Source organism: Ambystoma mexicanum, chromosome 7p (genome assembly GCF_040938575.1).
Source record: "Ambystoma mexicanum isolate Mex_15411 chromosome 7p, UKY_AmexF1_1, whole genome shotgun sequence".
In the NCBI taxonomy this organism is placed as follows: Eukaryota; Metazoa; Chordata; class Amphibia; order Caudata; family Ambystomatidae; genus Ambystoma; species Ambystoma mexicanum.
The window spans coordinates 185,933,743-187,084,009 of record NC_090939.1 but is presented as its reverse complement, the minus strand read 5'-3'; the positions used below and the strand labels follow the sequence as shown (position 1 = coordinate 187,084,009).

The following is a 1,150,267-nucleotide window of genomic DNA, read 5'->3' as shown; positions in this document are numbered from 1 at the left end:
ATCCTGCCGCGGCCTCTACCTCTCCTGTCCCCTCCCAGGACCTCTGCACGGCACTGGCTTCTCATTTTATCTCTAAAACTCAGGACATCCTGTCCTCTCTCTCCTCCTCTCCCCTTCCTCCCTCTACTCCCTGCTCTTCCTCTGGCCCTTCCTCTGCCACCTCTCCTCCCTCTTTCTCTGCCTTTCCCCTGTTCTCCCCAGACAAGGTTTCTAGACAAGTCCGATCTATGAACATCTCGTCAAAACAGGTTCATCCCTGTTCCTCCAAAACCATCAAGGACCACGTTGACTCCCTGGCTCCTGCTCTGGCCGACTTCTGCAACCACTCCTTCGCCACTGGAGTTTCCACTTCCCCCTGAAGCACTCCCTTGTGCACCCCCTTCTTAAGAAACCCTCTGCCGACCCTTCCTGCCTGGATAACTATCGCCCAATCTCCATCACTCCTTTCCTGGGCAAACTCTTAGAAAAGCTGGCCATCTCCCAGCTCAATCTTCACACTGAATCTGTTGGTTGTCTCCATGATCATCAGTCTGGCTTCAGAGCTGCCAGAAGCATGGAAACTGCTCTCCTGAACATCCGTGAAGACTTGCTCTCCTACCTTGATTCCAACACCCCCATACATGCCAACCCTCCCGATTTAGGCCGGAAACTCCCGACTTTTCGTGAAAAAATATTGCTATTTTTCACATTCTCCCGCCTAAAATACTTCTAGCCCCAATGCATCCCTATGGGGAAATGTGCGACTCCCGATTTGTGGGATTATATCTCCCACCCAGATAAGTCAGAATGTTGGCATGTCTGCACCCCCTGTGTCCTCATCTTACTTGATCTCTCTTCTGCCTTTGACATAGTCATCCATGCCATCCTGCTCAACCGTCTCTGTGATAACCTGGGGATCACCGGTCAGGCCCTAGCATGGCTGACTTCTTTCCTCTCTGATCGACCCTCCCAGGTTCAACTTGGGTCCTTCCTCTCCTCTATCTCTATTTCTTTCGCCACCAATGCCTTGACTAGTGGGGCCATCGCTCTTCTTTTTTGCAAAGTGACCAGAGCCAAGTCTTGGTAGAGTTGAATTTCTTGTCCTTTCATACTGATATGATGCAATACTCTAGCCTTCCTCAGGATCTGCTTTTTTTGTGGGTATGAGGAGAGCGCCACCAGAACATCCCGTGGTCTTTCTCCCAGTGCTCCAGATCTTTTTGGTCTGACCCTGTGGACCCTCTCCACTCCGATTGTGTCTCTGGTGCATCTAGAATATCCCTGAACACCTCCTTCACTGCAGTCATAAGGTCTTTGTCCAGTACTGTTTCCGCCATGTTTTTGATGCGTATGTTAGACCGTCTGGAGCGGTTCTCCAACTCCTCACATTGTATTTCCAGGTTATGGGTGAGTCTCACAAAGTGTTCCTGCGTTTCGCTAACCTGTTGCGTTTCCTCCTCGACCCCCTGGACCGTTCTTTCCAATATGTCTGTTCTCTCCTCCAGTTTGGCCACGTCGAACCTCAAGTCCTGTACTGCCTGTTTCATGTCATTTTTCATCGTCGTGAACTGCTCCTGTACTGAAGACATGAATTTTTCCTGCAGTTCCTGGAACCATGATTGCATGTCATCCCTAGAGGGTGGATGATGGGGGTTCGTCTGTGTCATACCTTCGCCTTGTTGGTTCTCCTGGGACTTCCCTTTAGCTTGCGACGTGGTGTCTGTTGACCACAGTTGTAGGATGTTTGCGTCGTGCTTGGAGGTCTGCAGGGCCTGTTGGGTAGCGTTTTTTGCTTTTTGCCCTTGACATGTTCCATTCGATTTCCTGGGCTGCGCATGGGCTTTCTGTGTTCTCCTATGGGCTAAGTGATCTGCCCCCTGGGGTTCTCTTGGAGATACTGTCGTGGATCACCCGATGCCGCCCCGGTTGTTGAGTTTGTGCCTGTTTGGGCCTTCTTGAGAGGCCCCTTACTTGTTTGTTTGGGTTTCTCTTCCTGGTCAGGGTTTCCTATCTCGACAGCGGGGCCACCCCGCATGGGCCTCGTCGTTCCGATGGGTTCCCCCTTCTCCCTCTTGCAGTGTCCACTCTACACGCTGGGCATATCCCACTGAGCGCCTGTGTTGTAGCTGAGGGACTCCTTCCCCTGTGCCCCTCGTCAGACTGCCGTTGCTGTGTCTCTTCCCTTTGGTATTTAAATAGCCCTGCTTGTGCTATATGGGGGTAGCAGGGATATTCAATTGGCCCGATCTCCGTTTCCCCTCTCTGCTCCGCTCACCTCTGGGAGGATTTAATTCCGGGTGTCCATCTCTCCGTCTCTCCACAGCTATCCGCGGAGTCCGCCCAGGGGCGGGAGCCACTCGGCAGCCTTCGGCGCCGTCGGTGCTCTTCCTTCGGTTAGAGCGTTGCGGTCTCTGACCCCTCGCTCCTTTTACTTCTTACTGGTTGCGCCTCCTGGCCATGTATTGGGGCCCTGCCGCCACCGCTGCTCCCCTGAGTTCCTTGGCTCCGGGCGTCTTCGATGGGGGAGGGGCGGTTCGCCGGCTCCACCGCCTTCCGGCCACCGTCGCACCCTGGTCCGATTCTTTTAGGTTTGTGTGCCTTGGCGGGGCACAGGGGGGGGGGATCCTCCCCAGCCCCTCCGACTCTTTTCTTCTTTGCGAGGCGTTCTCGTCCTGATCCGCTATGGTGTTGCTGCCGGCCGGGCGGCGGGGACCTCCCATTGGGGGAAGGGCAGTCACAGCTTCCCTCGCCACCTCGGTGCTCCCTGCGCCCAGATGATCGTTCTGCCGGACCGGGGGTCTTCGTGGGCGTAGGGGGAGGCGATCCGCTCGCTTGCCGCGTATGTTTTGCTGCTAAATCGTGCTTATTGCGGCGGCCCGGGGAGAGCGCGATTTAGACGCGACTCATCACCCCGGCGGCCATCTTGGAATTATCTATATATTTTTTTTAAACGTAGTTTTGGGTGGGGTGGGTGCGGGTGGGACCACTAGCCACCAGGGATTTTTGCAAGGGGGGGTGGCCCTCTTCCCCCCAACCTAAGTGGATGGGGGCACCTTATGTAGCCCTCCCTGGGGGCAGATTTCTGCCCCTAGGATGGGGTACATGAGATGCCCTCCATCCATTTGGGGTGGGGGGGAGAGGCCACTTCAAATATTGGCAGAGCCACCCCTCCCAAGCCTGGGGAGTAAATTTTGACCCCCCGGGGGCAGATGGCCACACGCATGTGCCCATCTGCCCTTAGGGAAGGTCAAAACAAAAAGATATATATTATAATTTGTTTTGGGTGGGGGCGGGGGGCCCTCTAGACCACCAGGATGTTTTGTATTTGAAAGGGGGGTGGCCCTCACCCCCACCCTAAGTGGATGAGGGGGCACCTTATGTAGCCCTCCCTGGCAGCAGATTTCTGCCCCTAGGAAGGGGTACATGAGATGAACCCATCCATTTGGGGTGAGGGGAGAGGCCACTGAAAATATTGGCAGAGCCACCCCGCCCCCCAAGACTGGGGCAGTACGTTTGGCCACCCACCTGGGGGCAGATGGTCACACACATGTGCCATCTGCCCCTAGAGAAGGGCAAAACAAAAATATATATATTATAACTTGTTTTGGGTGGGGAGCCCACTAGAACACCAAGATTGTTTGTGTTTGAAAGAGGGGGCCATCTCCCCCCATCCTAAGTGGATAGGGGAACCTTATGTAGCCTTCCCTGGGGGCAGATTTCTGCCCCTAGGAAGGGGTACATGAGATGCCCCCATCCATTTGGGGAGGGGGAGGCCACTGCAAATATTGGCAGAGCCACCCCCCAAGCCTGGGGCAGTATGTTTTGCCCCCCCGGGGGGCAGATGGCCACACACATGTGCCCATCTGCCCCTAGGAAAGGGGCAAAACAAAAATAAAACAAATTATAACTTGTTTTGGGTGGGGGCCACTGAACCACCATGGATGTTTTTAGTGGAAAGGGAGGTGGCCCTCTCCCCCCGACCCCAAATGGATGGGGGGCATCTCATGTAGCCCTCCCTGGGGGCAGATTGTGCTAGGAAAGAGGCAAAAGAGGCAAAACATAAACAACAAAAAAATTATAACTTGTTTTGGGTGGGTGTGGGGGTCACTAAACCACCATGGATGTTTTTAGCGAAAAGGGGGGTGCCCACGGGTGTCTTCTTTTTGGAAATGCATGGGGTTCTCAGTTTTCCTTGGTGGCTTTGACACCATAGGCCCAAATACGTAGGTTGTCCACATGAGCAAAATCTGCTTTGCCGAAAGGTTATCAGTGGGTTAGCCTTATCCCTTTGCGCCGAGTTAGGTGCATCCACACGTGTGAGGTACCGTATTCGTCGGAACACCTGTGGGAACGCGGGAAGGTAGGACATCTGTTGTTGGCTGCGTGTTCCGGTGGGTGGGCAGAGGGAAATGTCTCTGAAACACACCGCCAACAACACATGTCCTACCATCCTGCGTTTCCACAGGTGTCCCGACAAAAAAACGGTACCTCACATGTGTGGGTGCACCTACCTGGGCGCAAAGGCAAAAGGCTAACCCACTGGTAACGGCAAGCCTTTCGGCAGAGCAGATTTTGTTCATGTGGACAACATATAGATTTGGGCCTAGGGTGTCGAAGCCACAAAGGAAAACAGGGAACCCCATGCATTTCCAAAAAGAGGACACCCGTGGGAATCCACAGAGGTCTGACTTGCGTGAATCGCCCCAGAATGTATTACCCACAATCCCTGGCAAAGTCTGAAATTTGGTGAAAAAACTATAATTTTCAGACATTTTCCTATTGCCACCCACCGAAACATGCCGCCAACACCACATGCCCTACCTTCCCGCGTTCCCACAGGTGTCCCGACGTAAATGGTACCTCACATGTGTGAGTGAACCTACCTGGGCACAAAGGGGAAAAGGCTAAACCACTGGTAACCCCTAAAGGGTTTGGGGAGACAACCTACAGATTTGGGCCTAGGGTGTCGAAGCCACGAAGGAAAACAGGGTACCCCATGCATTTCCGAAAAGAAGACACCCGTGGGAATCCAGACTCAGGGATGATTGTGGGTCATAAATTATGGGCGATTTGCGCAAGTCAGACCTCTGTGGATTCCCACGGGTGTCTTTTCAGAAATACATGGGGTTCCCTGTTTTCCTTCGTGGCTTCGACACCCTATGCCCAAATCTGTAGGTTGTCCACATGAGCAAAATTCCTGAAAATCTGCTGTGCGAAAAGACTTGGGGTTACAAGTGCTTTAGGCTTTTCCCTTTGCACCCAGGTAGGTGCACCCACACATGTGAGGTACCGTTTTCATCGGGAAACCTGTGGGAAGGTAGGCCATGTGTTGTTGGCTGCGTGTTTTGTGGGTGACCAGAGTGAAATGTGCGGAAATTGTGTTTTTTTTTCTGTCATTTTCCTGATTTCCCTCCAAACTATGGAATCTTTCCCTACATAGTTGTTGCCTGACCTGCGCAAATCACCCCTTCCTAAACTTGGAATATTGTCTTCTTTTCAGAAATGTATGCCTTTCTGGCTTCCCATTCAGCTTTCATACCCTTTTCTTCCATTCCGTCCACGCATGTCCTATTGGACAAAAAAAGCCAAAATCGCCTACCTCTCACAAAACGGCTGATTAGCATATCAAAATATGTTATTTTGGTTTGCACTCAATTTGTTCTTGAAAGCCTGGAAAATGGCGAATCCCGCACAGCAAACCATTTGTTCCCTCTTACAAGGAAAACACCACAGGCTTCTTTGTACAACATTTTATTGCCATTTTCTGAAGAAAAAAAAACAAATGTTCTCCTTTTTGGTTATTTTCTCTCACCCTCCTACAGCAAACTAGGATTCCTGGGTGGTGTTACGACCGCCTACATGTGGGAAAAAAGGGGCCAACTTTGGCCGAGATATCTCACGTAACAAAGAAGTTACAAGGGATTGAATGGCGACATACCGAAATCACCAAAAAAGGCCTTGGCACTGGGGGGAAATACCCATGGCAGTTAAGGGGTTAAGACGGTAAAGCCCCAAAAGAGATATCATTTGTAAGGTAGCTCAGTTAGTTAATTCTCCAAATGCAGATTGTGCCCAGGAATAAGTAACACCTGTGCTCAGCACCTGGCTTAATCTTCCAGTGGGATAATAGTCAGAGTGAACGCATTCAGCTTCCGATGCAACACAGCATTTTCCAGGTCAATTGGTTCAGAAAAAGTGGTGGAAAACACTATGACTGTTGCTTTTTCTAATTGGCCACATTTTCGTGCATTTTCTGGGTGGAGTTCGGGAGCCAAGTGGACAAAACAGGACCCCCTGCATTTCCCACTCCACCAGACAAATGCGGCCTTACTGCCAGCATGGATTCTCATGCTGGAAATAAGGAAAGGGATTCCTCTGGGATCTGCTTGATAATGAAACCTGGTAAAAGCGGGCAGAGTCCAGAGGAAGCCATTGTCAATTCCGCCAGCAATCGCTAATTGCGCGAGTTATTTACACTCTTCCAAAAGGGAAAAGCGATGTGCTTTCACCTGCCTTTTACGCTAAAATCTTCCATTTTGTGGCGGAAAAGTAAAAACGTGCGCCAATGGAAGTTGTCCACTCCATGCAGTTTACTTTGCGCCTTGATGCTTGGGGGTTTTGCGTGATGCTACACATGTAATAAATAAATAAATACATTTAACATGACCCCAGATAAATGCCAATTCGTGATCAGAATGAGTGAGTATGGCATGTCGCTGGTTAAGAGAGTGTCCTGTGCCTCTTGAGTGCGTTAGCAAATGCCCTTAATTGCCATCTCTCGTTAAGCAGGTGCTTAAATCCATCAGTGTGGATTGTGCAATAATAAGTCGACAGAGGTATTTCAAATGGCCAATTTTGCTCTTTGGGTGACATTGTCAAAGTGGGAGAATGTTGCCCAGCATGTGCCACTTTCTCTGCGGAGTCAATTGTGCCCACCCCGAGGAAGATGTGTGAAAAACCCACAAGGGTACTGCGTCCTGCTCTTTCTGTGTGTGTCTTCCCCACAGGGTGACAGATGCCAACTCAGACATGGATAAGTCTCAGGTGGCAAGCCAGTACCCTAGTTGATGTGGCAAAGGATTCCAGACTTCTGGGCCTGATAACATTAGTAGCAGTGAGTTACATGCCACCTGGCAGGTATGTTTGATAAAGTTGCAAAGCAGAGCTGTTAGTGGGCTAAAGCAGGAGGAAATGTCTGCCCACCCTCAAAGGGTACGTACAACCAAAAGTAATAGGCCCCTCCCCCCATCCTGGCTGTTGGGGCCGGCTCCAAACCAGGGCAAAAATGCCCTCCAATCATCCATGCCCACGAGTAGGGTACCCCTCGTGCTCCAGGAACCCTGTTGAGCAACCTCTGTGCTTTCCAGGTAATACTAACATTGTTTAAAGCCAGAAGTCTAAAAGGTAATCGCTTAATTGCAGCTGCAAATTAGCTCCTGGCGTGATCATCAAAATGTCTTAACCAAGTGTGACATCATCCCCTTAATTTATAAGCAATATGTGTGTTCTCACGTTTCTTCATCCACTGAATTACTGTTAGAAACAAAGGCAGGAGTTGTGTCTCTTGTGCAGGCATTAGGAAGGCAGTTGCCAGCCTCTGGCATAATATGCCATGTTCTTCCAATATTGGCTAGCTGTTGCTCTCTTATGGCCAGGTAGAACCATCATGGCAGTGACTGTGAAATGCCTTTCCCCTGCAGACAGAAATCGGAAATAAGAGGCCAATTCAAGACACGGAACAAATAGAAGTTAAAACAGACTGCAGCTGCCATTGCTGTGTTAGGGAGAATATGTTGAGTGTTGAAGCAAGGAGGTATGTATTAAGTGAGACAAGGGAGAGGCAAAGAAAGGCCAGAGGGGCTCTTTAAATAATGTAACAGGGCAGAGGATCCATGCTCTGCCGTCCTAGTAACATATGAGAGAATCAAATACATCAGGCTTTGCAGCAAATGTTAAACGAGAAAGGAACATAGTCCAGCTCTGCATTCAGAATAACATAAACAAAGAAAGGCTAGGCTCTGAAGCCAGCATGAGATGGAACAAGACGGTCCAGACTCATCATGAAAGGCTGGCCCGGCCCTCGCAGGGGCGCTAGAGGGGCAGCCCACATAGCGGGCTGCCCCTCTGGCCACCCCCCTGCGTCCACATACACCCCACCTACTAGGCATCCCCAGGTCTGACACAACCGGCCGCGGACCTGGGGAGTGCTTATAAGGGGGTGGGCTTGCGATCGCTCATACTCCTTGTTTGCTGTACCCCCACTGGAGGACAGTCAAAGCAGCAACATCACACACCTGGTCCCTCTACTCCCATAACAGGGCTTACTCAGAGGAACAAACAAGATTTCCTCTTTCTTTGAAACCCCCATCTTTCCATTCCAAGAGACACACACGTCTCCTTTCCACCACAAAAAAGTAGCAACTTGCAGTTGGTAGAAAAGGCTTCAACTCCTTTATTTGGCAGGAGTCCACTTACAGGTGATCTGCCTCTTAATGAGCTGGCGTCCTAGCTGTGGCCCACTGGAAGTAATTGTTATTTCCTCTCTGTTACCATGAGCTCATAGTCAGATGAAAAATCCAGAAATGCAACATACAAAGACATGTTCTTTGCGGCTGCATCCTTTAATTTTCTTCTGTTTTCTTTTCTTTTCTCTTGTTTTATACAGTGATATTTGTAATTTAATACGTATGCTAATTTAATTCTAATTTTGTGAAAAGTCGAGTTCTTTGACTAAAACACAATAAATAAATAAATAAATAAATAAATAAATAAAGCAAAGACCCCAAGATGTCCTTTGTTCCCCCCAGATTTTATGTGTCTCCTACGCCCCTGTCCTCATCGGCACACCCACTCCCTCCTTTCCTGTCACTCTCTGGCCGGCCTCTCTTGGCCCTCTTCCTACTTGTGAGGCTAAAAACCTTGGGGTCATATTTGACTCCACACTCTCCTTCTCTCCTCACATCTCCGACATCTCTAGGAAGTCACACTGCCAGCTGCACCTCCTCAGAGGTATTCTTCCTTTCCTCTCCTTCCCGCAGAAGCTTGCAACAGCCTCTTTCTAAATCTGCCTGCTTCTACTTTCCGCCCTCTACAACTCATCCAGAACAGGACTGCAAGACTTGTCCTTGGCTTCAAGCCCAGGGATCATATCTCTCCAGGACTGAAATCTCTGCACTGGCTCCCAGTGGCTGCGAGGATTAAGTACAAAACCCTCTGCATTGTCCACAAGGCCTTCTGGGGCTTGGGGCCTCAATACCTTCAACTCTCTCTTCCTAAATATCTTCCTTCTCGAGCTCTTCGCTCATCCGCCTCCAACTCCCTCAGGGTCAGTCACTTCTCCAAGCAACGAGTTGGTGGTAGATCTCTGACTTCAGCTGGGGCCTCCCTCTGGACCAGCCTCCCTGCCTCCCTGAAACTTGAGGAGAACCATCTCCGGTTCCGGAAGCACCTCAAAAACTTTCTCTTTGCTTATGCCTTTTCTCCTCCTCTCCTCTGTTGACTTCCTGGCTGAAACTGAAACTGCACTAGTTACCTGGCCACCCTCTGATCTCAGGCCCAGGTCCGGTCCCCCGCCAGTCGCACACCTGCACTGCCTTCTTGGCAACCCCTGCACTTGGGGACTGTTTTCTGTATCCCTACAGTCCCATTACCAGCACTTGACTCCTGATGCCTGCACTTACCCTTGCACTTGCCACCTGCTGGCCTTCCTTTTACTTATTGTTATTTATTCGATTAGCCCATGTACTGCACTGTCCCCTACCCCTTCCCCCGCACTTTTCCCCTTCCCCCTTTCCATGCACTTGCGCGATCTGAATGACACCTGGCCTAGTAGGATTGGTGTCTCTCTTCCCTCTTCTCCCCCTCCCTTGCCTTGTCGCGCCTTCAAACACTTGTGTATAGGCGTGTTATAAATGCCATATCATATCATATCATATCATACCCTCCTCAGTCTTATAAGCAGATGCTGTGTGATGGTGGTACGCTCTGCCACTTGCCTTCACTGGTGGTTCACCTAAGGCCTGTCCCGGCCAGAGTGCAGGGCAGAGTCAAGTTGCTGTCAGGTCACTGGATTGGTCTGAGCCCATCACTCAAAGTAATCATTTACCCGCCCACCGCACAGACAGACTAACTAATATGTTGCATGCTTTGTCCTGGCCCAGTCCAAGCAGCCTGCCTTAGAATCACATAAATTACCTGCCCCTGTAAAAAGCAGTTGGATCTGTCGGTGGTTGGACTGCATAAAAAGCAGTAGCCTACTGCCTAAAGCAGTAGGGTTGGCAAGTATGAATCTGGTGTTTCACCTGCTCTATGGACACAAAAGGCAGTGAGAGCGATTACATACTTGCCATCATTCTGTGACCAAAGTGATGTAGGATTTTTATGTTTACAAAACATACATTGTTGGCACCATTGAAGCATTCTAAAGTACACAACCAATCAAACAGCACAACATGGAAAGATGTTGACAGTTTAAAAATGTATAATTCTGAATGGTAACTTAACGCCAAATTTAATTACCTGTGTGAGAGTGTCTGGTGTGCCGCAGACTCTCATTCATTTATTGGAGACTTGAAGCTTTGCTTTGCACACATAACCGTGGAAAACAAGTATTACTGTGTGAGGACTGAGAGAGACGAAGTCTCTCTTCACTTGCTGTTGCTGCCCCGCCTCGGCTGAGGCCGCCGCTCGCCCTTCTCAAAAACTGGGCTGGGAGCAAAGCGTAGCTGAGTGTGTGAGAGTGTCCGGTGTGCCGCGGACTCTTATTCATTATTGGCGACTTGAAGCTTTGCTTTGCTCACATAACCGTGGAAAACAAGTATCACTATGTGAGGACTGAGAGAGACAAAGTCTCCCTTCACTTGCTGTTGTGGCCCTGCCTCTGCTGACGCCATGCTCACCCTTCTCAAAAACTTGGCTTGGGGTGAAGCTTAGCGGAGGGTGTCAGAGTGTCCGGTGTCAGGTGGCAGCGGGCACCGGGCAGCTCTCGCTGTACTCGGCTATAACGGGAACCCGAAAGAAGAACCTGCTTTGCTGTAGACTTGCTTCCCCACTTTGCCGCTTGCAGTCTTGCCGAAAATCAAGGTAAAAACTTGAGGGGGGACAAAAGCATACGTGTAAATCGAGCACCATAACCTTTATTGATCGGAAACATGTCTGCCACTGTGCGGGCCGGCACAGCACTTACAGCTGTGACGGCAGGCAGTTTTTCACTACCACCAGTACAATCCTCACCACAATCATTTGACTTTCCAGAAACCCGTCTGGAAATTGATCCAGCAGACCGGGAAGACGAGTTAACGATGGAAACCTCGACACCATCATGGGCGGCGTAACCGTGCACTCCGCGCATAATTTTAGAGGATCAAAGCAGCACGGAAGGCCCGAAAAATTACCCATTCAACATTAACATGAACATAGGAGCCAGTACTGCCTCCTACATTGACACCCTGGAACCAATAACTGATGTAGAATCCAGAATCCAGGGCAGAGACCAAGCTTTATAAGGCAAGGAATTGCGAGCCCTTGCAAATAGTAATGACTTCTTGGCCACAACCCACTTGCACTCGGAAAAAAACCAGCATGCAATCAGCTGACTTATACAAAGACCTCCATGATATATGAAGGAACCATGGACATGCGGGATGTATGTGCGAATATAGGGTTTGAAAGAAATTTGTAATTAAAATCAACTTTAGGCAGTGATGCCGACAAGGGAAGCATCATTATCATCCATTATCATCCAAGAAGCAACTGCAGGGCGGAACTCAACTGACACAAAAACGGTGTAGGACTAGATGTTACACTGAAAAGAAAAGGTGATTGGGCTAATGTCAGCTTTAACAAAGAGGGTCCAGCTGATATTAGGACAAGGGACCCAGGGAAAGACACATTGCAGACAACGAAAGATATGTTTGACACAATGACGAGCCCCACAAGCTTACACCTAGCCAAAAAAATCAAATTCATAGTTTTAGTGGTCGGAATGAAGTAACCCAAGCCCTAAGAATGTGGTTACCCAACAACAAAATGCAAAAGCCACTAATATGCTCACAAAAAGGTAATATAGGGGCTCCCATACAAGGAAGAAACATGTGGAAACCGCCAAACCTGTCAACCGATATGAGTCTTCCCCGTTTTACCTGCAACGGGGCTCAGTCATAAGAAGACCACGAGCATTCAAAACTGAGGTATCATCAAGCAGACTAAAATAGACAGTTGGTCTCGGAGCTGGAAATTTCAGACGAGGTACTCTTGGAAACGTCCAAAACAATAGAAAACGAAGAACAGACAGTGGGACAAACATGTAAGGAGACTTCAACAAATCAAAACAAAAAAGACGTCTTGACGAAAGTCACAAAAGAGAATGGAACCCAGACTGACAAACAACAAGAAGGAAAGCAGGATACACAGAAAAACTTGGAGTTACAAACCACTAATTTAATAAAGACACCAACACCAAGCGACCCGAACAAAGGAGAAGTCAGTGAAGGACCAAACCTACATGGATGCCCAGAAGAAAAATTCTTGTTGGTTTCTACAATGACGGCAATTCTAGCGCCGTTTATGAAACTTTACGAGGATATAGCAAGACTTTACAACACCATACAACATTACTGGCCATGGTTCATTTTAAAGTGATTTTTGTGGAAGGATTTATTTCTTCGGTACAGAATAACCTGCACAACAGCAATGCAAAGGTTGCACAATTACTCCATGACATCCTCGAGCCAATATTAAAGAAAAGAAAAGAAAGAAAACAGGCAGCGAGGAGAGAATCCCTCGTGACCCTATCGGAAGACAACCAAAACAGCCTGTTTATAATGGACCCAAAATGCGGGACAGAATCAGGAAACCAAACTACCCCCCCAACTGGTGATACTGCCACTGGCTCAGAGAAAGATCAGATTCAGACAAGGCCTGTGGTGCCAGAAGAGCAGGTAACCAAAAACCAAAAAGTCACGGAACAGGACCCGCATAGGAATCCATCACCATCAGTGGAGAGGCAAAAACAACCACAAATGTGTAAAGAAGACACAACTGAAAAAACTAAAAAACTAAACAAAAATGAATAAACTGACATGTGTCGAGTTGCAGAGGTAATGGAGGAAGAAACGACCACCTTACAGAACAACGAACCAGCAAAGGAGAACAAAATAAATGGTACAAGCACCCAAAAAATGTCTTCCCAAAGAACTTTGATTCCAGGGAAGATAGGTCCAGATACCCCTAAGGAGATCGAGGAAGCCTCTAAAAGCAACAGAGAGAAAGAAATCTGTGAAATTTTCAGGAATAAGGACGCTCTAAAACAGTCAACGTCCAAGAAGAGCGGAAAAACCTGGGACAAACTGAACAAAGGAACAAAACCATCAAGTATAAACAATCTAAAATGAAAAAAACAAAAAATAAATTACAATCCTCTAAACAAAATTCAAAAACAAGCAGCGCTTTTTTCAAAAAATTAACCCTCCCGATAGATCAAAATAATTCCAAAAGCGGATTGGTGGTGACAAAGTCACATGAGAATAAAGGGCTAATAGAAAAGACAACAGCAGATGAGGAAGGGCTAGATCAAGCCCTAGTGGATCTATCAACTTACTCCATCTCAGATGACGAGGAAAGGGAGGGAGAGGAGGTACAAACTGAATATGAGACAGACACTGAGCAAGAGAATGACCAAAACAGTAAAGGAGGATGAGGACGAGCAGGAAATAAATGAATCAGTAGTAAAACAAAGTAATCAAAACATTTGGCGCAGAACGTTTCCTGATCCAACAAGAGGGAAGATAACCGAATACAAGGACACCAACAGAAAACCTACTGGGCCAAGGAGGATCTCCAAAAGGCACAGTGTAGACAATCAGCTGAGAGAGACTCGACAGGCTGAAGACCAGCGATTGGAGACACACATAACATCGAAACTAAGAATTAGTACACAGCAAAGGAAGAGGAGTCGGTCGACCATGAAACAGTTTGAAACTGCATTTTCTGCTCATTTAGGAACTTTCAAGCTCAAAATGTACCCTTGCGCAGCTTCTACACCTATTCTTACTCATTATCCATTAACAATCAAGCACAGAACACATACTTGGAAGAATATTAGGAAACTGCTATTTATCTTAAAAATGGCATCAGCTATTGCCATCCCTCCTCACCCAAGAGCTAATACCACCACCTCCAGCTGGAAGACATACACAACAAAGAAAGCACAGTACTTCAAAAGACAATGAAGAGGACCAAAAAGATGAGGTAGAGGAAGCGCCTACCTGCAGCACCCAGAGAGAATCATGGATGCAGAAGTTCTTTACCACTGTTGGGAATGTACCAAAGGCTAAAGCTACCAAAGTGAAATTCAACGTTGTACTCAGTCGCGGACTACCTGGACAGTACTCCTACGGGACCACCTCCATGTGCCACCACACCAAAGCAACCACCGAAATGCTCTCAGAAAGGTTATTCCTTTTGCAGCTAGTTGTAGGCTGTCTTCCTCCACCTCATCTTCCTCAACCAATACTGTAACCACACAGACTACTTCTGTGGCACATAAAATCCCACCAGCTACCATTACAAGCAATAAAAGGCTGTTGATCCATATCTTCTGAAGACAACAGTACTCTGTCTATACTGCAACACACCACTGTGCAGGGAGGAGCAATTTATTTCAAAGTGCTTTTGAAGTGCTTTTGAAGCTGTAATCAAAGAGCATGAGTAACACACGTGCAACATCTTCCCCTGTCCACCTGCCCCTCCATTTTTGTGGCTGGTGCCTCTTCCCTCATTTCCCTCCCCACTGTACTTTCTGACCTCTCCTGCAAAAAAAACAAAAAAAACAAAAACCAAAAAAGGTTCCTTTAGGAACATTTCATTGTTATACGCTAATAATGTAGCCAATGGCCAGTGCTCATGGCTTGAAGTCATGGCCAGTCTCCAAATCCATGGAGCATGGGCTTCAGCCAAGCCGCATTCCCCAATAAGCAATTAAGTACACATTTGTATTTGCTGAGGGCCAGGCCCACTGCCCAGACACCAAATGTATATTGATATTTTATTTATATCACGCTCGTACACAAGTGTTTCAGAGCGCGACAAAGCAAGGGAGTGCAACAGGGAGAAAAAAACAGCGATGTTACTAGGCCCAGTGACATTGAGAACGTGCAAGTGCATGGGAGAGGGAGAGGGGAAAGTGCATGGGGGAAGTGGAAAGTGCATATCAAAGGAGAAAACATAAATAATAATACATAAATAAATAAAGACAACAAATCATGGTAGTGCAGGGTTAAGGAAGCAGACAGGGTATGTCTGATAAGGGCAGGAAGAAAACGGGGGGGGGGGCTGTATGGCTACAGATACAGACTCCAGTGCAGGGGGTGGCCCGGAGGTAGTGCGGGAGGGTGAGCAGGTACCTGGGCCCGGAAGACAGAAGGTAGGCCGGGTGCACGGTGCCAAGAGAGAAGAGATCAGCTGGGGAGAGGGGGGGGGGGGTGAAAGCAGAAGCAAGGAGTGTCACAGTTTATTACATGGCACACGCCAGCTAGGGAACTCCTTCCCCTACAATGAATGTGGCGCACAATCAAACACTTTTTATTTTTAATATACGACGGATTCTTTTTGAGTAGGCCACCAACCCGTCTCGCACCCAATCTCCACAAACACCACATGTCCAAAGGACTAGGAACCAAGCCAGTGTGTATCAATAAGATATTTATTAATTTATTATTTAATGAAAAAGGAAAATCAACCAAATGCACAGCCACCAATGTTGTGGCAACACAAAATGCAATAATCTCTACAAAACAACCAGGTTAAGATATCCTATTACAGTTAAGTCTGGTATTTAATGGAATAACAGAAAAAGAACAATTTACCACAAAGTGATAGCACCTACAGTTAAACACTCCCCCCTGCAACACTCACCCCCAAACATCAATTTGGACTTGATTCCCTTGAATGGAAGGCAGTGGAAAGGAGTAGGAATATGGAGGGAAAAACGGTTTTGGGGTAAAGCCCACCACCACAAGATGGGAAGCCAGCAAAGAAAGGGAAACCCCCTTTTTGGAGCAAGATGGAAGAATGGGTTTTTTATTATTTCTCACAACTGCTAGGGGACAGAATAGAAGACAATTTTTATTGCTTACACTTAGGGGATAGGCCAAGTTTTAGAGAATATTAATCAGCACACAAGGGAAGTAGGAAAATCGGTTTTTGGGAGATAGCAAATGCAAAGGGAAAATACAGTGGCAAATGGAATTTGTTTACACTGAGGCTTACAATGACTGGTAAGCTCTGTGAAAGGGATAACTTACATTTTGAAAATCAGTTTTCAGTTACAATGACAGAAGCACATAACAGGTAGACTTCTAGGCAAAGGGATTGCTCACACTAATGAAATTAGTTGGGGTGTTAACTGACAGATGCAGAGAGAAATTAATTTGGTAACACACAAAATACACAGACACATTTGGTTTTCAGCTCACAATGGGAATCATTCTTTGGGGGCAATGCTTTAATGACTATAAGCATTAAATAAAAACACTGGGAACAAGATTTTTGGCTTCAAATTTCAACAATCCCGATCTGTGAAATTCAATGGGAGAATTAATTGATTTACTTACAAAAATACTAAGGATTTACACAGACAAATGCAGGGTTTTTAATGGGGATATGATCAAATATACAGGCAAACAAGAGATTCTTCTATGGGAAGATGACTGAACTACACTGGCAAGGATGCACTGCTACAAAAATGAAGGGCGTATGTAATCTAGGGCCAGGGTTATATGCTACTTACATAGCAAGCCTTGCTTTAGGATTCAGGAAAGCCAGCTGGATCTCGGGACACTCTGGACAGATAGGGCAAGGGGACTGGTCACTCCACTCTCAAAGATGGTAAGGTTCAGCAGCCTTCTCTCCGTCCTCCTTCTCCTGTCTCCCCGATTTGTGTCTGTCCTGAGACCTAGTACAGTCCCCCTTAATGACAATTACATCACTAACTTTACAATCTAGGGGAAGTACCATTCACTAATCCCTGCCACCAGGATTGGACAGTTTCTCTCTCTGCCCACAGTCAGGATTGGTTTATTTTTGGAGCACCATCTGTCTTTTCCCCTTTATTACCATACTTTGTTCTCATTTCAACTTTTTGGCAAAAACTAGTTATGTATCATAATTTCATAATTGTACTAGCAACTGCCATATAAAATATAATTCTGTTTGAGTTGGTCATGGGGAATTAGATAAGCTGACCGCCAAATACGTGCAATGTAGGATGGCCATGTGTCACATTTTTGTCATTTTCATAAAATGTACAACAAATATGAATATGTAAGTTATCAAGCATGTTCCTAATTTCATTTCCCACCTTTTCATCAAATCTCATAATTGTCACAGGTTCCGATCAGCCAGAAACATAATCTAACTGGCCATTACAGTTCCCAGAGTCCCAGGTAAATGCAATTTATAGCCCCAAAACTGCCTGGAAATTACATTAAAAATTGCTGCGCAAAATGCCTAAGAATGAAATAGTCCTTTTATATGAATGATGAGTGTGTCTGTCAGCAAATGGGCTGGCCGCCTCATCCCCCACATGCATCTGTTCCACTGGGTTAGCCTCTGACCAGAGGGTTTTATGAGTCTTTTTGAAATTGGCAGTTTGCTCTTTGAAGTAGGTGCAACAAGGACTCGCACCTTTTAGTCATGCTTTAGCCAAGGATTGCCTTCTTTGAAATCCCTGCGTTCCTGCCCTCATGTCTGCAGAACAGGGAATTATGATGCCTCCAGCAGCATCACATTTTATTGCGGGATTGTTAGAGGAGAGGTGTGATATCCAGCTGGACGTGGGGCTTGTCATTGTGAAGTTCCTGAATCCAGACAAAGCAGGTTTTTCCTGATGTAGTGTCTCCTCACAGGTTACAGGAGTTTTGTGGGTGATACTTAACATTTGCTTTGGTCACCCCCCACATCATGTTTCCCTGACATTTTCTGTATGAGCAGTGATATCTTTTTCCATTATGGCTTTTTAAAGCCGTTTTTATTTGTAAACACCTGTGCAGGCTGTTTTTGCTTTTAATGTTTAAAAATCATGTCTTGCTGGTCACAGGATTCTTTGATTCCTCTTTCTGGGGTGAATTACACTGCTGCTTGTCCACTGATGATGATGGGTAGGCCCCTTTCCACATGGTTCTTTAATTTCACATGAGCTCAAAAGATGAAAACCAAGCCGTTTTTTTGTTGCAGTGTTTAAAGGGCTGCTGTTCACGTGACAGGGAAAGCAAAAGCCAGGCCCTTTTTTGTTGCAGTGTTTAAAGTGCTACTGTTCATGTGAAAGGGACATCTTTTTGAGGCCTTTAAATGCAACCCACAGGAGGAAGGACTTAAGGTGCTTCCGGAACCGGAGAGGGTGCTCCTCAAGTTTCAGAGTGGCAGGGAGGCTGTTCCAGAGGGAGTCACAAGCCGAAGACAGAAATCTACCCCCAGCTCTGTTTCTTTGAAAAATGACTGACTCTGAGGGAGTTAGAGGTAGAGGAACAGATCAGCAGGGGAGAGGGGGGGCGAATAACAGATCAGCAGGGGAGAGAGGGGCGAGTCACTAGTTTTTCTACTTACATTCTTACACTTTGGAAAAATAAAACACAAGACATATTTCCCAAAATATGCTTTCATGTACTTGCTAATGCTCGTCGTGCAAGTTTGTTGTAACCTAGTCCACCACTTCAGGCTGTAATTGCAAGCAGACAGAATATGTTTTCCCATTCAAACCTACCGCTTCGGCCATGCCGCATTCCCCAATAAGCAAATTACAGTACACATTTCTCCTTGCTGACGGCCAGGCCCATTGTCCAGACACCAATGTTATATCGCTGTGTTACAGGACATATTTTCAAAACTATGCTTTGAAGTTCTTGCTGACCCTCCTCGTGCATATATGCTGCAGTCCCATCCAGCACTTCAACCTGTACCCACGAGCAGAGTTTATTTTCCCTTTCAAACCTAACACAATTTCGAAAAACATTACCACATAGCCGGTCCCTGGTGGCCATGCCCACTTAAACCCCATTGCTGGTCGCTCGTGGTCATGATGACCAGTAGCATGATTGCCCGGGTTATGGCCTTTGGCCATGACCCAGGCAATCTGGCCACTGCCCATGGCCACATGCTATACCCATAGTCACCAAAGGTATATCACTATTTTTTGTACCTACATTATGACACTTTTTCAAAAAATAAAACACTTTCAGGTCCTTGCCAATACTCCTTGCACAGGTTTTCTGCAAATCAGACCATGTTTTATTTTTTGAAAAGTGTCAAAATGTACTTACATAAAGTAGTCATATAACTTAACCCCCACTTGGCAAAATCCATTCAGACTTTGAACAAACATTCAAGGTTGGGTCCATAATCTTTCTGAAAGCCTTTGTCCACATTCGTCAAACGGCACCACATTTAACCTTTAAAATATAATCTTATTTTGCCCCCTCTTGACAAAATCCCACCAACCCTTGCAAAAACATTCATATATAGGTCTAAAATCTTTTTGCAAATTTTTGTGCAGATTCGTCAAATGGCACCACATTTATAAGCCTTTAATATATTTTGGGACCATCCCCCTAATTGTGTTTCTCTTGACATAACAGCACCACACTGTGCAGAACCATTCAGAGTCAGGTCTAGAATGCAATTCCATGATCTCATGCAGTTTCATTGAGTGGCACCAAAGCCATCCAAAAACTGCTTTTCACCAACCCTGTAATGCAGAAATAGGCATAGATATCCCTGAACAACTCAGAGGTTCGGGAACATTCCAGGACTGCCCCGGGCATCTGGACTGTTCGCGGGTGTCTGAGTTGAAAATACACCAGTTTATTGGGTTTTTTACGGCCATATCCCATCCCATTCTCATCACCCCTGACCTCCCCAGAGATTCTTTCATTAGTTTGACAATTGCAATGTTGTGTTTTTTAATATGTTTTCACCGCAGTGTTTGCGGACAACAGCATCTGTCCTTGAATCCAACATGGTGGTCATTTCCGAAAATCGGATGCACCTCATGCTTCTCACCATCCAATCAGAGGCCCGTCAGCGGACCGAACAGGGTAGTGAGTCTGCGGACTGAACCCAGATATCACAATTTCTTTTTACCTAATTTTTGGCCGTTTAAAAAAAATATTATTGGACGGATTTAAACCAAATTTACAAAAGCCTGCTTTCAGGACCAAGCCGCTGCTTCTGCCGCAAATTTGGTGAAAATCCATCCAGTAGTTTGGGCTGTAGGCGTGAGCAAAATTATTTTTCCATTGCGTCTATGGGAAAAAACCCACATTTTAGCACCCCTGCTATAACACTGCCCCCCCGCACAAAACCTCACCAAACTCCGCAAAATCAATTTGACAGGGCCATATACTTTTTCTGCAAAGTTTTGTGAGGATTCGTCCAGGGACGGCGAAGTTATAAGCTGCCAAAAAAGTGCTCTTTCTATGGGTTGAGCAACTTAACCATAACTACACGGCCGCGTACATCGAGAATATTTTTTTTTTTTTTTAAAATATGTTTATTTTTGAACAAGGCAGGAAAAATTACATAAATTTGTAATCGACATTTAGAATGCATTAACACACAAGAGTATTGCTTCCCCCTCCCCTCTCAGAGTTCATTTAGTAGATTAGTCTCCCTCCTCTTGTTCTCGCTCCTGCGGGGCGGGCCAACTCTCCAAGACCCTCCTGGCCAGTTGGGGTTTAAATGTTGAGGCTGGAAAGTCACGATCAAATTCGAGGATCGGGTTCCAAATGTTCTGGAAGCGATGGAGAAAGCCTGCCCTGGCCGCAGTCACCTTCTCCGCAATGAGTACATCCCACAGTTTCATCCACCACAAGGACAGGAGCGGGCCCTCCACCGACTTCCATGTACGGGCCACCACTATTCTGCCCGCCAGCAAGCAGTGCGATAAGAGTCTAGCTTTGGGGCCCTTGCGCGGGTAACTCCCCGGAATCGGGGTGCCTAAGAGGATAGGTTCAGGGTGTGATGTGTGTCATTGCTGCAATGGCCGCCAGGCATTCTTTACAGAAAGTTTGGGCCTTGGGGCAGGTCCACCACATGTGGAAGAGGGATCCTACCTGGCCGCATCGTCTCCAGCAGGCCGGGTCCAATGCATGATTCACATGGTGCAGTCTCAAGGGGGGATAGTACAATCTCAGTAGGATTTTGTGGGCGCATTCCCTATTTGTAACACAGGAGGAGGCTGATTGGGTACGGGTCCAAATGTCCACCCAGGACTGGTCCTCTATGGGGTGTCCCAAGTCTGCCTCCCATTGCGCCATGGCCCTGGACTTGAAGGTGAGAAAGTCCTTTTGGAGGAGCTTGTATAGTGTTGCGATCTTACCTCGGAGTGAAAGGTCGTTGAGAGTGAGTTCTATGGGTGTGGGCGGGCGTGTTGCTGCTTGACGAATCTGTGGGTGGGAGCACCAGTGACGCAGTTGGAGGTAAGTGAACCTGTCCGTTTCTTGAAGGTGGAAGCTATCCTTACATTGTTCATAAGAGCGCAGTTGTCCTCCCTCGAAAAGTTGTCCTATGGTCTCCAGGCCACTCGTAATCCAGTTTTTGAAGTTCCTGGGCGCCAAGCACGGGGAAAAGGCAGGATTCATAAAGACCGAGGATGAGGGGCTGAGTCCCCTGGGGACTTTCTTCTGCTTCAGCGTCCTATCCCAAATGGCCACAGTATGTCTGGTGGACAGCAATAGCTCCTGCCATGGCCGTCTGGTCGCCGGTGAGATGTGGGGGAGAAAGCGTAGGGGTAGAGCTAGACGTGACTGTTCCAGGTCCACCCACCTAGGACGATTTGTAATTGTTTGCCATGCCTGGGTGCACGCTAATTGGGCCGCCACCTGGTATTTCTGAAGGCCTGGGACTCCCAGGCCACCAAGTTTTGCGTTCCCCATCATTGAGTCCTTTGGTATTCTGGCTTTTTTCCCCCTCCAGATAAAGTGCAGCATCTTCCTCTGTAGGTTCTGGAGTGCTGAGGTCGGGATCAGCACCGGGAGGGCTGAGCATGCATACAAAAATCTTGGAAGCAGGTTCATTTTACATGCAGTGATCCTTCCCATTAGGGAGATCTCCTGGGAAGCCCAGCGCTTCAAACCCGTCTCCAGTTCTTGAAGAGCGTGGGAAAATTCACACAGTAGACATCCGTTGGTTTAGCAGGGATCTGGACCCCCAGGTAGTTGATAGCCTTCGTCTTCCATTGGATCGGGCATATTGGTATCAACTCTTCTCGCTCTCTCGGTGAGAGTCCGACTCCCAGCGCTGTTGATTTATTAAAGTTGATAGAAAAGCCTGTGACCCTTCCATAGTCGTTCAGTTCGGCCAGGGTGTGGGCTAACGATCTGCGGGGGTCGGTGATCGTTAGCAAGACATCGTCCGCGTAGAGGGCCAGTTTATGGTGCTAAGTCCCTACTTGGAGACCCTTGACTGCGTGGTTCAACCTAATTCCTTGAGCGAAGGGTTCCATGATCAGGGCAAATAGGAGTGGGGACAGCGGGCATCCCTGTCTCGTTCCGCAGGTCAGCGAGATGGGGGTCGAGAGATTGCCGTTGATTCGGAGTAGGGTCCTGGGGGATTCATAATTGGCTAGAATCATTGTGCGGAATTCTGGGCCAAATCCAAATGACTCCAGGTTGAGCCTCATAAATGTCCAGTCCACTTTGTCGAATGCCTTGGTTGCATCTAGCGCTATAAGCGCCATCTTTTGGTCTCCACGTGTGGCTAGTTCCACCAAGTTCAGAGCTCTGCGGATGTTGTCTGCCGTAGATCGGTTCTTCAGGAAGCCGCATTGGTCGGGCTGAATTATGTCTGGGAGGATGCGGGCTAGGCGAGTCGCCAGGATCTTAGAGTAAATATTGGCATCAATGTTGAGGAGAGCGATGGGCCTATACGAGGCTGGGCATCTCGGGTCGCCTCTGGGTTTGGGAAGCAGAATGGTGATGGACTCTTGCATAGATGGAGTTATTGCACTGGTCTCTCTAAAGGAATTGAATAGCTGTACCAGTGGGGCTAGTAGCTGGAGCTTGAAGAATCTGTAGAACCTAGTTGTGTAGCCATCCGGGCCTGGCGCATTGGATTTCAGTGATTTTATAGCTTCATCCACCTCCTCTGAGGAGATTGGTGCCTCTAGGAGGTCCCGCGTCGCGTCCGAGTGCTGCTCCATGAAGGTATTACCTTTGTTCTTTCAGATCCCGTGGTGGAGCAGTCATTATCTGTCTCAGGTGTTCAGCTGCCAGGCGTTGTTTGTCCTGCTCTGCATAGTGGATTCGGCCTTGTGTGTCCCAAAGCCCAACGATTGTATTGTTTCGTTTTGCTTTGGCTAGTTTGGCCACCAGTAGCCTGTTAGCTTTATTGTTTTTGGCGTAATAAAATTGCTTCGCTTTGGCCATTTGATGTGCTGTATGTTCGGCGTAGTGGGCCTCAATCTTCTGCCGTGCCGTGCGTAGGGCTCGTTGGGTCTTCGGGGACCACCCTTTTTCTTTGTGGGTCCGCTCCGCTTTCCGGAGGTCATCCTCGAGAGTCAAGCGGGTCTGACGTCTAGCTTTATGGAAGGCAACACCTCGTGTTATCAGCTCCCCCCTCACAACGGCCTTCATCATGTCCCATGTGTTGGCAGGCGATGTGTCTGTTACAGGGTTCTCCAGAAAAAAGTTCTTGATTGTGGTGGCAATTGAGTCCCTAAGCGGCATATCATTGAGAATAGGATCATAGAGCGTCCATCTGCGTCTGGCTGGGTGAGGAGGGACCAGAGCTTGGATTTCCAAGGACACTGGCCCATGGTCCGACAGAATCCGTGGGCCTATGGAGACCTCGTTGGTGAACGAAAGCAGTTGGGGAGAAACCAGAAGGAGGTCGATCCTTGAAAATGTTCTGTGGACGTGGGAATAGAATGAGTAGTCTCTTTCAAAGGGGTGTAAGACCCTCCATGCATCCACCACTTCCAGGGTTCTGAATAGGCGTAGCAGCGCCAGGGCCAAGGTGAGGTCCCCGGATGATGGGGGATGGGACTTGTCGACTGTAGGACCCGGCACACCATTGAAGTCGCCGCCGATAATGACTTGGCCTTCCAGGAAGGCGGGGAGAGTGTTGCATAGGGCCTCGTAGAAGGCGGCTTGAGCTGAGTTGGGAGCATATATCGACACAAAGGAGTATAGTTCCCCAAGCAGCAGGCACTTGACGGCAACAAACCGGCCCTCCGGACAAACTTTTGTATCGAGAATCTGAGGATCCACCCCTTCCCTGAAGAGAATAGCTGTACCACCTTTTTTGGCATTTCCAGATGCGCCAAATTGTTTCGGGAAGAGACGGGAGCGCAGATGTCCGAAGTCGGCTGGTAATAGGTGTGTTTCCTGCAGCATGGCCACCGTGGCCCCTTCATTGTGAAGTTTCTGTAATATAGATTTGCGTTTAGCTGGGGAATTTAGGCCTCTGACATTCAGTGAGATGAAATTCAAAGTGGAATGGTCTGGGCCCCCGGGTCGCGGGGTTTGGCACGACTTGTGGGGGAACGGGGAAAGGGGTTGTATCAGCCAACATCTCTAGTATCTTGCATCTGCGTGTTTCCATGCCATTGAGTTTTTTGCTCCAACCTTCAACGGGGAGGTGGCAAATTAACTGGAGGGGGGGCAGGTTTGTGTGTCCAGCACCCCCTCTTGGCCAACGTGGCCATGTAACTGTCCGTAGCCAACATGGCTAAACTTGTGGGTATCGTCTTCCAAGGACGCAGATGGATTAGTCCTCAGAAGCAGGCATGGGCCGTGGGGTGGGGCCCGTTGCCACGATCAGCGGGGTCATTTTGTTCCTTAAAGATGGTAGGATTCTTTGTGTAGCTATTCCTTCTTCCTGAATCTCGGGACTCTGGACCATGAGTTTACTTTGGTGGTGGGCGATTTCGGGAGGTCTGGGTCGGAGGCCCTCTCTACGTTCACGGGTGATTGCGCTTCAGCAGGGGTCGGGTTCATGATCTGCTCAGCATCTTCCAAGTGGCTGATTCTTCTCTGGGTGCCTTTGTAGGCAAACAGGAGAGCCGTGGGGAAGAGCCACCGGTAGCGAATTTGTTGATCTTGTAGGAAGGCTGCTAAAGGTTGGAGAGCTTGTCGCCTCTGGAGTGTGAGAACGGACAAGTCTTGATAAATTTGAATTGGGGTGCCTTGGAAAGTTATTAGATCACGGGATCGGCTGATTGCGGAGATAGCTTCCTTCGTCGTGAAGAAATGAACCCTGGTAATGACATCGGGTGGGGGGTCTGTATCCACTCCCCGGCGAGGGCGCATCCTATGAGTGCGGTCCAGGAGGAGCTGTGACTTCTCGAAGTCCGGGAGAAGAGCTTGAAAGAGGTCCCCCACGTATTCTGCCAGGTTTTTATCTGGGATAGAGGTCGGGACCCCTCGGATGCAGAGGTTTTTACGTCGGGCCCAGTTTTCTAGGTCCTCCTGTTTAAATTCCATTGTTTCACATTTGTCCTGGAGGAATCTGATTGAGGGTTGAATCTCCGTCAGGGTAGATGCTTGGTCCTGGGTCCGGTCTTCCACTTCTCCTAGTCTCTGTTCAGCAGTTGGTACCCTTTGGTCAATGTTCTCTAGTTTGGTAGAGAGCTCCAGCATGCATGATCTGAATTCCGATTTACTGTCCGCCATGAAAGCTTTGATGTCATTTTTCGTGGCGAGGGAGCCCTTGTCTTCTGGAGTCCCCATGGAGGGTGGCTCGGGGGGGTCTTGTCTTTTGGGCTTCTCAGACACCAACAGCATCGTTGCAATATCTGCATTTTTGCCGGCTTTGGGTTGTCTGGACATGTTGTTCCCCCGGGCGAAGCAGGGGATCAATGTGCCCCGGAGCCGGGAGGGAGGAATGTTGCAGCGTTAGCACTCAGAGAGTCACAGCAGGCGGGGGGGGGCTGGAGAGGGTGGCCCGGGGCCCCCCAGGAAGATCTTCTCGTGTGTCCGGTGAACGGGGAAGGGGCAAATGGGCCCAGCTGGGACCTCCAAGTTGTTGAGGGGGGGGGGGGTAGGCCTCGATGATCCCGCAAGTGAAGGCACCCGGTCGGCGCCGCCAAAGCTCGCCCTCCTCCCCCGGCTCACCTCCACCCCGGGCCGGGGCCTCGTCACTCGTCGACAACACTGCGCGAAGTCCCCACCACTACCGTCCGTGGCGCGTGCGAGGCTGCAGATAAGGTCGCTGGGATGTCCGTAGGAGCTCCCCCTCGCCAGCTCCCAATGCTACCCCACCGGTCCCTCGCAGCTGGGATCGGCTGGGATCGGAGGAGCCGTTATGTCGCGGCTTCAACGCTGGCTGTAGGGATTGGGAGGAGGGAGCTGCAAGTGCGCTGGAAAGAAGACCCTCGGTGGGCTCCCAAGGGTAGGAGCTCCTCCCCCTCCTCTACGCCAGGCCACGGCTTCTGCTGTTTCCTAGGCCCTCGTCCGCCATCTTGGAGGGAGGAGCGGGCGGGGAACTCAAAGACTCGTAATTTCGTAATTTCGCGGCAAAGCCCTGGAAAGCTCCCGGAGCACGGCCACCACTGCCACAGGCTTTCATCGAGCCCTGGTTAGAGCGGGGTCCATCGTCTTAGCCTATTCGTGGCCCCAAAATGTCACTGCAACGGGCACCCCACGGAGGCCATCAAGGGAGCAACTGCATCGTCGGCGCTCCAGGCCACGCCCCCATCGAGAATATTTCTAATTCACCCATGTGCACTTTGCACAATCCAAGCAAGAAATGTCAAGAACCTTGGCCTCAAGCATGCCACCCTCAATTGAATGCAGTTCTACTTAGATATGTATGAATGGTGACGTGTTTACATCTCTACCCATTTGCAGCTACTGTATTTATATCAGCTTTGCACATTCATATCTATTTTGCTCATTTTTAGGGAACAAGTGAAGCCTACGTAGAAATTGGTGGTAAAGGAAAAGAAATGCCCTGATTGCAGCAGGTAGTTTCTTTTCAAGATTCCAGGCTGGTCTCCTCCCCCACCCTGGCATCCATAAGACGTGCGCACACGCCCTGCTCTACCCATAGGTACCCAAGCCCACAGACCATTTATTTACCCCAGGCATGGGTGGGAGAGGCAAGATATGAAGGTGACGAGGAAGAGGACGTCTGTGAGTAATGAAGATTTCCTCCTGTAATCATGGCATTACCCCCGCGTCACTCTACCCTGTCACCTTCATTACATCATTAAAAGCACACCAAAGCAACCCCAAATGAGACACTGAATTATAGAGAGAAGGACCACTTCAAAGATTGACACAAAAACACCACACTTTTTTTTGCAAACCTTTGACTGATAAAAAAGTTTAAGAGTCGGACTGCCAAGGAGAGACACCCTACACTGCTACTTACAGAATCACTTTCCCAAAGGATGAATCACGGTCAACCTTCACCCTGAGGTGACAATGGGAAACAAATGTGTGAGCCGACGCTCATGTAGCAGATACGCAGACATCCCGTAAAGTGAACCCTTTGGCCTCTGCCATAACACTGCCACACCCCTGGTGGACATATTTGGTAGTATCGGCACCCTAGTCCTGGAGTGGACCTCACTGTGGCGTTGCCCCGTGAGGGCCTGCGCATGCGGCGGCGTGACGTTGCACGTCGCCGCGTGCGGCTTAAATAAACGGGGCGTTCCCGGCCGCCGGGGAGCGACCGGGGAGCCCGAACTGCACAGACGTGTGCCGAGTGAAGTCTGTGGGTTGGGGGGCTCACGGGCACGCATGGGGGTGCTGACCGACCCTCAACAGTGGCGACGAGTGGTACTGGATGCCCGGGCCCGGCGGTGAGAGCCATCCCGGAATTTTTCTTCATACGTCGGAACATCCGCGGATGTTTTCGTCTCACGCCGTGGCCGCGGACCATACACGCGGCTGGCGGCCATTTTGCACACGGGGTTGCGGAACTTCCAAGAGCTCCGGTTTGGAGTCGGAAGGTGATCCAAGCCCAATTTTTGGACATGCTGACTGCGGGCAGCTTAACCTGCAGGCCCATGCCTGGGTTTTGACGTTTTGACCAGTTGTGGATCTCTGATGTCGTGTGATAGCTGGGAGAAGGGCTGAGGTGGCTGGGCCTTCTCAGCCCACTCCAACTTTTCGAGCTCAATTTTTGGAACATCCTTATCAAGGAGGTCTGCGGCGGTTCTTGTCTGTCGCATTTTTCTTCAACCCCTTCATCATCACGAGGGTGGTGGCAGTAAAGGATCTGGTGGGTCCACGTGGCACGGTCTGCTGACTTTTCTTAGTGTGGGGAGGGGACTGAGTTGCGGCCCTCAGAACTGGAAGGAGGGTGCCTGTGCGCTCGGTCCTATGAGTGACATCGGCGCCCTGGAGGGTGCGCCGGCCACGACCTCAGAGGATTCACAGGACGAAGGCTTGGCGGATCTATTTCGGCAGAATCCCCAGCAGCCACCACTACCTGCGACATCTGGACTGCCGAGACCCGCGGTAGGTGCCACCGCTCCCCCGAATCAGCCAGGACCTGGGGTTTTGCAGGGCGCTCAACCAACTCCTCTGGCCATGGCCGAAGCCAGGGCGCAGGCAGCCCTGCAGCCCTGCAGCCCATTCCAGAATTTGACACCACGGGTCCCCCGTCCAGCCTGGGCCCCCAGTGGAGAAGATGGATCGGACGCCTGGACATGTATTTCAGGGCCGCCCAAGTGACGGACAATGACAGTATGACAGCCACTATGTTATACTCAGCGGGAGCCTCTGTCCAGGAGATATTTGAATCGTTGACTCCGGTGGACAACTCCTACGACCAAGCCAAAGCCGCTCTCCTCGCACACTTCCTTCCACTTGCCAACGTGGACTATGAGAGATTCGTCATGCTGTCGGCCAGGCAAAAGGATGATGAAACTCTGGACACCTTTTATGGTCGCCTGCGCCGCCTATCCCAAGGGTGTGCGTGGGGGGATGCTGAGGACATGATGCGGACCATGCTAATCCTGGCTTGCTCATCTGGCAAGTTGAGGCGACAGGTCCTGAGAGAGCCCGGACTCACTCTACCCCGCATTCTTGAGCTGGGGCGGTGTCATGAGGTAGCCGAGGCCCGAGCCAACAAAATGGAAGCCGGATCCCGCGCCGCGCGGCCTGAAGAGGTGTGCGCCGTCTGGCGGGGCGGCAGAGGGGTGCGAAGGCCCGGTGGAACAGTCAGAGACAGAGCGGGAAGACCCGTGGAGTCATGCCAAAAGTGCGGCTATGACCTCCCCCACTCATCTGAATGCATGGCAATGGGGAAGATCTGTGGCCGCTGTGGGTTACCCGACCATTTCTCGAGGGTATGTCGGGCGGCCCTACCGGTACTGACTCCGAGAGGACAACCCCGGCCTTGGACTCCTCGCCAGAATCGGCCGCCCAATGTGGCTCAAGTGGAGCAAGCGGAAGAGGATGCTCCGGCGGAGGACGCTGGGGAGGAGGACGAGGAAAACATCTTCTTCGTCTCCAGCATGGAAGTCCTAAAAGGGAAGAGCAGGAGACAACCGAGATGTGTCGTGGAAGTGAACTGCTCGCCTGTCCCGGTGCTGGTCGACACTGGGGCATCAGTCAACGTAATGGCGAGAGGACACTATGCCGCGCTTAAACCACCACCGAGTCTGGCGACGCCGAGGGCCCGCATCTTTGCATTTGGTGGGCGGGAGCCCTTACCGCTGGACGGTGCATTCGTTGCAAAGGTAGAGCATGACGGGTCCATGATCAAGGCCCGTTTCTACGTGACTCCAGTGAGCAGCAACACCCTGTTGAGTTGTGCGGCGGCGGAGGCTCTTGGCATCGTGAGTTTCGCATACTCAGTTTACTTAGAAGACATAAACGACCTGTTGGACAAGTATGCTTCCATCTTTAAGGGCATTGGAAGGATGAATGGCGACCCGGTGAGGCTCCATATTGATGAGTCGGTGCAGCCGGTGGCTCTGAAGCACAGGAGGATCCCTTTCCACCTGAGGGACCAGGTTGACAAGGAATTAGACAACCTGGTGAACCTGGACATAATCGAGAAGGTGGAGGGCCCAACACCCTGGGTGTCCCCCATCGTGGTTGCGAGGAAACCGAAACAGCCAGATTCTGTCCGGATCTGTGTGGACATGAGGCTGCCCAACAAGGCCATCAGGAGGGAACGGCACCTGACCCCGACCATCGATGACATAATTGCAGAAGTTCAGGGGGCAAGGTTCTTCTCCAAATTGGACCTACGAGCAGGATACCATCAAGTTGTCCTCCACCCGGAGTCCCGCTATATCACGACCTTCACCACTCACCGGGGACTCTATCGGTACAAGCGGCTGAGCTTCGGAGTATCATCAGCAGCCGAAGTGTTTCAGAACATAATTCGAGGCGCCCTCGCAGATCTGGAGGGTGTCCTCAATATTAGTGACGATATCCTGGTCTTCGCTAAGACTGAGCTGGAACATCTAAAACGCCTTGCCAGGACCCTCGAGAGGCTACAGTCGCTGGGACTCACTCTCCACAAGGACAAATGCGAGTTCCTGCGCCCGACCATTGAGTTTTTTGGGTTCGTGTTCAAGGAGGGCGGTGTGTCACCGGACCCGAGGAAAGTCCGTGACATCAAGACGGCACAACCGCCTGAATCGGCATCGGACGTGCGAAGCTTCCTGGGTATGGTGACATACTGCGGGCGCTTCATACAGAACCTGGCCTCAAGGTCGGAGCCACTCTGGGCCCTGACAAAGAAGGAAACAGCTTGGCAGTGGGGTCCGTTGGAGCAGTCGGCATTTGAGGACATTAAGGGTGCCCTGACGGCAGAGGACACCATGGCTTTCTTCGACCCGGCTCTTGAGTCGGAAATTGTTGTGGACGCAAGCCCATTCGGTCTGGGAGCTGTGCTCACTCAGGTGGGCCGAGATGGAAGGATCAGACCAGTGGCCTACGCCAGCAAAGGCCTCTCCGAAACAGAACAGAGGTATTCCCAGATAGAACGCGAAGCCCTGGCTGTCCTCTGGGGCTGTAGGCACTTTCGTCTATACGTGCTGGGAAGACCTGTAACAGTGGAGAAGATCTTTGCCACCCATGGTTTTCCAGTGACTCTCTGCTCGGACAATGGGTCCCCCCTCCAGAGTGCACGGTTCTCGGAGTTCCTGGAGAGCTGCGGAGTGATACATAGGAAGGTTTCCCCGCTGTGGCCCCGTGCGAACGGGGACGCGGAACGGCTGATGAGGACACTGAATAAAACATTCCGGATAGCCCAAGGGCAGGGCCAGCCCCTCCAGCGGGCACTATATCAATTCCTGAGGGTATACCGCACCACCCCACACGCCTCGACTGGGGTTGCCCCAGCTGAAGTCATATTCAGACGATGCCCCCGAGGCCTCCTGCCGGAGGTACAAGAAAAGGAGCCAGGCGCGATAGATGATCAACGGGTGGAGGCTGAGCGACAGACACAGACAAATCAGGAGAATCTGCGGCGGGGTCTCCGCCCGCAGCGGCTAGAGCCGGGTGACGAGGTACTGATCCGGAATCGACATCCTCACGGCAAGCTCTCGCTCCCGTACGAACCGGAGCCACTGGACGTGGTAGCCGTAAAAGGGTCTATGGTGACGGCCTCGGATGGGAAATCGGCCGTCACTCGGAATGTGAGTTTCTTTAAGAAGCTGGGTGACTCTCGAGCTGAGCTCCCGCCGGACCCGGATGAGGTGGACCTCCCGGATGAAGGCACACCCCGGGGTGTAATCCCGGTGTCGCCAGATCGAGGGACTGGAACGATGGGAAGCCCTGCGGTGGAGGTACGTGGGAGGTACCCCCAGAGGGCTGGGCGAGGGAAACCTGCCTACCTCGGGGACTATGTGCTAGGACCGATTGTGTACATTCCGGAGTGAGGGGACCCGGGTGGCTGCTATTAAAGGGGCATGGGCTCTGAGTTGTCAGTTGTTGTTTTGTGTGCAGTGCAATATTTAGAAGTGTGTGTTATTGTTGTTCCTCCCGAAAAAGGAGGAGTGTGGCGTTGCCCCGTGAGGGCCTGCGCACGCGGCGGCGTGACGTTGCACGTCGCCGCGTGCGGCTTAAATAAACGGGGCGTTCCCGGCCGCCGGGGAGCGACCGGGGAGCCCGAACTGCACAGACGTGTGCCGAGTGAAGTCTGTGGGTTGGGGGGCTCACGGGCACGCATGGGGGTGCTGACCGACCCTCAACACTCACCCATTTGCTTATGGTGGCCGCAGAAGGGCACCCGCCTTTGCCATCTGTAACCAAGGTGGGTCCAGCCACATGGGCAAGGGGAGATCCGGGTCACGTGATGTGGGTGTAAATAGATGTCAGCTGGAAGATCGTCATTTCGGACAGAGTAAACATGCGAGTCGTAGTGTTTATTGCGCTCTGCATGTATGAGGCCCGAGCGGGTCTGCAAATGTACCCTGGCCTCCTAATCAGCCACCGGAGGTCAGATTTAACAACAGAACACTGGTGATGAGGAAACTCGATACTGTGCGCGTGTCTTAGTTCTTCCTGAAAGAATGCGAACATTATAACGGATGATCGTAATGTTCCACACACATGTTCTACATGCCGGAGAAGCAAACGAACGTTGCAACGTTCCACGCGCCACTCTGCCTGCCTAACACTCGATTCACACGACATCAGAAAGACCCAGTCCAGCCTCTTTGAAACAGCGCATCAACAACAGAATACTTGCTTGTCCAACATCAGGGCTATACAGGCTTGACAGATACAGGCTAATCTGGGGAAAAAGAAAACCCCCACAGCACAAACACACCCACACAAGGGGAAGCCAGAGTGAGGCCTAACTACGACTCCCACTGCGCCAAAAAGGAGTAATTATAGGAAAAGCACATGTGCCACAATGGACAAAAGTGCGCGAAAAGCATGCATAACGCGTAGCCAGCAAGTCTAGAACATCAAACAAGCATGACAAGCCCACACGCCAGCCCATCAAGAGCTGGGGGCAGCAGCACCGAAAGAAGAGGGAACATTTTCACACCAGATGGCCAGGAAACCTCACACACCACGCTCATGGGGCCATTTGACCCCTACACCACAGGGGCAGTGCGCCAGTGGGGCATATGACTCCAGCAATTTGAACTACACTTGCTAGCAAGAGACATCACTGAGGAGAAAAGAAAACGCACGCTCATGCTACTGAACATTGGCGCTGCAGCACTACGCCTGCTCAACACGCTCCCCAACAACAGGGCAGCGGACGATTAGAACACAGCTGCGGACGATTATAACGCAGCCAAAGTGGCACTAACCAACAAATTTAAGCCGAAACTCAACCCAGACTATGAAAGGTTCAATTTCTGCATGACCCATCAAAGGGATGAAGAGACAATCAACGATTTTCACACCAGGCTGAGAGAATTGGCTGTCAGGTGTGAATTCCACTATGAGGCCTGCGGCTACATTATTATGCCTGACGGCAATTGAGGTCATGCCAGAATGTAACAAGAGGAGGGGGTGAAGGGGGCCCACGACCATCGCAGGGGCAGGGGGAGGGAGTGGGGAACACTTGACCATCATGGGGGCCAAGGGGAGGGAGGGGGGCACAATTGACCCTCACGGGGGGCAGGGGGAGGGAGAGGGGCACACTTGACCATCATGGGGGTCAGGGGGAGGGAGGGGGGCACACCTGATCATCACTGGGGCAGGGGGAAGGAGGGGGTCACACTTCACCTTCATGGGGGCCGGGGGAAGGAGAGGGGCACACTTGACCATCACATGGGCCAGGGGGAGGGAGAGGGGCACACGTAACCATCACAGGGGTAGGGGGACACACAGGGGATAAGCGTGGAAGTGTACCGGTGCAGACAGGGGCAGACAGGGCCTTTTTTGTGGGCCTTCGGTAGTGGTGGCTGGCTTCCACCTCTCGGTTGCTTCGATTGGCTTAAGTGCCAAGTGCAACCAATGAGAGGGGGGGAGCAGGGCCAGGCCACAACAGAAGTAGTGGGGATCAAAGAGGCCATTTTGTAATGGCTAAAGTACATGAGGCAAGGCTGCAAGATGTCCAAAGAACGGAGAAACAAAGGCATCACAGAAAAAACACTTGTGGATTAAAGGATTTCTCCGCGAGCAGCATTGGAAAAGCATATTTGAATGGATTTTTGAATGAGAAGGAAAGCCAAACATGCCACGCTCAATACAGGGAGCTGCAGCCAGGGGATACCGTACTGGTAAAGAACAGGGCACCTCAAAAGAAAATGACGCTGACTTACGAGTCCCACTCCTGGACAATCCAAGGTACCAACCATAGCATGGTGACAGCTGCCCGAGGGACCGAAGTAGTGTCGCAGAATGTGTCCCTCTTCTCGAAAGTTCCAGAGATAATGTGGAAAGAACGAACAGGGCCCGAAGCGAGTGGTAGGGCTCCCTAAACAAGATCCGAGATGCCAACAAGAGCAGAGGAGGACACCTCATCGCAAGCGGATCATGAGCCAATCCCGGCCCCCAGCACGACAATACTGCCCCAAACTCTCCCAGGGTAGTAGAACCTGAGAGGGCTCATCCGAGATACCAGCTGAGAGAGAGAGGCCAAAGCCGTCACCCTGACTCCATGGATATGTACTCCAAGGGATCTACCACTGAAGAGGCAAGACAGAAGAGAAGCAGTAAGAGACTATTATTAAAATGTTATGTTTGTTCAGCATTCTAAGTTTGGGCGGAATGTGGTGTAACCAAGGTGGGACCAGTCACATGGGCAAGGGGAGACCCAGGCCATGTGATGTGGGTGTAAATAAAGGTCGCCGGAAGATCGTCATTCCATACCGAGTGAGCAAGCAAGTGAGTCGTAGTGTTTATTGCTCTCTCCATGTATTACACCCGAGCGGGTCTGCAAATGTAGCCTGGCCTCCTAGTCAGCCACTGGAGGTCAGGCTTAACAACAGAACACCATCCACACTGCCAGCCACACCAAAATACTATTTAGGTAGATCAGCACTGTGTGCTGTGTATGTCCAATGTATGATATATGATATGACATTTGTAATGCACCTATACACACGTGTTTCAAGGCGTGACGAGGCAAGGAAGGGGAAACAGAGGGAGGACAGAGACAACGATCTTACTAGGCCAAGTGACATTGAGATTGTGCAAGTGCAGGGGAGGGGGGAGAAAGGAGGGGAAAAGTGCCAGGCGAAAGGGGAAGGTGCAGTGCTATATATGGGATCAAACCAATAACAAGAAGTGCTGCCATCAGGTGGCAGGTACAAGGGTAAGTGCAGAGAGCAGGTGTCCAAAAGTGCAGGTAGGGGGACTGTAGGGTTACAGATACAAACACAAATGCAAGGGTTGCAACTGGGCGGGCAGAGAACTGGGCCCAAAATCAGAGGGTAGCCAGGTGACCAGTGCAGTATCAGACAGGAAATCAGCAGGGGAGAGGAAGAGAGAAGGCAGAAGCAAAGAGGAAGGTCTTGAGGTGCTTCCGGAACCGGATATGGTTCTCCTCAATTTTCAGACGAAACACTCCCTCTGATGATGGACTTAAAAAAAGGCTGGCAGGAAGATCTTCCAATTAACATGAAAAGCACACAACACTTAGGTAAGAAGGAATGCCTAATGTGTGGGATTACTCTATCAGGGAAGACCTGTAAATAAGAGTGGGAAGCTAAGAGTCCAAATCTCCCTTAGGTGGCGTGCCGATGTTATGGCAATCAAAAAGATTACCTTCCATGACAGAAATTTAGGAGGAACGTCTTCAAGAGGTTCAAACAGGTCTTCCTGAACAGCCCTGAGAACAAGAAGCAGTACAAATCAGGGTCAGAATTGACCTAATTGGATTACCGATGAGTTCAAATCTATGGAGAAGCCACAAGGCATAGAAACCGATAGGGAAGAAATTGACTCATGGCGCATGGAATCCCTGAGTGGCTGTCTATTGAAGCTTGAGTATGGACATAGAAAGACCTAATAGGAAGCACTCATGCAGTGTGGCTACAAGATGGAAGCGATCACCCTTCAACTGGCACATTAACATCTTCTCACACCAGGTGTGGAATTACTGCCAGGGCCTCAAATAATTGTTGAGGGTCGCTGAGAATTTTGAATTGCCATTGCTGAAGCTTGAGACAACGCTTTTTTTGAGCAAGCCCTCCCTTCAGACTGAGAGACGCATCCTTATGAGCAACCCCTGCTCTCGAGGGGGAAAGTACAATGGGCAAGGGTCCAGTGGGATAATCCATTTTAGTCCCTGGGCTAGCCCTTTCAGTAACAGGAACCAAGCCATTCTTTCCCAGGGTGGGAACTGACTGAATCCTATTGGCCTCCTCTTGTTGGATTTGCGTCAAAACTGGAGAATGCATATAGAGGTCAGGGGCCAGGCTTTGACATGGCATTGAAAGTTGGCTCAAAGAGTCAGCTAGCTAGTTTGTTACTACCCAGGATGTGCACGGAGCACCGTGCTTAGAGGTCAACCTCGGCCTACATACCAAATTGCAAGGCAAACCTGTTCAATGTTGGCGAATCAGACCCCCCACCTCAATTTACATAGGACATGGCCACAATGCTGTCTGTTTGGACCCTCACCCTCTGACCCTGCAAGGAGTACTGGAAGACCCCAAGGGCCTGAAGGAACTCTGCTAGTAGTTCCTCCCAATGACCTGCCTAAACACCATGGGCCCATCGGCCCTGGGACCTCTGGTTCTCCACGATAGCTCAGCATCACCTTGCACTGGTTTTCATGGTTACCACCCTGAACTGGGAAAGGTTAGAACTCCCTTTTGGAGATCGTCATAGTCTGTGTTAAACCACCACATTAGAGCCTCGCTGATTGCGTGGTGGATAGAAATGGAGACTCAAGATGGCCCTTCCGGGGAAACCGGTGCCTGAGTATGTGAGAAAGGACTGGCCTGAGGTGCAAGCATTCACACAGAACCACAAATATGGACACTGCCATGGCCCCCTCTGTCCTCAATCAAGACCTTTCTGTTGCCTTTGGTTGAGCTACAGAGATGCAGGTGGAGATTGCAAATCCTGTTCTCTGGTAGATAGACTATCCCCATGTCTGTTTGAAATCTTGCACCTATTAAATGGAGGTCCCAATTCAACAGGATACTCAATTTCTGAACAGTCAAAATCACTTCCAGAATGTTGGCAGCCGCTTTCCTGTGGCTCAGTGCGTGCACATATCTAGTTGTGCGGGATGGGAGGCAGAATGTGCCCTTTGCATGGGTCCGAGCCATCACTGGGGCTAGAGTCTTCGTAAACACCTGTGGGTCAGCTTTCAGCTCAAAGGGAAGCACTCAAAACTTGAAACTACTCTCCTGAAGTGAAAATCGTAGAAAGGGACGATGCATAGGACATATTTTAATCTGAAGATATGAGTCTTGCATAGCTACGGAGAACAGATAATCTCCCCTACTCACCATGGGGATGGTTTGCTGCAGGGTTGTCACCTTGAACCGAATGTTCCTAAATAATTGGTTGAAATCATTCAGATGTAAAACAGGAGGCCATTTTCTCATAGGTTTTCGCACCACGAAGTGGATTGAAAAGAAACCTTCCTGGCTTGACTTCCGGAGCAACTTTCTCTATGGCCTGCTTTTGGAGTAGGTCGTGGATACCAGAAAACATGGCTTCCCTTCTTTTCTGGGTGTCTGGGTAGAGGCCTCTCTCTAAATCTTGAATTTGTCAGGATAGAATCGAAGTCTATCTTGCAACCTTCCCAGACCATGGAGACTGCCCACGCGTCCAGGACATCTGCCTCCCAGGCATCCACAAAATGTGACAAGCAACCGCCTACCGGGATGTCTGACCCTGACATATAGGCCCTCATTACACGGATGGCGGAGAACCATGGCGCTATTAGCGCCATGGTTCATGCCGGTAAAATACCGGCACCGCTTTGGCGGAAAGGGGAATTACCGCCCCATTCCAAGGTTGGCGGGGCGGTAATTCCCCCTTCCACCATTGCCCTTCCCCATTCCCATTTTTGCCCCATAGGGCTCAATGGGAATGGGGAAGGTGCTAATTACGGTACCGCAAATTGCGGTACTGTAATTAGCTCCCTGGGTCCCTTTGCGGGTTGGTTTTTAACGCCTGCAAAAAGCAGGCGTTAAATCCCCCAACCCGCAAAGGGACCTCGTAGTAAGGCGGTAAGGATTTACCGGTACCGGTATTTTACCGGTACCGGTAAATCCTTACCGCCATCCGTGTAATGAGGCCCATAGTCAGGAGTGAGAAGTGGAAGAAAGCACTGTCGTGCAGGGAGCCAGCTTCTGGGCTTGTCTGTACTGACTGGTTTAGGCTTATCCTGTGGCTTGCCTGACTGATGAAATAGGTGCCGAAAACTCCTTCTGGATGAATGTGTTTTTGGTGCCGGAGGCTAAGGCCTTGCCTGAGAGATCGTGAGCCTTTGTTTGTTTGTTTGTTTGTTTGTTTTATTATTTGTAATGCGCGAGCATACCCTCAGGTAACAGGGCGCAACATTTACATGAATTTGCGAGGCTTAATTACAACACCAGTAAAATATACATAAACATAGTAAAAATCAATAGCAGGATTATATACATATGTACAAGTAGGCACAAGTGGTTACAGAATGTGCCAATGGCGGGAGTATGAGGACTTGGAGCCTGGGTGTGTTTTGAGGCTTATGTTTTCAACCATAAAATGACCTTGGATCAGAAGTTTTGTTAGGGCAAGTCCATTCTGAGAGTTAGGGGTAGAGAGTTCCACAGTTTAGCTGCTTTCACTGGGAAGCTGTTGCCCCCTATAGTGGAGCGTTTGAAGTTGGGGACAGAAAGGCAGTCTTTATAGGCTATTCTAGTAGGTCGCAGGGAGGATTGTCTATGAAATCTGTCGATCAAATAGATCGGGGCAGCGTTATTGAGGGATTTATGTGTGAGTGACGCAGTTTTTAGGATAATTTTATCTTTGATAGAAAGCCAGTTATTCTGTTGGCTGTGTTGTGTGATATGCTCTCTTCTAGAGATGCCCAGGGCCGCACTAAGAGCGTTGTTCTGAAGAATTTGTAGTTTGCTAGTGGTGACCTTAGAAGATCCCAGATAGAGAGCGTTGCAATAGTCCAGGCAGGACAGTATGAGGGCTCTGGCGAGGGTCAGGCAGCTCGTGTCGGACAGAAAGGGTTTGGCTGCACGGATCAGTTTACACGTGTATGCCGTGGAGGAGGCTAGGGCATTCACCTGTCTGTTGAAAGAGAAGTTAGAATCCAAGTAGAAGCCTAGCGTTTTAACCTCTTGTCCTACTTTGATACTATTGCCATCGATCGTGAAAGAATAGTAGGCAGGGCCTAATTTCTTTAAGCTGGTGGTAGTGCCCAGGATGATAAGTTCAGTTTTATCATCATTCAGGCATAGTCCATGTGTGGCCATCCATGCCTGGATGATGATGTACACTCTATTCACCAAGGCCAAATCCTTCCCATAATCTCCAGAAAGCGGAAGGAGCATCTGGGTATCATCTGCGTAATTGGTGTAGGTGATACCGAGATGATCCAAATCATCGAAAAGGTGCTTCATTAATATATTGTACAGTGTGGGGGGAAACGCAAGAACCCTGTGGCACACCACAAGTGATAGGTATGGGGTCTGCTGCAGCTGTAGTTGAGAAGACCCTCATGGTTCTGCCGTTAAGGAATGATCTGATCCAAGTGATGGCCTCAAGGGAGAAATGGGCTGATGTGTGGAGGTATGTGCATAGGACGGAGTGATCGACCAGGCCGAATGCTGCAGAGAGGTCCAGGAGGAGGAGTAAGGCGGCTTGGCCGTTGTCTCTGAGCTTATCCATCTGTACTTTAAGGTCAATGAGAGCAGTTTCAGTCCCAAGTAGAGGACGGAAGCCTGATTGTCTAGCTCCTAGCAGGTGATGTTCTTCCAGGTACTTCTGTATTTGTACGTAGGCAACCATATCCAAAATGTTTAGATGGAATGGTACGGCCGTTATGGGTCTGTAGTTTGTAGGCGTGGCTGGGTCAAGTGTGTTTTTTTTTAAATAGAGGAAGTACCCAAGATTGTTTTAAATTGGTGGAGAAGGAATCATTAATTCGTTTTGTAATGAAAGGGGAGAGGTCGCGGGCAGCATCTTTAACAAGCTGTGCAGGGCACAGATCTCCCTGACAGTTGGAAGGTTTCAGTGACAGGATAATTTTTTCTACTTCAAGTGTGGTGACTTTAGAGAAGTTGAAGCGAGTGGTTTCTCTTAGGATAGGCTTCTCAGGTAGTTTGGAAGGGAGAGGATTGTTTAAGGAAGCTTTTTTGAGGGAGATTTTATTTTGTTGGGTAGCAATCTTGTTGGCTAAGGCGTTTTGGATTTCTGAGCACCAATTTTTATCTTTAGTACAGTTATCTGGTGGTACTATAGGGGTTTCTATTTCTTTAAGGATGGAAAATAATTCCTTCATATTTGATTTTGCTTGGGATATGCGGGAGTCAAAGGAAGTTCGTTTAGCAAGGTAGATTTCTTTTTTGTAAAGGGCAGCTAGTTTGGTAAGTTTGAGTTTATTGGCTGCTGAAGGAAGTTTTTTCCAAGTGGCCTCACAATTTCTTTTTTGCTGCCTTAAGTTTTTAAGGAATGGTGTATATCATTTGTTCAGGTGTGTTTTAGGTTTGCTGGGTCTGAGTTTGAAGGGGGCAATTAGGACCAGCGAGGTGGACATGATTTTATTATATTCTTCGACCAGAGTCTCTGGATCCGAATTATCGAGGAGTGTATTGAGTGTGGGGAGTAAGTTCGGGATGAGTCTCTCCACTGTAATACTCTTCTTGTTTCTCGTGAATGTGGGAGGGGCCCTGCTAACAGGCAAGGGTGAGGGTCGGGTGGTAGAGAGCATGAACGATACCAGGTGGTGGTCGGTCCAGGCTAAAGGTGAAATCTCAGTGATGTTGGCTAGGCAGTTATGGTCAGCCATCCAATCGAGAATTCTACCTTTAGCATGTGTATGTTCCAAGCTTCTTTGGGTAAAACCTGATTCGGAAAGGGTATTGACTATAGTGCTGGCAATTTGGTCTTCCGGGTCATTGAATCCCATATTAAAGTCCCCAAGGGTAAGTACTTGAGTGGAACTTTTAAGGTTATTGGATAAAATGGTGTTAATGTCCTCATCGAAAGTGCCTATTGGGCCTGGAGGGTGATAGATCAGGTGGATGTTGAGAGTTTGGTCATTGGTGAGAGGGACTTTAACTGAGAGAGTTTCGCAAGAGAGGACGTTGATAGTGGTTGCTAATCTCATGGTAAGACTACATTTGTGGATAATAGCGACACCCCCTCCTCTGGAGTTGGGTCAGTCTTGTCTCAGGATAGAGTAATTATCTGGGACTGCAAGCATGAGCATAGGGCCTGCTGCCGGGTGTAGCCAGGTCTCCGTAATAGCGAGGAAGTCGAGGTCTTCTTTGAGGATCAAGTCTGCAATTTCTGTTGCATGAGCTACTAATGATCTGGCGTTGATCAGGGCTCCCTTGATTTGGGGGCTCGCCGTGGTTTTAGTGGTTATAGTATGAGAGTGGTTGTTTGTTAATTCAGGAATGTCCTGGAAAAAAGGGACTATGTAGAGGAGTGGGGTTACGGTTCTGAGATGAGTTCGGTTTTAGTGAAGATCGGCTGGATCGGACAGTCATGGTTTTTGGTCTCTGTGTAGTAGGCAAAGAGCGGGCGCGGGGCTCATGGATTTTAGCTAATCTGGCTCTGAGTCCTAAATTCCTATCAATAGTGGAGCGAGGGAGGCTGGTAGGTGGCAATGGTTGTAAGTAATTTATACCTGGGGGTGAACTACTAGGTGGCTTAATATTAAGCATGGTTGAATACATGGTGGTAGGTGAGTATGGAGCCATACTAGGCAGTGCTGTGGTATTTATGAGAGGCAGGAGGCATGCGAGCAAGCTTGTGATCAAGGGACACATGCTAAGTGGTTATACCAAGTGTATTTAGATAAGTGGGAGGTGAGCCTGATGTTAGGACAAGTACTAGGGCCTGGGCCGATACAGGGTTGGGCTATCCCTTAGGCAAAGTACGTTGTGGTGAAGCCTTAAAGGTGGAGTGAGACACAAGGGCTCGGGTCACAGAGTAAATGATGCTGGCCAAGAAGCGGTGATTGTTTGACGAGCAGAATCGGGCTGGGCAGTAGCTAGGCAGAGGGTGTAGCACTAGGCAGAGGGGGTGCTAAGCACAGTAAAATAGGTAGCAAAGTAAGGTTCAGTCTCAATATCCTAATGGCCAGGGATACAAGCACAGTCAATAGCAAAGGTCCAGGCAGACATAGAACACTAGCCACACATTAGCCGTACTGTTCTAGAGTAGGAGCTTAAGGATGCATATGGGCGGGACTTAGAGACAAGCAAGAGGTAGGTGGCTGAGGTACAGCTGAGCATGCCTGAAGTGACTTAACTTGTTAAGGCAGGAAAAGAACGTGAAGTAAAGTGAAGGGCAGAACTGCAGATCATCTTTGCTGGCGTAGACAAACCTAAGCATGACATGGCACTAGCGTAAATGCACAAGAATGAAGCAGTAATAAATAAAGTATGTAGGATCATTCACTAAGCATGATTGGTTTGGCAATAGATTGAAACTTGACATACCTTCAGATGTATAGTCTACGAGAAGCACAGTGACAGTGACTCCAGACAAGGTTATGAACATTTACGCGTTGGGAAGCGCAGAGTTCGAGTATAATTGTTCATCCGTGAGTGCTGGATCGAATCTGGATGTCCGCAGGTGTGTGGAAGGGTTGTAGACTCCACGAGTAAGGAAAGTGCAGAGGTTAGTGAACTGAGAGCCAGGTCTGCGGAGCAGTGTCCGGTGCCGTAGCGCAGGTGCGCACAGGGGCAGACAGGAAGGGGCCTTTGGCTCACGGGCCTTCGGCGACTTGGGCTGGCTTCCGCCTCCGGTTGTCTTCTCCTTTGGGCTCTTTTCATTACCATATGAATCTGTTCACAGAACAATTCTCTACTACGAATGAGAACTTGATTAGACGTGTTCTCTGCAAAGCTTCTCCTTTCCAGTCCCTTGCCCATAGGTTCCTCAAACCCTGGATAGAGGCTCTTGCAGCCAGAACTGTAATGGCGGATGTGCAGATTTTCCCATGTACTCAAAACAAACAAACATGTACTAACTGAATGTTTAGTAATGGGCAATGTTTGTATGAGCATTCTGGGGAGATTTGTATATAATTACAAGATCAAGATTGAAAGATTTTGTCGATATTGCTTAAACTTGAGACACTTAGCTCAACACTTAGCACTTTATAGGATTTCGAAAATGGCGTCACCAAAGCTAAAAATAAGGACTTCATTCAGAGTATTGAATTTTGGCGAGACTGCATAATTGTTGATCTGGGCATGGATGAGATGGGGAGATGTTGAATTTATAATAGTATAGTCAATGTATATATACGGTTTTTAATATTAAGGTGAATATGCTAAAGGTTTATAAGTAGTTATCAATAGATGTTTTAATGTATTGTACATTTCATGAATACTTGTTATTATGTATATGTGAAAAGTTCGTATTGAACAAAAGTACATATATATTTATTCCATAGGAAGAGCCCTTTTTGGGTGTATATATATATATATATATATAACAAATTATAATAATTCTTACATTGTGGAATGCAATTCCGGCATCCAGGCCAACTGTCTCAAGATTTTCTCAAACAAACAGGGCATCACAAGTCTTTTAGAACAGAATTGGCTGTGCAAGCAATATACAAGACTGAACACAGAGTCAAACCTAAGCCTATGAAGGGTTTCTTTAGTGCCCTCTCAACTTTGGGGTTAATTGAGTCGGAAGGAGTAGCTTCCTCAGAAGTCACAACAGTGTGACCAATCAAGTCCAAAAGTCCTGGATCCAACTGAACTGCTGTGGCCAGGACCATTTAAACTCCCTTCTAGTCCTATACCTTCATGAGGAACTCAGGAATGGAGGTCTTATCCAATTCTGCTCACTCCTGTAAAATAACGACTCTAATATCATCTAATATCATCAACTAGGAATAGCCAACAAGCAGGCTTCCTACTTCTGCAATAGTGTCTAAACCCAGAGAGAGGATCAGAGGGAGGGCGGAAATCCAGATTTTATATAAGATGTGTAATACTGTTCAAATCCAACACTTTAGTAACATAACCTCCCGAAAATCAATGTCCAGGATTCTTCCAATGAATTGAAAGATGCGGAGGAGAATGGAGACGAAGATGAAGAGAACAATGATCTTCTATGGGACTTCCTCCTCCTCTTTCCTCTCCCCCCTTAGCCAGGGGTTCCATAATTGTATCCTGTTGCCTGGGGACACCTCCTACCCATGGGGCCTGAGGATCCTTTGCATGCACACATGGTCCCTTTGTTCATCCACATGGAAAAACAACAGTAAACAGGCGTGCCATGAAGTGTCATCAACACATGCTGCCCAGTTAGTTCAAAAACAGTCCGAGTTGCAATGATATCCACATCTCTTTTCTGTGGGGCTGCAGATTGTTCATATGATCTACCCTCAAAATATGTTCAAGATAAACCAATCCCTTATGCATCTGTTAAAGGATAGTTCCGGGACTTTTTTTTTATTGTCCCTACGGTTCGGCCATGTGTTTTTAAGCAAAAATCGGTAGATCGTAGAAAACTTTCCTATGGACCTTACCCGACTTTTCGTCCATTAACGCACTAGAAATCAGCCGCCATTTTCTGATAATCCTATCATTTCCCCCCATCGACCTGGCTCACCTGCTTTTGTGGCACTAAATCAAATCCCCCGCCCCTGAAACAGACATCAGCAGACGCGTACCGCCCATTTCCCAACGCCAAAGCACGTTTCGTGTCAACAATCGCTGCGCCTCAGCTAATGAAGTGTCGCCATGGAAATGGCAGGACGCCTCTTTCCTCAATAAGTATAAACACACCGTTTCACAACACACAGCAGCAGATTTTCGATTCCATTCCTCTCTCTGTGTTACTTTGAGTATTCTGTGACTCGTTTCTGTGCTCTGGTCAGCTACCTTCGCCGCTTCTAGGCCTTGTGAACACCTGTACCATCTCTGTAAATTATTTTACTTTCTTTACCACACAATGGCTACAATAATGCCGTATATGTACGAGCCCGAGTACACCGAGGAAGAACTACTGGAAAGGCAAGCACGCGAAAACGATGGGGATTCGGACGGCAGTTGGGAGGACCAGTCAACGGATGAAGAGCCTGGACCATGTCGCATGGACGGCGTCTCCACCTGGTGCACGTGCAATCGGTGAGAGCTAATGCCAACTGAGGAGGAGAACTGCTGCTGCCGTGAAAATTCCGGGTGCTTGGCCTACATTTCGGAAGGCGAGCCAAGTCCGCAATGCATCACCGAGCTGCCAGAGTTCAGGGAAGCCTGCCTCTCACGGACCGTGTTGAGGATGATGATGGTGCTTATGCACGAACTTCGCGGCACTGTTCGTCCGCGTAATCCGAGTAACGAGTAAGTATACTCTGGTTGTGATGTCAGTGATGCCACTACTATTTCATGGTCGTCTCCCACATATAAAATTACATCTACATATCATTCGAATGCATGTAAATTGGTTCCATATTGTGCATTTTCTAGATAGAATTTTTTTTCAAAGCAGAATGACATTTTTTACCTGAATCGACAGTGATAAGAAAGTTTTGTCATATTAATACAGTTTGCATCTTTCTTTTTCACAGGTGGTACAGACTGGTGGCCTATCGTTGCTTCACTTGGTGGCTTCACGGGAGGCTCGGACACCGCGTTCAGAGAGTAATACCTGCCTGTGCGGTACTTGCTATTAGACAACATTTCCCCAGCGACAGTGGACAATACCGCGGATTTTCCCTGGATGTGCTGCAATCGGAACTTTACAATGTGTAATGTTTATTATTTATGTTCAATTGAAATTAAGATCTAAAATAAAACCCAACATATATTTTAACAATGGTTGTTTTGATTTTTTAAATGAATCTAGTGTGTCTCCATTGAATAGTCTTCCTGTGACTTGTCTTGTCACACCACATGTCTCCGGCCAGCATCCTCACTCACTCTGGCCGCCCACCTTCAATCCACATAACCGTTGAACCCATATGCAGCAGACATACATATGTTATTTTGCGGGTTGGCATCAAGCCTCCCGGCCTTGCCTCCTCCCCCAAAAATACTTACCACACCACTTTGTTCAAGCGTTGGCAATAAAAGGCCGTTGGATTTTATTGATACAAAACATGGTTATAGGTAAATAATCAATATGGTTGATCATAATAAATCATCCTTTTGGGCACCGGGTACAGAGATGACCCCCTCTGGCCCGTGCCGCCTTGCCACCACAGGCCAGCCTGCTGCTGACTAACTGCCTAGGCATCCAGAGTGAGTATTTATAAACTCACCCCCCTGCCTTCCATGTACTAGATCCTGCAGCCTGCCTCTTACATGCAGTTAGATGGCCTCTCCTTGGTGAGGCCCTGCGGCAAACGAGTCTTGTCTGCACGACCACCGCCCCAATCCACCCCCCCGCCCTATCAAAGGCAGTTCGCACCGGGGTACTTGCGCTGGCAAGTGGAGCTGTCAGGGAGCGATAAAGGCCAAGAGGTGCCAAAGACCATGTACACTTCAAAGTGGTCTATAGAGCATGGGTTGTTGTTCCCATGTCTACCTCCAGACCCTGTGTCTCCTGCCAAGCATCCCCCCTCACGCTGGACGGCCCCCTGCAAACCGCATAATGCCACGACATATACACGTCATTCATTCACAAACACACCCCTGTTTCGAATTCTTTATAACCCACTTCATATTTCTAATGAGAACTTCTTTGCGCTTTGCTAGTCAACCCGTGAAGGTGCTGGTTATCTGCTCTTCGTCTCTGTGAACTTCCGTGACCACTTCGAGGAAACTCGTCAGTTTGCAACCTGTGAACTGCTCCCTGTTCTACGACAAGAAACTACTCTGATCCCTGCATCTAACTGTTTGTTCGTCAAGGTAAGGCCATGTACCATAATCATTTTGCGTCCAATTTCTTTTCGTTCAAGACAGTACATGCAAGGAACTAGTCACATGTTCTGAGTTTAGTCAAATTATTTTTCTATTTTTTTAAAGTTATTCAAATACTTATCCGCATGTGAATAACGTGTATAGTTCCAAGAACCAAAACGAACCTTGCATTGAACCTTTTATGTGTCATTTAATTTTTTAACACATTGGTATTCATAGAGAATTGTTGATCTTTACTTTTCAGAACTTTCCACAATGCCTGCCTGTTCCATTGGCGGTTGCCCTTCGAAGACCCATAATAAATCTGAAGGTACTATAATGCATGTTTTCCCTAAGACAATAGATCAGATAAGAGAATGGGTCCGATATTGCGGATATCCACCGTCTGAGCTTGAAAGTAGAGTCCTAGAAGTCTTTGCGGACAAGAGGCGTGATCGATACCGCATCTGCAGCAGGCACTTTAGCTCAGACATGTACTCCACATCATTGCTAATAAAGAAGAACACACCGCGAGCGAAGCGAAAATTGCTCTCAACCGCTATTCCCACTCTATTCGTCCACATCCCTCCACTGGTGAGTCAAGTTTACGTATTTATCTCTCGGCCTTGCGGTAGTGTGTAGCATTAGCTAACAATAATTTCCCCATTTATGTATCCACTCAATATGAAGGCGGAAGATTCTCCATCCGTGTCGTTATTGCAGTCATCAGCCACTTGAAGCGCCTATCGGGTAATGTTACTTGGCTATTCTGCCACTGACTTGTTTTAGGCATGTAAATCAATAGTTTTAATTTATCGTGTAATTATTTTACCTAATGGTACACCCTTGTACTCGTCCTCTAGTCTTTGTTTTCAGTTATAATTATTGTTATCCAAAATAATGCAAGTACTGTCTTTCAGGGAGATGCTGAGGAGTCCAACGTATTGACGACAACCGTTGATGTCACTCAGATGCTCGAGGTACGTTTCCGGACAGTTCCATCGATGGAGATCATCAGATCTTGCATTCTTGTAGCGTGATTGTTACACACAATGTTTCTTTCGTTTTTAGCCATTGATATGTCCTTCTGTCGTCGCCCTCCTATGTGTCTTCTTTTTTCAATATTGTGTTCTTTACTAATGAAAGTCCTATGTTTCAGGGAGTCGATGGAGCATTAGTCCAAGAAGAAGGGGGAGCATGCAGTTACGGGTCGGCGCAACAGCTTGCAGAAGTGTGCACCGCAGTTACATCGTCCCTTGATGTTCTTATGCATTTCGAGGTATGGATACTGACAGTTCGATCAAGCGAAATCATATGACGTGATTACATCCGCTATACTTCCTTCTTTATTAACGCAAGTACTATGTTTCAGGGAGATGACGGAGCTTCTTCTACAAGAACATCACCCCTAGTAGTTGATGCAGATCTCTGGGTGGTGACACTTCCAACGATCGAGCAAATCGAATCATATTTACATATCCATTATTTATTTTAGACAACTGATCATTTGTGCAGGTCTATTTAGATGAGCCGTTGACGCCTGCACAAAGTTTATGTTCTTTTTAACAAAATAGAAAACCATACTAATGCAATTACTGTGTTTCAGGGAGTTACTGAAGCATCATCCTCAATAATATCATCAATGGAAGTCTATGAGGAGCCCGAGGTATGGATCTTGACAGTTCCATCTAACTAGATCAACAATGCGTGAATAATTGTCGTTTGAATGTTCTACACAAAGCGTTCATTCGTGTTTTGCTATTGAGATGTACGTGGGTATTGGTCCCCAAGTACATTTTGTGTTTTCAATATTATTATACATACTAATGAAAGTTCTATGTTTCAGGGAGTCGATGGAGCGTCAGTGCGTGATGGATGTGCTTATCATGAAAATATAGTCGTTGCAGCGCAAGAGGAAGTGGAGACATGCACACACGAGTCGGAGCAACGGCGTCATGATGTTGAAGTTCGAGGCAAGAAAGTTTCAAAGAAAAGAAAGCAAAAGAAGTTTAGTGTCCTGGTCACTATATTATGTTGTTTTTCACTGTTAATAGTTCAATACTGTAAGTTGTGTTTAAACTGAACATCCCTTTTCCAATCTGTCCTCTAGTTGCGAGTGGGTGTACGAACTAGATCTACACAGACAGTGAAGCGAACGAGAGATGTTGCTTGTCAAACCTTTTGGCAGGGACTTGAGACTGGAGATGCATCGTGCCAATGGGAAGAATATGAAGTGATTGACAACGGAGCTATACCACCACCAGCCATTGATAGTGAATGTCCTCCTGGTAGTTCGGATGCAGTCGGAGATCAATTCACAGAATCCACACCCGCAAAAACTAAGACCGCGAGAAAGTTGAAGAAATTGTTTTATTCACCCATCGCCGGAGAAGGAACAGATGTTGCAATGGAAGAGAATGAAGTGCACGACAATGAAACACCATCAATATCACTGAACATAGCGGAAGACGATATCAGAGATTCTACCTTTCATGTGAGTGACATGTCCTCAACGTTACAGGCCGAACCAGCTGGGATGCAGAGTGACAGTATAAGGAAAGAGGCCAAATTCATTGTATTCGATAGTTGTTTGATTGATATTATTATTCGGATGAAATGTGGGCATTCGGTTGGTGGGGAAGTATGTGGGGAGCCATTGATTAATGTGACTCGTGCAATTCGAGGCACTAACCTTAAAATACATGCCACCTGTACAAAATATCATCCTTTCTCATTGTCTGCACAACCCATGCTGGGGCAACTGCCAGCAGGCAATCTACTTTGTGCAGCGGCTGCACTTTTTAGTGGTTCAAGTTTTAAAAAGTTAGAGTCTTTCTTTCAGTTTGTGGGAATCCATTTCATTGCGAAAACTCAGTTCTACAAATACCAAACCGATTATCTATTTCCAGCCATCAGCGAAGCTTGGAGAATGGAAAAAATGTCTATTGATAGTACATTCGCGGGCAAACGGTTCAGGCTAGCCGGTGATGGACAGTGCGACAGCCCAGGATTTTCAGCCAAGTACTGCACCTACCACTTTCAGGACATGGAAAGTAAGAAAATTGTGAGTTCGGTGGTCGTGCAGGTGTCACAAAGTACATCCTCAGTGGCCATGGAGAAAGTTGGCTTTGTAGCATCATTGCAAGAACTACAATTGCGGGGAATGGTGATCGACCTGATAGCCACGGACAGACACGTTTTAATTGCCAAGACAATGAGAGAAGAGTATAAAAATATAAATCACCAATTTGACGTTTGGCATCTTGCAAAAACAATCAATAAAAAAATGTCGGCTGCAGGTAAAAAAAAAGATATGCAAGGTATTTCACAGTGGTCCAAGTCAATCAGCAACCATCTTTGGTGGAGCTCAAAAACATGTGGAGGGTCGTTGGAAATTCTACTGGAAAAATGGCGGTCAGTAATGCTACACTGTAGCAACGTTCACCGCTGGACCACAAACCATCATTTCCACAATTGTGAAAATGGCCATTTGTCCACAGAGGAGGCACGGAAGAAGAAGTGGTTGATTCCTTCATCACCCACTCACAAAGCCATTGAAAAGATTGTATTTGATAAAACTATAACAAGAGATTTGAGGGGACTCACGGAATTCTGCCACACAGGAGATTTGGAGGTGTTCCACAATATGTGCCTAAAGTACAGGCCAAAACGATTGCATTTTGGCATGGAGGGCATGATAAATCGGACTCTTCTAGCGGTCTTGGCACATAACCATAATGTTGGCCGTCAACAAAGTAGGACGACCGGAACTTTAGGGACGCTTCGCTACAATAAGGCCTTCACTAAAAGAAGTAAACAATGGGTGATCAAACCAGTGTTTGAGGATATGCAATATGAGTTTATTGAGAGACTTATTGTTGATGTCCTAGATAGGCACATACATGGAGTTGTGAACGAACCTGTGCAGGGGACAACTGCATTGCCACCCAACATTGCCTCTGTTCCATGTCCACCTAAAGCAGAGCTCATTGAGAAATACACATCACGGTTTAAATGATTGTAATTTGATTGTCTGTTCTCTCGAGTCTCCTCATGTCGCAGGCCCATTGAATATGTGTAGCTATGTATTGTGTAAATAAAAGTGATTGCTCAGTGTACATGCAATGTGTCTCTCCACCCTTGTTCATTTGCGCATTAAATTAAACCAAACAGTAATATAAATCATTTTTCTAAAAATATAGAATGTCTCCGTATTTATGGTTCGCTGGGGCTGCAAATGCACGCAGACAAAATGCAAAGATGGAGTGTACATTTCAAGTCCTGTGAGATGGCCTTACACTGAATGTAGCTAACTAGGAATGTGTGCTCGTTCAAAGTGAAGGTCAGCTGCTTTGATTTTTTGCTCGGGTGCCGGAATGGCCCACGACTCAGTATAAGGTTGTATTGTTATTTGACCTTGACAGGCCGGGACCATCCCGAAAGACTTCTTTTTGGGGGTGTGGTGCAATAACGTAAGAAACGATAATGAATAAAATTTCAGAAACGATAGCCATTTAATGTTCGTTCATTAGAAGAAATAACGTCGGCATAGAAGGAGTGGTATTTCGGGGCTGCCCTATGCACAGACACAATGGAAAATGCAAATATAATGTAAGTAACTCTTTAGATGAGTTTATACCGCAATTTAATTACTATACAGTAGCTTTAAAGACGGGTTAAGTTGTACTTGTTCGTTCTATGTGGCATATTGTTTTGTACCGCGCACTATCTTGAGGAGAACCATCTACTTTTACGGAAGCACCTCAAAACCTTCCTCTTTGCTTCTGCTTTCTCTCTCCCTCTCCCCTGCTACAACTGGTCCACTGTCTGCGACCTCGGTCCTGGGCCCTTCCACTCTCCACCTGCACTGCCTCCCTGTCAACCCCTGCACTGGGGGACTGTCTCAGTATCCTACAGCCCCCCCTTGACGTATAATACCCAGTTGCACTGTCCTAGCTATGAAATAATTTCCCGACCTAATATATAAAATGAATAATTTTAATAAAGATCTGATGGTGAGACTAATTTCATTTTTATGTTTTTAAAACAGGTACATCCTTCATTATTGTATGTGTCACGAGTACCAGACACCGGCGGATGGCTTTTACAACCGCCAGTTGCTTCTCCGCGTGAACAACGTTACCACCCTGACCATTTTATGGGACGATCGGCAAGTACCAGTATGCCCTTACGCGATACTAACGGCTAGATGCAACATACAGACCGTTGTGGTGGCCTAGTGCCTCGTTGTTGGAACAGCCATGCGATTATCAGTGCGACCGAAGAGCTTATTTTATCGTAAACCAACACCCTGTGTACTGCACACGAACATCGCTTGCCTCAAGACGAACTATTTTGGATCGAGAGCAAAGAAAAATGCAAATCGCGGAATATTCTCTAAACATTTGATGTCCAATAAATGTACTTTGCCAAATGTACAATCTTGCCATTTGCTTTTAAACCACAGTTTCATATTCCGAATTGTGGCGCTGTATTGTGAGATGATCTAAGTCCCTGTGTACAGCAAAGGAACATCGCGTGCCTCAAAACAAACTTTTTGGAACGTGAGCAAATAAAAATGAAAATCGCTGAATATTCTCTAAACATTTGATGTCAAATAAATGTACTTTACCAAATTTACAATCTTGCGGTTTGATTTAAAAGTACAGTTTCATATTCCGAATTGTGGCGCGCTGTGTTGTGAGCTGATCTGTGTTGGTTTCCGGGTTCTGTGTGGAGTCGCGTAGAAGACGCCTGGGCGCGTTTGCCTACGCAGCACAGTCACGTCACGGATAGAGGCGGGGAATATGAATGTTTTGATAAAGTCTGTTTCAGGGGCGGGGGATTTGATTTAGTGCCGCAAAAGCAGGTGAGCCAGGTCGATGGGGGGAAATGATAGGATTATCAGAAAATGGCGGCTGATTTCTAGTGCGTTAATGGACGAAAAGTCGGGTAAGGTCCATAGGAAAGTTTTCTACGATCTACCGATTTATGCTTAAAAACACATGGCCGAACCGTAGGGACAATAAAAAGAAAGTCCCGGAACTATCCTTTAATATAGTTTATTTGCCTTAAATGTGCATAATAAGAAGCCCCCCTTTTGCACATAAAATGCATACTCTCCCTCACTAAAGTTATGGGTTGAGATTTAGATTCTATTGACAACAGGGGGCCACTGATTATCCCTCTGTATGCCATCCTTAATATCTCTCCTCCTTCAGTTCAATAACCATTTTGATGGTTGATTTTCCTGTGCAGATATCAACAAATTCTCTCTCCCTGTTTCTTCATTCCATTTCCAGTTTGTGGGAACCTTTAGACGAGGAGCAGAGGTGATGGTGGTATATACTATGATACCCTCAGGACGTGAGGCCATGACCTCTAACCCTACTGCTTTGCTGTTGAAAGGCTCGATGTTTATGAAAACGTTTGCCCTTTAATGTCAATGTTCTTCTTTGCTGCTGGTGATTTCGGTAACGATGTATAAAGGGTAATACTCTGTTGTCCATGGATTCGCTCACAATTCACATGAGGCGGGTGATACATTGTTACTCACACACCAGTCATCCGTCTCTGAGTATACGATTCAGCTGGATGTATCCTGAAGCAGTCAACATCTCTCTCATAATGTGGCACTGGACATCCTTTACCCAATGTATTCCAGCGGAGCTAAGCCTGAAAAAGTAATCAGTGCTTTCGTGCATGAAAATAAACTTGGCTTGCAGAACTTGATATTGACATGTATACACTGATAAGCGCTCTACATAACCCCTGTGCATTTTGTTTGAGTCAAGCAGGAATGAACAGGAAATCTGGTACCAAATCTGCAACTCTGAATTCTATTGAGGGAAGTCCGATTCAGAAACTACTCTTTTCTATATGAAAATCAATTTGGGCAAGCAAGTTTTACATTATTACGAAAAAGGCAAGCAAACCCTCTATGAGATCGAAAACAATTGAGTCTGGTCCAAATACTCTATCACACGAAATGTGATGTGTCACCTTTTCCTCAATGTATTCCTATGAGCATTTGTCTGAAAAAGCAATCCCTCCTTTCCTATAGATCCACAGAAGCATTTCACATATTACATACACTTATAATCCCTCCTTTCCTATAGATCCACAGAAGCATTTCACATATTACATACACTTATAATCCCTCCTTTCCTATAGATCCACAGAAGCATTTCACATATTACATACACTTATAATCCCTCCTTTCCTATAGATCCACAGAAGCATTTCACATATTACATACATTTATAATCCCTCCTTTCCTATAGATCCACAGAAGCATTTCACATATTACATACACTTATAATCCCTCCTTTCCTATAGATCCACAGAAGTATTTCACATATTACATACACTTATAATCCCTCCTTTCCTATAGATCCACAGAAGCATTTCACATATTACATACACTTATAATCCCTCCTTTCCTATAGATCCACAGAAGCATTTCACATATTACATACACTTATAATCCCTCCTTTCCTATAGATCCACAGAAGCATTTCACATATTACATACACTTATAATCCCTCCTTTCCTATAGATCCACAGAAGCATTTCACATATTACATACACTTATAATCCCTCCTTTCCTATAGATCCACAGAAGCATTTCACATATTACATACACTTATAATCCCTCCTTTCCTATAGATCCACAGAAGCATTTCACATATTACATACATTTATAATCCCTCCTTTCCTATAGATCCACAGAAGCATTTCACATATTACATACACTTATAATCCCTCCTTTCCTATAGATCCACAGAAGCATTTCACATATTACATACACTTATAATCCCTCCTTTCCTATAGATCCACAGAAGCATTTCACATATTACATACACTTATAATCCCTCCTTTCCTATAGATCCACAGAAGCATTTCACATATTACATACACTTATAATCCCTCCTTTCCTATAGATCCACAGAAGCATTTCACATATTACATACATTTATAATCCCTCCTTTCCTATAGATCCACAGAAGCATTTCACATATTACATACACTTATAATCCCTCCTTTCCTATAGATCCACAGAAGCATTTCACATATTACATACACTTATAATCCCTCCTTTCCTATAGATCCACAGAAGCATTTCACATATTACATACACTTATAATCCCTCCTTTCCTATAGATCCACAGAAGCATTTCACATATTACATACACTTATAAGTACATCAACAATCATATTTCAGCATTATCATTTTAAAACTACAATACACATATTTCCACTGACTAGAACTAGTCATTTCAATAAAACGCATCATTTAATCTCATTGACATTTAAAACTACAATACTGGTAATTCAACTTAATACAAAATGCTCGTTTCGATAAAACGAATCATTTCATGTCATATTGGTTCACCCAGTTTAGCACCCGCCACTTCCCATACATGATACAGTGCAATCATTAACAAAGCATTATTAGAATTAAGGCGATACTTCCAAAATGGCCCCTCGCGTATAGTGTTGATGTAATGAATGAATCAGGCAAGTCATTTTAAGTGCAGGTGCGTCGGTTTCTCGCACGATGTCAGTTGGTGCTGTGTGGTCACAGTTATGTCCGATTTTAAACAAAGACGACAAGGACGCAACTTCCAAGGTATAAGAAGTTTCAGGCCCAGAGTTGTCAATGTAGGGAGTTGGTCAAACCTCAGCAACACATAAAATCTACAGACTCAGCTAGAATGACATTTCTGCATGTAATGCTGCAGAGCCATGTAGCTCAAGAGGCAATGATCCGCGTATCTTTTAAGTGATTCAATATGGGCGTAATTAGCAACCAAGTCCCAGGCGTTTACTTTTTTCTTCTCAAACTCTTATTTTGATTGATAACAGTCAAGTGACCAATCGGGGGTCCAATTAAGTAATTCAAACACATCCAAAGTCAACATTGCCTATGAACACAGTCTATTTCCCTTGAGCTTCTTCCGCCTCAAATGACTCATTCCCATCAGCAAAGGGCACTTGGAATCCTTCCAGGCTTTAATGAGCAATATGCCCCTTCTCCTAAGAACTAGTGAGGAGAGTGAAAGCAGCCCAAACTCAAGGCACACCAACTCAACCGCAAAAGACTTGGGTGGGTTCAATATAGATCTCCAAAATCTGGCCTCAATTACTTTTAGCCACCCCAGGTCAGACCTAGAGAGAGCTTCCAACCCATGCTGTATGGCAGGGCAAAGACTTTGCCTGAATAGCTATATCCAGCCGTGTTATTTGCAAGAAAATGTATTAATGCAGTCTGAGGGTTACCTTACGTTTCTTCTCTGGCATAAGTCCCACAGGCTATCCATTATCAAACTCCAAACCAAGATATCTCTAGCAGGAAGTCAATTCGATCTTGCCCTCAGCAACCATCATGGGCGTTTTCTCACAGCCCTTCCCATAGCACATAAGCTTGGTTTTTCAGATGTTAAGGACCATGTCATGTTGCCCGACATATCTGCAAAGTTTGCTGACTGCCCGAAGCAGACCCACGTAAAAATGGTCAAGCAAAACAATGTCATCAGCGTAGGACAGCCAGCGAAGGTGGTCGCCCATCAACTTTGGTGGGCAGCCTTTCACTTTCCCAAGATAGTCAGGAAGATCAGAAATGTATCAGTTAAACAATAGAGGGGCCAGCACACAGCCCTCCTTAACCCCACAATTTGTGGTTCGAAGTTTTTTTTGCAGAATGTTCTTTTTTTAAACCCTCCCTCCCATATTAGTGTTACTCTATTCCCTACCCCTCCCCTGCCACTTATATACCCCTTACCACCCTCCATATATTTTTCGATGGGTTTTTTTGCGAGAAAAGAATTGGCAAAAAACCTATCGCAAAAATGACAGTCGATGAATGAACGTGAACCCAATCTGTGGGCACAGGGTGGCGCTGATCACTCCACCATCCAACTGGACACAAACATAAGTAAACTCATGCAACTGTCTGACTGCCTCCAGCAAGGAGGCCAAAGCTAACAAGCTTTTGCCCCAATTTTCCACGATTAACCGTGTCAAATGCTGCCCGTAGGTCGACATATAACACGTAAAGAGAGGACCACTGGCGTAACGGGGGCCCTTGCAGTTGGAGAAAAAAAAATGAAAAGATCTTTTTTTCAATTTTTTCTTTTTTTTCTTTTTCTTTTCAAATTCACTCTGTATTCATAAAGAAATTATTTCTGTAACAGAAAGAATTTCTTTATGAAGGCAGAGTGACTACAAAAAGAAACATTTTTTTTTTAAATCCGAGGGCTCCCCCCACCCCATGACATGGAAGGCCCCAGGCTGGAGGTCTCCATGTCATGGGGTAGGGGAGCCCTATGACTTCAAAAAGAAATAGTTTATTTTTGAAGTCACTCTGCCTTCATAAAGAAATTATTTCCATCATGGTTCGGTCCTTAACGGAAATAATTTCTTTATGAAGTCAGAGTGACTTCAAAAAGAAACAATTTATTTTTGAAGTAATAGGGCTCCGCTCACACCCATGACATGTGCGTGTGTGAGTGTATTTTGAAAGCATGTACACTTAAATGTAATGGTGGCTGCATGGGTGTGCCTGCATGGTGAAAGAGTGAACACTTAAATGTATGGATGACTGGGTGTGCATGTGTGTATATGGTGAATTGTGTGTGTGCTTGTGTTCAGGGGCGCAACAAAACTTGCATTTCAGGGGGACTAATCCTTCAAATGTTGGGATAGGCGCTAACTTCATGGGAGGTGGAGGAGGGGCAAACTTATTTGTATGGGGGCATCTAACTTCTTTACACATTTTTATCAGACTATTCTAGTGCTGCTTCAATATTACAAGCAGTGAACTCTCTCCTTTAAGTCTGAAAGCACCCACTTATGGATTGCTGTGAGAATGAGCGGTCTCCTGGTCCCTCTCTACCCTTCCAAACACTCCCCTGGCATGCAAGTACTAAACCCACATTACGATTTAAATTGCCTAAAAAATGTGGCATTTGAATGCAGGTACTAACAGTGAAATGTTTTACGCTAGTAATTGCTGGCCCCTTGTCAACAGCAAAACCCAGGCGCCGTTTAACATCTGTGTCCTGTTCTGTCCGGCAACTGCCCTGAAGGTCAGCCAGTTTGATCAACATAGCCAAAAATTTCAGGGGTGGGGGAGTGCTGAAGCCCAGTCAACTCAATGGTGTTACGTCACTACTTGTGTTTAATGCCTTGATTACTTACTGGTAATTGTCATTACTCCTAGCCCTATTCTTCCTTGTCCCTGTACTTGTGTATGAGGCAGTACTTGTATATGAGGCAATTTGCCTCATACACAAGTACTTGGATGAGATAGAGGTACACAGAGGTAATTCCTGACTTAGCTACCTGTTTTCTTCATTACTCCTAGTCCCAATCTTCCTCATCTCAGTACTTACCTATGAGGCAAGGAGTCTCATACGTAAGCTCTGGGGCAAGCAAGAGGGATGTGAAGGTAATTCTGGGACAAGGAGCTGATTTTGGAGGTTGGGTTAGGGCGTGGGAGGCAGAGGGGATGTGTGGGGGGCAGGATTGTGTGATAAATCCTAATGGTTGTCTATGTCCAGACTAAGCAGGCATTATATGTGGTATTAGTGGCTAGAGAGGCATTTTGGTGCAGCCAGTCTGGTCATTCCTCAGTTTGGTATGACTGTTTTTTAACTGCGCATTACTGATAAAGCAGTCCTGCTAAGTGTAGTTACCTGGCTAGACTGCCATTTGGCTGCTGCCAGTCTAGCCGTTTCTTACTGCTACATTGTATATTTTTCTGGGCATCTGTGACAAAATTATATGATATGATATAAGTAATCTATAACACGCCTGTACACAAGTGTTTCTAGGCGTGACAAGACAAGGGAGGGAAGACAGAGGGAGGACAAGACAAACGATTTTACTAGGCCTTTTGTCATTCAGATTATGCAAGTGCGAGAACGAGAAATGCAAGGTGAAAGGGAGGGGGGAAGTGCAAGGAAGAGGGGAGGGGAAAACAGGGCAGTAATACTCTGAGTAAGTGCAGCCAGGGCAGCACCGCTCTGGGTAGTGCAAGGAGAACAAGGGACTGTAGGGTTACAGTTACAGCCCTAAGTGTGTGGTAGGACCGGAGGCAGTGCAAGGGTGACTGGTCAAGAAAGAGCCTGGACTCAGTGAGACTCTGAGCGTAGCCAAGAAACCAGTCGGTACAGCAGACAGGTAGGTCAGCAGGGGAGGGAGAGAGAGAAAGCAGAGGAGAAGAGGAATGTTTTGAGCTGCTTCCGAAACTTCAGGTGGTCCGCTCAAGTTTTAGAGGGGTAGGGAGGCCATCCCAGAAGGAGGCACCTGTAGAGGAGCGAGCTACCCCTTACTCTCAGCCTGGAGAAGCGTCTATCCCTTAGAGAGTTGGAGGTAGCTGGGGGAAGGGCACGAGAAGGAAGGTATTTTGGAAGAGCGCGTTGGATGTAGTGTGGGCCCCGACCCCAGAAAGCCTTGTGGACAATGCAAAGGGTCTTGAACTTGAACCTTGCAGCCACCTGGAGCCAGTAGAGAGATTTCAGGGCTGGAGAGATATGATTCCTGAGCTTGAGGCCAAGGATAAGTCTCACAGTCCTGTTCTAGATTAGTTGCAGAGGGCGGAGAGTAGAGGAAGGCAAATTGAGAAAGAGGATCTAGTCTGGCCTAGAGAGAAACCGGGCTCTGGAGACAGTGAGCTTCTGGTGGAAAGTGAGAAAAGGAAGAGTCCCTTTGAGGAGGTGCAGCTGATAGTGGGAATTCTTGGCGACGTCTGAGATGTGAGGAGAGAAAGAGAGAGTGGAGTCGAAGATGACACCAAGGTTTTTTGCCTCACAGGAAGGCGAAGGAAGATGGCCCATGGTGGGGTGGCCAGAGTGAGATAGGGAAAGCAGGGGCAGGTAGGACCGGCACATAGATTCTTGAGGAGTGGGTGCACAAGGGAGTGCTTAAGGGAAGAGGGGAAAATTCCAGTGGCAAAAGAGTGATTACAGAAATCGGCCAAGGCTGGTGCAAGGGTGTCAATATGGTCCTTGATGGTTCTTGAGGAGCATGAGAGCACCTGTTTGGACGACACTTTCATAGATCGCACTTCTCTAGAAACTTTGTCAGGTGTTGTCAGAGAGAAAGAGGAGAAAGGAGCAAGAGAGGTAGAGATGGCCAAACGGGGGGCCGAGAGACGAAGAAGGAGAGGAAGAGACTGCAACAGGATTGACAAGTTCTTTGCAGATTTTAAAGAGTTTGGCCGTGTTGTTAGAGGCAGCAGAGACCTGGGCTTGAATATGGGCTCTCTTCTTGATGAGTGTTATTGATTCGACTGGCATTTTGGTGCAACCAGTCTAGGTATTTATCTAAATCTGGCCTGGCATGCTTTACTGTAATGTTATTACGTGTCTACCCTGGTCTACATTGTGCAGCCAGTGGGACATGTTTTCAATGTGGCATGGAGTTTTTAATAGCAAAGCATTCATGTTCCTGTGCACTGTTGGTGACTTGTATGTATTGAATTGGTGTTACCCTACAAAACAATTGCAAGCACTGTGGCTTTTTAGGCAATTTTTCTCAGAAACTGTGCTGTATATTGCATTAAAACACATATTTATATCTTTCTCCTAGTACAGTGTGCGGCATACCCCTTCAGAAGCATGTATGTGCGTATTGTGCAAGCATCATAATCTAGGCCGACCCAGAGTGTGGCACAACCCGTGATTTGTTGCCGAGTTGGGGTGGGGGCCCTTTAGCATGGCTCACAGGGGGCCCATCACATTTTGTGTTACGCCACTGGAGAAGGCGTACCCAAAGCTTGGACGTTTCCAATCATAGCATCCAAGAAAAGTAGGTTATGTATTGTAGAGGATCCACCTCTTAATCCCGTCTGGAAGGTTCTCAGCAGCTGCCTTGAGTCAACCCAGTCCTGCAGAACTCTAAGTAGCAATGTGGCAAACAGCTTACCAGCAGAGTCTAACAGAGGGAACAGTAGTTAGCCGGCAGACTCCTGCTACCATTCTTAAAGATGGAAATTAAAATAGATTGTCCCCACGATAGTGGAATTAGGCTACAAAGGCACACCTTTCGAAACAAGATCACTAAAATGTAGGCCCATAATTCTGCGTTTTGTTTAAAAACAATATTAGCTAAGCCATTAGGGCCAGGTGATTTAGAGCATTTTAACTTTTGCATTAGAATTTCAACATCCACTTTATCAAACGTTCATTAAAAAGGTATGCAAGGGGTAATACGCGTGTGTGTACTGAGCACGTAATCATAACTGAGCAAGGTTTCCACTGCGGTCCAGCCAGGGGAATAAGTGCTGCTGTTGGAGGAAGTGAAAATCACGCTGCATTGTTCCAGTGCGGTCTGACTCAGGAGGAGGAGCGCGACCAAACTGGTGCAGCGGCGGTGAGGGGCGCTGCTTTATAAGACAATTTCTGAATAGTTTAATTGCGGCCCGGCGAGGCGTCAAGAATTAACAAGAACTAACGCATTTGGTTCCCACTGTGGCCCGGCCCATGTGCCGCTTACGGCGTGAAGAACTGCTGTATGAGGTTTTCGCTGTAGTCCGGCACATGAGCTACCTACAGTGCAAACAGGGGCTTGCGGTAACATTTCTTGGAATCTATCGCGGCCAGGCCCATGAAGAGGAGACATTAGGAAGTGCGGTTTTCCCTGTGGTCCGGGCCGAACGGGCGTTTGCATCTGCGCTGGCACAAAGGAAAAGCAGGACATTTCCGTGGTGATACAGCTGAGGTTCACAAGAAGGGACAAGTGCCAAGAGCTTGCTATAAAGCTGCCACGGATACGGCAGCAGCAGCTACCGAGGAAGTTTAACACACGACTGGGGCAAAGTAAAAGGAGGAAGCCAATATCAATGCTAGACCGTACGAAACAGATGCAAGATGCAGGCTAGCATAAAAGTCTATAACCAGCAGCAGTGAGAAGCAAGGGGCTACGAGGACAGAAGCTCGGCGGATACATCACAACTGGGAGCAGTGCCTCCATTGAGTAAAAGGACACAGACAAGCCCTGCAGCGCTAGTGCAGCTGGACTTAACCCAAGCATTGCTAGCAAGGCTGGAGGGAACAGGGACAAGCCTGCTAGGCACATGAGCCCGGAGGGGACCAGTGGAGATGATCACCATTGTGAGCAGACGGGTGCCACCCCTTATAAACCAGGGCTACGCCACTAGGGAGAGTGAACACTGTCGGCTCCCCGGACACACCTGGACATAAAATGGCAGTTGTGCAGTAGCCCGGGGTATAAGTACGCACCCCAGTGGTCAACTGGTCACAGATCCAAATGGCGCCTAGCAGTCATACATAGCTTGTTGGTGGCAAGTGTGGGCGGCATAAATGCAAGCATTGCTCAAGGGCAGAGGGCGCATCAATTCGCAGTGATGAAGTAGCAAGACGATACTACAGCACTAATACAGCATACCAAGCAGCAGTGGGATCACAACACCAGCGGAAATGAGGGTCCACCTGTTGTAGAGCTGTCTAGGTGTGGGGAAGGACTAAGTGAACAAGGCAACGCTATAAAGAACAGTTCCTTGGCGCAGACGGGCAACCATGGCATCCAAGCCCCAGAAAAGCAAGGCTAAGCAACACATTGTTATTGTTGTTATTGTTATTTTGCATTTATATAGCGCCTTATATACCATTGGTATGGTCTGAAGGCGCTGGTAGGTTGAACGCCCTTGGGAACCGAAGTTCGGGTCAGTAGAGAGGGTGAAGAGAGTCAAAAGGTGCGTGTGCGCACAAGGTATGTGTGCAGCTGGTGCGGAGTTAATGTGGTAGCTGCTTCTTAGCGGTAGGTGTGGTGGTTGAGAGGTCAGGAGAATGTGTTCGCTCTGGCAGAATTTATCCAGCTCGAGTGTGGCTGCGTTAGGCCTGAGGAGAAACGCCTGGCTGGGGGTGTAAAACCAGCGGTGGTTACTTAGAGTGATGGGGAGTGAGCGGGAGATGTTGATATGAGAACAGTTATACCGAATGGTGTCATAGTATCCCTGTGTTCTATTTGAGTGGTGGTGTAAAGAGGAGAGTAGGCGTGGGGTGTGGTATGATATATGTTCTTTCAAATGTTCCCGCATACCAATGCATATTATGTACGTCACGCAATTTATGCGATCAGGTACACACTCGCGATTCACAGTTTGTCTTGCGTGCTCTAGTCTATCCCTCATTTTCAGTGTGCTTCATGCATGCTCTCATGTGTTCCATATGCATGCACTCCCGTCCTCCCCGCGCATGCACTCCAGTCTGCCTATGCGCTCATCCGGTCTGCACGCTCATCCGGTCTGCTCTACACAGGCATCGGCTCCACGCAGGCATCCGCTCTATACAGGCATCTGCTCTACACAGGCATCCGCACCACACAGCTATCCGCTCCACACCGGCATCCGCACCACATGTTCTCGTCCGCTCTACATACATTCGTCCGCTACATACAGTCGTCCGCTCCATACATTCGTTCGCATCCACACCCGTCCACACCCTCGTTCAATCCGCATGCTCGTCGGATCCACACACTCATCTGGTCTATCCACTTATCGGCACAACATACTACTCGTCTGCTTGATAAATTACTCGACCGCTCTACGTATTTGTCGGTTTCTTACATTCGTCCGCTCCCCTCATTCATCCGTTCTATGAATTCATCCGCTATACGTACTGATCCGCTCCATGTATTCGTCCGCTCCACTTATTCGTCCGTTCCTCCCATTCGTCCGTTCCACCCATTTGTCCGTTTCACCCCTTCGTCCGTTCCACACACAGACACATACACATCTGTTCTACGTATTGACCCGCTCCACACACTTGTCGGCACCATATTCACTCACTCCAGATATTTATCGGCACCACAGACTCATCCATTCCATACACTCATTTGCTCCACCTTCTCATCTGTTCCACACATTTGTCCGCTCTACATACTCGTCCGTTCTATGTACACCGCTCTCCTCATCGTGCTCGTCCGAACCATTCATTCATCCGTTCTACGTATTCGTCGGCTCTGTTCTACGTGTTCGTCTGTTCCACACACTTTTCTGCTCTGCGTACTCGTACGCTCTGCTCCCCACACTCAGCCATTCCCCACACTCAGCCATTCCCCACACTCAGCCATTCCCCACACTCAGCCATTCCCCACACTCAGCCATTCCCACACTCAGCCATTCCCCACACTCAGCCATTCCCCACACTCACACTTTTGCTAAGCCCACCACGGCGGCTGAAAACACTGGAGCAGGGTCCCCTCGAGGGGAGCTGATGCTCGGGAAAGGAGTTCAACAAATCCTGGTAGCCGTAGCATCCTTGAAGGAATCTCTCGAGGCTAAAATCGATGCCATCAGCATAGATGTAAACTTGTTAAGGCAAGATGTTTGTTCACTTGCCGAATGTACTGGAACACTTGAAAAGGTAGTTATGCAAAATTCAAGTGGCCTAAAGGACACTTCAGGAGAAGTCAGGTTATTGCATCAACAAGTGCGTAATCTGGAAGACAGAGCAGAAGACGCTGAAAGCAGAGCTAGGTGCAATAACGTAAGAATTATTGGGCTCCCTGAAGGCTAGGAAGGAGCGAACCCGACAAATTACGTTGAGTCCCTACTACAGCAAGAAATCGGCCCTGGCGCCCTCAGCCAAGGCTTCACAGCCAAAAGAGCACATAGATCACTGACTAGGAAAACACCACCTGGGGCCCTGCCGAGGCCAATAAAAGCCTGCATACTTGACTACTGGGATAGGGAGAAGATCCTTGAATATTTTTGCAAAGGAGGGACAATCCAACTAGCGTCCGCCACGATTACTGCATACCGGGATAACACCCTACAAGTACAGAAGCAACGGATGAACTACATAGCAGTTACAAGGTGATTGCGAGCTTCTGAATTGAAGTACATGTTGCTGTATCCGGCCAGGCTGAAGGTGATTGACAAAGGTCGTGCCATTTATTTCGAAAGCCCAGAAGATGCAGACAAATGGATGGACATGCAGAATTTGCCAACCGGTACAGATGCTGGTCCGAGCAGCAACGTGTAGCTATATCCAGTAGGTTAGTACAGCAACAGGTAACAGAGGTCTGTAAATATAAAGTGAAGCGACAGGAAGACCCTCCAGACGGGAGCTGCATGAAAACAAGAATGCAAATGCAGGAGTCAAGTATGTGGTGCATAGTTAAGAACGCACTACACAAGAGCACCATTCCCCTAAGACCGGATTTGTTTGTTCAGATACTAGCAGTTATGTATCTGCCCACTGCACACACACTACAGGACAAAACCCTGGAACGAGGGTGAGAGGTGGGTATGCCTAAACACAAGGTATTGAGCTGGGCAATTGTTGGGAGAGGGAGGGTAAGGGAGTTGGGGTAGTTATTTGGGAGTTAACCTATGTGTCCAGACTGTATATACTGAACTTGAACATGAACATTGGTCTGCTGATATGCGTCAAAAGCTATAAGTGCGATGGGGGAACTTAGAATGGTATCCTGGAATGTCAGGGGCCTTAATAGTTATATCAAACGTAACAGAATTCTGACTTATCTAAGTCGGCAGAAAATTGACATTGAGCAACTGCAGGAGACTCACCTCACAAAGAGAGACAGACTGCACTTGCCAAGAAATGGAGAGATATTACGTTAGGTTTGTCATACTCTGCTTATGCGCGGCGGTACTAATATAGGTAGAACTGTCGATACATTTAAAGGTGCTTGAGACTTTCCAAGATAAAGAGGGCAGAATGTTTGTGTTGCGAGGGCGGGGTGAACACAGGGAATCCTGTATAATCAACAAATACGCACCAAACCAGGAGACTGCAGCCTACTTTCCCATGTTATATTCATTAATGAGTCCAAATAGAGATGGCATGGTATATGGGGAGGTGACTTTAATTGTACGCTTCACCCGATACTGGACAGGTCAGACCATAAATTCACACAGCCAAGGCCCTATGCACACTGTTGCAAGCATTCAAGCTCTCAGACATATGGTGGTCTCTACCCATGCAGGTCCGTGGATAATCGTATTAAGCAGCTCCCCAGAACCTGCACACTAGGTTACATTATATTTTTACAGGAGAGGACACCCTTGGGGAATTTGGGTAGGTGGAATATAAAGCTCCAGTGTTATCAGATCATCCCCGCTGGTGGTCACGTGGTGAGTTTCTCCCCCAAGAGCACGTATCCCGACGTGGAGACTGAGAAGTGAGTCCCTGAGAGACAAAGCATTCCGGGAACAGTTAGAAGTAGGGGTGCAAGAGTACTTTACATACAATACAGGAACGGTACAGTGAGCGGGCATGTCATGGGAAGCCTTCAAGGTGGTGATCAGAGGGGCTGCAATCGCCAAAGCGAACAGGGTTCAGTCGCAATAGAGCATGACTTACGTGAGGCGGAAATCAAACTAGAAGCCATAAACTGTCAGAGTGAACTCCTGAGCGGGAGTTTTCATGAGGCTGTTGCCCAGCAGCAGGAGTGTTTAGGACACTCGGATAGATCAGGCAAATCGGGCTATAGGAAATATTTAGAATGGCAGCACGCTGAAGGAGATAAACCCGGGCACTTGCTAGCCTGTACAAAAGCGAAACGGAGCAGAGAGTGATTTGAGCAATAAATGGAAGGAATGGAGAGATTTGTGAGATGCAACAAGACATAAACAAATGTTTTAGTTAGTTCCATAAGCTGTTATATGAGGAGACATCAGTCACCCTGGAGTCAGAGATAGAAGCGGCTTTCGAGCTGATAGTTCTCCCAAAGCTAGATGCAGATGAGGCAGGCAGGCTTGAAGCACACCATTAGAGGACTGCCATCAGGGAAAGCTCCAGGAGCACATGGACAACCTAGCGAGTTCTATAAATAATTCATGGCAGAACTTACACCCCCATTATTGGCATTTTGCTGCTGTCATTTAGAGAGTCAAATATAGTCCAATTACTGAAACGTAACAAACCCCATACTGAATGTGGCCCTTACAGACCCCTCTCGCTGCTTAATCAATATGGGGAGATACTGACGGCCCTGATGGCTAACAGGTTGAAGCCAGTAATTCACAAACCTATACTCTCAGACCAGTCAGGTTATGTCCCAAACAGGAATATCACATGTAACCTAAGATGGTTGCACCACGTCATCAATCATACCCAAGACAGTGCCCAGCTCCTGGCAGTTACCTCGCTAGATGCAGTTAAGACTTTTGATTTGGTCAGGTGGCCATGGCTACTAGCGGTGCCTAAAAGCTTCGGTATTGGCCCAACATATATTAAATGGTTGAAGCTACTATACAGTAACCTGGTGGCTAGAGTTAAGAAGGGCAACACAATATCTGAACAATGTGAGTTAGGCAAGGGCACCAGACAGGGCTGCCCTTGGCCTCCTATGTTATTTATATTGGCCTTAGTTAGTGGTATACTTACGGAAATAATTTCATGAGGCTGGCATCAGAATACAGGGCAATACACATCTGATCTCCTTGTATGCCGGTGATATGCTTCTTTACCTACAACAACATGAAATTAATTTACAGTACATATCAGATGTGTTTGAATGATATGCAGATCTCTCTGGGATTATGATACATGCACAGAAGTCAAGCTTATTCCTCCTAGCTGGGTACAGGGGACAGCCCTGCAGGGCGTTATCTGTGTTGCGGATTAAATGGGGAGTAGATACATTTAGATATCTGGGAGTTGACATCTTTCACAATCCTAAAGTAGAACATATGCAAAACACAGTCAAAGTGGTGACTAAAATAGAGAACTCTATGAAATTTTGGGCCAAGCTGCCGCTATCGCTGATGTGAAGTGCTGAGATGTTAAAGATGGTAGTGCTTCCGAGATTGCTTCATTATTTCACTATTGTCCCATTTAATATACCTAGAGCCTTTTTTAAGACACTGACTACCACTTGTCGGAGTTTCATATGGCACAATTCGAGGTGTAGATTATCGCTGGAGAAATTGCAGAGACCATACGAACAGGATGGTTTAAAAGTGCTGGATTTTGAGGGGTATTTTGTGGCGTACCAGCTACAGTTTGCCACGTACTGGCTATCTGATGAGCAGACCCAAGATACAGAGTTACTACAACTGGCATGCACCCTTTTCTTCTTGAAAGAGATGGTGTGGACCAGGGTACCGCAACACCCCAAGGCCCCTCTGTTGCTGAAGCTAGGCATGACAGTGTGGTGTAGGGCTTGCCGCTTTCTGGGCAAAGATGCACCCTATTCACCCCAGGTCCCATTGGCGACACTTAAGAGTGAGAGTACACTACCTAGACTAAATGTCAGGTAATATTGGGAACCTAGAGGGGTGGTGACATTGGGTGATATATTGAAGGAAGGGCAGCTGAAAACCTTTAGTTGGGTTGTTGCGGAATCAGGAGTACGGATAGTACAACATATAACCCACGCCTCACTTCTACATAGACTGAAATTGAAATGGCCAGAAACAGAGGGAGTATTAGTAGAAGACGAGACAATAGAAACATTCTATGATATCTCAGAAGGGGGACACGCAGATCGAGACTATATGAGATTCTGATGGCGAAGCCAGATAGCAATCTAATACAGTTTAAGCAATGTTGGGAAGCTGATTTGCAAGAAGAGCTGCCAGATGACTCTTGGAGTAGGGCCATGGGGTATCACAAGAAGGTGTCCAGAAACGCGAAATTTCAAATGATCCAATTATATGTTACTCATAGAGCATATTTAATTGCAAAATTTAGTAAGGCGTCAGAACAAGCATGTCCGAAATGTGGCCTGATCAACGCAGACCTAAGATCATGTTTTGAGCCTGTGCGGAAATATGCCTATTTTGGGATGGCGTGGCCCAGACCCTAGACAGGGTCGGCTTATCGGCAGATTTGGTCTCCCCCAAAGTGTGCCTGCCAGGTATCTCTGTGACCAAAGCAGACGAGACTTCTTACTAAATTGAGAGATTTAGCGTACATCTTGGTGAAACACAGTATAGCAATGGGGTGGAAGGCACGTAAAGGCCCAGTTACAAGCGTATGGTTGAGAGACCTCCAGAAATGGTCACTGGCAGAAACTTTTGTGTGGCAATAAGCATCCCGCCATGTACAGGAGGAGCAGAACACAAATGGAATGGCCTGGAAACAAATGATACAAGAACTGACGCCCCCTGCACACGATGACACGTAAACTCAGATACACGCAACATTACAAACGATGGTATAGAGTGAGGGTGAGGGGGGCGTGGCCTGGAGCTCTTGGTGGACAGAGGCTGAGGCGCCGAGCTCCGGCAGAGACACTGCATCTCGATCCTTTTTCGCCGTAAGCAGACATGCCTGCAGGGCCACATCAGACCGCGGTGGTGCGGAAACCGAACCTCATCAAGAGACAGTGCCTCCGATAAGAAATCGGGACAAAGAACGTCCACAATCCCGCCCGTTCTACCCTACCCCCCAGTCCCCCCCAACATTAAGATGGCGGCCGTTCCATGACGCCGCATCAACCCAAGACCAGGCAGCCAGCTATTCCCGCTGCAGCGCCCGCAGAAGGAGAGAGGCGTCACGACCGCGGTCGCGGCACACATGAACCCCGCTGAGGCACTGAAGACAGCTGTGCTTCATGGGCCTCTGTAACCCAGACCACGCTGCAATTGTGTGCCGTCCCCGTGAGGAGGTGAGACTCCACACGCAACGTACAGGGCATCAGACAGCCAGACACAGCTTTTTCCCGCATCCGACTGCAGGAGCCCGAAACACGCTGGAAAGCGCATAGGACTTTGGGAAAGTCCAAATCCACGAGAGACGTGAAGGGGAAACCGCGAGGAGACACAGCATCGGCTCCCTGCCATTTGTGAGATCACTACGTTGCCGAGTCCCGTGGAGAGCGAAGCCAAAGTCACTGAGGTGAGGAGACCTGGGGGGCACGCTACCAGACTAAGGGGGCTATTTGAACCACTGCACTGCCTCGTGCCCTGTGGCACCCTGACCACAAGCCCACGGCGACCCACTTGAGGAAAGAGGACAATAGTCCCAACCTGCTGTGCTAGACCCCAGGCCCCCAACACTGGGTACTCCCCATTAGCAACAAAGAGACGCCAAAATCATTTGGAACACTCATGCTACTGCGCCACAGGCGCCGCAATTTGCATGGAGCCCGCGCCTCTCCAGGCTACTGCAACAGTACATCCCCCACGCTCCTACTGGACCCTGAGACCCAGCATAAGGGCCATAAGCGAGAATAGAGGCACGACTGACACTAGACAGGTCCAGCGCTAAGCGCCAAGACTTTAACATGTCCTCCAGGAGCAAACCGAAACCCCCCACAATGGACACATACGTCACCACCAAGTCAAAAAACCCAGCCACCCACACCCTCACACTCCAGAACCCGCACAAACAAAGGATGCTGACTCCGCCGAGAATCAATCCCAAGAACTAGAAGCCATAGCATCGCTGAGGAACATTTATCGATTCCAGAATAGACAAATTCAGGTCAGACATCCAACTGATGCGCCAAGATGCTAGAAACTTAACAGAAAGGGTGACGAACTCCGAAACAGCCATAAAAGAGACGACAGAAGAAACTGTCAAATTGAAGACCAAGGTCGCAGACCTCGAAAGGCAGGTCGCCATCCTTGAGGCCAGAGTCGAGGAAGCTGAGGGACGTGCTAGACGGGGCAACGCCAGGATACTGGGAGTGCCGGAAGGCGATGAAGACCCGAACCCAACAGCATATTTAGAGGCCTTCCCACAACAAGAAATAGGCTCAGGAAAGCTTACACAAGGCTTTGCAGTTGAAAGGGCACACAGGTCCCTCCAGAAGAACCCCCCCCCCCCAGGATCCCACCCTCACCCGATAATCGCCAAAATACTTAATTTCCAGGACCGAGAAACCATCTTGAGGCACTCCAGGGAAGAGTGCCCCATAGAACGTGGCAACGCCAACATTTCTGTCTACCCAGACTATACTCCAAAGGTGCAAAGGGAGAGAACTCATTCGTACCTATCAAGGACAGACTCCGGCAACTGAACCTAAAATATATGTTACTCTATCCATCGAGACTAAAGGTCATCTACAAGGACCGTGCGATTTTCCTAGAGTCCCCAGCAGCCGCCAATATGTGGATGGAAGACAACAACCTTGCAGAAGACGGGGACACCTATCCCAAGGGCAAATGAGGAAATCCACTTATCCACGCACTTGATATAAACAACGCCTTTGCGGAGTTGTACTGTAAACTATACTGCCACAACAGGCAAATATCCAGAGAAGAAATTAAGAACACCCTGGAAGAGATTGGGTTACCGAGACTATCCGAGGAACAGAGAGAAGCTTTGGAAATGGAGATCACTACAGAAGATGTTAAGGAAGCTATCAGGTCACTGGCCACCTGTAAGACTCCTGGCAGTGACGGCCTTCCGCCCGAATTTTACAAAGCTTACGAAGATATCATCACTCCGATACTGCATGAGGTCTACACGGAAGCATACGAAGTAGGGATACTCCCTAACAATGCCCATGCGCATACCGCACCACAACCCTGCAACAACCATGAGCAACTTACAATCAAGGAGGTAACCTACACCACTATTTACCAAATAGATGCAGCCCTCGTTTGGCCTCACACCAGGCACAGGACCTAGCCCCCACAAACAGACCAGGACAGGCCAGTTGCCTGCCCGACCCCGCTTGAGCCTGATACCGCCGAGAGCGCCTGAGCACCACGAGAAAAATGCAGTCGCTGGGCCACCAGTTCCAGTTTTGTTAAATGTTACTCTAGTTACACAGTCTTCACACTAACGCAACCAACAAGGCAGAGGTTAAGACCACCACAGATCATAAGCAAGACCAGAGCTGAGAACCGAGATCTGGGAACCACCGAGGATAATCAACAACCGCTGAGAAACATAAAAAAGGGCAGACGCACAGAGTCCAAAACTCCATCCCAATGGCGACACAATTGAAAGTGATAACGTGTAATGTACGTGGTATGGGATCATACTTGAGAAGGAATCGGATCCAATCCTATCTCCGCAGAAAGAAGGTATCCATTGCACTACTCCAAGAGACCCACCTGTCGAAGGAGTCTTCGTCCAAGTTAGCGGAGCGATGGAAAGGCACTGCGAAAGGAGCACCCTACTGTAGCTATGCTCGAGGAGTTTTTATGTGGGTGAACCCGAACGTGCCATTCTGCCTACTGGGCTCGGAGGCAGACCCTGAAGGCATGTATCTAATAATATGGGGAACCATTGAACATACGGCGGTCTGTATAGTGAACTCCTACTTTCCACAACACGGAATTCCCTCACACCTCAAAACGCTCTGTGCCGAAATGGCGCATCACAGGGAAGGGACCTTCATATGGGCTGGTGACTTCAACTGCTACAGAAACGGAAACATGGATAGATCCACACCCCCCCAACAACCGCGAAATGCCACCACTCAAGCACTCAACGATGCGCTGGATCACCTCAACTTGGTTGACATTTGGAGGGAACAACACCCCACTTAAAGAAGCTACTCATATTACTCAGCCCCTCACAAGATTCACACAAGGATCGATTATCTGTTTATCAACAGAGAGCAAACCTCAATGGTAGACACAACAGCATACCTAGGGAGATCGATCTCTGATCATTCATCACTAACTATGGAATGGAAATTAAGGGGACCCAGACCACCGTTCCCGACATGGAAAATGCCCATCGCAGCCCTTACGGATCAAGAATTCAGGGAAGCCCTTGCTAACAAACTTGAGGACTACATAGACAATAATAAAGGATCTGTATCAACCTGGAGCACGCTCTGGGAGGCGATGAAGGTAGCGATAAGAGGAGATGTGATATCGGGGGCTGGAGGCATCCGGAAACACCTGACGGCAGCGCTAGAAGAACGAGAAGCTGAAATAACACGCCTCGAGGCATGCACTGTCGCCACCCCGGAAATGGAAGAGACCTTACAAGAAATTCGCGAAGAATGTCGCACAACCTGGGACAGGCTAGCCAAATTCAACTTCACAACAAACACCGCCAAGACCCACAAAGAAGCCGTTAAACCAGGCAGGTTACTAGCCTGGTTATGCAAACGCGAACAACCAAGACACACTCCTACAGAGATCATAACCGAGAACGGGACAACATGCAGGACCCAACAGGATATAAACAACGCCTTTGCAGAGTTGTACTGTAAACTATACTGCCACAACAGGCAAATATCCAGAGAAGAAATTAAGAACACCCTGGAAGAGATTGGGTTACCGAGACTATCCGAGGAACAGAGAGAAGCTTTGGAAATGGAGATCACTACAGAAGATGTTAAGGAAGCTATCAGGTCACTGGCCACCTGTAAGACTCCTGGCAGTGACGGCCTTCCGCCCGAATTTTACAAAGCTTACGAAGATATCATCACTCCGATACTGCATGAGGTCTACACGGAAGCATACGAAGTAGGGATACTCCCTAACAATGCCCATGTTCAAGCCCAACAAACCACCCACGGACTGCGATTCATACCGCCCCTTAGCAATGCTAAACTACGACAGTAAGATCCTAACCACTATCCTAGCCAACAGACTTGCAAAGGTGGTGGGAACCCTGATTCACGACGACCAAAATGGCTTCGTCCCGGGACGCAACACCACGGCCAACCTAAGAAGACTCCAACACACTATGGCGGAAACCACCACTAGAGACGTGGATCTTGCGCTACTCTCACTCGACGCCGTCAAGGCCTTCGACTCCATATTCTGGGAATGGCTGGTCGAGGTGCTGAGGGAGTTTGGATTTGGAGAGGGTTTTGTGAGATGGATCAAGGTGCTCTACAACTCACCGATGGCAAGAGTGAAAACTGGAGGGATGATCTCGAAGCCCTGGGAGATTCAGAGAGGCACTAGGCAAGGATGCCCGCTATCACCGATGCTATACATCTTAGGCTTGGAACCAATTGCCATCTATTTAGACAACAGTTCTTCGACGCAGGCATCAAACTGGGCAACCAACACTCCATAATATCCCAATACGCCGACGATGTACTCTTGTATATGAAAGACCCACAAATAAACGCACAAGTGATACTAGACGTTCTCGACAACTACACACTTTACTCAGGAATCAAGTTTAGCAGATCGAAATCCTGTGCATTCCCGCTGGCACGACTCAGAGGCATGGCAAAAACTGATTTACCAGTAGTGGGGATAAAATGGCAACCCGAAGCATTCCGATACCTTGGAATAAACATCCATCACACCCCGGAGCTCACACACGACCACAACACCGAAATGGCGCTGAAAGGACTCCGCAACTCTATGAAATTCTGGTCAAAATTGCCACTCGCAATGATGGGTCGGGCGGCCATTACAAAAATGATAATTCCCCCCCGCTTCTTATACTTCTTCACGAACATGTGTTACTATATTCGCCCCACCTTCTTCAAGATACTTGAAATATTAATCCGGGACTTCTTATGGGGCCCGTCCAGACACAAACTACCCCTCTCAATTCTCACGCTGTGACACAAAGAAGGAGGAATACAACTCCCCGACTTTCAGATGTACTACTTAGCTGCACAGTTCAGCCACGTGACAAGGTGGCTTCAAGACGAACAGAACAACAAATCTGCGCTACTAAGGCAAATACCCTCCAATCTTTTCCCCAAGGAAGTACTCTGGAACCCACTCAAGCAGACACAGAATGTCCCCATGATTGCAAAATTGGGCAGACAGATCTGGACCAGAACTCGCTCCATCCTACAATCGAGCCATCCATATTCACCCAATTCTCCCATCCTAGCGGATGCATGCAAAACCACGATGGACCTGAAGGTAGCAAGAAGTTTGGAGAGTGCCGGGATCTATGTATGGGGGGACATGTTTGAAGAGGACAAATTCAGAGACTTTGAATCGGTGCAGGAGGTTGAGCGGCCAGTTTCTATGTTATCATCGACTCAAGCAGAAGCAAATGGGACAGCTGGCCAGAGGAACCCACCCCGGATCCATTACTACAGGAGATGTATGAGCTAGCAGATGGATGGAAACCGGTGACCCGGCTCTACAGCCGACTGATGGACAAAACCAACCCCAAAGGCATAGCACTCAAGGAGAGATGGGAAGTGGACCTGGGCATCACACTAACCAACAAAGAATGGGAAAGAATTTTATTGTACCCAAAAGAGGTGTCCCGCAACGCCAGATTCAGGCAGATACCATTGAATACCCTCTACAGGACGTACATGACCCCACAGCGGGTGGCTAACTTCAACAAGAAAGTCTCACCGAATTGCCCCTGGTACGGCAACGACACAGCCGACATGATCCACATGTTTTGGACCTGCAATAAGGCAATGAAACTCTGGTCCAGGGTTAGGCAGACTTGCACAACTGCTGGCATAACCAGATATGAGTGGGACCCAAAAGTCTGCTTATTAGGAGCTCACCCCAGAATAAGCAAATACAGACATGTAGTCAAACTGATGGACCTATCTTGCATCCTTGCGAAAAGATCCATAGCTATGGCCTGGAAGTCCCCAGGAGGCCCGAGATGTGAACGCTGGATTAAGGAAGTAGAAAGATGGACCGAGGCAGAGACCAGAGCATGGCAGGAAGGGGCCAACTATTGAACTGACGAAGCAAACAACACCCTCGAATCATGGAAGGCCCTCCTAAGGGATGTGCACTTTACTGCAGACCACAAACCCCCCTGAAGGGAACCCCAGAAACAACATAATGCCAGGAAGAGGTTTACCTAAACGCCCGACTTGGCCCAACCTCGGCACCCGAACTCACGATCTCACCTACCTCTGCCCCTGTATAGACACTGAAGATATCACAACATCTAATGAAGACTGTTTTGTTTGTTTGTTTAATACCTTATTTCTTGTTAAATGTTACTTATATTTAAAGGCTAACAAAATACATTTAAAAAAAATAGAGTGAGGGTGAGGAGTTCAAGTGGGTTAATACATACCACCAGTAGACATCACAAGTGGAACAGGCTGGGGCGGGGTGTTGGGAGAGTTGAGTAGATGGATAACGTGATATATCACTAATGTTATGTGGTTTATGGTCATAATACCGAATTTACAAAACTCAATTTTTTTTTATGACGTTTTTTATTCGAAATGGAGGGGTTCCCCTCCCCAACCCCACTTTTTTAATGTTTTTTTTTTTTACCATTTTTTTTTAATCCCGGACCCCAAAATAAATATATAATTAAAAAAAGAGAAATTCGACAATTTTTTTTCGAGATTTTTTTTTCGACCTTTTTGTCATTCGAGATTATTTTTTCGATATTTTGACCGACCACCATGTTATATACATGTTTGTTTAGATATCTTGTTTCAAAAACAATTAAAAAAATTGTATTGAAAAAAAGGTATCCAAGGGCATACTAACTCTTCAACAAGAGCCCCCTTTTCTACAAACAACGTTTTTTAAATATTTGTCATCCAAACTGAGGCCGAAATTGTGTTTGTAGTATGTTGTTGCAAATTACGCCTATAGGCATCAATGCCTCCCATATGAGTTTTGTCTTGCCTCCTGCTAAGACTTTTAATATATTCCACCACTGGGTATTGATCAGAGAGAATTTGTGCCTTCTTAACTAATTAGTATGCACGTTTAGCGCATGTTATATCTTTATCATACATTTATTTTGTATCAATTTTCTTAACCTGGAATGCAAACCGTTGAGTGACCATGGCAATTGACCCTGTCAACTTAGCGATCCATTGTTCAATGGCATCGGCGGACTTATTATAAATATCCAGCAAACTCTGATCCATTCTATTTTCCATCTAACAACCTATCCTGTCTAGGTTTCATGCACTCCAACTGATCCGATTACCTCCACCATTGACCGTTCCTCCAGCCTTAAATATAACCTTTCTAATGGTGACAGGCAAAGAAATCTGAAGTACCACCGAAGCGTGATCACCATATTTTCAATCGACAATATACTAAGATTTCTAATGTGGGGAATTAAATCATGCAACGAATAAAAATAGTCAAGAGTGACATGGCTGGCCACACAGCATTAAGTTGAACCACCCGGGACATCTCCCATAGTGTGCCCATTGAACATCACCATATCACAGTCGCCGAGGAAACTGGACCAGCGCTGACCCAGTTGTTTGCATCTAATATGGCTGTAGCTCTACAATAGGACTTCAGGTCCCCTGCTAGTATAATGAAGTCTGAGTTGGTCAAATACCAAGACATTGGGCCTCATTACCCATTCAGCGGTACCACACCGGTGTGACCGGTGGGTTGCCACCAACCTCATAACACTGTTTCCACCGCCTGATATCCCGGCGGCACCCCAGTGCCAGGGGATATCGCAAGTTGTGGCGGAACGGTAACTCCCCATTCCTGTGGAGCTCCATAGGACTCCACAGGAATGGGAACACTAAAGCACAGGCACCGTTAGTAGCAGTGCGAGTGCTTCAGTGAGAAGTCTGTCGGTAGGGGCCTAAATTCTCGGTAGGTCAGGTCTGCTGGGAGTTCCATGGCCCTTTCTGGCAGACTCAGAGTTTGCCGGTCCGGAAAGGGTGCCTGGACGTTGTTACCGGCACCCTTATTTCCAGACTGGCAAACCCGTAATGAGGCCCACTATCACTTCCGTAATACTGGCAAAGATTCCCCCCGTTAAATTGTCCCTGAGCAGGCCAAAAACATTCAGCAAAAGTAACCTTTTTTGCTGGTCATGTGGGTCTAATCACATTTCACTGGCAAGTACATTTTTCTTAGGAATAGATATATTTATGTCTTTCCCTGTTATACCTTGTTTTACTCCAGTTATCAACCCACCAAAGGGGTGCCTATGCAAACCACATTGTGCCATGTTTGGATACACTACATAACCCTCCACTATCAATTCGGAAGATAACCAGCTTTCCTGGAGCATAAAAACACCAGAAAATTTCACCAGGCCCAAGGAACCAGACTGATCAAGTAAGTGTCTAAAACCACGAGTATTCCAAGTCAAAAAACTAAATCAGTCCAGATTTCCTTGGAAGTTAGGCAAAAATTTGGCGAACCAGTTTCAGTCTTGTTGATCGTCAAAGAGTTTGCAGGGGTTCGCCACTTGCACAGGTTTATTCAGGGCTCGCTTTTTTGTTGATGCCCCTTTTCGACTTTGCTGCAAATTAACCCTTGCTACTGTGTCAATATCCAATCTGAATCCCAATTTTAGGAAATGTGTAGAATGGCCTATTATAAAGTCTGCAATTTCTGCCAAAACACAATGCACCCTAGTGTTGTTTATTTTAATTGTATTCATTGAACATTTGTATGGCGCCTATACAGCAGAAAGTGTTTCCAGGCACCACAAGACTAAGGGGGAAGGAAACCGAGGAATATAAAAACAACAATAAACGGTCCTGCTAGGTCTTGTGACATTCGGATAATGCAAGTGCAGCAAATAGGAAGTTCAAGTGGGAGGCGGTGGAGGGGCAGGGAGGGGGGAAGGTCAGGGAAGGAACAGGGGGATGCAAGAGGGAAGGGGCAGGGGCTGGGTAAGTGCTAGGGGGAGCTTGGGGGCATGTGCTAGGTCAGGCCAGAAGAGCAATTGCTATGGGCTGAGGGTCAGGTTGTGTGTTATGGACCAGACGCAGTAGTCATATCAGGAAGGGTGCCCTAAGGCAAGTGCAGGGTGCTGAGGCTGACTGGTCGGGGGCGCCCAGGCCCTTGTATGACTCAGAAGGGACCAGGCAGCAGGTTGCATCAGCGAGGGGGCATTAGCAAGGAAAGGGGAGAGGGAAGGAGGAGGAGAGGGTGAAGTTCTTGAGAAGTTTCCAGAATTTAAGGAGTTCTGGCTCAAGTCTGAGAGGGCAGGGAGGCAGTCCCAGATGGAGGCTCCTGCCGAAGAAAGAGATCTATCCCCCACTCTCTGCTTGGTGAAATGTCTGTCCTGCAGAGAGTTAGAGCTGGAGGATCGAAAGACTCTAGCAGGGTTGTATTTAGTGAGAGAAAGTTTAATATAACATGGTCCCAGGCCCGAGAAAGCCTTGTGGATGATGCAGTGGGTCTTGAATTTGATCCTTGTTGTCACCGGCAGTCAGTGGAGAGCTTATAGGGCTGGAGAGATGCTGTCCCTGGGCTTGAGGCCAAGGATAAGACTTGCAGTCCTATTCTGGATTAATTGAAGAGGGCAAAGGGAGTAAAGTGGCAGATTAAGGAAGAGACTGTTACAGTAGTCCAGCCTGGAGAGAACCAGAGCTCTAGAGACATTGAGTTTCTGAGGAAAGGGAGAATACTTCTGAGGAGGTGAAGCTGAAAGTGAGTCTTTTTGGCAAAGTCAGCAATGTGAGGAGAGAAAGAGAGAGAGGAGTCGAAGATGACCCCCCATGATTTTTGCCTCACAAGAGGGTTAGGGGACGGGGCCCAAGGAGGGGGGCCAGAGAGTAGTGGGGAACGGAGGGGGTTGGCAATTAGATGAATCTCGGTCTTGCCAGCGTCAAGACAGAGATCATTATCAGGGCACCATGCCAGAATTGCAGTCAGACAATCGGGAATGAGAGAGGAAGGAGAGGAGGCAGAGGAGGGAAGCTTAAAGGAGAGCCGAGTGTCATATGCATAACACTGGAAGTGAAGAGAGAAGGTGGAGATCAGGTGGGCATGAGGAGCAAGGTAGAGCGTGAAGTAGCATAGAGAAATGGGCCCATTTGAACCTGTGTGTGCCAATTTGAGAGGAAAGTGGTCAGCCAAGACAGCACCCAATCTGTGATGCCCAGAGTATCACGGAGCCAGTTAAAGAGGGTGGCATTATTGACTGTGTATTGACTGTGTCAAAGGCAGATTTTCCTGTTGGCACCTTCAATTATCTCCACGAAATCAAGATCATCTATGCTTTATACTCTCAAAGGGGGGATTTGGTGCAAAAGGCTGAGGAACACTGACCGATTAATTAGTTGGTCGTTTCTATTAGAATATATGCTAGTTATAACTGTAATTTTGGGGTCAGTGTACATCCCAGGGTTGCTTGTAATTCCGGGGGATGATAAATGATCTTCATTGTTATTATAAGTCCTCCTAATCACTTTAGGATTAGGTTCTGGAGTAGAACACCTGTCTAACATAGTCTTGCTGCTAGATTCCAGTTCAGAAGCGGATTCCTCGAAATCTAAATCAGACATATTTTCCTCATAGTTATTCTTCTTCTGGTCTTTCAGCAACCAGCTAGTCAGTGTGCCAGCTTTATTTGCCCAACGTCTCCTCTTTCTGCTGACCTTTTTCCCTGCCCATTTGCTTAACCATGAGTAAGAACCGCATTATTGTGATCAGTGGCCCCAGGAACTTTATTCCCTGGGGTAGAAGATATCCCAACTTGCTTTTGTTGCAGTTTTAGCTGACGTCACTGTTTGCAACTTAGAGGTGCCTCCGATTTCCCAGAACAGTCCCAGTCAGACACTGGGACCTTAGAGGGTTTTTAACCTTCACCTCAGGTCTGCTATTAACATTTGGGTCGGTGCCGGCTTGCTCTGTCCGTAGGCCCTCAGGTCAGTTAGAGAAGTTTCCTACCGACAGCAGAGAGAGATTCAATCCTGTGCAGAGAAACACGCTGCTGACCAATTTCTTCGTTCAATCTCCCACTTAATTTAAGAAGAATTGTCAGTGCAAATTGTAGTGGAAATAGCCTCCAGAACGTCAAATGAAGAGTTGCAGCTCTTGCTGGTATCTTCTGCACCTGAAGATTCACCAAATAATTGATTGCGAGTAGTACTGAACCTAGTCTTCGGCATCAGAGAAGCCGCAGTCGGCTGTTCTTCAACATGATCCTCGTTAGTAATTGGAGTAATCAGGTCGATATGTGGTGGGGGTATTGCTTGTGCAGCTATCTCGGTCTGCAATGAGTAGCACAAGTTAAGCAGAGAGTTATTGTCAATCACCATGGACTGTAATGAGTCTTGGCAGTTAATGCCCTCTCCGGCTTCTTCCCCCTCCGGCTTCTTCCCCCTCCTGAGATTTGTTAGCCCTTTTACCCGACAATATGAGGTTATTTTACCCGTTTCAAGTACGGGTTTAATCGTTTCTAGATTTTTCAAATTGCCATCAGTGCCATCAGAATGTAACTCGCCATTGTAGTTACGTGGATCATCATTACAGGCTTTCCGTTTATTTTTGTTTCAGAGGTTAAAAGTAGTCATTTTCCCCTTCTGTTCTTTTGTCATTGTAACTGATGATTACAACAGTATTTAACAGAGTACTAGTCAACTCGGATACAGATCCAATAATACTCTGCAAGACTTCACTTATGGGTGGTTAAAAATGTTCAGCTTGCGTTTCAGAAAAGGAATATCTAAATATTGTACCTCTGAGTAGAAGAGCCTTCCTTGGCACTCACCCCGCCACATCGAACCGCCAAACCGGCACAGCACTTGTGTAAGCACTTGCTGTGAGCGCGTGCTGAATACCATCTAGGCTCGGCCATCTGGATACTGAATTATGTGCATTGCTACTGTGCACCCCTTAATTTAATACACTCCTACGCAGATATGTGTAAGTAAGAAACATTCCTTTGCTACGTGAAAATCAATTTGGCTCATCAATTTTTACCTTGTTACTCATACAACAAGTTTCCCTCTATGAGATTTGGACAGATTTAGCTTGAGCCAAAATCCCTAACTCAGACAATATGCCCTGTTTCACTGTTTGATCAATATATCCCTATGAGCAGGTGCCTTTTCCTATGTAAAATAAACTGGACTCAGAAATCCTGATTTGTCTACATTGAGGATTTCGCTACATGATCCATTTTTGTGTTGCCTGTGCTGAGGAGGAATTGTCAAGACATCTGGGTACCCTTAGTGCAGTACAATTCGTATGAGGTCACAATTAACTAACAAACGACCCTTTTCTATATGAAAAATAATTTGGCTCACCACTCGTTACATTGTGACTCACACAATAGGCATTGTTCTGTCGGATTCAGGTGGATTAAGCCTAATGCAAACAATGTGACACTACATGTGGCATATGCCACCAATTACTCAATGTTGTCTGTTAGGGGGTCCCCCTATTTGCTTTTGTTTTTTGTTGTTGCTTTTTGTTTTTGAACCTGTCCTGATGTTTTATAGAGAAGTGAAGTCTTCAGCTTCATCCTCCCCCCCCCCCTGGCATTTTGCTCATTTTGTCATGGGGAAACGGATTAGTTCTTCCGACTATAAGTAGTGGGAAACTATGCTTCCTTTTTGTCTTTTATTTTTTACCTGTTTTGGTAACTTTTCTAACAGTGCACACAGCATCTTATAATGCAGTGCATGGTGATACGTTTGGATCACCCTAGTCTTTTACACTAGGGATTTTTGGTTACATTTATTTGTGCCTAAAGACAAGGGTTCCATGTCATTTCATCGCGGGATGTTTTTTCGCTGGTTTTTTTATTGCAATTTTTTTTAACGAAAAAACCCATCAATTTTTTTTAAAATTATTTTTGGGGGGGGTTCCACCACAACCCCCGCCATTTTCTTTAATTTGTATTTATTCCAAAACACCCACACCCCATATATATAATTTACTAACCCCCCCTAAAAAATTCAATGGGTTTTTGGCAACAAAAAAAAAAAATCGCAGCAAAACACCCAGCGAAAAAACATCCCGCAATGAAAAGACGTCGTACCAAGATAAACTGGTGGCATCAGTTACAAATTGACAATGTTTATAGTGTGCACATTCGTGTTTACTGTGTCTGGCTACTAAACGTGGCTAGTGCCCTAAAATGGCCATGTCACAAGGATTTTCGTGTGATCTTTGGTAATATTGTTTCTTGGCCTTCTTCCTTCCTTCTCAGGTCAGGAAATCCCTAATATGGCAATGCATTTCCCCAGTTGCAGCATTCGTGGGCTTGTGCATGCCATTTGTGTGTGGACCCAGGAAGTTGGTGGGACTGTCTGGTCCCATTCCACAACTGTGGTGCCTGAAAGTCTGGTGTGCATGCATGAGTGAACCACTGCTGGGTGAGTTAGTGGTGTAGATCCATACCATTAGTGGGCTGGTTTATGTCATGAGCCTGGATTTGGGATAAGAAGAGGACTCCTGCAGCCATTCCAGTAGATCAACATTGGAGCCAAGTATCCTGGGTAGCCGTGCAGCCAACTGACGACCCGTGGACGACTCCTGAAGAGGCCTGGAGACCCTTTTCTGCAATTGTCTGTCGCAGTGGAGCCCTGGTGGACTACCTGATCTGAGAAGACCCTCTGCAGCGCTTCAACCCTTGGACTGGTGGAACCAACCAGTCTCGATGCCTTATCGCGCTTCTGCAGTCTTGAGCCCTCGGAATCATCCCTGGCCACCCGGTGGACCGACCAGATCTGAATTGGGATACTGCACCATAAGCGTCACTGTTCTGCGTTTTCGTCAGGAATTACGGTGGTCACTGGCTCGCACCACAAGCCACCATCCTGCCAAGTTTCAGCTTCCCAGCATCAAGGGATCCTGCACGGGAAGGACTTCTTGCGACTGGGGAGATGCTTGCTGTCGGTCATGTGTGGTGGACTGGAACCAGCTTTCCTTCATCTGGTAGAGTGTCCTGAAGAGGCCTGAATCGGTGCCTGCTGCATTTCTTTATTGGAAAGGGTTGCACTCAGCTCCTGGACCAGACCAGAATCTTCCTTGCACCCTCAGCTCCTGGGTTTCCTCTACTGGATCCAAAAGCGGGAACAGCTACCTCCAGTGACTCCTAGTCGGCCTGCCAAGTCACTTGGGAAAATCAGAGTAAGGGTGGTGAGTAATCAGATTACTTACAGCCATCCTCCTCTCCCCTATAATACACTTAGTGAATAACTTTGATTTATTTAATTCCTTCTCTTTTTAAATGTTTGTTTTAAAATCTGTTCTAAGAGATAGAAAAAGTATCTTACTTTTCTGTAAAATCCATGAGAAGTCTTCTTTAACATTTTTCACCACCACACGTACTCTTCCTGCCTATGAAAGGAACTTGGTGACATTTGGGCACAAGGCCCCATTCAACATAGGGATTAGATTTATAAAGTAAGGGTATTATTCTTGTGAACTGGTTTTCCGTACTGCATCATTAATTGCATTCCTTTTAGGTGTTTAAGTGAATTGTATGCATTTCTACAAACCTAAGGTGACTGTATATATGTTTGATAACTGCGTGTTGTGTGATAACATTACCTGCTTGATTCATTTTGGTACTTACCTGTCTGATTGGAATTATTGTGTGCTTAACTGTGTGGACTCATTGAGGACCCCTGACCACACTCACTCACTCCTGAGACTAAGACTTGACCACTCTCCACGCTTTTCTGGACTGGGTTTGGCTAACCTCTCAGTGTTCCCCTGTTCACTTTAACTAGGATGGCCTCCGGAAATCTGTCCTCCAGGCCAGATTTTAGAAATCCATCTTAACCTTGTCCTATGACCATATTTCTGAATAAGTACCCATTACTTAACCACTTTCCAGTATGACAATTGACTTATCTCACACAAGTTTACCTTGTCATGCTTTCACAAAACACTCCTCCATGAGATTCAAGTCAGTTTAAACTGACCCAAACACTATATTTCATGGATTCTGGCACATGGTACACTTTGCTCAATGTATTTCTATGAATATATGTGTGAATTAGTAACTACTCTCTTCATGTATGAAAATCAACTTTGTTCACACGTTACTTGCATTGTAGTTAACACATGAAGCATATTTGTACAGAATTCAGATAATACGTTTAGTCTGAGTCAAATACATTCTCTCTTGGATTGTGACATGTGTTGTCCTTTTCTCAATGTATTCCTGTATGTTTGTATGTCTGAATAAGAAATGTGGCAGGTCAGAAGATGAACAGAGACACGTGTCTTCCATTTCAAGAGTTTTATTTTATAAAATGAAAAGGTGTTAACTCCTAACTGTCCCTAACCTATGGGGTTTCCCTGTCTAACACAAAACTAACTAGAGTGCTCGCCAGTCATCATTGAGTCCAAAAGGAAGAACAGTTCTCTTCCCATATTTAATCTACTCTGTCCCTACCACTATCCAAAAAGAACTAAAGCACAGGAGAATGGCTCCTTTCTCCTGTGTTCTGCTTCTCGGCAAAGTCACTTTAGTAGTTGATTCGCAGGTAGTTCTTAGCAACTACTTTGATCAGTTCCTACAGTTTAGAAATAGAAGTCTTCAGCTTCTCCAACATGTCTTTGACACCTTGTTTTTCCCTTCTGAGGTTCCTTCTCTCTCTGTCTTGGTTTAATGTTTATTGCTCTTTCTTTGCTTAATTGTCCACTCTTTTCCCTGGCTCGGCCAGATAACACTTTTAACATGTTTCTCCCATTATTCCCACTCTCCTCCATTACTGGGACGAGTAGAGAGGTTCCAGTAATGATCCTCACTTGGGTTCCACTCTTCACTCCTACTGGGACCAGTATGATTGTGCCACTACTGATTATCACTTGATTTTCACTATTCACTCTTACTGGGACGAGTATGATTCATATACTCATTATATTCGTTATCCCTCCCGGATCTCCCGCTGTGCCTGTTACCTCCTTACCTTGGGTTAGCATCACTGGGCCTGTCTGTAGGACAGGAAACACTTCTTGCACTGTCAGGTTGGCATCCAGTCTTCTCTCCTATTGGCTTTCTCCATCTGCATCCATGCCACGGTGCAGGAGGCTCTGTGGTCTCAGTGTCGTTACTGGACTGGACAGTCCACCGCATCTTGGTCACACCACCACTCACTGTTCTGTTTCTTTGTTGAGGCTCCTTTTCCCCATTTTCACCTGCTTCTAGCTTCTCTCGCATCAATTTTGCACGCCAGCTGTCTTGTTCGTTTGTTTGCTTATGATTTTTAATGCTTATTACAAAATAAGGACTGGTGCAGGGATAATTACATGGTGCAGGGATAATTACATGGATACTGTCAATGCAGAGAGCATGTTAGGTCATATGGTAGTTACCAGGGTGAAGGCCGATCAGTTACTGGATAGTGGTTATGGGTACTGATTATTGGATTTCAGCCATGTAATGGTGTTGGATCTAAACCTATGGTAAGTTTGGTCTGTTCTTAGACTGGGGGGCAACGTATTCCATAGTTTGGCCGCTTTCACTGGGAAGCTATTGCCTCCAATGGTGGATCGTTTAAAGCTTGGAATGGAGAGTCGATCTCTGTTATAAAGTCTTACTGGTCTGTGGGAAGTTTGCTTATGAAATCTCTCAGCCAGGTAGATGGGTGCAGCATTGTTAAGGGATTTGTGAGTCAGCGATAGAGTTTTAAGGAGGACTTTGTCGTAGGTTGGGAGCCAATTATTCTGTCAACAGGTCTCTGAAATATGGTCTCTTCTGGATATGCCTAAGGCCGCTCTAAGAGCATTATTTTGTAAAGTTTGGATTCTTTTGATGGTGACTTTGGACGACCCTAGGTAAAGGGCATTACAATAGTCCAGACGTGACAAGATAAGGGCTCTGGCCAAAGTAATGCAACTGCTATCTGAGAGGAATGGCTTGCCAGTGCGTATCAATTTGCACGTGTAGGCAGTGGATGATACTAGGGAGTTGACCTGTTTAGTAAATGAGAGGCTTGAATCGAGGTAAAATCCAAGTGTTTTTACCTCATGTTCTACTTTTATTATGTTGCCATCGATTATAAATGATGAGTATTTGGAGCATAGTTTTGTTGGACAGGGTGCCCAGGATGATGAGTTCAGTTTTATCATCATTCAGGCATAGACCATGTGTGGCCATCCATGCCTGGATGATAATATACACTCTGTTCACCAAGGCCAAATCCTTTCCATAATCCCCTGAAAGTGGGAGGAGGATCTGGGTATCATCTGCATAGTTAGTGTGATACTGAGATGATCCAGATCATCGAAAAGGGGCTTAGTGAAAATATTGTGGAGAGTGGGCGAGACGCATGAACCCTGGGGAACACCGCATGTGATGGGTATAGGGTCTGCAGCTGCTTGCGGCGAGAAGACCCTCATTGTTCTGCCATTTAAGAAGGATCTGATCCAAGTAAAAGCGTCATCAGAAAAGTGTGCTGCTGCTGAATTTAGATGGTTGCAGAGGATGGTGTGGTCGACTAGATCGAAAGCAGCTGAGAGATCTAGGAGTAGGAGTAGGAGTAATGCTGATTTACCACTGTCTTTGAGCTCATCGATTTGGGTCTTCAAGTCGATGAGGGCAGTTTCTGTGCCATGCTGGGACGGAAACCTGATTGTCTGGCTCCTAAGAGGTGTTGTTGTTCCAGGTGTTTTTGAATTTGAGTGTACGCTACCTTATCCAGGATTTTTAGAAGGAAGGGCACGGTCGTAATGGGTCTATAGTTAGTTGGTGTTGGTGGGTCAAGGGTCGGTTTTTTTTAAGAGTGGGAGTACCCATGATTATTTCAGGTTAGTAGGAATGATGCCAGTAGTGAATGATTTGGTGATGAATGCGGGCAGCATCCTTGATTAGCTGCGCAGGGCATAGGTCTCCCTGACAATTCGAAGGTTTAAGGGATAGAACAATTCTTTCCATTTCAAGGATGGAGAACTTGGTAAGGTTGAATCGCCTTGCCAGTAGTATTGGAAGCAGGGGGATCATTTAAGGCAGTTCTTTTGCATGCAATTTTATTTTGTAAGGTGGCTATTTCATTGGCTAAGGTGTTTTGGATGTATTCACACCATTTTTTGTCTTTCGTGCATGTGTCGGGTGGTGCTATTGGAGTCTCTATTTCTGAGAATGGTGAAGAGTTCCTTTGTGTTGGATTTGGCGTTAGATATGCGTGTGTCAAAGGATATACGTTTTGCTAGGCATATTTCTTTTTTGTAGAGGGAGGACAGTTTAGTAAGTTTGAGCTTATTGGCTTCGGATGGATGTTTTGTCCATGTAGCCTCGCAATTTCTTTTTTGTTGTCTTACATTTTTTAAGAAAGGTGTAAACTATTCAAATGAATTTTCTGCTTACTTGGTCTTGGTTTTGCAGGGGTGATCTAGTCCAAGGAGGTGGTCATGATTTTGTTGTATTCTTCAACCAATCTCTCAGGATCAGTGTTGTCAGGGAGTGAGTTAAGAGTAGGGAGTAGTATCGGGATAAGCCTATCCACAGTAATACTCTTTTTATTTATGGTTAGTGTAGGTGGAGTCCTAATGGCCGTAGTAGGTGGGGGTCTAATGGTGGAAAGCATGAAGGACACAAGGTAATGGTCCGTCCAAGCTACTGGTGCGATGGATAAGATGTTGGCCTGGCAGTTGTGGTCTGCAACCCAGTCAAATATTGTTCCTTTATTATGGGTGGCGGTGTTACTTCTTTGGGTGAATTCAAGTTCTGATAGGGTGTTAGCTGTGGTTGTGGCAAGCTCGTCTGATTGGTCATTGAAGCCCATATTCATGTCTCCAAGTACAAGTACTTGCGAGGAACTTTTAAGAGTGTTGGTTAGGATAACATTAATGTCATCCACGAAGGTTCCCGGTGGGCCTGGAGGGCGGTATATCAGATGGATGTTCAGGGTTTGAGCATTAGTTAAAGGGACTTTGACTGAGAGTAATTCGCACAACTGGATATCAATCTGGGTAGCTAGTCTCATGGCAAGGCCGCATTTGTAGAAAATGGCGATACCTCCTCCTCTGGAATTAGGTATATCATGTCTCAGGATGGAAAAGCCATCAGGGACTGCTAGCATGATCATAGGGCCTGCAGCAGGATGTAGCCATGTCTCACTAATCGCGAGGAAATCTAAGTCATTTTTCAGGATCAAATCGGCTATTTCTGTGGCATGTGCTACCAGAGATCTGCAGTTTATTAGAGCTCCTTTTATCTGTGGACTCGTAGTAGATAGTGTGGTTGGGGGATGGGTTTGTAGAGGTCTGGGATTACTGTATTTAGCTAAGCTTTTTTTATTTATAAGTTTAGGGCCACAATACGGGGCTAAAGGTATGTTAGGAAACCTAGGTTCTGGGGGGATATTTATCGACCTAGTGAGTGGCTCATATATTTTGCCTAGTCTCGCTCTAAGATGTAGGTTTCTGTCCATGGTTGGGCGGGGCATGCAGGGGAAGGAGTTTATGGCATCTGTCATGTCTGTAGGTGATGTGGTCGACAGATTAGGCAAGGTTGTGGTTGTCAGAGAGGGCATAGTCATGTTAGTAGGAATGGTGCGTGTCATGATGTGGAGCGTGGTGCTTAGAGCAAGGATTATCATGTAGAGAGTCTGGTGAGTTACTAAAGGGGGCATGCTGAAACTTAATGCAGGGAATGCTGTTTGCATAGGGGCTATGTATCACACAAGAGGATTAATAGGCAGTGGTAGTGCTTGGTATTGCTGTCTCACGAATCTGGCAGATAGGATAATTATTTGTGATCAGCAGACAGGAGTATGTAGATTCCGTGTCAATGGTTCACCTAGATTTGAGATTTACTGAATAGGCTGAAATGCAGTGTGCAGACATCAATAGTTCACCTAGTAACAGTTCAGTGTCAATGGTTCACCTAAATTCAAAATTTCCTGAAAGGGCTAAAATGCAATGTGCAGACATCAGTAGTTCACCTAGTAACAGTTCAGTGTCAATGGTTCACCTAAATTCAAAATTTCCTGAAAGGGCTAAAATGCAATGTGCAGACATCAGTAGTTCACCTAATAACAGTTCAGTGTCATCTAAGTTCAAAATGTCCTGAAAGGGCTAAAATGCAATGTGCAGGCATCAGTAGTTCACCTAATAACAGTTCAGTGTCATCTAAGTTCAAAATTTCGTGAAATGGCTAAAATGCAGTGTGCAGACATCAATAGTTCACCTAGTAACAGTTCAATGTCACCTAAATTCAATATTTCCTGAAAGGGCTAAAATGCAGTATGCATACGGGAATATACAGATTCAAAACTAAGGGTTCACCTAAATGCGAGCGTTTGCAATTTACAATATAGGCTAAGATGCATAATGCAGACGGGCGTTGAAAGGTTCATTTGAGGTTCAAAAGTCACAGTTACCGCGGGTGTAATATGTGTAAGTACATATTCAGTTTCCATGAGGTAATTTGCAGGACTGTGCGTGGCGAATTGATTGTGCAGGTAACAAGTTGTAGGAGTGCAATTCCAAGAGAGTGCAGATCATCGTGGTCATATCTGTGCGACGAATACGGCCATAACGGCCATGGTCAAATAGCACATGTAATAATTAGGGCATATCACAAGCAATGTCAGGACGCGTTAGTAGCAACGCGCGGGAAGAGGGCAGGAATTGTGATAACACGGATAACAAACGGAAGATAGGGCGCTCTTAAAGCTAACAAAGTGGTACCTGTTTATGAGGTCCGACATGGGTTCCGCGGCTGCCCGAGGCGAGGCAGGGTTTCTGGCCGACAGCCGGAAAGGCAAGGACAGGCTGGGACAGGAAGAGAGGCCTTAGTGCAGGCCTTCGTGCTGAGGACGGCTATGCCTCCCGGCTTGCAGGATTGGCCGGATAAGCATGCAGGGCAACCAATGAGGATGGCGGATTGGCCTAGGTGTGCCAAGACAGGAATCAGGTGAATAGGGGACATCAAGAGGCCATCTTACAGGCGATTGTGGCAGGGGATGGTGATAGGAAGGATGTGATTTTGGACATTAGGATGAAGATTGATCGGTGTGTGCGTGGGGGTATGGATTTGGAGTTGGCGTGGGTTCCCAGTCACAGTGGCATTTTGGGAAATGAGTTGGTGGATCTGGCGGCGGGTGAGGGTATGAGGAGGGGAGCGATTGATGTGAGGTTGCCTTTGAGTGTGGATGAGGTGAAGGCTGTGTTGATGAGACGGGTCCTGGATGAATGGCAGGAGAGGTGGGTGAATGGGGTGAAGGGCAGGTGGATGTTCGGTATTCGTGGGAAAGTGTCGGTGAAGGTGGATGCAGGGAGTTCAGAATGGAGGAGGGGGGAGGAGGTGATGCTGAATCGGTTGAGGATAGGTCATGTGGGGCTGAACGACTGTCTATTTCGAATAGGGAAGCGTGAATCAAGGGACTGTGCGGTGTGTGGGGTACCTGAAACGGTGGGACATTTTTTGATTAGGTGTGAAAGACATGTTACGGAGAGAGAATTGATGAGGGTTCGGTTGAATGCGTTGGGAGTGGCTGAGCTGAGTGAGAGGATTATACTGGGAGGTGATGGGGAGAGAGGCAGGAGGAGGAGTAGTGTGATGTTGGATTTTGTGAGGCAGACGGGGAGGTGGGAGGAGTTGTGAGCTTAAATGGAGCCAAATAATAATTAGTGGGTACGGTGCACATCATCCTATAGGATGGGGAAGCGCCTGCGTGGGTCCGCCCACGCTTCCGATAATTAAGAAGAAGAAGAAGAAGAAGAAGAGGCCATCTTGGAGGGTCGCCAGTGAGGACCTCTTGAATTGGGTCTCATGGAGAAACGCTGTGAGGTGAGCGTAATGGCGGAGTTGATTATGTTTCCTGCAGGGGTGCGTGCCGTGCGCGTTTTGTAGCGCTTTTTTCAATTTTCCACCTAAGGTTGGCGGATTGGGCAGAGGTAGCGGGACGAGCCCGCTGGCCTACCTCAATGGGGGGGGGGAGCTCCAGCTTCTCACCCACGCGTTACACTGCTCCAGCAGTGTATGGTGGGGCTCCAACTCCTCCGGTGCATAGGCTGTGAGTGTTCTTCCCGGTCTACATGCTGCACTTCCAGTCTTTGCTCATCTTTCACAGCAAAACTGGATTACAATTCTGGGCTTACCTTCCTTCTACAGCTCCTCCTTATCCTTTTATGACATGTAGCTGGGCCTTCCCCATAAGAGCAATGAAGTCCTTTCTCTTGCTTGAGTGTTCTGTATTCCTCGAGCATGTGTCCTCTTCTCAGTATTGACAACATATGTCACTGGTGTTATTACACAATAACAAACAATAGCATGTTATTCTTGGCTTCATTGAAGTTTGGCTGTTATTGGTGGGCTGTGGGTGAGTAACATAGGGAGTTCCTCTTATGTCATGTGGTAGGACCCATTTTGCCCTGCAGAGGGCACAATAGCACATACGATGTCATTTTGTGTCAGCGTTCCCTGCATTCCCCTCAAACCTCAAAGCAAGTAAGAATAACTGGTCTAGGCCTGAACATATACTGTTAGAAAATAATGCCTAGATGTTAGATGTAAGGTGCTTAGAACCATGTGCAGATAAGTGCTTTGAATATGCAGAAAATACAGAAAAGCGCGAGACACTGAAAGGTAACTAACCTCAATATGTTTTCTTTACCTTTGCACATAAGCAACACAACTTCTCAGTGGGGTATGTGCCATTAGAAAATAAATGCTCTTCCTTTATGATTGTGGCTTTGCAAAGTGCTATAACGTATAGAGTGAGCCAGCAACTAGAAGAAAAAAACATTTTGTTTTTATTCCTTCCCAAAGGGATTCTTACAGTAGCTCTGAAGAGAAGTTATGTCACATGTCCTTGGTCCTTATACAGGGAAAAGACAAGTTGTAGATGATAGCAGAATGACAACACTTTAATCGCCAAGAGCAGTTTTCCAGGCACACGATAAGTGCATAGCATGCATGGCCTTAAGAAACGTAAGGCGTCTTGCTGCTTAGCTACAGACAGATAGAGCAGTTTCATTTGTGTCAGAAAGATATGCCATCTAAATTAGGAATTTGTTTGTCGAACCTGAAGTAGCCTACTAAACTTGTAAGATTGAGGGTGTTACAAATAAATGTTGTTATACATCATCTCTTATTGATGACACTCAACTCATTTTCAGGCTTCCCTCGGCCACCTCTTCTCCTTCTCTCATCTCTGATTGCCTGTCTGCTATTCAGGAGTGGTGTGCCGCCACCGATCTCTGCCTGAATGCCAGCAAGACGGAGATCCTCCTCATCGGCACACCTTCACCCTGCATTCCTGTCACTCTCTGGCCTGCCTCCCTTGGCCCTCCACCTACCCCCACCTGCGAGGCCAAGAACAAAGGGGTCATCTTCGACTCCACGCTTTCCTTTAATGCCCACATCTCTTATGTCGCTAAAAAGTCAAACTTCCTACTGCACCCCCTCAGAGGTATTCTGCCTTTCCTCTCCTTCCCCTAGAAGCTCACTGTCTCTCGAGCCCTGGTTCTCTCTAGGTTGGATTATTGCAACAGCCTCTTTCTAAATCTACCTGCTTCTACTCTCTGCCCTTTACAACCAATCCAGAACAGGACTGCAAGACTTGTCCTTGGACTCAAGCCCTGGGATCGTATCTCTCCAGCCCTGGAATCTATTTATTGCCTCCCTTTGGCTGCAAGGATTAAATTCAAGACCCTTTGCATTGTCCACAAGGCTTTCTGGGGCCTGGGTCCAAAATACCTTCAACTGTCCCTCCGTAAATACCTTCCCTCCCGAGCTCTTCACTCCTACACCTCCAACTCCCTCAGGGTCTGTCGTGTCTCAAAGAAACAAGCTGTGGGTAGATCTTTGTCTTCGGGTGGGGCCTCCCTCTGGAACAGCCTCCCTGTCACTCTGAAACTTGAGGAGAACCACCTCTGGTTCCAGAAGCACCTCAATACCTTCTTCTTTGCTTCTGCATTCGCTCCTCCTCTCGCCTGCTGATCTTTTCTGCTTTGGCATCGTGCACCTGGTTACTCTCTTATTTCGGGCCCAGGTACCTGCTCACCCTGCCATGCACCCGCACTGCCTCCTGGTAACCCTTTGCACTTGGGTCTGTGTCTGTATCTGTAACCCTACACCCCCCCTTTTCTGCACTTATCCGTCGCCCCTGTCTGTTGGCTTAAACCTAGCACTTGCCACCTGCTGGCTGCGCTACCATTGTTGTTGTTCTTTTTTATTTTTATATTTTTGCTCAGCATTCCCCCCTGCACTTTGCCCCTTCCCTCTCCCCTGCACTTGCGCATTGTCAATGTCACTGGGCCTAGTAAAATCGTCGTTTTGTTCTCCCTTGCCTCCTCACGCTCTGAAACACTTGTGTATGAGCGCAATACAAATAAAATATCAATATCAATATCAAACTTTTAGGGGCAGGATTTCGAAACTCTTGCTTCATAGGATTGCATTGGGAATACCAGGGATGCCCATTAAGTAACATCTAGTAGATTCCAGAGGGTATTTCCATCAAAAAGGAGGCCCTGGCAAACTGACCGGCTGAGAAGTTGACCAAATGAGAAGCTAGCATTCTGACTGTCCTGATGGGGTGTAGCTGAAGAAGCATTCGGAAGATACTGCACACCTTCACAGGCCCCATCTATTGACATGGAATGCCATGCTTAATTTCAGAGGCTTACATTAAATACGTTCATTTGCTGGGTATTAGCTAACCTTGAATTGAAAATGCAAACGTTTCATTCAGCTTTCAGTTTTCACTATTGCTATTATATTCCATTCTGGAACTGCATTCTAGCATTACATGTTTGAAATTGAATGCTCTGGAATTTCATTCTTATGTTATGCTCTTGCATTTCATTCATGCATTTAGCACTTGCATTGTTGCATTTCTGAAATTGCATTTAGTATTTATCATTGGTTATCACTGCTGTTGCCTTTGGGTTTTTGCAAAAGGAGAATGATTAATTTGTTTTTATTGCATTTCCATTACAAGATTGCATTTCTCTCTAGCATTGCGAGTAGGACACATGTTTTGATTTAGTTCATAATTGGATAACTACCCCAGCATTATCAGGTGTCCAGGTCAACAATAGCCGGAGAACATGAATATGAATGTAGCCTGGTTCTAGGTGTAATCCCCCAATGGGTACACTTGTGGATTTCTACCACAGTCTGTTGATAGGGCACTCCCGAAGCATAATGTGACCCATGGAGGGCATATCAGTAGAGTCATCTAATTCGGTTTGGAATCACCCCAGCGACCCGCATGTATCAGAACCACGGTCGCCATGTTATTATATTTAAATGCAAAAGGCGGCGTGTGACGTCATGCCCATGTTGAGTGATAATGTCACAGCCGCCTATGGCAATATCATGCATGTGGTTAATGTAATGTGACTTGTCCATCCAAGTAGTGATGTGAAAGTAACGGCCATGGTAATTGCTAATACCTGTTAATTGGACTGACATGGATAGACCCTCAGGGTGGATAAATACAGTGGAGCTTCCTAGTCTAAATACCGTCATACTATGGGACAGATTGTTGTTTAGTGAGTGTGCAAAGGCGGCTTTCCCTAGCCGGCCATTGTGTAATGTGTCTTGGTATATGAGGTGTACAATATGTCCTATTATCAATTAGTGTGATAGTACAGGTGTTTGAGGTGCCTCTTCCATTCCACTCTGAGATACATATTAACCCTGAATTTATTTTTGTTGTAAGGTTGTCAGGTTGCAAAACAAAGATACATCATAGCCCCAGTTTTATCATCAGAATAGATCCCTGGTTCAATTGAATATATAGAAATAAGCAAGCTTAAGTGCAGTTAACATTCCTTACGTCAGTGATTGGTATCCTTTTAAGTGGTGACATCCAATTTTCTGTGACAATGTTCTCATGTATATATCAATAGTTCAGCATTAGCATTATTCCAACCATTGATGGTCCTCACAGTGTTCACAGCAATGTGAACCTCCAGTGGAGCAAAATGGTTTGCTGACGTACTGCAAAGGTTGTTTGCTATAAGCAATCCTATTTAAGGTCTTTAGTGTCATTATCCAGTGTGCCTAACTGAATTAGTAGATGTTCCCTTTCTCCAATTTTAAAGGAATACATTCATTTTATGTTCATTTTTCAGGCCCACCGTTGTGATATGTAAATTACAAATGCATTTAAATTCCATGCGTTGTAGTTTTTATTTGACCTCAACCCCCCCTCCCACACCGCTTACCACAATTGGCTTTCATCAGTCCTATACATCTGAGATCACTTTTGTTTTGCATCTGATGACATTCTTGCTAATGATGTGCAAATGGTAATCTGGGGTCCTGGATATTCAGCCTCGCCAGGTGCTCTCTGATATGTATTCTTAGCTGCCTAATAGTGCTGCCTATGTATAGCTTGTTACTGATACATATTATGGGATAAACTACGTGCATGGTTTTGCAATTGATAAAGTCTTTGATATTCATCTCTGAACCTTCTTTTTTACATGAATCGATCACAATCCCTGTGTGCATATCTGCACATGCTGCATGATCCACATGTGTGGAAACCCGTCGATACATTCAGCCAATCTGCACCGGTGTTCTTACAACTAGTATCAAGAAAAGAAGGACAACCTTTATTCCTGAGAGTTGGTGCGCTTGTGAATACAAACTTTGATTTGCTGTCTATGTATGGCGTTAGATATGTGTCCATGCATAGAAGATGCCAATTCTTTTGCATTATCTTACAAAGGGTATCCGGTCATATTTTCGAAAACATATTTTCGAATGGCCATTATGTCGAAAACATTTTGGTGAATGTTTTTTATCGAATGTTTTTTTTAAAATGTTATGTTTTTTTGGGTTTCGTTAGTAAAAAAAAAGTGTAAATTAAAAAAAAACAGGGGTTTGGGGGAGAACCCCCCCATTTTAAAAATTAAATTAAAAAAAACCATTCGAAAAAAAAAATTTCAAATTTGGTGTCGAGAAAATGGCATTCGAAAATATGAGAATCCTTAGAATATTGGGTGATTATGTCAATGCAGTTTCTCTTATCAGATCTAGCCTTAAGTGTAGCAGCTATCATTCCTGATCTGTCCAGGATTTTAATCTTGTCCTGAGACATTCTCACCACTTTTGGCAAATACCCTCGCTTCTGAAATCTGCTCTGTAAGGAGTTTACATTCTTGTTGAAAGCTTATATCCTTGCTACAATTTCTGCGTGCCCAATACAATTCTCCTGCAGTGATGTTATTAACAGTAGATCTTCTAGGGCAAATGCTGCCATGTAACGTGGAATTCACTTCTGTGGTTTTGTGAAATGTCGATGTCTCTACTTTGCCATTAGCAATGTAAATTTGCAAGTCTAGATAATCAATGCTGTTAGCATCACAATGTCCTGTCAAGGTAATCCCAAATTCATTGTTATTCAAACAGTGTGTGAATTTGTTAAATAGCTCTTGTGACACATTCCATATCATGACAATATCGTCTATGTATAGCCTCCATATGACAATATTGTCAACATAGTCACTGTTCTTAAGAGCGGGAGTGTCTTCATAGTGTGCCATGAAAACATTGGCCAATGAGGGGCATATTTGGCCCCATCGCAATTCCCTTAGTCTGTAAGTAATATGTTCCGTCAAATAGAAAAATATTATTTTTTAAGGTGAATTGTAAAAATGCTTTCAGCATTTCCAGATGCTGTAAGTAGGATGCCGAAAAATCTCAGCAACTGTAATCTATAGATCTGATCGCCAATTCATGATCGATTGATGTATAGAGTGCTGTAACATCCAATGTGGCTAATAAATAGCCATCTTTCTAGTCAAATCCTTCAAGAACTGTAGAACATGTGTGCTGTCTCTAATATAGGATGAATAGCCCATATGTAGAGTATCCATGTATGCAATCACTGTGAGAGGCGACTGGGATGCGTCTACTAGTATTTTCAAAAGCTCCTTTTGGCCCTGTCCATCTTTAGAGTTCCTGTTCCAGTAAGGAACTGGAACACAAAAGGTGTGATGACATCAATTAGCACCCTGCTGACTACTGAAGTGCTGCTGAATGCAAACCTTTGGGATGCTAAAGCCATGCGTGTGGATGAGGCATTTGAAAAATGTCTTTTCATTAATATATACAATTTCTTTTCTTTTATGAGTGGGGTATGTTTCTGGTGTTTTGGGGCAGACAGAAATATATATAGGGAATGCTGAGTCCTCCATGGTTCTCGGCTGTCCCTATAGGGAAGTGACAGTGCTGATTTTCTGATCTTTAATATCCTGTGCAAGTTTATTTAACTTTTTTTTTTCACTTCTACATCTATTGTGTCCAATGTTTCTAAATTCTAAACTTGTATCTCCTCCCCCTTTTTACAGAAATACACCTTTTTTTATCTCTCTACTGTTTGGAGGAATATTTCTGTTACCACAGACTAAAATATATATGTCGCCGAAACACGTGTCTCAGAAAGGGCATTTGAATACACTCTTATTTTTTGACAATCACTGTGCGTGGATCTTTATTGAACTTTGGCGCTGCATTTTATGTGGAGAAGGGTTCTTTCGAGCCCTGTGCATGTTTTACTTTTTACCGGAGCAGGGGGATTTACTCCGTTACTCCACTAGACATCCGACACCCACCGTTTAGCGCGGGACACTGAAGGTTGATATTCTTTAGTAACATCTGTAACTTTTCCTGAATTCAAAGGGACTCATTTTGGCAACATAAGAAAGTTGGAGGGCAGGAATTGTAACCTAAATATTATAAGCACATCTCTGCTGCAGGAACACTTCCCAGTGAGCCATCTTATTTGCTTTATAGCGTTGGCCTGCAGGTTGACTACAGTTCTTTGCTGTGACCTCCTGTGCTTTTTTACTTAAGGTTTGGAACTTACTGGGATCTCTGCAATAGCTATATTTGTGCACTTAATTATATTATTTGGTGTGGGAATTGGTGGGATTAGAACCTGTAACTTTCAGATTTCTCACGCAGGTCATCAGCAAATCAATACATGCCTAAAGAAAATATCCTTTTTCAATAGGGACCTCATAAACTATTGCACCAGCTCAATGGTTTTCAACTACAAATTACAGGGGAGACTAGAGATACATTAAAAATATTGACAGGTTTGCTTCAGCTCACCCCTCCCCGGCAAACCACCAGATGAATGTCTGGCTTTTCAGCACATGAAGGGCAGGGGATTGTTTGCAGTTTCTCACCTCTGCTTTGCATACACTCAATCAAAAAGTGACAGCAGCATTTGGTTAATGATCCTTTTAAAGGATAGACATGACATGCCTGAATATTCGAAGCCGAATTCCCATACACCCCTAATTCATTTACATTTCTCTGATCATTGCATTATTTTGCCTCTGTGTACATTTCTGTGCAAATCTAGTGCTGAAATATGCTATGCCATTTATTCTGTTGGATTTTTCTTTTGCTCTGCTCATAACATGCACAGTTTATGTGGTAATACTTCAAGGATCCTGTCAGTCACACACTGACGGTTCCCATTAAGGGTTGAATCAATCTGCTAAAAAGGTCGGTGAAGGAGGGTGCTTACATTGAATTCCATGAGGCACAACTAACTATCTACAAACCCACATTTTCAACGTGCTCTACATCTCTTAATTATATGTAACTTTGTTGCAGTCACAGAAAGGGGATGTACACTTACACACGATGGAGACGTCTTCCCAGCTTCTAAGTGAAAGCCCTGTGCTACTTGTCGCATTAGTTGAGTGCTAGGTTCTTCCTTTTCAATCACAGGTGGAGAATCTCTCTGTTAGAACCAGCATTTCCTAGCTGGCCAGGTAATCCCAAGAGGACATGAAACACTTCAGAATGGCAGTCCCTTTACTTTACTTTTATTAATTTATAACGCGCAGTCCATGGACCCGAAGGCTTGAGGGCGCCAATACAAAGAAACAAACATAAAAAACTCACAGGGCCTCATTACGAGTGTGGAGGTAGCCATGCCGCTATTTGTGGCATGGCTGCCTCCAAACTCGGGTCCGGGTTCCTTGAATAAGGAATTACTGGGCCATTCCAACCTTGGAGGACCCGGTAATTCCTCATTCAATTTACCCATCCCCATTCCCATTTGAGCCCCCATAGGGCTCAATGGGAATGGGGAGGGAGCTAACAACGGGTCCGTTAATAACGGGCCCGTTATTAGCTCCCTGGTCCTTTAGCGGCTCCCACTAAGGGCGCCTGGTAAAACCAGCCGCCCTTTGCGGGACCCGCTAAGGGACCTCGTACTAGGGCAGAATGGGTTTAACGGCACTGGCACCATTAAACCCATTCCGCCAGGGTCATAATGAGGCCCACAGGCATCAAACAGAGAGCAGATGCCACAAGAAGAAGGGACTAGAGTATTGAAGGGAAATTAATTAAAAAGCCATGTTCTTCATTTTTTGTTTTAAACACTTCTGTTGATTTGATGCCCCTCAGTTCTGGGGGTAGTCCATTCCAGACTCTGGGGGCCGCATTCAGGAAAGCTCCTTTGCTAGCCTTAATGGTATTACATTTGGTTAAAGTGAGCTGATCAGTGTTGTTGGACCTGAGACTTCTCGTATGAATTCTTTCTTCAATCAGGGCCTGAGGATAAGCCGGCATCTTACCCAGCTGACACTTGTGCACAATTAACAAAAGGTGATAAAGCAATCTGGATTCAACCGGCAACCAATGTAGGCTGCAACGGGCTTCAGAAATATGATCTCTATGAGCAGTACCTGTTACCACTCTGACTGCGCTGTTTTGAATAACCTACAGGCGATTACACTCCCCTTTATTAATGCCAAATAAGAGACTACAACAGTAGTCAATTTTCGCACCCACTATCGCCCTCGCGATAGTCTCGGCATTCGGTTGGGTAATGAAGGGCCGTAGGTGAGTCAGAAGTTTTATGTAATAGGCAGATTACCACACAAGGCAGCCTCCATACTGAGATGTTGATCCGGCACGACACCCAATTTCTTCACCTTCTTTTGTGCGACAATCTTGGTGTCCTCTATGCTGAAGTTCTCATAAGCCGGACCCAACTTTTTGATCATATTCTAGGTGCCTACTACCAGGAGCTCACTTTTAGCCCTATTCAAGGCAAGATTGTTCTGAACCATCCAGTTTTGGATAATATTGTAAACCTTATTGAGATATAGTTCGTCCTCGTCATGATTACCTGTAAGAGGGATGAGGCACTGTGTATCAACAGCGTAATTGGTAAATATTATACCATTTTGCTCCAGGAGCATGAAGAATGGAACAGTAAAAATATTATAAACACATGGCGATAGACATGCTCCTTGTGGAACGCCAACTTCTAATGTAATGGGCGGGGACTCCGCCTCCCCACAGTAGACCCTATACTCCCGGTTACTTAAAAAAGAGGAGAGCCACTGTGCTGCCTCGTTAGAGAAATATGGCCACCTCCCTCAACCTGCGGATCAGGATGGAATGATCCACCAGGCTGAAGGCTGCCGATAAGTCCAAAAGCATAAGAAGGGATGGCAAACCCTTATCCATGCAATCTACTAATATTGACTTAAGTTCCAGAAGGGCAGACCCGGTTCCGAACCCCTGTCTGAACCCTGATTGAAACAAATGAAGAATCAGGTGAGCATTGAGATTGGCAGAGATCTGCACATAGGCCACATAATCCAAGAACTTTAATAATAATGGAGTATTAGTGATTGGTCTATAACTCAGTGGATTATCATCAGGTAAACCAGGTTTTTTGAGAATAGGTGTAATCCATGCCTTTTTAAGACCCGTCGGCACCGAATTCTCTACAAAAGACACATTGACAAATTTACAGATGCCCTCTAATAGAGTATCAGAGCAGGATTTAATAATCAGTGCTGAGCAAGGATCTCCTTTGCAAGTGGTGGTCTTAAGCTGCTCTACTATAGTGACCAGGTCCTCTCCCTGCCCCCAAGAGGGAGGGGGAGTCTCTCCTGGTGAGGTCCTGCTTGCCTCTACCCTTAGGGAGGGTATTGCGTAGCAGTCTCACCTCCCTAGCCTCACATGGAAAGGCTCCCCCATTGGGAGAAGTGATTGAATCCAACGATTCATCACATACACTTTCCCAAGGAGTGCTTCCTTCTCTTTGTTCAGAGATGGGAAATCACTGAGAACGTCTACATTCCCTTGATCTTGTCCTTTTTGGTGTTCCCTCGTGAAACAAAATGGTTGAAGATCAAGGAACTATCTCATTATCTGGGGCGTTTTGTATTTCCTCATGCTCATCCATTTGAGAGGTGAGTAGTCTGCGACTAGTCAAAACTTGTTTCCTGTGAGATAATATTTCAGGTGGGTTATTGCCCACTTGATGGCAAGGGCCTCCAACTCTACTGTAGCATAGTTTTGCTCCCTTGGGAAGAGTTTTCTACTGGTGTAATGTACAGGATGCTCTACTTCGTCATACTCCTTTGACAACACTGCCCCAAGACCTGTTTTTAACACATCTGTTTAAACAATAAATTCTTTGTTAAAGTCTGGGACTTTTAGGATTGGTTCACTGCAGAGAATCTTTTTCAAACTGTCAAAACTACTTTGAACTTGTGAGTACCACACCCGTTTTTGTGGTTGTGCGTTCTTGAGCTTATCCGTTCATCTTGCAGCTATGAAGGAGTAGTTTGGAATGAACCTCTGATAGAACCCTGTTAGTCCTAAAAACGCACAGAGTTCTCGCTTGGTTTTGGGGGTGGGAGCGTTTGTTGCACAGCTTTCAACTTTTTCGTTTTGAGGCTGTAGTCAACCGTTCCCCCACAAAGAACCCCAAGTACTTGAGGGACGAGTGGGCTATATGAAATATTTTTGGATTGGTCGTTAATCCTGCTTTTCTTAAAGCCCGGACTATTTCGTACGGATGGAATACATAATCCTGCCAGGTCTCACTGTATATTAATATGTCGTCAAGGTAGGCCCTACAGAAATGAGAAAATGGTCTTAAAATTCTATCCATGAAATGCTGGAAAGTGGCAGGAGCACCATGTAAGCCGAATGGCAAAACCTTTAATTGAAATAACCCTTGCAGGGTTATAGAAAGCCATTTATTCCTTGTCTGAAGGGTTAAGAGGGACTTGCCAATAGCCCTTAGTCCGATCGATCATAGAGATAAATGTGGAATTTCACAGTTTATCAATCAAGTCATCTATCCGGGGCATTGGATAATTATCAAATTGCGAGATCAAGATCATCTTCTGGAAGTCAATGCAAAATCTCCACGATTGATTTTGGTTTTGCAACTAGGACTATTTGCGAAGACCAGGGGCTTTGTGAGGGCTCAATGATGTCTGCCGGAATCATATTTTCCACTTCTGCTTCTATAATCTTTATTTTGGCCTCGGGAATCCTATATGGCTTGAGGCTCACAATTTGTCGTTGGGGTGCTCGTATACTGTGAAAGAAGTTCTTAACTCTATAAATATATTATAACATGGAATAACAGAGCCTCAATATCTCTTTGTTGAGATGGGGAGAGCTCAGGGGAGAGCAAGATATTTCCTTGTGCATCCTCTGTGACTAGGTTGGCTGTAGTTACTGTAGAGTCTTTGTTGGAATCTACCCTCCACTCTTTCAAAAGATGTATATGACACATTTGTGTTTTCTATGTCCTATTGGGTTGGGAAAGTAAGTAATCAGAAGGGCCTTTCCTTTCCAGGATCTTATATGGGCCAAACCATTTAGACATAATTCTGTTGTCCAGCATAGGTAACAGTACTAAAACAAGCTGTCCCACTGAAAAAGAACAGGAACATCCTCTATATCAAAATGCGTCTTTTGGATTTCTTGGGCCGGGGGCGGTTCGCAACCTGAGGTGGGCGGGGATTTGCTCCCCATAAGAGAGGAGGTAACCGGGCAGTAGATTGAATTGGAACCCCGCGTGATGAAGTCTCGCTGAAAGGGAGGACGCTCTGCTCCAGACCCTGTTAGCATGTGTGATCTTTCTGCCCACCTGCCTTAGGGCTGGGTAGTGTCGTAGTGGCCAAGATGAAGTTTTCTCTTTCGACTGCACTAACAGTGATGTAACTTGTCTATCTTTATTTATGTATATGTCTATGCATAACCATCCTTATGCATTTACATAGTTGTGGACATGTTTATATTGTATATGAATAAAGGGCCTGTAAAGAGCCGATTATATTCTAACTATTGGTCTAAGTGTGGGTTATTGCCTCCCTGAGTCCAAGAACTTTTGGTCAGTGTAATAAGAAGAGTTGTCTTGAGTCCCTTACACGTGACAGGAAAGCAAAACAAGCAGTAACAGAGAAGATGCAGGGAACAGTTGAAAAGATCAGATCGAGGGATGAGCCAAATAGATGGGAGGGAGGGGTAGGAATGGTTAGAAGATGATAGGAGTCAAGTAAAGTGAGGAGTGGGAGATTCAAGTGGGTAGAAGAAAGATGAAGATTGAATTCAGCAAGAAGAATAAGAGGTGATTCCAACAGAAGAAGAGATGAGAGGAGGGTGTCAAGAACTTCACAAAATTATGTAATAGGTCCAGGGGGTGGTAAATAATCTGAAAAGCAATAGGATGAGAATTAGAAAAGTAGTCAAAGTGGAATTCAAAAGTAGGGAAGGAAGGCAAGTTAGAAGATATAGCGGTAGGAGTGAAGAATGTCAAAGGAATAATGTCAACGCCCCCACCACATCCAGACGGGTTGGGGTATGAGAGAAAGAAGGCCTAGTGAGAGCAGCAGGGGTTGCAGTGTTAAAAGGGGCAAGCCAGGTCTCCATCAGACAGATAAAATGAAACTCATAGCAGAGAAAAATGTCTAAGACTGAAAGGGCTTTAGTACACAGAGAATGGGTGTTCCATAAGGCGTCAGTGATGGAGAGGGAAAGATCAATAGAAAAGGGAAAGGACAGATTAGTTAGGTTATGAGATTGACGGTCTACAAAAAAATGTTGACTAGAGAGGCGGGGAGGAATGCAATAAGACACTGCAGATGGAGAGCAGGAAGAGAGAGTGTAAAAGAACAGGTAGAAGCAAGAAAATTGAAAGAATGGTAATCAAGGATAAGCAGCACCATAGGCTTAGGAGAAAGCAAGAACTCACTGCAGCATGTAGGGTATGGCGCAGAGGGGTAGAAGAGAAACTAGAAGAAGGGGGGCCTACAGTTTGGGAAGGGAAAGAAGGGGCGGCAGAAGGATATACAGAATTACAATATGACTACAATATGGTGAGATAGAACTGTAAAGCGCACCACAAATGCGCCACTAACATCCTCGGACAGCAGAGGGACTTGGCCTGGGCTTTCACCTCAGATGCGATCAGTCCGGGTTCTGGTGGGGTGCGTATCCAAGGAGCAGGGTGTAGCCATAGGAGGCTTGGTTAGCAGAGATGCCGCTAAGAGAGGGAGACCCACCGTTCAGCCCAGATGACACATGGACAGGCATGACCAGGCTCCACCAGATGGTAAGCTTCTCAGGGGACCACATCCCCACACTGATAATGGTCTGTAGCATGACATGCCCAATACCGAAAACTTACAGAGGGTGTTCTTTTGGTTCTCGAAGGCCCTTTGGGCTTTGTTGTCCCACTATACGGGGTTAGGGATGATCTTTGTCACTTTGTCGGTTAAGGAGGTAGCCATATCTGTAAAGTTAGGAATTAACTTCTGGTACTATTACAGAAAGGCTTGAATATCCTTTTTTGTTAAGGGCCTCTGGACACTTTACACATCCTCCCCCTACTATGCTGGGGCAATACCGGTCAATTCCCCACTTGAAATCTGTGGTATTTAATGGATGACTGTGCCACATGACATTTGGCTGGACTGACTGTGGGGTGGGCTTTTCACAGTTGATCAGATTGCTGTCAGAAGTCTCAAGTCATCTTCCCACATCATGCAATAGAGGACAGTGATGTTGTGAGAGGCCCCAGCGAAGATTCAGCAGGGTTCAAGTTGCGGTCTATCAACCATTGAAATGTAGAGGGTGCCCCATTGAGTCCCAACGGTAGGAGGGTGAATTGGAAGAGGCCTTCAGGTGTACAAAAGGCAGTCTTTCGTTTGGCATGTCCATCGTGGGGTAACTGACAATATCCCTTGGTAAGGTAAATCATTTAATAAACTTCCACCCTCCGAATGTTTCCACCAACTTGTCTGTTCTGGGCATGAGGTACACGATGAACTTGGATAGCCTCCGAAGTCCGATACAAAACCTCCAGATATTGTCAGACTTGGGCACCAGGACGATCAAGGACGACCACTCACTGTAGGGCCCTTCAATTACACCTAGGCTCAGCATATTCTTCAGATGTTCCTTAGCATGTTTTACCTGGCCTCTGGTAACCAGTATGGCTTCAGTCCATTGACTCTTCCATGAGATGTTCGGATCTTTTGTACCACGCCATTGTACTCTTCCCATCTGCAGGGGAACAATTTGTGGTGGATAGATGTGGCAAGACCTGGTGACAGGGTGAACCCATGTAATTGAATTGGTAGTGGAGTCTCACGGGTATGGTTTACATAGAGAGTTAGGAGTTGTGTGTTGCTGTTCTCTCTCTACAGCCTTTCAGCCTCAGTGTTGTCATATGGCCCATGCCACCTGCCCAGAAGCATGTTCTGAGTTATGGAGAGTAGGACCATGGCTTTTTACCTGACTTTAAAGGTGCTTAGCTTAGTGTGTTTGTTGTATGGCTTCTTTTGGTGTGCCAGGGTTGCTTGAAGATGAACCCTGACCAGGCTTCGCACCGTCTCCATGTACTCCCCCATGTTGTGTCCCATCTGGTGATCCCTGGTCTGTCTACTTCCAGGTAATATATTACAACTGGAGTCACAGAATCCAGATTGAATAAATCAAGAGAATCTTATTTCCAAAGTTCATGTGGGAGATGATAACAAAATCTCATCGACAGAACCCTGTGACTCCAGTTGTAATATATTACCTTTCGAGCGGTGCAACCCACCGTGAGTCAATGTACTGTCAAGGGCACACATAAAAAGGACAATAGTGATGAGGGGACTATGTAAATGAATCTCTGATACAACATCTAGATTAGGACTACAATATATATAAATACAGATCAATATGGCAGAGGCAAGTTATTTAGCCTATGCAGAGGAATTGGTGGAGGGGATTTTAGCCAACCCCTCAATTTTGGGCACAGACCAACAAGTTGACCCATAGGCCAAGGGTGATGAATGGAACGAACTGGAAATCCTGCAGAAAAAACACATCAGGATGGAGCTCCATGGAGCCATAATGACAGAATATTTTAGATTGTATATCGCTCCCAATGGACTAATCATAAAGACTGAACCTTGTATCTTCCTTGACCAGATCCAGTTCAGGAAGGACTGGAGCTTTATCGCCAACAAGTGTACCAAGGACTGGTTGATTCTTCTTATAAATACAGCTAAGGCAGTTTCAGAAATATTTGTGAAAGAAATCATACAAAAACAAGACACCCTATCAGCTAAAATGATTGTTGGGAGCTACCGGAAAAGTATGGAAGCATTGGATGCAACCATTAAATAATTCAAAGAATTCAAAATAAATAATAAAATAATAAAATTGAAGAAAGATATTGCAACTTTTTCACATGAAAAGAAATACCCATACACTACTGACGAGTAGTATGAAGAAACCGACAAAGATACCAACCAGAATAAACACAATGGACAACAGAATGGGCGACAGTACCAACAGAAAAGCAGACCACGACCCAAGAACTGGAACTTTTCAAGCGGGAGCTCTGATGAAGATTCATCAAGACCTAGAAGAAACTTACGGTTTGTAGATCAGGAGATGAATAGGCGAGGGAATACCCAGGGTTTTCAACAACCCATAGGACGTGGGAGACCAAGAGGATGGTGGCAAGACCAATCACCCAGGATAACGCACAACAGAGGCAGGGGCTGGTACTATGAAAACGCTCAAGGAGTCTTAATTGGAAAAGAGAGAGAAGGAGCATACAAGACCAAATAGCACAATCAATAGTGGTCAATTTGTCTAAAACAGAACTGAATCAATCACAAATGATGGTACTACAAAAAGGACTGTCATTTGTCCCGACCACGAAACACGATCCTTTTCAGACCAGGATTGAGGTAACTCAACTCATGAGAAAGATCCGACTGAAACAACACTTTGCGAACAGTACGTATGAAGGCCCACAAGATGTCACCAACCTACATAACAAATCTACTTCCTATCCCCTGCCAAACTCCATCACAGCAGAATCTATCAGTTTTGAGAAAGCATTGCTTAATAAATTAGAGGAAATAGAGGCAAATATTTGCAATCCTTACTATAACTTAAGAGGATTAGAAGCATATGCATTAAAAGATCTTCAAAACAACAACAGTATTGTGATAAAATCCGCACATAAAGGTGGGGCAATAGTAGTTATGGACAAAGAAGAATATCAGAAAATGGTTAGTACATAAGTTGATGACAGGACCACATACAGGAGATTAGGCATAGACCCACCCACTGCCCTGAAGAATCTAATAAATCCAGTGATTGAGAAAGCATTGGAGAGGGGCACATTAGCCAAAGAGAAGCTGACTTTCTTTGCCCAAAACACCTTAAACACATAAGGGCATTACTCCACCCCCGGGACGCCCTATTGTGTCCGGGATAGGCTCAATACGTGAGTCTCTGTCTCAATTTGTAGACTTCTTTATTAAGAATGAAGTGACCTTAATGAGATCATACAGTAAAGACACAACAGCGGTATTAGTTCACCTCGAGAGTATGATTCTACCTAGTGATAATATCTACTATGGATATAGAATCATTATACTCTAAGATCCCTCAGGGTGAAATCTTGAAAGTAATAGAGAAGGTATTACAAGCAAAAAGACTGGAAATAGAGATGCCCTCTACCTAATAATGCAATTAGCAGAGATAGCACCCACTAAAAACTATTTCATGGTAGAAGACAGATACTATGAACAGATATTGGGTACCGCAAGGGGTGATACATTTGCACCCACCCTAGCAAATCTTTATGTAGCAGACTTTGAGGGGCGCAATATATATCATCAGTCTAACCCCTACTCAAAAAACATCTTGAGTTGGCGTCGCTACATAGACGATGTGCTCATGTTCTTTGAAGGTGATGAGAATACACTGCAAAGTTTCATAGAGTGGCTCAATGTGCAAAATCCTTTCCTGAGATTTACCCATGAATTCAGCAAAGAGGAAGCTACCTTCCTAGATTTAAAGAACAGAAGAAAGGGAACCACCTTGGAAACTACAGTATACCAAAAGGCCACAGATAGAAACTCTGTTAGAATTCAATAGTTTCCATCAACGAACTCTAAAAGAAAACCTGCCTTTCGGGCAATTTCTGAGATTCAGAAGGAATTGTACCAACCGGAATGAATATGACCTCCAGACAGAGAGATTGACCCAAAAATTCAGAGAAAGAAACTATCCCGAGAGAACCATTAAACAGGCTAGGAAAAGAGCGCAGAATATACCCAGAGAAGCAACATTGATGCAACATGGGAAAAAACTACGAGGGGAGAATCAAATAATATCCGTTTTTAGCCACTCACCAGTGGTGAATCGGATCAAAAAAGAGGCGACGAGACTATGGCATAACCTCAATGTAGGGGAGAGTACCCTAGCATTGCCCCTCTTTGCAATCAAGAGCAGGAGAAACATCAGTGATTCATTAGTGCACACATACAAAGAAGAAAGGAAAGAAATTGAGAACCAAACCACACTATGGGGATTACCAAGAGCCACTGGACATACACCATGTGGAACATGTTCGGTATGTTCCTTGACCAAACACACCACCACTATTGATATAGGATGGCCCACACCATGTGAGCAGAGATCCCTCACGAATTGTAATACCACGAATGTGGTATATTTGATTAAGTGCCCATGTGGGAAAAAATACATCGAGATGACAACGAGAGCCATAAGAATTAGAATCTGTGAGCACGATCTAACATCCGAACCAAATGGCTGACAACCCCTTTAGTAGAACACTATGTACAAAATGGTCATTCGGAGAATGATATAACCTGGACCATACTAGAAAAGGTGATGGTCCCAAAAAGAGGAGGGAATATGGGAGCTATCCTCCTGAGAGGAGAACAGCTTTGGATTTTCAGGTTAAAAAGTCACCTTGAAGGGCTCAACGAGGAAATATGTTGGCAAACTCTGGCCACACTGTAGTATATATTCAACATCATCATCGTATGTGATTAAAATTTGGAACATCAGCAATATGACATTATGTATTCTACCACAGAAGTATCATGATCAAACATGATAGGCGTGATATAACCAATTTGGGGTGTCCATAAAACAAACAGATGTGATCTACTCTGTAAATATCAGCAGGAAATTGGACATCACCTTATGTTGGGACAAAAGCAAATTAAGGTGAACCAGAAAGAGGCCATTAACAAGGCCACCTGGTGGACCAAAACTCACACTGAAGAAGTACTTGAACACAGAATGAGTCAGAGACTCAAGCCTTAGTGGCCTCATAAACCCCAAAAAAAACAACGAAACCAAAAAACGACAACTTCCATGATGCAGCGTGTTGGGCAAACATAGAATGGGCTTCCACGTTGCAGTACACATGTGGAAAATCCCTGTAAGACAGGTAGACTATAACAACTATAACACTGTAATGTATTAGAACTTGCTACATTATAACCATATTTCACAGATTATATGCATGGGATCTGAGAGGTGACACAAATATCAGAAGCCGTGTATAATTAGAAGACCAAGAACCACTCAGGGTCAGATAAAATATGCAGTTGCTTTGTGCAAATAGGAGTGTAATTATGAAACTATGAGATAATAAGAACAGAAAGAGGACTAAAATGGGATGAAGTCACGTGATTGCGAGTACTATAAGCGCGATTCCAAGATGGCCGCCGCCATTTGGATAGCGAAACTAGACCAGAGAGCGTCCCACGACAACAGCACGAGGTAAGATAGGACCCGAGCTTGAAAGTAAATTGGAAAATCCCTAGATGTACGCATAGCACATTATGGAATACAAATATGTGGAATCAGAGTCCAAAGTTTAATTTTATAACTTTGAAATCTTTTTGAAAACAGGAGGGTGTATAGCACCGAAGTACATAGTCCCCTGTTAGGGAGAATTCTCTATTTAGGCTGAATTTCCTAACCTAGTGAGTCCCCCAGCAGCTTTGCTGGATTTTTGGGGTTTATTTTTTTCTCCTGCCAAGAGTGAAACTCTTTTACCCTCACTTTTGGACATGACTTGAGAGTGTTTCTGTGACTTGCTATGTGCTTTTGGGCTATGGGGTATTTTATTCCACCGCAATATTTCCCAATGGGATTTCCCATTGTTTTTAATGCACCACTTTTTGGTGCAATGTTAAAGATACCGCCGGTTTATTTATTTAATAGAAATTCACCGGTTGGGATTTTTTGCCAGAACTCGCCGCCAAAATGGCGTCTAGGTTCACTTCAGTAACCCTGAACCCGAGTCGAGCCTTTGTTCCACTTTTGGCGGGCTTCTGCACAGAAGCCCTCCAAAGTGGTGCCATTCTGTCTGGGTACCACAGGGGGTGTGGGAGGGGGTTTAGGCACCCTGGACTGAGTTGCCTTGCCAACTCATGTCGCACTCTGGTGTGATTGGCCCAAGTGGTGAGCCACCCCGCTCACCACTTAGCATGTTTGAGTGACAGCTAGGCTGTATGAATGGGGGTTTGCTGCATAAAAGCAGGGTTTTTGGGACTGGTTCTTGAGAAGTCGCCACAGGACCTAAGAAGCCGAAGAGGGAGAAGCCGAGCCGACCTGCCAAGACGACACCACCGGTGGAGCCCTGCGGAACCGTCTCACCACTTTTCCCGACGACAGAGGAGATCTCCCGCCGGAGAGTCTTCTTCCCTTAACTGGTGGGGACAACCAGTTTCTGCCTTCTTTTTGCCGTCCCGAAGCATCTCGTGGCCGCCTTGCCTGTGCCAAGCACCCCGGCAACCGGGATACCACTTTTTACCTCAACCGCGAAAGAGGGGTAAAATCCTTTGTAACCGGAAAACTCCACGGCTGGTCTCATCCCTGGTATTGCAACGACCTTCAGCTTTCCTCCACGTCGAGATCACCTCTTCCTCTGGACGACACCGCGACTTGCACCCACTACCAGGAACAACTACCACCGCTGGAGGATCCTTTCCACTTTTAAAGGTACTGTGTTCCACCCGGCTTCCCTTGCCACCGATTGTACGGGGTAGATTTAGCCCTCGGCTCTCGAACCTGGGTAAGCCTGGGACACCCTAACTAAACTTTTCTAAACTCAGTAAAACCTTTTCTACTCACCTGCAAAGACTTGTGATATTGTGTAATCTTGGGCATATTTTCGCCTGGCTCTCTCTAAAGTGGGCCTCGAACCAATTCTCCTTGTTCCACAATTGACTGCCTTTCTAACCTTATGTGAAAAGTGTTTTACCTTGCTGCTTTCATTACTTCTGCCTTTTCCCTCCCTTTTTCACTAACTTGTTGGAGTGCCATCTGACGTTAAGCGCTCACCTCTGTTTGGAAATAAGTGGTGTTAACTTAGACTTGTCCAACAAATGACTAGGGACGTACATATAAGTAATAGTGACTGTGTTTTGACTTACTTACCTTTTTCTGTGCTAGTGTAATTTATGAGTGTGCCTTTAAAATAAATAAGTATATACTTTTACACCTAGCTCTGGTCAGTGTTTGCTTGTACTACTGTACCTCTGTACCTATACTGTATCCTCTATATACTGCCTAACTCTTCTTGAGGGAAGTCTGACTGCTCAGCCACAGCTACCACAGTGAATCTGTGTGGTGCAGACTGCTACCAAGTGGGTTTACTGCCAACACCTGTAGTCTTAAATCTTTTGCAGTGGTCCCAGAGGGAACTGCACAGGTTTCTGCCTAACACTGGTGTACAGCGGTGGGATTTGTATTGAGTATACACTTTAGTGTACTTTTGAGATACCTTAGTGCAACTAACCACAAAGCTTAAGCACAAGAAAGAAAAAGTCATTTTCTAAACCTGTCTACTATGGAAAGTTATATTCAAGAATCCCTAGCTACAAAAACTGCTGATTGTCTAAGACTTCTCTGTAAGCATAAGAATCTCATGACTAAAGGAAAGAAAATGGAGCTAATAGAAAGGTTGTTAGAAAACCAAAGTCTGGATGATGGTTCAGAGGAACCTATCACTCCAGCAAATGTAGAGAACAGCAATGAAATTGATATTGAACAAAGTATTGATGATCTTGGGTCAGAACCAGAAGAGGAAGATGAAACTGTTGTAGATGTTCCCTCTAGGCCTCTGTCTGCTCTACCAGCTGTACCTACTGGACCTTTGCCAGGTCCCACATTTAACCCTCAATACTTTGAACTAGAGAAAATGAAACTAGAATTAGAGCATAGAAGAATTAGTGCTCAAACAGAACACAAGCAACAAGAACTAAGGCTAAGGGAAATGGAGCTCAAGCATGAGCTAGAAATGAAGAAATTGTCTGTTGAGAATGCTTCTCTCTCTGGCTCCTCTAGAAGTTCCAGTCCTAAAAGACCCCGGATGCCTAAGGAATTGATTGGTATGTATGAGCCTAAGTTGGATGTGTTAGATTGGTTGTCTATGTTTGAGTATAATTATGGGCTCCAGAACATCACAGGTAATGAGTTACTCACCTGGTTGTTCTCTAGGCTTCCCCCTGTTGCAACTGATGCGGTAATGGAGTTGGGGGAGGAGGATAGGAAAGAGTATGAATGTGTGAAACTAGCTTTGATAGCTAGGTTTGGGAAGACCCCTTCCCAGTATCTTAAGAGGTTTAGAAGCCCCAAAAAGCATGATGGTACCCCTTTGGCTACCTGGGTGTGTGAAGGGTTGAAAACCTTAGAGGGATGGATTAAGGGTTACAAAGTGAACACTTATGAAGGAATGAGGAATCTTGTAATGATGGAGTCAATTTATGATGCCTGCTCTCCTGAGCTCAGACAGCACTTGGCTGATTCACGGGAATTAGATCCTAGGAAGCTAGCTAAGGCTGCTGACTTGTGGGTTGCCAACAGGGCTACTCACAAGGATTCTGGGGTAACTCAGAAGAAGGATGAGGGAAGACAGCCTAAGAAAGACTCCAAAGAGAATTCTAATAATTCTAATTCCAAAGAGGGCCCCAAACCAAACCATAAGGGTAAGCCACCTGGGAAACCACAGCAGAGTAGTATACCTTCTGGTGCTAAACCAGAAGGAGGTCAGAACAAGCCTCCATTCCAAAGGACATTTGGGGCCTGTTATGTTTGTAAGGCTACTGACCATGTGAAAGGAGATCCCAGATGTAAGGGTAAACCTTCAGGGGTCCAGCTTGTCTCCTTAGCCTTCGCTCCAGAGGAGGAAGTCACTATGGCAAGTGGAAACTTTCTACTACTGGCTGATGAAACCACTGGAGTCTCAGCCAGTGTTTCTTTAGTCTCTCTGGGGTTGTGGGAACAACAGAATTTAGATGTGTATAATTCTATCCCAGATAATACTAAAGAGTATTATAAGGACAGTGTCCATGTGAATGGTCAGGAGACTCCTGCCATCAGGGACACTGGGGCCAGCATAACTGTGGTGGATGAATCATTTTTCAAGGCAGAGGATGTTGCTAAGGCACCCAAATGCCTCACCAAGTTAGCTGGAGGGCCTGTGCAGATGTGTCCCCAGTTACCAGTTCTCATCCAGTGTAATGATATGGCTGTGAAGATACCTGTCAGTATACAATGTGAAGTGCCAGGAAGGGTTCTGTTGGGAAATGACCTGAAAGCTCTTGGAGTTGTGTCACATACCCCCAGACCTCCTAGTAAAAGGTTACAGGAGCTCACCAAACCTGCAAGAGAGAAAACCCTGCGAGGTTTATCTCAGGAGATGATGACAGAAATCACTCCTCTCCCACTGGAGCAACTTACTGCAGTAACTACCAGATCAGGAGCAAAGGGGCAACCCAAGACTCCTAGGAAAAAGCCTACAGCAAGCACTCCAGTGCTTCCAACAAGGACTTCCCCGAGGTTGTCCAAAGTTACACCTGTAACTCCACCTCCAGCTGAGGCTGAGAGGGAGGTACAACCCTGTCTGGTTGAACTAGACTCTGAAGAAGACCTAGTAGGAGGCCCAGAACTTATTGGAGACCTGGACCCGGCTGACCATCCTGAGCTGCAGTCTTTACTGGCAGAAGGTGGACCCAGCAGGACAGCTTTTCGTAAGGGACAAAGAGAATGTCCAACTCTGGAGGGTCTCCGCCAACAGGCCGCTTCTCAGGCTGATGGGCAAGAGCCTGAGAAGTATAGGTTACACTGGGAAGATGGCCTCTTCTACAGTGAACCAACTGAATCTGAACCTGGAGCCTACCAACGCCTGGTAGTGCCCCAAGAGAACAGACAACAGTTCTTGCAACTAGCCCACGAGATTCCTTTGGCTGGTCACTTGAGTTTCAAGAAGACCAAGGAAAGGCTCTCCCTCTACTTTTATTGGCCAAAGATGGGGGCTGAAGTAGATAGATATTGCAGGAGCTGCCATACCTGTCAGACTTCTGGTAAGGTTGGTTCCAAGAATGTGGCACATTTAGTGCCTCTCCCAGTTGTGGGAGTCCCATTTGAGAGGGTAGGGATTGACATTGTTGGTCCCCTTGATCCCCCAACCTCCTCAGGCAACAGGTTTATCCTTGTTGTAGTAGACCATGCTACTAGGTACCCTGAGGCAATTCCTATGAGGACTGTTACAGCTCAGGCTGTGGCTAAGGCCCTCCTTGGTATCTTTACCAGGGTTGGGTTTCCTAAGGAGGTGATCTCTGACAGGGGGTCAAATTTTATGTCCAACTACATGAAAGCCATGTGGAAAACCTGCGGAGTCACCTACAAGTTCTCAACCTCATACCACCCTCAGACAAACGGATTGGTAGAAAGGTTTAACAGAACTATGAAGAGCATGATAGGTGCTTTAGAAGAACCCCTTAAGAAGAAGTGGGACCTTCTACTGCCATGCCTTCTCTTTGCTTATAGAGAAGTCCCTCAGGAGGGAGTAGGTTATTCTGCCTTTGAACTTCTCTATGGCCATCCAGTCAGAGGCCCCTTGGCCCTGATTAAGGAGGGGTTGGAGAGTGCTCCTTCCCCCAAGCCAGTCAGAGTGACTGACTATGTGATAGGTCTCCAAAGGAGAATGTCACACATGATGGCAGAAGCAAGTGACAACTTGAAAGCTGGCCAAGCTCTGATCAAACATTGGCATGATCAGAAGGCTAACATGATTGAGTTTACTCAAGACCAGCTAGTTCTAGTTATGCTTCCAACAAGGCAGAGGGCCTTGCAAGACAAATGGATGGGACCCTTCAAGGTTGTGGGAAAACTTGGAGAGGTCAACTATCTGGTGGATCTGGGCAAACCCAGGGAAGCTCCCAGAGTCTTCCACACCAACCGCCTCAAAGCCTATGTCTCTAGACCAGAAGTAGGAGCATTGCTTCTAGCTTCATCAGAAGAGGAGGAGGAGAACGAAGCTCTACCTGACCTCCTGAGAGGCTTACCTTTGGACGAAAAGGTTGAAGGAGTTAATCTCTCTTCAGATCTGACCCCTGAGCAACAGGAGGAGTGCAAAGCTATGTTAAATCAGTTTGCCCCCCTGTTCTCACTTTCACCAGGCTTGACCCCTTGGGGACAGCATGATATACTCACTGGTGACTGTCTGCCAGTCAAAAGCAGAGGATATAGAATGTCAGAACATGTCAGAACCCACATCAAAGGTGAGGTCAAGAAGATGCTTGATCTCGGGGTAATAGAGCCCTCTACTAGTCCATGGTCTAGCCCAGTGGTGTTAGTACCAAAGGCAGGATCCAAAGAGTTGAGATTCTGTGTGGACTATAGAGCTCTTAATGCAGTCACCAAGACTGATGCCCACCCTTTGCCAAGGACAGATGAGTTGGTGGATAAACTTGGTGCAGCCAAGTACCTCAGCACACTGGACCTTACGTCAGGCTATTGGCAAATAGCCCTGACAGACCATGCCAAGGAGAAAACTGCATTGTCTACCCCAATTGGCCTATACCAATTCAAGGTGATGCCTTTTGGACTGAAAAATGCACCTGCAACATTCCAAAGGATGGTGAACCAAGTTCTAGCTGGGATGGAGGACTTCTGCATGGCATACTTGGATGACATTGCAGTCTTCAGCCATTCCTGGGAGGAACATGTGACCCACTTAGGACATGTTTTGCAGGCTCTTGAGCAGGCTAAATTGGACAGAGTAACGTGGTCTACCTTGGACATGAGGTAGGAGGTGGAGAAATAAGGCCTTTGCTCAGCAAGATTGAAGCTGTGCAAAATTGGACAACACCTACTACTCAGACCCAGGTGAGAGCCTTCTTAGGCCTCACTGGGTACTACAGGAATTTCATTGAGAACTATGGGACCATAGCCTCTCCTCTGAATGTAATTTCCTCTCCAAAATTCCCTAAGAAGGTCAAATGGAATGAGGAATGCAATTAGGCCTTTGAAAACCTGAAGAAAGCTCTTTGCCAAGCTCCAGTACTCAGAGCTCCTGACTACCACCAAACTTTCATTGTACAAACTGATGCTTCCAATGTAGGTATAGGTGCAGTTCTTAGCCAACTGGATGAGAAGGGTAGGGAACACCCCATTTGCTTCATCAGTAGAAAACTGAAGGATCCTGAAACAAGGTGGGCAACAATCGAAAGAGAATGCTTTGCTATTGTGTGGGCACTGAAGAAGTTTAGGCCATACTTGTATGGTTCTACTTTTGTCATTCAGACTGACCACCAACCCTTGAGATGGTTAATGCAAATGAAAGGGGAAAATCCAAAACTATTGAGATGGTCAAACTGCCTCCAAGGGTTTGATTTCACCATTGAGCACAGGTCAGGGTGTCACCATCAAAATGCTGATGGACTCTCTAGGATGTATGTCATCGACTAGAGGTATGAGGTTCATCCAGGAGTGCATTAAATCCTCCTGTCCCTTAGTCTGGGGGGGCGAGTGTTAGGGAGAATTCTCTATTTAGGCTGAATTTCCTAACCTAGTGAGTCCCCCAGCAGCTTTGCTGGATTTTTGGGGTTTATTTTTTTCTCCTGCCAAGAGTGAGACTCTTTTACCCTCACTCTTGGACATGACTTGAGAGTGTTTCTGTGACTTGCTATGTGCTTATGGGCTATGGGGTATTTTTTCCCCATAGGCTATCATTGGTTTTTTTAATGTGTGTTACACAGCACCCTCAGTGCAGTAACACAGGGGTGTCATAGAGACCCCCAAACATAGACTCCACACCCTGGGACTGACTACTGTCTCCCTGGGTCTGTAAAGTCACCATTGACTTTACTAGTCTTAACTTAGGAACTTAACCAGTACAAACCATCTTACTGTGGAAGTACTGGTAGGGGCAATTAGATTGCCCCTGGGTCTGTTGTCGAGGGGGTACTGTCCCGTCCCCCCTCGCCGAGTTCTGGCTGGTGGCAGTGGATACCACGGAAATATTCCACCGGAATATTTCCCAATGGGATTTCCCATTGTTTTTAATGCACCACTTTTTAGTGCAATGTTAAAGATACCGCCGGTTTATTTATTTAATAGAAATTCACCGGTTGGGATTTTTTGCCAGAACTCGCCGCCAAAATGGCGTCTAGGTTCACTTCAGTAACCCTGAACCCGAGTCGAGCCTTTGTTCCACTTTTGGCGGGCTTCTGCACAGAAGCCCTCCAAAGTGGTGCCATTCTGTCTGGGTACCACAGGGGGTGTGGGAGGGGGTTTAGGCACCCTGGACTGAGTTGCCTTGCCAACTCATGTCGCACTCTGGTGTGATTGGCCCAAGTGGTGAGCCACCCCGCTCACCACTTAGCATGTTTGAGTGACAGCTAGGCTGTATGAATGGGGGTTTGCTGCATAAAAGCAGGGTTTTTGGGACTGGTTCTTGAGAAGTCGCCACAGGACCTAAGAAGCCGAAGAGGGAGAAGCCGAGCCGACCTGCCAAGACGACACCACCGGTGGAGCCCTGCGTAACCGTCTCACCACTTTTCCCGACGACAGAGGAGATCTCCCGCCGGAGAGTCTTCTTCCCTTAACTGGTGGGGACAACCAGTTTCTGCCTTCTTTTCGCCGTCCCGAAGCATCTTGTGGCCGCCTTGCCTGTGCCAAGCACCCCGGCAACCGGGATACCACTTTTTACCTCAACCGCGAAAGAGGGGTAAAATCCTTTGTAACCGGAAAACTCCACGGCTGGTCTCATCCCTGGTAGTGCAACGACCTTCAGCTTTCCTCCACGTCGAGATCACCTCTTCCTCTGGACGACACCGCTGGAGGATCCTTTCCACTTTTAAAGGTACTGTGTTCCGCCCGGCTTCCCTTGCCACCGATTGTACGGGGTAGATTTAGCCCTCGGCTCTCGAACCTGGGTAAGCCTGGGACACCCTAACTAAACTTTTCTAAACTCAGTAAAACCTTTTCTACTCACCTGCAAAGACTTGTGACATTGTGTGATCTTGGGCATATTTTCGCCTGGCTCTCTCTAAAGCGGGCCTCGAACCAATTCTCCTTGTTCCACAATTGACTGCCTTTCTAACCTTATGTGAAAAGTGTTTTACCTTGCTGCTTTCATTACTTCTGCCTTTTCCCTCCCTTTTTCACTACTTGCTGGAGTGCCATCTGACGTTAAGCGCTCACCTCTGTTTGGAAATAAGTGGTGTTAACTTAGACTTGTCCAACAAATGACTAGGGACGTACATATAAGTAATAGTGACTGTGTTTTGACTTACTTACCTTTTTCTGTGCTAGTGTAATTTATGAGTGTGCCTTTAAAATAAATAAGTATATACTTTTACACCTAGCTCTGGTCAGTGTTTGCTTGTACTACTGTGCCTCTGTACCTATTCTGTATCCTCTATATACTGCCTAACTCTTCTTGAGGGAAGTCTGACTGCTCAGCCACAGCTACCACAGTTAATCTGTGTGGTGCAGACTGCTACCAAGTGGGTTTACTGCCAACACCTGTAGTCTTAAATCTTTTGCAGTGGTCCCAGAGGGAACTGCACAGGTTTCTGCCTAACATCCCCTAGTTTGGGGGCATGATACACAGCATGGTTCCCAAGACTCGAGAATTGTGAAACGGGTGCATCAAGAGACAGGGGGCCTCATTACACGGTAGGCGGTAAACCATGGCACTATTAGCGCCATGGTTCATGGTGGTAATTTACCGGTACCGCCTTGGAGGAAAGGGGAATTACCGCCCCATTCCAAGGTTGGCGGGGCGGTAATTCCCCCTTCCACCATTGCCCTTCCCCATTCCCATTTTTGCCCCATAGGGCTCTATGGGAATGGGGAAGGCGCTAATTACGGTACCGCAAATTGCGGTACCGTAATTAGCTCCACTGGTCCCTTTGCGGGTTGGTTTTTAACGCCTGCAAAAAGCAGTGTACCTAGCAGACCTAGCAACACCCCTGATGAACACAGTTGTTTTTCTTCATGAACATCCCACAAAAGGCATTGGGCCTCATTACGACCCAGGCGGTAAGTTACCGCCTGGGTCGTACCCTTACCACCATGGTGTAAACTACGTTTACGTTTACACCATGGTGGATGGTGGATTTACCGCCCCATTCCAAGGTGAGTGGGGCGGTAAATCCCCATTTCCTATTTTACCCTTCCCCATTCCCATTTTTGCCCCATAGGGCATAATGGGAATGGGGAAAGGCGCTAATTACGCCACCGTAAATTACGGTGGCGTAATAAGCACCAAGGTCCCTTTGCGGCATGGGTTTTAACGCCTGCAAAAAGCAGGCGTTAAAATCACCATCCCGCAAAGGGACCTTGGAATCAGGCGTTAAGGGTCGGCGCCGTTTACGGCGCCGTAAACCCCTTAACACCTGGGTCCTAATGAGGGCCATTGTGTGAAGAGATGCTACTGCTCATATGTCACCGCCCCCTTCCCAGTCCCCTCAATGTCCATCTCTTTCCTGCTGTGTCTGCACTTGAATGGACACTTTCCCGGTATGTATTCAGATTTTCTTTAGCGGGTGGGTGACCACTGTATATACATGAGCCTACTGCTTCTTCTTAGAGTTTTTCCTGGGTGAATGCCGTCATTAATTTTATGATTTGCACCCAAGTCACAAGCTACATTCCCCCTACTTCCCTGTTTCGGACACACATCGCAATATTATCTGGTTCTTAGTTCTTATTCTGTTTGTCACGCCTCTTTTCCCTCACAATGGACCTCATTACACGGAAGGCGGTAAGGGTTAACAGTCACCGGTAATGGTACCGGTGACCGTTAACCCTTACCGCCTGATTACGAGGCCCCTTTGCGGGTTGGTACTTTAACGCCTGCTTTTTAGCAGGCGTTAAAAACCAACCCGCAAAGGGACCAGGGTGCTAATTACGGTACCGCAATTTGCGGTACCGTAATTAGCACCTTCCCCATTCCCATTATGCCCAATGGGGCAAAAATGGGAATGGGGAAGGGCAATGGGGGAAGGGGGAATTACCGCCCCGCCAACCTTGGAATAGGGCGGTAACTCCCCTTTCCTCCAAGGCGGTGCCGGTATTTTACCGGCATGGTGGTCCACCGCCTACCGTGTAATGAGGCCCAATGTCTCTCATATACCTAGCCTGTTTTCTCAGGCTTCTAAGGCTTCCTTGAATTTGCCTTTGACTATCATACTCTGGCCAATCCATGATATAATGCTGATCCGCTTCTGCTTGTCTACACTTGTCACATTCTCCTGATTGCTGGTAGTTTAATTTGGAGTGTGGGGTGTTCCAATCGGAACCTGTTTGAAATGGTTATTTGTTTTCAGGGTACCGACTTCTGTTCCCTATGATTAGTTCTGACCTCTTTGCAAGTCGAAGTGATGTCTCTCTTGGCTACTTTTCTCCCATCTTTCTTTCCACTCTACTAAAACCGTCTTCTTACTTATGCTTTGTATTTCCCCTTCACTAAGAGGAATTCGGATGTCCACATGTTCTCTCTCCATTCTGTCTCTTGTTCGCCATTCCATTTCCTTTCACCCCGGAATGACTTGGTATCCATGTAAATTCGATATTTTTTACTTTCTTTATTCCTCTATTATACCATTGTAATGCAACTGGATTTAGAACACTGCCCAATCTTTCTCCGTGACCTTTCCCCAAGGCAATTAATGCGCTAAGTGAATCTGAGAATATTACTACTTGTGCCTGCGTCATGTCTTCTATTATTTTCTTCATGGCTATAAGAACTACTAACAATTCAGCTGTACATATAGCCAGCCACCCTGTTCATGTGCCTAAGGTGATGGTCCCCATAAACTATATTTATTTAATTGCAGTGTTTGATTTTGTGCACTTACGCAATATAGGCAGAAGTGTGAATTTGTATATGCCGGGTTCATTTAATTGTAAATAACAGATGTAAGTATTTTCATATACGGATTAGGATAAACCAACCTGAATCCTGTGCCTAAACTGATATTTTTGATGAATTCTTAAATGGATTTTCTGTGTGTGCTGTGAAGGTGTCTCACCCGCTAGTCCCTGGGGATCTTTCATCCAGGTGGGCATGATTTGGCCATCGCTTTTGGATCTAGTTCCTGAGGGAGGACCAGTGCGGGAGGTTCACCTGGGTGAGGGGTCTTCGGGGAGTGGGACACCAGATGGCGAGTTGCAGTATCCCCTTCCCTGTAACACCTTTACCCCATCCTACCAGGTAGGATACTTAGGAACTCAACCCCTCTCCTGTTCACAACACAAACACTTTCTCACGGACAGCTCGCTATGAGAGAAAACGGATTAACACCCGAGCCGCATACCTGACAAGTCCCAATACAATGGTCAGGCAGGGCCAGGCAATTACTGAACATCATGCACACCTGATTCCCATTGCACTTCCTCACACGGATAAAAGGCAGAGCGCGGGAGCAGACTCTGAGCGAGGCAAAACACCCGAAGAATCAGCAGTTCCAATATGACAGTTTAACACGAGGAGAAAGATGGCGGAAAAGAAGAGGATCGCAAGGATGGAAGTGCCAGAGGTGTAGACAGGGTAGGGCCTGAGCGGGCCAGGCCCACCCAAAATCTGCAAATGGCCACTCAGCAGCGCTGTGTGGACATTTACAGGTGTGAATGTCACTGTGGTGGGCCCAGCTACATTATCTTCAGGCCCCACATGTTATACAATACTGGCTACACCTCTGGGAAGTGCCCTTGAACTTTTGCACAAAGAACCATTACTTTCATGAAACCTCAAGAATAGAAAGCATAAGACCTAGGAAACCAGGCTGAAGAATCCTGCATTGTGTGTCAGAGGTTCACAAGGCCCTCCTGCATCGATAATCAAGGTGGGGAGAATCGCCTGCTCCCCTGCTGCTGTCCTTGGCGCCTATACCAAAGCAGCACCAGTGAAAACAACACAGCCTGTGAGTTGGGGAGACCGTTACCAGACCAGTCTGTGTTGAAGTCTATGTTGCAAGCGGCAACATTGTAGGAGCGTTGAAGCGAACAGTTTATGAAATGCATGTGATAACCACTTTGAGTAAAATTGAACAACAGATGAGTGATTGAACTTTGAAACCAAGATACAATACCTTTGGCAGAGTGGTCAGGCACTGCATGCATGCTCATTCGAAGGTCTCTGTGAGGTATCAAAAGCGAAAGAGTGGCAAAGGATTGCAAATCGAAGTGGCCCTGCAACGGGTCAAACAAAATCCTGTGCACAATCAAAAGTCTTCACTTTTGATACTGCCAAGAAAGTTGATGACAAATTTGATAAACGTTGGTTCGACCCTGAACGAGGGAGATCAATTGAAAGCCAGTTGTTATGTGGCCGTTATTACCTCCCTCCCCATCCCCATTGAGCCCTATGTGGGCTCAATGGGAATGGGGAATGGTTCCTGCAAGGAGGAATTACCGGGTCCTCCTATGTCAGAATGACCCGGTAAGTCCTCATTGCAGGAACCCGGTAATGGAGCCCGGTTTGGAGGCAGCCATGGTGCTAATAGCACCATGGCTGCCTCCAAACTCGTAATGAGGCCCATGGTTTTAGAAGGCACCAGTGCACAATGTCTATCAAAAGTGACTTGTGAAAAGCTTTTGCATGTGATTCATTCATAAAGCCTAACATAACAATATTACTGTCCATGATGATATGACTGCCTCTGGCAACACATATTTCAACCCTCCAGTGTTTTGCAAGGCATTGGGCCTCATTATAACCCAGGCGGGACGGGGTTAACGGTGCCGGTGAAGGTGCCGGCCCTGTCAACCCCGTTGCGCCTGATTACGAGGTCCCCTCGCGGGATCCGGTCTGCACGTCTGGTTTCATCAGACGTGCAGAGCGGATCGCGCGAGGGGAGGAGGGAGCAAACAACGGGGCGCTCGTAATCGGCCCGTTGTTTGCTCCCTCGCCCATTCCCATTCATTCCTATGGGGGCTGAAATGGGAATGGGGAAGGTCCGGGTCTGGGTTCCTAGAAGGAGGAATTACTGGGCCCTCCGAACTTGGAATGGCCCGGTAATTCCTCATTCTGGGAACCCAGACGCGATTTCGGCAGCAGCCATGCCGCCAATAGCGGCATGGCTACCGCTGAGGTCGTAATGAGGCCCATTGTCATGCAATTTCACCCATTCTGACCTGCGGAGTAGGAGCAACAAGTGAGATACGATTTCATTTCAGAATTTCCCTCATAATAGTAGTGTGACAAGCCTGAGTAGAATGTAATGCCTTGAAGAAAGAGCAGGGAGTGTGATACATGCTTAGAGGGCAGTCTATACTGAATAGCAGCAGTAGTGCTATAAATCAGCAGAAATATTCGAAGCACTTTATGCCCCTACAGGCTTGTATTAGCCTTGTATTGCAAATGTAGCTACATAGCAAGAAGTGTGTGTTTGTATGTGTTACCTTTCATTCATTGATTCATGTAACCATTTATTGTAGCAAAGTGTTTAGCAGTTTAAACAGCTTATTCATATCAATCATGAATGCAAACATGCTGCCATACTTAGTTTTGAGCAGGTCAATGTATGAACCCCATGTGCTTGCCTACTATACTAGTGGACAGTGAAATCAAATCCACTTCATTCTCCATGTTAGGGGACTAGACTAGACTAATAAGCTTAAAAGCCAGGACAAAAACGAGCATGATGTAAAGTCCTTGATTTAGGGCTTAGATAGATATTTCCGCTAGATGCGTCAATACAAGTTGCTAAGAGCTCATAAAATGGCAATTTGTTAAAGGGAGGCACTTCTACATTTATTTACATACATCACACAAATGAAGGGAAGAACTTCCAAGCTATACAGGTTAGAATCAGAAGCTGGGTGTCTGCACAGCGAATGACAGATTTTTATGGTAAGGGGTTTTCTAAGCTTGAGACCCCATAAATACCATGCCAGTACGTACACAAAATCTGGCTAGCTGGCTTGCTGTGGCGGTATTTTGCTGAGATCCTGTCAAAGGCTGCAGTGGGTGCGTGATCTCAGCTGTACCTTAGAGCCCGTTTGCAATGGGGGTTTGCTTCCTTGAATAATGTGCACCAATTCTGGTCCTTTGACTTGATGTAGTGAAATTGTGCTTTGCATTGTATATTATGATGATATATATTGAAATGCAATGATTGCTTTGCTTTATTGATTGTATTATTGCTTTAAGCTTTTTGGTTTAGTTTGGAAACCATTGAGTAGGTTTGCATGTCTTCATATATTGTTGCTCTGAGTGAATAAAGCATTGTTTTTAGACTTTATTTTTCGTGAGCAGAAAGAATAAGGCTGTACAGAGCCTTTGTACCTTTGTCAATAGAAATTTGATTGCAACCCCATGTGGGGTTGGACAGGGCTTTATTTTTTGGACATGTGTTTGAAGCCCTATGATTAGAGTATTGATGTAGATCGATTTGATTACAGAAAGGAAACTTGTTACATACCAAACAAATGTGCTTGAATTCTATGTGAAATTAGAAAGACAAATTGAGAGTCGTTTGAAGATGACAAATATGTTGGAACACTGTATTTATTTAGAAAGAATGCATTTAGGAGAATTATATGTAAATATAAGTATTTCTTTTTCTACAACGTTAGTCATTCTTGACTCTGAGATGTGTTTATACAGTAAAATGCTAATTAACAACACTGTGTTGTGCGATGCATTATGCCCCTATCCCTGAAGTCTTTCTCTTTTGTCAACTCTCTATCCATATATATGTGCATTAGGAGCAACGGGAACTGTGGTGGATGTGTTGCAGATCCAGTGAGTAAGTTATCAGGTGTGAGGGTTGTACATTGATAGAGCTGTGAAAGTGAGTTGGGAAGGGAAATACACTTTGAACCCCCCAAATCCAATTCTAAATAATTGTAGCAAGAGCATGATATCGGCACTGAATAAGATGAGCTGAGACATCCTCTGAGTTGCATTTTTTGGGAGCGCTAGACATTACTCTTAGCTAAACTGGGAGCTCGGGGAAGCCCGCTTAAGGTCAGAGCCCTTTCTAGCCGGGGTGATTCCAAGGGACAAATGACAATAGACAATCCCAACATGGGGATCGTTTGGCCCTATAGTCGCCCATCCGACCTGGGGCTCGATCATAGTACCTATACCCTTTCATTAAGTCACAGCAGATATATGTACCTTGCTGTACCAAGAGTGCAACTGCTTGGTTTAGTTAATAAGTCTTTTCTTTCGCTAGTGAAGAGCAGCGATAGGTTTCTTATTCAGAATGCCTTCTACTTCATTAAAAAAGATATAAAGAGAAGGAGCCAAGAGAGCATACTTATCTCAGCCAAGGACAAGCACTGTTAAATAATACATCTCTCCAGTGCAGAGCCGCATGAGCACATAACTCGTGGGTGTGCTTTGATAGATTTCTTAGTCCTGGCGCCTTTAGACAGAAAGCAGGATGAAACATCGCTTTATAGCTGTTGAGTGTTTCATTACCGTGCACAGATGCAGGTATCCCTTCTAATGGTGTTACAGAAGGGGTTTTTGAAATTATGGCTGATGGGACACACTCGTCATTTCCAGATGACAAGTACTTTCCCTTGCAGTGCATTGACCAGGTGAACGCCTGGTTGTGTGCAAAAAATATTTACAAGATCAATCAAGATTTCATAATCCGGATGCTACAGCCAAGAACGCAGATCTCTTTACCTACAGAGGTCCTGTATACACATGTGAAAACACCCTCAGTGATACTTAGAGGTCAGTTCAGGTGCCTGGTATATCATGCAAATCTGGCTGGCAATATTTACGAGCCCAATACTGACCCAGAAATCTGGCTGTCAAGAGAAAGGTATATAACCTGGTTCCCGAATGAGCTGAAATACCTTCCTGGTAATGCTAGAAATGGAAATTTGCTTCAGGGTTCTAAGACCTATGAAAAACTATGGGCTTTCAACCCATCAGAGTTAGCAGTGCCAAGAGATGCTAGTGAATATCTTCACCTAAAATATCAATATGTTAAGCAGTGCAGGTGGCCACTGAAACAAAAAGCAGAAGTGCAGCATAGTTATATGCTACAATCTCGGGATCTGGCGATAACATATGAATCCATACAAGCAGACAGAGTTACAGACATCGTCATCAGGTGAAATAGTTCCTCCAAAATAGTTTAAATGTGAGCTGGATCGTGCGCAGGGTGCTGTGTCTAGAATCATCTCAATCATGATGAAAGAATCCTCCAAGCAGCAGGTGTTAGATAAAACTCAACAGCAAGCACCTGCAAGCTCCTCTGTCAAAGCAGAGGGTGCAAAAAGTCCTCTGTTTCACTTCAAAAGGTTCCCAAAAGAAGGCCTAAAAGTTCTTTGATGGCTGGTCACATTCAAATTCTGACAATGTACAGTCAAAAACTACACAGCGAAAGCAAGGGAACACCTCCTCTGAATCAGACTGAGGTGCTAGAATATGAAGGCTCCCCTCTAGAAAGTGATAGGCAAATACTTAAAGAAGGGAGGTAACTTTAATTATGTAATAACGTGTGTGCTTTTAGTTAAGCCTCTGTGTGAGCCCCTCTAACCAAGTATACAACTCCCCTCAATACTCTTAAACACATATAACATGTGCACACAAGAGTAAAATAAATAAAGGTCCTCTCCTTTTACTATATGCCAATGTAAATGTATATCAATCTTTGCACCATGCATCTGCATGCACTTGCAATTCAAAACAGCACAGTCTGTTGAGCACTCGCCCCATATCTGTGTGCAGCGCGCAGCAGCAGGTTTGAAACCGATCAGGGTCAACTCAGCCTTTCACCATTCGATATCGATAAAATGAGTACCCCTCTGTGGGATAATAATATCACCTGTTATTTCAGTGCTCTGAGTTCCGCCATACTTTGTAAGAAATAAATAGTACAGTGCAGATGACGATAAAACCTGCAACAGCAACATGTGTATGGTTTAGACAGACAAGCCCTACATATAATGTAAATGATGAAGCAAATATCTTAGTGGGTGAATGCATTCGCCACAACCTTACACTAGTAAGTTCAAGAAAATCACCTAAATTGCTAAAGACTGGTGAACTAGTAGTCCAAGGCATTCTAAAATGCGCACATACCATTTAGTTAATTAGACAAGTGCTGAACGTGATTAAAAAGGATAGGAACCCTTCCTGTTACATATAATAACTGAGACACAAACGTGGTCTGTTTATAGTTACACCTTTGCAGCATGTAGAAATTCCAACCAGTAAGGTGAAGGAAGCGGACGCAGCTACACGTGAATAATTCAAATAGAATTACCCAGGCTCTGAATTCTACAACGGGCAAGTAGCGCATTTGTTAGGTCTGCAGGGATAATGTTTACATGAGACAGATCCATTTTAGACCTTAGGGCTAAAGACAGAAGCAGAGTCTGGGAACTGTTGCGGGAAAAAGGTTAGGACAGCTCTGGGAGTGAAGGAAACATAGCTCACAGGCAATAACACGCAAAAAAAGAGCTCTATTACCCCTCTTTCGTCCACCAAACATATGGATCAGGGACAAGGAGAGAGAACTGATAGATTATCTATTTTGTCTATCTGAAGGTCACATAGAACACATATTATTTTCCAAAGAGTAAGCAAAGTAAAAACACATATTTTAATAGATTTAGATTGAATAACACACAAATATATATGGTGGGTGCTTTCCACAAGTCACCTCACAACGCTCAAAGCAAATTAAAGAACACAAATGTTAAAAAGTCCAGCAAAACACATATTCTACTAGTGGTGTCCTAAAGTTAGGGTTGGAGGGGCACCCTTCCTGTTTTGAAAGTGCTGTGGAAGACAACCCTGCAGTCTTTGTGTTCGAGCGCAAGCCACGGACACAGACAAATACATAATACAAGGCACTATTCACTAACATAAGCTACAAAGCATAAACGTCAGGTGAATTAGGAAACGTACAGTCCAATAATAGAAACGTGAGGCTTACATCCTGCACCCATAGACTAAAACCATCATCCAAGCTCTCATCTCTGGGGCCACCAATAATGAACTTGCCAATCCTACTGCAGTTTCCACCTCTCCTCTTCCATCCTGTACTGCATTGGCCTCCCATTTTACAACCAAAACACAGGACATCCTATCCTCACTCTCCTCTACCCTCTCCACCCCCCTGTTCTCAGGCCTCCCTTAGCCCCCCTCCAAACCCCATACTTACCTCCTTCCCGCCCATAGCACCGGATGAGGTCTCTAAAGTTGTCTGCTCTTTGAAAGCCTGCTCCAAAAAGGTGCTCCCCGGCTCCTCCAGAACTATCAAGGACAACATCTCCTAACTCACTCCTGCCTTGGCCAACTTCTGAAACCATTCCTTTGCCACTGGCTCCTTCCCATTATCTCTCAAGCACTCCCTTGTGCACCCTCTCCTAAAAAAGCCATCTGCTGACCCCTCCTGGCCGGCTAACTACCGTCCTATTTCCACTACCCCTTTCCTGGGAAAACTCTTGGAGAAGTTGGCCATCTCCCAACTGACCCTCCACACAGAATCTGTTGGCTTTCTCTGCCTTTGACACAGTCAATCATGCCACCCTCATAAAGCGGCTCCATGACACCCTTGGTATCACGGACCTGGAACTGGATTGTTTGACCTCCTTCCTTTCTAATTGACCTTCAAAGGTGCAACTGGGCCCTTTCCTCCCATCCATCTCACTCTCTACCAGCGGCGTCCCTTAGGGCTCTATCCTATCGCTGTGGCTCATCAACTTCTACCTTGCCCCTCTGGCCCACCTGATCTTCTCCTTCTCTCATCACTTAGTGTTATGCTGATGACACTCAGCTCTCCTTCAAGCTTCCCTCCTCTACCTCCTCTTCCTCCTCTCTGATTCCTGACTGACTGCTATTCAGGCATGGTGCACGGCTAATGATCTCTGTCTTAATCACCATCCTGTGAGGCAAAAAACCTTGGCATCATCTTTGACTCCTCTCTCTCCTTTACCCCTCACATCACGGACCTTGGCGAGAAGGCCCACTTTGAGCTTCACCTCCTCAGAGGCATTCTCCCCTTCGTTTCATTCTCCCAGAAACTCAGTGTATCCAGAGCTCTGGTCCTCTTTAGGCTTGACTAATGTAATAGCCTCTTCTTCAATCTTCCTCATTTCTCTCTTCACCCCCTTCAACTAATCCAGAATAGGACTGCAAGACTTATCCTTGGCCTCCAGACCAGGGACCACATCTCTCCAGGCGCAGAGTCCCCAAAATACAAATATAACTTTAGTAAATGGACACATCCAGAAGGGAATGAGACCAGGGGAGTGGTTTTGAGAAGTATGAAGGCTTTTATATAAAAGATCAGCGTACAGAGAACTCTGCTGCCATGAGAGCACTCTGTCAAACATCACACTGAATTTACATTATAAAGACATTTTGCGTCATTGATGACGTTGCATATAGGGGGTACACGCTCATTGGGATTGGAGGGTAAGACAAATACTATATAGCCTATGTCTTGCTTCACACGATTGGCTGGTCCCAGGCTGGTGCTTCATGTGGCACGTGGGTCGGCCGGGCTCATCTGGGCGATGTGAAGGTCAGGGCAGCTCTTGCGGTGGGGGTCACTATCTCTAACTAAACTACTTAACATGTCCAGGAACAAAGTGAATAATACATGACATAAACAGCCCCTAGAATGCGGGGATACCTATAAATTGTATATATGCATAAACACATTCCAGTTTCAAGCCTTTGTAGAGATAAGGGGTACAAGGGCCCTGCTCTGCAGGACATTTGTCAGTGAGCTAGATTTAATCCACGCTTTGAGGTTCAGGACATTAGAATTATAGGTGTTAGTACAAGGTGAGATATATGAGGACATGCGGGTGGTTATATTGGGTGCACTCTAGGGTGGTCAACAATTAAGGGTTACACTCCTGCTACATGATAGTGGGAATGGAGGGGCACTGGGGGCAACCATGCAAGAACTGTCAAGGGTGGGGGTAAGAGGAGCAAGAACAGATTTGCAGAGACAGGTGGGTCGCAGCGCGGTCACACACAGGGTGATGAGCTCAGAGGAAGGAAATAAACAATACACTGTTGAGTTGTAACATCTTGCGGTGGAACATCCGTGAGAAATGGGTTTGTCTGACACAGGCGCCGGAGGAAAAAGGTTGGGGCTGTCAGTGTTCGCTGGCCGCGGCGCTGATGGATGGGAGAGGAGACATCACATTAATCGGAACGCGGCCTACTCCAAAATGGAGTTGGAGGTTTACACAAAATGGAGTCTGCCCGGGTCCCACAGCAGGCCCACTTCTAAAGGAAGATGGAAGGGGGGCGTCCCCACCAACTGTCGCAGGAGCAGGGGATCCCTTCTGTGATAAATGAATGGTGGGGCAAAATGACCCCTCCCTCCTTACACCCTTAAATCTCTCCATTGGCTCCCGGTGTCTGCTAGGATCAAATTCAAGACCCTCTGCATCATCCAGAAGGCCGTCTGTTGCCTGGGAGCCAGCTACATCCAACCCTCTCTCCCTAAATTCCTCCCTAGAGCACTCTAGCTCCAACTCTCTGCAGATCAAATGTTTTTCCAAGCAGAGAGTGGGGTAGATCCCTCTCTTCGGCAGGTGACTCCCTCTGCAATGGCCTCCCTGCCCCCCTTAGACTTGAGCTGGACCGCCTTAAGTTCTGGAAGATTTTCAAGGCCCTGCTCTTCTCTACCTCCTTCCCTCTCCGTCTCCCTTGCTAACACCTGCCACTGCGACTGGCGGCCTGGTCACTTAGGAGTCACACAGAGCACCAGTCCCTCCCTGACCAGTCTATATCAGCACACCCCTAACCAATACTGCCCTTCTTGGCCCCCTACCTGACTAGACAGGCGAGACAGGCATCCTTCCTTAGTCCGGTCCACCCCCGTCCTCACACTTAGATGGTGGTCCACCCCTGGCATCCCCTGGCACTTACCCCACCGTCTCCACGGGCTGCTCTCAGCACTTGTCTGGCCCCTGAGCCCTTCCTCCTTCTCCCCCCTGCATTTCATGCCCCCTTCCCTGACTGTTACTACCCCTGTGTCCCCCATCACCACTCCCCCCATGCACCTCTTGTTACTGCACTTGCACGATCCGAATGTCATAAGGCCTAGTAGGACCGTTATTGTTGTTTACAACCCCTGCTCCTCCCACCACCCCCCTCTTTGCCTTGTGGCATTTGGAAACAATGTATGCTTTATAGTGCACCTTATAAATATTATAACCAGCCATAACATAGCAATACATGTTAAAACGTATTGTGACCTAACATAGCATAGCAAAGCAATGCTAATCAGAGATTCATGTGAATCCAAATCTTGCATGCACAAGCATGCATTCAGAGATGCAGTGCAAATGGTTACATCTGAAAGATGTGCCCCCTTCTCGAAGCAACTCTAAAACCCATATCATAGTAAATAACATATGTAAATGGTGTGAAGACAATCCAATAGAGTCCATAGACATATGGAACTGAATAGAACCTGTTAAATAGACATTTGCCATCTGTGAGAAATCTGGCGCTACTCCCAAGCCTACTCCCCGGAGATCCTCTGCTCAGATGGCCAGGGAAGCGCCACCACTTTTGGATCCTGACCTTGGGGGTGGACAAGCGAGGGAGGATCATCTGAGTGGAGAGTTTTCAGAGATTGGGGTTGGAGTGCTGACAGGCGAGACATGGTATCCCCCTTTTCCTGAAACTGACCTTCATCACACCCCCTCTGCCTTTGTGGGCTATTGTGACCCTAGCCCCATGCTGAGACCTACACTTCCCCTGCAGACCAGGAAAAGGAATAAGATAAGATCCAACTCACCCAAAGCTAAAGGACTGGCATATCCAGGTAATTGGGTAATGGAAGGTCAGGCAGGCTCTACACTGACCACACACCTGCAGCATGTTAATCTGCTGCAGGTTTATAGATAGAAGGTGGGGCATTCAGCTGAACAGGGAGCAGCCGTTGGAGACCCAGCAACAGGGAGGCTGCATGGCTGAGTCCCTGACTTGCAAGAAACTGGCATTCTGGAGGTGGGCAGCAAGGAGGTGGAGAGAAGACCATCTGCAGGAGACTAACGAGCCTGCACGCTACCCTGTGGCAGAGCAGAGGCTCTGCGGTGAAGAGGCGAGGGAGCTGCATCTCCAGAGACCCAATATGGTTAAAAAGGGAAGGTCGTTGACAGTTAGTCGGGCGTGCTCGTTCTCCTAGCGTGACCAAGACTGTCTGACGGGCAGGTGGTGAAACCCCGACCTCACATGCAGTGTTCAGAGAAGCGGATAGCCTGAAAGCGCGAGCGAAATCACTGCTGGTGCAGTACAGGGAGACTCGAAATGTGATTAATGCGGCTAAATACTATGTAGCAAGTACAAGCGTGATCCATTAATGCAGTCCTTCATGATTGTGAGACAATTAGATAATGTGGACTGGCAAATAAGTGACACAGGGTATCTGAATGAAGGCACAGGAAGGGAAAACCCATTTTCAAAGCCTTCCGAGTGAAAATATTGTATGCGGCAACTGAACAAATATAACCTTGGGTGATACAAAGTTACTGAATGGTCGCGTATGGAAGATTACGTTGTCGAAAGTCTCAGTGGACTGAAAGAAGGAAATTGACATTCTGAGGGGAGCTTTGTGAAGTACGAAGTGCAAGCAAAGTGGCACTGGCAATTGAGAAACACAGTGAGAGCCGGTAGAAGGCTGTTTATGAAAAAGGAACACTTTTAAAGGACCAGAGCAAGTAAAGCCCAGCCAAGCCTGGTAAACTAAGTGAACTAACAAGAAAGGGGCAGAGCTAGAAGCCCCAGGCCCTGGGTTGCGCGACCTGTAATGCTTGGACTGTGTGGGTGGACTGTGTGGTCCGACAACTGAACCCAGACAAGGGGTAGCCTGTAAGTGGAACAAGATGGTGGGCAAGGGAACCCCAGAGGTGCTTGTGAATAACTGCAACAGCTGAGACTTGGGCAAGGGAAGCCTGAGTCTGAAAGGTACTGTAGACACTAAACGAAACGACAAAGTGCTGTTTTCTGAGTTTAGGCATTAGAAGCCTAAGAAACTAGCTTGAATTTGTCATTTGTGCATCTGAGAAAACCAAACGGGACGATTGTGACGCTGAGCATAACCAGAACTGTGAGCTGTTAAGGGGTACTGTGACATTTATTTGAAGTCAATCCTGAAACCTTGTGGAACTTTACTCCCTGAGTGTCTGGAACTTGGGGAAGGGAGTTGTGGGAGAAGCTCCTGAAAGACATTGCCATGTGATTTTGGGACACTTATTTAGTTTGAACATTCCAACACATTGTTAGTATTAGAAGAAAGGGCAAGTATAGGTTGTGACACAGACACCATTTTACTTTGGACTTTTAGGGCCTCATTACACGGTAGGCGCTAAGGGATAACTGGCACCGGTAAGGTCACCGGTGCCGGTAATCCCTTAGCGCCCTACTACGAGGTCCCTCAGCGGGTCCCGTCCTTAACGCCTGGTCTGACCAGGCGTTAAGGACGGGACCCGCTGAGGGACTTCAGAGCTAATAACGGTACCGCAAACTGCGGTACCGTTATTAGCTCCTTCTCCATTCCCATTGAGCCCTATTGCGGCTCAAATGGGAATGGGGAATGGTATTTGGCATGGGGACTTACCGGGTCCTCCAGGGTCGGAATTACCCGGTAAGTCCCCATACCGCCTACCCAGACCCGGTATGCGGTAAGGGAGTAGCCATGCCGCTAATAGCGGCATGGTTACCACCTACCGTGTAATGAGGCCCTTAGACACAGACTGGCCTTAGATACATCAGTTGAGGAAAGTCCCCTCTTAGAGTTAGGGCAAGTTAGCCGTTACTCCCATCCTGAAGTTTTAATTACAGGTTTCCCAACTATTAGGCCAATTCATGGAATGAATGTGCGCTGAAAAAATCGGCGCACGCGTGCGAAAACGTGCGATTCGCAGTGCTACTGGAAAAATCGCAGTGCAAGTGCGAATATCGCAGGGAAACCAGCGCACATCTATTCATGGAAGTCCGTGCGCGAGTAAAATGTGGGATGTGCGCTGAAAAAGTGCGCGGCGCACGCCGGCGCACAGGTCATCTAACGGCGTGCGCTAAGGCCACAGCGAAAGCGCACATAGTGCGGCGCACATAACAAAAGTAGGCGGAACACGGGGCGTGACACGTGGAATGGGGAACAACTCGTGAAAATGTGGGCGTCACGGGGGAAGTACAGGAGGCAAGTGCGCGGAACGCCCACCCGCTCGCCTACAACACGTATTCATGGAATCGAATAGGGCAAACCAGCGCACCGGCAAGACGCGCACAGGCCCATACACGTCCGCCACACGAAAGCAGGCGGTAGCGTCCCTACGCATGAAAAAAATGTGTGCCAAAATGTGCGCTAACAAAAAGCACGTATACACAGCTCTGATGAATGTCCCATACTGTGGGCCTCTAGGACAAATGACGTGCAAAGGGGTACACGACAAACACGGACACCCGCTGTGTGAATAATAGCGTGTGCGTGTATTCCGTGGGTGCGCAGGAAGTTTTACACGCAATCGGGCCTGGGGGAGCGGGGTACGTGTATTTCAGGGGCTCGCGGGAAGTTTAACACGCGATCGGGCCTGGGGGAGCGGGGTATGTGTATTTCAGGGGTGCGCGAGAAGTTTTACACGCGATTGGCCTGGATACGTGTATTTCAGGGGTGCGCGAGAAGTTTCACATTCGATTGGCCTGGGTACGTGTATTTTAGGAGTGCGCGAGAAGTTTTACACGCGATTGGCCTGGGTACGTGTATTTCAGGGGTGCGCGAGAAGTTTTACACGCGATTGGCCTGGGTACGTGTATTTCAGGGGTGCGCGAGAAGTTTCACAGCGATTGGCCTGGGTACATGTATTTCAGGGGTGCGTGAGAAGTTTTACACGCGATTGGCCTGGGTACGTGTATTTCAGGGGTGCGCGAGAAGTTTTACACACGATTGGCCTGGGTACGTGTATTTCAGGGGTGCGCGTTAAGTTTCACACGCGATTGGCCTGGGTACGTGTATTTCAGGGGTGCGTGTTAAGTTTTACACGCGATTGGCCTGGGTACGTGTATTTCAGGGGTGCGCGAGAAGTTTCACACGCGATTGGCCTGGGTACGTGTATTTCAGGGGTGCGCGTTAAGTTTTACACGCCATTGGCCTGGGTACTTGTATTTCAGGGGTGCGCGAGAAGTTTCACACGCGATTGGCCTGGGTACGTGTATTTCAGGGGTGCAGGTTAAGTTTTACACGCGATCGGGCCTGGGGGAGCGGGTACGTGTATTCCAGGGGCTCGCGGGTGGTTTTACACGCGATCGGGCCTGGGGGAGCAGGGTACCATTCACCGTCTGCCTTGCATGTAGAAGAACGCGTAGCCAACACCCACCCGCTGTGAAGTAATAGCGTGTGAATCCCAACGCCTGGAAAACACACGCACCGCACCCCACGAAAAGCACGTACAGAGCAATGGAAATCCACGTGGGATCTTCAAGCCCTGCCAGGGCAACGCCCATGCGTGATACGTCACAGACGTGCTTACGCGCTAAGGGCCTTTCCTCGAATCACACGCTGACGTGCAGAATTTTCACGTGCAAAATGACTCTGTATCAAGCTGGCCACGCGTATGCACACGGAAGACCACGCTCCTGCCCAGAAGGCCGAATTACTGCCCCCCAGAGCCCCGAGCACGCTCCCACCTGCCATCTGCTGTTGCCTGACTGCCTGCTGCCCACGTGCCCTGCTATTTGCTGCCTGCACATCAGCCAGGGGTGCAGTTGCTGTGACCACCCCTGCTGGAACTGAAGACTCCCGACTGGGATTCCATCGCTCCACAGCCCAGCCCCAGGACCCAGTTGCCCACCCACTCCTGCCTCTGGGGTTGCCATGTCGGGCACAACACCATCTGGCTGCACTGGCAACCCCCAGCCAGAGAGGCAGAGGGCCACCAGCTTCAATGCCACCGAAGTTGGTGTCCTGGTGGAGCTAGTCCTGGGGCAGTATGATGCCCTCTTTGGAAGTATGCGCGCCGACAAGGAAGGACGGACCAGGATCTGGACGGACATTGTGACTGCCATCAACGCAGAGTGGGTGGCAGTCCGCGACTATGAACATGTCAAGAAGCGCTGGGATGACTTCAGGGCCAGGACCCTGAACAAGGCCCGGCACCTAGTGAAGCCAGCGGATGGTAAGGGGCGCCGGGGCCACCTGTCGGAACATCAGATGAGGGTCCTGGAATGCGTATCCCCAGCGCTCCACGGCCAGGTCCTTGAGAGGCAGACCCGTCTGGAGTCGAGCGGTAAGTGTACATGCATGCTGATTGTAAACTGTGCGTGTGGTGGTGTGCCTGTAGTGTGCAGGTTGCACATGTGTCATAGGAGGGCCATGTATGGATGTGTATGTACAGGGCCGTGGGGCTAACACACGCAAGTCCTCTCTTGTGTGAGACACATGGATGGTGCATGTGTGTGTAAGCTTGCATGGCAAATGCAGATGTCTGAGCACACATGTTTGAAACGACTGTGTATGTAAGTTGTCATGGTTGTGGTGTGACACATGGATGTCGGTTCCAGTTGCATGTATCTGCACCGTGTACATGTGCATGTGTGTGTATCTGACAAGGGTGCAACAGTGATGCAACATGGATGCTTGGGACACTGATATGTAGAAGACTGATTGCCCGATGTGACATGGGTGCAAATCTCATCACTGCGACAGTTGGTGGAGGTGTACACATGCATGTAGGTGTGGTGGCGTGAGTGCATGACTAGTGCACTTCCTGTGTTTCATGTGATGTCTGGCTCACCTTTGGCTGCTCATGCTGTTGTATGTGTATGGATGTTGCTGCCTGTTTCCATATGGCTGTGGAATTGCTCAGGTGTGTGAGTTGACATGCCATGTGTATTGGGGATTGTGATGCCATGTCTGAAGTCTGACACTGCCACTCATGTGCAACTGTCATGTGTGTATCAGTCCATTGTACAGTGTCCTGCTGCCTGTCTCCTATCTCTCCCTGTCTGCAGCGTCAACTGATGAAGAGGGCGGAGAGGGTGCTGTGGAGCACAGCGGCGGGGATCACACCACCAGCCGGAGACATTAAGGCCCAGCTCCCCTCCAAGGTTGTCATCTTGTCGGGGAGTGAGGAGTCTGGTGCCGCGTCCCAGGCCGCAGCTGCCGGGGGAAGGTCCAAGAGGCGGAGGTCGGAGTTGGACTCCTCGGCAGCAGAAGGGGCAGCTGAGACCCCACAGGGTCTGACGGCGGAAGATGGCACGGAGTCATCCAGGTTGGTGGGGGGTTTGGGGGAGGAGGAGGCCGTGCAAGGGACAGAGACGGGGTCTGGAGGTGGGGATTCCACTGGTGCTAGTGGTGCAGCGCAGGGGCAGGGACAGGAAGCAGCAGAGACTGCCGCAGAGGTGCCTGTGTGTAATCCTGTCCCCCATCCTGTGACTGCATCATCTCGCACCAGCAGGCATGCCTACGTCCAGACCCGTTTTCAGGGAGGGGATAGCCGCACAACAACTGGCCTTCCTCTCCCTGCAGACGTGGCTATCCGGGACCGGGTTGAGCCTGTCCTGAGTGTGGTGGCGACGCGTCAACGGGCCATGCGAGGTGACCTGCGGTCTTTTCATGAGGAGACTTCAGGTCATCTCGTATGGCTTGTTGACCGCGTCAGCCTACTGGGGCAGGTCACCCATACCGGAATCCTCCGTTTACTTGAACTTGCTACGACCCCCTCCTCACCTGAACCCCCTATGCGCCAGTCGTCCTCCGTGCCATCTTCCCACCCATGTATCAGCTGGGTGCCCTGTGGAGCTGCCTCTGACCGTGCGGCCAGGCTGGTGGAGGACACATCCCTGCCACAGTCGGGAGTCGGACGTCCAGCAGGGGTGGCCACCTCGACAACTGCACCCCAGCCGGAGGAGGATGTGCAGGCAGCAGGAGGCAGGGCACAGGCACAGCAGCAGCAGCAACAAGGTGGGAGCCATGATGCCTCTGGGCCTTCGACATCGGAGGGGCAGGCATCGGCCGGAGGGAAGGAGGACTCAGGACGGGAAGTGGCTTCTGTGTGGCAGCGGTTGGGCCACGCCATAGATGCGGAGCGGCAGCGGGCGGAAGAGGCACGGCTCACGATGGTCAGGGCGGAGAACTCCATGCAGAGGGCCCTGAGGCGGGCCGAGTGCCTCGAGGCGATTCGCAGGGACTTGGGGGTCCGAATGTCATCGTCCCTGCGAACCCTCGGGGACATGGAAGAGGACCGCCTCCGGGACATAGAGCAGGAGTTCGATGATGCCCTGGCCTGGGACATCCAGAAGTGAGCCGTCAGACTAGCCCGCTGCCCTTGTAAATAGTTCTTTAGTGTTAAGTTTCCTTTAGTTTTTTTCTTTATTTTGGGTGCGCTTGGACAATGCACCACGTTTCTGTATATATTTCTTTAGTAGGTAGGATTTTTGTTAGGTTTCATTTCTTCAGTTGGGATCATGGAACCTGGATTGTTCATCTGTATGTAGTTCACCATTGGATTCTTCTCTTTATATATTTTTTTCTCACCATGGAGCAATGGTTTTCACTATCATTTTTTGCCTTGGATTTGATTTGTTGGACTGTGACTTTGGACACCATTTCTTTTGGATTTCTTTGGATTTTGATTTCTTGTTTTTCATTCTTTCACAGACATGCTGCTTTTCTTTTTTTTATTCCCATTGTTGTTTGTTTGATTTTAATTCCATTCATGTTGTGATTAATACATTTGTTTCTTCATACTTCGATGTGTGGTATTATCTCATTGGTTTCATGCATGTCATGATATGGGTTTTGACATTCACTTGCACCCATTGTGTATGTGTGTGTGACGGACATGTGTTCATTTACATACTTGCCATTGGGGTTGTATCATGTAATTGCCTTTTCTATGTGGGTGGATGCAATACTTGGTTGGGTCTTTGTGCTGGGTATGCTGGCCATAAGGGCCATGATTGAGGATCGTCATGACCTGGTGGCAGGGGGACATGATTGGGACATGAGTGAAGGCCTGCTGGCAGGTGCCCCGCACTGCTGGGGGGTGGGGGTGCAAGGGGACATGAGTGGGGGCCTGCTGGCAGGTGTCCCGCACTGCTGGGGGGTGGGGGTGCAAGGGGACATGAGTGGGGGCCTGCTGGCAGGTGCCCAGCACTGCTGGGGGGTGGGGGTCCAAGGGGACATGAGTGGGACATGAGTGGGGGCCTGCTGGCAGGTGCCCCGCACTGCTGGGGGGGTAGGGGTGCTGGGAGACATGAGTTGTTGAGCATATTGAAACGTGACATGTGGCTTGGCTGGGGGGCATGCACATGGTGGATGGGCTGCCTGCGGGACATGACCAGGGGTGCAGGGTAGTCCCCTGAGGTGTGGGCTGGCTGCAGGGCCCGTGGAGGGGACACCTGGGAGGACCCACACTGCCAATTCACGTGTAGGACTTCCCGCGCACATCTGAAATACACGTACCCAGCCCAATCGCTTGTAGAACTTCCCGCGCACCCCTGAAATACACATACCCAGACCAATCGCGTGTGAAAACACCCACGCACCCCTGAAATACACGTACCCAGCCCAATCGCGTGTAGAACTTCCCGCGCACCCCTGAAATACACGTACCCAGGCCAATCGCGTGTGTAAACACCCGCGCACCCCTGAAATAGACGTACCCAGCCCAATCGCGTGTAGAACTTCCCGCGCACCCCTGAAATACACGTACCCAGGCCAATCGCGTGTGAAACCACCCGCGCACCCCTGAAATACATGTACCCAGCCCAATCGCGTGTAGAACTTCACGCGCACCCCTGAAATACACGTATCCAGGCCAATTGCGTGTGAAAACACCCGCGCACCCCTCAAATACACGTACCCAGCCCAATCGCATGTAGAACTTCCCGCGCACCCCTGAAATACACGTACTCAGCCCAATCGCGTGTAGAACTTCCCGCTCACCCCTGAAATACACGTACCCAGGCCAATCGTGTGTGAAAACACCCGCGCACCCATGGAATATATGTACCCAGCCCAATCGCGTGTAGAACTTCCCGCGCACCCCTGAAATACACGTACCCAGGCCAATCGCGTGTGAAAACACCCGCGCACCCCTGAAATACACATACCCAGCCCAATCGCGTGCAGAACTTCTGCGCACCCCTGAAATACACGTACCCAGCACAATCGCGTGTAAAACTTCACGCGCACCCCTGGAATACACGTACACCGCTCCCCCAGGCCCAATCGCGTGTACAACTTCTCGCGCACCCCGGAAATACACGTACCCAGGCCAATCGCGTGTGAAAACACCCGCGCACCCCTGAAATACACGTACCCAGCACAATCGCATGTAGAACTTCCCGCGCACCCCTGAAATACACGTACCCAGCCCAATCGCATGTAGAACTTCCCGCGCACCCCTGAAATACACGTACGCAGCACAATCGCATGTAAAACTTCACGCCCACCCCTGGAATACACGTACACCGCTCCCTCAGGCCCAATCACGTGTAAAACTTCTCGCGCACCCCTGAAATACACGTACCCAGGCCAATCGTGTGTGAAAATACCCGCACACCCCTGAAATACACGTACCCAGCCCAAACACGTGTAGAACTTCCCGAGCACCCCTGAAATACACGTACCCAGGCCAATTGCGTGTAGAACTTCCCGCGCACCCCTGAAATACACGTACCCAGCACAATCACGTGTAAAACTTCACGCGCACCCCTGGAATACACGTGCACCGCTCCCCCAGGCCCAATCGCGTGTAAAACTTCTCGCGCACCCCTGAAATACACGTACCCAGGCCAATCGCGTGTGAAAACACCCGCGCACCCCTGAAATACATGTACCCAGCCCAATCGCGTGTAGAACCTCCCGCAGACCCCTGAAATACACGTACCCAGGCCATTTGCGTGTTACCGCGAAACCCGTAATAAACGTTCCCCGCTTGGTGTTTGCTGTTTGGCAGTCCGGTAAACTGGACCAGGGTTGACGCAGCCCTTTGCGCTGGTTTGGGGATTTTGATGGCTTTTCCTTGCGCGAGGGCGTTCTTGGGGGCGTAACTGGTGCTGCTGCAGGGTCGCTGCGCCACGCTGCGCCACGGCTGGTTTTGGATGCGAAAATCCATCAATACACTGCGCGGAAATCGATTTTAGCGCGCGCGGCAGGCGCAGACATTCGCACGGGCACGCTGTGCGCCAGCCGTGTGCGACACTTTTGATGCGAAATACCATGAATTACCCTGTATATCTCTTGTGTCTGTGGCTAACTGTTGATAACATGTCTGTCTCACACACCATGCACACAGCATAATGCAGGTGGAATAATACATCGCCTATTAAGATAGCTCAGGCAGTTGAGTGCTAGTCTCAGACATCAGCATATTTCTACACAAAACAGATTCAAATTAAAGCACGGCATACTAAGTTTACTAACCTAATGCAGATAAACGCTACAAGCAGGATGCGCTACAAGCAACATGCATAATGGATACTCATAGGAGAACAAACAGAAAGCAGAGGCAGAATGAAGTATGTTGCGCTATGTGAAGAACATAGCTCCTATAGCTACTAGTTTTATGTGTTGCTACAAGGCACTATTAGTACTTCCTAGTGAAGTGTTACAACCTGGTATTAGTGAAGCCAAATGGATTGAGCCAATGTCCTTTTATACTCGAGAGCCTGGTAATGCGATTTAGGGTTAGTAATTGTCCATACTGTGTTCTGTGATGGAATACAGTTTTGTGATGTGGTCCTGGTGTAAAAGATTACACTGGCGACTGGTCACGTCTCGCTAGAATCTTAATTGCTTCAGAGAGCTAAGGCCTGCAGGAATTCTAATCTGTTTGCAGTCCCTGGGGTTTCTCAGTGTTGATTCATTGGTTAGACAAGCTTGTGATATATAAAAATGGTAAATGGCACATATTCACTTAAGTGTACAGGTAGAGCTGTCATATAAATAACAAATTGTCACCACTAGGTACAATATGAAAAACAATTTTTGAAATAGAATTTGCCATTTTAATCAATATCCCTGACAAATCAATAACAGTTTTTTCAATGCAAAACCCTGCAAGCACTAGCTAGCCACATTGGGCATGTATATGACAGACAGCAAAAAAAGAAATAAGTATTGCAACAATTTTATAGCGACTATAACCCATGCACATGGGTGGCGCTATATAAAGACTTTTCAATTGTTGAATCCACTTTCCAGAAATAAAGGGAAGTTCAATGATTCAACTCCTTCATTGAAGGGAGCATTTACATAATATTGTTACATGCACCTTGGGGTGCCAATGCAAACCATGCAATTTTCTGATGAGTAGAGAAAATAGTTGCATGTATAATTTGCCATATGATTATGCCACACAGAAACTTGTGAAGTGAAGCTTTTAAATACACTGAATAGCATTCTGTAGGAAGCAGGTGCATGCCAGGTTAAGTTCACAATATGGCTAGAGCATGTAAAATCTACAATGATTTACATATAAGATGCAGAAGCATTGCAAAGCAGAAACAAACTTATTTACTGTGCCATTTCTGGGAAATCTCTCCTCTCTGTTGCAAATATTCTCATATGAGAAACTATAGTATTATGTTGTACAATAACATGTACGCAATAATAGCATTAAAATGCATTATAAACGTGCATATGGTAGTGAAGGCAGCGCAGACCGTCGTCAATCTTACAGCCATTTTATAGAGGATATGTAAGTATTAGAAAGTTCAAATACAGAGGAGGTAAGAGGGCCATTATAAATCATATGCACGTTTAGAATGAATGCAATTAGCAGTGAATATAATCATCCCTATGAGACAGGTAGGATGTTGAATATTTACATTGTCAGCAATGTGCAAAAGAGTAGTCTAACAGGAAAAGCCTATCCATAAGCAATACATGTGCTATAAACACACTGATGTGTGTAAACAGAGAGTCAATGTTTACAAATGCAGCAGCAAACAGTAGAGAGGCAACACATCTCCAACTATTAAGCTAGTAGTTTAGAACAATCTACAATCAGTAAGATGTGTGATCCTGGGGAAATCCCCCTCTCATGGTTAGATACAGCTCTAACACATACAGGAGACCTAGCAGGAATATAAACCAGTATTAATAATGAACCAGCAAAGTAAGGTAAATGCAAACAACTTACATTTTGTATTTTGCACTGCTCCTAGACAAGCTTTGTTTGCATACAATCCACGTACTCCTTCTCAGCAACCTTGAATCACTTGATCACTGGGAGAAGCAAGGCCTAGAGATCTGCCGTGCTCCTGGGCAACTGCACCTGCCAAGCCCCAGACCAGACGACTGATGTAAAGCGCATACAGCCTCAGACTGAGTACAGCGCCTAGAAGCCAAGACATCGTGGCACAGTTAGTATTACATTCCGCTACTGCTCAGAGCACCTGCCGCCATTGTGAAGGCGACATCACAACTGTGAAAGAAGACGCTCTGGTCAGTGATGGCAGGTGAATTTTTTAACTGGAAGCGCATAAACATTTTTCCCAGATATGACCGAGCGTAGCAAGTGAGCCCACACCACGCAGGGGGGGCCTGGTAGGGTTCTCCCCCCGATAATTTAATTTACAAAATGGGTGAAAATGGTGCATTTTAGAGCACATTTATTATTTTAGAAAAATTGGGTAAAAAGCCTAACCGTTTGCATTTGTTTTTTTGTAGGGTAACTCTTTAAAAAAATCCAATAGATGCAAGTCACCAACAATGCACAGGAGCATTTCGCCAACACGTTTTCATGATGTCTTTTCCCACATTATGTGCCAGTATAAAACATTTCCACACTGGCTGTGCCCATACTTTTCCATGCTGACTGTAACATTATAACCTATTATTGCCATTTAAGAACATAGTGATGTTTGCTTTGTGCATAATGCCAGTAATGATACTATAAGAAAAAAGAAATCCCGACTTGCAGGAAGTGCCACCGAAGAGAGGAGACCATGACGGGTCCTCACCACAGCTCTGGGAGCCCCTCGCAACCCTCGGAGCCTTCCACTACTGTCTTAGCAGCCCGGAATGGCAATAGGGGTATGTTTGCTGATGATCAGAATTTGGAAGCTGTTTTTAAATGTAAACGGATTTTGCATCTCCATAACGAAAATAATGATGGGAAAATGCACGCTGCACTAGTATGATTGCTGTCATCATTCATCGGCCATATCCAGCTTTTTGTTTATACATTTGCTGAGTGCAGCATGCCAACAGCATCTAGGGCTGGATTAGCATTGGCCTGCAGCATTGTTCTCGCACCGCGTGGCCCCTCCATCATAGCCGCCACTTTGTGAGTTTTTCCTGCCCTGCTATCCACCCCTCTGCACCCTGATTGGCTGGCCTGTTGTTTGTACCCAATCAGGGGTCACCGGCAGGCTTCAGCCGGCCCTTACCAAAGGCCCACATCTAAGGCCACTGTCTACTCCCAGTCCGCTGCCGGTTCGTTGGGTGGAGTTCCTCCAGCATCCCTCATGAGCGCATTGATGATGGCGCTCCCACACTCCTCGGTGGAGCCTGAACTACCATGACATTCTCACTTCATCAAGAATGGGTAAGTCGCCTCTACCTACACCTCTGACCTTCTCTCACTTCATCTCACCTGGACTCCCACTCTCATTGCATGTGACTGTACTGTGTTTTCACCTTCTGGTAAACAATTTGCATTTAGCTGTGTTTTCACCTTCTGCTAAGCAATGTGCATTTGGCTGTGTTTTCACCTTCTGCTAAACAATGTGCATTTAGCTGTGCTCTGTGGCTGTATTATGTTCTTACTTTGGCTGCTGGCAGGTGCCCCGCTCACTCCCCCTCTCCACTTCACCCTCCTCCACACCACCTATGGCACTCTCTATTTCTCCTGTTTCTCCATTGACTATCCTCCCCTTCTCACTGGGCCTGGTAGGAAGAAGTTCAAAAAGGATATCCTGGTGTCTAACCCTAGTCTCCCTATCGCTGCCACCTACACAAGCACATCCTCTAAACAGACCCTCACTGACATCCTCTTTGCTGTTCCCTCACCAGACCTTTGGACTCCTCACATGGTCTCTGTGCTCTCTCCTTTCTCTTCCTCACCCATTAATATTGGCACCCTGTGGGAGGCCCTCCCGGACCCCTTCCACTCCTCTAACGTAATCATTAATGTTCACCTGAATGGCACCGTCCTGGTCCAAGGCCCTCTGGCCAACCTTCTCCTGTTTGATAGACGCGTCCCACGCCTCATCAACTTCCTTTCTTCTCCTGCTGTGCTCTCTCTCTCCTCTCTGGTTTCCTTGCCTCCCACCTCTGCCTCCTCCTTGGCAACCTCACCCTCTCCTACTTCCTCCTCCGCTCTCCCTCGGGTTCCTACAACTCCGCAGGGCGTACCTCTGATTTGTACCCTTCACCAGAAGTCTTTCAAGGCTGGCAACCTTCTCCATATTGCCACTCTTAATTCTCGTTCGGCTGTCAAACACTCCTATGACATCTGCCATCTCCTGGATGAACTCGATGTCCTCGGTCTCACCTAGACATGGTTCACGGCCAGCTCTTTCACAAGCTTTGACACTCTCCTCCCTGATGGCTACAAGATCCTCTCCACTCCCAGATCCACCCGTTCAGGTCGGGGTGTAGCCTTGATCTTCCCTGAGTGGATTCCTGCCTCTGTGATTCCTACGCAGGCCTACTCCTCCTTCGAATGCCTTGTCTGTAGGCTTTCTCTCTCTCTCCCGGCCACACTCTCAGCATTGCTACTATCTATCGCCCACCTGGTCAGACTACCTCTTTCCTCTCCAAATGGGCTGACCTCTCCTCCTCCCTCCTGGCCTCGACCACTCAACTCCCCCTCCTTGGTGACCTATCCACCTGGATGCTTCCTGTCCCTCTTCTGTACTCTTTTGTGACCTCTGCTACTTTCTCTCTCTCTTTCTATTTTTTATTTGTATTTTGATTGTGCTTTATACAGCCCCTTTTTCCAAAGCGCTTTACATAGGAGATCAGCGGTACATAAAATCAGCAGTGAAAATCTATAGCCGGTAACAATCAAATTACTGAAGCAAGTGAGTTTTTAAAGTGGAACGGAACAAAGCGTAAGAAGTAATAGAGCAAAGAGACAGAGGGAGTAAGTTCCAGTGAAGAGGAGCGAGGAGCTGAAAATAACAAAAGCAGGATTGAGCGAATGGAGGATGGGGAACGGTCAGTCTAAAAAGACCTGAGGAACAGAGAGAACTAGAAGGAGAGGCAAATGAGATAAGAGATGCAAGATAGTCAGGGGCAAGTCCATAAAGAGATTATAAAACTAGACAAAGAAAATTGTATTTAAGCTGAGAGTAGAAAGACAACCAACCAAGTGAGGTAAGAGAAGAAGAGATCGAGTCACGATAAGAAAGAAGACAGAGTGAACAAATGGATGAATGATAGATTGATTTAAGAGGAGGAAGACGTGACTGAGGAAGACCAAAGAACGTGACAGAACAATTGAGAAGTCGAGAAAAGATTAACGAGGAGATAAGACGTTTTGTGGCGTGGAAAGTGAGAAAAGGGCGGAATCTGCGAATATTGTAGAGATGAAATGCTGTTCGGTCATTTGGTCGACAGAAAATTGGTCGAAAGACAAATGGTCCATTTTTAATTTTTATATATATTTTTCAGGTTTTCGTTTAGGAAAAAAAAGGGTTTTTAAGCAAAAAAAGAGGGTTGGGGGGACCCCCCCAAAAAAAAAAAAAATGTGAAAATACAAAAAAAAAAATCGACCATTTGTCTTTCGACCAAATTGCATCGACCATTTGTCCTGTCAACCTTTTTTTTCGACCAAATGACTGGTAACCGATGAAATCAACAGGCACGAGATTGAAGAAAGATATGATGAGCAAAGAAAAGGTTAGAATCGAAGTAGAGACCAAGATTACGGGCAGTAGACGAGATAGATAGACTGGAGGGAGGAAAAGAAATAGATGGGGTGGAGAGAAAATGGGAGGTCATCCAGGGTTTAATAGCAGAAAGACAAGTTGAGAGAGTATAATGAATGTCAGGCGTAAAAGAGAAAAAGGCTAGAAAGAGCTGAGTATCATCAGCATAGAAGTGATGTGATAGTCCAAAGGAAGAGATTATAGGAGCAAGGAAAGAAGTATATAAAGAGAATAGAAAAGGACCAAGAACTGACCCTTGGGGAACACCATGATCAAGGGGAAAAAGCGAAAAGGTGTTACCACCCCAGGAGACAGCAAAGGTGCATTTGGATAAGTAAGAGGAAAACCATGATAGAACAGAGCCACGAAAGCCACATGAGGAGAGAGAATCCAGAAGCAAAGAGTAATCCACAGTGTCGAAAGCAGCAGATAAGTCAAGAAGAATAAGAACAGAGGAGTGTTTAGAATAACTAACTGTGTGAAGAGAATTAAGCATGCAAGTCAATGCTGTTTCAGTGGAGTGACAGGGACGAAAGCCAGACTGAGTGGGAGGAAGAAGAGATAGACCAGACACGAATGTGGGGATTTGTGAATAAACAAGAGAGATATAGGATGAAAGTTTGAGACAAGAAGGGGATTAGCTGTAGTTTTTTATAATATAGGAATAATGATAGCATGTTTGAAAGCAGAGGGGAAGGTAGAAGTGAAGAGACAGATATTGAAAAAAGAGGTAAGAAAGGGTACCAAAAGCAGATCGATTTTGGGAATGAGTGAAGAAGGAATAGAGTCAGTAGGAGCAGCAGTGGGGTGAGCTTTAGCCAAGAGGAGAGCCACCTCAGAGTCAGAAACAGGGGCGAAGTTAGAGACAGGAGCAGGGAATGGTGAAGGAGAGGAATTATAATAGGGTGACGATAGAATATCCTGACGTAAGGAGTGAACTTTAGAAGAAAAGAAATTTGCAAGATGAGATGCTGAAAATGATGAATTAATAGAAGGATCAGGTAAAGGAGGAGAAAGAAGCCAAGTTAATGATTGAAAGAGACGCAGAGGGTGAGCAGATTGAGTATGAAGAACGTCAGAGAAATATGTGTATTAGGTATTTATCAGAGTTAATACAGTTGACATAGAGAGTGTGATAAGAGAAGTAAGTAGCATGATTAACGGGAGAACAGAGTTTGTGCCAGCGCCTTTCAAGGTGACGATGAAAACTGTGCATAGAACAGAGATGGGGAGAAAGCCAGGTTTGGGCAGGTTTGAGAGTAGGCTGAAAAGAAGAAAGAGGATAAAGTTGATCAAGACTAGAAGCAGAAGATGAAGAAAGAGCAGACGTTGCTTCATCCCCAGAGAGAGCAGAAAAGTTTGTGAGAGATGGGAGAAAGTTAATACAGGTATCATAGAAGAGCGAGGAATTGAAGTTGCGTATGTCACACCTAAAGAATGTATTGGATGAAGAAGAACTAGAGATACTAGGAGAAGTGAGTGGGAGCAGCGAAGCAGAAAGTAAGGAATTGTCGGATAAGTGGACAGGTAGAGCAGATATAGAAGAAACAGAAAATGAGGAAGTAAAAATCAAGTCAAGAGTGGAACCAGAAGTATAAGTGGGATGAGTAGAAAGTGGAGAGAGCAGATGTGAATCAAGTATGGCTAGAAAAGGAGAAGTGGAATGAGTAGAGGAGAGATGGAGATTAAAGTCTCCAGGTAAGACAAGTGGAGTAGGACTGGGTAGGATGTGACCAAGAAGGTCTATTCTTCCCTCTGGCTCAACTCACTCTGCAGGGCACACTCGGGATGTTCTCATCTCCTCTGACCTTGCCCTCTCCAACCTTCTGACCACTCCTCTTTCCTGGAGCGATCACTTTCTAACTTTCCTCCCATCTCTCCCTCTCTACACACAGGCAAAGCCTACTCCAGCACTGCCACCTATCTTCTCTATCTTCCGGCCCATGAAGCGTGTGTCAGTTGAGGCTCGCGCTGCCACTTTCTCTCCCCCTCCACCACCTCTGGCTGATTCTCACCCTGACACTGCCCTTTCCAAGCTCCACTCTGCTATCTCTGATACTCTTGATGCTCTTGCCCCTGTCATGAGGATCCACTTGAAGCCGAAACCCAAGTGCAACTCTTGCTACGACTCTGACCTAGTCACCCTTAAACGCAAGTGTAGGGTGGCTGAGAGGAAATGGCAGGCATCTTGTGCATCCTTTGACAAATTCACCTGCCGCCTGCTCCAAAGGCAATACCGGCTCTCTGTCTACACTAAGAAGAGAGCCCACATCCAAGCCTGCGTCTCTGCTGCATCTAACAACTCGCACAAACTCATCAAAATATTCAAGGAGCTGGCCAATCCTGCTGCAATCTTTACCTCTACTGTCCCTTCCCAGGCCCTCTGTGCGGTCCTGGCCTCTCATTTAATCTCTAAAATCCAGGACATATTGTCCACCGTCTCGTCCTCTTCCCTCTTCTCTCTTCACCATCTCCGGTCCCCCTGCAGCTGCCTCTCCTCCCTCTTTCTCTTCCTTTCCTCTTTTCTCTCCTGACGAGATTTCCAGACAAGTCTGATCTATGAAAGTCTCATCAAAACAGGTTCTTCCCTGTTTGTCCAAAACCATCAAAGACCAGATTGACACCCTCGCTTTTTGCCCTGGCCAACTTCTGAAACCACTCCTTCACCACTGGAGCCTTCACCTACCCTCTGAAGCACTCTCTTCTGAAGAAAGCCACTGCCGACCCCTCCTGCCCGGCTTTTGCCCAATCTCTTATCACACCTTTGCTGGGAAAACTCCTGGAAGAGCTGGCCATCTCCCAGCTTAATCTTCACACTGATTCTGTTGGTTGTCTCCATGACCATCAGTCTGGCTTCAGAGAAGTCAGACGGATGGAAACTCCTCTCCTGAACATCCATGAAGACCTGCTCTCCAACCTTGATTCTAATCTCTCCTCTATCCTCATCCTACTCGATCTCTCTTCTGCCTTTGATACGGTCAACCATGCCATCCCGCTCAATCACCTCCATGATAATCTGGGTATCACTGATCAGGCCCTGACCTGGCTGACCTCCTTTCTCTCCAACCGGCCCTCCCAGGTCCAACTAGGGTCCTTCCTTTCCTCTATCTCATTCTCCACTTGTGGTGTTTCCCAGGGGTCTAACCCTTCTCCCTGGCTTTTCAGCCAATACCTTGTACCCCTCGTCCACCGCTTTGCTGCTCTCTGCTCCAATTTTCAGTGCTATGCAGATGACACTCAGCTCATTTTCAGGCTCCCCTCTGTCACCTCTTCTCCCTCTCTTATCTCTGACTGTCGGTATGCAATCCAGGAATGGTGTGCCGCCAACAACCTCTGCCTTAATGCCAGTAAGACAGAGATCCTCCTCATCGGCACTCCTGCACCTTCCTTTCCTATCACTCTCTGGCTGTCCTTCCTTGGCCCTCTCCTTGCTCCCACCTGTGAGGCTAAGAACCTCGGGTCATCTTTGAATCCACGCTTTCTTTTTCTCCACACATCTTTGATGTCTCTAAGAAGTCAAACTACCAACTGCTCCTCCTCAGAGGTATTCTTCCTTTCCTCTCCTTCCCCCAGAAGCTCACTGTCTCTAGAGATCTAGTTCTCTCTAGGCTGAACAACTGCAATAGCCTCTTCCTAAATCTCCCTGAGACTACTCTCTGCCTTCTGCAACTCATCCAGAAAAGGACTGCAAGACTTGTCCTTGGCCTCAAACCCAGGGATCGTATCTCTCCAGAACTGAAATCTCTTCGCTGGCTCCCTGTGGCTGCAAGGATTAAGTTCAACACCCTTTGCATTGTCAACAAGGCCTTATGGGGCCTAGGTCCGCAATACCTTCAACTCTCCCTTCAGAAATACCTTCCTACTCAAGCTCTTCGCTCCTACACCTCCAACTCCCTTAGGGTAAGTCGCTTCTCCAAGCAACGACTTGGGGGTAGATCTCTTTCTTCGGCTGGATCCTCCCTCTGGAACAGCCTCTCTGCCTCTTTGGTTCCGGAAGTTTCTCAAGACCTTACTTTTTGCTTCTGCCTTCTCTCTTCCTCTCCCCTGCTGATCTGTCTGTTTCGGCACCGGGCACCTGGCTACCCTCTGATTTCGGGCCCAGATCCCGGCCCAACAAGCCCCCGCACTGCCTCCTGGCAACTCCTGCACTTGGGTCTGTGCCTGCAACCCTACAGTCCCTTCGTGCACTTATTAGATACCCATTGTTTGCGCCTTACTCTTGCACTTGCCACCTGCTGGCCTCACTACCTGTTGTTGTTGATCACATGTTCAGCACTTTTCCACTCCTCCCCTGTGCACTTCCCCTACTCCCTCTTCCCTGCACTTGCACGTTCTCAGTGTCACTGGGCCTAGTAAGATTGTTGTTTTTGTTCCTCCCTTGTATGTACCCCTCCCTCGCCTCGTCGCGCCCTGAAACACTTGTGTATGGGCGCAATATAAATAAAATATCATATCATAAGAAAACATGTCCATGTTTGTTCTGCCAATATATGGCAGAATCCCCACATAAGAACATACTCCAGTTGGCTTTACCATTATAAATGCATGCCAAAGTATGAAAACATGTCCAAACTGGCTGCACTAAAATGCCAGTCGAGTTACACAATAACACTTGTCATGCAATCATGCTTTCTTTATCAACAATGTCCAATACAAAATGCCATACCACAATACGAAATGACTGAACTGGCTGAATTGAAATGCCAGTCTAGCTACATAATAACACTTATGCTTGTTTTACCAAAGGTGCCTAATACAAAATGTCATGCCACAGTAAGAATAATACCATTCATCCTGCCTGCTTTATCAAAGATGCCCAATACAAAATGTCATGCCTCAGTAAGAAATGGCTAGACTGATTGCATTACAAATGCCATTCTAGCTACATAATAACACTTATCATGCCTGCTTTATCAGCCAAGCACAGTACTCCATGCCATGCCTGATCCATGGTGTGCCAGTGCCTTGCAGTCAAACATAATCAATGATGAATGTGATTATGTGTGATGGGGAGGCACTGGGGGTTTGGGGGGGGGGGACCGGGGTAAGGCATGTTTTTTATGACACGCCTGTCCCCTGGGTCCCATCACACATGCACACAATCAATGTGGTCATGTTTGCATGCCAGGGACTGGGGGACCAGGGGGCGGGGATTGTATTTTTTTACTGGACATCTACCGTAGATGTCCAGCAAAACGAATACCATGCCTGTCCCCGGGTCTCACAGCACCAAACACACACGCACACAATTAAAGTGATTGTGTGTATGCAAGGCGCTGGGGGGACTAAGGGGGCGGAGATGGGATTTTTTACTAGCCATATATCATAGGTGTCCAGTAAAAAAAATACCATGCCTGCCCCCTGGGCCTCACAGCGCTGAACACAGACAAAACAAAAATAGCATCCCTGTCCCCTGGGACCCATAGCACCTCAGACGAAGAGCTGATTTTGGCTGGTGGGAAATCAGTTTGTGCAACAAAGGTATTTTTAAAATGCCTTTGTTGTACAAACCTCCTAGCTCCACTCTCCAAAATCATCTCGGACTGGCACAAACACACACACTCAGTTACACAACATATACACAGCAAGCACTCGCTGTCTCATTCACAGTCACAAGCACCCATCATGCACTCACTCATAACACAAGCATACACGCATCCATACACATATTTTAAATAAATGAAATAACATACAAACGCACATTTGAACATACGCACTGCAAGCACTCTTTCATTCACACTAGCATCCATCAAGCACTCACTCATCATAACACAAGCCTACACGAATCCATACGCATATTTAAATACTAAATAAATGAACATACAAACACACACATATACACAGCATACACACAGAAAGCACTCTCTCATTCACACCAGCATCCATCATCATACATTCAACTAACAACACAAGCATGCAAGCATCCATAGACATAATTTAAATTTAAAAAATGAACATAAACAAACTTACCTTCTGCCGCGGGTCCGGTGGTTCCAGTGCTCCAGCCCCTTGCAAGCATGAACAGGAATCAGGAAGCTTCCTGGTTCCTGCACATGCGTGCAAGGCGCCTGAGTGTGGGTCCGTAAACGCCCCACTCCAGCCTGCTGTCTGTATGTGCGAGGAGGAGCGTGACCGCCTCCTCGCACATACAGACATGCAGTTGCCCAGCCAGCATTTCCTATGAGCCATGCAAGGCTGGGGAAGCAAACGCCCCAGACTTGCATTGCTCATTGAGATTGTGTGGCTGGGTAAATGTAACTGTGAAAGGTAAACAAAGTTAGTTAAGAGTAGTCCCTCAGCTGAAAAAAACTGCTGAGGGAGTGCTCGTATTTTAGTGGGATGGCTCTTTCATAATGGGTGAGAGGGGGCTGAGACCCGGTGGGTCCATGACCCCTCACCCATTGTGGACGAGCCACCCGTGGTTCCGGTAGACATCCGTGAAAATGCCACTTCACACTTGTCTATGAAGACTTGTGCAGGCCTTGTCTGCCTTCCTACTGCCTGGGAAACAAGAACAGCATTCCAGTTGACTGCAGAAAGCATCTATCCCACATTGGGCCTGTGTCTGCAACTGGAAAGTGACATCACCAGTAAGTGTTGGGCCTTCTCTTATCCACAAAGCTAAAGCAAGATTTGTTTCAACAGAAGGAACTTGGTCTGTTTACAACTTGATTTGAGCCGTGCTTTACAAAACGAGTTGAACGTTTTTATTTTGTATTTGGCACTGCATAGGAGCATTGGTCTCGACACAATTCAAGTTTTGAATGCATAGAGCTGCTCCATGTTACCCTTCTATGGCAGCCCTGAAATCTGCATGCTAGAAGAGATTCCATGCTGAAATAGGCTGGGACCTACTCCACGGAATTGGCACCCATTAAGCCATGGACTTGCAACGTGGAAAGAATGAACGGGAACTTGTGGATGTGGGACTTTGTGATTGGTGCCCCCACAGAGTGATCCTGTTGACAGGACTTCGGAACTGCCGCAATGTGTCATGGAACTATCAGGAACAGCAACTAAACGAGTGAAAAGATAAGCTAGGCATTCACACATTGTTCCACCATGGAGAGCTGCCATACACCAATAGAATGAGGCAAGACATCCTGGAACTTCAAAGAGAGATGCCAGAAGAAGCAGCTGGTGACCGAGGCATACGCCAGCTTGAGTATAGAAAGAGGACTTAATATACTTGAGTCAGAACTGTGTGCAGGAGATTCAGACATTAATGATTCTTTAAATTCAGATTTAAATGCAGATATTGATCTTTTTGCTAATATAAGTACATAGCTAACTGTTACATCTAACTCTGCCAATGAGGTTGAATAAAATGAAAATGTAATCTCAAGTACCCTATGTGTAATCTCCTCTGAGTCAAGGGGAGAGGAAATAAACTCAGACAGTGATACAGAGAATGTGGTACAACGCTCCTCTCCTCTCCTCTCCTCTGCTTTCCTCTCCTCTCCTTTCCTCTCCTCTTCTCTCCTCCTGTTCCGCCTTTTCTAATATCTTCAAATACTGTCTAAACAGTGCATTGTTGGTTTTGAATTTGCTTCTAACTCGTCTTATTTATTTTTAATAGTGGATTTTAAATTTCAGCTAAAGTATTTGTATGCTTGTGAATATTTTTTTGGAAACTTGTGAAAGGTTGTGAAAGGTTATACTTTGTAACCATATACAATACAAAAAAAGAATGTGGTACAACGGGAGTTAGATTATATTTGTGTCATGTTTATACCCGATGTAGTAGAACAGGAGTCGGATGAGTAATACAGAGCAAAATTGAGAATAAAAGCATAATAAACCTATTCTATTTAGCTTCAAGTAAGTCTTTGTACATCCAGTATACGTAATGTGTAAGACATTGCAAGAGAACAAGTGTAGAACACATATGTCAGACAGACACACGTGATGCAGAAGTAAGAAGTGTGCAATGTGTAGAGAGTGTAATACATATTAGAATTCCAAAATGTGGAAACACAAAGTGAGCACTCATTGGTGACTAGGCTAAGTACCGCTGAATACCCCAAAGAGATTGATTTAGGTCTAGATCTACTTAGAAAATAGGTGTCAAACTACAAGGGGGAAATGATAAGAAGTGACAATCTTAACTGTACTTGTACAGAAAGGATTAATTCAATGTTTCCATTAATGGCATCTAGGGGAGAAGTTATGGGACTTCACACATTCTGCCCTGCGGGGTAGGAACAAGTGCGACACCATTTCATGTCAGAATTCCCCTCATAGTAGTGTACCAGCATTAGTGAGACAACAATGTAATGCCTTGAAGAAAGAGCAAGGATTGTGATACATGCTTAAAGGGCAGTCTATACTGAATAGCAGCAGTAGTGCTACAAACCAGCAGAAGTATATTCAAATAGCTTTGTGCACCCAGAGGCTTGTATTAGCCTTGTACTGCAAAAGTAGCTAAATAGCAAGAAGTGTGTGTTTGTATGTGTTACCTTTCATTCATTGATTCATGTAACCATTTATTATAGCAAAGCACTTAGCAGTTTAAATAGCTTATTCATATCATACATGCATGCATGCAAACATGCTTACATATGTAGTTTTGAGCAGGTAAATTCATGAACCCCATATGCATACCTACTATACTAGTAGGCTGTGAAATCAAATCTGCTTTATTCGCCATGTTAAGGGACTAAACAGCAGTCTGTTAAAGAACCAGGCCAAAAACAAGCATGATTTAAAGCCCTTGACTTAGGATTTATATATTTCGTCAAGATGCTTTAGCAAGTTTCTAAGAGCTGAAAAAAGGGAAAGTTGCTAAAGGGAGGCACAGCTACAATTATTTACATATATCACGAAAATGAAGGGAGGAACTTCCAAGTCATACAGGTTAGAATCCGAAGCTGAGGGGGTGGCCCTTTTAGTCTAGTGAGCATTTATAAATCTAAGTCTCGTATTCCAATTCTTTTTTCTTTAGTGATGTGGCTATGTACTTTTGTTGGTACCTCACAGTGGGGAGGCTGGGTTAGAGTAAGATATTCCAGAGACATACACACTGCAGAAAGATAATTGTTGGGTATGATTTGTCTTCTGGGGCTTGTATGATTTGTCTTTTGGGGCTTTTGAATCGTTCATTTTCGCATGATATACAGAGACTAGTGACCAGTGTATTTCTGAGTTGGTAGGTGTGCAAGTGGTACATTTGAAATCAAATGTAGCACTGCTTAACCGATTTGTGAATTTGTTCTGGTTTGAGAATCTAAGCAGTAGTGATGAGTAAATGTGTACACGGAACTCCATGTAGGTGCCTTGCATATTGTGTCTGGCTCTACAGGAACCTCAGGCAAGAAAGTGAGTTTGGTTCCTGCTCCCCATGTGGAATGTGCTCTTGGTATAGAGGGAAACATTTGAAAGGTTGAAACATCCTTGAATGCAGCATAGAGTTCCATTGTGCAGTGCTGTGTTTACTGACTGGTCTTCCTTTATGACCTTGAGCAAACGAGACAGGAATGTGGCTGCTTTTGCCTAAATTATTCCTCCTACCCAGGTAGAACATTTAGGGCCTGATTCGCAGAGAGTTTCACAATGGGGTTGCCCCATTATAAAACACGTCTGTGAATCAGGCCATGAAGCTCTTTGCATAGTGAGCATATGCCAGCTTTTCTCTGTCCTTATTTGGGTTGACTTGAAAAATAAAGCAGGCAAAACTATTGACTGGTTTACAAGAAACTTAAAAATGAATGTTGGGGTAAAACACCACACTGTGTTTGTGTACTACAAGACATGTCTAGTTCACTCACATATTTCGAACCTCACTGATTCTTCTTATCGAAGTGATTGCCACTGAAAAGTGTCTTTTTTAGGTGGGGTGTTTAAATGAGCCCTTTTGAATAGGTTCAAAAGGAAGGCCCCTTTACAAGGGCAACGCCGTTTTTAAATCCCAGAAAACTGGTGAGAATACCCTCTTTACACCCTCCATAGATGCCTTCACCTTTGGGACCTTCCACCATTGCACCTACGAGGATGCTAAATGCCCTTTTAGAAAATCTGTGCACTATCCCTAAATCAATTAGAGCAGATAGGCACCCTCTGCTGCAGAACACTTAACTGGATTGATTGTTTGCCACGCCAAATGACATAACTTGTCAATTATTTAAGTACCATGTTCATGTTTTGAGTTTGCATTCGTACATGCACATTTGTGGCAGGTCAAACTGGTCAAACACTATGAATGCAGGAGCAAGGGTGCACAATTCAGCGACTGTTGGTTTAGTTGTGGGATCTACTGTTTTTGTTGTGTTAGAAGATTGTGAGATGTATGCAATGTAATTGTTATAGATTCAAGTAGCACACTTGCCTCACCCATGTTGGTGCGATTACAGTTAGAGGTTGTTGTTTTGCACTTCGGTGCTGTGCACACCTTTCATTTTAGGGATAGACTCCCCCGTTTTATGGCCCTTGGTTTGTGAGGCCTTGGCACTCACCTTTGGTGATGGCTGGTACAGACTCCCTTCCTAATTCCAAAACCTATTTGAGGGCTTAGCCTCACCCAGCCTTTGGCACATCCTTTGTTGGCCTTCGGGAAATCACATCAGAGATGGGGGCCACTGGTCAGGAACATTCAGAGGTGCCTTGTCTTGCGCATTCTGGGATGACTATCTTATCATGGCCTGAAGCTTCCCATGCTAGCAGCGACTCCGCCTCAATTATGTCCTATTCCTCTACAGTGGACCTGGCTTTTGGGGAATCCATGGCATATGCTGCCCAGTGATGTTCCCTTGGACTTATAAGAATCATAGCTTGACCTTCTTACAGGCTGCACGTGGTGCTTCGGCTTGGCTCCTTGGTAGGTTGTGACTACATACCTTATGGGTATCACACCACAGGAACCTTGAGCTGTATTTAGGGTAGGGGTCTTCTCCATTTGGGCTGCAGAGGCTGAGTGAGTGAGGCAAAAATATTTCATGAACAATGAGTTATTTTTTATGATGTGTTCTTAGTAACATGCTAGGATTTTGCCGGGGTCGCACTCCGAGATGCATGATGCTGTCTGCGTCTTTCAATGATAGGATCGCTGTGCGCACCGAAAAGTTGATCCAACACCATCATTGTATTTTTATCAGTTTGATTCTGTGCCTTACTCCTGCAAACAGACCAATGGTGGAAAAAAGCAATCAACACCTCAGGGTTTGAACGCTTTATAAATGTACATAAACATAATATGAGGGTGTTGACTCAAACAGCATTAAGGGTACATTTATATACAGTCACATATGTTTTGATCATGGGCCATAGGGTAATGTCTTCATCAACATCATACACTTCATTTCGGGAAATCAAATCCCATAAAAGTACATTAAAACAAATCTAAATGAACAGCATAAACAATACATTAAAATCATCAAAATAAGTTTTTCCTCTTTTCCAAGGTGTAATTCATCATTAATTAGTTAAACATAAAAATCAAATTATACATAAATCTACAGTTTATATCAAATTTATTTATGTAAGTTTATAGGTACAATATTACGAATTACTTTTCACCCGTATCTCCATGATTTTCAGCGTCTTATATAGGAATTTCTTCAGCACCCATTTTATTTTCTCCATGTTAGCACTCAAAAGAAAGATGAGGGCCAGTTGACAGGGGCGAAAACCTTCTTTTAACAAAAGTGGCATTTTATGATGTTTCCGGGGGTTTGAAAATATGAGGCAAAGCAGCATAAAATGGCATAATCTATCTTCAGAACTAGTTTTATACCATTCCCCTCTATTTGTATTCAAATTTAAACAGTTAAAACGGGCTCTAATTATTAAAAACCATTGTTTTAAGTAGGAGGAAAGATTAAATAGGGAGCGATGACCACCATTACCATTAACGATTACATTTGTAGATTAGTCGATTTGACCATTTCTCTTTGAAATCTGTCAGTTATGTGTAATGTTATGTGTAAATTGAATAATCGTTTTTTTAGAACAGCTACTTCACTGCTCCCCCAAGAAAAGGCCAAGTTTTCTGCAACATTACTTGAGAGCTTCATCAAGTCTTTTTCCACCTCTCTTAACCACAGGATTTTTAAGAGCCACAACGTTAGTGCAGACATTCACCCAAAATTTGATTGGAGAGAAAGGTTGTAGGGTTATTTCAAATAGATAGGCATAATAGGCTAGGAGCAGATACCAGGGCGTGCCCAATAAAATACACATTTAGTTCTCTATGGAAATTGGGGGCAGACTGAGGTAGACTGAGGGAGACCTACAAGTATTTTAGTAAAGACATTTTCAATACCTTGGAGTTTCTTGCATCACCCAAAGCCAAAAATACCATTGCCATAGATAGCGATTTCTTTAGCATTTGCTTGATACATTTTTGGCATTACATCAATTATATTTCCCCGCAAATATAAAAATAGCACCTGTGGCTTGCCTCATCTTTGTGGCTTGTTTGAAAATATGGGGAGCCAGGTTAAAATTTGAAGAAAAACGAATACTTAAATAATCATAAAATGGAAACATAGGTGTTGACATGATATTTGAATAAAAAAGGTCCTCCCTTTTGCTCTTCCACTCCTGGAAAAACATAAAGTTGCAGATTTTGACACAGTGACAGTTACATCAAGGGACATCATAAATTCAGTTTAAGCGTCTTACTTTGCTGGACATTAATACTAATTGTAGGTTAAACCTCATTCCTCAAGGCAATAAGCCTCACAAATATATTTGCAAAAAAGGTGCGCCAATCCTTTGAGCTTACATGTTTGGTCTATTTAACATTTCAAACACGTTTTTAATATGCAACAGTGAGTTCCCAGAATGTCCTGGATTTACTTCTTTGGCAGCCAATAGTAGATTTTCCCATCCTTTTTTAACCAGTAGATGTTTCCTCTGTTGCGTTAAACACTTACATTCTTTACTCAGTATTGCTACTTGAGTGGGAATTCTGTGTTTTGATTTTAGTTCAAGTAACCTGGCATGCTTTTTTACAATCCTTATCTAGCCAGGAAGTTTGGAAGGTACTGTGAAGTGAATTTGGGGCTTATGTAACATAGGGTTTCATCTTATTAATTAATAAGTTAAAATTAAGCACAATATTTCTTTGGTGTAGCAAACTCATATAGGCTACCTATAATCAGATCTAGTTGTCACCAGTGCTCCAAATAAGATTTTGAGGTGAGGGTATTTTACTCCCTATTTCTAAACTCTGAGAGTAAATGTGATTTCAAGAGAGTAAAAATGACTTTTCTCCTTTGCAAGAGAGTAAAATGTATGCGACATCCAGCCAATGTGTGCAAAAACTGTATGGAAATCATTACCATGCGGCAGCTTTCTGCATTGTGACAATACACATTGCATTATTTCTCTAAGGTCTGGCCATTTGATCTCTTCTGTATATATTTAAATGTTGACACAAAAACCTAGCCAATTACATAGTAAAGCGAACATGAATTGTATTGTGTGTTTTGAGGTTTGATAGCAGAATTGTCTTTTAGTGTAATGAAAGTCCTCATTTCCTGGAGCTATTACTACCTAATGGTATGCCAATGTTATGATACAACAGTGCAAAGAGGCAAGGACTCCTTGCTAAATTCTATACCTAATCTCATGGTCAAATGGCTATTTACATAGTGCTTTTGGCAATGCGCTGTACATAGAACATATTTATCACAATTATCACCAAAATGAAGTTGGTACACCTTTATTGACCTCGAAAGGATGAAAGGCTGAGTTGGCCTTGCACCATAGGGAACCAAGCTGCACCTCACTGAGGAGGCCCAACAAGGCTGAAACATGTCTGGGGTTGCTTGTGTTTCCGTGCAGAGGGTACCTGGCCTAGCAGTTCGGGCTGGGCTGCTACCATTGGTGGCAGTACCTGACTGATTTGCATATGGCTTGGACCCCTTTTGCAATGGCGCAGACGGGCCAAAAAAAGGTGGTGTGGAAGGTTGCCCAGAGCAATGCCAGTGGTACAGATTCATTCAAAACCTTCCACCCATCACTTTTGTGGTCACAGCTTGCCGGGATTTGTACCTGTGACCTACAGATCACGCACAGATCACAGCAACGAACACCCAACCAGCTGAGCTATCTTATTGGCACACATCCTTCAGAGGTCAGTAAACTGAGTATTGACTGAGGTATAATAATCACAGTGCCTAGATTTAAGACGAACCATGTATGAAGCGCCACATAAAGTTAAATACCTATCTGGATTATCACAGGAACAGGTTTGGCTGATTTTCTATTGCAATTACAAATGTAACATTCTTTTTTTTGTTTTTGAACTGTGCTTGCACTTCCTGGTGAGTTAGGTTTTGGATGTTTTAATTGCATTCTTGAAGATTTGAGAGGCTATAACACTTGTGATTGGTGTAATGACAGTCACTCACCCTTGAGCAAAAACTCTGCTGCCACTGACCATTTATACTAATGTACCCCGTTGACTGCAAGGTTCAATGGATGTAAACTAGACTGTGCATAGTCATCATTTTACACACTGTTTTTATAATTAGAGTGTAAATTAAGTGTAAAAATGATCTGCCTCTGCATGATTATGCACGCAGCACAGCAACTCTGAAAAATACTATTTTGCAATACTGGTTTGCTTTCACTGGGGGAAAAAAGCATAATTTGTTACAAAAGATTAATTCTCAATTGCAAGTTAGTTTTCCATTTTATTAATTATACAATCCTAAAATTCTAGGAAAATAAATATGCACAGTGCTTCTGTTTACTCCATGAGCATCTACACACAACACAGCAGAAGCTGAATGGAAAGAACCCATTTCTTTTGTCACAGTGTGCAGTTTCTTTATTTGAGAGGCTTCAGGGAAATAAATTCAGTTTCAGAGGCTTTTCTAAATGGCTTGCAATTACATCCATGTAGATAAAAACCAAAAGAAGCATTCTGGTTTCTGTCAAGTAACCTGGCCTTTGCACTGCCCTCAGCTCTAAACTTGTGCGTAAATGTACCTAGGAAAATAATAAAGCTTTCGTATTTACAAGATTTTCATTCGTAAAAAGGCCTAGTACGAACCTTATCTGGAGGACTGGTTGTCGCCATAAAGAGCTGGTAATAAATGAGTATTTATGACTGTATCGCAGTGAATTTTACAATGGCCAACAGAGGGAAACCCAGGTAGTTTAGGGTTCATAACAGCTTGTGTTTTGTTATGTGGAAGGAAAGCCATTATTAATGTTAAGGTTGAATGATCGCTCTCTAGTATCACCTCAAAATCCTTAATTAAGTGCCAGCCTTTAACAGAAATCAAGAAAAAGTTCATTATTGAATTACTTTTGTGCCCAAAAAAAGTTGGCCTTGCTAGTAGGTCTTTGGGAAATCTTGCATTTGTGGATCGTAAAGACCATTCAAACATTATGTTATCGTAACCTAGCGTTGACATCGCCTAAGAAGTATGATCATAGCAGAGTCAGTCATCTCAGAGAGTATGTACAGAAATTAAGAGAGTCTGTGAAAAAAAACGTTGTTTTGCCTTAACTGCTGGATTATAACAATTGATGATTAACATCCTCAGTCCAGGCTGCACCATCCATTCAGCTACTTGCTACTCAGCATGATTGCACACACACTTATATGTACACTTATATGTAATGTCATTTTCCCTGTGTGAAACTCTTGCCTGCCTCTCCTTTTTTCTGATGCGGTTGGAGAGAGGTGAACAAAGGAAAAAACTCCCTCGAGTTCGGCATCGCTTGGATTCTTTCAGGGTCACACAAATCCAAATTGTTCATGTTTGTTTTTGGAGGCTTGGGGAATGGCTGAGTAACTGAGCCCAAAGCTGGCACCTCTACAGGTAAGTCAGAGCAGTTGAGTTCAGAAGAGCGGAGCGAATAAGAAGATCAGTGTTTGGCCAGCGTACTTGAAAAGAAGATTGGAGAGAGAGCAGATATTGGTTTAAGGAATGTGGGAGAGGAGGAATTCTGCAGGAAATTACACATGCTCTTGGTCTGAGAGTAATGACCAGTAGAAGAAATAGGCTGTGGGAAAACACAGAGCTCATTGAGGCTGGGGTGTCAGCATGATCAGTACCCCTGTTAGTGTATGCATTAACTGAAATGTAAAAGTATTGAACACAAAAATATGAATGACCCGATTCATAGAATCTGGCGCAGAAGCAGCGCAAGTGCCGCGTGCCGAGAGGGTGCGTGCATCATACACACGCGCCAGCCGGGGCTCAAAGCAGCATCTGAGCGCCACGCATATTCATGGATTTCCAGAGCCTCTACAAGCCGTGGCACAGTGAACATCCAGCAGCAACAGTAACGCCCCCAACACCTCCACTTGCGCAGGAAAAAGCCAGTGAAATGTCCAATACGGCACAAGGCCCTGCGCTATCTGTGCCCAGCACACAGCCCCCCTCCATCCTAATTGCGTGAAAAATCGGAGCGTACCCAGCTCGCGGCAGTCAAATCGTGTGAAAATGGCCTTGTGTACCCCCTCGAAATCCCGTACTCCGCTCGCACCATCCAAATCGGGTGGAAAGTGCCTAGCGTAAGCCCGCAAAATCGCGTACCCCTCTCACGGCAGCCAAATCGCGCGAAAAGGGCCTCGCGTACCCCCGTGAAAAGGCATACCCCGCTCGCGCAAGCCAAATCGCGTGAAAAGGGCCTCGCGCACCCCCATGAAATTGCGTACCCCGCTCGCGCCATTCAAATCACGTGAAAAGTGCCAAGCGTAACCCCGCAAAATTGCGTACCCCGCTCGCGCCAGCCAAATCATGCAAAAAGGGCCTTGCATACCCCCGTGAAATGGCGTACCCTGCTTGCACAAGCCAAATTGCGTGAAAAGGGCCTTGCGTACCCCTGTGAAATCGCATACCATGCTCGCGCAAGCCATATCACTTCAAAAGGGCCTCGCGTACCCCTGTGAAATCGTGTACCCCGCTCGCGCCAGCCAAATCGCGAGAAAAGGGCCTAGCATACCCCTGCAAAATCGCATACCCCGCTCGCGCCAGCAAAATCACGTGAAAAGGGCCTAACGTACCCCCGTGAAATCGCGTACACCACTCGCGCAAGCCAAATCACGTAAAAAGGGCCTTGCGTACCCCGTGAAATCGTGAACCCCGCTCGTGCCAGCCAAACCGCGTGAAAAGGGCCTAGCGTACCTGCACAAAATCGTGTACCCCGCACGTGCAGGCCAAATCGCGTGAAAAGGGCCTTGCGTACCCCCATGAAATTGCATACCCAGCTCGCGCCAGCCAAATCGCGTGAAAAGGGCCTAGCGTACCCCCGTGAAATCGCGTACCCTGCTTGCGCCAGCCAAATCGCATGAAAAGGGCCTCACGTACCCCTGTGAAATCACGTACCCCACTCGCGCCAGCCAAATTGCATGAAAAGGGCCTAGCATACCCCCGCAAAATAGCGTACCCAGCTTGCACCAGCCAAATCGTGTGAAAAGGGCCATGTCCCACACCCCCACCACTGACGGCAACCTGCAGGTAGGCCCCGACCCATGTCCCCCCACCAAACACATTGTCCCAACATGCAATCATGTAGCAAATGTCCACTATAAAGCCACCACACGCTGCCCCCCCACAGTGCAACTCAACACCCATCCATAGGTCCTACTTCCCAGTGCATGCCCCATGCCATGGGAATTCCAAATACTCACATGCATCTCTGCAGACACATGACCAACATTTATCAACAGCAGGGACACATAGCAGAGCCAATGAAGAGTGACAGATGCACCAAACACAACTTTGATTATAATTAATACAAATGTATTCAATACTAAAATCCACACTAACTGAAAGACAACCATGAAAAAGAAAAAAGAATGCAATGCAAATGAAAATGAAATTCCAAACAAAAATAAATGTGATGATAAAAAAGGGGAAAATCCAAAGATGGTCCATGTCCAATGAATGTATTAAAATTGCAACCATGCATAAAAAAAAACATTACTCCATGGTTAAAGAAAAATAGCAAATGTGTCAAACTATGTACAGTGTTCGAGGGTCCATGATCCGGAAAAAGATATACACACCCTAAAAAACCCTAAGAATAAATAACTATTTACAAAATGTGGAGCAAAGCCCATGAACTCCAAATCATAAAAAAAATAAAGGAAACCTACCACTAAATAACTATTTACAAAGGCAGTGGGTTAGTCCTACGACCACCAGCCAAATCGTGTGAAAAGGGCCATGTCCCACACCCCCACCAGTGACGGCAACCTGCAGGTAGGCCCCGCCCATGTCCCCCCACCAAACACATTGTCCCAACATGCAATCATGTAGCAAATGTCCACTAAAAAGCCACCACATGCTGCCCCCCTACAGTGCAACTCAACACCCATCCATAGGTCCTACTTCCCAGTGCATGCCCCATGCCATGGGAATTCCAAATACTCACATGCATGTCTGCAGACACATGACCAACATTTATCAACAGCAGGGACACATAACAGAGCCAATGAAGAGTGACAGATGCACCAAACACAACTTTTATTATAATTAATACAAATGTATTAAATACCAAAATCCACACTAACTGAAAGACAACCATGAAAAAGAAAAAAGAATGCAATGCAAATGAAAATGAAATTCCAAACAAAAATAAATGTGATGATAAAAAAGGGGAAAATCCAAAGATGGTCCATGTCCAATGAATGTATTAAAATTGCAACCATACATAAAAAAAAACATTACTCCATGGTTAAAGAAAAATAGCAAATGTGTCAAACTATGTACAGTGTTCGAGGGTCCATGATCCCAAAAAAGATATACACACCCCAAAAAACCCTAAGAATAAATAACTATTTACAAAATGTGGAGCAAAGCCCATGAACTCCAAATCATAAAACAAATAAAGGAAACCTACCACTAAATAACTATTTAAAAAGGCAGTGGGCTAGTCCTACGACTCACCATGTGTCCCGGCTAGGGCATCATCAAACTCTGCATCAATTTCCCAGAGGCGGGCCTCGCTCTACCCTCAAGGGCTTGCAGATACTCCAACGTGCTCCTCTCAAACTCCCTGCGAGTCTCCTCGAGGAACTCTGCCCGCTTCTCTGCCTGACGCAGGGTGTTCTCCGCCCTGGCCATGGGGAGTCGTGCCCCCCGTGCCCGCTGCCGCTCTGCTGGCCTATTCGCTGCAACAGGGAAGACTTCCTTGTGCCAAGGTCCACGTTTCCCTCCTGTCCGATGGCCGATACCGGCCCCTGTAATGTTGAGGGCCCAGAGTCCTGTCCCCTCCTACGTAGAGCCTGCTGCTGCCAATAAGCCCTGTGTCAGCGCCTCCAGGATGATGACAACCCCTGGTGCAGTCATGCATGCGCCCTGCTGCAAGGTGCCTGCACTATCTCCATTGCCACTGGTCCTGTTGCTGGGGTGACCACCTCTGCTGATCCTTCGACTCCCGACTGTGGCAGGGATGTTGTCTCCACCAGACTGGCCGCCTTGGTTGTGAAGGGTCCACAGGGGGCCCTGGTGGTATCTGGGCCGGAAGACGGCAGGGAGGATGACTGGCGCACAGTGGAGGAAGAGGAGGAGGGGGTCGCAGCAGTGGACAGCACACGTAGCAAAGTCGCGACAATGAGCTGAACTAGCCAGTTCATGAGGGCCCAGACCTCTTCGTGATGACGTGCAAGCACCCGACTGGAAGGCTGCACGTCCTCAGGAATGGCTCCAGCCTGTCACGAATTGCATCGTCCGCAGGTAGTGGAAGGTCAGTTTTTGTGGACACATCCGCTGCCTGCAGACGGGTCTGGCCTGAGGCATGGCCGCAGGTGCATACTGATGCAGGCTCAGTGTCAGGGACAGGATTAGGCCCAGGTCCCTCCACGGAGACCTGAACTGCCTCCTGCCCTTGGACTGCACCAGTTGCACCTACCTCATCACCCTCGCCAGGCCCCATGTGCTAGTTTGATGTGGCCTCCTCCTTGCCCACCACCAACCTGGATGACTCCACACCGTCTCCCGCATTGGATTGCCCCTGTGGGGGATAACCTGAATCTCCCGCTGCCGAGGAGCCCACGACCAACTTCACCTTCTTGGGCCTCCCCTCAGCAGCTGCGGCCGTAGTTGCGGACGCGGCACCAGTCCCCTCACTCCCGGAAGATATTGTAACCTGGGAGGATGACTGGGCCTTTCGTCTCCGCCTGGTGGAGGCATCCCCACCGCGGTGCTCCACAGCGCTGTCTCCGCCCTCTTCCTCCATTGCCGCTGTGGATAGGGAGACATTGAACACAAGCATCAGTGTACCAAACAAATGTCTGCTTGACACAAAGCAAATGCACATGAGTGGCACTGTCAAACGTCACAACCATCATCACCCTCCACAACACACAGGTCAGTGCAAGCAACACACATGCACAAACATGCATGGCACATGCAACAAACATTCACATCCTTGTACAAGGCACTGCAGGAACATCAGAAGAGGGGCTGAACCTCACATGCATCATGATATATGCACATCACATACACACACATCACCAGACAGTCATGCATCAGGCCATGTAGACCTCCTGTCACAGTGCACTTGTGGACAACTGGGCTGCATGAGTCAATCACGCATTGAGATGCTCATGTGTCATGCACCCGTGGGGTTGGCCAGTCACACACTCACTACTCAGACACATGCACATGTACACCATGCATGTCCATGAAGGTGATAGAAGCATCCATGTCTCACAGCTCTCGCATGACCAAGTCAAGACACAAGCATGAAAACATGTGCACCTCGTAACATGCCGGTGCGGATCACGCATTGCAACACAGACACCATTGATGCCGAACACGCTTGATTGGACTCACATGCAGCACTCTCATGGACATGCACACAGACATATGTACATGAGGCATGCCAGACATAAGGCCAAGGTGCACACTCCAGCCACACATCAACATGCACTAAGCTGGACAAGAACACATGGACACTTACCAGTAGACTCCAGACGGAGCTCCAACTCTAAGACATGGGTATGCAGCGCTGGGCTGATGTGCTCCAGGACCCTCATCACATCGGTGGTCAACCGGCCCTGGCGCCCCACTCCATCACCAGACTCCACGAGGCGCCGGGCCTTGTTGAGGGTCCTGGACCAGAAGTCTTCCCAGCGGTTATGGACATGTTTGTAGTCGAGGGGTGCCACCCCCTCCGCGTTGATGGCACCCACAATGTCCACCCAGATCTTACTCCGTCCATCCTTGTCGAGTCGCGATGGTCCAGGGAAGAGGGTATCATAATGCCCCACGACTTGCTCCACCAGGATGCCAACTTTGGTGGGAGTGAAGCTGGCAGCCCTCTGCTTCTCTGCCGGGAGGTTGCCACTTGCCCCAGATGGTGTTTGGTCCGACATGGCAACCCCCGAGGCAGGTGTGGGTGGGCAACTTGGTCCTGGGGCTGGGCTGTGGAGCGATGGAATGGCAGTCGGGAGTCTTCTGGGGCCGCAGAGGTGGTCTCAGCAACAGGATCTCTGGCAAGGGCTGATGTGCAGGCACCAAATTGCAGGGCACGTAGGCAGCAGGCACATAGAGTGGGCTGGCAGCAGCAGATGGCTCATAGGAGGCAGCTCGGGGCGTTTGAGGCAGGTAAATGGCCTTGTGGGCAGGAGCGTGGGTCTTCTGTGTTTGTTTGCCTGGCCAGCTGGATGCAGAGTGACTCCGCACATGCGGGAACAGTGCGTTGGTGTGTAATCAGAGGAAAGGCCCTAAGCGTGTAAGTTACGTGACGCGCACGGGACGTTGGGCGTTGCCGTTCAGTATGGGTTAAAGGTCAACGTAGGACACCAGTGCACTGTACGTGCTTTTCGTGGGTACCGACACGTGAGATTCTTCTTTTTGTGGGTTCACACACAATTTGTTCACTACTGTGGCAGTGCGTACTTCTTGTTTTGGTGGGGGAGTTGCCTACGTGCACACGCACATGTGTTTTTCTTAATTTTTCCAGGCAGACGGTGAGTTGCGCACACATTTTTCTCACTGTGGTTGCCCCTGTGTGTCGCATACCCCATTTCCGAAGTCATAGTAGCCTATGTGTTCCACGCGTATGCATTTTTTGTGTTTCTGGGTGCCACGGCATACTGCAGGACGTTAATTCCACGCACGTGGGCTACTGAGGGGTCGCGTGCACATTTTTGTTTGTTTTTGGGGCGCCAGAGCATTGCCTGACCCGTCATTTTTCCCCAGGGGTCACAGACAGCCTTGCAGAAGCACAGGGGTACATTTTCCATCACGTACCCTGCCCCCTTCATCCCAATTGCCCAGGACAATTGCTGTCTGCACCTCCCATTGTACTAGTACATCAGTGCCATGACTGGGAGGGCAGCAAGTGGTAAGGGAGGCAAAGCTGGGTGACCTACCAGAGGTGGCCACGGTGTTGGACGTGGCCAGGGTGGGGGACGTGGTCAGGGTGGTCAGAGAAGCCGTGGTGGGCAATGTGGCCAGGGTGGTCCACGAAGCATGTGTGTCCAGGCCCATGCAAGGACAGCTATGCCCCCCCAAGTGGGTCAGGGAGATGCAGCTGATGCTGCCATCCCCAGCGCCCGTCAGACTAAACAAGCAGTGCCATCTGCTGTCACGAGCAGGCAGGGTGTGGAAACTGCAGGGGCAGCTGACACTACCCCGGCTCAGGGTCAGCCAGCCCAGACCGGATTGGTCCCGGAACAGGCAGAGGACGACTCACAGGCCGACTTCGGTGTCAGGAAGTCCAAGGCACGTGTGGTGAAAGTTGCTGTCACCAGGTCACGTGGATCTGTGGCAGCAGTGTCATCTGCTGGCCCGAGCAGCCAGGGTGTGGAAGCTGCAGGGGCAGTTGCAGCTGACACCACCCCGGCTCTGAGTCACCCAGCCAGGACTGTGTTGGTCCCGGCCCTTGGCACCGAGGCAGTTGTGGCGCTGGGTCCTGGCGACAGCACCCAGCTGCCCATACCTGCTTCCATTGGCCAGTTCACCTGCGCTTCAGCCCCTGCTGACCAGAGCGGCACAAGCCACTCAGGGTCCGGACGATCTCGCAAGAGGAAGAAGCGTGATCCAGCGGAACAGGCTGGGAACCCAGACACGGCTCAGGCCTCCAACACGTCAAGAAAGCAGAGTTTCTGCAAAGTGGAACTGGACGCACTTGTGGACTACGTGTCGGTACACGACCGCGACATTCACTGTATTTCTACTCCCTAGCATCGTTGCAGACTGTGACACATGTGTGTTTCATCAGGGTGATTTCCATGTGCTGTCCAATGACATGCATTTTACATGGCTCATGGACATTAGTATTGAACTTCCATCTGGGGCTGGTTGACAGTTCTGCCATGGCTATGCTACGTGCCATCTGTGTGTTGACATCTGTCATGTTTGTGGAAGGTCCATGCCAGTCATACGCTTGAGTGTGATGCAGGTGCTATGCACCATGCAGCACATGTGTTGTTTTGACATTTTACACTCATCCATGTCTGCTTTCAGGGTCCCCTTCCACTTCTGATTTTTTGCAGGCGATGAGGCACTGGATGCAGTGGAGGAGGAGGAGATTGCAGAGAGGGTGGAGTATTCAGTGCCCCAACCAGGCACCAGTGGAGGCCGTGGTGTGGTTCTCAGGAAAATCCATTTGTGCTACAGACCATCCTGTCCAGGGGTGTCTCTGAGTACACCTCTGAGGAACCCTTTGTGTCTGGTGCGGAATCGGACAATGACCCATCAATGCTGTCGCAGGTGAGTGATTCTGATATGGATGCTGTTCAGTCCGACACACCTGCAGTAGGGGTAGACCCCTCAAGGGGCCAGTCAGTGTTGGTATGTCCGCTTGTGGTGGTTACGGATGCAGTGACACACTCCACACCATCTGCTCCTGTTCCTGGGGCAGCAGATCAAAGGAGGAATGCAGTCCTGCAGCCACATGCAGCGCCAGCACAGCAAGGACCAGGTCTCCTTGGCTGCGACAGGTGTGGTGTCTGGCAACGCGGTGGCCGTGCGCCACCCGGTAATACTGTGTGGGAGAATTCCATGTATGCCATTGCACAGCAACAGGTGGCATCATGTGAGATGATGGCTCAGGGCGTGGAAAGGGTGGCCAATTCCATTCTCCCCCAGAAAGGCAGGTGGAGCTCCAGCTGCAGGCATCGCGGTCCACATGCCGCTCACACAGGCTGGACATGTTGGCCTCCAACAGGGACCAAAGGGCTGAACTGGAGGCTCTGCGCACAGCCATTGCTGTTGAGGCAGAGGCCCACAGGGATGCCCTGAGGGAAGAGAACAACTCCCTCAGATCTACTCCGGGTGCACTTGAGATGCCCTGCAGTAGATGGACGGAACAGCAGATGGAGCAGCCGACACACAACATCTCTGCTGAACTCCAGGCAACCCGTGAGGAGATCTATGTGTCACATGAGGCCTTGCAGGCGGAACTCCGTGCAACACGTGAGACCTTGCAGGCGGAACTCTGTGCTACACGTGAGGTGCTGCATGGGGACCTCCGAACCATCATTCTGCAGAACCAGATCTTTCAGACCTGCATGCTTGCTGCCATGGAGGGGCATGCCAGGGCTATGCGTGGTCAGCCTCCTGTACCACGCACACCTTCTAATGTTGCACCAGAGGGACAGCGACGACAGTACTCCCACTATAGGCTAGCCGTGCAGGCCATGAGCCCATGGAGGTTTTTTTTTATTCTCAACATCCACGCACCCTGCACCTCCTCCCTCCTGGGTGGTCCCCCCCCATGTCAACCATGGCCATTTTTTTCCCCATAATTTTTTGTCTATTGTGCATTCATGTAACAGTGTGTTGCTTTGTTTGTGTTACGGTCACCTTGTCTCCGCGGTGCGTCGAATGCGAGTGGGGTCAGGTGGTCCGTTCCTGCATGGTTGAGCTCCCCTCCCTAGCTGGTTTGCTCAGGTGCCCTTGTCTCAGCTTGAACTGGCCTGGAGTCAGCTCCTGATGGGAAAACAGAATATAAGGGACTGGCGCCTTCCCCGGTGGACCCTTCCCTTGCATCCCCAGATAAGAGTTTTTGTTATTCTGGTTACCCAACGCGGTGTTTGCTCACCTTGGAGATTGTAATGATGTGCTCTTCTTCCTGCTCATCTCGGCAGGGGTGTAATGTTTCTCCTCTGAATTGAGTTGCTGCACTGATTCCGGTGCAATGTTCTTATGGATCGAGTTACTCCACTGATCCAGTACGAGGGCACTTGGATCGGGTTGCTCCACTGATCCAGTGCAAATGGTGAGTCTTCCTTTGTTTGAGTATGCAATAGAACCACTGTTTGTTATTCACTGTTCCCTTGTCAATGTTCTCTAATTCCTATGTCTCTTCTCCCAACAGATTCCGGACGTCGGACAATGTGTGAACAGCAGAAGCACAGATGGAGCTGCCGCGTGAAGCTTTGGACGCTGTTGAGGGTATGTAAGCTGCGGTCGCTAAAGAGAACTGTACTCGCAATCTTTTCTTCTGAACTAACCTTGTTTGTTTTTCTCTTCTTTCTCCACAGATGCCGCGGCTATGCAGAAGATTGAGCGGAGCGTCGGAGATGTGCCGGAGGCTGAATCAGCTGTTGTGCGGAAGGAAGAAGGTCACGGGACCGCTGCGGATGCCGAAGATCACCGGGTAAGTGTCAGGTAAATTGGAATCCTCCCGTGCTTGCAGAATTCTGGAATTTCTTTCCGTGGATCAGATGTCAGCAGAGAGCGTTCTGCTGCCATAGGCAGTTCAACGCGAAGCATCTGACAAGGCCTGGGCAGGGTTTATATAGCCAGGCGCGGCCACACCCAAGATCTTGGAGCACATTCTGCTGGCCACGGCCATACTTGCCACACCCATTCCAGAAGAATGTTCAGGCCTGCAGACAGCCAGTGTTAGTTGTTGAACAGGCTTCATACCATGAGCCTGGTGCCAAAAGCGCCAGGACAGGGTCCAGGTGGGCCTTCCTTGATCTCTCTGGTTTTTAATCCAGACCGGGAGCCTTTTAAGCAGGGTTGCATTGTCTCTCGGACGTACTGGTCATGACAGCACTCCCCCTCAAGGCCCTTCTCAAAGGCCTTCTCTCGGGTCCTGGTTTGGTGGGATTATTAAGATGGAAGCGTTTAAGTAGATGTGGAGCATGGATATGTTCACTAGGTTCCCACGTCCTGTCTTGGGACCCATATCCTTTCCAGTCTACGAGATAGTATAGTTTTGACCTGGTCACTTTAGAGTCCAAGATGTTTTTGACCTCGTACTCGGGTTCACCATCCACTACTACTGGAGTTGGTGCCGCTGTGACCCTTTTTCCTGGCGATACTGGTTTCAGGAGCGAAACGTGGAACACTGGGTGAATGCGCATATTTGCTGGCAGGGCTAATTTCATAGCAACAGGGATGATAATTGCTTGGACGGTATACGGGCCTAGGTACCTTGGACAGAATGCCTTAGATCCCTTCAGGGGAAGATGTCTAGACTCTAACCAAACTGCCACCCGACTTGGTAGGCTAGAGCTTCTTTCCGATGCTGATTGGCAAATCTTTTTTGTCCCTCCTTGGCCCTGGTGAGGTGTTCTGTCGCCCTCTTGAGAGCCTGAGCAATCGTGGAGTGTAAGGTGGTTATTGCGGGCATTTCCAGAACGTCAGGAGGATCGAACGTAGAAGTGCGTGGATGTCGCCCATGTACAGTGTAGAAGGGGGTCTGTCCTGTACTGGTATGTATGGAATTGTTGTAAGCGTACTCCGCTATCCATAACACATCCACCTAGGTGTCCTCTGATTGGTGCAGCATACACCTCAGGTATTGCTCCAAGGTCTGGTTTGTCCATTCCGTCTGACCATCGGTCTCGTGGTTGTGACTTGTAGACAGGAGGATGTCAATTCCTGTTAACTCACCACTTTTTTGCCAGAATTTGGACACAAACTGACTTCCTCGATCAGATATCAGGATAGTTGGAAAGCCGTGGAGACAGACAATTTGTTCCAAGAATACTTTCGCAAGAGTGCAAGCTGTGGGGAGACCCCTCAGTGGGACGAAATGGGCCATCTTAGATAAAATCTAATGACAACGTGTGCCAAGGTTTGGGAGGTATCACTAGAGGGCGAAGCAGGCCTGCAGGTTTTTGCTTCAGAGATTTGTTCTGTGCACAGACTCCACAGCTTGACACATACTGAGCAGCGTCTTTTCGCCAGGTCGGCCACCAGAAATGTCTCTTGATTTTGGCTGCTGTTTTGGTGATTCCAGGGTGTCCTTCAATGCGCGAGTTGTGGTAGTTATTGAGTACTTGATCCTGAAGTTCCTTGCTGGGAAGATCTAGGCGTCCTTGGTAAAAAGGCAGTCCGCTCATGATTGTGTGGTGTTGCCCTCTTGCTGCCCAGGTTTGCAGTTCTTTTTTGCCCATGAGATCCTGGACCTTGGTTTGTAATTCCTCCAGAGATGTTGTTGCGTTCAAAGCGCCCAAGAACCTTTCTTCCGGAATGATAGCAATGGGGTCTGGTGTGACATACGCACGCTCTCCTTCGCCCTTGCCGTTGCACACTTCTGATCGGTATGTGATCACGTAATCATATTCAGCTAAGAAAAGTGCCCAACGAAGCTGGCGGGAAGACTGGGCTTTGGCTGACCCTAGGTATTGCCGATTGCGATGGTCTGTGATTACCGTGATTTTATGTCTGGCTCCTAGGAGGTAGTGTCGCCAAGCCTTGAATGCTGCTTTAATGGCTAAGAGTTCTTTATCGGTAATGGCATAGTTCAGTTCCGGAGCTGAGAACTTACGTGACCAAAATGCCACGGGATGCAGTTGACCTGTCTCAGGATTCCTTTGGCAGAGTATTGCTCCCATGTCAACACTGGAAGCGTCGGTTTCCACCGCGTATGGGAGATCGGGTCGAGGGTGTTGCAAGACAGGGGCCGAGGTGAATTTTTGCTTTAGTTCTTGAAAGGCTTCTTCTGCCTCTGGAGACCAGTTAAACTGTTGATTCTTGCGTAGTAGGGATGTGATCGGATGGACAATCTGAGAGAATCTTGGTATGAATCGACAGTAAAGGTTCGCAAAACCAATGACACTCTGTACTCCTTTCACCGATGTTGGCGATGGCCAGTTGAGAATGGCATCCACCTTGCGTGTGTCCATCCGGATACCTCGTGGGGTGAGAATAAAGCCTAGGAATTCCACTTCCGTGACATGGAACAAGCATTTTTCTAATTTGGCGTACAATCAGTGCTGCCTGTGTTTTTGAAGGACAGCACGCACATGGGTGATATGGTCTTCTCTTGAGGTGGAATAAATCAAGATGTCGTCTATAAAGACCAAGACACACACGTTGAGTAGCTCTCGGAGTACATCGTTCATGAAATATTGGAATGCAGCCGGGGCATTGCACAGTTCAAACGGCATGACCTGGTACTCGTACGAGCCACACTTTGTACGGAAAGCTGTTTTCCATTTGTCCCCCTTTTCGACCCGTACCAGGTGATAGGCCCCTCGGAGGTCAAGTTTAGTGTAAATCTGAGCATCCTTAACCTGGTCCAACAGTTCGGGGATGAGCAGCAAGGGGTATTGGTTCTTCACCGTGATTTGATTCAGCGATCTGTAGTCTATGCATGTTCTTAAGTCCCCTTCCTTCTTTGGTACAAAGAAGAGGGGCGAGGCTGCGGGTGACTTTGACGGGCGGATAAACCCATTGGCGAGGTATTGGTCCAGGTAAGTCTTCAAGTGGTTGTTTTCTTGCTCTGTTAATGCGTAGATCCACCTGCACGGAATTTGGGACCCTGGTATTAGGTCAATTTGACAGTCATATGACAGATGTGGCGGGAGCGTGTTCGCTTTTTCCTTCTGGAACACATCCTGGTAATCCGCCTACTCGGAGGGCAAGGACCCCATTGAGCCCAGCTTAGCCCCTGCCGGTGAGGTGGTCTTCACTTCTTTTTCCAAGAGGGTGCCAAATTCATAACAAGTACTTGCGCAGTCTTCGGAGAAAGTCAACACTCTTGCACGCCAATCAATTTGAGGACTGTGAGCCTCCATCCAGGGTATTCCCAGGATTACCTGGAATTGGGGAGCACAGATGAGGTCAAAAATTATGTTCTCCCAGTGTCCCTCCTGACAAAGTAGGGTAACTTCTTGGGTGTAGTGTGTCACTGGGCTGGAGGACAGTTGAGTTCCATCCACCACTGTTACATTTTCCGCTGTCAGCTTCTGACATAGGGGTACCCCGATCTTTTTTGCTAAATCCTGGTCCATGTAATTGCCGACCGCACCGCTGTCCACATACGCTTCCAATGCGTGCATTCGGGAGGGTTGGTCTGGGCTAATTAAGATGACCGGTATGACTAGGTGCGAGGTCTGTGAAGATTCTTTCTCTCTGCTCGACAAGTGGACCTCTACGCTTGTCGGGCGTTGGAGTTTCGCGCATCGGGCGCAGTGTCCTCTTTATCGGTTGCTCCCACTGTTTTCCTGGACGGTTTCACCAAGCACTCACGAAGCAAATGGCCTGGTTTGCCACAGTACAGGCAAAGCTGTTGTTGCCTCCTCTTCTCTCTTTCAGCTTTAGTGAGAGGGCTCCTCAGTCCTCCTATTTGCATGGGCACTGGGTATGACTCGGTTTGCCGGACTTGGCTCTCTTTGGGTGGCACGTAAATGGCTCGGCTTTCCGACCGGGCTCGGTCAGTTCTTCGGTCCTGCAGTCTGTGATCCAGTTGCACTACCAGATCTATGCACTCTGCACAGGCTTCAGGAGGGTTCACCTCTTGGGCCAGGACGTCTTTCAGCTCTCCTCGCAAGCCTCGGTAAAAGAGCGTAGTTCTCTTCTCCTCGGGCCAATTGGTCTTGGCTACAAGGAGGTTGAAGGTGGCTATTTAAAACAGCAGATCTTGATTGTCCTGTCGGAGGGACAGTAGTTCGTTATCGAAGGCTTGACCTCTGGTATGGTGGGCGAACATTTCATGTTGGAACCCGACAAAATCATGAAGCAAAGGATCGTCTCGATTTATCAAAGGAATCGACCACTCCGCTGCACTGCCACTCAGGTACGAAAGCACGAACGCAAGCCTTGACTGGTCATTGGGGAAAGCTCCGGGTCGACACAAAAAGTGCAGACGGCACTGGTTCATGAAGACTGCGTATTTACCGACGTCCCCTGTAAAGCGTTCGGGCGGGGCCAAGGGTACTGAGCCGGGGAGCACCACTTGCACTGGTGTAGGTTGCGGGATCGAGGAAGAGGAAGCTGAATCAGGTAGCAGGGCCTGGCCCGCCTGCGTCTGCAGGAGCTGTCTAGCTAGGTCATCAGTACGTTCCCGGTTTACTATGAGTTCCCTTCTCAGGGCGTTGGTTTCTTGTCGTGCAGCATGCACCTCAGCCCGCAACTATCCCAACAATTGGGCTAGCTGGTCTGTGAACTCCATGGCGCCCGGGTGGAGGTTCGGGAGTGTCTTCGCGTTCTGTTACGCTCATTTTGTCTCCGCGGGGGCATCGAATGCGAGCGGGGTCAGGTGGTCCGTTCCAGCGTGGTTGAGCTCCACTCCCTAGCTGGTTTGCTCAGGTGCCCTTGTCTCAGCTTAAACTGGCCTGCAGTCAGCTCCTGATGGGAAAACAGATTAAATATAAGGGACTGGCGCCTTCCCTAGTGGACCCTTCCCTTGTCTCCCCAGATAATAGTTTTTGTTGTTCTGGTTACCCAACGCAGTGTTTGCTCACCTTGGAGATTGTAATGATGTGCTCTCCTTCCTGCTCATCTCGGCAGGGGTGCAATGTTGCTCCTCTGAATCAAGTTGCTGCAGTGATTCCTGTGCAAAGTTCTTATGGATCGAAACAAAGGGGGGTCTGGGAATCTCTCTACCAGCACAAACACAGCCCAATGACATGTTCTTGGGTGAATAACCCCTGGGAGAATAACCCCTGGGAGAGACTCTACCAAGTCTTTAGCTCACTGTCCCTTTCACAGAGAAGAAATATCCCCGCATATCAGTGTTTGTCCTGCCCAGGGGCAGTCCAGCACCGAAATGCTAGGCAATTCTCCACTGAACAAGAGTACCAACAGCAACTCCATACACGTGTTTCAGCCTTGTTGGGCATCGTCAGTGAAGTGAAGCTGTGCCTCTCTAAGAACAGTGAGCAAGGGGTCCACGTCTGGATCGTCCTGGTAACTTAGGGTTTGACCCTAAGTTAATTTATGCAAAACAAAGTGGGTTCTGGGAATCTCTCTACCAGCACGAACACAGCCCAATGACCGGTTCTTGGGTGAATAACCCCTGGGAGAGACTCTACCAAGTCTTTAGCTCACTGTCCCTTTCACAGAGAAGAAATATCCCCGCATATCAGTCTTTGTCCTGCCCAGGGGCAGTCCAGCACCAAAATGCTAGGCAATTCTCCTCTGAACAAGAGTACCAACAGCAACTCCATACAAGTGTTTCAGCCTTGTTGGGCATCATCAGTGAAGTGAAGCTGTGCCTCTCTAAGAACAGTGAGCAAGGGGTCCACGTCTGGATCGTCCTGGTAACTTATGGTGGGACCCTAAGTTAATTTATGCAAAACAAAGTGGGTTCTGGGAATCTCTCTACCAGCACGAACACAGCCCAATGACCTGTTCTTGGGTGAATAACCCCTGGGAGAGACTCTACCAAATCTTTAGCTCACTGTCCATTTCACAGCGAAGAAATATCCCCGCATATCAGTCTTTGTCCTTCCCAGGGGCAGTCCAGCACCGAAATGCTAGGCAATTCTCCTCTGAACAAGAGTACCAACAGCAACTCCATACAAGTGTTTCAGCCTTGTTGGGCATCATCAGTGAAGTGAAGCTGTGCCTCTCTAAGAACAGTGAGCAAGGGGTCCACGTCTGGATTGCCCTGGTAACTTAGGGTGAGACCCTAAGTTAATTTATGCAAAACAAAGGGGGGTCTGGGAATCTCTCTACCAGCACAAACACAGCCCAATGACCTGTTCTTCGGTGAATAACCCCTGGGAGAGACTCTACCAAGTCTTTAGCTCACTGTCCCTTCCACAGAGAAGAAATATCCCTGCATATCAGTCTTTGTCATTCCCAGGGGCAGTCCAGCACCAAAATGCTAGGCAATTCTCCTCTGAGCAAGAGTATCAACAGCAACTCCATACACGTGTTTCAGCCTTGTTGGGCATCATCAGTGAAGTGAAGCTGTGATTCTCTAAGAACAGTGAGCAAGGGATCCACGTCTGGATCCCCCTGGTAACTTAGGGTGAGACCCTAAGTTAATTTATGCAAAACAAAGGGGGGTCTGGGAATCTCTCTACCAGCACGAACACAGCCCAGTGACCTGTTCTTGGGTGAATAACCCCTGGGAGAGACTCTACCAAGTCTTTAGCTCACTGTCCCTTTCACAGAGAAGAATATCCCCGCATATCAGTCTTTGTCCTGCCCAGGGGCAGTCCAGCACCGAAATTCTAGGCAATTCTCCTCTGAACAAGAGTACCAACTGCAACTCCGTACACGTGTTTCAGCCTTGTTGGGCATCATCAGTGAAGTGAAGCTGTGCCTCTCTAAGAACAGTGAGCAAGGGGTCCACGTCTGGATCGCCCTGGTAACTTAGGGTGAGACCCTAAGTTAATTTATGCAAAACAAAGGGGGGTCTGGGAATCTCTCTACCAGCACAAACACAGCCCAATGACCTGTTGTTGGGTGAATACCCCTGGGAGAGACTCTATTAAGTCTTTAGCTCACTGTCCCTTTCACAGAGAAGAAATATCCCAGCATATCAGTCTTTGTCCTGCCCAGGGGCAGTCCAGCACCAAAATGCTAGGCAATTCTCCTCTGAACAAGAGTACCAACAGCAACTCCATACACATGTTTCAGCCTTGTTGGGCATCATCAGTGAAGTGAAGCTGTGCTTCTCTAAGAACAGTGATCAAGGGGTCCACGTCTGGATTGCCCTGGTAACTTAGGGTGAGACCCTAAGTTAATTTATGCAAAACAAAGGGGGGTCTGGGAATCTCTCTACCAGCATGAACACAGCCCAGTGACCTGCAGGACCCGATCCCTGGACTGTGAGCCCGCGGTCCAAGTTGGCATCTTGACGAGGGTCCATATATCGAGGCGGGCAGATTGGCCGAAATCACCAACCACGAGGAAATCTCAGTTAGAACTTTGTAATCCGATCGGACCTCCTTAGGATTTGATCAGGTGAGTCGTGACCCGATTCTCAAGTATCCTGATAATTTGTTTTGGGGCATTGCACTCGCGAGTACAATTATTGACCAGGTAACACCAGTATTCTGATATGTCTCCGAAATTGTCGGCTCTGCTTCAGTGCGTTATTGTGCAGTGACAGACAATCTTTGGAATTTGGCCGTCCGGCACCAATGGAGGGGTCGCCGGCGTGTACTATGTACTGTAAGCACGGCATTGGTAGTATAGTGTTTAATGATATTTGGCACAGACAAACTAGACATGCTTCTGAACTTCAGTGGCCAATTAATGGTAGTTTTGAAATTCCTCGTATTGAATACTTAGAATCCATATTGTTAAAGAAAAAGGCTAGACCTGCAGCATTTGATGTAGTACACAATTGGAAGAAAGAAGCTTTGCAGCAGCTTAAGAGTAGAGAAAAGCATACGCGCCGTCATATGACGAACGCCGAAAAGGCGTTGTTGTATGACCAGAATAAACAGTCTGAGTCAGTTAGGAATATGAATAGGGCTTTTTTACTTGGTATCCAGAAAATGTATCCTTCTAAAGACTTTCATGTTTCTGATGAGCTTATCGACAAACTTCTAAATGAGCGAAGGCCTAGTGCCACTGCGCCACCTCCGTATGTTCCTCTTCCTGCTGTTTTGCCTCTTCCTGTTGTTATTCCTCCTCCTGTTGTTATTCCTCCTCCCGTAGTTCCTCTTGCTCCTCCTATTGTTCCTCCTGCTGTTCCTCTTCCTCCGGTTATTGTTCCTCCTCTTGTCGTCGCTCTTCCACCTGCTTCTCCACCTTTACCTGCTGTTGCGGGTCCGGTGGGTTTGCCTGCTGTACCAGTAATAGCACCTCTGTTTCCGAATGTACAAAATGTGCCTACTGTCCCTCTTCCAAGTGGTTCTACACCGCTTGTAGTAGATCGGGGAGCGGGATCGAGGGTTGTAACTCGTAATACCGTATCTTCAGAGAAAAAGTGTGAACTAACTGCGTGGGCTAAGCGTTGCATGGAGAAGGGTGAACATGCTGATGTTTTTGCCACACTTTGTAATCTAGACAATTTTCCTGAGAAAAATGTTTTTATTGAAGGATTAGGAATTCATTTGTGTGTAAGGTGGAACAGACTAAGTGATACAGATCTCCCACAAGGGTTAAGGGATCTGAATACTTTAGCGTTTTCTAGAGATACTGCGGAGAAGGTACAAGAGTATGTCGAGAGGGTTCTTGAGTATAGAAGGTAGTTGGAAGGGTTAAAGAATGAAGATGTAGATGATGATAGTTTAGATGTTATGTTCGTACAGAAACGGTTTTCCCCTTGTCGTAAATCGATAAATGAGGAAGCACTGATTTGCATGAAAGATGCGATTAGATGGATTACAGACATGTCGATAACTCCTGTTGAAGTATATGACACGTATAGACAGTATACGCCAGAAATGCAGAGGAAAGTGATACAGGTAATGGTAGAGTACCTACAGGATGAGTGTGTAAAAAGAAAGATTTGTTGTCCCGCAGAGTTATTGAGTATTTATAAGAGGGCTTTTTCGTCTGGCACTTCTTCGGCTGCTTTAGCGCTCGATTTAGCTCTGTTGCTTAGTAATCGTTCGGGGTCCTGGTAGAGGTCAGTTTTCACAGGATTCACAGCAACCTTTTTCACAGGACAAGCAGACACCAAATGTGGATAATAGAAACATTTTTGATCATCCTTCTGCTGCATATCTTTCTGAAGAACTTACTTCCACCTAAGAACAAGTCAATGGGCTGTGTTCGTGCTGGTAGAGAGTTTCCCAGACCCCCCCCCCTGTTTTGCATACCAAGTAACTTTGGGTCTCACCCTAAGTTACCAGGGGACTCAGGACGTGGTCCCCTCGCTCACTGCTCTTAAAGAGACACAGCTTCACCTCACTGATGATGCCCAACTAGGCTGAAACACGTGTATGGGGTTGCTGTGGTACTCTTGTTCAGTGGAGAATTGCCTAGCATTTCAGTGCTGGACTGCCCCTGGGCAGGACAAAGACTGATATGTGGGGATATTTCTTCTCTGTGAAAAGATCAGTGAGCTAAAGTCTTGGTTGAGACTCTCCCAGGGGCCATCCACCCAAGAACAAGTCAATGGGCTGTGTTCGTGCTGGTAGAGAGTTTCCCAGACCCCCCCCCCCGTTTCTTATGGATCGAGTTACTCCACTGATCCGGTACGAGGGCACTTGGTTCGAGTTGCTCCACTGATCCAGTGCAAATGGGGAGTCTTCCTTTGTTTAAGTATGCAATAGAACCACTGTTCGTTATTCACTGTTCCCTTGTCAATGTTCTCTAATTCCTATGTCTCTTCTCCCAACAGATTCCGGACGTCGGACAATGTGTGAACAGCAGAAGCACAGATGGAGCTGCCGCATGAAGCGTTGGACGCTGTTGAGGGTATGTAAGCTGCGGTCGCGAAAGAGAACTTTACTCGCAAGCTTTTCTTCTGAACTAACCTTGTTTGCTTTTCTCTTCTTTCTCCACAGATGCCGCGGCTATGCAGGAGATTGAGTGGAGCGTCAGAGATGTGCCGGAGGCTGAATCAGCTGTTGTGCAGAAGGAAGAAGGTCGCGGGACCGCTGCGGATGCCGAAGATCACCGGGTAAGTGTCGGGTAAGCTGGAATCCTCGCGTGCTTGCAGAATTCTAGAAAGTCGCGGGACCGCTGCGGATGCCGAAGATCACCAGGTAAGTGTCAGGTAAGCTGGAATCCTTGCATGCTCGCAGAATTCTGATGTCAGCGGAGAGCGTTCTGCTGCCATGGGCAGTTCAACGCGAAGCGTCTGACAAGGCAAGGGCGGGGTTTATATAGCCAGGCCCGGCCACACCCAAGATCTTGGAGCACGTTCTGCTGGCCACGCCCATACTTGCCACACCCATTCCAGAAGAATGTTCAGGCCTGCAGACAGCTAGTGTTAGTTGTTGAACAGGCTTCATACCAAGAGCCTGGTGCCAAAGGTGCCAGGACAGGGTCCAGGTGGGCCTTCCTTGATCTCTCCGGTTTTTAATCTGGACTGAGTGCCTTTTAAGCCCCAAAGTCCCGAGGGCAGGGTTGCATTGTCTCTCGGAGGTACTGGTTGTTAGGCAGAAACCTGTGCAGTTCCCTTGGGGAACACTGCAAAAGATTTAAGACTACAGGTAGAGCAGTAAACCCCTTTGGTAGCAGTCTGTACCACCCAGATTTACCTGGTAGCTGTGGCTGAGCAGTCAGACTTCTCTCAAGAAGAGTTAGGCAGTATGCAAAGTATACACAATATGTACCAAAACACAATAGCACAAGCAAACACTGACCAGAGCTTGGTTTCAAAAGTATATAGTTATTTATTTAAAATACACATAAGTTAAAAACACTCTAGCAAAAATATAGTAAAAGCACTTCAACACAGTTATAATGAAAGTAGATTCAATCCTTTCTCCTATCTAGACAACTCTAGGTAAACACCACTTAATTAAAACAGAGGTGAGTGCTTAACGTTAGATGACACTCTAGTAGTTTCCAAGAAAGGGAGAGAAAAAGCAGAAATAGGTTAGACACACCACTCTAAGGTCCAGAACACTTGCAATAGGCTTAAAGAAGAATAAAGTCACAGGTGAGCAAAAGTCACTAGGCAGGGCCCACTCTTAGAGTAGCCGGAGCGAAAATGTGCCCAAGATCACACTGTTAGTTAGAGATTCAAAGTCTTGCAAAGAGTCAAAAAGAGTTTAGAGTGGCTCAGAAAGTTTAGCCAAAGTGTCCCAGGCACTCCCAGGTTCGAAAGCCGGGGACTAAATCTACCCCGTACAGTCGGTAGCAAGGGAAGCCAGGCGGAACACAGTACCTTAAGCGGAAAGGATCCTCCAGCGGTGGCAGTTGTTCCAGGCAGTGGCAGCAGGGCTCGACGTCGGTCAGGGGAGAAGAAGTTCTCGCTGAAGAGCAGAAGAAGAGGGTCGTTGCACTGCCCGGGAAGAAACCAGCCGCGGAGTCCTCCGGTTAAAGGGTTGGTACCGACTTTCGCGGTATGGGGGTAAAGTGTGGTATTCCGGTTGCCGGGGTGCTTGGCACAGGCAAGGCGACCACGAGATACCTCAAAGAACGGAAAGAAGGCGAAAACTGGTTGTCCCCACCAGTCAAGGGAAGGAGCCACTCCGTTAAGAGTTCTCCTCGGTCGTCGGGAAAAAGTGGTGAGACGGTTCAGCAGGGCTCCACCGGGTGGTGTCGTCGAAGCAGGTCGGCTCAGCTCTTCCCTCGTCGGATTCTTGGTCCTGTGGCGACTTCTGAAGTCCCAGTCCCCAAAGCCCTGCTTTTATGCAGCAAACCCCCATTCACCCAGCCTAGCTGTCACTCAAACATGCTAAGTGGTGAGCCGGGCGGCTCACCACTTGGGCCAATCAGGACGGAGTGCGACTTGAGTTACCAAGGTAACTCAGTCCAGGGTGCCTAAATCCCCCTCCACCCCTCCTAAGTACCCCAGACAGAGTGGCACCACTTTGGAGGGCTTCTGTGGAGAAGCCCGCCAAAAGTGGAACAAAGGGCTCCACTTTGGGTCAGAGTTACAGAGGCGAACACCAACGCCATTTTAGAATCAAGTTTTGGCAAAAAGTCCCAACCGGAGTTATAAAAATAAATATATAAACCGGCGGTATGTTTAAGGCTACCGTAAATAAATAATTAAATGTGTTAGCCTAAAACAATGGGAAATCCCATAGGGAAATATTCGCGGTCGAATATAAAAAGTAGTTTCCACTGCCACCAGCCAAAACTCGATCAGGGGGGACGGAGACGTGCCCCCTCGACTAACAGACCCTGGGGCAATCGAATTGCCCCAGCCAGTACGTCCACAATATGATGGTTTGTACTGGTTCTGTTCAGGATTCAAGACTAGCAAAGTCTTTGGTGACTTTACATGCCCTGGGAGACAGTAGTCAGTCCCAGGGTATGGAGTCTATGTTGGGGAGTCCCTAGGACACCCCTGGGTCACGGCACAGAGGGTGCTGTGTGACCCACATCACAAAAATACATGAGGCCCTATGGAGTAAAAGACCCCATAGCCCATTCAACACAAGGTTTAACCAAGAAAACACACTTCAACATGTCCAAGAGTGAGGGTAAAAGAGTCTCACTCTTGGCAGGAGAAAAAAATTAAACCCCAGAAATCCAGCAAAGCTGCTGGGGGACTCACTAGGTAGGGAAATTCAGCCTAAACAGAGAATTCTCCCTAACACTCGCCCCCCCCAGACTAAGGGACAGGAGGATTTAATCCACTCCTGGATGAACCTCATACCTCTAGTCGATGATATACATCCTAGAGAGTCCATCAGCATTTTGATGGTGACACCTTGACCTATGTTCAATGGAGAACTCAAAGGTTTTCTTTTGCAAGCTAACGGACCTACAGACCCTTTGAGGAACATCAGTCTTTTTGTTATAGGGGATCTGGTTGACCAGTCCCTCAGAAGTTGGTACAACTTCTGAACCTATGTTAGGCTTTTTCAAGGGGTCCTTATAAAGGATTCCCTTAGATCTAGAGGGGCCTCCAAGGTTCCTCACCACCTCTCTTGTGGGAGCAGGTTGGGTCTTAGGCCTCTTGGTTGGAGGGGTTGGGGTTAGGCAATGTACCTGCTTCCCCTTCCTCTTAGATCTACCCTTACCTATTTTAGGAGTTTCCCCCCTAATATTAGGATTTGAGTTGGGGTCTTCAGTAGAAGGTCCAACAGTCTGAAGGTTTTTGGCCTTAGACTTTTCTTTTCTGGTTTTCCACCAGCACTGAGAATTACCAGTTCTCTCAGGTCCAGATAGGGGCCTAGTTGGTCTATCCACCTCTTCCTCAGAAGCAGGGGGAGTCAGAGACTCTGAGACTAGGGGAACAATGATGGAGCTTGGTTGGGGCGCCCATGTTCCTAGCATACTATCCTGAAATGTGCCTGGGTTAGAGGTCAACTTACTAACACCAGGGCTTGTAGTGGGGTTCTCAGTAGAGGGTCCCACAGGCTTAGAAGGGTCCTTCAAGGTAGCCTGTCTAGCCAATTTGGTTAAGTTCTGCTTCTCCATACTGGGAGGCCTGGGGGTATGTGACACTACTCCTAGAGTTCTTAGGTCATTCCCTAACAGGACCTTCCCAGGTACCTCAGTCTGAACACTGACAGGGATCCTCACTGTCATGTTGTTACACTGAATGAGGGCTGGTAGGATAGGAACCATTTGGACAGGGCCTCCAGACATCTTAGTGGGACCTTTGGGTGCTTTGGCCACATCCTCAGGTTGAAAGAAGCTTTCATCCACTACTGTTCTGCTGGCCCCAGTGTCTCTCCTGGCAGGAGTATCCTGGCCATTGACAAGAACACTGTCCACATAATACACCTTAGAGTTAACAGGTAGGGAGTTATACACAACCCTATTCTGGGGACTAACCAGACCCATAGGCTCTAAGTTTACAGTTGCTTGAAGACCCAAGGGTTCTTCAGCAAAGAGTTCAAAGTGGGCACTAGCCATCTGTACTTCATCCTCAGGAGTGAAGGCTAAGGAGACTGTGCTGATCCCTGCAGGTTTACCCTTGCACTTGGGATCTCCTTTGATATGGTCAGTACCCTGACAGACATAGCATTGTCCAAATGCTCTCTGGAAGGGTGGCTTGTTCTGACCTCCTTCTGGCTTGTGGCCAGAAGGTACAGTAGCCTGACTAGGTTTCCCATGTGGCTTACCCTGGTTATTTTGTGGTTTGGGGCCCTCTTTGGGATAGGAATTATTAGAATTCTCTTTGGAGTCTTTTTTTTGCTGTTTCTCCCCATCCTTCTTCTGAGTTACCCCAGAATCCTTGTGAGTGGCCCTGTTGGCAACCCACAAGTCAGCAGCCCTAGCCAGTTTCCGGGAATCTAATTCCTTGGAATCAGCCAAGTGTTGTCTGAGCTCAGGAGAGCAGGCATCATAAATAGTCTCCAACATAAACAAATTCTTCATACCTTCATAAGTGTTCACCTTGTAACCCTTAATCCATCCCTCTAAGTTTTTCAAACATTCATTCACCCAGGTAGCCCAAGGGGTACCATCATGCTTTTTGAGGCTCCTAAACCTCTTAAGATACTGGGAAGGGGTTTTCCCAAACCTAGCTATCAAAGCTAGTTTCACACATTCATAGTCCTTCCTATCCTCCTCCCCCATCTCCATTACCACATCAGTTGCAACAGGGGGAAGCCTAGAGAACAACCAGGTGAGCAAGTCATTTCCTGTGATGTTCTGGAGCCCATGATTATATTCAAACAGAGACAACCAATCCAACACATCCAACTTAGGCTCATACATACCAACCAATTCTTTAGGCATCCGGGGTCTTTTAGGACTGGAACTTCTAGAGGAGCCAGAGAGAGAAGCATTCTCAACAGATAATTTCTTCATTTCTAAGTCATACTTGAGCTCCATTTCCCTTAGCCTTAGTTCTTTGTCAGTTTGAGCATTAAGTTTCTTATACTCCAATTCTAGCTTCATTTTCTCCAGTTCAAAGTACTGAGGACTAAATGTGGGACCTGGTAAAGGTCCAGTAGGCACAGCAGGTAGAGCAGGCAGAGGCCTAGGGGGGACAGTTACAACAGCCTCACCCTCCTCTTCTGACTCTTCCTCAGAAACATCAACATTTTGCTCCATGTTAACTTCAACACTGTCATCTACAGTTGCTGGAGTGGTAGGTTCCTCTGAACCATCACCCAGACTTTGGTTAGCTAACAATCTTTCAATCAGCTCCATTTTCTTGCCCTTAGTCAGGAGATCCTTATGTTTACAGAGTACTCTTAAACAATCAGCAGTTTTGGCTGCAAGGGACTCTTGACTATAGCTTTCTATAACTGACATGTTAGAGGTTTTACTTTTTCAGTGCTAAGCTTTGTGGTTAGTTGCACTAAGGTATCTAAAGCACAATAAAATGTATACTCAATACAAATCCCACCGCTGTACACCAGTGTTAGGCAGAAACCTGTGCAGTTCCCTTGGGGAACACTGCAAAAGATTTAAGACTACAGGTAGAGCAGTAAACCCCTTTGGTAGCAGTCTGTACCACCCAGATTTACCTGGTAGCTGTGGCTGAGCAGTCAGACTTCTCTCAAGAAGAGTTAGGCAGTATGCAAAGTATACACAATATGTACCAAAACACAATAGCACAAGCAAACACTGACCAGAGCTTGGTTTCAAAAGTATATAGTTATTTATTTAAAATACACATAAGTTAAAAACACTCTAGCAAAAATATAGTAAAAGCACTTCAACACAGTTATAATGAAAGTAGATTCAATCCTTTCTCCTATCTAGACAACTCTAGGTAAACACCACTTAATTAAAACAGAGGTGAGTGCTTAACGTTAGATGACACTCTAGTAGTTTCCAAGAAAGGGAGAGAAAAAGCAGAAATAGGTTAGACACACCACTCTAAGGTCCAGAACACTTGCAATAGGCTTAAAGAAGAATAAAGTCACAGGTGAGCAAAAGTCACTAGGCAGGGCCCACTCTTAGAGTAGCCGGAGCGAAAATGTGCCCAAGATCACACTGTTAGTTAGAGATTCAAAGTCTTGCAAAGAGTCAAAAAGAGTTTAGAGTGGCTCAGAAAGTTTAGCCAAAGTGTCCCAGGCACTCCCAGGTTCGAAAGCCGGGGACTAAATCTACCCCGTACAGTCGGTAGCAAGGGAAGCCAGGCGGAACACAGTACCTTAAGCGGAAAGGATCCTCCAGCGGTGGCAGTTGTTCCAGGCAGTGGCAGCAGGGCTCGACGTCGGTCAGGGGAGAAGAAGTTCTCGCTGAAGAGCAGAAGAAGAGGGTCGTTGCACTGCCCGGGAAGAAACCAGCCGCGGAGTCCTCCGGTTAAAGGGTTGGTACCGACTTTCGCGGTATGGGGGTAAAGTGTGGTATTCCGGTTGCCGGGGTGCTTGGCACAGGCAAGGCGACCACGAGATACCTCAAAGAACGGAAAGAAGGCGAAAACTGGTTGTCCCCACCAGTCAAGGGAAGGAGCCACTCCGTTAAGAGTTCTCCTCGGTCGTCGGGAAAAAGTGGTGAGACGGTTCAGCAGGGCTCCACCGGGTGGTGTCGTCGAAGCAGGTCGGCTCAGCTCTTCCCTCGTCGGATTCTTGGTCCTGTGGCGACTTCTGAAGTCCCAGTCCCCAAAGCCCTGCTTTTATGCAGCAAACCCCCATTCACCCAGCCTAGCTGTCACTCAAACATGCTAAGTGGTGAGCCGGGCGGCTCACCACTTGGGCCAATCAGGACGGAGTGCGACTTGAGTTACCAAGGTAACTCAGTCCAGGGTGCCTAAATCCCCCTCCACCCCTCCTAAGTACCCCAGACAGAGTGGCACCACTTTGGAGGGCTTCTGTGGAGAAGCCCGCCAAAAGTGGAACAAAGGGCTCCACTTTGGGTCAGAGTTACAGAGGCGAACACCAACGCCATTTTAGAATCAAGTTTTGGCAAAAAGTCCCAACCGGAGTTATAAAAATAAATATATAAACCGGCGGTATGTTTAAGGCTACCGTAAATAAATAATTAAATGTGTTAGCCTAAAACAATGGGAAATCCCATAGGGAAATATTCGCGGTCGAATATAAAAAGTAGTTTCCACTGCCACCAGCCAAAACTCGATCAGGGGGGACGGAGACGTGCCCCCTCGACTAACAGACCCTGGGGCAATCGAATTGCCCCAGCCAGTACGTCCACAATATGATGGTTTGTACTGGTTCTGTTCAGGATTCAAGACTAGCAAAGTCTTTGGTGACTTTACATGCCCTGGGAGACAGTAGTCAGTCCCAGGGTATGGAGTCTATGTTGGGGAGTCCCTAGGACACCCCTGGGTCACGGCACAGAGGGTGCTGTGTGACCCACATCACAAAAATACATGAGGCCCTATGGAGTAAAAGACCCCATAGCCCATTCAACACAAGGTTTAACCAAGAAAACACACTTCAACATGTCCAAGAGTGAGGGTAAAAGAGTCTCACTCTTGGCAGGAGAAAAAAATTAAACCCCAGAAATCCAGCAAAGCTGCTGGGGGACTCACTAGGTAGGGAAATTCAGCCTAAACAGAGAATTCTCCCTAACACTGGTCATGACAGTGTGGCATCCGAAGGCATCCACTGTGTGTTCCGGCTGGGCCCATACAGGCTTGTCTCGTGTTTGTGTCTGAGGCTTGGGGTCCAGACACATATGCCACTCCTGCTTCCCCTTTCCATGGGCTTGCAAGGAGGGCAGCGTGTGAAAGTAACTTACACAGAGGCATTGGGCCTTTATCATTTCTGTGGCCAGTCTGAAGTCCAACCTGTGTATATACCCCTAGTGGGGATTCATGACTGTTTGGCATGCATTTTGGTTTGTATATTGGTAAATGTGCATATTTTCATGTTACTTATTCATGTATTGCCTTGCCTGTTTACATTGTTGATGCACTTCATACTGTATGCGGTACCCTGCCCCCTTTAGCTGGCAGAGACACACTCAAGTTGGAAGGGGTCCATGTGGTGGCTGTGTCACATTGAGACACTTGTGCTATTGTGATTGGTCACTGTCTGACATGGTCACTGTTGGGTCCTGTGTTCATGATATATTATGCTGGTAAATAGATGTTCCTGTGTACGGTTTGATTTTGATGCGTCATAGGGAATTGTCTCTGTCCTGTTTCCATTTGTCATGGTGCACTTTGTGACAGTTGTGCCATGTGTTGTGCATTTATTTTGGAGTTTTCACATTGCATGCCATGGCATGGTATGTTGGCCGGCTGACATGGGGTTTGGAAGGGTTTAGGTTACATATCAGGATTTGGATGTGCTATTTTGCATGGGGGTGGTGGATTCTGCACCTTGCATGTGTGCCATTTGGTCACACGTGATTGGGTTTCTTTAAGTAGCTAGGGATGCACACAATGTAGCACTTCCAAGCACACATTCTCAGGGTGGTAAGCTTGTGACAGTTGACTGTCCCTTTGTCATCATCGATTGTCACCTGGAATGTGCCAGGCCTGTGTGCACTCAGCAGGGGTGTGATTTTAGGTGAAAAATTGTGCCACAAGATGGGTACGGGCTGCCTCGCCACGTGCCCTTTCCCCTCCCATGCGCAGCGGGCATGCATGTGGTTGGGGATGTGGGGGCACCACCATGTCCACCGGTACGCCCCGCCGTGTTGCAACATTGTGCAGGACACATGCTGCCACAATGATCCTGCACACTATTGGTGGTGCATATAGTAGCTGTCCACCACAGCGGTCAAGGGAGCGGAAACGTAACTTGAGCACTCCGAAAGTGCGCTCCACTATGGCCCTGGTTGCAATATGGGCTGAGTTGTATCTTACCTGGGGTGGTGTGGTGGGGTTCAATATTGGCGTCATCATGTAGGTGCTCAGAGGGTAGGCACTGTCCCCTGGGGAGGTGGGAATGGTTGTCATTTGTTTGGTTTGTCTATTTGTCTGTGTGTGTGACATGCATTCATGTGCACAGGCATTTGTACTTACCAATGAGCCATGTGTTGCCATGCCTCCCAGCTTCCAGGTCCCGGTTTAGGGGTGACATTCTGAATATGAAACTATCATGGGTGGACCCTGGATAGTTTGCATAGATAGAGGTGATGATTCCCTGGCATCGCATACAACCTGCAAGTTGATGGAATGCCAGTGCTTGCGATAGATGTGCATAGTGGCCCTAGGTGGACATAGGGCCACATATGTGCAATCAATGGCACCAAGCACTTTGGGGAAGTGTGCCACCCTGTAGAAGTCCTGGACCACGGCCAGCCGTTCTGCGGGTGTTCTGGGCATGTATATGTGCCTGTGGACTAAGGGGCGTGCAGTCATGATTGCCAACACCTGGTGTAGGCAGCGTGACTGCGTGGGCTGTGAGACGCACCCAACTATGGCAGATGTACGCTGAAATGACCCTGTGGCCAAAAAATGCAGGACATTGAGCACCTTTTCCAAGGGGCTTAGTGCTTGGGAGGACAGGGTGGGTGATGTGAGGTCATCCTCCCACTTGGTGACCAGGTCTAGGATGATATGAGGTGGAAACCTATACCTGCAATAGACCTGGTCATCAGGCATCCCAAAAAGGCTGGTCATGGGTAAAAAATGCAGGGCCTGGCTATCCTCCTCCTCCTCCTGCTGTGTCCCACGATCACTGCTGCGAGAAATGGTACATTCCTCGTAGCTGTATACGTGCATTTGTTGTTTGCGCGCACTTTTATGCTGCGCAGGGGCGCATATGCCAGCTTTCGCGTGGTGTATGTGTTTTCAGGTTTGCGCATCTTTTGCCGCACGCAGGTTGGCCCTGTTCAATTCCATGAATACGTGTTGTTAGCGCACGTGTGGGTGTTACAGGGATTTTGGTATGGTACTTTCACCGTAACGCCAACATTTTCGCTTGTTGTTCCCCATTCCATGTGTTCTGCCGCCTTTTTAGGTGTGTGCGCTGGACGGTGTGCGCCTTCTCTGGGCGTCTCGCGCAAAGCGTTCGTGATGTCACACCAGGTTCCTTACTAAACTCATCGATCAAACCGCATACTCCCAACTAAATGCCTTTGTCGAAGCCAACAATCTCCTAGACCCCACTCAAACAGGCTTCAGACCCCGACACGGAACTGAAACCACTCTGACCTCAATCTGGGACGACCTTAAAAACACTGCAGACTCTGCGGGATGTGCTGCACTAATCCTTCTAGACCTATCCGCCACCTTTGACACAATCAACCACTCAATCCTCCTTGACTGCCTCCACTCCCTAGGAATCCGTGGAAAACGCTCTAAAGTGGACAGCATCCTTCTTCAACAATAGGAACCAAATAGCTCTCCTCTCCTCCTTTACTTCCGCCTCCCGACCAGTCAATACGTGGCTCTTCCCTTAAAGAATCGACGCTTAGGACAAACGGAATAAACAGCCACAATAAACAGAAACCCAAGGTTGTTGAACAAAGATAACAATCGAGCACAGGGACCCGATCGAACAAACAGAAAAACTAAAACGGTTAGTGTAAATAAAACGGAAAGACTGAGTAGAACGAATGAAGTAGTGGATGGAACGGACGAAGTGGATGGAACGGATGAAATGGATGGAATGGATGAAGCAGATGGAACGGATGAAGCAGATGGAACGGATGAAGTGGAAGGAACGGATGGAAGGAACGGATGAAATGGAAGGAACGGATGAAGTGGAGGGAACGGATGAAGTGGAGGCAACAGATGAAGTGGCCGTAACGGATGAAATGGAAGGAACGGATGATGTGGACGGAACGGACGAAGTGTATCGAATGGATGGGAAGGATGGAACGGATGGGAAGGATGGAGTGGATAGATGGAATGGATGGAGTGGATAAAGTGAATGAAGTGGATGGAGGAGATGAATGAATTGAGCGGATGGAACGGATGGAGTGGATGCAACGGATGGAGCTGACGGAACAAATGGAGCAGATGGAACTGATTGAATGGATGGAGTAGATGGAACGGGTGGATTAGATGGAATGGATGGAGTAGATAGAACGGATGGAACGGATGAAAAGGATGGAGTGGATGGAACGGATAGAACAAATGGAATGAATGGAGTGGATGGAACGGATGGAGTGGATGGAATGGATGGAGTGGATGGAACAGATGGAACCGGATGGAACGGAAGAAGTGGATGGATTAGATGGAACGGATGGAGTAGATAGAGCGGATGGAGTTGATGGAACAGATGGAACCGGATGGAACGGAAGAAGTGGATGGAACGGATGGAGTAGATGGAACGGATTGAGTTGATGGAACAGATGAAGGGAATGGAACGGAAGAAGTGGATGAACGGACGAAGTGGATAGAACGGAAGAAGTGGACGAAATGGACGAAACGGATGGAGTAGACAGAACGGAGTGGATGGAATGGAGTCTATGGAGTGTATGGAACGGATGGAACGGACGGAGGGGACGGAACAGATGGAACGAATGGAGCGGACGGAATAGATGGAGCGGGTGGAACAGATGGAACGGATGGACTGGAGGGAACGGATGGAGTGTATGGAACCAGATGAAGTGTACAAAACGGAAGGAGTGGGTGAAACGGATAGAACGGATGGAATAAATGGAGTGGATGGAGCGAATGGAGTGGATGGAACAGATGCAGTGGATGGAACGGATGGGGTGGATGGAACAGATGGAATGGATCGAATGGATGGAACGGATGGAGTAGATTGAACGGATGAAAAGGATGGATTGGACGAAACAGAAGGAGTGGATGGAACGGATAGAACAAATGGAATGAATGGAGTGGATGGAACGGATGCAGTGGATGGAACGGATGGAGTGGATGGAACAGATGGAGTGGATTGAATGGATAGAACGGATGGAACAGATTGAATGAATCGAACGGACGAAAAAAGATGGAGTGGACGGAACGGATAAGTGGATGGAACGGATGGAGTGGCTGGAACGGATAGGAGTGGACAGAGTGGATTGAGTGGATAGAACTGATGGAATGGATGGAGTTTATGGAGTGGACGGAACAGATGGAGTGGATTGAATGGATGGAAAGGATGGAACGGATAGAGCGGATGGAGTGGATGGAATAGATTGAGTGGACGGAACGGATGGAACCGGATGAAGTAGACGGAACGGATGGAGTGGATGGAACAGATGGAGAGAATGGAATGGATAGAACGGATGGAGTGAATGGAAATGGACGGAACTGACGGAGTGAATGGAATTGGATGGAACGGACGAAACAGATAGAACGGATGGAACTGATTGAGTAGATGGAATGGATGGAGTAGATGGAGTGGATGGAACGGATGAATTAGATAGAACCAGACGGAACGGATGAAGTGGATGGAACGGACAAAGTGGATGGAACGGACAAAGTGGATGGAATGGATGAAGTAGATGGAACGGATGAAGCAGATGGAGCGGATGAAGCAGATGGAGCGGATGAAGCAGATGGAACGGATGAAGCAGATGGAACGGATTCATTGGATGGAACGGATTCATTGGATGGAACAGGTGGATGGAATGGATCATGTGGATGGAGGGATGAGTGGATGGAGTGGATGGAAGGGACTAGTGGATAGAATGGTTGAACTGATGAAGTGGATGGAACGGATGAAGTGGATGGAACAAATAGAATGGATGGAACGGATAGAGTAAATAAAATGGATAGAATAGATGGTACAGATGGAGTGCTCGGTCGCAAGCGCTTTACTGATAACCACCATATCACGCTACTACGCTTACTCTCTCCTGTACACCATCACTCAACTAGAACACAGCTATACTATGACACATTCGGTATAGCTGTTCTCATACTAACATGACCCCACAAACTCCTCATCATCCTAAATAAACACAGCTAGCTGAGCAGATACCGCTAGTTTAGGCATCTCCTCAGGCCTAACGCAGCCAGAACTCAGTCTGGGTGTCCACCCTCCAGACTGAACACATCCAACTGACTTCCTCACCACCACACCTACCGCTAAGAAGCAGCTATCATGCAACTGCCACACCAGCTGCACACATATCCGGTGCGCCCACGCATTTTATGACTCTCTCTCTCTCTCTCTCTATCATACCAATGATACATAAGGTGCTATATAAATGCTAAGTAACATAACATAACATAAAAACGTGTAGGACCCGCACGGATTTGGCGCAGGTCGCGCGTAAGCCACACGCAATGTGTTCCATGAATTAGAAAATGGGGGCTTGCACGTGTGCGCCACGTTTTGCATGCATGCAACCCGTTTTTGGCGCGCATTTATTCCTTAAATTACCCTGTAAATGTCTACGTCCAACATCAACAAGAAGGAAAGGTTTATAACAAGACAATATGCATTTACCATGTGCCAGACACTTTTGGGAATGAGATCTCCTTCCTAACATTGGTGAACGTGATAAGAGACCCAAAAGAAAGAAATATATAGTTTATTGACATCAAAAATGAACTTTCATATGCAATTTGAAATGGCACAATAGGTCTACATCTGGCATGAAACTGTTTCAAAAGAACAAGCAAGAAAAACAGGGCAACAGTACTCTTAATAAGTATCCCTTTAATTGAATCGCTATTACTGTACCCCCTTGTTCCACAATGCTCCGTTGCTTCCCAGATAGATTTACATTAGGGAAAACCCAATACATACACACAACATATAAGGAATTTCTTTAACATACATAATTGTTTTTTTCCCTTTATTGTGTTTGGTACAGAATGTGCACACCTGCAACAAAACTGTTCATAAATAAAATCATTCGGTAGATCATACCCAATTTCTATGGTGCTAGTTCTTAAAAATGTGATTTCTAAAATAAGCATGCTACCATAATACATATGCAAAATATATGGAAGTCTGTTTTTTAACTGACAGGTATCCCTCAATAAAAAGGTCAAAAATGATCTACATCACAAGAAAGAAGTTTATCCTTTGCAATGGAGCTGCCATGGTACCTTCTAACAGCAGTCTTTCACTAAATCAACTAATCTGAGTGCTATGGTTCGTTAACCTGGGAATTTCGCTAGGTGGCGGTGGGCCTGGTTGAGGCGTTTAATCCGTTCTTGCAGGGAAGTCCTTTTGCTGGAGAGATCATTATTCTCCTGAAGTACTGTGTCAATGTTATCCTTGTCTTGCAAAAGCTTGAGCATCTCAGTCTGCAGTTTATTTGCATACTCTTGGAGAATGTAGAATCTAATGATCAGAGGAATTTGATTTCCCAGGCGGGTGGCTGTTCCCTGGAAAAGAACATGAAGACAAGATGTTAGCAACCAGTGCTTAAGACCAGAAATAGGTAAGATTCAAGTATACCCTTTAGAGGCACACTGATCATAAGCAATATATTCTGGTTATGCTGTTATGGTGGACCATTTACACCGGACACAAAATTCTACGGATGTATTTTCTATGTTATTTCAGGCTTTTCTATTGACATGCTTTCAGGGTGAAGCAACAGAAGTGCAATGTTTGGATTCTTGCGAAAGAACGTTAATGACTCCGTCTGAGGTACTGAGGGGAGCGCAATAGGGATAAAGGAAGGAAGAGGAACAGTAAAGCAAACGTCACTGAAAAATTGCACTCTTCCCTAGAGTAGGATTTGTTGCTGGTTGTGTTTATTTTCAAGTAGACAGTGTGCATGTGGTTCTTCATCAGAACCTTCCCTGGTGTGTAAGACCATGAAAGTATCAAACAGAAGACTTTCAAAAGAAAACGTAAAGGGGGTGGGAATATTACAAACATGAACTATGTTATCCTAATCTGCGCTCTTAATGATTTATCTTTTGTTGATACTCCAACTAAAAATTGGCATTTTCTAATTACTGAAGGTCATCTATCATTTTGCAAACTGCCTTCAATCACTGCAATAGGATGTGGTTTCAGAGGAGGAGAAGGACTCAGATCCATTACAGCAGCAAAGATGTAAAAGTATGCACTTTCTACTAGCTGGTTTACATTTTCTAGTACTCCTACCACACCAGTATTAGTAATACCAATAGTGGCATTAGTACTACCAACAGTTGTAGTATTAGTAGCAATACTAAGGCCACTACAGCTCTAGTAATATTAATAGTAGTTGAAGTGATTGTAATAGTGGTAGCAGTACTGCTGATAGTGTCAATGGCACTACTGATTATGCTATTATGGTTAGTATCAATGCTAAAACTATAAGTAGAAGGAATAATGGCAATAGCATTAGCAATACAGATGGTAGTAGTACTTGTAGTGCAAGTAGTAGAACACTCAGTATGCCTAGTAGTGCTAGTACTCCTGGTACTACTACCACCACTATGTTGTAGTAACAAATGTAATAGTACTGTCACTAGTAGTAATGCTTGTGTGATATCAATACTACTACTGGCACTATTACTACTGGTATCACAAGTAGTACTAGCACCACTACTATTGAGCATACTAGAACTACTGCACTGTTAGTGGACTAAGGACACACTCCCAATCCTGCATCCACACATTTTACATTTCCTCAATAATCTTACTTCTTTTTCATTTTTGCATTTGTTTAACAATGTTTTTATCATTCATTGTAATGCAGTAATTATTGTATTCCTTTTTAGCTGTGGCTGAAAGTTGGAAGAGCCAACTGGGCAAAATATTCCTGTGTAATGTGGGCTTTTTGGACGTGTGTAAGAATGCACCATTGCTTCGGTTTTCAGTTTCCTTCCTGTAGAACGCTTACCCAATCAAGTTTGTGCCTCATGCTTTATGAAAGTGCTAGGCACACATCAACAACATCCTGTCACTCCATCCACAACACTACCGTTGGTCCTTCCCTCCCTCCCAACATAATCAGGTTGCTTTCCACATTTGGGATATAGCACTAGAAAAATCCGGCATGTGTGAGATGTTGGGTTTTTGGGCATCTCACAGGCTTCTTTTCACTTTATGTCCATTTGTAGAAAAACACAACATGCCTCTCATTTATGTTCTTTCTGATGGATTAGTCCTTCCCCCCACAGCTTCCTCATATTAAGAGAAATCTACTCCAATGCCAGCTGTCTTTAGAAATGTTTTCAGTCACCAGGGGATCCAGTGTGCCTCTGTGTCTGCTGCGTTAGAGTTGTTGGTCACCCATACGACGGATGTGACGGATATGATGTCAGTATATTCCTAATTTTGACTTTTTACCTAGCATTCAGCAGATGAGGAGCTGCAGAACAGCATGAGCTAAACAAGCTACATAGCAAGAGGGGCAGGTTGGGGTGCTGATGTGGAATCTGTAGAAGAAAGGGCCCATCCACCAGAAAGCACTGCAAATCAAATCAGTTTCCCTGGCCTCACAAGTCATCCACTCAACAGTGTTTGGTGAAATGGTGTAGTGAAGCCCACATAGCCACATGACAGGTGCCCTAACAGGTACCCCTCTGCAAGGCAGAGGCAGCTGCCAGGCCTCTGTTAAAATAGTCACAGAGGCTCTCAAGCACTTCAGACTAGACTAACACTCTGAAAGGCAGAGAACGAACCACCTGGCCAGGGTCTGTTTTGTAACAGCCATGCCCCCATGAACCCAGCTAACAAAAGTCTGCTCAAACTTCAGATGTCTGTTGTCCAAGAGGTATTGAAGCTGAGAACCCACCTGTCCGGACAGTGAAACCTCTCCTTCACCTGAGATAAATGAGGCAGCGGGCACAAAATAGAAATATTAATCTTTGGTGAGAGATGGACAAGAAGGGCAGTCTTACCTTCAGAACCTCTTCCTTAGAGAAGAGAACAGTCAGGAGGTTTTAACAGCAGAACCAGGAGCTCACTTACATATCTAGCAGAAATCATGGCAACTGTGAAAGCCCCCTTATTGTGAGCAATACCTAAAGGAATAAGAATGCAGATGCTCAAATGGTGCCACCTTGCGAAACAAGGTTTAGAACCACCGAGGCGCAATGAACTGGCATTGGGGAAACTGCTCAGATAATCCCCACAATAACTGTATATCGCTGGGGATGAAAAAGAATGAGCCATGCTCCGGGGTCATCTAAAAGCCTCAAATATTGCCCAAGTACTCCCTCACCATGCCAATCTAAAGACATACTGAGCCAAGAAGAGCAAACAATCAAGAACCGTTTTCTGACAGGGCATAGTGTCCGTAACCCTGATCTCCTGATGGCATAGATGGACTTGGTAGCAGACTTTCTGATAGAAAGGAGTACATCCAGGATATCATCAAAAAGATTCCAATCCTTATACCTCAGTGCCTCAGCAGCCGAACACGAAGGTTCCGACTGGTAAGGCTTGGGTGGAGGATCATGCCCTCAGACTGGAAAAGCAGGTTCTCACTCTCCGGAAGGGACCAAGGAGGAGAGAGGAAAAATATCCAGATGTTCTGGGTACTGCATCCTCCTGGCCCAGACTGGACTGATCAAGAACACTGTGAACCAGAACCTCTGCAGCCTCCTGAAAGCCAGCAGAATTACAGGGATGGGAAAGAATGCATATAGGGCTAAGAAATTCCAATCGACAATCAATGCATCGCCAAAAGGTATGTGTGGGAAAAAACACCCTGTTGCAGAACAACTCACAGTTCCTGTTCAGACTGGTGGTGAAGAGGCCCACGTGAGGGGTCCACTAAGGACGAAGCTCTCATACAGAACTTACTAGCAGAGCTTCCACTCGGGAGAGGTGAAAGTCTGTTCGCATAATGCATCCACGACAACGTTCTACCCTCTCAGCAAGATGGGCCGCCAACAGAGAAATGTCATTCTCTCGATCCCAGAATCACTGTCACATCGCTTCCCCGCAGAGACAGCAACCCCCATGATTAAGTAAAGCATAGCGATCATGTTTGCTATCAGAATTAGAACATACATACCTGCCCTGTGAGGAAGAAAGAAAAGCCACTAGGCTCATAGTTCCAGCAGATTGAAATGTTCTCTTGCCAAAGCCTGCTCATTTTCCAATTGTTTAGGTGAGCAACCCAGCCTTTCAGTGATGCATCAATCACTGTAAGTTGAGGCCAAGGGTGCCATAGAGCCTCTTCCCTTAGCACATTGTCTCATTAGGCTCAGCATGAGAAGTCTTATGATACTCTGTTTCAGACACACAACAGGCTTGTCATGTTACCCTGAAAGTGAGAACACTGACAAAGCAGCCACGGAAGCAAACTCATGTGCAACCGGGCCTTGGACACCATGAAGATGCTGGGTGCCAGAAGATGCAAAAGGGCTGAGGCTAAGGCTGGTAGCTGACTTTGGGTTTTGAAAAGACCAACCACCTGCAAGATGCATGTCACCAGTTCCTTCTGCAGAACCGCTCAATGAACTGGAGTGACTGAGATGGGGTCATTTGGGGCTTGTTGAAGTTCAGAGAGATGCCCAAACTGTGTAACTGATGATGGATGTGGTGCGGGTGGGCTGACACCAGATCTGGGATGTGATCTCAGATTACCCATTTGACAAGGTAGGAAAAGACCTGCCCCTTTCCCTCCTAGACATGTGGCCAACTTGGGGGATGGGAAAAGGCCAAAGGGCAGGACTCTGACCTGGTAATGGGTCTTCCCACCCATGAACCTTAGGTACCTTCTGTGGTTCAGCTGGATTGACATACAGAAGTATGTGTCCTGAAGGGCCAGTGACACCAGCCAACCAGGAGGGCCTGCAGGATCTGGCCCAATCGGACCCAGTTGAATTTGTTCTAGCAAGGACACACATTCAAGTGCTGTAGATCCATGATGGGATGCAGACCCCCATCTTTCTTCTGGAATAAAAAGTATAGCAAGTATCAGCCTTCCCCTCATGCTGAGGCAAGCAATAGCTTTATGATGCCCTTTGACAGACATTGCCAAACATCTCCCAAAAGGTGGGAGTCTGGAGGAGGCGAAGAGGAGGAAAGAGGGCAGTACGGTGGGCGATGGATGTAAGGGAGGCAGTAGCCCTGATATAGGAACTGTAAGTGCCAAAGCATCAGTTGTGGTATGCTGCCAACCCTGAAGAAAGGCAAAAACCTCCCTCCAACCATAGGAGAAAGCTCAAAGCCCAAATAAAAGTCGTTTTGTACCAGGGGTAGCTAAGTCGAGACTTTAAGCGGCCACACCTACCTCTCTTTGCTTCTCTGCCTTTTCCTTGTTAGGAGGTAAAGCTGCTGGGCCTCTTTTCCCTCTACCACAGTGGGCAACAGAGGTGAAGGACCAAAAGGAATGGGTTCCTTCAGTGCAGAGGTAGCCATCTGTTGGAAAGCTAAACCCAAACACTTTGATGTGGCTTAGTAGGACTTTAACTTCTCCAAGTATCCATTGGCTTTCATCCAAAAAAGGTAGTTTCCTTCAAACGGCATGTTAAGAATCTTTGACTATACGGCCAGATCAAATCAAATGGCTGCATTCAGGAATGCCTATGCAGGACAGACCCAGTGCTCAGTGCACAAGCCAAAATGCTGGCTCTAGGCCGGACTACACTGTCTCATGTTTGGTTCCATACCATCCTCCCCCAGAGAGACAAAACCACCCTTTATCTCCTGGGTAAGCAAGTTCCCTGCCATCTTGGAGACAACCCCCACAAAGTGTGGTTGTAATTGGCCAGGATGTACATGCCATTGACAACCTTTAAACCCAGGCTGCTTGAAACAAAGACCTTGTGTCTCCTGATATCCAATTTACTGCGCTGCCTGTCTGAAGGTAAAGAGGAAAAACTGTCAGACTTCAAACCTGCAGTGAAGGCATGCACCACAAGGCTTTTAGGCAGTGGGAGAGTGGCCAAAAACCTGGGATTCAAGGGAGCCTGATGCTGCTTCTTAGCAAGGTCCTGGTCCACACTTGTAGCAGAAGCTGGTTCCATTCACATGGCCATGACAGGGACTGCAAAGGGAAGAGGATCTCCTTTGGGGGAACTTGTACCAGTATGTCAATGATGCCAAAATGGACTATGGGCTGCACACAACACAAGCGTATCCACAGCCTTTACAATGGTCTTCTGGAATGAATCACAAGTCATGCTTTAGGCTGAACCTTGCATGAAGTCAAGTTCTTGGGAGGTGTCAAACCCACTTGCATCCCTCAAGTCAGAGGCCAGTGTAGCAACAACCTCATACAGGCTGCAGAACTCCTCAGGGAAGTCCCCCCTCACCAGAGACCAAAGGTTCTACCCCAAAATTTAATGGGTCACCCTTACCACCAAAGATATGCCCAGCTAACAAATCAAATGACTCTATGGCAAACCAGGGCATAACCCTGTGACGTATAAGTGCTAGCTACATCCACTGGTGCTGCAGTCAAGGGAACAGGCACCACAGTTCTGATGCCTGAAGCAGGTCCAAGCAGCATGGAAGGGATCAATCTTCATCAGAGGGTCTGCAACTGAGCTAGCAGGACTACAGTTGTGGGCTGAGGACGTGCCTCTGCCAGAATCAAGAAGCACAGTGGGCCTTGGCTCCACCACCGCCACTGAGGCCGAAGCCACTGTCAAGCTCCTGGAGTCCTCTCACTGCTCTGGGGCGGATGAGCTAGTGGGGACTTGTACCTTAATGGCAGATGGTGATGTGCCATCAGTGTCCCTTAACCGGGACTGATGACTCCTCTTTCTGGAAGTAAATGAAGAAGCTACACTTTGAGGTGTCACTTGGGGATTAGGTCCTCTTCCGATGTGCCATCTTGCTCTTATTGGCAGCATCTGATGATTGCTCCACTTCAGTCTGCTCTTCAAGGAACTTGACCTTCTTAAAAGACTCAAAAGGCAATGACTTTGATGTGATCCTCTTTCCTCTTTTGTTGATGAATGTGCAAGATTTTGCAGCATTTTCCCAGAAGGAGTTCGAGTGCATGGGTTGGCAGCAAGGCTGGCCAAATTTCTATTGGTGGAGTGAAATTGGTGAACTTCACCCTTTATTTTGCTTTTGCCATTTCGCAGACAAAAAACATTTCACACAGCAAATTTCACCTGGACAAAACCTGCAAATGTGCATTTCTCACAGTGACATTTCTGTTGCCTCGTAATTTCATGGCAATGTCAACCATGAAATTGCAAAACATTTTGTTCAGAAAACGCACCTTTTCAGGCAGGATGAAATTGGGTCAACCAAAGTTCACAAAAATGACAGAAAGTTCTGTGGCTCGCAGTCATTTTCCGTCTTCAAATAGGCCCAATCTGCAAACCTCAGTGAAATGTTCCTCACCAGGGCTGTAAAGACATACCTTGTGGGGATCTGACACAGATATTTGCCTCTTGCAACCGCTGCAGGGCTTAAAACCCAAGAACTTCAAGGTGCATGACGCAGTATCAAAAAAGGACAAGCTAAGTGGGGTCCCAAAAGAGGCATACAGAGCTCATGTGGCTCTGCTGGCTAAACATATACTGTCCCTGAAACCACATTCAGCGTTATGGTTGCCCAATTGCACCAGGCAGAGCTGACGAACAGCTGCACTGCATCTCCTGGTGGCAGAGACATTTTTCCTAAATCAGCTGGGACTGGAGGAGATATATTTAAAATGAGAAATCAGTGGAATGCATTCGAGATATCCGATAACTTTTGCAGGGGAGGTGAGGGAAGGGTAAAGACATGCAGTTGAGATGTAGTTTTGTGCAGGTTTAATGAAAATGGGTGGAGTAGGCAGACTGGCCATTAAACAGATTAAGCTGCCCTGCAGCATTAAAGCTTTCAGGGCTAGTCTCCTGCTGGCCCGGGACTGCCTCGCTGAATGGGATCTGTGATGTGGTGCAGTAAGGAGCCGGACAAAGGGGTGGCATGTTTCAACAAAGTTATTATATTTAAGAAATAAAGAAAAGTGCCTACCTCTCCCTAGCTCTAAAGGGTTATCCATACCTAAACCAATTTAGTCTTGGTTTTGACTTTTCATTCTCAGACTTGTAGCAGTAGTAGTTTGTCATTTATATAGAGCCTTTATTCCATGAATATGGTCTCAACGCGCTTGTAGTGCTTTATGTGTACTAGTCCCACGATGCACAAAGAGAAGCAGGAAAGAATGGGCCGCCTGTACAAGATATGGGGTACCTTGAGATCTCTGCATGTCATTCTTTTGTGATTGGTTTAGGAATAAAACGTACCTACATATTTGTTTTTGAATACATATGATGGAAATTTACTTTGACTTCTGAGAAAACACTTCATTCAAGTTTCATACATTAAATGTCATGTTTAATTTTCTGCAGTTGAACTTCCTATGTCCTAGCTAGGGAGGACACTGATGCTGATTGGTCCACATACTGTTGGTCTAGATCTGTGGTTTCCATCTGGCAACCCTGTAAGTAATTGTGCTGTATAGTTAAGGCAGCAATACTGGTATGTAAAACAATAATTTATTTGAATATCTGTGTTTGTTAGATTTGCCCCAATCAATACTCAGACACAGAGATATTGCGCAAAAATCCTTCCCTTTATTTCGCAATGCATGTCACCTCCCCCGCCCCACATTTTCATGGCACGCACCTACATTTACTGTTTTCCCCAGTCCTCTTCCCTAACTCTGTCCTTGCCCATATAATGGTGCAGGTGCAGCAGTGTTTCCAGGGAGTACATGGGACCGGGCCCACTTCATCAGGCCGCTCCTCCATTTCCCAGTGTGCCTCCTCTGCCCAGGAGCCTTACTTCAAATCCAAACACATACAACTAAATTGGAGCTGAAGTTCTGTCCATAAACTGAGTCTCACCACAAAGGTTCTGCTTCATCCCGCACACTGATTTGAAGGCAACCAATGTCGGATAATGGCCCGGCCCACACAGGTGTTATTAGTTCTGCTTTTTTGGTTATAGTTTGTCTCCCTGTGTGAGAGAGGGTATGCCCAGACGTGGCTCCCTTGCTCACTGCGCCATAGGGAACAAGCTGCACCTCACTGATGAGGCCCAACAAGGCTGCACACATATTTAAAAGAGTGTGATTAATGGGGTTTTCTGAGTGATTGTGGCTGTGTGTGCCACTTGCATGTGTTTGGTGAGGGAGTGGTACAGCACTGCATCATGAAAATGATCTACAGTGGAAATGCAGACATATATCATGAGCATGGCATAAACATGTACAGTGAGAATATGGGTATATATTGTGAGCGCAGCATCATGAAACAGGTTTACAGTGGGAATGCAGGTTATTGTGGATGATGAATCATTAAAGGAGTTTACAGTGGGAATGCTGGCATATATTGTGGTGCTGAATTGTGAAGGGGGTTTAAAGTGGGAATTCTGGATTATATTGGGAGCATCGCATCATGAAAGGTTTTAGAGTGAGAATTCTGGAACATATTGTTGCGCTGCATTAGGGGTTTTACACCTGGAATGTTGGCATTTGTTGCGGGTGCATTATAATGAAAGGGTTTCACTCTGGCAATGCTGCAATATATTGTGAGTGCAGCATCATGAAAGAGCATTGCAGTAGGAATGCTGGCATAGTTTGTGGGTGCAGCATCATGGAAGGTTTTTCAGTGGACATGCTGGAATGTATTGTGGGTGCATGCACAGTGACAAGAAAGTTTGACAGCGGAAATGATTACGTTTCTCATATGCACCAGTTTCATTGTAAGAAACAACATAATTCAGCATCATTGATGATAATGATTTGTTATTTATATATAGCGCTTTTCCCAGAGTGATTTACATCCAATTATCACCCAACCGAAGTTGTTCTTCATTTATCGACCTCAGAAGAATGAAAGGTTGAGTTGGCATGCTGGGATTCAAACCTGCGACATGCAGATCACAAATAGATTGCAGTAGCGAGTGCTAAACCCACTGAGCTATCTCACCAGATTTCTTGATCCCTTTTAATAACCTTGTTGCAACATCAGCATTTAAGACATACGTTATGTCTGTAAGTGCAATGCGTGCCTTTTGTTTCTAACAATTCCCTTTTTGTCTGAAAGTTTCTTCATTCACTTATAAGTACATCTTGGCAGTTCTTTTGTCAAGAGTGCCATTGCTTTGCCGTTGAAGAACACACCTTTATTTCTAGATGATTTCTTACAAAATTGAAAATGTTAGGTCTACATGTCAATATAAATATTAATGTATTAATTTGGCATCTTCATAACCACACATGCCATCCTTTGGTGTCACATTAATTAGACGAGGAATGTCATTTACTTTACGTTTTTCCACTTCCAATATTTTATCTAAAATAAACTCTTTGATTTTTGTTGACAATTTCATTTCGGCTTAAGAGGAGTTGATTCGTGTAAATATTTACAGTAATTCACTTAGTGTTTCTTGGATGTTGTGAATTGGTGAACAACAAATAATTTGCATCAGTGCTTTTTATATAGCTTTTAAATACAAATGCACTTTGTTAAATGTTGTCTGTCTTATTCAGACATTGTACTAGTTTTTGTCCAATAATGGCTGTACATTTGTTGGTAATACCCAAATTGTAGGGCTTCAGGAGCCAGGGCACGAGGCTCATTGACTCTGTGTTGTGGTGCAGGATTGATCCTTCTTCTCTGGAGAGGAGGTATGGAAATGGAAGGCAGTTGGATGGCCAGAGTAGCAGATCTGCCTTGTTCATGCTGGCATGATGAGGATCATCCTGCAGTGGCAACGTCTGAATGAGTTGATCACATGTAGAAGTAGCGGAATGGAGGTGAAGGTGTACAGGAAGAGGCCCTCCCAAGGGAATGAGAAGGCATTCCCTAGACTCCTCGGCTGAAGATATCTGCTGGCAAACTTCTGACACTTGGACTTGGCAGCTGTTGCAAAGAGGTCGATCTGAAGACTCCGCTCGCTGAAGAGGCGTGTCACTTGTGCTTACTGAAGCTCCCATTTGTGGCCGGACTGCAGCTCCCTGCTGAGAGAGTCTGCAATTGTGCTCTTGACACCTGCCAGGTGAAAGGGGACGAGGAACATGCCTTGAAGAATGGCCCAGCGCCATAGGGACTGGGCTTCTGGAGAGAGAGCGGGGGAGTGCGCCCGTCCTGTTTCCTGATGTAAATCATGGTGGTGGTGTTGTCTACGAAGAAACACACATCTTTCCTGTGTAGCTGAATTACCTGAGCACTCACAAGACTGCCATAGTTCCAGACCGCTTATGTGTAGCTCCTTTTCCTCCAGGAGCTAAAGGCCTCTGGTGTATGTCCTGTGTGGGCTCTCCAACCCTCCAGAGAGGCGTCAGTAGTGACTTTAGCATGGTACGGAGGTATCTGGTAGGGAGCTCTTTGAATGAGGTGTGATCACACTGACCACATTGGAGAGCCTGTTGGAACGCTTGATTGAGGGAGATTATGCCTGTCCATGTGCCCGTGGCTTGCTGCCACCTGGCATCCAGAAATTCCTGGAAGGGTTGCATTTGGAGCCTGCAAAAGGGGACCAGGTGGATGCAGGAAGACATCCTCCCCAACAGGGATTTGATGAACCGAACTATTGCAACGGACGCTACCAACAGCAGTTGGACCTTTCCCAGGTTGACCTTCACCCTCTCCTCTAAGGGAGTTGCCAGACACAAGACTGTGTTGTGCCAGGAACCCAGGAATAGTGCGTTATGTGATGGCGCCATGCAGGACTTCGGATAATTGATTGAGAATCATAGCGAAGTCAGAAGGTGGATGTTCTCCGCTGTGTCCTGGGCTGCTAGTGCATGGTAGCGGGGCCGAATGATCCAATAGTCTAGGTAAGGGTATACGTGGATTCCCTTGCAGCGCAGATTGCTGCTACTGGGGCCAAGCATTTGGTGAACACCCTTTGGGCCAATTTCAGGTCAAAGGGAAGGGCCTTGAATTGATAATGCTGCCCCTGGATGACAAAACGTAGGAACTTCCAGTGTTTGTGATGAATGGGAATGTGGATGTACACGTCCTCCAAGTCGAGAGTCACCAGAAAATCCCCTTCCTCCAGCAGTTCAAGCACGTGATGCAATGTAACCATCCTGAACTTTTGGGATTTTAGGAACTGGTTCCACCCTCCTGACTTTTTCCTTACCAGAAAGTACCTGGAGTACACTCTGGAGTCCTGGAGACGCTGAGTGACTGGTTCTATTGCCCCTTTCTGTAACATGGCTTGCACCTCCTGTAGCAGCTGGGTCATGTGTAGTTATTGTTGCATGATAGGAGGAATACAGGGGCACTTGTCTTTAAACTGTAAAGCGTGCCCCTACAGAAGAAAGTCCAGCACCCATTTGTCCGTGGAGATCATTTGCCACTTATCGCCAAAGTTTGATAGTTGGCCTTGGTAAAGACTGGAGGGGGGTGTCTGTACTCCTGCTCTCTATATGGTAGAGGAGAGGCACAGAGTACCCCAGCCAAGATTCTCTTTTATGGTAGCAATGGATGAGCAATCAAGGCCTAGCTTCTCAGGAGGTGATGCAGGCTGGTTCTTAAGTACATTGCAGTCCCCAAGCACCCACAAAGGAATGTCCGCACACTGTATTAGTTAAAACACAGTCTTTATATAATTGAGGCTTGAGGTTATGCACACAATCACAATAACTCACTTTGTGCTCAGTTAATCTATAATGGCAAATATATACAGTTCTAAGTGGTACCACAATTATTATCAGATTTCATTAAAGTGCATCAACTGTACACTGGTCAAATGTCACACAAAGCAATTAATAAAGGTAACCAACAATAGACATAGGAGGAAAGCAGTTGGTTAGAACAATTGGCAGAATACTGGCCCCGTTACCTAGACACAGTTCTGTGCGGAGATCCCCCCACCTGGGCAATCTGTAAGATAAAGATATACCACAAGCTCAGTCCATATATTGTTCAATGAGTCTTATTTCCTTGTAAAGTCTTCTACAACCCCAATGTACCTGGATTAGTAGGTTTCGACGACGGGTCATCGACAGATCCTTCTTGAGCGGCTCCCTTTAAGGCAGGATCCACGGTTCATTGAGATCCCTCGAAGATAGGTGAACAACGGCGTGGAGGCAGCAGCTTCAGTCCTGACAGTGCTCGTCGACATTCTGCAAGGATGAGGCGTGCGGGGCACCTCGAGGTCGATAGTTCAGGACTGCAAAGAGTTTGTGAAGAACTGTGGCCCAGTGTCATGGCCACAGGCCCCAGAACACAAAAACCACACCATCTAGTGATGGGGGCAATGGGTCACTTGACTCCCTTATGTCCCTTTGGGACCCATAAACACAGGGGCCCTGGCTGCACTCAGTCCCGGCGCCTTTGGCACCAGGCTCATATAGAGATGTGAGCAGGAACACTTTATTTCAGTGCAGGAGTGCTTTTACTTTATTTCAGTGCAGGAGTGCTTTTATTTTACAAGAACTTTCCAGGAGCTGATAGCCTTTATTCCAGAGAACATCCTCATGTGCTGACTCACTGGGTGTGGCTCCCTAGGCCTGGTCTTCATGTGCTGACTCATCGGGTGTGGCAAGGTGTGGCAGGCAGGCTGACCCTGGTGGGCGTGGCTTCAGAAGCTCAGCTATATAAGCTGCTCCATCCTTAAGGCCAGTGCTTCGTGTTACTCTGCACTTGCGTGCAACGTGACGCTCAAAGCTGCTTGGACCAGTTTGCTTACCTTGGAAAACAGGTGTTCTCCTGCATACTCACCTCCAGGAAACCGGTGCTTCATCGCTTCATCTGCAGACTCATCTCCTGACATCCAGTGATCTTGATCCGGACGCCGCAGCACCGCACTCCGCATCCACGAACTCGGACCTCGTGAAGAAGAAAGACAAGGTTAGAGCATCCGTCCCAGGGCCTCGCCGCATTTGAACCCTGCGCGCCCCCTAGTGAACAACTTACCAGCTACTGTACCGCTGCAGCTTCATTCCTCATTCCCTCCGGCTGCCGCCTCGAGCTCTGCAGCTTCTGCCGGGCCAGCAACATCACCTGCAAGGGAAGAAAGCAAAAGAGCAAACATCAAAAGTGGAACGGACAGCAATACAAGACAACAAACTTTACAATACAACAAAAACACACGAGGAAAGACAAAGGCAAATAGGAACACTTACCTGAAGTATAGTGGCTTAGTCGCAGCAGGACTGGACTACCACGTGCAAGGGACCAGTGAAGGAACTCGTTCCAGATCATACAAGCGCCCCTGCCAGAAGCAGCAGGACTCAGTGCTCGCCAAAACCAATCAACAGGTGAGCTTTCCAGGGACAGCGCATCCCACGGGTACCACGGTTTGGGAGAAGGGGTCTGGAAGGGGATCAGGCGCACAAGCTGGCATACTCACGGCCCCTATTCCCCACGCAGGAGCAGTCCCGAGCAGCATTACCTATTACCACCAGTCACCACATAAGCGCAGAGGGTGAAGTCGACCTGAGCGACCTCACCCCCGGGAGGGCTGCAACCGTGCCCCAATGCCTCCGCAGAGACCAGGGGAGCGTAACAGAACACAAAGCCTCTTCAAATCTCTGCCTGGGTGTTATGGAAACTTCTGAAACGGACCAGTTGGCCCGATTACTGGGAGAGTTACGGGCTGAAGTTCATGCCTCAAGACAGGAAACCAAATCCCTAAGGAGGGATCTAATTGTGAACCGGGAGCGGACAGATGAACTAGCAAGGCAAATGCTCCAGGCAAAGGCAGGCCAGGTCCCACTGCCGGGGTATGCCCTTCCTGCCGTGCCTCCACAGCCCACGCCAGTACAGGTGGTTCTTCCAGGGGGGATTCCCCTGCCCCCAACAGAACGCTTCGCAGGTGATCCGAACAAGTATGCCATCTTTATGAATCAATGTCGCCTAAATCTATTGTGCAGACCTGGGGCATTCCCCAACGATCAAGCGAGAGTGGCATTTGTACTCTCATATTTGGGAGGTAGTGCAGCGGACTGGTCAATACCCTTGGTAAACCAGGATGATCCTTTGCTTCGAGACTTCGGAGGTTTCCAGCGTGAAATGGAGAAACTATTTGCCCAGCATACTCAAGGGCGGGCTCTGGACAATTAACTGTTATCACTACAGCAAGGTAATCAAGACCTACTAACATATATTGCTTCCTTCAATCGTCTAATAGCACAAACCAACTGGGCAGAGGAGAAAAGAACTACGCTCTTTTACTAAGGCTTGTGAGGGGAACTTAAGGACGTATTAGCCCAAGTAGTAAATCCCCCGAAAAGATGTGCTGAATACATCGACCTGACAGTGCAGCTCAATCACGGATTGCAGGAACGGAAGATGGATCGGGCCAAGGCCGAGGGGTGGTCGGTCTATGTGCGACCCCGTGCGAATCAAAACAAATCACACGATCAGTCCGAGCCAATGCAAATCGGAGGCTTGCGGAGCCCACTCCCCAAGGCAGAAAGGGAGAAAAGGAGACAGCAGCCGCTTTGTTTATACTGTGATAAGGCAGGTCACTATCTCTGAGAATGCCTAGTGAAACCACCCAGGAAAGCAGTTGGAGCAATTGACAAGGGTGAAGAAGAAGAACAGGACTCGGGAAACTCCAACGCCCAGCAAGCGTAGGGGTCCACATGTCGAGCGGTAAAAAAGGAACCTATACAGACCTCACATCTAGTCATCCCTGTGCTCCTGGTAAACTACAAGCAACCATCGAAAATACATGCCTTGAAGGCATACATTGACAGTGGGGCTGTGGGAAATGACATGGACCAAGATCTGGCTACCCGGATAGGCCTTCCTCTCCGACAGAAGCAGGTTTCGGAAAACGTCACAGCAGTTGCTGGATCTCAGCTATCATCCAGCCCAGTGACGCATTACACCGAGAAGGTCACGCTTCTGTGTCAGGACGGTCACCAAGAGGACATCACCTTTGATTTCATCGGCGCTCCTCAGTTCCACATAATATTGGGAATGCCCTGGCTGGAGACCCACAATCCCAGGATTGACTGGCGTAAACGAGTTCTGTCCTTTCCCCAAGACTGTGCCGACACCTGTTATAGCAAGGGATTCTCATTAAAAGGTCTTACCAACCCAGGTTCGTCGAAGAAAGAAACCATACTGGGCCTCACCAGTTCACTACCACCTGAATACCTGGATTACCAAGATGTCTTTCAAAAAGAGCAAGCAAACACCCTACCTCCGCACAGACCGTATGACTGTCAAATTGATCTGGTACCTGGAGCTCAAGTTCCCTGCAGACAGCCGAATTTACACCCTAACACAACAGGAAAACCAGCATCTAAAAACCTACCTCGATCAGTATCTGGAAAATGGCTTCATTCGTCCGTCCAAGTCCCCTGCATCCCCGCCCCTCTTTTTTGTGCCTAAAAAGGAGGGAGACCTGAGAACTTGCATTGACTACAGAGCACTTAACTAGATCACTGTAAAAAAACGGTACCCGTTACTGCTTATCCCCGAGCTCTTGGATCAAGTCAAAAACGCTCAAATATATACAAAACTAGACTTACTAGGGGCGTACCATCTAGTAAGAGTCAAAAAAGGAGACAAGTGGAAAACGGCCTTTCGCACGAAATATGGCCTTTATGAATATCAGGTTATGCCCTTTGGACTATGTAATGCCCTGGCAGCATTCCACTTTTTCATAAATGATGTGCTCCGCGAACTGTTGGACGTCTGTGCTCTTGTCTATATTGATGACATTATTATCTATTCAACCATCAAGGAGGACCATGTCAACCATGTACGGGCAGTTTTGGAGAAACTGCGGCAACACCGGCTATATGCCAAATTGGAGAAATGCTTCTTTCATGTGACAGAGGTAGAATTCCTCGGCTTTATTCTCACACCACGGGGCATACGCATGGACACGCGCAAGGTAGACGCTATCCTTAACTGGCCCTCACCGACATCCATAAAGGGAGTACAGAGTGTACTCGGGTTCGCCAACTTTTATCGCTGGTTCATTCCCGGGTTCTCCCAGATCGTCCACCCAATCACCTCTTTAATATGGAAAAATAAACAAATTATTTGGTCCGCAGAGGCAGAGAAAGCCTTCCAGGAGCTAAAACAAGCATTTACCACAGCACCAACTCTACCGCATCCTCGACCAGAACTACCATACGTGGTCAAAACTGATGCTTCCAAAATAGCAATGGGAGCAGTCCTGTCACAACGAGACCCCGAAACAGGTCAGTTGCATCCAGTGGCATTCTGGTCTCGAAAGTTTTCGAACCCTGAATTGAATTATGCAATCACTGATAAAGAACTGCTAGCAATTAAGGCAGCGTTCAAAGCCTGGAGACATTGGGGGTCATTCCGAGTTGGGCATTAAGGGAAAAACAATGCCGTTAAAGGATTACCGGCATCGTTTACCTTTACGGGCCATTCTGACCCTCTGGACTGTTATTTACGGTGCCGTAAAGTACGAGCCCGTGAAAAGCAGTCTTGTGGCGCGCACACGACACCCCATGCCGAAATTAGCGGCATGGCGTAAACCGGAGCTGATCCCAAGTCATGCGGACATGCAAAAAACGGCCTCTACAAGGCCGCAAAGTACCTTACCGGCATGGAGTAAATACCGGCATCGCCGAGAAGGTGTTAAGAACCCTGAGCAGTGTTTCCAAGAGGCACAGGTGCACTCAATCAGCACAGGTGGAGGCAATGGAGTCTGGCACAGCACAAAAGGAGCACACCCACTCACCACACCCCCTCCCACACCAAGATGATACCAATTGTAGCAGGATTACTGGAGCTGGAGGCCCTGCTTGCAAGGCAGCAACGACGACAACAACAGCAACAACAACCACAGCCCCCACCACAGAGGATACACAGGAGGAGAAGGAGGGTGAGACAGGCTCAGCATGCCCTACCGGTGCAGCCACCATTACCACGCCGGCAGCCCCCAATCCCTCGCATCAGAGCCAGCCCCTTCAACCTCACACCAGAGCAGATCCACACCCTGTACCGCCTTGACCGGGACACCATCACCACCATAGTGGACCTGACACATGACGACATAGTGAGCCTCATAGAAATCCACACTGCAATCCCCCCTCTACTCAGGGTAGTGTCTGTTCTCCACTTCCTTGCCACAGGCACGTAGCAGCATACAGTGGGCACATGCATGGCATACCACAGGCCATATTTTCACAGATACTCAACCAAGTGCTGGATGCCCTCATCAAACACACAAGGGACTACATATCCCTACCCCGGACACCCCAGGAGATATTGGATACATAAGTTGCCTCCCATGCACTGGCAGGCATGCCAAATTGCATAGGTGCCCTCGACTGCACCCATGTGGAATTGTTCTTTCTACATGCAATGGAGGTGGCGTATCGCAACCGCAAGCAATACCACTCCATTGACGTCAAGATGGTATGAAATGGCAGTAAAGCCATCACACATTGCTGTGCCCGATACCCCCGATCAACACATGACCCCCTGGTCCTGCGGAACTCCACGCTACCACGCTATATGGAGCAACATGCTGGACAACGTGCCTGGCTGCTTGGTGAGTCACCTGATTGGGCCATGGCAGCGCATTGGGGCCATGAGTAGGGTGGATGCATACCCCAACTTGGTGGGAAGGGGGGGGTGCATACTACACCTGTGTGGGAATGTTGACGCTGGTGCACGATGTGCACCCCACAGAACACAGTGCCCCAAGACAATCGATATGGCACATGACTGCCTAACCTCACAGCGATGCTAGAATGTAGAAAATACAACACTACTCATCCGACAGGTAACCTGGCCCAATACCACAACACAAGCACCACTCATCGGCGGACATCACACACCGTAAGGGCATCCTGCACCATGCACTGCATATGCACTATCTCGCAGCCTCCTGCATCCCACCACACAAGACAGACGTCCCTGGGAGTGCATAGAAGTGAGCCCAACAGGGATACAGCAGCGTGTCACTGGTTCCGCACACCCATAGTAGTGGTGCAAGTCAACATGGTACTGATCAATGCAGTAAGACAAGTATGCTACTGACTACAGTCAACACCCCCTGCCACCAAATCTCACAGAACCCAACACATCAATGAATTCAGGCCAACACTGCTGCACGCATATACGGTGCACGTGCAACAAGATGTGAGTGCACACCATAAGCCATCTTGAAGAAGCTACCCCTCCATCATTCGTTGGCACAGGACACATAGCCGGGCCTGTAATGGGGTTGATGCAACCAGGGACATGTGTGTATGGCCAGGAATCACCAGCTGCCCTGCAAGACTGCTACAGTTCGCCACCATCAATGTACAAACACTTACCTTCATTCCCCTTCCATGCAGGTGATGGTGGCTACCCTTCGAAGCTGTGGCTCATGGCCCCTATCCGCAACCCACAGAACAGGCATGAGGAGGACTACAATCGAGCCCATACCCGTACACGGGTGGCCATAGAGCAGACATTTGGCCTGTTGAAGGCACCATTTTGTTGCCACAGCCGTTCGGGTGGAGCACTCATCAACAGCCACGAGAAGGTGGCCAGGATCACCATGGCATGTGTAAAGCTGCACAATATGTGCATCCGTCGGAACGCGCCACTGCCCCCTGACCTTGGACTGCTACCACCAGATGATGATGAGGGGGTGGATGAAGAATTGGCAGGACAGCATCACAGTGCAGATGCACAGGAGGGATGTGCCGTGTGGCAATCATTGATTGGACAATATTTCTGACACTCAAGTCAGCTGAGGGTGTCAGGATGAAAGGGCATCGGGCACTGGTTGTGGGGATACATGTACACCATGCACTGTGAGTGATTAAAAGACACATGCACATTGATCAATGTCCACTCTGATATTTTTTATGCACAACCGGTGTATTGTATTAGTAGGTTCACACGTGAACAACAAAACCTCCACCCTCATCCCCCTCTCCCCAACTCCCATACACACCATCACCCCCCTCCCCCCAACTCCCATACACACCCTCATCCCCCTCCCCCCAACTCCCATACACACCCTCCCCCCCCAACAGTAGTCCCGTGTGGCACATTGAGGCCACATGTGGCAGCATTGTCTATTGATCCATGCTCCCGGTGCCCGGGGGGGCATGTTCCTGCGCCGCTGAGAACGCAGCAAGCGGCACGCTGGGCTTTCCGGGGTGGGGGGACTGGTTGAGGGGGTGTACTCCTGCTGAGTCGCATGAATGGGACGTGCTGCCACAAGGGCGTCTGCAATGCGTCCAAGTGCCTCACACACACGGTTGGTGCTTTCCGTGAACACCTGACGCATTTGCCTGAGCTCCTCGAGTAACTCCAACCTGCCCAAGCGGTTGTCCTCATTGAAGTCAGTGATGAGGGCAGTGAGCTGTCCTACACGTAGTGCTTCCTGGGATGGCGTATGATCCCTGCAGAGGATTGGGTCGACATGCCCTGACAGGGCCTCGAATGGGGTACTGGGCACGGGATCTGCGTCTCCCGGTGCATCGCCACGTGCACTTCGGACTGGTGTGTCACCCTCCCCAGAGTCACTGCATGACACCTGGGGGACATTGCAGGGCTCGGGGGTGTATACTGTGGGGTAGGAGTCCTCCTCTGCCGCCCCACAGATGGACAAGGGGCTGTCCACGATTTGCAGAGGGGCCGTGGCTGCCACCTCCCCAGACATGCTGGACTCCTCTGACCTTGGTGTGGTGATTGTTGCAGGCGCTGATGCAGTGAGGGATGGGGTGGTGCAACCTCAATGGGCCTTGGAGGAGCTGTGGTGGTTTTGTCCTTCCTGGCCGGTACGCGGTGGTCCCTGCCTTTGGCACTGGATGTGGTGGGACGCCTTCTCTCAGGCTCATCGCCCTCATGCTCACTGCCTGTGGGTGTAGAACAAAGGTACAACATGAGTGGTTGTGTGAGACGCTAATGTCATTAATGGCAGCATTCACATTTCAGTCATTTTGGATTGGTGGCATTTTGGCCGTTACTACATCACTGGTTTCTACGGATGTGTCGGATATGTACGCAGGCGTGGGAGTCACTAATCCTGGCCTGGTTATGTGCAGTCTGACTCGCACACTGCCAAGCCTGCTGCACAGTGTGCTTATTGGGATGTGCTAGTTACTGCACTGCGGTTGGTGGGCATTATGTGGTAGCACTTGTCCCTTGGTGGCAGTTGTCTTGCCATTATCAGAATGGGTGGAGGGCAGTATGACAAGGTGCATTGGACGGGGCTTGGAAGTGTATTCAGCATGTATTTGCCATTGGCGGTGTTGACTTTGGACACTCACCTCCATCAGCAGACGACGGAGCCCCACACTCCATTTCACAGATGCCCTCGATTGATTCTGTGCCAATCAATGCAGCGCATGTCTCCTCCCATGGCGCTAGTTTAATTGGTGAACTTGGTCCACCACCAGTCTGCAGTGCCTGGCTGCGGTTGGCTGCGAGGATGCTCCGCACCCTCAACCGCAAGTCGTCCCACCGCTTGCGGCAGTCCCTGGGGGTGCAGGGGGTGGTGCCTACTGCGCTCACCCTTTGGGCAAGTTCTGCCCATATGTTTTTTTTCCGGACCACTGCCTCTCTGCGCATGTCGCTGCTGAACACTACATCTGCGTGCTCCTCCAGGTGGCCCACCATGGCCTGCAGCTCCTCGGGGCTGAAGCGCTGCTTGCGGAGGCGGTCCGCTGACTTCTTCGGTGCTTTGGGCATAGCTGGCGGTTGTGTAGGCCTTTTCCGAGGTTCAGGTTCGTCCCAAGGGTGCTGCCTGGAGAGGATGGCAATGGATTGTGTTTTTAAAGATGGCCACCGCGCTCCTTCCCGTTCCTGTGCGATGATGTAATTTCCGTATCCGTTAATTAGCGGTGACCGTAATTTATGGTGTCCGTAAATTACGGTCACCGCTAATTACGGACGGCGAAGCTTCGATGGCGGTGCTGTTAAGAACGTCTCGCTTCATGCCGGTAAGGGGTTTAACGGGCCCTTTAGAGGTATGCCGCTAGGGGATTTACCAGCATGGCGGAAAGCTTGTGCCCGCGAGGTCGGAATAGCCTGTAAATGAGAAAGTGTGCTCTGCACACTTTATTCTGGTGCACGTGTTAATTACTCCCTTGCAGGGCCTCCACGTGCCCCCAGGCCGGGCGTGGCCATAGGAATACATTGGGCTGCACGTGCAGCATCTTCTGGGAGTGGCAGGGTGGGGCCACAAGGCAGAGCAATAAGGCGTGGCTGGGACCAGGCTATTTAAGACTGCGCCGCCCACATGCATGCGTTTCGCGTTAGTCTGCTTATAGCAGCGTAACGCTCACCGCCGCCTGAAGCGCTTCTTACCTGACTCCAGCAATACCCTCGCCAGAAGCGCATCTTACCTGACCCCAGCAATACCACTGCCGGAAGCGCATCTTACCTGAATCCAGCAATACCATCGCCTGAAGTGCATCTTACCTGACTTCAGCAATAATCATCACCAGCAGCGCATCTTACCCGATTCCAGTAGCCACCGCAGTCGGAGCGCATCCCTACCTGCTCCTAGCATCTAAAAACCTACCTCGATCAGTGTCTGGAAAATGGCTTCATTCGTCCGTCCAAGTCCCCTGCATCCCCGCCCCTCTTTTTTGTGCCTAAAAAGGAGGGAGACCTGAGAACTTGCATTGACTACAGAGCACTTAACCAGATCACTGTAAAAAACGGTACCCGTTACTGCTTATCCCCGAGCTCTTGGATCAAGTCAAAAACGCTCAAATATATACAAAACTAGACTTACTAGGGGCGTACCATCTAGTAAGAGTCAAAAAAGGAGACAAGTGGAAAACGGCCTTTCGCACGAAATATGGCCTTTATGAATATCAGGTTATGCCCTTTGGACTATGTAATGCCCTGGCAGCATTCCACTTTTACATAAATGACGTGCTCCGCGAACTGTTGGACGTCTGTGCTCTTGTCTATATTGATGACATTCTTATCTATTCAACCATCAAGGAGGACCATGTCAACCATGTACGGGCAGTTTTGGAGAAACTGCGGCAACACCGGCTATATGCCAAATTGGAGAAATGCTTCTTTCATGTGACAGAGGTAGAATTCCTCGGCTTTATTCTCACACCACGGGGCATACGCATGGACACACACAAGGTAGACACTATCCTTAACTGGCCCTCACCGACATCCATAAAGGGAGTACAGAGTGTACTCGGGTTCGCCAACTTTTATCGCTGGTTCATTCCCGGGTTCTCCCAGATCGTCCACCCAATCACCTCTTTACTATGGAAAAATAAACAAATTATTTGGTCCGCAGAGGCAGAGAAAGCCTTCCAGGAGCTAAAACAAGCATTTACCACAGCACCAACTCTACCGCATCCTCGACCAGAACTACCATACGTGGTCAAAACTGATGCTTCCAAAATAGCAATGGGAGCAGTCCTGTCACAACGAGACCCCGAAACAGGTCAGTTGCATCCAGTGGCATTCTGGTCTCGAAAGTTTTCGAACCCTGAATTGAATTATGCAATCACTGATAAAGAACTGCTAGCAATTAAGGCAGCGTTCAAAGCCTGGAGACATTGGGGGTCATTCCGAGTTGGGCGTTAAGGGAAAAACAATGCCGTTAAAGGATTACCGGCATCGTTTACCTTTACGGGCCATTCTGACCCTCTGGACTGTTATTTACGGTGCCGTAAAGTACGAGGCCGTGAAAAGCAGTCTTGTGGCGCGCACATGACACCCCATGCCGAAATTAGCGGCATGGCGTAAACCGGAGCTGATCCCAAGTCATGCGGACATGCAAAAAACGGCCTCTACAAGGCCGCAAAGTACCTCACCGGCATGGAGTAAATACCGGCATCGCCGAGAAGGTGTTAAGAACCCAGAGCAGTGTTTCCAAGAGGCACAGGTGCACTCAATCAGCACAGGTGGAGGCAATGGAGTCTGGCACAGCACAAAAGGAGCACACCCACTCACCACACCCCCTCCCACACCAAGATGATACCAATTGTAGCAGGATTACTGGAGCTGGAGGCCCTGCTTGCAAGGCAGCAACGACGACAACAACAGCAACAACAACCACAGCCCCCACCACAGAGGATACACAGGAGGAGAAGGAGGGTGAGACAGGCTCAGCATGCCCTACCGGTGCAGCCACCATTACCACGCCGGCAGCCCCCAATCCCTCGCATCAGAGCCACCCCCTTCAACCTCACACCAGAGCAGATCCACACCCTGTACCGCCTTGACCGGGACACCATCACCACCATAGTGGACCTGACACATAACGACATAGTGAGCCTCATAGAAATCCACACTGCAATCCCCCCTCTACTCAGGGTAGTGTCTGTTCTCCACTTCCTTGCCACAGGCACGTAGCAGCATACAGTGGGCACATGCATGGCATACCACAGGCCATATTTTCACAGATACTCAACCAAGTGCTGGATGCCCTCATCAAACACACAAGGGACTACATATCCCTACCCCGGACACCCCAGGAGATATTGGATACATAAGTTGCCTCCCATGCACTGGCAGGCATGCCAAATTGCATAGGTGCCCTCGACTGCACCCATGTGGAATTGTTCTTTCCACATGCAATGGAGGTGGCGTATCACAACCGCAAGCAATACCACTCCATTGACGTCAAGATGGTATGAAATGGCAGTAAAGCCATCACACATTGCTGTGCCCGATACCCCCGATCAACACATGACCCCCTGGTCCTGCGGAACTCCACGCTACCACGCTATATGGAGCAACATGCTGGACAACGTGCCTGGCTGCTTGGTGAGTCACCTGATTGGGCCATGGCAGCGCATTGGGGCCATGAGTAGGGTGGATGCATACCCCAACTTGGTGGGAAGGGGGGGGTGCATACTACACCTGTGTGGGAATGTTGACGCTGGTGCACGATGTGCACCCCACAGAACACAGTGCCCCAAGACAATCGATATGGCACATGACTGCCTAACCTCACAGCGATGCTAGAATGTAGAAAATACAACACTACTCATCCGACAGGTAACCTGGCCCAATACCACAACACAAGCACCACTCATCGGCGGACCTCACACACCGTAAGGGCATCCTGCACCATGCACTGCATATGCACTATCTCGCAGCCTCCTGCATCCCACCACACAAGACAGACGTCCCTGGGAGTGCATAGAAGTGAGCCCAACAGGGATACAGCAGCGTGTCACTGGTTCCGCACACCCATAGTAGTGGTGCAAGTCAACATGGTACTGATCAATGCAGTAAGACAAGTATGCTACTGACTACAGTCAACACCCCCTGCCACCAAATCTCACAGAACCCAACACATCAATGAATTCAGGCCAACACTGCTGCACGCATATACGGTGCACGTGCAACAAGATGTGAGTGCACACCATAAGCCATCTTGAAGAAGCTACCCCTCCATCATTCGTTGGCACAGGACACATAGCCGGGCCTGTAATGGGGTTGATGCAACCAGGGACATGTGTGTATGGCCAGGAATCACCAGCTGCCATGCAAGACTGCTACAGTTCGCCACCATCAATGTACAAACACTTACCTTCATTCCCCTTCCATGCAGGTGATGGTGGCTACCCTTCGAAGCTGTGGCTCATGGCCCCTATCCGCAACCCACAGAACAGGCATGAGGAGGATTACAATCGAGCCCATACCCGTACACGGGTGGCCATGGAGCAGACATTTGGCCTGTTGAAGGCACCATTTTGTTGCCACAGCCGTTCGGGTGGAGCACTCATCAACAGCCACGAGAAGGTGGCCAGGATCACCATGGCATGTGTAAAGCTGCACAATATGTGCATCCGTCGGAACGCGCCACTGCCCCCTGACCTGGGACTGCTACCACCAGATGATGATGAGGGGGTGGATGAAGAATTGGCAGGACAGCATCACAGTGCAGATGCACAGGAGGGATGTGCCGTGTGGCAATCATTGATTGGACAATATTTCTGACACTCAAGTCAGCTGAGGGTGTCAGGATGAAAGGGCATCGGGCACTGGTTGTGGGGATACATGTACACCATGCACTGTGAGTGATTAAAAGACACATGCACATTGATCAATGTCCACTCTGATATTTTTTATGCACAACCGGTGTATTGTATTAGTAGGTTCACACGTGAACAACAAAACCTCCACCCTCATCCCCCTCCCCCCAACTCCCATACACACCATCACCCCCCTCCCCCCAACTCCCATACACACCCTCATCCCCCTCCCCCCAACTCCCATACACACCCTCCCCCCCCCCAACAGTAGTCCCGTGTGGCACATTGAGGCCACATGTGGCAGCATTGTCTATTGATCCATGCTCCCGGTGCCCGGGGGGGGCATGTTCCTGCGCCGCTGAGAACGCAGCAAGCGGCACGCTGGGCTTTCCGGGGTGGGGGGACTGGTTGAGGGGGTGTACTCCTGCTGAGTCGCATGAATGGGACGTGCTGCCACAAGGGCGTCTGCAATGCGTCCAAGTGCCTCACACACACGGTTGGTGCTTTCCGTGAACACCTGACGCATTTGCCTGAGCTCCTCGAGTAACTCCAACCTGCCCAAGCGGTTGTCCTCATTGAAGTCAGTGATGAGGGCAGTGAGCTGTCCTACACGTAGTGCTTCCTGGGATGGCGTATGATCCCTGCAGGGGATTGGGTCGACATGCCCTGACAGGGCCTCGAATGGGGTACTGGGCACGGGATCTGCGTCTCCCGGTGCATCGCCACGTGCACTTCGGACTGGTGTGTCACCCTCCCCAGAGTCACTGCATGACACCTGGGGGACATTGCAGGGCTCGGGGGTGTATACTGTGGGGTAGGAGTCCTCCTCTGCCGCCCCACAGATGGACAAGGGGCTGTCCACGATTTGCAGAGGGGCCGTGGCTGCCACCTCCCCAGACATGCTGGACTCCTCTGACCTTGGTGTGGTGATTGTTGCAGGCGCTGATGCAGTGAGGGATGGGGGTGGTGCAACCTCAATGGGCCTTGGAGGAGCTGTGGTGGTTTTGTCCTTCCTGGCCGGTACGCGGTGGTCCCTGCCTTTGGCCCTGGATGTGGTGGGACGCCTTCTCTCAGGCTCATCGCCCTCATGCTCACTGCCTGTGGGTGTAGAACAAAGGTACAACATGAGTGGTTGTGTGAGACGCTAATGTCATTAATGGCAGCATTCACATTTCAGTCATTTTGGATTGGTGGCATTTTGGCCGTTACTACATCACTGGTTTCTACGGATGTGTCGGATATGTACGCAGGTGTGGGAGTCACTAATCCTGGCCTGGTTATGTGCAGTCTGACTCGCACACTGCCAAGCCTGCTGCACAGTGTGCTTATTGGGATGTGCTAGTTACTGCACTGTGGTTGGTGGGCATTATGTGGTAGCACTTGTCCCTTGGTGGCAGTTGTCTTGCCATTATCAGAATGGGTGGAGGGCAGTATGACAAGGTGCATTGGACGGGGCTTGGAAGTGTATTCAGCATGTATTTGCCATTGGCGGTGTTGACTTTGGACACTCACCTCCATCAGCAGACGACGGAGCCCCACACTCCATTTCACAGATGCCCTCGATTGATTCTGTGCCAATCAATGCAGCGCATGTCTCCTCCCATGGCGCTAGTTTAATTGGTGAACTTGGTCCACCACCAGTCTGCAGTGCCTGGCTGCGGTTGGCTGCGAGGATGCTCCGCACCCTCAACCGCAAGTCGTCCCACCGCTTGCGGCAGTCCCTGGGGGTGCAGGGGGTGGTGCCTACTGCGCTCACCCTTTGGGCAAGTTCTGCCCATATGTTTTTTTTCCGGACCACTGCCTCTCTGCGCATGTCGCTGCTGAACACTACATCTGCGTGCTCCTCCAGGTGGCCCACCATGGCCTGCAGCTCCTCGGGGCTGAAGCGCTGCTTGCGGAGGCGGTCCGCTGACTTCTTCAGTGCTTTGGGCATAGCTGGCGGTTGTGTAGGCCTTTTCCGAGGTTCAGGTTCGTCCCAAGGGTGCTGCCTGGAGAGGATGGCAATGGATTGTGTTTTTAAAGATGGCCACCGCGCTCCTTCCCGTTCCTGTGCGATGATGTAATTTCCGTATCCGTTAATTAGCGGTGACCGTAATTTATGGTGTCCGTAAATTACGGTCACCGCTAATTACGGACGGCGAAGCTTCGATGGCGGTGCTGTTAAGAACGTCTCGCTTCATGCCGGTAAGGGGTTTAACGGGCCCTTTAGCGGTATGCCGCTAGGGGATTTACCGGCATGGAGGAAAGCTTGTGCCCGCGAGGTCGGAATAGCCTGTAAATAGCGGCGTGGTACCAGATCGGACTTGCTGTTTCCGCCATGCCGGTAAAAACCAATACTTACCTCCAACCTCGGAATGACCTCCATTATCTCCTTGGAGCTAGACATATAGTCACCGTCGTCACAGATCATCGCAATCTACAATATCTGAAGACCGCTAAAGCGCAATCATCACGCCAACTCCGCTGGGCTCTCTTCTTTGCGGAATACGACTTCGTCATCACCTATAGACCCGGAGTATGCAATGGAAAAGCGGACGCCCTGTCGCGCATGAGTGAGGGAGAAGAGGCATTCACTACACCAGATGTCATGGCCACAGAGCAAGAACCACAAATTCCATTACATTAAGGGTCCAGTTGGACCCAGTCCTGGCGCCTATGGCGCCAGGCTCATGAGAAAGTGTGCTCTGCACACTTTATTCTGGTGCACGTGTTAATTACTCCCTTGCAGGGCCTCCACGTGCCCCCAGGCCGGGCGTGGCCATAGGAATACATTGGGCTGCACGTGCAGCATCTTCTGGGAGTGGCAGGGTGGGGCCACAAGGCAGAGCAATAAGGCGTGGCTGGGACCAGGCTATTTAAGACTGCGCCGCCCACATGCATGCGTTTCGCGTTAGTCTGCTTATAGCAGCTAAACGCTCACCGCCGCCTGAAGCGCTTCTTACCTGACTCCAGCAATACCCTCGCCAGAAGCGCATCTTACCTGACCCCAGCAATACCACTGCCTGAAGCGCATCTTACCTGAATCCAGCAATACCATCGCCTGAAGTGCATCTTACCTGACTTCAGCAATAATCATCACCAGCAGCGAATCTTACCCGATTCCAGTAGCCACCGCAGTCGGAGCGCATCCCTACCTGCTCCGAGCTTCCAACACTTACTCAGGAGCTCTTCTCAGCCAGCATCCTCGCGACCCAGCCATCCATCACCTGCCGGCAGATCTTCGGATAGCTCCTTCCCGTTCGACTGCGCCAGGCCATCCCTGCAGGAGAAAAGGACAAACAAGGTTAGCAACAATATAAAGACATTACGCTAAGGTCGCGCGCAACACAATCCTCGCGCTTGACCTTAGTACTAAACTTACCATCTTTTGGGACATCTTAAACCCCTCAGGCCTCCATTGGGGTCCGCTTCCAGCCCCGCGATCCCGCTGGGCCTTTCATCACCTATTGGGGAGAAGGGAAGACATTACAAGGGATACGGACAATAATCATAGAAAAAGACATTGCAAAAGAATACGGTCCATAATAATTGTTGAAGAACACTTACCTTTGAAGTGGATTAGCCACAGCCGGTCTGGGCAGCCACGCACATGGACCAGTGAAGAAACTAGGTCTATCTAAGGTGCCCCTGCAGTTGAGAAGCAGGACGGAGAGCTCATCCTCATAAATAAACAGATGAGACTATATGGGTAGGCGCATGTTCACCGCATTCTGGGAAGGAGGGTTTGAGGGAAACCAAAGCCATATCATAGCATTCTCACGGTCTCTCGTATTCTCGCAGGGGCAGTATCAACAACCAGCGCAGTCCACAACAAAGGACCAGGGGAAGAAGCCTGACCCAGGGGAACCAGTTCCAGGGAGGGCTGCAACCGTGCCCCAACGCCACCGCAGAGACCAGGTGAGCGTAACAGAACGCGAAGTCTCTCCGAATCTCTGCCTGGGCGTTATGGAGACCTCGGAACCTGACCAGTTGGCCCAACTACTGGGGGAACTGCGGGCCGAAGTTCATGCCTCCAGACAAGAAACCAATGCTTTAAGAAGGGACCTTATTGTAGCCCGAGAACAAACTGATGACTTGGCAAGACAGATGCTTCAGACACACGCAGGTCAGGTTCCATTACCTGGAATTGCACAGCCTCCTATGCCGCAGCCATCGTCACTAGTTCAAGTGGTGCTTCCAGGTGAAGTGTCACTGGCCCCGCCCGAACGTTTTGCCAGCGATCCTAATAAGTATGCCATATTTATGAACCAATATCGCCTTCACTTTCTGTGTCGGCCTGGGGCTTTTCCTAACGATAGCACAAGAGTCGCCTTTGTTCTTTCATATTTAGGAGGCAGCGCAGCGGACTGGTCGATACCATTAGTTAACCATGATGATCCTCTACTCCGAAAACGTTGGGGAATTCCAACGGGAAATGGAAAAATTCTTTGCTAGACACACCTATTGTCCCTCAGGCAGGGAAACCAAGATCTGCTGACTTATATCGCTACCTTTAATCGTCTCGTAGCACAGACAAATTGGCCCGAAGAAAAGAGGACCACACTCTTTTTTTCGGGGATTGCGTGGGGAACTAAAGGATGATCTAGCCAAGTGGTCAACCCTCCTGAAGGTTGTGCAAAGTACATCAATCTGACGGTGCAGCTTGACCACAGGTTGCAGAATCGAAAAACGGATCGCATTGGAACTGAAGGGAGGTCGGTCTATCAAATCCCAGGACAATCAAATCAAATCCTCCTATCTCCAAGGTGAAAGAAAAGAGGAGACAACAACAACTCTGTTTATACTGCGGAAGAGCAGGACATTTCCTCTGGGAATGCCTGGTAAAACCCCCCAAGAGGATAGTAGGTGCAACGGACAATGACAACGAAGAAAAGGAACAAACCCCGGAAAACTCCAACGCCCGACAAGTGTAGGGGTCCACTTGTCGAGCGAAAAGAAGGAATCGGTACAGACCTCACATCTGGTCATCCCGGTACTTTTGGTCAACCACCAACAACCATCAAAGGTACATGCCTTGGAGGCATATATTGATAGCGGAGCGTTGGGAAATGATATTGATCAAGATCTGGCTGCACGAATAGGCCTTCCTCTCCAGCAAAAGCTAAAATCGGAAAACGTCACAGCAGTGGATGGTTCTCGGTTGTCATCCGGCGCAGTGACGCACCATACCGACAAAGTCATGCTGATGTGTCAGGATGGTCATTGGGAAGACATCTCTTTTGATTTTATTGGGGCTCCTCAGTTCCAGATGATCTTAGGAATGCCTTGGCTGGAAACCCACAACCCTAGGATCGACTGGCGAACACAAGTGCTGACCTTTCCACAAGAATGGGCTAACATCTGCTACCACAAAAGCATGAAGAGCCAAGAACTCAAGACGAAATCTATCCTGGGGCTCTCTGGTTCCCTACCCACTGAATATCGGGATTACTAGGACGTGTTGCAGAAGGAGCAAGCAAACACCCTGCCTCCACACAGACCTTACAACTGCCAGATCGATCTGGTGTCCGGAGCACAAATCCCCTGCAGTCGAATTTATGCTCTAACAGAGCAGGAAAACCAGCATCTGAAGTCTTACTTGGATCAGTACCTAGCTAACGGATTAATCCACACGTCTAAGTCCCCTGCCTCCTCGGCTCTCTTTTTCGTACCAAAGTAAGAGGGCAACTTAAGAACTTGTATGGATTATAGAGCACTGAACCAAATCACAGTAAAGAACAGAAACCCCCTGCCACTCATCGCGGAGCTGCTAGATCAGGTTAAGAATGCTCATATCTACACTAAACTGGACCTAAGCGGAGCCTATCATCTTGTGAGAGTTAAAAAGGGAGACGAGTGGAAGACGGCATTCCGAACCAAATATGGACTTTTCGAATAACAGGTCATGCCCTTTGGATTATGTAATGCCCCAGCGGCGTTCCGATTTTTCATGAACGACGTGCTTGACGAATTGTTGGACGTTTGTGTAATCGTTTACCTTGATGACATTCTTATTTACTCCACGTCCAAGGAGGATCATGTTGGCCATGTAAGAGCAGTCCTGGAAAAGATTTGTCGGCACTGGTTGTTTGCCAAATTGGAAAAATGTTTCTTTCATGTTACGGAAGTTGAATTTCTGGGCTTCATGCTTACCCCACGGGGAGTTCACATGGACACACGCAAGGTGGATGATATCCTTCAGTAGCTGTCACCAACATCCACAAAAGGAGTACAAAGTGTGCTCGGATTTGCCCATTTTTACCAACGGTTTATTCCGAGGTTTTCACAAATAGTTCATGCAATCACCTCCCTACTGAGAAAAAATAAGAAATTCTTCTGGTCCCCCAAAGCAGAAAACGCCTTCCAGGAGCTGAAACTTGCCTTCACCTCAGCACCAGTTCTTCGCCACCCTCGTCCCGACCTGCCATATGTGGTCGAAACAGACGCATCCAGCATAGCCATGGGAACAGTATTATCACAAAAGGACCCGGACATGGCGCAATTACACCCTATAGAATCTTGGTCCCGTAAGTTTTCTGCACCGGAATTAAACTATGCAATCACTGACAAGGAACTGTTAGCAATCAAAGGAGCCTTCAAGACATGGAGACACTACCTTCTGGGAGCAAGACACACGGTTATGGTTATCACAGATCACCGTAATCTGCAATACTTGAAGACTGCCAGGGCCTAATCTTCACGCCAGTTTCGCTGGGCTCTTTTCTTTCCAGAATACGATTTTGTCATAACTTACAGACCTGGAGTACGCAATGGGAAAGCATACGCCCATTCCTTCCTTTCCTCTCCTTCCCCCAGAAGCTCACTGTCTCCAGAGCCCTGGTTCTCTTGAAGCTGGACTACTGTAACAGTCTGTTTCTAAATCTTCCTGCCTCTACTCTCCGCCCTTTGCAACCCATCCAGAAAAGGACTGCGAGACTTGTCCTTGGTCTCAAGCCTAGGGACCGTATCTCTCCAGGACTGAAATCGCTACACTGGCTCCCAGTGGCTGCGAGGATTAAGTTCAAAACCCTCTGCATTGTCCACAAGCCTTCTGGGGCCTTGGGCCAAAATACATTCAACTCTCTCTTCCTAAATATCTTCCTTCTCGAGCTCTTCGCTCATCCACCTCCAACTACATCAGGGTCAGCCGCTTCTCCAAGCAACGAGCTGGGGGGGTAGATCTCTCTCCGCAGCAGGGGCCTCCCTCTGGAACAGCCTTCCTGCCTCCCTGAAACTTGAGGAGAACCATCTCCGGTTCCAGAAGCACCTCAAAACCTTCCTCTTTGCCTCCGCTTTCTCTCCCTCTCTCCCCTGCTAAAATCACTGAACCTGCACTGAATCTGCAACTGGCCACTCACCAATCTCGGTCCTTGGCCCAGCCACTCTTCCCTGCACTGCCTACCTGCACTACGGGACTGTCTCTGTATCCTACAGCCCCTTCTCCCGACACTTACCTTGCACTTGCCACCAGCTGGCCCTATTATTTATCTTGTTTTCTACTAACCATGTACTGCACTTCCCCTCTCCCCTTCCCCTTGCACTTTTCCCAGTCCCCTTACCCTTGCACTTGCGCGATCTGAATGACAATTGGCCTAGTAGGATTGTTGTCTGTTCTCCCCTTGTTCCCTCCCGCCTCGTCGCGCCTTGAAACACTTGTGTATAGGTGCGTTACAAATGCCATATCGTATCATATCATATCATTACATATCATGCATGGGTGAGGACAAAGAAGCCTTCACAACATCAGAGCCTGTGGCCATCATCCCCGAAGAACGGATCCAACACCAAATCGCTGCAACCACCTGTTTGGATGACTTAAAAACCGATCTCCAATCTCGGATGAACCAAACAGCACAACAGGAGTGTTTAGCTAGGGGAGACCAATACTCCATCAAAAATTATCTACCCTATTTTCAAGGAAAACTATATATTCACGACAAGAAATTGCAAGACCAGATAATAGCAAGCTACCATGAATCATTAGTGGAAGGACATCCAGGGATTGCCAAGACTTGGGCTAAAATTCAAAAGGGCTATTGGTGGCCAACCTGGAGAAAAGACGTTGCCCAATTCATTGCGACCTGTGGTCTCTGCACGCAACACAAATCTTAGAAGTTAAGTCCTGCAGCGGTAATACGTCCCTTGACTGTACCACCAGCACCATGGCATACGCTGTCTATGGACTTTATCACTGATCTTCCTCCCTGCAATGGGTTTAACACGATCCTGGTTATTGTAGACTTATTCTCCAAGATGGCCCATTTAATCCCATTGAAGGGGCTTCCCACTGCTTCCGCCCTTGCCACTGTGTTTTTGGAGCTTATTGTCAAGTTACATGGTTTCCCATCGGTATTGATTTCTGATCGCGGAACACAATTCGTCTCAGCTCTCTGGAGGAGATGCTGCAAAATAGCCAAAATTGACCTCCGGTTATCCACGAGTCATCACCCCCAAACCGATGGCCAAACTGAACGGACCAACCAGACCTTGGAGCAATACCTGAGGTGTATGTTGCAACAAACTGAGGAGTCCTGAAAAAATATCCTCTGGTTGACCGAATTTGCCTATAATAACTCCATCTACACTAGCACCGGACAGACCCCATTTTACACAGTGCACAGTCGGCATCCTCGAACGTCCCCTTTTGATTCACTTGACGAATTGGAAATGCCAGCAGTTACAACATTGCACAATACTATCACTCGAATCCTCAAAGAAGCAGCGGAAAACCTGACCAGAGCCAAAGAACAACAGAAAAAATGTGCAGATCGACATCCAAGGGAGGCTCCGCATTATCAAGTCGGGGATAAGGTTTGGTTGGCGTCCAAGAACATTCCTTTGAAAGGACCCAGAGCCTTCTGTCCCAGGTACCTGGGACCTTACCCCATCAAAGCCATCATTAACCCAGCTGCCATGAAATTGGATTTACCAGCTAATATGCAAATCCCTCCGGTGTTCCATGTTTCTCTCTTGAAACCAATGAAACCAGATACCCGGATTGAATCACCACCCAAGCCCGACATCATAGAAGGGGAACCGGAATACGAAGTCAAAACCATTCTGGATTCCAAGAGTGCGATCAAAACTGTACTACCTTATAGAAGTAATATCTTATGTTTCAAAAATACACTAGGGGCACAGGGTTGTACCCCCACCCATGGGTGCCATAAGGGTATCCCATGGGTCTGTACACCAAACCAAAAGAGAGAGCTGCACCGCCAGGAGTCCCACATGAAGTCTGCGCAGAAAACACCACAGAACACGATAAAAAACAGTAAAGGACAAGGATACGGAGGCCCTGTCCCTCTGATGCATTTCCAGCATCACACCCTCCCACTTGGGTGCGAAAGTGGGGGCCCAGGTCTTGGCCCAATTCGGGCCTGCTTGGGTGTCTGTGCCCTGGTCATGGATGGGAGGCGACGCTGGGTGCCACTGCTGTAGACCTGGGTCTGACCCCTGTAAGCCTCCTGGGTGGTGCAGCGGGAGGGCTGAAGATAGGGGTTGGTGTACACCTTGGATGATCTGGAGACTCTCCCCTCCAGGGAACAAAAGGACACTCTTCTCTGCTGTAGGGTCCCCAGAGAGCACATCTTCTCTGTGTGATGGCCTGGAGGGTGTCATCTACTGAATTCCCAAACCGGGTATCCTAATTGAACGGCATGCAAATGAGTTTGGTCTCCAAGTCCTTGTGGAAATTCAAGGCCTTCAGCCAACTTTGGCATGGGACAGCTACACCATTCCCCATCTGGCAGCAACCTGAGTCCTCTATGTCGAGCATGATAGTGAGGGCCGAAACTACTTCTCCCTCCTGGAATAGGGCCAAGGCTTCGGCATTCTTGTCATCAGGGAGGAAGTCGAGGATGTGCCCCAGCTTGTACCACAGTTCTCTTTTGTACCTTGACAGGGTGACAAGGTGTTAAGAAGGATTTCTGAACTCTGAACTGGAGGGGCAGAGGTTCAGAAGGCCAACCTAGTTTCTTGGAACAGGCTAACCTCTGGACAAGCCAGACCAATCAGGGTAGCTATGGCAGGCGGTCAAGACTGAGTCTCAGGAGGGGTGAGGGTGACTGGAAGACCTCAATGAGCACACAAAGCAAGGACACTTACAAATTACTCCAGACAGGTGTTATATTAAAAATATAGACACATTTATTACAAGGCCTTTGTAACATAGACCATAGCAAAGAATCAAAGTAACACTAGATTAAACCAATACATCACAATCAATACAATATATATACAAGACCAATGGGGCCTAAGGGGTTAAAAGCACGAAATATGTAGACCACCTAGATGGGGAGGAAAACAGGCAGTGCAAGCAATCTTTAGACCCAGTTCCACATCAAGAATACACCTAACTAAGAGGCAGTCCAAGCCCTACGAAGAGAGGAGCCTTATGCGCAATAGTACATGCACGCGCTTGTGCCAATGGACAAAATAGGGTCTCTTCGGTGGGTAAGGCGATGAAGAACAAGTTCCCACTGTTCAAGCAGGACCTCCACTTGAGGGCAGAGGCAGTTTGAGAGTGCGGGATGGAGTTGCTATTTCGCAATAGCTGTGGAAAGGAAAGGGGCCCTCAGGGGCCACTTCATGCATAAAAGTGGGCTCCTGGGCTAGGGGCCACCGGTTGGGGTAAGGACTACTCACCGGCCCCTGACACAGGCAGACCCAAACTTCGCCAGTACAGTCCTCTTCGCTGGAAGGTTCGAATGCGACAATCAGGACGTCTCGACACCGTGTAGTTCCTGAGATCCAGCGAGGATTCCCAAACGGGACAGTGGTGATTTCTCCGCTCCAGGAGGAGGAATCAGCCCAATGCCACTGCAGCAGGCTTCAGGGGCAACGGGGTCACAAATGCAGCAAACTTGCACAGGTCGTTGCCATAGCAGGGCAACACGGTAACCGCGCTTACTCTGGTCCGGGCGCACTCGTCTCACTTCAGACCTGGGAATGCCCAGTGTACGAAATTCGGGGTGAGGGTGCCGTGGACACAGAGCTAGCAGTATACCAAGTTTCGAGGGCCTCCTCGAAACGGCGGCGGTGACAGAGCAAAGGTCCCGCGTAAGCTGGTCAGCCCACTGGTTGGCCCAGGGACACTTCCGAAGAGGCTTACTTGCAGGGTTTGATGAAGGTGCCGAGAATAGTTGATCCCACTATTCCAATGGGTCGAAGCGTCTTTGCAGACCACTATTCCAATGGGTCGAAGCGTCTTTGCAGACCTTGTAGGACGATCAGATGCAGAGGGGTCCCACGGGGCGACAGCGGGCTTAGGGTGCCAAACCTTCCAGCGGGTCACCAGCGGTTCCTCGACTCGGCTTCTTGTTGCAGGATACTTGGCTCCTTATCCCTTGTTCGGTGTGAACTCAGGAGATCGACATGGTAGCAGTGTTTTCAGCCTCCTCTTATCCAAAGTTCCCTTCGCGCCAAAACGGAGAGGACCCAATGGGAGATCTGCTCACAAACACTCACTCCATACGTGGACCAATCATGGACCACGGTGGTCCCAGGCATTCGGGACACTCCAGACTCTCTGGCACCCAGGATGTGTATTGGCAACAGACATTTTTTCTTTCTGGTTCTTTCAGGTGCAGTACCACGGAAGCACCTTCTATAGTGGGTTTGCACCCCAAACTTATAATATTGAATTAACATTAATTACAATTGACTGTAAAAACAAGGAGTGCCCAACTCACCAACACCAATTGTTCGTTTTCACATCCGTGATTTTTTGAGTGGGAGCACCCAGACATGTCGTATGAAGATATAGAATTTCTTACCGACATCAGAGCCACCACACTCGGCTTTTCAGCCGAAGAGGCAGAAGCTATCCTTGGTCTAATTAAAGAAACTGCACATAGTTCAACGGACAAGAATCCACAAAGCAAAATTAAACAATTGGAATACTCTATCAGAAAGATCATTCACCGTAAATTACATGCGGTGACTCTAAGCAGATACTATAAGGCACAACGCATCCCAAGGGGTCTTAGGATACCCTTAAAACCAACCTTGTGTAAAGAGAACAGAGAATTTGTTCAGAAATGGGAACAGATTTTGAACGAGTGTTCACTTGATCTGATATTACTCACAATTAGAGAATTGTCTAGCAATATTGAACAACTTGAGAAGGAAATTGAAGTTCTATCGAAAGACATAACCGAGTTGACGGATGCAGAGTCTTTTGTAGAAATATTGACGGACATTAACGCCAAGCTTGAAAGCTATAAAGAAGATCTGGAAGCAAGAAAGATACGAAAATTTAAAAGAGATACGTACGATTATCTAAACAATGAGGTTTACACGTGGGCAGACAAGAACATGAATCAGCCACGGTCCAATAAACCGACAAGTGATAAGAGTAGCTCGGAATCCGATATATCTGAAACCACCGAAGAACGTGCAGTGGAGGACAGTACAGCAAGCACATCATCAAGCAGTGCAAGACCTAAACAACCAGGAAACGCGCCAAGGAGAGATTTTGTAGGCCAAAGAGGAAGAGGACTAGGAGAGGAAAGAAGAAAAGAGCCAGGAATGAAAACAAGGCTGCAGATGAATTGAAGTTAGTGGTTAATTTATCTTCGAGAACTCTATCAATAAAAGAGGTGAGAACACTCGAGAAAAGCCTTAAATTTGTTCCGACATACAGCAGCGGTATCTTCAACACCAAAATTGAGTTGTACAAACTGGTGCGGAAATTAAAATTGAAGACTTTCTTTGCTGAGACAGGCAAAGGTGAAATGGGGACATTACCGGAAACAGAGTATGAGGAATTTAAATCAAAAAGTACATTTTGTCCACCAATTAATGTTCCATCAATTGATATCTTTCACAGTATGGTGCTCAAAGATCTTAAAAAGATACAGTTTCGGCAACCAAGGAGATACAATCTAAGTAGAGGAGAACTGTCTCTTATCAAAACCCTTTTTTCGGATGAAAGAATAACCATTTGACCGGCCGATAAAGGGGGAGCCCTGGTTATACAGGATACTGAACAATATCAACAAGAATGTCTTAGACAATTAGCTGATCAGACTACATACTGAGAGCTAACGCAAGATCCAACAAAAAGCATGAAGGAAGACCTGGAAAAACTATTGGACACAACTGTTGAAAATGAATGGATCAGTCTCAAGACCAAAGATTATCTATGGACACCGTATCCCAAAATGCAGCATCTGTACACTCTGCCGAAAATACATAAGCGACTTGACAATCCGCCTGGGAGACCTATCATAGCGGCCACTGGGGGCATGCTACAACCCCTAGGGACATACATAGACTACTTTCTACAGCCACTAATAGAACGAACATCTACCTATGTAAAGGACACTTCGCACTTTCTACACATTTTGGATCAAGTCACGCTGACACCTGAAGATATTCTTTTCACTATAGATGTGACAAGCCTCTACACGAGTATTCCACATGACCTAGGGCAAAGGTCGGTAGAAAAGTTGTTGTTACAAACTGAACCAATAAGAGCGAACAAAGAATTCCTAATGTTGTTGTTGGATTTAATTTCCACACATTCATATTTTGAATTACAATGGAGTATATTACAATCAGTTCTCAGGCACGGCCATGGGAGCAACAATGGCACCAGTATATGCTAATAGCTTCATGTTTGACTTCAAAACCACTCATATCATTAATAATCCACAATGGAGTAAACAAATTAAGAAGTGGGTCCGATACCTAGATGACGTCTTTGGAATCTGGACAGGGAGCAGAGATGAGTTAGATAACTTTCTAATCTTCGTAAACAGCATTGACAGTCGTTTGCAGTTTAAAATGGAAATAGGCAATCCTAACGTCCACTATCTGGATGTACAGATCATTGTCACGGATTTGAAGATCTCCACAACGGTATACGTGGCAACTTTACTCCATGTTTCAAAATAATCTCAACAGGCTCAATTTGCAAAACACCGACATCATTATCATCAATTGCCCATAAACACTCCGGAACATCACTGAATTCCGGTGGCAAAGGTGTGGTCAAGAATTGGGAGACAGAAAGTTGCTGCGGTGAAATCGTCAAACGCACTCCATCAGAAGAACAATGAATTACCGCATTTAGTTCCTTCAACAGATTCAACCCCAAAAGATTCTCTCCACAATTCGTAGTCAAAAGGAATGGACAGTGGTCCGTAAATGGACCCAAAGTAATAGGTACCAGCGAAGAAACCGGACAGACAACTGGTGTGCCAGAAAACCCTACAGAAACATTGGTTTGCCCTGACAGTGGAATGTTTGGAACCCATGAATGGTCAATGCCCCTGTATCTATTAAAGGAATGGTTCGCCCAAAAATTTTTATTTCAAAAATAGATAGGCAACATAAAAAAAAAAACGATTGGCATTTTTTTTCTTCGAAGTCCCTATGTAACATTTTGAGCAATTCAAGCTCAAAAATTGAAAAAGCAAGCACATGGGCGCATCCATTTTGTGAAATGGCTGCCCGCCTGTGCTGGCTTTTGCGGCACTAATGAAGGAAAAGCCAGCCAGCTGTAGTAAACAAAAGCTACCACTGGGTGGCTTTTCCTTCATTGGTGCCAGGACTCGGAGGACGCGGACCGGAGACTACAGGCAGAAAAGCTGCAGCTGCATCTCGGTAAGTGCTATTTATTTTTTTAAGAAAATAAGCACTAACTGCGTTTTTTTTTCGAAGTTTTCCGGGCTGGAGGAGCCCTTTAAAAGCCCTTGTGTTTGAAAACGCTGCGGTTTTTCTTTCTAAGTTTCTCAAGAAAAACCGCAGCGTTTTCAAACACAACCGCGTTGTGTTTCTGCCTAAATCTTTTTTCCCATTCGGGGCTCTAGGGCTCCCCAGCGGGAGCCCTAGAGCCCCAAACGGGAAAGCAGATTTAGGCAGAAACACTGCAGCATTTGGCATTGCAGAAAACAACCGCGTAGTGTTTCTGCCTAAATCTGCTTTCCCCTTTGGGGCTCTAGGGCTCTCCACAGGGAGCCCTAGAGCCCCAAATTGGAAAGCAGATTTAGGCAGAAACACTGCGGCATGTAAACACAACCGTGTTGTGTTTCTGCCTGCCTTTGCTTTCACTTTGGGTCTCCGGTGCTCTCCTGGGGGAGCACCGGAGACCCAAAGTGATAGCCACGGCAGGCAGAAACACAACGCGGTTGTGTTTGAAAACGCTGCGGTTTTTCTTTCTGAGTTTCTCAGGCTCCTCCGAGCCGGAGGAGCCTGAGAAACTTAGAAAAAAAAACCGCAGCGTTTTCAAACACAATAACGTTGTATTTATGTTTGCGGTCGCTTCAAAAGCTACCGCAAACATAAATACAACGTTTTTAAAGCTGCGGCTCCCCCAGCCCAGAAAACGTAGAAAAAAACCTGCAGCTAGTGTTTATTTTTATTTAAAAAATAGCACTTATTGAGATGCAGCTGCAGCTTTTCTGCCTGTAGTCTCCGGTCCCCGTCCTCCGCGTACAGCACCAATGAAGGAAAAGCCACCCAGTGGTAGTTTTTGTTTACTACAGCTGGCTGGCTTTTCCTTCATTAGTGCCGCAAAAGCCAAAGCGAGCACAGCGGCGGGCATTCATTTCACAAAATGGATGCCCCCATGTGCTATCTTTGAGCTTGAATTGCTAAATATTTTACATAGGGACTTCGAAAAAAAAAATGCCAATCTTTTTTTTTTATATTGATTATCTATTTTTGAAATAAAAATGTTTGGGCGTACCATTCCTTTAAGAATAGATGTTTCCTATTTCCCACTATCATCTCAACGTAGGGACCTTTCTGATTAACGGGAATAGGCGTTGGTTCCAAACCCTGCTTCGGGCAATCCTAGCGAAACAAAATGTCGTCAAAAGGAAGTTCTTCAGAGAGGTAAGCAGCAGAAGGATGATCAAAAATGTTTCTATTATCCACACTAGATGCATGATTGTCCTGTGAAAAAGGTTGCTGTGAATCCTGTGAAAACTGACTTCTACCAGGACCCCCCACCCCAGGGCGGCCTCTGGATCGTTTACCCATATTCCCAAATGCGTTATTCGACCTCTGCTGCAGGATCAGGCATTGTGCACGCCAATGACCCTCTTGTCTACAATAAGCACACTGGTTTATGTTTACAGGACCCAATGGCGCATTTCCTCGACCGAATATAAGGTCAGACTACAGCCGGGCATAAGAGACCAAGATATACTGTCTCTTTTACTCACACTTTCACAGTGTGTTTGTTCCTTTTCTTTTCATTGACATGGGGCATTGTACTTTTTAGATAGTGTTCACGTGCACAAATTACTAACCCACATCCCAGGTCACAAATACTATTGGCCAGTGAATGTCTAATTATGTACATGATTTTCGGACATTATGGTTTGTAGGTTTGTAATGTAAAAATTATGCAATGTAACCTTTTAACTACTGCATAAAAAAAGTAAACAAACAGCTTACAATAACAAGCTAAATGAAAAATTAAAAAAATGTTTTGTTGTATATACTGTTAGAGTTTTGTGTTTAGTACCAGCTATCATGTTATTTTGCTTAAATGGTCGCCTAGAATGACATGTGCTCCCATTTGGGTTAATAAAAATTAGTGTACTTTTAACTAGCTACGTACACCCCTTAGACTTACAGAGGGGAGGACAACCCCCTTGTTACAGCATTTCCTTGTGGAACATACTGACCCCTAAATTGTGAATTACCCTCTCTAGGGCCTCTAACAATTTGTTGCAATAATACTTTTGTCTTTAAGTCACCTTTCCTCTTTTCAACTCTTTCCTTTTCGTTATTGACACGATTCTCACAGTACTGAGCCATATGCAGTACTTCTGACTGAGACTTCACTTGCCAAGCGCTCTCTGAGGTCATAAATTGTGACTGGATGTCAGGCAGCAACCCACGCACAAATTTGTCCACGAATAGTCGTTTCCGAGACTCTGTGCTTAAGTCTTGCCCACTGAAATCTGAAAATACTTGTTTGAACTGGTTAAAGAACTCGGTAGCACCCTCAGATTTCCCTTGGACACAGGCAGTAAGCTTGTCCCAAATAATCTTTCTTTCAGAAATTATAACTTTCAGTTTTGTAACTATTCTATCAGGCAAAGTTAGTATTACCTGTGGTGGTCTCTCGCCAGCCGGCCTTTCTCTATCTAGCCTAACCATATTATCCCATGTATCCCCTAACCCTGGTACATCATCTACAGTCCTAATCTGCTTCCACAAGTCAACTGGCAGGAGCACGGGAAATAACAAATCAATGTCGCTCAAGGTCAATACTGATGATTGTAAAACAGAATCTATCTCTTTGTAGAACCCTGTCCGATTCTTCCTAATGTCAGGAATAGATTGTTTAATGGTGTTCACTTCCTGTCTCGAGAAAGGGACGTGAACAAACTGTGACACATAATGTGCAGGGATATCCTGGGCAGGTGTACCTGCTGCAGGATTAGCGGGAATCTCTACTTTTGGGACAAATGTTGGAGGAACCTCTCTCGTAGGCAACTGAGAAGTAGGCAACTCCGAACGCTTACTAAGCAACAGAGCTAGATCGAGCGCTAAAGCAGCGGAAGAAGTGTCAAACGAAAAAGCCCTCTTATAAACACTCAATAACTCTGCGAGACAACAAATCTTTCTTTTTACACATTCATCCTGTAGGTACTCTACCATTACCTGTATCACTTTCCTCTGCATTTCTAGCGTATACTGACTATACGTGTCATATACTTCAACATGAGTTATCGACGTGTCTGAGATCCACCTAATCGCATCTTTTGTACGAATTTGTGTTTCCTTATTTATTGTCTTACGACAAGGAAAGAACCGTTTCTGTACTAACATAGCGTCCAAACTATCACCATCTACATCTTCATTCCTTAACCTTTCCAACTCCCTTCTATACACAAAAACCCTCTCAACATGCTCATTTACTTTCTCCGCAGTATGTCTAGAAAAAGCTAAAGTATTCAGATCCCTCAACCCTTGTGGGAGATCTATATCGTTTAGCCTGTTCCACATTATACATAAATGAATTCCTAATCCTTCAATAAAAACGTTTTCTTCAGGAAAATTGTCTAAATTATAAAGTGTGGCAAGAACATCAGCTTGTTCACCCCTCTCCATGCAATGTTTAGCCCATGCAGTCAATTCATGCTTTCTCTCTGAAGACACGGTATTACGAGTTACAACCCCCAATCCCACTCCCCGATCTACTACAAGCGGTGTAGAACCACTTGGAAGGGGGAGAGTAGGCAAGTTTTGAACATCCGGAAACAAAGGTGCTATCACTGGCACGGCAGGTAAGCCCACCCAGCCCACAATAGTTGGCAAGGGTGGAGGAGCAGGTGGAGGAGCAGCAACAAAAGGAGGAACAACGACTGGAGGAAGAGGAGCAACAGGAGGAACAATAGGAGGAACAGGAAGAACTACAGGAGGAGGAATAACAGCAGGGAGAGGCAGAACAGCAGGAAGAGGAACATACAGAGGTGGCACAGTGGCACCAGGCCTTCGTTCATTTAACAGTTTATCGATAAGCTCATCAGAAACATGAAAGTCTTTAGAGGGATACATTTTCTGGGTACTGTCATGATGCCTACCCCCGGGGTCCCAGACCAAGTCCAGCAACCCCGGAAGCAGGCATCAAGTTACCCCAAGCAAGCCCAACAACCCCCGCTAGGGGCTATTTGGGTGCAGTCCTGGCGCCTGTGGCGCCAGGCTCATATGGAGAGTCAGTCCTGGTGCCATAGGCGCCAGGCTCATAGATTAAAACTTACCTGATGCAGACCATGCTGCAAATTTACCTGATGCAGACCATGCTGCAAGAGCTCCAAGCCAAACGAGGATTGGAAGGGACTATTTTACCTAGGGACTAATTTTTTACTCGGGTGGGGCTGGGGAGGAATACTTACCTGGGACTACTTTGGAGGCTATTTAAACCACGCCCGAAGAGCAGCACATGCTTCGCGTTATTCTGCATCCAGCAGCGTAACGCTGAGTGCCTGCAAGTCTGCATCCAGTCTTCTGCCACGCCCGCCTCGAGTTTGGAGCTCCTAGCAAAAGGGAGAAAGAAGGAGAAAAGGTTAGAACAAGAGCAATACCTTTGATCCATACCTAAATTCCCGATCCATCGCGCCTTCGAGCTGGAAGAAAGAAGTTATTTCATGCGCGTCGCCTCGCCTGCTGCAGCGCCGCACTGAACTCACCGGCCTTCGCAGCATCTTCACATTTCACTGCATCCTCCTGCATGTTACCGCCGCACTCCGGCACCTAAGGAGAAGACAAGAACACCAAGGTGAGCCAAGGGAATACACAGAGGAATACCCCCCATAGACTTACCTGATTTTACCACAGGGGGTACTATTCTTCTTCACGGGTCGACGCAGCTTCCACTGCATCCTAGCCGAACCCCGGCCCCTAAGGGGAAACAAAAGGACAGCAAGGTGAAACAAGGGACTAACAAGGGGAACCCTCCTCACCACAAAAGACTTACCTGATTTTACCACCGGAGGCATCATTCCCCGAGACTTCATACTTTCTCTCAGCGCCTGAATAAGGGAGAAAGCAACAGGTTACATATGGACATTATTTTATCGAACTGTGTTGGATAATACAAATCCTTACCAGAACATTAACGGTTGCCACGAGGAACTCTTCAGTAGGGTCAAGCTGCAACCTGCCAGGAATCAGACAAGAGTTAAAGTCAGGCATTTGAACTCTTACGAACTACATACTTACGGCGTCTTGCCGGGAATATCGGAGTCAATATTGTCCTGGAACTCACCAATTCCTTTGAGCCAGTGAAGCAACTGGTTATCTATGCGCCCCTGGGCTCAATGCAGGATGGAGAGCTCATCTTTTCAAATCATCAGGTGAGACTATAAGAGGGAATATCCAAGGTGATCAGTGGGGAGAACAGCGGGGTGGGGGGATTTACGCTCAACTCCACGGGTGGTTAATTCCCTTTCTCCACTTGCAGAAGAATATTCCTATGGGCCAAGCAAATGAAGCTAGGTGGGCCAGTCCAGTCCGTCATCTCGGCCCTACGCGTCACATTGGTGGAGACCACAGCAGTCCAGTCCAGATCGACGCCTCTGTGGGAGCCAGGTGAGCGTAACAGATACCAAGTGAAAAAGCCCTATCCATATTCCTAACTGACTCAGACTGTTTATTCTGGTCATATAACAATGCTTTTTCGGCGTTGGTCATATGACGGCGCGCATGCTTTTCTCTACTCTTAATCTGCTGCATAGCTTCTCTTTCCAATTCTGTAATACATCAAATGCTGCAGGTCTAGCCTTTTTCTTCAATAATATGGATTCTAAATATTCAATACGAGGGATTTCAAAACTACCATTGATTGGCCAGTGAAGTTCGGAAGCATGCCTAGTTTGTCTGTGCCAAATATCATTAAAAACTATACTACCAATGCCGTGTTTACAGTACATAGTACATGCTGGCGACCCCTCCATTGGTGCCGGACGGCCAAATTCCAAAGATTGTCTGTCCTTGCGGAATAATGCCCTGAAGCAGACAGACAATTTCCCAGGAATGTCAGAATACTGGTGTTACCTGGTCAATAATTGTACTCGCGAGTGCAATACTCCAAATTCAAATATCAGGATACTTAAGAATCGGGGCACGACTCACCTGATCAAAGGACAAAGGGAGGTCCGATCGGATTACAAAGATCAACAAAAAGATCCCTGTGGCTGGCGATTCTGGCAAAAACACCCGCCTCGATATGGGGACCCTCGGCAAGATGCCGTCTCAGACCGCGAGCTCACCGTCCAGGGATCGGGCTGTGCAGTACTGTTGAGGTGTCGAGTCTCATCCAAAAGGGGCTACTTTTTTTCTTCACCATCCGATCCCGGTTCGATAGCTGCGTCAACCTTCAATGAGATGGCATCAATCTTGAGGGTGCCTATTCGGGCGCCATCTTGTAAAATCAAGGCTTGGTACCACCAAAAATTGGATCCGCCAGTCACAAAGTTTTCAAAGGTTTATTCTGCGCAGAGTCAAATACCAAGAACAGATAGCTATCTGGATCACAATGCCTCAGAGCGTGCACCAAAAACACTGTGAGGAGAGTGAGTGCTGAAAATCACAAAACAGGCAGTATTTATACTAAATTCTGGCACTATCTCAGCCAATCTTCAAGCAATAGGTTACAGATTTGGGTTTGTGCCCAGTTCACTTATGGCTTTTACTAAAATATGCACATGGATTATCTTTGGTTTGCATACAAACAAGTTACAATGGCAACAGTGTGTTCTTGGACTTAACAGTAAGCCTTTGCACATTCCCTTCACAATGCAGTTCAGCCAGTGTCCATGTCTGACATTTGATTAACATTGTTTTAATGCATGTTCGTGGATCACACTTATTGGTGCAGCTAATCCCAAGACCACAAGTCAGGCATGGGACAAGGTCTCTTTGCTCATACTGACAAACCAGCTGTGTGGGTCATTGGCTTTCAAATATACACAGAATCCCTTCAGAGACCTGCAGCATTAGTTTGCCCTCATTGTATTACACTGTTTGTGGGAAGATGAAGTCTGTAGACACAGATTACACTTTTGAATGGGAGCTCGCTCTGCCTGCAAGGTCTTGTTTACACAGGACAAACAGTCTGCTCTGCCAGCCCTGGTGTTGATAGAGGCTTAAAGGTCATTTCTACTTTGCAGGTGAAAACATGGTTTAATCATTACTGGAGAGTGAGCAGCAACTTGGAACCAAGATGGAAGGCACTTTTCAGGATGGCGCTTGAAAGTCAATTCTAACTCAGAACTTTGCAACACGGTTTTCCCCATAGAGCAACTTGGACTTAGGCCAATAGGAATCAGAAAAAGGAGGCACTAATATGATTTTCCGTCTAACACACCCACTATCCCCAAGAGCTGGAGTGTCTAGTCCATTGATCAGCACACTCTCTTTAAAGTAGTGCTTGGTGTTATCTGGAATCCTAGCATAAGCCTCTGAGACTTTAGGCTCCCAGGAACCCAAGGAAACTAAAACTACCTCAGCCTCTATCCCACTGGGGAAGGAGTCTGAGGAGAAGGATGCTCCTGTAATCTCTTCTTCCTCATAGGAGGAGAAGGCCAGATTAGCAGAGTGGACCCCCAAGGTTTTGACCTTACATGTGGGATCCCACGTGGTCAGTTGCTCCACAAGCAAAACAAGATCCGCTGGGTCTGTTTACATAGGGAGGCTTACTATAACCAGAGTTATGTTTTGGAGGCTGACCTCCACTACCCTGTGAGTTCTCTTGTGTCTTACCCTTATTTTTCTTTTTGTGGCCCTTATGGGAGGAAGATTTATCTTTTTCCCCACCCTCCTTATATTTGGACTTTTTCCCTTCCTCCTGCTTACCAGGATGAGTCTTGTCTTCATGGGACACTCTATGTGACACCCACAAATCTGCTGCAATGGCTAGATTCTCAGGATCTATCTCCTTTGAATTTGCCAAATGCTGCTTAAGCTCAGGGGAAGAAGATGCAAAAATATGTTCCAGCATGACAAGACTTATCATACCTTCAAAGGTAGAGACCTTATAACCTTCAACCCAGCCAGTCAGGTTCTTTAAGGATTCAGTTACATAAGATATCTAAGTACTACCTTCTTTCTTCTTGCACTCTCTGAATCTTTTTAAGTATTGGGCAGGAGTCTTTCCAAACTTTAAGGTGAGAGTTTGCTTCAACATTGCAAAATCTGCTCTCTCAGCTTTTGACATTTCCATAATGGCACTGCAGCCAGAATGGGGCAGTCTGCTAAGTAACCAGGCAATGTTATCAGCATTGTCAACTTGTTGAACTTCACATGCATACTCAAATGTATTCAGCCAGTCCATAATGTCATTCTTTTCCTCATACAAACTGAGCAGATCTTTTGGAAACCTTGAATGAGAGGAGGCCCCAGACCCATGTCCAGGACTCTTGGATCCATTGGCAACTTGAAGCTTGGCCAGTTCAACTGGTGATCCCTGTCTTTTTGTTATTCTGCCTGCTCTAACTTTAGTTTGGCCATATTGAACTCCAGCTCCTTCTGCCTAAACAGCAGTTCCTGTTTCTTGAATTCAAGTATGGCCTCCCCATCAGCACTGGCATAGGAAACATTAGACATTACATCCTCCATGTCCTCATGGTTGCTTTGGATCAGTGCAGCGGCAGAACTATCAGTTCTACCAGTGAGAGCAGCCCCACCTCCTTCTGCACTGTCCTCAGAAGCTATGGCTCTAAGCTGAGCTTCTTGCCAGTCCATGATTCTTTGGATCATTTCTATTTTTGTGCCTTTGCGAGGAAACACCTCTCTCAGCACACATCTTTCTCAATGTTTCGGATTTAGAAGCACTGCTTGTGTTACCTTGGACTCGTGTGTTTTATTTTCAAATTGAACTTTCCCTGCATTGAAGCTGCGAGAGGAGCGTGGAGGAGGGGTTTCTTTAACTCTTATGGGAAAGCCCTGATCAGCTGACTGCACACGTACACTGCGTGCTTCTACAAAAGTGTCACCACACGGCCCTTGCGGCGATAAGCCCTGGATGCGAAAAGGGCTGGCACTGTTTGGCTGTTTTACTGTGCTGCTGTCCTGCCTCGGAACAAAGTACTAATTATTCACGAATGGCGGTCTCAAGACAAAGGTAATTCAATTTATACTCACCTTCTCATTCTTCTTGTGGAAATTTGCCCTCTTTGAACTTTCATAAGCGGAGTACATCAGTTCGAAAAAACAGAAACATAGAAGCCTTCTATTGTTAATAGAACACTGAGGACTGCGGGCTGTAGCCTTTGACTCAGCGTGATTAACTATCTAGTCAGTCCTTTATTATCACCGGCACTGAGGACAGCGGGCTGTAGCCTTTGACTCAGCGTGATTAACTATTTAGTCCTTTATTATCATCGGCAAGAAAAGCTATCCCAAATAACAAAGCCTGATCAGAGGACTAATGATTATACCCACTCCTCTTCAGCTATCCCGACCTTGCAACCACAAGAGAACTTACCACCTGTGTTGCCACACTTAACCTCTAGCGGTTCGAAGGAATCACAAACCCCACCTACTACATCACCTGTAACTACACCAGCAACCATCGATCAAACACCACAAGTCCACATGCAACACGCTAGCTTAACTTCGCCCACAAGATCCGTTCCGATACAAACAAAAGATAGCATGGAAATGCTAAACAAAAAGAAGAGTTCTTCGTATGATCAGATCATCAAAACTCATGAGAGTGATTTGCCCACTTTTATTTTGCCACCCACCGCTGAGCAATCAAAACATGCTGACTCTGAAACTTCGCAAGCCATCCACTACTCCATCCTTCCAACCTGGAACACAGAAGTTGAGTCACAATTCACGCCGGTGATATCACAGTGGGATAAAGCAGTTTTAGTTAAAAGACGGTGGCAATCGCTCTACGAAAGCAAACGTTTGTCACGTGATATAGCAAATTCACCTATAGCTCAACGAAATCCAAAGATAGCTCGTCTCTCCCTGGACATGATTGAGATCGAAACACTCTTGGCAAACCAGGAAAAGTGTAACGAAGTCTTTGGCCATTCAAATTATGATACTTCATCTCCCATGCCAACTATATGTCATCTAGATAGCCTCGGAAAATTTGTTCCATCTAACACAGAAGCAAGCAGAACCTTATGCGCCATATTTCACCATTGACACAATTTAATCCCTTTATTGAAACAAAAGATATTAAACCACAGACTTGTCTGAACAACGCTTCCACGCAAGAAACAGGCAACATGCCATCTATTCCAACCACTATGCAAGATCTTCAAAATATGCTAATTGCGGTGACATCCCAGACAATGATACCATTCCTAAAAATGCAAGAATCATGTGTAGATGCGAGCTAAGATCAAGCAACTCTACTAGCTCTCATTCACGCAAAACAAATCTATATAGAAGCCTTTGTTCATAAGATCCAGGATCTTTTGGACCATGAAGCCGAAATGACTCAAATATGGTAATCTCGGTTGTCAGATTTCGCCAGAAAAGATCGTGAAGACAACACACAGCTCACCACGGCTCTAATCACCATGATGTCATCCATGAATCGACCAAGCAATCCTCCGACAAATGAGTTTTCTCAACGGCCTCTACAAACCACGAATGAGATGGCGACAAAGGGCCAAACCGCCAGAATTGCGGTGGATCTACCTCAAAATCAAATAGATCCTAATCCACCAATTTCCAGTGTACCTGCAAACGCTCAGCCTCAAACTATGGAATACAATGCCAATTCAGGGGCAACTACCTATCCTATTTTTCTGCCCACTGCCCCGCACACCAAATCACAAAATAAACCAAAAACGAAAAAAAGGCAGACTGGATCAAGAGCTTTTCTCCGTAACCTGACAACGCCTAAACCAGTGCCGCAAAAACCTCTAACGAAAAACCTAACTGGGCCATCCATCGTCCCTATACAAACTGAAATTCCGGCAGAAATCAGAACCTTATCACCTCAAGGAGAAAACAGGCCGGAAGAAATCTCTGATGATGCACAAATGAATGCCCTATTAAATCTATCACAACACCTAGATGCTGATCTAGACATCTCAGAAGAAGCACAGATACAGACAAGCGAAGCCTCACTCATCATTATGGATGAATACAAACAAACTAAATCCCAGCAAGACTCACAAATGAGTCTTACATTCTAAGATATCTCAAACACAACATTATGGATTGATGAGGTAGCCAAATCTTCTAACGGCTCAGTTGTACCTCAGACGCAAAGTAGCCCTAACAAAAAAAATCCATTAACCATTATACTAAAACAGCCAATTTTTTCTAATCCAAGGAGACCTAAACCTTCTCGAGCTGTATTCCTGAGACATGTAGAAACTGACACTCAAGAGCTGATAATGAATAGATCAAACGTCCTACGTCTATTCCGCGCTAACACATTGGGATTTGATATACAACATGTTGACTCCAAAAAAGAAGCACAGATGGAACTAACCCTACGTAGAAAAAGATCTTCAAAGAAACAAGTACATCAGATAGACAGCAATCGAAGGAGCCCAGAAGATGTAAACCATAACACACAGGACTGGCAGATACAAAATACTCAGCAAACAGATCCTAAAACCATCCTTAAATACCCAGTTCACACTATGCATCACAATACAGAGAGTAATGGAAGGGTCCCAACTAACAACCTCAGAAAGTGCTGACTCCTCTTTTTAACCACCACTGCAACCTACTAGATCTGAAATTTCATTATGTTCCTGGAACACTCAAGGACATAGCCATCTCTTTCGTGATCAGTCACACGATCTCTCACAGTAAGATATCATCTGCATCCAGGAATCATGGATCACAACACAGACAATCTGTGATGGATACACAACAATGATGGTTCCTGCAATAAAAAAAAAAAGAGGACGCCCATCTACAGGCCTCTTGACCCTCATTAAAATGTCAAGTAATATCAGAATCAATGACTCATTTAAAATAAATGACTGGATCCAAATCACGATACTCCAGTCAATCAAAACAAAAACACCATTAACTCATGACATATTAGGAATACTCAACACCTACTGGAATCCAATGGCCATTACTGATGAGCTATATATTGACACATTCTTTACCTGCATCGATGAAATTACCCTAAAATACCCAGGTATTCAACCAATAGTATGTGGAGATCTAAACATACATCTTTATGACAGCGGAGGGACTGAATTAAAACAGAACAACATGTCCCCAAGAGCTCGACAATGGCAAAAAGAAACATCCACCTGATGCCTCATTAGAGTGCACTTTCTCGACACCCAAACTAACAAGCCGATGAATACATGGACCCGTGGCACATCAAATGCCATCATAGATAACATCTATACATCAAATCAAATTGCACTAAAGCTAATACACAAAAAAAACATAAAAACAAATCTTAGCGATCATGCATTAATGACAATTGGGAAATGCACAACCCCCAGAAAACCAAAATAAACTTACCGGAACTAATCGTCAACTCGAGCCAGAATAGACTGAGGATCTCTGAAAATGCCCTGGTAACATTGGCACATCAAATTACTTCACCAGCTATGGCAGACAAACGGCTAAATTATCCACAACTCTTGGTTCCGTTCAAGCTATCCAGAGCAACAAATACTCACAAGAAACACTGTCATGTACATGCCTATTTACCTATAATTGCGGGAAAAAAAAAACTGAGAAACGATATTAAAAAAATACAAAAGACTTCATATAAGGATCATGACAAAATTCGAGTATTAAAACAACAGTACAAAAATTGATTGAGATCCAAGGGCAAAACGATGCAGAACAAATGCGGCATGCTCTTAAAAACCGCAACACCAGAGACCTGTGGAAACTATTGGCCCCACCAACAGCCAACGTACAAAAGATGACAACCGATGTTGACGAGCAAGGATGGATATTATATTTTCAGAAGCTCTATAACATAAACTCTGATTTACATACCCAAGACCCTTTACAACAACATACCTGGACTGTCTCATGGCAGCGAGAGGATCTAGAAAGAGCCATCATCAACTTGAACCCCTCATGTGCTACGGGACCGGACGACCTCTCAAATTAACTTATCAAAGCTAATAAAACCTTATGGGCACATATTTCCTCCTACATTTATGAAACAATCAACAAAACCAAGACTATTCCACCTTCTTGGAAGAGGGCAATTTTGATACCCATTTATAAAAAGGGAGGCACAAAAGACCCCTCCAAATACAGGCCCATTGCCTTGTTAGATCCCCTAGGAAACATTTTCGCTAATCTTCTGCTGGACAAATTGAACATCTGGGCCAAAGCAAACAATAAATACGCATGTAGACAAACAGGTTTTGTTAAATATGTGGGAACCAACATCAACCTACTCCTACTCAATTTGCTGAAACAAGAGGCCATCCGCAGCCAAAGGCAAATATATGCAGCATTTATAGATTTGAAGCTCGCCTTTGACCTAGTCAACAGATCACTCCTATGGTCGAAATAGCGAAAATGGGGCTGTCCAGATGACATATTGGAACCAATAAAGTTACTATACGGGGAAACATCTATTAGAGTCCGATTATCACAAGACGGTACAGTAACGGAATCCATCCCAATTAATAATGGTCTCAAACAAGGTTGTCCACTCGCGGCAACGCTTTTCAATTTATTTACATCTGACTATGAAGTCGAGACAAACTCGCCATTGTCAAACCCACCGAAACTAAATGCCACAACCTTCGCCTGCATGATGTATGCAGACGATATTGTGCTGTGCTCACAAAATCCAAGAGGGCTCCAAATAGCCTTGTTCAACTTAGAAACCTATATGAAGACAAACCAACTTGAAATAAATACACGAAAAACAAAAATAATGCTCCTGGCTCCATCTCATAGAACAAAACATCTTCCGAAACCATTTCTTCTCAATAATCAACCCCTTGAACAAGTGACAACAGTTAAATACTTGGGGATTTGGATAAATCAATCACCCACTGAAACAAACTGGTCCAGCTATTTACTGGCAAAAACTCTATCCTTAGCCCGTCAGGGACGGTTCCATCACTTGAAGTATGGAAGATTCACATTAAAACCAATCATATAATTCTACAGACAAAAAGTCACAGCAATTCTACTCTATGGAAGCGAATCCATGATTAACATCGACAGATCCATATGGTTGCGTCTTGAACGCATGTTCTGGCGGAAAGTTCTTTCTTCACCTCAATCGTTTCCGATGGACCGTATTCGATACGAACTGGCACTTCAGTCCCTTACCTCACTTCAAACATGGCGAAAACTAGATCTTTACAGGAAAATTGTCTCTGACCTGCATATTCCAGCGCTACATATTTTCCAGCATAAAAAGAACGCACAACTCAGGCAATTGCACTACAAACCTGGAAGAACCATATGGAAAATACTAGAATAACGGCAGACATATCCATGGAACAGCTAACTCAGCGCCCAGGGAAAGCAAAACAAAAACTTGCGCGTGACGATTGGATAGCGACTATCGAAGCCAAAAGACAAGTAAAACGTAACCTGGAATGCAAGATGGACATGCATCCATTAAATTGTCTTCCGTTATATTTACAACGCTTTCCATCTGCCTCTGTCAGAGACACTTTCCTACGGTTCCGATTTAACTTGATGCCAACGAGAGAGCTTCTGCAATCCAGGCAACTTCTATCCAAAGAAAATTCCTTCTGTCGGTTCTGTAAACAACAAACTGAATTAGAAACTTTACAGCACATAGTTATCTCATGCCCGGCATTTGATGAAACCAAATCCCGAATTAGAGACATGCATTTATCATCCACAATCAAACTGTCACCTGAAGATCGATGGGCTAAATTCCTGCATGGTGGCATAAAGAAAGACATTTTCACAATTGTCAGCTTTTTTAATGTATTATTTGAATCTAATTGAGAAAAGAAAATGGACTAAGAAAGATAATTTTTTGTTGGATTGTATAAAAGATGAAAGGTTTAAAATTTGAACCATATCATTTTAAATAAAAAAAATTTTTTTTAAAAAAAAGAAGCATTTCAAGTTAACAAGGTACTTGTTTCCATACTGTTAGATAGGACTATGGCCTTTTAAAAGTTATACCACAACAATTCACTATGTGTCCTGGTAGAAAAAACTTGAAATGCCTTCACTAGTGTGCAACACTGGATACCTTCAGTCCTATCCCCCCGCTGTACACCAATTTGTTAAGTAGGATTTCTGAACTCTGACCTGGAGGGGCAGAGGTTCAGAAGGCCAACCTAGATTCTTGGAACAGGGTAACCTCTGGACAAGCCAGACCAATCAGGGTAGCTATGGCAGGCGGTCAAGACTAAGTCTCAGGAGGGGTGAGGGTGACTGGAAGACCTCAATGAGCACACAAAGCAACGACACTTACAAATTACTCCAGACATTTGTTATATTAAAAATATAGACACATTTATTACAAGGCCTTTGTAACATAGACCATAGCAAAGAATCACAGTAACACTAGATTAAACCAATACATCACAATCAATACAATATATATACAAGACCAATAAGGTCTAAGGGGTTAAAAGCACGAAATATGTAGACCACCTAGATGGGGAGGAAAACAGGCAGTGCAAGCAATCTTTAGACCCAGCTCCACATCAAGAATACACCTAACTAAGAGGCAGTCCAAGCCCTACGAAGCGAGGAGCCTTAGGCTCAATAGTACATGCATGCGCTTGTGCCAATGGACAAAATGGGGTCTCTTCAAGGGTCTCTAGCAGCTCAGGAAGGTGGGTAAGGCGATGAAGAACAAGTTCCCACTATTCAAGCAGGACCTCCACTTGAGGGCAGAGGCAGTTTGAGAGTGCAGGATGGAGTCGCTATTTCGCAATAGCTGTGGAAAGGAAAGTGGCCCTCAGGGGCAACTTCGTGCATAAAAGTGGGCTCCTGCGCTAAGGGCCACTGGTTGGGGTAAGGACTACTCACCGGTCCCCGACGCAGGCAAACCCAAACTTTGCCAGTACAGTCCACTTCGCTGGCAGGTTCGAATGCGACAATCAGGACGTCTCGACACCGTGTAGTTCCCGAGATGCAGCAAGGATTCCCAAATGGGACAGTGGCGATTTCTCCACTCTGGGTGGAGGAATCAGCCCAATTCCACTGCAGCAGGCTTCAGGGCAAGGGGGTCACGAATGCAGCGAACTTGCACAGGTCGTTGCCACAGCAGGGCAACACGGTATCCGTGTTTACTCCGGTCCGGGCGCACTCGTCTCACTACAGACCTGGGAACGCCAAATGTACGAAATTCGGGGTGAGGGTGCTGTGGACACAGAGCTAGCAGTATACCAAGTTTCGAGGGCCTCCTCGAAACGGCATCGGTGACAGAGCAAAGGTCCAACGTAAGCTGGTCAGCCCACTGGGTGGCCCAGGGACACTTCCCAAGAGGCTTACTTGCAGGGTTTGATGAAGGTGCCGAGAATAGTTGATCCCACTATTCCAATGGGTCGAAGCGTCTACGCAGACCTTCTAGGACGATCAGATGCAGAGGGGTCCCACGGGACAACAGCGGGCGCAGGGTGCCAAACCTTCCAGCGGGTCACCAGCGGTTCCTCGACTCGGCTTCTTGTTGCAGGATACTTGGCTCCTTATCCCTTGTTCGGTGTGAACTCAGGAGATCGACATGGTAGCAGTGTTTTCAGCCTCCTCTTATCCAAAGTTCCCTTTGCGCCAAAACGGAGAGGACCCAATGGGAGAACTGCTCACAGACACTCACTACATACGTAGATCAATCATGGACCACGGTGGTCCCAGGCATTCAGGACACTCCAGACTCTCTGGCACCAAGGATGTGTATTGGGAACAGACATCCCAGCCCACATCCTGGAGGCACACACACAAGGCATGCAGAAGCCCGCAAAAGCATTGTGTTTCGCGAGAACGTGCATGACCAAATAAGGACAGACCCGGGTCGACTCGACCTGGGGAAGGTGAAGGGGCAAGATGGCCAAAGAAGAGGACAAAGAACCTATTTGTGCCAAATGCGGTAAACGCGGTTAACATGGCAAGAAAGGGTTAACAATATATGAAAACAATAGCTGCCACCAGTCCTGTCCCTGACACATCTGCACAGTTCATAAAAAGTCCAGCGAGAGTTTCTAGGGCCATTTGAAATGACTAGAGACCCAAGTGTGCTGTAAGGTAAGTTACATTGCACACTTGGTACATGTTGCACAAAAGCTGCAACATGAGGAAAGGACTAAGGGAAACAAAGTCTCCCAGTACTGACTGTTTTAAGGGCATTTCAGTTTCCCGATAAAAAGTGAGCGAAAGCCCAGCGGAGTGCAGCTGAGGGCTGTGCTTCTTTGGCAAAGTCAGTCGATGGTGTTAAAACAGCAGCAAAAAGTTTGGGGGTTGACACATGGAGGGAAAATTACATACAAATATGAAATCCTTCCTAACACAAGGGCGTTCGCGGCCTTGATGGTTGAGGCTGCTGTGATAATGATGCGCTTGCCAGCCACATCGACCTACTTGCCTTTCTTGTCAGGAGGCACCATGGACTGCGATGATGGGTTTGATTACCTCTTTCTGGTGGAGGCCGATGCCACCATGTCTGGAGAAGGCTGAGGCCTGAGACAACTGGGTGCCAAAAACAGAACCCAGTATTTCTTCTCCAGCTTGTCACATTTTTCAGTCGTGGCATTTGGAGTCCACATGACTGCCAATCCATCTTCCCATATTTCATCTAACAAAGGGAACGACACAAGGGTCTTCTTAGCAGACTCACCATTGAAAAAGGCACCTTCTTTCTCCTTATCCTCTGGCACCAGGTTCAAGAGCTTGGATGCCTTTGAGACAATGGAGTGGAAGGAGCCAATTTCATCCAAGGGTGAAGCCCTGGCGGGCTAGTCGATATCCGGCGGTTTCCCATCCGCGGGTACAGAGTCGTCATACTCATTTGTGTGAGTTCCAGTTGTGTTGGTGTCTGAGCCAGTATCTGTGTTAGCTGGCTCCTCTGCCACAGGGGGCAGTAACAGGTGCCCTATGAGGCGGTGTCGGCTGAAGCCGAGGTGGCCTAGGGGGATTCTTGGATGGACAGTACAGGAGCAGTAGGCAGACACTGTTGAATTTTCACAACCAATGTATGCAGGGTGGTTAGGATGTCCAGGGACATGTCCCTTGGTGCAGGAGCAGGTGCAGCTAGCGCAACCAGAGCAGGAGCCGGGCTTGAGCCCCTTGGAGGGCTTAACAGCTGGTAAGGCTCATGGGACGTTGATTCCTCATGAGGCATGGGTCGTTGGCCCCCTTCCTGTGCCAAATAAAAATCTTCAGGCAGGCCCTCCTCGGAACTGGTGTAGATATGTGGTGATCTCCTGGGGGATCCCATGGGAGCCAGATGGAAAAGCGGGACTGCCTTGATGGGCCTTGGCAGGAAGTCCAGAGCTAGAGGCACGTCTTTCACCAGATCAGATCCTATCGGGAAAGAGGCTATGATAGGAGCCTGCATAATAGGAACAGGTGCAGTCGTCAACTGGATCGTAGTCGGGACAGTTGGCTGAGGTCTAGGACCCAGAGAGACCCTGGGCGTGGTGACCATCATGAAGGCAAAGATGACAGTCGTGGACAAGCTCTTCGTCACTGAAGTAAGACTAATTTTTCCAGACTTCGCCAACGGGGCTGTCAACGGGGCGATCATTGACGGAGTGGTCGTCGACGGGGCTCTTGTCGCCGATGGCATAGACGACCGCGGAGTCGGTGACAGGTCCTTAGAAGATCTGCTCTTTGACGATTTGTGCTTGGGCGGCGTCAGTGATTCCCTCAAGGATGGTGGTAACCCACCAGCCGGCAGGCAAACCTTTGACTGAGCCGGCAACTGACCCCTTCCAGAAATTGGTCCTGCAGTCACAGAGACCATTGACGAGGATGCCAATGGAGCATGGGATTTCGCTATATTTTGAATCTTCACAGAGGAAGTATCCTCAAAGGACCTCAACCTCTTCTTTCCAGAGGCAGTATGCTCAGAGGACCTGCTGGCCCTGGACGAGGCATGACTGTGCCTGTAGGCCGCGTCAGAGGCATTCCCTTCCTCAGTCCATGCCACTAACCTCCGGTGGCGATCCTTCTTGGTCTTCGACGAGAAAGATAGGCAGATGGAGCATCTGTTTGCGTCATGTTCCGGATGAAGACAATAAAGGCACTTGAGGTACCAGTCCTCTACAAAGTCCATAAACTGGGTGTCACCACGAAGGTTCTGCTTCATCCAGCAAACTGATTGGAAGGCAACCAATGTCTGATACTGGCCCGGCCCACACAGGTATTATTAGTTCTCCTTTTTTGGTTATAGTTTGTCTCCCTGTGTGAGAGGTGTAGAGATGTAGGCCCAAGCCTGCGTCTGTTGGTGTCACGGGTTGAAGATCTGACGGTGGATTGAAGATCTTTGCCAACAATGGGCCCCCGCTGCCGGCAGTCACCATGTGATGGTTAACGAAGAAGAAATCGAAGATTTCTTCAGAAAATAGCAAAAAAACAATAACCAACGATTCTCGAGGAGCAAAGCACGAGGACTCTCAACACTAGAAACGTGCGGTAGAATCTGAAGATGGCCACCAGGGGTGGGGCTCAGGACGAGTGTCATTGGCTGGGGGCAGTATCACCCAAAGGACACTAATAGGCTATAGAGGAGGGAGAGAAGGGAAAGCAGAGGCTTTCAGGTTCTCTGTCTCTGCCTGAACCACCAAGCTTTCAGGGGAGGACAGAAACGGCAGGGATTTGCCAGAATTTGTTTCCTCGCCGGATCCCTGTCAACTGCCGCAGCAGAGGCGGGTTTCTCCCTAACGTCTGTTACAGGCGAGACGTCTCCTCTGTCACATTGAAGGGCAGCAGCATCTACTACTTCGGGCATCATCCAGGATATCACAAAGCTTGTACTGTATATTAGATCTGGATGGAGCAGATAGCCCCAAGGGCTCAGCAACCTTGACCATCATACACTGAAAAGCCGCCTGAGGCTTGCCTGGAGTGGGAGGTGGCAAGAAACCCATCTCTGGGGACGTGTCTAGGCCACTGGCAACCTGTAGGTCCTCGGCTAACCCCACCACATCCTCCACTTCCCCATAGGGGAAATCTCTCTCTTCCCTGGAAAACATAGGTTCCAACCCAAAGCATACCTGATTGCGATCCTCGTCGTAGATGGAGTACATATTGTATATGAAGGTGTCTCTTGGGAGGAAGCGTATTCCTGGGGAGCTTCGCTGACACTGAAGTTGATCAGTGCTGAGGACGTTGAGACTAGGCACAGAACGGTGGTGCCCTTTGGCAGGGTCATCCAGCGCCTGGGCCCTTCGGTCGTCAGTGGATCCAGGCCCAAGCTCAAAGGCATGCAGGAGTGTACTCCAGCAGGTGCCCTGCTGATTGCAAGAGATGCGATGGGTCCTGTTGGCGCCCTGGCCAAAGCTGGAGGCACCTTCGCCGGCACTGATGGCGCTGAAGCCAGAACTGTCAGCACTGTGAAAAAGATGCCCATCATCTTCAGGCTAACTGCCTCCCATTCCTCTTTACTGGAGGGCTGGGTGGAAAAGGGACTTGTCCTGGCCGTTCTGGGGAATCCCTGGAGCGGTGGCTCTTATTCTTAGAGGATCAAGAAGAGTGACGGTGAGAGGAGCTACTTTTGGAGTGGGACATATTCTGGTGTTTCTTCCTCTTGTCCTTCTTTTCCTCTTCTCTGCGTGGGGCCGGTTTCTGGGGACAGCACTCCACTTCATGTTAACGTGAACGAAACTGGGGTTCCACACTCTTTGCCTTGTGGATGAAGGTAAAGAGTTTCCTGGAGGGCCTTCTGGGGAATGGACTGGAGTTACCCACAATCCTGGGTGCTGTGACACTCGCCCAAACAATAAAGACAGATCTGGTGCGGATCCGAAACCAATATCTGCCAGACACAGTCCACACACGGCTTAAATCCTGTGGCCTTTGTCGGAGTCGGCATGTTAGAGAATTACATCATTTTAGTAAGCGAACACATTCCGATCAGCGAACAGAAAAAAGGAACTGAGATCATGGGGCGCAGAGCCTCAATATATACTGGCCAAAACGTCATGTCCAGCGCAGGGCACATAGACGTCAGACAGAGCCACTGTGGAGCCACACTGCGCCCCCTGGCGGTGGAAGAGTTTCTGAGAACACCTGCGCTAGGGATAGGATCAAAGATGAGGAATCTGTGGGAAGAAAGAATTCAGTATAATGTCAAATCTGGTGAGAGCAGGGATTGCTCGCCCAGAAACTTTCCAAGACATCTGCAGGCCTGTGCATGCACTCAACTGTGAGCAAGCACTCTGGGTGTCATTGGTAGACCGACGGACCTTGGCATTTTGTGCACAGGACATCCTGTCTTCTTTTTAAATTTGCACATTCAGTAGCTTACAACCCCCAGACCTCTGTCGAACCATTATAGCGACCAACTTCCACCAAGTCTCCTTGTGAATGCATTCCAGCAAGACACTCTCAGCTGACCCTGGCTACAGTACCTCCCTGCCATAAACCAATTTCAACATCTAGCGAAAAAAGTCTGTGGTGTAGCAATTGGGAAGTCCCCAAACAGGTAAAGGATTCTAGGAATGACCACCATTTTAATGATGGAAACCCAACCAGCCACTGATAGAGGAAATGTGATCCATTTCTCCGCTCTTGCCCCCGACTGCTCTAATGCTGTATTTCGACTGTTCCCAAATAGAGCCTTGGCAGAGGCGTGTTGGACATGCATCTATTGTCTTTCCGCAGCAGGCATTAAAGAGAGCAATTCAGATGTTACCCAATTGATTTTAAGGCTAGCATATTCCCCAAACCTAATATGTTTCGTAGTGGGATCCACGTTCTTCACAGGCTTTTCTGCAATATTATGTCATTGGCATCCAGCGAGATTAAGGATTTATGGTGTCGCAGTTGGATAATCCTCTATATGTGCTTATGCCAAACAAAACCACTAGTGGATGGATGGCAAGGAGACAAATAGGGATGGCAGTAGACCCCCTTGCCTCGTATCCAATTCTAGTGTGAAAGAACGGTACATCTCACCCTTTGGCAAGCAGATGGCCTGGGAGTAGTATAACATAACTTCATCCAGCTAATGATTTTACCCCAAATGTCAATCTTTTCAACATGTTCTACAAAACCCCCCATTACACAGTATCAAATGCCTTCTTTGCTTTCACTTTTCCCCTTTTCTAAATCAACATTATGGCTTCACATCTTTTCCCGATTTGTACAAAAGCCAAATATCTCCTGTTTGTTTTTACTTCTTGTTTTAACTGAAAGCTGATATGTTTGACGCATATTTTGTGTTCTTGTTATTTCTGTTTGCAACATTTATGTACTTCCAGTTAGTGTTACGTTGAAAACATGGCTCCAAATTCTACAAACAAGCATATATCTCAAGCAGAACTCACCATAAAATAGGCTTCAAGATGATAGGACATCTCCTTAACCGACATTTGTTCAGGTATAATTGCAAGTTGCACCGGATGCATTGGATTAACAAGTGTCTTTTTTTCAGCAACCGCCTTTCTGATTTTCTGCAAGTCAACGCCATACAGTTTGTCCTGAGAATGAACCATCTGTTCCATTTTGAACTGGGTTCTTATTAAAGTCTGAGCTTCCTCTTGTTGTTGTTTTCGCACATCATCAATTGTGGCCTGTTGGAAAAAAAAATCTTAATGGAGTTGTTTTTATTGTGATAAGTTTTATAGTCATGCCATCTCCTTTCTTACATAAGTCCAGCGTGGTGAATTTCAAACCAATGTCAAAGGGGCCATGATATGATATGATAGGTTATTTATAACGTGCTTAATACCCAGAGGTTTCTAAGCGCAGACCGGGGATCGAACCTGTGTTGCTCCGTATCGTCTTGCTTCCAAGGCGAGCACGTTGCCCATGAGCTTTTGCTCTCACCCAATATGCCTTTAATAACAGTCAGTTTCCAGTATAAGTGATATGTTTAAAATGTGCAACATCTTTAGGCTTCGTTTGCCAATTTTCAACATCCAACTGCTGCACAAATTGCAGAGCGAGAGTCAATACCGACTGAAGTATATCTAGGTCAGTGTTGGAATTCATAATCCTTAATATATAATTTCACAAGGGCGTCTGTACACGTGGCTTCTCCTCTCAGCCCCACTCTTCTGCAATTGTGTTCCCAAATTGCCACACAAGTGACAGACGCCACAGCCATTTTATGTCTGAATGTGTAAAGATGGTTCATGGTTACAAATCCTTCAATGTTAGGGTATGTGTTGTGGAAAATGAAATGAACATAAAACCCAGCATGCACTATGTACTTAGGTATTCAAACATGCAACCCTTTTATCATAGACATATTTGTCAAATAATAAGATATGTGGTCATTCTTACATCCCCAAAATGCTCTTTGATTTTAAGCAAAGGATACAGGAACCTTCATTGGTGGGGCGTGCCCCCATCTTCGTAGAGTTATTTTAAAAGAGTACATTAAGAGTGCAGCATATTGATCATCTTAGAATGCTGATTTTGAATCAGAAAATAATGTATGTGGGTTATTCTAGGTATTAATATTAGACTTTGCTCAATAAGACAAGTGTAACGTTTTGCACCCCATCTGAGTCGCCTTTCTTCCTCCTCTGCTGAAGCAGCTCAAGTACCCCGTTCGGCGACCTGTGTGACATTGTGCACTTGATTCGTCTGCACCTGTCTTGCTGCTAGGCCGCCTGGTGAGTTCATCGTGCCTTGTTCAATTTCTCTGTTCTTTTTCTCCCCCGATCCATCTCTCTGCCCTCTCCCTCCACAGTGCTCTCCATCTCCCCTAGTTACTCTAACTGCTACTCTATCACCTATCCTACCCCTCTTTGGAAGCCTGGAAGGAAAAAATTCAAGAAAGATCTCTTGGTCTCCAAACCAGGCCTTCCCATTGCGACACCTATGTCAATGCTTCTTTCAGGCAGACTGTCATTAACATCCTCTTTGTTGCTCTCTCGCCAGACTTATGGACGCCCCATATGGTCTCAGTCCTCTCCCCTTTCACTTGTTTGCCCATTAATGGTGGAACCAGATGGGAAGTACTCTTGGCACCAAATGCATAATTTCACCAAAATGCCAGAGGTTTCGGAAGTGATATCACATGACATTTGACCTCTGATGACATCACAGCAAGTGATGTCATTTGACCCCATCCCAAACTGACATTACGGAAAGCGATGGAACACAACCTTTCACCCCTAGACAAAACACAAAGTGGCATCACATAGCATTGTTCCTAAGTACACTCTGAAAAATATGGTTACGATATCACTGTAATGTGATATACATTTCATTCAAGAATGGATCACCATATGTTTCATTAATATCAGTGTGTATAAGCCCATATTACCAAATTACTGTGAATTCAAGCAGACGTCCAAGGCCAGATGATAAGGATGTGTTATTATATAGCCCTTACGCTTAAGCGCATTAAATATAACTAAATATACATACAATGTTACCCAACCTGTGTTGGTACTCATTTATCGACCTCAGAAGGATGAAAGGCTGAGTTGGCATTGCTGGGATTCTAACCTGCAGATCACACTTACATTGCAGCAGCGAGTGCTCAACCCACTGAGCTATCTTACCGGCTATAGTAAAATGAGCAATTACATGTTCTCAAAGTCAGAAAGCAAATTACACTCTGTAGTGCATACCATTAAACTGGTAACTGAGATTTAACAGCAGGCCAGCTCATCTGCAGGTCTAGTGCAAAGTTGGACAAATGTCAAGCCTGTGTGTATCTATTTTTCAGGCTTCAGAGGTTGGCAAAGTACATACCATTGGGAGAGTTCATAACTGTATGTTAAAGCATTTAGAGTAGCGCAGGGAAAGCAGCACACTCACACTGCATCCCGTACTCTGGGCACTCATTAACCCATACTTGCAAACAAACACCCTGGACAGCATTCCATGGAGGTAGGAAAGATATACACGTTACAACAAAGCATTAATTGTTGCACAATGAAATAAAGGGCTACTTTATGTGCTATGGTCAAACATTTCTAAACTGTACACTAGCTTTTAGGCACAAGAATTTTGTCAAGTGACCGAGGACACTGAAATGGAATGTCATGTCAGCAGAAAAAAACATGCTACAACTGCAACTTGTGAAAAGCAAAATACATAGTCCAAAATGGATGCTTACTCTACTCTAAATGCTTTTTGGAAGTTTTTTGTCTGAAGTGTGAATTTGAGGTGTTTAAGGACAGACTACCCCCTGAAGTGTGCCTGAAATAAACCTTTAATGAGTCTAGCAATTATTGTATAGAATACCAGAAAGACAAATTATTTGTTATTATTATTCTTTTGTATTTAGGGTCACTGCTCAAAGTGTTCCACTTGTGGAACCCTGTTTGTTTTTTTAAGAGGCCTGAACAAGAAAGCCCGTCACGCTAGAATCAATTAGCCACATTGCATTGGCCACAGCCCAGGAGCTTCAATTAATTTTTTTTTTTTAAATCTTTTTTTTCAGGGGTAGCAAGGGAGAACACAGGGGTACCAAAGGGGAGCACAGGGGTCACAGTTGCAACCCCCAAATGATGTCCCTGCTTGGCACACTTCCCATTCTCTAGGTGCATTATAAATGTCTACCAGAATGGCACTGTCATGGCCCAGGACTCTCAGCCCAACCCCCTCCTTCTTGATAGGCGTCTTCCGTCTCTCATCAACTTCCTCCGTTCCCCTGCTACTCCTCTTTCCGCCACCCCCCTGGACCGTACACCACCACCGCGGACGTACCACATCCCTGTACCCATCCTTGGAATATGTTGAAAGGTGGCAATCAACTTCACTTAGCTACCCTCAACTCTCGCTCTGCCGTTAAACACTCCGCTGACATCTGTAGCCTCCTTGAAGACTTTGACCTTGACGTCCTCGCTCTCACTGAGACATGGTTCACTGCCAGCTCTGTCATTGCTTTTGACTCCCTCCTTCCTGAGGGCTACGAGATCCTCTCTAAACCCAGGCCTAACCAGTCTGTAGGCGGAGTGGCCCTGATCTTCCCTGTTTGGGTCCCTGCTACTATCATATCATATCAGTCCTAGTCTTCCTTCGAATGTCTCGTCTGCAGGTTTGATGTCTCTCCTATCCTCTCGCTTACTCTTGCCACCATCTACAGACCCCTGACCCAGTCTCTCTCTTCCTTTCAGAGTGTCCAACCTCACCTCTTCTCTCCTGGCCTCTACCTCCAAGCTTCTCCTCCTTGGAGACTTCAATATTCACCTTGATTCTCCGGATACGGCCGCTGGATTCTTCCGCAGCCTCTGTGACTCTCTTTCCCTTACCATTCTTCCCTCCTGCATGACCTGCTCAGCCGGACATACCTTGGATGTGCTCATATCAGTAGACATCCCCATCTCCAACCCTCTCACTACACCTCTCTACTGGTCTGATCATTCTCTCCTTTAATCTCATCTGGATCTCTTGGGTACCCCGGCTAAGCCTCTGCCCTCACTGCCTGTCTCCTTCTCTGTCATTCGACCGATGAAGCGAGTGTCAGTTGCTGCTTTTGCTGCCACTTTCATTCCCCCTCTCACCCCGGCCACTGATTCTCACACACCAATACAACACTTGCTAACCTTCACCTCTCCATCTCCAAAACCCTGGACATCCTTGCCCTGTCATAAGGATCTGCATGAAGACTGCCTCCAAACGCAACACCTGGTATGACTCGGACCTAGCCTCTCTGAAACGCAAGTGCAGAGTTGCTGAACGGAAGTGGCTGGCTTCAGGCACCTCCACTGACAGACTGGCCTGCCGCCTGCTCCAAAGACGATACAGACTCACCATCCGCTCGAAGAAAAGGACCCATATCCAAGGCTGCATCTCTAGGGCAACCAACAACATGGCTGAACTGTTCAGAATCTGCTAGGAACTCGGCAATCCTGCTGCAGTCTTCACTTCTCCTCTTCTGTCCCAGGCCCTCTGCGCTGCACTGGCCTCCCACTTCACAACCTAAACTCAGGACATCCTGTCGTCACTCTACTCTACTCTACTCCTCTGCCCTCCCTCCTCCCTCACCCGCTCTCAGGCCTCTCATGGCCCCCCTCTCCTCTTCCCTCCTACTCTCCCCCTTCTCGCACATAGTACCGGATGAAAGTCTCCTTCAAACAGTTGCTCCCCTGCTCCTCCAGAACTATCAAGGACAACATTACCTCCCTTGATCCAGCTTTGGCTGACTTCTGCAATCACTCCTTTGCCACTGTCTTCTTCCCTCTACCCCTCAAGCACTCCCTTGTGCACCCTCTCCTTAACAGGCCTTCTGCCGACCATTCCTGCCCTGCTAACTACCGCCCTATCTCCATTACCCCCTTCCTGGGCAAACTCTTGGAGAAGTAGGTCATCTCCCAAATGATCCACCACACTGAATCCGTTGGCTGTGTCCACAACCACCAGTCTGGCTTCAGAGCAGCCACAAGCATGGAAACTGCTCTCCTGGTCACCCGTGAAAAGATGCTCCTAAATCTAGATTCCAACTCTCCTTCCATTCTCATCCTTCTCGATCTTTCCTCTGCATTGGATACAGCCAATCATGCCAACCTTATAAATCGGCTCCATGATACCCCTGGTATCACAGACCAGACAATGGACTGGTTGACCTCCTTCCTATCTGACCGACCTTCCCATGTTCAACTGGGCCCTTTCCTCTCCTCCACTACACTCTCCACCTGTGGCGTCCCTCAGGGCTCTATCCTCTCGCCGTGGCTCTTCAACATCTACCTTGCCCCTCTGGCCCACTTGATCTCCATCTTCTCTCCTTAGTTCGAGTGGTATGCACATGACATGCAGCTCTCCTTCAAGCTTCCCTCCACTGACACAACCTCTTCCTCTCTCATTCCTGACTGTCTGACTGCTATTTAGGCATGGTGCGCTGCTAACGACTGTCTTAATGCCAGTAAGACTGAGATCCTTCTCGGATCACTCCATCCAGCTTACTCTCTGGCTGCCCTCTATGGATCCCCTCCCCTCACCCTCATGTGAGGCTACAAACCTTGGCGTTATCTTCGACTTCTCTCTCTCCTTCTGCAAGAAGGCTAACTTTCAGCTGCACCTCCTCAGAGGCATTCTCCCTTTCCTCACCTTCCCCCAGAAACTCAATGGGCCTCATTACACGGATGGCGGTAAGGGTTTACCGGTACCAGTATTTTACCGGTACCGGTAAATCCTTACCGCCTTACTACGAGGTCCCTTTGCGGGTTGGGGAATTTAACGCCTGCTTTTTGCAGGCGTTAAAAACCAACCCGCAAAGGGACCCAGGGAGCTAATTACGGTACCGCAATTTGCGGTACTGTAATTAGCACCTTCCCCATTCCCATTATGCCCTATGGGGCAAAAATGGGAATGGGGAAGGGCAATGGTGGAAGGGGGAATTACCGCCCCGCCAACCTTGGAATGGGGCGGTAATTCCCCTTTCCACCAAGGCGGTGCTGGTATTTTACCGGCATGAACCATGGCGCTAATAGCGCCATGGTTCCCCTCCATCCGTGTAATGAGGCCCAATGTCTCCAGAGATTTGGTCCTCTCTATGCTGGACTATTGCAACAGCATTTTCCTCAATCTGCCTTCATCCTCCCTTCGCTCCCTTCAACTAATACAGAATAGGACTGCAAGACTCATCCTTGGCCTCAAGCCCTAAAATCTCTTCACTGGCTCCCTGTGGCTGCGAGGATCAAGTTCAAGACCCTCTGCATCATTCACAAGGCTTACTGGGGCCTGGGACCCCACTACATCCAACTCTCGCTCCCTAAATACCTCCCAGTTAGAGCCCTACCATCTTCCAGCTCCAACTCTCTGCAGATCAGCCGCTTCTCCAAGCACAGAGTGGGGGGTTGATCTCTCTCTTCGGCAGGAGTCTCCCGCTGGAATAGCCTCCCTGCCACTCTCAGGCTTGAGCCGGATCTCCTTAAGTTCCGGAAGCTTCACAAGACCCTCCTTTTCTCTTCCTCCTTCCTTCTCCCCTCCCCTGCTAATGCCCCCTCTGCTGCCATGACTGGCTGCCCGGTCCCTTCTGAGTCCTACAGGGCACCAGGCCCACCTCGCCATTCTACCCTAGCACCCCACCTAACCTGCACTTGCCCTTCTGGGCCTCCTTCCCCTGTCTAGCCTGGTGGGGTGTGCTTACCTACTGAGCCTGGTCTACCTCCATCCTCTCACTTAAAATGTGGTCCTCACTCCCTGGACTCCGGCTAACCCTGGCACTTGCCCACATGGCCTTCCTTAGCACTTGCCTAGCCCCATGGGCCCTCTTCTTCCCCTCCTCCTCCCCCCTGCACTTGTAAGCCTCCACTCTTCCCCGTCCTCCCCTCCCACCCTAGCATTATCCATTCCGCCCAACCTGCACTTCCCCCCCTCTCTCATCTTCCCACCCCACTGCACCTCTTGTTACTGCACTTGCACGATCCGAATGACACAAGACCTAGTAGGACCGTTATTGCTGTTTTCTCCCCTGCCCCCCACCCCCTTTTTGTCTTGTGGTGCTTTGAAACACCATTTGTTGTATAAGCGCTTTATGAGTACAAAATAAATAAATTAAATAAATAATGACCACATTATATACTGGAAGTGATCATTAGAAAAGAACGTTGGGCTTTTTTCTTTTTTAATGGCACGTTACAATGTTTAGTAAAAATACATAATTGCCTTTTTTATTGTCTCTTTTGCTTAAAATACACATCGTTTTGGATCAGGGACGTCATTTAGGGGTCGCACCTGCAACCCCTGAGGTCTCCCTTGCTACCCCTAAAAAAAAAATATATATATATGTATTTTTCTTTTTATTAAATTGAGGCTCCTGGGCTGTGGCCAGCAGCATTTGGCTCTTTGTTTCTGGAGTGGCTGGTTTTATGATAGCTACAGCCATTAAGATAGCTCAGTTGTTTGAGCTCTCGCTGCTGCAATGTGTGTGTTATCTGCAGGTTGCAGATTTGACTCCCGGCAAGATCAACTCAGCCTTTCATCCTTCTGAGGTTGATAAATGAGTACCAACACAGGTTGGGTAATAGTGTATGTATATTTGTTCTATATGAAGCGCTTAAGCCTAAGTGCTATATAATAACACATCATTATCGTTTGGCCTTGGACAGCTGCTTGCATTAACAGTAATTGGGTAATATGAGCCTATATGCGCTGATATTAATGATACAGATGGTGATCCATTCTTGTATAAATGTATATCACTTTACAGTGATATAAACATTTTTCGTAATGTTTTGTCAAGGGGTGAAAGGTCGTGTTCAGTCGTTTCCCATGATGTCACTTTGGGGTGGGGTCAAATTACATCACTTCCTGTGATGTCATCAGAGTTCGAGGGTCGTGTGATGTCACTAACATAACCCCTGGCATCTTGGTGAAATGACGTCCCTGTTTTAGATACCAAAATATCCCCCTTTCTTAGAAATGGACATGCTCATATTACATCCAATGTTACTAATTTGCACGGCGGAGTGCAAATGTGCTGGGCAAAAGGCAGTGTAAACGTGTGTACGCCGCCTTTTGCCTTGCCTTGCACATTTGCACTTGCATTTTTTGGTCCTTTATATAGTGACTACAAACTTAAACAAGGGGTGAAAGACTTAATAGGGGTAACATTCTTAATACGCATTGGAAATTCAGAATGGGGATGTGCACTGTGTTTTAGTGGTACAACATAGGACAGGGGAAAAACAAACTGCTACAACATATAACAGAAAGTATTGCACGTGCCTGACAGTCGTTACAAAAAGCAAGAGCTATGCATGAATGAAGGAGAGAGGGGAGTGGGGTTGTATGGTAAAACGAACAACAAAAAATAAGTGCAAGGGACAAGTGGGAGGAAGGGGAGTGAGTGGGAGGCACATAAAGAACATCCCAAGGAAGTGGCTGCAAATGCAATAACTCGTACAATCAGATGTCAAGCAAGGCACACTAAACACATGAAATGAAGTGTCTGCAAAAGTAGAGTCACTGGAGAAAGTCATTGAGCTGCCTACACATGAGAAAAAACGTGCAGGGCTGGCTATGGGTCTGGCGTGCAAGGTGCGAGAAACAAAATTATTCTCCCAAGTCCTGGTGAGGTCATATAGGTGTGCCGCATTGCTCTGCATGGAGGAGAGTTCCATCAGGCCCAGCCAGGCCCAGACAGGGTCAGGCAGGGGCCTTTGATGAGGGCCTTAGGTGGATGGCCCAGCTGACCCGCTTGCCAACTGCTGATTGGCCAGATGCAGTGGAAGTGGGCCAATCAGCACTGGCGCAGTGCGAGGTTAGCAAAGGCACTCCGGTGCCTGGAGAACAAAAGTGCCGGCAGCCCTGTTGGAGCGGGGGGGGGGCGACTGGCATGAACCCATCAGGGCCCACGAGGCAGCACCTCTGCGGGTGTTGCATGATGAAAGATTGCAGCCACACACACGCAAATTTTCAGGAAGGAGCCAGGAGTAAAGGACCCCATTTAAACAAAGAAACATTGTGGCATTGACATGATATGATTGGTTATTTATAACGCGCTTAATACCCAGAGGTTTCTAAGCGCGGACCCGGGATCAAACCTGTGTTGCTCCGTGTCGTCTTGTTTCCAAGGCGAGCACGTTGCCCCTGAGCTATCCTCCTGAGACAAATCACAGCGGAGCCCCACTGGGCTTACCCTGATGTTGGTGGAAGGTCTGCCTGGTCGGGTCGTCTCATGGGAGGGAATGAGGAAGGGGGGAGAGAGTCAGATGAGTGCCCCAAGTGAGAAGGGCAGAGGAAGTCAGTGCCTTGCGCGGCATTTCAGTCACTCTGCCCACAGCAGGCGTTGGAGGCGCATACAAACATTCGAAGGGCTTCATTTCATAACGCTCTTGAATGTATGCGATGGGACTGTGTCCATTTGCACTTACATGCAAAAGGTCCCCTTCGGTAATATTTTGGACCTTTCCAAAAAGGAATGGAACTTTGAAGAGTAAAACATAGGCAAAATCGCCTTATTTCACTTTTCCAATCCGTTCTGGAAAAAATATAAATGATGCTTGCAAATAATGCAAATTACGCTTTGCAGGTAGAATTTATAATGGATTATTGTGGAATATGCCTGCACTAGGTGCGATAGCAAAGCGGATTCCATAGGAAACCTTTGCTTTCCGCCAGAGCATGAACATACATGCTGGCAGAAAACCATGGTGATATTTGAAGGCGGAGCGGGAGAGCAACATGGACATGTATAGCCCGGTCCATGTTCCAACTCCGCCTTCAAATAGAATGAAAATCCACTGGGTTGTTAAAGTAAAGTGTAAAGAGCATACGCCTTGCTTTTACGCTTTACATTAACAAACCAGGGGTTTAGAAAATGACCCCCTAAATGATGATAGTAAGCACTTACTGGAGTAAGATTTATTGATTTGTAAAAAAGAAGATTTAAAGATATGGTACGGCATGGTAACATTCTTGTAAAGCGCAGGATCGCTGGGCGGGGCATCTAAGCGCTAAACTGGAAAACCTCCCAAACCGACTGTCATTAACATGTCCATCTACGTGGGTGCAAGGGAGATTTCAAAAGTGATTTTCTTCATAGGTCTTAATGAAGATGCTGACAGACAAACGTTTATGTCCCTAGGAATTCGCTCGAGTTCCCTGCATGACTACACGTGTACATTTCATATAGCACTTAACTGGTCCATTTGATGTGGTTTTACTTTACCATAAGACAGTGTTGGCTGGTGATTTTTTTAAGTGCAGGGACGTATATTTGACCCAGATTTTGGCGAGCAACCGCGCTTAGCGAGGCAGCCACCAACAACCAAGCGACGTTTTTTTACGTCACTTTTTTGCTGACGCTCAAAACCTGCTATTTGGCTTTTTGCAAGTACATTGTGCTCTGATAAATTAATTCTGGAATGCTATCTGTGTTCACTGTAATACAACTCCTGTAGCAAGATAAAACTCATACCCATTAATATTCGAGTACTTGCATAATTGCCTTGATGATGGTGAACATGAAGCCAAAATCATTCTCCTTTTGCATAGCATGCTTCTATAAAGTTTTGTTTGAAATATTGTCATGTTAGGTTATTATGTTATTGTTCTGTTGTCCAAGACAGTTCTACAAAACATGGTAGTATTTTGGTTCATGAAAGTCAAGCATACCAAATAGTTGCACCTTTCTCTATGATATGAACAGGGAAACAATGCTGTCAGTTGCAGAAATTGCAGAGGGGGCTCTAGTCCTGGCTTCACCTCTTAACCAACACGTGTGAGCTCTTAATATTGTAGTGACTAAGGTGTCAAAATTGCCAGTCTCTAAATCGTTCATAATTTCAGCTGCTTACAGCGATTTAGTTCTCACAGTATGCTGTTCAAAATGATTTATCATTCCACTGGCCATAGAGTTGTTTCCTATGTAATAAATGTGGCCATTGATATATTGTAAACCAAGAGGTTCTTTGTTTTATGTTGCTAATAACACTGCTTGAGAGCCATAGGTCTGCTCTAGTCTCAATATATGCACATGCACCTTTCTGGTAGCTGATTAATTATATCCACAGCCTGTGCACTGGTGTGTGTCCCTTTCTCGTGGCTTCCAATCTGTTTCTATGCCTGAGCGCTTTTATATTCTGTTAGGCTGCTAATGATATGATATGATAGGTTATTTATAACGCTTTATACCGAGAGGTTTCTAAGCGCGGACCCGGGGATCGAACCTGTGTTGCTCCGTGTCGTCTTGTTTCCAAGGCGAGCACGTTGCCCCTGAGCTATCCTCCCGAGAAATAGAGGGGATAAAAGGCTCCCAGAAAAAACAGTGATAAGAGAGCCCCACACAGACAGCGATTTGTACCACTGGATTCTTTATTGCTTATTATGGGAGTTTCTGCATTTCGAAATTGTAATATGGCTTGTTTAACACAACCCCAGTACAGCACGTAGCTGCCATGTGTTAGGGGGCGAGATGCAAAAAGAAACAGTGGCATTCGAGCAGTAATATATCAAGATGACTGGCATGGTGACCCTCTCAGGAAGCAGCAGACTGCAGGAGGTGCTGTGTCCTTTGTGGGGGTAACTAGTGTTGAAAGGAGGTGGGTGTTGTGGCTGGACCGCTGGTCACAAAGGCCAGCCCAATCAGTGCTGGGGGCACCCAGCAGGTACAGACAGTGCCATGGGCACACAGCATGGACAGTTGCAGAGATCACTCTGATTGCCGTGTTCACACGGCAAGACATCCGTTTCCAGGGGCTCCTGGACTGGCAACTGGGCTGTGGTCACACAGCATGAGAGTGGCCTGCGGGGGGCTCCCAGGGTACACATCCTGTTCTAGGGACACCCAGATCAGTGGTGGCTGCAGTACCATGGTCACACGGCGTCAGCCTGCAGGCCTGGTAGCAGGGCTGTGTTTACACGCATCAGCCTGCAGGAACAAATATGAGATACAACAACAGACGTGCCATTCCTGCAGTCTGCTGCCGTTATGGCGCACGTGCTGGCTGAGGCTCCTTTTATTAAGAGTCAGTCACGACGAAGTCATGACACACATTCTTAAAGAGGTAACACCACACTCCTCCTTTTTCATATCAAACAAATCATCAAAACAACATCAATGGACATCAAATAAATCAACAGTCACGAACAGCAATACTTGACCCACTTTGAACCGTGGGGTAAAACAATAACCACATACATCGGGACTCAGTCAGTTACATACATTGTACGCAACCACTCTTTACCTATTTTGCGGGTGACGGTCAGAGCTGGTGGCATATTAGCAGCTCTATCACATTATAAGGAAAACTTTATTCAGCGGGGCGGGGGAGGCAGGGAACTCCAACCAACAGACGACACCATTGTCAGTTACTGGAACCTTATTAAGCATGCCAATAACCTGCGGGATCACAGCTTCACATACATATCTTTGCTGGGACCACTTTAAGCACATCAATAACATGCAGGCTCACATCATCAAACATACATATCTACTGAGTCCTCTTTGAACATTTGCAGGGCTACAGGAAACCAGTTTGACCTCACACCTTTATCAGTACAGGATGGTTGCGAGGACAGTTCATGAGCCGGCAAAGCTGCACCCGGTGGAAACCGGGGCCCACATCGGCTGCAGTCCAGATGATCGGGCAGGCAGCGAGACACTGGTGGCAGTGTCTAGGACCACTCTTTGCTATCACTCCTCCAGGCAGGAGATACTTTACTTGCACAGCAGTAAATGCTGCAGGCCACTGCACTCTCCATGTGTGCCAGCCTGGTGGCATACTGTTCTATCCTGGTGTGTGCCATCATCAAAAATCTGGGGTGCATGGGGGGGCGTGGACAGCATCGGAGCGATGAGGACGTGAGCCCCTGGAGCTCCGGCGGCCGCTGCAAACATCCTGATTGAATAGCCTGCTACGAGAGGCTAATCGACCCAAAACGTTCTCCTCCTGTGGGTAAGCGCCCCGGGCACACATGGACAAAGTTACAGGCCAAAACGCGACATTCTGAGCGGGTTCGGTGTGGCGGAGTAAAGACGACACGAGCGCGGCACAACGCGAACAAAATAGCCGTGCCCTTGGGAATGGGACCGGGAAGAGGAGAACCGCACTGAAAGAGACCCGCGACTGTGCCCACCCTGGACGGTGAGTGGATGGGCCGTCGACTGCGTCCCACTACACCACCCGAACTGTTGCACGGGAGCCCCAACAGTCTCTGGCCGGCGAGACGAAGCAGGCGTGAGCCTCTGCAGGCAATGCGGCGAACCGAAACAGCCTCAGCGCTGGGAGAGGACCGGGCTGTGTGCCGCATCGGAACGACCCTCTTAGACTCCCGAATCCGGGAATAGACGCTGCGGTTTCTGGGAGAACCGCTAGCGAAGCGTCGAAGGTGAGTCGGAGGGGGGCTGCCTGCCCGACAAACACGTATAACCCCAACGCCTGGTGTGGATGGCGCAGCGCCGGGGTGCAGTCCTCCCAGACAGCGGAGGTGTCAGCGGAAGTGAAGGCCCAGCGGACGCGCAACCTGAGGCGCACTGGCCGGATTCGGCCACGATCTAGCCTGGGGAGGCTGCTGCAGACCCCCTGTCAAGTCCACGGCCAACAGCCGACTGTGGCCGGGGGCCCTTCTCCCTCTCCCCTCCCCCCAAAAAAGAGGGGGGAAAACAGACGGTCCTGAGCACGGCACAGTACCACAGGCCCACACTCACGATACGGTCCAGAAGGCTGCCATAAGAGGCCTCGAAGCGGAATCCACCGCATGCACACTTGAATGGTGGGCTGTAAACTGGGGGTGGATTGCCAGTACTTGGAAATTGCCCGCGACTGCAGGTGCAAGAAACAGGATTCCTCTATCTCCCCCCACCACATTGGCACAGCATCCACGCTGAGCGGGAACGATTCACCTCTCAGCCTCGTCAGGAAAGGTGAGACACAGGACTGCTGCACCCTAAATAAATTAGAACACAGTGCAGAATCATCGACAGCTGCATCTGCAAACCTGCAACCCGGCCGCAGTGGAACAAGATAATCAGGACGGATAGTCACTGAGGACAGCGGGCACCCGCATCAGCCAGACCATACGTCCACCACTGACACGTTGAGAGTGTACTAAAAGAGTCACCTTCAATCCTTACAACAACATAGCAACACAGGCAGATATCCAGCATGGGCAAGGACAAATCTAAAAGGCTGATCTCCCAGAGCAGGATAGAACAATTCACCACGCCATCAATGAACAGCCAGCCAGAGCAAGATCAATTAGACACCATGGCAGGCATGGAGAGCACAATATCACTAAAGGACATCATGGCAGCCATAGCGGACTTGCGCGCCTCTATGGAACAGAAAATGGACGGGATCAGCACAGACGTCTCCCTCCTGCGCCACGATCTCCAGAAGTTGACATCACGCACCGGAGAGGCAGAACAACGCATATCTGGCACGGAGGATGGAATAAGAAACATAGAACAACAACTGGCTAGAGTCACAACATGCCTGAAAACCATGGAGGAGCGAGTGGATGAGAGCGAGGGAAGATCTAGGCGCAACAACGTTAGGATCCTGGGATTACCGGAGAAAGCAGAAGGCCCACAGATGGAGCTATTTCTGGAGCAGCTGCTCACAGATATGTTCGAAGCAAACACGTTCTCTAACTTTTTCTCCATTGAACGAGCCCATCGTGTACCAACGGGTCGTCCATTGCCAGGCGCCGCACCCCGTACAGTGATCGCCAAACTATTGAACTATCGTGATCGGGATGCACTAATTCAATCCGCAAGGGCGAAAGGCACTCTTACCTACAATGGATCCAAAATAGCATTCTTCCCGGACTACACCAGAGAAGTGCAGAAGGCTAGACAATCGTTTGACCAACTGAAAAAACAGCGGCAGTCCCTCAAGGTGAAATACGGCGTGATGTTCCCTGCTCAACTCAAAATTTACCATGGAGGCACGACGGTCCACTTCACCGACCCCAAAGAAGCGTGGAAATGGGCAGAACAACACATCGAGGGAGATTGGACGGTGACAAGGGGCAACAGAAACAGAGACAGACCATTCCGTGCTTGACCAGGTCCTGAACCGCCAGACCAACGGCCACCTGCACCGGGACTCGCACTACAGCCGCAGGAATGAGAGCATCGACTCCTAAAATGTATGCGAGAAGGAACACTTGTGACCCTATTATATGGGGTTTAAGGTACTGTATATCAACTCAATGCTGAATATGGGTACAAAACAGCCAGGTAGAACCACACAGCCAAGCGGCCAGCCCAGACGGCAGCCCCCCCTTCCCCTGGGATGTCACTGTGCGACATCGCACCGGGATATGTCTGGAACTTACGCACAGGGACACAGTTCCGAGCAGTTTATTTGTTAGCGGGCTCACTCAGCTGCGGTTAGCTGAGGTTTATAGTTGAATGTTCGGGCGACAGATGCTTCGAGTTGGAAGGAGTATAGGGTGGGGGATGGGAAGTTTGTTAAACGTTAGTTTTGTTAAGAAAGGGGTCCAGGGTCCATATACAGAACGCTTTGCCACAACACCACCAGCAAATGACACGTGTACACGGTGCTATGAACCAGTGTCTAACCCTTACTCCTCGCTAAATGGCCTCCAATAACGTAGACAGCAAAACCCTACGACTCCTAACCTGGAATGTTAACGGGATTGGAGGCGGGATCAAAAGGCGACTCATCACACAGCTCCTAAATCGGCACACACCTGATGTAGCCTTCCTAACTGAGACCCACTTAGCAGGTACTACATGTCATTTGTTCAAACGCACGAACTACAGTGTTGCAATACACGCTGGGTTCACCACAGGCTCTCGTGGGGTACTTATATTAATACACAAACACCTGCCCCTGACCATGACACGGGTGATCCAAGACACTAGTGGCAGGTATACATTCATTTCAGGAACACTATGGAACCAGACGATAGCCTTGCTCGGGATCTACTCGCCACCAGCATTGATTACCACATTGCTACAGGATATTACACCTCTGATATCGGGAGATAACTCAGATCTAATGATAATTGGGGGCGACTTCAATGAAGTCATGGAGGTGGGGATGGACCGCTCACACTTAAGAGGTAGAAACCCCACTGCGCGAACCAAATTAGCAGCGTTCACTGCGGCGATGGGGCTGCGAGACGTGTGGCGTGACCTGCACCCGGGCAAGAGAGAATACTCCTTCCATTCAGAAATACACGCCTCCTTATCGCGACTAGATTACTTCTTTCTGCCAGGGCCAGAGACCCACAGGGCCGCAATGGCAACTCTACTGCCGCGTGGCATATCAGATCACTCCCCTTTGCTAATTGAGCTTAACATGACTAGACCACGTCCGCCTCCCTCCTGGCGCTTAAATAACTACTACTTAGGCCTCCCAGACTTTCTGGAACAAATACAAGAAGCGACTAAAACATACTTTGAGCTAAACACGGGATCGGTGGACGATCCCGGGATCCTGTGGGAGGCGCTCAAACCGGTGCTGAGAGGCGAGATTCTGTCATGGTCTGCTGCACACAAAAAGAAACATCAACAGAAATTAACAGAAGCCGAAGACCAAGTGACACAGGCTGAACTAAACCACTTGGCAGCAGACCAACCGGCAACAAATCGAGCATTAATACTTGCCCAAAAACGTTTACAGAACGTGGCACTAGATAATGCTAGACAAGCGCATAAGACGATGAGAGCCAGAATATATGAGACCGGTGATAAGGCCGGCAAAATGCTGGCTTGGTTAGAAAAACGCGAAACAGGTAGCAGCCAGGTCAGAGAGATAAGATCAGAAAGAGGGGAACCCTTACTGACCGACCGAGATATAGCCGAGGGCTTCGCAGCTTACTACACAGAGCTTTACAGGCCACCCACACTGCCTTTCAACAGTTCGGTACTAAACGACATAACCCTCCCCATGCTCGACACAGAACAGCAGGCTCTACTTGAGAGAGATATTACAGAGGAGGAATTGATAGCGGCCATGTCGGAACTCCAGACAGGGAAAACACCAGGGCCAAACAGCTTCCCGATTGAGATGTGGCGTAAATTGGGTACGAACGAAATTGCCCCCCACCTGCTACGAATGTTCCTACAATCCAAAGAGCGAGGATGCCTACCGGCAGACCTCCGGAAAGCCACGATAATTGTGATCCCCAAAGCAGACAAACCGCCGGACCTCTGTAGTTCATATCGACCAATTTCACTCATAAATAGTGATACCAAAATATTAGCAAAAGTGCTTGGCTTGCAACAGGTCATCACGACATTAATCCACCATGACCAGTGCGGTTTTATGCCAAAACGGTCCACCCGCATGAACATTCACAGGCTACATACAGTAATAGAGGAAGCGCCCGCCACACGAGGTCCCCTGGCTGTACTTGCGATTGACTTTGAAAAGGCTTTCGACTCTGTGTACTGGGAGGCAATCTGGGAAATAATGCGCAGGATGGGGTTTGGCCCCCAGTTCCTGAGCTGGGTACAACTCCTATACAAATCCCCTGAGGCACAAATGATGGTGAATGGGTGGCAGTTGCACACTTTTAAGCTTGGGAAGGGAACCAGACAGGGGTGCCCACTGTCCGCCATGATATTTGCCCTGGCCATAGAACCGCTAGCAGAGGCATTGAGAACGTCACCAGCCTGGCGCGGTATTCGATGGGAAGACGGACGAGAGGATAGAGTCTCCCTGTACGCGGATGACCTGCTTCTTTACTTAAAAGACCCACACCACCCCTGCCATGTGATTGTAGACATACTAGAGGGCTACGGTGTTTTCAGCGGGCTACGAGTAAACTGGTCCAAATCAACTCTGTTCCCAATAGGCACCACAACCTTTATACTACCAGCCAATTGTCCCTTTCGCTTGGAAACTGAGCGGTTTAAATACCTCGGCATTCAGATTACTAACCACTTAAGCAAATATGTGACCAACAACCTCCACCCGATAACAACGAGATTCACAGAAGATACCAGACACTGGGTCTCTCTCCCATTGACCCTACTAGGAAGGGCAGAATTATTCAAAATGATGGCTCTCCCACGTTTTTTATACATACTACAAAACGCCCCATTACACATCCCAGCGAAAGAATTCAAAAAGATAGACAGCGCACTAAGGAAACTCCTCTGGAACAATGGGCATCCACGCATTGCACTGTGCACTCTGCAGCGCTCCATATGGGAGGGAGGAATAGGGCTCCCCCGCCTACAGTCCTACTACTGGGCCAGCCAAATGGCAGTGGTCAATGACTTACTGCACGGGGACACCACGTTGCCACACAATAGACTGGGAAGCATCGGAGGACGCGACAGACCTCGAACTGAACTCCTCTACAGAGTAATAGGTAATTCAACCCCACAGTCTATGCACTCACACATTGCCCGAGTGTGGAAAGACACACACAGGTTCCTGGGATGGGAAGGGAAAATCACCCCACTACAGCCACTGTGGAACAACAGGAATCTGCCTGAGGTGAATAAGCTTCCGAGGTGGCGCACATGGTTACAACATGATATCAATACAGTGGGCGATATAGTGGAGGGGGGTAGACTGGTATCCTTTGAAACCCTTGAATCCAGATTTCACCTCCCAGGCACTGAACGGTTCCAATATGCGCAGATGCGGCATGCCCTGCAAGCACACCTCCCAGCACTAGAAGACATGGCCGAAAGCACTCCCCTAGAAAGGAACATAGTTGAGGCAAACATCAAGAACAAAGTAACGTCCACCATGTACAACGTAATTACTTCCTTTGCCACCACCGAACTAACCAGCCTAAAAAACAAGTGGGAAAGGGATATAGGGCCTATACAACCGGAAGACTGGGTGGGGGCTCTCATGTTCCCTCAGGAGGTGGCCATTTCAGCCAGACTCAGACTAATCCAACTCAAAATACTACATAGGATCTACTACCCAAGGGTGGCGCTATATCGCTGGGGGAAAACAACTGACCCACACTGTCTACGGTGCAAGAGGGAAGAGGGCACCTTCTTCCACATACTGTGGGACTGTAACCATATACAACAGTACTGGCAAAAATGTTGCGATGAACTTTCGCGGGTACTGGGGAGAACAATACACAGAGATCCGAAGCTATTCCTGCTTGGGGTGGAGGAGGAGGGAGAAATGTCTAAATACGAGAGGTTGCTCCTATCGACGACATCAGCAATAATCAAAAGGAACATTGCACAATTGTGGGGCTCGGAAATAACACCGCAGTATGAACAATGGGTGACAGACGTCAACATTTGCATTGCAATGGAACGAAGGGTATATACAGCCAGGGGGTGCCCGAGGAAGGCGGACAAGGTATGGAATAAATGGGAGGAGGCTCAGTGAATGACTGTACCAACATGAATAAAGGACGATAAGGCACAGTGTGCAAAGTAGTTAAAAAGGAATCCAACCTGGCACATAGCGTGAGAAACAATGAACATTGCAAGACCCTTTTCTTCCCTTTCTCTTTTTATTTTTTTTTATTTTCTCCTTTATTTTTCTTTCACCTAACCAAGAATTGTTTTATTGGTTATATAGGAGGAATGTTTATATGAAGAATGTATGTTTAATGATGTTAAGATGAAAAACAATAAAATGTGTTATCAAAAAAAAAAAAATCTGGGGTGCATGAGATGGGTCTTGTTGCTAAGGAGACATGCTGATGAGCGTGATGGGAGTCTCCAGGTATCGCCTCCAAGCACTGTCTGCACTGATAAGTAGCCAAACCGTGGATGCTTGTCGGAAACCCACGCTGGGCACTCTTTGCAGATGGTGCCCTTAGCTTGATGTTTAGCTGTTTCGGCTGCTGCCACACAGTGATGGACAGGCAGGCAGAGTGATTCGGTGAGGGAACCTCAGCATGTAGCTGCATGCACATAGCGTGCCGCGTACAGTGACTTACTCTTCCCCTCTTCTACAGCCCGGGACACGGAGCGCACCAGAAGTCGACTTGCTGTTTTCTCCCTTTCTTTTTTTGTTGTACTCCGTACATGGGGTGCACATCAGGCACCATTTTCCTTTTCTTTTCTCCCCGCTCCGATCTCAGAGCACATATCACTCACCGCCTGCGGCCGGGAAAACCAGGGGGGTTGCCGGCACGACAGAGTGCAGGCAGACACTGCCCCGTGTCACCACTGAGCGTGGGCGACCATGCGACTCGTTTTTCCACTTTTTTTCATTCATTTTATTTTTCAGCTCCGACACGGAGTGCTTCATTATTCACTGCCGGTTGGCCCTGGAACACCAGGGGGTCCGGCTGGCACTTTTATGAAGCTCTGATCACAGAGCCAAACTGAATCTCCCTTTAATTGAACAGCTCCGATCACGGAGCAAGCAGTCTTCTTTATCTCACTTTTTTTTTTCTAAACAAGCTCTGTTTGTAGAGCAGACCAAACTAACCGCACATGCAGCCTGGGTATGCCTCAGGCAGAGCGTTCCCGACCGCAAGAACGAGGCGGGCCAACACTGCCCGGGCCTGCTGCAGGCAGTTTCAAGCTGCGCCTTTTTCCGACCTCCAAAACGAAATTCGGATCACAGAGCATACTGCCAGCAGGACACTGCAGGCAGCCGCACCAGCATCGCAGGGGTACAGGCCCCTTCGTCCCCATTGCTGTGGCTGGACCTGTGATCACACAGTCCAGCCCAATAAGTGTTGGGGGAACCCAGCAGGTAGAGACAGTGCCAGGGAGACCCCACTCTGAGCAATAAGACTTCTCTGCAAAGGACTTATTTTTTTTTTAATTTTAATTATTGGTATATAATTGCATTAACAATTTTTACAAAAAGGTGATGTTGGTCAACTAACAAGAGCCACACGAAGAGCGACAGAAGAAGACAGAAAAGTGCAGCAGTCCCACAGTTGAGAACCAAACCGCCTGGTTTCCTCCTCTTCCCTGTTAGAGTGTCGATTCCAGGTCGGGGGCCTCGTCGTCGGTCAGCGTCGGGACTTTAGAGGCAATTGCTTCTAATGCACATTCCAAAATTTTCACGGTCGCTATCGTCCATTTAGTTTTCTCCCCTGACATCAGCCTATTCCACCATGTTGTATCTGCATCTTCTAGTGTTCTAGAAAGATCTGTAGATAGGGTAGTCAGGTATGTGGCTCTTGTTTTACTTAACTCTGGGCAATATAACAGCAGATGTTTTATCGATTCAATCTCATTTATCTGTTTGCAGAGTCGGCAGGATTTCTCGTTCGTTTGTCTTCTGATCGCCTGGATTTCCCGGGTTGGTAGGAGATTGAAACGTGCCCTCATGAACATTTTTCTTAGTTGCTTATTTGGAAGTTTGCTGCAGTATCTCATTGGTTCTTTTAACTTATTGAAGTTAGGAGGCAGATCTTTAGTCAGTTTGTTCTTCTGCACTTTTTCCAACGTTTCTATCCAGTCTTGGTCTTCCAATTTTGACTTCACTCTTGTAGGGTTATTTATAAGGTCCTCTTCATTGCAGGCAATATGGAACAAGTTACTTACCTGTAACTGTTGTTCTCCAGCATGGGTCTGGCATGGATTCACATGCTCATGAATATTCCCCGTCGTCAGGCTGGGAATCCTCGGTAAAGAAAAAACAGTATCAGTTTCGTTTCCGATCTGTCTTTCGTAGTAGTAACCAATCACTGACCTCTGCGTCATACTGACCACAGCCAATGACTGCCCTCTCCCTAAGCCCCGCCTCTGGCAGCCATCTTCAGATTTGGAAGCACGTGAAGTGGCAGTATGACCAAGTGAAGAGCCGCAGAGGGGTAGGCGGGAGGGTTCGCATGTGAATCCATGCCAGACCCATGCTGGAGAACAACAGTTACAGGTAAGTAACTTGTTCCTTCTCCAGCATGGGGTCTGGCATGGATTCACATGCTCATGAATAAAGAATACATAGCAGTACACACATGCACAACCACGGGAGGTGGCAAAGGCTCAACATTAAGCATTACATCAAACTCAACATTAAGCATCTTACCTCCTCACCAGGCTCACCTCAGGCGCACAGGTTGCGCAGCACTGCTTGGCCGACCCTGGACTCCTCCCTGGAATCCCGATCGACGCAGTAGAATTTCGTGAAGGTGTGCGTCGACCTCCACGTAGCAGCCCTGCATATGTCCAGCAGGGGCACACCAGAAAGGAACGCCGTGGTAGCTGCGATCGCTCTGGTGGAATGGGCTCTCAGACGGCCAGGCAGCGGTCGGTTTGCCAACCGATGACAGTACATGATATAGCCGGAGAGCCATCTGGAAATGGAAGCCTTCGAGAGTGCCTTCCCCTGATTGACAGGTCCAAAATTCACAAAGAGTTGTGACGTCTTCCGAAAACACTTCGTGCGTCCACGTAGAACTTCAGCGCTCTAGCCACATCCAGCGAGTGCAAAGTCCTCTCAGCCGGCGACGAAGGCGACGGGAAGAACACAGGCAACACCAAGGGTTCGTTGAGGTGGAAGTCCGACGGCACCTTGGGCATGAAAGAGGGGTGCGTTCTGAGCACTATCCTCGTGTCGTGAAAAGTCAAGTACGGGGCCTTGCAGGAAAGGGCCTGGATCTCTCCCACTCGTCGTGCGGAAGTGATGGCCACAAGAAACGCTGTTTTCCACGACAGAAACTTCAACGGGGCCGAGTGCAGAGGTTCGAACGGAGGTCCCATGAGCTTGGTCAGCACCACGTTGAGCTCCCACGCCGGGGCCGGAGCCTTCACCGGCGGGAACGATCTGAACAGTCCCTTCATGAACTCTTTCACCAGACGATGAGACCACAAGGACGTCCGCCCCGTGGTTCTGGTGTATCGGGAGATCGCAGCAAGATGAATCTTGATGGACGCGTGTGCCAGTCCAGCTTTGGCCAGCGTCAGCAGGTACGGCAGTACTTGGGGAGCCGTAATCCGTAGAGGGTTAATCTTCTGTGCGTGGCACCAGACAGAGAACCTCTTCCATTTGTGTCCGTAGCATTTCAGAGTCGAGGACGCCCTGGCCTTTGCAAGAACCTCTCTGCAGTCGGCCGGTATGTCGTATCCTCCAAACTCTAGCGCTGCAGGAGCCAGGCCTGCAAGTTCAGCGATTTCGGGTCGTGGTGGAGGATGGCGCCTCTTTCCCTGGAGAGTAGATCCGCGTCCACCGGCAGCTTGATTGACGGGGACGCTGACAAGTCCAGAAGGTCCGGGAACCATATCTGCCTCGGCCACGCAGGTGCGACGAGGATCATCCTGCACCGTGACCTCTTGAGCTGGTTGATGAGCCGGATCAGCAGTGGCAATGGAGGGAACGCGTAAAGGAACAGGCCCTCCCAGGGGAACGAGAAAGCATCGCCCATGCTCCTCGCCTGGGGAAACCTGCTGGCGAACCTCCGGCACTTGGAGTTCGTCGCCGTCGCGAACAGGTCGATCTGGGGTGTGCCCCACCGTCGGAAGAGGCGATCCACTAGATCCTGCCGTAGTTCCCACTCGTGCACGAGCGCAGCTCCCTGCTGAGTGAGTCGGCAATGGTGTTTTTTATCCCTGCCAGATGAAACGGCACCAGAAATATCCTTTGGGCGACGGCCCAATGCCACAGGTCCTGCGCCTCCTTGGACAGTGCTGGGGACCTGGTTCCGCCCTGTTTCCTGATGTAAAACATGGTGGTGGTGTTGTCGGTGAAGATCCTCACCACCTTGCCCTTGAGGGACGGAAGGAAGGACCTGAGGGCCCAAAACACTGCCCGGAGCTCCAGGACGTTGATATGTAGTGATTTCTCCGTCAGGAGCAAAATGCCTCTTGCGTGCAGATTTTCGGTGTGCGCTCCCCACCCTTCCAGGGAGGCATCCTTGGTCACTGTCTCCTGGTGGGCTGGGGTCTGGAAGTCCATGCCCGCCGTCAGATGCGCGCGGGTGCCCCACCACCGGATCGCTCGTCGGAAACTCTCGTCGAGTGTGATCCTTTCCTCGAAGCTGCCCGTCGTTTGGATCCAGCGCGCGCCCAGGAACTCCTGCAACGGGCGCATCCGGAGCCTGCACAGGGGAATGAGGTAGATGCAGGAAGACATCATTCCGAGGAGGGACTTGATGGACCTCACCTTGGCCGCGTCGGCCACCAACATCCGTTGTACCTTGCCCAGGATGGCCCTGGTCCTCTCCTCCGACGGGGAGGCCAGAAGGGACACTGTGTCGAGCCTCGCTCCCAGAAACAGTGCGTCTTGCGCGGGTACCAGGTGGGATTTGGTGTAGTTCACGGAGAATCCCAGGTCCGTGAGAAGCTGGATGGTCCTTGCCGTGTGGTCCACGGCGAGCTCCCTCGTCTTGGCTCGGATGAGCCAGTCGTCCAGGTAGGGGTAGACGTGGATCCCCTCTCGGCGCAGCTGCGCCGCCACCGGTGCAAGGCACTTGGTGAAAACCCGGGGTGCCGACCGTAGTCCGAAGGGGAGGGCTTTGAACTGGTAGTGACGCCCTTGGACCACAAACCTGAGAAATTTTCGGTGCCCCCTTAGGATGGGAATATGGAAGTAGGCATCCTCCAAATCCAATGACGACAGGAAGTCTCCTTCCTCCAGCTGACCCAGGACGTGCTGGAGGGTGACCATCCGGAACTTCTGAGCCTTGATGAACTTGTTCAGACGTCGCAGGTCTAGGATGGGGCGCCATCCTCCCGTCTTCTTCTTCACGAGGAAGTACCTCGAGTAAACTCCGGAGCCCCGAAGCCTCTTTGGGACGAGTTCGATGGTGCCCTTCCTGAGCATCGCCTTTACCTCCAGGAGAAGCTGCGGGACGTGAAGCTCTTTCCTGGCCACGGGGGGGACGCGCGGGCACCTTCTTTGAAACTCGAGCGCGTGGCCCCGGGCTAAGGCGTCCAACACCCAACGGTCGGTGGAGATGGACTCCCACACGCTGACGAAGCTCGCCAGCCAGCCTCCCACCGGGGTGCTTCGGTGGGGGCCCGACCCCACGGCCGGTTCAATCCTGTTTCGACGAGGCTTTGCCGCCTTGACCTCCTTGGCGACGACGGCGGGGTCCGCCCGACTTGCCTCGTCCCCTATAGGCCTCCTGAGACGACGAGCGGGCCGCTTGACGATAGGTGGAGAAACCGCCGCCGGAACCTTTGGAGGCGCCCTTGCCTCCGCTGCTCCGAAAGGGCGGCCGTCGCTGTTGCAGAACCCCAAGGGCCCGGGCCGTCTCCGTGTCCGCTTTAATGGCCTGAAGGGAATCGTCCACTGTTTTCCCAAACAGGTTGTTCCCATCGAACGGCATGTCCAGGACTCTGGTCTGTACGTCTTGACGGAAGTCCGTAGCCTTGAGCCATCCACGCCGCCTAAGGCACACGCCGTTGCCCAACTGGCGAAATCCCGTATCGGCGATGTCCGTCGCAATAGTGATGGCGTGGTCCGACGCTACCTCACCTTCCTGTAGGATCTCCAGGGCATCCGCCCTCTTGTCGTCCGGTAGGAAGTCCAGCAGGGGAGCCAGTTTGTACTATAGCTCCCTGTCGTATCGGGCCACGATAGCCAAGGCGTTGGCCGCCTTAATCGTCGTCGCTGCAGACGAGATGACCCTGCGTCCCATAGAGTCCAATTTCTTTCCCTCGCCGTCCGGCGGGGAAGTCGATGTGGAGGCCGCACCCCCCCCCCGCTTTCTTCCTGGCCGCCGCGGAGACGACGGAGTCCGGGGTAGGCTGCGCCCAGAGGCACAGGGGGGCCGCGTCTGGGACCCAGTACTTCTTTTCGTACCGGTCTCTTCTCACTGGCGGCGTGGAAGGGTTCTTGAGGAGGGCGAGGCCCTCATCCCAAATGTCGTCCAGTAGAGGCACCGCGAGGACCGTCTTCCTCTTGGCCTCGCGCCGTTGATAAAGGAATCCTTCCTTTTTCTTCTCCTCAGGGCAGAGTTGGAAAAGATCGGAAGCCCTGGCGATCATGGAGTGGAACGATCCAATCTCGTCGGGCGGAGAAGCCCTGGTGGGAGGTGACGACGGAAGATCCTCGTCGTAGACCTCGTCGTCCGTACCCGTCGCGGCCGTGTCAGTCCCCGTATCATCCCCTCGAGTCGTGGACGGGGAGGAGGGCTGGACGGGGCGCGACGGCTGAAAAGGAGGTGGAGGGTGAATCCTTCTTTTCTTGGGGGGAGGAATGCCAGAAGGTCCCGGTTCTGGGTCCCCCGACGGGAGTGGTTCCTCCGCTGGCAACGGTAGTCTTGTCCTTATCTCCGTGCATAAGGACTGTATAGCCAACAAAATGGCCGCCGAGTTGTCTTGCGGCGCTGGCAGAGGGGAATCCGACAGGCGAACAGGGGCCCCATCGGCGCCCTCGACGATGTCGTCGTCACCCGCGTCGGGATCCATCCCGACGGGCCGGTCTTCTTCCACGCCGAGGCCGTGGCTTAAGACCTCGATCAGCTCTTCCTCCGAGGTTGAAGCCGAGTCTACGACGACACCCTGCCCCCCCTTTTTCTTCTCCGCCGGAGATTTCACGGGGGTCCTATCGATGGGCATAAAAGAGGACTCCCTCCGAGGTGGCAGGGAGACTCTGAGCCCCGAGGTCGCCACCACTGGCGTAGCCTCCACAGTCTGAGCCAGGGCCGCCGCGACAGTCTCGATACAGGCCTTGGCCGGATGGATTAAGGCCTTGACCACCTTAGGTGCGCTCACCGCCTTATCCTTGAGGGGGGGGACACTGCCTCGCTCCCCCTCCGATGGGGCCTTCGAGCTCGACCGGGGCCTCTCCAGGAGCTTCGCCGTGTGCTCGGCCTTCCTCTTACCCGACCCAGAGCGTTGGCTCGTGGTTGATGGTACCGGGGAGGGTGCGCCCTGCCTGGCGCCCATAGAGCCCGACCGTTCGGCGCTCCCGGTGCCAGCGGACTCGCGGTGCTTGGCCTTGTGTTGGACCCCCGTCGCCGGGGCGTCCTCAAAGGTCTTAGAAGACCGCTCGGATTTCTTCTTCTTCTTCTCGCCGGACGGGCTCTTCCCTTCCAGCCAGTTGGCGAGACGTTGATGGCGGTCCTTCATGGTCCGCTCCGACATGTTGCCGCAAAACGCACAGTCCTTCTCCACGTGCGTCTTGTCCTCATGTAAGCAGTAAAGACAAAAGGAGTGTTCGTCCTCCTTAAAGACGTTCTGCAGCTGGCATCCAGGGCAGACCCTGAACAGCTTTCCGGGCGTCGAGCTTCCCTTCTCCTGGGCCATGTCCGGGACAGGCCTGAGAAAACTTCTGGAGTCCTCCAAAAGCATAGCTCGACGAAATCTTCACCCTTGAGGGGCGCAGACGAATCCGACACTGGTCCCCGTTGATCGGATGGAGAGTCGGTGGAGCTTGAGGCTCTTTTGACCGAAAAAAACGAAGTTTTTGAGAAAAAACGTGAAAAAATAGCACTAACGCTCGAGAGCAATAGCACGAGGATCCCAACACATGAACGTGCGGTAAAAATCTGAAGATGGCTGCCAGAGGCGGGGCTTAGGTAGAGGGCAGTCATTGGCTGTGGTCAGTATGACGCAGAGACCAGTGATTGGTTATTACTACGAAAGACAGATCAGAAACGAAACTGATACTGGTTTTTTCTTTACCGAGGATTCCCAGCCTGACGACGGGGAATATTCATGAGCATGTGAATCCATGCCAGACCCCATGCTGGAGAACAGTGAACTTTTCTCTCAGGTTGTTTGTCCAATTGTTTAAAATAGCCAGGCTATGTTTTGCTATTTCATCGGCCACTATCCTGTAAATAGGCAAGCTGTCCTTAATGAGAGTGTTTCTCCAGAGTTGCATTGCATTTAATTCCACCGTGGCTTCTAGAGAGAGTAGGCCTAAGTCTCTTCTGATAAGTTCCATTGCGGTCGGGTTTGCCAGACCCAGGACCGTTTTCCAGATGTAGCTCTCAAGTTTTCGCCATATGTTCTTAGGAATGCTCAGGGTCGCTCCCATGCCGTATGTCAAGGTTGGCACCACCTTCCCTTTATAGAACTCAATCGTCTGGACCAGGGAGAACTTGCCATATTTTCGGTCTAACATTTTCATTTGGACCGCAAGATATTTTGTTTTTTCCCACAAGATCTTCTGCGTTGTAACTTCTTTTGCCGAATTATCGATGTGAACTCCTAAGTATTTGAAACTTTGGACCACTTCGATTTCTACATTGTCCAATGCACACTTGTAGCCTGCAGATGTTTCCTTAGCCTTTTTTCCAAATATCAATATTTTTGTTTTAGCTTTGTTTATTTTGAGGTTGTTTTGCTCCGTATATTGTGCCAAATTGGCGAGTTGTCGTTGTAAGCCGATTTGGGTTTGATCTAATAATATTAGATCGTCTGCATATAGTAGACGTGGTATATTGGTCTTACCCAGCTTTGGAGGAAATGCTCTTACTGCTTCGTCCGAGTCTTTAAGGTCCCCTAAAAAAGCAATAAACAAGGCCGGGGCCAGAGGGCACCCTTGTTTTACTCCTTGTTCCACCGGTATCTCTTGCGACAGCAGGCCTTGATTGTTTAGGCGCACTCTTAGCTTGGTGTTGGTATATAACGCCTTCACCGGGTCCAGTATTTCCCTAGGGCAGTTCCATTTTTCCAATTTGTTCCACAGTCTCCGTCTGTCCACTCTGTCGAACGCCTGAGACAAATCCACAAAAGCCATGAACACAGTCGGCGCTCCTTGCTTGACCTTGGCTTTTATCAAATTTAGGATGAGGATGTTTACTGTAGTGATTCCCTTCTTTAGGAACCCCATTTGAAACGGGTCATTTGCCGGTGAAGATCTGGCCCAGCTACGAAAATGGGTCAGAAGGAGGGTGGCAAAAATTTTGCCTATTATATCGAGTAGTGCAATTGGTCTATAATTACTCGGTTCTTCTCGATTCCCTCGTTTGAAGATTGGCACCACCACTGCGTTTACCTAAGACGGCGGGAGCGTTTTTGTCAGTCTACACTGTTCGAAGATGGTACTGATTAGGACTGCCCAGATCTCCGGGTTTTGTTTTAAGTCGATGTTACTTAATCCATCTGGCCCCGGGGCCCTGGATTTCTTTAAATTCCTCATGACGTTTTCAATGTCGACCATTGATATAATGTGGATCCAAGCGGTTTGACCAGAGTTCCTGCTTCTTGGAGGGTGTGATGGTTGTGCCTTGAACAGATTTTCAAAGAAGTTCACCCAGGCCACTTCACTCACCGCGTTTACTATTTGGTTTTCCGCCTTCTTGTCAGCTTTGTTAATGAGCGCCCAGAAGTCTCCAGTTTTTTTTGTGTTTAAAGTTCGCAGCATTTCCTCTGCGTCTTTCTGGTACATCTCGTGCCTATGACCACGTATCCAGTTTTTATATTTTGCACTTTCACCCTGCAATTTCGTCCTGTACTGCAATAAGAAGGGAACATAGTCCAGAGTTTTGTTCTTTTTTCCTCGTAGGGCGGCCTTCGTTTTGTACTTTTCAGTTATGCATTCGATGTTAGTTGCAGTCAGCCGAATGCGGGTTTGTTGGCTGTTCGCTTCGATGGAGTTGCTGTATCTCTCGTGTTCCGGCCGTCTTGCTTGCCATTCTATAGCCACAAGATTATGGTCGCTTTCTTTCGTTTTGACCACTGAGTAGTCTTGAATACTTGCCACTAGACTGTTAAAGACAAAGAAGTAGTCAATATCGGCTTTGGATACCTCTCTTTCCCATGTGTGTTTCTTTTCCATCCATGATTTCAGTGCAGCGACATTGTGCAGATTTCTCGCTTTCATAAGCCTCATCCATGCATTTCCTCTTTCTTCTGCTGGGGATTTCAGCTTCTTAGATTGTGTTATTACCTTATCCGTCCTGCAATTTGCTTTTTGATCTCCGCAGATTATCATATGCGCCGTAGGGTGATAACCATGATGTCATCAATTGTTTTTGCTACTAAATTGCAAAAATCTGCTGTCGTAGTTCTTTCTGGGTTCCAATATGCCGTTATTAATGCGATTTTTGCTTTTTCCATTCCCTTTCCTCCAAGTTCTTCCTGCGCCCATGTCGCAAGGATTGCCAATACCCCGTACGATTCGACTATGGTTTTTACTCGGGATACTCCGACCCCCGACTTTATGGCTATCAATAGCCCTGAGGATGGTCGTCCAAACAGGCCCTTTGATGCTGGCGAGAATGTAATATCAAAGCCGTCTAGGGCCAGTTTCCCGGTTAGCCAATGCTCCTGCAGGCATAGGATATCGAATGCCCCTAGATCCTGATTCTCCGGGTTTGTCAGGTGCCGGTGGCCCCTCGTGTTCCAGGAGGCCATGTAAAGAAAATCTCGCTTTATGGTCCCTTTCCTGGCTTCTTCCTTATTTGTTGGAGGCGGTGTTTCTTTTGTCCCACCTCCTGGTGATTGCTATTTCTCGGTGTGTCGATTTAGTGTTGCTTTTAGCCAGTTCCATGGAACTTTTGGTGTTCTGTTTACTTGCGTCTCTCTCCTCGTTGTTTCTCGGTCTTTTTCTTTTCTGCCCTCCCGATCTGGCACTTCTCTCTTTGTTCGGGGTGTCTGTGGCTTACTGGGCGATTCTTCTCTCTGGTACTCCCTTCTGTCACGTGACTGTCCCCCCTTCTCTGTGTGCTTTTCCTTACGATCTTCAGTTCCTTTAATATCTCTGCCTCTGAATCTCTCATTCCTTGGTTCCCGCGTTTCCCACTCCTGTTGGCGACTGCTTTCCTATCCTGTGCGGTACATCGGAAACTGTCTCTTTCTGTTATATAAGTCTCTCGTGCGGGATATGTCAAAGGACTTAATAACAAAATAGTAACCTGCTCTCATCCATTTGCATTAATGATGAATTCAAATTAATGCTTTTACCTCTATGCACAAGCACTGATCTCCTGTGGTGTAGGTGACCAACTTTGGCACGAAATGCAAAACTGTTGAAATACCAGAATTTACACTCTGTATAGAATCATCGTATTTGTTTCTTGATTTCATTAGGAACTGGTTTATATTTCCACCAATACGAATTTAACATTAATTATTGATTGATCATTGATTTCTGGATTACCTACAAAAGTCAACAAGCCAATATTTGAGTGACCTTCTTTGATGAAATATTAATCTTTAACACTTCTGTCTATTTATGTGTTCTTTCTTCCTGAGACCGTTCGGTCTAAACAGACTATTTCTTGGGGTTTCTTTTAACTATGCTTCCCTTTTCTAATCTTTCTATTTTATCTCACAACCTCAATTGAGTTTTTCATCTTTCGCTATGTTTTTTGATGTTGTTGATGTGAAATTTGTGCATCCGACTTCCTTTTGCGTATCAACTTCAATTTTTGCATATAAGATATGCCAATTATTACAACTTGATGAACTGTTATGTGTTTTACGTTCGAGTCTATGGGCCTCATTACGACCATGGCGGAGGACCATGGTGCTATTAGCACCATGGTCCATGGCGCTAAGCTGCCAACTCCGCCATGGTGTTTGGCGGATTTACCGCCCCATCCCGACCTTGGCGGGGCGGTAAATCCCCAATCCCCATTTTACCCTTCCCCATTCCCATTCTTGCCCCATAGGGTATAATGGGAGTGGGGAAGGCGTTAATTACGCCACCGTAAATTACGGTGGCGTAATTAACAACAAGGTCCCTTACCGCCATGGATTTTACCGCCTGCAAAAAGCAGGCGTTAAAATCGCCATGGCGGTAAGGGATCTCGTAGTAGGGCGGAGGGGGTCGGCGATGTTAGCGCCGGCGTAAACCCCCTTCCGCCAGGGTCGTAATGAGGCCCTATGTAATTTAGCATTCATGTTTATTTTTCAATACAACACACGAGCAAAATAAGACAACTCTTTCTGGTCTATGTGTGTTTTTCTGGCATAGAACATAGTGAATAATTTGACTTTGAGCTTCTTACAAATCAGTGGTTGAACCAACTAGGTTTTAAATAATATAACCTCTTTGCAGTCAACCAGGTGTAGCAGTTCCCTTTCCTGTTTTTATTATTGAGACAGTGCCCTGGGCACAGAGCATGGACAGTTGCAGGTATCAGCCAGATTGCCGTGGTCACACAGCGTCAGCCTGCAGGCCAGGGTAACAGGGGCGTGTTCACAGGGCATCAGCCCGCAGACCCAATAATGAGGTACAACAACAGTAGTGACATTCATGGAGCCTGCGCCATTATGGCGCACGTGCTGGCTGAGGCTCCTTTTATTAAGAGTCAGTCATGACGAAGTCATGACACATATTCTTAAAGGGGCAACACCACAGTGGGGATATAGTGAATTATGAGCACATCTAAGAGCGGCCCTTTGTTTTATCTGCCTGTAGACACTCCGCCAGCCTTCTTCACATGGGAAATGGGAACAATGACGTGAAAAAGGGTGCAGTTAGTGGGGCGGTTTGCAGTCAGTTGGCAGAACTATGGGAGGATGTTCATTTTGTTTTTACTGAGCTTCTGTGCTTCCATAAAACCGTAAAGAAAAGATGAAACTTTCCTATATGGATACAATGAATATTCATCACTTAATATTAATGTTATCTACAAAAGGAGGCTTTCATATTTCCTTTGTGGATTCATGAAATCAGACTGACTGTTAAAAAATAAACATGTATTTATTATAAACTGTTATTTGGACAGTTAATATGTTTTAAAAAATCATCAACCTTGCAGGAATTGCCTCTGTCCTCTGCTTGTTCGGTAGCTCTCCGTGGCGCTGTTTGGAATGGATGTGTAGATGACTCCTATCGGTCACCATCTACTCGGTTGCGGGTCTTATCTTCACGTGTGAAGTGCACGTTGCCCAGCCCAGAAAGGAGGAGACTTTCAGTCTTCCTCACTTGACACAATGCTGGAGCCACTCTAAGCTGGGCGCCGTGAAAGGAGCCCAGCTTAGGTTAATAGCAGGGTGATGTCATCAGGCAATCACTGCATGGGTTATTACACTTGCAAAGCTGCTTTTGGCTAAGCAAGTGTGTTTGTTTCCCCAGTGCGCCCCGGCGTGGACATGGCCTGTCCTCTGTCTCTGGAGTGTCTGTCACTCAGATGGACTGATAAGACAGAGGCAAGGTCCCACCCCTGGGCCCTGCCCTGCCCCCAGGTGAAAGAGGAAGCATCTCTTTCCAGTGGAGCCTTGTTGGCGGTGGCGTGGTTAATTTTTGTTATTGTCATCTGCCAGCAGCCTAGAGTGGATCCCTGCCTCAGGCAATAGCAGCAGACTAGCAGTGCTGTAAACAAAATGCAAGAGCGCCTGTCTGACGCTACTATTCTCACGATGGCACACACACATGGCTGGGATCTACTTGTTTCAGAGATCAGCAGGGCGGATCCTCTGTCACGTGTGTGCAATCAATCAATAATGCCCGCATTCAAGTTAATGCTGGGCTCTGCATTGGAGTCTCCCTGCTTATATGGCAGTCCCCGGACACATTTTTCATACACTATTTTAGGTGGGGCTGTGCCGCATACGTCCCTATCCAGGAACCTCTACTGCCATGGTGACCATGCTTTGATTTGCATGTGAGGGTATTATTGGGGTACTGATGCTGCCCTTTGCAATGACAGCAAAACCTATTGTATATACGAATACTTAGCCCAACTTGCATTTAAGAAACTTTTAGGTGGAGCCAATTTTCTGCCACATTTTAGGAAAATAAGGAGCCAGGATTCACCTAGTTCTTCTAGCAGACAACCAAAGTCATATGGTGCACAGCTGCCAGTCATGTGTAATGTTCATTCCTGCAGGAGATCCTTGCCCAACACGTTCTTTTCTGCTCCATACTGTAAGAGTACCTGGTTGTAACAGCGCCTTGATGCCCCTGGGTTTTGTGTGCTTAATAAATGTAAAAACAAATAAATAATTTAATTCAGTGGGAACACATAAATAATGTCAAGTTGGTTCCAAGACTTAAGTGTTACCCCCTCTGCAATATTTGTGTGAGGTGACAAGGCTGTCTGCTGTTTGTTCTGCTTTAATGTCTGGAGTATTTTTCACAGCTCCATTGTTTGAAAGATGTGGTAACAGAGACAACAAGCGATTTGACGAAGATAACACAATTGAATCAAGTGAGGAAGTCACAATTAAAGAGCAATCATAGTGCTGTGTGTAACACTAGCATCTCTACATGGGGAACTGGCATTGCTGGATGAAGTGCAGTAGCAAAGGTACTGTATTGTAATAGCAGATGGTGCCAGGGGCAAGATATAGATGGCAGTGTTGCTCTAACAACATTTGTTGATGCAGTGTGGGTCTGAGGTGTATTGGCAGATAATGTGTAGGTCATGTGCAGGTTTGCCTATTAGACATTATAGGTTTGCAGCTAGCAGCATTGAGGTACATTGGCAGAGCTCAGTGAGATGGAAATTATATTTTTGGAAACTATAAGCATGACTAGGTGTCTCCAACCACAGTTTTACACATGGGATTGCTCAGTCAACAAGTCACCTCCAAGGTAGATGCCCCTTATGCTCAAACAGATTTTTAGTGAATGATGCAATGGAAGGAATTCATGCAGACTGCTAAGAGATAAGAACCTTTGGCTCTGAGTCCAACTAAAGGCAAGGATGTCACCTACCCAACTGAGGATCAACCTGAGCCCTAATCTCACAGCTACACTTCCAATAAACCATAGACAGGACACTTAAAGCACTTTTCTGGGTAAGTTCCCAAATTTGCCCACTTAATATATTTTTTGGTTTCTAATTTACCATTATGTACAGGTACACCAATCAGCGATATTGTTTTCCACAGGTACTCCTTAAACGACCAAAGTAGTCCAACTACATAACGGCATAAAATCTGCTAACATAACAAAGACAGTGTTCCTAACATTTCTAGGATGATATTGGAAGAATACTACTAGTGAACAATAGGTAAGCGCATAAACATGTGTTTACTCATATGTATACCAGTATGTGCTTCTCTTTTTCCTACTTTTATCTAATGAACAAGGCTTGTCCACTACATACGTCCGTTGTTAGACGAGCAAGTTTACAAACAGTGATTTAGTAGAGACTTAGTTCCTCCATTGCTTGTGGACACTATTCGTGGCTATCCCCCAATAATATGACCATTACAAAGACATCTAATACCAGAATATACACCTGGGGACTTAATAGATTAAGATTACGTACAGACAGAATGCTTATTATAAATTGGACATGTATAGTGATTCTTTGGAACTTCTAATGGTTTAACTTGACAATCAATTCAGGTTATGTCTTTGAAAATGTATAAATTGGAATAAGGCTCAGATACAGTCAAGTCAAATTTTTGTAGATTCATGTTGCTTATTTTGAGACATCAAATGGTTATATAAATGTTTTTTTCTCTATAGAAATTGAATGAAAATGAATTCATGCCCCTAATGAAGAGTGATACATACTGGAAACGCGTTGGGCCAGTTGCAACCAATAAAGAAATATATTGTTTTTTACAATTCATAAGTTGTCAAATTGTATATTTGCTATATTTGAAATTGACTTCATGGTATGAGGTAACAAGACAAATTCCTGAATTAATTTTCCACATTGTTTTGAAAACATAAGATGGTCTACACAGTTTCCTCCATTCTTATTGGGGATTCTGACACTAGACTTGACTACACAAACACGAATTTAGGCTTGGGCCATTTAGAATGTGTGCAGGGGACGCAGGTTTCCTAATTAGGAAATCTTACTTTTTGAATTTCCCCCCTAACTTTACCCCCTCCTCCCCCAGAATCCAAGCCTCACTCACCCCTGTAGGGTTTAGGCCAAATGACACTTGCTTACATTTGGAGGTTAGATGCTTTACAGAGTAGGTCTTACTGGGGGTATCTCGACTTTCATTACCACATACATCTACCTGTGTTCAAGTGGGTCAAGGCTCTTCCACGTTAAAACCAGTAAAGGTGGTGTTTCAGAACAGTGTGAATGAGCGAAGAGAAGGAATAAGATTTGAGAGGAAGCAATGAGGGAGGAGTGATAAATGAGGAGTGAGGGCAAAGGGAGGAATGACGGGTGAGGTTGTGGGAGGAGTGAGGTATGTACAGAAGAAGTGGGAAACCTGGAATGAGACATGCGATTTAGGGACGATGAGTGAGAGATTGAAGAGTAAGGGGCGAGGGAAGAGGACTGGTGTAGGTAGGTGGAAAAGTAAAGAGTAATGAAAGACAAAGAGTGACGGATAAGGGATGAAAGATGTGAGAAGAGGAATGAGGGATAAGGAGTGAAGGAAGGCGATTGAGATTTGGCAGTTGGCAGATGTTAAGATGGATTTCTAAAATCTGGCCTGGTAAACATGTTTTTGAGGTCCACCCTAGTTATAGTGAACAGGTGATTCTGGGAGTTTAGCTAAACCCAATCAAGGTAAGGGTGGAGTGTGGTCAAGGCCAAGTCTCAGAAGAGGTGAGTGCGGCCAGAGGTCCACAATGAGTCCATACAGTGAAATATACAATGATTACACTTAGACAGTAAGTACAACAATGCTTTACTTATTCTAGGCTCAAAACATGCTATAAAAATGAATCAAGCAGGTAATGGTATCACACAACACTCTAAATATAAAACATAGATACAGTCAAAGTTAGTTAATACAATGCATTCAGTTCACCATGTACCTGAAAGGAAAGGTAAGTAGATAGGCAATTGTATCAACAGTCCACAGGAATAGAAGCCCAAACTTTATGAGCTCAACCCTTAGTTGAATGGGACACTGTGCCCAAAAGTTCACAAAGTCCCTTTAGAAGTTGGGACAAAGTTAGGAAATGTTCCTGTGGGTGTGAAGATTTTACAGAAGTCTTTCAAAGGGGTTTATAGGTAAGTAAATTGCTTTTCCTAGCTTCTAGAGCAGCGTTTGCAACAAACATGTTCAAAGAAATGGAATGGAATATAAATCAAAGTTCTTCACAAACTTTATAAGGGGGAGATAGGGCACCGGTAAGTAATGCGACCACTCACCACCCTTAGCCCGATTTTCCCAAAGGACTTGGCAGTTCGAATGGGGGTTGCTGGAGGTAGGTTTTTTCCACCGTTGGATCCAGTGGAAGATGCCCAGGAGCTGGTGGTTCAAGCAAGTTTCTAGTCGGCTCTAGGAGCTAAGTGCAACACCTTTCAGCAAAGAAATGCAGCAGGCACTGATGCAGGGCTCTTCAGGACATGCCACCAGATGGGGATGGCTGGTTCCAGTGACAGTCACTGCACATGGGCAACAGCAGGTGTCTCAGTAGTTGTGAACCAAGGAAGCCTTCCAGAACAGGACCCATTGATGCTGGGATTCTAAAACTTGGCAGGAAGGCGAATTGTAGGACTAGCTGGAGACAGCCGAAGTTCCGGGCCAAAACGTGGAACAGAAAAGCTTTTAACATGCACACAGGGATCCAATCGGGGGCAACTGTGGGGCTGACTCATGTATGCACACCAGACATACTGTCACCAGTAGGTGGATTGGGACCAGACAGTTCCAGCACACTTCTTGCGCCCATAGACACACGGCATGTACTAGCCCGTGAAAACAGAAGCTTTCCTTGGCAAACGCAGGACCATAAAATGGAATTCCTGAGAAGGCAGGAAGAAGGCCAAAGAACAAAATGGCCAAACAACAATCGAAAAGCCTTGTAGCACGGCCATCTTAGGTCACTAGCCACTGTTAGTAGCCAAACACGGTAAACACAGATCAGCTAACTAAACACATAGCAAAAATAATACAAATGTAACTGCTGCCACCAGCTTGTCTTTAGGCACATTTAAAAGTAACCAAAAATCCCTTTGGTGTAGGTCTAGGGTGATACAAATGTATCCCCATTGCACTGCATTGAAAGATGCTGTGTACAATATGAAAAAGTTACCCAAACAGGTAACATGGCAAAAGTAAAAAGGGAAACATAGTTTACCAGTACTTGCAGTCTAAAAGACTACTCAGTTTCCCCATAACAGATGAGCAAAGGGCCAGGGCAGTGACCTCTCTACAAAAAGTTAGGTAAAGGTGTAAAACAAAAGCAAAATGTTTGGGGGCCCATAGAATATGGAGGGAGGAGTGAGGCAGAGTAAAAAGAAATCATGAGGAGTGATGTAGGAAGAGTAATGAAAAACCCTTGACCTTGTGAGGTCATGTGATAATGTCGTAAAATATGTATTGCAGATCGTTGTGGAGAAGGGAAGTGGAATATGAATGAACAATGGTGGCTGATAAGTGAGCAGGGGGATTTAAGAGTGAGAAGGAAGTGGGAAACATGAGGAGGTGAAGGGAGAAGAAATTAAAACCCACAAGGACTTATTTGCCCAATAGAAGGTTGGGAAGAAGATGGGCCGTTTGAAAAACTAGATGATTGGTCTGTGACTTGTACCCACTGAATAAGTTTGGTTTTGGCCATGTGGCAGCCTTCTTGTACACAGAAAATTGCTATAGAAAGAAGAGAGAAGCAAAAAAGTGTTGAGAAGCTGAATACTTTGTTGGCATCGCAACTATCAATACTATTGGCATGCATTGACCGGCCACAGATAGTTCATTTTTGTCTCCCATCACTTGACATTCTTTCTTCTAGTTTGGTATCCTAAACATATGTTATAGTCCGTCTCCTTCATCAAAACCCTACACACATTCCTCCTCCTTTTTCCTTCTCCATAGTCCTTCTCCATATAGTTCTTTGCCTTCATACATTTTCTTCTTCACCACAGTCCTTTGTCAGTGTCCTTCATCATAGTTATTACACTTTGACATAGACCTTCCCATTCATCACAGTCCTTTGTTAGTCTTTCCTCATTGTCCTTCAGTCTTGTCCCTCTCCTTCATGTATTACTTCTCCTTCATCATAGTTCTTCATTATTGTCCGTCATCATAGTTTTTCTCCTTTATTGTAGTCCTTCTCCTTTGCCAATCCTCACAGTCTTCCGCCATTGTCTTTTGTATTTGTCCTTCAGCATTGTAATCCCCCTTCAACATAGTCCTTCTTGATAGTCCTTCTCATAGTCATTGTCCTTCATCGTAGTTCTTCTCCTTTGATCTGGTCCTACAACTTCATCATAATCTTTTGTTATAGTCCTTCATCATAGGCCGTCTCCTTGGTCACAGTCCTGCCAAGGTCCTTCTCCTTCATCTTATTCCTTCGTCAGTCTTTCATCACTGTCCATTGTCACAGTACTTCTTCATCATAGTCCTTCTCTTTTGTCAGTCATTCATCAAAGTGTTCCCTTACTATTTTTTATCATAGTCTTTCAGTCTTGTCTTTCTCCTTCATCATGTTCCTTCAACTTCATCATAGTTCTTTGTCACAGTCCTTCTCCTTCATCATATTCCTTTTTATTCATCACATTTCTTCATAGTTTTTTTTTTAATTTGCCAGCCCGTTTCCTTCATCATAGTCATTTTCCTTTGCCCTAGTCCATCTTCTTCATCATAGTCTTTAATAATAGTCTCCTCCTTCATCATAAGTACTTCATCCTAATCCTTCTTCTTCATCACAGTCCTTCTTCATTATACTTCATCATTGTCCTACGAGTTAATTCATCATTATGCTTTGTCCTAGTCCTCCTCTTTTGTCTACTCATTCTTCAGCTCAATTCTGCTCCTTCATCCTATTCCTACTCCTTTGTGCTAGTCCTAGATAGACCATCTCTCAGACATAGTGACCGTCTCCCTCTCCCTCTCTCTGCCTGCCAGTACCACTTCAGTTATTATTTCCAACTTCCTCTGTTCTTATTTGTTTCTTATGCGGTCTCTCTTTTGCTTTTGCTTGTTCACTCTCTCTCTCTTATTCTCCTTCCTCTCACTAGGGATGTGTGGTGCCAGTCTTAGTGGAAACGGCGCAAGAACCACAAAAGTAGTAAATGCTGCATGGCAAATTTGTAAAGGGGCTGGACGATGAAACAATAAAATGCAATCTAATTGTAAGCTAGAAGAATTTAAATCAGTTATGATGAAACATCCAATCCCTCCTACCCCACAAGCCTGAATATGGAACTGTGTTGGGTATTTCTACATTTCTCAACTGGAGGCTTAGCTTGGTTGCAGGGTTCGGGATGTGCATGGGACTAAAAATATGGTATTAAGTATGAAACTAGTAGGCAAGGACATAATAGAGCATCAGCTTCAGTTGTCCCATAGGTAAATGATATGGCATGAATGCTGCTCAAAGGTTACTCAGCCAGAAATGGGCATATGGCTTTCACACTATTGTTTCTTCCATATATTAGTTTGAACAAGCATGTTTACATGAAATTTGATGTTCTTTTTGCATAGGTAAACTGATGATGCATCTTGGTACTACAAATTATTCTTATCTTCCTGAAAATAAAGGTTATCAAGCATTGAATGCCCACTGTAGTAAGAAAGAGTCGGACAAAGGGGTGGCATTTCAACTCAAGGGTTTTATTCATCAAAAAGGAAAAGGACCTTTCTTTCCCTACAACATAAGGGATTGACCTACCTAACTGAATTCTAACTCGTGTGCTCGTCGTCAGGGGGTTATCAACTAAAGAGTCCGTCCTCTGTCCAAAAACGATCCTACTCTGACCCTACCACTAACCCAAGGTAATCAGAAAACTAAAAAAAGGCAACCAGGAGAATGACTACCTTCTTCTGGTCAACTGGTTTAGTCTTAAGGCTGACTTCTAATAGTCTCTGGCAATAACTTTGATAAGTCCTTATAACTCTTCCCACAGACTTCTTTGGGCACGGTTTAATGTCCAACAATTATTCTTCCTCAGTGATATGTACATTCCTGGATTTTCTTCTTCTGGTCTATTGTAGCAAGGGAGATCACTCCCGTAATGTCTCTGGCTTTGGCAGTCAATTCCACCACTGCCATTCTGACTTTTGTTCTTTGTATCCCTTGGGTAATTACTGTAACGCGTAAGATTACTCTAGAGGCACTCTTCAGCCTTGATAGTTTTTCTATAATCACTAACGAGGGAGATTACTCCCGAGGTACTCTTCACTCTTGATGCCTTTTTTGATAATTACTTTGACGAGGGAGATTACTACCGAAGTATTCTTCAGTATTAGTGCTTTCTCTGTAATTATTGTGATGATGAAGATTACTCCAGAGGCGCTCTTCACTCTTTATACCTTCTCTGCAATTACTGTGACAAGAGAGATCACTCCTGAAGCACTCTTTGGTATTACTCAAACCCATACTGGGTCTCCTGTGACTCCCGTTACCTTCTTTCTCATGGGAGCACATCACCGGCTCTTCCTAGGGTGTTGGTCTCGCATCTTCTTGCTGGACGCTCTCTGCATCTCTCTCTCTCTCCCTCTGCTCCCGGCTGCACCACTTTGGCTCAGTTGCTTACTGGGCCTTTCGGTGACGGTGTAGTTGAAGGACCACATGGTCCACCTCAACGAAGTCACGCAACCATTGGCCTTTCTCCAGCTTGTGCACAGGTCGGGTCTTTGCTCCACGACAGAGAGTTCTTCTGGGATTTCCATGACGTCCTCACGACCGAGTACTAGTTTCTCCTGCTCACTTCTTCATATCCTGGGCTTGACAGGCTTCATGCCAAGTTCCCTTTTCACTAAGTCCCTTCTTGCTTTTTATGTCCTGTAGCTGGGTCCTCCCCGGCGGAGTGCCAGAGTCCTTCTCCTGTATCAATTAGGTATTCTTCCTGCTTCCTTGGGGCCACCTCTTCTTGGTACTGTCTAGTCTTGGAAAAGTAGTAGTTTGCAACACTCTTCCAATCTTCCTCTTCTCAGTACTTTTAGGAGATGATTCATGTTCACTCCATGTGTTCTTCCTCATGTTAGTTTTGTGAGGTTGTATATAAGCAAATGAGGCAGTATTATAATAACAGACAGTAGTCTTCTCAGTTTGGTTCTTGGTAGACCTCGAGGATTGCATGGTCTCAAAGGTAAGGGGGTTAGGGAGTCATTGTCCCCATGAGGGGAGTCTCTCCCTGTGAGGTCCCACATTCCACCACCCCTAGGGGGGTTTTGTTGCATAGCAGGCTCCCCTCCCTAGCCTCACAGGGAAGGGCTCCCCTTTGGGGAGAAGTGACGAGATCCCATGACTCGTCACACCTCCTACATATGATCTCATATCATGTATAGCTGTAGTCCTACCTTTTGGCCCTGTAGTAAACAGACTGTTAGGGGTGACACCATTCATTTGGGCATCATTTATGGTCCTGGGTAATTGGGGCTTCAAAGTATGTTCTGAAACTATTGATGTATGTTAAGTGGCTGAAGTAAATTAGCCCCAAAGAGGGGAGGTAGCAAAGCATGGGGGAGCAATTTGGATAATCTGTGTGGGCTCTCCAATGACAAAGGGCAATTTAACAGCAATTTGCCATTTCTTGCACTCCAATGATGATGTAGCTGATCTATTGATACCAATGTTTTCTGTACATGTCCTCTATTTACAAAATAAATTACTAAGGGCCTCCTTACACCCTGGAGATAACACAACAGGGGGCAGGTTTGTCCAGATATTGTTCCAGAGAATGCTTTGACTGGCGTCCCTTGTCTCAACTGACTGTCACTGATGCCACCTAGACAGCAACATATTTAGAGTTGTGGTCTTGTGCAGAAGGCATGTGTCCTACCAGTTCAAGTTACACTGCTCCATTTTGGGGTGAAAAGCCCGATTTGCACATGGTATTTCTTCTTCTGTAATGTCATGCCAGGTTAAGAAATCCTAGCCCAGAGGAATGCCCATATGAATGCCAGTGGTTTTTGATTTATTCAAACACTTGCACTACAACTTGCAGAGCCTTCCTCCCTTCACATCCACTTTCTTTTATTCATCTGTCAACCCTCTTCTTCTCTGTCCATTCCCTCTTCTATTGCCCCTTCCATTCTTTCTCTCATTTTCTCTGCCCCTTAATTATTTTTCTGTTTAACTTTAGCCCACCTTCATATCATTCACTTGCCTACCTCTAGTTTCAGTTGACCTTTGCCCCTGTCTCTGGATGTGCCTAGGCACTCTCTACCCTGTGCCTCTGGTCTCTCATCCTGGTTGGGGGGGGGGGTCCTTTGGCTGCTGCTGGCCCTTTTGCCAGGCTCTACACCGGGGCTGCAGAGCTGCTCCGGGTCAGGATTCCCCTCGGGGATGGCCAGGTGACCAAGGAGAGTCTTGAGACGGACAGCGAGCAGGACTGTGCCATCCTGGAGTTCAGGAAGGCAGACAGGACGCTGATCCCGCTCCCGGCAGACTTCAAACAGGTGAGAGGGTGGGGTCAGCTTGTAAAGGCATGAGCCAATAATATTCTTTACTACAAAGTGCAAGCACTGACAACCCCTTCCTCTGCCGAGCATGAGTAATAAAGACTCTGGTCTGTACACCCCATCCGTGGTACAGTCAGAACAAACACAGTGACTTACCTTGCCAGCTCAAAGTTCAGTGTAGTCCAGGAACTCCACACCAGGGCCATTCTGTTACGTGTCATTTGAATAGTTCATCTGTTATTGGTATAACCTCATATGTAACAGCAAGCATGGGCGCTAGCCACAAAGTCAATATACAAGCACACCATTTAAACTCAACCAGAGTGCCCTAACAGAAACCCAAAGCAGAGCTTGTCCGACCTCTTTGGCATAGTACAGGAACATAAATCCAATGATCGTTTTCTGCACCATTACTTTATGTAGCTCCTTTACTGTGAATATCACCACTGTAATGGTCTTATCGTGATGAGCCTTGACAGCACATCATAATACCAGAAACCCAATACGAGCATGACCACCACCACCCGCTACAAAAAAAGCTCAACAACATAACTCGCCTACCCACCCCCACACATGGGACTTTACCAGATAACCAAGCACTAGCCTTACCCACCAACATTAGGTAGCGTACAAGATCTGGATACCCAAGGGAAAGACCGCCCCACCAACTGTAAGCATGGTATGTCACCAGAAACTCAACAGCATGCCTAGCCTTCAAAGACGGAGCATGGCACAGTCCCACACACCAGCCTTTGCTACCAACCCAAGCATGAAACAACTGAAATGTTTCCACTAAGCATGAAACAGGCTACTGCTAGAGATGCACTGGAAAACATGCCCACCTAATGTCAAGCATGGAACAAGTTACTTACCTGTAACTGTTGTTCTCCAGCATGGGTCTGGCATGGATTCACATGCTCATGAATATTCCCCGTCGTCAGGCTGGGAATCCTCGGTAAAGAAAAAACAGTATCAGTTTCGTTTCCGATCTGTCTTTCGTAGTAGTAACCAATCACTGACCTCTGCGTCATACTGACCACAGCCAATGACTGCCCTCTCCCTAAGCCCCGCCTCTGGCAGCCATCTTCAGATTTGGTAGCACGTACAGTGGCAGTATGACCAAGTGAAGAGCCGCAGAGGGGTAGGCGGGAGGGTTCGCATGTGAATCCATGCCAGACCCATGCTGGAGAACAACAGTTACAGGTAAGTAACTTGTTCCTTCTCCAGCATGGGGTCTGGCATGGATTCACATGCTCATGAATAAAAGAATACAAAGCAGTATACACATGCACAACCACGGGAGGTGGCAACAGGCTCAACATTAAGCAATACAACAACTCAACATTAAGCATCTCTTACCTCCTCACAAGGCTCACCTTTAGGTGAACAGGTTGCGCAGCACTGCTTGGCCGACCCTGGACTCCTCCCTGGAATCCCGATCGACGCAGTAGAATCTCGTGAAGGTGTGCGTCGACCTCCAAGTAGCAGCCCTGCAGATGTCCAGCAGGGGCACACCAGACAGGAACGCCGTGGTAGCAGCGATCGCTCTGGTCGAATGGGCTCTCGGACGGCCTGGCAGCGGTCGGTTTGCCAACCGGTGACAATGCATGATGCAGCCGAAGAGCCATCTGGAAATGGAAGACTCCGAGAGAGCCTTCCGTTGGTTCACAGTCCCAAAATTCACAAACAGCTGTGAAGTCTTCCGGAAACTCTTCGTGCGGTCCACGTAGAACTTCAGCGCTCTAGCCACATCCAGCGAGTGCAAAGTCCTCTCAGCCGGCGACGAAGGGGACGGGAAGAACACTGGCAACACCAAGGGCTCGTTGAGGTGGAAGTCCGACGGCACCTTGGGCATGAAGGAGGGGTGCGTCCGCAGCACCACCCTCGTGTCATGAAAGTTCAAGTATGGTGGCTTGCAGGAGAGGGCCTGGATCTCTCCCACTCGTCGTGCGGAGGTGATGGCCACGAGAAAAGCAGTTTTCCACGACAGGAACTTCAGAGGTGCCGAATGCATAGGTTCAAATGGGGCACCCATGAGCCTAGTCAGCACTACATTAAGCTCCCAGGCCGGGGCAGGCGCCTTCACCGGCGGGAACGATCTGAAAAGTCTTTTCATAAACTCCTTTACCAGACGATGCGACCATAGGGACGCCCGTCCCGTCGTCCTGGTATATCTTGAGATGGCAGCCCGGTGTATTTTGATGGAGGCGTGGGCCAATCCCGCTTTGGCCAACGACAGTAGGTACGGCAGCACTTGAGGGGCCGTAATCCATAGAGGGTCGATCTTCTGTGCACGGCATCAGACGGAGAACCTCTTCCACTTATGTCCGTAGCACTTGAGAGTTGAGGACGCCCTGGCTTTTGCAAGGACCTCTCTGCAGTCCGCCGGGATATCGTACCCCCCAAACTCTAGTGCCGCAGGAGCCAGGCCTGCAAGTTCAGAGACGCCGGGTCGTGGTGGAGGATGGCGCCTCCTTCTCTGGAGAGAAGATCCGGGTCCGCCGACAGCTTGATGGACGGGGACGTTGACAAGTCCAGAAGGTCCGGGAACCAGATCTGCCTCGGCCACGCCGGCGCGACGAGGATCATCCTGCACCGGGGCCTCTTGAGCTGGTTGATTAGTCGAAGCAGCAACGGCAACGGAGGGAACACATACAGGTATAGGCCGTCCCAGGGGAACGAGAACGCATCGCCCATGCTTCTCGGCTGGGGAGACCTGCTGGCGAATCTCTGACACTGAGTTTGTCGCTGTTGCAAACAGGTCGATTTGGGGTTTGCCCCATCGTCGGAAGAGTCGGTCCACCTGATCCTGGCGTAGTTCCCACTCGTGACACGCGCGCAGCTCCCTGCTGAGCGAGTCGGCGATGGTGTTTCTTTCTCCTGCCAGGTGGAAGGGAACCAGGAACATCCCCTGGGCGACCGCCCAGTGCCACAGATCCTGTGCTTCCTTGGAAAGGGCTGGGGATCTGGTGCCTCCCTGCTTCCGTTTATAAAACATCGTCGTGGTGTTATCCGTGAAGATCCTCACCACCTTGCCTTTGAGGGATGGGAGGAATGATCTGAGAGCACAGAACACTGCTCGGAGCTCCAGGATATTGATGTGCAGAGACTTCTCCTCCGGAAGCCAGAGGCCTCTTGCGTGGAGATCTCCTGTGTGGGCGCGCCAGCCTTCCAGTGAGGCGTCCGTAGTCACCGTCACCTGGTATGACGGCGTCTGGAAGTCCGTGCCCGCCGTGAGGTGCGCTCGAGAGCCCCACCTATGAATCGCCCGCCGGAACACTTCGTTGAGAGGGATCCGGTCTTCGAAGGTGCCCGTCGCCTGCATCCAACGGGCGTCGAGGAATTCTTGAAGCGGGCGTATCTGTAGTCTGCAAAGGCGCACGAGATAGATGCAAGAGGACATCATCCCTAGGAGAAACTTCATGGACCTCACCCTGGCTACGTCCGTGGCTAACAGGCGTTGCACCTTGCCCAGAATGGTCTTGGTCCATTTCTCCGACGGTGCCGCCAGGCGCCTCACTGTATGGAGCTTCGCTCCCAGAATCAGGGCCACCTGCGACGGAATCAGGTGAGACTTCGGGTAATTTATGGCGAAACCCAGGTCTGTGAGTAGCCGGACGGTGCTCGCAGTGTGTTCGACGGCGAGTTCCTTTGTCTTTGCGCGGATGAGCCAGTCGTCCAGGTAGGGGTAGACGTGAATCCCCTGCAGGCGCAGCCACGCCGCTACCGGTGCTAGGCACTTGGTAAAGACCCTGGGTGCCGATTTCAATCCGAACGGCAGTGCTCTGAATTGGTAGTGACGTCCCTGGACGACGAACCTGAGGAACTTTCTGTGACTTTTTAGGATGGGGACGTGGAAATACGCATCCTCCAGGTCCAGCGACGATAGGAAGTCGCCTTCCTCCAACTGTCCCAACACGTGCTGGAAGGTGACCATCCTGAACTTCTGAGACCTGATGTTTTTGTTCAAACGACGAAGGTCCAGGATGGGGCGCCAGCCGCCTGTCTTCTTTCTGACGAGAAAATACCTTGAGTACACTCCGGAGCCTCGGAGTCTCTTGGGGACGAGCTCGATGGCGCCTTTTCTGAGCATCGCTCGTACTTCCAACAGGAGTTGCTGAACATGATTCTCCTTCCTGGCCACAGGTGGAAAGTGGGGGCACTTCTTCAGGAATTCGATAGTGTCCTCTTGCCAGGGTATCCAGCACCCAACGGTCGGTGGAGATGGACTTCCACACACCGACGAACTTCGTCAGCCGGCCTCCCACCGGGGTGCTTCGGTGGGGGCCCGAGACCACGGCCGGTTCAGTCCTGCTTGGAGGTGGTGGCCTTGCCGCCCTGGCCACCTTGCTGACGGCGGCGAGGCGCTCCCTGCTTGCCGCGACCCCTGTAGGCCTCCTGATACGAGGAGCGTGCCGCCTGGCGGTAGGACAACGAGCCACCGCTGGATCCCTTGGAGGCCCCTTGTCTGCCTCCGGAGTTCCGAAAGGGCCGTCGTTGCTGGAGGGTTCCTAGGGCTCGGGCCGTCTCCGTGTCCGTCTTTATGGCTTGGAGCGATTCGTCCACAGTCTTACCGAACAAATTGTTGCCGTCGAACGGCATGTCCAAAACCCTCGTCTGGACGTCTTGACGGAAGTCAGTTGCTCGGAGCCAACCTCGTCGTCGAGGGCAAACCCTGTTGCCTAGCTGACGAAAACCGGTATCGGCGATGTCTGTAGCCACCGTTATAGCGTGGTCAGACGCCACCTCGCCTTCCTGAAGTATTTCCAGGGCCTCGGCCCTCTTGTCGTCCGGCAGGAAGTCCAAAATGGGGGCCAGCTTAAACCAAAGTTCTCTGTCGTAACGGGCGACGATAGCAAGGGCGTTGGCCGCCTTGATTGTCGTTGCCGCCGACGAGATAACCCGTCGTCCCATGTCGTCTAATTTCTTTCCCTCCCCGTCCGGTGGGGAATTTGATGTCGAGGCTCCTGAGCCTGCCGCCTTCTTCTTCGCTGCCGCCGAGACAACCGAGTCTGGCGTTGGCTGGGCCCTGAGACACAGGGGAGCCGTGTCGGGGACTCGATACTTTTTCTCGTACCGGTCCCGTTTGGCCGGTGCTGTGGAGCGGTTCTTCAGCACTGACAGACCTTCCTCCCAGATGTCGTCGATCAGGGGCACCGCGATGACTGATTTTCTCTTGGCCTCCCTGCGCTGGTAGAGGAAACCTTCCTTTTTGCGTTCTTCTGGGCATAGTTGGAACAACTCAGAAGCCCTGGATATCATGGCATGGAACGAGCCAATTTCGTCGAGCGGGGAGGCCAGTGGGACTGGAGACGGGAGGCCTGTTCCGTCGTCTGCACCGTCGTCGTCAGAGCCCGTCGTCGTGCCTACCGCATCGTCATCACCCGGTTCGGGAGAGGATGAGGAGGGGACCGTAGGCCTTGAGGGAGCGACGGGAGGAGAGGGATGGATCCGTCGTCGCTTGTTCGGAGGGCTTTCCGACAGGCCAGGTTGGGGTTCCTCCGGCCTGTGCCGTGGTAATCTCGTTCTGATCTCAGAGCATAAGGACTGGATCGCCAACAAGATGGCCGCCGAGCTATCCTGAGGCTCTTGTTCCGGTTGCACTGGGCGGGAGGGCTGATCGTCCTCGTCGTCGTCATCCTCCTCAATTATGTCCCGGGGGTCCTCCTCACGGGATCGAACTTTCTCGAAGCGAGCTCCGAGGTTTTTCACAACCTCAGTCAGTTCCTCCTCCGAGGCTGATTCCGAGCTCGAGATGTCCACTGTGCCCCCCCCCCCTTTTTCGTCACGGGGGTCTTGACGATGGGTTGAAAAGAGGATTCCCTCCTTGGTGGCAGGGAAACTCTAGTTCCGGAGGTGGTCTCCGTCGGCGGGGTCTCTGCCGGCACGGCCAGAGTCGCCGCAATCGCCTCGATAGAGGCCTTTGCTTGATGGGTAGGGGCCTTCACCGCCTTAGGCGCGACTGGGACCTTCTCCTTGGGGGGAGGGTCAACGCCTCGAACCCCCTCTTCCGAGCTCGGACGGGGCTTCTCCCGAAGCTTACCCGGAGCCTCTGACTTTCTCTTCCCCGAACCAGAGCGCTGACTCGTGGTTGATGGTGCCGGGGAAGATGCGCCCTGCTTGGCGACCAAAGAGCCTGACCTTTCGGCGCTCCCGGAGCCCGCGGACTTGCGGTGCTTGGCCTGATGTTGGGCCCCCGTCGCCGGGGCACCCGCACAGGGTTTAGAAGCCCGCTCGGACCCTTTCTTCTTCTCTCCAGCCTTCTCCAACCAGATGGCAAGGCGGGAACGACGGTCTTTCAAGGTCTGTTCTGACATGGTCTTACAGAACTCACAGTCCTTCTCTACATGCGTCTTATCCCCGTGGAGGCAGTAGAGGCACCTTGAATGTTCGTCTTCTTTAAAGACATTTTGCAAGCTGCATACAGGGCAATTCCAAAACAGCTTGGATCCGGGCGACGAACCCTTGTCCTGGGCCATGTCCAGGTAGGCCACAAGTCTTCTGGAATCTTCCAAGAAGTAGATTCGACGAAATCTTCACCCTTGAGGGGCGTAGAAAGTTCCGAATTGGGTCCCCGGAAGTATGAAACGGTGGAGCTTGAGGCTCGAACCGAAAAAAAAAATGAGACAAGTCTCCTGAAAAAAGCGCGAAAAAGCAGCAAAAGCTCGAGAGCTAAGCACGAGGACTCCCAACACAAGAACGTGCGGTAGAAATCTGAAGATGGCTGCCAGAGGCGGGGCTTAGGGAGAGGGCAGTCATTGGCTGTGGTCAGTATGACGCAGAGGTCAGTGATTGGTTACTACTACGAAAGACAGATCAGAAACGAAACTGATACTGTTTTTTCTTTAACGAGGATTCCCAGCCTGACGACAGGGAATATTCATGAGCATGTGAATCCATGCCAGACCCCATACTGGAGAATTTACAGTGCCTTAAACCAACACCCCAAAACTGCCCCAACAACGGTAGGGTACCAGATTCCCAAGTATGAGCATTACCTGTTACTGGTAAAGTAATATATACCTAAGAACAAGCTTGCCCCATCAACCAGGCAGGGTTCAGTACCAGCAACCCAAGAACAAGGATGAGCCGTAAAGTCCCAGACAGAGTACCATTAAACCTGGAGCATGAACGAACTGGCCACACTTGCATTATCGGGCCGAGCTCCCCAGCTGGATTGCACCTCTGAAATCCTCCTCTGGGTGTGGGTCTCACATTGCAATCTGTTGTTGTCCTGCTCTGCCATACATGCAGTCGCCTCCCTTAGGGTCCAGGGTTTGGGCTTCTCACCATGCCTAGTAGTTCCAAGGTTGGAGGCGCGGTGTGGCGCATCAGAAACACTGCTGCCCCCCCATGCAGACCCCACCCTTACATGCGACCTGCACCATCCAAGCGTAGCGCCCACAAGAGGGTAGATTGCGTCCATTTACCATCCGCTGCGTGGAGGATCGCCTTGCCTTCGGGGCGGCCCTCATGGCCTGGCTTTTCCCTTCATCATCCTGACAGGCTTAGTACATCCCCTGGGTGGACTATTACCGCCACCTGACAGAAATGTGGGGGCATCCGATGAGTCAACAAGGTTGAACCACGAAAACCATTTCAGTCAGGCCTTATGTAACATCTAGCTCTCCATCACAATGGAACGATAAGACCATTACAGTGGTGATATTCACAGTAAAGGAGCTACATAAAGTTATGGTGCAGAACATACCTGTACCCTTCCTGGGGCAAAGCCACTCAACCCCATACACCTGAAATAAACACTGCTCGTCTTCACCCACCCAACACACATAACTAAAATGCAGCTAAGTCCCACTAAAAATGTTGGTCCAGCTGAGCACATATTATGTTTCCTTTACTCCCCTTCTGCCTTGACAGTCCGTCACGGCACCCATCCTCTTCCGATTTCTATGGGCTGCCAGTATGGATCTAGCCACTCCCCACTTACCTTCTGGCTGGCTAAATATGCAAACACGCATTTATAATATTAGGGACCTAGCCACTCCCTACCTACCTCCGTGCTGGCTAAAAAGAAAAATCCACACATGCATTTTAGTATCCTTCCTCCACATCCCACAACTCGGACCACGGTCCTCCAAGCGGTGTTCATCCCCACAGTGCTTCAAGGCTATACCAATTGGAGCAGGCACTATACAAATGTCATATATAACATAGCACAACATACCAACTGTGCACTATCCATTTCCACCATCAGGAATAACACTCGAGATAGTGGTAATTACCACTGGCGGTATTCATGCCAAAAATCTTCCCCAGCTGTAATAAGGCCGTACGACCTTTCACTTACCCTTATCTGCATTCCTGTAATGGGAGAGTTATCTTCTAACATTCATGCATGGACGCCATGGTCCACCCTATGGTTAGGGAGATTTGTGCACAACCGTGTGAGGGCTGTGAAATCATCAAATCTAAAGTTGGGACAGGGTTCCCAACAAAAAGGTAAACCAAACGTCTTTGCAATGGTAGTTTGTGGAAGAGCAGTGAGGCTTAACTCAAGGGAGGGAGGAAGGAAGGCAGGTAGTGAAGCCAAGTTATTTCTGCACAGTTAACCAAACAAAACAAACGACACTGGTATCCTGAAAATTATACACTTAATACATCACACAGATAGCTCTATATCAGTTCAAATAAGTAATTAGGTTAGCTATAACACATAGTATAAACACAGTTCATGTCTAAAAAAAAACAGTAAAGATCGGAGGACCCAACCCACTCCTAAACTGCATGTGTTGTTCATTACCTGGTACTAGGCACAAAACAAGGCTAAGGGGTGAGAAGAAAAGGGAATCATAGACACAGTAGAATAATACCCAAAGTCAATTTCCGGACCCAAATTGCCAAAACAGAACCGAACGCCTCATTATGATTTTGGCAGCAATTCTACAAATTCATAATGGTATTACTGATGAACTCATTTACTGTTACGGCCGCTCTGTCCTGCAAATTTACCATGGGATTGCAAGTGTTGGTAACGCAGTGTTAGTCGTCATTTCTGGATCCATATGGCTTCCTGGGAATTTTGGTGGATTTAAAGTTTGGTAAATCTGCTGCCAAATGTTGGCCTTGCATTGGAATATTAACCTTGAGTGTCTTGTTGGAGGTAAAGCCAAACTAAGAATTCAGTAATGAAATTACTGCCAGTTTTTTTAACCATACTGCAAAACTGGGCCCACAGTCACATGTATCACATAACTTCCAGCACATATATCATAAATGGCATAAATAAACATCATACATTGCATACATCATCTGGAGGCAGCTTTGAAACCTAAGGCGCACAACAAAGGCAGAAAGTGTACAAGAAACAATCCCAGCACAGACGTTCTGGTCCAGCCAGCGAGGATGACTAAGGGAGGATGAGAGGAGGAAGAAAGCCCAGGAAAGACATCCAGCAGTCAGAAATCTAAACCGCCACTGTTAGGGAGAATTCTCTGTTAAGGCTAATTTCCCAAACCTAGTGAGTCCCCCAGCAGCTTTGCTGGATTTTTGGGGTTTATTAATTTCTCCTGCTAAGAGTGAGACTCTTTTTCTCCCACTCTTAGGCCTGATTTGAGAATGTCCTTTGACTTTTAATGTGTTTTATGGGCTATGGGGTCTTTTACTCCGTAGGGCTTCATGTGTTTTTGGTAAGTGTGTAACACAGCACCCTCAGTGCAGTGGCACAGGGGTGTCATAGTGACCCCCAAACATAGACTCCATACCCTGGGACTGACTACTGTCTCCCAGGGCATGTAAAGTCACCATTGGCTTTATTAGTCCAAATTTGTGAACAGAACCAGTACAAACCATCATATTGTGGAAGTACTGGAAGGGGTCAATTAGATTACCCCTGGGTCTGTTTTCAAGGGGGCACTGTCCAGTCCCCCCTTGTCGAGTTTCTGGCTGGTGGCAGTGGTTACCACGCAAAATATTCCTTAAGAATATTTACTATGGGATTTCCCATTCATTTTAAACTCACCACTTTTTTTGGTGCAATGTTAAAGATACCGCCGGGTTATTTATTTAATATTTATTCCCCGGTTGGGTCTTTTTGCCAGGACTCAGTTTTAAAATGGCGTTTGTGTTCGCCTCTGTAACTCCAACCCAAGTCGAGCCCTTTGTTCCACTTTTGGTGGGCTTCTGCACAGAAGCCTCCAAAAGTGGTGCCACTCTGTCTGGGTCTACAGGATGTGTGGGAGAGGGGAATAGGCACCCTGGACTGAGTTGCCTTGGCAACTCAAGTCGCACTCTTGTGTGATTGGCCCAATGGTGAGCCGCCCGGCTCACCACTTAGCATGTTTGATTGACAGCTAGGACTGGTGAATGGGGGTTTTCTGTATAAAAGCAGGGCTTTGGGGACTGGAACTTCAGAAGTTGCCACAGGACCTAAAGAATCCGAAGAGGGAGAAGCTGAACCGACCTGCAACGACGACACCACCAGTGGAGCCCTGCTGAACCGTCTCACCACTTCCCAACGACAGAGAAGATCTTCATCCAAGAGAGTCTTCTTCCTCTGAGCTGGTGGGGTTAACCAGTTCGCCTCTTTTTCGCCTCCTGGATCGTCTCGTGGTTGAATCACCCGTGCCAAGCACCCCGGCGGCTGGATAGCCACGCTTCACCACTACCGCAAATAAAAGGATCGTACCTTTTAATCGGGAAACTCCGTGGCTGGTTTCTTCCTTGGCAGTGCAGCGACCTCCAGCTTTCCTCCACGTCGAGATCATCTCTTCCCCTGGACGAAGCACCGACTTGCACCCGCTGCCAGGAACAACTGCCCCCGCTGGAGCTTTCTCACCATTTCAGGTACTGTGTCCCGCCTGGTCTACCTTGCAACAGACTGTTCAAGGTGTCCCGTAAATCCTTGACTCTCTATCCTGGGGTGACCTGGGACCTGTTAACTAACTTTTTCTGAACTAAACCAACTCCTTTTTGAACTATCTGCCAGACTTTTTAAGTTACTTCAACTGTGTGATCTTGGGCACATTTCGCCTTGCTCTCTCCAAGAGTGGGCCTGGTTTATGACTTTCTTTCTCTACAGTAGACTCTGCCTTTCTTGACTTGCTGTGGTTCTTTTAAAAGTGTTGGTATTGTGTGCTTTCCCAATTCTGCCTTTTCCCTCCCTTTTTAAATAATTATTGGAGTGCCATCTTGGTTAAGCGCTCACCCCTGTTTTGATAATAAGTGGTGTTCTTTTCCTAAGACTTGTCGAATAATTAATCAGGGAGGTGTATATATTTCTAGTGACTGTGTTTTGAACTTGCTTGACATATTAGTGCCAGTGTATATTTTACAAGTGTGTTTTTAAATAAATAATTATATACTTTTACACCAAAGCTCTGGTCAGTGTTTGCTTGTGCTACTGTGCTTTTGTACCTGTCTAACTCTTCTTGAGAGAAGTCTGACTGCTCAGCCACAGCTACCAGGTAAATCTGGGTGGTACAGACTGCTACCAATTGGGTTTACTGCCAACACCTGTAGTCTTAAACTTTTTGCACTGGTCCCTAAGGGAACTGCACAGGTTTCTCCCTAACAGCCACTAAGTGTATGAAACACAGCCAGTATGGCTAAGCTTGGTACCAAAACTGCCGCAGCAGCTTCTTGGCAAAAAATCCTCCAGCAGGTAAGAAACCTGCATAATTAAGCACAACTCTAAGAGAAATACGGCAGAACTAGTTAGTGTCTCTCCTAGATAAACCCATACACTCACAGAGCCCTCCAATCACATACAGGGGTACTCGAACAAAGGTTGGCTCACAAAACTGCTGAACACCCAGGTGCACCTGGCCAGTATGCTTATTGGCCTGTTTGGGGCCGGGGACTGGTCTAAACTAATGCAAACTATTTCTGGGGGCGCAGGGTTGAGCTCAGAATGAGCCCATGTGAGCATTTCAGGCATGCCTCATGGGAAGCGCAAAAACAAAATGGCTGAGAGAAGGATTTAGCAAAATACATTAGTATCCCAATTGTGTCCACAAAAGGTACATTGAGCAATAATGCAGTAAACCGCTTTGCACCCCCGGTGAAGCCAAAACTAAATTACATCTACCACTAGCCTGCACTCTAAAACCAATGTAGGGTGATAAAATCACCTTTGTCCTAGGAGTGATAGGACCATATAATAAAATAGATCATGGGCATTGTGCTTGTCTTGAAAACGAGACAACGCCCAGAAACGTTGGTTCGAAACCAGGTCCTGTTCTTAGCGGCTGGGCTCGGCAAGAAGCCTGGTATAAGAACCCAATTTAATTTTAAAAGGGTAGAATTCCCTCAGACCGCAAAAATAAGTGAGGAATCCTAGAAAACAAACGGTAAAAAAGCAAAATGTTAATGGCCCCATAAAATGGGAGCGAAGAACTAAAATGTGATTGTGCCCGAAGTAGCACCTATGCTCCTACATTCTTTAGCTGTGCTACTAGTTCCAAGCTTGCATGGAAGCAGATACAAGTGCTTTTGTGCAACACCGCAATCACAGTAACTGGTGGAGTAATGTAGGGGTCACAAGATGATGTGAAAGAGATGCTTCCGCTCGCCCTTCTGACTTGTTATAGTTTGAAAATATAAAATAAAAAAATATAAGTTTGAAAATACCTTTGTGGTATATTTTACATGACAGTTACTACAAGTGTTTCAAAATGTCTTTTAAAATACTGGTTTTGGATTGTTTTTGATTAGTTTTTCCCGTTACAATTGCGTTTCCAACTGCCTGACATGCTGTCATATATCTGACTTTATTGAGTTAGTATAAGCCATATAAGCCCTCTTATATTCTCAATTTGAACGATAGGAGCTGCACAGAACATCTGTAGAGTTTTAGCTATAGGTGAAATGCACACGTCATCTTATATGCAAGCCCTAAATACCACCTATTTGAAGTGCAGGTGCTGCACAGAACACCTGGGCAGAGTTTTAAGTACAAGTGAAACACATATTTGGCATCTTATATGCAAGACCTAAACACAAGATCAGTAATCAGCACTTAAAGGTAGTGGTTAGACGCATACTGAATGTATAGGATGTGGGTACATATCAGATGACAGTTGTACAATGAGAAAGGCCTATTTTTCAAAATACAGTAAAGAAATATTTTGTGTTCATGTGCATGGTCTTAGCTTGGAAGGAGCCAGGCTCGGACTGGCCTATAGGGCAATAGGCCCATGGTCGAACCAAAAACGCTAGATGCTGTTGTGGGCCACTTTTTGTGGTCAGAGTGGGCCACTTTTTTTGCCAAAGTGGGCGAGTATGATAAGTTACTTCACTATGCTCCTAATAGTTTTGACCAGTGTTGCTGAATAAATATTATTTAAAATGCACAATTTGCATCACATTTTATCAAAAGACTCCCCCTTGGGTACCATTCAAACAGTGTCACAAAAGGAATGAATTGCCATTTGCAACGGTGGGCCACTTTTTCATTGGTGCCTGAGACAATTGTATGCCCCAGTCCGACCCTTGAAGGAGCGAGGCCACAGCTGGCTGAACACCTGCAAATGGGCATGAGATTATCCGCACACAAAAAGGACACAGCTTTAGTTGGAAATTTGCATCACATAGTTTAATTAGATGAACGCCTCACACAGGCCAGAACTACTGTATGCTCCAATGAGTAATGTACATTTCTTGAACCAAGCATCGTTCAACGTGCTTTTATTTTTCAAAATATGTTGGACACATAGCCGATCTCCCAGGATAAAAGAATAATAACCTGTCCAGGGAGCACACAGAAACTAAGATAAGATGAAAATGAAGTGTATAAAACTCGAGGGAGATTCTGAGAGAGGAACCCAACTTGGAATCTTTTGACTCTTGTCATGGGAAACAGTCAGCCTAACATGTGCGGGAGAAAAGGAATGGGAACAGCTAATTAGAAGCCAGCAGCAGATTAAAAGTATAGGTCAGTGTTGTCCAACTCAAGGCCTTGAGAGCCGTAAACACGTCGGATTTTCAGGGTACCCCATATTAATATTCATGAGATAAATTTGCATACATTTATTTTAAATGTATGCACTTTTATCTCAAGAATATTAATGAGGGATATCCTGAAAACCTGTCAGGTTTCCAGCCCTCAAGGCCTGGAGTTGGACAACCCTGGTATAGCCTAGTTCGGGGTCCAAGCTGATCAGAAGCCAGAACACATTATTGGTATGCCATGTTAAGCCGACGAGGCACGGAAGTGGCACATTTGCTTTTGTAAGATCCTTTTTTACTGCAAACAGACAAGAGGCCTAGCAATTGCTTCTGTTTTTCCTGAGTTTTAATTAGGGTATTAGAAATTAAGGGTATTAGGAGTTTTGCTTGTATACAAAATAAAACTGGTATCATTGCAATAGAGGTTCCAGCTATGAAGTTGTACAGCAAAGTTGTTTCATATATGTTGATTAAAAATCGCTTGCTTTGAAGTATTTTTTAATGGGAAGATTTAAAACAGAGGTCATCTAAGTAGCGAGAACCTCTGCTGTATACGGAAAATAACACAGACTAGTCTTCCCCCTTAATGAGCTTATGAACATAAATTTTGATATATACATGCTATTAGAAACAACTATTGTTAGAATAATTGAAAAGTGAGTGTAGAACGCTGCTTTTAAAACCCCCTCTGATTTTAATCCAACATACAGGAATGTTCAAAAGGCATTAAAATAATTAAGATTCCAAACAGTTGGATTATTGTTTGGTGTTGAAACCAATGCATGTTGATTTTAGTGGAAAGTGATTAAAGTTTAAGATCATTATTGACAATAGCACAGCATTGATGAATGTTTTAATGAATTGTGGAGATTAAGAACACACATGAAAATGATCGGTTAAACCCAAACGTTTTAAAAAACACTTTAAACTCATAAATCAGTGTGTTCTTCTTGAAGGCTTCAAGAGTCCAGTGGCTGATCAAAAGAGTTAAATAAATATTGTTATTTTGTTATCAATAACGTAGGCACACATATACACTCCCCATTTATAAACAAGCATTGACAATGCCAACCGTTTGGCCATTAAGAGCAGCAGGTGCAAAATGGTGCGAGATCCCAGGAATCTAATAGCAGTTTCTGGCAAATGCCTAATACATATACACAAGCCAAATCTGTTGGCGTTTGCCAATCCTTGTTTTTAACAGGACTTCAGTGAAGCACACGTATAAAGCTTATAAATCGAGTGGCTGAAGGCAGACCTGATTAAGAAATTTCTTATTACACCAGTATCGTGTTTACAGCTCAAGTTAAGTCATCGGCCCTCATTACGAGTATGGCTGTGAATCAGCGGTAATTCCTTCTCCACAGAATACCGCTACCGCTGTGGTGTGTAGCAAAGTTTCCGCCATATCACAACACAGTGGGCACTCCCTCACACCATTGCCAGTAACAGTAATTACGTCCAGTGGAATCACTGGCGAAAACAAAGTTAGTGTCGGTAAATATGCCAATGATCAGCAGAATTACTGTTACTGCCAGGTTATTCAGCAGAAATTCCGCCAGCGGAATTTCCGCCATCGGAAATTCGTCATCGCGTGAAAAGAAAGCACTGCAGTGGCCATTTTGAAAAACACAATCAGATCAAAATCAGGCTGTAGGTGTGCCATCTAGTTCCAGAGATCACCAAAATCATGTCTTCAGAAAAGTGCAAGTCTATGGTTCTGGATCTGCATATGCGCAAACCAAAATGCAATGAGCAGGAGCTCACTGTACTGGCAGAGCAGGTGGTGGCACACTCAGATGAACTTTATGGGGCCCAGCTTCAAAAGACCACCCAGCAACACAAAAATGCCATCTGGGAAGAAATCCTGGAGAAGGTGGTGGCTGTAGGCCACATTCTACGTGATGCAGACATGAAAAAGAGGTGGAAAGACCTAAAGTCCAGAGTCTGCAGCCTCATGGCAATCCAATGCAGGCAGTCGGCCGCCACTGGTGGAGGAACTGTTGTACCCCTACAGCTGACAGACCCCTTGGGAGGAGATGGTCAGAGGCATCCTCCACATGGTGGAGCTGGAGGGTGTGGGCTCTGATAAGGTCGTAGCCAGCAGCCAGGCAGAACCTGAGTGAATGAATGGCCCATTGCAGAACAACCATGATGGAATGTACACATACTGCCATGCATCCATGCTACGTCAACCCCGACAATGCATGACCCATCCATGTGACACTGCAGGCCATAACAACAAGAGTCATTGCAGCCGTGTTCAGGGTTGGACTGGCCCTTTCGGCCCGTGGCCGAACGACTTTGGGGTCCCCTGGGGCCGGTTTTTCAGCAGCCACCTCTGGGCTGTTTTTTTATTTTTATTTACCGTTTAAAAAAAAAAATCACATAGTTTAATTAGATGAACGCCTCACACAGGCCAGAACTACTGTATGCTCCAATGAGTAATGTACATTTCTTGAACCAAGCATGGTTCAACGTGCTTTTATTTTTCAAAATATGTTGGACACATAGCCGATCTCCCAGGATAAAAGAATAATAACCTGTCCAGGGAGCACACAGAAACTAAGATAAGATGAAAATGAAGTGTATAAAACTCGAGGGAGATTCTGAGAGAGGAACCCAACTTGGAATCTTTTGACTCTTGTCATGGGAAACAGTCAGCCTAACATGTGCGGGAGAAAAGGAATGGGAACAGCTAATTAGAAGCCAGCAGCAGATTAAAAGTATAGGTCAGTGTTGTCCAACTCAAGGCCTTGAGAGCCGTAAACACGTCGGATTTTCAGGGTACCCCATATTAATATTCATGAGATAAATTTGCATACATTTATTTTAAATGTATGCACTTTTATCTCAAGAATATTAATGAGGGATATCCTGAAAACCTGTCAGGTTTCCAGCCCTCAAGGCCTGGAGTTGGACAACCCTGGTATAGCCTAGTTCGGGGTCCAAGCTGATCAGAAGCCAGAACACATTATTGGTATGCCATGTTAAGCCGACGAGGCACGGAAGTGGCACATTTGCTTTTGTAAGATCCTTTTTTACTGCAAACAGACAAGAGGCCTAGCAATTGCTTCTGTTTTTCCTGAGTTTTAATTAGGGTATTAGAAATTAAGGGTATTAGAAGTTTTGCTTGTATACAAAATAAAACTGGTATCATTGCAATAGAGGTTCCAGCTATGAAGTTGTACAGCAAAGTTGTTTCATATATGTTGTTTAAAAATCGCTTGCTTTGAAGTATTTTTTAATGGGAAGATTTAAAACAGAGGTCATCTAAGTAGCGAGAACCTCTGCTGTATACGGAAAATAACACAGACTAGTCTTCCCCCTTAATGAGCTTATGAACATAAATTTTGATATATACATGCTATTAGAAACAACTATTGTTAGAATAATTGAAAAGTGAGTGTAGAACGCTGCTTTTAAAACCCCCTCTGATTTTAATCCAACATACAGGAATGTTCAAAAGGCATTACAATAATTAAGATTCCAAACAGTTGGATTATTGTTTGTTGATTTTAGTGGAAAGTGATTAAAGGTTAAGATCATTATTGACAATAGCACAGCATTGATGAATGTTTTAATGAATTGTGGAGATTAAGAACACACATGAAAATGATCGGTTAAACCCAAATGTTTTAAAAAACACTTTAAACTCATAAATCAGTGTGTTCTTCTTGAAGGCTTCAAGAGTCCAGTGGCTGATCAAAAGAGTTAAATAAATATTGTTATTTTGTTATCAATAACGTAGGCACACATATACACTCCCCATTTATAAACAAGCATTGACAATGCCAACCGTTTGGCCATTAAGAGCAGCAGGTGCAAAATGGTGCGAGATCCCAGGAATCTAATAGCAGTTTCTGGCAAATGCCTAATACATATACACAAGCCAAAACTTTTGGCTTTTGCCAATCCTTGTTTTTAACAGGACTTCAGTGAAGGACACGTATAAAGCTTATAAATCGAGTGGCTGAAGGCAGACCTGATTAAGAAATTTCTTATTACACCAGTATCGTGTTTACAGCTCAAGTTAAGTCATCGGCCCTCATTACGAGTATGGCTGTGAATCAGCAGTAATTCCTTCTCCACAGAATACCGCTACCGCTGTGGTGTGTAGCAAAGCTTCCGCCATATCACAACACAGTGGGCACTCCCTCACACCATTGCCAGTAACAGTAATTACGTCCAGTGGAATCACTGACGAAAACAAAGTTAGTGTCGGTAAATATGCCAAGGATCAGCAGAATTACTGTTACTGCCAGGTTATTCAGCAGAAATTACGCCAGCGGAATTTCCGCCATCGGAAATTCGTCATCGCGTGAAAAGAAAGCACTGCAGTGGCCATTTTGAAAAACACAATCAGATCAAAATCAGGCTGTAGGAGTGCCATCTAGTTCCAGAGATCACCAAAATCATGTCTTCAGAAAAGTGCAAGTCTATGGTTCTGGATCTGCATATGCGCAAACCAAAATGCAATGAGCAGGAGCTCACTGTACTGGCAGAGCAGGTGGTGGCACACTTAGATGAACTTTATGGGGCCCAACTTCAAAAGACCACCCAGCAACACAAAAATGCCATCTGGGAAGAAATCCTGGAGAAGGTGGTGGCTGTAGGCCACATTCTACGTGATGCAGACATGAAAAAGAGGTGGAAAGACCTAAAGTCCAGAGTCTGCAGCCTCATCGCAATCCAATGCAGGCAGTCGGCCGCCACTGGTGGAGGAACTGTTGTACCCCTACAGCTGACAGACCCCTTGGGAGGAGATGGTCAGAGGCATCCTCCACATGGTGGAGCTGGAGGGTGTGGGCTCTGATAAGGTCGTAGCCAGCAGCCAGGCAGAACCTGAGTGAATGAATGGCCCATTGCAGAACAACCATGATGGAATGTACACATACTGCCATGCATCCATGCTACGTCAACCCCGACAATGCATGACCCATCCATGTGACACTGCAGGCCATAACAACAAGAGTCATTGCAGCCGTGTTCAGGGTTGGACTGGCCCTTTCGGTCTTTCGGCCCGTGGCCGAACGACTTTGGGGTCCCCTGGGGCCAGTTTTTCAGCAGCCACCTCTGGGCTGTTTTTTTTATTTTTATTTACCGTTTAAAAAAAAAAATTAAAATGTAATTTTTTTTATTGGCACTGCAGACCCGGCCTGCCCACTGACAATAGGGTGTGTGTGTGCGGCGTGCCGCTGTGCCGGCGCTGCCCGCGACCCTCGCAAAGCAGCTCCCCTGAGGCTGAGTCACTGTCTGTAGACTGCAGAATTCATCATAGCAAGGTAACACTAGATGTTGTTACATTGCTTTGATGATTACATCATGCATGCATCATAATTTATGATGCATGCAGATGCATGTGTGTATCATTCATCACGGTGGGCGGGCCACCGGCGGCCGTGCCGCCACTGCAGGGGGCCGGTGCCTTGTGGTGTGCTGGGCTTGTGTTCCGTTCTGGCAGGCGGCGGCCTCGTTTCTTTGATCTGTGGAGGGAGGCTGAAGCAATTGCAAACAGCAATTGTAACACCTGCCTTCCTCCTCCGAGTCCTGACCCTGGGGGGGGGCACCCTGCAGGGCTGAGCTGGGGCCGGCAAGAAGAACAGTGCAGTGACACATTTCACACTCAGTTGTTGCTTCAACTTTGCAGGAAGTAACAGATGTGAATTTCACTTCTTTGCAAAGTTGAAAGCAACTTCAACTTGTGCCTGGGGGGCTGGGGAGCCGCCCACGGAAAGCCAATGAAAAATCGCTGCAGACTGCCCCTGCCCGCCCAATAGACTCTGTGCCGCCAGGTCCACCACGGCACACTCACGTGACGTGACGAATGCTATTTCTTTGCCTTGGGCCTCTGACCCGCCCTGGTCCTGGGTATGATTTATTTGGGCACAGTCACACCACACAGCGCAGCCCATGCAGTGGGCACAGAGAGACAGAGAGAGAGCCACCAGGCACAAGCCTGAGCCCCCACACTGCAGAGCAAGTACACCAGTGGACCTCACCACCAGACAACTTGGACTGGAGGTCGCCAGCCCAGTGCCCACACGACACAGCCACACTGAGGACCACCACCAGGGCAGCAGGCGAGGCCACGAGTCGGAGCGGCCGCCAATGGCCAGACACTAGTTCCCACCAAGGCCACAGAAGCCAGCCAACAGCCAGCCTGCCACTGTGCTGCAATCAATCAGGTAAGGACTCTTAGTATTCATATAAGAGCTAGGTCCAAGCTCAGGAAATACACCAAGGTAAATAATCAACAAAATGAAAATAAATGTGATATTACATTTAAATAGCACGTCCATTTTAAATGTATGCATAGTACTTGTAAGTACTCTATTATTTTGCATTGGTCACTCTAGCATTAATCTGAAGAGACTCTACACTACGCATGTGCATTAATTATTATGAATTTTAAAACACACCCACCATCTTCTCGTGCTGATGGGTAGTCAGTGCGTGCCATGCCATATGGGATTTGATCACCAGTCTTGGTGATTAAAGTGTTTAGTCACTTGCTCCTGACTGAAATGCCCCAGTCTGCCTCACAAAGTCAACCCATTTACTCATGCTTTGCTTTTCGTTGCAAAAGTGTCTCACGCCATCATGCGCCCTAAAAAAACATATTGTAGGCACAGTAGGCTTGATTCCGTGGGGCCGGGGGTGGTGCCAGTGCAGTTTGTGAAGTCCACTGCAGTACTAGGCTCCCTGCTGGGCGACGCCCTTTTGATTCGCCCTCGTCTTCTCTCCTCGATGGCCTGGCTAAACTGGCTAGTGTGATAAGAGTCGGCTGAGGGTGTGGTGCCTGCACGTGCTTGGTGTGTTGTAGGCGACAGTGTGGGAAGTCAGTGGGTTTGGGGGCCTCTAAACTAATCGGCCTTTACTCAAATGTGGTGGGACAACGACTCTCGAGTCGCAGACATTGTGGGTATGGTGACCAGTACGCCCCGACTTTGCCAGGACGGTTCCCGAAAAGGGCTCCGTCCCGAGAGTTTTTTATTTTTCATTTAACAATCGCGTGTCGCGTCTCGTGTGGTAGACCTGAAGCCCCAACCTCTCAATCAGCAGTCACATGCATGATTGTGCCGTCTTCCTAGCAAGGCATGAAATGGCAAATAGCGCCTTTGTTTTGTACATGCTTAGGATCACAGTCTTGCCAATGCCCACCAAGTTTCCATGGGTTTGTCAAATGCAACCCACCCGCTAGCTCAGTGCGTTTTCGCGGACGCGCGGGTAGGTTCCGATTGTGGTCCTGATGCTTTGCCAAGTATGTCAATGCGCACTTTTTTTTTAGTCCGGGTTGAGGATCATGGGAGTAAAGGTGTTTCGCTCTTCTGTAGGAGCGCGATATAAATAAATGATCATATCCTATATAATTTGCAATAATGTGTGTTTTGTGCATTCATTCATCACGTCCCATCCTGCCAACAACACACGTCATCATAGAATAATATTCCGACAGGACAATAGACTGAAGGTCCCAGTCTAGGAGATAAGCCTGTGGTTGACTGTTTGCGCACACGTGTATGCAGCCTGCGCGTTAACCCACCGAGCTACTCTAGAAGCTGTTTCAAAAGGGAGTAGGGACACCTCTACCACTGGGGAACACTGCTACAGAAGGGCGCCAGAGCCCACTACCGCCAGATTAGGAAAGTTTCAGATTACTCATTACCGTGAGAAAGTGCCGCTGGCGGTTAAGCAGGACTCCCAGCGAACGCACAGCGCAGAAATGGAAGGTTAACTTACCACTTACTTGCTTCAACACCTAATGCTATTGCTATAGGTCTTATTCTGTACTGGTGGTATCTTCCAACTCGAGGAGTCGTGTCGGCACTTCCTTTTACCACTCGCAGAACTCATGGAGCTGCAGGAAAGAAAGTGTGCCACTGGTATTTTCCTGTGGTAATTAACGCCAGCAGTAAATCATGTTGCCAAATTTGTATGGAATAGGAATACCACATTTACTGCCTTTTTGGTGATGGGGTAAGGCACAGTCAGCAACGTGGTATTTTACTGCTACCGCCGCCAGTGCCCAAGGAAGCCAAGACAGTATTCAGGTGCAGACGACCATGATTACATAGTGGAAGAACACCGCAAAAGTCAAGGACGGTAATATTTTACCTTCTGGGGGATTCAAAAGGATTTCAGGTGCAAAGGCCAGAAAACTCTCTTGAAGGGACGAGGTTTGATGCAGGTGCGGCTGCCTCTTTCCTAAACTCTCACTATTTGGGCTCTCAATATTTGGGCCTCTCAGCAATGCAGCTGTCTATAGCCCGCTCACATGCGGATAGTGCCCACCTACTGTGCACCCTGTATGTTCCGCCATATGCGGGAGGTGAAGCTCTGCACCCCAGTTTCCTGAGGGGCACTGTCCAGGTGGCTGGACTGGACATGGTTTCTGCAGCAGGCAAGACGCCATCATGTTGAGGGCGTTGGCTCAATTGACCCGGCTCTGTGTGCCATCAGGGCAAGTAGGCTGGCATGGCATTTCTTCCTCGAGGATGAACAGCGCTTGCCAACCATCACTGCCTCAAGCAGACCAGCGGCCCCTCACTCTGAGCACCCCAAGCTATGACCGGAGGATAGCACAAGGGCAACACGCTGGTCTTGGAAACAAGACCACGCACAGCAACAGAGGCTCGAATCTCGGACCCGCGCTTAGAGCGCTTATAAAAAAAGAAACAATTAAATAAATAAAAGTAAGGCTAGACCACATTACTTCAGCTCTGGATTCGGGAAAACCAGTTAAACAACACCTGGCAAAACGAACCTCATTAAGACGAGCGCTCTCGCAAGGTCTTCCCTGCCACTCAAACATGACAAAGCAGAAACGTGCAGGACCCCGTAGCTGGTGTTGGCAGCAGTCTCCTCGTGGTCACCCTACCCTAACCCTCCTTCCTTGCTGGGGTTGCGGAGCCCTGCATAAGCATTGACTTGCAGCAGGTCCCAAAACCGCAGTGGGGTGGTTGGTTCATGCCACTCCTGCGCCTCAGAGCTGTGGACGGACCCTGTCACAGAACTGTATGCAAAGTAATGTTATTTTATGAGTTGTGTTGTAATGTAACAGACACATGAACCCTCAATATGTAGCATTTTCTGTAAAAGTCATGAATTGACGCGATTCACGGATGATGGTTTGAGGGCCACTTTTTTGAGGCGAGGGGTGGGCCACTTTTTTTGTTGTTGTCCGGGCCTATTTCTTGTCCCAGTCCGACCCTGGCCGTGTTCCCCCTTACATACCAACCAAGCAGAAAGATGGCATGACGTAGGCAAGTACCACCATTGAACTGCAAGTAACAAGGACTGACGTACATCTGCAGTGCACATCACAACCACCCCGTGCCCGCACACCGGTCACCCATGCACAGACACCACAGCAAGAATGGTACCAAACACGTAGCGCATGTCCAGCAAACACCACCACTGGATGTGTGTCTCAGACTAACAACCACTGCAACTGACAGTAGCTGCAGGGCCCACATGGAGACAATGATATCCAACCTCATGGCAACATGACTCCACCACAACGAGCAGGTCACCCATCAGCTGACAGCACTACCGCATAATCAATCAACAACCGTCCTTCCCCACATATGCACATGTGATCCTGTAGGTCATTGATGCACAGGACTGCACGCTCCAAGCAAGGCAGCCCCCCCCACACCAACCATATGCACGCACATCAATCAATGCAGTAGACTGCCATACTGCCAGTGACATAAAGCATGCCCCCCAGGAGGTCTACCACCCTGTGACCCCATAGTACACAGGGGTCTTGCATGCTGCTGTAGCTAGATAAATAGTAGAGGATGTGGATACCATATTCAACGTCTACTCGTGGCTGCATATTGCTTAAATGTGTGGTGGGGGAAGGTGAGGACATTATATACTCCTTATACACTCCTGCATGGATCTAGTACACCTATGCTTTGATTTCAATCCTCTGTATGAATTTATCTCCACCTTTCTGGTGGAGGTAACTGCACTGTGTTTTTGGCTGAATTACTGCTGATTTCTGGAGGAAATTCCCACAGCGCAAAATCTTGCAGATCTCAGAGGAATTACTGCTGGAGGTAATTGCGCATGTGGTAATTCCGCTGGCAGAATTGGCGCTAATTTTCTGGAAGTCATAATTCAGCATAGTGGTACCACCAATTTCACCACTTACCATCATACTTGTTATGAAGCCCATGGACTCTCAGAAGACTGTTTTGAAAAAGCACTGGCAGGCACTTTGAGTCTTAAGTTTGATGGTAAGTCTTGAATAAAACAAGCTCAAACAGTTTCCACAAGGAGGTGTTTTTGGTGGGGACTGGAGGGGTAGGATCCGGCTGGTAATGGCCATAGGGATTAGCATGGCCATGGGCAGTCAATAAGTGGGCAAATAACCAAACAACACCTTCAAGCTTTGTGTCCCTCTTCATATGCCATTTCTCCTGGTGTAATCTAATGTAATAGTTTCGGTTTATAGGTGGCTCTGCCACCAGATAGCCTAAACTAAAAAAAGAGCTGGATTAGATATCAGTGCATGGTATATTAATTACATGATTTTGAGGTAGAAGTAAAAAAAAACTATCACTGACAAATTATTTATTTTCACAAGTGTGGAAAAACCAGATGGTATTCAACAACCTAGTCCCCGGGACCCCAACGCTCCACTGTGAAGAAAAATAGAGGACACTGGCATTGCTTGAAGGGGACCCTGTCTAAGTGCCATGACTATGAGGGGGGAAAGTGCATCAATTTTTCTTCATCGAGTACCCAAATTGTCGGCTGAAAAGTGAGAACAGGGGGATGCTTTAACAAATAAATGCATTAATTGGCTGCGTATTGTTGGGGGTGGCTCCTTCGTGTCCAGGGAGGCCATGGTGGGTTGTCACAGAATGCTTGGGGAGGGCGATAATCCCTATGACTCTGTTAAATTGGTATTTTTGGACCAAGGGGTGACTATGGGCATCCTCGGTAGATCTGGCCATCATGGCTGGATAACCAACAGAGGATCACAATGAGCCCGTACCCTTATCCAGGATATGTAGTTCCGTCCAGCATTACTTTAACTGAGTACCCCTTAACTGTGCCATGTTCACAATTTAAGGGACACATTGATCTGTATATTCATTGTGCTCTATTGGTGGGTACTTAGCCACTAGCTTTTTTCTCCATGCTCTGTTTTCTCCCACATGATGTGTTATGGAAACTTAAGTATATTTTTTGAGATAGGATGCCCTTTTGTGGCCTGATGGGCGAATAAAGTTATTTGATGATGATGATCCAGTACTCAGGTGGCCAGGGAAGGGCTATAGCTTTTGGGTCCCAACCCTGGGGTGGACAAACGAGTAAGGACATCTGGTTAGGGGGTCCTCAGGGAGTGGGGGAGAAGCGCCCGATGTCGAGACATGGTATCCCCCTTTTTCCACAACTCATCTAACCCCTATCCCTGCTTATTTTATGGGAAACTACAGCTTCCATAATCCCTCCCCATGTTAAATTTACAGCCCGGATGAGCTGAAGAAGATGAGGAAAAAGGTCAGGCAGATTACCTCTACTGACTTGCAATGGCTCTGTCCCTGTAATGAGGCCAGGCAGAGTCAGGCACTTAATCCTAACTATATACACCTGTCATTTATTAACACTTCCGGACAGGCGAATAAAAGGTGGCGCACACAGGCACACTCTGAATGAGGCTGGGTATGAGAAGGAACATCTCTTTCGGGGCTGATGTGAACCAGGTGATGAAAGTCGGAAGGCCAAGGGGCTGATCTGCAGTTACGAATATTGAGAGAGTCAGGCAAGATTCCCACACCTTCGGGAAGCCGCAAGACTGAAACCGAGCGAGCGGAAGAAAGAAAACCTCAAGGTACTTGAAAGCAGCCTGTGACCCTCCCCGGTGAACAAAGGAGTTGGGGAGGAGCAGAGAAGGCGTTGGAAACGGCCTCGACTGCTGCATGAAGAGCATTGATGAAAGGTGACTAATTACCATGACCAGTGAGTTATCGAAGGCAACAAAAGCCCGGTTTGTGTTAAAAGCAAAAGTAACTGTAACTCAAAGAAGGTTGCGCGTGTGCTGATAAAACACATAATGGAAAGGACACTTGCTGAATTGTAAAAGGAATGCATACAAATTAACACAGTGGTCCTGCAAATGCAAAATTGCACATTCGAAGGTCTCAGAGAAATGTTCTGAGTTGTTTTGGAATCAAAGGCAAGAAAGTAACCACAATCCCGAAAGAAAGTTGAATGAGTGAAAAGCAAAGTATGTGAACTCTGAACATGCCAAGAGGACAACATATATGAACTGTGAAAGAGGCCAAGAAGGCAAACTAAAGAGAGTAAGAAACTACAAGTACCAAGAGGCATTGGTTTTGTAAGATGAGAAAGATTGTGGATTGTAGAATTATTGAAAGAGAGGTCAAAGTTGTCATGCAGAGGTCTACGTAAAATCCTTGCAGTTTTGAAAGTCTTCAAGAGTGAAAAAACACCTGCGACAAAATGTGTGGGGGGGAGGGAGAAAGACAGGCTGAAGCCCGGCAGAGGGAAGTCTGTGCAGAACTGTGTGATAAAGTGAAAAAGTGAATAGACAGGCTCGAGCCATGGCAGAACGACGCCTGTGCAGAACTGTGTTATAAATTGAGAAAGTAAATGTGAAAGGAGAGGCAGGCTGGAGCCCAGCAAAGGAAAGCCTGTGTTGAATTGTGGTTAAAAGTGGAACTGTATATTTATGATAAGGCGGACGAAGCCTAAGGAAGTGATTGAACTACCAGAAGCTTGAAACCCATGCCTGAACTGTTAAATTGTACCAGTAAGCCAAAGTGTGCAAGACTGAAAGAACTGTGCCATCCACCTATCCCTTTTAAGAAACTGTCTAAACCTTGTGGTGCTGAACGTGGGGAAGGGAGTTGTAATTTAAGCCATTCTGACCTTTCTTTTGAGACACTATTTTCCTTTTGTATTCCCTTAACACATTTGTCATTTTGAGAAGGAGGGCAAGGTTTTTCTTTCTTTTAGTATAGGCCTTTTTATTTTGACTGGACTGACTTGGACGTGTTTATTATTTATTTAATGGTCGAGATTACTCCCATTCTAGAGTTAGGGCCAGTTAGGAATTCTACCAACACAACCAAAATACCAAATAAAGGTTTTCAAAACTTGTATCCACTGTGTCTGTGTCTACTATTGATACCATGTTTTCCTTACACATGGATCTAGGTTGCATTTAATACTTAAAGTGACATCTGTGAAACCAAAGGCTTCAAAGGGTAAAAATATTGACATAAAAAGTCCCTATTAAAAGTATATTTCTCGTATCTTCATCCTGAGGAAAGAGCAAGAGGTTGGGAGATTGCTGGGTAAAACTACTTGTCAAATCCCCTACCCTCTATTCCTCCGTAACTTCTTATGCGTATTATATAACAAAACACAAAATAACCATAAAGATGGTATGGTTGTTCACTGGGCGGCTTCTACTTGATGTATTTTGTCAAATGTTTGTTTAAGGTCCATAAGATCCTGCAGTGTAATCTGTACGACTGGGTGTCTTTACCTTATTGGGGTGTCTTTACTGAATACCCATATTTAGGACCAATAAGGAGATAATTGTCTGCAGTACATTTTGCGCTGGACAATTGTATTTATCAAGTTCTACTTTTGTAATTCAATCAACGAAAGTCCTGGTGCATTGTAATGTGTGTCATTAAATATTATTGATGGACTCATAAAAACAGGATCAGTCCCTTTTAATATTACAATAAAAACAATTATTGCATTGCCCCCCACAATAATGTGTTTTTAGAGGTTCAGATATATAGAATGTCATCAGCGCTAACTAAGAATGGTGTAATATGGACCTAACATACCATGTGATGAATGTTGTTTATAAAATACATTCTAGCAATGTACTTAATAGAAATATGTTTTATAGGTTGAGACCATTGCGTGGCCTGATAACGCCTGCTAACCCCAAGATGGCAGCCAGAACGAGGTGTCAGAGCTGCAGTGGCAGGTTGCTTTAAACCTGCTGAGGGTACCGTGGACGGCATCGAGGTGAGGCCAGCTGAGCACCTAGAGCAGGCTTGCCATTGCTGCAGGGGTGCCCCCACTCTGTGCCCGTGACAACGGAGGTCCACTGCAACTGCACAAAGCGGCCCGCTTGGAGGTGGAGCTGCGTGGGTGAGAGGGGAGAGAGGCGGCATGATCTAGGCTGTGGCATTGGCTGGGGAGCCAAATGGAGGGTCGTGCTGCTGAATGCGTTGGCCCGGCCCCCCTGGCTCGCAACAGTATTGCAGGCCAAGGGAGGAGGGCGCTCCCTGACATACGCAGGCACAAGGAGGTGTGACGACCCACAGGTGCTGCAGATTACAATGGCAGCACCCACACTAGGTGGGAGACCCCTAGTGGTGTGCTCATGGGGACATTCTTCCCTGGACTTGGTGGCAGCCCCATGATAGTGGCACGGGGATCTTCCCCACGTGTACTAGGCGTGATCCCCTGCTTGGCCAGAAGATTGGTCGGAAAGGCCAGATGTTAGGGGTGCCCAAGAGACACAGTCAGTAACAAATTGAATAGCTTAGTTGGGTTTTACCAGCCAGCAGACTGTTAACAGAGGCACTCAGCTACGAGAGGGTCACTCCTGATATGGTGGATCGATGGCTGAAGACCAGCGGTCCACTGCTTACCATAGAATGATTGCACTGAGGTGGTAACAACGGATACAGGGATATACACCTGACAAGTAATATGTGGAGTGATGTTTGCTGAGACAGAGGAGCCCTCAGAATTTCTGCAAGTGTCTGCAGTTGTCACGTAGCTCGGTTGTAAATGGACGTACTGGGACTCTGATGAGATAAGGGCTATGCTCCCAAAAGGTGGGGGCTGGCCCCGGCATGGATAGTGGGGGCTGTGCTACACTGCTGAGAACTGCATAGACAGACAGCACCCGCTAAGGGTTTGCTGTTGGACTGTACAACATTCCTCCTGCTTTGTTACCTGCACAGGGATACTCCTATTGCTGGAACTCTCCTAAGCAAGGAGCTTGTGGGTACTTCCTTTTTATATTTCTCAAGATGGGCAGTTCCATGCACTGGGTGTGGCACCCGTTGACTGAAATAACCAGATCCGAGTACAATGAGGAAAGCTATTCCTATCTGCAGTCTGTCTCCGCCACCAACCTACTGATAATATGCTACGCACAGCCGAGGATATATATTAGCGCTTTTTAGTATGCCGGCCACCAAACCAAAATGGGGCAAGACAGGCACAATATTGGAGTCTTTTGGAGCCAAAGAGAGACACTGAGATCAAACTCTAATGAAGGAACCGCAGCAGATGGACGTGATGCCGTCGATGGTGGAGACCCAGGAGGACAAGATCCTTGCTGCAATTGCAGAGTAGAGGACCTCTTGGAAGGAAAAATTGAAGAAGTCAAAATAGCTGTACACTTCCTGAAGCAAGATGTACGGTCCTTGGTGGAGAGGGTTGCAGCTACTGAAACGTTACTGCAAGAAACTGCGACAGCCACCACAGATCTTGAAGTGAGAGTGAAGGCCTTGGAAGCGAAAAATGCGGAACTGGAGATGCGTGCAGAAGATGCTGACGGGAGGTCATGCAGGAACAACATCTGCTTGCTGGCTCTGCAGCTCCAGAGGAAAAGAAATATGGTTTTCTCCATAAAGGAGAGGCTCCACAGACATGGCCTAAAGTATATGCTTGTATACCCTTGTATACCCTGCCAAGTTGGAGGTGCTCTGCAAAGGGAAGGCACTCTTCTTCGAAACCTCGGAACCTATGAAACCGTAATCTACGACATTACTAACGTTATTGTACGAGTTGGAAGATGGGTGGCGCCCGGTATCGTGGTGATATGGTTGTTTGCTGGGTGCGGTTAGCGAATGAAACATGAGATTGAAAGCGTTGTGGGAGGAGGATCTGGGGCAGCAGCTAAGTGACTCAGTGTGATGCTGCATTGTTTTTTGCCAAGAAGGTCTCGCATAATGCAAGATTCCGCCTTCTAGAACTCAACGTACTTCGCAGAACGTATATGATGGCGAGTCGAGTGGCCAGATTTAACCCTTCTGTGGCATCTGCTTGCCAGTGGTGTGATGCGGATGGCGCAGATATAATTCACATGTCTTGCAACTGTACGCAAGTGCATGCTTTCTGGCACCATATAAGAACAGTGTGTGTGTGTGCATGCTGTGGTTACACGCTACTGTTGGGATCCGACGGAATGTTTGCTGCGCCCATACCCAGCACGGAGAAGCTAAACTAGGATAAATAAGAACATCTAACAACCCTATCTGTGACAAAATAGGCTAATCAGAGATCATCTGGTTTCACAGGTAACACTCTATTTTCGAAAAATATACCCAATCAAATTCATCCTACAAATTATGTCATTTATTTAGAATATGCATATTAATGGGATCTTTATTGCCTCTTCATAGAAGACATCCAATTATATATGTGACATCAGACAGAGGGACACATTTGGCCCTGACATTGGTATAAATTCTTAAAGGTAATACAATAGCTACTGAATACCATAGCTGTTCATATTTATCAACATTATGAAATATATTGAACAAGTGTTAATTTTGTCTCTTTTTCCTCCTTCTACTTCGTCCTTCTCTTCAAAACGTGTGACCATTAACCGATGTGATATCTGTACATTTTGTTTGTCAAAAAATGTTTTTATTAAAATTCAACTGCCATATTAATCATCAGCCTTCAAATAGCCACATTGGCGGAATACCACTCACGTGCTACTGTGTTCAGCTAATCAGAAATGGGACCACCCTATTTTCTAAAAATATATCATTGACTCAAACAACACTACGCGACAACAATCAAAAGAAAGGCTATTAGAGCAAACCCAATCTTACACGTGAAACCAGGGACACATTTGGACCAAAACATTCATTTAAATCCATGGAGCCTTGACAAAGCCACATTGGCAAACAACAAGCACGTGCTAATGTGTTGTCACATAACTTGAGCAACAACGACAAATATTTGATACACACAACTTTGAATGGCAATAGTTAGAATAAAATGATGCATTTGTAATATTAAAAGGGACTGGTCCTGTTTTTGAATGAATCCACCAATTTTTAATGACACACAAATTAAAATGTACCATGAATTTAAAGGAGTGAATTACAAAAGTGGAATTGGATGTATAATTGACCAGATTCTCAAACAATTGGGCATTCGAATGAGATGCGCCATGACGCATAGATGCGCCTGCACCATGGCATTTCTCATTGCGCTGCACATATTCACAGAAACAATGAGCTCACAGACAATGTAAATGCCCTTCGAGTCCCAGTACGCACCCCCAAGTGGTGGGATGACATGCAGTGGCGGACTAAGGAAAATGGTGGCAGACCTTCCTGCCCATGCCTGTGCCACAGTGGGGGGGCGGGGGAGGGCAGGAAGCGAGGTAACTTTCACCTGTTGAGGAGCAGGCTTGCTGGAGACCATAGCGGTGGAGGGTATCGGTGGACCAGATACTGCTGCTCGGACATCAGGTGAGAAACACAAGATCAGGGGGCTGTCTTGTGTGCCATGTGTGCATATTTGTCCTATCTACAGGGAGGGTGCATCGGATTTGGAAGTTCATCTGGGCAGGCTAGTAATTAGGGTGTCCGGTCAAAGTTTCGACTACAAAAGGATCAAATGTAATAGGGTCGACGCAATAGGACCAAAAACAAAAGGGTTGATTTTTTTTTTAATTATATATATTTTTTTGGGGTTCCGTATAGGTTTTACCACAAAAACAGGGGTTGGGGGGACCCCCCAAAAAAAAAAATGTATATATTTTTTTTCCGATCCTTTTGTTTTCGGTCCTTTTGATTCGACCCTTTTGTCATTCGATCCTTTTGATTCGATCCTTTCACCTATAACCAGTAATTAGCATAGCATAATAACACTCAGTAGGTCTATGTGTTGGGCCACTCCTCCTCCCCCCAAACGTTTTAAGACATACCCATCCTCAGTGACATGTACATATGTCCACCATGTGGCCAATGTGAACCTCCAGTAACAGCACATGCCACATGGACAGCAATCCCAATAGTGCATAGGGCACCACTAGCACATGATGTGTGAAATAACAATGTGCATTGATCAAAACATGCAATATTCCCCTCAGTCAGAATACACATATGAATGCTTTGTGTGGTTGCTATATTTTTGCACATGCTCATTTTTCAACTCAGATTCTGCAGGCCAGGACAAAGGCAGTGACCTGGATCCAGACATGCCACCCTAGATGGGGGATGATAAGCCAGTGCTGCTGGTGGGCACCCAGGGTGATGTGGAGGTGCATAGAAATGCACCAAAAGGAGGATCTACCCTGCCACCAGAGGAAAGGGGACACCACTGCCCCATCTGACACACCAAACATTCAGCTGCAGAAAAGGCCACCCACAGACACTTAAGGAGGGGTGCACACACTAACAAACAGGCCACACGCATCCCCATAAACAACCGGGTGGAATAAATGCAGCAACACCAGCTAACTGTGTGCACACAGCTAACTTCCATCAGGAGCACTCTGGATGGGGGCCTAAAGGGATTCTCAAGAATCATAGTGGTTGCAGGCAGACCATGGATGAGGGAAACCATGTGACCGAGAGGAGAGCCGGGGTAGGCAGGAGGAGCTGACCGCAATCTGAGAGGAGTTGCCCTGAGCAAGATGACATTGCAGGAATGGATGCGGCACATGGTGCGGAGGTAGGTACAATTGCAGATGTGACAACATACTGGGTACATTGCAGCTACCAATAGAATAGCCAGAGCTATAAAGGAATATGTGGCTGCGATGGTCACAGGGACAAAATGGAGCTCAACTCCAAGAGTGGTTTCAGATGACCAGCCTCTAGCCAGGGATGCTACACTCTCCAACATGACACCTGCTCCCTCTCAAGAGGCCAACCACTAGAAAGGACTTCTGGATCACTGAGGAGAAGCAAATGCCATACACACAAATAAAGGTTAGTGGCTCTCAGTGTGCACAATGTTGCAAGTTCATGTCTGTGTTGTTGTAATAATGGACATTTTATTTCGGTATCTGTTTCTCTTTAATGTGTCATGCCAATGTCTGCCGTGAGGACTAATATATCTTATTTCGATCATCAATGTTGTCTGTCTTTTCCATGCTGTGTTACATCAGGCTAATGGATGGGTGTCGCCCCCTTCACGTGACGGAGGAGGCATTCCCACATTTATACAGTGAGTTTACAGCTAAGTGCATTAATAAGTGCAACTGTACTGTACCATAACAGGAATAGGGATGGCCAATGAAATGCAGTAGGGGTGTCATGGCTGTGACCCTTTTTCCATGTCAATAAGGATCCCTGACCGATGGGCAGGTAATCCAATCATCATCCATGCACAGGTATCACAGTCCATGACCCGGCCTGGCACACATTGCACCTCAGTTGAAGTATCTCACAACCATATCATCCCGTAAGGCAGCTGCCATGTTGCTCTGTTCAATGACTACAATGACAGGTGATTGTGGTATCAGATCTTGATGTATCTCTATTTGCAGGCTGCGTCTGAGGTCAATGTTGTGCAGTGCAGCACAGGCAACTATGATGTTTCATACAGTCAGCGGGTCATACAATAGCACTCCACCTGAGTGGTGCAGGCGCCTGAATCTGGACTTCAGAATCACAAAGGTACACTCATTGGGATTCCGGGTGGATGTGTGGGCAGCATTATATCACTGCTGTGCTCTTGCCACAGGGAGTCAGAAGGTGTCTCCTCCGAGGATAGCCACTGCCACCTGCAGATGGAAAAGCATAATGGGATGTCATGATGCATGTTGGGAAAGGACATGTATTGTGCGTGGTGTGTGTTTACTTTCCACGGAGCCAGGTCTCTCCATATTCTCCTACCTCACCTCACACTGACGTGCAATGGAGTACTGCTGGTGGATGTAGCTATCATGTGTAGACGCAGGACAGTTTTCATTTACATTCATGATGTTTGCATCATCACACACCATCTGATGGAATGCCAGCTTCATTTATAGGTGTTCTGTATCTGCTGGGGGTATGAGGGCCAAGTGTGTGCAGTCAATCGCTTCACATATTCCTTGTTAGACCGCTATGCCATAGAACACCCTCACAAATGGCAGCCCTTGTGCGTACATCATGGGGCATTGAGATGTGCTGTCTGGCTGATGTCAGGCTCACCTGAAGTACCTTGTGTACTGCCCTTGTCTGGGAGATCCCAGAGGTGATGCCCTATCTCTCTTCTTTCCTTTTTAATTAAAGTTTTGGAAATGCTGACATGCTTGCTGGCCCCTTCTCAGTTCTTTTCTTGAAAAATCTTTTTCTTTTTTTGTAAATTCTTTTTATTAACATTTTTCAACATAACCAGCAAACAGTGCCAACTACGTAACCCCCCCCTTAACCAATGGTTCAGCTACATTTACAGAGATTGGAGTGCGTATTTCAGGTCCAGTTCATTTGAGCATTACATGGACTGTGTACTTGAGTTTCTGGTACAGTTTACAATCATTACATTATATAGATAACATGTTCTTCATGCGTTTTCTATATCCTTGGAGTGTTATTCATCTGTAGTTGCCGTAGCAAACTTATATTCATAGCCTGTGGGAGATAGATATGGGTTCTCCTCTGGCCCCGTGAATGCATTATCAGGTAGTGCATGTATGGACCCCATATATCACTGGCATTGTTTTTTCTTGGCTCTCTTCCTTTCTTTCTGATAGGACCCAATCTCTCCCCTTACCTCCTTTCTGCTCTGAACCTTCCCCACTTTCATATGGTGTCCCCCAGGGCTAAGCCATCACCCCTGTTCTGTTTAATGAATATATCCAGCCGCTGAACGAGCTCATCTCCACCCACGGCTTCAGTTGTTATGCTTACGCTGACAACACCCAAATCTTGGTTCATTTAGACCTTACCGTTCAGGGCGCCGCCACCAGATTTCGGAGTTGTCTTGAAGCCGTCGGGAATTGGATGTCAACAAACTGGCTTAAACTGAATGGGGAGAAAACGGAGGTGCTGGTGGTGGGTCCGCCTTCTGCTACAGCTTTTTAGATGCCAGCTTTTTGGCCCACTAGTCTTGGTCCTTGCCCTACCCCTGTATCCTCTGTGAAGGACCTGGGCATTGAACTATCCTCTTCCCTATCAGCTGATCTGCAGATCGATGCCATCTGTCAGAGAGGATACTTTCATCTTAAAATCCAATTTTGCGCCCCTGATGTATCCTCTATTATTCTTTCCTCCATGGATTACTGTAACAACCTTCTTCTGGCTCAGCCTGCTTACCTGCTGCAGCACCTGCAGGTGCTACAAAATACAGCGGCCAGAGTTGCTACCTCTACTCCTAGGCGCGCTCACATCTCCCGGTGCTCCTCCATCTCCACTGGCAAGTGTAATTCAAATCACTCTCCTTGGTTCGGCGGAATTTCTATTGCTGCGGCATAGAATTTCTGTGGGCTAAATTACGCCCTTATGTCCCGACAAGGTCTCTTTGTTCGGCCGAGGACTGCTCGATTTCTGTTTCTCGCTTCAGGTTCTCTCGCATTGGCGGTCGCTCCTTTTCAATGGCTGCTGCTCAGTTGTGAAATTCTATCCCCCTTACACTGATAGCGGCTATGGATTATCATAGTGTTGTCGTATTTTGAAGACCCATCTCTTTTAGTGTCTCCTCTCCCCCAGTTTTGCCTCTGTCAGCGCCATGATACCTTCATTGGCGACCGCAGGCTCTACAAATAAACTGTAACATAACATAACATGCCACTAGTCCTCCCGAAAGAGCTTGTGGGAAAGAAATGCAAGCCTGACAGCACCATCACAAGCGGAGGTATGGCATGGCCTCACATTGTAGGTGTGGTAAGGGCTCCCTCCCACTGACTCCCCATCTCCATTCTGAAGTGGGGTGGAAAGCGGTACTTCTGGGTGACCTCATCCTCAGCAAGTTGGAATAGACTTATCCTCCTCCTGTTGTTACTTTCTCTTCTCATTGTCCTCATCAGTTGGCGGTGCAGCATGATACCTACTGGATCGGCCATGTTGGGGATGTGTACCTGTCTCTCTATGCTGGGCCTTTATACTGTGTTGTTGGGTATGATTAGTGTGGCCTGTGTGCTTCTTCAGTGGGACAGGTCAGTTGCACACTTTTCTGGGCCACTTGCACCACCTTTGAAAGGGGCAAATGTTGATGGGCATTTTTTGGAGCATTTCTGTGGTCTGGTTTTATGAATCAGGATTTTGGTGCATCTTTGCACATTTTCTGTGGTCACTCCCCCTTTGCATGCTTCATTCGATGTATTTGCATGTTTTCCTCCCACTTTACATATGTTTTGCATATTTTTGCACCGTTTTTTGAAAGCAGCACATCTCTAAGATGTGCACTTTTATTTGTTTAGAATCTAGGCCTATGTGTCTGTGTTAGGTAGAATTTTCATTTCTGTGTTAATTCCCTTCAACCTTAGAGACCCCCAGCTCTTTTGCTGGACTTAGGGCTTGTGATTCTTTACTCATGAGTGAGTGAGACCTTTTTCTCACTCCCTGATGTATTTTTCCTGACTAGGCTTTTTGTGTTTTTCTGTTTTATGGAGTCTGACCAACTCCATAGGCATCTGCTTTTTGCATGGTGACACACAGCACCTTAGGTGCATTGCCACTAAGAGGTCCCTTGGACTTCTCTTCATATTTAATTACTTTTTCTTGGGTGAACTACAGTCCTCAAGAATAGTAAGATGATCCCTTTCTTACTTACCTTTTTCTTTGTGGAACCAGCACACAGCACCTTATGGGGAGTGCTCAGGGTTACTTAGTAATTCCCAATCCCACTTTCATGTGACATTTATTGTTACACTAACATACTTTAAATGGCTGGTGGCAGTGGTTTAATGTTTACTACCAGAGTGCATTTTTAACACAGGCTGAACCCTCAGCTGCAGTACAGCACCCATGGGTGACCATTTTCCCAAAATGGCCCCTGTCTTCTTTTTTCAACATGTTCTGCTTGTTAGATCCTTCTTGGCATTTACTTTGTTAGCTGAAACCGGTCTGAGCCCTTTGAGTGTTTTACCTTTGCCACCCAGGCTCCAGTGTGTCTGGAAAGGCAGGAAGTGAGGAAGGGTCCCAAAACTTCCGAGTCCTTTGTCTCTATGTGTGCCTGAGTGATACCAGTTCCAATTGGCCGGCCGGCTGTCCTTAAAGGACAGCCACCCTGCTTTGTGATTGACAGTCTAGGCTGTGAATGAATGGGAAATCGCATTAAAAAGTGAGGATTTTGGGACTACAGGCATAGTCGACCACTGGAGAGGAACATCTGAAGAAGAAGACATGAAGAGACAACAGCAGCACCCGCCTGGACCGCAAAGTGCCAGGTGCAGCCCTGCACCTGTGCTGACCCCGTTTTCAAATCGACTGGGAAGGCCCGCACAGGACGACTTCCTCCCTTGGGCTGGTGGGACCAACTAGCCTCAAGAAAGCTTCCATTTGGCACATCCCTCGACTTGTTGTGCCACACCAGAGCTGCAGAAGCCCAATGTAACGCTCACCTGATTCCCGTAGAGGCGCCGGTCTTGACTGGGCGTATACCGTATCTTCAAATGTGATGTGTAACACACGGCTGGCTCTTTGGGCTGGACCTCTGTGCGCTGTATGTCTGACTCGAAGGGTAAAATGTCTGCAGATAGAAAATATGGGATTAAGGAACTGGGTTATTGAATGTCTCTCTCTTCTTCCCTTTCTCTTCTCCTGTAGAACCCCAAAGGTTAACGCTCTCACCTTAGGTAAGTGAACGCTGTGCTCTCCATCTGCCTCGGGGCAGGGTGCTGTAACCAGTTTCTTCACTGGATAAGGGGAGCAGGCCTCTTGACTTCAGAGGACTGCTGTCCGTCGTTTACTGCACGAACGGTAAGTTTCGAGTAATTCTAATGTCTTTAAAGTCTTTAGTAATGATGTCTCTTGTTTTGCAGGGTTCCGGCGATGGCGGATGCCGGGCTGAAGTGAGTTGAAGATGGAGCCCGTGTGATGAATAGAAGCGCCTGGAAGCAAGTAAGTAAGCGCTTGTTGCCTGCTTCACGATGCGCTCTAACTGTCTTTTTATTTTGCAGGTACAAATTCGGAGCGGCTGCAGGGTGCCGGAATACCCACTGGGTTAGATGTGGAAAGGAGTAATGGCACGTGAGTATTAAAGTTCCCCAATGTCTTTAAACGCACCTTGTTTTGTCTTTCAGATGCGGGATGCAGCGCCGAAGGCCTCCGGAGCGTGCAAAGAGTTGGTAAGCTTTTGTCTTTCAGATGCCGGAATGCAGTGTGAAGACCTCCGGAGCGCACAAAGAGTAGGTAAGCCTTTGTCTTTCAGATGCCGGAATGCAGCGCGAGGCGTTGGTGACAGCCGATGGACCAGGTAAGTGAAGAGCTGTCACTGCAGACCGTAATGCTAACCTGTTCTTTCTTGTCTTTATAGGTGTTGCTGAAGACTGGATTCAGGATGGTAAGCCTTTTTCCTTTGGCCCAGGATCAGATGCAGAAGACACGATGAGCGTTCTGCTGCAGAGGATGCAGAATAACGCAAAGCAAGATTCATCCATCGGGTGTGGTTTAAATAGCCTCCTGTAGTGCTTAGGTGTCTCCTTCCACAGCCACGCCTAGGTAAGAAAAGAGTTCCTGCTTTCCAGAAGAGTTCCAGTGTTCTGAATCTAGGGAGTGGCTCCTGCCCCACCCAACAGGAAAAGTAGTTCCAAACAGAAGAGGATCAGAGGCTCAACTGGCAGGCAAGTAAGCAGCATGGTCTGCTGCAGGTAAGTCCACCCAAGCATTATGAGCCCGGCGCTTCCAGCGCTGGGACTGGGCATATTTATGAGCCTGGTGCCACTGGCGCCAGGACTGGGTCCAAAAGGTCCCAATTGGGACTGGTTGGCACTCGGAACCTGGGTTATGGATCTGCTTCCAAGGGAGTTGGGAAAACCCTGACCTTTTGGAAGCAGAGATCATGACACCCAATGCCAAGGGTCCTGCGACCATTGACGAGTGCATCGTCTTGCGAAGTCCAAATCCGGCCAAATCTTCGCGGACATCCTGGGGACCCCACAGAAGCAGGAAACCTTGATCCAGAGTCCCCTCACCAGAGTCCAGGACCAAGGGAGCAAGCAACTTCCAACCAGAGATTTTGATTCTTCATTGGTGCTGAGGAAAAGGCACCAAAATATTGAAGTGCGCTAAAACAAAGGAAACCTGTTATTGGGGAGTCCCTCTCCTGAGTACTGCCACAGAAGCCCGCCAGACGTCCCCCCTTTCGTCACCACGACCAATGTCCAGGAACAAGGGTCTGCCAAGCTGTAGCAAGTAGGAATCCAGATGGAACATTTTTCTTTACATCACAGGTATTGTGGGGTAGGGATGCTCACCTTTTAGCCATAGGTTGTGCGTCCTACCTTGGGAAGTACTTTTAGGAGTTGATCTCAACTCACCTGCACTGGCCTAACAGCTTGTGCTCTCTACAAAGTAGCTCACTTGAGTTACAGTGATTTCTTCTGAACTTACTAACTTTGTCAAGTCTTTATCTAAGAAGTGCATCAGAACTATTGACTTTGTACATTGACCTTGGCTGCCCTGGCTCCCTAAAGGCACTCTTCTGAACCTATTGGCTTTGGCAGACCCTCATAGGTTTTAATTGTTGACACTATTATTGCTGGGATAAAAGTCTACCTGCCTCCCTTTGGGAGATTGTAATTGTTTTACAAAATGTTGAAAGTATGTTCTAAATCGTATTCTAACCTTTCCTTCCTTAAACTCAATAACTGAATTGGTAATCAAAATAAGTGCAATACCCACCTTTACTGAAGTCACTCTGTGTGCTGGAACATGTGTTAGCATAAGAAAAGTCTTTACCAACTTGTATTGTCTTTTAAAACCGAAATCCTAACTTTGATTGAATGTTACTAGCAGATAAAGCTTTTTAAAGAATGCTTATGTAAACCATGTATATATTATAAATACATATTTATATATAACCTTAAGTGTGTGTTATTTGGCTGCTTGTATTTACTGATTTCAATTGTACAGTTCTACAGCTCACATTACCCCTCTTAAGGTAAGGCAAGCCTGGCTGCTCAGTCACACTACCAACTTGTGTAGTACAGGCCTATATTAAAAGGTGGGTTAGCTAATACCAAGAAGATAAGTCTTGTGTAGTACCACACCAGTGGACTGCACTCATTCTTACCTAACAGTCCAGAGGAAAGTGCACTGTAGAAAATTGGCTCCTTTTGATCATAAACATGCATATTATATACCATTCTCTAGTTATTCATTTTTCTCAAAAAGAATGTTTAAGGAAACGCACCCCCATGACTCCCCAACTGGCCACTTGACCCTTCCTCCTGCTTCCACTGTGACTTTTTACACTTTTTGCAGATTTTGTTTCATTATTTTAACAGAGTGACACCACCTGCTTGTTACCAGGAATATTGAGGATCCTTTCAGCCATGTGTTTAGGTATTAATGGCACTTTTCTAATCCAGGAACACGCGTTATTTTAAGTTTAACAAGTCGCAACGACTGGTAGCCACTTGTTGAAAAGTTAAGGTCAACTCTTAGGAGGGTAGTGAGGTGGTTAAGATGCAAAGTAACAAATTATTACTTTGAATAAGGGGACATCCCCTTAGAGATGTGTAAACTTTCTCTTCTGTAAATAACAAGTAAACATGTTTACTCGTTTTTTTTGTTTTTATTAAAGAAAAGAATAACTGGACGGTTTTTGCTAGGTAAGTGAAATATGTTCCGGAAGGATCTAAGAGCATTCTTGGCTCATGACCCTGTTGGTCAAAGTCACTGGTAGAATGGGCCCTTCAGGTACCTCGATTTGCAGCTGCTTAGAGCCTGTACACACTCAACCGGAAGTTAGTCCCACATAGGAATCAATGGGAAACATGGACAAGCTGCTGAATGCTGAACATTATAATGTTCATCATGTTGTAGTATGCCCCAGGTAACTATAAGGCCCAATGTTAAAGATGGGCTCAGTGTTAAGGAACAAGTTACTTACCTGTAACTGTTGTTCTCCAGCATGGGTCTGGCATGGATTCACATGCTCATGAATATTCCCCCTCGTCAGGCTGGGAATCCTTGGTAAAGAAAAAATCAGTTCCAGTTTTTTTCTGAACTGTCTTTCTCCTAATAACCAATCACTGGTCTCTGGGTCATACTGCTCTCTACCTAAGTCCCTCCTCTGGCAGCCATCTTCAGATTTGGTAGCACGTAAAGTGGCAGTAGGACCAAGAGAAGAGCCGCAGAGGGGTAGGAGGGAGGGTTCGCATGTGAATCCATGCCATGCCTTCTCCAGCATGGGGTCTGGCATGTATTCACATGCTCATGAATACAAGAATACATAGCAGTACACACATGCACAACCACGGGAGGTGGCAAGGCTCAACATTAAGCATTTACATCATCTCAACATTAAGCACATCTTACCCCCTCACCAGGCCCACCTTCAGGCGAACAGGTTGCGCAGCACTGCCTGGCTGACTCTGGACTCCTCTCTGGAATCCCGGTCGACGCAGTAGAATCTCGTGAAGGTGTGCGTTGACCTCCACGTAGCAGCCCTGCAGATGTCCAGCAAGGGCACACCAGACAGGAATGCCGTGGTAGAAGCGATCGCTCTGGTTGAATGGGCTCTCAGACTGCCAGGCAACGGTCTGTTTGCCAACCGGTGACAGTGCATGATGCAGCCGGAGAGCCATCTGGAAATGGAAGCCTTCGAGAAGGCCTTCCCTTGGTTCACAGGTCCAAAGTTCACAAACAGCTGTGATGTCTTCTGAAAACTCTTCGTGCGGTTCACGTAGAACTTCAGCACTCTAGCCACATCCAGCGAGTGCAAAGTCCTATCGGCCGGCGACGATGGTGACGGTAAGAAAACAGGTAACACCAAGGGCTCGTTGAGATGGAAGTCCGACGGTACCTTGGGCATGAAGGAGGGGTGTGTCCGCAGCACCACCCTAGTCTCGTGGAATGTCAGGTAGGGTGGTTTGCAGGTGAGGGCCTGGTTCTCTCCCACTCGTCGGGCGAAGGTGATGGCCACAAGAAACGCTGTCTTCCACGATAGGAACTTCAACGGTGCCGAATGCAGAGGCTCGAATGGCGGCCCCATGAGCCTGCTCAGCACCACGTTGAGCTCCCACGCCGGGGCCGGAGCCTTCACTGCGGGAATGATCGGAACAGTCCTTTCATAAACTCCTTCACCAGGCGATGAGACCACAGAGATGATCGCTCCGGAGTTCTAGTGTAGCGGGAAATCGCTGCAAGATGTATCTTGATGGAGGCATGAGCTAGCCCCGCCTTGGCCAGCGACAATAGGTATGGCAGCACTTGAGGGGCCATAATCCGTAGAGCGTTAATCTTCTGTGCACAGCACCAGACAGAGAACCTCTTCCATTTGTGTCCATAGCACTTGAGAGTTGAGGACACCCTGGCCTTTGCAAACACCTCCTTGCAGTCCGCCAGGATATCGTACCCTCCAAACTCTAGTGCTGCAGGAGCCAGGCCTGCAAGTTCAGCGACCCCGGGTCGTGGTGGAGGTTGGCGCCTCCTTCTCTGGCGAGGAGATCCGCATCCGTCGGCAGTTTGACTGGGGGGGACGCCGACATGTCCAGAAGGTCCAGGAATCAGATATGCCTCGGCCACGCCGGCGCGACGAGGATCATCCTGCACCGGGACCGTCTGAGTTGGTTGATGAGTCGCAGCAGCAACGGCAACGGTTGGAACGCATACAGGAACAGGCCGTTTCAGGGGAATGAGAAAGCATCGCCCATGCTCCCCGGCTGGGGAAACCTGCTGGCGAACCTCTGGCACTTGGTGTTCGTCGCCGTCGCGAATAGGTCGATCTGGGGATTGCCCCATCGTTGGAAAAGTAGATCCACTTGATCCTGATGCAGTTCCCACTCGTGGCACGAGCGCAGCTCCCTGCTGAGCGAGTCTGCGATGGTGTTCTTTATTCCTGCTATATGGAAGGGTACCAGAAACATCCCTTGGGCGATGGCCCAGTGCCACAGATCCTGGGCTTCCTTGGATAGGGCTGGGGATCTGGTTCCTCCCTGCTTCCGGATGTAGAACATCGTGGTGGTGTTGTTGGTGAAGATCCTTACCACCTTGCCATTGAGGGACGGAAGGAACGATCTGAGGGCCCAGAACACGGCTCGGAGCTCCAGGACATTGATGTGTAGTGACCTCTCCTCCGGGAGCCAAAGGCCTCTTGCGTGGAGATCTCCGGTGTGCGCTCCCCATCCCCCGAGGGAGGTAACCGTCGTCACCGTCTCCTGATGTGCCGGGGTCTGGAAGTCGATACCCGCCGGCAGATGTGTGCGGTGCCTCACCACCGGATCGCTTGGCGGAAGGTCTCGTTGAGCGAGATCCTGTCTTCGAAGCTGCCCGCTGCCTGCATCCAACGGGCGTCGAGGAACTCTTGCAGTGGACGCATCCGTAGCCTGCACAGGCGCACGAGGTAGATGCACGAGGACATCATGCCGAGCAGGGACTTGATGGACCTCACCCTGGCTATGTCCATGGTCGACAGCCGTTGCACCTTGCCCAGGATGGCCTTCGTCCTTTCCTCCGACGCAGAAGCCAATTGCGCCACTGTGTCGAGCCTGGCTCCCAGGAACAGGGCGACTAGCGACGGTACCAAGTGGGATTTCGCGAAGTTGATCGAGAATCCCAGATCCGTGAGCAGTTGGACGGTCTTCGCTGTGCGCAAGACGGCAAGTTCTCTTGTCTTTGCTCGGCAAGGAGGGGTAGACGTGGATCCCCTGCAGGCGCAGCTGCACCGCCACTGGTGCTAGGCACTTGGTGAATACCCTGGGCGCTGACTTCAATCCGTAGGGAAGGGCCTTGAACTGATAGTGTCGCCTTTGGACTACGAATCGCAGGAACTTTCGATGTCCTTTTAGAATGGGGATGTGAAAGTAGGCATCCTCCAAGACCAGCGACGATAGTAAGTCACCTTCCTCCAGCTGTCCCAGCACGTGCTGGAGGGTGACCATCCAGAACTTCTGGGACTTGATGTACTTATTTAGACGACGAAGGTCCAGGATGGGTCGCCAGCCGCCGGTCTTCTTTCTTACGAGGAAGTATCGTGAATACACTCTGGAGCCCCGGAGCCTCTTTGGGACGAGCTTGATGGCTCCTTTCTACAGCATCGCCCTTACTTCCAGCAGCAGTTGAGGGATGTGGTTTTCCTTCCTGGCCAAGGGTGGAAGGCGGGGACACTTCTTTAGAAACTCGAAAGTGTGCCCGCGGGCCAGGGCATCAAGCACCCATCGGTCGGTGGAGATGGACTCCCACACGCTGATGAACTTCGCAAGCCGGCCTCCCACTGGGGTGCTCAGGTGGGGGCCCGACGCTACGGCCGGTTCAGTCCTGCTTGGCAGCGGCCTTGCCGCCTTGGCCTCCTTGGCGACGACGATGCAATCCTCCTGACTTGCCGCGTCCTCTGTAGGCCTCCTGCGACGAGGAGCGGGCCATCTGTCGGTATGTCGAGGAGCCGCCGCCAAATCCTTTGGAGGCACCTTGCTTGCCTCCGGAGTTCTGAAAGGGCGGCCGTCATTGTTGCAGAACACCCAAGGCCCGAGCCGTGTCCATGTCGGCCTTGATGGCCTGCAGTGACTTGTCAACTGTTTTGCCAAACAGGTTGTTCCCGTCGAAAGGCATGTCCAGAACCCTGGTCTGCACGTCTTAGTGGAAATCGGTTGCCTTGAGCCAACCACGCCGGCGAAGGCAAACGCTGTTGCCCATCTGGCGAAAACCGGTGTCAGCAATGTCCGTGGCCACCGTTATGGTGTGGTCCGACACCACCTCGCCTTCCTGTAGGATCTTCAGGGCCTCAGCTCTCTTGTCGTCCAGGAGGAAGTCCAGCAGGGGAGCGATCTTAAACCACAGCTCCCTGTCGTAGCGGGCCACAATCGCGAGGGCATTGGCCGCTTTAATCGCTGCAGCCGACGAGATGACCCGCCGTCCCATGGCGTCCAGTTTCTTCCCCTCGCCGTCCGGGGAGGTCGAAGTTGAAGACGTCGCCCCCGCTGCTTTCTTCTTGGCCACCGCAGAGACGACTGAAGGTACATGGGGCGGAATCCAGGACCCGGTACTTCTTCTCGTACTGGTCTCTCTTGGCAGGAGTCGTGGACGGGTTCTTCAGGAGCGACAGCCCCTTGTCCCAGATGTCGTCAAGTAATGGAACCGAGAGGACCGTCTTCCTCTTGGCCTCACGCCATTGATAGAGGAAACCTTCCTTCTTCTGTTCCTTGGGGCAGAGCTGGAAGAGCTCGGATGCCCTGGCGATCATAGCCTGGAAGGCGCCAATTTCGTCGGACGGGGAGGCCCGAGGAGGTGGTGATGGAAGGCCCACCCCGTCGTCACCACCGTCGTCATCCGTCCACGTCGTGCCCGTCTTGGTTCCCGTGTCATCCCTCGGATCAGGAGATGGAAATGAAGGCTGCGAAGGCCGTGAAGGCTGGAAGGGAGGGGGGGGATGAATTCTCCTCCGCTTGCTTGGAGGGCTTCCTGACGGTCCAGGCTCCGCTGGATCGTCAGTTGGGGGTAAGGGCAACCTTGTCCTTGTCTCCGTACACAAGGCCTAGATCGCCATCAAGATTGCCATCAAGTCTTGTGGCCCAGGCAACGGCTGCGATGGGTGCGACGGTTGGGGAGTGGAATCCTCCGCCTCCACGGGCTCCTCGTCGGCACCACCGTCGCTTTCTTCGTCCACCTCGTCGGGATCCCTCCCGTGGGACCGGACCTCCTTGAACTTCATGTTCAGGATCTTCGCGACTCCAGCCTGCTCCTCTTCAGAGGCGGTATCTGTGTCCGTGATGGCCACCGCCCCCCCTCTTTTTCCACCCAGGGTTTCACGGTGGTCTTATCGATGGGCTGAAAAGAGGATTCCCTCCGCGGTGGCAGGGAAACTCTAGGCCCGAGGTCGCCGCCACTGGGGTAGCCTCCACAGGCTTCGCCAGGGCCGCCACGACTCCCTCGATAGAGGCCTTAGCTGGGTGAATCAGGGCCTTCGCGACTTTGGGCGCGCTTGAGGCCTTCACCTTGGGGGGAGGGTCACCGCCTCGCTCCCCCTCCGCTGTCTCTGTCGGGGTCGACCGGGGCTTCTCCCGAAGCTTACCTGGGTTCTTCGATTTCCTCTTCCCCGAGCCAGAGCGTTGGCTCGTGGTTGATGGCGTCGGTGAAAGTGCGCCCTGCCTGGCACCCGAGGAGCCCGACCGATCGGCGCTCCCGGTGCCCGCGGACTCGCAGTGCTTTGCCTTTTTTTGGGCCCCCGTCGCCGGAGCGCCCTCAAAGGTCTTAGAAGACCGCTCAGACTTCTTCTTCTCACCCACTGCTATCCAGCCAGTTGGTGAGGCGGATACGCCGATCCTTCATAGTCCGTTCCGACATGTTCTTGCAAAACGCCCAGTCCTTCTCCACGTGTGTTTTTTCTTCGTGAAGGCAGTAGAGACATCTGGAATGCTCATCCTCCTTGAAGACTGTAGTATATGAGATGGTAAGAAGACATCTGGATTCAGGTAAGGCACAGGAGACTTGTGTATATAAAAGGAGTAAGTTTATTTGTAGTTACAGAGTTACAGGGCTAGTTATATAGAAAGGGGCAGGGAGCTAAACAGATGGCATCCTTTCAGTAAGGTTCTCCCATCCTGTGTTCCCAACTGTAGCTCTTGGAACCTTCAGGTCCCATCACATTCCATATGACATAGCTGTGTTCTACCATCAGCAGCACTGTGTGCACCCAGTGCAAATAGATAAGTACAACACTATACATCTCCCTCTCTTCAATTGAACACCAAACAAAGTATCACAAACCAAGCATTAAAAGAGGCTCTCAAAATTACACACTCCTGCAAATCCGTAAAACCTATACAACATTCACAACCAAGAAAGCGTATCCACATTCACCTAACTAACAATCAAAACAATCAAGTACACAAATCACCACCTGCCCGGGACTGCCACTCCCGGGCCTCATAACTGCCACTTGCGAGCACATACATTCCTTGCCACACTCTCAACCATCAGAGCGTATCTCCTCCCACCCCATCTGCCACCTGGAGACAAGGGTCTGCCACACCCAGCACAACTGCATACTCACGCAACCATCAGGAACTGTCTAACATTCATATGAACCTCTTATATTTTATCCTTATCAACATTACATTTGCCTCACAACCATAACTGAATAACTACATACACCACCATTCCTCTCAGAAATACCTGTGGTTTGCGCCATCACATATTCACATACACACCCTGCCATAAGAAACAATGAAAAGTGGGAAAATGCAGGAAAGCAAACTCACAAAACAAAGATCACATTAAAACAACGCAGCTGGAAAAGAACAGCGCGAGAAGAGAATACACCGCGACAGAGACTGATCAGATCTGAGTCCAAGTGCAAATGATCTTTGGGAAAAAAAAAATTGTTTTGAATGCAGCCAAAAATTGAAAGCATCCAAGGTTTAAAAAAACATGTTAGGCCAAGGAAAATAAACCGGTAATATCTTCACATGCATGCCATATGTAATATGCCCAAAAAAATGGTATACATACCATTCAACATTCATGTCACATTTAACCATAGGGCTATCTCCTTTAACATGGAGATCACTCAGCAATTTCACTTATATATTACATGACATCAGAACGATGCTGTGCCAAGAAAAAAATATTATACTCTAACATGACAACAGAACGATGCTGTGCCACTTAAATTATACTTATTCCAATCCACATCTTGGATAATATATTATTAATGAACATATTTCCCCTTGGAAATAACACATTTAATATATCAATATGCATTGCAAATATATATGAAATTCAGCATTTGAAGACCTGAAAATCCTATAATATTGTTAAACACTACGCGCAGGAAAAAAATCATTTTTTTTTTGTGTTGTTTGTTGGTTAGATAAAGTGTTATGCATAAATACACCCACTCATCCTCATATAGTAAGTTCAATCACACCCAGTCACCCTTCAAAATATTGGCATATGCATCATTACAATGTAACATATAGTACCTGTCAATTTGTCTATTTCTCCATGAAGTACTGCCAACACACTGTAACTACAGCAGCAAACGGATCGGCATTCATTTTATAAATATCCTTCATGACAATGACGGTCACGGCACTGCAACATCCAAAATCCATTAAAAATGTGCTGTCGGCTGGTTAAACACATGCAGCCACAACTAAAAGACACGTTGAAACAGGTGACAACGTTGTTAATTTTCTTTCCAGGATCATGTATTGCTCACTTAGCTTCCAATGGATCATGTTTTCCTTCCTGTATATGGCATCACGCACAACGCGCTGTAAGGACCTTTCCTCGATTTTTTTCTGATGCATTTCAAAGCTCTGTGAACCTCACACAGCTTTGAAAACGAACAATTCCAATCGTGACGTTCAACTGCCTCTGTCCTCAGGATCATAATACGGAAAACGACGTCATGCCTGGAACACTCACACAGTAGAATTCGGGGCTTCGCCAACACCCTTTCAGCATTCTTTAACGTCATCATTTCTTTGCAGCTGGCCATCAACACGGGGCTGCGTATGGCATCACATAACAGTCGTGCTGTGCTCGCTCTATACAGCGGTACAATCTCACAGCTCACAATCAGGTTCCAAGTAAACAACATTGCTTATACTCGCGCAGCGTTGTCTCCATAAAACGTTTTCATAGAATTTGGCACAGTCTCAGAAATAAAATGCCACGCACAACAGCAATGATAACCGAGTATTCATAGTACTTTGGTGCAGAGAATAGCACATTTCCCATCAGCACTGCACATAAAAGCACAGAACTTTATTAGCAGCAGCATACAAAGGGGAATCTCAATCCTTCCATAGCCCTGTAACTCGGCAGCCGCAATGGGCACCCTCGCCCTTAATTAAACGCTGCTGCAACTCCCCAGCCATGCCGCACAGTACCTTAATTGATATGGATGCTCCTCAATTGATTGCGTGCCGGCTGCCTGCCATATAGATACAAAAATAGCAGGATTTATACCTTGTGTAAGCTGATGTATGAAGTCATCTCACTGGAAGCAGGCGCTGGGCTGTGCCACTGCTGGGCTCATCATGGACCTCTGCCAAAAGCATTTTTATGATGCCAGGAGTCATCAGAATTTCCATTAGTGGGTCCTTTTATCTTGGGATCAACAGGCAAACATATATCAGTCCAACTGGAACCAGCAACCGCCTGTTAATCCCATCCTCGTCGCCATTTGTAGTATATGAGATGGTAAGAAGACATCTGGATTCAGGTAAGGCACAGGAGACTTGTGTATATAAAAGGAGTAAGTTTATTTGTAGTTACAGAGTTACAGGGCTAGTTATATAGAAAGGGGCAGGGAGCTAAACAGATGACATCCTTTCAGTAAGGTTCTCCCATCCTGTGTTCCCAACTGTAGCTCTTGGAACCTTCAGGTCCCATCACATTCCATATGACATAGCTGTGTTCTACCATCAGCAGCACTGTGTGCACCCAGTGCAAATAGATATGTATAACACTACAAAGACATTCTGCAATCCGCATCCAGGGCAGCTCCTGAACAGCTTGGATCTGGGTGTCGTGTTTCCTTTGTCCTGGGCCATGTCCACGCGGGGTAGGCCTCAAAGATCTTCTGGAATCCTCCAAGAAGCGAAACTCGACAGAGAACTTCTCCCTTGAGGGGCGTAGAAAATTCCAAAACGGATCCCTGTTGATCGGAAGTAGAAACAGTGGAGCTTGAGGCTCGATTGACCGAAAAAATGAGATTAAACTCTTTGAAAAATCGCAAAACGCAGTAAAAGCTCGAGAGCTATAGCACGAGGACTCCAAACACTTGAACGTGCGGTAAAAATCTGAAGATGGCTGCCAGAGGAGGGGCTTAGGTAGAGGGCAGTCATTGGCTGGGGGCAGTATGACCCAGAGACCAGTGATTGGTTATTAGGAGAAAGACAGTTCAGAAACGAAATTGAAACTGATTTTTTCTTTACCGAGGATTCCCAGCCTGACGACGGGGAATATTCATGAGCATGTGAATCCATGCCAGACCTCATGCTGGAGAAAAATAGGACCTGACTTTGGAACTTCTTGGGTGGCTTTCAAAAGAAATACCTGTCCAGGAACACTTTGACACGCTCAGCTATCTTTGGGTGTGCGCAACAGCTGGCAGTCAATGCTTTGGGTCCTTAAGGTGTAAAGCCAATTTGTTTCACCTGACCTCAACAGCTGCTCAGATCCACACCACAGTGCTGCCACCACAGTATGGCTAGAAGCTGGCTGAGGCCCCCCTGCAGTCCTGTCAGAGACACCACGCTCTCCACTCTGCTCTGCCACTGGCACATGCAGGCACAGGTGGCAGGGTCTGCTCAGCTCTGTGTGATTCCACGGCCACACAGCTCCTCGTGACTGCATGCCACCAGCACCGCCATTGCAGTTCGCCAGCCAGCAATACAAAAGGCTCCTTACTCTTCTGCCTTGTTACCATTAGATGTCTTAAATTTCCATTTCTAGATCAGCACTCTGTTTGATTCACTGTCTACTATTCAGCATGCACCACTAGTTATGATGCTCACGTGCCTTCTACCTCAGCACCCTTGTATCTTACAATGTGTTAGTTTGTGTCCCCCTTTTCTTAGTCCTACTCCTATTCCCCCACTTTTGCCCTTTTCCTACTTCTTCCGCCACAATCTATGGCGTGTCCCCAGGCGGGGGCACCATATGCCAGATATACTCTGAGATTGTACTGGCGCCATGAGACTGTTACAGTTGTGATTGGTACAGAACAAAAGCTTTATTACATAACAACACAGCATTCCGTCTCTCACATGCAGCAGAGCTACTTGCTGAATGTTTCTGAATCTATAAGAGAAGAGCCACTCCTTCAATTCCTCTGGCTCCCCATGCATCTTTTCTGATCTTCCACAGAACATGGTCCCTGCCTCAGTTGTTTGACCCTGAATGATTGTCTCCTTCCAGAAAGTGTAGAGCACACCCATAGTGTTAGCCCTAGAAGATTGAAATGGCCTCACACCTAGGACCATGTAGTTAGTAGAGGAGTCTGATGCTCCTTTGGACACCTAGATAGGGAGGCCAATGCCCAATTTGCCCCCTCTACAACATCAAGCCCAAATCATGTAAACCTCCTCTTCCACAATTGCTTGCATTTCATCTTCCCTGAACCGCTAGTTACACCACCACATTGTCCTTCTCCTCCTCCTGAGCCTACTCCTCCCCTTGAACTGTTACCGGAACCTTCCCTTCCACATCCACTGCTGCTGAGATCCACATCAGCCAACCCCATCCCATCCCTCTCCTCTTCCTCTTCCAAGGTAGGTGGGTGCTAACAAGTGTTGCTGGAGCTGCTGTTCCCTTCCTCTTCCTCCCTTTCTTGTCATCAACGATATTCCTCACATCCTCTCATAATAACCCCAAAAACACAAATAGAAACAATGACACAAACAAGTAAAATGTGTATTAACTTAATGGAGGTCATTGTGTAAATTGCTTGAGCTTATGTTTGAACTTCGGTACCTTCTGTGCAATTTTAGTCATTTGCATTTCAAAGTGTAAAACAAAGGTGTAAATGCAAGCATACTCACCTGTACTCTGTTGGGTTTGCACTTGTAAGGCGCGACCGAGAGAAAAGGAAAAGGTTGTCAATCAGGGAGGAACAAGACCTTCTGCCCATGCAACCGCCCCAAGAGACAAGAAAGCTAGAGGTGATTGGATGAACCGAAAGGACAAGGAGAGGGGTGCCACAGGTCCCTCTTTGGGAAGCTGCATAGGAGAAAACCAGCCCAACCAGTATGGTTTCACAACACACCTCTCTCCGTCCCCACAATCAGACCCCAAGTACCTTTTATTTATTTATTATTATTTTTCTTAAATGTATTTATTTATTGTGCCTTAGCCAGAATTTTTGACTTTTTACACATTTTCCTTACATATAAAACATTTAAAACAATTCATCCAATATTCATTGCAGCGTATAACAAAAACAAATCAAATTAATAATACAATTACAACTGTCACCCAAATTTACATTCTTAGAGACTAGCTAACTTTAAATCTTTTAACAGCCTTACCATTTCTGTTGTTAAAAAAATGTCCACCCCCGAGGAGGCTCTAAACCAAAATTCCTCAGTGTCTAGCCAGCTAATATCGTAGACAAATCTTCTCAGTCTCAAGACTCTCAGATCCCTAGTGCCCGTACACTTGATTACCAGATGTTTTAATGTTTGGCATTCATTTACATCGCATTTCGTACAGCAATTATCTGATTGAGTTAAATCTCTGGTTGATTGAATTTCCAGAGTAGGGAGTAAATTGAGTCTGAACCTCAAGAAAATGTCCCTCGAGCATGGATCTGGATATTTTACCAGGTATTGGGGAAGAAACGTCCTTTTTTTATCCATACTAGAGAACGATTGCAATAATTTTGTCAGCCTCATCCTCTCTCCTGTGTTCACTCAATCCCAACTTTTCAGGCGTTCTTTCACTTTCATCAGATTTTGTATCAAAAGATCTGATGTACAATCTGATTTTTCCAACAGCTCCTGGCATTTCAGCTTTAGTTTTTCAAGGCATTTGTTCGAATTGCCCTGGAGCAGGAAGGACAAATCCTCGTATAAAGACCATCAGGGACCTATACAAGGAGAGACATTTCCACTCCAGCCACGACCTTAAGGAGTAGAGCCCCAATTCATACCTCATAGATACTATTTGAACACAATTCGGGAGAAATAATGTTGTTTTCCAGAGTTTTGATTCTATCGCATCCCAGTTGCTTTCTAATGCAAGTACATTTTTATCCATACTATACAGGATGATCAGGACCACCTTTCCAAAATAGAATTTTACCAGAGGAAATATAGAGAATTTACACAATTTTATTTTTAGCCTTTTCATTTGAGCACCAATCTTAATAGTTTTTAAATGGATCATTTCTAATAGATGGATCTTGGTTGGGTATGATTTAATTACAGATCTCAAATAAGTAAGCTCAGACACAATCTCTATTTTCTGTGGTCCATTACCCAGGGATAATTCTTCACTATTTTATTCGAATGTTTGAAAATAAGAATCCTAGATTTCTCCGGATTTATTTATATTTAAAGCATACAATTCAAGTGCAGACAGCAATCTCTGTAGGCCTACTTGTGAATGGTCCATTACCACTACGTCATCGGCGTAGGCCAGCCAGTTCATTTTAGTTGAGCCGAGGCGCAGTGATAGTAGACCACTATCTTTCAGATACATACCTAGATCAGCCACAAATACGATAAAGAGAAGGGGTGCTATCAGGCAGCCGTGATGCACCCCTCTATCTACCCGTATTGTGCTTGTTAATTGACCGCTTCTAGAAGGTCTAACTCTCATCCTAGTATTTTGATGGAGTTCAATTAGGATAGAGAGTAAGTCTCAGGGGACTCCCCATGCATGCAATTTCTTCCACAAAAGAGTCCGATTGACCGTATCGAATGCTTGATTAAGGTCAATCCATGCTCCAAAAAGGGGTATACCATTTTTATTTCCCAGATCTCCATTCAAGCAGCTGAGAACCAAACCAATTAGGGAGGTGGATAGACCCTTTCTAAAACCCGTTTGTTGTTTCGGAATTATACCCTTTAATTTCGCCCACTCTTCTAACTCCCTTAAAATTAGGCCGGCAAAGATTTTACTGTCCGCATCCAATAGTGAAATTGGTCTATTATTCACTGCTAGGAGTCTGTCTCCTTTTTTAAAAATCGGGATTGTATTTTTCCACGACTCTGGGAGACGTCTTGATCTAATTATTTGGTCAAAGAGTAGTTTGAGTACATGGACCCACAGCGATGGGTTCATTTTCAATGTCCAATTACTAAGTCCATGGGGGGCCGGCCGCTCTCGATGTAGAAGAGCTCCTTATTAAGTGCTCTATGCCAGCTTTAGTATAAGAGAGGGACCACAGAGCCGTTTCCCACTTGACATCTATGTATGCAACTGCAGACCTATATACCAACGAAAAATGGTCCACCCACGTCTGTACATTGTATGAAAGCGTCTTGATTACCCATTTGCTGTTCTAGCTTTGACCCCAGAATGGCCCAGAAGTTTCTTGAATTTCTCTTACTCAGAGACCTGAGCATAGCTTCCCCATCTTGCTGAAAGATGATTGACTTGATTGATCTTTTCCAGTTTCTATAAAAATTGTTCATGGAGGTTAACACTGTCTCAAAGGACTTCCTATCGAGATTAGCTCTTTTTAACACAGACTTGTTCAACCTTATATTCTTTTTCTGTTCCATTACCTGGTAGTTAAACATATGCTTATGAAACAGTTTACGTGAATGGTTATTCTGTTTATGGGGATCCAACTCCAGTAATAACAAATGGAAACTTAATGGATCACAGGAATCATACATTTGAACCTCAGGAACATTAGCCACAAATTTTGCAGTTTGTTGGTCAAACGTTTCCCACCCCTATCAAATTTTCTAATGCAGTTCCCAGCCGAATTATCTGTCAGTTTACAAGCATATATAGGGACAGTTGTGGACACGTTGATATCTATTAGTAATTTGAGCATAGCATGATCATCCACATTACCCTCCTCTACAACTAGTGTAACACAGTTTTCAAAGATTTTTCGAGAGGCAAAAAAATAATCAATTGTAGAGGAAGCTGGTCCCCTATGCCAGGTTGGATTACTCTGGATATCACCGCTGATACTACCATTTAGCATCCAGTAGTCCCAGCCCTTCATGAAATTTACCTATGTTATACCATTATGTGTTTGATGGCGTGTATTCCCTGTGATCAGATCTTTTGTTGTTAGACATTGGGAGTTTAAATCTCCTGCTATTAACACTTCGTCCATTGGGTAAAGAGAGAAAATATCAACCAGCAAATCAGAAAGTTTTGTTAGGAAGTCCAAAAGACCCCCCTGACGAGGGTTCCAATATAAGTTTACCAGAATCCAGTTCTGAACCATCTTTGGGGCTTTAAACTCCAACCTTACTATCAAAATGCCTTGTTCCTCATTTGATAGTAGCCTGGATTCATAGTAAGCACTATTTTTGCAAATTGTCAATAGTCCCCCAAAACGTCTCCCTCCTTCCGACGCTTCTGCCAGTTGTTGGAACGTGGTAAATTCATCTATTCCAATTAAACATGTCAGCCAAGTTTCCTGAAGTAAAATCAAGTCAAAAGATCCAAAGATATAGGATTTTCTAGGCTCTAAGACAAAAGAGTTATAGCCTCTAGAGGTACATAACGGTACCTTGAAATGGTTTTTTGCTAAAGACTCTTCTGCTGAATACCCATTCTCATAAGAACTTGTGTGATTATCTCTGGAACCAGGCAGCCGTTGAACCGGAGGCCATACTGTTGACATTATTTTGGGTTTGGTTACACAGCTGATTTCCTTTCAACTGGGGAGATGTATCCATTAACGTGGGGCAGAATGGATTGCAGACCCAGATTTGATTTTAATAATAATTCAGCAGTATTTGTGTTTGGGGATAAGGGAAATTTTACCACTTCAATATCATCTAAGGAAAAGTATTTCAAACCTGGGATTGATTTCATTTCACATAGGATCCTGGAACGATTCAACGGATCCCTCATTTGGGAGGTTGGTGACAGTCGTGATATATATATACTCTTACATCTTTCAACTGATTCGAGTTATTTAAACTTCGATTACACAATTTTGGCTTTGGCTCCACCTGTAGGTGAGATAGCAAGTTTTTCTTTGGCTCTGACCCCTCACCAGAGCATGGAGGATTTTGGACGTCTTCTTTAATGCTGCCAGATGCCAGATTCACCAGAGCTGCTAGTTGTAAGCCTCCTTTAGTGCCTGCTATTGGTATCCCGCTGCTTATAGCAGGAATCTGACTCAATCCCCAAGACCTGTCTCTTGAGGTTGTTTAGTTTTTAGAAAACTTGGGGCTATCTTTATTGCAGGATTCACCATCTTTGTTTTTTTCTTCTATAGCAAAACAAATTGGGGCAATGCGCTTTGGGGGATCTATTGTGTCTGTTTGAATGCCCACAGTCATTTTCTTTGAGACCGTCTTAGGGATTTCATTAAATTGTTTCTTTTCTTTTTCTTTATTATTTTTTTTCTGTTTTACTCCTTTTCCTTTCTTTGGTGGAGCCACTTTTTCTTCTATTCCCACCTTTCCAGCCTTTGCCTTAAGAGTCTTCATAAAACGATTAGTATCAGTTGTCAGATGTTTCCTCTTAGCTTTGCACTTCCCTTTCACCTCCTCTGATGATTTTAGCACCTCTTCCATACGCATTTTCTTCTTTTACTTTTTCGCTCTACCTGACAATTTCTTGTTGTTTTTATTTTTCTCCTCTTCACCCCGGTCCTCACAGTTTATAGACACCTTTCCGGGAGGCTCCGAGGGAGGCTCTTTAGATGTAACATCTAAATCTATCACCTGTGCCATTCAGAGAACTTCCTCCATCACTGATGCTGACAGGGGTGAATCATCAAGCACTAGCTCAGGGGCTATCCTAGGTTGGTCAAAATTGCAGCTCTCCTCGTTCCCTTTAAAGGAAACTCTAAGTTCTTCAATAGAGAATCTAAATCTGTTTTCATCAGGGCATGTTGGACTGAGAGATGGTCCAGTTTCATAGCTTGATCTCTTGACATTTCCCGTAGTTCCTTTTGGATCATTCCCATACCATCATTGTGGCTGTTTTCAATGCCGTCGCCATTATGTCATTCAATTCCATTTCCTTCGGTATTTCTAAGAGTATACCCAAGTGTTGCTGTACCTCCAACTTAATAGATTCGAAGACCTTCACCAGTGAGCTTAGCACAAAGTTCACAGCGGTAATTGTTGGAGGAATTAGGGTAGGATTTGGATCGATTTGCTTTGGTTGCTGGATATTTGCAGAAGGGTCTGTCAACTTAGTTGGTTCATAGAGAGTGGCTTCGTTTTCCAGATTACCTTGTTGTTCCTCCGGTATTTTATTTAGCTTGTATGATACGTTCACTGGTGTTTGCATTTGTAATTCCACCATCTCTTCATCACAGATGTCTAACCCAATAGTAATAACTGGAGCAATTACCTCATTTGGTTCATTTGTAGGAAGATCCAATAAGGGGCAGGTAGTTGTTGGTTTTAGGCCTTGAGAGAAATGGGTTAATATTGCATTTGTCATTGTGGTAGTCCTCAGAGTATACTCTAAATTGGTGGATAGTGAATCACGGATTTGATGCTTGACTGGTGTCGAAATTCCCACTTCTTGGCCTTGCAGGGACCGAAGGTCCACAGATGTGTTAAAAAAACCAGAGGTTGAGGGTATTTGATTATCCAGAGAGAAAACGCTTGGTGGTGGGCGAAGTATGCCTCCACCTTTCTTATAGCGTTTCAAAAAGGATCTACTTTACCTACATTGTAGCTTCTCGTCCTGATCCTTACCCATGCCCTCTGTTATTTTCTTTTGTAACTGGATATAATCAAGATTGCCTGAGCTACGCAGATTATACATTGTGCAGCTGCCTCACAATTATTGGTAGATCAGCTCCCGCGCGCAGCCCTTGGGTCAAAGGCTCGATGGCCCGCAGTCCCCAAGAGACTATTTAGTAAACAACAGCAAAGAAAAGTGTATGTAGGCGCCACTTTTTAACACCCCCAGATATCCACCAACCAATGATATTGTGATAAGGGGAATATAGGATTTAAATCAGCCTTGCTTGTCATTCATTGATGCGGGCTTATAGAATCTAAGCAAGACCATTAGCAATAATCAGTACATTTTATCCCCGCCGGGGGACGTGCAATGTGGACATGAACGGACGACTTCACTTAAGGTTATCTTCCCCCGTCCTGCCTCCAGCGCACAGCAAACAGCCAAACAGCCTCGAAAATCTGCGCCCTTCACGTGCGCGGGCTTCACGCAGCTAGGGCATTGATGTTCAGTTTAGATCCACTTCCTGGTTTGCAAGGTGGGTGGAGCTACAATCTCGTAGCTCTTAAGGAAGCTGCACCTTCTTTGGGTACGAGAGTTCTTCTCAAGCAGTTACAAGATTCCTGGTCTGAAACACAAGCACTCCGCTCCCCTTGTGCTCCGCTTGTGCTCCCAGGTAAAAAACAATAACAGCAGTATCGGCAGCCACAGAAACGCTTTCTCGCACAGCACAGCCAAACAGCCTAAAAAATGCGCACCCTTTACGTGCGCAGGCTTTACACCGCAAGGGTGTTGATGTTCAGTTTAAATCCACTTCCTGGTTTGCAAGGTGGGCGGAGCTGCAATCTCGTACCTCTTAAGGGAGCCGCACCTTCTTTGGGTACGACAGTTCATCTCAGGCAGTTACAAGATTCCTGGTCTGAAACACAAGCACTCCGATCCCCTTGTGCTCTGCTTCCGCTCCCAGGTAAAAAATAATAACAGCAGTATCGGCAGCCACAGAATGCTTTCTCGCACAGCACAGCCAAACAGCCTCGAAAATGTGTGCCCTTTACGTGCCTGCAAAGGGAACTGTGAGAGGACACTGAGGAACTAGAGAGGAGGAGTGGGAGATCCAGTCAGCCAGAGGGTTGTGGGGAATGTGAGCAACAAAACCAGATGTCCAAAATAAGAAGTCCAGAAAACACTAGTTCGAATGTCCACGAAAAGCCATGTAAATTCAAAAAGAGGGATGATCGTAAGAAGTAGTGCTAAAGCAGTCCCTGATCCAGGAACTATCTATCTATGCAACGACAAGCAAGGAGTAACCCAAGAGGTAGACTAAAGCAATCTGTGATCAAAGCACTGAGGAATTCAGGTGACAACAGGCAGGGGGTATTGGAAAGAAGCAGACGGTAGACGGTCTGGGTCAAAACAACCAAGTAGTAGAAACACCGAAAGTAGGAAACCAGACACCACTCACCCCGAACTCACGTTGAGTAGTATGGCTGCGATGGAAACAGCACCCTAAATGGCTCACACAGACATGGCAACAACAGTGATGTCTTTGATGACGTTGCGGGTGCATTGACATCTGGGAAAGTGAGACGGGAGAGCGCTGCAGAGGTGTAGGTGCCAGGGCAGATGCCAGTCAGCCCAAGGCCAGCATGCAGATTGTGTGGGCATCCCTGGTCTCCTGACAACACTTCGTAGTACAAATTGAGTAAATGTCATCGGCCATTTATTCACAACAGGCAGTGTTTACAATGGATTCCTAATGAATCTGCAAGCTCAAGCTGGTGAAAAAAAGCAGTCGGATTTAATAGGAATCCAAAGAATTTGCACCAGCATGGAAATATGCAACAGTAAATTCTTGCAGAGAGTGGTGCCTGCCCCTTTAAGGGCACACACAGGGCAGAGTGACGCAACTCTGCCACGTGTGCTTGCAATAAATGGGGCGTTGCCGCGGCAAAGCGATCGTGGAGCCCGGGCAGCAAGCACGTCTCTGTGTGTGCTCTGTGGCTGCGGGGGCTCACAGGGGACAGTGGAACATTCTGGCCACACCCAACAGTGGCGACAATGCTGAGGGATCGCAGTGGACCAGCTGGGCAGAGGCAGTGAAATTGTGGGGGAATTTTTTCTTCTTGCATTTTCATGCTGCTGAGTCAGCGAAACCCATGCAGTCGGCTGCCATTTTGTGCACGTAGTGGTGAGGCTCGCGGCTCCTGTTACTACCATTGAGTGTGTCTACCGCGGGCTGCGTTCACAGCTGCAGTATTGCACCCATGGGTGCCCATTTTGTCAAAATGGCCCCGGTCTTCTTTTTTCGCCATTTCTTGTTAGAAAGGTCCATCTTGAGATTTACTCTGCGCACCAAACCAGGTATGGTCCCTTTGTTCCTTTCGTCTTTGGCAGGATTCACTGGTAAAGCCCGCCTCTGGCTCCAGCGTGTCTGGCAGGGCAGGAAGCAAGGGAGGATGCCGAAACTCCCTGTGCGTAGTCTCCTTGGTTACAGGAATGCACCCAAAGGTGATTGGCCGGCTGGCTGTCCTTGCAGGACAGCCACCCTGCTGTGCTATTGACAGCTAGGCTGCGAATGAATGGGAGAGACTTGCATAACAGGCGAGGTCTTTTGCAAGGAGGGCAGAGTCAACCCCTGGACAAAGGAATCTGAAGAGAACTTGGAGGAGAAGCTTGCTGCAACTCCTGGACCGTTGGTTTGCCTGGTGAAGCCCTGCTGCAGTGCTGAAGCTCTGGATGGGCCCCGACTAGAGAAGCCCTGCAAAGGACAACTTCTCCCCTTGGGTTGGTGGGACCAATCCACCCCAAGATGAACTCATCTGGAAATCCTCTTATTGCGGGCTGTACTTCCATTTGCTGCTGCAAGAACTGAGTGCCAGGGAGAGGAACACCAGAAACGAGTGCACCGCTTTTAAGTCGGACCCGAGCTCCAGGAAGATCCTCGGACTCCCTCGAAGCACTGGGACTAACCAAGCCTGAGCCACCTCAACAGAGTGCTGGACCACAGAAGCAAGGAAAGTCCACCAAGTGTCCAAGAACCACACTGGTGCTATTTGCGAGAAGCTGAGGCCGCAAAGTGCCGCTGATCTGAAGTTTGCCCATTGCTGCCGCCAACCTTCAAATCGTAGTGCAGGAGTCCTCAGACGTCCTCCCTCTTGTCCCTATGACTGAAGCCCAGGAACAAAAGGATCTGCCATAACACAACAGGAACAGAAGCCAGCTGGAACCAATTTCTCCAGACCTAAGGTACTGTAAACTAAGAGGTACTTACCTCTTTTTGTTTAGCTCACTAGCTCTCAGTTGAGACCTGCAGGGGCTGCCTTTTTGCAGAGTTGCTTGCAGCTTTGTCCCTCACAATCCTCCCATCTTGTGGCCCAACAGTGATTTATTTTTCAACAAGAACTCTCTATAACATTGTGCAAGACTTTTTACTTACCTTCAAGGGGTGCCTCAGCTCCCCGAAACTTTGCTCAATTGACATTGGCTGTCCTGACTCCCTGAAGACTCTTCTAACCTCTGACTTTGTGTTTTAATCTGTCCCTCCAAAAGTCATACATTCTTTACTTGTATAGCTGCGAAAGGGTTAATCTACATTGCATTGGGGGGGTTTAAAAGTGCTTACCTGTTTGAGAAACTTGTTAACCATTGTTTCCTTCCCTAACCTTTTCTTTTTGACACTAAACTCAGTATTGCTGTAAATGTACCAGTGATATATCAATGTCCACAGTGTCCTAACTACTGAAGTTACCTGAGGGTGTAGGAAGTATCTGTGTGCCATCCCAAAATGTGTATCTACTGATTGAAACTGAGAGTGCGTATTTTTGAAGTATATTTAAGTGTTACATATTTGCTCCCTTCTAAAGAAGGCTTATTCAAACTGACTGTTAAATTAATAAATAATTGTTTAATCACGAAACCTTGAGTTTAAGTTTTATTTGGATACTTGTCACAGTGAAACTCTATGTTGCAACCCTACAGCTCACATTGACCCCTCTTGAGATAAGCCTGGCTGCTCAGTCACTCTACCAACTTGTGTAGTGCACGCATATACCAAAGGTTGGGTTAACTATTGGCAAGAGGACAAGGCTGGTGCAGTCTCACACAGGGTACTGCATACAATCTTGCCTAACAGTTTGTATTTGCCTTCTTTTGTTGTTGGTTATGAAAAAGGAGGAGGGTGGTGCCTGTCCCTTTAAGAGCATACACACGGCAGAGTGATGCAACTCCGCTGCATGTGCTTGTAATAAAAGGGGCGTTGCCACGGCCGTGGCAGAGCGACCGTGGAGCACGGACAGCAAGCCCATCTCTGTGTGTGCTCTGTGGCTGGGGTGGCTCACGGCGGCCAGAGGAGCAATCTGGCCACAAGCTGCACACATTGGTATGTCTGAGAGAATGGGGTGGTGGAAACAGTAATTTCGTTCTGTGCACTTTCTCTGCCATACAAGGAGGAGAGTAAAAAGCATGAGTAACATGTTCGCATATGCATTTGTACACATGATTTGCATTCTAATCAACAGTAAACATTACCCGCGAAGGGATATGAGCAATGACTAAGGATACATGGTGTCAGGTTCTGTGATGTCATTCCTGTGATGCCGTAAGAGGTTTAAAGTAGTAAAATGTCACTTACCATAGTGTTGTGATTTGGCAACATAATACAATTAAACTTCCCCTGCTGAAACGAATGTCTGAAGCCGTTACCCCCAGATGTCCTGGCTGGGGTGGGGTGGAATGGGTGTACGTTCATTAAAAAAACTAGCAAAGTTTATCCTTTCATAGATTTGGTCACTTCATGTCAAATAACTTAACTCACGTAAAGCATATCAAAAGAAGAGTTATTGTAGGGCTTTTATGCTATGTTCCTTTGCTACACAACATGCTTCTAGAACATATACATGAGTATAATATAGGGTCTTACCTTGGCAGCTCTGTAAAGGTTGCGTAAAAAGGGGAAATGCGCTGAAGCAATTTCATTAAAGGCATCTTGTACCATATCTGAAAAAGAGAAGGTATCAGTCATAAATATTTCAATGTAGCATAAACATGTGAGTATAATCAATAGGGGAGGGAGCCAGTCAACAGCAGTCTTCATCACTGAAAAAGTAATAATGTACCAACACTAGAAGAAACAGTCTTTATCAGAAATTATAACAAATATTGCCAAGTGTTTCGCTACATGTGCAGACTCTCCTTTTTAAGAATTTCTCCATGCATCATCTTAAACCTTCTCAAAACGTGTTTAATCCCAATGTAATCCTTAGCTCTGTGTCTAATTGTTTTAATTCTGTTTCTACATGGTATTATGTACATAAAAGGTCTGATGACTGAAAATAGCCAAATTACATAGCGGTAACCTTCATTACATAGAGTCGTAGCTTTCCCCATCACGCCCCTTACTACATGTGACGAAGACTCCTCATGTAGTAAGAGTGTGATGAGGAAGATGGACGGGAGTAATGGTCAGATTACTCATCGGTAATCTTCATTACTCCTCGTATTAGTCTTTCAGGTTCCAGTCCTTACTATGGAAACTGGATGACATAAATCACTTGCACATTTTATCCAAAGGGCAAAGTAGAATCCTGGTTGCAGAATGTGCTGAGAGGGAGGAATGGGAGAACACGCATCTGTCAAAGCTATCGACAATGAAACTGTATAAGGAGAGCTGCGATATAAGGATACCCGAAACTTTATCAGAAAAGTGAATTTGTATGAGTGCAGGAGAATAATCCTAATGATAAGGTTAAATGTTCTACTGGTGCGCTCTAGGACCCCATGGCTATGCATGGACAGGAAATGTCCATGTGGGATGTGAATGACCGGGAATCTATTACATTTTCTGTTGGCATGTAAAGACAATATTGGACCAAGAAGAAAATGGTTAAGATCACACTTTTTAAAGAATAAGGTGGTTAACTGTGTGGAAGCTATGATTTTAATGATGAACTTAACAGACAAGGCATTTATGTTCGATCTTGCTTCATATGTGAAAGAGTCATTGGGAGGACAGCAGTGTATTTTGTGATAGGATAATGTTTTTAAAAGCGGTCTTTTATAGTATGTATTTAACTGTTTATTTATGAAAGATGTTAATGGTATATACCGAAAAAACATTGAGTGACTGACTTACTATGTGAGAAGCATTTTCCTCACATAGTTAGGATCGTGATAAGGAAAACAGACACAGGGGTCATGTTTAAATAAACAGTCAAAACGAAAAACTAGTTTTGACATGCACCTTCAGCTCATTGTCAGAGAGCCCTTAGCACCATGGAAGAGAACAAAGTTACCTTTAGTGTTGCATTCGACAGGGAGATAAAACACGTTAGGCATACATCATTTTCTTGACAAGGTACTGGTACCTTAAGTCCACTGTGGTGGTAATTGGCACAGTATAAAAGCCTTATAACATTACATAATACTTCTCACAACTGTTGATAACGTGTGCACAATTTGCCAGCAGCAGCACAACACTGTGAGTTTGCATAATTATGCTACAACTGTAAATGTAGATTGTCTAACAACAGATGGAAAATACAGTTCTTGAAACAGAGACTGGATTAAATTGATCACAACTAGTGCGCCCAAATACTGCTCCCTTTACCACATTGTGATTCATGAATTGGGCAATAGGTCTTCAATTTAAGAGGGACTCTTGTCCTACTCACACTGTGATGCAGGAATTAGGGGATAGGTCTGCAGTTTCAGATGGACCTGTAAACTACACACACTGCAATGCAGAAATTGGGTAGGTCTGCCGTTTCAGAGGGGACCTTGCTCTACTCACAGTGGGATGCAGGAAATGCAGGTTATGTCTGCAGTTTCAGAGGGACCCTTGTCCTACTCACACTGTGATGCAGGGATTGAGGGTATCTCTGCAGTTTCACAGGGTCCTATTAGGGAGAATTCTCATATCTGTGCTAATTCCCTTCAACCTTAGAGACCCCCAGCTTTTTTGCTGGACTTCAGGACTTTTAATGTTGATCCTGGATTAAGTGAGACCTTTTTCTAACTCTCTCATGTATTTTGTATCTGATTTGGACTCTGTGTTTCTTTGGTTTTGGGGTCTGACAAACTCCATAGGCATCTTCCATTTGTATTGTGACACACAGCCCCTTCAGTGCAGTGTCACAGAGTAGTCCTTTGAATTTCTCATAAGGTTTAAATACCTTCTCTTGGGTAAACTACTGTTTACAAGAGTAGTAAAGTGAAATTGACTTTACTTACCTGTTTTTCCTATTTAGGTCCAGCACACCCCATCTTATGTGGAAGTACTGGGGGGTTACTTAGTAGCCCCTTTTCCTACTTACTCATGTAACATTTTTTATGCTACCTCACTACTTTCAATGACTGCTGGCAGTGGTTTAATTTTCCTACCATTGTCTGTTTTTACCGCAGGCTGAATCCTCAGCTGCAGTATAGCACCCATGGGTGCCCATTTGGTCAAAATGTCTTGCTTGTGAGGTATTTCTTGGTTTTTACTCTGCGCGCCAAACCAGATATAAACCCTTTAGTTTGTTTTGTCTTTGGCGGGGTTCAGTGCTGAAACGCACCTCTGGCTCCAGTGTGTTTGGCAGAGCAGGAGGCCAGGGAGGTGCCCCGAAACTCCCTGTCCTTAGTCTCCTTGGTTACCTGAATGCACCCAGTGCTGATTGGCTGGCTGGCTGTCCTTGTCTAATCAGACATCTGTTAGAATTGCCACAATCAATGTGCTCAGTGCCTTGCAACTCAATTCATAATTATCTTAAATTATCAGTTGTTACTAATCTGTGATCCTATATTTTAATTACAGCTTTGATGTACAGTAGGTCTGATCTTGAATTGAAAGTGTAGATTATGGAATTTTAAACTCATCTATGACACAGAATGTGTCTTGGTTAGAATTGATATTGATATTGATATTTTATTTCTATCGCACTCGTACACAAGTGTTTCAGAGCGCGACAAGGCAAGGGAGGGGAACAGGGGAGAACAAAACAGCGATCTTACTAGGCCCAGTGACATTGTGAACGCGCAAGTGCATGGGAGAGGGGGAGGAGAAAAGTGCATGGAAGGGGGGAGAAGTGGAAAGTGCGAGGCAGAGGAGAAAGAGATAAATAACAATAAATAAATAATAAAGGCAACGAACAGTTTTAGTGCAGCCAGCAATTTGCAAGTGCTAGGTTTAAGGCAGCAGACAGGGTAGGCCTGATAAGTGCAGGAAGAAAAAGGGGGGGCTGTATGGGTACAGATACAGACCCTAGTGCAAGGGGTGGCCCAGAGGCAGTGCGGGAGGGTGGCAGGGTGAACAGGTACCTTGGCCCGGAGGACAGAGGGTGGCCAGGTGCACGGTGCCAAGAGAGAACAGATCAGCAGGGGAGAGGGGGAGTGAAGGCAGAAGAAAAGAGGAAGGTCTTGAGGTGCTTCCGGAATCGGAGATGGTTCGCCTCAAGTTTTAGAGTGGCAGGGAGGCTGTTCCAGAGGGAGGTCCCAGTCGAAGACATAGATCTACCCCCAGCTTGTTTCTTTGAAAAACGACTGACCCTGAGGGAGTTGGAGGTAGAGGAGCGAAGAGCTTAGGAGGGGAGGTATTTGCAGAGGTATAGCTGAAGGTATTTGACCCAGGCACCAGAAAGCCTTGTGGACAATGCAGAGGGTTTTGAATTTAATCCTTGCATCCACTGGGAGCCAATGGAGAGATTTCAGAGCAGGAGAGATACGATCCCAGGGCTTGAGGCCAAGGACAAGTCTTGCAGTCCTGTTCTGGATTAGTTGCAGAAGGCGAAGAGTAGAGGCAGGTAGATTTAGAAAGAGGCTGTTACAATAGTCCAAGCTAGAGAGAACCAGAGCTTGGGATACCATGAGCTTCTGGGGGAAGGAGAGGAAAGGCAGAGTACCTCTGAGGAGGTGCAGTCGGAAATGTGGCTTTTTAGAGACCTCAGAGATGTGGGCGGAGAAGGAAAGGGTGAAGTGAAAGTTGACCCCGGGAGGCCGGCCAGTGAGTGAGGGGAAAGGATAGTGAAGGTGTGCCGATGAGGAGGATCTCCGTCTTGCTGGCATTCAGACAAAGATTATTTGTGGCACACCAATCCTGAATGGCAGTTAGGCAATCAGAGATGAGAGAGGGAGAGGAGATGGCAGAGGGCAGCCTGAAAATGAGTTAAGTGTTGTCAGCGTAGGAAATTTGAGCAGAAAGTGGCAATGTAGTGGGCGAGAGTTGCAAGGTATTGGTTGAAAAGCCAGGGCGAGAGGTTAGACCCCTGGGGAACACCACATGTAGAGAGGAAGATAGATGAAAGGAAGGACCCAAGTTGGACCTGGGAGGGTCGATCTGAAAGGAAAGAAGTCAGCCAGGCCAGAGCCTGATCGGTGATACCCAGGTTTTCACAGCGACAGTTGAACAGGATGGTATGGTTGACCGTGTCAAAGTCAGAAGAGAGATTGAGGAGGATGAGGACAGATGGAATATTAGAGTCAAGGTTGGAGAGCAGCTCTTCACGGATGTTCAGGAGAGCAGTTTCCGTGCTTCTGGCAGCTCTAAAGCCAGACTGGTGGTCATGGAGACAGCCAACAGAATTGGAATGAAGGTTAAGCTGAGAGCTGGCCAACTTTTCCAGGAGTTTGCCAAGAAAGGGAGTAATGGAAATAGGGCGATAGTTAGCTGGACAAGAAGGATCAACTGTGGGTTTCTTGAGAAGAGGATGCACAAAGGAGTGCTTCAGAGGGGAGGGGAAGGTTCCCGGGGCAAAGGAGTGGTTGCAAAAATCAGCAAGGGCCGGAGCGAGGGTGTCAATGTGGTCCTTGATGGTTTTAGAGGAACAGGGATTAACCTGTTTTGATGAGGCTTTCATAGATCAGACTTGTCTAGCGACCTTGTCAGGGGAGAAAAGAGGAAAGGATGAGAAGGATGATGGGAGGTGGCTAAAGGAGGGTCAGCAAGCACAGATGGGGAGGGGAGAGGCGGGGTGTGGGTGGAAAGGGTGGACAGGATGTCCTGGGATTTTTAAATGAAGTGAGAGGCAATGGCATTGCAAAGAGACTGGGAGGCAACAGGACGGGTAGAGACTGCGGCAGGGTTGGCCAGCTCATTGCAGATTTTAAAGAGTTCGGCTGAGTTGTTAGATGCCGCAAAGACACAAGCTTGAATGTGGACTCTCTTCTTGGTGAGGACAGAGAGTCGGTATTGCCTTTGTAGCAGGCGACAGGCCAGTTTGTCAGAGGATGAACAGGAAGTCCTCCATTTCCTCTCAGCCGTCCCAACACTTATGTTTAAGTGTAGCTAGGTCAGAGTGATACCAGGAATTGCACTTGGCTTTGGACTTCAAACGGATCCTCATGACAGGGGCATGAGCATCAAGCGTATCAGAAATTGAAGAGTAGAGCAGAGACAGGGCTGTGTCAGGATGTGAGACAGCCAAAGGTGGAGGGGGGGGGGAGAAAGTGGCACACGCTTCATGGGCCAGATGTCCGAGAAGGTAGGTGGCAGTGTTGGGGTAGGCTTGGCTTGGGGGGAAGAGAAGGAGAGATGAGAGGAGAGTAGGGAGTGATCGCTCCAGGAGATAGGAGTGGTCAGAGGGATAGAGAGGGGGAGGTCAGAGGAGATCAAGACATTGAGTGTGTGCCCTGCAGAATGAGTCGGGCGAGAGGGGAGGATGGACAGGGAGAGGGAGTCGCAGAGGTCACAGAAGAGTACAGAGGAGGAGCAAGGAGCGTCTAAATGTATATTGAGGTCACCGAGGAGGAGTTGTTGAGTGGTAGAGGACAGGAGAGAGGAGGAGAGGTCTGCCCACTCAGAGAGAAATGAGGTGATTAGACCAGGAGGCCGGTAGATGGTAACCACAGTAAGAGAATGGGTAGGCGAGAGAGAAAGCCTACAGACAAGGCATTCAAAAGAGGAGTAGGTCTGAGTGGGAATGATAGAGCCAGGAATCCACTCAGGAAAGATCAGAGCTACGCCCCCACCGGACCGGGAGGATCTGGGTGCTGAGAGGATCTTGTAGCCATCAGGGAGGAGAGTGTCAAAGCTTGTGACAGAGCTGGCTGTGAACCATGGCCCTCATTCCGAGTTTGGAGGTAACCATGGAGCTATTAGCTCCATGGCTGCCTCCAAACCCGCTCCGACTCCTCCATGGTGAATGGAGGTATTACCCCCCATTCCAAGGTTGGAGGGGGCGGTAATTCCCCATTCACCTTTTGCCCTTCCCCATTCCCATTTTTGCCCCATAGGGCTCAATGGGAATGGGGAAGGAGGTAATTACGGTACTGTAAATTACGGTGCCGTAATTACCTCCGAAGCCCCTTTGCGGGTCCTGTACTTAACTCCTGCTAAAAGCAGGAGTAAAGTACGGACCCGCAAAGGGACCTCGGAATACGGAGGTAGGGGATTACCAGCATCGGCACCCTTACCGGTGCCGGTAATTCCTTACCTCCAACCTCGGAATGACCCCCCATGTCTCAGTAAGCCCAATGACATCAAGGTCTAGTTCTTCAAGGAAGTGGCAGATGTCAGAGGAGTGTTTGACGGCAGAGCGAGAGTTGAGAGCGGCAATATGAAAAATGTTGCCAGCCTTAAAGACCTTCCTGGGAGGGGTACAGATCAGAGGTATGCCCTGCGGAGGAGAAAGAGCCCTAGGAGGGGCAGAGGAGGAGGAGGAGGAGAGAGAGGGCAAAGTAGCCAACAGGCCAGAGGAGGGGACAGCAGGAGATGAGAGGAAATTGATGAGGCGAGGGAAGCGCCTATCAAAGAGGAGGAGATTGGCCTGAGGGCCTTGGACCATGACAGTGCCATTTAGGTAGATATTAATGATGACTGGAGAGGAGTCGAAGGAAGCCATGAGAACGTCCCATTAATGGGAGAGGAGGAGATAGGGCAGAGCACAGAGACCATATGAGGAGTCCATAGATCTGGCGAAGGAACGCCAAAGAGGATGTCGGTGAGGGTCTGTCTGGCGGAAGCATTGGCGTAGGTGTCGGCGATAGGAAGACCAGGGTTAGAGGCCAAGATATCCTTTTTGAACTTCTTCCTACTAGACTTAGTGAGAAGGGAAGGATAATCAATGGAGAAGCAGTTGGAAAAGATAGGAGAAACAGAAATCGCCATTGGGGTGGAAGCGAGGAGAGGATGGAGATACTGGGGGGGCTAAGGCAGGTGGGTGTGGGACAAAAGAGAGCAGTGACGTCACTGGGCTGGCAAGTTACAGAGAAGAAACAGTATACAAGCAAAATACAGAGAATTTCGCAATGGGCAGCAAGATTTTACTTTTGAGCACAAAGCAAAAACAGCAAGATTTGACTTTTCAAATTTGGAATCGGATGTTAACAAAGGGTTTTAGGAAGCACTGCGCATCAGGATGACAACATGGGAGTAACAAGCAGAAAGAACAGTGATAGTCAAAGGCGGTAGGAGTGAGTCCATAAGGAGTGAACTAACCCATAGTTCTGGAGGAGGTAAAGTCAAGGCAGTCCGGATTTCTTAGAGGCGTGAGGTGGCAGCATCATTGTGGTTAATTGATAATATAGATCAATGTAATTCAATTGTAAATGTTTTATTGATTTGTGATTTTCCTAAATTGTAAATTCTTAAGACTTGTATAAATATAGATTGAAAGGTTGAATTAATTCAGCCAAATGAATTAAAAACATTTTTGTTTTAAAAAAAACATTTCCCAGCAGGACTCTCCCTGGCACTTCATTCTGTACATTAACAAGAATTCTAACAGTCATATTGGAGGAACAAACACAGACATAATTCATATACAAAAGAACCACTGAGTATGGATTCTCCAAGAGACTGCGGCGTCGATCAAATGTTTGATAAACGAGACATTGAGAAATGAGGACGAAGTATTATAAATAGAGGAATTTTAAGGGAAAAATTTGAGCCTCGGACAGAGCTGAGGAGGCAATTGGACATTGTATATTGTATAATGTATAAGTTTTGATATAAAAAGATTTTCTAAAGTTTGTATAAACTAAATGAAAAAAAAACAAAAAAAAAAAAACAGTCATATTATGGCACCGGATGAGAGCTGGCAGAATAAGAACCATTTGGATAGGGCCTCCTGCAAGTTTAGTGGGACCTTTGGGTGCCTTAGTTACATCCTCAGGTTTGAAAACAAGCTTTCATCTACCACTTTAATGCTTGCCCCAGTGTCTCTGATGGCAGGGGTTTCCTGACTATTACAAGAACACTGGCCTTATAATATTCATTTGTGTTATCTCGAATGGAGTTATACACATCCACATTCTGTTGTTGCCACAGACCGAGGGACACTAAAGATACACTGTCTTGAACTCCAATGGGGTCTTCAGCCAGAAGTTGAAAGTGTGCACTTGCCATTTGGGTTTCTCCCTCAGGGATGAAGGCAAAGAAGGCAGTGTGGACCCCTGAAGGTCTACCCTTACATCTGGGATCCCCTTTCACATGATCTACAGACCCACATACAAAACATTTCCCAATTTTTCTCTGGAATGGGGATTTCTGTTGCCCCCCCTCTGGTTTGGCACCAGAGGATTCACTAGACCTAGAAGGTTTCCCATGGAATTTACCTTTGCTATGTTTGTGGCCCTCTTTTGGATGGTTGTATTAGAATTCTCTTTCCCAGTTATGGGATAGTTCTAAAAAATGTGCTTGACATGTGCGTCTTTGATGACAGCAAGCAGCGGCATTGGGTAGCGGTCCCACTGACACTCTTGCCATCTACCACATTGAAATTCAGGAACTATATCATAATTTGGCCCAATCGTAGCTGAACTGGTAAGTTTTATGTGTTGGAACGTGCGAGGGCTGGGAAATCCGATAAAAAGGCATCAACTTCAATTGTACATTGAATGACAAAGTACACATTCTATTCCTGCAGGAAACTCACGCATTAGCAGCTGACAATACGAGATTCACTAGGAGCTGTGGCACACAGGGCTACCATACATTGCATTCATCACAATGCAGACCGGTCATGACCATTATCCACAAATCTATACAATATATTAGGGGTCTACCGAACTTCGGCTTCGAGTAAGTATTCGGCCGAATACCAGCTGAAAAAAAGCTATTCGGCTCCAGACTAATAGTTTCTTGCTATTCGGCTCTTGCCGAATACTTTGACATTCTCATTTGAATACAATGCAACATGAACTTAGAAAGGCAAATATAGACTTCAGTTTGCAAAACTGAATAGAATTAAACCAGACAAATTGCTATCACACAGCTGAAAAATATCTTATATTGTAATCTGCTCTTTAGGGAATGTTTTTTTAGATTCTTAGACAAAAAAGGTGCTCATCTTTTATATTTAGCCTGCAACAATACAGGAACATCTTTTCTTTTGGCAAATGTTTATATGCAATGTGCTTTCAGTTGGAAAAAACAAACTGAAAGAAATGTGCATAGGTACCTTCAGTTCCTGTCATGTCACTTCCCATTGTGTACGTCATAGTCCCCCCTTTTCTTGAGTCTGGAGTTTAACATTATCTGATATTTTATCAGGAATTATAAGTTACATATGTTTGTGTATTGGCGAGAAAGAGTGACTAGGATAAATGAAAAGTGAGCAGCATTTGTTTGGGTGGGGTGAATAGATATGAGATGGAGTTTACGCATTTCAGATTTCCTCTTGACTTGTGTCCTGAATGAGCCGACATGAACCATTTTATACATTTTTATGTGAGCTGAAAAGAAGTTTTGAAACTCGACCCCATCGACTTTGCAACTGGATAGAGAATGCAATGCATCTGATTCACAAAGGCAGTCCTTTTGCATTTGTGAAGCCTCCTACTTTAACTGGCACTGAATATGCAACAATCTTCTGTACATTTTGTCCCTTCATTTTGGTTAAATCTGCTTTATTTCTGGCTTTTATACTTTAAATAAAGATGCTACATTAATAACAATGAAGAGAAATAAAAGTATAGAATGCATTTAAAATAGTGCTTTATTTGTTTTTTTAATAAGTGTGTTTTTTTGAAGTTTGCAACTTGATTTATTAAATAAAGCAACTATTCGGCTTCATATTCGGCTTCGGCCAAATAGTTGACAAACTATTCGGTCGAATACTAAATATGCTATTCGGTACAGCCCTACAATATACACACATAAAGGCACACATAGACCCACTTGGACGCTATGTGCTACTGGGTGGCATACTATTGGGCCATAAAATAGTCTTGTTAAATGTCTACAGACCCAATGTTGATGACCCTGAGTTCTATATGGAGCTGATAGAGCTACTAGCACTCTACCCCTTAGCGCCCGTACTGTGGGGAGGAGATTTCGACACTATAATGGATATGGACCGGGACAGATCGAGGTCCAAAACCCGGCAGCTGACCTGGGCAGCTCTGGTACTACACAGGGATCTTAGTGAGATGGGGATAGTGGATGCCTGGAGAGTACTTTACCCCACCGTACGTAAATATTTGTACTATTCTACAGTGCATGATTCCCACTCCCAAATAGACGCGTGGTGGGTGTCTGATGCTTTACTGCACCATCTCAAAGAAACTGATATATTGCCTAGAACATTCTCTGACCATTCCCCAGTCACACTGAAACTGTTGCTAAGGGAAACATCAGACACAAGAAGACAGTAGAGATTCAAGCCACAATCACTGCTAGACCCCATCTTCGCCACTGGGAAGACAAATCGAGGAATACTTTGAGGTAAACACTGGCTCTGTTGATAGTCATGCAACCCTCTGGGAAGCCTTCAAGGCATACACACGTGGCATTGCACTACCAACGGAATCAGGGATACTTAAAACGATACGCAAATACATTCACGCAAGCAAAACTAAATTACGCCAACTAGAACAGACATATGCATCTATTCTCGAAAAAACAGTCTTGGGCGACATCAAAACTGAACTGGACAAATTCTGTGCACATGCAGACAGGGAGCTGAAGTTCTGGGATAATCTATGCCAGGCGAGGAAATATGGCGAGGGTGAACGTCCCGTTAATCTACTAGCTAGAATGGCGCAACAAGCAAAGGGTAGTCACCATATCCCATTGGCACAGGACGGATCGGGGCAAACGGTGCATACCATACCAGAAGTGTGCTGAGTGTTCCACTCGTTCTACTCCACGCTGTATACCAACTCAGACATAGTGACCCTTCCAGAGATAGAGGCATTTCTAGATAATCTACCATTATCAATACTGTCTCACGAAGCCAGGGAAAACATTGATCACCCCATTACTCCCAGAAAAATATCCTGTGCCGGCGAGGCTTTCCCATCTGGCAAAGCCCCTGGCCCAGATGGCTTCACAGATGGCTTCACAATGGAATTTTTCAAACATTTCAAGTCATAACTCATTCCCAAATTAATTGCCCTATGGGAAGAGGCCTACACCTCTGGGATACTTTCCCCCACGCTACGCAAAGCAGTGATTACTGTCTTACTCAAGCCCGACAAACCCATGAGAATTGCGGCTCCTACCTCCCTTTTTCACTCATGGACTCTGATGTAAAGATATTTGCTAAAGTACTGGCACTACGGCTAGCCCCCTACATGGGATATATTATTCACCCAGATCAATCTGGCTTTGTCCCAGGCTGCACGACATCGCTTAACCTGAGACACCTTTTTAACATTATGGCACAGATTAATACAGAAGCATAGGCAGTTGCCACTGCCCTGGAAGTACAAATAGCTTTCGATTCAGTATCCTGGCAGTTCATGTGGGCGGTACTAGAAAAATGTAACTTCGGGCCCGGGTTCATATCCTGGGTGAAACTCCTATATTCAATGCCCACGGCCAGTGTCAAGGTGAATGGGGCTCTGAAAGCGCCCATTGACATATGCAGCGGGACTTGACAAGGTTGCCTGCTATCGCACCTACTATTCACCATGGTGATGGAGCCGCTGGCAGACGCAATCCACTGTAGGCATGCACAGAGGGGAATCCGACTGACAGGAAACCCCGAAATCGTATCAGTATACGCGGAGGACACTCTATTATATACACGCGACCCAGTGAGACAGCTGGCACCCATCATTCAAGAGATTCTCAGAAATGTGCCAATTCCCTCTACCTTAGAGACCCCCAGCAACTTTGCTGGATTTTGAGGATTTTATTTTTTTAACCTGGAGAGAGTGAGACACTTTTTCCCACACTCTCATGTATTTTAATATGATTTCTGAACTCTTCGTTTATTTTGGTTATGGAGCCTGACAAACTCCATAGGCATAATCTTTTACATTGTGTCACACAGCATCTTCAGTGCAGTGGCACAGGGAAGTCTTTTAGATTATCCCAAGGTTTAAATACCTTCTCTGGGATAAACTACTGTTTCCCAGAGCAGTAAAGTGAAATTGACTTTACTACCATTTGTAACTTTCTAGACCCAGCACACACTATTTTACAATAGGGTGCTGGGGGGGGGGGGGGTTACCTAGTATCCCCTTTTGTCTAGCTTCTCATGTAACATTTTTATGTTACCCTTTCCTCACTGAATAGCTGGTGGCAGTGGTTTTGTTTTTACTGCCATGGTGTGTATTTACCGCGGGATGCGTTCGCAGCTGCAATAAAGCACCCAAGAATGCCATTTTTGACAAAATTGCCCTGGTCTTCTTTTTTTGCCATTTTTTTGTGTAAAGGTCCTTCTTGAGATTTACCCTGTGCGCCAAACCAGGTTTGGTACCTTTGTTCATTTTGTCTTTGGCGGGATTCACAAGTGAAGCCTGCCTCTGGCTCCAGGGTGTCTGCGGTAGGCAGGAAGTGAGGGGGGTGCCTGAAACTCCCTTTGCTTAGTCTCCTAGGAGACCCAAATGCACTCTGTGATGATTGGCTGGCTGACTGTCCAGCAAGGACAGCCACCCTGCTGGGTGACTGACAGCCAGGCTGGAATGAAAGGGAGAGAACTGTATAAAAGGCAAGTCTTTTGGCTTGGAAGGCAGAGTCGATCACTGGACGAAGGAACCGAAGAAGAACTTGAAGAGGACGCCTGCTGCAACTCCTGGACCACTGGTTTGCCCGGTGAAGCCCTGCTGCAGTGCCGATATGCCAAGTTTGCATTGACAGAGAAGCCCCTGCAAGGATGACTTCTCCCCTTGAGTTGGTGGGACCAATCAACTCCAAAGTAAGCCACCTGGACATCCATCTCGGAGCTGGTTGAATTTCCACAGAGTTGCTGCTGGAAACCGTAGAGCCATGGAGAGGAACACCAGTTTGTGTGCATTGCTTTTAAGTTAGCCATGAGCTCCAGGAAGATCCTCCGGACTCCCAGGAAGCAGGACTGACCGAGCCTGAGCCCCCTCAACAGAGTGTGGGGCCCCAGAAGCAAGTAAAGTCCATCTCGACAGCCAGGAACCGCAGTGTTGCTATTTGCGATAGAAGCGAGGAGGTGAAACGCCGAACAGCCACTGAAAGTGAAGTTTGCCGGTTGCAAGTTTTGACCATCCCAGCGCAGTGCAGGAGTCCCCCGACGTCCTCCCTCTTGTCCCCACAATTGAGGCCCAGGAACAGTGAGATCTGCAGAACTGCACAGGAACAGGAGTCATCAGCTGCATCTTTCATTTTAAAGGTACTATACAAAGTCTAAGAGAACTTACCTCTTGCTGTAGAGTTGCTTGCATCTTCTTATACTCACAAGCCTAACAGCTGGTGGCCATACATTGATTCATCTTTTTCTTCAAAGACTTCTGAAACATTGTGCAAAGACTTTTCTGCTTACCTGCAAAGAAGTGCTTCAGCCCATATAGACTCTTGTCTAGTGACTTTGGCTTAGCCTGTTTTAACTAAATTACTCTTCTTGGGAGTATTTGCCTGCCTAAGAAATATTTGTGGTTTCTTGTTTGCTCTTATAATCTTTTCCTTTGACTTGCTCTTAACTAATTCTGAAGGCCAACAGTAATACATTCATGTCAACAGCACACTTGCAATTGAAGTCACCTGATCTCTGCTGTATGCCCTCCCAAATAGGCAGTTACTGATTCTGAATTCAAGAGAGTATAGTTTTGAAGTATATTTGTGTGGTGTTTTACAGTGCTCCCTTCTGAAGAAGGCTTACATTAACTGACTGGTAAATACATTAATAATTGTTTTATCAGGAAACCCTGTGTGTAAGTGTTTGCTTGAATACTTGTCACTGTGAACCTCTGTGTAACTCCCCTACAGCTCACATTGACTCCTCTTGAGATAAGCCTGGCTACTCGTCCACACTACCAACCCGTGTAGTACAGACTTATACCAAAGGTTGGGTTGCTATTGCCAGGAGGTCAGGGTTATTGCAGTGCTCCCTAAGGGTACTGCATACCATCTTGCCTAACGGAGCCGTATCTGGGCTACACGTAAACTGTGTTAAATCAGAACTATTCCCACTTACAGACGCAACCAACACCCCAGCGGACCTTATGGACTTTGCCTGGTCTCCAGTGGAAATTAAATACCTTGGGGTAATTGTAACACAACATAAGGCCTGTCTGTACACCCACAATTATGGCACATATCTACCCCAATTAACAGCCAAACTGCATACCTGATAGAAAGTTCCACTAAAAATAGCAGGCTGTGTATCACTCCTCAAGATGATTATCCTCCCCAAGCTCTTATACTACTTTGTGAACATACCGTTGTGGTCAGGTGCAATATTCTTTGATACACTAAAGACAGAGATTGACAGCTTCATGTGGTGCTCCGGCACAGTCTGCCTTAAGTGGATTCCCTGATGAGACCTAATGCACACGGCGGCTTGGCCACCCCAGACTTTGGAAAATACTACGCAGCATACTGGTTCGATGGGGACTGAAGGCACCCACATCTGAAAATTTAACGACATGCAGCTAGTGATCGCGACATCTGCTTGCTTGGACCACCACCGCAATTGGAGGACCCTGAAGTCAACGACCCAGTACTCACGACAGCGATGACCTGGGGCAAGATATGGAAAATGGTGGACACCCTGCATCCATACCACAGAGGCCTACCGCTGTGGAACTTTTTCCCATCACTCCTTAAAATCAGTTAAATAGCAGCATAACAATGAGACTTTCAGATCCCCCACGTAGAGACTGCGCTGGCTGCAATAGGCTGGACTCCGCCGAGCGGTGAAAAAAACCTGGGCAGAGTTCCCGATAAGGCCACCAGACGAACCACTACTAGAAGCCATTATGAGAGGGACCTTGACACGAGGTGGGGTAGCTACACTATATTTTGTTTTTATTTTGCATTTTTATAGCTCTCACACAGCCAGGGGGCATTGAGGCGCTGTTACGGGAATATGTCTTAATAATAATAATAATAATAATAATAATAACTTAGCATTTATATAGCGCTGCGAACCCTCAGGTATCTGAGCGCTGCGTATTATTACCCACGGTGTGTGGTGCTCATTTATCGACCTCGGAAGGATGAAAGGCTGAGTTTGGCCCTGCCGGGATTTGAACCTGCGTCAGCAGGCTCTGCACAGATGTCAAAGCGAGCACTCTACTCGCTGTGCTATCGGACCGGCTGCGTATTTATAACACGCTTAATACCCAGAGGTTTCTAAGCGCGGACCCGGGGATCGATCCTGTGCAGCTTTGTGTCGTCTTGTTTCCAAGGCAAGCACATTGCCTGAGCTATCCTCCTGGGACATATATGACCTGCTGTAAAACCGCGGCAGAAAACCCTTGAGCAAGCTCTGGAAGGCCTGGGCTAGGGACCTGGGATTGAACATCAATGACGACGTATGGGAGTCTATGTGCTTACGGACCTGTGCAGTATCCCTCAACTCTAGAGTCTGTCTTATTAAATTCAAGGTACTACACAGATTCCAGTATCCCAGCCAGACTACATGTTTTCACACACACCTGCTCCGCCCTATGCCCCAGATGCCACGCTGATGAAGCAGGATACCTCCACATGCTCTGGAGTTGCCCAAAACTGGGAGAATACAGGTTTGGGGTCTGTGATATAATGTCAAAGATGTTCGATTGCACTGTAGAATTCACCCCACAAAACTGTCTGTTACACCAGTTCGAGGAGCTAAGGCGCAGTTACCATAAACTGGCTGGGTTATGCATGTTATTAGCAATTCGATGTATACTGTTGTTGTGGTTGCGCCCTACCTCCCAGACTGTGGTGCAATGGCTATGGTCCGTTACATGGGCATCAGAAATGGTGGAACAGTGGTCTTCATTGTAACCTACGAACTGCAAACCCAAGGGCACATGCCACCCCCTTGCGCAGTTACCTGTCACAAACTCAGATGGATGTACATGACGCTCAAAGCCCAGCAGCTGACTAGCGTTCCCCCCTGCCCCCTTCGTCCGACCTGCAGATACACCTGTTTGTAGACAGCTGCTCACAAAATACCATGCCACAATGACTGTAAGGTTCTCACCTTACAGTCATTGTGGCATGGTATATTGTGAGAAGTCTGCGGTAGAAAAGCACAATGGTAGGAAAATTAAACCACTGCCACCAGCCATTTAGAGTAGTGAGGGTAACATAAAAAATGTTACATGAGAATGTATGATAAGGGGCTACTAGGTAACTCCCCAGCACTCCACATATGACGGGTGTGCTGGACCTACAAAGAGAAAAGGTAAATAAAGTCAATTTCACTTTACTATTCTTGGCATTGTATCCCATAACTTAGAAGTATAGAATCGCAGAGTCTGTAGAGTCTCTTGGAGTGACCAGTGGCTCTTCTCTTTCCTTTGCTGAAGGCGGACCTATTCCCTCAAATACCCAGACTCACCGCGGAGCGGCCGCGGAGTCTGTAGAGTCTCTTGGAGTCTGTGGAGTTTTGGGGAGCCATGGGACCAGAAAACATACAACATACAAACAAACTCAGTGTGAGTCGATCCAAGGGGAAATCATCTGACTCGCATGTTGGCCCCCTTGCGGCCCCACACCCTCTCACCAGACTGCAACTGCGCAAGGGAGCCATTTGCCTGGAGGTGAAAAGCTCCCCCACTGCGCAACAAATGGATAACAAGCAACAAGTGAGTAATCATACGATAGCTATTTTGACTACCCTTGCTTCTAGCATTGAGTCTAGTTCACAGTCACAGGCCCATAATGAACATGAACATATAAATATACAAGAGTGCTCTTATCGACAAGCGCAAAAGACTTAATAACTGTGAACAGACTGATAGCGAACTTGTAGAACTTGTCGAATTAGCTGTTGGATTAGACCCAACATACGACATACATCAGTATGCAGCGACTGCTCAGAAGCCTAGTTTAAATACTAGTTTAAATACAAGTTCACGCGGCACGCCGTTATATGAGGAAGTGGAAGCCATAACAGAATGCGGCGAAAAGATGAAACCTACCGTTTTTGTGTGGGTGCTGGCTGTGTGGCGACGCACGATTTCCGGCGGCTGAGCTGGCGGGCGGTGTGAGGGCTGAGGGGTGGGGGCGGTGACGCGTGCCTCATGGTCTCGGCGCATCTGCCTGTGTTCTCCCCGGCTGGTTCGGCTGTGCCCTCGCCCCGACCGTGTGTGTCCGCTGGCCTTCCTTCGCCTGCTTCTGTGCCCCGCCCACTTTTGCCCGCGGCCGCCTCTGCTCCGCTGGCCCCCTCAGCCCCAGGGTTTGGGGGAGACTTTGGAGTTGTGGATGCCGATGGGAGTGTCCCGCGGGTTCGCACCACGTCAAAATGTAGAGCTAAGGAGGCGGAGCCCAAGGGGGAAGGCAGAAATAAAAAAAGGACCACAGGCTATAAAGACAGCCTACACAATGACAAACAGAATGTCAACGCAGTAAGGAATGAAACATGCCTGGACGAACGTGGTGCTGATGTCTTTTCCTCCGCTAATCTAGATCCAGATCCCGATCCCTCTTTTTGAACATTTCCTGAGGTGGTAGACAATACCTTTCCCCTCATTGCCCAAATACAAAATGAGGATCAGTTAGAAAGGAGACAATCACTGGAAATAGTAAACAAATTGCTAATGGATCTGACCAATATTAATCAGGATCGCAAGGATAAAAATCGAACACATTCCTTGCTGAATATAAATGAGATAAACAAAAGTACAAATACATATATAAATATGTGTGAGGGTGATTAAACCCATTTAAGTCTACAACCTGATAAAAACACTGAACAAAACATGAGTAATGAGGATGAGTTTTATAGACAGCGAACTACACTGACAAATGCCAAACCTATATAGCTGAGTGGAACTCCGAAACGGAGAAGAATAAAGGATAGCGAATCTCCGAAGATGCACTACTCACAAAAATGTTTGAGACAAACTCAAACTGATATGGATCCGTCCGAAAGGGCACATACATTAGAGGCTAAAAACATCAATGAAACGGACAATCAACTAGCATTGTCTAGTGCAGAAGCTGTAAAGATTCCATCCGAAACCTCATCAGACGAAACCAGTACGGAGTCTTCAATAATGGCTCGAGAGTATCCTCAGATCAGAAGAACTTATTATAAACCCAAGCACAGAACACAAGATGCAAAAAGGGATAATTCTGATCAATTGGAGGATACGATAAAAAAATACATTCAAGAACTACAACCTGCCCTGACATCAGTAATGTCAATGACCATCTCGCCATTCTTGAAAATGTATGATCATCTAAATGAGACAATAAAGGATCAAACTACTCTGATCGCTTTAATGAACTTTAAGCTAATTCATATAGAATACAAAAATACATACGCCAAACAGTGCGTTAAAGAACTCACAAACAAAATTGGTGGCTTGGCAGTTACACTAACTACACAAAAACGTAATAATAGTGAAGATAAAAAATTATTGGCCGAAATTGCAAAAGAAGCACTCTCCTTGCTAAAACCGGAAGGAACTAACGAAGGTAATAAGAACTCACAAAAAAAGACGTGTGTAAACAGCGATTTGCGTATCGATGCTCCAGTCCCACAACAAGATGTAATAAATGAACAAATCCACGTGGAACCAATCTCTGTAGTCAAAATGACTCAACAAACAAGTGATCTGGAACCTAAAGTCATTGATCTAACAACAAAAGAATCTCTAAGCTCAGCAACGAAAGAACCTGAGATAGCCACAGAGAACGCATCGGACATCCTTGAAATGTGCTACCAAACTGAAAGCCGGACTCATGACCCAAGCACCACCCTTTCCTTTAAGGAAGTGCTTGCTTTATCTAATAGAGCAGAAAATTGAGCCAATACTGACATCCAAAGACCTTCTTCATCCATAAAAGACAAACGCGAAATAGAAGATGAGAACTTAACAAATTCTGCGCCGAAAAATTTGACGACTGAACCACCTGAACAGATCCTGTTTGATATTTTTAATGCTATTAAATAACCCACAGGAACAAAGCGTTCAAAGACAGCTCAAGTCAAAAAGACCAAAAATCAAAACACGAAGAAACATAATATTACCAATAGCTCTAGAAAGTTTTTGCGCAATCTTAAAACAGTGAGTTTTACAATAAACCAATCTGATGAAAAAATGTCGGAAAAAGAAAAGGGCACACACACTGGAACAAAAGAAAATACAAAACAACATGAAAGCTCCAAAGATTTATCTATCACCATGGAAAATTCATCCGATTTATTGGAGCTATCTATATACAAGGATGAAGATGAAAGCGAAGAAAAAGGCATAGATGACGCTGCATTGCTCGATCGGTCTCACTCGCAAGATAACCCTTCTCTTGTGAACTTCGAAGAAGACAATGAAAAAGGAGGTGTTATGACCACATCGGAATGGCATGATAAAACAGAGAATGGAGTATGTGTGCTGATCCTGCCAAAGAAATCTCAACAAACTGAGAAGGAAAACGAACCCAGTCCTGTGTTTCGAACTATGGATGAAAAATGGAAACATTTGGCCTGTAAACATTTGTACAATATTGACCAGTTTGAGGGATCTAGAAGAACAATAAGCACAAACATGCAAGAGAAATCTTCGACTCAAGTTAGAGCTGCCGCCGTTAGCCCAACCTCTACTAAGGCCGATTCCAATGGGCCAGTGTGGATCCCCACCAGTCAAAGAACACAAATTGACCACACGTATAAAAAAATAGTCGGCCGAATGTCCGACAGGAACTGGAAAGAAAACCGCAATTCAAATACTGCCTTGGTTTAGAGCATACGTTTTCAGGTAAAGATGGACTGACACTGAACCGTACAAACGTCTTACAACTCTTCCATTATGTTCCTGCTTTAAGGACTACTGAATCAAGAGACATTAAATGCGTGGAGTTCTTCAAAGAACCTGAAGACGACAAAGTAAAGCTCCATCTTGAATCCAGGATTGTGTGTGAGATCCTTCTAGACACAACGGCAGTCCTACTCTTGCTAGGATTTGATATCTTTGAAGTGAACAAGGAGGTCGATCGAGATAATAACAGAATTCAAAACTCAAATATGAATACTCCGATTCAGATAAGAGAAAAACAGAGATCAAATCAAGAACCTAACAACAAAGAGAAGAAGTTAAGTACCCATAGCACAACTGATAACACAAAGTTAAACGACATTGCATGTAACGAAGAGGATGAAAAGCAATCAGACAAAGAACAAATCCAAATTACATTTCTATGTAACAACAATAACAAATGAAATGATATTTATTCAAGATCCCCATTGCATGTGAGTAATGATGAAGTAAAAAACTGGAATTGGATTCCCGCTGCCTTGACAAACACAATGGAAAAAATTAACGCCAGGCCTTTTCACTTAAATTGAAAATCAGCTGTAAATCCTGGAACACACGAGGATAGTGCATGTACATATAGCATATCGGAGTGTGCATTACTATACATCTGAGGCTGCTATTTTGGGCCACCCGTGAGCATTTTCGTTTCCTTATACTCTCTTGTCTTGTGGTTAAACATGGGTTTAGGGATGGTATTATGGTGTTTATAGGTTACACTTTCTATATAACAACGTTTCCATTCCATTCTATTTTAGTTTGGGATATGGGATCCGTCACCATCTAAACTGTCCCAAGATCGTGTTTTTCTCTCTATGTGAGTTTGGTTCTCACCTATGGATACCATGAATAGGAGGATGTTTGTAAACATGCCCGTATGTGTAATTCAGGTGAGCACCATCTCGTTTTCTCGTTCTTTCGGAAAATGATTGAAACTTCATTTAACAAATCACATGAATATTTTTTAATCTATGAGTGAGGCAATGGATTTTTCCTTCTCTCCCCCCTGGTAGTGATACCATCAGCTGTGGGCCTATGCACTAACGATAGGAGTATATATACGGTTCTGACAATATCGAAGTGACAATTCCTTTGGGAGCTTCTAGCTACTCCATTTAGTAAGTTGAGTGTTATTACTGTGTGGACGTCTCACGCTGCAGACTTTTTGGGCCTGGTCTTAACGGCTAGTTGCACGGCGAGGCTGGTGCTCCATCTTCTACCACACGACAATATGGGGAGGTTTAGCTTCTTTCCCCCTCCTTTCTCCCTTCCCTCCCTCCTTGCTTTATATATAATTTTTGCGGGCATGGCTGGACAAGATTGTATATGCTGCTAGGGTGGTGGATTCTAATTTCGGTGAGGTTATATATTATGGGTGAAAATAGCCCATTTTGATTACACACACACTGGGTTTCGGTGTTATTTGGTGGAGGTGTCTCCTCACAGTTTATATTAGTCATATAGGTATTAATGTAGGGTAAATGTTTACTAATTTTAGATTTTTATTAATTTTTTTCTTGTTGCATTTTAATGGATTTTCCACATGGCAGTAATTATGTAATCTATCACATCCACAGAGCTCCATTTCCCTTGGGGTCCCGATGAAGGCAGTATATCTGATGTTCTGCCGAAACGTCCTTTGCATAACTTTGTGCCATCAAGTTATGCCACATGGCTTAACAACGAAATCAAGGACGTAGACCTGGGATGTGCTTTTGGTCATGAACAATGATTTTTAGAATGCAAACTAAGTGACACTGTGTAACTGAGGATGTCTGTGATTTATTAGACAGATAGGGCTAGCAAGATAGTTTTTGCCTGTGTATCCCCTAATTTGATTATTACATTGTGTCACTTAATTTCTAAACCAATTAATTTTAAAAAATGATGATGTGTATATACATGCATTTTCTATACTGGTTTATGTATTTATGTTTTGACTAACTTACATAATTACAAACAGATTTAATCGATCTTTTAAAGGTTGTAATCGTAGGACCTATGGCCTACGCAATAAATTATGGAATTTTTAACATAACAAAAATACTATTCTCTGTGTGTACTGTTCTTTGTGGTCATTTAATAACCCTTGGAATAGAGCCAAGTTGTAGAAAAAAACTGGGCCTTTCAACAATTTGGTTAATGGTTCATCTGGGGGACTCCCCCGTGTGTGTTTGTTAACACACGAGGATACAAACATCTCCTCCAACAGGAGTGGATGAAAGGTCTAGATATTATATGCCTCCAGGAAACATGGCTGACTGATCCTCCCATCTCTGACGCATACAACATCTTCTTCAATCCAGCAATTAAAAACAAGAAAGGAAGACCGATGGCTGGACTGATCACGCTAATCATGAAAGGTCTGGGATTCAAGATAATAGAATCCATAAATGTAAATTCCTACATACAAGTGACTCACATAATTAAACAAGATGAATACCAAAGGACAATAGATTCAATATATCTTATTAACATCTACTGGCAACACAAAATAATGAAACCAACATGCTTTATTGACATGATAACACAATTACTCGATGAAATCAATGAACAAGCTGATTCGCTTAACATTGTACTCTGTGGTGACCTGAATATCAGGTGCATAGAAGAAAATACAACAGTTTACAAGAGCGATCTAACCATAGTTAATCAATGGTGTATGGAGATGGAGGCACGTAAGATGCATATGCTAAATGGAAATACGCCAGGTGATATACCAGCCAAAATGACTTGGAAAAGAGACAAAGAGGAATCCATTCTAGATTACTTCTTTGTCTCCGAGACCCTGCACTGGCGAATAAAGACTATGCAAGTCCATGAAAAAAAAGAAAGTGATCACAACTTGTTGGAAGTATGTCTGGCTAATCTAACTACGGAACCACAATCCTATTGGAAACATGCTGTCATTACGGACTCCAAAAGACTAAGTCTGAAACTTGAGGATAACCAAGTTAAATCCATTACAGCCACCTATAAGCAATAAAAGGATGTGCTTGAATATGATCATATTCTCACCCAATTTAAAGAAAAAAATCATGGCCTCAAAAGAATAAGCTTTTCACCAAAACACACATTTGACTTGGAAATTCTGAAACAAAAACACAAAATGAGAACCCAAATACGTGCTATTCAGAAAACGAACACTCCTGAAACACAAAGTAAAAAAAAAAAAACACATTATACAAACGTACAAAAATTGGTTAAAGTCTCACAAATCAATTATGAAACAGCGCAATGCCGAAATGATGTTATCAAAGCTCGCTAAAACAAACACCCGAGACTTCTGGAGTGTCATTCACCAACATGGAACTTTGCAACAAGCCATTTTGACAAACGCAGTAAAAGAAAAAGACTGGATAGCTCACTACAGCAGCGTATATAGTAAAAAGGAAAACGTAAAAGAGCCAAAACTTCCAGTCGTGACATCGTGGGTTCTTAACTTCAACCAAGATGAAATCTTAACAATCATTAAAAACCTAAATGCCTCAAGAGCACCGGGACCCGATGGGTTGAGCAATTACATCTTAAAACAGTTTTTGTTAAGATGTTAAGCCAGTTTCTGTCATGTACTTTTCACTAAAATCGCGACATCATGCTCTAACCCGAAGTCTTGGAAAAGTGCTATTGCAGTCCCTATCTTCAAAAAGGGAGATAGAAGCAATCCGAAGGACCACCGTCCAATTGCACTTTTAGACGTATTGTGCAAGGTTTACGCAATAATGTTAACACGCAAATTAAATGAATGGATCCACACTGTAAATCAAATGGATCCAAGACAGACGGGATTTGTGAAAGGAGTTGGATGTGCCTTGAACCTTGTAATTGTAAATATTCTAAAAATGGAAACTATAAGATCGGGCAAATAAATATATCTTGCGGTCATCGACTTTGCACACGCCTTTGATAGCATTGCTCGTGAAATGGTATGGACCAAGCTATACTCCTGGAACTGTCCCATAAGCGATACGAGAGCTGCACACTGAAACTAACATACAGATCAGAATTGATAGAACTGGTAAATTATCGGATGCCATACCTACCCATTGTGGAGTGAAGCAGGGATGCCCTTTGGCATCCATAATTTTCAATATATTTCTTTCTGACATAGACGTCACTCTTGATCAAGTTCAGTCATTTCAACCTAAAATAAATGGTGACCAAGTAAGCCGTTTTCTCTACGCGGATGATCTAATTTTATTAGATCATACTCCTATAGGCCTTCAAAGAAAACTAAATGCTCTGGAGCTATATGTTCAAACCAACGGACTCACTATCAATACGACTAAAACTGAAATCCTAGTGTTGGAAAATCTCAGAGGGAAAAACAAAGGTCGAGCAAGCAAATTCCGTTGGTCGCTAGAGAAGACCTTTCTGCGAAAGACACCGTCCACAAGATATCTAGGAATGATCATCAATTCAGGCGTTAATGACGCACCCTGGGTTGCCAGTGTAAAATCTAAATGTCAACAACTGACAAATCAAGCATGTATCATCCACTAAAAGTATGGGCAATATTCACTCCTCCCGGCCTTGGCGTTTTATAAACAAAAAGCAGTGCCAGCACTCATATATGGAGCAGAATGTGCACTAGTTGCTTCCTATCATCTGTGGAATACTCTTGAAAACATCTTTTGGACTAAAGTCCTACACCTACCACAAGAGACTCCAATGGCTTGCATCAGATATGAACTTGGTCTAATATCAATTCACGCCAGAATCTGTTGGAACACGCTAAATCATTACTCAAAAATGACTAACATAAACCCCCCCGTCCAATTCGAGATACAAAACATGGAAAACGCCAATGAACAAAATGTGCTAACATCTTGGGTAGAGTATTGCAAGATGATCTTGAAGGATCTCGATACCGACATTGAAACCCTCCATACTAACCCAAACTTGATAAAAAAACGATTATGGAGACGTGACTGGATCGCAACAGAAGATAAAAGGAGAACTCATAAATTGATGAAGAATTTAACTAATGAAAAATGAGCATATAACGAAATTCCAAACTATCTAAAACTATTTCCAGGCTCACATCGGCGAGATCTGTATTTCAAATTTAAACTGAATCTACTTGAGACACAAGAGCGAAAAAGTTTATGGCAGAAAAATAAAAACTTGATAAAGATTTGTAGGTTCTGTGGACTGTGTGAGGAGACCTTAAAACACCTTCCCTTGTTATGCACAACCCTTAGAAAGGAAAGAACAATCTGTCTTGGAGATTGGATTACGAAAAGATCCTTTTTAAATGCTGATGATTGGTGGCAAATATCATTTGATGAGACAGAAAGAAAACTAACTTTTGCCCTCACCTTTTTATAAACATTCTGAATGTGAAACTAAATAACTGTGAAAATGAAGTTGCTTAGGTAAAGGGGTCGGAAACTAATGAGTAAAAATGTGACAATTTGTTGAAGGGAAAGTTAATTCTATGTTGATTAAACTGTGAGGATGTAAATATATTTTAAAGGTTTGTAATAAACTATACAAAATAAAAAATAAAGAAAAATTCTTGGGAACAGTAGTAGTTCACACAAGAAAAGGTATTTAAAGCTTATGAGAAATCTAAAGGATTTCTCTTTGACACTGCACTGAGGGTGCTGTGTGGCACTGTTAGGCAATATTTTCACAGAACTGGTAAATCTTCCTGACCTGGATCAACCCCAGAACTTTTTGCTTTACCAGTGGGATATTTTTCCTTAATATCTCAGTGAGTAGGAACCTTTTTCCACACTCACATAATCTTTAACTCTTTTTATGGGTGTCATTTTTAAAACTCTCCATATTGTCTTTTTAAAGTTATCCTCTTTAACAACTTATTGGCAATATGTGCCTGTTGTTGCTGGGCTGCCCTAGGGGCTCCCCTTTTAACTTTCTTTTTCTAACCTTGAGAGAACTACAGTTCCCAAGGGTAGAAAGGATCTTTGGATCCCTTTGCATTTTGTTAAGTGAAACCAGCACACCCCACCTTATGTGGAGTGCTGGGGAGATACAATGTATCCTCTTTGCACAATAAAATTGTAACACTTCGGTTACAGGGACAAGCGTACCTTCATGGCTGGTGGCAGTGATACCTTGTATTAATTTGGTGCACCTTTACCGCAGTCTGTGTTCACAGCTGCAGCAAAGGCACCTAAGGGTGCTCATTTTACCAAAATGCCCCGTCTTCTTTTTTCACCATTTTAGTGTTTCTTGTATTTTCATGTTCCTTACCCTGACATCCAGGGTGGGAAACTCTTTTGTGTGATTTTTATCTTCGGCAGGAGTCCCCTGGACTCCCCGCCCATGGTCCACTCTGTCTGTGAGGGCAGGAAGCGAGGGAGGAGTCCAAAACTCCACAGCACTTTGTCTTACGCCTTGCCTGAGTGGGGACAAATACCAGTTGGGGGCTAGCTCTCCTGATTGGACAACCAGACCGCCTCTTGTAAAATGCAGGGAGAGAATGCAGAAGTTGTGTTGTAATTCCTGATAAATACTGCCAAACTGGAAGCTGAAGAGTAGGCTACCACTGGAACTTAAACCAAAGAGTATGATAAAGGAAAAGTGGCAGAGACGATTTCCAGCGATCCGAGAGCCTGCTGTGTAAACCGAGCATGCTGCAGCCCTTCATTCCAATCGATCTGGGGACTCCGAAAATGACAACCCTGACCCAGAGCCTAGTGAGACCCACTATACTCAAGGAGACCTGAATTTTGAGCTATCCCATGTGTTGCTGCGACCTTGCATTGTGGCAATACCCCAATACCCTGGGACCTTAAGCCATCATGCAGTGCACGGTCTTCCGAATTCCGAATCTCTCTGAAACTTTGTGGGCATCCTGATGGATCTCAAGAGACACGAATCTAGCCCAAAAAGGCCCCTCAATAGAGTACTGGACCTTTGTAATGAAAAGAATTCAACCGCGATTTTCTGTCTTTTTCTTTGCTCCTTGAAAAGGCGCCAAATCCGCAGAACTGCATTTAGCCATGAGGGAATCCTTGCCTAGAGCCTTCTACATCGATCCCTGCTTTAAAGTACCTTCTGAGGTCTTGTTTTCAGTCACCTCGACAAGGAATCCACTGACCTTGTATTTGGCTGCAGATCCTGAAGTCCTCCTGCTGCAAAATCTTCTTCAATGCTGAGGTACTGTGTTGGCTTGGGTATGTACTTACCCTAAGCCTTTTAGGATTTCTGTGTAGCTGTGGGTTATTTTCTGTGATGGGCAGGCCTCTCATCCAATGCACCCAGTCTCACTGCTAGAATCCTGCTAGGGTGTCTTCTGCAAAGCCCCTGGACCCTCTTCTAACCCTAGAAGTAAAGTACTCACCTGTTTGCCCAGTTTTCCTAAGGAACTCTGACTTGTGCTACTAACAAACCTATTCTGACACTGTCTGTTGGTCACTAGTCCCTGCCACTGAGAACACTCATGCTCCAAGAACCAGGGAAAGACCTTTGAAGGAATTGTGACTTCTGCCTAGAAGAGAAAATAAGTGTTTAAAAGTTACTTACTTGTAAAGAGTTGGTTGGTAGCTGTAACTCTAAGAGTGAACAGTTACAAAAGTTCTTACTTATCTTGAATGTGTGATGCACTATTCTCAAAAGTATGGTTAACATCTTTTCCTCCTTGGATACTGTTTCGCCATTCTAATAGAAAGTAGATGTGAAGGTATTTTACTCTCCTGTGATTAGGTTGTGCCTCTTCCAAAAAGTAATCTGTTGGTGTCCTCCAACTGTTGGTATCGCCAGATTAGTCCTTTGAGTATAATTGTATGAGTGTTCCCAAACTGGGTCTTGCTGCTAGCCTGTCCAGAATAAGGCTGTATTAGGTTTTTGCATACCTAGAATAACTTTGAGTCATTCAGTAAAGTGTAACATTGGGTTGTACTTTCCCTGTGTTATCTAGCCTGGACTTCCATGTGAGATTGAAAAAGTATATGGGTTTTAATTACCTTGTGTTAGCTGTGTGCCATCCAAAAATAAGTGGCAAGAGTTATTGCTTATATCTATCTGTGTTTCACTGATCTCAAAAGCAACTGTAATTGAATACTACATCCTTAGGTTTTACTCACCTAGTATAACTGTGTGTTATCACAAAAGTAGTTATAGATTTTTACTGCACCTGGAATAAGTGTTCCACTAGCCACAAAACGTATATTGTCCAGTTTACTGATTAAGTGATTGGTTACTGAGAGTCCTTGTACAACTGGTAGGGTCTACTGCCCTTGCATTACTAAATGTAATTGTGAAAAGTAACCATTGGTTTTTACTCCCCAAGAATAGGCGTGACCTATACTGAATGTGTATGAAAAGGTGTTGTCTTCCGTAGAACTACTGTTAGGTGTTCCAAAGCGCTATCCTTTGGTCTGTGTACCTTCAAGTATAGTGTTGTGTTTTTATAATTGTGATTTCATATAATGTGTTAGTACTTGCTTACCCCTAGACTTATCAAGGTCTGCTTGTATTTAAATAAATCATTTATTAGTACATACATAGGCCCTCATTACGACCCTGGCGGAAAGCAACCGACCGGACCGCCATAGCGTAAATAGCGTTTCCGCCATTGCACGACGGAGCAAAGTGCGGCTCATTCCGACCCATCGGGCACGAGCACCACGCCATGGCGGAAGTGCAAAGTCCGCGATGGCGGAAATGACCCCAAAACGGCCCACACCGCCGCCGTACGGCGCCCTAGGTGCAATTCCGCCACCCATCTTAGCGGTCACCGCAATGAGCGGCAATCGGAAAGTACGGTGACCGTAAATATACGGAAACGGAAGTAAAAACATGGTCCCGGAACGGGAAACATCACGCCGTACACCTATAAAAACACTATTTCCACACAACCATTAAAAATACTACCCTGAGACACATCCCAACCCGACATCCACCCTAGTGAAACCAAGAAAAATGGGAAAAGTAGCGAAGAAAGCGTGCGACCGCAAGCGGCAGGTCCACTTCTCCCGTGAGGAACTCACCGTGCTCACAGAGACCCTCCAGGAGAATGCTGCCGTCGTCTTCTCCACGCAAATGACCAGGACGGCACTTGCGAACAAGAAGGCCATATGGGCCCTGGTGGCACAGCGGGTAAGTGTGGTGGGGACCGCACCCCGCAACCCACAGCAATGCAGAAAGCGATGGGACGACCTGCGGATCCGCGTCCGTAGCATACTTTCTGCCAACCGCAACATTGCCACAGCTACCGGGGGAGGGTCGGAATCACCCATCAAGTTGACCCCCTGGGAAGAAATCTGTGCCTCCACCATTGGAATGGAGAGTATAGAGGGAGTCGGATGGATGGAGAAAGGAGTGCAGACATCCGAAGAATCAGGTAGGTGTCCCAAATAAAACAATGCTAAAACCACAATGTCCAATCATGTGAAGTACCACGTGTCCACATAGTGCAACAGTAACACATGTCCAGGAGAACGTCCACATACATAGGCCCGATAGCACACTTTAAAACTCACATTAAATACATAAATAATTAAAAATCCTAAAAACACCCGCTGCACGTGCAGCAGGCACACCCTAACTGCAGGCTGCAAAACAACTGCACCCTCACTCCACACAAAAAAGAAACCACCTCCAAGGCCCCAACCCAAGTCACCCTCAGGTACCACCCCAATGCATGTGATACATTGCCATTCCAATTCCCACAGACCCATCAATAACGCTCGCCCTCTTTTACTCCACCACAGGGTCCGATTCAAACGACGAGCTCCAGGACACCCCTACCAGCACACCTGCAAAGAGGGCCAAGACCAACGGCCAAAGACCCTCCACCTCAGCTGCACGCATCAAGACACGGCAGCAGCACAAATCAAGTGGCAGCACACAGGAGGGAACTCCAACAGGCACCCCAGCAGCCAGCATGCCCACAACAGCACCACCACAGGTCCCCCCAATGGATGCCACAGTAGGCACTGCTTCTGGTGGCAGCAGCACCATAGGTGACACTGCATTAATGGCAGCATGCTCCGACACAGAAAACGGGGATGTCGAAGTCAGATCCATCCATGACCTGTCTCAATACCCCTGTCTGTTCCATCCCGTACACCATGAGGAAACCACGCAGGGGCACCCACAAGACGACGACTGGCCATCCCCCACAAGCCCTGTGGCAAGGCAACATGAGGTGACCAGCCCCTCTGTGACACCACCGCAAATGGCCATGGCCCAGCAGAGGCAACAGTCCCTCGACCAGGTAATCGTGCAACAGCAGCAACTGGCCACGCTCCTCAAGGACCATGCCGATGAATGTGGGGGCACTAAGGCAGACATAGAAACATCAACTGAGACACTTAGGGCAGAAAAGGAGAGAAGTACAGAGATACTAAGGGCACAAATGGAGAGTAGCACCGAGAGCCTGAGAGTACAAATGGAGAGAAGCACCGAGAGCCTGAGGGGGGAACTGCATGCGACGTCCAAAGACGTATGTGCCGAACTTGCCGCTGTGCGCCGTGTCCTCACTGAGCTCTCACAAACCCTTAGGGACATGCATGGACGTGAGCAGGCAGAGACATCATCCGTTGCAAGTTCCGTCCAGGGCAGCCCCCAACGTAGATCAGGGAGGAACCTGCGCTCCACAGGCAGGGGTGCCCCTGATACCCGGAGAGGGGGCTTGCAATAGCGACTGCCCACTGACAATGAGCATCTTTGGACACTGGTGTTCGGTGGGGAGGTAGGAGGGTGGAGGGGTGTGTTGGGCTCACTTGGGTGGCGGGTCGATAGGGTGTGTAACATGATATCACATATGCCATAAACAATGCACGATCATCCAATGAGATGTGTGGACATTGATCTTTGTGTACGAGGCCATTATAGGCGTACAGTCCATATTGTGCATGTTCCGGACACACACAGTGCCACAAGTCCCGTGTCCATGTATCAGCCACCAGGCGTGAGTGCTAGAAGCATGCATCTATGATATGCTGACGAAAGTCACGGGCCTCCTGTGCCTCGCAGACTCCTTGAGGTGCTGCCACATCCCCAATCTCATCATGACCATCTTCAGGTGCATGCAGTTCTGCGTCAGGGGGCATGGGCACATTTCTACGTACGCACATGTTGTGTAGCATGACACATGCCATGACCATCTTTGCAACCTTCTCATGGCGGTACAGGAGTGCCCCGCCAAACCTGCTGAGGCAGCGGAAACGAGTCTTCAGTAGGCCGAATGCCTGTTCTATGACTACACGGGTACGTGAGTGGGCATGGTTGTAGTCCTCCTCATGCTGGTCCCGTGGGTTCCGGAGTGGTGTAAGGAGCCATCTCTTCAGTGGATACCCGGCATCACCTGTATGTGGACAATAAAGGATGTTTGAGGAATGCCATTGCTACGTACGCACCCCCCCCCCTTCCTGCCAGGTCATTGGCGCATCACATACCCCACATCATCATGCTTGAAATGAGACTCACCGAGTAGCCAGGATCTGTTCCCTGCGTGTCGCTCCATGTAGCGTGGTATTGTAGAGTTCCTCAAGACCATAGAATCATGGGTTGATCCAGGGAATCGGGCACAACAATGTGTAATGATCCTGTTGGAGTCACACACCATTTGTACATTCAGAGAATGAAATTGTTTTCGGTTGCGGTACTGGGCCTCCATGGCATGTGCGACGACCAATTCCACATGGGTGCAGTCGATGGCACCAATGCAACCCGGTATGCCGCCAAGTGTATGGAATCCCACTTTTGCCTTCGTAATCTCCTGCTCCGAGTGCGGTAGAGAGATGTAGTCGTCTGCGTGCCTCAGGAGGGCATCGAGCACTTGCAATAGTGTCCGTGAGAACAGTGGCTGTGAAATGCCATGCAACTGTCCGACTGTGTGCTGGTAGGTGCCTGTGGCCAGGAAGTGGAGTACAGACACCACCTTCAGTAGGGGTGGGATGGCGGTTGGGCTATCTATCATGCTGGCAAGGTCAGCCTGTGTCATGTCCACAATGGCGGTTATGGTGTCCCGGTCCAAATGGTAGAGGGTGTGGATCTGCTCATCAGTGAGGTCGAACGGATGTGCTCGGAGGCGTGGGATTGCGGGCTGCCTGCGTGGTGGTAGTGGCTGTGCTGGCGGCCCTTGCTGGCCCTGCCTTGCCCTCCTCCTCCTCCTGCGTCTCCTCCGTGCGGCCGGTTGTTGTAGTAGTTGGGGTTCGTCTTCTTCTTGAAGTTGGAGTACTTGCAGTGCTATCAGGTCCCCCAGGGCCAACATCGCTAGTCCTGCCGGTAGCATTTCGAAGTGGGTGTGGTTGTGTGAGGGGGTTGGGTGTGCAATTTATGTGTTTTCAGGCTGTATAGCCTCCACCTGTGGTGATTCATTCCACCTGTGCAAGCTGCAATCCCCTTTGGGCGAGCACGTCCCGCACACAACGCTGCAATTCGACGAATGGCATCTTGCTATTACAATCATGTATTTGTTCCCGATGGCAGTGTAATATTGGTTGATATGTTCATTCTGCTATGGTCCCATTGGTTCACATACTATCTTTGCAGTCGCGAACAGACTTGTGAAGGGTCAGTGGAACGTAGTACTCGAGTTACGGTGGACCCTCATGCAACACTGTACCGAGGTTCACCGACGGGCGGGGCGTCCCATTTGTGAGTGAAGGCAGTTGCCATTTTCACACACAGCCGCACTAGATGGATTAATTTTTGATTTCAAGCGGCCACAGATGCCTTTTCGACGTGATGTTGCAAATGAGGAATTCGAAGGACAGCGCTTTCGGTTTTCAGCTAGCGGCGAGGAGATGCCCACAGGTCTGACTGCAAATATAACGTTCTATTGTTCAATGTCCTTGGGACAGGGGCCATGGCGAGAATGCAATGATTGATATGAATAGTATGGGATGCGCAATAGCGAAGTGGGCGATAAGGCCGGACGTTCCCAAATACATGTTACTTCACAACACTGGAATTACGGGCTGGAGCACAGTGGATTTAGCAGGCTGCATAACGCACAGACTCAATGGAAATTTCACATGTTATGTGAGTATGAAATCAGGCGTTTCCATTACGGGATGAGGGAATGATGTATGGATGCATGGACAGATGATTTCATACAGAGTTTGCAATGTACGGGGCTTCTTGGAATATATCCACCTCCCCTGCTATATGTGATGCAGGGCTGCCATAGTGGGACCATCGTCTATCTGGCCTTGTTGAACCCTCCCTGTCTCGACGCGCCTTCAGACACTTGTGTCTATGCACGTTACTAATCCCATCTGATGGATTCTGTTTTAACAGACGCATGCACAGTAACACTCGTTTGTAATAGTGTTTTCACCTCGATATAGATAGTTATGATTCGCAAGTGGTTTTTGGGTGGTGATGATCCCTTGGAGTGGGCTAGCATGCATATGGCTGTGGATTTGGTGTGATCATTGAAGTGAGTAATTCAAATGCAGTTCTGATGCCCATTCTATTCTTTTTCATTTCATTTGGGTGACAGGTATCTCCTCCCCTTTTGCCACTGCCATCTGTATGCCACTCCTGCAGATGGATTTTACTCCCGACACCTGCTGCTTCGTGTTAATCAGTGGAGCACCATTACGATCTTATGGGACGATCGCCAATGGGCCACATGCCCTTACGCAGTACTAGTGGCTAGGAGCAACATTTCGTCCTTTCAGCTGGACTAGTGCCTCCCTAATGGGACGGCCCTGCGGTTCGAGGCGCTTCCATGTTGCCTTTTCGTACGAGAATGTAGGCCCTGTGTACCATGAGGGAACAGGGCGTCACACAAGAAGTAGCTGGTCATTTATTGCGGATGCAGCCCACAATGGTGAATTATATTTTGGGGTTCATGGCCTAATGGCTGTATGGGCTTGGTGAATTTGTTGTGCATTAAATTTCTATTCTGATATGAACCGTGTAGCGTTCTTCTTTGCAAGTGATGTGGCATATTCCTATTTGGGGAGCGATGTATTGTGAGGAGATCTGCATTGGGTTCCAGCTTCGGAGTATAGTTGCGTGGTACTGTGCTGGGCGCGTTTGCCTACGGAGCACAGTGAGGTCAGGGATTAGGGCTGCCAATATGACTGTTTTCATGGTGTCATGCTCAGGGGCGGGGGATTAGCTTTTGTGTAACAGATGCCGGTCAGCCAGGTGGATTGGTGGAATGATGTGATTATCAGAATATGGCTGGTCACAGGTGCCTGTGTTTGCGTGCGTTACTTGGAGGGAGACTGAGGTCATGTCCATTTGTGTAGCTTCTGTATTCGTGCCATCTGTGCCCTGCAGCTCCCATTGGCCCCTCTTGAGGTTCATTTGTTCGTTGGCAGGCATGGGTGACTTGTACATTTCACTGGTTGCATTGTGTGACTTCATTGCACCTACGAGGAGTTGTGCAATGTGGCCAGGGAGTGGTGTACAGGCACTCAGTAGGGCCGTTTACGGTTGGTTCGCGATGCCGTACTTCTCACCATGGCGGAATGGTACTTTCCGCCATGCTTGATGGCGTTAGGTGCATGTCCGCTAGGGTCAGAATTCGCATACCGTTGCGCCATGGTGGTAATTGCGGTTTGGCATGGCGCGCGTGCGCGTACTTGGTGCAGTTAGCGTTGGCGTTCACTACGGTGTCGCTGATGGCATCGTACTTTGCAGTGACGGGTCATGATCGCACCAAGCGCTATTCGATGGCGGTATTGCATTTCCGCCATCGTTTTTCGATTTCCGCCAGGGTCGTAATGAAGGCCATAGTGTTTTAGTGTTTCTTTGGATCATTTGTATAACAATTTCACTTGCACTGATTCTAGAGCCCTCTCTCCCTCCTAAAATAAGTCTGGCTGCTCTGCCTACGCTACCATGTACTCAGGTGGTACAGCCTTATACTAAGAGTGGAGTCTTGTACTGCCTCAGTTGAATTGTTTTACTAAGCCCTTAGTTGGACTTCCGAAAAACTGTCCTAACAGGCACCATACAACAATACAACAAGTAGATGTTTATGGAGTTTCACAGACTCTAAAAACAGTAAAAACACATAATCCAAAGCAGGTCAAAACACATGAGAGAGTGTAAAAAGGTCTCACTCACTCCAGGGTTCAAATCAAAAAGTCCTGAAGTCCAGTAAAAGAGCTGGGGGTTTCTAAGGTTGAAGGGAATTAGCACAAAAATGAGAATTCTCCCTAAAAGATCCTAATAATTCTTCGAATTACTGGCTGATTACCAATTCACCATTTTTATGTAAAATCCTGGACAAGACAGCCTACATCCAAGTGAAAGATTTCTTATACAAACACAACATCTTGTGTCAAAGGCAATCCGAATTCGTGAGTCGGCACTACTCGACCTGCAGGCTAACATTCTCCAGATATTTTAAAAAAGCAGAACAGCTCTACTGATGCTTCTGGGCTTATTAGTGGTTTTCGTCCTGGTGATGATGGACAGCAGGCCACTATATTATTACACTCTCCCGCTTTCTCGTCAGCTGCGGCCGGCTGGGTCAAATCCTTTCTTGCTGGATGGTCAGCCGGAGTTTTCAGTGGTGCTTTTGCAGCCGAGGACTTCTTGCTGTCATGTGGAGTCCCGCAGGGAGTTGGTTTATGCCCTACCCTGTTTAATCTCTTCACCAGGGCCATTTGAGCTGCTTGATCAGAATCAGATATCTTACACTAACTATGCAGATGATATTCAATGCCTCATACCTTTGTCTGAGGATTAAACCAAAGACTCCAAAACCGTCAACTCAGCCTACTCCCTGATCCAGATCTGGATGAAGGAGAATGGCCTTGATCTGAATGGCTCAAAAGTGGGGCTTATGATCATGGGCACACGGCAACAGCTGAATAAGCTTAGCCCTGACTTTTGCAAATTACTAATTTTTAGCTGCTCCATCGCCACCTTCCCCAAGGTTAAGAGACTAGAGTTTTTCCTCCATTAGGAACTAAAAATTAAAGTGCACATCAGCTACCTGATTTCCTCCACCTCATATTACCTAAAGCTTTTATCTCAACTTAGACAATTTCTTACCCATAATAATCGAGCAACCATTGCCAGAGCTATTATAGGTGCCAAACTGGATTATTGTTCCAGTTTGTTACAAGGCATTGGCAAGGGAGAACTGGTTTGTCTGCAGACCATCCAAAATAACGCAGTCCAGCCCGAAGAAGGCCTACAAAAAAAGTCACATCTCGGAGGCCAGGAAAGCCCTTTACTGGCTCCCGGTAGCATCTAGATTTACCTTCAGTGTCCTCATCCTCACAGGCAAGTGCCCCTTTGGAACTAGCCCAGAATACTTATCGAACAGGCTCCTTTGGCAACTTGCACGCAGAGTGCTTAGATCCAATAACTCCTGTTTTATGCATGCCCCAGGGCTAAACTGACTAAGGTTGCCCAAGGGTCCTTTCCCTATCCTGCACCGAATGTTGGAATGCTGTGTAAACTGACCTGAGGTCTTGCCACTCTCTTACCAGGTTTAAGCGTGGCTAAAAAAAAAAAATGCTATTTAAGTAACTACTCTTGCCTCCTGCCGGATCCTCGCATTTCCTCCAATCTGATCAGTTTGTTGATTTTTGTTTAATGTAGTCTGTCTTGTCAGCGCTCCTATACCTTTGGGTCTTGTTTCAGTGCTCTATACATAATAAATAAATACAAAGTATCCTATCCACTCACCATTTTAAGGTGATGTGTGCAGCCTTAAAAATACAAGAAGTCCACTAAAGGAGACATAGGGCATCATTATGGGTTTGGTGGTATCTGGGCAGTAAATCCACCCAGATACCACCAAACTGCATTACTGTCACCGGCACTCTGTCCGCTGGTATTACCACTGGATTACAAGTGGTGGCAATAGTTGTGAATCCCCAGTCCCTGGAGTCCTATTGGCCTCCATGGGGGGGATTTGCCAGTATTACCGGCTTTGGTGCCAGTAATACCGGCGATTCTTGCCAGTAAGGCACCTGACTTTCCTCCAGATTTTAGCTGGAGGTAAATCAGGTGCCCCACCGGCAAACTTGTAGTTGGCCAGTGCAGTAACGTGCCGGTAAAATCTTATTACCGGCACATTATTACCACTACCGCCCGCTTGTAATGAGGTCCTATAGTCTCTTAGTTCTGTTAGTCTTATGGAATGATAGGTTTCCCCATAGAAAAGAGCATGAAGCAAGGGAGGTAAGTAAAGCAGAAGGCTTTATATACCTCCAAAAAGTCAGGTCAGCAGTCAAACAGAGCAAAACGAAAGGGTGTCCTATACAAGTCTACGGGAGTAAACCAGCAAAAAAGAACATCTTTCCTAATAGGCTCTGTATTGTGTTTTTCTACCATTTGAATGACCTGTTCTCTAACTGTTTTAAAATTCACCTTTGCTTTTTTCACTTGGTTTCCTATATTACAGTGTTCAATCAAACTAATCTAAGTGTGTGAAAAGTAAAATGTTGCTGTTTATCAAGAACACCCCAAATTGGATGTACATATGGTGACAGTGTCTGTGTAGTAATTTACTTAACTGTGATTTTAATTGATAAGTTTGTTAAAGGGCTAATACATTTTACTGTATTTTTATACATTCTGCCTAACTTGAATTATTATGATTGCTCTGTGTTTGCTTAGCTGAACCATTCACCACCCCCAATACTCTCCTAAGTCTAAGCATTACTGCTCAGTCACACTACCTTGATTGAGTTTGGCTGGGCATTAGTGTATTTTCCTGGTCACCAGAATAGGGCGTGTGACCACAAAAGTGATGGGTGGAAGGTTTCGAATGAATCTGAACCACTGGCAATTGCTCTGGGCAACCTTCCACACCACCGTTTTTTAGCCCGTCTGCGCCATTGCAAAAGGGGTCCAGCCATGGCAAATCAGTCAGCTGCCGCCACCAATGGTAGCAGCCCAGCCCGAACTGCTAGGCCAGGTCCCCTCTGCACAGAAAACCAAGCAACCCCAGACATTTTTCGGCCTTGTTGGACCTCCTCAGTGAGGTGCAGCCTGGTTCCCTATGGCGCAGCGAGCAAGGGACCCATGTCTGGGCATACCCTCTCACCAGAATAGGGCGGCCTCTCAGAATCTGTCCAAAGGGCTGATTCTGAAAATCTATCGTAACAATAGGTTTACAGGTAGGCAAAATTCATAATGATCTAAAATGTACCTTTTTACAAACATTTGTATTCAATCGAATGTGCCTTTTGCATTTTGCAAGGAGGGTTGGGGGACTTTCACAAAAAGAATATTCCTGCACCCATGGTTTGGCACTAGCAGAATCTCCACACCAACTCACATTTTAGTTGGAGGGGTCAGACTGCGAGGGCGGCTATGCCAGTTCAATGAGTATCATTGTTTGTCAGGGTGATGTTCTCTGAACTTTGGCAGTTTCTGAGACAGATTCCCCTGTCTATCTTGCTGTTGGCCAAGATCTGAGGCGAAATCTGCACAGATGTTTAGACCATTTCCCAGCCTACAATAGAGACGATTTTGCATGTCATTTGCTTTTCTATCTCTTTTCTAGATCCAGCTCTGAAACAGCAGTGGAAAAGTAAAACTGAACATGCAGTCACTGCCTGTTTAAGGTCCTTTCCTCTAAATGTGCTACCTGCATCCACTGCCACACACTGGGTTTGACAGGAAAAAGAATGGAGCACTAATTTGCTTTGAACAAACCCGCTCATTATAAATAAGATACTTCATATGTTATTATAGTGCCAAGACATGTTACTTCTCTGCAGCAGCTACTGTGTCTATTCGAAGCAGAATATTGCATAGAAGTAACAGCACTGAATGCAGAGCAGAAAAATATGTGTTCCACAAGAGACCACTCATTACGAATTCGGTAATGCAGTGAATTTTTGGAACTTTTTTGAGCTGTAACAGACTTACAGCCAGTTTTAAGATACCACCAATTTCAGATTTTGACCTTGAAGTGAAGGTACTGGAGGTAAATCCTTTATATCAACAGTAAAAAACAATCCATTACTGTGCGTGGAATCGCCACGAAAAATGAGGTTTCCCACCGCCATGTTGCCACTTGCAATCAGGTGGAAATTCAGCCAGACCAAGTTGTGGTGACCGAGTTTGGGGGTATTGCAATGGAAATACAATGGGAATATCGCCAAACTTGGAATGAGGCCTAGGAATTAAGTATTTCCAGACCAACCACTAAACAAGGGCCTATACAAAGCATGTAGATCTAAACAGGTCTTAATTGGGCGTAAACCTGCTTTACACGACATGTTGTTTTTCCTAAGAACTGATCAAAGGACTATTTGGAAAATTCTCTCTAATAGCGAGAAAAGGGTTGGTGACTTGCACAAATAAGAATGTAAAATGTGAGGAAAGAAGAGTGCAAAACACACAAAACAAAAATAATTACAAGCTACATTTTTAGACTGCATTCATCCGAAAGCAAATAAGCAGAAAAGCAAATGCCTTAAAAAGAAATAAACAAGAGTGTAAATAACACAAGAACACACATTGGGAAAGAAGCACTGATATGTAACCAGATTAATTTTGCCATTCATAGCGAGAACTCCATGCCTCCCTATCAGGAAAATCCACAGTAATGATACTGAGAAAAGGCATACAAAATATTTTTAGGCTGGCAGTACCCCTAACAACGTTCTTACAGATATGTACTTACATACTGGGTTTGCAGTTAAATTAATAGTAGGAGAGGAACAGTCATACATGGTCTTGCTTCGTTTGACAAAACTCACGTGTGATGTCTTTCAGGTTGTCTAGTGCTGGCTCTTCCAAAGTCCTGATTTGAATTTTAACGATATCCTCAAATGTTTTATAGTTGATGAATCCTGGGAGTTCTCGCCCACGATGATGTTTCTCGAACAGAGCTACTTCTTCCTTTAGCGCTTCCTTAACTATAGCATAAAAAAGATATTCATTCTTCATAACAGCTGAAAATTTAAATGTACCTAACAAATTGTATTGATTGTCACTTTGCGGTTAAACATATGTGTAACACATTAACAATTCATAGAAATACTAGATTTGGCATACTCCCCCCCCCCCTTTTTTTTAACCATAGAAGCCGCATTGATAGGCTGACCCAGGCCCAGTGGGGAGATGGGTTATTAACAATACAATGATATGGATACTGTGTGATTCTTGAAGCTGATAACATCGCAACATAAATCAATGCATCCTATCACGTTACCTGCCTTCTATTTCTTGACCGCAATGTGGTGTGGCGTTAAGAAAGATTTTGGCCCTCATTACGACCCTGGCGGAGGTCCATGGTGCAATTTGCACCATGGACCATGGCGCAGAGCTGCCAACTCGGCCATGGGGGTTGGCGGACTTACCACCCCATTCCGACCTTGGCGGGGCGGTAAGTCCCCAATCCCCATTTACCCTTCCCCATTCCCATTTTTGCCCCATAGGGTATAATGGGAGTGGGGAAGGCGTTAATTACGCCACCGTAAATTACGGTGGCGTAATTAACAACAGGTCCCGTAGCGCCATGGATTTTTCCGCCAGGAAAAACCAGGCGAGAAAACCGCCATGGCGCTACGGGAACTCGTAGTAAGGCGGAAGGGTACGCCATGCATTACGCTGGCGTAATACCCTTTCCGCCAGGGTCGTAATGAGGGCCTTTCTCTTTTGCACCTTTCCCTCCACTGACTTCAATGGGACACCTTTCTTGTTGGTGATTTTTTAACCTGCATTGACTTTTTGAAGGAAAGTAAAGCCTTCAGCATCACTCCCCATGCCCTTTGCTCATTGTTATGGGGAAACTGCCTAGTCCTCCAGACTGTCAATACTGTGAAACCTTGTTTCTCTTTGCCATTCTTTGTAAGGGTGCTGAAGAAGGACGCTGACACAAGGGTGGCATGTTTTGGGCTAAAGACTTTTATTAAATGAGAAAGATGAAGGAAAACCTATCCGTCCCTAGTCTTAAGAATGGTTTCCCTGTATCAAATAAAAGATTAAATGTGATTGTCAGGATGTCTTTCAACTTAAAATACCCACTGTCCTGTGTCAAGAAAAACTTACTTCTATGAAACTAAAGTAGTACTGTTCTGACTGCTCCCAGGAGAATGACTCCCTCCTCCTGGGTTCTTGTTCCTGGCTGGGTCCAAACAGTTCTCACGTTTCAAAAACAGTCTTGTGTCTCACACATAGTCAGGGGGAATGGCTCCCTTCCCCTGATAGTAAAGTTTCAAACAAACTTTCTCACATGTTATCAGGGGGTTTGGCTCCTTTCCCCTGATCTAAAGTTCCAACCACTTTGGTTCTTCACCTGGGTGGGTCAGGAAAATGTCTCCCTTCGTCTGAGGTCCAATTTCAAAATAGCCTGGGGGAATGATTCCCTTCCCCAGGCCCTTTTTGGAGCTTACTGCCAGTCTTGGTTACCAGGACAATGGGCCTCATTACAAGGTTGGCGGTCTGGTAATAATGATACCGGTAAGGTATTACCGGCATCGTTTACGGGACTGGCCCATCACGACCCTCAAAGCCAGTCCTACCGGCATCGACAAGGACCCACTGTGGCCGCGCACCACCGTACCGGCATGCACGCGTGCCCGTAATAACGGCATGCTGCAAGGAAGAGGACATTACGAGTCGCACGGACATGCACATACCGGCATCCAGATGCCAGTAAGAAGGGCCACCATGATGCCGTCAATACCGGCATCGCGGATCACCCGTTAATAGGGAACTGCTGTGTTGCCAACTGCCACAGGCACACACAATCAGCACAGGTGGAGGCAATGGAGCCAGGCCCTGCACAAAAGTAGCACACCCACACACCACACCCCTTCCAATACCAAAATTATACCACTTGCACTCGCCATACTGGAGCTGGAGGATATGCCTGCACTGCTACTCCTTGAGCAGGCAGTACAACAGGCAACACAGAGGAGACGCAGGAGGAGAAGGAGGGTGAGACTGGGCCAGCAAATCCCATCAGTGCAGGCAGTTGTTCCCCGCAGGCAGCCACCAATTCCACGCATAAGGGCCAATCCATTCAACTTAACCCCAGCACAGATCCACACACTGTACCGCCTGGACAGGGACACCATCACCACCATAGTGGAATTAATACATGAAGACTTGGTCAGCCTGATCAACATCCGCACTGCCTCCCCCCTCTGCTGAAGGTGGCCTCTGTGCTCCACTTCCTGGCCACAGGCACCTACCAGCACACAGTGGGCCAGCTGCATGGCATCTCACAACCATGTTTCTCTGGTGTGCTAAACCAAGTGCTGGATGCACTCCTAAAGCATCCTAGAGCCTACATATCCCTACCACAGACACCACAGGAGTCGAATGACACCAAAATAGCATTCCATGCACTGGCAGGCATGCCCAATGTGATTGGTGCCCTCAACTGCACCCATGTTGAGTTGGTAGTCTCACATGCCGTGGAGGTTGTGTACCGCAATCGGAAGCTATTCCACTCCATCAATGTGCAGATGGTGTGTGATGCCAGCAAGATGATAACACATTGCTGTGCCAGATACCCAGGATCCACGCATGATGCTGTGGTGCTGCGGAACTCCTCACTACCCCGCTACATGGAAGGAGATGTCGTACGACGTGGCTGACTGCTGGGTGAGTCCGCCCTCTGGGCCATGGGAGAGTGTTGGGCGGGGGGGTGTACATGCCTACACAAGGAGACTGCCCTCTGGGCCATGGTAGAGTGTTGAGGGGGCTGTACATGCATACGGAAGGAGACTGCCCTCTGGGCCATGGGAGTGCGCTCAATGGGGTGTCTGACACTGTCTATGCTGCCAAAGACCGTGCCCAAAATCAACCAAATTTGATGCATGACGCAGACAATGGAGTCTGACGCACTCTGGCCGCACACTATTGTCTAAATGTCACACACACAATCAGCACATACCCTTTAACATGTCCACCGGACATCACCTGACCATGCCCTCAGCACCACAACACACCACCACATGTCAACGAAGCTGAAAACACATGACCGCATTGAAGCACCTCGCAGTACAAGCATCCATGAGTGTGCAGCATCAATTCCACCTCAGGTAATTCTGCTGTCACTGCCCCTCCCCGACAGCAACACTGTATAACACCATGGCAACATGTGCAGATGAAAATAAATAGTAGTACACATGCAACAAGGATGCATCAAATTGAACCCATCAAGTAGTGAGCAACACCTACATGGGTGCGATAGGCGTGAGAATTGCCCACAGCACATGAGTACCAGCATGCAAGTCCACACCCTCCGTCATCTAAGGTACTCTACCCATCACTGGCGGACACTACCAACATTCACATTGTGCCATTGTGACTAGTGTGTAGATGTCGAGGGTCACGTGCATGGCGTCTACAATGAACCATATGCATCATGGCCTGAACAAGCAATATCATGTAGTACAGCAGCCTAATGCATCAAACATTGCCCAACATGCATTTGGAGTCATCCCCTGCCACACAGCCCTCACATGTGTGTATATATTGGACCTTGTGAATCCATCTGGGTGGCTGGTGGTTCCAATGTCAAGGCCCCTAAATTGTGTACGTCACCTAAGATCAGCACCATGGATTGCCAACTAGTGTACAGGACAGACAGTTGTGCAGATTTGAAGTCAATAGCTGCCATCAACGGAATACTGCATGTGAACATGAACAATGTACAGGCCGAGCACAAATGAAAATAGAGCAGTACCCTTACACATACCTTCTTCTGCTCCCATGCAGGTGATGCTGGCTATCCCCTGAAGGCGTGGCTCCTTACCCCTGTCAGGAATCTGCAGAACAGGCACGAAGAGGACTTCAATCGTGCCCATACACGCACGCGTGTGGTCATTGAACAGACCTTTGGCCTGTTGAAGGCATGGTTTCACTGCCTCAGCAGGTCGGGTGGCACCCTCATTTACGGGCCTGAGAAGGTGGGCAAGATCATCATGGTATGTGCCATGCTGCACAACATGTGCATCCGGCGGAACGTACCTCAGCCATCTGACATGGACCAGCCACCACCAGGTGAAGTTGAAGAAGAGGAAGGAGTAGATGTTGGACATCGGCCAGGAAGCGATACACTTGAGGGACGTGCTGTGCGCCAATCGGTCATAGACCAATCATTCTGATGTACTGGGATGCAGAGGGTGCCATGTATGTGGGACTCTGGGCACTGGGTGTGGGGGTATATGGGCACAGTGCACTGTAAAGGAAAAAATTGACACACACCGAAGAAGCAATGTCCACTCGTGAGGTTTTTTAACACAACAGGTGTATCGAACTGATGGTTTTTACAATGTGAATGAACCCTACCACCCATCACATCCACCCTCAAACCTCCCCCTCCAGCCCCCACACACCTCCACCCTCCCTCCCCTCCCCCCAAAACCCACACACACCCACACACGCCCCTCATAACCCCCCTCCACCCAACACCCGCCACACACCCCTCTCCCCCGCCCCCAACACCCCAAGACTTCAATGGCACAACAGGTGTCTGGATGCAGTGCAAGTCAACATGTGCAGGGTGCCCCTGCTACTGTGGACACCCCTTTGGAGGAGGCGGTTGCATCTCAGAGCACTGCGAACTGCGCAGGGACCTGCACACAGGGCTGGTCTGAGTGGAACTTGCTGGGGTGGTGGATGCGGATGATGTTGATGGTTGTGTCACCGATGCCGCTGCTCCACACTGTTGGCTATCCTGGTGAGGATCTGTCCCACAGCAGCGAATCCATCATGGACGCGCTTAGTGTTCCGGTTGATGGCCTTGATAACGGCCGCAGTGGTGTCACGCATTGCACAGCATGTTGCCTTACCTTCTGCGAGGTATTGTTTCAGATATCCGTGCATCTCCTCCTGCCGGCCCTCCATCCTGGACAGATGTCCTTCGAGGTCCCGTATTGCAGTGGTGGAGGTGGATGGTAGGTTTGGTGGTGTGTCTGTAGCCAATACAGGGCTGTGCTCTATTGGAGACCACTCTCCATGGCTGCCCTGTCCTACAGGATCCTGGTGAGGGGTGCCCTGTGGGGTGACCTCATGGTTTGGGGTATGACCAACATCCTCTGAGTAGAAGACTCCTGCATTAGTGTCGTCGTCATGGACCCATTCCTCATCGCCACTATGCAGTGCTGATGCAGCTATCTCCCCTATCGAGCTTGTGGCAGCGGACTGTGAGCCCTCGTGCTCAGTTTCCACATATGTGGCCTCACCCTGTGTGGATTGTGTCTCCGGGGGTGCAGGGGCAGGTGTCTGATGGTCCTCTTTTGGTGGCTGCGGGGCTGGCTGGGCACTGGTGGCTGACTTGCGTGGCACTTGGATCATCCTTGATCCCCTCGCAGGTGTCGTGGCATGTGCTGTTCCATTGCGTTCATTGCTGTCAGCATCCTTTCCTGTGGGGGACAGAGAGAGGCAGGGCATCAGTGATGGTGGTGCTTGCATCATGCATGCATTGGTCTTTGTGCAGTTGGTGCCATGTGGTTAGCTGCATGCCTGTTTCTGCAGTGGGCTGGGTACGTGCAAGGTTTGGGGGGAGAGTATTGCCATCCCTCAGGTGTTCACATGTTCACCATGGTGTCTGATGTGGGGCCTATGGGTGTGTTGTGTCTTGCGTGCTGTGTGACACGCGCAGTTCATCTGTGTGTCGGGTTTGTATTTGGGTTTGGGAGCGGCATGCAGCATGTATTTTGATGTGACAGTGGTGGGGCCAGCATCTGGACAGGGATAGGTGTATGTGTGTATGATGGGCCATGTATTGGCTCGCATCACTGTCACATTTGTTGGTCAAATGTGATCATTGGTTTTCAGGTGTGTGTAGGGACACTCATCTTCACCTGCTGTTGATGGAACTCCAAACTCCGCTCCACTGACTCCTTCGATGGACTCGACATCTATTAATGTGCTGCATGTTTCTTCACAGCTTGCCAATTTAATGGATGAGTGGGCCCTGCCACCTGTTGCCAGCCCCTGGCTCCGATTGGCCGACAGGATATTCCTCAATCTTAGCCGCAGGTCATCCCACCGCTTTTTGCAGTCCCTCACAGTGCGTGCAGTGGTGCCAACTGCACTGACTTTCCTTGCCACTTCCTCCCAGATCTCCATCTTTCTGAGCTGTGCTGGACGCCCGCATGCTCGACTAGGGTAGCTGCTAGCATGTTGAGCTCCTCATCCTTGAATCTTGGTTTCCGCAAGTGGGCAGTGCCTTTCTGTGTTGCCTTTGACATTTTCTCCAAGGTGTGTTTGGGGTTTAGCCTGAACAGGTCCAGTCTGTGGAGGATGGCAATGGATTGTGTTTCTAAAGATGGTCGCCGGTGCATTTCCCGTTCCGGCGCGATGACGTTACTTCCAGGTCTAGTAATAACAGACTGGTTTATACCACTCTGTTAATACTGGTACCGCTATTTGGGGGTTGCCGATGGCGGAGGTGTTATCTGCGCATTTCTTGATGCCGCTATCTGGGGGTTTGAGGGTCGTTACCGGCATGCCGGTACGCCCGTTACTGGCATGCAGGTATGCGCGTGCTCGCACACTCGTGATCAGCTGCTGTTTGCGGGATCGAGGCTACACGGACATGTTATTACCGGCATGCCGGTAGACGGATTTTTAGTGCCAATCTCGTAATGAGGCCCAATGACTCCCTTCTCCTGGTATCATGGTCTCAGTTCGTTATGTCCAGGGGGATTTACTCCCTTGCCCTGGTCTCCGGTTTCAAGCATATGAACAACATGGACAAATGACCGAAGTTATTGCCAAGCTCCTACCATTAGTTACCCTTTCATTCAAAAAATTTCCTAAGAAAAACATATGTACCTTTCGACATGTAAGTATTGGATTGCTACCCCATTGTTCTTATTAAAACATTATTTTAATAAATACATGTAAATATACATCATATAGCAAAAAATTGATTGTTGTAGACATAAATCAATGATAACAAATGTGAGGAGTGACACCTGTGTCTGGCCAAGCCTTGAGAATTACACAGATAAAACCATCATGTGTGGACCTAGCACCAAAAATGCATACATACATGTCTATACATTTAAATCTAACTTTAACAGAATAGGATCTGGAGTGTGTGATTTCAACACTAATAGACGTAATGGAGATTCCTAGACCGCTCCCCAATTTCAAGCAGCCTGAGGGAATGACTCCCTTTCCCAGGCCTTCTCTTCATTAGGTTTCACGCCTACAGTGTCCAACTCTGGTTTCACCTCTTCTTTGCACTGGCTCACTTGGTTCACTTCCCTGCCAAGTACTGCCACGAGGAATATGACTTGTATCTCTTTCATGCTTTTCCCAAAAGCGGTTTGGGTCCCTGTTTCTTTCTCACCTCTTCTTCCAATTGGCCCACTTGGTTCATGTCCTGCCAGAAGGAAGATAACCCAATTCGATATGTGTACAGGGTTTTCTCTCCTGTACCTTCCAACCCCTAGCGGTCCCTGCGCCTCTCCCATTTCCTTGTTTGATATCAGGAATGCACGGCTGGTTCTTGCTAGTGTCGTTCTCTTGCTCTGTGTGCGACGCAGGCATATCTGTGGCTTGGTGCTTTCAGCTCGTGGATCGCCGGCCTGGCCCTTGGACCAATGGTCTGGACGCTGCCTCTGGTGTTCGTGCCACCGTCTGCCAGCCTCCAGGTACCGTGATCAAAGGTGTCCCGTTGTCTTTTGGCTCTGGGAGCAGACTGCTCTAGGCTCCGTCCTGGCCTTCTCTGTGCCTCTTCCAGGCTTCCTGGGCTTCATGGTCTCTCATACTTGCTGGCTGTGTCTCCCCGATAGGCAGTCCTTCTTTGATTCTTATGGTATCCTGGGAACCACTCCTCCTCGGAAGTCTATACCGCTGAAGAATTTTTTTTTTATTGATCCTAGCTGTTCCTGTGTTATACCTTGTCCCTTACGGTAATCTTCATGCTGTGGTAAATCTTCTTTGTCTCAGTTAGTGGTATAATGTCACAGTAGAAAATGGAAGTGATAGCAAGTGGAGATTGGTCAAAAGGTTGCAACGGCCTTAAGAGGGGTGGTGTTAGGGAGTTGTTCTTGATTCTACCCAGGTATTCGTCCTTTTCCTGGGGTGGGGAGCCCTACCCCTATGAGATCCTCCCGCATTATACTTACCCTAGGGGGACTATAGGGTAGCAGCCTCACCTCCCTTGCCTCATGGAAAGGGGCTCTCCCACATGGATAAGTGACGACACGTAGTGAATTGTCACATCTTGTATTTGGGTAATTACACCCAGGACCTTACAGTACAATGCAACAGGGTTACTTAGTATCCCCATAACTTTTTATCTTTTGGGTTTTTATGTGTGCCAATGACAAGCTGGTGGCAGCTGTACCATTTTTACAGTTTTATTGCATTTTACTCTTACACTTTTGCGTTTACCGCAAATGGCTGCTAAAGGTGGCTAGCACCCTAAAATGGACAGGCCACAAGGTTTTTTGCTTTTTCTTTGGCCTTCTTCGTGCCATCACAGGTCAGGAAATCCGATATAAGGTAATGCACTTGCCCAGGAAAGCTGCTGCTTTCGCGGGCTACTAACCCTTTGTGTGTGTGAGTCCAGGGAGAGGTCTGGAACTGTCTGGTCTCAGTCCACATCCCTTAGTGCCAGGGAGTCTGCTGTTGAGTGGATATGAAACCAGTAGTTGTACCTGAATGGACAACTACTAGCTGTTTGAATGTGGTAGGTCCTTTCGATTTGTGGGCTTTGACCTGCTTCCAGCCCCGAATATGGATAAGGAACAAGTTACTTACCTGTAACTGTTGTTCTCCAGCATGGGTCTGGCATGGATTCACATGCTCATGAATATTCCCCGTCGTCAGGCCGGGAATCCTCGGTATAGAAAAAAAAATCAGTATCAGTTTCGTTTCTGATCTGTCTTTCTTAGTAGTAACCAATCACTGGTCTCTGGGTCATACTGCCCCCAGCCAATGACTGCTCTCTCCCTAAGCCCCGCCTCTGGCAGCCATCCTTAGATTTGGTAGCACGTAAAGTGGCAGTATGACCAAGTGAAGAGCCGCAGAGGGGTAGGCGGGAGGGTTCGCATGTGAATCCATGCCAGACCCATGCTGGAGAACAACAGTTACAGGTAAGTAACTTGTTCCTTCTCCAGCATGGAGTCTGGCATGGATTCACATGCTCATGAAGGAACAAGTTACTTACCTGTAACTGTTGTTCTCCAGCATGGGTCTGATATGGATTCACATGCTCATGAATATTCCCCGTCGTCAGGCTGGGAATCCTCGGTAAAGAAAAAAATCAGTATCAGTTTCGTTTCTGATCTGTCTTTCGTAGTAGTAACCAATCACTGATCTCTGCGTCATACTGACCACAGCCAATGACTGCCCTCTACCTAAGCCCCGCCCCTGGCAGCCATCTTCAGATTTGGTAGCACGTGAAGTGGCAGTATGACCATGTGAAGAGCCGCAGAGGGGTAGGTGGGAGGGTTCGCATGTGAATCCATGCCAGACCCATGCTGGAGAACAACAGTTACAGGTGAGTAACTTGTTCCTTCTCCAGCATGGAGTCTGGCATGGATTCACATGCTCATGAATATAAGAATAAATAGCAGTACACACATGCACAACCACGGGGGGTGGCAAAAGGCTCAACATTAAGCAATACAAAGAACTCAACATTAAGCATCTCTAACCTCCTCACCAGGCTCACCTTAAGCGAACAGGTTGCGCAGCACTGCTTGGCCGACCCTGGACTCCTCCCTGGAATCCCGATCGACGCAGTAGAATCTTGTGAAGGTGTGCGTCGACCTCCACGTAGCAGCCCTGCAGATGTCCAGCAGGGGCACACCAGATAAGAACGCCGTAGTAGCAGCGATTGCTCTGGTCGAATGGGCTCTCGGACGGCCTGGCAGCGGTCGGTTAGCCAACCGGTGACAGTGCATGATGCAGCCGGAGAGCCATCTGGAAATAGAAGACTTCGAGAGAGCCTTCCCTTGATTCACAGGTCCAAAGTTCACGAACAGCTGTGATGTCCTCCGGAAACACTTTGTGCGGTCCACGTAGAACTTCAGCGCTCTAGCCACATCCAGTGAGTGCAAAGTCCTCTCGGCCGGCGACGAAGGAGACGGGAAGAAAACAGGTAACACCAAGGGCTCGTTAAGATGGAAGTCCGACGGCACCTTGGGCATAAAGGAGGGGTGCGTCCTAAGCACCACCCTCGAGGCATGGAAAGTCAAGTACGGTGCTTTGCAGGATAGGGCCTGGATCTCTCCCACTCGTCGTGCGGAGGTAATGGCCACCAGGAACGCAGTCTTCCACGACACAAACTTCATAGGTGCGGAGTGCATCGGCTCGAATGGGGGCCCCATGAGCCTGGTCAGCACCACGTTAAAATCCCACGCCGGGGCCTTCACCGGCATGAACGACCGGAACAGTCCTTTCATAAACTCTTTTACCAGTCGATGGGACCACAGGGACGTCCGTCCTGTGGTTCTGGTATATCTGGAGATCGCCGCCAGATGAATCTTAATGGAGGCATGGGCTAGCCCAGCCTTTGCCAGCGATAGCAGGTACGGCAGCACTTGAGGGGCTGTAATCTGTAGGGGGTTGATCTTCTGTGCTCGGCACCAGATAGAGAACCTCTTCCACTTATGACCGTAGCATTTGAGAGTCGAGGACGCCCTGGCCTTTGCAAGAACCTCTCTGCAATCGGCCGGTATATCGTAGCCTCCAAACTCTAGCGCTGCAGGAGCCAAGCCTGCAGGTTCAGCGACGCCGGGCCGTGGTGGAAGATGGCGCCTCCTTCTCTGGAGAGAAGGTCCGCGTCCGCCGACAGCTTGATGGGAGGGGACGTTGACAAGTCCAGAAGGTCCGGGAACCAGATCTGCCTCGGCCACGCCGGTGCGACGAGGAACATCCTGCACCGGGACCTCTTGAGCTGGCTGATGAGTCGAAGCAGCAACGGCAACGGAGGGAACGCATACAGGTATAGGCCGTCCCAGGGGAACGAGAACGCATCGCCCATGCTTCTCGGCTGGGAAAACCTGCTGGCGAACCTCTTGCACTTCGATTTGGGGTTTGCCCCATCGTCGGAAGAGTTGATCCACCTGATCCTGGCGCAGTTCCCACTCGTGACACGCGCGCAGCTCCCTGCTGAGGGAGTCGGCGATGGTGTTTCTTTCTCCTGCCAGGTGGAAGGGAACCGGGAACATCCCCCGGGTGACCGCCCAGTGCCACAGATCCTGTGCCTCCTTGGATAGGGCTGGGGATCTGGTGCCTCCCTGCTTCCGTATGTAAAACATTGTCGTGGTGTTGTCCGTGAAGATCCGCACCACCTTGCCCTTGAGCGAAGGGGAGAAGGATTTGAAATCCCAGAACACGGCTGGGAGTTCCAAGACGTTGATGTGCAGGAGCCTCTCCTCCGGGAGCCAGAGGCCTCTCGCGTGGAGATCTCCGGTGTGGGCGCCCCAACTTTCCAGGGAGGCGTCCGTCGTCACCATCTCCTGGTACGCCGGCGTCTGAAAGTCCTTGCCCGCCGTGAGGTGCGCTCAAACGCCCCACCACTGAATCGCCTGCCGGAACACCTCGTTGAGGGGGACCCTGTCTTCGAAGGTGCCCGTCGCCTGCATCCAACGGGCATCGAGAAATTCTTGAAGAGGGCGCATCCGGAGGTGCAGAGGCGCACCAGGTAGGTGCAAGAGGACATCATCCCCAGGAGGGACTTGATGGACCTCACCCTGGCCACGTCCGTGGCTAGCAGGCGCTGCACTTTGCCTAGAATGGTCTTCGTCCGCTCTTCCGACGGGGCCGCCAGGCGCCTCACTGTATCGAGCTTCGCTCCCAGAAACAGGGCCACCTGCGATGGCACCAGGTGGGACTTTGGGTAGTTTATGGCGAATTCCAGGTCTGTGAGTAGCTGGACGGTCCTCGCAGTGTGTTCGACGGCGAGTTCCCTCGTCCTTGAGTGGATGAGCCAGTCGTCCAGGTAGGGGTAGACGTGAATCCCCTGCAGGCGCAGCCGCGCCGCCACTGGTGCTAGGCACTTGGTAAAGACCCTGGGGGCTGACTTCAATCCGAACGGCAGTGCTCTGAATTGGTAGTGGCGTCCCTGGACGACGAACCTGAGGAACTTTCGGTGACTTTTGAGGATGGGAACGTGGAAGTATGCATCCTCCAGGTCCAACGACGATAGAAAGTCGCCTTCCTCCAGCTGTCCCAGTACGTGCTGGAGGGTGACCATCCTGAACTTTTGTGATCTGATGTATTTGTTCAAACGACAAAGGTCCAGGATGGGGCGCCAGCTGCCTGTCTTCTTCCTGACGAGGAAGTACCTTGAGTACACCCGGAGCCCCGGAGCCTCTTCGGGACAAGCTCGATGGCGCCTTTCCTGAGCATCGCCCGTACTTCCAACAGCAGTTGCGGGACGTGATTTTCCTTCCTGGCCACAGGTGGAACGTGAGGGCACTTCTTCAGGAATTCGATAGAGTGTCCTCTTGCCAGGGTATCCAGCACCCAACGGTCGGTGGAGATGGACTTCCACACACCGACGAACTTCGTCAGCCGGCCTCCCACCGGGGTGCTTCGGTGGGGGCCCGAGACCACGGCCGGTTCAGTCCTGCTTGGAGGTGGTGGCCTTGCCACCCTGGCCACCTTGCTGACGGCGGCGAGGCGCTCCCTGCTTGCCGCGACCCCTGTAGGCCTCCTGAGACGAGGAGCGTGCCGCCTGGCGGTAGGACAACGAGCCATTGCTGGATCCATTGGAGGCACTCTGTCTGCCTCCGGAGCTCCGAAAGGGCCGTCGTTGCTGAAGGGCTCCTAGGATGCGGGCCGTCTCCGTGTCCGTTTTTATGGCTTGGAGGGACTCGTCCACCGCCTTCCCGAACAAGTTGCTGCCGTCGAACGGCATGTCCAACACCCTGGTCTGGACGTCCTGACGGAAGTCGGTCGCCCGGAGCCAACCCCGTCGTCGTAGGCAAACACTGTTGCCCAGCTGGCGGAACCCGGTATCGGCAATGTCGGTTGCCACCGTTATGGCGTGGTCCGAAGCCACCTCGCCCTCTTGCAGTATTTCCAGGGCCTCGGACCTCTTGTCGTCCGGCTGGAAGTCCAATATGGGGGCCAGTTTAAACCAGAGCTCCCTGTGGTAACGGGCCACGATCGCCAGGGCGTTGGCCGCTTTGATCGTCGTCGCTGCCGACGAAATGACCCGCCGCCCCATGGCGTCCAACTTCTTTCCCTCGCCGTCCGGCGGGGAATTTGACGTCGAGGCTCCTGACCCCGCCGCTTTCTTCTTCGCCGCCGCCGAGACGACCGAGTCTGGCGTTGGCTGGGCCCTGAGGCACAGGGGAGCGGTTTCGGGGACCCGGTACTTCTTCTCGTACCGGTCCCGTTTGGCTGGTGCCGTGGAGGGGTTTTTGAGAACCAACAGGCCCTTCTCCCAGATGTCATCGATTAGGGGCACCGCGATGACCGTCTTCCTCTTTGCCTCCCGGTGCTGATAGAGGAAACCTTCCTTTTTCTGCTCCTCCGGGCAGAGCTGGAACAATTCGGACGCCCTGGCGATCATGGCGTGGAATGAGCCAATCTCGTCGGGCGGCGAGGCCCGTGCGACGAGAGACGGGAGACCCGTTCCGTCGTCGTCACCCTCAGAACCCGACGTCGAGCCCAGTGCACCGTCATCTCCCGACTCGTGGGAGGATGAGGAGGGAGCTGTAGGCCTTACGGGGGCGAGCGGAGGAGAGGGTTGGGTCCTCCGTCGTTTGTTCTGAGGACTTCCCGAGGGGCCAGGTTGCGGGTCCTCCGGCCTGGGCCGTGTGAATCTCGTCCTTATCTCAGAGCATAAGGACTGGATGGCAGACAAAATGGCCGCCGACCCATCCTGAGGCCTAGGATCCGGCTGCGCCGGAAGGGAATGCCGCTCTTCCTCACCCTCGTCGTCTTCCTCGGTTATCTCCCGAGGATCTTCCTGACGGGATCGAACCTTCACGAATTGGACTTCGAGGTTTCTCACGGCCTCGGTCAGTTCCTCCTCCGAGGCTGACTCCGAGCTCGAGGAGGGCACCGTGCCCCCCCTCGCTTCTTCCATCATGGCGGCCATGACGATGGGCTGAAAAGAGGATTCCCTCCTTGGCGGCAGGGAAACTCTAGTCCCGGAGGCAGTCTCCACTGGCGGTGTCTCTGCCGGCTTGGCCAGAGTCGCTGCGATAGCCTCGATAGAGGCCTTCGCCTACTGGGTAGGGGCCTTCACCACCTTAGGTGCGTCCCGGGCCTTCTCCTTCGGGACGGGGCTTCTCCCGAAGCTTACCCGGGGTCTCTGACTTTCTCTTCCCCGAACCGGAGCGTTGGCTCGTGGCTGACGGTGCCGGGGAAGGAGCGCCCTGCCTGGCGACCGAAGAGCCCGACCTTTCGGTGCTCCCGGAGCCAGCGGACTCGCAGCGCTTGGCCTGGTGTTGGGCACCCGTCGCCGGGGCGCTCGCACAGGACTTAAAAGCCCGCTCGGACCCTTTCTTCTTCCTCTCACCCGTCGAGCCCTTCTCCAACCAGCTTGCGAGACGGGATCGAGGGTCCCTCATGGTCCGCTCCGACAAGTTCTTGCAGAACTGGCAGTCCTTCTCTACACGAGTCTTGTCCCCATGAAGACAATAGAGGCATCGCGAATGTTCGTCTTCCTTAAACACATTCTGCAGCCCGCATCCAGGGCAGCTGCGAAACAGCTTGGGTCCGGGCGACGAACTCGCATCCTGGGCCATCTCGAAGTAGGCCGCGAATCTTCTGGAATCCTCCAAGAAGTTGGTTCGACGAAATCTTCACCCTTGAGGGGCGTAGGAGAATCCTGCAACGGGTAGCCGTTAACGGGAGTAGAAAACGGTGGAGCTTGAGGCTCGATTAACCGAAAAAAAGTGAAAATTCACCTGAAAAAACGCGAAACACGCAGTAAAAGCTCGAGAGCTAAGCACGAGGACTCCCAACACTTGAACGTGCGGTAACAATCTGAAGATGGCTGCCAGGGGCGGGGCTTAGGTAGAGGGCAGTCATTGGCTGTGGTCAGTATGACACAGAGATCAGTGATTGGTTACTACTACGAAAGACAGATCAGAAACGAAACTGATACTGATTTTTTTCTTTACCGAGGATTCCCAGCCTGACGACGGGGAATATTCATGAGCATGTGAATCCATGCCAGACCCCATGCTGGAGAATAAGAGAATACGCAGCAGTACACACATGCACAACCACGGGAGGTGGCAACAGGCCCAACATTAAGCAATACAACAACTCAACATTAAGCATCTCTTACTTCCTCACCAGGCTCACCTTATGCGAACATGTTGCGCAGCACTGCTTGGCCGACCCTGGACTCCTCCCTGGAGTCCCGATCGACGCAGTAGAATCTTGTGAAGGTGTGCGTCGACCTCCACGTCGCAGCCCTGCAGATGTCCAGCAGGGGCACCCCAGACAGGAACGCCGTGGTAGCAGCGATCGCTCTGGTCGAATGGGCTCTCGGACGGCCGGGCAGCGGTCGGTTTGCCAACCGGTGACAGTGCATGATGCAGCCGGAGAGCCATCTGGAAATGGAAGTCTTCGAGAGAGCCTTCCCTTGATTCACAGTCCCAAAGTTCACAAACAGCTGTGACGTCTTCCGAAGACTCTTCGTGCGGTCCATGTAGAACTTCAGCGCTCTAGCTACATCCAGCGAGTGCAAAGTCCTCTCGGCCGGCGACAAAGGCGACGGGAAGAAAACTGGCAACACCAAGGGCTCGTTGAGGTGGAGGTCCGACGGCACCTTGGGCATAAAGGAGGGGTGCGTCTTCAGCACCACCCTCGTGTCATGAAAAGTCAAGTATGGAGGCTTGCAAGATAGAGCCTGGATCTCTCCCACCCGTCGTGCGGAGGTGATGGCCACGAGGAAAGCTGTCTTCCATGACAGGAACTTCAAAGGCGCCGAATGCATAGGCTCGAATGGGGCCCCCATGAGCCTGGTCAGCACCACATTAAGCTCCCACGCCGGGGCAGGAGCCTTCACCGGCGGGAATGATCGGAATAGTCCCTTCATGAATTCTTTCACCAGGCGATGCGACCACAAGGACGCCCGTCCCGTAGTCCTGGTATATCGGGAGATTGCAGCCAGATGTATTTTGATGGAGGCGTGAGCCAGTCCAGCTTTGGCCAGCGACAGTAGGTACGGCAGTACTTGAGGGGCCGTAATCCGCAGAGGGCTAATCTTCTGTGCACGGCACCAGACAGAGAACCTCTTCCATTTATGTCCGTAGCACTTGAGAGTTGAGGACGCCCTGGCCTTTGCAAGAACCTCTCTGCAGTCGGCCGGGATGTCGTACCCTCCAAACTCTAGTGCTGCAGTTGCCAGGCCTGCAAGTTCAGCGACTCCGGGTTGTGGTGAAGAATGGCGCCTCCTTCTCTGGAGAGAAGGTCTGCGTCCGTCGGCAGCTTGACTGGTGTGGACGTTGACAAGTCCAGAAGGTCCGGGAACCAGATCTGTCTCGGCCACGCCGGTGCGACGAGGATCATCCTGCACCGGGACCTCTTGAGCTGGTTGATGAGCCGGAGCAGCAACGGCAGCGGAGGGAACGCATAAAGAAATAAGCTGTCCCAGGGGAACGAGAAAGCATCGCCCATGCTCCTCGGCTGGGGGAACCTGCTGACGAACCTCCGGCACTTGGAATTCGTCACCGTCGAGAAGTGATCGATTTGGAGTTCGCCCCATCGTCGGAAGAGTCAATCCACTTGATCCTGGCGTAGTTCCCACTCGTGGCACGAGCGCAGCTCCTTGCTGATTGAGTCGGCGATCGTGTTTTTTATTCCTGCCAGATGAAGAGGCACATGGAAACATCCGTTGGGCAACGGCCCAATGCCACAGCTCCTGGGCTTCCTTGGATAGGGCCGGGGACCTGGTTCCGCCCTGCTTCCGGATGTAGGTGGTGTTGTCAGTGAAGATCCTCACCACCTTGCCCTTGAGGGACGGAAGAAAGGACCTGAGGGCCCAGAACACTGCGCGGAGCTCCAAGATGTTGATGTGGAGTGACTTCTCCTCCGGGAGCCAAAGGCCTCTCGCGTGAAGATCTCCGGAGTGCGCTCCCCAACCTTCCAGGGAGGCGTCCGTCGTCACCGTCACCTGGTGAACTGGGGTCTGAAAGTCCGTGCCCGCCGACAGATGGGAGCGGGTACCCCACCACCAGATCGCCTGACGGAACGTCTCGTTGAGAGGGATCCTGTCCTCGAAGCTGCCCGTCGACTGGGCCCAGCGGGCGTCGAGGAACTCTTGTAAGGGGCGCATCCGAAGCCTGCAAAGGCGCACCAGATAAATGCAGGAGGACATCATCCCGAGGAAGGACTTGATAGATCATACCCTGGCTATGTCCGTGGCCAGCAGACGCTGCACCTTACCCAGAATGGTCCTGGTCCTTTCCTCCGACGGCGAGGCCAGCCGCGCCACTGTGTCGAGCTTGGCTCCCAGAAACAGGGTGACTTGCGACAGAACCAGATGGGATTTTGGAAAGTTGATGGAGAATCCCGGGTCCGTGAGCAGCTGGACGGTCTTCGCAGTGTGCTCTACGGCGAGCTCCCTTGTCCTTGCCCAGATGAGCCAGTCGTCCAGGTAGTGGTAGACGTGGATCCCCTGCAGGCACAGTCGTGCCACCACCGGTGCGAGGCACTTGGTGAACACCCTGGGTGCCGACTTCAATCCAAACGGGACGGCCTTGAACTGGTAGTGCCGCCCTTGGACCACGAACCTGAGGAACTTTCGGTGTCTTTTTAGAATGGGGATGTGGAAGTACGCATCCTCCAAGTCCAACGACGACAGGAAATCGCCCTCCTCCAGCTGTCCCAGCACGTGCTGGAGGGTGACCATACGGAACTTCTGTGCCTTGATGTACTTGTTCAGTCGTCGCAGGTCCAGGATGGGGCGCCATCCTCCTGTCTTCTTTTTTACGAGGAAGTACCTTGAGTAAACTCCGGAGCCCCGAAGCCTCTTTGGGACGAGCTCGATGGCACTCTTCTTGAGCATCGCCCTTACTTCCAACAGTAGTTGAGGGACATGATTTTCCTTCCTGGCCACGGGTGGAACGCGAGGGCACTTCTTCTGAAACTCGAGGGCGTGCCCTTGGGCCAGGGCGTCCAGCACCCAACGGTCGGTGGAGATGGACTCCCACACGCTGACGAACCTCGCCAGCCAGCCTTCCACCGGGGTGCTTCGGCGGTGGCCCGACCCCACGGTTGGTTCAATCTTGTTTGGAGACCGCCTTCCCTCCTTGACCTCCCTGTCGACGACGACGGGCACCACCTGACTTGCCGCGTCCCGTGTAGGCTTCCTGGGACGAAGATCTTGCCACTTGGCGGTACGTGGAGGAGCCACTGCCGGATCCCTTGGAGGCACCTTGTCTGCCTACGGTGCTCCGAAAGGACGGCCGTAGTTGTTGGAGCACACCCAGTGCCCGGGCAGTCTCTGTGTCTGTCTTGATGGCCTGAAGGGACTCATCAACCGCCTTCCCAAACAGGTTGTTCCCGTCGAAGGGCATGTCCAAAACCTTGGTTTGTACTTCCTGGCGGAAATCCATGGCCTTGAGCCACCCTCGTCGTCTCAAGCAAACGCTGTTGCCCAACTGACGGAAACCGGTGTCGGCGATGTCCGTTGCCACCGTGATGGTGTGGTCCGAAGCAATCTCACCTTCCTGTAGTATTTCAAGGGCCTCAGCCCTTTTGGCGTCCGGAAGGAAGTCCAACAGAGGGGCGATTTTGAACCACAACTCCCTGTTGTAGCGGGCTACGATAGCCAGGGCGTTGGCCGCCTTGATAGTCGTCGCTGCGGACGAGATGATCCGTCGTCCCATCGTGTCCAGCTTCCTGCCCTCGCCGTCCGGCAGAGAAGTTGATGTCGAGGCCGATGCCCCCCCCAGCTTTCTTCTTTGCCGCCGCCGAGACGACCGAATCCGGGGTAGGTTGCACCCGAAGGCACAAGGGTGCAGCGTCGGGGACCCGGTACTTCTTCTCGTACCGGTCCCTCTTTGCCTGCGCCGTGGCAGTGTTCTTGAGGAGGGCGAGCCCCTCATCCCAGATGTCATCAAGAAGCGGTACGGCGAGGACCGTCTTCCTTTTAGCCTTGCGCCGTTGGTAAAGGAACCCTTCCTTCTTCTTCTCTTCTGGGCAGAGCTGGAAGAGCTCAGATGCCCTGGAAATCATGGCATGAAAGGATCCAATCTCGTCGGGCGGGGACGCCCGAGCAGGGGGCGACGGGGGACACGTCCCGTCGTCGCCTCCGTCGCCATCTGTACCTGTCGTAGCCGTGTCCGTGCCTGTATCATCCCTGTGGTTAGTAGACCGGGGGGAAGGCAGAGCAGGCCGCAGAGGTGGGAGAGGTGGCGTAGGATGCGTCCTCCTCCTCTTATGCGGTGGACTTTCCAAAGGTCCTGGCTCCGGTTCCCCCGTCGGGTCTGGCTCAGGTACCTCCGTCGGGGGAGGGGCAACCTTGTCCTTATCTCCGAGCATAAGGACTGAATCGCTGACAAAATGGCCGCTGAAGTGTCCTGCGGCGCCGGAAACGACAGGCGCGAGGGCTCTTGAGGAGCCTTGTCTGCGACACCGTCGCTCTCGTCGTCGCCCTCGTCGGGATCCCTCCCGATGGGCTGGGCCTCTTCCACGACTTCGATGAGCTCTTCTTCAGAGGTTGTGTCCGTATCCACGATGGCCACCAGCCCCTCCCCCACCTTCTCCAACGAGGACTTCGTGGGGGTCTTCTCAATGGGCCTGAAAGACGACTCCCTCTGCGGTGGCAGGGAGACTCTGGGTCCTGAGGTCGCCTCCACTGGTGTAGCCTCCACAGGCTGAGCCAGGGCCGCGGCGACATCCTCAATCGAGGTCTTAGCAGGGTGAATTAAGGCCATCGTCACCTTCTGTACGCCTGGGGCCTTCACCTTGGCGGGAGGGTCCGAGCCTCGCTCCCTCTCTGCCGGAATCTTCGAGATCGACCGGGGCCTCTCCAGAAGCTTCGCCGGGTTCTCGGACTTCCTCTTACCCGAGCCAGAGCGTTGGCTCGTGGTTGATGGCGCCGGGGAGGATGCGCCCTGCCTGGCAGCCAAGGAGGCCGACCGTTCGGCGCTCCTGGTGCCCGTGGACTTGCGGTGCTTAGCCTTTTGTTGGGCCCCCGTCGCCGGGCGCCCTCATAGGACTTAGAAGACCGCTCGGACTTCTTTTTCTTCTTCTCGCCTGACAGGCTCTTCCCGTCCAGCCAGTTGGCGAGACGGAGGTGGCGATCCTTCATGGTCCGCTCCAACATGTTCCCACAAAATGCACAGTCCTTCTCCGTATGCGTCTTGTCCTCATGGAGACGTAGAGGCATAACGAATGCTCGTCCTCCTTGAAAACATTCTGAAGCTGGCATCCAGGGCAGGTCCTGAACAGCTTCCCGGGCGTCAAGCTTCCTTTCTCCTGGGCCATGTCCGGGGTAGGCCTCGGAACTTCTGGAATCTTCCAAAAGCGTAACTCAACGAAATCTTCACCCTTGAGGGGCGTAGAAAACTCCGAAACGGATCCCCGTTGATCGGATGTAGAAACGGTGGAGCTTGAGGCTCTATTTAACCGAAAAAATGAGAAAAATCTCCTGAAAAAGCAGGAAAACGCAGCAAAAGCTTCAGAGCTACAGCACGAGGACTCCCAACACTTGAACGTGCGGTAAAAATCTGAGGATGGCTGCCAGAGGCGGGGCATAGGGAGAGGGCATTCATTGGCTGGGGGCAGTATGACCCAGAGACCAGTGATTGGTTACTACTAAGAAAGACAGATCAGAAACAAAACTGATACTGATTTTTTTTTCTATACCGAGGATTCCCGGCCTGACGACGGGGAATATTCATGAGCATGTGAATCCATGCCAGACCCCATGCTGGAGAAGAGGAGGACTTCTGCAGCTATTCTTCAGATCTACATTAGAGCCAAGAATCCTACGATGATGAGCAGCCCGCTGACAACCCAACGACGACTTCTGCAGTGGAACAGCATCCTTTCCATTCACTGACCCGTTGAAGCCCTGCTCCTCTGAAAGATCCCAGAAGACCCTCATCAGTGATTCAGCCCTTGGACTAGTGGGACCAACTAGTTTTGACGCCTACTCAAGGTTGCATGCCCCAGGAACTGTTAGAAGTGTCCCTGGACTGCCCATTGAACTGACAAGCTCCTTCGTGGGCTACCTCACCAGAGACCTCGCCGGTTCGGGTTCAAGCCCAGAACTTTGCCAGCTTGTGCCATAAATCGCTTTCTCCAAACATGTCAGCATTCTAACATCAAGAGAACCTGTCCTGTAGCAGCTTCTGTGACAGCGACTGGAAGATCGCCTGTCGTCACCTGCAAAGGGTGACTATCGCTTGAACTCACCTTCTTCCATCCTGTGAAGTGTCCTGAAGGGGTCTGCACCATGACAGTCTGCATTCTTCTTCCTCTGGTGTTACATCTTGAAGTTGGACCAAACCGGAAGCAGCACTCGAACCTGCAACCCTCACCCAAACAAAGGACAGATGATTGTGTCCCCAGCGACCCTAGACGATCCATCTTGTGACCTGGGAAAGTTGTAGTATGGGGTGGTAGGTAAATGCAACTGTTCCTGTCCCTCCTGTCCTCCATGGGATAACATTGGGTGTAAAGCCCTTTGTCTCCATTCTCCCTCTTTACTTACCTTTGATCGTCGATCCTGGGTCAAGTATCCTACTCCTGGACTAGCCTTAGTACTGGATGAGAGAGGAGAACTTATCTGTCTTTGGACACATTTTTATTCTACTTTTAAATAGTTTTGAACTGTTTGAAATCACCACCATAAGCCCATTGCATCCTTTTAGAGAATTATATATATTTTTTAATGTAATACTTTTATTTAAACACTTGGCGGTAACAATAAGATAGAACATTTGTATATCAATACATATTTGAATTGTAATTGAAAGATCATATCTAACTTCGGCGTTCGATAACATTAATAGTAACCTACTATGGAAAAAGTTGGCCAGATAGAATATTATTGAAGGTTTGCTGAGGTTAATAATTGCCCTTCAGTCTGAATCGAATATCCAGGTTAGAATGAATCATAATGGTGAGTTGTCAGGTAAAATTCCAGCATATACGGGAGTTAGACAGGGGTGCATTCTTGCTCCCTTTCTTTTTTAACTCATCGGCTCTCCTATGCTGATGACTTCCTGTTGTTTGACTTGACACCTCTGGGGTCACAAAGATCAATTGACGCTTTTGGCATTAATGTGCAAGAAAATTGTTTATCTATTAACACCAATAAAACCAAGGAGATTCAGTCTACAACAAAGAGAAAAGTCAAACCATTTGTATGGTGGAGTGGAGCACAAAAACTGGAGACAGTGAATCATTTCATTTATTTAGGCTTCCAATATTTAGTAGATGTAACAAATGCGATATTAGAGAGTATCACGTAAATAAAACCTCTGGATTGACAAATCAGATTAGCATGGTGGATGGAAAGTATGCTACATTTTCCATTTTACCGGCCTTCACATTTGATGAAGGCAAGATTGTGCTAAAATTGATTTATGGCACTGAATTATATGATCTCTTAATTTTAAATCTTTTGCCAGTGATGGAGGCACAAATCTGGAGAAGAGTTTTCAAATTGCCAAAATCGTTTCCTGTAACCGCTATTAGATTTGAATTGGGGATTCACTCTTTAAGAAGCAGGTGGATTTTGAATTTCCTGAACCTACAGCGAAAAATCTTGGATGCAAAATCAGACATTCTCTATAGGGATTTAAATGAAATGATGAACTGTGTGCAGAATGGTAGTACTATGCTATGAAATCTTTTGGTAACATTTGTGATGGTTTGTTACAAGAAATTGGGTCCAGTCGAGAAGAGCTCCAGTTTAGACGAGCTAGTACAAAAAAACATCTGGGAATATGGCACTTGATTCCAACAACTGAAAAAAATGCATAGTTATTCTCCCTTATCTGATCTAGCAGGATCTCACAAGAAACTGGGAGTTTTAGCTCCCTTTCTTTTTATTTATTCTAGTCGGTTGGTAAGGAGTGATTTTCTGAGATTCCGATGGAATCTAAATCTAACCAAAGAAATACGTGTTCAGTACAATAAAATAGGAACTGGTGAAACGAATTGTAGATCTTCAGAGTTGAGAATAGGAATAGAATAAAACATTTGGTGCTTGAATGTCCTAAGCATCAATTACATTTGTAAGCAACTTTTTCCTCCGTTTGGACCGGGTTGACTTGGTATATCTGTGGGACAGATGCTTGAGAGGGATGTTAACCTCTGATATAATTGCTGTGGTAGGTTTTTTCAGATCAATTAACTTATCTGAATTGGTTTGTGAATAGGTAATCATGGAAAATTGTCCAGGTTAAGACATTTATTTTAATTTGTCTGTAATAGCTGAAACATTTTCCCAGTTAAATTATTTGAAATGTATATGTGATTCGATGAATTGTTGATTTTATATGAAATTTACCGGAAAACCTTCTTATTAAGTTTTTAGAAAATTGTTGATTTTAAATATTGTAAAATGTATGCTTTTATGTGGATTGTTAAAGGGTCATTTTGTTAACCATATAACAATAATAAAAAGAAAGACCATACAGAGTCACAGACCCACTATAATGATTTTACTCTAAATCATGATTTTCTGTGGCAGACGCAACTGCCTCCTTTAAGTAGTCAAAAAAATCAGACCATGGGCCTCATTACGACCCTGGCGGTAAGGGGTTAACGCCAGCGTTAGCTGCGCCGACCCCTTACCGCCAACTACGAGGTCCCTTAGCGCCATGGCGCTTTTAACACCTGCTTTTAGCAGGTGTTAAAATCCATGGCGCTAAGGGACCATGGAGTTAATTACGCCACCGTAATTTACGGTGGCGTAATTAACGCCTTCCCCACTCCCATTATGCCCTATGGGGCAAAAATGGGAATGGGGAAGGGTAAATGGGGATTGGGGACTTACCGCCCCGCCGACCTCGGAATGGGGCGGTAAGTCCGCCAACCACCATGGCGTAAACATAGTTTACGCCATGGTGGTAAAGTCACGGCCCAGGCGGTAACTTACCGCCTGGGTCGTAATGAGGCCCCATATGTTTTAGGACAACAACATGCAGGTAATAAAGTAACGCATGACTCCTCCATTTCATTCGGCCATATAAAATCATTTAACCGCATACCCATCGTGGGTGGTCCTCTCTGGTTCCAGCACAGTAAAATACGTCTCTTAGCCATGTGCAGAACCATGTTCAAAAATCTACATGTCACTTCCTACATTTTACCAATATATCCAAATATGCATTCTTGGGGAGACAACATAACCTGTTGTTTCACTATTGGAGATGAGACTTGACAGACATCTTCCTTGTAATACCGTAGAGCAAGGCAGGACGATACCATATGAAATAAAGTGGCATTTCCAGAGTGATTTCTGGGCAAGTGCCCTAACAATCTGCGTTAAAAAGACGGATCGCCTGATAGGGATAATGCAATCTATTAAGGACATTAACATGTATAAGCCGAAAATGTTGAGTTGGATGAAATCCCTTTGGTTAGTCTACATATTGCTTCCTATTGTGCATCTGCAAAGTCCAGCTGAAGATAGATTCTCACTCCATTTAGCTCTAATCCTTGACTCAACCTGCCCTACCGTGTTTTGTGCCAGCATATACAGTGAGGATATGCGTTCTGTTGGTATTATGTACAATATATACCAAGTACAGGTGTGATGGTGGTTCCACGGGAAAGGACGGCCAGCAAGCTCAAAACACAGCTCTCATTCGCAGATAACCAAGCAATTGTAGTGGTGTTTCGACTATGTAAGCCTTAATATCATCCCACTCAACAAAGTGGCCTGTAGGATACATGTCGCCTAGGACTAGTATTTGAGAAGCTCACCACACCCTCTCAATAGCACCATCCATGGTGGGGGACAACTCGGCCACCTTCCACAGGGGAACATATTTAGCATACAGATCATTATTACCCTGCTGTTTGAGGAATCTCTTCCATGCGCTGATCATTGCCCCTACCGGATCTAAAAAGCTATCTGTGGTCTACTTCCCACCCAATAACAATGTTTTCAGAGATTCGGTGCCGGCCGCTAGTCACTCTAACTTAAAATGAGGCACTCAAGGGGTAACTTCAAACTACTAGGTTGCATAATAGACTTACTCCATTGGATAATATATTTAAAAGTTCGGGGCAGCAGTAACTCCCATTTCATATGGTCTGGCCATGGACGACCACTGCGTTCTTACCTATCCATTTGCCCATATAAACGTGGTGCATAGTCCATTTAATTTGTTAAAAAAAAAACACCCAGCCACATTGGAATGTTATGAAACATATATAATATTTGGGTAACACTTTCATTTTTACAAGCAAGAGTCTTCCCATCATTGACATTGGTATCTGACTTCAGCATCTCAATGTAGCCTTAAGCAGTACCATACTTGCCGTATAATTACTGTGCATCGTGAGTGTGAGAATGCAATAGTAATATTTCCAAGTGCCTGATCATTTCCAACGCCCACTGCAGACTGCTTCGATAGCACAGCGAGTAGAGCTCGCTTTGACATATGTGCAGAGTCTGCTGACACAGGTTCGAATCCCGGCAAGGCCAAACTCAGCCTTTCATCTTTCCGAGGTCGATAAATTAGCACCACACACAGTGGGTAATAATAAGCAGTGCTCAGATGCCTGAGGGTTCGTAGCGCTATATAAATGCTAAATTATTAAATTACATTATTATTGCATGGCTGTACTGTCTCCTCTGTCAGAGGAAAGATCTTTGATGTCCTACTATTGAAGTGTAAACCCGAATATCTACCAAAGTTTATCAGCACACACACACTAGTACCCCTACATTTACATTACAGCGGGTTCCCTTACATACAACAAAATATAATTGGCGTATAGTGAGATTATTTCCAAGGATACTCCTAAAAAGATTTGTAGATATAATCTCGGGATACTTCTCATAAAACTCGCCCACCAGACCATCCGAGCCAGGTGCCTTACCTCTTGGCAAGTCTAGAACGGATGCTTTAATGTCTTCTAGTGACAGGGGGTCTCAAGAATATCGCACACTTCCCTGGATAGCAGCGAATTTGGAATCCTGCATAAGTATTGCTCTGTTTCACTTTGGGTAGCACTGCCTTTGGGTTGGTACAGATTAGACTAGAAGGCATTAAAAAGCATAAAACACTGAATTTATGTCTGTGTCCGTAGATACCATAGCCCTCTGAAGATTGCACATGCGGTATACATCCATTTCTGGTGTTAGCCCTACCCAATCGAGCCAGCTGCCTCTCCGGCATGTCTGGTTTAAATCTCCATGAGGTCCCCTGTCTCACTCCACTTTCCATGTTAATTACCAACAATATTAGTGAGTGATCGGAGAGTGTTTGAGGTAATATGTTGCATTCTGAGACCAATATTAATCAGTGAGCTAGACACCATCCACACATCTATCTAGGAGTGCATGCGTCATGTAACACCCGCCACACAGCTACAGGGCCCAGCAATTGCATATTGGCAATTATCACTCGCGCTGCTTTAGTGAGAGACCTTTGTGGTGTACCTGTCCGATCCCTCACAGTAACCAATATTGTATTCAAATCACCACCCCATATGATCGATGCCGTCGGAAATGAAGCACACTGCAGGAAGATCCGATCATAGAAGTCTGGTAGATCTATATTTGGCCCATACACATTGACTAATAACACTTCCCACCTGTACAGTATTCCATTCTCTAAAACACATCTACCACTCTCATCAATCCTGGATTCTAAATGAGTAAACTGCAGAGATCGGTGTATCAGCATCATTACTCCCCTAGCTCCCGTCAAGTATGATGTATAATATCGCTGGCAACCCCAACTTGGCTTAAACCTCGCTGCCTGCTGTTCATGCGCATGTGTTTCTTGAAGAAATAGTATTTTGGCTCCCCGCTTGTTAGTATATGTTGCAATCTTACAGGCTTTAATAGGATTACACAATCCACGTACATTCCAACTCAGAAGATGAATCCCTCCCTAGCTGCACGTAACTATGCCATATAAATCCAAGAGGCGTACTGTATACATCAAAGCAATCTGTTGCCCATCCATTATCTACTTACAACACCACCAAATACATTTTCAAAATATAACCCCATCAAACCTCGAACATCCTCCCCCACTCTCACTGCCCCAACACCTGTTGAAGTGTACATTCCCTCCCCTGCAGTTCTCAACGCCAGCCAGAAATGTTGCATTTGCATTGGGGCTTACTGTTGCCGTGCTGAACACTTCTCATTAAAAAGCATATAGAAGTATCATGCATCCAAGTTAACATTTATTTATTTATTTTAATTCTTGATAGAGCACCAAATTGCCCGCTAGCCTCACGGCGCACACAAAACAAAACATGACAAACAATCAAATACAATCAAAGAATCCGGAACAGAGAAGAGCAAAACGAAAGCTAGGGTGCAGTGAAGAGGTAGGTCTTCAGATTCTTTTTGAAGTCAACCAGGGAGGGAGATCTTAAGGTGAAGGGGTAGAGAGTTCCACAGGACTGGTGCGATGATATTAAAGTTTGTCTTACCCAATTTGGCCACGTGAAAGCGAAGCTGACAAAGCATAACCTGTTCGGCTGACCTGAGAGATCGTCCAGGGACGTATCGTTGAATATGTTCTGCAAGATAGCTGGGTGCTGTTGCATTGAGGCATTTAAAGGGAAGTGTGAGTATTGTGAAGGAGACCCTATGTCTGATAGGAAGCCAATGCCATTTTTTTCCGAGCTTCAGTGATGGAGTGCCTCCTTAGCAGGCCAAGCACAGCTTTGACCGTGCTTTTTTGGGTGGTCTGAAGGGCAGCAATATTAGTCGAAGAAGTGACTGCCACGAGACTGTTGTAATAGTCAAACCTTCAGTTGACAAGGGGGAAGGCAAGGAGAGACATATTGTTGACGGATAGGAAAGGGTGCAGTGAGCAAAGTTGCTTGTTAATCCAGCCACATGTGGGAAATCCGCCGGCGGTATTAGCGCGAAGATTCCCCATTGAGCCCAATGGGGAATGAGGCATTCCCGAATGGGCTCAGTGGGGAATGGGGACTTACATTACCGCCGAACTCGTGATCCGGCGCTATAAGCGCCGGGGAGTTCGGCAGTAGGGCTAATACCGCCCGCGCTAATAGCGTTACCGTTACCGCCCAAGTCGTGATGTGGCCCTCAGACTGGTGCAACTCAAAATACTGCACAGAGTGTACTACCCTAGAACTGCACTGTTTGGTTGGAAAAGGGCAACGAACCCGAACTGTCTCAGATGTGGGGAGGAGGAGGGAACCTTCTTTCACATACGGTGGTCATGCCCCCGCATCTGAATTTTCTGGGATGCCTGCTGCCGGGAACTGGCCAGGGTACTCTCTAGCACGACAGAACTGGACCCGAAGGTCCTAATCCTGGGTGCACCGGGAGATAGCGATTTCAACAAATGGGAAGAAGGAACAAGTTACTTACCTGTAAATGTTGTTCTCCAGCATGGGTCTGGCATGGATTCACATGCTCATGAATATTCCCAGTCGTCAGGCCGGGAATCCTCGGTATAGAAAAAAATCAGTATCAGTTTCGTTTCTGATCTGTCTTTCTTAGTAGTAACCAATCACTGGTCTCTGGGTCATACTGCCCCCAGCCAATGACTGCCCTCTCCCTAAGCCCCGCCTCTGGCAGCCATCCTCAGATTTGGTAGCACGTAAAGTGGCAGTATGACCAAGTGAAGAGCCGCAGAGGGGTAGGCGGGAGGGTTCGCATGTGAATCCATGCCAGACCCATGCTGGAGAACAACAGTTACAGGTAAGTAACTTGTTCCTTCTCCAGCATGGGGTCTGGCATGGATTCACATGCTCATGAATACAAGAATACATAGCAGTACACACATGCACAACCACGGGAGGTGGCAACAGGCTCAACATTAAGCAAAACAACAACTCAACATTAAGCAACTCTTACCTCCTCACCAGGCTCACCTTAGGCGAACAGGTTGCGCAGCACTGCTTGGCCAACCCTGGACTCCTCCCTGGAGTCCCGATCGACGCAGTAGAATCTTGTGAAGGTGTGCGTCGACCTCCACGTCGCAGCCCTGCAGATGTCCAGCAGGGGCACACCAGACAGGAACACCGTGGTAGCAGCGATCGCTCTGGTCGAATGGGCTCTCGGACGGCCGGGCAGCGGTCGGTTTGCCAACCGGTGACAGTGCATGATGCAGCCGGAGAGCCATCTGGAAATGGAAGTCTTCGAGAGAGCCTTCCCTTGATTCACAGGTCCAAAGTTCACAAACAGCTGTGATGTCTTCCGAAAACTCTTTGTGCGGTCCACGTAGAACTTCAGCGCTCTAGCTACATCCAGCAAGTGCAAAGTCCTCTCGGCCGGCGACGAAGGCGACGGGAAGAAAACTGGCAACACCAAGGGTTCGTTGAGGTGGAAGTCCGACGGCACCTTGGGCATAAAGGAGGGGTGTGTCCTCAGCACCACCCTCGTGTCATGAAAAGTCAAGTATGGAGGCTTGCAAGATAGGGCCTGGATCTTTCCCACTCGTCGTGTGGAGGTAATGGCCACGAGGAAAGCTGTCTTCCATGACAGGAACTTCAAAGGCACCGAATGCATAGGCTCGAATGGGGCCCCATGAGCCTGGTCAGCACCACATTAAGCTCCCACGCCGGGGCAGGAGCCTTCACCGGGAGGAATGATCGGAATAGTCCCTTCATGAATTCTTTCACCAGGCGATGAGACCACAAGGACGCCCGTCCTGTAGTTCTGGTGTAACGTGAGACGGCAGCCAGATGCACCTTGATGGAAGCGTGAGATAGGCCAAGGACAGTAGGTACGGCAATACTTGAGGGGCCGTAATCCGCAGAGTGTTAATCTTCTGTGCATGGCACCAGACAGAGAACCTCTTCCATTTATGTCCGTAGCACTTGAGAGTTGAGGATGCCCTGGCCTTTGCAAGAACCTCTCTGCAGTCGGCCGGGATGTCGTATCCTCCAAACTCTAGTGCTGCAGGAGCCAGGCCTGCAAGTTCAGCGACTCCGGTTCGTGATGAAGAATGGCTCCTCCTTCTCTGGAGAGAAGATCCGCGTCCGTCGGCAGCTTGACTGGTGTGGACGCTGACAAGTCCAGAAGGTCTGGGAACCAGATCTGTCTCGGCCACGCCGGTGCGACGAGGATCATCCTGCACCGGGACCTTTTGAGCTGGTTGATGAGCCGGAGTAGCAACAGCAACGGCGGGAATGCATAAAGGAATAGGCCGTCCCAGGGGAACGAGAAAGCATCGCCCATGCTCCTCGGGTGGGGAAACCTGCTGGCGAACCTCCAGCACTTGGAGTTCGCCGCCGTCGCGAAGAGATCGATCTGGGGTTCGCCCCATCATCGGAAGAGTCGATCCACTTAATCCTGGCGCAGTTCCCACTCATGGCACAAGCGCAGCTCTCTGCTGTGTGAGTCGGCGATGGTGTTTTTTATCCCTGCCAGATGAAAGGGTACCAGAGACATCCCTTGGGCGACGGCCCAATGCCACAGATCCTGGGCTTCCTTGGATAGGGCAGGGGATCTGGTTCCGCCCTGCTTCCGAATGTAAAACATCGTGGTGGTGTTGTCGGTGAAGATCCTCACGGCCTTGCCCTTGAGAGACGGAAGGAAAGACCTGAGGGCCTAGAACACTGCACGGAGCTCCAAGATGTTGATGTGGAGTGTCTTCTCCTCCGGGAGCCAAAGGCCTCTCGCCTGGAGATCCCCGGTGTGCGCCCCCCAACCTTCCAGGGAGGCATCCGTTGTCACCGTCACCTGGTGGGCCGGGGCTAGGAAACCTGTTCCCGCCGCCGCCAGATGAGAGCGGGTACCCCACCATCGTATCGCCTGACGGAACGCTTCGTCGAGCGGGATCCTGTCCTCTTGAATTCTTGCAAGGGCCGCATCCGAAGTCTGCAGTGGCGCACCAGATAAATGCAGGAGGACATCATTCCGAGGAGGGACTTGATAGACCTCACTCTGGCCACGTCCGTGGCCAGCAGACGTTGCACCTTTCCCAGGATGGTCCTGGTCCTTTCCTCCGACGGTGAGGCCAGCCGCGCCACTGTGTCGAGCTGTGCTCCCAGAAACAGGACGACTTGCGACGGGACCAGGTGGGATTTTGGAAAGTTGATGGAGAACCCCAGGTCCGTGAGCAGCTGGATGGTCTTCACAGTATGTTCTACGGCGAGCTCCCTTGTCCTTGCCCGTATGAGCCAGTCGTCCAGGTAGGGGTAGACGTGGATCCCTTGTAGGCGCAGCCGCGCCGCCACCGGTGCTAGGCACTTGGTGAACACCCTGGGCGCCGATTTTAATCTGAACGGGAGGGCCTTGAACTGGTAGTGCCGCCCTTGGACCACGAACCTGAGGAACTTTCGGTGTCTCTTTAGAATAGGGATGTGGAAGTAGAAGTACGCATCCTCCAAGTCCAACGACGACAGGAAATCGCCCTCCTCCAGCTGTCCCAGCACGTGCTGGAGGGTGACCATCCGGAACTTCTGTGCCTTGATGTACGTGTCCAGTCGTCGCAGGTCCAGGATGGGACGCCATCCTCCTGTCTTCTTTACGAGGTAGTACCTTGAGTAAACTCCGGAGCCCCGAAGCCTCTTTGGAACGAGCTCGATGGCACCTTTTCTGAGCATCGCCCTTACTTCCAACAGCAGTTGAGGGACGTGATTTTCCTTCCATGGGAGGAATGCGGGGGCACTTCTTCTGGAACTCGAGGGCGTGACCCAGGGCCAGGGCGTCCAGCACCCAACGGTCGGTGGAGATGGACTCCCACACGCCGACGAACCTCGTCAGCCGGCCTCCCACTGGGGTGCTTCAGCGGGGGCCCAACCCGACGGTCGGTTCAATCTTGCTTGGAGGCCGCCTTGCCTCCTTGGCGACGACGGCGGGATCCACCTGACTTGCCACGTCCCCTGTAGGCCTCCTGCGACGAAGATCTTGCCGCTTGACGGTACGTAGAGGAGCTACTGCCGGCTCCCTTGGAGGCACCCTGTCTGCCTCCGGAGCTCCGAAAGGACGGCCGTCGCTGTTGGAGCACACCCAGTGCGCGGGCCGTCTCCGTGTCCTTCTTGATCGCCTGAAGGGACTCATCAACCGCCTTGACAAACAAGTTGTTCCCATCGAAGGGCATGTCCAAAACCTTGGTCTGTACGTCCTGGCGGAAATCCGTCGCCTTGAGCCATCCTCGTCGTCTCAGGCAAACGCTGTTGCCCAACTGATGGAAACCGGTGTCGGCGATGTCCGTAGCCACCGTAATGGCGTGGTCTGAAGCAATCTCACCTTCCTGTAAGATTTCCAGGGCCTCAGCCCTCTTGGCGTCCGGAAGGAAGTCCAACAGAGGGGCTATCTTGAACCACAACTCCCTGTCGTAGCGGGCTACGATGGCCAGGGCGTTGGCCGCCTTGATGGTCGTCGCTGCAGATGAGATGACCCGTCGTCCCATCGCATCCAGCTTCCTACCCTCGCCATCTGGCGGGGAGGTTGAAGTTGGGGCCGATGCCCCCCCGCTTTCTTCTTGGCCGCCGCCGAAACGACCGAATCCGGGGTAGGTTGCGCCCTAAGGCACAAGGGGGCAGCGTCGGGGACCCGGTACTTCTTCTCATACCGGTCCCTCTTTGCAGGCGCCGTGGCAGGGTTCTTGAGGAGGGCGAGCCCCTCATCCCAGATGTCATCAAGAAGCGCTACGGCGAGGACCGTCTTCCTTTTAGCCTTGCGTCGTTGGTAAAGGAACCCTTCCTTCTTCTTTTCTTCGGGGCAGAGCTGGAAGAGCTCGGATGCCCTGGAAATCATGGCATGGAAGGATCCAATCTCTTCGGGCGGGGACGCCCGAGCAGGGGGCGACGGGGGACACGTCCCGTCGTCGCCTCCGTCGTCATATGTACCTGTCGTAGCTGTGTCCATGCCTGTATCATCCCCGTGGGTAGTAGACCGGGGAGAAGGCAGAGAAGCCCGCAGAGGCGGGAGAGGTGGCGTAGGATGCGTCCTCCTCCTCTTAAGCAGTGGACTCTCCGAAGGTCCTGGCTCCGGTTCCCCCGTCGGGTCTGGCTCAGGTACCTCATGCGGGGGAAGGGGCAACCTTGTCCTTATCTCCGAGCATAAGGTCTGAATCGCTGACAAAATGGCCGCTGAGGTGTCCTGCGGCGCCGGAAACGATGGGAGCGAGGGCTCTTGAGGAGCCTTGTCTGCGACACCGTCGCTCTCGTCGTCGCCCTCGTCGGGATCCCTCCCGATGGGCTGGGTCTCTTCCACGACTTCGATGAGCTCCTCTTCAGAGGTCATGTCCGTATCCACGATGGCCACCAGCCCCTCCCCCACCTTTTCCAACGAGGACTTTGTGGGGGTCTTCTCAATGGGCCTGAAAGACGACTCCCTCCGCAGTGGCAGGGAGACTCTGGGTCCTGAGGGCGCCTCCACTGGTGTAGCCTCCACAGGCTGAGCCAGGGCCGCGGCGACATCCTCAATCGAGGTCTTAGCAGGGTGAATTAAGGCCATCGTCACCTTCTGGACGCCTGGGGCCTTCACCTTGGGGGGAGGGTCTGAGCCTCGCTCCCTCTCTGCCGGAATCTTTGAGATCGACCGGGGCCTCTCCAGAAGCTTCGCCGGGTTCTCGGACTTCCTCTTACCCGAGCCAGAGCGTTGGCTCGTGGTTGATGGCGCCGGGGAGGATGCGCGCTGCCTGGCAGCCAAGGAGCCCGACCGTTCGGCGCTCCCGGTGTCCGCGGACTCGCGGTGCTTAGCCTTTTGTTGGGCCCCCGTCGCCGGGGCACCCTAACAGGACTTAGAAGACCGCCCAGACTTCTTTTTCTTCTTCTCGCCGGATGGGCTCTTACCTTCCAGCCAGTTGGCGAGACGGAGGTGGCGATCCTTCATGGTCCGCTTCGACATGTTCCCACAAAACGCAGAGTCCTTCTCCTTGGTCGTCTTGCCCTCATGGAGACAGTAGAGGCATAACGAATTCTCGTCCTCCTTGACAACGTTCTGAAGCTGGCATCCAGGGCAGGTCCGGAACAGCTTCCCGGGCGTCGAGCTTCCTCTCTCCTGGGCCATGTCCGGGGTAGGCCTCGGAACTTCTTGAATCCTCCAAAAGCGTAACTCGACAAAATCTTCACCCTTGAGGGGCGTAGAAACTCTGGAACGGACCCCCGTTGATCGGATGTAGAAACGGTGGAGCTTGAGGCTCTATTTAACCGAAAAATGAGAAAAATCTCCTGAAAAAGCGCGAAACGCAGCAAAAGCTCGAGAGCTACAGCACGAGGACTTCCAACACTTGAACGTGCGGTAAAAATCTGAGGATGGCTGCCAGAGGCGGGGCTTAGGGAGAGGGCAGTCATTGGCTGGGGGCGCAGAATGACCCAGAGACCAGTGATTGGTTACTACTAAGAAAGACAGATCAGAGACGAAACTGATACTGATTTTTTTCTATGCCGAGGATTCCTGGCCTGACGACGGGGAATATTCATGAGCATGTGAATCCATGCCAGACCCCATGCTGGAGAACTGTTACTGCACACGGCAGCCGCCCTGATGAAGTGCAACATCACACAAAAATGGGGAGTCCCGGAGCCTCCGACGCTGGAGCAATGGGCACTGGACATGGACACATGTGCTATGATCGAACGACGGATATACAATGCAAGAGGCTGTCCCAACAAAGCTTCTAAAATATGGGGGAAGTGGGAGGAGGGAGGACCTTGATGTATACGGACAATGGTGATGTAACTCTGTACACACGCAAAATGGGTCACGGTCGGGATCTACGTGACTGGTGATACAAGATCTAATACTACTGTATGACTGGTCGAGCCGGCCTCAATTGCTCTAGCTGCCTTTTTTCTTTTGTTTTTGGTTGTTTTGTTTATGTTATAACTATTTAATAAAAAATGTTTTATTAAAAAAAAATTAAAAAAATAAAACTCTAGGAGTTGTATCGAGCACCCCCAGGCCTCCCAGCAAAAGGAAACAGGAGCAGACCAGGAGGGCCTGGGAGAGTACATTAGATGTCTCTTCAGAGGTTGTTGTAGAAGAAACTATAACACCCAGCCCACAGGAGTTATTGACTGCAATTTCAAAAAAGAAAGAGCCAAAGGGGATACCCAAGGTCTCCAAGAAGAAACCAGAAAGCACTCCTGTGCTACCAACAAGGACATCCCCGAGACTGTCCAAAGTCACACCTGTGACTACTCCACCAGCTGAGATTGAGTGGGAGAACCAACCAGGAAAGGTTGAATCAGCTGCAGAGGATCAGAGCTGGAAGAAGACCTGGACCCTGTTGGAGATCTGAATCCTAAAGACCATCCTGAGCTGCAGTCTTTACTGGCAGAAGGTGGCCCCTGTAGGGCAGACTTTAGCAGAGGTCAAAGAGAGTGTCCTACTCTTGAAGGTCTTCATCAACAGGCAGCTTCCCAGCTGGAAGGCCAAGGGCCAGGGAAGCATAGGTTGTACTGAGAAGATGGCCTCTTCTACAGTGAGAAGACTTGTAGTGCCTCTGGTAAGCAGACAACAGTTTCTACAGTTAGCCCATGAGATTCCTTTGGCTGGCCACTTAAGTTTCAAGAAGACCAAGGAAAGGATTTCTCTGTATTTCTACTGGCCTAAGTTGGGGTCTGATGTAGATAAATTCTGTAGGAGCTGTCACACTTGTCAGACATCTGGCAAGAGTGGAGCCAAGAATGTGGCACCCTTGGTGCCTCTCCCAGTGGTGGGAGTTCCTTTTGAGAGGGTAGGAATCGACATTGTTGGTCCCTTAGACCCCCCAACCTCTTCAGGCAACTGATTTATATTGGTTGTAGTAGACCATGCTACTAGGTATCCTGAAGCCATACCTATGAGGACTGTTACAGCTCAGTCTATTGCTAAGGCCCTACTTGGTATTTTTACCAGAGTAGGTATTTCTAAGGAGGTCATCTCTGACAGGGGATCTAACTTTATGTCCCACCACATGCAGGCCATTTGGAAGAACTGTGGAGTGACTTACAAGTTCTCAACTGCCTACCATCCTCAGACGAATGGATTGGTCGAGAGGTTTCCCCGTATTATGAAGAGCATGATAGGTGCTTTAAAGGAACCCCTTTGAAGAAAGTGGGACCTTCCATTGCCATGCCTTCTCTTTGCTTATAGAGAAGTCCCTCAGGAGGGAGTTGGATTTAGTCCCTTTGAGCTTCTCTATGGTCATCCAGTTAGAGGTCCATTGGCCCTAATTAAGGAGGGGTTGGAGAGTGCTCCTTCCCCCAAGCCAGTGAGAGTCACTGACTATGTGTTAGGTCTCCAGAGGTGAATGACACACATGATGACAGAAGCATCAGATAACTTAAAAGCAGGTCAGGCTCTGGTGAAAAATTGGCATGACCAGAAGGCCAACATGGGTGAATTTATTCAAGATCACCTAGTTTAAATTATGGTTCCTACAAGGCAGAGGGCCTTACATGGCAAATGGATAGGGCCCTTAAAGGTTGTGGGCAAACTTGGAGAGGTCAACTATCTGGTGGACTTAGGCAATCCTAAGGAGGCTCCCAGAGTCTTTCACACCAACCGCCTAAAGACTTATGTCACCAGACCAGAAGTGGGAGCTTTGCTTCTAGCTTCAGCTCAAGAGGAGGAAGAGAGTGAACCTTTACCTGATCTCCTCAGGGGACAACCTTTAGATGAGAAAATAGAAGGAGTTAATCTCTCTTCTAATCTGACACTGGAACAATAGGAGGAGTGTAAGTTTTTGTTAAATCACTTTGCTTCCCTGTTTTCACTATCACCAGGCTTGGTTCCTTGGGGCCAGCATGATATTCTCACTGGTGACTGTTTACCTGTTAAAAGCAGAGATTACAGGATGTCAGATAATGTAAGAACCCACATAAAGGTGGAGGTCAACAAGATGCTTGATCTCGGGGTAATAGAACCCTCTACAAGTCCATGGTCTAGTCCAGTTGTGCTAGTACCAAAGGCCGGATCCAAGGAGTTGAGATTTTGTGTGGACTATAGAGCTCTTAATGCAGTCACAAAGACTGATGCCCATCCTTTACCTAGGACAGATGACCTGGTGAACAAACTTGGTTCAGCCAAGTACCTCAGTACATTTCACCTAACGTCAGGCTATTGGCAAATAGCCCTGACAGACCATGCCAAGGAGAAAACTGCATTTTCAACCCCAGCAGGTCTCTACCAGTTTAAGGTAATGCCTTTTGGACTAGAGAATGCACCTGCAACATTACAAGGGATGGTTAATCAAGTTATGAATGGGATGGAGGACTTGGATGACATTGCAGAATTCAGCCCTACTTGAAAAGAACATGTTGACCACTTAGGATATGTTTTGCAGGCTCTTGAGCAGGCCCATCGGACCATAAAGGCAAGTAAATGTCAAATTGGTCAGAGAAAAACTTCAGTGAGAACTATGGGTCTATAGCTTCTCCCTTAAATGTAGTCCCCTTACCCAAAAGTCAGATGGAATGAGGAGTGCAGTAAGGCATGTGAAGGATTTAAGAGAGCCCTTTGTCAAGCTCCAGTCCTTAGAGCTCCTGACTATAGCCAAATCTTCATTGTGCAGATAGATGCCTCCAATACCGGTATAGGTGCAGTTTTGAGTCAGCTGGATGAGAAAGGTAGGGAGCACCCCATTTGCTTCATCAGCAGGAAGCTGAAGAAACCTTGAACAATGTGGGCAACCATTGAAAGAGAATGTTTTGCTATTGTGTGGTCACTGAAGAAGTTTAGGCCATACTTGTATAGATCTACTTTTGTGATTCAGACTGACCACCAACCCTTGAGATGGTTGATGCAAAAGAAAGGCGAAAATCCAAAACTACTAAGATGGTCAATCAGCCTGCAAGGGTTTGATTTCACCTTTGAACACAGGTCTGGGTGTCACCACCAAAATGTTGATGGTCTCTCCAGGATGTTTGACCGACTGGAGTAAGGAAATTCATCCAGGAGTGGATTAAATCCTCCTGTACCTTAGTCTGGGGGTTAGGGGGGCGAGTGTTAGGGTGGATTCTCAAAAATGTGCTAATTTCCCTTACCTTGTGAGTCCCCCAGAAGCTTTGCTGAATTTCTAGGATTTAAATTTTTACCTGGAAAGAGTGTGAACCTTTTTCCCCACTCTTTCATGTATTTTGATGTGTGTTTTACTCTTGTGTTCTTTGGTTATGGAGTTTTAGATAACCCCATAGGCATCATCTTTTTATTGTTGTGTCACACAGCACCTTTAGTGCAGTGGCACCGGGGTGTCCTTTGGACTCCCCAAGGTTTAATACCTTCTCTGGGACGAACTACTGTTCCCAGAGAATGTAAAGTTAAATTGACTTTACTAGTCTATTTAAATTCATAGACCCAGCACGCACCATCTTACAATGGAGTGCTGGAGGGGCTACCTAGTATCCCCTGTGTCTAAACACTCTTGTAGCAGTCAAATGCTACCCTTTCCTATCGAAATGGCTGGTGCCAGTGGTTTTAGAACGAACTACTATGATTTTTCCTAACCGTGTACACCGGTAGCTAAAAATCGGGGTAGCCATGTTTTTCAATATGGCGCCCAAGACCCCTCTGTAAAAACAGACTCCGGTCATCTTTTTTCGCCATTTTTTTGAGAAAAGGTCCTTCTTGTGTTTAACTATGCCGCCAAACCAGGTTTGGTCCCTTTGTTCGATGCCCTTTGGCGGGCTTCAGTGCTGAAGCCCTCCTCTGGCTCCTGAGTGTCTGGGGTGGACAGGATGTGAGGGAGGTGCCCAAAACTCCCTGTGCTTACTCTCCTAGGAGACCCAAATGCACTCAGGTGTGATTGGCTGGCTGACTGTCCGGCAAGGACAGCCACCCTGCTGGGTGAGTGGCAGCTAGGCTGGAATGAATGTGAGAAAACTGTTTAAAAGGCGAGCCTCCAGGACTGGAAGGCAGAGTCGACCACTGGAACAAAAGAACCAAAGACGAGCTGGAAGAGGACGGCTGCTGCAACCACTGGACCGTTGGTTTGCCTGGAGAAGCCCTGCTGCAACCCCGAATTGCCAGATCTCCAATCGACAGAGAAGCTCCTTCAAGGACGGCTTCTCCCGTTGAGTTGGTGGGACCAATCAACTCAGCAAACACCTGGATACCATTCTCTGAGCTGGTTAAGGTTAACCAAGGGGAAGGACACCAGTTTGTGTGTGGAAGCCACAGCTACTTGAGCTGGAGTGACACCATTTTGTTTGCTCCGACGACGATCTCCTGTGCAGTGCAGGAGTCCCCTGACGTCCTCTCTCTTGTCCCCATGACTGAGACTCAGGAACAGCGAGACCTGGAGGACCTGCCAGGAACCAACGTCTTCAGCTGCATCTTTTTGCTCCACTTTAAGGTACTGTGTCAAATGGTTGAGAGATCCCAACTCTCGTGGGGGAAGTTTGTGCAACTTTCCCAACTTGCATGCCTAATCAGCCTGTGACCTGACATATCTTGCTTTATCGTCTGAACTACTTCTAAGAAACGTTTACAAAGACTTCTCCATTTGTACCAGAACTGTGCTATCCTATCCAAGAACACTAGACTATTGACTTTGGCCTGGCCTATTGAATAGAATTGACCCTCCTGGTACATTGAACCTTTGCATTATCTAAAAGAAGTGTTTTCTAACGCTTTGTACAAACCTATGCTTTTTATTCCCATTTAAAAGTATTGAAGTGCTATTTGGCACCTTTTTTAGGGGAGCGCAAACTGTCTTTTATCATAGTTTGATACTATCAAACTATCAAACATACTATATTTATCTGAGTTTGATACTGTAGTATATTGGTGTTTAATATTGAGTTGATTTCTACTAGTGAAAGTTTTCTAAATGACTGTGTAAATAAATGTTTAAGCATTTTATTTAACAAGAAACTTTGAGTGTAAGTGTCTACTTGAACCACTGTGATTGTGATACCTTTGTGTAACTGCTTTTACTTCTCACATTCCCTAAGCCTGGCTGCTCAGCTCACTACCAAAAGTGTGTGGTACAGACTTATACCAAAGGTTGGTTTTTGCTTACACCTGTATTCTTAATTGTGTATGGTGTTACCAGAGGGTACTGCCTGCAATTCTGCCTAACACTTACTAGCATGGTTGTTCTTTGTAAGCCCTTCTTCTACCATTCTGGGAGGTCAGTGTATGTATTTTGCCTTTGGCGGGAACCAGTAGGTAGCTCTGCCTAGACTCCAGAGTGTCTGGGCAGGCAGAAAGCAGGGGAGGAGTTTTCCAGCCCCCTGTCCTTTGTCTGCCAGAGTGCCTGAATAGGTCCTGCTCCCACAGAGTGTCTGGCTGTCCTGATTGGACAGCCAAATGCCCCATTCTGTAAAATGCTGAGAGAGATTGCAGAGGAGTGTGTGCTGGAACTGTATAAAAGGTTATGTTTCTGGAGTGAAAAGCAAGTCAACCACTTGAAACAGAAGTAATGGAAGATGAAAACGAGCAGAGACGCCTGCAGACTCTTTGCAACACTGCAAAGCGACCACTGCTGTCCTGACCCCATTTTCTGTACAGAGGAGCTCCAAAGAGAACGACTCCTTCCCTCTGGCTGGTGGGAGAAACCAGTCCCAAGACGAACTTTGAAACTAGCCATCTCGCGAGGTCCTAGAATTTTCCAGAGCTGCAGAACCCCCGTACCAGGAGACCTACTGCCCATTTCGAGTGAATTTTCGTGGAAAGGCCCAATCCGTCCAAATGTTTGCTGAACCCGTAAGGACACTCCAGAGATCCAATCCAACTCACCCAGATCCCCTCAACAGAGTATGGGACTGCAGGAAGCAAAGACGATTTACCGGGCGGTCTGTGTCTTTTGTTGGTGCTATAGAAAAGGCACCAAAACCACAGAGTGAACGAAGAAATTGCTGAAAGTTGTGCCACAGGCCCTCCCTTGGGACTGCTGCTGAGAGATCCCATCCATTCACCCGCCGACACCAGACCAAAGAATCCAGAGGTCGGGTCTAGATCTGCAACATCACGGAGCATCTAGAATGAACATTTTATTCTAACCTAAGGTTCTGTGGGGGAAAAAGGTATTGCTTACTTGATTCTAAGAAGTCGTTCCAGAGCATTGTAGTGCAAGTAGAGGTGTCCATGGCAACCCCCTCTTACCTCTGACCCATAACGATAACATTGCCTTTTCCCTTTCTAACGTTGCTACAAATGTAACCAGGAACAAACAAAAAAGTGAATGTACCCTTTGAAGTGTATTATCAAGTATTCCTAAGTGTTCTAACATAAACGCCTGGAGTATTTAAACTGATTCTGGTGTAAATATAATAAATCTATACTTTTATATAGTTATAAGTGTAAGTGCTTCTTTGTTGTGCCTGTCTAGCTAAGATTCAGTGTACTTACCTACAGCCACATCTTTTTTTTGAAATTTTTTGAAAAAAATTTGCAACGCGCAACATGCCCGTGGGCCTCAGGGTGCACACAGAACAAGAACAAGACGAGGACAAACAAGCAAAAGAGGAAGAAGGAGAAGTGAGTCGCAAATTATTCCAAGTTGAATAAGTGAGTCTTGACGGCACGTTTGAACGCGGTATAGCTCTGGATCTGCCGTATACCTGCTGGAAGTGTGTTCCACAAAAGGGGACCCTGAACATCCAGTGTAGTGCCTCCAAATTTGGCTGTCCTGAATTTGGGATAATTGAGAGTGACCGCCGAAGAAGAGCGAAGGTTCCTCATGTTGGGTTTAATGCGTTTTACATGTAGCCAGTGGAGCCTTTTCCTAAAAGTAGAGATGTGTGTACGATGTGACTGATTAAAAATGTTACGCACGGCATTGTTCTGTGCCACTTGTAAGGATTGAATACTAGAGGCCGTGGTGCCCGCCAGGAGGCTGTTACAATAGTCTAATCTTGAATTTATCAATGCAGTGGACAATAGAGCACAGTTCTCTTCCGATATGAATGGTCGAATATATCTAATTCTCTTGTTTATAGCACCACAACTAGATTTTATGCTAGAAATATGGGATTTCATGGAGAGTTCTTCATCAAGAACTACTCCTAAGGTCTTAACTTTCTTTTGAACTATTTTTATTTATTTATTTTACATTTATAAAGCGCTCACACAGCGAGGCGCTGTTACAGAAATTGTTTTTTTTTTCTTAATTGCGTTTTTTTTTTGTCTTAGTTACGTATTTATAACACGCTTAAACACACAGAGGTTTCTAAGCGCGGACCCGGGGATCGAACCTGTTGTTGCTTCGTGTCGTCTTGCTTCCAAGACGTGCACGCTGCCGCTGAGCTATCCTCCCGGGACAATGAGGGTGTTATTGGCAATATACAAAGAGGCGTAATTAGGATCAAGTTTTGCCCGGGTGTTTTTAGATGCCACAATAAGGAGTTCAATCTTTTTATCATTAAGGTCAAGAGAATTACAAGCCATCCAATCTTGTTTGGCTTTATATATTCGGTTAATGGTTTCCGAATCACTGCTGTATGAGCCACTCAACTGGATAACAACCTGAGTGTCATCGGCGTAATTTGTATATTGCACTCCCAGTTTGTTCAAAAGATCGAGAAGAGGCCGGATGTAAAGGTTGAAGAGCAGCGGCGACAGACAGGAGCCCTGAGGGACTCTGCAAGTCTGAGAGATGGGGGAAGATTGTTTATCACCCACGCAAACCCTTACCATTCTGGGACCCAGAAAGGAAGTGATCCATTTGGATGCGATGGGAGAGCAATTGGCGACCTCTCCGAGCCTTGACACTAGTAAGCTGTGATCAACTAGGTCAAAGGCCGCGGAGAGGTCAAATAGCATGAGCAGAGCAGCTTGGTTTTTGTCAGCTATGCTAGCAAGTGTAGATTTGAGATCAAGCATAGCTGTCTCAGTTCCATGACGAGCTCTATATCCTGAGTTATCTTCTTAAGATAAGCCTGACTGTTCTGCCACTCTACCAAGGTCCTGAGCTAGTACAGGCTGATACTAAGAGTTGGGGATCTACAAACCACTGGGATAGCTTACTAAAGTCTTGCTACCAGTAGGAACTTAGGAAAACTCCCCTATCAGGCCGCAATTCTGGGCTTCCTAATAGCTTTCTAAGTAGACCTTCAACTTCTATTTCCAGGTTGCCATGTAGCACCACTTCTGGGACCACCATAATGAGTATATTATTCCTGCAGGACCTCGACCCCAGGTCCTTGCACTTAGCTCTTAGAGTTTTAATGTCCTGCATCATTGTAGTGACATTGGTTTGTGAAACCGTAAATGCAATTGCATAGCCAGAATAGTATGAATAGTATGTTGGCCAGAAGCAAATCACATCATGTGACAAACACTGCAAACCATGAAACCTGAATGTGACCATTGGGAGTCCATTTTGTAATTGCCTGCCATTTTCTTTTCTGCAACGCTTTGCAAATATATTCTGTGCTTCAGATCCACACAGCGTGCAAGGCCACAGTTTGAACTCTGAATGCTAACATAGACAGGAATGTGAAACTCTCCAGAAATACATTGTTTTTCTTATTCGGTAAAGCCTTGAAGCTGTGCAAAAGCCGCGACTAATCAGCAGCCCAGGTGCCAGCCTGTCTTGAAGGCGCTGTTGTAAAAGGCAGTTAAATGAGAATTATAGGCAACTAACAGTGCTCCTTCACGAAGGATGGTATTTTCTCTGCTTCAGAACTGTCTGACCCTTAGCCCATGAGCGCAGCGAACAGATAAAGTTAGTTGGAATGTCTCCCTGCTAGAACATGATATTCTTCCCTGTGCTGATGCCCCGTGTTCCCCATAACAGAAAACTGTCTCTGCAGTCTCAGCTAGAAATACTAATGTTTAGACTGAATGAAGTTACGTGCATAACTGTCAATTACCGAACTCTAGTCTGTATGTCACATATAGGGACGGACCGAATAATGCTGTAGAATGATGATGTATTATGTATATATATTACTGCTTTACCGCTACTCGCTATCTCTCATCTCACAGTGTCTGTGAACACACGTCGTGAGGCGTTGAGACCCGGTCGGCCGACTGAGATACTTAGAGAATAAACCAGACTAGTTTGGGAAACGAACCTCACGACTGGCATGTCATTAGTATATGGTTATTGTGGCTTTATTCCATATATGGTCTTCCAAAAATGGTGCCCGAATAGGGACCCTCCGTGTGATGCTCCATCGCGTCCGTTGAAGGCAAGGACGAGTCGAGGACTAAGCTGTCAGACCGGGATCGGAAGGTGTTCGGGGCCCCCCTGCAGAAGTGATTAGAGACGCCTACGCAGATCTATACACAGCCGATCCCTGATCGATGAGCAGCGCCTAGAGCATGAAGGCGAGGGTCCTGGAATCGAGGCAGATTGTGCCAGACACGTGTTTGTGACGATTCTTGGTTGCGCTTGTATATGGGCAAATTGCGTCCTGAGAGACGAATTGATTGATCAGGTGAGTCGTGCCCCGATTCTTAAATGTCCTGATATTGGTTGAGTGTTGCACTTGCAAGTACAAATGCCCAGGTGAAAGAGGTAAGAGTTAACCATGCCTGGGACATTGTCTTCCTGTCTAGTGAGATTTTTTCACTGCGGTAGACAGTCTTTGGAAACTGGCCAGGCAGCGCCACCCGAGGGGTCACCGGCATACGAAATGTACATTAAATACGGTATAAGGGCAATAGTGTTAAATGCGATTTGGCATAGGCAGACCAGACGTGTATCAGACCTTCAGTGGCCGAATAATGGGAGCTTCGAACTGGCGCGTATAGAACATTTGGAATCATTGTTGCTACAGAAAAAGGCCAGACCTGCAGCGTTCGACGTTGTAAGGGACTGGAGGAAGGAAGTGAATCAACGCTTGAAAAGTAGAGAGAAACACGCACGTAGACATATGTCAAATATAGAGAAAGCGCTAGAGCATGATCAACAGAAGCAGACAGAAGCCATTAGGAACATGGATAGGGCCTTCCAATTAGATGTCCAGAAAATATATCCTTCACAAGATTTGCATACATCAGACGAATTGATAAATAAGATATTGAATGAGCGAAGGAATGATCATCTAAGTACTGACCCAGTTGCACCACCTCCCTATGTATCTCCTCCTGCTACTATTCCCACGCTTGCATCTGCACCTGCCGTAACTGTCCCATCCGTGCCAATGACATAATTTCCTCCACCTCCTACAGAGCAGGAGTTATACGCTTTAGCTGGCAGTTCTGCATCAATGAGGCCTGAAAGAGGAAGTATTAGAACGAATCGTAGTACGATTATTAAGAAACGAAAAGACGAACTAAAACAGTGGGCTGAGACGTATACTGATGATGGCAATGAAGTGGCTGTGCAAAGTTCCATATCTGATCATAGAGGCCTTGGTGAACAACAGGTATTGTCAGAATATATGGGAGATTATCTTGTTAAGATATGGAGTGACTTGACTGATACGGTGATACCACAAGAGTTGCGTGATTTGATTGTCCTTTCCATTTCACAAGATAATGCGGCGAAAATACGAGAACATGTAGGGCGAATATTTGTATTTAAGCGAGAACTTGATTGATTGCATAGAGATATAATGAGTAAGCGTGAACGGCATATGTCATATGTCCAGAAACGATTTCCTCCGTCGTTGAAACCTGTTAGTGAAGAGATGCGAATTTGTACGCGAGATGTGCTTAGGTGGATTACGGATGCTGCCATTTCCCCGATTGAAGTGCATGATACGTTTAGTCAATACACACCAGAAATGCAGAGAAAGGTGTTACAGTTTATGGTGGAATATTTACAGGATGAATGCATGAAGAAGAAGTTTTCTTGTCCTGCTGATTTGATGACGATTTATAAAAGAGCATTTCCGGCTGACACCGGAACTGCTGCTTTTTCCCTCGATTTGGCTTTTTTGCTTAATAGACGTACAGATGCAGAATCCCCTACTTTGCAATTACCTATGAGGGAGGTGCCTCCCACGTTTGTCCCGAAAGTAGAAATTGCTTCCGTAGGACAAACTCCAGCGCGAACGATAGAAGCCCATTAAATCACACAGTTTGTACATGTCCCCTTTTCTAGACAAGAAGTGAATACTATAAAACAGACTGTCCCTGATATTAGGAAAAATCCTGCTGCTTTTTATAAGGAAATTGAATCTGTTCTAAATTCATCTGTTTTTACACTGAGTAACGGTGATTTATTGTTCCCTGTGATTCTTCCTGCTGACATATGGAAACAAATTAGAAGTATAAATGATGCGCCGATGCTAGGCGATACATGGGAAACTTTGATCAGAGTTGATAGTGAGAGAAAGGCTGGGGAGCAATCTCTGCAAGTAATTTTAACTTTGCCCTCACGGATAGTACCGAAATTGAAAACTTTAGAGCCTCAAAAGAGAATAGTTTGGGATAAATTGACTGCTTGTCTACAAGGCAAATCGGAAGGAGCGACAGATTTTTTAAACCAGTTTGAAGATGTATTTGCAGATTTTAGTAGTCAAGATCTAAGTACCGAACCTGGAAAGAGATTATTTGTTGATAAATTTGTGCGAGAATTGTTACCGGAAATTCAGACATTGATAATGACATCTGAAAACGCATGGCAAGCAAAATCACAAAGTGAAGTATTACATTTGGCCCAATATTATGAGAACCGAGTTAATTCAGAAAAGGATAAGGAAATAAGGAAGAAAGGAGTTTTGAAAACAAGAGTGCTGCAGCAGCAGGTAGCCAAAGGTAATAGAGGTGGCAGAAATGCACCCTCTAGAGTCCAATTTGCATTATCATCCAACATGCAAGGGGGTCCGATAAGTATAAATCAATGTGCCTATTGCAGACAAGAAGGCCATTGGCGAGCACAGTGCCCGCAATTACAGAGGTTAAATGGGACTATTTCGAGAAAACACTTTAGAGGTCGTCCAGAAATAGCGGGCCAGAACAGAAGTTAGATGCAGACACAATTTCAGGATAATCAAGTTAATCAGAATCAACAACAGAATAACTCCATGAATGGTGCAAATGTTTTTGATAATCACTCCAATGCATATTACTCTGGAGACTTTACATCTGATGATGTACTGTTCCACTAGGACAGTCCGAAGCAGGGTTTGGAACCAGTGCCTATTCCTGTTGATCAGAAAGGGCCTACATAGAAATGAAGGTTGGGAATAGGGAGCACATTATTCTAGTGGACACAGGTGCACAGAAATGTTCGATCGACCATCAGCAGGTTCCAAATATACCACTGTCAGGGCATAGAAATGTTTCAGTAGGGTTTTCAGGTACACCAGTAATTGGTCCAGTTTCACAACCAGTGCCAATCACACTAGGTCTATTCACTGAATCTTGTCCATTTATTTTGATGACAAACTGTGGTGAGAATTTGTTGGGATTGAATCTATTGAAGAAATTGAGTGCAATCATTTATTGTTCTCCTGCTGGAGTGTACATGACGATTTCGCCACACCAAACTCCTGCATCGCAATTTGTGTCTCTGTCATTACCGACTGAATTAAGTGAAGTACCGACTCGTATATGGGCAGTGAATGATAACGATGTAGGATCTTTGAAAGTGGAACCAGTAAAAAAAATTTGAAAGAAGGAATTACGTTACCACGTATTCCGCAATACAAAATCTAAATTGAAGGTGAGCACGCTTTGAAATGCATTGTGTCTGAGTTAATTTCCAGAAATGTAATTGAGGACATTTCTGGTAGTATTTGCAATAGCCCGATTCTTCCAGTATACAAGAAAGGCGGGAATTAAATCCTATACCGTTTTATAATTGATTTACGCGCAGTGAACAAAATTGTTGCTCCACAATTCCCATTGGTCCCCGATGTCACCACAATTTTGACTATGATTCCAGCTTCTGCATCACATTTTAGTGTAGTTGATTTGATGAACGCATTCTTTAGTATTCCTGTTCATCCAGACAGTAGATATTTGTTTGCATTTACATTAGGAGGGCGCTCATTCACATTCACACGTATCCCACAAGGTTACACTGAAAGTCCAAGTATTTACAGTAGAGCATTAAAGGAACAGCTAGATATGCTTGAGTTACCGACAGGCTGTATATTGTTGCAGTACATTGATGATCTGCTTAAAGCAGCAGATTCAGAAGAAATTTGCAAAGAAGACACCGTCTTACTATTTTTTGATAAATTATTTTTATTGGTTTACAACAACAAGGCAGGCATATCCGCCGTCCAACAAACAACCAGAAACGGGATTAACACGTTCAGACATAAGGTCAATCAGCCAGAGTTAACAGAAACATTATGCATGTATTAGACAGTGGTCAAATAGGTCGGGTTATCCTGGATTGGGTGGGCATGGGCCAGTTCATTGGGGAGAGGCGGGTTTGTGGGAGGGTAGCTCTCTTGGGAGGGAGGGGGGGGTTGGGGCGAGTAACCCGGACCATAGTGTCGGGGTAGGTGGTGAGACATTCCGATTCATATATTGCCGGACCATCTGCCCCATACTTTCAGGAATTTACCAGGGCAGCCCCAGGTTTTTTTCCCCTTGGTGTGGTCCGATTCCCCCTGGTTGCCCAATAGTGCAGTCTTAGGTTCCAATGGGGCCAGATTATCCAAGACCTCGTTGATTTCATGCATACATTCCTGCCAGAATTTCTGGATGACCTCGCATTCACAGAGCATATGGTAAAACGTGCCAGGCACCCTACGGCACTTAGGGCAGTGGGCGTCCGCTCTCAGTCCCCACTTGGCGAGCGCAGCCCAGGAATGGTAGGTCTGATGAAGTATTTTATACTGTATTAACCTTAGTTTAGCATCTATGCCCACTCCTCTGACTCAGGGGACCCACAAGACTCTCCCATTTCTCTCGCAGGCGGGTTAGGTCCTGAGCCCAAATGCAGTAATCACCTGATACAGTGGCCCTCATTACGACCCTGGCGGAAAGTGACTGACCGGACCGCCACAGCGTAAATAGCGTTTCCGCCATTGCACGATGGAGCAAAGTGCGGCCCATTCCGACCCATCGGGCACGAGCACCACGGCATGGCGGAAGTGCAAAGTCCGCGATGGCGGAAATGACCCCAAAACGGCCCACACCGCCGCCGTACGGCGCCCTAGGTGCAATACCGCCACCCATCTTAGCAGACACCGCAGTGAGCGCCAACCGGAAAGTACGGTGACCGTAAATATACGGAAACGGAAGTAAAAACATGGGCCCGGAACGGGAAACAACACGCCGTACACCTATAAAACCACAAAATCCACACAACCACTAAAAACACTACCCTGAGACACATCCCAACCCGTCATCCACCCTAGTGAAACCAAGAAAAATGGGAAAAGTAGCGAAGAAAGCGTGCGACCGCAAGCGGCAGGTCCACTTCTCCCGTGAGGAACTCACCGTGCTTACAGAGACCCTCCAGGAGAATGCCGCCGCCGTCTTCTCCACGCAAATGACCAGGACGGCACTTGCGAACAAGAAGGCCATATGGGCCCTGGTGGCACAGCGGGTAAGTGCGGTGGGGACCGCACCGCGCAACCCACAGCAATGCAGAAAGCGATGGGACGACCTGCGGATACGCGTCCGTAGCATACTTTCTGCCAACCGCAACATTGCCACAGCCACCGGGGGAGGATCGGAATCACCCATCAAGTTGACCCCCTGGGAAGAAATCTGTGCCTCCACCATTGGAATGGAGAGCATAGAGGGAGTCGGAGGGATGGAGAAAGGAGTGCAGACATCCGGAGAATCAGGTAGGTGGCCCAAATAAAACCATGCCAAATCCACAATGTCCAATCATGTGAATCACATGTGTCCACATAGCGCAACAGCAACACATGGCCAGGAGAACGTCCACACACATTGGCCTGATAGCGCACTTTAAAACTCACAATAAATACATAAATAATTAAAAACCCCAAAAACACCCACTACACGTGCAGCAGGCACACCCTAACTGCAGGCTGCCAAACAACTGCACCCTCACTCCACACACAAATGAAAGCACCTCCAAGGCCCCGACCCAAATCAGCCTCAGGTACCACCCCAATGCATGTGATACATTGCCATTCCAATTCCCACAGACCCATTAATAACGCTCGCCCTCCTTTACTCCACCACAGGGTCCGATCCAAACGACGAGCTTCAGGACACCCCTACCAGCACACCTGCAAAGAGGGCCAAGACCGACGGCCAAAGACCCTCCACCTCAGCTGCACGCATCAAGACACGGCAGCAGCACAAATCAAGTGGCAGCACAGAGGAGGGAACATCAACAGGCACCCCAGCAGCCAGCATGCACACAACAGCAGCACCACAGGTCCCCCCAATGGATGCCACAGAAGGCACTGCCTCTGGTGGCAGCAGCACCATAGGTGACACCCCATTAATGGCAGCATGCTCCGACACAGAAGACGGGGATGTCGAAGTCAGATCCATCCATGACCTGTCCCAATCCCCCTGTCTGTTCCATCCCGTACACCATGAGGATACCACGCAGGGGCACCCACAAGACGACGACTGGCCATCCCCCACAAGCCCTGTGGCAGGGCAACATGAGGCGAACAGCCACTCTGTGACACCACCGCAAATGGCCATGGCCCAGCAGAGGCAACAGTCCCTCGACCAGTTAATCGTGCAACAGCAGCAACTGGCCACGCTCCTCAAGGACCATGCCGATGAATGTGGGGGCACTAAGGCAGACATAGAAACATCAACTGAGACACTTAGGGCAGAAATGGAGAGAAGTACAGAGACACTAAGGGCACAAATGGAGAGTAGCACCGAGTGCCTGAGAGTACAAATGGAGAGTAGCACCGAGAGCCTGAGAGTCCAAATGGAGAGAAGCACCGAGAGCCTGAGGGGGGAACTGCATGCGACGTCCAAAGACGTATGTGCCGAACTTGCAGCAGTGCGCCGTGTGCTCACTGAGCTCTCACAAACCCTTAGGGACATGCATGGACGTGAGCAGGCAGAGACATCATCCGTTGCAAGTTCCGTCCAGGGCAGCCCCCAACGTAGATCTGGGAGGAACCTGCGCTCCACAGGCAGGGGTGCCCCTGATACCCGCAGAGGGGGCTTGCAATAGCGACTGCCCACTGACAATGAGCATCTTTGGACACTGGTGTTCGGGGGGGAGGTAGGAGGGTGGAGGGGGTGTGTTGGGCTCACTTGGGTGGCGGGTCGATAGGGTGTTCAACATGATATCACATATGCCATAAACAATGCACGATCAACCAATGAGATGTGTGGACAATGATCTTTGTGTACTAGGCCATCATAGGGGTACAGTCCATATTGTGCATGTACCAGACACACACAGTGCCACGAGTCCCGTGTCCATGTATCAGCCACCAGGCGTGAGTGCTAGAAGCATGCATCAATGAGATGCTGACGAATGTCACGGCCCTCCTGTGCCTCGCGGACTCCTTGAGGTGCTGCCACATCCCCACCCTCATCATGACCATCTTCAGGTGCTTGCAGTTCTGCGTCAGGGGGCATGGGCACATTTCTACGTACGCACATGTTGTGTAGCATGACACATGCCATCACCATCTTTGCAACCTTCTCATGGCGGTACAGGAGTGCCCCGCCAGACCTGCTGAGGCACCGGAAACGTGTCTTCAGTAGGCCGAATGCCTGTTCAATGACTACACGGGTACGTGAGTGGGCATGGTTGTAGTCCTCCTCATGCTGGTCCCGTGGGTTCCGGACTGGTGTGAGGAGCCATCTCTTCAGTGGATATCCGGCATCACCTGTATGTGGACGATAAACGAATTATGTGGAATGCCATTGCTACGTACGCACCCCCACCCCCCTTCCTGCCAGGTCATTGCCGCATCACATACCCCACATCATCATGCATGAAATGAGACTCACCGAGTAGCCAGGATCTGTACCCTGCGTGTCGCTCCATGTAGCGTGGTATTGTTGAGTTCCTCAAGACCATAGAATCATGGGTTGATCCAGGGAATCGGGCACAACAATGTGTAATGATCCTGTTGGAGTCACACACCATTTGTACATTCAGAGAATGAAATTGTTTTCGGTTGCGGTACTGGGCCTCCATGGCATGTGGGACGACCAATTCCACATGGGTGCAGTCGATGGCACCAAGGCAACCCGGTATGCCGGCAAGTGCATGGAATCCCACTTTTGTGTTGGTAATTTCCTGCTCCGAGCGTGGTAGAGAGATGTAGTCGTCTGCGTGCTGCAGGAGGGCATCGAGCACTTGCAATAGTGTCCGTGAGAACAGTGGCTGAGAAATGCCATGCAACTGTCCGACTGTGTGCTGGTAGGTGCCTGTGGCCAGGAAGTGGAGTACAGACACCACCTTCAGTAGGGGTGGGATGGCGGTTGGGCTATCTATCATGCTGACAAGGTCAGCCTGTGTCATGTCCACAATGGCGGCTATGGTGTCCCGGTCCAAACGGTAGAGGGTGTGGATCTGCTCATCAGTGAGGTTGAACGGATGTGCTCGGAGGCGTGGGATTGCGGGCTGCCTGCGTGGTGGTAGTGGCTGTGCTGGCGGCCCTTGCTGGCCCTGCCTTGCCCTCCTCCTCCTCCTGCGTCTCCTCCGTGCGGCCGGTTGTAGTTGGTGTTCGTCTTCTTCTTGGAGTTGGAGTACTTGCAGTGCTATCAGGTCCCCCAGGGCCAACATCGCGAGTCCTGCCGGTAGCATTTCGGAGTGGGTGTGGTTGTGGGAGGAGACTGGGTGTGCAATTTATGTGTTTTCAGGCTGTATGGCCTCCACCTGTGGTGATTCATTCCACCTGTGCAAGCTGCTCTCCCCTTTGGCCGAGCACGTCCCGCACACAACGCTGCAATTCGAGGAATGGCATCTTGCTATTACAATCATGTATTTGTACCCGATGGCCGTGTAACATTGGTTGATATGTTCATTCGGCTATGGTCCCATTGTTTCACATACAATCTTTTCAGTCGCGAACAGACTTGTGAAGGGTCAGTGGAACGTAGTACTCGAGTAACGGTGGACCCTCATGCATCACTGTACCGAGTTTCAACGACGGGCGGGGCGTCCCATTTGTGAGTGAAGGCAGTTGCCATTTTCACACACAGCCGCACTAGATGGATTAATTTGTGATTTCAAGCGGCCACAGATGCCTTTTCGACGTGATGTTGCAAATGAGGAATTCGAAGGGCGGCGCTTTCGGTCTTCAGCTAGCGGCGAGGAGATGCCCACAGGTCTGACTGCAAATATAACGTTCTATTGTTCAATGTCCTTGGGACAGGGGCCATGGCGAGGATGCAATGATTGATATGAATAGTTTGGGATGCGCAATAGCGAAGTGGACGATGAGGCCGGACGTTCCCAAATACATGTTACTTCACAACACTGGAATTACGGGCTGGGGCACAGTGGATTTTGCAGGCTGCATAACGCACAGACTCAATGGAATTCTCACATGTTATGTGAGTATGGAAACAGGCGTTATCATTACGGGATGAGGGAATGATGAATGGATGCATGGACAGATGATTTGATACAGTGTTTGCCATGTACAGGGCTTCTTGGAATCTGTCCGCCTCCCCTGCGCTATGTGATGCAGGGCTGCCATAGTGGGACCAGCGTCTGTCTGGCCTTGTTGAGCCCTCCCTGTCTCGACGCGCCTTCAGACACTTGTGTCCATGCACGTTACCAATCCCATCTGATGGATTCTGTTTTCACAGACGCATGCACAGGTACACTCGTTTGTGATGGTGTTTTCACCTCGATATAGATAGTTATGAGTCGCAAGTGGTTTTGGGGTGGTGATGATCCTTTGGAGTGGGCTAGCATGCATATGGCTGTGGATTTAGTGTGATCATTGAAGTGAGTTGTTCGAATGTAGTTCTGATGGCCATTCTATTCTTTTTCTTTTCTTTTGGTTGACAGGTATCTCCTCCCCTTTTGCCACTGCCATCTGTATGCCACTCCTGCAGATGGCTTTTACTCCCGACACCTGCTGCTTCGTGTTAATCAGTGGAGCAGCATTACGATCTTATGGGACGATCGCCAATGGGCCACATGCCCTTACGCAGTACTAGTGGCTCGGAGCAACATTTCGGCCTTTCAGCTGGACTAGTGCCTCCCTATTGGGACGGCCCTGCGGTTCTAGGCGCTTCCATGTTGCCTTTTCGTACGAGAATGTAGCCCCTGTGTACCATGAAGGAACAGGGCGTCACACAAGGAGTAGCTGGTCATTTCTTGCGGATGCAGCCCACAATGGTGAAATGTGTTTTGGAGTTCATGGCCTAATGGCTGTATGGGCTTGGTGAATTTGTTGTGCATTAAATTTCTATTCTGATATGGGCCGTGTAGCGTTCTTCTTTGCAAGTGATGTGGCATATTCCTATTTGGGGTGCGATGTATTGTGAGGAGATCTGCATTGGGTTCCAGCTTCGGAGTATAGTTGCGTGGTACTGTGCTGGGCGCGTTTGCCTATGAAGCCCAGTGAGGTCAGGGATGAGGGCTGCCAATATGACTGTTTGAATGATGTCATGCTCAGGGGCGGGGGATTAGGTTTTGTGTAACAGATGCCGGTCAGCCAGGTGGACTGGTGGAATGATGTGATTTTCGGAATATTGCTGGTCACAGGTGCCTGTGTTTGCGTGCGTTTCTTGGTGGGGGACTGAGGTCATGTCCATTGGAATGGCTTCTGTATTCGTGCCATCTGTGCCCTTCAGCTCCCATTGGCCCCTCTTGAGATTCTTTTGTTCGTTGGCATGCATGGGTGACTTGTACATTTCACTGGTTGCATTGTGACTTCGTTGCACCTACGGGGAGTTGTACTATGTGGCCAGGGAGCGGTGTACAGGCACTCAGTGGGGCCGTTTACGGTTGATTCGCGATGCCGTACTTCTCACCATGGCGGAATGGTACTTTCCGCCGTGCTTGATGGCGTTAGGTACATGTCCGCTAGGGTCGGAATTCGCGTACCCTTGCGCCATGGTGGTATTTACGGTTTGGCATGGCGCGCGCGCGCGTACTTGGTGCAGTTAGCGTTGGCGTTCACTACGGTGTCGCTAATGGCATCGTACTTTGCGGTGACGGGTCATAGTCGCACCGAGCGCTATTCGATGGCGGTATTGCATTTCCGCCATCGTTTTTCGATTTCCGCCAGGGTCGTAATGAGGGCCAGTGTGTTTTGCTAGGATCCTTGCATGTAGTACATTGACCTCGAGGGGTGAGCTATTAGGGATGTCTGAGAAGGTGGGTAATTGTGTATGTAGGGCGTGTGACAGTTGCATGTGTCTATATATGACCCCGGGTGGAAGATCAAACTCCTCTTGTAACGCTGCAAACAGCTTAATGTGTCCATCCCGTAGGACCTCCATGAGGGTCAGTATGCCCCGGTCCTCCCAACTAGTGAATCGTCCCATGGTGACAACCTCTGGGATGTACCCATTGCCCCACAATGTTTGGTACAGCGTTGGTCGCCCTTCCACCCAACCTGTTGAAGTGCTTCCCGCCACATGAGCCGTATCTGGCGTATCATTCCTGGGAGGTTGGTCATGGCCGGGTCTGTTCCATATAGAACCTGGAGGGGTGTACGTTCCCCCATGCACCTAATCTCGTTCCCGACATGTGGAAGAGCAGGATCCACATGGAGCCATTCGTTCAAGACTCCTAGCTGTGCAGCCTAGTAGTAGGCTCAAAGGCAGGGTATACCCAGGCCACCCACCCAAACCGATCGCTGCATCGTAGTCAAGGCGATGTAGGGTTGTTTTCCACCCCAGAGAAGTTCCCGAAGGATGGCGTCGATATTAGAAAAGGTCTTGGGGAGGATGTGAGTGGGGGTGTTCTGGAGGACATAAAGGAACCTTGGGAGGGAAAGCATTTTAAACAGGGCGGCTCTGCCCAGCAAGCCCAGAGGTAGAGATTGCCAGTGACTGACAACCACTTCCAGCCTGCTCACCACGGGTTGGGGGTGAAGTTGAAGGAAGTCGTCGGGATTGGGGGTCACCCTGATACCTAGGTAAACAAAGCTCTGGACGGACACCGAATAGGGACAGAGCGGCGGGATTGCATCCGCCCCGCCCTGGAGTGGAAAGAAGATAGTTTTCTGCTGGTTGACTCTAAGCCCGCAGAACTCTTGGAATTCTGTGAGGATTTTGGTGATCTCGGGCCATGAGACACTAGGGCGGCTGATGTAGATAAGCGGATCATTCGCGTAAAGCGAGTCCCGATCCTCGCCTCCCCAGGGCCACGTGAATCCGAACCATGCGGGGGATGTCCTGAGGCGGATTGCGAGGGGCTCGATGGCTAATATAAATAAGAGGGGAGAGAATGGGCATCCCTGCCAGGTTCCTCTACCCAGCGGGAAGTGCTTGGAGAAGATTCCGTTCACTAGGACGGTCGCTTCAGGAGCAGTGTATAAAAGCTTGACCCAGAACATGAATTTGGGCCCGAACCCCATTCGCTCCATGATGTCCCACAAGGCAGACCACCCCACCGAATCAAAAGCCTTTTCAAAGTCGACGGTGTGAAGCGCCAGTGGCTCTTTGATGTTGGGGGCCTGGCTGATTGCAAACTGGACCCTGCGCACGTTCATCCTGGTAGACTTGGCTGGCATGAATCCACACTGGTCAGGGTGGACCAGGGAGTGGATGACCCCTAGCATTCTATCAGCTAGGACCCGAGCTAGCGTTTTGGGCTCCCCATGTCACGACCTTAACCCCAGACCATGGGACTCCGGCACCATGGCCCCTGCCACAGAACTCTAACAAGGCCAGAAAGGCCCACTTCAGCCTGTCACGGGTGCCTTGGACGCAATCTTGGCGCCGTTGGTCTCAGGCTCACTTGACGAGTATGGGTTCCAATGGGCAATGGGTAAACATTCAGTAAAGAGAAAAGATCCCAAGTTGAGACTGCGCCCAGTTTTTTCAACAAGTGTTTTATTATATTGATGCCCTTTCTGATGACACGTGTTTCGGTCCCTCTTGGACCTTTCTTAAATCATGGCTAATTTTATATATCAATCCAAAGAAAAGGTCACAAAATTATACAGATATTTACAAAATAATATGAAAGCCAAATTAAAAAGTAATAAAAGTGTTCATTCACATGTTTAACCAATTATTACAGTATTTGATGGGTTAAAGCAAACCATAATAAATAACAAAAGTTATTAAATCAAAGTAAACCAAAATGCCAGACAAAAAATGGAGTGGGGAAAAGGGAGGAGTGTCGGGGGTCAAGAGGTAGACAAAACTACATTTTTGTTAGTCAATGCTACATGTAGTGTCACATCGAAAATCAAGGAAAGTTGGATTCAAGTTGTCTCTTTTACCTTATTTTCATCTACTGCCCCTTATGGGTTAAAGCAAATAGTAGTCTCTCTTCGAGTCTCGGGTTAGATCCCTTCGACAAAATACAAATCAAAGATGTCACCTCTAATTGTGTATGCTGGCTCACCATAGTTATCACCTAATATTGCACGATAGTAATTCTGTAACTCCCCAAGGTAAATGTGTTTCTTTTAACTCTTGAGCGTTAAAATATTGTGAGTCCTGTGCGTTATCCATCAATTTCCTACATACATTTTCGAGAAAATAATGCCCTTTCATTGCCTTTCCATATCTTATTCGTTCTATAGAAGTACTAATTAAGGTTTACAAATCATTCTTAACTGACTATGTATTCTAGCTTTTATAAATGCTCTGATAGTAAAACCTGTGCGCGCGATAACGCTGCGCACGGCAAGACAATAGTAGTGCTGCCGAGCATTTATAACTTAGTCCCGAAGGAACGGCAGGCATTTCTATCAAGTGCAGCGTGTGCTGCACTTGCAGGACCCCGGGGAAGGTGCAGTGTACCCAGAAGTGTCCCAGACCAGTCGAGAGGGGCCTCTGTGGATGCAAGGTGAGCGTTACGGAACGCGAAGCCGTACTTAATAATCCACCCGGACGCCCGGTATGGAAACCTCAAAAACTAATCAGTTGGCCCAATTGTTGGGGCAGTTGCTCACAGAGGTCCACTCATCGTGGCAGGAAACCAACGCCTTGCGGAGGGAACTAATTGTGACCAAAGAAAGAACGGACGACCTTAGTAGGCAACATCTTCAATAACAAGCCGGGCAAGTCCCGTTGCCAGGGATCGCCCCTTCAACGCCAACTCCAGTGAGCAATCCGGTCCAGATCAACCTACCTGGAACAGTACTGTTAGCCCCTCCGGAGCGATTCTCGGGAGATCCCCGACGATATGCGACTTTTATGAACCAGTGTCGCCTCCATTTTCTGTGTAGACCTGGGGCATTTCCCACCGATCAATCGCATGTGGCCTTCGTCCTATCCTACCTGAGTGGAAGTTCTGCAGATTGGTCGGTGCCATTCATCAGTCGGGATGACCTCCTGTTACAGGACTTTGGAGGGTTTCTACAGGAGGTGGAAAAGCTCTTCGCCCGACGCCACCATGAACAGGCTTTAGATAATGAACTTTTGGCCCTTCGTCAAGGGAACCAGGACTTGCTGACATACATCGGCACTTTCAATAGACTGGTGGTAGAGGCGGATTGGCCTGAGGACAAACGGACCACCCAGTTCCACTGGGGTCTGCGAGGGGAGCTGAAGGACATTTTGGCTCAAGTGGTGGACCCACCCCAGGATTGTGCCGAGTTCATTAGCTTAGTGGTGCAACTAGATCAGCGACTGCAAGATCGAAAAAGCGATCGTGGTAAACTGGCTGCCCTCCCTGTATTTGTGCGACCCAAAGACCAAGCTCCTCGAGGGTCCGAAGGTGCCATTTAACCCATGCAAATAGGAGGAGTCAGACCTCCCTTGACCAAAGCTGAATCGGAGAAAAGGAGGGAGCTGCAGTTGTGCTTGTATTGTGGAAAGGCCGGCCACTTCCTTAAAGAGTGTCCCGTCAAGCCGCCCAGAAGGACTGTCGGGGCTACAGACAAAGAGACCCCCGGTGAGGAGTTGGAAAACTGCCAAGCCCAGCAATTGTAGGGGTCCAATTGTCGAGCAAGGAGATTCAACTACAGACCTCCCATTTTGCTCTACCTGTGATCTTAATCACCCACCAGCAGCCATCTGTCATGCATTCAACGGAAGCTTATATCGATAGTGGAGCAGTGGGGAACTATATAGATCAGGACGTTGCAGCAAAGATGGGGCTACCTCTCTGCCCTAAGCCAATCACCGAGACGGTCACTACTGTTGACGGTGCCGAAATCGCCTCGGGTCCTGTGTCCGAATGCACCACAGAACTCACCCTCTTGTGTGAGGATGGACATCGCGAGATCATCACCTTCGATCTGATCAAGGCACCGCAGTTTTGGCTAATCCTGGGAATGCCATGGCTAGTCGCACATAACCCACGAATCAACTGGCGTGCTCGTGAACTGGTTTTCGCCCATGGCTGCACGCACACTTGCTACCCAAAAGGTCGGAAGGAGAAGCATGCCAGTTCTCCTGTGCGTGAGGGTGCAGTGAGCATCCTGGGAGGGATACTACGCTGCCAGTGCTTTATCAAGACTTCCAGGATGTTTTTCAAAAAGAGCAAGCGAATACTTTGCCACCCCACAGACCCTACGATTGCCAGATCGATCTGCTGCCTGGAGCCCGGATTCCATGTGGGCGTATCTATGCGGTCACAGAACCTGAAAACCAACACCGGAAAACCTATCTGAAGCAATACCTAGCCAACAGTTTCATCCGCCAGTCCAAGTCATTGGCCGCGGCTCCGTTATTCTTCGTACCGAAAAAGGAAGGAGACTTGAGAATGTGCATCGACTACCGTGCTCTGAACCAAATCACCGTCAAAAACCGTTATCCTCTGCCACTGATCCCGGAATTACTAGACCAGGTTAAAGAAGCCCAGATATATACCAAGTTGGATCTTAGAGGGGCCTACCATTCGTACCTAACACCGCACAGACTAGCACAGATCTACGACCAATCCCAACATAACTGCCCTTGGTGCAACATAGATTAAAGCAGATCTTATGCATATGTTTTGGGAGTGCACCAAGGCCCGTCAACTCTGGGCCGCGGTGGAGCAGACCTGCAGGAGGGCTGGCATGACCAGGTATGATTGGACTCTCGGAGAATGCCTATTAGGAACTTATCCCAGACTGGCTAAAATAAAGCACACTGTGATGCTAATGGATCTGGCCTGCATCCTCACCAAAAGAACGATAGCCATGGCTTGGAAGCGACCCGAAGGACCATGTTTCCAGGTATGGCGTAATGAGATGGAACGCTGGGTGGGGCAGAGACTTCGGCCTGGTAGGAAGGCATTGCCAATTCCCCTGATGACGTGAGCCAAGCTCTTGAAGCTTGGAGGGCACTCACGGGGGAACTGTTCCACCCTTCCAATGATGACAAACCTCCTTGAACAATCCACCCCCAGGTTTATCAACCTATACATTGCAAGACTCTTGTATACACCACTGCCTTAAGGTACCTGGGCCCCCCTCTTTCTCCCTTAATGGCCCCCCTCTCTTTTCCTCTTTTTCAGCGCTCTTCCTTCCCTCCCCGTGTCTAACCTCTCAATAAGGTTTATTAGCAGACCACTTGGAGACATTTGCTGTTACTGTTAATAAGTTTAGGTTGTAATTTGTTTTGTTTTGCTTACGGAATAATCAGCATATTTAGACAATTTACTTTGTGTCGCAGTGGGCACTTCTCTGCCGCACTGCTGTTGTATCTACCATAAATGCCAATAAAGAGATTTAAAAATAAAATTAGAGGGGCCTACCACCTGGTGCGCATTAAAGAAGGGGACAAGTGGAAAACGATATCTGCACCAAGTACGGCCTACACGAATATCAAGTAATGCCGTTCGGTCTGTGTAGTGCCCCAGCCGCGTTCCAATACTTCATGTACGATGTGCTTAGAGAACTCATTGATGTCTGTGCCCTTATGTACATCGATGACATCCTGGTGTACTCAATATTTGAGCAAGAACACATAGGGCATATACAGGCAGCCCTGACCAAGCTTCGTCAACATCACCTCTACGGCAAGCTGGAGAAATGCTCATTCCATGTTACGGAAGTGGAGTTTCTGGGCTTTGTCCTTTCACCTAAGGGGATACGCATGGATGCTCACAAGGTCGACGCTGTACTCAACTGGCCAGCGCCAAGTTCAATCAAGGGTGTCCAGAGTATGCTGGGTTTTGCAAACTTTTACCGCCACTTTATTCCCGGGTTCTCTCAAATTGTGCATCTGATGACTTCATTATTACGGAAATGCAACAAGACCTTTCGCTGGACAGAAGAGGCGGAGAAGGCCATCCAGGAACTCAAGGCGAAGTTTACCACCGCCCCGATCTTGCGGCATCCACGTCCAGACCTTCCCTATATTGTGGAAACAGATGCGTCTAGTATGGCAATGGGCGCAGTTTTATCACAGAAGAACCCGCATACAGGTCAACTACATCCAGTGGCATTTTGGTCACGGAAGTTCTCGCAGCCAGAGCTCAACTATGCCATTACAGACAAGGAGCTGCTGGCCATTAAGGCCACATTCAAAGCTTGGCGACACTACCTATTGGGAGCCAAACATACCATCACCGTGATAACGGATCACCGAAACCTCCAGTATTTGAAGGATGCAAAATCTCAGTCGTCTCTGCAGCTACGTTGGGCCCTTTTTTTGCGGAGTACAATTATGTAATCACATATCGACCCGGAGTTAAAAATGGCAAAGCAGATGCCCTTTCTTGCATGGGCACTGAGGAAATGGCACATGTACCTCGAGATCCCGTGGCCATTATCCCAGGGGACAGAATGCTAGGCATCACCACCCCCATGAGCCAGGACGAGCTCCTATACGAAGTCCGACAAGTGCTAACTCAAGATCAACTACAAGAAAGGGGTTCCAGAGGTGAACACTATTGTGTTAAGGACCAATTGCCTTATTACAGGAACCGGCTATTCGTGCCATTAAAGGAACTGCAAGAACAAGTAATTTCAGAGTATCACGACTCTCTCATAGAAGGACACCCGGGAATTGCAAAGACCATGGCTAAAGTGAAGAGGAGTTACTGGTAGCCAACGTGGCGCAAAGATGTAATCGAGTTCATCACTTCTTGCGGCATCTGTGCCCAGAACAAGTCCTCCAAGCAAAGACCCGTGGGGCTCCTTCAACCTTTGGACATTCCGCCAGCCCCATGGCACAAGCTATCCCTAGATTTTATTACTGATCTCCCTTCTTGTCAAGGTTACAACACCATCCTAGTAGTCGTGGACTTATTCTCCAAAATGGCTCACTTCTTTCCATTCAAGGGTCTGCCTAACGCCTCCGGCCTCGCCCGGATCTTCCTCGAGCATGTAGTGCGCCTGCACGGATTCCCTTCGGTCCTAATATCGGATCGAGGGACTCTGTTGTGTCCAACTTCTGGAGAAAATGCTGCTCTCTAGCCCAAATAGACATCCGACTGTCCACTAGCCACCACCCCCAAACAGACGGTCAAACGGAGAGAACAAATCAAATCCTTGAGCAGTACTTACGCTGCATGCTCAACCAGGTGGAAGGGGATTGGAAGGATCTCTTATGGATCGCCGAGTACGCCTACAATAACTCATTGCACAGCAGCACTGGACAAACGCCGTTTTTTACGGTTTACCGAAGACATCCGAGCATGTCCGAGCTAGACATCCCTACGACTCTAGAAATGCCAGCCGTCACAACCCTCCATACGACCATCTCACAGGCTTTCACGAGAGCTCAAGAACATCTGCAACTAGCCAAGGCACGCCAGAAGAAAATACGCAGACCAGCATCGCACCAAGGCCCCGGACTACCAAGTAGGGGATCAGGTGTGGTTAGCCTCGAAACACATACCTATAAAGGGTAAGTGGACATATCGCCTGCGGTTTCTGGGACCGTACCCTGTGGAATTCATCATTAACTCAGCTGCAGTAAGGTTGACGTTACCACCCCACATGAGGATACACCCGGTGTTTCACGTATCTCTTCTAAAGCCGGTGAAGCGAGTACGAAGTAAAGGACATCTTGGACTCTAAATATGTGAGGACGAAACTTTACTATTTGGTGGACTGGAAAGGGTACAGTCCACAGGACAGGACATGGGAGTCCAGTGAGTACATCCATGCTCCGCGCCTGCTTCAACGTTTTCATCGAGAACACCCTGACAAGCCAGGACCGGGGAGGAGGGTCACCGTGAGAGGGGCCTTAGGGGGGAGTGCTGTCACGACCTTAAACCCAGAACATGGGACTCGGGCACCATGGCCACCGCCACAGAACTCTAACAAGGCCAGAAAGGCCCACTTCAGCCTGTCGCGGGGGCCTTGGACGCAATCCTGGAGCCGTTGGCATCAGGCTCACTTGACGAGTATGGGTTCCAATGGCAATGGGTGAACATGGCTGCCCCCACAAGGATCATCGGGCAACTGCAACAAGCAGTCTAGCATCAGGGTGGGGTCTGCCCCAAAGGCACCTGGGATACCTGCTGGGTATTTAAAACACACCCGACCCGAGGCACGCGTTTCGCGTTATTCTGCTTTTGCAGCGTGGCTTTCACCGGGTCCTGCTCTGCATCCTGGCCTACACGGGCAAGAGACTTTAAAGAACACCGCCATCCTTACCTGTTCAGCTCCTCCATCCAGTTGGAGCCTTCGGGGACTTCTCCATCGTCCTCCTGCTACATCCCTAGGAAAATAGAGGCAAGAATCAGACATCAAGTAAGCTACTTACTCAGCTCTCCTGGAAGACCTCCGCCATTCCGAACATCATCCTCAGCGTTTGGTCCCAATCTATCGCCGCTTCCAGGAATCCTCCGCTACCTGTAAAGAACAACAGCACAGGTCAGTCAACTTGCAAGGACGCTTTCAGCGCCGCATCTAGTGCATCCTTACCTTCTCGAACTCTGCCGTCAGCCTCGGCTGGCTCCATCGGCTCCTGCAAGACAAGAGAAGAAGGTTATTGGAGCATTCATCATTACAGACACTACTCTAAAAACACTAAAAAGCACCATCACCAATCATCTCACCTACCGCCCACCAGGTCCAACGACAGACTTCCAAGAAGCACTCCTGCACATCCTCGGCGACAAAAAAATCCACCATGTCCATCTTCCTTGGTGACAGGAATCTTGGCCTCAACGACCACACAGATGGGAATGCCTCCTCCCTCAACAACGCCCTAGAAACACTTGGCTTCAAACAAGCAGTGTCAGAACGAACCCACAATAAAGGTCGCACACTGGATTGTATTGCCCAACACAACTGCCCACTTTCCAGTCCCGTCATTACCATCATCCCTTGGTCAGACCACTCGGCGATACACTTCAATCTTAATTATGCGAAAACTCCAACCATCAGCCAAGGGACTCTGCCACCGGCCCTCACCAGAAGCGCTAAACAACTCACTAAGGAAAGGCTACTCCCACATCTCCAGGTTCCAGAACTCGAGCACCCATTTACCAATAATCCAGACACCCTTGCAACTACCTACAACCTCATCATTGCCAAAGCCATTGACACCATTGCTCCCCTCAAACAAAGAAAAGCCAAACCTCTCAAGCAAACAAACTCGTGGTATACCCAAGATCTTCTGAAATTACGTTCACAAAAACGCTCAGCTCTCACTGCGTGGCTAACGAAACCCAATGACGACACCAAAATCACCTTTAAAAACATCGCCAAACAATATAAATCCGCCATCATCACAGCCAAAGCGAATTCCTTCAACTCCAGGATAGCCAACGCAAAATCTGGATCCAAAGAAATCTTCGCCATCTTTAGAGAACTCGAGACCCCTACTTCCCTGGCCAACCCCATAATCAAAGACAAAGAATGGTGCAATGGCATTCAAGAAGCCATGCTCAACAAACTGAACACCCTCCAAGACAAAATCATCAGCCACCAAAAAACCTAACACCACAACTCTCCAATCTTCACCAGAACCCCCACACTGAAATTCCAGCCTTCTCTTTCCAAGAGATGTCAGAAGGAGAAGTCCTTACCCTACTAAATTCAATCAAGCCTTCCAACTGTAAGGGGGACTCATGCACTGCCCAGCTCATCAAGGACAGCGCCACTACTCTAGCGCCGTTCTTCACTGTCTTCATCAACGCTTCGTTCCAATCAAACCAAGTGCCCCCCTGCCTCAAAGAAGCCTGGGTGCACCCACTGCTGAAGAAACCCACACTTGATCCTAAATCACCGTCGAACTACAGGCCCATCACGACAGTCCCCTTCCTACTGAAGATTCTGGATAAAGCAGCTTACACCCAAGTCCAAAAATACTTAGAAACGCATCATCTGCTTGTCCTCCGACAGTCAGGCTTTCGACCCAACCATGGCACAGAAACCGTATTATTGGACCTCAAAAACCAAATTGATGACCACAGGGATGTGGGCAAACCAGCCCTCTTTCTACTTCTCCACCTCTCAGCGGCATTCGATCTGGTGGACCACGAGACCCTCTGCCACCACCTCTCAACGGCCGGCAACTTCTCTCCTAATGCCACTGCGTGGATTGCACCCTTTCTTAGTGGGAGAGCAATGAAAGTCTTCTCAGACCAAGCCTGCGCACACCCACATCTAATCAAGTGCGGTGTTCCTCAAGGGTCCTGCATCTCACCCACCCTGTACAACCTCTTCACGAGATCCCTATTCAAATACCTCGATCTGATGGGTATTTCATACACGAACTATGTCGATACGCAGGTCCTCATTCCTCTGTCAGGTGACTACGAAGCAGACCAAAAAAACCCTCAACTCCATTTACTCCACCATCCAGACCTGGATGGACAAAAAATGGCTCTGCCTCATCAGCGAAAAGACCAAACTTCTTATCATTGGCTCTCCAGCCATAATCAAAAAAATGGGTCCCCAATACGACTCCTTCCCCATAGATAGCTCTCGTATTCCCGCATCCCAGTCAGTCAAAACACTGGGAGTTTACCTGGACTCGAACCTCACCATGACAAGACAGGTGAATGCTATTTCATCAGCCGCAGCCTACTACTCAAAACTCATAACTGCTGCCAGGCCATTCCTAACGCAACAAAACGCCCTCACCATTGCTCGAGCAATCATAGGATCCCGCCTAGACTACTGCAACGCACTCCTACTAGGCACCTCAGCAAAGAACATCAAAAAACTTCAAACAGTGCAGAACAATGCCCTCAGAGCTGCCACAGAGCCCACATCTCGGCCACCAGAAATCCGTCCACTGGCTGCCCGTTAAAGAACGCATCCTTTTTAAGTCCCTTGCATTGACCCACAAGTGTCGCCATGACACAGCACCTCGCTACCTGGTGCAAAGATTCTCTGCGCCCACATCAAACAGACCTGAGAGATCTAACCAAACCAACCATCTCGCCATTCCCAAAAGCCTCACGATTAGAGCTGTTGGCTCCAGCTTCCCAGTTCTAGCGGCGAATAACTGGAATCCGCTTCCTCCCTCCATCAGAGGCATTGAATCCCACATGGCCTTCAGAAAAACATTAAAAACCCTGCTATTCGTTTAGCCACATGCTCGTCACACCAACATGCAAGATCATAACCAGTGTTAATGATGCCTGTTAAAATGTGTAACTCATAAACTGTGTAGCACTGCCTGTAACAATGTAGATCCTACCATCCTATGTTCCTACACCGACCCATGTCGCAACATTCCGAAAATCAAGGTGAGAGAAGTCCCAAGGGGAAACCGCAAGGGAAACGAAGGGAGGTGGGTCTCTCGAGGGAAGGAGAAGTCGCTAAAATCCACCTCCTGACTTCTAGAACTGACTCCTTGCAGAATGAACCCCGGGGAAGGTGCAGTGTACATAGAAGCGTCTCAGACCAGTCGAGAGGCGCCCCTGTGGATGCAAGGTGAGCGTTATACCCCATAAATGAGGGAAATGGGCCTATATGAGGCACATAGGTCCGGGGGTTTTCCAGGTTTGGGGATTACGTCAATGGTTGCCTGCCTTAGATCCTCCTGGAGTGTACCGTCGTCACGGGAGCGCAGCAACATGCAGTGCATGTGGCCGGTGACCAAGTCTCCCATTCTTCGCCAGGTTTCAGCAGGAAAGCCATTAGGGCCAGGGGTTTTACCAGGCTGGAGCTGGGACAGCACTGCGGCCATCTCCTCCTCTGTGATTTCTGCCTCCACCGTATTGGTCTGGGCTTCGGAGAGCCTGGGGAGAACGATGGAGTCTAAGTAGTGTGGGGGTTCCTTGGCGGGCGTGCCATCCCTAGAGGCGTAGAGGTTCTGATAGAAGGAAGCAAAGGCATTTGCTATATCTGCGTCCGTCTGGTGCAGAACCCCCCCAGACCCCTCAATGGCTCTGACAAGTACGTGGGCGCTGTCCCATTGCTCCAGCCGGGACAGGGTCTTACCGGCCTTATCACCCGCAGCGTAGATCTGACTGCGCATAGTGAAGTGGGTGGTCTTAGCGTTAACCAGTCCCAGGTTCTGAAACAGTTCCTGGGCCGTAACCATCGCCTCTTTGGACTCTGGCATATCGGAGGCTAGGAATTCCTCTTCGGCCCTGGCCGCAGCCTCTTCTCTTTCAGAGATTTCTAGGGTTTGGCGGCGACGGTACGCGGTAAACAGAGACAAAGCTTCCCCTCGGAGCACTGCCTTATAGCCCTCCCAGAGTGTGATAGGGCTGGATACGGATCCTTCGTTAAGGGTAAAATAGTCTGTTGTCTTCTGGACGAGGCCTTGACACACCTCGGGGATACCCAGGTAGTATGCGTTAAGTCGCCAGGACGGAGGACGCTTGGCTGGGGACAATTTTATAGTGAGCAGGAGGGGGGAGTGGTCCGAGATACCTCTGGTGAGGTAGGTGGCGGTTCTCAGCGTGTGTAACATATCCAGAGGGACAAAAAAGTGGTATATGCGGGACATGCAGTTGTCGGCGTTAGAGAAAAAGGAGTAGCATCTGTCGGTGGGGTGGAGAGCATGCCATGCATCCATCCATCCCAACACAGATGCAAAGGCATGGAGTTTGGTTTGAGTGTCAGGATTTCTATTGCCCACATGCGTTCTATCATTACAGATGTCCATGACCTCATTAAAATCCCCGCCCAGTACCCATTTATCCGCCCGTGCCCCCAATATTACCACCTGGAGGTCCCTAAGAAATGTGTGTGCTAGCGGAGGAGGGGCATAGGCTGCCGCAATGCCCCATGAGGTCTTCCCAATATCCCCGGTGACCACCACAAAGCGGCTCCTGCGGGCCACGAGAAATTCCCTCAATTGGAACGGGACCCTTTTATGCAGCAGAATCATGGTGCCTCGGGAGCCACTGGAGAACCTGGCATGGAAGGTGGTTGCATAATTGGATTTCTTGAAAAATCTACAGTCTGTGCCCATCAAGTGTGTCTCTCTGAGGAGGACGATATCTTGTGAGTGTCTATTTAATTGTTGGAGGACAAGCCGTCTTTTAACCCCAGAGCCCAGCCCATTCACATTCCAGGTGAGCAGGGTAAGGTGACTGTCATGTGCCATTATTGCGTATACAGAGTTGACAGTTACCGGGGGAGTTGGGTTCCTGGCTGTGGGCCATTCCGCAGCCCGGCGCCCTGGCGCAGGCTCCCCGCCCATCATGGGCCCCCCTCCCACGCAGCCCCCTGACCCGCACGCTAGTGATTCTGACCCGTACCCAATCTTGAGCGGTGAGTGTGATTGCCTTGACCATTTCCAAAGAGCATCTTGCCCCTCACCCCTCCCCGTACTTCCCCCCCAACCTGAAGCACCTGTAACCCGAACCTAGCACCAACAGTGTGTGCAGCAAAAACATTAACATGGGACAGTAGCCCGGACTGGAGCGACAGAAGCACCTCGGGGAGACGGCGGGCGCTAGTACTGCTCCTCTTTTAGTACATACAGACACATCCCGAGGGTCGCGGTGCAGCAGCGTTCATCCATTGTCAGTAATGCCATCGGCTTGTTGTGGTGCAGTCTCGGGTTCTAGGTCCAGAGAGGGAGGGCAAGGCGATGGCTGCTCTGATCTTGGGCTCCATCCGGGTACACCCTGTGGCGATCTGCGTGGTCGATTGTTATTAAGGATTTGAGTTTCCATCCATTCCCACGCCTCCTTCAGGGTGTAAAACAGGTGGGTGGTCCCCTCATGGTGCACTTTCAGTAATGCCGGGAAAAAGAGAGCGTATTTGATGGACAGTGAGTGCAGTTTTTTCTTCAGAGTCAAAAGACTGACGAGCCCACTGTCTTACTATTGACACATTTAGCGGGACACGGTCACAAGGCTTTGCTGAAGAAATATCCAGTATTGCCGAGAGGAGGTGGCCTATTTGGGCTACCTCCTATCGAAGGAGGGAAGAAGATTGACACCAGAACGTATAGAAAGCATCTGTGATATGCCTACTCCAAATACACAGAAGGAAGCCAGGGCTTTAATTGGCATGGCTTCATATTGTAGGCAGAGTATTCCGAATTTCTCTATGATTGTGAAACCCATAGTGGCATTGACAAGGAAGGATGTTACCTTACCTTTGCCATGGAACATGGAGTGTCAAAAAGCTTTTGACCTACTCAGAGCTGCGTTATGCTCAACTCCGGTTTTGGGCACCCCAAATTATGAGAAGTGTTTTATGTTGTTCGTACATGAGAATGATGTATGTGCTTTGGCTGTTTTGACTCAGGAACACGGGGGCAGAAATAGACCATGCAGTTATTTTTCTTCCACGTTGGATCCTGTTGCATGTGCTTTGCCACGTTGCTTGCAAGCTGTTGCTGCTGCATCAGTGAAACATACTGAGGGGATGGTTTTAGGTCACTCTTTAACCGTGATGGTACCCCTTTCAGTAGACGTTCTTTTAAATAGAACGCAGATGCAACATTCCACATCCGCCCGACTAACATGGTATGAATTAATTTGTTGCGAGCACCAGGAACCGTGGGTTGCTGCGCCTGCAGTCTCTGTTATCAAAGTGCACTAGCAGCCAGTTGGAGGAAAATTGAAAAGGCCTGTGCTCGTGGTGCCTGTTGTGTGAATGAAGAATTGGTTTTTAAGGTTCTACTTGATCGGCACGTGTGCTTGTATTGAAAATAGAGGCCTCCTCTATCATTTCCTTGTTCAGGTGCCTGAAGAATTTGAGGTCCACAAAGGTCATATTTTCATTTTGAAGTTTTATTCAATTGAATTGCCCAATTGGTGGGATATCAAGTGGTGCCGACACGTGTTTCGACCTTACAGGTCTTTTTCAAGGCTACCAATATGGTTTACAGGTTATATAAAAAAGATTGGATGTGTGAAGAGGCAGCGCAACTTAGCCTGAGCCTTCAACGCCGTCTGTAAATGACTGCAAAACGGTTGCTGTATAATGGAATTGTCCAGCAACGAGGGAGAACAGATGGTAATCTCTTTGTTTGAAACTAGTTGTAAATTCGAAACGCTACGCATCCGTTTTGCAGTCATTTACAGACGGCGTTGAAGGCTCAGGCTAAGTTGCGCTGCCTCTTCACTTTTCAAATACATGCAGCGCTGGATCATCTTAAACTGCATGGGGCGCCCTCCAGGTTATGTTTTAGTCCTGAATTGTCTCGCGTGACTGGCCACACTACACTGCATAGATTTTTGCAGCAGCTAGGTTTTCATCAGAATGGTAACACCCACCTCCTGAGGAAGACGTTCAGTTAACCACCACTACACGTCGAAACCGGTCGAGAGAAAAAATTCTACAGGGATGTGATCTTTGCATTTGTTCTTCCTATCCACCCTGACAATAGATTGTTTGTGAATTATTTCTATTGTTTGTAAACACCGCAATAATGAGTGTTATTATGGGGACTAGTTATGAATTCCTCTTCCCCATTGGTTCTTAGCATGTTTTCTGTGTTTTTAGTACTTTGGATGTATGCCACGGTATGATGAGTTGTGTGTGTATGTATGTACTATGTATGTTGAGTATGAGTGATGAAGTTTTAGCCGATTTTCGGCATATTGTTGCTGCTGTTCTGTTATGTTAAAATGATCAGTGTATAATAATTTTGAGTGATTTATTCACTAGTTTTCAATTTTTGTATCACCTTTAATAAATTTGGATACATTTTTTCTAAACATATTTTGCTCTGGACATATCTTTTCTGTTTCTTGATGTTATTATAATACTCTGGTCCAGAGGCTAGAGTTACCCTGCTCCTTTCAGTGTTTGCATTGTGTCAGAGTGCACATTATATATTAAGATGTTTCATTGTTGTGCCGTTTTTACAGACTTGAGTGACATTGTGTCAAAGAACATGTTATATATTAGGTTGTTTCATTATATGCCGTTTTATAGAGTTGTGCATGATCAAAGCATACATGTAATTACATTCCAAAGCATTGATGCAACAAAATAGTAATATGAGTTGATTGGGAGAAGTGAAGGAGAAGAAAATGAATGCAAAACAGTTAATAATGTCAAGGGAGTGTTGGAGTTGGTAAGACGGAATAGTATAAGCAGGCAGGCTCACCTGTTATTTGAAGGGCATAGTTGCACCTTGATCATGGCTGGTTGTAAATGTATCTGGTCCTTCCCATAGGGCCTATGTTGCTGGCAGTTGTGGGGCTTGGTGCACCCTTTTCTGGTTGGGTTGGTGTTGCTGAGGTGATTACCTGGGTGGTGGAGAGGAGGGAAAGGTGAGGTACCTGGCTGTGGGGGTTGGTTCAGTGAAGTGGTGGATTGCCATCCCTGTCCCTAGGTCGAGCTCATTAGGTTGTGCCTAATCCTGCCGTGAGGCCCCTGAAAGTGTATGTCGTGGTAAGGAGAAGCAGTGAATGGGGACTGGTGGCTGTCCCTTACTAAATGCTGGGAACAGGTGCCCTAGATATGAGGCCTGTTGAGGTTCAGGCAATGCACGTTGGGGAGGGAGCCGGGAGGTTCGTCCCTGGCGTTCCCAAAAATATCACTTGGAACATGAGACTGGTGCCGTGTGACTGGTGAGCGGAGTAAGGGCTCAGGTGCCCGGGGACCCTTCTCTAAGGTGGGATCCTGGAGAAGGGTCACATTCTGTGGGCTTGGAGCCCCCTGGGACGGGGTCCAAGTGTGGCTGAGGTGCATGGTGGATGGTGGGCAAAGTGCCCAGTGGTGATGGCGTGGTGAGTGGGCTGTGGTGCCTGGTGCCCAGTCCCATTTGTAGTCCATATGTGGAGCGGTATCCGGGTGGCGAGTCCCGTGTTGCCGGCGGGTATCGTCCCAAAGGTGGCCCTGGTGGCAAACTGCTGGTTACGGGCAGGTGCCGATTGGGGGAGGGCAGAGAAAAGTGCTCCAGTAAACTGGGCCCAGGGATTCCAGGGGGTAAACCGGTCCCCTGCTAACAGTGGCAAGTGCGTGGGCTTGAATTGCAAGTCTTGGCGCGGCGGTTCTCATCGTCTCTCGACAACATCTTACCTCTTAGTAACGCTGCGTCCCTGCCATCGGATTAAGCTACAAGGAAGTAGCTTACCCGGGGTGGTTTTAATAGCAGAGAGCTCGACAATGATTGGGCAGGGTGCCTGGATCAGATTGGTGGAAGGTTCAGTGTCTCTGATAGGTTTGTGGCTGCCGACTGAATGCGGCTGTGGCGTTCCTGCATAGCAGTGTTAGCCCAGTGATCTGGGGCATATACAGTATTGCCCAGGGTTCAAAGCTGGAAGGAAAATAAAATTATGGAAACAAATTACAACGTTATGGTGCGTAAATTAGCTGTGTTGTGACTGTGGGTGTTATTAAGGGAAGCCAGTGGACTTTAGTAAGTCGGATATGGTGGGCCTGGGTTTGAAGATGGAGGCTGAGACCCCAAGGGGGTGATCCTGTGGAGTAGCCAAGATGGGAGCCAGTGGCAAATGAGGGGTTAGGAGGGATGTGCACACTCCGTGGGTGGAGAGCCTGGTCCGGGTTGGGGTAATCTGCAGGGCATGGGGTGCCCTGATGTTGGGAAGTATGGGTGGGTCAGTGGAGTTGGTGTGTGGAGTTGTTAGATTCTGTCTGTATTAAGTCCAGCCCCTTAAAGTGGCTTAACGATGGTGCGCTCGGAGGGGGTTGAATGTTGTAGGCTCAGGAGGTGGGTGGACACTCCCGGGGGCAGGACAGGCGGTGAAACAAAATCTTAAGATCAGGATAAAGAGTCATTCCCTGGTGTGAAAAGAGACAAATACAGTTCTAATTTCTACAAAAAAACATTGAATTCATGTTCAGTGTTGAGACCGCGTTCCGTATTCCTCGTTCTGCAGATGAGTCTTGCCTCATTATGTCGTAGTCTCAGGGTTCTGTTGCCTCCTCTGGTGTCTGGCCTGATCATCTCTAGGCCGACAAATCTGATGTCCTTTTGATTGTCCATTTGGTGTTTTTCCTGCCAGTTTGTGGCTAGCGGGTATCTGGGCTCTGATGTCTTGAGGGAGTGTAGGTGATCCCTGATCCTTGTGCGCAGTTCACGTATTGTGCTTCCTATGTATTTCAAGCCACATACGCATATTATCACATAGATCACAAACATTGTACGACAGTTAATGAATTGTTCAATCTTTTTCTCGTAAGCATTTCCAAATTGTACATAGTTGGTGGTGATGGTGTGGGGACACATTGTGCAGGTTCCACATTTGTGAAACCCTGACCCAGTCTGCTTGGTCAGCCAATTGCTTTGCATATTTGTCAAGGGTTCCATAAATGAGGGACTGAGCATGCTTTTGAGTGTTGGTGCCCGACAGTAAGATATTTTGAGTTTCTCCGTTATCCATTCCCTCAGATCTTGGTCTACCTCCAAGATATGCCAGTGTTTGGCAAGTATTCTCTGGAGTTTTGTGCTGTCTCTAATGTATTTGGTGACAAAGCGGATGTCATTTACTGTCTTTGTAGAAGCATCACGTTGTTTTGCCTGAAGTAAATCCATCCTGGGGATTGTGGACACATGGTCAATTGCTTTGGAGATGTTCCCTGGTTTGTAGCCTCTTTTCAAGAATCTTTCTCGAAGTAACTCACACTCTTCTTTGTATGTGTTGGTCGTGCTGCAGTTTCTTCGAGCTCTTATTATTTCACCCTTGGGTATGTTGTCGATCACATTCTTTTTATGACAGCTGGAGGAGTATAGTACCGAGTTGACCTCAGTGGTTTTCCTGAAAGTTTGTTTGTTTGTTTGTTTATTTGATATGGCGCAGCCGAGACCCGAAGGTAGTTGGGCGCAAGCATTACAGGGATACTTAACAGCTTAGTTACACAGTGGTTATATACATACAGGGTTTATATATTTACATACACAGTATTTATATACAAACAGGATTACATATAAAGTTATATACAGACATAGGGCCTCATTACACGGAAGGCGGTAAGGGTTAACTGTCAACGGTAAGGGTACCGGTGACCGTTAACCCTTACCGCCTTACTACGAGGTCCCTTTGCGGGACCCAACCTTAACGCCTGGTGTAGACCAGCCGTTAAAGATGGGTCCCGCAAAGGGATCCTGGTGCTAATTACGGTAACGCAATTTGCAGTACCGTAATTAGCTCCTTCCCCATTCCCATTATGCCCTATGGGACAAAAATGGGAATGGGGAAGGGCCATGGAGAAAGGGGGAATTACCACCCCGCTAACCTTGGAATGGGGTGGTAATTCCCCTTTTCTCCATGGTGGTACCGGTATGGTACCGGCGGCAACCATGGTGCTAGTAGCACCATGGTTTACCGCCTTCCGTGTAATGAGGCCCATAGTCATCTATACAATGTTACAGTGAGTGAAGTGATCATATTACTGAGAGAAGTAGGCAGCCATAACTGGGAAGCTGGAGCTGCCAGCTGTGTTCAGTTTGTATCTAGGAACCTCTAGGGTGAAGGCATTGGCTGATCTCATGGGCCGGTTTGAGGTTTTCCTGTTGATTCTCTCTGTAAGGTACGGAGGCACAATGTTATTTAGACATTTGGAGATCAGGGATAGTGTTTTGAGGAGGACCCTGTCTTTTATGTTGAGCCAGTGAACATTTCTTCTGAATGCAGAGAAATGATCTCTGTTGGGAATATTGAGAGCTGCTCTTAGGGCATTGTTTTGGAGTCTTTGTAGTTTGCCTATGATATACTTATTGGAGCCTGCATAAAGTGCGTTGCAATAGTCCAGTCTCGATAGTATGAATGCGTTGGCTAGGGTGATGCGGCTAGTTTCAGAGAGGAATGGTCTGCACGCTCAGATCAGTTTGCAGGTATATGCTGAGGAGGATGCTAGTGAGTTGACTTGCTTCTTGAGGGAAAGTGCAGAGTCGAGATAGAAGCGAAGGATTTTAACAGCAGGTACCACTTTAATGTCGTTGTTGTCGATATTGAAGGTGGCGTAGTTGGGGTCGAGTTTTTTTATGGCCGTCTCGGAGCCTAGGATTAGGAGCTCAGTTTTGTCGTCATTCAGGCAGAGGCCATGGGATGCCATCCATGCCTGAATGAGGTGGTATATCTTATTTACTAAGGCCAAGTCCTCCAAGAAGTTGCCCGAAAGGGGGATGCGGATCTGGGTGTCATCTGCGTAATTGGTGTAGGTGACACCCAGTCTATCCAACTTGTCGAACAGGGGCTTAGTAAATATGTTGTACATGGTTGGGGAGGCGCAAGATCCCTGAGGTACCCCGCAGGGGCTTGAATGAGGTCTGCGGCTGCAAGAGGGGAGAAGACTCTCATGGTGCGGTTTGCTAAGAAGGATTGAACCCATGTTATGGCATCACATGAGAAATGGTGTCTCCAGACCTGTTGGTATTGCCGTGATCCTGATATCTAGAAAGTCAATGCTATGGTCACTTTCTGTTCCTGTCAGAACTATTCCAAAGCTGTTTGAGTTAAGATATGACTTGTATTCTTCTAAAGCGTCCAATCCGCCTGTCCAAATAAGCAGAATGTCATCTATAAAACGGTACCATTTTAAGATGTGCTCCTTGTATTTGATTTCTCTGAAAGCATGTATCTGCGGGAAGGTCCAGATACATTTACAACCAGCCATGATCAAGGTGCAACTATGCCCTTCAAATATCAGGTGAGCCTGCCTGCTTATACTACTCCGTCTTACCAACTCCAACACTCCCTTGACATTACTAACTGTTTCGCATTAATTTTCTTCTCCCTCTCTTCTCCCAATCAACCCATATTACTATTTTGTTGCATCAAATGCTTTGGAATGTAATTACATGTATGCTTTGATCCTGCACAACTCTATAAAACGGCATATAATTAAACAACCTAATATATAACATGTTCTTTGACACAATGTCACTGAACTCTGTAAAAACGGCATAACAATGAAACATCTTAATATATAATGTGTACTCTGACACAATGTCACTTCACTTGATTGTTGCCATTAACACACTCCATGTGGTCCAACATTGTCACTCTGTTAAAAACCATGTCTATGCTTTTTAATGCTTCACACTGGGCTATCATACTCACCCTGCACTGTGCACAACCACGATTGTACCAACACATCCAATCTTTTTTATATAACCTGTAAACCATATTGGTAGCCTTGAAAAAGACCTGTAAGGTCAAAACACGTGTCGGCACCACTTGATATCCCACCAATTGGGCAATTCAATTGAATACAATTTCAAAATGAAAATATGACCTTTGTGGATCTCAAATTCTTCAGGCACCTGAACAAGGAAATGATAGAGGAGGCCTCTATTTTCAATACAAGCACACGCGCCGAATGAGTGGAAACTTAAAAACCAATTCCTCAAGGTATGAATTAATCCTATTTGCACAGCATATTCAAATTAAGAGATGTTGCTCTTTGAATCCGGCCGAGTTATTGCCTCCTCCAAGTGTAAAAGGGAGTGAGAAAAAATGATCACATGATTGCTTAATTATTACTGAGCAAGAGACGAAAGGAACAATTGATTTAACCGATATACCCCTGAAAGAGCCAGATGGAGAATTGTGTTGTGATGGCTCTTGTTTTAAATTACCGAATGGCCTATCAACTGCTGCTTAGGCCATTATTACACTGAAAACGATTGTAGAAAGCAAACAAATCCGACATAACTCAGCACAAGCTGCAGAAATAATAGCTTTAGCCAGAGCATGTGAAATTTCTGAAAACCTTATTGTGAACATATACAGTGACAGTCAATACGCTTTTGGGGTGGTCCACAATTCTGGCCGATTATGGGCTGAAAGCGGTTTTCTGACATCACATGGAACTAAGATTCAACATGGCACTTTAATAGTGAGACTGTTGTCAGCACTTGCGCTTCCGAAGCGATTTGCAATAATGAAATGCAACGCTCATAAAAAGGTAATGTGTAACATAGGAAAGCGAAACGAATTTGCGGACAGAATCGCAAAACAAACTGCCACTGATTTGCACACAAAAATGTATGCTGAAACAACAGAGAGGGTGTCCTGCCGATAGATGATGGAATTGTGACTGTTAAAGAAATACAAGCAGAGGCCACTCCTGAGGAAATAAAACAATGGTCCGAGGGTCCAGCAGAATTAGATCCCGAGGGTTGTTGGGTAGACAAAGAAAACAGTAGATGGATGTTGCCGAATGCATATGTTATGGCAATGGTTACTATGTCCCATGGTCCAACACATATATGTGCAAAAAAGATTTATCAGCACCTTGATTCTGTATGGTACAATGACAACATTATGAAAACTGCCGAGAGATTGGTTCAAAATTGCATGACTTGTTTACAACACAACATTGGAAAGGAAACAGTGACACCAGTAGGAAGTTTTGGTCCTCCCTCAATGCCTTTTGAGGTCATTCATTTTGACTTCATAGAAATGTAGAGATGCCACAACTTTAAATATGTCCTTGTAGTGGTCTATGCATTTAGCAAATGGGTGGAGGCCTATCCCCTGAAAGATTGTTCAGCTATGTCAACAGCGAAATCCATGTTAAAGAAATATTTTCCGAGGTTTGGGCTACCTCGTGTCATATGGTCAGACAATGGCCCACATTTTATAGCGGCCGTGATACTACAGATTTGTGCAGGCCTCCAAATTGAGATTCCATTCAGCCAGACATCTGATGAGTGCCGGTCTTGTGGAACGGTAAAACGGTATCTTGAAAAATAAGCTGGCAAAAATATGCGCTGATAGTAATTTGAAATGGCCCGATGCATTACCGCTAGCCTTATTGCCCATGCGTACGTCTGTGCAAGCAAGGACTGGTCTCTCACCCTATTAAATCATTATGGGAAGACCAGCCAATGTATGGAATGTGCCACGTCCGAAAAGGTTGAAAGATATAGAGTATCTGCTACTTACTGTAAACAGTTGACTCAAAACTTGCGTTTGATTCATCAGCAGGTGCAGGAGGCTCTACCTGTCAGATACAAGGGGCCAGGCTATTTTCTGCATCCGGGATACTGGATCCTAGTTAAGAACTTGGAGAGAAAATCTTTGCTTGCACCACGGTGGAAAGGACCATACCAGGTACTCCTGGCCACACAGACTGCGGTTCGGGTAAATAGTCGAAAGCATTGGATTCATGCAACGCACACGAAAAGAATCCCGTTTCCTTTGCCACATGAGAAAGAGACCGATGATCCTGAATTGCAGAGTAAACCAGCCTTGATTGATCACAAAGACATCGCCGAAATTCAGTCGTAACTACATCCTGAGCCCGAGAAGGGGCCTGGGGAGATTGCAACGAAATTTGAAACATCAGTGTTACCTCAACCTTGTTTGTCTGCTGCCTCATCATCACCAATTGCATCACTGATTGGCACTGTTTCTGCATCTGCTGCAAACAACGATAGTGCATTATTCATTGATCACACTGTACATGGAGCTTTAAGGTACAATCTGCATCCACAAATTTGGAAGTAATTGTAACAGCCTTTGTTTCTGGCCCACGGATGGAGCTGGAAACGGAGGCCTAGGGAAAAGGAGCGTATGAGCTGTATCGGATAAGAGCTCTGACACGCGATTTCCCAGTGCTATCATTGAAAGTGAAGGGCTTTGCAACCTAGCAAGGACAAGCGGGGGCAAAGGTACCGACACTATGAAAAATGTATATTGATACTTGCTCCTGCCTTTCAGAGCCTTTTTTAGATAAACACCAGCTTGCCACCATTTTAAGCAGGCCGTACAGAACTTGCTTGAACTCTGCAGATTAAATGTGTGTTGCTGTGGGAGACCTTTTTCCCACAGACGTTGAGAAACTTTTTAAATAAGCCTTTATAGATCATGCCTGTATCCGCTCCTGCTGTCGCTTGAGCTGATGAAGACATTGATAGAACTATAGACATTGGGCCTCATTACGACCCTGGCGGAGTGGGTTTACGCCAGCGTTATTCGCGGCGGACCCGTCCGCCCTATTACGAGATTCCGTAGCGCCATGGAGCGTTTTCCGCCTGGTTTTTCCGGGCGGAGAAATCCATGGCGCTACGGGACCTTGATGTTAATTACGCCACCGTATTTTGCGGTGGCGCAATTAACGCCTTCCCCACTCCCATTATACCCTATGGGGCAAAAATGGGAATGGGGAAGGGTAAAATGGGGGATGGGGATTTACCGCCCCGCCAAGGTCGGCATGGGGCGGAAAATCCGCCAACCTCCATGGCGCTATCGGCAGCTTTCCGCCGTGCTCCGCGGTGCATTTAGCACCGCGATTTCCGCCAGGGTCGTAATGAGGCCCATTGACATTGAATCTGCTCCGAGAAAGACTTGGCCTACGAAGACTAAACTGCTCCTGGTCATCATAACTATTTGTATTGTATCTACACTAATTCCAGTGTTTTGGTACTTAGAAGCTCTACATCCCATGAACCCACTGTCAATGCTCCCACTATGAAGACCCCAGCTCATGTGCTTTCTTACACTCTTCCTCCACGAGATGTTAAACACAGAAAAGGTTACGATAATAATACTCTATTACTGATTATGAATATGACACATGCAATCTTGAATCGATCCAATTGCTGGGTGTGTTCGCATTTACCCCAGCATGGGGAAAGAGGAATGTGTTGGTATATACATCCTCTACCCCTTAGTACTGCCTGTTATGCATCAATAAGAGTTCTATTTTTCAGGAGATGGGATGATAGTGTCACTGGAAACTTTGATGGAACAAACATAAATGAATTCTAAAGATTGGTATTGACACCTTTGGGTTGTTCCGTGTTTACAAATAGAAGCAAAATGAACACTGTATCGACCAGTCGCATTGATAGACTCTGTAGGCCCTTACAAGTCCCTAATTACTTTCAAAATGGCTCCGGTAGGAAACAAAGATGCCATGCCTCCCTCCTAAACTATTAACCATAGTCCACATTCTCTTCCATTTTGTTTGTGGAAAAAAGGTCCCCACCCGGTGCGAACATTTTCCAGATGAATGAATACTGCTGTACTTGAGCGCGAGAAACCATTATATATAGGAGGTTCTGTCTATTTTGTGTACGGGGACCAAACCTATCCATGGTTACCTAGAAATTGGGAAGGTACCTGTTATTTAGGGATACTTTTACCTGGTGTATTTCTTGCCAAAACCTCTGAAATAGCAAAAATATCCAAATCTCGGCCACAACATGATGATACTGCTGGGCACATTTTTGGGGACATAGCTAAATCCTTTATACCCTTTTGGGGACAGGCAATAAATTCAAGGAATATTAGAAAACTGTCCAGGGTGTTAGAAAAAACAATGAATGGAACCACTGACATACTATACAACATGACACTGGAACAAAAGGCAATCAGGCTATTTGCACTTCAGAATAGAATGGTTCTTGACATTATTTTGGCTGACCGTGGAGGTATATGCAAATTAGTGGGATCAGCTTGCTGTGTTTTTGTAAGTGACGCCTCCCCTACAATATTTGAAGCAATTAAGAAATTACACGTCCTAAGTTCTGAAATCCAAGTTCCCACCGGTGGCTGGAATCTAAATTTGAGTACATGGTTCTGGGAACTGTTACGATCCTGGGGATGGAAACTAATTGCAATTTTTGTCATGAAATTTAGTATTCTCATATTCTGCTGTTGTTGCATACAATGTTTGCCAGCCATTTGCTCCATAATTACAAATGAATGTGTACAGATAATTAGTACAAAGATTGTGAAGCCCAAACCTCATATGAAAATGAAATAATCAAAGAGTTTATGGCAATCAATATTTCTGATAATGATTATGATAGCAACATGGGTAGTTTGGAAAGTGACACCTGGTCTGATGAGGACGCAATGTTCGGATGATGATGCTATTGGCTTAAGGCCAAAAGGAGGGTTTGTGAAACCGTAAATGCAATCTCATAGCGCGAATAGTATTTTGGCAAGAAGCGAATCGCATCATGTGACAAGCATTGCAAACAATGAAACCTGAATGTGATCATTGGGAGTCCATTTTGTAATTGCCTGCCATTTTCTTTTCTGTAACACTTTGCAAATATAGTCTGTGCTTCAGTTCCACACATGGTGCGAGGCCACAGCTTGAACTCTGAATGCTAACGTGGACAGGAATGTGAAACTCTGCAGAAATACATTGGGCCTCATTACGACTGTGGTGGCCACGGTATGAACAGTGCCTGTAAGGGACCGGCACCGTTCATACCAGACCGCCACATTACGGGTTCTGCAGTGGGTCACGCTCTGTCGGCCTGGCCAGACCAGACGTGCAGAGCGGCACCTTCTAGCTGAACAGGATGCTTAAAACAAACCCGTCATTAACGGGTCCGTTGTTAGCATCCTCCCCATTCCCAGCTCAATGGGAATGGGGACGTACCGGGTCAAAGGTCGGAATGGCCCGGTAATTCCCATTTTGCAGGACCCGGACCCGAGTTTGGGGGTAGCCATGCCGCTAAAAATGGCATGGCTACCTCCAAACTCGTTATGAAGCCATTGTTTTTCTTATTCGGTAAAGCCTTGAAGCTGTGCAAAAGCTGCGACTAATCAGCAGCCCAGGTGCCAGCCTGTCTTGAAGGCGCTGTTGTAAAAGGCAGTTAAATGAGAATTATATGCAACTAACGGTGCTCCTTCAAGAAGGATGGTATTTTCTCTGCTTCAGAACTGCCTGACCCTTAGCCCATACGCGCAGCGAACAGATAATTTTAGTTGGAATGTCTCCCTGCTAGAACAGGATATCCTTCCCTGTGCTGATGCCCCGTGTTCCTTATAACAGAAAACTGTCTCTGCATCCTCGGCTAGAAATACTAATGTTTAGACTGAATGAAGTTACGTGCATAACTGTCAATTACCAAACCCTAGTCTGTATGTCACGTATAGGGGCAGACCGAATAATGCTGTAGAATGATGATGTATTATGCATATATATTACTGCTTTACCGCTACTCGCTCTCTGTCATCTCATGGTGTCTGTGAACACACGTCGTGAGGCGTTGAGACACGGTCGGCTGACTGAGATACTCTGAAAATAAACCAGACTTGTTTGGGAAACGAACCTCACGACTGGCGTGTCATTAGTATATGGTTATTGTGCCTTTATTCCATATATGGTCTTATAGGTTTGCAGTACATTCACAGTATCTTCCGTCATAATAATCCTGCTCCCTGCTTCATTTTTCCTCTCCGATTCTCTGTCTATCTGGGTCCGAATGGTAGATACATTTATAATTATGTCACACAGCTTCTCATTTAAAGATGAAAATCCTGCCTGTATATGTTGTAGATTGAGATGATCTGCCACAGGTGTCATTGACACGTACTGCTGGGTTAGGTACACCAGTAGATGCATTGCCACTTGCAGGGGTAGCTTTTGCAAATCGATCCATTCTACCCGTTTTCTTACCTACTGGCCTTTGGCAAGTTGTGGCAAATGCAAAACAAATCCCACAAGATTCGGCTCCTTTCTCCTCCTTTTACTAAAATCCAACAGTCTTAGGAGAGTGTTGAGAGTGATTGATATGACCGGGTTCTTTCCACCGATTTTCACACGGGATCAGTGTAAAGACTGGAGGGGGGTATCTGTACTCTGGCTCTCTATATGGTAGAGGAGAAGCCCAGAGGACCCCAGCCAAGATTCTTTATTTCGTCAAACGTGGGCGAGCAATCAAGTCCTGGCTCTCAGGAGGTGATGCAGGCTGGTTCTTAAGTATAGTGTAGTCCCTAAGCACCCACAAAGGAATGTCCACACTCTATGTTAGTGAAAACACAGTCTTTATATATATATATAGGCTCAAGTTATGTAAACAATCACAGTAACACATTTAGTGCTCAAGTAAATCTAAAATGGTAAATATATACAGTTTCTATGTGGTACCACAATTACTCTTTGATTCCATTAAAATGCATCAACTGTACTCAGTTCAAATGTCATTCAAATTAGTTAATAAAGTGAATCAACAATAGAATTAGGAGGAAAGCAGGTTGGTTAAAACAATAGGCAGAATACTTGGACCCTACCAGTAGGCACAGTTTTGTATGAGGATCCCCCCACCTGGGCAACTTGTAAATAAAGATACAAAATAAGCCCAGTCCATATATTGTCTATTAAAGTCTTATTTCCTTCTACAACGGTTCTACCACACCAAGGTACCTAGCATAGTAAATTTCTTCGGTGGGTTGTCGACAGATCCTTCGTGAGTGGCCCCCGTTGAGGCAGGAGACACGGATCATCGATAGTCCTTTTCGGAAGGCAAACTTAGCGTCGAGAGTCCTTTATGAGAAGATTGATGGTGTTGAGGTGGCAACTTCGTTCCGGGCGGTGGTTGTCGACGGTCGGCCGTGGATGTCCTGTGAAGACGAGGCATGCGGTGTACCTCGACAGCGATAGTTGTTGACACAAAGAGTCACTGAAGAACTTTGGCCCAGCAAGGGCGTTGGGTCGTCGGCGTCTTTGTGGTCTTCGGGTGGTGGGAAACCCATGGCGGATTCTTCTTGGTGCGTCAGCGGCCTCGACTTTCTCCAGCGGGACAAAGCAGTCGACGGTGCGGACAAGGGAGTCCTTGGATTCAAGTGTCTTAGCCAAAAGGTGGAACGTTGGGGCTCCAGACGTCGAGCAGTGCAGTGTCAAGCGGTCCCCGCTTCTGGGCAACACAGCTTCGATGGGCTTCCAGCGGTTACGGCGGTCCTCCGAACCCTGGTCAATGACGGTGGATAAATGTCCAGGTGCTTCTCTTCGGATTCCTCGGCGGGCCCTGTCTCCGGTCGACAGTCATTCAAAGGCTGGCTTCCAGGATGCTTCGGCGAAGGTTATCGGTCTGCACGATGTTCCTTCATAACTTGGGGAGAGGTCTCCTAACCAGGTCCTCTCTTGGATCAGTTCTCGACAACTCGACAGCTTTCAGATCGGGTCGAAGCAAATGCAGCAGCAATTCTTCTTCTTCCAGCTAGGGTTCAAGGATAAGCAGTTTCAAGTTTCCACTTCAGCTTCTGAACAATTTCCAGCAGTGAGAGGTCCCCAGATATACTATTTGGTCTCTCATTCACTCTGCTGGGTCACACTCAGGCAACCAATCACTCAGAAGGGCATTCAGGCAGGCAGCCAATCAGGCTCACAGTGCATTCAGGCCATTAGCTTCCCTCCAGACACTCACAACAAGGAATGTGTATTGGGACAAGTACCAGCCATTCAGTACACCACACAGCATTCATACCAGTTTCGGGCAGGGCTGTCTCAGTCTTTGTGTCACATACCAGAAACCAGACATCCACAACAAGAAATGCTCATTGGTCATACACTTCATTCACCCAGGTCCCACCCCAAGGGTGCACCCACAACATACAGTCACTGGGAAGGCTCCAGCCAGTCTGGCCTGGACTTCCCCACAATACCATATATGGAACTTCCACCCAACAGCCAGTCAGGGGAAGGGACAGAGTCAGGGCTTCCCAGGACTTTGGGTAAAAAGGGTACCGTGGCGATCTTGTTTCCTATCAGGAATCAACTTATTCCAATGTCAGGGCCTGGTTATCCCAAAATGGAGGATACTCAGAGCACCGGCCAAATTCACCATGGAGCTGCCAGCAGCCTATACCCTCCTCTGTGGGCCACATACAGGTGCCCAAAAACATACACTGGGGGTACAGGGTTGTACCCCCACCCATGGGTGCCATAAGGGTATCCCAAGGGTCTGTACACAAAACCAAAAAGAGGAAGACCTGCACTGCCAGGAGTCCCACATGGACTCCTGGGCAGAGAACAATACAGAACACACATGAAAAAGGACTACAGAACAAGGAAAGGGAAACCCTGTCCCTCCAATGCATTTCCAGCATCACACAGCCCGCTAAATTAATATATCAACTGGAATCCACCCTTCACAGCAGTTCACGCAGTATTCTGAGAGTCTAGGTGCGTTTTTGTGTTTTCCTGCACCTGCAATCCCGCCAAAGTCGTACCAAAACACTAAGGCTGTTCCACTCACAATCCGCTCCAGCACTCCACTCTGCGACCGGACCATGAACATTCAAACCACAGTTCTTTACTCTCCACAACATGCAATATGGCTTCACTGCAGACTCAGTAAGCTCGGCTTCTCATACAGGAGGTGTCCAAAACAGCAAGTAAGTTAGAAGAAAACACCATCTTCATGGCTGCTCTGCCGCAACACGCCGCCCCTTTAGGAGACTATCTTCCCCAGAGAAACCTGTATTGGAACTTGTGTGACTTTTGGTCACTAGGCCCCATACATTTTAGGGCTGGACTTCTTATGTAAAAGAAATTGTGTATGTGATTGGTTTGAATAATGTTACCTACATCTGAATTACTTACCTGAGCTACTTGGTTAAATATTAAATGAAGCATTGTAAGTGGACCTACTGGTAAAAGTATACATTTGTGATACATGGTTTTGAGCGATAATACTACCTGTTAGTTTCATCTCTTAGTGTGTTCTTTAAGGCCTAATACATACTATCTAAGCTGAAATAATGTGTGATATTCTGTGTCAACTCAATGGGGCCCTAGACAACTCTCACTCATTCCTGCGATTAAGCATTGACTGCTCTTCCACAGTACTTTGATTGGGTCTTAGCTAAATTCCTAGAGACGCCCTGTTCACCATAATTAGGGTGGCCGCCTACAATCTTCCTCCAGAGTGGATTTTAGAAATCCATCTTAACAGTAGGCAGGACCATTGTGAAAGAAAAATTGCTGATTCATGACAGTAATTCAAGACCTGCCCTCAGTTAACTGTATAAATATATGTATATTCAGGTTATTGTTTTCTAAAACAATGTATTAAGTATTTGCCTGTCCCACATTGAGAAGTTTGCTGAAGGAATGGTTGCTATACCAAAATATGCCAAGTATTTTTAAGTTTTGGAATATACTTTGTCGGATCGTCATTGCTAGAAACACTATGCCAGCATTAAAAGTCTGTTATTGCTACGAATCCACACGTGAATCGGCAATTGAAGCAGCAGCTCATAGAATACTGAGTTACGGAGGTGGGTGGTAGGTCCTATGGAACATTGTGGGGAAGAACGCTGAGAACAGAGACAGAGGAGGCGAGCCATCATTGTGGCACAGACAGTGTTTGATGGAGGAAACAAGGCATTGTTGTGGAACAATGACCTCAGTGCTAGAGGCACAAGAAAGTGGTACTGATCCAGGATGAAAAGTCAAAAGCAGGTGTAACACCCACCAAATAAAGTTTGGTACTAAGAATAGTAATTAATCTCAGGGCAGTGGTCAGTGGGCTCTCAGTCTCTAAAGAGGTGAATTTTTGGACACTGTGTGACTTTTAGATAAGACCTTCTCCTGCTACAGGTGGGCCCTGGAAAAGAAATTACATAGAATATGCAGTCTAAAACTGATTTGCACTGAAAGGAAAACGTGTATGTAAAATTTGCTTTTAAATTACATTGCTTCCTTTGGACAGCCATTATCTCATATGGGACCACATTCTGTTCAATGGAGAGCATTAATTTCAATGAGCTGGGATTTTCCATTGCTCCAGCTTTGCTGCCCAGCCCATCACCCAAATCCATTTACTAGACCATTCAGTTATGACAGTGGAGACTATTATTTAGGTATTTTCCACACTCGCTGTACATCTAATGGAGGACGGTTCAAGGCCTCCTTTTCTAAGTGCAGTACCTCTCTACCTTTTGTCAATGAATTTCTGTACATCCATGTTTCTTATGTTCTGAGCGGTATCCAGTTATTTTTTCAAATGCAATATTTTCGAAAGTCAAAATTTTGTAGATTTTGTAAACAGCAAGACACAACCGAAACATTGAGACACCTACTTACTGAATGTGTGACACTCCTAAATCATCGAGTGAAATACTTCAAACACCTAACTGAACCATTTGGAGTTTCAACATCGGACATACTATGGAGAACTATCTACTCTGGTATTTCTACTGCGGTCTCGTTAGGAGCTATTGCATTCTTGTACGAGTTAAAATTAGATGAAGTAACTATGCAGTAGTCAAATGCCACTTGTTAATTTATTTATTATTTAATCAATTTGCAGATAGTTCAGTGTAAATCAAAACCTGAAGGTGTTGTGTCTTAGTGTTAAAAGCCATACCTGCCTTTTTTTCCCCCTTATTTTATAAAATTCTGTACATTTGTGTAAATTGTATGTAATTTTGATTTTTATATTGAAAAGTTGATAACTTTCAGCTATATCAATAAACAAAATTTAAAAAAGTCAACATTTCTAAAATATTATTTCGAAAATCAATTTTTTAGAGAAAAAGAATTTCTATAATAATATTTCATTTCGAAATACAAAATATAATTCACAGGCAGTCTTCTTTAGAATATTAAATAATTTATTGAACACTAAAATGCATTGAATAGAACTGTTAGCTATTTTCACCGCTAGATGGCGCAATTGTATAACATTTGTAACTTAACCTAATTTTATTATTTTTATAAACGTAGTTCTTTGCGTAACCCCAACGCATGCGTCACGTGTGTGTAAGCGCCATTTTGCAAGTCTGTTCGCTACCGTTGGGCATCTTTGCTGCTGCTCTTACCATTTCTCAGGATTTTTTTTTTTAATCAGTCCATTTTTTTTTGTATTGCACGTGTTTTTGGGATTGCATTTTCGGATTCCGGAACATAGGGAAACATCATCTATTCTTTTTCGCTTGTTTTCTTTTTTCATGGACCCTGGATTAAATTTATTTTTGCTGGAGTGATTTTTCTCGTGTTTTTGGAATGCCTCCCGGATCAATTTTATGGATTATGGATTCTCTCCTTGGAATGGTTTTTTATGCATTTTTGCTTACTTTGGACGCGTCCTGGATTAATTTTATTGATTTTGGATACTCACTTTGGCATCGTTTTTTACGGATTCTGGGTTACTTTGGAAGCTTCACGGATTAATCTTATGGTTTTTGGATACTTTATTTGGAATGTTTTTTAGACCTTCATTCGCTACTTGTGATTTGGATTGCTTTGTGGACTTCAACCACTCATTTTCTTAAGGATTATCGTGGGACAACGTGGATTTTCGAAATGGGATTTCATCTGAAAGATCGTTTATTTTGGTGAGTACCCTTACGTCCTAACACTTCAGATTATACGCTATTGCTTCTAAAAATTCACATGCATCTTGTGTTTCAAAATTGTTCACTATACTTTGAATTCATTGTTCATAGTCGCTATATTTTTTCTCTTTTACTTGTGCATTTTCCAGTGAAATGGTTTGGGAAAACAAACTCTTGTGCCGAATGTTCTATAATTAAGTCCCGTAAGAAATGCCATAGTGTTGGGTTGTTGATATTGAATTTCTTGTTTATTCTGTTGTGCCACCCTTCCAATATGTTGTTTGTTTTCGCTCTACCCTCAATTACTGCAACGTGAGGTGCTTTACTCCCTCGTTTAACCCTTAGTATATCGTTATTTTATGTGTTTTCGGGCACTCATAATGCGTATAATTTGTGTATTCGTTGCAGAGGGTGTGAGGGTTGCGTGGGTAGTAAGGGGTTGGGTGGAACCCCCCCATGACATCATTTTTTTTAGACAAGTTAACCCTGACATTTAGGCATTGGGTTAACGTATTTATTTTTCCAAATTTTCTTTCGATAAAATGGCCATCTCCATTATATGTATCTAATGTCGACACCTTTACATTCAAATTTTTTTTTTTCGAAAATGTCTGTCGGTAAAATATTTTTGGTAATATCACTATAAACCGTTCTGAGCATTGTTTGGGTATTTTAGACTATACCCTTGGGGTCTCGGAATGTTTTATCTGTATTTAGAGCCTTTTTTAGGTAAACACCAGCTTGCCACCATTTTAAGCAGGCCGTACAGAACTTGCTTGAACTCTGCAGATTAAATGTGTGTTGCTGTGGGAGACCTTTTTCCCACAGACGTTGAGAAACTTTTTAAATAAGCCTTTATAGATCATGCCTGTATCCGCTCCTGCTGCCGCTGGCGCTGATGAAGACATTGATAGAACTATAGACATTGACATTGAATCTGCTCCGAGAAAGACTTGGCCTACGAAGACTAAACTGCTCCTGGTCATCATAACTATTTGTATTGTATCTACACTAATTCCAGTGTTTTGGTACTTAGAAGCTATACATCCCATGAACCCACTGTCAATGCTCCCACTATGAAGACTCCAGCTCATGTGCTTTCTTACACTCTTCCTCCACGAGATGTTAAACACAGAAAAGGTTACGATAATAATACTCTATTACTGATTATGAATATGACACATGCAATCTTGAATCGATCCAATTGCTGGGTGTGTTCGCATTTACCCCAGCATGGGGAAAGAGGAATGTGTTGGTATATACATCCTCTAACCCTTAGTACTGCCTGTTATGCATCAATAAGAGCTCTATTTTTCAGGAGATGGGATGATAGTGTCACTGGAAACTTTGATGGAACAAACATAAATGAATTCTAAAGATTGGTATTGACACCTTTGGGTTGTTCCGTGTTTACAAATAGAAGCAAAATGAACACTGTATCGACCAGTCGCATTGATAGACTCTGTAGGCCCTTACAAGTCCCTAATTACTTTCAAAATGGCTCCGGTAGGAAACAAAGATGCCATGCCTCCCTCCTACACTATTAACCATAGTCCACATTCTCTTCCATTTTGTTTGTGGAAAAAAGCTCCCCACCCGGTGGGAACATTTTCCAGATGAATGAATACTGCTGTACTTGAGCACGAGAAACCATTACATATAGGAGGTTCTGTCTAATTTGTGTACGGGGACCAAAACCTATCCATGGTTACCTGGAAATTGGGAAGGTACCTGTTATTTAGGGATACTTTTACCTGGTGTATTTCTTGCCACAACCTCTGAAATAGCAAAAATATCCAAATCTCGGCCACAACAAGATGATACTGCTGGGCACATTTTTGGGGACATAGCTAAATCCTTTATACCCTTTTGGGGACAGGCAATAAATTCAAGGAATATTAGAAAACTGTCCATGGTGTTAGAAAAAACAATGAATGGAACCACTGACATACTATACAACATGACACTGGAACAAAAGGCAATCAGGCTATTTGCACTTCAGAATAGAATGGTTCTTGACATTATTTTGGCTGACCGTAAAGGTATATGCAAATTAGTGGGATCAGCGTGCTGTGTTTTTGTAAGTGACGCCTCCCCTACAATATTTGAAGCAATTAAGAAATTACACGTCTTAAGTTCTGAAATCCAAGTTCCCACCGGTGGCTGGAATCTAAATTTGAGTACATGGTTCTGGGAACTGTTACGATCCTGGGGATGGAAACTAATTGCAATTTTGGTCATGAAATTTAGTATTCTCATATTCTGCTGTTGTTGCATACAATGTTTGCCAGCCATTTGCTCCATAATTACAAATTAATGTGTACAGATAATTAGTACAAAGATTGTGAAGCCCAAACCTCATATGAAAATGAAATAATCAAAGAGTTTATGGCAATCAATATTTCTGATAATGATTATGATAGCAACATGGGTAGTTTGGAAAGTGACACCAGGTCTGATGAGGACGCAATGTTCGGATGATGATGCTATTGGCTTAAGGCCAAAAGGAGGGTTTGTGAAACCGTAAATGCAATCTCATAGCGCAAATAGTATTTTGGCCAGAAGCGAATCGCATCATGTGACAAGCATTGCAAACAATGAAACCTGAATGTGATCATTGGGAGTCCATTTTGTAATTGCCTGCCATTTTCTTTTCTGTAACACTTTGCAAATATAGTCTGTGCTTCAGTTCCACACATGGTGCGAGGCCACAGCTTGAACTCTGAATGCTAACGTGGACAGGAATGTGAAACTCTGCAGAAATACATTGGGCCTCATTACGACTGTGGTGGCCACGGTATGAACGGTGCCTGTAAGGGACCGGCACCGCTCATACCAGACCGCCACATTACGGGTTCTGCAGTGGGTCACGCTCTGTCGGCCTGGCCAGACCAGACGTGCAGAGCGGCACCTTCTAGCTAAACAGGATGCTTAAAACAAACCCATCATTAACGGGTCCGTTGTTAGCATCCTCCCCATTGGGGACTTACCGGGTCAAAGGTCGGAATGGCCGGGTAATTCCCATTTTGCAGGACCCGGACCCGAGTTTGGGGGTAGCCATGCCGCTAAAAATGGCATGGCTACCTCCAAACTCGTAATGAGGCCATTGTTTTTCTTATTCGGTAAAGCCTTGAAGCTGTGCAAAAGCTGCGACTAATCAGCAGCCCAGGTGCCAGCCTGTCTTGAAGGCGCTGTTGTAAAAGGCAGTTAAATGAGAATTATATGCAACTAACGGTGCTCCTTCAAGAAGGATGGTATTTTCTCTGCTTCAGAACTGTCTGACCCTTAGCCCATACGCGCAGCGAACAGATAATTTTAGTTGGAATGTCTCCCTGCTAGAACAGGATATCCTTCCCTGTGCCGATGCCCCGTGTTCCTTATAACAGAAAACTGTCTCTGCATCCTCGGCTAGAAATACTAATGTTTAGACTGAATGAAGTTACGTGCATAACTGTCAATTACCAAACCCTAGTCTGTATGTCACGTATAGGGGCAGACCGAATAATGCTGTAGAATGATGATGTATTATGCATATATATTACTGCTTTACCGCTACTCGCTCTCTGTCATCTCATGGTTTCTGTGAACACACGTCGTGAGGCGTTGAGACACGGTCGGCTGACTGAGATACTCTGAAAATAAACCAGACTTGTTCGGGAAACGAACCTCACGACTGGCGTGTCATTAGTATATGGTTATTGTGCCTTTATTCCATATATGGTCTTATAGGTTTGCAGTACATTCACAGTATCTTCCATCATAATAATCTAGCTCCCTGATTCATTTTTCCTCTCCGATTCTCTGTCTATCTGGGTCCGAATGGTAGATACATTTATAATTATGTCACACAGCTTCTCATTTAAAGATGAAAATCCTGCCTGTATATGTTGTAGATTGAGATGATCTGCCACAGGTGTCGTTGACACGTACTGCTGGGTTAGGTACACCAGTAGATGCATTACCACTTGCAGGGGTAGCTTTTGCAAATCGATCCATTCTACCCGTTTTCTTACCTACTGGCCTTTGGCAAGTTGTGGCAAATGCAAAACAAATCCCACAAGATTCGGCTCCTTTCCCCTCCTTTTACTAAAATCCAACAGTCTTAGGAGAGTGTTGAGAGTGATTGATATGACCGGGTTCTTTCCACCGATTTTCACACGGGATCAGTGTAAAGACTGGAGGGGGGTATCTGTACTCCGGCTCTCTATATGGTAGAGGAGAACCCCAGAGGACCCCATCCAAGATTCTTTATTTGGTCAAACGTGGGCGAGCAATCAAGTCCTGGCTCTCAGGAGGTGATGCAGGCTGGTTCTTAAGTATAGTGTAGTCCCTAAGCACCCACAAAGGAATGTCCACACTCTATGTTAGTGAAAACACAGTCTTTATATATATATAGGCTCAAGTTATGTACACAATCACAGTAACACATTTAGTGCTCAAGTAAATCTAAAATGGTAAATATATACAGTTTCTATGTGGTCCCACAATTACTCTTTGATTCCATTAAAATGCATCAACTGTACTCAGTTCAAATGTCATTCAAATCAGTTAATAAAGTGAATCAACAATAGAATTAGGAGGAAAGCAGGTTGGTTAAAACAATAGGCAGAATACTTGGACCCTACCAGTAGGCACAGTTTTGTATGAGGATCCCCCCACCTGGGCAACTTGTAAATAAAGATACAAAACAAGCCCAGTCCATATATTGTCTATTAAAGTCTTATTTCCTTCTACAACGGTTCTACCACACCAAGGTACCTAGCATAGTAAATTTCTTCGGTGGGTTGTCGACAGATCCTTCTTGAGTGCCCCGCGTTGAGGCAGGAGACACGAATCATCGATAGTCCTTGAGGAAGGCAAACTTTGCGTCGAGAGTCCTCTGTGAGAAGTTTGATGGTGTTGAGGTGGCAACTTCGTTCCGGGCGGTGGTTGTCGACGGTCGGCCGTGGATGTCCTGCGAAGACGAGGCATGCGGTGTACCTCGACAGCGATAGTTTGTTGACACAAAGAGTCACTGAAGAATTTTGGCCCAGCAAGGGCGTTGGGTCGTCGGCGTCTTTGTGGTCTTCGGGTGGTGGGAAACCCATGGCGGATTCTTCTTGGTGCGTCAGCGGCCTCGACTTTCTCCAGCGGGACAAAGCGGTCGATGGTGCGGACAAGGGAGTCCTTGGATTCAAGTTTCTTATCCAAAAGGTGGAACGTTGGGGCTCCAGACGTCGAGCAGTGCGATGTCAAGCGGTCCCCGCTTCTGGGCAACACAGCTTCGATGGGCTTCCAGCGGTTACGGCGGTCCTCCGAACCCTGGTCAACGACGGTGGATAAATGTCCAGGTGCTTGTCTTCGGATTCCTCGGCGGGCCCTGTCTCCGGTCGACAGTCATTCAAAGGCTGGCTTCCAGGATGCTTCGGCGAAGGTTATCGGTCTGCACGATGTTCCTTCATAACTTGGGGAGAGGTCTCCTAACCAGGTCCTCTCTTGGATCAGTCCTCGACAACTCGACAGCTTTCAGATCGGGTCGAAGCAAATGCAGCAGCAATTCTTCTTCTTCCAGCTAGGGTTCAAGGATAAGCAGTTTCAAGTTTCCACTTTAGCTTCTGAACAATTTCCAGCAGTGAGAGGTCCCCAGATATACTATTTGGTCTCTCATTCACTCTGCTGGGTCACACTCAGGCAACCAATCACTCAGAAGGGCATTCAGGCAGGCAGCCAATCAGGCTCACAGTGCATTCAGGCCATTAGCTTCCCTCCAGACACTCACAACAAGGAATGTGTATTGGGACAAGTACCAGCCATTCAGTACACCACACAGCATTCATACCAGTTTCGGGCAGGGCTGCCTCAGTCTTTGTGTCACATACCAGAAACCAGACATCCACAACAAGAAATGCTCATTGGTCATACACTTCATTCACCCAGGTCCCACCTAAAGGGTGCACCCACAACATACAGTCACTGGGAAGGCTCCAGCCAGTCTGGCCTGGACTTCCGCACAATACCGTATATGGAACTTCCACCCAACAGCCAGTCAGGGGAAGGGACAGAGTCAGGGCTTCCCAGGACTTTGGGTAAAAAGGGTACAGTGGCCATCTTGTTTCCTATCAGGAATCAACTTATTCCAATGCCAGGGCCTGGGTATCCCAAAATGGAGGATACTCAGAGCACCGGCCAAATTCACCATGGAGCTGCCAGCAGCCTATACCCTGCTCTGTGGGCCACACACAGGTGCCCAGAAACATACACTGGGGGTACAGGGTTATACCCCCACCCATGGGTGCCATAAGGGTATACCAAGGGTCTGTACACTAAACCAAAAAGAGGAAGACCTGCACTGCCAGGAGTCCCACATGGACTCCTGGGCAGAGAACAATACAGAACACACATGAAAAAGGACTACAGAACAAGGAAAGGGAAGCCCTGTCCCTCCAATGCATTTCCAGCATCACACAGCCCGCTAAATTAATATATCAACTGGAATCCACCCTTCACAGCAGTTCACGCAGTATTCTGAGAGGCTAGGTGCGTTTTTGTGTTTTCCTGCACCTGCAATCCCGCCAAAGTCGTACCACAACACTAAGGCTGTTCCACTCACAATCCGCTCCAGCACTCCACTCTGCGACCGGACCATGAACATTCAAACCACAGTTCTTTACTCTCCACAACATGCAATATGGCTTCACTGCAGACTCAGTAAGCTCGGCTTCTCATACAGGAGGTGTCCGAACAGCACGTAAGTTAGAAGAAAACACCATCTTCATGGCTGCTCTGCCGCAACGCGCCGCCCCTTTAGGAGAATATCTTCCCCAGAGAAACCTGTATTGGAACTTGTGTGCCTTTTGGTCACTAGGCCCCATACATCTTAGGGCTGGACTTCTTATGTAAAGGAAATTGTGCATGTGATTGGTTCGAATAATGTTACCTACATCTGAATTACTTACCTGAGCTACTTGGTTAAATATTAAATGAAGCATTGTAAGTGGACCTACTGGTAAAAGTATACATTTGTGATACATGGTTTTGAGCGATAATACTACCTGTTAGTTTCATCTCTTAGTGTGTTCTTTAAGGCCTAATACATATTATCTAAGCTGAAATAATGTGTGATATTCTGTGTCAACTCAATGGGGCCCTAGACAACTCTCACTCATTACTGCGATTAAGCCTTGACTGCTCTTCCACAGTACCTTAATTGGGTCTTAGCTAAATTCCTAGAGACGCCCTGTTCACCATAATTAGGGTGGCCGCCTACAATCTTCCTCCAGAGTGGATTTTAGAAATCCATCTTAACAGTAGGCAGGACCATTGTGAAAGAAAAATTGCTGATTCATGACAGTAATTCAAGACCTGCCCTCAGTTAACTGTATAAAGAATTCAGGTTATTGTTTTCTAAAACAATGTATTAAGTATTTGCCTGTCCCACATTGAGAAGTTTGCTGAAGGAATGGTTGCTATACCAAAAGATGTCAAGTATTTTTAAGTTTTGGAATATACTTTGTCGGATCGTCATTGCTAGAAACAGTATGCCAGCATTAAAAGTCTGTTATTGCTACGAATCCACACATGAATCGGCAATTGAAGCAGCAGCTCATAGAATACTGAGTTACGGAGGTGGGTGATAGGTCCTATGGAACATTGTGGGGAAGAACGCTGAGAACAGAGACAGAGGAGGAGAGCCGTCATTGTGGCACAGACAGTGTTTGATGGAGGAAACAAGGCATTGTTGTGGAACAATGACCTCAGTGCTAGAGGCACAAGAAAGTGCTACTGATCCAGGATGAAAAGTCAAAAGCAGGTGTAACACCCACCAAATAAAGTTTGGTACTAAGAATAGTAATTAATCTCAGGGCAGTGGTCAGTGGGCTCTCAGTCTCTAAAGAGGTGAATTTTTGGACACTGTGTGACTTTTAGATAAGACCTTCTCCTGCTACAGGTGGGCCCTGGAAAATAAATTACATAGAATATGCAGTCTAAAACTGATTTGCACTGAAAGGAAACTTGTATGTAAAATTTGCTTTTAAATTACATTGCTTCCTTTGGACAGCCATTATCTCATATGGGACCACATTCTGTTCAATGGAGTGCATTAATTTCAATGAGCTGGGATTTTCCATTGCTCCAGCTTTGCTGCCCAGCCCATCACCCAAATCCATTTACTAGACCATTCAGTTATGACAGTGGAGACTATTATTTAGGTATTTTCCACACTCGCTGTACATCTAATGGAGGACAGTCCAAGGCCTCCTTTTCTAAGTGCAGTACCTCTCTACCTTTTGTCATTGAATTTCTGTACATCCATGTTTCTTATGTTCTGAGCGGTATCCAGTTATTTTTTCAAATGCAATATTTTCGAAAGTCAAAATTTTGTAGATTTTGTAAACAGCAAGACACAACCGAAACATTGAGACACCTACTTACTGAATGTGTGACACTCCTAAATCATCGAGTGAAATACTTCAAACACCTAACTGAACCATTTGGAGTTTCAACATCAGACATACTATGGAGAACTATCTACTCTGGTATTTCTACTGCAGCCTCGTTAGGAGCTATTGCATTCTTGTACGAGTTAAAATTAGATGAAGTAACTATGCAGTAGTCAAATGCCACTTGTTAATTTATTTATTATTTAATCAATTTGCAGATAGTTCAGTGTAAATTAAAACCTGAAGGTGTTGTGTCTTAGTGTTAAATGCCATACCTGCCTTTTTTCCCCCTTATTTTATAAAATTCTGTAAATTTCTGTAAATTTTATGTAATTTTGATTTTTATATTGAAAAGTTGATAAATTTCAGCTATATCAATAAAAAAATTTAAAAAAGTCAAAATTTCTAAAATATTATTTCGAAAATCATTTTTTTAGAAAAAAAATGTCTATAATAATATTTCATTTCGAAATACAAAATATTGTTATATCGTGCCTGAGTGTGTTTGTAATGTTTATCAGTAAAGAAAGGAGATGTGTTGTGATGTGCTTGTCTCTGCATGTGAAAGCTGGTGATGTCATGTGGAGTTTTGCCTTGTGAATGTCGGAATGTTTACCCAAGGATTCCACACCCAGCCAGTTAGAGCTCCCCAGCCTGGGTGATGGGCCAATGTAATTATATAGTTTGCTATTGCTTTAATGGTGAGAAAAGAAGTATATATATTGTGCAACATGGATTATTAGGATGGTAATTTTTGCAAAATGGTAATGCAAAATGTTGTTTTATGTGACTCGTATGAAATGGGTGCACATGGGTAAAACATGTGTTTTGCTAAGAGTCAAAGAGGTCGAGTGTTGGGTAGCACCCAGAATATGTATTGTATGTGGGTGAAAGTGCCACACAGGTTTGGAGGTAGCGACTCCAGTGCATATGTAAGTATGAGTGTGGTTGAGTGAAACCACAGCTGTATGGGTGGTAGCGCCGCCATTAAACTAGAAAAATGTGGTGAGTGTGCCACAGCGGTCTGGACGGTAGTACATCCAGTTGTGCAGGGTAAAGGTGGTGAGCTTGCATGCCCATTTGGGTATGTTAGAGGTGTGTGTGGTTAGGAATACTACAGGAGTTGTGGAATACCACAGGTGTTGCTGGGAGGTAGCGCCTCCAAGCATACTCTACTTCCCTTTCAAGCATTGCAGTGAGAATGTATGTGAGTTGGGAGGTAACATTTACAAGCATAACAGTGAGGATTTATGTGAGTTTTCATCGCTCCATAATAAGATGCAATCATGTTCCCTCATTGTTCCAGTGTGGCTTTATGTGTGTAGATTAGGAGATTAATGCGGAGTACCATTCTCCATTAAAAGGCAGGTTTTAGAGAGATGCGAGGTTTGGGATGTTATGAAATAGTGTAATGGGTGAAGTGAGGTGAGGGCGAGAGTGAGTCAGAGAAGATGTGAAATGGGGCAGCACCCATAGTGTGTGTAGCCTGTGGATGTGCTACAATGAAGTGAGGAGGTAGCGCCTCCGTGACTATAGTGGAGGTAGCACTTCCGTGAGTACAGTGGAGGTAGCGCCTCCCACATGAGGAGCATGAAAGTATTTTTGGAGGTAGCGCCTCCGCCAGAGTAATTGGAGGTAGTGCCTCTGCCAGAGTAATAGGAGGTAGCGCCTCCGCCAGAGTAGTTGGAGGTAGCGCCTCTGCCAGTGTGATTGGAGGTAGTGCCTCCGCCAGAGTATTTGGAGGTAGTGCCTCCACCAGTGAAGTTGGAGGTGGCGCCTCTGCCAGTGTATTTGGAGGTAGCGGCTCCGCCAGTGTAATAGGAGGTAGCACCTCCACCAGAGTAGTTGAAGGTAGCACCTCCGCCAGTGTGATTGGAGGTAGCGTCTCTGCCAGAGTATTTGGAGGGAGCGCCTTCGCCAGTGTCATTGGAGGTGGCGCCCCCGCCTGAGTATTTGGAGGTAGCGCCTTCACCAGTGTGATTAGAGGTAGCGCCTCTGCCAGTGTATTTGGAGGTAGTGCCTCCGCCAGTGTAATTGGAGTTAGCAGCCCTCCAGAGTATTTGGAGGTAAGACCTCCGCCAGTGGAATTGGGTAGCGCCCCGCCAGGGCCCCAGTGTAGTTGGAGGTAGCAGATCCGCCTGAGTAATTGGAGGTAGCGCCTCCGCCTGTTTAATTGGGGGGTAGGGCCCCACCAGAGTATGTGTAGGTAGCGCTTCTGCTTGTGTCATTTGGTAGCACCCTGCCAGAGTATTTGGAGGTAGCGCCTCTGCCTGAGTAATTGGAGGTAGCGCCTCCGCCAGTGTGATTGGAGGTAGCGCCTTCGCAAGAGTATTTTTAGGTAGCGTGTAGCGAATCTGCTAGAGTATTTGGAGGTAGCGTATCCACCAGTGCGATTGGAGATATCACCCCAGATGCTTGAAGGTGTAGGTGGGTGCGTAGGGTTAGTGGCCTACAGAAGTAGGGAGAGTGTCCCTAAGAATTGATATTCCCCATGCTGGTGATGGATGTGGAAAGGAGGGGAATATGCTGTGGTGTGCTTGTCTGTGTGTGTTGACGTTTGAGAAGAAGGGAGATATGTTGTGTCTATTTGATGTATCTGTTTGGGTGCAGTGTGAATCAGTAAAAGGAAGATGTGTTATATCGTGCCTGAGTGTGTTTGTAATGTTTATCAGTAAAGGAAGGAGATGTGTTGTGATGTGCTTGTCTCTGCATGTGAAAGCTGGTGATGTCATGTGGAGTGTTGCCTTGTGAATGTCGGAATGTTTACCCAAGGATTCCACACCCAGCCAGTTAGAGCTCCTCAGCCTGGGTGATGGGAGCCAGTGTTATGTCCTGTCCACTTATGTATATAACTTCATGTAACTGTGACTTAAGTACTTTTAATAAACATATAAGTAATCCCAAGAAGCCTGGAAGTCACTTTACAACATTTATTGTTGTGAAGCAGCACACAAACGCTGGTAAGTAGATTCCACATTTATTTGAGATAAATGAAAGCAAGAAAGACCCCCGAACATACGGGATCCTTCCCCATCAAAACCACCATCAACTGACCATTTTAGAACGTAAATAACACATGCACATGAACGTTCCAATGACATCATAGAGGCACCCTGCCCTGCCTATGTCATCAACACTAGCTCTCTCTGCTCCCAAAGAGAAACATCATCACAACACATCTCCCTTCATTTCATTATTTTTTTTTTTTTATTTTTTTTTTTAGAATTCTTTAACTCACTCAAATAACTGCATTAAACATTTCTTTTCCCAGGTGTCTGTTATAAAAAAGCGTTCTCCTTTCACACATGACCCCTCTTCACGGTAGCTATCCTGCTCTTGTTCCACACCTGCCCACCGGACACACGTACTGCACCCTTCATGACTGCCACCACTCTGACCGGGTCCGAATAAAGGGAATCCCCTTTCTTTTTGATAAACCCTTTCCTTATCCTGACCCAATCTCCACACTCCACACGCAATTCTTTCTTTCCTCTTCTTATATTTTCACGCATGACCCATTCTGATTTTTTTTTTACCAGAGACTTCCTCACTTGATCTACCACCAGGTCAGACTCCCTACTCCTACCAAGCCAAAGTGGGCACGTTATAGAAAATGGCTTCCTGCCCCTCATAAACTCAAACGGGCATAATCCGGTAACAGCATGTGGCGCCATTCTAAGAGTCCACATCCTGTTTTGTATCATGGCTAACTTGTCCAAACCACATTCTTCTCCCATCCTCACACTCTCCATTACACATCTATTCATCCTCTCAACAACACCATTTGATTCAGGATGCTATAACGAAGTTCTCTTGTGTCCAACTCCACATTTCCTCAAATAATTGGTGAAACCTTCTCCTATAAATTGGGGACCATTGTCTGTCAAAACAGTTTCTGGTAAACCTTCATTGGCAAAAATTTCTTGTAAAACCCTTATCATGCTCTCTCCCGTGATGTCTTTGACAATTTTAAAGTCTGTCCACCTGGAAAACAAATCCACCACCAACACAACATATTTTCCGCGACCATAGCCTAACTCTACAGGACCCAGAATGTCCATAGCAATATCGCTCCATATCCTGGAGGGTAGACCAACATCCACCAATGGCTGTTTCCTGGCTACAATGCCCTTACCACTCCTGATACAAAACTGGCAATTTGCTAGCACTGCCTCTATTTCTTTGTCGAATCCTGGCCACCAATAGTCTTCTCTCAAAACACCCTTTGTCTTAGTAACTCCAATATGACCGCTGTGTGCTAATTCTATAACCTTCTTCCTCAATCCAATGGGGACAACAGCCCTACCCCACCTGAACAAAATATCCTCATTTACAGATAACTCATCCTTCACTTCCCAATATGGTTTTGTATCTTCCTCCAATAACTGCTTATTTGGCCATGATCCAGACACAACGTATGGAATTACTCTATTGATCCCATGATCTTCTTTCATACCATCCAACCACTCTGGTTTGGAGACTATGCCATCAGTATTAACAAATACTAATTCTAAATCCTCACTCTTCACATACTCAGAGTTTGCAACTCTTATTCTGGACAGGCTGTCCGCTAGAATATTTCCCTTTCCCGGGATGACTTCTATTTTAAAACAGTGCGTCTGCATCCTGGTGACCCAAATTGCCACCCGGCGCGAAACTTTGTCAAGGCCCTTATTCTCAAATATTGCTTTTAGAGGCTTGTGATCAGTGCGAATTGTAAATTCCACTCCCCACACAAAACTCTTGAAACGTTCAATAGCCCAGAAACAAGCTAAAGCCTCTTTCTCAATGACCGAATATCTCATCTCTGCTCCTCTGAGGCCTCTTGACGCATGAGCTATAATGTTTTCAGAACCATCAACTTGTTTCTGAGACAAAACAGCTCCCAAACCACCCTCACTGGCGTCAACAGTAATAATGGTAGACTTCCTAGTGTCAAAACATCCTAACGGACGAGCCATATCTATATCTTCTTTGATGCTATTGAACTCTTTCTCACATCGATTATTCCACACGAAGTCAGCACCCTTTCTCAAAATTTTCCTTAGTTCTTGAACCTTGTCAGCATAGTTCGTAACAAATTTCTGGTAGAATTCTGTCATCCCTAGAAATGAACGAAGTTCACTTTTATTGCTAGGCGTTTCAATGTTTCTTATAGAATTCACCATATCTTCTTTGGGTCTTATCCCATCTCCCGAAACTTCATGACCCAGATATTCCACTCTTGTCACAGCAAACTTACATTTCTCCCCTTTCACCGTGATACCCCTCTCCTCAAACATCTTCAACACCTTGCACAGATTTTTGTCATGTTCTTCTAAAGTCTCTCCACTCACCAATACATCATCCTGAAAACAAAAAACACCCTTCATCCCTCTCAACAAACGATCCATGATCTTCTGGAAAACTGAAGAGGCGGATGCCAATCCAAATGGCATCCTTCTAAATTGGAACACACCTTCATGTGTAATAAATGCAGTGACTTTCCTACAGGCCTCCTCCAACTCCACTTGATGATATGCTGATGCCATATCCAGTTTAGAAAAATACTTTCCCCCGCCCACCCTGGTCAATAACTCTCCCATGTTGGTCAGGGGATGCCTGTCCACCAACACACATTTGTTTAGCTCACGCATATCAACGCACAGCCTCAAATCCCCTGAACTCTTCTTCACTATTACAACTGGGGAAACCCACTCTACTCCCCCAGCTCTCTCAATTACACCTGACGCCAACAACTTTTGTAATTCTCTTTTTACACTGCCTCGTAAAGCAAACGGCACAGGTCTGAGCTTAGCCACTACAGGTACGCTATCCTTCTTCAAAATTATCTGGTGTTGAAACCCTTTTATTTTTCCCAAAGACTCATCAAACACTTTCTTATACTCTGACACATATTTCCCATGACTCACGGGTTCTTCGAAAACTTGTAGGACTTGGTCTGGATGGTTGGGATCAAGTCTAATTCCCAAATTCTTTTGTTCTCTACATCCTAGTAGAGATTGTCCTTTCTTAGTGATATACACCTTTCCATCACAACATCGACCTTTAAATTCAAACTTACTCCACACGTACCCTAACAACTCAATTCGATCTTGATTGTAACTTCCTGGACTTATGTCTGGTTTCGACAAAGCCGATACATTAACTCTCATCTCTGCTTCAAATACACTTCTAGAAATAAGCGTTATTTTTGACCCGGAGTCGGCCATTAATGACAACTTGAAACCATTAACATTCACACTAGCATATGGACGCTCACATTCATCCTCTTCATCCCCCTTTCCAACAACATTAACTGTATTGACAATAATATTCTGAGAAGGCATAACAACAACATCGTCATCTGACGATTTCCTATCCTCCTCTTCATTCACATAAAATACTTTTCTTTGGTTATCTTGCCCAAATTGAAAATTCTTGCAACAGGACATAAAATGTCCTCTCCTCTTGCACTTAGTGCAAACGGTCCTTCGACCTGGGCAGACTACGGAGGATGCAAAATGGGTTGCACTAGCGCAACGGTAACATAGTCTATCATCTTTCCTCTCCTCTCTTTTCTCATCTTTCTGACAAATATTCTGACTCCTTCTTTCCTCCGGAATGTTCCTGCTTGACTGTCTATTTCTTCCTCTTCTTTTGTTCTTTCCTTCCGCTATGTTCATTACCTCTGGTTTTGCTTCCTTAGTATCTTCTCCTTCATTTTTAGATAACTTAGCTACACATGCTAAGGAATGTTCTACTCTCTTAGCCAAATCCAATACTTCATCTAAACTTGGTTCATCTTTTAGCCATAACTCTTCCCGTATTTTGTTAGATCGACAATGTGTCATGAATTGATCTCGAATATGTTCATCAAAGCTATCTTGAAATTTACATGTTAAGGCCAGATGCCGCAAAGCAGTGACGTAATCTTCAACAGACTCCCCCTGTGCTTGAACTCGCATGCGAAAATTGTAACGCTCCAAGATTGTGCTCCTTTTTGGATTAAAATGCTTGTCAAGTTTCAACAATGCACTTTCAAATTCATTCAAATTATCTCCACTACCGTCTCCTTCTGGTTGTGGTAAAGTGTCATAAATTCTCTGGCCTTCAAAACCCAAAAAATGCAACAACAAGGCCAGCTTCCTCTCACCAGAATATGACATACCACCAGCCGCCCTCATATAGTGCATGAAACCTTTGCGCCATTGCTGCCAAGCAATTTTTGCCATACCTGGAGTCGGCATAAAAATGGGAGGTCCTGATATGCCTGGTAAACCTGCCATGGCTGCCTGAATAACAAATTGTACAGCTGGTGTGGTTTACTTATAGTAGCTTTAAGCACACTATATACCTTTATATATATCTATCTATATATATATATATATATATATATATATATATGGGATACATTACTCACCGTAATCGTATTTCTGATGCTTGTATCTGCTTAGATTCACATGCTGTGCATAGGCCGACATCTAGTGGAAGCTGCGGAGTATTACAGTTTGTTTTTCGAAAGTCGAAAATGGGCGTCGACACAGGCGTGCCAGTAATACTATCCCTAGTGTGACGTCCACTGTACCCAAGATCCCTCACGCGTGTAGGATCCTCAGATTGTATTTTTTCTGACATGAGGAAGCATGAGGAGTAGCTTGAGTACAGATAATCCAAGCAGATAGACAGAAAGGTAAGACTACAAGCAATCATGCGCCTTCTCTCGGAGGGGAGGAAGGGTGGGTCGCATGTGAATCTAAGCAGATACAAGCATCAGAAATACGATTACGGTGAGTAATGTATCCCTTCTGAGGCTTGTGGAATCTGCTTAGATCACATGCTGTGCATAGATTAGCGAGCAGTACCAGAAGAAGGAGGTGGGATGTGAGAAGGGTCATGAGCAAACAGGTGTCTTAGAACCGCTTGTCCCACTTGTGTATCTGTCTTGGAATGAGTGTCAATGCAGTAATGCTGAGTAAAAGTGTGAATAGAGCTCCAAGTAGCCGCTTTGCAAATGGTGTCGAGGGGAACATTTGCAATGAAAGCCAGAGTGGCACCAATGCCTCTAGTAGAGTGGGCCCTTGGCGTAAAAGGCAGAGTCTTTTCAGAAAGAGAGTAACACAGCTGTATACAGTTGATAATCCACTTCGAGATAGCGCCCTTAGAGACGCGATCCCCCTCTCTGCCTGTAGCTACGGAGACAAACAGTTGATCTGTTTTTCTTAGCGGTCTGGTTTTATTTACATAGTATAGGACCGCCCTACGCACATCTAGGGTGTGTAGTTTCACCTCAGCCGAGCTTTGCGGGTTCTGGAAGAAAGCCGGAAGCTCGATGGACTGGTTTACATGGAACTTGGATATGAATTTAGGTGAGAACCTAGGGTGTGTGCGTAAAACCAGTTTGTCCTTGTGGATAGTAAAGAAAGGATCCTGCACTGACAGAGCCTGAATTTCACTGACCCTTCTTATGGAGGTAATGGCTACTAAGAAGGCCGTTTTATAAGTCAGGTGTTTGAGACTACTTTTATGCATGGGTTCGAATGGGGGTCCCATGAGCTTAGCTAGCACCACGTTGAGGTCCCATCCTGGCGGTGGGTTCGAAATAGGAGGGTGAAGTCTCTTTACTCCTTCCATGAAGGCTTTAACCACTGGTACTTTCCACCACAAGACCTTGTTATGGGATGTGGTGTAAGCCGAGAGGGCTGCCAGGTGTACTTTCAGCGAGTTAAAAACCAACCCTGCATCCAGCAGGTGGAGCATGTATGTCACAACGTTGGAAGGAGTGCAATCAACCGGGTTGATTTGTTTATTCTGGCACCAGATAACGAATCTTTTCCACTTATCAAAGTAACAGTGCCTTGTATTTGGTTTCCTGGACTCCTTTAGAATGTCCATACACCTCTGTGGTAATTTGAGATGTCCAAACTCTATGACTTCAGGAGCCATGCTGCTAGGTTCATAGAGTTGGGTTCCTGATGCACTGTTTGACCCTGTTGCTGGGACAGTAGGTTGTACCAGGCTGGGAGTCTGATGGGTTCGCACACCGCCATTCTGCGTAGGTGTGGAAACCATGGTTGTCTCGCCCACATGGGAGCAACTAGGATGAGCGTCATCGATTCCTTGTTCATCTTGTACACCACCTTCCTGATGAGAGGAGTTGGTGGAAAAGCGTACGCAAACATCCCTGACCAGTTCATCCACAGGGCATTCCCTTGGGAGTCCGGCTGGGGGAACCTGGATGCAAATCCTGGGCATTGTTTGTTTTCGCTTGTGGCGAATAGGTCTATAGTGGGGAAACCCCACTGAGAGAAGAGATCTTCTACTACGTCTCTGTGAAGGACCCATTCGTGTTCTTCTGGGAGGGAGTCTCTGCTTAGAGCATCCGCTAGGGAATTGAGCTCCCCTGGAACATGTTGCGATGACAGGAAGATGTTCCGTCTGAGTGCCCATATCCATATTTTCTGGGCAAGCTTGGACAGATTTGGCGAACGAGTCCCCCCTTGCTTGTTCAGATAGAACATGGCTGTCGTGCTGTCCGTCTTGATCTGCACCGACAAGTTCAGTAGATGGGGCTCGAACGCCCTTAGCGCTCGGAATACTGCCAGAAGCTCTAGCAGATTGATGTGGTTCTTGGCTACTGAGTGAGACCAGAGACCCTGAGCTGTGTGGTGGAGATGGTGAGCTCCCCACCCAGTCAGGCATGCATCTGTAGTCACCACTGCTTGTACTTCGGGGTCGTAAAAGGGTTTCCCCTTTGCGAGATTCTCTCTTGTCCACCAGTGTAGGCTCTGTACGAGTGTTGGCGAAACGACCACTAGATCGTCCCAATGACCACTTGCCTGAGACCACTGTTACGCCAACCATTCCTGCATGGGACGCATGCGCAGACGCGCGTGGGGGACCAGGTAAATGCATGACGCCATCATGCCCAGTAACCGCATAGCTTTGCGTACTGTCATCTGTTGACCTGACTGATAATGCGGAATTTGCAGAAGTATATTCCGAATTCTCTCTTCCGAAGGGAAGGTCAATCCTTTCTGAGTATCTAGGATAGCTCCTAGAAACTGTTTTGAGGTGCTTGGCACCAGACTTGACTTTTTCTCATTGATGGAGAAGCCTAATTCGTGGAGGAGGTCGATAGTCCTCTGAATGTTTGACCTGCAAATTCCTGGGGTTTCCCCCGTTATGAGCCAGTCGTCCAGATAAGGGTACACCGGGATTGCTTCCCTGCGTAGGTGTGCAGCCGCCACCGCCAGTACCTTGGTGAATACCCTTGGTGCTGAAGCTATCCCGAAGGGCAGTACCTTGAATTGGTAGTGGCGACTGTCCACCTTGAAGCGCAAGTACTTTCTGTGCGCTGGGAGCATGGAAATATGAAAATAAGCATCTTTCATATCCAAGGTAGCCATGTAATCCCCCTTTTTTAGGAGGGGGATTACCTCTTGTAGCGTGGTCATACGGAACTTTTGGGGCTTGACATACTTGTTGGCAGGCCGTAAGTCCAATACTGGGCGCATTGTCAAATCTTTCTTTGGCACAAGGAAGTAAGTTGAATAGATACCCTTGTTTACCTGGTGTCCTGGGACGAGTTCTATCGCGTCCTTTTCTAGCAGAGTGGCGATCTCCTCGAGAAGGATCCTTTGATGCTCTAGGGAGTGCACTCTTTGTCGTGGAGGATGATTCCGGGGACGCTGCAGTAGTTCTATACAATATCCTGCGGATACTGTCGACAGCACCCATCTGTCTGAGGTGATCCCTTCCCAAGCCTGGGTGAAGGTGGAAATGCGTCCCCCTACTGGGGTTGCGTGGCAAGGGACCCTGAACTGAGCGTCACTGTTTTGGTGGAGGCGTGCCACCTCCCTTGTTGGGGCTGCCTCTGCCTCTTCCACGATCTCTCTTGTTACCCCTGCCGTAACTCTGGGTAGACTGCTGGTTGTTATTCCATTGTGTACCTTGTCCCTGGGCATAGTTGCCTCTTTGTGAATTTTTGCCGCGTGGGCGACGAAAATTATTGTTCCCCCTCTGGTTAGGGGGTTTGTTGGTAAGCTGGCCAAGGGATTTGAGAGTCTCATATTCATCTTTGGCATTTTTAAGTGCGTCTTCGACCGCTTTCCCAAACAATAGGTCGGGTTCCACTGGCTTGTCTATTAAAGAAGCCTGGGTTTCTGTCTTGAATCCCGACTGCCGTAACCACGCATGTCTCTTGATAACAGTACCTTCTGCTATCAATCTCCCTGCGTTGTCAGCGGCGTCGAAAGTTGCTTTTAAAATGCAACCAGACACGGCTCTCCCCTCTGCCGAGATCCGAGCCAGCTGGCCCTTTAACGGTTCTGGAGCAGAGGCAATGAGCGCCGCGACTTCTTCCCATTGATGGCAAGTGTAACTAGCCAACAGGGTGGTGGAATTCGCAATCCTTGCTTGGTAGGCGGACGTTGAGGCTACCTTTTTGCCAAACCCGTAAAGTTTTTTGCTCTCCTTGTCGGGAGGAGCTTCTGAAGAAGATAAGGGCGTGCCAGCCCTTTTTCTAGTGTTGGTCACCACTAGGGAATCTGGTTTAAGATGTCCCCTTATATACAGAGGGTCAGACTGGGCTGCCCGGAAAATCTTTTCAATTCTGGGGTTGACAGCTCTGGTGAGGTTAGGATTCACCAGGGAAGGATCTATTCTTCGTTGGATGGATTTGAGGATAGGGATGGTCTGAGCGACCGGTCTTCTCTCTCCTACAAACTCCTCCGCGAAGTCCCTTTCCTCCTGTACACCGTGGGTGTCGATGTGGAAGTGTTCCGCTGCTCAAGCGAGAACCTCGTTGAGGAGGGGCTGGTTATCAACTGGAGAGTCAGTAACTGGGGCTTCGCTTTGTACTGGGGAATCTACTCTGTACATTTCCTGTTCATCTTCTCCCTCCTCCAGGTCCTCATCCTCTGCATAGTAATCTGTCCCGGTTTGTTCTTCCATAATTTCAAACTCCTGGTCCTCTTCAGGGAAACTTGTCCCTGGTAACTGGGGAGTGGAGTAGAATATGGAGTGGAGTAAGGCTGAACCTCGAAGGGTTCAGGTCTTTCGACCCGGGGCTTTTTACTTAGCGGGATAGGATCGGAGGAGCCTGAGGGTGTGGCCCCTTGAGGGTTATATGAAAGAAAGTGTTCTGCGTTCTTATCATAAAAATCAGCCAAGGAAGACATTCTAGACATAACCCTGTCTATGTCTTCACTGGACCATTCCCTGGAACAGGGTATTAATTTAGCAGGAGATGATTTATGGGACTTTTCAAGGGTAGACTTGTGTTTACTTGTCTGCCTAGGGTGAGAGGATGGCTTTACAGGGGTGGAAGGCTGTGCTTTCCGCTGTTTCCCCCCCTCCCCGTGCGTGGAAAAATGTTTCCCCTGTCCCTTGGAGGCCCCAGAGATCTTCGACGCCGGGCGCCGAGGGTCTGGAGAGGTATCTGTGCGCTTCGGGCGTGGGGCCTCACTGGTGTTAACCGCGGTCTCGGTATCTTGGAGCGCGGGCTGGGGGTGGAAGTCGTCTTCGTCTCCCGACGATCGAACTTCCGTTAATGTGTGTAGCGAGGCACTCTTGGCAAGAGTGGATGATTGCCTTGCGTCGTGAGGTGATCTCGATCGAGAGCGCCCAGAGGACACCGAGTCGGACCGTTCTTTTTGTGCCTCTTTCCGGGAAGTCGACGTCGTCGAGGTCCGGTTGGTCTTAGTGTGTTTAGTGTGTGTTAGGTGTGTAGCGCTTGCGTCGCCGGGGGTCTTCCCCATAGCCGCCCTGCCGGACGACCTTCCGAGGTCGGGGACCTGCGCTCGCCGGCTGTCTCTCGACGCCATAATGCCCTCGCCGTCCGAAAGTACGGCGTCGCTGCCATCGCTGAAGGCGCCCTCCGCTGCCATGGCCGCCTGCCTGGCGTGGTGGGCCCAACGCTTTGTCGAACGGTCCTTAAGTGTCTTAGGTTTAAACCTACTACACGCTCTGCAGTTCGCTTCGGGGTGATCCCTCGGCAAGCAGAGATTGCACGTGGCGTGCCTGTCGACCCAAGGGTATTTGCGATTGCACTTGGGGCAGAATTGAAAAGGGGTACCCTCCATACGCACCTTAAGGCAGCGGGCTGCTAAGTGTAGGAATATATAAAATGTAACTATATATCAAGAGTGAAGAGTATGTACCACCCCCCACTCTCCCTACTTGTAAGGGCCGAGGCCAGCGGCCTACTAGGCCCGGGCCGAGGCCAGCGGCCTTCCGAGGCCCAGATCCGTCGAGCAGTCGACGGTCGATGACTTCTCCAGCCGTCGTCGAGGTTGAGGGTCGACGTTGGGGTGGGGAAGGGAATGAATAAGAATTATAATTATAATAACAGCAAAAGTATGGCTAAGGCCAGGGAACTCCGCAAGATGCTTCCGACCAGTATGGCGGAAAAAAACAATCTGAGGATCCTACACGCGTGAGGGATCTTGGGTACAGTGGACGTCACACTAGGGATAGTATTACTGGCACGCCTGTGTCGACGCCCATTTTCGACTTTCGAAAAACAAACTGTAATACTCCGCAGCTTCCACTAGATGTCGGCCTATGCACAGCATGTGATCTAAGCAGATTCCACAAGCCTCAGAAATATATATATATATGCGCAACACCTTCATAGACAATAAATATTCATCTGTGACGCTAAAACGCTGCGTGGCGTTGCCTTTTACATCGCTTTTAAATCAAAACTGCATGTATTTTAAACCTCAATATTGATTGCCCAATTACCATAAGATATACGGTATTGGAAACACAGTCTCATTTGATTTGAGCATCTATTATGCACACTACGGTAGTCACTCGTGGAGCGATCCGAAGACACCAACACAGGGGAACAGAGGCGGGCACCCCACCCTCGGGCTGCCCAACGCGTCTGTGGAGCTTCTCTTCCTTTTTCCTTTCCGCTCGACGCCGCAACTGGGCGGAGCAATCCCCCTCCTGGGGTTCCAGGAAGAGTGCGACTTCTCTCTCCGGCAGCGCGCACAGGGAGGAACAGGGGCTGGCACCCCCCCCCGCGGCTGCTTAACGCGTCTGCGGAGCTTCACTTAATAAGATGCATTCATGTTCCCTCATTGTTCCAGTGTGGCTTTATGTGTGTAGATTAGGAGATTAATGCGGAGTACCATTCTCCATTAAAAGGCAGGTTTTTGAGGGATGCGAGGTTTGGGATGTTATGAAATAGTGTAATGGGTGAAGTGAGGTGAGAGCGAGAGTGAGTCAGAGAAGATGTGAAATGGGGCAGCACCCATAGTGTGTGTAGCCTGTGGATGTGCTACAATGAAGTGAGGAGGTAGCGCCTCCATGACTATAGTGGAGGTAGCACTTCCGCGAGTACAGTGGAGGTAGCGCCTCCCACATGAGGAGCATGAAAGTATTTTTGGAGGTAGCGCCTCTGCCAGAGTAATTGAAGGTAGCGCCTCTGCCAGAGTAATTGGAGGTAGCGCCTCTGCCAGAGTAGTTGGAGGTAGTGCCTCTGCCAGTGTGATTGGAGGTAGTGGCTCCGCCAGAGTATTTGAAGGTAGTCCTCCACCAGTGTTGTTGGAAGTGGCGCCTCTGCCAGAGTATTTGGAGGTAGTGCCTCCGCCAGTGTAATTGGAGGTAGCGCCTCTGCCAGAGTAGTTGGAGGTAGCGCCTCTGCCAGTGTGATTGGAGGTAGTGCTTCCACCAGAGTATTTGGAGGTAGTCCTCCGCCAGTGTTGTTGGAAGTGGCGCCTCCGCCAGTGTATTTGGAGGTAGTGCCTCCACCAGTGTAATAGGAGGTAGCGCCTCCACCAGAGTAGTTGGAGGAAGCACCTCCGCCAGTGTGATTGGAGGTAGCGCCTCCACCTGAGTATTTGGAGGTAGCGCCTCCACCAGTGTTATTAGAGGTAGCGCCTCTGCCAGTGTAATTGGAAGTAGCGCCTCTGCCAGAGTATTTGGAGGTAGCGCCTCCGCCAGTGTAATTGGAGGTAGCGCCGCCCCATAGTATTTGGAGGTAAGACCTCCGCCAGTGGAATTGGGTAGCGCCCCGCCAGGGCCCCAGTGTAGTTGGCGGCAGCACCTCTGCCTGAGTAATTGGAGGTAGCGCCTCCGCCTGTGTAATTGGGGGTAGGGCCCTGCCAGAGTATGTGTAGGTAGCGCTTCTGCTTGTGTCATTTGGAAGCACCCTGCCAGAGTATTTGGAGGTAGTGCCTCTGCCTGAGTAATTGGAGGTAGTGCCTCCGTCAGTGTGATTGGAGGTAGCGCCTCCACAAGAGTATTTTGAGGTAGCGTGTAGCGAATCTGCTAGAGTATTTGGAGGTAGCGTATCCACCGGTGCGATTGGAGCTATCACCCCAGATGATTGAAGGTGTAGGTGGGTGTGTAGGGTTACTGGCCTACAGAAGTAGGGAGAGTGTCCCTAAGAATTGATATTCCCCATGCTGGTGATGGATGTGGAAAGGAGGGGAATATGCTGTGGAGTGCTTGTCCGTTTGTGTTGACGTTTGAGGAGAAAGGAGATATGTTGTGTCTATTTGATGTATCTGTGTGGGTGCAGTGTGAATCAGTAAAGGAAGGAGATGTGTTATATCGTGCCTGAGTGTGTTTGTAATGTTTATCAGTAAAGAAAGGAGATGTGTTGTGATGTGCTTGTCTCTGCATGTGAAAGCTGGTGATGTCATGTGGAGTGTTGCCTTGTGAATGTCGGAATGTTTACCCAAGGATTCCACACCCAGCCAGTTAGAGCTCCCCAGCCTGGGTGATGGGAGCCAGTGTTATGTCCTGTCCACTTATGTATATAACTTCATGTAACTGTGACTTAAGTAGTTATAATAAACATATAAGTAATCCCAAGAAGCCTGGAAGTCACTTTACAACAAATATAATTCACAGGCAGTCTTCTTTAGAATATTAAATAATTTATTGAACACTAAAATGCATTGAATAGAACTGTTAACTATTTTCACCGCTAGATGGCGGAATTGTATAACATTTGTAACTTAACCTAATTTTATTATTTTTATAAACGTAATTCTTTGCGTAACCCCAACGCATGCGTCACGTGTGTGTAAGCGCCATTTTGCAAGTCTGTTCGCTACCGTTGGGCATCTTTGCTACTGCTCTTACCATTTCTCAGGATTTTTTTTTTTTTAATCAGTCCATTTTTATTTGTATTGCACGTGTTTTTGGGATTGCATTTTCGGATTCCGGAACATAGGGAAACATCATCTATTCTTTTTCGCTTGTTTTCTTTTTTCATGGACCCTGGATTAAATTTATTTTTGCTGGAGTGATTTTTCTCGTGTTTTTGGAATGCCTCCCGGATCAATTTTATGGATTATGGATTCTCTCCTTGGAATGGTTTTTTTTGTATTTTTGCTTACTTTGGACGCGTCCTGGATTAATTTTATTGATTTTGGATACTCACTTTGGCATCGTTTTTTATGGATTCTGGGTTACTTTGGAAGCTTCACGGATTAATCTTATGGTTTTTGGATACTTTATTTGGAATGTTTTTTAGACCTTCATTCACTACTTGTGATTTGGATTGCTTTGTGGACTTCAACCACTCATTTTCTTAAGGATTATCGTGGGACAACGTGGATTTTCGAAATGGGATTTCATCTGAAAGATCGTTTATTTTGGTGAGTACCCTTACGTCCTAACACTTCAGATTATACGCTATTGCTTCTAAAAAGTCACATGCATCTTGTGTTTCAAAATTATTCACTATACTTTGAATTCATTGTTCATAGTCGCTATATTTTTTCTTTTTTACTTGTGCATTTTCCAGTGAAATGGTTTGAGAAAACTTAAACTCTTGTGCCGATTGTTCTATAATTAAGTCCCGTAAGAAATGCCATAGTGTTGGGTTGTTGATATTGAATTTCTTGTTTATTCTGTTGTGCCACCCTTCCAACATGTTTTTTGTTTTCGCTCTACCCTCAATTACTGCAACGTGAGGTGCTTTATTCCCTCGTTTAACCCTTAGTATATCGTTATTTTATGTGTTTTCGGGCACTCATAATGCGTATAATTTGTGTATTCGTTGCAGAGGGTGTGAGGGTTGCGTGGGTAGTAAGGGGGTTGGGTGGAACCCCCCCATGACAACATCATTTTTTTAGACAAGTTAACCCTGACATTTAGGCATTGGGTTAACGTATTTATTTTTCGAAAATTTTCTTTCGATAAAATGGCCATCTTCATTATATGCATCTAATGTCGACACCTTTACATTCAAATTTTTTTTTCCGAAAATGTCGGTCGGTAAAATATTTTCGGTAATATCACTATAAACCGTTCTGAGCATTGTTTGGGTATTTTAGACTGTACCCTTGGGGTCTGGTAATGTTTTATCTATATTTAGAGCCTTTTTTAGGTAAACACCAGCTTGCCACCATTTTAAGCAGGCCGTACAGAACTTGCTTGAACTCTGCAGATTAAATGTGTGTTGCTGTGGGAGACCTTTTTCCCACAGACGTTGAGAAACTTTTTAAATAAGCCTTTATAGATCATGCCTGTATCCGCTCCTGCTGTCGCTTGCGCTGATGAAGACATTGATAGAACTATAGACATTGACATTGAATCTGCTCCGAGAAAGACTTGGCCTACGAAGACTAAACTGCTCCTGGTCATCATACCTATTTGTATTGTATCTACACTAATTCCAGTGTTTTGGTACTTAGAAGCTATACATCCCATGAACCCACTGTCAATGCTCCCACTATGAAGACCCCAGCTCATGTGCTTTCTTACACTCTTCCTCCACGAGATGTTAAACACAGAAAAGGTTACGATAATAATACTCTATTACTGATTATGAATATGACACATGCAATCTTGAATCGATCCAATTGCTGGGTGTGTTCGCATTTACCCCAGCATGGGGAAAGAGGAATGTGTTGGTATATACATCCTCTACCCCTTAGTACTGCCTGTTATGCATCAATAAGAGCTCTATTTTTCGGGAGATGGGATGATAGTGTCACTGGAAACTTTGATGGAACAAACATAAATGAATTCTAAAGATTGGTATTGACAGCTTTGGGTTGTTCCGTGTTTACAAATAGAAGCAAAATGAACACTGTATCGACCAGTCGCATTGATAGACTCTGTAGGCCCTTACAAGTCCCTAATTACTTTCAAAATGGCTCCGGTAGGAAACAAAGATGCCATGCCTCCCTCCTACACTATTAACCATAGTCCACATTCTCTTCCATTTTGTTTGTGGAAAAAAGGTCCCCACCCGGTGGGAACATTTTCCAGATGAATGAATACTGCTGTACTTGAGCACGAGAAACCATTATATATAGGAGGTTCTGTCTATTTTGTGTACGGGGACCAAACCTATCCATGGTTACGTAGAAATTGGGAAGGTACCTGTTATTTAGGGATACTTTTACCTGGTGTATTTCTTGCCACAACCTCTGAAATAGCAAAAATATCCAAATGTCGGCCACAACAAGATGATACTGCTGGGCACATTTTTGGGGACATAGCTAAATCCTTTATAACCTTTTGGGGACAGGCAATAAATTCAAGGAATATTAGAAAACTGTCCAGGGTGTTAGAAAAAACAATTAATGGAACCACTGACATACACACATACATACAACATGACACTGGAACAAAAGGCAATCAGGCTATTTGCACTTCAGAATAGAATGGTTCTTGACATTATTTTGGCTGACCGTGGAGGTATATGCAAATTAGTGGGATCAGCGTGCTGTGTTTTTGTAAGTGACGCCTCCCCTACAATATTTGAAGCAATTAAGAAATTACACGTCCTAAGTTCTGAAATCCAAGTTCCCACTGGTGGCTGGAATCTAAATTTGAGTACATGGTTCTGGGAACTGTTACGATCCTGGGGATGGAAACTAATTGCAATTTTGGTCATGAAATTTAGTATTCTCATATTCTGCTGTTGTTGCATACAATGTTTGCCAGCCATTTGCTCCATAATTACAAATGAATGTGTACAGATAATTAGTACAAAGATTGTGAAGCCCAAACCTCATATGAAAATGAAATAATCAAAGAGTTTATGGCAATCAATATTTCTGATAATGATTATGATAGCAACATGGGTAGTTTGGAAAGTGACACCTGGTCTGATGAGGACGCAATGTTCGGATGATGATGCTATTGGCTTAAGGCCAAAAGGAAGGTTTGTGAAACCGTAAATGCAATCTCATAGCGCAAATAGTATTTTGGCCAGAAGCGAATCGCATCATGTGACAAGCATTGCAAACAATGAAACCTGAATGTGATCATTGGGAGTCCATTTTGTAATTGCCTGCCATTTTCTTTTCTGTAACACTTTGCAAATATAGTCTGTGCTTCAGTTCCACACATGGTGCGAGGCCACAGCTTGAACTCTGAATGCTAACGTGGACAGGAATGTGAAACTCTGCAGAAATACATTGGGCCTCATTACGACTGTGGTGGCCACGGTATGAACGGTGCCTGTAAGGGACAGGCACCGTTCATACCAGACCGCCACATTACGGGTTCTGCAGTGGGTCACGCTCTGTCGGCCTGGCCAGACCAGACGTGCAGAGCGGCACCTTCTAGCTGAACAGGATGCTTAAAACAAACCCGTCATTAACAGGTCCATTGTTAGCATCCTCCCCATTCCCATTGAGCCCTATAAGGGCTCAATGGGAATGGGGACGTACCGGGTCAAAGGTTGGAATGGCCGGGTAATTCCCATTTTGCAGGACCCGGACCCGAGTTTGCGGGTAGCCATGCCGCTAAAAATGGCATGGCTACCTCCAAACTCGTAATGAGGCCATTGTTTTTCTTATTCGGTAAAGCCTTGAAGCTGTGCAAAAGCTGCGACTAATCAGCAGCCCAGGTGCCAGCCTGTCTTGAAGGCGCTGTTGTAAAAGGCAGTTAAATGAGAATTATATGCAACTAACGGTGCTCCTTCAAGAAGGATGGTATTTTCTCTGCTTCAGAACTGTCTGACCCTTAGCCCATACGCGCAGCGAACAGATAATTTTAGTTGGAATGTCTCCCTGCTAGAACAGGATATCCTTCCCTGTGCCGATGCCCCGTGTTCCTTATAACAGAAAACTGTCTCTGCATCCTCGGCTAGAAATACTAATGTTTAGACTGAATGAAGTTACGTGCATAACTGTCAATTACCAAACCCTAGTCTGTATGTCACGTATAGGGGCAGACCGAATAATGCTGTAGAATGATGATGTATTATGCATATATATTACTGCTTTACCGCTACTCGCTCTCTGTCATCTCATGGTTTCTACAATCTTCCTCCAGAGTGGATTTTAGAAATCCATTTTAACAGTAGGCAGGACCATTGTGAAAGAAAAATTGCTGATTCATGACAGTAATTCAAGACCTGCCCTCAGTTAACTGTATAATGAATTCAGGTTATTGTTTTCTAAAACAATGTATTAAGTATTTGCCTGTCCCACATTGAGAAGTTTGCTGAAGGAATGGTTGCTATACCAAAATATGTCAAGTATTTTTAAGTTTTAGAATATACTTTGTCGGATCGTCATTGCTAGAAACAGTATGCCAGCATTAAAAGTCTGTTATTGCTACGAATCCACACGTGAATCGGCAATTGAAGCAGCAGCTCATAGAATACTGAGTTACGGAGGTGGGTGGTAGGTCCTATGGAACATTGTGGAGAAGAACGCTGAGAACAGAGACAGAGGAGGCGAGCCATCATTGTGGCACAGACAGTGTTTGATGGAGGTAACAAGGCATTGTTGTGGAACAATGACCTCAGTGCTAGAGGCACAAGAAAGTGCTACTGATCCAGGATGAAAAGTCAAAAGCAGGTGTAACACCCACCAAATAAAGTTTGGTACTAAGAATAGTAATTAATCTCAGGGCAGTGGTCAGTGGGCTCTCAGTCTCTAAAGAGGTGAATTTTTGGACACTGTGTGACTTTTAGATAAGACCTTCTCCTGCTACAGGTGGGCCCTGGAAAAGAAATTACATAGAATATGCAGTCTAAAACTGATTTGCACTGAAAGGAAAACGTGTATGTAAAATTTGCTTTTAAATTACATTGCTTCCTTTGGACAGCCATTATCTCATATGGGACCACATTCTGTTCAATGGAGAGCATTCATTTCAATGAGCTGGGATTTTCCATTGCTCCAGCTTTGCTGCCCAGCCCATCACCCAAATCCATTTACTAGACCATTCAGTTATGACAGTGGAGACTATTATTTAGGTATTTTCCACACTCGCTGTACATCTAATGGAGGACGGTTCAAGGCCTCCTTTTCTAAGTGCAGTACCTCTCTACCTTTTGTCAATGAATTTCTGTACATCCATGTTTCTTATGTTCTGAGCGGTATCCAGTTATTTTTTCAAATGCAATATTTTCGAAAGTCAAAATTTTGTAGATTTTGTAAACAGCAAGACACAACCGAAACATTGAGACACCTACTTACTGAATGTGTGACACTCCTAAATCATCGAGTGAAATACTTCAAACACCTAACTGAACCATTTGGAGTTTCAACATCGGACATACTATGGAGAACTATCTACTCTGGTATTTCTACTGCAGCCTCGTTAGGAGCTATTGCATTCTTGTACGAGTTAAAATTAGATGAAGTAACTATGCAGTAGTCAAATGCCACTTGTTAATTTATTTATTATTTAATCAATTTGCAGATAGTTCAGTGTGAATTAAAACCTGAAGGTGTTGTGTCTTAGTGTTGAATGCCATACCTGCCTTTTTTCTCCCTTATTTTATAAAATTCTGTACATTTCTGTAAATTTTATGTAATTTTGATTTTTATATTGAAAAGTTGATAAATTTCAGCTATATCAATAAAAAAAATTAAAAAAGTCAAAATTTCTAAAATATTATTTCGAAAATCAATTTTTTAGAAAAAAAAATGTCTATAATAATATTTCATTTCGAAATACAAAATATAATTCACAGGCAGTCTTCTTTAGAATATTAAATAATTTATTGAACACTAAAATGCATTGAATAGAACTGTTAACTATTTTCACCGCTAGATGGAGCAATTGTATAACATTTGTAACTTAACCTAATTTTATTATTTTTATAAACGTAATTCTTTGCGTAACCCCAACGCATGCGTCACGTGTGTGTAAGCGCCATTTTGCAAGTCTGTTCGCTACAGTTGGGCATCTTTGCTACTGCTCTTACCATTTCTCAGGATTTTTTTTTTTTAATCAGTCCATTTTTTTTTGTATTGCACGTGTTTTTGGGATTGCATTTTCGGATTCCGGAACATAGGGAAACATCATCTATTCTTTTTCGCTTGTTTTCTTTTTTCATGGACCCTGGATTAAATTTATTTTTGCTGGAGTGATTTTTCTCGTGTTTTTGGAATGCCTCCCGGATCAATTTTATGGATTATGGATTCTCTCCTTGGAATGGTTTTTTATGCATTTTTGCTTACTTTGGACGCGTCCTGGATTAATTTTATTGATTTTCGATACTCACTTTGGCATCGTTTTTTATGGATTCTGGGTTACTTTGGAAGCTTCACGGATTAATCTTATGGTTTTTGGATACTTTATTTGGAATGTTTTTTAGACCTTCATTCGCTACTTGTGATTTGGATTGCTTTGTGGACTTCAACCACTCATTTTCTTAAGGATTATCGTGGGACAACGTGGATTTTCGAAATGGGATTTCATCTGAAAGATCGTTTATTTTGGTGAGTACCCTTATGTCCTAACACTTAAGATTATACGCTATTGCTTCTAAAAAGTCACATGCATCTTGTGTTTCAAAATTATTCACTATACTTTGAATTCATTGTTCATAGTCGCTATATTTTTTCTTTTTTACTTGTGCATTTTCCAGTGAAATGGTTTGAGAAAACTTAAACTCTTGTGCCGATTGTTCTATAATTAAGTCCCGTAAGAAATGCCATAGTGTTGGGTTGTTGATATTGAATTTCTTGTTTATTCTGTTGTGCCACGCTTCCAACATGTTGTTTGTTTTCGCTCTACCCTCAATTACTGCAACGTGAGGTGCTTTACTCCCTCGTTTAACCCTTAGTATATCGTTATTTTATGTGTTTTCGGGCACTCATAATGCGTATAATTTGTGTATTCGTTGCAGAGGGTGTGAGGGTTGCGTGGGTAGTAAGGGGGTTGGGTGGAACCCCCCCATGACAACATCATTTTTTTTAGACAAGTTAACCCTGACATTTAGGCACTGGGTTAACGTATTTATTTTTCGAAAATTTTCTTTCGATAAAATGGCCATCTTCATTATATGCATCTAATGTCCACACCTTTACATTCAAAATTTTTTTTCCGAAAATGTCTGTCGGTAAAATATTTTCGGTAATATCACTATAAACCGTTCTGAGCATTGTTTGGGTATTTTAGACTGTACCCTTGGGGTCTGGTAATGTTTTATCTATATTTAGAGCCTTTTTTAGGTAAACACCAGCTTGCCACCATTTTAAGCAGGCCGTACAGAACTTGCTTGAACTCTGCAGATTAAATGTGTGTTGCTGTGGGAGACCTTTTTCCCACAGACGTTGAGAAACTTTTTAAATAAGCCTTTATAGATCATGCCTGTATCCGCTCCTGCTGTCGCTTGCGCTGATGAAGACATTGATAGAACTATAGACATTGACATTGAATCTGCTCCGAGAAAGACTTGGCCTACGAAGACTAAACTGCTCCTGGTCATCATAACTATTTGTATTGTATCTACACTAATTCCAGTGTTTTGGTACTTAGAAGCTATACATCCCATGAACCCACTGTCAATGCTCCCACTATGAAGACCCCAGCTCATGTGCTTTCTTACACTCTTCCTCCACGAGATGTTAAACACAGAAAAGGTTACGATAATAATACTCTATTACTGATTATGAATATGACACATGCAATCTTGAATCGATCCAATTGCTGGGTGTGTTCGCATTTACCCCAGCATGGGGAAAGAGGAATGTGTTGGTATATACATCCTCTACCCCTTAGTACTGCCTGTTATGCATCAATAAGAGCTCTATTTTTCAGGAGATGGGATGATAGTGTCACTGGAAACTTTGATGGAACAAACATAAATGAATTCTAAAGATTGGTATTGACAGCTTTGGGTTGTTCCGTGTTTACAAATAGAAGCAAAATGAACACTGTATCGACCAGTCGCATTGATAGACTCTGTAGGCCCTTACAAGTCCCTAATTACTTTCAAAATGGCTCCGGTAGGAAACAAAGATGCCATGCCTCCCTCCTACACTATTAACCATAGTCCACATTATCTTCCATTTTGTTTGTGGAAAAAAGGTCCCCACCCGGTGGGAACATTTTCCAGATGAATGAATACTGCTGTACTTGAGCACGAGAAACCATTATATATAGGAGGTTCTGTCTATTTTGTGTACAGGGACCAAACCTATCCATGGTTACCTAGAAATTGGGAAGGTACCTGTTATTTAGGGATACTTTTACCTGGTGTATTTCTTGCCACAACCTCTGAAATAGCAAAAATATCCAAATCTCGGCCACAACAAGATGATACTGCTGGGCACATTTTTGGGGACATAGCTAAATCCTTTATACCCTTTTGGGGACAGGCAATAAATTCAAGGAATATTAGAAAACTGTCCAGGGTGTTAGAAAAAACAATGAATGGAACCACTGACATACTATACAACATGACACTGGAACAAAAGGCAATCAGGCTATTTGCACTTCAGAATAGAATGGTTCTTGACATTATTTTGGCTGACCGTGGAGGTATATGCAAATTAGTGGGATCAGCGTGCTGTGTTTTTGTAAGTGACGCCTCCCCTACATTATTTGAAGCAATTAAGAAATTACACGTTCTAAGTTCTGAAATCCAAGTTCCCACCGGTGGCTGGAATCTAAATTTGAGTACATGGTTCTCGGAACTGTTACGATCCTGGGGATGGAAACTAATTGCAATTTTGGTCATGAAATTTAGTATTCTCATATTCTGCTTTTGTTGCATACAATGTTTGCCAGCCATTTGCTCCATAATTACAAATGAATGTGTACAGATAATTAGTACAAAGATTGTGAAGCCCAAACCTCATATGAAAATGAAATAATCAAAGAGTTTATGGCAATCAATATTTCTGATAATGATTATGATAGCAACATGGGTAGTTTGGAAAGTGACACCTGGTCTGATGAGGACGCAATGTTCGGATGATGATGCTATTGGCTTAAGGCCAAAAGGAGGGTTTGTGAAACCGTAAATGCAATCTCATAGCGCAAATAGTATTTTGGCCAGAAGCGAATCGCATCATGTGACAAGCATTGCAAACAATGAAACCTGAATGTGATCATTGGGAGTCCATTTTGTAATTGCCTGCCATTTTCTTTTCTGTAACACTTTGCAAATATAGTCTGTGCTTCAGTTCCACACATGGTGCGAGGCCACAGCTTGAACTCTGAATGCTAACGTGGACAGGAATGTGAAACTCTGCAGAAATACATTGGGCCTCATTACGACTGTGGTGGCCACGGTATGAACGGTGCCTGTAAGGGACAGGCACCGTTCATACCAGACCGCCACATTACGGGTTCTGCAGTGGGTCACGCTCTGTCGGCCTGGCCAGACCAGACGTGCAGAGCGGCACCTTCTAGCTGAACAGGATGCTTAAAACAAACCCGTTATTAACGGGTCCGTTGTTAGCATCCTCCCCATTCCCATTGAGCCCTATAAGGGCTCAATGGGAATGGGGACATACCGGGTCAAATGTCGGAATGGCTGGGTAATTCCCATTTTGTAGGACCCGGACCCGAGTTTGGGGGTAGCCATGCTGCTAAAAATGGCATGGCTACCTCCAAACTCGTAATGAGGCCATTGTTTTTCTTATTCGGTAAAGCCTTGAAGCTGTGCAAAAGCTGCGACTAATCAGCAGCCCAGGTGCCAGCCTGTCTTGAAGGCGCTGTTGTAAAAGGCAGTTAAATGAGAATTATATGCAACTAACGTTGCTCCTTCAAGAAGGATGGTATTTTCTCTGCTTCAGAACTGTCTGACCATTAGCCCATACGCGCAGCGAACAGATAATTTTAGTTGGAATGTCTCCCTGCTAGAACAGGATATCCTTCCCTGTGCCGATGCCCCGTGTTCCTTATAACAGAAAACTGTCTCTGCATTTTCGGCTAGAAATACTAATGTTTAGACTGAATGAAGTTACGTGCATAACTGTCAATTACCAAACCCTAGTCTGTATGTCACGTATAGGGGCAGACCGAATAATGCTGTAGAATGATGATGTATTATGCATATATATTACTGCTTTACCGCTACTCGCTCTCTGTCATCTCATGGTTTCTGTGAACACACGTCGTGAGGCGTTGAGACACGGTCGGCTGACTGAGATACTCTGAAAATAAACCAGACTTGTTTGGGAAACGAACCTCACGACTGGCGTGTCATTAGTATATGGTTATTGTGCCTTTATTCCATATATTGTCTTATAGGTTTGCAGTACATTCACAGTATCTTCCGTCATAATAATCCTGCTCCCTGCTTCATTTTTCCTCTCCGATTCTCTGTCTATCTGGGTCCGAATGGTAGATACATTTATAATTATGTCACACAGCTTCTCATTTAAAGATGAAAATCCTGCCTGTATATGTTGTAGATTGAGATGATCTGCCACAGGTGTCGTTGACACGTACTGCTGGGTTAGGTACACCAGTAGATGCATTACCACTTGCAGGGGTAGCTTTTGCAAATCGATCCATTCTACCCGTTTTCTTACCTACTGGCCTTTGGCAAGTTGTGGCAAATGCAAAACAAATCCCACAAGATTCGGCTCCTTTCCCCTCCTTTTACTAAAATCCAACAGTCTTAGGAGAGTGTTGAGAGTGATTGATATGACCGGGTTCTTTCCACCGATTTTCACACGGGATCAGTGTAAAGACTGGAGGGGGGTATCTGTACTCCGGCTCTCTATATGGTAGAGGAGAAGCCCAGAGGACCCCAGCCAAGATTCTTTATTTGGTCAAACGTGGGCGAGCAATCAAGTCCTGGCTCTCAGGAGGTGATGCAGGCTGGTTCTTAAGTATAGTGTAGTCCCTAAGCACCCACAAAGGAATGTCCACACTGTATGTTAGTGAAAACACAGTCTTTATATATATATAGGCTCAAGTTATGTACACAATCACAATAACACATTTAGTGCTCAAGTAAATCTAAAATGGTAAATATATACAGTTTCTATGTGGTACCACAATTACTCTTTGATTCCATTAAAATGCATCAACTGTACTCAGTTGAAATGTCATTCAAATCAGTTAATAAAGTGAATCAACAATAGAATTAGGAGGAAAGCAGGTTGGTTAAAACAATAGGCAGAATACTTGGGCCCTACCAGTAGGCACAGTTTTGTATGAGGATCCCCCCACCTGGGCAACTTGTAAATAAAGATACAAAACAAGCCCAGTCCATATATTGTCTATTAAAGTCTTATTTCCTTCTACAACGGTTCTACCACACCAAGGTACCTAGCATAGTAAATTTCTTCGGTGGGTTGTCGACAGATCCTTCTTGAGTGGCCCCCGTTGAGGCAGGAGACACGGATCATCGATAGTCCCTGAGGAAGGCAAACTTTGCGTCAAGAGTCCTCTATGAGAAGTTTGATGGTGTTGAGGTGGCAACTTCGTTCCGGGCGGTGGTTGTCGACTGTCGGCCGTGGATGTCCTGCGAAGACGAGGCATGCGGTGTACCTCGACAGCGATAGTTTGTTGACACAAAGAGTCACTGAAGAACTTTGGCCCAGCAAGGGCGTTGGGTCGTCGGCGTCTTTGTGGTCTTCGGGTGGTGGGAAACCCATGGCGGATTCTTCTTGGTGCGTCAGCGGCCTCGACTTTCTCCAGCGGGACAAAGCGGTCGACGATGCGGACAAGGGAGTCCTTGGATTCAAGTGTCTTAGCCAAAAGGTGGAACGTTGGGGCTCCAGACGTCGAGCAGTGCGGTGTCAAGCGGTCCCCGCTTATGGGCAACACAGCTTCAATGGGCTTCCAGCGGTTACGGCGGTCCTCCGAACCCTGGTCAACGACGGTGGATAAATGTCCAGGTGCTTCTCTTCGGATTCCTCGGCGGGCCCTGTCTCCGGTCGACAGTCATTCAAAGGCTGGCTTCCAGGATGCTTCGGCAAAGGTTATCGGTCTGCACGATGTTCCTTCATAACTTGGGGAGAGGTCTCCTAACCAGGTCCTCTCTTGGATCAGTCCTCGACAACTCGACAGCTTTCAGATCGGGTCGAAGCAAATGCAGCAGCAATTCTTCTTCTTCCAGCTAGGGTTCAAGGATAAGCAGTTTCAAGTTTCCACTTCAGCTTCTGAACAATTTCCAGCAGTGAGAGGTCCCCAGATATACTATTTGGTCTCTCATTCCCTCTGCCGGGTCACACTCAGGCAACCAATCACTCAGAAGGGCATTCAGGCAGGCAGCCAATCAGGCTCACAGTGCATTCAGGCCATTAGCTTCCCTCCAGACACTCACAACAAGGAATGTGTATTGGGACAAGTACCAGCCATTCAGTACACCACACAGCATTCATACCAGTTTCGGGTAGGGCTGTCTCAGTCTTTGTGTCACATACCAGAAACCAGACATCCACAACAAGAAATGCTCATTGGTCATACACTTCATTCACCCAGGTCCCACCCCAAGGGTGCACCCACAACATACAGTCACTGGGAAGGCTCCAGCCAGTCTGGCCTGGACTTCCCCACAATACCATATATGGAACTTCCACCCAACAGCCAGTCAGGGGAAGGGACAGAGTCAGGGCTTCCCAGGACTTTGGGTAAAAAGGGTACAGTGGCCATCTTGTTTCCTATCAGGAATCAACTTATTCCAATGCCAGGGCCTGGGTATCCCAAAATGGAGGATACTCAGAGCACCGGCCAAATTCACCATGGAGCTGCCAGCAGCCTATACCCTGCTCTGTGGGCCACACACAGGTGCCCAAAAACATACACTGGGGGTAGAGGGTTGTACCCCCACCCATGGGTGCCATAAGGGTATCCCAAGGGTCTGTACACAAAACCAAAAAGAGGAAGACCTGCATTGCCAGGAGTCCCACATGGACTTCTGGGCAGAGAACAATACAGAACACACATGAAAAACGACTACAGAACAAGGAAAGGGAAGCCCTGTCCCTCCAATGCATTTCCAGCATCACACAGCCCGCTAAATTAATATATCAACTGGAATCCACCCTTCACAGCAGTTCACGCAGTATTCTGAGAGGCTAGGTGCGTTTTTGTGTTTTCCTGCACCTGCAATCCCGCCAAAGTCGTACCACAACACTAAGGCTGTTCCACTCACAATCCGCTCCAGCACTCCACTCTGCGACCGGACCATGAACATTCAAACCACAGTTCTTTACTCTCCACAACATGCAATATGGCTTCACTGCAGACTCAGTAAGATCGGCTTCTCATACAGGAGGTGCCCGAACAGCACGTAAGTTAGAAGAAAACACCATCTTCATGGCTGCTCTGCCGCAACGCGCCGCCCCTTTAGGAGAATATCTTCCCCAGAGAAACCTGTATTGGAACTTGTGTGACTTCTGGTCACTAGGCCCCATACATCTTAGGGCTGGACTTCTTATGTAAAGGAAATTGTGCATGTGATTGGTTCGAATAATGTTACCTACATCTGAATTACTTACCTGAGCTACTTGGTTAAATATTGAATGAAGCATTGTAAGTGGACCTACTGGTAAAAGTATACATTTGTGATACATGGTTTTGAGCGATAATACTACCTGTTAGTTTCATCTCTTAGTGTGTTCTTTAAGGCCTAATACATACTATCTAAGCTGAAATAATGTGTGATATTCTGTGTCAACTCAATGGGGCCCTAGACAACTCTGACTCATTCCTGCGATTAAGCCTTGACTGCTCTTCCACAGTACCTTGATTGGGTCTTAGCTAAATTCCTAGAGACGCCCTGTTCACCATAATTAGGGTGGCCGCCTACAATCTTCCTCCAGAGTGGATTTTAGAAATCCATCTTAACAGTAGGCAGGACCATTGTGAAAGAAAAATTGCTGATTCATGACAGTAATTCAAGACCTGCCCTCAGTTAACTGTATAAAGAATTCAGGTTATTGTTTTCTAAAACAATGTATTAAGTATTTGCCTGTCCCACATTGACGTTTGCTGAAGGAATGGTTGCTATACCAAAATATGTCAAGTATTTTTAAGTTTTGGAATAAACTTTGTCGGATCGTCATTGCTAGAAACACTATGCCAGCATTAAAAGTCTGTTATTGCTACGAATCCACACGTGAATCGGCAATTGAAGCAGCAGCTCATAGAATACTGAGTTACGGAGGTGGGTGGTAGGTCCTATGGAACATTGTGGGGAAGAACGCTGAGAACAGAGACAGAGGAGGCGAGCCATCATTGTGGCACAGACAGTGTTTGATGGAGGAAACAAGGCATTGTTGTGGAGCAATGACCTCAGTGCTAGAGGCACAAGAAAGTGGTACTGATCCAGGATGAAAAGTCAAAAGCAGGTGTAACACCCACCAAATAAAGTTTGGTACTAAGAATAGTAATTAATCTCAGGGCAGTGGTCAGTGGGCTCTCAGTCTCTAAAGAGGTGAATTTTTGGACACTGTGTGACTTTTAGATAAGACTTTCTCCTGCTACAGGTGGGCCCTGGAAAATAAATTACATAGAATATGCAGTCTAAAACTGATTTGCACTGAAAGGAAAACTTGTATGTAAAATGTTCTTTTAAATTACAGTGCTTCCTTTGGACAGCCATTATCTCATATGGGACCACATTCTGTTCAATGGAGTGCATTAATTTCAATGAGCTGGGATTTTCCATTGCTCCAGCTTTGCTGCCCAGCCCATCACCCAAATCCTTTTACTAGACCATTCAGTTATGACAGTGGAGACTATTATTTAGGTATTTTCCACACTCGCTGTACATCTAATGGAGGGCGGTTCAAGGCCTCCTTTTCTAAGTGCAGTACCTCTCTACCTTTTGTCATTGAATTTTTGTACATCCATGTTTCTTATGTTCTGAGCGGTATCCAGTTATTTTTTCAAATGCAATATTTTCGAAAGTCAAAATTTTTTAGATTTTGTAAACAGCAAGACACAACCGAAACATTGAGACACCTACTTACTGAATGTGTGACACTCCTAAATCATCGAGTGAAATACTTCAAACACCTAACTGAACCATTTGGAGTTTCAACATCGGACATACTATGGGGAACTATCTACTCTGGTATTTCTACTGCGGTCTCGTTAGGAGCTATTGCATTCTTGTACGAGTTAAAATTAGATGAAGTAACTATGCAATAGTCAAATGCCACTTGTTAATTTATTTATTATTTAATCAATTTGCAGATAGTTCAGTGTAAATCAAAACCTGAAGGTGTTGTGTCTTAGTGTTAAATGCCATACCTGCCTTTTTTCCCCCTTATTTTATAAAATTCTGTACATTTCTGTAAATGTTATGTAATTTTGATTTTTATATTGAAAAGCTGATAAATTTCAGCTATATCAATAAAAAAAATAAAAAAAGTCAACATTTCTAAAATATTATTTCGAAAATCAATTTTTTAGAAAAAAAAAATTTCTATAATAATATTTCATTTCGAAATACAAAACATAATTCACAGGCAGTCTTCTTTAGAATATTAAATAATTTATTGAACACTAAAATGCATTGAATGGAACTGTTAACTATTTTCACCGCTAGATGGCGAAATTGTATAACATTTGTAACTTAACCTAATTTTATTATTTTTATAAACGTATTTCTTTGCGTAACCCCAATGCATGCGTCACGTGTGTGTAAGCGCCATTTTGCAAGTCCGTTCGCTACCGTTGGGCATCTTTGCTGCTGCTCTTACCATTTCTCAGGATTTTTTTTTTTTTAATCGGTCAATTTTTTTTTGTATTGCACGTGTTTTTGGGATTGCATCATCTATTCTTTTTCGCTTGTTTTCTTTTTTCATGGACCCTGGATTAAATTTATTTTTGCTGGAGTGATTTTTCTCGTGTTTTTGGAATGCCTCCGGGATCAATTTTATGGATTATGGATTCTCTCCTTGGAATGGTTTTTTATGCATTTTTGCTTACTTTGGACGCGTCCTGGATTAATTTTATTGATTTTGGATACTCACTTTGGCATCGTTTTTCATGGATTCTGGGTTACTTTGGAAGCTTTACGGATTAATCTTATGGTTTTTGGATACTTTATTTGGAATGTTTTTTAGACCTTCATTCGCTACTTGTGATTTGGATTGCTTTGTGGACTTCAACCATCATTTTCTTAAGGATTATCGTGGGACAACGTGGATTTTCGAAATGGGATTTCATCTGAAAGATCGTTTATTTTGGTGAGTACCCTTACGTCCTAACACTTCAGATTATACGCTATTGCTTCTAAAAAGTCACATGCATCTTGTGTTTCAAAATTGTTCACTATACTTTGAATTCATTGTTCATAGTCGCTATATTTTTTCTTTTTTACTTGTGCATTTTCCAGTGAAATGGTTTGAGAAAACTTAAACTCTTGTGCCGATTATTCTATAATTAAGTCCCGTAAGAAATGCCATAGTGTTGGGTTGTTGATATTGAATTTCTTGTTTATTCTGTTGTGCCACCCTTCCAACATGTTGTTTGTTTTCGCTCTACCCTCAATTACTGCAACGTGAGGTGCTTTACTCCCTCGTTTAACCCTTAGTATATCGTTATTTTTTGTGTTTTCGGGCACTCATAATGCGTATAATTTGTGTATTCGTTGCAGAGGGTGTGAGGGTTGCGTGGGTAGTAAGGGGGTTGGGTGGAACCCCCCCATGACAACATCATTTTTTTAAGACAAGTTAACCCTGACATTTAGGCATTGGGTAAACGTATTTATTTTTCAAAAATTTTGTTTCGATAAAATGGCCATCTCCATTATATGCATCTAATGTCGACATCTTTACATTCAAATTTTTTTTTCGAAAATATCTGTCGGTAAAATATTTTCGGTAATATCACTATAAACCGTTCTGAGCATTGTTTGGGTATTTTAGACTGTACCCTTGGGGTCTGGGAATGTTTTATCTGTATTTAAGCATTCTGTGGCCCTTTCAAGGGTATAATATTCAGTAAGACAAATATTACTTACCAGTAATCATCTTTCTGATGCGTGTATCAGCTTAGAATCACATGCTTTGCATAATCTACCATTAAGTGATTGAATCAGATTATAACACACTCATTTTTGAGGTTTCTCAGGATTCCAGATTGAGTTTGAACAATTGAATTTTATATGAGTGATGGACACAGAGACAGATCATGTCCCCGAATGACGTTTTATAGTCCAAAATGCCTTAGACTTTTTCTTCTATTGTCTCCCCCTTAAAATGGGTTTCTAACTTTTATATGTACTTTATAAGCAGTCTCATTAAGGGAAATGTTTCAGAATGATGACTAACTAAGCAGCGACTCTTGTCATAAGGGGACACTCAGCACAGGGGAGGGGAGAGGGCATCCTTGGTCATGTGTCTGACATAGGTAAGTGAGTCGGGGACAAGTTGCCCTCTGGTGTACATTGGGCCAGAGAGAGGCTGTTTATATTTTTCCTTCACCATTGGTAACAGGTTCTTTGGAGACCAGTTTGGATAATGATGGTTGTATCCTCTTGTTTAAATAGATCAGTGGAATGCAACGTGAAAGCTTTTTCTCATCCAGGATGTCCTCTATAAAATCTACATCCTCATCTGGTTCTTCTGTGAAGACACCAAACCGTTCAGGCACCCTTTAAAGTAGGTCTGAATATTGAAAATAATCTTCTGTTGGAAACTGGTGGGTCCACTTCATCTCCGGGAAGGCATTATGTAATCATCAGGAAAGAGGTCCTGGAATGCCTGAGGGGAGTCTGTATCACGAGTATCCCCAAATGTATCGTGCTCTGCGAAAGCGTCTGGTGGAAAATCCACCTAAGCGTGTGACTTGTGTCTCTTTTTACGGGTGCTCACTATCTGAAGTACTTATCTTTCTTTTAGAAGATGATTCATGCTTCTCCAAAGAGGCCATCTTTGTCATGGTTTCTCTAAATTGCTGCATCAACCACTCTCTTTGGCGTTGAGGGATAGGCTTTACTGTAGTTGAGCTATGTCTCGGGGTTGCAACTAGAAATTTGGCCCTGAATTCTTGTTCACGGCCATAACGTCCACCCCCTCCCACTCTTCTTCAGAGTCCAAGCTATCTATTAACACCTTTTGCTTCAGGGCTGTAGCAAGGGTTTTGTCTTTCTGGGTCAATGAGACAGCCATTGATGATGCCACAAAGAATGTTGTATGATTTTACCTCCTCTCCCCTTCCCTTAGAGGTGGGGATTGGCTGCATGATTTTCCCGAAAGGTGCCTCCTTGTTAGGCTGTTAGGGGTCGGTTCCGACCCGTGTGTCTGATACTCCGGCCTTAAGTTCTGGAATCTGAATACCGGACTCTGACGCTTCCGATTCTGCTTGCATGGTGTATGAGACCAGCGCTTTTGTCGGTACCCCAAAGAGTATTTGGTTTGAATTGTACACACACATGCAGCAGCAATCTTTGGCGTGGTCCCTAAGGAGACCTAAGGAGACAACTGTTACGCAATTTGTGTGTCCCTCCATGGATATTTTGAGTTGCACCGGGGTGAAAGGTATATTTTCCATGTGAGCCTCTCGGTATTGACGCTGCCCTAGTGGAAGTATTGTAAAGGGACGAGACAGTCTCCAGACCTGAAGGAGTATGCCAAAACATGAATCTGTGCTCCCCGCAGACACTGGCCCTCATTACGACCCTGGCGGAGGACCATGGTGCAATTTGCACCATGGTCCATGGCGCTAAGCTGCCAACTCCGCCATGGTGGTTGGCGGACTTACCGCCCCATTCTGACCTTGGCGGGGCGGTAAGTCCCCAATCCCCATTTACCCTTCCCCATTCCCATTTTTGCCCCATAGGGTATAATGGGAGTGGGGAAGGCGTTAATTACGCCACCGTAAATTACGGTGGCGTAATTAACAACAAGTCCCGTAGCGCCATGGATTTTTCCGCCTGCAAAAAGCAGGTGTAAAAATCACCATGGCGCTACGGGAACTCGTAGTCAGGCGGAAAGGTGCGCCATGGTTTACGCCGGCGTAAACCCCTTTCCGCAAGGGTCGTAATGAGGGCCACTGCCTACTGTGCGCCTCGTCGAAGTCCTAGTCGAGTCGAGCAGCTCTATTGTTCGGCTGTTCTTCAGTGTCAAAGTTGGCAGACACATGTGTAATGATGTCAAAATGTTTCACTCTCCTATGAGAATTGCTGGCAACTGATGGAGGAAAAAAAAAAACAATCTGACGACATCGACGTGTGAGGGATCATGGGTACCTGTACATTTAGGATAGGGATAGTGTGACAGGAAGGCCCCTGTCAAGGCCCTATTTTTGACTTTGAAAAAACATACTCAGAATCAACCAGTACATGGCAGACTATGGGCCTCATTACGAGGTTGGAGGTAGCCATGGCTCTATTAGCGCCATGGCTCCCTCCAAACTCGTTCCGACTCCGCCCTGGTGAATGGAGCAATTACCGGTCCATTCCAAGGTTGGCGGGACCGGTAATTCCCCATTCACCAGCGCATTCTGACCAGAGTTCCTGCCATTCAGTGGGCCTCATTACGACCCTGGCGCTAAGGGATTACCGGTACCGGTAACGGTATCGGTACCGGTAATCCCTTAGCGCCTGATTACGAGGTCCCTTTGCAGGTTCCCACCTTAACGGCTGGTTTTACCAGCCGTTAAGGCATGGACCCACAAAGGGACCTTGGTGCTAATTACGGTACCGCAATTTGCGGTACCGTAATTACTGCCTTCCCCATTCCCATTATGCCCTATGGGGCAAAAATGTGAATGGGGAAGGGCCATGGTGAAATGGGGAAGTACCGCCCCGCCAACCTTGGAATGGGGTGGTACTTCCCCATTTCACCATGGCGGACTTACAATACCGGCAGCAACCATGGTGCTAATAGCGCCATGGTTTAGCGCTGGTGTTGTAATGAGGGCCAGTATCTGCTTCCACATTTCCCATCTGTCTATGCCAGGCTGGACTTAACCTATTTTGGCAAGAACTCAGGTAGGGAATCTCAGGTAGTCCATATATTGCATTCCCCGCCAGTAGGTTTGTGGAGGCACGCCATCACCATTCCCCCCAAAATCTCTGACTGTTGCTCAAGGTAGACATAAGCGATACAGAACATAGTAGACACTTTACTGCTAGACCAGAGCCAGTCCTGAAGTGAGGTGAAGCAAAACCGAACAAACAGGCAAAGAATGGTGTCTGAAAACAATATCAAAAGTCCAGAGACAGAGCTGGAGGAGGATTTGAGGAGGGACGTTAATAGAAAAATAATCATGAGGTGTCTGTCGCTTGCTCTTCTCACTTGAGACTTGCAGTAGCTGCTTTTCTAGAGTTGATCTCAGCACTAACTTTCACAAGTGTAACAGCTTGTCACCCCACAGTGACCTTTACTATTTAAGAAGTGCCTCGGCTCCATAGACTTTGCCTCAATAGACTTTGGCTGTCCTGGCTGACTGCAGAACTTCTAATGCATTGACTTTGATTCTTACTGTCCCTCACAGGTGATACATTGGTTTTTAACTAATATTGCTGGGAAAAGTTTTTATCTAGACTTCATTGGGAGATTCTAAAGTGCTGAGATAAACCTGGCTGCTCAGCCATCCTACCAACTTGTGTAGTATAGGCCTATACCAAAGGGTGGGTTACCTACTACCAAGAGGACAAGGGATGTGTAGTCTCCCACGGGATTACTACATCAATTCTTGCCTAAGACTGGTGGCGGGCCATGGTTTAGACGTAGAGTGGTTACATTGACTATTTGCTGTACTTGTGCCCAACTACACCAGCCACAAGGCAAAGCTCCATCAAAATGTGAAGCAATTGTAACATGCCAAATATGAGGCAAATAAATTAATGAGGGAGCCCTGATTGTTCTGACAGTAGATCAACTGAAAGTCGTGTGTAAAACCAGGGGTCTGACTCTGAAAGGAAACAAAATGTGAACGGACTACAAGGTTGTTGAATCACCAAAGTGTGGGTAATAGGCCTGTAACACCTACTCACTCAAGTAATGTGGAAAATGATGGTGAGGATGTCAGTTTAGAGTCAAGCTCCAATCTGGAAGAGGAGTCAGAGGAGGTGGCAGAGTCTCAGTAAGGAAGACCCTCTCTGCCACAGCCTGCCCTTATGCCTCAGCCTATTTCCATTGGGACCCCCACAAGGTCCACAGTTAAGCCCAGAATATGTTTTGAAATGTTAAATGCCCAAGCTGAAGCCAAACATCAAGATATCAAACTCAGAGAGAGGGAGATGCAATATGAAATGGATATGAGAAGAATGTCCATTGATTCTACTTACCTTTCAGGGTCCTCTAGGTCTGCTAGTCCAAATAGGCCTTGCCTGCCCAAAGAAGCAATGAGTATGTATAAGTCTAACCTTGATGTGTTGAATTGGCTGGGCACGTTTGAATACACCTATAGTCTTCAAGGAATCAGTGGGAATTATTTAATTCCATGGCTCATGTCTAGGCTCCCCCCGATTGGCTGTAATACTGTAATGGAGTTGGGTGCCATTGAGAGAAAGGATTATGAATCAGTGAAGCTGGCATTAATAGATTTTGGAGAACTCCTTCCCAGTACCTTAAGAGGTTTATAACCCTCTAAAAGACTGATGGTACCCCTTGGGCCACCTGGTGTTAGGTAAGAATTGGAGCAGTACCCTTTGGGTGCACTACAACAACATTAGCCTCCTGGCTATAGGAACCCAACCTTTGGTATACGTCTGTACTACACAGGTTTGCACTGTGGCTGAGCAGCCTGGCTTATCCCAAGAGGGGTCAATGCGAGCAGTCGGGTGGTTACAGAGAGATTTACAGTGACAAGTATCCAAATAAACACTTACATTCAAGGTTTCTTGATTAAACAATTATTAATTTATTTGACAGTCAGTATGAATAAGCCTTCTTCAGAAGGGGCTATATATAGTAACACACAAATACACTCTAAAATGCTAAATCAGCAAATACCCATTGGGGATGGCACACAGACACTTCCAACACCCTCAGGTGACCTAAATAGCTAGGACACTGTGGGCATTAATATATCATTGGTACATTTAGAGCAATACGGAGATTGGTGTCAAAGGAAAGGGTTATTAGAATAAAACAAGAGATCACACAAATATTCTGAAGCAGTTAAGTACTTTTGAACCCCCAATGCAAAGTAAGTTAACCCCTTCCTGGAAGGATAAGTGAAACACAATGTCAGAGGAGAGAAAAGTCATTTAGAGAGCCAGGCCAGCCACTGTTAAGTTAGCAAAAGTAAGGGTGAGCTGAAGCACTTCTTGCAGGTAAGTAAAAGTTTTGCACAATGTTTTAGAAATCTTTGTAGAAAAGAAGAATCAATGTAGGGCCACAAGCTGTTAGGCTTGTGAGTTGTAGAAGATGCAATCAACTCTACATAAGCAACCAAGACAAGTCTCAATTGAGAACAAGCAAGGCTACACAACAAGAGGTAAGTTCTCTTAGACTGTACAGTACCTTTGATTATAAGAAATGGTGCCTGCCTGCTTCTGTTCCTGTGCAGCTCTGCAGATCCTGTTGTTCCTGGGCTTCAGTCATGGGGACAAGAGGGAGGACTTATGGGGACTCCTGCTCTGCAACAGGACGGTCAGCGGCAGCAATGGTCAAACTTCAATTCAGTGGCACTTTGCGGTTTCAGTTCCTCGTGTCTCGAGCAAATAGCACCATTGCAGTTCTCGGATACCACTTCGGACTTTCCTCACATCTGGGGTCCAGCACTCTGTTCAGGTGGCTTAGGCTTGGTCAGTCCTGCATACTGGGAGTCTGGATGATCTTCCACAAGCTTGGGTCTGACTTAAAAACAATGCACATGATCTGGTGTTCATCTCCCTGGCCCTTTGGTTCCAACAGCAAGCCAGCCTTGAGAGGATGTCCAGACGGGCTTACTTTGGAGTTTCTTGGTCTAACTAACTCAAGGGGAGAAGTCGTCTTTGCAGGGCTTCTCTAGACGAGGCAAATTCAGAGCTTCAGCAGAGCAGTAGGGCTTCACCGGGCAAACCAATGGTCAAAAAGTTGCAGCAGGCGTCTCTTTCAAGTTCTTTTTTGGATTCCTTCGTCCAGTGGTCGACTCTGCCTTCCAATCCAAAAAGCATCGCCTTTTATGCAGGTTTCTCCCATTCATTACAGCCTACTTGTCCATCACACAGCAGGGTGGCTGTCCTTGCCGGACAGACAGCTGGCCAATCACATTTGGGTTCATTCCTGAAACCAAGGGGATTAGGCAAAGGATTTTTGGGCACCTCCTTCACTTCCTGCCTCTGCCAGATATACTGGGGCAGGCTTCACTTGTGAATCCCGCCAAAGACAAAATGAACAAAGGGACCAAACCTGCGTTGGGTGCAAAGTAAATCTCAAGAACCATTCCAGCAAGAAATGCCAAAAAAAGAAGACAGGGGCCATTTTGACAAAAATGGCACCCATGTGTGCTGTATTGCAGCTGTGAACCCAGCCCGTGGTAAAAACACACAACGGTAGTTAAGAATAAACATAAACCAATGCTACCAGCCATTAATTGTGGAAAGGGTAACATAAAAATGCTGCATGAGAAACAAGACAAAGGGGATACTAAGTAACCCCTCCAGCACCCTATTGTAAGATAGTGTGTGCTGGGTCTAGAAAGTTACAAATGTAAGTAAAGTCAGTTTCACTTTACTGCTCTTGGAAACAGTAGTTATCCAAAAGTAAGCAACTTGGAGCTTTGCTCCAATTGACTTTGGCTGTCCTGGCTCCCTGCAGACTCTTCTAAACCGTTGACCTTGATTCTTATTGTCCCTCATAGGTGATACATTGGTTTTGAACTAATATTGCTGGGAAAGGTTTTTATCTAGACCTCACTGGGAGAATTTAAAGTGCTCACATGCTCTGAGAACCTGTTTAACCTGTTTCCTTCCCTTAACCTTTTGTTTCTACCAACCTTAGAATTTTCAAAGTGTCAAAGTGATATATAAATGCCAATACTGTCCTAGTTAGTGAAGTCCCCTCAGGGTATAGGAAATGTGTATGAAGAATCTCTAAAGTGCATCTACTTGCTTTGTGGTGATTCTAAGAAAGTATTTTGAAGTGGATTTGATTGCTGCATATATTGCCCTTTTTAAAGAATGCTTATTTAAAAACTATTGTTAAATAAATAAATAATTATTTTAACTACACACCTTGAGTTTAAGTGTTACTTGGTTACTTGTATTGGTGGATTTCATTGCTACATCTCTACTGCTCACATTTACCTCGCTTGAGATAAGCCTGGCTGCTCAGCCACCCTACCAACGTGCGCAGTACAGGCCTATACCAAAAGGTGGGTTACCTAATACAAAGAGGACAAGGGTTGTGTAGTCTCCCACAGGGTTATTACATCAATTCTTTCCTAATACCGAAGACAAAAAAGAAACCCCCTTAGTGTTTGTTAGCACATTCAGCAACTTATCATATAAGGTTAAAAGCATTAGTAAGAAACATTGGAGGAAGTTTATGAGTATGCCATCCCTGCTGTTAGCCTTCAAAAGAACTACTAACATACGCAACATTGTTATGAAAAATGACATAGAAACACATCATCATAGACACACTCAATCACAACATACCCGGTGGGGTTTGCCCCAAGTGGTAGGCCATCACCCTTATGGGAACTGTGTCATGTTTTCACAAACCAAGAAGGTGCTATCTGTTGATCTGGGCTTGCACCGTGGGTGGCTTTTGAAAGAACATACTAGCTGTAACACACAAAATGTCATTTATATGATCACTTGCCTTGTCCCTGTATGTACATTGGTAAGACTAACAGAAAGTGCAGGACAAGTATGATAGAACACAGGAGTTGCCTCAAAAATAAAATCGAATTCCAAGATGGCCGCCGTGGAGACGAGCTGCGTCTAAGCCGCGCTCGTCCCGGGCCGCCTAAATAAGCACTTTTTGAAGCATATTCGGCGCTGCAAACGAGCGGATCGCCCCCCCCCAGCGCTGCCCGAGGGCTCCGGACGACAGGGAGCACGTCGGCGGAGCGCCGAGAACGCTGTGGACGGAAAGCTCCGCAGAGACCACCCCTCCCCCATCGGGAGATTCCCGCCGCCGGGCCAGCAGCTCCTCCGTTGCGGAGCAGAGGGGCAGACCGACAACGAAGCAGAGGGATAAGGGACTGAAGCGGTGGGGGCGAATCCCTACCCCTCCCAGGTGATACGCAGAGGCATCGCGCCCTCATAAGGAACCGGATTGCAGGCGGCAACGAAAGCGGGCGGCGGAGTGGTCATCCGGGCCCCCCTCCCCCGCCCCCATCGAAGACGTCCGGTGCCCGGCTCTTAGGGCACAGGGCCTCCGACTCAGCGCCGTGCAGAGGTACGCACGAAAGCCCCAAAGAAAGACGCACGGTGCCCGGCTCTTAGGGCACTGGGCCCCCGACTCAGCGCTGGGCAGTGGTACGCACGAGAGCCCCAAAGATCACGGGGTCGAAGGCACAGTCAGCGTGGAGCGAGCTTGAAGCGAAGAAGGCTGGCGGGTGCCCCCCGCACAGCAATAGCACCACGGAATGAGGAGAGAGTGTGGCGGGCTCAAAACCTGGCTAGAAATGGCCCCCCCCATAGGTGAGCGGAGCAGTGCGGATGAGGGGAAACAGGGCCCAAGTTGAGTGATCCCCACAGGCGCCTTCACATTTAGCAGCCGGAACAATTCATACTCCATAGGAAAGGGAAACAAAGACTGGAATCGGCAGGGAGGCAAAGGGATAGGAGCCCACACGCGGCAGTGAAGGTGCCCAAGGGGACACAACCAGAGGGCGAGTGGATTCCATAACAAGGACAAGGGAGAGTCCACCTGAACGACGGGACCAGAGCGAGGTGCCCACGAGGCCAAGACAGGAAAGCCGTACTGGGAAGGGAACTCATCCCAGTAGGATAGGACCCACCCAAGCAGACCCCATGCAGGCACGGACTCTTTGAACGGGTGCGTCCCGGGGCAATCCAAGAAGACAACCCCTTGAGCTCCTGGGGGGCACAGCACTAAGCACACAGGGGACTATCAGAAGCCCTCGCACACCCCAGGAAACAATCATAACATGTCAAGGGCAAAAAGTAAAACTAGCGCCTCCCAGCAGACCCCGCTGCCCTCAAGGCAGGACGCAAACATCCTTCAACTGTGGTCAACGGACACTACGCCGCAAGCGAAAGGGAAACCCCAGGACAACCAACAAGGCGAAGGAATGGCACATGCGAACCCCCATCACCCACCATCTAGGGATGACATGCAATCATGGTTCCAGGAACTCCAAGAAAAATTCATGTCCTCAGTACAGGAACAGTTCACGACGATGAAAAATGACATGATACAGGCGGTTCAGGACCTCAAGATCGATGTGGCAAAACTGGAGGAGAGAACAGACACCTTGGAAAGGACGGTCCAGGGGATCGAGGATGATACGCAACAGGCGAGCGAAACTCAGGAACACCTGGTGAGACTCACACATAACCTTGAGATACAATGTGAGGATTTATAGAACCGCTCCAGACGCGCTAACATCCGCATCAAAAACATGGCGGAAACAGTACTAGATAGGGATCTTATGTCGGCGGTGAAGGAGGTGTTCAGAGATATATTGGATGTATCAGAGACAGATACGATAGGAGTCGACAGAGTCCACAGGGTCGGACCAAAAAGATCGGGAGCACCGGGGGAGAGACCACGGGACGTTCTGGTGGCGCTGTCCTCCTACCCACAAAAAGAACAAATTCTGAGGAAGGCCAGAGAAATGGATCACATCAGAATGAACGGACAGGAAATCCAACTGTACCAAGACCTGGCTCTGACCTACTCGAGGGCAACTAGTTTGGTTTATAGTTATCAGTTGGGGGGGTGAGTTCGGGGGGAAGGGAAATGGGAATGGGGACAAAAGAACTATAGCAGCAGCGGAGGAAGGGATACTAAGTACTTTGAACTTGTGCCTAACTAAATGGGGAAGATCCGCATTGTGACATATAACATAAGGGGGATGAACCATCCAACAAAAAGGGTGAAACTGGAGAAACTACTCAAAAGGGAAGGGGCGGACCTCCTGCTCCTCCAAGAAACGCATATCAGAGCTAAGGACAAACAAAAAACCCGGGTAAGGGGATATAAAATTTGGGCCCAGGCAAATGCAACAGAAAAAAGGGCGGGGGTCCTGATTGCAGTGAGGACTGGAAGGGACGCCATATTGGAAGACTCCATCACAGACAAGGAGGGAAGGTATGCGTTCGCTAATGTGGTGTTAGAGGGGCAGAGGATCACTCTTGCGTCAGTATACACGCCCAATGTGGGACAGGATGGCTTTCTTAGGGATACCCTGGACAAACTAGAATCCTTCGCAAGGGTGGACGTGATATTGGGAGGAGATCTGAATATGGCATGGGACCCACAACTGGACAGAAGTACTGGAAGCGTACATGGTCATGGGGCACCTTCAAAACGCCTCAAGCAACAAATGGACCAACTAGCCCTTAACGATGTATGGAGGGAACTCAAGGGGGAACAAAGTGGGTTTACATACTTTTCACATGTGCACAACTCCATGTCAAGAATTGACTACTTTTGGGCATCACTGGGACTCATGGGCAAAATCCAGTGGTTGGAAAGGGGGCCAATCGCACTCTCGGACCATGCACCCTTGTGGCTCGATCTGAAACTTCAGGGGAAATCTAGTGGTCTGTGGAAGTGGAGATTACCAGAGGACATAATACAGGACCCGGTCACGGGGGAAACCATAAGGGAAATGATTGAAGAATACTTCACGGAAAATGACACAGGGGAAGTAGCTATGAGCACAGTCTGGGAGGCGTTTAAAGCAGTGATCCGTGGGAAGTTAATGGCACTGAAAATCACGAGGGAGAAACAGAGGTATATGTGGGAAAAGGAACTGGAAAGGTCAATAACAGAGCTGCAAGGGAATATTCTGACTCAACCCTCTAGGGATCTTAAGAGGACGCTCAGACACACTCAAAGCCAACTAGAACTGCTGCGCTCAAAGGGAGCGGAAAGGAGCCTGCTGTACCTTAGACAAAGGTACTACATAAAAGCGAATAAAGCAGATAGGCTACTAGCGAGACAACTCCGAGCCAAACAGAAAGATATAACGATCAAAAATATCATAGACACGAAAGGGGAACAGCTCACGCGCACACAAGACATAGGGGAAGTGTTCAGAGAATACTACCAGAAACTGTACTCCTCTGACCACCCTGAGGCAGACGCACAGGACACATATTTGAAATCCCTCACCTTCCCGCAGATCTCATTGGCAGACAGGCAGGCCTTAGAGGACACCATTAAGGAAGAGGAAGTCAGAAAAGCAATAAACGAACTCCCAAAAAATAAAGCCCCAGGTCCGGATGGCTAAACGGCCCCATTTTATAAAAAATATGCGAATCAGTTGATCCCGGTCCTAACCAGACTCCTAAACTCTTTTAGAGAATGTGGCAATGTGACCCCCACGATGAACGAAGCGAAGGTCCTAGTATTTCACAAACCAGGGAAGGACCCTGCACACCCGGCTTCATATAGACCAATCTCACTAATTAATATTGATGCCAAAATATACACTAAGATATTAGCAGCTAGACTCTCCCCGCTACTCCCTAAGTTAATACATTTAGACCAATCGGGCTTTATCCCAGGAAGACAAACCCACGAGAACCTTAGAAGGATCATTCACCTGGTGGAAAAGATTGGCATAAAGCAAACCCCGGCAATTCTACTTGCACTGGATGCAGAGAAAGCATTCGACCGGGTTGAATGGTCCATGCTATTTAAAGGGATGGTCTAGTAAAAATGTTTATTTAAAAAATAGATAGGCCACATAAAAAAAAATACTAGCATCCTCCGTTTTAAAACTTCCTATGTAAAATTTTGAGCTATTCAAGCTCAAAATTCGAAAAAGCAAGCACAGGAGCGCCGCCATTTTGTGAAATGGACGCTCTCCTGTGCTGGCTTTTGCTTTTGCGGCACTAATGAAGGAAAAGCCAGCCAGCTGTAGTAAACAAAGTCTACCGCTGGGTGGCTTTCCCTTCATTAGTGCCGGGACTTGGAGGATGCGGACCGGAGACCAGAGCAGGAAAGCTGCAGCTGAATCTTGGTAAGTGCTATTTATTTTTTTTTACAACAAATAAGCACTAGCTGCGTTTTTTTTCTAAGTTTTCTTGGCTGGAGGAGCCCGGAAAACTTAGAAATAAAACCGCAGCTTTAAAAACGTTGTATTTATGTTTGCGGTCGCGTCTGAAGCGACCGCAAACATAAATACAACGCTATTATGTTGGAAAACGCTGCGGTTTTTCGTTCCAAGTTTCTCAGGCTCCTCCGGCTCGGAGGAGCCTGAGAAACTTGGAAAGAAAAACCGCAGCGTTTTCCAACACAACCGCGTGTGTTTCTGCCTGCTGTGGCTATCACTTTGGGTCTCCGGTGCTCCTAGGGGAGCACCGGAGACCCAAAGTGAAAGCCACAGCAGGCAGAAACACACGCGGTTATGTTTACATGCCGCGTAGTGTTTCTACCTGCAGCTGATTTCCCATTTGGGAAATGCTAAATGCTAAATGCTGCGTTGTCTGCCTAAATCTGCTTTCCCATTTGGGGCTCTCGGGCTCCCTGTGGGGAGCCCGAGAGCCCCAAATGGGAAAGCAGATTCAGGCAGACACAGCGCGGCTGTCCTGGTTTGCTTGTGCATGCAAGAGACACCCTGGTCAGTTCTCGCAATCGCTTGCTCCCTTTTTCTCTTTCCTGCTGCTTATCACCGTACTCTCTCCTCTACCGTGTTGTGTCTACCTGAATCTGCTTCTCCATTTGGGGCTCTCGGGCTCCCCGTGGGGAGCCCGAGAGCCCCAAATGGTAAAGCAGATTCAGGCAGACACAGCGCGGTTGTTTTCTGCAATGCCGCGTTGTGTCTGCCTGAATCTGCTTTTCCATTTGGGGCTCTCGGGCTCCCCGTGGGGAGCCCGAGAGCCCCAAATGGTAAAGCAGATTCAGGCAGACACAACGCGGTTGTGTTGGAAAACGCTGCGGTTTTGAAACCGCAGCGTTTTCCAACACAATAATGTTGTATTTATGTTTGCGGTCGCTTCAAAAGCAACCGCAAACATAAATACGTTTTTAAAGCTGCGGTTTTATTTCTAAGTTTTCCGGGCTCCTCCAGCCCGGAAACTTAGAAAAAAAAACGCAGCTAGTGCTTATTTTTTGTAAAAAAAATAAATAGCACTTACCGAGATTCAGCTGCAGCTTTCCTGCTCTGGTCTCCGGTCCGCGTCCTCCGAGTCCGGGCACTAATGAAGGGAAAGCCATCCAGCGGTAGACTTTGTTTACTACAGCTGGCTGGCTTTTCCTTCATTAGTGCCGCAAAAGCAAAAGCCAGCACAGGAGGGCCTCCATTTCACAAAATGGCGGCGCCCCTGTGCTTGCTTTTTCGAATTTTGAGCTTGAATAGCTCAAAATTTTACATAGGAAGTTTTAAAACGGAGGATGCTAGTATTTTTTTTTTTATGTGGCCTATCTATTTTTTAAATAAAATTTTTTACTAGACCATCCCTTTAAGACCCTGCAAGCCATGGGATTCGGGGAGCACTTTATTGCAAGGATTAGAGCGAACTATAACGCTCCAACTTGCAGAGTGGCCATCAATGGGGAAGTCACTGAAAAAGTATGCATATCCAGAGGAACAAAACAGGGATGCCCGCTTTCCGCACTATTATACGCCATCTTTCTCGAACCCCTTCTAATGAAACTTAGAGAAGCCACACAAATTAATGGTATTGAAATGGCAGGCACGCAACATAAGGTAACCGCATACGCGGATGACATGTTGCTAGTATAAGAGGAGCCGGGCCCAACATTAGCGGCTGCAGTTGGTGAGTTGGAAGCCTTTCGGGGCCATCTCAGGTCTAAAAATTAATAGAAACAAATCGGAAATTCTAATATTGGCGGGTGACAGGGCGGAGATAGAGAGGGAAGCAAAAGCCCTTAATCTCAGGATAGCCGCGGAGGGTATTAAATACCTGGGAATAACACTGACACACATGGTGGAACAGCTATATTGTAAAAACTATCCGCAGCTCCTTATGAGGGTGCGCAGAGATTTGGAAAGATGGAACCCCCTGATGATCTCATGGTGGGGTAGGATTCAAGCGGTTAAGATGACCATCCTCCCAAGACTACTTTACTTTTTCCAAACCCTCCCGGTGGGGGTCCCCCGCTCTTTCTTTAAAACTTTGTCGAAGGTAATCACAACCTTTGTGTGGAAGGGGAAAACACCAAGACTGGCTAGGGCGGTCTTAACCTCGCCAATCAAGGAGGGTGGGTTGGCGCTCCCTCATTTTCAAAAATACTACCAAGCGGCCCAGTTAAAAGTGCTAAGGGAGTGGCTGGGCGACGATCCACAACCAATCTGGGCAGTACAAGACAGGGAAGTGGCTAGAACCCCGCTCGTGGAACTACTCTGGAAACAGAAACAACATAGACACCCCAACATAGGGATCAGCGAAATAATGAGAACAACGATGGAGGCGTGGGACATCCAAACACGTAAGGGTATAATGACCACCACATTGGGCCCATTTACTCCCATATGTAGGAACCCACAGTTTCCGCCGGGGTTGGAGCAGGGTACATATGAAAGTTGGGAGGAGGCTGGTATAACGCAAATTGGGGAAATGTTCATCAACAAGGAAATTAGATCATACGAATCATGCCTCCCACTTCCAACACGATCCGCACAGGATAAATATAGATATGAACAACTTAAACACTGGTTAAAATCCCCTGATATTGCGAAGGCAGCAACGAGAACCCTCACACCATTCGAGAAATACATTACAACAAACACGGGGGCAAAGAAATGGATATCGACTCTATATTCTTTTATAAACACCCAAGATGAAGAAATTAAATGGTCATACATGATCAAATGGAACAGAACTTTGGGAAAGGAACTAACGAGACAACAGTGGGAGGATCTATGGATATTGATTCCCAAAATGACCAGATCAGCTCAAATAAGAGAAATGTGGATCAAAATTGTGACGCAGTGGCACTACACCCCAGAGAGACTCCACACAATGTTCCCAAAAACGTCAAACCTTTGCTGGAGGAAATGCGGAGAGGTGGGGACATGGAAACACATCTGGTGGGCCTGCAGGGGAATAGTGCCGTTCTGGGAAGAGGTTAAGGGAGAAATTTGCAAAATATTTCCTGACGTGGGACAATTGGGAGAGGGCGTCTGGTTGTGTGGAATGAGAGATGACACGGCAAAAAGATATAAAAAAGCACAATGGAGAAGCTTTATGGGACTCCTCATAGCGGCATGGACATCTATAGCCCATAATTGGAAAAAGAAAGACACTCCTCTGATTTTTACGTGGCTTCAAAAAGTCTGGGCGCAGCTGGCTATGGAAAAAGACACACACACAATCCAAGGAACGATGGACAGGTTTGTTAAGGAATAGGGAGGAGCTCTGGAGTATCTCCAGTCAGACTTTATGGAACAATGGTGCCCACACAACATCAAAGTCACGGACATTTTCAATGCATAATGTAATCCCCGAATCAAAACTCATGTGTCCCTGGGGGGGGAGTTGTTATAATGTTTGATGATTGTTGATATATGAAAATAATAAAGACAGTTTTAAAAAATAAAATAAAAACAAAATCGAATTGCCACCTTTGGTAAAACACTTTGTGGAAAAGAAACGTGCCTTTAGTTTGAATGGGTCATTTTGAAAAAAGTGAAAGGTAAATCGCAGGAAGACGTGAACACAAAACTGTCTAAAAAAAATCTAGAACAGAAACTTATTTTTTGACCCAAAGCCCCATAAGAGGCCTCATTGAGAATATTGAGTGGCATAATGTCACACAAGGCACTACTTGGCTATCAATCTGATGTTGCACTTTCCTCAGGGGATCACAACCATGTGAATTGAGGGGTCGGGTACTGATCAATCTTTCGATATGGCCGGGTGTTTAAATATCTTGAAATATTTTGTCTGGAAATATACCTAGAAATGTTATCACAATTATGTGCATTGAGGGGTTGAGGGTTGGCTAATCTTTCATTATGCCTTACGAAACCCTGTAGTGGAGGTATGTTGAAATAATCTGCCCAGCAACAGACATTCAGGATCCTGGATGTGTACTGGGACCAGACAGCCCCAGCCTCCACACACAGGCTTACACACAAACTGCCCCTTAGCCTGACAAAGCAGCAGCTTTCCCCGAGAAAGGGCTTCCCATGCATGGCAATTCGAGACCTGAGAGGGCAGGAAGAAGGCCAAAGAACAATATGGCCAAAGTACCAGCAAAACCTTGTGGCACGGCCATTTTAGGGGGCTAGCCACACCTTGTAGCTATTTGTGGTAACTGCAAAAGTGCACAAATGAAATTACAAAAACACGGTATGAAAACATCCACTGTCACCAGCTTATCCTAGGCACGTTGTAAAAGGAATCAAAAAGCCATTACAGAAAAAGATATATAGCTACAAAGTATCCTAATCGCACTTTACTTTAAGGTGATGCGTGCAGTTGTAACAATACAAAACATTCACAAAGAGAGACAAAAAAGGGCCTTATTACGGGTCCGGCGGTAACCTTGCCGGTAAAACCGGCAGGTAGCTGCTGGACATGTAAACTTTTACCGGCGCCTGGTTTGCCGGTAACACTGGGGTTTTACAACACCGGTGGCCGGAAAGTCAGGCGGCGGTAAAATTTTGTTTCCCTATGGGAATGGGGACCACGTAAACACTGGCACTGGTAATAAAGGTGCCGGTGCTCTGTGAAACTCTGTGGGCGGGTGCCGGTCTGCCCGGCAAGTCAGACCTGCTGGGCGGGAAGGCACCCGCCCACCAGACTTGTACTTTGCCGGTCCAGAAACAAAGATGCCAGTAAGGTTACCGGCACCGTTGTTTCCAGATCGGCAAGCTTGTAATGAGGCCCAAAGTCTCTCAGTACTAAGAGTCTTATAGGCTGCTCAGCTTCCCTGTAAGAATGAGCAAAAGGTCAAGGGAAGTAAAGTAGAAGGCTTTACTTACCTCCAAGAAGTCAGGCCAGGAGTCAAACCAAAAGAAAAGGGGTCCCATAGAAGTCTTTGGGAGAATAGCAGTAAAAGGATGATCTTTCTTAACGCTGGGGGAGAAATGTTGGCTAGTCACGCTATGAGAAAGCAAGACGAATTGGCTCTTTCCACCAAGGTACCAATCCTTTTCTCAGGGCGGTTTAACACGGTTTAACACGCTAAACTTTCCTTACTTCTGTCTGTGGGTCTCACTTAACCTATGTTGGCTCACTGTTTTTCTTTTTAAAGCACACATTTAAAACAAATTAAAAAAACTGGTTTCTAGATGTAGGAGGCATACCCAGAGGCAGTCACCTGATGCACTCAACACAGTCAGACATACTTAGGAAAGTATTTACCTAGTAGAAGGTAGGCTAAAAGTACAATATTACACTGCCTCCAGTACATTCACATATTTTTGAACAGATTAGAGTACTCCTTCCTTACGTAGTATGGCAAATGCCAGGCTATCTGGAGCACTATGATTTTCATAATTTTTTATGTTTATGATTAGCAAAGGAAAAAAGGCCTGCAGTTTGAACATGCATTACAACACATGAAGAAAACAGTTTTAACATCCCTCTCACAAATAAGAATAGAGGTAAGAGGTGGGATCAGAATAGCATCACATTATCTACAATATTTATTCAAACAAGACTTTTTAGCCATCTAAGGAAAACAAAGTCCTTACTTTCTGCTTCAGTGAAAACTATGTACTATGTCTGCTTTCAGGTGGTGCTTACAATCAGAAATACACTTCCAGATGGAAAACAGAGCCGGAAGCTTTTTTCCGGTCACACCGACACCACACATGGCTTATTTTCTGGAAGGGATTTGTGTCCGCTTTCCTGGCTTTTCTCTGCATGTAAATGTAAAAGTCTGGCGATGGGGCTAGGATTCCCTTTGAGTTTTGGAAGCACATCATTTGTACAGCAATTACAGACAGCTATCATAAATTATGTTTTAACAAGACTGCTTGGCTCAAAAACATTAATTATCAGGCAGCAAACATACCATTGAAAGACAAAAATATTAATAAACTCAATTGTTTGAAGCAAGCACACCCCTTATTCACCCCACATTGATCATTCCACTTACTTCAGTCTCCATAAGGCTTGCTCCTTGATTATTAACCCTTAGAAAGGTACTGAATAAATAAGCCAGCCACATATAGGCAATTACGGTAGGCTTCCTTTGTATGTGATATTGATTCAAAAATATTTGTTTGGGTCTAAGTTAAATTAATTTTTACGAGAATACCCAAGTATGCTTGGGGCTAGTTTTTAATTGTCTGTGTTATCGTTTTTTGGATGTGCGTTTTGATAACTGTTAGGCAAGATTGTATGTAATAACCCTGTGGGAGACTACACCAGCTATGTCCTCTTGGCAATAGGTAACCCAACCTTTGGTATAAGTCTGTACTACACAAGTTGGTAGAGTGACTGAGCAGCCAGACCTATCTTAAGAGGGGTTAATGTGAGCTGTAGGGTTGCAACATGGAGTTTCACAGTGACAGGAATTCAACTAACACTTATACTCAAGGTTTCTTGATTAAATAATTATTTATTAATTTAACAGTCAGTTTTAAAATACGCCTTCATTAGAAGGGAGCAAATGGTACCAATAGAAATACACTTCAAATTACACTCCTTGAGTTCAATAAAGTAAGTAGATACCCTTTTGGGATGGCACACAGATTTTCCTACACCCTGAGGTGACTTCAATTGCTAGGACACTGTCGACATTAATATGACAATGTATTACTTACCGTAAAAGCATTTCTGATGGTTGTATCTGCTTAGATTCACATGCTGTGCATAGTCCGACATCCAGTGGTCACTGCAGAGTATTGCATTTTGTTTTTCATAGTCAAAAAGGGGACGTCGACAAGGCGTGTCTATAACACTATCCCTATAGTGATGTGCATTGTACCCACAATCCCTCACGCGTCGAGGTCCCTCTGTTTGTATTTTTTCTGCCCTGAGGGAGCCTATTAGACGTGAGTAAGTACAGAAAAGAGAGATATAGAAGAAGGAACAAGTTACTTATCTGTAACTGTTGTTCTCCAGCATGGGTCTGGCATGGATTCACATGCTCATGAATATTCCCCGTCGTCAGGCTGGGAATCCTCGGTAAAGAAAAAATCAGTATCAGTTTCGTTCCTGATCTGTCTTTCTTAGTAGTAACCAATCACTGATCTCTGGGTCATACTGCCCCCAGCCAATGACTGCCCTCTCCCTAAACCCCGCCTCTGGCAGCCATCCTCAGATTTGGTAGCACGCCAAGTGGCAGTATGACCAAGTGAAGAGCCGCAGAGAGGTAGGTGGGAGGGTTCGCATGTGAATCCATGCCAGACCCATGCTGGAGAACAACAGTTACAGGTAAGTAACTGTTCCTTCTCCAGCATGGGGTCTGGCATGGATTCACATGCTCATGAATAAAAGAATACATAGCAGTATACACATGCACAACCACGGGAGGTGGCAACAGGCTCAACATTAAGCAATACAACAACTCAACATTAAGCATCTCTTACCTCCTCACCAGGCTCACCTTAAGCGAACAGGTTGCACAGCACTGCTTGGCCGACCCTGGACTGCTCCCTGGAGTCCCGATCGACGCAGTAGAATCTTGTGAAGGTGTGCGTCGACCTCCACATAGCAGCCCTGCAGATATCCAGCAGGGGCACACCAGACAGGAACGCCGTGGTATCAGCGATCGCTCTGGTCGAATGGGCTCTCGGACGGCCGGGCAGCGGTCGGTTTGCCAACCGGTGACAATGCATGATGCAGCCGGAGAGCCATCTGGAAATGGAAGTCTTCGAGAGAGCCTTCCCTTGATTCACAGACCCAAAGTTCACGAACAGTTGTGACGTCTTCCGAAAACTCTTCGTGCGGTCCACGTAGAACTTCAGCGCTCTAGCTACATCCAGCGAGTGCAAAGTCCTCTCGGCCGGCGTCGAAGGCGACAGGAAGAAAACTGGTAACACCAAGAGCTCGTTGAGGTGGAAGTCCGACGGCACCTTGGGCATGAAGGAGGGGTGCGTCCTCAGCACTACCCTCGTGTCATGAAAAGTCAAGTATGGAGGCTTGCAAGATAGGGCCTGAATCTCTCCCACTCGTCGTGCAGAGGTGATGGCCACGAGGAACGCTGTCTTCCATGACAGGAACTTCAAAGGCGCTGAATGCATAGGCTCGAATGGGGCTCCCATGAGCCTGGTCAGCACCACATTAAGCTCCCACGTCGGGGCAGAGGCCTTCACTGGCAGGAATGATCAGAATAGTCCCTTCATGAATTCCTTTACCAGGCGATGAGACCACAAGGACGCCCGTCCTGTAGTCCCTGGTGTATCGGGAGATGGCAGCCAGATGTATTTTTATGGAGGCGTGAGCCAGTCCAGCTTTGGCCAGCGACAGTAGGTACGGCAGCACTTGAGGGGCCATAATCCGCAGAGGGTTAATCTTCTGTGCACGGCACCAGACAGAGAACCTCTTCCACTTATGACCGTAACACTTGAGAGTTGAGGACGCCCTGGCCTTTGCAAGAACCTCTCTGCAATCAGCCGGGATATCGTACCCTCCAAACTCTAGTGCTGCAGGAGCCAGGCCTGCAAGTTCAGCGACTGTGGGTCGTGATGGAGAATGGTGCCTCCTTCTCTGGAGAGAAGATCCGCTTCCGCCGGCAGCTTGACTGGTGGGGACGTTGACAAGTCCAGAAGGTCAGAGAACCAGATCTGCCTCGGCCACGCCGGTGCGACGAGGATCATCCTGCACCTGGACTTCTTGAGCTGGTTGATGAGGTGGAGCAGCAACGGCAACGGAGGGAACGCGTATAGAAACAGGCCGTCCCAAGGGAACGAGAAAGCATCGCCCATGCTCCTCGGCTGTGGGAATCTGCTGGCGAACCTCTGGCATTTGGAGTTCGTCGCCATCGCGAACAGGTCGATCTGGGGTTTGCCCCATCGTTGGAAGTCGATCCACTTGGTCCTGGCGCAGTTCCCACTCGTGGCACGAGCGCCGCTCCCTGCTGAGTGAGTCCGCAATGGTGTTTTTTATTCCTGCCAGGTGGGAGGGAACCAGAAACATCCCCTGGGCGACGGCCCAGTACCACGGATCCTGGGCCTCCTTGGATAGGGGCTGGGGATCTGGTGCCTCCTTGCTTCCGTATATAGAACATCGTGGTGATGTTGTCGGTGAAGATCCTCACCACTTTGCCCTTGAGGGACGGAAGGAACGACTTGAGAGCCCAGAACACTGCTCGGAGCTCCAGAATGTTGATGTGGAGAGACCTCTCCTCCTGGGAGCCAAAGGCCTCTTGCGTGGAGGTCTCGGTGTGGGCCCCCCCAACCCTCCAGAGAGGCGTCCATTGTCACCGTCTCCTGAAACGCCAGGATTTGAAATTCCGTGCCTGTCGTGAGGTGAGCACGGATGCCCCACCATAAGATCGCCCGACGGAACTCCTCGTCGAGAGGGATCCTGTCCTCGAAACAGCCCCTCGCTTGGAGCCAGCGGGCGTCGAGAAACTCCTGTAGCGGACTCATCCGAAGTCTGCAAAGGGGTACAAGGTAGATGCATGAGGAAATCATCCCGAGGAGGGACTTGATGGATCTCACCCTGGCCACGTACGTGGCTAGCAGGCGCCACACCTTGCCCAGAATGGTCTTGGTCCTCTCCTCTGAAGGGGAGGCCAATTGCCCCACTGTATCGAGCTTCGCTCCCAGAAACAGTGCTATCTGCGATGGAATCAGGTGGGATTTGGGGTAGTTGATGGCGAACCCCAGCTCCATGAGCAACCGGACGGTCCTCGCCGTGTGTTCGACGGCGAGTTCCCTTGTCCTTGCCCGGATTAGCCAATCGTCTAGGTAGGGGTAAACGTGGATCCCCTGCAGACGCAGCCGCGCCGCCACTGGTGCCAGACACTTGGTGAAAACCCTGGGTGCCGACTTTAATCCGAACGGCAGGGCCCTGAATTGGTAGTGGCGTCCCTGAACCACAAACCTGAGGAACTTCCTGTGCCTTTTTAGAATAGGGATGTGGAAGTAAGCATCCTCCAGGTCCAAAGACGATAGGAAGTCGCCTTCCTCCAGCTGTCCCAGCACGTGCTGGAGGGTGACCATCCTGAATTTCTGCGCTTTGATTTACTTGCTTAAGCGACGCAGGTCCAGGATGGGGCGCCAACCGCCTGTCTTCTTCTTGACGAGGAAGTACCTTGAGTACACTCCGGAGCCCCGGAGCCCTCTGGGGACGAGCTCGATGGCACCTTTCTTGAGCAGCGCCTTTACCTCCGACAGTAGTTGAGGGACGTGATTCTCCTTCCTGGCCACGGGAGGAATGCAAGGGCACTTCTTTTGGAATTTCAGCAAGTGCCCGTTGGCCAGGGTGTCCAACACCCAACGATCGGTGGAGATGGACTCCCACACGCTGACGAACTTCGTCAGCTGGCCTTCCACCGGGGTGCTTTGGTGGGGCCCGACAACCCGGCCGGGTCAGTCTTGTTTGGATGCGGCCTTGCCTCCTTGGCGACGGCGGCGGGAACCCCCTTGCTTGCCGCGACCTCTGTAGGCCTCCTGAGAAGAGGAGCGGGCAGCCTGGCGGTAAGTGGAGGAGCCACCGCTGGATCCTTTGAAGGCACCCTGTCTGCCTCCGGAGCTCCGAAAGGGCCGCCGCTGTTGAAGCACGCCCAGGGCCCGGGCCGTCTCCGAGTCAGTCTTGATGGCCTGTAGGGACTCATCCACCCCCTTACCAAAAAGGTTGTTGCCGTCGAACGGCATGTCCAACACCCTGGTCTGGACGTCTTGGCGAAAGTCTGTCGCCTTGAGCCATCCTCGTCGTCGGAGGCAAACTCCGTTGCCCAGTTGGCGAAATCCGGTATCGGCAATGTCCGTTGCCACCGTTATGGCGTGATCCGACGCCACCTCGCCTTCCTGCAGAATTTCTAGGGCCTCCGCCCTTTTGTCATCAGGCAGGAAGTCTAGCAGGGGAGCTACCTTGAACCAGAGCTCCCTGTCGTAGCGGGCCACGATCGCTAAGGCAATGGCCGCCTTAATCGTCGTCGCCACCGACGAGATGACTCGTCGTCCCATAGAGTCCAACTTCTTGCCCTCACAGTCCGCCGGGGAGGTGGAAGTTGAAGCCGCCGCACCCGCTGCCTTCTTCTTAGCCGCTGCCGTGATGACAGAGTCCGGCGTGGGCTGGGCCCTGAGGCACAAGGGGGCGGCATTGGGGACTCGGTACTTCTTCTCGTACCTGTCCTTCTTCGCTGGTGTCGTGGAAGGGTTCTTGAGGACAGCAAGCCCCTCCTCCCAGATGTCGTCGAGTAAAGGAACCGCAAGGACTGTCTTCCTCTTGGCCTCTCGTCGTTGGTACAGAAACCCCTCCTTTTTCTGTTCTTCAGGGCAGAGCTGGAAGAGCTCGGATGCCCTGGTTATCATGGCGTGGAAAGAGCCAATTTCGTCGCCTGGAGACGCCCGCGCGGGGGGGGTGACGACGGGATGTCTGATGTGTCATCGCCACCGTCATTGTCCGTCCCTGTCGCTGTATCCGTCGCCATATCCTCTCTAGGGTCCGGCAAGGGGGATGAGGGGTCCACCGGTCTCGCAGGCACGAAGGGCGGAGCGGGGTGGACTCTCCTCCGCTTGTTCGGAGGGCTTCCCGACGGGCCTGGTTCTGGATCCTCCGTCGGGGTCCGTGGTAATCTCGTCCTTATCTCGGTGCATAAGGATTGGATTGCCAACAAAATGGCCGCCGAGCTATCCTGGGGCTCGGGCAATGGCTGCGACGGACGGGATGGCCGTTCCACTGGGCCCTGTTCGTCATCGTTATCTTCGATCACGTCAGCAGGGACCGCCCCCTGGGATCGAACCTTCTCGAACCTCTCGTTGAGGCCTGTGAACCTCTCGTTGAGGCCTAAGGACCTCTCGTTGAGGCCTATGGACCTTTCGTTGAGGCCCTTCTCGGTTTCCACCAGTTCCTCCTCAGAGGCTGATTCCGAGTCTGTAATGTCCACCGCCCCCCCCCTCTTTTTCAGCCGGGGGCTTCACAGGGGTCTTAGGGATGGGCTGGAAAGAGGAATCCCTCTGCGGTGGCAGGGATACTCTGGGCCCGGCGGGCGTTTCCACAGGCGTAGTCTCAGCCGGCTTCGCCAGGGTCGCAGTGACCACTTCGGTAGAGGCCTTTGCCGGGTGGATCAAAGCCCTCACCACCTTAGGTGCGTCCTGGGCCTTTTCACCTTGAGGGGAGGGTCAGCGCCTCGCTCCCCCTTCGAGATTGACCGGGTCCGCTCCAGCGGCCTACCCGGGTTCTCAGACTTCCTCTTCCCCGAACCAGAGCGCTGGCTCGTGGTCGAACGTGCCGGGGAAGTAGCGCCCTGCTTGGCAACCGAAGAGCCCGACCTTTCGGCGCTTCCGGTGCCCGCGGACTCGAGGTGCTTGGCCTTCTGTTGGGCCCCCATCGCCGGGGCGCCCTCACAGGACTTAGAAGCCCGCTCAGACTTCTTCTTCGCCTTCTCATCTGCTGTGACCTTCTCCAGCCAGGCGGCGAGGCGGGAACGACGATCTTGTTTGGTCCGTTCCGAAAGATTCTTGCAGAACGCAGTCTTTCTCCACATGCGTCTTGTCCTCATGGAGGCAGTAGAGACATCGCGAATGCTCGTCCTCCTTGAAAACTTTCTGTAATCCACATCCAGGGCAGCACCTGAACAGCTTGGATCCGGGCGTCGAGCTTCCCTTGTCCTGGGCCATGTCTGTTGAGGTAGGCCGCAGATCTTCCGGAATCCTCCAAGAAGTATAAACTCGACGAAAACTTCGCCCTTGAGGGGCGTAGAAGAATTCCGAAATGGGTCCCCATTATCGGAAGTAGAAACGGTGGAGCTTGAGGCTCGATTAAACTGAAAAAATGAGAAAATTTCCTGAAAAAGCATGAAAACGCAGTTAAAAAACTCGAGATCTAAACACGAGGACTCCCAACACTTGAGCGTGCAGTAAAAATCGGAGGATGGCTGCCAGAGGCGGGGCTTAGGAAGAGGGCAGTCATTGGCTGGGGGCAGTATGACCCAGAGACCAGTGATTGGTTACTACTAAGAAAGACAGATCAGAAACGAAACTGATACTGATTTTTTCTTTACCGAGGATTCCCAGCCTGACGACGGGGAATATTCATGAGCATGTGAATCCATGCCAGACCCCATGCTGGAGAAAGTCTATGTTCCTTCCATCCGAGCGGGGAGGAAGGGTGGGCGCATGTGAATCTAAGCAGATACAACCATCAGAAATGCTTTTACTGTAAGTAATGCATTGTCTTCTGATGTTTGTTAATCTGCTTAGAATCACATGCTGTGCATAGACTAGCAAGCAGTACCCGGAGTTGGAGGTGGGTTGTGAGAAGGAACAGTAGAGAAAAGATGTCTTAATACTGCTTAATACTCTAGAGTGGGCATCTAGACAGTAGTGTTTTGTGAAGGTGTGAACAGAACTCCAGGTTGCCGCTTTGCAAATGGACTCAAGAGGGACATTTACAATGAAAGCTATGGAAGCCACGGAGCCACGAGTGGAGTGTGCTCTTGGCTTGAAGGGTAGTTCTCTTTTAGCAAGAGTGTAACAGAGAGTGATGCATTGTACAATCCATCTAGAAATAGTGGATTTCAAAACTGCATCTCCTTCTCTTCCTGCTGCCACCGAGACAAAAAACTGACTAGTCATTCTCAATGGTCTAGTTCTTTCCATATAAAACATCACTGCTCTGCGAACATCCAGTGTATGCAGGCTCTTCTCACCTAAGCTTGAAGGATTTTGAAAGAACGTTGGTAGTTCTATTGACTGGTTGACATGGAATTTAGAGATAAAATTTGGTGCAAACCTAGGATGTGTGCGTAGAACCACCTTATCCTTGTGAACTGTAACAAAGGGGTCTAGTACAGAGAGCGCTTGTAGTTCACTTACTCTCCTAATGGAGGTGATAGCTATTAGAAAAGCAGTCTCAAGAGTGAGGTCTTGTTGCTTTGTGCATGGGTTCAAAGGGAGACCCCATGAGCCTGGTTAGTAACACATTTAGGTCCCATCCGGGAGCGGGGTTAGCTATGGGAGGGTGGATTCTCTTCACTCCTTCCATGAAGGCTTTAATAACTGGGACTTTCCACCATGACACTTTAAGTTGGGAAGTGGTGTATGCGGAAAGTGCAGCTAAATGGACTTTAATAGAGTTAAACACCAAGCCTGAGTCTAGTAGGTGAGTCAGGTACAGAACAATTTGTTTGGGAGAGCAGTCACCTGGGTTGATGCTCCTTCCCCTACACCAGATGACAAATCTCTTCCATTTGCTTGAATAACAGTGACGAGTGTTAGGCTTTCTAGCCTCCCTGAGAATGTCCATGCATCTCTGCGTGAGTTGTAAATGTCCAAATTCTATGATCTCAGGAGCCAGGCTGCTAAGTTCATAGTCTGAGGGCATTGATGTAGTGTCCTGCCCTTGTCCTGTGAGAGCATGTTGTACGGGCAGGGAAGTTTCACTGCAGGGGATAGAGACATCTCCATCAAGTGAGCGAACCAAGGTTGTCTGGCCCACATAGGGGCCACCAGTATCATGGTAACTTGTTCCTGGTGCATCTTGTGCACTATCTTGTTGAGAAGAGGAGTTGGGGAAAAAGCGTACACAAATTTCCCTGACCATGGTATCGATAGACCGTTCCCCTTGTATTGGTTCTGGGGGTACCTGGAGGCGTAATCTTGGCATTGTGAGTTCTCCAGAGTTGCGAACAGGTCTATTTCTGGGAATCCCCATTGTGTGAAGACGTCGAAGACGATGTCTTCGTGTAACCACCATTCGTACTCTGAGGGCAGAGGGAAGTCTCTGCTGAGTTCGTCTGCTAGCAGATTGAGTTCCCCTGGTACATGTTGTGACAGTAGGAACATGTTGTGTTTGAGAGCCCACTTCCAGATGTTCTGGGACAGCTTGGACAGTCCTGGAGAGTGAGTGCCCCCCTGCTTGTTGAGGTAGTACATGGCTGTGGTGCTGTCCGTGAGGACCATCACTGTCTTCCCTTGTAGGTGTGCCTGGAAGGCTTTCAGTGCCTTGAACACAGCTAGTAGCTCCAGTAAGTTTATGTGCTTGGGAGCTACGCTCGGAGTGCAGACTCTGTGGGCAGTCAGATGGGATAGGTGAGCCCCCCACCCTGTGAGGGATGCGTCTGTTGTCAGAGTGGCTTCCACTGCGGGGGTGGCAAATGGTTTCCCTATTACCAGGTTTTCCTTCGACCACTACCGTAGCGAGAGAACCAAGGCCTGTGAGACCACCACTAGATCGTCCCATTGTCCGCTGGCCTGACACCACTGGCTGTTGAGCCACTATTGCATTGTGCACATGCGCAGGCGCGCGTGAGGTACCAAATAAATACATGACGCCATCATTCCTAGTAAGCGCATTGCTTTGCGTACCGTCACCTCTCGACCGGCCACATATTGAGGGACTTGAAATAGCATGTTTTGGACCCTCACGTTGGAGGGGAAGACGAGGCCGTCCTTTGTTCGAATTAGAGCCCCTAGGAATTGTTTGATCTGGCTGGGGTCTAAGCTGGACTTCTTCTCGTTGATGGAGAAGCCCAGTTGAAACAAAAGGTCTACAGTCTTTTGGGTATTTGAGAAGCATGTTTCGTAAGAATCCCCTGTTATGAGCCAATCGTCGATGTAAGGGTATACCGGGTTGGACAACCTGCGCAGGTGGGCCGCTGCCACTGCCAGTACCTTCGTGAATACTCTAGGCGCTGATGCTATGCCGAAGGGTAGCACTCTGAACTGGTAGTGTTTGCCCTCTATCATGAACCTGAGGTATTTCCTGTGCGCTGGCAACATTAAAATATGAAAGTATGCATCTTTCATGTCCAGTGTTGTCATGTAATCTCCCTGTGAAAGCAGGGGGATTACCTCCTGTAGAGTCACCATACGAAACTTTTGAGGTTTGACAAATTTGTTCGCTGGGCGCATATCTAGTACAGGGCGCATGGTTAAGCCCTTTTTGGGTACAAGGAAGTATACTGAATAAATACCTTCCGTTACCTGGGATAGAGGGACGACCTCTATAGCTCCTTTTTCAAGTAGTTGGCGACATGCGTCGTCCCCTTGGGGGTCTGTACGTAGGGTAACTGTTGAATTCTATACAGTAGCCGCGGGCTATGGTTGATAGTACCCAGCGGTCTGATGTTATACCCTCCCATGCTGGAAGAAAGGATGTTAACCGGCCCCCGACCGGCGAAGCATGGGAGGGGACCCGAATATTTGAGTCATTTGGTATTGGTGGCTTGGGAACCTCTAGGGGTGGGACCCTGACCTCTTCCCTTGCCACGACGCTGTCCTCTTTGGTTATATTGTCCACTGGTGCCTTGGTTAGAGGACCAGTTACCTGCAGAGTATTGCTGCTGCTGTTGTTGCTGCTGCTGGCGATGGCCTCGAAAAAAACGTTTGTTGCCATAACCACATTTGTTGGGAGGCCTTGAAATGTGATCTAGTGTCTTGATTGTGTCAAATTCCTTCTTTGCGGTCTCTAGTGCCTCATCCACCGCCTTACCAAAGAGGTTTGCATTTTCCATAGGTTTGTTAATAAGAGATGCTTGTGTTTCAGGTTTAAAGCCTGAATTACATAGCCATACATGGCGTTTGAGTAGGATACCTTGGACTAGGGAACGCCCAGCCGTCTCTGCAGCATCCGGAGTATTTTTAATGATGCTTTGGTTGACTAAGGTCCCTTCAGTCACTGTGGCTAGAAGGCAAGTACGTAGGGGTTCCGGTACCTCCTCAACGTCCTTACGTAGTTTGCTCCATTGTTCATCTGCGTAACTTGCCAGCAAAGAGTTGTTGTTGGTAATTCTTGCGGAAAAGGCAGCTGAGGCTGTAATCCTCTTTCTTAGGGCATACCATTTTTTACCCTCTTTATCTGGTGGTGCCTCGCTAGTTGACAGCGGGACCCCTGCTCTCTTCCTGGTATTTCTCACCACTAAGGAGTCTGGTACAGAGTGGCCCCTGATGTATAACGGGTCCGATCGAGAAGGACTAAATCATTTTTCTATCCTCGGGTTGACCCCTCTGATCAACGCAGGAGTGGATAGTGAAGGAATAATTTGTCTCTTTATTGAGGCGAGGAGGGGAATGGTTTGGCTAACAGGGGGTTTCTCCTTAATGATCTTTTCTACAAAGTCGATGTCAGGAGAAGTTTCCCTGGTCTCGATCTCGAAATGCGCTGCTGTCTTGCGTAGGAGTGCATTAAAGGTAGGTTGATCGTCTATAGGAGATGTATTCCTAATAGGTGAGTCCTTGGGTGGGGACAGGTTTATGGCTTCAGGGTCTGAAAACGCTGATGGGGACTGCCAGGGCTGTGAAGCGCCTTCTTCTGGGTCTTCTCCGAAAGCCCCCATCACCCATATTCGGGTTGTCTTCAAAACCTTCCTCCTCTAGGTTTTGTTCCCCTTCATTGCCTAGGAATTCGTCATCCTCCTGAAAGTGGGGGTCCTCTCCAGTGAGGTCATATAAATCTAGATCTTCTTGGGGGGGATCAAAAAACCTGGGGTACTTGGCCCTGGGATCCTCCTGAGGTCCCTCCCTTGATCTCTTGGATGTTGGAAGGTTCTGAGTCTCCATAAACCTCTCCATCTTGTCCATACAGAACTGGAGTCTCTCTAGGGTTTCTTGAGGTACCCCGGAGCGGTCAGGGGGAGAAAAGGGAGGGCCTTCCGTTAGAAAACGCTTCAACATATCCCGTAAGGTCGAAGAGAGGTTCCCCTCGCATTCTGAAAAGCCTTCTGGTAGGCAAGGCGGCCCTCTCGACGGAGCGGGCGGTTCCTGCCTTCCTTCTGACCTTTTCGGCGTTTCCCGGGCCTTATGAGCGGTACCCGATGTCTCTTTCACCGTCCGTCTTTGTCTATCGGAGGAAATCATCCTCGCCAGGCTCTCGACAACTAAACTGTCTGTCGAGGGTACCTCCGGTGTCGACGTTACAGGCGTTGCTTGCTCTATGCTGACGGGCGCTCTCTGCCGGTGCGTGTCGTCAGGCGGTTTAGTGGTAGCGCCCTTATCTGGGGGTAGCCCAGTCGCTAGTCACGTTTGCGGTTGTGAGGGGGGCTTCAGACTCTTACGGTCTGAGGAGGCCGCAGGTAGGACCTGCGTCTCCATTGGCGCTAATGCTCTCTTCGTCTTCGACGAGGAAGAGCCGTGGGTTTGGTGTGTTTATGGGAGTGTTTTCTGTGTGCGTTCCTGTCGCCGGGGTGTTCATCCCCATAAGCAGGGCGTGAGCCGAGCTTGTCGGGGCCGGGGACGGACGACGAGGAGCGTGAACGCTCCTTAGCGAGCTCTATGACTTCCAAAACGGACGTTGGGTTGTCACATTCCTTGTCACTTTCGGCGGCAGCGGGTGATGAATCAGACCTAGACATGGCGTAGGCTGCCCACCTCTTGACCCTACGGTCTTTCAAAGTCTTCGGCTTAAGGAGCTGACAGGCCGCACAGCCGTCTTCTTTGTGGTCGAGGGGCAAGCAACGGTTTCACCGTTTATGCTTGTCTTTCCAGGTAAATTTGCCTTTGCAACGTGGGCAAAACCTAAAGGGTGCCCTCTCCATAGCTGAGGAACAGATTGCATGTGACAACAACCCCGAAGGAAAGGGAGGGGAAAGGGAAAGGCATTCTCAAAGAGAAACAATAAATATCCCACGACCCCACTCTCCCTACTGTATTTGGCCGTCGAGGCCAGGCCACGTGTTCGGCGAACGCCGAACAACCTCCTCCGTCGAAGGCACCGCCGTCGGAGATCTTGATCGGCGGTGAACAGCTTTGCAGCTACGACGCCGAAGGAGGGATGTAAATAATAATATAAGTTAACGGCGACCAAAGGTCGAATAAAGTTTTTTGTAATGTCTCTCGACAAACAATCTGAGGGACCTCGACGCGTGAGGGATTGTGGGTACAATGCATGTCACTATAGGGATAGTGTTACAGACACGCCTTGTCTACGTCTGCTTTTCGACTACGAAAAACAAAATGCAATACTCCGCAGTGACCACTGGATGTCGGACTATGCACAGCATGTGATTGCAAGCAGATTAACAAACATCAGAAATCACTTTTCACACTTAAATGGTAATACTGAAGTTGTGGCGAAAAGTAAATGTTTAGGGAAGGAAACAATGGTTAACAAGTTTCTCAGACAGGTAAGCACTTTTGAACCCCCCAATGGAAAGTAGATTACCCTTTCCCAGCTATACAATTAAGGTATGCATGACTTTTTGGGGGGGGGGGGTAGTTGAACACAATGTCAGAGGATAAGAAGAGTTTTTTCAGGGAGCCAGGATGGCCAATGTCACTTGAGCAAAGTCTACGGGAGCTGAGGCACTTCTTGAAGGTAGGTAAAAGACTTGCACAATGTTAAAGAGAGTTTTGTTGTACAAGAAATCACTGTTAGGCCACAAGCTGTGAGACTTGTGAAGGGCAAAGCGTCAAGCAACTCTTCAAAATGGCAGCCAATGCAAGTCGCCAGTGATAACAAGCAAGCAACACACACAAGAGATAAGTACACCTTAGTTCACAGTACCTTAGGTCTGAAGAAATGGTTCCAGCTTGCTTCTGTTATTCCTGCAGATCCTGTTGTTCCTAGGCCTCAGTCATGGGGACAAGAGATAGGAAGTCTGGGGACTCCTGTACTACGATTTGAAGGTCGGCGAGAGCAATGGGCGCAATTCAGATCAGCAGCACTTCCCGGTTTCAGCTTCTCGCTAATGGCACCACCGCGGTTCTTGGACACCCTGTGGACTTTCCTTACTTCTGGGGTCCAGCACTCTGTTGAGGTGGCTCAGGCTTGGTCAGCCCTGCTTTGAGGGAGTAAGGACGATCTTCCTGGAGTTCGGGTCCGGCTTAACAACGATGCACTCGATTCTGGTGTTCCTGCCCCTTGGCACTCGGTTCCTGCAGCAGCAATGGAAGTACAGCCAGCAGAGAGAGGGGTTTCAGTCGTGTTCGTCCTGGGCTCGATTGGTCCCACCAACCCAAGGGGAGAAGTTGTCCTTTCCGGGCTTCTTCAGTCGATGTCGAAATAGGAGCTTCAGCACTGCAGCAGGGCTTCACCGGACAAACCAACGGTCCAGGAGGTGCAGCAAGCTTCTCTTCCAGTTTCTTTCTTCGGGTTCTTCACCCAGTGATCGACTCTGCCTTCCTTGTAAAAGACCTCCTTTTATGCAAGTCGTTCCCATTCATTCGCAGCCTAGCTGTCACTCACTCAGCAGGGTGGCTGTCCTCCAAGGACAGCCAGCCAGCCAATCACCTTTGGGTGCATTCCTGTAACCAGGGAGACTAAGCACAGGGAGTTTCGGGCACCTCCCTGGCTTCCTAACCTGCCAGACACGCTGGAGTCAGAGGCAGGCTTCACCAGTGAATCCCGCCAAAGTCAAAATGAACAAAGGGACCAAACCTGGTTTGGCGCGCAGAGCAAATCTGAACAGGGACCTTTCCAACAAGAAATGGCGAAAAAAGAAGACTGGGGCCATTTTGGCACAATGGGCACCCATGGGTGCTATACTGCAGCTGTGAACGCAGGCTGCGGTAAAAACACACAATGGTAGGAAAAAGTAAACCACTGCCACCAGCCATTCATTGTAGAAAGGGTAACATAATAATGTTACACGAGCAGTTACACAAAGGGGATACTAAGTAACCCCTCCAGCACCCTATTGTAAGATAGTGTGTGCTGGGTCTATAAAGAGGAAAATGTAAGTAAAGTCAATTTCACTTTATTACTCTTGGAAACAGTAGTTATCCAAGAGAAGGTATTATTAGCAGAGTTTCAAATGATTTCTCTTTGACACTGCACTGAGGGTGCTGTGTGTAACAATGTAAAAAGATGATGCCTATGGAGTTTGTCAGACTCCAAAACCAAAAGAAACAAAGTGTTCACATCAAATAAAAATGCATGAGAGAGTGGAAAAAGGTCTCACTCTCTTCAGGAGTAAAATTAAGGGCCTCATTACACGGTAGGCGGTAACCATGGCGCTATTAGCGCCATGGTTGCCGCCGGTATTTTACTGTGTCCGCCTTGGTGGATGGCGGAATTACCGCCCTACTCCAAGGTGAGCGGGGGCGGTAATTCCCCATTCACCAAGGCACTTCCCCATTCCCATTTTTGCCCCCATAGGGCATAATGGAAATGGGGAAGGAGCTAATTACGGTACCGCAAATTGCGGTACCGTAATTAGCACTGAGGTCCCTTTGCAGCACCCTACTTTAACGGCTGGTAAAACCAGCCGTTAAGGTCGGATCCCGCAAAGGGAACTCGTAGTAAGGCGATAAGGGTTTACCGGTACCGGTGCCCTTACCGGTACCGGTAAACCCTTACCGCCTAACGTGTAATGAGGTCCTAAAGTCCAGCAAAAGAACTGGGGGTCTCTAGAATTAGCACATTTCTGAGAATTATCCCTAACAATAACTGTGTACCTACTGTGGTACACTGGAATCTTAAAATGTTGTCCAGGGCATTTCTGCTTCCAGGTCAAGGTGCGCACTTAAAAAACAGAAATAAAAGAAATAAATAAGACTAAAAAGTTACTTGAGATCTCAGCTTCAGTCCTAGACACTTAAACAAAAGGACAGAAATTGACTCTTCAGTCAATCATTCTCACTTTTTATAAAGTCAAATCTGACGTCTGCAACCACTAGGCATCACCCCTTTTACCGGCTATAGATACTAAAGAAATCCTTTGAAACTTCTATACTTACACTCATCCGTTCCATCATCAAGAGCTTTTTGCCAATAATTAAAGTGGCTTCGGACTTTTGTGAATAGTCTTTCTTTCTTTTTATCCACCACATTGTCTTCTCCAAAGGACGCCTTAATGATGTGGTCAGTAAAGGCCTTGATGATCTATAGTGAGACAAAGGTGCATTAACTAAACAGTTTTTGTTTTAAGGGACACATTACATAGAAAGGATGCTTGCTCTTATGATGCACTTCAATAATTCGTCCAACTTTCACATTCGATAACTACAAAAAAATATTTCAACAACTATCAAGTCAGTAATGTAGATATGGAGGATTTGTCATAAGAGAAGGAACAATACCATCCAAATACCTACTATAAATCAAAAAAGCAAGAACCACAATGGAGCTCATTTTGCTCCTGTGAGCAATTTGGTGGCGGGAAGCCGTTACGTGCAGACATAAATGTAGGTGGCTCCCCACTGCCAAACGTTGGTCATTTGCATGGTGGAGTGCAAATGTGCTGGGCACGGCGGTGTACACGCATGTACGCTGCCTTTTGCCCCACACATTTGCACTCCGCCATGCAAATACGTAAATGCTGCCTAGCATTCTCACATGGCAGGCAGCGTTTACAATCAGAATTAAATGCTGAGTCCCATGCATGCATGGCAGCCAATGTTTAATCGTAAATGCTTCTTGCCATGCGAATATGGCAGACAGAGTTTTATTGTAAATTCTGCCTGCCATGTAAGCATGGTAGGCACAGTTTAATTGTAAACGCTGCCTGTCATGCTTGCTAGGCAGTGTGGAGTGGGCCTTCAATCGCCTTAACCCAAACAGGACCACCACTTAAGACGTGAGTACAGTTGTACATTAAGCATGTTTATTGTACAAAGCTCCGGGGAGCGGTTAGATGGTGCAGGGCCAACCTAACCCAAGTCTCAACAAACCACATTAGTTCAAATATTTTATAAAGTTTTGCAACAGTTAAAACACTCCCAAACACTTTATTGCAGTCCACTCCCATACATGATTGGACAACACCCTCTTCAAAGAAATCCCATCTTTTCCTAATTCCTACGTTTTCATTGGCTCAGTAATTATCTTCGGATTATATTCATAAAACACCTCTTCTTTTGATTCGTCAGTAGTAGGTCCTGAAGACAACACATGGTTAAGCATTAGTATTTAAAACATAATTCATTACTAGTGATGACATTTCCGAATAGCTTCCTTAGAAATCATTTCCTGAGGATAAGGTTAAACCTTTTCCCGACTAAGGAAGTGTTATCTTTGAGGCCCTGTATTAGACCTAGGGACGTGTAATGTCGATATTTCAGGGTAAAGGTATTGGTGGAGAAGTTATAGCATCTGTTGTTATTTTGTTTAACTTAAACAACCTTGAGATCGAAATTCTTTAACGTTTTTTAGAGAGCACCAGAACTTTAACGCCTGATGAATGGTGGCGATTGCTACTGAGAGGGGAAAAAACGACATTAGTAAAAGCAACTGTACAATTCCTGGATTTAGTGCTGAATAGGGTTCTATTAGATGTTATTTAATTGGTTTTAATGTTGCGATTGTTTTGAATGGATTTTACCTACTATATGGAATTGACATTTTTCCTTTTATTGTATTTATGCTACAAGTTTGTAATAAACCAAGATTGCATTAAATAAAAAAAAAGACTAGTAATAACTGACGTAAGCCATTTAAATCCTAACTCTTGATTTGCACATGCCTCGTATTGACATTTCCCGCAATACGAGGAGGCTGGCTGAATGATTTCCCTTTGTTCGTGATGCTATCTCATTTCCCAGGTCACTGTTCCCTTGAAACATTCCAATCACAATCGAAAAACTCCTAAACAGCTTTAGGCAACATCTTACCACGTGTTTTACTATTGACCAGTGTTAGGGAGAATTCTCAGAAATGTGCTAATTCCCTCTACCTTAGAGAACCCCAGAAACTTTGCTGGATTTTTAGTACTTGATTTTTTTTTTACCTGGAGAGAGTGAGACTCTTTTTTCCCCACTATCTCATGCATTTTAATGTGATTTTTGAGCTTTGTGTTTCTTTTGGATATGGAATCTGACAAACTCCATAGGCATCATCTTTTACATTGTGTCACACAACACCTTCAGTGCAGTGGCACAGGGAAGTCTTTCAGATTTCCCAAGGTTTAAATACATCATTCTCTTTGATAAACTACTGTTTCCCAGAGCAGTAAGTGAAATTGACTTTACTTACATTTGTAACTTTCTAGACCCAGCACACACTGGGCCTCATTACGAGGCTGGCGGTAAGGGGTTAACGGCGCCGGTAAGGATGCTAATAGCACCATGGCTACCTCCAAACTCGCAATACCCCCACTAACTTACAATAGGGTGCTGGAGGGGTTACATAGTATCCCCTTTGTCTTGCTTCTCATGTAACATTTTTATGTTACCCTTTTCTCACTGAATGGCTGGTGGCAGTGGTTTCGTTTTAACTACTGTGGTGTGCATGTGCCATGGCCTGCGTTCGCAGCTGCAGTATAGGGTTCAAAATTGTCAAAATGGCCCCAGTCTTCTTTTTTCGCCATTTCTTTGTGGAAAGGTCCTTCTTGAGATTTACTCTGCACACCAAACCAAGTTTGGTTCCATTGTTCGCTTTGCCTTTGGCGGGATCCACGCCTCTGGATCCATGGTGACTGGGGTGGGCAGGAAGTGAGGGTGGTGCCCAAAACTCCCTGTGCTTAGTCTCCTAGCAGACCCAAATGCACTCTGTAGTGACTGGCCGGCTGACTGTCCGGCAAGGACAGCAACCCTGCTGGGTGACTGACAGCTAGGCTGGAATTAATGGGAGAGAACTGAATAAAAGGCGAGATTCTTGGCTTGGATCACAGAGTCGACCACTGGATGAAGGAACCAAAGAAGAACTTGAAGAGGACGCCTGCTGCAACTCCTGGACAGTTGGTTTGCCCAGTGAAGCCCTGCTGCTGTGCTGAAACTCCAAATTTGTATCGACAGAGAAGCCCCTGCAAGGACGACTTCTCCCCTTGAGTTGGTGTGACCAATCAACTCCAAAGTAAGCCACCTGTACATCCTTCTCGGAGCTGGTTGAATTTCAACAGAGTTGCTGCTGTAACCCATATAGCCAGATTGTGTGCGTTGCTTTTAAGCTCGCCTAGAGCTCCAGGTAGATCCTCCGGACTCCCAGGAAGCAGTAGTGACCGCACATGAGCCCCCTCAACAGAGTGCGGGACCCCAGAAGCAAGGAAAGCCCATCTCGACAGCCAGGAACCGTGGTGTTGCTATTTTACCACTTTCACTTGTACTTGGAAATTAAATTGTAATATAAAGCTAGAGCCAAGGAGGGCTCCTCTTACATGAGCTACCCCAATGTATTTTATATGTCTTAGGATTCAAGAAGGTTAACGAGGAGTGCCATGCTATAATACATTGAATTTAACATGTTTATTTAATTTCTTATCATCATTATTACTACTAACAACATCACTATTATCAGTTACTAGTTTTTATTAGTTTTTACCCGTCTTGATTTTGGCTTAGTTGAGTTAGTTGTACTCTTGTATCTCAATCTTCTTATTTTGTTTTATCAAATTTTGTTGTGTGACCTTGTTTGATTGATGATTTATCGATTATGTGTTTGCTTTTGTTATATCATGAATTATATTTTGTTGGGTTATGTTATATCTTGAATAAAGTTCAAATAGATCTAAATCACAATAAAGATATTATTATTATTATAACTAACTTATTTCAGGATAACAGTTATATTCAAGGTAAGTAAACCCTTTTGATGTAATATTCAATTACAGTTGCTTTTCAGTTCACAGACTAAGGGAAGCAATAACTCTAACTGATTTTAGGTAAGTCAAACCTTTACAATTTTACAGGAGCTATCAGCAACTTAAAGCAAGGTATAAACCTAAGACTGTTTTTGTGTCTGTCTAAAACAGACCAGGAAAAGCAAAACCCAGTGTTACACTTTATGAATGACTCAAAGTTATTCTAGGTAGGTAAAACCTAATGCAGACTTATTCTGGGCAGGCTAACAGCAAGTCAGAGGAAACAAGACCCAGTTGGAGGAGACTCGTACATTTATCCTAACAGGAATAGTGAAATGAAATCAACAGCATTACTTTTGCAAAGAGGCACCACCAAATCACAAGTGAGTAATATACCCTTACATCTATTTTCTGTTAGAATGGCGAAACAGTTTCTAAGGAAAGAAAGAGGTTACATATATTTTTTAGAATGGCAAAATATTTCTAAGGTAAGTAAAACAACCTCATATATACTTTTCAGTATGGCAGATCATTTCTAAGGTAAGTAATAACTTTTGTAACTGTTCGCTCTCAGAGTTACAGTTACCAACCAACTTTTGCAATTATGTAACTTTTAAACACTTATTCTCTTTTCTAGGCAAAATACCCAATTCTTAGAAGTCTTTCCCTTATTCTTCGAACATGAGTGTTCTGAATGGCAGAAGGGGGGTTGCTAGGGTCTAGTGTCCAACAGGCAGATCAGGATAGGTTCTTAAGTAGCAAAAGTCAGAGTTCCTAAGGAAGACTGTTAGATCAAGTAAGTACTTTACTTTGGAGTTAGCTGAGGGTCCAGGGACTTAACAGAAGACACCCTAGGAGGATGCCAGCAGGGGCCTGGGTGCACTGGACGAGAGGACTCCCAATCACAGAAAACACCCCATAAACTACACAGGAATCACAAGAGACTTAAGGTAAGTAAATACCCAAGCTAGCATAGCATAGTAGATGAAGATTTTGCAGCAGGAGGACTTCAGGATCTGCAGCCAAAAACCTGGCAAGGTTTTCCTCGAGGCTGGATGCGGCTCTGTGGATTTGGCACCTTTTTCAGGAGCACAGAAGAAGACAGAATATCGCTGGCTGGATTCTTGTCTTTTGCAAGGTCCACCACTCTGGTGAGGGGATGTTTTGGACTAGAATCATCATGCCTTTGGAGATCCAGCAGGATGCCCACGAAGTTTCAGCGAGATTCGGAATTTGAAAGACTTTGCACCGCACAATGGCTCGAGGTCTCAGGGTATTGGGGTATTGCAGCCCTGCAAGGTCGCAGCACAGCGTGGGATGGACAAAATGCACGTCTTCTTGAGTCTAGTGGGTCTCACCAGGCTTTGGGTCGTGGTCCTTGTATTCGGAGTACCCAAGGCTGATTGGAAGTAAGGCTACAGCAGGCTCTGGTTACACAGCAAGCATACACACAAATCGTATGAGCCGCAAATTCTTCATCTTCCTCGCCGGTTTTAGGTTCCAGTGGTCGACTACCTCTTCAGCTTCCAGGTTCAGACTTTTATGCAGAAATCCAGCCAATCAAACAGCGTTGCAACATTCAAACTTGGGGGTTGGCAATCCTTTCAGGACAGCTAACCTTCCAGTTTGAACTGGAATCTCGTACTCAGGCTGGAAGACAAAGGGCTGCAGAGTTTTGGACTCCTCGCACGCTTCCTGCCTTCACAGACACTCTGGGCCTGGGCGTGGAGTCCACAGGGCTCCTGCCGAAGATATAAATCACACAAAGGAATTTCCCGCCCCGCCCTGAATGTCAAATGGCAAAAAAACAAGACTGGGTCCATTTTGGCAAAATGAGCACCCATGGGTGCCTTTACCGAGGATGTGCACACAGCCTGCAGTAAAGGTGCACCGAATTAATGAAAGGTATCACTGCCACCACCCATTAAAGGTAAGTTTGTCCCTTTAACATAATTGTTACAGTTTTAGTGTAAAAGGGGATATATGGTATCTCCCCAGCACTCCACATAAGGTGGGTATGTGCTGGTTTCACCTAATAAAATGTAAAAGGGATCCAAAGATCCTTTCTACCCTTTGGAATTGAAGTTCTCACAAAGTTAGCCACAGAAAGTTAAAAGGTGAGCCCCTAAGGCAACCAAGCAACAATAGGCACTTATTGCCAAAAAGGTGTCAAAGAGCATAACTTTTAAAAGGCACAATGCAGAGTCTTAAATATGATACCCATAAAAAGAGTAAATGATTCTACGAGTGTTGAAAAAGGTTCCCACACACAGTGGTGTAAGGAAAACGAATCCAGCAGTAAAAATCAAGTTCTGGGGTTGACACAGGTCAGGAAGATTTATCATTACTGTGAAAATCTTACCTAACAGTCACCACGGTCAGGTGGCAACAGGCAAATGAACTGCAGCGAGCAATGAAGCAGAACCAGTAGAACATCTCTGCCAATGTAGGTCAGCTGGAAATGGAGTAGTAGCAGACTTGTGATACAGGCTGAAGATCTGCCAATTTCCAAGGCTCTACTCGAAACGACGACAGCTGCAGTGAGGAAGCCCAGGAGAGAGCTGATCAGCCCATAGTTTGGTCTAGGGACACTTCGGATGGCTCAGCAGGCCCAGATCCTCCTGCAGTAGTCAAGACTGGTTGTTCCCACTGGTCCTGGGTTAAACACATCAACACAGGCTGTCTTGAGATCAAGGCAGAAGAGCACAGTTTCACCGGGACAGCAGTGGAGTCGAGGATGGTGAGCTGCGGGAGTCTTCCTCTGGACGTCACGTCAGCAGGCTGCTTTCTTCGTAAAAGACTTGGTTCCAAAGATGATCTGATGAACAGCTGCAGGAACCCTCCTTTTATCCAAGGTTCAGGCTGGGAGCAAGCCCAAGCCCATCAATGGTAAGGATCTGCACCATTCAACCATCCAGTAGCTATCCTGTGATGGATAGCCACTGATCACCACATGCCCAACAACAGACCTCCAGGCAGCAGAGGTGTGTATTGGGATTAGGCAGTCCCAGCCCTTCCACTGCCACACGCACATAACTCCCCTTAGCCTGCAAAAGCCACAGCTTTCCCCGGGAAACAGATTTCCATATAAGACATTTCCGGATACTGTAAGGTGATGTGTGCAATTGTAACAATACACAAATTCATAAAGAGAGAACTAGTCTCCCAGTACTGACAGTCTTAATGACCAGTCAGTTTCTCCATGAACTTTTGCAAAACAGGCAAGGGAAGTAAAGCAGAAGGTTTTACTTAATTCCCAAAAGTCAGGACATGGTTCAAAACAAACAAAAAAGAAAGTGTCCCATAGAAATCTATGGAGGCATAGCTCCAAAAAGAAAATATTTTCTAACAACAATTTACTAATATTATTTAGCAGCAAGATAATTTTGCTTTTACATGGCAATTGGCTAAGCTAAAAAATAAATAAATATGAAGTGTACAGTGTTAAAATGGATTTCCAAAACCTATCCTAAGGGTACTATATTCATGTGCCCTTAGGAGAAGAAAGAAAGCATACACTTCAATAACCAGTGAAACACAGGTAAGTACTTGTATGGATAGAATTCAGTAAGGACACTTAGAATAACCACAGAATAGCTCCCATAACACTTACTGAGTCCACCCCTTAGATGGTTTGCAGTTTTGTGCCCTAAAGTCATCAGTTCCAAAGTTATACTTCACAGGTAGGTTTATTAAGAGATTTGGATGATGCCAGTGGTTATAATAAAAAAAAGTCAAAAGGTATGCAAAGTTCAGGTAGGCAATATAACTCAATCCTACCCACTGGGATAGGCCTATGAACTGACCCCTGACCAGACCTCCACCGACCAAAGTCCGGAAAGAGTATTTTAGGGACAGGATTTTACACCAATGTAACCCTATGGAGAACAGGTGACGCAGGGCAATAGATATGTTAACCCACACCCTGACCCTGATTTCTCTAGAGATGACTTCTGAGGATACAGAATCATTTGGGGACACAGTCTTCCGTGCTTGGTCTGGTTGAGGAAGACCAAGGAGTTGCGGGTGCAGAGATCACTTTCGAACTCTGGGTTTAGTTTTGGCCAGTCAAGGTGTTTAGCATATGGTTCCAGATACTTTATAGCTGAACACCCAAACAAAGAAAATACTTCTGTTCAGCAGGCAACCTCAGGACACCTACAGGATGCAAAGAAGACAGATTGCAATGGGAGTTGCCACGATCAGGCGAGAAAGGCGATCTTCCAGGGACGAACAGAGGAGCCGGTCCTGCATAATGTCCGTTGATGCATGGAGGCGGAAAGGTTCTGGAGCAAGCGTCTGGTAGTACAAGCTGAAGATCCTCCAAGTTCCAAGGATGAACTCAGAATGGTGATGGTTGCAGCGAGATATCCCAGGAGAGAGCTGGTAAATCTACCGGTTGATATAGGGACATTCCGAAGGTTCAGAACGGACAGATGCTCAAGCAGGGGTCGAGATTGGTTGTTAACAAAGGTCTAGGGATCAAAACACTGTAGTGGATCTTCTTGAGATCAGGCAGAGGAGCAGGGTCTAACCAGAACCTCACTGGATTTTGTGGTGGTCAGATGTAGCAGTCATGATATGATATGCTATGATAAGGCATTTATAACGCGCCTATACACAAGTGTTTCAAGTGGTCAGATGCAGGGGTCTTCCAATGGTTGTCTATGGGCTACTATTCTTTGTAGAGGACTTGGCCCCAAAAATGAGCCAATGTATGGCTGCATGAGTCCTCCTTTTTGTCACGGTTTGGACTGGAAACTCGCCCATGTGTAAGCGATATTCAATCAACACTACAGCTAAGTCAATGCCTAGTCTGGGATGCTGAGGAAAACCCTTATTGATGTATTTTTATGTCCAGTTCAGTACTCTGGATGACAACCCTTGTATAACACCCCCCTCTTAGAATCCCCCTGACCTCACTGAGCCAAGAAGTAGGTTTGTTTTGCAAATTTAAAAGGTTTATTTGGACAATTCAACAATATATATCTATCACACTTTATAAATAAATTGATAACTGATGTCACACTTCAGAATATGATCGTGATCAACAATGGATAATGTTACAGGGGTACACTGATTTGTTTACTTAGGAGTAGTGTAGAGGATGAGGTAGCTGAAAATGCTTGATGGTTTCAAGGAAATGCAAGGTGGAATAAAATGCAGTACAGAAATAACTTGTTATGATTTTAGCAAAAGGTAATATGATCACTTTTTCTTTTGACAATTCACTCCCCGCTATGCAATACAAGAAATGGAAGGAGAGCACACAGTCTTCAAGAATCCCAACAAATCACACTTTATAATGCAATACACAGTTCCAGTTCTCCCAGCAAGCTTAGAGAAAACAGGGATGAGTTTTAAACACAGGCGAATTACTTTAATGTGGTTTGCAAGGAAGTGAAAAGGTGCTAAAATTGCTTTTAATTCCCTCTAGAGGTTCAGGCTAGGTGATGGCTACTTTATATTAGTTCAGGCTCACTCTAACAATACTCTATGAATGAATAGCAGATTGCAAACGAATTTTAGCAAAGAGAAGCAAAAAGCTGCTGATTTCTACAGATGAAGAAATCGGGCCAAATCGCAAATCACGGTAAATTTCGCGAGTGCGTGTCTCGCGATTACGGAATAAGTATAGGGAGTAGGAAGTCAGTTCTAACTTCGTTGGAAAGCGTGGATTCTAAGCTTTCAGATGAAAGTTAAATTACGTTCCTAGCCCAAACGGTTCCAGAGATACGGACGATTTAATAAAGGTAGTTTTTCGGATTTAAAGTAAACTCAAAATGACAGGTGACAGCTTGCAGCTGCAGAATTGACAGGTGACAGTTGTGCAGCTTTAAAAATGACAGAAGACACGATTTCTAGGAGGCTGTTCTACTTAGGTTAAAATAGTTTGGATTAGATTATTTTAACTAAGAGATTGGTTCTGCACAGTTCTGCTAGGTACTCACAATATCAATTTGAAATAGGCCTCGTCACGGTCTGGTCAGGTTGGACGGGACTTCCGGCAGCTGGTTCTGAAGTCCCGGCTATCTGGGTCAGCTCTGCTCTCTGGGTCTGTCAAGCACCGGATCTGCTCACAACGGCCTGGTTTGTGTTTCTCTCGGGTTCTGGATACAGCACTGCTTTCTGGATACTGCTACAGGTTCTTGCAAAAATTATTGGCAAAAATTCAAACAGCTCGCCCGGCTGTTGAATAGTTTGGTTGGTTTTGAGGCCTGCTGAAGAGGATTCAGCTGGTGGATTCAGGCCTCTCTGCTACAAATTCTGGAGTTAATTTCTGCTACAGGTTCTGGAGATTGATGGATTTGAAGTCTGGATCTCTGGATGTGAAGTCGTCGGTCAGCATGCTCCGCAGCAAATGGAATTGAATGTCTCTACCTGTCCCAGCAGTCTCTTTTTATGTGTTTTGAAAATGGGTGTGTGCCTGGGCCTAGCTAAGCCTGCCCCTCTCTACTTGTCATTGGCCCAATTCTCCCCTCTCCCATGATTGGGGGAAGGAAATGGATTGTCATCATGATGAGGTCTGTTTATGTGTCAGAGGATCCTCCCCTGGTCAGTTTGCCCACAAATCTATATTTGATTCAAATACATATTTATCTATGTACCATTTTTCTCATATTATAGGTCCAGTTTACATATTTTCTGTAGCACCAAACCATCCGATCCCTGTCTTTGTACGATGTCGTGTCCACTGATGACAGAATTCTCCCCTTTTCATCCAGATAACGACCTCTAAACCTTTCCAGATTTTACACAAATGTGCACCAGGGAGATGGGTTTCAGATGATAAAGTGTCAGATATTTAACATGCATACATTTGGAGTGAGACCCTATTTTCCGCTAGCAACCCCCCAGAATACACCACAGGGTCCTAACACCTCTTAAAATGTGCACAGAAAAATCACAAGAATAATGGGATTACTTATATCATTTTGACCAGTCCGCACTATGAGTTATCTATCTTTTTAAAATTATGCCCTGGTCAAAAAGGGGTGTGGCTTCCCACATCACATGGTGGAATAACTGGTTTATCCACTTCCCCCAAGCCAGCTTGTTCACAGAGGCACAGCTGCCCCCCAGTTTCTCCCAAGAGGAAGATATTTTACGACGCCCCCAATATAACATTTGCCTGAGTCAAGGAAGTTGCATTGTTCTGTCCCTTCCAGTTCCCAGGTGCTCCACCCCTAATCTAATCAGAGAGGTGTCAACTCCTTTTGGCAAGGGGCAGCAGGATGCAGCTAGGCCTGGGAAGAGTGGCTGAGCAGGTTTCAACTCCTGTCGGGGGTAGTTGTCAGGCAGAATCCAGTTTCATTAAGCCAGGTTTCAGCTAAATGTCACTTTTTGTTCCCAGTTTTCTACATTCAAATCAAACTGACAATTTTTACCTATACATTAAATAATTACTTCCTTCAAGTCATTTCAGAATATAGTTTCACATTGTATCCACTTCTTAGCAAGTCTTTCCTTGGTCTGGTTTTGTTTCATTTGTTCAGTTTTACACAAAAGTCTGGTTGTTTTAAAACGCCAGCTTTCTGATAGTGGTGAGTACTGGTAATGCAACCATTTTTGGGATTAAGAAAATGAATTCCCCACAGTTCTGAGTTGCTTTTTGGCAATCAGCATTGCCATTCCCAATGGTTTCAGGCTACTGTGTGTGTAGCCCAATGGTGGTTTTAGGCAGTGCCCTCCTGTGCTCACAACATAGGCAAAAAAGGGTGGCAGCCTATTCTTCATGTTTTCCCTGTGCACTCTCTGGGGAGTTCTGGCCATCATGATGTTTTCCATGCCAGTACTGTACAGTTTTATGGTAGGGCTTGGATGCATGGGTAAAAACATCCCACAAATGGTAAGGATCTGCACCATTCAAACTGGCTGGGCTGTCCAATAATGGATAGCCACTGGCTACAACATCTGCCCAGCAACAGTCATTCTGGCACTCGCATCTGTACTGGAACCAGACAGTCCAGCCCCCCCCATCCAGGTTCAAAGAGAAACCACTCCTTAGCCCACAAAAGTCGCAGCTTTCCCTGAAAGGGTCATTCCATACATGGCATTTTGTGACCTGAGAAGACAGGAAGAAGCTAAAGAACAATATGGCCAAGGGACAAGTGAAAACCTTTTGGCATGGCCCATCTGCCCTTTGCGGTAAATGCAAAAGTACACAAGTAGAAAATATAAAACATAGTGAAAAAATATCTGCTGCCTGTTAGCGAGAATTCTCATTTCTGTGCTAATTCCCTTCTACCTTAGAGACCCCCAGCTCTTTTGCTGGATTTAGGACTTTTTAATTTTAACCCTGGAGTGAGTTAGACCTTTTTCTCACTCTCTCGTGTGTTTTTACATGATTTGTATGTTGTGTTTTCACTGTTTTTGGAGTCCGACAAACTCCATAGACATCTACTTTTTGTATGGTGACACACAGCACCTACAGTGCAGTGTCACAGAGAAATCCTTTAGATTTCTCTTACGGTCTAAATACCTTTTCTTGTGTGAACTACAGTTCCTAAGAATAGTAAAGTGAAATTGACTTTACCTACCTTTTCTCTTTGTAGGACCAGCACACATGTGGAGTGCTGAGGGTTTACCAAGTAGCCCCTTGTCCCTCTTTCTCTTGTAACATTTTCATGTTACCCTCACTACTTTAAATGGCAGGGGGCAAAGGTTAAATATTTCCTACCATTGTGCTTTTCTACCGCAGGCTGAACCCTCAGCTGCAGTAAAGCATCCATGGGTGACCATTTTGCCAAAATGGCCCCTGTCTTCTTTTTTCACCATTTTCTGTTTGTGAGGTCTTTCTTGGGTTTTACTCTGTGCGTTGAGACAGTTTTGAGTCCTTTGTTTGTCTTGCCTTCTGCAGGATTCATTCTTGAAGCCCGCCTCTGGCTCCAGTGTGTCTGGAACGACAGGATGGGAGGGAGGGTCCCGAAACTCCCCTGTCCTTTGTCTCTAGGAATGCCTGAATGCAACTAGTCCTGATTGGCTGGCTGGCTGTCCTTTCTGGACAGCCACCCTGCTGTGTGATTGACAGCCTAGGCTGTTTATGAATGTATGAAACCTGCTTAAAACACGAGGGTTTTGGGACTAGAGGCAGAGTCGACCACTGGGAGAAACACCAGATGAAGAAACCGTGAACAAAGCTTGCTGCTTCCTCCTGGACCTATGAATTGCCCGGTGAATCCCTGCTGCTGTGCTGAGCTCCATTTTCACCTCGACAGAGAAGCTCCCAACAGAACGACTTCTCCCCTTGGGTTAATGGGACCAACTAACCCCGAGACGAACTCCACTGGACCATCACCCCTGACTTGCTTTGCCTCTCCATTGCTTTGGAAGCCCAATGGCAGGGTTTGAGTATCCATGGTCAAGTGAAACGTCTGAAGCGGAAACAAAGCCAGCCAGAAGCTCCAGGAGTCTCCTAAGGACCCTCCAGAAGCAGGATGACCAGATCCCAAGTCCCCTCACCAGAGTGCAGGACCCAAAGAGGGAAGGAAGCCCAACTGGTATCCCAGATCCGCGGCGTTGCTTTTTGCTAAGCACTGAAACCGCGAAGTGCCACTGAACCGAAAAGAGCCAGTAGCCGTCAACGACCTCCCAAGTACCACTACAGGAGCCCTTCAGACGTCCTCCCTCTTGACCCCACAACTGAGGCTCTGGAAGCAGGGTCTGCACCGCTGTAGCAAGACAGAATCCAGATGTACCACTCTTCTTCGAACCAGAGGTACTGTTTAGGCTTGGGGTACTTACCGTCTTGCCTATTAGCTGTACATTTCTCATTTGGGAATTGCAGTGGCTTATTTCTTAGAGTTGATTCCAACTCTCTTTTACACAGGCTTAACTTGTGACCCTACAAGTGATTTTTCTACAAACTCTCTAACTTTGTGCAAGACTTGTATTTAAGAAGTGAATCAGATCCATAGACTGTGCTCCAATTGACTTTGGCTGTCCTGCTCCCTGAAGACTCTTCTAGTCCATTGACTTTGATACTGTGTGTCCCTAATAGGTGGTAGTTTAGTGTATACGGTTACTGCTGAGAAAGGTGTATCTAGATTTCATTGGAAGATTTAAGTGTCCTCACATATACTGAGAAACTGTTTAACCTTTTCCTTATCTACCCGTTCCTTTCTGCAACCTCAATGCCATTACTGTCCTTGTGATTGAAGTCACCTCAGGGTGTAGAAATTGGTAAGAAGCATATCCAAAGATTATCCACTAACTTGTTTGGATTCTGAAAAGTACTTTAAAAGTATATTTACATTGTTACATGAATTGCCTTCTTAAAGAATGCTCATTTAAAAATTGATGTCAATTAAATAAAAAACTATTTATAACAGAAACATTAGTGTAAGTGTTACTTAGATACTTGTTTTTTCGGATTTCATTTGTACGGCTCTTCAGCTCACATTTACCCCTCTTGAGATAGGCCTGGCTGCTCAGCCACACTACCAACTTGTGTAGTAAAGACCTATACTAAAAGTTGTGTTACCCAATACCAACCAGATAAGTGTTCTGTAGTCCCACACAATGGCCCTCATTCCGACTTTGGAGGTAACCACGCCGCTATTTGCGGCATGGCTGCCTCCAAAACCATTCCGACTCCGGCCTGTTGAATGGAGTAATTACCGTTCCATTCCGAGGTTGGAGGGACCGGTAATTCCCCATTCACCAGGGCCATTCCCCATTCCCATTTGAGCCCCCATAGGGCTCAATGGGAAGGCGGCAATAACGGTACCGTAAATTACGGTACCGTTATTGACCCCAGTGTCCCTTTGCGGTTCCCATCCTTAACGCCTGCTAAAAGCAGGCATTAAGGAAGGACCCGCAAAGGGAACTCGTAGTAGGGCGCAAAGGGATTACCGGCACTGGTGTCATTACCTGTGCCCGGTATCCCTTTGCGCCCTACTTGTAATGACCCCCAGTGTGACTGCAACAATTCTTACCTAACACTGCCACCAGCTCCTACTAGGCACATTATGAAAGTAGCCAAAACGCCATTATAGAATAAGTTATAAGGATACAAAGTCTCCTAAGTGCTCTTCACTTTAAGGTGATGGGTGCAATTGTAACAACACAAGAAATTCACAAATTGAGACACTGGGCCTCATTACGAGTATGGCGGTGCAGGAAAAACAGTGTTGACATGCTGGTAATTCCATTACATCACGTTGCCATCACATTACCACACCACTGTCCTATAGTTTTGGTGGTAAAGTGGAGCAAAATGGAGGTAAATCCGCCATAAATTGGTGGAATTACCACTGATCAGAATTAGCGCTGTGAGTAATTCTGCTAAAATCCGCATGAAGTGAAAATGGGAACCAACACTGCACTACCACCACTTGTAATTCCACTGTAAATCTGCGCCACCAAGTGGCGGTAACAGTAACTTTGTTTGGCATTATTTCAGCAGATTTACTGCCGGAATACTGCCAAACTCGTAATGAGGGCCATAATCTCTCAGTACTGAAAGTATACTGGACTAGGCAGTTTCCCCATAAGAAGGAGCAAAAAGATAACCAGTAACCACTTTTGGACAGATGCCGACTTACCTCAACAAGGAAAGCAAACCTTTCGTGTTCTGTACTTGGTACTCCGTTGCCACATTTTTCTAACAAGGCTTTCGTTTCTTCAAGTTTTTGTTTAATCTGCTGTTCCAAAGCAGGCAGAGATTTCTGAAAAATATATTGAAAGAATACACCTGTAATTGTCTCCACTTCGGATCTATTTCAACAGCATTCAACAGCAAGCATTCATAATTACAATAAACCCAACAGTCATGTGCGGAAAGGAGGACCAACAAGTAGCAGCACTCCCGAATTGGCGAGTGGACTGCAAGAGGTGATATAAAAACAAGCCCAAAAAGACAACAAGCAGATTCACTAACCTTTTTTTTACAAACAAACTGCGGAATGCGCTAGCCTGAAAACGAAACCCGCATTATAAGTTTGCAGGTAAATCTGCCAAAATACCACCAAACAATATTACTGTTACCGCCACCCGTCCCCGTGGATTTACTGTGGGATTACAAGCTGTGGTGGGCAGTGTAAATCCCCGTTTTTTGGAGTCCATATTTTCATATTTTTGCCGGTAAAGTGGAGGAATTTCCTCCAGCAAAATGCATACCATCAAAGTTGTAGTACGGTGGTGCAGTAATGCGATAGTAATGCTGTATTATCCCAATCTTTCCCCGCACCACTGTACTCGTAATGATGCCTGTAGGCTATTCGTGTATGGCTCAGAAGTTGCACATCTTGGATAACACACATTTGGATGGCCCTTTCCAACCATTGTGCAATGATGCAAATCTGGCCAGGGGTGGGAGTGTTCCTGACTTTTCTGTGCATCCCTGCAAGTATGTGTAGCAATGAGAATCAATTGCTAGGCACATGATCACAACCGGCACAGTGTGAGGTGTCATGTGTGAGCCAAAGGAGCATTGCTTGCAGTTCAGCACAGAAGTGGTATGAGCCACTGGAATCCAACATAGATTTGTGTGCATTTGAAGGCCTGCAATGAGGTTTGTCCAGAGTGCAATTCACCTGGACAGGTCATAGGTGTTAGGTAGAATTTCCTTTTTGGATAGAATTCTCCCGACTTGCGAGACCGCCAGCACTTTTTGCTGGACTCTTGTTTCTTTTTTAATCAGTTCTCCTGAGTGAGTGGGAACCTTTTTCCACACTCAATCAGTCTTTTACTTTACATCTGGGAACCTTTTTCAACCCTTTTGGTGGTACCTTTTGGGAGTTATGCTGTCCTCCAACATTTAAGGCCTCTGCAATTTATTACTCGCGGAAGTACTCGTGAAAGTACCGCTTTGCCGCGACGCTTGCTGCTTGTGGATTTGTTTGTGAACCTGCTCCTGTGACTTGTTGCCGTGAAGGATCGTGGATGAACAAGTTTAATCTCATTGGATTGTGATCTGTCCGGCCCACCCAACAAGCGGATTCGCGGAGAGTTTACTTCCTATAAAGGACGAGAGCCCGCGCACAGCGCGCGCGCCCTCGCGGAAGTACTCGTGAAAGTACCGCTTTGCCGCGACGCTTGTTGCTTGTGGATTTGTTTGTGAACCTGCTCCTGTGACTTGTTGCCGTGAAGGATCGTGGATGAACAAGGTGACTTTGTGCCGGAGCCCCAACGGAGCCATTCACTATTGAATAAATTGTGACTCTGATGCTCTGACGCGGACGGTGGTTACAACACTGTTTTTTTATTTTTTTATTTGTTGTTTTCCCTGTAGTTTAATCTCATTGGATTGTGATCTGTCCCGCCCACCCGACCAGCGGATTCGCGGAGAGTTTACTTCCTATAAAGGACGAGAGCCCGCGCACAGCGCGCGCGCACTCGCGGAAGTACTCGTGAAAGTACCGCTTTGCCGCGATGCTTGCTGCTTGTGGATTTGTTTGTGAACCTGCTCCTGTGACTTGTTGCTGTGAAGGATCGTGGATGAACAAGGTGACTTTGTGCCTGAGCCCCAACGGAGCCATTCACTATTGAATAAATTATGACTCTGATGATCTGACGCGGACGGTGGTTACAACACTTTTTTTTATTTTATTTGTTGTTTTCCCTGTAGTTTAATCTCATTGGATTGTGATCTGTCCCGCCCACCCGACCAGCGGATTCGCAGAGAGTTTACTTCCTATAAAGGACGAGAGCCCGCGCACAGCGCGCACGCACTCGCGGAAGTACTCGTGAAAGTACCGCTTTGCCGCGGAGCAGTGACGTACCTTTTTAAACATCAACCTTGCCCACTGCTAGCTGCGGGTGACAAATTCTGTGTGGAGAGTTTTGTGAGTTTTGTGAACACCTCCTAATACTCTCAGTTTATTCACCATAAGTGAAAATTCTCTCTTTCAATTACAATGGTGTTGACGCTTAAATCAGGAATGCCTGGAATTGAAAAAATTAATGTATGTGTGGCAGAATCAATCATGACCCCGAAATCCTCCTCACGTACCATTCATCTAAAACGAGCGTCCAAGTCAGCAACTGTACTACGGTCTTGTGCTGTGTTGGCTGACATACGAAAGTTTTGTGCGCCGGGGCCCAAAATGGGGGAGGGAAAAGAAACTCCTCAAGAAAACCTGACGAGTGTGGAAACAGCGAAAATGCCCTTGAGTAGTAATATCAAGGATCAATTAATTCAAGATATTGATAACACTCCCCTCTCATTTATGGTGGAAGGTCATGGGAGGCAAATTAAAGAACAATTGGCCGTTAAGGGGGGTGAAAAAGAAACGTTGCCTATTATTATTCCACAACAAACTACAGTAACTGTAGTATATATAAATCAAGGCGGCGCTAATCAAGATGATTGTACGGGCTCTCCTTCTGATAGTGCCATAGTGAAGGTATTCCCGGTCTTGGAAGAGGGTTTTAATGTTGACAGCACTGTTCCCATAAGAATGCCGGATAACATTAATTTGGTTGAGCAGACCCCCGATGGCGATGTAATTCGGCATGATCTATCGAAATCCCCAATAATGTTCTCACCGACACAAAATGAATCTTCGGTGTTATCATGTTCTTTTGTGCAACCCACTCCACGCAGAAACTATGTAAACCCTGGTGGCAATAAGCAGGCTACGCAGGGGAATTTTGTAATTGGTTTGGAGACCTCTATCCAAACAATGAATGCTGCGCTGTTTTCATTGACAAGGCTGTATGATTTGTTAGACACAAAATGGAATGATCAACAGATGTTGTTATTAAAACTGGTACAGGGACAGTCTGTGAACTTGACGTCATGCGAACAGTGTAGGACTCGTAGTAATGTCCAACCTCAAATGGGGAAAAATCTTACTGATATGCAAAGAAATATGAATTATACTAATGATCATGATGTTTTATTGATTGATTGTAATCAGAATCAGCAATTGATCCTACAACAAGATGCTGGGAAAGAAAGAAGAATAAAAACATTAATTGATAACAAGCAGATTAAGGATCATGAACAATCTTTAATATTGGTCCAAGAGCCCATTAAGAGCAACATACAGCCTACTCCGAAATTAAATGCGGACAATGAGGAAGTATGTCAAATAGGCCAGCAATGCCTGAAGAAAAAAAAAACAAAATTGAAGAATATGATAATCCCGTCCATACCACGTGATGAAAAGGTTCAGCAAGATAAGGTTGTAGAAAATACTGATGTAATTTTGACAAGTGACAAAGAGCCAACATATCTGATATTTGATTAAAAAAAAACAGAAGACTCAGATGGTAGGAGTGCAAGAAACTAAAAAGTCAAAAAATTTGAAAACCTTACCAAATTCTAAGATCTCTGGTACTAAGCAGTTTATACAATCTTTGACAAAACCGAAAACAGTAACAGCTCTGGCTCGAAAAGCAATAACCAATAAGTATAGGGACGCAATGTTAATTAGAGCTAGTCAAGCAAGCCAAATTAAACTAGCCTCCCTTGCATACGAGCCCCTTGATAACTTAGTATTGTTGAGTAATCAGAACGAGGGTACAGATGCAAAGGAGGTGGTTACTGCACGGGAAGTTCCGAAGGCTCAACCGGAGCCTGAGTTTACTACTTCTACTTTAAATGTTACGATGATGCCTGAATCTGCAAAGGAAGGAGTGCGAGTGGCACCAGTGGAATTGGTGGGCGAGAATATATTAAGGATGAAAGAGTGGAAAGAGGAAATTGAAAACTCGTTAAAGAGAATCGTTTCCCTTGTAAATAGACCGAATGTAGCGCAGCAGAGTGATGGGAAAAACGATGTCGGGAATGCTGCTCCACCTTTTAATACAACTCCTCTAGCTTTTCGGAACCAACCTCATCCGATCTCTGCCCCTAGAAGAGCGCAAGGAAAATTGGCAAAATCTGTAACAATGCATCACCTGATTTTGCAGTGCCGCTCGCACCCGTTTCGGTGTTTTGATTTGAACAGACAATCTGTTATGAACATCATTTCAGATGTACCGTCATTGGAGGGGATATGTTCGGGTGACATTGAACAAGTAGAGTTTATACACGGATATGACTTATCTGTAGTTAAATTATGGATGAAATCAGGGTTTGTCAAAAATGCTTTGTGGCAAGCCAGAATGGACTTATACAAACTGGGTTTTGTGTTAATAAATCTCGCCGAACCTGTACAATTACCGACTCCGTTGGGGAGAAATCAATATCAATCTAAGGCAAATCAAAACGTGAAGAACCAATATACTAATCAATTTACGACCAATGAGATGGTGAGTCTTAGTCGATCAGATGATATGCCAGGAAGATCATGTGGAAATTAACTAATTCAGCCTTCCACTTTTGTCTCTCTTGCCTCATGGAACACCAGAGGCTTTAAACATTTAACCAAATTTAAGAATACTATTTTGGGCCAATATGATATTCTAGTGTTCCAGGAAATATGGTTGGCAACTGCCCCGGTCTGGGACAATCATATAATATCTCTGATACCGGCAATAGTCCCTGTAAAAGGTCGACCGATGGCTGGTCTGATGGTGGCTATAAAAATTTCACCAAATGTTTACTTGGAACCATGGGCATCCCCAAATAGTTTTCTTCAATTGGTAAGAATAAAAATATACTCTAGAACAATAGGGTTAATAAATGTTTATTGGAATCATGGAGCAATTACAGAAGAAGCTTTCTTTCTCGCCCTGGAAGAACTCTTGAATATGACGGTTGTGGATCTGACCTGTGATTATGTCATCATCACAGGCGATCTCAACATTACTTGTCATAGACAAGAGGGAAAACAACTATCCGCAGTGGCTGTGAAATGGAATTTGTTAATGAATGAAATGCAACTATTCAAATTGAACGGATCAATGGAAGGGGATATTCCACAACGAAACACCTGGCATCGGGGTTCGCAATCATCTATGATTGATTATACTTTTGTTGATAACTCCTTGTTTAACAGTATGGTAAATTTCACAATTGTCCCCCAGACATCTAGTGACCATGATATCCAGGCTATGCAATGGAATTGGAATGTTCAAAAAAAATATTTTGATAACTCTCGGGCTACTAATTTAACCTTAAATGCAGCTCGTAATAGGTTTAAATGGTCTCCTCAGTCACTAAAAACATTGGAGCAGAATCTTATGAGAACTGAAAATGATCGACAAAATGGGATTAAGGGCAATGGCCGCACTTATGTAGAAGAAATGCAGATATTCGTAGTTAAAATAAAGAACAAATCAAAAATAAATTCTAAGTTGAGGCTACACTCATATGATGAAGACGTGTCTGTACGGAAAGCACAATATAGGAAAGAAAAGAGACAATTAAAACACTTAAGTGCGTCGAAAAGAGGTGCCAGACTTAGATCCCTGAAATGTATCTATAAAAATTGGATAAAATCAAGACATGTGTTAATGTATCAACAGGATGCGAAAAACATGTTAGAACAATTAAAATCAAAAAACTCAGCAAAGATCTGGGACCTTCTGAAAGTGACCGAGGCCAAGGTCGAAATGATTCACCAGTTGAATCCCATTCCACAGGAAGTATGGGCTACGTTTTATAAAACTCTTTATGCTGAAACTAACTTAGTGAATAGCCTGATTCCGGTGAATTATACACAAGGTAGGGATATCATATTTGATATTGCGGATATATTATTTTATATATCAAAACTATCAACGTCGCGTGCACCAGGGCACGACGGTTTATCGAATTTAATGATCAAGAGACATCCAATGGCGTGGGCAAACATCTTTTTTCTTATATTTCAGCAGATAATTGAAACCCACACCATTCCATCGTCGTGGAAAAAATCCATTACCATCCCAATTTATAAAAAGGGAGATAATAAAAATCCTGCGAACTATAGGCCGATATCGCTATTAGACATACCAAGTAAATTGTTTGCTAGATTACTCTTGCGAGATTTAACTAAATGGTTGTGTGATGGAGGAATGAGGGACCCAAACCAAACAGGCTTTATGCCAGGGATGGGAACTGCCATTAATCTGCACATCTTGCAAATCATTAAGGAACAGGAATGTCTAAAGGGTCAAATGGTATACCTGGCCTTCATTGATTTTCAAGCCGCTTTCGACTCGGTATGCAGAAAATTGCTAATAAAGAAACTAGGAGAGGCGGACTGTCCAGCGTATCTGATTTATTGGATAAATGAGTTACACTCAGGGACAACTGTCCAAATTAGGCTAGCCTCAGATGGTACGCTATCGGATCCCATCCCGACGTGCAGAGGCCTAAAGCAGGGATGCATATTGGCAAGCACCCTGTTTAATTTCTTTGTGGCTGCAGTCAGACATGACTTTGAAAACTGCAGAGCTGATGCTCCACGTCTGGGAGGACGTGCAATCCCCTGGTTGTTTTATGCCGACGACCTGATTTTGCTGGCTAAAACTCCGGGGGGGTTGCACGAGCTCCTGACAGCCCTGAGTAAATATGCTAATGAAAATCATCTGAAAATAAATCAAGAAAAATGCAAGATCATGATAGTGGGTAAAAATAAAAAGCGGAGAACTGTGATCAAACCATGGGTTATGCAGAATATTCTGATTGAGACAGTGGATGAGTATAAATATCTAGGTCTTCAAATCAGTAATGATACACAAGATAGACCATTTTTCAGTGATCTAAATCAAAAATTGTCAACGGGTATATCACAAACAAAGATTATACAAGCTAAATATGGGAAGTTTTCTTTAATCCCTGCGATGACCTTTTATAAACAAAAGGTCGTCCCTACTCTTACCTATGCGACAGAAACTAGGGATATGATTGCTGAAAGATCTTGGATTAGAATGGAAGGTCGTTTTTGGAAATCGATTTGTGGTTTACCTCTATCTGTCCCAGTTTGCTTACTACGCCATGAGATGGGGATGATTTCTTTAAATGCTGTGTATTTATGGAAAGTGCTGTCTCTTTATCGTAAATATTTCATGGCTAAGGAAGGAAATGGGGTTATGCATATTATAGGAAACTACATGTTAAATGCAAGCAATAACAAAATTGTAAAGTGGCGAAAATGGATAATTTCAATCATGAATGAAGCAGGCATAGACATCATTCTCTTGGTAAATAATCCAGACAGAGCCAAGAAAAAGCTGTGGCTTGGTGACTGGATCAAGACCAGGGAGGCTTGCTTGAAATTAAGGTTGTTCAAGAATCAACCATATGCAATTAAAGAACTGCATAAAATAGAGCAATACTTGATCCGATTTCCTGATCCGAAAAATAGATTTCATTATCTAAGGTTTAGATTGAATTTATGCCCAACAAATGAACTGAAAGTGATGCGTAAAATGATCATGAACGGAGACTGTAGATTCTGTAGGGTTCCGCAGCAATTGGAAACTGTAAAGCATCCCATTGTAGCTTGTCCTGCATTAACTGAGAAAAGATGTCAATTTTTTAAACATATGTTTGCTAATCAGTGTATCCTTGAGTATGAAGTACTACGGGGAAAATTATATCACAGTCAAGAAGCAAAAATGAACATTGCAATATTACTGTTTATTAATTCTCTAAACTTAAATGAGTACATCCCGGTAAATAGCAAAGAATGATTATGGTATATTTCATAGAATGTGTGTTCTGGTACTTTTTCGAGTGAGGTAGTCATATGTAGTATTAATTAATTGAAAAATGGAGAAGGACAAAAAGATTTTGCTATGATGGTAAGAAAAGGTACAGATGAGACTCAGTTGGAAATGTGGTATTTTATTTGTTTTTATTGTAAAATTGATAATTCTTCCTTCCTCGATTTTGCTTTTATACAAGTGGAGATAAAAGTATATTTTTATATGTTGGGTTTATATTATGTAAATTGTCAAATATATTTTGTGTGTAATGTGTATAAATTTGAAAGGCTGTTTTTTATACAGCTAAGTCAAATAAAAAATAAATAAATAAATAATAAATAAATAATTTATTATTGCAGCCGCAACACTTTCTGTGCAGTGTTTTGTGGAATCACCAAACCCCACCTTAAGTGGAGTGCTGAGGGGACACAATGTATACCTTTTCCCACTTCTCTTGTAACTTTCTAGTTACAGTAACAAGTTCATCTGAGTGGCTGGTGGCAGTGGATATTTTCTACTGACTTGTACTGGTGTTGTGTTCTCAGGTAATGACTTTAAAACTTTAGGTGTTTCCAGCACACTCTTCGTGCATTAAACAAAATGTGCGACTTGGGGATACTGAACTACGCACGTATTAATTGGTGTGATCCCATAGTGTCTAAGAATGTGTCATTGAAAGCTGCATTGTTAAAGGTTAGGTCTGCAAGTGCCCATGCAATGGATGTTTTTGAGTTTACTGAGGAACATGAGCTCGATATTATTTTCATTACAGAGACATGGTTCACTGACACTTCTCAGGCACTCTTTCATTACTTAGCACCAGAGGGGAATTCAATACAATTTATAAACCGTGTCGGGAGGAGGGGTGGAGGCATTGCTGTAATTTACAGATATACACTAGAAATATTCCATTTAGACTCATTAGGTTGAGATGATTTATCACAAGTTGGTCAACTGATTGTTTGAATTACGCCCACTTCTTCGCTAAAACCTTGTTTGGGTATAGACTCCCAGGACCGAGTTCAGTCTTCAAAGAACAATTAGATGTATTTCTTACCTCGACAGGGACATTATTTGTTTAGGTTGTAATAGGACAGATGAAAATGCAGGTAATACCCACTGCGCCTACTATTCAAGTACCAATTTCAATCCCTGCCCCTTGCCGCTATTGTCCAGGTGAGAAGCGATACCAGCAGTGACAGCCCTACCGCCCTAAGAGTCAAGGGGTGGAAGAAGGAACCAACTTATACCATGAGGTTATCGTTATGGATAGAATAGCTGGTGTAAAAAGAAGGGTGACAGGTAGTTGTTACAATATATATATATAGAGATAGAGAATAATTACATGACTATACTCATGCACATGAAGTACACGTACTAGACATAGGTGCATATAGACATGAAGATTACTCGCACACAGACATGAAGGACATATGCACATATACTAGCTGTTCCCAGCGTAACAGACGCTGTTCTAGCATATCTTAAAGGTCAATATTGGTCGGTAATTCTGTCCCCCCTTCTTAAATATCGGTGTTAAAGGAGTGTTAGGCAGAAACCTGTGCAGTTCCCTTAGGGACCACTGCAAAAAGTTTAAGACTACAGGTGTTAGCAGTAAACCCAATTGGTAGCAGTCTGTACCACCCAGATTTACCTGGTAGCTGTGGCTGAGCAGTCAGTCTTCTCTCAAGAAGAGTTAGGCAGTATATAGAGTATACACATAAGGTACAAAAATACAGTAGCACAAGCAAACACTGACCAGAGCTCTGGTATAAAAGTATATAATTATTTATTTAAAAACACACTTGTAAAAATACACTGGCACTAATATGTCAAGCAAGTTCAAACACAGTCACTAGAAGTAGATACACCTCCCTGATTAATTATTCGACAAGTCTTAGGAAAAGAACACCACTTATTATCAACACAGAGGTGAGCGCCTAACCAAGATGGCACTACAATAATTATTTAAAAAGGGAGGGAAAAGGCAGAAATATGAAAACACATAATACCAACACTTTAAAAGAACCACAGCAAGTCAAGAAAGGCAGGGTCTACTGTAGAGCAAAAAGTTCATAGGCCAGCCCCACTCTTGGAGAGAGCAAGGTGGAATGTGCCCAAGATCACACAGTTGAAGTACACTTTAAAGGTCTTTGCAGATAGTTCAAAAAGGAGTTAGATCAGTTCAGAAAAGTTAGTTAACAGGTCCGAGGTCACCCCAGGATAGAGAGTCAAGGATTTACGGGACACCTTGAACAGTCTGTTGCAAGGGAGACCAGGCGGAACACAGTACCTGAAATGGTGAGAAAGCTCCAGCGGGGGCAGTTGATCCTGGCAGCGGGTGCAAGTTGGTGCTTCGTCCAGGGGAAGAGAAGATCTCGACGTGGAGGAAAGGTGGAGGTCGCTGCACTGCCAGGGAAGAAACCAGCCGCGGAGTTTCCCGGTTAAAAGGTATTACCCTTTTATTCGCGGTAGTGGTGAAGCGTGGCTATCCAGCCGCAGGGGTGCTTGGCACGGGCGATTCGACCATGAGACGATCCAGGAAGGCAAAAAGAGGGCGTACTGGTTAACCCCACCAGTTCAAAGGAAGAAGACTCTCCTGGAGGAAGATCTTCTCTGTCGTTGGGAAGTGGTGAGTCGGTTCAGCAGGGCTCCACCTGCGGTGTCGTCGTTGCAGGTCGGCTCAGCTTCACCCTCTTCGGATTCTTTAGGTCCTGTGGTGACTTCTGAAGTTCCAGTCCCCAAAGCCCTGCTTTTATGCAGAAAACCCCCATTCATCAGTCCTAGCTGTCAATCAAACATGCTAAGTGGTGAGCCGGGCGGCTCACCACTGGGCCAATCAAACAAGAGTGCGACTTGAGTTGCCGAGGCAACTCAGTCCAGGGTGCCTATTCCCCTCTCCCACACATCCTGTAGACCCAGACAGAGTGGCACCACTTTTGGAGGCTTCTGTGTGGAAGCCCGCCAAAAGTGGAACTAAGGGCTCGACTTGGGTTGGAGGGTCAGAGGCGAACACAAACGCCATTTTAAAGCCGAGTCCTGGCAAAAAGACCCAACCGGGGAATAAATATTAAATAAATAACCCAGAGGTATCTTTAACATTGCACCAAAAAAGTGGTGCGTTTAAAATGAATGGGAAAATCCCCTAGGAAATATTCTGCGGGAATATTTCGCATGGTAACCACTTCCACCAGCCAGAAACTCGACAAGGGGGGACTGGACAGTGCCCCCTTGGAAAACAGACCCAGGGATAATCTAATTACCCCTACCAGTACTTCCACAATATGATGGTTTGTACTGATTCTGTTCGCAATTTGAGACTAGTAAAGCCAATGGTGATTTTACATGCCCTGGGAGACAGTAGTCAGTCCCAGGGTATGGAGTCTATGTTTGGGGGTCACTATAACACACTTACCAAAAACACATGAAGCCCTATGGAGTAAAATACACCATAGCCCATAAAACACATTACAAAAGTCAAAGGACACTCTCAAATCATGCCTAAGAGTGGGAGAAAAAGAGTCTCACTCTTAGCAGGAGAAAAAAATAAACCCCAAAAATCCAGCAAAGCTGCTGGGGGACTCACTAGGTTTGGGAAATTAGCCTTAACAGAGAATTCTCCCTAACAAGGAGTTTTCCTAAAATCCTACTGGCAGTAAGAATTAAGTAAGCTATCCCAGTGGCTACTAGACCCCCAACTCTTAGTATCAGTCTGCACTAGCTCAGGACCTTGGGTAGAGTGGCAGAGCAGTCAGGCTTATTTTAAGAGGAAGATGTGAGCTGTAGATAAGTACAATTAATCTTAGCTAGACAGGCACAACAAAGAAGCACTTACACATACAGTTATATAAAAAGTATATATTTATTATATTTACACCAGATTCACCTTAAATGCTTCATACATTTATACTAGAACACATAGGGTTACCTGATAATACACTTCAAATGGCACTTTAACTTTTGTGTTTGTTCGCGGTTAATTTATAGCAATGTTAGAAAGGGAAAAGACAATGTCAGGCGTATGTTTGCTATGATACTGCATTTATTTTATGTTGGCCTTATAACTGAGTCAGCCCTGCTCTAACACGCCGGCACACCCCTCATAGCAAAGTTATACACTCTGCACCATTGTTGTTTTCCCATGCAATGTAATGCCATCGCCTAACCTGCATATTTTGTTATAGTCTGCCATCTTAACTACACAGTATTCTTCTCGCACGTTTCGGAGGAAAGCATGCTCTTGTTAGTTATATTCTGCCGACCTAACTGTCTCGATAAAAGTGATATGCGGCAGAGTCTCGCACCACAAATACTGCATTCATAGAAATGTCACATTAACTATGCTATCTACTAATGCACTCAGCAAATGTTTGATTAGCTTAAAATTGTTGCCTAAGTACACCTGACAAAGCTTATACTGTCTAGCCCTACTGCCTGATATATGCACACAGAAAATAGCTGCATACTCTAGGGTTCTATGCTATCTCCACCAAAGACAGACCTCCCTCACCTCTCTGTTAGAGCGCCATATGTTACCTATAACTGGAATAGTTCGCATTTAGTACACGAGGTGGGCCCTCTCTGCACAGCTCGAATAAAATTGTAACTTCTATCCCAGCATGTACACCGTGCCTCCCCTCATCTACATGTTAAGCACCGTGCTCACTCTCCCCAAAAGCATACAGAATGCACGCGGACTAGAGCTAGCCAGCCATAACTACACCAGCAGCCGGAACCTTGACACCATGAACTATCTGCCCAGTCCCATCAAACTTGCCACGCATACAGCCACGCACACACCCTCACATCATTCCAGACAAATCAGACTTAGGACACGCACCCGCCCGATGAACACTGCTGCCGTACCTAATCCTGTAGCACTCAGAAACTCCTGCCTAGGATAACGGACCCCCCACAGAGCAAACGGCTGACACCACTGCCCCACAGTCAGTAATCACAGTATTATCAAAGTACCTTACCAAATACCCACTCACAACCCCACTAAACAACACTCTTCATCAGTGGTAAAATGCATCCCACCTCCAACAAAAAAAGAACAGCCTTTACCCCACAAATGCCCCCTACTTTATGTATGTTCTCTCAATGCCCATGCATTAGAAGTGAATGACTTAATCACCAGCCAACACCTAGACATAATAGCCATCACTGAAACATGGCTTCACGAAACTTCCGGCCCGACTATCACGCTAACACTTCCTAAAGGCTACTCCATCCTAAAACAGGACAGGCGATAAATCAGGAGGGGGAGTAGCTCTAATCTTCAGAGAGGACATCTCCATTAGGCCTATACCCCACCAAAGAGAAGGGAATGTAGACATCTTATCAGCTAAATTAGCTCTCTCTCCAAATAATACCATAAATATCCATGTTATCTACCGTCCACAAGGAGCCACTTCTGACTTCCAGTGTCAAGTCACCCACCTCATAGGGGATAATATTAAAAAATCTACTAAAACTCTAGTCCTAGGTGACCTCAATTTAGGTTTCAATGACCCTAATGACAAAGCAGCCACGTCCTTCACTAAGGACCTATTCGACCTGGGCTTCTCTCAAAAAGTCACTTCTCCCACTCACGCGAAAGGTTGCATCCTAGACTGGGTTATAGACCATAACTGTGGCACAGCCCTTGTATCTAATACTTGCCTCCCATGGACAGACCACAACTGCCTACAATTCACCATCCCATCCACTCCATGCGCTCAATCTACTATACTAGCACCTTCTACCTTAGCTAGGAGCGCAAAAAACTCACTGCCAAAAACATAAGTGCTTGTCTTAACCTTCCATGCCTGGCACCCAATTCTCATTAGACCCCAACGTCCTAGCAGAGTTATTCAAAAATACGCTCACCAATGCCATCAACACTGTCGCCCCACTAGAAAATAAAAAAGAGAAAAAATCCTTCCATTATAACTCATGGTTCACAGAAGAGTTCCAAAACCTGCGCAACTCCAAACGCCAGGTGCTTAAAACATGGCAGACCAACCCTTGTGACATCACCAAAGCTAACTTCCAATCTATCACTAAAAAGTACAAAGACTCCATATTCAATGCGAAATCGGAAGCTTACAATTACCGAATCACCTCTGCCAACTCCCAAACTAAAGAGCTCTTTACTATCCTTAAAGAGTTAACAGTACCTCCCACAGGCACTGACGAGATCGTTAAAGATGAAGCTTAGTGCACCAGCATACAATCAGCTATGCTAAAAAAAATAGATCTCCTCCAACACAAAATATCAGACCATTACAAAGCATTGCCTAAGCAGAACCACCAGAAGCAGAACCGGCCCAAACACACAAATAGAAACTTTCCCAAATTCTCATTTACTGAAATCTCAGAAGTAGATGTTATAGACATCCTCAAACATCTCAAACCCTCTCAATGCAAGGGCGATGTATGCCCACCTAAAATCATCAAAGAATGCGCTGAGCAACTCGCTCCCATCCTTACCACCTTCATCAATACCTCATTCAAAACAGGCATAGTCCCTGATAGCCTTAAAGAGGCCTGGGTGCGCCCGCTCCTAAAAAAAACAACGCTAGACCCCTCTCAACCTAATAACTATCGACCCATAACAACCATCCCATTTCTTCTTAAAATACTTGATAAGGCCGCTCACAGACAAATCCAACTGTATCTCGAAACTAACACTATCCTAGGAAAGAGACAGTCGGGGTTCCGCAAAGGACACAGAACTGAAACCGCCTTACTAGACTTAAAAACCCAAATCATTAACATCCTTGACAAGGGCAAGCCTGCTCTTCTCTTGCTCCTTGACCTCTCAGCAGCGTTTGATCTGGTTGACCACCACACCCTCACCAATCATACACATGCTGCACACTTCTCCAATCACGCAGCAACCTGGGTCACCTCCTTCTTAGAAGGCAGAGCTATGAAAGTGTTCTCCAACATAGCCAATGCAGAACCCACAATCATACATTGTGGTGTCCCACAGGGTTCCTGTACAGCCCCTACTCTGTATAATCTATTTACAAAACCTATTTTTGATAAACTGGTGCACTTGGGATCACATACACAAACTATGCTGATGATACCCAGGTGCTCCTTCCCCTTACTGGCATCTATCACCAAGACGCTACAACCCTTCAGCAAATTTACTCTGCAATCCAAGCCTGGATGGCCACGAATGGGCTTTGCCTTAATGGGGACAAAACTGAAATCCTCATTCTTGGTCAAAAGGATACATTAGCCAAACTAGGTTCTACCTATCTCAATTTCCGTATCAACAATTGTACCATCCCAGTACTATCCTCTGTTAAAACACTCAAGAGTCCACATTGATGCCACGCTATCCATGGACAAACAAGTTAGCTCCATTGTCTCGGCCTCTGCATTGAGTACTAAACTCATCAATGCTATAAAGGTTTTTTCTAACTAAGGACAACTGCCTCTCTATTGCTAGAGCCACAATTGGAGCCAAATTGGATTATTGCAATGCCCTCCTAGCCGGCATCTCCAATAAAAACTTAGTTAGACTCCTAACTACCCAAAACAACGCTCTTAGAGCAGCTCTTAGTATACCTAAAAGAAAACACATCACTCAAACAAGAAAAACGGCTCATTGGCTCCCTGTCAAAGACCGTATCACATTCAAAATACTTACTACCACCCACAAATGCATCAATTTCTCTGCACCCTCCTACCTATCAGGCACACTATCCAGAACACTCTCAACAAGGCCCATCAGGTTAGGATACACCAACCAACTCACAGTGCCCCGTATCAATAGGGCTAAAGCAAGAGGAATAGGCTTCCCTCATCTTGCCCCGAAGCTTTGGAAACCCCTGACTACTGCCCCCTATGCCTACACTCTCAACAAGACCCATCAGGTTAGGATACACCAACCAACTCACAGTGCCCCGTATCAATAGGGCCAAAGCAGGAGGAATAGGCTGCCCTCATCTTGCCCCAAAGCTTTGGAAAGCCCTGACTACTGCCCCCTATGCCTTCTGAAAACATTAAAACTACCCTTTTCAACTAGTACCCACTACAGCACACCCTTTATCTGTACCATCATATACTACACTTATTCACGCCACATATCTTGGAGTACTATAACAGCATGCAAACTTTTAGTGAATGTTGTTGTGTATTTTCCCCCCGGATGTGTCCATCCAGTGTAATAAGCGCAGCATTGCCATTGCGCCTTTCTGTATTTTTGTGTAACTAAACTATGAGTAACCATTGTAACCAGCGCCACGATGCCTACGGGCTGTTGTACGCATAATAAATGTGAATAAATACATAATGTCATCGTATTATTGGTAATTGCGCACTCATGTGGTTTTGAACGGTTTATACGTTTGTACATTTATTCTGCAAACACATATAGCAAACTCACTTAAAGGGAGGAAAACGGTGAGTTAGTGCAACATAAGCTTAGTTCAAGGTTCTAGGGACGGTTTCTTCACCTAGTAAGTATTTTAGGCTAAAGGCAGTTCGGCAGGACTTAAAAGTCTTGACAAGCAGCAAATTACGAAGAGTTCCTGTGGATTTCTTCTAGTGTCTAGAGTTATTGAAGCAGCAAGTTAACAACTAACAAGTGAGACCTTAACAAGTGACTAAAGCGGACTCGAGAAGGGGACACAAGCAACGGCTTGGGTCCCGGGTAAGAGGGAATTGCCCTGGACACCTCTACATGCACTCCAACACTCTGGAACGACTTCACAGAATCAGGTAAGCAATACCTTTTTACCCACAGTACCTTAGGTTAGAAGAAAATGTTCGTGCTGGATGCTCCGCGATGTTGCAGCTCTGGACCGACATCTGAATTTCTTGGTCTGGTGACTGAAGGCAGGACAATGGACATGATCCCTCAGCAGCAGTCTCACAGGAGGACCTGCGGCACAACTTTCAGTAACTTCACTTAGCGGTTTTGGCGCCTTTTCTGCAGCACCAACAAAGGGCACGGATCGTCTGGTAAATCTTTTTCGCTTCCTGCAGTCCCACACTTTGGTGAGGGTCTCTGGGCGAATTGGATCAGATCTCTGGGGTGTCCTTAGGGGTTCAGCAAAGACTTGGACGGAATGGGCAGCAGGTCTCCTGGTATTGGTGTTCCGCAGCTCTGGAAGCTCCTCGGACCTCGGGAGATGGCTTGTTTCAAAGTTCGTCTTGGGACATCTGAGACGAACCACAAGCCAAAGAAAAGGAGTCCTCCTCTTCGGAGCTCATCTGTCGCATAGAAAAGAGGGTCAGGACAGCAGTGGTCGATTCATGGTGTTGCAAAGGGTCTGCAGGTGTTAGGCAGAATCCTGTGCAGTTCCCTTAGGGAACACTGCAAAAAGATTAAGACTACAGGTGTTGGCAGTAAACCCAATTGGTAGCAATTGGTACCTGGTAGCTGTGGCTGAGCAGTCAGACTTCTCTCAAGAAGAGTTAAGCAGTATATAGAGTATACACATTAGGTACCAAAAGACAGTAGCACAAGCAAACACTGACCAGAGCTTTGGTATAAAAGTATATAATTATTTATTTAAAAACACACTTGTAAAAAATACACTGGCACTAATATGTTAAGCAAATTCAAACACAGTCACTAAAAGTATAAACACCTCCCTGATTAAATTATTTGACAAGTCTAAGTTAAGACACCACTTATTTGCAAAACAGAGGTGAGCGCGTAATGTTAGATGGCACTCCAATAGGTCAGTTAAAAAAGGAGAGAAAAGGCAGGGTATGGAAATATCACAATACCAACACTTTTACGAAACCACAGCAAGTCAAGAAAGGCAGGGTCTACTATAGAGCAAAAAGTTCATAGGCCAGGCCCACTCTTGGAGAGAGCAAGGCGGAATGTGCCCAAGATCAAACAGTGGAAATGCACTTAGAGTCTTTGCAGGAAAAGTCACAAAAGGAGTATGAGTAGTTCAGAAAAGCAAAGTTAGCAGGTCTGGGGCCAACCCAGTATAGAGGACAAGGATTTAGGGGACACCTTGAGCACTCTTTAGAAAGGGAGGCAAGGCAGGACACAGTACCTTAAAAGGGAAGGAAGCTCCAGCGGGGGCCGTTGTTCCTGGCAGTGGATGCAGCTCGGTGTTCCAGTCGGAGGAAGAGAGGATCTCGTCGTAGAGGAAGTTAGGAGTCGTTGCACTGCCCAGGGATGAAACCAGCCGCGGAGTTCTCGATTAAAAGGTATGGTCCTTTTATTCGCGGTCAAAAGTGGTGAGCTTGGCTATCCGGCCGCCGGGGTGCTTGGCACGGGCGATTCGACCAAGGCACACTTCTGGGAGCGAAAGAAGGCGAACTGGTTGTTCCTACCAGCTCAAAGGGGAACAGACTCTCCAGATGAAGATCTTCCATGTCGTTGGAAAGTGGTGAGTTCGTGCAGCAGGGCTTCACCGGTGGTGTCGTCGAGTTGCAGATGGCTCAGCTTCTTCCTCGTCGGATTCTTAGGTCCTGTGGCGACTTCTGAAGTTCCAGTCCCAAAGGCCCTGCTTTTATGTAGAAAACCCCCCATTCATCAGCCTAGCTGTCAATCACACATGCTAAGTGGTGAGCAGGGCGGCTCACCACTGGGCCAATCAAAAGAGAGTGCGACTTGGGTTGCCGAGGCAACGCAGTCCAGGGTGCCTAATCCCCCCTCTACCCCTCCTAAGGACCCAGACAGAGTGGCACCACTTGGAGGGCTTCTGTGGAGAAGCCCACCAAAATAGTGGAACAAAGGGCTCGACCTTTGTTGGAGTCACAGAGACGGACACAAATGCTATTTTAGAACCGAGTTCTGGCAAAAAGACCCAACCGGGGAATTAATATTAAATAAATAAAGCGGCGGTATCTTTAACATTGCACCAAAAAGTGGTGCGTTTAAAATCAATGGGAAAATCCCATAGGAATTATTCCGGTGGAATATTTCGCGTGGTATCCACTGCCATCAGCCAGAAACTCGACAAGGGGGGACTGGACAGTGCCCCCATGAAAAACAGACCCAGGGGCAATCGAATTACCCCTTCCAGTACTTCCACAATATGATGGTTTGTACTGGTTATGTTCCCAATTTAAGACTAGTAAAGTCAATGGTGACTTTACATGCCTTGGGAGACAGTAGTCAGTCCCAGGGTATGGAGTCTATGTTTGGGGGTCACTATGACACCCTTGTGTTAATGCACTGAGGGTGCTGTGTAACACACATACCAAAAACACATGAACCCCTATGGAGTAAAAGACCCCACAGCCCATAAAACACATTAACAGTCAAAGGACACTCTCAAATCATGCCTAAGAGTGGGAGAAAAAGAGTCTCACTCTTAGCAGGAGAAACAAATCCAGCAAAGCTGCTGGGGGACTCACTAGGTTTGGGAAATTAGCCTTAACAGAGAATTCTGCGTAACACTCGCCCCCCCAGACTAAGGGACAGGAGGATTTAATCCACTCCTGGATGAATCTCATACCTCTAGTCGATGACATGCATCCTAGAGAGACCATCAGCATTTTGGTGGCAACACCCTGACCTATGTTCTATGGTCAAATCAAAGGTTTTCCTTTGTACGCTATATGACCTACAAACCCTTTGAGGAACATAAGTCTTTTTAAAACTATAGGGGATCTGGTTGACCAGTCCCTCAGAAGTTGGTACAACTTCTGAACCTGTGTTAGGCTTTTTCAAGGGGCCCTTATAAAGGATTCCCTTAGATCTATAGGGGCCTCCAGTGGTCCTCACCACCTTTCTGTTGGGAGAAGGTTGGGTCTTATGCCTCTTGGTTGGAGGGGGTGGAGATAAGCAAGGTACATGCTTCTCCTTCCTCTTAGATCTAACCTTACCTACTTTAGGTGTTTCACTCCCAAGACTAGGATTTAGGTTGGAGTCTTCAGTAGAAGGTGCAACAGTCTGAAGGTTTTTGGCCTTAGACTTTTCTTTCCTGGTTTTCCACCAGCACTAAGAATTACCAGTTCTCTTAGGCCTAGTTAGGGGTCCAGTTGGTCTATCCACCTCTTCCTCAGAAGCAGGGGGAGTCACGGACTCTAAAACTGGGGGAATAATGATGGAGCTTGGTTCGGGCTCCCATTTCCCTAATATTTTACCCTGAAATTTGCCTGGGTCAGAGGTCAATTTACCAACACCAGGGCTTGTAGTGGGGTTCTCTGTAGAGGTTCCCACAGGCTTAGAGTGGTCCCTTAAGGTGGCCTCTCTAGCCAATTTGGTTGGGTTCTGGGTCTCCATACTGGGAGGCCTGGGGTACTGGATACTACTCCTAGAGTTTTTAGATCATTCCCCAACAGGACTCTCCAAGGCACCTCAGTCTTAACACTGACAGGAATCCTCACTGTCATGTTATTACACTGAATGCGGGCTGGTAGAATAGGAACCATCTGGACAGGGCCTCCAGAATTTCTAGTGCGACCTTTGGGTGCCTTAGCCACATCCTTCGGTTAGAAAAAGCTTTCATCCACTACTGTTCTGCTAGCCCAAGTGTCTCTCCTGGCAGGAGTATCCTGGCCATTGACAGGAACACTGTCCATATAATACATTTCTGAGTTTGCTGGTAGGGAGTCATATATTTCCCTATTCTGGCTGCTAACCAGACCCATAGGCTCTAATGATACACTTGCTTGAAGACTCAAAGGTTCTTCAGCAAAAACTTCAAAGTGAGCTCTAGCCATTTGGACTTCCTCCTCAGGAGTGAAGGCTAAGGAGACTGTGCTGATCCCTGTAGGTTTACCCTTACATCTGGGATCTCCTTTGATGCGGTCAGTTGCCCCACAGAGATAGCATGTTCCAAATGCTCTCTGGAAGGGTGGCTTGGTCTGACCTCCTTCTGGTTTGTGACCAGAGGGTACACTAGCCTGTTGTGGTTTACCTTGGGGCTTACCCTGGTTATTTTGTTGTTTAGGGCCCTCTTTGGGTTGGGAGGTATTAGAAGTCTCTTGGTTCCCTTTTGGTGGCTGCTTTCCCTCATCCTTTTTCTGAGTGACCCCTGAATCCTTGTGAGTAGCCCTGTTGGCAACCCACAAGTCAGCAGCCTTAGCTAGCTTCCTGGAATCTAATTCCTTTGAATCAGCTAAGTGCTGTCTGAGCTCAGGAGAGCAGGCATCATAAATTGACTCCATCATTACAAGATTTCCCATTCGCTCATAAGTGTTCACCTTGTAACCCTTAATCCATCCCTCTAAGTTTTTCAAACACTCATTCACCCAGGTAGCCCAAGGGGTACCATCATTCTTTTTGAGGGTCCTAAACCGCTTAAGGTACTGGGAAGGGGTATTCCCAAATCTAGCTATTAAAGCTAGCTTCACACATTCATAATCCCTTCTATCCACTTCCCCCAACTCCATTACCACATCAGATGCAACAGGGGGGAGCCTAGAGAACAACCAGGGAAGTAACTCGTTCCATGAGATGTCCTGGAGCCCATGATTATACTCAAACATAGCCAACCAATCCAACACATCCAATTTAGGCTCATACATACCCACAATCTCTTTAGGCATCCGGGGTCTTTTGGGACTGGTACTTCTAGAGGATCCGGAGAGAGAAGTATTTTCAACAGACAATTTCTTCATCTCCAGCTCATGCTTGAGCTCCATTTCTCTGAGCCTTAGTTCTTGGTTCAATTCTTGGCGCCTTTGTTCTGCTTGAGTGTTAAGTCTCTTAAACTCTAATTCAAGCTTCATTTTCTCTAGTTCAATACATTGAGGACTAAGTGTGGGACCTGGCAAAGGTCCATTAGGTACAGCTGGTAGAGCAGACGGAGGCCCAGGGGGGACAATTACAACAGCCTCACCCTCCTCTTCTGACTCTGCCTCAAGATTATCAACACTTTGATCAATATCAATATCATCACTGTTTTCTACATTTTCTGGGAGAGTAGGTTCCTCTGAACCATCACTCAGACTTTGGTTTGCTAACAATCTTTCTATTAGCTCCATTTTCTTGCCTTTAGTCAGGAGATTCTTATGCTTACAGAGAACTCTTAAAAAATCAGCAGTTTCTGTAGCAAGGGACTCTTGGCTATAACTTTCCATAGTTGACAGGGTTAGAAAATAAACTTTTTAGTGCTAAGCTTTGTGGTTAGTTGCACTAAGGTCCTTAAAAGCACACTAAAATGTATACTCAATTCAAATCCCACCGCTGTACACCAGTGTTAGGCAGAATCCTGTGCAATTCGCTTAGGGAACACTGCAAAAAGATTAAGACTACAGGTGTTGGCAGTAAACCCAATTGGTAGCAGTCTGCACCACGCAGATTTACCTGGTAGCTGTGGCTGAGCAGTCAGACTTCTCTCAAGAAGAGTTAAGCAGTATATAGAGTATACACATTAGGTACCAAAAGACAGTAGCACAAGCAAACACTGACCAGAGCTTTGGTATAAAAGTATATAATTATTTATTTAAAAACACACTTCTAAAAAATACACTGCCACTAATATGTCAAGCAAGTTCAAACACAGTCACTAGAAGTATATACACCTCCCTGATTAAATTATTTGACAAGTCCAAGTTAAGACACCACTTATTTGCAAAACAGAGGTGAGCGCGTAACGTTAGATGGCACTCCAATAGTTCAGTTAAAAAGGGAGAGAAAAGGCAGGGTATGGAAATATCACAATACCAACACTTTTAAGAAACCACAGCAAGTCAAGAAAGGCAGGGTCTACTGTAGAGCAAAAAGTTCATAGGCCAGGCCCACTCTTGGAGAGAGCAAGGCGGAATGTGCCCAAGATCAAACAGTAGAAATGCACTTAGAGTCTTTGCAGGAAAAGTCACAAAAGGAGTATGAGTAGTTCAGAAAAGCAAAGTTAGCAGGTCTGGGGCCAACCCAGTATAGAGGACAAGGATTTAGGGGACACCTTGAGCACTCTGTAGAAAGGGAGGCAAGGCAGGACACAGTACCTTAAAAGGGAAGGAAGCTCCAGCGGGGGCCGTTGTTCCTGGCAGTGGATGTAGCTCGGTGTTCCAGTCGGAGGAAGAGAGGATCTCGTCGTAGAGGAAGTTAGGAGTCGTTGCACTGCCCAGGGATGAAACCAGCCGGGGAGTTCTCGATTAAAAGGTACGGTCCTTTTATTCGCGGTCAAAAGTGGTGAGCTTGGCTATCCGGCCGCCGGGGTGCTTGGCACGGGCGATTCGACCAAGGCACACTTCTGGGAGCGAAAGAAGGCGAACTGTTTGTTCCTACCAGCTCAAAGGGGGACAGACTCTCCAGATGAAGCTCTTTCCTGTTGTTGGAAAGTGGTGAGTTTGTGCAGCAGGGCTTCACCGGTGGTGTCGTCGGGTTGCAGATGGCTCAGCTTCTTCCTCGTTGGATTCTTAGGTCCTGTGGCGACTTCTGAAGTTCCAGTCCCAAAGGCCCTGCTTTTATGCAGAAAAACCCCCATTCATCAGCCTAGCTGTCAATCACACATGCTCAGTGGTGAGCTGGGCGGCTCACCACTGGGCCAATCAGAAGAGAGTGCGACTTGGGTTGCCGAGGCAACGCAGTCCAGGGTGCCTAATCCCCCCTCTGCCCCTCCTAAGGAACCCAGACAGAGTGGCACCACTTGGAGGGCTTCTGTTGAGAAGCCTGCCAAAATAGTGGAACAAAGGGCTCGACCTTTGTTGGAGTCACAGAGACGGACACAAACGCCATTTTAGAACCGAGTTCTGGCAAAAAGACCCAACCGGGGAATTAATATTAAATAAATAAACCAGCAGTATCTTTAACATTGCACCAAAAAGTGGTGTGTTTAAAATCAATGGGTAAATCCCATGGGAAATATTCCGGTGGAATATTTTGTGTGGTATCCACTGCCACCAGCCAGAAACTCGACAAGGGGGGACTGGACAGTGCCCCCTTGAAAAAGAGACCCAGGGGCAATCGAATTACCCCTACCAGTACTTCCACAATATGATGGTTTGTACTGGTTCTGTTCACAATTTAAGACTAGTAAAGTCAATGGTGACTTTACATGCCCTGGGAGACAGTACTCAGTCCCAGGGTATGGAGTCTATGTTTGGGGGTCACTATGACACCCTTGTGTTACTGCACTGAGGGTGCTGTGTAACACGCATACCAAAAACACATGAAGCCCTATTGAGTAAAAGACCCCATAGCCCATAAAACACATTAACAGTCAAAGGACACTCTCAAATCATGCCTAAGAGTGGGAGAAAAAGAGTCTCACTTTAGCAGGAGAACAAACAAACCCCAAAAAATCCAGCAAAGCTGCTGGGGGACTCACTAGGTTTGGGAAATTAGCCTTACCAGAGAATTCTCCCTAACACCAGGCATCTCTGGTCGTCTTCTTTGGTTACTTCTGTTTCCATTGGTCAACTTGCTTTTACACTTCAGAAGCCTCACCTTTTATAGAGTTCCAGCACACACTCCTTGGCAATCCCACTCAGCATTTTAAAGAAAGGGGCATTTGGCTGTCCAATCAGGACAGCCAGACTCCCTGTAGGAGCTGGACCTATTCAGGCACTCTGGCAGACAAAGGATGGGGGGTGGGGGGGTGGAAAACTCTTCCCCTACTTCCTGCCTGCCCAAACACTCAGGAGCCTAGGCGGGGATACCTACTGGTTCCTGCCAAAGGCAAAACACACACCCGGACAGTCCCCTCCAGAATGGTAGAAGAAGGGCTAACAAAGAACAACCACGCTAGCAATGGCAAACAAAGAAGGGAGGTCCCAAGTTGGTACCTGGGTGCCCCTATTGTGCACTACAGAGGCTATGGACGTAGCCTTCATTATATAAAATACACAATAGTTGGTAGAACACGCCCACTGCCACCAGCCATAACAAGGTGATTGCATATGTGACTCAAAATAAGTCACATGAGCAGAGAGCAGGGGATACCAGGTATCCCTTTGGCACTCCACTGAAGGTGTTGTGTGCAATCTCTCAGACTGTAGAGTTTTGGGAGAGATAATAAGAATCTCTCTATCCTTACGAACTGTAGTTACTTGAGGATAAAAGAAAAATAATCTTAAAGGAGGACCATAAGGGTCCCTAGCAACACTGCCCACAAGGAGCTGTCTGCTGCAGTAGTACAAACTGTTCCATGTAATAATGTCGCCACACAAATCTCGCCATGCAAAAATATCGCCGAAAAATGGTCGTTTTTTGTGGCGACATCATTGCATGGAACATGCGGGGGATACCCCCGCAACCCCAAACTTTTTTTGTTGTTTTTAAAAAAAAAATGTTTTGCCCCTGTCGCCATATATATGGTCGCCCAAATAATATCGCCACGACATTTTCCCGGCGATATATTATTTACAGCGACCATATATATGGCAATATTACCTGATACCGTACAAACACAGATGCCTTTAAGAGCTATGGAGCAGACAGGCTGCATAGTATAGGTAGTACATAATAGTAAGAATAGAGTTCCAAAAGACAGAGCCCACAAGAATGAATGAGAGGAAAAAGGCTCCACTCATGCAGGATTGAAAGAAAAAGGTCCAGAAGTCCAGCAAAAAGTGTTGGAGGTCTCACTAGGAGATGTAAGGAACTCATGGTGGCAACAGTAAAGACGCACACAAGTGATCACAGTTCAAGGGTGTTTATTAAACTGTAAATGCAGGGGGGCAAAACGCCTAACCTATACCTAAATCTAAGATGGGAGCAAGCTTCGACCATCAAATAAAAATAAGGCAGTCCTTAAGACGTCTTGTCAAATTAAAAGGCATATACTAAAAAAAAAACTATTGCCAAATCCTTACAAATAATTATAGAAAGAGTGTGGGATAGGGTTTTCAATAAAGAAAGAAGTGTACCCCCCGTTTTGAGCATGGGACAAGGTGGGTCTCCTGAGCGCAGCATACACTCGAGCTTTCCCAGCACATGCCGACAGTTTCACACCAGCTATCAGGTTCTTCGATGGTTAAGTCACTTTTCAATAAAAGTCTCTTGCCTTCGAGGGCCTGATGTTTTCAACAAAACAAACGAACAAATAGTCCCTTTCCAAAAGAACCTTGGGGGTGATGGCTTTCCATCCCCTGGATCTCCCTCTGTCGGGCTCAGGTCCTAATGCCATGGGGGACAATCCACTTCCCCTGGTTTTACAATGCTTCTTACACTCGCCAATCTTAATGTCTTATCAAACTATTCACTGTGGACATCCCTCCACCGGGTTCACTCCTGTCAACACACTGTTCATGGGACTTCAGATTTTGTCCCTTCTTGTTAGCGTCCCTTCTTGTTAGCATCCCTTCCGCCGGGTTCACTCTTGCCAACCTTTCCAACGCACTATTCATGCACTATTTTCACCAAGTGGGATTAATTTCCCTTATCTTCACAATCATCTGTCGGTAAAATACTGTTGACTGTACGGAGGATTTTACACAATCCACGTATGACCACTTTGACCCCCTTTTGCATTTTCTTTGCCTTCTGGTTAAGGTAGTTTCTACCATCGGGTAATCGCCTGAGTTTCCTACTTGAGCACCCACGTGGTGCCAGACTTCTCGGTTGCTGGTTTTCCCCTTTTCTATCAATAGCTCTTTAAGTCTTTCACAGTTCAAATTAGCTGTTTGCTACTTTTCGTTCAACACAGTTCAGTTTCTTATCAACTCTCCCCTCGACTCACCGGCTGTGATGAACCGCTTGGCATTCCTTCTCTTTGGAGTCAAGGTTGGTACCACTGAGACAAGCGTCTCTCCCTTGATTGGTAATCAGTGGAGGAGGATCTCTTGTACCATTGACATCTGCTGCAATGCACGCTGGCTCTTGTTCGCTGTTTTATGTTTTCGCCTTGATTCGGAAAGGACAAGGTTGCTTCTCTCCTTGTCATCCCTTCTCTTGAGCTGCCATGCTGCGTTAGCCCTCACATTGTGCAGTCTGCCTTGCTCAACCTATGCTCTCAAACTCCACCTTTTATCCCTGTGGGGAAAGGAAAGGGCCATCAGGTGTGTGTGATTCTGGTCAGTTGCCTGACCCTTGTATTGGGACATGTCAGGTAAATGGCTCTGGTGTTAGTCTGTTGTCTTTTGTGTTGTGCGAAAGTGTTCGTGTCGGAAAAGGGGGGGCAGTGTTTTAGAATATCCTATGTGGTAGGATGGGGAAAAGATGTTGAGAGAAGGGGGATACTGCATCAGCACCCGTCAGTGTCCCACTCCCACTCCAAAAGGACCCCCCCATCCAAGTGATCCTCCCTCACTGGTCCAACCCCAGGAACTGGATCCAAAAGCGATGGCCGTGTCCAGGCCACCTGGATGACAGATCCCCAGGGACAATCTAGGGAGACACCTTCAGGTGTCTCACAGAAAGGGGATGAAGCATAAAAATGATAAATCTCCCTAACAATCGAATTACCACTGATAACTTCCAGGAAGGGGCGGAAGTCCCTGTGTCTTATTAATGGTCATTGAAAAGGCTAAACGTATCAGATGGAATGATAGGCATGCGCGATATAAGAACAGTATCTAAGTTCTATCGATCACACGGGCCTCTATGGTGTGTCTTTGCAGACGCGTAATTGTCAACCTTGTTCCATTGCAGAGCCCTGTGATGGCATAAGATTGCGTAGTAGCATAATTACAGCACCTACTTTCAGTTTTAGCTTGTGAGGAGGCATTTGTTCTATAGCGTTTCGCTCTTTAGAGACTGAAATGTTAAGCCGGTAATGAACAGTTAATTGACACTGGAATCGCTGTGCCCTGTGTGAAGAGAAGTGGAGGTGGAAAGAAATAACTTCCGAATGTTTGCGATAGTGGAAGGTGAAGGTGACTGCGAAGAACCGTGCTCATTATGTTTGTTGAAATGGTAGCAGTTGTTGAAGTTGGTGCACTTAGCAATTTGGACAGCCAAGGGCAACCTAACACTGATAAATTGCATCTGTATGTTGAAACGATAGCTGTTGTTGAAGTGGGTGCACTTCACCATTTGAACAGCAGAGGGCAACCTAACACTGATAAATTGCATCAGCTGAGTACGGAAACATACCTTAGGCTTTTATATGGGATACATTACTCACCATAATCATATGTCTGATGCTTGTATCTGCTTAGATTCACATGCTATGCCGACACCTAGGGGTAGCCGCAGAGTATTACATTTTTTGTTTTAGAAACTCGAAAAGGGACGTCGACAGGGTGTGCCAGTAATACAATCCCTAGTCTGACGTCTTCTGTACCCATGGTCCTTCACATGTCGGGGTCCCTCAGATTGTTTTGTTTCTGACATGAGGTAGCATGAAGTGTAGCCTGAGTACAGATGTAATAAAGCAGATAAGAGTACATAAAGCCAGAAAACATCTATGCACCTTCTACTCCACAGGGGAGGAAGGGTGGGCGCATGTGAATCTAAGCAGACACAAGCATCAGAAATACGATTACGGTGAGTAATGTATCCCTTCTGAGGCTTGTGGATCTGCTTACATGCTATGCATAGACTAGCGAGCAGTATCTGGCGTAAGTGGTGGGTTGTGAGAAGATACAGCGGCAAATAGATGTTTTAGCACTGCCTATCCAACCATCACCACCTGTCCAACCTGTGAATCTGCTTTAGAATGTGTGTCAATGCAGTAATGCCGAGTAAAAGTATGTATAGAACTCAATGTAGCTGCTTGGTCACCACGTGATCACCATCCCTGCCGGGTGATATGGAGACAAACAGTTGGTCAGTTTTTCTTAGCAGTTTTGTCTTGTTTACATAGTAAAGAACCGCCCTCCTTATATTTAGTGTATGGAGGTTCTCCTCAGCTGAGTTTGAAGGCTTTTGAAAGCAAGCGGGTAGTTCAATGGATTGGTTAACATGGAACTTGGATATGAACTTAGGTGAAAACCTAGGTTGTGTTCTTAGTACCAACTTGTCTTTGTGGATAACAAAGAAAGGGTATTGCACTGACAAAGGTTGTAGCTCACTGACTCTTCTTCTGGAGTTGATGGCCACCAGAAAGCTGTTTTGTATGTTAGGTGTTTAAGGTTGGATTTGTGCAAAGGCTCGAAGGGCGGACCTATGAGCTTTGAGAGTACCACATTGAGATCCCACCCTGGTGGCAGGTTGGAAATGTGGGTGGGGGGGTTAAAGTCTCTTTACTCCCTCCATGAAAGCCTTAACAACAGGGCCTTTCCACCAGGACACTTTGTTTGGTGAAGTGGGGAATGTGGACAGAGCTGCTAGGTGAACCTTGATGGAGTTGAATACTAGGCCAGAGTCTAGTAAGTGGAGCATGTAGTGAAGAATGTGTGAAGGAGTACATTCCATAGGGTTTACATATTTTGACTGGCACCATATTACAACTCCTTTCCATTTGTTAAAGTAATAGTGTCAGGTGTTAGGTTTACGTGCCTCCTTGAGGATTTCCATACTCCTTTGAGGCAGTTTTAAATGATCAAACTCTATGACTTCATGAGCTAAGCTGCCAAGTTGATAGATTGAGGATGTGGTTGTAATGTTGTCCCCCCATGTTGCGTGAACATGTTAAAGGAGCATGGGAGCTTGATTGGGTTGCACATCGCCAGTTTGAGCAGATGCAGAAACCAAGGTTATGTCGCCCACATTAGAGCAAGTAGGATTAGAGTTGCTTGTTCCTGGTGCATTGTGTGTACTATTCTGCTGAGAAGTGGTGTTGGTGGAAAAGCGTAAGCAAAGTTCCCTGACCATCTCATCCACAGGGTGCTCCCCTTGGATCTGGGTTGGGGAAACCTAAATGCCAAGTCTGGGCATTGTGCATTTTGGTTCGTGGCGAACAAGTCTAAGGGAGTATCGCCCCAGATGGAAAAGATATTGTCTGAAATTCCGTTTGAGTTGCCAGTTGTGTAGAGGATCTCTGCTTGGAGAGTCTGCTAGAAAATTGAGTTTCCCTGGAATGTGCTGAGACACTAGGAACATGTTCTGCTCAATGGCCCACTTCCACATTTTTGTATGAGTTTGTATGGGTTCTATGCAATAGCCTCCCGCCACGGTGGAAAGTACCCACTTGTCTGACGTGATCCCCTCCCATGCGTGGGTAAAATGAGAAATGTGAGCTCCTACTGGAGTGGCAATGGAGGGGACATGGAGTGGGTGGTCATTGCTTTGCCTGCCCTGGTTGTAGTTGGGAGGACAGCTGGGAGTTTTGACATCTAAAACGGCATGTATTAAATGTGCCTCGTTGCACAAAGGGTTTGTTTGTGAGCTGTCCAAGGGATTTGAGGGTGTCATAATTCTCCTTTCCCAAATTGGCACATTTAAAAGGGTGGCTTAGGTCTCCTGCTTGAAACCTGTTTGACGTAGCCATGCATGGCGTTTAATGAGGGTATCCTCAGCTACTATCCGGCCTGCATTATCTGCTGCGTCCATATTATTTTTCAGGATGCAGCGTGCCACTTGTTTATCTTCAACTACTGTTTTTCAAAGCTGTGTTTTAGGTGCTACGGGGCAGAGTCAATTTGTTGTGAGATTTCATCCCACTTGTGGCAATTATAACTCGCCAGGAGAGTAGTGTCGCTGGCTATCCTTACTTGGTAAGCAGCCGAGGAAGCTACTTTCCTGCCCAGTGTGTAAATTGTATTGCTCTCCTTGTCAGGAGGGGCTTTGGCAGAGGCCAAATGTAGACAAACTCTTTTCCTTGTGGTGGTCACCACGAGAGAGTCGGGCTTTAGCTGCCCTCTGATGTACAATGGGTCTGGTGGGGCTGGTCTAAACATCTTCTCAATGAAAGGGTTGATTGCCCTTGTCAGGTTAGGGGTAAGTAAAGAAGGCTGAATGCGCCTTTGGATAGATTGGAGCAGTGGAATGAACTGTGCTGCAGCTCTCTTATCCCCAAGGATGTCCTCTACAAAGTCTTTGCCGACATGCGCCGCCTGGGTATTGATTTTCAAATGTTCTGCAGCTTTTAAAAGAAGATCATTATACTGCAGCTGGTTACCCACAGGGGAATCAGCCACAGGTTGGTCAATATGGTCTGGACATTGAATGATGTATACATCATCATCATAATATTGGTCTGTATCCCCTATTTCCCCTTGGTCTGCTATTGAGCCAGGGTCCTGCAAACTTGTAGTGCCATAATAGTATAGGTCGTCAGATAGGTTTTGAGAGGTAGAGGTACTAGGATGTTCCATGTCTAAGTGGGGTATTTTGGCGTCAGGCTGCTTATTAGCTGCTTTGCCTTGAGTGGGCCACTGGAGTAGGTTAGTTCATCGGGGTGTTGATCAAAAAAGTTAACAGAGCTAGACATTCTCCTCATTATTCCATCAAATTGTTCTGGGATCCATTGAGTGGAGCTTGGTAAAACTGTGGGAACAGGGATAGGGAAAGGCTCTGGTGTAGAGGGCTGTTTGTGGTGCATTGCCCCTAGGAGGGTGTCACTAGGGGCAGAGTATTCTTTATCCCTTGTAACCAGTATTTTTGAGGATAGGGGCATTGAAGATTTGGAGTTTTTCGACATTTTGGATTCGAGGAGAGTGTCTGGGACGTGTTTTTTAATGTGTTCTCTCATTTTTTAATTGTTAGCAAGGGCCTTCGACGCGTTTTTCAACGCATGGTCGCAGGTACCAGAGGACTTGTCTGATTTACTTGCGGTGTCAGAAACAGACTTTTGTGTCTGTTTTGGGGGTCTGTCATGTTGCAAACACAAAGGCCCAGAGGACAGGGACTTTTCAGACCTTCTCTTTAACACTGCATGTGGCTTATCTGTTGACGACGCGGTCGACTGTCGGCCATGGGGTGGGGGTGTTTAGTGTGGCATGCAGTGTGGGTGCTTGAAACGCCAGGTGTCATCTCTGTAGCAGAACCGCCGGCCTGCTTTTTGGAGTCGGGGGCTCGCAAGCGGGTAACCATGGGTCCCGATTGCCCTTGGCGTGACATAGGACACCGATACTGCCATCGCTGGAGGCTCTGTCAAAGCCCATGGCAGCCTCGGCCTGCATGGCGTGGTGGGCACAGCCTTTAGTCTTCCGGTCCTGTCGTGTCTTGGGCCGAAACAGTTTGCAGGACGTGTACTGTTTTCGGAATGGTCCCTAGGAAGGCAGAGATTACACACCCTGTGTGAATCCTTCCTGGTTAACTTCATGTTACAGGAAGGACACAATTTAAACAGTGTGTTTTCCATAGTATGGAAAGATGGCAGCTCTGCGATGTAAAAGGAAGAATAGGGAAAGAGGAATTTTCTAAATGAGATGAATTATGACCCGCCCACCCCACGATCCCTTCTGTGCAGGGCTGAGGCCCTTTGGGGACTAAATAGGCCGCAGACAAAGTTTGTAGAGATGGGTGAGTCATTGTCATCATCGACGAATGGTCTTGTCCTCGAAAGATGAACCCAGAATAATTTAAAACAGTTTTCACTGCCCAGACACACTTAAACTCTAAAATGTACTAATGGGGCAGCCCCTTTAACAGACAGTAAAATAATGCAGACAATGCGTACTGTAATTTTTGCAATGCATTGCCTTAGTCCTGGAAACCTAAACACAAGGGTGACCGGGCCTTAGCAAAATGCGCGTACGGTCTGACACCCGAGCCAACAACAAGGAAATGGTTTATTTTCTGCCTTGCTGCACAGGCTCACCACAAACTGTCAGTCTACAGTAAAAGTTTCTTATATGATACAGTTAATGGCCACTTAGCACACAAGGCGCAAGGGACAACTCTCTACACTTGCAAACTGAAGTGCCCATAGGAAAGAATGACAGACAACGACTAGCGGGTAAAAATGATCGCACCTTGAGATAAATACAAGGCCTGGTCTGCATAAGGTTAGACCGTTTGCTACACCTAATGTGCCTCCCTTTACTGTTGAAAAAAGCGGATATGACAAATCTACACATGCAGGGTGGTCATCTTGCGGGTAATAAGTAGTTGGCAGAGGAAATGGAAGGTAACAGACGAGGGAGCTTGGTAAGGCCGGAGGGGCTGGGGAGAGCAGACAAGAGCCAGGTCCACACGAGGCAGATCCTGTCAACCACGGATGCAGCAGCCTGCTGTGCAACGGAGTCCTCTCTAAACGTGAGTGTCAAGTGGATGCTCCCTGAGTGCATGGAGACTAAAGGCGTGTAGTGCATAGTATCCTAGCAAGTGATGTAGGTTACCAATGTTTTAAAATTAAACACCACTTGTTCTAGTATTTACCCATTCAAACATGTTCTTTGCTGACATGGCAATCTTGTTAATGCGTGTGATATTATGTCATATCAGCTTTTGCTGTACCTTGTTTAATGAGGCTGAGAAACCTCACAAGATAAGGCATCATATTAAAATGCATTAAAATAATAACTCTTTTATCAAGTATATATTTCATTGCACTAGGTGTAATGTTAACTCTAAGTTCGACATGGACATCATTTCTCTGAGAGCATATGTTTAATCATGTTCACAACGCCAGACACTAGGCCAGCCTAGATACATGGCCCGGGGTGTTTTAAACATGAAAGACAGATGACCACAGGTCCATTCTCACAGCCTCACACGAGGTGGAGAGAACGGAGATTGTGGTCTTGCCTGATCCACAGGCATTGTTGTCAGATGGCGCCCAGTGTGGGGCTTCTTAGAGATGATAGTAGCATTGCTAATAACCTCATGCCCCAGTCACGATAAACGGACTAGGCAAAATTATTTTTTCTGAAAAAGCTTTTCTAATAATAAAGAGGTTAGGTGGGTACAGAAGATGGCCCATCAGGAAACCAATATTCCCATCCATTGCAGGGCAGCCGTCATCGACTGACTGAGGTTATCACACAAGTGGAGGAATAAATATCAACTTTACAGTAGCAATTGGGAGGACTGCCAGCCGAATCGCTCTTCACTTACTTGAAAAACCCAAGCCAACAAGGTGAACATTGTATATGCAACTCTCCTGATAAGTGGAGACTTAAATACCATCCAATATCACCCATACCAGTTTCCTGAATTGGCTTTGACACATATAAATCAAGTCAACCAGTTTGGAGGTAAGCTGGTTTATCCACAAACACATGCTAGGCATGGGCCATTGGGCACACCCAAACTGTCACTAGAATGCTTAGCCTGTTTTCATCCAAATCGCACAGGCCCCTTTTTAAAAGCATACTTTGAACTCCTGGCTGCACATTTTGACACTGTACCTAACCCTGCATTACAATATCCAGTGCAACATGTCATAATGCCTGCCCAGCAGCCACAAGGACAGACAGACAATGGAGGAGTACAGCTACAGACATTAAGAATTATATTAGAGTCGTGCCCTTCATACTCAAGTGGTATTCAGAGAAACTAACACAGCTACAAGCCGCTTATCCACAAGTTACACCACAGAACAGGCATAGGGCCCTAGCCATGTTTCTTCCCTCTGGCTGCACACCGCCCTTAGCAAGCTGTAACAGCTGGATTTCAATTTACAGCTGGCTTTATTTACAACTGTTAGGCACTCCATCTATCACATCTTTAGCATCAATATTGGCAGACATTATGGGAACACAGGGTGCTGCAGCAGCCATGAACTTAGGCTTGTCCATAGCATCCAATAATTTTCCCACCTTGAAACACTTGTGTATAGGCGCATTATAAATGCCATATCATATCATCAAATGGTTGAGAGCATAATTCTACACTTATTCAAAGGAGAGCCTGCAAGGTTAGAAGTTCATGGAACATTGGCCCAGTTAAATGAGCAAGAAAAAGGTAGCAGTTTGGGGACATAGTGACATCCACTTATCAATCACTAGGCAGAGATTAGGCAGGAGACCTGCAGAGGCACAGCAAAAGGCTAATAAGGATAGTAAACCAGACAAGGAGACATACCAGCAAGGGAGAGCCTCAAGAGGAAGGTGATCCTTTCAAGTTAAAAGGGGTGGTAATACTGAGAGACAACAGCTTCCGCCGTTAGAGGAGGAAAAATACCCAGAGCATGAATCAAACAGTGAGAAAGTGATAGTAGAGAGGGACACTCCTCAGTGGCAAGGCACTAACAGGGGTAGACAAGCGTGGGGTAAACCAAGGGGGCAGTCCCATTTTAGACCAACAGACTATGATTTCAGAGATAGAAAACAAATAAGAAGTCCACAAAAAAGTATGGTACTGATGAGAGTTCATCTCATTCCTCGCAGGCGACGATGCCAGACCGTTCTAAACTTGGGGGGAAGGACATGAAAATTGACAAAAAACACACTGCCGCTCTAAATGTTTTTCAGAATGCAGAGTCCTCGCACTCATCGAATCATTCCCAAGACTAAACAACACATTATTTGGATAGAGGTCCTGTTAGATTCTGGGTCTGATATTTCCATATTTGAATGGAGCCACAAGGCACTGTTGGAGCATACAAAGGCACATAGAAATCGACAAATAACTACACCAACTGGGCAGAAGTTAGCAAATAATGAAGTGTATTTTGTAACCATTCAGTTGAAAGGTGAACATCCCAAACAGATTGAAGCATTGTTTTGGCAACAATTACATATCCAACAGAAAGGACTTTTGACATTTCACGATTGCCCACCATTGTATGTGAGACAAGCACCATGTGGTGAAGAAGTAGTGAGGCCTGTCTTTACAAAAGAAGTGAGTGGGGAACTAGTAAAACAATATGCAGAAGAATGGGCAGCGCTGGCAGCAATGCAGCTGTTTAAAAACCATGTAGGACATGATCTGGAATGTCCAGCGCATGCGATTCCTGTGCTGAAACCACCCCCACCACAGAGGCAGTATCCAGCTAAGCCACAAGCAATTGCCCATATGCGAACCATAGTGGACCAGTTAATGGACCAGGGGGTACTTATAAAGCAAGTAAGCCCACATAACAGCCCAATTTTGCCTACAATATGACCAGATGATACGCTTTGTTTTATTTGAGACTTTAGAATTTTAAGTGCACATTGTATGACAGTGGCAGTTCAAAATCAGCACAGCCCTGGACTACTAGCCAATCTACACAGATGCAAATATAAAACACACCTTGATTTAGGCAATGGGTATTTCACACAACCTTTAAGTGTAGAAAGCCAGAAATACTCTGCTTTCACTTTTAAGGGAACATTCTACCAATTCACTGGAATAATGCAGAGGCATAAGAATTCGCCCAGCACATTCTCAAGTAGAATGCAGAGTTTGTTAGCAGACATTCCTAACTGTTGGCAATATGTAGATGACATTTACATCACCCATGATGATCTCAATCAACAAGTAGACTTAGTCATTCACACTTGGCCGCAAACGGGTACCTGATCAATTTCACGAAATCCACTCTTACACACCAGGTTTCTTGAATAAACAATTATTAATTTATTTATCAGTCAGTTAGAGTAAGCCTTCTTCAGAAGGGGCAATATAATATCAACACACCAATACACTTCAAAATACATACTCTTAATATTTCTAAACCAGTAAATACCCTTTTGGGATGGCACACAGACACTTCCTACAACCTCAGGTGACTTTAGTAACTAGGACACTGAGGACATTAATATACTACTGTTGGCATTTAGAATCACACTTAAGAATTTGTCGAAGAGAAAGGTTATTATGACAAAACAAGAGATCTCACAATTACACAAATATTCTTAAAGCAGGTAAGCACTTTTGTAAAACCCCCCGATGTAAAGTTAGTTAACCCTTTCCTGGAAGAAAGACCAAACACATTCAGAGTCATTCAGGGAGCCAGGCTAAACCAAAGTAAATTGAGCCAAAGTCTTGGTGAAGCTGAAGCACTTCTCAGAGGTAGGTAAATGTCTTGCACAAGGTTTTAAAAGTATTTGTAGAAAAGAAGAATTCAAAGTAGGGCCAGAAGCTGTTTAGGCATGTGAAGTAAAGAAGCTATCAGCAACTCTACAGAGCAACCACAAGTCTCACCAACAGAGAACAAGTGCAGTTACACAACAAGTGGTAAGTTTTCTTAGACTGCACAGTACCTTTAGGTTGAAGAAAAACGTCAGCAGATGACTTCAGTTCCTGTGCAGCTCTGCACATTCTGGCGTTCCTGCGCCTCAGTTGTCGGGACAAAAAGGAGGACTCCTAGGGACTCCTGCACTGCCATGGGACCGTCACCGGCCGCAATCAGCAATCTTCAAACAAGTGGCACTTCGGTGTTTCAGCTCCTTGCGTCTACCGCAAATAGCATCACCGCAGTGTCTGGCTGTGGAGATGGACTTTCCTTGCATCTGGGGTCTAGCTCTCTGTTGAGGTGGCTCAGGCTCGGTCATTCCTGCTTCCTGGGAGTCCGGAGGGTCTTCCTGGAGCTCTTGGCCAGCTTAAAAACAACACACACAATCTGGTGTTCCTCTCCCTGGCGTTTCGGGTTCCAGCAGCAACTCTGTGGAAATGAAACCAGCTCTGAGAGGATGTCCAGGTGGCTTACTTTGGAGTTCAGTGGTCGACTCTGCCTTCCAAACCAAAAAGCCTCGCCTTTTATGCAGGTTTCTCCCATTCATTCCAGCCTAGCTGTCAGTCACCCAGCAGGGTGGCTGTCCTTGCCAGACAGTCAGCCGGCCAATCACCACAGAGTGCATTTGGGTCTCATGGGAGACTAAGCTCAGGGAGTTTCGGGCACCTCCCTCACTTCTTGCCCCCACCAGACACCCTGGAGCCAAAGATGGGCTTCACTCGTGAATCCCGCCAAAGCGAACAAAGGGACCAAACCTAGTTTGGCGCGCAGAGTAAATCTGAAGAAGGACTTTTCCAAGAAGAAATGGCAAAAAAAGAAGATTGGGCCATTTTGACAAGGGTCTACACGGGGGCGTAGCATGTAGTCGTATGATCGTTGTCTGCACTGGCGTATGACGGCATCCTCTCCCCTGTTATCTCCCCAGGAGGCGTTTGCCTGCAATGTTGGAACAAGATGTTAGCTAGTGAGTGGGTTGGATTGGTTCGCTTCCTCCAACCTCCTGATGCTGAACTCCTCTTCTAGCTCACCTCTAAGATTGGTGAGATTGGCTCTCCATCCTGCTTGACTTTCAGCAGGGGCGCAGTAGGCTCAGTCCTTCTCTGGGCACAGTTACTTCACTGTTCCTGAGTGGCTGTTGCTGTGTTTTGGGAATGTTTGAATTAAGCAGGTAAGTCTCTATCCCAATGACTGCTTGGTATAGATGCTCAAAGTCTAGTTTTTTCCCAAGGTTTAAACGTGTTTTCTCTTTCTTGCAGGCGCGGTTTCGTACGGAAGTTTGGACGAAGACTCGACTCTCCTAGGATGCAGAGCAGGTTACCCCAGGTGAGTATTAGCGCGGATGAGAGGCGCTGGATGGCTGATCAATTGTTCGTTTTTATATTGTGCGCGACTAACCTGCTGTTTTCGGTTCCCTTGCAGGTGCGGCCCCAGGATGAAGAATGGAAGAATCACTCCGACGTATACCAGAGGAAAGCACCTTCCCGGGTGAGTATTGGATGCCTGCACGGAAGACCTCTTCCCAACAGGGATGGCAATCAGATCAGAAGACCAGCTGAAGACGAGACCGATGGATGTGAATTGCAGGTAAGGCCTTTGTCGCTGTAATAATATCTTTTCTTCTCCTTTTCTTCTCCCAGGCTCCGATGGTTGGAATCTCCGAACGGGCGTGGCTGTAGAAACTCGAGGACAGAGTAGACACGGTGAGCATTACGCTACAGGAGTGCAGAATAACGCGAATCGTGTTCTGCCTGCAGTGAGTGGCTTAAATAGCCTTGGAAGTAGTTCCAGGTAAAGTAGTCCCTTTACCACACCCTCTCTCCCAAGGTAACGTAGTCCCTCTGCCACACCCTGGGTATTCAGAAAGGCTCAGCCCCACTAGGCAGATCAAGTAGTCCCATACAGTTCAACCCATTTCATGAGCCTGGCGCCAACGGCGCCAGGACTGAGTCCATGAGGCTCTGGGGCCCTCCCTCGGGGCCTGACAATCCTTCTGGGTGACAGGGACCGGGGCGGGCCCAACACTTTCAGGGGTTTTGGAGCACGCACCATGACAGAAAGGGTAACATAAAATTGTTACATGAGAAGCTAGACAAAGGGTATACTAAGTTACCCCTTCAGCTCCCTATTGTAAGATAGTGTGTGCTGGGTCTAAAAAGTTACAAATGTAATTAAAGTCAATTTCACTTTACTGCTCTTGGAAACAGTAGTTTATCCAAGAGAAGGTATTTAACCCTTGGGGAAATCTTAAAAGACTTCCCTGTGCCACTGCATTGAAGGTGCTGTGTGACACAATGTAAAAGATGATGCCTATGGAGTTTGTCAGACTCCATAACTAAAAGAAACACAGTAGTTCAAAATCACATTAAAATACATGAGCGAGTGGGGAAAAAAGGGTCTCACTCTCTCGAGCTAAAAAAATCAAGTCCTCAAAATCCAGCAAAGGTGCTGGGGGTCTCTAAGGTAGAGAGGAATTAGCACATTTCTGAGAATTCTCCCTAACACCTAGATAGCCCATGCCTTCAGTATCCCTGGTGGCCTAGTGGAGCAGGGTGCATCCCAGGGCTATAAAACCACACCTCCGCCCACACCCTGTGCTTAGCGTTTCTTCTGCTGACTTTGTAAGCAGTGTAATGCCTACCGCACCACCTGTTTTCACATGTGGGAAGGGTTCCTGCATACCGGCTGCTAGCTGGGACCTTCGCTTACCTGATTCCGCGCTTCAGAGGACTCCTGCAGTTTACTCTTGATCTGCACTCCTCGTCGAATCGCATACTTACCCGGATCTGACTGAGGGATGGAACGCTTCATCAGACCTGTACCGCAGCGTTGCTCCGCTCCTAGAACAAGAAAGACACACAGTAAGCTTTCAATAACTCAGAAGCATGCACTCTTTGAGCCCCCCTTTTAGTCCTGCTTACCCTGTGGTTTTGGATTATGAACTACTGCATTTCTTTCGCTAGCGCTTCGGTGACTTCCAGCGCAGTGGCTCCAGCAGGACACTGCACTCCCACAACTGCAGAGAAAACATCAACAGAGACAAGACGTTAAGAGAGTGCTGCCACAGAGCACAGAAGGACATTTGCAGCGCTACATTGACACTTACCTATAACAACATCTCGTGTGACGCAGCTGGACTGGGCCAACCATCGCCAGTGATGGAACTGGATCAGATGCACATTTGGCACCTTGGGTGCTCAACGTCAATACGAATGTTGAACTAGTCAGCATGCTTCAACAACAATCAAACCTTGGGGGCAAAGAAGGGAGGTGGGAGACAGCAGGAAGACAGACAATAATACTCTTCACTAGTTTGCCCATAGGTTCTTATCCCGGCTGTAACACGACTATTCCAAGCACTACTGTGAAACCTTACCAAACCACTCCCAACAGCACCGAACACTGGGCAATAGCCATTCAGTGGAACATTGGGGAGGGAGTGGCTTGGACTACACATCCCATTGCAGAGGGCCATGCTTCCGACAATCTGGACCAGGCGCTCCTGCAGGGCACCAGAGGTAAGCGTTACAGAACGCTAAGCCCACGTAGACGAGCCCTGCCCGAGCATCATGGAGTCGGAGGTAGACGAGTTATCCGCCCTAATAGGGGAATTGCGGGCGGAGGTCCCCAGAGCCCGGTCCGAAACCAATGCTATGAGGAAGCAGTTAGCGGTGAATCGGGAGAGGACTGAGGAGCTAGCAAAATGCTTAACTAGGACCCAAGCGGGTCAGGATCCCTTACCAGGCCAACCAAATGATGCTACAGCAGAACCTGCACAAATACAAGTCTCCACTCCTGTCACTGTTCCCTTAGCTTCTCCAAAACGGTTTTTGGGGGATCCACAGAGGTATGCCATTTTTATGAACCAGTGCCGGCTCCATTTCTTGTGTCAGCCAGGGGCTTTCCCGACTGACCAAAATAAGGTTGCTTTCGTCTTGTCTGGGAGGGCATGCAGCCAGCTGGTCAGTGCCGCTAGTTAACTGGGATGACCCAATTTTGTATAATTTCACAGGTTTTCAGCAAGAATTAGATAAGCTCTTTGCTCGTAGAATGCAGGGGCAGGCCTTAGATGGGGAGTTGTTGACCCTTCAGCAGGGTTCTCAAGACCTTTTAGTGTACATCACCACCTTTAATCGGCTGGTAGATCAGACAAATTGGCCAGAAGAAAAATGAACTACCCTGTTTTACAGAGGTCTCTGCAGTGAACTCAAGGATGTCTTTGCACAAGTGGTCAACCTACCCAAGCGCTGCTCGTAATACATACATTTGGTAGTTCAATTAGACCATCGGTTGCAAGAAAGAAAAACTGATCAGTCCCGTTCTGAGGGATGCCCCTTATATGTGCACCCACAAGAAACTTCATCTCGCCTAAGAAGAACAAGCTGGAGCCCCTGCAATTGGGCAGTGTTAGAGGGCCGTTGACCAAGGGAGAAAGGGAGAGGCGCAGAAGACAACAACTCTGTCTGTACTAGGACAAAAAGGGATACTTTCTGAGGGATTGCCCCAGTAAATTGCATCGGAAGCCCTTGGGAGGGATAGAAGCCAGAATGGTAGAAACCATCAAGCCCTCGGAAACCTTTGTGGCTCGGCAGAGTAGAGATCGGTTTGTCGAGAAAGGAGAACACATCAACAGTCTCACATCTCACAACACCAGTAATCCTCCTCTGTCTTGACCAACCACAGAGGATGCATGCCCTTGAGGCGTATCTTGACTGTGGAGCAGTAGGAAATTACATGGACTTAACTGTAGCCCAGTGTATAGGCATTCCCACACAGCAGAGGGAAAAAGTTGACAACATAGTCTCGGGTGATCGAACGCAACTGTAATCTGGGCCAGTAACCCAGTGTATGGGGGAGGTTGAGCTGTTGTGTCATGATGGCCACCGGGAATGCATAGTATTTGATTTGATCAACGCACCCCAGTTCCAGCTCATATTAGGCATGCCCTGGTTGGAGTGGCACAATCCAATCATAAACTGGCAAACACATACAATGGTCTCCTTCGCTGAATGCCTGCAGACCTGCTATCCACCCACGCCCATGGTTGCCCACTCACCGATTACGGTGGAACAAAACAAGGACCACAGATTAATGATCGGCATCACTGGACAGTTACCCCCAGAATATGAAGCATACCAAGATGTTTTCCAGAAGGAATAGACCAATACCTTACCACTGCATAGACCCTATGACTGTCAAATAGATTTGGTTCCAGGATCCCAGGAACGATGCGGCTGTATTTATGCTCTCACCGAGAAGGAGAATCAACACCTATGTAGCTTCTTGGACCAGTACCTGGCAAATGAGTTTATCTGACCTTCTAAATCGCCTGCCTCCTCAGCTCTCTTCTTCGTCCATAAGAAGGAGGGAGACCTCAAGACCTGTATAGACTACAGAGGGCTAAACAAGATCACAATCAAGTATCGGTACCCCATGCCATTAATCCCAGTCCTCCTGGACCAACTAAAAAGCTGGTGATGAGTAAAAGACAGCTTTCCGTACAATGTTTGGGCTGTTCCATTACACCAGCATGATGGCCTTTGGCCTATGTAACACGCTGACAGCCTTCCAATATTTTATGAACGATGTCCCGAGGGAGCTCCTAGAGGTTTGTGCCATGGTATACATAAACAACATTTTGATCTATTCTACGATGCTAGAGGAACATGTGCAACACGTAAAGACAGTTCAGGAAAAGCTACGACAACATCGGTTGTATGCCAAAATAGAAAAATGTGCCTTTCATGTAACCGAGGTGGAGTTCTCAGGTTTTATCTTAACTCTGCAAGGAATCCCAGAAGGTAGAAGCAATTCTCCAGTGGCCGTCGCCTACTTCAGTAAAAGCAGTTCAGAGCTTCCTGGGCGTCGCCAATTTTTATCAGCGATTCATATCTGATTTTTCAAACATAGTACACCCCATCACTTCACTGCTTCATAAGAACAAGACCTTTACATGGACCCCCGAGGCTGAGCATTAGGTGGAGACCTTCGATGAAAATCTGAAAAATCGAAAGAGCTGAACTAGACTTGAATTTTTAACCCCAAAATATTCCATGCAGAAGAGACTGCATCTCATGCGAGATAGGGCCTGCTGGCAATTTCAGGACTTGTACCTGCAAGCAGTGAGTTCATCCTCGCTCAATAACTCCTTGACCATTTTGCCTTCACTAACTTAACTTATTGGTGTGATCCTGGCTTGGTTTTGACTAGTTTGAATGGCTTTTTTTGTTGTTACCAATTTCACATTACCATATCCATACCCAATTGCAGGCGAGGAAGGGGAGACAGACTTTGGCTGCTCCTTTGGCCTTCCAGCGTGCTTCGCCTGGACTGGTGTGAACTTGGATATGATTTCCAAGGAGACTATTGGAGCTGCTTTACCGGTGCCAGCAGTAGTGCCAGCAGTAACTGGAAGTTTTTGGCATTCTGCTATTTGCATCCTGATTTCATTATCCCTAGCTTGATATTTTAATTCTGCATATGCTGTTTCGATTGGATTAATTATTTTGCAAACATCTTTGCACATATTCTGCATTATTATCAGGGCTAATGTGTTTTTAGTATTATGTTCTGTAACTTTCATCTGATCTAGGCCATTTGGGAAATTGCCAGAGGTGGCAACTTCTGCCACAGGTGTTGATCAGCCCAGTGATTGTTTTAACTAACACAGATGTGCTATGGCTGAGCGAAAGGGAACCAAATCCCCCTGAAATGCACAGGGTGGAAAGAGATCGGCGGTCTTGACCTCACACATCAGGGAGGCAAATGCCATGATAGATGAAATAGCCTCCCTGCTGTACCAGATCGAACCTGCTCTGCCACCTCCAGTTAATTTGCTGTCTAAGGGCGGGATAAAACCTGGGAGAGAGCCTTTGCAAACACACCCTAATAACTGTGGAGTAGCATATGACGAGAACCTCATCCAATTAACTCCATTACCTGACATGCCGCCAATCAGACCTCTTAAAACTGCAAAGGGTCCCCAGCTCAATACAACAGCTTCATTAATGGAAATGAAGAATCTGGCCAGGAAAGCATGGCAACAGATAGGCTGCCACGACCAGTATTGGCAGATGTGGGGAGGATTCTACCTGGCTATGAGGTTCCAAACCCCCCGGTACAGAGTGAGCGCAAAACATATTGTATTCCGGTCAAACTGAATGGCCCAATGCAGGGGAGAGGAAAAACAACTAGTGGGCGTGTCCAAACTAATGACCAGGTTGAAATCTGAGACGCTTACAACCTGGTGGCTCTTTCCCCAGGTACTAACTTTAATATTCCTACATCTAACCAGCTTAGTGTCCTCGACAATGTGGCTAGCTGAAGTAATTGAAGCAGAGCCCCCTGCCACAGCTAGTGAGACATATAGAGCTCCCTATGCAAGTGGCCATACTTCTCTAGGGGGTGTATAGTTCAATGATCCTTGTGTTGTAACTATATGGGCTCCCTACTTAAAGACTTACAGGTGGGTAATGAAGCCTTGTATTCTGAGCTTAATAAACTGAAACTTGAAATGGGGACCCTTCGTGAAGCCCAGCGGGCCAAAACTGGTCCAAGATAGCTCACCCTGTCTCATTAAAATCACAATCATCCATCCCAGCATCCATAAGACCTTTGGGCCAGTCAATGGACGGCATTGTGAAGGTTATAAAGCATCATGAGGAAAGCCATCCACCGAAGAGGCCTGTTCCATCCCCAACTGTCCCGAGCAACCCTAATAAATATTTTCTCTTTCCCATCCAAGCTGACAGATTTTGTGTTTACTTGCGCAATGTTCCAAAGTTGACAACTACATTTCCAAAGGCAAGGGATAGTTTGATAAACAAGGTGACCCACTGGAGGGGCTGTTACTCTATTATTAGAGAGGATATTGTTGGCTGCCTTCAGATCTAATTTTCCCTATCTAGGGATTTCATCATGGTTTATTTAGCTTCGGCCAACGTGTTGGAGGGTATTCTGGGCATGGAACAGAGGGCAATCCCCCCACATCCTGAAAATTGCAATCACGCTGACTCGTTTTATTCTATTCCGGCAGTTCAGGGAAAAGGGGACAGGCCAAGTGGGGGTTACTGTTTTGGATTGACCCACTAATATTTAGATCAATCCAAGTGGCAGAGACTAACCACCAGGACTTCATGGAACTCCATGTAATGTGTCCCGATGGTACAAGCCTCTTATTGATCAATAGGTATAATTGGGAGGCCGCTTCTTGTGGAACATCTCTCTTTGCCCACCTTCAAGACCAAATGGAGGTCCAAACATGGAGATCTCTCAAAGATCTTAGTAATGGGTGATTTAAATATGCAGTACGAACAAGTTGACACATGGTTGACATTTTTGAGTAAGAGTATAGAGTCTGGGCCATAGGGGAGTTGATGGCTGCAGCACCAAAAAGGAAGTATAAGAACTCTGAGGCAGTGGCTTGTATATTAATGACCTACAGCCTCACAGCTTGTAATGGTAGGTTCCCAAGAGACTCACCAGCCGGAATCGCATTCCAATGTGTTAATTGTTCAAGCTGGATTGATTGTGTACTGCTAAATTTGGAGCAGTGGCCACTTATTATTGACTTTGAAGTTCGACCGAGTGTCGAGAGCGACCATCACCCGTTAACTTTAACAGCCTCCCCAAAGCTATTCTGTTTGGAATAGTTGAGGAATGGGATGCAGTACTGCAATCCCAATTCTTATTGCTGGGCACGCAAGACGAGTTTTGAAGTGGGCAAAGATCGGCACAGATTTACTATTAGCTGAAATTTATAGTCCAATCCTTCCGACTCTCGAGAGTTATTTAACTCTGCATTTCTAGGGAAAAACTGACATTGTACTGGCATATGAAAAAACTGGCGAGAACCTTGGGAGGGTTCTTCTCAAAACAAATGAAAACTGTGAGAAAACTAGCCTTGTGCACCAACCTATGGTATGATGGTGAGTGCCGGCGGTCCAACGGAACATTGATTACACAGGTCAAAGTAGTGGGAACTGAAGGGGTGGCCCAATTGTGTGCTGCAAGGAAGGCTTACACTTTAACCACCAAAAGGAAGAGACAACAATATCAGGATGATCTGTGGAACTCATTGCTGCAGGCAACGAAAAGTGGCAACTCGAAAAGGTACTGGGAAATCATCAGTGGAGCACGTCCCATTGAGCACAACGCCTACTAGGGGTTATCCTGAAAACAACGTGGGTTAACCATTTTACAAACTTATATATGCAACAACAAGTCTTTGATAGTGGGCGTGTTGGTGATGTTAGTGCTGGGCTGGCTGTGCCTACCTTGAATCTTACGGAGCGAGAAGTAGGGATTGTACTAGAGTCACAGAAGATGAGCAAGGCCCCGGGCCCGGACCAGATTTCGGTAGATTTCTTTGGCAATGAGCCACTGACTTGGGTCCCCTATCTGACAAGAATCTTTAATGCTGTTTTGAACATGAATAGGGTTCCTGAGTCCTGGACCCAGACAGTCCTAGTGCCCATTTTCAAGAAGGGAGATAGAGGTGACGCAGTAAATTATAGTCCTATCTCCCTTCTTGGTGCTGGTGGTAAGATCTTTGCCAGAGCACTTCTGGCGCATCTTGAGGCAGGAGAGGCTGGAGCCCTAAATCATCTGCAGGCAGGCTTCCATAGGGGGGGAGCACCGCGGACCAGTGACTAAGATTCCGTCTCCTATGTGATCAATATGTAGTGCTAAGGAGTTTGCCCATTTATGCCGTCCTTATCGATTTACAGACGGCGTTCGGCAAAGTCCCAAGATCTAGGTTGTGGACTATTCTGGCAGACATGGTATCCCGAATGAACTGCTGAATGCCATCAGGGCCCTGCATGTGGATAAGACGAGGATTCATTGGGGGCTGGTCGGAGCATTGTCTGCACCAGTGAACATCGAAATGGGAGTCTGGCAGGGCTGCATCCTCAACCACTTGTTGTTTTGTCTTTTTTTATAAGTGGTGCAGGGCTGCATCCTGGCCCCCTTGTTGTTTTTCTTTTTATAAATGGTGTGATTAATGACCCCCTTGGGGTACCTACAGATGTGCCTTTATTGGGAAATGACATGATCCCCGTTCTTATGTTTGCAGACGATGCAGTCCTCCGTTCCTTAACACCACTGGGACTGCGCCGCCAGCTAAGTATCCTTGAGGTCTTGTGCAATGAAAATGGCCTCTCCATTAACATCGAAAAGACCAAGGCCGTGGTGCCCAAGGGGAGCAGGGAGCAAGCCAAACTCAAACTCTCCCTGGGTGCTGGCCCAATCGAACAAGTCCATGTGTACAACTATGTGGGTATTAGAATTAAAGAAGATTTCACTTGGTCTGAGCAACTGGATAAAGCTGCACTGGTGCTTGTACGGCATAGTGGTGACCTAGCTAAATTCACCAGGGTGCATGGGGAGGAGGGGCTGTAGGAGTAACATTAGAGGCATATAAAGCCCAGGTCAGGCAGGCAGCGCTTTTTGGTGCAGAGTTGTGGGGCTGGTCGAATAAACTGACCCTGGCTACAATCGAAAACCAGTTCCTAAAGAACTTGCTGGGCCTACTGACTTGTGCACCGAACTTGCCTGTCAGCCTGGAATAAGTTCTATGGCCAAATGCAAAAGTCTGCAGGGACAGACCAATATTCTATTGGGGTACGTTGTGGACTAGCGATTATTTGGTGAAATACAGGCCGGCATTTATTGATGTGCTCTCCCAGGGGGTGGGTCTCTGCCACGGTTCTCATTCATGAAGAAGGAACTACATGCCATTGGTTTAATTGAGTACAGTGAACTCTCCAGGTACTATTAACAGAGACTTTAAAACTCCCATTGCAAATGCCCTTAGGACAGCAAGAGAGGAGGACATCAGCGCCAGGTTGGTGGTATTGGCACAGTTAGATATTGGTCACTGAAGCACTTTGTGGGGTATGAAGATTATCTGGATCAGATGCAGCCAACGCAGATGCAAATATTGCTCCTGGAGGATCACATGGGCATTTTGCCCCTGGCTGCCTTAAGGAAAAAATTGAACCATGCTGTTATTCCAATATGTCCTCTGTGTAAGGCTGCAACAGAAAACATGGCTCCTTTCTTACTCTTGTGCCCTTATTATGGTGACCTAAGGAGAAGAAATATAATGATTTAATGGAGCGTAAAAGCCTGATTTTCAGTTACTGTTTTGCAGATAACAAAGGCTTAGAAAATATTAACAATGCCGCACAATGCCCCCTAAGGTTATGATTATTTTTGACAGCGAGCCTCACTCCAATACACCAAGTAAATGGTTGGAGCAGACGGCATGTTATATACAGGCACATGATACTTTGGAAACAAACTAGTTGAAAAATGTAATATGTAGTTTGATTTATAACTACTACTGATACCCAAGGGTGTGTTAAAAGTCCAGAGTAGAATGCCACCTACAGAGCATTTGCTAACTAGCGTTACTTGAAGCATATTTGACACAGGGCAATACCTAATGGTTTGACCTCTTAAGTGTGTTGCAGATTTGGTTTTCCTATCAATAGAGGTTACCACACTTAAGAAGAGGACAGTGTTAAGCGTGCTTAGTAATTAGTGAGAATAAAATGTGACACGCTTTCTTTAAGTCTATGTTTTAATACATAGCTAATAGATGTTAGGAAGAATTCTCAGAAATGTGCTAATTACCTCTACCTTAGAGACCCCCAGCAACTTTGTTGGATTTTGAGGACTTGATTTTTTTTAACCTGGAGAGAGTAAGACCCTTTTTCCCGCTCTCATGTATTTTAATGTGATTTCTGAGCTTTGTGTTTCTTTTGCTTATAGAGCCTGACAAACTCCATAGGCATCATCTTTTACATTGGGCCTCATTACACGGAAGGCGGTAAGCCATGGCGCTATTAGCGCCATGGCTGCCGCCGGTACCTTACCGGGTCCGCCTTGGTGGATGGCGGAATTAGCGCCATATTCCAAGGTGTGTGGGGGCGCTAATTCCGCCATCCACCATTGCCCCTTCACCATTGGCAGTCAGCCCCATAGGGCTCCATGTTAATGGTGAAGGTGCTAATTACGGTACCGCAAATTGCGGTACCGTAATTAGCACCAAGGTCCCTTTGCGGGTCCCGTACTTAACGCCTGTAAAAACCAGGCGTTAAGGGAGGACCCGCAAAGGGACCTCCTAGTAAGGCGGTAAGGGTTTACCGGTACCGGTGCCCTTACCGGTACCGGTAAACCCTTACCGCCTTCCGTGTAATGAGGCCCATTGTGTCACACAGCACCTTCAGTGCAGTGGCACAGGGAAGTCTCTTAGATTTCCCAAAGGTTTAAATACCTTATCTGGGATAAACTACTGTTTCCCAGAGCAGTAAAGTGAAATTGACGTTACTTACATTTGTAACTTTCTAGACCCAGCACACACTATCTTACAATAGGGTGCTGAAGGGGTTCCCTAGTATGCTCTTTGTCTAGCTTCTCATGTAACATTTCTATGTTACCCTTTCTTCACTGAATGGCTGGTAGCAGTGGTTTTGTTTTAACTACCGTGGTGTGCATTTACCGAGGGCTGTGTTCGCAGCTGCAGTAAAGCACCCAAAGGTGCCATTTTTGTCAAAATGGCCCAGTCATCTTTTTTTGTCATGTCTTTGTGGAAAGATCCTTCTTGAGATTTACTCTGCGCGCTATACCAAGTTTGGTCCCATTATTCGTTTTGCCTTTGGCAGGATTCACGAATGAAGCCCGCCTCTGGCTCCAGGGTGTCTGGGGTGGGCAGGAAGTGAGGGAGGTGCCGGAAACTCCCTGTGCTTAGTCTCCCAGGAGACCCAAATGCACTCTGTAGTTATTGGCCGGCTGACTGTCCGGCAAGGACAACAACCCTGCTGGGTGAGTGACAGCTAGGCTGGAATGAATGGGAGAGAACTGAATAAAAGGCAAGGCTTTTGGCTTGGAAGACAGCGTCGGCCACTGGACTAAGGAACTGAAGAAGAACTTGAAGACACCTGCTGCATCTCCTGGACCGTTGGTTTGCCTGGTGAAGCTCTGCTGCTGTGCTGAAACTCCAAATTCGTATTGACAGAGAAGCCCCTGCAAGGACGACTTCTCCCCTTGAGTTGGTTGGACCAATCAACTCCAAAGTAAGCCACTTCTTTAGCCACGCACAAAAGGGACTCCTAGGGCGGCCAAGAGGGGGCCTTGCAATTCTAGTTTCATTGGTTTTTGATGTGGTTATAAAGAAATTGTATGTTTCTGAAGAAATCATGGCCATTGTCATATTGTCTAATAACACCCAGAATACTCCGCTCGTAGTCTTATCTCTGTACTGGAACCCGATGAGGTCTACAGTTGATGGAATATTAGAAAAACTGAATGCTCTGTTAGAGGTGATTATGAATGAAATGCCGAACACTGAAATTATTCTGGGCGGGGATTTTAACTCTTCTTTGTTGTACTGCCATGTTGAGTATGAACACCCAAATAATCAACTTGCTTTATCGTCTCATGAAAGAGTTCAATTGTGGGGTAACTTCTTCGATGACTGGAACATGCAAGTTATTCCGTTTGCAACAGATGGTCCTCAAACGACCTGGAAAAGAGGCCGTTATAAATCTTCTATTGATTACATTGTTGTATCGACCTCTTTAGTCACGTCTCTTGTGCATTGCACAATTGAAGAATCATCTCTCAGTGATTACTCTTGCTTGAGCTGTGTGTTAGCATGTACTTTAGATGAACACAAATTGTATGGTCCGTTAAAATTGCCTGTAATTGACAGAAATATGTTATCCATAAGATGGAATTTAAACACGTGTCGCATGTTGAACAGTCTTGTGAATCGTGACCTGCTTACATTTGATCCGAAAATGCTGTCAATGGAAGAATGTAGGTGGTTGGATTTATGGAATGTGAAAATGATTTGAAAACACCTGAATGATATATCCTCCACTTACAAGCATGTGCAGGTTGTTGACGGAGGTGGTATATTTGACTTGGCGATAGCAAAGAGAAAAACACAAAAAAATCAAGAAATGAGGGTCTTGAAAAGGGCATATAATCTCTCGCCTACTCAAGTAAACGACAGAAAAAAGGAAATTATGGCAAAATACAAAAATGATATTAGATCCTTAAAATTCAATATACATATGAAAAAGAATCAACAATTGATTAACATGATGCTTGGTCGAAAAACCAGAGAGATTTGGGGAATATTAAGAGACCCATTGAATAGAAGCCAGGTTCAGAAATCCTCTACAGTAAGTGGGGAAGATTGGGTTGTATTCTTCCGGAAAAAATATGAGATGGCTGAAAAATATAAGTCGATTAAATATGAGGTATGCACTGAACAGGTTATCATGCCTTGTTCTTTCGAGAGAGGGGCGCCTGCTACCTTTTTTAAAATGCTTAGAGAGGCTCAGCTTCACCTCACTGATGATGCCCAACAAGGCTGAAACACGTGTATGGGGTTGCTGATGGTACTCTTGTTCAGAGAGGAATTGCCATAGCATTTCGGTGCTGGACTGCCCTTGTGGGCGGGACAAAGACTGATATGCAAATGGATATTTCCCATCTGTGAAGGTACAGTGAGCAAAAAGCAATGGCTGCGAACTCTAAATGTGGTTAATAACCACTGAACAGGTTATCATGCCTTGTTCTTTCGAGAGAGGGGCGCCTGCTACCTTTTTATGCTTAGCAGATCTACCTAGCAGTTGTCCATGGGAGGTGGAGGCAACTGAGTTGGTAATAACGAATCTTAAGCAGTCAAAAGCAGCTGGCCCAGACGGAATTCCACCGTGTGTATTGAAAGATGATCCAAAATTCTGGGCCTCTTATTTACATCGCTGATTTGAGCTTATTTTTAAAACAAAAAAATTGCCCCCCTCTTGGACATCTGTATTAGTTATCCTCTTACATAAAAAAGGAGACACAGCTGATCCTGCCAACTTTAGACCTATCGCTCTGATCGATATCTCGGCAAAAGTGGTTGCTGCATTAATCCTAAAAGAACTAAATTCCTTTATATCTGTTTCTCAGACCTTTTCTCGTTATCAAGTTGGTTTCAGAAAAGGGCTAGGGACACAATTAAATGCAACTATTCTTGCACACTTATTAAAGAGCGTAAGGCAGGATCAAAAAGGTCCAATATATATGGCGTTTGTCGATTTATCATCTGCATTCGACTGCGTCATTAGAGAAATCTTATGGGTGAAGATGAAATTGTTTCAGATTCCGGATCACATAATAGCAATGATTGTTATGCTTGACTCTAACACCAGCTATAGGGTGAGAATCGATTGTTTTGGTCGTTTGACTGAACCTATACGAACCTACATTGGGGTCAAACAAGGTTGTAATTTAGCGGCAACCCTCTTTAATTTATACCTTGCTGACATAGATGAGCTCTGGAGTCAGATGGTTTCCTTTCCAGCGAAATTGGGTGATCTATGCATAAATTGGATGGCATTTGCCGATGATATAATTCTTCTAGATCGCACCCCCTTTGGGATACAACATAAACTACAGCGGTTTTTTAACTTCTGTGAAACCCAGAATTTGTCAGTAAATCCAAGCAAATCAAAGATACTTATCTTTAGTAACAAAAGAAAGGCGGTATCATTTAAATGGTCCATAAACAGTAACGAGATTCCTCGGGTTCCAGGTCTCATTTATCTGGGATATAATCTGTCAAACACCGACTCAATATCTAAATGGAAGGCGGCAATCTCAATAAAAGCGATACCATTGATTGGTCAGATGAAGATTATTCACAGTAAATTATGTGAATTTTCGCTTACTCCACTTATTGAGTTTTATCTACTTAAAGTTGAATCAATTATCTTATATGGACTAGACCTATGCTTACTTTCAATTGGGCCGATACTAAATGCGCTGCAGGGGTTGATCTGGAAGAAGGTCCTACATTTGCCCCTTTCTATGCCTAATTCGATCATCATTCTTGAGCTAGGACTCAATTCTCTGGCATCTAAACTCTTGTGGCGGAGACTTGCTAATTTTGGAAAAATGTTAGATCCTGTTAAAAACTCACTATATGAAGATCTAGAATCCATGGTGATGAAAGGTATTCCTATATCCTTGCAGAAGGCAAATGCCGAGTTAATTAATGCCCTGCCTATGATTGCACAGAACCTATCAGATTTGGTCCGATATCCTCAGATTGTAAAAAAAAAAACTTTACGTGTGTGATTGGGCTAACACCGCTGATAAGATTGGACAATACAGCAATCATAAGGAATTTGCGAAATTCCGCCATAAACAGCAACCTCTTCTTTTATATTTTACACAAGTACCCAGCAAATGGGTGAGAATTTCTTTTATGCGATTTAGATTTAACCTTGTATTGACCAAAGATCGCATGAAAAATTGGAAGAAAAACATTGAACAAATAGACATGAATTGCAGATTATGCATGACAGGTGCTCAGGAAACCCTGAAACATCTTGTATTATACTGTACAGCCTTGGAATTAGAGAGGGTGAAACTTCTTGGCAAATATATATTTTCAGCTACTGGCGTTGCCTATGAATCCTTGTGGGTTCAATGTATGTGGGGATTTAGGGTGCCGGTTGTACTTGCCTTGGTACGTCTGCTTTAAATTATAGAAAAAAGATTAGGCATGGTAAATGATGCCTGAAAAAGAAGAAATGAAAATATGGTTGTAAAGATATTTAGTTATAGCCTTTAGTCTGAAAAGGGAATAAATTGTTCCTGTTCATCACTATCGTAATTTTTAATATCAAATGCGTGATAACAATTTATTTGGAAGCCGAAACTCGAATTGTGAAAAGTGAACTTTTTTATATTGGACATGTCTGTCTGATTCTTTTATTGATTATTATATCACATATGTGTTGTTTTAGTATTGTATCGGTTGAAAAAGATGTTTTGTAAAGCTTGAAGTGTTTTGATTTACTGAATTGTTTAAATTATATGTTGTAAAGATGTTCCATCAAACACAACAATAATAAAAAATAAAAAAAAATAAAAAAAGTAAGCCACTTGGACATCCTTCCCGGAGCTGGTTGAATTTCCACAGAGTTGCTGCTGGACACTGTATAACCAGGGAGAGGAACACCAGATTAAGTGTGTTGCTTAGAGCTAGCCTAGAGCTTCAGGAAGATCCTCCGGACTCCGAGGAAGCAGGACTGACCAAGCCTGAGCTCCCTCAGCAGTGTGCAGGACCCCAGAAGCAAGGAAAGTCCATCTCGACAGCCAGGAACCACGGTGTTGCTATTTGCGGTAGAAGCGAGGAGCTGAAACACTAAACACCCACTGATTTGAATTTTGCCAGTTGCGAGCGGTGAGCGTCCCATTGCAGTGCAGGAGTCCCCAGAAGTCCTCCCACTTGTCCCCACGACTGAGGCCCAGGAACAGTGAGATCTGCAGAGCTGCACAGGAACAGAAGTCATCTGCTGCATCTTTTCTTCAATTCAAAGGCACTTTACAAAGTCTGAGAGAACTTACCTCTTGCTGTAGAGTTGCTTGCATCTTCTACTACTCACAAGTCTAACGGCTTGTGGCCCTACATTTGATTCTTCTTTTCTTCAAAGACTTCTAAAACATTGTGCAAAGACTTTTCTACTTACCTACCAGAAGTGCTTCACACTATATAAGACTTTTGCCCATTGACTTTGGCCTAGCCTGGTATACTGAATGACTCTGTTGTAGGGAACCAAAAGTATTTGCCTGCTTAGGAATATTTGTGGTCTCTTGTTGTTCTAATAACCTTTTCCTTTTAACAACTTATAAAAGTATTCTGAATGCCAACAGTAAGATATTAATGTCCCCAGCACCCTAGCTATTGAAGTCACCTGATGGTGTAGGTTGTGTCTGTGGGCCATCCCAAAACGGTCTTTATTGATTTAGAAACTACAAGTGTAGAGTATTGAAGTGTATTTGTGTGTTACTATTCTATTGCCCCATCTGAAGAAGACTTATTCTAACTGACTGATAAATAAATTCATATTTGTTAATTCAAGTAACCTTGAGTGTAAGTGTTTATTTGAATATTTGTCACTGTGAATCTCTGTGTAACTCCCCTACAGCTCACATTGACCCCTCTTGAGATAAGCCTAGCTGCTAAACACACTACCAAAACTGTGTAGTACAAGCTTATACCAAAGGTTGGGTTTCCTATACCTGTAGTCAGAGTTGTTTGTAGTGTTCCCAGAGGGTACTGCATACAAACTTTGCCTAACACTGGTGGAAGGCAGTGAGGATATATTGTACAGTTGTTACACTAAGAATTTACTTTGCTTTTGTTCAACTAAAAACCTTCACAAGGCTAAGCTCCACTAGAAAAGCAACATGCCAGATATGGATAACTACAGGCAGGAAGCCCCGATCATTTTAACAGTAGATCACCTGAAAGAAAGGTGTAAAATCAGGAATCTCCCTTTTAAAGGAAAGAAAAATGAATTGATTGAAAGACTATTGAATAATCAAAGTCTGGGTAGTAGGCCTGTCACACCTACTAATCCAGGAAATGTGGAAAATGATAATTAGGATTATAATTCAGAGTCTAACTCTAATATTGTTGAAGAGTCAGAAGAGTCAGAGGAGTCTCGGGAAGAGAGCCCCTCTTTACCTCAACCTGCCTCAACCTTTAGCCACAGGGACCCGAATGTGTGTCTCTTGAGAAAATGAGACTTGAGTTACAGTTCAAAAGATTACAAATCCAAGCTGAAACCAAACATCAGGACATCAAACTAAGGGAAATGGAAATTCAACATGCTCTTGCAATGAAGAAATTGTCTCTTGAAAATGTTTCTATCCCAGAGTCTTCTAGGTCTTCCAGTCCAAAGAGACCTTGCATGCCTAACGAAGCAGTGAGTATGTATGATGTGAAACTTGATATTTTGGATTGGTTGGGTGCTTTTGAGTATAACTATGGGATTCAGGGTTTCACAGGGAATCAGTTGATTCCTTGGCTTTTGTCTAGGCTCCACCAGGTTGCAACTGATGCTGTAATGGAGGTAGGGGAACCTGAAATATTGCAGTATGAAAATGTGATGGTAGCTTTGATAGCTGGATTTGGGAAAACCCCTTCCCAGTACCTTTAGAGGTTTAGGTCCCTCAAAAAGACTGATGGTACCCCTTGGGCTAACTGGGTGTGTGAATGTTTGAAGAAATGTGATGGTTGGGTTAAGGGTTACAGAGTGTACTCTTTTGAAGGAATGAGAAATCTGTTTTAGTTGGAGTCTATTTTTGATGCCTGCTCTCCTGAGCTGAGACAGCACTTGGCTGACTCAAAAAAAAATGATCCCAAAAAGCTAGCAAAAGCTGCTGACTTGTGGGTTGCCAACAGGGCTACTCACAAGGATTCTGGGGCCACTCATAAAAAGGATGAGGGGAAGCAGCACAAGAAAGATGACAAAGAGAATTCTAAAACCTCCCATCCAAAAGAGGGCCACAAACATAAGAAGGGAAAGCCATCTGGGAAACCAGGACAGTCTAGTGAAACCTCTGGTGCCAAACCAGAGGGAGGTCAGTAAAAGCCCCTATTTGTCAAAACATTTGGAAAATGTGATGCTTGTGGGTCAACTGACCATGTGAAAGGGGATCCCAGATGCAAGGGTAAACCTTAAGGGGTCCACACTGCCTCCTTAGCCTTCATCCCCAAGGGAGAAGTACATATGGCAAGTGGAAACTTTCAACTATTGGCTGAAGACCCCATTGGATTTCTGCCAGTGTTTCTTTAGTGTCCCTGGGTATGTGGGAACAGCAGAATGTAGATGTGTATAACTCTATACCGGATAACACCAAGGAATACTACAAAGACAGTGCAAGTAAACTACAAAGACAGTGTACTTGTAAATGGCCAGGAGACACTGGGGCCAGCATCACAGTGGTGGTTGAAAGCTTTTTCAAACCTGCAGATGCACCCAAAGGCCCCACTAAGCTTGCTGGAGGCCCTATCCAGATGGTTGCAATACTACCAGCTCTCATCCAGTGCAACAATATGACTGTAAGAATACCTATCAGTGTACAAAGTGAGGTGCATGGGAGAGTCCTGTTGGGGAATGACTTAAAAACTCTTGGGGCCTCATTATGACCCTGGCGGTAGGGGGTTAACGGCGCCAGTAGAGCTGCCGGCGCCGTTAACCCCCTACCGCCTCATTACGAGGTCTGCTCGCGGGTCCCGCTAAGGACGCTTGGTAAAACCAGGCGTCCTTAGCGGATCCCGCGAGCAGACTAGGATGCTAACAACGGGCCCGTTGTTAGCATCCTCCCCATTCCCATTGATCCCTATGGGGGCTCAAATGGGAATGGGGATGTACCGGGTCCAGGTTCCTTGAATGGGGAAATACCGGGCCCTCCAAGGTCGGAATGGCCCGGTATTTCCCCATTCAGGGAACCCGGACCCGGTACCCGGTATAGGGGTAGCCATGCCGCTAAAAGCGGTGTGACTACCTCCATTGTCGTAATGAGGCCCTTGGAGTTATATCAAGCACCCCCAGGCCTCCCAGTCATAGGAAGCAGGATCAGACTAGGAAGGCCAAAGAGCACACTTTAAATGACTCTCAGTGGGTTGTTACAGAAGAGCCTATAACACCCAGTCCAAAGGAAAAGCCAACTTCTATTTTCAGGAAGAAAGAGACAAAGGGGAAACCCAAGGTCTCAGGAAAAAAGAAAGATAGCCCTCCTGTGCATCAAACCAGGACATCCCCGAGAGGACAGTCCCAAGTCACACCTGTGACTTCTACACCAGCAGAGGCTGAGTGTGAGATCCAACCAGAAGAGGTTGAGTCAGCTATTGATGACACAGAGCTGGACGAAGACCTTCCCCCTGTTGGAGATCTGGATCCTAAAGACCATCCTGAGCTGCAGTCTTTACAGGCAGAAGGTGGCCCCTGTAGGGCAGACTTCAGCAGAGAGTGTCCTACTCTTGAAGGACTTCACCAACAGGCAGCTTCCCAGCTGGAAGGGCAAGAGCCAGGGAAGCACAGGTTGTAGTGGGAGCATGGCCTCATCTACAGTGAACCTATTGAGTCTACCCCAAGAGACTACAGAAGACTTGTAGTGCCCCAGGAGGTGAGACCTCAGTTTCTACAATTAGCCCATGAGATTCCTTTGGCTCATCACCTATGCTTTAAGAAGACCAAGGAAAGGATTTCTCTGTATTTCTACTGGCCTAACATGGCGTCTGATGTAGATACATGCTGTAGAAGCTGTCACACTTGCCAGGCATCTGGTAGGAGTGAAGCCAAGAATGTGACAACTTTGGTGCCTCTCCCAGTGGTGGGAGTTCCTTTTGAGAAGGTAGGAATCGACATTGTTGGTCCCTTAGACCCTCCAACATCTGCAGGCAACCGATTTATCTTGGTTGTGGTAGACCATGCTACCAGGTATCCTGAAGCCATACCTACGAGGACTGTCACAGCTCAAGCAGTGGCTAAGGCCCTACCTGGTATTTTTACCAGAGTAGGTTTTCCTAAGGAGGTTATCTCTGACAGGGGATCAGACATTATGTCCCACTACATGCAAGCCATGTGGAAAAACTGTGGGGTGGCCTGGCTAATATAACCCTTAAAGCAAACCCTGAAGTTTGGGCAAAAGCCTTTGCACTATTATTCCTCGACATAAAGCTCAATCGAAGCATCTCGGAATCCTGGAATACCTGATATATCATACATATATATAAAAAGGGCGATAGATCGATGCCCTCAAATTACCGGCCTATCGCAATAATGGATGCTGAGTATAAGATCTTTGCAGGATTAGTGCTAAAACACATAGTGAAATGGGCCGAGTCAAACAACATTTTATCCAACAGACAGTTTGGCTTCCAAAAAAACATGGGTACGGTTATTGGTGGCCTGATATTTACCCTACTTATGGAAAGAGCTTGTAAGAAGTCAGCCTCCCCGATCTTTGTGGCAGCCATCGATCTCTCCTTAGCTTTCGACAAAGTAGATAGAGTGATTCTCTGGTCCAAACTCCGGCACCTATGGATACCTTGTGGACTTCTAGCAATATTAATAAATCTGCATGAGGCAGCTTATCTCATCCAATAAAAACCTCAAACGGCCTGAGGCAGGGCTGCATTTTTGCACCAACACTCTTTAATCTACATGTTTCAGATGCTGGGAGATCACTGGATGGTGCTTCTCTAATTTCCCCTAAAATCGAAGGAATTAAAATTATCTGGTTCGCATATGCGGACAATTTCCTAATGATGATGGTTCTCCGATAGGCTTACAGCGAAAACTTTGCGCCTTTTCGGCCTATTCTAATGAAAATGGCTTAATCATAAATGTGGAAAAATCAGTTATAATGTGCTTAACAAATCGGAGGAAAATCCCCTCCTTTCATTGGAAATTGAAAGACCACACTATAAAAATAATGAAATCTATGCGATATCTTGGTTTCCCCGCGTTTAACACAGCACAAAATCATCTATATTGGAACTGCATTATAGATAGAACTGTCAGCTTCTTTTCTCAAATGAATAAAGTTGCATATAAATATTGCAAATACTCATTATTACCCTTATTAAAGTTCTACAAATTCAAAGTTATTTCCAAAGCTGATCTATGGTCTTGAAATGTTACCTTTTCAGTCTAATCAGCTTTTGCAGAAACTAAAATCATAAATATGGCAAAAGGTTATATTTTACTTACCTAAATGCGTTCCATTATATGCCTTACTCTATGAGTTAGGTCTTTTATCTTTGGAGTGCATGGTGTAGTGGAGAAGAATGACATAAAGAAATTTGTTCATGGCCCAGGCAAATTGTTTCTATGCTGAAATAGGGCTCAAAATGAAATCCGGTACATCAGAATCACGCTGGCTGCTGGACCTACAAGTGGACTGTGAAAAGGCACTACATAGTATCGGCTTATCCCATGACTTGTTGATGTCTAATCCAGTTAGAGTAAAGCGACTGCTACAGTATAGAGATTGGTCGAACACTATGGAGGGTTTTCGGGCATCTAGGATTTATTGTCATCTAGTCCCATATGCCAAATTCATGGGTATCCCAGAATCTTATTTTATTAAATTCCCTGATCATAAATGGCGTATTTGAGATTTTGCTTTAATGTCCTTCTGACTGGGGAAATATTAGAAATCAGACAAGGAGTGAATGGAAAACACACTTCAAATTGAAACCTTGAGACATCTTTTATTGGAATGTGAGGCCCTCAAATCTCAACGTCTGAACGCCTTTCGCAAGTTTGTTTCTAATCCGGAGTATGTAAACATTGATGATGCCTGGTGGGATATGTTACATGCGAAATCTGTAGCCCTAAAATTGCCAACTGTTAGATTTCTAACTGAAGCATGTGGGCTAATAACTATGCCAGGCCAATTATCTGTACTATCGACTCAAATTAAAGTAATGCATATGTTAATTATATTCTATATCTGCTAAACCATTGTGAAACATGAAATCGATCAGAGATGTCTTATATTCTTGTCCTTTTTCTTTTTATAATTGTATTTTATAGTATTTTCTCATGTTTTAAAATGTACTGATGGATATTGATTGCTTTGTAAATAGGATCTTAAAGCATGTTTTATATTGTTTTTGTAAAGGTTTTCCATTTTGTAGGAAACCAAAACAAATTAAAAAAAATAAAACTATGGAGTGACCTACAAGTTCTCAACAGCCTACCATCCCCAAATCAATGGATTGGTAGAGAGGTTTAATAGGACTATGAAGAGCATGACAGGTACTTTAGAAGGACCCCTTAGAAGAAAGTGGGAGATTGTACTGCCATGCCTTCTCTTTGCTTACAGAGAAGTACCTCAGGAAGGGGTTGGAATCAGTTCCTTTGAGCTTTTCTATGGTCATCTGGTTAGACGTCCATTGGCCCTAATCAAGGAGAGGTTGGAGAGTGCTCTGTCCCACAAGCCAGTGAGAGTCACTGACTATGTGTTATGTCTCCGAAGGAGAATGACACACATGATGACTGAAGCTTCAGATAACTTGAAAGCAGGTCAGGCTCTGGTGAAGCATTGGCATGACCAGAAGGCCAACATGGTTGAGTTTACTCAAGACCAGCTAGTTCTAGTTATGGTACCTACAAGGCAGAGGGCCTTACAGGACAAATGGATTGGACCCTTCAAGGTTTTGGGCAAACTTGGAGAGGTCAATTACTTGGTGGACTTAGGCAACCCTAAGGAGACCCAAAGGGTCTTTCACACCAACCGGCTAAAGGCATATGTCTCTAGACCAGAACTGGGAGCTTTGCTTCTAGCCTCTGCTAAAGAGGAGGAGGAGAGTGCACCTCTGCCTGACCTCCTCAGGGGACAATCTTTAGATGGGAAGATAGAAGGAGTTAATCTCTCTTCTGATCTGACACTGGAACAACAGGAGGCGTGCAAAGCTCTCTTAAATCAGTTTTACCCTTTGTTTTCACTATCACCAGGCTTGACCCCTTGGGGCCAGCATGAGATTCTCACTGGTGACTGTTTACCTGTTAAAAGCAGAGGTTACAGAATGTCAGACCATGTAAGAACCCACATAAATGAAGAGGTCAAGAAGATGCTTGATCTTGGGGTAATAGAGCCATCTACAAGTCCATGGGCTAGTTCAGTTGTACTAGTGCCAAAGGTAGGATCCAAGTAATTGAGATTCTGTCTGGACAATAGAGCTCTTAAGGCAGTCACTGCGACTAACGCCCATCCTTTACCTAGGACAGATGAGCTGGTGGATAAACTTGGTGCAGGCAAGTACCTCAGTACATTTGACCTAACCTCAGGCTGTTGGCAAATAGCTATGACAAACCATGCTAAGGAGAAAACTGCATTTTCAACCCCAGGAGGCCTCTACCTGTTTAAGGTTATGTCTTATGGACTAAAGAATGCACCTGTTACATTCCAAAGGATGGTGAATCATGTTCTGAATGGGATGAAGGACATCTTCATGGCATACTTGGATGACATTGCAGTGTTCAGCCCTACTTGGAAGGAACATATTGACCACTTAGGATATGTATTGCAGGCTCTTGAGCAGGCCAATCTGACCATAAAGGCGAGTAAATGTCAAATTGGTCAGGGTAAAGTGGTCTACCTTGGACATGCGGTAGGAGGAGGTAAAATGAGTCCATTGCCTAGCAAAGTACAAGCTGTACAAGACTGGGCCACCCCTACTACTCAAACCCAAGTGAGAGCCTTTTTAGGTCTCACAGGTTACTATAGGAAGTTCATAGAGAACTATGTGACCATAGTTTCTCCCTTGAATGTGATCACCGCACCCAAATTCCCCAAGAAGGTCAGGTGAAATGTGGAGTGCACTAAGGCATTTGAAGGACTTACGCAAGCCCTTTGTGAAGCTCCAGTCTTGAGAGCTCCTGACTACAACCAATCCTTTATTGTACAGACAGACGCTTCCAACACAGGTATAGGTGCAGTTCTGAGTCAGCTGGATGAGAAAGGCAGGGAACACCCTATCTGCTACATCAGTAGGAAACTGAAGGAACCTGAGACAAGGTGGGCAACAGTAGAACGTGAATGTTTTGCCATTGTGTGGTCTTTGAAGAAGTTTAGACCATACTTGTATGGATCTACTTATGTGATTCAAACAGACCACCAACCCTTGAGATGGTTAATGCACATGAAAAGGGAAAATACTAAATTGTTAAGATGGTCAATCAGCCAACCGGGGTTTGATTTTACCATTGAACACAGGTCAGGGTTTAATCACCAAAATGCTGATGGTCTCTCCAGAAGGTATGACTGACTGGAGTAAAGAGATTCATCCAGGGGTGGATTAAATCCTCCTGTCCCTTAGTCTGGACGGGTCGAGTGTTAGGGAGAATTCTCAGAAATGTGCTAATTCCCTCTACCTTAGTGTTACGCTCACCTTGTCTCTGCGGGGGCGTCGAATGTGAGCGGGGTCAAGTGGTCCGTTTTCTAGCATGGATGAGCTCCGCTCCCTAGCTGGTTTGCTCAGGTGCCCTCGTCTCTGCTTGAACTGGCCTGGAGTCAGTTCCTGATGGGAAAACAGAATAAATATAAGGGACTGGCGCCTTCCCCCGGTGGACCCTTCCCTTGCGTCCCCAGATGGGAGTCCTTTTGGTTACCCAACGCAGTGTTTGCTCACCTTAGAGATTGTAATGATGTGCTCTCCTTCCTACTCGTCTCGGCAGGGGTGCAATGTTGCTCCTCTAAATCGAGTTGCTGCACTGATTCCGGTGCAATGTTCTTATGGATCGAGTTACTCCACTGATCCGTTACGAGGGCACTTGGATCGAGTTGCTCCACTGATCAGGTGCAATAGGTGAGTCTTTCTTTGTTTAAGTATTCAATAGAACCACTGTTCGTGATTTTATTGGCTGATGACCAGCAAATCGCGCTCCTCCTAAATGGTAGTATAGTTCAGCAGTATAGTATTGGATACATTCGAAGTTATTTGTAAGAAATCAACAATAGTCCATGTGTCTTTAGTAGTTAATATCACTCTGAATCAGCCGGCACGTGTTTCGACATAAGCGTTGTTCTCAAGGCTGATAGTATCAAAACAACAGTGAGCAATTAGTGAACCAAATTGTTGTTAACACATTATAATGATAAAACAAATATAAAGTAAAAGAGTTCTTGCAAAAATACATATATGTTATAATGAGTCATAAAGAAACAATGCCGGTCAAGTGGCACAGCGAGTAGAGCGCTCGCTTTGACATCTGTGCAGAGCCTGTTAACGCAGGTTCGAATCCAGGCCGGGCCAAACTCAGCCTTTCATCCTTCCGAGGTCGATAAATGAGCACCACACACCGTGGGTAATAATAAGCAGCGCTCAGATACCTGAGGGTTCGTAGTGCTATATAAGTGCCAAATTATTAGTATTATTATTATTATTATTAATGCATTCATCATTGCATAAAACAAGTAATTGAACATAGGAATAAGAGGTTCACATACCCAATAGTGTTGAAACCAATGGGTTTGTTGCGGGGTGGAACAAGAGAGAAAAGAAGGAGTTTATATTATTTGGCAGACTAATTAACAATTAGTTAATACTGCTGATTAGCATGCGTGTCAAACATTGTTCATGCACAGGTAGCACCTCCCAGTGACACCACTACATGCTATCCTGAATATATATATTCATAACTAATGAGTGTGATAGCCAAACTTTCACAGTGTTATTATTACAAATGCTATGAATATTGTGTCAATTGTATTAGTCATTGCTAGTTTGAGTTATTGTTAGACTCTGCCTGACCTTGTCCCATCTTTCCGCCTGACCTTGCAATGATGGGCGCAGCGCGGGATGAAAACGAGGCTCCAGCCTCGTGGCCTGATTGCTAGGCAACCGAAGGCCATCTAAGTGGGAAACATCCGCCGGCAGGTGGAAACGCCGGCCAGGAGGCGAAGGCCCGAGAAAAAGGCCTTGTTTGCCGTTGTTCGCCGGTGGATGCCGCTAGCCGCCTAGTCCGACTCCAAGGACAAAGTCATCTCGCCCCACTACTAAGGTACTGACTCACTCCTCCACTACAACGACACGTACCCGTGACCCTATAATTCTGCCTAATCCTATATATGCAATAATCTAATGTGCAAAAATTCAAAACAGCCTATTGTTGACGTTGCTCCTACTTCTTACTTCTTACCCATCGTCTCATACTATGGCCCAGCGTTCCGCATTCATTCCACCGTCTACGTTTGCTCTCACGCTGAAACAGGTAAATAGCATTGCTCTCTCCCTTATTGCCACACACTACATGTGCAATATCATTGAACTGCCTCTGCTGCTAATGTTATGAACAGCTATTAACTGTATTGCCTGTGCCACTATTGTACTGAAGTGACATACATACTTATACTTATTATTTTCATGTATGACCGCCTGAACCGAGCTATTGCCCATGTGATTACTTGCCATAGATTGACTGTTTGTTGCCTTAGCACCCACCTGATCTTAGTCTTATTCTTGCATCTGAGCCTTAATTGAATCTAGACTCTGCTGTCTGCACACCCATCCGAACACTGCCCAACCTTGCCTAGTGTGCCCTGCTAATCGCTAACCCTGCAGCCCCCACTAGTACTCCTGCTCCCTTCAGGCACAGCTCTCACCAGGTCTGCTGAGTCTAGATTGCTGACAGCAGCCAGAACACCCTACTCAGCATCCTCTCACCACTTTCTTGCACCATGAACAGTATAGCTCATTGCCTGATACTATACACATGCCTATGAGGCACTGGCCATTGTAAAACAAATAGCTACCCCTCGATAGGAACTAAAACAGCTTCATCCCAATCTAGTTATACAGTTCCCATCCCGCCCCCCATTATGGAAAGATTATCTAAGAGTCCCTCTAGCGGGCGTCTAAGCATCCCCTGCAGTTTACCATGCAGAAACATTAGACTCAGAGCAAGATTGTCGAGACTGCATGAGCCACTGTCCAGAACCATGCCCCCTGCCAACACAAGGTCCTCTACACAGAAGGCCTATATCCCTTCCCCCCAAAACCAGAAGCCACAATCTACTTCTAGACCTAGTATATCAGTATCCACCCCCACTACGACTACGCCTCCCCCTGTTACAGGCGGACTAATCAACGCCAGATCGATAACCGCACATGCCTTGGATATTCATGACCTAATCTTAGCTGAGAACCTGGACTTTCTCGCCATTACAGAGTCCTGGTTGCACGACGCTGCAGGACCCCTCCAATCCCTAGCAATCCCAGTTGGTTACACCATACTGAGACAGGACAGAACCAACATGCGGGCAGTGGCATTGCCTTCATTGCTAAGACTAGCTTATATATAAGAACTACACCTTCCATAGGATCTGACTCCTGCAACGCGCTCTCCATTAAACTTCCTCTAGGGAACTCTCAGACATTGTCTATCCACCTCATCTACAGACCTCCTGGACCCTTAGGGACATTCGAGGAGGATATCCATAATCTTCTCGCCAACAACCTGAAAACTACATCACAAATACTTGTCCTGGGCGACTTCAACCTGGGCTACAACGACCCCTTAGATAAAAATGCAAGTATCATTGCTAACTCTTTAACCGACCTGGGTCTAACTCAAAGAACGCTTGAACCCACCCACATCAAAGGTAGAAGCCTTGACTGGCTAGCAGACTACAACTGCACCGCAAACATCAAATCCATCCTACAGCAACCTTGGACAGACCACTTCCTTGTGTCCTTTGAATTAGCCACTTCCAGACCTATCCCGCCAGCACCTATCATGGCCTTGCCCTGTCCCACAAGAAACAAAAAGAACATCACGAAGGAGAAAGTGATCCCTGCCATCTTACCCACTCTCAACCAACTAACGGACCAATCAGATCCCGAAACGCTGGTCGATGAATACAATAAAATCATGTTAACCACTCTTGACAGCATTGCCCCTTTAAAACTTAGACCAAGTAAACCCAAAGCCCACCTAAATAAACAGAACTAAAAGATTTACGACTCCTCAAAAGGAGCTGTGAAACAGCATGGAGGTCCTCCCCCTCTATAGACCATAAAAACAAACTTATGGAAATCTCCACCCGGTACAAAAAAGAAATGTATCTGGCGAAACAAAATTTGTATAACACACGCATAGCAAATGCCAAAGCAAACATGAAAGAACTGTTCACCATCCTCAAGGAACTAGAGTCCCCTATCCCCATCCCAGACATATGTTCCAAAGACAAAACTTGGTGCTCGAATATCCAACAAGCACTCTCCAACAAAATAATAACGCTCCAAAACAAAATATCTAAGAAAAAGGACACCCTTAGCCAACTATCCCAGCCTAGCAACGGAAATACTGTGCTACCTTCCAACGAACTGGATCCCATTGTTCGTTTCACATTCTCCAGAACTACTACCCTTGAGGTTGAGAAAGTCATCCTCTCCCTTAAGCCATCTAATTGCCAGGGCGACCCTTGCCCTGCCCAGCTTATAAAAGATGCCGCCAGAGATCTCTCCCCATTCATTTCGAAACTTGTCAATTCCTCTTTCGCGACAGGTATTGTTCCGACCAATTTAAAACAATCCTGGGTACTCCCTTTGCTCAAAAAGCAAACCTTAGACCCACCCATTCCGACGAACTATCGCCCCATCACGATGTTAAGGAGAATTCTCTCTTTAGGCTGAATTTCCTAGCCTAGTGAGTCCCCCAGCAGCTTTGCTGGATTTCTGGAGTTTGTTTTTTTCTCCTGCCAAGAGTGAGACTCTTTTTCTCCCACTCTTGGACATGATTTATGGTGTTCCTTTGACTGTTAATGTGTTTTATGGGCTATGGGGTCCTTTACTCCATAGGGTCTCATGTGTTTTTATTATGTGTGTTACACAGCACCCTCCGTGCAGTAACACAGGGGTGTCATAGTGACCCCCCACCATAGACTCCATACCCTGGGACTGACTACTGTCTCCCAGGGCATGTAAAGTCGCCATTGGCTTTACTAGTCCCAAATTATTAACAGAAACCAGTACAAACCATCATATTGTGGACGTACTGGTCGGGGCAATTCGATTGCCCCGGGGTCTGTCAGTCGAGAAGGCACGTCTCCGTCCCCCCTGATTGAGGTTTGGCTGGTGGCAGTGGAAACTACTTTTTATATTCGACCGCAAATATTTTCCTATGGGATTTTCCCATTGTTCGAGGCTACCAACTTTAATTATTTAATTCTCATAGCCTTGAACATACCGCCGGTTTATTTAATTAATATTAATTCACCGGTTGGTATTTTTTGCCAGGACTCGATTCTAAAATGGCGTCTGTGTTCTCTTCTGTGACTCCAACCCTAGTTGAGCTTCTCCACAGAAGCCTCCAAAAGTGGTGCCACTCTGTCTGGGTACCACAGGTGGTGTCAGAGGGGGTTTAGGCACCCTGAACTGAGTTACCTTGGTAACTCACGTCGCACTCTTGTGTGATTGGCCCAAGTGGTGAGCCGGCCTGCTCAACACTTAGCATGTTTCATTGACAGCTAGGCTGAGTGAATGGGGGTATGCTGCATAAAAGCAGGGCTTTGGGGACTGGAACTTCAGAAGTCGCCACAGGACCTGAGAATCCGACGAGAGAGAAGCTGAGCAGACCTACCACAACGACACCACCGGTGGAGCCCTGCGGAACCGACTCACCACTTCCCGACGATTAAACCTGGATATATTCTACGTTTATAATTTCCAATCGGGTAGTTATCTATTATAGATATACGAAGATGAACCAGTTTTTACTGACTGGGTTTTTTAATATGTTTTTTTATGCATGGCAGGATACTCATATTATTCAGACAAGAATCGGTGCCTGAGATTATTTGACTCAAATTGTTCCTTTCACTCAGCACCTCAAATATTTTAGACATCAATTGGTGAGCACACATGCACTCGAGTGCAATTTAATAAGAATGAAATAATTATTTATACAGTGAACACCTTTATTCTATCTTTCCCTGCTCATGTAGACAATCATTTGGTGAATAAATCCAATTGGCCCAAGTATATCAGGAAGCAATTCTGAAAGATATTCGTTTCGGGACTCTTTCCACATTAAGAAACATGCATAAGGTGAGATGCTATTCCCCGAACAAAGGGAGTCTAACAATAACTCAAACTAGCAGTGGCTAATACAATTGACAGAATATTCATAGCATTTGTAATAATAACACTGTGAAAGTATACAATTTTAACCACGCATCTCTACCTTATTTGCACCAATTGGCTATCACACTCATTAGGTATGGGTATGTGAACCTCTTATTCCTATGTTCAATTACTTGTTTTATGCACTGATGAATGCAGTCTTTCTTTATGACTCATTATAACATATATGTATTTTTGCAAAAACTCTTTTACTTTATATTTTTTTTAGCATTATAATGTGTTAACAACAATTTGGTTCACTAATTGCTCACTGTTGTTTTGATACTATCAGCCTTGAGAACTACGCTTATGTCGAAACACGCGTCTGCTGATTCAAAGTGATGTTAAATACTAAAGACGCATGGACTATTGTTGATTTCTTACAAATAACTTTGAATGTATCCAATACTATACTGCTGAACTATACTACCATTCAGGAGGAGCGCCAATAATATGTTCTATTTTACTGTGCATGGGTAGGCATACACAGAATTTGACCAAAGCAACGCAGCTCAAAGTCTACTATTTAACTGAACTGTGGCGCGTGTAGAGCGCACACACAGGGCCCTTGCCTACCTTACTCAGTTTGATCCACTGTCCGTTATTCACTGTTCCCTTGCCAATGTTCTCTAATTCCTATGTCTCTTCTCCCAACAGATTCCGGACGTCGGACAATGTGTGAACAGCAGAAGCACAGATGATGCTTCCACGTGAAGCACTGGACGCTGTTGAGGGTATGTAAACTGCGGTCGTGAGAGAGAACTGTGCTCGCAAGCTTTTCTTCTGAACTAACCTTGTTTGCTTTTCTCTTCTTTCTCCATAGATGCTGCGGCTATGCAGAAGATTGAGCGGAGCGTCAGAGATATGCCAGAGGCTGAATCAGCTGTTGTGCGGAAGGAAGAAGGTCGCGGACCGCTGCGGATGCCGAAGATCACCAGATAAGTGTCAGGTAAGCTGGAATCCTCGCGTGCTTGCAGAATTCTAGAAGGTCGCGGACCGCTGCGGATGCCGAAGATCCCCAGGTAAGCGTGAGGTAAGCTGAAATCCTCACATACTCGCAGAATTCTGGAATTGCTTTCAGATGTCAGCGGAAAGTGTTCTGCTGCCATGGGCAGTTCAACACAAAGCGTCTGACAAGGCCTGGGCGGGGTTTATATAGCCAGGCCCGGCCACACCCAAGATCTAGGAGCACGTTCTGCTGGCCATGCCCATACTTGCCACACAGTGGAGCAACTTTGCTGAAAATGTTGGGGGGGACATGGCAACTGAAGGAAAGGGGTGGGGTGAAGAGAAGGCAGATGGTGGCTCTGAGGGATCGATTTGGCCAAATTGTTTTAAAAAAGTGGCTGAATGGTAGATTTGACCGAATTCGATCACCACCATTAGTTCAAAGCCGAAGATACCGAACATGAAGAGCAGTGGTTGCAGGGGTGGCTCCCTGAGCCCATGTTTGGTATTTTTGGCTTTGGCAGTTGCGGGGGTGTCCCCCACTTCCTCAGCATTGGTGGCAGGGGACCCAACAAAAAAAGAAGAAAAGGGACGCTGCAGCGTCAGATCTGTCCCATGTTAAAGGGATGGATCTGATGCTGCAGGTTACAGGAGAGGCAGCGGATCGAGAAAAGTTAAGTGGTGGGGTTTATGGGTGTACTGGTGGTTTGAGGGGTCATGGGTTTGGTTTTTTGTACTGAGGTAAAAATGTATTCGCAGCAAAAATGACTACGATTAATTCTGCTGTGATTTTGTACGTGGGTCAAACAACTTAAATCCCTGAGGGATAACACTAAACTACTACACCACAAGAATCCATTGCTGACGCTCTATTATAACTTTCATAAGACTGGTGGCTTATCTTTAAAATTCAATTGGGCCCCCATACATCTTCAGCCGGCCTGCCATGCCCCCATTGACAGAACATAACTTTCACAAACGTAATTCCACTAGAACATACAAACACTGCATTATTCATCATTCATTCAGACACAAAAGTCAACTCACATATGCTTTCAAACACTCTCACTCACACACAAATGCACCCAGCACCTCCACTGACATACACTGTATGCACAAACCATGTATATGTACATTTACAATACCACATGGAAACAGTGGTGCAATGTCTATTGAGCAGACCAGACTTTATCACCCCCTGATACCTGAAATTTTGGGCTAAGTTGACTTGACCTAGCTGAACTATAAAACCATGGCCAAAAGGACCAGATTCACTGCAATGTCAGTAATTTGCCTAATCTTTCCTTTCATTGAAAGGCAGAAACCATTGGTTAATGCAGTGCAGTGGGTGACCAAGTATAATTGATATAGATGTTTAAATGCCATTTACCACCAAACTTGGGTTCTGCGCAGCACCTTATATGTCTACATGCTGATAGATTTTTTCTACAAGATTCTGAATTATTAAAATTAAGGTATGTTTTCCTGTGTTCAAATGGATCCAAGCAGTGGAGTCCCGAGCGGGTGAGTCACAAGGGGGTGGTCAAGCTGCCCCCTCCCCACCGTAGCTCTTTTAAGAGCCAGACTGGGACATTTGTAATTGGGACACCTCTCCTATTCGGCACCTCAAAGAGGGTGCCCAATGCCACAAGTGTCCCGCTGGCACGACAACGTGTCCTGACCAATTCCTGCTGAGCATGACATTGTCCTGGCAGCAGGACACCTTACCTGTTCCGAATGGTAGAGATGTCCCGCTGCCAGGACAATGTCCCAAGGATCCCCAGGTAGCAGAGGGTCCTCACATTGCTCTGTATCAGAGTATTACAATGTGAGCCATTAGGCACTGACGGGAGGGAGGGGGTACTATTATCAGGGACTTTTGTCCCTTTAGAAATGTGAATGTGAGGGAGTGATCAGAAGTGAGAAGGGTGCATAATGTTGCATGCTTTATGAAATAATCACTATGGCTTTAAAACCCAAGCGGGATTTGTTAGGCTCACATTAATCTACATGATGCTATTGTGACTTTGCATGCAGAATGGGGAGAATACAACTAAAACCATACTCCCATTGCTCAAGATATTTCTATGACAATGTATATAGTTTATGGTTAGTTTACTATGAAAGGCTAGTTTATTATGTAATGTGGTTTGCTTCCAATGCATTGCTATAAATAATTATATTTTATATGTATTATATAATTAATAAGCACATGAAATGTAAAGCAAAACCTTAATAAATATCTATATCAACTAAGCCTGGAAAGATGTGCATGGTCGCGTAAATTGTCCACATCCCAGTTTCACCATTTAACCAAGTGTGTGATCCTGAGCAAATCATTTAATCACATGGTGCCTTATCTGCAGCTCTGTAAGTGATTGATTTACTTCAAAGCTTATGTTAATGTATCATGCTATTATAATGGAAGAGCCTAATGACTATAGAGTTGCTCCATATATAACAATAGTGCAATTTAGGTATTTTGCACCACAAAGTTATTTGTCACTTCGCTTATTGATGGCAACTTATTCTAAAGTCACCTCCAAGGTGCCTCCAAGTATCAAAGACTGATGATGTGCCTTGCAATGTCCTTTTCTGTGAAGTCACTTCTGTTGGTGCAATCCTTATGCTAATTAGGCAGTTTGCATGTATTTTGCCTCAGAGGGCTTGGACAGAGCTCCTCAACAAACATACATAAACACAATACATTATTATTTTTATTTAAGTTCCTCTGCTCTGCTTTCAAATGCCGCCTGGGCCACGACTCATGTTACACCCACCTAACCTCTTCGCACTCACGCACCTCCAGACAGAAACAAGGAAGCTGAATGAGCTTCCTAGTTCCTGTCTGTGTGTCACACGAACACGAAACCGGAAAGCGATGCTCTGTGCCGCTGGCCCCCGGAAGTGCTGCTGGTTGCGTGACAGCACAGGCGCAAGAACCTGCAACACCCAGTTCAGCACCCTGGCTGCTGAATTTGAGTCAGGCCAGCCGGGGTGAGGTACTGAGCCATGCAGGGCATCCCCGCCCTGAATGTCTTGCAGCGCGGCTGCCAGGCATCTCTGCACTATGTAATGAGACAGCGCAAGCCTTGCTGAGCACCCCAGCCGGGCTTGCGCTGTCCAATTACATAAATGATCATTGCGGCCCCCTTGCCCTCCCTTCATAAGTTGGGGGGGACAAAAAGGCATGCCACAGAAGTTGGGGGGACAAAACCCCCTGTCCCCCCTATAATTACGCCCATGCTGCCACACCCATTCCAAAAGAATGTTCAGGCCTGTAGACAGCCAGTGTTAGTTGTTGAACAGGCTTCATACTATGAGCCTGGTGCCAAAGGTGCCAGGACAGGGTCCAGGTGGGCCTTCCTTGATCTCTCCGGTTTTAATCCGGACCGGGCACTTTTAAGCCCTAAAGTCCCGAGGGCAGGATTGCATTGTCTCTCGGACGTACTGGTCATGACACTTAGAGACCCCGAGCAACTTTGCTGGATTTTGAGGACTTTTTTATATTTTTTTAACCTGCTGAGAGTAAGACCTTTTTCCCACCCTCTCATGTATTTTAATGTGATTTCAGAGCTTTGTGTTTCTTTTGGTTATTGAGCCTGACAAACTCCAAACTCCATAGGCATCATCTTTTACATTGTGTCACACAAAGTCTTTCAGATTTCCCTAACGTTTAAATACGTTCTCTGGGATAAACTACTGTTTCCCAGAGCAGTGAAGTGAAATTGACTTTACTTACATTTGTAACTTTCTAGACCCAGCACACACTATCTTACAATAGGGAGCTGGAGGGGTTACCTAGTATCCCCTTCGTCTAGATTCTCATATAACATTTCTATGTTACCCTTGCCTCACTGAATGGCTGGTGGCAGTGGTTTCGTTTTAACTACCGTGGTGTGCATTTACTGCGGGCTGCGTTTGCACCTGCGGTAAAGCACCCAAGGGTGCCATTTTTGTAAAAATGGCCCCAGTCTTCTTTTTTCGCCATTTCTTTGTGGAAAGGTACTTCTTGAGATTTACTCTGTGCGCCAAACCAGGTTTGGTCCCATTGTTCGCTTTGCCTTTGGTGGGATTCACGAATGAAGCCCGCCTCTGGCTCCAGGGTGTCTGGAGTGGGCAGGAAGTGAGTGAGGTGCCCGAAACTCCCTGTGGTTAGTCTCCTATGTGACCCAAATGCACTCTGTAGTGATTGGCCCTCTGACTGTCCGGCAAGGACAGTCACCCTGCTGGGTGAGTGACATCTGGGCTGGAATGAATGGGAGAGAACTGAATAAAAGGCGAGGCTTTTGGCTTGAAAGGCAGAGTCGACCACTGGATGAAGCAACCGAAGAAGAACTTGAAGAGGACGCCTGGTGCAATTCCTGGGCCGTTGGTTTGGCCGGTGAAGCCCTGCTGCTGTGCTGAAACTCCAAATACGTATCGACAGAGAAGCTCCTGCAAGGACGACTTCTCCCTTGAGTTGGTGAGACCAATCAACTCCAAAGTTATCCACCTGGACATCCTTCTCGGAGCTGGTTGAATTTCCAGAGAGTTGCTGCTGGAAACCTTATAACCAGGAAGATGAACACCAGATTGTGTGTGTTGCTTTTAAGATGGCCTAGAGCTTCAGGAAGATCCTCCAGACTCCCAGGAAGCAGGACTGACCGAGCCTGAACCCCCTCAAAAGAGAGCAGGACCCCAGAAGCAAGCAAAGTCCATCTTGACAGCCAGGAACTGCGCTTTTGCTATTTGTGGTAGACGTGAGGAGCTGAAACACTAAACAGCCACTGATTTGAAGATTTCCAGTTGCGAGCGGTGACCGTCCCATTGCAGTGCAGGAGTCCCCAGAAGTCCTCCCTCTTGTCCCCACGACTAAGGCCCAGGAACAGTGAGATCTGAAGAGCTGCACAGGAACAGAAGTCATCTGCTGGTATACTGAATGACTCTGTTGTAGGGAACCAAATGTATCTGCCTGCTTAAGAATATTTGTGGTCTCTAGGTGTTCTAATAACCTTTTCCTTTTACCAACTTATAACAGTATTCTACATGCCAACAGTAAGATATTAATGTCCTCCGCACCCTAGCTATTGAAGTCACCTGAGGGTGAAGGTTGTGTCTGTGGGCCATCCCAAAAGGGTCTTTACTGATTTAGAAACTAAGAGTGTAGAGTATTGGAGTGTATTTGTGTGTTACTATTATATTGCCCCTTCTGAAGAAGGCTTATTCTAACTGACTGATAAACAAATTAATAATTGTTTATTAAAAAAACCTTGAGTGTAAGTGTTGGAACAAGTTACTTACCTGTAACTGTTGTTCTCCAGCATGGGTCTGGCATGGATTCACATGCTCATGAATATTCCCTGTCGTCAGGCTGGGAATCCTCGGTAAAGAAAAAATCATTATCAGTTTCGTTTCTGATCTGTCTTTCTTAGTAGTAACCAATCACTGGTCTCTGGGTCATACTGCCCCCAACCAATGACTGCCCTCTCCCCAAGCCCCGCCCCTGGCAGCAATCCTCAGATTTGGTAGCACATAAAGTGGCAGTATGACCAAGTGAAGAGCCGCAGAGGGGAAGGAGGGAGGGTTCGCATGTGAATCTATGCCAGACCCATGCTGGAGAACAACAGTTACAGCTAAGTAACTTGTTCCTTCTCCAGCATGGGGTCTGGCATGGATTCACATGCTCATGAATATAAGAATACATAGCAGTACACACATGCACAACCACGGGAGGTGGCAAGGCTCAAGCATTACATAAATTCAAAATTAAGCATCTCTTACCTCCTCACCAGGATCACCTTAAGCGAACAGGTTGCGCTGCACTGCTTGGCCGACTCTGGACTCCTCCCTGGAATCCCGGTCGACGCAGTAGAATCTCTTGAGGGTGTGCATCGACCTCCACATAGCAGCCCTGCAGATGTCCAGCAGGGGCACACCAGACAAGAACGCTGTGGTAGCAGCGATCGCTCTGGTCGAATGGGCTCTCGGACGGCCGGGCAATGGTCGGTTTGCCAACCGATGACCGTGCATGATGCAGCCGGAGAGCCATCTGGAAATGACACCTACACGAGCGCCTGCTCCAGGGAAACTCTTACTGACATTCTCTTTTTCGTGCCTTCACCTGACCTATGGACCCCTCACATGGTCGCTGTGCTCTCTCCTTTCTCCTCCTCTCCCATTAATGGTGGCACCCGTTGGGATGTCCTCTTGGCCCCTTTCCACTCCTCTAAGGCCATCATTAATGTCTATGCTAACGGGACCGTCTTGGTCCAAGGCCCGCAGGCCAACCTTCACCTCTTTGATAGACGCTTCCCACGCCTCATCAACTTCCTCTCCGCTCCCGCTGTCCCCCCTCCTCTGTCCTCGGCTACCTTGCCTCTCCCCTCCCTCCCTGCCCCTTCTCTTGCTCCCTCTTCAACTCCTTCTCTAACACCTCCGCAGGGCGTACCTCTGATCTGTACCCCTCCCCGGAAGTTTTTCAAGGGTGGCAACCTTCTCCACATTGCCACTCTAAATTCTCGCTCTGCCATCAAGCACTCCTCTGATATCTGTCGCCTTCTTGAGGAACTGGACCTCGACGTCCTCGGTCTCACTGAGACATGGTTCACTGCCAGCTCTGCCACCAGCTTCGACACACTCCTACCTGACGGCTACAAGATCCTCTCCATGCCTAGGCCAAACCGCTCAGGGGGTGGTGTTGCCCTTATCTTCCCTGAGTGGATTCCTGCCACTGTCACTCCTACGCAGACCTACTCCTCTTTTGAATGTCTTGTCTGCCGACTCTCTCTCTCTCCTAGCCATTCCCTTACCGTGGCTACTATCTATCGGCCACCTGGTCAAATTTCATCCTTCCTCTCTGAGTGGGCTGACCTCTCCTCCTCACTCCTGTCCTCAACCACCCAACTCCTCTTTCTCGGTGACTTCAACATCCACCTCGATGCCTCCTGTCCCCCCACTGGTCTCTTTCGCGAACTCTGCAACTCTCTCTCACTCTCTATCCTCCCCTCTGGGCCTACTCACTCTGCAGGGCACACTCTTGATGCTCTGATCTCTTCTGACCTTCCCCTCTCCCTCCCTCTCTCCACTCCTCTCTCCTGGAGTGATCACTTTCTCCTATCCTCCCACCTCTCCCTCCCTACCCCACAGGCAAAGCCACCCTCGTCATTGCCACCCACCTTCTCGGTCATCCGACCCATGAAGCGCGTGTCAGTTGAGGCTTTCGCTGCTACCTTCTCGCCCCCTCCTCCCCCCTCGGCTGACTCCCACCCTGACACAGCCCTCTCCATCCTCTATTCCTCTATATCTGATACTCTCGATATCCTTGCCCCCGTCATGAGAATCCGCCTGAAGCCCAAAGCCAAATGTAACTCCTGGTATGACTCGGATCTCGTCACCCTAAAACGCAAGTGCAGGGTGGCAGAGAGGAAATGGCGTGCTTCATGCTCATCCTCTGACAAACTGGCCTGCCGCCTGCTCCAAAGGCAATACCGGCTCTCCGTTCTCACCAAGAAGAGAGCCCTTATCCAAGCCCGCATCTCTGAGGCATCTAACAACTCGGCCGAACTCTTTAAAATCTGCAAGGAGCTGGCCAACCCTGCTGCAGTCTCTACCTCTCCTGTCCCCTCCCAGGCCCTCTGCACCGCACTGGCCTCGCACTTCATCTCAAAAACTCAGGACATCCTGTCCTCGCTCTCCTCCTCTCTCCTCCCTCCCTCTCTTCCCGGCCCTTCCTCTTGCTCTCTTGCAGCCTCCCCTCCGCCCTCCTTCTCTGCTTTTCCACCTTTTTCTGCTGATGAGGTTTCCAGACAAGTCCGATCTATGAAAGCCTCGTCTAAACAGGTTCACCCCTGTTCCTCCAAAACCATCAAGGACCACATCGACTCCCTGGCTCCTGCCTTGGCTGCCTTTTGCAACCACTCATTCGCCTCTGGAGTCTTCCCATCCCCCCTCAAGCACTCCCTTGTGCACCCCCTCCTCAAGAAACCCTCCTCCGACCCCTCCTGCCCGGCCAACTATCGCCCAATCTCCATCACTCCCTTCCTGGGCAAGCTCCTGGAGAAACTGGCCATCTCCCAGCTTAACCTCCATGCTGAATCTGTTGGTAATCTTCATGACCATCAATCCGGCTTCAGAGCGGCCCGAAGCACGGAAACTGCTCTCCTGAACATCCGTGAGGACCTGCTCCTGAACCTCGATTCCAACACTCCCTGTGTTCTCATTCTGCTCGATCTCTCCTCTGCCTTTGACACTGTCAACCATGCCATCCTGCTCAACCGTCTCCGTGATAACCTGGGTATCACTGGTCAGGCTCTGGCATGGCTGACCTCTTTCCTTTCCGGTCGACCCTCCCAGGTCCAAATGGGCTCCTTCCTCTCTGACATCTTTTTCTCCACCTGTGGTGTCCCCCAGGGATCCAACCTCTCTCCCTGGCTTTTCAACCAGTATCTGGCACTCCTTGCCCACCGCATCGCCGCTCTCTGCCCCTACTTCCAGTGCTATGCGGACGATACCCAGCTCATTTTCAGGCTACCCTCGGCCTCCTCCTCTCCTTCCCTCATCTCCGACTGTCTGTCTGCTATCCAGGAATGGTGTGCCGCCAATGACCTCTGCCTTAACGCCAGTAAGACTGAGATTCTACTCATCGGCACACCCACTCCCTCCTTCCCTGCAGCTCTCTGGCCGGCCTCCCTTGGCCCCCTTCCTGCCCCTACCTGCAAGGCTAAAAACCTTGGGGTCATCTTCGACTCCACACTCTCCTTCTCTCCTCATATATCTGACGTCTCTAAGAAGTCACACTACCAGCTGCACCTCCTCAGAGGTATTCTTCCCTTCCTCTCCTTCCCCCAGAAGCTCACTGTCTCCCGAGCCCTGGTTCTCTCAAGGCTGGACTACTGTAACAGCCTCTATCTTAATCTGCCTGCCTCCACTCTCCGCCCTCTGCAACTTATCCAGAACAGAACTGCGAGACTTGTCCTTGGCCTCAAGCCCAGGGACCGTATCTCTCCAGGACTGAAATCTCTTCACTGGCTCCCAGTGGCTGCGAGGATTAAGTTCAAAACCCTCTGCATTGTCCACAAGGCCTTCTGGGGCCTGGGGCCTAAATACCTTCAACTCTCTCTTCCTAAATATCTTCCTTCACGAGCCCTTCGCTCATCCTTCTCCAACTCCCTCATGGTCAGCCGCTTCTCGAAGCAACGAGCTGGGGGTAGATCTCTCTCCGCAGCAGGGGCCTCCCTCTGGAACAGCCTTCCTGCCTCCCTGAAACTTGAGGAGAACCATCTCCGGTTCCGGAAGCACCTCAAAACCTTCCTCTTCGCTTCTGCCTTCTCTCTCCCTCTCCCCTGCTAAACCTGCTTAACTCCCCACTGAATTCTGCACTAAACCTGCATCTGAGCCACTCTCAGCGACCTCGGTCCAGGTCCCAGCCACTCTCCACTTGCACTGCCTCCCTGGCTCCCCCTGCACTGTGGGACTGTCACTGCATCCCTACAGCCCCCTTCCCAGCACTTGCTCTGCACTTACCTCGCACTTGCCACCAGCTGGCCCTTTTATTTATTATTTATTATTTATTTATTTTACGCTACTTACCTTGTACCGCACTTCCCCCCCACCTCCTCCCCCTGCACTTTCTCCTTTTCCCCTTACCTCTGCACTTGCGCGATCTGAATGACACCTGGCCTAGTAGGATCGTTTGTCTGTCTTCCCCTTGTTTCCCTCCCTCCCTGCCTCGTCGCGCCTTGAAACACTTGTGTATAGGCGCGTTACAAATATCATATCATATCATATCATATCAAATGGAAGCCTTTGAGAGAGCCTTCCCTTGGTTCACAAGTCAAAAATTCACAAACAGCTGTGATGTCTTCCGAAAACTCTTTGTTCGGTCCACGTAGAACTTCAGCGCTCTAGCTACATCCAGCTCTCGGCCGGCGACGAAGGCGACGGGAAAAAGACTGGTAACACCAAGGGTTCGTTCAGATGGAAGTCCGACGGCACCTTGGACATGAAGGAGGGGTGCGTCCTCAGCACCACCCTCATCTCGTGGAAAGTCAAGTATGGAGGCTTGCAGGATAGGGCCTGAATCTCTCCCACGCGTCGTGCAGAGGTGATGGCCACAAGGAACGCTGTCTTCCACGACAGGAACTTCAACGGAGCCGAATGCAAAGGCTCGAATGGCGGGCCCATGAGCCTGGTCAGCACCACGTTGAGCTCCCACGCAGGGGCTGGAGCCTTCACCGGCGGGAACGATCGGAACAGTCCTTTGATAAACTCCTTCACCAGGTGATGACACCACAGGGACGACCGTCCTGCAGTTCAGGTGTATCGGAAAATCGCTGCCAGATGTATCTTGATGGAAGCATGAGCTAGTCCAGCTTTGGCCAGCGACAGTAAGTACGGTAGCACTTGAGGGGCTGTAATCCGTAGAGGGTTAATCTTCGGTGCACGGCACCAGACAGAGAACCTCTTCCACTTGTGTCCGTAGCACCTGAGAGTTGAGGACGCCCTGGCCTTTGCAAGAACCTCTCTGCAGTCAGCCGGGATATCGTACCCTCCAAATTCTAGTGCTGCAGCAGCCAGGCCTGCAAGTTCAGCGACTCCGGGTCATGATGAAGAATGGCACCTCCTTTGCTGGAGAGAAGATCTGCGTCCGTCGACAGTTTGACTGGTGGGGACGCTGACAAGTCCAGAAGGTCCGGGAACCATATCTGTCTCGGCCACGCCGTTGCGACGAGGATCATCCTGCACCGGGACCTCTTGAGTTGGTTGATGAGCCTGAGCAGCAACAGCAACGGAGGGAACGCATACAGGAACAGGCCGTCCCAGGGGAACGAGAAAGCATCGCCCATGCTCCTCGGCTGGGGGAACCTGCTGGAGAACCTCTGGCACTTGGAGTTTGTCGCCGTCACGAACAGGTCGATTTGGGGTTTGCCCCATCGCCGGAAGAGTTGATCCACTTGATCCTGGCGTAGTTCCCACTCGTGGCACGAGCGCAGCTCCCTGCTGAGTGTGTCGGCGATGGTGTTTTTTATCCCTGCTGGATGAAAAGGTACCAGAAGCATCCTCTGGGCAACGGCCCAGTGCCACAGATCCTGGGCTTCCTTGGACAGGGCTGGGGATCTGGTTCCTCCCTGCTTCCGGATGTAGAACATCATGGTGGTGTTGTCGGTGAAGATCCTCACCGCCTTGCCCTTGAGGGACGGGAGAATGACTTGGGGGCCCAGAACACTGCTCGGAGCTCCAGTATTTTGATGTGGAGCGGCCTCTCCTCCGGGAGCCACAGGCCTCTCACGTGAAGATCTCCGGTGTGCGCTCCCCACTCCTCCAGGGAGGCATCCGTCGTCACCGTCACCTGGTATGCTGGGGTCTGAAAGTCTGTGCCGGCCACGAGATGCGCGCGGGTGCCCCACCATCGAATTGCTTGGCGGAATACTTCGTTGAGCGAGATCTTGTCCTCGAAGCTGCCCGTTGCTTGCATCCAACCGGCGTCGAGGAACTCCTGCAGAGGACGCATCCGAAGCCTGCACAGGCGCACCAAATAGATGCAAGAGGACATCATCCTGAGAAGGGACTAGATGGACCTCACTCTGGCCACGTCCGTGGCGAGCAGATGCTGTACCTGGCCCAGGATGGCCTGCGTTCTTTCCTCCGACGGTGAGCCCAACTGCGCTACTGTATCGAGTTTGGCTCCCAGAAACAGCGCGAACTGCGACGGAACCAGGTAGGATTTGGGGAAGTTGATGGAGAATCCCAAGTCCGTGAGCAGCCGGACGGTCTTCGCTGTGTGTTCGACGTCGAGTTCCCTTGTCCCTGCTCGGATGAGCCAGTCGTCCAGGTAGGGGTGGACGTGGATCCCCTGCAGGTGCAGCCGTGCCGCCACTGGTGCTAGGCACTTGGTGAACACCCTGGGCGCCGACTTCAATCCGAATGGGAGGGGCTTGAACTGGTAGTGCCGCCCTTGGACTACGAACTTGAGAAACCTTTGGTGTCCTTTTAGGATGGGGATGTGAAAGTACGTATCCTCCAAATCCAACGATGATAGGAAGTCGTCTTCCTCTAGCTGACCCAGCACATGCTGGAGGGTGACCATTCGGAACTTCTGTGCCTTGATGTATTTGTTTAGCCGACGCAAGTCCAGGATGGGATGCCAACCTACTGTCTTCTTTCTGACGAGGAAGTATCTTGAGTATACTCCGGAGCCTCTTTGGGACGAGCTTGATGGCTCCTTTCTTGAGCATCGCCCTTACCTCTAACAGCAGTTGAGGGACGTGGTTTTCCTTCCTGGCCACGGGAGGAATTCAGGGGTACTTCTTTAGAAATTCCAGAGTGTGCCCGTGGGCCAGGGCATCCAGCACCCAACGGTCGGTAGAGATGGACTCCCACATGCTGACGAACCTCGTCAGCCGGCCTCCCGGCCTCCCACTAGGGTGCTTCGGTGGGGGCCCGACGCGACAGCCGGTTCAGTCTTGCTTGGAAGCGGCCTTACCGCCTTGGCCTCCCTGTCGACGACGGCGAGATCCACCTGACTTGCCTCGTCCCCTGTAAGCTTCTTGCGACGAGGAGCGGGCCGCCTGACGGTACGTTGAGAAGCTGCCGCCAAATCCTTTGGAGGCACCTTGCTTGCCTCCGGAGTTCCGAAAGGGCGGCCACTGTTGCTGCAGAACTCCCAAGGCCCGAGCCGTCTCTGTGTCGGTCTTGATGGCCTGCAGCGACTCATCCACTGTCTTTCCAAACAGATTGTTCCCATCGAAGGGCATGTCCAAAACCTTGACTTGCACGTCTTGGCGGAAATCAGTTGCCTTGAGCCACCCCCGCCGTCAAAGGCAAACGCTGTTGCCCAACTAGCGAAAACCGGTGTCGGCAATGTCCGTGGCCACAGTTATGGCATGGTCCGACGCCACCTCACCCTCCTGTAGGATCGCCAGGGCCTCTGTCCTCTTGTCATCCGGGAGGAAGTCCAACAGGGGGGCGATCTTGTACCAAAACTCCCTGTCGTAACGGGCCACAATCGCTAGGGCGTTGGCCGCCTTAATCGTCGTCACCACCCACGAGATGACTCGTCGTCCCATGGCATCTAGTTTCTTTCTCCACGCCGTCCGGTGGGGAAGTCGAAGTTGAAGCCGAAGCCCCCCCGCTTTCTTCTTGGCCGCTGCCGAGAAGACTGAATCCGGGGTTGGTTGTGCTCTAAGGCACAAAGGGGCGTGTACTTCTTCTCGTAACGGTCCCTTTTGGCAGGCATCGTGGACGGGTTCTTCAGGAGAGCAAGACCCTCGTCCCAGATGTCATCCAGCAACGGCACCGCGAGGACCGTCTTCCTCTTGGCCTCGCACCGTTGGTAGAGGAAGCCTTCCTTCTTCTTTTCTTCGGGGCAGAGCTGAAAAAGCTCAGACGCCCTGGCAATCATGGCGTGGAAGGAGCCAATTTCATCGGGCGGAGACGCCCGAGGAATCAGAGACGTGAAGTCAGTCCTGTCGTGGCCGCCGTCGTCATCCATCCCTGTCGTGGCTGTGTCTGTTCCTGTGTCATCCCTCGGGACCGGGAAAGGCGACAAGGCTGAGAAGGCTGTGAGGGCTGAAGGGGAGCCGGATGAATTCTCCTCCTCTTGTTTGGAGGGCTTAACGACGGACCCGGTTCAGCTGGGTCATCAGTCGGGGGTAGGGGCAGTCTCATCCTTATCTCTGTGCATAAGGCCGCCGACTTGTCTTGTGGCTCGGGCTGTGACAGGCATTCCGGGAGAGACGGTTGTTCCTCCTGAACAGGAACCTCGTTGTCGCCACCCTCGCTCTTGTCGTCCCCCTCGTCGGGATCCCTCCCATGGGACCGGGCCTCTTCCAAATTCTCGGTCAGCTCCTCCTTGGAGGTTGTGTCCGTGTCCGTAACGGCCACTGCCCCCCCCCCTCTTTTTCCACGGGGTCTTCACAGGGATCTTCTCAATGGGCTTAAAAGAGGATTCCCTCCACGGAGGCAGGGAAACTCTGGGCCCCGAAGTCGCCTCCACTGGGAAAGCCTCCACAGGCTTCGCCAGGGCCGCAGCGACTCCCTCAATCGAGGCCTTGGCCGGGATTAAGGCCTTCACCACCTTGGGCGCGCTTGAGGCCTCCACCTTAGGGGGAGGGTCACCGCCTCGCTCCCCTTCGGCCTGTTCCTTCGGGATCGACTGGGGCCTCTCCAGAAGCTTAGCCGGGTTCTCGGATTTTCTCTTCCCCGAGCCAGAGCGTAGGCTCGTGGTTGATGGCGTCGGTGAAGGTGCGCCCTGCCTGGCAGCTGAGGAGCCCGACCGTTCGGCTCTCCTGGTGCCCGCTGACTCGCAGTGCTTTGCCTTCTGTTAGGCCCCCGTCGCCGGGGCGCCCTCACAGGACTTAGAAGACCGCTCAGACTTCTTCTTCCCACCTGCTGGGCTCTTGCCTTCCAGCCAGTTGGAGAGACGGGTCCGACGATCCCTCATAGTCCAATCCAACATGTTCATGCAAAACGCACAGTTCTTCTCCACGTGCGTTTTGTCCTCGTGGAGGCAGTAAAGGCATTTCGAATGCTCGTCCTCCTTGAACACATTTTGTAGGTTGCATCCAGGGCAGATCCTGAACAGTTTGCCGGGAGTCCAGCTTCCCTTCTCCTGGGCTATGTTCCTTTCGTCCGCGAGGTAGGCCTCAGAAACTTCTGGAATCCTCCAAGAAGCGTAACTCGACGAAAACTTCACCCTTGAAGGGCGTAGATAAATCCGAAACGGGTCCCCGTTGATCGGAAGTAGAAACGGTGGAGCTTAAGGCTCGATTAAACCGAAAAATTAGATAAATCTCTTTGATAAAGCGCAAACTGCAGTAAAAGCTCAAGAGCTATAGCACGAGGACTCCCAACACTTGAACGTGCGGTAAAAATCTGAGGATCGCTGCCAGGGGAGGGGCTTAGGGAGAGGGCAGTCATTGGCTGGGGGCAGTATGACTCAGAGACCAGTGATTAGTTACTACTAAGAAAGACCGATCAGAAACAAAACTGATACTGATTTTTTCTTTACCGAGGATTCCCAGCCTGACGACGGGGAATATTCATGAGCATGTGAATCCATACATATACAAAGGAACAGAGTCAACAAAACAATAACTGACAACAGTGCTTCACACTCAAAATTGCTCACAAAAAAGTATAAATGTATTCAATAAATTGTAAAAAACATAAAAATCAACACGGTAGAAAACACACAAAGTGCTGATGGTAAAAAAGCAAGCTGCTAGTGACACAAAAAGCATAATAGACCAACAATAGTCACGATTTTCTGAGTACCAAAATGGGTCAGATTAGGATACCTCTATGCTAATTCAATACAGCAGATAGAGGTAAATTCTATTATTTTATAGATATAGTTTCATGAAAAGACCCAAGTCTTCAAGTAGTCCTGGTCATTTGCCAGACCCCATGCTGGAGAATATTTGAATACTTGTCACTGTGAATCTCTGTTCAACTCCCCTACAGCTCACATTGACCCCTCTAGAGATAAGCCTGGCTGCTCAACACGCTACCAAAACTGTGTAGTACAAACTTATACCAAAGGTTGGGTTTCCTAAACCTGTAGTCAGAGTTGTTTGTAGTGTGCCCAGAAGTGCATACAAACTTTGCCTAACAATAGATTTTTGTATATTCCATATTCAGAGCGAGGAACAGACCCCTGTTCCAGAGTGCAGGGCCCAGCTCAAGTCTAGAAGAAGAAAAAGACATGGGCCTCATTACACGTTGTGCGCTAAAAATCTCAAATTACCGGCATGGCGATCTTAACGTGTCCGCCCTCGCAAGAGGGCGCTAATAGCGTACCATTACGAGTACGCGGACACGAGCATAGCGCCAAGCAAGTAATGACCCTACCGCCATGCCGCTAAAGACCCCAAAAAGTCTCTTACCGCCTTCGACGAAAGTGCAGATAGCACCTCCTCCCTCACGCTGCATGCAAATAGCGGTCACCGCTATTAACGGTGATCGTTAAATTGCGGAACCAGAAATAGCGTCATCACACAGGAACTGGAAAGAGCATGGCGGCCATCTTTAAAAACACAATCCATTGCCATCCTCTGCCCCCTGGACCTGTTTGGAGTAGCTTGCAGTTGGAAATCATCAGGGACACCCTCAACATGCCCAAGGCATTGAAAAAAACCACCGACCGGCAGCGGAAAGAAAAATTCTCCTCAGAGGAGCTTATCATGCTGACCCAGACCCTAGCTGACAATGCCGCCGTGGTCTTTGCCTGCGACATGCGGTGGGAGACTCTCATGAATAAAAAGGCAATCTGGGCTGAGGTTGCATTAAAAGTCAGTGCTGTGGGCACCACCACCCGCAATGTGCATGAGTGCCGAAAGAGGTGGGATGACCTGAGACTCCGGGTGAGAAGCATCCTTGCCGAAAACCACCAAATTGCCACAGCAGGTGGATCTGGGTCGCCCATAAAACTTAAAGAATGGGAGGAGACATGCGCCAACCTCATTGGCGTGGAATGCATAGAGGGAGTCGGCACGATGGAGCATGGGGTGGCAACCACTTCAGATGGAGGTGAGTGTACACATGAAAGCATGCAATGTGAATCTACTGGTCCCCTCAAATGTGAGCCCAGAATCACCTCATGGATGGGCAAACATCCACGCATGCATCACACCCTGCCCATGTCAGTGTCAGACCCAAACACACACACATGCACACATCACCAGAGACAAGTGCCACACACAACCATGCATGGATGAGCCACTGCACTGACACATCACCTGTATCCCTTACAATGTAGTCTAAATGCCCACAACTGCATCATTGATGTATACTGCATTAAGTACATTGAACCGTAACCAGTAACATCCCCCTTCTTGTCCCCTACAGGCTCACATACAGACAGTGAGGATGCTGGCAATGCCTCACTAGCACCCCCTGCGCATAAGAAACAAAGGGCTTTGGGCACAGAGGACACCCCCACAACCTCAAGTGGCAAAGGCAGAAGGGTCCAGAAGCTGAGTGCGAAACATCGTTGGAGCACCACTTCCAAGCTACAAGTTGCCACACCACCAACAACTGCCCCACCTCCGGTTGTTAACCCACAACCACCGATCCCGGCCACAGAGGGCCCACCCTCAGCTCCAGCTAGTTCAGCAGGAGAGGCGGCAGCCACTGCCCCACTATCAGATGTGGAGGACCCCACCGACTTCCACATGGAGATGCACATCCCAACCCCCCCTGGAAACGCCGAGCCATCACCTCAGCCCACACCTGGGTCCAATGACACTGGCGATGAGAACATGGGAGCTTTAATAAGCCCCCCGGTGGCTTCATCTGTTGACCTGTTCCCATCACAGGCCACAGCAGCCACACCACCAGGACCCAACACTGCCCTCGACCTGGCCAGCATCAGCCAGCGGCAACAAGAAATAACTGTGCTGGTTGGGCAGCATGTTGAGGAGGCTGCCCGTCTCAGGGCAGACATCACAGAGACAGCAAGGCACTCCAGGGAGGGGATGGAGGCAGGTACAGACAGGCTGTGTGGGGAGATCATCCGAGTCAGGGAGGTCCTCACACGGATAGCGGACGCATTGGACCGCCAATTCCAACCACCAACACCACCAGGACAGTCTACCACATCCTCATCTGCCAGTTCGAGGCAGACAAGCCCCCTCCGCCGCTCCTCACGCACCACCAGGCGCACCTCTAGTCAGCCTCCCAATGCTGGTATTGGCAATGGCCAATAGGGAGTGCATGGTGAAGCCTCCGCGTGTATGGCTGGAGGGAAACATTGGGCAAGACACATGTGGAACTGTTTTGGGGGGTGGGGGGAAGGGTGTTATGGGACTGTTGTGGGGGGTGGGGGGAAGGGTGTTATGGGACTGTTGTGGGGGGGAGGGGAAGGGTGGTGGGATGTTTGGGGACATGCACATTTTCTACTTTACGTTCCTTAATACACTGGTGTTTGAACAAAACACAGGCTTGTACTTCTTCATTGTGTATGTGTACTTTATTGACGCCATGGTCCATTGTGCACTTCCAAACACCAGTGCACTACGACCCATATCCATGTGACAGTACGAAACCATGTTACTCAGAATATTTGGTTGATCAGATGCTGTCTCACAGCACGTCCCTCCTGGCCATCCCCTCTTGCATGACCTGCATCCCCTTCACCTCCGTCCTCATCACCATCATCATCCTCATCAGGTGCTTCTATTTCAACGTCAGGGGGCAGTGGCACATTCCGTCTGATACACATATTGTGCAGCATGACACATGCCATGGTGATCTTGGCCACCTTCTCATGGCCATACAACAGAGCGCCACCAGACCTGCTAATGCACCTAAACCGTGTCTTCAAAAGGCCAAAGGTTTGCTCGATCACAATGCGGGTACGGGTATGTGCACGATTGTATTTCTCTTCGTGCCTGTTCTGTGGGTTCCGTACAGGGGTGAGGAGCCACCGCTTCAGGGGATAACCGGCATCACATGTATGGGGGGACGAATGGGGTCCTGTTATTGTTCAACTCAAGAGCGGCCAGTTCATATCAAACAAATGGACTTTGCATTGTGATTGAAGTACACAATTAACAGCATACATACAGATGGTCTGTGTGACTGCAATGTGCAAAGGTGAGCTCGACCATGCAAGTAGACATGCCCCATGAATGCCTCCAACAGTAATTGACATGTCCTGGGTGAGGCCAGGTCTCAGGTGTCCCTGGGCCCAGGCAGATTTGGTACCACACTGCTGGTGTGATGCCATCCCAACATTGATGTTCTCATTCTGAGAGGCATCACTTCAGTGGTGCTATAGGTGTGTGGTGCTATGCTATGGCTAGGGGTGATCCCTTTGCATGCTTTCAAGGGCACATTGCATTATTGTTGTTGTGCTGGACTAATTCTGTATGACTATCTTGACGGCATGTATGACATTTGTGTATTTTGTGGCGTGGAATGTTGTGCAATGTGGATGTGGATGGATGTATAAGGTTTGTAGACGTGGATTGTCAACTATGTTGTGTAGCTTATACTTGCATTAGCTTATACTTGCATGTCCGTTCATCTGAAGTACGTTGCGGGCTTCCCAGATGGACATTGGCGTACATCTGTATGTGCATTCATCCGACGGACGACAAGGTACACCCATTTCAAGTATGTATCTCTCCCCCCCCCCAATCACACCCAGTTGGAGTATGTATCTCCCCCACCCGATCACACTGACATCTGCTTGTCCTGCAACTCACCAAGTAGCCACGAACGTTGTCCGGCTTGTCGCTCCATGTAGCGTGAGATAGTTGAGTTCCGCAGGACCATGGAATCATGGGTTGATCCGGGGAAATGGGCACAACAATGTGTGATTACCTTGTTGGCGTCACATACCATTTGGACATTGATGGAGTGGAATTGCTTCCTATTTCGGTAGACTACTTCATTGTGATGTGGTACAACCAATTCCACATGGGTACAGTCGATGGCCCCAATGCAAATTGGGATGCCTGCCAGTGAATAGAAGCCAACTTTGGTGTTTCCAATCTCCTGGGCAGTCTGTGGCATGAATATGTGTTCAGGTGCATGCTTCAGGAGGGCATCGAGTACCTGGATCAGCGTGAGTGAGAATACTGGTTGTGAGATGCCATGCATCTGGCGCACTGTATGCTGGTAGGTGTCTGTGGCCAGGAAGTGGAGCACAGTCACCACCTTCAGTAGAGGGGGGATGGCAGTTCTGATGTCTATGAGGCTCACAATGTCGTTGTGTATCATGTCCACGATGCTGGTGATGGTATCCCGGTCCAAGGGGTACAGGGTGTGTATCTGCTCTGGGGTTAGATTGAATGGACTGGCTCTGATCCTGGGGATTAGTGGGTGCCTCTGTGGTATGATTAGGTGCAGTGGTGGTGCTTGCTGTGGCTGTCTTGCCCTCCTCCTCCTGCGTCTCCTCTGTGCTGCCTGTTGTTGTTGCTGCTGCGCTGCAATCATGTCCTCCAGCCCATGTAATGCTGCAAGTATTGGAACCATCTTGGTGTGGGAAGGGGTGTGGTGTGCTCCTTTTGGGCTGCCACAGTCTCCATTGCCTCCACGTGTGCTGATTGTGTCCACCTGTGGCAGGTGGGAATACTGCTCAGTTCTCTTAACGGGTGGTTTGCGATGGCGGTATTAGCGCCATGGCGGTAAGGGGTTTTAGGGGCTTTACCATGCCGCTATTGGCATGTCCGCTCGCCTTGTGATGCAATGCTATTAGCGGCATGGCGTTATTTACGGGATGGATGGTCGCGCGCATGCGGACTGCCCGCTATTAGTGGCACCGTACTTAGCGGTGCCGCTAATAGCGGTGAGCCGGGTCGTAATTAGCATGGGGATTTAACGTTACCGGTATTCCATTACCGGTAACGTTAAATCCCTACCGCCTACCGTGTAATGAGGCCCATTTTGACTGAGCAGAAATAAGTAAAGTTGGGGTGAAGAGTGTGAAACCTGACCTGGGTGCAGGCAAAGATTGTCGATCCTGACAAATAGGATTGTAGAAAGCAAGATTCTTAGAAGCATAGAGTTCCAGAGTTTTGACAAATATTGCTGTTTGTCGGCTGTCCCACCACAGATAACTGAAAGGATTTTAAAACCTGTGATGACTGATTAAGCCTCTTGTTTAGGAATGAAACATGTTGGGTACATGAAATAGCGTCAGATCTTGCTGAGAACTCACGCTTGCTGTTTTGCACATTTAGAAAGAATAGGTTTACTAGTTAAGGTACATAGAAGCATGAGAACACTTTATTTTTGTATTTGACACTTTAGAGTCCCAGCTAGTGTTTGGGTCTGTAATTGAGTGTAATTATATGTTATGTGTGTAGTTGTTGTTAGGCACTGTAGGTTACAGTACTTTCAGCAGAATGACAGTGCTGTGAGATGGGAAAACCAAGGTTGGCGGGCCCACATCGGGGCCACCAGAATCCTCCTGACTGGCACTTGGTGCATCCTGTGCACTATTTTGTTGAGATGGGGAATCGGGGAAAAAGTGTAGACACATTTCCCCGACCATGTTATCCAGAGACCGTTCCTCCCGCAGCGGTTCTGAGGGTACCTGGAGGCGTAATCTGGAAATTGTGTGTTCACCAGAGTTGCGAACAAGTTGACCTCTGGGAAGCCCTAGTCGGCAAAGACGTTGAGTACAATGTCCTTGTGCAGTCGCCACTCGTGCTCTACGGGTAAGGGGAAGTCTCTGCTGAGTAAGTCCACCAGAAGATTGAGCTCCCCTGGAACATGGTGTAAAAGGAGGAACAGGTTGTGTTTGAGAGCCCACTTCCATATGTTCTGGGACAGTTTGCACAGCCCTAGAGAGTGAGTGCCCCTTGTTTGTTTAAGTAACACATGGCCGTAGTACTGTCTGTGAGGACAAGAACTGTCTTCCTCTGGAGGTGTGTCTGTAAGGCTTTCAGTGCCTTGAACACTGCTAGCAGTTCCAACTGGTTTATGTCATTGGATGCAACCGCTGGGAACCGCATGCTGTGCACCGTCGGTTGAAGGAGGTGAGCCCCCACCCCGTCAGAAATGCGTCTGTGGTGAGAGTGGTTTCTACTGCGGGGGTGGTGAAGGTTTTCCCCTGCACAAGGTTTTCCCTTGACCACTGTTAAGGAGAATTTTCATAAAAGTGCTAATTCCCTTCACCTTAGAGACCCCCAGCAAAATTGCTGGATTTTTGAGGTCTTGATTTTTTACCTGGAAAGAGTGTGAGCCTTCGTTCCCACTCTTTCATGTATTTTGATGTGTGTTTTCACTTGTCTTCTTTGATTATGGGGTTTTAGATAACTCCATAGGCATCATCTTTTCATATGTGTTACACAGCACCCTCACTGCAGTGACACAGGGATGTCTTTTAGACTTCCAAAAGATTTAAATACCTTCTCTGGGATAAACTACTGTTTCCCAGAGAATGTAAAGTGAAATTGACTTTACTAGTCTTTCCAAATTCCTAGACACAGCACACACCATCTTACAATGGAGTGCTGGAGGGGTTACATAGTATCCCCTGTGTCTAAATACTCATGTAGCCGTCAAATGCTACCCTTTCCTATTGTAAAGGTTGGTGACAGTGGTTTTACAACAAACTACCATTATTTGGTAGTTGGTTTGCCCAGTGAAGCCCTGCTGCAGGTCGGAATTGCCAAACTCCATTCGACAGAGAAGCTCCTTCAAGGACAGCTTCTTCCTTTGAGTTGGTGGGACTAACCAACTCATAAGACACCTGGATACCATTCTCAAGGCTGGTTAGGATTAACCAGGGAGAGGGACACCAGTTTCTGTTCTTGAATCTACAGCTACTGGAACTGAAGTGATTCCATCTTGTTTGCTTTTTCGATGATCCCATGCAGTGCAGAAGTTCCCCGACGTACTCCCTCTTGTTTCCACAACTGAGGCTCAGGAACAGTGAGACCTGCAGGAACTGCCAGGAACCAACAACTTCAGCTGCATTTTTTCTTCATACTAAGGTACTATGCCAACCCGATTAAGAGAACGCCACTCTCGCGGTGAACGTTCATGAAACTTTCCCAACTTGCAGGCCTAAGCAGCTTGTGACCCGACATATGATTCTTTTTCGCCTAAACTACTTCTGCAAACTTTTGCAAACACTTTACCGTTTAACACCAGAACTGCTCTTTCCTATCCAGAACGCTAGCCCATTGATTTTGGCCTGGCCTCTTGACTTCAATTGAACTCCTCTGGTGAACTAAAACTATTTGCACTGTTTAATAAGTACATGTGATCTATTCTAGTTACTTTTGTCCTTTTTGCTCACTTCTAAGTAACTGAACTGCCATTTTGCTACTATTTCAGGGGAGCTCAAACTGTCTCTAAATCTTAGAGCTTTGTATTGAATTGTATTGGTATATAATATTAACTTGTCTTCTACTAGTGAAATGTTTTCTAAATGATTGTGTAATAAATTAATACGTGTTTTACCAAGAAACCTTCAGTATAAGGGTCTTCTTGAACCATTGTGATTGAAGGTCCTCTGTGTAACTACTTGCACTGCTCACATTCACTCTTGAGATAAGCCTGGCTGCTCAGTTCGCTACCAAAAATTGTGTGGTACAGACCTATACCAAAGGTTGGTTTGGCTAATTGTATGTAGTGGTCCCAGAGGGCACTGCATGCAATTCTGCCTAACACTGGTGTACAGCGGTGAGGATAAGGTAGGAACAAGTTACTTACCTGTAACTGTTATTCTCCAGCATGGGTCTGGCATGGATTCACATGCTCATGAATATTCCCCGTCGTCAGGCTGGGAATCCTCGGTAAAGAAAAATCAGTATCAGTTTAGTTTCTGATCTGTCTTTCGTAGTAGTAACCAATCACTGATCTCTGCGTCATACTGACCACAGCCAATGACTGCCATCTCCCTAAGCCCCGCCTCTGGCAGCCATCTTCACATTTGGTAGCACGTGAAGTGGCAGTATGACCAAGTGAAGAGCCGCAAAGGGGTAGGCGGGAGGGTTCGCATGTGAATCCATGCCAGACCCATGCTGGAGAACAACAGTTACAGGTAAGTAACTTGTTCCTTCTCCAGCATGGGGTCTGGCATGGATTCACATGCTCATGAATATAAGAATACATAGCAGTACACACATGCACAACCACGGGAGGTGGCAAAAGGCTCAACATTAAGCAACACAAAACTCAACATTAAGCATCTCTTACCTCCTCACTAGGCTCACCTTAAGCGAACAGGTTGCGCAGCACTGCTTGGCCGACCCTGGACTCCTCCCTGGAATCCCGATCGACGCAGTAGAATCTCGTGAAGGTGTGCGTCGACCTCCACGTAGCAGCCCTGCAGATGTCCAGCAGGGGCACATCAGATAGGAACGCCGTAGTAGCAGCGATCGCTCTGGTCGAATGGGCTCTCGGACGGCCTGGCAGCGGTCGGTTAGCCAACCGGTGGCAGTGCATGATGCAGCCGGAGAGCCATCTGGAAATAGAAGACTTCGAGAGAGCCTTCCCTTGATTCACAGGTCCAAAGTTCACGAATAGCTGTGATGTCCTCCGGAAATTCTTCGTGCGGTCCACGTAGAACTTCAGCGCTCTAGCCACATCCAGCGAGTGCAAAGTCCTCTCGGCCGGCAACGAAGGAGACGGGAAGAAAACAGGTAACACCAGGGGCTTGTTAAGATGGAAGTCCGACGGCACCTTGAGCATAAAGGAGGGGTGCGTCCTAAGCACCACCCTCGAGGCATGGAAAGTCAAGTACGGTGCTTTGCAGGATAGGGCCTGGATCTCTCCCACTCGTCGTGCGGAGGTAATGGCCACCAGGAATGCAGTCTTCCACGACACAAACTTCATCGGTGCGGAGTGCATCGGCTCGAATGGGGGCCCCATGAGCCTGGTCAGCACCACGCTGGGGCCGAGGCCTTCACCGGCGGGAACGACCGGAACAGTCCTTTCATAAACTCTTTTACCAGTCGATGGGACCACAGGGACGTCCGTCCTGGTATATCTGGAGATCGCCGCCAGATGAATCTTAATGTTGGCATGGGCTAGCCCAGCCTTTGCCAGCGATAGCGGGTACGGCAGCACTTGAGGGGCCGTAATCCGTAGGGGGTTGATCTTCTGTGCTCGGCACCAGATAGAGAACCTCTTCCACTTGTGACCGTAGCATTTGAGAGTCGAGGACACCCTGGCCTTTGCAAGAACCTCTCTGCAGTCAGCCGGTATATCGTACCCTCCAAACTCTAGCGCTGCAGGAGCCAAGCCTGCAGGTTCAGCGACGCCGGGTCGTGGTGGAAGATGGCGCCTCCTTCTCTGGAGAGGAGATCCGCGTCCGCCGACAGCTTGATGGGAGGGGACATTGACAAGTTCAGAAGGTCCGGGAACCAGATCTGCCTCGGCCACGCCGGTGCGACGAGGATCATCCTGCACCGGGACCTCTTGAGCTGGTTGATGAGTTGAAGCAACAACGGCAACGGAGGGAACGCATACAGGTATAGGCCGTCCCAGGGGAACGAGAATGCATCGTTCATGCTTCTCGGCTAGGGAAACCTGCTGGCGAACCTCTGGCACTTCGAGTTCGTCGCTGTTGCGAACAGGTCGATTTGGGGTTTGCCCCATCGTTGGAAGAGTTGATCCACCTGATCCTGGCGCAGTTCCCACTCGTGACACGCGCGCAGCTCCCTGCTGAGCGAGTCGGCGATGGTGTTTCTTTCTCCTGACAGGTGGAAGGGGACCAGGAACATCCCCTGGGTGACCGCCCAGTGCCACAGATCCTGTGCCTCCTTGGATAGGGCTGGGGATCTGGTGCCTCCCTGCTTCCGTATGTAAAACATTGTCGTGGTGGTGTCCGTGAAGATCCGCACCACCTTGCCCTTGAGCGACGGGAGGAACGATTTCAGAGCCCAGAACACGGCTCGGAGTTCCAGGATGTTGATGTGCAGGAGCTTCTCCTCCGGGAGCCAGAGGCCTCTTGCATGGAGATCTCCGGTGTGGGCGCCCCAACCTTCCAGGGAGGCGTCCGTCGTCACCGTCTCCAGGTATGCCGGCGTCTGAAAGTCCTTGCCCGCCGTGAGGTGCGCTCGAACGCCCCACCACTGAATCCCCGCCGGAACACCTCGTTGAGGGGGACCCTGTCTTCGAAGGTGCCCGTCACCTGCATCCAACAGGCGTCGAGAAATTCTTGAAGAGGGCGCATCCGTAGCCTGCAGAGGCGCACCAGGTAGATGCAAGAGGACATCATCCCCAGGAGGGACTTGATGGACCTCACCCTGGCCACGTCCGTGGCTAGCAGGTGCTGCACTTTGCCCAGAATGGTCTTCGTCCGTTCTTCCGACGGTGCCGCCAGGCGCCTCACTGTATCGAGCTTCGCTCCCAGAAACAGGGCCACCTGCGACGGCACCAGGTGGGACTTTGGGTAATTTATGGCGAATCCGAGGTCTGTGAGTAGCTGGACGGTCCTCGCAGTGTGTTCGACGGCGAGTTCCCTCGTCCTCGAGCGGATGAGCCAGTCGTCCAGGTAGGGGTAGACGTGAATCCCCTGCAGGCGCAGCCGCGCCACCACAGGTGCTAGGCACTTGGTAAAGACCCTGGGGGCCGACTTCAATCCGAACGGCAGTGCTCTGAATTGGTAGTGGCGTCCCTGGACGACGAACCTGAGGAACTTTCGGTGACTTTTGATGATGGGAACGTGGAAGTATGCATCCTCCAGGTCCAACGGCGATAGAAAGTCGCCTTCCTCCAGCTGTCCCAGCACGTGCTGGAGGGTGACCATCCTGAACTTTTGTGACCTGATGTATTTGTTCAAACAACGAAGGTCCAGGATGGGACGCCAGCCGCCCGTCTTCTTCCTGACGAGGAAGTACCTTGAGTACACCCCGGAGCCCCGGAGCCTCTTCGGGACGAGCTCGATGGCGCCTTTCCTGAGCATCGCCCGTACTTCCAACAGCAGTTGCGGGACGTGATTTTCCTTCCTGGCCACAGGTGGAACGTGAGGGCACTTCTTCTGGAATTCGATAGAGTGTCCTCTTGCCAGGGTATCCAGCACCCAACGGTTGGTGGAGATGGACTTCCACACGCCGATGAAATTCGTCAGCCGGCCTCCCACCGGGGTGCTTCGGTGGGGGCCCGAGGCCACAGCCGGTTCAGTCCTGCTTGGAGGTGGTGGCCTTGCCGCCCTGGCCACCTTGCCGACGAGGCGCTCTCTGCTTGCCGCGACCCCTGTAGGCCTCCTGAGAGGAGGAGCGTGCCGCCTGGCGGTAGGACGACGAGCCACCGCTGGATCCCTTGGAGGCCCCCCTGTCTGCCTCCGGAGCTCCGAAAGGGCCATCGTTGCTGAAGGGCTCCTAGGGCGCGGGCCGTCTCCGTGTCCGTTTTTATGGCTTGGAGGGATTCGTCCACCGCCTTCCCGAACAAGTTGCTGCCGTCGAACGGCATGTCCAACACCCTGGTCTGGACGTCCTGACGGAAGTCGGTCGCCCGGAGCCAACCCCGTCGTCGTAGGCAAACTCCGTTGCCCAGCTGGCGGAACCCGGTATCGGCCACCGTTATGGCATGGTCCGAAGCCACCTCGCCCATCTGAAGTATTTCCAGGGCCTCGGACCTCTTGTCGTCCGGTAGGAAGTCCAATATGGGGGCCAGCTTAAACCAGTGCTCCCTGTCGTAACGGGCCACGATCGTCAGGGCGTTGGCCGCTTTGATCGTCGTCGCCGCCGACGAAATGACCCGTCGCCCCATGGCATCCAACTTCCTACCCTCGCCGTCCGGAGGGGAATTCGACGTTGAGGCTCCTGACCCCGCCGCTTTCTTCTTCGCCGCCGCCGAGACGACCGAGTCTGGCGTTGGCAGGGCCCTGAGGTACAGGGGAGCGGTCTCGGGGACCCGGTACTTCTTCTCGTACCGGTCCCGTTTAGCTGGTGCCGTGGAGGGGTTCTTGAGTACCGACAGGCCCTCCTCCCAGATGTCATCGATTAGAGGCACCGCGATGACAGTCTTCCTCTTGGCCTCCCGGCGCTGATAGAGGAAACCTTCCTTTTCTCCTCCTCCGGGAAGAGCTGGAAAAATTCAGACGCCTTGGCGATCATGGCGTGGAATGAGCCAATCTCGTCGGGCGGAGAGGCCCGTGCGACGGGAGACCCGTTCCGTCGTCGTCGCCCTCAGAACCTGTCGTCGAGCCCACCGCACCGTCATCTCCCGACTCGTGGGAGGATGAGGAGGGAACTGTATGCCTTACGGGGGCGAGTGTAGGAGAGGGTTGGGTCCTCTGTCATTTGTTCTGAGGACTTCCCGACGGGCCAGGTTGCGGGTCCTCCGGCCTGGGCCGTGGTAATCTCGTCCTTATCTCAGAGCATAAGGACTGGATCGCAGACAAAATGGCCGCCAAGCTATCCTGAGGCCTAGGTTCCGGCTGCGCCGGAAGGGAAGGCTGCTCTTCCTCGCCATCTTCCTCGGTTAACTCCAGAGGATCTTCCTTACGGGATCGAACCTTCTCGAATTGGACTTCGAGATTCCTCACGGCCTCGGTCAGTTCCTCCTCCGAGGCTGACTCCGAGCTCGAGGAGGCTACCGTGCCCCCCCTCGCTTCTTCCATCATGGTGGCCATGACGATGGGCTGAAAAGAGGATTCCCTCCTTGGCGGCAGGGAAACTCTAGTCCCGGAGGCAGTCTCCGCTGGCGGGGTCTCTGCCGGCTTGGCCAGAGTCGCCGCAATCGCCTCGATAGAGGCCTTTGCCTGCTGGGTAGGGGCCTTCTCCACCTTAGGTGCGTCCCGGGCCTTCTCCTTAGGGGGAGGGGCGACGCCTCGCTCCCCCTCTCCCGAGATTGGACGGGGCTTCTCCCGAAGCTTACCCGGGGTCTCGGACTTCCTCTTCCCCGAACCGGAGCGCTGGCTCGTGGTTGACGGTGCCGGGGAAGGTGCGCCCTGCCTGGCGACCGAAGAGCCCGACCTTTCGGCGATCCCGGAGCCAGCGGACTCGCGGCGCTTGGCCTGGTGTTGGGCCCCCGTCGCCGGGGCGCCGCACAGGACTTAGAAGCCCACTCGGACCCTTTCTTCTTCTCACCCGTTGAGCCCTTTTCCAACCAGCTGGCGAGACGGGATCGACGGTCCCTCATGGTCCGCTCCGACAAGTTCTTGCAGAACTGGCAGTCCTTCTCTACATGAGTCTTGTCCCCATGAAGACAGTAGAGGCATCGCGAATGTTCGTCCTCTTTAAACACATTCCGCAGGCCGCATCCAGTGCAGCTGTGAAACAGCTTGGGTCCGGGTGATGAACTCGCGTCCTGGGCCATCTCGAAGTAGGCAGCAAATCTTCTGGAATCCTCCAAAAGGTTGATTCGATGAAATCTTCACCCTTGAGGGGCGTAGGAAAATCCTGCAACGGGTACCCGTTAACGGGAGTAGAAACGGTGGAGCTTGAGGCTCGATTAACTGAAAAAAATGTGAAAATTCACCTGAAAAAGCGTGAAAACGCAGCAAAAGCTCGAGAGCTTAGCACGAGGACTCCCAACACTTGAACGTGCGGTAAAAATCTGAAGATGGCTGCCAGAGGCGGGGCTTAGGGAGATGGCAGTCATTGGCTGTGGTCAGTATGACGCAGAGATCAGTGATTGGTTACTACTACGAAAGACAGATCAGAAATGAAACTGATACTGATTTTTCTTTACCGAGGATTCCCAGCCTGACAACGGGGAATATTCATGAGCATGTGAATCCATGCCAGACCCCATGCTGGAGAATAGTTATTACATTGGGAGTGCTGCTCTTACTTTTGTTCAAATAACCTTCACAAGGCTAAGCAACACTAGAGAAGCATTTGTTTTATAATGTTATGTTATGTTACTCTGCATTTATATAGCGCCTTATGCACCATTTGTATGATCTCAAGGCCCTGGTAGGTTGAACGCCCTCAGGAACCGTAGTTCAAGTCAGTAGAGAGAGAGAGAGTCATAAGGTGCGTGTGAGCACCGGATATGTGTGCAGCAGGTGTGGCATTCGTATGATAGCTGCTTCTTAGCAGTAGGTGTGGTGGTTGGGAGATCAGGAGTATGTGTTTGTTCTGGCAGGGTGTTACCAAGACCGATTCTGGCTGCGTTAGGCCTGACAAGAACGCCTAGGATGGCGGGTGTGTAACCAGCTGTGTTTAGTTAGGATAATGGGGAGTATGTGGCAGGTGCTGGTATGAGAACATTTATACCGAATGTGTCATAGTATCGCTGTGTTCTAGTTGAGTGGTGGTGTATAAAAGAGAGTAAACATGGTGTTGTGATATGGTGGTTTTCAGTAGGTGCTTGAGATCGAGCACACATCTGAGCCATTTATTCAATTTGTTTCATTCACTCAGTCTGTTCAATCGGCTTCGTCTGTTCACACATTTCGCCTGGTTCTTTATTTGGTATATTAGTCATTCCATTAATTCTATCATTCAATCGTTCATCTACATAAGCTGTTCGGCCATCTCCATCTGTTCTATCCATCCGTTCCGCCATCTCGATTTGATCGTTCCATTCTATTCACTCCATCTGTTCCATCCATTCCATCCGTTCCATCCATTCCATCCGTTCCATCCAGTCCATCCGTTCCATCCAGTCCATCCGTTCCATCTACTCTATCCGTTCCATCTACTCTATCCGTTCCATCTACTCCATCCATTTCATCCATTCCATCTGTTCCATCCACTCCATCCGTTCCACACACTCCATCCGTTCCACACTCTCCATCCGTTCCACACTCTCCATCCGTTCCACACTCTCCATCCGTTCCACACTCTCCATCCGTTCCATAGACTCCATTAGTTCCATCCACTCTAGCCGCCGCATGCATTCCATCCGTCCCATGTACTTCATCTGTCACATGCACTCGATAGGTTCTATGTGCTCGTCATTACCATGCACTTTATCCGTTTCATGCATTTCATCCATTTGAGTAAAAGAGATCATGTATCAGATGCCAGAAGGAGTCTTCATTGGCTGCCGGTGGGAAAAAGAATTCATTTTAGGTTTCTGCTCATGTATTGTTGGAAAAATGCCTTCATATTTGCAGGAGGCTATAGTCGCGAAGGATAAGGGTAGGTCTCTTAGATCCGACTATTCCAACACACTTAGTGTTCCTAGGCATAAGAATAACAAAACAAGGCTGGGATCATTTGAAGTTGCAGCACCCATCGCATGGAATGCCCTTCCCACGGCATTAAGAACGCTGGCCTCAACTGAACTCTTTAAAAAGAAACTGAAAACATTGCTCTTTGCCTAAACCCCTCTAGGGTTACTAGGTCTAGATAATTACTCTGCTGTATTTTTTGTATGTGTTGTGTTTGTTAGTCTGCGCCCATTAGCCTTCAGGTACCAGGTGCGCAATATAAATTCGTTAACATAACATAACATTCCATGATCTCCCTCCATTTCATGCACTCCATCAGTTCTATCCGTATCATCTACTCCATCCGTTCCGTGCACGCCAACCGTTCCGTGCACTCCAACCGTTCCGTGCACTCTCTCAGTTCTGTGCACTCTTATCTGTTCAATCAGTTCCATGCATTCCGTCCGATCCATGCATTTCTTCATCCGCTCCACACTCTTCATCCGCTCCACTCTCTTCATCCGCTCCACTCTTCATCCGTTCTACCCACGTCATTCGTCGCACGCACTCCATCCGTCTCACGCACTACATCCATTTCAAGCACTTGATTCATCTATTCCATTTGTTCCGTTCATTCCATTCATTGGTGGAATACCCAATCAGAAGCGGTGGCAGGGACGTGAGGCGGGTGGAGGGAGGAAGAAACCAGGAAGGTGATCCCTGAACAAACAAGGGTCCACGGGGCCTAATGCACTTTTAAATTACTTTTTGCCCGAAAATGGGGTTGCTCCAACTCACCTGCAGGTTCCGATGGCAAAAGCCATTATCTATAACCAAGGAAAGAAAAAAGACCCCACCCCAAAAGGTACTGGCCACAACCCAAGATACTCATTCATTCAACACAGCAACAAACCCATTACCTGAAACCAAGGAAAGAACTGCAAAGCACTGGCCACAGCGACACACTCAATTCATTCAAAAAAACTAAACCAAAAAAAAACATGACCTACAACCAAGGAAAGAAAACAGACCACGGGCACTGGCCACAGCGAGAGATAAAGAGCAAAGGATTGTACGGCCACTTCTTTGGTATTACTCGCTCCCTCAGTAGCCTCATTACACTTGGGTTGCCATGAGGCCCGTTTTGTTCTACTAGCTTTGGCCTCCCTCGCACCCAGAGGGACCTCTACAGTTTTAAGAAGCGGGCATTACTCTGCTGCTGCTCCTGAATACACCATATGGCCTGTTGCCTTACCACACCTAGAATTTGGGTTATTATATTGCTGCATTAAACGGGTCTGAGGATAGCGCAGGTGCATCGTGTTTGTCTTGGAACCACAAACATTTTGCGCCACCTATCCACTAATCACACACACACATCCAACAAGAGAAGTCGGGTCAGAAAATGGCAATCAGCAGAAGATACACAAACCAAGTACTCTTTCTGCAGGAACCTGGACTGCAATCACCCACCCGGCGTTAGGGCACATTTTCTTAGTTCCTTTTCGTCAAGATCTATAGGAGTAACCTCCGGACTTAAGGCTCCCCAAGTGTTGGCGACAAAGCAGTCCAGACTTAGCTCTCAATAGGTGGAGTGGGGTGAGCTAGTTCACACCAGGTACAAGACGCATCTCAACACCTAAGCGGTACATTGCCTCTGCGCCACGTGAATCACCAGACGCCACCCCACACATCTCCTCCCCTGTACAGGTGGACCCCTTCTTCTGTAACCCCCCCCGTTGTATAGTTCAGTTACCTCTGTAAAGCGCTCCGTTGTATAGCTGTATACTTCTGTAAAGCGCTCTGTTGCTTCTCAAAGCTAGGTCCGGGAGGTGAGTGTCTGGTGGCAGGAACACACTCAGCACCGGCTCCTTTGGCTAACCAGTAGGTGGCAGTCAGGGGTGAAACCAAGGCACCTGCCAGATGTCATGAGAAGACTGAGGGTCGATGCAGGCACCTCAGAAGACTTGGCCTGTAATGTAGTCGTCACTACCGGATCACTCCACAGGGGGATCGTTCGGGCCATTTCGAGAAGAACAAGTTACTTACCAACTGTAACGTTCTTTCGACTGGATGTTCCTCCCACGTATTCCTCATCTTGTGATAAATCTATATCTCCAGCTTCAATGCTTCGGAAAAAAAAATTCTCGGCAGAGGGCGCTGTGCTCGAGGTCGTGGCGTCGATTGTGCCTCGACGTACTCCGTACTCTGTCGACGTCACCGATGTTATAAGTAGCTCGAGCCGCGCCCGTTGCTTCAGTTCTGTTTTTTCGATGAAATATATATAGGAGGAACACCCAGGCGTGTCCCATGACCGATACATTCTTCGTGAGAGGAAAGTGTAAGAAAACGTAAACTGTGCTGTGGGGTAGGATGGGAGGGTCGATGAGGAATACGTGGGAGGAACATCCAGTCGAAAGAACATTACAGTTGGTAAGTAACTTGTTCTTCGAATGGATTGTGTCCTCCCACGTATTCCTCATCTTGTGATAGGCTCCCATAGCAGTATCAATTTTTTGGAGGTGGGAGTACCCATTTCAGTTTTCATGGACAGAATGCAGAACTGCCTTTGCGAATAAACCCTTGTTAGAGGAGGCAGTGTCCAAACAATAATGTTTAACAAAAGTATGTATTGTTTTCCAGGTTGCAGCTGCACAAATGTCTGCTGCCGGGACTCCCCTCTTTAGAGCCGCAGAAGTAGCCATTCCCCTTGTAGAATGGGCACGAAGCCCATCTGGTGGTTCTTTTCCCGCTAGTCTGTAGCATTCAACTATGGCTAATATGATCCAGCGGGAAATGGTCTGTTTTGTTACAGATAAGCCTAATTTTTGACCAGTGTAACCCACAAACAGTTGGTCATCTTGTCTCAATTTAGCCATCCTAGAGATGTAAAAACTGAAAGCCCTCTTGGGATCTAATCTGTGTAATCTCTCCTCTTCTTTGCCCAGATGAGGAGGAGGATAAAACGTAGGTAGTACTATTTTTTGTGACAAATGGAAGTCCGAGACTACTTTCGCCAAAAATGAAGGTTTAACTTTAAGGACTACCTTATCTTTATAAAAAATAGTATATGGTGGTTTGCATGAGAGAGCCTGAAGTTCGCTAACCCTGCGGGCTGATGATAGGGCCACAAGGAGGACAGTTTTTAGAGTCAAAAGCCTCAATGGACATGAGTGCAGAGGCTCAAAAGGTATGCAAGTCAAGAATTTTAATACTAAATTTAAGTCCCAGGTTGGTACATGAAAAGGTACTGGAGGGTATACATTAGTGAGCCCCTTTAAGAATTGAATTATTAACGGTATTTTGAAATATGAAACCTCTTCCGAGGAGCGCTTGAAAATGGACAGCCCAGCAAGGTATCCTTTGATTGTTCCTATCTGGAGCCCCAGATTAGCTAGATGTAGCAGAAAGGAAAGCACCATTGGGGTGCCACACTGAAAAGGGTCCACATCCTTGTCTTTGCACCAGTTACTAAATCTATTCCAGCGACATCGGTACAAAGACTTTGTTGCTGGTCTTCTGGCCGAAAGCAAGATTTCCATTACGTCATCCGGAAGATCCCAATCCTTGTATCTCAACCTCTCAGAAACCATGCGTGAAGGTTGAGTGTCTTGACCTCTGGATGGAGAACCCGACCTTCCTCTTGCGAGAGAAGATCCTCTCTCTGCGGAAGACGTATTGGAGGGCAGATGGACATGTCTAGAAGGTCCGGGTACCACGTTCTCCTGGCCCAATCCAGGGCAATTAGGATCATGGTTTTCCTGAACTTTCTCAACCTCCTGATTACTTGAGGAATCACGGGGACTGGGGGAAACGCGTACAGCAGTGGAAACTTCCACTCCACTACGAATGCGTCTCCCAGAGCTCCTCTTTGAGGAAATTCCCTTGAGCAGTACTGATCGCACTTCCGGTTGATCGCGGTGGCAAACAGATCCACCAAAGGGTGAAGATCTCCAGAAGGACTTCCTGAGCCAGCTCCCACTCGTGAGAGACCGTGCTCTGCCTGCTCAGAGCGTCTGCCGCCGTGTTCTTCTCTCCGGCTAGGTGAATTGCCGACACAGAGATTCCTTCTCGTATTGCCCAGAACCAGAGCTGCATTGCCTCTCTGCACAGTGGCAGTGACCCTACACCTCCTCTCTTGTTGAGATAGTACATGGCCACTGTATTGTCCGTCATTATCAGGACATTCTTTCCCTGTACAGAGGGCAGAAAGGCCTTCAGAGCTAGTCTGATTGCCCTCAGCTCTAATAGGTTGATGTGTAGTTTGGACTCCGATGGAGACCAACGACCGCTGATTGTCAGATCGTTGGTGTGTGCTCCCCACCCCGTGAGTGAGGCGTCCGTCACTACCGTTATCTCCGGCCATGGTTGCCAAAAAGACTTTCCCTTGAGAATGTTGTCGTTGCAAGCCCACCATAGACAGAAGATCCGACATATTCCCTGAGAACTGGGACCACTGAGTTCTGAGTGCCCACTGAAGGGATCTCATTCTCAACCTGGCCTCTGGTACTAGGAAAATGCAGGATGCCATGAGGCCGAGCAACCTGAGAAAATCGAAGGCCGGTAGATGTTGGGCATTCTGAAACTTCGTTACCATCTGCTGGATGTGGAGAGCTCTCACTTCGGGAGGCGAGGTTTTTCCCGATGAAGTGTCCAAGACTGCTCCGATAAACTGGAGTTTCTGGGCTGGTATCATGTGGGACTTCTTGAAATTGAGGGAGAAGCCCAGTTTGTGGAGGAAGTGGCAGGTGATCGAAAGATGTTCCTGAGCTTGTTCTGGAGAACTTGCTCTGATCAACCAGTCGTCCAGGTAGGGATATATGTGAATACCTCCTCTCCTGAGACTTGCTGCCACAACCGCCAACAGTTTGGTGAAAACCCTTGGGGCGGAGGTCAACCCGAATGGCAGAACTCGAAACTGATAATGAGAATTGCCAATCACGAACCTCAGGTACTTTCTGTGCTTTGGATGGATTGGCACATGAAAGTAAGCATCCTGAAGGTCCAATGATACCAACCAATATTGGAGTTGGAGAGCCTGAAGGATCTGAGAAAGAGTCACCATCTTGAACTTGTCCTTCCTGAGGAACTTGTTCAAGTTTCTCAAGTCCAAGATGGGTCTCAGTCCTCTGTCCTTTTTTGGGATGAGAAAATATGGGGAGTACCAACCCCTGTTCCTCTCCAGGTACCAGTTCTATGGCACCTTTCTCTAGCAGGGTTAAAATTTCCTGCAACAGGAGCGGATCTGGAATTTTGGCGGAGTTGGCTCCCGGTGGATGATTCTGAGGCCTTTTTAGAAAGGGGAGACAGTAACCTTGGGCTACTGTTTCCAGTGCCCAAGCATCTGAGGTAATGCCTCGCCATTCCTTCAGATGTTGAGAGATCCTGCCTCCCACTGGTGTTTTGTGTAACAAGGTCTCAGAGGGATTTGGAGACGGCTGCAGGAGTGGCTGAGGGTACAGATGCCGCTCCTGAGGCTGATTTTGCACCTCTTCCTCGTGCTCCACGAGAGAAGTTTCTTTTGCCCCTTTGAGAAGCCTGTCCTCTTCCTCTACCAAAAGAGGAGTAGTATCGAAAAGAACAACCCCTCCAGGAAGATGAGCCGGAATAGGGTTTTAGAGGCTGGCGCAAAGAGGCGCTAAGTGATTTAGCTGCCGCTTTCGAGGTCTGAAGTTTTTCTAGGCTTTCATCAGCCTTTCTGCCAAAGACCTCTGAGCCATCAAAGGGCATGTTAAGGAGTCTAGCTTGCACGTCCAGTGCAAATCCCGACTTCCTCAACCACGCAAATCTGCATAGCACAACGCCTGCAGCCATGGATCTGCTGATAATATCAGCAGTATCCCGTCCAGACTGCAGGCATTCCCCCATTGCCTCCTTCTCGTCTTTGACTATATTCAGGAAGCCTTCCCTTTCCTCGCCTTCCGGAATATGATCAGCCGCCGCCGAAATACAGTCCCACAGGGTATGGGTAAACCTGGCTAGGGTACAGGTGACATTTGCCGACTTAAGTGCCATACTGCCTGACGTGAAAACTTTACATGCCCAGGCGTCAATTTTTTTATCCTCTCTATCTGGAGGGATAGTTGGATAAGCAGTTTGTTTTGAAGTAGATGCTGCTTGAATAACTCTCTGGAGTCGGATGTTTATTCAAATATTCAGGATCCGTTCCAGCTGGTCTATATTTTCTTGGAAAAGTGCTATATGCAGCAGCAATAGTTTCTGGTTTCTCCCAGTTTTTCTCCACAGTCCTTTGAAGGGCCCTGTGAAAAGGGAGAACAGGATCTTTCTGAGGTCCCTTGACGATAATATCAGTCATGTCATCTTGTTCAAAAATGGGTGAAGTATTACCCCAACCCATGTATTCAACTACTCTGGTCATAAGACACCTGTACCCAGCATCTGCATGCTCTGCAGGATCAAGTTTGGCGAACTCTAATTCTGGGGATGTGTCAACTCCACTGGCAGAATGTAGAGTATCACTCAGGTCTCTCGTTCTAGATTCCTGGTCAATAAGTTCTTCAGGAACTTGTCTTGTACCATAAGTAACTCCCAAAGGAGTAACCTCGTCTTCTTGTGAAGCAGACTCTTCATAGATTGCTGACATAGATTTGAAAAAGTCTGATCTGGGCAAAGGAGTGAATCTCCTTTCTTCCTCTTCCATCTGCTTCGAAGGAAATGGCAAATCCCTCGAAGTTTTCGAGGGTGTCTTCGAAGTTTTCAAAGATGACTTCGATAATGGCGTTGATGACGCATTTAGCTTTGGCGTCGAAATTATCGACGTCGAGGGCGTTGTCGAAGTCTTCGACGACTTGTGTTTCTTGGCCGGCACTGGAGAGGTGCTCGACTCTCGAAGATTCTTCGACGATTTTACGTCGACTCGAGGTTTTTTGTATTCCTCGACGCTACTGGTCTTGGCCATAGTAGCCTTGGACTTCCCTTTGTCGTCCAATGGAGCGACTTTAGGGGTCTGGCTTTTTCGAGGTTCTTTCGAGGGGGTCGAGGACGCATTCTCGAAAACCTCCATCATCTTTTTGCAGAATTCTTCCCACTTACTGGGAGAATCCGATTTAGTCGGACAACGAATTTCTTCGGTCGACTCTGAAGAAGAAGATGATGAGGGAGATCTATGTCTCCTCTTCATTTTTTTTGATGACGACGAAGAGTGTCTCCATCTACTCTTAGATCGAGATCTCTTTGAGTGCCTATGGCGATCCGATTCCTTAGAATCAGTCGCTTTCTTATGTCTTTTTGACGAAACCTTTTTTGAGGCCTCCCTCCCCACCGACAGTTTACCTTTCCTCTCACGAAGAGCTTTTTCGGCCATCGATTGGCAGGACCCGCAGTCGTCGGTTCGGTGACTGGAACCGAGACACCAGAGACAAATCCGGTGGGGATCGGTGATCGACATCTTAGATCCACAATCTGCACACTTTTTAAACCCAGTTCTGGGTGTCGAAGGTGTCGAAATGCCGACATTTTCTTCACAGAAAATAGAAGCGCGCCGTTCTCGATAGCGAAGCGATCGGAAAAACAGAACTGAAGCAACGGGCGCGGCTCGAGCTACTTATACCATCAGTGACGTCGACAGAGTACGGAGTACGTCGAGGGACAATCGACGCCACGACCTCGAGCACAGCGCCCTCTCCCGAGAAATTTATTTTCCGAAGCAGCGAAGCTGGAGATAACGATTTATCACAAGATGAGGAATGCGTGGGAGGACACAATCCATTCGAAGCAGAGCTTTGCCATCGGATTCTCTGGAGCATCAAAAGATGGTGGTGGTGAGCTTCGGTCCTTCCTCAGGCACTAGGGGGTGGATTTTGGGGGTGTGTGAATCTGCTTTTATCCCTCTCTGGGTGCTGTGTTCACTCACTGTCTGCAATCACACACAAACAATCATTCAATAAGAGGCATTCATCCAATGGCAGACTATTCCTCCAAGGCCACTGATGCATAATGCCAGATATGGATAACTTCAAACTGGAAGACCTGATCATTCCTACAGTAGATCAACTGAAAGATATGTTTAAAGTCAGGTCTCTCTCTGTTAAGGGAAAGAAAAATTAATTGATTGAGAAATTCTTGAACCATCAAAGACTGGGAGGTAGAGCTAGTCAGGCTCTAATGTTATTGATGAGTTAGAGGAGTCAGAGGAGTCTCAGGATGTGAGCCCCACTGCACCTCTACTTGCTTTAGGCCCTCAAGCTATAACCACAGGGACCCTACCAGCTCCAATACTGAGTCCAGAATGTGTCTCTCTTGAAAAAATGAGACTTGAGTTATAGAGTTTAAAAGGATTCAAATGCAAACTGATAGTAAACATCAAGAACTCAGGCTCAGAGAAATGGAATTGAATCATCTACTGGAAATGAAGAAATGGTCTCTTGAATATGGTTCTCTCCCAGAGTCTTCTAGGTCTTCCAGTACTAAGAGGCCTCGCATGCCTAAAGAAGCTGTGAGTATGTATGAGGTGAGACTTGATATTTTAGATTGGTTGGCTGCTTTTGAATATAACTATGCGATTCAGGGTTTTTACAGGGAATCAGTTGATTCCTTGACTTCTGTCTAGGCGCCCCCAAGTTGCAACTGATGCTGTAATGGAGGTGGGGGAACTTGATAGATTGGAGTATGAAAATGTGAAGCTAGCTTTCATAGCTAGATTTGGGAAAACACCTTCCAGTACCTTAAGAGGTTTAGGACTCTTAAAAAGCATGATGGTACTCCTTGGGCTATCTGGGTGTGTGAATGTTTGAAAAACCTAGATGGTTGGGTAAAGGGTTACAGAGACTTGGCTGACTCTAAGGAAATTGATCCAAAAAAGTTAGCAAAGGCTGCTGACTTGTAGGTTGCCAACAGGGCCACTCACAAGAATTCTGGGGCAACTCAGAACAAGGATGATGGGAAACAGCACAAGAAATATGGGAAAGAGAATTCTAATACCTCCATTCCAAAAGAGGGCCCCAAACATAAGAAGGGTAAGTCACCAGGGAAACCGAATCAGGCTAGTGAAACCTCTGGTGGCAAACCAGAGGGAGGTCAGCAGAGACCCCCATTTCTCAAAACATTTGGAAAATGTTATGCTTGTGGGTCTACTGACCACGTGAAAGGGGATCCCAGATGCAAGGGTAAACCTTCAGGGATCCACACCGTCTCCTTAGCCTTCTCCCCAGAGGAAGAAGTACATACGGTAGTGGATGAATCTTTTTTAAAGGCTGAGGATGTTGCTAAGGCACCCAAAAGCCTCACTAAGCTTGCTGGAGGCCCTGTCCAAATGCTTCCTAGACTACTAGCTCTCATCCAGTGCAACAACATGACTGTCAAGATACCTGTTAGTGTACAGAGTGAGGTGCCTGGGAGAGTCCTGTTGGGGAATGACTTAAAAACTCTTGGAGTTGTATCAAGCACCCCAGGTCTCCCAGCAAAAGGAAACAGGAGCAGACAAGGAGGGCAAGGGAGAGTACCTTAGGTGGATCTCCACAGGATGTTACATAAGAATCTATAACACCTAGCGCACAGGAGCTACTAACTGCTATTTCCAGGAAGAATGAGACAAAGTGGAACCCCAAAGTCCCGCGGAAAAAGCCAGAAAGCATCCCTGTGCTACCAAGATGGACATCCCAGAGAGGAATGTCCAAGGTCACACCTGTGACCACTCCACCAGCTGAGGCTGAGTGTGAGGATCAACCAAGAAAGGTTGAATCAGCTGCTGAAGATTCAGAGCTGGAAGAAGACCTGACCCCTGTTGGAGATCTGGATCCTAAAAACCATCCTGAGCTGCAGTCTTTACTGGCAGATGGTGGCCCCTGTTGGGCAGACTCCAAAGTGAGTGTCCTACTATTGAAGGTCTTCGCCAACAGGCAGCTTCTCAGTGGGACGGGCAAGAGCCAAGGAATCATAGGTTGTACTGGGAAGATGGCCTCTTCTACAGTGAACCAACTGAGTCTATCCTAGGGGAATACAGCAGACTTGTAGTGCCTCTAGAGACAATACCCCAGTTCCTACAGTTATGTCATGACTACTGGGTTCCCCCCTCAAAAGAATTTCCAAAATGTCCTGGGTGGCCGCTTACAGTTCCTGGTCTAAGGATAGGTAGGGTTGGGCTATGCTACTAGGGCTCTTCCTCATCAACCAACATGGCCGCCTGATGTTACAACCCTAGATTGGGCAAGCGGTCTAGTTTTCTGTCACTCTGGAGTACTTAAGCCCCTCCCCTTTGTTCAACGGCGCTTCGCGTCTTCAGCTGTGTTCAGTGGACGCTTACTGCGGTTCATCCCTCTGACAGGAATTCCTCAGTTCCCTTGTAATTCATAGATACCCCCTCTATAGTGCCATGGTCATTGTATTCCCGTGCCATTCCACAACTACTATTCTGTGAGCTCTGTGAGGAGTTGGCGTTTGTCAGTGAGGAGTTGGCGGGAGACGCATTCCTTTTGGCGTTTCGTCTGAGAGGAGTTTTCGAGACACTCATTCCTGTTCTGTCTCCTTTCCACAGCAAGTGTCATTTACCTCATTAGCTGTCTCCACTGATTATCCGTTCTTAATGGCGAGTGCTCTGCTTGCATTCGTTCTCCAAGGGCAAGTGTATGTTTTCACCGCCTAGTCATTGTTTTAGTATTACGGAGCTGGGGGGTTTAGTGTGGAGATTTTGTTTCTAGGAACAGAGGTGTTCCGCTTTTTCTGTCACAGTTAGGTACACGAATTCTACACATGAAGGTGCCTTAAAGGTTAAATGTTTGCGCACGTTCAGTTTTAGACACATTAGAGTGTTTCTTGCAAGGAATTCGTTAGCAATATTATTTCTGGCCGGGAATTGTCAGGAATAGCACTTTTGAGGTAGTTCCAGGAGAACCGGAGAATAACCTTACCTCTCCAGTCACAGTTGTGTTGTTGGAATAGGTTGAATGTTTTTCCACCTCACCATTAGGCATTTTCTCAACACCCTACATTCCATATAGGGCTGTCCTTCTCCCCTTGTTTTGTCCACTCCTAATCTAGCCCTTCTTCAGAACTCGCACCCCTGCGCAGAAGCAGGATGGAGAGCTAACCAAATCACCAACTAAGGTAATTGAGCAATACAGTTGCTGGGATTTTTTGACCTATAATATTTTCCCTACATTAGGACGCATTCCAATTGTTCTCGTGTTGTGATTTGTTTTCTGTGGTATAGAAAGAGAGTCTAGTTGGGGTAGTGAACAACAGATAACTGCGCACCCTGAGAAGTTTCAGAATATCACGTGGTGTCCCCGAGGAGTCTAAGGTAAGCGTTACAGAACACGAAGCCACCATAAAAAAATTACTCCGCCTGGGCATCATGGGAACTTCTGAGGTAGACCAGTTAGCTCAACTACTGGGAGAACTTAGAGCTGAAGTCCATGCAGCCCGGACCGAAACCGGTGCTCTTAGAAGGGAACTGGGAATCAATAGGGAACGAACTGAAGAATTGGCTCGCCAATTATTACAGAATCAGGCGGGACAGGCTCCCCTTCCCCAAAGTAATGCCCAAGCTTCCTCATCAACATCGCCCCCAGTTCCAGTCCAAGTGGTGATTCCAGGAAATATTCCCTTGGCTCCTCCCGAACGATTCACGGGGGACCCAAAAAAGTTTTCAGTGTTTTTAAATCAGTGTAGACTGCATTTTCTGTGCAGACCTGGCGTGTTCTCCACCGACCAATCAAAGGTTGCCTTCGTGTTGTCTTATTTAGGTGGTCATGCAGCTGATTGGTCCATTCCTTTGGTTAATCGGGATGATCCCGTGTTACAGAACTTTTCAGAATTCCAACGAGAGTTAGAGAAACTGTTTGCTTGTCATTCACAAGGCCAGGCATTGGACAATGAGTTACTGTCGCTCAAGCAGGGCAATCAGGAGCTGCTTGCATATGTAGCCACTTTTAATCGATTAGTGGCAGAAACTAATTGGCCTACAGAAAAGAGAGTGACGTTGTTTTATCGTGGTCTGCGCAATGAGCTGAAGGATGTTCTTGCTCAAGTTGTCAATCCGCCTGAATGTATCACAGAATTCATAGATCTGACAATCCAGTTGGATCATCGTCTTCAGGATAGGAGAACGGATCGAGCTCGTCAGGACAATCGACCCTTTGTAGTCCGTTCAAGGGAACCAGTGTCGAAGTCAGGATTAGATGTTCACAATGAACCCATGCAGCTGGGCGGAATTCGAGGCCCTATATCTCAAGCAGAGAGAGAGAAGAGACGACAACTGCAGTTGTGTTTGTAATGTGGCAAGGCTGGTCACTTTTTAAAGGATTGTCCAGTAAAACCTTCACGGAAGCCTTTAGGAGGAATTAATCCGGATAAAAAAGAACAGACGGCGAAAAACTCCAGTGCCCGACAAGTCTAGAGGTCCGCTTGTCGAGCATGGAAAAGGTTGCAGCAACCTCACACTTCGTGTGTCCTATAGTCCTTTTTTGCCAGAAGAACCCCACTGAGAGGCATGCATTAGTTGCATACATAGATTGTGGGGCCATTGGCAACTACATGGATCAACATCTCGCTAGTAAATTGGGATTCCCCTCGAGGAATAAGTTAGAAGCTGAAAATGTTTCCGGGGTGGATGGCACACCTTTGGTGTCAGGTCCCGTAACCCAGTGCACTGACCCCCTTATGATGCTTTGCCAGGAAGGACACAGGGAGAGGATCTCTTTTGACCTGATTCAAGCTCCTTAATTCCAGATCATCTTGGGGATACCTTGGTTGGAGAAGCATAACCCTGTGATCGATTGGTGTTCCCGGACATTGACGTTTAACTCCAAATGCCAGAGTATGTGTTTTTCTGCAGAAGGTTCGCAAAACGTCAGGCAGCCTGAGATAACTAGCAACACTACCTTAGGTCTCATAGGTTTGTTACCAGTAGAGTACAAAAAATTCCAGGATATTTTTCAAGAAGAACGACAGGTGGAAATTTTGCCCCCACACAGACCTTATGACTGTCAAATCGATCTCATTTCAGGGGCTCAGCTTCCTTGCAGCAGAATGTATGCCCTCACTGAAAAAGAAAATACTCATCTGAAGTCTTATCTGGATCAATACCTGGCCAATGGGTTTATCAGACCGTCCAAGTCAACGGTGGCAACTCCTCTTTTTTTTGTGCCCAAGAAGGAAGGCGATTTGCGAACCTGCATAGAATCAAATCACCGTGAAGAACCGCTATCCTCTTCCCCTTATTTCGACCTTGCTGGATCAGGTGAAGCAGGCACGAATATTCACCAAGCTTGATCTTAGAGGTGCCTATCATCTCATTCGCATTAAGAAAGGTGAGGAGTGGAAAACCGCTTTTCGAACGCGATTCGGGCTCTACGAATATCAAGTCATTCCCTTCGGGCTTTGCAATGCTCCTGCTGCTTTTCAGTCCTTTATGAATGATATCTTTAGAGAACTACTGGACATCTGTGTGGTGGTCTATGTGGATGACATTCTAATTTTCTCTGCAAACCTGGCGGATCATGTTAAGCACGTGACATCGGTGCTTCAAAGGCTCAAAGAAAATTCTCTGTATGTGAAATTGGAGAAGTGTCATTTTCATGTCCCCGAAATTGAATTCTTGGGGTTCATTCTATCTTCAAGTGGAATCAAAATGGATAACAGAAAAGTTGATGCCATCCTGTCTTGGCTCGCTCCAACTTCTGTCAAAGGAATCCAGAGTTTTCTGGGATTTGCAAATTTCTATAGGCGGTTTGTTTCTGATTTCTCTTGCCTAGTTCATCCTATCACCTTACTACTTAGAAAAAACAGGAAATTCGAATGGACCAATGAAGCGGATGAGGCATTTAAGAAACTAAAGGAGCAATTTACTGCTGCACCTGTTCTCCAACATCCGAGACCCGATCTTCCTTTTGTAGTTGAGACTGATGCTTCAAATGTAGCTATGGGAGCTGTGTTGTCTCAGCGTGATCCTGGCACCCAAGAATTGCACCCAGTAGCCTTTTGGTCAAAGAAGTTCTCTGCTGCAGAATTGAATTACACCATTACGGATAAGACGTTTTTGGCTATAATTTGTGCCTTGAAGGAATGGAGGCATCACTTGCTGGGCGCACGACACACTGTGACCATCTTCACCGACCATCGGAACTTGCAATACTTACGCTCAGCGAAGGCACAATCTTCAAGACAGTCACTCTCTTTCTCGCTGAATATGACTTCGTTATTACCTTCAGACCAGGAGTGCGAAATGGAAAGGCTGATGCCTTATCTCAAATTGGTAATGGGGAAGAAGCCTATGTACCGGTGAATCCTGTGGCGATAATTTCTGGAGAAAAGATCCTAGGAGTAATGAACACAACAGACTCTGCCTTTGAAGAATTAAGAAAGGAAATTCGAACCCACCTTACGCAGGATGAATTGTTGAACTGGGAATCCAGAGGAGAAGGTTTTACAGTGCAGGAGGGCCTTCCCTTTTATCAGGAACGGTTGTACTTGCCCACGCCCCAACTACAAGAAAAAGTGGTTACAAACTATCATGATGCTCTTTTGGAAGGTCACCCCGGAATCACAAAGACCATGGAGAAGGTTAAGAGGTCATATTGGTGGCCTACTTGGAGAAAGGATATCATTCAACATTTGAAAACTTGTGGTAACTGCTCTCAAAACAAAAATCAAAAAAGAAACCTGCTGGCTTGCTTCTTCCTTTGAATGTGCCACCAACCCCCTGGCACACCATCTCCATGGACTTCATCACATATCTGCCTCCTTGTGAAGGTTTTGACACGATCATGGTGGTGGTGGACTTGTTCTCCAAGATGGCACATTTTATCGCATTGAAAGGATTGCCGTCAGCCTCAGTGCTGGCAAAAACCTTTTTGGAGAATATTGTGAAGTTGCATGGCTTTCCTACGGTGATAATCTCTGATCGAGGAAGCCAATTTGTCTCTAAGTTTTGGAGAAAATGTTGCGAGTTGGCTAAAATAGATGTACGTTTGTCCACCAGTCATCATCCCCAAACTGACGGTCAAACTGAGCGAACCAATCAAACCTTGGAACATTACCTTAGATGTATGTTACACCAACTAGAAGACACCTGGCTAAATGTTTTGTGGATAACTGAATATGCATATAACAATTCTGTCCATTCCTCCACTGGTTTGAGTCCTTTTTACACCTTGCATGGTCGACATCCACGTACCTCAGCTTACGATCCACCTGAACCGTTGGAAATGCCAGCAGTAAAATCTCTGCATGAAAAAATCACAACTGCCATAGCTCAAGCTCGAGAACAATTATCTGTGGCTAAAGAATCCCAGAAGAAATTTGCTGATGACAAGAGATGTGTTGCACCAGAGTATAAGGTGGGAAATTTGGTTTGGTTAGCCACTCGAAATCTGACCTTGAAGGGATCTAGAAAATTCCTTCCCCGCTTCCTGGGACCTTTTGCCATTGAAAAAATCATCAATCCCGTGGCCATGAAGCTAACCCTTCCAAAAACCATGAAAATCCATTCGGTATTTCACTTATCTCTTTTAAAACCTGTCTATCCAAACACACGAATTTCCGAAGCACCAGCCCCTGTGGTTGTAGAAAATGACCAGCTAGAATACGAAGTCAAGGACATCTTATATTCCAAGATTGTGCGTAATACGCTATTCTACTTAGTGGATTGGAAGGGTTATGGCCCTCAAGACAGAACTTGGGAACCCTGCGAGAATGCTCATGCCCCTAGGTTACTCAGAATCTTTCACCGCAACCACCAGTCCAAACCAGGGAGGGGGAATTTCAGTTTAGGAGGGGCTTTGGGGGGGAATACTGTCATGACTACTGGGTCCCCCCTCAAAAGAATTTCCAAAATTTCCTGGGTGGCCGCTTACAATTCCTGGTCTAAGGATAGGTAGGGTTGGGCTATGCTACTAGGGCTCTTCCTCATCGACCAACATGGCCGCCTGATGTTACAACCCTAGATTGGGCAAGCGGTCTAGTTTTCTGTCACTCTGGAGTACTTAAGCCCCTCCCCTTTGTTCAATGGCGCTTTGCGTCTTCAGCTGTGTTCAGCGGACGCTTACCGCGGTTCATCCCTCTGACAGGAATTCCTCAGTTCCCTTGTAATTCATAGATACCTCCTCTATAGTGCCATGGTCATTGTATTCCCGTGCCATTCCGCAACTACTATTCCGTGAGCTCTGTGAGGAGTTGGCGTTTGTCAGTGAGGAGTTGGCGGGAGACGCATTCCTTTTGGCATTTCGTCTGTGAGGAGTTTTCGAGACACTCATTCCTGTTCTGTCTCCTTTCCACAGCAAGTATCATTTACCTCATTAGCTGTCTCCACTGATTATCCGTTCTTAATGGCGAGTGCTCTGCTTGCATTCTTTCTCCAAGGGCAAGTGTATGTTTTCACCGCCTAGTCATTGTTTTAGTATTACGGAGCTGGGGGGTTTAGTGTGGAGATTTTGTTTCTAGGAACAGAGGTGTTCCGCTTTTTCTGTCACAGTTAGGTACACGAATTCTACACATGAAGGTGCCTTAAAGGTTAAATGTTTGCGCACGTTCAGTTTTAGACACATTAGAGTGTTTCTTGCAAGGAATTCGTTAGCAATATTATTTCTGGCCGGGAATTGTCAGGAATAGCACTTTTGAGGTAGTTCCAGGAGAACCGGAGAATAGCCTTACCTCTCCAGTCACAGTTGTGTTGTTGGAATAGGTTGAATGTTTTTCCACCTCACCATTAGGCATTTTCTCAACACCCTACATTCCATATAGGGCTGTCCTTCTCCCCTTGTTTTGTCCACTCCTAATCTAGCCCTTCTTCAGAACTCGCACCCCTGCGCAGAAGCAGGATGGAGAGCTAACCAAATCACCAACTAAGGTAATTGAGCAATACAGTTGCTAGGATTTTTTGACCTATAATATTTTCCCTACATTAGGACGCATTCCAATTGTTCTCGTGTTGTGATTTGTTTTCTGTGGTATAGAAAGAGAGTCCAGTTGGGGTAGTGAACAACAGATAACTGCGCACCCTGAGAAGTTTCAGAATATCACGCGGTGTCCCCGAGGAGTCTAAGGTAAGCGTTACAAGTTAGCCCATGAGATTCCTTTGGCTGGTCACTTGAGCTTCAAGAAAACCAAGGAAAGGCTTTCTCTATATTTCTACTGGCCTTAGTTGGGGTCTGATGTAGATACATTCTGTAGGAGCCACACTTGTCAGATATCTGGCAAGAGTGGAGCCAAGAATGTGGCACCTTTGGTGCCCGTCCGAGTGGTAGGAGTCCCTTTTCAGAGGGTTGGAATCGACATTGTTGGTCCCTTAGAGCCTCCAACCTCTTCAGGCAATCGATTTATATTGGTTGTAGTAGACCATGATACTAGGTACCCTTAAGCCATACCTATGAGGACTGTTACAGCTCAGGCTGTTGCTAAGGCCCTACTTGGTATTTTTACCAGGGTAGGTTTCCCTAAGGAAGTCATCTCTGACAGGGGATCACTCTTTATGTGCCACTACATGCAGGCCATGTGGAAAAACTGTGGAGTGACTTACAAGTTCTAAACTGCCTACCATCCACAGACAAATGGATTGGTAAAGAGAGCCCCTTAGAAGAAAGTGGGACCTTCTACTGCCATGCCTTCTATTTGCTTGTAGAGAAATCCCTCAGGAGGGAGTTGGATTTAGTTTCTTTGAGCTTCTTTATGGTCATCGAGTTAGAGGTCCATTGGCCCTAATTAAGGAGGGGTTGGAGAGTGCTCCTTCGCCCAAGCCAGTCAGAGTAACTGACTATGGGTTAGGTCTCCAGAGGAGAATGACACACATGATGACAGAAGTGTCTGATAATTTAAAAGCAGGTCAGGCTCTGGTGAAGCATTGGCATGACCAGAAGGCCAACGTGGTTGAGTTAAATCAAGACCAGCAAGTTTTAGTTATGGTTCCTACAAGGCAGAGGGTGTTACATGACAAATGGATAGGACCCTTCAAGGTTGTGGGAAAACTTGGAGAGGTCAACTATCTGGTGGACTTAGGCAATCCTAAGGAGGCCCCCAGGGTCTTTCACACTGTCTAAATGCTTATGTCACCAAACTAGAAGTGGGAGCGTTGCTTCTAGATTCAGCTCAAGAGGAGGAAGAGAGTGAACCTCTACATGATCTCCTCAGTGGACAACCTTTAGATGAGAAAATAGAAGGAGTTAACCTCTCTTGTAATCTGACACTGGAACAACAGGAGGAGTACAAGTTTATGTTAAATCAGTTTGCCTCCCTGTTTTCACTATCTCCAGGCTTGGTCCCTTGGGGCCAGCATGATATTCTCACTGGTGACTGTTTACCTGTTAAAAGCAGAGGTTACAGGATGTCAGATAATGTCAGAACCCACATAAAGGAAGAGGTCAACAAGATGCATGATCTCAGGGTAATAGATGCCTCCATTAGCCCATGGTCTCGTCCAGTTATACTGGTGCCAAAGGCAGGATCCAAGGAGTTGAGATTCTATGTGGACTATAGAGCTAAGACTGATGCCCATCCTTTACCTAGGACAGATGAGCTGGTGGACAAACTTGGTTCAGCCAAGTACCTCATTACATTTGACCTAACATCAGGCTATTGGCAAATGGCCCTGACAGACCATGCCAAGGAGAAAACTGCATTTTCAACCCCAGGAGGCCTCCACCAGTTTAAGGTAATGCCTTTTGGACTAAAAAATGCACTGGCAACATTCCAAAGGATGGCTAATCAAGTTCTGAACGGGATGGAGGACTTCTGCATGGCATACTTGGATGACATTGCAGTGTTCAGCCCTACTTGGAAAGAACATGTCGACCACCTAGGATATGTTTTGCAGGCTCTTGAGCAGGCCCATCTGACCATAAAGGCAAGAAAATGTCACATTGGTCAGAACAAAGTGGTCTACCTTGGACATGAGGTAGGAGGAGGTGAAATAAGCCCATTGCCTAGCAAAGTAAAGCTGTACAAGAATGGGCCACCCCTACTACTCAAACCCAAGTGAGAGCCTTCTTAGATCTCACTGGTTATTATAGGAACTTCATTGAGAACTATGGGTCCATAGCTTCTCCCTTGAATGTGGTCTCCTCACCCAAATTTCCTAAAAAGGTCAGATGGAATGAGGAGTGCAACAAGGCATTTGAAGGATTTAAGAATGCCTGTTGTCAAGCTCCAGTCTTAAGAGCTCCTGACTACAGCCAAACCTTCATTGTGCAAACAGATGCTTCCAATACAGGTATAGGTGCAGTTCTGAGTCAGCCTGATGAGAAAGGTAGGGAGCTCCCCATCTGCTTCATCAGCAGAAAGCTGAAGGAACCAGAAACAAGGTGGGCAACCATTGAAAGATAATGTTTTGCTATGGTGTGGTCACTTAAGAAGTTTAGACCATATTTGTATGGATCTACTTTTGTGTTACAGATTGACCACCAACCCTTGAGATGGTTAATGCAAATAAAGGGGGAGAATCATAAATTGTTAAGATGGTCAATCAGCCTACAGGGGTTTGATTTTAGCATTGAACACAGGTCAGAGACCAAAATGTTGATGGTCTCTCCAGAATGTTTGACTGACTGGAGTAAGGAGATTCATCCAGGGGTGGATTAAATCCTCCTGTCCCCTAGTCCGGGGGGGACGAGTGTTAGGGAGAATTCTCAAAATTGTGCCAATTACCTTCACCTTAGAGACCCTCAGCAACCTTGCTGGATTTTTGAGGACTTGATTTTTTACTTGGAAAGAGTGTGAGCCTTTTTTCCCACTCTTGTATGTATTTTGATGTGTGTTTTTCACTTGTGTTCTTTGATTATGGGGTTTTAGATAACTCCATAGGCATCATCTTTTCATATGTGTTACACAGCACCCTCAGTGCAGTCAAACAGGGATGTCTTTTAGACTTCCCAAAGGTTTAAATACCTTCTCTGGGATAAACTACTGTTTCCCAGAGAATGTAAAGTGACATTGACTTTACTAGTCTTTCCAAATTCCTAGACCCAGTACACACCATCATACAATGGAGTGCTGGAGGGGTAACAACGTATCCCCTGTGTCTAAATACTCATGTAGCTGTCAAATGCTACCCTTTCCTATTGAAAAAGCTGGTGGCAGTGGTTTTACAACAAACTACCATTGTTTTTCCCGACCAAGAACAACGGTAACTAAAAATCACAGGAGCCATGTTTTTCAAGATGCTGCCTTAAACCCCTTTGTTTAAACAGGTCTCGGTCTTCTTTTTTCACCATTTCTTTTTGGAAAGGTCCTTCTAGTATTTGTCTCTGTGCGCCAAACCAGGTTTGGGTCCGTTTGTTCGTGTGCCTTTGGCGTGTTTCAGGATTGAAGACCGCCTCTGGCGTCTGAGTGTCTGGTGTGGGCAGGAAGTGTGGGAGCTGCCCGAAACTCCCTGTGCTAAGTCTCCTAGGAGACCCAAATGCACTCTGGCGTGATTGGCTGGCTGACTGTCCGGCAAGGACAGCCACCCTGCTGTGTGAGTGACAGCTAGGCTGGAATATAAGCGAAAAAATGGTTAAAAGGCGAGTCTCTTGGACTGGAAAGCAGAGTCGACCACTGGTATGAAAGAACCGAAGACGAGCTGGAAGAGGACGGCTGCTGCAACTCCTGGACCGTTGGTTTGCCCGGTGAAGCCCTGCTGCAGGTCCGAATTGCCAAACTCCTTTCAACAGAGAAGCTCCTTCAAGGATGGCTTCTTCCTTTGAGTTGGTGGGACCAATCAACTCATAAAACACCTGGATACCGTTCTCAAGGCTGGTTAGGATTAACCAGGGAGAGGGACACCAGTTTGTGTTCTTAAATCTACAGCTACTGGAACTGAAGTGACTCCATCTTGTTTGCTTTTTTCACGATCCCGTTTAGTGCAGGAGTCTCCCAACATCCTCTGTCTTGTCCCCACGACTGAGGCTCTGGAACAGTGAGACCTGCAGGTACTGCCAGGAACCAACAACTTCAGATGCATTTGTTTCATACTAAGGTACTGTGCCAACCCGATTGAGAGAACGCCATTCTCGCAGAGTAAGTTTGTGAAACCTTCCCTACTTGTAGGCCTAATCAGCTTGTGACACGACATATGATTCTTTTTCACCTAAACTACTTCTGAGAACTTTTGCAAAGATGTTACCGTTTGATACCAGAACTGCTCTTTCCTATCCAGAACGCTAGCCCATTGACTTTGGCCTGGCCTCTTGACTTCAATTGAACTCCTCTGGTGAACTGAAACTATTTGCACTGTTTAATAAGCATAGGTGATCTATTCTACTTACCTTTGTCCCTTTTGCTCATTCTAAGTAAATGAACTTCCATTTTGCTCCTATTTCAGGGGAGTTCAAACTGTCTCAAAATCTTAGAGCTTTGTGTTGAAGTTTATTGGTAAATAATATTAACTTGTCTTCTACTAGTGAAATTTTTTCTAAATGATTGTGTAATAAATTAATAAGTGTTTTACCAAGAAACATTGAGTATAAGTGTCTACTTGAACCATTGTGATTGAAGGTCCTCTGTGTAACTACTTGTACTGCTCACATTTACTCTTCAGATAAGCCTGGCTGCTCAGCTCGCTACCAAAAACTATGTGGTATAGACTTATACCAAAGGTTGGTTTGGCTAACACCTGTAGTCCTAATTGTGTGTAGTGGTCCCAGAGGGTATTGCATGCAATTCTGCCTAACAACCACCACTGCAGAGACTGAACAAGGGCTGCCGAGACAACCACTAGATCATCCCACTGGCTTGAACCATTGGCTTGAGAGCCACTCTTGCATGGGGCACATGTGCAGACGAGCGAGAGGAACTAGGGAGACACAGGAAGCCATCATCCCTTAAAGTCGTATGCCTTTGCATATGTCACCTGGTGACTGGCTACATAGTGAGGGATCTGGAACAGCATGTTTTGAACCCTCTCATTGAAGGGAAAGACAAGGCCTTCTTTGGTCCGAATTAGAGCCCCCAGAAACTGGGGTTTAGACTGGATTTTTTTCTCATAGATAGAGAAACCTAGGTTGAAGAGTAGATCTACCGTCTTCTGGGTATTTGTTTGGCATGTTCCGTATGAAAAACTCTGTTAGGAGCCAGTCGTCGAGGTAAGGATAGACTGGGATGGACTGCCTGCACAGGTGAGCAGCTACTACTGCCAGTGTCTTTGTGAATACTCATGACGCTGAGAGAATGCTGAAGGGGAGTACCTTGAACTGATAGTGGGAGTTATCTATCATGAACCTGAGGTACTTTCTGTGCGCTGACAACATTGAAATATGAAAGTATGCATCTTTCATGTCCAATGTGGCCATGTAATTCCGCTGCTGCAGCAGTGAGATTACCTCCTGCAGTGTTGTCATCCTGAATTTTTGAAGTTTGACCTACTTGTTCGCTGGGTGCAGGTCTAAAACAGGGCACATGGTGAGATCCTTTTTGGGTACAAGCAAGTACACTGAATAAATACCCTTGTTTAACTGGAGAATGGGGACAACTTCTATGGTGCCCTTTTCCAGCAGGACCTGAACCTCTTCCAGCAGGTTGCGCAGCTGCTCTGGCGACAGGCGTCTGCTCTTCGGTGGGTGGTATCGAGGTGGCCGGTGAAACTCGATGCAGTATTCATGGGCAATGGCCTTTAACACCCGGCTGGTCTGATGTGATCCCCTCCCAGGCATGATGACAAGTGACCCCTGACCGGGGAAACGAGGGAGGGGACTTGAACCGGCAAGTTACTTAAAGGTGGAGGCCGGAGGACCAGGGGGTACTCCCTGAGCCGTATTGTCCATGGGGAGAGTGGGAAAAAGACTGACCATGAAAGGACCGGTGTGAGTTAGAGCCTCCACGCTGGTGGAAGGGCTAAACTGTGATCTGGCTGATCGACTTAAGTGTTTTGTGTTTTTTTTTTTTTGCAGTCTCCAGGGCGTCATCAACAGCTTTCCCAAAAAGGTTGGAGTCCTCAACTGGTTTGTTGATAAAAGAGGCCTGAGTTTCGGGTTTAAAACCAGAGTTCTTTAACCAGGCGTTTCTTTTAAGTAAAGTCTGCTGGGCTAGGGTACGTCCAGTGGTCTTAGCAGAGACCAGAGTGTTCTTCAATATATTATGGGTAACCTGTCTACCCTCAGCCACGACCGCCAGATGGTGTGATCGGGTTGGCTCTGGGACATCTTGAAGGCCATCCTGGACTAGGCCTCATTGGGCATCGCTGTAGCTTGGCAGGAGGGTGGTATTGTTTGCGATCCTAGTAGAGTAGGCCGCCGACGCAGTGACCTGTTTACACAAGGCATGAAACTTTTTACAAACTTTATGTGGAGGGGCTTCTGCTGTGGACAGCGGAACTCCACCCTTTTCCGAGTGGTAGTAACCACCAGGGAGTCTGGTGTAGCATGACCCCTTATGTAGAGTGGGTCGGAAGGTGATGGACAGAATAGTTTTTCAACCCGGGGGGTGACCGCCCGTGTGAGAGACGGCAACAGCAATGAAGGGGCTAGGCGCTCTTTATAGAGTTCAGTAAAGGGATGGCTTGACTAGTCTGAGGCTTATCCTTGAGGATATCCTCAACAAAGTCTGAGTCTGGAGCTGCCTCATGTGTTGCAATCTGGAAATGCTTGGCTGCTCTTTTTAAAATAGCATTGAACATCATCTGGTCGTCAACAGGTGATGAATCCCTCTGTGGAGACGAAGAAGGGGGATCTAGACAGATGTTGTCTGGTTCAGTGGTATGAGTTGGTGATGGCCAAGGGCCCTGATCCCTCGCCTGATCTTGATCCCAGTCTGGGTCCTGATCAGCGGTGTCTTGTGTGAAGGGCTTAATGTCCTCATAGGTATGTTCCTGTGTTGGGTCCTCTGGGACATCGAAGATATTCTCCTGGTATCCCTCTGCAGAGATGGAGAATTTCTGCAGTTTGTAAGGAATGGGCCAGGAGCCCTCTTCCCTGGGTCTTTTGGGTGTAATGTACCCATCAGAAAAGTCAATAAACTGGGTCATTTTGTCCATGTATTGTTCAAATCTCTCCCTAGTCCATAGGGAAGAGGCAGAGGGGTCTGGAGGTGGAAAAGGTTGCCCAAAGGGGGAGATTTTCACAGTAAAGCCTCAGAGATAGGCTGGGGGGTTTCTGAATACTCCTCTCGACGAGAGAGGGTGCCCTTGTGCTCTGTGGCTGCCGAAAGATAGCCGCAAGGCTTTCGCAGATTTTCAGCTGGTGAATCAAAGGTCTTGATGTGCCTGATGGCACAGTTGCGGTCAGTGACTCCACCTAGGCCGTAGGTGCTTGTGCGCCCTTGGACGGTGTGTCGACGACAGTATGTTTTTTTGGGTGAACACCCTTTCCAGAGGGATGCCCAGTCGCATGCCGCGAAAGCGGTTGCATTGAGGGTGCAGACATTTCGGCTGCCCTTTTGCCGTTGTGTGCTTCTTCGATGACTCCTCAAAGAGGCTTTAGGGGTTGTGTGTTTTTGTATTTGTGGAGCTCCGCATAGGCGACCAATTAGATTGGCGAAAAAAACAATCTGAGGGACCTCAACGCGTGAGGGATTTTGGGTACACTACAAGTCACGTTAGGGATAGTGTTACAGTCACGCACATGTCGAGGTCCCCTTTCGATCTTCAAAAGAAAGATGCAATACTCCATGATTTTCACTAGATGTCAGACTATATGCACAGCATATGATTCTAAGCAGATTCACAAGCATCAGAAATATTTTATATAATTATAAGTTAAAGTGCTTCTTTGTTGTGCCTGTTTAACTAACACTTAGTGTACTTACCTACAGCTCAAATCTTCCTCTTAAGATAAGCCTGACTGCTCTTCCTCTCTACCAAGGTAATGAATTAGTACAGACTGATATTAAAAGTTGGAGATCTACAAACCACTGGGATAGCTTACTAAAGTCTAACTACCAGCAGAGACGTAATTTCACTAAAATGCCTGGGGTAGCGGAAGTGACATCACATGACCCTTGACCTCTGATGACATACCCTTGACTGGGTGGCAGATCATAATTGCTCCACCACCATAACCTCCTACCTTGCCTATCCTTGGACAGACCACAACTGCATCCAACTATCCATCCCCACTAAAACCACCACCAAAACACTCCTATGCACCCCCGGCCATGGGCAGAAGTTCAAAAAAACTCACAGCAGACAACTTAGGGCCACTCCTTGACATCAAGGAACTTAAACCACCTTTTTCCAACAACCCTAAGGTTCTGGCTGACATCTACTTATCACAGCCATCAACACCATTGCCCCCATTGAAGCTAAAAAAGAAAAGAAATCCAGGAAAACCAACTCATGGTTCACTGAGGATCATTTGGCCCTCCGCGCCAACAAACGGACTGCTCTATCCAAATGGCAATCCAGACCATGTGAGGCCACCAAAGGTGACTTTAAAAGAACCTCATCTATATACAAAAAAGCGATATTCACTGCCAAATCCAATAACATTAACTCCTGCATATCTAACGCAAACTCTAAATCCAGGGAACTATTCACCATCTTCAAAGTCGTCACACTTCCTCCTTCTAGCCCCAACGAAATAACCAAAGACCAAGCCTGGAGTAACAGTATACAAGAAGTTCTTCTTAAAAATTCGCACTTCTCCAAGATAATATTCGAACCCAACGCTCCCTCTTGTCCAACTCAGACACGGCTGACCTCCCTCCTGTCACTACACAGAAGCCTACCCCCCTCTTTTCTCATTCAGAAATGTTTCTGAATCAGAGGTCACTGCACTCCTTCAACACATCAAACTATCCACATGCAAAGGCGACCTTTGCCCACCCAACATCATTAAAGATAGCGCTGACTCCCTGGTCCCACTTATCACAGCTTTCATGAATGCATCATTCGCCTCAGGCATTGTCCCTGCAAACCTCAAAGAAGCTTGGGTACGTCCCCTTCTCAAGAAACCTTCCTTAGAACCATCCTCCCCTAGCAACTACTGTCCCATCACTACCGTCCCCTTCCTCCTCAAAATCCTAGACAAGGCCACACACAACCAAATCCAGCTCTTCTTGGAAACCCACTCAATCTTAGGAAAAAGGCAATCAGGGTTCCGCAAAGACCATGGCACGGAATTGGCCCTCCTGGACTTAAAGAACCAAATCACCAAAATAATGGACACCGGAAAACCAGCCCTCCTACTTCTACTAGACCTATCTGCTGAATTCGACCTCGTAGATCACAAACCTCTCACCTCCCACCTCTTGAGTGCAACGCACTTCTCTAACCACGCCACCTCTTGGATCACCTCTTTCCTAGAAGGCAGAGCTATGAAAGTATTCTCAGACACAGCCAACGCCACGCCCACCACCATTCACTGCGGTCTTCCACAGGGTTCCTGCACTGCCCCCACACTCTACAATCTGTTCACCAAACCCCTTTTTGACAAACTTGACTCCCTCTGCATAGCTTATACAAACTATGCTGATGACACTTAAGTCCTCCTCCCTCTCACTGGCTCCTACGATCACGACTCAGCAGCACTCTTTGAAATTTACTCCACCATTCAGGCTTGGATGGCCACAAACGGTTTATGTCTCAATGGAGACAAAACCGAGATCATCATCATTGGCCCAAAAGAAATTTTGAACATACCCGCCCCCCATCGAGAACACCACCATCCCAGTCTCCACATCTGTAAAGACCTTAGGAGAACACCTAGATGCCACTCTACCCATGAACAAACAGGTCAATGCTATTGCCTCTGCCTCCGCTCACACCACCAAACTAATAAGCGCCGTCAAACCATACCTAACCAATCAGAACTTTTTATTTTATTTTACATTTATAAAGTGCTCACACAGCCCGCAGGCATCGAGGCGCTGTTACAGGAATTTTTTTATTTTTTTCTTAGTTGCGTAATTGTGTTTTTTTTTTGTCTTAGTTACGTATTTATAACACGCTTAAACACCCAGAGGTTTCTAAGCGCGGACCCGGGGATTGAACCGGTTGTTGCTTCGTGTCGTCTTGCTTTCAAGACGCGCACGCTGCCGCTGAGCTGTCCTCCCGGGACAACTGCCTCTCCATCGCTAGAGCCACCATAGGCGCCAAGCTGGACTATTGTAATACCCTCCTATTAGGCACCTCTGAAAAAAACGTAAACCGGCATTCCAACAGTGCAAAACAACGCGCTCAGAACGGCCCTCAATATCCCTAAGAGAGACCACATTACCCAAGCTAGGAGAGATGCTCACTGGCTTCTGGTTAAGGAACGAATTACGTTCAAGACTCTGACCTTAACCCACAAATGCCTTAGCCTCACTGCCCACCTATCTCTCCGAAATCATCAACCGCAACACCTCCACACGCACAAGGACACACCATACCAACCTTCTACACATACCCTCGGTCAAACGAGTGAAAGCTGGAGGTATAGGCTTCCCCTATCAAGCCCCCAAACTCTGGAATGCCCTCCCCACCATCCTCCGGGCCGAAACATCCCTCTCCACCTTCTGCAAAGTCCTCAAGACTACACTATTCAATTGACACAACAGCTATGCACACAGAAACATGTAACCAAGTATGCCCTGTATTTCCTAATGTAATTAAGTATGCATTTCCTGTAATGTACCTACAATGTTTACTCATGTATCTAACTGCTCATTTAATCCACTGTAACCAGCAATGAAGCTTTCTGCAACATACACAATGTAACAGCGCCACGATGCCTGAGGGCTGCTGCACGCTTTAAAAATCCTAATAAATAAATACCAGGAAGTGATGTAATTTGACCCCACCCCAAAGTGACATCACGGGAAGCGATGGAACACGATCATTTACCCCGTGATAAAACAGAAAGTGGTCACACATAGCATTGTTTCTAAGTACACTATGAAAAATATGGTTACAATATGAATGCAACGCAAGATAAATTTCATACAAAAATGGATCACCATATGTATCGGCAGAAAAAAGCATGCTAAAACTGCAACTTGCAAAAAGCAAAATATATAGTGCGAAATGGATGCTTATTCTACTCTAAATGCTTATTGGAGGATTGTGTCTGCATTGTGAATTTGAGGTGATTAAGAACAGAATAAATCAGGGACTCACCCACTGAAGTGTGCCTGAAATAAATCTTTAATGAGTCTAGCAATTAATGTTTAGAATTCCAGAAAGACAAATGATTTGTTATTCCTATTCTTTCTTATTTAGGGTCACTACTCCCTAATTTTTTAAGAAGCCTGCACAAGAAAGGCAGCCGCTCTAGAAACAAAGAGGCACATGGCATTGGCCACAGCATAGGAGCTTCAATTAGTAAAAAAAGAAAAAGAAAACTTTTTTTTTCTCCAGGGGTAGCAAGGGAGACCAAAGGGGTCGCAAGTGCGAGCCCTGGCAACCCCTAAATGACGTCCCTGTAGGACTTTAGGAAAACTCCCCTAACAATCAGCAAAGAAGTTGCAGCACAAAGCTTCCATGATGCAACAGCAGTAGACCCGGTCACCGGATTCTTGGTGAGGCAGACTGAAGAAAGGACACTGGAGTGGATCTCGCAGCAGCTGTCGAGTGAAGAGGCTTCCAGCAAAGGATTCTTCAGGGTTCTGTGATTTTGGCACCTTTTGGGAGCACCAGTGAAGAACGATTACTGCCCGGCCAATTCGTCTCAGTTTCTCAGTCCTGAACTCTGGTGAGCGGGCTTCAAGTGTAATCTTGCCTTTCACGGTCCAGAATGAGTCCACCAACGTTCCGGGAGGATTCGATCTTCGGAAGAGGATGCACTGCACAGTGGCCAAAGGCCCCAGGGTATTGGCAGTTTGCAGCACGTGAAGGTCACAGCCTGTCGTGGGATGGCTTAAAATGAGGGTTGTCTCAAGACTGATTGGTACCACCAGTCTAAAGGCGAGAGTCATCCTCTTTGGAGTTCTCCTGACGCTTGGATGAAGAGGTCGGACAAGTTCTTCTGTTTCAGGGGTCAGCTTGTCTTCACCTCAGGATCCATGCCTTTTATGCAGGAGCCCAGCCAATCAGCACCCGTGCACCATTCAATCTCTGGGTGGTGGTAGTCAGGATAGCCGGCCCCCAGTTGGAACTGGTTCCAGGCAGGCACACCAGAAGACAAAGAACACCAGAGTTTCAGAGTCCTCCCCCTGTCGTGTCCTCACAGACTGACTGCAGCCTTGGCGGGCTTCACAAAGGATTCCTGCTGCTCCCACACATAGCAGAAGAAGGACCAAGCAGGGACAAGCAAACAAGAAATGACAAAGGTTCTGCTGAAACATCCCGAACCGGAACAAAAGGGCTGCCTTCGCTGCTGCAGAGTGCCTAGGAAGCGTGGGGTATCTGTATCGGCCTTGATGGCCTGTAGGGCTTTGTCCTCTTTCTTCCCAACCGGTCCACCTCAAAAGACATATCCACAACCTTGGATTGCACCTCAGGATGAAAACTTGTTGCCTTCAACCAGCCCTGGCGTCTGAGAACAGCTCTGTTCCCCATTTGGCGAAAACCGGTGTCCGCGATGTCTAATGCAACAGTAATGACAAGGTCCGAAGCGGCCTCCCCTTCGTGCAACAGCACCAGTGCCTACTTCATTTCCAGGCAATCCTTTTTTGGAGGAGCCCAGAAGGGATTTTTCAACATCAAAAGGCCATCTACTCAGATGTCGTCTAGCATAGGGATTGAGTCTACTGACTTCCTGGAGGCTTCACACATTTGAAATAGGAAACCCTTTTTTCCGTTGATCCTCAGGAACCAGGTCGAATAGCTTAACTGCACGTGTTAAGAGTGCATGGAAAGAGCATATTTCATCTGGAGGTGAGTCATGCAAGGGCAGGTCTGGTGTTTTACGATGGGATTAAGTCGTCCTAAACATCCATTTGAGTGCCCATAGCCGTGTCTGTGTTGTCACAACCAGTATCAGTGAGGGTAGCTACTGGAATGGCGAACTGAGTAACTGGCCGAGCAGGAACTAAATCCCCTGTTGAAGGAAATGCCGGAGGGCTCCTACTATGGGCTCCTTGAGGGGCCCGGAAGAGGAAGTCGATGTTGTAGTTCCGTGACCAAGGTCTGCATGGTGGATAAAATATTGAGCAAAAGGTCCCTCGGTACAGCCGGTGTGCCCAATGGGGCAGCAGGTATTGCAGTGGGTGGAACTGCAGGCATTGGAGGAGACTGAACAGGCAGATATGGCTTTGGCAGGATAGGATCAGGCTGTTCACTGATCTCCTTGTGGTCTGAGAATAAGGCCTCCAGAGGCTCTTCATCTGAGACCTCACCCCCTTGAAGTAATGTGGCAGGTGGTGCTGTAGAAGTCAACACAGAAGGAACCAGGGCGAAGAGTGGCTTGGCTTGGACGGGCGTTGGAAGAGAAGACAATGCTGGAGGCATTTCCCTGTCCACATTGGCCCCCCATGGAAACGTTGCAACTGCTGCAGCTTGTGACTGGGTTGGCAATGGTGCCGACAACAGTCTAGGAGGCAGAGAAACCATTGCCAATTTGGTGGAGACTGTAGTCGTGGACGGGGTAACCATCGACAAGGAGGTGGACGATTTCAATGGTTTTTGGACCATCAAGGGAGTCGACTGGGTTGTTGTTGGCGAGGTTCTAGATGTTGACGACTTAAGCGACTCGACAAACAGAGCGTAAATGGAGAAAACACTATGAGGTCCAACTCTGTGAAGGCTATAGGCAGCAATGCACAGCCTACCATAAGGCCTTGAAAATTGGCAAATCCCTTTTTTTTGCAGACTGCACTTGACGATCTTACCATGATCAGAGAAGGGGGCGGCACGGCAGGCCTCATTTTATTGGACCTGTCGACCGCCTTCGACAGGATTGATCATGGATGGGATTTTGATAGCCAGGCTGGAGGAGGCAGATTTTTCCGGGGCAGTGCTGGATTGGTTCTGTGCCTTCTTGGGTTCGCGTTCCCAAACAGTTTCCCTCTACCCGTATTGTTCAGCCCCGGTGGTGGTTACCTGTGGTGTTCCACAGGGCTCAGCCTTGTCCCCTTTACTTTTTCATTTGTATATTTGTCCCCTGATGACTCTTATTTACTTGTTTGGTTTCAGGGTCTTTTCTTGTGCAGACAATACCCAAATTCTGCTTAGACTGGACCCAAAACAGGTGGAGGAGAGCAGAAGGCTAAGAAATTGTTTGGAATCTGTCCGAGCCTGGATGGAGCCAAACTGGCTCAAGTTTAATTGTGGGAAAACGGAGGTCCTGATCACTGGTCCACCTGAGGCAGCCAGGGGATGGACCAACGATTTCTGGCCAGTGTCGCTTGGTCCTCTACCAGAACCAGCCAAAACAGTTCGTAATTTGGGCATCAAGATACCGGAAGCTTTGTCTATAGAGGCCCAGGTTAATACAGTATGTGGATTGGGGTTTGCTAAACTTAAACAGCTGAAGAAAGTACTCCCATTTGTCCCTGATAAATTCCAGGCTCAGATAGAGGCAGCGTGTGTAAATGGAAGCATTGATTATTTTAACGCCATATATTTGGCACAACCATCCTGCCGAGGGCTAGGCAATCTCTATGGGAATGGGGAACACGGAAGCACCAGCACCGTTATTAATGGTGCTGGTGCTTCCATGACGAGTCTGCCTACCGTGGCTGCTGTGCCCGGCAGGGTCAGACCTGTCGGGCACAGTGGCTCCGGCAGGCAGACTCGTAGTTTGCCAGTCCGGAAACAACAGTGCCGGTAGCTTACCAGCACTATTGTCTCTGGACCGGCAAACTTGTAATGAGGCCCTGTGTTTCCATTTTGTGGAAAAGGGTTATGAAATAACATTTTAATTCTACAGAGAAGAACTGATTATGTTTTACTGAGTATCGGGGCATCATATTTTTCTACTCACATTGATGTGCTCCACAAGCTCTGTTGTAAGCCTTTCTGCCAGAAGAGGAATTGTAGCAAATCCTTCATGCAGAAGAGACCTGTAACAAAATGAAAAATATCAAATTATAGACCAATTTCTATACGGTTCTTACACGCAGCAGAAATAAAAGGTACACAATTAGGACACATTCACATTCTGGGGGTTCTTTTTGGAAACTCTCTGAGCCCCCTAAACTTTTTACTGGCTTTCATGCTTTTTAGATGTTCTTTTTACTGTCAGAGGTGCTTCTACTGGAGCTCCCCTGCAGGCGCAAATCCCTTTTGGTGTGCTGCCCTTAGTAGCGAAATTGGCCACCATGGCACATGTACTTTTTGAGCACCCCGATGTGGTCCCTGTGAGAGACAGTAAGATGAGTAGGCTGGTGGCAGCTGCATGTTTTGTTTTTGAGTAAAGTATCCTGTAGCTGCTTGTTTCACCCCATCGGTTACCAAGTGTCCTTCTATGGTGGCAATATAGGTACCAAGACACTTTTAAAGATCTATGCTCTGGCCATTTGGTTTGCCTCCTTTCCTTTGTTTGGACTTTGCTCTACCCTTCTATTGTTGTATCCTTGCGTCTTGCCTTCCCCCGAAGAATCTTGTGCCAAGATTATCTTTTGCCTTCCAGAAGAATTGCTGTTCTTGCATTGCTTTCAGCACCAGAACTGGGAGTCTCAGCTGTCTGGCTAGAATTGACAGGCTGCAGAATCTTCTGCCTTATCGTGGGACAACATGTCTTGCGCTCCTGCAGCCGTTCATTGTCGGGGACTGCGCCTGCTGCCTTGTAATGAGCCTTTGACCTCAACTAAGATGCCTGTGATCTGCTGTTTTGAATTAAAAATTGCCTAGTATAAACCACATTTTTAAATAACTACAGTGTGTAAGTGTGTCCTTGACTAAAAGTGTGCTGAAAGATCTTTGTATTCAACTACAGCCCTGCTCCCTCCTAGACCAGACAGGTGGACTTTAGTAAAACTCCATATGGACTTTTGCTGATAGTGGACTTTAGTAAAACTCCATTTGGACTTTTGCTGATACACCGCTGGAGAATGTACATCAGTACATTTATTTGGGGGTTAATACAAACAATCATTATTCTGATAGGCCTAATTTGTTGTCAGTTACTTCCAAAACGCGTGTAGCCATTTCCCTAGCCAGAATTATACATATGGTAAATGTTCTTGTTCTTCTATTTTTACGTTTTTCAAACACAAGGCCGCTCCGCAAATACTCTATGGAGCTGAAACAAAAGCAATTACATCTGAGCTGTTCTGACTATAGAAGGCAAATCCTGGAAACAGCTATTGGGGTTGGCCGAAATCATCACCATAGCCATAATCAGACATGAATTAGGCATTACCTCATTGCACTCTCTATATCTGTGGAAGTTGTGTTTACTTTACGGAAAATGTCTCTTAGAGGCAAATGAAAATTATTTACTGTCTGTATTAGCATGCTTCTTTAAGATAACAAACTTGAGTGTTTTTGTAAAATGGAAGAAATCAGTAACTGATGCATTGAGTGCAGCTGATGTAAGTGATGACCTTTTGCTGAAAGATCCAAATCGTGCAAAGCAGAAAATGCTTTTATTCGATTGGAAAAAAGACAGGTGAAGCGGGTATCAAATATAAAGACTTTAATCAGAACCCATTTGCTTCTAAAGCCTTGGGTACGACTGAGGGATACTTGCTAAAGTGCCCTTCACCAAGACTTAGAAGCTTCTGGCTTCCATTGAGACTGAATCTATGGCCAACTGGATAAATTGTAGCTCGTCGTAATAAGACCACAATGAACGCAAATGAGTGTAGATAGTGTCATGAAGCGGCCCATGTGGAAGCTTTAATAGCCCACTGTCTCTATTTGAGTGAACAATGTAATGTATTTCTTAGAGCTCACTTTTTGCATTATCGAAATTTGGATGCAGATCATTTTTTGTCTCTAATTTTCTTAACTAATACAGACGGGGTGAAAATAGCTATAATGCATTTTTTAGAAAACCTAACTTGGGATGTAGTTGAATAATCACATTTCTTTTGTTTTTTTCCCCTCTTGTTTTTTTATCAGTTACTATTGGAGGTATACACTATTGATTAGATGACCATACAAATTAGTTGTAAGACAATATGAATGACATTTTCTACGTTTATGTTAAATATGTTTTCAACAGACACTCTCATGGATTAACTAATTGTTATAACATTTTCCCTTTCTATAAAGGGCGTACCTTTTTTATTATATGAAACAAATTAAAATGTAAATGCCGATGTGAATATGTTTGTGCATTGCAAATTTAATGAAAATGTCCTTCTTTTTGTTTTTATGTATAACATTGAAAAGTTGTGGAAAACAGCCAAATCAATAAAAAATACAAAACAATTAGTAAAACTCCCTAACATTTCCCATCACTGCTGTTGTTACTGCTGTACCCTTCTCATCTTGGCCACCTGAAAAAAGTTCATGTTCGTTCTGGGTCCAGTTGTTCTGGCCTTCTCATAATTGGTGCATGTCGCCATAAACACACTTCATATTTGGTGCAATTCTGTCACCCAAGGGCCCTCTAAGCACAGTGCAGGTTTTATTTTCCATTTACTGAAGGTTCTGGACCTTCTGGGACTCTACAATCCGAATTTGAGTCTGGAACCACAATCTAGTTAGTCCCAAATCCGACAGTCTGGGTGACCTCTGCACGATCTTTGGGCCCTCTCTGTCACTGCCCAGAGAGGGCCCAAAGATCGTGCAATCTATGGGCCCTCTTTGTCACTGCCTTCAGCCTGGGTAGCAGTCCCTGTGTCCTGTGTCCTCTCTCCCGTTGCTGGTCATCTCCTGACCAAGTGGATTTCTGGGCTGTGTGCGCAGTCCATCTTCAGGGCCCTCTAGCAGAGATTGAAATCTTCAGCGGGCTGGTTGTTCAGACTGTAGCCAGGAATGCATCAGGTCATCAAGTCTAGGTCTGCTTCTATTCTGGTGAGATCCCACAAAACCCCAGCTAGATGGGTGCTACCTCCTTCACTCCTGGGACCTTTTCACAATAACGAGATTGAACTATTTGTCTTGTTGAATCCAACCAGCATACTTTATTTATTTATATATTTATAGCACGCCGGAGCACGCAAGCATCAAGGCGCGTACAAAAACACATGGGCTGGATGGAGACGGGACAACGAGTAGTGAATGGCACCAGTGTCAGAATGAAGAAAAGGGGAGAGTCAAGTGCTCAGGGGAACTATTTGAAAAGAGCGGTTTTAAGCTGTTTCCTGAACTTTAGAAAGTTGCTTTCGAGTCTGAGATGGCTGGGTAGCTTATTCCATCTTGCAATAGCATTGGAAGAGAACACTCTGCCTAAACACATGGCTCTTCTGGAGGGGCCAACCTTCAGCAGGCCCTGATTTTCTGATATGAGGATACGACTAAGTTCGTACAGTGTGAATTGCTGTTTTAGATAAGCAGGAGCAACTCCATATAGACTAACAATGGACTTTTCTGAGCTTGTAACGCTCCCTATAAGTAACATTGACTTGTTTATGTGACCTAATGATTAATAAATTACTACAACTCACTCATCTAAAGCACTGCAATGCAGATAGTATTGTACTATTTACTACTTAACGATGGACTTTTCAGAGCTTGTAACGCTCCCTATAAGTAACATTCACTTGTTTATGCAACGTAATGATTATAAATGACTACAACTCACTCATCTAAAGCACTGTAATGCAGATACTATTGTACTATTTACTACTTTCAAAAAAATGTTAAACCTATGTTACACAGCAGTACAAATGACAGCTTTTAACACAATCAATAAATATATACATAAACAGCATAAAATATGCATTCCAGAAAGGAGGTAATCCCAGAAATAGCCCATCCAATCAAAGCAGTCAAACACACCCTGCCTCCAAAGCATCAATAGAACTACAAATCCCTCAGAATACAAATATTTTTTTTTTCTCCAGAAAATGGTAAAAAATATAATATATGATTCATTGTTCCCCTCCCATTATCAAATCCCATAAGGCCCCACAAATAAAGGTGTGTCCCAAACCAGATACAGACCTAAGGGCTTCCAGTACTTTGCAATACGTCAGTAGATGCCTAACGGTCTCAATTTGATCAGAGTGACATAAACGACACAGGCGAGACAACCTTGGGATGTTGTTCCAAGCACCCTTGATTTCCAAGGTCTTAACAGAGTTGGTTTTAATTATGAGGTAATCCCAGACCAATGTGTTGCCAGCTATTTTCTGATGTAACTCTGAAAGTGATCCTGCAAGGGTATATGCTCAGTAAATAAGCCACTATTGGACTTCGTAACAAGGTCCGCGATATACTGCTCATGATAACAAGCATAAACAGAAGCTCGCATAGCAGTTTTAAACCGTGGGAGTGACCAGCTTAAGAAAACGGCAGGCACCAAGCCCACCCATTTAGCAGCTATGTTATTAATACAGCGTAAGGCACTGCCCTGCATGAAGGCAGCCTTGTCCTGGCCAGCATTAAAAATGAATGAATTCAAGGTGCAGGCTGTGCATTCGCTAGTCTCCAGTAAATATTCAAGCAAGACAACTGCAGTAGGGCCTTGTAGGAAAAAATACCAAACTCAAGGAAAATGGTCGGCACCAGGGTGCGTGTGGGGCGGCGAAATAGCTTCTTGAGGAGAAAAGACTCCAATTTCACCATACCCTCGTCACTCACATGTTGCCAGCTTATCGGTCTGTATATAATAATAGGGCTAATCTTGGCAGTGTATAATTTTGCCAGGATCCCAAGAGAATAACCACCTCCAAAGCGGCCCAGTTTGCTCAAACACCCACAGACATGAGAACTTCTCAGCTTAACATGGTCCAAGTGGGAAATACCCTGAAGGCCAACATCAAAGTGGATTCCCAAGTATTTATTTTCACTGACCACCTCGAGTCGAGCTGCAATGTCATTACGGAGCTTTTATGCCCAGGAGGATGAAACACCATGACCTTTGTTTTGTTAATATTAACCACGAGTTCTAGGGAGTCCGAGAAGGTTTTTAACAGGTCCAAAGAGGCCTGTAGGCCATGCGGGGTAAGGTCGAGCAGTGCATTGTCATCTGCATAGCCCATCCATTGGAGGGTAAAGTTGCCCAACTTCAGGGGGATTGATAACGGATTGGTCAGCGCAGCACCCATGTCTGCTAAATATAAATTAAACAGAAGGGGTGCAAGAGTACAACACTGTTTCAGGCCACGGGTCGTAGATATCCAAGAGGAGGTATGACACGACTGGTTCAGTCGAACTTTCACCCTAGTGTCTGAGTGAAGGACGATGATCATAGCCAAAAGTCCAGCCGGAATATTCCATAGGGATAGTTTCTGACAGAGCTTGTTGCGATTAACCGAATCATAAGCAGCGCTGTAGTCAATGAATGCAGCATTGGCGAATAAGCCAGGCCTGTTGTCCGACCATCTGAAGAGCAAGGCAATTTGTTGTCGTACTCAAACCCCCTTGGAAGCCAGTCTGATTAGGCGAAATAAGCTTAGGCTCAACAGCCCATGTCCCAAATTCCTTAAGGAGCAAACAGCAAAGATTTTGGAAGAGGTATCAAGCATAGCAAGGAGGCGATAATTGCCAGGGTCAGAGCGGTCACCATTCTTCCAAATAGGGACAACAATACTGTCTCTCAAGGAGGTTGGTATAAGCTGGGATCCACCAATCCAATGGAAGAGACAGTCAAATGTGCTAGCCCAACTGTCAGCGCCTCTCTTAACCACGCACTGCAGATGCCATCAGGGCCGGGAGCTCGGGATGACTTGCTGCCAGTAATTAACTTCAGAATGTCATGGGAGGTACAGGTGTAATGCCATCAGCCCAGGCGCAGACTGGTTCCATTAATAGAAACATCACCTGCTCCCAGCATTTTAGTAAGGTACTCGACCCGGGCAGATTTGGGAGCGCCATGGAGGTCACAAACCATCGACCACCCTCCAGAATTGACATACATCATTAGTGAGAGCCAGGCCAACTATACTCCGCCATCATGCACATTCAATTATGTAACGATGTGGTTTTAGCCACCTCCCACTTACCACTTTTCTTTCAGAGCTAGTTCTAATGGTGATGAGGGTCTTTTCTACACCCTTTAAAGTTTTCAAGTATATTGTTGTTAAAATTGATTTTTTAAATCTGGTCTGGTGGACAGATTTTAGGAGGCCACTCTAGTTATAGTTAACAGGGAACTCTAAGAGGTTAGCCAAAACAGAAACAAGGAAGCAATGAAGAGCAGTAAAGGCTATTCTCAGGAGAGTGAAAGTCAGGTTAGGGGTCCACAATGAATCCACACAGTGAAGCAAACAATAATTCAATTTAGACGGGAACGCATAAAAATACAAATATGTGTCCTAGGCCTTTACACACATTAAAGAAAAGAAAACTAGCAGGTGATATTATCACATAATACTGAACAATAAACATATATATAGTCGCAATAGGTTCTTAAAATCCATTTCAATGACAAACAATCTCAGAGATAAGTAAATGATTGCAGTAAAGATGGAACCAAGTCACAAGTGAATTTCCCTAATTTCATCCAATCCCTAAGAAGAATGGGGCTTTGTGCCCAAAAGTCTCAGGAGCCACAATCCTTCTCCCCAGAACATAGTCTCTGTAGGTAAGTGATCATTGTACTTGTGTTGGTGGGTTGAAAGAAGATATTCAACAAGGTTACTAGGTAAGTAAATTGTGTTCTTATCTTTCAGAAGCTACTACCAAGGTTTGACGACCACAAGACAGTGAAATGGAATGTTAGGATACAAAGGGACTGATTCCCAATGTTATCCTATGGAGGACAGGGGTTTGTGGCGGGGGGTGGGGTTGCTGGAGGTTGGATTTTCCACCGTTGGTTCTGGTGAGAGGTGCCCAGGAGCTGCAGGTTTAAGGATTCTTCTGGTCAGGTCCAGATGCAAGATGCAGAAAGGCAAGATTCACCAATGACGGGCCCTGAAGACCCTCGCACATGGAAACAAGGCACAATCACCATACACGAACTGATACGCCAGACACGAAGTTCAATTCCCAAAATCTAGGGTTTATTGCAAAGCAAATAGTCTCAGTCGGCCGACCGGATCTCACGTCTCGCAACGTGTGTTACCCAGACCTTGTGAGACACAAGAGAGCAAGCATTCTACAACGGTGACATATATACAAAAAGACCATCATATTATCAGTTAGTGACACATCAAAACCGCCCATAATGTATCTTCTTTAGCAAGGGTTCGGTGATTGACAATTATGACGTGTATGACACCTTCTAAGACATTTATTCAGCAACAGTTGCAATCTGCGAAGGCGCAGACTCTATTCTTTGTTACAGAGAACATAATGCTCCTGTTCTGTGAGCGAGCTGTGTTAGTAGGAGAGACACATTCCAAGACCTACCATCTCCTAGTTTCTATTCGTGAGCTAGAGGTCAGCTCGATATAAAGGGGCCCAGAGAGGAGGGGCCGTGAAAGAGAGTATAATTCCTGCCTCTAGCTGTTTATTTCTGTTGTTTCTGCCGTTTCAGCGAGACCAGCTGGAACCTGCTTGGTGATTAAATGCCTTTCTGCTCGCTTTCAAGGACTCGTAAGGAAGGGAGGAAAACAATGTATTTCTGTCTGGGCTGGTTTCTCATATGTAACTTGTGGCCTCGCTCTGTGCTGGAGCAGAACTAAATTAAATTCATTTTTGCAAAGTGTTTAAACAGAAAAGCAAGAGAAAGCAAAAATGGCAAAATGGCGGATCCTGTATAAATGAAAATGGACGCTCTATGGTTATGCAGACAAGTCTGTTCTGGCGATGCTGGGCATATGATGTGGTTGGTTTTCGGCCAACAAAATATACCGTCTATGTCATGGTAGGGTATTTTTCTAGACTAACACCAATACAGGCCTCTTCAGGACACTTCACAGGATGGGGGAAAGGGAGTTCCAGCGATGGCCACCGCAAACAGACGACAGGAGCCGTCCTTCCAGTCATGGTTGAAGAAGCTTCTCTAGGACAGGATCCCTTGAGGTTGAGACGCTGAAATTTGCATGGAAGGCGACATGTACCACAAGCTGGTGACCACCGAATGTCCGTGTTCAATCGCAGAACAGTGACGGTTTTGGAGAGGTAACCCATGAGTGAGCTGGTAAGTCCACCGGGTGGTCCAGGGACACTTCCAAAGGCTCAGGATGGCTGGATCCTCGAGAAGGTGTTGAGACTAGTTGGTTTCACCACTAGTCCAAGTGCTGAAGCACCGCTCAGGATCTTCGGAGATCAGGTAATCCAACAGGGCTTCACTGGGCAAGATGTAGGAAGGGGTGTCAGGCCTCTTCATGAGTCTTCTTCGATTCTTCATTTGACTGTTCGTCTACGAGGGATATCTGGCTCCAACGCTGATCTGAAGAAATAGCTGTATGGGTTTTCTTCTTATCCCAAATCCTAGAAGCAAGTCCAAGCACACCACTGGTAAGCCTCTGCACCATTCAATCAGCCAGTTGTTGTCGAATCAGGGACAACTATTGGGTTCACTCATGCCCCACATCTAGACTCTCTGGCTCCATGGATGTGGAACGGTACCAGACAGTCCCACCCAGTAACTGGGCCAGACACAAACACAAAAAGGCAGCACTATCATGAGAAAGCATAAGCTTTCCTGGGCAAGTGCATAACCTTATATGGGATTTACTGGCCTAGCAAGGTAGGAAGCAAGCCAAACTACAATCTGGCCAAAGAACAAGTAATAATATTGTGGCACTAGTCACGTTTAGTAGCCATACCGGGTAAACACGAATGTTCACACCAGAAATAACGCAAAAATAGGAAAAATATATCTGCTGCCACCAACTTGTCTTTAGTCACATATAAAAGTAAACAAAGCCCCCCCAAGTGTAAAAAGCCAGGGTGATACAAAAGTCTCCCCACTGCATTGCATTGTAAGATGTTGTGTGCAATGTAACAAAGTTACAAAAATCTAAAAGTTTAAAGGTACTGATTGTCTGAAGGACTTATCCGTTTCTCCATAACAAAATGAGCAAAAGGCAGGGGAGGTGAAGGCCTTACTTCCCCTCAAAAAGTCAGAACAGGTTAAAAAACAAAGCAAAAAGATTGGGGCTCCACAGAAACTATGGAGGGAAAGTTGCCAAAAAAGAAATCTTTCATAACAAAATGTTACTGAATCTAAAGTACTTAGCTTAATGTGCTTTTCTAACTACATGGCTTTATTGCAAATAGTACTATCCGTACCTTGCATATAATACGGCAAATGGTCTCTCTCTGCCTCTCTCTCTCGCTAAGGCGAGATAGGGTGTTTTATGGGTACAAGGCAAATGAGAGCAGCAGCAACATAGGCATCCCCTGCGGTGGGAACTAGCTTGGTATTTGGAGTTCTACATTATTATTCCGTGTGTCCTGCAGGTATGGTGCCATCACAGCGAGGGTGCATTGTCTGTGCAGGGGATATGACTGGGACGTCAGAACCCTAGCATCCCCCCACAAAGTATATGTGGCAGGATGCTAGGGTTCCTGACAGACTTTGTAAAGGACCAGGCAGCATTGTCTACAATTGTGTTTGTTTCTTTTTGTTATTAGTGCGAGTGCGTACTGAAACAAATGCGCGAGTTCTACCACAACTAGAACTAGAACTACCCACAAACCACTGCCCAGCACGAAACATTCAACTCTGGTTTGGTGCTCACGAAAGAAACACATCATTGGTTTTAGTCTGGGTGCAACCCTTTTGTTGAAGAAAGGACATTTCGAGTAACAAAATGGTGTCAATTCCCAGCAAAAAACACTAGTCAAAAAGAGAACTTATTTAATTATACTAACACTGTAGAATTGTAAAAACATCCATATTACAGTGTTTGTTTCCAATGTTCATTTCCAGAATATATAATAGTCATAATAATAATATTGAGTTATGAACATATCAAAATCTAGAATAACAACATAATATATGTTTTGACAGAATGTTATAATTCCAAGATTACTAGCCTGGTCCACTCCTATTTTACTCTTTCGAGGTAATCCCATTAGAAAGAGGGAGGGGGCATATATCACACATTATGGTTCCTGGCTGATTTAAATCAAATCAAATAGTTTTGGGAACATAAGAATAGAATGGCAGAAAGCACATTGAAGAAAATGCCTTCTCATACCAACAGACAGCACTTCAACACCTTGAATGCTGAATACAAACAAGCCATCATCCAATCGAAAGCCAACTCCTACAATGAAAGAATCACACAAGCAAACTCGGGCACAAGAAAACTTTTTATGATCTTGCGTGAACTTGAGTCCCCGGCCCCCACACCAGATCACTGTAACTAAGACCAACCATGGTGCATAAATATCCAACAGGCCCTCCTTGACCAAATATCATTACTTAAAAATGAAATTAACACCAAAAAATCTAAACAAGCTGCAGTTATCCAACTACACATCGAACATCCGGCTTTGCCCACTACCTTGCCCACTTTCAAATTCACCCCCGTAACTACAACAGAAACAATAAAAAAGTTTCAACGGCCTGAAACCTTCTAGATGCCAAGGAAACACTTGTCCAGCCTCCCTCATCAAAGATTGCGCCAAAGAGCTTTCTCCCTTCATCACAGCCTTAATTAATAACTCATTCTCGTCTAGCCATGCACCAGCAAATCTCAAGGACCTTTAAAACAAACTGGTTGTCACCTATACCAACTACGCAGATGTTACCCAAATACTCCTCCCTATTACCAGTAACTACACTACAGACTCAATGCCCTAAACGAAATCCACCTGACCATCCAAGCATGGATGGGGCAAAACGTGCTCTGCTTGAATGATGAGAAAACAGAACTTCTCATCATAGGCTTCAATTGAAAAAATGTGGGGCTTATTTGCGAAGTTGTTCGAGCAGGCGACTCCTTACAATCCCTATTAATTGCCACGTGTTGACAAAGTTAGATTCAAAGATTCACCTCAGTTGTCGCTGGTCACTGGATTCAGACGGATATTAAGCCCATACCGTCCATGTATAATGCCAGACAAAACACAAAAGTGACTCTAGGACTCAGCGCCAAAGAAAAAAGGATTGTTTAATAGCATAGGCTATAAAAGACATAGGTCCATGTGAGATCAGTAAACACTACTGATTTACTAAAAAGTAATAACTTTTTTCTGTTATTACAACTGAACTAATGGTTAATTGTATTTATTTTTTCTCTTTACATATGTGTTTATCAACATCCGCATCCCGTTTTTTGGGTATGATTGTTGTAATTGCTTCCTCTCTTTATCTTCTGGTTTGTCTATGCAATGATTATATGTGTCTATTTATTGGCAATATTTTGTTTTCTTGCACCCGCTTCATCCTCCCCTTCACCAACCCTTGTTTCTCTGTCTAATCAAATGTGGACATGTTTGAAAATAAATTGAATGGCAATATGTCTTATGTAATTTTCATTTGTGGTATGAATGTAAATACTGCTACACAATTTTATGTTGGGTCTAATCACTACAGCCCCGATTTGAGAAAGGCTCGCGGAAGCCGAAACGCGTAATCAAGTAGAGGGATACTGATCTCACATGGACCTATGTCTTTTATAGCCTATGCTATTAAACAATCCTTTTTTCTTTGGCGCTAAGTCCTGGAGTCACTTTTGTGTTTGGTTCTCATCATAGGCATTGCCTAAAAAACCTAACCTCTCTGCATCGTACAAAACATTCACCATAGATGGCAACTTCATCACCAAAGCTAAAGATGTAAAAAAATGTAGGTGTCTACCTCGACTCATCTCTGTCCCTGACTAAATAGGTAAATGCAATTGCATCTGCAGCAGCCAACATGAAAAAACGAATCACCGCTAGCAGACCCTTTCTGACCACAGACAACTGCATCACCCTGGCTGGAGCACTCATATTGTCCAGCATTGACTACTGTAATTCCCTCTTCGCAGGCTCCAACTCCAGGAACATTAACAAACTTCAAATGATTCAGAATAATGCTATAAGAGCAGCACTTAATATTCCAGAAAAAGATAACATCTCCACAGCAAGACGTAATATCGACTGGCTCCCGGTCCGGGAACGTATCACCTTTAAGACACTATCCCTTACACACACATTTCTATCAAACAGCGCCCCAATCTATCTGGCCAATCAAATCTCTAAAGCACAGCCTAATAGACCTACCCGGTCCGCTTATTACTTCTGTCTCAATGTCCCCCATAACGGACGTGGAAAAGCAGGAGGTTGTAGCTTTCCGGTGGTTGCGGCCAAGCAATGGAAGTCCATGCCATTAACACTGAGATCAGATCCTTCCCACTGGCCATTCCGCACAGGCCTCAAAACAAAGCAAATAGCCACCTGAGGTAACCTAATTACAACAACTGTAACCTCAGTCACTTTGTAACAATTGCAACTGTTCTACAAAACAACCTAATTTGCAATTACTGTACCGTAAGACAACATGTAACTATTGTAACCTTATTTCAACATGCAACTATTGTACTTTTAAGTCAACATGTAATTACTGTAACTAACCTATGTAACCTACAACCGCATGTATCAAGCGTCCAGATGTCGTCGAGCTTGGTACGCTCTACAAATGCCAAAATAAATAAAGAAGAATGACCACAGATCTTAACAGCTCACCCATCAACAACTACCTTGGCAACTTCTACCCTGGTAGTGCCCATCTAGACAGCAATCCAATACTAAAGACTATCCCCAATCTACTCACCCTACGACCTGACAGAACTCATCACCTACCACACATGAATAGGTGGAAACACCCTGGACCTTTTGATTTCAAGAAAAAATCATGTCTCCCTGGAAAATCGAATCTGTGTGTCATGATATATGATATGATATGATATGGCATTTATAAAGCGCCTATACACAGTGTTTCAAGGCGCGACGAGGCATGGGAGGGGGAACAAAGGGAAGACAGACAATGATCCTACTAGGCCAGGTGACATTGAGATCGCGCAAGTGCAAGGGGAGGGGGAAAGGGAAAAGTGCGAGGGGAAAGGGGAGGGGGCAGTGCAGTACATAGGATAACAGTAAAATAAATAAAACACAATAAATACAATAAATAAAAGTGCAGCCAAGTGGTGGCCAGTGCCGGGGTAAGTGCAGACATCAGGGGTCAGGTGCAGTTAGGGGGCTGTAGGAATACAGAGAACAGCCCCGAGTGCAGGGGGTTGCCAGGGGGCAGTGCAGGTGTGCAACTGGCGGGGAGGGGACCTGGGCCCGAGAACAGATGCAAGCCAGGTGATCAGTGCAATTTCAGTTTCAGCCAGGAGTTCAGCAGGGGAGAGGAGGAGAGAAAGTAGAAGCAAAGAGGAAGGTCTTTACATGCTTCTGTAAACAGAGATGGTTCTCCTCAAGTTTCAGTGAGGCGGGGAGGCTGTTCCAGAGGGGGGTCCCAGCCAAAGAGAGATCTACCACCAACTCGTTGCTTGGAGAAGTTACTGACCCTTAGGGAGTTGGAGGCGGATGAGCAAAGGGCTCAAGAAGGAAGATATTTAGGAAGAGAGAGTTGAAGGTATTGATGCCCCAGGCCCCAGAAGGCCTTGTGGACAATGCAGAGGGTTTTGAACTTAATCCTCGCAGCCACTGGGAGCCAGTGCAGAGTTTTCAGTCCTGGACAGATACAATACCTGGGCTTGTATCTCTTGCAAGTCTTGCGGTCCTGTTTTGGATGAGTTTTAGAGGGCGGAGTGTAGATGCAGATAGATTTAGAAAGAGCCTGTTGAAGTAGTCCAGCCTAGAGAGAACCAGAGCTCTGGAGACAGTGAGCTCCTGGGGGAAGCAGAGGAAAGGAAGAATACCTCTGAGGAGGTGCAGCTGGTAGTGTGACTTCTTAGAGATGTCTGAGATGTGAGGAGAGAAGGAGATTGTGGAGTAGAAGATGACCCCAGGGTTTTTAGCCTCACAAGTGGGAGCAGGAAGAGGGCCAACTGAGGCCGGCCAGAGAGTGACAGGAAAGGAGGGTGCAGGTGTGCCGAAGAGGAGAATCTCAGTCTTACTGGCATTAAGGCAGAGATTATTGGCGGCACAGCACTGCTGGATAGCAGACAGACAGTCAGAGATGAGAGAAGGAGAAGAGGTGGCTCAAGGGAGCCTGAAAATGATATGAGCGTCATCCGCATAGCACTGAAAGCTGGGGCAGAGAGCGGCAATGCGATGGGCAAGAAGTGCCAGGTATTGGTTGAACAGCCAGGGAGAGAGGTTAGACCCCTGGGGAACACCACAGGAAGAGATAGAGATAGAGGAGGGGAAGGAACCAAACTGGACCTGGGAGGGATCGGAGAGGAAAGCAGTCAGCCAAGCCAGGGCCTGATTGGTGATACCCAGATTATCACGGAGACGGTTGAGCAGGATGGCATGGTTGACCGTGTAAAAGGCAGAAGAGAAATCAAGTAAGATGAGAATGCAGGGGGTGTTGGAATCGAGGTTGGAGAGCAGGTCTTCACGGATGTTCAGGAGAGCAGTTTCTGGCAGCACTGAAGCCAGACCGGTGATCATGGAGACAACCAACAGATTCAGTGTGGAGATTAAGCAGGGAGATGGCCAGCTTTTCCAGGAGTTTGCCCAGGAAAGGAATGATGGTTAGAGGAACAGGGGAGAACCTGTTTTGACAAGACTTTCATAGATCAGACTTACCTTGAAACCTTGTCTGGGGAGAACAGGGGAAAGGCAGAGAAGAGAGGAGGAGAGGTGGCCACAGAAGGGCCAGAGGAAGAGCAGGGAGTAGGGGGAGAGGAAGAGTGAGAGGACAGGATGTCCTGAGTTTTAGAGATGAAATGAGAAGCCAGGGCCATGCAGAGGGCCTGGGAGGGGACAGGAGAGGTGGAGACTGCAGCAGGATTGCCCAGCTCCTTGCAGATTTTAAAGAGTTCGGCCGAGTGGTTGGATGCCACAGAGACGCAGGCTTGGTCTGACCACTTTGCAATCCCCTTCACACTCATTCTACCACAAAAGAGCCCCCACCTACCACACATCCCCTTGCCTGCTGTGAGAACCCAGAGGTTGTCTCACCTGCTGGTCCCCGGGGATCTCTCTCTCAGGTGGCCAGGGCACGGCCATCGCCTTTGGATCCAGACCCTCGGGGTGGACCAGTGTGGGAGGATCACCTGGGTGAGGGGTCGTCGTGGAGTGGCGGTGAGACAGCCGATGGTGAGACACAGTATTTTTTGTTCATCTACCCCATCCTATTTTGTAGGTTTTACCGAAATCCCAACCCCCCTTTTTACACAAACACTGGGCCAAGCAAGAGGGTGACTGAGAGTAACCAGACTAACTCTCTCTCATCGTACTCGTCATGTCCCATTAATCGCGTCAAGCAAAGTCAGGCACTTTACACTAAGTGTATACACCTGATACCAGTTAGCCCTCCTCAAACGAATAAAAGGCAACACCTAAAGACACACTCTGAGCAAGGCGGAACAAGAGTACGAGCAGAACTTCTGGGACAAAGGCACACCTACTGGAGCAGAGCAATGGATGAAAGGACGGGAGCAGCGGGGTGAAAACCCCAAGGGATCCCTACCGGAGGTCGTTGCCTCTGACAGTGCGCAAATGACATGTGGAGAAGGCCAGATCCCACAAGTGAAGATTGCATTGTGTTTCAAGGACGCCAGCGACCCTACCGGGGGAACGGCAGAGTTGGGGAGGCGAGGCCAAGCCTTTGATACTAACCTTGACTTGTGAATTGGAAATGCAGACCTATGAATGAACTTTAAAGTAAAAGGCAGCTGTAAGATCAGCAATACTAAGTAATGGACTGGTCCAGCAAAAGAAAGTAGCCAATTCAAAAGTCTCTGTGAAAGGTATATTGTTTGAAGGTAGAAAGCAAACTCACATCAAAAGTGAATTAAGCAAGAGTAAACGTGAACTTTGAGTCGAAGTGATCCTGCGGTAGTCAATAAAGCGAGCCATGCACATTCGAAAGTCTTCGACATCCGAAAGAGGTCTGAGCCCGACTGAGGCAGAACCGAAGAAGTACAATAAGCTTGGGGAACGGAGCCCCCCGGCAAGTTTGTGTTGAACTGTGATGTGGGAGGTCTGAGCCCGACAGAGGGGGACCTACGTGAACTGTGTGCTGTAATGTCTGAGCCCGGTAGAGGGGGACCTTTGTGAACTTTACGTTGGAATACAATTTTGATAGTCAAGAAAGAGACTTTAACGTGTAAGGCCAGGTGGGCCTCAATCCACGGTTTGGAACTGCTTAGAGTGTTAGAAACTGAACCCGAGTGTATCATCCTGCCTACAATGACCGCCTTACTCCATGTGGTCTAACGTGGGGAGAAGAGCTGATTCAACTACAGTTATTCTTTTTAACACTGATTTTTTCTTTGCATACATTTCTACTTCTTACACTTTTTGTACAAGAGATAGGGCAGGCATTAGGTTTTGTTAGCATAGACCATTTTGATTTGTCAAACTCCACTAATACTGTTTTGTCTATTGTTTGATGGTCGAGACTACTCCCATCTTAGTTATAGGGCAAAATAGGAGTTTTTCCGACCCCAACATTTTCAAAAAAGGTTTTACAAATTGTACCCATTGTGTCAGTCTCATACTTGTAATACCATGCCTTCCCTACACCGCCAGCCAGCCAAACCAAACATGTCACAGATGCAGCCTTAGCACCACACATAGCACCCCCACAACCCACACACATATTTCTATATTCTCCACAACAATTACAACGCCATCACCACAAAGGCACTCAACAAAATATCCCCCACAAATCACTAAATACCACACAACAACCACCATAAACCATGGTTCAACAGCTCCCGCCTCTCCAGCAAGCAGGAAGCTAGATGTCTTGAGAGAGGTTGGCTAAAGAACCGATGCCCTACAACGAGGACACCCCTCCAACACTACCGCAACAATTACAAAACAGCCTTTACGAAACCCCAAAGTCACCAACTACCTCGAAGAACAATTCGCCACCAATCGCACTCAGAAACTATTCATAATCGTCAAGTCTCTCTCTAAAGCACCATCTGCACCTTTCCACACCCCCACCCATACACCTGAGTGTGCAACTCCCTCATGGAATTCTTAAACTCAAAAAGACACAACATCAGGCTCTTTGCGCTCCTACCCCCTTGCTCCCAAACATTCCAAAACATGGGACCTTCTCCACCCGATCAACAAAGACACCCTCATTGCCCTCACTGCTAAAACAAAGCCTGTACACTTCCTGGATGATGCATGGCCACCTCAAACTGCATCCAAATGTATGTCTACCCTCACTCAACACTAGCTCAACATCATCAACTCCTGTCGCTCACATGGTACTATCCGCTCTGCACTTAAAACTGGACAAATGTCATCCCTCTACAAAAAACCATCTCTCGACCCCACGCACACTGAAAACTACCACCCCATTACTATCTTGCCATAACTCCCCAGAATCATGGAAGGCTTTGTTGAACCCAAGTGCAACAACACAAACAACCTCCTCAACCCAATCTGGATTTTGACCTAGACAGTGCTGAGACTGCTACACTTCACATCTTTGTTGACCTCCACAACATCACAGACAAAGAACACACAACGCTAATTGTATTTCTCAAGCTCTCTTCAGCCTTCTGCACCATTGACCACACCATTCTGCTCAAAATCCTATCCCAGAGCGTGACACTCTCAGGCACCGTTCTCGGCTAGTTCACTGCCTTCCTGACAGACAGAACACACTTTGCCTCCATATCCATTATCAATCAGACCTCTCCCCGGACAAGTGCAGAGTCTTTCAGGGCTCCTTTCTGTCTCCACTCATCTTCAAATTATATGTTGAATCCTTTGGACAAACCCTTAGCAAACACAACGTCCCTTTCCACCAATATGTAGATGGCATGCAAATATACTTCCAAATCTAATCCCATTCACAACTGCACTCCCTCAAAAGCTGTCTCTCCCCTTCACCAACTGGATGGTGACCCACTTTCTCAAGCTCACCCCTTCCAAATTTCCTCATCTACTCCCTCAGGCATAAACCCCCACCTCACCCTCTGGATCAAATAACGCGCCGCAGACAACCTCACACATATCCCTCTCCAAACCTGTCAAATATCTTAGTTTCACCATCATCCCCACCTTTCCTTCAAACACCACCTGGTTGCCATCACCAAGACTCGCCCTTCTCCCTGATGACTACCACACTGCAATCCAAGCACTGGTTCTTTCCAACCTGGACCATGGCAATGTTTGCCTCACTGTACTCACCAATAGCATGCTAGCTCCCATGCAAGTCATACAAAACAGTGGCCATACTCATCCTCCACCTACCCAAACATTCACACATCACCCCAGCTCTCGCCCACCACCACTGACTCACGATACCGCAGTGAATTGCCTTCAAAGGCCTCTGCATCATATTCAAAGCCGTCCACCACTAAACCCCATCTTATCTTCACAACAAACTCAAACCCATTACCCATACAAACACCAGACATGCCAGCCAGAATCTTCCACACATGCCACCCTGCAAACTAACATGCACACAAAAACAAGAATTTACCCAGTGGGCACCCAGGCCCTGGAACACCCTACCTCGCCACATCCGCACTGCAACCTCCATCACCATGTTTTCCCCAAACATAACCCTGCCTTCCACTGTTGCTAGGACCTGACTATCCTAATCTTCCTATCCTGTCCTGAAAACATTTTGTAACTTCTGGTTCAACTCTCACCTTTTCAACCTTTGTACTATGTAAGACGCTCCGAGATCCTCTGGGTAGGACCAGCGCTGAACAAAAATTCAAATAAAATTTTATAAAATGTACGTTTAATGAATATACCTTTGATTACAGGGTTATATGCTTGAATGGGTGAGTACATTTCCACAATGGGCTTGGTGATCATTTCTTTTTTTCAAACACAGATTCTAACATTAACATGTGTATAATGATGAACCATGAATGCTCATTTGAATTGGAACAGGAGTTGGATGTCGCGTCGGGATAAAATTGTTGTGGTTTAGGACATCCCCCGCTTCTGTTCTCCGATTCCAGTCCTTCCATCTGCCTTTACTGTGTGCGCCCTGAGACCTACAGGAGAGTGGCACGTAATAAAAATTAAAACAAATAAATAAATATGCCACTCCATTGAGTTCCCACCAGCGGCCTGCTTTTCATTTACACAACAAATAATGTTTCCTCTCCCCAAAGCAGGGAGCCTTGCAGGATTTTAGAAGAGAAGAGTGTATATTTATTTGATTCGTTGGCCGTTTTCTTTTTTGCACCATTGATTTTTATGAGAGCCCCAGCATATTTGTCTATGCCCTCGAAACGTTGCTAACTTTGGAGGTAAGGTAAGCCTTTTTAGCTACACTTACCTGCTCATCTCAACGATTTGGAGGCACTGGTTTGTCCTGTGATGATTCATGGGATCTCGTCACTTCTCCTCAGAGGGAGTCCTTCCCTGTGAGGCTCGGGAGGCGAGCCTGATACGGAACAAGTTACTTACCTGTAACTGTTGTTCTCCAGCATGGGTCTGGCATGGATTCACATGCTCATGAATATTCCCCGTCGTCAGGATCAGTATCAGTTTCGTTTCTGATCTGTCTTTCTTAGTAGTAACCAATCACTGATCTCTGGGTCATACTGCCCCCAGCCAATGACTGCCCTCTCCCTAAGCCCCGCCTCTGGCAGCCATCCTCAGATTTGGTAGCACGCCAAGGGGCAATATGACCAAGTGAAGAGCCGCAGAGGGGTAGGTGGGAGGGTTCGCATGTGAATCCATGCCAGACCCATGCTGGAGAACAACAGTTACAGGTAAGTAACTTGTTCCTTCTCCAGCATGGGGTCTGGCATGGATTCACATGCTCATGAATAAAAGAATACATAGCAGTATACACATGCACAACCACGGGAGGTGGCAACAAGCTCAACATTAAGCAATAAAACAACTCAACATTAAGCATCTCTTACCTCCTCACCAGGCTCACCTTAAGCGAACAGGTTGCGCAGCACTGCTTGGCCGACCCTGGACTCCTCCCTGGAGTCCCGATCGACGCAGTAGAACCTTGTGAAGGTGTGCGTCGACCTCCACGTAGCAGCCCTGCAGATGACCAGCAGGGGCACACCAGACAGGAACGCCGTGGTAGAAGCGATCGCTCTGGTCGAATGGGCTCTCAGACAGCCGGGCAGCGGTCGGTTTGCCAACCGGTGACAATGCATGATGCAGTCGGAGAGCCATCTGGAAATGGAAGTCTTCGAGAGAGCCTTCCCTTGATTCACAGACCCAAAGTTCACAAACAGTTGTGGCGTCTTCCGAAAACTCTTCGTGCGGTCCACGCAGAACTTCAGCGCTCTAGCTACATCCAGCGAGTGCAAAGTCCTCTCAGCCGGCGTCGAAGGCGACGGAAAGAAAACTGGTAACACCCAGGGCTCGTTGAGGTGGAAGTCCGACGGCACCTTGGGCATGAAGGAGGGGTGCGTCCTCAGCACCACCCTCGTGTCATGAAAAGTCAAGTATGGAGGCTTGCAAGATAGGGCCTGAATCTCTCCCACTCGTCGTGCAGAGGTGATGGCCACGAGGAACGCTGTCTTCCATGACAGGAACTTCAAAGGCGCTGCATGCATAAGCTCGGATGGGGCCCCCATGAGCCTGGTCAGCACCACATTAAGCTCCCACGCCGGGGCAGGAGCCTTCACTGGCAGGAATGATCGGAATAGTCCCTTCATAAATTCCTTCACCAGGCGATGAGACCACAAGGGCGCCCGTCCCGTCGTCCTGGTATATCGGGAGATGGCAGCCAGATGTATTTTTATGGAGGCGTGAGCCAGTCCAGCCTTGGCCAGCGACAACAGGTACGGCAGCACTTGAGGGGCCGTAATTCGCAGAGGGTTAATCTTCTGTGCACGGCACCAGACAGAGAACCTCTTCCATTTAAGACCGTAACACTTGAGAGTTGAGGACGCCCTGGCCTTTGCAAGAACCTCTCTGCAATCAGCCGGGATATCGTACCCTCCAAACTCTAGTGCTGCAGGAGCCAGGTCTGCAAGTTTAGCGACTGTGGGTTGTGGTGGAGAATGGCGCCTCCTTCTCTGGAGAGAAAATCCGCGTCTGCCGGCAGCCTGACTGGCGGGGACGTTGACAAGTCCAGAAGGTCCGGGAACCAGACCTGCCTCGGCCAGGCCGGTGCGACGAGGATCATCCTGCACCTGGACTTTTTGAGCCAGTTGACGAGGCGGAGCAGCAACGGCAATGGAAGGAACGCATATAGAAACAGGCCGTACCAAGGGAACGAGAAAGCATCGCCCATGCTCCTCGGCTGTGGGAACCTGCTGGCGAACCTCTGGCACTTGGAGTTCGTCGCCGTCGTGAACAGGTCGATCTGGGGTTTGCCCCATCGTTGGAAGAGTCGATCCACTTGATCCTGGCGCAGGTCCCACTCGTGGCACGAGCGCAGCTCCCTGCTGAGTGAGTCGGCAATGGTGTTTTTTATTCCTGCCAGATGGAAGGGAACCAGAAACATCCCCTGGACGACAGCCCAGTGCCATGGATCCTGGGCCTCCTTGGATAGGGCTGGGGATCTGGTGCCCCCCTGATTCCGTATGTAGAACATCGTGGTGGTGTTGTCTGTGAAGATCCTCACCACTTTGTCCTTGAGGGACGGGAGGAACGACTTGAGCGCCCAGAACACTGCTCGGAGCTCCAAGATGTTGATGTGAAGAGACCTCTCCTCCGGGAGCCAAAGGCTTCTTGCGTGGAGATCTCCGGTGTGGGCCCCCCAAACCTCAGAGAGGCGTCCGTAGTCACCGTCTCTTGAAACGCCGGGGTTTGAAAGTCCGTGCCCGTCTGGAGGTGAGCCCGGGTGCCCCACCATACGATCGCCCGACAGAACTCCTCGTCGAGGGGGATCCTGTCCTCGAAGCATCCCCTCGCCTGAAACCAGCGGGCGTCGAGGAACTCCTGTAGCGGACGCATCCGAAGTCTGCACAGGGGCACAAGGTAGATGCATGAGGACATCATCCCGAGAAGGGACTTGATGGACCTCACCCTGGCCACGTCCGTGGCTAACAGGCGCCGCACCTCGCCCAGGATGGTCTTGGTCCTCTCCTCTGAAAGGGAGGCCAATTGCTCCACTGTATCGAGCTTCGCCCCCAAAATCCACTGTATCGAGCTTCGCCCCCAAAAACAGTGCCACTTGCGATGGAACCAGGTGGGGTTTGGGGTAATTGATGGCGAACCCCAGCTCCGTGAGCAACCGGACGGTCCTCGCCGTATGATCGACCGCGAGTTCCCTTGACCTTGCCCAGATTAGCCAGTCGTCCAGGTAGGGGTAGACGTGGATCCCCTGCAGGCGCAGCCGCGCAGCCACTGGTGCCAGGCACTTGGTGAAAACCCTGGGTGCCGACTTTAATCCGAACGGTAGGGCTCTGAATTGGTAATGGCGTCCCTGAACCACGAACCTGAGGAACTTCCTGTGCCTTTTTAGAATGGGGATGTGGAAGTAAGCATCCTCCAGGTCCAACGACGATAGGAAGTCGCCTTCCTCCAGTTGTCCCAGCACGTGCTGGAGGGTGACCATCCTGAATTTCTGCGCCTTGGTGTATTTGTTTAACCGACGCAGGTCCAGGATGGGGCGCCAACCGCCTGTCTTCTTTCTGACGAGGAAGTAGGAACAAGTTACTTACCTGTAACTGTTGTTCTCCAGCATGGGTCTGGCATGGATTCACATGCTCATGAATATTCCCAGTCGTCAGGCTGGGAATCCTCGGTAAAGAAAAAAACAGTATCAGTTTCGTTTCTGATCTGTCTTTCGTAGTAATAACCAATCACTGGTCTCTGCGTCATACTGACCACAGCCAATGACTGCCCTCTACCTAAGCACCGCCTCTGGCAGCCATCTTCAGATTTGGAAGCACGTGAAGTGGCAGTATGACCAAGTGAAGAGCCGCAGAGGGGTAGGCGGGAGGGTTCGCATGTGAATCCATGCCAGACCCATGCTGGAGAACAACAGTTACAGGTAAGTAACTTGTTCCTTCTCCAGCATGGGGTCTGGCATGGATTCACATGCTCATGAATAAAGAATACCTAGCAGTACACACATGCACAACCACGGCAAAGGCTCAACATTAAGCATTACATCAAACTCAACATCAAGCAATCTTACCTCCTCACCAGGCTCACCTCAGGCGAACAGGTTGCGCAGCACTGCTTGGCCGACCCTGGACTCCTCCTTGGAATCCCGATCGACGCAGTAGAATTTCGTGAAGGTGTGCGTCGACCTCCACGTAGCAGCCCTGCATATGTCCAGCAGGGGCACACCAGAAAGGAACGCCGTGGTAGCTGCGATCGCTCTGGTGGAATGGGCTCTCGGACGGCCAGGCAGCGGTCGGTTTGCCAACCGATGACAGTACATGATACAGCCGGAGAGCCATCTGGAAATGGAAGCCTTCGAGAGAGCCTTCCCCTGATTGACAGGTCCAAAGTTCACAAAATGTTGTGACGTCTTCCGAAAACACTTCGTGCGGTCCACGTAGAACTTCAGCGCTCTAGCCACATCCAGCGAGTGCAAAGTCCTCTCAGCCGGCGACGAAGGCGATGGGAAGAACACAGGCAACACCAAGGGTTCGTTGAGATGGAAGTCCGACGGTACCTTGGGCATGAAAGAGGGGTGCGTCCTGAGCACTACCCTCGTGGCGTGAAAAGTCAAGTACGGGGCCTTGCAGGAAAGGGCCTGGATCTCTCCCACCCGTCGTGCGGAGGTGATGGCCAAAAGAAACGCTGTTTTCCACGACAGAAACTTCAACGGGGCCGAGTGCAGAGGCTCGAACGGAGGTCCCATGAGCTTGGTCAGCACCACGTTGAGCTCCCACGCCGGGGCCGGCGCCTTCACCGGCGGGAACGATCTGAACAGTCCCTTCATGAACTCTTTCACCAGACGATGAGACCACAAGGACGTCCGGCCCGTGGTTCTGGTGTATCGGGAGATCGCAGCAAGATGAATCTTGATGGACGCCTGTGCCAGTCCAGCTTTGGCCAGCGTCAGCAGGTACGGCAGTACCTGGGGAGCCGTAATCCGTAGAGGGTTAATCTTCTGTGCGTGGCACCAGACAGAGAACCTCTTCCATTTGTGTCCGTAGCATTTAAGAGTCGAGGACGCCCTGGCCTTTGCAAGAACCTCTCTGCAGTCGGCCGGTATGTCGTATCCTCCAAACTCTAGCGCTGCAGGAGCCAGGCCTGCAAGTTCAGCGATTTCGGGTCGTGGTGGAGGATGGCGCCTCCTTCCCTGGAGAGTAGATCCGCGTCCACCGGCAGCTTGATTGGCGGGGACGCTGACAAGTCCAGAAGGTCCGGGAACCATATCTGCCTCGGCCACGCAGGTGCGACGAGGATCATCTTGCACCGTGACCTCTTGAGCTGGTTGACGAGCCGGATTAGCAGTGGCAAAGGAGGGAACGCGTAGAGGAACAGGCCCTCCCAGGGAAACGAGAAGGCATCGCCCATGCTCCTCGCCTGGGGAAACCTGCTGGCGAACCTCCGGCACTTGGAGTTCGTCGCCGTCGCGAACAGGTCGATCTGGGGTGTGCCATACCGTCGGAAGAGGCGATCCACTAGATCCTGCCGTAGATCCCACTCGTGGCACGAGCGCAGCTCCCTGCTGAGTGAGTCGGCGATGGTGCTTTTTATCCCTGCCAGATGAAACGGCACCAGAAACATCCTTTGGGCGACGGCCCAATGCCACAGGTCCTGCGCCTCCTTGGACAGCGCTGGAGACCTGGTTCCGCCCTGTTTCCTGATGTAAAACATGGTGGTGGTGTTGTCGGTGAAGATCCTCACCACCTTGCCCTTGAGGGACGGAAGGAAGGACCTGAGGACCCAGAACACTGCACGGAGCTCCAGGACGTTGATATGGAGGCACTTCTCCGTCGGGAGCCAAAGGCCTCTCGCGTGCAGTTTTTCGGTGTGCGCTCCCCACCCTTCCAGGGAGGCATCCGTGGTCACTGTCTCCTGGTGGTCTGGGGTCTGGAAGTCCATGCCCGCCGTCAGATGCGCGCGGTTGCCCCACCACCGGACCGCTCGGCGGAAACTCTCGTCGAGTGTGATCCTCTCCTCGAAGCCGCCCGTCGTTTGGATCCAGCGCGCGTCCAGGAACTCCTGCAACGGGCGCATCCGGAGCCTGCACATGGGAATGAGGTAGATGCAAGAAGACATCATTCCGAGGAGGGACTTGATGGACCTCACCTTGGCCGCGTCGGAAACCAACATCCGCTGTACCTTGCCCAGGATGGACCTGGTCCTTTCCTCCGACAGGGAGGCCAGAAGGGACACTGTGTCGAGCTTCGCTCCCAGAAACAGTGCGTTTTGCGCGGGTACCAGGTGGGACTTGGCGTAGTTCACGGAGAATCCCAGGTCCGAGAGAAGTTGGACGGTCCTTGCCGTGTGCTCCACGGCGAGCTCCCTCGTCTTGGCTCGGATGAGCCAGTCGTCCAGGTAGGGGTAGACGTGGATCCCCTCGCGGCGCAGCTGCGCCGCCACCGGTGCAAGGCACTTGGTGAATGCCCTGGGTGCCGACCGTAGTCCGAAGGGGAGGGCTTTGAACTGGTAGTGACGCCCTTGGACCACAAACCTGAGGAATTTTCGGTGCCCCTTTAGGATGGGAATATGGAAGTAGGCATCCTCCAAATCCAACGACGACAGGAAGTCTCCTTCCTCCAGCTGTCCCAGGACGTGCTGGAGGGTGACCATCCGGAACTTCTGCGCCTTGATGAACTTGTTCAGCCGTCACAGATCTAGGATGGGGCGCCGTCCTCCCGTCTTCTTCTTCACGAGGAAGTATCTCGAGTAAACTCCGGAGCCCCGAAGCCTCTTTGGGACGAGTTCGATGACGCCCTTCCTGAGCATCGCCTCCACCTCCAGGAGAAGCTGAGGGACGTGAATCTCTTTCCTGGCCACGGGGGGGACGCGCGGGCACCTTCTTTGAAACTCGAGCGCGTGGCCCCGGGCTAAGGCGTCCAGCACCCAACAGTCGGTGGAGATGGACTCCCACACGCTGACGAAGCTCGCCAGCCGGCCTCCCACCGGGGTGCTTCGGTGGTGGCCCGACCCCACGGCCGGTTCAATCCTGTTTAGACGAGGCTTTGCCGCCTTGACCTCCTTGGCGACGACGGCGGGGTCCGCCAGACTTGCCTCGTCCTCTGTAGGCCTCCTGAGACGACGAGCGGGCCGCTTGACGGTAGGTGGAGAAACCGCCGCCGGAACCTTTGGAGGCGCCCTTGCCTCCGCTGCTCCGAAAGGGCGTCCGTCGTCGCAGAACCCCAAGGGCCCGGGCCGTCTCAGTGTCCGCTTTAATGGCCTGGAGGGAATCGTCCACTGTTTTCCCAAACAGGTTGTTCCCATCGAACGGCATGTCCAGGACTCTGGTCTGTACGTCTTGACGGAAGTCCGTAGCCTTGAGCCATCCACGCCGCCTAAGGCACACGCCGTTGCCCAACTGGCGAAACCCAGTGTCGGCGATGTCCGTCGCAATAGTGATGGCGTGGTCCGACGCCACCTCGCCTTCCTGTAGGATCTCCAGGGCATCCGCCCTCTTGTCGTCCGGTAGGAAGTCCAGCAGGGGAGCCAGTTTGTACCATAACTCCCTGTCGTAGCGGGCCACGATAGCCAAGGCGTTGGCCGCTTTATTCGTCGTCGCTGCCGACGAGATGACCCTGCGTCCCATAGCGTCCAATTTCTTTACCTCGCCGTCCGGTGGGGAAGTCGATGTGGAGGCCGCACCCCACCCGCTTTCTTCCTGGCCGTCGCGGAGACGACGGAGTCCGGGGTAGGCTGCGCCCGGAGGCACAGGGGGGCCGCGTCCGGGACCCGGTACTTCTTCTCGTACCGGTCTCTTCTAGCTGGCGTCGTGGAAGGGTTCTTGAGGAGGGCGAGGCCCTCATCCCAAATGTCGTCCAGTAGAGGCACCGCGAGGACCGTCTTCCTCTTGGCCTCGCGCCGTTGATAAAGGAATCCTTCCTTTTTCTTCTCCTCAGGGCAGAGTTGGAAAAGCTCGGATGCCCTGGCGATCATGGAGTGGAATGATCCAATCTCGTCGGGCGGAGAAGCCCTGGTGGGAGGTGACGACGGTAGATCCTCGTCGTACACCTCGTCGTCCGTACCCGTCGCCGTCGTGTCAGTCCCCGTATCATCCCCTCGGGTGGACGGGGAGGAGGGCTGGACGGGGCGCGACGGCTGAAAAGGAGGTGGAGGGTGAATCCTTCTTTTCTTGGGCGGGGGAGCACCAGAAGGTCCCGGTTCAGGATCCCCCGACGGGAGAGGTTCCTCCGTCGGCAACGGTAGTCTCGTCCTTATCTCTGAACATAAGGACTGTATAGCCAACAAAATGGCCGCCGAGTTGTCTTGCGGCACTGGCAGAGGGGAATCCGACGGGCGATCAGGGGCCCCGTCGGCACCCTCGACAATGTCGTCGTCGCCTGCGTCGGGATCCATCCCGACGGGCCGGTCTTCTTCCACGCCAAGTCCGTGGCTTAAGACCTCAATCAGCTCTTCCTCTGAGGTTGAGGCCGAATCTACGACGACGCCCTGCCCCCCCTTTTTCTTCCACGCCGGGGGTTTCACGGGGGTCCTATCGATGGGCACAAAAGAGGACTCCCTCCGAGGTGGCAGGGAGACTCTGAGCCCCGAGGTCGCCACCACTGGTGTAGCCTCCACAGGCTGAGCCAGGGCCGCCGCGACAGTATCGATAGAGGGCTTGGCCGGATGGATTAAGGCCTTCACCACCTTAGGTGCGCTCACCGCCTTATCCTTGAGGGGGGGGACACTGCCTCGCTCCCCCTCCGATGGGGCCTTCGAGCTCAACCGGGGCCTCTCCAGGAGCTTCGCCGGGTGCTCGCCCTTCCTCTTACCCGACCCAGAGCGTTGGCTCGTGGCTGAAGGTGCCGTGGAGGGTGCGCCCTGCCTGGCGCCCGTAGAGCCCGACCGTTCGGCGCTCCCGGTGCCAGCGGACTCGCGGTGCTTGGCCTTGTGTTGGACCCCGTTGCCGGGGCGTCCTCAAAGGTCTTATAAGACCGCTCAGATTTCTTCCTCTTCTTCTCGCCTGACGGGCTCTTCCCTTCCAGCCAGTTGGCGAGACATTGATGGCGGTCCTTCATGGTCCGCTCCGACATGTTGCCGCAAAACGCACAGTCCTTCTCCACGTGCGTCTTGTCCTCATGTAAGCAGTAGAGACAAAAGGAGTGTTCGTCCTCCTTAAAGACGTTCTGCAGCTGGCATCCAGGGCAGATCCTGAACAGCTTTCCGGGCGTCGAGCTTCCCTTCTCCTGGGCCATGTCCGGGCCTGAGAAACTTCTGGAGTCCTCCAAAAGCATAGCTCGACGAAATCTTCACCCTTGAGGGGCGCAGACGAATCTGACACGGGTCCCCGTTGATCGGATGGAGAGTCGGTGGAGCTTGAGGCTCTTTTGACCGAAAAAAAACGAAGTTTTTGAGAAAAAACGTGAAAAAATAGCACTAACGCTCGAGAGCAATAGCACGAGGATCCCAACACATGAACGTGCAGTAAAAATCTGAAGATGGCTGCCAGAGGCGGTGCTTAGGTAGAGGGCAGTCATTGGCTGTGGTCAGTATGACGCAGAGACCAGTGATTGGTTATTACTACGAAAGACAGATCAGAAACGAAACTGATACTGGTTTTTTCTTTAGCGAGGATTCCCAGCCTGACGACGGGGAATATTCATGAGCATGTGAATCCATGCCAGACCCCATGCTGGAGAACCTTGAGTACACTCCGGAGCCCCGGAGCCTCCTGGGGACGAGCTCGATGGCACCTTTTTTGAGCATCGCCTTTACTTCCACCAGCAGTTGAGGGACGTGATTCTCCTTCCTGGCCACGGGAGGAATGCGAGGGAACTTCTTTTGGAATTCCAGCGAGTGCCCGTTGGCCAGGGTGTCCAGCACCCAACGGTCGGTGGAGATGGACTCCCACACGCTGACGAACTTCGTCAGCCGGCCTCCCACCGGGGTGCTTTGGTGGGGACCCGACAGCATGGCCGGGTCAGTCTTGTTTGGAGGAGGCCTTGGCCTCCTTGACGACGACGGCGGGATCCCCCTTGCTTGCCGCGACCTCTGTAGGCCTCCTGGGAAGAGGAGCGGGCCGCCTGGCAGTAAGCGGAGGAGCCACCGCTGGATCCTTTGGAGGCACCCTGTCTGCCTCCGGGGCTCCGAAAGGGCTGTCGCTGCTGAAGCACCCCAAGGGCCCGGGCCGTCTCCGAGTCGGGCTTGATGGCCTGTAGAGACTCATCCACTGCCTTACCAAAGAGGTTGTTGCCGTCGAACGGCATGTCCAACACTCTGGTCTGGACGTCCTGGCGAAAGTCTGTCGCCTTGAGCCATCCCAGTCGTCGGAGGCAAACTCCGTTGCCCAGTTGGCGAAATCCGATATCAGCGATGTCCGTCGCCACCGTTATGGCGTGATCCAACGCCACCTCGCCCTCCTGCAGAATTTCTAGGGCCTCGCCCTTTTGTCATCAGGCAGGAAATCTAGCAGGGGAGCTAACTTGAACCAGAGCTCCCTGTCGTAGCGGGCCACGATCGCTAAGGCATTGGCCGCCTTAATCGTCGTCGCCGCCGCCGACGAGATGACTCGTCGTCCCATAGAGTCCAACTTCTTGCCCTAGCTGTCCGGCGGGGAAGTGGAAGTTGAAGCCGCCGTGCCCGCTGCCTTCTTCTTAGCCACTGCCGAGACGACCGAGACCGGCATGGGCTGGGCCCTGAGGCACAAGGGGGAGGCATCGGGGACTCGGTATTTCTTCTCGTACCTGTCCCTCTTGGCGGGTGTCGTGGCAGGGTTCTTGAGGACAGCAAGCCCCTCGTCCCAGATGTCGTCGAGTAAAGGCACCACGAGGACCGTCTTCCTCTTAGCCTCTCGTCGTTGGTACAGAAACCCCTCCTTTTTCTGTTCTTCAGGGCAGAGCTGGAAGAGCTCGGATGCCCTGGTTATCATGGCGTGGAAAGAGCCAACCTCGTCGGCTGGGGACGCCCTTTTTAATCCTTCCATGAATGCCTTAATGACAGGAAATTTCCACCAGGAAACCTTGTTTTGAGAAGTGGTGTACGCGGATGTAGCCGCTAGGTGTACTTTGATGGAGTTGAATACTATGCCAGTGTCTAATAAGTGAACAATGTGTGATGGAGTACATCCGATAAGAGTTTATATTTTTTGACTGGCACCATGTTACAAATCTTTTCCATTTGTTAAAGTAACAGTGTCTGGTGTTTGGTTTACGTGCCTCTTTGAGGATTTCAATACACCTTAAGTTTTAAATGACCAAACTCCTTGACTTCGGGAGTCAAACTGCCAAGTTCATAGATTGAGGATGTGGGTGTAGCATTGTCCCCGTGTTGTGTGAGCATGTTGAAGGGGCACAGTAGTTTGATTGGATCGCACATCGCCAGTTTGCGCAGATGCAGGAACCAAGGTTGTCTCGCACACATACAAGCAACCAGGATTAGAGTTACTTGTTCCTGGTGCATCTTTTTCACTATCACTATCCTGGTCAGGAGCAGTGTTGGGGGAAAAGAGTAAGCACATTTCCCTGACCAGCTCATCCACAGGGTGTTCCCTTTGGATCTGGGCTGGGGAAACCTGGATGCGAAGTCTGGGCATTGTGTGTTTAGGCTTGTGGTGAACAAGTCCAAAGGAGGGAAAAAATATTGTTTAAAATGTCTCTGCTGAGCTGCCTCTCGTGCTCTTCGGGTAGGGGATCTCTGCTTATCGAGTCTGCTAGAGAATTGAGTTCCCTTGGAACGTGTTCCGACACTAGGAACATGTTCCGCTTGAGTGCCCACTTCCACATTTGTTGGGCTAGCCTGGACAGACTTGGAAAGTGTGCCGCCCTGCTTGTTTATGTAAAACATGGCAGTGGTGCTGTCTGTGAGGACTTGTAGTGTCTGACCTGTTAGATGCACCTAAAAGGCGTGTACAGCCTTGAGGACTGCTAGCAGCTCCAAAAGGTTTATGTGATTCTGGGCTGTGATCTGTGTCCACAGGTCATGCGCTGTGTGGTGAAGGTAATGGACTCCACACCCGGTGAGTGATGAGTCTGTTGTGAAATGATTTTCCTTTTGACAGATTTTCCTTTGTCCACCAGCATAGCGCTTGTTATGTAAGAATTGATGTATTAACAATGTGTGAGACTACACAACACTTATCTGCTTGGTATTGGGTAACCCACATTTTGGTACAGGCCTGTACTACACATGTTGGTATTGTGACTGGGCGGCCAGGCTTATCTCAAGAGGGGTAAATGTGAGCTATAGAGCTGTAGCAATGAAATTCACAAATACAAGTAGCCACGTAACACTTACACTCAAGGGCCCTCATTACGGCCCTGGCGTTGGACCATGGTGCTAATAGCACCATGGTCCATGCTGGTAACTTACCGACTCCGCCATGGCGGAATGGGGAATTACCGCCCCATTCCGAGGTTGGCGGGGCGGTAATTCCCCATGCCGCCATGGCCCTTCCCCATTCCCATTTTTGCCCCATTGGGCTCAATGGAAATGGGGAAGGCGCTAAGTACGGTGCCGCAAATTGCGGCACCGTACTTAGCACCAAGGTCCCTTTGCGGGTTGATTTTTAACACCTGCAAAAAGCAGGCGTTAAAGTCTCCAACCCGCAAAGGGACCTCGTAATCAGGCGTTAAGGGTTTAACAGCGCCGCCACCTTTTACGGCGCCGTTAACCCCTTAACGCCTGGGTTGTAATGAGGGTATCAGTCGTAAATAGTTATTAATTTAACATCTGTTTTTAAATAAGCGTTCTTCAAAAAGGGCAAGATATGTAACAATCAGATATACTTACAAATATTTTACAGAATCAGCACAAGTTTAGTGGATACTCTTCAGAGATGCTTTTTACACTTCCTACATCCAGAGGTGACTTCATTCACAAAGACAGTAATGGCATTTATATATCACACTGAATACACTTTGCAGATTCTGAGGTTGCATAAAAGAAAGGTTAAAGGAAGGAAACAGGTTAAACAGATTCCAGGGCATGTGTTAGGGAGAATTCTCATAAATTTGCTAATTCCCTTCACCTTAGAGACCCCCAGCAACTTTGCTGGCTTTTGAGGACTTGGTTTTTTTACCTGGAAAGAGCGTGAGCCTTTTTTCCCCACTCTTTCATGTATTTTGATGTGTGTTTTACATTTGTGTTCTTTGACTTTGGAGTTTTAAGATAACTCCATAGGCATCTTTTCATGTGTGTTACACAGCACCCTCAGTGAAGTGACACAGGGATGTCTTTTTAGACTTCCCAAAGGTGTAACTACCTTCTCTGGGATAAAACTACTGTTTCCCAGAGAATGTAAAGTGAAATTTACTAGTCTTTTCTAAATTCATAGACCCAGCACACACCATCTTACAATGGAGTTCAATGGAGTTCTGGAGGGGTTACTTAGTATCCCCCGTGTCTAAACACTATTGTAGCAGTCAAATGCTACCCTTTCCTATTGAAATGGCTGGTGGCAGTGGTATTATAACGAACAACCATGATTTTTACCAACCGTGAACACCGGTAGATAAAAATCAGGGCCGCCATGTTTTTCAATATGGCGCCCAAGACCCCTCTGTAAAAACAGACTCTGGTCATCTTTTTCACCGTTTCTTTGTGGAAAGGTCCTTCTGGTGTTTAACTCTGCATGCCAAACCAGGTTTGGTCCCTTTGTGGACCTTTGGTGGGCTTCAGGACTGAAGTCCACCCTTGGTGTCTGAGTGTCTGGGATGGGCAGGAAGTGAGGGAGGTGCCTGAAACTCCCTGTGCTTAGTCTCCTAGAAGAACCAAATGCACTCTGGCGTGATTGGCTGGCTGACTGTCCGAGGACACTGCTGCAACCACGGTACCGTTGGTTTGCCCGGTGAAGCCCTGCTGCAAATACGAATTGCCAGAACTCCATTCGACAGAGAAGCTCCTTCAAGGACGGCTTCTTCATTTGAGTTGGTGGGACCAATCAGCTCAGAAGACACCTGGAAAACATTCAGTTTGTGTCTTGAAGCAACGGCTACTTGAACTGAAGTGACTCCATTTTGTTTGCTCCAACGATGATCCCGTGCAGCGCAGGAGTCCCCCGACGTCCTCCCTCTTGTCTCCACGACTGAGGCTCAGGAACAGCGAGATCTGCAGGAACTGCCAGGAACCAACGTCTTCAGCTGCATCTTTTTGCTCACTTTAAGGTACTGTGCCATCCGGTTGAGAGATCCTAACACTCACAGTGAAAGTTTGTGAAACTTTCCCAACTTGCAGGACTAATCAGCTTATGACCCAGCATATCATTCTTTTTCGTCTAAACTACTTCTGCAAACTTTTACAAAGACTTCTCCATGTGTTACCAGAACTGATCTGTCCTATCCAAGAACACTAGACTATTGACTTTGGCCTGGCCTATTGAATTGAACTGACCCTCCTGGTATACTAAACCTTTGCATTGCTTAACAGAAGTGTTTTCTAATCCATTGTACAAACCTATGTCTTTCTATTCCCATTGAAAGTAATTGAAGTGCATTTGGCTCCTTTTTCAGGGGAGCGCAAACTGTCTCTACAACTTAGGATTTGTTACTGTAGTGTATTGATGTTTCATATTAAGTTGATTTCTACTAGTAAATGTTTTCTAAATGATTGTGTAAATAAATGTATAAGTATTTTTTACCAAGAAACCCTGAGTGAAAGTGTGTACTTGAACTACTGTGATTGTGATACTTCTGTGTAACTTCAACTACTGCTCACATTCCCTCTTGAGATAAGCCTGGCTGCTCACCTCGCTACCAAAAAGTGTGTGGTACTGACTTATACCAAAGGTTGGTTTTTGCTTACACCTGTAGTCCTAATTGTGTGTGGTGTTCCCAGAGGGTACTGTCTGCAATTCTCCCTAACACTTGTGGCAGCGGTGGGATAAAGTATAGTTGTTACATTGCAGTGTGCTACTCTTACCTTTGGTCAAAATAACCTTCACAAGGCTAAGCTCCATTAGAGAATCAATTGTTTTATAATGCCTAATATGGATAACTACAAACAGGAGGCCCTAGCCATTCTTACAGTAGATCAACTGAAAGAAATGTGTAAAGTTAGGAACCTTGCTGTTAAAGGAAAGAAAAATGAATTGATTGAAAAATTGTTGGAACGCCAAATATTGAGAAACTGGGGTGTAGCCCCCAATGACTCACCAAATGTGGATACTGTTGATGAGGAAAATGACGATGAAGAGTCTAACTCTAATAATGTTGAAGAGGCAGATTAGTCAGAGGAGTCTCAGGATGTGAACCCCACTGCCCCTCTACCTGTTCTTGGGCCTCAAGCTTTAACCACAGGGACCCTACCAGGTCCAGCACTGAGTCCAGAATGTGTCTCTCTTGAAAAGATCAGACTTGAGTTAGAATTTAAAAGGCTCCAAATGCAAACTGAAAGTAAACATCAAGAACTCAGGCTCAGAGAAATGCAATTGAATCATGCACTTGAAATGAAGAAATTGTCTCTTGAATATGATTATCTCCCAGAGTCTTCTAGGTCTTCCAGTCCTAAGAGGCCATGCATGCCTAAAGAAGCTGCGAGTATGTAGCTGCGAGTATGTATGAGGTGAGACTTGATATTTTGGATTGGTTGGCTGCTTTTGAGTATAACTATGGGATTCAGGGTTTCACAGGGAATCAGTTGATTCCTTGGCTTTTGTCTCGGCTCCCTCAGGTTGCAACTGATGTTGTAATGGAGGTGGGGGAACTTGAAAGATTGGAGTATGAAAATGTGAAGCTAGCTTTAATAGCTAGATTTGGGAAAACTCCTACCCAGTACCTTAAGAGGTTTAGGACCCTCACAAAGCATGATGGTACCCCTTGGGCTACCTGGGTGTGTGAATGTTTGAAAAACTTGGATGTTTGGGTAACGGTTTACAGAGTTAACGCTTTTGAAGGAACAAGGAATCTATTTTTGTTAGAATCTATATTTGATGCCTGCTCTCCTGAGCTGAGACAGCACTTGGCTGACTCTAAGGAACTTGATCCAAAGAAGTTAGCGAAGGCTGCTGACTTGTCGGTTGCCAACAGGGCTACTCACAAGGATTCTGGGGCAACTCAGAAGAAGGATGATGGGAAGCAGCAAAAGAAAGATGGCAAAGAGAATTCCAATACCTCCAATCCAAAAGAGGGTCCAAAACATAAGAAGGGTAAGCCACATGGGAAACCGAAACATGCTAGTGAAACCTCTGGTGCCAAACCAGAGGGAGGTCAGCAGAGACCCCCATTTGTCAAAACATTTGGAAAATGTTATGCTTGTGGGTCTACTGACCATGTGAAAGGGAATCCCAGATGTAAAGGTAAACCTTCAGGGATCCACACTGTCTCCTTAGCCTTCTCCCCAGAGGAAGAAGTACATGTGACAAGTGGTAACTTTCAGGTACTGGCTGAAGACCCCATTGGAGTCTCAGCCAGTGTTTCTTTAGTGTCCCTGAGTCGGTGGGAACAGCAGAATTTAGATATCTATAATTCGATTCCAGATAACAGAAAAGAAAATTACAAGGACAGTGTACTTGTAAATGGTCAGGAGACCCCTGCATTAGAGACACTGGGGCCAGCATTACTGTAGTGGATGAATCTTTTTTCAAGGCTGAGGATGTTGCTAAGGCACCCAAAAGCCTCACTAAGCTTGCTGGAGGTCCTGTCCAAATGCTTCCTAGACTACCAGCTCTCATCCTGTGCAACAACATGACTGTCAAGATACCTGTTAGTGTGCAAACTGAGGTGCCTGGGAGAGTCCTGTTGGGGAATGACTTACAAACTCAAGCACCCCCAGGCGTCCCCGTAAAAGGAAACAGGAGCAGACAAGGAGGGCCAGTGAGAGTACCTTAGATGTCTCTCCCCAGGATGTTACAGAAGAGTCTATAGCACCTAGCTCGCAGGAGCTACTAACTGCTATTTCAAGGAAGAATGAGACAAAGGGGAAACCTAAACTCTCAAAGAAAAAGTCAGAAAGCACTTCTGTGCTACCAAGAAGGACATCCCCGAGAGGATTGTCCAAGGCCACACATGTGACTGCTACACCAGCTGAGGCTGAGTGTGAGGAACAACCAGGAAAGGTTGAATCAGCTACTGAGGATTCAGAGCTGGAAGAAGACCTGGCCCTGTTGGAGATCTGGATCATAAAGACCATGCTGAGCAGCAGTCTTTACTGGCAGAAGGTGGCCCCTGTAGGGTAGACTTTAGCAGAGGCAAGAGAGAGTGTCCTACTCTTGAGGGTCTTCTCCAACAGGCAGCTTCCCAGCTGGACGGGCAAGAGCCAGGGAAGCATAGGTTGTACTGGGAAGATGGCCTCTTCTACAGTGAACCAACTGAGTCTATCCCACAGGACTACAGAAGACTTGCAGTGCCTCTAGAGACAAGACCCTAGTTCCTACAGTTAACACACGAGATTCCTTTGGCTGGTCACTTGAGTTTCAAGAATACCAAGGAAAGGCTTTCTCTATGCTTCTACTGGCCTAAGTTGGGGTCTGATGTAGATAAATTCTGTAGGAGCTGTCATACTTGTCAGATCTCTGGCAAGAGTGGAGCCAGGAATGTGGCACCTTTGGTGCTCCTCCCAGTGGTGGAAGTACCTTTTGAGAGGGTAGGGATTGACGTTGTTGGTCCCTTAGACCCTCCGACATCTTCAAGCAACCGATTTATATTGGTTGTGGTAGACCATGCTACCAGGTATCCTGAAGCCATACCTATGAGGACTGTTACTACTGCTCAGGCTGTCGCTAAGGCCCTCCTTGGTATTTTTAATAATAATAATAATAATAATATTTTTACTAGGGTAGGTTTTCCTAAGGAGGTTATCTTAGACAGGGGGACCAATTTGATGTCCCACTACATGCAATCCATGTGGAAAAACTGTGGAGTGACCTACACGCTCTCAACAGCCTACCAACCCCAAACGAATGGTTTGGTGGAGAGGTTTAATAGCACTATGAAGAGCATGATAGGTGCTTTACAAGAACCCCTTAGAAGAAAGTGGGACCTTCTGCTGCCATGCCTTCTCTTTGCTTATAGAGAAGTCCCTCAAGAAGGGGTTGTCTTCAGCCCCTTTGAGCTTCTCTATGGTCATCCGGTTAGAGGTCCATTGGACCTAATCAAGGAAGGGTTGGAGAGTGTTCCTTCCCCCAAGCCAGTGAAAGTCACTGACTATGAGTCACTGACTATGTGTTAGGTCTCCAAAAGGAAAATGACACACATGATGAAAGAAGCTTCAGATAACTTGAAAGCAGGTCAGGCTCTAGTTAAACATTGGAATGACCAGAAGGCCAACATGGTTGAGTTTACTCAAGACCAGCTAGTTCTAGTTAAGGTACCTACAAGGCAGAGGGCCTTACATGACAAATGGATTGGACCGTTCAAGGTTATGGCCAAACTTGGAAAGGTCAATTATTTGGTGGACCTAGGCAATCCTAAGTAGGCCCCCAAGGTCTTTCACACCAACCACCTAAAAGCCTATGTCTCTAGACCAGAACTGGGAGCTTTGATTCTAGCTTCAGCTCAGGAGGAGGAGGAGGCGAGTGAGCCTCTACTTGACCTCATTAGGGGACAACCTTTAGATGGAAAGATAGAAGGAGCTAACATCTCTTCTCATCTGACTCTACAACAACAGGAGGAATGCAAAGTTCTGTTGGATCAGTTTGCCTCCCTGTTTTCACTAACACCAGGCTTGACCCCTTGGGGCCAGCATGATATACTCACTGGTGACCGTCTCCCTGTTAAGAGCAGGGGTTACAGAATGTCAGACCATGTAAGAACCCACATAAAGGAAGAGGTCAAGAAGATGCTTGATCTCAGGGTAATAGAGCCATCTACAAGTCCATGGGCAATCCAGTTGTACTAGTACCAAAGGCAGGATCCAACGAGTTGAGATTCTGTGTGGACTATAGAGCTTTGAAGGCAGTCACCACGACTGATGCCCATCCTTTACCTAGGACAGATGAGCTGGTGGACAAACTTGGTTCAGCCAAGATCCTCAGCACATTTGACGTAACTTCAGGTTATTGGAAAATAACTCTGACAGACCATGCCAAGGACAAAACTGCATTTTCAACCACAGGAAGCCTCTGCCAGTTTAAGGTTATGCCTTTTGGACTAAATAATGCACCTGCTACATTCCAAAGGATGGTAAATCATGTTCTGAATGGGATGGAGAACTTCTGCATGGCATACTTGGATGACATTGCAGTGTTCAGCCCTACTTGGAAAGAACATCTTGACCAACTAGGATATATTTGGTCAGAGTAAAGTGGTCTACCTTGGACATGAGGTTCCTAGGTGAAATAAGGCCATTGCCTAGCATAGTACAAGCTGTACAAGACTGCCCCCCACTACTCAAACCCAGGTGAGAGCCTTTTTAGGCCTCACAGGTTGCTATAGGAACTTCATAGCGAAATATGGACCATAGCTTCTCCCTTGAATGTGATCTCCTCACCCAAATTCCCCAAGAAGGTCAGGTGGAATGAGGAGTGCACTAAGGCCTTTGAAGGACTTAAGAAAGTCCTTTGTTAAGCTCCAGTCTTAAGAGCTCCTGACTACAACCAATCTTTTATTGTACAAACTGATGCTTCAAATACAGGAATAGGTGCAGTTCTGAGTCAGCTGGATGGGAAAGGCAGCGAACACCCAATCTGCTTCATTAGTAGGAAACTGAAGGACCCTGAAACAAGATGGGCAACCATAGAACGTGAATGTTTTGCTATTGTGTGGTCTTTGAAGAAGTTTACACCATACTTGTTTGGATCTACTTTTGTAATTAAAACAGACCACCAACCCTTGAGATGGTTCATGCACATTAAGGGGGGAAAATCCTAAATTGTTAACATGGTCTATCAGCCTGCAGGGGTTTGATTTTACCATAGAACACAGGTCAGGATGTATTCACCAAAATGCTGATGATCTCTCCAGAAAGTATGACCGACTGGAGTAAGGAGATTCATCCAGGGGTGGATTAAATCCTCCTGTCCCTTAGTCTGGGTGGGACGAGTGTTAGGGAGAATTCTCAGAAATTTGCTAATTCCTCTCTACATTAGAGACCCCCAGCACTTTTCCTGGACTCTGGGACTTTTACATTTTTAACCTAGAGAGAGTGAGACCTTTTTCCCACTCTCTCATGTATTTTTCCTGTGATTTAAACTCTGTGTTTCTTTTGGTTATGGAGTCTGACAAACTCCATAGGCATCATCTTTTTACATTGTGACACATAGCACCTTCAGTGCAGTGGCACAGGGAAGTCTTTCAGATTTCCCAAAGGTTTAAATACCTTCTTTTGGATAAACTACTGTTTCCAAAAGCAGTGAAGTGAAATTGATTTTACTCTCATTTGTAGCTTTCTAGACCCAGCAAACACTATCTTACAATAGGGTGCTGGAGAGGTTACTTAATATCCCCTTTGTCTAGTTTCTCATGTAACATTTTTATGTTAGCCTTTTTACAATTAATGGCTGGTGGCAATGGTTTACTTTTAACTACCATTGGGAGCTTTTACCGCGGGCTGCGTTTCGCAGCTGCAGTAAAGCACCCATGGGTGCCCATTCTGTCAAAATGGCCCGGTCTTCTTTTCTTGCCACTACTTGTTGGAAAGGTCCTTCTTGATATTTACTCTGCATGCCAAACCAGGTTTGGTCCCTTTGTTCATTTTGTCTTTGGCGGGATTCACGCGTGAAACCCGCCTCTGGCTCCAGTATGTCTGGCAGGGGCAGGAAGTGAGGGATGTGCCCGAAACTCCCTGTGCTTAATCCACTTGGTTACGGGAATGCACCCAAAGGTGATTGGCCTGCTGGCTGTCCGGCAAGGACAGCCACCCTACTGTGTGATTGACAGCTAGGCTGGAATGAATGGGAGAAACCTGCATAAAAGGCAAGTTTTTTTGGCTTGGAAGGCAGAGTCGATCACTGGACGAAGGAATCCGAAGAAGAACTTGGAAGAGACGCCTGCTGCAACTCCTGGACCGTTGGTTTGCCCGGTGAAGCCCTGCTGCTGTGCTGAAGCTCCGAATTTGCCTCGACTAGAGAAGCCCTAAAAGGACGACTTCTCCACTTGCATTGGTGGGACCAATCAACTCCAAAGTGAACTTGTTTGGACATCCTCTCGAAGCTGGCTGTACTTCCTCTGCTCCTGCTGCTGGAACCGAAGTGCCAGGGATAGGAACACCAAATTGAGTGGATCGCTTTTAAGTCAGACCCGAGCACTAGGAAGATCCTCCGGACTTCCCTGATGCATGACTGACGCGACCGGCGAAGGTACACTAGGCGAGAAGGAAGACGCCAACGAGCTCTGCAGGAGAACCCAGCAAAATTGTTGGTGGACGTAGTTAAAACCAGTATATTGGAAACACGTGGTCCCAAGTACAAAGCAGGAGCCAGAACCCCAAGTGCTGCAAGACTCATTGGTAAAGACATCAGAGACACGAAATTGCCCCCATTGCCCAAAGAAGGTGAGGACATTGGGAACAACCTGACGAAGGTGGGTTAATTCTAGAGTTAGCCTGTCGAGCGAGCAGAATAGAAGCAGAGATACATAAATTGGATACATGGGTTTTGCAGGAATGGTGCATTTGAATGGCTAAAACCATAGAGGGACTACCTCGAGTAACTTAGGCAGAACCAGATCATACTCGTGTGCGAAGATAAGACAGATCTCGACACGGGACTGAAGTAGGATACTGAGATTTTCACTCAGTGTCTTAGCCGGAAGAGAGGAACAAAGGGAGGGACAAGATGTGGTTCCCCTTTTGATTCTAAGAAGATATCATTGTTTTGTACATTGCAATTGAATGTGGCTCTACCCCTGATGAATTTCCTAATAGTTGTGATAAAAGTCTAAGGAAAAAAAACATGTTGGGAGTGTTTGTGGATGCAGTATGAAAGTTTGGAATGAGTGAGTAAAGACTGATGGGTGAAAGTGAAAAGGACTAGGGTGTGCCGGTTCAATTGGAGAAGGTTCTAACCACAGATCCATGCTAAAAATTAATTTAATGAGAGAATGAAAAACATTGATGAATTATAGACCACAGTATATTGTTGTAGTACACTATCAATGGGTTGAAAATTGTATAATCTGTTTTATATTGATGTATGCACGTCTGACATAAAGGTGTATTCTCTTTTATGACATAATGTTTTATATCCAAAAGAATTCATACATTGATATTTTTGATACTTTAAATGGGTATGTGAAGATTTAATGATTAACAACACATACAGGTGGTAGATACGATTGAAATAAGGGAAAACAAGTGACCCGGTGAATACATTATATTGTACCAATTTGTAGAGGGCTGTTCATATGTGGTCGAGAGAAATATTTCCTCTAGTCTCTCGGGTGTTGGTAAGGCATGACTGAGCAAGCGTGAACCACCTCAACAGGGTGCTGGACCCCAAAAGTAAGGAAAGTTTGAAGTGGTAACCGAAAACCGCTGTGTTGCTATTTGCTGTCAGACGAAAGGAGCTCAAACACCGACGTGCCACTGAATTGAAGTTTGCCCTTTGCTGTCGCGGACCGTCCCATTGTGTTGCAGGAGTCTCCAGACATCCTCCCTCTTGTCCACATGACTGAGGCCCAGGAACAAAAGGATCTGCTGTGCCACGCGGGAACAGAAGCCAGCAGGAACCATTTCTTCTAACCAAAGGTACTGTGCAGTCTAAGAGAACTTACCTCTTGTCTTGTAGCCTTACTTGTTCTCAGTTGAGACTTGTATTGGTTGCATCTGTAGAGTTGCTTGCATCTTCTACAACTCACAAGCATCCCAGCTTGCGGCCCTATTTGATTCTACATTTTTCTACAAAGATTTCTACAACACTGTGCAAGACTTTTACTTACCTGCAAGAAGTGCTTCAGCTCACCTAGACTTTTGCCCAATTGACATTGGCTGGCCTGGCTCCCTGAATGACTCTTCTCTCCTCTGATTGAGTGTTTTAACTTCCTTCCAGGAAAGGGTTAACTCTGCATTGGGGGGTTCAAAAGTACTTACCTGCTTCAAAATATTTGTGTGATCTCTTGTCTTATTCTAAAACCTCTTTTACACCAACTTCAGTATTGCTCTAAAAGTAACAGTGATATATTAATGCCCACAGTGTCCTAACTATTTAATTCACCAGAGGGTGTAGGAAGTGTCTGTGTGCCATCCCAAATGGGTACTTGCTGATTTAGAGAGTGTGTATTTTGAAGTGTATTTGTGTGTTACTATGATATTGCCCCTTCTGAAGAAGGCTTATTCAAACTGACTGTTAAATAAATTAATAATGGTTTAATCAAGAAACCTTGAGTGTAGGTGTTTATTTGGATACCTGTCAATATGAATCTCTGTGTAACTCCCCTACTGCTACCATTGACCCCTCTTGAGATAAGCCTGGCTGCGCAGCCACACTAGCAACCTGTGTAGTACAGACATATACAAAAGGTTGGGTTCCTATTGCCAGGAGGTCAAGGTTATTGTAGTGCTCCCAAAGGGTACTGCATATAATCTTTGCCTAACAAATTTTTGTGGGATCCGTCGATGCGTCTGTCAACGCATGTTCGCAGGAACCCGAGGATTTTCCTGATTTGCTTGCGGTGTCAGAAACAGACTTTGCCGTCTGCTTCGGGGGGCCTGTCATGTGGTGATCGCGAACACGATGGCCCAGAAGACAGAGATTTTTCAGACCTTCCCTTCGCCACCACGTGTGGCTTATCGATCGATGTCGTGGTCGACTCTCGGCCATGGGGGGTGTGTTTCGTTTGGCGTTCAGTGGAAGTGCTTGAGCCGCCAGATGTCGTCTTTGTAGAAGAACCCCAGGCCTGCCTGTTGGAGGCGGGGGCTTGCACGCGGGAATCTATCGGGTCCTGATCGCCCTCGGTGTCAGTTAGGACGCCGATGCTACCATCGCTGGAGGCTCCCTCGACGTTGATTGCAGCCTCGGCCTGCATGGCGTGGTGGGCCCAGCGTTTAGTTTTCCGGTTCTTTAACATTTTTGGCCAAAACAGTTTGCAGGACCGGCACTGTTTTTCGGAATGATCCATAGGGAGGCAAAGGTTACACACTCTGTGTGAATCCTTCCAGGGAAACCTCCTGTTGCTGGAAGGACAACATTTTAAAGGTGTATTTTCCATAGTGTGGAAAGATGGCAGCCTGGCGGAATAAAAGGAAGTAAAGGGGAATATGCATTCTCTAAGTGAGATGGATTATGAGCTCCCCCCACTCTCCCTACTGTACAGGGCCGAGGCCTGTTGGGGCCTACGTAGGCCGCAGACAACATTCGTTGAGACGGGAGTTGTTGTCGACGAATGGTCTTGTCCTCGAAAGCCGTCGCTAGAGATCTTACGGTGTAGGGTCGTCGAAAGGACAGAAAGAAAGTCTAACTTTAAACTTTGTATGGCTACAGCCAGAACAAGGAACTCTGCGACTTGCGTCCGACTATAGTGGCAGGAAAAACAATCTGAGGGACCTCGACACGTGAAGGACCATGGGTACAGTGGACGTCACACTGGGCATAGTATTACTGGAACATCCTGTCAACGTCCTTTTTTGAGTTTCGAAAACTAAAGAACAAGTTACTTACCAACTGGTAGCGTTCTTTCGATTGGATGTTCCTCCAACGTATTCCTCATCTTAGATGTATTCCATCCAGCTTTGCTGCTCTTCGGAAATTTTTTCGGCAGAGGGCACCGTGCGTCAATGTCGTCGAGTCAATGGTCCCTCGAAGGCCTCCGTCGAGGGTGACGTCATTGCGTATATAAGTAGCACGCGCGGCGCCCGTTGGCCTCAGTTCTGTTTTTCCCCTTTATCTTTGATCTTGTACTGTGTAGGTTGTGCCAGCAGACAGGTATTAGCCTTATGAGATTTGAGTTGGCAATAACCCGGAAAAATCTACAGAGGGGTAGGCTGGGAGGGCGATGAGGAATACGTTGGAGGAACATCCAATCGAAAGAACGTTACCAGTTGGTAAGTAACTTGTTCTTCGAGTGGATTGTGTCCTCCAACGTATTCCTCATCTTAAATAGACTCCCAAAGCAGTATGTATAATTTCTTTGGAGGAGGGGTTAGATTTTTCAATGCCCTTAGATGGCGGAATAAAGCACTGCTTTTCCAAAAGTCAGTTCCTTAGACTGGGGAGCATCCAGGCTATAGAATTTTGAAAAGGTGTGTAGTGAAGACCAAGTTGCTGCTTCACAAATAGACCTTATTGGAACTCCTCTTTGAAGGGCTGTCGAAGAGGCGATGCCTCTGGTGGAATGAGCCCTTAACCCTTCTGGTGGGTCTTTTTGTGCTAGTCGGTAGCATTCTGAAATGCAAAGCACGATCCAGCGTGAAATTGTCTGTTTTGTCACCGATTGACCCAGTTTCCTTCATGCTGGTTGTCCACTCTAAGTCTGGAAAGTCTAGAGATGTAAAAGCTTAAAGCTCTTTTTGGATCCAACCCGTGTAATCTTTCCTCCTGCTTAGTAGGATGGGGTGGAGGATAGAATGCGGGTAAAACAATTTTCTGACTTAAATGAAAATCAGATATTATTTTTGGTAAAAATGATGGTTTAACCCTCAACACAACTCTGTCCTTATGGAACACAGTATAGGGTGGCCCAGAAGACAGTGCCTGCAATTCGCTCACTCTTCTTGCAGATGTTAAAGCAACTAAGAAGGCAGTTTTCCATGTTAGTCATCTTAATGGACATGTGTGCATAGGCTCCAAAGGAGCACACATTAAGAATGTTAGGACTAAATTGAGATCCCAAATCGGTACTTGAAATGGGTGAGGAGGAAACACGTTAGTGAGTCCTTTTAAGAATTGTATTATCAAAGGAATTTTGAAGTAGGAGCATTCTTCCGACGAGCGCTTGAAAATGGAAAGCGCCGCAAGGTAACCTTTTATTGTTCCAATATTGAGACCTCTATGCGCTAGGGTCAGAAGGAAAGATAGTACTTCCGGAATAGAACATAGAAAAGGATCGACATTCTTTTCTCTGCACCAGTTGCAAAACTTTTTCCAACGGTATAGAGACTTTGTTGCTGGCCTTCTTGCCGAAAGCAACAACTCCATAACATCATCTGGAAGGTTCCAATCCCTGTATCTCAGCCTTTCAGATACCAAGCATGAAGGTTGAGCGTTTTGACCTCTGGATGGACAACCTGACCCTCCATTTGAGAGAGAAGGTTCTCTCTCTGAGGAAGACGTACTGGAGGACAGATGGACATGTCTAGAAGGTCCGGGTACCACGTTCTCCTGGCCCAATCCGGGACAATTAGGATCATGCGGCTCCCGAAGCGTCTCAGCCTCCTGATGACCTGAGGAATGACGGGAATCGGAGGGAACGCATACAATAGTGGGAAATTCCACTCCACCACAAACGCATCCCCCATGGTTCCGCTCAGGGGAAAGTCCCTTGAGCAATACCTTTCGCATTTTCGGTTGATACCGGTTGCAAATAGGTCTATTTGAGGTGTTCCCCAAAGGGCGAAGATCTCTTGAATGACTTCCTGATCCAGTTCCTATTCGTGGGACACCGTGCTCTGCCTGCTCAGAGTATCTGCCGTCATATTCTCTTCCACGGCTAGATGAATTGCCGTTAAAGAGATTCCCTGCTGAATTGCCCAATACCATAGCTGCATTGCCTCTCTGCACAGAGGTAGTGACCCCACAACTCCTCTTTTGTTTAGGTAATGCATGGTCACTGTGTTGTCCGTCATTATCAGGACATTCTTTCCCCTGACAGATGGCAGGAAGGCCTTCAGCGCTAGTCTGATTGCCCTCAGCTCTAAAAGGTTGATGTGTAGTTTGGACTCCGATGGAGACCAACGACCGTTGATTGTCAAGTCGTTGGCATGAGCTCCCCACCCCATGAGTGAGGCGTCCGTCACTACTATGATCTCCGGCCATGGTTGCCAAAAAGGTTCTCCTTTTAGGATGTTGTCTGTACAGGTCCACCATAGAAGATCTTGTCGGACCTTGTTCGGAATCTGAAGAAGATCCGTCATTTGACCCGAGAACTGGGACCACTGAGTTTTTAGAGCCCATTGAAAGGATCTCATCCTCAAGCGTGCCTCTGGCAACAGGAAGATGCAGGATGCCATGAGGCCGAGCAACCTTAAAAAGTCGTAAGGCTGGAGATTTTGGGCATTTTGGAATTTGGAAACCATCTGAAGAATGTCTTGAACCCTAGACTTGGGAGGCGAGCTCTTTCCCAAGGATGTGTCTAATACAGCTCCTATGTACTGAAGCTGTTGGGAAGGTGTCATTTGCGACTTCTTGAAATTGAGGGAGAAGCCCAGTCTGTGGAGGAAGTGGCAGGTGACTTTCAGATGATCCACTGCTTGCTCAGCAGAACGTGCCCTGATCAACCAATCGTCCAGATAGGGGTAGACATGAATCCCCCCTCTCCTGAGGTGCGCTGTCACCACTACCATTGACTCGAAACTGATAATGTAAGTCGCCAACTACGAACCTCAGGTATTTTCTGTGCTTGAGATGAATCGGCACATGAAAATAAGCATCCTGGAGGTCCAATGATACCAACCAGTCCTGAAGTTGAAGGGCCTGAAGGATCTGAGAAAGGGTAACCATCTTGAACTTGTCCTTCCTGAGGAACTTGTTTAAGTTTCTTGAGTCCAAGATGGGTCTCAGTCCTCCGTCCTTTTTGGGGATCAAAAAATACGGGGAGTACCATCCCTTGTTCCTCTCCGCTGCAGGTACTGGTTCTATAGCACCTTTCTCCAGTAGGGTTAGAACTTCCTGCTGTAGGAGCGGGTTCAAAGATTTCAACGGGTGTCTCCCTGGTGGATTGCTTTGAGGTTGCGTTAGAAAAGGAAGGCAGTAGCCTTGGGCTATTATTTCTAGAGCCCAAACATCTGAAGTAATGGCTCGCCATTCTTGCAGATGCTGTGACAGCCTGCCTCCTACAGGTGTTTTGTGATGCATGTCCTCAAAGTGGTTTTGTGGCGGTTGTTGCAGCCGCTGATGGCAGAGAGGCTGCAGCTGGAGCTGGCTTTGCACGTTTTCCTCGTCCACCGCGAGTGTCCTTCTTCTGGCCCCTTTGACTGCCCAATCCTCTCGCCTTTCCATATGAGGAATAGTAACGATAGGATCGTCCCCTCCACGATTGTCCTTGCGCACGAAAAGGCTGAGGTTGCCTAATAGCAGCTCCTAAAGATTTGGCAGCTGCTTTTGAGGTCTGCAACCTCTCAAGGCTCTCGTCAGCCTTGTTGCCAAAAAGGTGAGACCCGTCAAAAGGCATGTTCAGAAGGCAGTTCTGTACGTCCGGTGCAAAACCCGACTTCCGTAACCACGCAAATCTGTGCATTACTGTGCTAGTGCCCATGGACCTGCTTACACTATCCGCAGTGTCCAATCCAGATTGAAGGGATTCCTTAATGGCTTCCTTTCCATCTCTAACGATGGCTAGAAACCCTTCCTTTTCTTCCCCTTCTGGTATGTGCTCCGCCGCCATTGCGATGCACTCCCACAGAGTGTACAGAGTGTACGAAAATTTTGCCAAGGCACATGTGGAGTTGGCAGATTTTAAAGCCATACTCCCAGCTGAAAATACCTTCCGTGCCCAGCCATCCACACGCTTATCGTCCCTGTCTGGAGGGATAGAAGGGTACGCAGGTTTGTTAGAAGCTGTGGCTGCCTGTATGACCAGACTCTCGGGAGTTGGATGTTTTGACAGATAGCCGGGGTCGCTACTGGCCGGGCGGTATTTTGAGGTGAGGGATTTATTTACCAGAGGAATAGAATCCGGAGTTTCCCAATTCTTGGCCACCCTATTTTCGTGGGGCATTTCATCCTTTTCGGAGACTCGTCTGACGACGAGGTGGAGGGAGACCTGTGGCGTCGTTTCTTTGATTTTTTTGACGAAGACGACGAGCGATGGGAATTGCTTCGGGACCTAGATCGATGCCTTTCGCGTCGAGGAGATTTCTCCTCACGGGATCTCGACTCGACGCTAGAGGCTTTACGATCGGTTTTTCGACCTACCTGTAACTTTCCTCTCCTTTCTCGCAAGGCCTTCCCCATCATCGCCTGACACTTCGTACAGGTCTCCATGTCGTGGCCTTCTCCGAGGCACCACAAACACTCTCTGTGCGTGTCCGTGATCGACATTTTTGAGCCGCACGACTTGCACTTTTTGAATCCCGATTTCGGGGTCATGGTCGGTGTCGATGACGAGGACATATTTCGTTTGTATTATATATTATTTCTTCAAAGAACTCAACGCGCGCCGAATGTCCGAAGCAACGTATACTGCGGAAAAACGGAACTAAGGCCAACGGCCGCCGCGCGTGCTACTTATATACCCAATGACGTCACCCTCGACGGAGGCCTTCGAGGGACCATCGACTCGACGACATCGACGCACGGCACCCTCTGCCGAAAAAAATTCTGAAGAGCAGCAAATCTGGATGGAATACATCTAAGATGAAGAATACTTTGGAGGACACAATCCACTCGAATATGTAATACTCCGCGGCTACCACTAGATGTCGGGCTATGCATAGCATGTGATCCAAGCGGATCCACAAGCCTCAGAAATATATATATATATATCACTGAAGAAGAAGAATTGTTGGACAGTTCACCAAGCCCACAGAGTCACTGGATTACAAGGATTTATCAAAGTTATTGCCAGACTCTATTGGAAGTCAGCCCATAAGGCTGAACCAGGAGAAGGGAGTTATACTCCTGGTTACCTTCTTTTCGTTTGTTCGCTGAATACCTAGGGTTAGTGGTAGGATAGTTTTTGGACAGAGGACGGACGCTTTAGTTTGACAACCACCCTGACGACGAGCATCCGAGTTAGAATTCAGTTACATAGGGTAATCCCTTTAGTTGTAGGGAAAGAAAGGTCCTTTTCTTTTTTGTTCGATAAAAACCTTGAGCTACCCCTTTGTCTGACTCCTTCTTCTGACTTACCACAGTCCCTAAGGCTGCCAGTGGAGGTAGAGTGGTTCTCCCTTTTATGCTTTGCTGGGTTTTGGTTTTGTAATGCACACCACCTCAAATGGAGTGTTACGGTGTGTCCCTTTTTTCATTTTGTCTTGTGCTAGGAAAGAGTTGTCTTTTTGCAACTTTCCTTTCATTGACATTAGTGAATCCCCCAGCTATATGTTTTGGCTTGAACCTTGTATTGAGTTTTGGGGTAAATTAAGTCTTTTTGCTTTACTTCCCTTGCTCGACTCACTTATTTTGGGGGCACTGGTCAGTCCATAAGATGTGTTCAACCTGGCTGGATGTGTGGGATGGGACTGTCTTTTCACAATCTGCATTTCAGCCAGGGCATGTCTGTTGCTAAGCAGGTGTGAGGACTGAGGCTGCCCTTGACTGAACAGCCCTTACCTGTTTGAATGGTGCAGAGCTTGGGCCGCCCCCAGCCTGAATTTGGGCTAAAAGGAGGAGACCTGCAGTTGTTTCTCAGATTGGCCACTGGAGCCAAGACCAGGAAGAATTGAAGCCATGATGCAGACCCAGAAGACTGCTGCTGAGGATGACCAGCATTGCCAAAGCGAAGTACTGGTGAAGCTCGGTTCCCTTTGCTGCGATTCTAGAAGACTCTTTTTGGTGTCTCGACCCTTTGACTGGTGGGACCAACAAGTCCTGACCCCTTGCTCGAGAAGCTTGCTGCCACAAGCTGTCGGAAGCGCCCTTGGACCATCCTGTGGGCTCTCCAGCCCTTGCAAATCCTCTCTACTAAATCGGTCACAATCCTGAGCTGGGGCTCGTACCTCTGCATGTCAATGACTCGTGGCTGACGACCTCCAGTCCATCCGCTGCGCTCAAGAACGAAGAGGGGTGTTCCTGGAGCTGTGTCTTCCTCGTTACCACATGTCTCTCCTTCTGACCCCTGATTGCGGTGCAGGGGGTCTCCTCTCATTCGGGAACTGCTCTAGCTTCTGTCCTTTAGTGCATAGGCCATCCTGCTTGAAGATCTTCGGAAATGTCCCATCGGAGTGCAGAAGAGCTATATTTGCCAAACCAGCTTGAAGGCCGACTTCAGATATGCATCCACGTTCCCTGGACCCCTTGAAACTGGACCAATGGTAGACGTAAGTGGCCGTGTAATTCTCAGTACGCTAGGCATGGTCACTCAGGAAATTAAGGCGCAAATCTGCCTACCTGTTTTCTCGCACCCCTCCCACCAGGAGGGATTGCATGGGTGTAAAGTCAACTCCCTAACTCTTCCTTGCCTGGTCGTGATGAGTGGAGTTTTGACCACCAGAAACGAATCTAATATTGTGCAGACTTACAGAGAACTTATTTTGGTTCTCATTTTTCATTTTAAGATTAGAATTAAAAGACTTACCATCAACGCTAGACGACCAAACAGTAAAGGGAAAATTGTCATGTAGATGCTGAGAACTTAATTGAAAACTATTCAACATTAGAAGGTATAGACCAAAATAAATATGTTTTCCTCTACATTTACCACCATATTAGGATTTCCTAAACTATATTGTGAATGACAATGCATTACTTACCGTAAAAGCATTTCTGATGGTTGTATCTGCTTAGATTCACATGCTGTGCATAGGTGGTCCGACATCTAGTGGTCACTGCGGAGTATTGCATTTTGTTTTTCGTAGTCGAAAAGGGTGCGTCCACAAGGCGTGTCTGTAACACTATCCCTATAGTGACGTGCGGTGTACCTACAATCCCTCACGCGTCGAGGTCCCTCTGTTTGTATTTTTTCTGCCCTGAGGGAGCCTTCTAGACATGAGTGAGTACAGAAAAGAGAGAGATATAAAAGGATGTCTATGTTCCTTCCATCCGAGCGGGGAGGAAGGGTGGACGCATGTGAATCTAAGCAGATACAACCATCAGAAATGCTTTTACGGTAAGTAATGCATTATCTTCTGATGTTTGTTAATCTGCTTAGAATCACATGCTGTGCATAGACTAGCGAGCAGTACCCGGAGTTGGAGGTGGGTTGTGAGAAGGAACAGTAGAGAAAAGGTGTCTTAATACTGCTTGTCCCACCTGGGAATCAGCTCTAGAGTGGGCATCTAGACAGTAATGTTTTGTAAAGGTGTGTACAGAACTCCAGGTTGCCGCTTTGTAGATGGACTCAAGGGGAACATTTGCAATGAATGCTATGGATGCCCCAGTGCCACGAATAGAGTGTGCTCTTGGCTTGAAGGGTAGTTCTCTCTTAGCAAGAGTATAACAGAGAGTGATGCATTGAACAATCCATCTAGATATAGTGGACTTTGATACTGCATCTCCTTCTCTTCCTGCTGCCACCGAGACAAAGAACTGATTAGTCTTTCTCAGTGGTCTAGTTCTTTCCATATAAAACATGACAGCTCTGCGCACATCAAGTGTATGCAGGCTCTTTTCTCCTAGATTTGAGGGATTTTGAAAGACCGTTGGTAGTTCTATTAACTGGTTGACATGGAAATTCGAGATGAATTTCGGTGCAAACCTTGGGTGTGTGCGTAGAACCACCTTATCTCTGTGAACCGTTACAAAGGGGTCTAGAACAGAAAGAGCCTGTAGTTCACTTACTCTCCTAATGGAGGTGATAGCTATTAGAAAAGCAGTCTTAAGAGTGATGTCTTTAAGAGTTGCCTTGTGCATGGGTTCAAAGGGTGAACCCATGAGCCTGGTGAGTACCACATTTAGGTCCTAGCCGGGAGCTGGGTTTGCTATTGGAGGGTGTATCCTTTTTACCCCTTCCATGAAGGCTTTGATTACTGGGACTTTCCACCATGACCAATGTTCCCTCTAATTTTTTTGGGCTGTGTGCGCCAAAGAATAGTTGTGTGCGGGCTGTTTTTCAGTCATGTGCGCAACTGAGTGATGCGCCGCCAGACCGGTGGTGGTGGTCGGCGCGGCAGCGCCGGCCCGGCGCCCCACCAGTGAGCAAGTACTTAGTGATCCGATTCCACAGTGTGCAAGCGAGGAATGCGAATTTGCGACACAACAAGCTCTACTTCAAGGGACATTTGGGTGCTCTATTCTCTTCCTAAGACTTTAGCTCTTCTCAAATTGTGTCCTTTTACATCTCTAAACATTAGAAAATGTCTAATGTTGGTTGTCCTTCCACACCACCAGTCCACCGCCCATGTCATTTTTCAGCGCCGGGCCCGAGTGAGAGACTGTTAGTAGCCCCAGTCCCCACCTCCTCCCTCACAAACCTGCTCAGAATGATTGTCACTGAAATCCACTGCATTCTAAGAAACTCAATGCTTCCTGTCAAATCTGATTTCTTATCGATTATACATACTTTTGTGATCAGGAGAACATTGTGCCTCAGTCCCTGTATATAAAATAAATAAAATAAGCACTGCAACAGCCAAGGATCAGTCATAAATAATTATGTATACAATTTAACAAAGCCACTCCTCATGTTAGCGAGGCTATATATAAAGTGTAGTACAGTTGTTGGGGGTCGAACTCGAAACCGAGGTATGCAGAGTTTGGCAGAGGTCAGTAACACACAAGTTGATGGAGGTTGTTATGCTATTTTGGGCTTTCGCCAGGGTGGAATATAGGCCACAATCAACCCAACAGCCTGCACCATATTAAGATGGGAGCACATTGCCATGCACCAGGGGCGTAGACCCATAAAATATGGGGGGGGCAGGGGACACCTCGCCGCTGCAGAAGGGCCAGAGGACCTAAACCAACTGGGTACCTTGAGACAGAGACACTCACTATCTGTGGAGAAAACTCCTCCCACTCGGAGTGCTGAGTTACTGAAGCAGCATACTCTCAGCTTGCAACCAAGCACTGATGCAGTAGGAGCGAGGGGGAAACAAGGCACCAGACCCGTCACGGCCATGAACTACAGAGCAGACTGGGATACATAGAATCAGAAGCGAGAGCAGCAAACGCAAAGTTCTCCAAATGTGGCGGAATGCATAGAGCAAGAGTGTGACGGTGGCCCGTACTGAAAGGAGAGCAACATCCCTGGCAGATGGAATCTTTTTTCAAGGGAGGAACACTAAAATACCCCTCTAATTATCATGCATGGCTGAAGTTACTGAGGGAGCACAAACCGACCAAGGAGAGTTCAGGGAGCTTTCTTAGCGAACAACATTTTTAAAATTAAGGGTTAAAATCATACATTTTACAGTACACTTGAGTGAAATTACGTGTACAAAGCCACACAATTTATAATCAGTTATGTAATACGTCAAGCAAACCAATAGATGCCTGACCACCAAAATATATGCAAGAGCGTTTTCCATTCCATCTTTCAGGATGCTTGTCCCCGCAATATATTTCAGCATTGCCATTTAAGGATGGATTTACCCAATAATCCCAGTACTGCCACTGTAAATATACACACACACCTGCACGCTTGCTTTACCCAATAATCCCAGTGCTGCTGCCTGCCACTGTAAATATACACACACACACCTGCATGCTTGCTTTACCGAATAATCACAGTACTGCCACCCTCCCTTTGTTTCAGAGAATAATCTCTTATTGGGCACAGCAGGGAAACGTGAGAGACTCTTGTAATAGGAACTAGACAATTATATCGCCAACTTGCATTGCATCATAGTTTTTGCCACAAGCAGCCACCGTAATGGCTTTCTAAGGCCTCCCTCTTTGTTGCTGCAAATTTGCACCCCGCCAGTGCACATGTTGATTTACATGTGCAACCACACCACAGGGATCATATCACCACGACACATGCCTACTAGTGCCACTAAAACACTGTCACGTTCAGCCTAAGGTCCTCTCCTGAGCCCCAGAAGGTCACACACACGCATTTAAATATTTGCCTGAAATTTTAGTGACTAAAATGCCGAACTCAATGTCATGTTATCTGTCAATAACGCCCGCTGCTATTCGCCAGGAAATCTGTGGCTGTGATCGAGTAGTTACATTGCTCACCTTTAAAACTGGAGCTAACAAGCCTCATTCATGGAATTTCTTGCACGGTGCAAAGTGACTTTTCACTGGTGCAAAGTAACTGCACTGCAAAAATACACTTTGCCCTGCTCCATGAATCGGGGGGTTCATTGAAAAGTCACTTTGCACCGTGCTAAAAGTTCCATGAATTAGGCCCAAATACGTTAATCTCGGATTCCTTTCTTACCCAAAGGGTGTGATCCTGGGTACATTTCTACGCGCCCCACTTCTCTCGTGTTCCTTATATGGGATCACCTAGAAGCGTGCATTTGTTTCAAACAATGCAACTCGAAGCTTTGCAGAGTATTATAAAAGTCAAAAGACCCTCTTGATGGCAGGGTGTTAGGACACTGAAACCCAATTATCTGCGGTTTGCATTTTTAATGGCCTCTGACGAAGAAAAGGAAGAATCAGTCCTCCAAGATATAGAGAACTACATGGCACCGTGCAAACCGCTGGCTGATTTGGATTCTATTTTGCCAATTGCCTCTTAGCATCATGATATATAGAGCTATTGAGGGCAGTAAAATAGCTCAGGAGGCTTATGCATTTACTACATAATTCTCTCTTTTTCAAATGTTTTACTAGACCCCAAAGTCGTTTATTGTTGTGACCAGTGTTTCATAAGTATTACCATTGCACAGGTGTGAAGCGTGCTCCAATCTGCAATGTACGCATCGCCTGTCATCTCATCTGTATGCAATGTCGGACTGCAGCCCACCTGAAAGCCAGCATTATGCACCACTGAAGACAGCCCACCGCGCTGTAGGTCTAAATGTGCCCTTTACCAATTATACGAACCATTAGGACACGTGTCCTAATTATTTTTCAAATGATAAATACAATTAAAAGATATGCTGATCCTGTATTCGACACCCGCCAGGAATTCGTATTCTATGTTATTGGGGTTTTGTCCCCAAATCTCCAAAAGACACGAGATATTTTGAAGGCATGTGTTATCGCCTGTCTTTCGGACGTGAGTGGAATAATTCAATGGGACTCTTACCTTGGGGATTTTCTTCCACCTCCACTTCGCAGGAGTCAGGAGGACTCGAGTCGCAGGCAGGAGGCCAAGGGCAGCAGGGAGCAGCAGCAGTCACACCGTCACCGACGACTCGAATCAGGCTCACAGTCACTCTCTCGAAGCAGCACACGCCTTCTGCTAGTGTGAAGGTGAGGACTGGAGGAGGAGGCTGGCAAGCTGCGCAGGCGCACTGCGCACAACACTCCAGGCAGGGCTGGGCTGGCAGCATGTGCCGTATTCCCTGGGGGTGGGGGAGGAGGGGAACGCGCACGAGCAAGAGTTGTTGTCAACAACTCTTGCTAGTGGTCCTGCGTGTTCTCCCCTCCACCAACCCACTGTTGTTAAATCATGATGGAAACAAAACAATCACTGCGGCCCGTGGATTTGGATAGAATGACAGCCCGTGCCTGCTGATGGCACATGCTGCTGCAGTCAGAGCAGTGCATGATTGGAGCACATGCCAAAAAAAAAAGTTTTGTTAAAAAATAAATGTTTGTAGCAAAATTATGATTGGAACACGTGCGCGGCAAAATAAGCAATATGCGCGGCATCCCAATCAAAGGTGCGCGGCCGCACAGGCGCGCACCTTACAGGGAACATTGACCATGACACTTTGAGTTGGGAAGTGGTGTATGCAGAAAGTGCCGCTAGGTGGACTTTAATAGAATTGAATACTAGACCTGAGTCCAGCAAATGGGTCAGGTACAGAACAATTTGTGTGGGAGACCAGTCAACGGGGTTGATGCTTCTTTCTCTACACCAGATGACAAATCTCTTCCATTTGCTAGAATAACAGTGACGAGTGTTAGGTTTTCTAGCTTCCCTGAGGATGTCCATGCACCTTTGTGGAAGTTGTAAATGTCCAAATTCTATGACCTCAGGAGCCAGGCTGCTAAGTTCAAGGTTTGAGGGCATGGATGCAGTGTCCTGCCCTTGTCCTGTGACAGCATGTTGTACGGGCATGGCAGTTTCACTGGTGGAGACAGAGACATCTCCATCAGATGAGCGAACCATGGTTGCCGGGCCCACATAGGGGCCACCAGTATCATGGTGGCTTGTTCCCGGTGCATCTTGTGCACAATCTTGTTGAGAAGGGGAGTCGGGGGAAAAGCGTAAACAAATTTCCCTGACCATGGAATCGATAGACCGTTCCCCTTGGACTGGTTCTGAGGGTACCTGGAGGCGTAATCTAGGCATTGTGAGTTCTCCAGAGTTGCGAACAGGTCTATTTCTGGGAAACCCCACTGTGTGAAGACATCGAAGACGATGTCTTTGTGTAACCGCCATTCGTACTCTGCGGGCAGGGGGAAATCTCTGCTGAGTTCATCTGCTAGCAGATTGAGTTCCCCTGGTACATGTTGTGACAGTAGGAACATGTTGTGTCTGAGAGCCCACTTCCAGATGTTCTGGGACAGCTTGGACAGTCCTGGAGAGTGGGTTCCCCCTTGCTTGTTGAGGTAGTACATGGCTGTGGTGCTGTCCGTGAGGACCATCACCGTCTTTCCTTGTAGGTGTTCCTGGAAGGCTTTCAGTGCCTTGAACACCGCCAGTAACTCCAGTAGATTTATGTGCTTGGATGCTACGCTCCACACCGTGGGCAGTCTGATGGGATAGGTGATCCCCCCATCCTGTGAGGGATGCGTCTGTGGTTAGAGTGGCTTCCACTGCGGGTGTGGCAAAAGGTTTCCCTATTAGCAGGTTTTCCTTTGTCCACCACCGTAGCGAGAGAACCAAGGCCTGCGAGACCACCACTAGATCGTCCCATTGTCCGCTGGCCTGACACCACTGGCTGTTGAGCCACTCTTGCATTGGGCGCATGCGCAGGTGTGCGTGAGGTACCAAATAAATACATGACGCCATCATTCCTAGCAAGCGCATTGCTTTGCGTACCGTCACCTCTCGACCTGCCACATATTGGGGGATCTGAAACAGCATGTTTTGGACCCTCTCGTTGGAGGGGAAGACGAGGCCGTCCTTTGTTCGAATTAGAGCCCCTAGGAATTGTTTGATCTGGCTGGGGTCTAAGCTGGACTTCTTCTCGTTGATGGAGAAGCCCAGTTGGAACAAAAGGTCTAGTCTTTTGGGTATTGGAGAAGCATTTTTCGTAAGAATCCCCTGTTATGAGCCAATCATCGAGGTAAGGGTATACTGGGATGGACAACCTGCGCAGATGGGCCGCTGCCACTGCCAGTATTTTCGTGAATACCCATGGTGCTGATGCTATCCCGAAGGGTAGCACTCTGAACTGGTAGTGTTTGTTCTCTATCATGAACCTGAGGTATTTTCTGTGCGCTGGCAACATTAAAATATGAAGGTATGCATCTTTCATGTCCAGTGTTGTCATGTAATCCCCTTGTGATAGCAGGGAGAACAATGGACGAGTGTTTGTGATACACTGTCGGAACTTTTGGGACGAACGTAGGATTAGTTGCCAGGACCACCTTGTCCTTAAAGAATCATAATTATGGCGGGTCTGCGTCCAGCGCTTGCAGTTCCGAGATTCTCCTACCTGATGTGATAGCAATTAAGAATGCCAAATTCCACGATATGAATTTCATGCCCGACGTGGCCATAGGCTCGAAGGGCGGTTTCATTAAGCCTGCCAACACTGTGTTGAGACTCCAAGTTGGAGGGAAACGTTTTACCGGGGGAAAAGTTCGAAATAAACCCCTCATGAAGTGTTTCACAAGTCTGTCGCTGAATAGAGGAGACGACTGTCTCTTCCTCGTGAACCTCGAGATGGCCGCCAGGTGCACCTTTATCGATGTGAAGGATAAGCCCCTCTCCGCCAAGAGAAGCAGGTAAGGTAGAACTTGTTCCGGCGTCACCGTCAACGGTTGTAGGCCTTGCTGTCCTCGACACCATTCACAGAACCTCCGCCACTTATAGGTGTAAGATTTGTTGGTAGAAGGGGCTCGAGCCGCCTGCAGAAATTTTTGACAATCCTCCGAAACGTCTAAAGCACCGAACTCTGAAAAGTCAGGAGCCAGGCTGCAAGGTTGAGACTGTCTGGGTCGTGATGCCACACCGTGTCTTTGTCCCGGGATAGTAGGTTCGGGACTCTCGGAAACGCTATTGGATGTTCCAGCGACAGGTGAAGCAGGTCGGAGAACCACGGTTAACGCGGCCAGTACGGTGCCACTAGAATTACCCGGCAACTGTATCTGCGTATCCACTGTACTGTCCTCCGTATGAGGGGGAACGGAGGAAAAGCATAAAGGAACATGTCCGTCCATGGGAAGGAGAATGCCTCCCCCATGGAACCCTCCTGAGGCCATCTGCTTGCGAATTGCAAGCATTTCTTGTTGTCCTTGGTTGCGAAAGCTTCCAGAGGGGGGTGACCCCATTTCTCGAACACTTTCATCAGCTGAACTGTGTCCAGTTCCCATTCGTGTATCTGGGCCATGCTTCTGCTGAGGGAATCTGCTTGCGAATTCCTCACTCCCGGGAGATGGTGAGCCACGATGGAAATCTCGTGCTTTAATGCCCAGTGCCATGTTTTCTGGGCCTCTATGGAAAGAGTTCTTGATCGCGTCCCTCCTTGTTTTCTCAAATAAAACATGGCCGTCGTATTGTCGGTCAGTACTCGTACTCGCGATCCCTTGATGTGTGGCAGGAATGCCTTCAGGGACCATCGTACTGCTCTGAGCTCTAACACGTTTATGTGTAGGAGTGACTCCGTTGGAGACCAGCGACCTTGCGTTTGAAGAGTACCCATGTGAGCTCCCCATCCGGTTAGGGACGCATCCGTGACTATGGTTCGCTGAAACTCCGGTTCCTGTAGGGGTACACCGTTGTTCAGATTGTGGAAACTCTGCCACCACTGAAGGGTCCGAAGCAGCTTGTCGTCGTCGACGGTTATCTTGTCTGACCACGATCCTTGGGCCTGCATCCATCGGTCCGCGAGGAATTCCTGGACTGGCCTCATGAACAGGCGACAGTTTGCCACCAGATGGATGCAGGATGCCATGGCCCCTAGGACCAAAACGTATTTCCTCACTGAGAGCCTGGTGGTTTGTCGTAGTCGGCTCGCCAGCTGATTGAGTTTTGAGGTTCTGTCGAGAGAAGGCTTCACTAGCCCTAACTGGGTCTCGAACTGTGCCCCCAGGAACACCAACGTTCTCGATGGCCGCAGAGAGGATTTTTCGAAGTTTATGGCAAATCCCAGCCGTTGTAGAAGCTGCATGGTGGCTTGCAAGCTTGTGTTGGTCGATGCTGGGGAGGATCCCCTTACCAGCCAGTCGTCGAGGAATATGGAAGTACGCGTCCTGTAAATCCAGGGACGCTAGAAAATCCCCTTCTTGAACGGCACGGATCACTTCCTGCAGCGTGAGCATTTTGAATTTTAGGCTCTTTAAAGACTTGTTGAGATCGCGTAAGTCTAAAATGGGACGCCATTTGCCGTCCGTTTTTTTTACGACGAAGTATCTTGAGTAGACTCCTTGACCTCTCTGTGATGTTGGAACTAATTCTATCACGCCCTTTGCTAACATGAGTGTTACCTCTTGTTGCAGTATCCTCAGATTGGAATGAGCGGTGAACGCAGGTGGAATGTGCGGAGGGCTGTGCTTGAATTGTAGAGAGTGCCCGTTCCTTATAGTGTCCAGCACCCATTGATCCGTCGTTATTCGTTCCCATTCGTCGACATATGCTGACACTCTTCCCCCCAGAACGGTGTGTTGTCTGTCACTGCTGATCTTTATTTTGCTTGTCTCTCGACGACGACGGATAGGATGGTCTCTTCCTGGACGTTTGGAAGTTCCGGCGTCGGTTTGCCGTTTGGGAAGCACGCCTGTATCCCTGGGAGGGGTAAGCCGACCTGCCAAAGGATCTGTCTCCAGACGCAGAGAATCTGGAATTACCTGAAGCCCCTCTAAAGGGACGAAAAGACTTGTAGCTTCGGCCACTCTGGAGGGCACCCAATGAACGTGCCGTGTCCGAGTCCTCTTTCATTCCCTTTAGGGCCTTGTCTACCTTCTCTCCGAATAGAAGGTCTCCCTCAAAAGGCATATCTAATACTTTGTATTGTACCTCTGGTCTGAAGTAGGTACACTTAAGCCATGACTGTCGTCGTAATACGACCCCATTATTGACTTGCTTGAAGCCTGACTCAGCGAGGTCCACCGCGATGTTTATTGCGTGATTGGAGGCTTCCTCACCCTCTCGGACAAGTAACATCGCTGCCTTCCTATGCTCCTCTGGAAGATGACCCAGCAACGGCGCTAGCCTGTGCCACATCTCTCTGTCGTATCTGGCTACAATAGCCAGAGAGTTTGCGGCCTTTACTGTGGTTGCTCCCACGGATAGCACTTTTTTGCCAAAGGCATCCTGGCGTCTTGCTTCGTTTTCAGGCGGAGTCGTGCACTTGTGCTGGGCCTTCGCCTTCCTCGCCGCTGCTGCCGACACCACCGATTCTGGCGTTGGTTGGGAGGATAAACACTTGGGGGTAGACTCTGGAGCCTTAAACCTTTTCTCGAGGCGTCCTTTCACTGCCGGCTCCGAAAAGGGGTGACGTATTGTCTGCAACCTCTCCTTCCACACGTGGTCTAGTATTGGTATTGAGAACACAGACCTCCTTCTCTTACCCATGTGGTCGAACAAAAAACAGTCCTTTTTCTGTTCTTCCTGGGACAAACCAAATTCCTTCATAGAATGGAATGATGCAATGTCGTCCGGAGGGGACGGGTGAGCTGGGCTTCTTGGGGTTTCTAACTCCACCTCTGACTCCCAGGTTGGATCCCTGGAGGGGGATGATGAGATATCCGACATGGCTCCCCTGTCAGACTCCGAATCTGGCAGCTCACCTTCCTCTTGGGGTGCCAGTGCTGAGATTGGCGTGCGTAAGTGCGTCGGTGGACAGGACGGGCCCGGCTCGTCGACGGGTGACTGTGGCAGGTTTGCCTGAGGTAGTCGCTGGTCCAACGACTGTACCAAAGACTGAAGCGTGGACAGAATTTCCAACGACAAAACAGATTGAGGATTGAGAAGAGGGGCAGATACCGGTATACCGGATCCCCTCGTCGACGACTTGTCAACCACTCGTAGCCCTAGGTCTGCCGGGCCAGCTATTCTCCCGCTCTCGTCCTCCCCCGAGGACAGCGACACAGCCTGTTCTTGCAGTAAAGTATCCGGGGGGATCGGATCAAAAACTTCAGGCCTCCAGGCTTCCTGTAGAACCCCCGTTGACGAGGCCACCGTCGCAGTCGTTGTCGGTGGGACGGTGGATACCACATGCGTCAGTGGCAGGGTGGAGGCCGATGACTGGACCGCCGTCGACGACGGTGACTTAGCAGGTGGTTTAGGCGATCCCGCCTTTTCCACACTTGGCCTGCCTTTACTCGACTCTCGACTCAATGTCGATCTATGGTGATCGCCCGAGGAGGATTTCAGCCTTTCCTTGTCCTGCTTTTTTGATGAAGATGACGATTTTTTCGACGAGGACTCTCTAGCTGAATGACTCCGAGATGACTCTTTTTCCGTCAGTCGAGATTTCTTCGCCGGTGGTTCCGAGGAGGCAGCGCGGTGTGATGTTTTCGCCGATTGTGTGGAGCCTACCTCCGAAGGGGGGTATGCCCCCGCTCCATCATTCAGCCATGCCACCAGCCGTCGATTTCGGTCTTTGAGGGTCTTTTGAGAAAACCCTTTGCATATGTCGCAGTTATCCGTCGAATGATGAGGGTGGAGGCAGTATATACAATCCATATGTCCGTCCCCCTCGTAAACTTTTTTCAAGCCGCACGTCGCGCATGGACGGAACAGCGCTTTTCCTGACATGGAGGAAAAATTTCCTCGAACTCCAACTCCAGGTACACAACCTTGTACAAAATAGTAAGACGACGTGAGGAGATCCCACTACTTTGGAGACGGTTGAAATCTGAAGGGGAGCCACGGGGGCGGGCCTCTTATACTGGGACGGCCTACGGAGCGTGCGTAGGCGGGTCCTAAAAGGACATAGATAGGACACAAAAGTGTCAGAAGTTTTCCTATAGGAAAAGGCTATATATGTGTACCGAGGGTCCCAGTCTGACGACGGGGAATATTCTAAGCATGTGAATCCATGAAAGATCCAATGCTGGAGAATTACTTTTTCCACAAAGTCAATGTCAGGAGAGGTCTCCCCTGTGTCCAATCCGAAATGCGCTGCTGCTTTGCGCAACAGTGCATTAAACGTAGGCTGGTCATCTATAGGAGATGTGTTCCTAATAGGCGAGTCCTTGGGAGGAGATAGGGTTATGGCATCAGGGTCAGAGTACGCTGATGGGGACTGCCAGGGGTGTGAGGTAACTACCTCTAGTTCTTCTCCGAAGCCCCCTGCACCTGTATTTGGATCTTCTTGAAAACCTTCCTCCTCTAGGTTTCGTTCTTCCTCTACACCCATAAAATCATCCTCTTCCTGAAAATGTTGTTCCTCCCCAGTGAGGTCATACACATTTAATTCCTCATGTGAAGGATTAAACAGCCTAGGAAATTTGACCCTGGGGTCATCCTGGGGTCATTCTCTTGGTCTTTTGGGTGTTGGTAGGTTTTGGTTTTCCATAAACCTTTCCATTTTCTCCATAAAGAAATAGAGTCTCTCCAGAGTTTCATGGGGTACCCCTGAGTAGTCTAGGGGGGGGGAAATTAGTGTTTTGTGCCTGGAAACGCTTTGACCTCTCCCACAACATCGAAGAAAGGTTTCCGTCGCCGTCTGAAAAGCCTTCCGGTAGGCCAGGAGTCCCTTTAGATGAAGGGGGCAGTTCCTGGCTCCCCTTCGGCTTTTTCGGCATGTCTTTAGCCCTTTGCGCGGTATTCGACGTGTCTTTCGTCGTCCGCTTATGGGTATCGGCGGAAACAATCCTCGCTAGGCTCTCGACAAGTAAATTGTCTGTGGAGGTTTCTGGTCTCGACGTTACGGGTGTTGAGTGTTGTACTGCGACGAGCGCTCCTATATGAAGCGTTACGTCGGATGGTTTTGGGGTAGCGCCTTGATCTGTGGAAAGCCCAATCGCTGGTCGCGGCTGCGTTTGCGAGTGGGACTTTAGACTCTTACGGTCTGAGGTAGACGCCGGGGTGCACTGCGTCCCCTTCGGCGCTGATGGATTCTTAGTCTTCGAAGAAGAGCCGTGGGTTGTGTGCTTATGGGAGTGAGTCTTTTGTGCGTCCTTGTCGCCGGGGTGTTCATCCCCATAAGCAGGGCGTGAGCCGAGCCCGTCAGGGCCGGGGACGGACGTCGAGGAGCGTGAGTGCTCCCTCGAGAGGTTTAAGACTTCCGCAACGGAGGTCGTGTTATCACCTTCCTCGTCACTTTCGGCGGCGGTGGGTGAGGAATCGGACTTCGACATGGCGTAGGCCGCCCACCTCTTGACTCTACGTTCTTTTAGAGTTTTGGGTTTTAAAAGTTGACAAGCCGCGCAGCCGTCTTCTTTATGATCGAGAGGCAAGCAACGATTACAGCGTTTATGCTTGTCCTTCCAGGTGTACTTGCCCTTGCAGCGCGGGCAAAACCTAAAGGGTGTCCTCTCCATAGCTGAGGCAATAATTTGTGGTGATAACAACCCCGAGGGAAAGGGAAGGGAAAAGGAAAGGCATTCTCGAAGAGAAACAAGATAGTTCCACCCCCACTCTCCCTACTGTATGTTGGCCGGCGAGGCCAGGCCACGTGTTTGGCAGCGCCGAAGGATCTCCTCCGTCTCGTCTCCTCCGTCGAAGATCCTGTTCGGCGGAGAAACAGCTTCGCAGCTACGTCGAGGGGAGGGATCTATGTGTTAATGTAATAAGTCAGGACCAAGGTCCAGGAAATAAGTTTTGCAATGTCTCTCGAGGAGCTCCGCGTAAAGGCGACCAAAAGCTGGGAGGAAAAAAACAATCGAAGGGACCTCGACGCGTGAGGGATTGTGGGTACACCGCATGTCACTATAGGGATAGTGTTACAGACACGCCTTGTCGACGTCCCCTTTTCGACTACGAAAAACAAAATGCAATACTCCGCAGTGACCACTGGATGTCGGACCACCTATGCACAGCATGTGATTCTAAGCAGATTAACAAACATCAGAAACATATATACTTTTTTTATTTCTCCAGATTTTATTGGAATTAATTTACTCAGTTGGACACAAGGAGGCTTTATCCTCTCCTTGATGTAAAATTAATGTACTATTACACACAGGATTAATACATTTTTTCATTATAATATCCTTACTGATTTAATACCATTTTCTTTTTTGTCCTTTAATTTTAATGTAAACAGATCATGTTAATTATGCTCCTGAAGAAGGGAATTATTCTGAAATGTGTCGAGCCTTGAATCTCAAGACCTTATTATACTGAATATACGATTTTTTTGTTTGTGTAACTATTTAAGAGATTTCCTCAATACTTTGCCATAAGATTACTTTGATGTGTCTTAATTCTTATAAATTCCTGAAACCCTGACTGTGCCGCAGTTAGATATTTTGCATGGGACGTGGGAATACCCATTTGCACATTACAACCGTTGTGCCAAGGTTATTTCTTTCCTCCCTTGCACCTTGATTCCATTAAATCAGAGATAAATACACATTCTATTATCCTCCTTTTAAAACATACGTTGTGCAGGAAGATTCTATTTTAAATGGTATCTTTTGCCTCTATCTAGGGAGTAGCAGAACTATTTCTGAGCACCTCACTATTGTATACTAGAATGTCTTTTTCTAAAATGAATGCTCTTACAAACAAGCATGTAGTAAAGCTGAAATGTTTGTCAGATATGCATTTCATTTGTTGGTAAATTTCAAAATCATTACATCAATGCTTTAGATGAAATGTCCAAATGAATTTTTAATCGTAATTCAAGAAACCAGGAAGCATTCTCAGCAGTTTAAGCTCATAAACCAATGCATTTCAGAAAAAGGTTCCATCTTCAGGGTTGAGCTCTTAGTAATTACAGCACGTAATGGTAAACATGTACAATAGAAAAAAAATAGAAACTCCATCAAATACTAAATCTTGCGAATCCTTAACTGCCAAACGCCTAATCTCACCCTCTCATTCTTTAATATACACTTCATCTATAGGCCACCAGGTCCCATATGAACCTTTGAGGAGGACATCTCTATGATCCTCTCAAATAACTTAAAAAACTCATTACAAGCCATCCTTCTGGGAGACCTGAACTTAGGCTTCAACAACCACAAAGACCCACAAGCGACTAATATCTACAATGTTATTACAGAATTAGGATTTACCCAAAGAATATCCCAACCTACCCACAATAAAGGTCGAACACTCAACTGGGTAGCCAACCACAACTGTAATGTATCCATTACTGATGTCAGCCCACAAATCTGGACTGACCATGCGCTAATAACCTTCCTGATAAATGAAAATACTACCCAACCTAAGGAAAATATACTGGCCCCATCCCTACCAACCAGAAATACGGACAAACTGCTACCACTCATCCTCCCAACTCTAAACGCCTTCGGGGGGAGGGACTCTGGGGGAGGCAGGGGGGTTGGGGCACTGGTTGAAGGCGTAAAGTTAAATCCACCCTAATGTGGGTGCGTATTTGTATGTTGTGTTGAAAGACCAAAAATAAAGGTTTTAAAAAAAAACGCCTTACCTGAATCACTCAACCCCTCATATCTAGTGAATTAATTTAACTCAACTATGGCCACAGCCTTGTACACTATCACCCCTTTGAAAATGAGAAAAAGTAAGCCCAGGGCACACTTAAACACTTGGTACACCCCTCACCTAAAATCCCTAAGGATTGAAAAACGTAAATGTGAATCCGCCTAGCGGTTAACTCCATCTGAGACCAATAAAGCAGCTCTCATCAACGCTTCTAAGACCTTCAAAAATGAAATAAGGAGAGCTAAAAAAGAGAATTTCAACAACAGAATACTGCAGGCTCCATCCCAGCCATGGACAATTGTGCCAAAAATAAAATGTGGTGTTCTAACATCCAAAAAAGCGTTTAACAATAAAATAACCACACTTCAAACTAAAATTGACAAAAAGAAACAAAATATTCCTCCCTCAACCATTCAAAGAGATAAACTACCTACTGCTGCCAAACCAGAACAAAAATTCTACTTTACCAAAGTGACTATCCTAGAGATCGAAAAGATAATACTCTCGCTCAAACCATCCAACTGTCGAGGCGACATATGCCCAACCCAATTGATAAAAGATGCGGCCAGAGACCTATCCCCTTTTATTTCTAAACTCATTAATGCTTCCTTTGCTTCAGGCACGATACCAGACAACCTTAAACACTCTTGGGTTCTACCCCTCCTTAAAAAGCAAAACTTGGACCCATCCATCCCGACTAACTACAGGCCAATCACAACGGTACCATTTCTGTTAAAAATACTAGACAGAGTGGCTTACCTACAGATCCAAGAACACTTGGAACTGCATCAACTATTAGGCATCAGACAATCAGGTTTCAGACCTCAGCACGGTACAGAAACCGTGCTCATCGATCTCAAAACCCAGATCGATGAGCTGAGAGACCATGGTAAAACAGCCTTACTCCTCCTACTGGATCTCTCAGCGGCCTTTGACCTTGTAGATCATGATGTGCTCTATACCCACCTGGAATCTGCAGCCCACTTCTCTACACATGCTATTGTGTGGATCAAATCATTCCTAAGCGGTATAACTATGAGGGTCTTCTCTACCTCTGAAGCAGCTGACCCAGTACCCATTACATGTGGCGTTCCCCAGGGCTCCTGCACATATCCTACTATGTATAACATCTTCACGAAGCCCCTGTTCGATGATGTAGACCTTCTGGGTGTCACCTACACTAACTACGCAGATGACAGTCAGATTCTCATCCCACTTTCGGGGGATTATGATCGGGATTTGGCCTTGGTGAATAGGATATACCTCATCATTCAGGCATGGATGGCCAACTACGGTCTATGCCTGAATGATGACAAAGCGGAACTCATCATATTGGGGAATACTCAAAACATCAAAAAACTGAACGATAGCTACTCATCATTTGTCATAGATGGCAACACCATTAAAGTAGCAAAAGAGGTAAAAAGACTAGGTTTCTACCTCGACTCCTGTCTCTATCAAGGCAAGTGAATGCGATGGCCTCAAGCACTGCATACACCTGCAAGCTGATCAGAGCAGCAAAACCATTCCTGTCCATTACCAGCTGCCTTACCTTATCAAGAGCGCTGGTATTATCCAAACTGGAATATTGCAACGCCCTAGATATAGGGTCTAGTAAACACACGCTGCAAAAAATCCAAACCTTGCAGAATAATGCCCTTAGAGCCGCCTTAGGAATCCCAAAAAGAGAGCATATCTCCGTCATCAGAAAACAATCCAATTGGCTCTCTACAGCGGACAAAATTAAACTTAAAACAGCATCACTAACATACAAAAGTATTAATGATCTAGCCCCCAAATACCTAACTGAAAGGTTCCAAAGAAGAATTTCCAATAGACCCACCAGAGTAGCATACTCCAACCAGCTAGTTGTGCCCCCCTTTAAACTGAGCACCGCCGGAGGTAACAGTTTCCCTGTCAAAGCAGCCCAGCTGTGGAACTCCCTCCCTACCTCGCTAAGGTCTGACCAATCCTACCCACACTTTAAACTTAACTGCATTAAATGGCTCAAAGAAAATTACTCGTAACTGACAGACACCAGGACCACCTACATCCCACCCACCTGCTAATCTGGTGCGAACGCACACTCACATGCTCCTCCATCAGAGCTTACTTCACCATGCTTTTTGCCTCAATGTATGCTGTGTATACATCTCTATGTACAATTACTTGTGTATATAATTCTGTATTCTACTATGTGCACAAGCTGTATATTACCCGTGTATAAACCGTATTGTCATCTTTTTTCCTGTCACCAATGTATCTATTAACTATGTTTGAAATGTGTAACTGTAACCTGTAAGCTTAACGTATTCTTGCACACACACCCGGATACCCTCGGGACTGGCGAGTGCTATAAATAAATAAACAAACAAACAATATATATGGCATTCAGACGATGTTCCATGAAAAAGGATATACGTACCGCAATTTAAGCAATTGGGAATCTTGGCTTGCTACTTTCCTCATCCGGGACGCCCAAGAGGAGTGGGAAAGATTCCAGCTCAGGGGATATTCCCACAGTGTCCCTGATCCAACTGAGGTCTTTGTACCAGTAAATCTTTACATTGGGGCAGGATCACCACATATGAAACCAAGAACAAGTCTGGCCACAAGGTCTGGGACAATGGGGGGAGGACCCCAGGAACATTTTAGATGGTCTAAGGGGAGGTAGGTGCCAGCAGTGTAGTATTTTGAAATTGTGTTCCATTGCTGAGGTGTAAAGGTTTGCCAGAGAACAATAGGTTGTACATTTTACCCCATGTCTCTTCTGGGATTTCCTGCCCGACTGTTGGGCACAGAATTGCTTGAAATTCTATACCCCCTGCAAGTCAGACATAATCATTACTTTCTATATTCTCTTTCTTGAGGTAGCTTCATTAATAAGTCTCTCAAAGGGGGTGAGGGGTCTAGAGATCTTGGAATCATTTTGGGTCGGACAGTATACCTCTCAGGCAAAGGTACTCGGAAATGCTCAGTGATTCTGCCCCCAGGAACTCGGACAAGGGGGCTAATTCAATTAATTGCCCTCCCGGAAATAGTTGACCTGCTCTCTCTCTAGACCACTTTTGGACCATTTTTGTGAGTGGCGAAAGACCCTCCCGCCAATCTCCAGCGGGGACACCCACACCGAACTCAAAGGGGAAAGCCAGGAAGAGAGGAGGTTATTGCTATGAACTTTTTTCCCTAGAGCCCACAGAACTGCAAGCATTGGGTGCTTGCTAACGTGGTCGGGGATGGCTTTAGTTGGGGACCACAATAGGTCTCTGACTTTCTTTGGGTGGGTGCTTAGGTCCTCAATGTATGTCCAGTATGTGCCTAGGTCGTCGCTAAGGTGTTCTAACATGACTCAGAGTTGGGCAGCTTTGTAGTACAGCAAAAAGTCAGGGAGCCCAAAGCCACTGAAGTCTCTAGGCAGGGTTAGGGCCGTCATTTTAATTCTAGGCCTCTTCCCCTTCCATATAAATTTGTTTATCATCGTCTTTAGTTTGGCAATGAAGGGTTCAGGGATGGGAGTCGGGAGGGCAGTAAATAGGTACAGCAGCCATGGGGGTACGTTCATCTTGACCGCGACCATCCTCCCAAACCAAGAGAGTTAGGGGGGCCCAGTGAGTTAGGTCTGATTTGATCTTTTCCAACAGTGGCGTAAAGTTGTGCTCCACCAGCGTTGTGATATCCCTGGGAATTTTGATACCCAAGTACGAGGGTATCAGGTATTAATATTAATATTATTAGTATCAAGTATTAATATCACCACATATATGGTCGCCGTAAATAATATCGCCAGGAAAATGTTGTGGCGATATTATTTGGGTGACCATATATATGGCAACAGGGGCAAAAAAAGAAATTAAAAAAAAAACAAATTGGGGGTTGCAGGGGTGTCCCCCGCATGTTCCATGCAATAATGTCGCCACAAAAAACGACCATTTTTCGGCGATATTTTTGCATGGCGATATTTTTATGGCGACATTATTACATGGAACCAGTACGAGGTAGCTGTGATCTCAATTCTCATCCCACCCATGGTTCTCCTATCTCTAGTTGTGGAGTCATTGGCTCCAATAGGCATTATGCTAGACTTCGGAATGTTTATTTTCAGGCCTGAAAACCGACCAAACCGTTTATTTGGGAAAGAAGTTCGGGTAGGGACTTCTCTACGTCCGTCAGGTAACACAGGATGTCATCTGAAAACAAGGAGAGCTTAAAGTCTAAAATAATGGATTTCTGCAATATTCTGGTTATTCCTTATTGCAATGGTAAGGGACTCCATTGTGAGGGCTTATATCAAGGGGGAAATGGGACAGTCCTGCCTGGTACCTCTAGTCAGGTGGAAGGGGGCAGAAGTAATACCGTTGACAGCCACCCTAGCTACCGGGTTGTTGTAAAGCACAAAGATCCATTGCCAAAAGTTGCTACCAAACCCCATCTTTTGCAGGACCTTCCCCATGTAGCTCCATTCTACCTGATCAAAGGCCTTCTCGGAATCCATTAAAACCAAGTAAGCATTCATCCCCTTGTGTTGTGCCTCATACATTAAGTTGATCGATTTTCTTATATTTTCTGTTCTCTGGCGGCCTGGAATAAACCTCACTTGATCCCTGTTGATCAGGGAAGACATTACGTGGGGATAACGACTCTGAGGGCTGAAAGCATGGATCTCGGGAGTGTGCCCGATACCAGGGCGTTATTAAACAGTTTGTCATGAAGGGGGCCAGAGTGAGCGGAACCTTTTAAAGGATCTAACCATGAAGCCATCTTCCCTGGATGAAGTATTCCCCTTCATTTTATTGCTGGTATCAAGGACCTCTACTTTGGTGAATAGGGCTTCCAAACGCAGCTACTTTTTCTGAGGACAGACTCGGATGGCGAGGGTGTTAAGGAATTGGTCGGTGTAGGAACATTCTTCAGTGAATTCAGACATGTAAACGGTTTCGTAGTACTTACGAAATTCGTCTGCAAACTGGGCATCGTTTAGGAGTTTTTCTCCTCTTGCTGGTTGTATTGCAACTACCCTTCTAGAGTTTCTTTGCTCCCTTAAACTCCAATCCAAAATGTTATCGACTTGTTCCCCCTTTTCCATGTATTTTTGTTTGAGAAATGCCAGTTTACGCTCCGTTAGGTGGATCAACAAGGCCTTCAATACAGCTCTGTATTTCTAGAGTTTCTCCAGGTCTCCGGGAAACATTTGGGATCTCAGTCTCTGCTCTTTCTCTTTTTATTGGCTCCCATTCCCATCAGTACTCCTCGAATAGTTGCCTTAAATGCCTTCCATATTCCAGGAGCCCCCACCTCGCCATTGTCATTAAAGTGGAAGAACTCTTCAATTGATTCCAGCAGTGTCTGGGCCAGTGTCTGGGCCAGTTCCTTGTATTTTAACAAGAGGTCATTGCAGGACCATTTGGTGTTGTGTTTTTTTTTTTCTGCGAACCATTCCCCAATTTTGACTCTAACCATATCGTGGTCCGACCACGGGATGGACTCTGTGGTTGACTTCAACACTCTGTTTTTTAGAGGGTTCTCGATGAGGAGGTAGTCTATCCTTGAGAATGTGTTGTGCACTTCAGAGTAGTAAGTGTATGGGGCGTCGCACCCCCTCACTTGGGAAAGAGAGTCTGCATTGGTTTGTTGAAAGCAGAGAGCCCTTTTAAACTGCGCACTGGAGGTCGCCTGTGTGTTCGCCCTTTTCCTGTCTGTATCTGGGTCAAGGGCCATGTTAAAGTCGACCCCTATAATCAACGAATGATTGGATTTTGCCCTTCATAGAGACCTAGAATTGGTCTTGCCCGTCATTTGGACAGTATACTGAGGCCCTCATCACGAGTTGGGCGGTAGCCCTTAAATGCGGCATTAACGCTATTGCCGCCGCATTTAAGGGTCCGCCCAATAGAGAGTCTGGCAGCATTTACCCCCAGATCCAAGCTGGGGGTAAATGCGCCGACTTAACGCCCATTTTCGGGTCCAATGGGGAATTATGTTTACCGGCCGACCCGTGATCTGACAGTAATGCCGCCGGACGAGTGGGCGGTAATGCAAATACAGTTGGGCAGTATCCCAGTTGGGATACCGCCCAACTGCCTTTCACCTCCCCGTTGACCATTACGTATTGACTGTTGGGGTCCTTAGATTCTGCCTTCGGGACAAAATTTAGCTTGCTAGCCACCACAATTGCGACCCCCTTTTTTTTGGACTGGTTGGATACATAAAAGACCCCCCCTATAGTTTTGGCTCTAACGGCTGGTTCCTTCTCTCTCTGCCAGTGTGTCGCCTGCAGAAACATGATGTCTAACTTCGATCAGTGAATTTCGTGTGTTGTTAGGGATCTCTTGCTTGGGGAGTTTAAACCTCTGACGTTCAAAGAGCCCAGTGCCACCCAGGTCTAAGTTTGAACCAAATAACAACATATTTTCAGGATCACCTGACATGCAAACTGGTGTCGTAAACCCAACATTGTTGACTGATAAGGTCCAAACCTTCTGTAGAATGGTCGTAAACGAGCAGAAAGCCATGGTAAACTCCTTGCAAGAAACTCCGCCCCATCTACCCCTCCCCCACCCACGGCGCCTGGACTCCTGACGACATCTTGGCTATCAATGGGCCAGACCACCATTTGCACCCCCACCCGCAGGCCCTGTGTCACCACAATGCTACCATTGAGCCCCTTCATCAAAAAGCCCCCCTCTTGTATGGTTAACACGGCACTCCGCTTCTATGAACTTATGGAGCAACAGCTCATCTCCCATTATTTAGAAAGAACACCAGATTTCTCCATAGTGCTGCCAATGTGTACCTTGCCACCTCAGGGTTATTTAGAAAGAACACCAGATGACTCCATAGTGCTGATAATGTGTACCTTGCCCCCTCAGGGCAGTGGGGGATGCCGGATTCAGTTTCTTGAATTTACAAAGCCCTTTGACCCAGCTTCTGTCTATGGAGCCCTTGCTTTTTGGGGCTGAACTCTGTAAAACTTCCGTGCCCCCCAGGGCAGCCACCGGGGCGGCCTCTCCGGGCACCTTCTGCGCCACCCTGTAGATGTCATCCTCTCTGACCAGGTTATATTTGTACCCCTCAAACTCAAAGGCGAGAGAGAAGGGGAAACCCCATCTGTATAGCACCCCCTTTGTTGTGAGCCATTTAGTCAGGGGGGTGCAGAGTTTTCTGCGAGATAGAGTGAAGGATGATAGGTCCTGGTATTTCACAATTTTGGAGGATCCCCAGGCCACCGGGCCTCTTTTACTCACCATGTCCAGTATCTTTGCTTTTTCTGAGTAATAATGGAATTTAGCCAGCATTGACCTCGGTCCACGGGCACCCCCTCCTGCTCTGTGTGCTCTGTCTATGGTGGGTTCGGTGGTATTGTCATCATTAAAGACTTTCCTGATGACTATGTTGATGGCTTTAATTATGTCACCATGCGTTTCTCCCTTCCTTTCTGGAAAGCCAAAGAACCTCAGGTTGCATCGACGTTCTCGGTTTTCGAAGTCGTTCATTTTCAATACACTCTGCTCCTCCCTCGTTTCCAACTTCGAGATTCTCATGTCGAACTGGGTCTCGAGTAGGTTGATGGAGGATTGGTTTGCCTCCAGGGCCTGGATTCTATTGTCCATTTTGTCTACCTTCTTGTCAAGCCTCTTGCCAATGTCCGATCTGAAGCCCCTTATTGCCTCGAACAGGGCTGCCATGTCCTTCCTCAGGGATTGGGAATCCTCCATGCTTGGTGGTGGCGCTGAGGGTGTTGGCCCTTCAGGTTGCTGGGGTCCTGATTCGTAGTGAAATTTTTCCAAGTGCAGATTACAAGGTCAGGAGGCCGGCCGTACCAGTGCAACCGGAGGCCCGCACCAGACGAGTGCCCCAATTCCGGGTGGGTAAGGTAGCTTTGGGATCAAGAGCCCCTTGTAATCGGAGAGGGACACAGGTCTCCCCCCGGCCGAGAGGTACTCAGACCTCACCGCAGTGGAATTTAGGGTTGTTGCACTGGTGGTGGTGTGTGAGGAAGGGGGCCTCAGGGGCGACTCTCAGCTGGCACTCACCCGAGCTACGGGTTCCATCAGTGCTCAGTGCAATGGCAGGGAGGGTAGCTCTGCTCAGGTGTGGGCAGGGTCTCCTGCTTACCCCAGGTGGGGGTGAGAGGGGTGGACTGAAATGGTCCGAGGGGGCAGTCCGTGTCCGTTCCAGTGGACCTCATGACAGGGTGACCCTCCTCCTGGGGGCGGGTGGGTGTAGCAGGGGGCTACGGGGCCCTTTCTTGTCACTTCTTCCTTCTCTTCCCTCCTCTACTTTCTCCCCTCTCCCCTCCTCTCTCCCTCTTCTCATCCTTCTTTTCCCCTCTCTTTACCCTGGGAACTCAGGGTGGTCCTCCTCTCCTCTGCCCCTTAAGGCTGGACCACCTGGATGCTGAAGTCCTCCTGCAGATGGCTCTCCCTCTTGGGGGCGTAGCGAGTGGGCTCCTCCACTTCACCCAGGCAGGGGCCCAGGGTCACTTCAACCACCACTCCTCTGGGTGAATTCCCTCGTCTGGGGCAGAAGACGCCTTGTGTTTCGGGCCGGGGGTTGGGGGCCTAAACGGCGCCCGCATCTGTCCCCTGGTCCTCACCTCTTCACTGAAGGTCTCGGCTCATCCCTCTCTGATTCTCTCACTGCGGGGAGGTGGGTTTTCGGGCCGCTGCACGCCCAGCGAGGATCCTCAACTTGCTGGGCTCACTTAGAGGCCAGGGCTCTGGTAGGGGGCTCGTGGAGGTTGCGGCCAGATCGGGAGCGGGTTTTCTCCTCGGTCTGTCTCCGCTGGTCATATCTCGACCAATATTTGTCCCCGAAGCTCGGGGGAAAGCCTGCGAGGGGCAGCTCGATATGGCACACACAGGGAGGTGGGCTGTTACTGGTAGTGGGTGCTCTCTGGGGGGCTCAAGACCCAGAATGGGCATGTTTATGAGGAGCTACGCAGAGCTGTTAGCTCATCTCTGCGCCCCCTGGTGGCCAATCGACCCAGTGTCTTTTAAGAGGTTTTCTGTTGTCCACCGCTGCAGAGCATTTTCTACCTCTACCTCTATTTAATACCACCACTAGAATGTCCCACTGGTCAGATATTTTAGCCATTGTTGGATTTTTAGACGCGCATTTGGTACTATGTAGATGCCTGATGCCATCATCCTTAGCACTTTTATGACCTTTCTTACTGTTATCTGGACACCTGTTTTGGAAGCAAGGGATCAGGTGAAGCAAGGCTTGAAACCTTTCTGTGGATGGGTAAGCAACTGCTTGTTCAGAATCTGAAATCGATCCAAGAAATTGTATCTTCTGGCATGGTACAAGACCTGCTCTCGTTTAAGGTGAAGTCTAGTTTGAAGAGTAGGTTCACTGTTTTTGTGTGTTGTTTAGGGACTCTTCCTAAGGCTCCCCTGTTATGAGTCAGTTATCCAGATATGGGTGCACAGGGATGTTTTCCCAGCGTAGGTGTGCTGTTACCACTGCATGCACTTTTGTGAATACACAAGGTTCTGACGTATTCCAAAAGGTAGTACCTTGAACTGGAAGTGACATTTTCCTACCTTGAATCTTTTCAGAGGGGGAATATTGAAATATGAAAGTTTGCATCTTTCATGCCTAGTGTAGTCATGAAAATACTTTTTTTCGAAGTGGGATGACATCTTGTAGCTAGTCATGTAGTGCAGGCATTCTGAATTTTTGGGGCTTTAGGTGTTTGTTTGCTGGCCTCAGCTCTAATACTGACCTCTATGTTTTGTCCTTTTTGGTACCAAAAAATAAAGGGTGTAAATGACCCCGTTATCTGGTTTGGATGGACTATGTTGAAGGTGGCTTTCTGCACTAGAGATTCGATTTCATTTTCTAGGAGATCTTGCTGGTACGGTGGCAGCGTTCTGTTTAGTGGTGGCAGGTTTATTGGAGTTCCTACTAATTATATACAATAACCACTTGTGACTGTGTCTAGCACCCACCGATATGATGTTATCCTTTCCAATGTGTGGATGAATGATGTTATGTGACCCCTCCCCCATGGGGGTGACATGTGAGGAGATGTGAATGCTGAAGCCGTTGTTTAGCGGCGGACGACACACCTGTGGAGGTTTGCCCTCTTCCCCTGGGTTTTCCTCTATGCTGCTGCCTGCGAGGGATGAGTAGGTGTGCTCCTGTTGGCTTGTAATTGTAATTGTTTATTTATAAAGCGATTATACACAAGAGAAGTGCTTCAAAGCGTTTCCTGTACACCAGCTACCAACCTGATTTTGAAGGCATTCTGTCGCTGGCTGAGAGTATGTGTTCGACCAAGAAAAATGGCGATTCACCTGTGCTGCTCCTCTAGGCCCAAAAGACCTCCCTGACATTTGTAGTGTGTCATGGTTTATTTGGGCCCTTTTTAATGTTTCATTCACCTTCCTACCAAAAAGACTTGACTCCTCTATAGGCTTGTCTAGTAGTGTTGCCTGGGTATCTTTCTTGAAGCCTGAGCATCTAAGCAATGAATAGCACTTTAGAACAATTGCCCCTGTGATATGACATCCTCCTGTGTCTTCTGCATCAAGATTATTCTTGATGATAGCGCTAGCTGTCTTTTTCCCCTCTAATATAGTTTTAAGGATTTTTGCCTGAACATCCGCTCGGACATGTTTTAGTAAATCTTCAACTGTGCTCTATTGTACCTGGACATTCAAGCTGTCACGTTCTAAGCAGCAATCATAGGAGCCTTTCTGCTAAAAGTGTATATCTGCCCGCTCTCTTTAGGGGATACTCTGTGCTAGCCATGGGTGTATTATCCCTCTTTCTCGTCATGGTTACAACTACGAAGTCCGGGGTGAGTTGCCCTCTGATGTATATTGAGTCTGAATTAGAGGGTTTTTTCTCCGCCCTTGGATTTACGGGTTTAGTGAGATGGGTTTAAGTAAAGAAGGAGTTAACCTCTATTTAAATGCTGACTGTTAAGATGGATTTCCAAAATCAGCCCCTGCGGGAGGATTTTAGGAAGCCACCCTATTTATGATAAACAGGGAATACATTGCAAGGTCAGCCGAAAACCAATCAAAGGTAGGTGGATGAGCAGTCAAGGATTAGTCTCAGGAAAAGTGTGAGAGTGGTCCGGGGCTACAATGAGTCCACACAGAACAACAACAATAATTCAAGCTAGTCAGTAAGTACATGAAAATACAATTATTTATTAGGCCTTCCGAAACACACTGAGCATAGAAATCAAATATTATACACAAAACCATATATCACGTATATATAGATTCACCTTTAGAGGTAATAACAAATACCAGTAGTCAAGGAGTACGTAATGAAGTGCAAGAAAAGCAGTTAGATTAGAGAGAATAATCACAACCCTGTTCCCCCCGTTTTATGAAGTGTAGCCCTAAGATGTATGGGGCCTTTTGCCCACAAGTCAAGTTCCACGATGGTTTCTCCAGGGAAGGTATTTCAGAACTGATGCAGTGGGCTTTGGTGGTGTGTGAAAAGTTCTTTAAAGTAAGGTAAGTATTTACTCCAAATAAAGAAAGTACCCAATTGTAACCTGCTCCAAAGGTAAGAATTGGGACAGGATCCTTGACCCCTGTGTGATGAACAAAGGCCAGGCCAGGAGTTTTAAGGACAAGGGCTCTACACCAAATGTTACCCTATTGGAGACGAGGGGTGAAGGGTTGGACAGAAACAGGTATGTTCCCTGTTAGGGAGAATTCTCAGAAATGTGCTTATTTCCCTTCACCTTAGAGACCCCCAGCAACTTTGCTGGATTTTGAGGACTCGTTTTTCCCATGGAGAGAGTGACATCCATATTCCCATTCTCTGAGGTATTTTGATGTGTGTTTTCCTCTTGTGTTCTTTGGTTATGGAGTTTTAAATAACCACAAAAGACATCATCTTTTTATTGTTGTGTCACACAGCACTTCAGTACACAGCAACCACAAGCATAACCACAAAAGGCATCATCTTTTTATTGTTGTGTCACACAGCACCTTCAGTACAGTGGCACAGGGGTGTCCCTTGGACTCCCCAAGGTTTAAATACCTTCTCTGGGATGAACTACTGTTCCCCAGAGAATATAAAGTTAAATTGACTTTACTAGTCTTTTTGAATTCATAGACCCAGCACAAACTATCTTCCTATAGAGTACTGGAGGGGTTACTTAGTATCCCCTATGTCTAAACACTCGTGTAGCTGTCAAAAGCTACCCTTTCCGATTGAAATGGCTGGTGGCAGTGGCTTAATAACGAACTACCATGATTTTTCCTGACCGCAAACACCGGTAGCTAAAAATCAGGGCTGCCATGTTTTTCAATATGGCGCCCAAGACTTTTTTCGCCATTTCTTTGTGGAAAGGTCCTTCTGGTGTTTAACTCTGCACGCAAAACCAGGTTTGGTCCCTTTGTTCGTGAGCCTTTGGCGGGCTTCAGGACTGAAGTCCGCCCATGGCGTCTGAGTGTCTGGGGAGGGCAGGAAGTGAGGGAGGTGCCCGAAACTCCATGAGCTTAGTTTCTTAGGAGACCCAAATGCACTCTGGCGTGATTGGCTGGCTGACTGTCCGTCAAGGACAGCCACCCTGCTGGGTGAGTGGCAGCTAGGTTGGAATGAATGGGAGAAAACTGTTTAAAAGGCGAGTCTCCAGGACTGGAAGGCAGAGTCGACCACTGGAACGAAAGAACCGAAGACGAGCTGGAAGAGGATGGCTGCTGCAACCACTGGACCATTGGTTTGCCCGGTGAAGCCTTGCTGCAACCCCGAATTGCCAGATCCCCAATCGACAGAGAAGCTCCTTCAAGGATGGCTTCTTCCTTTGCAATGGTGGGACCAATCAACTCAGAAAATGCCTGGATACCATTCTCGGAGCTGGTTAAGGTTAACCAGGGTCAAGGACACCAGTTTGTGTTTGGAAGCCACAGCTACTTGAGCTGAAGTGACGCCATTTTGTTTGATCCGACGACAATCCCGTGCAGTGCAGGAGTCCCCCGACGTACTCCCTCTTGTCCCCACGACTGAGGCTCAGGAACAGCGAGACCTGCAGGACCTGCCAGGAACCAACATCTTCAGCTGCATCTTTTTGCTCCACTTTAAGGTACTGTGTCATACGGTTGAGAGATCCCAACTCTCGTGGTGGAAGTTCGTGAAACTTTCCCAACTTGCAGGCCTAATCAGCTTGTGACCCAGCATATCTTTCTTTATCGTCTGAACTACTTCTAAAAACTTTTACAAAGAGACTTCTCCATTTGTACCCGAACTGTGCTGTCCTATCCAAGAACATTAGACCATTGAATTTGGCCTGGTCTATTGAATCGAACTGATCCTCCTGGTACATTGAACCTTTGCATTATCTAAAAGAAGTGTTTTCTAACCCTTTGTACAAACCTATGCTTTTTATTCCTATTTTAAAAGTACTGAAGTACCATTTGGCTCCTTTTTCAGGGGAGCGCAAACTGTCTTTATAACTTAGAGTTTGATACTGTAGTACATTGGTGTTTAATATTAAGTTGATTTCTACTAGTGAAAGTTTTCTAAATGACTGTGTAAATACATGTTTAAGTATTTTTTACCACGAAACCTTGAGTATAAGTGTCTACTTGAACCACTGTGAATGTGATACTTCGGTGTAACTTCTTCTACTGCTCACATTCCCTCTTGAGATAAGCCTGGCTGCTCAGCTCGCTACCAAAAGTGTGTGGTACAGACTTATACCAAAGGTTGTTTTTTGGTTACACCTGTAGTCCTAATTGTGTTTGGTGTTCCCAGAGGGTACTGCCTGCAATTCTGCCTAACATTCCCTTACCCCCTGACTTCGATTCTTCCAGGTTACACTGCAGGCCTTCCAGAATGTGCTAGGGCTATAATCCTCTGTCCTTGGTTCTTGTGAGGGGAGCCCAGGGATCGCAAATGCAGATGTCACTTTTCGTGTTGGGATCTGGTCATGGTTCACACCAGGCAGTGCCAGGCAACTTCCCAAACGAAGAAAACATGCAATCCCCTGCATTGTAGACCCATCAGGACAGTTCACGGGATTGCAGAAGGATGGGTCCAGAGGAGGTCGCCACGGTCAGGCGATGAGAGGCGATCGTCCAGCTGTGAACAGAGAAGCAGCCCCAGCTGATCTTCCCTTGTTGTTAGATGGCTGGAATTGCGAGGAAAGGTGACTTATGGCATAAGCTGAAGATCCAGTGAGTCCAAAGGCTCTGCTCTGAATGGCGGCAGCTGCAGCACAGTAACACAAAAGGGAGGTGGGCAATCCACCAGGGGGGTCCAGGGAAACGTCCAAAGGCTTCTAAAGCATGGATCCACAAGCAGGGTTTGACAGTGGATGTCCCCCGCTCCTGGTCCAAGGGTCAAAAGCACCCACAAGGGTCTTCAGAGATCAGGCTGAGGAACAGGGCTTCACTGTGCCATTCCTGTAGGTGATGCTGATCAGCTGCAAGGGTTGTCAGCAGGCTTATCTCCTTCACAGAAGTCTTGGTTCAACATGATCAGTCTGCAGGATCCTTCCTTTTATCCAAGATTCAGGCTATGAGCTAGCCCCAGCCCACTAATGGTAAGGATCTGCAACATTCAAACAGCCCAGGGTTGTCCAATTGTTGACAACCACTGATCATCACATCCATCCAGCAAAAGACTTTCGGCGCCAGAGGATGTGGACTGAGACCAGACAGTCCCAGGAGCCTCCTCTGGCTCACACACACAAAGCTCACTTGCCCTCGAAAGCAGCAACTTTCACTGGGAAAGGGGTTACCATATATGGCATTTCCCAACGTGATAAGCCAAGAAGAAGGCCAAAGAACAAGATGGCCAAAGAACAAGCAGAAATCTAATGACACAGCCATTTTAGGCTGCTATCCACCTTAAGTGCCCTTTTGCGGTAGATGCAAAGGTGCATGAGAGAAATATCACAAAAACAGTAACAATCAAACAGCTGCCACCAGCTTGTCTTAGGCACATCTTCAAAGTGACCAAAAGCCATTAGGTAAAAACATATAAGGATTCAAAGTTTCCTAACTGCACTTCACAGGAAGGTGATGTGTGCAATTGTCAAAATAAAAGAATTGGAAGAGAGACCTGGTCTGGAAAACATGCTGGAAAAAATGCCTATAGTTCCAGCACAAGCATTTTTTACAGACCAGCAAAACACAAGTTTGCCGGTGGGGGCCACGGATCTCCCGACAGGCCTGCCCTAACCGTAGATCATGTGGCCACCGGCAAAGAAATGCCTGAATCCCTTGCACCGGTAAAAAAGGGAGGGGGGGAAGTGCAAGGGAGAGGGGAGGGGAAAAACAGGCCAGCAATGCTCTGAGTAAGTGCAGCCAGGGCAGTGCGGCTCTGGGTAGTGCAAGGAGAACAAGGGACTGTAGGGTTACAGTCACATCCCCTAATTGCATGTTAGGCCCAGAGGCAGTGCACGGTTGACTGATCAAGAAAGAAACTGGTATCCAGTGAGACTCTGAGGGTAGCCAAGCAACCAGTCGGTACAGCAGACAGGTAGGTCAGCAGGGGAGGGATAGAGAGAAAGCAGAGGAGAAGAGGAAAGTTTTGAGCTGCTTCCGGAACTTCAGCTGCTCCGGCTCAAGTTTGAGAGGGGCAGGGAGGCCATTCCAGAGGGAGGCACCTGCTGAGAGAGATCTACCCCCCACTCTCTGCCTGGAGAAGCGTCTAACCCTTAGAGAGTTGGAGGTGGCTCAGCGAAGGGCTCGAAAAGGAAATTATTTTGGAAGAGAGTGTTGGATGTAGTGCGCGCCCTGGCCCCAGAAAGCCTTGTGGACAATGCAACGGTTATTGAACTTGATCCTTGCAGCCACCGGGAGCCAGTGGAGAGATTACAGGGCTGGATAAATACGGTCCCTGGGCTTGATGTCTCTGAGTCCTGTTCTGGATTAGTTGCAGAGGGCGGAGAGTAGAGGAAGGCAGATTGAGAAAGAGGCTGTTGCAGTAGCCCAGCCTACAGAGAACCAGGGCTCTGGAGACAGAAAGCTTCTTGGGGAAAGTGAGAAAGGGATGGTACAGATGGTAGTGGGACTTCTTGGTGACGTCTAAGATGTGAGGGCAGAAAGAGAGAGTGGAGTCGAAGATGACACCAAGGTTTTTTGACTCGCTGGAAGGCAAAGGAAGAGGGCCCAACGTGGGCAGCCAGACTAAGAGAGGGAAGGCAGGAGCAAGGGTCCCAATGAGAAGGATCTCCGTCTTACTGCCATTAAGGCAGAGATCTTTGGAGGCGCACCAATCCTAAATCGTGGAAAGACAATCAGGAATGAGCGAAAGAGGGGAGGAGACTGTGGGGAGTCTGAGGGAAAGTTGAGTGTCATCCGCATAACACTGAAAGTTAGAGGAGAAGGTAGAGATCAGGTGGGGCAAAGGGGCCAAGTAGAGGTTGAAAATCCCATGTGAGACGATAGAGCCCTGGGGGATGCCACAGGCAGAGAGAGAGGTGGCGGAGAGAAAGGGACCAACTTGTACCTGGGAGGGGCTGTCCAAGAGGAAGGTCAGCCACTCCAGGGCCTGATCTAAGATGCCCAGATTGTCACACAGTCAATTGATCAGGATGGCATGGTTGACTGTGTCGAAATCAGAGGAAAGATCAAAGAGGATGAGGACAGAAGGAATGCTGGAATCAAGGTTAGAGAGCAGATCTTGACAGGTGTTCAAGAGAGCAGTTTCCGTGCCTCTGGCAGCTCTGAAGCCAGACTGATAGTCATGGAGACAACCAACAGATTCAGTGTGGAGAGTAAGCTGGGAGATGGCCAGCTATTCCAAGAGTTTGCCCAGGAAAGGGGTGATGGAGATTGGGCAATAGTTTGCCGGGCAGGTAGTATCGGCAGACAGATTCTTGAGGAGGGGGTGCACAAGGGAGTGCTTAAGGGGAGAGGTGAAAGATCAAGTGGCGAAACAGTGATTACAGAAATCGGCCAAGGCTGGAGCGAGGGTGTCAATATGGTCCTTGATGGTTCTGGAGGACCAGGAAAGCACCTGTTTGGACGACACTTTCATAAATCCGACTTGTCTAGAAACCTCATCAGGGAGGATGTCAGAGAGGATGAGGATAATGCGATAAATGTCTTTGAATCATACTATGACTGAGTTGTCTGTAGACTTCTTGGCTGTGAAAACTCTCAATTTCAAACTGTGGGCACTCCTGTAGTTATCAACCTATGCACAAAATGCAAAAATCCTTATAGCACAGGGGCCCACCAGGACTGCTGATAGGGTACAGGTAATCTATAAAAAACTGGACTGGACCAAAACTTTAATCTGTAAAATTATTCTGATATATGAAGGAACTTGGTGGGAAATTAATTTAGAAGGATCCCCTTTGCTGCTGAAAAGAACTGAAACATATCATTTTTTCAGAGATATCTTATATAAGAAATACTGTCAGTCTTGGTTTATTAACACAGCTCCACCCCCCCATAAAAAAATAGATTAACACAACATAACACATTCAAGAAACTGAGAGCAAAAAACTGTTCCCTACCCAAAATATTTGTGATCTTCAAAGAACCTCTTCTCTTTCTCTATTGCTTCAGTTAGGGATAGTTTCTCATGAAGGTCCTGTTGACCGCGGCACTTAACAATCATATACCCCTTTTCAAGGGGGATGACATTATTTTTGACGACTTCAACTACAGTGCTCTCTGTACCTTTGTCAACTAAGTCAGGTTTGGTCAGGATCCCTGAGAAGATAAAAGAAACAGATGTGTCACCAGTATAATAATGTCATTTTTCCAGAATTGTAATGTGCATGGCAAGATTTACAGTGAATATGAAACCAAATTAGACCATTTTGTGAAGATTTCATAGTTCAGTCAGTTTAGGTATGCTACAGCTCAATAATAAAACTAGGTCAGAGGCTCGCCCCGTCCTATGTCGAGTTGGGGAGGCCATAAATATTGAGAAGTGGCTTTGTGTCTCAAGTTTGCCAGGAACCAACCTTCTGTATGCGTGTGTGATGGGAGAGATTTTAAAAGGTTTAAACCCCAACCACCCTGTGGTAGTGCATCCTCCTTCCCCCACCCACAGCCATCAAGCAACAAAGGGACTGACACACTGATCACAGCAAAAAATGTACCTCAAAACAGAATGAGCCATTTAGTCAATAGTAATCAGGCCTTTACAGGCACTTCCATCTGGTCGGTTTTGCACTACTTACCAAGAGTATAACTAAACAAGGGGCTTTTCTGTCACATGACATGGCCAATGCTACTTTGAAATGTTTGCCAATGTGTGCCACAAGACTCTCAGAAGACCATCTCAATTAGACTGCCAAACCAAGCCTCAGTCCTCGGCAGGTGCCTCCCACTGGAACGACCTCCCTCCCCCTATCCGACTTGAGCCGGATCTCCTTAAGTGCCAGAAGCTCCTCAAGACCTTCCTTTTCTCCTCCTCCTCCCCCTTTTCACTCCCCTGCTAGTCTCCACCTGCCACTACATCTGGTTGCCTGTATCCCTTATGAGCCTTTCTGGGGCTAGGCCCTCCTTCGACCAGTCTTCCCCTCACCTTTCTACCAGCACTTGCCCTCCCGGGCTGCCCTTAGCACTTGCCTAGCCCCTGGGGCCCCCTCCCTCCTGTACTTCTGCCTCTTTCCTGCTCCCTATCCTGATCTGCCCCCTCCCCTTGCAATTCCTGTTACTGCACTTGCACGATCTTACTGTCACAAGGCCTAGTAGTACTGCTATTGTTATTTTCTCTTCTGTCCCCCCGCAGCACCTCTTTTTGGTCTTGTTGGTTCCTGGAAACACCTTTTGCTGTATAGGCGCCATACAAATGTTCAATACATAAACAATTAAATCACAGGGCATAAGTCATCAAGAATAGTGGAACATGAATCCTGGTTAAACAACCCTCAGGTTCAGAGCAGGGGAGCCGACTATGAGGATTTTGTACATCTTAACCGCATCAGGGAATATAGGCAGAAAATCAGAAATCATGTCATGCGCACACCTAGCTCTCAGCCATTGTAGGATTTGCTATCACAGAAAATGATGGAGTTTGAGGCTCTAGTAGGCGGAGAAGACAGTAGCTTTTTGAGTAAAGTAGTCGCCTCTTTAGAAGTTTGGAAAATGTGGGAATGGAATGTGCATGATAAAGCGTCCTGCTGGGAAAAGCATAGTGCACCTCATTCCCCACTCACAAAGCTGTCACTTGACAGAAGTGAATTTTAGGCAGGCATTTTGAATGGACAAGGTCAAATTGGGTTAGATAACTGTAAAGAGATATTCCCACAATCAGCCCTGAGGGGGGATTCTGGGAGGCCACCCTATTATACTGAACAGGGCCTAGTCCAACCCTATCAAGGTAAGTAAGGCTTATACTTCAGGAATAGTGGGGCTGGTGAAGTGGTGCAATGGCACACACAAAAAGCACTCTAATAAAACCAGTTGGACAGCAATGTGCAAATATATGCTAGTTATTAGGCCTGAATACATGCTATCCAATACACCCAACAGGTAAATACTACCACCCCACTATTATCATATACATTTACCATAAGGGTTCTCACTAGAGAACCAAACACTTTACTTTTCAGACAGTAAGGAAATTAAGACCCATAGGCAAACTGTGTATAGTAAAGAAAGTAAAGCAAGATACAAGGTCAAGAAGAGTTGTACATTTTGGTAAGCAACAGTATATGCAGCACATTTATCCTACATTAAAAATGTACGGTCTTTAACATTTTAAAAGTCCTTCCCTGCAAAAGTGAGTGGGCCTAGGGCCCTCAAGAGTCACTAGTCCCAATAAGAACCTGTTACAGAGAGTCAATAGGCTTGAAGTGCAGAAACAAGTTTTTGCAAAGCCAACAGGTTGGTAAAAGTGTTCCAAGAATGCAGAAACAAAGATACGTACCGGAGGTTAGAGGCCACCGATCACGACCAGGCAAGGGAGACGTAGGGTCAGGACATTGTGCCCAGGCAAACCTCTGGTGGTAGGGGGGGAATAAGTATGCAAGTTTCACCCCCTGACTCTGATTCGGCAAGGAACCACCCCTAACATTCCTCAACTTACCACTTCATCTCGAGAGGCAGACCACCATGAGTACAACATTGTAGGAGACCCCAGGACACAGACAAAGTGGTCAGCAGCGATAATCACCATATAGCAGGCGACTCTCTAGGCAAGAACTAAGAAGCTGCTCCTGGAAGGCTACTCTTAAGGTTGAACAGCAGCGATGGCGGCAGAATTGCTCTTGGCCCATGAGCTGGAAGCCTGCAGGGTTCCAAGGCAAAACTCAGAACATTGACCGGTGCACTGATGTCCTCGAAGAAGCTGGTAAGCCCACAGGATGGTCCTGGGACAATTCTGAGGCGCAAGAGGGAAGGATACACCTGCAAGGGTCCGGACTAGTTGGTCCCATTAGCCCAAGGGTCAAAGCACTGACAAGGGTCTTCAGGAGATCAATGCACAGGAACAGGGCTTCACCAGGAGGCAATGCAAGAAATCTTCAATGGCTGTAACTCTTCATAGTATTCTTGGCTCTTAACTACGATCTGAAGAATGGCTGCATGCATGAGTCTTTCTTTTATCCTATGTTTGAGTTGGGTCCCCCGTATCCCTCCAATGGAAAGGATCTGCAAAGTTCAAACTGGCAAAGGCTGTCCAATCTTGGACAGCTTCTTGCCCCACATCTGCCTAGAAACAAACACCCCCCTTACCCGAGTGTGGATTGAGACCAGACAGTCCGAGACCCCACATCTGGCCAGACACTCGCAATGCCCCTTTTCCCAGGAAAGCCAATGTGTTCCCCCTGAAAAGGCTTTCTTTATATGGTATTTCCGAACCAGAGAAGACCGGAAAAAGACAAAAAAACTAAATGGCAAGGGCAAAAACATGTGGCACAGCCATTTTTAGAATATGGTACTCGAAATTACATTATGTGGAAAAATGCAAAAGAGCACACGTGAAAAATGAAAATCAGTAGAAAATATCTGCTCTCACCAGCCCATCTCGGACACATCATGAAAGTAACACAAATAATACTAATAGAAAAAGAAAAAGGTATTCAAAGCACCCCTGCTGCACTTCCCTGTAAAGTCATGTAAGCAGCTTAAAAACAACAAGTAATCTTGCTAATCCCTCACTGGTAGCTTTAGAGACTAACCAGTTCCCCCAAAACAGATGAGCCAAGCAAGGTAAGTTACATTGATGTCAATGAAGGTCCAGCTGCAAAAAGGAAATCTTTCCTAAAAATGCCAGTTTTGATGTCTTGATACTGTAGATGCTCCAATTCTCTGGCGCTCCAAAGTATCAAGTGGCATAGGCCTAGGAGCACACTTGATGATAAATTGCAAAAAGAATGCACGATCCTGGAGAATTTCCTTTAAAAGCATCTTGGTGAAGAGCTACATGTTGGAAATCTGGGTCTCTTTTGGCAAGACAACAATGAAAACATTATTCTTATAAAATATAGCTTTGAGGTTCCAGTTCTTGGGCAAGAGCAACATATTTGACCTGGTATTCACTGCCTCACAAGACAAAGCATGCCTAACACCTATTCCACTGGACTGGATAGAAAACACTGGCATGGGGCGTGGCTAGGCCAGTGGTTGAAGTGAGCGGGAGCGGTTGGGAGCAGTGCTCCTCTACTTTTAAAATTAATTACGTTTTATTCTTCCCATACTTTTATTTTTAAAAGAAATCATTCCAGAATGGTTTCATTTTAAAATAAAAGTGTAGATAGAAGTTGAAATGAAAAGCTGTATGTGTTTGGGAGTTTGTATTGTGTTTGGGAGGATACGTAGCGATGGAGTTTGTGGGGAGTGGGTGCAGGCCAGCAGGGAACATAGTTCCACTATTTCTTTTCGTCCCTTCTACCACTGGGCTAGGTGCATCATATGTCAAGTTGGCTTGCTAAGATCCTAAGATGTGGTGAAGGAGTGAACAGGGAATTTCTCCTGTCCCGGACATCCTGTGGTGGATAAATGGTGTGGGGGCGAGTAGCAGGTGTCTAAGTGCTGCTAACCTGCATTCCTCCGATGTCTGGGGGTGTCCGGGAGCCGAAGATTCGGCTGGATGGAGTCTGGGCCTCTTCCTGCAGCATTGAGCCTTCCAGCCTGACCCAGTGAAGTGGTGTGATTCTGGAGCATCGGGGGTGCATCCACCATCGCTGGCCGCTGTGAGAAACTCATGGTGACCAAAACTAAGACAGGCACAAGTGATCACAGTCCAAGGGTGTTTATTGAACAATGAAAATGATATATGGGTTGGAAAAACACCTAATCTAAACCTAAATCTAAAATGGGGACAGGCGTCGACCATCAAATGAAAATAAGGCAATTCTAGTGATATCAAATCAAATAAAAAGGGCCTATACTAAGAAAACCTATTGCCAATTCCTTACGCAAAATACAAAGGGTGTTGGGTTAAGTTTTAAGAATGAAAGAAGTGGTCTAAAAAAATAAGTCAAGTTGTTGTGGCTTGGGTCTCCCTTCCCCACGTTTTCAGCATGGGGTAGGATGGGAGCTTGGAGCACAGTACTATCTTGACCTTCACCAGCACGAGACAACAGTTCCAATGGCAGTTCTCAGGGCCGTCGATGGCCAAGTCTCGTTTCCTAGGAAAGTCTCTTGTCTTCAGGCCTGATGCGCTTCAATAACAAAGAAAAGTTCCTTTAACCACTGAAAGTTTGCTAGGGTGATAACAAGACATCCCTAGGTCCCCCTATTCTTGGCTGACCCTTCTCAATCGTACTCTTCAGTTCAAATAGGTTGATAGCCTCACCCCTGAGTCCCCCTCATCCGAGCTGACCCTTATCAATTGTAAACAACAAATCGTTATATCTTAAACAGTTCCAAAACACACTGCTTGTTGGGACTCTAGACTGAGTCCCTCCCTGGGATTCGTTTCCCTGTTTTCTTCTCACTGCAGGATTTTCTTCCCTTTCTCTCAGCCAACTTTCAGATCAAACTCTTCGATTGTACAGGGCTTTTGCTGGACCCTCAAGTATGACCACTTTGCTTCCTTTGGCGGCCTCCCTATGGCCTTCTGGCTTCTGTAGTTTCTCAATATGGGGCTCGACCAGAGTCTCTCGAATCAGCACCTATGCGGTGCTGCTTTCCCTCTGCAACTGGTCTCCCCTTTACACTCTTGACAGTTCATTCAAAGTTCATTACTTCTGCTTCAAAAGTTGCCCCTTTGCGATTCTCACTCAACACAACCCGGCTGTTATCGGTTCTTCCCTCGACTCACTGATTGTGCTTAACCGCTGGGCTTTTGTCTTCTTTGGAGTCAAGGCCGGTACCACGGACGCAGGAGCTTACCCCGCTCTGCCTTATCAACATAGACCAGTCCTGCGTACCGTTGACATCTGTAGCATGACACTGAGGCTATTGTCCGCGGTCTTAGGTTCTCCTCGGTGAAGGTTCTGTGGGTCTTGGATGAAAAGGGAAAGGTCTCTTCTCTCCTCGCCACACTCTCGCTTTCTGCCACCTTTCGCCTTCTCTTGAACTGCTGCGTTGTAACCGTCTCGATGTGCTGACTGCCGTGTTCGCCTTTCTTGCACTGTGCTCTCTGGCTCCACCTTTTATCACTGTGGGGAAGGGAAAGGGCTGTCCGGTGTGTGTGATTCTTATCAGTTGCCTGACTGTGTCTGAACCTGCTATTGGGACATGTCAGATAAATGGCTCTTGTGTTAGTCTGTTGTTCGTGGTGTTGTGCGAAAGTGGTGGTGGTGGAAAATGGTGGGGGGTGGGCAGTGGTTTGGAATGTCCTACGTGAGAGGGTGGGCAAAATGTGTTAAATGAAGGGGGATACCGCGTCTCACCCATCAGTGTCCCGCTCCCTGATGACCTCCCATCCAGGTGATCCTCCCTCACTGGTCTCTGTTGCCTCCCCTGGCACGTGGGGTAACCACATCTGAAGTGCTTTTACTATGAGCTATGCATCTGGGCCATAATCCATGCCTGTCCAGCGCTGGGCAACACCCCTTCAAAGGTAGTGCATTACACTGTCATCTGGAGCAGTGGATCTGGCGTAGTGCCTCCAGGCATCCTGATTCCATCGACCTGGTGGTGATGAGGGGCTGCACGTGCCCAACTGGTGCCTTTTGCGGCGGTCCAAGGCATCCCAGTGGTGTGTTTGCTCAGCTGGGGACAGCCCTCTGCTCTGGGATACAACCTAACTCTTCAAGCTACTGGATGAATTACACGCTTCGCTAAGGGAGGCTTCTGTGCACTGGCTCCCAGGATCTTCTGGCTTTACACTCATGATGGCTAAAACACCTAAGCCGGGGAAGCAGGGAGATATCTCAGCAATGCAGCAACCCGCTGACAAGACGAAGTACAGCGAAGTGGTGACCTACCAGACTTTGTGGTGGACCTCTTTCGATCCATCTTGGAGCTGCCAGAGGACTCGACGATTGAACTGGACAGGACCCATCGCGCCAGGACCCGAGCTACCTCAACCCAGGACAGACCCCCGTATGTGCTAAACCGAGTGCTCTACTTTAAACTGAAGGAACACATAATGGCGGAAGCCTGAACCCACAATATCTCACTCTTCCTGTACCAGGATCTAGCCTCTATGACCCTGGCTATGAGGACATCACTCAGGCCACTAACTAAATGGCTACACACCAGGGAGGTGTATTACAGATGGGGTTTTTCTACAGGACTCCACTTTATCAAGGGAAGCGTTGGGTGGTACAAACTCTCAAAGAAGCTGAGTGTCTCCTGCATGCTGGGTTGAGGGTGGGGGTGGGTCAGGTGTTGAGCGGGAGTGGAGTCCGAGCCCCAGGCCAGAAGCCTCACAGAAATGGATGTAGGTGGGGAGGGGGAGGAAAGTGAAGGGCCGGGCCAAAAAGTCTTGAACAGCTTGGCACTAAGTGTGGTGGCCTTGAGGGTTGCTGTGATTTTTATTTTTGGAGTTGGGCTGACCCGGTTGGGAGTGAGTGACGCAGAACATGGGCATGGGGCCCATTAATTGAGGGGGTGGTGGGAGTTGGGGGGAATGGTTTGAGTGTGACTATGTTGCCTTCCAAGCCGGATTCCCAATTGTAGTTCTACACATGTCTGATGTTTGTCTTGTTTGAGCACTGGTTGGGATTGGGATATCAGGGCCGGTGCTGGGGTCAGGTGTTGAGGGTGTTGATTACAAATGTTTACTGTGGGATTGGTGCTGGTGCTACTGTTTTCAGAGGGGCATACTTCGAGATGTGGTGGACGGTGAACAGAGATTTGGACTATGGGAGCCTCATGGCCAATGTAACAACTGATGTGGGGGGGAGGGGATCGGGTAGTTTTGGGAACATGGAATGTTCAGGGGCTGAATTCCCGATTGAAAGGAAATCTGTTCCCGGCAGATAAAGGAATATGTCCTTTCTGTGGTCTTTCTACCAGAGACTCACCTGATCGTGCAGAATGAACAGCCAATGAAAAACATAGTGTACCCGACAATTCTTTGCTTCTGGGGGTGAGAAAAAATAGGGGGTGGCCATATTAATTATTATTGCCCTTTAATAACGCGATTAATACGAGAGACCAGTTTCTAAGGACGAGACTGGGCTTCGACCGGGATTCGAGCCCGTGTTGCTATGGATTGTGTTGCTTCAAAGACAAACACGTTGCCCCAGAGCTATCCGCCCGGCCCTATTGGTGAGCAGATCCCGATCTCTACGGTCAGGGTCCTGTGGGATCCCCAGGGGAGATTTCTCTCTGTTAAGGGCCTAATCTGGGAATGCATGGTCACATTGATTTCATTATAAGCACCTAACGTTGGGTATTTTTGGAGTCCTTTCTCCTGTGGGTGTTTCCATTTGCAGAAATGCAGGTTTTGTTAGGGGGTGATGTCAACCTGGTTCCCGACCACTTGATTAACAAGACTTTGCCACCGACAAAGCTAGATTTCAAACATGCTATTGCCTTTTGGTCACTGCTCCCGAAACTGAGGCTGGTTGACGCCTGGAGGCTTAGCCCAGGCGAGGAGAAGGATTTCTCTTTTTTATTCGCATGTTCAAAGGGGCTTCTCTAGACTAGATCTCATGCTCACACCCACTGCATTTTTCCCAAGTGTCCGTGGGGTGGAAATAGGCACCCGTACATTGTCTGATCGTGTCCCATGTGTCACTTGCCCTGTTGATCGTGGATAGACCTGAGAGGTCCTGATGTCCCTGGAAGCTGTATGACCTGTTCCTCAGAGACCCCATGGCTTCACGTGAGATTGGGGAGGTTATTTCTTAACTATTTTCACGAAAACAAAATCTTTGGCCCACCACCGGAGACAGCCTGGGATGCCATGAAGGCGGTAGTCCGCGATGAGTTAATCAGTAAATCAGGGGCATATACTAGGGAGAGGCAGTTAGTCAGCTACGCCTGGAGGGGGAGGTGTGGCAGGCGGACCAGGCACACAAGAGGAGTGGAACATGTGGGGCTTTACGGGTTCTGCAGACATTGCGTAAGAAGCTTGAAGACCACCTTGCAGATAGGATGGCCCAGACAATGTTGAAGACAATGTTGAAGACTAAGCAACATTATTATGCGAATGGGAGCCGGAATAAGGTTTTGGCCCTACGTGACATTCAGGGGGAGGTGCAGTGAGGTGAAGGGGATATAATGGGGATATTTGAGGCCCATTTTGGTGCAGTGTTCTGGGAGAACAGGTACCGGTTGGTCTTCGAGGCTCAGTACTTGAGAGATGTGGATCTACCATGGCTATCTGTTGAGGAGCGCAAAGCTTTCGAGGCCTCGAATGAGCCTAGGGAAGTTGAAAGGTTTATTAAGTCGCTGAAGAATAAGCCCCTGGCCCTGATGGATTCACATCCCCTTTCTATAAAAGGTTTTGCCCTCTCCTGGTTCCCCCTTTAGTGGATCGCTTTAATTCCATTTTGGTTTCTGGTAGGGTCATTCCCTCTATGGGATCTCTACAACTGTCCTGATTCCTAAGCCGGGGAAAATATCTGGAGCTTTGCGATTCATATCGCCTCATCACCCCTATCAATATGGACTCGAAAATATTTTCCAAAATTCTGGCCCGGCGGTTGATGGACATCCTCCCCGGCATCATAGTGACCAGACAGGCTTTGTTGCGAGGCGCGGTGCTCATAATAATGTGAGGCGGGTCCTGGTACTTCTGGAGGTGGCGCATCATTTGCGGGGGAGATGGGGATCATAGTGCGGGATGCCCACAAAACATATGACAGGATGGATTGGGGTATCTCCTTGGGGTCTTGCAGCAGTTTGGGGTTGGTCCGGGGTTCATTAAGTGGGTTATGGCTCTCTATCAGAATCAGTTTACTTCACTCTATGTTAATGGGTCTCTGTCATCCAGCTTGCCAATAACTAGGGGTAAGAGGCAGGGCTGCCCGCTGTCCCCATGGATCTTTGCCTTAAGCATGGAACCGTTTGCTTGTCATGTTAGGAAGAATGCAACCATTAAGGGGTTCCAGTTAGGGGGGGGGGAATCGACGATGAGGTTTCTCTATATGCAGATGATATTCTGCTCACTCTTGATAACTCCTGCACCTCATTGGCTGCGGTGTTACAGGAACTGGCTGATTTCAGCCGGGTTTCTGGGTTTCACGTGAATTATGATCAATCGCACGGTTTAGATGTTTCCCTGGGTCCACAAGCGGGGATCGCAATTAGTGCTGTAGCCCCGATACAGTGGTCTCGTGGAACTATCCCCTATCTAGGAGTGTGTATACCTGGTAGAATTTCAGATGTTTTCCAATGTAATTTTTCGCCTCTGTTTCAATAGCTGTCTGGGGACCTGCTCAGGTGGAGTCCGCAGGAAATTTCCTGGTTCGACAGGATTGTGGCAGTTAAAATGAATCTCATTTCCTGGTTACTGTACCTCTTCGCGGCACTGCCAGTTCGGGTCCCAGACTCTGTGCTTTGCAAGCTTCAGGGTAAGATTCTAAAGTTGACATGGGGTAAAAAGCAGGCTATGATTTCATGGAAGGTATTGCTGGGCCTGTTTGGGTGGCTGGCCTTAGTTATCCCTGACGTATTCCGCTATAACTTGGCCGAGCAGATCTCCCAGGTGATTAACTGGCATGACGCTAAGCTACAGCCGAAAGGGAAGATAACTGAACAAGCCCATTCTGAAGTGAGTCTGAGTCAGCTCCCATATGTGGAAAAAGGGGGTCTGGTACATGAGTATGGTTTTTCTCTGCTGGCAACAACCAGAAACACGCTGTACTACTTAGGGCGGGCATTTCTCAGATAAGGTGCAGCATTGGCGATGTGTCTGCTTACGCCTATCTGGAATAATCTCGGCTTCCAACCAGGTTGTGATAGTGAGATGGCAGTCCAATGACTTTCACCGAGTGTAAGGAGGCTTTTGTTCTTTCCAAAGCTGAGCGGTTTCATTATGCTCAGTTGTGTCATTGGGTTTCTCACCCCCTCACAAAACTGAACGCCCTTGAACTGGTGGTTCGGGGGGTGCTCTTTCTCGAGGCAGGATCTCTCAACTCTACAAACCGATGGACACAGAGCACCCAGTCGTGCACCTGCCATACATGGGGAAGTGGGAGGACGATCTGGGTGAACCTATAGAGAATGAAGCGTGGCTGAGGATATGGGGTGGATGCTTAAGTCCTCCAGGTGTGTTACCAATAGGGAGTGCTCTTACAAATTCTGCTACCAGTGGTACCTCACGCTGGAGAGAGTATATCATGTGTCAATTGATTACCCTGCAACCTGCTGGCGTGGCTGTGCAGAGTTGGGTTCCCTGTTTCATATGGTGTGCATGTGCAGAGTTGGGTTCCCTGTTTCATATTAGTAGATGTGCAGGAAGGTGGGCCTCTTTTGGAAGGAAGTGCTCTCTAAGATTAAAGACATCACAGGGTTGTCTCTTCCCATGGTTCATGGGTAATACTGTTGGGCGATACAGGTGATGGGTCATTTCCCTTATCAGGTCCGATGCTGCTTTGATTGGACATCTCCTCTTGGCAGCGAAATTGACTATTGCCCGTACATGGAAGTTTGTGGTTGACCCGGTGGTCCTGATGTGGTGGGTAAACATTTGGGACATCGTGGTTGCAGACAAAATCACGGCACTAAACGAAGGACATTATGGCAAATATGTCGTTGTATGGAAACCTTTCATTGACTTTGCAGAGCACTACCCTGCTTTAGTGGCTGAGCCGCCGCTTTTGTGGCACTTCTCCTTGCTATAACAACGTCTGCCTGACAGGTGGCTCAAAGTGGTGGAAGGGCTGAATGAGAGGTGGGAGAGAATGAAGGGGGTATTGTGGAACTGGGCCTGTCTCTCGCCATTGCACTGTATCTTTGCCTTTTGCCAGGACTTTGTCACCATATCACTTTGAATTGTATTTGCTATGTTCATGTATGCATCATTTCCCACAGTATGTTAACTAAAGGTTTTTTGAAAAAAAAAGAAAACACTGGCATCACGTTTCACCCACTTCTTCCAATCAACACTGACACTCAAACCAAATGAGACACCAAACTGCTCATTGAAAAACATCCCTATTAATGCACTGGAAGAAAAACTCTCATGCAGCCACTTTCATTTCTGCAAATGTCAGCAACACCCTACATTATACTGTCAACCCCACCTTGACGATTCGCTTCAATACCCATGTACCACTGGGGCCTCAAGCCAACAGACTGAAGCCTGCCACACCTTGTTAAATGAAGACCTCACAGACAGAAAATTCACCAACAGATGATTGGAAAAGCTCTGAAGAACTACTCACCCACAGGACGTGAACGTGAAAGCAGTCATCAAGCAGTACCCTCTTCAAAGCCATCAAAGATTACAGCCCTCTACTTGAACCTAAACTACACCAATCTATGGCTAAGTGATATGCAATTGAGTTACTGACATAAAAAGCATCCTGAGCTAAGAAAGGCACCTAAGTTGTAGTGTAAACTGGTGTACATTGGCTTAAAGTGTTCTAGACTTCCCAATATACATCCAGTGGGGGCAGTGGCTCTGTATTTGGTGTTTTTTAGTGCCAGACTCTTCGGCTGACCACCGATTCTTTGGGTGCTCACGCCTGGGATGTGATTGGTGAGCTGGCTTTGGCCAGTTCCTGGATAAATATATCAGCGGTTGGACCCTATACATTCTTCAGATTGGTACCTGCACGCCTTGAAGTCTGCTGCTGAAGATGGGCTGCTGCTGAGGAGCTTTTGTGGACATACTGGCTGGACCCTGGCTCATTGGTCCATGCACTCTGCTCCTTCCCTGCTGGGGGATTCCCGACCAGAGCTCTTCCTTTTCCTCCTGGTGTCCTCCTAGCTGGCTGGACTGTCAGTTTCTCCGTAAGATACCTTTATTGTCTTCAGTGCTGAATACCTGACAAATGCTTCTGGCCCAAGTGCCTTAACATTGATAGTCTTTCTGGCCTGGATATTGAGGGCCTTACTACTGCTCGACCTCACCTTTGTTTTTTGGGATGCCCTGGGTCACCTCCTGCTATTGCCTCTGTTGTGGGGCCATTCCTTCCTGCTCCCCTGAGCTGACCTGACCTGTAAGAATGGCTTGTTTCTTCCGTGCTCTCTGTTTTCATGGCAGCTGAGAAGTCTGCTTCCTGGGTCGTCCTCTTAGGTGACCCATTTGTTGATCTTTTGGTCTTCTGGATGCTTGCAGAGTCATGTGCTTGAGTCCCCTCTGTTCAGAGTTCCCAACTGCGGCTAGCCAAAATAAAACCCGACATCCAAACCCCTCTGTGCACCTGCCATTTATGGTTGAATTCTTAACATCCAGCGATGTGAGTACATCGTTGGAGTACCAAAAGTAAATTCAGGCACAACATTGCTGGAGTACATGGCCTGGGGTCCTGTCATGTAAATGGTTCCATCTGCGGGATTCACTTGGGTGTGGGAGTAGTGGGTTTTTGCGGTCCCCCCCTCTACCGTTGAATCCTATTACATGGACTGGACTTTGCGCGCCCTCTTCAACCAGCTGTTCCTGGCCAGCTAGTTTTCGAACCCGAGGCTGGAAGTCCATTTGGGGAACCCCTGGTGTACCCTGTGGATGACTGCCCCTTCAGCTGCACCTATAGGGTAAAAGGAGAACTTAACTTACTTTTCCCAAAACTGCAGCACTCCTTTAGGATTTGGCCCCATTGTTTCCTATGGGACAACTTTTGGAAACTTTTCAAAATACTTCAAAGTTACTTTTTACTGTACTCGCCTGAACTGAGATATTTTTCGCTGGACCCCATAGGTCACTGGAGGTTTTAAAGGTAGTACTAATTTTAGAATGCAAAAGTTATTTATTATAGCTTTTAATATAGAAAGACGCTGCAGTTCACTCTAAGGAAAGACACACATGGTATAACAGTAACCACTAGTGGTTACATTGTTTCAACCTATTTTCTAGGGGTGAACTGGGACCTATTTAGGCTGAGTACTTTGATGCTTAGTGTACTTACTGTCTGTTGATCATTTTGCGCTTGTTTCCTATAAATGTTCCGAACCCCATTTTTCCTCTCTTTTAGGGCGTATGTAAAAAGATCACTCATCTGTTAGATTATACTCCTATACTGTGCCCCCTGGAGTGAAGTAGGATCAATGTCCTATTGCTTTTGTAGTTATTTTTTGAAGTACTTATCTGACTCTATTTTTAACCAGATTGCAACATGAAATACTTTTTTTGTACGCTATAGTTGTATGGGATACATTACTTACTGTAATCGTATTTCTGATGCTTGTATCTGCTTAGATTCACATGCTATGAATACACAGACATCTAGTGGAAGCTGCAGAGTATTACAGTTGTTGATTTCAATCTCGAAAAGGGACGTCAACAGGGCGTGACAGTAATTATGTATTGTTACGCTTTAGTTGTGCGTTGTATTATATTGTACACGTTTATGGGACTGTGGGATCACCCTATCCGCTCCTTTGAGTGAAGCCTGACTGCTCTGCTACCTTACCAATTGAGAGAGTTGTCATCTAACTTGTTGGACACCCTGGTCTGCCACTCAGGATGAATCTCTTCACGAAGCCTGCAGAGTGGCACGCTGCAACGGGAAAGGCAGCAGGAGTGGTGCCAAGCATAGCTGCGCTGGAAGGGGATGAGAGGCCATATCCTGTGCTGAGCTGTCCTGCAATACATATTGGCGTGGACTGCCCTCTGTTCCCCACTCCGCAATCTGACTCTGGCAGTCTGACTCTGTTCCCTCTTGGCGGGTAATCTTGGAGTTTCCCATTTGGCGGATTGCACTGTTGTCCTTGCTCAGCGGGCTGCCTACGAGTCCCCGTTCGGCAGCCTGACTCTTTGTTCCCACTTGGCAGGTTGTCTTTGCTGTTCCCACTTGGCGGGTAGTCTTTTGCTGCCTTTTCGCCCCTCTCAAGGCTGCCATAGCATTGTGCGGTGGGCAGAGGCCTTGAACATTGAATCCTTGTACCTTGTGCTTTTGTCTGTGGATTCCTGCGGCTCTCCGAGTTCCGCCCTTTTGTTCTCCTGCAAGTATTGCTTACGGCTGTTGGGCTGCCGTGTGCCCGGTTTCTGGACATTGACCCCACTTCTGGAGTCCGACAGGAGCAGGGAGTTGCCAGTCCTGTGACTTTCTGTGTTTTTATTTTTACTCACAGGAACCGTTTTGCTGTTTGGTCCCATATCTTGACATTAGACATTAGTTATTGTATTTAAGGTGATATTATATCTTTTATATTTTTATATTACTAATATGGCAACAAATATTAATCTTGCCACGAGCTCTATGTCTTGAAGACCACTCTAGGCTGTTTTCTTGTGGTCCTATTTCTTTTAAGACCTTCTAGAGTCACTACTCTGGGAGAGTGATATATACTTGGCACTATGGTCAAAAGGAAAGCAGAAAGTTCTGCACTTGGGGGAGGAGGGAGACAAAACAACATTTCTAGAATGTTTCTCAGATGTGAATTTATTGATCACAGAAATTAAGGACTTGCTGCATGATGTAGATGGAATGGACGGCGTGAAGGAAAGTGCATCTTTGGATAATAAGCAAAAGGAGGCCAGGGAAAAAATGACACTGGTTGTTTCTAATTGTGTTGCCCTAGAGACCGATGACTTAATCTCTTTCTGTGATACAGCCCTGGAAAATGGGAGAACTAAAGAGGGCCACAGACCCTGCATTATGAGGGAAGACCACTTGGCACAATTCGAAGTGGCTCCAAACCTAAACCAAGAAGGAGGCAGAAATTGTGTATTTCAGGTACATTGTAACGGCAGGGAGGCAGGAGCTCATGACCCTGACATTATTGTAATCCCTGTATTCTGGCAAATGTCAAATGTCCACAATCCTGCCTGTCTATAAAAACGGGGGTAAGGACCTCCCAGCCATTTACCATCCAATATCTCTTTTGGACGGTGCTGGCAAACTTTTTGGGAAATTATTACACAATCAGTTGCAGGATTGGGCCGATCGTGAACATTTAATTAGCCATCTCTAGGCAGGATTTAGGCCAAACTGGGGTACAATGGATCCGTTTTTTTAAATTGTGTGTTTATTCAGAAGTATAGAGTTAAAAAAATGTACCTTTACGTGGCTTCCCTAGATTTGAGGACTGCTTTTGAGTCAGTCTCTACAGACATGTTAGGGCAGTTCCTGTTAGCTGGAAATGCCCCTGCTGACCTGGTTTCAATTATTGCTTCTCTCTACTCAGCCAATAAAGCAAGAGTACGTTATGGTCTGGGTGATGAGATGACTCAGGCTTTTGATGTTCATATGGGTGTAAGGCACTGTTGTGTCCTGGCACCACTTCTATTCAACATTTACTTACAGGATATCATCAATGAGTTGATGGAAGGGTGCCAGGACCCCCCTAGGATGGCTTATGACAAATATCCTGCACTATTTTATGCGGATGATGCCGTCCTACTTGCTACTACCCCAAAGGGATGAAAAAGGGCACTGTCCATTTTTCAGGAAAAGTGCAGGCATTTGTGTTTAAACTTGAATATTGAAAAATCCAAAGTGATGTTTTTTTTTAAAGTTACTTTTTATTGGTATTTTCAAAACATTTCCACATAAAGTGAACCCCCTTTCCCTTCCCCTCCCACTCCCTAGTCTGATTTCGACCCTTCGTTCGTCCATTCCCCTGTCCTTCCATATTCTCCTCTTCCTCTGAGTTATAAGTTTCATTTGCTTATTGGAGTCGCTTCTATTTGAGAGGATGGTAGATCTAAGTTCCTTGGTGTGCAGGCGTCCCAAGATAGTTACAGTAGTCCCAAAAGTCTCTTTCTCCTCGTACACCATGACCCCATGGCTCCCTTCTGCATAAACCCCAGCAACCTGGACCAATCTGCTTGATAGGCTTGGTGGTCTCCTTGTAGAGAGTAAGATACCCATTCTAGAGCTGCGAAATTCCATGCTCTTCCCACCCATTCGTGATCCATGGGAGGCTCTTTTGACTTCCACTTTTGCGCTAATGCCAGCGCCCCGCCATCATCAGGATGACGCATACTTTGCGTTCTGCTCTCGAGTGTAGTTCATCCAAAGTTCCACCTAGGCCTATCAGTGCCAAGCCTCTGTTACCTCCTCCCTTTAATCTCAGGATTTCCTCGACTGCTTCCGGTATTGCCCCCGGTGTCCAGTTAAAGTTACAAAATCAAAAGGATCGAATGCCAAAGGTGAGAGTGCATTCGACCGAAAACAAAAGGAGCAAATCTTTTTTTTTAAATGTATATATTTTTTTTAATTTAGTACAGGTAAAAAAAGGTTTTACACCAAAAAACGGGTGTTTGGGGGGGGGAGCCCAAAATAAATAAATAAATAGATCCTTTTTTTCGGTCGAATTGACTCGACCCTTTTGTCATTCGACCCTTTTGAGTCGAAACTTTAACCTATAACCATTGCCCCCAATACTCTTGGATATGCAGACATTCACACTAGATTTGCCACCAGGTTGCCTCCATTTCACATTCGCTCCAGCATAGTTTGAATCCTGAGGAGTACAGTTTATGGAGTTACAGGGGGTGGGTGCCATTGTAGCATACATTTTAACCATATTCCCTGAATCAGAAGGGGCCTTGTGAGCTTGGGAATATTGGCCCATAGTCTTTTCCAAGCTGCTTCATCTATTGGTTGGCCTGTTGCCCCTTCCCAATGTGCCATGTATCTCCTTTCTCCCGGATCCTCCTCCCCTTTCTGGTGTGTGAGTAAATTGTCGCCACTATACGTTTGTCCCCCAGAGTCTGTCAGTAGGTATTTCTCAAAGGGGGGTTAGGGTTTGCGTCAACACTTCCTTCATTAAGGGGTGCAGTAATATGTCTTGTTTGGGTGTATCTGAATCGCTCCCCTTCTTCCACCTCAAAATTCACCTTGCATTGAGTGATAGATGTAATTTCTGGTCTCACGAACATATCGCAGATCTTTTGGCACCCTCCCTCCCGCCATTTACTAAAAGCCTTGCCTCTCAGCCCCGGGAAGAATTCTGGGTTGCCAAAGATTGGTTTGAGTGGGGACGGAAAAGAGGCGAGTCGGGCCCACTTGATGAATCTGTCCCAGGAGTCTCCCACCACGGACACTATCTTGCTACAGTACACGTTGGATGACCTCTCGCCCTTAGGTTTCCATAGTACTTTGTCTAGGTTCTCTCCTAACACCGCCCTGTCCATTGGTCTCTGTTAAGATGGATTTCTAAACTCTGACCTGGGGGGCAGAAGTTCAGAAGGCCAGCCTAGTTTCTTGGAACAGCGTAACCTCTGGACAAGCCAGACCAATCAAGGTAGCTTTGGCAGGCGGTCAAGACTAAGTCCCAGGAGGGGTGAGAGTGACTGAAAGACCTCAATGAGTACACAGAGCAAGGACACTTACAAATTACTCCAGACAGGTACTATATTAAAAATATAGACACATTTATTACAAGGCCTTTGTAACACAGACCATAGCAAAAGAATCACAGTAACACTAAGTAAACCAACACAACACTATCAATACAATATATATACAAGATCATTGGGGTCCAAAGGGTTAACTGCACAAAATATGTCGACAACCTAGAGGGGAAGGAAACAGGCAGTGCAGGTAATCTTTAGGCCCCTTCGACATCGACAATACACCTAACTAAGAGGCAGTCCAAGCCCGAAGAAAAGGGGAGCCTTGTGCTCAATAGTACATGCAATGCAAGCGCGCGCGGTTGTTCCAATGGGCAAAATGGGCTCTCTTCAGGGGTCTCTAGCAGCTCAGAAAGGTGGGTGAGGCAATGAAGAATAGGTTCCCACTATTAAAGAAGGACCTCCACTTGAAGGCAGAGGCAGTTCGAGAGTTCGGATGCAGTCGCTATTTTGCAATAGCAGTGGGAAGGAGAGAGGCCCTCAGGGGCCACTCATGTGTAAAAATGGGCCCTTGCACCAGGGGCCACCGTTTGGGGTATTGAGTACTCACCGGTCCCTGACGCAAGTGGGCCCAAACTTCGGCAGGTCTGTCCACTTCGCTTGCAGGTTCGAATGTGGCAAAAAGGACGCCTCGGCACCTTTTAGTTCCTGAGCTACAGCGATTATCCCCAAACGGGCCAGTGGCGATTTTCTCCGTTCTGGGTGGATGAATCGACCCAGTTTCACTGCAGCAGGCTTCAGGGGCAAGAGGATCACAAATGCAGCGGAATTGCAAAGGACGTTGCCGCGGCAGGCCACAGGGTAACAGCGTTTACTCGGGTCCTGGCGCACTCGTCTCACTTCAGACCTGGGAACGCCAAGTGTACGAAATTCGGTGTGAGGGTGCCGTGGACACGGGGCTAGCAGTATACCAAGTTTCGATGGTCTCCTCGAAACGGCGGCGGGGACAGAGCAAAGGTCCTGCGTAAGCTGGTCAGCCCACTGGTTGGCCCAGGGACACTTCCGAGAAAGCTTACTTGCAGGGTTTGATGAAGGTGCCGAGAATAGTTGGTTCCACTATTCCAATGGGTCGAAGCTTCTTCGCAGACCTTCTAAGACGATCAGATGCAGAGGGGTCCCACGGGACGACAACGAGCTCAGGATGCCAAACCTTCCAGCGGGTCACCAGTGGTTCCTCGACTCAGCTTCGTAGTTGCAGGATACTTGGATCCTATCCTTTGTCAAACGAGAACTTAGGAGATCGACATGGTAGTGGTGTTTCTAGCCTCCTCTTATCCAAAGTTCCCTTCGCGCCAAAATGGAGAGGATCCAATGGGAAATCTGCTCACAGACACACACTCCATACGTGGACCAATCATGGACCACGGTGGTCTCAGGCATTCAGGGCACTCCAGACTCTCTGGCACCCAGGATGTGTATTGGGGACAGACACCCCAGCCCACATCCTGGAGGCGCACACACAAGGCATGCAGAAGCCTGCGAAAGCATTGCGTTTCGCAGGAAAATGCATGACCAAATAAGGACTGGCCTGGGTCGACTCGACCTGGGGAAGGTGAAGGGCAAGATGGCCAAAGGACAGGACAAAGAACCTCGTGGCATGGCCATTTTGGAGCCAGGCCACCTATTCGTGCCAAATGCGGTTAACATGGCAGGAAAGGGTTAAAAATAATGGAAAACGATAGCTGCCACTATAACGCTCACCTGGTATCCACGGGGACGTCACTCAGCCTGTTCTGACCTCTTACGACCTCGAACCCTTCCCTGGAGTCTACTCAACTGGAGACTGGGCCTGAAACACAGGATTGGTAGAGTTTAACTCCCTATTGTCTCTGTGTGCTTGAACCCCTTCTTCCCCAAGGTCCACCCCTTCCCTTTGATTCACAGCTCACCTTATTTTTTTGGAAAGTGTGCTCTCCGTCCTGCTTTCAGCACAGGGGCGCGTTGATTGATGCGGGCTCGTTGCTGCCTATTTACTTCACTGGCAAGAGTCCGACAGGTAAGTATAATTAGTCTTTTGAACAGTTCTCTAACTTCGTTCCTTTCCTTCCTTAGATGATGGCCGGCGTCCGGGGATGGCGACGTGCTGCTGAGATGAGTAGCGCTGAAGGTGAGTGAGAGCGCGATGCGCAATGTGACCCTTTCATATTTGTATTGAACTGAGTTCTTTTTCAGTGTCTTTTAGGTGCCGCGACGTTTTCAGCGTGGATGCCGGTTATGAAGAAGAAATGCGGTGAGCAAGCGCAGTATGCAGCGCCTCCAGATGTTTCCACACTAACCTGGAGTGTCTTTTCCCTCTTGCAGATGGATGAGAAGTTCCGGAGACAGAGTTCCCCAAGAGCGGCTCGTACAGTCTTTAAAAATAAGTGAAGATTTGCTGAATGCTTACTAATGCCTTTTTTCTGTTCTTTTCCCTTTTCCTTAGGAAATGGCGTGCCAGGATGGGAATGACTCCGCCGAAGATGCCCGCAGAACAGAAGAAGCGATGAATGATGGGCAGAAGCACCGCAAGGTAAGGCTGTTCCTAACAGTGTTCTTGTTCTTGCAGGAGCTGAGCGCAGAAGAAAGATGCAGGCATACTGGAGACCGATCCGAACACGGTGAGTGTCACGCTACAGGTGCAGAAAACACAAAGCATGTTTCTCAGCCTGGGCGTGGCTTAAATAGTCTCTGGGTATCCCAGGTGTCTCTGGGCTGAACCACACCCAAAAGACTAGACTGCACATGCAGTTCTGGGAACAGAAATATGTGGGGGCATCCATCTTGTCCCCATCAATGCACTACAAGTCCAATCCCCAATGTTATCCTATGGGAGTGAGTGAGTCTGGTGCCACAAGCGCCAAGTCTGACTCCAAGTGGGTCTTTGGAGGGATGGAGAGGCCCTTGAGGGCCATGTAAATGATCGTGGCCTGGCTCCAGCCTGACATCTTGGAGGGCTGGGAACATGAGGGGCAGGAATCATGACAGCACTCCCCCCAAGGCCCCTCTCAAGGTGGCTCTTCTGTCTGGTCCTGGTTTGTTTGGATGGTTTTGATTAAATCGTCTAAGCAAGCAAGGTGCATGGATGTACTCACAAGGCTCCCATGTCCTGTCTTGTGGACCATACCCCTTCCAGTCTACTAAGTAGTATAATTTGGATCTGACGTACTTTGAATCCAGGATGTCCTTGACTTTGAATTCTGGCTCCCCGGTGACTACTACTGGCTGCGGTGGCATTGCTACCCGGGTCCCAGGTTGAACAGGTTTAAGGAGACACACGTGGAACACAGGATGAATCTGCATGTTTGACGGCAAAGCTAGTCTGACCGCCACAGGATTTATCACAGAGGTGACGGTGAATGGACCCAGGTATCTTGGAGGGAAAGTTCGGGTTCCTTTAATGGACATGTGTTTAGACGCCAGCCAGACTTTGTCTCCCACTTGGTAGTTGGGGGCCTTTGCTCGGTGTTGATCAGCAAACTTTTTTTGCCGATTCTTAGCTTGAAGTAGGTGTTCAGCTGCCCTTTTAAAGGCTTGAGAAATGGTTGTGTGCAAGGTTTTGACTGCTGGCATTTCCAGGGTTGTAGGAACGTCCAACTCAGAAGTACGTGGGTGACTGCCATGCATGGTATAAAAAGGTGTCTGCCCAGTGCTGGTGTGTAGGGAATTACTTTAAGCATATTCAGCTATCCATAATAGGTCGAACTAGCTTCCTTCAGCTTGGTGTAAAATGCAACGCAGATACTGCTCGAGCGTCTGATTTGTCCTCTCAGTTTGACCATCCGTTTGGGGATGTGACTGGTGGATAGCCGGATGTCGATCTGGGCCATAGAGCATTTCCTCCAGAAGTTAGATACAAATTCAGTACCTCGGTCTGAGATTAAAACTGAAGGAAACTCATGAAGCCGTACGATGCCTTCAAGAAATACCTTTGCCAGAGTGGAAGCATTTGGGAGCCCCTTAAGAGGAATGAAAAGTGACATTTTTGAAAATAGGTCCACAACCAAAAGAATAGTGTTAAACCCTTGACTGGGTGGTAAGTCAGTAATAAAATCGAGGGACAACGTGTGCCAGGGTGCTAGTGGGATTTCCAATGGTTGTAATAGCCCAGCTGGTTTCTGCTTGGATGACTTGTTTTGAGCACACACTCCACAAGATAGGATGAATTGAATAATGTCTTTACGCCAAGTGGGACACCAATCATTTCGTTTTACCTTGGCTAGGGTTTTAGCGATTCCGGGGTGGCCCTCGATCAAGGAATCATGATAACCGGACATGACTTGTTCTCGTAGTTCTTGGTTTGGTAAGAATAAACGATTCCTGAAGTAGGGCAACTGTTCTAATATCATGTAATGTTCTCCTTGTGCACTCCACGCTTGTAATTGCTCCGGACTCATCAGGTTTTGGATTTCTTCATGTAATTCTTACAGCCTTCGACTGTGTAATTAGGACTCTTCTCTGGGCAAAGATGGATGAAATGGGATTTCCGCCTCATTTAATTGTAATGTTAGCCAAATTGCATTATAACACCTCATATCTGGTCCGTATCAATAGTTCTGGTTCAACAACAGTCCCGATTACTACCGAAGTGGGGGTCAAGCAGGGGTGCAACTTGGCAGCTACCCTGTTTAACCTATACATCTCTGATATTGAGACAATATGGAACTCGGAATTAAGCTATCCAGCAAGACTGGCACACTTACGTATCCAATGGATTGCATTTGCAGATGATGTCCTAATTTTTGATCGAACCCCTTATGGCCTACAAAGGAAACTGGAAATATTTGAAGCATATCTTTTTAAAAACAACCTTACATGTAACGTCGAAAAGTCAAGTATCTTCATACTAAAAAATCTAAAAAAGAAATATCCCAAAATGCAATGGTCAATAAATTCTATCCATATGCCCATCGCACTAAATATGAGATATCTGGGGTATGATGTTATTGATTCACCTTCTAGAAAAACGTGGTTCGCAAACTTAAATGTAAAATAAAATGTTCTAGCGACTCAAATGCGGATGGTATTTATAAAGCATTGTAAATTTTCAATGGAACCACTTTTTCAATTCTATATGCTGAAAGTGGAAGCAATTCTACTTTATGGATTGGATTTATGTCTTTGTAACATAGACTCAATATTAGATCAAATTCAAGGGCAATTGTGGAAAGCAACTTTGGGATTGCCAAAATCACTCCCAAATTGTATTTTACGACAGGAGTTAGGAATCTCTGCTCTATCAACCAGGTTCCATTGGTGACAGCTAACAAATTACGGAAAGATGATCTTTCCACAGCAACAGTCATTGTATGGGGAATTTCTAATCATGATTGGGAATCGAGTACCTAAATCGTTGTTGAAGTTCTCGGAATGTATGATAAAAAAACTGGCCGAATGTGGTTTGAAACCAATAGATTTAGAATATCGTATGGGACATGTAAAGAAACGCTTATACGAGCAGGATTGGTTACTAACAATAGAAGATATGCAAGAAAAAAAATTATATTCTGAAGCGGCAAAATTTGCAACATCAAGACTGCCTCGCAAATCTTATTTGATTAAATTCCCGGCGAACAAACAGAGATATTTCTATCTGAGATTTAAACTCAATCTGTTTCACACCTTTGAGAAAACCATTAAATGGGAAAAAAACTCTAATGTTGGACTCAAACCATGGTGTAGATTTTGCGAGGGTAAATACTGGATAGAAAATCTGAAACACCTTACAGTATACTGTGAACATTTTGAAACCCTGCGATATACTTTAATCGGTCCACAGATTCTAGGTATGACTCAGGAAGCAAGGGAATGGTGTTGGAAAAAATTCATGTGGGGATACTCAACGAAAGCAATTGTTCTATTGTGCGCATTTCTCGAAAAACTGGAACTTGAATTAGATGAGAAAGAAAATATGAAATAAATCCTAATGTTGAACTTGTCAATAGTTTAAATGTATGAAAAAAGTATGAACAAGCTTTATCTATTGGTAAGTTAAACGCACGAGAAAAGTATGAATTTAGCTTATCCACTAGGATTTATTTTATAACATGTATTATGATATGTAATGATGAATTCAAATTAACATACTGTGAACTTAAATTAATTTTCTATGTAATGATTTTAATAACCGAACTTGGCGATGTTGTAAATGTTTGTTAATCAAACTTTAAAAACAACTTTTAATAAAAAAAAAAAAAAAAAAAAACAGTCATGTAATTCTTTCTGAATTATGGTTGCTGTGATTCCTAGGAGCTTGTCACTCCTGAAGATTGCTATTGGGTCAGGGGTCTGATACCCTTGCTCTTCCACCCCCATGTGGGAAAGGGCATCAGCCTTTCCGTTTTTCACCCCTGGTCGAAATGTAATCACGTAGTCATATTCAGCAAAAAAAAAGAGCCCAACGTAGTTGTCGTGAGGATTGGACCTTTGCCGTGTTTAAGTACTGGAGGTTCCGATGGTCAGTTATTACGGTGATTGTGTGTCTGGCGCCCAAGAGGTAGTGCCGCCATGCCTTAAAGGCTGACTTAATGGCCAGGAGTTCTTTGTCTGTGATAGCGTAATTGAGTTCAGGGGGTGTGAATTTACGGGACCAGCAGGCAACAGGGTGTAACAGGCCCGTTTCGAGGTCCTTTTGTGAGAGGACGGCTCCCATTGCCATGCTTGAGGCGTCCGTTTCCACCAGGTATGGGAGATCAGGGAGTGGGTGGCGTAAGATTGGGGCAGATGTGAATCTTGCTTTGAGTTCCTGGAAAGCTTCCTCGGCTTCTGTTGTCCACTGGAACTTTTAGTTGCTTTTTTTTTTACGTGATGGGATGCACGATTTGCGAAAATCCTGGGATGAACCGGCGGTAGAAGGTTGCAAAACGTAGCATACTTTGAACCCCCTTGAATGAATTTGGGGATGGCCAGTTCAGGATAGCATCTACCTTGTGTACTTCCATTCGGATTCCATTCGGGTCGAGAATAAAGCCCAGGAATTCCACCTCGGAGACGTGGAATGAGCACTTTTCGAGCTTGGCCTAGAGCTGGTGTTGACGGAGTTTCTCCAATACGGATCAGACGTGTTTAACGTGGTCCTGCTTTGATGCGGAATATACTAGAATATCGTCAATGTACACTAGAGCACAGACATCAATCAATTCCCGTAGGACATCGTTCATGAAGTATTGAAATGCTGCAGGCGCGTTGCAAAGGCCAAAGGACATTACTTGATATTCGTACAAGCCGTATTTGGTGCGAAAGGCGGTTTTCCATTCGTCCCCCTGTTTTACACAAACAAGGTGATATGCCCCCCTCAGGTCTAGTTTTCTGTAGATTTGGGCATCTTTGACTTGATCAAGCAATTCAGGGATCAGTGGCAGGGGGTAGCGTTTTTTTACGGTTATCTGGTTCTGTGCGCGATAGTCGATGCACGTTCTCAAGTCCCCCACCTTTTTCGGTACGAAGAATAGAGGACTGGCTGCTGGAGTGTCACGACCCTCGCCCAATACCCCCTCTGGCAAACCCATTGGCCAGGTGGAGACAGGACTCGGGCCTCTAGAGCCTGGCATCCTCTTCAAAAGCCCTCATGGGGCCAGTCCTGGCGTCTATGGCGCCAGGCTCATACACCATGAACAACAATGTACTTGGGAACTACTTTATTATGTTGTCAGCCAACATGGAGGCATCCACATAGCTTGGTTCCTAAGAACCGAGCTATGCGGTCTAGTGTTTTTGGTGTGGCAGGCCTGGAACTACTTTCTCCGGTACTACTTTACCTGGGCTATATAAACCACACCCTGACTGCAGAACATGCTTCATGTTACTTTGCAGCTTGCAACGTGACGCTCGCCGTGTCCAGCTATTCCCTCGAACCTCGGAGACGCAGAACCTGCAGGGAGACAAAAGGAACATCATTAGCAGCAGCATCTTACCTGCAGTCTTCATCTTTAAACACTCGCAGCTACTGAGAACAGCTTACTCGAATCTGCACGCCTACCGGACAAAACGACCCGAAAGAGGAAGATAGAGGCAAGAGACATTTACAAATTACGAACTGCTCAAAAGGCTTACCCGGCTGGTCGCCTCTCGGCTGGCACCACTCCGGACATTCCACTCGCGGTGAAGAACACCGCGACCTACAAGGAAGGAAAACACAGGTTAGCAAAGGCAAGACTTTGTAGCGCTGCTCATACCGCTTACTTACCGCATCATAGCGCTCTTAATGCGCCATCATTTACCAGCGGGGCTCAACCAAGCCAGTTCGCCGCGCTGAAGCTCTGCATACCTAATGGAGAAAAAAAGAGACATTTTAAACAAAGAAAGGCATGCAGGATAGCAACAAAACTAAAGAATAGCAATGAGACCTACATGAACAATATCAAATGTGCCGGCGTCAGTGAAGTAACTGGACAGTACTCGCCCATGAAAGACAACGCGCCCCTGCAAAGAAGGCAGGACGGAGAGCACGCCTAATTCTACCACAAGGCAGAACCTTCCCCGCAGACCACATCAGGGCAAAGCTGAGAAGCATACCAGAGATTAACCCAGCTGTGTGGCGTCCCTGTGGATACCAGGTGAGCGTAACAGAACACGAAGCCTACCATAACAAATCCACCTGGGCGCCATGGAGACATCAGAAATGGACCAATTGGCCCAATTACTAGGAGAGCTTCGTGCTGAGGTTCATTCTGCCCGACAAGAGACTATTTCCCTCTGGAGAGACCTAATAGTGACCAAAGAACGCACTGAAGAGGTTAGCAGGCAATACTTGCAATCACAGGCAGGACAGACACCTCTACCTGGAAGCAATCCAACGATGCAAAACCCTGCCATACCACCCACTCTGGTACAGATCACGTTACCTGGAACAGTGCCCCTGGCACCACCAGAAAGGTTCTCAGGCGACCCACAGAAGAATGCAGCATTCATCAATCAGTGCCGCCTTCATTTTCTTTGTAGGCCTGGAGCATTTCCAAACGACCAAGCTCGGGTAGCTTTTGTTTTATCATACCTGAGTGGTAGTGCAGCAGATTGGTCCGTGCCGTTGGTAACCCATGACGATCCTCTATTACATGACTTTGGGGGGTTCCAGAGAGAAATGGAAAAACGTTTTGCTCGCCATACCCAGGAACAAGCAGTAGACAATGAACCCTTGTCCCTCCGACAGGGGAATCAGGACTTGTTAATGTGCATTGCTACCTTCAACAGACTGGTTGCCGAAGCTAGGTGGCCAGAAAACAAAAGAACCACATTATTCCATCGAGGCTTACGAGGCGAATTAAAGGACGTCTTAGCCCAGGTGGTTGATCCACCCAGAGACTGTGCAGGATTCATAAATCTGGTCGTGCAGCTAGAACACCGGTTGCAGGACCGAAAGGCAGACCGGTCTAAGACGGACCCTCGGACCATGTATCTTCGACCAAGGGAAAATACACCCCGTGTACCTGAAAATGCTGTAGAACCCATGCAGATTGGAGGGATACAGCCTCCATTAACAAAACAAGAGCGGGACAAAAGAAGACAACAACAGCTTTGTTTGTATTGTTGGAAACCAGGACATTTCCTGAAGGACTGTCCAGTAAAACCCCCAAGAAGAACAGTCGGGGCCACAGAGAAGGATGAAGCTAAGGAATCGGGAAACTACCAAGCTCGACAAACGTAGAGGTAAGTTTGTCGAGTGAGAAGAAACAGTTGCTGACCTTGCACTTTGCAATACCAGTGATCTTAATTAACCACCAACAGTCGTCGAGAATGCATGCTGTTGAAGCATACATCGACAGCGGAGCAGTTGGAAATTATATTGATCAAGAACTGGCAGCAGAGATGGGGCTTCCTTTGTGTTCTAAGCCAACTATGGACAAGGTAACCACCGTGGATGGGACAGAAATCGCTTCCGGACCAGTAACCCAGTGCACAGCCAGGGTAACCTTGCTGTATCAGGACGGACATCGGGAGTCTATTTCATTCGATCTCATCAAGGCATCTCATCAAGGCACCTCAGTTCAGGCTAATGCTAGGGATGCCATGGTTGGTTGCTCACAACCCTTTGATAGACTGGCGGGTACGAAAATGTAACCTTCCCTGTTGACTGCTCCCCTGCCTGCTATTACCAAGAGGAGAAACTCAACGTCTGTATCCCCATGACTCCCGGAGCGACAGTATCAACCCTGGGAGCAACTAATACCTTGCCAAATGAATACCATGATTTCCAGGATGTTTTCCGAAAGGACCAAGCCAATACATTGCCGCCGCACAGGCCCTATGACTGTCAGATCGACCTTGTTCCTGGTACACAAATCCCTTGCGGCAGGATCTACGCTCTCACAGAACCAGAAAACCTTCATTTGAAATCCTATTTAGACTAGTACCTTGCAAATGGATTTATCCGTCCTTCGAAGTCCCCCGCAGCCAGTTCTTTGTTCTTCGTACCGAAAAAGGAAGGAGACTTGAGAACCTGTATTCACTACCGCGCATTGAACCAGATCACTGTGAAGAACCGCTACCCCTTGCCACTTAACCCTGAGATGATAGACCAAGTTAAAGATGTCCAGATTTATACCAAATTGGACCTTCGAGGAGCGTACCACCTGGTCTGAGTCAGAAAAGGAGATGAATGGAAAACCGCCTTCCGTACTAAGTACAGCTTGTTTTGAATATCAAGTCATGCCCTTCGGCATTCCAATATTTCATGAATGACGTCTTAAGGGAGTTAATTGATGTGTGCGCCTTAGTGTACATAGATGACATCTTAGTATACTCAGCCTCGGAACAAGATCATGTCAGGCATGTTTGTTCAGTCCTCACCAAGCTCCGTCAACATCGCTTGTTTGCAAAGCTTGAAAAATGCTGGGCTTTGCAAACTTCTACCGCCGGTTCATCCCAGACTTCTCTCAGGTTGTGCACCCAATCACAGTACTATTACGAAAAAACAATAAAAGGTTTGCTTGGACCAAAGAAGCAGAAGAAGCATTTCAGGAACTTAAACAAAGGTTTACCTCCGCACCAATCCTGCGACATCCTCGTCCAGACCTCCCTTATGTCGTTGAAACTGATGCGTCCAGTCTCGCAATGGGGGCTGTCCTTTCACAGAGAGACCCGGAAACCGGCCAGCTACATCCTGTGGCCTTCTGGTCGAAAAAGTTCTCACCTCCAGAGATTAATTATGCCATCACGGACAAGGAACTCCTGGCTATCAAATCCGCCTTTAAAGCCTGGAGGCGCTACCTTCTGGGGGCCAGACACACCATTACAGTCATCACAGACCACCGAAACCTGCAATATCTCAAAACATAATTTGATTATGTAATCAAATTTCGGCCAGGAGTCAGAAACGGAAAGGCGGATGCCTTATCTCGCATGGGCATAGATGAAATAGTATATACAACTCCAGACCCAGTACCTATTATACCTGAAGACAAACTCTTGGGTATCACAACAGCCTTAACAAAAGCAGAACTACGAAAAGAAATCCAACGGACAATGAATCCTGATGCCTACCTCGCATGGCAAATTCAAGGGGAACAATATACCATCAAGGACCACCTACCCTTTTTTAGGGATCGCCTATATGTACCCAAGAAGGAATTACAACAGCATATTATTTCAAACTATCACGATTCACTGATCGAAGGGCATCCTGGGATCGCGAAAACCCTAGCTAAGGTGAAAGAGAACTTTTGGTGGCCTACCTGGCGTAAGGACATCATTCAGTATATTCAGTCCTGCGGTGTCTACGCACAAAATAAATCACCGAAACAAAAACCATCTGGTCTCCTACAACCATTGGACATTCCTCCAGTTCCATGGCACACTCTTTCCCTTGAATTCATCACTGATCTACCTCCAAGCCAAGGGTTCAACACCATCCTTGTAGTTGTGGGCTTATTCTCGAAGATGGCCCATTTTATTCCTCTCAAAGGCCTCCCAGACGCAGCCACTTTAGCAAAAGTGTTCCTGGAGGGGGTGGTTAAGCTACATGGCTTCCCTTCGGTTCTGGTCTCTGATCGAGGCAGCTAGTTTGTTTCAAACTTCTGGAAAAAATGCTGTGCAATGGCGCAGATCGACGTTCGGCTATCTACCAGTCACCATCCCCAAACGGATGGCCAAACCGTGAGAACCAATCAGACACTTGAGCAATATTTACAGTGCATGCTGCACCACGAACAAAGGAATTGGAAAGACCTACTATGGATAGCCGAATATGCATATAACAATTCTTTGCATTCAAGCACGGGACAAACGCCCTTCTATACCCTTCATGGCAGACATCCACGTACCTCTGAACTAGACCTTCCAGCCAGCTTGGAAATGCCAGTGGTAAAGACTCTACACACAACCATTACTCAGGCTTTCAAAAGGGCAAAGGAACACCTTATTCGTGTCAAAGAAAAACAAAAGAGATTCGCTGACCAACACCGGAAAAAGGGCCCTGATTATCAAGTAGGAGACAAAGTTTGGTTAGCCGCTAAATTTATACCCATCAAGGGACGCCGGACCTTTCATCCCAGATTCTTAGGACCCTATACCATTAAGGCAATTATCAACCCAGCAGCCGTGAAACTGGATTTACCACCTAATCTACACATCCACCCGGTATTCCATGTGTCCCTCCTGAAACCAATGCAACCCGGCCCACAGATTGGGACACCACCTAAGCACATTCCTGTTGACGGAGAAGCAGAATTCGAAGTCAAAGATATCTTGGACTCTAACTACTCTAGGACCAAGCTATATTATCTCGTCGATTGGAAAGGATTTGGACCACAAGATAGATCCTGGGAGCCCAGTGAGAATATCCACACACCACGTCTAATCAGGAAATTCCATCGGAACTTCCCAACCAAACCTGGGCCAGACAGAAGGAACACCATGGGAGGGGCCTTAGGGGGGAGTGCTGTCACGACCCTCACCCAAAACCCCCTCTGGCAAACCCATTGGTCAGGTGGAGTCAGGACTCGGGCCTCTTGAGCCTGGCATCCTCTTCAAAAGCCCTCATGGGGCCATTCCTGGCGCCTATGGCGCCAGGCTCATACACCATGAACAACAATGTACTTGGGAAGGAACAAGTTACTTACCTTTAACTGTTGTTCTCCAGCATGGGTCTGGCATGGATTCAGATGCTCATGAATATTCCTCGTCGTCAGGCTGGGAATCCTCGGTAAAGAAAAAATCAGTATCAGTTTAGTTTCTGATCTGTCTTTCTTAGTAGTAACCAATCACTGATCTCTGGGTCATACTGCCCCCAGCCAATGACTGCCCTCTCCCTAAGCCCCGCCTCTGGCAGCCATTCTCAGATTTGGTAGCACGTAAAGTGGCAGTATGACCAAGTGAAGAGCCGCAGAGGGGTAGGCGGGAGGGTTCGCATGTGAATCCATGCCAGACCCATGCTGGATAACAACAGAAGTAACTTGTTCCTTCTCCAGCATGGGGTCTGGCATGGATTCACATGCTCATGAATAAAAGAATACATAGCAGTACACACATGCACAACCACGGGAGGTGGCAACAGGCTCAACATTAAGCAATACAACAACTCAACATTAAGCATCTCTTACCTCCTCACCAGGCTCAAATTAAGCGAACAGGTTGCGCAGCACTGCTTGGCCGACCCTGGACTCCTCCCTGGAGTCCCGATCGAAGCAGTAGAATCTTGTGATGGTGTGCGTCGACCTCCACGTAGCAGCCCTGCAGATGTCCAGCAGGGGCACACCAGACAGGAACGCCGTGGTAGCAGCGATCGCTCTGGTCGAATGGGCTCTCGGACGGCCGGGCAGCGGTCGGTTTGCCAACCGGTGACAGTGCATGATGCAGCCGGAGAGCCATCTGGAAATGGAAGTCTTCGAGAGAGCCTTCCCTTGATTCACAGTCCCAAAGTTCACAAACAGTTGTGACGTCTTCCGAAAACTCTTCGTGCGGTCCACGTAGAACTTCAGCGCTTTATCTACATCCAGCGAGTGCAAGTCCTCTCGGCCGGCGTCAAAGGCTGCAGGAGCCAGGCCTTCAAGTTCAGCGACTGTGGATCGTGATGGAGAATGGCACCTCCTTCTCTGGAGAGAAGATCCGCGTCCGCCGGCAGCTTGACTGGTGGGACATTGACAAGTCCAGAAGGTCCGGGAACCAGATGTGCCTCGGCCACGCCGGTGCGACGAGGATCATCCCGCACCTGGACTTCTTGAGCTGGTTGATGAGGCGTAGCAGCAACGGCAATGGAGGGAACGCGTATAGAAACAGGCCGTCCCAAGGGAATGAGAAAGCATCGCCCATGCTCCTCGGCTGTGGGGACCTGCTGGCGAACCTCTGGCACTTGGAGTTCGTCGTCGTCGCGAACAGGTCGATCTGGGGTTTGCCCCATCGTTGGAAGAGTCGATCCACTTGATCCTGGCGCAGTTCCCACTCGTGGCACGAGCGCAGCTCCCTGCTGAGTGAGTCGGCGATGGTGTTTTTTATTCCTGCCAGGTGGAAGGGAACCAGAAACATCCCCTGGGCGACTGCCCAGTGCCACAGATCCTGGGCCTCCTTGGATAGGGCTGGGGATCTGGTGCCTCCTTGCTTCTGTATATAGAACATCGTGGTGGTGTTGTCAGTGAAGATCCTCACCACTTTGCCCTTGAGGGACGGAAGGAACGACCTGAGAGCCCAGAACACTGCTCGGAGCTCCAGAATGTTGATGTGGAGAGACCTCTTCTCTGGGAGCCAAAGGCCTCTTGTGTGGAGGTCTCCGGTGTGGGCCCCCAACCCTCCAGAGAGGCGTCCGTCGCCACCGTCTCCTAAAACGCCTGGATTTGAAATTCCATGCCTGTTGTGAGGTGAGCACGGATGCCCCACCATGAGATCGCACGACGGAACTCCTCGTCGAGAGGGATCCTGTCCTCGAAACAGCCCCTTGCCTGAAGCCAGCGGGCATCGAGGAATTCCTGTAGCAGACGCATCCGAAGTCTGCAAAGGGGTACAAGATAGATGCACGAGGACATCATCCCGAGGAGGGACTTGATGGACCTCACCCTGGCCACGTCCGTGGCTAGCAGGCGCCGCACCTTGCCCAGGATGGCTGGGTCCTCTCCTCCGAAGGGGAGGCCAATTGCCCCACTGTATCGAGCTTCGCTCCCAGAAACAGTGCTATCTGCGATTGGGCCAGGTGGGATTTGGGGTAGTTGATGGCGAACCCCAGCTCCGTGAGCAACCGGACGGTCCTCGTCGTGTGCTCGACGGCGAGTTCCCTTGTCCTTGCCCAGATTAGCCAGTCGTCCAGGTAGGGGTAAACGTGGATCCCCTGCAGGCGCAGCCGCGCCGCCACTGGTGCCAGGAACTTGGTGAAAACCCTGGGTGCCGACTTTAATCCGAACGGTAGGGCTCTGAATTGGTAGTGGCGTCTCTGAACCACGAACCTGAGGAACTTCCTGTGACTTTTTAGAATAGGGATGTGGAAGTAAGCATCCTCCAGGTCCAAAGACGACAGGAAGTCGCCTTCCTCCAGCTGTCCCAGCACGTGCTGGAGGGTGACCATCCTGAATTTCTGCGCCTTGATGTACTTGTTTAAGCGGCGCAGGTCCAAGATGGGGCACCAACCGCCTGTCTTCTTCCTGACGAGGAAGTACCTTGAGTACACTTCGGAGCCCCAGAGCCTTCTGGGGACGAGCTGGATGGCACCTTTCTTGAGCATCGCCCTTACCTCCAACAGCAGTGAGGGACGTGATTTTCCTTCCTGGCCACGGGAGGAATGCGAGGGCACTTCTTTTGGAATTCCAGCGAGTGCCCATTGGCCAGGGTGTCCAGCACCAAACGGTCGGTGGAGATGGACTCCCACACGCCGACGAACTTCGCCAGCCGGCCTCCCACCGGGGTGCTTCGGTGGGGGCCCAACAACACGGCTGGGTCAGTCTTGCTTGGGGGCGGCCTTGCCGCCTTGGCCTCCTTGGCGACGACAGCGGGATCCCCCCTGCTTGCCGCGACCTCTGTAGGCCTCCTGAGAAGAGGAGCGGGCCGCCTGGCGGTAAGTGGAGGAGCCACCGCTGGAACCTTTGGAGGCACCCTGTCTGCCTCTGGAGCTCCGAAAGGGCCGTCGCTGTTGAAGCACCCCTAGGGCCCGGGCCGTCTCCGAGTCGGTCTTGATGGCCTGTAGAGACTTGTCCACCGCCTTACCAAAGAGGTTGTTGCCGTCGAACGGCATGTCCAACACTCTGGTCTGGACGTCCTGGCGAAAGTCTGTCGCCTTGAGCCATCCTCGTCGTCGGAGGCAAACTCCGTTGCCCAGTTGGCGAAAACCGGTATCGGCAATGTCCGTTGCCACCGTAATGGCGTGATCCGACGCCACCTCGCCTTCCTGCAGAATTTCTAGGGCCTCCGCCCTCTTGTCGTCAGGTAGGAAGTCTAGCAGGGGAGCTATCTTGAACCAGAGCTCCCTGTCGTAGCGGGCCACGGTCGCTAAGGCATTGGCCACCTTAATCGTCGTCGCCGCCGACGAGATGACTCGTCGTCCCATGGAGTCCAACTTCGTGCCCTCGCTGTCTGGCGGGGAAGTGGAAGTTGAAGCCGCCGCACCCGCTGCCTTCTTCTTAGCCGCTGCGGAGACGACAGAGTCAGGCGTGGGCTGGGCCCTGAGGCACAAGGAGGCGGCATCGGGGACTCAGTACTTCTTCTTGTACCTGTCCCTCTTGGAGGGTGCCGTGGAAGGGTTCTTGAGGACAGCAAGCCCCTCGTTCCAGATGTCGTCGAGCAAAGGCACCGCGAGGGCCGTCTTCCTCTTGGCCTCTCGTCGTTGGTATAGAAACCCATCATAGAAACCCATCATCGTCCGTCCCCATCGCTGTGTCCGTTGCCGTATCCTCTCTAGGGTCCGGCGAGGACGAGGGGTCCACAGGTCTCGCAGGCATGAAGGGCAGAGCGGGGTGGACTCTCCTCTGCTTGTTCGGAGGGCTTCCCGACAGGCCTGGTTCTGGATCCTCCGTCGGGGTCCGTGGTAATCTCGTCCTTATCTCAGTACATAAGGATTGGACTGCCAACGAAATGGCCGCCGAGCTATCCTGTGGCTCGGGTAAGGGCTGCGACGGACGGGATGGCCGTTCCATTGGGCCCTCTACGTCACCATCGTCGCTATCCTCGATCACGTCAGCAGGGGCCGCCCCCTGGGATCGAACCCTCTCGAACCTCTCGTTGAGGCCTATGAACCTCTCCTTGAGGCCTATGCTCTCGTTGAGGCCTATGGACCTCTCGCTGAGGCCTTTCTCGGTTTCTACCAGCTCCTCCTCAGAGGCTGATTCCGAGTCTGTAATGGCCACCGCCCCCCCTCTTTTTCCGCCGGGGGCTTCACAGGGGTCTTAACGATGGGCTGGAAAGAGGATTCCCTCCACGGTGGCAGGGATACTCTGGGCCCAGAGGCAGTTTCCACTGGCGTAGTCTCATCCGGCTTCGCTAGGGTCGCAGCGACCACTTCGGCAGAGGCCTTTGCCGGATGGAGCAAAGCCCTCACCACCTTAAGTGCGTCCTGGGCCTTCGCCTTGGGGGGAGGGTCAGCACCTCGCTCCCCCTTCGATATCGACCGGGTCCGCTCCAGCGGCTTACCCGGGTTCTCGGACTTCCTCTTCCCCGAACCAGAGCGTTGGCTCGTGGTCGAACGTGCCGGGGAAGTAGCGCCCTGCCTGGCAGCCGAAGAGCCCGACCTTTCGGCGCTCACGGTGCCCGCAGACTCGCAATGCTTGGCCTTCTGTTGGGCCCCCGTCGCCGGGGTGCCCTCACAGGACTTAGAAGCCCGCTCAGACTTTTTCTTCGCCTTCTCACCTGCTGTGCCCTTCTCGAGCCAGGCGGCGAGGCGGGAACGACGATCTTGTTTGGTCCGTTCTGAAAGGTTCTTGCAGAACGCACAGTCCTTCTCCACGTGCGTCTTGTCCTCATGAAGACAGTAGAGACAACGCGAGTGCTCGTCCTCCTTGAAAACGTTCTGCAATCTGCATCCAGGGCAGCACCTGAACAGCTTGGATCCGGGCACCGAGCTTCCCTTGTCCTGGGCCATGTCCGTTGAGGTGGGCCGCAGATCTTCCGGAATCCTCCAAGAAGTGTAAACTCGACGAAAACTTCACCCTTGAGGGGCGTGGAAGAATTCCGAAATGGCTACCCGTTGTCGGAAGTAGAAACGGTGGAGCTTGAGGCTCGAATAAACCGAAGAAAATGAGAAAATCTCCTGAAAAAGCGTGAACACGCAGTAAAAAACTCGAGAGCTAAACACGAGGACTCCCAACACTTGAGCGTGCGGTAAAAATCTGAGGATGGCTGCCAGAGGCAGGGCTTAGGGAGAGGGCAGTCATTGGCTGGGGGCAGTATGACCCAGAGATCAGTGATTGGTTACTTCTAAGAAAGACAGATCAGAAATGAAACTGATACTGATTTTTTCTTTACTGAGGATTCCCAGCCTGACGACGGGGAATATTCATGAGCATGTGAATCCATGCCAGACCCCATGCTGGAGAACTACTTTATTATGTTGTCAGCCAACATGGAGGCATCCACATAGCTTGGTTCCTAAGAACCGAGCTATGCGGTCCAGTGTTTTGGGTGTGGCAGGCTTGGAACTACTTGCCCTGGTACTACTTTACCTGGGCTATATAAACCACACCCTGACTGCAGAACATGCTTCGTGTTACTTTGCAGCTTGCAATGTGACGCTCACCGTGTCCAGCTATTCCCTCGAACCTCGGAGAAGCAGAACCTGCAGGGAGACAAAAGGAACATCATTAGCAGCAGCATCTTACCTGTAGTCTTCATCTTTAAACACTCGCAGCGACTGAGAACAGCTTCCTCGAATCTGCACGCCTTCCGGACAAAACGACCTGAAAGAGGAAGATAGAGGCAAGAGGCATTTACACATTACGAACTGCTCAAAAGACTTACCTGGCTGGTCGCCTCTCGGCTGGCACCACTCCGGATATTCCACTCGCGGTGAAGAACACTGCGACCTACAATGAAGGAAAACACAGGTTAGCAAAGGCAAGACTTTTCAGCGCTGCGGATAGCGCTTACTTACCGCATCATAGCACTCTTAATGCACCATCATTTACCAGCGGGGCTCAACCAAGCCAGTTCGCCGCGCTGAAGCTCTGCACACCTAAGGGAGAAAAAAGAGACATTTTAAACAAAGAAAGGCATGCAGGATAGCAACAAAACTAAAGAACAGCAATAAGACCTACCTGAACAATATCAAACGGGCCGGCGTCAGTGAAGTAACTGGACAGTACTCGCCCATGAAAGACAACACGCCCCTGCAAAGAAGGCAGGACGGAGAGCACGCCTAATTCTACCACAAGGCAGAACCTTCCCCGCAGACCACATCAGGGAAAAGCTGAGAAGCATACCAGCGATTAACCCAGCTGGGTGGCGTCCCTGTGGATACCAGGTGAGCGTAACATGGAGACTTCGAGGGACGGATGAACCCGTTGTCCAGGTATTGGTCAAGATGGCCTTCAGGTGCTTGTTTTCTGGTTCCGTGAGTGCGTAAATTCGCCCACAAGGGATTTGTGCGCTGGGTATCAGGTCGATTTGGCAATCGTATAGTCTATGCGATGGCAGGGTATTAGCCTGTTCTTTCTGAAAGACATCTTGAAAGTCCTGGTATTCACTTGGTAGAGTGCCAATTGCCACAGTTGCAATCGTGGAGATTCTGGTGTCTATTGGTTGTTTCTCTTGGCGATAACATGTGTGGGCGCAAGTCTCGGGAAAGGCCAATTCTTTTGCTCGCCAATCGATTCGAGGATTGTGAGCTACCAACCATGGCATTCCCAAAATCAACCGGAACTGTGGTGCCTTAATGAGGTTGAAAACAATAGACTCTTGGTGTCCATCCTGGCACAGAAGGGTTAAAGCTGCAGTGCATTGGGATACTGGACCAGAAGCTATTTCCGTGCCGTTGACAGTGGTAACAGTGTCAGTGGTTGATTTAGGGCGTAACGGAAGCCCCATCTTTGCCGCAAGATCCTGGTCGATGTAATTCCCAACGGCTCCACTGTCAATGTATGCTCTTACTGCGTGCATCCGAGATGGTTGTTGGTGATTGATCAAGACCACAGATAGTGCAAAATGGGAGATCTGTAGTTCACTTTCTTCGCTCGACAAGTGGACCTCTACACTTGCCGGGCTAGGGAGTTTTCCGATTCCTTGATGGTATCTTCCTTGTCCATGGCCCCTACCGTCCTCCTCGGTGGCTTCACAGGGCACTCTTTAAGGAAATTACCTGACCTTCCACAGTACAGACATAACTGCTGCTGTCTCCTTTTATCCCTTTCCGCTTTAGTCAAGGGGTATCTGACCCCCCCGATTTGCATTGGTTCTCCTGAACCTTCCGTTGTGCGGGCAATATTGTCCTTTGAACACACATACATAGGGCGAGGGTCCGGTCTGGTTCGATCTGCTCTTCGGTCCTGCAACCTATGATCCCGTTGAACAACAAGGTCAATGAATTCTGAGCAGTCTTTGGGGGGGGGTTCACTACTTGTGCGAGAACATCCTTGAGCTCCCCCCACAATCCCTGATGAAATAACATGGTTCTCTTCTCCACTGGCCATTCTGCTTCAACTACGAGTCTATTGAACGTGGCTATGTATGTTAATAGGTCTTGATTCCCTTGGTGTAGGGACAGAAGTTTGTTTTATAATGACAGGCGAACAGCTTTTCCATCTCCTTCTGAAAGCCCCTGAAGTCATGCAGCAAAGGATCGTTTTGGGCCACAAAGGGTACAGACCAGTCCACGGCGCTACCACTCAGGTAGGATAGCACAAAAGCAACCCGTGATTGGTCATTCGGAAAGGCCCCTGGTCTACAAAGGAAGTGCAGGCGGCACTGGTTCATGAACGTTGCAAGCCTCTTGGGATCCCCCGTATATCGTTCGGGCGGGGCCAAGGGAACTGCCCCAGGATGGGTTATCTGAACGGGATTGGCTGATGGTGCTGGCATTGAGGGCACGCTTCCCGGCAATGGTGCATGCCCTGCTTGTGACTGGAGAAGTTGCCGGCTTAAATCATCAGTGCGTTCTTTGGCTACTATCAGCTCTCTCCTCAGGGTGTTGGTCTCCTGCCTGGCTGCATGAACTTTGGAACGTAGCTGCCCCAACATGTGGCCTAACTGGTCAGTTTCTGACGTTTCCATGATGCCCAGGTGGATTTTGATGTGAGGCTTTGTGTTCTGTAACGCTCACCTGGTATCCACGGGGACGTCACTCAGCCTGTTCTGACCTCTTACGACCTTGAACCCTTCCCTGGAGTCTACTCGACTGGAGACTGGGCCTGAAACACAGGATTGGTAGAATTATAACCCCCTATTGTCTCTGTGTGCTTGAACCCCTTCTTCCCCGGGGTCCAACCCTTCCCTTTGATCCATAGCTCACCTTGTTTTCTAGGAAAGTTTGCTCTCCGTCCTGCTTTCAGCGCAGGGGTGCGTTGATTGATGCAGGCTTGTTGCTGCCTAGTTACTTCACTGGCAAGAGTCCGACAGGTAAGTATAATGAGTCTTTTGACAGTTCTCTAACTTCGTTCCTTTACTTCCTTAGATGATGGCCGGCGTCCGGGGATGGCGACGTGCTGCTGAGATGAGTAGTGCTGAAGGTGAGTGAGAGCACGATGCGCGAAGCGACCCTTTCGTATTGAACTGAGTTATTTTTATGTGTCTTTTAGGTGCCGCGACATTTTCAGCGTGGGTGCCCGTTATGAAGAAGAAATGCGGTGAGTAAGCGCGGTATGCAGCGCTTCTAGATGTTTCCACGCTAACCTGGAGTGTCTTTTCCCTCATGCAGATGGATGAGAAGTTCCGGAGACAGAGTTCCCCCAGAGCGGCTGGGATTCAGGTAAGCGTTTGAAGCTTGTACAGTCTTTAAAAATAAGCGAAGATTTGCTGAATGCTTACTAATGTCTTTTTTCTGTTCCTTTTCCTTAGGAAACGGCATGCCGGGATGGGAATGACTCCGCCGAAGATGCCCGCAGAACAGAAGAAGCGATGAATGATGGGCAGAAGCGCCGCAAGGTCAGGCTGTTCCTAACGGTGTTCTTGTTCTTGCAGGAGCTAAGCGCAGAAGAAAGATGCCGGCATACTGGAGACCGATCCGAACACTGTGAGTGTCACGCTGCAGGTGCAGAAAACACAAAGCATGTTTTTCCGCCTGGGCGTGGCTTAAATAGTCTCTGGGTATCCCACAAGGTGTTTCCCGTCAGAGCCAGTCTGGGGAAGAGCACATTCCGCAGGGGCCGGTCTCGTCCTCCACCCACCCCGGCTTTGCAACTGCTCTTCTGCAGTCTTCCTAGCTTCATTATGCTCGCTTCTGGACCACCGGGTTGTTTCGCAGCTCGGGTCCTTTGGGTGGCTTATCTCCACTCCGGTGTCCACTCCCACTGATCAGGCGCCGCAGAGCTGCGTTGAGACCAACGGCTTCCTACGTCGCTCCTGCCTTCCAAAGTGAAGTATGTGGGTCCCCATCTGCCAGCAGCGTTTATCTGCATGCCAAAATGCCTGGGGAGGGTGTTTTCAGCTCAATTATTATTCTTATTTGGTCCCGAGGTTCGGTAGAGCATCGATCACGGCGGCCATCTTGTAATTACCAAAGTGATCATTTCTAAACCTACTTCTGCCAAAAGCAAGTCGTTGGTGTTGAGTGTGTGTGTGTGTGTGACTCCGCCGTGAGCAAGTACCCCATTTTGTGTATCTCAGTGTGTTTCCAGGAAGCTGGAGGCTGTGGAGCACAGAGAGCTAAATCTGTTATCACATTAGAGAAGTATAGTGGTGGTACTTTGTTTTTTTTTGCAAACATGGCAGTGGGGCAATCTCTCCGGTATTGGATTTGTATCAAAAACAAGTTCTACCAGCCTCTTTGTATGGTGCTGAATTATGGGGTGGTACAAACTTTGAAAGAATGAGCTCCTGTGAAAATACATTTTTTTTAAACTGTTATTACCTACCAGCACTCCTTCTGCTTTGGGCCATATAGAATTATACTGTGTACCAGTACTGTCTTACATAACCTTTAAGCTAGTTGTGTACTGGCTTACAGTTTGGAACACCCAGGGGCTCGAAAAATATCATGATGCATTATCTCATTTTATTAATTTAAATGGAGGCAAGAGTTTAAAATGGTATAACCATGTGAAAACAATCCTCTCTTATTTGGATAGGATCGATCTTTGGAACAACCCCCGGGGTTGTATGGCTCAGGGAACTAAGCGTGTAAAATGATGTATGAATTTGAGAGCCTGCGATTAACCTGATTGTTGATGCTGCTGACCTAAAATTGGGCCAATATTATCTAGAATACAGAATGGAGTGGGTATTTAAAGCTTATTTAGATATAATTTACCTGCCTTTTTGAGAGATCCCTGTATTCACATTTTAGACTTGGCATATTGTCAGTAGCCTCCTTTACTTCCTCTTGGAGGGATGACGAAACTGCAAAGTGCCCATTATGTGGAACTCCGAAAGAAACGTTGTTAGCATTTTATGGTCCTCTGTGGGAAAACCTCACGTCTGAGAGGGTTGTATTTGAGGCCAATTTTAAAAGACACAGGCATTCACCATGCAACTCCTGCTTTGATGTTTTTAAATCAATGCCTGCTTTTAAATGTTATTTGTTGCAACCGTACGTTATGTCTTTAGAGCATGGTTGCAGAGAAACACAGCTGTAAAACAAGGTGATATTTACAATGGGGAAATTATGTAGTTTAACCATTTCTGGTCCAGGGCAGCTCGCCAGCTACTCTCCCTCGCGCAAACTCGCAAACTCAGAGACGCGTGGCGCATCATACACCCCCATCCAGAGAATATACCTATATACCTTCTACTCCACTCCGCATGATGTGTCCTCCCGCATCGATCTTTTTATTATTTCTAACTCACTAATGGGGAAGGTCCTCCGGGCGGACATTGGACCCCGGAACCTGTCCGACCACTCCCTGATCTCACTAACCCTAAAACTTAAATCTACCCCGTCGTAGCACTGCTGGATGTAGCCTTTAGGGCTGACATTAAATCGGACATAGACTCCTATTTCGATACTAGCGCCCTAGTGATACCTCCCACGGCACTAGATGGCAAGCTTTCAAAGTGTATATTAGGGGAATGACAATGTCGCGCCAGTCGGGCGTCCTCAGATGTTTCCGCAGAGACCTGGAAAACACTGAAAGGTCACTCAAACAGCTCAAACAGGAACACTCTAGAACATCCTACCCTACACTCTGCGCAAAAATTTGCTCCGAACTAGTGAAGTTCAAGAGGCTTGCTCTAAGAGAAACCCAGTATTTCACCCGTCCAACTGAGGCCAGGAAATACGGATAGGGCGACAGACCTGGTAGAACACTAGCTAGAATGGTCTGCTCTGAACATGGTAAAGACCATGTTGACTCGATCCTAGATGCGCATGGAAACACTCGATGGTCTGATGCAGATGTGGTGGCAGTATTTCGCACCTTTTACCATCCATTATACACGGCGCCAAAACCGATCGATGAACATGCCACCCACTCCTTCCTTCAATCTCTTCCACTGTCTTGCCTCTCCACCCAGACCAGTGAAGAATTAGAACGGCCACTTTCCCTCGAGGAAATTGTGGCGGTCATTTCTGCACTCCCCAAAGGCAAAGCTCCGCTGCCAGATGGCTTGACGGCGGAATTCTATCTAGAATACGCTGCAACGCACTCTCTGGTGCTCATGCTGGTGTGAGAAGAATCCCTCCATCTCCGCACCCTGCCAGAATCTCTGAGAGAAGCTCTAATCACAGTCATGCCTAATCCAGACAAGCCCAGTAACGACTGCAGTTCATATAGACCCCTTTCCCGCAAACTGTGACAAGATACTGGCAAAGGTGTTGGCTAACCGACTTCTCCCACTGATGCCACACCTGGTCCATCCCGACCTGGCTGGTTTTATCCCTAGGAGGTCCACCTCCCTTAATATCAGGCGTCTGTTTCCAGTAATGGCTAGAATTGACCCAGAGGCTCAGGCAGTTGCTATAATGATCGATGCCCAAAAGGTGTTCAACATAGTCTCCTGGGAATCTCCTTTTGCTACTCTGAAGAGGATGGGATTCGCCCCCAATATGCCAAGCTACATTACATTTTTGTATACTCGCCCCTTCACTAAGGTTATCGTTAATGCATGCACATCCCCCACATTCCAACTCGAGAGAGGCACCCGGCAGGGTTGCCCATTCTCCCCTATTCTCTTCGCTTTGGCAATCGAACCTATGGTGGAATCGTCAGGATACACCACAGACATCGCGGGATCCGACTAAGGGCCCCCCCCCCGAGATAATTTCTCTATATGCGGATGACGTGATTCTATACATTAGAGACCCTGCCACTAACCTATCACCAATACTGGAGGACATAACACCAATAGGCACCCTCTTTGGCTTCACAATCAATTTCTCGAAATCCAAAATATTTCCCCTCACAGATCGGACCTCAGATTGTCGCGGCACTACCTCTTTATGCTGGTCCCCGGACCACATTAAATACTTAGGGATGATGGTATCCCGCTCTCAGTTATCCATGACAAGAGACAACTATACCTCGCTCAGTTTGTACACTGACACCAAAATCCAGTCATGGAAATCTCTCCCGCTCTCCCAAGCTGCCAAATTGTCATTAATTAAAATGATAATACTCCCCAAGATGCTATACGCTTTTACCAAGGCCCCAATTTGGCCGGGCAAAGCATACTTTTCCAAACTACGCAACCTCCTTTCACAGTTCCTGTGGCACTCAGGAGCAGTTAGCAAAAAAAAGGTTTGACATGACGCATCCTTTCCATAACGGCGGATTTGCTGCCCCTAACCTGGAACTGTATTGGATAGCTGCTCAAGACCAATTTGCCACATTTTCGTACCCAATGACATCCGCCCACCCCACATGTAAAACTAGAGGCCCTATCCGCTCCAAATTCAGATTTAAAAATACTTCTACTGGACCAAAGATATAAGGATGACTGCCCCTTTGACCCGGTCGCCACTACATTGCGCTCATGGCACCTACTATTTACCCATACAGACACTAACAGGCCCTATTACTGCTGGCTCCCCTTGTAGAAATTCCCAGAACTTTCACCTATTTGGGATTATACGATCCAGACTAGATGGAAACGGTTGGGCTACAGGGCCGTAGCGGATATCTTCCCTGAGGGTAGGTTCATCACCCCCTCTACATGGAAACAAGGCCATGGAAACACAGGGGTGGACCATCTCCAATATTACAGGATACGTGCAGCAGTTTCAGCCAGATGGCCCTCCTACCCCAATAAGCCCCTGGAGACTGCCCCCCTGGCCTACATTGCAAACTCTGGAGACTGCAGTCACATCCTCTCCACACTATATAAGTTCCAAATAGATTCTGCCTCTCCTTCATCCCTGTGCGCCCGTGAGGGACGGTCCCAGGAATTAGGCTCTGAGCTCTCAGATGCCCAATGGTCCCTTATGTGTAGACACACCAGAAAGTTTCATGCAGTTCAAACTCCTCAACACGCTTTATAACACCTCGACTAGGTTATCCAAGATGTCCCACTCACCACCCCAGGGCTGCCCATGATGTCACTACTGCCCGGCAGATCATTTGCACATGTTTTGGTAATGCCCGCGGATAGGCAACTACTGGGATCAAGTCATAAATGCAATTTCCAGGGTACTGAACATCTCACTGGAGTCCAACCCCAAGGGAATACTCTTTGGCATCTGGTCAGAGATCCATGGCAAGGCCCACCGAGCCTTCGTGTCCATAGCGTGCATGATTGCTAAGGGAGCGATCCTCCTGAAGTGGACTTGTCTCATGCTGTGTATTACAGATTTTATTTTTAAATGGTAGTTACTTGAGGATATAGAAAAAGAGTCTTATAGGAGGACCCTAAGGGTCCCCACAACACTGCCGATAAGGAGCTGTGGGCTGCAGTTTTAAAAACACAGATGCCTTTAAGAGCTATGGAGCAGACAGACTCCATAGTACAGGTAGAATACAAAGAATAGAGTTCCAAAAGACAGAGCCCACAAGAATGAACGAGTGGAAAAAGGCTCCACTCATTCAGGATTGAAAGAAAAAGGTCCAGAAGTCCAGCAAAAAGTGCTGATGGTCTCACTAGGAGAGGGGATGAAGCATAGAAATGATACATTTCCCTAACACCATGCTGCCAAGGTCAGTGTTTATTTATTTATTTATTGACCATTTGTATGGCGCCTATACAGCAGAACATGTTTCCAGGTGGCAAAAGACTAAGGGGGAGGGGGAACAGAGGAAGATAAACAACAATACACAGTCTTACTAGGGCTTGTGACATTCTGATCATGCAAATGCAGCAAACGGGAAGTGCATGGGGGTAGAAGCAGGTCAGGGTGAGACGGAAGGGAAGGGGGGTGAGAGAGGCCCAGGGGCTGGGTAAGTGGTAATGGGATCCCGTTAGGACAAGTGCGCTGGGGGCGAGGTAAGGGTCAACAAGTGCAAGAGCGGTGGGCCAGACTCAGTACTCTAGTCAGGGAGGGTGCCCGAAAGCAAGTGCTAGTGAGGGGGTGCTGGGGCAGACTGGTTGAGGGAGAACCTGACCACCGTTATGACTCTGAAGGGACCAGACAGCCAGTCGCAGCAGCAGGGGGGTGTTAGCAACAAAGGGGGAGAGGTAAGGAGGAGGAGAAAAGGAAGGTCTTGAGAGGTTTCCAGACCTTAAGAAGATCCAGCTCAAGTCTGAGAGGGGCAGAGAGGCCATTCCAGAGAGAGGCTTCTGCCGAAGAAAGAGATCTACCACCACTCTCTGCTTGGAGAAACTCCTGACCTTCAGAGAGTTAGAGCTAGAGGACTGAAGGACTCTAGCAGCCTGCAGGGAGGTATTTAGGGAGAGAAAGTTGGATGTAGCGTGCTCCCAGGCATCAGAAAGCCTTGTGGATGATGCAGATGGTCTTGAATTTGATCCTTGCAGCTGCCGGGAGCCAGTGGGGAGATTTTACGGCTGGAGAGATGCGATCCCTGGGCTTAAGACTAAGGATAAGTCTGCAGTCCTATTAAGGATTAGTTGAAGAGGGCCGAGGGAGGAAAGATGCAGATTTAGGAAGAGGCTGTTAAAGTAGTCCAGCCTGGAGAGAAACAGAGCTCTAGAGACATTGAGTTTCTGGGGGAAGGTGAGGAAAGGGAAAAAGCCTCTGAGGAGGTGAAGCTGAAAGTGGGCCTTCTTGGCAAGGTCAGCGATATGAGGCGAGAAGGAGAGAGAGGAGTCGACGATGACACCCATGTTTTTGCCTTACAAGAGGGTGAGGGGAGGGGGCCCAAGGAGGGCAGCTAGAGAGTCTTATTGTCATTAAGGAAACAATCGTAAGCAGCACACCATTCCTGAATAGCAGTCAGACAATTTGGAATGAGAGAGGAAGCAGAGGAGGGATGCTTAAAGGAGAACTGAGTTTCATCTGCATAACACTGGAAGTGGGAAGAGAAGGTGGAGATCAGGAGGGCAAGAGGGGCAAGGTAAATGTTTGAGGGCACAGGTGAAAAGCTGTCCCATGGTGTTGGGACGGCATGTTGTATGGGCATGGAAGTTTCTCTGGTGAGCAAAGGGACATTGTGAGCAGGTTTGAGAACCAGGGCTGACATGCCCACATTGGAGCCATCAGAATTAGTTCGACTGGTTCTTGGTGCATTTTGTAGATGATCTTGTTGAGAAGAGATGTTGGGGGGAGGGGAAGCGTAAACAAATCTCCCTGATCAACTGATCCACAAAGCGTTCCCCTTAGACCCTGTTTGGGGGTACTTAGACGCGGGGGGGCGTAAACAAATCTCCCTGATCAAATGATCCACAAAGCGTTCCCCTTAGACCCTGTTTGGGGGTACTTGGACGCATACTCTGGGCATTGTGCTGGGTTGCAAATACATCTATGTAGGGATGTCCCCAGTTTGAGAAGATGTCTTTGTGTAACTGCCATTCGTGTTCTGATGGAAGCTGTAAGTCTCTGCTTAGGACATCGGCTAGGCAATTGTGTTCCTCTGGAACGCATTGGGACAGAAGGAACATGTTGCATTTCAAAGCCCAATTCCATATGTTCTGTGGTAGTCTGGACAGACTTGGAGAATGTGATCCCCCCTGCTTGTTTATGTAAAGCATGGCTGTTTTGCTGCCCGTTAGGATTAGGACTGTTCTCCTGTGAAGAAGGTGTTGAAAGGCTTGAAGCGCTTTGAACACTGCTGGCAATTCTAGAAGGTTGATATGCATATTTGTAAGTGATTGTGACCATCTGCAGTGATCGGTGTGATTGAGGAGATGTGCTCCCCAACCTGACAGCGATGCGTCTGTGGTAAGAGTGGATTCTACTGCAGGGGTGGTGAATGATTTCCCTTGCAGAAGATTCTCCTTTCTCCACCACTGCAGGTAATGAACTAGGTTCTGTGAAATTGCCACTAGTTCGTCCCACTGACCGCTTGCCTGTGACCATTATTTCGCTAGCCGCAGTTGCATTGGATGCATGCGCAGTCAGGGGTGAGGTACTATGTAAATGCAGGAAGCCATCCTCCCTATGAGGCACATGGCTTTCCGCATGGTTTTCTGACGACTGGCTACATAATGTGGAATTTGTTGTAGGAAATGTGGTACCCTCTCGTTGGAGGGGTAGACTAAAGCATATTATGTCTGAATTTGGGCCCAAAAACTGTTTTGTTTCACTTGAAACGAGACTTGACTTTTTCTCGTTGATTGAGAAGCCTAGATTGAAAAGCAGATTGATTGTCTCTTGGGTGTTTTAATGACACTTCTGAGGTGTCTTTCCTGTTATCAGCCAGTCATCAAGATAAGGGTAGACTGGAACTGTCTGCGCAGGTGGGCAGCTGCCACTGCGAGTGCCTTGGTGAACACTCTTGGTGCTGAGGATGTGCTGAAGGGGATCACCTTTGACTGGTAATGAGTTTTTCCAACTTTGAACCTGAGGTATTTTCTGAGTGCTGGCAACATTGAAATATGAAAGTATGCATCTTTCATATCCAGTGTAAGCCCCCTGTTTTAAGAGCGGGATTACTTCCTTAAGGGAAGTCATTCTAAACTTTTGCGGTTTGACATGTGTGTTTGCTGGACGAAGGTCTAACACAGGACACACAGTTAAATCCTTTTCTGGAACAAGGAAGTAAGTTGAATAAATACCCTTGTTTACCTTGTGAGGGGGGACCAGCTCCATTGCTCCTTTTTGGAGCAGAATCTGAATTTCCTCTTGTAGAATTCATTGATGTTCTGGTGACATCTTTTGTTGCCTTGGTGGATGGTTGTGAGGTTTCATGAGTACCCCCTGGTCACAGTGGAAAGTACCCACTTGTCTGAGGCGATTCCCCCCATGTGTGAGCGTGTTGTGAGATACGACCCCCTACTGGGGAAACATGGGAGGGCTCCTGAACTGGATTGGGACTGTTTTTGGGCAGCAGAGCCTTTAGCGGCTGCTGCTCTAGAGTGACCTCTACCTCGATCGGAGGCCCTTTGATCAGTAAATTGAAAGGGGTGTGTTTGTGATGTGTTGGAATACCAAGGGAATCATGATGCTTGGTTGAAGGGGGATTGTGATGCGCGTGGATATGTTTGGCCTCGAAAAAGATATGTGTGTTAAAAACACCCCGCTGAATATAGGTTTTTGTTAGAAATCTGGTTTAGGCATTTCATAGTTTCATGCTCTTTTTTCCACTTTGCAAGGCTTCATCCACCGCCTTTCCAAACAACACGTTTGTTAGTTAAGAATTTGTGCAGTCCAACTGGTGAGGACTACACAAGACTTATCTGCTTGGTATTAGGTAACCCACCTTTTAATATAGGCCTGTACTACACAAGTTGGTAGTGTGACTGAGCAGCCAGGCTTATCCTAAGAGGGGTAATGTGAGCTGTAGAGCTGTACAATTGAAATCAGTAAATACAAGTAGCCAAGGTGCAATTACACACTTAAAGTTATAAATACATATCTATTTATAATACACACAAGGTTTAAACAACCATTCTTTAAAAAGTGTTATCTACTAGTAACATTCAATCAAAGTTTGGATTCAGTTTGTAAAGGACAATAAACGTTGGTTAATACTTTTATGCTAACACATTTTCCAGCATACGTAAGTTACTTCATTTAAGGTCAGTATTGCACTTATTTTCAGTTACCAATTCAGTTATTGAGTTTGTAAATGAAGGAAAGGTTAGAATCAGATTTGGAACATACTTTCCACAATGTAAACAATTAGAATCTCTCAAAGGGAGGCAGATAACTTTGATCTCAGCAATAATAGTGTCCACAATTATAACATATGAGGGAACAAGTACTGCCTTTGGCAGTAGGGTTAGAAGGGTGACTTTAGGGAGCTAGGACAGCTAAAGTTAATGGACAAACTCAATAGTTCTGATGCGTTTTTTCTTAGAGAAAGTCTTGACAAAGTTATTAAGCTCAGCAGAAATCACAGTAACTCAAGTGAGCTACTTTGTAGAGAGCACAAGCTGTCCAGGCCAGTGCAGGAGAGTTGGTATCAACTCTAAAGTTGAACAAATGCACTTTGCAGGATAGGAAGCACAACGTATGGCTAAAAGATGAACACCCCAAACCCCACTGCACATGTGATTCAAAGAACATTTTTTCAGCTGGATTCCTCCTTGCTACAGCTTGGCCGACCCTTTTCCTGCACCTCTGTCGTGGTAACGAAAGGAAGGACGTCTGGTGGGCTCCTATGGCAGTACTCAGAAGAGGGACTCCTCATCTACAGATTTCCTTTGTTTAAGCAGCACTTTGGTGTTTTGGCACCTTTTCTTCTGCGTCAATGAAGAACGAATATCTCTGGTTGGAAGAAGCTTGCTCACTCGGTCCTGCACTCTGGTGAGGGGACTCTGGATCAAGATTTCTTGTCTCTGTAGGATCCTCGGGCTGCCCACGAAGAGTTGGCCGGATTCGGACTTCACAAGATGATGCAATCGGCACTGGTCACAGGACCCCTGCCATTTATATGATATGATACGATAGATTATTTATAACTCACTTAATACCAAGAGGTTTCTAAGTGAGGAACCTAGGGATCGAACTTGTGTTGCTCTGTGTCGTCTTGCTTCCAAGGCGAGGATGTTGCCACTGAGCTATCCTCCCAAGGGCTTCTGCAGCTCTCGTGATGCACAGTAAGTTGGGGGTTGCGCCAAATGGAAGCTTGTTTTGGTGATAGCTGGTCCTACCAGCCCAAGGGAGGAAGTCGTCCCATACAGGTCTTCCCAGTCGATATGAAAACGGGGTCAGCACAGCTGCAGGGCTTCACGGGGCACTTCACGGTCCAGGTGCTGCTGGCGTCTTGTCACATCTTCTTCTTCGGATTTTCCTCTCCAGTGGTCGACTCTGCCTCTAGTCTAAAAATCCTCGCTTTTTATGCGATTTCCCATGATATGATATGATATGGCATTTATAACGCACCTATACACAAGTGTTTCAAGGCGCGACAAGGCAAGGGAGGGGAAACAGAGGGAAGACAGAGACAACGATCCTACTAGACCAGGTGACATTGAGATTGCACAAATGCAGGGGTGGGGGAAAGGGAAAAAGTGCAGGGGAAAGGGGAGGGGGCAGTGCAGTACATAGGATAACAGTAAAATAAATAAAGACAATAAATAAAAGTGCAGCCAGCTGGTGGCAAGTGCAAGGGTAAGTGTAGACATCAGGTGTCAAGTGCTAGTAGGGGCTGTAGGGATACAGAAACAGTCCCAAAGTGTAAGGGTTATCAGAGGCAGTGCAGGTGTGCAGCTGGCGGGGGGGAACTGAGCCCGAGATCAGAGGGTAGCCAGGTAACAAGTGCAGTTTCCGAATCAGCCAGGAGATCAGAAGGGGAAAGGAGGAGAGAAAGCAGAAGCAAAGAGGAAGGTCTTGAGGTGCTTCCGGAACCGGAGATGGTTCTCCTCAACTTTCAAAGAGGCTGTTCTAGACGGAGGCCCCAGCAGAAGAAAGGGATCTACCGCCAACTCACTGCTTGGAGAAGCGACTCACCCTGAGGGAGTTGGAGGCGGATGAGTTAGAGCTCGAGAAGGAAGATTTTTAGGAAGAGTGAGTTGAAGGTATTGAGGTCCCCAGCCCCAGAAGGCCTTATGCACAATGCAGAGGGTTTTGAACTTAATCCTCGCCGCCACTGGGAGCCAGTGCAGAGATTTCTGTCCTGGAGAGATACAAACAATCCCTGGGCTTGAGGCCAAGGACAAGTCTCGCAGTTCTGTTTGGATGAGTTGCAGATCATTGGCGGCACACCACTTCTGGATGGCGGACAGTCAGAGATGAGGGAAGGAGAAGAGGTGGCTGAGGGGACCCTGAAAATGAGCTGAGTGTCATCCGCATAGCACTGAAAGTTGGGGCAGAGAGCGGCAATGCGGTGGGCAAGAAGTGCCAGGCATTGGTTGATCAACCAGGGAGAGAGGTTAGAATCCTGGGGAACACCACAGGTAGAGATAGAGATAGAGGAGAGGAAGAACCCAAGTTGGACCTGGGAGGGTCGATCGGAGAGGAAGGAGGTCAGCCAAGCCACGGCCTGATCGGTATGCCCAGGTTTTCACAGAGACTGTTGAGCAGGATGGCATGGTTGACCGTGTCAAAGGCAGAAGATAGATCAATTAAAATGAGGATACAGTGGGTGTTGGAATCGAGGTTGGAGAGCAGGTCTTCACAGATGATCAGGAAAGCAGTTTCTGGGCTTCTGGCAGCTCTAAAGCCAGACTGATCGTCATAGAGACAACCAACAGATTCAGAGTGAATATTAAGCTGGGAGATGGCCAGCTTTTCCAGGAGTTTGCCCAGGAAAGGAGTGATGGAGATTGGCCGATAGTTAGCCGGGCAGGAAGGCTCGGCAGAGGGTTTCTTAAGAAGATAGTGCACAAGGGAGTGCTCCGGGGGGAGGGGAAGATTCCGGTGGCGAAGGAGTGGTTGCAGAAATCAGCCAGAGCAGGAGCCAGGGTATCAATGGGGTCCCTGATGGTTTTGGAGGAACAGGGGTGAACCTGTTTTGACAAGACTTTCATAGATCGGACTTGTCTAGAAACCTTGTCTGAGGAGAACAGGGGAAAGGCAGAGAAGGAAGGAGGAGAGGTGGCCGAAGAAGGGCCAGAGGAAGAGCAGGGAGTAGAGGGAGGAGGAGGAGAGGAAGAGAGAGAGGACAGGATGTCCTGAGTTTTAGAGATTAAATGAGAAGCCAGGGCCGTGCAGAGGGCCTGGGAGGGGACAGGAGAGGTAGAGACTGCAGCAGGATTGGCCAGCTCCTTGCAGATTTTAAAGAGTACGGCCGAGTTGTTAGATGCAGCAGAGACGCGGGCTTGGATGTGCGGACAGAGAGCCGGTATTGTCTTTGGAGCAGGCGCCAGGCCAGTTTGTCAGAGGATGTACTAGAAGCACGACATTTCCTCTCAGCCACCCTGCACTTGCCTTTAAGGGTGACGAGGTCTGAGTCATACCAAGAGTTGCACTTGGCTTTGGGTTTCAAGCGGATCCTCATGACAGGGGTAAGAACATCAAGAGTATCAGATATAGCAGAGTGGAGCATGGAAAGGGTTGTGTCAGGGTGTGAGTCAGCCAAGGGGGTTGAGAGGGTGAGAAAGTGGCAGCGAAAGCCTCAACTGACACATGCTTTGTTCACAGCCTATGCTGTCAATCACACCGCAGGGTGGCTGTCCTTTTAGGACTGGTTTCACTCAGGCACACCTAGAGACAAAGGACGGGACGTTTTGGGAACCTCCCTCACTTCCTGCCTTTCCAGACACAGTGGAGACAGGGCGGGCCTCAGGGCTGGAGCCCGCCAAAGGCAAAGCACACAAAGGTCTCAAACCTGCATCAACCCATGGGCGCCGTACTGCAGTTGAGGGTTCAGCCTGCATTAAAGATGCACACTGGTAGTAAAAATTAAACCACTGCCACCAGCCATTTAATGCATGTTAGTGTATCAAGTGGGATAGGAATCACCAGGTAACCTCCCAGCACTCCACATAGGGTGGTTTGTGCTGGTCCCACAATGAGAAAAGTAAAACATGGATCATCTCGCTATTCTTGAGAACGGTAGTTCACCCAAGAAAATGTATTTAAACATTCAGTGAAGTCCAATGGACTTCTCAGTGGCAATGCACCTAAGGTGCTGTGTGCCAGCATGCAAAATGCATATGCCTATGGAGTTTGTCCGACTCCATAAAACAGTCCAAGCACAATATTCCCAGTCAGGAAAAACACACTCAGGTGGAGAAAGTCACAAGCACTAAGTCCAGCAAAAGAGTTGGGGGTCTCTAAGGTTGAAGGGAATTAGCACAGAAATATAAAATTCTCCCTAGCAACATTATCTTCAGCAGGCATATTAAGTAAGGTTGCTTGAGCTTCTAGCTTAAAACCAGATTGTCACAATCAAGTGTGGTGCTTTGGTATTGTGCCTTCTGCTACAATTCTACCTAATTTCCCTTTAAAATATTATTAGCCACTTGTTTGCCCTTGGTTACTGTCTTCAAAATGTGAGTGCTAAGAGGTTCAGGGACTAGGTGCAGCTGCGACTGGACTTTGTCCCAGAGTACTCTGGTATAACTGGAAAGAAGAGTGGTATTGTTAGCAATACGCATCTGAAAAACAGCTGAAGTTGCCACCTTTTTTCCTAGGGAAAAGCACTTTTTACTCTCCTTTTCAGGAGGAGCTTCTGTGGAAGCTAAGAGAGTACCCACCCTCTTGCGGGTGGTGGTAACCACCAGTGAGTCTGGGTTTAGGTGATCGAGTATGTACATAGGGTCAGAGGGTGCTGGGCGAAAGTTTGTTTTCCACTCTGGGATTAACAGCCCTGGTGAGAGAAGGTGTTTCTTAAGAAGGTTTTATACTTTTGGACACTGACTGAAGCAGAGGAATGAACTGTCCTATTGAGGTCTTTTCGACTAGCATCTCCTTTACAAAATCTAGATCTTGTGGGACATCTTGTGTCTGAATTTTGAAGTGGTCTGCTGATTTTTAAGTAGATCATTTTATAGAATCTGATTGTGAACAGGAGAGTCAGGTATACGCTGGTCCCCATCTGTAGGTGTAGGAATTACAAATTTGTCATTGTCATTATAAGGATCATCACAACAATATTGATCACCACCATATTGATCTTTGTCATAATCAGTATTATCCTGATTAAATGAATGACCTCTTCTTCTGAAAGCCTTGTATCAAGGGGCTGTACAATGGTATCTACCTGTAATATAGAGGATTTAGAGGGAGGCTCTCCTTGCATTAGCTCAATTTGTTTTTGATTTAATGGATATTTCTCAATAAAAGACACAAAGGGTGAGACCTTGTCCATAGTTTATTGAAACCTCTCCTTTGTCCAATAACCTCTTCAGGGCTATGTGTAGGACTATAATGTAAAGGTTGTGACAGAGGTGAAGAGGGCTGCGTTTAGTGATTGTGTTTCGGCGATGTATGGACTTGCACCGTAATACTAGTTTGTGAATGTGTGCGTTTCGACGGTTGTTTTAATGCCGTCTCATTACGACTGAGGCGGAACAGGTTAACAGGCTCCGCTAAAGGAGGCGGACCCGTTAAACCTGTTCCGCCTCATTACAAGCTCCTCTCGCGAAACCCGGTAAGGAACGCCCACGAGGGGAAGAGGGAGCAAACAACGGGCCGTTCGTAATCGGCCAGTTGTTTGCTCCCTCTCCCATTCCCATTGAGCCCTATGGGGGCTCAAATGGGAATTGGGAAGGTCCGGGCCCGGGTTCCTGGAGGGATGAATTACTGGGCCCTCCGAACTCAGAATGGCCCGGTAATTCCCCATTCAGGGAACCCGGACCCATACCCGATTTTGGCGGCACCAAAGTCGTAATGAGGCCCATAGTCTCTTAGCACTGACATGATATGATAAGTCATTTATAACGCGCTTGTACACATCTGTTTCTAGTCATGACAAGACAAGGAAGGGTACAGAGGGAGGACAAGACAAACAATCTTACTAAGTGTAATGCTGGAAATGCATTGGAGGGACAGGGCTTCTAAACTCCTAATTTCCTCCCTTATTTTCTCCCGCCTCTTCTACTGCGCCTCTCTTCTTTTTGGTCTCCCCGCCTCTCACCTGACTCCCCTAAAATCCATCTACCACTCCTCCATCCGTACTCTATGTCTTCTCGGTCCTCGTGACTCTATCTCTGCCTCTCTCTCTCAACTCGGCTGGCTTCCCTTCCTCTCACAACTGAAATTTTATTTCCTCTGTCTTGTCTACAAATCTCTCCATGACCTCGCCCCCCCCTATCTCTCTTCCCTCCTCTCATTTTACCATCCCTCCCGTTCTCTCCAGTCCGCTGATCTCTACCTTCTCACAGTACCCCCTGCCCCTTGCGCCGCCTCGCGCTTCCGCTCCTTCCAACTCCTGGCCCCCCTCCACTGGAATTCTCTACCTCTCTCCATCCGCTCCTCCTCCACCTACTCATCCTTCCGCTCCTCCCTGAAATCCCTTCTTCTCCACTCCCCTCCCTGATCCTCTCCTTACCCCCCTCTCCCCTCCCCAAACCCCTACCCCTCCTCCACTCGCTTCCCCCTCCTCCCACTGACCTCACTGGACACTGCCACCTAGAGGGCAAGAGGCCACCTGGGACTCCACCCCTGATCCCCCCCATCTCCCACCCTGCTAGCATCGATCCTGATTCACATACCCTCGACCTTCCCCCTTCCCCCTCTCCCTCCTCCTCCCCTCCCCTTGAGTAAATTGTTCCATATACTGTACTTCTGGTTTGTTTCACGTTTGTAATAAGCTTCTCAAAATGTTGTATCTTGTTGTTTACCTGTAAAGCGCTTTGGCGTAAAGCGCTATATAAATTCAATAAACATAAACATAAACATAAACATGTCCTTGTCCTGTACTCCCTTTTCATGTGTGTTCTGTGTTATTTTCTGCACAGAAGTCCATGTGGGACTCCTGGCAGTGCAGCTCTTCCTCTTTTTGGTTGTGGTGAACAGAGACCATTGGGATACCCTTATGGCACCCATGGGTGGGGGTACAACCCTGTATGTATGTACAACCCTAGTGTATGTTTTTGGGCACCTGTGTGTATGCCCACAGAGCAGGGTGTGGGCTGGTGGCAGCTCCATGCTGAATTTGACAGGTGCTCTGAGGATCCTCCATTTTGGAATACCCAGGCCCTGCCATAGGAATCAGTGGATTCCTGATAGGAGACAAGATGGCCCCTGGGGCCTCTTGGTTTCTATTACCTGTTACCTTGTTTTCCTGGGTAGCCCTGACTCTGTCCCTTCCCCTGACTGGTTGTTGGGTGGAAGAACCATATATGGTATTGTGGGGAAGTCCCGGCCAGACTGGCTGCAGCCTTCCCAGTGACTGTTTGTTGTGGATACACCCTTGTGGTGGGACCTGGGTGTATGGAGTGTGTGACCAATATGCATTCCATGTTGTGGGTGTCTGGTATCTGTGTGTGTGACACAGCGAAAGAGACACCCCTGCCCGAAACGGACATGAATGCAGTGTGGTGTGCTGAAAGGTTGGGTACTTGTAAATGAATGGCCTGAATGCACTGTGAGCCAGATTGGCTGCCTGCCTGCATGAATGCCCTTCTGAATGATTGGCTGCCTGAGCTTGGCTCAGCAGTGTGAATGAGAAACAGAACAGTATATCTGGGGATCTCTCACTTACCAGAATTGTTCAGAAGCTGAAGTTGAAACTTGATGCTTAACTGTAAAGGACCGGTAGGGGGTGTCTGTACTTCCGCTCTCTATATGGTAGAGGAGAGGCACAGAAGACCCCAGCCAAGATTCTCTATAAGGTAGCAATGGACGAGCAATCAAGGCCTAGCTTCTCAGGAGGTGATGCGGGCTGGTTCTTAAGTACAGAGTAGTCCCCAAACCCCCACAAAGGAATGTCCACACACTGTATTACTGAAAACACAGTCTTTATATAATGAATATTCAAAGGTATGTACACGATCACAATAACGCACTTTGTACTTGGAAGTCAATAATGATAAATATATACACGTCTAGAGTGGTACCACTAATGTTATCAAATCTCATTAAAGTGCATCAACTGTACGGTTAAAATGTCACACAGATCAATAACGAGTAAACCAGCAATAGAGATAGGCAGGAACATAAGATGGTTGAAACAATAGGCAGAATGCTGACCCCTACCACTAGGCACAGTTCTGTGTGGAGATCCCCCCACCTGGGCAACCTGTAAATAAAGATATATAGCACAAGCCCAGTCCATATATTGTCCGATAGTCTTACTTCTTCCTATTAAGGTTTTACCCCCCCAATGTACCTGGTGGAGTAGAGTTCTCCGACGATGCACCGACCGATCCTTCTTGAGTGCCTCCCTTTCAGATGGGAGCCACGGAACGTCGAGGGGTGTCGGGGAACTTGGCGTTCGGTGTCGGGGAATCGACGGCCCTTCTTGAGTGCCCTCCCTTTAAGGCGGGAGTCACGGGTCGTCGAACGTCCGACGGTGAACAGGGTGAACTGCGGCAAGGAAGTGACAGCTTCGTTCCTACCGATGCTCGTCGACAACAGAGCGTTGGCGTCCTGCAAGGAAGAGGCATGCGGGGCACCTCGATGACAATAGTTCTGGACCGCAAAGAGATGAGGAAGAACTGTGTCCCAGCAAGGACGTCGAGTCGTCGGCGTCTCTGCGGTCTTTAGGTGGCGGGAAACCCACCGGTGGATGCTCCTCGGCGCGTCGACGGTCGGGCCTTCTCCAGCGGGAGACAAGCAGGTGACGATGCAGACGAGAGCGTCCGATGATCAATTGAATGTCTTAGGCAAACGGGAGCACGACGGCTCCGAGTGCTTCTCCTTGGAGTTCCGCAGCAGTCCCCGTATCGGGTCGGCAGCCTGTCGTAGGTCTGTCTACCAGGGAGTGTTGGCAAAGACCAGCTGTGCACGATGGTCCCTCGTAGCTCGGGAAGAGGGCGCCTTACCAAGGCCTCTCTGGGTCAGTCCTTGGAGGCACAGCAGCTTTCAGATTGTGAAGGAGAGCAACAGCAATTCTTCTCGTCCAGCAGGGCTTCAAGGTCAAGCGTCAGTTAATCCAGTTACTCGTCGTAGTGGACTTCAGCTTCTGAACACGATTCCTAGCAGTGAGAGGTCCCCAGATATACTGTTGATCTCCCATTCATTCCGCTGGGTCACACTCAAGCATCCAATCACGACTACGGGCATTCATGCAGGCAGGCAGCCAATCAGGCACACGAGGTATTCAGGCCCTTCACTTCTCTCCAGACACTCACAACAAGTTATGTGTATTGGGACACGTACCGAGCCATTCAACACTCCAAGCTGCATTCATACCGGTTTCGGGCAGGGTTGTCTCAGTCATTGTGTCAACCACCAGATACTAGACACCCACAACACAGAATGCATATTCGTCACACACTCTATTCACCCAGGTCCCACCCACAGGAGGTACCCACAACATACATCACCGGGAAGGCTCCAGCTAGTCTGACTGGGCCTTCACAACAACACCATATATGGCACTTCCATCCAACAGCCAGTCAGGGGGAAGGGACAGAGTCAGGGCTTCCCAGGACTTTGGGAAAACAAGGTAATAGGTAATAGAAAGCAAGAGGCCACCGGGGCCATCTTGTTTTCCATCAGGGATCGACTGATCCCAATGGCAGGGCCGGGGTATCTCAAAATGGAGGATACTCCGCGCACCTGTCAATGCAGCATGGAGCTGCCACCAGCCCATACCCTGCGATGTGGGCCACCCACAGGTGCCCAAAAACATACACTAGGGGCAAAGGGTTGTACCCCCACCCCATGGGTGCCATAAGGGTATCCCACGGGTCCGTTCACCAAACCAAAAGAAAGAGAGCTGCACCGCCAGGAGTCCCACATGAACTCCTGCGCGGAAAACATGACAGAACACACGATAAAAAGCAGTAAAGGACAAGGATACGGAGGCCCTGTCCCTCCGATGCATTTCCAGCATCACATTCACCTTGAAGCCCAGCTAGAAGAAGAAGGTATTGCTGCTGCTTTCCTTCGACCCAATCTAAAAGCTGTCGAGTCTGTCGAGGACTGATCCGAGAGAGGACCTGGCTAGGAGACCTCTCCCGAGCTATGAGGGAACATCGTGCAGAAAGCTAATCTTCACAAAGGCACCCTGGAAGCCAGTCCTGAAAGACTGCCGACCTGAGACAGGGGCCAGCGAGGAAACTGAAGTGAAGTCCATCGTCGTCGACCAGGGTACAGAGGTTTGTTGTAACCGCTGGAAGCGCATCAAGTCGTTTTGCCCAGAAGCGGGGACAGCTTGACGCTGTGCTGCCGACGACCGGTACCGCTATGATCCACCTTTGCCTAAGACATTTCAAACAAAGGACTCCCTTGTCATCACCGTCGACCGCTTTGTCCCGCCGGAGAAAGTTGAGGTCGTCGACGAGCAGAGGAGAATCCACCAGTGGGTTTCCTGCCACCCGAAATCCACAAAGACACAGTCCAACGAAGATCCGAAAGCCAGCCGCGGTCGAGTCCCGACCGTTAACGGCAACGGCGACACCCGATGCCGAGCCTACGTTCTTCATCGATCTACTTTGCAGCAACAAACTCTTGTCATCGAGGTGCACTGCACGCCTCATCTTCGCAGGACGTCCACGACCCATCGTCGACAAGCACCGCAAAGGTCGAAGCTGCTCTCTCGACGACAGTGTTCACATTTTCTTCGAGGAATCTCAACACCCTGTGGCTCCTGCTTTAAAGGGAGTTCACCCACAATGGATCCGTCGACAAAACATGGAAGAAACTCTGCTAAACTCATGTACATTGGGGTAGTAGAACATTTTTAGCAGGAAACAAGACTATTTTAAACATATATGGGCTGGTCTTGTTGATACCCTTTATTTACAGGTTGCCCAGGTGGGGGAATCCTCACACAGAACTGCTTCATGGAAGTAGGACAAAGCATTCTGCCATTCTTTAACCTAACTTGTCTTCCTTCCTATGCCTGATGCTGATACACATTGCTGTTTGATTTGTATGCCATTTGAACTGTCAGCAGTTGGTGCATTTTAAAGGGGTTAAGAGTGAACTGTGGTACCACATAGACATTGTACATATTTGCCATGTTAGAATTGACAGAGTACAAAGTGTGTTATTGATTGTCTATATATATTGAACCTTATTTATATAAAGAACTGTGTTATCACCTAACATAGTATGTGGACATTTTTTGTGAGGGCTTGGGGACTACACTGTACTTAGGAACCAGCCTGCATCACCTCCTGAGAGCATAAGCCTTGGTTACTCGCCCATTGCTACCATATATAGAATCTTGGCTGGGGTGCTCTGTGCTTCTACTCTACCATACAGAGGGCAGGAGCACAGAAACTCCCCTCCAGTCTTTACACTAAGTCTTGTGCCATTCAGATTGTACAAGTGTGGTAATGCAAGGTGCAGGGGAAGGGGACGGGGAAGTGCAAGGCGGGAGTGCAATCAGGGCAGCATTGCCCTGGTTTTGAGCTGCTTCCGGAACTTCAGGTGGTCTGGCTCCAGTTTGAGAGGGGCAGGGAGGCTGTTCCAGATGGAGGCAGCTGCCTGGAGAAGCGTCTGACCCTCGGAGCAAAGGGCTCAGGAAGGAAGGTAATTAGGAAAAGAGTGTTGAATGAAGTGCGGGCCCCTTCCCCAGAAAGCCTTGTGGACGATGCAGAGGGTCTTGAACTTGATCCTTGCAGTCTCAGGGAGCCAGTGGAGAGATTTCAGGGCTGGAGAGATACGGTCCCTGGGCTTGACACCAAGAATAAGTCTTGCAGTCCTGTTCTGGATTAGTTGCAGAGGGCAGAGAGCAGAGGAAGGCAGATTGAGAAAGAGGCTGTTACAGTAGTCCAACCTAGGGAAATCTATTCTTATGGACTGATCAGTCTCCCCATATAAATTAGCACAAAGCAAGGGAAGTAAAGCAGAAGGCTTTGCTTACCTCCAAAAAGTAAGGTCAGAAGTCAATACAAAGCAAAACGACAGGTCGTCCAACAGGACACCCTCCCTATGGGAGTAAAGCAGCTAACAAAAATCTTTACTAACACCCCTCCACCAACTCCCCACCCCCGACTAGGGACAGGGGGATCTCATCCACCCCTCAATGAGATTCCTGTTCCAATCGGTTAAACATCATGGATAACATTTCAGCATTGCTATATTGTAGACCTGGCCTATTCTCAGTCAAAACCTTGAAAGCTTATGGGCCAGCAGATCATTTTTGGATTCTTCCCCTTCATGTTCATCCACTTTAAGGTCTTACAGTCAGTTTGAACGGTGAAGTGAGTCCCAAGGAAACATGGCCTCAACTTCCTAAGAGCCCACACAATGCCAAACACTCTTTTTCCACTGTGACCCACCTTAACTCCTAGGGCCTCATTCCGAGTTCAGAGGTAACCACGCCGCTATTTGCAGCATGGCTGCCTCCGAACTCGTCCAAACTCCGGCCTGGTGAATAGAGTAATTACCGGTCCATTCCGAGGTCGGAGGGACCGGTAATTCCCAATTCACCAGGGCCATTCCCCATTCCCATTTGAGCCCCCATAGGGCTCAATGGGAAGGCGGCAATAACGGTACCGTAAATTACAGTACCGTTATTGACCCCGGAGTCCCTTTGCGGGTCCCGTCCTTAACGCCTGCTAAAAGCAGGCGTTAAGGACGGGACCCGCAAAGGGAACTCGTAGCAGGGCGGTAAGGGTTTAACGGCACCGGTCTTGTTACCGGTGACCGTTAACCCTTACCGCCCTACTCAGAATGAGGCCCCTAGTCTTTGAGAAGACAGCTGATAAACACATAGGGTGTTCCCTGCCTTTGTCATCTAACTGAGAGAGGGCTCCTCCTATTCCAGTGTCAGAGGCATCAGACTGTACATTAAAGGGCCTCTGATAGACAGGTCTCCTGAGAACATGGGACTGGCAAAAGGACCATTTAAGCCCTAACATGCCTTCTCACACCACACTGATCAAGTCAAATTTGTGGGTTTCTTAGAAGTGATGAGTGCAGTCAAACTGACAGCTGTGGTGCCATAGTCTGCCATGAAGTTCCTGTAATACCCAGTTAGGCCTAGAGAAGCTCACATCTGGGTTTGGGAGGTAGGGTTCTCCTGTGTGTATGCACACAGAGCAGGGTACTTTACTAGCTAAAGCTTGAATCTTGCCCCCACCAACCTCATGCCCAAGGTACATGAATGTACCTTGACTAACCCAATCTCAAGATGTTTCACATGTTTTTCCCCAAGCAGGACTGAAGATGGCAATATCATCAGATATGTCATTCAGAAATCCTCTAAGCCATTCAGGACATGGTAAACTAACCTTTAGAAAGTGGCAGGTGCATTTGTAACCCAAAGGGCATTACCCTGAACTGATAAAAAAACTCTCAAGTGTGAAGAATTATGTCTTCTCCTGGGCACTTTGTGTCAGGGATATTTGCTAATACCCTGCAGTAAGGTTATAAGTATGGAGATACTTGCCAGCACCCAGTTTGTCCACTACCTCATCAGTTCATGGAAGTGGATGAACATCTGTCTTGGTGATAGCATTAAGAGCTCTACATCCACACAGAACCTCAAATCTGTGGTGCCTGCTTTTGGTACCAGAACCACTGGACTTCACCACAGAGTATGAGAGGGCTCCATCTCCCCTAGATACAACATCTCTGATGTACAGGCTAACCTTGTCTAACATTCTGTAAATCTTACTTTTGGTAGGCACACCCCAGTATCTAGGTCAGTTAATGAAAACAAGGGGGCACATTTTCTAAGCAAAGTTTGCACATCACCTTGCAGCGTAGAGTAATCTGAAGGGACAACTTGATACCTTCAATGGAGCCATCTGAAGGGTTGCCCTGGAACAAATCAGGGAGTGGTTCAGATTCCTCTTCCTCCCCATCTGAAAGCAGAAGCACACTTCCCATTTCAACTCTTGGGAAGAATGCCTTCAATCTATTCATGGGAAACAAATCTGGAGAATGATTTGGTCTCTTAAAGTCCACCAAATAGTTTAACTATCTGGTAAGGACTTGTCAGTTTGTCCTGTAAGACTCTATGCCTTATAGTGTCTATGATCTGGATGTCGTAGTCTGAGGTAAATTGCACAAGAGACGCTTTCAGGTCATACCAGTGTTTAATAATTGCTTGACTAGACTCCAACTTGTTATGGCAAAAGCCATCAGACGGACCATGATCTTCATCAGTCCTAGCACATAGTCCATCACATGTATGGCAGTTGACGTGTATGGAGTCTCCCACCCTTCTTTTACGATGGCCTTGGGTCCCCTGACAGGGTGACTTAAAATAAGTTAAAAGGGGCTGAAACCTTCCCCTTCTTCAGGCAACTCTCCATAGGCAAATAGGACTGGTAGGAGAATGTCCCACTTCCTTCTCTATGGCTTCTCAAGGGCTCCAGTAATGCTTTTGAGAGTTATATTGAATCTCCCTGCTAGGTGATTGGTTTGTGGATGGTAGGCAGATGAAATATTGTATGACACCCAACACTAATTCAACATGGCCTGCATATAGTTAGAGATATAGTCTGTGCTTCTGTATCAGCCACCACATCTTTATTGAAGCCAACCCTAGTAAAGATTCCAAGTAATTATGTGGCAATAATGCTCTGGCAACTGTCTTGGCAGTTGCTATTTTGAGTGGCATGGCTTCAGGATATCTGGTGGCATGATCAACAACTACCAAGATAAACCTGCTGCTAGAGGATGTAGGATGATCAAAGGGACCAACAATGCCAATCCCTACCTTCTCATATGGTACACCAACTACAGGCAGTGGTGCCAGTGGAGCTTGGATCTTTGTTCCACTTTTCCGCACAAGTAGTGCAACTCCTGCAGTGGTTTTCTACTTGTTCCCCCATCTTAGGCCAGTAGCAATGCATGGATAAACTTTTCTTAGTACTCTAGGTCCCAAAATGAACTGCAGGGGGGATTTCATGTGCCAACTTCGGGAGGAAGGATCTCCCACACTGAGGGACCACTTACCTCTGATGGTCCCCTCCTGGGAACTCTATTGCTTCAGTATACATTAACCCACCATCCTAGTAGATCCTATGTGTCCCAAGGGATCTACCCTCTAACTGGGAACAGACCTGTCTCCTATGGCCTTCCGGAGATGGTCACTATCTCTGCCCCTAAATGAAATCTTCCCCAAAAGTGTTCCTCTTCTGCAAGTAAACTCTGCTGTTGTGGGTGATCATGGGGATGTAATACCACAGGCACTATCTCTCCCTCGTCAGGTTCAGGCATTTGGTCAAATACCTCAACCTCAGCTTAATGTATTTTAAGGGGGGAACTAATCTTCCCCATTTTAGGAAACTATGTCTCCTTAGCCTTCAGTTTCCCCTTGGGCTTAGGGGAGCCTTCTTTGTTTGAGACTTTCTACATGGGCTTTCTTCTGTGTCACCCATAAGACCTAAGTCTTTGAGATACTTCCCCAGCAGAATTCTACATTGAAGTTGCCTCTGGATACTTACATGAATCCTTATCACTCCTCTATTTACTATTAGAGTGACAGACATTACTGGGAATCTTTGGGGGGAATCTGCTAGCTTGATGGGCCTCAGTGGAGCACTGGTCAGAGCCTCTGAGTTTACCAAAGTGGAATCGACCGCAGTTATACTGCCCCAGTGTCCCTGATAGCAGAGTTATCTGTACTATCTACCAGTACACGATCCTTAAAGGAATGGTTTGGTCAAATGTTTTTATTGCCCCTACGGGTCGGCCATGTGTTTTTAAGCCTATATCGCTCGATTTTAGAAAAATTTCCTATGGACCTTACCTGAGTTTTCGTCCATTAAACGAACCCGAAAACAGGCACCAGGGAGCTGCCATTTTGTGATAATCCTATCATTTCCCCCATCGCCCTGGCTGACCTGCTTTTGCGGCACTAAATCATATCCCCCACCCCTGAGCCTGTCATCAGCAGACGCGTACCGCCCATTTCACAACGCCAAAGCACGTCTCGTGTCAACATTCGCTGCGCTTCAGCTAATGACGTGTCGCCATGGAAATGGCAGGACGCCTCTTTCCTCAATAAGTATAAACAGACCGTTTCACACACAGCAGCAGATTTCCGATTCCATTCCTCTCTCTGTGCTACTTTGAGTATTCTGTGACTCATTTCTGTGCTCTGGTCAGCTACCTTCGTTGCTTGTAGCCCGTGTGAACAGATACCAGTACCACTGCTATCAATTATTTTAGTTTGTGTAACACACAATGGATACAATAATGCCCTACATGTACGAGCCCGAGTATACCGAGGAGGAACTACTGGAAAGGGAAACACGCGAAAACGATGGGTCTTCGGACGGCAGTTGGGAGGACGATTCAACAGCTGAAGAGCCTGGATCTAGTCGCATGGACGGTGTTTCCACCTGGTGCACATGCAATCAGTGCGAGCTAATGCCAACCGAGGAGGAGAACTGCTGCTGCTGTGAAAACTCGGGATGCGTGGCCTACATTTCGGAGTGCGAGCCACAACCTCAATGCATCACCGAGCTGCCAGACTTCAGGGCAGCCTGCCTCACACGGTCCGTTTTGAGGATAATGATGGTGCTTATGCACGAACTTCGCACAACTGTTCATCCTCGTAATCCGAGTAACGAGTAAGTATACTCTACTTGTCATGCCACTCCTATTTCATGGTCTTCTACTATATCCAAAATTACATATACGTATCATTGTAATGCATGAAAGTCGTTCAATAGTGTGCAGTGTCTAGATAGCATTTGTCCAAGCAGAATGCCATTAGTTACAAGAATTGTCATTGACAACAAACGTTTATTAAACTTATCTTGGTCATTTAAAAACAGTTTGTTTCATTCTTTTTCACAGGTGGTACCGGCTGGTGGCCTATCGTTCCTTTACATGGCGGCTTCACGGGAGGCTTGAACCATGCCATAAGAGAAACGTTCCCGACTGACAGCGGTCAGTACAGGGGATTTTCTCTCGCTGTGCTGCAACCTGAACTGTACAATGTGTAAAGTTTTGTATTTTTGTGTCATCAAAATAAGCTACAAAATAAAACACCACATATATTTTAACAACGGTTGTTTCGATTTTTTAAATCAATCAAGTGTGTCTCCATTCAAGGATGGACGTCAGACACCTGTGCTCGGAATGGGTGAAGTTCAGGTCGCTGTGAAGCGGGGTGGTCACTATCCAAGCTAACATAATATATTATCAATAATGCATGCACTAAATAACACTTGTTCAAAGTCTTTCAGTCGGTTATGTCTCTATAAAAGTCACACATATATCAATACTATCAATTAACATTGGATTATACAGGCCTTAGGTCAAGGGTCTTCACCACTATAATATACTGTTTGAATTGTTGGTCTGTGCTCACAAGAATCTCTGATATGTGGCATTTGTTATTGATAGGCAACAATATACTGCAGTAGGGGTCTAATGTTAGTTGGGGATCTGCTAGGTGGGCATCATGGCATGGTCAGTGGTCTGGCACATGAAGAGAATACCTTGCAGGGACACAGGGTCAGAATGGAAATAACTTTCCACTGGCGAGGGTGCCTGGGCAAGGACACGTTTATGGAGATAAACGAGCCATGTGCTTGGTTCAGGCCAGTTCACATGCAGGACCATGATCTCAGAGAATGATGTGTTACATTTATTAGCTGTTGCAAATACCTCTGGAGTTTTCCAGTCAGAGTAGGAACGAGGTTGTGGGCCATGTGCTCTGCGCGCTGTACTATCGCAGTGAGGCCTGGTCACCAAAATAGAGTGGAAAGGGGGTACAAAAATGGATGCCCCGTGTCCTGCTCAGTGTTCCCATCTACGCGAATGTCATGCAAAGTTAACATCACATAAGGGCAAGGGGCGAACCCACTACTGGAGGCACTTGGTACGAGTTTCTACTGAGACGTAAAGGATGAGAGGGGCCTGATGGCCCCTCGCTCCCACACACTTGCCTGCACGCCAAAAGGCGGTTCGCACCCAGGGATGAGCGCTGGCATGGGGGGCTGCGACGGGCACAAACGGCCAAGGTGCCAAACAGCATGTACACTTCAAAAGGTATCCCATGCCCAGGGGCCATCGCTCACATGGCCTCCTCAGACCCCGTGTCTCCAGGCAGGCCTCCCCTGAGGCAGGCCTCCCCCCTGCAATCCACATAAGTTTGTCTCCATTCAGCAGTCTTCCTGTGCCTTATCTGCACGCCCCAGGCCCATCCATCCCACCCCCTCTATCAAAGGCGGTTCGCACCCGGGGATGAGCGCTGGCATGGGGGGCTGTGACGGGCGCAAACGGCCAAGTACACTTCAAAAGGTATCCCACGCCCAGGGGCCATCGCTCACATGGCCTCCTCAGACCCCGTGTCTCCAGGCAGGCCTCCCCTGAGGCAGGCCGCCCCCCTGCAATAAACATAATACCACAACATACACACGTCATTCATTCACAAACACACCCCTGTTTCTAATACTTTATAAACCACTTGATATGTCTCTGTAACGCTCACCTGATTCCCGTAGAGGCGCCGGTCTTGACTGGGCGTATACCGTATCTTCAAAGGTGATGTGTAACACACGGCTGGCTCTTTGGGCTGGACCTCTGTGCACTGTATGTCTGACTCGAAGGGTAAGATGTCTGCAGATAGAAAATATGGGATTAATGAACTGGGTTATTGAATGTCTCTCTCTTCTTCCCTTTCTCTTCTCCTGTAGAACCCCAAAGGTTAACGCTCTCACCTTAGGTAAGTGAACGCCGTGCTCTCCATCTGCCTCGGGGCAGGGTGCTGTAACCAGTTTCTTCACTGGATAAGGGGAGCAGGCCTCTTGACTTCAGAGGACTGCTGTCTGTCGTTTACTGCACGAACGGTAAGTTTCGAGTAATTCTAATGTCTTTAAAAGTCTTTAGTAATGATGTCTCTTGTTTTGCAGGGTTCCGGCGATGGCGGATGACGGGCTGAAGTGAGTTGAAGATGGAGCCCGTGTGATGAATAGAAGCGCCTGGAAGCACGTAAGTAAGCGCTTGTTGCCTGCTTCACGATGCGCTCTAACTGTCTTTTTATTTTGCAGGTACAAGTTCGGAGCGGCTGCAGGGTGCCGGAATACCCACTGGGTTAGATGTGGAAAGGAGTAATGGCACGTGAGTATTAAAGTTCCCCAATGTCTTTAAACGCACCTTGTTTTGTCTTTCAGATGCGGGATGCAGCGCCGAAGACCTCCGGAGAGTGCGAAGAATTGGTAAGCTTTTGTCTTTCAGATGCCGGAATGCAGTGCGAAGACCTCCGGAGCGCACGAAGAGTAGGTAAGCCTTTGTCTTTCAGATGCCAGAATGCAGCGCGAGGCGTTGGTGACAGCGGATGGACCAGGTAAGTGAAGCGCTGTCACTGAAGACCGTAATGCTAACCTGTTCTTTCTTGTCTTTATAGGTGTTGCTGAAGACTGGATTCAGGATGGTAAGCCTTTTTCCTTAGGCCCAGGATCAGATGCAGAAGACACGATGAGCGTTCTGCTGCAGAGGATGCAGAATAACGCAAAGCAAGATTCATCCATCGGGTGTGGTTTAAATAGCCTCCTGTAGTGCTTAGGTGTCTCCTTCCACAGCCACACCTAGGTAAGAAAAGAGTTCCTGCTTTCCAGAAGAGTTCCAGTGTTCTGAACCTAGGGAGTGGCTCCTGCCCCACCCAACAGGAAAAGTAGTTCCAAAGAGAAGAGGATCAGAGGCTCAACTGGCAGGCAAGTAAGCAGCATGGTCTGCTGCAGGTAAGTCCACCCAAGCATTATGAGCCCGGCGCTTCCAGCGCTGGGACTGGGCATATTTATGAGCCTGGTGCCACTGGCGCCAGGACTGGGTCCAAAAGGTCCCAATTGGGACTGGTTGGCACTCGGAACCTGGGTTATGGATCTGCTTCCAAGGGAGTTGGGAAAACCCTGACCTTTTGGAAGCAGAGATCATGACAGTACCCCCCCTCAAGGCCCCTCCCAAACCGGGCTTCTCCGGGGGTTTTGGCTTGTCAGGAAATGTTCGGTGAAATCTTTTGATTAGGCGAGGAGCGTGGACATATTCAGCAGGTTCCCAGGATCTCTCTTGGGGGCCGTAGCCTTTCCAGTCAATTAGGTAAAATAGTTTAGATTTGGAGATCTTGGAGTCCAGAATGCTTTTGACTTCAAACTCAAGTTCTCCATCAACTAGGATGGGTTTTGGAGATTTAGTTAGTCGGGTTTGAGGTTGCACGGGTTTTAATAGAGAGACGTGGAAGACCGGATGTATCTTCATGTGCGGGGGCAAGTCCAACTTGACCGCTACTGGGTTTACTATGGTAGTGATGGAATAGGGACCAAGGTATCTTGGGTTGAATGTGCGTGGCCCTTTTAGAGGTAGATATTTGGTGGATAACCAGACTTGATCCCCTACTTGATATTGAGGGGCTTCCTTCCGATGTTGATCTGCTCCTTTCTTGTATTGTTCTTTAGCCCTTTGAAGGTGAGAAACAGCTTCCTTAAAGGCTTGGGTGATTGTAGAATGCAGGTAGTCTACTGCTGGTGTTTCAAGATCTTGGAGGGGATCCAACTCCGAGGTTCGAGGGTGACTGCCGTATAAAAGAAAAAACGGGGTTTTCCTGGTTCCCGAATGGACAGAGTTATTGTAGGCATATTCGGCTATCCAAAGGATGTCTTTCCAAGTTTTTTCAGTTTGTTGCAGCATGCAGCGTAAATACTGTTCCAGAGTTTGATTGGTCCTCTCGGTTTGTCCGTCGGTCTGAGGGTGGTGACTGGTCGATAGTCTCACATCAATTTGAGCCGCCCGACAGCAACTTCACCAAAAAGGAGAAATAAATTGACTACCTCGATCCGAAATTAGAACCGAAGGAAAACCGTGCAGTCGGACGATGTTTTCGAGAAATTCTCGGGCCAGAGTTGCTGCTGTTGGCAAGCCTTTGAGCGGAATGAAATGCGCCATCTTGGAGAATAAGTCCACGATTACTAGAATCGTATTGTATCCGGAGCATGGAGGTAGATCGGTGATGAAGTCCATAGAAAGCGTATGCCAAGGGGCGAGGTGGGATGTCAATAGGGCGTAAGAGGCCTGCTGGTCTTTCCTTTTGACTCTTGTTTTGGGCGCATACTCCACAGGACATTATAAAGTCTCTGATATCTTTTTTCCAAGACGGCCACCAGAAGTAGCGCTTGATCTTTTCTGAGGTCTTGGCTATACCGGGATGTCCTTCCATTAAAGAATCGTGATAACAAGAGATTACTTTTTTGTGTAAATCTGTGCTGGGCAGGTATAATCGTTCTTGGAAATACAATAAGTTGTCCTTTACTGCAAAGTCCTTTCCCTGCAGATGCCAATTCTGTATGTCTGCTGGAGTTACAAGTTGCCTGGCTTTATCCTTAACTTCCTCTATGGCTTGTGTGGTGATTACACCCAGAATTCTTTGTTCGGGAATGATTGGTACAGGTTTAGGGTTGATCAAGTGTTCTTCCACTCCCATCAGAGAAAGGGCATCAGCTTTACCGTTTTTTGTACCAGGTCGATAGGTAATTATGAAGTCAAACTCGGCAAAGAATAATGCCCAACGGAGTTGTCTAGAGGATTGGGCTTTTGCGGTTTTCAAATATTGCAGGTTTCGGTGATCCGTAATCACAGTAACGGTGTGTCGGGCCCCCAGCAGATAATGCCGCCAAGCCTTAAAGGCAGACTTGATAGCCAGAAGTTCCTTGTCAGTAATCGTGTAATTGATTTCAGGAGGCGAGAATTTGCGGGACCAAAATGCCACGGGATGCAACTGATTGGTTACCGGGTCCTTTTGTGATAGAACTGCCCCCATGGCAAGGCTTGAAGCATCAGTTTCCACGATGTAGGGGAGTTCGGGGCGAGGGTGTTTTAAGATTGGTGCAGAGATAAATTTAGTCTTCAAATCCTGGAAAGCTTGTTCCGCCTCGGTAGACCATTCAAAACGTTTGTTTTTCTTTAACAAGGCAGTGATGGGCTGGACTATTCGAGAAAATTCGGGGATAAACCTGCGGTAAAAGTTAGCGAAGCCTAACATGCTTTGCACACCTTTCACGGAGGATGGTGATGGCCATTTGAGAACTGCATCGACCTTCTTTGAATCCATACGCACTCCGCTAGGTAATAATATGAATCCCAAGAATTCAACTTCAGTCACGTTGAAAACACATTTTTCCAACTTAGCGAAAAGTTTGTGTTGACGCAATCTTTCGAGGACCATTTTCACGTGTTTCCGATGTTCAAATTCTGATGAAGAATAAACGAGGATGTCATCAATGTAAACAACAACACACACATCTATGAGCTCTCTGAGGACATTGTTCATAAAATATTGAAAGGCAGCCGGGGCATTGCAAAGTCCGAAGGGCATGACCTGATATTCAAATAGCCCATATTTGGTGCGGAAGGCCGTCTTCCATTCATCGCCCTCTTTTACTCGTACCAAGTGGTAGGCTCCTCTAAGATCCAGCTTTGTATATATGCATGCTTTTCTGACTTGGTCCAGGAGTTCAGGGATCAAAGGTAACGGATATCTATTCTTGACGGTGATCTGGTTCAGGGAGCGATAATCTATACAAGTTCTAAGGTCTCCTTCCTTTTTTGGAACGAAGAACAAAGCTGAAGAAGCAGGGGACTTGGAAGGACGAATAAACCCATTTGCCAGGTATTGATCCAGGTATTGTCGAAGGTGAAGGTTCTCAGGCTCGGTGAGGGCATAAATTCTACTACAAGGAGGAGTAGATCCAGGTATCAGGTCTATCTGGCAGTCATGAGACCTATGAGGAGGTAGAGAGTTAGCCTGATCCTTCCGGAAAACATCTTGGTATTCTAGGTATTCGGGAGGTAACTGGGGAGTCTCTGAAGAAATTGCTGCCAGTGCAACACCAGGTGGAGGGTGACAAGTAGAGACACATTCTGGAAACTAGACCGTTCTTGCTCGCCAATCGATCAGAGGATTGTGTTTCTCTAACCAAGGTATTCCTAGAATAATCTGAAACTGAGGAGCCTTGATCACATCGAACACGATCTTCTCATGGTGTCCATCTTGACTTACTAGCGGCACTTCTTGAGTGGTATGCGTTACTGGTCCGGAGGCTATCTCCGTTCCATCCACCGTAGTAATGACGTCCTTTACAGCCTTGGGACAAAGAGTTAGATTCATCCTCAAAACCATTTCATGATCCACATAATTGCCGATGGCACCGCTGTCGACGTAAGCTTCAATTGCATGTAATCGATCCGGATTATCAGGGCTAATGAGGACCATAGGTATCACGAAATGCGAGGTCACGGAACTGGTTTTCACGCTCGGCAAGAGGACCTCTATTCTTGTCGGGCGAGGTCGTTTCCCTGCTCAGAGTTTGTAACTTTGGTAACTGCAGCTCCTACTGCCTTCTTGGCAGGTTTCACCGGACAGTCTCGAAGAAAGTGCCCTGAGTTTCCGCAATAGAGGCATAATTGCAACTGTTTTCTCCTTTCCCGCTCCTTTTGTGTTAGAGGACCTTTCAGGCCCCCTATTTGCATGGGTTCCCCGGAGTCTACTCCTTTGGAAGGAGTTGGCGGTTTGGAAAATACTCGAGCATCAAACTTGGAACGATCGGCCTTCCTGTTCTGCAGTCTGTGATCTATTTGAACGACTAAGTCTATATAGTCCGAACAATCTTGTGGGGGATTCACTACTTGGGCTAACACATCTTTGAGCTCTCCACGTAGACCTCTATAAAACAGCATAATCCTTTTGTCCTCAGGCCATTGAGTTTCCACTATCAGTCTGTTGAAAGACGCAATATAAGCCAAAAGGTCTTGATTACCTTGTCGCAACGAAAGAAGCTCATTGTCCAAGGCCTGCCCCTGTGAATGTCTTGCGAACAGTTTTTCCATACTGAGCTGAAAAGCTTGAAAATCATGGAGGACCGGATCATCTTGATTTACTAGAGGGATCGACCAGTCTGCCGCATTGCCACTAAGGTACGAAAGCACGAAAGCTACTTTAGCTTGATCAGTTGGAAAGGCTGCTGGCCGGCATAAGAAATGCAACCGGCACTGATTGATAAATACTGCAAACCTCTTTGAGTCACCAGAAAATCGTTCGGGCGGAGCCAGAGGTACATTCCCAGGTAGGTTGATCTGCACTGGATTCATAGAGGATGTAGAAGGAAGATTTCCCCCAGATGCGGGTAACGGGGTCTGTCCGGCTTGTGACTGTAGCAATTGTCTAGCGAGATCATCTGTTCGCTCCTTGGAAATAATCAGTTCCCTTCTTAGAGCGTTCGTTTCCTGACGGGCTGCATGCACTTCTGCCCTTAGTTCCCCAAGTAACTGGGCTAGCTGGTCGGTATCCGAGGTTTCCATAGCGCCTGGACGGGAGTTTTGCGGTAGGCTTTGCGTTCTGTAATGCTCACCTGATTCCCGTAGAGGCGCCGGTCTTGACTGGGCGTATACCGTATCTTCAAAGGTGATGTGTAACACACGGCTGGCTCTTTGGGCTGGACCTCTGTGCACTGTATGTCTGACTCGAAGGGTAAGATGTCTGCAGATAGAAAATATGGGATTAATGAACTGGGTTATTGAATGTCTCTCTCTTCTTCCCTTTCTCTTCTCCTGTAGAACCCCAAAGGTTAACGCTCTCCCCTTAGGTAAGTGAACGCCGTGCTCTCCATCTGACTCGGGGCAGGGTGCTGTAACCAGTTTCTTCACTGGATAAGGGGAGCAGGCCTCTTGACTTCAGAGGACTGCTGTCCGTCGTTTACTGCACGAACGGTAAGTTTCGAGTAATTCTAATGTCTTTAAAAGTCTTTAGTAATGATGTCTCTTGTTTTGCAGGGTTCCGGCGATGGCGGATGACGGGCTGAAGTGAGTTGAAGATGGAGCCTGTGTGATGAATAGAAGCGCCTGGAAGCACGTAAGTAAGCGCTTGTTGCCTGCTTCACGATGCGCTCTAACTGTCTTTTTATTTTGCAGGTACAAGTTCGGAGCGGCTGCAGGGTGCCGGAATACCCACTGGGTTAGATGTGGAAAGGAGTAATGGCACGTGAGTATTAAAGTTCCCCAATGTCTTTAAACGCACCTTGTTTTGTCTTTCAGATGCGGGATGCAGCGCCGAAGGCCTCCGGAGCGTGCGAAGAGTTGGTAAGCTTTTGTCTTTCAGATGCCGGAATGCAGTGCGAAGACCTCCGGAGCGCACGAAGAGTAGGTAAGCCTTTGTCTTTCAGATGCCGGAATGCAGCGCGAGGCGTTGGTGACAGCCGATGGACCAGGTAAGTGAAGCGCTGTCACTGAAGACCGTAATGCTAACCTGTTCTTTCTTGTCTTTATAGGTGTTGCTGAAGACTGGATTCAGGATGGTAAGCCTTTTTCCTTAGGCCCAGGATCAGATGCAGAAGACACGATGAGCGTTCTGCTGCAGAGGATGCAGAATAACGCAAAGCAAGATTCATCCATCGGGTGTGGTTTAAATAGCCTCCTGTAGTGCTTAGGTGTCTCCTTCCACAGCCATGCCTAGGTAAGAAAAGAGTTCCTGCTTTCCAGAAGAGTTCCAGTGTTCTGAACCTAGGGAGTGGCTCCTGCCCTACCCAACAGGAAAAGTAGTTCCAAACAGAAGAGGATCAGAGGCTCAACTGGCAGGCAAGTAAGCAGCATGGTCTGCTGCAGGTAAGTCCACCCAAGCATTATGAGCCCGGCGCTTCCAGCGCTGGGACTGGGCATATTTATGAGCCTGGTGCCACTGGCGCCAGGACTGGGTCCAAAAGGTCCCAATTGGGACTGGTTGGCACTCGGAACCTGGGTTATGGATCTGCTTCCAAGGGAGTTGGGAAAACCCTGACCTTTTGGAAGCAGAGATCATGACAGTCTCATGAGAACATCTTTGTGCTTTGCAAGTCAACGCCTGAACCATCTACCTGAGAAGCACTGAGATCTATGCTAATCTGCTCCTCGCCGTGCTATCTGTGACCGCTTCGAGCAAACTCGTCAGTGTGCTACCTGTGGCCATCTACCTGTTCTCCTGCAACATACTGCTAGGCCTGCTGAATCCAACTGTTTGTTGGTCAAGGTAAGGCCATGTATCATAGTCATATTTCGGTAATTTTTACATTTCAATCTATTTGCTATTACAGTACCCAATAGAGCTATGGTCATTGGTCTCATTGCTATTGACTTGAGTTTCAATTGTTATGCTATCAATAGATCTATTAATTTTCATCTGTGTCAATTGTCATCGAATTGCATCCTTCGGGGGTCCAGTCTATAATGTAAGCATGGTTCCTTTTCGTGCAAGACAGAACATACAAGGGACGAGTCACATGTTCAGAGTTTAGTCACATAATTTAAAACATTTCTGTAATTTATGCAAATACTAAGCCGCACATGATGAACTGGTATAGTTCCGGCGACCAAAACAAACTTTGCATTGAGCATGGTATGGTTCATTTACTTTTTTATGACATTTTTATTCATCAAGGTTTTATAATAATCTTGATATTTACTTTTCAGAATTTTCAACAATGCCTGCCTGTTCGATTAGCGGTTGCCCTTCGAAGACCCATGCTAAATCTGAAGGCACTACAATGCATGTATTCCCGAAAACTGTTGATTGAATAAGAGAATGGGTCAGACATTGCAGATATCCACTGGATGAGCTGTAAAGTAGAGTCCAACAAGTCTTTGAGGACAAGAGGGGTGATCGATACCGCATCTGCAGCCGGCACTTTCCCTCGAACATGTACACCACATCTTGGGTAACAAAGAAGAATAAACGGCGATCGACACGAAAATTGCTCGCAAACGCTATTCCCACTCTATTCGTCCACAATCCGCCACTGGTGAGTCAAGTGTCCGTTTTTAGCTTTAGGCCCTGCGGTAGTGTGTAGGTAGCCGAATGGATTCATTGATATTTTAGGTGTTGTTTCCAATTTGTAATACTTTCGACATTGATATGAGTGTATAGCTTTTTGAATAATGACATTTATCAATATATTATTTTTAGATTTCATAACCCACAAACGAAATCCATATATGGGCACAGGGAACTGTGCTATATTGCGCATTACTCAAGTATTCTGTCTCCTTACATGGCAATTTTAAATATTGGCATTTCATTATCAAACAATAATTTACCTTTACAACTTCTTGACTATCCCTTGAATTTGAAGCAAGAACATTCTACTTCTGTCACGTGCTCGCAGTTATCAACCACTTTTATCGTGTATCAGGTAATCATACTTGGCTATTCCGCTACAGACTTGTTTTATGCATGTCAAGTAATAGTTTGTATGTATCGTGTGATTATTTTACCAATTGTTTTGTTAGTGCTTTCCAATTGATATACACTATTAGGTGTCGTCCCCTGGTGTTTGTTTTCAGTTATAATTAGTGTTATCCATACTAATGCAAGTACTGTCTTTCAGGGAGATGCTGAAGCGTCCACCACATTGACAACAGCCCTAGATGTTCTTCAGCAGCCCGAGGTATGGATACTGACAGCTCAACTGACCGTGATCATCAGGACTGGAACACTTGTCGTTTGTTTGTTCTACACCATGTTTCACTTGTGGTTAGCGTTGATATGTACCTGTGCGGTCGACCCCAAGCGTGTGTTGTGTTTTCAATATTGTAATCCTTACTAATGCAAATACTATGTTTCAGGCAGTTGTTGAATCGTCAACCCACGCACTTGATGCGGAGCCTGACTTTCAAGTAATTCCGGTGGCAGCGGGACCATGCGGATACGAATCGGCGCAACAGCTTTCGGAAGTGCGCACCACATTGACAACAGCCCTAGATATTCCTCAGCAGCATGAGGTATGGATACTGACAGCTCCATCGAGCGTGATCCTATAACGTGATTCCATTTGCTATACTTTCTTCCCTATTAATGCAAGTACTGTGTTTCAGGGAGATGATGGAGCTCCCACTTCAATCACAAGATCCCATTTAGATGATGCAGATGTAAAGAAATCGGAGAAATAAGTCGATTAAATCTGATCATTTTTAAATATTCCTTGATTCTTTTAGACAATGCAACATTTGTGGTTATCTCTGTATATGTACCTGTGCCGTCGACCCCAAGTGTGTGTTATGTTTACGATATTGAAAACCATACTAACGCAAGTACTGTGTTTCAGGGAGTTGCTGATGCCTCCTCTTCAATACAATCATTCGTGGCAGTCCATGTAGAGCCAGAGGTATGGATACTGACAGCTCCATCGAACTAGGTCATCAGAGCTTGAATACTTGTCGTTTGATTGTTCCACACAATGTTTAAATCGTGTTTGGCTATTGAGATGTACATGTGTGTTCGTCCTCACATGCGTTTTATGCTAACAATATTTTGATACACAGTAATGAAAATACTATGTTTCAGGGAGTCGATGGAGCCTCATTCCGTGCTGTCTAAGCGGATACAGAAAATATAGTCGTTGCAGCGCAAGAGGAAGGGGAGACATGCGGATACGTATCAGAGCAACAGCGTGCAGATGTTGAAGGTCGAGTCAAAAAAGTTGCAAAGAAAAGAAACAAAAATAAGTTTAGTTACAAACAGTTCATAACTTTAGAATTTTTTTGTGCTGGGGACTATTTTATGTTTTTTTCCAGTCAATTGTACTATACTTTATCTTGTGTTTAAACTGAACATCCCTTTTCCAATCTGTCCTCTAGTTACCCGTGGGTCTACGAACTATACATACACAGACAGTGAAGCGAATGAGAGATGTTGCTTGCCAGACCATTTACACTATGGAGGACCTATTAATTCAGACGCGGCATGTTGAGACTCGGGATGCTCATGTCCAATGGCCAGAACATGAAATGAATGTGTCTGGAGAATCCAGTAAAGTTGTATTGGACCATTGCTACAGTACGACCGCACCGCCGCAACAACATGATACTAGATGTATTGAAGATGGCTCTGAAGTAGTCGCAGATCAATTCACACAATCTACACCCGCCAAAAAATTGCCACCAAAAAAGCTGTCGACATTGTTGTGTTCTCCCATCAATGTTGAGGTAGCAGATGTTGAAATGACAGAGAATGAACCAGCAGCAGCATACACCGATGCATCAGAACTTGATAGCAGCGATATTTCTTTCAAATGTGGTGATATGTCCTCAACGTCACAGGCCGAAACAACTTTGACGCAGGATGACAGTCTAATGAAAGAGGGCAAATACATAGTATTCGACAGTTGTTTGATGGATATTATAAGTATGCTGAAATGTGGGCATTCCGTCAGAGGGAAAGTATGTGGGAAGCCATTGATTAATGTGAATCGTCAAAAACAAGGCAGTAACGTCACAATACATGCCGCCTGTAGATTACATCATACGTTCTCATGGTCTGCACAACTGATGCTGGGGAAACTGCCAGCAGGCAATCTACTGTGTGCAGCTGCATCACTTTTTAGTGGCTCCAGTTTTAGAATGTTAGAGTCTTTCTTTCAGTTTGTGGGACTCCATTTCATTTCAAAAACGCAGTACTACAAATACCAACATGATTATATGTTTCCGGCCATTAGTGATGCTTGGAAAATTGAACAATTGTCTCTAGCAAGTACATTCGAAGGCAAACGATTCAGGCTAGCTGGCGATGGACAGTGCGACAGCCCTGGATTTTCTGCCAAGTACTGCACCTACCACTTTCAGGACATGGATAGTAAGAAAATTGTGAGTTTGGTGGTCGTGCAGGTAACACAATGTACATCCTCAGTGGCCATGGAGAAACTAGGATTTATAAAATCAGTGGAATATCTACAATCGAGGGGAATGCACATCGACCTCATAGCCACGGACAGACACGTTTCAATTGCCAAGACAATGAGAGAGCAGTTGCCACATATTAAACATCAATTTGACGTATGGCATCTTGCTAAATCAATCAATAAGAAAATCTCGGCTGCAGGGGAAAAAAAAGGTTTAGAAAGTATTTCAGAGTGGTCCCAGTCTATCAGCAACCATCTTTGGTGGAGCTCCAAAACTTGTGAAGGGTCAGTGGAAATACTACTTGAAAAATGGCGGTCACTGATGCACCACTGTACCAACGTGCACCGCTGGTCAGAAAACCTACATTTCCACCAATGTGAACATGGCCCTTTATCCCCAGTGGAGGCACGGAAGAAGAAGTGGTTGAATCCATCTTCACCGACACACAAAGCCATTGAGAAGATTGTTTTCGATAAAACTCTATCAAGAGATTTGAGGGGACTGACAGAATTCTGTCACACAGGAGGTTTGGAGGTGTTCCACAATATGTGCCTAAAGTACAGGCCAAAGCGCTTGCATTTCAGCATACAGGGCATGTGACATAGGACTCTACTTGCCGTCTTGGCCCATAACGAGAATCTCGGCCGTGAACAATCTAGGACTAAGGGTAATGTAAGGATGCCTCGCTACACTAAGGCCTTTTCAAAAAGAAGTAAGCAATGGGTGATCAAACCAGTCTATGAGGAAACGGAGTTCGACTTTGTCAAAAGCCTTATTCTTGCTGTATTAGAGAAGCACAGAAATGGAATTTTGAACGTTTCTGTGCAGAGCACTGATCCATTGCCAACCAACATTGCCACTGTGCCATGTCCACCCAAAGGAGAGCTGGTTGTAAAGTACAAATCCCGGTTTAAATAATTGTAATACGATTGTCTTTTTGTAAATACATTTCATTGTACAGTGTGCATACAAAGTACGCTAACCCTAACCCCTACCTTCACCATCCTGGGTGCCGAACTACCTGGGTGTCATCTTTGAATTCTCTCTCTATTCACCTCATATTGCTGACCTTGTCTATATGTGTATGTATATATTTTTGTCGATGTAACTAATTTTCGCAATCTCTTATAAATGCTGGGCACTATTAACCGAGGGGAGGCTTGCGTATTGCAAATAATAAAACAAACAAACAATAAATCTCACTTTCAACTCAACTCCTCGGGTACTTTATACTTTCCCTGACCTTCCCCAAAAAATTAAGTCTCAATAGTTATGGTTCTGTTGGGCTTCAAAGCTCGCAGACAACGAGGACAAAATTGGGGGCCTTAGAACGCGCCAAGCGAGCCGTTGCAGATGGGAGAGAAGCCAGTTTGCATTTGCACATTGAGGCGCACTACATAGATGGATTCGAAACTTCAAGTTCTCACAGATGGCTTTACTATGGGATGTTGCAAAGAAAGAATGTATGCTCATTTCTAGTGAAGGTTAGCTGCTTTGATTTTCAGCTTGCGCCCTGAAGAGGCCCACAACTCGCACTGGCAGTATAAGGTTCTATTGTTTTTTGACCTTGAGAGACAGGGACCATGCAGAAAGAACTTCATTTGAAGGGGGGTTTGGGGAGTGCAATAACGTAAGAGACGATAAGGCAGAAAATTCATAAACTAGACTGAGTTTCATGTTAGTTCAGTATACGAAAAATCGTTGGCAAGAGCACAGTGGGATTTACGGACTGCATTACGCAGAGACACAATGGAAATTGCAAATATAATGTAAGTAACTCTTTAGACGCTTTTATACAGGAATGAAGAATTAATGAATGGATGCATGAATAAATGAATGAATGAAGAGCTTTGAAAACGTTTGTGGGATCGTCCTTGTAGCGGGCACATGGGCATGCAGGTCCACATTCCACACGCATGTAGACAAAAAGTCGTTTCTCATTGTGTACTAACCTCGATTTATTTCGTTAGTTTTCGCATTGATTTTAGAGCCGAACATACTTGAAAGCAAATAGTTTCAGCTCGGCCGTAATAAATAAAATGAATAATATTAATAAAGATCGGCTGGCGAGACTAATTATACATTTTATGTTTTCAAAACAGGTATATACTCCCCTTTTGCCACTGCCACCAGTTTCAGACACCGGCAGACGGTTTCTTCAGCCGCCAGCTGCAGCTTAATGTTAACAACTGCACCATTCTGATGATTTTATGGGACGATCGCCAAGGGCCCATATGCCCTTACGCGGTACTAGCGGCTAGAAGCAACATATCAACCTTTACGCTGGCCTAGTGCCTACTTGATGGAACAGCCTTGCGGTTCAACGTGCGACAAAAGTGCTTCTTTGAACGAAAACCAACACCCTGTGTACCATAAAGGAACATCGCGTGACTCACGATAACATTTTACGGATTTGCGTAGAGATAAAAGAAAATAAATGACTTTCGGAGTTCATATGGCAATTGCTGAATATTCTATAAACATTTAATGTCAAATAAATGTACTTTACCAAATTTACTGTGTTGCTGTTTGATTTTAAAGTACAGTTTTATATTCCGAATTGTGGCACGCTGTGTTGTGAGCTGATCTTTGTTGGTTTCTTGGTTCTGTGTGAAGTCGTGTAGAAGACGACTGGGTGCGTTTGCCTACGCAGCACAGTAACGTCACGGAGAGAGGCGGGGAATATGAATGTTTTGATAATGTCAGGCTCAGGGGCGGGGGATATGATTTAGTGCCGCAAAAGCAGGTCAGCCAGGGCAATTGGGGAAATGATAGGATCATCACAAAATGGCAGCTCCCTGGTGCCTGTTTTCGCGTGCGTTTAATGGACGAAAACTCGGGTAAGGTCCATAGGAATTTTTTCTAAAATCGAGCGACTTATGCTTAAAAACACATGGCCGACCCGTACGGGCAATAAAAAAATTTGACCGAACCATTCCTTTAAAAATGGACTTGGTATTGTTAGGGATGGAAGGATAGGTTTCAGAAAATTGTGGGTCTCAGCTCCCAAGGGACACTAGAGTAACATCTGCTCCAACGCCTCTTGGCAGGACATCAGATGTGAAGGTTGCTCCTGTGATTATATCTCCCTTATAAGGGAATTAAAGATTTACAGAATAGTCCCCCAAGGTCTTACCCAAAAAGGGGACCTCCCTTCACATGGTCACTTGCTCCACATGTTAGATCCTGGAGGAGCATCCTATTTATGGAGGCTTACTGTGGCCAGATTATTGCTTGGGATGGTAATTCGCACTACACTTTACATTGCTCAACTTGACGTATTCCCTGTGGGTCATATGGTAAGTAGGCTTTTCAGTACTCCCACCCTCTTTATCTTTCTCCCGTTTCCCCTCCTCATGCTTATGAGAAGCACTCTTGTCCTTATGGGAGACTCCATGGGACACCAGCAGCAGTGGCCAGCTTCTTTGGATCCAAGAAGCAAAAATATATTCCAGAATGACTACTTCTCATGCCTTCAAAAGTGGTTATCTTGTGCTTTTCAACCCACCCACTCATGTTTTTAAGAGAATCATTTATATAGGGGACCAAAGTGGTATTCTATTTTTCTTGTGGTCTCTAAACCTCTAAGTAGTGGGCAGGAGTCTTTCCAAACATTAAGAGCAGAGCATGCTTTCATTTTCAAAATCTTTTCTCTCAGGCTTCAACAACTCCATAATAGCATTGGGGCTCTTCGGGGAAAGTCTTCTGAGAAGCCAAACAATCTTGTCAGACACATTGACCACTTGTACTTTGCAAGAATACTCACATTTTAGACAACCAATCTATAATGTATATTTTATCATCCTAAACATTCAATAGATCCTCAGGAAATCTTGGATCAAAGGATGACCTAGGACCATTCCCAGGCCTTCTGGAAGAACCTGAAGGCCAATTCAGCCTGGCCAATTCCAGATGAATAGCTTTGTCCTTTTCTTTCTCATTCTAATATGACTCCATGTTTGCCATCCTATATATGACTTCCATCTCCTTGTATCTAAGCTCCTCTCTTCTTAAATCATATACAGCTTCAGCATCAGAAGTAGCAATAGAGGATTGAGAAGCACTCTCTTCAGATTTCGTTGTACCTTATGTGGTTTCAATGTTACAGGACATTGCTGTTGCTAGGGCCTGCCCTAGAACTATCTACACCACTAGCAACAGTTAAAGCCTTTTTCCCAGATTCCTGATAATCTATTAGTCTCTGTACTAAGTCTCTTTTGTTTCCAGAGGTAGTCAAACCCTTCCCTAAACACAACTTTTTCAAATCTTCAACTTTTTTTTAGAGCATTAAGTATGTTTCTGTGATAAAATATAATTGTTACAGCCCTAACAATTTTAAAGCTTAGAGTTCTGTTTACCAAGAACTATGGGATCACGCCAGTGAATCTGCACTAAGTGCCGAAGACGTTATCCCACCCCTGCCACCAATTTGTTAAGATGGATTTCCAAAATCAGCCTGGGGTGGATATTGGGAAGACACCCTATTATGGTGAACAGAAGAAACACTGGACATGCAATGTCCTATATAATCCCAGGAATCAAACTACAGAACCAGATGCAAATCGTCGAGAAACCGCAGAGAGAGATAAAGCCTGCGAGTTACAAAACTGCTTGCTGACTGGCACAGAAGAAACACTGGACTTGCAGCGTCCTACAATCCAGAAGAAGCAAACTGCAGTGCGAGATTCAAGGCATTGGAAAACCAGAGAGAGGACAGAAGCTGATGCGGACGTGAGGTGTCCTTATCCCGAAAGAGAGTCCAATGGTGGCATCGCCATAAGCAAACTGTGATGGACCTGAGGGTCCGTGAAGAACGCTGATACAACTAAGTCGAAATCAACACAGAAACAGCAGGCAAGATACCGACGAAACTTCTCAGAGAGCAAAACGAAGGAAACGTATCAGAGGAAAATCGAGAGGCCAACCTGACAAGTAGAAGAGAAGGTCCCGTCGAACAATAAACTCAGTGATGTTTCCCTTGAACATGGAAGGTAACAGGCAAGTGGGAGAAAATCATTACTGGAATGTTCATAACCGTCCCTGTCGAGAAAAAGTATTTGTAGTGAGTGAAGTGGAAGAGAATTATTATTGAAACGCTAATACTCATCCTAGACAAGATAAAGTATTGATATTGAGAGAAAAAGAAGAGAATCATTACTGGAGCGCTCATACTCATCCCAGTCAAGATAAAGGGGTTTATTAGAAGTTAGGCGGTGCAGGAAAAGTGCAATTCCGTTACTGACACTTTTCCCACACCACCAAACTACATGTTTGTCGGTGGGGGGTTACCTGATTTACCTCCAGCCAACAGCTGGAGGTAAATCGGGCTCCCACCGGCCAAACATTTCTGGTATTACCGGTCCCGATAATACTGGCAATTCCCCCCATGGAGTCCTGGAACGGGGAATGAACGCCAGTGCCTGCACCTGGAATATCCTGGTAATACCAGGATATCAGATACCGGTAACAGTAGGTCTGTTTGCCATTATCCCGCTAGAAACTACCGGCAGGATACAGGCAAACCCATAAGGACCCCCAAAGTATTGCCACTGAATGAAGTGAACTAAATATCGAAAGCCAAAGAAGTCAAAGGGAAAGTCCTAAATATTGGATAAAGTTACTTTGGAAAAAAGAGAAGGATTACTACAAGTATACTCTGACAAGAAAACAACAAGAAGGGAATGAAGAATAGTCATATAAAAGAGACGATTGAGACTGTGAACAACGCAGTAACAGAACTGTATGAATTGGTAAAAGCAGTTACCGAAAACTATTTGAGGATAGGTTACTGAACTGAACTTGTAAAATACAAGCCTACATGAGAAGGGAGTAATTCTCCTTGTTTTCATTGTTACAATAGTGGTAGGGTTAGATTAGGTTAGTTGGGAAAGTGTACAGAATCGTGTTTAGACTCCCACTGACGACTGACGACTGACGAGCACCTAAATTAGTTTTGTTAGGTACGGAAAACCTTTAGCTTGGGGAAAGATAGGCGTTTATCCCTTTTCTTTATTAAAATCTTCAGTGAGAATGAAAATCCAAGTCTATGCCCTTCTTCTGCCCCACCACGCCACAAAGAACACCACCAATAATTCAAGTTAGACAGTTAAGTACAATAAATCAAATTATATATTAGGCCTTTAAAGTACACACTAAGCAATGAAACCTGTAGGTAAATATTGTCGTACGATTACTATAAAAAACATATATACATTTACCCTTGGGGAAGATAGAAAGGCATACGATTCAAAACCAGTGCAATGCAGAGTAGTCAGATACATAAAACGTAGTCGAAACAATTTAAATCAACACTAGAATAATTCCCAGCACTTAGCAAGTCTATCCCAAAGATGGTTTGGGACCTAGCGCCCTAAAGTCATCAGTTAGAAAGTAATCTTTTTCATGTAGGTTTAGGATGTGATTGGATGAGGCCAGTGGTTGTGACTAAAATGTTCCAAAAAGTTAAGGAAGGTTTAGCTAAGTAACTCTCTCAACCCACTACATTAGCATAGGCCCAGGAGGGGATCCTTGACTAGATCACCACTGATCTGAGTCAGGAAAGCGAGAGAGTGATAGCCCTTTACGCCCATGTAACCCAATGAAGAAAAGGGAGTTTGGGGGGTGGAACAGGTGTTTTAACTTACCACCCTTACTCCGATTTCTCCAGCTACCACTGCTGGGTTACAGAATTTGTTGGGCACAAGTTTCTCTGTGCTTGGTCTTGTCTAGGGAAGCCCAGGGGTCGCAAGTGCAGAGGTCATTCTCGGACACAGGATTTAGTTTTTGTCAGTCACGGTACTTGTATTAAGGTTCCAGACACTGGCCAGCTGATCACCCTTGTGATGAAAAGGAGAATACTTCTACAGAGCAGGCAACCTCAGGAGACCTCCAGGGAACGTAGAAGATAAAATACAATGGGAGTCCCCACGGTCAGGCAGCGATAGCCGATTTTTGGTTCACGAACAAAGGAGCAGGCCCTGCACAACTTCCGTTGGGACAAGAAGGCTGAAAATACAGGAGCAGGCGTGTTGTAACACAAGTTGAAGATCCTCCAAGTTCCAACGATACACTCAGAACGGCAAAGACTGCAGCAAAGTAACCCAGGAGTGAGCTGGTCTGTCAACCGGTTGGTCCAAGGAAAATTCTGAAGGCTCAACAGGCACAGATTGTCGAGCTGAGGTCGAGACTGGTTGTTCCCACAAGTTCAGGGGTCAAAGCACCGACAAGAGTTTTCTTGAGATCAGCAGATGAGCATGGCTTCACTGGGACTTCATTGGAGTTGATGCTGGTCAGCTGCAAATGTCGTCATCGTGTATTCAGTGGCTGCACTTATTCGTAGGGGTCTTAACTCCATTGATGGTCGGTGGAATGGCAGCAGGAGTCCTCCTTTCATCCAAGATCTGTACTGGTAGCTGCTTGCACCCTTCAAACTGGTAGCGGATATCCTATCATGGCTAGCCATTGGCGACACAATCTGCCCAACAACAGGCATTCAGGCATCTGGATGTGGACTGGGACCAGACAGTCCCAGCCCCAAAATCCGGCCACACACACAGATCACCCCTTTGCATGGGAAAGCAGCAGCTTTAACTGGGAAAGGGCATTTTATATATGGAAATTCCAGACCTAAGAGGGCAGGTAGAAGGCCAAAGAACAATATGGCCAAAGAACAAGTGGAAATCTCGTGCCACAGACATTGTGAGCCACTCTTAGTGGGCATTTGCGGTAACTGCAAAACTGCACAAGTAAAAAGTTCAAAACATGGTAGAAAAATATCGGCTGCCACCAGCCCATCCTGGACATACTGCAATTGTAACCAAAAATCCAGAAAAAAACAAAACAGGTACATACAAACAGGTTATACGGATAAAAATTATCCTAACTGTACTTCACTTTAGGTTTGTGTGTGCAGTTTTAAAAAATACAAGAAACCATAAAGAGAGACATAGGGAGGTGTGGTAAAAAACAGCAGTAAAACAGGGGAAACTCTCTTACTGCCGTATTACCGCCGCATTACTGCACTGCCATACTATACGTTTGGCAGTGAGCTGGAGGTAATTCCGCCACCTTACCACGACGAATTAACAAAATCGGCAGAATTACTGCCTGTGGCAATTCTGCAGAAATACCCATGTATAAATGGCAACTAACACTGGCATACCACTACTTGTGATCCGGCAGTAATTCCACCAGACCAAGTGGCAGTAACAGTAAATCCATTTGGCAGTATTCTGGCGGATTTACCACCGGAAAACCGCCAAACCTGTAATGAGGCCCATAGTCTTCCCAGGACTTTCTGAAAGGTTTACTTACCTTCTAAGCGTCAGACTATAAGTCAAAACAAAGCAAAAAGAGAGCGTGTCCCATAGAAGTGTATGGGGGAAAGCAGCAAAAAGAAACTGTTTCCTAACATAGGGTATGCAAGGTTATTCACAACCCCAGTTGAGCAAACCAATTCTTTTAAGTAGCTCTGACTAAGCAGCAAGGCTGAAGTAAGGAGGAAACGGGCACTGTTGTGTAGTACCGAGAACTGATAAGGGAAATACCCACACAAGTGAGTGATACGAATAACACTAATTTATTACAAAACTACACTAAGGTGCACTTAAAATATTTCAAGCTGTGTAAAAATACTTTAGTACATACATACAACTCACAGTTAGGTAACCCACTATGTAGTACACACTACTTTAAAATCACAAGCAGTTAATCCAACTATAATGCATTCACCAAGGGGAGAACAGATCTTAAACACACATTAACACATAGGCCTTGTAATTCTAAGGCACCTAGTATCATATACTAAAACTTCATAAGCCCAAACCAGACCCGGATCAAGTCTCTGGTATTCTTTCAGGTGTCCCAAAAAGTGAGAAGAAGTGAATAGTACAGGAGGGGCCACTCAGCTAGTGAAGAAGAAGTAGTGAAGTTAGTTAGTGCAGGTCAAATGCAACATTTGAAATACGGACTTAAGCGTATTAAGTCTGTAAACAGTAAAAGAAGGAGCAGCTTCCAGGCCTGGGGTTCTGAACGATGATCCCCAGAAATACTGACTCGGACACCACTGTCCTGGGCAAGCCCTGAATAGTGCTAAGGTAAGCAGGAATTTGCACCCAATGCAACCCCAATGGCAGGAGTGGGGGGTGTTCAGGAGCTAGAAGGGATCTCTGGACCTAGAATGTTAAAAACAGTCCCAGGGGACAAGTCAAGCCTCACCATTGTTTTCACCGTGCTGGGTCATCGGGTCGCAAGTTCAAGGGAAAGGGCTGACAGTCGGCTCTAATTTCCTCTGGACACCTCACACCGTAGGGGGACACCAAGATTCAGTCCCACGACTAAGGAGAGGCCCTCATGGAGATTGAGACAGATGCATACCTTAGATTGACTCCCAATAGAGCCAGGAGGCACTCAACAACTCGGCAGCGGGAATTTGTTCTTCTAGAAACCTTTTCTCCTAGTGGAGTGCAAAACATCAGATTTCTAGTGTCCCGGCAGAGCCTCAAGGATGCCCACGATGAGTTCCAGCCAACTTGCCAGCCGGAGGTCCTTGCATCAATGAGCCTTGCAGAGAAAATCCAAAGATGCACGCTCCGCAGACCGAAAACAGGGGACGTACCGTGAGCAAGACAGGTGACTGGTTAGTCCCACCAATCAGAGGGAGGAAGACACCTTGCAGAAGTCTTCCGTCTTCCTTGTCGATTAGAAGGTTGAGGTTTGCAACAGTGTGGTAGTGGCAGAGCCAATGCTGGTTTCTGCAGCAGGCCTCCGGATTACCTCAATCATCTTCTTTGGATCTTCTTCAGCTCCAGTGGTCGACTTGGTTCCTGAGTCCAGCGTGTCTCCTTATATCCAGGAAATGGGACTTAAGTACACTTTTGTGACTACACAGGCAGCCAAGGATAATGCATCCAGAAAAAGGTCAAAAAATAACAACAGCTACCACCCTGTTGAGAAGATGCCTGGAAAACGGTAAAAAGGCTACTTACAACAAAGAGAAGGAGACACAAAGTATCCCCACAGCACGCCATGTAAGATGGCTTGTGCTGACAAAGATAAAACACATGGTAGGTCCAAAGACTAACCAGTGAACTCAAAACAGCCAGGTCTGTGTCTCAGTGGACTAATGCATCCACTACAGGGACCTGTGTTTGACCTCCTGGTCACAGGTTTGAATCCTGGCAGGTCCACTCAGCCCTTCATTCTTCTGAGGTCGATAAAATGAGTACCATTAAGTTGGGTAACAATAAACATCTGTTATTAGCGCCAAGATGGTGAACGTGCACTTTACAAATACGCCTGTTATGTCATGTTACAACATTTCAAAAGGGGCCAAAGAGATCCCTGGCAGCACACCACATAAGGTTGTGGTGCTGCCATGGGAAAACATGAAAGTCAAAACAAAGGGCAGAGATCTCCCTAGGCAGGAATCTCAGAGGAAGGGTCCAGTGGCACCAGAACAAAAGTAAATGCAACGGGTGAATGAGATAAATAAACTCTCACTAACCTTAAAGTCAATGAAAATAATCACAATGAGTGCAGCAGTAGGGCAGGCAGACTCAGGACAGACAGTGTAAGATTTGCAAAAAGAAAATCTACCTAACAATGAGAGTGAATCTCTATTAGTCAATTGGTCAGAGCCTCTAACCCCGGTAGAGGCTTCAAACCATCAAAAGCACAGGATGTGCGCAGTAAAGTCTGTGTTCTGTGTCATCCTTGGCCTCTTCCATGGATCCGGCATTTCTTTCCCAGGACCCCTATTCTTCCTTTGCCCAACATTCCTGTGCATCTCTAATCTACCCCTTCAACTACCCACCCATCCCCCGACTTACATAACTCCAAATTCTTCCTGCTTCACTGACAGCACCCTGCTGCTTGTCTGCCAACACTAGACATAGAAAAGGGAACATTTTCCTTTTCAATATTGCGGGGGAAGGGAGCATTGTACCTTTTTGTTTTTATTTTAAAAGGGCAATCAAGCATGTGCAAAATGCACGAGCCATTTTCCCTCAGTAAAATAGTATTGGTACCCTGGGAAAAAAAGCACCAAAGTGCTAATAGAGATGTAGACATGGCTGGTAACAGCCCTAGGCCTTGTGAGGTGTTGCCAGCCATGTTAAGCACTAAACGTGGCAGTTATCACTATAGTTGCACATTTGTAAATATTGTCCCACATTTAAAAAAAAAATTTCTTGCCACCTCTGGACTGATAGTTTTTCTATTTCATATGATTATTATATGGATACATCTTTAATGCAGTTCCTAAAACAGGTAAGTGTGTTAACCAAGGTTCTTCTCTTAGAAATCATAACATAAATTCATAAAAGGCTTAAGTTTAAGATTGAGAACGTGACCATGTTAATCCATTGTAATATGTCTTGACTCCAAGTGAGGACTATGTTAACCCTTTACCAACCCTTCTCCTTCCCCACTGCCGCCCTGGGACCAGACCCTCCACAACCAAAATTAAATATTTTAGCCATGGACAGTGGGAATTTGAGATCATACAGATCCCCCACGCTGCCCACCCAAATTCGGGACAATTTTTGTGGGCATATTTATACATCCCAAGGGTAGAGAACAGGATGAACAGAGACTATTCCATGTGTAGAAGAACGAGGTTGTGAGGTGTGGTGAATCGCAGTGCCACAATCCACACAAGAACCTTACCCAGGACTGCCTGGCGACGGTAGTGATGCTACCGCCTGGCGCGGGATGGCAGCAGCAGTGGCACAGCTCACGACGCGTGGAGGAAAGGATGGGCATCCACCCCTTGGCATGCTGGTGCTGGGACATTGGGAGCTGGGATTGCGGAGTGCTCCACTCTGAAGGATAGAAGCCGATGAGAGTAGACAGCGGAGAGACACTCTAGGACCTCAGAGGAAAGGACCTAGTCTTTTCCTTCCACAGCACCAGTAAAAGTCCTAGGTGTGTGGAACTCCATAGAGCCTATGGGAAGACCCGGGTTCTAAACCCCATAGAGAAACCTGGGGAAATGTAAGAAGTACTTAAATTAATAAAATAAAAACCTGAGCCCCAAGAATCAGACAAATAACATTTAAAATGAGCCCAGGATAAAACAAGAATACAAAAAGCAAATAAAGTGAATCTACAATTGAAGTAATAGAAGCCCAACTGGCAAAAAGAAAGAGAGCCTAAACGCAGGAGGTCCAGAGTGGAAACACCCTGCCAGCCAATCATGTAAGCAGGTCTTTCCACCAATCAGCAGCCATCAGGATAAGGAGGAGTCTGATTCATTCTGAACTTGTTTCAATCAGGGACAGGTTCCCTATACTTCTCTCCAGACGTTGCTGCATGATGAGGAGCTGTATCCGGAAGGAGGATTTCCTGCCTGGGTGAAGGAGCCTGGACTAACCTGGAGCACTGAATGCTTGGAAGCTGCCTGAGCAGCCTGGAAGAAACTGATTGACCCAGGGGAGAGAAGGAGAGTACCCCTGCATCCCCACCTAAGCCAAAAGGGTGGAAGAGCTGACCTGCATGAGAAGCCTAAGAAGAGGTCAAGGAGACTAGTTGACACAGGGGGGTGGGGCGGGGGGGGGAGCAGAGCACCCCTGCAGCCCACCTACGCCAAAAGGGTGGAATAGCTGAACTACCTGAGGAGGCTAAGAAGAGGCTGGGGAAGCTGAAACTGACAAAGCCAGGGGGAAGAAGGAGTGTACCCTAAAGCCAGAAACGTGAAAGACTTTAACCACATGAGAATCCTGGGAATGGGCTAAGGCAAAACCTTGCTAAGATACTCGTGAATAGAGACCAATACAAAAGCAGGACCCCTGAGAAGAACAGGGGCAAAAGCAAAGATCCCCTGAATAGGACAGGGACAACAATTCAGGTTCCCTAAGGACATGCGGGGCAAAGGAGAGAAGGAATGTAATGATGATAGACTCCTGAAGGAAAGGGGAATCACGCTGAGAGAGAGGAACAAAGCATTCAAAGGATGAGATAGTGAACCAAAGCGCAGGACCCACCCGATCCCGCGACTAAGAGGTCATGCACCTAGAAGACAACTACAGGTCCCAGTTTGATTGCTTCGTGTAAGTGGCCATAATTGTTGTCTATCTGAGGAAACCATAAGAGAAGAACAAGTTTCTTACCAACTGTAACGTTCTTTCGACTGGATGCTCCTCCCACGTATTCTTATCTTTGATAAATCCACTTCCAGCTTGCTGGCCTCGGAAAAATGTTTCACAGTAGAGGGCGCTGCGTGTCGACGTGCCTCGAGTCGGTGTCCCTCGAAGGCCTCCGTATCGACGCCGACGTCACCATGGGTATAAATAGTCTTGCGCAGCGTCCGTTGCTCAGTTCCGTTTTGAGGTGCTGTCTTGCTTTGCATGAAATGGTTAATAACCTTGAAGGAGCGTAGGCTGCAACTACAAGGGAAGTTTTACTGCGGGGAAGGATGGGAGGGGCGATAAGGAATACGTGAGAGGAACACCAGTCGAAAGAACGTTACAGTTTGTAAGTAACTTGTTCTTCGAATGTATTGTGTCCTCCCACGTATTCCTTATCTTTCATAGACTCTCATAGCAGTAGTATATAGAGGAGGCGGGAGTAAAGTGAAATGTTTCCCTTTAAAGATGCACAGAGTGCAACACAGCTTTTCCAAATTTCATCTCCTGGCTAGAGGTGGAATCAAGACTGTAGAATTTAGTGAAAGTGTGTGCGGACGACCATGTGGCAGCCACACATATGTCCTTAATTGGAACTCCTCTTTGGAGAGCTGAAGGGGCTCTTTTCCTGCCAATTCGTAGCACTCTATAATAGCTAATATAATCCATCTTGAAATGGTTTGTTTTGTAATAGGTAAAGCTAATTTGTGCCCTGTATACCCCACAAACAATTGGTCTGCTTTGTCTAATCCTCGCAAGTCTGCTAATGTAAAAACTCAAGGCACGCCTTGGATCCAGCCTGTGCAATCTCTCTTCCTCTTTCTCTGGATGGGGAGAAGGATAGAACGAGGGTAAGGTTATCTTTTGTGTGATGTGGAATTCTGAGTCCACCTTTGGGAGAAAATTCGGCTTCACTTGTAGAACAACCTTATCTTTGTGAAAGATTGTATGTTGAGGTTTGCAAGATAAAGCTTGTAATTCGCTCACTCTTCTGGCCGAAGTTAAAGCCACTAGAAGGATTGTTTTAAGAGTGAGAAACTTTAATGAACAAGAATGAAGGGGTTCGAATGGAGTACCCATTAGAAATTTCAAGACTAGGTTTAGGTCCCACATTGGAACTTGAAAAGGAGTTGGGGGAAAAACATTAGTTAACCCTTTCAGAAACTGAATCACTAAGGGCAATTTGAAGTATGAAGGCTCCTCTGCAGTGCGCTTGAAGAGTGACATCGCTGCGAGGTAGCCCTCGATTGTGGCAACTTGAAGACCTGAATTTGCTAAATATAGCAAAAAGGATAACACCACCGGTGTACTACATGTAAAGGGTTCAATATTCTTTTCTCTACACCAGCTGCAAAATGTGTTCCAATGGCAGCGGTATAAAGATTTTGTTGCTGCCTTCTGGCTGAAAGCAACACCTCCATTTTGTCATCCGGGAGAAACCAGCCGTTAAGGTGGAGGGTCCTGATATCCGGATGGAGAACCTGACATCCCTTCTGCGAGAGAAGATCCTCTCTTTGCGGAAGATGAATCGGAGGACAGATGGACACATCTAGAAGACCCGGGTACCACGTTCTCCAAGCCCAATCCGTGGCAATTAGGATCAGGGGTTTCAGGAATCTTCTCAACCTCCTGATCATTTGACGAATGACAGGGACTGGAGGAAACGCGTACAGAAGTGGAAACTTCCAATCCCCTATCAAAGCGTCCTCTAGAGCTCCTCTCGGGGGAAATTCCCTTGAGCAATACTGATCACACTTCCAGTTGATACTGGTGGCAAACAGATCCAATTGAGGGGTTCCCCAAAGGGCAAAGATCTCTTGAAGGACTTCCTGAGCTAGTTCACAATGGCTTCCTCCATCTGTAACAATTGTGTCTAGCTGGGGTCCTTTTTGAGCCCCTCTTCCAGACTAAAACAGAGACTGACTTTGTTCCCCTCAGTCTTGAGAGGTGTGTGTGTGTGCATATTGGGGAAAGTAACCAGTTATGGCCACACAGTGGCTGTCCCTCTCAGTTGGGGGATGTAACAGCATAAACAAATTCTTACTGGCATATGAAGAGACCTGTGTGTGTAGAATGTGGATCTGGTCCTTTGTGTGAGGAACCCCACCGTGAATCTGTGAGATGTCTTGAGTTGATGGCCAGCCAAGCTGGCCACACATTGTTTGAATGTAGTATGGTGTGACAAAGGAGAACATGTTCACCCCCAACCTCCTGTGTGGGGATAAAATAAGACACCTTACCCATGCACCTTGTCTTGCTCCTGGAACACAATCCTGCACATCTGGAAGGTCTGCTGTTTGAGGGAGAGGACGGTAGCTCCGCAACAGTTTCCCAAGCATGTCAAGGAATCTGACTGCAAAGGTCTGCATCTTTAGCAACCAGGAAGCTACCGACTGCAGTGTTCCTTCAGGTGGGGACAGTTGGATCACCTCACCTACCCAAAATCCCCAACTCCCTAGATCTCCTGGCCGTGCTGTGCATTCGTCTTTCTCAGAGGCGGGATTGTTTGCTACAGATGGATCCATCGATCCTCTGACTGGTCAAGCCTTTCTGCCCCTCTATCCAGCAATCTTCCAGATAAGGCTTCAGCAAAACAATGTCCAGCACAGTCAGCATCTCCATAGATATAAACACACAAAGGCCCCCTAACATTATACTGAATAAGTCACCACAATGGAATATCACTGACTGATTCACAGAAATAAAAGTTGGCCAGTATCACTAAATCTAGTACACACACAGTCCCTCTATCAAATGACGATATTTCTAACATTTCTAATCCTAAAAAATGTAATGCCACCTCTAAGCAGCAGACTCGATTCTATGACAGCATAGCCACTTATTGGCCATCAAACTCTCTTTGATAAATAGCAGATTAAACCTTATTTTCACCAATATCAAAAACATTGGTATCAGAGTAAAGTTGCATAGAAAATGACATTCATGTAAACACATTTAAATAAATCCCCCGATATGCATGTAAATACAGTACACACTATGGTAGGTTGCATTAGGATGTACAGCATGTGTTTAGGGACACTGTGCTATCAATTTAGACTGCAGTGTTGACATATCTACTCTATGGAGTCTGAATGTCTGAAAGGATAACAGCTATGTCACCTCAATTGCCTTGAATTATTTAGTTAGGGGTCCTCTTGTGTTTCCTGCTAGGAATGGATTGCATTCAGGAGCCGATGGTTCTGCAAGAAACAAAAGAGACTTCTGGCCAGATTCAAGGCTGAAATATATGGTGCAACAGACAGTGCTACCAAGGTTACAGGTATGCTTGGCACAATAAGGGGTTTCAGAGACAGGGGACCTCCCAATTACCCCATCCTGCCTCTGGGGTTGGATACGCTTTGGCATACACCCTGGTAGACTGCCTACACCAGGTTGGGAGGGGTATCTGCCCCCTCTGATAGGGCCAAGTCACTGACCCTGACAAAGGGACCACACTAGAAAAATAGCAAAGCTAGGTTCGTCAACCAGATGCTTGCTGGGGTGTAGCTGCATAATCAACCACCAGCCATGAAGGATTGCATTACGGTCAGGGGCCCTCAAGTTGGACTGCAAACATGGACCAGAGACCTACCAGGAGAAGATCAGTGACAGGGCAGGGGTCCGAAGATGTGGACAAGGTGACCCAGGCTGAGTATTGTTACAGAGAAGGACCAGATGCTGAGGTCGCCTTTAGTATATGGATTGGATCGGCTAAAGGGAGGTTCAGGATTCCATTTCGCATTACAGAGTCCCAGAATGTACCAGGATCACAGGCACAGACCCAGGAGCAAGGAAGAACTCTTCAAGACTACCCACAATGAGGAAGGCACAATAGCATCAGCTACAGCGAGGGGAAATATAAGGGTTACCATACACAACAAGTCAAAGACTCAGCACAGGGAAGCAGGAACAGTCTATCGATAAAGAACAGCTTCAGGAGTATGAGGTTCTAGATCCCACAACAGAGCAGAAGATTTGCTGGAGAAGCAGCAAGCCACTCCATTCTAGCCAGGTAGCAGTGAGACCTCACGTCAGCTCCAGCAAGCAATACAAGGTGGTTTCCAGAGGGCACCAGAAACTGCTGGCATGCCCATTCCAGCACAAAGGACCACAGGAAGCAGAAGAGGAGCTTATTGTGAGATTCTTATATTCTGAGAAGCAAGGATGGAGGAGCAGGATCGCAAAGTATAGCCAGGAAAGAAGTACCAGGATACAGCCCCTCTCTCCATCCGTCTTCCAGATAAGGCTTCAGCAAAGCAATGTCCAGAACAGCCTGGCTCTCCATAGATATAAACACACGAAGGGGCAGGGGTAAACATACCCACCAATCAATAGCCATGCACCTTTTACAGTAATGGTGGCCGCTCAAACAGGACCGGCCAGCACACTCAGGTACACTGGCACAGATGTGGAATGAGGTGTCTTGGAGATCATCATTCAGCCTAAACTAGAATCCATTCAAACCGCGAAGCCTTGTGGGCTCTGCAAAAAGCTTATGTAAGAACAACAGACCTTTTGGCAGTACCTCATAGCCCAATCAAACAAATGGTAGGCCAAAAACAAACTGTCTGGTGTAGACTTTTATTAATGTGTTGGTAGCCCTGTGGTCACAATATATTGGCATTTGAGTGTCAATGAGATACAACAGCTACAGGATTGCATTGCCAAAAATCAAACATTTAGATGCCACCAACCTACTCCCCAACAACAGCTCTGGCTATTTGCAAGAAAACACACCCATGGACTACTCATGCAGGGACAAATTGGAGTGCACAAAGAGCACCCACGACTTGGTAGCCATATGGGCTACTAAGTGCAGCACAGCAAAAAGGAGTTGCATCTCCAAGAGGGATTCAGTAAAAGTCCCTCTGGCAGCAAAAGGACAGTCACTAATCAAGAAAGCTGGAAAAAAGGCTACAGGGAGACCCACAAGAGTTAGCAAAAGCAACACAAAAATTGTTTCTGACCTTAAAGGGGGGTCACAATAATTCACACCAACAACCCTGACACCAGGGAGGCAGTCACTCAAACAAATCAAAGACTACAGAGTTGATTACAGTTTATAAATGTTAAGTTCCCTTTGTATACTATTCTCAAACGGCATGAACCATGCTGTGGGGATCGTACACTTCTTACCGCACGGTCCCTTAGGAGGATCGGATTTGTGTTAAAGATCTATTTATAAGATCTAAGTGTTAATAGGTAATTTCCAAAATAGTGTCTTTAACCTACAGGGTCTGCATCATTGTATACATGTGGAAGAAGTGAAAATAGAGATTTATCATCAGTATAAACACAAGAAAAACTACACCCCTGACAAATGTCCTACATTTGTCTGTGTTCTAAGGACAGAAACTTGTGCAAGTTGGGTTTTAGACAATAGCAACAATCTTTCGAAATAAGAAAAATATTTCCAGTGTGAAGAATCACACAGAGTTCTGGTATAGATAGTAGAAAAGTTCCCTTTGTATACAATATGCTATCAGTGAGCCTGTTCTTGAGAAAAGACAAAGCATCCGTCCTGGCTTACGAAAAGTGCAACTAAAACATGAACAAACAAGTGTATCAGAAAACCACAGGTTCCATTAATCAATACTTCAAATACAATGATGCCAAGGCTAACCAAATGATATCCAAGATGGAATACTTACCGAGAGTTCTCTCTCCGCTGGGATCCACCGTTCTCGCCATTTCAAGTGCCTCCGTTGTTGCTATATCCACATTGCTTGGCACCACTACCAAGTTAATGGTTTCTTGTTTTTCAATGAATTTACAAATGAGCCTTTTAATCTAAAATATATAACAGTGAATACAATCATTAGCTGAATATGTATTTTAGCAGGCAGAGCACAATTCCTTTTATATCTGCAAGAAAAGAAAAAGGAACACATTTCTGGATAGAATGAAGCTATTGCCAGGATGCTGTGCCTTTTGGACCTACTCTCAAATAGAATCACTTTAAAAGGTTGTATTCCCGAGGTCTTTGATTGCATGCAATACAGTTACACATGTGCTCATCGTTGTCATGCCAGTATCACTACAGATGGCTTGTAATGTCCCATGTTTATTTCAACATCATTATTTTTAGTGCAGAGTGCTAGGACAGAAGGCCATACAGTGTTTTTTGTGTCTGGCTTGAAGGCATACAACACCAAAACACTACTCTTTATATTTCTTTCTGCACATTTTCAGCCCAAAATATATGCTAACCGGTGCCGTTGCATGTACCCTATTAGGATCATGCTAGCTGTACCCATATTGCACACCAATCTGTCTCTCTCTCACTCACTCTGTCTTTTTCTGTCTCTCACTCTAGCTTTGTCTGCCTTACTCTATGCATCTGTCGCATTCTATGTGGGTGAAAGTTGCATTGCCTAGTGTGCATTTACCTGGGCCACCCCAGCCATTGCTGACAGATGCAAGAACAGAGACATTAATAGTTATCTTGGGGCGCAGGGGCTGTGTTGTTTTAAAAAGCACCTATTAAGATAAGGGCATTATTTAATTAGGTTTACATCCCCTCTCTGCGTGCCTCTCTTCACGCTCGCTCTCTCTCTCCCCCGCCCCCTCTTTCTCTGTCACACTCTGTCCCTCCCCCTTTCTACGTGGGTGAGAGTCACGTTGTCAGGTGTGCATTTACTAGAGTTACTCCAGCCGTGGCTGACAGCTGCACAACCAGAGGAAAACAACAAATATCTTGATTGGGGGATGGCAGCCGTGTTTTTGTTTGCAAAAGCAGTTTTTACAAAAACAAAAAAGAAATTATTTAATTGTACTAACAATGTAAAAGGTTTCTTTTTACATTTGTACTATTTTAATAATAATGGGCCTCATTATGACCGTGCCGGTCCGGAAACAACGGTGGTGGTAAACCCACAACCACTGTTGTTTCCGGAGTGGCAAACTGCGAGTTCTGCAGGCGGGTGGTGTTACTCCCGCCAGGTCTGACCTGGTGAGAGTAACGCCACCCGCCTGCAGACGGAAATGAAAACACTGGCACCGTTAATTACGGTGCCAGTGTTTCCATGGTCCCCATCCCCATGGAGTCCTATAGGACTCCATGGTAATGGAGAGTAACGTTATTCCGCCTCCGGAATTACCGGACCGGGCTGTAATGCCCCTGTAAATCCGGCAAATCCGGAGGCGGTAATTCATGGTTACATGAGTGAACTCCTTTGAAGGAATGAGTAATCTGTTTTTTGTTGGAACCTATTTTTGATGAGTGCTCTCCTGACCTGAGACAGCACTTGGCTGACTCAAAAGAGATTGTCCCCAGGATGTTAGCAAAGGCTGCTTACTTATGGGGCCACTCACAATGATTCTGGGGCCACTCACCAAAAGGGTGAGGGGAAGCATCAAAAGAAAGATGATAAAGAGAATTCTAGATCCCCTCACCCAAAAGAGGGCCACAAACATAACAAGGGTAAGCCATATGGGAAACCAGGTCAGTCTAGAGAAACCTCTGGTGCTAAACAAGAGGGAGGTCAGCGGAAGCCCTAATTTGTCAAAACATTTGCTAAAAGTTATGCTTGTGGGTCAACTGACCATGTGAAAGGGGATCCCAGATGTAAGGGTAAACCTTCAGGGGTCCACACTGCCTCCTTAGCCTTCATCCCTGAGGGAGATGTTCATATGGCAAGTGGAAAAGGTCATCTGTTGGCTGAAGACCCCACTGGAGTCTCAGCCACGGTTTCTTTAGTGTCCCTGGGTCTGTGGGAACAGCAGCATGTAGATGTGTATAACTCTATTCCAGATAACACAAAATAATATTACAAGGACAGTGTACTTGTGAATGGTCAGGAGACCCTTGCCATTAGAGACACTGGGGCCAGCATTACAGTGGTGGATGAAACCTTTTTCAAACCGGCGGATGTTGCTAAGGCACCCAAAGGCCCCACTAAGCCTGCTAGAGGCCATGTCCAGATGGTTCCAATACTACCAGCTCTCATCCAATGCAACAACATGAGTGTAAGAATACCGGTCAGTGTACAAAATGAGGTGCCTGGGAGAGTCCGGTTGGAGAATGACTGAAAAGTTCTTGGAGTTGTATCAAGCACTCCCAGGCCTCCCAGTAAACAGAAGCAGGAGCAGGCCTGGAGACTGGCCAGAGAGCAAATTTTGAATGACTCTCAATGGGAAGTTACAGAAATATCTATAACTACCAGTCTACAGGTAGAACAACCTTCTGATTCCAGGACAAACAAAGAGACAAAGGGGAAACCCAAGGTCTCAGGAAAGAAGAAAGGTGTCACACCTGTACATAGGACAAGGACATCACCGAGTGGACAGGCAAAGGTCACACCTGTGACCCCTCCACCAGCTGAGGCTGGGTGGAAATACCAACCAGAGAATGGTGGACCAGCTACTGATGAAACAGAGCTGGAAGAAGCCCTTCCCCTGTTGGAGATCTGGATCCTAAAGACCATCCTGAGCTGCAGACTTTGCTTGTTTTGGAGAACCTGTAGTTTATTGATTATAGATAGGTTGGCACGTAGGTAAAGGCTATTGCAATAGTATAGCTTAGATTGTATGAGAGCCTTGGCCAACGTGAGGCAGCTGTTGGTGGATAAAAAAGGTTTGCAGGTCCTAATTAGATTCCCGGTGTAGGCGGTGGTTGAAGCGGTCATGTTGACTTGTTTAGAGTTTAGAGAGGTTGGTATTGGCGTCGAGATTAAAGCTAAGGGTTTTCACATTTTTAACAACGGGGATGGTGTTACCATCGATGATGACGTTGGTGTAGTCAGGGCTGAGTTTCTGTAAGTTAGTGGGTGATCCGACAAGGGGGAGCTCAGTCTTCTCATCATTCAAGCAGAGGCCAGGTGTGGCCATCCATGCCTGAATGATGGAGAAGATTTTGTTAATCCTGGTGACGTCGACACTGTAGTTGCCAGAGATAGTGAGGAGTATCTGGGTGTCATCCGCGTAGTTGGTGTAGGTGACACCCAGATGGTCCAGTTTGTCAAAGAGAGGCTTTGTAAAGATGTTATATAAGGTGGGGAAAACACAAGATCCTTGTGGGACACCACAGGTACTGGGGATGGGGTCTGCTGCTGCCGCAGATGAAACAAACCCTCATGGTTCTGTTGGCTAAGAAGGATTGTATCCACATGACAGCAGAAGAGGAGAAATGGGCAGCAGATGAGAGGTGGTTGCAGAGTATTTTATGGTCGACCAGGTCGAAGGCTGCTGAGAGGTCTAGAAGGAGTAGGATGGCGGCTTTACCTTTGTCTTTGATGTCATCAATCTGACTTTTGAGGTCAACAAGGGCAGTTTCTGTTCCATGTTGAGGTCGAAAGCCAGATTGACGCAATCCTAGCAATTGATTGGTCTCTAAGTACTCCTGAATTTGCAGGTAGGCAACTCTATCAAGGATTTTTAGCAAGAAGGGGACCGTAGTGATGGGCCTGTAATTAGTGGGAATGGCTGGGTCTAGGGATTGTTTTTTTAGAAGAGGGAAAACCCATGAGTGTTTCAGGTTGTTGAGTTATTGGAGAAGGATCGGTTTATTAGCTTGGAGATGAAGGGTGATAGGTCTCTTGCTGCATCTTTGATGACCTGGCCGGGGCAGCTGTCCCCTTTGCAATTTGAAGGTTTGAAGGATGTTATAATTTTTTGGACTTCTGGTATAGTGACCTTTTTGAACGTGAAGCCAGTGGTGGTATTGGTAGGGGTGGACATGCTAGCGGTGGAGGAGTTACTGTTGGAAAGTTGTAGTCGTTTGGCCTCAATTTTAGTTTGAAGGCCAGTGATTTTATTGGCAAGGGCATTTTGGATGCTAGTGCACCAGGGTTTGTCTTTCACACAAGTGTCCGTCGGTGGGTTAGGATTTTCAAATTCCATAAGAATGGTGAAGAGTTCTTTAGCACAGGATCCTGCATTGTTTATTCTGACATTGGAAGCTTCCTTCTTAGTATGGATTATCTCTTTTTTGTAAAGGGAGGAGATGATCGTGAGATTGGTTTTATTTTCAGCTGATGAGATATTTTCCATAGGGTTTCCATCTTGGCTTTTTTTTCTGAGTGTTTTGAGTTCAGGTGAGTACCAAGAGTTCAGATGAGCTCTGGGTTTACCTTTGCGTAACTTTAGTGGGGCAACGGCATCAATGGCGTTAGCCATGGCGTCATTGTAGGTGCTGACTAGTAGGTTCAGGTCAGCAGTGGCGGAGAGTGTGTTTAGGAAGGGGAGAACCAGTGGTGTAAGGGTATCTGCAGTAATGTTGCGCTTATTTCTGGTCAGACAGGCTGGTGCATGTGGGCACTGTTTGGGGTTAGGGTTGTTAATGCTAATGTCAAATGGTATGAGGAAATGGTCAGTCCATACAAGAGGTTGGGGGCTTTGCAGGTGATATTGCAATTGTGGGCTGCGACCCAATCAATGGTTCTGCCTTTCTGATGGGTGGGTAGAGTGTTGACTTGAATATAGTCATGCTCAGATAGTGCGTTAGAAAGGGAGGAAGCAGGAGTGTCGTTAGGGTCGTTGTACCCTAGATTAAAGTCTCCTAGAATGATATTTTGTGAGAGAGGCTTAGTGTTCTCAGCTATTAGAGAGGTAATGTCTTCCTCGAAGGTACCTGTGGGACGGGGGGGTCTGTATATTAGTTGCAGGGTGATTGTACTCTTAGGGGTGGTTTGTATTTTGATGATGAGATGGTTGCATGATTTTAGTGGAAGGGAGGTATCAGATCTGAGGTCGAGTGAAGATTTAAATATGAAAGCTACACCTCCTCCGCGAGCATTAGGTCTGTCGGCTCTGAGGATAGAGTAATTGTCAGGAACAGCAAGGGTTAGATAGGGTCCTGCTGCCTCATGTAACCAAGTTTCTGTAGTAGCAAGGAAGTCGAGATCTGCTGAGAGGATGATGTCAGCGATTTCAGTGGGATGAGCAACAAGGGATCTGACATTAAGTAGAGCACCTTTTAGAGAGGCAGTGTTAGCGGCGTTGGCGGTATTCTTATTGGTAACCTTAGTCATAGATGTTGCAGGCGACTTGCTGGGTGTAGTGTGGAGTCTGGAGCCTAGTTTTTATTGTGGGTAAAGAGGTTAGGGTTGGCTGTGGGCCGGTATCCTGGTAGCTTGGGCTGGTTGGGGTTAGTATCAGTGTAGTCATCTTTAGTAGGGTTGGGAGTGTTGGGTAGGGTGTTATCGGGGGTGGCGCTGACTTTTGCGGTGTGGTGTCGGTAGACACTGTGGGGGAAAGGTGGCAGGGTAGGCAGGAAAGGTGTGGGACAGGGGATGGGGTGGTGTCTTGGGCAGCCGAGTTTGGCTAGTCCATTACTGAATGATATGCAGCTGTTTCAGCTGCATGGTGTATTGTTGTTCATGACACAAAAAGGGAACATGATGAGAATGAGCCAAGAGAGCATAATTGTGAATATAAAGTAGGCTGGGCTGTTAAGCTATGGAAGGTAAGAGGTGCTGTGGGCTGGGCGCAAGCAGGTAAGCACAGTAGGCAATTACAGGTATGTGGGTGTAAGCAGGCTTGGCTTAAACTGTAATTAACAGACTCGGTAGATTCGATATGCTAGTGGTCTGAGATGTGAGCTTATTCAGTTGTACAAGTGGCAGGCAAAAATAGGAAATTTCGATTTTGGTAATAGAATGCAGAGATAGGTTGATTCAGTTTTGCTAATACAATGCAAAAATAGGCGAATGCGATTTTGCTAGTAGTGTGCAGAAATAGGCAGATTCAGTTTTGCTAATACAATGCAAAAATAGGCTAATTCGATTTTGCTAGTAGTGTGCAGAAATAGGCAGATTCGGTTTTGCTAATAGAATGCAAAAATAGGCTAATTCGATTTTACTAATAGTGTGCAGAAATAGGCAGATTCGGTTTTGCTAATACAATGCAGAAATAGGCTAATTCGGTTTCGCTAATGCAATGCAGAAATAGGCTAATTCGATTTTGCTAGTAGCGTGCAGAAATAGGCAGATTCAGTTTTGCTAATACAATGCAAAAATAGGCTAATTCTATTTTGCTAATGCAGTGCAAGAACCACTGAGTATTGATATAAGTCACGCAGAAGTAATATCTAGCAGAATTAAATAGATACAAATTGTGCTGGACATTATAAGACAGTTTGCAGGCACAATGCGCAGAGAAACTGGAGCAATAAGTCAGCAGTACAAGATTCTAGGGTATTGGAGCTGCAAAGAGCTGTTAAACTTAGATCAGCGAGTTTAGTGATTAACCTGATGCAGTAGGGTGTGGTACGCTGAGCTGATTGCTTCTAGTCAGGTAAGCAACCTTTAGTTCGAATGCATCGGAGTCTGGGGCGAATGATGAAAAGAGTTTGTGCCGTGGCTGGGGGGTGAGCTTGGAAGTGGCAAAGTTTGGTAAGGCAGGAACACAAGTTCAATAGTGGTCGGGGGAAAGTTCAAGTCACTGGCTGCAGGGGATGGGCAGTATTATGGAAGAGAGCAGCACGCTTACCCTGTTAGGTGGAGGGACGACATGGGAGAGGCAGGGGTCGTGGCCCTAGGCTCGACGGCGTACACAGGCTCGAGACAGGCACTGTGCCTTAGTTCGTGGGCCGGCTCCAAGCCTGCCGGCTTGTGGTTGGCTACAAGTGTAGGTGAGAAGCCAATCACATTGCACGCAGTGCTGTGGGGCTGGGTAGATAGTTGTGGAGATGGCGGTCGGCCATCTTGGAAGGTGGAAAACCTTGTGGCTTCAAATGGAGGATGGATGCACTCCCAGTGATAAACAGGAAGTGAATCACCCTGCATTAAACTCTACATTGCGTCCTTGTAGTGCTAATATGTCAAAAAAGCAACGAAAAAGAGCAGCAAGACGCAAAAGACGGTCGGCACCGACTGTGGGTAGGCTAACCAGCTGGCTGATAGAGGAAGGACCGGCTTGTGTAGTGTCCACTCGGGAGGAGGATACAGCTACAAAACAGGATCATATAGTTTGCAACTATGTAGCTCGACCAAATGTTTCCCCACATGTGATCCAGTGTCCATCGACTGTTGCTAATACGGCCCCTACTAATGCTGACGCCCCCTCTTCTGATTCCCCCTATGTACACTCTCCTTCCCCTACTACCGTGGTTTTACCACAAAGAACTCTGACTATTGCTCCTAAGGCAGTTGTAAATGGGCAGCTGTTGAATCGTGCTTCACTTTTGTCACTGTTCAATAAGGTACCTTCCCTTAGGATACTTAATTCTGGAGACTTTGGGCCTCATCACGAGTTGGGCAGTAACCCTTAAAATCAGCGGTAACGCTATCAGCGCCGATTTTAAGGGTCCGTCGAATCATGAGTCCAAATATTGCCGGCGCCATTACAGCCGGCGCAAGTACAGCCGGCTGTACAAGCGTCGGCTGTAAAAGCGCAGGTAACCATTCGCGCTAAAACATAGCAATCACGAGTCTGGCGTAGGCGCAATTAGCGCCAGAAAAGCGGCGGACAATCCGCCGAAAATACCCCCAGCAAAATGCTGGAGGTAAAAGAACACAGGCCACAGCAATAAGGGCCCAGGTGAAACCAATGCAAATCAGAGGCCTACAAAGGACCAACCCATGCACAACACACCCTCCCCAACACCATTCCACCAGCAGGAGCAGGGAGGAGACAGCAATAAGGGCCCAGGTGAAACCAATGCAAATCAGAGGCCTACAAAAGGACCCACCCATGCACAACACACACTTCCAAACACCATGCTGCCATTTGGAGCCGGGAGCCTTGATGTGGACTTCTACCTGCTGCGCCTGGAGCTACAGAGGCCAGCCAACCAGGCCAGGGCCCTGAGAGCGCAGGGGGTGAGGGGGATGAGGAGAAGGAGGAGGAGAGCAGCACCAGCAAGCGGCCAGCCATCCCCAGGGTCAGGCCAACACCCTGGGCCCTGACTGATGGCCAGTTGGTGATCGAATATCGGCTAGACAGGGCAACCATCACCCAGTTGCTGGACACAATCAAGGCTGACATCGGCAGCCGTATAGCCATCAGCACAGCAGTACCCCTGCTTGTGAAGCTTGTGTCCGTGCTACAATTCCTCGGGACTGGCAGCTACCAACACACCGTTGCCATGATGCTTCTGGGGGAAAGTGAGAAAGGAAAGAGTCCCTTTGAGGAGGTGCAGCTGGTAGTGGGACTTCTTCGACGACCTCCGCGATGTGAGGAGAGAAAGAGAGAGTGGAGTTGAAGATGTCGCCAATATCTTTTGCCTCATAGGAAGGTGAAGGAAGAGGGCCGAAGGTGGGCGGCCAGAGTGAAAGAGGGAAAGCAGGAGCAGGGGTCCCAATGAGAAGGATCTCAGTCTCACTGGCATTAAGACAGAGATCATTAGAGGCGCACCAATCCTGAATTGTGGATAGACAGTCAGGAATGAGCGACAGAGGAGAGGAGTCTGAGGGGAGCCTGAAGGAAAGCTGAGTGTCATCTGCATAACACTAAACGTTAGAGGAGAAGGTAGAAATCAGATAGGCCAGAGGGGCCAAGTAGACATTGAAAAGCGAGGGGGAGAGGATAGAGCTTTGGGGAACGCCACAGGTAGAGAGAGAGGTGGCAAAAAGGGGCCAAGCTGGACCTGGGGGGTGGACGGTCCAAGAGGAACTGTTAAACATAATGAACGCAAGTGACACTGAATTAAGACCTGGAGAGAACACTCAAATTAAGACTTCAGAAACAGGGAAAAAACAATTGTCAGACATTATAAAATGTAACAAAACGAAATGCAAAATGAATATGAAAGTAGCTCATTGAAGTATATGGGATACTATCAAAACCAGCAGCACGTTATGCTGACTACTGCAGTAGTTATGCAATACCTGCTTTGACTACTTTGAGAAGAAAAGTTAAAATTAACAGTTATATTCAAGAAAAGCTTTTTTTAATTAGATTTTCCTAAAACCTGCTGAGAGGAAGCAAGACAACGCAGAGCATCACAAGTCGGAATTCCGGTCTCAAGCTTAGAGACTGGCCTTCGGTAGTAGTATGTGCGTTATAAAAGATGAATTAATTATTCAGCATTAACCTGTGTGATTTGTTTGGCTTAGCCATGACTACTGGCCTACTCGTCTTTAATGGAACAAAAAATCTGCAAAGAAATTCGATTTAATTAGTACACTGAAGGTGCGCCATAACCAATCAGTTTACTCCTGTACCTGTTTCCTCGCTGCTTTCTTCCATTTCAGAAAAATACAAAATTGCAAAACTTACAGTACTTCCGTCAGTCCATTCCTTCCGGCAGCAACTCAACCTCCTGCATATCATGAACATGGAAAGGGGGCTCTTTTATATCTGCTTCTTGGTTCTATGTCTAGGGGTCGCGCGCAACAGGTTGCACCTCTGGATTGCAGCACAAACCGCTTTCCCCTGATGCGACCTTTTGTGGGCGACCCTCTCCCGCTTCTTGTCGCACGGTTCTCCCCCTTCAAACTCCCATCGCTATGCGATAACCTCCTCTCTCCTCCACCTGCTCCCGCCCCATTTACCTGCTGCGGGCTCGGCCTCCCTACTCCTTCCGCAGGCAGGATTGTGTATTTTCTTTTTTGCTCTTGATAAATAGCGTTGTGCAGTGCTCCGCGCATGACACTGTTCACCAAAAGCGAAGTAGGTGCTACTGGGGATAACATAGGCCTTGGCTGACCACGTCATACGTTAATGGCACTGTTCACCCCTCTTTAATGACCTCCGCTGCACACGGACCTTTCAATTCGATGTCTGGACACAATTGGCCAGGGCGACCCAATACTGCACCCAGCGCGCTCCCACGTTAACCCACAGCTGAAGAAGAGGTCTTCTGGGTATATTAAATTATGCCTCACCTGGTCCCCGATGTCCTTGGGCTGGTCCTTCACAGCCACTCTTGCGATCCCCGGGAGATCGATCAGTGTAAGGTCCGGGACGCTGGGGGAGAACACTTCCAGGCTTATTAACTCATGACTAATTCCCACGTCATCACCAGCCAGGGCATTCTGGGCTGTGGAGAAAACATAATAAAGCCCATTGAGCAATGTGAGAAAGCATCAAAAAACATTGTAAAGTCAGAAAATGGAGACCCGGAAGCAAAAAACAATCATCATCAACATGTAACATAGATCTCTACTTTCATTTGCACTCTTGAGTGATGGGTGTCTACTAGGGAGAGCGGAAGGTGAAACCATTGAGACTGACTCAGCAATACAATGTTCAGCGAAAGGTGCCCAATGAGTGATTAGTGCAGTGGTGGGGGGGAAAGATAAGAATGGCCAGACGGCTCAATAAATCATGGAAACTGTGGTCTTCCCTTACTTGGACATGTATTGGAGTTACACTCACTGAGGACAAGGATGTGAGGGTGTTAGAGAGCAGGTTGGAGTAACACTCACTGAGGACGCGGATGATAGTGTGTCAGAGAGCAGGTTGGAGTTACTCTCACTGAGGAGGCGCATGTGAGGTGTTAGAGAGCAGGTTGGAGTTACATTCACTGAGGATGCGGATGTGAGGGTGTTAGAGAGCAGGTTGGAGTAACACTCACTGAGGACGCGGATGATAGTGTGTCAGAGAGCAGGTTGGAGTAACACTCACTGAGGACGCGGATGATAGTGTGTCAGAGAGCAGGTTGGAGTTACTCTCACTGAGGATGCGGATGTGAGTGTGTCAGAGAGCAGGTTGGAGTTACTCTCACTGAGGAGGCGCATGTGAGGGTGTTAGAGAGCAAGTTGGAGTTACATTCACTGAGGATGCGGATGTGAGTGTGTCAGAGAGCAGGTTGGAGTTACGTTAACTGAGGACGCGGATGTGAGTGTGACAGAGAGCAGGTTGGAGTTACACTCACTGAGGAGGTGGATGTGAGGATCTTAGAGAGCAGGTTGGAGTAACACTCACTGAGGACGCGGATGATAGTGTGTCAGAGAGCAGGTTGGAGTTACTCTCACTGAGGACGCGGATGTGAGCGTGTCAGAGAGCAGGTTCGAGTTACACTCACTGAGGACTCAGATGTGAGTGTGTCAGAGAGCAGGTTGGAGTTACACTTGCTGAGGAGGCGGATGTGAGTGTGTCAGAGAGCACGTTGGAGTTACACTCACTGAGGACGTGGATGTGAGTGTCTCAGAGAGCAGGTTGTAGTTACACTCACTGAGGAGGCAGATGTGAGTGTGTCAGAGAGCAGGTTGGAGTTACACTTGCTGAGGAGGCGGATGTGAGTGTGTCAGAGAGCACGTTGGAGTTACACTCACTGAGGACGTGGATGTGAGTGTCTCAGAGAGCAGGTTGTAGTTACACTCACTGAGGAGGCAGATGTGAGTGCGTCAGAGAGCAGGTTGGATTTACACTCACTGAGGACGCGGATGTCAGTGTGTCAGAGAGGACGCAGATGTGAGTGTGTCAGAGAGCAGGTTGGAGTTTCACTTAATGAGGACGCAAATGTGAGTGTGTCAGAAAGCAGATTGGAGTTGCGCTCACTGAGGACGCAGATGTGAGCGTGTCAGAGAGCAGGTTGGAGTAACACTCACTGAGGACGCGGATGATAGTGTGTCAGAGAGCAGGTTGGAGTTACTCTCACTGAGGACGCGGATGTGAGCGTGTCAGAGAGCAGGTTCGAGTTACACTCACTGAGGACTCAGATGTGAGTGTGTCAGAGAGCAGGTTGGAGTTACACTTGCTGAGGAGGCTGATGTGAGTGTGTCAGAGAGCACGTTGGAGTTACACTCACTGAGGACGTGGATGTGAGTGTCTCAGAGAGCAGGTTGTAGTTACACTCACTGAGGAGGCAGATGTGAGTGTGTCAGAGAGCAGGTTGGAGTTACACTTGCTGAGGAGGCGGATGTGAGTGTGTCAGAGAGCACGTTGGAGTTACACTCACTGAGGACGTGGATGTGAGTGTCTCAGAGAGCAGGTTGTAGTTACACTCACTGAGGAGGCAGATGTGAGTGCGTCAGAGAGCAGGTTGGATTTACACTCACTGAGGACGCGGATGTCAGTGTGTCAGAGAGGACGCAGATGTGAGTGTGTCAGAGAGCAGGTTGGAGTTTCACTTAATGAGGACGCAAATGTGAGTGTGTCAGAAAGCAGATTGGAGTTGCGCTCACTGAGGACGCAGATGTGAGCGTGTCAGAGAGCAGGTTGGAGTAACACTCACTGAGGACGCGGATGATAGTGTGTCAGAGAGCAGGTTGGAGTTACTCTCACTGAGGAGGCGCATGTGAGGGTGTTAGAGAGCAAGTTGGAGTTACATTCACTGAGGATGCGGATGTGAGTGTGTCAGAGAGCAGGTTGGAGTTACACTCACTGAGGAGGCGGATGTGAGGGTGTTAGAGAGCAGGTTGGAGTTACATTCACTGAGGACGCGGATGTGAGCGTGTCAGAGAGCAGGTTGGATTTACACTCACTGAGGACGCGGATGTCAGTGTGTCAGAGAGGACGCAGATGTGAGTGTGTCAGAGAGCAGGTTGGAGTTACACTCACTGAGGACACGGATGTGAGGGTGTTAGAGAGCAGGTTGGAGTAACACTCACTGAGGACGCGGATGATAGTGTGTCAGAGAGCAGGTTGGAGTTACTCTCACTGAGGAGGCGCATGTGAGGGTGTCAGAGAGCAAGTTGGAGTTACATTCACTGAGGATGCGGATGTGAGTGTGCCAGAGAGCAGGTTGGAGTTACACTCACTGAGGAGGCGGATGTGAGGGTGTTAGAGAGCAGGTTGGAGTTACGTTAACTGAGGACGCGGATGTGAGTGTGACAGAGAGCAGGTTGGAGTTACACTCACTGAGGAGGTGGATGTGAGGATCTTAGAGAGCAGGTTGGAGTTACATTCACTGAGGACGCGGATGTGAGCGTGTCAGAGAGCAGGTTCGAGTTACACTCACTGAGGACTCAGATGTGAGTGTGTCAGAGAGCAGGTTGGAGTTACACTTGCTGAGGAGGCGGATGTGAGTGTGTCAGAGAGCACGTTGGAGTTACACTCACTGAGGACGTGGATGTGAGTGTCTCAGAGAGCAGGTTGTAGTTACACTCACTGAGGAGGCAGATGTGAGTGTGTCAGAGAGCAGGTTGGAGTTACACTTGCTGAGGAGGCGGATGTGAGTGTGTCAGAGAGCACGTTGGAGTTACACTCACTGAGGACGTGGATGTGAGTGTCTCAGAGAGCAGGTTGTAGTTACACTCACTGAGGAGGCAGATGTGAGTGCGTCAGAGAGCAGGTTGGATTTACACTCACTGAGGACGCGGATGTCAGTGTGTCAGAGAGGACGCAGATGTGAGTGTGTCAGAGAGCAGGTTGGAGTTTCACTTAATGAGGACGCAAATGTGAGTGTGTCAGAAAGCAGATTGGAGTTGCGCTCACTGAGGACGCAGATGTGAGCGTGTCAGAGAGCAGGTTGGAGTAACACTCACTGAGGACGCGGATGATAGTGTGTCAGAGAGCAGGTTGGAGTTACTCTCACTGAGGAGGCGCATGTGAGGGTGTTAGAGAGCAAGTTGGATTTACATTCACTGAGGATGCGGATGTGAGTGTGTCAGAGAGCAGGTTGGAGTTACACTCACTGAGGAGGCGGATGTGAGGGTGTTAGAGAGCAGGTTGGAGTTACATTCACTGAGGACGCGGATGTGAGCGTGTCAGAGAGCAGGTTGGATTTACACTCACTGAGGACGCGGATGTCAGTGTGTCAGAGAGGACGCAGATGTGAGTGTGTCAGAGAGCAGGTTGGAGTTATGCTCACTGAGGAGGCGGATGTGTGTGTGTCAGAGTGCAGGCTAGAGTTACACTCACTGAGGACGTGGATGTGAGCGTGACAGAGAGCAGGTTCGAGTTACACTCACTGAGGACTCAGATGTGAGTGTGTCAGAGAGCAGGTTGGAGTTACACTTGCTGAGGAGGAGGATGTGAGTGTGTCAGAGAGCACGTTGGAGTTACACTCACTGAGGACGTGGATGTGAGTGTCTCAGAGAGCAGGTTGTAGTTACACTCACTGAGGAGGCAGATGTGAGTGCGTCAGAGAGCAGGTTGGATTTACACTCACTGAGGACGCGGATGTGAGTGTGTCAGAGAGGACGCAGATGTGAGTGTGTCAGAGAGCAGGTTGGAGTTTCACTTAATGAGGACGCAAATGTGAGTGTGTCAGAAAGCAGGTTGGAGTTGCGCTCACTGAGGACGCAGATGTGAGCGTGTCAGAGAGCAGGTTGGAGTTACACTCACTGAGGATGCGAATGTGAGTCTGTCAGAGAGCAGGTTGGAGTTGCACTCGCTGAGGAGGCGGATGCGAGTGTGTCAGAGAGCAAGATGGAGTTGCACTCACTGAGGACTCAGATGTGAATGTGTCAGAGACCAGGCGTTGTTTGCGCTTCCCTAGGAACTGGGAGCCTTACTGTACTGAAAGCAAGATTTGGACACATTGCTCCTTTTTCCTGCACTAATAAAGTATTTCATTGACATATATTACCACTATTTTGGCCACAAAATATCCACTACATCCGGCCTTGCATAATCAAAGAGGTCATTGTAGGGGCAAGGAAGGGGATAAAGCACCCTGAACTTTGTATTCATTGCACAGGGGATGTTGCCACTCACTGAGGATAGTTTTAGCTATTTGATGGTAAAACAGCACTGCCTACAAACCGCAACTATTTCATTGGAGTACAGCTAGGAGGGAGATGGGATGTGATATGAGGATGGACACAAAGTTTGCAGGTGTTTTTTGGTTATTTATCCACTCATTACCAGTCCATGCCCATGCTAATTCCTATGGCTATTGCCACCCACTTCCTACCCCTACATCCTCCAGGGAGCTTTATGAAGCTGAAACATCAAACTTTGTGCTTGCAGTACCTACCAAAGTTAATTTAAAGCAGACTTCCTAAAGTCAATTAATTAATTGGAGCGTAAATGCACTACTGGTGTGATAAACATGTCTTAACCAAGTGTGTCTTCAGCCACTTGATTTATAGGCATTATGCTTGTCCTTCTCTGAAGTTCATCTTAAAAACAAGCATTGGCAAAGCCAACAGTTTTGGCTTGCCTATAAGTATTAGATAGGCATTTGCCAAGCACTGCCATTATATGCCGAGGTACTCCCATTATGTTGCAGCTGCTACCAATAATGGCCAAGTTAGTACCATTACTGCAATGCCTGGCAAATGTCTATCCCATGTGTTAAAATGGATTTCCAAAACCATCCCTCGGGTGGATTTTGGGAGGCCATCCAATTATGGTCAACAGGAAAGACACTGAAGTCTAGCTACACCCAATCAAGGTAGGTAACAGAGAGGTAAGGCTTAGACCTAGGAGGGGTGTGAAAATGGTCTAGGGCCACAGTCATACACACACAGAACACTCCAATAATTCCAGTTAGAGAAAGCACAAAACTATACAATGATTAATAAGGCCTTTAAAATACATGCTAAACAATAAAACCACTAGGTAAGTATTAACTACAACATATATACATATATATATACATATATACATATATATATATATATATATATACATATATATATATATGTTACTCACCGTAATCGTATTTCTGATGCTTGTATTTGCTTAGATTCACATGCTTTGCTTAGACCGACATCTAGTGGAAGCTGCGGAGTATTACCGTTGTTTTCAAAACTCAAAAAGGGACATCGACAGGGCGTGCCAGTAATACTATCCCTAGTGTGACGTCCACTGTACCCAAGGTCCTCCACACGTCGAGGTCCCTCAGATTGTTTTGTTTCCGACATGAGGTTTCATGAAGTATAGCGTGAGTACAGGTATATTAAAGCAGATATGTATAGATAAAGCCCAGAGAAAGCCCAGAGAACATCTATGCACTTTCTATTCCAACAGGAGGAAGGGGGGGAGCATGTGAATCTAAGCAGATACAAGCATCAGAAATAAGATCACGTTGAGTAATGTAGCCCTTCTAAGGCTTGTGGAATCTGCTTAGATCACATGCTTTTCATAGATTAGCGAGCAGTGTTTGGAGAAGGTGGTGGGGTGTGATATGTTACTTCAGCAAATAGATGGTTCAGATACTGCTTGCCCCACCTGTGTATCTGCTTTAGAGTGTGTGTCAATGCAGTAGTGCTGAGTGAAGGTGTGTACTGAGATCCATGTAGCTGCTTTGCAAATGGCGTCCAGCGGGACGTTTGCGATAAAAACCAGAGTAGCTCCTGTTCCCCTTGTGGAGTGAGATCTTGGAGTGAAAAGCAGTGTCTTGCTTGATAAAGAGTAAGAGCAGAAAAGCAGTGTCTTGCTTGATAAAGAGTAAGAGCTGTATGCATCTGACTATCCATCTGGAGATGGCATTTTTGGAAATGCAAGCTCCTTCTCTGTCTGGTGCTATGGAGACAAACAGTTGGTCACTTTTCCTGAGCGGTCTGGTCTTGTCTACATAGTAGAGGACCGCCCTCCTTACATCTAGTGTATGGAGTTTCATCTCAGCTGAGCTTGTAGGGTTCTGAAAGAAGGCCGGGTGCTCAATCGATTGGTTTATTTGGAATTTTTAAATGAACTTAGGTGAAAACGTAGCGTGCGTTCTTAGTACCAATTTGTTTTTTTGGTTAACTAGGATAAGGTCTTGCACTGACAAAGCTTGAAGTTCACTGACTCTTCTTATGGAGGTGATAGCCACCAAGAAAGCCGTTTTATATGTGAGGTGTTTAAGGCTTGACTTATGCATAGGCTCAAAGGGTGGTCCCATGAGCTTTGTACGTACTACATTGAGGTCCCAGCCTGGCGGTGGGTTAGATATTGGAGGGTGGAGTCTTTTTCCTCCCTCCATGAATGCCTTAATAACAGGAACCTACCACCATGATATGTTACTGTGAGAGGTGGTGTATGCGGATAGCGCCACTAGGCGAACCTTTATAGAGTTAAAGACAAACTGAGAGTAATGCAGAACGTGAGTTGGGGTACATTCTATTGGGTTTATATGTTTTGTCTGGCACCAAATTACAAATCTTCTCCACTTGTCAAAATAACAGTGCCTGGTGTTTGGTTTACGTGCCTCCTTGAGGATATCCATACACCTTTGAGGTAAATTAAGATGTCCGGACTCTATGACTTCAGGAGCCATGCTGTCCAAGTTCAGTGAGTGAGGATGAGGGTGTAATGTTGTCCCCCAGTGCTGGGAAAGCAAGTTGGTCTGGCACAGGCGATTGATTGGATCGCACATTGCCAGTTTGCGCAGATGTGGATACCAGGGTTGTCTTGCCCACATGGGAGCAACTAAGATTAGCGTCATCTGTTCTCTGTGAATCTTGTTCACTACCCTGTTCATAAGTGGAGTTGGGGGAAAAGCGTAGGCAAATTTCCCTGACCAACTCATCCATAGGGCATTCCCCTTGGAGTCTGGTTGGGGAAACCTGGACGGGAAGTCTGAGTATTGCTTGTTTTCTCTTGTAGCAAACAAGTCTAGTGTGAGGTAACCCCACTGTAAGAAAATGTGATCTACAACATTTCTGTCGAGTCGCCACTCGTGAACTTCTGGTAGAGGATCTCTGATTAGCGTGTCCGCTAAGGTGTTGAGTTCCCCTGGAACATGTTGGGAAGTCAGGAACATCCCTGTTTGAGTGCCCATTTCCATATTTCCTGTGCTAGCTTGGACAAATTTGGAGAATGTGTGCCCCCCCTGCTTGTTGATATAGAACATTGCAGTGGTGCTGTCAGTGAGAATTTGTACAGTCTGATTTGTCTGGCGTGATTCGAAGGCTTGGAGCACCTTGAATACCGCTAGAAGTTCCAGCAGGTTGATATGGTTCTGTGCTGTGATGTGAGTCCACAGACCATGTGCTGTGAGAAGAAGGTGATGGGCCCCCCATCCGGTGAGGGATGCGTCTGTTATAACTACCGGTAGCTCAGCTGGGTCGTGGAAGGGTTTTCCCTACAAAAGATTCTCCTTTGTCGACCAGTGTAGAGCGTATACTAGTGTTGGTGAAACGACCACTAGATCACCACTAGATCGCCCCACTGACCGCTTGCCTGAGACCACTGTTTCGCCAACCACTCCTGCATTGGGCGCATGCGCAATCGTGCGTGTGGGACCAGGTAAATGAAAGATGGCATCATGCCGAGCAAACGCATAGCTTTGCGTACACTTATCTGGTGACCGGCTTGATACTGAGGTATTTGCAGAAGTTTGTTTTGTATTGTTTCCTTTGATGGAAAGACTAAGCCTTCCTCTGTCTTTATGAAAGCTCCTAAGAATTGTTTGGTCTTGTTTGGTACAAAGCTTGAGTTTTTCTCATTTACTGAGAAACCCAATTGAAAAAAGAAGGTTGATCGTTCTTTGTGTATTTTGCTTGCAAATATAGGGAGTTTCTCCCGTGATCAGCCAGTCGTCCAGGTAGGGGTACACTGGGATTGCCTCCCTGCGCAGGTGCGCTGCCATCACCACCAGTACCTTGGTGAATACTCTTGGAGCGGATGCTATTCCGAAGGGTAGCACCTTGAATTGGTAGTTGTTAGGGAGAATTCTCAGAAATGTGCTAATTCCCTTCTACCTTAGAGACCCCAGTCCTTCTGCTGGACTTTAGGACTTTTATTTATTATCCTGGAGAGAGTGAGACCTTTTTCCCACTCTCTCAGGTATTTTTCTGTGATTTGAACTCTGTGTTTCTTTTGGTTTTGGAGTCTGACAAACTCCATACACATCTTTTTACATTGTGACACACAGCACCCTCAGTGCAGTGCCACAGAGAAGTCTCTTCGATTTCTGCTAAGGTTTAAATACCTCCTCTTGTGTCAGTCTAGAAAAAGTAGGTACCCCCCAATGATGGAGACAATGTATTTTTTTGGCCGAAGACCAACCGCCTCATGTGCCGGTATTAAAAATACGCATCTATTAGCTTGACTAAGGTGCGGCCATTTTGAAGTGATTGAAATCGCCATTTTGTTTTTAACTTTCGCCTCTTGCTTTTCTGTCAAAACTGCTTTGCTGAAAGCGTATTCTGCTCGACTATTATTTTATTGTTCATGCATAGGGCAAGGCCGTGAGATACTTGTTGAAACGTAACGCAGGCGACCCAGACAGAAATGCCTGGTCTCCTCCCTCACAAGTCCTTGGAAGTAAGCAGCAAGGCATTTAATCATTACACAGGTGCCAGCCAGTCTCGCTCATGTGGTAGGAACGGTAGAAATGAACAATTAATGGCTTGAATTATGCTCTTCTTTGCAGCCCCCCTTTCTGAGCCCTGTAGAGCCCTGTGGAGCCCTGGAGAGCGAGTTGACCCCTAGCACGCGAATAGAAACTAGGAGATAGCGAGGCCTGGAATGTGTCTCTCCCCTGCACGCAGCTTGCTTGCAAAAACAGAAGCAATGAGTTCTCTTAAACAAAAAACTTTGTCTGCAGGCTCACAAAATTTCAAACTGTTGCTAAAATGAATGTCGGAAGGTGTCATACTCGTCACAATTGTCGATCATCAAACCCAGTTCAAAGGAAATGCATTATGGGCGGTATTGAATGTGTCACCGCTGATTGTAAGATGCTCATTTTGTATATATGTAACTGTTGTAGAATGTTTCTCTCTCTTGCGTCCCTCAGGGTCTGGAGACACATGTCGCGGGGCGTGAGAGCCAGTTGGCCAACTGAGACTATTTGCTTTGCAATAAACCCTAGCTTTTGGGAATACAACCTCGTGTCTGGCGTATCAGTTTGTGTGTGGTAATTGTGCCTTGTTTCCATACGCGAGGGTCCCCTAGGGGCCCCTTCACTTGGATAACTACATTTTCAAAGAGCAGTGAAGTGAAATTGACTTTACTTACATTTATATCTTTATAGACCCAGTACACACTATTTTACAAAAGGGTGCTGGAGGGGTTACTTAGTATCCCGTTTGTCTAACTTCTCATGTAACATTTGTATGTTACCCTTTCTACAATTAATGGCTGGTGGCAGTGGTTTACTTTTTCCTACCATTGTGTGTTTTTACAGCGGGCTGTGTTCGCAGCTGCAGTATTGCACCCATGGGTGCCCATTTTGTCAAAATGGCCCCAGTCGTCTTTTTTCGCCATTTCTGGTTGGAAAGGTCCTTCATGGAATTTACTCTGCGCACCAAATTAGGTTTGGTCCCTTTGTTCATTTTGTCTTTGGCGGGATTCACTGGTGAAGACCTCCTCTGGCTCCAGCATATCTGGCAGGTCAGGAAGCAAGAGAAGATCCCGAAACTCCCTGTGCTTAATTCCCTTGGTTACAAGAATGCACCCAAAGGTGATTGGCCGGGTGGCTGTCTTTGGAGAACAGCCAGCCTGCTGTGTGAGTGAGAGGTAGGCTGCGAATTAATGGGAGAGACTTGCATAAAAGGCGAGGTCTTTTGCAATGAAGGCAGAGTCGACCACTGCACAAAGGAATCCGAAGAAGAACTTGGAAGAGACGCTTGTTGCAACTCCTGGACCATTGGTTTGCCCGGTGAAGCCCTGCTGCAGTGCTGAAACTCCAAATTCGCCTCGACTAGAGAAGCCCTGCAAAGGACGACTTCTCCCATTGGGTTGGTCGGACCAATCGACCCCAAGACAAATGCAACTGCAACCCCTCTCTCTGCTGGCTGTACTTCCATTGCTGCTGCAGAAACCGAGTGCCAAGGGACAGGATCACCAGAAATCGAGTGCATCGTATTTAAGCAGGACCCGAGCGCCAGGACGTTCTTCAGACTCCCTCGAAACAGGACCGACCGAGCCCAAGCCACCTCAACAGATGGCTGGAGCCAAAAAGCAAGGAAAGTCCAAAAGGTGTCCGAGAACTGCTTTGGTGCTATTCGCAAGAAGCTGAAACCACAAAGTGCCGCTGATCTGAACTTTGCCCATTGCTGCCGCCGACCTTCGAATCGTAGTGCAGGAGTCCCCAGACGTCTTCCCTTCCCTCTTGTCCCCAAGACTGGGGCCCAGGAACAACAGGATCTGCAGGACCTACAACAGGAACAGAAGCCAGCTGGAAGCATTTCTTCAGACCTAAGGTACTGTGAACTAAGGGGTACTTACGTCTTAACTTTGTAGCTTGCTTGCTCTCAGTTGAGACTTGCAGTGACTGCCCTTTGCAGAGTTGCTTGCATCTTTGCCCTCCACAAGCCTCCCAGCTTGTGGCCCAACAGTGATTTCTTTTTCAAAAAAACTCTCTATAACATTGTGCAAGACTTTTTACTTACCTTGAAGAAGTGCCTCAGCTCCCCTAGACTTTGCTCAAGTGACATTGGCTGTCTTGGATCCCTGAAGACTCTTCGAACCTCTGACTTTGTGTTTTAACTATCCCTTCAAAAAGCCATACATACCTTACTTGTATAGCTAATTAATTTTCATTGCATTGGGGGTTGAAAAGTCCTTACCTGTTTGTAACCATTGTTTCCTTCCCTAACCTTTTCCTTTTTGCCACAACTTCAGTATTACAGTTAAAGAGTAATACGTGATTTATTAATGTCCAGTGTCCTAGCTATTGAAATCCCCTCAGGGTGTAGGAATTTCTATGTGTCATCCCAAAAGGGTATATACTTACTTGATTTGTCATGCAGAACTTTTGTGGCTTGACATAGGTGTTTGCAGGGTGCAGATCTAATACGGGGCGCATTGTTAGATCTTTTTTGGGCACAGAGAAGTACATTGGATAGATACCCTCGTTTACCTGGTTCGTCGGGACGATTTCAACAGCGTCCTTTAACAGCAGCATTGCATCCTCTTTCAGAAGTATGCACTATTCCTCCTTTGTGGTGGTTCTTTGTCGTGGGGGATGGTAGGAGGGTCGCTGTAGTAACTCTATGCAATAACCACCCACCATGGTAGAAAGCACCCACTTGTCCAAGGTGATTCCCTCCCATGCGTGGGTGAAGTGTGTTATACCTTCTCCCATTGGAGTGACATGTTAGGGGACCTGGAGCAGGTGGTCATTGCTTTAGGGGTGTGGACTTGCCTCTGGAAGAGGAGGATCTGCCCCGGCCACAAGAACTTTGCTAGCCCCTCTGGAAGCCCTGTGAGGATTGCCCTTGATTGGAACCCCAGGATGAACCCTGATTCTGGTTGTATCCAGAAAAAATATTTCCGCCCCTTTGGCCCGAGGGTTTGTTGGTGAGCTGGCCCAGAGGCTTTAGAGTGACGTACTCTTCCTTTGCACCCTTCAATGCATCTTCTACTGCCTTGCCGAACAGAACATTAGGTTCTATCAGCATATTGAGGGTTGGTTGTGTCTCTAATTTAAACCCGAACTACGCATGGCGCTTAATAAGTGTGCCTTCTGCAATAATTCTTCCAGCATTATCAGCTGCATCTAAGTTATTCTTTAGAATGCAGTTCGACACAGCCTTTCCTTCCGCTCCTGCGAGGGACAGTTGGGACTTTAATGGCTCTGGGGCGGAGGCCATTAAAGTGGCTATTTCTTCCCACTTGTGGCAGTTGTAACTGGCCAGCGGAGCAGTATTGTTTGCAATTCTTGTTTGAAATGCTGCTGAGGTGGCCACTTTCCTTCTGAAAATGCATATCTTTTTGCTTGCTTTATCAGGGGGTGCCTCTGATGAAGCGAGAGGTGTACCCGCCCATTTCCTTGTCGTGGTAACTACCAATGAGTCTGGCTTTAATTGACCCCTGATGTAAAGGGGGTCAGAAGGCACTGGACGAAACATTTTCTCAATGCAGGGGTTTACTGCCCACGTTAGGTTCGGGGTTTCTAGAGAGGGTTGTATTCTCCTCTGTACAGACCTTAATGTGGGGATAAATTGGGTTACAGCTTTTTTGTCACCCAATATGTTTTTGACAAAATCCTTGGCGATCTCTGTTTCTTGTGTCTGAATTTGGAAATGATCTGCTGCCCTTTGTAGCATGTCATTGAATTGCAGTTGGTTATCCACCAGTGAGTCTGCCACTGGCGGGTCTACATGATCTGGAGAGAGTAAGACGTCTTCTTCGTCGTCCTCATAATAGTGATCTACCTCCTGTAAATTCTCCTGATACTCTGAATCTGTATTGGGGTTATATAGATCAAATTGGTCTGGGTTCTGCTGATGGGTGCCTTGAGGGGTGTCTGGCCGGGCTCTTTTTGCTGGGGGTTGTGACAGTGTCCCCCACTAGCTGGTGGCATGTTTTGAAGGTTTCCTATAGCTTGAGAGTTTTTCTCAAAAGAAATCTGCCATAAAGGGCATGTGTCTCATCACTCTGTCTATATCTGCAGCAGACCACTCTGACGAGCTTGGGATAGTCACAGGAGTGGCAGGCAGTTGAGGTGTAGGCTGCCTCTTGTGTTTCATAGCTGCACACATAGTTCCCTCCCCCTGGGTAACACTCTCCTTTTCCCTATGGGATACACTCTCCATATGGGATTTGTTGCTCTTCGAAGCATGGTGTTTTGAAGTCCGCCCTTTCAGCAGTGTTCCTAGGACATGTTTCTTCACAAGATGGGACAATTTTGAAGTCTGCAGTGGTTTTGCCGATTTTGACGTTATTGTAGATTGTCGCTCTTCGGCGGATGGGCGATCCGGAGCCACATCTTTCAACGTTCGGTCTTCGGCGGCAGTATTGGACACAGCGTCCAAATCGGATTTATCTCTCGACTTTAGGGGCATTTCCTTGAGGCAAATGCGATAGCGAATGCCCAGCGGATAGGGAACTGGTAGACCTTCCCCTCAACGCTGTGTAGATGCTGTTGTCGTTGACTTATGGCCTTGGGTTGTGCGTATTGTGCGGGATGATTTGCCTGTGCTTATGCCGCCATGCGTCCTCCCCGTAACAGCGCCGCTGGCCTTGTCTGGTGGGGTCGGGGGCTTGCACATGGGAATCCAAAGATTCCTTTTCGCAATCGTCATCAACGATGCCGGGGCTGCCATCGCTCAAAGCACCCTCCACGTCTATGGCGGCCTCGGCCTGCATGGCGTGATTGGCCCAGCGTTTTGTTTTTCGGTCCTTTAGGGTCTTTGGCTTAAAAAGCTTGCACGCTTTACAGTGACCCTTGTTGTGATCCCTCAGAAGACAGAGGTTGCACAGTCAGACAAAATTGAAAAGTTGTATTTCCCATGTTTAATTGGAATGGCAGCTTGGCGATTATAAAGGGGAGAAGGGGAAATATGCATTCCCTTAGTGGGCTAAGATATGTACCACCCCCAACTCGCCCTACTGTCTGGGCTGAGGTCCATAGCGGCCCTCCAAGGATGTGGTGGTTCGTCAAAACAAAAGTTCTGCATCCGACGAAGTTTGTCCTCGAAACCGTTGTCAAAGTTGTTGCTGAGGAACGGCTATAAAAAGGACAGAAGAGAGTAACTAGCTCTAATTCTTTCTAAATAAAAGGCGTTAGCCGGAAAGGAACTCTGAATTTAGCATCCGACAATGATGGCGGAAAAAAACAATCTGAGGGACCTCAACGCATGCAGGACCATGGGTAGAGTGGACATCACACAAGGGACAGTATTACTGGCACGCCCTGTCGACGTCCCTTTTCGAGTTTCAAAAACAACAACTGTAATACTCTGCAGCTTCCACTAGATGTCGGCCTATGCAAGGCATGTCATCTAAGCAGATTCCACAAGCCTCAGAAATATAAATGTGGCATACATTACTTACCGTAGTCGTATTTCTGATGCTTGTATCTGCTAAGATTCACATGCTTTGCATAGGCCGACATCTAGTGGTAGTTGCGGAGTATTGCAGATGAATTTTTCAAAGTTCGAAAAGGGACATCGTCAGGGCGTGTTTGTAATTCTATCTCTAGTGTGACGTCCCCTGTACCCATTATCCCTCACGTGTCGAGGTCCCTCAGATCATTTCTTTCTGGCAAGAGGGAATTTAAGGTGTAAGCGAGGAGTGTAGGTAAGATCAAAGGTGTGAAAATTCAATTTTTTCCCAAGAACCTTCAGCTCCAAGATGGGAGGAAGGGTGGGCACATGTGAATCTAAGCAGATACAAGCATCAGAAATACGCTACTTGATTGAACTGAATAAGTGTATTTTGAAGTGTATTTTTATTGTTTATAATTTTCTTCACACTCTCTACACTCAAGAGTACAGTAATCTACTTCCTGATTGTCGTTTGTAGTTGTTGTTTCAGTTATCTGTAATAGACAACAATGCATCTATTTAAAAGTATATTTGCTGATTCACAGGTGAAATACAGGGATTGAGGTTGTCATTTTCTCCTGGTGACTGGCTTATTTCTGGTCGGGCATTTTTCTGCAGGGACTGCCAGGCTCGGAATAACCTTCTCTGATCAAACTGGCATGTTATGTCATTGAACCAAAGGTCATGTGATGCCATTCTCTGTGACTATGAAGACTTTTCTCCACTGCGTTTGTGGTGTGTTGAAAAAACGCAGAAAGTTCTATTGACTAGCGTACATGAAGTTTAGATATAAATTTCGTAGATAACCGTGGGTGAGTGTGTAGCACTACCTTGTCTTTGTGGATAATAACAAAGGGGTCTCCTACTGATAGTGCTTGAAATTCACTAACTCTTTTGATAGATGTAATAGCTATAAGAAAAGCTGTCAGATGTTTAAGACTGGCTTTGTGCATAGGCTCAAAGGGGGCACCCATGAGCCTTGTCAGTACAACATTTAGGTCCCAGCCGGGAGTAGGATTAGAAACTGGAGGGTATAATTTCTTAACATCTTCCATGAAAGCTTTAACTACTGGTACTTTCCACCACAAAACTTTGCTTGAAGTTGTGGTGTAAGCTGAAAGATCTGCCAGGTGTACTTTAAAGGAGTTAAAGACTAAGCCAGAGACCAAACTGTATAGTAGATAGTGGACTATATTTAACAAAGAGCATTCAATAGGAATGAGTGAATGTGTCTTTCACCATAACACAAAGCGTTTCCATTTGTTAAAATAGCAATGTTGTGTGTTAGGTTTATGTGGCTGGGGATGCATGGGAGGGAACATGTACCGGCCCGTCATTTGGTGGCAGGGGCTGCTGCGCCTCTAGAGGCTGCAACCCTGCCTCACCCTTTTCCACGGCGAAACCCTCTCTGCTGATCGGATTGGTAGGAGGTAGATTGAGACTGGGGACTGTAACAAGTGGAGCCAGAAGCTCCAGATCCTGGTTGACTGGATCTGTTGAAGCCTTGAGTACGAAAGGTACATTATGTATTAAAGACACCTCTTTGTACATATGGCTTGTTAGTAATCTGGTCCAACGTCTTTAAGGTCTCGTGTTCCTTTTTGGCTGTCTCCAGTTATTCATCAACAGTCTTCCCAAAAAGGATTACCTCTTCAATAAACATATTGATTAGTGCTGCATGAGTCTTGGGTTTAAACTCTGAGTCCCGGAGCCACAAGTTTCTCTTGAGAAGTGTACCCTCAGTGATGACTCTTCCTGAGGTGTCGGCTGAGTCCAGGACATTTTAAAGTATATTTTGCACCACTTGATTGCCCTCTGTAGTGACTTTAAGTAGGTGCGACCTTGCAGGTCCTGCACAGAATCTAGGCTTTTGAGCACTTCATCCCATTGGGTGTTGTTATAGCTAGCGAGCAGAGTAGTGTTGTTTGCAATTCTGGTCATGTAGGTGCCTGAAGTAGTAATGTGCTTGCCTAAAGTATATAGGCATTTGCACTCCTTGTTAAGAGGTGCTTTCGAAGTAGAGAGTGGAACACCAGCTCTCTTCCTGGTAGTTGTGACTACAATGGAGTCAGGTTTTACATGTCCCCTGATGTATGGGGATCGGAAAGTGATGCTTTGAAGATGTTTTCAACCCTTGGGTTCACTACTCTAGTGAGTAAAGGAGTGGAAAGAGATGGGGTAATCCTATTTTTAATGGACTTGAGCATGGGAATAGCTTGGCTGACAGGCTTCTTTTCATTTAGAATGTTAACACTGTTTCCTCCTTGTGGACACTGAAGTGGTGAGCAATTGGTCTACGATGGTAGATTTATGACCACTATCTACTGCTGCAACGTCTGGGGCGTCAGTGATAGTGACAACTGGCTCATCTTTATCATCCAAGTATAACTCATCAGGATCTTGACTAGGGTTGTCCTGGCTGACGTACCAGATGTCTTGATCTGCTTGGTCAGATTTAATGTGCCCATGTTGAGAGCTATAGGAGGCATCTATGGATTTAATAATGGGTGTAGAAGCGGGTGACAGAGGACGTCGAGGATGACTAGACTGAAGGGGTTGAGACATTTCAAGGCCTAGAGGATTTTGGCGAATGGGGTATTTATTCATGAAGTTGACAAAGGAAGAAACTTTGTCCATAGTCTCTTCAAACCTTTCTTGGGTTCCAGGTGCCAGTCTTTGGAGTGTCAGCTAAAGGGAACACAACCATTTCTGGCTTTTTCCTAGGTGTTTCTAGAGGGTCTTTCCTTGGGCATTTCTATTGAAGAGAGGAAGATAGAGGAGAAAGGGTTTCTTCATAGTCTTCAGAATCAGCAAAGGTGTGTCTCTTATGGCTATGAGCCTTTTTTTTGGTGCTTTTCTGTCCAATAGTGTGTCCTGTATATTTTCAACGGGTGTTTCAGCGTCTCCGATTTATCTGTGGAATGAGATCTACGCACACCTATTTATTTTTTTTAATTTTTTTTTTATTTAATTGTTTTTTTATAACGTGCTTAATACTGGAGTTCGGTTTCTAAGCACGGATCCAGGATTCGAACCTCTGTTGCTCTGTGTGGTCTTGCTTCCAAGACCACCACGTTGCCCCTTGGGCTATCCCCCATTAAGTCCTATAGTCAGTATTCTATCTTTATTGCCTTGTGGTAAACGCTTTTGCGGAACCAAAGCAGGCTTTTTGGGCAGTGGTTGGGTAGGCTCTGATGCACCTGCCGCTGGCATGCAGCCTTCCTTCGATGGTTCTGTGAAGGAGCGGCCTTAGGGTATGTGTTTAGGTGTTGGCGTGCATGCATGTGCGCTGTCGTCGCCAGAAGCTCTCCCATAGCAGCATGCTGTACTGCCTTTCGAGGCTGGGGACTGATGGGTAGAAGCCTGATGGTTCCCTCGTGGTGTATTTGGGCTCTGAACCGAAGCCTTTGATGCCCTGGTCTTCTGGATCTGATTCGAAGAGACCAGCAGCAGTTTTCAACTCTGCCATCATGGCATGTGCCGCCCACCGCTTTAAGGGTCTTGGGCTTGAAGAGCTTACTGGACGCACAACGGGTCTCCTGGTGATCACGGGGAAGGCAGTGATTGCGCACTCTGTGGGTGACCTTCCACAGAAACTTTCTTACACTCCGGACAGAGTTTAAATGGAGTATGCTCCATGGTGGAAAGAGAAAATGGCAACAAGACAAGAGTAGCAGAAACAGGGAATGGAGGTAGGCATTCTCTATATAGGAAGATCAGTTCTCCCACTCTCCCTACTGAAGCCGAAGCCAGGTGTAGGCCGAAGCCTGTTGCCGAAACGATTGTCTGTTTCGGTTTTTCGAGAGAATTCCGTTAAGACGTTGCATTGCGTGGTAATTGTTAAAGTAGTAATAAAGATATACTAACTCAAAAGTAGCATAGCTAAAGGACTCTGCGATAAACATGACTAACCACGATGGCAGAAAGAAATAATCTGAGGGACGCATGAGGGATCATGGGTACAGTGGACATCACACTAGGGATAGAATTACAAACACGCCCTGTCGACAACCCTTTTCAAACGTCGAAAACTTCATCTGCAATACTTTGCAGCTACCACTAGATGTTGGCTTATGCAAAGCATGTGATACTAACCAGATCCACAAGCCTTAGAAATGTATATACATACATTCACTGAAAAAACTTTGTTAAAGGGGCGTTATGTCAGAACCACCCCATGGTCATTTTGGAAAGGCTGGCCTCTCTCCCGCAGTATTGCTCCGTTATGACAAAGACCTAGGGCCTCATTCCGAGTATGGCGGTAAGGGATAGCGGCCACCGGTAACGAGACCGGTGGCGGTAATCCCTTACCACCATAATCCAAGTTCCCTTTGCGCCATGGAGGTTTTAACACCTGCTTTCAGCAGGTGTTAAAATCCATGGCGCTAAGGGACCTTGTTGTTAATTACGCCACCGTAAATTACGGTGGCGTAATTAACGCCTTCGCCACTCCCATTATGCCCTATGGGGCAAAAATGGGAATGGGGAAGGGTAAATGGGGATTGGGGAATTACCGCCCCGCCAACCTTGGAATGGGGCGGTAATTCCGCCATCCACCAAGGCGCTGCCGGTCCGGGTACGACGTCAACCAAGGCGTTAATAGCGCCATTGGTTAGCGCCGTACTCGGAATGAGGCCCTTAGTCTATTTCTGTAGTCTAGTGTTTGTCCAACATGGTGCCCAACGTCTTGTAAATCGTTGTTTTCATTCTTGAAATACAGAACTCACTGAGCGGATGCTGCGTCTCAAACAGGTTCTACTATTCCCTGTCAGACGTTTAACCTCCTGTTCCTTCTCCTTCCTTTTTCCTTAAGTTCCCATTCCTACTGTCTCCGGTCCTCGCCTTCCCTTGTGCTATTCTCCTCATCCATTCCTCGCAGGTGAATGTCTCACCTTGAGAATCTTTCTATTCTTCATTCCTCTGCTGAGCCTGCCTTCCACTACAGATTTCCCATCATGCTTTCGACTACCGACTACTGCTGCTTCACTCGCAAGTAGGTGATCGAAAGTCTCCCAATTGCTGCCTTATCTCGTGACCTGCCTTTCATACAATCATCCTGTCAATGGTTTTTCCGGCACTTGCCTTTTCCCACATGGACTTTGCGTCTTATTTTCCCTATTGTTTTTCACTTGGGTTCAGGAGAGAGGAACAGATTGCGTTGTTGCCATACTCACCAAGCCGTCTTCATCCCAAAGAAAATACATGGTAAGTGGGTTCTTGGTCTCTGTTCTGACAATTTGAGATGCCCAATACACTTTCAATATGGCACAACTTCACGATCTGATGAATGACATACAGTCCCTCTCTCACAAGGAACAAGCCCTAAAGGCAGAGAATGCCACTTTGCAGCAAATTATGGAAGCCTGTTGAATACTATGTGTGGAACCCCCTACTCTCTCCCATAATATAGACACATTTGATGGGAATCCCAAAAAAACGTACTGAGTTCTTGAACGCATGTTCAGTGTATTTTTCTATTGGCCCCTGTCATTTTCATCTGTTAGGACAAAAATAGAATACATTGGGCCTCATCACGGGTTGGGGGAGCGGTAAAAATGCAGCGGTATCGCTATAACCACTGCATTACTGCTCTGGCCAATCCTGAATTCGGGTAGAAAGTTGGAGATTTACCCCCAGCTTTGAGCTTGGGGTAAATCTCCAGCTTTAAGCCCATTTTCAGCGATATTACCTCTGGCGCTATTACCGCTGGTGGTAATAGCGCCGAAAATCCCAATAGAGTCGTAAGGACTCAAAATAAATGGGGATTAACAGCACCACTCCAAGTCGGGATCCGGCACAAATTGCACCGGACCAATTTGCAGTAGCGCCAATAGCGTCGCGTGGTATTGCGGCGCATTTACCATGGGATGCCGCTCAACTCAGGATGAGGCCCATGGTATCCAGTCTAACAAAAAACGCTGTAGCATGGGCCAAGACATTGGAGAATTTAGACAGTCCTGCAATGACAGACTACTCTACCTTTCTATGAACATTTAGAGAAATGTTTGATCGGCAAGAATTAACTTATTCGGCTCAAGAAACACTTCTTGATATGACATTACGTCACCTGAACCATGGTCGATATCAAAAAGTGTTTCTTGAGCCAAATAGGTTAATTCTTGCCAGAGCGGAACATAAGAGATACACGTGATGCTATGCAGTTTTTAACCTGTTATTTGGAGTGGAAGTTTATTTTTTCAACAGCAAGATACGTACATCATGCCTGGCTCTTAAGTAGTAGATTGTTGTGTACTGTGCGATTACATACCTGCCACAGTTGAGAGGCTGCTAGCTTAATCTCCTCTCTGAGGTGTCCTTATTGATAGGAAGTTGTTAAATTAGACTGGTCCCGTTGTCCAATAAGACTGTTTGTCTGCTTTTCTTAGTATAACATTTATAGTATGTGACAGTGTTTTAACCCTATGTATTAATCATAATGTATAAAGTGAATTGTTTATGGTCATGTTTTGCTAAAGGTCTATCCGAATAAAGCTTTCAAAATGAATAATTACTTATTTCTCATTATTAAAAGATTTACTTTATACATGAGAGCGTAAGAAGAATTCATTGAGTGTTCATTACTGAGTATTTTGTCAAAAGCATGCTAACATGAACATTAACTGTGGGGCATCTATTTAAATGGATTGTGTATTAATGTGTTATACATGGTACATGTCTTTAATACACTTATGAAGGGTTATTGGAAGGTATTGGGCCTTGTTACGAGTCCGGCGGTAACCGAACCCAAAAAACTGGCAGGTTACCGCCGGACTCGTATTACCATTCCGCCTCCGTGATTCCCGGAATTACCGGGGCATTACGACCCCAGTGACCCAGGAATTCCGTAGGCGAATTGTGTAAGTCCCCATTCCCATGGAGCTACATAGGACTCCATGGGGATGGGGACAATGGAAACACTGGTTCCGTCTATGACAGAGCCGGTGTTTCCATGTCCGCCTGCAGGCGGGTGGTGTTAGCGACACCTCCCGCCTGCAGAACTCTTAATCAGCTGGTCCGGAAAAAACGGTGGCAGCGGTTTTACCACCACCGTTCTTTCCGGGCCGGCAGGGTCGTAAATGAGGCCCACTGTAAGGAACTCATGGTGGCAACAGCAAAGACAGACACAAGTGAACACAGTTCAAGGGTGTTTATTAAACTGTATAATGGGTGAGAAAAACACCTTATCTAAACCTAAATCTAAGATGGGAGCAAGTTCTGACCATCAAATAATAATAAGGCAGTCTTAGTGGCATCTTTTCAAATAAAAAGGGCCTATACTAAAAATAAATATTGCCAATCCTTACAACTAAGCTACAAAATAGTGTGGGATAATGTTCTCAAGAAAAGAAAAAGTTCACCAAATGATAAGTCAGGATGTTATGGCTGTGGTCCGCCTTCGCCAACTTTTTAGCACAGGACAAGGCAGGACCTTTGAGCAATGCACACTCCTGGGCCTCGCCAGGATATGGTTACAGTTCCTTTCAATGATGCCAGGACCTTCTGTGGCCAAGTCTCTTTCCTGTAAAGTCTCTTGCCTTAGAAGGCCTGCTGGACCATTAACAATAAACAAACAAAAGTTTGTTTGGTAATCTTTCACGTTTATCGATTGCTCTATTCGCCCCTTGGATTCCCTTCAGCCGGGCTCTCAGCCTTCTTGCAACGTTAGCCTCCCTCAATCGGGTTCACTACAGCCTTTCTTTCAAAACATATCATAAAAAAAAGTCTCAATGTCTTTTTAAACAACTATTCATTGTGGACATCCCTCAGCCGGGTTCACACTTGTCGCCACAATGTTCACAGGTATATCACTGTTTATCCCCAATTCGCAGGCATCCCTCCGTCGGGTTCACATTTGCCAATCTCACAGTTCACTCAGTTTTCTCCAATGTGTCAAAGACTTTAGAGTGTACGAGGGGTTTTGCTCAACCCTCATAGGACCAATTTGACACTTCACGCTGGCCTCTCTCAAGACCTCTTGGGTCTCGTAGTTTCAACAAAATAACACAACACAATAAAGCTCCAGTCAGAGTCCTTCAAATGAGCGCACCCGTGACGCCGGACCACTCTGCTTCTGGACCTTTTACTAGGGTTTCTTTAAAGTTTAATTATACAAGTTCTCTGTTCAACAATGTTGCCTTCTGCAACCTTGGGCCCAACACAGTTCGGTTTACTATAAGTCCTCTCCGAATCACAGGCTGTGCTGAACTGTTGGAGTTTTTTGTCTCGGGAGTCAAGGACGGCACCATAGCGGCAAACGCTTCTCCCTGCTTTGGCTATCAGCACAGGGGGGCCACGTGTGGTTTTGACACCTGTCACACCACATGCCAGCTGGACTATCCGGTCTTATGATTTCCGTTTCAGAGGTTTGGCGGGTCTGAGCTGAAAAGGGCAAGGGCATTCCCCTCATCATCCCTCCAGCTCTCCCCGCCTTTCTTCTCTGCTTGAACTGCCAGTCCAGACTAGCTGCTTCCTCGTGCGTTTGGCCTTGCTCAAAGTGTGCTCTTGTGCTTCGCCTTTTATCCCTGTGGGGAAGGGAAAGGGCTGTCAGGTGGGCGTAGTTATTGTCAATTGCCTGACTCTGCCTGACCCTTGTGTTGGGACATGTCAGGTAAACGGCTCTGGTGTTAATCCGTTGTCTTTCATGCTGTAAGAAAGTTTTCGTGTAGGAAAAGGGGATGGAGTTGAATTTTTGAATATCCTCCAGGGTAGGATGGGGAAAAGGTGTTATAGGGAAGGGGGTACTGCATCTCACCATGTCCCACTTCCACTGCCCAAGGACCCCTCATCCAGGTGATCCTCCCCCACTTGTCCACCCCCAGGAACTGGATCCAATAGCGATGGCCGTGTCCTGGCCACCTGGATGACAGATCCCAGGGACTAGTAAGTGAGACACCTTCACGTTTCTCACAGTATGGTAATCCTAAAGGGAGAGAATCTCCACAATGATGGGAGCTGGAGAAACTAGATAACAAAACAGAAGTGTTCCCATCAGAACTGGTTCTATATAATGATTTGTCCCAACACTTTTTTGCAAGGAGCATGCAAGACAGGACTGAATTCTGGCAATAATTAGACATTCAGACACTTGGCAGAATATGAAAATGTGTCCAGTATACACATTGAATGTTAGTGATACATATATTTGTATTATATATAATCAAAATGAATTAGTCAAAACATAAATGTTTCCTAAACATGAGTACTTGAGTCCAAATCTGGAAAGAAAATTCATTTGGACATAAATGCTCCTACTTGGATGCATATTGATTGTTAAAAAATGTAAAACATATTTGTGCAGAAAACAAACAGTAACGCAATATGTATAACAGACATTAATTTTATTAATGATTCTCAGGGTCAAAGCCAAAGAAACAAAATCATAGAGATATTTCAGCAGTGTAGATGAGTGATGCCCGCCTACCTCAGGACCAACAACAATTGTGGACCCTAGGGCGATGAAGAGTCTATGTGCCGGGAGTCCAAAGCATCAGTGGATGACTAAAGGGTGCAAGCGGGCCGACAATGGGACCATTTTGAATAGTAAACCAGGAGCTGTGGAGCTGCTAACCACAGCTGATTGTGAAGCTGTGCGAGATTGCATGAAAGGTAAGGCATTAAATGCTGAGCAGGTAAATCGATCTGATTTGACAGAAGAGGCATCCAAGGAAGCATCCTACGTCATGCAGTGCGAGTTCCTCAATAGGAAAAGTACAACCGTGTTGCCGCTAATGGAAGGAATGAGCAGTGGACTATCAATAAAATAAATTGACATTCATAAACCTCTCCTATGTAGACAAATGAGTAGCAGTCACCCACTACACTGGGTTGATTGCCTGCTCTCTTTACTGATGCACATTGACAGGTATATGCTCTTCCCTATCTCTATTCCTACCACAGCTCCTGCTGGGGGGGTCTTGGACACTCCCCTGGGATTGGAGGAGGAGCTCTGGAAATAGGGCTGATAAGAATCACGTCACTTTGTTGACTGAGGCAGGACCTTGCTCATCCTCGCATACACCCTAAAAATATTCTCCCTACTTAGCTACCAGACAGGAGCTAGGAGGTTGCTACAGGCCTGCTGTTACAAAGAATAATATAAGAGCCAGAAGTAGAATAAATAGCTTAAAGCACTCTACTGAAGAGCAGGGTGTCTTTTCAAGCAGTACTCTTAACAGCTATCTAGCTAAAAGATAATAGAATGGCTAACCCACATGTTGATGACTCTATACCTGTAAACTGCTGCCGCGCAATAACCAGGTGGTTACAGGAAGGAAGTGTTGGTGATATGAACACCAACTTTACAGTGGCAGTACCTGGAGGATTGCCTGGGGAAACCCTGTTTACATATATGAAGATACCTGGCCTCAAGCCAGGAGACATGTTTGAAACCCAGGTAGACCACCAGAACTAGTTTCAAGGGGACTTAGCATATCCCACTACAATGACTAGACGTAACAGCCTCATCATGAGTTGGGCTGTAGCCCTTAAATGCAGTGGTAATGGTATTACTGCCGCTATCACGAGTTGGGTGCTAAATGGGCTGTTTTACCTCAAGCTTTTTTCTGGAGGTGAAAATCCCTGTTTTCGGTGAATTACAGCCGGCTGTATTAGCCTGCAGTATTTGCACCGTTAATGCCCCATTCAATCCAATGGACCCAATCAGTAATGGGTATTTACCGTTAAGGCCCAAACCGAAATACGGTGGTAATACCGCCAGACCTGTCAGTGCTAAGGCTATTACAGTCAGCGGTTTTACAGCCGGGATACAGCCCAACTCGTGATGAGGCCCATGGTCTTTTATCGATGGAAGGGTTAACCTTAGAACACATCCTTATGTTCCTCCCAAATAGGGGGGCAAATTACCCATATACTAGGGAGCACTATGACATTCTGGTAAGACATTTTGAAACTGTCCGTGCTCAAGCTGTAGAATATAGAGCCTTGGGAGTTGCTCCGGCTCACCCAGACCAGTAATAGCAGGGGAAGAAGGAACACTTCCATTTCAGACCCTCAAAGCCTTATTGGTCACCTGTTTCACAAGGCAGGAGAAAATCCCTAGATGGTATTTCACTAAGGTGTGTCATCTAGAGGCAGCCTACCCTCTAGGTCACTCCTCGACAGAGGCAACACGTTTTAATCCCCCAATGGAACACTGTGATAGCTGGGTTTCGGTATATAGCTGAACGGCAAACGGGGGCTGTGAACAAACAAACAAAAATAAACACGAGAGAACCCAAAATAAAGGAGAACCATAAAACCAAAAAGACATCCGTAATACCGATAAAACACTATAAAAACATATAGGCAAACATCAGATAAAAGATAAAACAACAGAAAAGGGACCCACACAAGGCATTAAATACATTGGCCCTCATTACGACCCTGGCGGAAAGCGACTGACCGGACCGCCACAGCGTAAATAGCGTTTCCGCCATTGCACGATGGAGCAAAGTGCGGCCCATTCCGACCCATCGGGCACGAGCACCACGCCATGGCGGAAGTGCAAAGTCTGCGATGGCGGAAATGACCCCAAAACGGCCCACACCGCCGCCGTACGGCGCCCTAGGTGCAATACCGCCACCCATCATAGCGGACACCGCAGTGAGCGCCAACCGGAAAGTACGGCGACCGTAAATATACGGAAACGGAAGTAAAAACATGGGCCCGGAACGGGAAACAACACCCCGTACACCTATAAAACCACTAAATACACACAACCACTAAAAACACCACCCTGAGACACATCCCAACCCGTCATCCACCCTAGTGAAACCAAGAAAAATGGGAAAAGTAGCGAAGAAAGCGTGCGACCGCAAGCGGCAGGTCCACTTCTCCCGTGAGGAACTCACCGTGCTTACAGAGACCCTCCAGGAGAATGCCGCCGCCGTCTTCTCCACGCAAATGACCAGGACGGCACTTGCGAACAAGAAGGCCATATGGGCCCTGGTGGCACAGCGGGTAAGTGCGGTGGGGACCGCACCCCGCAACCCACAGCAATGCAGGAAGCGGTGGGACGACCTGCGGATATGCGTCCGTAGCATACTTTCTGCCAACCGCAACATTGCCACAGCCACCGGGGGAGGGTCGGAATCACCCATCAAGCTGACCCCCTGGGAAGAAATCTGTGCCTCCACCATTGGAATGGAGAGCATAGAGGGAGTCGGAGGGATGGAGAAAGGAGTGCAGACATCCGGAGAATCAGGTAGGTGGCCCAAATAAAACAATGCCAAAACCACAATGTACAATCATGTGAAGTACCACGTGCCCACATAGTGCAACAGAAACACATGGCCAGGAGAACGTCCACACACATTGGCCTGATAGCGCACTTTAAAACCACAATAAATACATAAATAATTAAAAAACCCAAAAACACCCACTACACGTGCAGCAGGCACACCCTAACTGCAGGCTGCCAAACAACTGCACACACAAATGAAAGCACCTCCAAGGCCCCGACCCAAATCACCCTCAGGTACCACCCCAATGCATGTGATACATTGCCATTCCAATTCCCACAGACCCATCAATAACGCTCGCCCTCCTTTACTCCACCACAGGGTCCGATCCAAACGACGAGCTCCAGGACACCCCTACCAGCACACCTGCAAAGAGGGCCAAGACCGACGGCCAAAGACCCTCCACCTCAGCTGCACGCATCAAGACACGGCAGCAGCACATATCAAGTGGCAGCACACAGGAGGGAACATCAACAGGCACCCCAGCAGCCAGCATGCCCACAACAGCACCACCACAGGTCCCCCCAATGGATGCCACAGAAGGTACTGCCTCTGGTGGCAGCAGCACCATAGGTGACACCCCATTAATGGCAGCATGCTCCGACACAGAAGACGGGGATGTCGAAGTCAGATCCATCCATGACCTGTCCCAATCCCCCTGTCTGTTCCATCCCGTACACCATGAGGATACCACGCAGGGGCACCCACAAGACGACGACTGGCCATCCCCCACAAGCCCTGTGGAAGGGCAACATGAGGCGAACAGCCCCTCTGTGACACCACCGCAAATGGCCATGGCCCAGCAGAGGCAACAGTCCCTCGACCAGTTAATCGTGCAACAGCAGCAACTGGCCACGCTCCTCAAGGACCATGCCGATGGATGTGGGGGCACTAAGGCAGACATAGAAACATCAACTGAGACACTTAGGGCACAAATCGAGAGTAGCACCGAGAGCCTGAGGGGGGAACTGCATGCGACGTCCAAAGACGTATGTGCCGAACTTGCCGCAGTGCGCCGTGTGCTCACTGAGCTCTCACAAACCCTTAGGGACATGCATGGACGTGAGCAGGCAGAGACATCATCCGTTGCAAGTTCCGTCCAGGGCAGCCCCCAACGTAGATCTGGGAGGAACCTGCGCTCCACAGGCAGGGGTGCCCCTGATACCCGCAGAGGGGGCTTGCAATAGCGACTGCCCACTGACAATGAGCATCTCTGGACACTGGTGTTCGGGGGGGAGGTAGGAGGGTGGAGGGGGTGTGTTGGGCTCACTTGGGTGGCGGGTCGATAGGGTGTTCAACATGATATCACATATGCCATAAACAATGCACAATCAAACAATGAGATGTGTGGACAATGATCTTTGTGTACTAGGCCATCATAGGCGTACAGTCCTTTTTGTGCATGTACCAGACACACACAGTGCCACGAGTCCCGTGTCCATGTATCAGCCACCAGGCGTGAGTGCTAGAAGCATGCATCTATGAGATGCTGATGAATTTCACGGCCCTCCTGTGCCTCGCAGACTCCTTGAGGTGCTGCCACATCCCCACCCTCATCATGACCATCTTCAGGTGCTTGCAGTTCTGCGTCAGGGGGCATGGGCACATTTCTACGTACGCACATGTTGTGGAGCATGACACATGCCATCACCATCTTTGCAACCTTCTCATGGCGGTACAGGAGTGCCCCGCCAGACCTGCTGAGGCACCGGAAACGAGTCTTCAGTAGGCCGAATGCCTGTTCAATGACTACACGGGTACGTGAGTGGGCATGGTTGTAGTCCTCCTCATGCTGGTCCCGTGGGTTCCGGACTGGTGTGAGGAGCCATCTCTTCAGTGGATATCCGGCATCACCTGTATGTGGACGATAAACGAATTATGTGGAATGCCATTGCTACGTACGCACCCCCCCCCCTTCCTGCCATGTCATTGCCACATCACATACCCCACATCATCATGCATGAAATGAGACTCACCGAGTAGCCAGGATCTGTTCCCTGCGTGTCGCTCCATGTAGCGTGGTATTGTAGAGTTCCTCAAGACCATAGAATCATGGGTTGATCCAGGGAATCGGGCACAGCAATGTGTAATGATCCTGTTGGAGTCACACACCATTTGTACATTCAGTGAAAGAAATTGTTTTCGGTTGCGGTACTGGGCCTCCATGGCATGTGGGACGACCAATTCCACATGGGTGCAGTCGATGGCACCAATGCAACCCGGTATGCCGGCAAGTGCATGGAATCCCACTTTTGTGTTGGTAATTTCCTGCTCCGAGCGTGGTAGAGAGATGTAGTCGTCTGCGTGCTGCAGGAGGGCATCGAGCACTTGCAATAGTGTCCGTGAAAACAGTGGCTGAGAAATGCCATGCAACTGTCCGACTGTGTGCTGGTAGGTGCCTGTGGCCAGGAAGTGGAGTACAGACACCACCTTCAGTAGGGGTGGGATGGCGGTTGGGCTATCTATCATGCTGACAAGGTCAGCCTGTGTCATGTCCACAATGGCGGCTATGGTGTCCCGGTCCAAACGGTAGAGGGTGTGGATCTGCTCATCAGTGAGGTTGAACGGATGTGCTCGGAGGCGTGGGATTGCGGGCTGCCTGCGTGGTGGTAGTGGCTGTGCTGGCAGCCCTTGCTGGCCCTGCCTTGCCCTCCTCCTCCTCCTGCGTCTCCTCCGTGCGGCCGGTTGTAGTTGGTGTTCGTCTTCTTCTTGGAGTTGGAGTACTTGCAGTGCTATCAGGTCCCCCAGGGCCAACATCGCGAGTCCTGCCGGTAGCATTTCGGAGTGGTTGTGGGAGGAGACTGGGCGTGCAATTTATGTGTTTTCAGGCTGTATGGCCTCCACCTGTGGTGATTCATTCCACCTGTGCAAGCTGCTCTCCCCTTTGGGCGAGCACGTCCCGCACACAACGCTGCAATTCGAGGAATGGCATCTTGCTATTACAATCATGTATTAGTACCCGATGGCCGTGTAACATTGGTTGACATGTTCATTCGGCTATGGTCCCATTGTTTCACATGCATTCTTTGCAGTCGCGAACAGACTTGTGAAGGGTCAGTGGAACGTAGTACTCGAGTAACGGTGGGCCCTCATGCATCACTGTACCGAGTTGCACCGACGGGCGGGGCGTCCCATTTGTGGGTGAAGGCAGTTGCCATTTTCACACACAGCCGCACTAGATGGATTAATTTGTGATTTCAAGCGGCCACAGATGCCTTTTCGACGTGATGGTGCAAATGAGGAATTCGAAGGGCGGCGCTTTCGGTCTTCAGCTAGCGGCGAGGAGATGCCCACAGGTCTGACTGCAAATATAACGTTCTATTGTTCAGTGTCCTTGGGACAGGGGCCATGGCGAGGATGCAATGATTGATATGAATAGTTTGGGATGCGCAATAGCGAAGTGGATGATGAGGCCGGACGTTCCCAAATACATGTTACTTCACAACACTGGAATTACGGGCTGGGGCACAGTGGATTTTGCAGGCTGCATAACGCACAGACTCAATGGAATTCTCACATGTTATGTGAGTATGGAAACAGGCGTTATCATTACGGGATGAGGGAATGATGAATGGATGCATGGGCAGATGATTTGATACGGTGTTTGCCATGTACAGGGCTTCTTGGAATCTGTCCGCCTCCCCTGCGCTATGTGATGCAGGGCTGCCATAGTGGGACCATCGTCTATCTGGCCTTGTTGGGCCCTCCCTGTCTCGACGCGCCTTCAGACACTTGTGTCCATGCACGTTACCAATCCCATCTGATGGATTCTGTTTTCACAGACGCATGCACAGGTACACTCGTTTGTGATGGTGTTTTCACCTCGATATGGATAGTTATGAGTCGCAAGTGGTTTTGGGGTGGTGATGATCCTTTGGAGTGGGCTAGCATGCATATGGCTGTGGATCTAGTGTGATCATTGAAGTGAGTTGTTCGAATGTAGTTCTGATGGCCATTCTTTTCTTTTTCTTTTCTTTTGGTTGACAGGTATCTCCTCCCCTTTTGCCACTGCCATCTGTATGCCACTCCTGCAGATGGGTTTTACTCCCGACACCTGCTGCTTCGTGTTAATCAGTGGAGCAGCATTACGATCTTATGGGACGATCGCCAATGGGCCACATGCCCTTACGCAGTACTAGTGGCTCGGAGCAACATTTCGGCCTTTCAGCTGGACTAGTGCCTCCCTATTGGGACGGCCCTGCGGTTCTAGGCGCTTCCATGTTGCCTTTTCGTACGGAATGTAGCCCCTGTGTACCATGAGGGAACAGGGCGTCACACAGGAAGTAGCTGGTCATTTCTTGCGGATGCAGCCCACAATGGTGAAATGTGTTTTGGAGTTCATGGCCTAATGGCTGTATGGGCTTGGTGAATCTGCTGTGCATTACATTTCTATTCTGATATGGGCCGTGTAGCGTTCTTCTTTGCAAGTGATGTGGCATATTCCTATTTGGGGAGCGATGTATTGTGAGGAGATCTGCATTGGGTTCCAGCTTCGGAGTATAGTTGCGTGGTACTGTGCTGGGCGCGTTTGCCTACGAAGCCCAGTGAGGTCAGGGGTGAGGGCTGCCAATATGACTGTTTGGATGATGTCATGCTCAGGGGCGGGGGATTAGGTTTTGTGTAACAGATGCCGGTCAGCCAGGTGGATTGGTGGAATGATGTGATTATCGGAATTATGCTGCCTGTGTTTGCGTGCGTTTCTTGGTGGGAGACTGAGGTCATGTCCATTGGTATGGCTTCTGTATTCGTGCCATCTGTGCCCTGCAGCTCCCATTGGCCCCTCTTGTGATTCTTTTGTTCGTTGGCATGCATGGGTGACTTGTACATTTCACTGGTTGCATTGTGACTTCGTTGCACCTACGGGGAGTTGTACTATGTGGCCAGGGAGCGGTGTACAGGCACTCAGTGGGGCCGTTTACGGTTGATTCGCGATGCCGTACTTCTCACCATGGCGGAATGGTACTTTCCGCCGTGCTTGATGGCGTTAGGTACATGTCCGCTAGGGTCGGAATTCGCGTACCCTTGCGCCATGGTGCTAATTACGGTTTGGCATGGCGCGCGCGCGCGTACTTGGTGCAGTTAGCATTGGCGTTCACTACGGTGTCGCTAATGGCATCGTACTTTACGGTGACGGGTCATAGTCGCACCGAGCGCTATTCGATGGCGGTGTTGCATTTCCGCCATCGTTTTTCGCTTTCCGCCAGGGTCGTAATGAGGGCCATTATCACAACAAAGCTACCGGAAACAGGCAGTTAAGAAAATTAAAACAGCAGCCTAAGTAAAATAGAGCATTTTCTTAAAAGGATCCAAAGAAACCTCATAGCGTAAAAAGACAGGCAGCCCATTCCAGACGTTAGGGGCAAGAAAATTGAAAGAGCGCTTGCCTGCTCTTTCCAGTTTGTACCGTGGCACAAATAACACATTACTGTTACTATATCTGAGCACACAACCATTTTGTTTAAAGCTCAATCTATGCTGCCAAACAGGCATTTATGCGTAATAGTCAGCATTCTGAATTTAAGCCGTTTCCTAACCGGGAGCCACTGCAAAGATCTTCTGGCCTCAATAACATGTTCTCCGCGCTTTAAGCAAACCACCACTCTTACTGCATTGTTCTGGTTTACATGAAGCTTCGTAAGATTGCTCTCAGAAGTACCAACGAGAAGACTCCTGCAGTAATCTATCCTGACTCCAACAATGTATTTATTTATTTCATTTGTATAGCGCACACATACCCTCAAGCATCAGGGCGCTGAAAGGAGCCAGTTACATGTGGCCTGGAGGCGAAATACAAAGCATATTGACAGCAGAGTTGGCAACCCACTCCCACCTATTCACATCTCTTCACATCCAGTATGTCACACAGTTGGTGGATTTTAAGCAACTTAGTTAAACAGCCAAGTTTTAAGGGCTTTGAAGAAAGACCAGTAAGATTGCTCCGCCCTTAATGCATAAGGGAGGGAGTTCCATTGTGTGACAGCAATGACTGGAACACTTGACCCACCTTCTTTGGAGCACTTGAACTTGGGTTGAACCAATCTGTGGGTGTGGGGGGTTCTAGTGGGACTGCTGGAATGGGGTCTGGTGAACATGTGCACCAGGTAGGGCGTGGCTGAGTTGGAGATGTATCTGTGGGTGATTCAGAGTGTCTTGAAAGAGATTCTTTTTCGGATGGGGAGCCACTTTACCGCTCTATGGGCAGCTGATATGTGTTCTGACTTGGGTATGTTCAAGGTAGCACGTATGGCGTTGTTTTGTATGATCTGGAGTATTTATATGTTGTGCACTGAGGTACTTGCGTGACAAATTCGGGCGTTAGCATTGCGAAAGGGTGCAATATAGTCTGGGAAGTTCACGACACACAACATATTTGCATCAACAACATTAGTGGCACAAATGGGGGCATCTGCATTGCAAGAGAGTGCAACATAGTCTGGCGAGATCGGCACACACAACATATTTGCATCAACAACATTGGTGGCACAAATGGGGGCAACATCATTGTGTATGGATGTAATAATAGCAGGAGTTGCAATGATATCATTTTGTGCAGCATCAGTATGGCTAGAGAAAAAAGGTATTGTTAGTGCACCCAGAGATTTGGAGACAGCATTGTTTGTTGCATAGATATCCCAGGAGAAAGGAGCACTATTGAAGTTAGGTGTGGCATTGGTAGGCAGGGCACCCAGCTCACTGTGCATGTTGGGTGAGTTGGCGTTAAAGCCGGTCTACGTGAAGATAGTGGCTCCATTCTGAGAGTTTTGTGAAGATGCGTGCACGGTCTGTGTGTGTGATTTTTTGTAGGTGAGCGAGTCAGCTTTGTGGAGGGTGAAACCCATGGTATGTGTGATCCGGGGAGTGATCAGGGGACCGATGAGCTGGAGGCTGAGGAGTGAGGACATTTTCTTGGCATTTAAGGCTGCTAGATTCTGCGGGTCACTTCGTTGATAAGTGATTGCAGCACAGCACCTCGGGAGTAGCATGGATTACGCTGCTTTAGTGTGTGAGTTGCGGAGAGTGTGCTTTTGGGATTGTTTCTTCGGCTGGTTGAGGAGGTGCAGGTACATAGAAGGGTCGTGGGGCTCCATATACTTGCCCATATGGGCTGATGAATGGGAATTGGGCTCGGACACATGCGTATGAGAGCACAGGGTACTCAGAGCGGGCAGTCAGCTTGAGACAGTAGTGGCGGCAGTAGCAGAGTGCAATCTAGTGAGGTAAGCAGGGGGTACTGTAACATAGTGTCACGGTTATCATTTGAGCGGGCAGCTCGGGCGGATATATCAAAGGGCATGAGGAAGGGGTGGGTGCAGGTAGGGGGAAATTAGGCGTAGCAGAGAGGTGGATGACCCAAGTGTTAATGTGTGGGGATCTGGTGTGGGCTTATCCGACTGTGCGGTCCTAACCACAGGCTAGGAATGACCCTTACCTTCAGAGTAATGCTTTCTCCGGCAGGCTTCAGATGTCTCAGTAAGGGTGGAAGTTTACGATCAGCGATCCAGGCCGAGGCACACTGAGGCAGAAGGCGGCTACATAATGCGGCCTTGCATGTCGGCCGGCTGCGCCTCCCGGCTGGTGGCTTCCAGATCTCTTGAAGCAGGGTGTAGACAATGGGCTGGCAGGCAGAGTGCAGCTTGCTGGTCCTTTGGTTTGTTTGTTAAAACGGCAGTGGCCATCTTAAACTCCCCATGCGCATCCATGTGTCTATGGGCAATTGCGCAAGCAAGGTTTGCACAGTTATTTTCTGATATGAAGGGCCAAATCCGGCCCAACAATCTCAAATAATAGGATGAAGAGGATGCAACAGAATTGACTTGATCTTTCATTGACAATGTTGAATCAAGATAAACCCCAAGGGTTTTAACCTCAGGAAGCACATTGATTATGCAGCCAGCTATGGTGACCTTCTTATAAAACTCAGGAAGTTTGTTGTGAGTATTAGCCTATTTGACCTTAAACAATTGACCCAATGACCAATTTGGTCGAATTTTGCATGGGTGATTTGGCCTTCGGGGCAATTTGGTTGCATGTATTGCAAAATACCAACCATGGAGAGCGGGGGTGTCCCCCGCTCCCTGTGTTCGATATTTCGCAATTTTGGGGGTGTAGCGGTGTCCCCCACTTCCTTAAAATTGGAGGTGGGGGACAAAAAAAAACACACACATTGATAAAGGATCCCCCAGCATTGCAGATGAAAAGAAAGAACAAATCTAAACATTTTAAAAATAGCCCAAAACTGCAAAAAAGGGGTTCTCGCAAATGTTTGTGTAAATTAAAATCTTACCTTACCTGTATTAATGAGGCTTACACTGCTGAGGCCTCTGAGGTGGAGACGTCATCCGTGTTAGGGGCTTCTGAGGGCAATAAGGGTGTGCCATCGGAGGATTTAGGCTTTTGCAGAGACAGTGTAGAGGAGGAGCCATGTACCCCCGCCTCAACCACCTTGCCTATATTACCTGTATGTTGGGAGCCAGAGTATGAAAACCGTGCAGCACCATTGAGAATACCGATACCTAGGAGAATCCTGGAAGCAAGGTTCTCATTGAGAAAACCATACCTGCATACAAGAAAATATGACAGCCATTTAAATGAGATTCCGGAAGAAGCAGAGCAAATGAATGGCAAAGATGAATGGTGACGTCACACAGAGTCGAGCTGACGTACTTAGAGGATGCAGAGATAAGAGAATGGAGATATTCTATAAGGCATCGAGAGAATATCAAAGATAAGTGACATCTTGGGATCAAGGTGAAGAAGCTTATGCTACAGAACTGATGAAGATATCAAGTCATTTTACACATGTACATATGCAAATAAATGCAAGCTGACAAAGTATTCTTGAGGCTAGCTTTATAGTGAATAGATTGCAGCAAGCGCCAACGTATATATATATGTATATGGACAAGTAAGGGATGGATGTTTCCACTACGTATTATAGCAGTGCTGGACCTTTGAAAGAAGGCCTCATTTCTAGTGTGTTGCAGCTAACAAAACTGAATTAACAAAGTGAATCTCAGAAAGGTGAGGTTGGATGAGCCAAAGAAGCCAAGGTCTTGTCAGACTGGAGTGAGCTGACATTGGATACAAATCGTGTGAAAGAACAAAGCTCCTGTTCAGAAGGCATGAACAAAACAAGGAAGACGTCAGAGGTCTATCAGAAAATAGTATTTTAAATGCGCTAAAAGCTCGATTCCATGTTCTTCACTCACGTGGAAGGATGAAATTGGACGAACATTATGACCACACCTACGCATGAAGGCAGACCTGCCTTCACTCCCCTAAAATTCTGCAGAGCAAAGAACACTCCCAAGTCCAAACCCTAATTGACAACAGACCGCTGAGGTGATGATGGATAGATATGCTAATTGGTGGGAAGCTATGGTTAAGACGAGCGCACCAGCACCTGGAAGGCCAGCCTGCATGCTGCTAGACGTAGGTGGAAAAGTACTGACAGAGGTTAGAATGCCAACTAATTATAGAGGGCTTCATAATTAAGGGTCCTATAGTTTGTGTAGCCAATGGGACGTCGTACATTTAGTGAAGTTCATAGTAGCCATTTTGGAGGGAGGGCTTAGTTGCCCCACCTGATGTTAAATAACCAATCACATAGCTTCACTCTCTTAGACTAGTATGGAACATATACTTAGATGTTCACTGTGAAGAAATCACTTTTCTTCATAAGTTTTTGTAGTTTGCCGCGTAGGATGACGTTAGTAATACGTAGGATACACGTCACCTATGACAATGTTTTGCTTTATATGGGATGTTTTTTCTAAAGTACACAGAGAGAATTGCGCTGCGACGTCTGTTGATGTCCGTTGTACTCCATGTTTTAGATAATTGATGATAAAACAGTTATCTTTTTTGCCAACTACCTGAGTCGTTTCGATTATTGATGTATGAATAAAATCTGCATCCCCATCCATCTGCAGGGTATTGCTACTCATCTTAAAGGGCTGGGTTATCTAGTTCACGTGGTAGCGGAGAGGATGGTTCAGACCCATCGAGATAAGTATGATTTGTGGTCTCTGCAATATCGCACAACCTCTGCCATTCAGCTAAAAGGACGTGAAGCTCCCTGTAGATAGTGGTATAGTTTAATTGTCAGTCTTGCAAGCAGGGTGTGAGGGGTCCCCCGGTTTCCACGGAACCCCCTCCCACTTCTACAGGAAGCGGAACGCACGGAAAGTTTTAGAGGTGGTAAAAGAGGCGTACGATCCCGAGAGTCGGAGGACGAACATGCGAATGGTGAGTAAAAACTGAGCGAGGTGGCAAAACAGCATATGGGCAATGAGTGAAGAAAAGTGATAAGGGGAAAACGAGTATCGGAGGGAGGCTGGGGTAAACGTAACTTGAGAATAAGAGTGTTCAATATTGAGTAGAAATTGACTTAAGAAGAGGCCAAGCAATTAAGAGGTATTGTGAGGAGAGACCACTATAAAGAGTACGCCCTGTGCCTGCGTTTTAAAAACATAACAGAAAAAATTGTACCTAGGGTCCCATAGTGGATGACGTAGAAGACGGATCCGGTTAAAGATGGATCTAAGGAGGACAGATTAAACTCTGTAGGAGTATTTTTTAGAGGGCAAGACAGATCTTAGAGAAAAAATTGTGAGAGAAGAGATATATGTGGCCGGTCGAGCATGTCTGTTTGTTTTATGTAATTATGCAATGATGACAAAATAATGAATGAAACTGACTGATAAAAAAGGAGAAACGTGAGGTTGAAAAACAAATTGTTTGTTTAAAATTGAGTTGATGGTGTTTTTTTAGCAAGATTAAAGTAAAGAAACAAGATTTAAAGGGTTTTGAGCCTGCAACGATTGGGGCACGCTCATATTGTGTTGTTTTTCTGAAACGTACTTTCAAATCTGTAACAAGTGACAGCGAGTATTGACAGTCAAGAGTGAAGAGTCAAAAATGGAGGATGTTACTCAACTTGTGCACCTCTGCAAGCAATTGCTGAAACATGCACCCAAACTTAGGCAGTATAGCGCGGAATGGGTTAAGGGAACTGCAGACAAAATGTTTATGCCGTGGCCGCAAGGGGGGTCACTATCGAAAGCAGTCCTGCAGCATATGCTGACATATTTGCATGCAGCATATACTGGAAAAAAGCTAGACAAACGACTAGCAAGCCTAGAGCTCTGGGAAATGTACCAGGAGGAGAGAGATGAGATGCCTCCTACAGATTGGATCCTCACTATATGCAAAGAGGGGGATGAGGAGCCCTCTGCTCCCCTGCCCCACCTGGAATAGACGGCAAAAGTAAGAAAGATGACGGGTTTTACCCATTGCGAGAGCTTAAGGCAGCAGCAGGGTATAGTAACCCGGCATATGAGTCACCTGCGCAAAGCAGCAACGAGGGCCCAGAGAAAAATACTGAGAAAGATGTAATCTCGAAGGTCCCAAGGGACAAGGAAAGACGCGATAAGGAGAGAAGTGATCAAGCAAGTACATCTTTAGATATAGAAAGGGAAATAAAGAGATGGAAAAGAGAAAGAGATAAAACTGACGAGTTAGCACTACTACAGAACTAATGGATGGGTGGTCAGATTTTGCTCAAACTCGAAGGTAAAGGCATCGAGGACGTAATGCAAAGGGAAGATCGAGACGAGCAGGAAAAAAAGGATAAAGAAAGGTAGGAACGATTGAAAGAAGCAGGGGCGAAAAGGAAGGTTAGACAAAGATGCGAGCAACTGCATCAAGATGAGCAATTGAAGAAACAGGAAAGAGCAGAGGAGCAAAGAAAACATGATAACAGACAGAGGGCAATCAAAGAACAGGAAAGGCTAGAAAGAAAAAGAATGTAAGAGGAGGAACAGAAATTAAGGGATAAAAAAATACAAAGGCGAAAGGATGAAGAGAGACAAAGGGCAAACGAGAGAAGGGATGCGAAGAAAAGAGAGGAAGGCAGGGTGAGAGAAGAAGCAAGAAAACGCAGATAGTTTGACGATGAAATAGAACAAAAAAGAAGACAGAGAGCATGCGATCCTGATCACTTGGAGAAGGAAGTAAGGAATCCTGAACCAGAAGTAGCATGGGAGGATATAGAAGAGTTCTTCCCAGAATACGAGTCATTTCCAGGTCCGTCTAGAGCAAATCTGGAGGACGAGTTTGACTCTAGAAGCATTAGGGAGGCAATCGATAAAGTCTATCATGATATGAGAGCCAAGAAGGAATTAAAGGGGAAGGGAAAAAATGATTGACTCGAGAGTACGCAGCTGTACGACACAGAGGGAGCCTCATGTAGTTGTCACGCTCACCTGGTCTCCACGGGGGCGTGCTCGTGTTCGAAGGATGTCTGCACTGGTGTTGCTCTGTTTAACTGAGGGTGCTAGCTCGCGTCTTCCCTTCGTTCTTGCCTCAGGAGATGTTCATCTTGGTTTTTTAATGGGGGAGCTCTCTGTCCTGCACAGTCTGGCAGGGGCGCGGTTTCACAGTCTTTCCAGGATCTAGTTACTTCACTGATCCGATGGAGAATGCTGAAGTGGAAAGGCCGGAGTAAGCAGGTAAGTCTCTATTCCAATAACTCCTTGAAATAGCTGCCTTAAGTCTTTTGCTCGAGATATCTAATGTTTGTTCTTGTTTTTCCAGGTGCGGCTTTAAGCGGCTTTCGGATGATTGGTGACTCTCCTGACAATGATGAGCAGGATTTCAGCTGGTAAGTATAGCGCTGTGCGGGGCACGCTAATTGTTTGCTGTATTTAGCTTTGCTTGCTGTGTGCGACTAACCTGCTTTGTCTGTTCTGTTCGGCAGGTGCGGCGTAGTTCCAGGAAGAAGAGGGAAGAGCCGCTTGACGGGTTGAGTTGCGGCGTGATGCTGGAATGATGAACTGCACGATGGAGTTCCTAAAGGTGGCCGATTTCAGGTGAGTAGCTACCCGAGAGGGTACCTTCAGTTCTGCTCTTCTACAGATGCGGCGGTCCGTGGGTAAGCACAAGGCGAGATCAGGATGTTCTGCAGGTAAGGCCTTCAATGCGTTTCTAACTTCTGTTCTTCTCTTTTCTCAGGTGCCGATGGAAAGAAGACTCTGGACGGGCGTGACAGAAGGGAAGAAAGAGAGGAGCTGACACGTTGAGCGTTAAGCTGCAGGAGTGCAGAATAACGCGAAGCGTGTTCAGTTTGCAGGGTGCGGTTTAAATAGCCTTGCAAGTAGTCCCAGGAAAATAGTCCCCCTTAACCGTATCTTGTCTCCAGGTAAAGTAGTCCCAAGCCACACCCTGTACTGAATGGCTCAGCCTCTCAGAGCCAAGTATATGGCCCATGTATTTAGCACCTACCATGATCCTGGCGCCGGAGGCGCCAGGACTGAGTCCAGGTGAGCCTAGCTGGGAGCTGGGAAGTCACCAGTTTCAGGGTTTTCGGAGCATGCACCATGACAGTAGTATCAAACCCAAAGAGATGTCTTTAGATAGACTAACTCTAAACAGAGATGAAGAGGAGAGAATTTACACGAGTTGGGCACAAGAAATGTCAGATGAAGACAGAGACACCTTCTGTGGGGAGGAGAGAGGTGACACATGTGGCCCTGAAGTATGTTTTTCAATGGATAAGGAAGTAAGATGGTCAGATCTAGACTTACCTATACCACGGGCGTCAGAATCATTGACGCGGCTAGATTGACCTAAAGGGAAACCCCATGGTGAGAGGGGGGAGTCGCCACCTTATGTGAGCAGATTAAGGTCGCTGCCAGGATGAAGGCGGTGCAGAACCATTGTCCCTGCTATGGACAGACAGACGATGAGAGTGAGTTTGGGGTTTCACAGTTTCCCTTACTAGAGAAAGGGGGGGGACATCCCACAATATGTACCTTGGCCACAGATGGACAAAGATAATTGAAGGTGCAAACTCCCGAGTTTAACTTCCGGTGCTGGGAAATGGATACACGAGTTAGAAAAGATGACAGGAGGAAATACGTTGGCTATAGGGGACATTAAGGGTCTCCTGATTGCCATCTTTGGGGAGAGAGCTGATGACGTTTGGTCAAAAGCAGGATATGCTCGTGTTACCACGGTTAACACTGCTCATGATAGAGCACAGTTCAATAACTGCAGAGCGGCAGTCTGGAAAGCGCTTAGAGTACTGTATCCGGACACGTCAGATATGGGAGCTATAATGATGAAAAAGATGCAGGAAGGGGATGATCCGCTTGTTTACATTCAACATTTCCAAGATCAGTGGGCTTTGGAGAAACGAGAGACTTGGGGAAAATCTATACCTGTATTTTATCATATAGTGTGCCAAGGGCTGCCAGACCCAGTACAGAAGCAGCTCAAGAAGTTAGTGGGTATGGAAGCAAAACCATGGCCAGAGATCCAGCTGACCATCGGGCATTATTGCAGACTCTTGCAAGAAAAGAATTACAAGAAAGGTGACATTAGGAAAGGCGAAGAGGCAAAGTTAGTACAGAAGAAATTATCCAAGTACGCCATTGAAGGGGCAATGTTGACTAGTGGAGACGGCTCGAACTCACAGCAAGAAGCAAATATGCCACAGATGAATAATCAAAGGCAGTTTGACCAAGGCAATAATGGATTTGCACAATGAGGAAGGGGAGGATTTCGGGGAAGAGGCTTTCAAAATAATCAAGGGAACTGGCATAATAGTCAGGGAAATTTCCAGAACAATCAAGGTGGGTTTCAAAACATGCAGAATGCCAAGCAAAACATGCAGGATGGGCAGGTTAGGAGACCTCCTCCTCCTATATGTTTGGCATGTGGAATGACAGGGCACTTTGCTCGCTTATGTAGAAGTCAAGGGTTTGTGCAAAATGGTAAATTTTCAAGAGGGGGGACTTCAAACACGCCTGCGTATTCGCAGCAGAATGGAGATGGGTTTGCTCAGAATCAAACGGTGCAACAAGCGCGAGAATACAGCAAGGTTTGCAAACACAGCAGGTAGAAATGAATCCACCACAAGGGCAGTCACAGCATTCACCTATGAAGATAGAGCAAAGCACAATCACGGGGCAGTTAATGACTCCTAGAATAGGAGGTGTCATTGTCGAGGGAGGGAATCCTTTTACCGTTATAGGGGTGAGACTTTATCCACAATAGGACAGCTCACTAGGAGACTTTATGTGTTCAATACTATCAGTGACGCAGAATCCTCATGAGGAACCGAGGGGAGACATCAGTATAGGAGGCAAATCTTATTCGTTTTTAGTGGACATGGATGCAACATGCTCATGTATACGAGAGGGAACATTTTCAATGTCTGGAAATGCCATGAATACTCAAGGTTTCACAGGAGCTACAAGCAGAGTTCCTTTTACTGAAGAATTACCAGTCTCTATAGGAGAGTGTGACATGTCAGTACCATTGCTATATTCAAGGCAGACACCTGTCAATATATTGGGTCGAGATTTAATGACCAAGTTGAACATGACAATTTCATTCACTGATGAAGGCATAGTGTGTTCAACACCAGGAATGCATTATTTAAACGTGAGTGAATTTATTATGGCATTTGCAGGACAAGTGACAATACGAGCAGTTCCGTTGGAACTTGAAGTTTTTCACTATGGGGTACGCATTCTGTTGACATGGCTACCAGGCTTAGTGGGCAAAACTGTGAGAATACCTGATGAGTTTTTATTTAGACCAAGGATACCTATGCTTGAGGAAGAGGGACAAGTCTTTCCTTTAGAATTACAAGCAGCTACATTACAAATTAGCTATGTTTGATGGAGTTGACAATGAAGACAGACGATGGTACACAGTAATTACCATTGGGGAAGGTTACAGATTGACTGACGTCACTGATGACGATTTGTTTAGAGATCATCCATCTGATGACGAAGTAGTATTTGAAATGAGTATTACTTATTGGGTAAAAGCACTTAAACGAGAGGTTCCTCAGAAGATGATGATAGCACAAAAGTGGCCCGAGTTTTTTGATGAAGACATGGCAAAAGTGCCAGTTACATTACAGACCACAGGCCCTATGATGTAGGCCTATTGAAGGAGGTTGGAGAAGTGAAGATTAAATTGAAACCAGGAGCAATTTTACCTCGAGTATGACAGTATTGCATGTCTCGAGAGGTAGATGAAAGCATTTTCAAAATGATTTCCGCTATGATGGAACAAGGTATCTTAGTGACATCAGAGTCACTGTGTAATACATCAGTGTACCCTATCAAAAAATCTATGGGGGGGTCATGGCATTTAATTCAAGATTTAAGACCGATTAACCAGATTGTAGAGGCTGAGTTCCCTCTAGGTCCTAATCCTGCTACAATCTTGTGTAACATATCTGTTGGGGCACGATATTCTACTGTGATTGACTTGAATAATGCATTTTTCTCAATCCCATTGCATAAAGACATGCAAGATCTGACGTCATTTACGCTCAGACCGAGTCGCCTGAAGTCGCTTGCCCCAAGGGTACTGTGAGTCTACATCAATTTTCAGTCCTCCAGATGGACCTAAGCAATATTGATCTAGAAAGTGTTGTGTTGCAATACGTAGATGACATTTCAGTTTGCAGCACCTCAGAAGACGAGTGCCGACGCGATTCTGTTGAGCTAATGATTGTTCTTGCTGACAAAGAATATACAGTTCACAAAGAGAAATTGCAATATTGTCAATGCAAAGTGTTCTATATAGGCCAGTTAATTTCGCATGAAGGAAAGAAGGTTACTCCTGAAAGGTTTGAGGATATTTTGAAAACTACGAAGCCACACACGAGAAAACACATGCAAGGATTTATGGGACTATGCAACTATGTTAGAGCATGGGTCTTTGACTACAGTTCAAACATAAGGCCCTTACTGCAGGCTCTAAAGAAAGCACAGCCAACACAAGAGAAAATTATCTGGACTGAGGAAATGGAAGAAGGGTTTGATGAATTGAAAAAAGCTATTTGCACAGCTCCAGTTTTAGGGATTCCCAATTATGCTGGGGAATTCTTTTTGTTTTCACACACGGATGGTACTGTTATGACAGCAGTCCTCATGCAGAGAACCACTTTGGGGTACAAGCCCTTGCATATTACAGTGGGATTCTAGACCCAGTAATGAGAGGTAATTTTCCTTGAGAACAATCTTTGGCAGCAGCCACATTCTTCATTGAGAAGGCTGCAAGCATAGTAACGGGATGCTCTATGACGTTATTTGTTGAACATGCATTGTTTGCCATTCTGGAGAAACCGAAAGGCAGGTTGACTTCTCAAAGGGCTTCTGCCTACGAGGTAGTCATATCAAATCCGGAGATTAAAATAGTCTGATGTAGAATAGTGAATCCTGCCATGTTTGTAGCTGAACCACTGGTAGAGGATGAGCATGCGCGTGATTGTTCCGACTATGAAGAGTTCTATGATGAAATCCCTAGGATAAAAAAAAATGCTTTGGCAGGGGGAGAAATTGTTTTTATTGACGGTTCTTCAAGGATCGATCAAAATGATGGACAGAGACATACAGGTGCCGCTGTGGTGAAGCAAACGGCTAATGGGGAGTTTCAGGTACTTGTAAGTACACAACTACCATCTAATTATTCAGCACAGGCTGCAGAATTATTGGTGCTGATAATCGCGCAAGAGAATCATGCAGATCAGGATGTAACAGCGTACAGTGACTCCGCTTACGTCGACAGTACACGCAGAGCTAGCACATTGGAAAGGGAGGGGCTACCTCAGAGCGGATGGCACTCCAGTGCAGCATGCCGCCTTATTGGATAGGATTATTAAGGCACTACAACTCCCAGTAGGCATCGCAGTCGTTAAATGCGCAGTACACACTAAAAAGACAGACTTTATCTCACGTGGAAATCAAGCAGCTGATGATGAAGCCAAGCGCGTTGCATATTCAGACTATGATATGATGAACGTTGATACGCTTGATGTAAATGAAAGCATGGTGGTAATGATGAGTGTGTCCGAATGCTATAGTAATTTGTCCAGGACACAATTGGTAGAGTTTCAAGGAGAAGCACCTCAAGATGAAAAAGACTTGTGGACGCGAAGAGGGTGTTCTTTAAACCCCTCTGAAGCATTGTGGCGACAAGACAGCACTGGTAAATCGGTCATGCCTTTTGCCTTATTAAGGGTGGCGATGGAACAGCTACACTACCCTGCGCACACAACTAGAAAGAACCTCGCTGCAACTATTGCAGAGGACTGGTTTGTGCCAAATTTGCGTTCTATGTAGTGAATTGCATCGTATGTCAAAAGTTTACTGCTGGGCACACATTGCGCACAGTTAGGGGAGTTATTCTAAGACCTAATGGCCCCTTTCAGCATTTGCATATCGACTATGTCGACATGCTGCAAGTATGCAATGGATATAGATACATGATTGTAGTAGTTTGTCCCTTTTCGAGGTGGATTGAAGCTGGTCCATGTACACATCCAGGCTCCACCTGTGCAGCAACATTTTTAGCACGAGAAGTGTTTCCTAGATAGGGAATATGTGAAATATTAAGATCAGATAATGGTCCGCATTTTGTAAATCAAATCTTTGAACAGATTAGCTTGTTGCTTGGTATAAAGCATACGTTTTCTTCGGCCTATAATCCACAAGGTAACGGCATCTGTGAAAGGCTCAACAGCTTACTTAAAGAAAGAATAGACAAATTGAAGCTTATCTTGAAGAAAGGATGGTTGCATTGCCTACCACTGGCATTATATGCATTGAGGAACCAACCAGGTTTGGACCACCATTTTACCCCCCATGAGATAGTGACAGGAAGGCGAATGAGGAAACCCCTCACACCTCCATCGAGAGTTAGAAGTGATGCCCAGCGGACTTCAGAACTGTTAGGAAAGGAGCTATGTGATTACCTTATTTGTATGACTTCAAATATCTCTGTCATTTCAGATCAGCTCAAACGAAAAGGGTGTGGGGCAGTACAGAACACAGAAGGAGATGCTTCAACAAGTGGACTTAAAGAATTTTGTCTTCCCAAATTATTCCCCAGAGATGCGGTCCTAATCCGCAACTTCACGAGAAAGTGGCACGAGCCCTGCTTCAACGGCCCTTTCATCGTGGAGGATGTCACGCCATCTGCAGTCAAAGTACAGGGCAGACGTGCTTGGACTCCCCTTGGAGACGTAAAGATCTTTGCTGGAGATACCCCTTCACCCACGCAGCCTTTAGGAAGCAAGCATCGGGGAAGAACCTCAGCACATGCAGATTAGGTCTATGACGAGGAAGAAGGACACAGAAGCTGCTGAATAAAGACAAAGGGCCTCATTAGAAGTTTGGCGGTAGCCTTGCTGGTAAAACCGGCAGGCTGCTGACAAACTTCTGAATATTTCCGGCACCTGCGAATGGGTAATTACCGGGTCATTACGGCCCTGCCGGACCCGGTAATTGCCCATTTGCGGGCACCGGAAAAAAGATGCTCCCCATTCCAATTTGGCCCCATATGGCCGAATGGGAATGGGGAGGTCGGATGCACCGGCACTGCTTGTAACGGTGCCGGTGCATCCGACATGATGTGCTCTCGGGTGCCTTTCTGCCCGCCAGGTCCGACCTAGCGGGCAGAAAGGCACCCGCGAGCACAACCCGTAGTTTGCTGGTCTGGGAACTACGGTACCGGCAAGCTTACCGGTACCGTAGTTCCCGGACCGGCAAACTTGTAATGAGGCCCAAAGAGTTAATTGGACTGTGGCTTGTTTCTAGACACTCTTTTCAGTCATTCGTAAAGGAGATAAGGGAAGTTATTTGATCTTGAGTCACAGGAGTTTGTTGACATTGGACTGAGGCATGCTTAAGCCTTGATAAGAAGAACATATGCCATATCTTGAGTTGTTTTTCGACGACTGGAAGACGGAACAGTTCACTGATTCATTTCTCACTGAGTTCCTGTTTGGAGGTACCCATGGTGGTGCCCAATCACAATGTTTCACGGATCATATTTGAAGTTTTTTTGTTTATTTTGCATGCATATCCTGCGCTTGTGGGGAGAACTACTAGTATTCACGTTTTCCTGCAAGATCCTAAGAATGGTCTGATCGTAAGGAGATTACTCACAGCGATTATTGAGCAGGTTCTCCAGCTTCCTGAGTACAGTGGGGATGGTACAAATGCCCCTATCAGCTGACAATGCACATAGACTGGTCAGCCGAGTATTTTACTACCTGATTGAAGAATGTCCTCAGCTTGTTAATAGACACACAGATGTCCGAACATTCTTGAGAGACCCCAGAAATAATGCAGCACTTAACGAGATTGAGAGATATTGTAGTGCAAGCAAATATATATTCCGAGCGAACATTGAGATCCGAAAGAAACTTTCTTTCGAGTGACAGATCAGACGGTTGCTGGTTAAAAGGAACTTTTGTTTCATGCTGAAAGAAAATGATCATGTCATCTGGTGAAATGCCAATTCGTAGCATCCACTGGGAATTCGTGTTCATCGTCCAGTAAGCAGTCAGCTGATCAAGGAGAGTTACAGAACCGAGTCAGCAGCTTCCAGAAATAGTGCATAATGTTGCCCTAATTAAAGATCTATTTTTCCTTCCTTAAAAAAGAAAAATGGGCAGCATTAGTAGCAATATTATCATGCCAGATCCTGAGAGACGTCCACGTTGTATAAAAAGTCACTGCTGCAAGTTGCCATATCTCTGCATTATTTATGCTTGAATTTTTTTCATAATAATACTGCTCTCACTCACAGTACGCACATCATACTACATAGATGTAAATTCATAACCTGCCTTTGCCCAGCACAATTATTGTGTTCCTTATTCGACACATCACACTGCCTGCACCACACGTAGACTCCCTTCCTTATCCACAAGGCTGCGCTACACCCCACTTGCACCTCACCCATCCCGATTAGCACCCTACCTACCTCACACAGCACTACTCACTCCCCACACACTATGTATCTGCCTGTTACCTATACATTGCTACTAAGGATCATCCTTCAACTTCTCCACATCACTAACCCCCACTGGCCACACACCACATCTAACAACACACTACCTAATACCACCACAACACACATACTCTATATCATGCCGCACCAGCCCACACTGGCCAACCCCTGCCAGCCACCCACCAGAAACCTAAGATTTTGTGCTAGACTCCCTAAGATTTATGAACCACTCTCCCGCACTCTTAAAGAACCCAACTCCAGAACCACCAAATTCCTAATTCCCACCAGGGGACTTACCAAGCCTACAGACACGGATCACAATAATAGCCCACACATAACTCCAGTCACCCACACACCTACAACTAGCCACTCCACCCCTATGACCACAATTCCTAAGGCCACCACACCTATCATTAGAGGCGCACTCATAAATGCCCGCTCAATCGTAGCCCATGCTACTGAGATAGCGGACCTCATATACTCAAAAAACCTAGACTTCCTGGCCATGACAGAATCCTGGCTCCACACAGCTGCTGGCCTTGCCCTCATGCTAGCCGTCCCTGACAACTACACAATCCTTAGAGCGGACATAACTGAAGCAATAGGCGGAGGCCTGGCCATTATTGCCAAATCTGATCTGCACCTAAGACTGACTCCTACCAACAAACTAGATGCCTGCAAATCCCTCACAGTTAAAATGCCCATTGCCAATGCCCAAACACTCACTATCCACCTCATATATAGACCCCCTGGCCCCCTCGGATCATTTGAGGAAGACCTTACTAGCACCCTAACTGACAAAGTAAAAAACCCCATTCAAAGTATCCTTCTAGGCGACTTTAACCACGGGTTTAAAGACCCTAAAGACCATCATGCCTCACTCATAGTAGACTCCATAGCTGAACTAGGGTCCAACCAATAAATCACCCTCCCAACGCATAACAAAGGCAGAACCCTTGACTGGGTAGCAGACCACAACTGTGCCATCCATATCACGGACATCTCTGCCCAGACTTGGTCAGACCACCACCTCATCACCTTTCATCTTGAGGCCCTCACTACTATCTCTCATAACCCTCTAACCCCATCGATTCCCACTAGAAATAAAAAAAACATCACAGCTGAAAAGCTCATTCCACTCATCCTACCCACCCTCAACTCCCTGCCCGACTTAACGGACCCCCTCACCTTAGTCGACGAATACAACAAAATAATGACCTCTGAACTCAACTCGATTGCCCCACTGAAAGTCAGGAAAAGTAAGCCCAAAAAACACCTGAACACCTGGAATGCTTTGTATGTGCACTCCTGCCTTATAGTAGGGGGAAGTCTAAGATCTTCATAGCTATTGAAGTAGATGTTGTCATGATCTCTGCTTCCAAAAGATCAGGACTTGCCCGACTCCCTTGGAAGCAGACCCATAACCCCGGTTCCGAGTGCCAGCCAGTCCCAATTGGGACCTTTTGGACCCTGTCCTGGCGCCAGTGGCACCAGGCTCATAAAGATGCCCAGTCCCAGCGCTGGAAGCGCCGGGCTCATAATGCTTGGGTGGACTTACCTGCAGCAGACCATGCTGCTTACTTACCTGCCAGTTGAACCCCTGATCCTCTTCTGTTTGGGACTACTTTTCCTGTTGGGTGGGGCAGGAGCCACTCCCTAGGTTCAGAACACTGGAACTCTTCTGGAAAGCAGGAACTCTTTTCTTACCTAGGCGTGGCTGTGGAAGGAGACACCTAAGCACTACAGGAGGCTATTTAAACCACACCCGATGGATGAATCTTGCTTTGTGTTATTCTGCATTCTCTGCAGCAGAACGCTCATCGTGTCTTCTGCTTCTGATCCTGGGCCTAAGGGAACAAAGGCTTACCATCCTGGAATCCAGTCTTCAGCAGCACCTGTAAAGACAAAGAAAGAACAGGTTAGCACTACGGTTCACGCCACACCTCAAATCCCTCAGACTAGAGAAACGTAAAAGTGAAAATACCTGGAAACATTCTCCGACAAAGTCCAACAAAACTAACCTCATCAAAATCTCTACCAAATACAAGAAGGAAATAATTCTGGCTAAACAAGACTCTTATAACCTGAGAATTTCCCAATCTAATTCCAGCACTAAGGAACTGTTTACCATCCTCAAATAATTGGAAACACCCATCCCCATCCCTGACACCTGCACCAAAGATAAACCTTGGTGCACTAGTGTACAAAACACTCTCTTAAACAAAGTGGCTACCCTACAAGCCAAGATAGCCAACGAAAAAGCAAATCTTCCTAGCAGCACCACTAACCCCACCTACGTGCCACCACCTAAACATATCCACCACTTCAGCTTCTTTAAAGTAACCATCCTCGAGGTCGAAAAGGTTATTCTCTCCCTGAAACCCTCCAACTGCCAGGGTGACCCTTGCCCCGCGCAGATTATTAAAGATGCAGCCAGAGACCTCTCACCCTTCATTACCAAACTTATTAACTCATCCTTCTCCGAAAGTGTCATCCCCAACAACCTCAAAGAGTCTTGGGTTCTCCCACTACTCAAATAACAAACCCTAGACCCCTCCATACCCACCAACTACAGACCCATCACTACCGTCCCCTTCCTACTCAAAATTTTAGACAATGTTGCTTACCTTCAAATACAGCAATACTTGGAACAAAACCACCTCTTGGGAGTCCGCCAATCTGGCTTCAGGCCCTAACATGGAACTGAGACAGCCCTGATTGACCTTAGGCACAAATTGACACCCTCAGAGACAATCGCAAACAGCCCTACTTCTCCTCCTCGACCTATCTGCAGCATTTTACTTAGTGGACCATTCCATTCTTTGCAAGCACCTTAAAACCGCAGCCCACTTCTCACAGGGAGCCATTAGCTGGATACAATCATTCCTCAGTGACAGATCCATGCAAGTCTTCTCCACATCTGCAGCAGCTGACCCCACCCCTATCACCTGTGGTGTGCCTCAAGGATCCTGCGTCTCTCCCACCCTGTACAACATCTTTACGAAGCCCCTTTTCGACAATCTCGACGGTCTGGGTATCACCTACACTAACTATGCGGATGATACCCAGATCCTCATACCGTTGACGGGAGATTACGACAAGGATTTGGCCTTGGTGAACAGGGTGTACCTCATCATTCAGGCATGGATGGCCTCACACGGGCTATACCTGAATGATGACAAGACTGAGCTCATCATCCTTGGCACCACCCACAACATTAACAAGCTAGGCCACACTTACTCCAGCTTCTTGATTGACGGTAACACCATCAAGGTAGCGAAGGAAGTAAAAACGCTAGGCTTCTACTTAGATGCCACCCTCTCCTTTAAAAACAGGTAAGCTCCCTGGCCTCTTCCACCTCTTACACGTGCAAATTAATCAGAGCAGCCAAACCCTTCCTTTCCCCTAACAGCTGCACCACCCTTGCCAGAGCCCTTATTCTATCTAAGCTAGATTATTGTAACGCCTTATATCTAGGAGCCAATAAATATATCATGAACAAAATTCAAATCCTACAAAATAACGCGCTCAGAGCAGCACTGAGTCAACCTAAAAAAGAGCATATATCCAATTTAAGAAGAGCTAACAACTGGCTCTCAACCAAAGACAACATTTCTCTAAAAGTCACATCTCTCACCCACAAATGCCTTAATAACTCCGCGCCACGCTACCTCATAGACAGACTTACCAGACATGCCCCTAACCGACACACTAGAACATCCAACTCCAATACCCTCGCAGTGCCCAGATACAAACGCTCTAAAACTGGAGGCACCAGCTTCAAGTACAAGCCGCACAACATTGGAACTCCCTCCTTTCCTCCGTAAGAGCTACCCAACCCTACCCACTCTTCAGGCGCAAATACATCCAGTGGATCAAGGAAAATGAAATCTAACTCTCTTACCCACCCTACCTCTCCCTATAGCACATCACCTTGACCTGACTCCAAGCAACCTGTACTTTTGTACATATTACACACCCTGTACATATGACCAGTACTATTGTACATATTAAACTATCAACTGTTTATATTTCCCTCCTTACGTGTATGTTTATAACTTACTGTATATTAAGCTCGCATATTTTATTTACTGTATTTTCTTTATTGTATATTAATGTACAGCAATGTAACCAAGCTGAGAATATTCTTTTTGCCTTTTTGCGCCCTGATACCCCCCGGTCCGGTGTGCACTACAAATATTAAACTAAACTAAACTAAACTACTGTGAATCTTCCTGAACAGCAGGAGGGTACAGACGTGGCAACTACTAAACAGCGCAGACCATATGTAGTTATCCCTGTTCCAAAGACTGATGAAATATTGCCTGAGTTTGTGACAAATGTCACTAACCACCAGTCTCATGCAAGAAGTGTCATAGAATTTATTTTCGGACACCAGAAACAGACTCAACAGGAGAGACAAAGAAAAAGATTGTGAAAGAATTAACCTACACAGGTTACACATTTACATGCACCCAGCCCACTGATGAAGGTTCCTATGATTGGTCCAGTAAGAAGAAACTATGCTGACATACCTCATGAGATAATTATAGAAGGTCACAAGAGAAGAATGGGATCCAAGAGGGATGCCAGGGAGGATGACTATGAGTTAAATGATTATCTGGTAGTACAGCACACTTGGGGAATAACATATGGTATCAACATATGAAGGAAGTGGGAAGAACCTCAAAGGAGGAATGCTTTGTATGTGCACTCCTGCCTTATAGTAGGGGGAAGTCTAAGATCTTCATAGCTATTGAAGTAGATGTTGTCATGATCTCTGCTTCCAAAAGATCAGGACTTGCCCGACTCCCTTGGAAGCAGACCCATAACCCCGGTTCCGAGTGCCAGCCAGTCCCAATTGGGACCTTTTGGACCCTGTCCTGGCGCCAGTGGCACCAGGCTCATAAAGATGCCCAGTCCCAGCGCTGGAAGCGCCGGGCTCATAATGCTTGGGTGGACTTACCTGCAGCAGACCATGCTGCTTACTTACCTGCCAGTTGAACCCCTGATCCTCTTCTGTTTGGGACTACTTTTCCTGTTGGGTGGGGCAGGAGCCACTCCCTAGGTTCAGAACACTGGAACTCTTCTGGAAAGCAGGAACTCTTTTCTTACCTAGGCGTGGCTGTGGAAGGAGACACCTAAGCACTACAGGAGGCTATTTAAACCACACCCGATGGATGAATCTTGCTTTGTGTTATTCTGCATTCTCTGCAGCAGAACGCTCATCGTGTCTTCTGCTTCTGATCCTGGGCCTAAGGGAACAAAGGCTTACCATCCTGGAATCCAGTCTTCAGCAGCACCTGTAAAGACAAAGAAAGAACAGGTTAGCACTACGGTCTTCAGTGGCAGCGCATCTCTTACCTGGTCCATCGGCTGTCACCAACGCCTCGCGCTGCATTCCGGCATCTGAAAAACAAGAGATATCATTACAAAAGACTTTTAAGACATTTGAAGTGCCCAGAACTTACCGTTCGTGCAGTTAACGACGGACAGCAGTCCTCTGAGGTCAAGAGGCCTGCACCCTTATCCAGTGAAGAAACTGGTTACGGCACCCTGCTCAGAGGCAGATGGAGAGCTCGGCGTTCACTTACCTAAGGTGAGAGCGTTAACCTTTGGGGTTCTACAGGAGAAGAGAAAGGGAAGAGGAGAGAGGCACCCAATAACCCCAGTTCATTAATCCCATATTTTCTATCTGCAGACATCTTACTCTTCAAGTCAGACATACAGTGCACAGAGGTCCAGCCCAAAGAGCCAACCGTGTGTTACACATCACCTTTGTAGATACGGCATTCACCCAGTCAAGACCGGCGCCTCTGCGGGAATCAGGTGAGCGTTACAGATGTTCAGACAGCACATTGGGCCTCATTACGAGGTGGGAGGTAAGGGATTACCGGCACCGGTAAAGGCACCGGTGCCGGTAATCCCTTGACTCCCTACTACGAGTTCCCTTTGCGGGTTCTTCCTTAACACCTGGTTTTTGCAGGCGTTAAGGACGGGACCCGCATAGGGACTCTAGAGCTAATAACGGTACCGCAATTCGCGGTACCATTATTAGCGCCTTCCCCATTCCCATTGAGCCCTATGGGGGCTCAAATGGGAATGGGGAATGGCCCTGGTGAATGGGGAATTACTGGTCCCTCTGACCTCGGAATTGTGCGGTAATTGCTCCATTCACCAGGGAGGAGTCGGAAGGGTTTTGGAGGCAGCCATGGAGCCAGCAGCTCCATGGCTGCCTCCAACCTCGTAATGAGGCCCATTCTCTTTCATGCATAGCACTTTGCTGCACAAGAGGCCAGTTCATGGGCCGAGGTGCCTATCTCAAATGGGCAACTGAATGGACAGATCCAGATGAAGATGATTATGTGCAAGATTCCAAAACAAGAGACAGAGAGCATACCAAATATCATGTCATCAGATATGAACAGCCTGGAGTGAAAGGAGCTGAAATCAGATGGGAAGTAAACAAATAACTTGACAGTCCAGGGAAAACTGAAGAAAATATCTGACATTGGAAATACAGAGGCCAGATACAGATTTGGGGATCAGTATTATCACCAGATGGCTAGGAAGAAGGAGTGGTTATCTGCAGAGCAAGGATGTTGTATGATCGACCTGAATCAACTGTCTGGAATGCACAAGTAGCATGTAAGCCATTATGGAAGAGTATTGCCAAATTACTGACCAGGATCGAAGATAGAGGAGGACCCTTGCAGATAGTACCATTGGAAAGCGCAAAGCTGTGTTTCAGAAATAATGGTACAAGAAGAGTTGGAGAGACTGAAAACTGTGGTCGAATCTTCAATGTACCAGGAATGAAAATTGGGAAAGCAATGATCATGGATCACTATTGGGCATGTGGAGCCATAGTTTATATAAGATTGCCTGCAGATTGGGAAGGACTTTGCTCAATAGTGAATGTTCATGTTCCAGCACTGGTGATTCCAAAAAGTGACCTGAATCTTGACAGTTTCCTGAAAGCAGATGCTCACCTGAGGAAGAGGAGATCTCTGGAGCTAATAAGAAGAATCAAGAAGGAGAATTATTTCTCTGCAAAATCAATAGAAGCCTTTGATTCTATTCCATACGAGCACAGATTATTCAGTCAGACATCGTCAGTTTTCACGATAATGTTCATGCTGAGAATCCAGGTTGGAGCAAATACCAAATGGCTGCAGATTACCAGATGAGAATTGCTACAGACAATCAACACGACTATAAAGGGATTCAATGCTATCAGAGAAGAGATGAGAGCAATACGACTGATGGCTCTTCAGAATAGATATGTCCTGGACATGATCACAGCTATGGATGGCGGTGTTTGTGCAAAAATCGGGGAATCATGATGCACATTCATACCTTACCATGATGACGAGAATGGCACCTTGACAGAGGCCATAGACATGCTGACCAAACTCCACGGCCAGATGATAGACGAAGTAGAAGATATTGCTGATGACAGCTGGTTTGGAACTCTTTTCTCTTGGGTTCCACAATGGACGGCAGACATTTTTAAGTTCCTTGGAGCCCTGATAATAATGATATTGCTTGGATTTTGTGTGATCAAGATAATAATTTCACAATGCAAGAAGACTGCAAAGAAAGCCATCGGGATGAAGATCATGATTGATGCTGAACCAGGATGGAAGGCCAAAGACTTGACAGGTGAAGAAATCAGAGACTTTGTGAAGGCCAGCATCCATGCACCTGAGGGAACAAAGTTCCTGTACTCGAAGAACCACAAGAAGTATGTGGGAAAATGAATATACTGCAGTCCAAGTGGACAGTGCATGCCTATGACATGGAACAAAGACGAGCATGTAAAATCAGCAGGATGCCTGAAGGGAGTCATAAAGATATGGATCTCAAAGAAGCATCTCTTCAGACCAGGATGTCTAGGTATGAAGGATGGGAGAGTGGTCGATGAATCGCCCAGAGGGGGGAGTGTTGATGAGGAGCCTAAGTACCCCCACCTGAACCACCTTGCCCATATTGCCTATATGTTGGGCGCCAGAGTATGAAAACCATGCAGTACCATTGAGAATACCGATACCTAGGAGAATCCTGGAAGCAAGGTTCCCATTGAGAAAACCATACCTGCATACAAGAAAATATGACAGCCATTTAAATGAGATTCCGGAAGAAGCAGAGCAAATAAATGGCAAAGATGAATGGTGACCTCACACCGAGTCGAGCTGACGTACTTAGAGGATGCAGAGACAAGAGAATGGAGATATTCTATAAGGCATCGAGAGAATATCAAAGATAAGTGACATCTTGGGATCAAGGTGAAGAAGCTTATGCTACAGAACTGATGAAGATATCAAGTCATTTTACACGTGTACATATGCAGAGAAACGCAATCAGACAAAGTATTCTTGAGGCTAGCTTTTTAGTGAATAGATTGCGGCAAGCGCCAACGTATATATATGCATATGGACAAGTAAGGGATGGATGTTACCACTACGTATTATAGCAGTGCTGAACTTTTGAAAGAAGGCCTAATTTCTAGTGTGTCGCAGCTAACAAAAACTGAATTAACAAAGTGAATCTCAGAAAGGTGAGGTTGGATGAGCCAAAGAAGCCAAGGTTTTATCAGACTGGAGTGAGCTGACATTGGATACAAATCGTGTGAAAGAACAAAACTCCTGTTCAGAAGACATGAACAAAACAGGGAAGACGTCAGAGGTCTATTACAAAATAGTTTTTTAAATGCACTAAAAGCTCGATTCTATGGTCTTCAGTAACGTGGAAGAGTGAAATTGGGCGAACACAATGACCACACCTACGCATGAAGGCAGAGCGGGCCTTCACTCCCCTAAAATTCTCCAAAGCAAAGAACACTCCCAAGGACAAGTTCAAAGCCCTAATGGACAGCAGACCACTGAAGTGATGATGGATAGATATGCTAATTGGTGGGAAGGTATGGTTAAGACGAGCTCACCAGCACCTGGAAGGCCAGCCTGCACGCTGCTAGACGTAGGTGGAAAAGTACTGACGGAGGTTAGAATGCCAACGAATTATAGAGGTGAAAGATCCAGCACTCAATGATTTGGATATTCTCTTACAAAAAAAGAAAAAACTGATCCGCACAGAATCACATGGGCAACTCATGCTAGAGTACCTAAAGGCTGGTGTGATCCCGGAAGGGTTACAAGTAAAAAATATACCCTGAGTTTTCCTTGACAACCCCCGTTTTTTGACCAAATTCAGTGGTGTTGGCAATAAATGTTCCCGTGATTGGGTCATTCTAGTAATTGAAACGGCCGAGGAGGAAACTAAAAACAAGACGAAGAACTTAAAACCCTCCAAGACAAAATCAAAACCGAATCCATAATACCAGAGATAAAAACACATCTGGACAAGATCGAAGAGGAAATAAAAACTTTCAAAAAATTCACTATTGATAAAAAATTGTGGAAATTACAGACTGACATAAAAAACTACAAGGAGGAAAAAACCTACCCATACTTGGTCCCAAGATATTACAATCAGCTGAATTCACAAGCCACCACCAACAGACAAAACCCACGGAGACAACAAAAGAAAAGATTCGTAACATTCTCTAACAGCTCAAACAGTAGTGATTCAGATTCAACTGGTGCTGGACAAGGCAACACCCCACAGGCCTCAAGTTTTCAAGGGCGAGGACAACGAGGGAGACCCCGCTACGAAGGCCAACACCCGATGCGCACACGCAACTGGGTGCCACTACCACAACAAACATCGTGATCCCCATTTTTAATCTGAGTGACCATGTATTGTCATGCAATGAAATCGACGTCCTGAGTAAAGGTCTAAGTTTTATACCTAGCACTAGCGCAGACAAATTCAATACAGAAGCCGAACTACGCAAATTCTTTCGTACCATCCGGTTACGTTACATCTTTAGAGATAGCCCGGAGAAAGAACCGCCAAAATCTACAGGCTTGAAACCACCGTCAACCTTTACGCCACTCTCCTCGATGGTCTGCCCTGAAATCTTATCTTTTGAAAATCGCATAATTCTAGAAATGCGTCACTTATTTGACAAACAAATCCGTTTAAAAAACAATCTTTCAACACAACAAAGGTTGGCCCTTAAATCTCTAGAAAACAACAAACATTTTTTGATTAAACCAGCGGACAAGGGCGGGGGTATCGTCCTTTGGAGCAACACCCTCTATGAAACCTAGGTCAACAGACAACTGTCCAATACTAAATTCTACCGACCAATACCCGTGAACCCTACATCTCGGATCTTATCAGAAGTAACCAGCCTGATGTGCCATGCTCATGCTGAAGGCTTGATTGACGACGACGAGAAAGCATTTCTAATCAACAACCACCCCATCATTCCAGCCTTCTATATACTCCCAAAAATCCATAAAAACACATCAAACCCACCAGGAAGACCTATTGTGGCCGGTATCGGATCAGTCTTGGAACCCCTGTCCATTTATATAGACCACTTTTTGAGACCATTCATCTGCAAAATGCCTTCATATGTCCAAGACACTACATCAATGATAAGGAAATTAGATACCCTACAAGCAGACCAAGACGATTTACTAGTGACACTAGACGTCGAATCATTGTATACAAGTATCCCACAAAAAGAATGCATACTAGTACTCAAAACCTACCTAGACGACAGGACATCAATGGACCCTCCGACTGCTTTCCTGCTCGAGTGCACTCGTTTAGCCTTAATGGAAAACTATTTTATCTTCAAACAAACCTTCTATCAACAGTGCCATGGGACCAGCATGGGCGCCACCTTCGCCCCGGATGTAGCAAACGTATTCATGGACAATTTCGAAAAGAACTCTATCTATGATGAACACAACATCTTCAAAAATTCGATTGGCTGCTGGTTACGTTATATCGACGACGTTTTCATGATCTGGAAAGGAACGGAAAATGACCTACACACTTTCCTGAAATGGTTAAACTCCCAAAATGCCTGTATCCAATTTACCATCGATTACAACAAAAAACAGATTCCTTTTTTAGATCTAGAAATATCTAAGAATCAAGACAAATCCTTGAATACTACATTGTATCGCAAACCCACCTCTAAAAATACCTTGCTAGAGTATTCCAGTTTTCACCCCTCGGGCCTTAAAACCAACTTGCCCTTCGGCCAATTGCTATGCATTAGACGGAATTGTTCCACTTTAAGTGAATATGAATTGAAAAGCAAAGAACTAGCAACAAGGCTTAAGGAACGAGGATACCCTAGCCACATTATCCGCCAGGCAAGAAGAAGAGTGAAACATACCAACCGAGAGACTTGCCTCACCCCAACCGTCAGAAACCAATCAAGGGACAAAATCACCTGTGTAACCACTTTTACCCCCATGAGTAACTCTATAAAAAAGGTGATTTTAAAACACTGGGATAAGCTACACACAGATTGCTTCAAACGAGAAAAACCACGATTTGCGTTCAAACGCAATCGGAATCTCAAAGACCTTCTTGTATACACATATACAGAGGCTGATGCCACTAGCAACACTCAAACCACACTATGGCATTTACCCCCGGTGAAAGGCCATTTCAAATGCGGAAACTGTTCTGTCTGCAGCCTAACAGCAAACATCAAGACCATCGACCTTAAAGGAAACCCGTGGACATTCAACTCCTTTACTAATTGCAAAACCAAATGGTGTGTCTACATCATAAAGTGCCCATGCGAGTTGATATACATAGACAAATCAAAAAGAGAAATCAGACTACGCATATGTGAACATCGGTCGTGCATACGTAATCAGGTCGAAGACAAACCTCTAGTGGCACATTTCAAGAAAATGAAACACACTCACAACCATTTTTTCTGGGCAGTATTACAAACGGTCCGTAACCCTTTCCGCGGAGGTGATAGAGATCTTGCCCTCCGCAAACTCGAACAAAAGTGGATTTATCGATTGGACTCTGTGAAACATGGCCTCAACATCTCGATCGAATGGAACCTCTTTTTCAATAAATAGTTCCTACTTTGCTGAACCTGAGACCACACAACAATAACACCAGCTCCTGTGTCTCCACCCTTAACCACTCCAGCATTGACTAGTGTCACGGTACACCCCTTGGTACCCTTGTAACATCATCAAAGGTTTCAAAATGTACATTTTTTAATGGGTCACACAGATGACCCGTATGTCACATATGTACAACTAAAATATATGACACACCACCCATATGCAAGCACCATTAACACCTGTTTGCTAGAGATACAGATATTGCACTGTGTTTGCCATTTATTGTACCCGAGTGTTGTACTCAAATGATATACCTAGATTACCACTCCAGCATTGACTAGTGCCACGGCACACCTCAGGATTCTCTCCCCCTTTTGTTTGGTACCATTGTAAACATCATCAAAGGTTTCAAAATGTACATTTCTAAATGGGTCACACTGATGCCCCGTATGTCCCATATGTACAACTAAAATAAATGACACACCACCTACATGCAAGCACCATTAACACCTGTTTGCTAGAGATACAGATATTGCATTGTGTTGGACATCTATTGTACCCGGGTGTTGTACTCAAATGATATACCTGGATTAACACAAATTGGAACACCAATGACCCCCCCCTTGGTTTGTTCCCCCATGCAGTATAAACGTAGCTCCACTGCAAGGAAGGTACAAAAAATGTCGTATATACCAAAATTGTCATATATTCAAATGTGTTTCTTATTCGCTTCTATTAGCATGCATTAGCACAATTGTAATTGACGTGCCTTTTTTCTGTGGCTTTTTCTACGCCACTATGTTTTAACCTATTCAGTAACAACAAACAGGCACCTAGCTTGGACATCCTAGAGACATTAGCCTTTTGCATTACATGACTGGCCCACATCACAGACACTACTCTCCGGCGCATGCGCAGCTATATAGATCTCAATTTATACCGAGGCTTGACCACCACGCCTGCGCACAGATTCAGACTGACACAGCTCCAGTTGTTTGACTCGAGGTAAGCACACGGCCGCATCCTTGCATCCCGAGTTTCATTATCCGTCCAACGCTGACATTGTGTGATCGTCTTCTGTGACCTAATATATTTTACAATACTGCCGCCACTCGATCTCCTGCTCATAATTATAACGTACCTCTGTCACTGCATGCAATCTTGGTAACCACGCCGATCCAGTCAATGGTTTTTAAATGCTGCCTGCACTCTATCCCTTGTCCATACCTGCTATGCACACACGAGACAGCCGCTCACCGCATGCTGTATGTTTTTTGACTACCAACCACCTTAACCACGCCATTTATTGATTAAGCTTACCTAGCAGACGAAATCATACGGGCTCTGCACCAGGTTGTGTTTCAGCTAATAGCACATCCTACAAAAAGTTTGGGCATTTATTACATACTTATGTCTCACTATGTACTCCTGTTCCCAATAGTCATTCACTGATTCCTCTCTATTTGTAGACCTGAGCGTCTGACTTATGCAGAACCGCCCCAGCCGCATCACAAGCAGCTGTACCACTCACAGACTAAAGCCAGAGCGTCAACCAATTTGCTGCCTTGGTAGGTCATAGTTCCTTGCAACCACCCTTTTTTTACCAATTCTGGACAAATTCACCATTTTAAACATAGTCTTCCATCTCGCTGTAGGATGATGCCATTTTTCAACCATCCAGTTTGACCACCGACGCACAAGTCCTGAAGACAGTTCGGTATCCACCTTGCAGCGCTGTTCTATGTCTACCAGCCCTGCGCCTCGCCAATCAATTACCGAACCAGAAACACATACCTAAGTGTCGACACTGTTTGATGTATTGTGACTTTGAACAATATGCATAATAGATTGTCACCAACTTAGAAATGTTCACTGTATAATGGCGATACACTGAATTAATTGTAACCACATTTTACTAACCCACCACCGTGCAGAGTATACATGCACTTTTATATGTATCTGTGTTGTGCCACGGCATAAAATAATTCCTTCAGACAAAACTTTCTCTTTTGTTAAAAATAAATGTTGATCATTTTTTCATGTACCCCATGGTGAATCTCGTCTGTGTAGAACTATCAATGTAGTAGTTCTTTTGCAAGGTCCTGCTGACCCCCTATCACGCAACTGGCTAGGGAAGCCATTTGACTCTACCCTCTCTACTATTGTGGAATTATAGAGGGCTACATAAATAAGGGTCCTATAGTTTGTGTAGCCAATGGGACGTCGTACATTTAGTGACGTTTATAGTAGCCATTTTGGAGGGAGGGCTTAGTTGCCCCACCTGATGTTAAATAACCAATCACATAGCTTCACTCTCTTAGACTAGTATGGAACATATACTTAGATGTTCACTGAGAACAAATCACCTTTCTTCATAAGTTTTTGTAGTTTGCCACATAGGATGACGTTAGTAAAACGTAGGATACACGTCACCTGTGACAGTTTTTTGCTTTATAAGGGATGTTTTTTCTAAAGTACACAGAGAGAGAATTGCGCTGCGACGTCTGTTGATGTCCGTTGTACTCTGTTTTAGATAATAGATAATAAAACAGTTATCTTTTTTGCCAACTACCTGAGTCGTTTTGTTTATTGATGTATGAATACAATCTGCATCCCCATCCATCTCCAGGGTATTGCTACTCATCTTACAGGGCTGGGTTATCCAGTTCACCAGTACGCTAAAAAAGTTGTTCTAAAAAAGTGAAACCTGCGGTGGGCAGAAACACAAACTCATTTTTTTAAACCAGCTGAGCCGTTACAGGCAGCAGATCCTTTGTTACATTTAATTATGTTATCCCTCCACTCAGATACGTCATCAGAACTCATGGATAGGTCTATTGGAGCTGTTTCTGATTTGGTCTCCCCCCGCTCTGGGTTGGAGGATAATGAAGGCGGTGAGAGGGGCTCAGCCTTATTGTTACCAAACCGGCTCCACCTTTGTTGTCATCGCCTATCTTCCACACTATGGAGGAGAAGAAACTAAGATTACAGAGTAAGCGCAGTCCGAATCAAGACTCTGGCTGTGTCAATACCCATTCAACCATTGGGTTGAAATCCCCTTGCTTGGTGAGGCAGACTAAGGCTGCTAGAGGGGGGTTTGCAGTATCCTCCGATGTTAGGCCTGCACTATCTCTGTCAACATCTCCTACCTGTCTAACTATGAAGAAGAAGAGACAAAGACTCCTGGTCAAGAGTGGGTCACATCACAATGCTGACAGGCTGATATTCAGTTTGCTGCTGGGCTGCATCCGTACGTACTTAGGAGTAGAAAGGAATGCGAGTCAGCTTTTACTCATAGCAATAATAATGATAAGTTAAAAGGTAGGGTCAAGGTAAAGAATTTGCGTGATACTATAATGGATCCTGTGCTCAGCTTGTATCTAGAGCTTTTGTTCAATGACCAGGATGGTATGCCACTCAACAGAAAGCATGTCCTGGTGCTTTTATACAAGATTCCTAATGTAAGGTTAATCAGCTCGGTCGATATCGATCAGGTGGAATTTGTATGGGATAACCGGGTAGATCTTCTACGGCTATATTTTTGTTACACAATTACTAGAAACACTGTGTTGGAAGAAACTCCCATGCTACTATCTCTGGTGTATGATGTCTTTCAATCATTGGGTACTGTGAGAAGCCAGAGTGTTTCTCACCCGCTAGTTCCCGGAGATCTGTCATCGAGGTGGCCAGGACACGGCCATCGCTTTTGGATCCAGTTCCTGGGGGTGGACCAGTGCGGGAGGATCACCTGGGAGAGGTGTCTTGGGGAGTGGGACACCTGAAATCGAGGCATGGTATTTCCCCCTTCCTTTTAACACCTCTGTAATACCTAGGAACTGTACCCCACCACCCCTTCTCTACACAAACACCAGTACACCGACAGTACACTCTGGGGAAAGTTATTCTTACACTCCAGTATTTCCTCGGACATGCCCATTACCATGGTCCGGCAGAGTCAGGCAATTGCCGTGAATGACTCGCACCTGATTCCCATTCAACTTCCCCACACGGATAAAAGGCGGAGCACAAGAGCACACTTTGAGTGAGGCAGAGCACACGAAGGAGGAGTTTCTTCCGGGCTACCGCTGAACAGTCGAAGAGAGATGACAGGTCGAAAAGCAAGAGCAAGGAGGGAGAAGCCCTTGAGCCTTTCGACAAGTGATTAATGGGCCTCATTATGTCCCAGGCGCTAAGTGTTTAACGGCGCCGTAAAAGGCTGCGGCCCCGTTAAACACCTAGCGCCTAATTACGAGGTCCCTTTGCGGGACCCGACCTTTAAAGTAGGGACCCGCAAAAGGATCTTGGTGCTAATTATGGTAACGCAATTTGCAGTACCGTAATTAGCGCCTTCCCCATTCCCATTGATCCCTATGGGGCAAAAATGGGAATGGGGAAGGGCCATGGTGGCATGGGGAATTACCGCCCCACCAACCTCGGAATGGGGTGGTAATTCCCCATTCCGCCATGGCGGACACCGGCATGGACCATGGTGCTAATAGCACCATGGTTTAGCGCCGGAGTCCTAATGAGGCCCATTGTTTTACTCCTAAAGACTTGAAAGCAGCACTTGGAAAGCCAGGAAGTGAAGCAAGAGAATCCTATTCTGTGTGTCGAGATACCCGGGGCACTCCTGCATGACTCGCAGAGTCAGGGAGGAACAGCAGCTGCCGTGGTATCGTGCTTGGCTCCCGGATCAAAGCCAAAAGCAGAGAGTTCAACACAGCTAGTGAGTCGGAGGAGACTATGAGAGACCGTTTTGTGTCTAAATGAAGGTTGCGAGTGGCGACAATGGTCCTCATTACAACTCCGGCAGGAGCCGTGCCGGTAAAACCGACAGGCTGCCGCCGGAGTTGTGATTTTTTCCGGCAAAAATGGTATTCCACATTCCCATTGAGTCGGATAGGACTCAATGGGAATGGGGATGACGGTAGCACCGGCACCGTTAATAACGGTGCCGGTGCTACCGTGAAAGTCTGCGAGTGGGTGCCCTTTCCACCTGCCTGGTCAGACCTGGCAGACAGGAGGGCATACGCACCGCAAACTTGTACTATGCCGGCCCGGTAACAACGGTGCCAGTAAGCTTACCGGCATCGTTGTTACTAGACCGGCAGGGTCGTAATGAGGTCCAATGTATCCTAAGGGAGCGAGCGTTGAAGCGTTTGATGGAAGATGTGAGTAAAAGACAGAAAGCTGATAAGTGTTTGAACATTCTAAGAGAGAGCTCAAAGAGTTACAACAATGCAGAGTGGTCCTGCATTGCGTGGGTGCTCAATCAAAGGTCTCTGGCTAAATGTATCTCAGGCAGATGTATCACAGCAGAACTTTAAATATTTGAATAGCGACATTGCAGACGAAAGCACAATCAGAAGTAATCGAAGTGGTCCTGCGAAGGTCTATGACAAATCCTTCACACAGTCGAAGGTCTTCCATTCAAGTGAACCAGAGTAAAGTATATAAAGATCCCAGCCCAACTGAGGGAGATCTGTTGTGACTTTGGGGCTCGAAAGCGGGTCTGAGCCTGAACGAGGGAGACCCAGCAGGAAGTTGTGCAGCAAGAGGGTCCGAACCCAGTGTTAGGTAGAATTGTCATAAATGTGCTAATTCCCTTCACCTTAGAGACCCCTAGCAACTTTTCTGGATTTTGATGACTTGATTCTTTTACCTGGAGAAAGTGTGAGCCTTTTTTCCCACTCTCTCTCACCTTGTACCCAAGCAGGACAAGAACTCAATTCTAAATCACGGAAGGAAATGAATAGCTCTCATAAAGACAAACAAAATTGCGATAGAAAACCCACAAAATAAGTATTGTCTCATTTTGGAGCGTGTTCCTGCTGGAAAGGACAGTCTCATGCTAAATTGCAATAACGTTCTACGTCTATTACACTATGTGCCAACCCTGAGAACTATTGAATCTGGGGACATAAAATGTGTGGAATTCTTCATAAAATGACAAAGTGAAATTGCATATTGATTCTAGAATCATATGTAATATTTTGTTAGAAGCGGCTCCGGTGCTTCTTTCGCTGGGTTTTGACCTTTTTGAACCTCAGAACGAACACAATCATCCTCTTAATAATGACCATCACATGATTGGTGGCTCACTTATACCACAAAGGAAGCCAATAGAATTAAATGAGGATGCCAGGGACAACAGAATGAGAAAATCTACGGATGAACTCTTAAGTCTTACCAAAGTAACCATGACAACAAATTCCACTCAAAATACGTATAATGATAACATACGAGCCATGGAACCAGGTGAACAGATTCAAATTACGTTTGCATGTAATACAACAGGATACACCCCAGAAACTAAAGTTATTGACGCGAAGAGTCAAATTGAAGATGAAGTCGGCAAGTGGAACTGGATTGCTACAGCTTTGTTCGGTCAAAATCTGAATTAATGCCAGAACCCATCCTTCTGTTCTAGATTTAATTTCGGATCCTGGAATTCTCGAGGATTCAAACACTTGCTGCAATATAACTGGTTGGAAGGGTTCGACATAGCCTGTGTACAGGAATCATGGTTAACGGAATCTCCAACCTCAGATGCGTTTGAAATTGCCATTAATCCAGCTATCAGAAAGGATAAGGGGAGACCGATGGCCGGGCTTCTAACTTGTGTAAGATAAAGCTCTGGCCTTAAAATTATGGAAACCAAAAATATCTCCCCATATATTCAAATGACGCGTGTGCTGCGGGAGTCTAATACAAAGGATAAAAATGATCTTATCTATGTCATCAATGTATACTGGCAGCATAAAGCGTCCGAATCGGCAAGCTTCATTGATGTAGTGACACACCTAATTGACGATATAAATGAACAAACTCACCTGGCAAAGATTCATCAACTGCATAGAAGTCAAACCAGCTCACCTGTACGGAAACAAACACCTTGAAGGAGGCGGCACAATGGTGTGCCGAAATGGAGACTAGAAATATACATATGTTGAACAGCAACATGGCAGGGGATGTACTGGCAAAACCCACTTGGTAGCAAACCAACCAGGAATCGACTTTAGACTACTATTTTGTTTCTGAGGGTCTACAATAGGGTGTAACATCTTTACAAGTGGTAGAAAAAAATGAAAGCAATCATAATTTGGTGAAAGTATGTATCGCTGGTCTGGTCATCAAACCCCATGACTATTGGAAATTCAATGTAACTACAGACTCCTGTCGAATTAGACTGAGACTCGATGATATTGAAGTTAAATCATTTATACTCGCCTACCAGAGGTAAGCGGATGAATTGGAATACCTTCATCTTTTGGCTCAGTTTCACGAAAAAAAACAACGTCTACGAAAACCCGGATTCAAATCTAATCACATCTTTGATCTGGAAGTACTAAAACAAAAACGCAAAATGAGAATGCAAATTCGATCATGTATGAAAGAAAATAATCCTGAAAATAAAAAAGTGAAAAGACACATAATTCAAACATACAAAAATTGGCTGAAATCGCATAAGGCAATCATGATCCAGCGTGATGCTGAAACCATGTTGGCAAAACTTACAAATAAAAACACCAGGGAATTCTGGAGTATCATCAACCAACTTGAGGATAACCAACATGAATGGATTATTCATTATAATCAGTTATATAGCAAAAAAAGGCAACAGAAAAGATCCGATACTCCCCATTTTGACACACTAGGATCTCAGATTTAAGAAGAGCATCATTCTGAACATCATCAGAAATCTAAGCTCATCGCGGGCCTTGGGGCCATCGTGCCACCCCGACATCGTGGAAAAGTGCAATTATTGTTCCAGTATTTAAAAAAGGAAACAGAGCCAATCCCAAGGACTACCGACCAATTGCACTTCTTGCTGTGCTGGGAAAAATCTATGCGACCATCCTTCAACGCCAACTAATGGAATGGTGCCTGACGACGAAACATAGACCCAAGACAAACTGGCTTTGTAAAAGGAGTCGGATGCTGCTTAAATCTCCTCATGGTGAATATCATGAAAATGGAAACCTTAAGAACTGGTGGAAGGATTTACCTTGCTGTTATCGAAATCTCTCACGCGTTCAATAGTATCGAACGTGAACTCATATGGTCTAAATTTGTCCGCTGGAAGTGTCCCTCTAGCTTACTTATGGCCATCAGAGATCTTCACACTCATACAAAGATCCGAATCAGATTCGATCGCACAGGTAAATTATCCTCCCACATTTTCACCTATTGTTGAGTAAAACAAGGATGCCCCCTGGCCGCAATTATTTTCAACCTCTTTTTGTCCGACATTGACCAGACTCTTGATAGCGCAGATGCATTTCCAGCACCAGATACTTGGGCATGTTGATCAATTCAAATCTGGGTCATGAGTACAAAAACAAAAGCCATCAACTAGCAAATCAAGCTGCAATTTTAAACATAAAATATGGTTGGTTCTCTTTATTACCAGTTCTTTCCTTTTATAAGCAAAAGGCTGTCCCTGCGTTAATACATGGAGCAGAAAGCGCCTTAGGCTGCTCATACCAACTCTGGAATACCTTGAAAATATCTTCTGGACAAAGGTTTTACAGTTGCCTAAAGGAACCCCTACAGCATGCATCCGGTATAAACTAAGTTTGACTTCTATACACGCTAGAATATGTTGGAATATGCTAACTTTGTACCGGAAAATCCCAACCAAGGAAATTCTTCCGCAGTTTAAAATTCTGCAAAATGCAGAAAATGGCGATGAAAAGCAGGTTCTAACATGATGGGCTAACCGATGCAAGATGATCTTAAAAGAACTGGATACCTGCATCGATACCAAACACACTAATCTGAATCATGTAAAAAAACTACTGTGGAAAAATGACTGGATCGCAACGGAAGAACAATGTCGGCATCACACCATCATGAAAGACATTCCAAGTGTGAAAAGATCAGTCAATGAAATTCAAAATTATTTGAAACAATTCCCGGATGCTAATATTCGAAATCTCTATATGAAATTTCACTTGAATTTGTTTCAAACAGCTAAGCGTAAAAGTGTATGGGCTCAAAATGCAGTTACCCCTAATACCTGTAGATTCTGCAGATTACACGATGAGACACTAAAACATCTAACCATATTCTGCACAGCCTTGCGTATGGAGAGAACTAGGTCTTTGGGGAAAATCATTCTGAGTAGACCGAACTGAACCGCTGATGACTGGTGGCAAATTCTATTTGATGAATCTGATGGAAAATTAACATTGGCCCTAACATTCTTCTTGGAAGTTTTGAACAAACGGCTAAATGAGGAACCATGAGGCCTGAATCAACCTGAACTATGTATTTATGATATTCTACTTTTCTCTGTCTTCTTGTTCTAGGTTGTGCTGTTTACTTGAGTATTTAGTTTCTTGTGTATTTTGAATTAATTGGATTTTATTTTCTGATGACAGCATATTTTAAAGGTTTGTAATAAACTAAAAAAAATAAAACCTTTCTCGGTTGTTGTTTTAAAAGATCTCCAGAGATGGGCTACCTTAGCATCATGTACAGACCCCTGTCAAATGGGAAAGTAATGGGCACCTCATTTAATTGTTTTACCCTCAAATTGTTAGCTGATCAAGCCCACCTTACTAGATCTCTCACTAGCTTTTGACTGCATCAATGGACACAAGTTATGGGACAAGATACATAAAATGGGACATATTGAGAGCTCTTCATAGGGAGACTATGATTAAGATTAGGTTGGATCAGTAGGGTTATTGCACTAGATGGATCAGGACACACTGCAGCTTGCGCCAGGGCTGTGTACTGGCACCATTTTTATTGTACATGTGTATTAATGACATTGGTGCGGTCTTGCAACAGGTGAATGCTTACCTACCCTGTTTCGGCAGGAAAAAGGTTCAGTACCTGACGTATGCCAACGACATCACTTTTAGGTAGATTTTCTTTTTTGAGTGAAATTCCCCCCTTTTTGTGAGTCCCCCAGCATTTTTGCAGTACTATTGGATTTTTGGACTGATTCTCCTGAGTGAGTGTGAACCATTTCAACCACTCGCTCATTCTTTTACTCTAACCATGGGAACCATCTTTTACTTCTTTCTGGTACATTTTAATGGAGGTTTGCATTCCTCCATCATTTATGACATCTACCTTCTATTATTGCAGCACACAGCACTTTTTGTGCAGTGCTGCTGGGAGCTCCACAGGCTTCCCTTTTTATTGTCCCTTCGATAGGACACTGTTAACAGGGCATGGGGAAACGTTTTATCCTAACTAGGTTTTATTTTTCAAGATCAGCACACCCCCACCTTAAGTGCCGAGGGAAAACATTGTCTCCCTTTCTCGCCTCTCCAGTAACTTTTTAGTTACTGTGATGAGTTTATATGGCAGGCTGGTGGCAGTGTAACCTTTTGCACAACTTTTTGTGGACTTCTGTCGCAGATTGTCTTCGCAGCTGAGATAGAGGACACAAGTGGCCCCATTTGCTTAAAATGGTGGCTGTACATTTATAAATCCTGATCTCGATTACTTGTCCTTTCTTGAGACTTCTTCTACCTAGCTGGGTGGGGGTGGTCTTCATGGGTCTTTTGTCTTTGGTAGGATTCCCATGGAAATCCCGCCAAGACTCTCTGAGTGCCTGAAATGACAGGCAGTGGGGGAGGTGACTGAAACTCCCATGGTCTTTGTCCTGCATTGTACCTGCGTGGACCCATTTTGTGCTGGGAGGCTGGCTGTCCCGATTGGACCGCCACCCCCCAAATTTGAATGGATGCATGCCTGGTGATTGGTGGGCTTAGTCGGTTATCCTGCATAAAAGGCGAGGGTCCTGGAGCTGTAACTTAGTCGACCACTGGAACTGACGATCTGAAGAAGGACATCTGCAGCTAATTCCAGCAACCGCCAGAACCACCTGAGTGACCGCTGCAGTCCCAACCTCAACCTCTGTGTGACAGGGAAGCCCCGAAGAGGATGGCTTCCTTCCTTGGACTGGTGGTCCTAACCAATTCCAAGACGAACTGCATTTTGCGCCATCCCTGGAGGAGCTGCGACCTCTACGGTCTGCAATTCCTCAATAACCGGAGTCATGTGCCATTTTGCGGTGCAATGTCTTATGAAGCGCAGTTTCGTCTGAAACTTGGTAGGCAACCTTCTTGACCTCCAGTGACTGAATCCCGCTCCTAAAAGTCCCCTCAGCCAAGATGAGACCCGAGAAAGTGTGTGAACCCCACTGCACGACAATAGTCCTTCAACCGAGCCTTGAATGAGGCACCAACAAGCCAGTGATGCAAGGATCTTCTGCTGGGCATCCAACTGCTCAAGGGCAACCGCCAGATCCATCCCAAGTCCTTCTCTTCAGTCGCCAAGGCCAAGAATCCTGAACTGGGGTCTGCTGTCGCCTCTCCTTGGGGACCGTCCTGCTGCACCAGCTTCTTGCTTACAAGGTACTGTTCAGACCTTAATACTTACCTGGGGCCTGCTTTGTGGTTCCTGTGGTTCAGAGGGTTGCAGTTAAGCTGTTACTTGCACACCCTCCTAGGCCTACTGTGAGCTGCATTGTGGTTGACAGCCCTTTGTGCTCTATCTTGCCATAGGACATTGGTCATTGTGGCAATTTGCCAAGGGAACCTCCTAATTGCCTTGCCTAGAGAAACCTGATACTCACCTGTAAACATGAAGAAATCTTCATACACTTTGCCTTGCCCACTACTTACCTGCCTTTTATTCCTCAGCCCTTGGTCAGTGGATCTCCAGTCCCCCCTTGACTTTGTAAGACTCAACTAAGATAGGGTTGGATTTCCTAAGATTGGCTAAGCAGGGTTTAACTAAAGTTATACAAGTTGGTCTAAAGTTTGCATACTTGTTTCAAAAGTACCTGCCATCACTTGTGTTGCCTTTACAAATGTTCTAAAGTGTTTTATCCTTTGGATATTGCAAGTAATTATGTGATGGTATTACTGTGTGATAATACTTACCTTACATGAATGCTATAAGCCTTAGTATATATAAAATAAATACTTATTTTTACATAACTTCTAGTGTGTACGTGTTACTTTGAACTAAGTGTATGCTCTTGAGTTCTGTGTGCCGAACTACAGCCCTCCTCCCTCCTTAGAATAAGCCTGGCTGCTCAACTATTGCTACCAAACCTTTGGGTGGTTCAGGCCTAAACTAAGAGGTGTAGTTCCTGTTCAACTAGGGTGGGCTTTTCCAAGTTCGGTCACAGACAGCAACTTGTGAAAAACTCCCTAACAATTATCTTTTGTGATGTAAGTCCCATTGGGCTCCAGCGTTCTTTGGCTAGTATGAATAATTACTTATTGGAACTGGATTTGAAGGTTAATGTAAAATAAAAAGAAAATCCTGATTGTTAGGTAAGGATTTGGGGTAGTACCCTTTGGATGCACTACAACAACCTTAGCCTCCTGGCAATAGGGACCCAACCTTTGGTATAAATCTGAACTACACAGGTTGGCAATATAAAAGCAACACTCAAATACACTTCAGAAATACACACGCTTAGGTTGCTCAGAATCAGTAACTACCCATTGGGGATGGCACACAGACACTTCCTACACCCTCAGGTGACTTAAATAGTTAGGACACTGTGCTCATTAATATATTACTGTTGCATTCAAAGTAGGCTTTGAGAGTGTCAAAAGAAAGGGTTATTAGAACAAACAAGAGATCACAAATATTCTTTAAGCATGCAAATACTTTTGAACCCCCAATGTATAGCAGAGGCGAGAAGAGTCATTCAGAGAACCAGGCTAAGCCAATGTCAATGGGCAAAAGTCTATGGGCCTCATTACGAGTTTGGAGGTAGCCATGCCGTTTTTACCGGCATGGCTACCCCCAAACTCGGGTCCGGGTCCCGCAAAATGGGAATAACCGGGCCATTCTGACCTTTGCAGGCCCGGTAATTCCCATTCGCGGGACCCGGACCCGGTACGTCCCCATTCCCATTTGAGCACCCATAGGGCTCAATGGGAATGGGGAGGACGGTAACAACGGACCCGTTCGTACCGGGTCTGTTGCTACCTTCCTGTTCTGCTAGCGGGTGCCGCTCTGCACGTCTGGTATGACCAGGCGTGAAGAGCGGCCTCGCGAGCAGAACTCGTAATGTGGAGGTAGAGTGATAACGGCTCCGGCAGCACTACCGGCACCGTTACCACTCTACCGCCAGACCGGCGCAGTTATCACTCTACCGCCAGAGTCGTAATGAGGCCCAACGGGGCTGAAGCACTTCTTGTAGGTGAGTACAAGTCTTTAAACAATGTTTTTAGAAGTCTTTAGTGAAAAAGATTAATCGAAAGCAGGGCCATAAGCCGGAAAACTTGTGAAGTAGAAGCTACAAGCAAATCTACAATGAGAGGTAAGTTCTCTCAGACGTTACAGTACCTTTAGGATGAAGAAAAATGCAGCAGATGACTTCTGTTCCTGTGCAGCTCTTTAGATCCTGTTGATCCTGGATCTCAGTCGTGGGGACAAGAGGGAGGACTTCTGGGACCTACTGCACCACAACGGGATGGTCACTGATGGCAACCGGCAAACTTCAAACAAGTGGCACTTTGGTGTTTCAGCTCCTCGCGTCTACCGCAAACAGCAACACTGCGGTTCCTGGCCGTCGAGATGGCCTTTCCTTGCTTCTGGGGTCCAGTACTCTGTTGAGGTGGATCAGGCTCAGTCAGTCCTGCTTCCTGGGAGTCCGGAGGATCCTCCTGGAGCTCTTGGCCAACTTAAAAGCAACGCACACAAAATGGTGTTCCTCTCCCTGGTTATTCGGTTCCAGCAGCAACTGCAATGGAAATTCAACCAGCACCGAGAAGATGTCCAGGTGGCTTACTTTGGAGTTGATTGGTCCCACCAACTCAAGGGGAGAAGTCGTCTCTGCAGGCTTCTCTGTCGATAAGAAAGTGGAGTTTCAGCACAGCAGCAGGGCTTCACCGGGCAAACCAACGGTCCAGGAGTTGCAGCAGGCGTCTTCTTCAAGTTCTTCTTTGGATTCCTTCGTCCAGCGGTCGACTCTGCCTTCCAAGCCAAAAAGCCTTGCCTTTTATGCTCCTTGCTCCCATTCATTCCAGCCAAGCTGTCAGTCACCCACCTAGGAGTGCATTCCTGTCTCCTGGAGACTAAGCACAGGGAGTTTCGGGCACCTTAATCGCTTCCTGCCCCCACCAGACACTCTGGAGCCAGAGGCGGGTTTGTTAATGTTAATGTTAAAGGATATTTGTACTGTGCAATATCACCACCGGAGTGGTCCATTGGCGCTCTGGCGGCTCTGAAAAGGGAAGGGGGGGTGAGTTAGTGGGAATAAGCTGGAAAAAGTGCAAGAGATCAGTTATGTGCTGTTGGCGGTCTCAGCCCGGTTGGTCCGTTGGCTGTGCTTGGGGTGTTTTACGGTCGGTAGTCCTTGTGTGCTGTTGTGCGAGTCTTTGGGCCTCATTACGAGTGCGGCGGTAAGGGGTTAACGGCACCGGTAAGGATGCCGGTGCCGTTAACCCCTTACCGCCGCATTCCGAGGTCCCTTAGCGGGTCCCACGGGTGGTCTGGTAGTACTCGGAGCTGGGATGCCCTGTAATATTCCTCCAAATCCGGGTAGCCCATACCCCCCAGCTCTTTGGGCTGAATCAGAGTGGAGTATGGAGTTCTAGGCTTTTTACCAGCCAATAGATACTTTAGCAAAATGCGTTTTACGTCTGCCAGGAACGGTTTAGGCATGGCTATTGGGAGAGATTGGAACAAAAACAAAAAGCGTGGCAGTACATTCATTTTTATAGAGGTGAAGCGTGCCACCCAAGATAGAGGTAATTTAGACCATCTGTTGACGTCATCTTGGATGCTATTCCATAAGGGGTAGAATTTGCCTCAAAGAGGTCTGACAGGGAGACCGTGATGTTTACCCCCAAGTATCTGACTGAGCGGGATCGTATCCGAAAGCCCCAATTTGCTTGTAGCTGCTTTAGTGGTTCTACATTTTGTTTTAGGGGAACAGCAATGGTTTTTTGAAGGTTTGCTCGGAAGCCTGAGAGGGCGCCATAGCGCATTATTTCCTGGAAGAGGGCAGGGATGGATTCTAGTGGCTGGGTGAGGTAAAGCAAAATATCATCGGCGAACATGGCTAATTATACTCCTTGCCTCCCTGGGGAATGCCGTGAATTAGAGGATTAGATCGAATAGCTTGTGCGAAGGGTTCTATGACTAAGGCATATATTAGGGGGGAGAGCGGGCAGCCCTGTCTCGTGCCACATGTAAGTGCGAAGGGTTCTGATGTAGTGCCATTGATGGAGACTTTGGCCTGGGCTGTGTGATACAACGCTCTTGCTCCCTGAATCCATGCCATTCCTAGCCCCAATCATTTCAATACCGCTCGTAGAAAAGGCCATTCAACCCAGTCGAACGCCTTTTCAGTGTCCACTGATAGGAGGATGGGGCTATCTCCGGCTTCTCGTAGGGTAGCCATGAGATCTAAGGTTTTCCGAATGTTGTCTGCCCCTTGCCTTCCTTTTATGTATCCTACCTGGTCGGAATGGAACTGCTGGGGGAGAACTATTGCCAGGCGGGCGGCCAGGGTGCTGGAATACATTTTTGCATCAACATTGATGAGGGAGATTGGGCGGTATAATGAACAATCTAGGGGGTCCTTGCCTTCTTTAGGGATTACAATGATTATGGATTTGGTGAATGATTTGTGGGCTTGCCCCGAATCAAGGATCGAGTTGAAGAATTTAGTAAGGAAGGGGGTGAGAGAGTTGCAGTTTGACTTATAGAAGGCAGACGTATAGCCATCTTCCCCTGGTGCCGAGCCTGCTTTTAGATTAGAAATGGCGCTTTGAATTTCTATGGTGGTAATCGGGGCATTTAACATCTCTAGATGTTCATTACTAATAGGTGGACGCAGGAGTGCCGCTAGGTATTTCTGAAATGCAGGGGGTGTGCCCTCACCTTCCGCCGTATATAATTTCGAGTAGAATCTCGAAAAGCGATTCCCAATTTCTTGCGGGTTGGTGATGCGGGTGCCAAGCTCATCATTGATTTTATACACTGCTCAATTTGCTCTTTGCTTTCGCAATCGGTTTGCAAGCATCGTGTGGGCTTTGTCCCCTTTCTCAAAAAATTTCTGTTTTAGATACTTAAGTTGCATTAGCGCTTTGCCATTCCATATATCCCTTAACTCTGCCCTCAATCCCCTAATTTGACTCATCGTATCCTCTTCGTGGATAGGGTGGCTCCTAAGGCTATGTTCCAGGCAGGAGATGTTTGTCTTTAGTTCCCCTTCTCTGAGTAGTCTAAGGCCCTCATTCCGAGTTAGGAGGTAAGTAACGGTCCTTACCGGCATGGCGTAAATAGCGTGTCCGGGCAGTCATCAGTCTGCTAATAGAGGACTATTACGACTTCGCAGGCACGAGCTTTACGCCATGCCGGTAAGGTCATTAGCGCCATGCCGTTAAAGGCACCTAAAAAGCCCTTAGCGGCATCAAGCATAGCGCAGATAGCACTACCGACAAGGTCCAACGCGGCATTAGCGGTGACCGTTATTAGCGATGACCGCTAATAACGGTCACCGCTAATAACGGTCACCGCTAATAAGCGGAACCGGAAGTAGCGTTATTGCACAGGAACGGGAAGGAGCACGGCAGCCACCTTAAAAAACACAATCCATTGCCGTCCTCAGCACCTAGGACCTGCACCAGCACAACAGCAGCCCCAACTTCACCTAACACTCCATCCAAATGCCCAAGGCCCTGAAAAAAGGTGCTGCGCGCCAGCGCAAGGTCCGTTTCTCAGTGGAGGAGCTAAATATGCTTGCCGACCCACTTGCTGAAAATGGGAGGTTGTGTTTGTGCAAGACATGCGGCGTGCTGCCCAGATAAGAAAGAAGGAGATCTGGGAGGAGGTGGCATGCAAAGTCAGTGCAGTGGGTACCACCCCCGCACTGTAAAGGATGTGAGTAAGCACTGGGATGACCTGCGCCTCCGTGTCAGGAGCATTCTTGCAGCCAATCAGAGCCAGGGCATGGGAACAGGTGGCGGAGGAGGCTCCCCGATCAAGTTGACACACTGGGAGGAGACATGTGCCAGGACAATTGGCCTAGAGACAATTGAGGGAGTGGGGGAAATGCAGCGTGCAGTGCCGTCATCGGTTAATGGAGGTGAGTGTCCACACAAACCACTGTAATGCAAAGCATGACGATGTCCCCCAAATGTGACAGTGAAATGAGCCAATGCATGGGGCATCACACACACATGTACACAACCCTGCCTATAGGCTGTCCACAGCACCATCACATCCCCATGCATGCAGCACCTCATACATGTGTCACCCAGACGTATGCCTGCATGACCAACCTATATGGCAAGCAACTCAAAGTCCAAATAGCCTCAAATGTATAGAACTGCAACAATACCAATATATGCATGATGCACGTAGAACCATCACCAAAGCTGTCCCTCTCTTGGTCCCCCACAGGCTCACAATCTGACTGTGAGGACCAGGACTCCGCGGCGCAGGCCACAACACCCATGAAGAAGGCCAGGGGTTTGCCAAGGAGGCAACAGGCCTATCACAGCAAGGGGCTCTGGCAAACCAGGACTGCCGCAGACGCCCAAAGCCACTCAGGATGCTACGTCACCAAGGCGTGAAAGGGGCATTGACACCACGATAGCACCCACACCAGCCGCTACCACCACACAGGAGCCAGTGGCAGAAGACTCACTGCTGCTGCCAACATTTCGGTTGGAGCAGCAGTTGCCACGGCACCCCTGTCGGATGAAGAAGGACAATGCCAAACACCCGCAGGACAGGGCACACCCAGCACGCAGCTGTCACCTCACCTCACCCCACGCCCCACATCCAATGCCAGCAGCCATGAGCTGTTTGGTGGTGAGTCATTGCCAGGGAGATGGAGCCCCAGGGAGAGCCCACCTGATGGCGGACCCATGCTGCACGCTGCGTCAACATCCACCGGTGTCAGGGACAGAGACCAGGGAATCAGCCTCACCAACAGCGCCAAGAGGAGCTCACTGCGCTGGTTGGCCAGCACGTGAGCGAAGGTGCCCTGGCGAGGGAGGAGTGCCGTGAATACGCTACGGCCATTAAACTCACAATAGAAACAAGTACCACACGCATCTGTGATGAGTTGGCAGGTCCTCAGCCGCATCGCGGATGCCATGGAGAGCCAGCGTCCCGCACAGGGACTGGAGCAACCAGGCACCTCCTCCTCCTCTGCTAGCTCCAGGCAGACCAGCCCCTGCGCAGGTCCGCGCAGACCTTGCGGCAGCCAGACATGTAGCCACCCAATGCTGGTAGAGGACATGGGAAGTAGGAGCAGCCTGTTATTGGTGACTCTTGCGGACTAATGCTGCAATGAAGTGCACACCATGTGTGGGGGAATTGTGGGGGGGAGGGTAGGGGGGAGAGGGTGTTTGGGGTAGTTGTGGGGGACGGGGAGAGGGAGGAGGGGGGGAGAGGGTGTTTGGGGGGGTTGTGGGGGGAGAGGGTGTTTGGGGGGAGTGTGTATGCACTTTTCATACATTTTATGGTTAATACACCCGCTGTGTCAAGAACAATCACATGACATTGGTTATTGTGTATGTGTGCTTTATTGGTGAACAGTGCACAGTGTCCATGTCCCCCCAACACCCAATGCCCTGAGTCCCACATCCATTGCACCCTCCGCATCCATGTATCTTAGAAATATTGGTCTATCAGAATCTGGCGCACAGCACGTCCCTCCCGTGCATCGCCACCTGCCTGAAGTGCAACCCCATCTTCTTCCTCCTCCTCATCCTCACCAGGTGGCTGCAGTTCAATGTCAGGGGCACGTTGCGTAGGATGAACATGTTGTGCAGCATAACACATGCCATGATGGTCTTGGCCACCTTCTCATGCCTGTATAGGAGTGCCCCACCTAACGGCCTAAGGCAGCAAAGCCATGCCTTCAACAGGCCAAAGGTCTGGTGAATGACCACACGGGTAAGGGTGTGGGATCGATTGTAGGCCTTCCACATACCTGTTCTGTGTATTTCGGACAGGGGTGATGAGGCACGGCATCAAGGGATAGCCACTGCCACCTGCATGGGAGGCATTGAAAGCTATATGTCAGTCAAATGATGATGGACAGCTGTACTAGTCACACATGCCGGCAGATTATCGTTGGTCACATGTCCCTGGTTGTATGCAAGCCATTATTAGGCCCTCAATGTGTCCTGTGCCATGGAATTATGGTGTGGGTTGCATCTTCAAGATGATACACGGTGTGCTCTGCCGTATTGTAGCTCATGCATTGTGTACGCATAGTGCTGTGTTTGTGTGAATTTAGTGATTTGTTGTGTTGTGTAGGATTTCCTGATGGTGAGTGTTGGCAGTAGGCTCTGCAATGTTTGGCATTCTGCGCTGATTTTTCCCATGGTGACATGCAGCATTCATGTGGTTGATCCGGGATATTGGGCACAACAATGTGTGATGATCTTGCTTGCGTCACCTTCCATCTGCACATGTTTGTAGTGGTATAGTTAGTGATTGCGGTAAACCACCTCCATGGCATGGAGGCCACCTTTTGTTTCTAGAATCTCCTGGGGAGTCCGTGGTAGAGATATGTATTCCGTTGTGTGCTTGAGGTGGGAATCCGCCACTTGCTTCAGGATGCAAGTGAATGAGGGTGGGGATATGCCATGCATGTGCCACACTGTGTGCTGGTAGGTGGCTGTGGAAAGGATGTGGAGCACCGACACTACCTTCAGTAGAGGGTGGATGGCGGTGCGTATTTCAAAGAGGCTGACAGTCGTGTATCATGTCCACAATGGTGTTGATGGTGTCCCGGTCCAGACGGTACAGGGTGTGGTTGTGCTGCGGGGTTGGGTTGGAGGGACTGGCTCTGATGTTTGGGATTGGGGGCTGCATGCGTGGTTACGCTGGCTGCACTGGTGGGGCATGCAGGGCCTGTCTCACCCACTTTCTCCTGCTGCGTCTCCTCTGTGGTGCCTGCTGTTGTTGTTGCTGTTGTTGCTGGTGTTGCAATGCATGCATGCATGTCCTCCAGCTGAAGTGTTGATGCTGCTATTGGATTGATCTTGGTGTGGTAAGGGGTGTGGTGTGTGCTCCTTTTGTAGTGGGCCAGACTCCATTGCCTCCACCTGTGCTGATTGTGTGCACCTGTGGCAGTTGGGATCACTGCACCTGGCATTTTACGGTTGGTCTGCGATGCCGGTATTTGTGGCATGCCGGTAACCACTTTTTACGCCTTCATGAAGCCGTTATTTGCATGTCCGCTTCACTTGGGATCTCCTCCAGTTTACGGCATGCTGCTAATGCCGGCATGGTGGGCCGCATGTCCGCGCACATGCCGCTATTAGAGACGCCGTAATTTACGATGCCGCTAATAGTGGTCAGGCTGGTCAGAATAGCCCGTAGCGGTAAGCGATGCCGGTAATCCTTTACCAGCATCGTTTTTCCCTTAACACCAACCTCGGAATGACCCCTTAAGTCTTTTTTTGGCTGCACCCTCAGCTATTAGAATACCTTTTATTGTGGCCTTACCTGCCTCCCACACCGTGTTCAATGGCCTCCCAAAAATGTCATTCATCTCAAAGTAATTTGTGATGGCATCAGAGAGCGTCTCCTTGAACACTGGGTCTCTGCACAGGAAATCATTACAAACCCATCTTCGCTCAGCCTTGGGTAAGCGTCCCAGGCCAAGATCTAATGTACATAGGTTGTGATCAGTCCAGGCCACCACTTCGATCCCAGAGCCATACACATCGCTTTCATTTTCTGCCCCTAGTAGGAGGTAGTCTATCCTCGAGACGGTTCGGTGTGGGCGGGGGGGAGGTTGTCGGGAAGAGGAGGAGAAAAAAGTGAACGCTTTTTCTTCCGGATTAGCTGTGTGCCATGTGTCAATTAAGTGGTGTTCCCTTAACTGACTCAGAAATCTGTCCCCCTGTATGGTGCTCGGCGGATGGGTGTCTCGCCTTACGGGTACCAGTCCCGTTCCCGTTCTGCTACAACATTACAAACCAGCGTGCCCTCTCTCCAGCCTCTAAGAAATCGAACAGTTGTTCAAAGAAACTGGAATGTCCTTGGTTGGGAGCATAAGCAGAGCAGAGTGTGATAATGCATGTCCTCAACCGTCCTTTGAGCGCTACATATCTGCCTTGGGCATCCCTGTGTATTTGTGTGATCTGGAGCCCCAGGGATTTTCTGATCAAGATTCCGACCCCACCCTTCTTTTGGGGACCGGATGCCCACACTGTGTCGCCAATAACTTTCCCAACAATCTTACGTTCCTCCCCCTGGGTGTACTTTGTCTCTTGCACAAATAGTACATCCAATTTAGACTGCGAAAAATTGACATGCTAACATAGATCATTTTTGCGGAGAGTTGAGGCCTTTCACATTTAGGGATCCAAAGACTATTCCATCAGACCCAGCCATACCTCCTATGCATTGTAAGTGAGCCCCACTACCCTGTGTGTTCCGTTGAGAGCACCGTCTTCCCATACCGGGGAGACTAAGAACCTGCCGGAACAGGACTGTGCATGCGTGTGGCTTAGTGCTGTGAATCAGACCCGTCGGACTATTTGGTTGAGTGTTCCCTCCCTCCCCCCACTTCCCAATCCCCTGAGATGCTATTGGGCGCATTCTCTTCCGGGAGAGATGAGACACCCTAAACTTAGAAGGGCCACATTAGTGGAACCCCTCTTCGGGCGTTAATCACAACTGTTCACTAGTATGCAAAGAAAGATTCACCTGCGTGGGGCAAAGTATTTAGATACAGCATACAACTCAATTTTGCCCACAACCAGTCTTAACATGCTTCCATTGGTGTTAATGCATCGGGAACTAAGTTAGTGAGCCAGAGAGAACATCGTCAGATCATTCCAGGGAGGAAAAACATATATCATTTTTCTCAGGGAGTGTTTAGGCACTTGTACTTCCACTTTAACTGTGCTCTACCTCGTCTTGGGGGTCGCAACTCCGGGTCGCGTCTCGGTCCCGAGGATTCTCTTCGAGTGTCTGAGTCCGAGCCTGCGGCGGGACCTTGGGGATGTCGGAGAGCTTGCTCTGCTTCTTCCACTGAGGTTATTCTGAACTCTTCTCCGTTAAACTCAAATGACAAGGAAAAAGGGTATCCCCAGTGAGAACCCCTTTCACTTGCAGCCATGCCGTTAAGGGGCGACATCCCCTTCTTTTTGCCAAAGTCATCACAGACAGGTCTTAGTACAATTTTACTTTTGAGCCCATAAATTCTATTACGTCCTTCTCTCTTGCTTTCTGTAGAACGTCCTGCCTCTGCGCATAGTAGTGACATTTTATAAGGACTGACGGGGATCCCCTCGGCGGTCCGCCTGCTCTGTGCACCCTGTCGTATTCGAGCTTGGGAGGGGTTTGTTTTGTCGTATAGGGATAGGATCAGGGCTTTGACCTTACTTTCGAGACTTGCCGAGCTCTCTCCTTGCTCTTCTTCCAGGCCTATGATTCGAATGTTGGATCGCCGCTCCCGATTTACAAGATCATCCATCTTTGCCTCAATGTCTCGTTCTTTTTGTTCCAGGTCTGTGAGCCGGGCCTCATATTGCATCGTCGTGATGTCCCCCGATTGCTGATTACTTTCGACTGCTTCTAAGCGGTCTTTCACTTTAGCCATCTTTGTTTGCAGGTCGGTGACCGTTTCTGTAAGGCTGGATTTGATTGATCTGATTTCGCCTAGCAGGAGCCGTATGTCCGATTTCGTGGCGCTATCGAGGTCATTCCCTGGGTTCTCGGAGGAGCTCTGGACTTCGTCCGATTTCATGGCTACGTCTGTCCGAGAGAACTTGTGCGGTGTTGCTAGCGTGTGCAGAACCAGCCTATTCCCCTTGCTGGACTAGGAGTGCACTGTCACCGTTGTGGAAGCTAAGTGTGCTTAGCTCAAGGGTTTTTTCAAATGTGTGGCTGCCTGAGCTTCCCCCACGCAAGGAAGACACATACACCCCTCACGGTTGCTCCGACATTGGAGTGAAGCCTTGTCCTGTTGCTTGATATTACTACCCTTGTGCTCCACTTTGTAGTGAGGATGACGAATGGTGGTACCACCTTCACTTTGTCCCTCTCTCGCTGAACGTGCTCTTAGTTGATCGTGTGGGTTTGTTTGCCTTTCAAGGGGGCTTCCCTGAAAGCAAGATGTGCTGGGCTTATTTGGAACTCCTTTGCTGGCGTAGAGGGGCTGGCATTGGCACCTAGATAGGTGGTGTATTTGTGGCCTGGAGGTAGCGTGTGGCAGAGTCCTCTTCAGGATGGTTTTCCCCTTCGGGATCTATGCGCCTGCCTTCGAAGTTGGTGAGAAGGTGATGCAGTCTAAGTCCTCAAGTTGCACCAGTGCAGTCCTTAGATTGTTACCCCCGTGACTGGATCGGGTGCAGTGGGTGTGTCTCATATGAGGGGGAGTGGTCTCCGTTCCTGGATGCTGCCCACCTGGCCTTTTAAGACTGGTGCAGATGGGCTCCAATGGCCATAGCTTGCTGCGTATCTTGTGCGCTTTTCCTTGTTTTAATGTATTATTGATTTAAAAACATTTTCTAATCTGAGCGCGTGTGAGCTCTTTGTAGTAGCGCTGCAGTATTGTAAAACGCGTTGGTTGCGAAGGGTTTCCCAGACTACCTTGGGGCTCCGGCGGGAACTCTGCTGATACCTTGAATACTGCTGGGCAAGGATTCACTTTCACTCGGCCAGTGCTTCGCGCGCGGGCGGCATTTTCTTCACCGGGGGCTGGAGCAGTATTACAGCGAGGATTCTGCTGTCATCCCGCTGCGGTTTTGAATGACACTGATTCCTCAGGTGCACTGGAAGTTCCCGATGCTCCTTGATGATTTATTAGGGTGATTGGTGTTTTTTCATTGCAGAGTTTCGGGCCTGTTTCTAGCCCGGAGAGGGAGACGATGGCTTAAGCGACCATCATGTCTGCGCCCTCTGGTGGTCTCCGTCTGCGTTGGTTTTTAGGTCGTCCCAGATGGATAGTAGTGCTGTTTCTGTTCCTCTTGTGGGTCTGAAACCGACTTGTGCTTGGTCTAGCAGGTCGTGTTTTTCTACGTGTTCTTGTTTTTATTTATATACGTAGGTTTCAAGGAGTTTTGCTGGGTAGGGAATGTTTGAAATCGGCCTGTAGTTGGAGAGGTCTTCTACGTCGCCACTTGTGTTTTTTAAAAGCGATATGCTAAATACTGATTTGAAGGCTCTTGGTACAGTTCCTGTTGCTAGTGAGAGATTTAGGAGGCTTCTGTAATATTCTGATGGCGTTCTTTGTGCGAGGATTGATTTGTAGGTGTCAGGGGGGCAGGGATCCATGGGTGATCCTGCTTTCTTGCTGTGTTTTACCAACAAGACAAATGCCTCTGCTGATATTTCAGGAACGTTTTGGAGTTTGTGCTGTGGCTTTGTGTTAGGTCCGGTTGGTTGGATGTTTTGGTTGGTTGGTCTGTTTTGTATGATTTGTCGGATGTCGTTGATTTTGTTCTTGAAGTGGTTTGCCAGATCGTTGCAAAGTTTCTCTAAGGGGGTTGGGGTGTTGTCGCAGCCTGGTGGGTTTCTCATTTCTTTAATGATGTTGAACATTTCTTTTTGTGCATTGGTGGCATTGGTGATTCTGTCATCATAATGCCTTCTCTTTGCTTTTTGTATTTCCTTCTTGTATGCGCGGATTTGTTTCTGGGAGAGTATTTTTTTGTCTGGGTTGTATTCTTTCCTCCATTCCAGTTCCATCTTCTTGTTGTCTTTTTTACTCTCCGCCCTCTGCAACTAATCCAGAACAGGACTGCGAGACTTGTCCTTGGCCTCAAGCCCTGGGATTGTATCTCTCCAGCTCTGAAATCTCTCCACTGGCTCCCAGTGGATGCAAGGATTAAATTCAAAACCCTCTGCATTGTCCACAAGGCTTTCTGGGGCCTGGGTCCAAAATACCTTCAGCTATCCCTCCGCAAATACCTCCCCTCTCGAGCTCTTCGCTCCTCTACCTCCAACTCATTCAGGGTCAGTCGTTTTTCTAAGAAACAAGCTGGGGGTAGATCTCTGTCTTCGGCTGGGGCCTCACTCTGGAACAGCCTCTCTGCAACTCTAAAACTTGAGGAGAACCATCTCCGGTTCCGGAAGCACCTCAAGACCTTCCTCTTTTCTTCTGCCTTCGCTCCCCCTCTCCCCTGCTGATCTGTTCTCTCCTGGCACCGTGCACCTGGCCACCCTTTGTCTTTTGGGCCCAGGTACCTGCTCATCCTGCCACCCTCCCGCACTGCCTCCGGGCCACCCCTTGCACTGGGGTCTGTATCTGTACCCATACAGCCCCCCCCTTTTTTTCCTGCACTTATCAGACCTACCCTGTCTGCTGCCCTAAACCTAGCACTTGCAAATTGCTGGCTGCATTACCACTGTTTGGGCCTTTATTATTTATTGTTATTTATCTGTTTCTCCTCTGCTTCGCACTTTCCACCTCTCCCCCCTTCCATGCACTTTTCCCCTCCCCCCTCTCTCATGCACTTGTGCGTTCTCAATGTCAATGGGCCTAGTAAGATCACTGTTTTGTTCTGCCCTGTTCCCCTCCTGTGCCTTGTCACGCTCTGAAACACTTGTGTACGAGCGCAATAGAAATAAAATATCAATCAATAAATGAATCAATGGTGCTTAGTAGGGGGGGTGAACCATTTTGCCATTGCTCTTTTTTTTGATGGGGTGAATGATTTTTCCAGGGCGATCTTATCAATTGTATCAGCGATCCATTTGTGCAGTAGCTCTGCTTTCCCGTCTAGGTCAGACAGCTCTAGTTCTGTAGTTGAGGGTTTGGTCATCTCCAGTTGTCCGAATAGGTTGCTTGCTTTGATGCTTTTCCAGTTTCTTTTTGGGGTGGTTGTGAGTTTGGGGGGTTGGATGCAGACTAGAGTTGGTAGTCTGATCACTAATGGGATGATGAAATGGTCGCTCCACAGTATTTGTATCAGTGGTGCCGTGGTGATGAGTTTTTCCTTGGCGAAAATTGCGTCGAGGGTGTGTCCTGCCGAGTGTGTTGCCCCTTTGACCAGCTGTCTTAGTTTCATGGTTGTAAGTTGTCCAATCACTGAGTTTTGGGAGTTGGTGTGACTTTCTTCAAACCAGATGTTGAAGTCCCCCAGGATGTTTAGATGTTTGTGCTTGATGGCTATGTTGGTGATGGCTACTATGAAGTTGTTGACGAAGGTTGCATCGTATGTCGGTGGTCTGTACACCAGGATGAATGTGATGTTGGTTTTTGGGTTTGCTGATAGTTGTATAACCATGGTTTCACAGTTGATGATGTTGAGAGGTTCGTCTGTTTTTATTTTCAGGTGTCCTTTGAATGCTATTGCGAGGCCTCCTCCTTTTTTATTTTTCCTGTTTACTTGAAGGCATTTGAAGTTGGTTGGGAGGCAGCTTTGTAGTGTGATTTTGTAGTTGTCGTCCAGCCATGTTTCTGTGATGAATAGGATGTCAATGCCATTGTCATCGAGTAGGTCAAAGATCTCTGTTGAGTGTTTTGACATGGATCTTGCGATTATTAGATTGCAGTGGAGTTTAGAGGTGTAGTTTGGTTTGGGGTTTATTGCTGTGGTCGTCTTCTCATCGGTGTTGAGGTTTCCTTTCTGGTCGATCTCTAGTTGAGGTGTTGGTACAGTTGCGTCTGTGTCGTCGAAAAGTTCTTCTAGCTTCTGTCGTGGGTTTTTGTTTTCATCAGATTCTTCTTCCAAGAATTGTGGGTATCGAGTGGAAGTTCCTCTTGTTTTGGTGATGTAAGGTGTTATTGCGTTGATTATGTTTTTGTTGTTTCTAGTGTTGTCCGTCCTTCTTCTGCGTGGTTGTGTTTGGTTGTCTGCTGTTGCTGATTCTAGCGTTGGGTTGGTTCGTTCTGGTGACCGGTTTTTTGCAAGGTATGGAGTGAAGTAGAGGGATTTGTCTCTTCTCTCAGCGTTGGTTCGGTTTTTGTTCCTGTCTGTGGGAGTGTGTTCTGCAGTTGTGAGTCTTTGTTGCTGTTCTGGTGTGTTTGTTCCTTCTTTTCTTTTCCTTTCCCTCGGTATAGGTAGTTTGCGCAGCATTTTAAGCATGACAGTTGTTTTGGTCTTTATTTTGTCTGTTGTCGCCGAGTCGATTTTTCTTTGGTCTGGCTGTCTTATGGTGTAGTACTGGGTGTAGAGAATTGTCCGCTACAAGTTTGGGTTCTGTCTGTAGTTGGTGTTGTCAGCTGGTATTGCTGACTTGTTAAGTCGCTGTCTTGAGTGAGGTAGGGGAGGTAGTTAGGGCTATATCGTTGGGTGTTATCGGTGGCTGTCCTTACTGTCCATCTCCCTGGACGAGGTTCACTACGATGAGCTAGCGATGTGGGTTTAAGAAGGATAGCTCCTAACTACAGAATTATCCGAATGGGTGTGACCAAGAATCACTGTGTCATCTTATGAGGCATGAGCCCCTAAAGAACAAGTTACTTACCTGTAACTGTTGTTTTCCAGCATGGGTCTGGCATGGATTCACATGCTCATGAATATTCCCCGTCGTCAGGCTGGGAATCCTCAGTAAAGAAAAAATCAGTTTCAGCTTAGTTTCTGAACTGTCTTTCTCCTAATAACCAATCACTGGTGTCTGGGTCAAACTGCCCCCAGCCAATGACTGCCCTCTACCTAAGCCCCTCCTTAGGGCAGCCATCTTCAGATTTGGTAGCACGTAAAGTGGCAGTAGGACCAAGAGAAGAGCTGCAGAGGGGTAGGCGGGAGGGTTCGCATGTGAATCCATGCCAGACCCATGCTGGAGAACAACAGTTACAGGTAAGTAACTTATTCCTTCTCCAGCATGGGGTCTGGCATGGATTCACATGCTCATGAATACAAGAATACATAGCAGTACAACATGCACAACCACAGGAGGTGGCAAGGCTCAACATTAAGCATTTCAACAACTCAACATTAAGCATCTCTTACCTCGTCACCAGGCTCACCTTCAAGCGAACAGGTTGCGCAGCACTGCTTGGCCGACTCTGGACTCCTCCCTGGAATCCCGGTCGACGCAGTAGAACTTCGTGAAGGTGTGCGTCGACCTCCAAGTAGCCGCCCTGCAGATGTCCAGCAGGGGCACATCAGATAGGAAGCCGTAGTAGCAGCAATCCCCCTGGTCGAATGCACTCTCGGACAGCCAGGTAACTGTCGGTTTGCCAATCGATGACAGCGCGTGATGCAGCCGGAGAGCCACCTGGAGATGGAAGCCTTGGAGAGGGCCTTCCCTTGGTTCACAGGTCCAAAATTCACAAACAGCTGTGACGTCTTCCGAAACTCTTTGTGCGGTCCATGTAGAACTTCAGCGCTCTAGCCACATCCAGCGAGTGCAAAGTCCTCTCAGCCGGCGACAAAGGTGACAGGAAGAAAACAGGTAATACCAAGGGCTCGTTGAGACTGAAGTCTGATGGCACCTTGGGCATGAAGGAGGGGTGCGTCCTCAGCACGACCCTCAATGCGTGGAAAGTCAAGTATGGAGGCTTACAGAAAAGGGCCTGGATCTCTCCCACTCGTCGTGCGGAGGTGATGGCCACCAGAAACACTGTCTTCCACGATAGGAATTTCAGAGGCGCCGAATGCAGAGGCTCAAACGGGGGACCCATGAGCCTAGTCAGCACCACGTTGAGCTCCCACCCTGGGGCCGGAGCCTTCACCGGCTGGAACGAGCGGGAAAGTCCTTTCATTAACTCCTTCACCAGGCGATGCGACCACAGCGAGAGATAGCCGCCAGATGGATCTTGATAGAAGTGTGGCCAAGCCCTGCTTTGGCCAGCGACAGCAAGTACAGCAGCACTTGAGGGGCCGTAATCCGTAGAGGGTTTTATCTTCTGTGCACGGCACCTCTTCCATTTGTGTCCGTAGCACTTAAGAGTCGAGGACGCCCTGGCCTTGGCAAGTACCTCCTTGCAGTCCGCCGGGATCTCGTATCCTCCAAACTCTAACGCTGCAGAAGCCAGGCCTGCAGTTTCAGCGACCCTGGGTCGTGGTGAAATATCGCGCCGCCTTCCGTGGCGAGAAGATCTGCATCCACCGGAAGCTTGACTGGAGGGGACGCTGACATGTCCAGAAGGTCCGGGTACCATATATGCCTCGGCCACGCCGGTGTGACGAGCATCATCCTGCACCGGGACTGTCTGAGTTGACTGATGAGTCGCAGAAGATACGGCAGTGGTGGGAACGCGTGGAGAGACAGGCCGTCCCAGGGGAATGAGAACAAATCCCCCATGCTCCCCGGCTGGGGAAACCTGCTGGCAAACTGCTGGCACTTGGTGTTCGTCGCCGTCACGAACAAATCGATCTGGGGATTGCCCCATCGTCGAAACAGTAGATCCACCTAATCCTGCTGAAGTTCTTACTCGTGGCAAGAGCGCAGCTCTCTGCTGAGCGAGTCGGCGACGGTGTTCTTTACTCCTGCCAAATTGGAGGCTACCAGAAACATTTTCTGGGTGACAGCCCAGTGATACAGATTCTGTGCTTCCTTGGAGAGAGCTGGGGATCTGGTGCCCCCCTGCTTCCGAATGTAGAACATCGTGGTGGTGTTGTCGGTGAAGACCTGCACCACCTTGCCCTTAAGAGAGGGGAGGAATGACTTGAGGGCTCAAAACACGGCTCGGAGCTCCAGGACATTGATGTGCAACAACCTCTTCTCTTGGAGCCATTCTGTAACGCTCACCTGATTCCCGTAGAGGCGCCGGTCTTGACTGGGCGTATACCGTATCTTCAAAGGTGATGTGTAACACACGGCTGGCTCTTTGGGCTGGACCTCTGTGCACTGTATGTCTGACTCGAAGGGTAAGATGTCTGCAGATAGAAAATATGGGATTAATGAACTGGGTTATTGAATGTCTCTCTCTTCTTCCCTTTCTCTTCTCCTGTAGAACCCCCAAAGGTTAACGCTCTCACCTTAGGTAAGTGAACGCCGTGCTCTCCATCTGCCTCGGGGCAGGGTGCTGTAACCAGTTTCTTCACTGGATAAGGGGAGCAGGCCTCTTGACTTCAGAGGACTGCTGTCCGTCGTTTACTGCACGAACGGTAAGTTTCGAGTAATTCTAATGTCTTTAAAAGTCTTTAGTAATGATGTCTCTTGTTTTGCAGGGTTCCGGCGATGGCGGATGACGGGCTGAAGTGAGTTGAAGATGGAGCCCGTGTGATGAATAGAAGCGCCTGGAAGCACGTAAGTAAGCGCTTGTTGCCTGCTTCACGATGCGCTCTAACTGTCCTTTTATTTTGCAGGTACAAGTTCGGAGCGGCTGCAGGGTGCCGGAATACCCACTGGGTTAGATGTGGAAAGGAGTAATGGCACGTGAGTATTAAAGTTCCCCAATGTCTTTAAACGCACCTTGTTTTTGTCTTTCAGATGCGGGATGCAGCGCCGAAGGCCTCCGGAGCGTGCGAAGAGTTGGTAAGCTTTTGTCTTTCAGATGCCGGAATGCAGTGCGAAGACCTCCGGAGCGCACGAAGAGTAGGTAAGCCTTTGTCTTTCAGATGCCGGAATGCAGTGCGAGGCGTTGGTGACAGCCGATGGACCAGGTAAGTGAAGCGCTGTCACTGAAGACCGTAATGCTAACCTGTTCTTTCTTGTCTTTATAGGTGTTGCTGAAGACTGGATTCAGGATGGTAAGCCTTTTTCCTTAGGCCCAGGATCAGATGCAGAAGACACGATGAGCGTTCTGCTGCAGAGGATGCAGAATAACGCAAAGCAAGATTCATCCATCGGGTGTGGTTTAAATAGCCTCCTGTAGTGCTTAGGTCTCTCCTTCCACAGCCACGCCTAGGTAAGAAAAGAGTTCCTGCTTTCCAGAAGAGTTCCAGTGTTCTGAACCTAGGGAGTGGCTCCTGCCCCACCCAACAGGAAAAGTAGTTCCAAACAGAAGAGGATCAGAGGCTCAACTGGCAGGCAAGTAAGCAGCATGGTCTGCTGCAGGTAAGTCCACCCAAGCATTATGAGCCCGGCGCTTCCAGCGCTGGGACTGGGCATATTTATGAGCCTGGTGCCACTGGCGCCAGGACTGGGTCCAAAAGGTCCCAATTGGGACTGGTTGGCACTCGGAACCTGGGTTATGGATCTGCTTCCAAGGGAGTTGGGAAAACCCTGACCTTTTGGAAGCAGAGATCATGACACATAAGGCCTCTTGCGTGGAGATGTCCTGTATGTGCGCCCCATGCCTCCAGGGAGACGTCCGTCATCACCGTCTCTTGGTGCGCTGGGGTTTGGAAGCCTGTGCCCGCCGTGAGATGCGTGCGGACCCCCCACCACCGGATCGCTCGTCGGAATGTCTCGTTGAGGGCCATCTTGTCCTCGATGCTCCCCGCAGATTGCATCCAACGAGCGTCGAGGAACTCCTGCAGTGGCCGCATCCGCAGCCTGCACACCCGAATGAGGTAGATGCATGACGACATCATGCCGAGCAGCGACTTGATGGACCTCACCCTGGCCACTTCCATCGACAACAGCCGTTGCACCTTGCTCAGTACGGCTTATACCCTTTCCTCCGACGGTGCAGCTAGGCATGCCACCGTGTTGAGTCTGGCTCCTAGGAACTGGGCGTCCTGCGATGGCTCCAAGCAGGACTTTGCATAGTTTATCGAGAACCCCAGTCTGTGAACAGGCGGACGGTACTCGCTGTGTGCTCGATGGTCAGCTCCCTTGACTTCGCTCGGATGAGCCAATCGTCCAGGTAGGGGTAGACGTGGATCCCTGCATGCACAGCCGCGCCGCCACCGGTGCCAGGCACTTGATGAAGACCCTTGGGGCCATCTTCAGCCCGAAGGGGAGGGCCTTGAATTGGTAGTGCCGTCCTTGGACCATGAAGCGCGGGAACTTTCGATGCCGCTTGTTTATGGGGATGTGGAACTAGGCATCCTCCAAGTCCAACAGCGACAGGAAGTCCCCCTCCTCCAGCTGTCCCAGTACGTGCTGAAGGGTGACCATCCGGAACTTCTGGGATTTTAAGTACTTGTTGAGGCGGCGGAGATCCAAAATGGGCCGCCACCCGCCGGTCTTCTTTCGGATGAGGAAATACTGTGAGTATACTCCGAGCCCTGGAGCCTCTTGGGGACGAGTTCTATAGCGCCTTTCCTCAACATTGCTCGTACCTCTAGAAGCAGTTGTGGGATGTGATTCTCTTTCCTGGCCACGGGTGGAAAACGTGGACACTTCCTTTGGAACTCCAGTGTGTGCCCATGGGCCAGGGAATCCAGCACCAAACGGTCGGTGGAGAAGGACTTCCACACACCGACGAAACTCGTCAGCCGGCCTCCCAGCGGGGTGCTTGGGTGGGGGCCCGACATCACGGCCGGTTCAGTCCTGCTTCGCCAAGGCCTTACCACTCTGGCCCCGTGGCGACGACGATGATGTCCTCTGGTTTTTCTGCGGCCTCTGTAAGCTACCTGCAACGAAGAACGGGCGCTTGACGGTAGGACGACGAGCTGCCGTCGAATCCTTTGGAGGCACCCTGTGACTTGCCTCCGGCGGACCGAAAACACGGCCGTTGTTGATGAAGCGCACCCAGGGCACAGGCCGTCGCGGTGTCTGCCTTGATGGCCTGCAGTGACTCATCCACTGCCTTGCCGAACAGGTTGTTCCCGTCGAAGGGCATGTCCAGTACCCTGGTCTGTACGTCCTGACGGAAGTCGGTGGCCCTAAGCCAACCGCGCCGGCAAAGGCAAACGCTGTTGCCCATCTGCCGAAAGGTGGTGTCGGCGATGTCCATGGCTACCGTGATGGTGTGGTCCGAAGCCACCTCGTCCTCTTGCAGGATTTCAAGGGCTTCCTCCCTCTTGCCATCTGGGAGGAAGGGCAGGAGGGGAGCGATTTTAAACCACAGCTCCCCATCGCAGCGGGCCACAATAGCGAGAGGGTTGACCGCCTTGATGGTCGTCGCTGCCGACGAGATGACCTGTCGTCCCATGGCGTCCAGCTTCTTCCCCTCGCCGCCCGGCGGAGAAGTGGAAGTCGATGCCGTTGCCCCTGCCGCTTTCTACTTGGCTGCCGCAGAGACCACCGAGTCCGGGGACGGCTGCGCCCTGAGGCACATAGGAGCAGAGTCTGGGACCCGGTACTTCTTCTCGTACCAGTCTCTCTTCGCAGGGGCCGTGGATGGGTTCTTCAGAAGGGACAGTCCTTCGTCCCAAATGTCGTCCAACAGAGGGACTGCGAGTACGGTCTTCCTCTTGGCCTCTCGTCGCTGATAAAGGAATCCCTCCTTCTTCTGCACTTTGGGGCATAGCTGAATAAGCTCCGAGGCCCTGGCGATCATGGCGTGAAACGAGCCAATTTCATCAGGAGGGGAAGACCGGGGAGGGGGCGACGGGAGGTCTGCTCAAGCTTCACTGCTGTCGCCCGTCCCCGTCGTCGCCGTCTCATCCCTCGGCGGAGGGGATGGAGGTGAAGGATAGAAGGGTGGTGGTGGATGGAGTCGCCTCCGATTGGCTGGAGGGCTCCCCGACGGTCTAGGCGCCACTGGATCGTCTGCCGGAGGCAAGGGCATCCTTGTCCTTATCTCTGTGCTCAGGGTGTGCAGTGCCAGCAAGATGTCTTCCGACCTGTCCGTCGGCTGTGGCATCGGTTGCGACAGGAGCTGGGCAGAACGCACAGTCCTCCTCCATGTGCGACTTGTCGGAGTGCAGGCAGTAGAGGCACCGGGAGTGCTCATCCTCCTTGAAGACGTTCTGTAGTCCACATCCTGGGCAGATCCTAAACAGCTTGGATCCAACAGGCGTCGAGTCTCCATTATCTTCGGCCATGTGTACGCGGGGTAGGCCTCAAAAATCTTCCAGAATCCTCCAAGTAGGGGCGTTGAAATTTCCGAAACGGGTCCCCGTTAATCGGAAGATGAAATGGTGGAGCTTGAGGCTCGAATTGACCGAAAAATAACAGTAAACTTTCTGGAAAAAATGCAATACGCAGTAAAAGTATGAGAGCTAAACACGAGGACTCCCAAAACTTGAACGTGCAGTAAAGATGGCTGCCTGAGGAGGGGCTTAGGTCGAGGGCAGTCATTAGCTGGGGGCAGTATGACCCAGAGACCAGTGATTGGTTATTAGAAGAAAGACAGTACAGAAACGAAACTGAAACTGATTTTTTCTTTACCGAGGATTCCCAGCCTGACGACAGGGAATATTCATGAGCATGTGAATCCATGCCGGACCCCATGCTGGAGAAGCACAGTATCACTCCACAGTAATCAGTCAGTGATTTCTGTCTCCCTCTACAGTAATGCTTTCTAGGTGTGAGTTGGTCAGTCACATATGAGCGTCCTATATAGTGGGGCAGAGGCCTACAATCAACAATGCAATTTGAAATGGGGCACTGCCAGATTGAACGTCCTTTATAGAGGGAGAGAGGCGTATGCCTGACAGATCAAATGGGTGCAGTGCTAAACACTGTTAGGTTTGAGACACAGGTGACCAAAAAAGAATTACAATACTAAACACAGCTAGATTTGAGAGTCCCGTATAGTGGGAGAGAGGCCTACGCCTAACAGGTCAGATGTGTTGTACTAAACAGTGCTATGTTTGAGACACGGGTGACCAAAAGATTACAATCTTAAAACACAGCAGGATTTGAGAGTTCTGTATAGTGGGAGAGAGGCCTACGCCTAACAGGTCAGATGGGTGTTGTACTAAACACAGCTATGTTTGAGATACAAGTGACCAAAAAATTACTATACTAAATATGGCAAGGTTTGAGAGTCCTGTATAGTGGGAGAGAGGCCTACACCTAATAGAATAATTGAATACAATCCTAAACACAGCTAGATTTGAGAGTCACTTGAAACAGTTGAGTACAATCCTAAGCACAGCCAGATTTGAGAGTCCTGTATAGTGGAGAGAGGCCTATGCCTAACAGAACAATTGAGTACAATCCTAAGCACAGCTAAATTTGAGAGTTCTGTATAGTGGGAGAGAGGCCTACGCCTAACAGAACAATTGAGTACAATCCTAAGCACAGCTAGATTTGAGAGTTCTGTATAGTGGGAGAGAGGCCTACGCCTAAGAGAACAATTGAGAATAATCCTAAACGCAGCTAGATTTGAGAGTCCTGTATAGTGGGGAGAGGCCTAGTCCTAACAGAACAATTGAGTACAATCCTAAACACAGCAAAATTTGAGAGTTCTGTATAGTGGGAGAGAGGCCTACGCCTAACAGAACAATTGAGTACAATCCTAAGCACAGCCAGATTTGAGAGTCCTGTATAGTGGAGAGAGGCCTATGCCTAACAGAACAATTGAGTACAATCCTAAGCACAGCTACATTTGAGATTTCTGTATAGTGGGAGAGAGGCCTACGCCTAACAGAACAATTGAGTACAATCCTAAGCACAGCTAGATTTGAGAGTCACTTGAAACAGTTGAGGACAGTCCTTAGACAGCTAGATTTGAGAGTCCTGTATAGTGGGAGAGAGGCCTACACCTAACAGAGCAATTGGGTTCCTAGTGATAGCCTCCAGATCCAAAGCATCGGATGCAAAAGCCTCGAAAATAAATGCATCGAAAAAAATGCATTTTTTCCCCATTTTGTTTATGAGGGGGGTTCACCCCAACCCCTGTTTTTTTACCCCTTAAAAGCCATTTTAATTTTACAAAAAATCTTTACCTTAAAAAAAATGTATTTTGTCGATGCATTTTTTCTCGAGGCTTTTGCATTCGATGATATGTATTCGAGGGAATCACTGGATACCAACAATTGAGTACAATCCCAAACACAGTTAGGTTTGAGAGTCATGTATAGTGGGAGAGAGGCCTACACCTAACCGAAGAATTGAGTACAATCCTAAGCACAGCTAAATTTGAGAGTTCTGTATAGTGGGAGAGAGGCCTACGCCTAACAGAACAATTGAGTACAATCCTAAGCACAGCTAGATTTGAGAGTCCTGTATAATGGGAGAGAGGCCTACGCCTAACAGAACAATTGAGTACAATCCTAAGCTCAGCTAGATTTGAGAGTCCTGTATAGTGGATAGAGGCCTATGCCTAACCGAACAATTGAGTACAATCCTAAACACAGCTAAATTGGAGAGTTCTGTATAGTGGGAGAGAGGCCTACGCCTAACAGAACAATTGAGTACAATCCTAAGCACAGCTACATTTGAGAGTTCTGTATAGTGGGAGAGAGGCCTACACCTAACAGAACAATTGAGTACAATCCTAAGCACAGCTAGATTTGAGAGTCACTTGAAAAAGTTGAGTATAGTCCTAAGCACAGCTAGATTTGAGAGTCCTGTATAGTGGGAGAGAGGCCTACACCTAACAGAACAATTGAGTACAATCCCAAGCACAGCTACATTTGAGAGTTCTGTATAGTGGGAAAGAGACCTACACCTAACAGAACAATTGAGTACACTCCTAAGCACAGCTAGATTTGAGAGTCACTTGAAAAAGTTGAGTATAGTCCTAAGCACAGCTAGATTTGAGAGTCCTGTATAGTGGGAGAGAGGCCTACACCTAACAGAACAATTGAGTACAATCCCAAGCACAGCTACATTTGAGAGTTCTGTATAGTGGGAGAGAGGCCTACACCTAACAGAACAATTGAGTACAATCCTAAGCACAGCTAGATTTGAGAGTCCTGTATAGTGGGAGAGAGGCCTACGCCTAACAGAACAATTGAGTACAATCCTAAGCACATCTAGCAGAACACCTAACAGAACAACTGGGTTCCTAGTGATAGCCTCAACATCCAAAGCATCGGATGCAAAAGCCTCAGGAAAAAATGCATCGAAAAAATGCATTTTTTTCCCCTTTTTTTTTAATGGGGGGGTTCCACCCACCACCCGTTTTTACCCCTTAAAAGCCATTTTAATTAAAAAAAAAACCTTACCTACACATAAAATGCATTTTTTCAATGCATTTATTTCGAGGCTTTTGCATTCGATACTATGTATTCGAGGGAATCACTGGATACCAACAATTGAGTACAATCCTAAGCACAGTTAGATTTGAGAGTCACTTGAAACAGTTGAGTACAATTCTAAACACAGCTAGATTTGAGAGTCCTGTATAGTGGGAGAGAGGCCTAAGCCTAACAGAACAATTGAGTACAATCCTAAACACAGCTAGATTTGAGAGTCACTTGAAACAGTTGAGTACAATCCTAAGCACAGCTAGATTTGAGAGTCCTGTATAGTGGGAGAGAGGCCTACACCTAACAGAACAATTGAGTACAATCCTAAGCACAGCTAGATTTGAGAGTCACTTGAAACAGTTGAATACAGTCCTAAGCACAGCTAGATTTGAGAGTCCTGTATAGTGGAAGAGAGGCCTACGCCTAACAGAACAATTGAGTAGAATCCTAAGCACAGCTAGATTTGAGAGTCCTCTATAGTGGGAGAGAGGCCTACGCCTAACAGAACAATTGAGTACAATCCTAAGGACAGCTAGATTTGAGAGTTCTGTATAGTGGGAGAGAGGCCTATGCCTAACAGAACAATTGAGTATAATCCTAAACACAGCTAGATTTGAGAGTCACTTGAAACAGTTGAGTACGGTCCCAAGCACAACTAGATCTGAGAGTGTGGGAGAGAGGGCGGCAGTGGGAAATAATCACAGTGTTTCAGATAGGTTTGCTAAGTAGCTAGGATTCCAGGGTAGAGTGAGGGGCGTCGAAATTTCCGAAACGGGTCCCCGTTAATCGGAAGATGAATCGGTGGAGCTTGAGGCTCGAATTGACCGAAAAATAAGAGTAAACTCTCTGAAAAAAATGCAATACGCAGTAAAAGTATGAGAGCTAAACACGAGGACTCCCAACACTTGAACGTGCAGTTAACATGGCTGCCTGAGGAGGGGCTTACGTCGAAGGCAGTCATTGGCTGGGGGCAGTATGACCCAGAGACCAGTGATTGGTTATTAGGAGAAAGACAGTTCAGAAACGAAACTGAAACTGATTTTTTCTTTACCGAGGATTCCCAGCCTGACGACAGGGAATATTCATGAGCATGTGAATCCATGCCAGACCCCATGCTGGAGAAGCACAGTATCATTCCACAGTAATCAGTCAGTGATTTCTGTCTCACTTTACAGTAATGCTTTCTAGGTGTTAGTTGGTCAGTCACATATGAGTGTCTTATATAGTGGGGCAGAGGCCTACAATCAACAATGCAATTTGAAATGGGGCACTGCCAGATTGAACGTCCTTTATAGAGAGAGAGAGGCGTATGACTGACAGATCAAATGGCTGCAGTGCTAAACACTGTTAGGTTTGAGACACAGGTGACCAAAAAAAATTACAATACTAAACACAGCTAGATTTGAGAGTCCCGTATAGTGGGAGAGAGGCCTACGCCTAACAGGTCAGATGTGTTGTACTAAACAGTGCTATGTTTGAGACACGGGTGACCAAAAGATTACAATCTTAAAACACAGCAGGATTTGAGAGTTCTCTATAGTGGTAGAGAGGCCTACGCCTAACAGGTCAGATGGGTGTTGTACTAAACACAGCTATGTTTGAGATACAAGTGACCAAAACATTACTATACTAAATATGGCAAGGTTTGAGAGTCCTGTATAGTGGGAGAGAGGCCTACACCTAATAGAATAATTGAGTACAATCCTAAACACAGCTAGATTTGAGAGTCACTTGAAACAGTTGAGTACAATCCTAAGCACAGCCAGATTTGAGAGTTCTGTACAGTGGAGAGAGTCCTACGCCTAGCAGAACAATTGAGTACAATCCTAAGCACAGCTAGATTTGAGAGTTCTGTATAGTGGGAGAGAGGCCTACGCCTAACAGAACAATTGAGTACACTCCTAAGCACAGCCAGATTTGAGAGTCCTGTATGGAGAGAGGCCTACGCCTAACAGAACAATTGAGTACAATCCTAAGCACAGCTAAATTTGAGAGTTCTGTATAGTGGGAGAGAGGCCTACGCCTAACAGAACAATTGAGTACAATCCTAAGCACAGCTAGATTTGAGAGTCCTGGATAGTGGGAGAGACACCTACCCCTAATAGAACAATTGAGTACAATCCTAAACACAGCTAGATTTGAGAGTCACTTGAAACAGTTGAGTACAATCCTAAGCACAGCCAGATTTGAGAGTCCTGTACAGTGGAGAGAGGCCTACGCCTAGCAGAACAATTGAGTACAATCCTAAGCACAGCTAGATTTGAGAGTTCTGTATAGTGGGAGAGAGGCCTACGCCTAACAGAACAATTGAGTACAATCCTAAGCACAGCCAGATTTGAGAGTCCTGTATGGAGAGAGGCCTACGCCTAACAGAACAATTGAGTACAATCCTAAGCACAACTAGATTTGAGAGTTCTGTATAGTGGGAGAGAGGCCTATGCCTAACAGAACAATTGAGTACAATCCTAAGCACAGCTAGATTTGAGAGTGGCTTGAAACAGTTGAGGACAGTCCTTAGACAGCTAGATTTGAGAGTCCTGTATAGTGGGAGAGAGCCCTACACCTAACAGAGCAATTGGGTTCCTAGTGATTTATTTTTATTTTGAAATTTGTTTATTGGCATTTAGTTCGGGTTACAAAACAACACCATCAGCGGGTGCATTTGTCAATATCCAATGAGCAAATTTCCACATAGTACAGCAGCATCTTAAACAGTAACTACAAACAACAAATTAACTTTACCCGTCTCCTTAGTCGTCTTGAACAATGTTCTGCTGGTCTCCGACAGGGTGGATGTTTGGGTTATGGGGGGGGGGCAAAACCAGTTCAGGAGCCTTCTTGGGCCGTGGTGATTTAGTTCCAAGCAACTTAGTTGGCCGCATGGATCTGCTATTCGCCCTGGCGAGTTATTCAAGGAGGTTTGTCGTCTGGAGAGTGGAACAGTTTTACCATGGTGTCTTTCCATGCAGTTAGTGCCATGCTCGAGTCTTCGGAAGATCTGGCTACACTCTCCTCCCAGGCCCTTGTTTCGGCGTTCGCCCATTTCTCAAGTTCTTTATGCCATACCGTGAAGATCGGACCTGTGGGCTTTTTCCATGACATGGCCATAGTTCTTTTTGCCAATATGCACACTAAGTCCATTAGTTTAACTGAGTGCTTGAATTTGGCTAGTCTGGGGTAGGTTCCCAATAGGCATTCTTGCGGAGTCCATGTGTACCTGGTCAGACCTGCCTTTTCACACGTGTGCTTTATTTTTGACCAGAGGGTCTGAGTTTTGGTGCAGTTCCAGAGCATATGGATCAGGTTTGCATTATCCGACCCGCACCAGGTGCAGTTCGGTTGTGTAGAATTGCTGAATATAGCCAATTTGCTTGGGGTTAGGTAGGTGCGGTATAATACATTTATCTGGATCAGTCGAAATCTGTGGTTTCTAGAGACCTCCCTAGGGAACGCCAGTGCCCTATCCCATTCCTTATCTGACATCTCCAGTCCCATGTCCGTTTCCCACTTAGACCTAAGTACTGCACTCCGGGGGTTAGGAGTGTCGATTAGGTGACCGTATATTTGGGACACCACCCTCCCGCCTTCTCCGAGATTGTATAGTAGTGTTATGAAGGGGTCCATTTCCGGTTCCTCTGGCCAGGTTGCCCATTTTATTCGTGCTATTTTTCTAATCTTCTGGTACCAAAGGTATTGGCCAGAGGGGATACCATCTTCTGCTTGCAACATGGGGAATTCCCGGAAGGTTCCCTCAGCGTATAGATCTCCCCAAGTGTATACCCCTTTCCTTTCCCAAAGTCTGATATTATGCAGATCGGTATCGGCCTTGTCCTGCCCCGAGATTAATGGCATTTCCGGGGAGTATGGCTGCTTTAGTTGCATGACCGACTCGGTTCTATGCCAAATTTTCCTACCCAGGGTCACCAAAAAGGGTGCTTTGCGTAGCAGGTTTTGGGGGGCCCAAATCAGTTCTTTCAGTCTTACCGGAGATATCATGTCCTGTAGCAGGGGAGTTTCAGACGTGATCTCGTCTGCTAGCCATTTAGTTACAAAGCCCAGCTGGGCAGCAAGGTAATATTTCTCTAGATTCGGTAGTTGAATTCCCCCTTGCTTGTATGGTAGAACCAATGTGGATAGGGCTACCCGGTGTCTACCACTTCCCCATAAAAAGTCCCGGATTATTGCATCAAGTAATAGAAAGAAGGGTTTAGTGATGTAGAAGTGCACATTTTGGAACCCGTATAAGAATCTAGGAAGAACAATCATTTTAACTATAGAGGCCCTACCCATCAATGATAGAGGTAGCCTAGCCCAGAAACCCATGGATTTACGTAGTCCCGGGAATGCAGCCCTCGTGTTACATTTATGCATTAGCTCTGGGGTGTGCATTATCTGGATCCCGAGGTAACGGAATGAAGTGGTTTGCCAATTTATGCCTACCGAAGGTAGTTCTTCAGCAGGCCGACCCTTTAGTCCCGCTAGCGGAAACAAGCAGGACTTGGTTTTGCTGAATTGTATGCCCGAGACCTTCGCATAATTATCTAGGACTTCCAGCATTGTTGGCACATTAAGAAGAGGGTTGTTGACATATATAAGCACATCATCGGCATATAAAGAAACAATGTGGTCTACCCCGCCTATCCTTATGCCTGCGTCAAAAAACTGCTTTCTAAAGTAAATAGCTATGGGCTCCAGACCTAAGATATAAAGCATGGGTGAGAGAGGGCAGCCCTGCCTAGTTCCCCTACAGATGTCCCAGGCCTCTGATACATATCTCCCAGATTTTAGTCGTGCTCTCGGTTTATTATACAGGATCTTAATCCACCTAATGAACCCCTGGCCAAAGCCGAATCCTTCCAGTACTGCCACCAGCCACTCCCAATAAATAGAATCGAATGCCTTAATGGCGTCTAAGGACAGTAGTGCATAGCATTCCTGGCTTGTGTCGGTTTGAGCTATTATGTGCTGGAGCCTGCGCAGATTCATGGTCGTGTTACGACCAGGCACAAAGCCGTTCTGGTCCGTATGTATTATGTCTCCAATTACTCTGGATAGCCTCTTAGCTAGAATTGATGTAAGTATTTTAACGTCATAATTAAGCATAGCAAGGGGGCGGTAAGAGTCGCACCTATCTGCGGGTTTATTAGGCTTGAGCATTGGGACGACCAGAGTTTCCCTCATGCTGTCCGGTAGGGTCCCCCTTTCATAAGATTCCAAGAAGACTTCATGTAATAGCGGTGTTAAGGAGGGTTCATATGCCTTGTAAAATTCCGGAGGCAGCCCATCGCTGCCCGGGGCTTTACATGTAGCCAGGGATCTAATTGCCTCAGTTATGTCCTCGGGTGTGATGTCCATGTCTAAGGTCTCAGATTGTGTGGGAGTTAGTTTAGGCAGGCCGATCTCATCAAGAGTATCTAGTATTTGGTCTTGGGGGACTCGATCAGTGTGAGAATATAATTGCATGTAGAAACTCGTAAAAGTATCATTAACACCCTGTTGAGTGTTGTGAGTTTCATCAAATTCATCCCGCAGTGTGGTGGTTATGTGTCTGGGGTGTTCTTTCTTGCAGAGCCAAGCTAGTAACCGGCCAGGTTTGTCTGCTTCTGCATGTGCTTTGTTTGTTCTAGCGACAAAGTCAAATTTAGCTAATCTGCTCCATGCTTCAGCGCAATTCTCTCTAAGCGTACTAAGTTCTTCTTCCCTCTTCGGGGTGTCTATGGGGGCAGCTTCCAGATTCACTATTTCTTGTTCCTTCCTGCTTAATTCGCTGCGCAATAGTTTCCTGATGCCACCCGCCTTGGCAATGACTTCTCCTCGCGTTACTACTTTTAGGGCATCCCATAGAGTACTGACGTGGTCTACGCTCCCAGTATTTTCTGATATGAAATTGTCTATGGACTCATGTAGCTCTTCTTTAAATGCCAGATCTTTCAGGGCTTCCACCGGCATTCTCCACATGGGGATGGGAGGTTTTGGGCCAATGTGATTCCATTCCATTAGGAGTGGAGAATGGTCTGAGATGGTCCTTCCCAGATATTGCGCATCCCCTATCTGAGGTAAGTGCTCTCTACCCACAAAGAAATAATCTAATCTAGTATGAAGGGCATGTGGAGACGAGAAGTACGAATAACCTCTTTCCTCTGGGTGTATTTCCCGCCAAACATCTGCCAGATCTAGTTCATCAGTCATAGCTTTCAGGGACGTGGTGGCAGTGGAGGGCCCCTTTGTTGGAGGCCAGGACCTATCCAGCGTTGGGTTGTGGACACAATTGAAATCACCCCCCCATATAAAGAAGCCATTCCTATATTGTAGCATTTTGGTACTCAGCTCCCTCAAGTGCGTAGGGATATTGTGATTGGGGAAGTACGAATTCACAATACATATTTCCATCTGCTCAAAGGTCCCCCATATTACCACATATCTGCCTTCTGGGTCTTTTTCCATCTTGGTGAGTCGGAACGGTACCTGGGGGTTGATCCAGGTGTAAACCCCTCTTGCAAATCTGGAGTAGGAGGCCCCAAAGCCCTGTCCCACCCAATGTTCCCTGATCTTCGCCTCTGACTCGGCAGTGCAGTGCGTCTCTTGTAGCAGAGCTATATCCACTTTTTTCCTATGCAGGTAGGATTTAATCCTATTTCTGCGGAGATAGGTGCCCAGGCCCCGCATATTCCATGTCATTATCCTGAATTGACCAGCCATAATGGTTTCAGAAGGGGTCCGGGGTCAATCCACCACTCATAGGGGTCATCTGTTAACTTGGCTGAGTCCCCACGAAGTTCCCCTAGTTGTAGGTTCAAACCCATCAAGTCCTCTATTTCCACCCTCTCATCCCTTATCCTCATATTGACGTTCGGAGACTTACCAACTTTCTCAACTTTCATCTCAAAGGATGTGTTAACCAAAGGGAACAACAAATAACTGCCCCCAGCAGTTGTTTCAAACTCACAACGCTCGGGGGCTCCCGAGCCTCCGGGGCCTCTCCAGGCCTTTCGGTACGGGTGGTGTGTAGGCATTCGGCCAACACTGTATTGGGTGGGGCGGGTCGCTGGTGCTCCTGCACTTGGGCCCTCGTGCTCCTGCCCAATTAAGACTTCTGTTCGTTGCAGCGTTAATTCAGGCTCCACAGACAATGTCGTGATTGCTTAGTGTCGTGATCCTTTTCTCAGGCAGTTCCAATCGTTCCTTTATCGCTTGTTTCCTTTTTCGAGTTTTTCCGTGTCATCGGCGAGGTTGTTGTGTTCAAGCCACATATTTGCAGCCGCCGGAGTTTCAAGGAAGATTGCCTTCCCTTTGTACAGTATTTTGAGTCTGGCTGGGTACAGCAGCATATATTTCAGATTGAGTTCCCGTAATTTAGCTTTTATCGGTACGAAGGAGTTCCGCGCTCGTTGCACCGTGGGGGTGTAATCAGGGTATATGACTATTAGAGAATCGTTCCTTCTGATCTCTCCGCCTTCTCTTGAGAACCGCAATATTACCTCTCTATCTCGGAAGTTTAAGATTTTAGCTATTATTGGGCGTGGGTGTGAACCAGGTGGCGGCCTTTTCTGGAGAGACCTGTGGGCCCGTTCCACAGAGAATCCCTGGGTGAGATTGCCTGCTCCAATTTCCTGAAGTAGCAGCGATTCGATGAACTCAGTGGGGTTCAGGCCCTCCATGTCTTCCGGAATCCCGAGAATTCGAACATTATTGCGGCGGGCCCGTCCCTCCGCGTCCTCGGAGCGAGATTCCAGTCTAGCCACTATTGATTCCAGTTCTTGGACTTTCGCCTTCAGTTCACATGTGTCCTCACTGGTTTCTTGTAGGGAGGCTTCAGTTTTGGTCACCCTTTCCGTCAGGTTGCGGGCATCTTGCCTCATTAGCTGTATGTCTGACCTGATTTCTCCTATCTTATCTTCCATGGAAGTTCGTAGGGCCGCAATAGCCTGCAGGATTTGAGTGTCTCGGGGGTCCGCCACCGGAGTGGGTGTCTCTGTCGGGGGAGTGATCTCCTGCGTTGGTTGCTGCCTTTGCAAAGTCGTTGTGAAGGCGTCCATCGTCACAGTTTTTGATCTGTTCTTCGGAGGCGACATGGCCCGGTTTGGGGGAGCCAGACTTGTATTCCACGCTATAAGCTTTATCTTGTGACCAGAGGTTTGTTTCGGGTGGCCCTTGTTCGGGCGGATTATGGTTTCAGGTCCAGTGCGGATCCAATATCTAACCCGCCGGGCTTCATGAGCTGTGTTTGGCCTCTAGTTTTCGGCAGGCGGGGTGGGAGCCCTACCTCTTGGGCACACGTGTGATTATTCACTTCTCCCCAACCGTTAGATGCCTCCGGCGGTTCAGTCTGTACTTTGCCCTGGTGAGATCTGTGGCACTGTGGGGCGGTATTTGGGTTAGTAGGGAGCAGTGTAACAGACTGTTGTGGGTTCCCGGATGATGATGCTGCGTCCGACCCCAGCCGCCTAGTCCAGAGGCTCGCCTGGCGTATTACTCAGCCCGCCAAATTTCAGGTATAGAATTACCTTCTGTGAATCCTCCGTATTGTGGGTGCTTTATGGTACCTTCTACCGGTTACGACAACCGGTGCGGTTCACCTTCGGCCTCCAACCGATGGGACCGTGTTGCGAGGAGTTATCCGTTGATAGCACTCGCGGTCTCTCGACCAGACGGCTCGGCGATCCTCTTAACGGGTGCCGGTAGGGGTGGGCACCGAGCGGTCCGCTCCGTCCCTGCTTCAGTGCACCGCTGGGATTCCCCGCCACCTCCTGTGCTTATCAGCCAACTGGGATCTCCTCTCGCGTTCGGTACGTCGTGTATGCACCGAGGTCACAACGCTCGTGCCGGTGTTAGTCGTGCTTCGTTTCGGCTGCTCGCAGAGGGGCCCGAGACAACAGCCACATCCAGCCAGCTCGCCGGCACTCTAGTCCGTCTCACTGTCGCGGCACTCCGTCAGCCTCCGTGCTGGGAGCCGCCATCTTGGGTGCCACCGGGGTGCCTTTTCGATGCTCCGTTTACTGCGTTGCTGGTGCCGATTTTTTCCAGCGACACGGTCAAGTGTGGCAAAAGGGTTCTCCTGCGAGCACGTTGATTTGTGTCTCGGATCTTTTAGTTCAGACGCCGTTATATCGGCCGTTGTAGGATCATGGGCAGGAGCACGGCGGGTTGCTGACTTCACTCCATGCGTGCAGGCCACGCCCCCATTGGGTTCCTAGTGATAGCCTCCACATCCAAAGCATCGGATGCAAAAGCCTCGAAAATAAATGCATCGAAAAAAATGCATTTTTTCCTCATTTTTTTTATGAGGGGTTTCCCCCCGACCCCTGTTTTTTTACCCCTTAAAAGCCATTTTAATTTTACAAAAAATCTTTACCTAAAAAAAATGCATTTTGTCGATGCATTTTTTTTCGAGGCTTTTGCATTCGATGATATGTATTCGAGGGAATCACTGGATACCAACAATTGAGTACAATCCCAAGCACAGTTAGATTTGAGAGTCATGTATAGTGGGAGAGAGGCCTACGCCTAACAGACCAATTGAGTACAATCCTAAGCACAGCTAAATTTGAGAGTTCTGTATAGTGGGAGAGAGGCCTACGCCTAACAGAACAATTGAGTACAATCCTAAGCACAGCTAGATTTGAGAGTCCTGTATAGTGGGAGAGAGGCCTACGCCTTACAGAACAATTGAGTACAATCCTAAGCGCGGCTATATTTGAGAGTTCTGTATAGTGGATAGAGGCCTATGCCTAACTGAACAATTGAGTACAATCCTAAACACAGCTAAATTTGAGCGTTCTGTACAGTGGGAGAGAGGCCTACGCCTAACAGAACAATTGAGTACAATCCTAAACACAGCTAGATTTGAGAGTCACTTGAAACAGTTGAGTACAATCCTAAGCACAGCTAGATTTGAGAGTCCTGTATAGTGGGAGAGAGGCCTACGCCTAACAGAACAATTGAGTACAATCCTAAGCACAGCTAGATTTGAGAGTCACTTGAAACAGTTGAATACAGTCCTAAGCACAGCTAGATTTGAGAGTCCTGTATAGTGGAAGAGAGGCCTACGCCTAACAGAACAATTGAGTAGAATCCTAAGCACAGCTAGATTTGAGAGTCCTGTATAGTGGGAGAGAGGCCTACGCCTAACAGAACAATTGAGTACAATCCTAAGCACAGCTAGATTTGAGAGTTCTGTATAGTGGGAGAGAGGCCTATGCCTAACAGAACAATTGAGTACAATCCTAAACACAGCTAGATTTGAGAGTCACTTGAAACAGTTGAGTACAGTCCCAAGCACAACTAGATCTGAGAGTGTGGGAGAGAGGGCGGCAGTGGGAAATAATCACAGTGTTTCAGATAGGTTTGCTAAGTAGCTAGGATTCCAGGGTAGAGTGAGGGACGTCGAAATTTCCGAAACGGGTCCCCGTTAATCGGAAGATGAATCGGTGGAGCTTGAGGCTCGAATTGACCGAAAAATAATAGTAAACTCTCTGAAAAAAATGCAATACGCAGTAAAAGTATGAGAGCTAAACACGAGGACTCCCAACACTTGAACGTGCAGTAAACATGGCTGCCTGAGGAGGGGCTTACGTCGAGGGCAGTCATTGGCTGGGGGCAGTATGACCCAGAGACCAGTGATTGGTTATTAGGAGAAAGACAGTTCAGAAACGAAACTGAAACTGATTTTTTCTTTACCGAGGATTCCCAGCCTGACGACAGGGAATATTCATGAGCATGTGAATCCATGCCAGACCCCATGCTGGAGAAGCACAGTATCATTCCACAGTAATCAGTCAGTGATTTCTGTCTCACTTTACAGTAATGCTTTCTAGGTGTTAGTTGGTCAGTCACATATGAGTGTCTTATATAGTGGGGCAGAGGCCTACAATCAACAATGCAATTTGAAATGGGGCACTGCCAGATTGAACGTCCTTTATAGAGGGAGAGAGGCGTATGACTGACAGATCAAATGGCTGCAGTGCTAAACACTGTTAGGTTTGAGACACAGGTGACCAAAAAAGAATTACAATACTAAACACAGCTAGATTTGAGAGTCCCGTATAGTGGGAGAGAGGCCTACGCCTAACAGGTCAGATGTGTTGTACTAAACAGTGCTATGTTTGAGACACGGGTGACCAAAAGATTACAATCTTAAAACACAGCAGGATTTGAGAGTTCTCTATAGTGGTAGAGAGGCCTACGCCTAACAGGTCAGATGGGTGTTGTACTAAACACAGCTATGTTTGAGATACAAGTGACCAAAACATTACTATACTAAATATGGCAAGGTTTGAGAGTCCTGTATAGTGGGAGAGAGGCCTACACCTAATAGAATAATTGAGTACAATCCTAAACACAGCTAGATTTGAGAGTCACTTGAAACAGTTGAGTACAATCCTAAGCACAGCCAGATTTGAGAGTTCTGTACAGTGGAGAGAGTCCTACGCCTAGCAGAACAATTGAGTACAATCCTAAGCACAGCTAGATTTGAGAGTTCTGTATAGTGGGAGAGAGGCCTACGCCTAACAGAACAATTGAGTACACTCCTAAGCACAGCCAGATTTGAGAGTCCTGTATGGAGAGAGGCCTACGCCTAACAGAACAATTGAGTACAATCCTAAGCACAGCTAAATTTGAGAGTTCTGTATAGTGGGAGAGAGGCCTACGCCTAACAGAACAATTGAGTACAATCCTAAGCACAGCTAGATTTGAGAGTCCTGGATAGTGGGAGAGACACCTACCCCTAATAGAACAATTGAGTACAATCCTAAACACAGCTAGATTTGAGAGTCACTTGAAACAGTTGAGTACAATCCTAAGCACAGCCAGATTTGAGAGTCCTGTACAGTGGAGAGAGGCCTACGCCTAGCAGAACAATTGAGTACAATCCTAAGCACAGCTAGATTTGAGAGTTCTGTATAGTGGGAGAGAGGCCTACGCCTAACAGAACAATTGAGTACAATCCTAAGCACAGCCAGATTTGAGAGTCCTGTATGGAGAGAGGCCTACGCCTAACAGAACAATTGAGTACAATCCTAAGCACAACTAGATTTGAGAGTTCTGTATAGTGGGAGAGAGGCCTATGCCTAACAGAACAATTGAGTACAATCCTAAGCACAGCTAGATTTGAGAGTGGCTTGAAACAGTTGAGGACAGTCCTTAGACAGCTAGATTTGAGAGTCCTGTATAGTGGGAGAGAGCCCTACACCTAACAGAGCAATTGGGTTCCTAGTGATAGCCTCCACATCCAAAGCATCGGATGCAAAAGCCTCGAAAATAAATGCATCGAAAAAAATGCATTTTTTCCCCATTTTTTTTATGAGGGGTTTCCCCCCGACCCCTGTTTTTTTACCCCTTAAAAGCCATTTTAATTTTACAAAAAATCTTTACCTAAAAAAAATGCATTTTGTCGATGCATTTTTTTTTCGAGGCTTTTGCATTCGATGATATGTATTCGAGGGAATCACTGGATACCAACAATTGAGTACAATCCCAAGCACAGTTAGATTTGAGAGTCATGTATAGTGGGAGAGAGGCCTACGCCTAACAGACCAATTGAGTACAATCCTAAGCACAGCTAAATTTGAGAGTTCTGTATAGTGGGAGAGAGGCCTACGCCTAACAGAACAATTGAGTACAATCCTAAGCACAGCTAGATTTGAGAGTCCTGTATAGTGGGAGAGAGGCCTACGCCTTACAGAACAATTGAGTACAATCCTAAGCGCGGCTAGATTTGAGAGTTCTGTATAGTGGATAGAGGCCTATGCCTAACTGAACAATTGAGTACAATCCTAAACACAGCTAAATTTGAGCGTTCTGTACAGTGGGAGAGAGGCCTACGCCTAACAGAACAATTGAGTACAATCCTAAGCACAGCTAGATTTGAGAGTCACTTGAAACAGTTGAGTACAGTCCTAAGCACAGCTAGATTTCAGAGTCCTGTATAGTGGGAGAGAGGCCTACACCTAACAGAACAATTGAGTACAATGCCAAGCACAGCTACATTTGAGAGTTCTGTATAGTGGGAGAGATGCCTACACCTAACAGAACAATTGAGTACAATTCTAAGCACAGCTAGATTTGAGAGTCCTGTATAGTGGGAGAGAGGCCTACGCCTAACAGAACAATTGAGTACAATCCTAAGCGCATCTAGATTTGAGAGTCCTGTATAGTGGAGAGAGGCCTATGCCTAACAGAACAATTGAGTACCAGCACATCTAGATTTGAGAGTTCTGTATAGTGGGAGAGAGGCCTACGCCTAACAGAACAATTGAGTACAATCCTAAGCGCAGCTAGATTTGAGAGTCCTGTATAGTGGAGAGAGGCCTATTCCTAACAGAACAATTGAGTACAATCCTAAACACAGCTAAATTTGAGAGTTCTGTATAGTGGGAGAGAGGCCTACGCCTAACAGAACAATTGAGTACAATCCTAAGCACAGCTAGATTTGAGAATCCTGTATAGTGGGAGAGAGGCCTACGCCTAACAGAACAATTGAGTACAATCCTAAAAACACAGCTAGATTTGAGAGTCACTTGAAACAGTTAAGTACAGTCCTAAGCACTGCTAGATTTGAGAGTCCTGTATAGTGAGAGAGAGGCCTATGCCTAACAGAACAATTGAGTACAATCCTAAACACAGCTAGATTTGAGAGTCACTTGAAACAGTTAAGTACAGTCCTAAGCACAGCTAGATTTGAGAGTCCTGTATAGTGGGAGAGAGGCCTACACCTAACAGAGCAACTGGGTTCCTAGTGATAGCCTCAACATCCAAAGCATCGGATGCAAAAGCCTCGGAAAAAAATGCATCGAAAAAATTCCTTTTTTTCCCCTTTTTTTAATGGGGGGGTTCCCCCCACCACCCGTTTTTTACCCCTTAATAGCCATTTTAATTTTAAAAAAAAAAACCTTACCTACAAAAAAAATGCATTTTTTCGATGCATTTTTTTCGAGGCTTTTGCATTCGATGCTATGTATTCGAGGGAATCACCGGATACCAACAATTGAGTACAATCCTAAGCACAGTTAGATTTGAGAGTCACTTGAAACAGTTGAGTACAATCCTAAACACAGCTGTACGTGGGAGAGAGGGCTGCGCCTAACAGAACAATTGAGTACAACCCTAAACACAGCTAGATTTGAGAGTCCTGTATAGTGGGAGAGAGGCCTAAGCCTAACAGAACAATTGAGTACAATCCTAAGCACAGCTAGATGTGAGAGTCACTTGAAACAGTTGAGTACAGTCCTAAGCACAGCTAGATTTGAGAGTCCTGTATAGTGGGACAGAGGCCTACGCCTAACAGAACAATTGAGTACAAGCCTAAGCACAGCTAGATTTGAGAGTCCTGTATAGTGGGAGAGAGGCCTACGCCTAACAGAACAATTGAGTGCAATCCTAAGCACAGCTAGATTTGAGAGTCCTGTATAGTGGGAGAGAGGCCTATTCCTAACAGAACAATTAAGTACAATCCTAAACACAGCTAGATTTGAGAGTCACTTGAAACAGTTGAATACAGTCCTAACCACAGCTAGATTTGAGAGTCCTGTATAGTGGGAGAGAGGCCTACGCCTAACAGAGCAATTGAGTACAATCCTAAGCACAGCTAGATTTGAGAGTCCTGTATAGTGGGAGAGAGGCCTACGCCTAACAGAACAATTGAGTGCAATCCTAAGCACAGCTAGATTTGAGAGTCCTGTATAGTGGGAGAGAGGCCTATTCCTAACAGAACAATTGAGTACAATCCTAAACACAGCTAGATTTGAGAGTCACTTGAAACAGTTGAGTACAGTCCCAAGCACAACTAGATTTGAGAGTGTGGGAGAGAGGGCGGCAGTGGGAAATAATCACAGTGTTTCAGATAGGTTTGCTAAGTGGCTAGGATTCCAGGGTAGAGTGATTGCTCTACTCCCAACCCAGGCCACTCCTACCGTACTGGTCCTAGTAGTTGCTGGTTGACGGCTGGCTGGTTGACACTGGCTTCCCCTGCTGACACCTGCAGACATGATCTGGAGCCGCCTCTGTAGGAGCCGCCCTTTGCCTTCGGGCCCTTAGCCACAGGGGCTACCGGGCAGAGGGCTGCCCTGGGAGGTTTTGGTCAGAGATAAGTGGCGGGCCAATCGGGGATGGTGGGTAGGTCTGGTAGGCGGGAGGAGGGTTGGAAGCAGGAAGGAAGGATTGCTCGCAAGGTTGCCGGCACACAGGGCCTGCTGACTTACTTGTGCGCCAAGAAAAAACAAATTAGCCCAAGATGGAGAAGCGGGTCCCAGGGGAGGTGGTGCACACCGGATCAGGCACTACAATGGGGCCCAACGACGCATGCAGTTCACTACACCCAAATAACACAGGCCAAAGGCCAATCCGGGACGGTGGTAGAGTCTGGTAGGCGGGAGGAGGGTTGGAAGTACAAAGGAAGGCTTGCTCGCAAAGTTGCCAGCACACAGGGCCTGCTGACTTACTTGTGTGCTAAGAAATAACAAATTAGCCCAAGATGGAGAAGTGGGTGCCAGGGGAAGCAGCGCATACCGGATCAGGCACTACAATGTGGCCCAACAACACACGCAGTTCACTACACCCAAATAACACGGGCCGAAAGCCAATCGGGGACGCTGGGCGGGTCTGTTAGGCGAGAGGAGGGTTGGAAGCACAAAGGAAGGCTTGCTCGCAAACTTGCCGGCACACGGGGCCTGCTGACTTACTTGGGCGCCAAGAAATAACAAATTAGCCCAAGATGGAGAAGCCTGTCGCAGGGGAGGCGGCGCACACCGGATCAGGCACTACAATGGGGCCCAACAACACACGCAGTTCACTATACCCAAATAACACGGGTCGAAGGCTAATCGGGGACGATGGGCGGGTCTGGGAGGCGGGAGGAGGGTTGGCAGCACGAAGGAAGGCTTGCTCGCAAAGTTACCAGCACACAGGGCCTGCTGACTTACTTGTGCACCAAGAAATAACAAATTAGCCCAAGATGGAGAAGTGGGTCCCAGGGGAGGCAGCGCACACCGGATGAGGCACTACAATGGGGCCCAACAACACACGCTGTTCACTACACCCAAATTACACGGGCCGAAGGCCAATCTGGGATGGTGCGCGGTCTGGTAGGCGGGAGGAGGGTTGGAAGCACGAAGGAAGGCTTGCTCACAAAGTTGCCGGCACACAGGGCCTGCTGACTTACTTGTGCGCCAAGAAATAACAAATTAGCCCAAGATGGAGAATCGTGTCCCAGGGGAGGCGGCGCACACCGGATCAGGCACTACAATGGGGCCCAACAACACACGCTGTTCACTACACCCAAATAACACGGGCCAAAGGCTAATCGGGGACGTTGGGCAGGTCTGGTAGGTGCGAGGAGGGTTGGAAGCACGAAGGAAGACTTGCTTGCAAAGTTGCCACCACACAGGGCCTGCTGACTTACTTGTGGGCCAAGAAATAACAAATTAGCCCAAGATGGAGAAGCGGGTCCCAGGGGAGGCGGCGCACACCGGATCAGGCACAATGGGGCCCAACAACACACGCAGTTCACTACACCCAAATAAAACGGGCCGAAGGCCAATCGGGGATGGTGGGTGGGTCTGGTAGGCGGGAGGAGGATTGGAAGCAGGAAGGAAGACGTGCTCGCAAAGTTGCCGGCACACGGGGCCTGTTGACTTACTTATGCGCCAAGAAATAACAAATTACCCAAGTTGGAGAGGCAGGTCCCAGGAGAGGCGGCGCACACCGGATCAGGCACTACAATGGGGCCCAACAACACACGCAGTTCACTACACCCAAATAACACGGGCCCAAGGCCAATCAGGGACGGTGGTAGGGTCTGGTAGGCGGGAGGAGGGTTGGAAGTACAAAGGAAGGCTTGCTCGCAAAGTTGCCGGCACACAGGGCCTGCTGACTTACTTGTGTGCTAAGAAATAACAAATTAGCCCAAGATGGAGAAGTGGGTGCCAGGGGAGGCAGCGCATACCGGATCAGGCACTACAATGTGGCCCAACAACACACGCAGTTCACTACACCCAAATAACACGGGCCGAAAGCCAATCAGGGACGCTGGGCGGGTCTGTTAGGCGGGAGGAGGGTTGGAAGCACAAAGGAAGGCTTGCTCGCAAACTTGCCGGCACACGGGGCCTGCTGACTTACTTGGGTGCCAAGAAATAACAAATTAGCCCAAGATGGAGAAGCCTGTCCCAGGGGAGGCGGCGCACACGGGATCAGGCACTACAATGGGGCCCAACAACACACGCAGTTCACTACACCCAAATAACACGGGTCGAAGGCTAATCGGGGACGATAGGCGGGTCTGGTAGGTGGGAGGAGGGTTGGCAGCACGAAGCAAGGCTTGCTCGCAAAGTTACCGGCACACAGGGCCTGCTGACTTACTTGTGCACCAAGAAATAACAAATTAGCCCAAGATGGAGAAGCGGGTCCCAGGGGAGGCAGCGCACACCGGATGAGGCACTACAATGGGGCCCAACAACACACGCTGTTCACTACACCCAAATAACACGGGCCGGAGGCCAATCTGGGATGGTGCGCGGTCAGCTAGGCGGGAGGAGGGTTGGAAGCACGAAGGAAGGCTTGCTCACAAAGTTGCCGGCACACGGGGCCTGCTGACTTACTTGTGCGCCAAGAAATAACAAATTAGCCCAAGATGGAGAAGCGTGTCCCAGGGGAGGCGGCGCACACCGGATCAGGCACTACAATGGGGCCCAACAACACACGCAGTTCACTACACCCAAATACCACGGGCCGAATGCTAATCGGGGAGGTTGGGCAGGTCTGGTAGTTGCGAGGAGGGTTGGAAGCACGAAGGAAGACTTGCTCGCAATCTTGCCAGCACACAGGGCCTGCTGACTTACTTGTGGGCCAAGAAATAACAAATTAGCCCAAGATGGAGAAGCGGGTCCCAGGGGAGGCAGCGCACACCGGATCAGGCACAATGGGGCCCAACAACACACGCAGTTCACTACACCCAAATAAAACGGGCCGAAGGCCAATCGGGGATGGTGGGTGGGTCTGGTAGGCGGGAGGAGGATTGGAAGCAGGAAGGAAGACGTGCTCGCAAAGTTGCCGGCACACGGGGCCTGTTGACTTACTTATGCACCAAGAAATAACAAATTACCCAAGATGGAGAGGCAGGTCCCAGGAGAGGCGGCGCACACCGGATCAGGCACTACAATGGGGCCCAACAACACACGCAGTTCACTACACCCAAATAACACGGGCCCAAGGCCAATCAGGGACGGTGGTAGGGTCTGGTAGGCGGGAGGAGGGTTGGAAGTACAAAGGAAGGCTTGCTCGCAAACTTGCCGGCACACGGGGCCTGCTGACTTACTTGGGCGTCAAGAAATAACTAATTAGCCCAAGATGGAGAAGCCTGTCCCAGGGGAGGCGGCGCACACCGGATCAGGCACTACAATGGGGCCCAACAACACACGCAGTTCACTACACCCAAATAACACGGGTCGAAGGCTAATCGGGGACGATGGGCGGGTCTGGTAGGCGGAAGGAGGGTTGGCAGCACGAAGGAAGGCTTGCTCGCAAAGTTACCGGCACACAGGGCCTGCTGACTTACTTGTGCACCAAAAAATAACAAATTACCCAAGATGGAGAGGCAGGTATCAGGAGAGGCGGCGCACACCGGATCAGGCACTACAATGGGGCCCAACAACACACGCAGTTCACTACACCCAAATAACACGGGCCCAAGGCCAATCAGGGACGGTGGGCGGGTCTGGTAGGCGGGAGGAGGGTTGGAAGCATGAAGGAAGGCTTGCTCGCGAAGTTGCCAGCACACGGGGCCAGCTGACTTAATTGTGCGCCAAGAAATAACAAATTAGCCCAAGATGGAGAAGCGGATCCCAGGGGAGGCGGCGCACACCGGATCAGGCACTACAATGGGACCCAACAACGCACACAGTTCACTACACTTGTGAAGCCCGCCAAAGACAAAACGAACAAAGGGACCGAACCTGGTTTGGCGCGCAGAGTAAATCTCAAGAAGGACCTAAACAACAAAAAATGGAGAAAAAAGAAGTCCAGGGCCATTTCGATAAAAATGGCACCCATGGGTGCTTTGTAGTGGCTGCGTGCGCAGCCCACGGTAAAAACGCAACACGGTAGTAAAAGGTAACCACTGTCACCAGCCATTAATTGTGTAAAGGGTAACAAAAAATTATACACGAGAAGCTAGACAAAAGGGCTACTAAGCAATCCCTCCAGCACCCTATTGTAAGATAGTGTGTGCTGCGTCTAGAATGTTACAATGTAAGTAAAGTCAATTTCACTTTGCTGCTCTTGGAAACAGTAGTAAGAGTAAGGTATTTAAACTTTGGGAAATCTAAAAGACTTTCCTGTGTTACTGCACTAAAGGTGCTGTGTAACACAATGCAAAAAGATGCCTATGGAGTTTGTCAGACTCCAAAAACCAAAAGAAACACAGAGTTTAAATCAAGGAAAAATACATAAGAGTGGGAAAAAGGTCTCACTCTCTCCAGGTTGAAAATTAAAAAGTCTTAGAATCCAGCAAAAGTGCTGGGGGTCTCTAAGGTAGAGAGGAATTAGCACCTTTCTGAGATTTCTCCCTAACCCTGATTCTAAAACCATCTAAAATCTCCAGCAGTAAAAGGGCATTTAATTGGTATTTCGATCATCACAAACTTGAGGTTGTGGATGAGTTCAATTATGTGGGGGCTGTGTTCCATGATAAATCGAACAGACAGAATAGACAGAATTTGGGCAGACCACTCTATACAGCGGCTAATGTGCCAGCCGTACAAATGTGTATGCTTGACTGCTTTTTTCAATTTCCCCTCTTCTGCGTTTCTATCAACAGAAGATATGTAGCCCGGACTAGGATATGGAGGTAAGGAAGGACGCGGAGCCAGAGAGGAATCAAACACAACTTTCTTTATTCAACTGCATGTGATAACTGGCGTCACAGCGCCAACACTCCTCCCCTTGACCTCTCTTCTATGACTACGCCCCCTCACTTGGCGGGCGTGCGCCTTAAAGGCGCAGGGATGGGTAGCACCACCCCCAGACAAATGTTCACACTTCCGGGTCAACATTCTTCAACCCATCTTAATGGCTTCTTCATCACTCTTTGCAGTCTGGGTTGACGATCGTCAGTTTCTCCCTCACTCAGTGTTAGGGAGAATTCTCTCTTAAGGCTAATTTCCCAAACCTAGTGAGTCCCCCAGCAGCTTTGCTGGATTTTTGGGGTTTATTTTTTCTCCTGCTAAGAGTGAGACTCTCTTTCTCCAACTCTTAGACATGATTTGAGATATCCTTTTGACTTTGTATGTGTTTTATGGGCTATGGGGTCTTTTACTCCATAGGGCTTCATGTGTTTTTGGTATGTGTGTTACACAGCACCCTCAGTGCGGTAACACAGGGGTGTCACAGTGACCCCCAAACATAGACTCCATACCCTGGGACTGACTACTGTCTCCCAGGGCATGTAAAGTCACCATTGACTTTACTAGTCTCAAATTGTGAGCAGAACCAGTACAAACCATCATATTGTGGAAGTACTGGTAGGGGTAATTCGATTGCCCCTGGGTCTGTTTTCCAAGGGGGCACTGTGCAGTCCCCCCTTGTCGAGTTTCTGGCTGGTGGCAGTGGATACCACGCGAAATATTCCACCGGAATATTTCCTACGGAATTTTCCCATTCATTTTAAACGCACCACTTTTTGGTGCAATGTTAAAGATACCGCCGGGTTATTTATTTAATATTTATTCCCCGGTTGGGTCTTTTTGCCAGGACTCGGTTTTAAAATGACGTTTGTGTTCGCCTCTGAAACTCTAACCCAAGTCGAGCCCTTTGTTCCACTTTTTGGCGGGCTTCTCCACAGAAGCCCTCCAAACCCTGCCACTCTGTCTGGGGTCAACAGGATGTGTGGGAGGGGGACTAGGCACCCTGGACTGAGTTGCCTTGGCAACTCAAGTCGCACTCTTGTGTGATTGGCCCAGTGGTGAGCCGCCCGGTTTGAGTGACAGCTAGGCTGTTGAATGGGGATTTTTCTGCGTAAAACAGGGCTTTGGGGACTGGAACTTCAGAAGTCACCACAGGACCTAAAGAATCCGAAGAGGGGAGAAGCTGAGCCATCTACAACGACGACACCACCGGTGGAGCCCTGCTGTACGAACTCACCACTTCCCCGACGACAGAGGAGATCTTCTTCCTGGAGAATCTTCTCCCCTTTGAGCTGGTGGGACCAACCAGTTCACCTTTTTCTCCTTCCTGGATCGTCTCGTGGTCGAATCGCCACGCTTCACCACTACCGCAAATAAAAGGGTTGTACCTTTTAACTGGGAAACTCTGCGGCTGGTTTCTTCCCTGGCAGTGCAACGACCTCCAGCTTTCCTCCACGTCGAGATCCTCTCTTTCTCTGGACGAAGCCCCGACTGGCACCCGCTGCCAGGAACAACTGCCCCCGCTGGAGCTTCCTCACCATTTCAGGTACTGTGTCCCGCCTGGTCTCCCTTGCAACAGACTGTCCAAGGTGTCCTGTAAATCCTTGACTCTCTATCCTGGGGTGACCTCGGACCTGTTAACATTACCTTTCTGACTTGATCCAACCTCTTTTGACTTTTCTGCAAAGACTTTGAGTGCATTTCCACTGTGTGATCTTGGGCACATTCAGCCTTGCACTCTCCAAGAGTGGGCCTGGCCTATGAACTTTTTGCTCTACAGTAGACCCAGCCTTTCTTGACTTGCTGTGGTTTCTTAAAAGTGTTGGTACTGTGTTATTTTCCTACTCTGCCTTTTCTCTCCCTTTTTAAACAAATTATTGGAATGCCATCTACAGTTACGCGCTCACCTCTGTTTTGCTAAATAAGTGGTGTCTTAACCTAGACTTGTCGAATAATTAACTAGGTAGGTGTATATACTTATAGTGACTGTGTTTGAACTTGCTTGATATATTAGTGCCAGTGTATTTTCATAAAGTGTGTTTTAAATAAATAATAATATACTTTTAATACCAAAGCTCTGGTCAGTGTTTGCTTGTGCTACTATATTTTTTGCCCTATTGTGTATACTCTATATACTGTCTAACTCTTCTTGAGAGAAGTCTGACTGCTCAGCCACAGCTACCAGGTAAATCTGGGTGGTACAGACTGCTACCAATTGGGTTTACTGCTAACACCTGTGGTCTTAAACTTTTTGCAGTGGTCCCTAAGGGAACTGAACAGGTTTCTGCCTAACATTCGGATGATCGACGACTGTGTCTCCTCGACTCGCATCTGCTCCTGGCGGGAGCCACAGGTCATCTCGCGGTTCATGAGGTACCGGATCCGGGTCCGGCGGGCGAGACTCGCTATCTTCCCTTTAAACATAGTGCTTGAAGAGGGAACTGTTTCTTGTGATGGCTCAGTCTTCATTTTGGGCCGTCACCATTGTCCCTTTGACAGCGGTGACACACATAGGGTTTGAGGCAAATCGAGAGTCTGTCTTCTTTATCATAGGTCGCTGCACCAGAACCTCATCCCCGACCTGGACGTCTTTGGGTCTAGCCCTGCACTTGGCGTCGGACTAATGTTTCGTCTTTTCCTTCACCTCGGCGTTACTTCAATGTCTGCGCACCCTGGAGTCGAGGAGTCTCTCACGATGCAAGTGTGTACATCGTATCGAATCATGAGTTCAGCTAGGGTCCTGTTGGTAGCCTTGTGTGGGGTATTGCGATAGTCCCGTAGGAGCCGGCATAAGGCCTGATAGGGATTGGTGGCCTCTATGCAGGCCCGTTGAAGAGTTTTCTTTATCAACGCCATAAAACGTTCTGCCATGCCGTTTGCTTGCGACCACCGCAGGGTTATCTTCATATGCTTGAACTCCAGGTGTTTCGAACTCATGTCCGTTAAACAGAGGTCTGTTGTCGCACTTGATCACTCTTGGGATGCCCCATTCGCTGAGCATTTCGTCCAGGGTGGCTGCTACTTGGAGGAACGCTGTGGTGGTAAGTTTCTCGACGATGGGGAAGCGGGAGTATTCATCGATGAGAAGGAGGAAATACTCTCCGGACTCTAGCAGCCCACAGAAGTCAATGGCCAGTCTTTCCCATGGCCTTTCTGGGGTTTGGGTAAGTTGCAGGGGCACCAGGAGTTCAGTCGGTGCTGTGCACTGGCAGGCCAGGCAGTTCTTGACCGACTTGTCCACTAGCGAGTCCAGGAAAGGGAACCAGACGTGGCAGCGTAGTTGTCTTTTGGTGTTTTCAGCTCCCCGGTGTCCCTCATGAGCTGTCCGGACTATGACGGCTTGGAGAGCGGCGGGGATGACGATTCTGCACCCTGTCAGGAGTATGTTGTGGTCCTTTACGGCTAATTCGGACTGGACTCTTGCCAGTCTTTCTATTTCCTTCTGCTGCTCGTCAGTAGTCCTTCCATTTATTGGTGTTTGTCAGGCTGATGGCGATGGAGGTTGTGGGCTCTGCAGCGGAGGTGGCCGCAACCGTGTCCACGGACAGGGCAGGGGGGAGAGAACTGGCAACCACATAGTCGATGTAGGCGACGTCACCCCCACGGGTGATGGGAGGGTCCGCTGGGTGGCGGGAAAGATAGTCTGCCGGGTTGAGGTCACCCCCTGGATGGTGCACAATATCATAGTCATACTCCTGCAGTCGGATGCCCCATCGCTCAATTCTCGGGGGCATCTTGGTCCGTGGGTTGCCAAACAAAGATAGTAGGGCCTGGTGGTCGGTGATCAGTGTGAATTTCTTTCCGATGATAAGGTTGCGGAAATGCTCACAGGCCCATACGGGCCAGGCTCTCCTTCTCGGCCTGAGAGTATGCGGACTCCGGCGTGGACAGAGCCCTGCTGGCGTACGCCACGATGTGTCTGGGGTTGATGTCTGTCCCGCTAGTCTGTGCCAGGATGTCAACCAGGCCTACAGGGCTAGTGTCCACTGTTATTTCTGTGTGCCAGAAGGGGTTGAAGTATGCCAGGCGATGAGTTTCTATCAGGGCTCTCTTGATGGCTTCAAACGCTTGTTTGCAGGCGGGGGTCCACTCGAACATGGCCTCTTTTTGTAGCAGCTTCCTGAGAGGTTCAGAGATTGAGGCGTAGTGCGGGATGTATCTGGCACAATACCCTGCCATTCCTAGGAAGGAGCGGACGTCTGCCACCTGGAGTGGCTCCTTGAGCTTGGTGATGGTGTCCACTTTCTCCGGGTCAGGTGTCATCCCCTGTGCCAAAAATATGTGCCCAAAGAACTTCAGCTTTGACTTGCTGAATCGGCATTTGTCGATGTTGAGGGTTAGGCCAACGGCTTGTACTGCCGCGCAGGTGGCGAGGAGTGCCGTGTCGTGAGCCTCTTTGGACGCCCCAAAAATGAGGATGTCGTCGCTATAGTTTAGTGCGCCCTTGATTGGCCTGATGATCTGTCTCACAGCCTCTTGAAAGATCTTGGCTGCTGATGAGATGCCGAAGTTTAGCCTCCCGTATCTGAACAGTCCTTCATGGGTGGCGAATGTTGTTATCCCTCTTGAGTCGGGGAGTAGTTCCAGTTGATGGTACCCCTGTATCAGATCAAGTTTGGAGAATAATCGAGCATTATTGATCATGTCCTCGATACACAGGCCTGGGTGCCTCTCCCTCTAGGTGGCAGTGTTGGCCATCTTCATGTCAACGCACAGCCGTAGCCTCCCTCCTTCCTTCGGCACGATGACTAAGGGTGACACCCAGGGGGTGGGTCCCGTTGCTGGCTCGATGATGCCATCGGAGAGCAGCTTGCCAAGCTCTCTGGATACTGCTTCTTGCAGATTGAATCCGACTCTCTTGGGGTGTTGTGGGACCGGTCTCACCCCAGGGTCAATGTGTAGTTTGATCGGGGGACCGTTCAGTTTTCCTAGGCCTGTGCACAGTTGGGGAAATTTCGTCACAATGTCGGTTTTGGTAATGAAGCCGTGGGTATTGGCGGTGCAGATGGCTCTTACAGTGTCCTTGCATCTCTGGCCGACTGCGGCTGATGTTATCACGTCATCCTTTCCAACATGGATGTCGATGAGACCTAGACATGACGCTGTGTAATAGCTGAGGAGGCAGCAACCTTTCGTTGGGCATCCAAGGACGTGGATGGTAGTGTCCGTTTTCTGTCCTTTGAGGAGGGGGCAGCGTCTCAAATGGCAAATGGTCTGCAGGGGCGTGGCTGCGCCCCACTGGAAGATTCTCGAGTGGGTTTGTTCAAGTGTCGGGCGTCGGGGATCCTTAGGTATTCTTGCTCCCCCATGATGTTTACAGTGGGACCAGAGTCCACTAGAAAGTGTAAAAGGCAGTTGCCCATTTTAACCTTGATTCGTGGGGCTTCCTTGGCCTCTATATTGTCTTGGACGAGGTTGATGTATTCATCTTGCGTTGGTGGGTCGTGATGGGGGCACCAAAGGTGGGCATTGGAGCATAGTGGATGTCTTCTTCCTGGTAACCCTCAGGGGTTTCATCGTACTTGTCTGTCAGCTGAGATGGTTGTTCTTGGCCTGCGTAGCCATAGGGATAGTCTTGGTATTGGTATTCTTCAACAGCCCGTATATATCTTCGTGGTGGCTGTTGGCTGTGCAGGGGTTGAGGCAACCGCTGGTGGGCAGGGCAGCGTGCTGCAGGAGGTTCAGTGGGGGACAATGGGGCATGGGCCACCCATTGGGATGGGAGTAATGAAGTTCTGGGATGCACTTGTGGGAGCCAGGACTACTTTCAGACTTGAGTCCAGGGAGCACAGGGTGTCCACTCTCAGGTAGATGGAGATGGTGTCACAAGCGCTCAGTGAGGGCCCAGTGGAGAAACAATGGGAACCAGAACCACCTTCATGGCCTGATGTGCCAAGTCTGTGGTGCCATGCAGTGTTGGAGTCTTGATTGCAGGGGGAGACGCACCTTGTGTGTGGCTTGCAGGCTTGCTGGCTTTCCGGATCTCTGTGGGCACGTGCGTGCGGGGAGAGCGCAGGAGGAGTCGAGCGGGTCACGTGTTCTTGTGAATCTGCTGGAGACTGTGTGCTGACAATAACAGACACGTGAGGGAAACCGCTGGTCTTGGAATACTGCCACGTCGTGGTGGGTGGGCTCACGCTCTGTCGTGGAGGTTGCCGGCACACCCGAGGTGTCTGCTCTGCCCTTGGGGATGCAGGCTTTGGTGTAGTGATGGCGGGCAGGAGACGCTGCGGATGGAGCGCTCCTGCGCTGTGTGGGTGTCGTGTAGATGGAAAATGGCACGGGCTGGGCCCTCCCTTGAGAGGGTGCCTGTGGCGGGAATTGCCGGATGCTGGATGTGGAGCTACGTCAGAGGAGGATTACGGCCCAGTGGGATCACTGGCCGTGTGCAGGAGGTCGCGAGGAGGTAAACGCTCGCTGAAGGAGGACTCTGGTCAACGCAAGGAGACGACCTCATCGCCAGATGTAGCCGGACTGGGCTATGGAGGTAAGGAAGGACGCGGAGCAGGAGAGGAAGCGAACACAACTTTCTTTATTCAACTGCATGTGATAACTGGCGTCACAGCACCAACACTCCTCCCCTTGGCCCCTCTTCTATAACTACGCCCCCTCACTTGGCGGGCGTGCGCCTTAAAGGCGCAGGGACGGGTACCACCATAGTGCCTAAAACTTTATTTGGAGCAATTATCAAGTGTGGTATACAGTAGATTGGGGTAAGCTGGAGACTATAATTTGGTGACGTGGCATGGCGTTGTTCCAATGATATGCCAAATTGTTGTATCTTCCTAGACAGCCTCTTTTTGAAATTGCACCATCAGATAAGTAATAACTTCTGTAAAGTGTTGCAGGTTGGGTCACTAATTGTGATGAGAAATGATCTGCAGTAAATGGTACTAAAGAGGAGCTGTTGTTGTATCCTGACAAGGTTAAAAAGAAGGTGTTTGAATGTGACTGGATTTTTAATAGGAACTCGGTCATGAAATACCATTCGCAGCTTGAAATCAAAACTTTTCAATATGGCCCCTGTTATCTTTTAAAGCAGCCATTCCGTGATTTTAGAACCAACTTCTTAAGACTGAAATTGAATTTGTTTTTAAGGAAAGAAGTCTCCGGTGCTAGAAGTGCTATTATAAGTGCTGAAAGGTAATGTCAGTATTGTTCACAAGAGGTAGAAAACTTAATGCATTAAATTATTGTCTATACGGCATTATCGTCATTGCGAGCTCAGTTATTGCGTAGATTTCTTAATTACGATGATATGTTAACCACTGATCACTTTTGCTATTGAATTTTAAATGCTCTTTAGATACCATTATGTAATGATGTTTTAGCTTTTGTAAACCAGGTTTTAAAGTGATGAATTTTTATTTTGTGCTTGTAAGTTATGTGTGAAAAGTGTATTTGTAAACTGTTACACACATAAGTAAATAAATAAAATAGCCAGTGGCTACTCAATCACGGATAGCCACTTGTCAGCACAACAGACTTCCAGGCACCAGAGATGTGGATGGGGACTAGACAGTCCCAGCCTCCTCTCTGGCAAACACACAAAATGACCCTTAGCCCGTGAAAAAGTCAGGACAGGCTTCCAAACAAGCAAAACGAAATGGTGTACCATAGAAATTTATGGAGGGAAAGGTCAAAAAGAAAATCTTTCCCAACTCAGCTTTTTACTGCAGCCACAGCTATGCCTACTGACTTTGGGCTCTATCACAGCATTGTCGGTATCCTGGCAGTAATTGCGCCGGCATATCGTCAACGCAAATAGCAACACCGATACTTGGTCTGGCGTTATTAGCGCCGGATCCCGAGTATTGGTAAGGCAGTAATGCCCCATTTTCTGATAGTCCATAGGACTCTATGGGGATTTTCGGTGCTATTACCTCTGGCAGTAATAGCGCCGGCGGTAATAGCACCAAAGCGGGACGAAAGATGGAGATTTACCTCCAGCTTAAAGCAAGTCCTTTTGGTTGGACTCGCTGTTGGACCATCAGGTTAGATGGTTGCACAACCCTCATTGTAGGCCTCTGTAAGGCTCTCAATATATATAATGAGCCTATCGGGTTCTGATCTGGGTTCCACTGCTGAAGTAACCTAAACTTGCATTCCTCTCTGAGTTCTGAGACACCTTCTAAGGTATTCAAATGGTAGATACAGTAGAACCCAAGGAGAAAGCGAATTTGGACAAATGAATAAAAGACCACCCACACTTTGAGGAAAAAGAGGCAATTACTCATGGAAAGCCTCTTTACACAATACATCACTACGCGTCTCAAACACATATACATGACATGCGTAGCTACAAGGTTGATTACCTGCTGTTCACAAGATCTGATCATGGACCCATTAGGTTGCTTGAGGTTAAGGTCTCCCATTCCCTCTCTCTATGGACAACTATGAACCTTTGTGAGCTTTTTATGGATGTTACTATAACGCTGATGACAAAGATGCAGAGCTTCTAGTAATCCTAGGCAAGTCGTAGTTTAGTGCTGAAATATGCATATTAAACTGAAAGGGAGGTCCCAAATTATGTGCTGACTAACCTGACATGTCTGAGTAATGTTTCTCAGAAAACCTCTCTAAATATGTCTCGAAGGTCTGGTTGTCTCTTAAAACCTTGAGGTTGAGTATGTGTTCTCTCAAGCTTTCTTTCACATTCCTTCCGGCCTTCCCTATTTTCTTCACGATTAGAGTCAGAAAGGTCTGGGGAAGTCTCCTGATTGAGATGTCAACTCTTGACACCTTTGGAAAGTCTCTGGAATGTCAGGTCTGTGCTGTGGTAAGAGATCAAGTATGGAGCTGTTGCTCCACTCAAAGTCAGCTTTTGGTAAGAAACCTGTCAGGATATGACTAGGTTTAAGTGACCTGCGATCCATACATGGCTTCCATGTTTTTGTGGACCCTATAGGTACATGTGGGATTCTCTGCAAATTGTATAAGACTTCCCACGTCTTTCTGCAAGGTCTTGCAGGACTGTAGCCTTCGTTCCATAAGTGTCAGGGCCTGCACCCCTGCCTAGTCACTGGTGGTGGTACTGCATGATGGATAAGGGAAAGGAAACAAACTACAAAGAAATGTTGCTGGTAAGACACTGTTGCCCTAGCAGCACTCTAAAACAGATGTGCCTGTGTGCGTGTATGTGTGTGTTTGTGCTGTGCGTGTGTACATGGCAGGCCCACCCCCATCCACCATTGACATGCATTCCTAAGTAGCCTAGTTCCCTAACCCCATTACAGCTACTTCTATTAACTGTAAACTAGTGGAAATGTTGGCCCTCATTCCGAGTTTGGAGGTAGCCATGGCTCTATTTGCGCCATGGCTGCCTCCAATACCGGGTCCGGCACCGGTCTGGTTCATGTGGACTTACCGGTGCATTCCGACCCTGGAGGGACCGGTAAGTCTCCACTGAACCAACCAATCCCCATTTCCATTTCAGCCCCCATAGGGCGCAATCGGAATGGGGAGGGTGCTAATAACGGGCTCGCGAATAGCAGGCCCGTTATTTGCGCCCTGGTCCCTTAGCGGGACCCGTAAAGGACGTGTGGTCAGACCACACGTCCTTTACGGTTCCCACTAAGGGACCTCGGAAATGGGCGGTAATGGATTACCAGCACCGGTCTCCTTACCGGTGCCCGGTATCCCTCGGCCCAACTTGTAATGACCCCCATTGTCTTATGGTGATGCCTGCCCTAACAACTTCAAAGAAATTGATTATAAAAAAACCAGCTGAGTGTCAGCTTTGCAATCCAACTGTGTAGTTTTTGCCTGATGGAAAACATGGCTTCCCAAATAAGAACTACAATTGAATGTAATTGTTGCTGTGTGTGTGCATTTGGGCTATTATGAGCAGAACTATAGGTAACTTTATTAGTAAGTGACCTGAGGGGGCTTGTGAAGCCAGTTAAAAGGAACAACGGTTTAACACTAGGTTATTAAGGGTAATCCAGATGTGGACCTCTTCTTCACAAAGTTAGGGACATGCTTTGCATTTCTGATGAAGCTCAACCAGGCTGAAACAAATGATGGGTACCCGTGTCCAGAGGAGCGTTTCCTAGCATTTCGGTCCTGGGTAGCCCTTGAGGGTGGGAGTGCACTGATATTGTGACGAATCTGAGGATGTTGTCCGTTCTCCCATAAGGGGAGACCTTTCCCATGGGGCCAGAGCAGTGCATCCACAGTACAATAGTCCCCCTGGGAGTGGTGCACTGAGGGAGGATCACATGGGGAAGGAATCCCCCTATGGGATTGGTGACGACTATCACCAGAGAAGGTGGCTTCACACCACTTTACCATATTCAACCCCTTCTCCAACTCTAAATTCTCCTGCCCCCTCCCTGTATAGAGCTGATACATATTTTGTTGACAACACTGAGAACCCAGAAATGTACAAACTATAAAATATGTAGCTTTAAGGCTGGTACTGTGATGAAGAAGATGAACGGGAGTTTAAAGATCACTCGCAAGAAGCAGAGCAAGAGGTCTAGTTTCCAAAGGCCAGTGATTTGACAAAAGCATAGAAGGAAGAAAACAGCTAAGTGGGTTGCCTGGGAGCTGTTAGAGGTCCGGGGGAGCAACGGGGTGAGCTCAGGAGCTCGAAAGAGAGGGTCTGGGACCCTGAAGCAAATGAGAGGCTGTTGTATACTTGGCAGGAGAGTGAACCAAGCAGGTACAACACAACAGTGCAAGTCTGGGGCCTGCATCCAAAGTAAGAGTGTGTGGGACCCTGATGAAAGAGAGGGTCCGGGACCCTTTAGTAATAGAGAGAGAGTAGTTTACTTAGCAGGAGAGTGAACCATTCAGAGACAACGTCGCAGTGCGAGTCTGGGACCTGCATGCTTTTGAGAAACCAAAGTTAAAAGCAAAGAGGGCCTGGAACCCTGTAAGAGGAAAGGAGACAGCCAATGGGAGAGCTCTTGCTTGACAGGACAGTGAACCAAGTCGTGGCAAGTATTGTGTGTCTTGGATCCGCACCCACATGAGAGGTTAAGGATAAGAGGGTGAAGAACCCTAGGACTGATGCTTGGTAGCTAAGCGTGTCCAGTTGGTAGAATACAAGAACTGTGAAGCTAAAAACAGTTCCTCGTGAACAGTGATTTAAGATGAGAAGAAATCTAGGGGAAAGGAGCACAACCCTAGCACTGGAATCTTGTATTTTGGAACATTATTTTGCACCAATTTTATGAACAGCAAAACTGGGAACTTTTCTGTTGGTTGAAAACACAACAAACACTTCTTACTTTAAGAAGAGACCATCCTTGCACAGTTATCTTAGATTATTAGTATTAGGGAGAGAAGTAGTTTTTGGGACACAAAAGTGACAGACTTCTTAGTTTTGCACTTCCTGACAACTTTATTAGTTTCCTTTGAGGTAGGGAAACCCCTCTTAGTTTTAGGGATAGAGAGGCATTTTACCAACCCTCTTTTTATTAATATTGGTCTATAGCCATAAACATGGCACCATTGTAACCAAGCCTTACTTCTGCACCCTTACATATGGTGTCAGGTGTGGGATCAGACTTGGCTGATACAAACCGAGGGTGTGGTTCGCGCCTTGAAACACTTGTGTATAGGCAAGAAATAAATAAAATATCATATCATATCCATGTGAGTACTGGGCTGGACCAAAGTGTTTCTAGCCCCATGACTGATACACCCGGAAAAGGATTGACTAACCTCAACCTTAAAAACTGAGACCAATCATCCTCACTTTATTGGGTCATTAGCACATGGTCAGGGTTGGTTGAGAAGCCATGAGCCCCTCAGTCATCAAAGCCCTAGAATGGGAGTTATCTTTTATCATTAACCTCACAGGCCATTCTTCCAGTGAGGAAAACTGTTCAAGGGAATAACTACCATCTCTTTAGACCCCAAACAAATTTGATACCAGGAAGAGACAAAACCATAATCTCGTTAGGGTTCCTGATAAGTTTCCCCACCGGCTGGGCCATTTATGTTATGCCCCATAGAGAAAAATAGCTAAAGATGTTACCCCCTCCTCTCCTGTGGAGGCAAACTGAAATTTGCTCTCTTAAACTTCACCTCAACCCCAGTCAGAGTTGGTGGGAAGCTTGGTGTATGAAACCTTATGGGAACCTCCCTCCAATGAAACCCATAGGGAGGGAAAGCAAGATCGCTCTGAGAACCAACCTGAGGAGAATAGGACCCGAGAAAATATTTTCTGTTTCTCAGAAAGAGAGACAGAACCAACATCTCGCTCCAGTCATAACATAACCAGGACAATCCTGCACCTGTGTGGGGTTCCTAACTCGTGAACATAACGTTGCTGGTGGAGCTCTGACCCCTTGAAGTATTTTCACGGCATTGCGAGCACTCTGCTCTTGCCGTCCCACGTTTCCTGGAGGAGGCGTGGCTTTTGGCGGTCACGTGGAAGATCACGTGACCCTTTGGGGAAACTTAAGCTGCTGTGAGGCGCCGGAGCGCTGACAGTCCTGCACCTGTGTGGGGTTCCTAACTCGTGAACATAACGTTGCTGTTGGAGCTCTGACCCCTTGAAGTATTTTCACGGCATTGCGAGCACTCTGCTCTTGCCGTCCCACGTTTCCTGGAGGAGGCGTGGCTTTTGGCGGTCACGTGGAAGATCACGTGACCCTTTGGGGAAACTTAAGCTGCTGTGAGGCGCCGGAGCGCTGACAATCCTGCACCTGTGTGGGGTTCCTAACTCGTGAACATAACGTTGCTGGTGGAGCTCTGACCCCTTGAAGCATTTTCACGGCATTGCGAGCACTCTGCTCTTGCCGTCCCACGTTTCTTGGAGGAGGTGTGGCTTTTGGCGGTCACGTGGAAGATCACGTGACCCTTTGGGGAAACTTAAACTGCTGTGACGCACCCTTGCGGCGTTAAGCCCGTCAGGGGTGAAGGTCGACGACTGTTTTGCAGCTGTTTGGCGCTGGTGGAGCCTTATTAAGCCGGGAGACCGTGATCCCTCAAAAAGGTATGACTGCAAGGGTAGGAAGAGTAAACAGAAAAATTGAGGCCATTGAACACCTCCCAGAAGATGATGAAGGTAGGTGCTTAAGAAGTATGAGAATGACCCAAAAACAACAGGGAACCACCCCTAAGAGCTATGAGAGAATACCGACATATAGTCCCAAGAGAAACGAAAATGACAGAACTAGTGAATGGGGTCTGCAAGATAAGGGTGGCCAACAGACTTTACACCAGACTTTGGCTCCGCAATCAGAACAAATTGTGCAAACACAACAAACAGATCCCAAAAAATCGCTACTGACTTCAATAGGGGTGCGCTCTCAAAATGAAATGAAAAAATCACAACCGCAGCTACCGCCACCACTGCAATTACTACCTGAGCCCGATCTAGACCCCGTAGTGGAGCCGGTCTCGATGGTCCTGGTTGACCGGTGCGGGGATCCCGTGGTTGGGATACCGGGGGCTCCTGGAGTCGACCCCTCACTTACGAGTGGGGAGGGAAATGGCCAGGGAGGCGGGGAAGGAGAGGATGCCGCGGAACCTGTACAATACGCTCCACCCGGCGAGTCGAGTCGAACACCCCTTAGCACGGCCCATCAGGGGGAGCCGACGCCGGGCCTAATCCAAGTGGAGGCGGAAATCCACGTGGAGACGGAAGGCAGTATAGACGATAAGGACAACCAAATAGATATGGAAGCAGTCCTTACGGCCAGTGAAGTCAGTAAAATACCTAACAACAAAAAAAGGCAAAGACAAATGGTTAAAATTACCACAAAAAGAAATAAGGGTGGTAAATACTCCAATAAAAATAGGCCAACAACAAATGAAAAAAATTCAGTGACAAACTACTTCACGTCTCGAGTAAACACAAAAGTGGTAAATAGACATCACATGGAGCTATCGGATATGGAGATACTCGACGCCTTAAATGAATGCTTACCCCCTTTCAAACTACGAAGACTAGATTGCAAAAAGAGTGGAAAGCAAAGAGCCAGGGACGTTTTAGCATTGGAGGAGAAAGAGGGATCATTGAATCAGTTAGATGAAGGAGTAAGTGAAGAGCCCGAGACACCCAAGATACCACTCCCCCTAAGGACCTTGCAAGAAATGGAGACGCCCAATGGCGATCTGCTTCTACAAATCGATACAGAAACGATAGAAGAAGGGGAGAAACGGGAAAATTCAAGGGCCATGGAGCAGGAGAAACCAAAAAACCAACAGGAAATAGAAAGTCTATTTGAAAAATCAGACACCGGGGAGAAAGAAGAAGCCTCTGGTGGTATACCAACAGGGATGGACAAGACAAATAAAATACTGCGGGAAGTAGATAACGGACTTGTTTTGACATTTGACAAAGGAGGTACGTCCGAATCAGACAACGTAACATCCATAAATCCATTCCAGGAGTCCGACCCGAAAGTAAACGATGAGACTAGACGGGAACGACATCTGAGCAAAATGGAGGAAAACACACACTCAGTTGATCTACCAATCCCGTCCAAGGTGTCAACACCAGCCCAGGCCCAAACGAAGAAACATTGGCAGAACCACCATCAAAATCCGTGGGGCCATGAACCACTTAGTCCTCGACCAGATACGACGGAAAATCGAAGTCGCTTACTTGACACTGCCACACCACTACAAAATCTGAGGGGAAACAAGACAACAACTACAACTGACGTCCCATTAAGGAGATCTTCAACGCAGCAACATTCTTCGAGTCCAGCGGAACACTTAAATAAAAAGACGGATCTACTCTCCATCATGTCATCGGTAAATATAGCACTTGCTCCATTCATGAAGCTCTACGAAGCCATCGCTGACTCATTGAAGGATCACACCAGTATTCAAGCAATGATGTACAGCAAAGTCATCTTTTTAGAAGCCTATATCATGGCCTTAGAAGCCAGGAAAAAAAACAACCAAGAAGTGAACCACGATTCATCAGTCACGCCTAAACAAACAAGTGGGAAAGACGAGACTCAGGCAGCGACGACAAAAACCATAGAGACTCAAACAATTACCATGATAGACTTAACAGCGAGCAAATCATCCATAGAAAAAGCCACTAAAGTAGTTGAGACGAATACCCGTCCAGGCCAATTAGAGTTTACACCGAACTCAAATAAACCAGAATTTACAATTGAAGTACCAGGAGACAAACTCCAGGGGGGGGAAATCGTCCAAAAAAAAAAGGAACCAAAAATACTGTTACCTAAGCTGGCCAAGCCAGGTACAGAATCAGTAGAGGCGATTTTCCAAGTTTTTAAGCGACCAGTAAATTACAAAGACAAAGCACGACTGGAGGAGAGCTTGGATATAAATACAGAACCCAGGAAAAAACAGGAAAGTTCGGAAACGAACAAGACATCACCACTGAAGACGACTTATGATTCTCTGGTAAACGATGAACTAATGAACCTGAGTCAATATGTGTCGGAAGACTCCACTTCAGACATGAGCCCAAAGAAAATCTCCAAAACTCGGCATTCACAATCGGCTAGTAAAATCAATAAATCCGATAATGACATAAAGGTAAACTCACAATGGACCGAACAACGTCAAAAACAAAAAACGGTAAAAACCTGTAGCCGAGACAATAATGAAATCGAGGGTACTGAAATGTCGAGACAAAAAACTCTGAAACAAAAGATGGAAACAAAAAAGGAGAGAGAAAGGGCGAGATCAAGAACATCAGAACAACGGAGTAGCAGAACTTTAAAGAAGGTAGATCACCATTCCCGTGTAAGACCAGAGGCCCGTGAGGGTGAGCGCTCGAACCCAGCAAGAAGATTTTCAGTATCGCCAAGACGAGCAAGAGAGCAAATGCAAAAGCTCAAGAGGACACACGCCAACGAGCAAGGACACGAAATATAAACATAACAAACGTGGAAAAAATGAAAAGACCATCACAATTTCATCATGCGATTATGGAGAATTGAGTTCGCAGCACAGAGCTAGTATCAAATGGCCCAATCAAAAACCTAGGAAATGGGACCAAGCGAAATGGCAGATTAAATTAACGCAAGTGGAAGAAAATGAGGACAAGGTAATATTAAATAGAAATTCGGTATTAAAGTTGTTCAAACATATCCGAAATCTAAAATATATCAAAACAGAAGACTTATTAGTGGTAGAACCAAGTCATAGAAACACCAAGGCTAGAACTTACTTGCATATAGCGTCAACGAAGTTAAAAAACACCCTCCTTGAAAATAAAAAAGGACTAGAAAACATGGGATACGACTTAAGAGTGTACCCAGTGACGCAGACAGAGCAAAAATACGACAGTAAAGAAAGGAAGAGGAAAGAATCTCCGAATAAAAACATGAATAAACAGAGTAACTCCAATTCACAAACAAAGAAAAATTACACAAGTCCCGGAGTTAAAGAAAAGACGCAAGAAATGAAAAAGCGAGAAGGACAAAAATCATTGAACTTGAAGCATAACATCCAGCACGGAAGAAATGAGAGAAAAGACAAGAGACAAATCTATAGTGTCATGGAAACACCCCCCCGAAAACAGGAACGAAAACAAGAAGACCCAAGAAATATTCACAGAGATAGGGAAACAACAGCCCGAAGGGAACAGAACCAGGAACAACAACAAAACAAAATTGAGAGCGAACTTCCACTAAAATGTGCCCCAATGAAAGGATTATGGTCCTGGTTGCCAAAAGCGTTAACAGAAAAGAAGCAAAAATAGCAGTTTTCTGGAGTCGAGCACATTCAACGAGGGAAATGCAAGGGAGATCAGAAGCAGTCAATAAAAATGTGCTCGTGGAACACGAGAGGACACCTTCACCTCCTATTCGCTAGCGATATGATTTTGGGAGCATATGATTTAATATGCCTTCAGGAGACCTGGCTGTGTGAACCTCCCTCTATGAGAGGATTTGATTTAATCTTGGCACCCGCCAAAAAGGGCCGTTTGGGAAGACCATCTTCGGGTCTTCTGATCGCCTGCGAAAACGGAAGTGGGATTAAACTAGACAAGACATTGATCAGTAATCTGGAAATATTGATGGTGAAAGCCTCATGGACCCGCAAGACAAATAGCAAAGAGGGCTATGGAAAAACACCACTAATAATAGCAAACGTCTATTGGAATCCAGCAGCCACAGAAGCAACTACCTTCCTGGAGAAAGTTGAAGAAGCATTGGATATAGCCCTGGCGGATCACTTTGTAAAGCACTTCCTGATCTGCGGGGACTTAAATGCAATATGCTCAACAGTTCCAGAGAAAGGAAACAGCCATGTAAACAGACAGCGGGGAGAACAGCGCGGTGAATTATGGACCCGTCTGATGAAATCAAGAAATTTGCACAACTTACATGAAGCCTTCCCAGACCCAAAGCGTCTGCCAACATGGGAAAGAAATAACTCAAAGGCAACAATAGATTACATGTTTGTCACAGAACCGATCTTGGCTATAACAAAAAACTTTGGAATAATTAGAACAAGGTCCAGCGATCATAATCTGCTCTCTACTTCCTGGGAGGCATCAAGCCCCCCGAATGATTATATGAAAGTCAACATCATAATCAATGGACAAGGAAATCGATTAAAACTATCAAAGGAGCACATTGTGGAATTAGAGAATCGATTTAATTCCATGACGGAGATAGCGGAAGTGAATAAAACCAACTATATCCCGCTTCTAACAAAGTACAAAAAAACTTCATTTGTAAAAAAGAATGGCGGAAACCCACCAAAACATGTGTTCGATAAATCTCTGGTAGAGAAACGTTGTATCCTTCGTAAAATCCAACGCAGAGCAAAAATTAAAGGTACACCAGCAGCATACGAAGAAGCAGTGGCTGCAGCAAAGCACTACAAATCCTGGGTTAGAGGACACAGGTTAAAACTCTACCAACAAGACTCGGAAAATTTTTTAAAATTGATAAGTGGGAGAAATACAAGGGAATTTTGGAGCACCTTGAGAGCCACGATGGATGTACAAGAAAAATCATTAATAAGTGAGGTGGGCGAAACAACATGGGTAAAACATTTCGAAACAATGTACCTGGCTCCAACGAAACCCCCTACCACACTCGTGGAATTTGAGCAAGGCCCATGGCTAAAAGTGGACGACCCTGAGGAGATCCGACTAAAGATATCAAGTTTAAAGAACTCAAGAGCCCCGGGGCCGGACGGGGTCACAAATGTGGACTTAAAAACAAATCCTGAAGAGTGGGCAAGCCTACTGAGTAAAACCTTCAGAAAATGTTCGGATTTGAGAACTATACCGCCGTCTTGGAAATCAGCAACAGTGGTACCCATTTTCAAAAAAGGTGATAAAAAGGACCCAGCGAACTATAGACCAATCGCGTTGCTTGATGTTATAGGGAAAGTGTTTGGAGCAATGTTGCTAGATCACTTTAAACTATGGGCAGCAAAAGCACCATGTGAAGACCCATTTCAAACGGGATTTAAGAAAAATATGGGCACGACGGCCAACATCCTACTCCTTTCCGTCCTGAAAAACAAAGTCCTGGAAGGGGGCCCAAACATCTTTGTGGCATTCATCGACCTGACCCAGGCCTTTGATCGTATAGACAGGGCTAGGCTCTGGTCTAAATTGGAGGCGTGGGACTGCCCGGCCACCTTGCTAAACCCAATCAAGGCATTATATACAGACACCAATATGCGGATCCGTTTGGACCAAAACGGTTTATTATCAAACCCGATATCAACAGCTAGAGGAGTGAAACAGGGGTGTCCACTGGCCCCGGCCTTGTTCTTAGCATTTATTGGCGACATAAATGGCTCAGACATAACAACACGATCTTTTCCACCGAAAATTTGTAAAACACATATAACGAGGCTCCTATATGCGGACGACCTAGTCCTTTTGGACTATACTCCCGTGGGACTACAGAGACAAATGGCAAGTCTGCAGAACTATGTGCAAGAAAACCGGCTGGAAATCAACACCAAAAAAACCAAATTGCTGAGATTCGAGAAGGCGACTAGAAAAAGCAAAGGACCGAGCTTAAATCTTGAGGGTAAGCCGATTGAAACAGTCCTGGTCTTTAAATATCTAGGAGTCACACTAGACAGTACAAAACAAGACAAAGCTATGCAAATAGCGCTAACAACGAAAGTAAACCAAATGGCAGCCCAAGCCAGGGCAATAGATAGAAAGTTTGGCAGATACTCGCTGATACCAGTGCGAGAATTTTACAAGAAAAAAGTAATGCCAACTCTATCATATGGAGGCGATGCCATGATAAACCTGCCATTAGACATCTGGACAAAAATGGAGTCAAAGTTTTGGAGGAAAGTCCTCATGCTGCCGAACTCAACATCGGGTGCTTCGATTCGTAAAGAGCTCAGCTTGCCGTCCCTTAAAAGCTCCGTAGAACAGGCAAAATTGATGCTTTACAGGAAATGCCGGATGGCGGAGCCTCCATCAATTTATAATTTGATAAATCAGGAACTCGAACGAACCACTACTGGAAGCCTAACGAAATGGAAAAATGATAACATCCAGGTGTTGAAACAAATCCAGGAGAACGAAGATACACAAATCACTAATCCGAAACAAGTCCTCAAAAAATTACGAGAATACGATTGGATACGAACTTTGGAAATTGCAGAAAAAAATAAGCTAACCGCACATCTGCCACCAAACGTTAAAAGACTAAATGAACTACAAGAATTCATTAAAAAATTCCCTTGCAGGAAGGGGAGAGACATGATACTACGTGCCCGTCTCAATCTTTTGCCAACAAATGAGATCTTGGCAATAAGAGGCAAAACTGCATCCAATTTCTGTCGTTTTTGCAATATACAAGAAACAGAGTCAATACGTCATTTACTGCTAAAATGTGCCGCAAACCAACAAGTAAGAAGCTGTTACTTGAGACATATCTTTTCGGATTTTATTATAGCTGATGAAGATACTTGTTGGGCTCGCCTAATGGGAGGAGACAAGATAAAATGGCAGATAGCTACGTACAAAATATTAGAATCATTAAATCTGCCACGGACATAGTCCGCGAGGACGACACATTTTAGCGAGACCATCTGTTTTATGCGAATTTTATGACAAAATGTCATTTTGTAAAAATCTATTGATTAAATACAAAAAAAAAATAAAAAAAATAAAAAAAATAACCGAGTATGAGTCTTCACTGGAAGATGCCCACCTCTCCAGTTCCCTAACAACAAACACTTTTTACTTTGAGAAGAGACCTTCCTTGCAGATATCTTAGATTAATAGTGTCAGGGACAGAAGTAGGTTTTGGGAAACGACAGTGACAGACATTTTGGTTTCGGACTTGCTGACAATTTCATTAGTTTCCTTTTATGTAGGGAAACTCCTTTTAGCTTTAGGGATATAGAGGCATTTTTCCAACCCTGTGAAAAAATGTGGTTGCGCTGATTCCTTCATGCGCCAAGCTATAATGAAGAAAAGAGCCTCCACTCAATTGGAATATAATGATTGAGGTTTAATAGTTAATTAGGATGGGTGCCCTTTGTGCTAACACGTGTTTTGACGGACTGCGCCGTCTTTCTCAAATCAGGGCTATTGAATGCAAAAAGAGGGGGGGGGATACAAATATAATATCCAATTGTAGCACACACATTATAACCATTATGACACACACAAGAATAGTATCCAATGCAACACAGACATAAAAGGAAGGGGTAAGGGGAGGATTTTTTAAGGTAAAGAGATTATTAGCATCAAAACAAATCAAACAGTATCCGTAATCATAACGAAATTCAAACATTTATAATGATGGAAAAAAAAAAACACAAGGTAGTGGGAAAGGGAGATAAAAAACAGAAAAACATAAGGAGTTCATTTGTCTCTTGAAAAAACATGAAAAAAGAAGAAATATGTAGCATCTAGGCAAAAATCAAAGCTTACCTAATGGTATTGTATACAAATGTGGAATGTTGCTTTTCAGCAAAAGAATGGAAATGAAAAGTCTCAGGTTAAATCCCAACCTGTCAAATTAATTTGTGGTGATATAGATGGTATTAATACACCTGTTCCTTCTTAAAGTCATATATTCAGAAAGTGATAATTACACTGAATTTTGATTTAAGTGTACTCTAAGGTAAGGGATTCATGTATGGTGTCCTACTCATTAAGTCCCGGGTAACTAATTATTATCTCTATATTTGCACATTTTTTTATGGTTTATCCCGGTGCAGGGCCATTTTAAGAGTTAAATTCATACTATGCGTTCGTGAAATGTCAAAGATACTGGTGCGTGAAACCTACCTAGTATAAGTACATACGACATTCAAGACTCAAAAGACTACGCGATAGACTAACATCTGTATCTAATTTACTGGCGGTCTCTTAGTAAGGCAGAGGACTGCCGTGCGAACTTTAAATAAAGAACCCTACAAACTGGTCTGTCTTACCTCTGCAATGCAAAAAAGAGCTCCGTGCGATTCTGTCCGTGTTCACCGGACAAACAAAAATGGAGGCTTTAAATAGTTGTTTACACCGTTTGCCCTGGTCACCATGAGAGTCCTCTACAGTTTCTAATATGAGCGCCATCTTTTGGGCTACGGAAGGCTAAGATATTGGTCTCTATCTTATGAGCCCATACTTTGCTCGAATTAGTGCTTTTCTTAGAAATTAAATTTTTTAAAACAGTAAATATCGACTGGTTCTAGGAATTGCATTGTAATAGTTGGATTATATAACTTCAAATTAGAAAGGGCATAGAGTCCTCTGTTATAGGTGCATCAAAACACCGTTGATTTTGTTTAACTGGTTGGTAAATAGCCGTGGTTAAACACCATATGTATACATAAGTGAAGTCCTTATGTAACCCTAAGTCTATACTTGATCCCTAAGTATATCTAAGTGGCGTTATTTATCCCATTACACGTTAATCATGTTTCATTAGCAGATTTGTTCCCGTTTGGTTCTGAATGTAAATCTTACTTTGCTGGAGCTGTTAAATGGAATGCAGAGTAAATAAATTGCATGCAACATTTTAGAGTCTGGCTCATAGTTCACAATACATAACAATTTACAGGTTTCATAGAAATGAAGGCATTCCATTATCCGAGTTCAGGCCTCTTTCTACTGAACGAAAACGGCATATTAGTTTGGCTTCTTCTTGTCTTAATTTCTTCTCAAGGTCTCCTCCTCTCGGTCCCAGTGTCACTTTTTTTAAACCTACATATGTGATGTCTTTTTTATTGCTAAATTGGTGTTCTTTTTGCCAGTGGGATGCCAATGGTAAATTAACCTTCTGGCTTCCAATGCTTGCCAGGTGTTCCCCGAATCCTAATTCTCATTTCCCTAATGGTACTTCCGATGTACACCTTTTTACATTGACAGATTATTGCATAAATCACGAATTTCGTTTTGCAATTGATGAAGTCCGTAATTCTGTATTTGATGCCAAAAGAATCTTGAAAAAGTTCTGTATTACCCGTTGCATATTGGCACATCGTGCAGGAGTTACATTTTCGGAATCCTGCTGGTAATTGAGGTAACCATGTGGTTGCTGCTGTACATTTTTCTTCTTCTGGTAGTAGAGACGGGCTAAGGATATTTTTTAGCGTTCTTGCTCTTTTGAATATGACTGAAGGTCTTTCTTCAATAAAATTCTGAATATGCGGATCCATCTTCAAAATGTCCCAATTCTTTTTCAAAATCTTCCTTATTGCTTCATTATTAGTACAATAGGTTGTGATGAATCTAATTTTCTCCGACTGGCTCTGAATTGGCTTTCTGGACGTCAGTGTCTGTTGTCTGTTGAGTTTCAAGGCTTGCGCACGAGCTTTGATGATATCTTTCATGGCATAGCCTCTGGCTAGAAATCGAGATGAGATCAGTTCACATTCTTGATCAAATGCTGCTTTTGCCGAACAGTTTCTGCGTGTTCTTATGAATTCTCCTTTAGGAATATTTTTGATAACCGGATTGAAATGACAGCTTGTCGCAAACAGGGTAGAGTTCGCCTCCGTTGGTTTTCTATAGGTCCTAGTCATTAGTTCACTTTCTTTAACATAGATTGTCAGATCCAGAAAGTTGACCTCCGATGTACTGGATGTTCCAGTAAATTGGATTCCCAGAGTATTTTGGTTTGCACGTTGTTTGAATGCTTGTAGTTGGTCGTCATTCCCCTTCCAAATGAGAAAAACATTGTCTATATATCAAGTCCATAACACAACATTTTCACCATAATTATGGTCTGAGTAGATATGTTGGTCTTCATACATAGCCATTACCAGATTGGCAAGGGCCGGGGCATACTTCACTCCCATGGCTACTCCACAAGTTTGTCTATAATATTCCTTGTTAAACAAGAAGACATTATTTTCCCAAGTCAAAAGTAACATTTCCTTGAGCATCTGAATTGACTGATAGTTTGATGCCGTTTCCTGTGAGAAAGCGTAATCTATGGCATCTAATGCTGTGTTGTGCTTGATTGATGTATATAGTGCTGTAACATCCCAAGTGGCTAGGATGTATCCAGACTGCCAGTCCACTCTTGCTAATGTATTGATAATTGCTGTAGTATCTTTAAGAAACGACTTAGTTTTGTTAACTTCTGGCCTTAAAATGTTATCAATGTACTCAGCCATATTGACAGTTGCCCAGCCTATTCCACTGAGAATAGGTCTGCCTTCTGGAATTCGTTCAAAAGATGTGTGCACTTTAGGTAAAAAGTAAATAGTTGGTAAAATGGGATGTTTAGTTACCAAAGATTGTTTTTCCTCATCTGTTAGGAGGCCTTGGCGGTGCCAGCTCGTAATTGCTTCTGTGAGGTCTCTGACTATGTCCAATTTGGGGTTGGATAACAATTTTACATAGCACAGTGGTGTAGTGAGGTGATTGTAAGCCATTGTAATATAATCTTCACGGTCCATCACAACAATTTTTCCACCCTTATCAGCTTGCTTGATCGTTAAGTTGTGGTCCTGTTGTAAATTCTTAAGGGCTTTTCTTTCTGATCACGACAAATTGTCAAATCTAAATTTATTGGTGGTTGTTCGGTTCTGTTTGGTTGTGTCAAATGCATAATTAAGATCCTTGGTCATTGTTTTATAGAACACATCTATCAAATTGTCCGGTGCCAATTGAGGTGTAAATCTCGATTTGCTTCTCATTTCTGTCGGTGCAAGACTGCTTTGTGATATACATAATTCTTGTAAGGTTTCATGTATTGGTCGTTCTGTGGTATTTTCCAAAAGATCTAAGTAGATGAATGTAGTTTAGATCTTCTATTGTTAATTCACTCGGACTTGCAGGTACTTCTTTCTCCCGGTAAGTGTTAGTTACTTGGGTTGCAAACCATTTCTTAAGTTTAAGTTTTCGAACAAATTCAAACAAATCTATATGAATAGTCGTAGTGTTAAAGTCCATGGTCGGGGCAAAAGAAAGGCCTTTGTTCAAAATGGAAATTTCTTCTGTTGTCAGAATCCGATTAGATAAATTCAGAACAAGGTTATTTACTTCGTCTTTTTCGCTGCTTCTCTCGCTGCAGCCCTTGTGAGTCTTCTGAAGTCTTCTAATACGTCGGGATTCCCCAAGTCTGCCACTCCCGCGCTTCCCCCTGCGCCTATGTCTGGTTGTTGTTGGTTGGTTTTCGGGGGTAGTAAAAAACGAACTTGTTTCTGGTATAAAGTACGGTTTCCTTTTTTATATCTTCTAATTTGGTTCAGAAAACCTAATCCTGTCTTCGGTTGATTCGCTGTGTCTATTTCTTTATCAGTTTCCTTTTCCTGGTCACCTTCTGAATCCGCATCCGAGCTGCCCGGTGATGAGGTTGGTGTGCTCTCCTTGGAGAGTGGTTTGGAGAGCTGTTTATATTTGTCTTGAAATGTATACACCTTATCATCTTGATAGTCCCGGTCATCTCTGAAGTTTTTTCTCATTTTCCTTAGTTGGATTTCATCCTGATATTCTTTTAATATTTCAAACATTTTTTGGTAGTTCTTTTCCTTCGTAACTTCTAAGGCTTTAGCATCATTGATCTCCTTTTTAATAGTGTCTATTTGTTCAGAAATCCTTTTATGTTCTCTGGAAGCGTGCTCTACTAGCAACTCTAACATATTCTTGGAACTCAAGTTCAAATTCTTCTCCCAAAGTTCCGCCAAATATTTATCCTCATCTCGTGTGAAATCCGGAAAAATCTAAATTCTAAGCCCCCTTGGTATCTGCTCTTTGGTAAGGTAATTTTTGAGGGAAATGATTTCCCAATATTTATCAATTTCTGGTCATGATGCTCTCTCTAGTTTAATAAATTTATACCGTAAGTCTTCTCTTGGTTTGGGTAGATTGGATGCGAATGCATGTACATTGCTCCCCTTTGGGGTAAATAGTTTGATTGCATCTTCTTCTCTGGTTTCCAAATATTCGGCCATCTCGGTGGGTGTTCTCTATTGGGTCGTGGTCAGTGAGGTCCAAATATATCCTTTGTTGAAAACAGCTAAATCAACTTGATGAGGACCCTTGTGGACACTTGGCAAAGTGGACCTCAGCGCCCTGAAAGGAGGAAGGTTTTTTTTATAATTGTCGCATGCGTTGCGCAACAACAGAGACAATGGTTCCTTCACTCCGTTTTGCGAAAAAATGAAAAAATGTGGTTGCGCTTATTCCTTCATGCGCCAAGTTATAAGGAAGAAAAAAAACTCCACTCAATTGGAATATAATGATTGAGGTTTAATAGTTAATTAAGATGGGTGCCCTTTGTGATAACACGTGTTTCGACGGACTGCGCCGTCTTTCTCAAATCAGGGCTATTGAATGCAAAAAGAGGGGGGGATACAAATATAATATCCAATTGTAGCACACACATTATAACCATTATGACACACACAAGAATAGTATCCAATGCAACACAGACATAAAAGGAAGGGGTAAGGGGAGGATTTTTTAAGGTAAAGAGATTATTAGCATCAAAGCGAATCAAACAGTATCCGTAATCATAACGAAATTCAAACATTTATAATGATGGAAAAAAAAAACACAAGGTAGTGGGAAAGGGAGAGAAAAAACAGAAAAACATAATGAGTTCATTTGTCTCTTGAAAAAACATGAAAAAAGAAGAAATATGTAGCGTCTAGGCAAAAATCAAAGCTTACCTAATGGTATTGTATACAAATGTGGAACGTTGCTTTTCAGCAAAAGAATGGAAATGAAAAGTCTCGGGTTAAATCCCAACCTGTCAAATGAATTTGTGGTGATATATATGGTATTAATACACCCGTTCCTTCTTAAAGTAATATATTCAGAAAGTGATAATTACACTGAATTTTGATTTAAGTGTGCTGTAAGGTAAGGGATTCATGTATGGTGTCCTACTCATTAAGTCCCGGGTAACTAATTATTATCTCTATATTTGCACCTCTTTTTATGGTTTATCCCGGTGGGGGGCCATTTTAAAAGTTAAATTCATACAATGAGATTGTGAAATGTCAAAGATACTGGTGCGTGAAACCTACCTAGTATAAGTACATATGACATTCAAGACTCAAAAGACTACGCGATAGACTAACATCTGTATCTAATTTACTGGCGGTCTCTTAGTAAGGCAGAGGACTGCGGTGCGAACTTTAAATAAAGAACCCTACGAACTGGTATGTCTTACCTCTGCAATGCAAAAAAGAGCTCCGTGCGATTCTGTCCGCGTTCACCGGACAAACAAAAATGGAGGCTTTAAATAGTTGTTTACACCGGTTGCCCTGGTCACCATGAGAGTCCTTCTACAGTTTCTAATATGAGCGCCATCTTTTGGGCTACGGAAGGCTAAGATATTGCTCTCTATCTTATGAGCCCATACTTTGCTCGAATTAGTGCTTTTCTTAGAAATTACATTTTTAAAACAGTAAATATCGATTGGTTCTAGGAATTGCATTGTAATAGTTGGATTATATAACTTCAAATTAGAAAGGGCATAGAGTCCTCTGTTATAGGTGCATCAAAACACCGTTGATTTTGTTTAACTGGTTGGTAAATAGCTGTGGTTAAACACCATATGTATACATAAGTGAAGTCCTTATGTAACCCTAAGTCTATACTTAGTAATAATGAGTTTCTTTTCTTCATTATAACTTGGCGCATGAAGGAATAAGCGCAACCACATTTTTTCATTTTTTCGCAAAACGGAGTGGAGGAACCATTGTCTCTGTTGTTGCGCAACACATGCGACAATTATAAAAAAAATCTTCCTCCTTTCAGGGCGCTGAGGTCCACTTTGCCAAGTGTCCACAAGGGTCCTCATCAAGTTGATTTTGCATTTTTCCAACCCTGTTTTTATTAATAAAAGTCTATATCCAAAAACATGGCAACCATTGTGTCCAAGTACAATATGCAAATTGGTATTTCTCCTCCGTGAAGTGTACAGTGAACTAAATCACGGTTATAGACCACCCTGAGTGGGAACCGACCTATAGAACAGGTTATTTGGCCGTGTTTCTGCTCAGTTGAGTGGTCACACATGTTTGTAAGATAACAGGGAAAATTTACTGGAACAAGATTCTGGTGTACCAGTGAATCAAAAAACAAAGAAAAGTGTACATGTTGCAACTCAACAATCAATCACACCATCAGTTGATAGAAAACTCAAAAAGAATTCACAGCCCGCCTTCTTTCATATGAAATGTAGCAATAAGTAAGGTATTCATTTTTGTTGTATTATGACATCTTGAATTAGAGTTTATAGAATTGCTACATAATTTGACAAGGCTTTGCATTCAAAACAACACATTTTTTTCTGAGTAATATTTTTGAAATGAGATCTTGAATATAATGATGCTACATACCACTGTTTAAAGGTTTACAACCTTACCTCTATTTGGTAGTTGCCTTCAGCACTGGCCTGCAAGTAACTGCATGTTAAAATCGTACAGAAACATATCATTTTATTTCTTTTACATTACACTCATCAACTCATTCTTAACAAAACATTGCTAAACATGTTACTACTCCCTGGTTCTGTGGACATCTAAAAGGAGAAGGCATGAATGTTGAATTAATGCACACAACGTATGTTCACCTTGCACAATTTCATCTTCTACTTCCGAGGGGCTCTCAAGTTCGTTAGTATAATTCTTGTAACTAATTTTCCCATGCCATTCCGTTCCCGGTTCAACTTTCTTCAATTTGAGTTCCAGGGGACACCTAGTAACAATACCTATGAAACAACAACAAATGGAGGTTTTAGGCATATTGCATCCATTAAACATAACGAAGCAAACAAGCTTGCAAGCCAAAACTCAGTAATTATTTGAATAATGTTTAAATAACATCCGAGAGAGAGATTATTGCAATCTGGTGCCCTATATCACAAATATTAATAAACATCAAGCTATTAATTCAGCACTGTTTGCAGCAGTAGATGTCCCCCAAAAGTGTACGCTGTTTAGGACAGTGATGGTGACACAAGAAAAGCTAATAAGATTGTTGAAGTCAATCATGCCACCAACAAGGGGGAAATGGTTACATGACCTACTGTTAACACCCATAAAAGAAAGAGTGATTTTTCAAAATAAGAGGAAAGTAGATGGTCTACCTTGTGGTCTAGCAAGGTCTGCTCACAATTCCAAAGTAGGTTTAGTAGGACTTGGTCAGTAAGCAAGTGCTTTATTTCCAGCCCAATGGGGTAAGTCAGAATCAAGGTTCCAGGGTTTTGCGATTTAGAACATACATATTGACTTTTGGTGGGTAAGAGGAATGGCCAGCCTGCAGTGACGGAGAGGGGTGCAACACAAACTAGGCTACAGAGGGTGCCAGAACTGTGAATAAGATGTGAATAAAATATGCTGGAGTAAGAGATGCTTAAGAAGGTGGATGTGTTGGTGGACTGTTGATAATCGTTTGAAATACAAAATCTGAATACAGAATTCATAATCTGTAAAAGGTGCCAGTCCAAGAGACTTGACATGTTTTTAACCACATGTATCAATATAACATTGATACAGCAATGACCAGCACAGACGAGTGGCATCATGAAGGGTCTTTGCTCTCTCTATGAATGTGATAGCATTGCCATGGGACCGCTTTGCTACCTCTATGATTTGATCACCTTTCGCTCTTATTGGTTTCAGTAGCTGGTTGTTTGTACCTTTTGCCAATCATTCTTTATTAATACACAGAAGCTTCATGTTTTCAATAAAACTGTTTAATGATATGAACAATGGGAGATCAATGAGGTCAAAAATATTTATTCTGAATGTTTTGCATAGAGTCAGGCCAATTCATAGCGCAGTGAGACATTACACAGAGACAATATGACAAGGTTGAGACAAAAGTTTGGGTTATGTTACATACTTGAGGTGTCAGTAGTCTTTAGGTCACAATGCGGCAGCAACAATAAAGGGTATGTGTAGGGTAATATCCAAGACTAGCCAACGGAGGTAGGTGAAACGGATCTATGTGATCTCATCGAGAATATTTTCCTGAAGATGATTTGATCAAATTATTTTGTTTAAAATACATTTCACAGAAAATATATGCGGGGGAGACCCTCTGCATCTCCCCTATACCCTCCCCCACATTATTACCCTCACCCAACCACAAGCATATATTTGCGGTGAAATCCGTTGAAAATAATTTGATCAAATCGTTTTCGAACAAATCTTCTGCGATGTGATCTAAGTATACTGGTGATGATGAAACATAACAGCAAAGAGAAAAAGCAAAATTAGCTAAATAGTCACTAAATGTTGATGCAGACATGCATTGGTGGAGACTAAAAGGTGAGGGAGGGGTTGGGAAGGCTAAAAGGATAGTAGAAGGGGGGCCAATTGGAAAGTACGATACTGCGTAGTGGTAAGTTTAGGCCAGCGGCATCCATGGTGAATAAGCACTTTGTTCAGCGAGCTATGGATGTTGCTGCCTTTTGAATCTTCTGATGCTGGGTTCAGTATCAAAGTAGATTGTGAGGTTGTTCCAAAGTGTAGCTCCTAAGGTGGCTAGGGACAACATTCATGTCTTGTTCTTTTGAAACATGGTGTTGGGAGGTAGTTAAGTGAGAATTGCAGAATTCTCTTAGGTGCACATTTGTTAATTAGGGGTTTGAGGAGGCAGCTTCTTTCCTGGAAACAGAAAATGAGGCAAAGGACCTCATTACACGGTAGGCGGTAGGGGTTTACCGGTACCGGTAAGGGCACCGGTAAACCCCTACCACCTTACTATGAGTTCCCTTTGCGGGACCCGACTTTAACGGCTGGTTTTACCAGCCGTTAAAGTAGGGTGCCGCAAAGGGACCTCGGAGCTAATTACGGTACCGCAATTTGCGGTACTGTAATTAGCACCTTCCCCATTCCCAATATGCCCTATGGGGGCAAAAATGGAAATGGGGAAGAGCCTTGGTGAATGAGGAATTACCGCCCCCGCTCAGCTTGGAGTAGGGCAGTAATTCCGCCATCCACCAAGGCGGACACGTAAAATAGCGGCGGCAACCATGGCGCTAATAGTGCCATGGTTACCGCCTTCCGTGTAATGAGGCCCAAAGTGTCTTATGTAAGATCTGTTTCTCATACGATAGCCATTTCATGAATTTCAGGTCTGGGGAGGATAAGTCTAGCAGCCATTCTTGGATCAGGTCAAGTTGTTGTAAGTATTTGTTGAGAACTAGGTACAGGCTGTTGCAGTAGTTCAGGGGTGAGAGCAGCAGGGCTGTCGTGTCGGTGATGTAATGTCATATTTACAGGTGTAGGATGATTTTCCTAAGAATGCAGAGTTGCAAATGAGATTTATGAGATAGTGTATTCATTTGCGATTGGAGGGAGAATTAGTTGTTGAGTATTACCCCAAAGTTCTTGTGCTGTTCGTGAGACATTTGAAAGGTAGAATGTGTGGAGTTGGTATAACTAGGGGTGCGTTAAAGTACCACCAGTTAAATGGTATTGGCAAAATTCATCAACAATTCTGTTCTGCCAGCTGGGCGGTTCTCCACCTTTTCTGCCACGCTTTGTGCGTTTTTTTTTTTGCTGTGTATATTGAATTTTTTCCCGAAATGTTGTTTTTGTGTGGTCCTAAACACACACAAAAACGACATTTTGGAGAAAACGAAATTCAATTTTCAAAAAACGAAATTGCGAAAAACAAAACTTTGGGTGGAAAAAGGCGCCAAACTGCCAAAATGTTCCATTCCGCTTTGCAGGCAAAATTCGCAGATTGGGCGAATTTTGCCTGGAATCTGCCAACATTTCCGCCCACCCGTAGGTATAACAAAGAACATGATTTTTGTTTACGAGACATACAAGCACAGATCATTTTTTTTTGTTTTAATTACATTTTTATTGGTTTTTCACAAACATTAAACAGTGCACCTCAACGTGGTGCATAACAAACTTCAAACCCCCCCTCCATCCCTACTTCCATATTCCACAACCGCGGTATATTAATCCACTGCTGTCTCTCCTGTATCTTCATCCGTTGAATCGTCTGTGTCTAGTGTTTCGTGGTCCGTGCTCGTCACAGATGCCTCCAGATGTTGCCACTCTGTTAGTGTTCCTGTTTCCTCTTCCCCCTCTTTGCCAGCCGCCTCCCTCCATACCACTGTTTCCGCATCTGCCCACTTTAGGAGATCCCTCCACCAGGTCTCTATACTAGGCCTTTCTCGCGCCTTCCCCCCCATGGCGATCCTGCGCTTAGCCAAAATATACGCTAGATCTTTAAGCTTGCTCACGTGCGTTAGTTTGCGCGGTCTAGGGAAGCCCCCCACCATACATGCCCACAAAGAGTCGACCACCAGTCTTATCCCTTTGTCCGCTAGTCGGCTTGCTATCTCGTCCCAGTATCTCGTGATTTCAGGACAGGCCCAAAACACGTGCACCATCCCTGCATGTTCCGCCCCGCATTTTGGGCAGTGCTGCTTAGTCCCCTTCGCAAACCTGCCAATATTCTTGGGGGTCATATATGCTACGTGGTTGATGTACAACTGAATCTGCTGCAGCCGGGCATTCCTTGAGACTTTCTTGTGATATCCTTGCATTCTCTCCCAAAGTCTATCTTCTATGGTCTCCCCACTCTCCTCCTCCCATTCTTGCCTGACCGTGACCACCTCTTTAGCCACCTTGGACATCAATATCACATAAATTCTAGAAATGTCATTGCCTCCATCTGACACCGCTTGGAAGGTTTCTACAGCTGCGTCTGGCTGTTGGGTCAGTTCTACTTCTGACCAAATTTTCAACAATAGTCTGAGCAGCCTAGCGTATGTGATGTACTGTCCGTTGTGTAAGCCTGTATCTTCTACCAGTGTATCAAACTCTATCTTCCCCCCTTCTCGCCACACATCTCCCACTGTTGTCACACCCTCCGGTTCCCAGTATTCTCCAATGGCACGCCTTAATTGATCGTCTATACCCCTCAGTGTTACAAGGGGGATGTGTGGGGAGCACGGCTGCGGGTTCCTCATCACGGCACAGGCTCTATGCAGATCTTCCTGCCCAGGGCCAGCAATGCCGATCTGTTTTCTTCCAGGGGTTCTGTCGCCCACATCCACTCGTTTAGGAAGTAAGGTGCGCACTCCGCCCTCTGTAACCTTAGCTCCGGGTTAGTATCATCCGATAACCATCTAGCTACGTACTGAAGCTGGCCTGCTAGATAATATGCCTCGAAATTGGGCAACCTTATCACTGCTTGTTCATGTGGGTTCTGCAATTTCCAAAGGGCTATCCGGTTTCTGGTGTTGTGCCAGATAAACCCCTTGCAAATACTGTGTAACTTGGAGAAGAATCGCTTGGGTATTAAATATGGGACATTATCAAAATTGTGGAGCAACCTAGGTAGGACTATCATCTTGAGTAGGGCTGTCCTTCCCATCATGTTCAAGGGCAACCTCTCCCAGAAAATCATGCTTCGCTGGATTCCTTTCACTACCTTCACTGTATTGTTTTCGTGTTCGGCTTCAGGTTTATGGTATATATCAATGCCCAGATATCGGAAGGTGTCCACCGCCCAATCGATCTGTAAAACCAGCAACGCCCGTTCTAGCACTCCTTTATATCTGCCCAGGGGGAACACACTGGATTTCCGTGGGTTTATTAGAATACCTGACAATTGTGCAAACCTTTCTAGTACCTCCAATATGTATTGCAGATTATCTCCCGGGTACTATAGATACAGCAGCATGTCGTCTGCATATAGTGATATCAAGTGCTGCTCGCCGTGTCTCTTAATGCCCACCTCCCCATAATAATACCTGAGATATGCTGCTATTGGTTCTAACGCCAGGATAAACAGCATCGGGGACCAGGGGCATCCCTGTCTGGTGCCCCTGCTCAAAGTCCACCGCTCTGAGACCACGGGTCCTGTCCGGACTCTGGCCGTTGGATCGTTATACACTAACCCATTGTAAATACCCTAGTCCTATTCCGAATTTCTCCAAGACTGCCAGCAGCCATGGCCACTTGACAGAATCGAAGGCTTTAACTGCGTCTAGTGAGACTATTGCCAATTCCTGGGTGCTCTCTGTGGTCTGGTCTATGATGTGGTGCACTCGTCTAAGATTGTTGGAGATGCACCGCTGGGGGACATATCCTGTTTGATTGTGGGGTGTATTAAGGAACCAATCAATGGTCTGAGCCTGTTCGCCATCACTGCGGTGAGGATCTTGCTATCCTGATTCAACATTGATAGCGGTCTGTAGAATCCACAGTCCGAGTCTCTGTTGCCTGGTTTAAGGATTGGGACAATAATTGCCTCCCTTAGGGTCTCTGGCAGCCTACCCTTTCCAAACGCCTCATTCAGCGTAAATAACAGGTGTGGGAGCATGTCCGACATGTATGATTTATAAAACTCGCTAGGGAGGCCGTCCGCACCTGGGGCCTTGCTGGTGGGTAAGGTACGGATTACATGTTCTAATTCCCCGGGATCTAATGGGGCATCCAGTATATCTCTTTCCACGTCCCCGAGCCTGGGCAAGATTATCTCCTCTAATGCTTCATGCATGTCGAGACCTTCATTTTCTCCAATATCTGTGTACAGTTTATGGTAATATCTTTGAAAGCAGTCATTCACCCCCTCTTGGGTGTCTGCGATTGTGCCATCTGTGCGACCATCTCACATATCACGTGTCTCGGGGTTTTACTTTTGCACAGCCAGGCCAGCAATCTACCTGGTTTATCCCCTTCTGCGTGTTGCCTTTCCACGTATTTCCTGTAGTTCAGGTTGCACAGTCTCTCCCAGTAGGCCCTGCACTTCTTGGTTAGACGCTGTACGGTCTCTGCTGTTTCCGGGGTGCCCGGTCCTGCATGCATTATCTCCTTGATCTCTCTTTCTGCGATTTGAAGGTCTGCCACTATTCCCCCCTGTAAACTGGCCACTTTGAAGATCGCCTCTCCCCTTACTACTACCTTAAATGCTTCCCACAGCGTTCCGGCAGACTCCACACTTCCCACATTTATCTCAAAATATTCCTGTATGGGTTTTCTTAGGTCTTCCCTAAAGATGCTATATCTGAGCGCCTCTGCTCGAAGTCTCCATGACGGAATACTCGGTCTGGGCGGTGAGATCTGCCAAGTCACGACCAGGGGTGCGTGGTCCGACAGGACTGCTGCCTTGTACTCTGCCTCTCTGATCTCCTCTGCTAAGGAATCCACCACGAATATATAATCCAACCTGGTATGCAGGTCGTGTGGGGCTGAGTAGTGTGAGTACTCTCTGCGCTGCGGGTGCAGCTCCCTCCATATCTCGGTTATCTGAAAAACTAGTTTAAGAGAAGCGAGGGCCTTTGCTGCTGGGTTCGGTCTGGTCATCTTTTCATCAGACCTGTCCATTACAGGGTTTAGTGTGCAATTAAAGTCCCCACCAACTATGGCTATTCCATCCATATATGGGCTAACAGTGGCACATATATTCCTAAAATATTGTGCGGTATCATTGTTCGGAGCGTAGATATTGACCATGCTGACTATCTTATTGCTCAGCACCCCTTGATTAGCACTATTCTCCCGTCCGCTCCCACCTACTGTTGTAGCAATTTAAAGGGAACATGGGGTGCTATCCATATGAGCACCCCCTAGCATTCACGAGTATGTGGCTCTGATAGTAGTCCCTTTCCATTTCCTTTTTACCAGTTCTAGCTTCTCTTTTGTCAAGTGGGTTTCCTGTAACATCGCTATGTCTATCTTTTGCCGCCTCAGGTACATCATGATTTTGTTGCGTTTAATGTAGGTATATAATCCCCGCACATTCCAGGTCACAATTCTTAGGTCCCCCATTTTAACCATATCCCTCACCTCCCTCCCTCCTCCCTTCTCTTTTCCTGTAGTTTGGCTTGTGCTCGTGGACGTACCGGGCTACTATCTGATGTTGTCTTCAATGTTCCCACCCCCCTTCCCTTCCCTTCCCCAAACCACACTCCCCCCTTTCACAATTTACCCCCACCCTTAATTGCCTGCCACCCCTCCCAGCCCCCCAACAATTGACTAGCTCCATCCCCGGATCTCGGGCTCCCCCGCATCTCGACCCCCACCATGCTGTCGCTGGTGTACGGTCGCTGCGGGTGGATACTAAACTACAGTATCCCTCCTAAACTCCCTAATGGGGGTGAAGCCGCGTTCTACAGTGTTTCTCCCATATACAATACCAAGTGCGCTTATATCAATATCGCTTACAGAACCCCATATGTGCCGCACTCTACTCCAATGAGACTCTTCTCTGCTCCAGCCCTGCACGGAAAGAGAAACAGAGGTTCACTTATCCTTTGTCGTAGGCTCTCAGTCTCCAGTTCCTTCTGGGCAGTTCATCCTGTCCATCCAGCTCGCTGCATCTTCCGGGGTCTCAAAGAAGAATGCCTTACCATTGTGCTGAACCCAAAGCCTTGTGGGGTAGAGCAGCATGTACTTCAGGCCAAAGTCTTGCATCCTCCTCTTGATTGCTACAAAGTTTAGGCATCGTTTTTGCACCAGTAATGTATAATCAGGGTACGCTGTGATGGTCGCTGAGGCTCTGGTGATTGTTCCGCTCTTCCGGAAGTACTCCAGGATCTTCTCCTTGTCCCTGTGACACAATATCTTGGCTATGATCGGGCGGGGTGGAGCTCCCGGCCGTGGTCTTCTGGTCTGGGCCCTGTGTGCCCTTTCCACTACGAATCCTTGGGATAATTTGTCCGCTCCTATTTCTTGTTGTAGCATCACCTCGATGTATTCAGTGGGGTTGGGGTGTTCTTCGCCTTCCGGCAGCCCCACTATGCAGATGTTGTTCCTCCTAGCCCTTCCTTCTGTCTCCTCAGCTCGATTTTCCAAGTTTTCTACTTTCTGTTGCAAGATATGTATCTCTCTGCTATTTTCTTTATTGGTTTCTGTAGTGGCCTTCATGTCCTTCTCCAGCGTTCCAGTTCGTTCTGCTATGGCTCTGACATCCTGCCTCAAGAGATTTCCATCAATGCTGACCGCACCTATCTTGGCTTCTAGGGATGTTTTCAGGTCGTCCAGTTTGGATTCCCAGGCAATTTTCAGCGCGGCAATGGCTTCAAGGATCTGTTGATCGCCCCTTGTCGACTCTCCTTTCTCCGGCGTGGAGTGTACTGGCAGGCTTACTCCCTCTTTAGTTTGGCAGGGCTTGGTGAAGATGTGCAGCGAGGACTGCTTCCCTTTTGGTTTGGTAGTTTTGGACGCCATCGCGCTACAATAGTCTGCACAGTCGCCTCTGTATGCGTTGCTTGTGGGTTATCAGTCTCCTCTCACGGGCATAGGAGGCTGTGTCTGGACTGTTCGGGTGGGCCTGCCCTCTGGCTCAGCGTACCTTCATGTCTCTAGTATCCGCTTATGTCACACGCGTCACCTCCGCAAGTCAAAGCTGCTTCTTCTGCGGTCAGGATTCCTGATCACCTTTAGGTCTGAGCAAGATTTGTGCGGCCTCCAGCTTCCTCTAGTCCGTGCCCCCCTGGTCTGGCGTGGGGACGCGCCAATTGTGCTCCTGTGGGGGCCCAATGGTTGGCCCTTGGCCCTACGCCATCTTGGTGCCCTCTCATCCAGTGTTGTCACCACCCATCAGTGTTGTGTTTACGGTGTGTTGGGGGCCATGCATGTGTCTCTGCGTGCATACACCTTCCCCTGGGTCTTGCCCTGGGTCTTGCCAAGTCCCTCCCTTGTCCTGAGGGTGACTGTCATGCAGATGAAGCCCTTGGCGTGGCTGCCTCCACTCGACGCGCACGCTGAGTGCAATAATGGGGCCCTACCCCCTTCCAATGTTGACCTGCGGCGGCCAATGTTTCCCTCGCCTCCCGTTCTGGGCCGCGTTCTGTCGGTGTCCTCAGGGTGACTCCTCCACGCCGATGGCAAGGTCCGGCAGGCTACAGTGTCCTACACACCACTCGGGCGAACCGGCCCACGCGGCCTGCCCCCAGCTCGTGCAGGCGGGTCCCGCGGTTATCCTGGGATCAGCAGCCTCGAGGTTCCAGGCTGCGGGCGTGCGAGGCCCCGCTGGGGGTGCACCTCGGCACCGGGCCCGCGAGCCCACCACAAACGTCCGACTTGCGGTCAAGCGCTCATGTTCACGCCGCAGTCCTGAGGCTCCCTCACTTGTCCCACAGACCTTTGTGTTCCGACTTCACGGGCGCTGTTATCTCCAGCAGCCCTCAGCACGCGGCCTGCACCGAACAGCCCAGCCGCCTCCTTCGTTGCCACAGTGTTGCAGCCCACGCTACTGTGGCCAGGCAGAGGCACTGCCCCTGCCATACATAGCTCGCGGTGTCAGCTGACATCAAAGTCCAGGCAGGGTGTGCACGCGGGCGTCTGTATCGCTTCTGTGTCGGTTCCTCGCTGGGTGCTTCACAGTAATAGCCATCCAGAGAGCCGTTCAGTCATTCGGGGGAGGCAACGGACCTATTACTGCTTTCTAGTGTCCGTGTCACCGATCCTCATCTGGGCCGTCTCTGAGTCCCTTTGTTATGTATCTTCCACCATCTTGGATGACACAAGTTCGGACCTCCGCGATCCACCTCGAGTCTCTAACTGCCCCGAGCTGCACGTTTCTCCGGGATACGCAGCCTGCACTTCATGCCTCATATATTCATAAGCATGTGCCTGCCTTTCAGTCCACCGCGGGTGCATATATTTGCACTGTTCTGTAGGATCACTGCTCGGATGAGCGGGTGCCCTCTGCAGACGTGTCCTTTCACATGGCGCTCAAGCCACACCCCCCAAGCACAGATCATTATGCATGATTCAGTCCAGGATTTTGATGAGGTCAATGATGTGTTATATGTTCCCATTGTGAGGCTCCAGGTTCAGGAGGACCTGCGCTTCAACCTCGTAGAGGTGGAAGGAGTTGGTGCTTGCGTCTATGAAGTCAGACAATGGCGTAACAAATGTTGACTAGTCAAGGGGAAATAACAGATCCTTGCATTACCCCACACAGAGTGGTGAACAAGGAGATTTGAAACCCCCAATCTCTGCCGCAGAAGAGCAGTCGTTTAAATAACTGACTCTCCATTTAAGGGTAGTTCCATCTATATCCATCTGTGTTTTGAGTCTTTTCAGAAAGGTATGGAGGTCAACTATGTCAAATGCTGCATATAGGTCATGGAGTGTGAGGGATGTGGGTGTGTTATGGTCTAATGATTTTAGCATTTCCTCTTTCATGAAGTCTAATCCAGATTGGGCATTCCCGTTAGGGCAGACAACAGATTCGTTTTCACGGAGGAGGTTGTTCTGTTCACTGTGGGTTCTCAATTGATCAGTGGTCATTATTTTTTGTATTTTTGCAAAGAATGGCTCTTTGATATAGGTCAGTTGGGTCTGCTCTGGATTTATTTTTAGAAGGTGTTATTGTGACTGTCTGAAGAACTGGAGAAATTATTGCCATTGATATTGAGGTGTTGAATAACTAGAGCAATTTGATCAGGTAATCTGCTATAATGTTATTAAACTACAGCTCTAAATTGAGTTGTTGTTAGATCTTTTCTGAAGTTTAATCATGTCTTGAATGTTATTAATTCTGTGCTGAAAAGCACCTTCTAGGGAATTAGTGAGTTTACTTAATGGATTAGGGCAGTGTCTGCTTTGAGTGGGTCTGTAAATGTGTTGTATGTTTTAAAAGTCCCTTTGGTTTTACAGTGCACAGAGACAATGCAGTTTGGGTAACAGTTACTTGTGTTCATATCAGGCCATGTCATTTCCTGCAATGTTAGTGAGTATTATGGGGACAAAGACATGAGGTGTCACATCGTTACCACCAGCATTGGATTGATTTGTTTACTATTTCATGTTCCGCCCTACCTAAGCCTTCACCCACTGCCACTGTCTGATGACCCATAGCACTTCAAGGACAATATGAGCCATGCAAAATAAAACATGCAGGTTAATGAGGTCATACACATTTCAGAAATGTGGTGGTATGTGGTGGAGAGCAGTACAATGATTCCCATGGTCTGTAAAGGAGACAAGCACACATACTATAATGTCAACATTATAATATAATATGTTTATAATGGTGTTAGGTTATCCAATTGACACTATGAATATGATATATCATCATAGTATATTTGTAACGCGCCTATACACAAGTGTTTCAAGGCGCGACGAGACAAGGAAGGGGGATCAGAGGGAGGACAGAGACAACGATCTTACTACGCCAAGTGACATTGAGATTGCGCAAGTGCAGGGGGGCGAGGGGAAAAGTGCCAAGGGAAAGGGGAGGGTTCAGTGCTGTAGATGGGATCAAAACAATAACAAGAAGTGCGGCCCGCAGGTGGCAGGTGCAAGGGTAAGTGCAGGTTCTTAGGGTTTGCAAGCTATTAGAGTGAGACTGTACCTTTTACATGATACTTATGCCCCTTGCTCTTCCTGCACCATTAGCTTCATGTTCTGATTGATATTTCTCCAGATCGTAGGATATTATCAGTAATGACAGAACTTTATTTATTTCTGGGGGCCCACGGTAAGCTTACATGTTGATTTGTCCATTATTCTAAACATGACCATCCATCCCCCTTTGTGTTGTGACATATATGCTATCTGAGGCTTGGATGCTTCTGAACAATGCTTGTCTGCTATTATACTTGGTGGTGTGAGTGCAATGTTGAGTGAGGGAGCTGTATACGTGTTCTGACGGTGTCACTTTGAAAGGGGCTGTCTGAGGTGTGGATGCACCGGTGGGCTTTATCCAATTGTCTCCTTTTGTCTACTACTACTTACTCTGGACTTACCTATACATACGGTTTAAGAATCCCTTTGGTACCTGCAGCTACACACTGCCTTTTGGAACATTGTTCTACTTGGATAGTATTCCATTTTTGGGGGTTCTGATGACCTTTGACCTCCTTTTGTGGTTCCAGGAGTCTCTGCTGAACTCCTCCTATTTAGTATTTGGTACTAATATATCCCTTACAGCTCTTAGGACAGTGGTGTTTTTAGGCCCCCTCCATTTTGACGTTAATGATGATCCATCACCCTAAATTTGCTTTACAGAGTGGGATGGTGGTAACTGAAATTTACTTTTGGCTTAAGCAGGGGTGCAAGCTAATTGTTAAGACGGATTTCAGAACCGTCCGTGTGGACAGGTGTTGAGAGGCCACCCTACTTTGGCGAACATGTTATTTGACACTTAGGGCTAGCCAAACTCTATCAGGATAACATAGATTTTGCAACAAGGCAGACTTCAGCGGATAGGGGTTGGTGTAGAGGTGCAGTGAACCACACACAGAACAGGAAAAAAAAACAATTCACACAGGAGTACACAAATATAGTAATTTAGAAGGCCTTAAAGACTAAGTCTGTGAAGTAAAAGTAAAGCATATAACACCCAAGATTCAGTACAAAGCATGAATTCGTTTTCAAAAATGGATTAGCTGAACTTGCTAATTAACATTTTGTTGATTAGCAAACAATTATTTGATTAGCAATTTTGTACTCATATTTTAAATGTTACCAGAAGTTAGTTGTACCCCAAGACATAAAATTAGAAAGAATACAGCATTTCTATGTCCTGCTGAAGTGAGACATTAGTGCAATGAGTGTCTGTAAAATGTAAAGGTTTGCTGCATGAATGGTCTTAAAAAATAGATATGATTAAAAAAAAGCTCTGAAAACATTTTTCAGTTCAAGGCTCTGTGCAGCTGGGTCATGCAGCAGGCAATGGGTCATAGTGCAGTGTCCATCAAATTGTCAACAAGACATCAATAAAGACTCAATTGTGTGTGTGCCATTTTTTATTTTATTATCAAGTTTCATTTAGCTAGTGTTTGGCATAAAACAGTCACAAGCAACTGCTCTAAATTCACTGGGATACCGCCCACGCAAATAGCGTTACTGCAACTCGGTCCACCGCTATTAGTGCTGGATTCCCAGTTGCAGTAAGGCTGTAAGTACCCATTTTTTTAAGAGTCCATAGGACTCTATGGGGCATGCTGAGTGTTATTACCAATTGGCGCCACGGTAATAGCACCGCAAATGGCCAGAAAGTGGAGATTTTTACCTCCAGCAAAAAGCTGGAGGTAAACCTCCCACTTTCCGCCTAAACTCGGGATTGGGCGGAGCGGTAATGCGGTGGTAATAGCGTTACTGACACCTTTTTACTGCTCCGCCCAACTCCTGATCACCCCCTTTGTAGATAATCAAACATTAGGAACTTGATCATTAAAATACGTATGTCTGTAAACAAATTAAGGCTGTGAACCCTATTTGGAATGGATCATATGTGCACGAAAACGTGTTTTGTATGCCACATTCTGGCTGGATATGTTACCTCTAGCAAATATAGAGGCAAAACGGCAGCCCTCGAAGTCTGATAAATGCAAGCGATGACCATCACCTACTGAAACCATTTCTCATTTTATATTTGAATGCCCTGTTAATAATAGACCTAGAATAGAGATGTCATACCCGTATAGTGCTCACAATGTGATATGGAGCTTGCTAGGTGCACCAGTCTTCTTCAAGGTATCGAATGACTTTGAAGTAGTTTATGCTATGACAACATTTCTTGATCAAGCCTGGGATCTTCGACAACGATAAATGAATTCATTTCAGTGGTGTGTGGAATCTTGTTATTAGCATGTAAGCAATTAGCTTTGCTTTTAAACTATGTTTACTGGAAGGTCACAGTTGGTTAATTATGAAATGTATTGTTTTTATGGGGGTTGGTCTTCCAAATAAAGTGACTGATTGGTTGACTTTTTGTTTTGTTTTGTCCCCGGATTATGCCCCACTTGCCCACATCCTCATCAACTGTCTCGCCACTTGTTCTCCATCTGTGTGCTGTTTGTTGTACAGGTCCCTTCGTGGCAATGCCTCCGTCATCTGTGAATGTGTTACTGTAATTAATTTCTGTCAATAAAAAATGGCATCCTGTCCCTCAAATTAATACAAATACAAAAATACAACTATCAAACTTGATTTTTGAGGCGACCAAAACAACACAGTATAACCAGTGTACCATCAGGTCTGGGTGTCTTCCGATTTTCATTGAGCTATTAAATCCATTGGCTAAACACAATTGTGTAGAAGAGAAACAAAACATGGTGCATGTGTGTGAAGCATTGTGGGTTTTTTGTCTATGTCATGTCAACACCTTACCTAGGTGGCAAGATTATGCACACAGTTGGAATCCATGACATCACCATGCAAAACTAAAGTTTGTGTTTGCCACAGTATTGGTGATGTTTTCAACTTTCCATCATTACGGACCTGCGTGGAACTGAAACTAACCTAGTGAAGGCATGCTCTCTACCATAAAGCAGAATCCTGAAACTGTGCACTGCAGCCTGATTAAAAGAAAAGGTGACATCACAGTTTTCTTTAAAAAAATCATTCTGGATCTAGTCCTACCACTGCCTCTGGGAAGAGTGACTCCAGACAGAGCTTCAAGAACAGAGCTTTTCCCAGAACTCTGATCCCCGATCACGGCAATTGCCGGCAACGCCAGGTCCTTCTCTACCCCCAGCGCTCGCAGCGAGTCGATGAGGTCAATGCAGGGACGGATCTTTTCCTCATACTGGGCGCACAAGATGTTCTGTTCCATTTTCTGAAACCAAAAAATATAAAAATAATAACAATCAAAGGGAAATATTCACAAGAACAATACACTGCTTCAATTAATTTCATATTTCTGCACATATATGAAATCTATATGCTGTTAAACAACGTTTTTTTTTATCTCCAGCAGGCTGCATAGCCCTGCTGGTCATCAGGCCCCTCGCTCGCGCTCACGTCACACGGGTCCCACACACGTCTTACTTTAATCGCATACAACCTTCGCATACAACGTGGAACAGCCGGGAGCTCGTCGCCCCCAACGCCCGCCTCCCTAACTCCAACTTCATTTCCCCTAGGGGATGACCACAACGGAAGCCATCCCTGGATGTTTGTTGCACACCATGACACTGTACAACTGTCCAACTTAATTTGCAGAATCGATTTTCTATGTCAATCAACACAACGAGAGAAGTCATGAGCAGAGCACCAAGGCAGAGAGAGGCAGAGCTATGGTTGATTAATAAGAGCAGTGTGTAAGGATATACTCTTATTGAAGAAGACCTCAGAGACAGCAGGTAGGGAAGCAAATTCTTTTACTTAAGTTCCAGTCGAAAGGGTGATAACAAGCATGTCAATTACAAGGTAAGTATAAAGGAAGGTAAGGGAAACATCCACCATCTCCCACTCCCACAATCTCTCAGCTTCAACTGACAACCATGGAACATTCACTGCACTCACACATTAACATTCCATCAGGCATTCCATCTAACTATGCATTCACTCAGCACCAGGCAAGGGAGACACAAGACACGACACAGTGGCACAATTATCACTGCTTTAGAAATCCTAAATGGCTTATTGTTTAGGTTCTGTTGTTTCGCGCTGCAACCATGACATCCCTTTACATACGCTCTTTCGCTGAATTTTAAAGTTGTTTTTTAAAGGAGGCAACCATAAAGTTCTTTTGACAAATGTGTGATCTTGTACATAATGATAGTTAACATAATGAAATCTTCAAATCTTTACAATTTTGAAGGGTCTTGCACAGTATATCAGGTGTTCACCATGTATACCTTCAGACATGCCCAATGTCTACGTTGCCCTCCACTGGGTCCTTTCTAAGCCACTGTGTAGAGCCTATGGCAAGGTCCAGTAGCCATTTTGACTTAGACAAGGATTCACCTGTTCCACGATGAGTAAGGGAGTCGCATCGCAACTGTCCTCTGTTGCCCTACCACCACGTGAGTAATCTTGTTCCTTCCAGTTGCCTTCCTCTCTTCTGTCCTTCCCTCTCCCTCCGTCCTAATTTCCTTGTGTCTCCTGCACCTCTGGGTTCCTCATTTCGCACCTCCTCTCCAGCTGGGATACCACCTTCAGCTACCATCCAGGTCTTAGAGTCGCCCTAGAAGTCCTTCTTCCTGCTACATCTTGTTCCTCCATCACAATAGATTACGTTTTTTTAACGTTTGTGCCATTTACAGTAGAAAGGCAGTCAAAACACAGATAAAGGTACTGCAAGTCGGGAAACACTGAGCAGGATGTCAGAGTCTGACAATTCTGATATGGAGAGTACCTCTATGAACAGCCAGATTGCACTGACCATCAGGAAAGTCCTGGGGTCCTCAGTGGACAAGACATTCAGAGAGGCACTATCAGTTGGCCTCAAGCCCATGCAGGACCAATTAGCGCAAGTGGAGGCGCTGCTGGCAAGCCCCCAAGAGGGCACAAGCAGTAAAAGGAAGAGTGGGGCGAGTAAAGGAAGTCCGAGGCCGCAACAGGAACGAAAAGAAAGGCCGGCGATGGCTTGTTGCGAGCCTTCAAAAAGGCGTTTGAAATGGAAAGACACAGAACGGAGCACACTTGCGCCCGAAGGCAAGAACAGAGAGGTGAAAGACCCCTCTTCGAACTCGGACTTTGAGACGGCCGAAGGAACAGAGCAGGAGACTGGAAGGGAGGAGGGAGATTTTGACCCAGAGGTTTTGATTAGCCCTAGATCTTCCAGCTGGGAACCAGCACCGCAAGTGGCAAAATACCTCTGCAGAAGGATTCGCAAGCCCTTGGACAAAGAGTCCAGAATGAAGCTCTGAGCAAAGTGTCCTAGGCCCTTCCTAGGAAGTAAAATTGCAGCCACGACATCACAAGACTCTAAGATAGTTACCTTCTTAGGTAAATTCGGAAAGGACCCCAAGCAGGAGATTGACAGGTCATGGTGTAACTGCCAGGATTAACTATTGTACATAGCAGAGCCAATAGAGAAAATAATGGAGATGGCCGACGCAGCGAAAGATGATGGCGAAAGCATAGACCCAGACATCCTTTTAGGATGGCCGCAGAGAGCTGTTTGCATGCTGTGGAATGCCAACTGCGCTCTATCCATGGAGAGACGCAGGAGCATGTTGATTAAACTAGCCCCTAGGCTTGCGGACCTCACGGCTACAGAAGCCAGTGACAGAGCTAAAAGCCTGCTTTTCGGAGATTCTTTTGACCAAGAGATGGCTAAACTTGTGGGGACAAACACCATGCTGGAGAAAGCCCACACGTCCATGAAGCGTTCCTTCAACGTGGGTTTTCCACAGGCCCACTTGTCCAGCCAAGCTTTTCACCAAAAAAGGTCCCAAGGAGGATGCAGAGGCTATTGTAATGCAAGAACCACCTTCTTCCCGTCACGAGGAAGAGGCACCAGGGGCCAGGCGTGGAGAGTAGCTCGGAAGCAGCTGCCAGCTCCCACAGGTGAGAGACGCAAGCAAAGACGCACCTTTAGAGGGGCGTGTAGCACAGCATTTGCATTACTGGCGCAACATCACGAACGATGAATGGGTGTTGCAGACAGTTCAGGGTTTCGAACTAGAGTTCTTTGAAGTGCCTCTTCAAGCCCGCCATCCTCACCCAATAATGTTTTTGAGATAGGATTCTCAGGCGCTGAGCAAGGAGATTCTTCATCAAGCAGAAAAGAACACGATGGCGAAGGTACAAGGACACTGTCTAGGTTTGTATAGTAATCTTTTCCTGGTGCGCAGAAAAGGCAAAATCATACTGGTTATAAACCTCCAGAGTCAGAACGAATTTCTAGTATACAGGCACTTTAAGGTGGAAGATATCCATCTCCTGAGAGGGCTGCTCCAAGTCAGAGATTGGTTGGTCAGCCTGTATTTCATGGACTCGTACTTGTTGGTTACCGTTTGCCCCCAGCGCAGGACGGTTCTACTCTTCACCTGGGAAAGCCAAGCATGGAAATTTACGAGTCTGGCCTTTGGTTTATCATCGGCGCCCTGGGCCTTCACAAAACTCCTGACACCGATAGTAGGTCACCTGAGAGAGCAAGACACAAGACTTAATAATATACCTCGACGAAATGATAATCATAGCGCAAGTCAAAGAAGAACTAGTGGCTCAGGCCAAGAGATCAATTACCCTGTTACAGAACCTAGGTTTCCTGGAAAACTGGGAAAAGTCAGAGTTACAGTCAACACACGCACTGGAGTTCCTAGGACTTACAGTGGACACGATCAAAGCATAGCTAAGCTTACCGCCACAGAAGATGCACACGATTGGCAAGAAGATTTCAGCAACAGTGGGGAGGCAGAAGACATAGCTCAGGAGCATAGCCAGAATGGTAGGTCTACTGGCATCCTCAATTGAAGCTATATTCCTGGACCTGATGTATTAACAAGCACTCCAGAGGATGAAGATTCAACACCTGCGCTGGGGACTGTCTTACGACCAGGAGGTTCCGATTTCCAGTGAAGCGTGGACAGAGATGCAGTGGTGGTTGGACCCACATGGTAGCCTGGAATGGGAGAGCGATCTTCGGTTGCACCCCAGACGTGATAATAGAATCCGATGCCAACAGGCAGGGATGGGGAGCCCAATGCAGATTAGTGTCCACAGTAGGGAAGTATCCCAAGCGGAACTGAGGTACCACATCAACTGCCTAGAGCTATTAGCGGGATCATTCGCGATCAAAGCACTGACCGCTCGCTCAGTCAAATGCTGCGTCCTCGTCCTCCTAAGAATGGACAACATTTTGTCTGTAAGGTATATCAACCATCTAGGAGGGACGCGTTGCAGACTACGAGCAGAGCTAGCCAAGGACATTTGGCACTACTGTTTGCAAAGGAACATCTCAGTACAAGCGGAGTACTTACTGGGCTTGGCGAACATGTTTTCAGTCTGAAACTCAAGACGCCTGAAGGACACCAGTGGCTGGAGGTTGAACAACGAAGTGTTCCAGAGACCGATGCACATTTGGGGTCCATGCACAACAGATCTTTTTGTGTCAAGACCCAACCGCCAGCTGGAGAAGTTCTACAGTTGGAGGCCGGACCCAGCAGCAGTGTCAACAGACGCGATTCTCCAGCAATGTGGACCGGACACAGAATATGCTTTTCCTCCATTTGTCATGATCACAAATACGTTAGCAGCCATAAGGAGACAAGCAGTCAGACTACTGTTAGTGATGCCTCTCTGTGCAACGCAAGCTTGGTTCCAAATTATGGTTCCAGATATTCCTCTATCTGGACGTCTTATATGTTTTTATGTGCAACTTGTCCGCGTCTTCATGCCTGAGGGTCTATAGCGCACATTATAAATGCTGTGTAATGTAATGTAATGTAATGATTCTCCTAGAGATCCCCAGAGAGCCACTAATCGTACTCCCCAAGATACCTCACATCATTCAGAACCCGGCAGGAGAACATCATCCGATGGTGTGGGACGGAACAATGACACTATTGGCATGGAAGATTTACAGAGTTCCTGGGGACAGCCAGGGCTTTCGAGAGTCGCTGGACAGTTCATCAGTAGTTCCTGGAAACAAGGTACAACAAGGTCCTGCAGAGCAGCTTGGGCCAGCTGGAGTGGCCAGTGCATGGAGAGAATATCATGTTGTGGCTATCTGAGTTTGTTTCAGTAGGGAAGGCTAACAGGGCAATAAACATCTATATGTCGGCAATCTCAGCGGGACACGCAACCATAAAGGGTACGCCTATCGGGGAACACCTGCTGATCAGAAGGCTTATGAAAGGGGTTTGGTTAATAAAGCCTCCAGCTCCAAAATATTCCAAACTCTGGGATGTAAATGAGGTGCTATGGCTTTTATTAAACTGGCCAGATAACGAGCCCCCGTCTAGGAAATCTGTGACGGCCAAACTGACGACCCATTTATGTTTGATATCCTGAAAGAGAGTGCCAGACGTGAAAGCCCTAGAAGTCTCCAACAGGAGTTATGCACCGGAGGGAGTGACCTTTCACATTGTTAAGCACACTTATAGTGACAGCGACCATTCCAAGTTTTCCTGAGCAGCCGAAGCTCTGCGTAGTCAGATGTCTCAAGGGTTATGAGACAGAGACAGCTGTTAATAGGGCTGACAAAGCCTTATATGGCAGTTTCATGTGCGACTCTCACTAGATGGGTTAGATGGGTCACATACAAAGCAGGAATAGATATGCAGGCCTTTGTAGCACATTCAGCAAGAGGAGTGGAAAACAAAAAGTGGGGGGGCTCCAACCACATATCAATTTGCTGACACTATTATCAAATGTTTAATGTCTACTGTGCTGTGTCAGTTAACATTATGTATTAGTGCTTCAAAAGTAAGCTAAGTACCCCATAGTAGGGTTGGTTTACTCTGGGTTTCAATCCATGCACACAATTTGAGACATCAGTTTTATGCTCAAAACAAAGCTGCTTTTATTTAGCAGATCCAGTCCTTTGGCTGGGCTTACATATATCACATTCAAGTTCCAACAAATGGGTAGAGTATAGATATTGTAATGCTTATAACAGTACTTAAACACAGTGCAATGTTTAAATCAATGGTGTGTTAGTACTGTTTGTGAGGTAAATATTACATAATATTTAGACCTTTATGTATAAAGCAAGAGGCAGAATAAACAGTGCTGACACATAAAAAAATGCAGAAGTGCGAGAGGCGCACACAATGGTACCATACATTTTCCCTTGTACTTATTCACCACAGGGATGTGTTCATTCACTTTGTTTAAAGAGGAATAAAAGTAAAAGCTAGTCAGATGGTTCTAAGCTAGCTGAAGAGCTGGGGCTATTTAAGGTGACCAGTTCTGTGGTGGGTTAGCTATTCCCAAAGAGGACCAAACCGTTGGTCTACGCCAGGGGGAGGCGCCCCCTAAAGAGTTCTGGTGGATATAGTAGCAGAATGTTATGCTAGAACCACAGGCGTTTCGGCTCCTTGGTGAAAAGCCTTCATCTGGGCTTCTGGGTTTGTCTCTCTGGAGGAAAATAAAGCAGAGGAGGGAGAGAAAAGAAAGAATGTGAGACTTAAGCTATGTCTCTAGGAATTGCAGTGTGCACTGTAAAAACCCTACTTCTGCATAGCTTGAGGGCCAGTGCAGAGTGAACGGGTACTTTTAGAAAAATTCTTGGCAAACCATACTTTGTCTGGTTTGAGTTGCTGGATTTTGACAGGGACTGACCTGTTGCTGATCCAAGGTGTAGGGCTGAGGCTATGGGTGCCCTTTGGTCGTTGTGCTCACGGGCAGGGTAATGACGGTTCCAGGGCCATCAGTTGTTGCCGTCCTCTTGTTTGCGATTGACCCAGCTTAGATGGTTGAACTGGGTGTGAGAGAAAAAGTGGGTTGCGTTAGGGCTGCTCTGTATTGGTTAGCACTGTTGGGATAGGGTTGGAGCAGTTACATACCTTTAGGGCTCTGGGTGGATAGATACCCTTATGTTTGGAGGGATCGCATTCTCGTGTGAATGCTCCAGTTGGTTTTGGAGGCCAGGGGCCCTGGTGTATTCCAGGGTACAGGTCTTGCTGGCTGCATGGGAGGTAGGGTGGGGGTTGGGGGGAAGGGACAGAAGGGTGGGGGGAAAAAGAGGGGGAAAAAGAGTGAGAAAGGAGGGGAAGGGGAAGAAAAAAGGAAAAAGGTAGGGGGTTTGATTAGTGCCAGCCAGATATGCTAAGTTCAGACTGTACTGGCATCTGGTGTCCTGCCTCAGCATGGGGGCTAGGCGCTGGTTACCTCTGGGCTGATGGTTCTTCAAGCAGAAGATGGTGACCGTGGCAGGGTGAGCATTTGTGCTGTTGCTCCATACGCCGCGCTCTGTGTAAAAAAGTGTGATGTGTCTATATGCAGATGGCACAAGCGTAGAGGAGCAGTGGGCCTGCTCCTACGTGTGCACGCAGTGACTGCTTGGGACAGGTCGCCTTAGCAACCATATGACGGCGCTGCATCGTATTCCCGTGTGTATGTGAATCGTATCAACGGGCTCCGGCGCCTGGAGTCGGCGTGGCAACTGGCAAGCCCGGGCAGGCAGGAGTGTCGGGCAACGGGTCCCTCATCCCTGGGGCGGGCCCTTTAATAGGGGAATGCCCTTCTTCAGTGAAATGGGAGTCCTTGTTCGGCGGAGCGCATGTCTCAGTATAAGCACTAAGGTAGGTGCTACCCTGAGAGCATGTTGGGAGGAGGGGGTTTGCGGGATGAGGGGGATGTTGGGGGGTGGTTGGGTGGGTGGGTTAGGGAGGGGGTTTGAGGCAGAAAAGGGAGGGGTTTAGGGGGGAGGGGTGGTGATTTAGAGCCTAGGCTTCTTGGCACCCAGATTTGTATAGCTCCCATGTAGGGACTACGGTGAATATGAAGAGCAAGAGGAGCCATGGCGTCAAAGGTGTTTAGGGTAGGTTCAAGGTTGGAAGACATATTGAAGGTGGTAGACTGGTCAAGCAAATCGGTTTAAGAACTTCTATTTGAAACTGATCGACCAGCTAGCATCGTTGGTGGTAAGTAGGCTATTAAAGACATGGAGATTAAGTATTATCCCTCCCACGCAAAAGAGAGAACAATAGGTTGAAATAAGCATAAGGCTATTAGAATGTTAGTTAACCGCTTGTGGCTTTTGATAAATGGAAGTATAAGAATGTGCAGTGCATTGTGATGCAAGTTTGATTTTTCAAATAGAACTGGAATGTAATGACGAGCTGCAAAGCCCGCCTGATGGTGACATTGTTTCTTTTGCTGTTTAGTTTCAGGTACGGATTCAAAATCTACATAAGAGAACATAAACTGGAAGATATGATGCAGATTGTATGATTCTATAGGACTGGAGATCCTCATCAGAGAAAGTGAATGGGCTTCGAATCAAAGGAGAGGCGAAGGGATTATTATATCCCAAATATGCCATTATTGGTTTGGACAGCCACATGATTTTGGATTAAACTACTAATTTCTTCCCAATGCGTTGGGAAATGTAGTTCAGTTGAGTTTAATAATATTTTTATAATGGTTCTTTGAAGATGCTGTTCACTGGCATTAAAGCGAGAAGCATCATATTTAGCCTCTGTGTCTTTAATAGAATCATGACTTTCCTAAACATTGGTATAGAAAATCTGTATTGTTCACTATTTTCAAACTGAGAAGAGGTAGTAAGTGCCGAAGATGAAGAAATAGAAAATAGATGAGTAACAGACACATTAGCAAACAAAACAAATCAAGTAAGGAAGTTGTCAGTTGGTTATCATGTGGCTGCTACAAGACAGTAGCAGTAATTGATCATTTACTACAAGCACTTGATGAGTTTGACACACTGAGCTTTGGTCTACTTTAGGTCTAATATGTGCAGTGTAAGGGTGCAGAAGTAACACACTGACAGATAGTGCTCATTGTGGTTGGTATAAACCTTTATTCCAATAATAAAAATGAAAAGAAAACCCTATATTGCCCTAACTCTAAGAAGGGTTTCCCTGCTTTAACCTTAAATATCACAGTCAGGATGTCAAAAAGCAAGAGGTCACAGCCCTATGTTAGAATCCTAACTCTGCCCCTCACACTCTATGCTAAACTAAATGAAAATAAGGATATCTTCCTAGTTTGGAGGAATGGCTCCCTTCCCTTGGACAAAAAGGCAGTTCTTATTTTATAAAGTTCAAAATCAAGTGTTGGGGGGGAATCTCTCTGTTTCCCAGCCTTCCTCAGGTTTCTAGTACAGTTAATCACCTGCTGGGGGGATGTTTCCCTTCCCCAGCCTTCCTTAGGCTTATGACACAACCTTCCTTAGGCTGATGACACAGTTCGTCAATTGGTGGGGAATCTCTCCCTTCCTACAAAACTTCCCTTCTACCAGGCACTGCTATGAAGAAGAGGAGTTTGGATGTTTTTCCAAACTGTGGCGGGTCCCTGACCCTGGTTGGCAGACCTGGTTCTCCTCTACCAGGTACTGCGACGAAGAAGAGTTTGGATGCTTTTGCAAACCGTGGAGGGTCCCTGACCCTGGTTGGCAGAGCTGTTTCCCTACTCTCCCAGGTCTCTGCGGCTCCAACTCAGACTTGGTTTATTCATTTGCCAAGCACTGTTGTCAAGAGACGGATGAATATGTCATTCATGGAAACTGCCCCTCCCACGCACCAATACCGCATAGGTGAGAAACGCTACTCACTAAGGCGACCATACAGGCCTTATCCCAGAAAGGTACAGGAGGAAATTAACCTGATGTAACTAAAGATGGCAAGGATAAGCAAAGTCACTGTTAACGGACACACGTGCATGCAATAGACACGAAGCAGATATGCACCCACCATGAGGAAACGCAGACAATAGGTCAAACATGCATTTTTACACAAAGAATATTGCTTGCACCCATAAAGACACAAAGAACATAACGTGTTATGTTAGACTGTTTTATATAGCGCAGCTTACACCCTGAGGCAACATGGCACTAAAGGAGATCCAGTGAGAAGAAATGGGCAGTCACACAAGGATAAGACAGTTAATTAAATAAGAACATTTTAAGATGAAGCCGAAAAGCCAGGTGGTTGGCTGTTATTCGCATAGCGAGTAGAAGCCTATTCCATAGATGTGCGACTGCGACAGAGAATGATCGGCCGCCCATTCTAGATCGATGAACTCTCAGAACTAGAATCAGAAAGTCTGAGGACAAACAGAGCACCCGTGCAGGGATATCATGACAAAACATTTGCTGCAAATAGTGGGCACAATGGGCCTCATTACAAGTTTGCCGGTCCGGTAACAACAGTGCCGGTAAGCTACCAGCACCGTTGTTACCGGACCAGCAAACTACGAGTCTGCGAGCGGGTGCCCTTCTGCCCGCCAGGTCTCAACTGGCGGGCAGAAAGGCACCCGGTCGCAGACCTTGACGGAAGCACCGGCACCATTCATGAATGGTGCAGGTGCAAACGTCCTCCCCATTTCCATTTCCATTTCCAATAGGACTCAATGGGAATGGGGAGTAATATTTTCAGGCGCCCGGGAATGGGAGATTACCGGGTCCGCTGGGTCTGTAATGCCCAGTAATTGCCCATTCCCAGGTGCCGGAAAATTCATGACTTGGGCGGCAGCCGTACCGGCACGGCTACCGCCAACCTTGTAATGACCCCCAATGACTTAAACTCAACACGGCGTGCCACTGGAAGCCAGTGAAGGCTGCGCAGCGACAAAGAAATATGATCACAGGAGGATAGACCAAAGATGGTCAGAGCCACTGTGTTTTGCAGCACCTGCAAACAGTCTAATAAGTAGGCCGGCTGAGATATAGTGCATTGCAATAATCCAGTGTGCTCAGAAATAAAGAAGCCACCACCGGTGCACGTAAAGGGGACGGAAGAAATGGAAGCTCTTTGCGCAGGATTCCAAGTTTAAAGTGACCCTGCTGACAGACTGAGCTAACTTGTGCTTCAATAGAAAGGGAGGCAGCTATTTTCACTCCCAGATTTTTTGCCATGTATACGTTGAAACGTAACATGAACAAAATGCATACGTAGTTCACAAACATAGTCTCTAGAGACAGTAATGGGCAGCCATTTTTTCTAAAATGGAAGACACAGCACGCATTAAAATGAATGAGATGCCTTGAGACATCATGGAAACTCAAACTGCTGAATTCACTGAAATGTAAATTTGTGCAAAGCACAGACGGGAGCTGCTAAGGTTACAGAGACATTAGAGAGTACAGGGACACCTCAGGAAGGATTATAGATAATAATTCCCAAGTCCCCAGATTAATTAAAGAACAACCAGCCTTTGAATGCAAGGTGCTGATTAATTATAAGCTAAAACTCTATAAGGATCGGATCAACCAAGTCCCTAGTGGTTAGAAAAGTAATAACACATGCGTTCACATTAGCTAAAATCCCAATAAATGCAGGGTGAAATAATTAAGAACATGGTCTTTTCACACGTGACCCATAATTCAAGAATAGTGTCTATTCATTACCACAGTCACAGATAAGGCACCTGCCTTGCATTTCATGCATATTTCCAGACACAGGCTGCCGTACAAGGTTAACTACAAAGCTGATCACTCGGGCTCATGGCCTAGAAGATGAGGGATGGTATTCTTTGTGAAATAAACAAGCAGTTTGCGGGCCTTCCTCCCCCTAGTCCCATTTTGGCTCATGTGTTGATGACCTGTCAATTGCTCAAGGTTGGTGAGTAAGGTGCCAACCAATAGGAGCTCTCAATGTTGTGCCGCCCAGTACATGTTGCATTAACCAATCAATTAATTAAGAAATTACATGTATTCACTGTTATCAATTTAGAGGTGGTCTCAGGTGAAGCCATCAGATATGTACGTTATAACCAATAAAAAGACTAACTCCTATATCTTCCATATGTATACAATTCCCTTAACCAATCCCAGTACCCCGTAGGTTCTGTCACCAAGATTATAGAATTATGTCAGTAATGACGTATTTTTGATTTAAAAGCCATTGTTTAACATGGAGACTGTTGAGAGCTCCACGACTGTATTGCTTCTATGCTGTCCCTGCTTTATGTGAATTGTTAATAAATCGTGTTTTTGCCATTTACTTTGACTATTTCCATTATTGAGTCTGGGATTTCCTGGCTGTTAGGAAAGATTTAGTAATTGTAGGTAATTTTCCTTCCATGTGGCAACCCCTAAACTTTTTGCTGTTGTTTTTCACCTTGTTCTTGACTTTGCCAGAGAAGTGCAGCCTTCTGCCGCACTCCTCTGGGCTTTCGCTCCTTTCTTACGGGGAAACTGACATGCCCTTAAGACAGTCAGTACCGAGGAACGCTGTTTCCCGTAGTTTCTTTTATCATGTTGCGGCTTTCGTGCAACATGACACAAGAGGGCACTGTAAGCTAAGTTACAGCTCTCTTGGGTCTCTAGCCTTCCACAGGCCCTAGATACTCGTTTAGGATTGTATTTGATCGGTGCAAGTGATTCAGGGACGGGAATGGTGGCAGCGATCGTTTTCTTGTGTTTTGAGCTCCTTTTGGCGTTCTAAGCGCGTTTTTCACGCTTAACCCAAAATGGTGGCCTGGCTCCCAAAATGGCCAGACCACGAGGCTCCTTTGTTCTGTCCGCTGACTGTCTTACTCCCTTCACCTTCCCCAGGTCGAGCCGACCCGGGGCCTTCCTTATTTGGGCATGTACTTTCCCGCGAAACACGGATGCTTTTGCGGGCTTCTACATGGCTTGTGTGTGCCTCCAGGATGTGGGCTGGGATGTCTGGTCCCAATACACATCCTGGGTGCCAGAGAGTCTAGGGTGGTGTGAATGCCTGGGACCATCGTGGTCCGTGATTGGTCCACGAATGGTGTGAGTGTTGATGAGCGGATCTCCCATTGGGTCCCCTCCGTTTTGGCGCGAAGGGAACCGTGGATAAGAGGGGGCTGGAAACACCACTACCATGTCGATATCTCCTGAGTTCTCACGAACGAAGGAATACAGGAGCCAAGTATCCTGCAACCAAGAGGCTGGACCGAGGAATCGCTGGTGACCCGCTGAAGGACTCCTCCTCTGCACTGCTGTCGCCTTGTGAAACCCTTTTCACCTTTGATCGAACCAGAAGGCCTGTACTGGTACTTCGACCCTTGGAATAGCGGGGACAGCTATTCTCGGCATCTTCATCATCTCCTGCCAGTAAGCCTTCGGAAGCGTCTCTGGGCCATCCAGCTGACTGACCAGCTTACACGGGAGTCTTGCTCTGTAACCGCCGCCAGGTTGTGTAGTATTTCGAGTCCTTGTCACTCTCACACGCTTCGTACACTTGCCGTTCCCAGGTCTGAAGTGAGTAGTGTACATTTGGCTCAGATACACACGGCCGCTCCGTTGCCCTGCTGTGGTGACAAACTGTGCGGGTTTCTTCGATTGGGACGTCTTTTTACTCAACACGACGACGAGGCGTTCCCTGCTCTTCTGAACCTGCCAGCTGCTGAAACTAACGCGGAGAAGCCTGGGTCTGCTTGCATCGGGGACCGGTGAGTAGCATAGCTAGGATCTGGTCGCCCTCCTGCAGGAGCCCATTGCTTTTCCCCGCTGTGTAAAACAGCACCCCTTGTCCGTACTCGCGCTCTGCTTCTGCCCACTGTGGAGGCTGCGCTTGAGTCGCGGAACTTGTTCTTTTTCTTTGTGCACCAAACTGAACTGCCTGACTTCCTTCGAAGAGCTTCTCCTTTTGCCCGTTGGCACCAGCGCGGGCAGGTACTTTGAGCACAAGGATCCACTCTTCGCAGGGCTCGGACTTCCATCTAGTTAGGTGCCTCTGAAGGCGAACTGAGTCTAAAGCATTATCTCGCACTGCCTGTTTTCCTTCCCTTTTAGGTGGACTACACATTTCGTGCATATAACGCTTGCGACTGCCGTATTTGTATATATATTGTGTTGATATGGTATGTGTTGGTTTAATATTGTGATATTGTGATTTTCTCGCTACGGTCATTGTTTTAAAGGCCTTAAAATAAATGTGTATATATTTTTTATATAACAACTGTTTGGAGTAGTTTGTAAGTGATCTTGCTTTGTGTGCTCATTGCGGGCTTTCAGTCACCCTCACCCCTCTTGAGACCTAGTCTTGACCGCCGCGATCGCTACCTTGATTGGTCTGGCTCGTCCAGAGGTTACCCTGTTCCAAGTAATTAGGTTGGCCTTCTGAACTTCTGCGCCACCAGGACAGAGTTCAGAAATCCGTCTTAACACTGGCCTACCATTTCTGCTCAAACTGGGGGTTTTCAGACCATCATTACATATGGTAGCAGGTCGGATGGTTGACCAAGACACTCAGATTGTAGAAGCATCCCTGTCGGAGCCCGACATCTGTGAGGAGACCTGTGGGGACCGGTATCACGCGTGAACTGACAGAGGTTGACAGGAGCCCACTCTGAGAAATCCCTGTCCGTTCCCCACAAAAGCATCTGGCTTATTGAGGGAAGTTTGATACCGAACGTCTTCAGCTGATCCACAGATGCAAGTATAGATCATTGGCTTGGCAAAAACGGTGGGAGGGAAATATTTGCATATTGGCGAACTGTGAGATGATAAAGGATTGAATACCTGTGACAAGGTTGCAGAAGCCAATGGACTAAACCGCGTACAAGGTATTAATGGTGGTCATGGAAGAGTGCGCTGTAAACCCCCTTTCGGGGTATAATAAGATGAGAAGGTTACCTCACTAGGTGATGAGAAGACGGCCGTATTGTATTTTGTGGTGTATTAATGTGTTTAGTGCTGGCGCCCGCAGTAACATGTAAAGTGGTTTTAGTTTTGTGAAAAGTGAAGTGATGTGCATATTGGTGCATATTGTGGGCGATGTGAAGTTGTGGTTTGGACCAAAAGGGCATGGTCCCTTGCATGGTCAGCGTTTGTGGTGCCTGCCCTGGTACTGTGACAGAGAAGGTGTTGGGAGGAAACGTAGAACTGTTTGAAATAAAGGGGAATATTGGTGGAGGGAGAGTGTGAAGGAGGGGTGAATAGGGAGGATGCAGGACTAAAACAGAGGGTTGGTAAGTATTGGCAGAACAAAGATGTGGCACGTAATTGTGGGAGACACTCCCCTTATGCATTTATGTAAAGCACTGCCCTGATATAAGGACAACACTGGCAAATACCACGCGCAGTGGTTGAAGGGCACTGCAGGCAAGATGTTTATGCCTTGGAAGCAGGAAGGTACTCTTCTCGAGATCAGTGCTACAACACATGACAACGTATTTGCATGCCACATACAAAGGGAAGAAGTTAGAAAAACGATTAGCCATTCTAGAAGTAGGGAAAATGTATGGGGAAGAGCCACCCGCAAGAGAGTGGATGCTTAATCAGCATGAAGGGGAGGGCACAGCGCCCTCAGCTCCTGCTCCTCCTTCCCAGAACATTGATCCATCTCCCGAAGTGCATGGATTATACCCATAACAAGAATTAAAAGCAGCGGCAGGATACACTAACCCCACATATGCACCCCCGCCTAAAGCAGTGAAGACATTTTAAGCAGAGTGAAAATAAATAAACAAAATTCAGTGTCCACGTGCGATGAATACATTGAGCGCTGTGAGTTACAGGCGAAGCTGACAGAGGCTGAGGAGGAGATCCGAAGGCAGAGAGGCAGGCAGGGCAATAGGGAAGAGACGGCGATTGCCCTGAATGAGTGGATAGGAGGACAAATATTGCTTAAATTAGATGGATGAAACATGGATGACTCCAAAGAAAGAGAAAAGGAAGTTAGGGAAAGACAGGAGAAGGAAGAGGAAGATAAAAGAACAAGAACAAGGGAGCAGGAGAGGAAAGAAAGAGAAAAGAGAACAAGAACAAGGGAGCAGGAGAGGAACGAAAGAATGAAGAGGAAAAGTAGAAGCAAAAGAAGCGAGAGGTAGAGAAGAGAAAAACAAATAGAAGAACAGAGAAGGGAACAAGAGGAGAAGAAAATTGAAACGAGAAATGAAGAAAAGGAAAAGATGAGAAAACAAAGAAAATAGGGAAAGGGATAAAAGTCGGGAAGAAGAAAAAGAAAAGGAGAGACGAGATGTAGAGAGAGGGAGGATGAAGAAAGAGATTGGGAAATAGAATAAATAATGGAAAAGAGCAGAAAAGGTGATGAAAATAAATCAATGGAGCGTATGCTCCAAGAGAAGGGGAGAGACAAGGAGCGGGAGTGGAGAGAAAGGGAAAGAAGTTTAGAAAGACTTTGTAAGGAACTGGATCACATACTCAAAAGGTCTACCTGGAGAGAAGAGGAGGAGGGAGAAGCCATGCGAAGGAGGATTGGTAATTTGTATGAAGGCAGGAGGGACAGTGGTGTCCGTAGATTAAACCAGAGTATAGGAAGATCTCCACAAAGGGGGGAAGGGAGTGCATTAGAAGAATTGATGAGTGTAATGTATAGGACGATTCTCCTAAATCCTAAAGAGACTAGACTTTGAGGATAGAGAAGGTGAGGGATGTGATGGAAGTGTGATACAATGCTTATTGATAAAGAAAGAGAGGAAGATGGAAAAGAGGGGGAGAAGGGTCTGCAAAAGCCCCTTCTACAGGCTTACGGGCAGCGGAAGAGAGAGCATGGTTAGGTTTGGAAGGATCGGAGGGAATGCTGGAGCCTGTTCGAAGCTCCGGGCTCCCAAAAATACGACCAAGAAGCCTAGAAAACAAAACACCCTATGTGAATAGGTTGAGAAATGTGCCTAGACGTAAGAACATTAATTTGATCGACGTGACACCCAAATACGAGGACCGACTGCTGGTGGACAGAGCATAGAAATGACGCAATTCCAATTGTTAGAAAAAGGGGAGGACGGCCACAATATGTTCAATGGCCACAGATGGACAAGAATAATTTAATCTGTAAGTTACCAATGTTGTCGTCGGGAGCAGGCAAATGGATTCATGAATTAGAAAGAATGACAACGGGAATGACTGTGTGGTGACATAAAAATCTTGCTTGCTGCGATAACAGGAGAGAGGGCAGACAACATTTTGAAATGAATCGGTTACTCTGGAGTGACAGCCCAAAACACTACTCATGACGGAGCACTTTTTAACAACTGTAGGGCCAATGTATGGAGAGCACTTAGGGTACAATACCCAGATTTGTCAGACATGAGCACGATTATGACACACAAAATGCGTGATGATGAAAACCTGGTTGCTTATATTCGGGAGATTCAGGAAAAATGGCATCTCCAACCGAGAGAGCTGTGAGATGAAACCATACCTATTTTTTTTATCACATATTATGCCTGGGTTTGACTGAGGCAGTGCAGAGACAATTGAAAAAGATAGTATGAATGGAAGCAAAGCCATGGACAGAGATTCCAATGGCTGGTGGAAGTTTTATAGGAAGGGGAGAATATAATTATTTTCTGTGAGGAAGATGAGGTACACTGAGAGGCAGAGGGTTCAGATATCAGGCTCCACAGCAAGAAGGATTTAATGGAGACAGGCCCAGCATTGCTTGATGTTTGAAAAAATGGGGCAACGGGATAGGTATGCAGTAGCAGAGGAGGGATGCAACAGGATTGGCACGATAAAAGAGGGGGGACAGCATATCCTCCATCAGTGCAGAACTACCTGAAAATGATGCCCAAGATCACACACAGTATCAGACACAAGCACCACAAATGCAACCTGCACAGCAGGGAAGGCCAATACAAATGCAACAAGCACCAATGCCAACATAACAAGTTCCCATGCAGTCACAGCAAACACTGATGCAACCACAGGCACCCCTAAAACAGAATACAATGGCATCATGGAACGCAAACGTAGCACCCCAGATGCCTACACCTAGATAGTGTGATCGTGGTGGTAGGGAACCCATTCACCGGCACAGGGATGAACTTATACCCACAATTGGACAGCCCACAGAAAGACTTGATGTGTTCCATCATATCAGTTACACCAGTTACACCAGACCTACCAGAGGAACGAAGGGTCTGGGTAACCACAGGTGACAAAACATTTTCTTTCCTAGTAGACATGGGGGCAACTAGGTCCTGTGTTAGGAAGGGAAAGTATCTGATGTCAGGCATTGCCATGAATGCACAATGGTTTTCTGGGGTGACAAGTATGGTTCCTTTTACTGACGACTTACCTATCACTATAGGAGAACACGATCTTTCCATTCCATTATTATATTCCCGCAAGACACCAGTCAACATACTGGGGAGATATTTGATGAATAAACTGAACATGACAATATCATTCACTAACCAGGGAATAATATGTTCCACTACGGGGATTCATTATATAAATGCACACACATTTATATCAACATTCTATGGCCAGAAGGCACAAAAGGGTGTGCCATTAGACCCGGAGTATTCCTTTATGGAGTACACCTATTGTTAGCATGGCTCCTGAGAATAAGAGGCAGACTACTCACAGAGCTTTTATTTAGACCAGAAGTACCTATGGATGAGGAAGAAGGGCAAGTTATTGCAATATAGCTAGAAGCAATAGTGAGAGAGCACAGGGTGATTCTGCATGGGATTGATGATGAGGGAATAAACTGGAGGACAGTGCTAGCTCTTGACAAGGGACACAGACTGACCGATCTGACAGATGAAGACTTGTTTTAGACAATGACTCAGCCGATGAGGTAGTGTTTAACATAAGCCTTACCTATCCGCTCAAAATTGGGAACAGAGAAGTGCTGCAGAGAATGCCACTGATAAAAAAGTTATTGTCCTTGCTTCAGGAAGATTTGGCACAGGTACCAAGCATGTTATGGACTAGAAGTCCATATGATCTTGGCTTATTAAAGGTCGTAGGGGCACTCAAAATCAAATTGAAACCAGGAGCTATTTTGCCATGGGTGAGACAGTATCCAATGTCAAGGGACACCATTTCTGCTCTAGTGCAACAAGGGATACTAATGCCACCAGAATCCCCATGTAGTGTAGCACAGCAGTGTACCCAGTAAAGAAATCAACAGGGAGGTTGTGGACATTTATTCAGGATTTACACCCCCAAAACAATATTGTTGAAGCAGAGTTCCCATTGGTCCCAAACCCAGCCACAATATTGAGTAATATCCCACCCAGAGCCAAATATTTCACTGTGGTCGATTTAAAGAATGCATTCTTTTCAATCCCCCTCCACAAAGAATCTCAAGACTTAATTTTCCTATTGCGGGCCCAAGTGGAAACATACAAGGTTACCTCAGTGGTACTGTGAGTCCCCCTCAATCTTCAACCAAGTATTCCAGATGGATTTAGGAAACGTACACCTCGACAGTATACTGATAAAATATGTAGATGGCATTTAGGTGTGTAGCGAGATAGGTGGACAGTGCAGAAAAGACTCAATATAGTTGATGAGTCTTGACAAGGAAGGAGTACAAAGGAGACAAGGAGAAATTACAATATTGCTAGGAAGAAGTCCTGTACATATGCCAGTTAATATCTCAAGAAGGAAAGAAGGTGACCCCTGAGAGAGCAGAACCGGTTATGAAAATAGCCAAACCAAAGACAGTGCGTGAGATGCAGCAATTTCTACGTCTCTGCAATTACTGTAGGGCATCAGTCTTCGACTACAGTACATATGTCAGACCACTCCTAAAAACACTCAAAGAAGCACATAAGGATAACAGTGACATAGCCTGGACAGGTGACATGATAGAGGCCTTTGACGAATTAAAAATGGCAAAAATTACAGCACCCGTGTTAGGGATCCCTGATTATAGTACCACATTTTTCCTATTCTGCCATTCAAATGGAGTAGTGATGATAGCAGTCCTCACACAAAATACTACCTTGGGACACAAACCACAAGCATTTTATAGAGGGATTCTAGATCCAGTAATGAGAGGCAATTATCCATGTGAACAAGCATTGGCAGCAGCGGCCTTAGAGATTGAAGTCTGCCAGTATTACAATAGGCTGTACACTAACATTATATGTCAATCATTCCCTGTTTGCAACCCTAGAAAAACCTAAAAGCACTTTAACCACACAGAGAGCCTCTCGCTATGAGGTAATTATATGAAACCGAGCAATCAAAATTGTCAGATGCAGTAGTGAATCCAGCAAGATTCATAGCAGAGCCAGTAGAAGGAGATAATGTGCATGGCTGCACTAAGTACACTGAATACCACAATGAGATTACACACATTAAAGAAAACGCCTTAAGAGTGGGGACAATCCTCTTCATTGACGGTTCCTCATCAATTGATCAAAGCACAGGTGAAAGGCACAGAGGGACTGCAGTGGTAAAAGTAAAACTGAATGGGATCTTTGAGACAGTGGCAAGGGCGAGATTGCTCCTGCATTTCTAGGCACAAGCAGCGGAATTGGTAGCGCTTTTTGTGGCACTTGAAACGCACAAAGAAGAGGCAGTAACAGTGTATTCTGACTCCGCCTATGTGACGTCAACAGTACATGCAACTGTCATGTTGGAAGAGGTGGGGCTTCTTAGGTGTAGACGGCACACCAGTGCAACATGCGCCACTATTGGACTGGCTCATAAACGCACTACAGCTCCAATCGGCCATCGCTGTGGTGAAATGCGCAGTCCACACTAAAGGCCAAGGGCAGATTGAGACGATGGGCCAAGGCAATATCGATGAAACAACCAGTGGCCCCAGAGTCAATCACAATCTGAACGATGTGTGCGATCTCTCTAGTGGGTTTCAGAAGGGCCTGGACTACCACCGGTCTGATAGGGCCGAAGGCGGGTTCAGCGGGGGTCATAGACAGGCTCGCCGGTGCCCCCTGTATCATGGGCGAGCATTCTGAAAACCCGGGGTCTTGTTCTTGGGGCGTCGGGGGCATTCCCTTACATAGTGCCCATTCAACCCGCAATAGAAACAGGCGTTCTCAGCCCTCTGACGTTCTCGTTCGGATGACGTTATCGGACTTCGGATACCTCCTATTTGCATAGGTTCAGAAGCGGTGTTTGAAGTGCTCGGGCTTGATTGGCTAGTGAACGTTGTTTCTGCCCTCCGCTCGGATCGCCTTGCGTCAACCTGTAAGGCAAGATCCACCAGATCCGTGAACACCGAAGGAAGGGCAGGAATCACCGAGAGTGCATCCTTCATGGTGTTGCATAGCCCACGATAAAATACGATAGCCTTTTTCTCCTCCGGCCAGGAGGTCTCGGCGGCAAGCTGGTTGTACCGTGTGATGTACTCTATCAGTGTTTGTTTCTCCTGTGTCAAGTCCAGGAGTTCTAGGTCCCTTGATTGGGCCTTATAACGAGTGTCGAAGACTTTGGCCATTTCTGCTATGAGAAGATCAAAATCATACAAAGCGGGATGATCGTTCTCCAACATTGGATTTGCCCAGGTGGCCGCCACCCCAGACAGATGTGACAGAAGGAATGCGGCCTTAGTGACTGAATCGGGGAAAGCCAAGGGTCTGCACAAGAAATGTAGCTTGCATTGATTAATCAAAGTACGGTACTTCCGGGGGTCCCCCTGGTAGCGTTCTGGAGCGGCAATTGGAACGGGTGTCGGGAGTAACACTGGAGTGGGTGTTGGGGCCTGAACAGGTGCTAGTCGGTCTGGAGGGATTGGGTCCCCGAACTCAGCGTCTGCGGGTAGTGGGTGTTGGGTGCTCTGTAAGGCGTCCAGACGGTGATGTATGGCTGCTGTGGCGGCGGTCATGTGGGTCCTGAGAGCCGCCACTGCCTGCATCAACGCGGTCACTGGATCCCCGGTGGAGGGATTCATACTCTGGATGACCAAAAGGGCTTCACAGTCTGTAACAAACTTGATGGTCGTGCAGAGTATGGGCAACCCCTCTGTCCCCAAGTATCACACTGACAACACCAGAAATACTGTCTGTGTGATCTTTGAAGCCACAGGTGGAAGTCCGCAAGCCTGGGCGTAGGAAACAGCCGGAAGAACCCCTTGAGCGCTGCAAGGCAAGGTGCAATGTGGTTAGGATACAGGGCAAGGCAATGTATACTGAATGTAAAATACAAGAGCACGACGTACCTGTGAGGATATGAGGGTGGTTCCGGAAAGGCCGACAGAGGCGTTGACCTTCAGACAGCTGTTGGGCCAGACAGAGGGCAAGGCGAACACCTAGTGCAGGACCGAAATCCTAAAAATGGTACGTGATCCGTAGAGAAAACCAAGCAGTCCGTGGTCAAAAACAGGCGATCCAGGTCGAGGCAGATGAAGGGTTAAGAGACAAATCCAGTCCGTAGAGCAAAGCGTAGTTCGGCAGCATGTAATTCAAAGTTCCAAATCAAGTGAAGGGTTAAGCACAGAGCAGTCCGTTGGGCGAAGCGTAACAGTCAACAGGCAATCCAAAGTTCAATCCAAAGTTCCAAAACAGATGAGGGCTAAGCGTAACAGTCCGTGAAGCAAACCGTGGTCAGGCGATGGGCACAGATCCTTAGAACGAAGTAAAGGGCGACACGTGAACCAGACGAAAACAGCTGTGAAGCAACGTCTTCAGTTTCCGGTCTTCTTTTATCCCTTGGGAGAAAGCACATGACCGTAGTCACGTGAGGTGTGGAAACAAAAACGCTGCAGCGTTGCTAAGGGACCATGAGTCACGTGATCCGTGACGCGCCGTGACGCGCAGGTTTCCGTGAACGCCGTATGTCTCGGAGATGAAGAAGTCTCCACTTCGTTTGCTAGCAATGCGAAGGGCGATAAACGCCAGTCCTGCCAATCATGCCATGCCGTGCCCTGCTGTACAGGAAGCGAGGAGGCAAAGCGGTACATGTGTCAAGGTGTGTGTGTCGGGTGGCAAGAGGGGTGGAGGCCACAGACGGGGTAGGGCGTGTCCTTGTTTTCATAGGTGCAGCAGGTATCGTGGGGGGCGGCGTGACACCATCAAAAGGAGGCTGCAGGCGGCTGGGATAAAATATATGCTGCTATACCCTGCGAAATTGAAGGTCGTGTATAAGGTCAAAATGCACTTTTTTGACACTCCGGAAGAAGCGACAAAGTGGTTGGATCTGTAGGGCTGCCCGGATCAAGACACGGTGGAGACACAAAATGGATGTGAAAAGTGACACGGTATGCATTTTGCTATGGCGGCGAGCGAACATCCTAGGCGAAGGCTGAGAACGATGGGCCTGGCTGTAGGAGGCTGACATTCGGTAACATATTGAGGATTGTGAGAGACTTGATGGACTTGAATATAGTGGTGGTTACATATATTTAAACTGTATAGCAATGTGTAGTTCTTTGATGTGCTATTGGAGCGGCAGGGCGGTAGCACCCTACCCCCCGAATTGTAGTTGTAGTTATAGTAGGTTGGCCACTAGGGCGGCCTCACCCTGCGGAGCTTTGAGTACAGGTGAAAGCCGGAAAGAACTAGATGCGGGGGAGCCTGAGATCCAGGGATGGAGCTGGGCAACAGTTGGGGGGGAGAGTGTTGGGGAAGGGTTGGGAGGAGGGGGGAGAGGGAGTGGGAAGTTTGGTGTGTTTTTGGTTAACAGGGTTTTAGAAGGGGATGCAAGCCTATATAGATTGGAATGGAACTCAAGGTTACACTGCACCTGGGGGGGAGGGAATGGGATCATACCAGGCCATGGGGGACCTTAAAATACTCACATGGAATGTGCAGGGGATTAATAGCTATTTAAAAAGGAACAAGGTTATGCTGTATCTGCGAAGGCAGAAAATAGATATTGCATTGCTACAGGAAACCCACCTTACACGTGAGAAGATGGACACGATTGCGGGAAGTGGAAGGGGGTGTTGGTGGGCTCTTCGTACTCGGCCTACGCAAGAGGAGTACTTATATGGGTGGCGCCACATGTCCCGTTTCAGCGGTTGCAAGTGGTGGCTGAGACAGACGGGAGGATGGTTATGCTGAGGGGATTGGTAGAGAATAGGGAGATAGGTATTGTTAACACGTACGCCCCGAACCCGAACACAGCGGCGTACATTAGGACACTCAGTGCAAACCTGAGCGTGTGTGTGGGAAGCGCGGTGATCTGGGGGGTGATCTGGGGAGGGGACTTCAACTGTGTATTGAACCCGAGGGTGGATAGATCGGACAGGAAATTGGATAGACCGGCCCCTGAAGCCAGGGCGCTACAGACACTGCTTGATGACTTTGGGTTGGAAGATGCATGGAGAGTGTGGCACCCTGGGGAAAGGCAATATTCGCATTATTCTGCCCCACAGCAGTTATCAACAAGGCTGGACTATGACTTTGCATCACCAGAAATGATAGCGGAGATTGCGCACATAGAGTACAGGGCCAAGGTCCTCTCGGACCACTCGCCCCTGATTTTTGCGTGGCAATATTGCCTCCCGAGGGCGAGGATCCCGACATGGCGCCTACGAGCGGAGGCGTTGAGAGACCCCTTCTTTAGAGAAGATTTATGGGAGGAGATAGTAAATTATTTTGAAACCAATACTGGGAGTGTGGACTCGGTGGGGACACTATGGGAGGCCTTTAAAGTTGTTATGAGGGGGGTGGCCATGGCGAAATCCAAGGGCCTACAGGGTGGGGTTTCAACAGAACTGAGGGAGACGGAAGCAAAATTGGAAGAGGCCTTAAAAGCCGGCGACGATACAGCGGAGAAACTAGATTTGATACTTAAGCTGCAGCAAAAATGTGCGGATTACTGGGAGAGGTTATGCAACCTTAACTATCAAAGGTACATAGAGAGACAGCATGCGGGAGGTGACAAACCGGGGAGACTTTTGGCGTGGTTATATAAGAGCGAGACCCCCAGAGCCACAATCAGAACTATAGAGAGGGAAGATGGTAGCGTAGAGGACACCCAGGAGGGGGTTAATCAAGCGTTTGTGGATTATTATAAAGTGTTATACGGTGAAGACGGGGATAGTAGCCGGGCAATGATAGAAGAAACGCTTGAGGATATGGGGCTGCCCAAGATAAGTGAGGAGGAAAGAGAAGAATTGGGCTCCCCGATTAACCTGGAAGAACTGGGGAGGTGGTGAGGCAGTTGCCTACTAGTAAGACCCCGGGGACAGACGGGCTCCCAAGCGAATTTTACAAGGTATATATAGAAGAGGTCCTCCCCCCGCTGCTAGAAATGATAAATGAGGCGTTCAAGACGGGCCGCCTGCCGGAGTCACTGAGAGAGGCTGTTATAGTACCTCTCCCTAAACCAAATAAACCAGGGCGCAGCTGTGGTTCCTTCAGACCTGTGCCAATGTTGAACCAAGACGGCAAGATATTAACTGCGGTCTTGGCGAACAGACTGAAAAAGGTCATTGCTAAGTTAATACATCCGGATCAAGCGGGCTATGTCCCCCATAGAAACATCACCAACAATCATAGGCGACTTCAGAGGATCATTGAGTTTGGCAGCGGAAGTGAGGAGGAAATGGCAATCGTGTCCCTGGATGCGATCAAGGCCTTCAACTCCGTCAAGTGGCCGTGGCTGCTGGCGGCCCTGAAACACTATGGGTTAGGGCCTGGCTATGTAAGGTGGGCAGAGATTTTGTATAGTGAACCGCTGGCCAGAGTAAAGACGGGATCTGTGATATCAGAGAGGTGGCAGCTTAGTAGGGGTACTAGACAAGGATGCCCGTGGTCCCCTATGCTCTACATTTTGGCCCTGGAGCCTCTCGCGATCTATTTGAGGCAGCAATATGACACAATAGGCATCGAGGTGAACGGGGCATTTGGTCTCCCTATATGCGGACGACATATTGCTGTATGTGCGGTATCCGGAGGAGAACCTCCAGTACATTTTGGAAATGCTTGGGAGATACGCTGTGCTGTCAGGCATAGCGGTGAACCCCCAGAAGTCTAGTCTGTTCCCGTTGGGGGGGGTATACAGGGGTTCCAGCAGAGAGGTTACCGGTCTTACAGGTACCGTGGGCGGTTAGTACTTTTCGGTACCTGGGGATAGATATATATCACACCGTGGGGGAGGAGCATAGGTGTAATACAGATGTGGCAATCCAAAAAATTGAGCAATGCATGCGGTTTTGGGCGAAGCTGCCTTTGGCGATGATGGGGCGGGGAGCGATGCTAAAGATGGTGGTCCTTCCAAGGCTCCTACATTACTTCAGGAATATTCCGTATCTGATTCCTAAAGGGTTTTTTGCCAAACTGAATAGCATGTGTAGGGACTTTCTGTGGCATGGCACGCGAAACAGAGTGGCGTTATGGAAGCTCCAGAACTTCCATGACAAAGGGGGTATAAAGCTGCCCAATTACGAGGCGTACTATGTGGTGAGCCAGTTGCAATATGTTGCCAAATGGCTATCTGATGAAGAGACCTCCGAATTTAGGCTGCTTGGGCGGGATTGTGCACCCTTTTATTTGAAAGAAGTTATGTGGGCACCCAGGGCGGAGATGTGGGGCACCCTAAAATGATGGTGCTGGGGTGGAAGGTGTGGGGTAGGGCATGCCAATTGATGGGGAACCCATCCCCATGCTCGCCGCAGATGCCATTGGTGGTATTGACAGGGGCAGACGCTCAGCTGCGACTGATACTCCGGACCCACTGGGAGTCGGCTGGGGTGGCAACGATGGGGGATATTTGGCAGGGGGGCTCTTGTGTTACCTTTGAGGGGCTGCGGGAGGAGGCTGGGTTGCACGAAGGCCAGTACATCACGTACCACAGAATGGTACAGAGGATTAAGAGGATGTGGCCCGAAACTGTGTTGGAGGAAGAACTGGACGCCACCATAGACGTTTTATATGATATAGCTGATGGGGGCCATGAGGTCTCCAGACTGTACAAGATGTTGATGTCTAAACTGGGGAAGGAGGTCACGCAGCTGAGATTGGACTGGGAAACGGAGGTTGGGGCCCAAATGGGGGATGGGATGTGGGAACGGGTGCAAAGGTAGCATAAGAAGGTGTCTAGAAACGCGAGACTGAAACAGATACAGCTTTACATAACACACAGGGCTTATATGACGCCTGGGAGGATATCGAGGTTCGAGAATGCAGGTCGGCAAGCATGCCCTAAGTGCGACGAAGAGAACGCAGGCATGGTGCATATGTTTTGGTCTTGCCCGATCATAGAGAGGTTCTGGAGGGGTGTAAAAGAGAAACTAGAAGGAAGAGGGGTCAAGATAGTAGTAGACACGGTATGGGCCTGCCTGCTGGGGTGGTTCCTCAGACCATGGAAACTCAGTCATGTAAGCAAACTAAGGGACCTGGCTTATGTGCTTGCAAAGAGAAGGATTGCCATGGGATGGAAGTCATGCCATGTGCCGAGGATAGAGGTGTGGTGGAAAGACTTGCAAAAATGGGCAGAAGCCGAAACCATAGCATGGCAAGAGGCGTGCAGCAACGGGGGGGAGGAGGAGAATGAGTCCCTGATGGCCTGGAAATCACTGATAGTCGGATTGTTTGGGTCATTAGAAGACCCGACTGAACCTATTGAGGAGGAGACCGAACCACAGGGTGTGGAATTTGATGACTCAAGGTGATAGACTAGCAAGGGAGGTGGGGTAGTGGGAGTAGTGGTTTGGGAATTTAAAAAGTGTAATGAAACTGTTGACCATGCACTGTTTGTTTGGTTTTATTGTTTGTTTGTTCAAAAATTTAATAAAAACTTTAAAAAAAAAAAATTAAAGTTTGAATGAAGATTGTTGGGAGTTGAAGCGAGACGGGCTAGCGCATCACTGTTGATTTCCATGTTTTCCCGTTTTTTGTACTTGTCATTAAACGGACTCCCCTTTGCCAAACCATTGAGTTGTCCTTATTGATTGGTGTTGGAGTAAGAAATCCTGCACCCCTTCTACCTCAAGGTGCAGCTATCTTGTCTTAGAAGTACGACAGAGCGAGCTCTGACTCTATGGGTCGGTCAGGGGTCACTCGCACTCGAGTACACTTGGTAGCAGAGGATGGTTGGAGACCATCGATTATTGATTATTGATTAAAATAACACACCTATTGACCGTCGTCATAAAGTAACTCTAGGTCTTCGGCAATATCACGAGTCCTTCGCCATTCGGCTGAGTAGACTGTGAAGCTCCCTGTAGACAATGGTAGTATAACTAACCCAAGACTGCAGTCGGGGCCTGAAGGGACCCGTTTTACAAACTTATCCCTTCCCATTCCTACAGGCAGCTGATTGGACGAAAACCTAAAGGAGGCGGTAACGGAGGCGGTGATCCCGAGGGTCCAGAGACGATAGATGCGAACGGTGAGTGAAACAAAAAATGGAGTGCTTTGGCAAACAACGTACGCCTTAGAACAAGTAAAGGGAAAAGGTAATGGAGGGAGGAGGAAAAAAACAAAATAGTCAGAAGTAGAGAAGACTGTATATATAATATATATATATATATATATATATATATATTCAGTGAAAGAAACTTTGTTAAAGGGACGTTATGGTTAAGTTGCGCTACTAAAAACCTATGAAATTCAGTGAAAAAACTTTGTTAAAGGGACGTTATGGTTCCAAGTAAAACCGAAAAACCCTTGAAATTCGGCAGTTATGGTAAGCTAAGCAACCATAACTCGCGCCACCACCGTGCACTGCTAAGACTAACACCCAGGACATCAAAGATGACATCACAAATGTCATTGATGACATCACTGATGACATCACATGTGTATGTACTTCTCATGAAATATGTGTAGAAGGGATTCTTATTATGTTGCGAAAAAAGTGTCAAGAATCATTGCAAGAAATATACCCTAATAAGTGCATTGAAAGATGCATTGATATAAATAGCATCCTATTATGGGGTTCTATCTAGTATACTAAGCTACTCATACAGAAACATAACATTGTGTGCAGCGTACAAGATGAAGGTATGATATTCGTAATGTTAATATGTTGAATAATGAAATGATAATTGTTTTCTTAATAGATTTTTGTGTACTGTGAAATATGTAATAAGTAGCTAATAAAACCCATGTATTACATAATTGCATTACTATAGACAAAACACAAAGACACAAGAACACATACCAATATGGGTATATACAGGGAAAGTGAAGTTAGCAAAAAAGCACAATTAGTAGCAGAAACAATTCATAACTTAACTGATTAGTTTCATGCAAATAAATGATTGCTCTGTTTGACAGCTGCTATTTACCCTATGTATATGTATCACTTGATGTGATTGGACGCTAAGGAAATTAGTGTGAGTACAATGTATACAAATATGACCATATACAGGGAAAGTACAGCCATAAGAAAACAACAGAACTGTCAGAAAGTGCTCATAAATCTAGTGATTATCTTTATGCACAAAAAGGATTGCTGTCTTTCAAGCTTGTGTTTTCCCATATGTATATGTTTCATATGATGTGACTGTACTCTAAGAGAATGACTGTAAGAACCTATTAGAAGGATACGTCTACAAATAAAATATAATTCTTAGTTTCTGACTGTTACTGAAGAAAACCATGTGGCCTAGATATGTCAGCAAAAGAAAAAATAGTGAGGCAGACATGTGATGTCATAAGTGATGTCATCAATGACATTTGTGATGTCATCTTTGATGTCCTGGGTGTTAGTCTTAGCAGTGCACGGTGGTGGCGCGAGTTATGGTTGCTTAGCTTACCATAACTGCCGAATTTCACGGGTTTTTCGGTTTTACTTGGAACCATAACGTCCCTTTAACAAAGTTTTTTCACTGAATTTCATAGGTTTTTAGTAGCGCATCTTAACCATAACGTCCCTTTAACAAAGTTTTTTTCACTGAATTTCATAGGTTTTTAGTAGCACAACTTAACCATAACGTCCCTTTAACAAAGTTTTTTCACTGAATTTCATAGGTTTTTAGTAACACAACTTAACCATAATATCCTGACATGTAACATAGAACATACTAACCCCCTCGTAGTGATTTTCATGTCCGCGGACTACCGCCATGTCCGCGGACACATCGAAAATCTGAGCGTGGTGAATGTAAATTTAAATAGTGTGCCCCATTTCCCCTTTGAAGTTGGCTCTGAAAAGAGCCGTTTTTTTTTTTTTTTTACAGATGCTTGACAGACACCTGTTATTTTATATTTTTTTTCTTGTTTTTTTTCTTACTTTACTCCTAAAATCTTCACATAGCCTTCTCCAAAGCAACCCTTACATTCCAAAATAAAAAGGCATTTCCGGTAAAAGATAAAAAGAAATGCCATCTTCTTTAAAATTAACAGCATTACTGGCATCAATATTCTCATTGTTACAGAAGAACATACCAGCTATAAGCATGAAGGCACACATGCCTCGGTTGATGACACACCTAGCAATGTTTTGCTGAGGACAAAAAACTGAACTATTCTCCCATATTGCCCTAGGTAGTAATCCAGAAAAAATTACTTTCGCATTTGGAAGGATCTTCACTACGGCTTGAACCAAGCATTCCAAATCAGCCAACAAAGTAGGGGCACTGACGTTGCCCAAATGGAAAGCACCATAGTGCAAAACTACCACATGCAGACTGTTCATCGTGGCCATATCCGCACAAACTTGTACAATTCCCTGTACATTGCAATCAGGCACAGTGCTCCACACCACCTCCGCTCCTTTGACATCAAAGTTCTTTGCAACATGCCTGCATTCAGCGTACTGCTGTAAACCATACACAAACATATCTCCGAGCACCAACACCCTGACTTTCTCCACTTCTGCCATCTTCACCACACACAGTCTCTTTCAACACAAATCCACAACCTCGACATCTGATTGGCTGATCCGTACAGTCTTCTTTCCATGTTGGATTTCCTGGAAAAACCCGGATTTACCACGCCCTGTCCACGAACAGCCGCGGTGTCCGCGGACGGCGTCCACTTTACTCTCTGTACCATTCCCTCATTGCATACAGCTAAGCAATCACACAATACGAATAACGTCCTCAGAACACCCCCATTTTGTGAATTTTCCAACATTTCAGGACAATTATCATTTCATTATTCTACATATTAACATTACAAATATTATACTTTTATCTTGTACTCTGCGCACAATGCTATCTTTCTCCATTAGCAGCTCCGTATACTACATAGAATCCCATAATACAATGCTATTTATTGATATAAATGCATCATGCAAAGCACTAATAACGGTATGATATTTATTGCAATATCCTTGACACTTTTTTCGGAACATTATAATGAAAATCCCTAGTACACAAATTCCATGAAAAGTACATACAGATGTGATGTCATCAGTTATGTCATCAATGACATTTGTGATGTCATCTTCGATGTCCTGGGTGTTAGTCTTAGCAGTCCATGGTGTTGGCGTGAGTTATTTTACATAGCTTCCCATAACTTGCTATTTTCAGGGGTCTTTCGGCTGTACTTAGAACCATAACGTCCTTTAAACAAACTTTTTTTAATATCACGCAAACAATATACAAACATGGCTTGCAACAACCAACTTCTACAGATGGCTTTACACAGAATGTTGCAAAGTAAGAATTTATGCTCGTTCACAGTGAAGGTCAGCTGCTTCATTTTTTTATCGGGCCCCGGAGCGGCTCACGAAGCAGACTATAAGGTTGTATTGTGTTTTGACCTTGACAGACAGAGATTGTGATGAAAGACTTCTCTTGAAGGAGTGTGGCTAAAACGTAAGAGAAGATAAACATGAAATTTCTGAAACAAAACCACTTTTACATATTATATCACTATGCGAAAGATCGTTGGCACACGCGGAGTCGTATTTTCGGACTGCACCACTCGTAGACAATGGAAATTGCAATTGTACTGTAAGTAACCCTTTACATTACTTTATAGCAAATATAATTACAATAGCGTAGCATTAAAGACCGCTGAAGTTGAACTTGTTCGTTTAAAGTGGCATAATGTTTTCCACTGCGTACTATCACCGCCGAATTGATCCCCTGTCGTTTAGAGGGCTCTGAAAAAGGCAGACGACACAGAGTGGGTTAATAGAAATAATTTAACGGGTCTATAGGCGGTCAAATGCTCTACTCGCTGTGCCACTTTACTGTAGCCTGTCAAGTGGCACAGCGAGTACAGCGCTCGCTTTGACATCCGTGCACAGCTTGCTAATGCAAGTTCGAATCCAGGCAAGCCCAAACTCAGCCTTTCATCCTTCCTTGGTCGATAAATGAGCACCACACACCGTGGTTAATAATAAGCACCGCCTAGATACCTCATATTTCTTAGCGCTATATGAATGGGAACATATTATTTTTTTATTATTAACATACTCTGTTGCACTATCCTCGATAGCAAATAGTTTCACGCCCTAATAAATGAAATGATGATTGTTAATGAAGATCGGCTGGTGAGACTAATTTATGTTTTTTAAAACAGGTACGTGGCCCCATTTTGTCTGTGTCACGATTTACAGACTCCAGCGGATGGGGTCTTCAACTGCCAGGTGCAAGTCCAAATATGCAACTTCATGACCCTCACCATTTTATGGGACAATCGCCAAGGACCAATATGCCCTTACGCAGTACTAGCGGCTACAAACAACATTCCAACCAATACGGTGGTCTAATGGCTCATTGTTGGAGCAACCTTCCGATTATCAGAGAGACCATTTACTGCTTTTATCATAAACCAACAGCCTCTCTACCGCAAATGAACAACGCGCGGCTCCAAATAAACTTTTGCTGATCGACAGCACAGACAATAGCAAATCGCTGAATATTCACTAAACATTTCATGTGAAATAAATGTACTTTACCAAGTGTACAATCCTGCTGTTTACTTTTAAACCACAGTTTCATATTCCGAATTGTGACGCACTGAGTTGTAACCTGATCTAACACTCTCTGTACCGCAAAGGAACATCGCGTGTCTCAACATGAACTTTTGCGGATCGACAACAAAGACAAATGCAAATTGCTAAATATTCTCTAAACATTTGATGTCAAATAAATGTACTTTACAACATTTACAATCTTGCTCTTTGCTTTTAAATCACAGTTTCATACTCTGAATTGCGGCGCGCTGTGTTGTGACATAATGTGTGTTGTCTTCCGGGTTCTGTGTGAAGTCGCGTACTACTGCAGACGACGGGGCGCGTTTCATGATGCACCCTGTAACGTCACGGAGAGAGGCGGGGAATATGAATGCTTTGATAATATCAGGCTTAGTGGCATGCGATATGATTTAGTGTCGCAAAAGCAAGTCACCAAGGTCAATAGCGCCAGTCATACGTTTATCACATAATGTCGACGCACACCAGCCGGATCTATCGTTTCTTTAGTGGACAAAAAGTCGCTTGACGCCCCTAGGAAATTGTACTGTTAGCGGACAAAAGGAGTGCTCTTAAAACACTTTCACCCTGACAACGAACAATACAACAAAACGTTCTCAGAACACCCCCATTTTGTGTAATTGCAACCATTTTGGGACACTGCGAGTGTTCTTAGAACACATTCAACTAGACAGATTACAATACGGACAGCGTCCAGAGGACACCCCCAGTTTGTGTATTTACGAACAATTAAGTGTTCATAGCTCATTTTTACCTTCCTTGTGAACAAAATGACACATACTCCGTCCTCTAAACACCCCACCATTTAGTTTATTTACAAAATGTCAGAACAGCCGTGTTCTCCGCGGACAAATCGAACGCAACAAAAAGGTCTAGCACATAAAAAAACAAAGCATTGAACCTATCTCGTACTCCCCCACCCTCCCCAAACACTCTTACACACCAACACACGGCACTAAATACAATTTTTTATCCACGTTTCACTGCGCTGTACGCGGTCGACTGCGAATACAAGATGGCGGGCGCCACAGAAAATCTGACGCGCTCCACGCCCCTCGCCGTCCAATCAGCGAACACGTCGCATGTCCGCGGACATGACGCAAGCCCACGGGCCAATCGGGGTGCTGTCCGCGGAGCGAACAGGGAAGTCCGTCCGCGAAGCGAACGCAGATATCACTAATTTTTTTGCCTTACATTTTGGTCATTTTTTAAAAAACTACTGGACGGATTTACACCAAATGTACAAAAGCACGCTTTTGGGACCAGGCCGCCGCTCCTGCCGCAAATTTGGTGTAAATCCGTCCAGCGGTTCGGGCTGTAGCCGTGCGCAAAGTTTTTTCCCATTATGTCTATGGGAAAAAAAAAGTTTTGGGACCCCCCCTAAAACTTTGCCCCCCCTGGACGAATCCTCACCAAACTTTGCAAAAAAATTCAGAGTGACCCAACTACTTTTTTTGCAAAGTTTGGTGAGGATCCATCCAGGGAGAGCGAAGTTATAAGCCGCCCAAAAAGTGCTCTTCCTATGGAAACAGCAACTTAACCATAACTAGCCAGTTAAGTCTCTGGGCCGGTGCGTAGAGCCGCTCGCCTCGGGACTCGAGTGTGGACAGAAGGGGGCCACCTCTCTCACCCGTAGTGCACCGCATGTTCGTGGGGAACCTGGTGCTAAATCATTCGTAGACGACCTGATTCTGGGTCAGGGTTTCATAAGTAGCAGAGCAGCTACCTCGCTGTGATCTATTGAAAGTCATCCTCTGAGCCAAGCTTTTGTCGCAAAGGGGCCCTCTCCCCGAGGGTCTCCGTCCCGCCGCGCCGCGGGGCGCACGGGAACCTCCCACCCGCCCTAGGGGCACACCCGCGGGGGTGTGCGGGCTGGGCGGGGAGCGCTCTCCTCCCACCTTTCCCGGTCAGCCCGGCCAACCAGCTGGCCTCGCCCTCCCCCCCGGCGTGGCGGGGGAAGAGAGAGAGAGAGAGAGAAAGAGAGAGGCTGCAAGCCGGCCCCAGGGCGCGCGGAGCGGGGGCCTTGGAACCTTCCTTAAGCCCCGTTCCCCCGGACGGTGGGCTGGGGCCGGGGCAGGCGCGGCCGGCTGGGCCGCCGGGCCAAACGCGAGTCGCGGCCGGCCCGGCTGGCTCCTGCACTTGTCCCTTCCGGTCGGGTTCCGTAACACTGCGTGGGGGCTTAATAGCCGGCGTGGAAGTGTCTCCCGGGCCCGAGCGCGCAGGAGGCCGGTGCCTTAAGCCCCCGGACAGGGCGGGGAAGAGAGGCGGCGGATTAAGCCCCCCCACCCCGGAGCGCAGCCTGGGTGGCGGGGGGTGGACCCTTAAGCCCGTGCCCCACGGACGGTGGGGTCGGGGCAGGTGCGTCCGGCTGGCCGGCGGGCCATCTGGCCAGGGGGGTAGGACCAGATGGCCCGAGTGGCGGCCGGCGGACCAGATGGCCCGTGTCGCGGCCGGGGCGGCTGGCTCCTACATTTGTCTCCGGTCGGGTTCCGTAAGCCCCCACTGCGTGGGGGCTTAATAGTCGGCGTGGAAGTGCCACCCTGCGGCCCCCGGGGCAGCCGTTGCGCTGTTCCCGGCCTCGGTTCCATGGCATCCGTGGGCTGCTCCCGGTCAAGTCCAAAACGGGGTGGCGCCCTGAGCGGGGGGGGCCCTTCCCTCCACGGGGCTATAGCCGCTCATAGGGTTCCGGCCTTGAGTGCCATGGCGTTCGTGGGTTACTCCCGGTCCTCGGCCCAGTGCCTCCCGTGGTGCGGTCAAGTCCAGAACGGGGTGCGTGTGTCAAGGGGCGCTCGTAGTGGCCGGACCCGAGTTCCACAGCGTTTGTGGGTCAGTCCCGGAGGGCAAGGCTCTAACGTGGAGGGAGAAGCTCTAAGGGGGGACCCGGCCGGAGCTCCGGGGCGGCCGGGGCTGCTTAAACCCCTTCCCCCCACCCCCCTTCCCCCTGTCTCGAAGGTCCCCGGCCCAGCGCTGGTCGCGGGGAGCCCCGGCGGCGTCCCCGTCCCTCGCCGGAGGGAGAAGCTCTAATGCGGAGTGGGGGAGGCTCCAAGGTGGCCCGGGCCGGGGCCCCAGGCTGCTGCGACCACCCCGGCCCTGGGCGCCGTGTCGGACCCATCCCCCGGGCCCGGCGGCGCTTCCCGTGGAGCCCCGGCGGCCTCCCCGGAGGGAGAAGCTCTAATGCGGAGTGGGGGAGGCTCTAAGGCGGCCCGGGCCGGGGCCCCAGGCTGCTGCGACCACCCCGGCCCTGGGCGCCGCGTCGGTCCCGTCCCCCGGGCCCGGCGGCGGTTCCCGGGGAGCCCCGGCGGCCTCCCCGGAGGGAGAAGCTCTAATGCGGAGTGGGGGAGGCTCTAAGGCGGCCCGGGCCGGGGCCCCAGGCTGCTGCGACCACCCCGGCCCTGGGCGCCGCGTCGGTCCCGTCCCCCGGGCCCGGCGGCGGTTCCCGGGGTGCCCCGGCGGCCTCCCCGGAGGGAGAAGCTCTAATGCGGGGTGGGGGAGGCTCTAAGGCGGCCCGGGCCGGGGCCTCAGGCTGCTGCGACCACCCCGGCCCTGGGCGCCGTGTCGGTCCCGTCCCCCGGGCCCGGCGGCGCTTCCCGTGGAGCCCCGGCGGCCTCCCCGGAGGGAGAAGCTCTAATGCGGAGTGGGGGAGGCTCTAAGGCGGCCCGGGCCGGGGCCCCAGGCTGCTGCGACCACCCCGGCCCTGGGCGCCGCGTCGGTCCCGTCCCCTGGGCCCGGCGGCGGTTCCCGGGGAGCCCCGGCGGCCTCCCCGGAGGGAGAAGCTCTAATGCGGAGTGGGGGAGGCTCTAAGGCGGCCCGGGCCGGGGCCCCAGGCTGCTGCGACCACCCCGGCCCTGGGCGCCGCGTCGGTCCCGTCCCCCGGGCCCGGCGGCGGTTCCCGTGGGAGCCCCGGCGGCCTCCCCAGAGGGAGAAGCTCTAATGCGGAGTGGGGGAGGCTCTAAGGCGGCCCGGGCCGGGGCCCCGGGCTGCTGCGACCACCCCGGCCCTGGGCGCCGCGTCGGTCCCGTCCCCCGGGCCCGGCGGCGGTTCCCGGGGAGCCCCGGTGGCCTCCCCGGAGGGAGAAGCTCTAATGCGGAGTGGGGGAGGCTCTAAGGCGGACCGGGCCAGGGCCCCAGGCTGCTGCGACCACCCCAGCCCTGGGCGCTGCATCGGTCCCGTCCCCCGGGCCCGGCGGCGGTTCCCGGGGAGCCCCGGCGGCCTCCCCGGAGGGAGAAGCTCTAATGCGGAGTCGGGCTCCAAGGCGGCCCCGGCCGGTGCCCCAGGCTGCTGCGGCCACCCCGGCCTTGGGTGCCTGTCGACGGAACCCCGGACCTGCCCGGGGAGCCCCGGAGGGGTCCCCCTCCTTCCCCGGAGGGAGAAGCTCTAATGCGGAGCGGGGGAGGCTCTAAGGCGGCCCGGGCCAGAGCTCCAGGCAGGCGCCCAAGGCCGGCCTCGGGTCCTACAAAGGTCCCCAGGCCCGGCGGGGTCCCCCGTCCCTCCCCGCAGGGAAAAGCTCTAATGCGGCGGGAGAAAAGCTCTGAGGCGGGGCCTGGCCGGAGCTCGCGGAGGCCCTGCCGGTGCTGGCCCATGCCTGCCCTTGGGCACCTGCCGGCCCTCGGTCCTTTGCCAGGCGGGCCCGGGGCCCGCAGAGCACCTCCCGTCCGGGCCCATTGGAATGCATGGCCCTACCAGATGGCCGCTCTCCGAGGCCGGCCATCTGGTGTGGGGCCATAGGAACGACTGCAAGGACCAGATGGCCGGGCCGCTCTGGAAGTCCGGATGGGCGTCAATCTGAAATCCGTCTCCAGTTGGGTCTATAAGGAGCCCGGGCGGTTTCGCCGAGAGGTCCCCCTCTGTCGCTCCGGGCGCGCGCTTTACAAGAAAGCTCAGTCACCTTCCTGCGGATTACTATAGACAGGGGGGAGAGGGACCTGTCTGCGCGTCCTCCAGGGTATTTCTCGCCGCTGGCTGCCAGGCCCGGGCTCCGGGGCGAAACCACCGCACCTCCCCGGGCCCGCCCGGCCGGGGGGCCGTGCCCCGCGCAGCGCCCCAGCAGAGACTGGCCTGCTGGGGGCGCTCTTTCCCGAGCACTCCACGCGATCGATTTGGCGCACTTGGTCCGCCTAGGGTTGGAATGCTTGGCCAGCCTCGGCTGTTGTTTCAAGCAATTCGCTTCCACCCGCCTTGGGACCGTGTCGAGGGTATGCCCCCGTCTTCGGGGAGGGCCCCCGCCCCCGGGTGGGCGGCTCTCCCCTCCGAGCAGAGCGAAGGCCGATCAGCCCGGCAGCTTCCCCACAGTGGTCCGATCAGAGTGGACGGGGCCGGGTGGCGCAAGGCTAGCCCCAGCGCGGGTGTGCCTACCGCAAGCCACGACGCGGCCCCTGCTCCGCCGAGCACGTTTCTCCAGCAGCTCGGAACGCACGTTCCGCGGGGTGCCGACCCCCTGCGTCGCCGCTCCGGTGGCGGTGTTGCGGGCGAACCCCCTACCGCTCCAAGTTGTGCCTGGGCCCGGCCTCTCCCTCCCACCCACCCCGCGTGGCGTGGCGGAGCGGGCCGGGCCGCCGGCGCCCGTGTGACCGACCGGTCCGCCCCAGGGCCCGACGCTCGGGTCCTGCACCCACCCCCCCAGCAGGGCGCGAAGGTCGGCTCCGAGGCGGGCGCGCGGCTCCCCTGTTGCCACCCTCCAGCAGGTGCGGCTACCTGGTTGATCCTGCCAGTAGCATATGCTTGTCTCAAAGATTAAGCCATGCACGTGTAAGTACACACGGCCGGTACAGTGAAACTGCGAATGGCTCATTAAATCAGTTATGGTTCCTTTGATCGCTCCATCTGTTACTTGGATAACTGTGGTAATTCTAGAGCTAATACACGCCGACGAGCGCTGACCTCCCGGGATGCGTGCATTTATCAGACCAAGACCAATCCGGGCTCGCCCGGCCGCTTTGGTGACTCTAGATAACCTCGGGCCGATCGCACGTCCCCGTGACGGCGACGATGCATTCGGATGTCTGCCCTATCAACTTTCGATGGTACTTTCTGTGCCTACCATGGTGACCACGGGTAACGGGGAATCAGGGTTCGATTCCGGAGAGGGAGCCTGAGAAACGGCTACCACATCCAAGGAAGGCAGCAGGCGCGCAAATTACCCACTCCCGACTCGGGGAGGTAATGACGAAAAATAACAATACAGGACTCTTTCGAGGCCCTGTAATTGGAATGAGTACACTTTAAAGTAAGAAAAGTATATACACTAAATGTTTCCTCTGAAAGTTGGCCATACTTAGTCTTCTGCTTCACTTCATTTTCGAGTCAGGGTGTCTCCAGACTCTTCGCAGCCAGCTCCTGTAAAGCATTTTTTTACTAGTTTATATCCATTTTCACAGCCTTTTTACCTCATCTAAGGATTATTACCTTGTGGTGCCCACTTTTCCTTTTTTCAATCCTCTGAACACCCTACCGTTTTTAATGTTTTCTTATCTAGTGAATACATATCCTGCTTTAAGAGTATGCAATATAATCCTCACTGCTATTTAAGGGAATCCCAAAATTTTCTTCTTGCTATATTTCTCCTGTAAACACTAACATTTTAAAGAGATGAAAGGAGACTCTCTGGGAAAAGGAAAAATGGGACTAAGATACTCGCTTTTATCTTTTAGAAGAAACAATAGTCCTCGATACTTGCAAACGGTAGACACACTGGCTATCATGCTTATTGCAATATTTCTTACATTTTGTGGTCTTTATTTTATTATCTTTCTGGTTGTGAGAGAAGTGATGCATCATAATGTCACCAGAACAGCATACCAAAAGGTTGACTACAGTCACAACGAAAAGTGATGCAGTGACAAAAAACATTCCTATAATGAATTCTCTGATGAAAAGGTTGAAACTAAATATATTGGATGGCTCTATAGATGTAAATAGTTATATGCCCCATGATGAGCACATCACTTATAATTTGTAATAATGAGCAGAGTGGGGAGAGGAACATCTGACGTGAGCTGCTATGTGTGTTCCCTCATCCCCTACTACATGAGCGCTTCCAGAACATTCATAACCACAGAAATATCCGCACACACATCCCATTGTCTGGCTCCCCTTGCAACATGTATGACAAGGGGACAGTTTCAGGGCAGAAAGGTTTCCATGGTCTGGGTAACAAAGGAAGATTCTCCACAGGTGGATAATTTCATGAAAGCAGTATCCACAACAAGCGATGTTAATGAAGAGCATGAGGGGATACAATATATAGGCCCTCGTGGACATACCAGATGAACACAGATTGTTCAGTACAACAGTAGTGATTCTCTCTGCTATTTTTCTCCACGGATTGCAGGCTGCCACAAACGCGAAGAGGCTGCAAATCATAACATGGGAGTTGTTGCAAACAATCAATACAACAGTGGAAGGCTTTAACGCCATAAAAAAGAAGCTGAGGGCCATAAGACTTATGACCATCCAGAACAGGTATGTCCTTGATCTGATAACGGCCATTGAGGGGGGTGTGGGTACAAAAATGTGCCCCTCTTGCTGCACATACCTACCTGCCCTTAATGAGGAAAATGGGACCCTCACAGAGGCCATAACTCTGTTAACAAAATTACACCCAAAAATGAAAGAGGAGGTGGAGGACATCCTAAATGATGACTGGCTTTCTTACCTATTGTGATGGATCCCCTCTTGGTTTGCTAATGCATTCAAAATACTAGTGGTTGTACTGGCACTGGTACTAATAGGTTTCTGCACCTTGTGAATAGCCATAAACCAATGAAAGAAGACTGCAAAAAGCAGTGGGAATGAAAATAGTAAAGAATGTGGATGCTCAAGTACATAAATACACACAGACCGATAACCTACCTCATATCCATGTAAGAGAAAGCCCTATCATCCCTCCAGGTACAAAAAATGCACTTATCTCCAGGACCCTCACAATTTCATTGGGATATGCGCAATGGGCATTTTCCAAACTGGATAGGGAGTGCTGCTACATGATTTGGAGTGTGGACAAACACATAAGACGTGCAGGTGACCTGAGGGTGGTGACCAAAATATGGATCCCCAAGGTACCTTGCGTGCAGGAGGACAAGAATGAAAGTGTGGTTGAAGATTCGACCAGAGGGGGGAATGTCGAGAGACAGATGAATATGTAATTCATGGCAACTGCCCCTCCCCCACCACAATACCGCATAGGTGAGAATCGCTACTCACTAAGGCGACCACACAGGCCTTACCCGAGACAGGTACCGAAGGGAAAATAAAGATGGCAAGAATAAAACTCACTGTTAACAGATAAAGGTGCATGCAATAGACACAAAGCAGATATGAACCCACCATGAAGAAATGCAGACAATAGGTTAAACGTGCATTTATACACAAAGAATATCGCTTGCAACCATATCGACACAAAGGACATAACATAAGCCATGTATAAGTTGAAACGTAACATGATCAAATTGCGTATGTATTTCACTAATGTAAGGGAAGCATGGTATCACAAGTGAAGACAGACTCAAGAGATGCAATGTTCAAGGGTGTTTATAAAACAAAAGGTTTGAATACACTCCTGTTTGGCCCTATATCTAAAGATGGTAGCACGCTCTACCATCAAATAATAAATAAAACAGTCCTAGTTGTGTCAGTCAAAGCAAAAAGGCCTGTACTAAATAAACCTATTGCCTGACCTTATACTATTTCAATAAATGGGTGCATAGGAAAAGGTGCATGTAAAAGAAAACAGTGTTCAAAATAATACGTCAAGGTGGCTGAGCAAACAAACTCCATTCCCCACGTTTTTAGCACGGGACAAGATGGCACACTCGAGTCTTTAGCACACACTCTGGCTATAAGGCTCGAGTATGTAGCTCAGGACACGGGCCAGGGCCTTCCACGAAAATGTCCCTTGTTTGTACCAAGTCTCTTGTTTGTAGGATGCCTTGGAATTGTTCAACAAAACAAAGTTCCTTTAAAAGTTTGTTTTCCTCACATTCCTTCAGGATTTCTCAGTTCACAACTCCCAGGGTTCACAATTCACAATAGGTCTCCATCAGTCAGGCTCGGACCTTAAACTCACAATTTTCTCATAGTTCCTTACAGGCCTCCCTCTGTTGGACTTGGACCATCCTGTGGAGCTTTGGACTCCTCCCTCGCTTCCTGCCTTCATAGACAGACGGGAGCCGGGCAGGGAGTTCATGGGACTCCCGCCGAAGATAAAAATCACACAAAGGAATTTCTCACCCTGGATGTCAGGAGAAGGAACAAGGAAGGACAAGAAACACTAAAATGGCAAAAAAAGAATACAGGGGCCATTTTGGTAAAATGAGCACCCCAACGGCTGCCTTTACCGCAGCTGTGAAAACAGCCTGCGGTAAAGGTGCACCACATTAGTAAAAGGTATCACTTCCAGCAGCCATTACAGGTAAGCTTATCCCTGTACCAGAATTGTTACAGTGTTAGTGTGAAGGGGGAGGCATTGTATCCCCCCAGCACTCCACATAAGGTGGGGTGTGCTGGTTTTACCTAATAAAATGTAAACAGGATCCAAATATCCTTTCTACCCTTGGGAACTGTAGTTCTCACAACGTTAGTCAGAGAAAGTTAAAAGGGGAGCCCAAAGGGCAACTGGTCAACAATAGGCAGTGTGTGCCAAAAGTTGTCAAAGAGGATACAATTAAAAATACAGTATGGAGAGTCTTAAAAATGGCACCAATAAAAAGAGTAAAAGACTCTTGCGCGTGGAAAAAAGGTTCCCACTCACTGAGGAGTAGGGAAAAATAATGCCCCAGTCCATCAAAAAGTTCTGGGGTTGACACAGGTCAGGAAGATGTATCATTGATATGAAAATCTTACATAACAGTCCCTCTCGTCAAAAAGAAAATTGCAAAACCATGGGAGCCAGCAAAAGGTTAATGGGAACAAAAAAGTTAGACAAAAGAACCACAAAAATTGAATTAATCAACCTTTTGCACTCTTCTGGTTTTCCCCAGTGTAGGACATAGGCTCGTGGAGCCCAACCGTGATCAATGTGCAGAGGAATTGTCCAAAAAGAGCAGTTCTCTCAGTCAGGGGCCTATAAAAATAATGGTGCACTAACCTGAAGCCTGACCAACCTTTTTCATACATTCAAAATGAGGAGCTCAATCATCTAAGGAGCGGAAATGCTGAAAATGGAGGGCACCACAGGAGCCTCTTATTCAGGGACCCAAATGCGAACGGATCACACAATATGCAGTGGGGCTTCGGGCTCATAGAAGGCAGAGAATTTGCTGCACAACTGTAACTGGAATGGGAGCTGATATATCAGTCAATGATGTAACAAAAACGCTTGTATTTACACATCAGCCTAATCAATCTTATATTATAGCACATTAAAAATCCAAGTATATGAAATAATGATGTGTGCATAATGAACAGAAACAATAACCGTAACCAAACACGTATACTATATACATTTTGTGCAGGAGCTGGCAGATTAGGAATAGGATGCATGGGTATCTACTGAAGGTATTCTTGAGGGTGAAACCGCACGTGCCTTTTTCCAACACCAGGCATTGACTTGGTTGCCTGCGGTGTTGTAGGACACACATAAATAGGGTTAAAGAAGAATTAACTATGCTCTATAAAGAAAAGAGGTGAAGGAGAAACATGGTTAAAGGGTGAGACGTTTGTATCCAAGGGATATCATGTGATTAAGCTGCTTTGACGAGCCGTAGGCATACAGCCAAAATGACATGCGTGGCGCGTTATATGGTCATATCTTCTACACTTGTCTGTGTTGCTTGCATTCTCCCATCGGAAATGGAGGTTAAGATAGATGCAACGGCTTGCCCAATGCTATGCCAAAAAATCATCAACACAGCCATCAGTCTGTGCTTTTCTATGGGAAACCTGTTACCACCTTCATATAGTTTTAAAATAACATCTTTCATACATTACAATGTTCTACAAATCACACATAATAACAACATGTTTCTACTAGTATTTAGCCTTTCTATGCAAAAGAAAAAAATATGAAGAAAACTTAGTCCTTCTCTTCATGGATGTGTGCTGGGATGCTTAACTGGATGAATTCACCCAACAGACCCTGTGCCCCCTGCCCTGTAACCCACAGCCGATGCTGTGCACAGAAAGATGGCCGCCGCCATCGAGAAGGATGACTCCAGCTACGAGGCGCCGTTGAGCTCGCAAGATGATTGGCCAGCGCTCCGGTTTATTGAGGAAGCACCACCCAGCCGGAAGGCGCAGCCGGCCCCCACATAAGGCTTCGAAGGCCCTCAGCCACTGTCCACTGAATGCCGCCGACACCTTGCCTTGCAAAAAAAGCCACCAGCAACCACCACCCAACAAGACTACAAAAGGTAAGCATGCATCTGGCATGTCCACCAATGCCGCTTTATCAAATGTTTTATCGCATTTGATAATGTCTGCACCCACCGCCAAAAGTTTGCAGGGCGAGGCAGAGTGCACGCCCCCCCTTCGGCAACCCCCTACGTATGTCCTCATGATCAATGGCACCACTGCTGCCCATGAACCCCCCCCGTGACTGCCCCTATTATAACCACACGACCACATGCTCCGCAAGCCCCTTTAGCACAATTTGATCCTCTCAGTCAACCCTGCGCCCCTTAACTAAAAGGCCAGCGACATCTGAAGTTAAACCGATCACCACGAATCTCAGTCCCGGTATGCACAGTGACCTGACCCCCCTCCATAAGGATACAGCAGCACCAGGCCCCCTCGATAAAAGGGCCGTGAAGCCAATTTACAACCCATGCCATGGAAGAACCAAACTCTACCTGCCCCTGCCCTCCACCGTAGTAAAACACCCCAAAGGGACCCTTGTCACACGCCACCACCTCTGGTATAATCAACCCACTTCCCCTACCTACAGAAACAAAATGCTTTGCCTAAGAAGAGCACACTTACTACATTCTATCTATGTCCAACTTCTGACGACTAGGAATGCCAGGCTGGCGAACCGCACGGCCCACAATGCCATCTGACCCCCCCCATCCTCCCTACGCTCCAGCACACCTCCTCTAGTCAGCGATACTTCACATCACCACAACCCTTACCCACCTGCACTGCCAACCAAACCAACAAACCTAAGCCACGTGTTAAGGGAACTAGAGACAAACAACCCATCCTACCACCGATCAAGTGTGTCCTTATCAATGCAAGATCACGCCCTGCACATGCTCTCAAAATCAATGGTCTCATTACCTACCCTAACTTGGACGTCCTGGCCATTAGCAACAGGTTCTGCTTTGGCACTAGCCCTTCCACCTGGGTTCTCCAGTCTGAGAACAGACAGACTGAATGCTAGAGGCGGTGTCGCTATCATCCACAAAGACTCCCTTAACATCAGACAATGCCCAACTACTATGCACAGTAACTGTAACATACTATCCACCAAACTCAACACATCCCACACCAGCTCACTACGCCTCATCGTAGCCTACAGACCCCCTGGACCACTGGGCACATTTGAGGAAAATCTGCTGCATTTACTCAATACTAACATAAAGCCCACCTCTAAAATCCTCCTCATCAGAGACTTGAACCTATACCTCCATGACCGTACTGACCATCAGGCCACATCCCTAGCCAACTCTCTCAGTGCACTAGACTTCTGTCATCGATTCAATTCCCCTACCCATACCAAAGGCTGTACACTCGATTGGCTTGCGGACCTTAACTTCAAGGCTGACATCAACACCATCTCACCGTGCCCCTGGTCAGATCACTTTGTGATCACCTTCAATCTCTCACAGCCTCAGAACACCACTAACTCCACTACTAAAACTCCACCAACATGGGCTCGAAGCTCACTCAAAAGCACCAAAGAAAGCATTACACCACTGCTACTTGTCCTCCAGCCTGACCATCTCCATCACCTGACCAACCCCCCCCAAGTGCTCTCATGAACCACTGCCTCAAATCCATGGGTAATGCAGTAAACACAGTCGCCCCACTCACACGCTGCAAGGAAAAAACTCGAACCCATGGCAACTTATGGTTCACAAGTGGCCTATCTGAGCTCAGAGCTAAAATACGCCAGGCTAAAACAGCTTAGATTAAATCACAATCAGAGGCTGACAAGACACAGTTCAAACTTACAGCCAGGGAATACAAGCCAGCCATCATCCAGGCCAAAGCCACTTCGTACAATAACAGAATCACCAAAGCTAGCACCAAAACAAAAGAGCTGTCACCATCCTGAAGGAACTGGAAACCCCAGCCAAACCTCCACCAGGCATCAACAAAGATGAAACCTGGTGTGCGACCATTCAAAAAGCCTTACTAGACAAAGTAGTCTCACTACAGAAGAAAATACACGCCAAACAATCAACCATCAAATCCCCCCCTCCACCTCCTAATTGCATCCACACCGACCTGCCTCCTTCCACTTCCGCCAGATCACTGAATCAGAAGTAGCAGCCTTACTCAAAAATCTCGAGCCGTCCAGATGTAAAGGAGATTCATGCCCTGCCCCCATCATAAAGGACTGTGCTGAAACTCTCATTCCCTTCTTCACCCGTTTCATTAACGCCTCCTTCACCTTAAGTACTATCCCAACCTCACTAAAAGAAGCTTGGGTCCTCCCTCTACTAAAGAAACCAACACTGGACCCTGCCAGCCCCACAAACTATTGTCCTATCACAACTGTCCGATTCTTACTGATAAATACTAGACAGGGCCACCTACACCCAAATCCAGCCTCATCTGGAACTCAACCAGGTCCTAGGCTTACGCTAGTATGGTTTCCATGCTGGCCACGGAACCGAATCTGCCTTGCTTGACCTCAAAAATCAACTGGACACACTCAGACGGCAAGCCAGTCCTCCTCCTCCTGCTAGACTTCTCTTCAGCCTTTGACATGAGCGGTTGAGTGCGGAGAGCAGTTGAGTGCGGAGAGCAGTTGAGTGCGGAGAGCGGTTGAGTGCGGAGAGCGGTTGAGCGTGGGGACCAGAAGAGAGCTGAGGAGCGTGGAGAAGGGACGAGTGTGGAGAGCAGATTAGTGCGAAGCGGATGATTGATGAGAGCGGATGAATGAGGAGAGCGAAAAAGTAAATGTGTAGCGTGGATGGGCGTATGGAACGGATGCGTATATGGAACGAACAAGTGTCTGATGCGGATGAATATATGGAGCGGACGATTAGGTGAACCGGGTAAATGTGTGGTGTGGACGAATGTGCCTAACAGATGAATCCATGGAGCGGATAAAAAAAGAGCATATGAGTGTATGGAATGGATGAACAGACAGAGCAGACGAGTAGTTGGCTTTTCCGATGAGTGGATGGACCGGACGACCATTGTGGACTGAACGAGTGCCCTATCTGGAGCCGGTATCCAGACTAGACGAGTATAAACTACAAGAGTGTGCGGACTGGACGAGTGTGCGGACTGGACGAGTGTGCGGACTGGACGAGGGTGTGAACTAGACGATGATAATGACTGACTAATCTGTGAAGCGGACGAGTATGAGGAACGGACGAATATGTGCAACGGACGATACTTAATATGCTTTGGAATGAAGGAAACACTTAAAAACATACATCATACCACACCACACGCTTACTCTCCCTCTTACACCACCACTCATCTAGAACACAGAGATACTATGACACCATTCGGTATAACTGTTCTCATATCTACATCTCCCGCTTACTCCACATCACTCTAAGTAATCATTGCTGGTTGCACACCCCCCAGCCAGGCGTTCTCCTCAGGCCTAACACAGCCACACTCGTTCTGGGTAAAACCGACCAGAGCGAACACTTACTCCTGACCTCTCAACCACCACAGCTACAGCTAAGAAGCAGCTACCATTCGATTTCCGCACCAGCTGCACACATACCTGGTGCGCACGCGCACTTTTGGACTCCCTCTACTCTCTCTACTGACCTGAACTTCGGTTCCCAAGGGCGTTCAACCTACCAGCGCCTTCAGACCATACCAATGGTATATAAAGCGCTATATAAATACAAAATAACATAACATAACACCTCACTTGAGCTGCTCACTTTTCACCCGAAGCCACGACCTGGGTTGAATCTTTTCTGTCGGACAAATCAATCAGAGTTCTCTCAGGCATAGCCTCTGCCTCCCTTCTAACATCTCATGCGGAGTACCCCAAGGTTCCTGCGTGTCCCCATCTCTATACAACATATTCACTAAACCTCTCTTTGATTTTCTGGACTCCGTCAGCATATCATAGACCAACTATGCCGACGACACGCACATTCTGCTACCCCTCACCAGCAACCACAGTTATGACACACACCCTCAACACCATCTACCTCGCCATCCAAGCATGGATTGCCACAAATAGGTTTATAGTCATTCCATCGAATTTTTACCATCGAATGACCATTCCATCTAAAAAAATGCATCGAAAGAATTACCATCGAATGCATGTTTTTTCCTTTTTTTTTTATTGGGGTCCCCCCAACCCCTTGTTTTTTTACCCTTTAAACCCATTTTAAATAACACTAAACCCTTTACCTTGAAAATTCAATGCATTTTATTTTGATGCATTTTTGTCGATGGAATGGCATTCGATGGTAATGCTTTAGATGAAATAACCAGATACCCCACAAATGGCCTTTGCTTAAATGACAAAAAGAGAGATCTTGTTGGTAGGGCCTCCATCTGTACTAAAGAACCTCAGCCCCCAATACGTCGTATTCAACATTGATGGGCTAACAATCCCAGTATCCACCACAGTGAAGACTCTAGGCATGCACCGTGACTCAACCCTCTCTATTACCCGGCAGGTCAACGCCATCCCCACTTCTGTTGCCTACACCACTAAGCGTACCAATGTGGCTAGACCCTTCCTAGCCCCAAATAACTGTCTCACCTTTGCAAGAGCCATCATAGGAGCCTTTAATGTTCTCTTTGCGGGTACCTCAGCACCCAACATCCACAGACTTCAAGTGATACTGAAGAATGCTATATGTGCAGCACTCAACATCCCTAAAAGAGACCATGTCACAGAAGCAAGGAAAAAACGCCCACTGGCTGCCAATCAAGGAAAGGATCATCTGCAAAACACTGTCCATCACTCACAAGTGCATCTCTAACTCTGCCCCACCCTACCTAGAACACAGATTTGCCAAGGGCCAAGCCTACACCCACAGACTGGTTCAACCGGCATTGACACACAGAAATAAATTGGGGCGCAGGTTTCCCCCTCGTTGGCAGCCAACCTAAGAACTGAACAATCATACTGGTCTTTCAGGAAATCACCCAAGAGCTGGCTGTGCAATTAAACCACGTGTGCCCAGAGCTTCTTATTCTCCGTCAGCCCTCTCATGCAAGTGTAATTGGCTGTAACAGCGCCTTGTGCGCTTAAGACATGCAAAAATAAATAAAATAAACTGCATAGAAATGAAGACGCTGAAGACACACGTGGTTAATACATTTATATTACTCTAGGAGCTGCTTAATAGGTCCATTTAACCTATTACCGTTCAGACATATGATTCTGCAGGCAGACATTTGACAATCATTTATTAGACAGAGCCTTTCCCACTAATTATACCACTGGCATGTATGTATTCCTCCACAAATGCCATAAAACGTGACCACTCCACTTACAATTTCCCTAACAAGAGGTGTTGTCAAACAGGTGCTAGCATCACCTCTTTTAGCCTAGAATTAATACAATTTTGACTGAATGTTTGACAGGAAAGGAAGGGCTTCTCTAGATGAGTTGAGTGTGTCTCCTGTTTTGGAAAACAACGAGCAGGTGCAATAACAAACCTTGCATTTGTGTTTTTGTTTTTCAATATATGAAATGAAAAGCACGCAGATGTATTATAACTGAAAGTGCATCACTCACCTGTTTCTGTTCAGGGCGTGTGCTTGGGAAAACGGATGGAAGTTCCATGGGCGTTAGCTTTGAAAATATTGTAGGGACAGCATCGTGTCTAAGAATTCTGTGTGGTTTGACACCATTTACTTCCGCTTGAATCTCTCGTTCATATTGGTCGCTTGTGAAGTGAGCGCTGCACATTCTGAATCTGCGCCCCTTGTGATCTGCTTCAATTTCAAGACATAGGCTCTCCACTTTGCAGGCTTCTGCCCCGCTGTTAATGACCCATTTTCTTGTTAAATCTGGGTTCTTGGGAAATCGGTGTAGTACTACCCCATCAAGCTTCTGTTTTGAGTTGTTGGAGCAGTCACGTGCGAAACAGACCGCCATGGTTTCAACCAGGTCCGAGGAAAACCTGTTGCAGACAGTATTAAAGAAAATAGTTTCAGGGATGGCCCACGTTTCAAATAACCAGTGAAGAACATATAGGATTCAGGACTATGTTTATAGCACAAGGTGTCCATGACTGATGGCAGCACAACAAGCCTGGTAATCTTGGGTAAATCCATGTGTGTGTTTCTGGGAAGATTACAGTCAAATACTACTTAGATCTCTCGCTTAAAATAAAAACATCCACCCACGTGTGCTCATTTGGTCTCTCATTTAAGCCTGAATGACAAAAGCCTTCATAAAATGATAAAGACCAAATTCATTAAGACCAAATGCTTTTGGGGCTCGCTGTATGAGCAGCAAGCAACTTGGTTTGCCATTGGCTTTGGTTCACTTTTGGCTACATGTACATATATATTCAATAAAAATACTTTAGTTAAGAACAAGTTATGGTAAGAAACATATCGCAAAAAAACCCCTGAAATTCAAGGCATTTGGGGAACTCAGGACCGGCTTCACTCAGCGCTTTCCCTTTGATCTCCCTATAATACTATATCCCCCCTAACGCCATTTTCTATGGCATTGTGAATCCCTTCTCTTCTAATAAATAGGTCCTCTTGGCTTTGCAATGGGAATGCGCCTAGTTAAGCCGGTCCTGAGTTCCCCAATGCATTGAATTTCAGGGCTTTTGTTGCAATACGTTTCTTACCTGAACTGATCATTAACTAAAGTGTTTTCATTGAATTTCAAGGGTTTTGCTATTCCATAGTTTTTTTCCGCACCACTGCCCATGGTCTTGAAGACCAATAACCATGGCCTTCACGCATGGCCAGTGGGCACACCTTTCGGCCATGCCCACTGTCCACTTTATAACACTACCAGACCGCTAGCCATGGCCTTCGACCATGGCCAGTGGGCACGGCCTCCAGTTATGCCCACTGTATTTTTTAAATCACTAACTGGTCACATAGCCGTGGGAATAATTATAATTAGGGTTTCCTGTTTTCAGCGGTTTTTAATTACTCCTGATGGTGTTTTTTCAGTGTTTTCAAAATATTTCTGAATCTGTGTTTATCTGTGTTTTCTCGTGTGGCCCCTTCAAACAATCATGGATAACAGTTTTTTCCAGTGTTAACACACAAATATACTTTAATTGTTTAATTGCATGCATAAGTAGGGTAATACCTCTCATGACCGGCTGCAAGAATAACATATGCCCTGGTTTGAGAGATTAACCTCGAAAATCACCCTAATGCAACCATCGTTCACAGATGTTTACCTGTTTTGACAGTGATATTGTTATTTATAAAATATAGCAGCCTTGGAGAACTCTTGTTTAGGCAATGCGGGGTGAGATTAAATTATTTGCCAAGGATCACACACTTTGAATGAGCATCGTGCTACAAGCCTCTTGTTTTATGATCGGTCTCTTGGTGACTGTTGTGATACATTGCACATCCAAAACTAACGGCATTTAAGCAGCACGGAAAAGCCTGGCTGCAAGAATAACATATGGCCAGGTACTTCTGCCCCAAGCTCAAAAATCAAAAGCTGGCACCCATGAATATACTCACAGTAAGTGTGCATGTATCTTAAAGTCAAATATACAAATGTAGTTCAATTGGCCTTCCCCTTAGAAGGAAGTACACAAGACAAAATAGCATTGGACTTTAAACATTTTTTTAAAAAAGTAATGAACACCAGATAAAAAACCTGAGGGAGGAAATGTTCCAATAAATATGCCGGCAAATTATAAAAGGGGCTCACCTTTTAAAACCAGCAATCTGTAGCAAAATATTCCCAGGAAAACAAAATCCCAATACGAAACAAGTGCTTGTGGCCTTGTGGGTATGCAGCTGTACTGGGAACATGACAACCTGAGTAAAATCCTGGTAGCCAAATACTTGAACAAGCTTAACACCTCAAAAAACCCAAGGGATTGCGCCCGCCCCCTGAAATAAATGTCCTCGCACACACCCTTTACTTGTACCCTTAAAAACAGCCACAATCAGTGGAAAATAACTGCACAAAGGTCCAGGATTGCAACCTCACTTGCCACATCCTGGTCACATACTCATGACTTACTTGCCCTCTCATTATTTCCCCTCCTCACCCCCATGTCTGGCTTTCAACAATACTCTGCTTTGTAAAGATAACTTGAAAAGTACACATACCATAATGTCACGTAAATATATAAATCCTTATGGAAGTATGTTAGGTAAAAGGTGTACAATTGTGGCATTATTCTCCTCTACCCCCCACCATCTTGACTGGGAGACTACAAATACAAGAATGCAATTCAGCAAATGGCAAATAAATAATCTCTCAGAGAGCGCTGGGAACATAGAAGATCTTTAAACCATATTGGGGAATAATATATGTAAATAAATATAAAGAATTTAGAAATAGAAGATTGAATAATTGTGTAGCTTTCCAGAGAAAGAAGAACTAAAAAAATCACTCATGATTTAAACCTTTGCTGCTGAATTACATTTATTGATGCCATTATTCTAATTCTGTATTAGTAATAACTATGAGAGTCCCTTGAAGCACGTTTTTTGGGAGCAGCATCTTGTGGATGTTATCTGTATGGGACAAAGAGAGTGGATTCCCACTATAGTACCTGATAGCAGAAGCACCTTTAATGTGAATGTTATATGCCAGAGTCAAGTTACTCATATATAAAATGTTTCTGTACATGCTAAGGGCATCCAGTATCATTGTAACTTGCATCAGCAAGAGACAATGGGCCTCATTACGAGTTTGGCGGTAGTTTGAAGTAGGAGCAAAATGGCATATAGAATACTTTGCAAGAGTATTAAAAAGAAATAGGGTTAGAACATGAAAGGGTTCACGATGCTTTCAAACAGTGCAGATACTTTGAGTTCACCAGAAGAGTCAATTCAATTCAATAGGTTCGGCCAAAGCCAATGGGCTAAAAGTCTTAGATAAGTAAAAGCGCTTCTGGTTTTCAAACGTTTAAGTCTCTATAAAAGTTCTCAGAAGTAGTTTGCGACAAGAAGAATTATTTGTGGGGTCACAAGCTATCAGGCCTAAAAGTTGCAAAAGATGTACGCACTTTTGTCGTGTGAGATAAATTATCTCAATCAGGTTTTCACAGTAGCTTAAGAGGTTTAGGACCCTCAAAAAGACTGATGGTACCCCTTCGGCTACCTGGCTGTGTGAATGTTTGAAAAACTTAGATGGTTGGGTTAAGGGTTACAGAGTGAACTCTATTGAAGGAATGAGAAATCTGTTTTTATTGGAAACTACTTTTGATGCCTGCTCTCCTGTGCTGAGACAGCATTTGGCTGACTAAAATTAGATTGATCCCGAAAAGTTAGCAAGAGCAGCTGACTCATGGGTAGCCAACAGGGCCCCTCATAAGGATTCTGAGGTCACTCACAAAAAGGATGAGGGGAAACAGCACAAAGGTAAGAATACAAATAATTCTAATTCCAACCCCCCCAGAAGAGGTCCACAAATCACATAGGGGTAGATCCCATGGGAAACTTGGTAGGTCTAGTGAATCCTCTGGTGTCCAACCAGAGTGAGGTGAACAGAAACCTACATTCCAGAGAGCATTTGGTAAATGCTATGCCTGTAGGTCTGTAGACCATTTGAAAGGAGATCCCAGATGCCAGGGTAAACCTGCAGGGGTCAGCACTGCCTCCTTAGCCTTCATCCCAGAGGGAGAAGTACAAGTGGCTAGATCCCACTTTCACCTATTTGCTGAAGAACCCTTGGGTCTTCAAGCCACTGTATCCTTAGAGTCCATGGGTCTGGGTAAGAAGCAGAATATGGGTGTGTATGACTGCATTCCAGAAAACTCCAAAGGGTATTATATGGACAGTGTTCTTGTAAATGGCCAGGACACCCCTGCCATGAGAGACACTGGGGCCAGCAGAACAGTTGTGGATGAAAGCTTTTTCAATCCTGAGGATGTTGCTACGGCACCCAAAGGTTCCACTAGATTTGCTGGAGGCCCTGTCCAATCAAAGTCAGAGCGGCATCTGTACGACAAAGCATGTCTGTTACCTAAACAGCTGCCTAAATGGAATTAATTCCTACCAGGTACTTTATAACAGACTTCCAAAAAACAGTCTGATACATCCATTGTCAATTCAGCTAATTGACTCATAGTGTGCCACGGCATTACACCCGGTGCATATCTAAAAGCATCGGCGATGTCTTCCCAAATATCTGACTGCAACGGTCAAAATATACAACTTTATAACCCGTTTTACATATTTAATCGGGTGCGCGTAACAACAATGCAGTGCATTGTGGCATCCGCGGAAAGCGTAACTCACGTATGCCAACAATTTTAGTGTGTAGGCAATGAGCTACTAACCCGTGTCCAATCTAAGTTCTAATCAGGTACGGATACCAACACATATCCAAGTGAAGACATACGCGATAAACCGCAACTATCATATGCCAGCAATTGTAATAATTCAAACATTTAAAACATTTTTTTTTAAACGTGTAGGCAAACATGCTGAGTGCTGGATTGGATACCAGACTTACCTGCGTTGCAACCCTTTCTACGTGCTTCGACTTGCATAATAGAAACCGGGTGCCACAACGGACACCCTACTTATAGTTACTGCCTCCATTCATGGTGGTAGAAATAGGACGAACACAGCTATATGTGTCGCTGTGTCGGTCTACATGTTCAGTCCGTTATAAATAAACAAGATTACTCTATACCTGTCCAATCAATTACATAGTCGTGGATATTGAATGATGTCACTCAAAAATATATCTTCAACCACTAATAATAGCTAATAATAGTGGCAGTGCTAAAGCTGCACCCAAAGCTGCAGGTTATCGCGGCTCTCAGTGCATCTGAGAACTAGTGCATACCCAACGAGTGGCATCGTCATCAGTATACATCATAAGCTAGCGAAGGTCGTAGTGCTATAACCGCAACAAAAGCCACGGTTGTTAACGACTATCAGTGTGTCTTGATTCAGTGATGGCACCCCCACTCCCTAGGTGGTACTAACCAGCCATATTACCTCCTGTCCACACTTACCTGATACTCTAGGTCTCCGCCACAAACAACCTGATGTCGGTCATATGTGAGCAGCGATGGATCTACTCTCTAGATTCGGTAAAACATGGTATCAACATTGCCGTTAAATGGAACACATTGCTCTGAGACATATGCACATCTGGTGGCCGACGTGACTTTTGACACATATCCCAAGTTGGCACTATGTGATATAACCCAAGTGCACACATATGACCGACATCAGGTTGTTTGTGGTGGAGACCTAGAGTATCAGGTAAGTGTGGACAGGAGGTAATATGCCTGGTTAGTACCACCTAGGGAGTAGGGATGCCATCACTGAATCAAGACACACTGATAGTCGATAACACCTGTGGCTTTTGCTGTGGTTATAGCACTACGACCTTCACTAGCTTATGATATATACTGATGACAATGCCACTCGTTGGGTATGCACTAGTTCTCAGATGCACTGAGAGTAGCGATAACCTGCAGGTTTGGCTGCAGCTTTAGCACTGCCACTATTATTAGCTATTATTAGTGGTTGAAAATATATTTTTGAGTGACTTCATTCAATATCCACGACTATGTAACTGATTGGACAGGCATAGAGTAATCTTGTTTATTTATAATGGACTGAACCTGTAGACCAACACAGCTACACATATAGCTGTGTTTGTCCTATTTCTACCACCATGAATGGAGGCAGTAACTATAAGTAGGGCGTTTGTTGTGGTGCCCAGTTTCTATTATGGGAGTCGAAGCACGTAGAAAGGGTCGCAACGCAGGTAAGTCTGGTATCCAATCCAGCACTCAGCATGTTTGCCTACACGTTTTTAAAAAGAAAATGTTTAAATTGTTACAATTGCTGGCATACGATAGTTGCGGTTTATCTCCTATGTCTTCACTTGGATATGTGTTGGTATCCGTACCCGATTAGAACATAGATTGGACACGGGTTAGTAGCTCATTGCCTACACACTAAAATTGTTGACATACGTGAGTTACCCTTTCAGCGGATGCCACAATGCACTGTTGTTACCTGCACCCGATTAAATCTGTAAAACGGGTTATAAAGTTGCAGATGTAGAGGAACTTTTTTGTGTGGAGATATGTTAAGGTGTACTCTCGCGACTTGTTAATAGATGCTTATGGAGTTGATGATCCCTTTCTTATGTGATATTTATCTTTGTTATACTTCCTTTATTTTTCCATTGTCACAGGGGTGTGGGTCAACACGGAGACATAGAGTTCCTCCACTCCGTTTATTCACTATGAGAAAACGTTTGTTTGTGCCCGCACCTTCTTGCGCCAAATTCCTTGTGTATTAAATTAAACTCACAAAGTCAAGTTCCTTCATTCTTGGTTTATTCAGTATGTATTTCGCCCTTTTTGGATGACACGTGTTTCAGCGTTTTATCTAGCGCCTTTTTCAAATCCGGGCCTTGCTTATCAAGGTTGGAGTCCCCCTTTCCGGAAATGATTTTTAGTCGTATTAAGTAACCAAAGTCCTAAGGTTTGATCCCTCCTCCAAATTATCCTGAATCTCGCCTCACGCGTCGGGGTTCGGGCCGCTATTTGCGCCACGACTGCCTCCAATAACGGGTTTGGCACCGGTATGGTTCAATGGGGACTTACCGGTGTAGTCCGACCTTTGCGGGACTGGTAAGTCCCCATTGAAAAAGCCATTCCCATTAGAGCCCCTATAGGGCTCAATGGGAATGGGGAAGGCGTTAATAACGGTACCGCAATAAATTGCAATAATACTGCAGTACCGTTATTAGCTCTGAAGTCCCTTAACGGGTCCCGTCCAGAACACCTGGTTAGAGCAGGCATTAAAGGAGGGACCCGCTAAGGGACCTCGTAGTAGGGCGGTAAGGGATTACCGGCACCGGTCTCCTTACCGGTGCCCGGTATCCCTTACCGCCCTACTCGGAATGAGGGCTATTGGGTTTTATGGAAATGACATCTCACTTGGGACACAATTTAAATGGGAGATGCAGGGCATTTTACTTAACCCTGCACCCAAGTCTTTATGAAATTAGCATTCGCCTTAATTCACAGCACTCCATTCCCTGGGTTTACCATGGACAGTCCATAGGGACAATTTGAATTTATATTGGGGTTGCTATACTTACATTTTTAAATGTGACTACTTATTTGGAGAAAATCAGCTTCTGCTGTGGGGCTACTGCATTCAGCAAGGTGGTTTCCAGCTGGCTCGCTGGCAATCAGTTTCCCTCTGGCCTGCTCATCTCCCTGAAAAGGCTTGGTTCCACAGCCATCCTGGAACCCAAATCATACAGATGGTGTCAGCTCCAAGGTCTCCTTTCTCCCCATCCATCTCAAATTACAGTGCTATCTAAAAATATTCCTCAATGTTAATCCTTCATGTGTTCTTATTAATCCTCCTCTCCCCATTTGTATGCTATTTTATATCCTTTTAACTCCTCCCTAGATAGGATGAATAAGGTGTGGTTTCCACCAGTCCCATGACATAGAAGGGAGGGGGGGAAACCTCCTCTTAAACCTTTAAAGAGGCATTCCTTTTATACCACCTAACTTTGGATGTTAATTTGAGAGATTCATAAAAATCAATATCATTATAATCTGTAACTCGGAAGATCATTATTTCTCCCTTTTTCTTCCACATTTCTTCACTATGCCCCAGGCAAATTTTATATTAGGTTACAAGATATATATTTGTAGCTACCAACTGCAATTTGTTTTAAGTTGATAGGATATTCCATGATGGAGACATGAATGTTAAAAATTATTAAAGTTTTGGGTTTAAAATACAACATGTATCTTTCCTATTCAGTTTTGAAATTGACAAAATGCTGACTTGGGCCTATAGATGGCACTGGCGTTGGATGGGAAATGGGCTCTTTTCCATTTTACTGATAAAGGAAGATCAGATATGCTTTTCTCTTGGAGTAAACTTGGTCTTACGATGTGGGCCTAGAAAACCAGTTTGAACTATCTTTGCTGGACATGCGATTCTTTCTTGAAGTAAACAAGGACTAAACTTGTGATTTTAGCTAAATGGATTTTACAGCAAACCTGAAATGATACATTTGACAGGTCCCTTTGAAGCTACACATTAGTCAGCCATCTGGAGGTGTCCACAGGTTTAATGTAAAAACCAGTTTTAGCATGATAGATGCGGGCCTGTGTGGCCTCATGTTTTGTATTGTGAATTCCTGAACTGGGGTTGGGCTTTAGGACGTGAATTTTCCGTCAGTTTAAAAGTTACTTCCAACACTATGTTCAAGCAGGTTTCATTTCGAGTTAAATAAATCGCAGCCTTATTCAAATTAAGGTGAAAACATGGCAAAATACAGTGGAACTTTAAATGATGCCTAATTTTGGTACATTACATTTCTCAATATTTTAGTCAACAAAATAGATAGCAAATACAGTCAAAACAAATCATAGAAAGAAATTGCATTTGTGTTTTATCAGACCACGTGCTTGAGACCCAGGACATCATTGTGATGAAATCCCAGACTTTTGCAATCATGTTATTTTGTCCAAAACATTTTCTGCAGCCTATTGAATTCTTTTTGAGGGGTCAAACAATCCAAAGGTCTGGGTCTTGTCTTTTTACATACGCATAGTCCCGACTCCTCTGTGCATTTTTCTGCAGATATTTACCAATAGATGAGGAAATAGTAGAAGAAATGTGTGCTTTAGATTTGTGTCTTTAAAGCATGAAATCAGGCATTTTCTGCACTTTTACGTGTAGACTGTTCCTGTTTGGTTCTTGGCCTGTCCTTAGCATTGATAAGCCAGTCTCTAGATTTCACTTAAAGGACTTGGATATAGTAGCAGTTTGTACAGTTCTCTTTTACTTTGTTAAAAATATTCTCGGGTGCACATGCATTCATTTACATCTCACATTTTCCAGGGGCACCCATTTTATCACGACAGGAAGCAAAATGTGCTATCCACAGGGAAGGATACTTTTGTGAATGGCGCCTGTCTTGCTCTTTTAGGAAAGCTTTTCTGTTGGGAGTTCACTTTAACAAAATGATCTGTGCTTCATTTTCTCTGACAGGTTGAATCCCTTGATAGCTGTGCAAGTCTACGTGGATAACCAGGGGAATGTTAATCTGTTACACATTACAGATAAAACCCATATTAAAATGTTTAGTGTTAGCCAAGATTTGGTTAACTTTATCCCTAAGGAGTATCACACAACACCAAATGCGTCTCTTAATGCTCATCTTCTTTGAGAATGTTAAATATAATGTAAAATGGCTGCGCTTTGGCAGCCTCTTGGTGCATGTATAACATTGCATTGCTTTTCCATAAGGAATCTACTTCCAGCCCTTTCTTGGAATGATTTCCTCTGTGAACATGTGGATTCAGACAGTGTTTTGATGAGTTTAGATTCTATAGCGAAATCCCTGCACGTGAAACAGATGATCACATGTAACGTTTACATTGTCCTGCATTTTAAAGTGGGTGCCTATACTTCCTTTGACATAGCAGTATGTGGGGATCAGGTTTGTGGTACAGAAGCTTCAAATGCATGCGTAAATGCACACATAAACATGCTGCACGTGTATTTCACGGCACGCCACATCTTCATTGTTTTCTACTGCAGAGACGGGGCACGGATCACAATTTACAAGTGTGCCTCCCCTTTCTCTACGCCATAGAAATTCTACAGCATTGACACCAGCATAACATTTTCGTGCTTGGGTAAATGCTGTGGATTCCAATGGGATCTGCCTGGTATCTGTGGATTCCCATGGTATCTTCCTGGTATCTGCCTGCTTTTTACACCAGCAAAGTTTCACCCAACTGCAAACGTAACAGTTCCCCCTCCGTGCAATTGACTGCGATTTAAAAAATGGGCCCTAGTGTGCTTGCCACCTTGTTATAAGTATACAGGCTCTAAAAGAGAGGGTAGGAAAAAGGGGTCCAGGACATAGGCAGCGTATTGCTATGATGGCGAATTAACAAAAGGTAAGGCATTTTAATAATTGGTGTCAGTATACTGCAATCCATTGCAGAATTTCCTCCAACTTCTAAATGTTGATTTATAGACCACATAAGGATGAAAGGCTAAGTAAACCGTGTCACTGGATTCGAACTTGTGAAATGCCGGTTAGCACCCCATGTGACAATCATAAATAACCAGATTTCGATGAAATTAATACGTATTTAGATTGGCGTTTGGCAGGGATGTAGTTTAATCTTTTAAATTGCAATATTGCAAATTGCAAGTATACTCTGGTAATCTCAGAAATCCTTGATTATCAAAAACGTTCGGGGTTGCACAATTTTGACAACTGAATATTCAGTTTGAATTTTAAAAAAATGCACACATTCCAAACCCGTTGTTAAAAAGCTAATTTGCGTGGTTGTGAAGTGGAAAATTAGAGTTTTATTCAGCTGGTAAACTACCCTGGAGAGTTAAGCGTTGTTGCTTCTGCAATCTGTATGTAGGTCGCAGGTTTTTGCCAAGGCCAATTCAGCCTTCCATTTTCCCAGTGGGTTAAAAAAAAAGTACCACTTCCGGTTGGGTAATAATGATAGTATTGCAAAAAAATGTCTCTGTATAGCGCTTTGGCAAAAGCGCAATACAAATAACAAATTATTATTATTTTCTCAGCGCCAAAGCGCTCAAACAGTCACATTTCTAGTGCCACACCCAGACTTACTTTAATACTAACATGCAGCAATAGAAAAACACATCAACGTCCGACCGCTTGGCACTTCAAAACACACTTTACTAATTCAAGTGGGGAGGGAAATGTCTTAAAAGCGGCCTTAAATTCTCCAACAGGATGGGAGATATAGTGTGGATTTGTTTGGAAGGGAGAGGTGCCCTCTCACTTCCATACACAGACAATGGGCACTGAGACCATAAGAACAAAGCGTGGGTAAACACCACTTAAATCCCCATTCAGACTTAAAATAAAGTGTCAACCTAAAGCAGGGAGAGCCGGTTCATCACAAGACACAAGGCCGCAGAATTAAGTTATTGTGCGCTGACCTAACTGTTGCAGTCTGCATGGGCATCATTTGGGATTAGACCTTGCCCAGGTGTTGTTGGAAAAGCCATCTTTTAAAAGATTCGCGAAATTGGAGATTTGGGGCATTCCAAGTCGATACCAGGATCGAGTTCCAAATAGTGGGTGCATAACAAGAGAAGGATTGTTTGTGGGTCCTTCCTTCGCAGACAAGTTGTGATTTGAGCTGGTTGGTCAATTTGCTGAGCGAGGAGCACGTTACACCATATATGTGGAGTTTAGCCACCGTGTAGGCCGGTGTGCTACTACTGACTGCTTTGTAGATGGTACATGCAGTCTTGAACAGTATCCTGGTGTGGAGAAGAAGCCAATGTAGTTTGCATAGGACGTTGGTCATTCGGTAAACCTTATGCACAACCGCAGAACACCCAGCCCTAGGCACAGATTCTATCAGGATGGAGATAAAAACAAATATCACATTTTGCAACCCCAATACCACTCGTTTCAGCACAGGCGCACTAATCTCTTGTAACACAGGTCCTTCACCATGGAAATCCCGAAACACCACTGATTCGTATAACAATGAGCTGTGTGTGGTCAGGAGATAAACGGTTCCATGTGTTAATATACCAGCAAAAATATCGCCATACAAAAATATTGCCATATTTCTGTGGCGATATTAAGACATGGAACCTGCGGGGTACACCCTGCATTATTTTTAAAGGAGCGGGGGACACCCCTGCATTCCACGCTCCCAGAAACCCCAAAAATTATCCCCCCAAAAATATCACCTACGGCTGTTCCAGACGACCATATATACAGCGATATTTTTGGTGGGGATAATATGTAGTGATACCAGATAAACAGCAGGTATGGCACTATGATTTGCACGGAGTAGGGAGAGTATGAGCTCACACACTTGTAGGGACTTCTAATTAAGGCACCTATGGTACAGTGAGATAAAATTACTTGCTCAGGACCGCACACATTGGTTAAGCGGCAAACTTGAAATTTGGGACCAGTCTGCCACTCAGGCACTTGACCACATCTGCCCAGATGTGGTTGCTATACACGCTGTAATTTTGCAACTTTCGTTTGAAAATACCATCTGAATTTACAATGCAGCGGAAAAAATTGTGCTTTGCTAACAGAAGTTAACTGCTGTTTTTGCAGTGGGTACATGATTGTTATTATCTGTATATGTATATATTTCGCCATAATGTCCAAAGAATAAATATGGTGTCAATTCAGAGGCTACAGATTAGGATTATCAAAATCAATTAATCTCCTAGCAATGTTTTTTTAAACATAAAGTGAACTGCCTACCTAAAGCGTGCCTCCTACTGTGTCTGCAGGTTCGAAGGCCATTAGGGCAGGCACTGGGCCTGCAATCCAAGTGGAGCCTATTTACCGTAGAAGTCTTGTGGTAGCGAGAGTTAGACATTTCACAGGTCTTTAAATGTTATTAAAATCAGCACAGGGCCAAGACCAGGGAAACAACATCTCCAGTCTCCAGGCCAGAACCCTCTCTTGCCACATCCCAAGACCCAGGGCTCAAGTCAAGGGTACACGTGGGGGAAGGGAGTCCACCCACTTTATTCAGAGGGGGTACTCAGTCCCCCCCAGCTCAAAGAGAAACATTGGATGTCCTCTTTAAATGTATTAATTAAAGCCGACCTCTGGATCGAACCACATTCCTCAGGTTTGTAGGCCGGACACTTCATCACTGCACTATAAAACCTATAATAACTAAAGGTGAAATCTCTCTTTTCGGTACTGCAAGTGCCGGGAGAAATATTAGTATTGGTTCTTGGAGTTTAAAACATGCACAACTTTTAACGTTTTCAAAAACATTATTAGAAGAAAATATCCTCTCTTGGTTTTGTGTGTGTGTTGATTTTATGAAGGGCAAATACCCCTCGTCCTGTGCAATGTGGGTGGTTATGCAAAGCCAATTTAATGAAATGTGCATATTTCACATCAATATGATAATTTCTGGCGACGTCACATCTCATTCATTTGTTGATGAGTCCGCCCACTTTAATTTTAAGGACTATAACCCCGGCCCGCTTCTCTTTCCCCTCCTCTCCCTCATGTCTGGTTTTCATCAGTACTCTAGTTTATTGGGGTGAATTGAAAAGTACACAAATCGCAATAAACCACTAAAATATAGAACTCCATAGAGAAATATTTTAAGGAAAAAAAGACGTTTCATTGTAGCGTTATTTAACCCATCTTGAATGGGTGCCACAAATTGATTGCAATTCAGAGTGTGGCTAGAACATGTCCTGTGGGTTTTATAAATGTGCACTTTCAAGACTTAGGCTTACACTCGGAACACACGATAACGTGTGAAATGTAGTATATGATTTGAGGTAATTGTGACATTCTACAAACAATTAAAAGGCTTATGGTGTCCAATAAGCATTGATAAAATGAAGGGAGATAGCTAAGAACTTAGTTTTTTTCCAACATATTTTAATGATCATGAAAGAAGGCAAATTTGGGTAGCTAGCTGGCATTTTGTTTTTGCTTTTAGAATTAAAATGCCCATATTGCAGCTCTTATCACCTTAACATCTTCAATTTAAATGCTTTGGTAGAACAAAGAGCGTTGTAAGTACTAAACTATTTGCAGGCCCTCCTGCCCCCGTTATTACGATGCGTCCACTATGAGACAGAACAATTTGCAGTTCACTAACCTGGGCAGCGGGCGGACTCCGTATCAGCAACAAGGCAGATAGTGAAGGCCTCCCGGGAAACCCTGCTCCCTCCCAGCCGTTAGCATCAGCTGCGGAGGAACCACAGTCCCCAGGGAAAACCCTCCGGGGAAGAAAAACCCTGTGTTGTTGTGACGGGATACTGTAGACCTTCGGGATGAATCAGCCAGCTTCTCTTCAAATGATCCGGTGCAGACGAAGCTGGTCCTGGACGAAAGAAAGTAGAGGTGAGTTTTCTCCACTTTCGATAGTCTGTTGTTGATACGAAAAGCTATGATAACTTACTCCGGGTATGGAGTCGAGAGATTCGAGAAGTCTGTGTAAAGTCTTCGAGAAGGGGGGGAGTCCTACGAGAAAAGAGAGAGAGTTTCCGGAACCCCGAAGCGGATGTTAGTATTTGAGCTGCTAAGATTGGGGAAGAGGATTGAAAGGAACAATAAACCCTCAAGAACTCACTCTTTGGGCTGGAATCAGACCTTATAGGAGGGGTGGTGAGCGGACGGAGGACGGAAAATGGCCTAATGGAGGAAGGGGCAGAGAGAACAGGAAGTTAGATACAGAAGACTAAAGATAGGAGGACGGGACATGAAACAGATTCCCTAGGAACGAATTTACGAAGCGCCGATCTGGAGAGTAGCGACGCATTTGCTGAACTTCCTGGTCGGGTTATATGGAGTCACATGATCGTCGCGGCGTGAAGGTAAACAACGTGCAACCTCTGCAGCGTAAGCTTCACAAACAGATTCAGAGGCGTCCGCCATCTTGGGTGAGTAAGAATGCATTGTGTTGTACACCCGATGCCGTCGCCAAAGCGACCATCGGTGCAAAGGTGTAACAGTATGCCCCCTCCTACGAGGCGCACAACCCGGCTTCCCAGGGTGCCGCCTAAAAAACCGTCGAACCAACGAGGGAGCATGAACCCCCGATGCCAATTCCCAAGTCCGTTCGGCAGGAGAATAGCCCTTCCAGTCCACGAGAAATTGCAACCGGCCTCTGTGATATCTGGAATCGCAAATCTCTGCCACTTCATACTCCGGTCCCGTATCTGTCATCATCGGAGGAGGACGAACTGCAGGGGTGCGTTGAAATCTATCCTTCACGGATAATTTAATCTGGGAGACGTGAAAGACCGGATGAAGACGGGCCCAAGAAGGAGGCAACGCCAGTCGGACTGCCACCGGACCAACAAATGCTTTTATTTTAAATGGTCCAAAATATTTGGGCGACAGTTTGGACGGCACCAAATGTCTCGGGAGGAACCGGGCTGATAACCAGACCGCATCCCCGACCTGAAGGGATGGCAGATCTTGTCGACGGCGATTAGCTGCCCTCTTGGCTCGATCTTGGGCGGCTAGCAGAGCTATTCGAGCGAGCTGTTGACCCTTCTGAATACCATCGACTAGACTGTCTATTCCAGGACATCTGGAGGAGGACTTTGAGATGGACGGTTCAAAGGATGGATGATAACCATAAGAACAGTAAAAAGGACTGGTCTTTAGTGCCGAATGACTGGCATTATTGTAAGCATATTCCGCCAAGGGTAGGAGATCTCCCCAATCATCTTGTGCCGCAGAAACAAAACAACGCAAATATGTTTCTAATGTTTGATTTAGGCGCTCAGTCTGGCCGTTTGTTTGTGGATGATACCCTGAGCTAAGGGCTCTATTGATTCCCAATGTTTGACAGATACCCTTCCAAAATTGTGAGATATATTGGGGACCCCGATCAGACACAATAGTGTTAGGAAGACCGTGTCTGGAGAAAATGTCTGATATAAAGATTTTTGACATCAGAGCAGCCCCGGGGAGTTTTTGCAAAGGAATGAAATGGGCCATCTTCGTGAAATAGTCAATAGTCACCATAATGGTGGTGTAACCAGAGGACAACGGAAGATCGACAATAAAGTCAGTGGAAATGACTTGCCAGGGCTTGTCCGGAATCGGCATACAGGTGAGTAAACCAAAAGGTGGATACCTGGGAGTCTTAGATTGTAGACAAACCGTGCATGCTGATACATAATCTTGAATATCCTTGGTTATTCCTGGCCACCAAAAATGACGTGTAGTCAGCTCAAGGGTGTTTTGATATCCTCGATGCCCGGCTGCCTTGGAGTCATGACACATGAACAGGACTTCTTTCTGAAGTGTCGGGGTCGGAATAAACACTTGATCATTAAAAAAGTAGTATCCTTTCTCCTGAGACAGCGAATGAGTCTCTTGTAAGACCCTGCAGATCGGATCTAGACGTGCCGTTTCCTGTCTGACAATATGTAGAAAATCAGTCACTGTTGCCAGAAATTTAGCCTTAGGAAAGAAAGGTTCTGAATGAAACTTTTTGATTGGAGGATCCTTTCTTGAAAGCGCATCTGCTCGGAGGTTTTGATCTCCGGGAAGGAAAGTAAATTCTATCCGAAACGGTAGAAAAAAATGAGCCCAGCGAGCTTGTCGACTGTTTGTGGTATGGGCTTGTTGTAATACTTTGAGGTTGTGATGGTCGGTTCGAACCTCGACCGGGTAGGCCGAGCCCAGCAAGAGATGTCTCCACTCCTCAAAGGCTCGCTTGATTGCCAGCAATTCTTTCTCAAGGACTGAATAATTTATTTCCGAGGAGGAGAAGGTTTTGGAGAGATAAGCAACTGGTCTTTCTTCTCCTGACTCGTCCTTTTGCAAAAGAATTGCCCCTAGAGCATGGTGAGACGCATCAGTCTCGACAATGAAGGGTCGAGACTGGTCTGGGGTGAGCAAAATGGAAGCAGACGTGAAAAGATTCTTTAGTTCAGAAAAAGCTTTCTGCGCAGGGTCATCCCAAACGAAAGTCTTCCCCTTCTTCAGAAGACTGGTAATGGGAAGCACGGTCTCGGAGAATCCTGGGATGAATTTTCTATAAAAATTTGCGAATCCCAAAAATCGTTGGACCTCTTTGACGTTTGAAGGGGAAGGCCAATCTAGAATAGCCGAGATCTTCCGGGGGTCCATCGAAATCCCCTGGGCAGACAGCACGAACCCAAGATACGTCACCTGGTTCCTGTGGAACTCGCATTTTGCCAGTTTGCAGTATAGCTGGTTGGCCTTAAGTCGGTCTAATACCAAATTGACATGTCCGATGTGTTCCTCTATTTTCTGTGAAAAGACTAGAATATCATCCAAATAGACGATTACATAGTGAAGGAGTACATCGGCGAATAGATGGTCCATAAAGCGCTGAAAAACAGCGGGAGCATTAGCCAACCCAAACGGCATCACCCTATATTCGTAGTGACCGAATGGGGTCCGAAAGGCAGTCTTCCACTCGTCGCCAGGGGCGATGCGAATCAAGTGATATGCCCCTCGTAAATCCAACTTGGTATAGAGAGAAGCCCCTTGAACGGCTTCCAGAATGTCTGGGATAAGCGGCATTGGATACTTATCCGGAATGGTGACCTTATTGAGCCCTCGATAGTCTATGCATGGCCGTAGTTCCTCTGTATCCCTCTTGGGAATAAAGAATAACGAAGCACCGGCTGGCGATTTGGACTCAGTTATAAGACCGTTTTGAAGATTAGTCTGAAGGTAGTCTTTGAGAGCCTTTTTCTCCGGCTGGGATAAGATGTACATTCGGCCGAAAGGTATCGGTCGATCAGGGAACAAATCTAAATGACAGTCATCCCGACGGTGAGGAGGTAATGTAGGGAATTCTGGCTGAGAAAATATGGACTGAAATTGTTGATGGCACCTCGGGATCTGACTGACCATCCCAATCGAGGAGCCTTCGGTTGGTACTACCATCATGGAAGGTGCTTGAATGCCAACAGACGATTGAGCAAGACAATGGGAAACACAATATTCGGAACCTAAGAACAAAGTTCCTGCCTTCCAGTTTATAAAAGGATTATGGGTTCGCAGCCACGGTAAGCCCAAAATAATGGGAAAATGAGCAGTCTTGATCAGGTCAAAAACTAACGTCTCCTGGTGGGTTGAAATCAGGCAGGTAAGAGGAGTAGTCTGTTCTCGAATAGGTCCAGAACTAAGGGGACAACCATCCACCCCCTGAATGGGAGTTATACACGTCTTGGCGGATCTAATGATTCCATGCTTCGCAGCCCATTGGTCATCAATAAAGTTGCCAGCTGCTCCACAATCGATCAATGCCGGCACCCCACGTAGCTCTAAGTCTGGTAATTTCAAGATCAGGGGAAGTACTAACATAGTGTGTTCCGTAATCTCCTCTTTAAGAGAAGTACCAAGTCTCTTTGGGGAACTCCTTTCAGGACCTCCTGCCGTGGTTCCCCTTACGACAGGGTCTTGGCGTTTCCCCGCATCGGATTCCTTATCCGACGAGGAGGAACGACGGGACAATCCTTCAGCATGTGAGATGAAGCCCCACAGTACATACATAGGCCCTGACTCATCCGTCTTTCTCTTTCGCCCTCTGACAAAGGGCCTCTGGCCACCCCTATTTGCATGGGTTCGTCGGGATTCTGAGATCGAGAAACCGGGGAAGGAGAACTGGAGAAGAGTTTAGAGGGTTTCCCTCTCTTCTTCTCATGGAAGCGTTCATGGAGACGGTAATCAATCTGCATCGTGAGCGCAATCATCTCGGCTAAATTGGCGGGACGAGGAACCTTTGAGACTTCATCTTTCAGTTGCTCGGAAAGACCTCTGCGAAATAGCGTGAGGAGACCGTCATCCGGCCACCCTGTTTCAGCTGATAGCTGTTTAAATTGAGTCACGTAACTCATAAGATCCTTATTTCCCTGCTTTAAATCTAGTAGTTTCTCCTGCGTAGAGACTGAAATTTCCTGCCTACTAAACATAGACCGCAAACTGTTAGTAAAGGCTGTGTATGAGTCTAGAATGGCATTTCCTGAGGTGACTAGGGGAGTTGCCCAGGCCAATGCAGGGCCTGCCAAATGGGATATCAGATAACCTACTTTGTCCTTATCAGATGGGAAAAAACGTGCTTTAAAGGTAAACTGAACCAGGCAACTGTCCAGGAACTCCTTGAGTTTGTGCGGGTTTCCGTCATACTTATCGGTATGTAAGGCATAAGGAGGAGTTTCTGAAAACGCTCGGGCGACCTGTTGTCTTAACTGAGCGTTGTCTTGTTTCAGAGATTGCATCTCTAGAGACATAGACTGCATGGCAGCCATTAATTGTTGCATTTGTTGCTCCATCGGAGTCCACCGTCTGCACAAGAGCTTATAACAGGATATTTTCTTTTCAGGGCGTCGCTAACTATTACGATGCGTCCACTATGAGACAGAACAATTTGCAGTTCACTAACCTGGGCAGCGGGCGGACTCCGTATCAGCAACAAGGCAGATAGTGAAGGCCTCCCGGGAAACCCTGCTCCCTCCCAGCCGTTAGCATCAGCTGCGGAGGAACCACAGTCCCCAGGGAAAACCCTCCGGGGAAGAAAAACCCTGTGTTGTTGTGACGGGATACTGTAGACCTTCGGGATGAATCAGCCAGCTTCTCTTCAAATGATCCGGTGCAGACGAAGCTGGTCCTGGACGAAAGAAAGTAGAGGTGAGTTTTCTCCACTTTCGATAGTCTGTTGTTGATACGAAAAGCTATGATAACTTACTCCGGGTATGGAGTCGAGAGATTCGAGAAGTCTGTGTAAAGTCTTCGAGAAGGGGGGGAGTCCTACGAGAAAAGAGAGAGAGTTTCCGGAACCCCGAAGCGGATGTTAGTATTTGAGCTGCTAAGATTGGGGAAGAGGATTGAAAGGAACAATAAACCCTCAAGAACTCACTCTTTGGGCTGGAATCAGACCTTATAGGAGGGGTGGTGAGCGGACGGAGGACGGAAAATGGCCTAATGGAGGAAGGGGCAGAGAGAACAGGAAGTTAGATACAGAAGACTAAAGATAGGAGGACGGGACATGAAACAGATTCCCTAGGAACGAACTTACGAAGCGCCGATCTGGAGAGTAGCGACGCATTTGCTGAACTTCCTGGTCGGGTTATATGGAGTCACATGATCGTCGCGGCGTGAAGGTAAACAACGTGCAACCTCTGCAGCGTAAGCTTCACAAACAGATTCAGAGGCGTCCGCCATCTTGGGTGAGTAAGAATGCATTGTGTTGTACACCCGATGCCGTCGCCAAAGCGACCATCGGTGCAAAGGTGTAACACCCGTGGGACCTGCTGTCCAGTGTTTGCTGTGCCTATGAAGAGGCAGGGGAGGTGTTTGCAGAGCTTCACAGGGGACAGTACAGCCTGACCGGGTAAGCTTCATGTCTGGAAGCAGCAGAGTGCATCTCCAATGGCCTCTGTGGGCCAGATTCTCAAAGCTTTATTTGGCGCAATTGAGGAGATGCGCTTTCAGCCCAATTCACAAAGGGAAAGCGCACCCTGCATTTTATGCCAACCTGGGGATTCGAACAGCAGTTGCCAGGTTCGCAGGCCAGGCACTTCACCACTGCACCATGTAACCTGATGAAAAATACAATACAGCTAAAGTTGAAATGACATATTTCGGGACTGCATGTTCCAGGACAAACATTGGTATTGATTGTTAGAGATCAAAACATACGCACCTTTTAACATTTTCAAACACTATCAGAAGAAAATGTCCTCTCCTGGATTTTTGTATGTCTTGATTTTATGAAAGATAAACGCTATTCATCCGGTGCAATTTGTATAGTTATGCAAAGCCAATTGAATGAATTGTGCATATGTCACATTGGTATGCTAATGTCTGGTGACGTCACACCCCACTACATATGTTAGAGTTCTCCCACCTTTTTTTTTTAGGATTTGACCCCTCTCGGCTGCAGTACATGACCTGGTGTAACAAGTGGAACCGGAGTTCTGTAGGCTAGCGCTAGCTTGCTGTAGATCCAAAAGATGGTGTGCAGTCATAATGTCGACATCAATAATGTCGACAGTCAAAATGTCGACAAATTAATGTCGAAAAACAATAATGTCGACAAACAAAAATGTCGACATTATTCGATATTTTTTCGACATTAATTTAGTGTATGCATAAATAAATAAATAAATATATATATGATGTGTTGAGTATGAGGGGTGGTTGGGGGGGTGTGGGGGGGTGGCAGGGGGGTGTTGGGTGAGGGGGGGTTGGGGGGGGGACCCCCCCATAGTAAATACAATTTTTATTTATTTAATTATTGAATAAATAAATAAATAAATAATTGGTATGTGTTGAGTATGAGGGGTGAAAGGGTGGTTGGGGGGGTGTGGGGGGGCGGCAGGGGGGTGTTGGGTGAGGGGGGGTTGGGGGGGGGACCCCCCCATAGTAAATACAATTTTTATTTATTTAACTATTAAATAAATAAATAAATAAATAAATAAATAAATAATTGGTATGTGTTGAGTATGAGGGGTGAAAGGGTGGTTGGGGGGTGTGGGGGGGGGGGGTGGCAGGGGGGTGTTGGGTGAGGTGTTGATAGTTTTAAGGGTTTATAGTCATAATGTCAAAAAAAAAATGTCGACATTTTTTTTTCGACATTATGACTTTTTACATTAAAAGTATAGAATGTCGACATTATTATTTTCGACATTATTTTTTCGACATTTTTGTCTGTCGACATTTTTTTGTCGACATTATGACTATAAACCCCAAAAGATATATGGCAACCTTTCAGGGCCTTCCTGAGGGGCAGACAACATCAGGAGGAGGATGCAGAGTGGAGGTGATAGGCTGAGGGAGAAGGAAGAATGGATTGGCAATATTCTGATGTTTGTTACAATTTGACGATATCTTATGTATATGTTTGTTGCCTATCTTGATATGATTGTGGGAGAGGGGGCAAGGGAGAAACTGGAAACCGGACCTTATTCGTTTTCCCGCTGCCATCTTGTATTATCCAGATTAGAATATCCGTACAAGGCTATCATCAAACATTATGGTAGCTGTATCGTTGGTTGTGTCTGATGTGAACCGAATAAAATAAAGATTTTAATAAATCTCGTCTGTGGCTTTGTGGTGGACATCTTGGTGGGCAGTTGGGGTCTCTCCCCTTCTAGTATTGTACTAGCCCTACCACTGTGTATCAAAATGTCTCCCTACATGTCAGATTTGGGGTGCCTGTGCAGATGTGAGACCCACATCCCCCTTGGGTAACACCATGCAGGGGCAACCACAACTGGTAGAGAAAATGCCCAACAGCCAGATGCCATGCTGACGGGGCAACAGGCAGTCATCTGCACCAAAAGGCCATATAAATGACAAATGATGCACTTTACCAATGTGGCTAGCATAGCACATATTTTCACAATACGCTGAGAAATATGTCTTGGCAGTTTCACATGGCCCACGAAAGATTCTTATACTTTTTAACATTGCCATCAGAAAAAATAGCATGGCCATTTCTAATTGCTCCAAAATTGTGCAAGCCAGTTTTGCCACAGTTAAATAAATTAACATGTTACTTTCAGATTGCTATCAAATGTGCTAGGCAGTTTTGCATCCCCTGAAAACTGTCATGCCAATTTCAATCTACACCTGAAAATTGCCTCATTAATTTTACTTTGCCCCATGAACTGTCGCATCTATGTTTAACATTGCATCAGAAAATGGTGATGGCTCTTTAATATTGCCATTTACACAATTAGCATGTCAGTATCACATTAGAGCCCGAAGATTATTTGCCTCAGTACAATTGTCAAGGTCATGTTTACGGAGGCATCAGACATTTTCCAAGTCAGTTTCACACTGCACCCAGAATATTACCATGCCCGGTTCACATTGCCTCTAGAGAATTTGTCATATCTGTTTCACAGTGTCTCAAGGAAACTGGCCTTTGCAAGTTGCACACAACGCGGAGGAAAAAAGCAATGCCATTCTTATGCTGCCCCAGAAGATTACTAGGGCAATTTCAAATTGCCCCCAGAAAGTTGCCCTATGCCAATTTATATTTTCACAGAAAATTGCACGTTTCACACTGCCACCAGAAAACTGTCTGCGTTGCAAAAGACAGGTACCCACATCATAATCTACACAATATCACATGCCATTAACTCAGATCATTTGACAGGAATTGTCTTCAAATGCCAGATACTCACATCAAATGTCAGGAATTGGCAACAAATAAGAAGAACCCAGATCATATGGCAGTCGTTGCGAGTGAATGACAGGAAACAACTGCATGTGCCAGGTATACTGGGGGCAGGCCAGTCTGCATCAGCTCCTGCTAGTGGGCTGAGCAGAGGGAGCAGGCTGGCAATGGGACAGATGAAAGCACGACATCCCTGCGTGTCCTCCTGCTTTTCTTGCCTCTCTGGTCTCATTGCCACAGACAGAGAGTTTGGCGGGGGGTCATAAGTGGAGCATAAGAGTGCAGCATTCCTGCATTGAACATTCCATGACTATCCTTGCAGTCTGGATGTCTTAATAGACAGGCATGGGAGGAAGGCAAGACACTGAGACTCTGCAGAAGGCTACACCCCATGCTTTCTTGCTGCGCAGTGGCTCTACAGCTTCCACAGCAAAGGGAGTGGGGTGGGGAAGAAGGTAGGCAAACGGACAGCAGGAGCATGTGCTCCTCTCTGCGAGTGTGCGTATTCCCACACCATGCGGTCCAACGGAAAGGACACCCTGGAAGGCCATTTTTTCTCCCTCCCACTGCCCATGTCGTGGCGTGCTGTGGGCTGATATTCTACCACTTTGAAACAGTTCTTCTTGCCCAGTCCCTGTGCCTTCAAGATCACACTCTTGTCTCTGTTAAAGTTTAAAACGTTGGGCTAGCATCCCTGTTTCTCCCACTTTCAGCCCTCTCACTGCACAATCTTTACCACAATGCTCCATCTCTTTCCATACCCTACCTTCTCGGTGGACCAATCCTAAATCTGGATCCTGTATTGTTCTGGCAAGGACAGGGTTAACAGAGCTCTGGAGCTCTGCCGGCTCGCACGTGCAAGGTGAGGAGCCCGGGAAGCAGCAGATCACTGCAGGAAGTGAATACAGTTAGTTATGGGGTGTTCCTAGGTCTGGAAAAGATCCGGGGCTATGCTAATTTTGGGACTGTCGGGACTCAGGGCTAGCTAGCCTTTTTGGTTGTAACCCCTATCCGGGGCTACAACCAAGAGACCCAGATCTCAGCCCCTAGCAACGCCTCTGAGTTAGTTCAACCTATTGCAGGCTCCTGGTCTTATTACAGGCTTGGGCCTGTTGAATATGAGTGTGTGCTGCCTTCCCCGCCTGCCTGCTTTCTTCCCACAAAGGGCAAATTCAAAGAACCCCTGGCAACCCGACAGATCCCTTAGGCTGCTTTTAGAGATTGTATGTATCGTTCCAACTTTGCTCAAGACTCCCAATCACCTTCCCGTTGAAAGGTGACCTACTGTTAAAGGTCCCTCACTCGATCACCCATATGCAGGGAACATTCATCTCATTGAACTCTGCACCCCTGTTTCAGCTCCACTTGAGAGGCGAGTGGGGGGACTTAGGAGCAATGAAGGGAGATTTGCCCACAATCTGAACCCCAGGGGAGCTGCACTCTCGAAAGACATCCTTTACCACACACAACCTGAAATGAAAGAATCATTGAGGGAGCTCCCCTTTGAAAATGGCTTCAAAAACTGTCCAGCCCTGACCAAGGTTATCTGCCTAGTAGGTTAGAAAATATAATTTTTGTCTGTGTTTCCTAAAATTCCTTTGGGGAGCAGGAGGGAATCTCCAACACCCATGGCTAAATTCGTCTGTTAGTCCCCTCCAGTTTTGACCAATGGTACTCGTCTAATGTGCTTTAAAGTGCAACATTCTCACCACTTTCACTGCACTGTTATGTTATGTTAGCTTATACCGTGCACCGCTACCACCCAGGGACAGTCTCCACTCTGCGGAGTGGGAAAAAGTTGGCAGGTGTGTTTACATTGCATAGTTTTAGCACCACCATTAGTTTTGGCTCACAGGTGGAGCTTTAGCACCATTACTGGGGCTGCATAGTTTTGGGCCATCCCCACTCCAAGCCTCCACACGGCTGAAGGCTTCCATCGTCCCCTGCCGGAGACCGCGGTACGTTTTTTTTTTTTTCTTCCTCCTCATCCCCTCCCTTCCGCCCTCCCGACCCCACTTACCTTCTTTTTTCTTCTGGTCTTGGAAGTGAACGCACTGGGAACACGTCTGTTGCCAGCGCGTCCGCTCCCGATGGCCGCCATGGAAAGAGAAAATAGACTACGTTTTCCCTTTCCATGGCGGCAGCCATTTTTTGCCGTTTTTTTTTTTCTGTTCCGAAATGTGTTTCGGAACAGAAAAAAATGCCATTAGCACCCGGATCCAACAGGCCGGGGTACTAATGGCAATAAGACCCTCGGCAGCGGGCCAATACCGCCACAGGTAATTCCCGGGGGCTTCGTTAAGGCCCTCGCTACGCACTGGGCCTATAACTACAGCCCGGGGCATTACCTGGGGCGGTATTGGCCCGCCGTCTCGGGTCTTATTCCCACAATAATTGGGAACCAAGGACATAATGATTGTATTAAGTTTATAAAGCACAAGCTAAGGCCAGAAGGCATCTAGGCGCTATGTAGAAGGCAAACAAGTAGGCTAACTTAAAAAGAGATGAAAATAAATGAGTTTTGAGGGCTATACAAAAATGGAGATGATATGTAATTTCACGGCGATGGGAGGGCAGAGAGCTCCACAGGGAGGGGACAAGGACAGAAAAGGACCATCCACTGGTAGCATGGAATTCGCATTCAAGGTTGGGAAACCGAGTGTAGAGGTCTAGCGGGCTGACAGCGGACCAATTTAGATTGCAAATAGTCAGCGCCCGTCTTGTGAATTGCTCGATGAGTAACACATAAGATTTTAAAATGAATTCGATCATTCACAGGCAGCCAGTAGAGCTGACGTAATAGGAATTGAGTGGGGGTGTCTAGAGGCCCCCAGACCTAGTCGGGCTGCAAAATATTGGAGGATTCGCCAACGTTTGATCAAAAAAGCCAGCTGACCGATACAGATCCCGTTACAATAGTCCAAGGATCCCATGATAGAAGAGGTAACCACTAACGTATGACATTCAGTCGAGAGGAACGGCAAAACCTTCCTCAAAACTTTCAGTTTCTGAAAAAAGCCAACATTACATACTGAGGCAATTTGGGCTTCTCAGGAGCTTGAAGCTAGAAGTTTCACAACAAGGCTTTTTACAGACTCACTGGGAACGGGGCAAGGACCCAGAGAATCAGGCCAATATTCATTGCTCTAGGCCGTATTAGGGTTAGAGACCAATCTGTTTTGTCGGTGTTCAGTTTCATCCAGTTTCTTGCCATCCAGTCCCCTATTGCAGAAAGACAGTTTCTTAGCTTAGATGGTGGCTCAGTTAATGGCGAGTCAAGACGAACAATAATTGTGTATCGTCTGCGTAGATATAAAAATGCACATCATGTTCTGCAATGAGGTCAGCCAGGGGGCAAAGATAAAGATTAAAGAGGATGGGGGGTAGAGAAGTGTTCCGGAGGAGAGGAAGTTACTGACGGGCCCATTGGCCAGTACTCACCCTCTAGAACTTGTAATACAAGATAGCTGCATCATGTGAGGACAGGGTGCAGGATTCATACTCCGGCACGATTCAATAACTAGGACTCAGTAAATTGGCAAAGGGAAGTCCATTTAATGACAAGTACATCAACAAATGCAAATCGGCAGCATCGCGATCACCTGTCTCGCTCCGACTTCCTCGAACTGCAGTCAAACAGCCGTTTTTATAGGCTAAACTCGTCATCATTGACATCTTATTCTACAAAAAATCATCATGCAATATAATTGGTTGGGAAAGGTAACTTAAGTATGGGTGCTATATCTGTATATGACAATAGAGCATGCGGATTGGTTAACTCTTATCAGGTGGACCTCTAGGGCCATCCCTCTGCATCACACGTGATTGACGTCACTATAAGTACGACGTCCTATTGGTTACGGTGTCTATAGGACCCTAGATTACATGGTCCATTGTGATTGGGTAAGTTACACCCCTAGACATAAATCTCCACTTTAATTAGCAGCATGCAGAATAGACACCCAGGTGCCTAGTGCCCCAGGATTCACCCTGCCTCCTTTCCATCAATCAGTGTTTTAGGGCAATGTGTCAATTAGTTGGCTAAGGCCGGCCTCAAAACTGTAGTCTCTTATCAGGAAAAGTTATGGCACCCTAGAATCTGGGTGACATCAGACGGTGGTACATCTTCGCGCCTGGCTGGTCACGTGTTGGTTCACCGTGAATCTGCTTCAGTTTCCAGCCTTTTGTGTATTTAATTCTCCTTGTAGCTTCACCCCCTGCCCGGGCCTCCTTACCTTGACCTTCACAGGGCAGGCTGGTATGCTCTGAAGTTTCGATTCTTCATAGCTGAAGCTCACCTCCCTCTCTTGGGTTGACCTCGATTTCCCAGGCCTGAGCCATCCTTTGTTAAGTTTCGATTCCGCTCTTTCCCTTGCCTTGGGCTTGGATATGAAACCCAGCCAGTCAGGCCTTGGCCGCCTGGGCGTACTTCTGCTTTTACAAAATGGAGTTGCATGTCTATATTGTGCCTTATTGAGGTAGATATAGTTGGTGCTTGCCGCTCTATGCTTCTACTAAGCTTTGCAAGCAGTATCGATTTCTTAGCTTCTTGCGTTTCAAGCCTATTTACACACGTTAGCTAGTTCGATTCTTCCATCTTGGTTCTCAGCTATGATCTTTTTTACGTTTCAACATTGTGTTTTCTCTCGTGTCTCTTGTATCTGTTTTCGTGGCCACTCGCGCTCGAGTGTTGGGGTTTCTCATGCGTTAATCTGTCCAGGCCCCCTTCTCATCACCGTTTGCCTTCCATCAGGGCTCTTTGTGTCTCCTCATGAACAGTCTGTAAATACTCATTGTTTCCTATCAGCGGCTGGTATGGTTGTCTGATTGGGTACCGTGCTGCCCACGGCTGTCTGGTTATGGGCGTTTCAACAGGTACAGATCTTCTAATGTAACAGGGCAGAGGCCCATTGCGGCTCTCTGTTGGTTCAGCTGCTCCTCGTATGTCACATACCTTGGCGAGTACTTTATTGGCAACTCGTAATGAGGGGCAGTGGTGCAGACCATATCTGGGACCTCCTCTACAGAAGAACCCTCAGGGACACCACATGTGAGAATAGTAGAAGCAGATGATTGAAAAGGGCATAAAACTACTGCGTGATTATGATTATGATTGGTTATTTATAATGCGCTTAATACCCAGAGGTTTCTAAGCGCGGACCCATGGATTGAGCTCATGTTGCTTTGCGTCATCTTGCTTCCAAGGCAAGCGCGTTGCCCCTGACCTATCCTCCCGAGACCTCCCGTGCACGCTATTTATGAGAAATGAAGAGAACCAGGCAAGAGAGGAACCAGATATGCCAGCCTGTTCAAGGCGGGAGAGGTGAATGCCATGATCGATCGTATCAGGCTGCAGAGAGGTCCTGAAGCATGGCCAAATCATCGAGGAGGGAGCTCATGACAGACTCAGTTCCCATGAGATGTCTAAAACCGGACTGAAAAAGAGTGTAAAAGATGTTTAGTTTCAAGAAATTGAGAAAGTTGAGGGGTTACAATAGCTTCCATGAGTTTCATGAGAGCTGGGAGGAGAGATATAGGCCAGTAATTGGCAGCTAGAGTCAGATCCAAAGGAGGCTTTTTAAAAAGCACAGTAACCACAGCGTGCTTGAGAGGGACAGGGATTATGCCAGAAGAGAAAGAGTATTGAAAAGCTTCTGTGAGAAAAGAAATAGCTTTTTGGGGGAGAGACTGAATAACATGGAGAGAAACAGGATTGGTCGGAGAGGCGGACTTATGCTTGCATAAAGCACCCACAACTATCTCGCCAGTAACCGGTTCATACTGAGAGAAGTCAGAAGAATTCACCAAGTTAGTAGATTGTGCCGATTGAGTGTGATTTGAAGTGATTGACGTGTCACTGGAGATGGTTTGCCAGATCGACCGGATCGTCTCGACAAAGTATAAGCTAATAAAATCACATTGTGCTTGAGAGCAGGAGGGATCAGTTGCTGGCAGGAGCAGAGAAGAGAGTTCCCTAGCAGCTACTCTAAACAGTTCCCTGAAGAGCAGGATGCAGATGTAATATGATTTACGTAGAAATGAGATTTAGCTGACTTAATCGCTTCATAATAGATGATGGATCTATGGGTGTGGAAGCCATCATATAATGATCACTGAAAGGCACAGGGAGGGGAGGTAGGAGCCAAGGGGAGAAGACCACAAGGCTTCACCCTTCTCCCATGGCGTGTTAAATTGTGGTTGCCTCCCTAGACTCCCTGGAGCCTAGGCGGAGAGCAGCACAGCCAAAGGAGTTCCTTTTATAAAAGCTAAATCTAGAGGCTTCACTAACGTTAATCTTTGTTTTTCTCCTTCTGATCTGCCTGCAGAAATTCATTGTATTAAAGCCACTGCATTAATGATAATTTTAGCCCATTTCACAGTTCTTAATTGACCCTTTCATTGGATTGAACAGCCAGCACTTTACACTCATGTTTAGCCAATGCCAATTATCCTGCTCTGACTATCAATAAATACCTCCAGTACAAAGCCACGGAAATGAAAGTAAAAGTAAAACTAGGACTTCAGTATTGGAGGTACATAATGTCAATAGAATAAGACCTTTCAGCTACTCTGACATACACAACACAGCGCCACCAAGTAGTTATCACTGTACGTTCGCCTCTCTGAGAATCAGTATAGATATACTTTGGAATTGGAAGATTGCTGAAGGTTTGCTGAATATTGTATTAATTTCAGCTTCATGCTCTGAGGATGGACCACGAATCCGAAATGCATTGCCCAAACATTGTCAGCCTCATTTTTCTTTTTTTTTTTAAGATGGAACATGATGAGTTCAATGAAATAGTGTTTTAAAAGCTCAAGACAAGAAGAGTGAAGAATTATTTTCAACCAACTTTTAATGTTTACATAACCAGTGGTAGATTGTACTCTACATGGCTGTTAGCTATGTGCACTTTGATTAATGTTTTTAGTTTGGGCTACTAGGTGGCCCTTTAGCGCCGACTATAAGCGAAAACCTTTGCATCAGCTAGGGAGAAATGGCATATGAGGGGGGACACAAAGCTTGTCGGTGTTTAGTTATTTGGCCACCCATCGACTACCCATTGCCATGCTAATCCCTATTGCCACTCCCACCCAGTTCCTGCCCCTCTGTGCCCAAAACACCTCCTCATGGGAACTCTTTGAGCTTGCTTTAATCAAGCCTTACCATCAAACCTTGCACTATAAATGCTTGCCAATGTTTTTTTTAAAGCAGTCTTCTGAAAGTTAATGACTTAATTGGAGCAGTAAACCTGCTATTGGCGTAATAAAAATGTCTTGTCCAGATCTGCCTTCAGCCACTTGACTTATAAGCATAATGTGTGTCCTTGACTGAAGTCCTGTTAAAAACAAGCATTGGGAAAGCCAACTGTGCGGTTTGGGTATAAGTATTGGGCAAGTGCCTTTCCCATGCCTACAAAAATCCCAAACTGTTGGCTTTGCCAATGCTTGTTTAATAAGCACACAGTATTTATACATTTTAAATTAGAATACCTATACAAAGGAACACATCACTAACAATATTACGTTAAAAAGGGAAATGGGTGCTGGAAAAAACACTAACACCCATAACCGTGCAGCAATAAATAAACTTCCGATTTAATCAGACATAAAACTCTTATAAAAAAAAGAATGTGAACTTGCAAGACAGTTGGTATGGACTCGCACTGTGCAGTCCGTAAATAAACTTTTTAACGCCGTTTTAACTTACCCTTCAACTTCAGTTTATTCTGCAGGAGCCAGCTCTTTATACAGCATGCAACGATGCTCACAGCGGTCCGCCGGCACAACAGTTAAAGCGCATTTAGGCATGAAGGATGGATGTGTTTTGAGGCAGCCCCTCCCACCCTCCACTCCCCTCTCGTGGCTACTTTCTTGGAAGGAATTCAAAGTCATGATTTATACCACAGATCAGTCAGAAAACGAATATTTGTTCTTATCTGCTCGTTTGAATTTCAAATGAGTGCAATGATAGTAATATCATTTCACATTTACTGACGATATTTAATTAAAAAGGTAATTTTATTTTCTTCGCAAAATATATATTTTATTTTTCTATAAAATTATACCAATACCCTGTTCACTGATTTTAGCTGAACAGAAATAGGCGTTTAAATTAAGTCTCAATTTCGGGGACAATGCATAGTAAATGCACCAGTTCAAGATGGCCATCGCGCGAACAATCATCCTGAAAGAGCTTTCTCGCTAGTCCCGGTTCAGCGGACCAAAGACAATGCGATCACTTTCCTTTCGTCAGACCGGAGAAACGAAACTCCAAAGTTAACAGCAGAACTGGCATGACGATTCTCATGATGCATCCCGCGGAGAAACAATGAGCCTCAAGAGGGACGTGACTTGGCGTTTCCCCATGGTGCATTTATGTGTTTCTCGCGCAGCGGCCAAAGTCAGATCTCTCTCCCACATGGGTCACTTAAAATGTTGCCGTTGCCTCCACGTTACTTTTACTTCTCCCAGTTTTTATTTTCGGTGTATCTACCCCTATTATAGAAACCATTTTAAAATATTTTTGCTATGCCTCACGGAGGTATGAAACCGGTGTATCAAGCAATTCCCTGGTTAAACGAGCATTGGTGTGGTATCTCAGGCCTGGGTAAGAGAGCGAGCGCGGGTCGCTGCAATGACAGGCCGACACGGAGCGGTGCTGTAAACTTCCTTCTTTATTCGTGCCTCAACATTAACTAACTCGCCCCGCCCGCGTCACTTCCCCTCTCTTCCCGCCCGGGTCCCTCCCGCCCCCGTCGTCCAGGATACGTCAACATGACATCTCCCCCCTTTTTAAACCGTTACCACACTCTTCGCAACAGGCGATGATCTGGCAAGTATCTAGTCCATTTCCTCGATCCACCGGCGAGGTCTGGTCCGGACTCGCTGTGGTCGTGTCAGCTCAGCCCTTGGTGACGGTCTGCTCACGGCCGTCTCGGCTTCTGGATCTTGATCCGATTCGTCGGCGTCCCACGGATCCTCTCCTTGTTGATCACTGTATTCTTCCTCTGGTGGGGCCTGTACCCTGCCGCTCAGGCGTCTTGTTCCGGGCGGTGGGAGTTCCTTGAAGTGGAACGAGTTCCGGGTTATCGCTCCCGTGGAGCCTTGTGCAGTGATCATCGACCCCTTCCTCTGGGTAACGAGAAGAGACTCTTCCCGAAATGCAGGCGTGTGCTTATGGGTCGAGGGTTGTCGAACGGCCACCACATCTCCTATGGTTATTTGGGATGTCTGGGCTTTTCGGCGGGCGTCGGTATATTCTTTCATTCTGTTCTTTGCTGCTTCATCCCGCTCTCGGACTTCCGCATCCATCGCCGGGCGTGGTGCACTTGCCTCTGCTTGGGGAATTCGGGTTTGAGGGTTGCGCCCAAACATGAGTTTGGCAGGGGTCTTCCCTGTGGTGCTATGGGGCGTTCCCCGGTAGTCCCGCAGCAGTTGGTTGAGTACCTGTTCATATGGTTGTTCCGTGAGGCGAGCAATCTGCAAGGCCCGCTTGAGATTGGCCATGAATCGTTCGATCATCCCGTTTTCTTGCGGCCAAAGCGGGGTCACCTTCCGATGTCGGAACCCCAAGTATTCCGCAAACCTGGCAAATTGATGTCCACAGAACGGGGCCCTGTTATCGGTCTTGACTACTTTGGGCACTCCGTAGGCAGAGAAAATGTGGTCCAGTGCTGGGACGACGTGATGCGCGGCCGTGGACGAGATCATCTGTACTTCTGGATATCGGGAGTACTCATCCATTACTGCAAGGACATACCTCCCCCCCTCGATGGGTCCAAAGAAGTCGGCGGCCACCGCTTCCCATATGTTCTGCGGAAGTTCGGACATTTGTAGTGGCTCCGGATGTCGGTTTGGTGTAATGATGCAGCAGGTGGGGCATGTTCTCAGGGCGGCCTCCACTCGGGCATCCATTCGTGGAAACCACACCTTTTGGCACAGCATGCGCTGTGTGGAGACAATGCCTTTGTGGGTCTCATGTGCCAGGTTGATGACCTTCTCCCGCAGGGTTGCTGGGATCACTAGCTTGCAGTCCTTGAGTAGGAGATGGTCTTCTGATACGGCTAACTCTTCTTTCACGAGGAGAAGTCGTTCCACGTCTTCCCATGTTTGGCCCCCTGCCGCTTTTCCTCTCTCCTTAGCCCTTCTCCATTGTCCAGATGTGAGACCTTCACATATGATGCGGCATGCAGGGTCGTTTTCAGTTTCTCTTGCCAGTTCCTCTGTGTTAACCCCCTCCGGCGTGGTTTGATGAACCAGGTATCTGAGGTAGCGGTCCGCCACCGACGGTTCAGGTCTGCTCTCGTCCCTCGGTCTCCTCGACAGGAAGTCAGCCGGGTTTTCACCCTTCCCTGGTCTGTGAATGATGTTGAAAGCGTAATCCTGCAGACGTAGCCCCCACCGGGCGATCCTAGGGGGCATCTTGGCTTGGGGATTGCCATAGAGAAACAGGAGCGCCTGGTGATCGGTGACTACCTGAAATGGCTTTCCATACAGGAATAAGTGGAAGTGTTCACATGCCCACACCACCGCTAGTCCTTCTTTTTCAGCCTGGGAGTAGGCTTGTTCAGTGGCGGATAAGCTGCGGCTGGCATAGGCTACCACGTGTCTCTGTTGTGGGTCTTTGGGATCAAATTGAGCCAGGATGGCCCCTAATCCCACTGGGCTGGCGTCCACTGTTAGTTCTGTTCTCCGGTTGGGGTCGTAGTAGGCCATGTTTTCCGCTTTCGCAACCCTCTCCCTGATGGTTTCGAAAGCTTCTTGACATGCACCGGTCCACTCGAATTTCTCGTTCTGGTGTGTTAGTTTCCGCAAAGGTTCGCTGACCGAGGCAAAATCCTTGATGTACCTGCTGCAGTAGCTGGCTAGGCCTAGAAACGAGCGAAGTTCTGACACATTGAGTGGTGCAGCTGTGTCATTCAGGGCTGAGACTTTGTCCGGATCTGGGGTCATCCCCACCTCTGAGAACACGTGGCCAAAGAATTTTAGCGTGCTCTTCCGGAACTCGCACTTGTCCTTGTTGAGTGTGAGGTTTGCATCGTCTAGAGCTTTACACACCCTCATGAGGGAGCTTTACACACCCTCATGAGGGTTTCGTCATGGCTCTTTACGTCAGTCCCAAACACCAGAATGTCATCCGAGTAGTTGAGGCAGTTGGGGATGTGCTTTATGATGTTATGGACCTCAGCTTGAAAGATCTCTGCGGCTGACGACACCCCAAAGCTCAGCCTTTTGTATCTGAATAACCCAACGTGGGTGACAAATGTGGTTATGTTGCGACTCTCGGGGTGTAAGACCAGCTCATGGTATCCCTTCTGGAGGTCTAGTTTTGAGAAAACTTTGGCTCCGTTTAGCAGATGTATCATGTCCGTTATGCGTGGCGCAGGGTATCTTTCCCTGCGGATTGCTTGGTTGGGACGTCTCATGTCGACGCACAACCTGATGGTTTCAGATCTCTTCTTCGGGACTGGGACGATGGGAGAAACCCAGGTGGTTGCTCCCGAGGCCTTTTCAATGATGTCCTGTTCCAGCAATTTCTTTAACTCATCCTCCACCTTTTGTTGGATGTTGACAGGGATCCCTCGGTATGGCTGAGCCACTGGGCATATGGAGTCGTCTATGTGTAATTTTACTTGTCGGTTCTTGAGTTTCCCAATCCCTCTGAATATTTTTGGATACAAGTTGTTGATCATGTCAATCGGGTCGATGTACTTGTGAACCATGATGTTGTATAAGATGTGTATCAGGCCCATATCTGCGGCGGCCTTGAAACTCAGGACACATCCGCTGTCCGTTTCGGTGGCCAGGACGTGGATTGGGACTTTCATCTCTTGGCCCTTGTATCGGCATAGCCCACTGAACCTTCCTACGCACTTGAGGGGAGTTTTCGCACCATAGGCGTAGATATCAACGGTGGCTGGCTGGAGTTTTGGTTTCGGGGTTAGTTCGGCGTACACCTGTTCACTCACCACGTTGACGGTGGCGCCAGTATCGATGAGGAATTCCGTTGGTCTTTACTGCAGCTTGATGATGAGGGTGGGGCTATGAGCGGTGGCTGTGGGATTTCCTAAAGCGTAAACGTACGCCTTCTTTTTGTGATCACTCCCGGAAGAACTAGGGTCTGATTCTGTGGGGGATTGTTCGACTAGATAGCGAACGTGGCGTCTTGATCTTCTTTCGGGTTTGGCCCGTGTCACGAATCTTCTCCTTTCTCTTCGCTTTTGGCGGTCGTCGCCGGAGTCCTTATCTCTCTGGTCACTTCCGTGTTGACTTGGAGGGTTGGAGGTGTTACTTGGGGTCGAGTGGGTGCTCGGTGTTCCCCCATATCGATTCCTCGAGCGAGTGGTGCTGTCTCGGGGCCTCTCTCTCCCTCGATCCCTGAACAGTCTGCACACCGCTTTGAAATGGCCTTCTTCACCGCATGTGGTGCAGCGTTGTCCTACGGCCGGGCATGTCCCTTCATGGGGATATTCGAATCCACACTTGTAGCAGAATAGTTCTTCTGTCCTTTTCTCTAGGTGTAGTTTGTTCAAATTTTCGCCCAATGGTGTGCTCCCGAAACTTTCTACTTGACAGTCGATGGCTCTTTCGACCCTGGCCAGTGCCAGTATTTCCTCTAGCGTGTGGGACTTCTGGAGCAATTTCCTGCGGAATGTTTGGGACTCGCAACCTGATATTATTTGCGACCTGAGGGCTTCAGTGTTCGAATAATTTGCGAAGTCACAGTGCTTGAGCTTTGTGCGGAGTCGCATTACATACGCGTCCATGGTCTCCCCTTTTGCCTGCTTTGTGATGTGGAACAGGTGCCTTTCATAATCGACATTGGTATGAGGCGCGAAGTATGCTGCCAGGGCGTCCTTTAGTTTTTGTATGGAGTCTATGGAGTCCTGGGGCATTTCGTCTATGATGTCTCGGGTGGCGGAGCCGACCGCTAGCTGTAGGAGGCACACTTGCCTTGCATCCGCCACTGGCCCCGTGGCCCCCATGTACAGGTCAAAGTCTCGAATCCATTTGGTCCACCTGGGGCCCATGTTGCTTGTGTCCGTCACGTCAAAGGCTCCAGGCATCTGGGCGGCCAGTGTGTCCGGCAGTTGGTAGGGCACGTGATCTAGCATTTGGTCTAGGGGTGCTGGGGGCCCATTTCCTGCAGCTCCCGCACCTTGGTTTGCATCCTGATTAGACATGGTGCTGGGAGCGTGGCTTCCTTACGCGGGATTCCG

General features: G+C 47.1%; 1 protein-coding gene across 3 annotated transcripts; it reads right to left on the bottom strand.

The window, feature by feature from the left end:
• Positions 1–196,566: 196,566 nt before the first annotated feature.
• On the bottom strand, positions 196,567–1,144,889 carry LOC138525816 (interferon-induced GTP-binding protein Mx3-like). Of its 3 annotated transcripts, XM_069636043.1 has the most exons (15): positions 1,144,756–1,144,860; positions 1,119,357–1,119,386; positions 1,113,953–1,114,340; positions 1,064,688–1,064,883; positions 1,049,960–1,050,097; positions 905,650–905,804; positions 895,534–895,672; positions 797,937–798,135; positions 715,009–715,087; positions 583,641–583,763; positions 568,319–568,463; positions 404,619–404,777; positions 364,835–364,911; positions 259,524–259,769; positions 196,567–197,260 (listed from the first exon to the last, which is right to left on the bottom strand). In XM_069636043.1, exons 3-15 carry the CDS (start codon positions 1,114,313–1,114,315, stop codon positions 197,030–197,032), a joined length of 2,250 nt encoding a protein of 749 aa, XP_069492144.1. In that variant the 5' UTR covers positions 1,114,316–1,114,340; positions 1,119,357–1,119,386; positions 1,144,756–1,144,860; the 3' UTR covers positions 196,567–197,029. The 3 variants fall into 3 exon arrangements, with proteins under 3 accessions (XP_069492144.1, XP_069492143.1, XP_069492145.1); XM_069636042.1 differs by lacking the exon at positions 1,119,357–1,119,386 and having other exon boundaries at positions 1,144,756–1,144,889; XM_069636044.1 differs by lacking the exons at positions 1,113,953–1,114,340; positions 1,119,357–1,119,386 and having other exon boundaries at positions 196,887–197,260; positions 1,144,756–1,144,839.
• Between the last annotated feature and the right edge of the window lie 5,378 nt (positions 1,144,890–1,150,267).

Coding starts and splice junctions, on each gene's coding strand:
- LOC138525816 (XM_069636042.1), bottom strand. CDS start 1,114,315: ATGGCGGTCTGTTTCGCACGTGACTGCTCCAACAACTCAAAACAGAAG. Junction 1,064,884..1,113,952: donor CACGCCCTGAACAGAAACAG/GTGAGTGATGCA, acceptor TTTTGGTTTCAG/AAAATGGAACAGAACATCTT. Junction 197,261..259,523: donor ATCTTGAAGCCTATTTTATG/GTGAGTTCTGCT, acceptor GTTCTTTTCCAG/GGAACAGCCACCCGCCTGGG.